The following is a 1,153,433-nucleotide window of genomic DNA, read 5'->3' on the forward strand; positions in this document are numbered from 1 at the left end:
TATTGACCTGCGCCCCCTTTCTCTGATTTTTTTTTTTGTGTGTGTGGGTTTTTTTTTTTTTTTTTTTGTAATCAATTGTAACTGTGCGAAATTTTGCACCTGGCCAGCCCACGGGGGAAGGCTAAGAGGTGTGTGTGTACACCGTGCTGGAGTTAGGAAAGGCTAGCAAGCTTCAGCGCACAGCTCTGGCCCTTCCACACCCTTTGAGTGGAAACTAAGCGGGCCATGCAAAGCACAAAATGCAAATGTAACTTCGAGACATTTGTGCCTCTAGGCCTGGCGTCTGGGCCCTACCCCTAGCAGGAAACTGTGCCACTCTCCCCATCCCCACTCCCCAGGACGCAGGGACACCGCAGGCCCATTCCAGAGCCCAAACCCATCTCCTCGCGTCCTGCCCGGTCCAGTTTCACGGCACTAGATTCCTTCAGGTCGTCTTTTACTTACTTGCAAAGAACAGAGATTTACAGAGAGAGCGTTAAGGGGACGGCAGATCCGGGGTGAGGGGTGACAGTCGGGGTGAATGGGGTAGAAAGAAACTCCCCACCAACAACGAAAAGCACCCAACCCTCGGATTCACGGATCTGAAAAATGCAACGATGATCAAGTCAGAGCCCGGGGAGCCGCCACGAGCTTCCCCCGCGGGGCCCAGGCTGGGGACCGCGAACGCGGGCAGAGGCTCGGGGAGCCCGGGGCGCCGGCCGGGGGCTGGGGGACCTCCACGGCGGGGCGATCCCGCGGGTCCCAGGCGGCGGCCTTGGGGGCGGCCTCCAGGACACCCAGGAGCCGGCGCCCGGCCAGGATCAAATCCCAAACCATCCGCCTCAACCTAGGGAGGCCGCCAGGCCGGGAGGAGTCTTTCGAGCGCTGCTGGTCCTGGAGGTCGCCGGCCTGATCGCGGGTCGAGCAAGCCGCGTGCGGGGCCCCGGGAGACGGAGGCGACCCCGCCCGGGAGTTCCCCGCCCGGTGCGCGCCCGCCGGGACCCCCTCCCTCGGGCGCGCGGCCGCTCGGCCGAGGTCCCCTTCCGGCCCCGCGGCGGCCCCGCCTCTTCTCCCGACTTCCTTTCCCGGCGCGCGGCGGCGGGTGGCAGCGGGTGGCGGCCTGCGATCGCCCACCGGGAGCCGAGGACCCGCCGGGGCCAGCCCTGCGGTGCGGGTACGCGGCGTGCGCGCCACGCGGGGCGGCCCGAGCGCTGGGCGCGGCGGTGCTGGACGCCCGGCTCGCGGCGGGGGCTCGCGGCGGGGGCTCGCGGCGGGGGCTCGGGGCGGGGGCTCGGGGCGGGGAAGCCCGAGGATCCCCCCCACTACCTCCACCCCTCCCAGGGCAACCTCCTGCGGGGCCCGCGGTCGCCGGCTGGGCGGGCCGGATCTCTGGAGACTCGCTGCCCCCAGGAAGCCGGGGGAGGATGGGGCCGGCAGGACTTCCTGCGCCCACGTGGAGGCTCGGGTTGCGTGGTCTGGCTCGCGTGGGGTCCGAGGGGGCTGGTGGGCGGGAGGGGGGATTGGATTCTGTCCCGGCGGGTTACCCGGCGTGTCCCCCTGGAGTTGACGCGGCTGGGGTTCGGGGCTCCCCGGAGCGTTAAAGCTGAACTTGGAGTAACACCTCCCTTTCCCTCTCTGCGTCCCTCCCACCTCCTGTTTAGTGGCACGTACCTGGCGCCCGACCTCGGTACGCTAACCCTGGAGCCGGTGGTAAAACCTGTGCAGTGAGGGCTTACAGAGTTTGGGCAGCAGAATCAGGGGATAATCATGGGTCCCAGTAGCGACTTTTTCACGGTCTCCCAGTCTGAGGCGCTGAGCCGCGCAAGCCAAGGGCTAGAGCCTGAAGCCCAAGTGCAGGGAAATTCACACACCCCTTCCGCCCAGATGCTCAAGAATGCTCGGGGAGACCCACTCGGTTCTGGGGTTGCCCTCCTCCCTTGTGCTGTTTAGTTTCCCTTGAAAGGACCCCATCCCTTACTGGAAGTTTAAGGGCTGTCCCTGTTGTAGATCAGCTTGTGCCTTGCCCCTTGAGTGAGTAGAGCCCACGGTACTAAAACTCCGCCTCAGTTTAGCACCTGACACTTTCCATCGTTTCTCCCCATTTGATTCAGTACCCAGATGTGATGCTCAGGGGTGGTAACATCTGTTTTCATCTGGGGACGCTAAGGGGAGAGAAAAGGGACAAATTATCCGGTTAACATCAGAGCTGGGATAGCTCCAGTGAAATTTGACACGGGTAATAATCCTGCGGGATTTAGGGGAGTCTGTGCAAGATCGGATGTTACTACCTTTGCTAGGAATGAAGCTTGAATAAGATGATGTGTATAACCCTTCACAGTGTCTGAAAGATAGCAGATGATCGATAATCCCTCCCTCCCCCTTGTGCTGGCTCTTATTTCCGAAGGGGGGGGGAGGTGACAGATGAGAACAATTTGTGGCAAAGGCATTTGTACCAGGTTGACAAAAATCCTATGAGAAAGCAGTTCATAGATGTAATATTTGGGAATGCAGAACTCTACATGCCAAACCTGAACTTCTGGAACAGTAACTTAACTTGATTTTTTTCCTCAAGGCGAGACACTGTCTGGGACTCCGTGATCTGTGATTTCTGACGGGGTAAATGTCACAGAAATTGTCTGACTTTGCAGCTCCAAAGTTGACATGCGGTTGCATTGATCTGGAAAGCCGGGGTACCAAAATGCTTTTCTCGACCGCTGTCTTCCTTCTAGACCCAGCATGAGTGAAGTTCCCTGCAAAAAACGTGATGACTATTTGGAATGGCCTGAGTACTTCATGGCAGTGGCCTTCTTATCGGCACAGAGAAGCAAAGATCCAAATTCACAGGTAAGTGAGTTTTCTAGAATGTTTGGACACACAGAGACCGAGATAACCTGGAAATGAACAAATCACAGCCGGAAGTGGGTCCTTGGCAGCTTAAATGCAGAGTAAATCTGTCTTTTGTGCTGCTTCCCCAGGTGCTTACCTTTTTCACAGGCCACCACCATTCATGGCCTCTTGGACCCCCTCTGGGGTTTGGGGGCTCTGCTTTCTTTGGCTTGTGGGAGCTGCCACCGAAAGCAAGCGAGGAAGCCTTGCTCGCTTTGGAGCTCTGCCAGCTTCTGGTTTCATGCACTGCCTGTCCAGGACCTCGCCAGGTCACCACACCTTCCCGGCACGTTTCCCTGTAGGTTGGAGCCTGCATCGTGAATGCGGAAAACAAGATCGTGGGCATCGGGTATAACGGAATGCCGAACGGGTGCAGCGATGACCTGCTGCCTTGGAGGAGGACGGCGGAGAGCAGGCTGGACACCAAGTACCCTTATGGTAGGGCCTGGGCTGTGTTTCCTTCTGCTTTTGTGGCTTGGCCTTGCTGGTGCTTAAGTATGCTCTCTTTTAAGTCATCAACAGCTGGGCAAAAGAAAAATCCTTTTCTTTGGGGTATGTCAGAGGATGTGCACGGTGGCTCCACAGGTTGTTTCTTGGCTACCCAGAAGCAAAGCAGCTAACCAAGGACTGGCCAGGGCTTCGCTCTGATGAGAAGCAGGGTTCTTTCAGCCCCCTTCCGGCCTACAGAGGAAATCTCAACTCCTCTCTGAGAAGGAGGAAATGACTGTGGGCTGTGATGTGGGAAACAAAGGCAGAAGAGATGTTAGTAAATTTCCTTACGACTTACAGCCCCTGACGAGTCCTTGAAACAGGTGGAGTGACCTTCCTCTAGAAACTCAGCTGCCTTCGTGATAATACTTTGCTAAGGGGCACAGGCAATCCTAGCCCAACCCCAGGATCCTGTGAGTCTACTTTAACATATAAAAATTCCTTTGGAAATTTCCTTTATCTCTACCCCCCACAAGGTACATGTTGGCAGTTGTGCCCCAAGCATATGACCCTTTGATATACATCCGAAGGGTCTCATGACTCGGGTTTTATGAGACAGCAATAAGTGACCTTTTCCTAACAATAGCTAGCCCGCTCAAGCTCCTGGGAACCTTGCTTCCAAAATTCCTTAGAGACTATTGATGCTATCCCTAATCCCTTCCCAACTGGAAAATACATAATGGGCCACTCCTCTTGACCCCATGGCTGCTTTTTCTGTTCACGGGTCCTATCCCCGTACCTTAACCTTTTTGTGCCGAAGACCTCCCAAAATTTTTTTCTTGGCCAATAGCTTCGAACCCTGATATCTTTCCTCCATCAAGCCGGGCATTAAGAAATGGATGGTTTGGCATCTTCTTCCTGTTCTGGAGGCTGGGCTCTGTATTCCCAAGGCGGCTGGTAGTCAGACCCCAAGCCAGACGTGTGGAACCAAAAACCTTTGGCCTGGCCAGCTCTGGTGTCCACCTTTGAACTAGGGGTGGGTGCTTCCTATAACCTGTTGAGTATCTGAGCCCCAAGAAGAACCACTTCAGCGATTGGGAGGGACAAGCCACAGCCTCGCTTAACTTTAGTTCCCTGGAGAAAATGCATCCAATGTTCTAAAAGAGGGAAATGGGCCTACTTACGCTGGTTGCAGATTTTTCATAACACGAGGACCTGTGTTTCTGTCTGGAAATGAACGGAGTGCCTCTGTTGGGAGTAAAGTAGACGAAGCCCATCCAAATGGGAAAGATTGGGCCTTTAGGAAACGAGGGTCGAGGAGTGATGTACAGTCTTTCTGCTTTGTTGACTCTTCTGTAGTAGGCTGGCCTCTGGGGTTTTCTCTAGAAGAATTCCAAGTCTACACTTAGCTGAATATATATTTTTTTACTAATGTTCTTGGACCTTAATCATGTTAAATAAGCCTCTTGAGTTTCTTTTTAGATTGCTTAGGGCAACCGCTCCATTTTCTAAAGAAAAAGAAAGACTGCTTGGCAGTGGGGAGGAAACTGAGGATTGGGGGTGGCGTGGGGGTACGGGGCTGCCCAGAGCTCTGGGTTTTCCAGGAATAAAACATAGTTCAGTGATTAGGGGGACTTAATTGTCAATTTCATCCTTTTAACTCCAGCCCTGGCAGAAATTGGAACCGTCTTCTCAGCCTTAGCGTTGTAGCTGAGTGGGGCTCCTGAAATGAATAACGTGCTAATGTATTTTAGAAACTTTTGTGTCATCCTGATTGTGATTCTGTAAGCTTTCCATGGTAAGGAGGAAGGGAAACGGTCTGTTGTGCGCAGGTACATGGCAAAGGTAGTTTTGCACAGTACGGTTCAATGTCCCACGTAGAAACCGTGAGAATGAAAAGTTCACTGTGTTTCTGGTCTACACTGAGACAAAGGACAACCATAGTGTTTTTCACCCAGTCCACACGGTGAACCCTGGGGTCTCCTGCTGAAGGAAGGAGTCTGAAGGTGTCAATCTTGTAAAAAGCAGAGGCTTCTTGTAAAAAGATTTCAGTCTTTGGACTGGCATAGACGGTCCTCCTTGATTCCTCAGCGGCTCTCAAGGTGGACCTGTCCCTTCTTCTTCGGTCACTGCGAGCCCTAGGCAGATCCTGGCAGTGACCTAGAAGCCAAAGGCTTTGCCGCCTACTGGCCACCCCTGACTTGGAGGTGTTCTCCAGTAGCTGATCCTGTTTGTTCTTAGACACTGCCTTTCCCCAGCCTGGAGGCAAATACCTTACAGAGCTCCTTTCCAAAAGGAATTAACAAAACAAAACCAAACCCGTGGAGGCGTTTGTCCAACTTCAAAGATTTTTTTTTTTTTTTTTAATTGAGTAGTTGCTGAGTTTCAGGACACTGGTTGTCTGCATTATTTTGTACTCTCCACACGCTCCCTCTTGGTTTTCAGAGCTCTTTGCCGTTGCTCGCCCATTATCCGTTTTACATGTGGCTCTGCTAGAATGTAGACAATTTCTTTCACTAGAGTAGACTTGTCCTTTGATGTACCATAAAAGTCGTAGACGGTATTAAATGCTTTCTAAAAGGCATTCGGTGTTACTACCATCATAAGACATGTAAAGATGGACTTTAAGTCTAAATAATCATGACTAGTTTTAAACTGTACACTCAGTCTTGTTTTATCAAGGGATTTCGGGCCACAGGGAAGCACATGTTTGGATCTCCTTGGAGGTGGTGATAGAAATGTTTGGTGGTAATTGGCCAAAGTGCAAGTTTTTTGTGTTTTGTTTTGTTTTTGTTTTTGTTTTTTTACTTCCATGTTAAGATTAAATTAATCTGAAAGATCAGCGATAATGTTGGGATTGGGTAGGCTTGATTTGAACCCTTTCTTTCCTCACCGTCCTTATTGGCAGCCGAGCTGCTGAGGAAGGATAGATGATGTGCTAATCCCTGTAAAGGAGCATTAGGGATCATCCAGAGTTCTAGACCAGCCTCGTCTTTGTTCTTTGGAATACATGAGGATCCTCTCTCAAATGTCAACAACACTTCCCCGACCCCAGGATAATGCTAGTTAAACTCCCCTTATCTTTGTTGGAGATGTAATTGACATGCAGCGTTTTATTAGATTTCGAGTGTTACAGTGTAATGACTGGTTATTTGTATGCATGGCAAAATGATGGCCATAAGAAGTCCAGTGGACATGGATCACCTTATGTCATTACAAAAAGTTTGTGTGTGTGTGTGTGTGTGTGTGTATGTGATGAGAACTTTGCAGATCTGCTTTCCTAGCAACCTTCAAATATGCAGTACAGTTTTCCTCACTGCAGTCACCATGCTGTATGTCACACTCCCCAGGACTTGTTGATTTTATACCCGGAAGTTTGTACTTTTTGCTCCCCTTCACTTGTTTCATCCGCTCCTACCCCCCACCCACCTCTTGCAACCACCACTCTGTTCTCTGCATCGGTGAGCTTTTTTTTTTCTTTTTAGATTCCATACATAAGTGAGAACATTAGCATCTCTTCTCTTCTCTTCTTTTCTTTTCTCAGAGAGAGAGCCTGTTGGGGAAGAAGGAGAGAAAAAACCTGAAGCGGGCTCCACACCCAGCATGGAACCCCATGTGGGGCTCGATCTAATGACCCTGAGGTCATGACCTGAGGCAAATTCAAGAGTCTGAGGCCTCACTGACTGAGCCACCTAGGGGCTCCCATTGGCATATTTTGAGTAAGACAATCCATGGTTGATAAAATCTCGATGCCAGTAACCCTTTGCGTTACTCTGAGTTTTACGAACCAGCATTGGTGTTTGGAGAAGGCGTATGATGTTCCCGCAATCTGGGGATCCTGCTTGGACCCCTTGCAGAATCGTAGTAGTGCCTCGGGGTCCTGTGCCCACAGGGTTTGAGCCTGCCCATTTTTTTTTTTTTTTTAAGATTTTATTTATTTATCAGAGAGAGGGAGAGAGAGAGAGAGCGAGCACAGGCAGACAGAATGGCAGGCAGAGGGAGAAGCAGGCTCCCTGCGGAGCAAGGAGCCTGATGTGGGACTCGATCCCAGGACGCTGGGATCATGACCTGAGCCGAAGGCAGCTGCTTAACCAATTGAGCCACCCAGGCGTCCCGAGCCTGCCCATTTTTATGGATGGGAAAAGAAAGGCCCAGAAATGTGATGTATCCTTTTTAATGTGACGCAAGCAGGGAGACATCTCCAAACTCTGAGATCTGTGCCCTCCGCTACCCAACTGCCTCCCCCATAGGGCCGGGGAATTCAGCTTTTCTGAAAGGCTGTTTGAGTCGTAGCCCAGTGGAGCACCCGTTCTCTCCCCTTTGCACCGTGCCCTTGAGCATGCAGAGGCTTAGGCGAAGTAACCCCCCACCCCGAGCTCGGGGGCTTGCATGGGTGCCCTCACTTCCCATGGGGCGGCGTGCATGGGGCTTGCTTCAGCGCTTCCCCGACGTGGAGCTTGGGAGCCGCGTAAGTTTGGGTTTACTGGCAGTGTATACAACTTAATTCTCCTTATTGATTCTGTTACGTTTAGCGTCATTAGTCTTGATCGACACTTTGTGGAGAGGAGGGAAGCTTGGAATACTTGTAACATAATAGGAAGATGGAGCTTTTTCCAGGTTGTGTCTCTGGAGAGGCATTTTTAAAGGGTGTTTTTGTTCTTCCAACCTTGGGATCAAAACTTCATGAAACTATTTGATTATAATGTAGTATGAGTATGGAAAATGAAAATTCCCCCTGCCACAGAAACTGCCTTTTATCTCATTCTTTTCCTGGAAAATCCAAAAGCTAGGGTGCTGTCAGTAACACGAAGTGGCAGGAAGAAGTCAGCGTTAAAAGTGACACCTTTTCACGTGAGTGACAATTAAAAAACTGGGAAGCAGCAGATTGATCTAATTTAACCGTATGAAAAAGCTTTGGAAGATTTTTATTTTTAGGAGGGAGTGGTTGCAAACCCGGGATGAAGTATTCAGCTGACATATTGAGTTCCTTTCTCTTTATGAAACTCATTAGAATGAAGCACATTTAATCAAAATACCAATTTTATAAAATGGAGGTAAAAATACTCGTGGTAATTCAAGAGATCACACCTTCCTCGGGGCTCCGTAACCAATGTTGATGACGTAGTTTGCAGACCAGGGAGCTGGAGTGGAATCATCTTCCTTCATCCTGGAGAGCTGTTGTTCAGAACTTGGCTTTCTTTCTTTCTTTCTGTATTTTTGAGCTTGGCATTTTTTAAGTCGGGTTCCCTCTGCTCCTCCAGCTCGCCTATGTTTTCCTGTCCTGCGGTTTCCTGTTGGTGAGGTCTGTGTGGGTGAGGAGGCCTCTTTGCTTGGCCTCCTCTTCCGTCCTCATCAATGCAGAAGCCCGGATGGCTTTGCCTGCTGTTTCCCAGGTGCCCATCACGGGAGGACCACAGGTTCCGATGTCCCAAGAGGGGTGGCAGCCTCATTCTTCATGCATCAGGCAGAAATGGCGACGTGGGGCTCCTTCCAGGGTTGGTTCCTGTTTCTGCAGGAAAACTCGAAAAATGAGTTAGTGCTGGGGAGGACACTGCTGGAATTCATTAAGGCATTCTGTTAGCCTGGCAACTTCCAACCGTTTTACCAGTGTGTGGTGGTGCTTCTGTAAATTTCATATTTAAATCTCATCTTTATTTTTTAGAGTTAGCATATTGCTAAGCATGCATAGATGTCATTTTAGCGATCACTTAGCCATTTACCTTACCCCCTTGAACACTGACATTTTCCTGACTGCCACGCACGTGATGTATTTCTTTGGCATCCAAAAGGTTAGTCTTGAGAAACTAATTTATCAAGAAGTTAGGCGGCTGATCCTTCTTGAGCTGTGACTTCCTCAAAACTTGTAAGAGCTTCTTCGTAATTAAGATCAAATTTGTTCCTTCAGCCAGCTGAAATTGAACGCCCTCCAGTTTTGTTCGGCAGATCCGTGAACTTGATGACTTGCTGTTTCTTTGGCTGCAGAATTCTAATTTCACTTGCAGATTCCTGCTGTCCCCCCCTGCTCGGCCTCCTAGCAGTGGTGGCCCTGACGGTGTGCCTAAGGAGGACCTTTTGTATGAAATAATGAATAAAATCAATGGAAAACTTCGAGCAAGTTTATCCCAGGAAGAAAGAAAGTCCATTATTCATATGAATCAAGGGGCAAACTCAAGTTTCGTTGTGTGATGCTTTAGGCAATCGGGGAAATTCAACAGCTTATGTGTGAGGCTCCCCCCCCGGAAATTAACCAGCTTAATTTAAGGATATTTCATGATCAGGGATAACTGTTTATAAATAGTCTTAAGAAAAGAATAAATCATGATGGGTGTGTTGATTTATTTGATTTTCATCTGTATTTTATTTTATTACAGATTATTATTTTTTAAGTAATCTCTACGCCCAACGTGGGGCTTGAACTCATGACCCCCAAGTCAAGAGTCGTGTGTTCCATCAACTTAGCCAGCCAGGTGCCCTTTCGTCTACGTATTTGAATCTATAGATTCAGGGTTAATTATTTTTGACGAGCCAAAGATTACTGTTTCACTAGAAATATCTAGAAAGCACATACAGAGAGTAGCAAGTTCTGCAAAGCATATGTAGAAAAGTCTGTGTAGGAAAACCTAAAATGCTCATCTGTGAGGATCCAGCCTACTTGTAAAAACACGTTTGTCTGGGTTTTATAAAGATCCAGTTTACTTCATGGAAATTTGTAATACAAGCTTACCTAAGTAATCCAAGGATAGCGATTTCCAAATGAATGAACAGGAAGTGAGCTCAAGTTCATCTTTGTACTCTCCCTCAACATAAAAGGTTTTTTGAGAAACTTAATAGTATCAATAAAATTTTAGGGTCACATTCAACCCATTTTAGGTTTTAGGTATGGGAGCACGTTAATTTTCTGAGTGCAAGTGGATATTCCTTATGGTAAATAGAACTTTAATTTTTCAATTTCAGTAAGTCTTTGGCCTGGAACTTTGGGCTGCCAGGCAGTGGGGGTGCAGAGAGCAGCTGATAACGATGGGTTTTGTTAGTCTTTGTTCTGCTGATCTATTCTACGTCTGTTCTTGCTGATTTGGGCCGATCGTCTCTGAAATCAGCCTGAATGACTAAGGTCTTATTTTGCATTTTTTTTTTCAATGTTCAGCATTTTCAACATTTCAACGTTACCTTTGTTATTAGTGGTAGAAAAGTAGAATATGTATATACTGTTTGCTCCTGGAAATATGGAATAAAACTGGGTTCCTGGAGATTTTTGGACATATTTATATTGCATTTTGCTTTGACTTCTTAGGACCTTTTAAAATATTTGGATGAGATTTTATATATGTCTTTGCGTATTGGCTAAGAAAGACCCCACAGTGCTTAAAACATCAGTGACCAGATTCCAGGGCAGAATCCCAGACAGGCTTCTGGAGCCTTGGGTCCAGGTGTGCCATGTTTATACCCAGCGACTGTGGGCTTGCTAAACATAACTTGACATTTACTTCTCAATATCTTTATGAAATAAATGATACTGAGAACTCCATCCGTGGTAGAATTCTAGGGAAAAATGAAACAATACAGCTTTTTTTTTTATTTTAAAGATTTTCTTTATTTATTTGACAGACAGAGATCACAAGTAGGCAGAGAGGCAGACAGAGAGAGAGGAGGAAGCAGGCTCCCTGCTAAGCATAGAGCCCGATGCAGAGCTCAATCCCATGACGCTGGGATCATGACCTGAGCCGAAGGCAAAGGCTTAACCCATTGAGCCACCCAGATGCCCCTAATCAATATAGCTTTGACTGCATTTGATTAGGGACTCGTTTCTCTGCCTGTGGGGCTGAAGGAGGTTCCAAAGCCGTCCTGGGTGAAAGCTTCCGAGCTGTAAAAAGCTGTTGGTGGCAGTGACACAGACAGGACATTCGCATCTGTGTGTGTGGATGAATTACTAAGGGGAGAAGCAGGTGTATTCTCTCTGTGCTTCCAGTGGTCAAAACTTGTGCCCATTCTAAGAAGATTCCAAGTCGGACAGAGACAGGACACACGAGCTGGAGGGGGTGGTTGAAGTTACAGGTTACCCCACAAACATGGAGATCCGTAGACATTGGATGAAAAAAGGTCGGAGGGTAGAAAAAGACCCCACGTCAAAGTCCAAGAAAATATAGAATAGAGGAGGCAGGTTTAGAACTCTAGGAGACAAGAGGGTGTTCTAAGACCAAACCAAACGGAGAGGAAGGATTTCAGAAATCCTTTTGTGAATCAGTCAGCACGACAGTGTTTCCTGAAACACGGCATCAGGGAATCGTGGGTTGAGTGGAGAACACTGTGAAAGAAGGGAGTCGAGCTCCAGGGAGCGCTCAGTCTTCCTCCTGCTCATGCTCTCTGGGGGGTCGGTCCTGGCCAATTAGCCGAGGTGTAAATTTTATCTCTGTGCTTCTTCCAAATGATAGATGCCATAGTAAATTTAAAATATTGAATATGATAACGGAGCATGAATTTTTTAATTCTGCAATTAAAAGACTTTGTTCAAGACGCCATTAATTTTGAGTTTAGGTGAAAGAGGGAAGTGGAATTCCTCACTGTCGTTGCTCCTTCTCCAAGTGAGTTACAACTTTTTAGGAATTGCAATACTCACAAGCCTGCTCTTCTTCGATCCGTTACGCGCTGTCTGTTGGTGATGGGGGATCACGACTATATGTTCTATCACAATGCAGTTTTCAGACGAGGTTCACTTGTGGTTGTTCATTCACTCAGCGTGTCCCATGCCAGGCTCTCTGCAGTAGTGAGCGAAATGTACAGGGTCTGTGTTTTCAACTCAGACTCAGTGATGGAGGTAGACAGGAGTGAAATCAACAGATGCTGTTGAATATTCCTTTCTGAGGAAGTGACAGTTGTGCTGAGACCTGAAGGACCGGATGGGTTCCCAAGAGGTCAAGGTGGGCTGGTCAGTGTTTTGGGGATGGGAAGGACATCCCTTGCTGAGAAGAGTGCTTGGTGCAAGCCCTTGGTCAGGAAGGTGCTTGGAGCATTATGTGGGAGGGAAGGGATTTGGCCCACACTTAGCGGTGAAGGTCCAGGTCGGTCAAGGTCACGGTTGGAGTAATGAGATGAGGCTGGGGACTGTAGGATAAGGAGTTTGGATTTACGAGATTGAGCTGGTGTGTAGGGGATGTGCGGATGGTTCGGGGCAGGAATGGAAACAAGGATGGCAGCCCTGAAGTGACTGGCATGTGTGGCTCTCTGGTGACAGTGGTAGAAGTGTCGGAGATGGGTCTGGGGTGTATTCTAGAAGCAGCCTCAAGAGGGCTGGGCGATAGGGGGTCCTAGAGGGAGAGGGACTCCCTCAGGCAGTTCCAGCTTGAGCGTCTCAGTTTGGGGGAAGATTTGGACCCTGAAGTGTGGGGCGTCTGTGAGTCCTCCCTGTAGGGGTGTCACTTAGTCAGTTGGGTACGCGAGTGGGGACAGAAGTCTAGGTTGGGGACGTCCGTGGGGCCATGTCTGGCATTCGGGTGACATTGGGCCGTGGAAATGGGTGAGGGGATGGAGGGACGGTGCAGAGGCTGGACTCTGGGCTAGTCTCTGAGGTCTGGCACGCTGAGCGGTTGGGTGGAGGAGGCAGACAAGGTGGGAGCCCTCAGGGACCTTGGGGCACGCTCTAAGGAGGAGGAGGGAGCCGTCAGCCTCCGTAAAGGCTGCTGAGAGGTTTAAGAAGGGCAACAAATGTCCTCGGTGTTTAGCGACCTGGAGGTCATTACTGACGCTGCCCGGGCAGTTGTGACGGCACGGCAGACGGAGGGCCAGCAGCAGGTGAGGGGCCGGGGCCGGCCTGGGGAGATGGCTTGGAGCTGTGTTTGCAGACAGAGGGCGACCGCGCGATGGGACCGGAGAAGGGATTCTATGTCCGCAGGAGACTGAGGAGTCCAGAAAGGGAAGAAGAGGACGGTGTGCGACGGTGTGCGGGGACGGCCTCCCAGGCCGCTTCGTTCGCGGTAGCAGAGGGTCACTAGGTTTTGGGGTAGGGGTGGGAGGTGGGCAGCCGGCAGCCGGCGCAGAGGTCCACGGAGTTGCAGGGGGGATGTGATCCACGGCAGCCTCTCGGTGAAGGATGAGGCAAGGTTGTCAGCCGCGGGGAGAGGGGGAGCGTGAGCGGGCTTGGACACGGGGGAGTCGGGGAGGAGGTTGCTGGGCGCAGTGGAGAGGGCCTGCCAGAGTCACGTCCCAGAAAAGTAGGGCAGGGTCACGGCTCCTGTCTCATCTCAGAAACCGGAGGCAGGTGGGTTAAGCCCCATTTTCTGCGCGCCGAAACAGGATCAGTGAGTTGCCTGAGGCAGGCCCAGTAGAGCCGGAATTAATTAGAACACACACGTCCTGACTCCTCTTCCAGTGCTCACTGCTCCGTCCCAGTTTACCCTTTGTAAGCTATTAACACAAGAGGGAAGCTTGCAGTTTTTATTGTGTGTATTTGCATTCCACAGCTGTCAAGCAGTGATTAGTGTTCTGTTTCCAATTCATGTTTCTGGAGTACGTCTTGGGCATCAAACACGCGTTTCCCGTGAGCGGTAGGACGGGAGCGAGGCAGGGCTTCCCCATCAACGAAATGCAGCATTTCCACACCCTCCTCCCTCTGACCTGATTGTGTGCCCTCAGCACATAGGGAAGCAATGTAATTAGAGTTCTGGGGGCTTTATTGTCCATAATGGAAACACCACAGTCAGAAATCTCTTTAGCCCTAAGCACTACCATTGGGGCTAAGTGGTTCCCCCGGGTGCCGTGTGTCGCTGCCAGCAGCCTTGCTTAGCAAGAGGCAGAGAGGAAGGGGGCAGGGGATGGGGACCAGGGTAGGACAGAGAGAAAAAGAAACGCCTGCTCTCCCACTGCGCAGCCGAGCAGCCGGGGGCTGCGGGGTCTCAGGGGGACAGCCCGGGCCCGAGAGCTTAGGGAGCATGAGCACCGACCAGGCTGCGGTTCTCTGCCGCGCTCTTCACGGACCTAGTCGCGCTAACGGGTCTTTTTCTCTCCCATTTCACAGGCCAGGAGACTGAGGCTCCACAAGGCGGGTAGGGTCCTAGAATGAGCAGGTGGAGGGGACAGAGCCTGTGAGGAGTGGCCGAGGCATCACCCTGGGAGTAAGTGAGGGGAAGGCAGAGCCAGGCCCCGGGGGCCTTTTGTGCAGCCCCGAGGAACAAGGGGGAGTGGAGATGGGAAGTTCCAGCTGCCCCTGGCAGGGGCCCTAGGATTCGGGGCTTCACTCAGAGCCTGGAGGGTTTGGCCGCCTTCGAAGTGAGTGACTCATCTCCGTCTTCCTGGGCCTGGCCAGAATGCCTTTCCGCTGTCCTTTTCTTCTACAGACCTCCTCTCTGGGCACAGCGCGGTCACGCAACAGACTCCGGACGTTTCCCAGGCGCGGGGCTGGCTTCCTCTGCCTTATCGCTGGAACCCGTGTTTATTTTCACCCGCAGACTTAACGCGGTCACCATCATTAACTCTCCACTGGGGCTGTGTGTCCCTCAAAGCCAGAAGGTTGTGAGGCCCAGTTCCTTCCATCCTCCGGATAGAAAGACCACCCACTGCCCGGGGTGAGGCCGGGGGCACCGGTGTCTGATTCTGAGCAGGTGGACGTGGTCAGGTGAGGCAGACGGGCTGGCCCCCGTCCCCCTCCACCTCTCAGCCCGTTTCCTGCCTCTTCCCGCTGCTTTACCTCTTCGCTGCTCCTTCTCTGTGTCTCTAGCCTCTTGCCTGGGGCTCAGGCATCTCCTGCCGGGCAGGGCCTGAGCTCTAGGACTGGGCTCCTCTGTTCCCGCAGTCCCAGGAATGCTGTCCTTGTGAGCGCTCCGCCTGCAGCCTGAGCTCCTCACTCCACGTCTGCGGGACGCGCCTATAGCTTAAAACCGTCTCCTCTTCCTTCTACCGCCCAGTACAGGGGGATAGCTCTGCCTGAGAGGCCCTGAGAGCGAGATGGGCTTTGGAGCATGCCAGGAAGTGTCCGCAAGGAAGACGGGGGAGGGGGGGGCCGGGGGAGTTGGAGAAGCAGAGGCTGCACATGGTCGACGTGGTCCATGGGCCCGTGTGGACGGGATTGTCTCCAGGACGTGGTGCGACTGTTGTTTCCAAGTTGTTTGTCCCTCCCCCTGCCCCCACCTTTAGTTCAAATCCTTTGAAAACTCAGATCCTGAATTCAGTAGCTGCTTGACAGATATGGAAAGTTCAGGAAGGGGAGATAAGGTACTAGAGCGTTGACCTTGCCTGGGGGCTAAATTCTAGCAATGCTTTGGATTTGGGGGAAGCCCTAGTAGACTTTGATAACGTTGGGGGTAGTACTCCAGGGGTGGCGGGAGGCGGGTGGGGGGCTTCAATGCCGAGGCCACTCTGCTGTTAAATTATTGACTTGAAGGATAGGTACTTTGGAGGCTGGCAGTGATGTAGGAGGCCCTGTCAGGACAGCTTTCAATAATGAAGAAAAAAGTAGTTGAAATTCCATTTTAGCTCCCGAAGCCCCGGTTGCCTAAATGATCTGTTCCAGGAGCGAGTTCGCGCCCCACCCCTCCATGGACTTTTTGCGTCCGTGGGGCTCCGACCACAGGAAAGAGGGTGCCCGCGCCCCAGTAGAGAGACGCGCCGGGGTGCAGTGATTGACAGCTATAGGACCCTTGAAATAAAAGCGCGTAGATCCTTGTTTCAAGAGGTGATGACGAAAAGAATAGAACAGAAGTGAAATATCTTATAAAAATTAACTTCGAGTTATTTTTTAAAAATGCTCAGGGTCAACTTTGAGCTCGGGCATCCTGCGTCATGTGTGTTGTCAGCTGCAGGGGGAAGCCTCCCACCTTTCTGTTCTGGAAGGCCGTGAGCAGATGCTTCCCGGCCCTGGAGTCCTGTCTCTCCGGCCTGTCCGCGAGCGAACCATCCGTGCTTTTCCCCATGGGTGGCCACCCAGCCCTTGAACCTTCAAGGTCAGGGGCAGAGGCATATTTCCCCAGACACTTACTGAGGCTCCTGTGATCCAGCCTGGAGATTGGTGGCGGAAGGTGGTGCAGAAACTGACTGTGTGACCCTCCAAGCCACCCTTCATTTAATAGGCTGAGGGGGGAGAGCCTCACTCCCTAAGGAGGTGAGGGGTAGAGCCACCCTGTTACCCCTTAAATTATTTGTGCCATACTTAGCCTTTGTTTAGCATTATTCAAGATGCTTTCTTTCTTTCTTTTTTTTTTGGTAAAACCTATTTAAGTAACCTTAATAATAGTACTGTCTAAAATAGATGTTGTCTTAGTCTTGTATCAAATAAGATGAAAGTCGAATCTATAAAATGTTGAATCTCTTAAATCTAGCCAGGATGGAATATATCCTGTTAATTTGTCAAACTTTGAGAGAACCACCTACCTGAGACAGTAAGGATTAATCAAGCCCTAGTAAGAGGGAATTTGAAAAATACAGTTTTCTAATTATACAATCTCTTCTCAGTGGTCCAAGGTTAATGCAGTTCTGAATTCTGACAGTTAGTAATAGAAGAGGGAAAAAAAAAAGACCAAAGCATATGAATTGTCTTATAATTACCTGAAACAGAGGTTCTCCTTCTGGCAATCAAGAACTTTATATGCATGAATCTGATATTTTCAGCATTTGATTCTTTTCGTTTTAAACAATGGTGAGAATAATTGATAGATTTGGTGTCACTTTTTGCACTTATCAAATACACTTGTAGTACTTGGAGATATCTTTTGGTCATCGCTTAGTCATAGATGCATAATTCTAGGTAGGTAATTGGCAAATGTGCCCCAAAGGGGACCCTTTAGCTATCTGATGAATACTTCCTAGGGACTGCGTACTTTGAAATACCCTGTCCTGTGCTTACTACAGATCTAAAAACTGTGTGCGTGTCAAAGTCGTGAACAGGACCACTCCTCTTTGGTTGGTTTTGGCTCTTATATATTTGTAGCTCTTGCTTTAGTTCTCTCCGGGTGACACGGGAAAAATGCTAGCACTAGAAAAATATAAATTTATTCCTTCATTTATTGCTGTCAGATATCTATGGAGTATTTATCACAGAGAGAAAAGTCACAGCGAAACCTCAGACCATCCAGCGCAGAGGCCCGCGGAGAAGACAGGACGCTGGGTTTTATGACATCGGTCTGCTTTCTGAGACTCTACAGATGCATGAAGACTTAGGGACTACAGGAGAAAAATGAAAGAGCAGGACTGAGCCTTGGAAGATCCCCCGAGAGGCGAGAGAAAGAAAAGGACCCACGGAGACGTAGGAGGCTCCACGGTGTCTGGTGCCTGAGAGGGTTTCCAGTGGAGAGCTGTTGCTAACTGGGGGCCCGGCGGGCAGGCGAATCCAAAGATTCACCCAGAGAGGCCTGGGTTTGGGTGAAGATCGGGCCACCCAGGGGTGTACGTGGGAGCTCGCTCCTACCAGCGCACCTGAGAAACCTGCATCTCTCTTCCCCGCTCTCTGTCCTGCCAGGACCTGGAAACTGGCGTGTGGGACCGGTCACACTGAAATCCGCAGATTTCGCAAATCAAGGCCTTTTCTCCCCAACCCCCCGCCAGTTGTTGTGAATATTAATAACATATTACAGAAGTCAACAGTTTTCCGTAGCCCTGCTTTTTAAAAAGATTTACCTATTTTGAGAGAGAGAGAGAACGCACAGGCGGGGAGGGGCAGAGGGAGAGGGAGACTGAAGCAGACTCCATGCTGAACGTGGAGCCCCGCACAGGGCTGGATCCCATGACCCTGCGATCATGCCAGAACCAAGAGTCGAGGCTTAATCGACTGAGCCGCGCGGGTGCCCTACAGTTACACACTTTTTATATGGTGACCCAGCAAACAGTTCACACCTGAAGCACACACACACACACACACACACACGCACACCCCTCAGACAGTTTTTAGGGACCAGACTTAACCTTTGCCATGTAGGACACATTCTGATCTCATCTGTTTTCATTCCCCTGTGCTAAAAAGAGGGAAAAAGCTGTTTGTAACTCACTAAACTGGATTTCTTGACCTAAAGTTTGCAAAGTATTTGTTTAGCAAAAACCAGAGGTTGTAAATGTATGATGAAGTCAAGAGATGATTGTTTAAAAAATAAATTAGTCTTGCAGTTGGAGGCAGGACGATTTCGTCTTGAAAGGAAGAAGAAAAGAGATCTGAAGTGCCGAGAAGGTGGCGTCTTGAGAGTGGAGACCAAGGACATGCAGAATGGAGAGAGCCTGAGTCGGGAGGGGCTGGGGCCTCCAGCAGGCTGGGCCAAGGCTGCCTCTTGCCCTTGGCCTTAGGAGAGAAGGCACAGGATTTGCTGTCGAGAGACTGTCTTGGAGAAGGTCAGCTGTTCTAGAGGAAGGAGGGAGGAAACCGGACACAATAGGAAAAAGCTGGGAATTAGATGACTTGGTATTTCAAAATTCATTTTTATTTAGTTAGTTGGAAATGCACTTTGTTGGAGTGGGAAATACAGGAAGGACACGCCTTGTCTAGGGTCACGTAGCTTCGAGCGGCAACTGGGCCTTGAGTACACTGCTAATTAACTGAATTTAAGTAAAAATATAAAGATCAAAAGGAAGAATTTAAAACTTAAAAAATAGAGTCTTCCACGTGTCTGACACTTGGTTGTTCGTTCATACAGCCCAGTAGGACACGTTTCTAGCAAGAAGCTTTGTCGTTTTCTTCTTGTTACTTTGTAGCTAAGAGAAGGGAATTCTGTTGATCATTCCAAGTTTCATTTCTATCTGCTGCCCTTAGTACGGGGATGTCGGATGGGGCCCAAGACAATCGGTTTCACGTGGTAATTTTCGTGAATGAATCCAGAGCATACAATGTTCAATATTATCCCAAACTGCCTGGGATGAATCGGAGGAAGACGGTTGCAGTCAACGGGACATTCTTAGAAGATTCAAAAGAAGATGGTAGTAACAGTGAGTAACAGACTCAGAAACTGTAGTTCTGGAGATTAATACCAACACCATCAAAAAATATTTTTTGATGGGAAAGCCTCTTCTCGATATTTGCATTTAAGAGGACTTCCTGGATTTCCCAGCATCACCATCAACAATTGGAGTCTGCATCTCCTACTTTATTCATTCAATAAATATTTAACCCCCATTATGTTCAAGGCAGGGCATTAGACTCTGGGAAATTTACAAAGAACCTCGAAGACCTACCGGTCTCTGCCCTCAAGGGGGAAATAAGAGAAACAATTACATCTAATTGTTAACAGGGAGCAAGTGTTAATCCCTCCTGGGGTACATCTTGGTCACCAGGGAAGTGAATGGGGCTGAAGGGGGCCTCTCTGAGGCCAGTGTCCTCAACGCCACTGAGCCCGGGAGCCTTTTTTCTCTCTCCTGCCATCCCCAGGAGAGTGGCTCAGGTCTCTCTGTGGCCAGCCGGCGGGGACTATTCTCTGATGGGCTGTGATCTTAATAAAGGCTCATTGACTAAGCAAGTACATCAGGGCTACAATGTCCCAGAACTATGAATTTAAGCTACTCTTCATTTAAGGCTCCCGTGCTCCTAGAAGAAGCTGTTCAGGGCAGAAGGTTGGTCAGTTGGAGAGGATAGCGGGTGGGGGTCCCCTGGAGGCCCCCCATATTTATAATTCCAGCAGTTTTGTATGATTTGGACCATGGCCAGATTGTCATTAATTTGTTCAATAAATATTGACTTTGGCACTTGTGCGCTTAGTATGTGTTAGGTCTTTTGGGACTTACTAGAGGGTTCTGCAGCAAAGTGTTTCTGCAATGCATCTGCGTGTTGGAATCAGGCGGGAAATTTCTTAATCCCAGGCCACACCCCAGATGAGCAAGGACAGGTTTGCAAATCACTGCCAGGGAGAGGATAATAGAGTTTTAGCAACGCACCCAGAAACTTAAATACCAGTGTACGGGAGCAATAGGGCGGCCTCCCAGTACGGGTAGGGGATTTCCAGCTCAATCACAGCACTGAGGACCACTACCTTGAGAGGAGGAGCACCCTTGTGAGCTCGTTAGGGGATGGGACACCTTGCCAACGCCCGGGAAGATGGCCAGGCTTACAGGTTTGCAAGAGAGGAGAGGAGGCTGCTCCCTTTGACTGCGTTCAGGCAGATCTGCGAGTGACCTCGGATCACTCTGTGGGGATCATTGGTGGAATGGGCCATGATAGCCAGAACTTGGCTTTCCAGTAAGTAGAGGAAACTTTTTCTTACGTAAGACGAACCACTGGTTATCTGCCAGCATCCTTCTCGTGTGTATGGGGGTCGAGAGCCGTGAGGGGAAGGAAACCCCTTGGGATAGAAATGCTCTGCTTCATCTCCTGACCCTTGCTCTGGAAATCGCACCGTGCCCTCTTCACAGTCACGGCCAAGATCCCCGCATGTGCGTATCAATAGGCAAATGAGCCATTTTATGTGCGCAGTCCCGTACCCCAGGGTCTTGCGGAGCCATGAGCTATTGCCCTGCTCAGGGTGGGCGAAGATACTTGACCTTGGCCTCTCCTGGCTGCTGGGGTGCTTGCAGACCGAAGGCTGCCAGGACGAACGGTTTTGCGGCTAATCACCAACCTGTCGGGCTACGTGGCCCTCGTTTGGTATTCTGTCCTTCCTGTTTCCGTTCAGTTTTTAAGAAATCGAGTCTGTTATACACATTTTTGTTTTTTCCCAAAGAGGGGCGAGTGGAATGCTTCAGCCGCATTAGTCAACTCCTCGGGAGTCGCGCTGTTAAGTTTTCCTTTCCTTCTCTCTCAAACGCGCAGTGTGCCATGCTGAGCTGAACGCCATCATGAACAAGAACTCAGCCGACGTGAAGGGCTGCACGATGTATGTCGCCTTGTTCCCGTGTAATGAGTGTGCCAAGCTCATCATCCAGGCAGGTAGGAGGGGCCCCCTCCCATTTGTCACATTTGCATCCCTGCAGACGGGCTTGATCTGAAATCGCTGTTGTTTAGATCCAAATTAATTGCACTAGCAACTTTGCAAGGTACTTCCTGTGTTTTGTTTTTGACTGGTGCCAGGTAGTCTAAGACTAATTGTGTCCTCTGTGATTCTTAGCATGTTTTTAATTTAGTTTGCAACTTCTTAAACTGCCGGCTGCCGAGAAACAACACAGGCAGTGCATATAATTACTGCCAATTCACCGTTCTCCGACACGTCGTGCATAGATTAGGGGGAGGGAGAGAAATGAACTTCTGTCAGAAGCAAGGTCAGCTGGGAGTCTGTATATGAAATTTTAATTTTTATTAATATATGGTAGAGGTTTTAGGACGCAAACATATCTTTGCACATAAATGTCATCAGACTCGAATGGTACTACTGTAAGTTTTCCTTACATTACAGTTACCGTAAATCTACGCCATTGTATTCTGAATATTTCACCTTTTTCGTGCTGTCACATCTGAGATTCGGCTGCACTTTGTCTCCATAAAACTCTCAGCTTGGATTTAAAGACTTATCATGTTAGCCAGATGCGTGGTTTAAAGGGCCTGTTTATCAGGAGCCGGCAGGTCTCCGAGGGGAGGAGGTCCGGTGGCAGCAGAATCAGGGGCCGGCCCCTGGTGAAGAATGTTCTGGGCTCCTTCCCTGGTGGTGCACGACCCTCTGGGAGTTTTCCTTCCCGCGCTCATACCCAGCTTCCCTGTAGTCCCTCCGGAGGCTGGTGGAGAAGGAGGGCGGCGTGTCCCTCCCGTTAGCGCGGCCCTGGGGGACAGGAAAAGAAAGCGGATCTGCTGTCGACCGAGCTGCCTGGAATCAGTTCTCAGAGCCATTTTCAGAAGCAGGGAGGCCATTTACCTCAGATTTTTGCCAGCACGCCCCCCTCCCCTCTCCCCCACCCCCAGCATCAGCCTCTTGGGTTACGAGCAGTCGCCCTGTGAATAAAGAAACCGGATTGCCCACAGTAAAGAAAATTTGTTAATCGGATCAAGGCTTGACTACTTGACATGTTTTCACTTTGCATTTGTTTAAAAAAAAAAATCCATAAAGACTGGAGGGCAGATTAAAAATAATCTGTCGTCTGCTGCCTCGGAAGGTGGCAGATACGGGTTGCGGTAAGTGGCGGTGGTGGGCCAGCAGGCTCGGGAAGGGTAATTCATCACGGGCGCTTCGGGGCTCCGTCTGCCCCTGCGTGTCTGTCTGTGTGTCTATACTAACGGGGCTGCTTCTGCTGCTGTTGCCTTTGAAGGTATAAAAGAAGTTATTTTCATATCTGACAAATACCATGACAGCGATGAGATGACGGCCGCGAGGCGCCTGTTTGATATGGCTGGGGTGGCCTTCAGGTACTTGGGAAGAGCTCGGGGGAAGGGTGGGTGGAGGCCAGATGAAGAAACGCATTTGACCTTGGCTGACATTTAATTTCTTCTCGAGATGCCTGACTTGCACACCTGGAAGCCTCTTTTTAAGTGCCGTGGGCTGAGGATCTCGAGATGGTGTGGGGAGTGGATTTTTGAAGCAGGGACAGGAGTATCGGAAGATAATCTGACGGATGATACTGCGCTTAAATGCTAGGAGTTTTCCGGGGCTTGGGCTAAATTACTCCAATAGCGAGAAATTGTGAAATTCACAGGTTTCGTAATATTAACATTAAACCTTGGTAAATTTTGTAAACGTAACAACTCTGACATTGGAAATTTAGGATGAAAGGAACCTGCAAGGTTGGAACACCAGGAATTCTTCTGACAGCAACATTTTAAATTGACATTGGAAGTCATTTCGACTTCTGCGGTTATCTTTGCTAGGCAAAGATTGGGAGGTATGTTCTCCCGGCAGGTCCTTTCAACCATCTTCGATTCATGGTGGAAACTTCTTTTGGGATTGAAAGCTTTCAAAGCAATTCCTTTATAGTATCTGTGCTCATCACTGGGGACAGGGGTTATACATAATGAATCTCTTGAACTGTTGTGCCTTCTGAGACTTTAAATCCAGATTATTTACATCATAATAACAATTAGGTATTAACCTTTTACTGGCTTTTTACAAGAATGCAATTAGTCCCCAAATATTTTCCTTTGAGCTGTTTTACAGGCTACCTGAGTAAATTTTTACATCTGCATTTTTTTGAACGTGACTTTAAAATTCCTCGTCACTAAAGCTAATTTTGTTTGTTTGTTTGTTTTGCTGTTTGTACAAGAGGCAAAAGAAAATTTACCCTTTTTTGCTTTTTAGCAATTCCAAGTTGGCTGCAGAAGTTTCCTAGGAAGGAAGAGAAATCTGTTGGGAAAGCTAGTCATCGGGTATCATGTTGTGCAGCTAACTTGTTAGAAATCCTTTGACTCCCTGATAATTCGTGAAGTCAGCTAGCTGGAGAACATACAGACGGAGCCACCGCATGCATCTTTTTTTTTTCTTTTTTTGTCTTAGTCTTTTCGGGTTTGTGTTCCTCTTAGTATGGGGCACTGTAATTGGCTCCTATAGAGATAAGATATCAAGCGAATCCCGGGAAATTTTTTTCCTCCCCACAGAAAATGTAGGTTAAGCCAAAGTAAACAAATTGCTTTAACGACTCGCTGGATAATATCTTGATATATTTTGTTTCTTGTGTTTAGGAAATTCACACCAAAGTGCAGCAAGATTGTCATCGACTTTGATTCAATTAACAGCAAACCGAGCCAGAAGCTTCAGTGAGTTACATCTCACTAAATCTCCAAAAGATTGGGATTATCCTCTTCTAAGAAGCTGCTCATACCTTTCATCTTGAAGTTACACATAACTTTTTAATAGCCAGTACAGCAAAAGTAGATATCCAAAGGATGTAAAGCCTCGAATCTTCCCGACTGCCTCTCTGGTCACATGGAATCTGCATCTGTTTAGACTGTTGATTGAGGGCTTAAAACCAAGGAGCGTGTAGATGACCTTTCGTGTGTAGGGCTGGCCTGGGGTACCTCCTGCTTTGTCTCCTGGTTTGCTGGGATGCTGGTGGCTTTGGACAGCCGCTCCTCGCTGCTATAGGTGCTGGGACGACAAATCAGTAATTGTTGTGTTCCTGGTAGGATGAATGGATGCACTGATTTAAATGTCTGACCCAAATGAAGCATGACTAACATGTAGTGCCCTTGAGTGGGGCGGGGGGTGGGGGAGTAGGACCCCCTCCACCATGCCAGGAGGTAATGGGGACGTATTGGCTTCAGGGCATTGAGAGAAACCGCCAGCCACCCACCCAAGCTCTCCTGAGAAGCCATGAGCACAGCTGAGCCCGGGCCACCTTCTCTGCCTCTGCAGTCCTGCTGCCCCCGGCGGGAGGGTGGAGGGGGGTGGCATGTTCTTCTTCCGGAAGTGGGGACCCGTGTTGGTTTACACCGCACATGGAGCTCTTATGTCACTTCAGCTGAATAATGAGTTGTTCCTGGAGCAACAGAGACAGCCTGTCTCCCCTTGTTGACCCCCAAGACCATGGCTGCGGCATCAGGGTCATGTGGCTGGAAGTGGCACGTGCACCTGCTTCTTTTACCCTGAGGAAGCATCGCTGCTCCTCCACATGCCAACCTGGTTCACATCCAAGGCTGCTCGGCAGCCAGGGGGTCAAGGAGCTCCTGCCCTGTGCGTGAGACTTGAGGGAATTCAGACTCGAAGTTGAGTCCAGATCTGTGGGTAACGGGAGCCCACGATGCTGCTGGCACAGTGTCTTCACCTTCCCAGTCCTGGCGGCTCGGGGCTGTGACTGTGTGAGCCTTGTCTCTAATCTCCTTTCATTTTTATGAAACGTGCTCAGTAGCTTTGTTGAGAAAATGGGTTCTTTATCCTAAAGATGATTACCGTTCTAAAGTGCTCTTCTGATTTCATGAATTTTTATTTTGTCTCTGAGGTCTTGTGCTCTGTATTCTAGGGCGATCTGCAATTTGGCTCCTCACTGATAATATTAAAATCTTATTAAAATCTACCGCACGGAAGTATGTTCGTTTTTATATTTTCACTAGAGGCTTAACTCTCCATTTCTGTCATTTCTGTACTGTCTGTGGAACACACCACATATGTTTTCAATGTCAGAGGACAGTTTGAGGGACAGGCTGCGTGCTTCCCCGGGGTTGATGGGTGATGCGTCTCTAGGGACCGGGTTGAAGTCTCAGGTGCGGGCCATCTCATGGGCCATCTTGTCCCCCCGATAGGCCCCAGGCTCCCCACTCCCATGACACTTCTGTCGCCTTTTTCTCTTTCTAAATCTCTCTTTTCTTTCTCTTCTCTACCCCCCAGCCACTTGGCTCCCTGCTCTAAAATGCATAAGGCAAAAGGTACGTAGAAGAAAGAAATTGGTAAAGATACTTAAAGAAAGAAAATATATTGGGTTTTTCTGCAGCTGCCCATTACGCGTCATGAGCCCTGTTAGCAAGGAGTATGTAATTTTTATGTCATATTCGTAAATATGTCTAAGGGCTAATAAGCCAGTAGTGCAGCTAATTTATTTCATGTTGGTACTATTTTATCTTGTGTCCCACTGGTTACATGGAATTTTAGTGGGGGAAAAAACGGTTGTTTTTTTCCCTGTTGGGAGGAGCTGAACAAGGAAAGATCTTCTCCAAGAAGGAAGTATGTCCACTGACAGTCGGCGGTTGGGTTGTTCACGGGGTGGTGATCCTCTCAGTGTGGGTATATAAGGCTTACACACACACACACACACACACACACACACGGTGGCTGGACTTGATCTCCTGGTGACAGGAGAGTAAGTAATTATGTCTTAGTTTCTGGTATCACTGCAGGAGTGGTGGGATCTTCCCATCCAGAGAATTCCACAGATGTCACTGTTCCAGTTAATAGAGGTTTGCTTTGAACTATTGCCTTTGGGAGAAGCATTCCAGAAGGAAGGAGTTTAGAGCAGTCTTCTGCCTTGCAGGCATTCCTAGATAATTGTGGCAAAGGGAGACTCTATCTGAGAGCCGTGTTGCTACCTGTCATGGCTAATAAATGACAATAAGGAAACGATCTTTCACTGAACTGTTGGCAGAAGAACTACATTTAAAAGGCAAAATTTGTGAGTGAAATGATGGGCGCTCCATTTCCCTGACACATTTCACGCTTTTCTTCTTCTTCTTCTTTTTTTCTTTTTACAAGTCTGTCCTTAAAGATTTCTGAAGCCCAACAAGACCCACGTATGAGCCATCTTTTCCTAAGTTACAAATGAGGTAAATAAAGGGACAAGCGAATTGTAGAATTGGGAGGAGCTTGAATAAAAATGTAGGCTTGGATGACCAGTGATCTAAACTTCCCGTGGGCCGGGCATAATTGCTGATGTGACGTCCATATCCACCCAAGGATTAAAAATATTTAGGTCGAAGAATGGATTGTTGCAGAAGGACGCAAGGATGCAGAGGAAATAGTTCTATTGGTGGCATTGATAAGAAGTTTTAATATTCATAGTTCAGTCGTTTCTGTTTTTTAAAGTAAGGGCACTTAAAAAATGGTAGTTTCAGCAAGTCATGGACTGGAGGCCTTGCCTAATACTCGGTGGGAAGACCAGAGCCCCAGAGGCCAGTGCCCCCTAATGAGCAGATTTGCAGATCATATTGGCGGAGGTGGGCACAATATCCCTGGGCCCAGGACTTTTTGGATCCAGGATCACATTTATAGAAAAAAGCCTGTCATATTTAGACCAATTGATGGGTGCCCATGAATTCTGGAAAGACCTAGAGCTAGTCCAATTTTTCCTTCATAACTGTTGGAAGGGTCGAAAGCCATTTTACCATTAGAATATATGCATCTCCAAGTAGTTGTTGAATGTCTTCTGGGCGTGAGTTGGATTTCCTGGAGGTTTCCTAGTTTTCAGTTCAAGATGACCTCCATGGCTAGGTGACAATTGTTTGTTTGATGAAGCTCAATCTGGCTACCTTTTTTTTGTTTGTTTTTGGCCTGGTAGTCAGATTCATCATTAGTTTTTGACATACCAAAATGGCGCCTCTAGAAGAAAACAGTATTTGGGCTTATTCGTATTTTGACAAAATACCTGACTCCTTGAAGACTATTTTGATTAGAAGTTAAGAGTGGCTATAAGGAGTAAATCCTTAAGCGGTGATTGAAGAAAATCTATTTCCTAAACAAGTTTTCTTATCCATGTGTCCTTAATTACCACCGACCCTGTTATCAGCACAGGAACTTCCACATCCAAATATTTCTCATAATGGGTCTTAGCATTGACATTTTCTACACTTTGTCACAATACACATAATCTGAAGAATACAGACATAGTTTGATTTTTTTCATGTAATGACGTGAAACACAAATGCTGACTTGACATACATCCCCATAAAATTTTTTCCTCTCACATTTAACTCAACGTCTTGGTGAATGCAAAAGAACCGCTTTAAACACTTTATGCAACATGCTGTATTAGTATTTCCAAAATTTGTTCCACCCCATTTCTTCTTTTATGCTCTAAAACATTTTCATTATGTTGTTTGATGCGATGGAGCCACAAGAAGACAGACGTGCCCAAGGTCAGTTTGACTTCCAACCTATCACATTTGTCATGTGGTTCTCAGACACAGGCCTTTGCCCACGCTGAGGAGCCACTCAGGGGCCCGGCCAGGCCAGGAGCCCGACCAGGTGCAACAATGCAGATGGCGCCATCTTGCTGAGCTGGCTCTGGCTACCTCTTTGCTAAGCTAGACAGAACACTGTCCATGTGCCTGTGCACTTTCCCTGGGGTTGAGTGGTCTACGTTTGCGTCCATATTCTCTGAGAAGGGCCAGTGGGAAATGGACACGGGGCAGAAGTGCATGTCTGCGGGTATTTGGCTCTTCCAACGTTTCCGAGGTCAGAGCTTTTCAATGATTTTAAAGGTCCTTTGTTAAATTAAATTGAGTTCAGTATTTTCAAAGAAAATGGGGAGGGGGGTTCTCTATCCCACCTGCTCACCACTCAGTCGTGGAATTCCTGGGTGGAGCCCATGGTGGGGGGGCTCACAGGCCTGGAGCTTGGGAAAGGCGCTGCCCCTGTTTGTGGTAGCCAACTGCCAAATCTCTTCTCTTCCGCCCCGCCCCCCTTGAACCCCAGTCTATACCTTCACTTGCCTGCTGCTATTCTGTTTTTAAATATACTCCTTAATGTGGTATCACGCATGTAAACGTGCCATCTTCAGTGGCATTAAGTACAGCCATCACCACCGTCCATCTCTAGAACTTGTTCCATCTTGCCACCCTGAAGTTCCGTCGCCATTAAACAGCTAACTCCCCATTCCCCCTTCCTCTTAGCCCCTGGCCGGCCATCGTTCTTCTTTCTGTCTCTGTGAATTCAATGACCTTAGGTACATCATAAAAGTGGAATCGTGCAGAATTTTCTCTTTGTGATTGGCTTATTTCACTTAGCCAGCAGCGCTACGAGGGTTTATCCATATTGGAGCGTGTGCCAGAGCTTTCCTTTTGAGGGCCAAATAATATTCCACCGTATACCATATTTTGTTTACCCATTCATTTGTTGGCGGACACTTGGATTGATTCCAGCTTTTGGCCAAATTTTCTCTTGAATGTTCCGGTGTTTCTTTACAACCTGGCATCATCCACTTGGGCCCCTGAGTGCCTCCCTTCCTACACTAGTCACCTAAACATCCTGGAGCAGCTTATGTATATATAGGCATATGTATATATGTGTGCATATATATGGACATAATTGTGTATATATGTAGTTTTTTAAAAAATCCTAAGAGGCCCTTAATACGCTTTCTTCGCTCTACATCTCTCGAACTGCGCTGGGATCCTGCCTTCTCCGTAAAGGCTCCCCAGGCCTTTCTCAGCTCAAAAGGACTTTTTTCTTTCAAATCCTTTGCAGCTATTGTCAGCAACAATCTTTCTGGCAATGAATCGTGCGCTGTTTTATGACATCTCTTCTACCGTCTAGAACTGTTATTGAAACACTTCATTTAACTTTCCACGTTGCTCTCTTCCTGCTCTAACTAGATGATTCACTCCCCTAGAGCAGGTGTTGTGTATCTTTGGGCCCCACTGCCCCCCCCCCCGACGTGTTTGCACTGTACCTCACACACAGGTATTTAATACACACATTTAATACTTCTACTTAAAAGTTATGAACCTGATTGCACTTTAATGCAGGGAAGTAGAAGATCAAGAGCCTGCTTCCAAAATTATTTTTTCCGTACTGATTTCTTCGTGAATGTCTTACAAAAAAATGATCCAATAGAGTGTAAGAAATCTTCCTGTTAGCATCCAGGGTTAATGGGCACATTTATCTTTCCAGAGAGAAAGGAGATTACTATTTAAATGTCTTATTTTTAACTTCAGCGTTTCAGATAAAGCATTCTTATATATGGTTTTGAATTAGGAATTTGGCAATAATACACACTCTTGGCAGAGCACCCAGAGATGATGTTTCCATTTAAACCCATCTGATTAGAGGCTGCCTTGACCTCTTCAGGTCTTAAATCACGACAGAATGCTTGCTGTTGCAGGGGTTCTTTATTTTAACTTTTGTTAATGAAATTTGTTACATCCTCGGTATTGTTAAAAAATGCCATTTGGCCCTCGTTTTTAATGGGCCTTTTGTTACAGGACTGCTTTCTCCGCACAGCGGCTTGTGGTATACAGCCTTTCCTATTTATTCTCCTGCCTCTTCCCCGTTTTCTCCTGAATAAGCAGGCATGGGGGTAGGTGCAGCTGGAAGGGACAGACACCCCTCAGCGGCTTAAACAAATGGTATATTTTTTCCTCGCATAATAAGAAATAACAGAATTAAGTTTTCAGTGGAGCTGGTTCAGCAGCTCAGCAAAGACCCGGGCTTTTTTTTTTTTTAATAGATTTTTATTTATTTATTTGACAGAGACCACAAGCAGGCAGAGAGGCAGGCAGAGAGAGAGGAGGAAGCAGGCTCCCCGCAGAGCAGAGAGCCCCATGTGGGGCTCGATCCCACAACCCTGAGATCATAACCTGAGCCACAGGCAGAGGCTTAACCCACTGAGCCACCCAGGAGCCCCAAGACCCCGGGTTTTTAAGAATTTTCACTTGACTATCTTTACCATTATGTCTTCAGGTTTGTTTGGTCAAGCGCCAGGGGTCTCCACGCCACCTGAGAACAAGGGGATGGGGGATGGGGTGGGCGGGTCCTTTTAGCAGGAAAGCAGAGACCTTCCCAGGAGCCTCTGCAGGCGTTCGCTGGTGTCTCATTGGTCGTGCGCACGTCACGTGACCACCCTCCACGGCAAGGGGAGGCGGGCAGAGCTTCCAATGTCTCTAGCGGAGGCTGCCCGGGAGAAGGGGCGTAGTGGCGGCTGTTAGTGATGACGTTGGTGGTGCACACCTTGCTTGGGAGATTGCATCTCAAATTTGGCAGTTTACCTAGCTGTTTTTCACACGTTAGGTGCTAAAATATTTGTTGAGTTGGAGAGCGATGTCTGTTTCCTGGGAATTTTGTGGACCTTTGTGCTGACTTTCAAAACTCCTGCATAAAAAAATTAAATTCATTTCTTAGTTGGGAGGAGCTATAAAAAAACGCACGTACACACAGGCACACACACACACACACACACACACACACACCATTTGAGGGCAAGTTATAAAATGGAGTTTGTGCCCTAAATATTGTGTCTTTGCTAAGAACGGGGTTCTCTTCCTCTGTAACCACAACCTATTTATGACGTCAGCAAACTTAACATGTTACGATACTTTAACCATTCACATTCCAATTTTGTCAGTTGGCTTAAAATTTTTCTTTACAGCACAGAAGTACGAGATCAGTCTAGAGGGTGGAATTACATTCAGTTTTCCTGTCGCTTTAGCTTCTTTGACCTGGAACATTTCCATAGTGGCACTGCTTATCTTAGGAGAGCCCTTTCCTCCCGCTGTCTTACACTAGGTTTCCTTAGAAGCAGCAGTTTTCAAACTTTTTGGTCTCAAGGCCCCTTTCCACTCTTAAAAGGCCCTTTTCCACTCCCTTTATTGGGCAAGATTAAAAACAAGCAAACAAACAAACAAAACACCAAGAAACCAACTATTGGGCGAGATAAATAAGTACTAAGGATACAATGCGCAGCATGACCATAGGTAACGCTGCTGTATGATATATAAGAAAGTTGCTAAGAAAATAAGTCCCAAGAGTTCTTCTCAGAAGGGAAGAAAATAAGAATATTCCTTGTTTAAAAAAAATTTTGACCCCAAAGCACTTTTGTTTATGTGGGTTATAGCTATCGATATGTACCATGTTAGTGATTAAAATGAGTTTTTACAATGTATTAATTCATTTTAAATAGCAATAATAAACCCTTTGTATGTTAACACAAATACTTCTTTGAAAAACAACTGTTTTCCAAAACAATAAATGATATTTAGGGAGAAGAGTAGCACTGTCTTACAACTCTTTTTTTAAAGAGTTTTAATAGAAAACAGATTCTCGTTTCTGTGCATACTTGCTGTCTGGTGATATTTTAGTTGAAGTGTGGGAAGAAAATCTGGCTACTCACAGAAACATAGCTGGAAAAGGGAGGAGTATTTTAATAGCCTTTTCAGAAACTGTAAATATTTTTTTTTAAGATTTTATTTATTTATTTATTTTTGAGAGAGAGCAAGGGAGATCATAGAGTGAGGGGGAGAGGGAGAAGCCGACTTACCACTGAGCAGAGAGCCCGATGTGAGGCTTGATCCCAGGACCCTGAAATCATGACCTGAGCTCAAGGCAGATGCTTAACTGACTGAGCCACCCAGGCGCCCAGTAAATATTCTTTATAACGACACCACAATTTGATACATGGTACTTCCCTTAAGATGAGTTGCTATGTGAAATCCAAAATCGAATCAGTGAACATTAGTGACACTAAAACCCAGTGGTCTATCTTCTACACTAAGTCCATGTTTTACTGGTGTGTGATACAACATTGGTCATTTGGAGAGGGATGTTTCACTGAATTAGATAGATCTTCCAAATGTTAACACATTTCGTTATACTGTATCCCCAAATCACATTTATATAAATATCACAGCTGATCTTGTTAGAAAAGTCTTTGAAGTATTGGGAAACTGTCAAGCTCACAGTGCCAGATAACAAGTTTTCCAAAATTCTAACTTCATTTTATCTTCAAAGCTTGAGTTTTATCATTTCATTTGCCTTGAGGTGATAGGCTTACTTCATTCGTTTTTAAGAAAACATTTTCGTATATGCAAACCTGAGTAACCACGGTCTGTCAGTCTTTCTGGTAAACATGTTCCATGAACCAAGAGGCAAGTTCAGCTTGCAACTCAAACAACCGAGCATGCGCTTTTCCTGGAGACAATCACCGACCACTACAGGTGCTTTGTGCCTGCTCCCCATCTCATCCAGGGAATGTCAGAGAGACTCAAGGGTTAAGATTTAGTACAAATGATACCTTTTGTCAGACTTCGCTGAGAACATTCTTAAGTGAAACGGGCCTGTTTTCTCCTTTTTTCCTTCTTGTCTGCCCCTCCTGTGTGAAGCACAGGAACACAGGTTGGTGCCTGCCTTGATTCAGCAGCACTTTCCCCACCACTGCTTTGTCTCATCCATGTAAATATCAACACAGTGAAAAGAGCAAATCCCATTTCATTTCAGTAGTGCAATGAAAATAGTTAAGACAATATGGAACCCCTGAGAGAGTCTGGGGGACCATGCTTTAAGAACCACTGCCCTCCATGACAACAGGCACTTGGAACTATCTGTTAGCTGTTGGCTTGGCCCCTTTGTATTTATGCATTTCTTGGCTTGGTGACATGGGCTGAGGTGTTTTTTTTTTGTTGTTTTTTTTTTTTTTTTTAAGAATTGATCCTTCTTCCCCTCACCTGTAATTTTATCTCCTCTAATATCATAGTGAGTATGCAAGATATGGTTAATATCTTCACTTTAAGAGAAGGAAAAAAAAAAAAAAAGACCAAACCTTGATATATACCAGGCTAGCTTGGTTTGCTGCAGCTCAACCAAGGAAACAGTCCATGATGGTTTTGCAAATTAGAATATCACATACTCTTTTCTAATTTAATACCCCTGTGTTCAAATGTTAATAAAAGACAGTGCATTGAATTGAGTAACAACATCGTATTTCAAGAGGATGGAGGTTTCCTCTGGAGCTTAGCAGCCATCCAGGCAGGCTGCTGCAAAGGTGGGCTCTGAGTTCTCAAAAAAACCTCAGTTCTCTACTGGGGCCCTCTTCTTTCCTGCTTCCTTTTCAATGAGTGGGGACAATAGTTTTTCTAACTCCAGATGAGGCTGACTGGCCATCTTTGAGGTGGAGTTAGGGCTTTTAATTATCTCTGGCAGCCCATGAAGAGGCGAAAAGCAACAGAGCCATCAACACTTGAACAACACATGTCGTTGCTGATTAGCGCAGCTGGTTAGAGCGAGGACTAATGAGGCCGAGGTCACGGACGCAGCCCCGCAGCCCAGGTAGCCCCGCCACCCTCCAAACTGCAGCACCCCCTCAACCCCCCCAAGCAGCTGCTTCACAGATGCTCATGGCCTTCTGGAAGGGGGCCAGGGAGCCAGGAGCCAGCAGTCAGCACGGGCTCCTTTTGTTTAAAACCAAACAAAATAAAAACAGGTTCTCTAATGTACCACCCCCTGTGATCCCTCTCTAGGAATATCAGACTTAATTATTCAAATTTAATTTGTTAGCCATTTGGTGGTTAATTTTTAAAAAACCTAATGATTTATTAGCATTTTTATAACAAGCAACATTTAATATCTATTAATGAGAGTTCAAATGGATCAACTATTTAATTTCTTAATGAAATGAATCAGAAAAGTATTACTTAGAAGAAACTCCGTACTGTGAGCATGTTCGCCGCGTGCTTTGTGTCCTTGATTCCCTCGTCCTCCTGGAGGAGTCAGGAATGGAGGGGAGCCACGAGCGGATGCAGTGCCCCCTACCCCCCCCCCCACCCCGGCTCTCAGCTCTGGCATCTGAGAGGGAAACTCTGGCTGGGGAAGGGCACAGGGCAACGCTCCTTTAGCACCCCCCCCCCGCCCCCGACTTCACGGACTGACGCCCACGACTCCGTGTCCCCTTACCTCCCTGTACCGCATCCCAGGGATGCTGAGTGAGGCAGGTCCAGTGTTAACACCCAGGGCGGGTGGGAGGAAGGTGCTGTCCGCGGTGGGAAAAGTGCCTGGCAGGAATACGCATACCCATGACTCCAGCCCTGTGCTGCGGGTGCAGTCGAAGGGGGAAGGGGGTGGAGATGCACTGTCCGCCCTGGCATATTGTGATGAAATAACTACTAATCTCTTTAAAAGCGGAAGGAAGCAGGGGCTGGGTTTCCAAATGGAGCTCCGGCTTGTGGCAGGCAGGAAAGAGGTACTGAGCCGCCTTGGGACAGGTGCTACCCCTCCCTCCCCGGTAAAGGGTTCTTTATCAAACAGCAGCGGCACCCCGATTTCAGAGCGGCGCTGAGGGCTAGGCGTGTGGCTACAGAGAGGACTCACTGCAGAGCGTGCCTCCCCCATCTCAAGAACACCCCAGTTAAGCCGGTCCGCTCCGGCGCGAGGAGGGAGGGGCAGAGCGCCCGGGCCAAGCAGGTTCAGGCCTGGGCGCGAGCTCCAGACGCCCCCTCACCCCCAGGTTTGCAGCCCGGATATGGGTCTCCAGGGCAGAGCAGATTTAAGAGTCAGTCCCTGGTCCCTCCGGGGAGGGTCCAACATGCTGCCTTGGAAAGCCCAGTTTAATTGAGTAAAGGATTCGTTGTTTCAGCCCCCAGTGGTCGTGGCCGTGAACCGAGGGCTTCGGAACGCTCGAGGTGCTTTGGCCCAGTTAGGAGGCCAGCTGGAACCTGGGCTCGGGCAGCCGTGTTACCTGCTGTCTGATGTCGTGCCAGCCTGCTTTAGTGCGATCCCCCTGCCGAACTGGGGTGATGTTTCAATTTCCAGCCCGGCGCAGTCAGGACTCTTAAGAGCCTCATTGTCTGCGAGTGGGCTTGCTGCCTGTTTGCTCGCTCCTCCTGCCTGTCCTCTCTTGGACACGACGGTGACATTGCTCACCGGCCAAGTGAGTTGTTAGTGTCCCTGGACGACGCTTGGCAGGGTTCCACCCTTTCGGGAATGGCAGCAGGTTTGCAGGGAAGATCCGAGGCTCTGGAAAAGCAAGGTACCTGGACAGAGTGCTCCTCTGCACATCCGTGCTGGGGGCTGCGGGGGCGCGGCACAGTTGTCGCCTGAGGACAGGAGAGTCCAAGCCTCTGGTCTTGCACTTTTTCCCTGTGGGTAAGGGGCGTGCACTTAAGGGGCCTCTTGGGGCTTGCACAGCTTGGGAGGTGGAACCAGGAGAACACGGGCTTCGCAACTCGGAGGCCGGTGCCCTGGCGGGGAAACTGGTGCCTTGAAGCTGGCTCTGCGGCTGAAGCAGGCGCTAGGGACCCAGTCTGGGGTTCTCCTCCACGGCTGCATATTCAGCCTCCCTTCTACCCTGTTCTTGATGCTCCAGGCTTGCTATTTTGTTTCTTGACGCTCTCTCCCAGGTCAAGGCTGCTGCACTTGGAATTTCTCCTTCCTGCAGGGGCACTGCCAATGCCACACTTAGTTCAGGTCCTCCTCCTCCGAGATGCCGACCTGCCTCCCATCCCTCCTCACAGCCCCACACCCCGTTTCTACTAGAGCACCCAAATGCCTTCCTTCCTCATTATTCTGTGTGTTGGCTTATTTTGTTTTGTTTTCTACTTGTCTCCCCCCCAAAACAGCAGGGGCCAAGTCTCTCTACTTCTCTGTTGACGCCCCAGTGGCTAGAATAGGGCCTGGGCGGGGAGCCATTCTGAATAAAAAGGTTTGTTTTTTTAAATATTTTATTTATTTGTCAGAGAGCGAGGGAGCAGAAGCAGGGGGAACAGCAGGCAGAGGGAGAAGCAGGCTCCCCATTGAGCAAGGAGCCTGATGAGGGACTCCATCCCAAGACCTTGGGATCATGACCTGAGCAGAAGGCTCTTTAGGTGATTGAGCCCCAGCCACTAGAGCAGGGCCTGGAGAGGGGAACTGCCAGAGAGAGGGAAGGCTACCTGTTCTCCAGGGACTGGGTTTTCAGGCAGGAAACATGATAACCAGGACTGGGAAGGGCCAGGGTATAACCCACACTAGTTGGGGCCAAGAGCTGGGACTGGTTCTAAGACAGCAGGATAGAGACATCTCCCAGTGAGTCTTGGAGCTGCTGCTCAGAGGAAGGAAAGCAGAAGGGCTCAGACTCGGGATCCAGGCCCAGGAAGGCCAGGGGAGAGCTGACCACAACTGAGACCTGTACGGAGAGAAACAATTCTGATCATCTAATAGCTTACATGCAACCATTTTCCAAATAACAAACATTTCTTTCATTACATTGTTTTGGAATGGTGTGTCAGAAGAAGACATACCCTCCCCGTTTTTTGCAATGAACAATCTTTCTCAATGACACAGGAGAAATATTTTCTCAATGACACAGAAGATTTGTAAGTCAGCTTTCTGCTCCAACCTCCTGCTGTGTGGCCTCTCAGACAGAAACCTTGGCAGGAGAAGTAGAGTTCACTCCGTCCCATCAATGCCCCCCTCCCTTTTTTTGGATTTAAGCGAGGACACATGAGGCCAAACATATCAGAGACCATTAGCAGCAAGTCTCATGAAAATTGTTCCAAAGCCATGTTAAATATGGCTGCTGCTGGGGGTTCAGAGGGAGGGAGGAATGAATAGGTGGCTAGGGGGTTGGGGGGAGCAGCGAAAGAATTCCGCGTGATACTGTGGGCTACGTGTCATTCTGTGTATGTCAAGACACATAGAATGTACAACACAGAGCGAGCCCTAAGGTAAACCATAGGCTTCAGTTCATAATAATGTATCAATATCGGATGGTCGATCGTCGCCAATTTGCCACACCAATGCAAGATGTTAGGAATAGGAGAATTTCTCAGGGTGTGGGGCAGAGAATCAAGGGGATCATGTGGGAGCTTTCTGTAAAACTAAAATTGCTCTGAAAACTCAGATCTGCTAATTAAAAAAAAAAACTGAAAAAAAATGTGGCTTATACCATAATTAACAATTTGAGTGAGAAGCCACTCAGAAAAGTGAGTTCCAAGGGGCCAGCGAGAAAGAGCACAGGCTCCTGGCTTTCTTTGCTACTTTTCATTGTTAGGCAGGACACACGTTTCGGGTGGAATTTGCTCAGGTGAGAAGGCCTCCGTGTTTTTGCAGGACGGTAGTGACAATGAATTGTGAGTTTTTCAAGGGGGATAGGTGTACAAATGTCTAAACAAAACAAAACAAAAAAAAAAACCAAAACACCAGAAATGCTACCATCTGTTTGTCTGTTGGGATCTGTTTGTCCCTGGGTGTGAGATAGATAAAAGTTAGACAAGTCTGCCTTTCTGGTATATCTAGAAGAGGATTTTGCAGTGGACAACATTTGAAGAAAAACTGGGGAGAGGCAAGGCTGGCGTTGGGTGAAATTCAGCAGAAGGGCTTGGTAGTGAAACAAGCAAAGGTGGGGAGTAGTTTTAAGGTTGAGGCAGAAATGGAAAAGAAAGATAGTTATTCCTGAAGGCCAGAAGGAGCGGGGAGATGGGGTCATATGGAGGGAGCCGTGGAAAGTAAGAAGTCAGGACGAAGCTGATCAGGGTGTAGGGAGCTTGTGCCAAGGGCAGGAAATGTTAGGAGGAGAGAGTGGGCAGTTTTCTAGAAGGAGCCAAATGGGGCCGATGGGGCCCCCCAGTGTTACCATAACATTTGACTTGTCCTCTATCAAGAGAGTCATTTGCTAATCACAACAGCCAAGAAATGAAAGGAACCCGACAGTCCATCAACAAAGAAACAGAACACGGATTATCGATATGGTGGACTGTTGTTACTCAGCCCTAAAAAGGAAGGAAATCCTGATACTTGTTACCACGAATGAACCTTAGAGTGTTTTGCTAAGTGAAGTAAGCCAGTCACTGAAGGGGGAACACTGTTCGGTTGCCTTTATACAAGCTCTCTAGGGTGGTTCCAGGCCATAGCGACAGAAAGTAGAACGTGATTCCCAGGAGCTGTGAGCGGGGGAGGGGGAGAATGAGAGTTGTTCGGCAGATACAGAATTTCAGTCTCACAAGATGAAAAGTTCGGGAGATTGGATTCAGTAACGTGAATGTATTACTGAATTACATACTCAGAAATGATTAAAATGCCAAATTTTATGTTTTGTATGTTTTAACACAATAAAGAACAAAACCAAAACCGGCCACCCCCCTCCACGTGTGGTCCCCAGGGGCCACAGAGAGGGTGAATTGTCTCCTCTGCTTGGGCAAAGTTCTGAGCTGCCCCACCTGACTTCACCCCCATCCTTCCCCACACACACTCACTCCCCGGACGTCCTTGCTCCCAACTCGAGAACGCGCTTGCCCCCAGCCCAAGAAGTCAAAGAAACACACATTCAGCACCCTGTCTCATGCCTCAGTTCCTCCAGATGCCACTTCTCCACCCGAATGCCTTGGACAGTGTCAAGGGCACCTTTCTCGTTTCGCCCAGCTTCCGAGGACCCTGTGGGGCAGACACCTGCTAAGATGCGCCCTCCCTTCCTGCCCCGGCCCTGGGGCCTTCCACCCAGGGCTTGGCCAGATGTCTCATTCTCGTGGCAACTGTACGATCGTCATGGGGCTGTGCATGGGACCCGGGCTGGTTCTGGACCCCCACGCTCCAGAGAATTCCAGGCAGAGCAGCTTTTCTATTATCACTTAGTAATTGGAGTTTTGCAGGCTTGGAATTACTGCTAATGGAAAGCAAATGGGCTAAGAATCAAGAAGTAAGTACTTGAACAGCTAGCACCACGCAATAAAGCGAAGAGGCTATTATGCCAGTTTATGGGGATAGAGAGCATCGTTTGTAGGAGGAGCCACAGAAACCTCACCAGCCGGTAGAGGTGACACCCCACTAAGCTTTTCAGTGGCTGGACCCTCCCTGCCCAGGGCAGCTAAGTGGCCATCCAGGTAGGAAGCCCCCTTTGTAGCGTGATTGCTGCCCTCCAGGATCCAGGCCCTCCTCATTGGCAGGAGAGAGATTTAATTTTATCTTTCGATCTCCCTGGTACCCGAACTGCAGAGAAGCTCTCCCAACCCAAACCACCTTACCTACACTCCCCCATAGACTTCCTTGATCTTGTCACCAGCCACGGCCCGGAGAACTGGCGGTGGCAGGCCTGCGATGAGGCTGCCGGGGCCGGGACCCAGGACAGTGGCTCTTGACTCAAGGAGAACAAAGTCACTGTAAAGAGTGACATTTCCTGGGGTTGGCTGACCCCCGGTCTCCAAGCCCATCTTGCCCATTCTCTTCCGTGGGGGGAGTGTTAGCCATCATCATCCGTTTTCTCCACGGATCATGCTACCCCCTTTCCAGTGGCTAAAAGACAATTTAGTACTCGGAAGCTCTGCCCCAACAGAGTTAGGTTATGACACGAGGAAATGGGGGGAAAAAAACCAAAAAACCCCCGAAGTCCAAGCTCTGCCCTTCAGGTGTCCTGAGACCGCGGGCCGCCCGTGGCCAAGGACAGAGGGCTGTGCGTGGTTCTCCGGCTCAACTGAGCCAACCTCGCGGTTTGCAAAAGCCCGTGTGGAGATGCTCGCGAGTTCTCAAGTTCAAGTTGGCCTGTGGGTTCAGGGGCTCCGGGGTGTGGCCCCAGGGCGCGGACGGGTGCCAGGGCTTCTCCTGACAGCCTCTGGGAGGGGACACAGGAGGGAACGCCGGCTTAGCCCCTCAGAAAGGTGCCTCCACTCACCGGGGACTACCTCACTTAGCCATTAAATGTCACCAGCCCATTCGCACAGGGGAGAGAATCTACGTCGAGCAGTAAAAACGGTGATGGAATGGAAGGAGTTGTGAAATGACATTTTTTTTTTTCCAGCAGGTTTGTCATATCTCCTGCATGGAGGGAAATTGCTTTCTGTAAATCTGGGTCCAACAGAACAAAACACCTATTTCTTTCCAGTTGGGGGGACCGCCGTTCTCATCGGCATAATGAAGGTATTGTAAGCTGTGACTTTTACATAGTCTGAGGGAAACCGATCTGCAATCTTGACAGATATGATCTTTCCGGGACGCGCTGTTCGTTTACGGCGGCAAGAGACCTCAATTAATTTATGAGTGGGGACAGCAGGATGTGACCCCATGTGTGTAGTCGAGGTGGAGCTGTCCCTGTCTGAATTTATGTTCTGGTAATTTAAAAAGATTTATATTAAGCTTTTCTTTCATTTTGAGAGTAGATTAAAATTCTAATGGAAACCATTTGTATGCATTTGTTGAATTGAATAGTATTTATGGCTGTGTTAAAAAAAATGCTGCAAAATTCTGCCGATAATAAAGTCAGTGAAGCAAGAATAAGTGTAAAAACAGGAAGGAAATACTCAGTAGAAGCCATACTGTATTATACAAGTGTAATGAGGGAGAGAAGCCGAGCAGAACGGGGCCGGGATTAGGCCCCCGAATGGGATAGTTTTCCTTATTTAGTGTAAGGTTTTTATAGTCCTTTTATGACTTAAAACCAAATTTAAAATTTGAAGTAAGTCAGATTTGTCCTCGCAGACCCTATGGCCATTTGCCCTTTTCCGATCGTTCTTGAACTCCAGCCAGAGGCCGGTACCCACGGACAGGAAGGAAAATCTAAGCAGTATCGTCGAGAAGATGCTGATCCTGGGGAAAGGAGACACAGGATAGCAAGTAAGGCACAAATCTGAGCTCAGGGGCATCGGGCAGGTGGGCAAGACCAGGGACGTCCCAGTGTGCGGATCTGTCAGTGTCCCCAGGACCCACCTTCACTGCCACAGCCACTGGACCAGTGCCTGGATTGGAGAGCCACTGAGGTCCCCTCCACTGCCCAGGGCAAGGTGCGCATGTCTCAGCTGTCACAGCCTTTCACCGGCCGGCTGGAGGAAGGAGCGCCAATGACATTGTGGTCTTGGAACACAACTACGTCAAGAGGGCAGCATCCACGCAAAGGCGGTCCGAGAGGTCTCTCTGTGTTACCTTTCCCCAGGGAAGGAAGCAGGAGGCAACCCTGGAGCCCCTTACCTTGTGGGAGGGCAGAGAAGCTTGGCATTCGGTCCACCTCCAACTCAGAGTCCAGAGAGAACCGCATTGGGGCCTGGATAGCATCTCGGAGTCAGGAAACCCCCTGCACGGTGGTTAACAGCGCTAAGTGAGGAGAAAATGGAAATTTCCTGAGAGCCCGTGCCGCTCTCTTCCTGGCTGGTGGTTTATTCCCCCAGTTGTGAGCATGTTCTTTCACAGCGCTGCACGGATGTCATCAAACGCCTTACGATGCATTGGGACAGAATTGTGCATTAGCAAATTTCACAGATGCAAAGTGGTACTGCTGTCAACAGAAGCCTGCGTGGAAAAAAGATGGAGTGTCTTAAGAAAGCCCTGTCTTGTCTCAAAATTGCCCCGCAGCTGGAAATACAAGAGTTCCGGCCGAAGTGTTTTGGGAGGCAAATAACAACCCGGTACTGCCCCAAAGCACAGGCCCTCCCAGTCGTGGGAGTCTCCCCAGCCTCAGCGTCTGGCCCTTCCATGCTGTTTAGTGCATGTCTGTTTGTGACCCAGGACATGGGTCTCATGGGTCAACTGTGTACCCTCAGCCGCTAGCACGGTTCCTAGCACACAGGCGGCATTCTCTGTGCTTGTTGGGCTGACGAATACGTTCTTGGCCCCGTGGGGGAGACAACACGCGAGCAGGTTCCTGCGGGGAACAGGCCAGAGGCATAAGCCGGTGGGGAGTGTCCACGCTCCTCTCAGAGCCTCTTCTTAAAGTTCAAGCAACGGGTCGCAGGTCGTCAAAATAAACTTTTCTATTGGCCGCTCTTGGCCTCTATGACAGTACAGCTTTATAGAATTGAATGAAACTCCTCCAAGCCAATCGCTAGTTCTAGATGGCTTCCCGGATTCATCCCAGAAGACGAGGGATGTTGTCATCTCTTTCACAGATGGGAAGAGAGTGGTAGGGAGGTCTCATACCTGGCCCGCTGGCCGTGGAATGCTAAGGCGGGGGGTGGCAGAATTGGGGGTCACACTGGATTCCAAGTTGAGTTCTCTCTCATTTCTTTACCTGCTCTGCATCCATTCAGTGGACCGTGCCTGGTGCTGTGCTGAATAGAGGAGGGCGGGCGGTCACAGGACATTGACTCTGCCTGGAAGAGGGTCATAAGCTCTTAGGGAAAGCCCACCTGTACACAAACGTGATCACTCAGGACGCCAAGCACTATGGTGGTGGGGATACATGGAAACGCTCTTGGCCACACTAACCCACCGGGGTGGTGGTCGATGGAGTCAGGGTTTCCAGGGGAGGGATCCTTGAACAAGTTCTTGGAAAATAAATTATTAATTAATTAATTAATTTAGGCCAGGACAACCACAGGAATGCTGAGAGTGGTAAGATCCGTGCTTGAACGTCACCTGATCAGGGAGGCTGTGCCTGACCCCCCCCCCCAGAAAGAAAAAAATCGTTACTTTTCCTCCACATCACTTTCAGCCTTTTATTTTTTGTTTGTTGACTTGTTTTCCAGAGCATTCGACCCATACAGCACACCACATGTGGTAGGCTGAGTCCTGGTCCCCCCGCAAAATGTTCATGTTCGAATCCTCGGGAGCTGTGACACCTTAGCTCATACCGTAGAACAGACTTTGCTGATGTGATCGAGTTAACCATCCTGAGATGGGGACATGCTCCTGGATTATCTGAGGGTGCCCGACACCAGCACAAGACTCCTTGTCAGACCGACACAGACACACAGAGTTCAAAGACACGAGAGGATGCTCCCCAGCTGGCTTTGGAAATGGAGGAAACCACTAGAACACGCAAGGCTACCGTCGCCACTAGAAGCTAAAAAAGGCAGAGAAATAGACTCCGGCCTGGAGCCTCCAGAAGGAACCAGTCCTGCGGACGCCTTGATTTTAGTCTTTTTTTTTTCTTTTAAAGATTTTGTTTATTTATTTGAGAGAGAAGGAGAGCGCACAAGTGGGTGTTAGCAGGGGAGGGGCAGAAGGAGAGGGAGAGAGAAAGAAAAATCGCAAGCAGACTCCTTGCTGAGGGCTGGGCCTGATGCAGGGCTCCATCTCACAACCCGGAGATCGTGACCTGAGCCAAAAAATCAACAGCTCGATGCTTAACTCACTGAGCCACCCAGGCGCCCGGTCACCACTGTATTCTTAGTGCCTAGGACAGAGGCTGGCCCAGGAACGGCCCCAGCAAGTGTTTGTTGAATGAACAAAGACATAGCGGCAGTACAGGAAGAAGGACCAGCGGGGTAGGCATGCGGGGAAGGTCCCGAGGTGGGAAAGGTCATGGTGTGCTCTGCAGTGGTGGCTGAGCTGAGACAGCACAGATGGGGGCTTGGGAACGTGGGAGGAACTAATTCTGTAGCATTGATGCTGCAGGGCAAGAACCGGAGATGGGTTTTATATAGAATGGGGGCCTGATCATAATTGCTTATTGCTTTTTAAGTAATTTTTGAAGTAATTTTCTCTGTTTATTGTTAATAATTGGAAATATATAGGAACATGGGCAAAAAAATAAAAATCACTCCTACTCTCACTTTGTAGAACTAGCCATTGTTAACGTTTTGGTGGGCACGCCTGTGTGTGTGTTTCTTTCTTCCAACTTGAGATGATATTTATGTGCTGTTTTGGAACTGTTTTTTTTTTTCCCTGTAATGTGAGCTTCCCCGTGTCTTATTCTTCTAAAAATATGGCATTTAATGACTGCATAATATTCTATCATGCAACCATAACTAAATTTATTTTATTTAACTAAATTTATTTATTTAACTATATTTTATTTAACTATACATATAAAGTTATTTAATGACTACATAGCATTCAATCATACACCCATAAATGATTTCCACTAACTGGACAGTTCTCTTATTTCCCCGCTATTTTGTTATTAAAAGTAATACTAGTAGTGCCTGGCAGATAATGGGCATTTAATATTCTGGTTGAATAAATGGATGAACGAGTGGTTCAGAGAACACTGTGAGGCATACATCTATATCCCTCTCACTGGTTCTTTAGGAAAAAGATTCTTGTAACTCAAAGAGCTGGGTCAGAGGAGGTACTATTTTTTTTAAATGTTTTCGATACATATTGGCCAAATTGCCTTTCAGAAAGCTTACAAAAATTACAACCCCCCCCCAGTAATATATGAATGTGTAATTTCACTGCATTGATGGGGGTATTGTTGTTTTTTTAAACCCTCCCTTGCATGTTAGAAAAGTTTCCATGGGGGCCGGAAGGTAGTCGTTAAGGGGTCTTGCGAAGTTCAGGCAGGCCATGGTGAGACCCCCAGCATCAACCATGGAGGATCTATCCACAAGGAGACAGACTGGAGCATTCTGTAGAACACAGAATCAGTAGGACTTGAATGCAGAAGGTTGTAAGGGTGTTGGAATGAGTCTCAGTTTTCTGCCCCGAGTAGAGCATTGTTTGGGATTCTGTGTTGCCAGTGACAAGAAAGAACTCTGATTGAGTTAACAAGGCTTATCATTTAAGGCCGTGAAGCCAACGACAGAATCAGAGCTAACACACAAGGCTCCCCAAACACCAGGATCCCAGCACCATTCAGGAATCCAAGAAAAAGATAAGGATGCAAAATACCTCCTCCTGGGGGCCTGGGTGGCTCAGTGGGTTAAGCTGCTGCCTTCGGCTCAGGTCATGATCTCAGGGTCCTGGGATCGAGTCCCGCATCGGGCTCTCTGCTCTGCAGGGAGCCTGCTTCCTCCTCTCTCTCTCTCTGCCTGCCTCTCTGCCTACTTGTGATCTCTCTCTGTCAAATAAATAAATAAATAACATCTTAAAAAAACAAAAAACAAAAAACAAAAAAACAAAATACCTCCTCCAGACCCAACCCTCAGGGGCGTGTCACTTTTTGTATCCCATCACTGAAGACTCCAGTTCCATGGAGAAGGGTCAATCTGGTCTACTTTCGGTCCACGATCCATCCTGTGGCCAGAGGCAGAGGGACCCCTCCCTGGACAGTCCTACCAGAAGACAGAGGGGTAGGGGTCTATAGAGCTCCCAGGAAAAGACCATTTAAATGAACGCCAGGCACATAGAAGTTCATGGCTGACCTAGCCTTATGGGGGTGCGTTCATGGCAGCTGGCTGGAGCTAACTGCAGCTCTGCTTCCCGCGTTTAACAATTCCTGATCCTGTTTCAGTCTCTCATTGAACACAGTAACTCCCTTCTAAGGAGACAAGATGGGCAGAGAGAGAAGAGGGAGAGAACCCCCTTCTTGACCTTGTTGAGATCCTGGCTCAAATCTTTTGCCCTGTGCCCTCTGGCTGTGAACAAAGAGGCTTTACTGAACCCTGGTGTGGCAGTCAGCCGACCCCCACTATTTCATACTCCTTCTATCACACTACAAAGCCATTTCGGAGAAGCAGCAGCTGCCCACCCAGAGACAACAGCCCCACTTGCACTGGGATGGAACTATGGGACTAGTTCTCGCCAATGGAAAAACCTGGAATAGTGGTTTTTAGAAGCAGATGTGCTTTCTCCACGCCCCCTGACCCTTTTCTTCAGCTTCAAGCAGAAAGTATGTTTGAGCCACAAAATACAAGGATCCTGGGACACAGAGAGACCACGCACGGAAGCTGGCTGTCGACCAGGAGCCCCCACATTAAACTGTTATGTGAGTGAGAAGTAAATGTTGAAAATGTTATAACATTGAAATGTTGGGGTTTATCGTGACTACCGCTAATTAATAACCTCATAAACACCTCTGGATACTTGTTTAATAAAAGGCTGAGAAAAATTAAATGAGCAGTAGGGCCAAAGAGTAGCATGATTCTTAGAAACTTTGGAAATAATCCAACAGTCCTGTTTCTGGGTAAGTACCCTAGAGAAAGGAAAACACGTGTCCACACGAAAGCTTGTGCGTGCATGTTCATAGCAGCCTTACACATAATAGCCCCAAAGTGGAAACAACCCAATGTCCATCAACTGATGAATGGATAAATAAAATGTGGTCTCCCTATACAATACGATTCAGCAATAAAAAGAAATTAAGTATTGATCCATGTTATAATATGGATAAACCTTGAAAACACTATGCTAAGTGAAAGAAGCCAGTTATAGAAGACCGCATATGGTAGGAGCCCATTGTTAGGAATGTCCAAACCAGACAAATCTACAGACAGGAATAGATGAGCAGTTGTGGGGCTGGGGGCGCAAAGGGGAGTGCCTGCTAATGGGTAGGGAGTTCTTTCTGGAGTGATGAAACAGTGATGAAACTGTTTGGAAACTGACAGTGGGTTTTTTCCCCCACTACTCTGAATGTATTACAAGGCACAGAATTGGACACTTCAAATAGGTGAGTTGTGTGGTGTGTGACTGTATCTCACTAAAGCTCTTACTTTTGTAAAAAAGAGAGAAACAGGGAATAACCACCCGATGAGGCCACCATGAGAAGAAACAACTCCCCTGACACCCAGCAGCCCAGGGTCTCCCAGGGCAAAAGAGAGCCAAGCGCCAGTTTCCAGAAGACAGAAGGGCCATCTCGCCGCTCCCTGTGAATAAACCCAGGGCTCCCTTCACGCAGAGGGCGAAGACCCTGGTTTCCACAGGGTAGCCAAGCTTTGTTTCCAAGTGATGTACGAATGTGAAGATCAAAGCCAAGCTGACCAAAGGCCAATCCCGAAAGGGCTCCGGGGGTCTGTTGATCTTTGCTGGCAAAAGTATTACAAATAAAACGGCACCTGCAGAGACCCCTGGACAGGGGCAGCGATGTAAAGAGGAGTTGCATTTGGCGGTATCCAGGGTGCTGTGTTGGCTCATGGAAGTGCGTAACCAGGTTAGAGACAGTTGAGCTGACAGCAACTCAGATGCCTGTCAGAGGCTCTGAACGCAAAACCATTCTGAAAAGCATAAAGCCCTCTCCAATGTGAGCTATTCCTGGGATGGTGGAACAGTATTTTCATTTGAATGGAAAGAGAAAAATAAACAAACAGAAAGAAACCGGAAAGGCTTTTCAAGTATTTTCAAGTATTTTACCATGAATTTGTACTTTGAAAGGAAAGGAAGAGAACTGAATTCATAAATGACTGATTAAGGTCTCTGTTTGCCAACAGAGACCAAAACCTGACAAGTTTGTGGTGCCTTAATCTGGGGGTGGGGGAGGGGAGCTCTGCTGGTGCCAGTCATGAAATCAGGGACTCCTCAACCCTCTGTTGTCAAGTCTGCTTGGAGCCCCGAGCCTCAGTTTCCCTCCCGGGCAGCCTGTAGCCCCTGGTTTCTGAAGCTGGGGGGAGGGGGGGGCCGGGAGAACCCTGCTGAAGACAGGCTTATTTCAGAGAATTTCTGCTCAGTGTTGGAAGTCCTCATGTGCTCCCTAAATTCCGACTGAGTCTAAACAAGGAGACCAGAAGGATTTCTGGCAGAAGGGAGAGGCCCGCAACGCTGATAGGGAAATTCAAGTTAATGGAAGAGAAGAAAGACTGGCTTTGTTCTAAACAGTACACAATTTTATTAATTTTGTCGTCTTTCCTCTAGAGGAAGCACTTCCTGCTGCCTTTCTTGGGGAAGAATTCCTCTATTTTATTACGAAAGAAGGAGGGGGAGCCCAAGACTGGTGGTCTGCGGTATTTTATGGATGAGGAGACTGGGACGCAGAAATGTTTATCAGCTCTCCGGGGGCCCCGAGTCAAACGCAGCTCCGACCTCCAAGTTCATTCTCTTCCCATCACTCCCCCAGCCTCCCAAGAAAAATGGCTTTCCCCTTGTCCCTCTTGTCCAGAAAAAATGAGTTTCCTTGTTTCCTCTGGATGGGAAATGGTGGGAATAAAATTACTATGTTCTAGCAGACGTTCATGCTGCCAGTTACACTATTATTTTTTTTAAGTTTATTTACTTTTATTTCTATTTTTATTTTTTTTAGTAATCTCTCCACCCAACGTGGGGCTCAAACTCCCAACCCTGAGATCAAGAGTTGCATGCCCCTTCACTGAATTATTTTAATCCAGTCTCTCAGTCTCAGGCCTTCTGACTTCCGGAGACTCTATTTCTGGCTTCCTTTCTGCCGTGAGCTCAGAGTGAGGCTGCTGTCCGTGTTCCGTGGTGACCTCAGATATGGAACCCAGCAGAAGCTAGAGGCTCTGGCGTGGGATTCCAGCTCAACTCTTGCCATCCTGGGTCCTTGCTGGGATAGAACGCCAAGGGACATTTGAGATTTTTACAGGAAACCAGGAGCCCTGAGATGACTTCTCTCCAGTGGCTTCTCCAGGACTTGAGTCTGTGTTAGAAGAACACGGGTCATTGGGAGCTTAGTCACCCGGTCTGAGCTGGTCCATGTGCTACACATAGGAAAGGCTCCTCGTGCACTGAGACCCAGAGTCTGACCAGCCGGTCTCTCAGGGGCTTTCCAGTCTTCGCCCTATCCTCACATCACATCTCCAGTGTGGCTGTTTCTTTGGTCTCTCCTAAGCCACTGAAGCCTGCTGTCACCATAAACACTTAAAAAGTCTTTTTTTTTTTTTTTTTAAGCGTGGTTTTAAAGCAGGGACTCTTCAACTTTTTTTGACGGGGCCAAGGCACCCCTCTGGCAGCCAATGGGCCATTTTTCAGAATAATATTCTTAAATGCATAAAATAAAATCCACAGGATTACAAAGGAAAGCAGTCATATGGATACACAGTCATCACAGTATTTTTTACAACTCTTTTGGGATGGAGTAAATACTGGTTTTTAATTAATGAGTTAGATAAGATCCAGCCTAGGCTTAAAAAACACCTTCACTTTGAGGTTATGCGAAGGATAAATAGTATTTTGAGATCTCTGTAGCAACGTGCAATGGAATATGAACATGTCTGTGATTTCTGTTGGGATCAAACCACGGCGACTGCCAATGCTCCTGTGGTTCAGGGCCCAGATTTGTCGTGAAAGGAAATGGGGAGTTGCAGGTGGGGGCTTGTGACCAGAAAGATGCTTTTCCTGCCCAAGTTGAGGGGTCCCCCTGAATTCACAGACCTCTTTCCAGGAAAGGGAATGCCTTGCTTTTTTCCCCTCAAGATTCTTTAGGGAAACATTAATTGATTATTGTTGTTCTTGGTTGGGCTTTTTTTTTTTTTTTTTTTTTTTGCTTTTTGTTTTGTTTTGTTTTGTTTTTCTTTTTTTCTTTCTTTCTTCATTTTTTCTTTTTCTTTTTTTTTGGCCTTTTTAGTTCTTTCAATTTCCCGATCACTTTGATTTCTCTTGTTCAACCTCTCTGCTGTCTCAGATTCCTTCCTCAGTCTTTTTTTTTTTTTAATTTTTTTAATTTTTAATTTTTTATAAACATATAATATATTTTTATCCCCTGGGGTACGGGTCTGTGAATCGCCAGGTTTACACACTTCACAGCACTCACCAAAGCACATACCCTCCCCAATGTCCATAACCCCACTCCCCTTCTCCCAACCCCCCTCCCCCCAGCAACCCTCAGTTTGTTTTGTGAGATTAAGAGTCACTTATGGTTTGTCTCCCTCCCAGACCCATCTTGTTTCATGGATTCTTCTCCTACCCACTTAAGCTCCCATGTTGCATCACCACTTCCTCATATCAGGGAGATCACATGATAGTTGTCTTTCTCCGCTTGACTTATTTCGCTAAGCATGATGCGCTCTAGTTCCATCCACGTTGTCGCAAATGGCAAGATTTCATTTCTTTTGATGGCTGCATAGTATTCCATTGTGTATATATACCACATCTTTATCCATTCATCTGTTGATGGACATCTAGGTTCTTTCCATAGTTTGGCTATTGTGGACATTGCTGCTATAAACATTCGGGTGCACGTGCCCCTTCGGATCATTCGTTTGTATCTTAAGGGTAAATACCCAGTAGTGCAATTGCTGGGTCATAGGGCAGTTCTATTTTCAACATTTTGAGGAACCTCCATGCTGTTTTCCAGAGTGGTTGCACCAGCTTGCATTCCCACCAACAGTGTAGGAGGGTTCCCCTTTCTCCGCATCCTCGCCAGTATCTGTCATTTCCTGACTTGTTGATTTTAGCCATTCTGACTGGTGTGAGGTGGTATCTCATTGTGGTTTTGATTTGTATTTCCCTGATGCCGAGTGATATGGAGCACTTTTTCATGTGTCTGTTGGCCATCTGGATGTCTTCTTTGCAGAAATGTCTGTTCATGTCCTCTGCCCATTTCTTGATTGGATTATTTGTTCTTTGGGTGTTGAGTTTGCTAAGTTCTTTATAGATTTTGGGCACTAGTCCTTTATCTGATATGTCGTTTGCAAATATCTTCTCCCATTCTGTCAGTTGTCTTTTGATTTTGTTAACTGTTTCCTTTGCTGTGCAAAAGCTTTTGATCTTGATGAAATCCCAATAGTTCATTTTTGCCCTTGCTTCCCTTGCCTTTGGCGATGTTCCTAGGAAGATGTTGCTGCGGCTGAGGTCGAAGAGGTTGCTGCCTGTGTTCTCCTCAAGGATTTTGATGGATTCCTTTCTCACATTGTGGTCCTTCATCCATTTTGAGTCTATTTTTGTGTGTGGTGTAAGGAAATAGTCCAATTTCATTTTTCTGCATGTGGCTGTCCAATTTTCCCAACACCATTTATTGAAGAGGCTGTCTTTTTTCCATTGGACATTCTTTCCTGCTTTGTCGAAGATTAACCCTATGTTGACCATAGGGTTGAGTGTCTATTTCTGGGCTCTCTATTCTGTTCCATTGATCTATGTGTCTGTTTTGGGGACAGCACCATGCTGTCTTGATGATGACAGCTTTGTAATAGAGCTTGAAGTCCGGAATTGTGATGCCACCAACTTTGGCTTTCTTTTTCAATATCCCTTTGGCTATTCGAGGTCTTTTCTGGTTCCATATAAATTTTAAAGATTTTATTTATTTATTTGACAGAGAGAGATCACAAGTAGGCAGAGAGGCGGGTAGAGAGAGAAAGAGGAGGAAACAGGCTCCCCACTGAGCAGAGAGCCTGATGAGGGACTCGATCCCAGGACCCTGAGATCATGACCTGAGCCGAAGGCAGCGGCTTAACCCACTGAGCCACCCAGGCGCCCTGGTTCCATATAAATTTTAGAAATATTTGTTCCATATCTTTGAAAAAGATGGATGGTAATTTGATAGGAATTGCATTAAATGTGTAGATTGCTTTAGGTAGCATAGACATTTTCACAATATTTATTCTTCCAATCCAGGAGCATGGAACATTTTTCCATTTCTTTGTGTCTTCCTCAATTTCTTTCATGAGTACTTTATAGTTTTCTGAGTATAGATTCTTAGCCTCTTTGGCTAGGTTTATTCCTAGGTATCTTATGGTTTGGGGTGCAATTGTAAATGGGATTGACTCCTTAATTTCTCTTTCTTCTGTCTTGTTGTTGGTGTAGAGAAATGCAACTGATTTCTGTGCATTGATTTTATATCCTGACACTTTACTGAATTCCTGTACAAGTTCTAGCAGTTTTGGAGTGGAGTCTTTTGGGTTTTCCACATATAGTATCATATCATCTGCGAAGAGTGATATTTTGACTTCTTCTTTGCCGATTTAGATGCCTTTCATTTCCTTTTGTTGTCTGATTGCTGAGGCTAGGACTTCTAGTACTATGTTGAATAGCAGTGGTGATAATGGACATCCCTGCCGCGTTCCTGACCTTAGCGGAAAAGCTTTCAGTTTTTCTCCATTGAGAACGATATTTATGGTGGGTTTTTCATAAATGGCTTTGATAATATTGAGGTATGTGCCCTCTATCCCTACACTTTGAAGAGTTTTGATCAGGAAGGGATGCTGTACTTTGTCAAATGCTTTTTCAGCATTTCTCAATCTATTGAGAGTATCATATGGTTCTTGTTCTTTCCTTTATTGATGTGTTGTATCACATTGATTGATTTGTGGATGTTGAACCAACCTTGCAGCCCTGGAATAAATCCCACTTGGTCGTGGTGAATAATCCTTTTAATGTACTATTGAATCCTATTGGCTAGTATTTTGGTGAGAGTTTTCGCATCTGTGTTCATCAAGGATATTGGTCTATAGCTCTCTTTTTTTGATGGGATCCTTGTCTGGCTTTGGGATCAAGGTGATGCTGGCCTCATAAAATGAGTTTGGGAGTTTTCCTTCCATCTCTATTTTTTGGAACAGTTTCAGGAGAATAGGAATTAGTTCTTTTTTAAATGTTTGGTAGAATTTCCCCGGGAAGCCGTCTGGGCCTGGGCTTTTGTTTGTTTGGAGATTTTTAATGACTGTTTCAATCTCTTTACTGGTTATGGGTCTGTTCAGGCTTTCTATTTCTTCCTGGTTCAGTTGTGGTAGTTTATATGTTTCTAGGAATGCATCCATTTCTTCCAGATTGTCAAATTTGTTGGTGTAGAGTTGCTCATAGTATGTTCTTATAATAGTTTGTATTTCTTTGGTGTTAGTTGTGATCTCTCCTCTTTCATTCATGATTTTATTTATTTGGGTCCTTTCTCTTTTTTTTTTTTTTTTTTTTTGATAAGTCTGGCCAGGGGTTTATCAATTTTATTAATTCTTTCAAAGAACCAGCTCCTAGTTTCGTTGATTTGTTCTATTGGTTTTTTTGGCTTCTATTTCATTGATTTCTGCTCTGATCTTTATGATTTCTCTTCTCCTGCTGGGCTTAGGGTTTCTTTCTTGTTCTTTCTCCAGCTCCTTTAGGTGTAGGGTTAGGTTGTGTACCTGAGACCTTTCTTGTTTCTTGAGAAAGGCTTGTACCGCTATATATTTTCCTCTCAGGACTGCCTTTGTTGTGTCCCACAGATTTTGAACCGTTGTATTTTCATTATCATTTGTTTCCATGATTTTTTTCAATTCTTCTTTAATTTCCAGGTTGACCCATTCATTCTTTAGAAGGATGCTGTTTAGTTCTTTCCAAACTTCCTCTTGTGGTTGAGTTCTAGCTTCAGAGCATTGTGGTCTGAAAATATGCAGGCAACGATCCCAATCTTTTGATACCAGTTGAGTCCTGATTTAGGACCGAGGATGTGATCTATTCTGGAGAATGTTCCATGTGCATTAGAGAAGAATGTGTATTCTGTTGCTTTGGGATGAAATGTTCTGAATATATCTGTGATGTCCATCTGGTCTAGTGTGTCATTTAAGGCCTTTATTTCCTTGTTGATCTTTTGCTTGGATGATCTGTCCATTTCAGTGAGGGGAGTGTTGAAGTCTCCTACTATTATTGTATTATTGTTGATGTGTTTCTTTGATTTTGTTATTAATTGGTTTATATAGTTGGCTGCTCTCACCTTGGGGGAATAGATATTTAAAATTGTTAGATCTTCTTGTTGGACAGACCCTTTGAGTATGATATAGTGTCCTTCCTCATCTCTTATTATAGTCTTTGGCTTAAAATCTAATTGATCTGATATAAGGATTGCCACTCCTGCTTTCTTCTGATGTCCATTAGCATAGTAAATTCTTTTCCACCCCCTCATTTTAAATCTGGAGGTGTCTTCGGGCTTAAAATGAGTTTCTTGGAGGCAACATATAGATGGGTTTTGTTTTTTTTATCCATTCTGATACCCTGTGTCTTTTGATTGGGGCATTTAGCCCATTAACATTCAGGGTAACTATTGAGAGATATGAATTTAGTGCCATTGTATTGCCTGTAAGGTGACTGTTACTGTATATTGTCTCTGTTCCTTTCTGATCTACCACTTGTAGGCTCTCTCTTTGCTTAGAGGACCCCTTTCAATATTTCCTGTAGAGCTGGTTTGGTGTTTTCAAATTCTTTTGGTTTTTGTTTGTCCTGGAAGCTTTTAATCTCTCCTTCTATTTTCAATGATAGCCTAGCTGGATATAGTATTCTTGGCTGCATGTTTTTCTCGTTTAGTGCTCTGAATATATCATACCAGCTTTTTCTGGCCTGCCAGGTCTCTGTGGATAAGTCTGATGCCAATCTAATATTTTTACCATTGTATGTTACAGACTTATTTTCCTGGGCTGCTTTCAGGATCTTCTCTTTTTCACTAAGACTTGTAAATTTTACTATTAGGTGACAGGGTGTGGGCCTATTCTTATTGATTTTGAGGGGCGTTCTCTGATGCTCGTTCCCTTTGCCATATTGGGGAAATTCTCCCCAATAATTCTCTCCAGTATACCTTCTGCTCGCCTCTCTCTTTCTTCTTCTTCTGGAATCCCAATTATTCTAATGTTGTTTCGTCTTATGGTGTCACTTATCTTTCGAATTCTCCCCTCGTGGTCCAGTAGCTGTTTGTCCCTCTTTTGCTCAGCTTCTTTATTCTCTGTCATTTGGTCTTCTATATCGCTAATTCTTTCTTCTGCCTCATTTATCCTAGCAGTGAGAGCCTCCATTTTTGATTGCACCTCATTAATGGCTTTTTTGATTTCAACTTGGTTAGATTTTAGTTCTTTTATTTCTCCAGAAAGGGCTTTTATATCTCTGGAGAGGGTTTCTCTAATATCTTCCATGCCTTTTTTGAGCCCGGCTAGAACCTTGAGAATTGTCATTCTGAACTCTAGATCTGACATATTACCAATGTCTGTATGGGATTAGGTCCCTAGCCTTCGGTACTGCCTCTTGTTCTTTTTTTTTTGTGGTGAATTTTTCCGCCTTGTCATTTTGTCCAGATAAGAATATATGAAGGAACAAGTAAAATACTAAAAGGGTGGCAACAACCCCAGGAAAATGTGCTTTAACCAAATCAGAAGAGATCCCAAATCGTGAGGGGGGAGAAAGGGGATAAAAAGAAGTTCAGAAAGAAAGAAAAAAAAAAAGAAAGAAAGAAAAGAATTTAAAAAAACGAATAAAGAAAAGTATAAAAAAGAAAAAATATATATATTAAAAAAACTAGTTAAAAAACGTTAAAAAAGAAAAGGGTAAAAGTTAAAAAAAAATAGCATTAGAAGAGGGAAAAAAAGAAAAAGAAAAAAGATTAAATTAACTGCAAGACTAAAGAATAATGGGGAGAAAGCCATGAGTTCTGTGCTTTGCTTTCTCCTCCTCTGGAATTCTGCTGCTCTCCTTGGTATTGAAACCGCACTCCTTGGTAGGTGAACTTGGTCTTGCCTGGATTTCTTGTTGATCTTCTGGGGAAGGGGCCTGGTGTAGTGATTCTCAAGTGTCTTTGCCCCAGGCGGAATTGCACCGCCCTTACCAGGGGCCGGGCTGAGTGATCCGCTCGGCTTTGCTTTCAGGAACTTTTGTTCCCTGAGCGCTTTCCGTAGAGTTCCGGAGGACGGGAATACAAATGGCGGCCTCCTGGTCTCCGGCTGGAGGAGCCGAGAGCCCGGGGCCCCGCTCCTCAGTGCGCCCTCAGCGAACAGCTCCCAGTAACTCTGTCTGCCTGACCTCCGGCCGCGCTCCAAGCTCACCGAGCCTGCGACTGGTTCAAGGTAACCCCGAGCTGCGAGCGCACTGTCGGCTCTGTCTCTGCAGCCGGCTTTCCCGTTCCAATACCCGCAAGCTCTGCGACACTCAGACACCCCCGATCCTTCTGTGACTCTGCAGGACCTGAGGCCACGCTGAACCCGCGTGGGCTTCGCCCGGTTTAGCCTCCGGAGCGATGTCCCTCAGCGGAACAGACTTTTAAAAGTCCCGATTTTGTGCTCCGTTGCTCCGCCGCTTGCCGGGAGCCGGCCCCTCCCCCCGGGGTCTATCTTCCCGTCGCTTTGGATTCACTTCTCCGCCAGTCCCACCTTTCAGAAAGTGGTTGTTTTTCAGTTTCTAGAATTGCTGTTCTTCTTCTCTTCGATCTGCCGATGGATTTGCAGGTGTTTGCAATCTTTAGATAAGCTCTCTAGCTGATCTCCTGCGAGCTGAGGTAGTCTCAGCTGCTACTTCTCCGCCATCTTGACTCCTCCCCTCCCATCCCTTCCTCAGTCTTTTGAACGCCTTCCTTTTTTTTTTTAAGATTTTATTTATCTCTCTGACAGACAGAGATCACAAGCAGGCAGAGAGGCAAGCAGAGAGAGAGGAGGAAGCAGGCCTCTGGCCGAGGAGAGAGCTCAATGTGGGGCTCAATCCCAGGACCCTGAGATCATGACCTGAGCCGAAGGCAGAGGCTTAATCCACTGAGCCACCCAGCGCCCCTTGAACGCCTTCTTTTTAAAACAATCTTGAAGTGCAGTGTAGGGGACATTGTATTCATTTTAGATGCACAATGTCGTGAGTCAATACTTATATACCTTTCCTAAAAAAAAAAAAAAATAATAAAAGCCTTTTACTTCTCTTGGTCCTAAAACACAATAGGAAATCCCGAGAAATGTCTTGGAAATACAGAACAGGCAGAAGATGGGAGGCAGGAGGACCTTGGGGATGTGGTGTGTGTTAGGTATTCTCCCAGTAACCGGGTACCCTGCGGTGTCTCTGCGCCTCTTGCCAGTGTGTCCTCCTGGGCTTTTGGCTGCACTTGGTTCCTCCTAGTCCCCGACACCTGGGGTGTGGCTCCTCCTGCCCTCTCGCTCCCCTCGTCTGGGCAATCAGGCAGTGGCCTCAACCTTTTTTGCCTGTGGAGCCCCTAAAAGACATTTCAAACACTATGTAATCTCTTTTTGGGATATGCATTTTTAGATAAACACCTCCAGAATTTCATGATACCTTTAAATCATGGCAGTGTGGTATAGATGGTAGGTGGGGATGGACGGCAGGTGGAAGTGTGAAGCTGTTGTCCGGGGTCCTTGCTGGGAGTTGGGAGTGTCTGTCTAAAGCTCTCTTTGCCATACCCCCAGGGTGTCCTCAGGAACAGTGTAGTCCACAATTGTCCCCTTTTCTGGTGTCCTTGAGGTGTTTACACTCAGGGGCAATCCAGAATAAGTAAGAGGAAAGCCTTACTTTGGCTCACAGCAAGGACAGTGGTATGAAGGGAAGGAATGGTGCGGGGGTGGGGGGGTCGGGGGGGAGGTACGGGGTGGGACCCCACGTAACATGGGCACAGCGTGGGACGAATCAAGTGTAGGAAGTTGAGAATTAGAAATGGAATCTCTTAAAGAATCCATGTCCACTGAAAAGACGCTGTGAGTTTTGGTTTCTTTGAAGACTCATGAAATAAAGGAAAGGCTTCGTTCTGCGCAGGGTAACCTCTTTATGGCCGTCATGACGCAAGCCCGTTGCGCTTCCTGATCCCTGGGAACCTACTAGGTGGCCGCACCGTTGCGGCTGTTGGGGGACGCCGCGCCAGAGGACCGATTGCCAGGCTGGCAGCAGGCAGGATGTGCAGGGTGAGGACCTGGCGTCCACGCAGAGACCTGCGACACAGGATGAGCGAGCCAGAAGACAGGAGGGGGGCTGGGGGGTCGGAGAGCGGGGGAAGACCCCGGGGCTGGAGGAAACGGTGTGGCGAAGGATCGGTGGCCAGAGCGCCAACGCTGAGGCCCCGAGCCTCCATCCACCCGGCCAGACAAAGAGCAGGGTATCATAAGGCAGGTTTCCTCGGCTGCCTGCCTTGCACGGAAACAGAAAGATCGAGGCCACACGCTACAGTGAGTGGCAGGTCTTGAGTTACGATCCAGACATGTCAGCTGCGAGGCCGGCGCTGTGACCCCTCCTCACCGGAGGCGCTCTTTATTCTCGCCGTTTTTGATTTCAAGGCATTTAATCACAGCCAATTAATGAGGAATCTTAAGAGGCATGAGTGCAAGGTCGAATTCTCTCCATGTCAGAGAACGGGGAGGTCAGGGTCCTATAAAATACGGCAGGGCAGTGCATCTCAGATTCGCTCTAGTTTGGGGCCTCTGGGATTTCAGCCTCTTGGTGAGCGACCACAGCCACACCTTTGCCCCCTTCTCGTCTGGCCCACAGAGTTACCAGATGCAGGCCACCCTGCCACCACTCAAGAGCCTGTGGCCGGCCACCTGCCCCTTCACCCAGGTGGCTGCAGCCTGGGGCTTTTCTTCTTGCTTTTGCTTTTCTTTCCAGAACTTGGCACAACAAAGTCTGTCCCAGGAGGAGAGCTCTTTCCAGAGAGGAGGTTAAGCTTTTTGGCTTTAGTTTTAAATAACAATTTGCTTTGCACCCCCCCCCCGGCCCCCACTTTACAGAGATAAATGAAAATCCCACAGGTGGGATTAGCTCTTGCCAAAAGGACAAGAGGGCCCAGGTCTTGCAGGGAAGGCAGGGAGGGGGCTGAGCAAGGGGCCAGTTATAAGTGAGTGGGGAGGTGCATGGGGGGAGCTGAGCTTCTGGTCAAGGGCACAGACAGAATCTAAGAGAGCCGGGCCTCGGCGGGAGATGCTGGGAGGGCCCCTGGAGAGCTGCTCCAGCGGACCATCTCCAGAGCACAAGCTCTTGCCATTTTGTCTCATAAAGGATGTCAGCTGCCGCCCAGCGTGCGCCGACTTTCCTTCGTGGTTTCCTGGAGCAGCTGCCTTTTGGATGCGGGTGAGACCGAGCACGACCCAACTCCTGGAGGTTGTGCTCGCTCGAGTGTGGCAGTCAGAGCCACGCTCTGCCAGAACCGGTAGTTGGCTTGGGGGCCTAAAAAGGAGGCCTCCTTCTAGCCAGACAGAAGCATTTTTCTCCATTTGCCTTCTGAGTCGTGGGAGAGCCGGCCTGCCTCGCGGTAGCAGCCTGGCTGGGGCGGGCCACCTGCCGAGTCCTAATGCGGCTGGGCTGCGGCGACAAGCCTGCCGCAGGTGTGAGCCAGGCCTGGGGAAGAGAGACGGATGGCAGGGACTCCCGCCTCTCGCCTGCCCTGGGCTAGTCACAGCCATGTGCTTGCAAATCGCCCTTTTACCCAGGGTTCCCCCTGGAGACAGCAGGTCCTGAAATAGAATATTCTACCAATCTACTTGATGTGCCATCCTCCTTGCTCGCTCTTAAGTCCGAGACAACGATCTCACAGCCCGTAGCACAGACTATGTGCTCAATAACTATCTCTGAACAAATGAGCAGATTATAATAAATGGCCTTGTAGTATCAGATTGCTGGCCTTGGACTCAGTGTCCCAGAAGGTAAGGGTAACAACGTCTTTTTAATATGCTTGGTGAGCCCCTGGCACCTTGGAATAGAGCTTTTCTAAAATTTTTGAGGATGATTGTTCATACCGGGCCTGTGTGTTCTGATCTAAGGAACAATGGGGTCGTGGAGCTTGGAAGGTAAGAATTATGCGTATCCGTAAGGAAAATCAGGACAGCGTATCTGAAGTCAGAGCATCCTGGAAAATAAACCAGCCCAATACCTCTCAACCTAGAAGTCCCCTAGAGGACAGACAATTTCTCTGTCCCAATTTATTGCCTTATATTAAAAAATTGAGCCAGAATATAGATTGGTTTCCTAGGGTTGCCTAAACAAAGTACCACGACTGAGGGGCTTAAACAAAAGAAGTGTATTGTCTCACAGTTCTGGAAGCGAGAAATCGGAGATCAAGGTGTGGGCATGTTTGGTTTCTTCTGAGGGCTGTGAGAGAGGCTCGGTTCCGGGTCTTTCCCCTGGCTTCTGGGGCATTCTGGCTGTCTTTGGTGGTTCGCGGCTTGTAGAAGCCTCACGGTGATCTCCGCCTTCATCTGCCTGGTGGTGATTTCCCTGCGTGTCTGGCTTGGTCCAGACCCTCCCTTCTAGAAGGTCCCTGGATTGGATGAGGGGACCACAACTTCCGGTCCCTTATCTTAGCCTTATATCAGCTTAGCTAATGACGTTGGCCAAGACCCGATCTCCAAATCAGGTCTCCTTCCGGTGAAGTGGACAGGGGGACTTCAGCATATGAACATGGGGTGGGGAGCACAGTCATCCCGTAACGCAGCATGCCCACGGCTCTGAGAAGGGACAGCAAGAGAGACGTGTGACAGCAGCTGCGTGGGAAGGGTGCTGGGGGGAGCAGGAGGGAGGGGGAGCAGAGGGGTGACACGGTGGCAGGCAGAAGGTGGGCAGAGGCAAGAGGGCCTGCCCTGTCACCGGGCCTGACTCTATGTTCATTCATTCATTCATTCATTCACTCCTAAGTCCCTGCTGCTTGCTGGGCAATATACCAGACAGGGAGCAGGAAGTCCATTTCCTCAATGAGCTTCTAATTTAGCATATTTATGTGGCTTTTACATTAGTTGAAATTAAATAAAATTAAAAATCCAGTTCTTCAGTCTCACTGTGCATATTTCGATTGTGGACACAGAGCAGTGGCAGAAGCCCAGAAGCTTCTCCTGGATGAGGAGGGGCCCGGGGGGGTTGACGTGGGAACTGCGGACTCATGGGGATTGGGGATGCCAGGCAGGAAGAGGCTCCCGTGCCATCCCCAGCCCTGGTGCTCGGGGCACACGGAGGGGCAAGAATGTGAGGAAGGGGTGTGGCTGTTTCTAGAAGGCAGCGGTGAGTGGGGAGGGGAAGAGCTTGTAGGCAGGGCCCCAGCACGCGGGGAATGCTGGCCACAGGACTGAGCTCCTGGGGTTTAGAGAACAGCGAGGAAACCAGCATAGCCTTACAGCGCTTGGGGAGGGGAATAACACGTCACGAGGCTGGGTGGCAGGTCAGGCGACCTTGGAGAAGAGTCTACTCTGTCATCATTATTGGTGACGCTCTCGGAATGTCCCGAGAACCTCTGGTTCAGAGACAGAGGCCCCAGGCCGTACAGACCAGGGGTGATGGGCACTGGCTGGAGGCTGTTGCCCCGAAGCTCCAGAGATCTGCTGTCTAGAAGGCACCACAGGGCCAGAAGGCGCCGTGAGCCCTTTCCTCACACTCCTGCAAGTGCTTCCAAATGGGCTGGCTTCTGAAGACAGGAAGAGAAGTCAATATAACCTAGGGAAGTGAGACAGACGTCTGACGAATAAGGTGTCTTTCAGCAATAACATGGATAATGTGCTTTTAGGGACCAAATGCAAGCGATTTTATGCATCTCCAGATGGGAGACAGCACAGCAGGCGAGACCTCGGGGATCACTGGGTCTCCAAAGCAGGGCATGATGGCCAGTGCCACCCCAGTATTGACGGAGGGAGCATCCGTGTGGCCGGGACGAACAGGGGGTGACATGGGATCACCAGGGAGCAAGCCACGGGCTGCGCGGACACAGCGGAGGCCAGGCTCACTGACAGGGCTTCACGCAGCGCTTTGCTCTCTGAATTTTAAGAGCAATAAAGTAAAAACTGCAACGAATCAAAAGCAGAAATAAGCAAAGGGGACAAAGGAGGTGGAAGTTGCTTTACATGTAAAAGAGCCGTGAGAACTGCAGGACAGAGGGCCTGATTCTCCTACTCTGTGGTTAACATTCACGTTCATTACCATCTCCTGGGGGAGATGTCAGCTGTGGGCCACCCAGGGGCAGAGAGGCCGGGCCTGGCCTGCACATGTCTGGCCCACGTATTTCCAAGTCCACAGATGATCTGATGTTCTCTTGAGATGGTCTCTGTTTTCATCACCAACGCTTTGCACTAACATCCTATCCCTTCTCGCATGGGAGGGCAGCACACCTTTCTCCTCCAGAACCGACCTTTGCGTGCATGTTGGGGGAGCGCATTCAGGACATCTCCTGGCCCCTCTCTGCCCTGGACTCCCTCGGCTGTGGCCCAGGCCGGCAGGGAAATTTGGGACACGTGGACTGCACATGCTTGCTTCAGCTTTCTGCTCTTCCTGTTGGGAGCATGGCCTGCAGGGGAGCCGGTGCTCTCTGCTGATTCTCAGAGGGGCCAACTCTTTCCTTCCATGGTACTGAGGTGCTGAGCAATGGTGGGGGGTCAGTAACAGGAAGTCCTCCGGCTCCTAGACCTAGCTTATCGACAATGAGAATGAGAGTTTAGCCTCCAGCTGCCTCTCCACCGTGTTATCAAATGACTCAGGAGTCAGGCAAGAAATAGGAATGCAGTTGTTTTATTTTTTTAAAGATTTTATTTATTTATTTGACAGAGAGAGATCACAAGTAGACAGAGAGGCAGGCAGAGAGAGAGAGAGAGAGGGAAGCAGGCTCCCTCCTGAGCAGAGAGCCCGATGTGGGACTCGATCCCAGGACCCTGAGATCATGACCTGAGCCGAAGGCAGCGGCCCAACCCACTGAGCCACCCAGGCGCCCTAGGAATGCAGTTTTGAGGGGGCTCTTCAAGCAGCGTGGCTGTGACAGTATCACAGTGATCTCTCCACTCGTGCTCTCCCAGAATCCAGTCTCAGCACGGGTGGGAGCTTTCCAAAGCACAAATCAGAGAATTGCTCCTTCTTACCTAAAATCCAGCACCAGTTTCTCACAGCCACTGGAGTAAAACTAAATTCCTGTCCGTGACCCCAGGACACGGACCCGGCCTCTGCTTTCGGGTCCTGGCCCAGCTCCCTCTCCCCCTTGCATTCAGGGCTTCTGCCACAATCAGTACAAAGCCTGATAGGGCCCCTGGGAGTCGGCAGTAGTGTTCCCACTGTCTGCAATGTTCTTGGCGACAAGCCAGCCTCCCCAGAGAGCCTTCTCTCGTCTCCTGCTCCAAACTTGTCGGGCCCCAGCTCTTCCACGCGATCCTTCTGTTCCATCCAGTGTGCACATCACTGATGACCTCATCGGGGGTATTCACAGGTGTCCTCACTTGTCTGTCTCCCTCACTAAGGGGGACGCCTTCTGGTGCAGGGGTCCGGTCCTCTCCAATAGAGGAATTCGTGCATGTATGTGGCTTTTACATTAGCTGGGAGCAGGGCTCTGGTCCTCTCGATTCCCTCTGCAACCGCAGAGCCTGGCACACCGTAGTCCCTCAGTAAGTCCCCCTGCGGGGAATGGAAGAGAGAAGTGTCAGGGAGAAGCAGCAGATCGCTAGGACCCACTCTGTACTGGGAGCCAGGAGCAGTGGGCCTGGCTCTACCCTGGCCCACCACTAATGAGCGTGAGCCCTCCTGCTGGTCACTTACCTCTGAGTTTTCACTTCCTGTCTCTAACTAAGGAGGCTTCACTGGACGCCTTGGCAGAGTCTTGGAAAGGCCTGAGGTCCTCTGTGAGGAGCCTCCAGCTTCTTCAGAAATGCGCACTCCCGGCTGGTCTGGTGGCCCCTCCCCCCTCCTTGCCCCCCTGCTTCTCCCCGGGATTTAGTGCGGCTGCTGAGTTCTTGAACTTGGCGGGCGGGGGGGGGGGGCGGTGGTGCCGGGGCCCAATTTGCAGGCAAAGAAGATCATGAACAAAGCGGGGAGGGGGGTGGAGTTCCTTCGGCCGCTGGGTCTTCTGCGGGGATTTTCTCTTTCTTGGGCCTCCCGACTTTCCCGACATAAAGGGTAAAACAAATCGCGTACACAAATCGCAGCTCCAGCCCGGCCGGAGGCTCGGCGGCGGAACAGGCGCGATTTTAAACGGGGCGATTACAGTCGCGGCTAATGGAGCAGGAGCAAGAAACACTTGTCCTGGGCCGGCAGCTCCGAGGGCCCCTTATCACCCTCGGAGAGCGTATTCTTTTACTGTTAAACACAGTAAATTGCCAACTAGTAAAGTCACATTCAGGCCGGCCCCCCTCCGGTCGTCCGGTGACAGGCGGGCGCATTAATAAGTTTCTCCTCATTGTGAGTTTCCTCAGCAGCCCGAGTGAGTCCTGAGTCCCGTTCCCGAGCCTTTATCTCCCTCGGTACCTTTCGCTGAACCGTGCAATAAAGTCTCCTTTTAGAAGTACAATGCGTTTCCCCCAACCCCATTCTTCTGGGGCTTTTATGATTCACAATTGACAAAGGCCTCCCTAATGGAAATGCAAATTTCCTACCTGTCACAGACTGAGAATGCTTTCTGAAAACACTGGCAGGCGGCCGAAAGTACATTAGCATCTGCATATTATGGGGAGAGAAGCCACTTCCAAGGAATCTGCGGGATGCAAATGTTTATTTCGTGCAGGGATAGAAACCAGGTAGCCCTGGTTGGGTCTCTCCCTGGCAGACAGAACAGATCTCCGGGAATTGTTACCCTTTTGGTTTTCACACCTGCATTATTCCGATCCAAAGAACCCAGGATGGCTTTGATAAGGTCTTTGATCTGGGAACCAGAGAAGTGGGGTGTCCTGGACCTCCCCTCTGCTTTGCTGAGCGAAAGGCAGCAGAAGTCTAGCTGATGTGGGCTCCCGAGGGACCGGTCACTTCTGAAGGGGATGCACACCCTTCTTCCTGCTCATCACTGTCCGTTCTCTTTGTTTTCTTCTCTCGTTATTGCTTTGCTGTGTGTGTGTGTGTGTGTGTGTGAAGATCAGCGTGAAACACAGTCTTTGCCTGGGATTTTAGCGTGGGGAGGGGTGTGCGGGGAAGGGAGGGAGCGTGTCCTGAGGAGCTGGGCTGGCGGGGTGGGGATGCCTGTGTTAGTTTGCTAGGACCCCTGTAACAAAGCACCACAGACCAGGGGCTCCAACAACAGAGCTTCATGGGCTCATCGTTCTGGAAGCTGGAAGTAAGAAAGCTAAGGTAACAGTAGAGCTGGCTTTTCTCTGGCTCGTAGACGACCATCTTCTCCCTGTGTCTTCCCATCATCCTCCCTCGGTGTCTGTCTCTGTGTTCAAATTTCCTCATCTTACATGGGCACGGTCATGTCAGATCAGGGCCTGCCCGGAGGACCTCATTTGAACTTGATTCCCTCTGCCAAGACCCCATCTCCGTAGAAAGTCCCATTTTGAGGTAAGGGGGGTGAGGACTCCAACATTCGAACGTAGGATGGGGGAGGAAACACAATACAGCCCACCCACCATTGCCCATCTGGAAGGGTCCATGGGCCCCCATCAGCCGAGTTCGGGCAGGAGGAGAGTGGGAAGAGACAGGACATCTGTGGGCCACACCCTGCCCTTGGCCTCTGGCTCCCTGTCACTGCACCTGTCAACGAAAACACTGAAGCTTCCTGAGGACCCGGTTATGAGGTTCTCCTCCGTGGCCCAGGAGAAGTCCTAATGCTCAGCACAGCATTTTAATTATTTTTAAAATGTACCCAGGCCCCGCTGCAGAGAGCCTGACCAAAGGGACTTTCTCTGCAGAGGCCTGTTCTCTGAAGGAGTGCTGCCCTCGCTCAGGGAAGGCAGAGAGACCAAGGCTCCGGCACTGGCAGGGAAGCGAAGGCAGGAAATCCTCACACCCCCAGCGAGCAGGAGCTCAGGGTTGGGTTGCTCCTCCCTGGTCTGAAGGGCTGCAGAGAGGTGGGATGTGGCTGACTGCCGGCTGGCGACAGGCAGTGATGGGCTGGCCTCCTTGTGTCCTCAGGGCACAGGGCAGCCCCGGGGGGTCTGACCCCAGCCCTGTAGTATCCTCTGAGGCCCAGTGATTTGTGAAAAATTGAGAGCAACGGAATAACCCGATGGGAAAAATGAACAGTATCTCATTTACTTGGCCGTGCCCTCAGAAGTGGGAGAGAAAAAGAGATCGCTCCCTTCCTTGAGCTCTGGAGTTTCCGTAGCATTAAGTAACAAAAATTCCAATTGGCTTTATTACTCCCTCCATGAATGAGGCAGCAGGTAGAGGGGAGCTCCGAAGGGCTACAGAAAAGGAGAGGTTTTTAAGGGTGAGAGAGAACCAAAAAGAAAAGGGTAGGGGGATATGATTTCCAAACAGTCCATCATTTTCGGGAAGGCTGCCTTCCTACGGGGACTGGAAGGGTCTATCAGTAAACTTTCTAGCGCCAACCAGGAAATTGCTCTGGCGACTGGTTGAAGGTTGCATTTCTGGGGCCGTGAAAGGGCAGTTAGGTTAGGTAGTAAGTCTCAGTTTGCCGACTTGGGGCTTTGATTGAAGTGACACCATTTGGGGTGTGTGTGTAGGTTGGGTGGGGGTAGGAGCTGCTGCTTGGGCTGGAGAGAGTGAAGGAGGGAGGTTAACTTAGACAGGGAGGACGGCAGGTGGCCGGTGATGAGAACACAAAGACCCAGGTCTTACTCCCACCTGGAGCCTGAGGGCAGCAGGACCTCCCCTGGGAGGGGGCGACAGAGACCTTAAGGGACTGAGGGCCCAGAGTGGCCTTCGCAGGCTCTGGGACGATCTGTGGTGACCTGGCTACGGTGGAGAGGAGGAGAAGAGCCATGGGCTTTGGGTTTGTCAGTGAATAAACCCAAAGGGGCTGAAGACCGAAAGTCTTCGCCACAGTTCCTGGATTTCATGAATCCCAAAGAAGGGCCCTCAGTTCCAGAAAATGACAGAGGTAGGAAGAATGGGTAGGGGTTTAGCCAGATCTATTGATAGCGTGTTTTATTGATTTTTTATCTTAATAGTATTTACCTTGTAATATCAATTTTATCACACACAGTGTATTTATTATGTAACAACGACATAGTTATGAAATGACACTGTATTTCCATACTTCAAATATAATAACAAAAATAAATGCATGTTGCTAAATAATGTATTTATTTTGATTGTATAATATCGCTCCCGCAGTGTTTTTACTACGGGGAATTTTGAACAAACACAGAAGGAAATGGAACTGTGTGTGTTCTCAACACATTGTGATGGCAGAAGTTTCTTTCTGCTGGCTGTCTGCTCACTGACCTTGGCTAGAATCTCTGAGCAGGGCAGGACTAAGGCCTTCTGGAACCTTCCACATTTGTGTCCATGTGAGGTTGAAGTCTCCTCTTCTGGCTTGGTAGAGTCAGACACAGACCTCTCCCCCCGCTTTCTGAATCTTACGGTGTGGGGTGTGGGGAGCAACGTACCAACAGCCCCCCAGGCCCCGCCGCCGCACGTGCTTCTGGGAGTGGGTCAGCCACACTCGGCCTCCATGGTGCAGACAGTGTGTGAGTGGCATGAATGCTGAATAACCACACAATTCCTGGCTTGGTGGGCCTTCAGACCTCCAGGGAGGAGGTCCCCAAGCAAAATTGCTAGAGCTTTGGCAAAAAGTAAGCTTTTTATTTGAATAATTCTCTCCGGTTCCCCCTTGACTTGAAGGCATGAGATCAGAACCATTTTTTAAACTACTCACGTGTTTAGTTCAAGCCGATAAGAACAGGCCTAAACCAATTTGTCCACACTTTTTGGAAAATGTTGCAAGCATCCTACCCATTACAGAGCCTTATTTGTCTTCTTTCCTAACCTCCCCTATCAGGTGGTGTTTTATAATGAAAGCAAATCTCTACCTGATTGTTGGCAGAAGAACAGTTATTAGCAGGCTCCAAACCAATACACCACCTGTACCCACGGGCGGGGCAGAGTCCCTGCTCACGGCCCTTCAGGAAGGGGGTTACCCTGAGACACACATGAGGACATTCTGACGGCAGGATCGAATAACCTTCTGGGTGAAACTGGCAAGAGATTCTCTGCTAAATGTCTTTGGGGTGGAGGGTTTGCCCCCAGAGGGAATTCTGAGGCTCCCAGACAGACACAGCCCATTTGTACAAGTCCAGAAGACAGGTTTCTGGGCAACTGCACAGCCTCAACACCAGTAACCGCACACGTGGCAGTCATTTCTAGGACTCCAGCGCCATCGATCGAATGCTGTGCTACAGATTTAACCAGAACATGGAGTCTCTGCCGCCGACACACTGACCCCTGAGGGTAGTTCCCTGAACGCCAACCAAGCTGTCCTAGAGAGTGGATGAGAATTAATCCACACGTATATCGGCACCATCTTTACTGAGTGTTTTTTTTTTTTAAAGATTTTATTTATTTATTTGACAGAGAGAGATCACAAGTAGGCAGAGAGGCAGGTAGAGAGAGAAGGAGGAGGAACCAGGCTCCCTGCTGAGCAGAGAGCCCGATGCGGGACTCGATCCCAGGACCCCGAGATCATGACCTGAGCCGAAGGCAGCGGCTTAACCCACTGAGCCACCCAGGCGCCCCTACTGAGTGGTTTTAAGATAAATGCTGGACACTGTTACTGTGCCAGAAGAGTATTCGTTGAATGAAAGAGTCAGTTTCTTATATTCAGAAGACCTTGGTCACAGGGTCATCGGACATTCAAAGGAGGACGCGCGATGGGCCACGGGCACCTTGTGCCATGAGACAGATGATAGGGTATCTGTGTGGGTAGGACGAGGCACTTGCTCAGCAGCGGTGCTCGGCGGTGGGAAGGATGCTACTTCTGACCAGCAGAGACCCAGTTAGCCTCTCACGGGGAGCATTGCGGGGAAACCTCTGGACGTCCCTTCTCAGGTCTCCTATGTTTCCCTTGGGGGGTCTTCCTTCAACTCTTGGGCGAGATCTCCTCACCCGCCCTGGGTACAGACATGCTAGGTGTTGAGAAAGTAAGAAGCAGAAGGAGCGAGAGGAGTCGGGTGGGTGCAGAGCACAGAGTGAGCAAGGGAGGACCCGGCGGCCGGCAGAGGGCTGGCTGGGCGGGGCTTCTTACGGAGATATAATTGACATACAGCGTTGTGTGAATTCAAGGTATGCGAGGTATTGATCTGATACATTTGATCCATTTACATATTTTAATACAATTGCCACTGGAGCGTCAGCTAACACCTCTCATGTCACATAATTATCGTTTCTTTTTTGTGGGGAGAACAATTAAGATCTAGTCTCTTAGCAACTTTGAAGTTTATAGTACAGTATTGTCTAGAATCACGCTGTGTGCTAGCTCTCCGGGTTCACTGATCTACTCGTTGTGGGTTTATACCCTTAAACCACATCTCCCCGATTCTTCAGCCCTCCATCCCTACCCCCTGGTAACCACCATTCTACTCCCTGGTTTTTTTTTACCAGTTTGGCTCCCCCCCCCCCCCCCCCGATTCTACATGTAAGTGAGATCCTTTAGTATTTTTCTTTCTCTGCCTGGCTTGTCTCAGGACATGGATATACTAATGTCCTCAAGGTATATCCGTGTCGCAGCCGGCACATGTCCTTGGTCAGGGCTGAGTAGTAGTCCACTGTGTACACACGCCACATCTCCTTTCTCCACCCAGCCTCTTCCGTTCCTATTTCCGCAGGACGGAAGCGGGAGTTCCTTGACTTCGCTAAGAAGAGACGGTCCCCAGGCTCCTAACTTCTGAAACTGAATCCCTTTCCTTCCCCCTCCCTCCGCATCCCCTCGCTCATTCTCCTACCAGCAACTTCCTTTCCCTGCCCTTGGTTCTTCTCCGGCTTCCCTCCAACCTTCCCGCAGTTCTCCGTCCTTCTGTGATCAGAGAACTAATGAACTGGAATGGGGGCGGTCATCCTGGTCAGGTGCAGCCTCACCAGCGAAGACAGGTGTTCAGTGAGACGGGAAAGGAGCAGGGCTCTGGCACCCCCCCATGTCTGTGGTTGCGTGGTTATCGATTTCATCGGTAACTGTCACTTTTGACTAATGTGGCTCTGGTGACGAACACATTTTGAAGGGGAAACAAACAGGGGACAATTGACTTGTTACTGAAAATTAATTAAAACTAGATTCCAGCCGAGGCAGAGAGGAGAAAGATGTCAGAATAATTTGGAGGCGCGGTGAGGGTAAATCACAGAGCATTGGTTGAGCAGCGTGTTCGATCATCATCATCAAGGAGAATCAACATGTCCTTGTTAGTGATTTTCAGACAGAGCTGACTTGGGCTTCGGGAGCTCGGTGAGACCAGGTTCTTTTGGATCCTTAAGGTCCCCACGAAAGGATCAGCCAGGATCTGGTGTATCTGCTTCAGCAGGGGGTACGACTGTTCCTCTCCTTCCCAAATTAAAAAAATAATAATAAAAGAGAGTATGTGTCTGTGTAGCTCTTCAGCCTTCTCACTTGGGACGCTCATGAAGGTTGGGTCTGCCCACCTTCCCCTTCCCTTGAGAAAAGTCCGTCCTAGAGAAAGCCGAAACAGTGTCAGGTGAAGCAAGATAAACATTTCTCATTTGGGCTTGTCCTCTTTAGGTGATCTTTCAGAAGTCCCAGGGCCCTTGATAAGTTCCTTCTCTAGCTCCCACTCCAGGAGCCACTGGAATGAGATAGAGAAAAACCATTGAGAGCCGAGGAATTTGGAGACACCTTTGTTCATCAAGGTCAAGGCTCATGGCTTTTCCCGCGCAAGGGGCCAGCTTGCTCAGCCTGGCCTCTGGGGCTGCGTTCTGGGTGGCATCTGAGTGGGCACGGGCAGGGACAGACCCCCTCCCTCCTTCCTTGGAAAGCAAGGGGGTTTCTGGTGTCGTAAGCCCTGGGCTCTGTCTTCCCCTTTCCCACCTCTGTGGCAGCTGACCTCACCTCTGAACCGTTGGTTCCTTCCGTATACACCCGGGGCATAATCATAGCATCTACTTCACAGACTCATTTAGAAGTTAAATGTTAGCATCCGTAGGAACATTTAGAACAATAATCCCCTTACAACACGTGTGGAAGTACAACTATTTCCCCTTACGGCCCACATGGTCTTAACAGAGCTGCACCCTTTGCCTTACAAGGTGGGATTATGCCTTGTATTGTTTTATTTCTCCATTCAAGTAAAAGTTTGGCACCCCTCCCCCACCCCCACCTGCTACACCCCACACACGTTTTAGGTGTTGAGGCTGGGGTGGTGAAGAGAAAGACAAGCTTCCCTCCATCATGGTGCCGACGTGCCTTTTGGAGAAGAGGGCGAAGGGAGACCCAACCCACAGGTTCCCACGGGCACTGTATTAGCAACGAATTACAGCGCACTGGGCGGGTTAAAACAACTGGAACTTACTGTCTCACCGTTCTGGAGCCGGACGTCTGAACAAGGTGGCACCAGAGGCCGTGGGAAGGGTCCTTCCTTGCCTCTTCCAGCTTCTGCGAGCTGCCGGCCATGCAGGGCGATCCTTGGCTTGGAGATTCATCACCCCAGCCTCTGCTGTGTCCTCCTTTGCGTTTATCCCCTTGCGTGTCTCTGTGTGCAAATACCTCTATCCTAATGAGGACACGAGTCCTCGGAGGAGCGCCCGCCCTGATCCGCTGTGATGTCATCCTAGCTGCATTTCCCAGCAGGGTCAGTGACTGCTGTGGGAAGAGTAGCTACTTCTTAGGGTAAATATATATTTTTTTTAATCTTTAATTTTTTTAAAAAATTGAGATCTAATTGACATATGACATTATATTAGTTTTAGATGTACAGTGTAACGATCTGATACATATATGTATCAAAATGGTCACCACAGTTAAGTTTAGTTAATACCCACCACCACACATGGTTACACATTTTTTTCTCTTGTGATGAGATCTTGTGCAATGTACTGTCTTAGCAGCTTGCAAAAACACAAGACCTTATTATTCACTATCATGCTATGCATTGCAGTCCCAGGACTTACGTAAGTTTGTAGCTTTTGGTCCCCTTCGCTCATTTCACTTATCCCAGTAAAATTTCTTTTCAGAATTTATAATACATTTTTTTATACATTGATTTTGTCTTTTTTTTTTTTTTTTTGCCCCCAGACAATAGGTTTTCATTCGAAGCTGGGACATCTCCACGTAGATGACACACTAAACGGGACTGGTAGACTTCAAAATATGTATGTCAATTCTCAGAGCATTTGAAAGATTATCTCTTGACCAATTAAACAGACTCTCTGGGGGTTGGGCCCCCACACGGGTGTTCTGAAAAGCACCCCCCCGCGCAAAGTCAGAACTGAGAACCCTGATGTAACCCTCGCTGCACAGTGGAATCTGCTAGATGCCTTATATGATGGTCTCATCTCACCTGGCCTCACCTGGGTCCCGGGGGCTGGTGGTGGGGGTTGATGTGTGGGTAAGTGTGCAGCCTGGGCATCAGGATTTCTCCGGCTCTCAGCTTCCTCCAGGTGTTTAGAGTGAAGCACACAGAGTAAAGTATAAAGTGGGTTGGAGGGGTGCCTGGGTGGCTCAGTAGATAAAACATCTGCCTTTGGCTCAGGCCATGATCCTGGAGTCCTGGGGTTGAGTAGCCTATCGGGCTCCCAGCTCAGCAAGGAGTCTGCTTCTTCCTCTCCCGCTGCTGCTCCCCCTGCTTGTGCTCTCACTCTGTCAAAGCAATAAATAAAATTGAAAGAAAGAAAGAACGAATGAACGAACTTTGGAAAGCGCCCCCATGATTCTAAGTGCCTGACGCTTTGGAAGCCAGAGGTCCCAGCCCCTGAGAGAGGAACTAGAGAGAAAGGGGCTCTGAAAAGCAGGTGAGGGCCGTGGAGGGCATCGGTTCAGGGCAGGGAGCCTGGCAGCCAAGGCCTGGCCCAGGGCTCAGTGCGGGGGTGCTGGCGAACCTCTTCAGCCTTGCTTCCCCATCTGGGAGAGGCAAATAGGAATGGCCCCATGCACGGTATGCTACAAAACACTAATTCAAAATCGCCCAGAAAGCCTTTAGCACAGTGCCTGCCCTCTGTAAGCCAGCTCTGAGTGATCGAAGGCCTGGCACATTCCCTGGGGTCACTCGTCATTCTCTTGGTGAGGCTCTGGGAGCTGCAGAACCGTAGTGGGGTCTCAGGGCACCATCAGTTCCCCCCCTCGGCCCAGGTTGAGGGTCCTCCGAGGTGGAGATCAGGTGAGGGACGGCCTTTCTGACCTTGCCAACGTCAATGCAGACCTCAAGGCCACCCACAGCCTGGCGTTGCTGTCCATCTCCCACCGCAGAGACAGGAGAGCCAGCAGCATCTGTCAACCCCCGGCCTGGCCAGTGGGGTCCCCCCTGCACGGACAGCTTGGCAATGGTGAAGAGGCCAGCCCTGCCCTCCGAAACATGGGGTGACGGGGCTGCGGAGACCTCCTTTTCTGAGCTCCACAGATGGGGTCCTCTCGGGGCCACTGCCGGCCAGGCAGGGAGGGCCGGGCTGCCTCTCAGAGCTGGTTCCAGTGATGTTAATAAAGTCCAGCTGTCTCTTCCCTCAGCACGTCCCATCTGTCTTCATTGAAGCATGCTCGTGGTAATTTCATTGTGGGGTTTTCCATTAAAAAGTTTGATTAATTCCATAAATATTAAAATAAGACAGATAATTAGAATCCAGGTACTCAGTGTTACACAAAGCAGTAAAGTCTGCACTAAATTATTATTATTAATAATAAGCACTCACGTAGTCCTGGAAATAAGTGCACAGAAAGGAAAAAAAAAGGGTCCACAATCAGTGTTATTAATATTGTCCCCCAGACAGGCTGGAGGAGAGGCGGCAGGTCCCTGCGATGGGGGGAGGGTTGGAGGGCGGGGGGGGGGGGGCGGAGGGGGTCGGGCCAGCCCTGACAGGTGGGGGGTGGGGTCTTACAGACAGGGCAGCATCTCCAGTGACCCAGGACCCCCACGCCTGGGTCGGCCTGAGCTCTCGCGCTCACTTCCCCAGCATAGGCTGCTTCTCGTCCCCGGAGATCACATCTCCCACTCGCTCCTGCCCCATCTCCTCCCTGGGCGGAGGGGGCCTGCGGCTTCCTGGGCTCGCCTACCCCGCGGGGCCCCGTGGCCGTGACCGCAAAGCGCCGCTCCCCCGGGTGCTTGCTCGAGAGCCCGAGCTAGATAATAGGTGTCTCCGAGGCTCTCTATAAATCATGTAGACAAGTTTAAACTATGAATCATTAAGGTAGAAGCGAGGGTACACCGAGTCGATACCGAGCAAAGGAAGGGGGAAACTCTGGGTCCGCCCGAGCCAAGGGCCCAGTTCGTGGTGCTCAGTCACGGTCGTAATTGTCTCACTAATCACTTGATGGTGACGTCCCCAAGCGGCCACCTCGGAAGGTGGGGTGTGGGCTGGGGTGGTGCAAAGTCCTGTTCTTATTTCCAATCGGAGGAGCGAGTCAACGATCCAGAGCTGCTTTTCCTTTCCCTTTCCAGACACTTGGTAGAAACAAACAGAAAGGCTCTCTTAGCAGCTGAGCCAACAGCAGGACCTTTTAATGTCCGGGCATCAGCATCTGTGCCTCAGGTGGACCTGTTCCCTCCTGCTGGGCGGGGCGGGAGGGTCACTGATGCACGGATGGGACGTGGGGAGGGGACCCTCCGTGGAGGCGAGGTTCCCCTCTGTGCACACAGCTGCTGTGTGGGTTCATTCGGCAGAGGCAGAGGCCCTGGACGATCTGTCCCCTCTGGGAAGGTACCAGAAGAGATCAGGAGACCGCCTCTCCGTTTCTGACCAGCACAGACTGACCTGGAGGTGGTTGGAGCCCTTGGGAGAAAACTCCAGTCTGCGCTGGGGGGTGCTGGTGGGCAGGGAGAAGTGTCCTGGGTGTATGAGGAAGGCAGGGGGTCTGGGTGGTGGGTGACAGGCCTTCAGGAGGGAAGGGGGTTGAAGGCAGTGCCTGGGAGATGATTGCACAAGAGTGTGGACGTATGCACACCCCCAAACCCGGGGGTTAAAGACGGTAAATGAGATGTTATGTGTACTTGACTACGATTTAGAAAAATATTGTGCCAGGCCATATTGGCATGCAAGGTAAAGGGAAAAATATTGATCCTGCTTTTATTTTTATTATTTAAAAAAATATTTTACTTAGGGGCGCCTGGGTGGCTCAGTGGGTTAAGCCTCTGCCTTCGGCTCAGGTCATGATCCCAGGGTCCTGGGATCGAGCCCCGCATCAGGCTCTCTGCTCAGTGGAGAGCTTGCTTCCCCCCCCTTTCTGCCTGCCTCTCTGCCTACCTGTGATCTCTGTCTGTCAAATAAACAAATAAAATCTAAAAAAAAAATTTATTTATTTATTTGAGAGAGAAAGAGTATGTGTGTATGTGTGTGTGTGTGTGAGAGAGAGAGAGAATGAGAGGGGGAGGGGTAGAGACAGAGGGAGAAGCAGACTCCCGGCTGAGCAAGGAGCCTGATGTGGGGCCTTATCCCAAGACCCTGAGATCATGACCTGAGCGGAAAGCAGATGCTTAATCAACTGACCCACCCAGGTGCCCCCTGGTATTATCTTTATTTAAAGTTGTGATATTTTGTTCATTTTTTTCATCATTGGATTTTTTTTCCATTACTTTAGTTTTTAAAATTTTTTTTGTCTTACAATCATACTGATCTTGATTACTGAGTTTTGGGGCTGCCTCCTACGTTTCATCCTCACCCTGGTCCTGTCCTAGAGGGATGGGAAGTTCTCAGAGGGAGGCTTCTGAGGACCCTTTGTGCCATGACTCAGGAGTGGGGGCGGAGGGGAGAAGGGGCCTGGGAAAGCCAGGCTCATGGCCTAGGGCATTCTGGGCATTCTCAGCTCACAGGCCAGATGAGAGCTGGCCTTGCACAAGCTTGTCCCATGATGTGAGCAGGTCCCAAGGTGTTAAAATGTCACCTCAAGGGCACGAGTTCATCATCAGGTTGAGTGAGATGAGACAAGGTCAAGCCTGACCCACTGCTTTGCAGGGCGTGTCTGGAGCACCAGACCTGTCCACATCTGCTGTCTAAGAGAAGGATCTCCAGGAGGGAGAAGGTAGACAGCACCTTGAGAAGGGAGAATAAGCTCCAAGATAGGGGAGGGAGGTGGAGGAACGCTCCTACCTGCTCTAGATCGCGCTCTCCCCTCTTGGGAAGCCGTGACCGAGCTGGGAGAACTCTCAGAGCCGTAAGAGAACCCGGAGAACCTTCCCCCACTAGACGTCTGGGTGTGGGACTGTAGGCGGTCGTCTCAGGTGGAAGAAAGAGAGGAAAGTGAGACAATCTTGTGGGTCCCAGTAAACTGCTAGAACACACCACTCTGGGTCCAGAGAGGATGAATGTGGTAAAGGTCAGCACAAGGTCACCAAGGTCAATGCTGGTCTCATAAGCCTGCATATTTCTAGGGCGATTAGCCTCGGAGATGAAACGTGTGTGGCGGGCGTCGCGCATCTGAGCCATCCCAAGTGTCCCAAGTCTTCTCCTGCTCCCACATTTACCCCTGCTACAATCCAGGTCCCTTTATTTTCTTTAAAGCACCCTCTGGAATGATCTCGTTCATTTCTCTACTTGTTAGTTGACTGCTCCCTCTCCTCGTCCCCCTTCCCATCAGTTTCAACTCCCTAAGAGAAGGGACGTAATCCGTCGTGCTCAATACGGTATCTCCAGCCCTTGGGATAGTGCCCAGCACATATTAAGAGTTCGGGAAGTAATCGATGAATGAATGCATGAAAAAATGTGAATTTCAGCAAGGCTTTTGACCAATTTTTGTATACTAGATGGGAAAGTAACCTGGAAGATATCACCTTTATGTGGACAGTTAACTGACTGAACGAATATGGAGTGTTGCCTAATGGATTGTGGGGGTCTCTGGTGGGTTGCCACAGGGCTCTTGGCACCACCCAATGACTGGTGCTTGGCATCTTAGGACGCCCCCTAAGTGTGGTATTCAGAGCAGAGCTAGTCCCATCACACTTAGGTTAGTGGGTCAAGTTTAACAGAGATTGATGACCCTTTTCAGTGGGTAGGTGTCCAGAGGAGAGTGGCTGGATGAGGAACAGGAGAAGGGCAGGCTTGATGGGGGTGGTGGCTGGAGTGGGCGGTGGGGGGCAGCCAGGACAAAGTAGACATTTGTGAAGGGGGGACTAGACTTATTCTGTGCGGCCCCAGGAGCCAAAGGAGGACCAGAGGTTGGAAGTTACAAGCTTTCTGGGTCAGTACAAGCCAGATGTTCCTAACCACTGGAACTGGCCAACATCGGATTAGGAGACACCCTGGGGTTGAGAGAATCCTGGTCACTGGTGACATCCAGACTGGGGCTGCTCTGGCCAGGAGGCCATCCCTCTATGCCAGGTAGGGGCGATCCTTGCCTCCAAGGAAACTTGCAGGAATCTTGCAGAACTTTTCTTGCAGAATAGGTTTGGCTGGAGCCCACATCACCTGGCACAGTGTCCAGAGGGAGTCTCCTTGAACTTGGGCCATGGCACACCTGGTTGGGGAGGGGCCTGCGGGGGGGGGGGCTGCGCTTCACCTGACTCTTGAGCAACCTGTTTCTGACTGGAAATAGAGCGCAGAGCAGGGAGCGATGCAGGCAGACATCTGTGTGTTGTACTTTCTACTTCCTGGCAAGGTAGGCGGGTAGGATAGGGAGACAGAAAACAGAAATCTTGACTCTTTCTCCCCCTGTCCCTCTTCCTTCCCACTCCCCTTTCTCTTCCCTCCTTCCTTTGTTTTGTTTGCTGAACAAAATGTTCTAAAGTCACAAATATCTGACCCGGGAAAATGAACCTCATTTATGCGTGGGTTTAAATCTCTCCAACCAGAGAATTTTCTAGATTAAGTTTTCTGAGAAAATGGCTTTCTGGCAGAGAGGAGGGGAGGATTTGGGGAGTCGGAGCAGAGTGAAGGAATTCGTAAGGGGAAAAAAATTACTTTTCACATCAGTGGTTAGAGTCTTAACGTAGCCCAGCAACCTGGATCTGGGCACTTGGGGCACCACAGCCCAGCGCCAGGCTGAGCTACCACAGCGGCACTCCCTGGCCAACAAAGCTGAAGGACTCAGGTGACCAGGCATAAAGGCCCTGGGAGGGCAGGTATGCTCCTTACTTCCCGGAATCAGAAGATAACCCTGTCCCGGGTCTTTATCTAGTTTCTTTAAGACTTAATGCGTCCACCTGTACTTTGGAACTGATGAGAGCACCTCCTTTCTAGGACCGTGGTGGAGATTACACGGGACATGGAAAGTCCAGAGCGGAGCACCAGGCCTGGCCCCGCGCAGGACGGAGGAAACGCCCGCCGCGATCTTTTCTGCAGGAGGGAAGGTCGTCTGAGCAGTTTCGCCGGCCGCCACTAGGGGGAGCGCCGGCCCAGGTCCTGCCTCGGGTCCCCGGGACAGGCGCGCTGCGCGGCCGCAGAACCGGGACAGCGGGGAGCAGCAGAAGGCAGAGAGGGTGGAGGGGGTGCTGGGACTAAATGCAGGTGGGAGGCCGGGGGCGTCCCGCGCTTTTGCATAACCAGCTGGCGGCGACTGAAGGATTCAAGATGCAGGCGTCTCCTTGCCCTTCCCCTCCCCACCCCCGCCCCCACTCCATGGTTCCCGCTGAGTGAGGACCGTGCTCCGTGCTCCCGGGAGGACATCCCAAGAGGGGGACTTTTGCAATGACCCCAGTCTATAGATTTGACTTGAAGTGCATGTCTCTGCGGGGAGGGGGGAGATATCTTGTGGCATGACTGTCTTCCTCAGGCTGCTGGCAGAAGGCAGCGCCCTGCTCCCTGGGAGGCGATGCCAAGGGTTGGAAGCCGGAGCCCTTGTCCGTGCAGCAGACGCTCTGGGCATTGACCTCTCTGACCCCACAGCCCGGCTCCTGTTCTTGGCTCTGTGCTGCGGGACCGGGACTGCAGACCGCATGTCTGCTCGTCGGGCTGATTCCTGGTTCAGGAGAACCAGGGGCTGGGAAGGAGGAGGGAGAGGAGACGCCCTATTTCTTGTTTGGTGACTGTTCCTGTCGCTGTTCCTGGGGCAGTGGGATTCTGTCCCGTCCTGGGGGGAGCAGTGGCCCTTCCGCTGTGCCCTTCAACCCTCGGGTCCCAGAACCAGCCTCCTGGCCTCCTTGGTGGCGGTAAGGGCAGCCGGTAGCTAGCTGCGCATCACTCCGTCTGGGAGGTCTGTGTTCTTGCTCTGTGGGGGCCCTTATGTCCTTCCCCTACACGAAGGGTAGTAGCCGCTTCCTGTTATTATCTTTTGGGGGCCAATGTCCCTCACCCTGTTTTTTTTTTTTCCCCCTTTCAGCCCTCCATCACCCATGTAACCCATTCTTATGTGAAAGTCCCTCTACGGAAATCATGTTTCCTGAGTGGAACCTGCTGGGATTTTTGACTTTTGTAAATGGGGGTGTTTGGTGCCAAGGTTATGGCCTGAAGATCAGGGGGGGACTTCGGGCATGTGGGGGGGTTACAAGATGGCAAGACGGCGAGGGGAGAGGACCCCAGGGGGAGAACGGCATGGAGACTCACCTGCCTTCCTTTGGAAATCGTGTCCAGGGTCAGGGGGGCAAGTGGGGCAAATGCCCCAGTCAGGGGGGCCAGGAGCTCGTTTTAAAGGTCTTAAAACCCACTTCCCCAAGGGTATTCCCGTGCGCCACATGAAGAAAAAGATGAACCTAAGAAGAGAAAAGGCAGAGAAGAAGAACTAGAGATGTACAAACCCTTCTTTTTTTCCTTTATCATCAACATAGCAAAGCAAAATACTGGGAGGCTTCCTAGCTCTGGATCAGGGAAAGAGAGAGGAAAAAAAGTGGTTCCGGTCATGGGCTCTATGAGGACAGCAAGGCCAGGTGGATGCTGGGAGTGGGTGAGTCTGGATGGAGGGCCGCACGAAAGATCTGGATTCCTAAGAGGCAGGTGGAAGACGATGTCCGAGTCTAAGGGGATCTGAATGCTGGGGAAGAAGGCTGTAATCCCAACTTCACTTTGAAATTTTGCTGTGACATCGAACTCTCCTTCTGGATATAACAGATTAAAAAATACAATAGATTTTTTTTTTTTTTAAAGGCCAGACACAAAATAATTTCTACAGCACATTTTCTGTGGTAGGTCATCTGGAGTTCCTCTATATTTATTTGAACAAAGAGATAGTGCTGGGGAAGTCTGGGGGCGGGGGTCACCTTCAGCCCTTCTGGGTTCAGCACGAGGTGCTAGGCAGGCAATCTGATTAAACAGATGCAGTGAAGGGGACAGGTTTTGGGTGGTGCATAGATGGTCCTTCCTGGAATCACACGTTCTTGCTCACTGTTGAGGGATGTCCTGGAGGAGAAGCAAAGAAAGGAGACGTAAGAGCCTTTAGTTGTAGTCCCGGGGGGACTAAAGAGCTGAAAGGCCTGGGCCTCGTTGCTCTAGGGAAGGGCAGTGCTGCCTCTGGGCGGGGCCCCCTTTAGCAGACCCCAGAAGGGCTCAGTGTGTCCTGGGGCAGGACAGTACAAACAGCAAATGGGTCAGTGTTCAGGCCTACGTGGTGAGGACAGGACATCTGCCCACCGTTCCCCCTGCATGAGATGGAGCTCACCGTGCACTTTCTGGATTACAACAAGGAATTGGCTTCCGTCTGGGCGGTGTAGACGTGGGCTTCAGCTCCCTCTTGCTCCCGTGGTTGCCTTGCCATGGACACGCAGGAGGGCCCGGTGTGGAGGAGCGAAGGACTCCCCGAGCAGCCCACCCAGCGGCCTTCCCTGTGCCTTGTTCCACCTCGCCTGCCGCATATCTGGCTTGTGACAAAGCTTCTTTCTGGGCTCCTGCTTCTTGTCTCCCGGCTGTCAGAGACGCTGGCCTCCTTCGGCGTCCTGGTCTTTCTGGCCTGAACAGGGGTCTCCCTGGACTCGCCTCCCCACCCCCCCAGGAAGGCTGCGTTGTCACTCCTCCATCTGAGAAGGACCGTCTGTCCCTGTCCCTTGACTGAAGATGGGGCCCCAGTGGACACATGTGAGTGGATCACTCGGACGCGAGTTGCTCCTCTTTGTACTGAAATACTCTGTTCCTTCGTGTGAACATTCATCACGTCCACCCTATGCCACTTCAGAAAAGATGCACAAATCACAGCACGGTAGGCTTTTGAGGCCAGAGGCCATGGAAGGTGCTGGAATGCTCCATGGAGTCTGGAAGGATCAGAGCACCCTGAGTGCTTCAAAGATCCACGCCTTTGTTGTTGTTGTTGTTTTAAAGATTTATGCGTTTATTTTTAGAGAGAGAAAGCACGAGAGCGAGAGGGAGCGGCAGGGAGGGGCAGAGGGAGAGAGAGAGAGTCTCAGACTCCCCACCGAGTGTGGAACCTGACACAGGGCTCGATCCCACACCCCTGAGAGCGTGACCTGAGCTGAAAGCAATAGTTGGACATTTAAGCATTTGGGCTGCAGAGACCTACCCCCTTTGACTCTCTCCGGGCCAGGCGAAGCCATTCCCAGAGACCACATATGGGAGGACGCGAGGCTTTGAATTCCTGCTTCTGTGAAGAATCCCGCAGGTGTGTAAGGGTGAGTGTCTCAGGCCTCGGGGATGGGATGAAGGATGTTTTGGGCCTGTAGCTGACAGAGAGAAGCTGCCACAGGCCAGAAGATCAGGTATTCTCCTGCAGACCAAGCTGATGGGGAGACAGCCCCAGCCTGAGCACTCCCACCCCTAAGAGAGGCCGCCAGGGGCCCAGGGCCAGACCGGTGCCATCGGCGCCATCTCCCCAGGGCAGGGGCACTGCGGCTCCAGAAGAGGCTGCCGCAGGGCACGAGGGACACGCCAAGGGGAGGGAGGCATACGGGGCCCCTGAGAAAGAGCCGTCCACTGTGCGTACACGCCTCTGTGCGCGTGTGCACCTGCGTGTGCCTGTGTGTGTGTGTACGTGTGTGTGCGTGTGTGTGGTGGTTTGAATGCAGAAGTCACAGGCCACGCTCTCCTGTCCACTAGTCAGTACGGCTCCCCAGTCCCTGGGCTCCATTGGTTAACTGTTGGTCCCAGGTAACCCAGGTGAGGGCTTCTCCTCTCCGAAAGGCTCCGAATAATACGGGCAGCACCTCCGGCCCGCCTGGCAGCTCTGCGACGTTGTGCATTTTCACAGCACAGCCCAGGCCCCGCCAGACCCCCAGACCCCGGGGGCCGGGGCGGCCCCCAGGGCGGGCTGTGAGGGCCAGCGGCCGGCGCTCTGGGGTTCCGGGGACTCCGAGAGGCTTCCAGTCTGCTCCACAGAACCTGTGCGGCCCAATCCCTTCTCTGAAGCCGTCTTTGCGGGCATTTCCCTGGGGCCCTGCCCCTGTCAGAGTGAAGGCTGAGGAGCCAGGGGCGGGGACACTTGTACGCAGGGCAAGGGGCAGTCTTTGCCTCCGAGGACGTTTCCTTTTCCTCCACAAGCCCCCAGACTCTTGGCCTCGCACGGCCGTCAGGGACGAGCCCCCCAGTGGGCCCAGCGCAGGAGCACCGAGGCCTGGCCGGGCTTTTCTTGCGGCGGCCTTGGTGGCCGGAGGCTCTTTCTCGGCCCCGACTGGGTGCCGCTGCGGGTGGGCTCCTTGCAGGGGCAGCAGAGACGCAGCTCTGGTCTCTCCCTCAGGCCAGAGGCCTTCCAGAGGGTCTGCTGCTGCGCCGCGAGGGGCGCAGGCTTTGTTTGCCCCAGGGGCTCTGGACGCTTTGGGTTGCGGCCGGTGTGACCGTCATCTGGATCTGCAGGTTTTCGGTGAGGGGGAGGCCAGGGAATGCCGAGCCAGCTTCCACCGGATCCAACCGGGTCCCCTCCCATTCCTGTCCCCCGGGAAGCTCAGAATGGGACCGTGTTTGGAGACAGTCATCACGTCAGGGGAGGTCCTACTGGAGGGGGGGGGCGGGTGGGCCCACCTCCTGTGACAAGTGTCCTTCTAAGGGGGGTGGGGGAGATCCTGGGGGAGACACGCAGGGCGGGCACCCTGTGATGACAGAGACGGAGACTGAACCAAGGATGCCACGAGCCAGGGGACCCCAGGGGCGACCAGCAGCCCCTGGAAACTGGAAGGAGAAGGAAGCAGAGGAGCCCCCAGGGCGTTCAGAGAGGGCGAGGCTCTGCCGGCACCTGGATGGCAGGCTTGGGGCCTCCGGAAGGGTCAGAGGATGCACTTCTGTCGTTTAGGCCAGCGGGCTCGTGGTCCTTCGTTGCGGAAGCCCCAGGAACCCAGCACATGCTCCCCCTCATTTCCCATCCCCTCCAGCCAGCCCGAGGGGCAGGTTTGGGTCTTAGAATGGAGACACTGTCAGCCCTAATCCCCCAGATTAGGGCTGCCCTAATCTAGCGTGCACAAAACAACAAAACAAAACAGGATACCCTGTTAAATGTGAAATTCAGATTAAGGACAAACACATTTTTTAGTGTAAGTATGTCCCAGAGAGGGCATGGGGACATACTTACACTGACAATTACTTCTTATTGATTTGAAATTTTAGCTGGGAGTCCTATATTTTATTTTATTTTTAAAAAGATTTTATTTATTTATTTGACAGACAGAGATCACAAGCAGGCAGAGAGGCAGGCAGAGAGCGAGGGGGAAGCAGGCTCCCCGCTGAGCAGAGAGCCCGATGTGGGACTCGATCCCAGGACCCTGAGATCACGACCCGAGCCGAAGGCAGAGGTTTTAATCCACTGAACCACCCAGACACCCTGGGATTCCTATATTTTAAACTTTCCTTTCTTTGTTCTTTCTTTCTTGCTTTTGCTTTTTTTTTTTTTTTTTTAAGATTTTTTATTTATTTTTTTGACAGAGATCACAAGCAGGCAGAGAGGCAGGCAGAGAGAGAGAGAGAGAGAGAGGAGGAAGCAGGCTCCTTGCCAAGCACAGAGCCTGATGCGGGACTCGATCCCAGGACCCTGAGATCATGACCTGAGCTGAGGGCAGAGGCTTTAACCCACTGAGCCACCCAGGCGCCCTGCTTTATTTTTAAAAAAAGGTTTTGTTTCCTTGAGAGAGAGTGTACGTGCGAGCATGACCGGGGGAAAGTGTGAAGGGAGAGGCAGGCTTCCTGCTGAGCAAGGAACCTGAATCAGGACTCGATCCAGGACCCCAGGACCATGACGTGAGCCGAAGGCAGACGTTAACCAACAGAGCCACCCGGGCCCTATGGAAGTCCTGTATTTTATAAGCCACTCCCTGCCCTCTGCCCCTGCTGGCTGCCTCCCCAGCCTGCCATTTCTCCGGGCCCTCGGCTCAAGGAAGGGTCCCCGGGGCCTGCTCAGACCCTGGCCCAGGGAAGGACGAGGCAGGGGGCCAGCGAGGCCTGCGGAGCTGCTTCTCAGCCCATGCACGCTCCTCTCTCCTGGCTCCCTGAGGCCTGCCAGCAGCCTGCAGTCTGAACATCATCTCTACCAGCTGGAGGCGAGTCTGGCGGGATTGGAACATAAGGGGGGGGAGGCCCAGAGGGGAGCACAGTGCCTGCCTCGGGGAGGTCTTCCAGCAGGAGGGAGCCAGCCTCCCCCTGACTCCTGCTGAGCGGCACTTGGCATGAGCCTCTGCACTTGGATTTGCTCTATTTTACACGGTCTTCCATTCCCCTCCTGGGGAAGGGAGAAGAGGGTGGGGCTACGCAGTGAATCGGGGGCCCTCGGGAGCCGTTGTGCGGAATTCCAAGGACCAGGGATTGTGAGGCGAAGGCAGAAACGATGAGGCAGAGCTGGTAGTCCTGAGGAGGGGCGGCCGAGGGGACACCGTGGGGCCCGGAGCCCGAGTGCTGGTGGCCCCATTCCAGGAGGGATGTGTGGGACATGGTAACGGATTTGGGTCTGGAGACAAGGGGACGCTGAGAACACAAGCCGGTCCTCCTGCCGTGAGCCAGGCCGGCTGCGCTGGGGAACGGCACTGGCGAGGACAGCCGTGCCGGCACCGGGAGGTGAGTGCGGACTCCTGGGTCCCTAGGCATCCCACTTGGGCCCTGGTGCAGGAGGCAGGGCCTTAACTCTAGATGCAGAGCGCTTCCAGAGCCCTCAGGCTGGTTAGTCCCCTGGCTCCGGGGCCACGGGGACTGAGCTTTGGCGAGGAGGTTTCTGGGAGCTTCTACACAGAAGGGCCCGACAGCCAGTTAGGTGGTTCATTCTTTCCTTGCTCGCTCGCCGAGGGACCGGGCTAATGTGGAGTCCCATGACCCGCCCGACACAGCGGCGGAGACTGGAGCACACGAGGGACGCCCTCCCCACCCGAGGCCGGGGCTCTGGGGTCAGCAGCGCCATCACTACGGAGATGGGCCTCCCACACCTGAAGCCACTTCCCGGCCCAGCTTCCCACGAAAGCTCTTTCAGCTGGTTTCTCCCCTGTGAGGGCTGACGAGAACCAGATCGGGCTTGGGTTTCAGGCCCCGGCGGTGAGGGCCTCAGGGCCTGGTGTCCGACCTGAATTCTCAGGATTCTTCTGGAGTACTGAGTATTGAGCCCTAGTTAACCTTCACAGCGAATCTAGTTTAGATTTTGGCGTCAGAGCTGCTTGGGTTCAAGTGATTCTCGTGCTGACATCTGAGAGCTTTGTGACTTTGGGCAAGTTACTTTACCTTTCTGGGCCTCAGATTCTGGGGCTCAGAGAAGGGGGACGATCACGGACCTGCCGCACAGGGCGCTCTGTGGAGGGACGTGAACACGGTGTAGCATGCCGTGAGCACTCTAGAGGGTCTGGAATTTGGATTTTCACCCCCAAGTCTACCAGGTCACACCAGGACTGTGTACCGCGGAAGCCCACTCTCTCCCTTCCTGATACCACAGGGGCTTAGAGAAGACCCCTCTCTCCAGGAAAGTCTACAGAGATCCAAGGCCAACCCCGCTGGGAGGGTGAAGTGTGCAGAAATGGGGGAAAAGGGATGGCCTCCCCACCTAGTACCCCGACTTCGCAAGGGGAGGGGCCACAAGGGCAGGGAGGCCGAGGACAGATCCTGGGGAAGACTACGTGGTGGTCAGCAGCAGAGGGAGGAGGACCCCTGGAGAGGCAGGGGATGGGGGGAGTAGAAGATCTGGGTGCCAGAGCAGAGGAGGGCTTGAGGGAGGATGAGCTGAAGGAAGGAACCTGCGCTTCAGGGGGCGGGGAGGGGGAGGAGGGGCCTGGGAAGGCAATGACCTCGAGGACCTGGAGGCTAGGCAGCTGTGGCAGCCTCAGAAGGAAGAGTGAGATTGTTCAGGAATAGACCTGACCTTGTGAGGCCGTGAGAGGAAACCCCCTTTTGGGAAACCCGGCCCTGAAGGGACTGGAGGGGTGCAGGCAAGAACAGAAGGGCCTGGGGCCAGAGGGAGGGAAAAACGGACCGTGGGGCAGTATCTTGACTTTCATTATGGGGAAGACTTTCCTCCCTTGAGTCCCAGCCCCAGGCTGGTACCCCTGCCAAGCAGTTGTCTTGCTGTGCCTGATGCACCTTTGTGCCCGGAACTCCAGCCAGGATGGGAGAAGCTCCCTGCAGCCTGGCTGGTCCCTGCAAATGCAGGAATTCAGTTGGCCTAAAGACCCACAAATAGAAACCACTGCAAACCTCAGGATGGGAGTTCCCGAAGTTTCCTCGGGTTCCAGCCCGCTGCAGGGTCTTGCTGTGATCAGGGCCCCAGCGATGGGGATGGGGTGCGGGCCCCTGGGTCCAGGAGGCTCCTTATCCTGGTCTCGGGCATCTCCCTTACCCCAGCTCCCTCTGCCTAGGGAGGAATGAAGACTGGAAACTTGGGATTCCTGCTGGGGCCCTAAGGGCCATAAGGGAGCCTATTCAGACCTGGGACAGGGGTCAATCTTAGGTCAGTCCTGTGCTCAGAAGCCTCTAGGAGGCATCTCTGCCCTTCGTGGGGCCAGCCAAGAGATGAGGAAGGAGGGAGCAACCCTGGGAGGCGCCAGGCCTGGGGAAAGACACCCCCCACCCCGCCCCACACAGAGGGAACCCATGGGTCCCAATAGGCAGGTGGAAGCAGCTGGGGGCATTGGGTTGGTCTTTCGTGTGGGTTTCTCACGCCTGGTGTCTCGGGGCCACCGGCATGACCCCATCACCTGCTCCTGCTTCACTTTAACTCTTAATTAGTTCCTCAGTCATTTAGACCATTTCTTTCTACATCGTAAATGGCTGATGTTTTGAAACTTAAAGTTTATTTTTGAAATAAGGGCCAGTCTTCTGGAGGCGTCCTGGAGGATTCCAGGAACGGCAGCTACTTCGGATATCCGCATGTGTCTAGAACGCAGAAATGGGGGTGGCTTTTCAAACCCATGCTGTCCCCGGGCCTCGTGGGGGCCAGGGAGTCAGACCCGCTCACGGCTTGGGTGCGTGCCCCCACCCAATTCTGACCTACCCGGGCGCCACTGAGCAGGGAGGGGCCAGTCCAGAGAGGAGCCCGGTGCAGTGAGCAGCCAAACCCCATGGGCACAAGGAGTGAAAGGGGGGGGGGGATTCCTGGAAAACGGGAGAAAGGCCACTTAGCTGCATTTGAGGATGTGTCTAGCACGTCCTGACCTGGGGAGGCCAGAGAGCGAGTGGGTGGGGATTTAGTTGGCTTGGAGCCTCCGACATCAGGCTTGGAACTTGGATGGTACGTGCAGCAAGACGAGTGGGAAGGGCATGGGTTTTGTCGTGAGGCAGACCAGGCTTGCAGCCCTAGTTCCTGCAGCACCAGCCTGGGGGCGTGGGCCAGTGCCTAGCCTGGGGCAGGTGGGAAAAGCCTGGAAGGAAGCCCAGCTCTAGACTCTGGCTGTGGGGGCCTTCCCGGACCTGCACCATTGGAAGTGAACCTGGGGTTGTGCAATCAGCAACTCTGCCTGGTGGGGTTCTGACCTTGTGCTGCCCTAGAGCAGGGAGGGCCAGGGGCACTAGACTCTTGGGGCCGCCCTGCCCCCCAGCATAGGCTACATCGAGTCTGGACTCTGGGCTCAAGTTCTCGACACCTACCCATTGACCAGACCTCCCTGCAGCCCCACAGAGCCGTCATCCCCAATTTATAAAACGGAAACCGCTGCGGAGAGCCCAAGTCTCTCATCCAGGTGTACACAATTAGCACTCGGCAGGGCTGGGAGACCCCAGCGGGCTGGATCCGGATCAGCTGCACCTTGACCTCCACCTCCACGCCCCGCCGCGCCCTGGCACACACACATTCTCCCGCCGGCTGCTCGGCCCCGCCTCCACGAGGAAGCTGCGGGCAGAACTGGGGTCTTTCAGTCCCTGCTCACAGCAGTCCCCGCTCCGCTGCGAAAGAACCCGTGTTTGCCTCCCACCTGGGCGTGCAATTCTAGAGGACAGAGGCCTTTCTTTCCTGGGACCTGCTGTAGTGCCTGTCCCGTGTAGGACTCCTCCTTCAGCGGGAGCAGCTGGGCCTTTGCGTGGTTTCAGGTGAGATCCACACGTATCGCGAACCACGCGATGAGGGCGCTCAGGCTCCGGGCCCTTGCAGGGTCCCCTCTGGCTTTCAGTGGTGAGTTGCCCAGGGAGGGAGAAGGGGTGCCGGCATGGTGGGCCTGGGGGGGGGCGCTTTTCAAGTGGATGGCAGCTCCGTCCTCCAGGCTCCCTCCTGACAGTGACATCCTAAGCGACCTACCCAGCTGGCTGAGCCCTCCGTGGTGGCTGCCATCACCGGGGAGCAGAAGACCCACAACCAGGGGCAACCTGGGAGACCGGAGTCTGTGCCGTCTGGGCTTTTGCTGCAATGAGAAACCAAGGTGTTCACCTACGTGTAGACTCTTCTGTATTAGCCGTGGAAAGGAGCACTGTGGCTCTGGTTCTCTGTGTCTCTCTCAAGCAGCCCAGGACACGGGAGGCGGGGAGGGACTCGCTCAGGGGCACGGGTCTGGGCCCACTTTAAAGATGGGGAAGGCCGAGGCTCAGAGCCCGCCGTGGTCTCCTCCCTTGGACTGGGAGCTGCCGGGACTCACAGGCGGCTCTCCGCCGCTGCGGGCCTTCTCCCAGCGGCTCTGTCTCTCCGGGGAATTGCTAAGTTTGATTAACTGGAGCACTAATTGGCGGAGGCCGCACAAAGAGCCCTGAGTTGTGGCGAGGCTGGTCCCGTTTGCCTGTGATTTACAAGAGCCGGCAAGTCTGCGTCCCCGTCTTAATAAGCGGCAGAGCAATTGGTGAGGGACGCCTTTCTAAGAATTCAGAGCCCTGGTACTCCTCCCCCAGGGAGCATCGTGGCTCCGGCGGAGGGGTGGGGGTACGGGTGTCGGGGTGGGGGTATGGGGTTTGGGAGTGAGGTGTGGAGCAGGTTGATGAAACAGGGTCTCCTTACCTGGAGGGCTGGGGTCTGCTCGCAGGGTGAGAACTTCATGGTTTAAGACTGGTTTCCAAGTAGCCCACTGCTGTTAGAGCAGGGAGGAGGTGCTGGCCAGAGGCCCAGAGGGACCTTGCCACATCTTCTTCTTCTTCTTGCCACATTCGTCTTCCCTGGTGACTCTGAGGGGGTGTGGGCCCCCGTGCATGCGCACGTGCGTGTGTGTGTGTGTGTGTGTGTGAGAGAGAGAGAGAGATCGCATGCCTGGCTCTCTCTCTCTCCTATCACTCCAGCCCCCACGGGGCAGGAAAGGGATTTACCCTTATTGGTGAGTTGGGCCGAATGAACTTGTCATTCTTGGATCATGGGGAGAGAAGGGTCCTCGCTGTCCCACCAGGGGGGGCCTGCCTGGGGACAGGACTCCTCATGAATGGGGGGGGGCATTACCTACTTTTGGCAACTGGCTAGCAGTCTACTTTTCACGTGAAGCTACAGCCTCCAACTTGGTCTTAATCTAAGGAGATATGTTGGCTTTCATGTGCCAACGTTGGTCCTTTCATTTCCATGAAAACTTGGGTCGGACATAAGGGCTGTTGGTATCCCACAGGCCTCCAAAATGATAGTGGGCTCTAGCACGGACCTTCTCTGAAGGCAAGACGCCAGCTCAGAATGCCATTTACAAGTGGCATCCGTTAGCTTCTCTGGGTGACAACAAGGGAGCACCAGGCTGACTCCCCTTCTTTCCTCCCTCAGCTGCCACAGGGCTGAGCTGATGAAGGAGACAGATGTCTCCACTGCAGAGGTCAAGATGAAGGAGGGGAAGCCAAGCCTGCTCAGGCCTCAGCTGCCCCGTGAATCTGGAGGGAGTTCCCTTTTCCAGGCTGTCACTGGAGCACTTTCAGGGAGAGCCGGGTTCCCTCAAAAATAAAATACCGCCCTGAATTTCAATGACTGTCTGGGAAACTCTTCCCCGGCAACAGGACTGTTCAAACACAAAGGGAAACAGTGTGATAGTTCAGAAATCACTGTTTTTTTTTGGGGGGGGGGGTTTGCAAGCCTCGCGTCGCCCGGGGACAATTCCTGGGGGGGATTATTTTGACCCGCCGAGCAAGATGAACATTGCTTGACCCAAGTTTCTGCCTGGCATGGAAGGAAATCTTGCGGGAGCAATTTTTGCAAGGACCAGGCCTCGGGGAGGGAGTGCGTGAAGCAGAAGTAATCGTCTTATGTGTGAGACTCTGTGGGCAGAGCCAAGATGGGGAAAGGGAGGATAATTGGGTTTGGACTAATGGGGGCGGTGGGGGGGGGGTGGGGGAGTGGGGGGGGGAGCGGGGCCCAGGGTGGGGGGAGGTGGGCGGGCGGCTCTGACCGCGGTCGCGTTCTTCACGGACGACGCTCATCACTAGGGGGCGCTAGCGCCCTGCCCGAAAGTGCCCGGCCGGCGGTGCCAACCTCGGGGGAGGCCCCAAGGAGAGCCCCTGGCCCCAGGTCCTCCCTAACCCGGACCCTCCTTGGGGTTTTAGGAGAAGAAAGCGTCCCAAAGGCCCTGTCCGCTGTGCCACTGGATGTTGGGATGGCTTTTCATTCCCGCAGGAGCCAGAGTCCTGCGGGTCGAGGGAGGGACAGGGGCAGCCCCGGGATGGAGATGGAGGGGACTTGAGGGGAAAATGCTCTTCCCTTTGCTACCTCCCACGTGCCCCTTGCCTCGGGGCTCTCAGCCCCGAGCGGTTCTCTCCTCCTGGGTCACCCGTGCATCTTCTCTGGGTCACTCAGTGGCACCGGTCGATGCTTGAGCCAGAAGCATGAACCCCACCCCCCCACCCCACCTCCTTCCACCTGGCTGCAGGGTCAAAACTAGAAATAACGTCATAGCTGAAGTGAGGAGATTTAAAAAATCTGCTTGTTTATAACCCTTTGTAAGTAAGTTGGGGACAAGCGACTCCAGTTTCCTGTGATGTCCTGGCTCATTATGTAACGTCCATCTGGTCTACCGCGGACAGCGCTAGGGTTTTCTTTCTACGGCTCAGAAAGGTGCATGTTTAGACACAACTTGAAGGGTTGCAACCCAGACAACTTCTACCAGGGTGAACGGGAGGGGCGTGTTGGGGGGGGTGGGAGGCACAGAGAGCAAAGGGCCTCATGCATGTAGAGACAGGAGTCTTGGGATGAATTCTGTAGAATTCCCTATAGAACGGGCAGACTAGAATCTCTAGAATCTCCCTGGCATTAATTCTGAAGGAAAACATTTGGGATCGGGCGGTTTCTGTATGCAGGCGAAGGCCCTTTAATCACTTATGTGATAGGAAGTCCAGGTTGAAAGGGGCCTCCGGTGTGTATCCCCCCCCCCCCCCAGGCTGCGGCTGAGTCGGTCCAGCTTCAGACTTTCTGGCACGGAAGTGGCCATGTTAACTCCTTGGGTATTTAGGCTCCCCTCGGACCCCAAGGATGACGTTAACTTGTGCACGTTTTAATGATTTCATTTCAACCCAGTCAGGGGACTGCTTGTAAATCCTGTCCCTCATATGCGGGGAGAGTACGGAAATAGCCACTGTGGGTCGGATTCAGGAAGTCTCTGCACATGTGTCAAAGGAGGCGATTTCCCTTCCTCAACGCAGGCTGGGTGCTTGCGGCTGGGCCCCGGCTCACAATTCACTCTATAAGCAGGAGGATGTCACTGAGCCACTGTCTGGCCCTAGAAGTCACAATTTATGCTTCCAATTTTAATTTTCCTTAGCCTAGGTCCCCAAAGGATTGATTAAATTTGCTTTGTGGAACCCATTAACACTAAACTGAATAATGACGCTGTTCTAGGCTTTGAATCAGTTTCTAGTAAATTCTCTGCACACGGGACTCTAGGAAGCCTGTATCCCTCCACAATGGAATTTTAAGTCGGTTCATGGATGAAAAGGTTTTTCTCAACTTACCTAAAAGGTGTTAGTAATTAACTAATTATCAAGAGACCACTGCTGGCAGAGGTGGTGAATAGGAAATGGGAACACTGGTAAGAGAGAACATTCATTATGTGGTTTAAATTAGAAGGTAGAAAAACTCGAATGACTTATCACTATCTCCTCGGTGCTCTGTCTTAACGCTGTGGTTAAAATAGGTCATGATGACTTATAACTAATTTTTATTTTTTCATTGGCTTCGTTGGATGACCACAGCCAGACGAATAGCTTATGGAGAATCTAGATAAATAGCCTGACATAGGCATATATGCAAATCCGTGGTCATTCTTTTAGAAGTCTTTTGAGAAATTACAAAGTCATTAATATTGCATGGCAGACTTTCTTATCGAAGACGAAGGGGCTGAGGAACCAGAAATGTTGGCAGGCAGAGGGGAGCTCACGGGCCTGGGCATTTTTATATGATGAAAAATGTAATTGGTGACTCTAAATTATGGCAGCTTTGGAAAGACTAAGCGAGGGAATGAGAGCAGAGTGGGGGCATCTCCAGTGCTTTCCTGGGTAGTGATACCGGGAGACTGTCTGATGCCGCGGAGGGTGCTCACTGACCGGAAATCATTGCTTTACCTTGGCCTGAGCAGCCTCTGTGACCTTGAAAAACACAGATTTGTCTAAGTCCCTTTCAGGCTCCCCTTCTAGAATGTGTTGCATTTCCTGGACTGGGGTGCTGAAATGAGCTTGCTGCTCTCAGAGAAAGTGAGACGAAATCTGGGTATTTGTGAAAGTAGGAGCTGAGTCGACCTTCAAGGCCTGGGGGAGGGGCGGGCGCAGTCCCCGCATTGCAGCGAGGGAGCGGCTGTGAGCGCTGCCGGCCCCGGGTGCTTTGCCCCAGACGCGTGGTGTGGCTCACTGCCTTCCCTGTTTCCCCTTTTGGACTCCTCCGTTTCAAAAGCAGCTCAGACAGCTGTTTTGCTGTTCAGCAGGTGAGAGCAACAGCTCCATTTGGGAGCCGACCAAGATAAAAGAAAGAAAAGACAAGACTGGTGAGCAGAGAGCAGGAGGCATGCTTAGTCTGGGTACCACGGGCAGGAGGCTCTCCTCCTCTGTGCAAGTGCTCGAGGGCTGGTGTTTCTAATCAGGGGCTGTGCTTATTGATGTCCAGGTTCACGTGCAAGTGTTGGGTAACGTGTGATGAATGTAAACAGGTGGACAGGAATTGCACAGATGCGCCTGCGGCAGAGCCCAGACCCGGAAAATTCTTTCCCAGGATGCGATTTTTACCTACAGTGTTTCTCTTTGCTATTGTTCAGACACGGCTTTTGAGGAGAGGCTTGGAGAAAACGAAAGTCAGAATCCGCCTCGGTTTTTCTGGATTTCCTGGGTGGGAGCGCGTTAAAGTCTAATTTGAGGAGAAGGGGGAGGAAAAAAAAAAAAAAGACCAGTTTGCCAAGTGGAGTGACCTGATTCTTGTTGGATCAACATGTTGTCACTACAAAGCAAGTGTGATGAAGCCCGCCTTTTCAGAGGAGAATCAAAGCCTTGCCTGCCAGCCTAGAAATTGCTGACCTCAGCATCCCCCTCATCAGCTCGGCTGTATGTAGATGTAGACATCTCCAGGAGGCTGGGAGCCTATCAGGCCAAAACTGATTATTCTAATCAAGTGTTTTAATTAAGCACTTATTGCCAGGATCACAGGAACGAGGTCTGTTTTCCAGCAGTAATGGGCAGTAGTTTTTTTTTTTTTCTTCTTCTTCTTTTTAAAAATTCTTCTTTATGGGGATCATGTTTGGCTTTTTGGGGGTGTATTTAATGTTTTTTTAAAGTAGGCCATGGGAGGAGTCCCCTGTGAAGTGTACAATGCTGATCTGGCAGTGTGGCCAGTGGACACAGAAATTAAAAAGAAAAAAAGAAAAGAAATGATACTACCAACTGGGTTGCCAATGAATCAGGACCCCCTACAAAGCATCTGTTTGCATCGTTTGCCCTAAAATACACGCTGGCTAGCCCAAAACTTAAAAAAAAAAAATTTATAAACACACACACATTGGGTTGGCTTTTATTGGAATGCCTAGATGCAATCTATAGTCAAGGTATGGAAAATTCAGGTCACATAGAAAGTTAAGAAGGCAAATGAAAAGAACAATACAAATCAGACAAAATTTACATCTCAAAATATCATGAAAGCATTTTGACTGGCTTTGCCTAAAATACTTTGAATATCAATTTTTTTTGTAAGCTAATTCTTTCCATTATACAGTCCCCCACCCCCCACCCCCAACTCTTAGAAAAAGGTCTTTTGTTTACATATTCCCCAAGGTCACTATTTCTTGTAAAAGCATGTCCAGATCACAAGTCTTTTTAGAAAGAAATAGGCTCATTATATCTACTAACAAGACACTAATTGGGTTGATTTGACTTCATCTAAAATAAGCACCAAGAGATACTCCCAATCTGTTATTTTTCGGTGCCAGCCTTAAGGACCAGTCCATGTCGAGAAGAGGGTAGGATTATGATTTCACTTCTGTCACGTGGTACAAGCTTCTCATGGTCAATGCATCAGAAACATTTCTGAGAATTTAGACTCAGAGCCTATTTCAACCAAAAGTACTTAACAGCATGCTAAACAGTCCTGCAGAAATTCCATCGAACAGAACTGCAAACGCCTAAGGTAATAGTTAAAAAATAAAATGTAAAACAGAGCCATGTTTATGTGGTTTGAAATCTCATAGTTTTTTTAAACCGGGGCTTCGTAATACTCGCCAAAGGATTTCCAGGATAAAAAATATTAATGCTAATCTGTGCTTTCATTCTAATAAAATATCAGCATTCATTAGAAGATTAATTACTTCGGTATGTTCTACCAAATACACAAAGACAGTAATAGCACTGATACTGTAAATTCAGTAGCTATTTTGAAACTTTCCCAGCCAATCTGTTTAATAAACACGCCTACTGTGCAATTTAGAGTATGTGATACATACAAAGCAGTTAGAAAATTATTTTCAATACATCACTTGAACCTTTATATTTACGACATGACATGTTCACTTGCTATATTTATCACCATTGTACATAGAGGAAAACAGTGTGTACTATAGCTCAATGAACTGAGAAATATTTTTCTAAAAATATTTTTGTGGCTGAATTTAGTGCTCACGAAAAGAGATTTGCAATAGCGGCTGGCCCAACCCGGGAGTACAGATGGCCGCTGTGCCCCGGCCGGCTCGCGCGGGTGCGGGAGGGCACGGCCGACATTTCACTTCCAGCTGGGTCGGCCACCCCCGCACCCCCAGTTTTCCAGAGACAGAGGAGGCGGCCATTCAAACCAGCTCCCAGGACGGGTGGGGTCCCGTGGACTGACAGGAGCCCGTCTCTCCCTTTTGGGTCCCTCTTGGTGACCTGACGGTCCACACCCAAGACTAGCAGAGGGACCCCGACCTTTCCCATCTGGCCCTCTTCCCGCTGCTCAGGTTCTGCTATCTTTCCTAGGTCTTAAGACACATGTTGACGGTCAGGACTACATCAGATCCTTTCCTTCTCACGCACGTTTCCTGGAGCATCTGATGTGGTCTCTTGCCTCCATCACGAAATGGAGCTTCAAGGAATGGTTAACAGTAAAAACCCTGTGGTTAATTCTATCCACTCCCCTTGACTTCTAGGGGACGAGAGAGGACCTCTCCGGCCCAGTTGTTATATTTTATTATTATTATTATTAATTCATATCTTCTGCTATATTCCACCAGCCTTAGTTTTCTGCTGTGCCTCTCGGTTGATAAGGGTTGAGGACACTGGCCCGATGAAAAAGAGAAGAAAGGGTAAGGAGCCGTTCTCTAATCAGCCACCCACTTCGGATTGCACTGTCCTATCCATCTAGTGATAGAAAGTTGCACATTTTTTTTCCAACCTAATACAAAAATATTAACACTTCTGGACATTATAGGCATAAGTCGTTATATCTCTACAATATAATAATTTATACTGTACAGCTATAACAGATAACAAAAGGTGCAATCCTTTTAAAAAAATCACACAGTTCACATGTTTTTATCATTTTATTTTTAAGTATAAACTTTTTAAACACTTTACATAAATTAACTCCTCTGAGACTAATATTTGATGTACAGTAAATCGTAATTCATATAAAAATCCATAAACAACTTGTCTCACATAATTTACAAAAAAATCAGGGTTTCCTTTGCTTATCAGTGACAAGGATTCTATTTGCCAGTTTTTTTCCCCCCCAAGGCAAACCACGATAGCATTGTAAAATCCATTATGAAATCCCCGCCAGGGCAGAACTCGCTTGTGCCGATGTCCTTTTACAAAGCAGCACAGGGAAAGCAGCTGGGTTGTCTACAAACAGTAATTTTGCCCCACATTTTAAAATTAACAGAGATATATATCACATCCTATGCAGAGAGACTACTTCTTGTAAGCAAAGGTCGACAATTCGGTCGTATCTGGAAACACTGTATGCACTTTGTTTGGACCTTGGTTAGATACAGTGCCTCCAAGGAACGGAGGGCCTCGCGCAACACGTTTAGGCCTTTTTTTTTTTTTTCCTCCTTTCTTTCACTTATTTTTCCTCTTAATACTTCCCGTCCGACTGAGTGCAGCGATATGCATATGTAAACATATTCTTTAAAGCCGATCACCTTTAAGGTCATTCAGAAAAAAAGTGTTTTGTTTTTTTGTGGATTTTCGTCGTCGTCGTCTTCTGGTTCTGACAGCAGTCCGGGTCTCCCGGAAGGCTCTTCCGCGTCGGAGAGTCCGCTTCGGATTGTGCTCCAGAAAGATCCGAGCAGAGCAGGGGCGTGGCTGAGGCTCCGGCGGGACGCGGCGCCCCGCCCCCGCCCTCCGGCCCGCGCGGGGTGGCCGCCTGTCCCGGGCGCGGCCGCCGGCCCCGGGGGGTTACCTCTTGCCGATCTCGCTTTGTCGGAGGAACTGGATGTTGTTGGCGCTGTCCGCCAGCTCGGGGTACTGCTCCACCGAGAGTACGTAGTACCCGTCGTAGCCCTGCACCTTGCCGGCGCTCAGCAGCTGCCGCTTCTCGCCCTCCGTCCAGAGGCGCGCGCCCTCCTCGCCGTCGCGCACGCGCTGCTGCTCGCGCGCCCAGGCCCGCGCGAGCGCGCGCTGCCGCGCCTGCTCCAGGATGCGCGCCTTCTCCTCGTCCAGCGTCATGCCGTAGCGCACGTGCAGCGCCAGCGCGCCGAACTGCATCTCCACGTCGGCGAACCTGCGCGTCCTGCCGTTGACCACCGTGGTGGACTGCGACACGGTCACGTTGATGCCGTTCTCCAGCGCCTTGCGGCCGCTCGTCAGCCGCAGCGTGCCCAGGTCGCTCTCGGGCGTGCTGGTCTTGATGAAGTAGTGCGTGTCCTTGCCCTCGATGGTGAAGTGCAGGTTCTCCAGGTAGAAGGCGTTGTTGAGCACGGCCGCCACCTTGATGCAGTCCTCGTTGGCGATGTTGAGCACGTTGGTCTGCACGCGGCCCTGGCTCACGGCCAGCATCACGCCCTTGCCGATGAGCGACTTGACCGTGGCGAACCACAGCCACGACGGCGCGCCGCCGCCCTTGCGCCGGCTCACCTGCACCTCGGCCATCTTCCCCAGCGACAGGAAGGCCTGCGCTTGCCTCGCCACCTGCTGCTGGACTCCGAAAATGGGCTGCGAAGCAAACAGAGACGGGGCGGGGGGCGGGGAGGGACACGGTTTAGAGAACATCTGTAGCTCTCGGTTGCCCGGGAGCCAGGCTTCCTGGCAGCGCGCCCGGTCCTAGCAGCAACCCAAAAAGAGGGGTCTGGGGTGGGTGGGTGGGGGACGTCTGTGGAGCGCTCCCAGGCATTTATTAAAAGCTCAGTGGGTTCTTTAGAGATGAAAGGGCTTAAAAACAACTCCGGGTGGAGGAAGGCACTCAAAGGTCCCTTCCCCTGAAGTTGATCCAAATCAGTTTTGAAACGGAAAAAGAGGGGACTTCATCATGTATTAGCTAAGAGCTTTTTAGTCTCCACCGTGGGCACAATATGGTTTCAGCTTTTCTCTTTTAGTGTCTGGATGCCCCTTTCCCACGCCTATCGCATTTGGGGAACCCCGTTCCTCAGGGTCACTGTGGCTTTCTCCCTGGGAGCCCGGGGAGGACGCGGCCAGCACACACAGGTCTGAAAGGCTGGGCTACTCCGCGCGGGACCACCGCGTCCTCCTTCATAGGCTTTGAAATGCCTGTGCTTTCATTGAGGGAACCTCTGTCCTCTGTTCCAGCAAACACAGTTTTCAACTGCATTTCCCCAGCGCTACCTGCAGAAGCGGACTGTACGGGGCCCACTGCGCAGTGGGACAGCTGGAGGGGAGTGTTTATTACTAAAGAGAAACATCAACTTTTTGGAGACAGGGACGGTGGACCATCGACGCTGGCAAATGTTTTGAATTGGGGGCGTCTGAACTCAGCCATTTCTTCTACTGCCAGATGTTTGTCTGGCCGGTGTTTCCCCCCAAACATCTGTTTCATCTGCAGCAGTGAAAGAAACATTTGTTTTTTCTGCACTTGGGGCGGCCTTCAGTGTCTTTGCCAGCCATTCCCTAAGCTGTCCTTACCCTGCGCTTCTCTTGACAGAGAACTTGAACCATATTTAGGAGGCTGCCTAGGAAGAAAGTTGGCAAGTCCATTTGTACAGTAAAACTTAAGTGTTCGCAGACATGCTGGAAAGTCAGACACAATTAGGACGTGCCTGTTCAGATGCCTTGGGAAACTTCAATGTGTCGTCAGGACGCTTTATCAGTGTAGCTATATTTGCAATTCGAAATGTGAAAATGGCTCCCAGACCTTGGAAACATGATGGGTTTTGCTTTCTAAAAAAATGTAAAGGTGACATCTCAAAGAAGGAACTGTTTTATGTGAAGTATGAAACACCTACCAGAAAACAGAGGTATTGGCACTGAATACACTGTGTGTGTGTGTGTCTGTGTGGGTGTTTCAGCCATGATTGCTTTTCTCTTTGTAGTCACTGAAATTATAGGAAATTGCTCAAGGGGGGCAAGGGATTAATCTTTCTAAGAAACTCTGCACTCTCTTCTCCTTATCATTACGGGGGAACCCAACTTCTTGATCTTTAATTATTCTTGCTTTTAGTTAGAAATTCTAGTGTTTTGTTGTATATTTCTTTCTGATCTCCGAAAGGAATTAAAAGGGCCATTTTCTGAAATGGCAGCTTTGAGTTTGCAATTTTCCATTCTTTTTCTTTTATTTTAGTTCTCAGAACAATTATAGGCCTCCTGAAATGTTATTTTCAGGAAAATTCTATAAACACCTAGTTGCAGATGGAGCTTTATCAGAGGACATTTTATTTTTATTTTCAATCTGTTCCCATGAAACACTCTTCAGATTTTAAAGGAGTTGAACTTTGCGGCATTGTTTGTGGCCTGCTCATTTGTAATACGAATCCCCGGCCCTCCCGTTTATTGTATCTTTGCCTTAAGGTCCCAAGGGCTATAAATGTGCTTCCACGGGGGTTCTCTGTAGAAACCTTGTGCTCCAAAACGAGCTCCCTCATTTTATTACCTTCTGATAATGTCTTTTTATGTTTTTATTAGCATCACTAAAAACAGATTTAAGCCTGTTTAACAGGCCCCTGGTTTGCTGCACAGAAGTGGGATGTTTTTCTAGCCTGAAAGAGTCAAAAAAATGGAAAACCGGTTTTTGGCCCAGCTTTCCCAAGAGCAGTTTGGTTAAACGGGTAAATACGCCCCAGCTCAGCCATCGGTCACCTTTTCACAGTTTTGCTTTTTGTTTCTTACCGGTACATCATCCCACTGCTGACTCTTCACAAGTTCGTAAGAAGGCTCGGTTAAATCAAATTTGGGAACAGGGAATCCAGGAATAGCATTGTGCAGATGGAAACCAAATGTCACCAGCCAGCTGTTAACATCTAGGAGAAGATCGTTCAAAACGAACGGTGTTAGAGTTATTTTGTGCTTTCATACGTTGAAATTCTTACCTTTAAAAAACCTCCCAGTTCACAAACAATAGCCTGAAGAGGACCACATGGTTGCCTGCCTTCTCCCATTCCGATCCCGCTCTCTATTTCCAGACTTGAAGCCACCAGCCTCCGTAACGGAGCGCTGGCAAGGGCTGAGACTAGCAAAGTGTCACACGTGCGAGGTGGCATCCTGGGCTTGTTATATGCGATGAAAAGGGGTAATAACAACACCCAGCAGCATGAAAGAGCGGCCGCCGAGGAAAACAGAGGGAATTGGTAGTTAGTCAAGACTGGTCTTAAACAGAAGTTGAGTGTTATTAGCTTTCAAAAGCGAATGCCCAAGGATATGCAGCTTCCACAACCCATTTTCTATTAATAAAAACCCTAAATTGAGAGAATTAAAATCAACAGTTGATTCTTAATCAAAGAGGAATGCTGAAAACTGGCAGAACTGGCTAAGGGCACCGAAGTCCGGATTCCCATCAGCTCTGACTTCAAAGGCGTACTTGGGCACAGGTGGAGATGAACTTTTTGGGGAGAGAACCTGGAAACCTTTAAAATGGTATTTTAAAATATTGCCATGTGACTCCAAAAGCCATTAAGCTCAGAATAAGGCTTTTATTCTATTCTGAAGGTTATAATGTTACAGAACTACTCAGCAGGCTTGCAGCTTTATGAGTACAGTTGGGTGTAGATTATTTTATATATTAAGCACATTGCTGGAAAATTTGAAATTGCATTTCACCTAATATATTTTATGCTGTTCCATCTCTCTTTTGATGTTTTCCAGAAAGTGCTGCTATGGCATTCACTGCAGTCCATGTTGCTAGGAGCGGATGGATTCAGGAGCTGTGGGCTTTCCCGCCTTTCAGGCAGCCCCTGTCAACACCTCTTAAATAACCAGTGGTAAACTGCTTGTCAGAATGATGGAGAGCCACTTGCTTCCTATTTCCTCCTCTAGGGCACAAACTCTCACCTCATCACCAGGCTGACAGGTCCTCTGTCCAAACATCATATGGCTATAGAACCAGTGGTATTCTCCCTCTTTTAAAAGGAGGGATGGTGGTGGTGGGAGAGAAAAATCCCAAGTTCATCACGTAGGGTAGACAGTGTTACTTTTGTGTGTGTGTGTGTGTGTGTGTGTGTGTGAGTGTATTTAGGATTACAGGGGCCTTATGTTTTGGAGGAAATTCCCCTGAATGGTAGTGTTGGGGCAAAGTTTCTCCTACTATGAATAATGTCTGTGTAACAGTGAAAACATAAAAATCACAGGGTCTTAGGTATGGAAAAGTATAGCCAAAATAATGGGACTTGGATGCCGACGTGTATTGAGAGAGCTGAAGGAGAAGTCCATGAGGGTGTTGCTGAACCAGGATTGAGAAAGAGGTGAGTGTCAGCTGGTTCACAAGGAGGAGAGCTATGACAAGTTTTGGCAGTCTGGGAAAGCACAGAGCAGATGTGAAAGGAACAGGGGGCAGCCTTTTGAGAGCTATACCAAGAACTGAGAAAACAGGCATCTCAGTATGCCTCAAATACTGAGCAAGAGAAGAGACAGCCTGAAGGAGCATCTAACACAAGCCAAAACAAAACACAAAACCCCAAACCAAACTAAAACCAAAAAAAGAAAACAGGATAGAATCTTCTTCCAGGAAGCATACACATGGCAGAGAGGTTCACATGGTAGTCTAAGTCAGGAAAGGAAGGTGGGATCAGAAGGATTCAGAATCCATTGTGTGCAGGGTGAGCGGAGAAGACAGGAACCAAAGGGAATTAGAGCAGTGCCTGCAAAGACCTTGTCTCTCATCCTGGTGTTTTGGTGGTGGCAGAAGTCGGATGAGATGTTTCAGTCAGATCACGCCTGAAACTTGGAAAGGTCTTATGACCCCCTATTGGTGGGAAAATTAGCGTGTCTATTAGTAGTGCCACCAAGCAAAAACTGGTGCTCCAAATAGTACGAACGAAGACTGTAGTGAAAACAGAAACAGGACCCTCTGGCGAAGCAAGTGGTGGGAGAAACTCTTCTTTTATTGCCCTGAGGTGATGGTGGAGGGGAGTTAGACATCCCAGGAATGAGATGGTGAATCACACTCTGCTGTGTTTCATGGTTCCTCCATTAGAACCTCACACATGGGGGCGCCTGGGTGACTCAGCCCCGCATCGGGCTCTGTCCTTAGCGGGGAGCCTGCTTCCTCCTCTCTCTCTGCCTGCCTCTCTGCCTACTTGTGATCTCTCTGTCAAATAAACAATAAATCTTAAAAAAAAAAAAAAACCTCACACATGTATGAAAGAAAAACCAACATTGCACATATGTAAGGTAGTAATTAAAGCAGAATTGCATAGATCTTATATCATTAAATGAGACATTATTCTCCCCATTTCATTGTTAAGGGAACAGATTAAAAAAAACCTGTGATTTATCTATAAAGCCACATGACTTAAAGGAGAGTTGGGATCAGAATTCCAATTTGGGGGCTCCCAAGTTCATCCTGTTTTCCATAGCCCCATGTCACTGCCCTTCCTTAAGGGACTGGATTCCACATTATTTCAGAAAATTGTGGCCTTGGGCATTGGAGACAGAATAGGAAGTAACAAACGATGCCTCAGTTTCCCTTTCTGGTTTCTCTATGGTTCCATAGAGAAATAAACCCATTTAAAAGGCCAGGCATTTGGGCACCTGGGTGGCTCAGTGGGTTAAGGCTGCTGCCTTCAGCTCAGGTCATGATCCCAGCGTTCTGGGATCGAGCCCCATGTCAGGCTTCCTGCTCAGCAGGGAGCCTGCTTTCTCCTCTCTCTCTCTGCCTGCCTCTCTGCCTACTTGTGATCTCTGCCTGTCAAATAAATAAAGTCTTTAAAAAAAAATAAAAGGCCAGGCATTTGATTTTGCAGGAGTAAAGTGTAAGGCTAAAGAAAACAACTCTAGTTATTGTGTGTATTCATATAAGGAGTAAAGTAATTCTGCACTTGGAAAGGAAAAAAAAAATGCTTACCTGTGATGTAATCTTTCACATCATGGATTTTGCTTGCGGGGTTGTTATTCCTAAACATGTAGAGGTTAAAAGGAGCTGGGTCCTTCCCAATTCTCTTCCAGATTTCTATGTCAGGCGTTGTCCATCGTCCTGCCAAAATATCATAATCTCTTTCTCCAAAGTGGATTAATTTTGTGAGTGGGTCATATAAGCCACCATGAAATCCAATTACCAGTTGAAAGTCAATATTGGAGTCGAAATAGATTTCGCCATATGCAGTATACTGAATCTGTTTCAGCATAAGCCCATTGCTACTGAAAACAGCCAATGGTGTCCCTGTGTTATCTGACGCAATGTAGAATTCATCCCCACTGCTGATTTCCATAGCAAAGAGATGTCCTTGGAGATCATAATAGAGAGAAGTGATTTCTGAACTCGAGTGATTGTAGACATGAGTAATCCTTGTGGGATACGTTAAGTCAGCATAAAAAAACTGCAGATGCTGTCCCAGACTGGTTTTGCTCGACACGCGCCTTCCCAGGCCATCGTAACGATAGATCACTGTCCAGCCACTGCCTTTACTATAAACTCGAGTCAGAAGGCCCTTGGAGCTGTACTCAAAGATCTCTGTGCCTCTCTGACGCAGGAACCCATCCTCATCCAACCGATACTGAACATCCCCGAGGCGAGTGATCCTGTCTCGCAAGTCATAGCGAAGAGGTGTCAGACGCGCACTGTTACTCGGGTTCAGCAAATGGAGGTTTCCGTTCAGGTCGTAGTTGTAGCGCCACATGATCTTCTCATTTAGATAAACAGTCTGGAGCTGCCCGTCAACGTCGTACTCGTAAGCGTATTTGGTAGTGTTGGCAAAGGGCCCGATTTTGATCTCTCTTTTGGTCACCCGACCCATGTTATCATACTGAATTGTAATCCAGTACATGAGTGACCTGAAAATCTCGTACTGAATTTCCTTGATGCGGCCATGGGCGTCAAAGTGTTTTGTGTACGTCATCACCGCCGTGGAGATGATCTGGTTAATATCATAATATATAACTCCAAATTTTCCAAACTGCTCAACTTTGCCGGAAATGTCATCAAACTGATAGAGATCGATGGGCAGAGGTGTTTCATTGATGACCCCCTGCATGCTGGTCACTCGAAAGCTGTTGTCATAGCTGTAGTCGAACCTTGCATTGACCATCCCGTCCTCACTAAAGCGGAAAATCTGCCTGTCAATCAGGGGGCCAATTTGCCTGTACCTGATGGTGCAAATAAAACCGTCGCTCTGGAGGTTGACGGTTTTGAGGACTCCCGCTGTCTCATCGTAGGTAAAACTGACTCTCGTGCTATCGTACAGGATCTCGGAGAGCCTGGTCTGCCTCCGGTACTTGAACAAGACCCTGCGGCTGGTCCCCAAGAAGGCCGTCTGCAGAAGCAGCCCCTCCTCGTTGTAGTCCGTGATGACCGAGGCGTTGCTCTCAGGGGGGTTGTAGATGTTGCGGTAGTAGCCGATGGACCGCATGGTCTGCATGGTGTGGCGGGCCACGCTGGGCATGGTGATGGCGGACAGCCGGTCCCACATGTCGTACTCGAAGATGTACTGCCTCTGGCTGTGAAGCAGGAGGACCATGGACTGCGAAGACACCACAGACAGTTGTTCAGTATTTGGGACCCGCGGTGGGGGAGGGGCAGGGGCGGTGGGGGTGGGGGTAAGCAAAAAGCACATACACAGAAACATTTCGCTCGAGAAAATGATTTTCACTTTAATGGAGCTCTCCTTGACCTCACACGTTGTCAACAAGCCCCGGCCTGGTTTGCTCGGATGCTTCATCGTGAGGGGCTCTGCAGTCAGTGGCTCAAGATCCGTAAGGTGCCACTTTGTCATGGCTGTACCGCTCTTCTCCTAGGTGTCCACAGCCAAGCAGCAGACTGCCGGTGGCTGGGGCTAAGTCACAACACAGGCCTGCACAAAGCAGCTCTAAAGACAACGTTTCAAGGAGAAAGCAGCACAGGGGCAAAGTAATCCTACCCATAATCAGCAATTATTTAGGAAGGTGGCTTTTCCCCCTCATTTGACTGAAGAGCCACTCAAATCACGTTTTAATTTCCAGCGTGTGGGGGGAGGAGGTGTAAAGCATTCAAAATATTACTTTATGAAGGAGCGACCTAAAATTAATAAAAAATGGATAATGTGCATATAAAGCATCAACGTCAACAAACATCGCTAAATCACACGGTGAACGAGAGCTGTAAAGGCCCTTAATTGAAATACGGATCCCGGTATGGTTTTCTTAGTTGGTTTGTTTGCAAATTCTTACCTGTCATCTGGAATGACAATAAAATCTACATTTTTGAAATTAACTTGAGCGAGTACCAAATCTGATTCATGTCTTAGCTGGTGCAAGAATGGTTTCCGGGCTACATTCCACTTTGGTGCTAAATAACGCAGTGAATAAATATATAAATTAAAACGAGCTCTGCTTATTTTGCAAGGAATAGCAGAAAGACATGAGATGATCATTTATTAGGGCTCAACCGTGGATAATGTAGCTCAGTAGTAATACAGAGCATGGGCGATTCTCTCCTCTGTGGAAACTTGCCCCAAACCCCGTTAGACCAAATGCAATGATGGCAAATCTGGGGCGATGGGTGTGTTAGGAGCCCTCCTGGGACTTAGCTTTGCTTTTGCCAGAGAAACACATAATCCCTTGTCCAAGGCACGTTCCCCTTCTCTCTACTGTCCACCATCTTTGGAAGCAGCCTGCGTGACGAGTTCTGTAGTGTGTCCTCTGTGGGCCTATCTAAGGGCAGTCTTTGGCTGCTGGCTGTGCAGTAGATGTCTTGAGAACCGTTCCTAATAGTTTCCACTGAGGCATGGAAGACTTGGATGATTGCTGAATTCACAGGAATTAGTAGCTAGTTGTGTAGTCATTTAAAATCACATCTGATGGTAGTTAGTAAAATGTTACTACTTCTGCTATGAAGAAGTCTGGGTTTAGGGTGCCTATCCTAGCAAGGAAATGGAAATGGTTTGGTGGATTTTAGGGATTTGAGAGAGAGGATGAAGGCACTTGCTGGCTTTTCTGATCCCCACTGATACACGAATGTGACCTCAGTTACTGATGCTGTCTTCTCCCGTCACTGGCTCTGTCTCCTTTTAAACATTTCCCCATGATCACTATCAATTTTTAGGGTCTGGGTATTTCTGTTACATGTCTCTGTAATGTGCTTAATTAAGTTACTTTGGGAAAAGTGTTTCGGGATGAAGTGGGGACCCACTCCCCCCCGTTTCTTCAGGAGGAAGTTGTCTTGGGTTTGTTAAGTTGGAGGGTGACGTGTTTTCCAGGCACGAGGACTGCCTCCCAGGAAGGTATGTGTGCAGGGGGGCTTCCTCTGTGGTCTCCCAAGAAATCACCGTTGGAGTAACTGTGGAGTGATGATGACTGAGGAGGGAATCTGCCATCTGGTGGGCCGGGCCACTGTCTCCAAGGGGAGTCTCTTCGAAGGGGAGCAGATGAGCAGACGAGGTTTTCGAGAGAAGAGACTGGCAAGTAGGCACCCAGCTGGAAGCGTTCCCGAGTTGGGAGGCATCCGTGGGGAGCCATGAACCTGACACTGGTTCTCCGGAAGGCTAGTGTGGGTGGAGGCCGTCTAGAGGTAGACGGAATGACTGCCGGGCAGCGGGGTTGGGTGCAGGCTGAGCAGAGTTGTGCCGGACGAGACGGCATGAGGTGAGCACAGCAGCGGCCCCGACTTGAGTGTCCGGGGGGGACAGGTCACTCTGGCCGATGTGCGTAAGGCTGGAGGCAGTTACCACTGCGTTTGTGACTTGGACTGCCATGTGCCTCGTGGGCCCAGGTGCAACAGGCAATGGAACTCAAAACAGAACCCTCCCTAGGACTCAAGTTTGTCTCTAGGGCAAATGAAGCGTTCCACAAATTTGCTCTTGGGTGGATTTTGTTTTTTACAGAAGGGAATTATAGGGAGGTGGCCTGTTCCCTGTCCCTTTACTGTGCTTTCCTCCCTCTGCACCACCGTCACTGTCCCAAACCTCTCAGAGTGTGACTGAGGGTTTTGCACGTGGGTAAGTTTAGGTCTTTTTTGGTGTCGTGTTTATGCTTAAGGACGGAGGAAAGCCTTCCTGGGGAGGCTTACACCTTTTATATGCACAAGAAAGGAGAGATGACACAGAGTGCCCGAGATGCGGCTTTCTGAAAAATAGCATCTTTTGGAATAACGCATAGAGAGGATCTACACGCTTTTTGTGGTTATGCTGACACACTGCCGGAACAGCACAGAACGGACACACGAGCAGCACTAACGTGAGGCTCTTTCTCAAATGAAAGAGCCCGCTCGGAGATGATTTACAAATGACTTACACGCTCAAGGTCTAATTTGTGAATGTTGTCGACGCAGAATCTTGGCAGGTGGACAGCGTTACTGCTTGTTTGTTTGTGGCATAAATCACTTAAAAGGGTCTCCAGTAGTAGAACCTAACTAAGGAGAAACTACTTCTCTAATGCAGAAATTCATCACTGATGTACCAATGCGACTCACGTACTGATACTCAGAATAATAAACGGAGCCTGTCACAGGCCCCCCCCCTTCTCCTCCCCCGCGGGGCTCTGGGTGTCACTGACAAAGAGCAGTCACCGCTCCCCTCCTCTGACTCTCCCCGTGCAGGCATACCTTGTCCAAGTACGTGTAGCTCCACGTTTTACCGTCCGCGAAGACCCGAGACACGATCCTCCCCTGGCCATCGTAGTCGACTTTTTCACTAGTTGTGCCCCGTTGGACGCTGGCAATCTGGCCGGTGGATGAGTAGGTGACATTGACTGCCATCAGCTTGCTGCTGGGCAGCCAGAGAGTCGGGTGCCCTGACGTGTCGTAGGCAATCCTCAGCAGGAATTTACGGTGGTCATCATAGATCTTCTCTGTCTTTGTTGTTCGATCAAAGTCAACCGAAAGGAGGTTCCTGCCATTAACCTGTTACAACAGAAACAGGATGAGAACGTAAGTCCTGCCAGCCCCATGCCAGCCCCTTATTACTCTTTGGAGTCCCCGCTATTGTTTAAACACCATTTATGATGATTGATTCTCTTTGTCAGTAAATTAATTTAGCAACTTCTTGGGTACAAGTGCAAGGCAGTAGATTAGCAGCTCCTTTAAAAGGTTTCATTAGGCAGAAAGACAGCCTGGCATTTGTTCAAAACCTTTTCAATTAGATGCTGTAAACTTAAGCAACTGATAAGAAAAATACCAAAACGTATTTGCTTTGAAGTTCGTTCGGAAGATATGGAGGTGGTCAACATGGCATCTCCGTAAATTACTCAAAGCCCCTCCGTCCACAAGACACTGGAAAATAATGGCTCAGTAGATTAATCTTGGCTATATTAAATAAAAACAGTAAATGTGACTCCAGTCCTTTGAGGAACAGTTAAGTAGAAGCTGGAACCCACATTACTGTAAATTATTAATGCGTCTAAATAGCAGGAGGTTACAAACACGATCATTGCTTTTGGCCCTGTGCTAAAATGTCACACGTTTTTAGAATGCCTCTCCCTTTAATAACATCTGGCCGACTGGGGGTGACCTCAGATGCTTCACTCCCCATCTACAGGGACCGGCCTTTGTGCTCAGTGTACAGATCTAGCGGCGTGTTGCTAGATCAGGTCTCTGTTGCTCTGTGCCATGTCCGGAATCTCCGACCACGTCTGGCGGTTGCTGCCTGGGATCCAAGGCACGCACAAGCCAGCACTGGTGACTGCGGTGGGAATGTGGGCGCGGTTACACTCTACTTTAGAAAACAGTCTGCGGGGTGCTGAGGACCCCCTAAGAGTGCATCTTCTGCAGCAAGACAGCAGCTTTCGGATGGCGATAGCCCAGACATAACAAAATGTGCCCTGCCTGTTGGACCGTTAAACGTTAAATGAGAACGTCTGAATTTTACACAACCACGTCTTCCTTAGAACTTTCAAAATGGACAGTTGCCGCTGATCGGTCACACACATCGGCACACACGCCGCTTCTGCAGCAACACCCACACCGACGTGTGCGCATACACAATGAGCTTATGTATTTATGTAAACTCCGGGATGAAATGAATCTGTCATCTTACCATCGACATTAACCAAGCCCCACGAAAAGAGACTGTTTGACCTTGAACTTTCCAGTCGGGGGCTCAAGGGGCGAATCGTAATGTCCAGCGTCTGGGCAAAGGTATGGAAAGGTAAAGATACAACGCAAAAAGTCGTCCATGGAGTGAACTAGGTGAACTGCTTTTGGAGGCAGAAGAGCACCCAGACCGATGAGTCCCAGAAGGTGAGAAATGGTGGAGCCCCAATGGCAATCCGGAGATCTCCGTGTGCCGGTTCCGTCTGTGCAGACCCAGCTCCTTGCCGCAGCAGAACCTGGTGTGTAAGGCGTGTGTGCGCTGCGGGGAGGAGCCCCATCTCCGTCCCTGATAGGGTCTAGGGGTGGCAGGACTTTGGGCGTTGGCCCCTCGGAGGCTGTCTGTCCATCTGTGAGGTTCTCAGATGAGAACCTTCTGGATGGGCCGGCGATGTGGCTGGATTCTGTCTGGCGGGCTCAAGGCCGTCGGAGCTTCCATTCTCCCGCACGGAAAGGCCCGCATGTTGGTCCCTGCCTCCTGTGGCTTCCGTGACACTGCACAAGGTTACATTTGCAGAATGCTTTGCGGACCTTGAAGCTGCCGGCTAATATTACAAATACCGGCTTTAAAGCCTGTAGGAGGGTTTGATTTGAGAGCAAATGAACTCCGTACTCCGCTGGCTGGGTCTGGTTCTTCACCTTATCTTGGCACAAAATTTTTGATGCCTTAGGATGAGGTTTTGCACTAAATGGTTTCCTACAGTTCCGGAATGAGTTCCGGAAGGTATTTCTCTGATTGTGATTTAAAAAACAAAACAAAACAAAAGGCACGGCAACCTCTGAAGTGTTTTCCCCTCTTTCTTCCTTCTGTAGGTGATTTCCGGCTTCGCCCAGCCACGTCCGACTGCCTGTGCCGTTTCTGTGGACCGTGTGGCCCACAGGACTGCCCCATCTGTTTGCATTTTACTTTATATCATTTTAATTTGTATTTCAATTCTTTATTGCATTCCTTAACCAACCTTGAGCTCTGCAGTGCTGCCTCTGGTTAGAGCAGGAGCGATCTGGATGCAGGCCTGCAAGACCGTGGGGTATTAAAGGGAGCTAGGCAAAGAGCAGCAGGGGCCCTTCTTCCCACTGCCCGCACCCTGCAGCCCCCCTCTTCCTCTGGTTCGTGGATATGGCTACGGCTACGCAACTGCAAAGCATCCAGGTGGCAATCACATGGTAGTCCCCGTGTGCCCCACCACACCCAACATGCCGCCATATGGAAACATCTAGAAGCATTGAGAGACGGAACATCTGCATACAAGTTTCAGTTTTTCTTTTCATCTAGACAGACGCCGGGTGCAATGCCTTTCTTGCATCCTCAGACTGGAGCAATGAGGAAAGAATTAGCATGTGGCTGTGTTTCCCCCCGCATTCCCAACACGAGCCAAGTTTTCAACCTTTCTGACTGTTTCCAGATACCAGTCATTGTTATTGAATATGTAAAATTTCAAAGATACTAACAGATCTTTTGTTTCCTTTGTTCTTCTCATACTCGCCCAAACTTTCTCCTTCTGGTATTATAAACAAAGTGCAGAAGTCAAGGGACATTTCCATTCTAGGACACAGTCCTACTTAACTGTACCTTAATGAAATTATGGCAACGTTTCCACCCGCCCTTTTTTTTGGACAGTCATAAAGGACCAGCATTGTTCCATGTCCCAGTGGCCTTTTAATAAATAGTTTTAATATAAAAAATATCAATTTAAATTGAATAGTTCATCGAAGATGAAAAACCTTATATCAGATCATTACTGTATCTCCAGCTATATGAAAATGAGTCGAAATGCTGTGTTTGGAGATGAGATCACCATCAAGTCCTTTGTGATACATAGCATTTCTTTAAAGCAAGCACGGAAAATCCCCCATTTTCTAAGATCACGTCCGGCATGACTGTGAGGAAATCACAGTGTCCGGGAACAGGGGCAGCGATTATCTTCCTTCCACAATGCTTGAAAAACTGAGGCGTAAAGATGTTAAACAACATCTTTATGTTTAAAGACATCAAGCACCATCGGATTATATTCCCGTATCCGGAATGTTACAGGGGGAGGTGAGTAAGGGCTGGCTCATCACCCAGTATGCTCGGTGACAACGTCACGACGCCCCCGTGTCCCTGTTGGAACATCAGCTGGCTGCAGACTGTTTCGTGGCTCTCTGTGTGTCGGCGCTGACAGCCTGGTACCGTCCCACTCCGGGCTGCGACGCTTGACTTCGAGTGACAAATAGCACATCAGGCAAATGTGGCTGGCAGAATTAGATTCAAGTATGCTCTCACATGCATGCATGCTTTTATTTATTTTACTTTATTTTTTAATTTATTTGAGAGAGAGAGAGCCAGAGTGTGAGAGAGAGAGCATGAGCAGGGGGAGGGGCAAAGGGAGAAGCAGACTCCCCGCTGAGCAGGGAGCCCTATAAGGGGCTCAGTCTCAGGACCCGGGATCATGACCTGAGCTGAAGGCAGAGGCTCACCCGACTGAGCCCCCCACGCACCCCTGCACTTACGCCTTTAAACACAATTTTGACTTCCAAATTTTGAGAGTTTCTTTTTTAAGTGATTCACTATTTTTTTTTCCCCTTTAAACAGCTGAGTTCTGGGCAAGTTTAGAAGATATATCTTTCTTTTTAGAATACCAGAGCAATTGTTTTGTTTTGTTTTTTTTTGGTAATGGAGGAAAGGCTGGTTCCAAAGTCCAGCACTGACAATAAACGAGGGATATTTACAAACATAAGAGATGGACACACAATTTTTATGCCTGGGTCTTTTTGTTTTTTTAAACTTAGCCACAAACAAGCAAGCTCTGGAAACATCTAATCTTTAGTTTGCAATGTTTTCCCACATCTCTCCCGATTTCATTTGCTTGTGATTTCTGACTGTCCCTTTCCCCTAATGCACATTTCAGAGAAAATGCTCTCCGCGTTGCTAGTCTCTTGTTAATTTTCCTTCTCTACACTTCGCTTTCAAAAACTTTTTAAACTACAGTATCTGGGGCCTATAAGAGCTACGTCATCTAGGGAGAGTTAGGTTTGCGTCCAGCCGTCAAACATTTGCAAGGATGGGCTCTTCATATCGCTTCTCCCTGGGATGGAGATGCAGTGAGATCTGCCGTATGACAGAGCCGGCTTTTCCTCCTTCACTCACTGAATCAATATTCGAGCGCCCACTCTGTGTCGCGCACCTCGCTGAATTTAGGCAAATACCTTAAAAATGAAAAGCAGCCTCTGCTAGGAAATCATGTAAGGTAAGAGGGGGAATGTTCTCTGTTTCAGGAAGGGGTGAGATGCAGCTGAGCGGCTCTCCAGGCTGGTCCCCAGTGCCTCGAGGGCCTCCGGTCCGTTCCCCCCTTTACTTCTCTTCCCTATTCGGGCAGACTCCTGTCGAGTCCTTACACCGGGTTTTCCTATCCCCACTCTCCCCCTAGAATTTCTCCTTTAGAACCACAGAGGAATGAAATTAGCAGTCAGAGCTGGCACATCCAATCTTATCTTGAAAGTAAGAAACCCTCCCTTGTGATCTCGGCATTGTCTCTCGGAGAGCAATCCCAGATCAGCTGGCAGTTTCCTCCCAGCAGGGCCGAACAGGCCGCTTTAAGCAGCACATTCTCTGAAGCAACTTGCGAAGGCCTCGTGGTCCTGCTGTTTAGAAGGAACGAACACCCATGCCCGGTGCTCTTATCTTTTCTTCTTCCCGCAAAGTGAGGTGTCTGCTTCGTTTTGAATCAGGCAGAGAACCAGAGACACGAGATAGGATTTTCTCTTTTCCTCTACTCTTCCTGATTTCTTTTAATGCCCAGAAAAGCCGTGTTACAAAGAAACAGAGGACATGCTTACACCTAGCTTGTCTCAAAGAAGAGAAGGCAGCCCATTCTGCAGTTGGTTTCCGGGCAAAGCATGTCCCATACTCTTAGCGTGTTTTCCTAACAAGTGTGCTAAACGGCTCTTTCCTATCTTCCCACTGCGCGGGTGTAAATGCCTAACACACATCCTGTGGTAGAGATTCTCCCGGTTAGGGAATATGTAATCATGCCTTTCACTTGTAAAGTACTTTCACATTGTCTCATTTGATTCTGCGACAATTGTGTGCCTTGCAGGCAGGTATTTTACCCATTATGTGGGTATGCTATGAAGCCCATGTCTACGGCCAATATAATGTCATAACATTATGATATCATCACAATATTATATTACTTGTATCCTATCTAGAGTATCATGATCTACATAAGGAAAAGGAAGTTTCAGAGATGTTACGAATTTTTCCATAAGGTTTATTATTATCCCCAACTGGAGCCTGATCTAGAACCCCCATTTTTGGAATTCTAGTCCGTGCTGTCTTCTGGGATAGGGAGCACAAGTGTGAGCAGCATCTTTGTATCTTTTGATGAAGGAAGTCCTGTGTCTGAGGGTAGGTGTGGTTGTGTGTGTGTGTGTGTGTGCGTGCGCGCGCGCATGTGCATGGGCACGTGTCCACGTACATCACAACCATTATAGGGAGAGCTGGATAAGATAAAGCCCATGAACTAGCTTCCAGTTCGCAGTGGCCCAAGGAAGCAGGGTTCCTGGAAAGAAGTCGTAGGTGGAGGCAGCCACCACTGATTCCTAGGCTTGATAGAGGGAAAGGCAGGGAGCCAGAGTTTACTTGGATGACAGACCAACGCTAGGAAAGGGACCTGAAACAAGTCAGCAGCTGGTTTTCTCTCCAGTCACTTTACCTTCAGCTCTACTGTTAATCTTCCCTCTAGGATTCTCTTGCTTTTTCTCCTCACTTCTCTCTTGGAACAAGTCCCTCTCCAGCGTCCCCTCCCTCCTGCCTGCCACAACTCCTGAGCCAGGCGGCTTGGAGCTAGGCCACCCTGGCTCCCGTAGCGTGGGAGATGGGGGAGGTAGGAGCACATAGCACTGGTTCCAGAAGGTCGTGCATTTAGAGTCCCAAACACCTGCCTTGAACTTGAAGTGAAATCAGAATGTAACCTGTAAACTGGAGACAGACTGCATGTGACTCACTGATCGTTCATTCTTTTATTTCTGCTTCTTGGAAATAGCCAGAGACAGTATGTAGTAGCTGTTTCTTACCCTGAAGGAGTGTCAAGGTAAATCACGTTGGCCTCTTATAATAATAATTCAGCCATTTTTGGTGCAGGAGAAAGGATATTAATGATATGCTCTGTGTTTCGTTCTGTCTCTCTTGATTTTCAGTCCTTTGTTTTTAAATGGCAAAGGGAAGTAATTTTAGGAATATTTGTCTCCATTTATCTGATAAACCGAAATCTGTTTGCTAATACAAAGAATGAATCAGGTTCAGTTTATAGTGGTCTGAAGTTGGTTTCGTGGAACCTGTGTTTTAGTACCTAATCTATGTTCTCCACCCAATAGCTGTCATAAACCACAGCTTGCTTTCTCGATATATTTGGCCCCCAATGTGAGAGGAAGAAAATAGAAAAAAAACAACACCTGAAAAGGTAATGCGGAGAACATCTTGCAAAGATCAATGACACCAGCATAATCAGAAATATCACTGCATTTCTCATAAAGACAATATAAATCAATAGCAAGGAGGTGACAGGTTCTGCCATTGATATTCTTCCAAGTGTCCCAACTATACTCTAAAAATATTGAGGAGAAAGACTCCACCTTTCTATGGCCAACCCATCTCTTAATGATCTGGAAAACTTTCAATATTTAAGCTCACCCTCATTTGCCCTCATCCCCACATTAGAAAGCCATCCCTCCCTCCTGAGAGGCTAAAGGAGAAGTAGATGATGATCAGGATAATATGAGTAAAACGACCATGGACTGACGTCCAGGCTAGTTGGGATTGGGCTCCATGCAACTGCCTGATGTCTCAGGGAAGAACGGATTTTTAACCACAGATATGTTGAGAAAAAGCTTTGCTGCAATAGTCGGCTTTTATTCCAAATCGTTGACTGGCCTGCCGGTTGCTATACGTCGTGCTGGAGGGGGATCTGCCGCCCTGCGTGTGGCTCTGGGCGGATGACGATGGTGAGGGACGAGCGCTCGGCACCCTCCCTCGGGGACACGACATCCGCTCACGCACCCAGCTTACCCGAAGCTTCCGACCAAAGACGTTGACTTTCCCCTGGGCTTGCTCTTTCCGGAACCTCCACTCCACCAAATTTTGCCCGTTCTCGCCGGGAAGACTCATGTTCCGCTTGGCAACCGTCGGGTTCGCCGTGCCGGCCAGAACGTGTGGCTCGGTCTGGTAGTGCGAATCCAGGCCGCTGGCGTAGATGATTCTAAGCGAGCTGTCGTAACCGATCTGGTAGCTGTTTCTTAACTGATCTGAAAAACAAGGAGCCGAAAACAGAAGCTACAACTATGAATTAATCCCTCGGTGGGGGCATGCAGTGACAGACATTCCTGAAGTGCTGACCGAACTCCGCATACAGGGAAACAAAAAGTACCGAGTGATGTCCTTTTACAACGTATCACAGAAACCAACAGCTTTGATTTCTGGTGTTTTCGTGCTGTTAACAGAATGGGCGGGATAGTAAAGGCAGGCTTCAGGGGAATTTAAAAAGTGGAGAAGGCTCCACTTCTCTCCCTACACCCATCACTCCCTCGTTTATTAAACATCTTTTGCAAAGATTTCATATCCGTACATTGTATACCAACAAGATGAGAGGATATTCCCCTGAAACTGATTTTTAAAAAAGCAAGCCATCTTCTACTTTGTACAAAACCCCTTCTGGGGCGCCTGGGTGGCTCAGTGCGTTAAAGCCTCTGCCTTTGACTCAGGTCATGATCTCAGGTCCTGGGATCGAGCCCCGCATCAGGCTCTCTGCTCGGCAGGGAGCCTGCTTCCTCCTCTCTCTGACTGCCTTTCTGCCTACTTGTGATCTCTGTCAAATATATAAATAAAATCTTTTAAAAAAAAAACCCTCTTGCATTATAGGCTACTCCCTTGATTTAAAATTTTTGAGTGATATTGGACCATTTGGAGAAGATAGGAATTTAAGTAATAATAATTTTAGATAACTGCAGAGGTTCGTGGGGAGAATTGGTAAAACTAATGAGTTCAAAGATGTTTAGCCCATACTTGGTAATTATTCTTGGAGCTATGACATCACAATTGCAACAGTCATGGTAAACAGGTTTTTCCAAGATTGTGTCAAAAAGGAATATGGCAGGGGGTTCCTTCATGAATATATTGGATATACACGTCTATGGACGGGACCACAAAAAAGAAAGTCCAGATATTACATAAACGTGCACGCAGAATTTAGTATTAAATTTCCAGGGGTCGCGTCACACGTGGACGGAAATGCAGCATCGCGTGCAGACTTGGAATGTGCTCTGTCTCAAATGCCTGCGCTTCCGTGGCCATGAAGAGGACCCACTCCCCCAAACTGCAGCGGATGACTCAGAAAGGGTCTGATGACGCATCTGAAGAGCTGCAGCCACGTTGCTTTTGGAAGCGACAGTATGCGTTAGGAGATCTGAGATATGTAGATATCACGAAATGAACACTCCCGATAGACCCGGGACTGTTTCACCAATATCTCTAGAGGCTTAGGTCTTCACCTTCCCTTTTCCGGCTCATCTTAGAAAATGGGGTCACCGCATTCTATGGGGGGGAGCTAGTGGCATTTAAGGTTATCCGTTCCCAATCATCTTTTGGGTTTACCTTGAACCATGGTGTAGAAGGAGTCGATGGAGGACAGATTCGAAGTGATACTGACATCCTCTTCACGGCTGGATGACTCGATGTCCACTGTGATAGCCTTGTCCATGTCCCCGTGCAGGTTCGTGACCACTCCGGTTGGAAACGTCACATTCGTCAGGCGACCTTCGCTGTCATAGCTACATAAAAGAGGCATCGACCGGGTGTTAAAGAGCTCTCCTGACGTATGGATGTCAGGGGCGGCAATATTAGCCGTGGAAATTTGGAAGAATATTTGCCTTTGTGCATGAGCCATGCAGAGTGAGGGCTTCAAACGCGCTTTGAAGTCATCAAAAGCCTGTTTAACACAGAAAAACCTCACCGGCGAGAACAAGAGTAAACAGAAGAGCTCACCGTCTCCACATCTTCTCTGAAGTGCGACCAAAGTCCTCCTGCATGTCTCATTTGCTGTTTCAAAGGGAACATGTTTACTGATATTAAATTCCTTCGTCTTGGCCATATTTTTTTACGAAGTAGATTTAATTTGCTGTTATATCAGTTTTTAAAGTTTTACTAACTTATGCCCTCCAGCGCGGTGTCCTAGGACTATATGGAATTTTGTAAAATGGTACGTACACCTCGTATGCACTATGTAAGAATATCCTTGTTGTATCTTGTGACATCGTCAACAAACAAACACAATAAAGCCATTATAGATTTTCTTATGCCTCAGTGTTGACAAACTTTATAATGGTAGAATGGGACCTAAATGTTGCCAGGTTGGGGGGGCGGTGCTGGGGGAAGGGTGATTCTCTCGCCCTGGCCTGATGTTGTAGGAAAGGATGAGGTCTTGAATGATGATTTATTATGTTTACTGAAATGCAATGCACTATTTCCTGACATTTAATGATCAGTTGCTTTTCAATTATATGCTTACTTTTTTAGCAAGTAAATAGAAGAGGGAACATATAATTAAACACCAGGATATCTTTTAATAAAAAGCTGTCCTATGCATCATAGACATAACATTTTAGTAAAGAATGGATTTTTGGGTGACTTTTCTATTTGTGACGGCACCAGAGAAAATTTCAGAAACGATGGTGTGGTTTGAAGAAAAAAAGAAAAAAAAAAAAAAAAAGCAAATTCCAGACGGAACACAAGGCACTTCCTTGGGACAGAAGTACGTGTAGTAAGCCCAGATTTCAGCTTGGTCCCAAGGCTGCTTCATTAAGAAAAGGTCTAAACGAAATGAGATCTTGCACGATCTCTTACTTACAATAAGCCCAGATGCAGAATGGTAGAGAAAGGGTCTTCTTAGCAAAAGAAGTTCACAGCGGAGGGGAAAAAAGGTGGGGAGGCTCCCAATGATCGGTGTAAATATGGGGCAGCAGGGAATAAGGAGTAGAAAAAAGGACTTAAATTATATTTTGCAATAAAAGGAGAGGGTTTTAGAGGGTAAAAAAAAGTGGTTTTGGAAACTGTGGTTCATACTGAAGGACAAGATTCTAGATAATGAAGGTAGAGAAGATTGAGCAAGGGCAGTGCCAAGGTAGAGACAGGAAGGAAGGAAGGAGGAGGAGGAGAGAGACGATGTCTGCTCGGGGTCCGGTGAGGAGGTGATCCCATTAATTCCGGGGGGAAAACATAAGTCAGACGGAGGGTCTGACTGACCGGATCTGACAGTTTGCCATGGTGCTTAGCCAACGGCCTGCACAGGCACTCAGGAAAGAACAAGCAAGTGAGGGAGAAGCAAAGAGAAAGGAAATGCACCGTTAAGTGTAATCATTGTTTGGGTCCATAAAAGGCAGAGCTGAAATAAAAAAAAAAGTATCCTCCTTTCCCTCCCCACCAGCCCAAATGCCCCCAGCAGATGAAGACATCAATGAAAGAAATCCAACGTGGCTTATTGCTGTCATTGCTTTTTAAAAAAGAAATTACTGCTCTTGGAGAAACAAACAAGGCGTAGCTTTGTGTAGGCAGAATTGACAAAAGCAGCTTAAGGCTCAGTCTTCACCTGGACGCAAAACTGTCGTCTCTTTACATTCCTCCTAGGCTATTGTATCTTGAAGAAATTAGCCTACTTTCGAATGCTCCTCCGGAAAAGGCAGTCCCTCACCGCGTTCTCCCCCACCCCCCCTTCCCATTTTACAGATGATAAAACGAAAACATGCTGCACTCGGGGGCCTGGATCAGGCTCTCATGGCATCCGATGACTAGGCCATAACGGGGCTTGCATGTGCGGGACCCCAGGGCCATGATCCTTGTGTAAATCACAGAGGCAGCTGCTTTCTATAGAAGGTGCCACCTACAAACACTTGGCTGATTCCTTCTTGCTGCCATCACTCCCCTTGCCCTTTCTGACCCTGGTTGACGTAGAATTTTCTAGTTCCATTTTCATCGAAGTGGGAAAGTCACCTTCCTGCTGCAGAAAGCATTTCCCCAACCTTGGCCTCTGCTTTTTCTTCGGCTCTCCTGCCCGACCCCCTGTCCTGCTGGGCAGGCATTTCGAATCCCATGATGCTGAGCACATGGGTACAAACCACGGGATTCTACACGTCCAGATTCTAACCTATTAGCCATTGGTTCTTCGGAAAATGCAAATGCAAGTAACCGTTGTACGTGGGACACTCAGAATGACACAGGGTTAAGTTGGGATCTCAGGGGCCCGGCTTCCCAGTTGGGCCCCGAGAGTCCTGAATTTGTGCCTTCAGAGCAAGGGCCGGGTGGACAGGAAGGTGCAGGCAGGCTGGGGTGCTTGCACGAGGCAGGTCAGGACGGGTGCTCCGGTTGAAGGACCTCACCTGCCCAGGTCCGGCAGCAAGCGCTTCCCAGACTTGCCAGAAAAAAAAAAATTCAGGGACCAACAGAGCATTTTTATCTAAAGAAGCAATACCTGTTATCCATCCTTTCATAAAGAAGAGGCCACTGAAATAAACGACAGGCAGAAAGGACCTAACTCTGGGGGTGAGGGACCATTGTTTAAAAGGAGGAAGTGAAGCTTGTTGAAAAAAATTCTCCACATCGTTTATGTTTTTCTTTTACTTTCCTTCTTTCTTTTTTTTTTTTCGTTTATGTTTTTCATTTCAGCGTGGATCACTGAAAAAAGTTTTCCCACAGATTAGCGCCCATGTCAGGAGAAACGAAAATAAGACGGAGGAGGAGAGATCTTAAGATCACCAGAAGACTCTGGAGAAGGGACTGAGAGAAAAGAAGTAGTCACGGATGACTTTCGGAAATGCGAATCCTTTACCTCTTACCTATGGCAAGAGAGGAGGAACGATGCCCCAGCCATTGGCCACCTGTCCTCCAGAAGGCTCGGAACCTCCATACTAAAGGAGGCCTTCCCCTCACATACATGCCTCGGGACAGAGTCTCTGCTCCCGTGCAACGCTGTGGCTCGAGTTAATGTTGCTTGGCCCTGGTGGTGAACCAGCCGGGCCCAGCTTGTGTATCTGAGACGGAGCTTTCTTTTATTAGCCGTTCGAATTTATAATGCAGTAGGCTCTAGGGAATTTGAATAGAACATCAACCTCATGCTCTCCATTCCAATCCTCTGGTCTCGGCCTCATGGCTTCAAATTCGTAACACAGCACATTCTTTTAGCTCCCGGTTGACCCTCTTCACAAAGAAGGCTCCCCGGAAAAAGACAGACTCCCTCAGGCTTTTCGTGACCTTCTGCTCTCTTGCTGATGGGATGCCCTTATTTGATGTTTATCTATTTGTTCGTCTTTAATTTTGATTGCATTTTGCCTAGACTTGCTGTTTCAGCCTTTGTGGTATATTTTTAAATCTCTTTTTAAGTTTCCTAAGCAGCGGGATTATGGACCAATGCCCCAGAGAGTCAGAGCCTCGGCCCCTGTCAGTTGAAATGCTGGATTCGTCCTGACGTGAAATTTCCTCTCTCCCCCTTGTAGATAGAGGTTCCCACTCTGCATTTTCCCTTCGCCATCTCTCAGATACCTCCATCCCCTTTCCCGCAGCCGCCCTGGATAGAAACATGCATCTTCTTGTCCCTCCTCATGTTCACGAATAGCAGATTAATCTTCTGGAACACCACTGTGCTATATTTCCCTGCCCCTCTGTGGTTCCTCAACTGAGAGAAAGATCGCCTGAGTCACACTGTAGCCAACACAATGTCAACACACTCTTCATACTGCAAACTCATTCCGGTGCAGACAGGGCGCCATTCTCGAAAACCTTCTTTAAAACTTCACGACAAGATTATCTGTTGTCTTCCGTGTTTTCCGATAAAACAGGAAAATGTCATGTTTTTACAAATGATCTCCTGCTTTTGAGAAAAATTTGCGTAATGGGAGTGGGGCTCTGGAGAAGCAAGTAAACCAGAGAGGAGAAGCAGTGGATTCAGCCTGGGCCTGAGTTTGTTGATCTTTCTCAGACAGGAGCCAAGCTGATGTATCTACTCAGGTGCTGGCCATGCCGCTCCCGAACCTTTCCTCTCTTTGCCCGCAGAAGAGTGAAGCTAAACACGGACGCTTTATACCGACTGGTTTCTCCAGCCCGAAGTCGACCTGCTCTGAGGCGGCTGAGGCAACAGGAGATGTTGGTCTGAGGGCATTCTGGGACCTCTGAAGGGGAGGAAAGTTCAAGTTAAGTCCGACTTAAGACTTGTCCCGGGGCCACCCCAGGACAAGCGTACGCTGGGGGCTGCTTAGTAAACCCACATCATCTGGTGTCAGGCTTGTAACACAGCAAGGATGTCTATGAAGGAGACTTACCCAGCCTGCCTTGCTCCCTGCTGTCCCCCTGATACAGAGGGACAATGTTCTCTTGCAACCACTGGAGTTCCTTAGGTTCCAATTTCTGTCCATAGTTCAACAGCCAGCACTCCCCGCCGCCCCCCAAAACTCCCCTTAATCTCGCCATCTTAGGGCAATACTTCTTTCCCACAGCGCTAATGTGGTACAACATCTCATCGGCCGCTTCAGTGAAGGAGACCAAAATGACTAAACCTCTCACAGCAAAACGTGGGCGCGAATCCTTCCTCGCTCCTCATTCCCGGCAAAGGGCGCGCACAACAGCGGAAACAGCAGAGCAGAGCCCGATCGAAATTTCGAATGGTGGGCTCACTAGGAACCCTAATAGCAAGACTGTGATTTGTCGCACGAATATCCAGAGAACTTACATTGGCCTATTCTAGAAACGAGTCTAAGGTTTAGGCATTTTACCAATTATCTCGGAGACAAGCCGTAATTTCTTTCGAGTGCAGCAGCAATATCATCAGTAAGAAATCTGCACAAATCAGGCACTGGGGAGAAAAGTATTAATCTCATGATTTCTGTCTCGAGTGCTGAGCGGATCTCAGTGAGTAGGGGTGAGACCTGGACCGGCCGGGGAGGTGACTGACACCTGTTTACATTTCTTTGCTGCCAAGCTGTAGCTCAGTCACAGGACTTTGCTGTTGGGGGCGAATTTGGACCAGCGCTTTGCTCCATTCAACCAGAAAAGGCAGCGGTCTGAAGCCGTGCCTGCATTCTCCTGTTTCAACACCTCAGAAAATGAGTTCAGAGAAGCAGAGGCCTGGTGGACCTTTCCTTCCTCACCTCGCGCTGGGCCAGCCCTCTCTGTGAACATGGAGCCCAGGGATAGATGGTCACAGGCGGGACATACTGTTCATAGATCGAATCCAAGAAATGGAACCTGATGCCTCTTTCCTTCCACAGCTGTGAAGACCACATCAGGGAGTCAGGACAAGGAGATACCCCAGCTTTGAAATTCCTGTGCCTCGAGACAAAGGCAAGTCAGGACAATCCAGAATTGGTTCTCCTTGGGTTGGAAAGATTCTTGATTGGCCATCATTGAGAGAAGGATCTTATTTAAGTCCAATTTCTTAAAACAAACAAACAAACAAACAAACAACCCCAGCTGTTTATTGACTGAGGAAGGTTGAGGTGAGCAGGACTCCTTTGTTTAGAGAACAGGTCTCGGCTTGCTAGAGAGCAGATGTCAAGGGAAATTTGGGCTCCAGAGAATCTGGCAGCTTTGGCCACCAGGTTCCCCGCCCTGAACCAATGCCCTCCACGGCCCTCACCTGTTCTTCGGGGCCCCTTTCTCTCCAGCTCCTCTCTCAGGGGCTGGGACCTCTGGCTTCCAAAGTGTCAGGCACCTAGAATCATGGGGGCCTTTTCCAAGGTATTTTCTTTCTTTCTTCCCTCCTACTTTCTTTCCCTCCTTCCTTCCTTCCTTCCTTCTTCCCTCCCTCTCTCCCTCTCCTTTTCTTTCTTTTTTAGATTTTATTCATTCCTCTGACAGACAGCACAGGGAGGCGGGCAGCAGAGGGAGAGGGAGAAGCAGACTCCCCTCTGAGCAGGGGCGCATCCCAGCACTCGGGGGTCAGGACCTGAGCCCAAGGCAGATGCTTAAGGACAGAGACCCCAAGAGCCCCTACCGTGAGGTCCTCTTGAATTGCATATGCACTTACAGATTTGTACAGGGTGTTACCTTTCTCACTTGCTCTACATCACGAATAACCACTGCCTAAACTCATTCCTGGGGTCTTAAAGGGTTAGGATTCAGTCCTCCTGACGAGGCCCTGGTTCACGCCAGAAGTCATGTGACTCTTTCCGATATGCAGCCATTTTGTTTCCCTGGATTAGAACACTCTTTTAATATTTCTTTTGTTACTTGGACTCTAAAGATCCAGTTTAAATACCGCATCTGTGAATAAAGAACTTTCTACCAATCCCTTTGGGCAGGCTTTGCTTTTGCCTTTACTAGAACTTGGCTCCTTTTTTCCTTTCCTGGAGCTAGAAATAGAAGTTTCTTCTAGCTGATGCTTGCCTTATATTCACTAAGTACTTAAAAATTTATTAACTACTCCTTTAGATAAACTGCAGGTTTTTTCAGCTTTTGCTGTTTATATACCGGTCTTCATTACAAGGCTCAGAGATGGGAAAATTTTAGTTTATATAAAACTTAAATTCTTAAAGTAGGTTTAAACTGAACGAAACCTAGTTTTTAGCCAGGGATACAATGTGGTATTTCTTTACATTAATATTTTCTCAGAAGTTTATATGTATTATATACATGTATATATATATACAGATGTGTATATATATACACACACACACATATTATATTATTTATTTATTGTGTTTGGGGAGGTCTCACTGTACAAACTGCAGATTTACCGAACTTCGGGATGAACCAGGGTCTGGGAACTGTGTTTGGAAGTGTGTGCATGTGTACATTTGAGGTGGGGTAGTGAGATGGAGGAGAGAGGGGCTAAGTGAGGATTTGGGGTGATCTGAAGCATGGGGATGGCACCCCCAATCATCTTATCTTCTTCACAGACTGCTTTCCCCAACCCTGGGAGCGCATTCGCCACACGAGTTCTGCATCTGCAGCCCCTAGACATTCTGAAAGCATTCCAGGACCCTGGCTTATGGACAAGGACTTTCTCTGGAAGGCTGGGGAACGAGGGTAGCCAGGGGTGAGGGGTGCTGAAGCTGCTTTTATTTCGGTATCATGGAGGAGCCAGAGATATTGGATAGTCTCTGGAAAATAGCCCTCTGTGGATCTTCGGTTCTGGGATTGTTAAAAAACGAGCCGTTTGCTTTCACTGGTTGTCAATGAGCAATTTCTTGTCCTGTTACCCAACGAGCCTTTAAAACGGTTGGTGTCTATAACACAGTCTTACAGTAAATCATTGGATAATCACTGTGTCACAGGGGAGCTGCACACACATGGGGCTGTCAGATTTAGACAGTTACATAATTAAAGAGGGAATTCAACACTTTTGGAAGCTGCATTTACTCACTCTTGAACCATTACTGAACAAGTTAGCACATCTAGAACATTAATTTGCTAAATGGAACACATTGAAAGGGTTACTGTAGCCTTGCAACCGTTGAAACACTGCAGATTATACTGAGAAAAATTGGAGACATTTTCTATTATGCTGTATGTTGAGATCAACTGAGAAAACCTGTATCAGATTTTACTTGCTGCAACTGCTTCAAGTCCTATGACTAACACACAAATAACCCTATTTCCCTTTCTGTTTTCAAACCTGGACAGAATGAACTATATCTTAAAACCAGATTGCAGGAGAAAACTGGAGTAAGTCACGTATTAATAAAAGCATTGCCTTTGTAGCGCTCAGGTTAATGTTTGAAACGTACAGAGCCCACTTTGTTCAATCGCCTGCATATTTTGTTTGTTTGTTGGTTTGTTTTTACTGGTGTCTCTGGAAATCCACATTCTGATTAAAAATTCAAAGCAAAATTACTAAACAGTTAAACAAAATAGAAAACATGGAAATCAACCACAGTGTTTCTCCATGATTTTAAGGGCTCTAATAAAATCTCTTAAAAATCATCCTCCAAGTCTTAAGTGTTTCCTTCCAGGAGCCAAGGAAGCAGAGAACGGACAGAGGGTTGGCAGAGGGGAGGTTGGCGGAGCCAGGTGATGGGGATGGAGCGGGGGACCTGTCCTGATGAGAACTGGGTGGCGCACGGAAGTGTGGAATGACTCTTGTGCATCTACGTGCATCTGAAACTAAGATCACATGGTAGACTGACTACGTGGAATGAAAAACAAAAACTTAAAAAAAAAAAGGAAGAAAAAGGAAAAAAGAAAATAAAGGGTGTGTGTGTGACACCTAGTACCATTTCTAGACACGTATTTATAAAATGGGCTTTGTTTTGAATGCAGTTTCTGGCAGGAAGAGCATGGCACCGTGGTTTCCGGGTTTGAATGTTCAGGCTCGGATGTCAGCGGCCCATCCCAGGCAGGAAGACTGTCCCCGTTTCGTGCTGTGGCAGATGCCTCTCCAGCGTCCCTGCCATCACAGGCTCCTGGGGTAACACACGTGAGGAGGGCACACCACAGCACGGACGTCAGGCTGTTTAGACAGGATTCGGTGTTAATGGGCACAGCTCATCTGATTTGGAGTAACTCATCTCTTCTAATTTGGAGTCGTTGAGTTTTCCAGATCACCTGCATTTTCCATGCACTAGTTGGGGTCCGCCGTCCACCCTCTCTTTACCTGGCCTGTCCTCCCTCTTTGAGGTCCCACGTGGATACTTTCCCAGAGTCTCAGAACTGATGTCAGGGAGAGTCATGGGTTTGCCATGGGTGTAGAGCGGAGTTTATTATCAAGAAATGGTTCATAAGCTCATTCTGAATTTGCTAAACTTGGGTGAGGGATGGTAAAGCACTCGAATGAGAAGCTAGAGACCCATATGTACCTACATAAATGTGTAAAAGCGGAAGCTCGTTAATTTACTCTGTACATCTGAGCGGAGCTCATGAGAGAGCACACCGTCAGCTCCACAAATATAAAGTTCTAAATGATGAATAGATAAGGTTGGTGTGTGATGATGATAGAAAAGTTGATAGAAGATGACAGAAAGATTGCCACCAACCTGCCTGTGTATCTGTACGTATCAGTCAGGACTCAGAGCATTAAAAAAAAAAAAGGTGTTTTCTTTAACCAGACAGAAGAGCATCAGAATGCTATGCCCAAACAGTTTGCCTTTTTTGGGGGTGAGCAAGCAGAGAACTGTGAAATGCCATTTACTAGTCAATAATTTATTCTATTGCCCCATTCAATACACCGGATTTGCTTTTGTGTGCATTCAAGTGTGAGAGCTGTGGTTTCGCTTTGGGTCTGAATGTTTCAAATAATACACTTTTAGTAGGTGAGATCTTATTGACCACCCTGAAATTATTCTAGCTAAGGAATTGTAACATGTGATCATTGTTTTTAAATGGTGTGAATACCAGCATGCAATGGTCCCTAACACTAAGGGAAGGGAGTAACGAGGCTTATCACAGTGTCCTCACACATTAGCTAGTTGGACATCCTTTGCACTGCTTGACAAGTCAATGGAAGAGGAGATGTTGGACAGAAGGCTTATTCAATCAGTAGCACAGAGTTACTCAGTCCGTGAAACAGATCAGCCTACCTCTGAGATTTCAAAGCCGAGTTACAAACCCTCTGGCAGTCTTCCTATCATCCCATCCAGTAGCACGTCCAAGAATATTGGCCACTTCTCTAACAAGTCACAATAGGGACATAATCATGACAAAGAACAAGGAGAGAAACAGCTGCTAAGGAGAAAATGCTATCTCTAGTTTTGAGATGAAGGTTCTTGTAGTTCAGAAACTATCTGTGTACCCTAAAAATTCACCCTATTTTATGGGTGACTGATAAGAATCTCAATTTGGGAACTGGGTTTTCTCTTCCTAGACTCATCCTTTCTGATTGTAGGAACAACAATATACGTCAAACGCATCTGCCTGGGACACATTCTCTGTCTTGACTCCCAGCCAACTCCTTAAGACCAACATCTCAGAAGGCTTCATCAAGATGAAGACATTTTTCTCATTAACTATTTTGCTAATACACCAACTGAGGAAGTCCTGATTGTACAAAGCCAACGAAACTTGAGTAAACATGTACTATCAATATCAGCAACAAAGAATACAAATTGTTAATATTTTCAGCATTGACTCTTGGTGCAGAGAAGTCCAAACTATCTGAGAAAGCCAGTGAGCAAAATTTATAGGGTACTCTTTCCATGAAGCCTGGGCAAGAGCCAGGGATGGGTTCTATCCGGCTCTTCTGTATAAATAAACATTCACTTGTCTACACCGTTGGTTTTGCTCTCTATTCCTTCAACCAAGAAATAGTTATTGGAAGAGTTCTGTATCCCTGCAACATTCCAGGAGATGTGTGAGCCAAAAAGATAATTAGTTTGCATTTTAGAAAATGCTTCCACATTTGTGCCAATACTGTGGCACATGACTGGTAAACTAAAGTTTGTACTGAGAAAAAATTAATAAAATTAAAACATACAAGGTAAGTCACTGAGCTAATTCTCTTCTTAAAATGTCTTCGGTAGGCAGCACAGCGACTGTACTTTTATTGGTAGGCAAATTTATTGATTCTGGGTCCTCTGCCAGCTGTTTCTGTCCTAGAGAGCTTTTAATCTCAAGACTTTTAAGGCACTAGGCTAGGAAAAAAGCCGGACATGTACAAGTGGGAATTTGGGCCGAAAAGTTTAATTTCTCTTTGCAAAAGAGGAATCTGTGCAGAAAGCGGATTATAAAGTCTGCAGCAGCTCTACGGACTGGGGTCATGAAAGTCACAGAAAACAGGTGTTTTTCAGTTGGGAATGGTGATTCCTGGCCCCTCTAACCTCCCCCCCCTCAATCTCCTTGTGGTTTTCGTAGAACTCTGACCATTGTCAAACGTCCAGTATCCCTTTCTTTATAAAATCACCAAATATCATTCTCAAGTCGAACTTCGACACTCAGTATTGCACAGATATGATGCAGAATGCGACAGGAATTACTGGTATTCTAGGAGTGCGCCTGCTCACCAAGATGGCAAACACAGAATACGTCTGACCAGGATTCAGATGCCCCTGCCGCCCCCCCCTCCCCCGCACCTTCACCCAGTCCCGAGTCCAAGACAGGAGGTGGTGAGCAGAAATTCTCGTCAAGACTCTGATGGTGAGGGGGTTCAGCTTGCCCATCCATAGTTGCAAATCAGTGCACATGGAATGTGCTTCTCTCTCTCAGCAGAGAGGGTGGCCTGAAAATGGCTTTCCCTACCCTTCTTCTGCATGCTTACTTTTGAATGCGTTTTAGTTTCTGAAGCTTAGACAGAAGAGGGGGGCCCTTGCCCTTTCACAAGCAAAGTGTGAAAATGTATAGAAAGAAAAAAAGATCACTTGTTATTTGAGATAATGATTCTGAGTTACTTGGGTTAAGTGCCTTTTTTTCGTTCTGTCTCATACTGTAACACACTGCTTTGTCAAAATGCAAAAATGTTTCTTAGACATTTTTTTAGTCATGTCTTTTGCTGCAGACATCTAGAGAACATGTGATAAAAGCACATTTTTTAAAAAAAAGCAATATTTCTGCTCATTTTATTATGAAAATTATTTTTCAAGCCCTGGCTTATTAAAACACTCTGTTCTCAAATTATAACCCAAATGTCCGTGTGAGTATATTTACATGCATAAATATACACAGCTTTATATTTAGAAAAATATTTGCATAATGCGTTTGGCATTAGTTGCCCTTATTTAACTTATTTAGCTGTGACTTAATAGTTCTACTTTAAACATGATGTGTAATGACTTTATATTGGTGAAGATGTGATTGTGATGTATTTAAGTTAATCACAAATTTTATTCTTTAAAGCAATGCTTGCCCCTTACAGTCACGAGATTGGCCTGCCAACTCTAACTCTGCTTTCACTGCTGTGATGATTCTGAACTAAGTCTGGGGTTCTTGGAGAGTCTGTGAATGGAGAAATAGGTCTTCTTTGTGCACCACACTTTATAAAAAAGGTAGAAATCCTAAATTTGTTTCTACTAGTCCAGATCAACTCTACCAATGGAGTATAACCCTTTCTCTAAATTTCCAGGCACAATTAAAATGCATTCGTAGGTCACAAATAAACCACTGCAAGAAGTTCATGTGTCAGCAGTCACCCACACGATAAACTTCTAGGCAGTGTCAATTCCTGGGAACAAATAAGGACACATTCAAAAGTGGCCCACAGAGCAGAGCTTGAGTCCTAGACTGCACTAAAAACTTATTGCTCTATTTTTTTCCTCCCTGCTTTTAACTAAACTGAAACCCTACCAACGCCACCATCATTTCCTAAAGGTCTTATTATCAGAGCAGCTCTCCTGCCCAGTCTCGTCTGATGGTAGCACTTTCCAATACTTTTTTTTTTTTTTTTTTTGCCTCTTTGGCAATATAGCCTGCTATCACTTTGAAAATGGTGCAAAGGAAGTGCTTTCCATTAACTTCCAATTTATTCCTTTCCTATTGCGATCCTAAAATGAGCAAAAGGAATGCTAAGAACAGAATTTTAATGTAATTCAATTGAAAAGGTTTGTTCCTCTGACAAAATCATGCTGCTGGGTAACATTCATTTTATTAAAAGGGAATCTGTCAAAAAAGAAAAGCAATTCAAGCTACAGGAGAACTCAGCTTTATGTATAAGATCCATTCCAGAAAGGTAGTACGGAAAATATTTGTATATTGGATCATTTTTTTTCCTACTGACTTTTATTATAATTTTAGAGGTGTACTCCTACAAAAAATACTTCTGCTTCAGCATATCATTGTAAAAATCACACCCAGGAACTCAATATTCATTTCAAGGACTATTTTGCATTTGTCAACATGCTATCTCTGTACATCTAATTTCCCCTTATGGTTTGTGTGATGTTCGTGAAGTGAGGAGTAATCGAAAATGATTTTACATATGCGTTCACTGCAAAGTACATATCCCGTAAAATATACAATGGCTGATTCCCATTTCATTGTGATTGACCTCGCAAAATGTGGCTGTTCAAATAGCACAGCGTCTGGGCCGCCGCTCACATATTTAGTAGGAGAATATAGTGGTGGCATGAGCCTCGGGCTTTGTCATGCACCTTCCACAGCAACCAGAACTTGCTGATTTGCATTTAGTGGAAAGGTCCTCTTGAGTGCAGTTTAGATTAGGTCTGTATGAAGCAAAACGTTAACCCTTAAGCCGAGATACACTGACCGTGAGGCCAATGACGCGGAAGCTTTTCAGAACTTCCCCATCATTTGGGTCCCTTCTTTTGCCTAATTTTGTCTTCTTTTTTGGAGAGCGAGGGATCCCCCTGAACCTGGATCTCACCACCCCTTTAGATTATATCGTTATTTTTGGACCACATGATTCTATCACAGCATTTTATAAGCAGAGCAGAATTTGGATATACTTACTCGAAAAACGTTGTCCATCCAGTCTCATCGCTCTTAGTGGCTAAAAGGCCACTATTGCCATGGTAAGTAAACAAAACTAATTCTAGTCCTTGAGCGGTCATGCTTTTCAGACATCCGTTCGTTCCTATCGTCAACCATATCACTTGGTTATCTGGAGACACCACGCGTACTGGCATCCGATTTGGGTCCCGTCTAATTCTAAGAGTATTACCGCTGCTGTCTGTCACAGCGGTGATATCGTTATCATTGCTGTAGCTAAAATTGTACAGGTAATCGCCAGTGACTAAACTTACAGTATACTGGTGAGTGCCATTGATGTCAAAGATATAGAGTTCCTGGTCAGTTGGAGAGGCAACTTCGTAAAAGTTCATAGAGTTAAGGAAAGGCTTGTTCTTCGACACAGCCCGGATCCGAATGTTGCCCAGGTCCGCGATGTACAGGGTGCCATCCGGGGAGGCGGCCAAGGAGGATGGGGCACTGAGCTTGGCGTCCTTGGCGTAGCCGTCTCCGCTCTGGTAGCAGTCACAGTTGGCGTCATTTTTGCAGTCGCACTCAGAAGGTATCCCCGCCACCAGCGAGATCTCCCCGTCCGTGGTGACCTGCCTGATGCGGTTAATTTTCTTTTCGTCGGTCTCGGTGATGTACAGGACCCCGCTGTAGGACACGGCGATGGCGGTGGCGGATTCCAGGGTCGTCTGGACCGCGTGCTTCCCCACAGAATATTCCACCCCTGGCACCTGGCAGTGCATGGGCCGTCCGGCAGCGATGCGCACTTGGCGGTTCTCCGTGATTTGCAGGACGACGTTATTATCCAGGACATAAATAGAGTTATCCATGGGGTTAATGGCGAGGTCAGTGGGCCACTCCAGACGCACCTTCAGAGAAAAGAAATGGCCCGGTTAGTCAGTTTCTGCGCCGCAGTTAATTTGCCGGAAGAGTGAATTAGACCGTTTAAGGAAATTACCCTTAATTTGATAAACTGTTTTAACATTGTTCCCTGAAATAGCTACTGTAAAGTAAACTTAAAAATTTCGAGGGGAGACAAATGCAGGAAATAACATTTTAGTTAAAAATGCAGCTCACTGGAAGACTTGCAAGTTACAGCCAAAAAGCAACCTCTAAGCAGTGAGTTAATAGGTTTCAATGAGATATGAACACGTACGTTCCTTCGGCTGTAATAAGCACCAGACGTCGAGGCTTTCTAGGTTATGAATACATTAGTGTTCTATTGTGTTTTCAATCAGGCCAACAGGAAAGTCCCTCATTCTAAATACAAGTCCCTTGGGACTAATCATAGTGGGTTCTTTCTACTGCTTAAAGAGCTCATGCAATCAAAAGATTAGAGATTTAAGCTGTTTTGTTCTTTCTGGAATATCTGCCTGCTGCTACTTTACTGGTATTTTATTTCGAATGCTTTAGCATTTCTTCATGCTAATTGTTCCGTAATCTCATTGAATTCATCAAATGCAGAACCATAGAAGAAAATAACTTTTTATTAGCTCCTGAGATACATTTAAACGGAACAGCTCTAATACCACAAATGCCACACATGGTATATATGCAGTTTATTACGGGGCCATCCCAGACTACTGACTTAGTCAACCAAGACGCCTAGAAAGGGAAACAAACAATGCAGTTTAAGATTTTAGCTACCTGGCTGATGTGCATGCTGGTGTCACAAGTTAAAGGTCTGGCTGAAGTCAGATCGTTGGAGCCCAGGAGAGTTGATATGATCCCATTTTGATCAACTTTTCTGATCATGGTTCCGTCAACAAAGTAGATCAATCCATTCTTATCAACCGCCATTCCTTTTCCAAGAGAAGTAAGCGTGACCAATTTTTTCAAACGGGATGCATTTTTTGGGCTCATGATCAAATTCAACGTTCAACCCCAGGGATAATATAGGTGACAGGTAGCAGGTCAGATTGTAGATTGCAAATACATTAGGAAAAACCCAACAGAGGCATTTGTAACACACATCTACGTAAAATGTAGTAAGGAAATAACCGAAATTTGTAAGAATCTCTACTTGGTGTATGAATCACATAGGTGCTCCCTGTATCTTAAATATAAAATTGTAACTTCTGTATAATATTGTTGTCTATCAATTACAGAAACAGGTCAAATTCTCTTACTCTGAACTTAGAATAACTGTATTCTAACAAAAATAAATCTGAGCCAAGGTTAGTGTTTCGTTGACCTTGTTACAATGAAATTTGCTAGTATGAATAATTCAGTACAACAAATGCTTTTTTCCAGTCCTTATTCACATAACAGTTGCCAGCTATAATGAAAAAAAAAAAAAAGCCCCAAATCAAAAAACATTGTAATGAATGGCATAATACATGAGCAAGGAGTCAGTCCCAACTGGTTTAAAAGCTAGAAACCTTTATCACATAGAATTTTAGCCCTTGTTACCTCCAGAAATTCCTCACAGCAAGCATTTTTTCCCACGGCATAGAAACAAAAGTTTAATAGCTCCGAACTGGGTGAGGACTAATAGCGTTGCTTAGTGATGGTATTTAAAGAGGTCTGGGACTCATTCATGACAAAGAGATTCCAGGACAATGAAAGAATCTGGACACTTCCTTGAAGTTTAACAGGATGTGACCTGAATAATATGGACTCGTTACTTTCTTCTTTGGAAATGTGAAAAAAAAAATGGAATGATAAAAAAATGCCACGAACCCAATATTTACTGTAAAATCAACTTAGGATTCTAGCAGTTTCACACTACATGGCTTTTCAAAACACTGGATGTGAAACCGCTTTCTAGAACACAGTTGAGCGTAAACCGTTAGACTCAGCATTAAACACCATCAGGCACTAACTGGGTTTTCTGTATATATATATATATTTTTTTTAATAAAAAGAAATCTTCAAATTGGTAAATGCCAGTACCTTTGGGACTCATGAGGGTTGCTTCAATGGCCTTCCCCCCATCTCCACATCTGGCTTCGTCGAACGGAAGGCACTGCTCCCCTGTCCCAGCGACGACTTCAGCATTTTTAGTCAAATCTTTTGTACCCGTAAGTGACTTTGGGCGATAAATTCTGCGGGTGTTAGTGTCAGAAACATACAAATCTCCTGTGACTGGATCGGTTGCAAGGTAGTATCTGTGAGCTGGGTTGCTGCTGTAAAAAAAGAGAAGGATCATACGTAAACATCACAAGACAGTTACCCCTAACACAGGGGGAGACTTAAGAGCAAAACAAAACAGATCATGAGAAACTGATTATAAACTGTTATTAAAGACTGGAAAACGAACAGCATATTTAAGAACAACTTCAAAGAATGAATGAAAAGAGTTGGAAGCGAGCTTTGATAGGACTCTGTTCCTCCCTTGCCTATTGCGGAGGATTTAATTATTAAATTTATTAGAGCGGCCATCTTGAAAATAATTCCCTTTGGAAGGCAAGATGCTTTTAGCCTAAAATGGAGAGAGAAGCAAGTTCTCTAAACCCTTTTGGTTCAATGAAAAGCCATTAATAAAGTGCCCTCGAGTGACAGACATAAGGTTGATTCCATGGGAAGGGTGACTCTGTGCAACTCCAGTGAAGGAGAAGGTACCACTGATTTCCCTCACTCCTCAGCACAGGGAAGTCTCCTGTTTTGCCACAAATCCAAATCCCATGGACACCTGCCCCTGCAAAATGTAGAGGCGTCTGTCCTGTGTCTGATTTGGTTGCAAGGTAGTATCTGTGAGCTGCCTGTCCTGGTTGCTCTATAGTCATCCAGAACGGTGATCAGATGCAGTTACATTTGTCTCGAACTAGGGGGTGAAATACTAAAATAAGGTCACTCATGTGGAGGGGGCCGTCTCAGTCGGGGGCCTCGTGCTGTGGGCCGGAATGGCGAACCCATCAGTTCTACTTGTAAAGCTGTAAGTGAAGCTGCTCTGAGACCCGTCTCTGAATTTGGTGAGATGGAGGCATTTGTTCACAAAACCCAGCGCCTCAATTTTATACAGTCCAAGTAATGCAACGGTGAAATATTTTAGGTCCCCCTGCCTGTAAAGAGTGGTAAGACGGACGTCATCAAGGAATGGGCGAATTATGACACTTAGTTGGAATTAGAAAGTTAATCTCTTGATAAACACGCAACACCACATTCTTAGGATTAATGTAATTTCATACATGGTGCAAATAATGCCTTCTGGAAAAAAATTCTAAAAAGAGTTAAATAATTTGGTGTCCCCATAAAGACATCAACAGATAAGAATCCAACAGATTCCACATTATCTTGACGATAAACTTGATTTTACTAACTCACTCTTATTCTCTCTACACATGTGCACGCTCGTGCGCACACACGCACATACACTTTTCCATTTATTTTATATGTGAATATTTAAAAGATGTAGTGAAAGTTGAATTATATGAAAGTGTTGATTCTAAATAATGATGTAGTAGTCTTTTCATTACTATTAGGTTCTAATGAGACAATTCCCACTACTTAATGCCCTTCCTCTTAAGTGGTGAATACATGTACTTTGGGGCCCCTGTGAGAGTCTGCTGTTAAAATAGCAAGTTCTAGGTTTCACTAGTGGGCCTCACATTGGTGGGCGCCTAGCTGGATGGTCACATGTGGAATCTGCGTGGAATCTTCTGGAAATCTGAAAAGGCCTGTGGCTATGATGTGGATTTACAGGGAAACACTGAGACACACACAGCCTTGAATACCTTCAGGTTTCGGGTCTCCTTTCTACTCTTCAATATTTTTTGGTGACAAGAGACATATTTGAGCTAGAAGTCTTGAGTGGGGGAACATGTATAAAAGGGTGAACAGTGAAACAAAGGACTCAAAGAGATACAAGTCATCTGAGGTAAAACCATTTCAGACATACTGGGTTTTACCAAATGATCACCTTGCCGTGTTATTATGTCACTTTTCTAAATTGATGCCTGAAATTTTAAAGGCACAGAAATACTGGGTTCCATAATGTGGTAGATTGTTACTTGGTAATGAAGCAAAAAGCTACAACATATCAATATAACCTTCAGGGCAACTTTAAGAGGTTATTTTCCCCCTACAAACAGCCCGATATGGACAGGGCTGGTCTTTCTGATCTACGGTTGGTGACAGGGTTGCGACTCATTCAAACGGGGTTTATTTTGAGAGACGTGACACTGGAGAGACTTCTCTAGACTCTTCTGATCTCCCCAATTATATCCTAATTATAAATAGTCAGAGAGCTGGTTATGAAAACACACACACACACACACACACACACACACACTTCGTTTCCTTGCTGGTTGTAAATCTATGAACATGACCTCTGGACCAGACTGTCAGGGTCTGAATCCCAGCTTCTTCACTCACTAACGGTGTGATGATAACAATAATACACATTTCATGGTATGCTGACAGGGTTACAGCCGCTAATACAGGAGCGATGCTTAGAACAGTGTCCAGTACATAAGACATACTCAGAGAGCGTTAGCTATTCTGCACACTTGGTTCTGTCCTGCCCCCTCTCACACCGCCGTCTTTTGCCTTGTAACTCCCTATGGTAGAGAAGTGCGAGACTGACTTTTAACCGCTTCCACCCTGACTGGCTTTCTGAACATGTTCCTAGGGAAAAAATGACTATCTAAACTTGGAGACGGTTCACATTGGTTTCCTTGGTCCTGCTGTTATGCTTATAAGATCCTGAACTATTAAAACAACGCAGACCTCTTCTTTAAACACCCACTTGGAATTGCTTCTAGAGTAGTGATGATAAAGGCAAATGAATAATGCAATCCAATGTAAATTCAGTCGGAGTTAGGTATTCATATGAAATACCTTTATAAAGCCACAAGGTCACTTTCAAGAAAATAGTATCAAGAAGTCTCTCTTTCTTTCACATGCACAAAGGGTGGAAATGTACCATCTTCAGGAGAGCAAGCTGGGGTTTCTTTTTTCTCAGTGTTGAAGTAATATCATCAATCGTTCCTCTGAATTTTCAAAGCCAGATGACTTGGTCTCCAAATGCATATGGTTTGGCTCAAGGACAAAGACCTTATTTGGGGTACTCTGGGAATATTGAGTAATTTTTCAAGTGGAGGGTAATATGCCAAATTACTCATTTGAATGACATCCAAGCCCAGGATAGGGGGACTTAATCATGAAGTCCTTTTCACCCTCTTTACGAATCTTTTCTAAAATATCTGTTGAAAGGCTATTTGTGGAAAAATCCTTCAAGAGCAACTTCTAGGAGACAGTTTCAAAAATAAAGAATATTAATTCAATTTTTCAATCCAAAGACATACAAAAACAACCCAAAACTGAGATCATGATCTTCCCATCTGTTTAACCCACTTATAAACTGTGCAGAACTGTACAAAATGAAAAGGGAAGTGATTCTCCCTTGCCCTTTCTTATCTCTAATATTCCCTTGATAAAAAAGCATATATCCTTTTATATTTTTTATTATGCTATAAATAGGTAACTATTTATAGACACATACGTGCTTTGGCACAAAAGCTGTTCTGCACCTTGCCTTTTTTATTTAATAGTGTGCAAGGGAGAATTTTAATACCAAGCTGTTCTAACTATATAAATCATGGCTTTACAACAAAGGAGAATAAAAACTTCAGGACCCTGATGAAGAATGATGTGAAGAAAGGGGTACCTGGGTGGCTCAGTTGGTTATGCATCTGACTCTTGATTTCAGCTCTGGTCATGATATTAGGGTTGTGAGATCGAGCCCAGCATGTAGCTCTGTGCTCAGCAGGAAGTCTCCTTGAGATTCTCTCTCTCTCTCTCTCCCTCTGCCCCTCCTGCCATAAGCTTGTGTGCACTCTCTCCCAAAGAAATAAAATCTTAAAGAATGGTATAAAAAAATTACATGTGATTTTTCATGACGTCCCTCATTTTGAGAATAAAGCAGCAGATTTTTGAGGTGGCTGCTTGAGCTATAGGACATGAGTCCAAAAAAACCCGGACATTCAAGTCCTAAGATTTGCTTTTACTGACGTCATTTTTATTCCAGTGGGATAGTAATAGGAGAACGTCCAAAGTGGGGCTCATATTTGCCATTTCCCGTCTTGGAGCATCTCCTTCTTTGAAGATGCAGGGATGTCTCAATCAAGCAACATATGTCCGCCAAAGGAAAGCTCTAATTTTGCACACAACTCCATTGTCCAGAATAACAAATGTGGAGGAGTATGCGGTCTTGAGAAGAGAGTTTACCTCTGGAAATATCCCCCCACAGAATGGTGGGGAATGAGAACGGGAGGAGTTATCTGCCATGCAGCCGAGCGTGGTGGGTGACAGCTGCTTCTGAGCGCCCAGCTCCTTCTAAATGAAAAGAGGGATCAGTACCAAGGCACTAAAGGATCGGGGGTGAGCTTGGAAACTTTCAGCTGACCACACGCAGAAAAGCTCTGACAATATATGGGATGGATCTGGGGTTCAAGGACCCCGATATAAGCAGAGCTTTCTGATAGCGGGCTAGTACTTGCGCTCTGGCTTCCGGAAAAACCAAAGCCCTTGCGAGGCTGGTGTGCGAGCACCAGTCAATGGTGAGTTCTCAGGCCAGTCAAAGGTCTCTTGTGGAAAATGGGAGGCTACAGTGACCGAGGGCTGGAGCGTAAGGATGTCAACACGGATGGTTTGTGGGAGTCTCTGCTCACCAGGAGAAGCACCACGGTCCTCCTGTACCACTGACTGAGATGTTCATTTCAGAGAGGCTTAGGATAACATGGAGGTTTTGACTAAGGATGGCAAAATCAAAGCAAGATAAAAACCTTTAGTAACCCGCTCCTCGGAAGACTGACCCTGCCCTGCCTAGATGACCGTGATTCCCAAGCGAACTTCTCCATGGACACAGATCCAGCTATAAACACAGACTAGATGAGTTACTCATTCTGTCATCATTCAGCTTTCGTAGACTAGAGAGATATTTGCAAAGAACAAGCTATAGGAGAGATGTCATTAGCACTTTCATCTTTTTATTGGAAATTGGGCCGGAGCCCTTAGAACACAGAAAAGCATAAATCATATTTATGGATAACAATAAAATGCCTCTTTTCTGGGGACTGAAACTTTTTATACTTGCAAGCAGGGCTTTGGGATGTGGTATTCCTGTGTCTGTTTGATTTTTAAATATGAAGTCAATAAGAAGTGCTGAATCAAGCTTTTATAATCTTGTATTTAAACTTTAATTGATTCAAGTTCACAGACCTGTGATCGGCATTTTCTTTGATCTCTTAATTGGTAATATAAAATTCACAAAGTTGATTTTTAGGCTCACATATTTTATGGCCTCTTAACTGGCATTGCTTAATTAATTTAAGTTCCTTTATTTTGGAATTTTAGAGAATTGGAACAGAGATGAGCTAAAATTTATTACCTACAAAAGGAGTTTGTTAGCAAACTCATACTATATACCTATAGGGGAGATGTTTAGCATAGCTAAGAGCTCTTTAAAATTTTAAGGATTTCAGAAGCTTCCTTTTATGTAAAAAATTTTGTGTGTTGATTGATTAGTATTTATATCTGTTCATTCAAGTATAGCTTGAGACTTTTATTTGATATGATATCCTGGCAGCACTTATTATATTTGGTATAACAGAATACTCTGGATTTTAAAATAAAAAGAGTATGTGTTTTTATATTTATTTTGTGATTTAATATTTTCATTAATTATGTCCCCCATTAGTCTAATTCATGAGACTCTTTAATAGTATACAAAACTAGTATATGACCAGAATCATGCATTTTTATATATTACTTAATCATTAACTGCCTACACTGTTCATTTTTGTATATTTAGATGTATTTTCAATATCTTTTTCCTCCTATTATCTGTTCCTAAGCCCCTCATGACTTTGATGCTAGCCAGCACAGTGGGGATAAAGAGAAAGCCAACAGTATCCTATCAACTACGATGAGGAAGAGAACATAGGCAAATAGGAAGAAGCACCTGGAAAGAATTTTATTTTTTTAAGCAAAATTGAGAAGCTCCAGTGAGTTGACATATTTTGCCTTTGTGAAGTCCGTTTTGATTAATTAGTTATTGAGCAAATGGAATCCCTATTTTTGTCCTCTCTTTTTTATCGTCCTCTTCTTCATCACCCTTATATAGTATGTTCATCCTCTGCCTTCCTTTATTTTATGGGTGGGTTTCCTTCCTTGCTAGCCATAGTCTTTCAGGTACCTAGCATCTCATGGTTTCAGGCAACAGCTTTCTAACCGATCCTCAAGTCATCCTGAACACTGGTATCAGACTCATCTTCCTCGAGGGCCATTTTGAGTATGCCGCCATCTTGTTCAAGGTCAGAAAATGGCTGTCCACTATATCTGTTGTCCTACAGGACAGAAGAGCAATTCCTTAGAGCACTCAAGGCCCTAAGCAATCTGACCCTACCCTGACTTTTTACCTGTATCTCTTACTATTTCCCACACGGATTCCCTGCTCCACCCAGGTAAATCTGAGTCCTCTTAGAACACGTCTTGCTCATGCCTTTCACAAACCCCAGTAACGTCCCTTGCTCTGTATTCTTTCTTCACAACTGCCTCCCAACGCCTTTCTTCCTGTTGTTCTGTTTAAGCAGACTTCATTTTCAGACCTAGGTCAAATATCACCTTCCAGAGAATTTTCACTTATCACGTCCCCATCCCCAATAATCTTTTCCCCCATAGAATTCCTCTCACAGTATAAGCCCTGGACATAACAAAGTGCCAAAGCAGGATACTGATAATGTTACTTAGTTTGTTACTTATATATCTTGTTTCCCCTACTAGATTGTTTAGTTCTGAGAACATGGATTTTCTTACATTATTATTTGTCAAACTGCCTAGTACATGGGAAGTGATCAGTCAACACTGATTTAACGAGCATGAATATCAATATAAAACCCAAACAGTGCGTTTTACATGCATGGAGCAAAAGGAAATGCAGGAGCTCACACGTAGCCAGGATAACGTAGAAGAGTAGAAGGGGAGAAAGGTTAAGGAGGGTCATGAGAGAGGGAGCACAGTGAGTATCACTGCCCGACAGCAGGAGTTAGTACATAATGAGCTCATATTAGAAAGTATCGTTAATAATAATGGAGCTCTAACCTCTAATCAATGTAGCTTTTTTTTCCCCCAGGGAGAGAGATTATAGCTCTAAGTAATTTGTCCAATGATTGTGAAATAAATCTAGCTTTTTGTGTACCCAGGGAATTATCCCACAGAATTCTAGCCATTTGGACACATAAAAAACTGACTGCGCGGTGTTGTGCCATGAACACGCTGTTCAGAGTGGTTCAAATCCCTGCTCCCCACTTCTTAGTTATGTGTCTTGGGGAAAAAAATGCTTCCCCCTCCCCAAAGCTTCCTTGAGTTTCAGTGACCTCATCTGGAACCCCGAACGACTACTGTTTGGATCTGCAATAAAGTATATAAAATGTCTGGCACCGAGCCTGGCAGGTGATGGGCTGGTTTGTTAAAAGGGAGCTGCTTTGATCGTTCTTTCTGTATGGCCTCCAGCATTTTCACATTTAGTTGGTATATGCACGGGTCTGTCTTCCCTCTTTCCTCCACAGTTACCAAGAAGGCGAGGCCAGAACAATTTTGATATTTTGCTGTGGATTCTAATAGCAGAAATTTACTGTTAATCTTAGCACATGACGAGCTATTAGCTGAGAGCACAAGCTCCATAGGGCATCTCACTCAGCACAAACTCAACAGGGCATCTCGGGGAAAGGTCCTGGGGCCATGCCTGGTCATATGAATATGCAACAGCTTCTCATCTTCTGGGGGAACCTTGTCTCTTATTCCCTCCTTGTCGATCTCTGCAACATTGTTCCAGTGGGTAATGCTGATGGGCTCATCTCAAGGATGTCACATAAACTATTTCTAATTTTTCTACCCGATGTCATTTCATTAGATACTTTACTGGCCAAATGAGATCCAGCAGGTGCAACAAGTCTAGCTTTTTTGGTGAGCTTTACTTTAAAATATATTACTTTTTTTCCTTTTTTGTTGCCCTGTGGGAAGTTTTTCAGTCAAAACACTCTATACACAAGCTTTTGCTATGCCTTCTCTACCTAAGGACACGTTGCAAGTAGAATCTGAAAAACTTCTGAGCTCACACACTTGTTTCAACTGTTCTCATCCTAAACTTGGAAGAAAGTCTTTTCCTTCATAACAGTGTCCATGAAAACATTACTTCTTAAAATGCAAATCTAGTGACTCTCTCAACTTGGGAAAATATAAATGACCACAGTGATGAAATTTACCAGGAAGTTAACAAAGCCTAAGTATTAGGATTCCTTCGTACGGTTCCTTGCAAGCCCAGTGAGGTCCCAAGGAACATGATCACATGAGCTTACATTTTTAAAAATTTGCCACAGTAAAACATTTTTCAGATTCTTTTTCTTAAACAGAATCTCCCCAACTGAATAAGCTTTGGGCCCAATAAACCAAACTAAATGTCTTGACGTCTCCTACTCTGCTTCAAATTTTGTTCTGTTCAATATGGCTTAGATTATGTGAGCCAGTAACTGATGTTTAGAAATAGATTTGTTTTATGGACATGTTCCTTATAATTTTTTTTTTTTTTTGGTGACAAAATTTATTTTATTAACTAACTTGAAAATAGCTTTTCAGGTTATGTTGCATAATAGAATTTGCAACATGCTACATATGAATGGTTCATTTAAGCAGTTTTCATTCCTTAGATGTTCTGTGATACTGAGTTTCCTCTCTCATGATGAAATGTTCTTAGAAAATAATGTCAGAGAGTCACATCAACATGTAAAAAGGACATGAAAATACACAGTAACCTTTTAGCAAGATGCTTACCTATGTCTAAAATCTTTATTTCTTGGTGGAAGCAGATAAAAAGGTAGGGGAAAAAAAGCACAGTTAGAAAAACTTTCTAAAATACAATGAGTTGCATACTGAGATTTTAATTATTTGAATGGAAAATTGCCAACTTAAGCAGAAATAACACTGGAAAGGAATTTCATAAGCCAAGGCTTATCAAATAATTTATAGAATAGGATGATTTTAATAATCACACTTAAATGAACAAGGCAAAGCAACAATTTGTAACTTTAACTTTTGGTATTATGGCTAACGGGTTAACCCAATTTGAAGATCCAGTATTCTAATGGAAAGTTATTGCCTTACTCTTATGTCCTGATACTGTAGGGAAATATTCTATCTCTTAATTTCAACCCACATGATTTAAAAGAGTAACAACCTATATCAAGAAGTTATTCTGAAGAACTAAAGGGGTTTAAAAGTCATAGTTCTCTCCTATTGGAGCATAGAAAATGCCCTGAAATCACTAAGATATTTTCTATGTTGGGTGCCTTTATACTCCTTTATACATTTATGGCACAGAATATATGTGTTGTGCTTTTCCTGACTTTAACCAAGAATCTGACTTCTTTTCAGGAGGAATTTTAAACATTGGGAAGGTATACTTAAATAAATAAATTGGTCTATTAGACTAAACACTTTTTCTTATAAAGGCAGGCTCAGCTTTGGTAACAATCCCAAATTAAGGGGCTGCCCATCTGGCTCAGTTGGAGGACCACACAAGTCTTGATCTCTGGGTTGTAAGTTCAAGCCCCATGTTGGGTGCAGCGATTACTTAAAAATAAATCTTAAAAAAAAACAACAACCAAAAAACCAAATTAAGGAAAGACATACCTTAGTTCTAAAACACTTGTTACATTTCCAGAAGGGAATATTCGCCGAACATAGTTGAAATCCCCTACATACAGGCTGCCATCGATCCCGCAAGCTAATGCAACCGGGGCCAACAATTTATTACCATCGGCCTGACCATTGCAACTGGGGCACGAGATACTGCGCCTCCGGCCATTTCCCATGATGCTACTGACAACCGGGGGCTGTTGGGAGATGAACTGGTTTTCCCCATTGCCCTTGTACAGTATGCCTGGAAGACACAAAATGCATTGTTCTTGTAATACAAAGCAGAAAGATGAAAAGTAAACATGCTCACTCTAGGTGTAACTATAATTCAGTGCTTTGTGGATACAGACTGGGAACATTTACTTCAAGTTCTCTCGGAAAGAACAAGAACTCTATTTATTTAACCTGGTGTAAAATATCATTTGGCAAAACACAAAGGATATATATGAAAAGTGCTGTCTGTTATGCATGTAAGGGAGGGCTGGTGAAAGAAACAAAGGACGAATCAGCAAAATTAAAAGCCCAAATTGTCAACATTGGTGGTTCTCAAACGTGGCTACACAGTGGGTCAGACTGGGTCTGTTCCACTGACGCTTGGATCTCATCCTGAGAGCTCCTGATTTAACTGGTCTGAGGGCAGACTTTTAGGAAAACATTCCAGATAGTGTGCCTGGAGGGCTTAGGTGGTTGGGTGTCTTCCTTTGGGTCAGGTAATGATCTCAGGGTCCTGGGATCAAGCTCCACGTCAGGCTCCCTGCTCAGTGAAGAGTCTGCTGCACCTGCTTCCTCTGACCCCACCCCACTTGCGTGTGCACTCTCTCTGTCAAGTAAATAAATGAAAAAAAAATTTTTTTAAAGATTTTATATATTTGACAGTGAGAGCAAGAGAGCACAAGCAAGGAGAACAGCAGAGGGAGAGGGAGAAGCAGGTTCCCACTGAGCAGGGAGCCTGATGTGGGGCTGGATCCCAGGATCCAGGGAACCTGACCTGAGCTGAAGGCAGATGCCCAATAGCCTGAGCAAACCAGGTGCCCCAATAAATAACTTCTTAAAATTAAAAAAAAAAACAAAACCTAAAGCTCCAGATGACCCTAATGTGCAACCAAATTTGAGAACCATTCTACATGTTCTTCTGGGAATAATAAGTTTTCTAATTGCTTAACGATGTTATACTATTATGAATTAATCCAACCAACAAAAATGTGCACCAGCAATATGAATTTCTTCCTTCTGGGTGTATCACTGAATTTAAAAATGTAAAAATTACTTTATAGAAAATAAATTTAGACAGTGAGTGTCAAACCCCCTATATACTATTATGCTGCCAAAGAACGTTCTTCTTGGTTATACTCGTAACCAACACGAAGACGCACACACACGCAGTTATTCAGAATTCCAAACATAGCAAAGCTGTTATGGAAGGGCAACTTATTATTTAAGAAGAATTCTGCTTTTAGGCATGCAAGTGCCAATCCTACTTAAGACACAGTGTCAGTTTGAGCCATTAGGGTCCTCAATGAAAATCTGAGAAAAAAAAAAAAATCCCAGAAGAACAGTAAATATTTTCATAGTTAGAAACTGGATTTGAGTTGTGATTCTAATTTTATTCACTCGCCATTATTATCTGGAGAGCAGATCAGTGGTTTCCTCCTGGCCTGAGGTACCCTGGATGGTCAGCTGTCACTGTTCAATACATATTTCATGATACTTTGCAGAGGGCTATTATCTGTATGAACCGTCTGCTGCTTGGACTTTGGAGTTGTACGTATTATATATTTATTGAATGTTCTCTATTTCAGAGCAGTTCTTCAAGCCAATGCTTATACTTTTTAGCAGCTACACAGTTAAAAGAATCAATCCATGAAAGTACAAACAGGAAACTCAAGAATGCGTTTTTTTCCTCCCACTTCGGGATAATTTTAAAATGAAGAAGAGATCAGAATGATTATGTTCCTCTTATAGCTTAGCACATTTTTAGGTGGATTCTATGATTACTTTGAAATGCTTTTTGAGTGATGTAATAATCACAGAAAATTTACATAAAGAAATCAGAGAAGATCAAATTTAAGGAAAAATAAGACAAATAAGGCTGGACTGAACACGTGAAAAGCCTTTTGCCTTGAATCTTCAAAGAATATATTAATGTTACCTAAGATCCTTCTTTCTGCGATTATGTTATTTGACAATTATGAAACTCTATTTTCCTGGAAGGGCTAGGTCTGTAAGTTTCATGCAAGAATGCTACAAGCCAGCCTACTGTTCTGCTCAGCCTGATTTATTCAGTCATTATTTTAAGCAATTGGTCCTTCATGATTCTCCTCTATTATGACAGAAGACAAAGACGAACGTTAGAATATTCACTTCCACGTTCCAGGCCTGCAAACACCTGTCACTGTCTCCATTTCAGCCTTCTCTTCATCTTTAATACGTTTCATAGCTCACCCCCCTTGTCGCGATTACAAATCACTTTGTTTAGTCAATTAGACACATGTCACTTTGAGAAGCCACTCCTTGTCAAACGGTTCTTGGATAAAATTTGAAATCACAAGCAGTTTACCCCCTGAATTAGGTTACCTCACATTTGAAAACAACATATATTTTATAATTTATAGTAATTTGTGGAGGACAGAATTTGGGATAGCCTAGCTTCTACAGCTGACCTGATACTTTAATAAAAGCAAACTATATATTATTCTGGTAGAGGGTATGTGTGTGTGTGTGTGTGTGAGAGAGAGAGAGAGAGAGAGCGAGAGAGACAGAGTATCTAAATTTCTCAAATCCACCTGAATTCTAAACTCAGTTTTGGGTATTGTAACAGTGTAATTCACCATTGTTACAAAGTGGGTTTACGGCATGGGCTTTCTGGAGCTCTCTGCCTCTTGACTCCCTACCAGCTCATAATCTCTTGGCAGAATCCTGGGGCTCTGAACTTGACCCTATATTCTCACAATAACTAAAATGTTTCTAGAGAGGTTCCCCTGGTTTGGTTTATAAAGAAATTCTGAGGGAATCTAGCAATATGTCAAATTGTGTGAAATATCATTTCACATCATTTAATCGGAAGCAGCCAGGGGCACATTGGGCATGTGGCTTTGCATTTTGAAAGCCTGTGACTGTGCCTGGTGTTCCCAACATGACAGACGGAAATAGCACGCCTTCAGACCCCACTGATGATTAGGGATAACATATGGAGCGTCCTTCTTGGTTAGGAGTCTCGCTTTTCCCAAGCATGTGCTGCACGTGGCACTAACTATGGGCTCTGCTCCCAACCTTTTGGCACACTCACTGAATGGCAACCCGATGTTCAGAATACAGCTGGACCGGGAGAAGAGCTCAGTGCTGCTGTAAGGTAGGAAACAGGTGGAGGGTTCTTCTCTATCGATTTGCTTGGTACGATTCTCTTCTAGAGGTAAGACACCAGCGTTCTCCAGCACTGGCTTGGACACTACTGTACATTCATTACATTTGGAAATTGAAAATGTACCCTCTCCAGCTCTGACAACAAAATGCCTGGGTGGCTCAGTGGGTTGAGCCGCTGCCTTCGGCTCGGGTCATGATCTCAGGGTCCTGGGATCGAGTCCCGCATCGGGCTCTCTGCTCGGCAGGGAGCCTGCTTCCTCCTCTCTCTCTCTGCCTGCCTCTCTGCCTACTTGTAATCTCTCTCTGTCAAATAAATAAATAAAATCTTTAAAAAAAATATTAAAGAAAAATTTTGAAATAAAAAGAACAGATATCAAAGTAACATTAATCTGAAAAAGTGACCAATACTCATAAACATTTAGTTGTATTACGTGTTCAATTCAAAATTCCGAACCTTCCAAAAACCTTTGTGAAGTCCAAGATAGAGATTTTACCACAACTTGGAAATCTCCTATTGGAAAGGGAGATTTGGCAAGGGAGGGTAGAGAGGTACTAGCATGATACGGTTTAGGATGGGGAGCTAGAGGAAGTCACCGTAAGGTTCTGCTTTTCTAGAAAATACTTAGGTGTAGGCGGCATGAGGGCAAAGCGTCAAACACACAGTGAGGACAAGAGAGTTCGTTTAATATACACAACATTCTTTATGAGATTATGCCGGTCAAGTTTTGTAAAATAATTTATATCTCCCGTGATATATGAAATATGTGTTGTCAGAGAATAATCCTTTACAGTGTAAGGTTTACTATGAGTAATCCCTCTCAATCCTTGCTTTCTTCTCAGATTATTCCTTTATTTTTCCTAATAATTATAAAGTAAGAGCATATGGAGCCCAATCTGAGCAGGAGAACAATTTTTTTCTCACATATAATCTAAGAAGAAGTGAAAAAAAATCTACATGCTCGGAATAGACTAATTACTTAAGGATTAAGATCTATCAGAAATATTTTGGTAAAGTCACGTGGATTTTTTTTCTTTACTTTAAAAAAAGTCCCCCTCCCTCCACTTTTGGTAAACTTTCCTAAAGCACCCTCAATCAACTCTGGGCTTACTATAGAGTTAGACACCCCTGGGTGAATCTGTGTGAAGACTACCATGCAGACAGCTTTCAGTGCAGCACCAAAGTCATTTATATTCAAGTGGGAGAACTATTTTGGTGATGAATTTATGACGGATTCAAAGTTCACAAGAAGATTAGGTTGTTCCCACCTCAGACTGGTAGAGTCTTTAAAAATCTATCTTTATTTTTTCTACTAATTCTAATCCTACAGCATGCAGAAGAGTAAATGTTGCCACAATCTATTCAAGGCAAGTGGTATTTAACTACAAACAAGATCTTACCATTCTGAACGTCCAACACATGATGTTTATCTAATGTCCAACCACCCATGTTGGAAGCGTCTAATTCATAGCCTTGTAAAATGGCGGTCCTCTTTTCCCACAGAGTCAGGTCCAGACATGACTCGTATTCGTATCCAACCGACACTGGAATCAAGACAAAGCATAGTACCTCTTCTCAACTTCTTTTGATAAAATTTATTTATTGCAATTTATTATTTTGATAAAACTGCTTTTTTCCACAGTTGTGTTCTAAGACTCTATTTCCACTCATTTATGCGTGGAGATTATTTTTATACGAAAAGATCTGACCACATAAAAGGTGTTTTTCTAAGAAACTATCTTCAAATATTATTTTTCTATTGATTTGATCAGAAACTAGTATTTTTTTCCCCTCACACCATTTCTTTCCCAAGGGGTTCACAGCACAAGATGAGGACCAGATTGGGCACCTGGTTAAGTAATTAGATTTGATAAATCAGCCCCAGGTGGTGATCAGATGATAACAACTAAAAATAATATTTGCTATCTGAATAATTAGAGCTGTTTAGTTTCCAAGAGTAATAAAAGTTGTGCAAAATGTTTATGACAAGTCAGGTTCAATACAGCAGAGAAGACAGTATGACCATAACGACATAGTCACATGTTACTATCAGGACTGAACGATAACGCTAGCTGTAAATTACTTGGAACAAGTCACCAGTAAAAAGCTTCAGAGTTCTTATGAAACATGGATTTTAAGATTTAGAACAAAGTGAAAGGAGAAGCAGCAATTATCTGATTGATAGGAACTGAGTCAAACCCAAGTTATACATTAATTTCAGAATAAAATATCTAGAATATTCTCTGGTAAAAACGAATAGAACAAAAAGTTTCCATCAGTTTTTGCTGGTCTCAACCTGAGCACGAAGCTAGACCATATATATTTCAACACGTCAGTCTCTGATCACGTTGTCCCATCATTCAGTAAACAATGGGCTTTTAAGAATGTCATTCTACAAAACTGATTCCTACTCAAAAGAGCTAAAATAATTTTGGGACACAAATACTGTCTATATCCTTTTAAATACCATTATGTGTTGAATCCACCGTATTAGATACAGAAAACATTTAAAAAAAGGATAAGGAAAGCTAAGGAGATAAGGTTAGAAAAAAACAAAAGGTGAAAAAAGGAAGGAGGACAGTAGGGAAAAATTGGAATCTCATTCAGAACATTTTTGAAGACAGAATTTCAGCCAGAAAAGAAGGGATATTTTCTCCCCATCACAGGGAATACATTCCCTTTTCTCATGGCAGGTCTCCACCAACCAGCTTAAAATTCCCCAAGGTCAATCTTACTGTCTTCCTATCTGTTTATCCAGTGATTTCCATGGGTGACAGTTGACTTCATGGGAGTTCTGACTTCAAGACCATTTTTTTGACGCAGAACATATCGATGTGGAACTTACCAACAGCTTCCGACAGACCATAGACCTTTTGGTTATAGGCGTCTGTTTTATCCCATATAAAAGTATAGGCCAGGTTTGGCGAGGCAGGAAACCACTTCTGAAAGAGTCTTCCTACCACAGCCACCATAAGGTGAACCTTCATTAAATTAAACGGTATGACGGACTGGGTCATGGTGATCTTGAGAACTGACTTATATCCCGCCGCTCTGGAGCTCAAGTAGGAAAGTTTCAAATCTGTTCCTGGAATGGTCGTTTCTTCATGGAGCACCTAGGTGTGCATAAAGTAGAAACTTCAAACTTGGGTCACAGGTGAACCATTAGCTAAAATAGATTTAAAGGAAATGAGCCCAGCAACTGAAGAGGACAGCAAAGACACATCTGAGCTGTTACTTTATTCGATAATTAAAAATAACTCTGCTGCCAGCCCAATTTTTCTCCTCCTCAAAGCTTCTTGTCACTCACTCAGAGTTCATCACACCTCAGGTGCTACTTCTCATACAGGACACAGAGCCGACACACATGGACTTATGAGCTCATAGTCACAGCAGATTCTCACTAACCCATCGTTCACCCCTGTCATCCTGGAGAATTCGAGCAGACATCTGTAAGATGGTTAGCCCAGAGCAGGGATGTGGTCTGGGCCAAAGTTCTGGCCTACGCCAGCTGCCTCATTTAGGGATTCAACCTACATCTATGACTTTGGCAGCTGAATGGTCACAGCCTAGAAAGACAGGAGTGGGAACAGAAAAGACCAATTCCATTCGGTTACATTGTAGTGAATTCCATACCCACACTGAGAGGTAATATAACAGCCGCGTATTCTCATAATTAGTTAAATGCTGAGCGAGGACTCACTGCTCGTTTTTGATATGATGGTAGATGGACTAACAGGTCAGAGCTGCATAAATTCTCCCGGAGAGAACAACTAGTATGTTATTGAATACACACACGAGACCCTCAATGTATACTTTTTGAGTTGAAACTGGACTGTGAAAAGTTAAAATAATTCCCTGCTTAAGAATGCTCTCCTTTTTAGACTTTAAAAGATCATATTCTTAACCCCACAATTGACCCACCACTGTGACTGGCTCATTAAACATCAACAAATTTATATCGACCTATGCCAAAGTATTTTAGAAATATTACATTATTTTGAAAATTTTAATTATTTTGAAAATGTATTTGTGTAGCGTATAATGTCTTTTTGCGACAGCGCAGATGCTAATGAACACTGCTAAGCTCCTATTTGGCTAACAACAGTAGGTTTTCAGAGGTTTACTACACTATCTTGCAAAGTACAAGGCCGTCTAGGTTCAAGACTCTGCACCAAGAAGTCACCATTCTGTCCACCAAGAATTAAATAACATTCTCCAAGATTTGCCCGTGTTGGCTGACCAAGATTCATTATTCAGACTGTTAGAAAAATCTTAGCATAGCAATGTTGTGGTCAGTAGACTCCAGCTCCTCTTGCAAAGAACAGTTGGGATTGATGGGTTATTTGTCGTCTCCAAATTGCAATGACTGTCGTAGGGCCCAGGATAGTGAGGTTGTAGTGGTCAGTCTGCGTATAAGCGAGTAGCACCAGAGAATGGGCTGAGCAAACCACCACTGTGGCCGGGGGCCAGCGTTGGCGTCAAGAGCGGTGGGATGTGGTCCCATGGACGAAGAAGGCATAGCTCTACTCAGCACCTGCTCACAACTGTGGGGTTTTCCTTATGGAACATGCGCACTGACTTCAGCCACAGAGACTCTGAAGCCAAATAGTTTATGGCCGTACGGAAACTTTCTAGAGCCGTTAGACTCACAGAGAACATTACATTTAAGATTGACAGCACTTTGGTGTGGCTGTAGGCTACCGAGTGAATAATGGAAATGGAACTCATTGTTCTTCCATCATTAGGGTGAAATATCAGTGGGTTGGCTTGAAAAATGGATTCTGTGACTCTTGAAATGGCTCTGAAAATGTAAGTGATTGAACCCTAAGGCATATAATTTATTTCCTCTTAATTTATTTTCAAAATACTTTCTCATCAATCTGATAGGTTTTCTATATGTAAGGTAGTCTTTCATTAATTAAATAGATACTTCTCCTGTGATCTGGTAGGACCTGCTTCTCTAATTCGAAACATCATACGTTATCCCTGATTTTAATAACAGATTATTATCTTTGTCATCATTAACCTACTTCCATGGAACAAATATCTGTAATTTAGTTCATTAAAACATGTGTTTCTCCTATGTAATTTAACTTGACCGTGTTATTTTGCATTAGTGGGAAAAGTACACCCAGCCAGGGAGGAAAAATAAACATCCAGCCGATTTTTTGCCAGCTGTGTGATCTGTAAGCCCCATTCTTCACCCCATTAAATATTCAGTTAGACACTATAATTAATATAAAAGAGGTAATAAAATATGAGACTTACTTTCTTTAATTTTGTTATTTTTGTTTTGTTTTATAGTAAATTAACAAATATTTTATTTTATAATAAATAAAGTTTCATATCCAGTCATTAAAAAAAAAAAGAAACTGTATCTTGTCAATTCTACCTTCCAAATCTCAGTCTAATCTGTTCCCTCTTCTCCACTTACACCATCCTTCTGAGTGTTGGGCCCTCCCCATCTCGGTGCTGGCTATGTATAGAAATACAGTGCACAGCAGTCAGTTCACTGATTTCTCTGTCTTCTCCTATCAATTACACATTTTGCGTCTTGAGTTAGCTTTAGAGAAATCCGAAAAAGGGACCATGGGCCCCCTGGTTCCACATTGCCTAAAGAATTCAGTACCACTGTGTGGTATTTTGGGGCTGCTCATAATCTAGCCCCACCCTATCTCTTACATGCTCTATATTTAAGTAGCTCGCCAGTTTTAATATACTATCATTTGTTTTTACCACTGTGTGGTTGCTTTCACATTGTCGTCAATCTGGAATATCCTTTTCCCACTCTGAAGGCCAACCTCCTCTGGGATGCTCTTTTTGGCTTCCTTAGGAATAGACCTCTCTTTTGAACATGCAGAGCTCTTCCTTTAAATCTGGATCACATTTAGAATGGTAGGAATCCGTGTCTTTATTATTCTTTTTATCCTTGTAGAGTACCTCACATATGCTAGGCTCTTAGTAAATTTCTACTAAATATCTGCAGACTTTTGGTGGAATGGGGGGAAAAAACCCAACAAACCCTTCAGACATTCCTGGAATTGTTGACTATTTGAAACCTATTTTGATGACTCAGTTTACTAAAGCTCTGCCACCTACAGACAAAGTCTCGAGGTTAAATCTACTTAAGGAGTGGCTAAGAAGTTCAGAGCTACTGCAAGATGGCCTCTGGGGAGGAAGTACTACATTGCACAAGGTTATAATGAACTTCCAAAAGCTTTAGCTCAAAGCTGGCTTGACGGTTATGCAGTAAATCATTGAGGTGTTTCTTCTGCATTGTATTCGCCTGTGAGAGTTCTTAACCTGTTATCCCAGACCTTCTTGGCTCATCTGGTCTGCTCTCTATTTGCACTCCTTCCCTAGGGGATCTCCCCCTATGCTTTCTATTTTTCTGTGTCACTAATGACCCCCAAGTTTACGTTTTACTCCCAACCTCTGCCCTGGACTCCGCTAGCACACAACCACTTCTTATCCCTTCAGCCCCAACTTCCTTTGTCCAATCCATCATCATTTCTCCAATTACGGAGACTGTCTCTTACCTGGTCCCCTTGTTTCAACCTTTGCCCAATACAGAATATTCTTAGTGTAGCAACTACAGTGCCCCTTTTGAAGAAGGAAACCAGTAGAGGTGCCTGGGTGGCTCAGCTGGTTAAGGGTCCAACTCTTAGTTTTGACTCAGGTCATGATTTCGTGGTTGTGGGATTGAGCCTCGCACTGGGCTCCATACTCAGCGAGGAGTATCTGCTTGAGATTCTCTCCCTCTTCTGCCCCGTGCCCCTTCCACCCTCCATGCGTTCTCTCTCTCTCAAATAAGTAAGTAAAATCTTAAAAAAAAAAAAAAAAAGGCGGCCACGGTCTTCAAGGATTGGTGGTTTGTGTGTCACCCCTTCCCTCAAGCCACACCTGCTGGTCTCTGTGCCACTCTGTGAACAAGCCAAGCATGGTCTTTGCTCGGAGCTTCTGAACTTGCTCCCAGCACGAACTGCAATATCCTTCTATTTTGGGGTTTATTCTTTCATTTTTCTTAAACTTTCTGCTGAAACATCAACTTATCAAGGAGGCCTTCCTAGACTACACTTTGCAAAATTGTACCTCCATCAACTGACCCTGTTTTATCTTTGAAAAGTAAGTCGTATTCACAGGCTGACATACGTTTGTACATTTGTCGTCTCTCTTCCCATCAGCTCTAAAGCTCTTTGAGACCAAGGAGCTTTGGTCTGATTGGCTTACTGCTTCCTTCTAGTCTAACAATGCCTGGTGTCAAATAAATATTTCAAGAGTGAATGGGGCAAAGCTGCTCTGTGCTGCTGTATTTTAGAACCAGCATATTTCTGGGCTGTTTGGGTGGCTCAGTTGGTGAAGCGACCAACTTGATTTCGGCTCACATCATGATCTCGGGGCGGCGGGATGGAGCCCTGTGTCCAGCTCCGAGCTCATGCCCCTCCCCCCTGTTGAGTTTGTCTCTCTCGCAGATAAATCTTTAAAAAAAAAAATAAAGGGACGCCTGGGTGGCTCAGTTGGTTAAGCAGCTGCCTTCGGCTCAGGTCATGATCCCAGCGTCCTGGGATCGAGTCCCACATCGGGCTCCTTGCTCGGCAGGGAGCCTGCTTCTCCCTCTGCCTCTGCCTGCCTCTCTGTCTGCTTGTGCTCGCTCTCTCTCCCTCTCCCTCTGACAAATAAATAAATAAAATCTTTAAAAAAAAAAAAATAAAGACCGCATAGTTTTACTTAGCCATTTATGAATAAAGTCCAGTATTCTTGTGCCTAATGTCCTATCTTTAAGACCCCAAGGTTTTTCTAATTGGACAGAAAGAGGAAGGAAGACAATCTCCAGATATTTCAGAAGATAAAAGGAATAGTGAAAGTCTAGTTATTTTTAGAAAAGTTATATAGCTTTTTTCCCCCCTGAGGAGAACAGGCTTTATCATAAACTGTTAGAATGTAAGACTTAATACCAAGTTTTTTCAGATAAAAATGTCTTGAGAAAATTAATGAACATTTGCTGCTAAAAATCATCTTTTCTGATGACTTTTTTAACTTATAATTATAATTTAACAGAAAGTCATTGACCGTAATGACCACGTATAACAGCACTAGTTACCCTGTCAGTAGGACATAAGGAGCATATTGTATCAAAACCTTTTTCCAGTGAACAAGTACATGAATGAAGATGTTATTCGCTGTTGAATTTAAGCTGTTAGCTACAACTAAATAAATATATACAGACATAGTATAGCCTGAACAAAAAAAGTTTTTTGAATATATCTTTAAGAAATAACTAGATATCCTACTACAGTATTAACTATTCATGCACGCGTATACCCTCCTCCCCTGCCACCCCTACACACCCTACATTCTGTGTTTCAGTCTGTGGAATGATTTAGGAGAGTGCTGGAATTCTGAAAATCCTTTTTTAAGATTCTTTGGAAACCACATGATCTGAAAACAGTTTCCTTAGAAGTACGGCCGTTAGAACATCCTACCTGTGTTTCGGGAATAATGGGGCTGTCTTCAGGAGAAGATCTGAAAAACGTAGATAAAGGAGAAGCCACGATGATGGGATTTGGCCTCACAAATCCACTCAGATCACAGCTGGGAATGTCATTCTCTTCCTTCTTCATGACGAGGGTATCCATCACATAAAAGACATTCCATGGAATCCACACGGTATGATACTGAGTGAGGAATGGGGAGCGTTCGAAGACCAAAGTAAGAGAGGCCCCGCCATTTGCCACCAAATCAAACCTAAGAAAAAACAAGATGACTTGGTGAATTATTTGATTCCATACCGCTTCCAACAACACTCGGCTCCTTAAATAAATTCGCTTTACAAAGGAAACCAACTTTTCTCCCAACCTATATACGACAGAGTTGCAAATCTACAGGAATATTAAAGTAACTATTCAAGGAACACCCAGACGCCTTTTACTAAGATTTACCAATTTATTAACATCTTTCCAAATTTGCTTTATCACTTGATCTTAGCCAAAAGGCCGAGAAGCGATCAGAATTGCTTTATTTATCTGCCCACCTACTTATTTTTTTCAGAACCATCTAAGCTTAAGTAGTAGGTGTTATGGAAGGTCACTCCTAAGTATTTCAACATGAATCTTCTCAAACGAAGAAAATTCTCCTACAAAACTAGAACACCGTTATCATGTCTTAGCAAATGAAATCAAGTTTTAAGGAGCTACATGTAAGTCTCTGCACACACACCGTCACAGAGTTCTGGAGACTATTAGTTGATGCGGCTCTATATTAAAAGGGATAATAAAACATCCTGGGAGATATAAGAATGCCCCGTTTTTATACTGAGAATATTTCAAACGGAGGGAGTGCCGTGGGACTAACTTAACTCACATTCCATCCTGGCGGGTAATAGTGTATCCATATTCTGGGTAATGGAAGAACGAGACATTTACTCCAATCAGTGGAGTTCCATCAGCAGTTAGTACTTGGCCCCTGATGACGGATGCAAGGCTGTGGGAAAAGTAGAAGAATTAAAACGAACATTCGTCTTCTCGGCTCCGCATTATCATGATTTAGAGATAATTCAACCTAAGCATAAAATAACACTGTCACACACACTTGTTATTCACAAAAACCAGACCCAAAGGGTCCCAAGACAATGCCCCTTTTAATTCAGCCCAATTCACATTCTCTAAATGCCTGGTGTTTACCCGGGGTTTTAATTTGTTGCAATCTGCGTTTTGGAGAGTTATCAAGACCCATAATTTAGAGATGGATTTTTTAAAATTATAAACTGCGCTTTTTCATAAGTCATATATCTGGCGCTTACATGAAGAAAAGTATACCTTCCAATTAATTCCAAGGCAATCCGTAAATCTGCAGGGACCAAGAAGTATAAGATTTAAAGGGGCAATAAGGCACATTTGTGCAACAACTTTTAATCAACTGCTGGGTCTAACTGCATTAATGCTGTTAAATTACGGCAGATCCAGGAGTTCTAGTGTAAATCATCTTCTTTTACTCAGCGAGACACAAGACACCTGCTTTCACTTACTGGTTTATTTTCAGGTCATTACTGCTCTGCAAAGCACCAGTCAAACAGCTTATGCAATCTTATTGCCATGCCGTTAGCAGTTCCATTACATTAATTCATAATTTATATTATTTAGCGAGCTCAGCTAAAAAAAAAAAAAAAAAAAGCTCACTTCTGTTTTGCCTTTTGGGGTCTTTTCACTGCTTCTCTTGAAACATTTCCAACTGCGCTAACAAAATCAACTAGTTAAATGAAGATTTATTGACTCCTTAATGGGATGTCCTGTTACGGCTCAGGTACTGAAATCGACAAAGCACGTGAACTGTGTCAAAAACGCCCGAGATGCGAAGTTTGGTGAGGGATTTGCCTAAAGAGGAAAAACTGCGTTGAAAGGCAAAGCTCGCTCCTCAAATCCACAGTCCTCAGCATTTCGTCTAACGTGCACGGAACTACTGATAACATGGCTACAAATCGACATGAAGGAGAAAAGGCACTAACCTCTTATTGAAAGGGCTCTCTCCGGGTATGACATGGGTGCTGTCGGACCCTATAAGAAAACTGATTCGGTCGTAGAAGGATTTGGCGGCTTGCTGTGAGGGGGACTGCAAGCTCTGGCTGATGACATCCTGAGGGTCAGGTAGTCCGCGGCAGTAAGGCTGGTTTTGGCAGGAGCTCTGGAAGCAGCAGTCGGGGTCCATACAGTCAACGAGCCCATCTGCGGAGAGAAGTGCAAGCCGGTCAGAGAATTCCTCTTGGTACGTGTTTTGTTCGTTGGCTCGTTTTCTTTCAGATCCAGGGAATCTTCCTGGATTCTGAGAGTGATTTCTATGAGGCATGCTTTTTGGAAAGACTTGGCAGCCTCTTTCACGTGGAGTAAATGTTTGGATTGGAGATGGCGGATTCTGAGCAAGAAATAAAAAATTGCTGATTGGAATAATCTATTAGGAGTAGGAAGGACTACAGATTTGTTTTAATTCTAATTATGGATGCCTTCTCTATTTTAGAGAAAATGCAGTCAGAGTTAACACAAGGGAGCACCATGGGTCTGTGGTTTTGGACCTATGTAGGGTGAAGTTCTAAAATTTGGGGAAAGGTCAGAAAATGAATGTCTGTGAAGTGAAGCTAATACAATTCAAGGTACAATGGATGAGATGAGCCAACCACTTTTCGAGGACACAGCTTTCTCCAGGAAGGTAAAGTATGTTCCAGATAAAGGGAAGGCATCCCTCAAATGTTGAACAGGACCCTGAGCCCCTCATAGGATGGCCACAAAAATGGAGGTGTTACTTTAAAATGTGAAAATGTTAAGTGAGTTGGACTATTGGAAATGACAAGAAGCTCACCATAAGAAAACTGACCTACAGTGCTGGTCATGTGAAAAGTGTAACGGACAGAAAGAATCTGCTAGCGCCTTCTCCAGGAACATCAAAAGGAAACCACCTTCCACGGCCCATGTAAGTATTTTGTTCAAAACATAAACCAACTCATTAGTGGACAAGAGTGTTAGGTTACAATGACTTAGTGACATTATCCCTTAAGATCATTCTCTCACTGACCAGCTGATACATGGATTTTGATCTGCTTGGCAACGACTCTTCTCAGTAGAGATTAATAAAAACATTAGTTTCTGAAGACTTTACGTTCTTGAGAGATTGGACACATGGTCTTAAAATCTTCAAACCCAAGTCTCAAGTCTTAGTATGACCTTATTATGGCAAACTCAGTTGAAAATATCTAGTTGACCTACATATTTTATTTACACAAGGGCTTTTATAATAACTTCTATTTGAAAAAAAAAAACCACCATACTAGCCACGAAGCTGTTTTGGCTTTAGGCCACTCTTATTAATAGAATATAAGTTTGCCCCTTCATCATCTGACAGCAAACCCAGATGCAAGAAAATAGACTAAATTGAGTTAATGTTGTCCAGTCTAAAAGTAGGTCAGCAACAACACAGGTAAGGTCAGAAACGAGATGAGAGGCCCTGGATCAGCATCCTTAAGTCATTTTTGCCCACCTGAAGCAGAACTGTAGTGAACACTTGTGAGTTCTCTCAAAACTCATTTCCTCTTCTTTGGGCAACAGCTGCACACTTTCATTTCCATATCCATCATCCCCACCGCTCAGTCTCTGTGCATTTCCCCCTTCATGTTTGGTTCAGAAGTGTCCATTTGACCTAACGTGTCTATCTGGAGTGAATTTCAGGAACCGTCTGCAGAGATTCCCCCTTCCCTCACCCCCACCCGTTGGAGCTGTAAGGCTGTGAGGCTGCTGCCTCAATCCAGCTGCTCCTATAGGAGAACCTCCCAGGCAATGTAGCTGTTGAAGAAGCAGAGCCAAGAGCTGGAGAGGAAAACAAGAGGTCATCGTGGCATCTTTAGGGTTTTTGCAACAAGCTGCACCTGTGATCCCGGGCTTTTCAGTTGTAGAAGTCAAGCCATTCTCTTCTTCCTCATGCCTGCGTGGGTTAGGTTTTCTGTCACTTAATACTGAAAGAGACTTAGTTTATCCAGCGAAAACAACTAAAAATCCCTTCACTATTTCCCTTGTAGTTGAAAAACAAGCTTAATACGTGAATACTTGAATTAAACTTAGGGTGTTGGACTTCTTTTACATATTTTAATTTGTTACCATGATGGGTCAGAATTTCTGACCAGCAGATCTTCCTATATATTGTTTCCTTATGATAGTTACATAACTTTTATGTAGATGTCTGTTACATTTTTTTAAAAAATGTATTAATTATTTGAAAGTGTAGTTTTATTCCTTTGATAAAAATTTAAATCATGTTTTAAGCAAATCAAGTGAAACTGAGCTTTGAAATTTTATATAAATTTATCAAAATACTACTTTCTTAGCCAAAAGGCCACGAGGATAAAAATATCTCAATGTTTCTCTGTATTTCTGGAAGAAAGATAAAACTATGCTACAGGCTTACTTTTCACGAAGCTATAATAATGTAATACATTGTATATATTTTTTTCTATGTCTCTCTCAAAGAAAGAGAAATAGTTATTAAGACTTGGATTTTTAAAGTAGTAGACTATTGAACTAATGCTCCAGTATCATTTCTAGCTTCAAAAGAAACCAATTAAAAAATAAAACCCCTTCAGTAACAATCTATGATTATATATTGAGACTATAAGGAATCTTCAGTTATGTGTTTTAGGATATATTTAAGAGTTCTTACTCCATGACTTTTGAATGGGTGTGTGTATGGTTGGGAGAATTATTTCACACAAATATTTTATATTCTTGCAGGTTTTTCCCTTCCATTCATTCTTTAACCTAAATAGAAACTACTCACTAGAGAAAGGACTTCCAATTATTAAATTTTATCTCTGTTAATCTTATAAATTAAAGATTAGATGCCCTCGTCCTCTCCCATCCCCCCCAACCACACCACAACTCCAGTATCTTCCTTTAGGCAATAGGTTGCCGAAGAGGAATGTTCACATGTAGTCATTCATCTTTGTTAGTTTATAAAAAGCAAATGTACATCTGGCGTGTCGTCTGCGGGTCATAAGACTGCAAGAGATTGACACCTTCTGAACTAATCAGCTGGAAATGCATTTTTACAAGCCTCTCTGCTAACATCAATCAGACAAAGAATCTCATTTTCAACAGCCAAGATGCAGGGACACACAGTTTGTTATTTTTCTGCAGAGTTTATCAGTAACTTGCCCAAGCAAGTGACGGATGGTTATGAATCTGGCTCCCTATAACTTGAGAAAACATTTTTCATTCTTTGTGCTTACATAGTTAGGGCTACCTAATACAACTAAGTTGATTATCCACTTGCTCAAATGTACACGGTAGTAAAATTGTCTTTGTGGAATAGTTTCCCCAAATCGTTGAGATTCCTTTTAGTACCAGGGATATTCATTTGGTTTAAATTTATATTGGTATAGACATCATATCTAATAGAATTAATCATGAAAAATAAAAAAAATCATAAATGCTCAAACCCCCCTGGATAATAAATTCAGTGATCAGTTAAGAGCCTTTCTTTCTTTGCAATACAAGTGGTACTTTGAGGGAAAGCAGATAATCTAGTGGATGCTTCCATCCACTCAATCCTGAACATTATAGCTCTAGTTATTATCTTAAAACAGGTTCTCATCTTACATTAGGCTTTCGTGGGACTCTAACAGTGGTTGGCAAACTTACTTTGCAAAGGGCCAGGTAGTAAATAATTTCGGCTGTGGGCCACGCAGTCTCTGTGGCGCGTTTCAACTCCACCTTTACAGAGCTAAAGCTAGCTGTAGACATTATGGAAATGAATGGGTGTGTTCCAATAAAACTTTATTAACAAAAACATCCTTTGCCCCAGAGGTCATAGCTTGCCATCTCTGGTCTTACTTTAATGTTTCTACCCTGTTCTCTTCCTTGTATTCTTCCAACCATTCTTAACGTTGTTTCTGGCAATTTAGACAATGCATATTTTGCCAGATTATTAAAACTTCTGACTCCAGGTCTTCTCCTAGGTTATCCCTATGCTGGCTTTGATCTGCTTTTCAAAACTCACATGCTGCTTTCTAGTAGCTATGGATAGCTGAACCCGTTTTTCAAAACCTTAATTTACTGACTGGATAAAAAATCATGCATTTCCTTTTTAAGATTTTATTTATTTATTTGACAGACGGAGATCACAAGCAGGCAGAGAAGCAGGCAGAGAGAGAGAGAGAGAGAGAGAGAGAGGAGGAAGCAGGCTCCCTGATGAGCAGAGAGCTCAATGTAGGGCTCAATCTCAGGACCCTGGGATCATGACCTGAGCTGAAGGCAGAGGCTTTAACCCGTTGAACCACTCAGGAGCCTCCATGCATTTTCTTTTAAGGTATTTTCTTTTTTAACTCAAAAGTTAATTAATGTCTACCACCCTTTCCCGCAGTATTTGGAAGCCCCTTTCCCCCATTCCAAGTTAGAAGCAGAGATAGAAATTCTGATGGAATAATTTATCTGTAGACTTCAGAATTTTCAAAGTGGATAGGTAAACCTTTCATTACTTCTTAAAGTCCCCATTCTGTGACATGCATGAAATTCATTTATTACTGAATTGGAATCATGTTTGACTTTCTGGCTATTCTTGTTTTTTGTGTGTATCTCTCTGTGGGTTTTATCTCTATGTTCACAGATGTCTAGGCTAATCATTCTTCTGCACTTCAGATCCACAAACTGCTTTCCAGATATTTCCATTTGGATCTTATATGGGCACCAAAAGCTTAGTGGGTCCAAAACACAGCATATCTAATTTCCTCTAAACAAGCTGTTTTCTTCTGTATTTCCTAGTTGGTGAATAGTTCCACCTTCTACCCATCAAGTCTCTCAAAGTAGAGACCTGAGTGTCATCCTTGACTCCTCTCTTCCTTTTTCTCTGTACCTAATCAATGATCAGGTCCTTCTTTTCTTCATCCCAAATATCTCTTGAATCAGTCTCTTTTTTTCCATTTCACTGAGACTGCCCTTCAGGCCACTATGCTCATCTCTCAACAAGATCTCTTCAATAGTTTGGTTTCCTGGGTCCCAGCCTTGTGCCAACTATTCATCTACACTTCCAGCAGAGTCATCTCTGTAGAAATCAGATGTGATGACTTCACTTCTCTAGCTAAGATGCATTCTTTATTTGGCCTCTGCTGCCTTCTGAGTGTAGAACCCTTTACGGTGGCTTTTAAAAGCCTTCATCATTATTGTTTCCTCTGCCTAGAGACCTCTGACCTGTTCTCTAGCCCCCTACTCCCTGGACCCCGGGGCCTTCTCCCCGTTCCTTCAGCTAGCGGCTTAAGCAATGGCTCATGAAGCTCCTTGAGAGCTGAGTCCACCACTGTATCCCCAGTATCTAGCACACATCTTGGCACGAAGTCAGTGTACTTTGTATTTGCTGAAGGAATGGAAGAATGGATTCGGTTCCTAGACATAGTTAGATTGAAACAGATCAAAATGATGTCTTGAAGATGCAGCAAACACCCTCTTGGTTTTCTTTTCTTACCCTTCTCCAACACTCAGCACTGTGCTCACCCTTGAGTCTGGTTTCTTTTTCATCCCAACGGTTATTTCAAATGTTCTTGATTAATTGGACATGAACAAACCCACACAACCATAAAAAAGCATTAGAAGAAAGGATATGAAAGATTACATAATCTTACAAAGGAAAAAGGCCCTATTTCTTTTTGAAGACACACAACCTAGAGTTCCTGAAAAGATACGCCTTGTCAAAATTTACCTCATATCAATGAAAACTGCTGCATGATGAAAGACACCATCAACAAAGTGAAAAGAGAAATGAAAACCTGGGACAAAATATCTACAACATGCCTACAGAGAATTAATAAGTAACATATATAAAGAAGTCCTAAAAATTAAAAGGAAAAGTCAAGCCACTAATAAGGGGGGAAAAAAGGGCAAGAGAAATAAACAATTAGCAAAAGAAGAAATACAAATGGCCAAGAAGCATATGTAATGATTACCAATAGAATCAGTAGTTAGAGAAATGTAAACTAAAACAATAAAAATGGAATCATTTCCACCCGTCAGGCAACATTCCTGCTTTTCACTTGTTGGACAATTTTGTTCGGGTGGAAAGATTATGTACAGACTACAGACATGGAGAAAATAAACACTCTTGTCCTGATGAAGGACATGGGGGTAAAACCTACTTGCAAGGGGACTTGGTGATGAAAATTAAAAATTTAAATACCCCTCAACCTAAAAATCTCACTTCTTAAAATCTGTCCAAAAGAAAGACTTGTACATTCACAGAAGGATTTATATGCAGATACACACAGCGACAGAGGGATGTTTTACATATCTGTCTTACACTAAGAGCAAAAAAAGAAAAAAAGAAACAACTAGGTTATTATTAATAATTATTATTAACGTAGTAGTAAAGTTAATGACTATATCTACATTTCTATTATAAAATATGATATAGACCTCTGTGTACTGGCTTGAAAAAAAATCTCTAAAAAGATAGATTCTTTGGGGAATTGTCTGTTCGGACGGATGGCTAACAGACAACTGAAAAAACGTTAACATCATTAGCCATCAGGGAAATTCAAATCAAAACCACATTGAGATACCACCTTACACCAGTTAAAATGGCAAAAATTGACAAGGCAAGAAACAACAAATGTTGGAGAGTTTATGGAGAAGGAGGAACCCTCTTACACTGGTGGTGGGAATGCAAATTGGTACAGCCACTTTGGAAAACAGTGTGGGGTTTCCTCAAAAAGTTAAAAATGGAGCTCTCTTATGACTCAGCAATTGCACTACTGGGTATTTACCCCAAAGATACAGATGTAAAGAAGGGCCACATACACCCCAGTGTTCATAGCAGGAATGTCCACAATCGCCAACTGTGGAAAGGGCCGAGATGCCCTTCAATGGACGAACAGATAAAGAAGATACGGTCCACATATACAATGGAGTATTATGCCTCCATCGGAAAGGATGAATACCCAACTTTTGTAGCAACATGAATGGAACTGGAGGAGATTATGCTGAGTGAAATAAGTCAAACAAGGAAAGATAATTATCATATGGTTTCACTTATTTGTGGAACATAGGGAATAGCATGGAGGACATTAGGAGAAGGAAGGGAAAGATAAGGAGGCAGGGAATCAGAGGGGGAGACGAACCATGAGAGAGTATGGAAACTAACTGATAGTTTTAGAAGGGAGGAGGCTGGGGGATGGGTGAGCCTGGTGATGGGTATTAAGCAGGGCATGGACTGTATGGAGCACCGGGTGTTACACGCAAACAATGAATCATGGAACACGACATCAAAAACGAATGATGTAGAGTATGGTAACAAATGTAACATCATCGTCATCAACATAATAATAATGAAGATAGATTCTTTGGCAGAATCAAATTTAGAACAGCACCTATCCCATTTAAGTTTAGAAACATAAATGTGCCTATAAACTCATTAAGGAGGAGCAGAAATATACACAGCAAGTTGTCGATGGCCGTCAGCTCTTTGACGATGCGAATACACTTTGTACACTGCGGCTACTACTACCAACTCTCCCCACGAGTGCAGACCTCCGGAAGGTGGAGACACGCGGATCAAGGAGACCTGGTTCTGAAGACATCCCATGTCTGTCCCGTTTCTATATTCTGAAACCTCAAGTAGCAGCTACTGGTACTGGCTGCAAATTATAGGGAGGACGTTTAATTCCAGCCTCTGTGGCTTTGACTTTTCTCTCCCTCTCAGTCTTATTCCAGTATAGCAGTAAAACCCCATGTTCCTTGTGTGCCACTGTGCAGCTACTGGGGTGCTTTGCATCAGAGGGCACAGGCTGGACTTCTCTTTCCTTGAAAGCAATTGACACTTCTCTAAAAATTCTGTGCAGAGCAAAATGGTTCAGAAGAACCCAGGTCTCTCCCCTAAACTGTAGAGTCTTTCAAACTAGTAGTAATTATCCCACTAGATTACGATCTACCAGGAAAATATATTTTAATTCTGAGACTCTGAGTGCCACTCTTGCGTTCTGATATCTGGAATCTTCTCTCGCGAAGTACTTATGATCTCCTATAATCCTTTCGTTCTTTTCTTTTCTCTTTTCCTTCTTTCCTCCTTCCTTCCTAATTTCCTTCTTTCCTCCCTCCCTTCCTTTTGCTGCTTCTTCCTCTTCTTCACCTTGTTTTTTTAAGCCACCTCCTTGCCCGTGCCTTTCTTCCCAATTCTGGTACTCTCTATTTTATTTATTTAAATTTTATTTTAATATGCATTTGGAGAACACAGTAGTCCCATCTTCCTGCTAGAACTTTTTAAGGAATCTATTTTCAAACATCTTCTTATTTTCATCTGGTAATCTCCAAACTTAGATGGCCCTGCGCACTTGCCCTACTCATTCTGCTGCTTACATTAACATTTCATTCATCTTCCCACTTCTGGGTTTTACTGCTAGCGTACTCCCACATTTTCTTGCCGTCTGAAACTCCTGTTTGTGTTCTGTCTCCCTCTCTCTCCTGACTGTTTTTAATCTTTCTAATTTCTGAATAACCTCAGTTGAATTGTGCTTTCCTCTCTATTGTCATTAGCCTCCACTTAAAAAAAAAAGAAAAAGAAAAAGAAAAAGCCTGTTCTAGGTCCATTTTCCTGACATATCCCCACAAACTAATGCTTCTGAAGGACAACAAAAAACAAAAAACAAAACCCCCCAAAACAACAAAAACCTCCCACTACAACCAACGAAACCACCAATAAACAAAAACAAAACAAAACAAAACAAAAAAACCAAACAGCAAAAGAACCAACCAAAAAATTAAAAACTATCTAATTACAAGTAAGATGTGTCATTCCTAGCACTGTATTCTGGCCTGTCCCTATTCTTGCATAAAGGTTAGTATTTTTGTGTCCTCAACTACCCAATCTCTAAGAGCGGACTTGAGTCCCATGCGTTAAGAACCCACAGGGGAGCTATCCATTGGAGGACCAGACAGGGGAAGCAAGATGTCAAAAGGTACTCTAACTAGGAAGATGGGAACATGGTAACAATGATAACATATTTTGGAGAAATCATCTTGTTTATGTACTGAAAAAAATTTTTTTTAAAGGAGGCTCCACGCCCAGTGTAGAGACCAATGCGGGGCTTGAACTCACAACCCTGAGGTCAAGACCCGAGCTGAGATCAAGAGTCGGATGCTCAACTGACTGAGCTACCCAGCGGCCCCAAGAATTGTCTTGGTAATAAGCATCTTAAGTTGTTATAAAGGTATAATTGCCTCTGGCAAGCTTTCGCATTTGATGCTTGCAGAGTGGGGCCACCATCTGGGGAGCTATTTAAAATCAAGAAACCCTCTACTGAATGAGATTCTCAGTGGGCACGCCACGTAAAAAAACCAGCCAGGCTTAAAAAAGGATGTAGGGGGAACTGGAGAGCGCTTTGCCATCCTGGGGGTTGGAAAGCGAATGGAGGTTCGGGGCTGCTTTTCTTGTTCTCATGTGAGAAGACTATAATTCTGTGGGAAAGAAGGAAAGAAGGAATAGAGGATTTCCTCCTGAGAGTAACAGAATTCTATGAGCTCTACGAAGTAGTTATTGGATTATATTCTCTGGTTAGACGAAAATGAAATGCTGTGGATAGCTGTAATATTCCTGTGGTAGAATCTGTTTTTCTGCCTATCCCGTACCCACACCCCTTTCTTCTGGTGACAGAATGTCAACTGTTCTGCAGGCGTGGGACATAATTCAAGCCGATGAGGGTCAGGCTCAGACCCAGGCCTCCTGTAACCACCGAGAAAGGCTGTCTCCTTGTGTGGGGCTGTTATGCGGTGCGACGTGAAGCCAAGCTGCTGGGGGACATTGTGAGGAAGCGACAGGCCGGGAGGGGTGCCACGCGGACTAAAGCAGAGCTGACAGATGAATTAACCCAGATTTCTGTTACCATTGTGGAAACACCCAGGTGCAGCTCTCTCTGTATTTTTCAGTTATATAAGCTAATACGTTTTTCTTTTTTTAAAGCTTAAGACCGTTTGAATGGAATTTCTATCGTGCGCCACCAGAGTCTCTCCTGGTGAGAATAATAAACACCAGGGATGTCCTTGTGGAGGGGAGTGGGGAGCCCGTGGTCAGGCAAGTGGGGAGACAGATGGGGCCATTTTCAAAAGCTGACTGAAGGCGACACTCGAGTAGAGAATGAGGCAGCGGAGGCTCACGGTCTGTCACCCCAGTTCTGGTCACACTGCATTAAATGGTGACCAGTTCCCCCACTCTTCGCCTGCCTTTTCTCTGATCTTACCAACTTCACCATCAGAGCGAGCTCTGGGATACGAACGGGCAGTGGCTTGGCCCAGAGGGAGGCTGACTTTGTAGGCGCAGAAGGAGTAGAAGAAGAAATATTGATAAGCCAAGGCTAGGCATGCTCTGCTCATTCTCTGCTCGGAAAGCTTTCTCAAGTAGGGCCGGATATGGTGAGGCTGGGACATGTCATACACAACTACCTGGCCCGGCAATTCATTTCCGACTTCGGCTGCATGATTTGAACATCTTCTATTCCATTGCCAGCCTTTTTGCAGAGGCTCTGTGCCAAAGCCTCTGTTGGACTCTGGAGCTAGATTTGAGAAGCAGTTTGGGGAGGTATCTGGTTGATTCCATACAGAGTGCAGAGCTTTGTCAGGGCCTTTACCATGGGTAAAAGACTGCCCTCAGTTCTGAAATGCCGGTGACCCTGGGTACATGACAAGTTTGTTTATTTGAGCCTTAAAGAAATAAGGCCCACTTGAATAGCAGAGTCACTTCTTACGACTGTGTGGGTGTTGAGGGAGGGGTTACCGATAAATTTCCCCATTGCATTTCATTGGTAGTCTCTTCCTTCCATGCCTCATACTGAATTCCCTCCTAAGACTGCCTTTTGTTTGTTTGTTTAAGATTTTATTTATTTATTTGGCAGAGAGAGAGATCACAAGCAGAGAGGCAGGCAGAGACAGAGAGGGGAGCAGAGAGCTCAATCCCAGGACCCTGAGATCATGACCTGAGCTGAAGGCAGAGGCTTTAACCCACTGAGTCACCCAGGTCCCCAAGACTGCCTTTTCTTACACAGTTTAGAGACATAAAGGGGAAACGGGACACCAGGGTCAAAGAGGTGCACCTATTCAGTGCGATGCAGATGTTGAGGATTTGTAGTCTTAGGGGAGAGGAGGCAAGCCAGATTTGGTAAAGAAAAAGTACATTTTAGAGGAGAAGGAAGACACTTGGTCTAAGAAAAAAAATATAATTATTTCCCCAAATATGATGTCCCTTGTAAAATTTTTTAATGTTTCTTCTTCAGTTCTGGGGATAATAAGCAACCTTTTTTTTTTTTTTTAAGATTTTATTTATTTATTTGACACAGAGAGAGAGAGATCACAAGCAGGCAGAGAGACAGGGGGAAGCAGGCAAGAGCCCGATGCCAGGCTCCATCCCAGGACTCAGATCATGATCTGAGCCAAAGGCATAGGCTTAACCCACTGCGTCAACCAGGTGCCCCTTATTTTTTTAAGCAAAGATCTTGTACAATGTTGCTCAGACTGGTCTAGTAGCTGTTTGAGTGACGCGCTGGTTAGGGCCAAATCAACCTCTTTATTTGTTCTTCCTCCCTTAGTCACTTAACATGTTAAACTACTTGGCTCCTTTCCAGCAACCTCACCGTCTGACAACAAACTTACTTTGAACAATGGTTCTATCCCAGCACAAATTAGCATATGTCATGAAATTTTAGGTATGGGCCTTATTTTAAATATTCTGCTCTCCCGACCTCATATAGGGACAACGACAGCCTTAATGGCCTGATTACGTGCCTTGATTTGGGGTTTGGTGTGGGTTTGGTGTAGAAAATACTGTCTTTATTCATACAGTCAAAGCTTAAGTTCAAGCCACCCGCTAGCTTAGGTTATAAGGCACCAGGGTTATGATCTCAAGGTATAATAAAGCTGGCATTGAGATTCCTTCTCAGAAGATCAGCAAAATTAGGTTAGGGACAAGAATACAAATTATATGAGATAAGTAAAGAATCCACAGGAGGTCTTCTATCTGCCCAGATTTCCCCTTGGAGAGGAAAGCCTAGAGATAGCATAGTTTCATGCTAATAAGAATAAACAAAGGGGGAACAGGCCAATTCACAGCTGATAAATTTTGAGGCAAGGGAAAACCCTCCTTAGCTGATAACAACACTAAAGAGTTGATTAGCCCCTAAATTACTCTGCCACTTCTCTGCAGACCTGGCCCTGCAGTCTGCTTCCCTCTGAGAGAGTTTGTAACCTCCTCAATGTAATCTCCTCAATGTAATCTCCTTTCAGAAGACAAAATCTGGAATAAACGATCAAGGAGGGAAAGAAGCGCCCCTTCCTCCCTAGGCAATAGAAAACAATGGGGCAGGGGCTTCTTGGGGCAAAAGCAATGAGGAAAGCTGCCATCTGGGCTGCGGTTGGAGAATTAATGCTGCTGTTTCTACAAAGCCTGCAGTTACGCGGTGGGGGGTGGTTGAGGCAACACGGTATTACTAGGTGGGAAAAGTTTTGAGGGGTAAGGACCACCCTATCTATCAGGAGAAAAAGGAAAAGAAGCTTTGGCTCAAATTTGTGGCTCAGGTTTCTCGACAGCCCAAGTTAAAAAAAAAATAAGGAAATTAAACAGTTTGTTAGAAACTAAAAATGGCAGCGCGTTGTCTGGAAGATGACATACACCCGGTTTGAGAAAGACGGTACGCGTATCCTGTGCATGTGCGCGTAGGTGTAGTATGTGCGCATGTGCATGCAGGTGTAGTATGTGCGCCTGTGCATGCAGGTGTAGTATGTGAGCCTGTGCATGCAGGTGTAGTATGTGCGCCTGTGCATGCAGGTGTAGTATGTGAGCCTGTGCATGCAGGTGTAGTATGTGCGCCTGTGCATGCAGGTGTAGTATGTGCGCCTGTGCATGCAGGTGTAGTATGTGAGCCTGTGCATGCAGGTGTAGTATGTGCGCATATGCATGCAGGTGTAGTATGTGCGCATGTGCATTGTAGGAATGGTTGTTGGTTGGGGGGGGAATTGAGGGTTGGTTTTAGTCCCTCTGCTTCCCAAAGAACATATCCACTCTATGTAGGAAAGAAAAGACTTAATCTTCCCTGACATGAATTTCAGCCAGCCAAGACGAAAGCAAAAGGAAAATGGAGTCCGAGCAGCTGCTACTAACGACATACTATTTGCCTGGTGATGTACTAAGTACTTAGTACATTAAGTACCTACATTCTCTCGCTTAACCCTTTCCAAAACTCCTTTGTTCCTGTTTCATAGATGAAGCAATTGTGAAGTCACATAGGTCCAAGGTAGGGTGAAGAACCGACTCCAACACCTGCACTCTTCACAAGCCTGTCTGGCTCCCGTGGACATTCCCAGACGGCAGGTGAAACGAAGGAGGCAGGTGGGGAAACACAACCTCAAGCACAGAGCAAGTGGCCACCGAGGCCCAGCTAGGAACTAAGTCCCTTCTAAAAACTCAGGCCTAAATGCACGCCCCAACTGAGCGGCTACAAGGGACACCCATGTCATCACCGGACAAGTAATCACCAGCTGCCCCTCTTTATTCTCTGAAATGAAACTGTGCACAACAGGGGAAAGAACTACTTCTGAACCACGGGCCTACCCGGGGTGGACTGTCCCAATCTTTCAGCAGGCTGTGACGTGTAAGGACAGACAGACACCGGGAGAACGGCTTCACAGATGCTGTTTTCTTCACTATTTTCTTTCCCACCCGTGCTTTCATCAGAAGAGCTTGGGAAATGCCCCGCAACTTTTGGAATGTTTAGGTATTAAAATATTGCTTTAGAGCTCCCAATTCACAGGGCCCTATATACTGGGATGTGGCGAATCGTCATCTCGCGATGAGGAAAAGCGACGGAGGACAATGAACATTATACAGGAGCTGGATGACCTTGCCTTTTTCCTGAATGATAACAATCTCGCAATTGTTTCGGGGAAAATAGGGAGCAAAAATCACTCGATCAGCACTCATACATTTTTCAATCAACCTAATCTAGGGGGATCAGATTTTCGGGGGCACCAAATAGCTACGTAATGTAGAAACCTGTGCTCTGGCACACACTTGTTGTCACGCTCAGCATTTCTTACCTCCTTCATTGTCCTTGCTGTCTGTGCAGAGAGTCTCCATGGCTACATCACACCCTGCTCCTCTCCACCCCGGCTGGCAAACACAATGCCAGCCGTTTTGGTCCAGTGTACATCTTCCGTTGCTGTTGCACAGCCCAGGACAACCCTCTGTCAAAGGAGACAAAGAAGGAAAACACAAGTGATTTGAGTATGGAACGTTTTCGCACCCAAAATAAACAGATAAGGGACACTTAGTGGGAACAGGCCTTTGTAAACAGCACAAATACTGTAATTGCACATGGATAGAAACAGCAACAGTCTCTAAGGAATCTAATTCTTATCCAAGTGGCATCTTTGATTGGCCTGACCCTTGAGACACCACTTACCTGTGCAGGACAGAAATATATAGAACGATCCACTAACTAGCCACAGGCCAGACAAAATTAACTTAATTTTTTTTTTCTTGAGCAAAGCAACAAGGTTGATTGTAATGGTGTGAAAGAGCATCTCGGCGAGATAATTTCAGAATCCCTAGAATCGATTTTTAATCAGTTGAAGACATCAATGGCCGCTCATTAGGACATGCCTTCTTACAGCACCTTGTTGCTTTAAAAAATTCCCTCTAAATTCAAAAGCGTGAAAGAGGCAATGAGGATGGGAACGATGTTAAAAAGAGAACGTTAATTTTATCTGGCCTCAGAGTTGCCGTACATTCATGTGAAATTACAGTGCATTAAGTAACTGCACAAAGTATAGGCCAGTCTTGATGACTATACTTTATGCCAAGAGTACATTCCTTTTCACAGAATAAGCAAAGCCCAGGAAATAGTGAAGCAGCTTAGCATCTATTCTAACAAACATCAGGATTCAGGCTGCATACGGATGGGACAGGACCGACAGGATTTCCAACTAAATGTAATAGCTGTGCATATCTGATTACTTAGGACGGACAAAATGAAATACCATAAGGACCACAATAAAACATTGATAGACTGAACAAAAACACGGTAGTGACGTGCTTCAAGACAGAGAGCGAAGAGTGATATTTTGTGACAATCTCCCTAAGGCTTTTATGCTGTTACCTTTATATCCTATCTTGTCTGCTTTTATGGGCAAGGAGGGAAAATTTGGGAAACGATTAAAATAATTTAATATATCCAAAATCTATAATTGTTTCAGTCTAACATGACATTAAAAAAAAAACAATTTTTGCCACTTCCTACTGATGATATCTGGCATGCAGCCAAATGGTCTGTTTATGAGCATGATACTCAGAGTTTGGTGTTCTAGTCTATGAGTGTGATGTGACACTGTCAGAAACAAGGATATAGATGCTCCAAAATGGTAAGAATAATTAGCTATTAATCAGATCTCTTTGGACAGAATTATTTATAATTTGATATAGAATACCTATGAGCCAAAAATATTTGCTAGAGCAATGGGGGTTTGTTATCCCGCTTCTTATAATCAGAATGCTACTCTTGTTTCGGTGACAAAATTTAAGGGAATGATCTGTTTAAAGATGTTTATTTTATATCATTTTGAAAGAATTATTCATATATTGGCTTCCCCTCTTCCACTGTGGAACTTGAAAGGAAAATATCTCAAAGAGACGTTCTGTCTCTTAAGATTAAAGCTAGGAGAAAGAAGACTATTTTGACATTCTCTTGTGGTAGGGGAAAATGAAATTATGCTTATGGATACCATCAGGTCAGGATAAGATTAATTTTGCTGCTTCTTTTCTCTCAGACAATTACCATCTGTATCTATAGATTTTCAATACATTAAAGGTGAGTTTTTCCTTCTGGATTTTTTTTTTTGGTTTTTCACAAAAAAGGAAGATTCAATCGCCCCCCTGACAAAGAGGCATAGCAACTGAATGCACGGACACAAGAGTTCTTATACGAAAGCCTGGATATTGCCATGAATATTTTCATATTCTAATGAGAAGCACAAACAAGGAATAGAAAATAGGTAATCTGAGGAGAAAGGGAGAGGGACTTTTCTCTTCTGAAAAAACATTTTTCCACCTATTTCTACGAGAACTGAAGAGACGAGAATCTGCTGTTTTCTGCTGAGCAATGTTATCATTTCTGTTTTGCAGAGTGCATGGTAATTTTGTCGTTTTTCAGAAAAGAACAGAACAGAAATTATGATATTACATATATTTTGAAACATTTAGAAGTAGCCAAAGAAGTTTCCATATAAGGATAAATGAGACTTCTCTCAACATATATTAACCAGAATCTTCTTTAGATTGACAATTTCTTATTCTGTGATAAGAGAGTGAGCATTGGTGATTCTTCAAGAGAGAATTTAAAGCTCATTAGCTGAACTGCCAACAATGAAGGTCTTAAGGCAGAAAATAAAATAAAGTAAAATAAAATAAACAAAAAACAGCAAATGTACTGTTATCTTCAGTTTTTGGTTTCAGTGAAAACTAATGCTTTTACATAGGAATGAGATTTGTGATAACCCAAAATTATAAAAATGAGACACGGACATTGAAGTCTCGATACTTTAAATCCAAGGCATTTCACATAATGTAAGCCTGATTTATAATTTACAAAAATATGCATGAGAAACAGTCTATTTTCAAACCTAGAACAGTCTGATACACGGTAATATAGAGATATATAGGTAGATATGTCAACAAAGAGCGAGTATACAGTACCTTTAACTATCTTATCCAAATAGTGAGCTTGAGAAATTAAAAAGGAAAAAAGAACAGACAGACATTTCAGAAGTGTCACATGGACAAGGAAATTTTCAGAATTTACATGCAAATCGAGTAGCCGCAGTGGACAGGAGACTCACATCACACGACAGAGATGCCCTTCGTTATCTTCTAAAATGGAAATACATATTCACGTTTCAGTAAATGTGGTCATGATTCCAGGAAATACTCAGCATATTCAAGAGAAGTGCGCAGGGCAACGGACACTATATTTCACAGATTATCTGGAACGTACCCCCCCGAATCCTGCAGATTATACTTTAATAGCCAAGCGGGACAAATGGAATCAACTCTTTTTACTAAAGAAGTAGGGGAATTTACAACACTGAGAGTTACAAATATACAAACTTTTTTTTGGGGGGGGGGATGTAGAAAATCATGCTAATTTTTAAAAGTTCGCTTTTAAGGAAGTAGTTTTGTAAGGGTTGCGTGGTTGAGGGCAAAAAGGACAACACAGAGCCGTGGAGGGACCATTTTTGTGTGTTCTGATGCTGTCTTTCTTCAGCTCGAGAGAGAAACCCACCAAAATCCTGCTGCCCTCCCCTTCTGTCTTGAGCCACTTGGCATTTACCTATTTATCAAACTTTAATGTCTAGTAAATAAGCAAAAAAGGGAAGTAATTAAGAATCTTGGAGTAAATGGAGCAAATTTAATATATTATAAAAGTGTACGTATAAATTCTATAGAGAACGATTACCCAGGAGCCCTTGACTATACCTCTGCTGGACAGTGGTGTATTGCGTAGGTAATCTGTCATGAAATACAGACTCTCCTAAGATCCTGTTTCTTTTCAGGATTCGTCCTGGAGCAGCCACATTTCTCACAATGGTTCCTTAGGAACAGCCAGAATTAAGACCAAAGTCTCTTCCTGTACCTGTCCATTTAATCTTTCATGAGGTTACAAGCAGGCTATACCTTTCCTCTCGAACAGAGGCATCCATACCTCTCTCCCCTCGCTCAGTGCAGAGATGTGAATATATTCTTAATAAGCCTGAAATAATCTTGTTTTGTCAAATCTCATACATCTTTAATGATCTAAAATTGCTTTTCAAAGATGCTTATGTTGATGATTTTTCATTACTGACACATGCAAGTGATAGCCGAACTCATAACAGAATGATTTAAACTTGAACTTGCAGTTCAGCCACTCAGGTCTGCTAGTTCTGGCAGGTGCATAAACAAAACCATAAAACCTTCTGACACATCTGTATGTGGATATAAAAGGCTTCTTCACGTTGCCACAGGATTCCGTTAGAGGCTCCTGAATTGCATTTAAACGTAAGTGTTTACAACTAATTGACAATATATTGCAGGGGAAATTAAGGTGAAGAAGAAACACTCTTAGGTACGGCTCTGAAATGAGAACTTAATGAAAATAACTATTTTCAAACGTTAAAATAAAAATGTACTATGGTTTAACATCATGCATGCAATTTCTCAGTAATCCCTTATGAACATTTTATAATCTCGTAGAGATTCCTAATAGCTCAAGTTGATGACCTAAACATAAACAGAGTGCCTTATTTAAAAAGGAGTTTCTGATCCAGACAGGGTCTGGATTTAAGAAGGAATTCTTAATTCATAAAAATTAATCACACTGATCATAGTTGAAGAGCCTTTTTCTTTAACTTTGGGTCCACTTCAGTAACACAACCAAAATAAGGAATGCAATTAATTTTGATCTGGATTAGTAGTTTTAAAGGAGGAATGGATTATTTCTAATCCAGCCCATTCTGTTATTTTAGCAAACAGAATCAATTACTCAAAACAGTGGCCTGATTACAGGTAGAGGTAGGTTTTGTCATTGGGTCAGAAGAAAAACAAAAGTGGAAATGAAATGAGCAAAGATATTTAAAATAGACAGCAGGTCAACATTTAAATAACACTTTAAATATTAAAAATATTGAACACAAATGTTGCAAACAGTTAAAACCAACCAGAAGAACAGGATCTGTACTGAGAAAGAGATACCAAGATTTTTGCATTTTATATCATAGAGAGTAACTGTAAGGCTGATAGTTGCTTCCTTCCTTCCTTTCTTCCATCCTTCCCTCTTTCTTTCTTTCTTTCTTTTTCTTTTCTTTTTTTTTTTTTTTGAGGCTGTTTCAAACCAAGACAGAAAGGGGTCAAAAAACACCATGTATATTCTGTCCTCGAAGATTAAAATTTCTGATAATACCACAAAAGCCTTGTTCTAGATGATAAAGATGCTAAAAGGAGATGTCGATAGATGAGGTTCAAATAATTATTAAGAATAATAATTGCAACAATAAAAACATCATTATATAAGCCACTACAGGAAATGATCAGAAAAATGCAGGCACGTTGCAAGAAGCCATTAGGAACAATAATCGTAAAAATAATACAGTATATTTAAAAATTAATATACCTAACAATGGCTGAAATGCACATTAAGTTGCAAAAAAAACAACTTTGAAAACTAATGAATGTGCTCTGACACTAAAACAAGGTCCTTCCTGTTAGACCTACTCACCAAAAGTTTTAAATTTGCTTTATAGAAGAAAACTCTTATAAACATCAGTGCTAGACATATAAAATGGAACCCCTTAAAAAAACTATTCTCTAGTAAAATGTATTCATGAAACACTTTCCCTGGAGTTTCAAATCTTTATCTTTTAAAAAGACCCACGTGGGACTCGGGAGGGGGGTGGTGCGGGGGAGTCAGTATTACCGTATTTCCTGTAAGAGAGTGATTCTTAATCCTTCTGGGGTCTCACATCTCTGAGAAAAGTGGTGAGAGCTAAGGACTGCCCCTGCCACCACCCCCAGCAGGACGCAATGCAGGTGTGTTCACAGACTCGAAATGCTGTCTATGGCTTCAGCTCTTCCATGGGCTCTGGTCCTATAAATTGCAGACTGTGAGCACCAGGCTGATGTATTAATGATCCCCAAATTTCTAGCTCTGGTCCAGGTCAGACCAGATTCAGAAGAATGCGGGGGGGGGGTGCACCTAAAGTATTCGCATCCCCCGCTGTGCTCCCTGAAAATACAATAAAGCCTTACTTTGTATCAGATACTGCACTGAACCCTCTCTAGCAGGCTCCCACTTAATCTTCCCCACAAGACTATGATATAAATACAGCTGATACAGTGAATACAGACGGAGAGACCGAGGAGGGAGAGACAGTGTATGCAAGGGCACCGACTCGGTCATGACACCTCTTCTTGCTCAGAGCTACTTTGCAATTATTTCTGATCTAACACAAATTTAAGTAGATATCTACAAAGCCAGAAGACGGCTCTACTGTCATCTTAGATGTCGTCTTCATGGCTTCCTTGGGAAATGGCCAGGTGGGTCTAACTGAAATTGCAAAATGCAGGTGAGTGTCTTTTAAATGTCAGAGATAATTCTTGGTCTGTATTGTCTCTCTTCCAAAATACATTCAGACACACAGTCATCTCTAGAACCTAACGAAGGAAATGAATGCTCGGGTTTCTAGCCCATGCATTTCGAAGTCCATGGTCTACTTGCTGGTTCAGGTGGGCAAAGATGCAACTTTCAGTTGCAAAGATGCAACAGTTCAGGTGCAACTGTCGATGGGGAAGAAAATTTGGGTCATCAAGAATATTTTTATCATATGAATAGCCCAGAGACCTTCTGTATCACCCAATGGGAAGTACTACCCAAATGGGAAGTACTGTTCCTTTTCACACACTCCCCTCTGGATGTTTCTTTTTAAAAAGAATTATTTCTTTTTTCAAAGTCTCTAATGCCCTATATTCCCCTCTGTGTTTTAGGGAAGACAGGAGGAGATGGACACAAACTATTCTACTCTCATTTGTACCCTGTAGTAAGGATCTGGAGTCCTGTAAGGTGGGACCTTGGTCATATTTAGTCTTGAACAGTTTTTAATTCCTAATGCGTACTCTAGAAAGGAAGAGTAACTTTTTGGAAAGTCTACCTACATATTGTTGGCTCATCTGCTGATCTCTCAAAATTATGGGCACCCACCTCCCTCCATGTCCTTTAGTTTTTGGACTCTTTCCTTTTTTCTCACTGAGTCCTTGTCATGGAAGAAGTCTAGGAGCATGAACACTAGGGCCAATGTGAAAGGAGAAGACAAGAATCTTGAATTAGCTGTGACCAGTTCAATAAGAGATTCTGTAAAAGTCCAAGGCTTTCATGATACAGAGACATATGACGCTGAATGTGTGAACTGTCTCCATGAGAAATGTAAACTCCAAGGCCATGCTAATCCCTATCTTCCCACTGCCTGGCTCATAAGGGAGTCTTAATATCTGCTGAATAAAATGATGAAATGTCCTTATTACATGTGTTTGGAGCTTTGGAAGAAACTCTATGAATAATACAGAGGCTGCTTTTCGTAAGCACATGTCAGCAATACCTTGTTTCCAAAATCCTTCTGCTCTCTTTCAAGCATCTCTTCCTTTCCCCCCTTTCAACCTATCCATCCTAACTACATACAACAGTATTAACAATAACTACCATTTACTGTTCTTACTAAGTGCTGAAAACTATGCTAAATGTTTTACATGAGAAGGCTTAACTTTCACCACCTTATGGAGTAATAGGTATTTTTGTTAACTTCCCTAGTTTACAAATGAAGAAAGGGAGGTCGTGGAATAACTTTTGGTCAAAATGCTAGGAAGTGGCAACGCCAAAATTCCAACCAGGTAGTCTGTGGCCAAAGTCCATGCACTTAATAAATCAGCTATAGTCATAACTCAGAAGAATCAGAACTATGTACCTATGTAAGGTAGACCAGAAGCATCATCTGTTTTTGGAATGGCTGATAAATTTACTTGAGTGCATGAAAAAATAAGATGAAAAAAAAAAAAAAGTAGAAATCCTTAATTCAACTTTGACAATTAAAGGGAGAAGCTAGGAAGTAAGATTAAAATCCAAACTAATTTAAAATATTAACCTATCAACACAGCCTCATAAATATGAGAGTGCCTTATGTAGAGTAAAGAAAACTTTATGATAAGATCTGCTGTAACTGGGGGTGTCCTCGCTCAGGTCATGATCCCAGGGTCCTGGGATGGAGACCCACATCAGGCTCCCTACTCAGTGGAGCCTGCTTCTCCCTCTGCCTGCCACTCCCCCTGCTTGTGCTCTCTCTCTGACAAATAAATAAAATCTTAAAAAAAAAAAAAAGAATTGCTATAACCTGTTCTCAAAACCCAAAGTTTGGAAAACCAATAGGCAAGATATTAAAACTGAGAGGGGAAAACCAAGAAAAAATTAAGACAAGTGAGTTTGAAACATAAAAGAATAGAAGTAGTTTCATTAAGGCATAAATTCTGCATAAGAAAAGTCTTTTGAGTGGTAGTCCCAAAGAAGGTTGCTCATTTAAAGAAGAGGTCAGAGGAGGATATATATCTGCTTTGGGGGAAGAAATGGGATATTTGGAGGTCTACACAAAATGGGATCAATGCCAAATTTGTTTTCCTTTTAGTGTAAAAAAAAAAAATTCTTAAAAACACAAAGAAGAATCAAGGCCAAACCAAGTTGGTTGTATATCCATTAGACAGCTCACAAGGGAAAAATACAAATAGTCTGTGTATACATAGTTGCTGGTATATATCGTTATGAACTATTCTATTCGCATTGTTTCTACCATTGACAATATGATCGGTTGGAGCACATTAAATAGTACAGTATTTTCACTGGGCCACTGAGTTCACGCCTACGTAGAGCCTAGACGCAGGCAAATAGCATGAAATCCAGAAGCTGGAAATGTTTCTCAGTTTAATTACAACAATAAAATCTTAGGGACCTGTCTTCAAGAGAGGATAATTCAATCAGATGAGTACATAATAAAACACAGACATATTCTTTACTATGGCGATTACCGCAACATCCTTGGAATTGAGGACAAATTTTTATTTAGCAGTGTGTGTTTCCTTATACTTTATAACCCAGACTTAAAAAATGATTCACATTAGTATCTCATTAAAGTTGTAAGTAGGTATCATTCTTAGATTATTCACTACCAGTTCCTGGAGGATGGCAGGAAAGCAACAGTCTGCAAATAGGTACATATTAAATCCATTTATTCCAATCAGTAACTGTTCAAATCAGTGTGCATGCCGCACACCCATTGGTTTGATGTTCCTTAATTGGTACACACTGTCAATTACTGAATGCCTTGTCATAAAGGATTATGGCAATGATCTAATTTTAAATGCCATAAAACAATTTACTTGGACCCCCCACATTAGGTTCTCCTTCCCCATAAGAATTCTCATTCGAAGATTAGAATAAAACATCTCAAATATTTTATCCTGTTTGGAAGAGTCACTGAATTTGAATTTTAACAACTAGAAAGTGAGGAAAACAGTCTGTGTGAGTGTGCGTGTGCTCACTTGTGTGCTCGTGTTTTTGGAAGGAATTTTGCTGCCCTAACATGGGCAATACATGTTTGAAAACCTGCTTCGATCACACTTTTTTTTTTTTTTGGAAAATTTACATATTCTATTCCTTTTTATAGACAGGAAATTTGGTGAACAAACTATCTGTACAAAAGCATTGCTTCTTACAGGCGCCCTACCCCAGCAAAATACTGGATTTCAGTTTGGAACACTACCCTAAGACATTCCAAGGGAGTGCAAAAATATTTTCTTGATTTATGTCAGTCCAGGAAAAAAAAAGAGACTTCATGGAAAAAGTGCTACGAGATAAACCCCATTTCATCAAGTCAGCATTGCTGGGAAAGGGCCATTATAACCTGCAAAGCTTTGTAAAGATAACCGATAGAAAAATATTTGGTGTTCTCCCCTCAGTTTAGAATTCCACGCCCCGGGGCACCTGGATGGCTCAGTGGTTAAGCCTCTGCCTTCGGCTCAGGTCATGATCTCGGGGTCCTGGGATCAAGCCCCGCATTGGGCTCTCTGCTTAGCAGGGGGCCTGCTCCCCCACCCCCCGCCCCCGCGCCTCTATGACTACTTGTGATCTCTGTAAAATAAATAAATAAAATCTTAAAAAAAAAAAAAGAATTCCACGCCTCGCAGTGGACGACATGCACATAATGACAGGAGCCGCGGAACACTCAGAATGCAGACAGCGCGCTGACTTCCTGACTTTGGCATGTACACAGTCTATGCAAAGAGATGTGTGTTGTTCTGCGTGTGATACAGGTGCTCTATGGTCTTTGCACGTGGTGTGATTTCATCTGCCGATCACACACCTACACCTGTCGGTAGTGCACATCTCCTTTAGATCTGCACTCTTGACATAAGCAAAACCACATTCACTTAGGATTTCCTAGATTTAAAAATCATCCGGTCCGTTTTGGCACCCTGATCTGGGAACTAAACTATCCGGAGACAGCTCTTAACAGAGAAAAACTGTAACACAAGCATTTTTTACATTAATGAGTATTCGGATCTTTACATTGATACGATGAACTTGGTTATGGCTGTGGTTAAAGTGATGTCTGTGTAACACTAACAGGACTAGTGCGCAGGAAGCCGGAACAATATGGGAACAATATGGCTTATGGGACGCCCTAACAATAACCTATGGATCGGATCACTATCAGTGAGTGGCATTTCTGGGCTGCTGTCATTGCTTTTGCCTCTGTGTAAAATTTAGTATTTAAGAAAAATTTCTAGAATAAGACTTGTAAGTAATTATGTAAGATATATTGGGTCTTCCTCTTATTAGTTTTCTTGAAGACGTCAGGGAAGACCATAAACAGAACTGAACAATCTTTAACTCACCTAAGATAAACTGTAAGTTGTTTTGGGAAAAATAATAGATCACTGGCTCTTTTCACAGGCAAATTACGCAGAGAGTAATCTTTCTTTATTTGTGGGTGAGGGGAGTCTGTGCAGATGTTTACCTCTTGCATTTTGAGCACTTACTTTGCTGCTACTAATTACCTGTCTTCTACACACTGTTTTTCACTGGTCAGTGTCCATACATGGTATGCAGCCTACTAATTTCAGCTGAGAAAAGAACTGGAGGCAAGTCTAAATTTTGGAAGGCGGTATATGGCGTTTTCAATAGTTTACAATTTTCTTAAATCTTTCACAGTACCAATTAATTTCCCTTAAGTCATTTTTTTTGTTGCTGCAATTGTTACTTTTATTTTGGCAAACCACGGGTCCTGTTATCAGCTACAATTTATATTTTGCTGAATAAATAAAATTTATTACTGAGACATCAACGACATTATTACTGCAGCAGTTTCTACAAAAATTCAATCTTTTTTGACAGGTCCAAAGATATTAATTTCTCTTTATCACAGAAGAAAATTAATTTTTGCCTACTTCCCTATACACATACGTGCAAAAACAGTTTAAAGGAGACAGCATAGTCTAGTGCTCAAGAGTATGGTATTGGGAATGGTTTCCAGCTGGGCAACCAAAAAGAAATTAGGTAACTTCTCTGAGCCTGGGTTCCTCCAATGGAGGTTTAATTTTACTTATTTATTTACTTACAAAGGTTTTTACTTATTTATTTGAGAAAGAGAGAGAGAGCCACCCCTGTGCTTGTGAGCAGGGCAGAGGGAGAGAGAATCCTCAAGCAGAGCAGGGAGCCTGGTGTGGGTCTCAATCTCATGACCCAGAGGTCATGATCTGAGCAGAAACCAAGAGTTGGCTGCTTAACCAGCTGAGCCACCCAGGTGCCCCTCAGTAGAGATTTTAAGATATTCTATCTGCTGAGGTTGTGAGGATTAAATAAGTGTTGTATGCAGGGAACATTGCATTGCGCCTTAGCGCATAGTAAACACTCAATAAATACTAAGTAGTATTAATTAACCTTATTAATAAGAGAGTTTAGAAAGGACCGACGCAGGAAGTAATTGGCATCCTTTAAGAGACTCTGAAGAATGAAAGAAATCTCACTTTAATTGAAGGAGTTGGGAATTGCCAGTCGCTTTTCTCTTCCAAGTCATGAGGCCCACTCCACCCTAATAATGTCAGGATAAGCCTCCTTATTCTCTACCTCCTCCACATCGTCTCCCTTTCATGGGAACCTTCTTTATGTGAACTGGCTAATTCCCAGAGTGGGCATAACTCCACTCTCATATCAGAAGTTTTCTTCTTTTTTGTCTCCCATAAACCCTCAGCTGGTGTAGATGCACACTTTCCAATCAAAATGTGACTCAGCTTTTCGGAATAAACACACCCCAACTTGTCCTTCTAGACTGTGTGTTCCCTCATTAGTAACTGTACTTAAGCAAGGCAAGTCCCTATGTCCTAATGGCGTATAGATATCTTTATAAATATCTATAAATAACAAGTCTCTTTTTATAGGAACTACTTGGAAAGGAAGACACGTAAATACCCTATTTTACATGCATTTCTCTATCCTTACATTGCAACTTTGCGGACAATTTTTCATTTTGCTCTTCATTATCAAGTGTACTGAGCAGATATGATGGACTATATGTTGCTGACGTTTTGTAGCAGAATGCTGTTAAGTCTGGGGGTCACCACTGTTAAGCACAGGAGGAAACCCACTCTCCGCTGAGCTGGTTCCCCCAACAGCTTGTGGTCGTTCCTATGGGTGACATGTGGACACATGAAATTCATGCAATCATAGCAGACACACACGTAGGCTTGCATTGCGTGGTTTGTACCTATACTGATCACAGTTCAGAGGACAATGCTTTAGGGGGCAGGTATGTGTCATCTTACAGATACCTGTTTTTTTAATGGCAGGTATATGGTGATTTTTTTTTTTTTTTCTCTGCACACATCAGTGCATTTGGAGTGGGTTACTCACATGCATAATAATCACTGCTGGGGACTCATCTTAAAAGCCAAGAGTTGGGAGTGTATGTGAAAAGCATTATTTCACCCTTCATTGTTCATGGGGGGACTAATTAATGAATACCTAATGCCATTAATTCACAATTAGATCACTTATGTTTAACCACATGCTTTCTATGCATACATATATAAATATTAATTTTGAATAGAATGATAATCATTCAGCACCATAACAATTAAACAGCTGTAACCTGTCTCATGTGTTAAGTGACGGAGCTGCAGGCAAGCTCCGTAAGCAGATGGTCTTACCCACCCATGCTCAATGTTAAAGACTTTTTAAAAAAAGAGGTGTTGACAAATCAGAACAAGTAGGCACAGTTCTAATGCAAATCGGCCAATTTGCAATGTAGATTACCCTAAAAACTAATTTGGTGTACAGGAAAAAATTAAGCTCTGTTGTTAAAGGAAGACATTATATTACATTTGGATATAGTAGATTCCCCACCAACATAATTATTTGCTAATTTCATTCAACCAACAGAGTTTAATGGAAAAGCAGCTGGCAAAGTATTCATATTTATGGACTTCCTTTGACTGCTCCTTAATTTATCCAAGGCACATGTCGGCTAAACCCTAGGAATAATAGCCATATTTCAGACAGCTGTTTCCCAGCTTCACGGAAGAGGCACTCGAACAGGAGAGGGTCAATGAACCCATCATGAAGAAGAGCAATAGAAAAAAACTGGCTCCAGTCACACCATAATCTGTGAATATAAGATGTTAAGTATGAAAAGAGAGAAGAGGCATGGCTTCTGTGTGGACTCACACCATAAACACACTTGTATTTGAAAAAACTGGGAGGTGGAAAGGAACTGTTTTAAGATGGAAAAAGGCTATTTTCAACTTGTCACATTCAAGAAATGACAGAGATAAATTCCGCCATTGTAAGGATATTAATGTACCATTGCCGGAAGGAATCATAACTCTTAAAACTGTGGGCTTCATTCTTCCACCCTTACATCAAAGGGGATGCAAAGTTCTGACTTTTTCTTTACTCCACTACGTAGGAAGGTCCTCTACATAGAACGAAAAGAACTGAAGATTTGCGTGAACACCTCACTAGCTGGCTGGTTCTCGGCAGTTACCTGGGTTTTAAGGAGAATGGACGTTATTTATAACCTGACACTCCTTACAGTCTTTCTCTTCCTCGCTAACACTGTAAAATAGCTGACCACATACTACTTTGCACCCAGTTTCGCTCCCAAATGCCTTGGACCCAAATCCCTCAATAAAAGCCTTCTGATGAACTTGGCAAGAATTGAAAGGAGAGTTTTCCACCTTTATTTCTAGTTAAGTTGTATCTCCTGTCAACTGAGCTTTAAAACCTCCCTATAGTAGATTTTGGTGGAAATTCAGGTCTTAGATGGTTTTTAAGAGATGCAGATCAATGAGGTGTTCCAAATGGAAAAAGATACTATAGTATATTAGTAAAGGAACACAATGGCTGGCAGTTAACAAAACAGTATGATATAAATTTGACATATGACTGGCTTTTCTTCAGATATGTCTCTCCAAAAACTTTTAAAAGAAAATGTAGGGGCTTGGTTGAGGGTTTGGTTGAGCGTCGACTCTTGGTTTGAGTTCAGGTCATGATCTCAGGGTCATGAGATCAAGCCTCGCATCCAGGCTCTGTGTTCAGTGGGGAGTCTGCTTGAATTTCTCTCTTTCCCTTTCCCTCTGCCCCTCCTGCTTGTGTTTTCTCTCTCTCTCTCTTTAAAATAAATAAATTTTTATTTATTAAAATGATTTAAAAAATTAAAATTGACATTAAAAAATTAAATTGACAAGATAAGAAATGAGATTTTAAAAAAGCAGAAGGGAATTCCTAGGTATGGGTATATTCATACTTAAAAAATCTGTTATGGCATATAACATTTTAATTCAGACTAACGGATTCAAAAATTCCCCTGGCATAATAATTATAATGGATAAATTATTTCTCCAAGATGCAGAGCACCTATACAGTAAATTATTTGATGAGACTTAAAAAAAAAAAAAAAACCTAGCTAGAAAACCAGTAAGTTCACTTGAAAAATAAACACAAGACCGTAAGAAAGGAAGAAATCAGGTTGATCATTTCTAAAGAAATCAGGCATATTTCAATGATACCTAAGTGATCATAAAACAACAGAAACAATCAGCATTTTCTTATATATTGCTGCAATTTGAGAAACATGACAGTGGATTTAATCCTCCATTTTTCCCCTGAACATACTGCCTTGATAGCTGGTGGCCATTACAGTGAGAGACAAGCAGGAATCAGCTTAATTTATAGCAGCTGTTGAGACCCACGTTCTATCACAAGAGGTAGATGGGGGGAAATCTGTACACAAATAACGACCATAGCATAGAATTCATTATTATATGACTCTAAAGTATGTGAAGCCTATTTTTTCTAAAGAACTCAGAATTCTCATCCTTGTAAGGCCATGTGTAAATCATCTGTATGGAAACATACATGTTAAATCCAAATACATTCACCCACAGAACAATTACTCCATTCAGAACTGAGTTTTAGAAATTAAAAAAAAAAAAAAAGTCCCTTTCCTGAACTGTAGAACACATTTAACATTTCCTGAAAGCAGATAACCATCACCGAGGTTTTACGTCTTGTGGACGTCGCTAGGTTGCTGCTTCTCTTCTCAGGGGATAAATTACACATGAAAGATGGGACAGAGCACAAGGGGGACTCAAATGCCGATGTCAACAGTAAAAGTTGTTTATGTCTACAACAGTTACTCCCGTTCTTAGGGGTAAAGAAACTGAAGTCTGGGGAAATAAATCATCAAGATGATGAGAGAACATTGATCAAAGTGGTCCCTGGGACTATGATTTCACTGATGGTCACACAACAAATCAGGTGCAAGAGTTACATGAAGATTCAAATCCAAATCTTCTTGAGGATGTGTCAGACTGAAGGATGTAATTCTAAGGGGGCTCTTGAGATCTTATGAGACCTACGTAGGCAGGTTAACAGAATGAGGATGGGATACTACGAAGTTAAAGCTGCAAGGCGCTTCACAAAAACTTGGTAGAAGAGTCAAATTTTAACAACTCTGAAGATTTATAGGATATAGGTTGCTAAAGTGAGTAGAAATGAACAGTGATGCAAAAACCTTCACACGCAGTAGAGAAGACGAAACTATGACAGAAACAGTCAAACTTATGAAAGTTCAAATTTCAACCACTAAATTCACTACTTCTTCTTCTTCTTTTTTTTTAAAGATTTGTTTATCTTAGAGAGAGAGAGAGAAAGAAGACACATGCATGCGTTAGTTGGCGGAAGGGCAGAGGGAGAGCGAGAGAATCCCAAGCAGACTCCCAGCTGAGTGTGGGCCTGATGCAGGGCTCGATTTCATGACCCTAGAATCATGACCCGAGCTGAAAAGAGTCGGAGGCTCAACTGACTGAACCACCCAGGCGACCCCGTAAACTCATTTCTGCTGATTGATGACTCCTGTAACCTAAGCGTGGGGTGAAAGACTCCTTCAGTCCCAAGCACTCAGCTGTCCCTGCTGCAGGCGCTGGCTGCCCCACACCAAATCCACAACGTCTTGTCCTTTTAGGCTGAACTCCGTGCATGTAAAGAAAACAAACTCCTGCAACTGATACAGTTCAGAGAAAAACCACCCAAAGCCTAGGGCAATTAAAATATCAAAACAGGTTCCTGGGTGGCTCAGTGGGTTAGGTGTCTGTCTTTGGCTCAGGGCATGATCCCAGGGTCCTGGGATAGAGCTCTCCCTCTCTCTCTCTCTCTCTGCCCCTCCCCTCTGCTTGTGGGCCTGCTGTCAAATCAATAAAAAAACAAATCTTCAAAAAAAAAAAAAAACCAAAGCAGCTATCATACTGTCACCAAGATGTCCTTCTTCATCAAAACGAAGCAAAATGCTGCATTGTTGAATTAACTAGTAAAATAAGCATTATCTCTGTGATAGTTTTAAGAAGACTGAAACTGAGAAGAGAGAGCATTGACAACCCACTAGGGCCTCCCCCATTCATAAAGGTCAAGTTTTGCCTCTTCAGAAGAGAGCAGAGGGCCTCATTTAAAAGAAAAAAAAAAAAAAAAGATCCCCAGGAGCACCCGCTGGCTCTGTCTGTGGAGCACACAACTCTTGGTCTCAGGGCTGTGAGTTCAAGCCCCACACTTGGTGCAGAGATTGATTAAAAAAATAAATAAAATTTTAAAAACCCAGCCCATTCTGAGGGGAATTACAGATTTAGATGACCACATCTAAACTGGGAACAGAATGCACAAGAAAATGAAACAGGAAAATGAAAAAGCAACCTTGGGGGGCCTCCATTGGGCACTAATTTATCTCAAAGGGAAAAGCAGACATCTAAAAATCAGCCTGGTTCTTAGATCATGGGTGATACACAATGAGCTCTGAGGGGGCTTTCAAGGTTCTCCCAGGAACTGCTATTCTCTTTGTCACATTAAATTACTTAGAGTCACTGGGCCTGCAGAGCAGAGAGGCTCTTAAGAACTTGTCTTTCCTGCATGCCCCATGGGAGGCTTTTCGGCCTCTGTGGATTTTTATTGCTAACCAAGTCAGCTTCGAAGAATTTCCTTCCAGTCCATTCTGTGCCAACTCACTCCTGCTGACCCGCCCTCCACCATGTTTGACAGATCACGAGGCATCCCTGTCCACACTGTCAGGGTGTCAGCACCTGGAGGCAAATAGCAGTTCTTGGAACCAGCAAGTAATCCTGTCTCTCTGTTGGCTAATTCCTCTGCACACAGGTACAGCTCAGGAGGGAAGAATCAGTCACTGTCACCTCATCATGAGTTCCAGTTCCCAACAATCACCGCAACAGTAAGAAACATCTAGATGGTGTTTACTTGTGCCAGGTCCTGTTCTAAATGTTCTTCCACATATTGGAAGTCCTTTCACATGCTCTGTGACTCTCTGAAGCTGTGCTGTTTTCATTCCCACTTTATAGATGAGGAAATGGAAGCACAGAGGGCTTAAGCGGTTTCCCCAAGATCACACAGGGATTGAGTAACAAGAGCTGGGGAGAGAGGCAGACCCAGGTTTTGTGGGGTCTGAAAATTATATAGTGTGTGTGTGGGGGCTCTCATTAAGAAAAAGAATACCAAATTATGAATATGAAATTAGGTATAAGGTGAGGAGTTATTTAGATTAAGAAATCACAGGGAGTGATTTTTGAGCTGATAAATGCCAAAAATGTCAGAAAAGCACACAACATTTTTTATTAAGTGCCTGACATGTCTCTAATAAATGTTTTTCTTTCTATATTTTTGGGCAATATTTATTCTTTCATTGCCTCTTTATAAGACAGTGATTTTGTAATATTTTCTATAGAGAGAAAGTGAAGATAATTCAGCCTTTATTCAATGCCATTATTTAACATAGTTCTCATTACTGATAGCTTAGAAAAGTTTCTTTGGGCTTCAAAATGTGTTATTATTGGTGCCACGTTAATTTTTGGTCTTATTGCTAAACTGGGAGGACTTTATTCTTTATTTGTTTATTTATAAACAAATCCTGACTAATCTGAATAGATGACATTCATTAACTACTTTGTTGTGATAGCTTCATAGAATGAGTTGTAGATGATTTCACTCATATGTGGAATTTAAGAAGCAAAACAGACCAACATAGGGGAAGGAATTTAAAAAAAAGAGAGAGGGAGGCAAAGCACAAGAGACTCTTAACTACAGAGAACAAATGGAGGGTTTCTGGAGGGAGGTGGGTGGGGGATGGGCTCAATGGGGGATGGGCTTTAAGGAAGGCACACGGTGCTCTATCAATGTGACGAATCACTGAATTTTACTCCTGAAACCAATATTGTACTATATGCAACTAACCAGGATTTAAATAAAAACCTGAAACAAAAACAAACACAAAAGACGGGCGCCTGGGTGGCTCAGAGGTTAAAGCCTCTGCCTTCAGCTCAGGTCATGATCCCAGGGGCCTGGGATCGAGCCTCACGTCAGACTCTCTGTTCAGCAGGGAGCCTGCCTCCTTCTCCTCTCTCTCTCTGCCTGCCTCTCTGCCTACTTGTGATCTGTCAAATAAATAAAAAAATCTTAAAAAAAAAAAAAACAAACACAAAAGAATATCAGGAATTTTATATCATCTTTGTCAGCATCAGTATTCCATATCACATAGACAAGAAGTCTTCTGCGACGCTTCTGTGATTCAAGGCTACGTTGCAGCGAGCAGCACATGTGACTTCACACCCCGATGAACTCAATTTTGCAACACTGCTCCCAGGTTTGTGCCCTCAAAAATGCAAGAATTCGGATACATTGCTCAGAGACGAAATAACGGTCAAAAAGGAGAAAATTGTGGCAAGTTTATAATTAACTAATTTCTATTCTCAAGTACATTTCTGACAGGAAAAAAGGTCCCTTCCGATGAAGTATTTTTCAATACATCTGCGCAAGAGGCATTTTCCGCAGACTCACTTCCGTTTCCGAACAATTCAGACCTTGTTTCTCCTCCGCTACCTATTTACTTCTGGTGCCTGCTCCGCAGGACAAATTCATAGCTTCACATAATCTCTGACTCTGGACTTCCTTTCACTAGGTGAGTCGGCAGGTGGTACGAGTATCCCTGGGTGGCTGGTAATAACCACCACAAACAGCAATGATTTCACACCTCATAAATATATCCAATTAAATCTAAACTAAATGCATCCCCAGCTCCAAGTCTCCTTAGCTGAATCCTCCAAGTGCCCATAGTCACTCCAGGGCCATCCTATACAAGGAAAGGCGAGATGGAATGAAAGTTGAAGAGCAAAAAAGAAAAATAAAGGTCCTAACTGATTTGCAAGTTTTTGATGAACATGTGACCCTATAAACCCACGGTCCCCTTGCAAGCTCTTAGAAGGGCCTGTGCAAGTGAAATGCTCTGACCTTTTCCAGTTTGATGATAAATAGGTCACTGGACCTGCCAGGGACCCAGGCAGGTGGCACCGGAGACCCTTTTACAATGACTACATCACTCTGACACATGTGAAGCCTGAAGTCTCCCAGAGCACTCATTTGCAGGTGTCACGTGGTACCCAGGATTCGTTTAAGGGAGACTTAAAAAGTTTCAATAAAAATGTAAAAAGATAGTTTCTGTGTTATTAAAAATGGGATTCGCAACTTGGAACATTACAGAAGTTACAAAGAATATTGATTTTGTAATCTAAGTGAAGCATACTTCAGAGTTGTCATTCCACACTCCCCAACCCCACTGAATTGCCACCTATTTCTAAATTTAACAACTAAAATGCTATTCTTTCAGCATTATCCTCAATTAGAGGATAGAATTAGAACAACAAGGCTGAGCTCTGTCCACACTGGTAGAGTTTTGATCTTTCTCTCTTTTGCGCCCACACTGTTTGGTGGTTAACTCCCCCAGCTTTGTGTATTTCATCTTTAATTTCTAATCTTCTGCATCCCAAAGCCCAGAGCGACCACAGTATTTAACTGAGGGATGCAGAGTACTGTATGTCTAAGTTTTGTCTGAACAAACAAAGCATGCCTTTGTGATCACTAATGATCCCGTTTCCCAACGCGCTAAAGAATTAGAATAAAAACAAATAGCTGGTCTTTTGTAGCTTAAAGGAATTAGGATTTCCCCTAGGCCAAATTTCCATTTGAATTGCCTGAAAGTACATGAAAATCAATGTAGCTCAATAAACAACTCTGTGTTTGAGACAGCACTGGAAGACAGATACCACAATAGACCGACTGATCCATCCTTCCCTTCCTTCCATCCTTCCTTCCTCCCCCCTCCCTTCCTTCCTCTTTCTTTCTGAAGGCAATCCCTCTCAAAGCCCTCAACTCAAACAAGGAAACTTCTGGTAAGCCATATTAGGTTACATTTTATAACAGTGAAATGAAAATTTCACGTTGGATGGCAATTTTGTTTTATTTACTTATTTTTAGACGTCTCGGCACCCAAAAAACATTGCGGTTTGTGTCATTTATACTTCTAAAGACTCTTGTGCATTGGACACTATTTGCTATGCATTTTCACAAGTGATTTACACTACAATAGCCCATTTGATTCTAACAACCCTATGGGGTACATAATATAATACAAGGAAACATACTCAGACGTTAAATGACTTGCCCAAGGTCATACTGATAGTGTAGGCAGTTAGATATGAGCAGGAAACAAGTGCTTTCTTAAGGAAACCAGGTTCCAAACAGCCAGCTGGGTCAGACCCCTGGGGACAGGCATGCGGTCTCCCCTACGATGACCATGATGCTACAGTTTCAACACCACGCCCCCACGGAGGAAGCCTGCCATGACAGTTCTCACAAGGACCATAGAGGGCCAAAAGCTCTCCCTCTCGGCTGGTAGGAGGAGTCCCTTAGATGACTGGCTGGACCCTAGTCATGAACGACCCTAGCAATGACCCACAACCTGTTCTAACATAAAAAGGAAAGACAACCCTGAACCCAATACAGCTGCCCCTTCAGGGCCTGCCACCTCTCCCATCTAGACAGTGTACTTTTGCTTAAATTGCAGTTAAACCCTTGCTTGGTGAAGAGTTTGGCTCTGAATTCTTTCTTGGTCCAACTCAAGAACCGAGGTTGGGGAACCGGGGGACTCAACCTTTGGCAACACACTATGTACATTCCAAAAGTTCCTTTTTTGTTTCTTCCCTTTGTTCGCCCTCAAAAGATCTTAAACATTAGAGTATTCTGCTTCAAAATCACATACGTTCCATATTATTATAACCATGTTAAATTTGGGGGAAAAAACCAGTGAGGGCTAGGAACAGTTAAGATACAAGTTACTGTGGATAAATTAGAGAGCTGATTTGAAAATATATCTTCTTTTTCATTTCTCATGAAAAAGAATTTTTTTTCTCATTTATACTACCACTAACTTGCATAAGAAGTATCAAAATGTCACAGATGAGCTGATCAATAATTTCCTAATGGATAAAGAAAGAAATCCACAAATGGAAGGTAAGGGAGGCATGCAAATGCCACAGGAAAAAAATCAAAAGCTAAATCAAACTGAGAATGAAAAGGGAATCCCCTGCTTAAATCTCGTAATTTTCCAAATAAAGGAGAAATCATCAATAAATTTTGGAATTGTAAGAGACCTCTAAGGACACTTCAGATAGGGACATGACTCAAGAGACTTAATGGATGGAAAAAGTTAAACAGAATTCCCCTCTTAAAAATACTCCCCAAACTAACAAAAAGAACAAACAAAAACCCCAGTGTTTCACAACTGAATTATTACAGTATTATCAAAGCTTATAGGGATCGAGATGAAAACACTTCTTTGGGATCTCATTCCAGGATTTAAATATTTTTCCAACCTGAGGTTCTTCATTCTATGTAACCAATATTCGAATAGCTTAAGCCCACGTTCTCCATTTCCGTCTGTGGGGAAATGGGAAATCCCAGTCAGCCTCCAGGAGACAATTCACCCAACCACAGACAGATCGGAGCCTTCCCTATGTTTGTAAGAACCTCCATGGCAGCTAACAATCAAATGTGTCATCCAGGCCCCGGCCCTGTGCCACTCACTCCTTGAGGTCAGTCTCGCCTATGACCTCCAGGGCTCTCAGATACAAATGGGTGACTGTGGGGACAATCTCTTTTCAGCAATTGCTACCAAGAAGAGTTCTTGGGGAAGCTACGGGTTAGTAATGCTCAAAATGTGGTTAACTTAGGATCCATCCTTGCCCTGAATATTTAGCTGTATGGCACTCAAGAGCTGGGGATTCTGTGCACAAACATCTGTTCCGCAGAGGCCGGTGTGGCATCTGCCTTGCTTCCGTGGCTAATTAACACTAGCCACAGGCCAGAAAGCAGTTTTCCTGTCTTTCTCACCAAGAAGAAGAACAGGGAGGGCTGAAGCAACGGAAGTTGCCTTTACATGGACCCAGACTCTGGTTTCTGTTAAACACATTAACAGTGAACTTACTGAATTTGCCCAAGACAAGCATCTCCCAGTTAGCAGACCTGCCCTTGATTGATACAGAAATGTTCTGGCTTGTTTACAGAGAGATGGCCACATCATATTCCAATTACATCAGCTCCTATTTACAAAAGCACTTAATTACAGTTAATATGTTTTAACTTGCTTCTGGGTCCTCTCCCTATTCTTACATCTTTCCTATCTCACGAGAAACAAAAATAGGAACATGAGTGTGATAATCATTTGACCCTCCCATGGAATGGCCACATACAAAGGATGACATCAGGATAGTTGAGCAAACGATGCCGATGCTATTACTAATAAACTATGGTAGTGATAACTGCTGGGGTTAATTGCTGTAGTTCAATCATGGAACTAACTTCTCTTTATTTACGAAAGGGTCCAACAGTCATAAATGCTTTTTGGGGAGGACGGGAGAAATATTTATTTTAATCATGATACGCTGAAAGTAGATGTCCCTTGGGGCACCTGTGTTCCTCAGTTCTTAAATGTCCGACCCTGGATTTCAGCTCCGGTCATGATCTCAGGGTCATGAGATTGAGTCCTGCATCAGGTTCTGCCCCGCATGGAGCCTGCTTGAGATTCTTTCTCTCCCTCTCCTTCTGCCCCTTCTCCCCTCCTCCTCTCTCTTAAAAAAAAAAAAAAATAGATTTCCTTTTGCTGCATTTTCCATCTTCATGCACCACAAGTCAAAGTCTGGCCCCAGAAAGGAGAAGGACTTGGGACAATGAACTTGATGATTACTATGCCCAATTCGCTGAACACATGATTTAGAGTAAGAGGAAAATATGGACACATTAATAAAAATATAAAGACGGAATCTTTTCAGATAGATAGGATGTTCAGTGAGCTCTCTAAACTCACAGCCTATTTTACTATCAAAATGCCTATGGTTTTACAAAAGCGTGAATAGTTTATGAAGACAGTAAGATGACTAATGAACAGTCTTTGCTTTCCATTGGGAACTTCTGTTTGCTTCTGTTTAATTTCTCCCCCATTTCTCTTTCAATTAACCTCCCTGTTTGTATTCAATGAGATGGCACACAATACGGGAGAAGAAGAAAAATCTGGCTGATTTAGGAGTGTTCTTTCATAACGTGGCCACTTCTTTCAGCCAGATGTGTGAGTTGTGAAACCGAGAGGAAATGCACAGAACAGTAACTATCCCACATGAGAAAATGTACTGGGGCTTCCTGGGTTGTTTAAACCTGTGGCTCACAAAAGGTCTCCTTTTAAATGGCCCCTTAGGCTTCACTGTGGATGTATACACAGGTTGTAGAAAGCCAGAAAAAGGAGTTGGATCCTTCCAAGCCAAAACTTGGAATAAGTAGCTCTCACAGTCTCAAAGAGCAAAACAGTGATCTGAGGTTCTCTACATCTTTTAAAGGGTCCACTCCGAAGATTCATTTTTAGACAAAGCAGGTCCTTTATTCCCACATGCTCTCATGGAGTGTAAGAGCAGCAAAATAAAATAAAACAATAGAAAATGGAATTGTTAACAACCACGGCAAGATACGCTAAATTGCGCAGAAAAGACCCGTTACTAACAAAACATCTTGTGTGCTCCCAGACAACGGAGAAGTTGTCCAAGAAGAGTTCATCGGTAGGAAACTAACCAGGTACTGTTGCCTCAGTCAGGGAGGACATCAACAGAATGATTTATTTAGTAACTGTTTGCAGGCAATTAAATTTGCCTACAGAAAACCTTACAGCACACTTCTTGCTTTTCCAAGCTGTATATCCATCCACGTGTGTGCTGTTTTTCCTAGGACCCACGTAGCCAAAAATGTAACACCCCCCCCACCCCAGCTAGAACCACTTCCTTTCTGAGGGCATGCGGGTGGTGGGGTCATCCCAATTTAATGGAGTATGATTAGAGGTCTCTCTCTCCTGCCCTGCCTCTGCTAATGTGGGCATGCTGGGATTTGGGGCATGGAGCTATTGGGTCTCGGGTGCCGCATTATCCTGTGTCCACAGAAAGCGACACTGATTGTGGTTGTCAACTTTTTCTGCTTCAGTGTAGTTCACGAGTGTGGTTCACATAAACAATAGGCAGCCATGGCCCTGGGAGGCTTTCTTAAGGAATAGAGGAGGGGAAAGCCAGAGCAACCTCATGGCCCTGAGCACGCCAGCAACATGCCCACTTGCAGGTTTCCTCCGGGGGAATGTAAGGCAGTGGGCTCCTAGTCAACAAGTGAGACCCTACGGATGGTTCCAGGTGAGAGTCAACACCAGGAGCCTGACCTGTAGAAGTCCGCAGGGCTGGTGGTTGGCTGGCATCTAGAAGATTGGATGTTCTTTATACAACGAGAGGGTGATTTTGCCTACCGGGTGAACCTTTCCCTCAGGGGATCTGGATTTTTGGTGGTTGTGGCTGACAGAGGTGCCCTCTTAGAGCAGCCATGATAACAACCTCCCAGTCTCAAACGGGCTTCCCTCCACAGAAGCAAGCGTTCCTCACACACGTGTTGGTGTAGCCCACTGTGGGAGAAAGGTCCATGCTCCACGTGACCGCTCTTGGTGGGAAAGAAGGAACATAGGAAGCCTGTGCGGGGATTTCTCCAGACACCACCTGATGGGGGCTTTTTCCTTCCTGACAGTTAATACAGTGAAGAGCACAGGTGCTCTGAGTCTGTGAGCCCTTCCGTGGACCCTCACTTGGGGGCGGGGTGGGGAGATCACTATCCTCAAAACAGAGGCCAGCAGTGTCAATAAGATCGGAAAGGACCTCACCTGAAGTTCCGTAAAGACTGTGACAATTTATAAAATGTATGTGATTTCAACTTTCCCATGAAAAAATTCCTAGCTAGTCAGTTCCTGTAAGCAAGAAAGTCAAGTACATAATACTTCGAGCTGCACCAGAAGAAGATTATCTTTACAGATACTGAGACTCCCTCCAACAGTTTTACTAAATTATACCCTATGGACACAAAACACCATACCTCAGATTATGAAATTTTTGTGGGACTGTGTCATTTATACTGAACATTGTACACTTTCATGGAAGTAAGGTAGACATTGATTACCTACGTTTGTTATGTTTTCTTTAATTAAATATTTAAATTTCAGTGACTCAAATACTAAGAAAGCAAAGGCACTGAAGACCTTGAAAATACAGTACTATGTATGTTTACTGTGTATGCTCTGGAAACTTCTGCCTCCATGCTAACTGCCGTTTATGTACCAACATTTTGATCTTAAACACTTATTTGTTTTATTTAACCTACAGAGTTTCACCAACATCATATCTGAAGAAGGGTTAGCATTTAACTTTTAGAACATCTAGCCTTGTGCATTTCCTTCTACTTTACTTCTTGTGCTGCTACAAAATAAAGTCATTAAAAAAAAAAATCAAACCTCATTTTCAAAGACCCAAACATATCGACAGGTGCTAAGATGTTTGGCGCTGGTATCTAGGGAAGCCAAAAAAGGCCCCCCTGTGGCATCTCTTTTAAAATGAAAAATATTGCTGTTATGCAATGGCCCTATGGAACACTGAAAAATAATATTCAATGAAAGCATCTTTATAGGAAACAAATGAAATCATCTTGGGGTGAGTCCATTTTTGCGGCCATCACAAAACACAGTGAGTAAAAAAAAAAAAAAAATCCTTGTACTTCATACATGTGACAGCTGCTCGAAAAGAACTGAACTGCCTAGGCAACATGGGCTTACTTGAAAAAGCAATTCAGGAAATCAGCTTTTCCAAGCGGGGGTGGGGAAAGCAGCCCGAGCTACCCTGCCTGCGCAGGGCGGGGGCGGGGCCTACCGATGGTGCAGTGCTCTCCGTTCCAGCCCTGGCTGCATTCGCACTTGCCATCCTTGCACGTGCCGTGCTCGGCGCAGCGCGGGTGGCAGGCCCTCTGGCTGCAGGCGGCGCCGGTCCAGCCCTCTTCACAGCGACACGTGCCCCCCATGCACACTCCGTGCGAGCCGCAGTCCACGGAGCAGATTTCTGCATGGAACAGAAGAAGCAGAGCAGGAAGGGTGGGGAGGGTATCGGGGAGGGAGAAAGGGTGTGGAGTAAGCAGGGCTCCATCTTCAACTCAAAAAACAGAACCATTGAAAAATACATGAAAAGTATTTATAGACTCAGTACGTTTTAGCATTGACTTGTAAGAAATATACATGGTAAAAGTTAACTTCTTCAGTCGTCATTTAATTTCAAAGGCTGCTGCGATTGGGCATAAAATATACAAGAGAATTTTGTTACAATCCCCTATTATGTATGTGTGTGTGTGTGTGTGTGTGTGTATGTAAACACACCCACAGACTTACTAACAAAACAGAACACACCATTCACAAAGAGAGGAAAATACACAGGTAATATATCTCAGTATCGTTTGGCAGCTGAGGGCATACATACAAACACATGCATCAAGTTAATAGAAAATTAATAGAATATTTCAGTGTCGAAGCATGTCTGGTATTTAACAGAAGTTGGGTTTCACTCCTATAGCAAGCATTGCAAAGGGACTGTTTTTACTCCTAATGTTTAAATTTCTAAAATATTCAGAAACTTTTAATTAAAAAGAATCTTTTGTAGGACCCGCTTCTGCTTGCTTCTGATACACACACATGCTGGTTAAATAAAAGAAATTGTTGTTCTTCCTATTCAGTCAATTTGTACTATGGAACAGATACAAACCACAATGGAAACCCAGTTTTAAAATATAGGTAACTACTGAGTCTGTCAGTGGAAAAAGTAGGTCTTTTGGGTACTAGAAATGACCAAAGAACTTCAAAACAGTAACGATAGTTTTGATCTCTAGAAAGAATTCAGAAGGATATTTTATATTTTACTTTTTACATATAAAGTTAAATAAAATCAACGACCTCTTTTTTTCTACCATTGTAAGACCACTGCTTGGTTCTGGTTTCCTTGAAAAATTAAAAATGCTGAACAATAAAAACCTGAAAGCATTTCTAAAAACAGAAAATGGACTGCAGCCTTGTTTTTACAAGAAAAAAACAGTAACTGTTTATATAATCACATGCTCCTGTTTTCCCTGCTCGCTGCCCAAGTAACATTTCTCAGACACTTTAATTCTGTCTCTGGTCCTGCAGAATTTTAAACACTATATCAAGGCACTGTGAGAGTTGTAATATTTCTTATAAACAACAGCCAGGACTATTAACGGGAAGAAAGTAGTACTATGTTTTCTCATGCCACATTTTCCATCTCGTTTGAATTAAATTTTTGATTAAGAGATCCAAGATGGTGATTAACTTCAGACGCACAGAACGTCAACTCAGCTCCAGAAGAGAGAGGTTTCTTTCTGAGGTACCCCTTTTATTCAATCTAATCAATTTTTCATTAGGGTGAAGGTGTTTATCAGCGTTTAGCACACTAGCTTTGAGCAAGGTGCGTCAATCTTTGTAATGAACTTATTAATTAGAGTTAATTTAATTGAAGTGGAGTTGAAGGGCTAATTAATGGACAAACTGCTGATGAAGATAGAGGAAAGCTCTGTTGCTTTCAAACCTCTAAACTTTCTGATGGAAATAATTCATTTCTTCTCTTTTTGCAGCTTAACCAAATGTTTCTGCAGGTGGAGAATCTACTCTTATTGAATTTGGATATCTGAAGGTCACTTCTACAACAACAAAAGAGGGAGCTGGTAAAGTGTTTTGCTTTGGGATTCAGTTAGTTAGACAGTCCTAATAATGCTGCTAGTAAACTTTCAGCCACAAAAGTAAGTGACCAGCAATGTTGCTGTAAACTTCAAATGACAGCTGTGCCACAGGCGGATAAATTGCAGGCACATGAACGAGGATATTTTCAGAGGGCGAATAAATGCATATTTGGTATCTTCCCTGATAATACCAAGTAAGTTTTCTGTCTTTCTGCAGCTACTAGCAAAGTTTAATAAAGTCCTTTTTTTTCCCGCCTGTGCTTAATTGGTTTCTTCCAAGAAGAGTACTGTATTCATGATTCAACTCTCTATACTGAGAGTTTAATATGTTTTTCTCTTTGCACTGGGGGTGTAAAGATGCACAGGAAGAAGATCTTCGCCCACTATGTCTAGGCAGTCATTTTATACACCGGGAAAATTAGATTTTCAGCTGGCAAAGTAATTATATCAGCATGAAAAATAATCAGTCTAAATATGTAAAATAATGATAGGTGATTTTGGCAGTCAGTTTAATCTTTTAATTAACATCTATACTTTTTCCCCCCCATTCATGGCAGTATTATTTTATGAAGAAGACTAGATCATCTTTTAAAATTTTATTTAAAAATTTTTTTAATTGATCTTTATATCCAGTGGGGGGCTCAAACTCACAATCCCAAGTTCAAAAGTTACATGCTCCACTGACTGAGTCAGCTGGGCGCCCCAAGGCTGAATTGTCTTTTGAGCTACAGTGTCAATTACCAGATATCCTTTGTAAAATAATTCAGGTAATGTATTAAATAACATTATATGGAACAGGGCTGTTTCATTATTTCTTTCCTACTCCGATAATTGTGGGAGACAAATTAGAATGGCAATATTTCAAATCAGTATTATTTTATAGCTAGAATTATTATGCTTACTTTACTGATGAAGGCGTAAGAGACTTGAACCAAGTAGCTTTACTATAAAAATAATTGTATCTATAAACTTTAATTGGATTTCTTTTTTTTTTCCTTTGGTGGGATGCATTTTTTTTTTTTTTTGTATAGAAGACAGAAAGGGAAATAAAAACTCAACAGAAATAATGAAATGCCTATTCTGATGCCTGTGATTATAAAATACATTTTTAAGAACAGAGGACAAAACAAGTTAATGTGTTATTTAAGTAAGGTCTTGCACCTATGCTTGATAATGTTGGGCAGTGATGATTTCCTAGAACTCTTTAGTGAGGCATTCAAGATCCTCTATAATCCCACACCTTAGTCTTTGTTTTCACTCTCATTTGTCCTGTACGTGTTATTTCTTCTAGTGGTTATGAATTTTCTAACCAGTTTCTGGTTCTCCAAGCTCTTGTGAATCAACTCGTATTTCTACGAAGCAATAACAAACATAAACTTGTCTGCCTCCAAAAATGTATGGCCAAAAAATGAGGGAGGTCGAGGAAAGGGAAGGAAGAGAGGGAAGGAGAAAGATGAGGGAGGACAGAAGGGATGAGGGATGAGGGAGGGAGAGAAGGAAGGAAACAGGGAGGAGGGAGGGAGGAGGGAAGGAAGCAGAGGGAGGAAGGGAGGGAGAGAGGAAGAAGGGGGAGAGAGGGAGGAAAAGAGGAAAGGAGGGAGGGAGGGAGAGAGGGAACAAGACAGGAAGGAGGGAAGGAAAAAGCAGGGAGGGAAGGAGGAAGAGGGAGGGAAGGGAGATGAGAGTGATTATGTAAGGAAGAAAGTGCATCACTTTGTCCCTTTGTCCCTTTACCTAGGGTATCTACTGGGAGTGTCAACAGAAGTTTTTCATCAATATCACAGCTTAGCTTGTACACAACCGTCTTTAGTGTGGGCTTCCAGGACTCAGTCTGCAGTTGGTGAAGAATGGCACACACATCTCTCATGCCCATGAGGGTTCGGGGGTAGCAGTCATGTCATCCAAGTTTCTCAAAGTGCCAGGAAAGAGGGATTTGCAAAATACTAGTCTTTTTTTTCTTCTTAAAATAAGCGTGTTAATTCACTGCCTAGTGGGATTTCTCTTAGGTTAATGCCGTTAGATTATATTAATAGATGAACTAATTTGCATTTCATAAATCTCACAATTGGGGGAACCATAACCAAGCAGTACTTTCATGTGGAAGCTCCTCCAAATCAATGGAGAATATGATGACAAACTGTAGAGGCTAAATTAGCCTGTAGGATTCTACCTCCACAGCTATGACGACCATCACCACCACCATTTCTATGAATGGGTCATACTGACCAAGTCCTTGCCATGTATAAGGCACTATTCTAAGTGCTTTTCACATAATTAACTCATTTCCATCTTAGGATGATTATATAAGGTAGCACTATTACTGACCCCATGTTACAGGTAAAGTAACCGAGGCACAGAGTATTTTAAATAGCTGATCGAATGCCATAGACCTAGGGAATGGCCAACCCAAGACCTGAACTCAGGCTCCAGACTCCTTGCTCTTAACCACTCAGTTATACACAGGGCTTCAGAGAAGAAGGCATGGAGTGTGGATGGGCTAAAGGATAGATAGCCGCCCTTCCCTGAAGCCAGGACTCAACAGTGGTAAAGGGACCTGTCCTCCTGTTTTCTCCTTTCTCTCCCTTTTCTGTTTCTCCTCCTCCTCCACTTTTCCATACAGAAGGGACCCTCTCCTCCATGTCTTACCTGTCTCTCTCCATCACCTCCCCTGCATCCTGCCTGGCCTCTCGCCCCCTCCTAGCTTCCCTGTCTTCTCCAGAGCCATGACCATTGCCCTGGCCCATCCTGGTTGCAGACATTGGGCTCTTCGCATCAACTCCTGTGCTGTCTCTTCACCAAGCTCTGTCTAGGTCTCCTTTAAAATGGCCCACAGATTCATCCTTTTCACGTCTATGAACTTCAAAGGAGTTCACGCTCTCAACACTTCACACCCTGGGAAAGTGAAAGCTCAGACTTGCCTTCCAGCCATCAAATTCTGACTCGTCACCCTCTCTGACATAGAGTCAATCGGGGAGTTCCCACACACGGCTCTCATCACAGTGGTGGGTGTGCATCCTCATGACGAGTGCATTCTCTGTTGTCTGAACCATCATTGCTAAGCTACATTCCTCGAAACTGGGTCCCACCCAACCTTGGTCTCCAACTACTTTGTCTTGATTCTCCCATGTAGGGAACATTATTGTCATAGCTGTATTTTTGTTGACGGTAGTCGTGATAGTAGTAATAATAGTAGCAGCAGTCGGGGTAGCAACTAGTTTGGAATTTATTCTGGACTAAGCATAACTCACTTAACTAAGTACTTTATATACATTAATTCAAGCAATTCCCAAAGCGCCTCTGTAAGGAAGGCCCTGATTAAATCCATTTAACAGATGGGTAAACTAAAACATACAGTAGTCTGCCTAAGTTCACACAGCTGTAAGTAGTAGAGGTTGGACATGAACCCAAGCATCTGATCTCAGACTCTGTTCTCTGAAGTACTTTCTTGGGCTCTTCCCTTCATCAGAAAATACCTCCTCCTATCCCCACGCTAACCGCCATCTTTAAAAGAAGGCAATGAACGTGAATCAGAATCTCCTTGAAAACTTTCAGTGTGCATCAAGGCAGGAGTGCTTCTCTGAACGCTGATTTTATTTACATATTATTCCATGTGATATGCAATAAAAGATTAAACTGGGATGTATTGGCTTCTAAATATTTCATGTGTGCTCAATCTCATCTCCCCAATTAAACTGTTGTCTTCTAGATTAGAACAGCACCTTTTCACATTGTGGGAAGAATGTGGTCATAGAGTTAATTCATGGGCTACAACCAATATTTAAAAAAAAAAAAAGAATATACTTGAAGAAAAGTATCCGCGTGTGTCACTTTGTAAAGCTTTGTTTCACTTATGTGGGCCTAGGTATACGCACAGGAGGTCACAGTGTAAAACTGTTTGAGGCTGTGGGTCACGGTCACAAATTTGAAAGCCAAGCTGCTATCCTAGAGGGTAAGAATGATTCTTTACTCTCATGGGGCTCATCTCCATGCCATGCACAGAGCTCCTACTCAGTAACAAACTGACTGATGAGAAAAAAATTACTACCTGCCATTTTTATTACAATCATACTATTATAATTAAAAAATAATCAGTGTTGGACCATTCTGCACATCTAATATCTTTATCTGTACACTCTTTTGCGATCCTGCTTAGCCTTATGGTGTCAAATACTTTTCCAACTGAGGCTTCTCTGTTACAAGATAACGGGTGTTTTTAAGTCCCCAAGCTCTTCACAGGCCTTGAGAGTTAGGAAGGCGGAGTGTTTCGCACAAATGAAATATCATTCTTCACCATGCTGCTAAAGGAGGAATTTTAATGACGAATTGACCTAGCCTGTTCCTACTTATAAGGCAATGGAATTTCATTACTTGGAGCCTGTATTTCTATAAATCATAACTTTAATAAAATCTGTTAAATATAATAAGTGTGTTTTTAGAAATTAAAGTATCTTCATCTTTAGCTACACAATATTAAGCACCCAATCATCCTGCTCTTATGCGCCTTACCGTTTGAGCAGTCTGGGCCAGTCCAGTTAGGGTCACAGGTACAGGACCCGCTGTCCTGAAGGTACGTTCCGTGACCAGAGCACTGGTCTGGACACATGGTCTTCACTAGTTCACAATTGCTACCGCCCCACCCTGGGCTGCAGTGACATTCCCCGTGGATACAAACGCCGTGATTGGAACATCCGGGGTCCAGACAGTCAGCTGGAGTAGACAGAAAAGAGGAACAATTTCATAATTAAATCTAGAAGGTGCGTCACATATGTAGTGCATGCAGGAGAAGGAATTAAATCCCAGTCTGGTGTATATGAAACTTCTGGAGACTCACCGTTTTCCCTACCACTTGCAAGAACTCGTTTCTGGAAACACAAACGGATCATACGATGCGGCATTCAGGATCATGCCATTTAGGTAATGGAAACTCTTGCAAGGATACGTAATTCTCACGAATTACACACACATATGCTCCTGAGATTTCAGGCGATTGCTCTCTGTTCTGCTTAATCAGATAGTAATAAGTATTGGCTCTTCTGTAACGGAATTGTCTGGGCTGACCTAATCCACAACCATTAAATCCCGGCAGCTGCATGGGACCCTCAAACTGTTTGGGAAATAAACGAGTTGCATACTCTCTATCCTTCTTAATTCACTTTAATGTGCTTTAGATGACGAGATTTAATTTAGCAATTTGACTCAATAAAACTTTACACTTGTAGGGTCAATGGCCTGAAAATTTAATTCCAGAGACTTAATTGCATTACTTTCTGTGGGCAGATCAATAAAATCAATTTGATTGAAGAACGGAAATGGGGCTTTTCTGCTTTTGGAAGAAAACAATTCAACTGCACTTTACAGTATAGCATCATGGGATGATCATGATTACATACAGTCATGGAACAAGCCCAGGGCATACTTTTTTCCACTAGTGTATCATGTGAGTGAGTACATCTTCCTCAAGACGCCAAAATGCTAAACTTACAAGCTGGCGTCGGTGTGAAAAACTGTAAAAAACAAAACAAACACAAAAAACCCAAAACAAAAACCAAACCAAAACAAAACAAAAAACCCAAAAAGGCGAAGATAAACAAAACAAAATGAAACAGAACAGAACAAGAGTCCACTGTTGGTTTCAAGACCCAAACGTTTGCTTCTTTCCTCAGAGTGGGGGGTGGGGGGAAAGGACTGATTCACCCAAGTGAAAGCAAAGGGGATCTCTGGCTTTTGACCTTTTATAGGTTCAGATGTGAACAAAACAATGCGGCCTTAACTAAGGAGATCCAAGTTGCTTCCCGGAGGAGGCACGTGAACACATGCACCAGCCTGAGCGAAGACTGCAAAGATCATCTCCTTCGGAAGCCAAGCACGGGCTTCTGCAAATACTGGCACGTTTACCTTCTTCGCAGTTCTCTCCTTTGTACCCCGAGTTGCAGGCGCAGGAGCCCATGATGCAGATGCCACGCCCCCCGCACTGCGGGTCGATGCACTGCGTGGTGGGCACGTCGCACTCGGTGCCCTTCCAGCCGCTGAAGCAGAGGCAGCGGCCCTTGGAGTACTGCCCGTTGCCACTACACAACACCGGGCAGGCTGCTGTGAAACAAGACAGGACAGAGGCATTAACGGCCACCTTCTCAGGCTAGACCCCGAGAGAAAGGCGACACGTTGTCGGAACGAGGAGTTTGCAGGATTTCTCCCCGTTCCTTTCTGGGCTTGCTGGTTTTCTGCCTTCCTCATCTTTCTACAGCTTATTTCTAGTGGTTTAAGAAAAGGCTCTAACATGCATACCTCTGGAACAATCCGGACCTAAAAATCCTGGAAAACAATGGCAAGTTCCAGAAACACACTCTCCATTTCCATGGCAATTTCGCGGGCATTCCACCACTGACTCTGAAGAAAAGAGAGAAAAGGAACACTTAGGGTAAGGCTTGCTCCTCGCACGAGGTGAACTGTGTCTTTTTGATCGTTTTAGCTTAGCATGGAAGGAATGATGGATGGCCCGCTGCATCACCAAAAAAGGATTCCTTGCTCTCAGATTATTCAAGTAGTAAAAGCAAAGCACTACTATCTGAAATGCAGACTTTTTTTTTGTTGTTATGTTCAGTTAGCCACTGTATAACACCTAGTTTTTGATGGAGCGTTCAATGTTTCATTAGTCCATTATAATACCCAGTGCTCATCACAAATGCAGATTTTTTAACTGTTTTTAAGAAGCACTGTCCTCCAGGATGCTTCCAAAGAACAGGTCCTCCCAATGCTTCACGGGATGTCACATATTCATAAATAAACCATTTAAAAATATGTCTCATTTTTCAACGTAGGAGTCACACCAATCAGAGTTTCCATTCAACACCCTGTTTAGGCTGCAGCCCGGGAAAAAGATGCCTTTGAAGACCGTTCTTACCTATGACGATGGTGTTAAAAGACACCTGCTCTGCGTTCTTCCCGTCATTGTAAAAAGCCAGATGCCAGATTCCGGAATCCAAGTACTGGATAAAGCCAGCCTCGTGCAGACTGACAGATCTCGCCTGCCGCCCTGCCCTTTCTGGCTCCAGCAGATTCCGCTGCTCTCTCGCGATCAACCTGCTGCCATCCAGGAGCTCGACAAAGTCATACTGAGGGGCAGGACAAGGACAGAGGTTTAGCGCCTGGCCGCATTTCAGTTGCAGCTGCTTCTTGCTTTGTTTACTTATTTTATTTTATTTTTTTGTTCTGAAGTCTCCCCTCTGCTCTGATAAAGAGAAGTCTCCCCTCTGCTCTGATAAAGAGAATGTCAGGGGGTGCCTGGGTGGCTGAGTTGGTTAAAGCCTCTGCCTTTGGCTCAGGTCATGATCTCAGGGTCCTTGGATCAAGCCCCACATCAGGCTCTCTGTTAAGCAGGGAGCCCGCTTCTTCCTCTCTGTCTACCTGGCTCTCTGCCTACTTGTGATCTCTCTCCCTGTAAAATAAATAAATAAAATCTTAAAAAAAGAAAAGACAGCGTCAGGAAATGGTTCCTGATGGACAGGTCCCTCTACAGAGAGCATTTCCAGACACCATGATCTAACTCTGCCCACTGCACGCTGCTGTCGTGTACAAACTTCACAAACCATTTTCCCCTTAGTGGGTGATCGGTTTCCAGAGATAGAGCTAAACCTAGCAACTGATAAAGAGTTGGATGAGTGCAGGCCGTGTGTGGATACAACCACGAGCCAGTAACATTTCAAATCTGGCAACCTAATTCTAGACTGGGAGATCCTCTCTTCAGGTCGTCTCCTACTTAATCTGTGTGTGGTAACAACTGTCACGATTAAGTACTGTATCCTTACAGAATACTCAATACTGAATACTGAATCCTCGTGGCCACCTTTCTAGGATGGCATTGGTATTTCCACTGTAAGGATGAAGGAAACCAGCCCCTGAGGGGCTCAAGGAGGCTTTGATCCCTCCTAAGTGGTGGAGTTGGTTTGTAAGGAAGCTCCTGTCTTTCCTACCACTCACCATGCTCCTCTCTGCGACCCTGATGTTACCATCCCAGGCACCAGGGACAAACCCATGGCTTTGTCCTTAGTTATGGTGAAACTAAAAACTAGTATCAAGATGCCTGTACATCTCTGTACTGGTCAAAAAACTCAAGTCCAAAATAATTCACCACTCCCGAAAATGCAACAACAGAGGGGTTCTGAGGGGATGGCAGGAACTCTGCCCGGTTCTTATGATGAAGCTGATGTCATTAAGCTTAATTTTTGGTTTAGGAAGGTCAGTCATGAGCACGGGGTAGCCTACAATGCAACTGGAGGATTTAAAGAGAATTAAAAATACAGAAGATGACCGCTAAGAGTACGGCTCTGTAACCAGAGGTAACGCAGTGAATTTGAAAGACGCTGCCAAGACTTTCCAACATGGTTTTAATAAACTTGTTGGACAAAAGTTCCTTAAAAGTAGAGTGATTCAGTTTCTATAGACTCTTGCCCGGTTTTACTTTCTTCCTGAGGGTGAAAAATATGCTATAGTGAAATATATATAAGGTTATAGCACTATCTCTGTGAATCACCAATATTCTACTTTCTGATAGATTTCTGAAATGGGATTTTATCAGAGCTCTGTTGGAAGAGAAGTTTATTATATGAATAGCTTAATACAATCAAATTGGAATAAAATCAGCCGTCGGGATTCCAAGATTTATGATTAAATGTGTCGCCACCGAAATGATGGCAGACTTCTAACATTACTACTGGACAGAATTTAGAATATCTAATTCAGTTTCCAACATATTAAAGTTTTTATTTAAATGTAAAAGCGTTTTTTGGTTACTTTTTTGTGTAGTAAAACTATCTCATGACATCATGTAGTGATGAGAAATACACACAAAAAAGTCATAACTCGGTTAGCATTCAGTAACTTTTCTTCATTTCTATCTTACAAGGATGAAAATAATCACTAGAGTGGATATTTAACCTGCAAAATTTTCACTGGAATTGTATTCCAAAATTATCAGAGGAAAATGAATGCAGCATTTTCTAAAGGTGACTGTATCTCCAAATAAGCCATTCGTTTTTCTCATCAGATTTAAATATTTATATTAGCATGGCAAAGAAGCAGGCAGAAGTTTCTTTTTATGGCTCCTTTGCATATAAACATTTTTCTCCTCTGATATTAAACTCAGTAACTGAAAGACTGAAAGGGAGGAAACCTGGAGATTTAACTGGTCTTTCAAACTTCCCCCCTTCATTGTGGGAATCACCATTTGCATCACACTGTGAACAATAAAATGAGGCTGGGCTTGCAGGGTCTGGAGGGAGGGTAGTGGGGTGGGGGGGAAGTGGTGGGGTGGGGAGGCCACAGTTGCTGAGAATCTGCCTAGGCTCTCCTGGAGGGCACTTCACACTGGCCTTCAGGAGGGCTATTCAAATATCTAAGGACAAATCCTCTGTTTAACCCTAAACCTACATCTACATTAAGTAAACAAATGATACAGAACAAAAATATTTAAAACCTTTGTTCTCCAGGCATAAAGTTCTTCACTTATGAACAGACTTGGGCTACTGGCTTTACTTTGTAATGCCTGTTCATTAGGTAGAGACATGGATTTTTTTGTGGGGTCAAGTCTTAGGATCTTCAGCTATTTTTCAGATAACATTCAGTCTCACCACTTTGGGGAAGTGATCATGAAACAAAGGTTAGACTCGATAAAGCTATCCTGCTGGTTCATTTCTGAGCAGTTAAGCTATCTCCATATGCTTGACTCAATTCAGTTATTAAAAGGATGAGAGCTAGGGCATCTGGGTGGCTCAGGTCATGATCTCAGAGTCCACATGGGCTCCCCACTCAGTAAGGAGTCTGATTCTCCCTCTCCCTCTGCCTCTGACTTGCTCACTCTCATAAATAAATAAATAAATACATAAAATCTTTTAAAAAAGGATGAGAACTCAGAATCTATGAATAGTTAACTGTATTTCCTTTTAAAGATTTTATTTATTAATTTGAGAGAAAGAGAGAGAGAGAAAGAGAGCATACAAGCAGGGGCAGAAGGACAAGCAGACTCCCCACTGAGTGGGGAGCCTGATGAGGGACTCGATCCTAGGACCCTGAGATCATGACCTGAGCCAAAGGCAGGTGCTTAACCCACTGAGCCTCCCCAGGGGTCCCATTTTTAAATCAGCTTTGTGGTGGTGGCATGGTCTTGCTGTAAATCATTGACATACAGAGGAAGGAGAGATTTTTAGACATCATCTGATCCAACAGTTTCATTTCTGGACAGACACAGATGCAGAGAAGTGAAGTGATTTGTTCAGGGTCACATAGGGGTGTATGCGTTCAGAACTCAGGTCTCCAGCTACCATCCGGAAGCAGCCTTCATGTAAATGTACTTAAACGATAGTCAGTACACTGTTAACTGTAAAGCGTTAAATTGCTTCCTCAGGCTTCTAACTGTCCAGGAGAACGAACTGGGCATCAGGGAGAAGAAAGTCAATTGATTCCTTGGCAACAATCAAATGGACAGTTTTACAAAGGGTCACAAAGACTTTCAAAACTCAAGTGACTATTCTGAATGGCTGGCCGATTTTAATTATTTCAGGTTGATTTATTTAACGTTCCCCAGAAACAGAGAAATGTTCAATTTGGGCCGCTTTATAGCATATTTCATGTTTAAACATGGAACTCAGAAACAGTTGTTTGCTCTGCTGATCTTGAATAAACCAGAGGAAGGAACGCTAATAACTGTGGAGATTCAGAAAAGCCTTCATCTAGTTAAACACATATATTGTAGAAGGAAGGAAAAGTGGATATCATGTATATTGTATTTAAATACCAGAAGAATTATGGGAAAACCTGAAACTGCACTTTTTATTTCCCTGATCTCATATGGTATATAGAACTTGGAAAGAGTCAACCCTAAATCTTTAAAGCACGCAACAATTTTCTTTCTGAATTTATTTTCTGGAATGTATAGGTTCTGTGCTCACTGTTGTGCTAATTAGCTTCAGAGGTATATTTCTTCAGTTACAAAAAAAGTGATTTAAACACATTATCTGGGTCCAGTGAAAAAGTTATTTTTCTCTCTTTCACCGGACTATTGATATAAATGCAATCTCTCTGCTGTCAGAGAAGTTAGAGAGATCCACTTCTACTTAAGGCAATCTGGTTATTATTTCGTGCTCTGTGTCACCTATGACATAAACAGGTGTCAAACATAACTGCAATCAGAAGTTTAAACTGGACACGGGCACACGATGGGGAGTATTTATTTACTGTTAAAGATTTTTAACTTATTTATTTGACAGAGAGAAAGAGAGCACAAGCAGGGGGGAGCAGCAGGCAGATGGTGAGGGAGAAATAGGCTTCCCACTGAGCAGGAAGCCTGATGTGGGGCTTGATCCCAGGACCTTGGGATCATGACCTGAGCCGAAGGCAGACACTTAACCAACTGAGCCACCCAGGCGCCCCCACAATGGGGAGTATTTAATGTTCAAGGATCAAAGGTATTTACTTTAATAATGTAGATATGAAAAATGTTATCAGAAAAATGAATGTACCAAAGCATGATATTCAAAGATTTCACTGCTACATAATTTATATATGTATACAAAACTTCCTCTGATCTATGGTGACATAAAAGAAAGCACATTTAAGTTTCCTTCTCCTCTTTCTTTAAAGATAGGACTCTTTTATTGATATATGATCAATTTTTCTTTAGAACTTATATTCCTAGGCAATAGAAAAAGCATTTCTCAGAAAACTGCATACTCTAAAGCATACCTGAAAATCCTCCAGTTTGCATCTCATAAATCAAATTAAAATCTGCATGAAATTCTATGGGTAAATAAACTGGTTATTAAGTATAACTTCAGGCTTATCCGATTGTCAGCGTTCATTAACCATCTATTACATTTTTGGAATTCCTGTGTGACTAACATAATAGTTGACCCTAGGAAAAGTCCGAGCTCCAAAGTTACAGTAGGTTATTCAAATAATTTCTCTTAGACATAACGGGACCTCTTTTTATTTTTAAGATTTTATTTATTTATTTGAGAGAGAGAGAGAGAGAGAGCAAAAGCAGGGGGAAAGAGGCAGAGGGAGAGAAAGAAGCAGGTTCCCCACTGCACAGGGAGTCTGAACATGGGGCCCAATCCAAGGACCCCGAGATCGTGACCCAAATGGAAGACAGATGCCCAAGTGACTGAGCCACCAAAGGCACTAGAATAATGGGACCTCTTTTAAATCACAGTTTCCAATGTAAATACCCTGATCCAGTATTAGATTATGAAAAAGCCTACAGAATTACTGATAGCAGCTCTCTGCGACTGTTACTGTGACATAATTTTCATGCAAGTGGACCAACTTTAAAGGTCTTTGAATGTAGGACTGAAGGGTATTTGAATTGTTTTGAGAACCACACGTAGATGATCAGCCTTGGTTATCTACGGAAGTTCTCTTGCCCTTTCTTCTGAGGAAATGGTGGCTTGAGTTGATAAAGTTCATGTCACTCTATTTATGTTTATGTTCCCATAATTTCTTTGCTTGTAAGTCTTGCATTAAGTAGAAAAAATACGATATATTTTCAACAGCATGAATACGATGTTTGAGATGAAAATGCTACGTGCATGTATTACATGAAAAGAATAAGATCCTGTGAAATCCTCATAGAATCTTTGTAAACCACTTGGAAAATCCATGATGTTTTCCTAGCTCTCGGATGATGTTCGATATTCATTCAGTTACTCACAAATTTTAGTACATTTTAGTCCATCAATAACGATTAACGCAAGTCAGGAAGAAAATGCCGTTCTTCCTACTAATTTGAAAACCCCAAGTGTAACCTACAATCAAAATTCTTTTCACTGTAAAAGATCAATACCAAAGTGGGCCAACCCTTAAACAGCTGAACTTCAGAAACGGGATAACTTTAAAAATGCAAACTAGCAGTTTGCATTTTATTGACAACAAAGCTTACTTTTACCTGAGTATGGGAAGGGGGTAAGCCTTTTCGGCCATATACTCCAATCAATGCATCCTTCTGAAGGGAGATATTGAATTTAAGAAACTGTGGCTGATCAATGAAGAGCTGGGATCTCCAGAAGACCCCAGGAGGAACCTCTTGAATCGCTCTTCGGCCAATATCAAGTTCTCCAGAATCTATGGTGTTATTTTCTTGGGTAAATCCACCTAATTTTCCTGAATGGAAGAGATCCATTGAAAAACGATGAAAAATTAAAACAACAACAACAACAACTAACACCCCCCCCCTGCTCCACCCCTCCCCCCAAAAGCCTCAAACAACAAAACAGCTTTCCCTTTCAGAAAGTTCTTTTCACTAAATGCTCAGGCATTCTTTCTTCTGATAAATGAAAGGTTTCAATATAATTTTCACTTTAAAAGCTTTTCTGTGAGCTACTGTTGTTCAACGAATTCTGATTTAGCACATTCTTTAAGATATTTAAGTAAAAATCCTTTGACTTCCCCCAAGGTATGCCTATTACTGAAACTCTTTTCACACCTACCGTCTTTCTTGATCACTTGAAACGTAATTATCTTACAAATATATGTCTTGTTATTTCTTGGGAGAGATTAAGTCTGTTACTAATCAGTCCTTCTAAGCGTACCATAGCACTGCAAAGTGTAAATTAAGGCAGAATGGATTATGGAGATTTCCAAATCAATCTTTAAGCAAACAACAAAACCAATCAATGGCACGGATTCATGTAGTTCCCTCTGAACTCTGTGTTAGAGTGAATAAAAACTCAAGATGCTGGAAAGGAGGCAGAGAACGGGTAGTGGGGACATTAGGCGGGGGAGGGAGGGAGGGAAAAGTTCAGATTCTCACAAAATTAGTGAAGCAGGCTGTCCTAACGTTTCTCTTTCTTTTGGCCTCAGCTCAGTTTCACTCATAGCCTCACCAAGCGTACTTGCCTTACCCCTTTCAGTGACCTTCAACCAAGGAACAAAAGCTCTGTCCTCCCTAAGTCTCTACCAGCTCCTGATTTTGGAAACAGATCCAAGACTCCTATTTTTGGGTATGATTTTCCCCTCCTTCCCTCTTGCTAAGGTTCTTTCTCGCTGTTCTGACAGGGCATGTGATAGAGGAGGTTTACCACTTGCCTTAAATAGAAATAAAATCACATTGTTTTTTATTCAGAGAAGGCCCATGAAGGCTGAGGGACAGGATGAAACTGGAAAATGTTCCTCTGTCCATTCAAACTACTTAAAGTCACAACGGTGACTTACTATGATTTTTTTAATGTTACTCGGAATATGAATTCAGGTATTACATAGTGTTATTTAGCATCAACTACAAAACAGCCTCCAGAGTTGTCAATTGGAAAGTTAGAGGGTTTAATTTTAATCACAGACTTGTGAACTCTCTTACTCTAATGACAGGAGGACTGAGTTTTCTATGTATGAAAAGTTATTAGTTGAACATTGAATCCACGTTTGAGCATTTACCAGGGACATAGGACTACACGTGATAGAAAAATAAACCAGAGAACAGAATCTTAGAGATTGTCTGCTTATCTACCCTGGCTTCCATGGTTTCTGCCATCAAGTAATGAATTATATGGCTGGGAAAACACCACCCTGAATTTGATGAGCTTAAGGATGATCTAAATCCATATATAGTTACAGGTCAGAAAAAGGTGGTATCACTGTAGACCAGTGGCTGAAAGTTCACAGAAGTGTTAAACTCCGAGGTAAACTTTGAAGGACAGGTAGGGTAAGGTTTTTGACTTGGTGTAAACATTATGATTAAAAACTTGGCAGTGCAGGGGTGCCTTGGTGGCTCAGTCAGTTAAGTGTCCAACTCTTGATTTTGGCTCAGGTCATGGTCTCGGGGTTGTGAGATCGAGCCCCACGTCAGTCTCCATGCTCAGTGGGGAGTCTGCTTGAGATTCTCTCTCTCAAATAAATAAATAAATCTTTAAACAAACAACCAAACCATGGATGTATAGTTGGCTGTGTGTTGCAGTGATGGTGAACAGAGAGATCCATATGGCTAGAAAAGAAGTTAGGAAAACTGGCTTTGGAGACCGTCAAACTGGGTTTGAATCCTGGCTCTGTCAATAACTGACTGGTGCTCTTAAGGAAAAAATTGTTTTTAAAGATTTTACTTACTTATCTGACAGATAGAGATCACAAGTAGGCAGAGAGGCGGGCGAAGGGAGAGGGGGAAGCAGGCTCCCTGCTAAGCAGAGAGCACGACCTGGGGCTCGATCCCAGGACCCTGAGACCATGACCTGAGCTGAAGGCAGAGGCTTAAGCCACCGAGCCACCCAGGCGCCCTGCTCTTAAGGAAAATATTAAATCTCTGGTTCTAAACCTCATCTGTAAAATGGGTGTGATAATAACGCAATCACAGAACTACTGTAAGAACTACATAAGGCAACGTATGTAAAGCATGTGGCCGTCAGAGTATACTGAGTGAATGGGAGACAGTAATGGGTCTGTTATGGGAGTAACAGAAGATTTGACTAGAAAGGGAGAATGAGATCAGTTTGTGGAAAGCCCTGAAGGCCAGCTTAACAGCCTGGTCTCCAACATGAAAGACACCTTCCCAAAGGCACCCAGATGGCCAACAGACACATGAAAAGATGCTCAACGTCACCTATCATTAGGGAAACGCAAATCAAAACCACAATGAGACATTATCTCACACCTGTCAGATTGGCTAAAATCGACAGTGCAAGAAACAACAGATGTTGGTGAGGACGTGGAAAAAAGGTGCCCTCTTGCACTGCGGGTGGGAGTGCAAAGTGGTGCAGCCACTCTGGAAAACAGTATGGAGGCTCCTCGGAAAGTTAAAAATAAAATGATACTATGATCCAGTGATCCCACTATTGGGTATTCACCCACGGAATACAGAAACAGTAAGTCCAAGGGATACGCTCCTGATGACATTCACTGCAGCATTATTTATGAAAGCCAAGTTATGGAAGTAGTCTAGGTGTCCACCGACCGATGACTGGAAAAAGAGAATGTGGTATATAGACATAATGCATTCCTATTCAGCCATAAAAATAAGGAAATCTTCCCATTTGCAATGCTGTGGATGGATCTAGAGAGAATCATGCTAAATGAAATAAGTCAACCAGAGAAGGACAAATATCATAGGATTTCACTCATACGTGGAATTTAAGAAATGAAACAAATGAATAAAGTGGAAAAAGAGAGAGAGAGGGAAACAAACCAAGAGGCAGACTCTTAACTCTAGAGAACAAACTGATGGTTATCAGCGGGGAGGTGGGTGGGGGATGGGGGAAATACGTGAGGGGTTAAGGGGGGGGCACTTGCGATGAGCACCAGGAGATGTATGGAAGTGATGATTCAGTATGTTGTACTCCTGAAACTAACATTACACTGTATGTTAACTAACTGGAATTTAAATAAAGACTTAAAAAATAGATACTTGAATTCGACTTAATATGGGCAAATTATATTTCAATGCCATAAAAGCACTTACTTTTCCTGTGTTGTGTGTGTGTGTGTGTACATGCAGGCACGTGTGTTTATCATCAGGAGAAACAGAATTCCAGATTACTAAGGAAAGTGTCTTGTGTGATCACAGATGAGTATAGCACATATCCCAGTTATGCCCGCCGGGGTCTAGAATAATTCAGAATAAATTCACGCTTATAGATAAATGTGAAGTTTGAAGTAGAGCACTCGTAAATGCTGGGGTTGTCTTCTACCCGGCCTACCGTATGCTACAAGAACAAATGAACCCTTGCTTGCAAAGGAGTTATTCATTAAAGGGAGACCATTGGCTGAAGACGAAATGAAGTTATAGTCAAGGACATTAAAGACAAACAGTAGCCGCTTTCTCCCTGGCTTCACTTTCTGTTGCTTCAGCTACCCGCCGTCTGCTGTGGTGTGAAGGCAGGTGATCCTCCTTCTGACGTATCCTCAGAACGTCAATAGTAGCCTAACGGCCACAGCACAAGGCCCCAACGGTTTACCTCGTTTCATCTCTCCACAGGAGCATCCCCCCACCCCCTACCATTTACCACAAACAGCAGGGTGAGTACGGAGAGTGAGATATTCTGAGAGAGACCACCTTCACATAACTTTTGTCATACGGTATTGTTGTAACTATTCGATTTTGTGGTTACTTACTGTTATTAACCTCTTACAGCACCTAATTTATAAATTAAACTTTATCTTGGGTAGATACGTATAGGAAAAACCACAGTATATGTAAATTTCAGTAGGATCTGTGGCTTCAGGCGTGCACTGGGGGTCTCGGGACACCTATCTGCAGGTGAGGGGGGTCTACCACAGTGAGAAGCCTGGATGTGGAGAGACGAGATGGGGTCTAGTTGCCAGAACCCAGGGATGAGGCAGGAGGGGATGTACAAGAAAGCTTAACAAAAACTCATTATTTACAATCCCGCCTCCTCTTTCTCTTGATGTCCATAACCACGGCAGTTACCGGGCCTGCTTTTCTTTAACTAATAATTTAGTATTATGATATGCTCTAGGGAATACAAATTAAAGGGGTTCCTGGGTGGCTCAGTGGGCTAAAGCCTCTGCCTTCGGCTCGGGTCATGGTCCTGGGGTCCTGGGATTGAGCCCCGCATCGGGCTCTCTGCTCAGTGGGGAATCTGCTTCCCCCCAAACCACTCTCTCTGCCTACCTCTCTGCCTAAAAAATAAATAATGTTAAAAAAAATTAAAAATTGGGTTATAGTAATCCTTGTAATTTTTTATGTATCAGCTCATAGATTATATACCACATCATTCACTGAAATATCAAATATTTATTTTATGGCAGTAATACATATTCGCTCTAGCAAAATGAGAACACAGAGCTAAATACAAAGATTAAAAAATATAATCTGACTGCTCAGAGATTATGTTCGTTTTCTCTCCAATCAGATATCTTTCTTGATTCATATGGAATTTTAAATACCCGAGGCCAAATGTTACTGTACATTTTGGATGTTTCTTTGCAATTAGCACCTACATATATCATAAATTAGTTTTGTTTGTTTGTTTAAAGAGAAGGAGAGAGAGAGAATCTTAAGCAGGCTCCGTACTCAGTGCGGAGGACATGGGACTTGATCTCACAGCCCTGAGATTGTGACCTGAGCTGAAATCAAGATTTGGAGGCTCAACCAACAGAGCCATCCAGGTGCCCCCAGAAATTAGTTTTTTTTTTTTTTTTAAAGATTTATTTATTTATTTATTTGACACAAAGAGAGAGAGAGAGAGAGATCACAAATAGGCATAGAGGCAGGCAGAGAGAGAGGAAGAGAAGCAGGCTCCCTGCTGAACAGAGAGCCCAATGCGGGGCTCGATCCCAGGACCCTGAGACTGTGACCTGGGCCGAAGGCAGAGGCTTAACCCACTGAGCCACCCAGGTGCCCCCAGAAATTAGGTTTTAATGAAAAGATTAAAGAGAGAAAAAGGAGAAATGGAACTAACTTTACTGAAGTCCTAAGATATGTTAAGTAGTTTCATCTAATTTATGTGTTTTGAATTTCAAAAAAACTCCATGAGGTTGACATTATTTGAGATGAAGAGACGAAGGCTCAGAGAAATAAACTACCTGCCCAAAGTGAGTGGTAGAATCAAGATTCAAAGTGAGGCCTGCAGAACTCCAATACTCTGTGTCTTACCTAGTCATCAGCGAAATCTTTGCTTTTTATTAAAAAAAATCATTTTAAATTATTAAGTTTTGAATTTGTCTAATTTATATAAAATCAGATGTGGTAACCCATTGAACCACACCAGAGAATCTGCTTGGGTTTCAGTTTTAGGATATAAGTTTATAGGTTTTTCTATACTTACTTTTTAAAAAGATTTTCTTTATTTATTTGAGAGAAAGAGAGAGAGAGAAAGCACATGCATGAGTGGGAAGAGGGGGAGGGCCAGAGGGAGAAGCAGACTCCCCATTGAGCAGGGAGCCCTACATGGGCTCAGATCCCAGGTCCCTAAGGTCACCACGGCAGCCAAAGGCAGACACCTAACCAACTGAGCCACCCAGATGCCCCTGGAGATATTTTGATTAGAAAGAAATGCCCAGTTCTTATGAAATAAGCACTGCCATGGATACTATAATGTGAAATTCCTTGAGTAATAATTTATACTAAATTCCTAACAGGTTCTTGTCTTTGGGTTGACTTCCACATGAAACTATTTTAAAAATACTGAATAAAGTAGTAGTCCTTTTCCCCACGAAGACTGGTTCGTACACATGTCATATTTAAATACAGAAGTGGTTCCCATTTGGACGCACTCATCAAGTTTGTACATCACTAAGGCTATCATTATACTTCATTGTATTAGCAAGTCCTATTGTTATTTTCTGAAGCTTTCCTGATCTAATCCACTCAGTGGCGTTAATCCTATGCAGAGCTGCTATAAATGGTTTTTAGCAGCTTGAATAGCACACCCGTGCTTTGAATGCTGGTAAGCACAGAATGGTGCTCATCACAGAACCTTGTCTCCCCGGCCATCATCCTGGCCCAAGCATTAGCTTTGGAAATACTAATCAAGTTGTGACTTGCTGGGTCTCAGGTTTTGCTTTGTTGTTTTCTCCATATACTGATTTCAAGGGGTTAAGGCTTTCTCACAGAAATGATATGTGTGCCTACCGTTGTATCACTATGTGTGTTTACTTATCCAATTAGTCCCACAGCAATTAAACAGGTGGCTCCTTTTCACAAAGAAGGTTCTTTCATTTGTGAGACAGAAGAACCAAGGTTGATTGGATGTGCCTGAATGGGGGCAGTAGGAGTTGAGATCATTGTTTTCTTGTCTCCCTGTAATGAAAAACACCGACTAATCATAACATCATGGCATCTCAGAGATCAAGTGCCCATGGAGGTCAGTTAGTCCAGGAGTCTTCAAATAAGAGGAGTCATACTCCTAGGTATGAAGACTACATGAAGATTTTTTTTCCTTCCTCCCTCCCTCTCTCCTTCCTTCCCTTCTTCCTTACATATTTTGGGAAGATTTTCAATGAGGAGAGTAGTAGTCTGTTTTAAGGGAATTAATTTCTAGAACCTCAACAATTTCCATATGTAGACTCTCTTTACAACAGAAGGGCATACCTCTCATATATTCAGAATCTTACTATGACACATTGTCTTGAGCATATAAAGCTTCTAATGTGCCAAACAAAGGCAAACTTGAAAGTAGCTTTGTTGACGAAGCCTCCTTTAGCTGAGACACTATAAACCCAAGGGAGAGCTTTAGTGTCTTTCCCTGTCTTGCTTGTATTTCTATCAAGGACAAAGTGTGGCATTAAGATCAGAATATTTAAGACTGTTGGTAAGTTGTGAAGTCCGAAACATCAAGAGGGAGAGAGAACATGTCTGTTTGGTGACCTCATTATCCATCCTATCCGCTGGCAGAGAACGCCTTCCACCGGCAGAAAGGTTTCCTGACTACGAAGACAACATCCATAAGGTAAGAACTATTAAAGACCGTGATGCCTTATTCGATCCAACTGCCAAACTCATGGCAAGGATCTGTGCTCTATCTGTTTCTCTGCTATCGCCTTAGAGAAGGAATTCAGAGCTGTGATGACTGTGACAAAATGTATTATTACTTTATTTGAACTGAAGAAATCTTTTTCTGACAGAAAGTTTCATTTTAATGGTCCTAGCTCTGCCAGGAAATTATCTAGTATTTTCTACAAATTAAATGAGCCAATTAGAGGTATTTAAAACATATGCTACAACAAAAGCATTCAAAAGACACTGTAATAACAAAGGTAAATGAAAATGAACAGAAGTTCCATTTTCCACGCCATTCTGTGGATATCGGGTTAAACAAAGCCACTAAGTTAAAGAAAGAGTAACGGGTACAATTAGGAGTGCTTTGCTAAGCCTTGGGTAGGCTTTTCATAGATATACTTCACAGAAGCTGAGAAATGGGTGGATTTGGAAGACTTGGGACCAAATATTTTTGAAAGCAGGTAGTTGTCAGTTCTGTGTTCTCAGTAAGACTGACAAAGACAAGTGACAGAGCTGACAGCTTGCAGACCGCTCAACACACCTTTTAGAAATAGATCACAACGTGATTCTTGACATATGACTAATAAGGATTTCAAACAGTTGAATAGCATCGCTCTAAAAAAATCCTTTCCTTCCCATCTGCTTATTTTGCAGCAAGATTTCTTATATTTATGTTTATAAAAAAAGAAACAGGAATAAAATTGATACTGAATCTTTTTCCTTTGCTTTTTAAAAAAATATTTTATTTATTTATTTGACAGACAGAGATCACAAGCAGGCAGAGAGACAGGCAGAGAGAGAGAAGAAAGCAGGCTCCCCGCTGAGCAGAGAGCCCGATGTGGGGCTTGATCCCACGACCCTGGGATCAAGACCTGAGCCGAAGGCAGAGGCTTTAACCCACTGAGCCACCTAGGCACCTCCTCAATTGCTTTTGTAATACTATCCATCCATGACTAGCTGGACTATTTGGGAAAGCCCCCATTCACCTTACTCGGAGAGGTATTTTCAATACATGTACACTTTTTATATTTAGTAGTTATAAAAATGGTTCACATAGTTATAGAATAATTAGGTTGATTTTAGTCAAAGGGGTACAACTCATAATTATGAGTACAATTCCATTTAAAAGAAAACAGGTTTTCAAAACATTTATGAGTCTTATGGTTGCAGGAAATACACTTTAATTTAAATCTGTATTCCTATTTTGTCTCAAGGCCCAAGAACTAAATAGCTTGAAGATCACTCATCTAGTCTAGCTTTTCCTCTGAAATAGGACTCTTGCTTTAAAGTGCCCATCCACTTCTATTTGTTTCTAATTGTTACACAATTTAGAATGAATATATTTTGGGGCGCCTGGGTGGCTCAGTTGGTTAAACATCTGCCTTCAGCTTAGGTCATGATGTCAGGGCCCTGGGATTGAGCCCCGCATCAGGGTCCTTGCTCAGCAGGGGGCCTGCCTCTCCCTCTCCCTTTACCCTTCCTCTCTGCTTGTGCTTGCTTGCTCTCTCTCTCTCCAATAAATAAATAAAATATTTAAAAAGAAAAGAGAATTAATTTGTTTTGAATTAAAGTCTTACAATGGATCTTTTCTAAAAGCCAGATGCAGACCTGACCTCTTACTAGAATCAGAGATGGAGTGGGACATTGCTGACTTTCCTTTACCTAAATCCAGTGACCTGGCGGCTTGGATTAGTGTAACGTTCTTGCAAAAGCCTCCAGTGTGAGTGTCAGGGGACCGCAGTCCTGTGAAGGGGCTTTGTCTTTCTAAATTCTGTACTACTGCTTTTCAAGTCCTGGCTCTTCTCTCATTTGGCCAAGTCAAGTGTGGTCAATCCTGTTAGCGTTTTCAAATGCTCTTCATGGATTGGAACCACACCTGGAAGTCAGCGAGCCATTGACACAGTTTGATAAACTTGTAAATACTGGAGCAACCTTTTCCTCTGAAGCTCATCAGTCCTCCCAGATAAAAGCCAGGACACAGATGTCTTTCATCATGTCCTGAATTCCTGAACACGTTGGCTTCAGAGGAAATAAAAGGAGGGCCAGTTCTGGTGCTCTCTGTCCTCCCTCACTGAGATCACTCCATCCTTAAGCCCCCGGAGCCTGAACCTGGGAATGATCATAGGAAACGGGAAGGTTGTTTGTAGGTTTTACTAAGAGAAAAAGGAGGAAAAATGGAGAAAAAAATAGAGAGGGCAACAGAGTGCCCTGTAGTTATTCTAAACTCAAAGCGTGTAGGTTAGGAATCAAACCAATTAAAGCCTTCACAGTAAGAGCGAGGTGTACCATGTCTTCTAACACAATAGGGTATCATCTTGAAGATTTTTTCCCAACATGTCCTGTTGCGTCTGAATGTGGGAGCCACTAGCAGTCTTTTTACCTACTAACTGTGAACTTCCCTTTCATCAGTAAGTATGTGTCACAACACTCTGAACGTCTTAAAATATGGTTGTCAGAGCGTGAACACATAAAGAGGTCACATCCCCGAAGTTATTGTTACTGCTCTCCTTAGGTAATTCCCCTGTTTCTAGGCAAACACATCAGGAAAATTTTTTCCATAAAATTGGCATTTTTCAGATACTGCATTAACCATGCCTTGAACTCTGAGATATTGTATAAATAATGATTTACCAACCCTTATGTTATAAGGACAAAATGGAATATTGAAATCATACTCGTTATCAGAAGGTCTGGTATCTGCCTGAAAATTATTCTGTGATATCAGAAAAAGCACAGATGCTCAATACTAACTATTTTGCCATTCCAGATCATGACTTTGCTGCCTGCACAGGATATGAGTAAACAAGCCCATAATTATTAAAATGGAAAGGCCGAAAAGAAATCCAACGGTGAAAGTCTAACTCCATTGTTGGGGAGGGTGAATGATAATATCGTCTTGAGTCCCGCAGAGGCACTAATAATTAAGATGTCAGGAAGCAAGATTAGGCGTTTACAGACCATCGATAGCCCATCCTCCAAGCCTATGACGTCACTTTGGATTCATACCCTGACTCTGAGATCTCTGAGAGAACGTTGTTGATAAACAACCACATGCCATAACTTAGCGTGGTGGACAGACAGGGTTGCATCGCAAGAGAATTGAATTGAAACAGAACTACTTTGTGAATACAGTTTAATGAACAAAAATCTATAGGGCACCTAGTTAAGGAACTACTGCACACTGCAACTCAAATTATATAAACAATACTGAAGAAAACTCAAGGCACCTGCGGCCCTTTTAGCCCATTTCTTCAAATCAAAGGTGATCTTCAACTTGCTATAAAATTTAATTCTCCGAAATCGTCCAGTACTTGAGAAAATTCATATATGATGAACAAAAATGTAAAGTTGAAAAGCACTGGAATTATTTTGTTTCAACAGGACTAATTATATATTTATACACACACATATGTATGTATGTATATATACGTACACACATATATATACGTAGTTTTTAAATCTGTGCTCAGGAGTTGAAAAAATTTTTTGTTCATACATAATTGACATAAAACATTTCATTAGCTTCCAAGTACAGTGTGACGACCTGACACTTGTACCCAACGTGAAGCAGTCACCACGATGAGTCTCGTTGACAAGCATCACCTCACGTAATTACCACCTCTTTCTTGTGAAGAGAACTTTTAAGACCTACTGTCTTAGTGAGGGAGAGAGACCGTCAGAGACTCTGAACAGCAGAGGACAGAGAACAAACTAACAGGTGATGGAGGGAGGTGGGTGGGGGATGGGCTGGATGGGGGCGGGCATTAAGGGGGACACTGCGATGAGCACCAGGTGCTGTATGTAAGGGATGAACCACTGAACTGGACTCCAGAAACCAATATTGCACTGTATGGTAACTAAAAAAAAAAAAAAAAAAAAAAAAAAAAAATCTACTCTCTTAACAACTTTCAAATATCCAATACAGTATTATTAGCTATAATCACCGTGCTCTACATTATACCCCCTAATCTACTTACTTTATAACTGGAAGTTTGTACAAAAGGAGTGGATGTTTTTGTTTGGTTTGGTTTTTGATTGGAGAAGTAATTTGCCAGAGTTATACTTGCCAACATTTGTGGCTTTTTGTCTTACATCATCCCAAACAAGTCTCTACTAAATTTTGGCATTTGTCTTATTGTTCCTTTCAAATAAAGTAGTGTTGAAATATCCTGCCATGGTGCTCTCTATGTGCTAACTCACTGTAATTGCCTGCTTGGTTTCTTGCCTAGCAACTCACATGCTCCAAGAACATCCGTGTTATCTTCCCCCCACCCCGCACGCTATATTCTCAGAGCCTTGCTCCATGCATGACACACAACGTATGTTCAGTAAATAACTTTACAATACTCTGCATTCAAAGGAATATTAAGGATAAGATTCCTTTCATAAAATCCAAATAACTAATAATAAGGCTTTCTATTATTGCTTTAGGGAATATTCCTAATGCAGATTTAAAAGATATATCTTCTTCTTAAAAACTTAGCTACAAATTACAAGTGTGTGATCTAGAACTGTGTTAAAATTACAAGTGTGTGATCTAGAATTGTGTTAAAAAGCGTGAACTAATAATTATTGACATATATCAAATCTTGCCATGTTCCAGTCACTGCCTGGCAGCCTACAGGCGGGATTTGATTTAAACGTCAGTACTACCGCACAGAGAATTAGCAGGTTAGGGAAGGTCACTCATGCCTTGCCAGCCAATAAGAGAGCTTCAATTCTTAACCACTAGGCTCTACCAAATTTGTTCTGTGTATACTTTGCAAGGCACGGCGTTGGGCCCTTTATGTACTTTATAGCATTTAGTCATAATATTTTCATCTATTCCTTTGACAAATACTAACTGAGCATGTTTGACATATCTATAGCTGTGCTGAGAGCTTGGGACAGAGCAGCAGAGAACAGACTTAATCTGTGTCTCCTACTCTGGCAAAGAAGACATATATTAAGTAGTACCAGTGATAGCCACTAACATTTTTCAAGCCTTTATTATATACTACACACCGTTTTAAGTATTTCCATTGAATCCTTAAGACGGTTCTAACAATGAGAAAACTTAAGGCCAAAGAAGCTATAGACACCTTGTCCCAGGTAACAAAGCCATTAAGGATCAGAACTAGGATGTGAAGCCAGGTGGGTTGGCTCTAAAGCCTAGGCTCTTTCTCCTATACTGTTTCTGTATTAGAGTACGGTGTGATCTACTGCCAGATTGTGGGGAGCCTTGGAAATCACCGAAAAGCATCTGATGGGAGTCTAGGTCACTGGAGGGGGTCAGACAGGGTACTGATATCTCAAATTTGTGTTTGAAAACTCTGTGAGCAAGACTAGAGACATAACAGCCCAGACAGAAGGTGGCTTCTCCAACTCAGGTGAGAGATGATGGATCCAAGACATACTGTGAAGTTAGAACTGATAGGACTAGGTTATTCACTGAATCTGGAGCTGAGGGAGTAGGAGGAGCCAGGCATCCCTCCTGAAATTCTGGCCCAGGTAAACTGGGTGGATGATGATGCCATTTCCCAGCCCAGAAGGCTGTGAAGGAGAGACAAATTTGGAAAGAGATGATACAGCAATTGTGTTTTCCAGAAGATGGTCACCACAATATCTTTAATCGCTCATGCTCTCATGAAATGAATCCCTGGCATTTACCCACAAGACAGAGAGTTTAATTCTCCTTCCCATGAATCTGGGCTGATTTTACTTTCTTGACCAACAGGATGCAATGGAAGTGGCATCCTCAAGTGTCCAATATTGTAGGATGTGCGAAGGCTTATAACTTCTGTGTGGGTCTCTTAGAATGCTCCCTCTTGGGATACTTCTCTTCAGAACCAGCTGCTCTGTTCTGAGAAGTCCAAGCCCCATGGAATGTTCTGGTCAGCAGCCACAGTTGAGTTCCGGCCAACACACAGCACTAAGTGCCGGCCATGAGAGTGAGCCACCTTGGACATCTAGCTCAGTGGAGCTTTTAAACAGCCCCAGCTGACATCTGAAAGCAACTGCATGAAAACACCAAGCACAATCACAGAATTTCCGAGTCCTAGTCCAGAATCAGGAGAACTGATGCCAACTTTTCTATTAAGCCACTGAACCAGGATGCAAGAACAGAGAACGAATGTAGTTGATGGGCTCAGTTTTAGACCCGGGAAGTTTGAGGCACCTGGAAGACACCCTGGTGGAAAAGTTCCAAAAAGACCTGGATCGATTTTGCATAGTTGTCTGGAGCTCAAAGGTAGAAAAATATCTATGTATATCCATATATCATATATACCTATATTGATTTGGGAGCACGCAGAATGTAACATAGCACAGAGAACGTGACCGAAGCCAGGAGAGCAGATAAGAGAACACAGAGGAATCCTATTCCAAAAAAGAGCAGAGTCCTGAGTAGAGACAATGTGGAGGGATCAGCAGGAGAAAGCTGAGTCAACAGATGAGTCAAGTTACTGCCAAAGAGTCAGGAAGAGAGCCAAGGTGAATGCAGTATCCCAGAAGCTACGAGAAAAGAACATTTCCATTAGGAGGCTTAGGTTAACTATCATACGCTACCAAGAACTCAAAGATGATAAAGATGGAAGAGGCTTCACTGATGCTACCGAGGTAGCACGTGATAACCCCAGAAGACACCAGTTTCAGTGCACGATGGTGGAGAACGAGCCATGAGAAAGCGGTATGTGGAAAGCAAGGGAATGAATATAATGAATACAGATGTTGTGCTCACGAAGGCTGGGTGTGACGGGAGAAGGGACAAGTAGGGTAGAGCTGGACTAGGAGGGAGAGTCGAGGGATTTGGGGCTTTTTAAAAAAGACGTTGAGAGGGCTCCGTAGGTTCTCGTGTTCCTGGCAGGTGTCAATAGTGGGCAGATCTGGAAGACACAGAATGGGATCCAGAGTGCTCATGGGAAGATGAGCCTCGAATACAGGGCCAAGGGTGTCAACGTACAGACAGACACACAGAGGAATGACTTGTTGACAAGAAATTAAGAGAACTTCCTGGGGAGGTTTCTATTTGTTGTTGAACAGAAGGGCCCATCTGTCGAGAGAGCTGGGTTCTGAGGACTTGGGTAGATTTGGAACAAGGGTTGACACGTGTGGATGGGGGTCTGCAAGGGAAGTGAGCAGGGTGGCCAGACCTTTGGTGGTCAATGAGCCGGGAGATGGGTATTATGTACACGTGAGGAAACTGAGGCTCCAAGAGGTGAGGTGACTTGCTCAAGGTTACAAAGTAAATAAATGAAGGAGCTAGGAACTGAATACAGGCCTGGGTCATTCTTTCCAGTACATTAGGCTAAGTGAATTCCTTGGTCCAGGGGAGTAATTGTAGTTTTTGGAAAGAGACGGGTATTGGAGGTTGAAAAACCTCATTCTCCTCTCTTCCTCCACATTGTCCAACGTCCATCAGTTTTGCCTGAGACCCCACACTTCTGACACTTCGTCTCTAAAACTGGCAGTCATAGATGGTCTCATGGAATATAATAGAAATTCTTTTTTTTAATATACTAAATATCACTTAGAAGCTTCTGTTTAAATGGGCTTACAAGCTAGCAGGGAGTTTCCTGAAGCCTTAACCCCATGACTGTTCCTTAGCATTGTACTTAAAAAATGAGAATAAAATAGGACTGCATAAACCAAAGTAGGGTATTTAGGGGCTGTGACTCAGTTGTCTCATTATACTTAGCACAGTTAGATCTCCTAGTGGGCTTTGTTCAGAATTCTAAGGCTCTCCTAAGGGTGGCAATCTCGAATTTCTAGAGAGATGATGTGATAGGCTTCTCTGGATACTTGAAAAGCTGAGGTCGTGGACGATGGTGAATGGACAGGGCAGAGTTGTCACAGAGGTTTAAAACCTGTGATTTTTCAGGTACTTCTTCTGTCTTGTAAATACTGTCCCGTCCTGCCTCCCGAACCCCATGGATGGAAGTATTTAAGAGAAACATGGATGTATTTAAGAGATACTTGGAAAAATGGAAATAAGAATCTTCACAATTTAGGGTTTTTGGGGGGATGCTGTTTGAGACATAATAAAGAAGACAAGTGACTACTACCTAGGTCGCACTTTGCAGACAAGGTCTGAGCCCAGAGCTAGCTTTGCTTTCCATAAAGGAGGAATGTCTCTGAAGGCCAGTCCAGCTGGTGGGCCGGAGTACCTAACTCATCCTGGAGCATCTGGTGCCTGTTCCTTACGTGGGGAGCTTCTTTACAGGGCTAGGCTACGAAGAAGGTTCTTTCCTTCCATGTATATACAGTCCTACAGCCTCACGTCAACTGTACGCAGTGCATTCTGTGATCACGTCGGGGAACTTCAGTCTCTCCTAGAGGAGGGGACTTTCAGAGCCGTGCTGTTGAAAGTGTGGACCACCATCCTTTGTAAACTGTGAAATTTTGTGAGTAAGTGTCAACCAGCACTTGTTTAAATGGGAAACACAGCAGAGTAAGCAAACCAGGGTGCGTGTCACAAAATGAGGATAAGCACTATTTTGGGAAACATATTTCAGATGGGTATGGGCGTGGGACATAGTGTGGATTTCTTACTGCAGACATAGAGAAGAGTTTAAAACTCTATTTGCTCCACAGAATTTCTGAAGCTGTATGTACTGATGTTCTTTCTTTTTAAAAAGATTTTATTTATTTGACACAGAGAGAGAGCACAAGCAGGGGGAGCAGCAGACGGAGGAGAAGCAGGCTCCCTGCTCAGGAGGGCTCGATCCCGGACCTTGGGATCATGACCTGAGCCGAAGGCAGATGCTTAACTGACTGAGCCACCCAGGCGCACCCCCCACCCCTTCCACCATGATGTTCTTTCAAATGCCTGGAACTGCTATGATCCCAGATGGTTTATTCCAACAGTATCCCAAAATCTTCTCGCAGGATCTGAACCATGAAGCCCCTTGACCAAAGTCACAAAGTAAACAGGTGAAGAAGCTAGGATTTGAACAGAGGTTTATGTGAGCGGAGGACCACGGATTCAAGCAGGAGGAGGCACTCCCCGGCAGAGCACCAGGGACCAGCACGCGGCTGGGGGAGCATCTCTCAATCCACAGCTCTCTTAGTATTATGCCGCTCAAGTACTGTGGAACTAATTAGCTGTGCTCTATTTTCATCTTCACCATGATAAAAGGCCAGGATGTTGTAAAAGAAAACATGCCTACAATAAGCCTTTCTCTTTTTAGACTAATTTCTTGAGTCTAAAAAAAAGTTCTTTCCACGTGTGGTTAGTACGTGCCATTGGGCTCTTTTCATAGAAACCGTCCACTTTAAGAGACAGGCTACATTTTAATCTCTAGAAACCCAGAATAAACACTCTCCCTTTCTGTGCCGTCACTTGAGTGAATGGTTCATCTGTGTGCTATCAGTGTATAAAAAAATTAAACAACTGTTTACTTAGCTGCAATTTCCCCCACCTACAGTTTTCATTACTAATAGGTCACCAGCTTATAGTTTCTTGGGACATGTGGAGTCTTACATCAAAAGGCTCCATACAGGTGTGGGGCAAAGGGTATTTATTACTACCATGAAAATCTAACGTCTTATAGAATTCCTCAGGCTCCCTGAGAAGGAAGAGAAATACCATAAAGTATTGTTGTTAAAATAAAACAAAAGACGAGAGAACAGAAAAATGATGACGGCATTAGTCATGGTGAATGGGTACGTGTCCAGTGAAAGCATATATAAAAATATAAATAAATAGATATTATGTTATTTATAAATACACAGTAGCTTCTTTCTAGTCTTGCAGAGAAACTAGCCACTCAAGGACGGACATAATTGATGCCAAAGCAGAAAATAAATTCATGAGATAAGAAGAAACAAACAGGGAAGAACATCTTGGGAAACGCTTAAAGGCAGACAATATATTTATGTGACCAAAAAAGGTATCTTGATTCGGTTGCTTTGAGATATAAAGTATTATAACATTTTGTAAAAAGTCCGAGATTGCCAAGTGTCAAAATACACACACACACGTATTGAAATAATGGGCAGGTGTATATAATATAAATATATACATGCATATATACATTTTCCTGGGTGTATATATAGAAAAATGAAAGGAAGAATTTTCAGACTTCTTAAATTCTGTTTTTAATTCAGAACCAAGTGACCTGGAAGTCTGTTAGCCCAAAGTGCAAACTTATGAAGGTTTACAGAAGGGACAAGCAGAAGAAAGGTCAATAAATTATAATCCTTTAATGTGTCTTATATTTGAAAGCTTTTATGACAAAATTAACATAGTATTCCAACTCCATATGCTAGCTGAATGAAAAAAGCTTAATACACTCAAGATACAATATATGAGATGGTATAGTGAATTATAGCCTATTTAGAGACTAAAAATCAGACAAAATACACACTTACAGAGGAAAAGGTGGAAAAGCCTAGCCATCAACTCAGAAGGCAGAAAACATACTATTCCTATAGTAAAAAGGAGAACTTCCAATCTTTCAACTAAATGAGTAAAAACCCCTCATTAAAAGATGACATCTGTATTTCAAAATCTTTTCTCTCTCCCAGATATAACTGGATGTGACATGGATAAAAATAAATTTATGGAAAAGAGATGTTAAAAGAAACACACAAGACACATAATTCTTTCTCTTACCATTGTCGCCAGAAGGTAATGATACCGTGTTTGTTGGCATAGTATCAGAATTCACTTTTCCATTCTCAAATGTGTCATTTTCAGTCTGCTGTAACTGCCAGTTGAGGCCAAAGAGATGCATTGCTGGGGGCAAAGAATACAAGTTGTTTAGAGGTCTGCTGTTTTTCAGCAGCGTGGCAACTCGTAAACATGTTTATAACAAGATTCGTATGTAAAGTGAAAATTTCCATGTTCTGAAATACCAGAGATAATTGCATATAAAAATTAGAAAGGAAACAGTTCCTCACACAAATGTAGCATAGACAGCAAGGTAGCCCAGGAGGCTCTTAGGAATGAATGATTATTTGCTCTGCTCTGAGTCCCACTCCTCACTGTCATTCAGGTGAGGGGTAGAATGCTCTGTAGCAACACTGGCTTTGCTTGACCTCAGGCCACTTGCACACCCGTAACACTCAGTTGCAACATCTATACATTCTCAGGAAACATGATGCTGTTCTTTGGGATTAAGGTGAAAAGTAACTACTGGTCTCCCACATAAATCTGCTGGCCTATGAAATGAACAGAATGAATTAAGACAAAATATGGTAATGTTTGAATATTTTAGACTTAAGATGAGTTTATGACATTCAATTTGTCAACGGTGCAGATGAAGCAACATGCTATGTGTCAGGTCATTTCATGAAGAGTTTCTGATGTGGGTATGATAATTTTAAAGATTTATAATAAGTTTGTAAATGTGTTGACTAGATTACTTTATTTGCAGCATTTAGAAAAGAGACAACCATAAGACTTTATATATTTATAAATGTACTTAAAATTTTTTATATTATTTTTCTTAAAGTATTTGAAATATTTACAAGAATAATCACTGTGATACTGACCACTAATCCTGAAGTAAACTTTCATTTGTGTTCCACAGAATACAGTTTCAGAATTCATCCCTAAGGAGACTGAATATCCCTAGAGAAACCTAGGAATGATCATATCACTGTATCAAAAAAGGTTGTTTTTTTTTTTTTTGGACATTATTTGCCATTTCCCCGTATAGATTGAATTTACCAGAGAGGTGAAGAAAGACATAATGTTTAAGAAGTATAGTTAGAAACAGTGTGAAAGACTTTGAGAAACACTGTTAAAAGGCAAGCCTTGATTAAATATGTAATATATATAGTAACACAATTAAATGGTCAATGTAAAGAGCAGGGGCGTTAGACGGAGTTAGATTTCGGTTTAATCTTCAGTTTAGGATTTAACCTTGGACAAATGATGGAATATTATTAACATTAGTTTTAGTTAAAAAATGAGGTTGGTTAAACCTACCTTACTTAATTAATGTGAACTTCCTGGCAGGATAGGTCTATGACAGTGTGTTACCGAGAGCTGGTACATAACAGGACCGTTCTTAGTGCATAGGTACTCCATTATTTATTGGCTCCAGATTACTGAACTTTTTTTTTTTTTTTTTTTTTTTTTTTAAAAAGATTTTACTCCTCAGGGAGCAGGGAGCCCAGTACGAGGTTCGATCCCAGGACTCTGGGATCATGACCTGAGCTGAAGGTAGACGCTTAATCAACTGAGCCACCCAGGCACCCCGAGATTACTGAACTATTTGAAGTCACCTGACCAGACCAGGCTATCTCTCAATAAATAGTTCCTTCTGTCTGTACGGCTCTTTGTCCACTGTAAAATACCCATTCATTGCTCAGATGCTAGGTACCAATTTTGAGGGGGATCCTTCCCTGACTGGGTTAAGCATCTCTCCCAAGACTGTTATCATTCTCTTTTATATCTCATTTACCTTACACAAGTGCCTCATACCTCATAGGTCTTAATAAGTGTCTGTCAAGTAAATGAAATCTATGTTCTGATGTTTTCAACTAAGAAAACACTGTTGTGGATTAAAAAAAAACAGGGAATTTAATTTAATTTATGGGATTAAGGGAAAAGTTAATAAATATAAGACAAATAAGTAAATGGTCAAGAACAGTGCTATATTATTAATAAATAATTAATGACTATATTAGTGTAGTAGTCTATGAAAAGCAATTGATTGAAAATCCACTAGAACTTTATATAATTAAAGTTTTTTTAAAAAAGTTCAACAGTTTGAGGGTATTCTTCATGTTTTGCATTCTTTTGTTAATGACTCCTGCTATAAAATTATGCTATAGTAAGAAACAGCAAGCCCAGTTCCAAACATAGCTACATCTACCCTGTGTATTTTTAACAAATGTATATTCTCCCCTTCTTAAATTACAATCTGGTAGCAGTTCCTTTCAATCTCTGGTTTTTTAAGGATTAAGATAGAGCTTATAGAATCCTTGAATTCACAAATTGTCAACTTGTAACTTCATATGTCATTTTGCATTAAATTACATAGTGTTTGAGAGGCAAAATATCAGGAGATTTCTAAACATTTATCACTTCCTACATTTTTCAACGTTTTGGGTATTTCAGCAATTTTTGAATAAAATAATGGGAACTCATTCTACATATAGTACAAGCTTTGACAGACATACTTTGGCATAGCGATGATAAATATTCCGAAAGGGTCAAAGTTTCTACACAAAATAATTTATCACCAGTGTGAGCTTTTATGTATCATGAAAAGTCTTCCCGAATGATAGATTTGCTTATATTATTGGCTTTAATAGACTTTGAAGAAGAGAGATAACCCATGGGATCCTGCACTGATGTCAAATGTTAGAAAGTAATGTTATGTTTCTGTTTGGAGAGTTATTTTATTTTACTTTATTTATTTATTTATTTTGCCAGTTGGGTGATAGCTTTTTTATATATATTTTTTCTTACAGTAAATCTCAATAAAATGAAATTCCAATCTACTTAAGATGCTGTATAATGAGAACCACACCAAATAAAGTTATATCTTGTTTAACATTGTATTGAAAACAGAGACCAACCAGTTATCTGGTCTTGGGATAGTATGTACTTTGAAAATCTTGGCGTTTCGTATTTAGTTATGCTCTCACTCATTATACGTAACTCGAGATTTTTCTTCAAATACAGGATATTAGTAAAAGTGACTCCAAAAATGAGAGAGGGGGAGACAGATGGAGGTAGCAATCTCATGAAAGTCAAAAAATGCTAGAGTAATTACTGAGCAATTGTGCAACAGTGCTATTTGGGAAGGTCTTGGCAGACAAAATAAGGGAAAATCAGTGAAATAAAACACATATGTAAATGCAGAAGGATGAGCCCAATTCTTCAATGCCCCGAGGTGGGAAGCAAGATTTGAACCCATGGGAAAGCCTGTGGCACCATTACTCATGAATGGTGAAAATCGATCCTTGGTGTGTACACATGACTTAGTGCATTCGGGGGAGAGTGCAAAGAGTGTCTGGGTGCTCTGTGCCCTTTGGAGTCCATCACCCCTCTGGGCACATAGCTTGGGTGAGGGGTATCGGCTGGCAGGAATGTTGTGCGCTAGAATATCATGACGCAGTATTTTTTATTTTTTTTAAAGAAAACATTCATTAAGCACTTACCATGTTGTCAAATGTTGTGCTAGTGCTTTACCTGCTTTATTTTTAATCTTCATGAAGACTCCAATGAATATTATTATTACCTTTTTTTTCATTTGAAATCTGAGAACATTGAGGCTTTGGGGGGAAGTTAAGCTTTCAAGCAGGCAAACAGTAGATCCTGCCCTTCAACCCAGACCTTCTGATTGCAAAGGGCTTAGCCCAATACCCCTGTCTGTTCTTCCAGGGGGCACTGGAATATGAAAATCCCTACTGAAGTACTGAAGAAAGTGAAGTATACCTTTGGTGAGGGCCACAGGCTAGATGAGGTTTTTCTACCAGATCTAGAAAACGGAAGGCAGAGACAGTATTTGCTGGTGGAGGATGGGCAAAGTCTTCTAAGTAATGTCTGTGTAATCCAGGCACATCTTCCATACAAGAACCTTCCCACTAAATTCTCTTTTGTAGAAGAAAATTTTACAGCAGTATAATGATGAAAATTCACAACAGGCTATTTTGGTTAACTCTAAGAGTCCTTTTTAAAAAAGATTTTATTTATTTCTTTGAGAGAGTGAGAGAGCGAGCCCAGGCCCGAGGAGGCGCAGAGGGGGCGGGACAAGCAGACTCTGCACTGAGCTCCGTGGAGCCCCAAGCAGAACTTGACCTCACGATCCCGAGATCATGACTTGAGCTGAAAACAAGAGTTCGATGCTCAACCTACTGAGGCACCCCTCCAGGAGGCTTGAAAACAATTTAAAAATTACATGTGAACCCTATATGTGTGGATTTTAAAGTTATAGAAAGCATTCATGTAGAAATTTAATCTGAAAAAATCTGTTTCTGGGGGCGCCTGGGTGGCTCAGTGGGTTAAGCCGCTGCCTTCGGCTCAGGTCATGATCTCAGGGTCCTGGGATCGAGTCCCGCATCGGGCTCTCTGCTCAGCAGGGAGCCTGCTTCCCTCTCTCTCTCTCTGCCTGCCTCTCCGTCTACTTGTGATTTCTCTCTGTCAAATAAATAAATAAAATCTTAAAAAAAAATCTGTTTCTGATATCATGTTTCATAGTTCCATACTGTTATTTCCATGTATATCTGGGTAATTGTAATGAGGGCTGGGGGCTGGATTGATATCTAAAATGTTATCCAAGGAAGAAGGGAATTTGTGAGGGATAGCAATAACATTGTATGTCCACTCAAGTGTGTTTTTTACCTTTGAAGATACCTTGATTTCTATGAGCTTGGCTTTTTTTTTTTTTTTTTAAGATTTATTTATTTTAGAGAGAGAGAGCATGAGTAGGAGGGGGAGAGGAACAGAGAATCTCAAGCACATTCTGTTCCTCGTCCAGAGCCCGACTTGTGGCTCAATCTCCCGACCCTGAGATCATGACCAGAGCTGAAGCCAAGTGTCGGACGCTTAACTGACTCAACCGCCCAGGTGCCCCGAAGTCCATCATCTTCTAATAATGTATTGCATGACGGGGGTCATCATCCTTGTTGTCCCAATAAAACACAGGCAGACAGCAGGTTAGTGACCTACCCAATGCCTTTTAAAAAGTTAGTGTATAAAGAAGATCAAAAAAATAAAGAAAGAAGGAAAGAAGATAAGATCTCTTGACCCAATTTCAGGATTCCTTTTCCTACACTGTGTTGTTGTCCTTATTTCAATTTTTCTGAATCAAAATTTAAAGAAATTTAAAGAATTTTAACACAAATTGTGGATTTATTTCTTTTTTGACAGCAGCACATATGATCAGAAGTTGTCCAGTTGTTGGAATGGGCTTCTAAATACAAGACATTTACCCCCTGAAAATAAGTGGCAATTTGTAAAATCATCTGTACTTCGCTATTTGGAATTCGAAATATATTTTCTTTATATTAAAAACCTCAGTCCCTAGTTGGTCTACAAAAGTCTATCTCTACATCCAATAGAAACATGTATCTACCTAGCACCAAAAAACATGAACAAGAATGTTCTTAGAGGCATTATTTGTAATAACCTCAAACTGGAAACCCAGATGTCTGCCAGCAGTAAAAAAGGATAAACAAATTATAGTGTTTATCATATATCGTACCATATCACTATAGTCAACCAAGGAATTCCACAATCAGGCATTGCCAGTTGCAATGAAATGGATACAGTTCACATAGAGTAAGAGAACCCATAAAAAAATGAATATTATGTAAGTCAATGTGTATAAAGTTCAAAAGCAGGTAAAATTAACTGGTAGGAGGAACAGAAGTCACCAGAGTAATTACCTCTAGGAAGACAGACTAGGTAATGACTGGAAGAGGCCACAGGGGACTTCTGGAATGCTAGTAATACTTCCATTTTTCTACGTTGGCAGTGATTCCACTGGTGTGTTTACTTATGATCTGTATACTTTTCTAAATGTATATTACATTTAAATTAAAATACTTATTGGGGCGGCTGAGTGGTTCAGTGGGTTGAGCCTCTGCCTTCGGCTTGGGTCATGATCTCAGGGTCCTGGGATCGAGCTCCGTATCAGGCTCTTTGTTCAGTGTGGAGCCTGCTTCTCTCCTCTCTCTGTCTGCCTCTCTGCCTACTTGTGATCTCTCTCTCTGTCAGATAAGTGGATGAAATCTTTTTTTTTTTTTTTAAAGAGTCTGTTTCTAAAAAAAAAAGAAAAAAATTAAAATACTTATTTAAAAGTAGGTCATCTAATACATGGCATAACTAAAAGATGTGTATTTTCACGTTTCCTGCACCTTTTCCTGCACGGGCTCATCTCTGCAAGGCTCCTAGGTGTTCCTCTAGGAAAGACACTGGTGTAGAATGGCAAGTGACCCCACCAGATAAAAGCTAGAGGGAAGAGCGAGGAAAGGCTTGCTTAGTGCAAATGTCGGATGTTAGACGGAAAGCAATCTGATTAAACAAATTCACGTGCTGGGTTCATGACTGTCAGCTCCTGGCCTTCCCAGACCCATTCGTAGTTTAGAAACATTATGACTTGTCTTGGCGAGGATGTGGAGAGACAGCAAGCTTTGTGCACTATTGATGGGACTGTAAAGTGGTTCGATTACTATGGAAAACACTAGAGTGGGTCCTCAAAAAAATACATAAATAAGTAAGTAAAACTGGAACTACTATATGACCCAGAATCCCCCTCCCGGATATACACTCAAAAGAACTGAAAGCAGGTCTCAAAGACCTATTTGCACAACCATGGTCATAAAAGCACTATTTGTAATAGTCAAGAGACAAAAGCAACCCAAATATCCAGCAAGAGAAGAATGGGTGAAGGAAAAAACACAGTGGACTATAACTCAGTCTGAAAAAGGAAGGGAGCCTTTGCCACAGGCTATAACATGGACGAACCCTGAGGACATGATGTTAAGGGAAATAAGCCAGTTGCAAGAAGACAAATCATATTTTGATTCCACTAACGTGGGGTATCTAAAGTAGTTCAAATTCAGAGGCAGAGAGAATGGTGGTTACCAGGAGGTCAGGGTGCAGAGTTTGAGTTTGAGTTCTGTAAGATGGAAAAGTTGCAGAGATCTGTTGCACAACCATGTGAATATATCACAGGGCTCATGAACTGGCCAGATTTGCTTGTCTACCATTTAAATCATGCCCTCAATTTCCCTGCTCCCACGCCTTTGTTCCTGCCATTCCTGGCCTCTGGGATGCCGCCCCCCCCACCTCAAGTTCTGTCTGATGACATCTCCCAACACCTCGAAGTCCAGTTGAAATGACATGTGTTCACGAGGCCTTCATGGAATAAGTGACTATCCTATCCTACCATAGCACTGGTAGTATTTTACTGAAAACATTCCACTTCTTGTCTGAATACATTTTTTACTTCCTGCTGTTGTGAGGAATGGGGAGTTATTAAGAGAAGCAGAAATGGATCTTTGCAGTGAGGGGGTAGAACAGGCACGTCAAGGGGAAACAGAGAGCAGTTTGGGAAGAAAGAGAAGAAAGAAAGGATTTTAGCTATGAAAAAATTGGAGAGAAGAGTTAAGGGAAAGGTTTAATATATAATTTAGCTTTTTCAATATTTTGTTGAAAGTTGATCTTAGAGGCCTGGATCTCTGTAGTCACATTGGTTCCTGAGAAGCAGGGGTGACTAACAGAGCCCGTGAGACTGTTAACAGTAAGAAGAGGCCTTAGGGACACCTCGTATAATTCTTCGCTTTTTCTCGGGGCAGGAGAACATAGATTTCCAAGATGACTCCCAGTCCAAATGCCTTTATTTATTTATTTTAAAAGAGAGTTTATTTATTTGTCAGAGAGAGAGGGAGCAGGGGGAGTGGCGGGGAGAGGAGAAGCAGGCTCCCTGCTGAGCAAGGAGCCTGACTACGGGCTTGATCCCAAGACCTCAGAATCAGGACCTGAGCCGAAGGCAGAAGCTTAACCAACTGAGCCACCCAGGGATCCCAGAACACTTTTAAATGAGTCGCAATATCTAACATTTGTCATTGACAAACTTAATGAGCACACTTTTAATTCTATCACTTGCATTGATGATAAAAAATTATCATGATATCAATTCTAGAAGTAATGCACGTGGATGTGAAGCCATCGGTCATTATCACAAACTATGTCACTAACAGCCAAATGGTCTACTTTACAGACTGTATCTTTCTAGACCATCTCATGGTATTCTTGGATTCAACCAATCTGAAGATATTTACAAGAAAATATTCCTTATATAATTAAAAAAAATCATTCTAAAATACTTCGTTTTTTTCTATAGGCTTTCCCAGTTAACGATGAGCAAAAAAAGGCCTCACTAATTGAAATAATTTGGAAACAATATGCTAGTGAAATTCTATGAGGACACTTTCTTTCCGACTCAAAGACCATCCCAGTGAAAGAAATTAAAGCGTACAATCCTTTTACCGTTCAAGGCTGATGGAGATGAAATGAATCCTTGATATTCTAGGATTCCGCCTCTTCCCCGCAGGGAAAAAAAAAATGGCATGCCATTGTTTTTAACCAATGTATGTTGGTTTGATACTTAAAAGCCAGCATGTGGAACACTTGAAACCAAAATGTGTAATTAAAGAAAATTATATACCACCAAGTAGCAAGTTCAGTGCCATTTTTAGTTCTGTGTTGAGAGAAAAGATGCCAAATTTTGATCTTGTCTCTGGGGACCATGCCACTGAAGTTGCTTCACAGCTACTATTATTTCTACTGGCATGCCTGTGTTCTTAGATACTGCCAAATATGGATGGGAAGGAGGGGAGGTGACAGCTGGTGACAGGGTCCAGCAATCTGCCAGAACCTTGGAGCAAATTACAGGGGATGTTGTGAAGCGAACACAGAAGCAGGCACCCTTGCCATCAGAAACCTGAATGAAGCTTATGCCATGAGAACCCTGACGAGTAACACTCTGAGGTTTTGGCAACCTGGAGTACGGTTCTTAGCATGCCTGCCATTATTGGCTAAATGCTGTTTAATATTACAAGATCAAGCAAACATTCTCACAAAGGCAAAAAAAAAAAAAAAAATCTGAGATCATAAGAGAACTAGACTCTGGTAAGAAAAATATCATCCTGAAAATGTCTGCAATGCTGTTTTATGTTTGGTTCCAAAACCCAGAAAGTTCCATCATAGAAGCAAGGGAAGGTCTAAAGCTTTTCCATCTTGTAATTCACCTCACATCCACTGTGGTCCGTTTCCCCCAAAATAATCTTCCTGAGAAAGATTCATTAGGAACATGTTATCAGGAGTTGCAGGAAAAGAAAATCAGAATCTGACCTTTTATAGTTAAAAGCTGAGTTTTCAACACAGATTGCCTGTGTGGCGTCTCATAGAGCCTTTGTTGGTATTAAAAGAGAACTGGGTCCCAGTCTCTGTTCTGGCTCAGACTAGCTGTGGGACCTTGGCAAGTCACTGGGCTTCTCTGGAGGCTTAGAGCTCCCGTTTATATAAATATCCAAAGAGCTTGCACAAAATGATCTCTAAGGTCTTTTCCAGATTTAAATTCTTTGGTATGTCAATCTGTTTTCAAATAGAAATATTTAGGCTACATCACTGAGTAGAGGCAAAGACATCTGGCATCAATGATATATCAGCATATCGGAATACCAATGCCGTTGTTCCTTTTTCTAAAAATTTCAAAATAAAATAAAATAGTGCGGTGTCAAACGACCACTATGTGCACACAATTCCTTCGGTATCTTGGGTTTAAAGGCAGAATTTTAGCATTTTAGGTTTCAATGTCATGAACATATAAACATACGCAATGCGCATGTGCCGTGATTAGATTTTACAGACTAAAATAAGAAAAATACTCTTAAATATAGGACAATGATTTGATTTGATACATGCTTACAGAATACAGCCAGGTTTTCAATGTAAAATGAAAGCATCTCATGTAAAAATGCTGTTTGTAACTCGGACCCCTACTGGTCTAAACTGTCATTAGGAATACATAGTTTTCCATAAATTAGCTTTTGTTTTCGATTTCCTGCTGTGTTCACATACATGTTGACAGAGTGTACGAGGCAATATTTTGACATGCTAATCCATTATTATTTGTTATTAGCCTTCAAGTCTAATATTATCCGAGCAGTCTATATCTAGCTGGCCAAAACACGGTCATTTTATTTATTTTTCTTTTATTTTTTCCAAATACGGTCATTTTAAAATCAATAATTTTCTGGAAAGCTTTCGTATTAGTATGTACTCAGCTATCATTAAGGAAAAGGGAATTATCTCAACTACAGGATGTTTTGATATGCAAAGGCAGTAATAGCACTTGAAGTAGCAGGTTTCTCTTAGAATTATAAGACAATGTACTAAAACCATAGGTTTCATGTAAACAGTTTTTCTGGGGGGAGGGCGGAGGAGACAAGGAGTGGCTGCTGATATTTTATATATTCACACTGTGCATTTTTCCTTTCTATTCTATTTTTGGCATCGTGTCATTAATGGGGGTGTAGAATCACTTTGGCTATCGAAATGTCTTGATGAGACAGTTATTTAGGTATGTAGATTTGCCAAAATATTTGACTCATACTCTTTTGCAAATTAATGTACATTAAAAATTCCACCTCTAAATTGCATTGCATTTTTTCTTTCTTCACTATGTAGGTTCAGCCTCACACATTCAAGGATGCTGTTGAGGAGAGAGTTATTCTAGCTGTCCGCTGATGGCCAACGCGGAGGCTGACAGGGCTTAAGAAAATCAAGCTGCTGTGTCTGTCACCCAGGGAATTAAGTCAAGTCTTCGAAAACAGGCTGTTTTCCTAATGTTTCATTAGTTTTCGCTCATGTCCAGGTTCTGTTCTGTGAGCGAAAGAAGCATTCCCTCTCCAATCTCATGGAAAGAATAAAGTGTTCACCATTATGATGAGCTGTCCAAAGAGGCCAGTCATTATCAATCAAGTTTGAGGTAACAGTTGTCAACATTAAAGAATATGGCAAGAGGACCTATTTCAAGAACATTTGAAATACACAATGAAATCATTTACATGATTTATGGACTATTCCCCACATGCCAATATACTGACTTTGCTGTTGTCATGGAATGTATGTAACAGAAGATCATTAGTGACAGTTATTAGCAGCTTTGCCATTGAAACCCCATGGATCTACTCATTATTCAAAAGCTGGTTATACTGACTTAATTTTCATCTGGATTCTTTTCTTCCATAATAGCTTTAAGAGCTATCTCCTCTTTTTATATAACAAACGTGTACATATGTTAATAATCTACTTAAACATAAAAATTTCTTTGGCTTGTTCTGGCTTTTTAAAAATCAGATTGATTTATTTGAGAGAGAAAGAGAGAAACAGGAGGGGCAGAGAGAAAATCTCAAGGAGACTCCCTGCGTAGCCTAGAACCCTATGTGGGGCTCAAGCCCACGGCCCTGAGATCGTGACCTGAGCCAAAATCAAGAGGCGCACACTCAACTGACTGAACCACCCAAGTGCCCTGGCTTGACTTCTTGAAAAAGAAGTAGAATAGATCTGAAAATTACAAGTCTTTGAAATTTTAAGACACTTTAATCTTCATTATGAAAAGATCCAACTATTAGGGACACAGAGATTTGTAGAGAAAAATTGGTGTATTAAAATATGGCAAAATCCATGGTTTGTTCCACATATGAGTGAAACTATATGATAATTGTCTTTCTCTGCTTGACTTATTTAGCTCAGCACAATCCCCTCCACTCCCATCCAAATGCAAATGGTGGGGATTAATGCAAATGGTGGGGATTCATCCTTTCTGATGGCTGCGTGATGTTCCATTGTATGTATGGACCACATCTTCTTTATCCATTTGTCTGTTGAAAAACATCTTGGCTTCTTCCACAGTTTGGCTACTGTGGGCATTGCTGCTGTGAACACTGGGTGTTATACGCAACTGATGTCATTGAACACTACATCAAAAACTAATGATGTATTATAGGTTAGCTAATAGAACATAATAAAAAGTTTTAAAAAAACACAAAACAACAGCAAAATCCAGAAAAGCATCCTCTTCAAAACAGTCCGCTGGGACACCTGGGTGGCTCAGTTGGTTAAGCGGCTGCCTTCAGCCCAGGTCATGATCCCAGTGTCCTGAGATCGAGTCCCACATCAGGCTCCTTGCTCAGCGGGGAGCCTGCTTCTCTCTCTGTCTCTTCCTGCCACTCTGTCTGCATGTGCTCGCTCCCTCTCTCTGTGACAAATAAATAAATAAAATCTTAAAAAAAAACAAAAACAAAAACAAAAAACAGTCCACTTCTCCAAGAAGTTACATTTGCGAGGAAAAATGTGATCTGGGAATGTTGTGTGTGCACACATGTGCGCATGGTTCTCAGGTGGCAAATTTAAACACAATCAATGACCCTTTAGGAATCTAGAAACAACCAACTTATACAGTTTGTTGTTCACCACCCACTCATCAACAAAAATGGGGTCATCGTCTCCCTTCTCAAGTTCTGTTGCATGGACTCCCATGCCTCACCACTTCCGGTATCTAGAACATAATGGTAACTCTGACCGATTTTATTGGTCTTCCTGGACCTGCTCGCATCATCACGCAGGTAGGAACAGAGCCTCGGAAGCCAGTTTTCCAGCTGCTCCTGCTAATCTGGGCCAATGCGGAGAGCAGGTTTCCTTAGTTATGAACTTCACTATTATTAATGGATAATTATGAAGCATTTGTGGACATTTATTTCAAAGCAAAATACAAAGGAAGTTGTCATCTCTGATCCCCAGGATACCTGCTCAGACTGCCAACCTGCTTTTTTTATTTGGTGGTCTCACACTCCTCTCCTAGAAATAAGTGGCCCACTTTCCCGCTTTAAACATGCATTGCTTCTCTCTATGTGATTCTTTTCTAAGATCATAAAGAATTTCTATGAAGTAGCAAAAAGCATCTAAAAATATCTTGACTCTAAAAATAGAAAATAATGGTAAAATTTGTGACTATTGAAAATGATTGAAATAATACGGGTTAGGTTTTATGTACAAATCCTATGTAACTCACATGGGCTCATGAACTACATCATGCAGTTCAGTTATTAAACTACAAATGTAGTTAATGAAAAGCTTAAGGATGTAGAATGAATTAAAGGCCCAGCTGAAGAGACCCACAGCATTTTCAGACTCCTCAGTAATGATTCCCGCACATGGTTTTATTTTTTTAATGTGCTTATCATCTTTATGATTTAATTGTGAACCATCTATCCCTTTTTATAATGAAATATATTTTTACATTTACATGTTTATTTTTTGTGAGATGATTAGCTTAAACATTTAAATACATTCATTTTATTTTATTTATTTATTTTTTAAAGATTTTATTTATTTATTTGACAGACAGAGATCACAAGTAGGCAGAGAGGCAGAAAGAGAGAGGGGGAAGCAGGCTCCCTGCTGAGCAGAGAGCCTGATGCAGGCCTCGATCCCAGGACCCTGGGATCATGACCTGAGCCAAAGTAAGAGGCTTTAACCCACTGAGCCACTTAAATACATTTTAAAAGAAAATTTTATAGCACTATCTTAAAGGAAAAATCAACGTTTCTTGATAAAAACAGAAGCCAACAGTAAGAATAAATGGAGTAAATTATAAGCAAAATTATTAAAATCTATGTAGAAATGATAGCCAGCAGAAGTGTTCTTTGTGGAAGGAAGTATTAAAGAGATGGCTCGTGACATACAAGCATCTACTAAGACCTTCCTCGTGACATAATCAGATATGATGGGGTAAGAAGACAAGGGGGAGTACGTGCCCCATTTTGTCCTTCAGTTTTATTGATTTTCCTTACATGTATCACCCTTAAATTTGAAATCCTTATGAGAAATATGGCCCTATGATATAGTGGGGAAAGGTCCCAGGTCCAAGATAAAAAGGCCTAGATTATGGTCCCTGTTTAAATATATATGGGCTTTAACACAGGAAAAGCCACCGATTCTCTAGGCTAAAGACCTTTCTTTCTAGAAAATGTGGATAGTAATATTTGATTTACTAGATTGTTAGAAGGAATAATAATAGCAGCTAAAGCTAATAGAGCACTGACATTTTATCAGGTACATTCATTATTTTATTAAAGATTTCTAGGAGCTGTATTATGACTAATCCTGTCTACACTGATGAGGAAACTCCAGTTTATGGAAGGTTAAGTACCCTACTCAAAATTACATGGCTAATAAGTTACAGAGGTGGGATAGAAAACTCAAATCTTACTGCTTTGAGAGGGTCTGCATTTACAAACAGTGTTCTAAAAATATGTTGTGATGTAATGTAATGTAAAAATATGTTGTAATGCCAACAGGCAAATTGGACATTGTATTTTTCCATATAAGAACGTGAGATCACTGAGGTAAAGACGAGATCTTCCCTTTGTGAAATCAATGTTTAGGAGGGAAATTCAATAATTGCTAAGCTTAATGGAATTAAATTGACTGTGATATTGGTCATAATTACAAGGAAATGCCTATGAAAAAACAAATTAAAATAGGCAAGATGCAAAATTACTTGCATCTTTTTTTTCTCAGAACAAAGCTTCCACCCCCCTTGGGGTACTTGGGTGGCTCAACTGGTTAAGGGATTGATTTTTGGTTTGGCTTTGGTCATGATCTCAGAGTCCGGGGATTGAGCCTGGCCTGGGGCCTCTGTGTTCAGCAGGGAGTCTGTTTAAAGGTTTTCTCTCTCTGCCCCTCCCCCTGCTGGTGACCTGGCATGCTCGCGCTCTCTCTCTCTCAAACAAATACATAAATTAATAAATATCTTTTTTCAAGATTTTATTTATTTATTTGAGAGAGAGAGAGAACAAACAGTGGGGAGGGGCAGAGGCAGAGGGAGAAGCAGACTCCCTGCTGAGCAGGGAGCCCGATGGGGGGCTCCATCCATGACCATGGATCATGACCTGAGCTGAATGCAGACACTTAACTGACTGAACCACCCAGATGCCCCAGTAATAAATCTTTTTTTAAAAAAAGAATGAAGGGCCTCATATTCTAGAATCAAATGCAGTGATTTTCAAGGCAGCCTTGGATGTCCTTCTACAGCTCGGGGAAATATACAAGAATATGCGGAAGGCTTTCTCTTCTTTAGAGGCACAAAAAGGTCTATGAAAATTGATGAACAGGACAAAAGCTCACTAGTAAAGGCACAAAGGGAAAGATCAGACTGTGGGGCAAATATTAGGGAGAAATGACAATTCCCGGATGAAGCCAGCTGACGTTATGGCGGGCCCACTGATGAAGAGCCCACCAGGAGAAGAGACCTGTTCTGTCTCTGGAACCCTGAGTAAGTCCCCGGGGAGGACATTCAACAGGTAAAGGAAAGATCCAGAGCTCTTATCTTCAAAGACACTAAATATTATCTCCAAAAGCATCTTGGCGTTATACAGAAGTGGGTCTGGATAAAATAATAATTGTTCTTTGCTTCCGTTTGGTATGTGCTTAAAAAGCACAAAGGAAGGGTCTTGAAGTAATGCCTTTTAGGTCCAACTCAGCAATGGAGATCGGACAAGCTGAGATCTTTGGTTAGCAAATGCAGAGTGATGTGATTTTCATTTCCCAGCAACGTTTGAAATACAAGAAGTGTATGTTCCTTAAATTTCTTCAGAACAGATTAATAGAGTACTCACAAATGTTTATTAGGAACTGAGACACTGTTTCTTTTCACAGTTTTAAAACGATCTTCTGGGCATACTTGATAAACAAAACTCTTCAAGTATATATATTTGTTATCTACAGTTAAGGGAAAGGAACAATCCAAAAGACCATAAATCAGAACAGACCATAAATTTTTGCGACAATTTTAAATCCAGTTGCCCCAACTTTCCAAGTAATATTTCTTTCCTCTTCTAGGTGTTAACTACAAGATGGGTTCCTAACTATACGGACTCCACAAAGAAAACAAATGAATATCATCACTTTTTTTCCCCCTCTCAGACACATCAAGATTTTATCTTTATTATATCACAATATATTGGTTTTAATTTTCCTTAGAGTTGATTTTTTGGACCACATTTAGACTTATGTGGTCACACTTAAAATCTGTCCTAACATCAGCATTTGTCTAAACACATAATCCTACCTATCATTCAGGCTTTAGCAGGAAAATCTTTCTCTAATGCTCACACTCCGTAAGTTCTGCCTTTTACGCAGTGCCTAGTCTCCTACATTTCTCCTTTTTAAATGGCCCTCATGATGACAATTAAATGTTCAGTTTCCATGCCCTGAGATAAAATCTCGAAGAGAGCGAGGGCTGTGTTATCTTGTTCACAGCTGTACCTGTCACAGTGTCTTAATAAATGAAAATTGAATGAATGATGGATGGATGAATGGACAGTCACTTCCTTCTCTGGTGTGACATTACAAAGCACTAACAAAGGAACCGTGGAACCTTAATTTCAAGGAAGAAAGACGAGGTGTGAGGAGCCGGCAGACATTCTAACGGTATGCAGAAACAATAAATTAAAAGAGTGGATACATATGTGACTTTTATTTTACCTGTTATACTAGAGGATGAGACATTTGTTTGAATGTAGATTCAATAGAACTTAGAGGTGTTACGATGAATTCCTTCCTAAAACTCCTAAGCATCTATCAAGTTTGTAAAAAATCGTATCTATGCCAGTTACTTTTCCTCTCATTCTTCTGCATGAAGATATTTCTCTCGGAACACGCAGCTCTCAGTACCACTAATGTAAAAGCAAATGGCATATGCAACACCAATTAAATATTTATGCAATGTAGCACTGAAATGGTAAATATTGTATTATGCTTTCCACTTGTCATTAGGCAGGAGATGTTGCTACATTCCACAAAAATGATAGCCTAAAACACAGAAAACAGCACCGTATTTCACAGAGAAGATATTTACGTCTGGCAGGAACTGGAGTTTAGATGGCTTTAAAGGTATTTCTTATTGTTGTTGTCCTTGGGTGTTTTTCAAGTCAGGGAGATCTTTATATTTGAATGGTAAAAACAGTCTGCGTAAACAGAGTGTTTCTCATATATTATTTACTTTAGCTGACCTCGTATCAAGCTAAGAGTAAAACAAATTATTTTGGGGAGGAGCGGAGGAGCTTATTTCCGACATTTGCATTAATTTCTTGAAACTGGTGATTTCTCTTTCATGCATGGTAATAAATAATATGAGGATAAACTCCAAACTGAACATTTGTATGTTATGCTAATAAGAGCAACAAAAAATTATAATGTCCAAAAGTGCAGTATACAATCTTTTTCTCACGTTAGGTTCAACTCAGAAAGTCACTGAGGCAATTATACAGGTTTGACTATAATGGAACTAAATTCCAAGTGACCTCTCAATCTTCGCTAGGTTCTTCTTTATGACATAGAAAACTAATATTTTCTATAAATTAATATTTTCTATAAATTAACTAAATTCATATTTTCTATACATTTCTGTAGTTCACACTGAAAGTCAGGATAGAGTGCAAATATGACAAAAGAACTAAACTTTTCTGTGGATGCTGGAGAGATACATATCTATATATAGATATTATATATATATGTGAATACACACACATATGCACATACACATATACACAAACGCATACACACATATATGGAAGCACAATTTCACTCATACAAAGTGCTGTCCTCAATAAGGAAAAAAATACAACAATCTAGAATGGGTTCTTAGATTTTTTTTCTTTTTTGAACTCAGAGACTCACTGCAGAGTGCTGTGGTAATATGCTTTATCATATTACTAGTTTCCTCCTCTTCTAGCGGTATAAACTATTCCATTCTAATCCCGCACTCACCACCAAATCAGGCATAAATATGTCCTTAATTTCATGTGTCCAAGGAGAAAATAAAATATTGATATATTGATTTAAAATTTTTAGTTTATAAGTTTCAATTCTCTAAAAATAGGCAATATTTTTTTCTTCAATATGATGAAATCACATTAGTATTATTAAAAAGCTAGCATTCCATCTTGGGCAAAATGCATTTTCTGAATGTAATGCAACCGGGAGTTAAGGGAAGAAGCCGTAGTGAAAAATGGTATGTAATTCATTTCTTGGTTATGTTCTATCACCCAATAAAACAGCACTTTTATTACAAAGACATGTCCAAAAAGAAAAAAGAATGTCACAACACATTTTATTTTGCCATATATATTTAAATGGTTGATTTTTCATGAAGCATAAAAGGCTGGCGTGTTTTTCCCTCTGACCCTGAGTTGCATATATATAGCTAGTACCATAATCAATTTCAAGGTACACGGAGAGGTAAAAATGTTCATAAAATGCAAATCGACACAGAAGTAGGACAGATAACTGCCATGGAATCATAACTGCAATGAACCTAAATTCGACAGGTTATGTTTTGCTAGATCTAGGGAATGCTTATGTTGTTAAACAGCCTTTTTAGCAGACATGTGACAACATCTATTTTAGGAATCAGTTGGTAGCAGCTGTTCAAAGGAAATAAATAACTACACATGTATTTTTTAACCGAAAAAGAATATTGAAAATTCAAGTAGTTCTTTGCTTGACAGCATATGTCAGGAGTCCAGAAGAAAAACAATGCTGAGTTATTTCTTATTATTAGGAAATGAGCTGACAAACCAGTCCCTTAAAAGTTAAGATACTTGCGGGACAGGGGCAGGGTGGGTGGCGGGGAGGACTATGGAGGGTTTGGAAGGGAAGCGACTACTAATAGAACAGGGTACCCTTTTGGAGGTGATGGAAATGTCTACAGTTGAGTGTGGTGATTGTTGCAAAATTGCAAATGTTGACTCTTACACTTTCAATGGGTAAACTCTATGAGATGTGGATTATAACTCAATAAAGCTGTTATAGTAAAAAAAAAAAAAAAAAAGTGTCGTCCAAGGAATTACTTGTTGGGGTAAACCGGGAAGTGGAATTTGTTAAGATCTTTGTTTTCTCTCATTTTTCTCAAGTTTGAAGAACATGTGCAAATACTTTTGATGCTACTCTACAGGGGAACTGATCTGAATTTTCAGACTCTGCCTAAAAGTATAGGGAAATGCTAATGAGATCATTAAATGTTCCTCATGGTGTCACTGGAAGTTTGACTTGATTTTGTTGCAGTTTTAAATGGGGCTAACATAATTATCTGACATTTATTTTGATTTAACTATTTTTCAATAATGTTTATGATTTATGATAAGATCTATGGGCAAATTCTGTGTGTGCGACATCAAAATTTCAAGGTCAGCTCCCACCCAGGAAAAAGAGCATTCTGTGAGGAAAGAATAATCAAGGTGCCTACTCATTCTACAACTGCACAGAAGCAAAAGTAACCAACAGACCATCCCTTTTTAAATCCATTCTTTGGTTTATATTTACTGGATATCGGCCCATCTTTTTATTTGCTAATTTTAGAACAGAAAAAAGAGGAATGAGTAAATTCAGGCTCAGAAAAAGTGGCCCAAGTATTCCTTTGGTTGGTCTGTATCACTAAATATTGTCATTGAGTCTTCTCTTTGTGTTCAGTGGAATTTCAATTGTGTAAAAACACACCAACTTAAAGATTAATGCATTGAAGGAGGATTTTAATTGGGAATTTGCTCATCTAAAGAAAGTTGTAATGTGACTCTGTCAAAAAGAAGCGGGCCAAGGGTATATGCTTAGAACATTTGACTTTTAAAATTGGGCTATGATCAATGATGGCGTAGCTATTCTATTGTCTATCAGCTATAACTTCTCAATTCTGCTCACTCCTCTATCCCAACAGTGTTTCATGATCTCTAACCTAGAGTAGTTTTCTAATAGCTGGTCTATACCTATGATGTTTAAATGGTAGCCACTAACCAAATGTAGTGATCTGAAGGAGCACCCTAGTTTTATAGCAGTAATGTCCATATTAGCCAATCTACAGAAAGAACCTAGATGTCCATCAGCAGATGAAATGGATAAAGAAGATGTGGTATATATATACAATGGAATACTATGCAGCCATCAAAAGAAATGAAATCTTGCCATTTGTGACGACATGGATGGAACTAGAGGTTATTATGCTGAGCGAAATAAGTCAATCAGAGAAAGACAATTATCATATGATCTCATTGATATGAGGAATTTGAGAAACAAGAGAGAGGATCATAGGGGAAGGGAGGGAAAAAGGAAACAAGATGAAACCAGAGAGGGAGACAAACCGTAAGAGACTCTTAATCTCAGGAAACAGACTGGGGGTTGCTGGAGGGGAGGGGGATATAAAGAATGGAGGGCTGGGTAGTGGACACTGGGGAGGGTATGTGCTATGGTGAGTGCTGTGAAGTGTATAAGACTGATGAATCACAGCCCTGCACCTCTGAAACCAATAATACATTATATGTTAATAAAAAATATTTAAGGATTAAGTATTGAGTATGAGGGATATACATAAAGTATTAAAAGGTTCATTCAGTGATGAACATCTGATTAAAGAATAGGAACCCCTGTAGGGGAGAGGAGGACTAAGAGAAGAATGACAATTTCAACTACATTTATAATACTGCTTTCCTTAACCTGGGTAGTAGGTACATGAGCTTATATTCTGCTATTCTTTATACTTTGGATCTCTTAGAAACTCTCTATTATAAACTTCAAAAAATAAAAACAAATCTAAAAATTAAAAAAATGGTAGCCACTAGCCACATGAAGACATGGGGACAGAGGGAGAGAGAGAATCCCAAGCAGACTCCCTGCTGAGCACAGTGCCCGACTATGGGTTGGTCTCACCATCCTGAGACCATGACCTTACCTGAAATCAAGAGTCAGACCTCACCTGACCCATTGTGCCATCTAATCTCATGAACTGAACTCTTCTTCATCTTTCAGGCATCACCTGCCTGATCAAGTCTTTCCCCAACATCTTCAGCTAGGGACCCATATTTCCCTTCCCTACTTTTCTAGTTTTTGTTCCTAATGCTCAAGTTGCTATTGAAACTATGTACTCTTAAAAGTGTGTTCATGTATGACACTTGACCATGAGCTTCTGGGAAAAAGCTAATTTGAACCTCTAGCATTTATCAGAGTACCCAGAAAAATGTTAACCTAAAAATAATTGTTGAAAAACCATAAAAGTACCATGAGAAAATTTAAGTGAATTTTAAAAAATACTGTCTAGAGTGATTAAAGACTTTATAAGGTATAATGTGACATTCAGAAATCACAGAGAGGGGCACCTGGGTGGTTCAGTCAGTTAAACGTCTTACTCTTGATTTCGGCTAAGGTCATGATCTCGGGGGCGTGAGATTGAGCCCCATGTCAGCCTCTGTGCTGAGGGTAGAACCTGTTTGAGATTGTCTCTCTCCCTCTGCCCTACCCTTTCTCCTTTCCCTCCCTCCTCCTGCCAGCTTGTGGGCTCACATGCTCTCTCAAAAAAAAAAAAAGAAAAAAAAGAAAAAGAAATTATAGGGGAAAACTGATAAATTTAATTACCTAAAAAAATTCGATATGGTATATGGCAAAACAATTCTGAACAAAATTAATAACAGACTGGAAAATAGATAGCACATATGACAAATGACTCATATTCTAAATAAACACTTGCAAATCAAAGGGAAAAAAGGAGAAAATCCCCAGTAGAAAAATGGGAGAAACGGCCATTCTCTCTTTCTCTCTGTCTCTCTCTCTCTCTCTCTCACACACACACACACACACACACACACAAATAGAAATGGTCAATATGTCTGAGAAAATATATTCTGTAATAAATGAAAACAACAATAAAATGTTTTAGCCTGAGATTGTCAAGGGTCAAAAATCTTGATAGTAAGTAGCATTGGTAGTTGTGTCAACAGGGTAATTTGGAAATAGTTTGTCAAAATGTAAAACACACCCACTATTTTGGTACACCCTTTCAAAGGATTTATTCTGATAAAATAGTTGATCAACAGGAGGCACCTGGGTGGCTGGGTCAGGTGAGGTCTGACTCTTGATTTTGGCTAAGGTCATGGTCTCAGGACTGTGAGATCAGCCCCCATTGGGGCTCTGTGCTCAGCAGGGAGTCTGCTTGGGATTCTCTCTCCCTCTGTCCCCACCCCCCACCGCCAACTTGCATATGCACTCACTCTCTCTCTAAAATAAATAAATAAATCTTTAAAAAATATTTGATCAGGGTGCCTGGGTGGCTCTGTTATTGGGCGTCTGCCTTCCGCTCAGATCATGATCCCAGACTCCTGGGGTCGAGCGCCAGATCAGGATCCCTGCTCAGGGGGAAGCCTGCTTCTCCCTTTCCCACTCCCCCTGCTCATGTTCCTTCTCTCCCTCTCTCAAATAAATAACTAAAACCTTTAAAAAATAAATAAAAAATAAAAAATTTTGGTCAACTGGACACACACACACACACACACACACACGCATAAGAAAACGGTCACTGAACTTCTGGGAACTGGTTAAACATAGCCACTAAATAAGATCATACACATACGATGTTTTCATAAGTGACAAGTGAGAAAGCCTGGTACCAAATGCATTAAAAATACGGAACTCCATATGCGTGGACAAACATCCGGAAGGGTATACCCCAAGAAGTTAACGAGTGGTTACGTATGCAAGAAGTTCACAGTGACCTACAGGAATATATTTTTGCTTCCTTTTTCACCCTTTCTTTGTTCTCTGAAAGTCTGATAGGAATAGGAAAGACAAACAACAAAGCCTGTTGTTCTCCCCTACTTGCCTCTGTTTTAGAGGTTACTCACCTTGACTCTGCTGAGATAACTTTATCTTAGAGAAGAGACATGCTAATATTACATTCTCCTAACTTCTCACGACCTTCCTGGCAGGTGACAAAGAAAATTGTGGGACAGAAGTAATTCCTCAAGCTTTCTCTTTTCTTTCTTTCTTAAGGCTTTGGCTTTATATTGACAGTCAATATGAGAAAAGGGACCTCTAAGGGAATGCGGAAAAAAAAGTGTAAGGATGGCGGTACTTTTGTTAAAGGTTGTGAGGTCAACCTGATGAGGACATCGGTCTCCCCATCGATTCTGGGTTTATCAGACTGATCTAAGCCGGATAGGCAAAGGTCCCTTGTCTCCATCTCTGCTGTACACCACGTCAATAGAAAAGGACAACCTTCCCTGACGAGGAGTGCCCTGTTCTTGTTTTCAAGGGTAAACACAGTCTCTTCGGCCTGAAAAGATGGATCATGCTAACTTATGAACAAATCCTTTACCTGATTTGAACCCCAATGAAAAAAATCATTGCATCTGTGTATTAGTCATTCAAATACAGGAAGACCAGTGAAAATGGTAAGTGTATTTGGGCTTAATTAAAGCAATGGAAGTATGAGAAAATTCTTTGATGATAAAAGTAATTTTTGCCAGAGAACAGTTAGGTTCCAGCACAAGAACGAGATCATAACGAATGTTCAACAAGTATCTGCTGAACTGAGTATATTAACTAATAATTTGTGTGTTTCCATGTGGGGGCAAGACAAAATCAGAGGGACAAGTGGATGATAGTGAGAAAAAGTAGGGAATCGTGGAATAAAGTACAATGGGCTGAGGAATAGGAGAACAGGCAGTTTGAAGAAAAGGAACATTTGGAGTGTTTACTCAGAAGTCTGATACTCAGCGATATTCACTCGGGGCCCTTGAAAGGAGGACAAGTCTCACAAATAACAGAGAGCTAATCTCACATTAAAACGCTATTTTTTCCTGCTAATCACCCACTGTAAATAAAACTGCATGGTATCAAAACTGATATTCCCAATATTGCGCATCTGGTAGGCAATCAGAAAGGACGCTTACCCACAGAGCAACAACACAGACGTGGACTGCCAGCCCCACATAGTTCTTCATCGGTCTGGCATGTACTGTGGTTAAAAAAAAAAAAAAAAATCCCCTACAAATATGTATGCTTAATTTATCACATCCCATTTATGCCTCGTGCATTTCAGAACCTTTTAAAATTCTTTAGCAGCACGCTGCTGACAGATACAGATAATTTATACGACTAACGAGAAGGGATTCTCTTAATGGCTAGGTATTTTCCAGCTGAATACTAGAACTCCATCTCCGAATACTGATTTTTTGTTGTGATAGTCCTCATTTACCTTGAGTGTTATGAAAGAACGTAGCGACGGTTCAGGAGCGCGGGATCCTGGCCAAGGGACAACCCTCGTGGTACTTGCTTAGAGCAATTTTACAAGGAGGGAGTTAACTCAGATTGAAAAACGACAAGAACCCTTCATCTCAGACGGACAGCGGCGCTACAAGGTGGTGTAGGAAGCCCAGTGACGGGGATAACGAGGTTTTCTCCAGGTTCGGTGGGAAAGAGGGCCCCAATTCATTAGTGATGTCTGTCACGGCCAAAGGATCGGAAATAATAGTATACAACATGCCCCAGAATTGCCATCTCTGACTCAGTTATCCCTAAAATTCCTTCACGCTTTACAATTCTAAATTCCTCTTAAATGTCGTGGCTCAAAATGGTTATTTCACTTTCCAAAATACATCATTTATAAGGAGTATGGAAGCTAATGACAGAAACATGTTCACGGCAAAAGCACCACGCAACTACACATATGGCTCCATAATACTCGTATTCAGTTCTAGAATTTCAGGGGCATCACAAATTGCATTGTAAACCTGAGGATGCACTCCTGGCTGTGGCTCTTGTTGGGTAAACCATATCACTTGTGATGAACCTCGGTGGATGCTATTAGCATTTCGATGTGGTCATTACTGGGATTTACAAAATCCATTTCTAATAATCCAAATGCTCATACAGTTATGAAACAGTTAAAGAAAAGCACTATTTACAACTTCTGTTAGCAGCTCCCATCATTTGGGTTACTATGAAATGAAAACCATGATGAATATGACATCAGAAAAGATGAAAAATCCACACGTATGAATGAGTATGTAAGTCGTTCGTTGTGTTATGGATGCACAGGACTCTGGAGAGTGTGGCTGAGGCCAGGATGACGGTCCTGAGTGACAAGCTTTACACCAAGATAGCTGAGTTAGCGGAAAGGTGTGTAATCTAGTACAAGGAGCAGAGAGCTCCCCGTCGAATACGCATGGAAGGGGTTCCTGCGCAACGTTCCTTCCTGCAAGTGCGTGACTGACTTCGTGCACATGAGATGTCACAGACTTAGCCATGTTTCAAGAGGGATACACCAAACACAAGTTCACACTCTAGTCTGCGGCCAAGCATAGACCTCAATTTTTGGGCAAATGCAGCTTTTCTATTTATCCAAATTTGCCCGAAGATGACTGAAGACATTCCGTGGATTGACAAGGTGTTAACTAATCCCTCCTCCAGAAACTAAACCTCGTAATATCCTTCTTGGCCACCTAAATGGATGAGACCAACAAGACCACCATATAACAGCCCAACGTATAGACAAAGTAACTGTCAAACTGGGTTCTTACCTATAAAATATGAGAGGAGTATCGCCAGGAGCACGGAGACCCCTACAGCGCACAGGGCAGTACATTTCCAGCTACAGTACTTGGAAGACTTCTTGAATTTAAAAGCACTTCTTGATAGCGTGTTTCTAGGTAGTGGCCGAGTAGGCGGCGAATAAACAGAGCCAGATGCCATCGTGTATCCTGGGGTTGCAGTGCTGAACAGTGGCGTTGTCCCTGTTCCTGTTTTGAATAGGAAATGCCTGTGGAACAGAAGAATTATCATCAGAAGATACAGATATGCTAACATGTGGGAGACAGACACAGCTATCCACGAGCTCTTCCCCGTCTTCTGTCTCTCTCATTACCTCTATTTAAAAATATCAGAAATTAAGGAAATATCTTAACCAACTCATATTGGTGACTCTGATGACAGAAATTGACTTGTAAAGTACACAGAAGTATTGATGTGCACCGATTATTACTGTCCCTTCAAGTAGATGTCTTGAGATGCTCTGCAGTTATTCTAATCATACCATTTCTTGCCCAAAACCATTCAGGAACTTCCTTGTATGAACTGTACTAAGAACATAATCACATTCCGCTTAAGACAAATCACATCACCTTAAAGCTACACATTGTGTTTTACGACTACATGAGACCACATACTCGTATAAACATAAGGATGCATGATCATGTTGATGTTCTGCAGACAGATTTATTTTTCTGGTCCACGGAAACATTCTAGCCCCAGCCTGCTCTCCCACTAACAAGCACTATCAAGCTTGGCCACAGGCAGCTGGTCAGGTCTCAAGGGATGCAAACCGATTTTATTTTTAGCTTATGTCAAACATAACCAGGGAAGGGGGAGAAAGAGGAAGGAATCACAGAACACTTCTAAAACCAACCTAAATAAATGAAGGGGCCAGAGAAGCAGGTTTTAGATCAAATACAGAAACAGTCTCTAACAACTGAGCTGGATGGCAGTGGAGGAAAATGCCTCTAGAAGTTGTACGTTTTGAAAATGTATAAGCAGAAATTACATGATCACATGACAAGAGTGCTGTATAAGAAATTCTCCAGGAGGGGGCGCCTGGGTGGCTCAGTGGGTTAAAGCCTCTGCCTTCTGCTCAGGTCATGATCTCAGGATCCAGGGATCCAGCCCCACATCGGGCTCTCTGCTCAGCAGGGAGCCTGCTTCCTCCTCTCTCTCTGCCTGCCTCTCTGCCTACTTCTGATCTCTGTCTGTCAAATAAATAAATAACATCTTAAAAAAAAAAAAGAAAGAAATTCTCCAGGAACGACAGTTAATATAGATTCCTATTAACAATCAAAGTCCCCAAATTAAAGAAAAAAAGTACCATGTTTTTCATGGTTTATATTTCCTGTTATACCAGTAAGTTATTGTGAATTCACTGTGTGTCCTAACACGTATTATTATTTTCTCTAATAACATGTCCAGTGAAGTCAACAGACTGTTTTCTCTTACGTATTCAGGAGGTTATGGGTATTCCATATTGGAATATTCCACGACGGTACAACATTCCACTATGGAATATATATGGAATGTATGTATGTAATATATATAGAATATTCCACTATGGTACAATGCTGTTCTGTGAAAGATGACTATAGATGGTACATAGCTGAATATTTTAAAATTTTACTACCGATGTCCTTATTTTAATGTATTAAGAATACTGAATATATCAAATAACTTAAGGGCTTCACAGGGCAGAACTCGGAAGCTAGACTACCGAGGTTCAAATCCTGATTCACTGCTGACTATGCATATGTCCTTGGGGAAGTTACTTCATCTCTTTGTGTTCTGGTTTCTTAATCTGTAAAATGGAGACAGTAATAGCCTCTACCCTTCAGGTTTGCTGTGAGGCTTAAAGGAGTTCATATTTGCTGTCAAGTGCTTGGAATAAGGTAAGCACAGCAGCAGTGTTAGATAAATAAAAGAGTCAGACTCATGTGTTTATGTGCATTACTGCTTATGAATATTGTTGCGAGGGCTAATCAGGTCCTTAAGTCACAAAGAATCCATTTCTAGAAAAGTACTAAGTGACTAACTATGTTGCCGGAGTAGAAACAGTGTAAAAGTTATGAAAGTTTGCCTAACACAAGTACAGTGGGAAGAATTCTGGAGTAGAAATCAGACCTGAGTTTAAGTTCCTGGTTGATCATTTCCTACATACGTGACTTTAGGAAGCCTCAGTTTTGCTTTTCATCTGTAAAATGGAGCTAATGATTTGCTTATCTCACAGGGTTATAAACCCATTAATGTATCTAAAAATGCTTTGTCAGGGTGTGTGAGGGGCTCAGTCAGTTAAGCATCTGATGCCTTTGGCTCAGGTCATGATCTCCAGGTCTTGAGATTGAGCCCCCATTGGGCTCCCTGCTCAGTGGGGAGCCTGCTTCTCCCTCTGCCGCTCCCCCTGCTTGTGCTCTGTGTTAAATAAATAAATAAAATCTTAAAAAAAATACTGTGTCAAACACACAATTAGAAAGATGCAAATGATCAGTTGCTACTTCTATAAATTATACTAGTAACTGTACTGTGAGTCTCTTTTCCCATATGGAGGTACTTAGCAGGGCAAATTTTAAAGTTTATAGTCTGAACTAAATGTTACATTGGAAATAGCATTTTTAAAATCTCCTACCATATCCCTATTCAGCACGGTCATTAAGAATGTGGGCCCTGGATCGAGACTGGGTTGAAATCCAGACTTTACCTATAATGAGCTGGATGATATCTGGTGAATGACTCAAATTTTCTGCATCTTGGTTGTATCATCCATAAAATGGGACTATGAGTAGTAGCTACCATGTAGACAATTGTATGAGGATTCAATGGAAGTAACACACGCGCCGTGTTTCTATAGGACCTAACACAAGGTAAGGGCTCAACAAGCCTCAGCTATTTATCTTCCCAAAGTCACAGGCTGCGTATTCCAAAAGACCAAAAAGGATCATCTGGGGCCTTCAGCTTCCAATTCAATAGGTAACAACCTCTAAAAGCCAATGCTTGTAGAATGAATTCCCAGTTTTACAAACTTGATACAGGAAGTTCTATACATGGGCAGGGATTCCGGAGGAGAAGATGGATTGAAACAGACCAAGCAGGAAGCTGATCATTCAGACGAGCTGCGAGCAACCTCTTACTGTAAAGGACCGAACAGGAAACCCTGCAGCCTTTTCTGGCCATGCCCGCCCAGGACGGCAGCCATAGATCATACAGAAATGATCGTGTAGGGGCTGTATTCAAAGAAAACTATGCTGATGGACACTGAGATTTTAATTTCATAGAATTTTCGCATGTCATGAAGTCTTCTTTTTCTTTTTTCCCCAGTCAGTTAAAAGTATAAAAACCATCTCTAGTTCATCATCACCACAAAAACAGGTGCCAGGCTCGATTGACCTGTGAGTGACAGTGGGTCTCCTGATTGGAATTCTTACTTTTTTTTTTTTTTTTTTAAGGACTGTGCATGAAGCATGAGCAAGATGTTCAGGAGCCCAGAGGAAGAAATGGTTTCCTCGACGTCATTGGAAAGGATTTATCCAGGCAGTCTGGAGAAAGCATATGCACAGCTCTTGGGGAAGATGACAGTCCCAGGGACCGGACACAGACTGGTCACTCTCCGTCACACCCAGATCGTCACGCACGCTCTCTCTCTTCTAAGTGCTTCTTATAATCAGTTCTTATTTATCCACTTGCATGGGGGGCGGTTAAAGTTGTACAGTACTCTTTATTTATTTATATTTATTTATTTATTTGACAGAGAGCAAGATCACAAGTAGGCAGAGAGGCAGGCAGAGAGAGGGGAAAGGAATCAGGCTCCCTACTGAGCAGAGAGCCCGATGCGGGGCTCGATCCCAGGACCCTGGGATCATGACCTGAGCGGAAGGCAATGGTTTAACCCACTGTGCCACCCAGGCGCCCTGTACAGTACTCTTTAAAGTGAGTTTTTCCTCCTGAAATTCTCCCCGCTCAGCCCCCTCGGCTGTCTGTGCTCTACTTCACTTCTCTCAATTCCAGTGGAGGAGACAAAATGAGAAGCAGAAAGAGGTCGCGTCTCTAGCTGGTCTCCTACAGCCCCATCTACTGGGGTACAGCCATAATGTCGGGGAGAAATTCGAGGTGAGACGGAAGGGGTTACCCTCCAGACAAGGAGGGGAATCCTGCAGGAAGGGAGCTGATAAAACAGAGGCTTCAACAAGGCCCAGGGAGAGACGCCGGCCCCCCGCTTCATAGGCAGCATCTTGGGGAGCTGGCATCCCGAGAGGGATGAGGCTCTCTACTACTCCCACACCACGCATGGGGGTACAGAAATAGCAGAGAGCACTACCTGACAGTTACGGACAGAAACAAGCTGCATTTGAATAGCAAGCAGCATGGTGGCCCATGGCCAAAGGCAGATTCCATTCCCTTGCCTTAGTCTCTGGTACCATGAAGAACCCCTGGGGAAAAGCGGACATAGAGAGGATTTGGGATGTAACCAAAATGTGTGAAAGATACAAAATTTAAGAGATTAAAGGTTTGTCTTAGATTAGAAAAATCTCTCTACTTATTATCTAGGAGGAGGGAAACGGGGAGAGGTTGGATGAACACAGAAGATTCCCCATGTCTCAGAAACACGGGCCCGGCTCCTGGCTCCCCTGGTGCTGGAGAAGTGGAGACCACAGAGCGTGTCCGCAGAACCCGACGGAAACAGAAACCTGTACATTAAATGTCAGACAGAGGGACGCCTGGGTGGCGCAGTTGGTTGGACGACTGCCTTGGGCTCAGGGCGTGATCCTGGAGTCCCGGGATCGAGTCCCACATCAGGCTCCCAGCTCCATGGGGAGTCTGCTTCGCTCTCTGACCTTCTCCTCGCTCGTGCTCTCTCTCACTGTCTCTCTCTCTCAAATAAATAAATAAAATCTTTAAAAAAAAAAAAAATGTCAGACAGAGGCCTAAGGAGGCCTCTGGGTCCCAAAGACCAAATGGACAGGTTTGGAGGTGTTTCCTCCCCGAGATTTCGGCGTCTCAGCAACATTTGTAGGAAGGAGAATTACTACTGTGGCTTCAAGAGTAGCTTGGACATCGCAAAGTGTCCCACTGGGCCTGAAGAGGCCACACAGGTGGGGATGAAGGTTGTCCTGGCAGCAACGTGGCCATCAACAGTGAAGGAACAGATAGTTATGTGCGGACTCCACCACGATCAAACGAAGAAACAGACCAGCGGGCTCTGAAATTCCGCCATCTGAAAAGCATCCCACGAGTTTTCTGAGGAGAGAATGATTTTATCACCGAATTCACCATCCAGAAACGTCTTTCCCTGTGTCACTCCGGTCTCTCCGCGTCCTGTGACTCTCTGCCAGGTCATTCCAGCCTCAGGAACATGCTTCTCATGTATTTAAAAAAAAAAAAAAAAAATCCTGCCAAAATTACTATCAAAACCAGACGGTTTTGACCCGGCATCCACATGAGGTTTGGAGAAGAAAGGGAGAGATTTTCTTTACTTCTCAGACCGTATTTGGGAATGAAAAAAGCGAATCCTGGGAGAATATCCCCCATTGTATTTGGCAATAAAGCAGCAGCTTCTTTTTTAACACAGAGCACACGGGCGCAGGCTGATTCGGTTCTGATGTGTCTAATGATGCCCTGCGTGTCGCCTGCCTCCAGTCCCTCGGCTCTCGGGGCCGCCGTTTCACTCTGGTGATGAACTAGAGAGGCGCACTTGAAGACAGACTATCAGAGACTGAGATGAGGAAAATCAATTTCAAAGCCCCGAAGACGGCTGGTGCGGGAGGTCACTGAACACTAACCGTTGCTTTGTGGCTTCGCGATCTTGAGGGGGGGGTTCTATTGAACAACAACAACAACCAGCAGACGAGGGCTGGGGAAACTCGCCCGCCTTATCCCCCGCGTAGCCGCGCCACCGGCCCCGGAAACAATTACTCTGGATTCAGCACAATTAATAACTGCTCCTTTTCCTTCTGAAGTTGAAAGAGCTGTTTCTTTGTGGATCTGCCTTCAGGACCGACCAGCCTTTTCATTTCAGCTTCCGCCTTCTGTCCTGGCTTCTATGTCTCACCGAGCCTGGGAAGGAGCTTTCTACGGGTCATGCCACAAATTTAAAATTAGGAGGGACAGGACTGAATCCCTCCGTTCTTTCCTGCTGTCCCCATTCAGCCTTTTGGGTCACTGTTAGTAACTCTATCCTGCAGGTTTCGCTGAGGGGCTCAGGGGTAATTTTCAATTACTCTTCTGGCCTGCCTGTCCTGTGCAGTCCCCTACCCCCCCCCCACCCCCCTACCCCTCAGTCGTCCCCCGGAGAACCCTGCATTCTTTCTTTAATGGCCTGCCTGTCTTCCTTCCCTCCCTCTCTCCTTCCCTGCTTCCCACTCTCATTCCTTCCCTTCCCTTCCCCTCCCCTCCTTCCCTCTTCGTTCCTTCCTTCCTTCCCATCTCCCCGTCTTTTTCCTTCCCTTTCCCCTTTCCTTCCTGTCTGATTTTCTGTGGGGTTGAGAAGTTCTTCTGAGTTGTTACACTTCAACTTCCTCTTCCGAATCTATTTGGCAGAGGCAAAGGTGAGGCGAAAGTAACATTTTCATGTCATGTTTTCTACTCTCAGATGAAACGTCATGGTTTAAATGCTAGATCTGCACAGTATCCTGAACTACTTCTATACCTCCAGTCCGAATTCCTCCCTCCTCTGCTCTCAGGCCTCTGACCACTGCCTCTTGTCCTTTGTTTTGCTTTCTTCCCCCTATGTCTTCGCAGGGATGTTTCATTCTTTAGAAATTCTACACTTTTGATTGGTTTGTCTTTCAGAATAATAAACTATAAAACTTATGATCATGAAATTTTTAATGGCAAAATAATCAGATTTTTGAAGTAAATTTAAATGTCCTTTTATATATGATATGATATGATGTTATATGATACATCAACATACCAATGCTCATTTGGAAAGATCCTGACATCAAGTACAAAATTAAATAAGTTATAATATATAATTAAATTGTAAGCTCACACACACAAAAAACTGTAAGATTGCAAGTCACTAGGAAACAAATGGGTTCATACTAGTCTTTTGTTCAGAACATTAACATAATCATGTTATTCCTATAATATCAGGAGCACAGTTTCATAAGTTGCAAATTTCAGGGACCAAAATGAAAAGCATCCTTGGAAAATATACTGCGTTACTCAAAGCGGTTTGAGTCACTTCCTCAATGGAGCGCTATGAGAGAAAATAAGAGTCAAAAAGAAAGTGTGCAACCACTGAATGAAATTTTAATTAGATCAACTTCATAGCTGGCTGTCTTCATACAAAAGAGGTTTCTTTTCTTCAATATTTTATACAGTTTTAAAAACCTTTCTAGAGATTAGCAAACAGAGCAAATGACTAAAAAGAGCATCACAGTGTTTAGTGCTGTCCCTGTGGCATAGCGGAAACCTTTATTAGTGACCCATGAACACCTGGAATACTATTTCTTTTGTGTTTAATCTATTACGTCTTATGGGGGGAAAGACACTACGGCCCTGGAGATGTGACGGTTTTTCTTGCTCTTTTCAAATTCTTGGTTGAACAAAGAGAATGAGCTCCTTCAAACTTAACATGAACCCCCTACATCAAACGTCTTGATGTGTCCTGCTCTCGACTTACGTTTCTAGGCAAATTAATAAAACGTTTCCCTGGAACACAGACTGCTTCCTTCAAATGAGGGGCGCTCATTTCAAAGACGGTGTGCCAGTCAAAAGACTGACTGACGATATTTGGTCACATTGACAACCTTTTCAGAATCCAAAGTTCTGACTTAAGAGCTGAGGGAGTTTTGAGGGATAGGTTCCTTTTCCTTCAGGCAAAATACAACTTTCTGGATTTAAGAGGCTTATTAAAGGTCTCACAAGATTTCCTCAACATCAAACGACTCTTCTAAAATGACATTTTCAGATCTAAAGCAAATGAATCCCACACTCACGGATTAAATTTACCTGGAAATATATGAAGGCTAAAATTAACCACTGAGTTCAAAATAGTTTTAGTCACTTGATGATGCCAAAACAATGGGCAGGTTGCCTAGAATTCATTTTAAGATAAAAATTTGCAAAAACTGTCAAAATATATAAAATTTAACAGTTGTGCATTATCTTCCTTCCATATTGCTTATTACCACTTATTTAATTGCTTGTGGTCTATAATTAAGAACATACCGATTAAATACCATAGAAGTTGAAACAGCCTCCGGTATTTATCAGTATATATTTGAAAAACATGATATACCTAAATTGTGATAGTAACCACTATCCAAACCCTCTGAAAACTTCCAGATAACCTGTGGTTCATTATCACCGCCTTCCGGATTTTCACTACCAGATCCTGAATTTTAAGTTCCAAAGCCAACTGGATGATCTTTTAAATGTATATTTAGCACTGTGTTTATAACTAATTAAAAGACTGAAAGAGCAGTTTACTCAAATGATGTGCTTTCGCTAATAATGCAGGGAAATAAAAAAAAATACTAATGCAGCGAAATACAAAATTTCCGGCACCTATGAAACAAGAAAACTAAAGAAAGCAGAAGCCCAAACAGAAAATTACCTGTTCTTATTCAAGGTCGGGTTCCTGCTTGTTTTCTTGACTTCTTAGCAACTGATTCTCGATAGGTATCCAAAGCCATTTAGTACAGTTACTGACTGGGCTTCGATACCTGGCTATTTGGGAAAGAACTCTCCATCCGTTGAGGATGCCGGCCCTCGGAAGCTCTGGGAGAATGCAGAGGCTGTGGAGAATGCTCAGAAAGAAGCCCACCCACACTAGGCAGCAGAGGAAGGCTCTAAAAGGTGTTCGGCGTCTCCACTCTTTCACAAGAAAACATTGCAACCAGACTGATTGATGGGATCACAGGTTTTGGTAAGGCCTGGGGAGCTTAGGTAGCCACTGACAGAACGAAATCTACTAAGAGCCCATGCCCTACATTAGAGCAGTGGTCCTCAAACTTGGGCTCACATCAGAGTCCCTTGGAAGGCTTATTAAACCAGAAGATCTCAGTGGAACCCCCCAGCTGATACTGCCAGTCCAGAGACCACAGCTTGAGAACCACTACGGTAATGTGTTGGCGTACTGGGTTTTTAGCTTCAGTTTCACCCAAGACTCTCATCCAGATTCTCTAACAAATCAGAAAATCATTCAAAAGATTCCTGCTTATTAGAAAGTTATGGCTGGGAGCTCACCTCAAGGAGTCAACTTAGAACGAATGGAGTTTTTACAGTGGGAGGCTCAATCCACTTGACCTCACCATCAAACGGCTTAAAGATCTGTCCTTGTTCTACATCATTCCACTCTTAATTTTTTACTTCCCGAGCAGGGAGCCTGATGTGGAGCTCGATTCCAGGACCCTGGGATTGTGACGTAGGTTGAAGCATTTGCTTAACCAAATGAGCCACCCAGGTGCCACTACTTTCAAGTATCTATCATGTCTATTGGGCTTTATGTCTAAATGAGACACCAGCATCTGTTCTCTCTTGGTTCTTTGTCTCCTTCACTATCTGTATTTCCATGTGTCTATAAGACATTCACCAAAACACTATCTCACTCCACAAATCTCTTCTTTTGGGGTTTCTCTTTCTGTATTTCTTTGAACTTAATACTTGGGTGTATAAGCCATGGAGAAGTCTAGCTGATAACTCACCGTGGGTATTTACAACTTCCCAAAGGTTCCTTCCTACAGAAAATGCTATTTCTTTACCCTTAAACTTTCTGGCTAGAATTGTTTTTATACATTCTTCTTTCCTCTATAATCTTGGCTTCAATTTACAACCTATATTAAAATTCATAGGAGGAAAAAAGCTATCTCTCATCCTTCTCTTTATCTGTTAAGAGAGACTTCTGGAAAACTTGGTTATAAATATTTTTAAGGCACCAAACACACATACATGCACACACGTAAACATAACCTCTTTACCCCTTTACACATCTGTTATACTGAGGAGAAGGGAAAGAAATAGAAATATTTCCTGCACAAATGCCTTCTCCTTCACTTTTCTCCTTCTCTGAAGCTGCTGAGGACCAGGAGTGACAATCAAGGTGGCATTCTTAGTACTGGCCAGAGTGAAGGCACCCTCATACCCCAACACCCCAACCAAGGTTGTAAACCCGGCAGCTTCAGATCGACAAGAGAACAGGATGAAAAAAAAAAAAAAAACAAACAGAGCTACCCTATGACCCTGTAATTGCACTACTGGGTATTTACCCCAAAGATAGAGATGTAGTGAAAAGAAGGGCTATATATACCCCAATGTTCATAGCAGCAATAGCCACAATTGCCTAACTATGGAAAGATCCAAGATGCCCTTCAACTGACAAATGGATAAAGAAGATATGGTCCATATATACAATGGAATATTACGCAGCCATCAGAAAGGATGAATACCCAACTTTTGTATCACATGGACGGGATTGGAGGAGATTATGCTGAGTGAAATAAGTCGAGCAGAGAGAGTCAATTATCATATGGTTTCACTTACCTGTGGAGCATAAGGAATAACACAGAGGACAATAGGAGACAGAAAGGAAAAGTGAATTGGGGGAAATCAGAAGGGTAGGTGAAGCATGAGAGACTACGGACTCTGAGAAACAGACTGAGGGTTTTGGAGGGGAGGGGGGTGGGAGGATGGGTGAGCCTGGTGGTGGGTGTTATGGAGGGCACATATTGCATGGAGCCCTGGGTGTGGTGCATAAACAATGAAACTTGGAACACTGAAAAAAATAAAATAAAAAAAATAAAGTTCATGCATAGAAAAAAAAATCCTCTTATTAAGGTTCAGAGGGAGAATTCTAGCATACTTGAAACAAAACAAAACAAAACAACCACCCATACCGAAGCCTATTAGAGTTAAAGACAAAGTTTTTTCTCTTATTCTTTCGATATTATTTTCGAACATTTTTTCAAGGGTGGGAGCAGGGGAACTGAGAAGAATACTCACCCAGATGAGGAAAGTATAAAGTACTTAGAGGACTAGGTTTTAATTCACTTCAATTAAATTTAATTTATTTAATTACTTCAATACTACTGTGGTTACAATAGTAGTCAACAAAAGCTGTAACTAAAAATAAAAACTAGCAAACGGGGTTTCAAAACTTAGGGGCTTGCGTCAAGGATTGATATAAAGGGAAACAGTTAAGAAGTAATAAAACTTACTCAGAGTGAGCCAATAATAGACAGAACTTTAGTATTTTTCTTTTTTGTGCTTTGATGATTTAATCTCTGATAATTTTGAAATGGGCAAGTCCAAACACAGGTATATGTGCATGTGTGTGTAAATTTTGTAAGAATTGGCCAGGGTTGGTTCAAAATGGATTAATTATTTTGCCTTTAATATAAAGGTACTATTACTATAAACAATTGAAAATGGTTTATAGTAAGTAATATACTATGCATCCCTGAATTGTAAAAAGAGAATGTTTTTAGAGCCCTACTGATTAAAATGCCTTTTCTTTTATTACCTCTAAATTAATTATGATATGCATTTTAAAGAAAAATATTTTAAATAAGAAAATTATATACCCCCAAGTGAGTAATCAACATTAGAATATAAATTATATATTTTGATGTGCAAACAAAAGAACAAATATGTAATGATTCTAGCTGTGACACAGTGAGTTGGTAAGACTGATAAACTACTTCTTCATGCTGATAGCATGTTGTGGTCTCAAATCTATTACACTTTTGAATTGATGTGCTATTATCTTTGGACAACTTTCACACCAGGAGGTGATCCCAGCAAGAAAAATGTCTTAAATGAAAAGCTTATAAACAAGATACATTTCACTGCTGTTACCTGAATTAATATGAGCTATTAGTGGTTGTACAAAACAGTGCTTTGAGACAAAATCTGTTTTTTATATTTTACCAAAAAATTCCACAGTACAAATGTATGAATAATTATAGATTTTAGCAATTGCCACTGTATCAATTTGCAATTATACTGTATACACAAACATGCTTATGGAAAGTATACAGCATCGATCTCTGAAAACTGGGAAGAAAAATTCTAGAGTACTCATGTGATCTGTGGGAAGAGCATTTTAGTGAATTCGTATTTATTTTTCAGTATTAGGTGAGAAACTTAATACAATATAAAATTTATATATAACCACAGCTTTATAGAAATATATAGGATTAAAATAGGAAGCAAATTATTTTTATTAAGACTTATGTAAACACAGATAAATCTATAATCAAGCACTAAATCATGTTACAGAGTTTGGGAGGATTAGGAATGGAACAACAGGTTAAATACGCAGATTTTTTCTTTTTTTTTTTCCTTTTACCATTACCAAGAAGGCTAAAATAGGTTTTGTTTCAAATTTTAGTTATTATAATGGTGTGGTCATAGCATCAAATGCACAAATCTATATCAGATATTTTCCTACATGTTTTAAGATTATCAATTACAGCTACTGTTGGCATTTGCATACTAAATATGTTAAAATTAAAATGGGAATAAAAAGAACGCCTTAAAATTCCTATGTGCTATTTGAACAAGATTTTAATTATTAATTCATTTAATTATTGATGGCCAACTATGCTTAGAACAGCTCAGAATTTCTAAATAAGTTTGAGAAGGAAGTATGATCTAGATAAAGACAAGAATTTCAAGTGTAGATGTAAGTTTACAAAGAATAGAAGAATTATAGGATTGTAGGAGATACTGAAGATGTACCTTAGTCAATCACATATTAGTGAACTGTAAGTAGCTAAGAAGACAAAACATAAAGCAACCAGTCCAAAGAGAGGAAGGCAATTTAAATAAACCTTAATGGGCACCTATTTACTCTGCACAAGGAAACTATTCTGATTTTGACTTCACAAAATCCCCACTCTGTGTGTGGTGTGTGTAATAAAATTTCCTTTTTTAAGATGAGGAAACTGAGCCTTAATTTGTCAGAATTTATATAGAGGCAAGGGTAGGTCTTTTGGGCCCTAAAATTTGTGTTCTTAACCAGTTCATTATACAGTAGTATTTTCTAGATGAGATATGTATCTTAACTCACATATAAAACACACCTCCGTTTGGACTGATCTCCTGTCTAAAGAATAAGAAACATACTAAGCTTTAATACTATGTAGTACTGTGACCATCGTGAAAGCTGCTTTCAGTCCTTCTGTGGGAAAGTCACGGATGTCTGTGAGGGATTCCCTGAGAGAAGGATGAGCTCACCGAGTAGACGAGTAGAGAGCAACACTCTCACCTTCTAACTTCTGCGCCTGTTTGTGATTAACTAAATACAAGACTCTTCCCAATACTTTGGGCTGAGCTGCGCGGTGATTCTGAAAATCTTTTTTAACCACATCAAGGTTCGCCAGCTAGCTCATGGCAAAGTACCCGAAAGAGTTATAGACCTTAAAAGTGAGTTAAATGTATAGAAAGGAGAAGGGTCCAAATTTGATGACCTTTTCTGGGGGGACAAGGGGCTGTCAACAGCATGCTACCAAGAACATATTTTTGAAAAAATTATTAATCTGTCCCTTCAAGTAAAGTAGTATTCAAGCACAAGGAAGGAAGTACTGCTTCTTTAAAGAAACTCTTAGTTCAGACAGGATTTTTTAAAACTCACATTTGGAAATATTCCCATCAATATATTATTTGGTTGCCAAGAACAATGATTGCCATCTATAACAATTTTTAATTTTCTAAGCTGCTTAAACGTCTGCAAAACATGGTATGTTAGTGAGTTTGGTCCTTGTTTATTTAAAGATGTGCAAATGGAACAACTTCTAATTAGTTTGCTAGAACATCAGAGACATTAGTCAAGTTTCAGCAGACACTGGATGATCCTACTTGTGTGGAATCTAAAAAACGTCCAACTCCTAGAACCAGAGAGCAATGTGGTGGTTGCCAGGGGGTGCTTAGGGATGGGGGAATTGGAGAGATGTTTGTCAAAGGGTACAAACTTCTAGTTAAAAGATGAGTAAGTGCTGGTGATCTAATGTACAGCCAGGTGAGTACAGTTATTAACATTATATTGGATACCTGAAATTTGCTGAGAGGACACCTTGAGTACTCCCCCCACCCACAAGCTACACCCAGGTGAGGGGATGGATATATTAATTATTTTACAATGTGTGTGTGTGTGTATATATACATATTTCTGTGTATATATATATATATATAAAACATATAGTGTATATATATATTTTAATGTTCAGGTTCAATGTTATACCTTAAAAAATCAAACTGTGCAATCTAAATTGTATATATTTTTATTTGTTAAAAGGAAGTTCATATAGTTGTTAGGTCAAAAATGTTTATGTATAGTTAATATTTGACATGTAATTGTCTCATAAATATATACTTATTAAATATTTATTAAACAAAATTAAGTGACAGACTGGAAGAAAATCAAATTATTTAGAAATGCTATTTTATTTCATCCTTTCAAATTTAAGTTTTATATACATATGATAACTTGCATAAGATTAGTACGTTGCTACAGCTGTACAATTAATAACTGAATAAATACATGTATTTTGGGGTTGAGTGCTTTTATTTTCTTTCATATGTAATTAACAAAATGGAGCCACTATAAGAAGGAAAGGAATTAATTTAGAATCTGGGATCTAGCTGAGTTCTGCCAGTGACTAGTTACGTGACCTTGGGCAGATTACTAAAATCTCAGTGGGCTCTAAAAGAAGGTAAGATCGGGTAATTGCCAAAATTTACTCCAACTGTGAATTTGTTTTGGAATGTAGTCCATATATTTCTCAAAAGTGGTCGCCACTTCTCCCCGTCCTCTGTCACAACCTTGAGTTTTTCACACTGGTACATTGTAAGACATTCATAAATACCCACTAAATGAGGGAAAGCATTCAGGATCCATTTTGTGAAATATCACTATCCCACCATGATCTCAGATAATCTCCTCCCCTTAAGATCACTTTTTTCTAAAGCAAACCCTGTCTCTGAAATTTACTTCATAGCTGATCTCCTGTAGGAAGCCACCCCAATTAAACAGGAAAAATACCAGTTATTCTCAATCTAAAAATACCTATTTCTGAAGTTGAAAAGGCTATTTAATTCTTCACAAAAATTAATCAACATGCCAATTCTTGTTAGTTGTCATTGCCTTTCCTTTACCAAGCCTTTATTGCTTTCCAAGTTATTATTCATCCTTCTAAATATGGAATTAATTATTTTTCTCTTAACTGTATAGCAGAAAAAAAGAATAAAGAAAAGCAAAGAAGTGAAAGAATAAAGAAAAGCAAAGACGTGAAAGCAAAGAAAGAAAGTGTCATTGCTACTTTGCAATGACATTTCAACAAATCCTTATAAAATCTTTAAGAAGTATTACCAGATCCATTTTATGAAAAAAAAAAAAAGAGAGCTAAAAATATATGAGTAATCTGCCTAAGGTTACATAGCTAGTAGAATGTTAAGATTTTAACCCAGATTTGTCCCCAAACCATTGCTTTTTTCTACCCCACCATGAGCAGAAAGAAGCACTATCATAGTAGTGCAGGGTGTGATTGGAACAAGATGACTTCTCGTGGTAATATTCCAAGTGGGTCATAATATGAGGTGAGAAATCATAAAGAGAATCATCGTAGAATCAGAGGGGTTATCAAATAGAATTTATTAAGCTTAGCTGGTTAATTGCATGTCTAAGAATGTAATCTTGCAGGCAAAGGAGAAAGTATTCTGAAAATGGTTTAATAGAAAACAGACCTCACCTCAGGTTTGAAGAAAGAAATACAAAAGGCAAAACACTGTCAAGGGAAAAATGAAGAAACAGAGGAAGTGAAAAACAATGTTAATCAGTGATATAAACAGGATGGAATTTTAGAGCAAAACACAGTTTTAAAAGTAGACAGAAATTAATTCTAGGATAAAGATAAAAATCCCCCTGTCGCAGTGATGTTAGGCAGAGATCACACACACAGACACAGACACACGCACACACACGCACACAGACATACACGCATGAAAACACACATGCACCCATATACAAGAGGATTGAAACGTTTTCACAGACAATATTAGGGAAGAGTAAAAGGATTTTTAAAAATGCTCACAAAATGGTTGCCGAGAAAGAGGAAGAGAGGTGCCTCAAAAATGAGTAGGTCATGCTCAGGAAAAGATAAGGATTAAATCACAGTCATTAGCCATGACCAGAGTAATGACACGGATGACCTTATACTCTGATCATGCTCAGAGAAGTGACTAGACACGTGTTAGAAGTATGTAAGAAGTCATTTTCCTAGGTACTAGGGAAATTAAGGTTATCATGTGTGAATATTTTATACAGATTGCAGGTTATCCAAAACCAAACATTATCAGAGTAGAGTAATTGTATTTTGTTGGAATTATGCTTTCAAAAATCACTTAAGGTCTATAGCAAATAATTAATGCATGCTTTCTTGGTGTCTTAATTGCTATTATAAAGAAACTGGTTCACCTCAATTAAACAACATAACACGCCTACTCCATTGTACAGTATCTTCATCATGCTCAAAAGACACCTAAAGTTTTAAACACCTTAAGTAAAACTGAGGTCTAACTCCTGACTGATGGGGAGACAATGCATCTATCAAGGCTTGGACTGATTCATTCCAAACATTTACCGCCTTAGTTAATTAAATGTTTCAGGAATATGACTAGTTGCCTTTCATTACAATTTAAACATTTTTTTTTTTTTCCTTCTCAGGAATGAAATGAGCAGACCCGGGGTTCCTACCTGCAAAAATTCACCTTTTTTCTGTTGAACAACGGAAAGAGTGAAAGAAGTGGGAGAGTTTATTCTGATAGATCTGTGGTTGCAGGCTTGACCTACCTACCCCATGAAGATAAATTAGACTGTAACTCTTCCAGTCAGGACAAACACTTTTCTTGTCCGTTGGAGAGAAGAGAGCTTCTTGATGATAAATGGTGTTTACATTTGTTCAACTGTTAACTAATTAGGTTATCTTATCCTATGCAATGGTTGCTCTTATTATTTGGTCATATTTAAAAACCATTTATGGAGTACCTATCATTTGCTAGGTTCCTTACTCAAGATTATTAAAGTCAAGGCGCTCTTTTCAGTATGTAGTACTGTGGCATTGGAGATCGCCCTAAGGTTGTAATAACCTATAGATGATCATATGGATCATTTAAATGATGGATCCAGGATGAAAACCGCAGTCTGATTGCCAAACACAGACTCTTATTTATGCTGCTGAGCTGTGTTTGTATCTGGGCTTACGGGTACAGCTGGACAAGACGGTGACAGACTAGACGACGTCCCCTAGCCTACCTGCAAACAGATTATTCCTAATTTTCTTTTCTCCTAGAGTCCTGCTTCATTTGAAAATGTTTGTGCAGGGGCTCCTGGATGGTATAGTCACTTAAGCAGAGGACCCTTGGTTTCAGCTCAGGTCATGAACTCGGGATTATGAGATCAAACGCAAAGTTGGGCTCTGAGTGCAGAGCCTAACTCCGTCCGCTTGAGTCTCTCCCTCTCCCTCTGTGCCTCCCACTTGTGCTCTCTCTCCCCCAAACAAATAAATACATCTTTAAAAAAAAGAAAGAAAGAAAATGTTTGTGCCAAGTGATGTCCTGAAGGACAACAGGTGGATGTCCCCCACCCCACCCCGTGCCCCCTCCCCCCATCCCAGCACTCCCAGCCTCCTGGGGGGCTTAACCCGATCTTAGAGAGGATAGAGACAGGATGGAGAAAATGAAGGAGAAGCATCTGATGGGCATCACCCACCCACAGGGCTTAGCGGGGTGGGGCTGGGGGGCGGTGAAACACCTGGAGCGCTGGGCTTGCATACAGTGAGGCTTCACGATAGAACTGGAGGAAACTGTTCCAGAAGTTTTCTGCCCACCTCTCAAGAAGAGGAAGGGAAGGGGCTCCTGGGTGGCTCAGTGGGTTAAGCCTCTGCCTTTGGCTCAGGTCATGATCTCAGGGTCCTGGGATCGAGCCCCGCATCGGGCTCTCTGCTCTGCGGGGAGCCTGCTTCTCCCTCTTTCTCTGCCTGCCTCTCTGCCTGCTTGTGATCTCTCTCTGTCAAATAAATAAATAAAATCTTTAAAAAAAATAAGAGGAGGAGAAAATATTATATTATTTTATTGTTTTAACTGTCTAGGGCTTCTCCTACCCTGTCCTTGAAGAATCTATGTCCCACTCAAAACTGGCAAAGCCTTCTCACTCAATGTCAAGTTTTTATTACAGATTAGATTTTCTGTAAAACCACTCTGAGAAGAAAAAAAAAAGATATTTAAAAATAAAACTACTAGGTTTTATTCAGGAATATACATCAATATTGACTCCTGGGAATGACATCCATTTTAGAGCTACTGTCATTCCACAGCCTACTTTTCCATTTAAGTTATCAGCATAATATTTGCTAAACAAGCAACCTGAGGCAGGTGCATTACAATTAGGTAATAATAATATCACTTTAAAAATCACTTTTTTGGACGTCTGGGTGGCTCAGTCAGTTAAGTGTCTGTCTTCAGCTTAGGTCGTGATCCCAGGGTCCTGGGATCGAGTCCCACATAGGGCGCCCTGCTCAGCAGGGAACCTGTTTCTCCTTCTCCCTCTGCCCCCTCCCTCAAATAAATAACATCTTAAAAAATAAATAAAAATCATGCTTTTGCTTTTCCCTTATCTTAGTAATCACCTTTAATCTCATACTTTATTTTAAAAGGAGGTCTCTATTTCAGTACAGCCGAAGAGCTTTGAAAACAAAAATTTTACTAGCTAGAGAGCTAGAGACACACAGTTGTTCCTTCTTTGAGTAAATTCAGGACCAAATTTTACTTCTGTTTTACATTTTTAGTGAATATATGATTTACCTTTAAATCTAACATTTTACATTTAAAATTCAAAATTTGAACTTCTTGAACAAAATTTCATTGGCTATGTTGGCATCAATATATATTCTCTCTTGTCCTTTTGGTATTGTGAGAAGAAAATAAAAACAAATATTTTATGCATTATTTTAAGAACCACATATTTAGAGAAAAACAGAAGCTTTTTCTGTGAAGGGGTTGACAAAGGGTTAAATATTTGCTACAAGTTGGCAGAGAAACCAGAAAAGTTCAAGTTGAGAGTTAACCAACGACTGTATTCCAAACAATGGCTGTTTTTCTGCTTCCCTTCTCATTTAGTTTCTTTTTCTGATTTATCTTAGGCATAAGTTAACATGTAACTTTACTTGTGGGAATAATACTTCCTTAGGTAACAGTGTGTCCCTCTGTGTCCGGTATAGTTTCAGTTTATATCTGTAAAAGTTCTAGTGCAATTGTATTTATAATCCTTTCTCTTTTAATTTATTTTTATTATTTTAATATTTTTTAAGGATATTATTTATTTGTCAGAGAGAGAGAGGATGTGCGGGTGCCTGTATGAGCAGGGGGAAGGGCAGAAGGAGAAGCAGGCTTCCCACTGAGCAAGGCCCCCCAGGGGGACTGGATTCCAGGACCCCCGGATCATGAAAGACTCTTAACTGACTGAGCCACCCAGGTGTCCCAATTATAACATTTTCACTCTTAAACTGTCTGGTTTGATGATAAATTAAATGGTTAGCACAGCGCTTAGACACTGAATTAGGACAATAGCTTCCTGAATTAATCTCATCTTAATGAGATAAAAGTTTTTATGCCACAAATTGAAATGAGCCTTAAATATAAACATCACCAGGCATATCCTTATACATCATACCTCCTTCTTCCTCTTTCTATTACTCTTTTTTTTGGGGGGGGGGGGATCTTATTTATTTATTTGTCAGAGAGAGAGAGAGAGAGAGCACCAGCAGGGGGAGTGGCAGGCAGAGGGAGAAGCAGGCTCCCCGCTGAGCAGGGAGCCTGACACAGGGCACAACCACGACCTGAGCCGAAGGCAGACGCTTAACCTACTGAGCCACCCAGGCGTCCCTTCTTCCTGTTACTCTTAAAATGCACATGTGTCCCTTCACAGGCCTTTTAAGAAATACTGTAAGTTACTAAAGGTGAACTATTTCAAGAGATCTAGAATCCAGTTGATTTTTACTAGTCACTGACATTTTAAACTTCTATTTTAGATAGGTTAACAGGGTCTGCTGTTGTTGTCTTTTTTTAACAGAGATGGTGAGACTCTCAAAGATTCATTAAGAATTTCTTAGCCTAGGCCCAGATCCAATTTTGACACTGGGGTTCAATAACCTCAGCTTCGTTTTTGCACCTCTTTTCCATACTCTGTGATATTCTCCTCCGTCCCCCAAACTGTCTTTAACAAAAGGATATGGCATCATCTGTAAACTTAAGTCAGAGGATTACCTCCCCAGGGATATTTTACTTAAAGCTCTATCTGCAATTATGGAGCATCTAACTACTTACTATCTTGTTAAAGGTAGTTGGTTATCAGCATGCTGGAGAGGGTAACATTTTTCACCTGGGAAAGCTTTCCCTGGTACGATAACGGCACAATGTGAAGGTTGCTGCCTAGGTTTCTAATAGGAAAGGATGACTGATATCTGATGTCTTGCCTTTCCCTAGAACCATTTAGAGTGAAGATTAAAAGAGGGAGAAAGGGAGAATATCTTAATTCAGTAGGTAATACTTCTGTTTAGGTCTTTTTATTATTTTTTTTTTAAGAACTAGCAATTGATCTCACATTAAAGCAGCCCAGGACATTTCAATATTTAAATAAAAATGCAATAATAAAGAGGTAATTTAATCTGCAATATCATACATTAATAATTAGCAAAGCATTACTGCCCTGCAAGGTAAAGAGCTAGGGGAACATAACTAATGAACTATCAATGCCAAAGTAGACTTCATAAGAAAATAAGACTTTAATAAATCTTTTATTAAATGGCTACAAATGAACCATTTTGTTAACATCTAATAGGAAACTACTAAGCTACTTAATTCACATAGATAAATGAAGAACCTGCAGGCAATTAACTTCACAATTGCGGAAGGTCAGGGCTCCCAGTGAGAGTTGCTGTTCCTTCCACCTTTCAGGGCTGCTGCTGCACTGGGCCGAGGCCCAGCTTTTCCTCGGCTGTTCTATACTCACGCAGCAACTCTGACCATGCTCTGAAGCAGCCGAAGTATAAAATAAACAGAGGATGACCTACAGGCTAGCAAGTGACCTAAAACTAAATCATACACAGCATAAGAAATATGGAGTGCCAAGAAAAGGAATCTGGAAGGAAAACTATAAGCAAGGATTGGTATTATAGACAGGTGCTGAGTGGTATTTATTGAAGATGATAACATAATAAGGAAGTGCTTGGAAACTGCAAATGCTTGTCCGGGTCTGAATGTGACTCTAGGAGATCTGAAACTCACTAGAGATTATAGACCAGAAAGGCTCTATTTACCGAGTGGAAATGTACAAGTACACAATAACATCGATTGTCTCCAGCAGCAGCAAATGTTAAATTCATTAGACAAAGGAAATAAACATTGTTATGGAAGCAAGAAACCACTGGTGAAAAAAATAAATGCTTTTAATAAATCAGACCGGGAACTGCACTGAAACAGGACAAGGTGCGAAATCTTTGATGTCGTCTCTACCAATTCGCGTAGACTAAGTCTACAAATTACCAAGAGTTTTGTGGATTATTACGGGCCAATCTGCCAGCAGCCATTATCAATGTATGCTGGAAGGAGAAGAGGGTTGGGGACAAAGAAGCGCACAGATTCTTACACACACAGAACGGAATCTCATGCTTCATACCTTATACCCTTTAAACGATGGTTTGAGAAAAGTGAGCGTCTGTAAAATGAGTATATGTGTAAATAGAAATAATTACCAAAGACAAAACTGTGCCCCAGATTAAATGAGTCAACGGCAGACACACGTCTGGATGAAGTTGTTAATGTAGCTGAAACGGAGCCCGAGAATCATATTCAATAGGGAACCTTAACTAAAAAAGGAAAAAAAATCAATGATAAATAGGACCGGTTCTTCACCTCAAGAGTTCCAACCAAGGGAGACTATTAAAGAAACCACAGTAGCCTCTGTCGGTACAGTGTGAGATTTTCACATCGCTGCTTGGGTTGCTACACAGAGTGTGTGGTAAGCTGAAATACTTTTTAGCAATATTTTAAGAGGTGGACACCTGAAAACAGGAAGACAACAAAACGAGAAGGCAGAATGAAAGTTTTTACCTTTTTTGGATTCCTTATTCTTCATATACATGTTAGTGAGATTATAGCAACTGGCAGACCTTCCGTTCTATGTCAGTTCATAAAACTAAAAAATATAATTCCATGGAGCGTTCACTAATGGCATTGCTTTGAAATGGAATTTCAAATCATCAAGAGTGAACTCTTACACAGTCTGATTACGGAGAAATCAGCCACAACTACACATAGGGCTAGAACGGGTTGTCCTCTAAACAACTATTTTCTCTCCTAATTGTCCCACCAACCAAAACTCATGAGTACAATGTGAGGAATAACAGGAATACATCTTCCCCCCAGATGTGTCCAAATATCTCCACTAGAAGACATGGCTTCAAGAAATACCAACTCTCATACAGACACAGTTTTTGAGGCTTCTGAACTACGTAACATTCCTAAAATGAAACATGTTTCTACTGACTGAACTCGACATATTTCAAACATATTTGTCAGAACAATTATTGTCAACTACAATGCAATTATCCATATTCAATTTGATGACTCAACTGGAAAATTACTTTTTTCCTAGTAAAATTTTTCCAAATGACAATAGTGAATCACTGTTGATGAGTTGTTCGGTGTGTGCTAATTAATTACACTGGGTGAATTTAGTTCTGTGCTAATAACCTCAGGAAAGAAAAAAAATCTGTAGACATGACTCTTTGTCTTAAGTGAAGAAATCTCCTGTTTGCCTACTTCTTTCTTACCTTCTCTTTCTGATCTCTTCCACGCGAGTGTTCAATAATACAAAATAAACAGTAAAAGCCAACTAATCTTGGCTCACACTACAGATAAAACAAACAAACAAAAAACAAAAACAAGAGTTCCTTGGAACCATGTTCTTAGGTCAAGAGTAAAAGAAAACAAAAAGATTTTTATTGTTGACAACTAACTGTGAGAACTTCCTGCTAACTCATCTTCAGGGAAGAATTGGTTTAGATCACGCATTTAAAGGCCAAAAAAAAAAAAAAATCATGATTTATTCGTTGTGAAAACGGTTTCTTCATCCAGAAGCTAATTTAAATGCTGGCATTAGCCAGGGGCTCTATGGGCATTTTGGGGGGCATACTCCCTAGAGTCTTCTATTTTCTGGATTTTATGTGGTGATGATTCTTTTTCTCTGCGCCTACTGGAAGCCTAGGGCAGAAAAGAAATAAATGCTGCCAGGAATGTTAGGGGGACTTTGTCACAAGGCTGTCAATAGGAAGCCAGTGAGGAAGGACACCACCCCTGGCTTGTGCAGGACATGGTATAAAGAAGACATTGACTGTCAAGGTTCTGTCCAAAGAAAGAAGGAAAATTTTTTTGTGTGCTGGGAGATATTTACGAATGCAATGGATTAACTCAAAATTTGTTCTACACTAGTTCTGCACATTCGTCTGAGCGATTTACTCCCTGTGGGCCAACTCATGTTAGAAGTCTTAACTTAAGGACCTCACTGAAATACCCGGGTGTGTACAGAGAGAGGACACGAAGCTAGGGAAGCCTCTGGAGCACAAGACTGAGAGCAGCCCATGGGCCATCACACAGAAATGGGTTAAAATGACTGTGTATTGTGACAGAATAGGAGTTGCATGGTTTACAACAGAGGATGGGAGTTTCAGGAGTTAGAGATCTCAGTTCATCATAAGGAAGAATATTACCGTCTAATATTATTGTCTAAGAATGGGTGGGATGTCTTAGGAAATAATACTGGAAGGAACCTTAGAGAGGAGGTCCTATCTCCCTTCTATGGCAAGAAACTAAAACCTCCTTCACAAATGGTTGTCTGACTCATGCTTCACTATCTGCTCAGGAATCCTCTATGATTTTCGGACGTCAAGGACAGAACGTGTCCTGTGAGAGGAGGGATGTCTTAGAACCAAGTGTCTGTTAACCATGTTCATCGAATCAAACTACCTAGGGGACCCAGAATCACACCCTCTATCTCCACCTTTTTCTTGACGTGCCTGATGATTTGTAGATAAGTGAAAAAAAAAATAGTAATGCAGAATTTCACGAAAGGCCTCTGTTCTTGTGTCTTGTAGCCTACACAATGTGTGAAAAGGACGAGAATGCTCACCAGGCTGGCAAGTTAAAAATGACCAGTACCCTGGCACTGTTCTCAGCGAAGACAAAACACGGAGTATGCAAGTACGGTAAATTTGTTCACAAGAAGAGGCTGAGACTACTTTATCTTGAAATGTGAGACCTTAATCAACACGGGGGCTGACTCTGGTAGGGTGGCCGCTCTTCCAGCAGACATGTGGCGCAGCCCTACCAGCCCGGAGATCTGGGAGTTTCCCGCAGAGGACTCACCTGCTTTCCAGTGGTACATTACTGCCAAGGACCCAGCTGTCTTGCAGCTGGACGGACTCGGGTGTGGTTTGCAGCTCGGCGGGCAAAGCAGCCGGCGGGGCCGGACTCTGGTTCCTTCTATTGGTCAGGGAGTTTCTGTTGAGAGAAGTGATGGACGGATGGTGTTGGGCGGGGTGCTGTTTATGGGGTGGTGGCAAAGGCTGCAGAGTGGGCTGGCCTTGGTTGTTTGCAGGTTGCTCTGTAAAAAGAAAAAGAAACTCATTATATATTTATCTTGATATATGTATATGTACCTACGTAGCTACACACACCATCAATTTCTTGGGGGATCCACTGCAGATGAATCAGAATTAAAAACTGCATTTAAATCCATAACCTAATAAATTTGCATATTATTCTATTAAGCGGGTGTTCAGTGACATTCTCTAAGAGCAAGTTTACCCTTGATACACGAAGTACTAATTAATATACAACAGGGTAAAATTGGTTTTGGTTTTAATTTGTTTCAGATTTTTTTTTCATCTGGTTTTATTAACACCTACAGAAAACAGTATCTGACAGGTCCCCTAATGTGCCTTTCGACTTCAGCTTTTTTTAACAAACCAACCCTGAAATTAAATGGGTAATTTCCATGGAACACAAAGGTTTTTGAAATGCATATAATCCGTATAATTATTTAATGGAGTTTTTTTAAGCTTTATTTAACTGCAATAAATTATTACAAGTTAGTTGCTAAACAGCAGTAGACTACTCTAGTTTAGTGCATTTCAAATAAGGCAGATCTGCGTTATGATCCACTAATAGACGCTAAGTATTCTTTAGCAGAAGGTCACTCTGTGAAGCAGATGTTGTTTCATGGATATTTAACAGACTGAATCACATCTGATTACGACGTCAGAAGACTCATATACTTAATGACCGTTACATCCATTAGAACACACACAGAACAGATTTTCCAATTTCACACCATGCAGTATAACCACATTTTAGAGGAAGTCATAGGTGACCAGAGCGATTCACGCCACTATGTCAGCGGTACAAATACTGTGTTCGAAACCACAATCGTAAGGGATCCAGCAACTTCAAAATATAAACACAATGCTAGGTCATAGCTGTGGATAAATTCCCTAAGGCTTAATAAGTCATAAGTTAAAATTTACAAATTAATGTAACATGAGACTGACTTTTCAATCTCATTGCCTGCCTCTGGACATGCTAGAATTCACAAACACCACATTTTAACAAACAGACGACTCCTTAATTTAATGCTAAACTTATTATGGTTCCACACATAGAAGATGTCAATTTTTGACTAAAGGCAGTTCAAAGTGCAATATAATTTTAAAGTGATCTATTAAATCATGCTATTAATATAAATGCACGTATTAAAAGAGAATAGGAAACACAGGGGCTATCTTTCATCTGCTGTGTGAACTCCAGCAGAAATTGTTATGCCAAATAGAGTCCAACGCTGTAATTCTGATTGCATGAAATGAATAGCTTGAACATGTATTATCAAACCTCTTTACAGGGTACAATAATTAAAATAACTCCTCCCATAGCATATAATATCAGTAATTACCGTGTATTTCTAATGGTCTCTAACAATCCATATAATATCACTTAACAACTAATAATTTCTTACTCTTGAAATGAGGGACAGAGACAATATCTAAACGTATGAAATAAAGCTACTTTCTTGCACAGTCTCTGTTCTTGAGGATCCCTATACTGGAAACTACAGAAATCTTGCTTGGTCCATTGTTTTGGTGCTCATGAAAAATTAAAAAAGAGTATCTACATCTCCATTAAATTAAAGGTACCCTTGGAAAAAATTAGAGGGCTAAACTAGCACATACAGTTTTAATTGTGTTAGAAAAAAAGAAGTAGTTTAAAACTCAAAGAAGATTTAGTACTCAGGTACCATATGATTAATTTTGTCTTCTCCAGCATTAGTGCATATGATTAGAATATCTATGGATGTCTTTGAGGAGCATTTCAAAAGCTGCTTTTATAAATACATACACACATACATATATGTACCTATACACATGTATATATATGTATATATAAATATACACATGTATATATACATGTATACATTATATGTGTATGTATACACACATGTACATACACACATGTGTATGTATCTATGTATATACATATATATGTATGTATGCATGTATATATTTATTTTACAATAAGCTAAGGGCCTTAACTAGGTTAGTGTCAATGCAATGGGAACAAAGAAATGACTGAAATATTTCAAAGGGAGAAGTGTTAAGTCTGAGTCTAAAAAGAAGCAGAGGGATATGTCAAATGATGCCATGTTTTTAAGCATGGCTCCATGAAAGAATGGAACTATATTATACATATGACGTATAAATTATGTATTGGATATTCTACTAACTAGAGGAGAGAGCAGTATGGAGTAGCGGTTGATAACCAATTTTAATTTCTAACTCTGTGAGGTATCACCTCACAGTAGTGAGTCTCAGTTTTCTCATTTGTAATGTGGAAAATAATACCGTCCCATGTAGGTATTAGTTTAATTTTAGGATTCAGTGAAATGAACTCATGTATTCATTTGATTACCTACTGAGTCACGCAGCCCACAAACATTTATCAAGTCTCTATGTTCCAAAGATATGCTAAGTCAACAAGTGAAAGTACTATGTAATGGCTAAAACACCATGGATATTAAGATTGTTCTTGAAGATGAAATGATTTTAAGATCTATTGCCATCATCACATATTTACATATGTTGAATTAAAGATTCTTATTCTTGGGGTACCTGGGTGGCTCAGTCAGTTAAGCGGCCAACTCTTGGTCTTAGCTCATGTCATGATGTCAGGGTCCTGGGATCAAAACCCAGATTGGACTCTGCACTCAACGAGGAGTTTGCTTGAAGATTCTTGCTCTCCCTCTGCCCACCCCTCCTCCCCACTCACACATGTACTCCCTCTCCAAAACAAATAAATCTTTAAAAAAGGATCCTTACGGGGTGCCTGGGTGGCTCAGTGGGTTAAAGCCTCTGCATTCAGCTCAGGTCATGATCCCAGGGTCCTGGGATTGAGCCCCACATCGGGCTCTCTGCTCAGCAGGGAGCCTGCTTCCTCCCCCCTCTCTGCCTGCCTCTCTGCCTACTTGTGATCTCTGTCAAATAAATAAATAAAATCTTAAAAAAAAAAGGATTCTTATATTTCCATTTAAGGTTTCAAAACTAATTAGCACTACGGTGGCCTTCTCTAGGTTCGCTCATTCATTTGGCAAGCCTCCCTCAAGAACTTATGATGAACAAGACATCATGCAAAGATCCATGCCCTTGTTTATAGCAGCAATGTCCACAATAACCAAACTATGGAAAGAACCTAGATGTCCATCAACAGATGAATGGATAAAGAAGATGTGGTGTAGATATACAATGGAATACTATGCAGCCATCAAAACCCCTGAAGTCTTGCCATTTGCCATGACGTGGATGGAGCTAGGAGGTATTATACTAAGTGAAATAAGTCAACCAGAGAAAGACAATTATCATATGATCCCCCTGATATGAAGAATTTGAGAGGCAACGGGGGGGGTGGGGGGAGGGAGGGAAAATATGAAACAAGATGGGATCGGGAGGGAGACAAACCATAAGAGACTCTTAACCTCACAAAACAAACTGAGGGTTACTGGGGAGGGCTGTGGTGTGAGGGAGAGGGTGGTTGGGTTATGGACATTGGGGAGGGTATGTGCTATGGTGAACGCTGTGAAGTGTGTAAGCCTGATGATTCACAGACCTGTACCCCTGGGGCCAATAATACATTATATGCTAATAAAAATTAAAAATTAAAAAAAAAAGATCCATGCCCTTTTCAATTGTTTATCCAGGTGATTTCAGCACAATGTGTTCTGTCTGCTGGGACCTCTTTTGATCTGACTGCATAATCATGAGGTCTTCCTATAAAACAAATCCAGATAATGAAAGCTGGATTTACTCTAAAATTTGATGGAAGAAAATAAATGCAGAGCCTGAGTGAGATGGGATGGATGACCAGAAATTTAAATTCTGCAGCTTCCACAGAGGCAAAATCCGAGGATTCCCTTGGAGGTGCACACTGCCTCTAGGGATCTGGGCTTATAGGATGTAAGAAGTAGTGGAAGTATGTATCTATACCCACTTATTCAAGACAGCATAAATTTATCAAGCATAACAAGATAAAAGAAAATTAAACATAGACCGAAAGGAAGAAAGAGAGAATAAAAGAAAATAAAGTGGGAAAGATAACATAAAGCCAGATCTAAAGCAAATGGACAAAATGCCTGCTGTATAGTTCTGTACATTTTTAAAGCAGGATACAAATCTGGCTCTAAATTATTTATCTAGTTGTCAACACAAAAAGGGAAACATGATCAGTTACCTGATTTGGGATGTTTTTAAGATCACAAGGTTTGCTTGAGAAAAGCATTAACCATTACTGGTATTGAAAATAGAGAGAAAATTTTCTTTTAAGTCCACAGAGGAAGAAAAACTGAATATCCAGGAAAAATTTTATGACTTGGGGTTCAAAATGGACACAAAGAGGGGCGCCTGGATGGCTCCGTCAGTTAACCACCCGAGTCTTGACATGAAAAATTAAAAGAGTATCTACATCTCCGTTAAATTAGAGGTACCTTTGCAGGTTATGAGAGGGTTAATCTCAGGGTCATAATCTCAGGGTTGTGGAGCCTGCTTAAAATTCTCTCTCTCCTGCTCCCTCTGTCCCTTCCCTACTAAAACAAACAAACAAAAATGGATACAAAGAAACAGAGTAGGGTCAGATTTGGAGACAAGCACTTAAAATCTAATACTTGTGACCAGATCCACATTAAGACCAACCAAAACACCAACTGTGGCCTTTGCTTTAGGCTGATTCATTGATACAAGATTCCTGTAGATTTGAGAAAGTTGTGGATACAACTCTGAGTCATAGAGAGGACAATTACACCTCAGAGTTACCAGGTTTAACGTCCGAGGCATAGCTCTGAACATATCATTTTCCTTAGAAACTCCAAAGGGCTTCCTCGTACCTATAAAACATAAAATGCACTTTCTGAAGGCAAATGTCATATTTTCCTGAGTTAGTTCTCAAAATAGTTTTGCAAATGTTCCCCCATATATCTTGTTCTCGTCAAGCTTGCTGTACCCAGTGTATACACCTTTCCGCATAAGCGTATTTGCTTCTAACTGGAAAGACATTATCCTCCATTTTTCTCTATCCAAACCCTACGTACTTCAAGCTCTAAGAAAGAGGACACTCCTGTTTTCTTCAATAGAAACCAGTTATTTCTTCTCTGAGACTTAGAGTATTTTATCTGAGCCTTTTTCATGGCTCTTTTCATCTCCCCATCACAATTAATTGTATAGGTCTCGTGTCTCCTGTTAGACTCTATATGGGCAGGATCCACATCGAATTCACCTTGGAACCTCTAAGAAGCACATATCGGTAGATATGTGGTCAGTAAATAAATATTCATTCTCTCAATCTATATTTGATGGATGAATACTTTGTGAAGAATTCAATGAAGAGAACATTGAGTTGGTAAAGTGCAGAGCTTGCCAATAGGACCTTTAATTGCAAGGTCATTTGCAACCCGTCTTAGCTCCTCAATTCTTAGACCCTGAAAGGCAGGGACTCTAACTTAAATTTCTTTGGATTTTTCAGTATCTTCACTTAGCCTTGTACTTCAAAGACTCCTAGAAATGTGCCGGCTGATCAGTAACAATTAGGCAATAATGGCACCTTCAGGGCTCATCCCACACAGGCAGGGCGCCATGTTACTTCCCCCAGACTTCAGGTTTTAGGAATATTTCTCTGGAACCGCACCAGAGGTTCCAGTAGTCAAAATCTACCTTCTAAGATGTGAAAATAATGGGAAGATTACCTAAAATAAATATGAATATATAAAATACAAACCTGTAAGATATGAAACAATAAATAAAATACATACATATTACACCTTTACCCAACACAGTTATGTCTTCCTTGTAATTCCTATACCTATCCAGATTAGGTATTTTAGAAAAGGTGTCAAATATTCTTCCTCCCTTTTTAAAATAAGATTCTTCTCATTAGGCTTAGTAGAAATTATTATATTCGACGAGAGTCTTTACTCACCACACTCCTTCTTTCTACCTTTTTTCAAGTTCTTATTACTCATATAACTTCATGACAGCCTACCAGCTGCTTGTTTTTATTTGGTAAACATAAGTGATAGCAGATGATTTTTATTTTTATTTTTAAAAACTTTTTTAAAGATTTGAGACAGAGAGAGAGAGAGAGAGAAAAGGAGAGAGCACGAGTGGTAGGGAGGAGTAGAGAGAGAAGAAACAGACTCCCCACTAAGCAGGGAGCCAGACATGGCCCTCGATCTTAACACTCTGAGATCATGACCTAAGCTGAAAGCAGATGCTTCACCGACTGAGCAACCCAGACTTCCCTACGGCAGATAATTTTATTTTTTTATTTTTTAAAGATTTTATATATTTATTTGACACACAGAGAGAGACAGGGTGAGAGGGAACACAAGCAGGGGGAGTGGGAGAGGGAGAAGCAGGTAAGCCTGAAGCGGGGTCTGATCCCAGGACTCTGGGAACATGACCTGAGCCGAGGGAAGACACTTAACGACTGAGCCACCCAGGTGCCCCAGCTCACATAACATGAATGATAAATATTAGATAGGTAAGACTTTGGTCATTTTGCTCAGCCCTGTGCCACCAAAGAATGAATAGCCCAATAGTGTCATTTAAGGTTGTCGCCTCAAACCCACTGACATGGGTTCATGACTTGGATCATGGCATGCACTGAGTAAGGTGTGTGGAGAAATCATGAAAGTGTTAAGAGCCACAGAAGCTCTCTGATAAAGGGGCAGATTCCAGTTTATGCTACTTATAAAACCCCAATTCTAAGCAAATGTAAGGCATACTGACAGCACTCCGCAGGGGGAAGAAAAGAAAGTTGTGACAATGTCTCTGTAATAGCAACGAGGCTATTATGATCACTGAGGGGAAAGGTACCATAGAGAAAATGACAATAATGTGGATATATATTTTTCAGTGGCCCTGTTTTTTTGAGTAAGTCATCTATCTCTCTGAGCTTCATTTATTTTGTAGTGCTTAGTTAAAGGATCTGAAAGATACAGTAAGTGATAAATAGTTACTTATTCAGGGTAGAAAAGAAAGAACTCCCTTCAGGGAAGAACATCATGAGGGAAAACAGTACAGCTGACCCTGGAACACAGGGGTTAGGGCCCAGACCCCCTGCACAGTAGAAAACCTTGAGTATTACTTGTGACTCCCCAATGCACTTAATTACTAATAGCCTGTTGTTGACCAGAAGTCTTACCAGTAACATAAACAGCTGATGAACACATATTTTGTATCTTATATGTATTATGTATTATATTCTTATAAAAAAGAGAATTAGAGAAAAGACAATGGTAAGAAAGGGAAAATACAGTTACAAGACTGGGTTGTATTTATTGAAAAAAATAAAAAATAAAAAACCACCCACGTCTGAATGGACCCGCACCGGTCAGACCCACGTTGTTCAAGGACCAAGTATAACTGAGAAGCCTTTTAGCAATTGATACCATTATCACGAGACGCAAGGACACACAGTCAAGAATGTCCAAATGGGAAAAGTGTTTCCTTTAACAGGTACCAAAGCAAGAACCGGAAACATCCTAAGAATCAGAAATAAACTCTTCCGTCGGTTCCCACGGAAGAGGGAATTTTATCTCACAGTTGTGACGTCAACCTGAGTCTCTTCTTCCCATGTCATGTGACCACAGAACCAAGTCAAGAATTATTAAAAGGTAATGTAGGAGATGCCTGTTTTTTAAAAAACAGATCTGGTCATATTCACGGGGGGGGGGGGTTGGTGGTGATGGTGGAGATGGGTGTGTGTGTGTGTGTGTGTGTGTGTGTGTATATATTTATTTTTTAATTAAAAGCAGTTTCTAGACCGTTATATCGAATTCAGCCCCAGTTCCTCTCTGCTTTACGGCCTCAGGCTGTGGCCTTTGAGGAACACAGTGGAAAGGAACTCCCAAGTGCGACAGCTGGGGCAGTTCTGCGCATGCTTCTGTGCATGCGCATGCGCGTGCGCACGTGCACGCCTCTTCATGTGGGAGGGGCTGAAAATAAGAGTCAGGTGAGAGGTGAGGGGGAGACGAGCAGCGACAGCGCAGTCACCCCAACCGACTGCTCCGTGCCTCACACTTCCTTCATGAGTCTGTCCTCCTCCTTCCCTGGATCTCAGTTACGGGGCAGCAAACGCCCTAGAGAAGAAATATCCCACTTCATAAGGGGGATAGGGCTGAGGAGCTGACAGCTGTGTTGTATTAAAACAATTGTTTGCGGGGCACCTGGGTGGCTCAGTTGTTAAGCAGCTGCCTTCGGCTCAGATCACGATCCTAGTGCCCTGGGATCGAGTCCCAGGATCGAGTCCCGCATCCGGCTCCCTGCTCAGCAGGAAGTCTGCTTCTCCCTCTCCCACTCCCCCTGCTTGTGTTCCCTCTCCCTGTGTCTCTGTCAAATAAGTAATAAATAAAATCTTTAAAAACAAACCCAAAAAATCCCAATTGTTTGTGATTTGAGTGAAGTCTGGTAACAAAAGACAAACTGGCGTGGAGGGGAAGGAAAAGGAAGGGACGAGGTGGGGGAGAGAGAAAGAAATACAAAAGGACAAAAAAATTTTTAATTTTACTGAACCCCTGAGAAGTGTGGTTAGACAAAACACCTTCTAGGTAGTCATTTGCTTACAGCTTGTGTCCCGTTGGACACCACCACCTGCAAGTTGGATAAAGGAATAGATTCTGGTTTTGGTCCTCTACTAGTTGAACATTATGATACACAGACCATGTTGAACTAGACAAACATTTAGAAGGAGCCAACCCATTTATTGGTGGTTAGCAAAGATGGGCTAAAACCCTTGTTTCTACATTATAAAATGTGTTCATTCTCACTTCATCTCCTGGCTTTATCTTTAATCCTCTTCTATCTGTTATAAATGAAACCTGAATTTTCTTCGAAGCTGACCTCTTCCCTTAAACAGGTCGCCAAAAGAAAACAACTTTGTGTTGTTATACATTTTATTACCATATTAATTTTAACTGTAGTGACTGGAGCTTGGAGTAGATATTCCAAACGTACAAGGACAAAATCATAGTTAGCTTCTGAGTTTTAAAATCCCATTCTGATTCTTGGATTTAGCTTAATCTTATGTTCCATTATCAACTAATTCTGGGGCCTTATGGAAATTAATTCTGATGGTAAAGTTAGATAACAACACCTTTTTCATCTGGCCTCATTTCAAGACGTACTGGGAAGGGTGTAATATAAGTTCAAAAATTTTTAAGACACTGAAAATAGTAAATTATACACAGTTTTTTCCTTTACCCAGAAAATCTCATATATACGTTACAGATATTTAGCTGTCATTATTTCCCTATGAGGAAAGAAAAGTAGCAAGACTTTTCCTTATAATTGGGGAAAATTTGAATTAGGGAAACATATCTTTTTAGTCAGACCACACCTCAGTGGAGCTCATATTAGGGCACAAATACTTAGATATTCAGAGTGACTCGTCCTCTCCTTTCCCCACCACAATGCTGTACTAATAAGATAACCATCTAAAATGGTAACGGGGAAATTGGAAAAGAAAGGCCTCACCTCACTCAGGAAATTACTTTCACATAAACTTGTTCTTCTGGTTCATTATTTTATCTAGTGATTCTCACATAAGACAAGTTTTTGGGGGGCACCTGGGTGGTTCATTGGGTTAAAGCCTCTGCCGTTGGCTCAGGTCATGGTCTCAGGGTCCTGGGATCGAGCTCCGCATTGGGCTCTCTGCTCAGCAGGGAACCTGCTTCCCATTCTCTCTCTGCCTGCCTCTCTGCCTACGTGTGATCTCTGTCTGTCAAATAAACAAATAAAATCTTAAAAAAACAAACAAACAAACAAAAAAAAAAGTTTTTGAAAGTGGGTTGTTCACTGAGGCAACTTTATAAGCCTTTGGTTAAAATATGGCACCAAAGGAGTGCCTGGGTGGCTCAGTGGGTTAGAGCCTCTGTCTTTGGCTCAGGTCATGATCCTGGGGTCCTGAGGTCGAGCCCTGCATCGGCCTCTCTGCTCGGCGGGGAGCCTGCCCCCCTTGCCCCCCCGGCCTACTTGTGATATCTATCAAATAAATAAATAAAATTTTTAAAAAATAATATGGCTCCATGTAAAAATTTCCACCACTTAACATTTCACTTGCCATGTCACTTAAACAGTTCACACAGCTACATGCAAATCAAATGAAAGTTTAAAATGTGCTTTAAAAACAATAAAATACTATATAAACAAACAGTATTGTTCTTATCACCTTCAGAAGCAGACAACTGACTGCAAGATAACTTATATTAAAGAGATTTGAGTATGAAAACCTTAGAGACAGAAGATACAAAAGAAAGACTTGCACTGTCCAGAGGGTATAATTTCAGTGAGCACAGATGAACCGATTTACTGTACTTACTGAGTTAGTGAGAATTTGGTTTTAGTTTCCCTAGGGTGATAGCTTGAAATGAGCATTAGAAGAAAGATTTAAAGACTTTAAATCTTTGCATTCTTTTCCTTTGAGAGTTTCCTGTGCTTTCTCTTTCAAACCATGTGGCCATCTGGATGACCCATCAATTCCCTTGCCACAAAATGCTGGAAGTTCTGGGTAAAATATAATAAATACCTTTTGGATTGATTCATTCAGTATAAGTATGGAGTGTCTAACAGGTACCAGGCTCTGTTCCAGGTGCTGAGGATGTAACAGGAAACTAAACAGCCAATAGTCTTATCCTACCACTCAACTTATATTTAGGTTAATATAAATGAATTAGAAAGAAAGAATAGGCCAGAAACCAAAGGGAGAGAAAAATTGTTCAGAGCAGGTGATCTGGGGAGATCTTCCTGTCTCTAAACTTTGTAACGTCCAATGAGGAAACAAGAGATAACACGTCAGTTGTTACCGAGACCCCTACGCATATGAGACCTTGGAAGCGCCATACCTGTAGTCTAAGAGTAGACTTAAAATTCTCATTGCAAGTGGAACAAAAAGGAATCTCACTGTGTTTCTTAATCCCTGCATGGGGAAGAAATTGACTCCTGAAAATTTTAGCCACTGGCTTAGGCTTCCCTAGCGTTGTCATATGAGGTTGAAGCTTACACTCTGAATGTAGTTCTGGAACCCCAAGCCAATAAATTAGTATTAAAAGTGCAATGCTCCTCCCTGGGGGACCTGGCAGAAACAAATGCAAAATTTCTTTCAAAGAATATGCTCTCAAATGAAGTCACAAAGGATTTCCACAAATAAAACACAGCTCTCAATAAATGTACAGTCTGAAGTTACAAAATTTAAGAGGAAACAATCCACACTGAGCCAAAATCTATAGACAAAATAGACAGCAGAACAGATCTCCCCCAAAACTTCAGATAATATAACCATCAGATAAAACTTAAGTATGTTTAGAATGATCAAAGACTTTAAAGAAATGAAAACCATGTGAATAAGATAGTACGAGAAAAAGGAAGTTCAAAAAAGTAGAATGTGGATAAGAAATGCAGCCATTGAAATCAGATACTTACTGGATAGTTTAAAGAGTATATTAGACACAACTGTAAGGAGTACCAGCGAATTGGAAAAGAAATCTGAGGAAATCACTCAGATGGCATCAGAAAGATGAAGAGTGATTAAATATGAAAGAGTAGGTCTAAGACAAAAGAAGACATGATAAAAGAGCACAATATATATCCAGAGAGAGCTGCAGAAGGCAAAAACAGAGCTTTGTGAGAGCTAAACAGCTTTTTCCAAACTTCCTAATACCATGTTTATGGCTGTCGTATTATATAGAACATGGACTTACTTATCTCCTTCTTGTTTCATATAAATTATCTCTGCTATTGTCTTCTTTGTTATTGGATGACAGTTTTGGGGGGTTATATTTTATAAAAGGAAACTTCTTTTAAATGGCTGTAACTTCTCTTTGAAGATATTCTGACTTCTATGGTTGCTGTTCAAAAACATGCAGCTAATCTAAAAAGTTAAGCACCCTCACTTATTTCAGGGGATGGAAACAAATGTAAATGGCTACCTCCTCCTTGTTAAAACAGTTCATCTTTTTACTATACTTAACCCTAGTAATGCCACAGATTTATCCTCTATGGAATTCTTAGTTTTTCATAATCATTTCTCACAGAAACATACATAAAACTTACCTATTATACATGCATATCAACCTGGATTAAAAATACCTTCAAAATATCTCAGTATATGTTTCAAGCTATTCTTCTACCCATTTTAAAATACTTTACTTTTTAAGAATAATAAATCTTAAGAGGATAAGCAAAAAGGGAAGATGCTATCCCCATCTTGACAATAAAGAATTGTTGACATAAGATCAATAAATACTTCTCTCCTCTCACATTACCTAATGAGCATTTGATTTTAATGCAATTAAATTTTATTGACTTTAAGTGGAGTACATGATATGATATAAATAAAGCACATATTTGTAATACGGATAAGGACAGGCTAGAAAGCAACTAAAAGCTATTACACTATAACAAATGGCTTTAAAGAATAAGAAAAGCAGCTCTAATATTCCAAATAATGCAAATTTGCTATGCCTTTCAGATAATATATTCTTTGTCACAAAGATATCTTGTACAGAAGAAAGCACTAAAAAAGGAAACAGGAGACATAGGGTTTCATGCTAGCTTTAACTAAACCTAACCTCTTATGAATCAACTAACTTCTGGGGCTCAGTTTTTCTCTTCTGTAAAAGAAAATGGTGTTTGGGGGCATGGTCGGCTCAGGCAATGAATTCTGAAGTTTTTTAGTTCTAAAATTCTTTTAGGTATTACAATACTATTTTCTTGAAACATATTAAATTACGTTATGAATATTCAAATTTTAAGGTAATAAAAAGCCCCATATTATCTTGTTATACATATAAAACATTAAAGGGACATACAGTCAAAAATCACTTTATTTTGATTTAAGTATTATGAGAACCTGACCACATTAATTCATGGCACAAATATCTTACCTTATTATCTTGTTAGGAATATTAAAAATAATGTTTATTTTTAAAATAAACCATTCTGTATTATACATATCGTAACTAATAACATCTTAAGGTACATATAGTCAAAATCACTTTGTATCAAACTTAAATTTATTTCAGATTTTGATATTAAAATTGCTTATGGAAACAACTGAAAAAAAATAAAAGCCAGCATGAAACTTTCAAACTTAAAAGAAAACTAACCAGTCTCTTAAAAGTTACGATGGCAATTATAATGCATTTTAAAAACTATAGTTAATCAATTTTCGGAAAAAAAGATTGTTTACTTGAAACCCTCCTCTGATTTTTCTTTTTTGAATATTTCAGCAACTATAGGGAAAAAAAAGTGATCAAGAAACACTCAGAAAGTATCCAATAACTCTGCCGACCTCATTTCCCCCAAAATACTAACTTTGCCATTGACTTTTCCCCTAGCGTATTATTTGATCTCGTATTTGTTATCCGCAATTTATTGAGTCCACATTATCTACAAATGCCTTTCACTGAAACAGAATAAAATTTTTTAAGTTTCCTTCCAGTCACATGATGGTGTCCAGGCAGGGAAAGGTGTTACCGCAAACATTAAATATTATGTAGATGAAAAAAAACTTGAACAGAACCCACAGTATCTTTCCCCTTCTTGGGATGTGCAATGAGGGTGATCTGTTAGGTGGGAAACCATGCAATGATGCTCTTTGATGAAAAGGGAAATAGTCATAGTTTAAGCTGACACTCGCATATTTAGTGAATGCCCCTCCCCTGTTAATAATTTTGGGGTAGTTTTTTTGCGTTTGCAGCACTAAAAGCCCTCTTCCCAATGTGAATATTTCCGCTGCTGTAATGACTTAGCACCAACAGAAAGTATGGTGCAGCGAAAAGAACTGCAAAGTACTACAGAAATGCAAGGTACTATTGTTTAGATTAATGATCTGGATTTCCTGAGGCTTTGTTGTGCCTTTTAAAATAGTAGTAAGCACGGCTTGTTGAAGCTGGAAGGCTCGGACTTTATATAGGATGCTAATTGCCACTAGAAACCTTCCTCTCACAGCAGAGGTTCAAAAGAAAGCAGGTGCCTAAGATACTCTTCCATGGATCTTCTGATCTTTCCTTTCATGAATCCACAAGCATTTTTGGACCAGTTTATTAAAATTTCCCGTTGAAGAGATAAATGAATTTACAGCGGAGAAGAGTAAACACGAGCGGGCACAGTAGTGCGCTCCGGCTGCCGTAACAAAATACTACAGGTTGGGGGACTTAAAAAATGGAAATTTGCTTTCCAACAGTTCTGGAGGCTGGGAGTTCAAGATCAAGGGCCGGCAGAGTCCGTTTCTAGTGAGGGTTCTCTTCCTGGCCCGCAGACAGCTGCTTTCTCCCCGTGTCTCACTGGGCAGAGCTGGCTAGCTCTCTAGTCTTTCTCCTTAGAAAAACTCCAAGCCTGTGGAATCAAGGCCTCACCCTTATCATCTCCTAACCTTAAGTACCTCTTTAGACTTAACCTATCGCCAAATATAGTCACATGAGGGGGTGGTTTACAGCTTCAACATAGGAATCTGGGGAGAAACCAACGTTCAGCCTGTAACACCTGGGTTCAAGTTCCCTGTCTAAAATTTAGCAACTGTAGCTTGAGCAAATCAATTTCCTGTTTTAACTTCTCTGATTCCTCATCTGTACAATGGGGTTAATAATCACTCTTATATGGAGGTTTCAAAGAGATAATGTATATTAAAGTATTCTTATAAACTGTGAAAAAAAATTTTTTTTAAAGATTTTACTTATCCATTTGACAGAGATCACAAGTAGGAAGAGAGCGGGGGTGGGGGGTGGGGGCAAAGAAGACTTCCTGCTGAGCAGAGAGCCCGATGTGGGGCTCAATCCCAGGACACTGGGATCATGACCTGAGCTGAAGGCAGAGGCATTAACCCACTGAGCCATTCAGGCGCCCCATGAAATATTATTATTTATTTATTTTTTAAAGAGCGAAATCACAAGTAGATGGAGAGGCAGGCAGAGAGAGAGAGAGGGAAGCAGGCTCCCTGCTGAGCAGAGAGCCCGATGCGGGACTCGATCCCAGGAATCTGAGATCATGACCTGAGCTGAAGGCAGCGGCTTAACCCACTGAGCCACCCAGGTGCCCCCCCTAAATTTCTTTTTAAAGCTTTTATTTATTTATTTATTTATTTATTTGACAGAGCACAACCACAGGGAGCAGCAGAGGGAGAAGGAGAAGCAGGATCTCCTCTGAGCAAGAAAGCCTGACAAGGGGCTTCATCCTGGGGACCTGGGATCATGACCCGAGCCAAAGACAGACGCCTTAATGCCTAGGCCACCCAAGGCCCCCCCTAAGTATTTTTTAAAAAGTATCTGCCAATATTATTTAGAGTGTTTGCTGAGGATAATGTATCACTAGCATAAAAGATGGAACAAATGTACATTAGTACCGAAAAAATTCCTTATGTGTGCAGAGGGGCTAAAACGTGTTTCGGATCTTCCCATACACACAGGTACTGAGTTTGTACTCTTTGCATTTAAAGCAACACACAAGAAAATGATGCTCCTACCGACACATGTGCAAATGTAGAAATGAATGAAACAACTTTGTGTTTTATGGCATTTACTTTGAAAATCTGATTAAGATAAATGTCTTTAGCTCCTAATTCTTCAATGTCACGTTGTCATAGTTCCCATCAGCAAGATGTTTTAAAGGCTTTCGATTAATATTGCATGCCAGAACTGAAATTACATCCTTTGTCGTTTAGTTCCTAATGGTGCAAGTGATATGTATCAAGTAGTGTTTTATGAAGCGTGCGTGATTTTTATTGTAGGCTGTTTTCACAAATCTTTTTCAGGTTTTGGAAGGACTGCTTAGGGTTTCCAATACATAGGCAGTTCTGTTGAAAATCATGAAGATTATTTTTTTTTTTAAATCATAAAGATTCTTAAAACAGAGGTGAAATCTGTATTATTAGAATTTACTTATCAATGAAAAATTCTCCTACCTGAATCTGTTGTGCTTGATTTGCACATTCTTGAATATGTTTGCTTTTTCCCAAACATTTTACTAAATCACTTCTTCTAATATTAGCAAAATAGGTGCCAAATACACATCACTCACAAAAACCTTCATCTGTGAACACGTGCCTTATCTGCCTAGTAAGGAAAATACGTAGCATGTGGACGTAGTATATATTAACTATTGAAGGCTAACTGGGTTTGTGCTGCAAAAGTATGAATTTTATTTTTTATATATAATTACTAATTTATTTTAATAGAAATTAGCATCCTGACATGAATTTCAAAGTTTCTAAAACTCAGTCCTATCATATAGAAGTCACTTTCATTTATTAAAGACCCAGTGTCATAAATATAATCTTTATATATAAACTAGAAGGATACAACTGAAAAAGAGAAACTCTTATATTTGATAAATAAATATCAACATATGTACACTCCTTGCATCCACCTTTAACATATTCTATTCTTTCAGCCTTGATTAACTTTATCTATAAAATTGAGGGACAGATCATGATTTCTAATACCTTTTCCCAGTTAAAAAAAAATTCTACAGTTCTAGAGCATTTTACATGCGTGTATGTGTTTGTGTCTGCACATGTGCGTGTGTGCACGTGTGTGTGCATGAGTGTGTGTGTGCACATATATACCGTTTAAAGCTTTGGTTGCTGACTTCAAGTATCAAATGCTGTTATGCTTTATCACTTTGTATTTTATGACATTTAAATCTACTCAAGGTTTTGGGCATTCTGCAGGCCTGGTCCCTTCCTCTTCCTCTGCTGTGTCAGCTATGGTGGCTGCAAAGACCCTGAACTCCAAGGCCAAGGTGCCTGAGCCCAGGCAGCACATGCAGTTAACATCAGCACAGCCCAGGGGGATGCAGGACGCTCTGAGAACCAACTTGGAGCCTAATGGGCCAGGAAAATGCCCATTTCTAGAGACATCAAGCTTACTAAACATGACAAGATGCTGCTTCCTAAAACGCAAATTGGCCATCCAACAGCCTCCTTAATAGCCCACGTAACAACAGCCCTGGATGACATGAGCGGCGACTGTCCCATTTCCAACCATTTCTAATCACTGGAAAGCTGATCGAACAGGTGGATGTCTACATTTCTGAAGGTCTTCATCTTAGAACAACAACATGCAGATTTAAGTCTGCAAAGGTACAGGTACCTCAGCTTTTAGAAGAAGTCAAAGTTAGCAAATAGATGGACAAGGACAGCACTTAACGGGTGTCTTGGCCAGAATATCTCTCTATACTAATGCATTGAAGTCCTAACAGAGGTTGTGGCGGCCTCCATTTTGGCTGTTACAAAACAAGATGAACCTACTGACCTTTTCATGGCTGAGATTATAGACATGAAACATAACTCTGAAACGAATACAAGCTTACTCAGAGATCTTGTTTTGGACCAAAGGGCATGGTGTCCCGAAGGGAAGAAAAGAGTAGAAGATTCTTACGTCCTCATACGTACAATGTGTTCTCAGAATATGAAAAAAAAAAAGAAGCAGCAGCAGATTCTGGCTTTTTTTAAAACAAGGATTCAGAAGAGAGAGAATTTAGTAAAAGCTGAAAGAAAATTCATTGATACAATTAAAAACTAGATAGAACTGAAAAAAGAAAGTCTGTGGTGATTCAAAGATCTGTTATTTAATGAAAAGGGAACTGACCCTTTTCCTTAGATGCTCTTGCCAAAAAAAAAAAAAAAAAAAGGTATAACAGCTCTGTGCAGAGCTAAAAAGAGAAGTATAGAAAGGCTGACTCTTGCGCGTGGTGGGATAGTCCAAATTCTTTTGATAACCTAAATCCTGATTGTTTGGGACGTGCAAGTTTCATCTCTGAGTATATATTGGGAAAAGCTGACCTTCAGTAAGAAATGTAACAATCCCCGCTCTGTCACATGACTGGTCAAAGGACCAAGTAAGCACATCTTCACTCAAATCAAGGATGCAGTAAGAGAAGGCTGGAGGGCTGTTAAAAATGCTATGGCTGATGTCTGGGTGGTTCCAGGTTTTGGGGCAGTGGAGCTGGCAACGGGAGAAGCCCCGATTCTAAGTCCGGTCAAGGGCAGGGACCAACTTGGAGTTCAAGCATTCGCGAATGCATTGGTCATTATTCCGAAGGTTCTTGCTCAGCGCTCTGGTCTTGACTTTCCAGAAATACTAACTGAAATTAAAGTGAAAGCAGAACATTCAGAATCAGGTCAACTTGTTGGAGGTGCGCACTTAAACAGAGGTGAGCCAATGGCAGCCGCAGACGTTGGCATATGGCGTAACCACTGTGAGAAGAAGCCCCCCCTTCATTCCTGCACAGTGATGGCCGCCAACACTCTCCGGTTCATGAGACCGAGCAAGCTACAGTGAGTTCTTTAGAAGGCTGAACTGAAGCTTTCCCTGTATCTGACTCATGAAGACTCTACACAGTGCTCTTAAGAACAGAGCTATGGAATTTTTGTCCAAGCTTCAAATGATTTTCAAAGGCATTTCCCATACAAAGGAGAAAACACTGACACCTATTCACATTCTTGTGTTCTGGAATTATAATCACAACATTTTAAAAATTGCACTGCAGTGTACATACAGAAAGCAGGCCATTTTTACCAAGAAGCAGGATGCTTGCCTGTAGCTTCCCCGATCTAAAAAATGTGTGTTAGGGACGCCTGGGTGGCGCAGTTGGTTAAACGACTGCCTCCGGCTCAGGGTGTGATCCTGGAGTCCCGGGATCGAGTCCCACATCAGGCTCCCAGCTCCATGGGGAGTCTGCTTCTCCCTCTGACCTTCTCCTCGCTCATGCTCTCTCTCACTGTCTCTCTCTCTCTCAAATAAATAAAATAAAATCTTAAAAAAAAAAAATTTAAAAAAAAAATAAAATAAAAAATGTGTGTTAGATAAGCATATATGATCTAACTTGTTATTAGTATTCCTCCAACAACAAAACAAAACAATCTCCTAAAGATAAAACAACTGACCAAAGACATTATAAAGGACATTATAAAGAGCTTATTCTGGGATGTGTCTCCCTCGGGCTATATCTCTGTCTTTGATGTAAGATAAAGCTGGCTACCTTTCTCCTGAGTTAGTTGTGGTCTTCAGGGATCTCACAGACATGTGGCTTTTGCCAACTATATGTCTGTTATAAAGGAGAATAAAAATATTAACATGAAGATAGACAGTCTTATCCAGCGTTGCCCTGCACATTCATCTTGTTTGGATAATTGCACATTTAAAATTAGAGTCTACTTATCTGGTTCTAGACATTAGGGAATAACGCACATGGAAGAGGTTTTTCGAATTCTAATTCCCCACGGCAGATCACTGCAATTCTCATTAATTCTATAAGGAAGAGCTTGCCTCTCCTTCAATGTTTACTTGAATTTTTTCTGCTGTATGTGGTTCACTGAAGGAATGGCAATAGTTCACTTTAAAAACGTTCTCTCCATTAGTGAGAATCGATTTTCTAAAGCATTCCAACACATCCATATCCAGTCTATAACAATTCCTTTAACCCCTGATATTCACAAAACTGTGTGCCTAAAAGAAAATGTTCTTCACTACAAAAAAGAAACAAGGAAAAACAAAGAAAAAGGAACTACATATGTTTCTCTACTTTATTTATTTATTTTTGCTAACCATAACTAAATTGCTTTACCCAGTAATTTCACAAAGAAGTTATAAATCTAAAAGGGAGTTATAAATCTAAAAGGGAGTTTAAAAAAAAAATCTAGGCTTAATGTAATTTTATAGGCCCAAATGCAAAAGTGGGGGCCACACTGGGAGGGAGAAATCTACAGAAGAAATTTTATACTCATTAAAGTTTATGATATTGATTAGGCTATGTACTCACATACATTATTTTATTTACTCTCAGAGCCACCATAAGCTGTTGGTATAATTCCTATTTCATAAGCAAGAAAAGAAAGTTCTGAGAAATTAAGAACTCTGGCAATGGTCAGGGAAAAAGACTCCGCAGCTTTCCGTACTAATTTATACAGGGATAATTATTTTTGTCAGTTTTGATGTAGACATGTTGTCAAGAAGAAAATGAAGATGAAATGTTAGCTTTAAGACAGTTCTGCTGACTAAGGAAACACTGGCCTTAAACAATACATTAGACCAGATGTACTTCTCAGATATATACACGTTCCATCCCCAAACTGCAGAATTCACATTGATCTCAGTGCATACGGAACATTCTCCAGGAGAGATCACGTTAGGCCACAAACCAAGGCTCAATAAACTCAAGAAGACTGAAATCCTATCAAGCTTCTTCTTTAACCACAACGGTATGACCCTAGAAATCAATTACAAGAAGAAAGCTGGAAAAATCACAAAAATGTAAAAATCGGATAACCAATGAGTAAATGAATAAATCAAATAAGAAATAAATAAATACCTAGAGACATAACAAACATATACAACTTACCAAAATCTGGGGATGCACCAAAAGTGCTTCTAAGAGGAAAGATCAAAGTAATACAGGCTTACCTCAAAACAAAACAAAACAAAAACAAACAAGAGAAATCTCAATTTAACTTTACACATAAAAGAGCTAGGAAAAGAACAAACAAAGACCCTAGTCGACAGAAAAAAAGACGTAACAAAGATCAATGAAACTAAGACCTGGTTCCTTGAAAAGATAAACAAAACTGACAAATCTTTAGACCAAGAAAAAAACAGAGAGTGTTCTAATAAAGTCAGAAATGAAAGAGAAGTTACAACTGACACCACAGAAAAAGAAAAGATCATTTGAGAATACTACAAATAATTAGACACCAACAAATCGGACAACCTAGGAGAAATGAATACATTTCTAAAAACATATAATCTTCTGAGACTGAGTCATGTAGAAACAGAATATCTGAAGAGACTGATTACTAGTAAAGAGATTAAATTAGGAATCAAAAACCTCCTGACAAACAAAAGGTCCAGGACCATATGGCTTCCTATGGTCCAGTAAATTTTACCAAACATTCAAAGAAGATTTAATACCTATCCTTCTAAACTCTTCTAAAATATTAAAAAAGAGGGAACACTTCCAAATTCATTTTCTGAAACCAGCATCACCCTGATATCAAAACCAGAGAAGGACTCCATCAAAAAAGAAAATTACAGGCCAGTATCACTGAAAAACACAGATAAAAATTCTCAATAAAATATTAGGAAACTTCATTCAATAATACATTAAAGGATTGTGTTCCAGGATTAAGTGGAATTTATTCTAGGAATGAGGGTTGGTTCAACATCATATCTGTAATCAATTAATGTGATATAGCCCATCAACAAAACAAATAATAAGAACCATATGATCACCTCAGTAGACAAAGAAAGTCTCAATGAAATTCAATATCCATTTATGATAAAAACTCAACCAACTGGGTACAGAGGGAATATACTTCAATATAATAAAGGCTACATATGACAAACCCAAAGTTATTCATACTACTCAACATCATACTTAATGGTAAAAACCAGAAAGGTCTCCAAGATCAGAAGCAAGATAAGGACGCCCACTCTCATCATTTTTATTCAACAACAAAGTATTGGAACTCCTAGTCACAATAATTAGGCAAGAAAAAGAAATAAAATCGTATCCATATTGGAAAAAAAACTGTCATTATTTGCAAATGGCATGATATTATATATGGAAAATCTTTAAGGTAAAATCTTTAAAATGTTACAATAAGTAAATTCAGTAAAGTAGCAGGACTCAAAATCAACATATAGTAATCTGTAGCATTTATATAACTAATAGGTGAAAGACCTGTACACTGAAAACTAAAAAAACACTGATGAAAGAAACTGAAGACATAAATAAATGAAAAGATATTCTATGCTCATGATTAGAAGAATTCATATTGTTAAAATGTCCATCACGCCCAGAGCAATCTACAGATTCAAAGCAATTCCCATCAAAACTCTAATGGCATTTCTCACAGAACTAGAACAAGAAATTCTAAAATTTTTATGGAACCATAAAAGATCCTGAAAAGCCAAAGCAATCTTGAGAGAGACTAACAGAACTGGAGGCATTATGTTCCCTGATTTTAAACTATACCATGAGTCAAAACAGTATGGTATTGGTATAAAAACAGACAGATCTGTGGAATGGAACTAAATTAAACCCACACATATATTGACAATTAATTTATGACAGAGGAGCCAAGAACATATAAGGGAAATAGGACAGCCTCTTCAATAATGGTGGTGAAAAAACTGGACAGCCACATGCAAAAGAATGAAAATGGACCACTATCTTACACCCCATACAAAAATTAATTCAAATGGATGAAAGACTTGTAAGACCTGAAACCATAGAATTTCTAAAGGAAAACACTGAACATCGGTCTTAGCAATATTTTGTGGATCTGACTCCAAAGGCAAGGGAAAGGAAAACAAAAATAAATAAATGAGATTACATCAAACTAAAAAGCTTCTGCACAGTGAAGAGACCATCATCAAAATGAAAAGGCAGCCTGCTGAGAGATTTTTGCAAATCATGTATCTGACAAGACATTAATTTCCAAAATACACACAAAATTCATACCACCGAATAACAACAAAACAGCCTGTTTAAGAAATGGGAGGAAATAAACATTTTTCCAAAGAATCCATACTCAAGTGTTAGCAAGGATATAGAGAATAGGAGCACTTGCACACTGCTGGTAGCAATGTAAATTGGTACAGACACTGTGGAAAACAGTATGAAGTTTCCTCAAAAAATCATGTAAAGAACTACAATGTGATCCAGCAATTTAACTTCTCAGTATTTATATGAAGAATATGAAAATGCTGATTCAAAAAAATATATGCACCCTTATGTTCACTACATTATTTACAGTAGCCAAGAACTAGAAACAACCTAAATGTCCATCAGTATATGAATGAATAAGGAAGATGTGGGGTGCATGTGTGTGTATGTGTGTGAGAGAAAGAGTGAGAGGGAGAGAGAGAGAGAGAATGGAATATTACTCAGCCATAAAAAACAAACTCTTGCCATTTACAACAACATCGATGGACCTTGAAGGTATTTCACTAAGTGAAGTAAGTCTGATGGAGAGAGAGAGAGAGAGAGAGAGAGAGAGAGAGATGGAATGGAACATTACTCATAAGAAAGAACAAACTCTTGTCATTTACAACAACATCAATGGACCCTGAAGGTATTTCGCTAAGTGAAGTAAGTCAGATGGAGAAAGAAAAATACAGGGACGCCTGGGTGGCTCAGTGGGTTAAAGCCTTTGCCTTCAGCTCAGGTCATGAACCCAGGGTCCTGGGATCGAGCCCCACATCGGGCTCTCTGCTCAGCGGGGAGCCTGCTTCCCCTCTCTCTCTGCCTGCCTCTCTGCCTACTTGTGACCTCTGTCAAATAAATAATTAAAATCTTTTTTAAAAAAAAAGAAAGAAAAATACAGTATGATTTCTCTTATATGTGAGATCCAAAAAAACCCCAAATGAACAAACAAAACAAAACCCTGTAGCTATAGAGAAGAGATTGGGGTTACAGGTGGGGAATAAGGAAAAGGATAAGTGAAATGGATGAAGGGGATCAACTCTACAGTAGAGAAGGATAACTGGCTTTTATTTTTTATTATTATTATTATTTTCTTTAAAATTTATTTATTTGACAGAGATCACAAGTAGGTAGAGAAGCAGGCAGAGAGATCGGGGAAGCAGGCTCCCTGTCCAATGCGGGGCTCGATCCCAGGACCCTGAGATCATGACCTGAGCCGAAGGCAGAGGCTTTACCCCACTGAGCCACCCAGGCACCCAATAACTGGCTTTTAAATGTTGACCACTTTGTAGGGCAGACAGCTATTGAATTGGAATGTTGAACCCCTGAAACTTACATATTGTTACATATCAATTTTACCGCCATTAAAAGAAAGAACTGTAGAAATTCAGTTTTATTTTATTTCAACTTTTTAGAAATTCAACTTTAAATGAAGAAATACTTGCTTTATTTTGAGTCTGGGGTCAGAGTGCCATCTAGTAAAGGCAGAGCTGGAGACCACATTCCAGCAGTGAGAGTGAAAGCTTTGTTTTAATACAGGGAAACTGCACAGCCTTTTAAATGGGGAATGCAGATAAAAATAATTCTGGGGGCGCCTGGGTGGCTCAGTGGGTTAATCCTCTGCCTTCGAATTGGGTCATGATCTCAGGGTCCTGGGATGGAGCACCGCATCGGGCTCTCTGCTCAGCAGGGAGCCTGCTTCCCCCCTCTCTCTGCCTGCTTCTCTGTCTACCTGTGACCCTCTCTCTGTCAAATAAATAAATAGAATATTTAAAAAATAATAATAATAATTCTGATGTTATTTTCCAGTTTCATAAAGAGTTCAACATCTTTCAGATGTAGACAGCATTCTGTCTCATTTTTTAATTTTTCTGAAGCCAGTTCATTTTTTTCTGACAGTGAGAAACAAAAATGTATTAAGTTTAAAAAATTTTTTTCTAAAAGTAATTATTCAAAAAAAAATTGCACCACAAAATCTGAGATATAATTGCTTTTCTTCTTGTCCTTATAATACATCTTGGGGTTGCGAGGTTATTTTACAAACTCACAATAGTTGCTAATGTAAGCATAAAATATTTCTCCTAACGTGCTTAAGGGATTACCAGAGTTATCAAATCAAACAGTACTACAAAGCACAATCCCATAGGCTCATCTTTGATTATCACCACAATTTACAGACAAATATTTGAGACGGCATTATTAAAAGTTAATGGCCTTCTGGTTTATAAAGAACTGTTAACTCCTTAACTCCCTGCCTTCATTATATACTGCCCCGGTTTATATTGTAGTGAGGACATCAAACTAGGGTCAATTTCATAGATAACACTCCAAACAACATAATATCTGCTTCCCTTATAATTTCTTACCTCTTAAACTATCATGTTAAAATAATAAGTAATTCTAATGGTTTTACCTTACATACATTATAAAAACAGAGTATGAGAATAGAGTAAAAGCACAAATTACATTTAATGGCTGGCTTTCTGCAAGCCAGTGCAATTAGATGTAGCACACCTTAAAACGATCATATGATCAAAAGATATTCACCAAAATCAAGTGACAAAGGCGGACGCACTGAAACATACGCAAATGAGAAGGTAGTCAAACAAAGAATACTAATTAACTTTCACACAACAGAGATCATGAAATCCAAGTTACAGGTAACACGTCACCATGCACCCCAAAATGAAAAGTGACCCCCGAAACACTTTAGATTCAAAACCGTGTCACACGTAATTAGCAATCAAAGCGAAGCCATCAGGTTGAAGCGGTAAACATTTTGCCCTGTCGCAAAGTCGTGAGGCAGGTAAGTTCCCAGAAGAGGCTGTGATGTCTGCCATGCCTTCATTCCTGCCTGGAGCTCACAAAGCCCTAGCATAATGAAAACACTTTCTGATTTCAAGGCAAGTCAGAAATACGAACATTTAGAACCGGGTTGAACTAATGCAGCTGTCAAATAGGGAATTTACGCTCACGGTGAAACGGTCACATAATGATCTCGTTTTCATCCTAACTGGAGGGAAAAATTCTTTGTGAAGAACCCTGTAAATGTTGCTGGTAAAAGAGGCTCACACACAAAAGAGAAAGGGAAAGTAAAAAACAAAACAAAACAAAATCAGTGTTTGCAAGGGTTATTTCTTTAAAGAATTACAGCTGAGGTCAGAGATAATGTGGTACAGGAGGAGACGGTGAATTTAGTTGAGTACCTTCCTTTAAGGGCTTTATTCCCTTTCATTTAGAATACAGAAAAGAGTCAGAACAAGACAAAAGACAAGGAAAGAACCAAATTTCCAAAATAGCATTACGCTACATTATTAATAGTGTCGTACTAAGAGAAATGACAGCTCTCAATAGAGTACTTTTCTCTCTACTTACTTTAATTAAACTCCCTAGGCTTTAAAGTGAATTTGAACTTTTCTTTTAAACAGGAAAAAAAAAATCATCAAGACTGATTAAGATTTGATTTCTGTCCTCTAATGGTCCTCAAGCATAGTTATATCCTATTCAAAGGGAGAAAAACAGCAAATAGCAAAAACAAACCCCATCCTGTAATTTTCTTCAAAGAACTAGAATTTCAGCCTCTGCTCCTCTGCCTTCTCACAGGTAAATTAGTTCCTAGTGTGTCTCCTCTTTTCTAACAGGCACCGATCCATTAAATTTGAAATGAGAATTACAACAAAATTATACTAGTATGAGTGTTTCAGTTAACTTTCTCTATACCAGACTACCTTAACAACTTTGCTTCAGAATAAACCAATGTGATTTAAAAAAAAAAAAAAAATCACTGTAAAGTGTGATCCCTGAAGACTAATGTAGATAGCACATCTATACGGGGGAGGGGGATTTTCAAATCTGTGGACATGATTTTAATAATCCACTGTAGCCAACATAACATCATCATTCATACCTTAACGCGCCTTAAAGGACTCATATTTTGTCTTCTCCAATTGCCAATCTGCCCAAGCTAAAGTCATCCCACTCCTTCCGTACCCCTGCCCAACCCATCGTCCCTTTCTCAACCATTTTTGCTTTTCCACTGAAATCATTACTTTGTACTCAAAAGTTTGATGACATTTTTGACTTATTACCCTCTTTGATCCTCTGTATTCAAGCATCAACAAATCTGTTGTTAGCCGATTATAAAAATGTACCTTGATTATGTACCCTCCACTGGATTCCCATTGCCTCAGTTATCTGGACCCCTATCATATTTCCCTCTCTACCCCTCATTTATTAAATAAAAACCCCTGTCTGCTGACTCAGTATAAACCCTGTAAAAAATTGTATGTTGATATCTTTGTCTGTTGATTCCCTCCACGCCTGTCTATCCTGCATACAACAGACAACTTTGTTTTCATAAATGTATTCTTCTTGAATCAGCAATGGTTCACTGCTGCCAAACCACAAGTTCAAATTTTATTTCCCCAATAATGTTTAAGTCCTGTGGAATACAGAAGGAGAAGACAGGTTGATTGGTCTAATGGAGCTTACGCTCTTTGGGAGATAGGACTTATATACTTGGAGCAGCTAGACCATACATCTCAGGCAAATGCAAAAAAATAATTAAAAAAATTCAAACTATATGAGGAAAGCAATTCAGGAAACCTTTGCTTTGTGCTGGGCTTAGTTCGGAAGGCTTTAAGCATAGGCTACATCTTCGATAAACCAAAAGGAGAAGCTAAGATATAGGTAGGTCAAGGGGGCCATATGACCAAGGGGTGAGCAATGATGCTGGTTTGGAAGGCAAATGAAGAGAGAGTTCTGGGTACACCAACAGTGGGACAAGCTGATGACTTTAAAATCCAAGCAGGAGAATTTTTATTTGACGTGGTCATGCTATGCAGAGGCCCGCTGCAAGGGATTTATTATGAAAAAAGAAGTGGAAGGAAGATTAACCTGGGTGCCTGTCGAGGGTCCAGGGATCTTGGGACAGTATCTGGCTGTAAAGTGATGACTATCTCTTTAATTGTGGGAGCTGAATAGACTCATTTGGTAATGGTTCATTTACTCATTCCACACATATTTACTGGGCACCGGCCACAGCTTGAGGGATGTATCAGTTTAAAAGAAATTAGGTTTCAGCCATGTTGATAATGGTTTCGAAATGTTTCTGTATTAGGATAATTTGTTAAGATACCTTATAGGTTGCTGAGTATTTAAGGAATTGTAAGGATAGCCAAAACTGGAAAAAAAGAACTGTGTTACTTATGTGCATGATAATCATAGCTGTTAGTGTTTAAAACAGAATATATTCTCCTAACTTATGTAGCATATATTTATTTTATTTTGTTTATTTATTTGACAGAGAGAGAGATCACAAGTAGGCAGAGAGGCAGGCAGAGAGAGAGGGAGAAGTAGGTTCCTCCCTGAGCAGAGAGCCCAATGTCGGGCTCGATCCCAGGACCCTGAGATCACGACCCAAGCTGAGGTCTTAACTCTTAACTTAGCCACCCAGGCACCCCTATAGTATTTCTTTTCTTCCAGATTCATTAGTTATGCTATTAAGGTAGTTGACCAACTTGATGAGGACTCCACTACTGTTTCTGAAATGAACTGTCACAGTTTCCTAGGAACCTACTGAATGGTTAGAAATTCCTTTTAGATATTCATCCCTTCACTACAGAAATACCCCAGAAAGGGGTCTTCCTTTAAATCTCAATATCTTTAGAAATGCCTCCCGGGCTGATATTCCAACTAATCCCAATGAGTAAGACACAAATTATCTCCTTTATTGATTCATTGATTCATTCATTCAATAATTCATACAAGAGATACACAATGGATACCTACAGTATTTCACGTACCTGCCGAGTGCTAGCAATTCAATGTTGAGTTAAACAGATTCTTTCCTGCCCTTCCGGCACTCCCACTGCATCTGATTCCAAACCTTTTTTTCTATTATACCATATTGTCCTCTCACTCTTGGGTATAAACATACAAAGAGATCAAATATAATCTGGTAAATAATCTAAGAGATGAAATATGTTCAATTCTGAAAGATTTCACACAAGGCTTTCCTGATTAAAACAATGCACAAGTTGTCCTGAGGAATGCACATTTTGGGCAGGGAAGGCTTCAGGGCAGCTGGGAAAGAAGCAAAAGCAAGAAGATGGCCCGGGGCACCATCAAGCCATAGTTCAGACTGACTGACCCATAAAGGGTGTGGGCGGTTGCTGGGATGGCGCAGGGGAAGGGCAAACGACTTAATAAATGACGTTGGAAACGCTGAAGGAAAAAGCTTTTGACTTGCTTTGGCTTGCATTTTGGGTATAGAATTCACACACGTACTGTATGAGCAACAGAGAGCTGCTGAATGGTTTTAAGCAAATGAATGACAAGGTCCAGGGTGCATGTTATGTCATTCTGGTAGCAGCGTGGGAATGAGCGAGTGAGTGAGTTTGTGTGTGCGTTGTGTGCGCATGAGTACTGAGTGAGGACGGGGAGTAGATATTTGCAGTACTGCACAGAGTAGCTAAACCAAAGCCCTCAGTGGGGATAAATATGTAGGCCCACATTCAGGAGATAATGAAAAGAAGATTACCTTAGCAACAGATTAAATGAAGGGTAGGGTAAAAAAGAGGGCTGTGGGGCACCTGGGTGGTTCATTGGGTTAAGCCTCTGCCTTCAGCTCAGGTCATGATCTCAGGGTTCTGGGATTGAGCCCTGCGTCCGGCTCCCTGCTCAGCGGGGAGCCTGCTTTCCCCCTCTCTTTGCCTGCCTCTCTGCCTACTTGTGATCTCAGTCAAATAAATAAATAAAATATATATATATAAAAGAGGGCTGTGCACGGAATTTTCAAAGCCCTCTCAGAAATGTCTTTCACCTTTTAAAATCACTTAAAATCACACAATCTCATCATGTTAACCCTAGTTGGCTCTCACCACTCTAATCATTCTGGAAATCTATCCAGAACGGCTTTATATTTCTGCTAAATTGTGGGCATTAACATTTTTTTCTTGCCAGTGCCTCGTAGTGTTTATATTCCATCTTCTTTGAAATTTCAAAGTCTTTATAACTCTCCATGGTGTGGAGGAAAACTTAATACCCACGTCTCTGTAAAGCATATTCTTCTCTTTTATATTCCACGTTCAAGGTGCTGTTCCACACAAGCAACTTGCATTAAAAAGAGACGAGGAGGTGGAAGGAAAAAGAGTCATATGGGAAGAAAGCAACCGGAATCAGTGGAAACTGAAGGTGATTTTTGAAAACGATACTCATGACGTGGCCGGGTGGAGGGAAAGAAAAAGTTAACAAAAAAGTCTACGGAATAAATACTGAAATCCTGTAGAGTGGATTTTCTTTGAAATTGTCTGAAACACAAGCCTGAGTGCTCTCTTACTTGAAGTTAGACTCCACTTGTGGTAATGCTTTATCAAACCCTGGAAATGAAAGTAATTGAACTGAGCCTGAACTCTTGCAGAAGATGTCCAATCCTTGGACATAATGGATAAAAAGAAAGGGAAGCACAGAAAGTGCCTATTTTTCAACTTCAACTCTTACTCCTGAACTGATTATTACATTTACAGATGAGAATTTTAGGATAGAAATTCCATGTTAGAACTTCCTTTAACAGTTGCTCGGCCTAAAAAGGATTTCTTACTTTTCTAGGTCAAACAACTTTTTTTTTCCTAAGTCAAACAACTTTAACTCATTTTGACTTCCCCAAATGCAGAAACATGGTACTTAGGAAGTGCTTTATAGAATATTTAAAATAAATGTGTGTATGTCTACTGTATGTATAAATATTTATGCAAATTAAGGAAATCATGAAGTCAGAGATATACTGCAAATGAAAGCATTATAAATATATGATTTACTTTTGTTACCATTTTTTTTTTTTTTGGAAAGGAGTAGCATATAGAATATTAAAAGCTCCCGTCTTTTTTTGAAGCAGAGGGCTGCAAACTACAAATCTGCCTTTTCTAAATAAAGTTTCAAAAGAACACCGTCACACCCACTTGTTTACGTTTGACTGCTTTTCACACTGTAATGAATTTGAGCAGTTGCCCCCTCATGCCCCCATAAAAAGGCTAACGTAGTCACCATCTGGCTCTTGAAAATTACTAACCACCTTTTTTTTTTATTGAAATTTTGAGACAGTTGTAGATTCATATGCAGTTTTAAGAAGTAATACATGGAGGGGAGCCTGGGTGGCTCAGTCAGTTTGGTGTCTGCCTTCGGCTCAGGTCATGATCCCAGGGTCTCTGGATGGAGCCCTCCCTCTCCTTCTGCTCCCTCTACCCCTCTTCCCGATTTGTGTGCACATGTGATCTTTCTTTCTCTCAAGTAAATAAATAAAATCATTGAAAAAAAAAAAAGAAAATAGTACAGAGAGGTGTGTGTACACTCTGCTTGATTTCAGCCAATGGTAACATCTTGCAAAACTTACACCAGATATTGACATTGATACAATTCACCTTTCTTAGTCAGATTTCCCTACTTTTACGTGTGTATACAGTTTTATTCCATTTCTATGCTGACCAATTTTAAACATAAATCTGTTAATTGCTTCCTCAATAATAAGAACTTTTTCCTATCCTTTGTTTATAAGGTAAAAATTGCAGTTTTAAACCAAATATTATAAAGTTCATGTTAGCTTGAAATTTAGCAGAAGTTGGAGAGATAACCTATAAAGATAGCCAGATTTCAGGTCTATCTGTAAAGTTATTTTTAAAAAAGGAAACATATGCTTGACATCTATGAGCAGAATACACTTTTTTACCATCTGCAATTGCATTGTAAAGATTCTCTTTTTTGAAATAAGTTTTATTGCGAAGTTTACCTTCTTACTACCCAATCTGGTGGGGAGGAGGGAGGGTTTGAGGGCCAGTGGCAGGACAGGGGAAGAGAAAGAGAGGAACAAAATGTAACCAAATTTAGATTATTTGTCAGTTAAATATTTGCTTAATTATCAGTTAAAATGAAAACTTTATCTACATGTATCATCTGAAATTATCAAGAAGACAAAGATACTATATTTTACTCTGTGTTTCATTTGAGTTAAAATATACAATAGAAGGGTGCCTGGGTGGCTCAGTCAGTTGGGTGTCTGACTCATGGTTTCAGCTCCCGTCATGGTCTTGGGGTCCTGGGATCAAGCCCCACCCACATCAGGCTTTGTGCTCAGCGTGGAGTTTGCGTGTCCTGCTCATTCCTCTCTATCTCTAGAATTAATAAATAAAATCTTCAAAAAAATACGATAGATAGCACCTATGAATGGCTCAATGAAATGCTTTAACATTTTAAATATTCTTTCTATGGTAGCTCAGAAAAATTATTTTGCTTAAAGATGCTTCCTTCATTTCTAAAGCAAAGAGCTAATGAAGCAAAAGTTTCAAAAATACAATTTAGTAGAGATGGCAATAAATAAATGCATGAAGTAATGCATACCAAATGAAAACAATCTGTAAATTAAACCCTTCTTATGAGTATCCTTTCTGGAAGAAAGTGAAAGATAAATAATAAATAATAAAGCAGTGGTAAATTGCAATTGATAAGAGTAGAAATCTACACATTATGGGGAATAATTTGACATGACTGGACATTTTAAAAGATTTAAAAAAGGCATATGAAAGAACATAAATTTCCAGCCTCACATAACAAATCTAAATTGTCAAGGTTATGGGACTTTGGATAAACTGAAACAAGGGCAGAAGGCAGAATGTTCAAGAACTAAGTTTTTGTGAGTTAAAATACTTTTCCATGCTTGAAATGATATGGGAAATACTTTGAGATAAGGCCTTTTTTTTTTCTTTTGAGCTAAAGGCCCTTAAGAATTAATTTTAGTTGTTGGTATTTTACTGTAGTTAATTAATTTATTTTTATTCCTGAACCAAAAAAAAAAAATGTTTTCAGCTGTATAAACATAAGTAGTAATAAATCATGAGAAATGTGAGAAGAATTTCTGTTTAAGTACAATCATTTTGATGATGTGTGAAATATGAACATGGGTATTTCACCTTCGTAATAAATAAAACATTATTACTTTTGGGAATATCTAAAAGTAAACTATAAATAAACTTTCTTTTAAATATGAAATCATACAAAAATCCAATTCATTTTTTCCTTTTTTTAAAATTAATTTTTTCAAATTTTTTAATAAACATATAATGTATTTTTAGCCCCGGGATATAGGTCTGTGAATCTTCAGGTTTACACACTTCACAGCACTCACCACAGCACACCCCCGCATGTCCATAACCCCACTACCCTCTCCCGACCCCCCATATTAAAATTGGATTTTAATATAAAGCTTCAGTGTTCTATTTTCCTGTATCTGCTTCTCTAAGACCCATCTCAGATTCTTGAGAAAGTCTTCAGAAATTTCAATGGGTAGAGGGCTTGGACGTCATAAATACCTATGACATTCATTAATAAACAACTACTTCTAGTGTCTTTTAAATCCACTAAAAGGAGTCTCCTTAACTTGAACACCTTCTGGTTTTTCTATCTATCTTTTGAGATACCAGTTGGGCTAAATTTAGGAAGAGTCACAGGTCACTGAGAATAAGTATACCCATCTTCAAATTAAGTAGGCTTCTCAGTGCTGACTTTGTTACAAGGTCAACTCTATTGTTGGAATTATTCAAAGGTACTGAGTTTCTGAAGACACTACCAATGAAAGGTAGACCAGATGGTGTTGGAATAAGTAACTCGTTGCCCCCAAAATGTTATCTTTGGCATTTAAATACGTGCTCCTCCAGATGGACAGCTACTTACGTCTGATCTGATAGGTAAGCAACTGTCTTTACGACAATGTTCTCATTTTAAGTCTAATCTTTAGCTTGTGGCTGTTCATAAAATATGCTGTAGTGTGCAAATCTACCACCCACTCCAGAGTTGGTCCAAAGTCTTTGTTTTATAACAGTTCGTATCATTCTTAATTGCTCTGTGCCAATTGTCTTTGGTTTTTGTTCTGCAACAGTTTATATTTACCTCACATTGCTTGAAAATTTGCAGTCCTGTGTGTTAATTATATACAAGGAGGGGGGGAATATGCATTCTTAAAATGCTCATACCGATGGTTTCTTACCGAGTTACTTTATAGCGGAAATTTATATTGTCTAAAACCTGGACCATAATACCAAACTGTCTCACCAGGAAAAACAACCCAAAATACCTAGAGTTCTTAGTTAACTGGCATTTTCCCTGTTCTTCAATTTTTGAAAGACAAGAAGACACAGAGAAAACAAAGTACAAAGCCTGCTTCGCTGTAATACTTCAGATTTATCTTAGGAGCATGTACCTTTATTCTTGTAAGACAGTAATAAACAGCTACCATCTATTTTGACTGTAAGCATTGTCCTTTGCACGTGTTTGTTTGGAGTTGACTGTAGAAAATGGTTCAGATTTTGTAATCTTGCATTTAGTTAACACTCATCCCACCACCCTGAAAGGAACCTTGCCATTTCTGATTACCGTATCCTGGGTTAGTCCGGCAGTTCTTACAGGAAAATATAATGACGGCACACACGGCATTCCCGAAATGTAACTCAGGATAAACACACCTGTCACGACTTAGAGAAGCCACGCTATCAATTGCTTCCTAAATTTTGAAATAATTGAGAATCACCACTGGTATGGGTTTGAATCCTGATTCTACCACTTCCAGCTGACTGATCTTCGGCTAATTTAACCTTGCTGGGTCTTAATTTCTTACATGTTTGCAGACGTTAAAATGATTTAATATATGACAAGTGCCTGGAACTCCATATGTGGTATTAGTCTCCTTCTTCCTATGCTTCCAAATCCGATTCCCTTTTTCCCTTGTGTTTTCTCTAATGTCAAATATGGCATTTCATTCCAACCCATATTATCTAAGTTAGAAATCTTAGAGCAATCTCTGATTTGTCCCACTCCATAACCCAGGCACTGCCAAACGCAATCACTAACCAAGACAGTCAACTCTGTCCTGAGAAATAAGGCTTGAATTTCACTGCTCCTCTTTTTCCCTCCTGCCGTGGTCCTTGGCCAGGCATTCATCATCATTTGCTTCGATTACGGAAACTGTTACTTCTCTCCATGCCTCAAGGCCAGCACTGTCCAAAAGAAATATAAGTGAGCGATATATATAATTTTACATTATCTATTGGTTAAAGAAAGCAAAAAGAAGCAAGTGGAGTTAATTTTAATAATACATTCCATTGAACCCAACGTATCCTCTCTGCACCTTCTCTACTGGGGAAAACTCAAATCACTCTTGGAGGCAGATTCAAACCTCACCTCATGGAGAGGATTTCTAGAAAGACACGAAGAGCCGAGACTCCAACTCTCCCCCTGCCTTCCTAAGTGGCAGTTACCTAATTTATTTACCCCTAATCACAAAATTATACCGACTGGTCCCATAGTCACACTGTCTGCTTCAGCACAACTTACAAAAACTTGTGTTTTCTCTTGTGGACTTCCAGTCACATTCCTCAAAGGAGCCCTCCCCCCTCCCCGCCAAGCGTTTTGTTTTGTTTTGATTTGTTTTAATCTCCCCATCTAATTACTCACACATCAAGCTCAGGGAAATGACTTTGGTATCTTACTTTTTTCTAAGATTTGAGCCATCACATTTTTCTACCATTCTCCTCCCTAATCACAGCTCAGAATTTCACGATATGGGTTCATTACATTTTTATTATCTATGTTTTTATGGAGGTTGAATGAACATACAATAAAGTGCACAGACCCGAAGTGTGCAGTTCTACAAGTCTGGCAGTTGTGCACCTCCATCTATAGGCACCACCTAGAGCAAGACGTTAAAAGTTTCCTTTGCCCAGAAAGTTCCCTTTTGGCCCCTTTCAGGTCATTTCCATCTTCCTCCCCACCCCACTTCAGGCAGCCACTGTCTGAGATCTGTCATCCTCTTATTTTGTGTGCGTTCTTGAGTTTTATTTATATTCATGTAATTGGAATGACACGGGATGTATTTTTTCATGTCTGGCTTCTTTGGCTTAACTTTTTTTTTTTTTTTTTTTGGTTTTTTGTTTTCTCCTCAGAGCACACATGCTTGCAGCGGCGGGGAAGAGGGGGTAGAGGGAAAGGGAGAGGAATCCCAAGCAGACTCCGCAATGAGCACAGAGCCCGACACGGGGCTCGATCTCACAACCCAGAGATCATGACATGAACTGAAATCAACAGCCAGACACCTAACCAACTAAGCCATCCAGGGGCCCCCTAATCAGCAGGTTTCCTCTTCCCTTTTTTTTTTTTTTTTAAAATTTTATTTATTTATTTGACAGAGATCACAAGTAGGAGAGATGCAAGCAGAGAGAGAGAGGAGGAAGCAGGCTCCCCACTGAGCAGAGAGCCCGATGTGGGGCTCGATCCCAGGACCCTGGGATCAGGACCTGAGCTGAAGGCAGAGGCTTTAACCCATTGAGCCACCCAGGCACCCCAATCAGCACGTTTCTAAGATGCATTCATCATGTTGTAAAAGCAGTGGTTTGTTCTTTTTTTATTGTTTAGTGGTATTCCATTGTATGAATATACCATAACCTGGTCTCCTTTTGATGGACACTGAACGTATTTCTGGTTTTAGGGTATTATGAATGAGGCAGCTATAAACATTTTTGCACGAGTCTTTTTAAACATACGTTTTCATGTCTGGTTTTGGTTAAGTATCTACAAGGGTGATTCCTGGGTCAGAGGGTGGATGTTTAGCTTACAAACAGCTAGCTGTCAGATGGTTCTCGAAGGTTTCTGTGTCATAGGACATCCTCCACAGCGGTGTATGCCAGCTCCAGCCATGTCACAGGCTACCTGAGACCTGGGGTCACCAGCCTCTTTGGTGTTCGTGGGGTAACGTTACTCAGACCTTCTCCACTCTCCACTCCACTACGTCACTCCCCAGCGGTTGCGAAGGACAGGCAGTCCTGCCCTTCCTCACTCTGCTTTTACTCTTAACCTTCTCCAGACCCCTCGCAGACACCTCGTCATTAATCACTGTCTCTCTTCTGCAGCCTCTGGCGGTCCTCTTCCCTGGATCCTGACCTTCCAGCTCGCTGCGTTGTGCTTCCAGTATGGAGACAGGTAAGGGCCGAGGCAAGGGGTTTATTATGGGATGCTGCTGCGGTTCAGGTAAGACGTGATGGTGGCTTACAGGAGTGTGAAAGTGGTGAAAAGTAGTAAATTCTCAATGTATTTTGAAGGTAGAGTGGACAGGATATGCTGGTGGTCTATACACGCAGCAACTCCCATAACTGCGTGTACAGTTTTTGTTGTTCCAAAACTCTACTGCTGACTTCTAAAACCACCAAAACAACAGTGAATTTGAATCTCTCTGTTCAAGCCAACTCTCCAACCTGACTAGTTCTTTTGATTTAAGCCATTCTCTCAATAAATATTGTTTGAGTACTGACTACATATGTGCCAGGCACTGTTTTAGGCATATAGATTACTTCAGTGAACAAAACAGATTAAATCTCTTTTTGAGGATTACATCCTTTTGAGGGGAGATGGTAAGTAATAAATGTAATTACAAAGCAAACTGCATGGTAACATGGTAGGCAAAAGGTGCTTTAGAGAAATAAAAGTAGGGGGCGCCTGGGTGGCTCAGTCGTTAAAGGTCTATCTTCAGATCAGGTTATGATCCCAGGGTCCTGGGATCGAGCCCCTCATTGGTATCTCCATCAAATAAATAAATAAATAAAAATCTTAAAAAAAAAAAAAAAAAAAAGAAAGAAAGAAAGAAAAGTAGGTTAGGGAGAGAGACTTTAGAATGTGGCATGGGGAGGGGCTATCATTTTAAACAGGGACAGCAGCATAAGCCTCACTGAGCCAAGACTGAATGAAGGAGAGGAGAAAGTTAAACAGGAGGAAATCTGGCTGAAGAGGGTTCCATGCAAGTACTAACTGGTACAAAGTCATGCCTGGTGTATTCCAGGAAGAGGAGAAGGATCCTCATGCCTGGGACAGTACAAGCCTGGGGGAAGAGGAGAGAAGAGATTCAGAGATATAGCAGGAGCCCAATGACATGGGACCTGGTCAGCCATTATAAAGTCGAGCTTTTACTCTGAGTGAAATGGGGAGCCAGTAGAGAGTTTTGAGATTAGTGACATAACCCAATGTTTATTTTAAAAGACGCTTCTCTGGCCACTGTGTTGACAACAGACGGGCGAAGGGGGTGTCATGGGTGAAAGCAGAGAGACCACAGAGGAAAATTCTGCATAAATCCAGATGCAAGATTCTGCATCAATAAACCTAGCTGCTGGCTGAGGCTAACGTGTTAGCAACAGAGAAGATAGGAAATTGTTGGCTTCTGAGTATATTTTGCCAGCAGAGCCAACCTACTGGAAATCTTAATATACAAGTCATTCCATCATAAAAAAGTAAATCTTGATGAGCAAGCACCATTTTGAGTTTCACTCCCTAAATGTAGATTTCAAGAGCACAGACTCGATGGGGTCTCTGATATTTACCCCTTTATTGAAAAGTTATTATTTTATTTTCCTTTCCATGTACTCCTTATAGTAGGAAGTAATAGTAACACACAGCTTCATTTCTTTCATACATCTTTAGGGGGAAAAAAAAAAACAAACTTTCATCACAGTAAGAAGCCTTTGGTCTTTTTAAGTCCTAAAGTATGTCACTGCATCTACCAGCAAATTTAATCTATAGAAAAGAACAGTGCCCAAGTAAGCAGGTGATTGTACAGCTACAGTTCTGAAAAATGTCTGACATCCACTATTTGAGAAAAGAACTCTCGATCCAAAGATTATTCACTGTGTAGCCATGACAGTGAATTTCGAACAGGATATCGCTTTGTAACTCTACATCGACAGTCAGTCCACGGGCTACGTACAAATTGTGGGCACCCGTTTTGCCAAATGCAAGAGCCTACGGGCCAGCTCCAAAGTTTGCCATTCTGACCCAGTACATTATGCTCTGGGAGAAAGAAACAATAAACATGACACCAGTATGATAATTCAGTATTGCGATCTCTTTGGAAGCAGCCAAGATTTGACTTTCATATTCAATCATTCACACGCTGTCCTGTGGAAGGGTCGAAGTTCCAGGCGTCAGTTTCACTTTTGGTTCATTTCCCCAGCCATGTGCTACGCCACGGTAAGATTTTAGTCCATGGTTACAAAAAGTCATGAAGCCAACACCAATGAGAAACCTTCAACACAATGAAAGCCTCTGATGAAGAGGCCCAGCTCACAGCAAGTAGGTTTCTGGCAATGCTACCGAATCATGTTACAAACAGAAAAAAAAAAAAAAATCTGTTCACTTGTCTGAATTTGTTTTTCACGGACTCCAAATATCATATGGACATTAAAACATCTCTGACTCAGCAATCTAAGGGACAAAAGCCAACACATACTAAGGCCAAGAAAAGCAGCCCTGGGGTATCCTAGCACCCATCCAAGTAACACATAATTGGTAGCAGAGGTGATTCGCAGAGGCCCGGTGAATCAGAGAAAGACACCCTGTCTGGCCTTTCACAGAACATTTCAGAAGCAAAACAATCAAATGAGGAATGCTTTCAGTAACAATGGCGCACCAAGTAAATGAGTTCCTTTGATCGGAGTGGTAGACCGAGGTTAACTGAATCCTCTACAAGCTATTCAAATATGCAATAATTAAGGGGCCCTTCACGTTTACTCCAACAGCTGGGCTCAAGTTGAAAAAGAAGATAGAGTTTCAATCCTCCATGCTAATGATTATTTAACAGATGTGAAAATCCCACTGTTCTCTCTCTCCTTTCCTCCTTAAAGAATGCCCCAAAGAATTTTCGTTAAAGCAGAATAATCTAGATGTCTAATCCGTTTATGTATGGCAAGGAGGAAATGTGTTTTCTGAGTATTTTACTTAAGAGAGTAATCTGGATGCCTAAAGGGGCACTATAAAAACAGACACTGTGACCTAAGACACAAAGTTTGAAAACATACTTAGAAATGAAAATTGGTAGGAGAGAATGCTGATTTCAAAGGTGACCATTTAAAATCATTTCTTGAGATATTTGGCTTTAAGACTTTTCTTTTAAAAATTCTATTGTTGAATAACCAACGGAGCTGTAATACTACATCACACTCTCAGAGAGGACTTCTGGATATTCTTAAGAAATTCCACTACAGAAAATCCTTGATTATTTGTGATAAGTGGGTATGGATATTAAAAGTCACATACAATTTCGTTTGTAGCTTCAGTCTTCACAGCCAAGACACCTATCACAAGACAAGGAGTAGGTGATTTATTACTTTCTAAATGTTTCCTGATTTTATGATCTTGGAGGTCAAAAATAAAATTTGGACAGTCGGATAAACAAGCAAGACTCTTGCCAGGAACATCTCTTATAATTTAGTCCTACTCCTTTAAGATGTGCACTTTATAAAGTGTGCAGTACAGTGTCTTTACTAATGATATAAATGCACGTATTAATAAAAACCATATTGCTTCATTCTACCGATGGCCTAATTATATATGAACACCGATGAAAACAGGAGATTTTGTACACTGTGGGTGAAAACTCAAACCGAGTGGTACATATTTCCAATACAGGGGATAAATAAGATCGCACATATTCTCTTAAGTTATTTATACTCTCGTGCTGGAATGCGCTGTTCAAAAACAACAGCTATAAAAGCAAAAGAGGGAATAAATGTATAGATTTAAAAATTATCCTGGCATAGGAATATTTGACATTTCTGTGAAGCCAAAAGAAGAAACAGATGTTCTCTCGTTGCAAAGAGTTACTATAGATCACCTACCAGATGGAGATGCATTGATGCTCTCCTTTACAAACTATAAAACTGGAACCAAAGTGATACTGTAGCGATCGGGTATTTTAAACATTTATTATTAGTAACCCATGAAACAAGCAGGTAGTGTGTGTTTCCTCTGTGTCAAGAACTGTGGTGATTTGGGGGCACCAGGGTGGCTCAGTCTGCTAAGTGTCTGCCTTCCACTCAGGTCATGATCCCAGGGTCCTGGGATTGAACCCACATCAAGCTCCCTGCTCAGCGGGGAGCCTACTTTTCCCTCTCCCACTCCCCCTACTTGTGTAGCTGTCTCTCTGTCAAATAAATAAATAAAATCTTTAAAAAAAAAAATATATATATATATATATATATAAAAGGAAGACTGAACTCATGCCAGGTGGAAGTTAATGGGGGGCATTCGGTACAGCAATTAGAAGGAAACTTCTAACATTTGAAGCTTGCCCAAAATAGGACAGGCTGCCTCGTAGAGTAGCTAATCCCTATCCCACGGCTGAAGAGAGAGTTGGAAAATCAGATGCCAGGGATCTTCCAGAAGATATTCCTGAGCTCTCGGAAGAGCTGCCTGTGAGGCTCTTGAAAATTCGAAGGCCCTTATAATGATATGATCTGGGCCATGTTTTAGTCAAATCAATTGGTGTGAGGAATGCGTTGGAGCTGGAATGGGCAGCAGCAGAGAAGGCTATGGCAGTAGTTGAAACACAAAACAATGAGGACCAGAATGGAAGACACGGCTCTGGGATTGGTAGGATGGACATCACTATTCCAGTGGAAAAAATCAATCAAAAAAGGAACCTTGGAAATGCTTTTTAATCAATAAGGGCTTAGAGAAACACGATGCATTAAGACATTTTTAACAGCTTCTTTCCTAGCATGTGCCTTACACACTGAAGACACTCATTCTGCATTTGTCTCCCATTTTTTACTTGTCCAAGATTAAAGATATTTATACTTTGTGTGAATGACTTGTTTCTTCATCTGTTAAAATGGGGATAATAGTAACTGCCCTAGCTAGGTCATGGTATTGCAGTCAGGATCAACTGGTATGAAACTTATGGAAGTGGGTAACTTTTTATTTAAAAGGGACGCTTGGGATTCCTGGTGGCTAAGTTGGTTAAGCATCTGCCTTCGGCTCAGGTCATGATCCTGGGGTCCTGGGATCGAGTCCTGTGTTGGGCTCCCTGCTTGGTAGGGAGTCTGCTTCTCCCTCTCCCTCTGCTGTTCCCCCTGCTTATGCTTGCTCTCTCTGACAAATAAATAAAATTAAAAAAAATAAAAGGGATGCTTATGAATTTTAAATGTTATAGAACTATATAAAGCAGGAAGTGAAAGTCCTCCCTTCCCTGCTCTAATCTTAAATTCTGAAGATAACCAGTTGTACCGGAGAAATATTTTGAAATATTAATCAAAGTTCCCTACCAACACCACCACTCACTGTCTTTGCCCCCTGTATCTTTCTCAATATTCTGTGACTACATGGTACTCTAGAAAAAAATTTGTTAAAGAAGCAGAGTATATATAAATAAATTCTTGATCTCTTGAGTTTTGAAAGCTTAGATTTATGCAAGAAATGGAAAGGTTCTGGAAGAATTCCTGGATATGCACAGCCAGTTTTTCCAGCACCCAACCCCCTAAGCTATCCCATAGTATTGGACTAAGATTGCATGATGAGAGGAGAAGAAAATCCGGAAGGTGTTCCCGTACGGGAAGGACTCTACTCAATGCCAACCCTTACCATGCTGGAGAGAGCAGAAACAAAACATGGACCCAAGAGTAACAAGATTTTGTCCTTGCCCCAGCATGGTGAATGTGTATGAGAATAACGATGGTTGCACTGGGTATTAAAGCAGATGAAAAACCAAGGCAGCCTCCAACAGACAACCCATGCCTGTCCCCAGTCCCCACCATGCCCAGTGTGTCACCTGGGGAAGCCACACATTTTCTGTAAATCAAAAGGGCTACAGAAGCCACTGAGAGACGGTCAGAATTTTTATTTTTATATTTTATTAATTTATTAGAGAGCAAGGGGAAGAGAGAGTGCGAGTGGGGGGAGGGGGAGAAAGAGAAAGAGAGAGAGAGAGAATCCTCAAGCAGACTCCCTGCTGAGCACATAGCTCGACACGGGGCTCCATCCCACAACCCTGAGATCATGACCTGAGCTGAAATCAAGCGCTGGACATTCAAAGGACTGAGCCGCCAAGGAGCTCCACAGGCCAGTATTTTTAAAGGTGCTGTGGTCAGTATGCACTGTTGAGGCAGCAGTGATTATAATATGAGCAGAGATACTGACAGACTTCAATTGATGAAGCTTTGCGCAGTGGCAGTATCGTAGCCAATGAGGTTTATCCGAGGCGCGATTATTGCTAATTGATGAAGCGTGAAATAAGACCAGATGTTTAGAACTGCATTGGTCTGTTGAGGCTGCTGTAACAAAAGACCTCAGACTGGGGGGCTTAAACAACAGACATTTATTTCTCCTAGTTCCAGAGGGCAGGAAGTCCAAGCTCAAAGTGCTGGCCACTTGGGTTCTTGACAAGGGCCCTCTTCTTGGCCCCGTTTTGCAGACAGCTGCCTTCTTGCTGTCAAATGACAGAGAGGGCTCTGAGGTCTCTTGTAATCCCATCATGAGACTTCCACCCTCATGGCCCCAACTAAACCTAAATATCTTCCAAAAGCCTCATCTCCAAATATCATCACTTTGGGATTAGGGCTTCAACAGTATGGATTTCAGGGACACAGCTCAATCCACAGCACTCAGCATCATGTGATATTAGTATAATCCTATTCCTAAAATGGGATTAGGAAACTGGCAAGAAACCTTGATTTGACTATGTCTGTGAAAAGTTTCTACCACCTGGTGGAATGGAAGCTCAAAATGAAAACTAATTTAAAAGAATAAAGACAGTTATGTTTCTTATGTAGCCTTAGTTTGCCTGGATGCATTGTACCTAGATGTTTTTGGAAAATGCAATCAGTTGGGGCACCTGGGTGGCTCAGTTGGTTAAGTGTCTGCCTTACGTTTGGGTTATGATCCTGGGGTCCTGGGAATGAGCCTCACAGTGGGCTCCCTGCTCAGTAGGGAGTCTGCTTCTCCCTCTCCCTCTCTTGCTCACTCATGCTCTCTCTCAAATAAACAAAATCTTAAAAAAAAAAAAAAGCAATCAATTTTCATATTGAGCTTCTGCAAACTTTTTATCCATTGTATGACAGATTATAGGTGTCCTTTCAAGTTAGTATGTATATATATACACACACTTGTTTATATACCTACAGAGATGTACACAGTAATCTTACATATGTATATTTTTTAAAGTTCTTTTTTAAATAATTGAATATTATTGTTACACAGCATGAATTCTGTTTTGGTGGGCATTAAGATTTCCAAAGTCTCTCTAGAAACTCCAATCACTTCTATCACTACTTCTCTAGGATACATCTAGACAAATAAGATATTGAGTTGACAATGTACCCACATAAACAATTTTGATAGGTACTGACAAAACAGTTTCTTGTTAATCTCATTTTTTCATCATAAAACATCACACGCTCAATATAAATACGGGGGGAAAAATAGAACTACAGAAAAGTAAAGAACGTCAGAAAAAGAAGAGAACAAAAATCATATACCCAGGGGCAGTCTTATTTATTTCTTCCCTGCCTTCTTTTTCTTATACAGATATAGTCACAACCGAGATCATACTATATAGTTCTGTTTTGCTCTTTTCCATGTATCCTCATGTTGTAAGCATTTTCCTACGTCCCTGAATATTTTGAAGAATTTTTTAAACTATCATTAACTATGGAGCTAGTTAACCCCTTTACAGACCTGTACCCCAGGGCTAAAAATACATTATATGTTTATAAAAAAATTTAAAAATTAATGAATTAAAACCCCTTTACTTAGGGATCACTGATACAGTGTAAAATTTGGATTTTGAAACTTGAACTGATAAATTCAACAATTTTGAAGAAACTGCCAGAATTTTATACCCATCAGCAGCCAACCCAGCCGAGAACATTTCCATCAATGTTTTGAGCCCATCTCCTGATGTTCCATGCACTGAGTTATTAACTAGAGTTATTAACACCTCTCTGGCTCTGAATTGTACCCGCTGCATCTCTTCCCATTTGTAGGCAGTGACAACAAAGACCAGAAGTTACAGCCAGATGGAAGAGCTGCTCACATTCAGCCATGCTTTCTTTATACAGGACCAGATCCTTGCATATACATGGAGACAGACGCACCCTACCCTACGCCACTCAAAAACTCGGATTTTATACCAAATGGAGAGACTATCGCCAAAGAATTGTCTTCGATGACACGTTGTATCTTTGCCCATTTATTGTTCCTCTGGAATGTGATTCTTTTATACGGTTGTTGTTTAATATTTTCTTTTCCGTCTCTTTTTCACTTGAGCCCTACCGCCTTGTCTCCTGCTTTGGTACCATCATAACTGCTGCTAGAAATATGTGGTGCTGGCCCTTGGGAATCAGAGAAGCAGCAGGAAACAGATGTGATACTTGTCATTTTTACTCCTGCTGCTCCCAAGAAGGAAGTCCTTTGTTCAAGAACAGAGCAGGCATGACCACCCACAGATGGCATTAACCAGTAGGAAAGAAGGAGCTAAACCGCCTTTGCTTCCCTTGAAAATCTCTTTTCCTTAGCAGAGTGACGGTATTAGCTTCACTCTGTTGGTCTGCCGGCATTACTAGGAGATCACTGTTGGCAGGAGAAGCAGCAAAGGAAGAGAACTCTGGCGAATAACCCTAGTTTTTAAATATTAAATGGCTGAATCATCTTCAAAGTTCAATTCATTCTCAAATGAAAGATTAGCGAAGAAATCTGAAAAATATCGTGGAATATATAGGGTCATACCAACTGTTTTTCTTACACGTGTTCAGTCTCTTAGCTTCTCTTTCTGGATTGTAACCAATAGAAGTGTGTGTGTGAGGACACGGCAGAGTGTGTGTTTGCACTGAAATACTTTTGGAATTGTCATTCTAAGACCAGGCTCTTGTGTATTGCAGGGTCTGCCACGAAGGGTCCCGTGTGCAAGAGTGTGTGTATGTGTGTATGTGTGTGTGTGTGGTGTACTGTGGGGATAGTTACTCTTGATATATTGTAGGAGGAATCTCAATTCCCCATTTCTCAAATTAAATGTCAATAAAAGCATGTGCTTTAAAGCAATTCCTAATGCAATAAAGCTTAAAGTGACCAGTGGAATTAAAAATACTTTACAGAAAGAATACAGCAAAGCTTGGGCATCAAAAAGATCAGTAGAAAATCTTAAAGTTTATTATAGGGTACTTGCATTTTTTTTTCTTCCTTTTTTGGGCCACTGTATTAGTATTTTCTGGCTTTGCCCTTAGAAGGTAATCCTAGCAAAGCAGGTAAACATGTTCAGAAGGACAAAAGTTTGAATTATAAATAGAACAAAGGATCTTTTGATGAGTGGTTAGTATTTTATTGTAATTAAACAAAAGTAGCATGATCGGAGTAAGGCCCAAAGCACAAGAACCTCCTCATTTCTATGGCAACAAGAAAATGACTCCTTTCAGAGGTTTTAGGGAACTCTTTGCCTTCTACCCTTTTTGACTCATTTAAATAATACAATCCCGTGTACTGGATTATTCTTGAGAATAATTAATATATACATATAAAATGCTTTTAAGATACAAGTTAATGTAAGCACCATGAAAACGTTTCACTGGGTTGACACAAGGGGGGTTGATTTCCAGAAAACACAAGTAAAATACTAAGAAGGAAAAAAGAAAAGAAAAGAGAAAGAGAATAGAAAAGGAAGAGAGTCATGTTAAAGGATAATCTAACTTGACTGGAGACTCAGTGGTCACCGCTGACACCCTGGAGAATTATGATGCCAAGCGAATGGCATTAAATTCCAAGCCTCATTGATTATGCCTTAAATAACCATAACGGTGGATCAGCCTGGATCTTTGGATTATTCTTATACATTATAATTTTGGATATGATACATTTTGCTAGTGAAACTATCAATTTTACCCTCTTTAGAATTATAATGTCTCAAATAAGAAAACATTAGGCTTTAAAGCGTGTCTGGAAGGAGCATAAAAACTGATTTATATCTAATGACAAATCAGGACAAGGGGTCTGAGAGCTGAGGCTACAGAAATACGGAATTACTGTTTACATTAGGAGAAATACTTTAATGGGTGCCATTTTGTACCATGTTATAATAAGATTAAAACTATTATCTTTTTCCGTTTGTTGGTTGATGAGATTAATATCAACTGTCGGGACTGAGGAACCAAGGGCCTCAGAGGCTTTTTAAACGTTTACAATCCCAATCTACTTCCTCTTTCTCAATTGATATACAGTATCTTTTAAGAAACAACATCTTTCAGCTTTGCCATTTTTATCACCTTCATCTAGAGTGCCTGCTGGCAAATCCGCAGCATGTCAGAAATGGGTGAGGAACATGAAGATATACAAGTGTGAATTTCATGAAGCCTGATGCTCCTACCATGCCGTATATTTTTGGCCACTAAAACACTGTAGTACTTAGCTTCAACACCCCATGTCGTGCATCTCATCCCAACAGCAATTACAGCTAGAGTCCAACTGTAAAATCCTGATGGAGATGCTGTGCAAATTTAAGGAACCAAAAGCACCATTCACTGCGAGCACTTCACTTGTTTTCCGAAGCAGTTACCCTACAGGCAGATACTGCTGGGGCAGGGCGAGCCCCGTTCTCTCCTCTTCTGCACTCAAGGAGGGCAAACCACTGGAAATTAACCCAGAAACTCCAACTGTCCTCAGATGCCACTGACACACTTCCTCCATACATTCAGGGGAAATCAGATTGTGGCCATGGACAAAAATACATGGAGGTAAAGAGGCAAAACCTACCAAGCCCACCTACAAGTTCTCTTTCTAATGACTCTCGAGGGGAAAAAAAGTGGAATCAACCCAATCAAACCAGAGGGAAAGTCGGATTGCAACTCTGCTACTGGCAGGTAACTACTGGAAATTTCCATAGCTATATATATTTACCCAGAAAAAAATAAGTAGCTACGTGAACGGAAGGTGCAGACATCTAGGTAAAAGTGTTTCTGAAGCACATGAAGCGTTTTATGCCCAAGCAGATTTGAGGGACTGGATCAACACAGAACTGATTCTGATTCTCAGCCCAGTGGCGACGGCGCAGCCCGGAGGCTGAGGCGGGGCAGGGGTGAGTAGAGTAAAGGTGGGTGTGAGGTGGGGGAGAAGGGTGTGTAACACACCTGCCTGCCCTGGGGTGTGATTCGAACCTTCAGGGTGGGGAAAAGGGAGACTGTGAAGTTAGAACTCCAACTCCTATTTGTGCCTTCTGGATTCTCTTTGCGTATCAGTGGATGGAGACCACGGGCAGATTAAATGGAGCAGGGGAATAAATCTATCCATGAGGGAAACTGTTAACACAAGGATTAATAAGGCCTTGGTTAGGGTTTTTTGTGAATAATGGCTTGTCAGTTAAAATGAGACAACTGTCCTTTATTAAAAGAAATGAGTATTTGAAAAAAATTTTTTAAAGATTTTATTTATTTATTTGACACACAGAGAGAGATCACGAGTAGGCAGAGAGGCACTCATTCCAGTGGTCTGCCCTCCTTGGAGTGCAGAATAGGAGAGAACGGGGCTCGCCCTGCCCCATCAGGCAGAGAGGCAGGGGAAGCAGTCTCCCCCTGATCAGAGAGCCCGATGCGGGCTAGATCCCAGGACCCTGAGATCATGACCTGAGCGGAGGCAGAGGCTTAACCCACTGAGCCACCCAGGCGCCCAGTATTTGAAATATATTGATTAGGGACTGGACCCTAGTTCATTCAACAAAATGCAAATAAAGACACAAGAGCAGAAATTCAGATACTTATTAATTTACTTAAAAAAGACACTGACTTTAAGGGAGCTCAGCCTGCTAGGTTCACCCAAACAGGAAATATGAGTTGGTATTTGCACAGCCAACAGGATCCCATTTAATAAATGTGCTAATCATTTTGTACACATTGGATAATGATTTTTGAAATTTGATCTGACTAGTATAAACAGAACTAATTTATAAACAGTCATTAGAGATAATGTTGAGCAGAAATGAGAGAAGTCCTTTCATTTTACAATTACGTGACATTTTATAATTTTAAGGTCTCTTTGGGGACCCTACTCCCACAAAAACAGATACAGAAATGGAATCCTATAGAAAGGAGATAATGTCTGGCAACTGTATTTGGCAACTCATTCTTAGCCCACATTAGATGCATGATAAAACTTGGCTGTAGGAACGTATCATTCATTCTTGATTAAATTTATACTGAGTCTAGGCTCCCCTAAGGTACCATCTTGCCTTGCCTTGCCTGTGTAGTAGGGGCTTTCTGATGAAGTAAGGGGCCACAACTATGCAATTTTGCAAAATTATGCAATTTTGCTCAATTCAGCCTAAGTCAGGATATTAATGTTTCTGTAGGTTTATCAGGTAGACCCTTCTCTGCTTATTGTTTATATAATGACATGGGCCTGGTATGGTCAACACTTGACCCTGTTGAAGCAGATCATCCTCATTTCAATGATTGCCTTGCAACCTAATGCGCATGCTCAGGATCCCCAAATTAATTCAACAAAGTGTTGGCCATAGGGGCGGGGGAAGGGGAAGGAGACGTTTGTACATGGAGAACCTTCGATGTCAATACTTGAGCGAGTAAAAGCTTTTACAGCTGGGTCATCCTCCTCTACATAGAAAACTTCTAGTGATTCTTTAGAAGAGAAAAACCTAACTTTAATAAATAGGACAATGCATGCTTATGAATTCTAATGAGCAAATGATTTCACTAATTACTTTGTTGCATTCGATTTGGAATGGTCTGCATAGCTGAGTTTGTAATGCAATAAACTATGCCTGAACGGTCTGTTTACTCCACTGCAAGTTACAAGGAAAACTCTTTCCTTAAAGAACTTGTCTCATTGAAATGCACAAAGTGGCAAAAAGCCAAGGGAAGCTGGTGCTTGAGAGACCAGGACTGAGCCTTGCCTGTGTGCATTTCAGTCTCAGCCAACCGAGGTAAATGTTATTGGAGCTTTTGTGCCATAAAATTGCTGCTTTCATGCCCACTGCATCCGACAATAGGAATCCTTGGTCTACTAGGAAGGAGGGCGGTTGCGGCGCCTTCCTGCCAGATTTCTACATTCCTCAGAAGAGGGTGGGGGGGGAGGGGAAGAGGCTGCTCTGAATGGGCTAGGGACCATGAGGCTGACCTCTGGGATGCATCTGGACAGAGAAAGAGACTATGCAGAAAAAAAAAAAAAAATCCCTACTACTTTTTTGCATTAAGTTTTTATAAAAAAAAAAATTCATTCAGGAGAGTCCTGGATTATGTGAATTAAATTTTTAAATTTAATTTGTAGAAAATTATGTAAAACTATTAATATTTTACAAGTAAAAATCAAAATCAATGACTATATTGAATTTGGAAGGGTAAAAATCTAAAACTCATATAGTGTTGTTGCTACTATCTGCGTTTGTTTTTCTACTGCCACTGAATTTCCCTTGACATGCTATTTACTTGTACGGTTGTTTGCTTTATGCTGGTATTTTGTTTATTAGAACATTCATTCAATACTTACTTATTGAGCACGTACTATGAAGCAGGCAGGAAATTATTTCTAATGTTGTGATTTTAAATGTGCTACAAACCCCAAACCTATGTTGAAGCCCCAAGCCATAGAGACAGTTGTTTTCTTTAAAAAGAAGGAAAATCGTTTTTTAAAAGCATCCACTAGGACAACTAGGCAACTAAATGCTTTTTTTTCAGAATTATACTAACATAATGTCTACAACATAAGCATGATATTTTAAATAAGCTTTAAATAGCAGTACAGCTAAGGGGGGGGGAAACAAGTCAGACACTATTTCTTGATTTAAGAAGGAAACGAAGAGAGGTTGTCAGTGGTTACAACACAGTTAAACTTATACCTGATAGGGAAACAATACAGAATGATTTCGAATCACTTGCCTCATTCAGTGATAGGCTAACTCTATCAGAATGCTTTGTTATGTTAATTAGACACTTACTTCGCATTTACCGCCTATTTTCAGCAGGTACTCACACCGCCAATACCAGCAGCGACATCACCACATTCACTGATGGTTTTGGAAGACCCGGGATGTGAAGGCATCATACGCTTGAGGCATAAAAAACAAAGAGAACCGCAACAACTGGGCCGCCCTATTCTCTCTTTCCCCTAACCTTTTAAGTTGTTCCCTGCTTTGACTTTAGGAAGAGTGAAGAAAAAGAGACACGTAAATCATGACAAAGGAAAAAGGAAAGCTTAGAAGGAAAGAGAGCAGCAGAAATGGAATTCAAGCTGCAAAGAGACAAATCAGACAAGGCTCCTGGTCTCCTAAGCGCTCTTGATATGCTGAAATGGGCTTTGTTTCTGATTTCTTTTGATTATTTTGTTCTCCCTGGCTTTAAGATACATCTGCATTTTAACTGCCACTTCATAATCCTATGACCTTGGGCAAGTTATTTAACCTTTCCATGCCACAGATGCTTCATCTGTACATTAGGGTTAATGATACTACCTCCTCAGGGCTATGAAAATTAAATTAAATATCACACACACACACACACACACACACACACACACACACACACACTGCTGGGCGCATACTGGCTTGCTCTTAGTATGCACCAATAATTACTTGTTTCCTTTCCCCCTTTTCTTGGTGCATTCACATTACCGTCAAACATGGAAAGTCACCAAAGCTAAGTAAAAACATACACACACATACATATAAAATAATAGGTCTGACATTTCTCCTCTCAGTAATGCTTTTAAAATAATTCCTGTTCGAAAAAGCAAAGAAACAGTAAAATTTATCATCACCGTGGGTGTCTGAAAGTCAGATGAAGAATTAAGCTGACCTCCCAAGTTATCCCCCCAATTGTGGAGGTTTCTGAATTTTATTTTATTTTTTTTTACCGCTCATGATTTTTTTGTTAATGGCACATTTCAGAGTAGCCCAGATGAGACGTGAATGGGTTTAGTGTCAATTGTGTAGAGCTATCGGGAACCAAGTTTTTGCATCCTAAACCTCACTGATATTTAGAGATAACTGTATCCTTTAGTGGAGGATGTGCTTTTTAAAAATTTGAGTAGACATCACTTCCCCTACAGAATCAATTATGCCCTTTCTAGATTCTTTTGGATTTCACATTCTCTTATTACATGTTAATGGGACTGTATCTTTGAATGTCATCATGTCTCCAGCACGTTATACTTTTGGCAAGTTAGCCCACCTGGGACATAGTCTCCTTGCGGAAGGAATCATTTGCTATTCCCAACGCCTTGATCTGTGACTGGGATGAAATCATTGCTTGAGATAGATACACAGCTAATGACAGAGGTGTAGACATTTTTCTCTGAGAGTGGAAAAGTCCACATTCAAAACGGGGGGACAGAACCAGTCTTTATCATTAAGGGAAAAAAAAGGCAGAAAAAATATAGTTCTTGGGAAAAATATGAATTACAAGGATAATGCAGTTCAACTCACTGTTCAACCTCACTAAAAAAATTGATTTTTGCAAGTCAATGGTTAGATGTGATGAGGACAGTAATTACCTCTTGGCAAAAGTTAGAATATGTAATAAAACTGAGCAAATATGTATTTTTCATATATTAGAAGTAGAGTACAAACAGCTTTGACATTGCAACTAAGGAATAAAAGCACAAAAGGAGAGATCAATCAAATCAGAGATCAAGAAGAGATTTTCAAAAATCAGCTAGTCATCAGAAAACCCTTGTTATGTTTAAAACATTCCTCCACTCTCCCAAAGCACTGCAGAGGGAAAATGAATCGCTTTTTACCCTAAGGGATCTTCACCTCCCCCAGGCTAATTTTTTTGTCAGTCACCACAGCGGTATGGACATCAGTGCCTAGGATTGGCCACAAGTAATATGATACAGAAGGTTTTTAGGACAAAATAAAAGCTGAGACCCCATCTTAAGCAAATTACTGCATATTAGACGCCAAGGGCTATATGGTAAGGGCGTAGACATGCAATTGTTCATTTGGCAAGGAGGAAAGGTTGAGTCTTGTCCTTTCTGGAAGTTTGGCACCCGTGAAAGGGCTTAAAATCTGATGCTTTGCAATAAGTTAAATCACAAAGGAAATGGACATTAACTCCCCATTTTCTTTGAAGGGTGAGATCCTAACCCAAGTTATCAAGCTATTGTCATCTGAAAAATGCTTTTTAGAAAAAACCAACAGCAAGAATGCCTCTCGACCCTAAATGAGAGGCATTACCTCTTCAGGCACACATCTTCCCAAGCAAAATGCAATCTGGGCAAGAAGTGAGAAAATACTGTTTAAAAAAGAAACTGTAATCATTAAAAGGATCAAAATCGTGCCCTTAAGTTTGCCCAGAGTAAATGAGTTTCAATTTTCTAAATAATGTGTTAAGATGATATAAGTGAATTAAGATTTACTTCTTGAAACAGGGCTGCCCTTGCTGTGACCATTTGTTGTTGTTGGTTTTTTTTTTTATTTTTTATTGATTCACTGTCACCTACATCCCGGAACCAAGTGTTTGCTTTCTCCCTGGTCAGGCTGTATGGTTTTCTGAATGACTGTGGAGAATGTTCTTCTGTGGCTGATCCTGAAATTCAGTCAAGACTCATCTTAAGAAAGGGCGCCTGGGTTGCTCAGTGGGTTAAGCCTCTGCCTGCAGCTCAGGTCATGATCTCAGGGTCTTGGGATCGAGCCCCGCATCGGGCTCTCTGCTCAGTAGCGAGCCTGCTTCCCCCTCTGTCTCTGCCTTCCTCTCTGCCTACTTGTGATCTCTCTCAAATACATAAATAAAATCTTAAAAAAAAAAAAAAAGACTCAACTTAGGGAAACAACAGATATCTTACAGAATTGTAAAGTGTCTTTTATAAAAGGTCCAGAGTACCTTTAGTTAGTAGGGCCCATGTGAAAAGAACACAGTTAGTTTCCAAGTCTAACCTAAGTATCTCATTTTGCAGTGGAATCCTCTACTTCCTTTTCCCACCCTTGGCCAGTGCTACACCAGATGGTCATCAACCATTACACTTCAAAAACGATTAATACATTTCCCTTTAGTTTTCTCTCTTCTCTACTAAATAATTCAACTCTTGAGGTTGTTTTTTTTTTCCACATGCATCTCATTTTCTATTCTTCTAATTACCTTTGTGGCCTTCAGAATGCTCGTCAAGTTTCAGAATGGTGCAGCAAAACCGAATGCGGCAAAACCGAACTCTGAGAAAGGTCCAACCAATGTAAAATAAAATGGTTCAAATATTGAACCGCCAAACTAAGAGATCCTTGAGAGCAGAAACCTAGTCTTATGTACCTTTGCAGTATCTGAAACATAGCAGTTCCCCATAAATGATGCATTAATGGGTGCACTATCATTGGAGCTCAAAATGTCCCCCACTACTGGAAAGCAAATTGAGAGTTATTTCTTTGTTGTTATTTTTAAGTGATGGTGGGGAAAAGGAAAAATGTTAACACTGGAAAAACTGCTGGCAAGGCCCAAACTGGTAAAGTCTTGTCATTCTCAAATGTCACATCTCATCTAGCTTTAAATACGGTAAAAGAGGCAACCTTGGAATGTTTCTGCATGATTATCAATTAGCAATAATCGTGCCTTGGATAAGCCTCATTGGCTACAATACTATCACTGCGCAAAGCTTCTGCATGATTATTAAATTTTACTTGTCTGTGAAATGGATAGAGGGTGGGTCGCCTTCAGTCAGGTAAAATTGCAACGATGTTTTCAGTTGAGTCTTATTCAATTATTTGTACATTATTAATTTTATTCTTATGTTATGAATATGACTATTCCTCTTTTTGTATATTTTTAATAGATTTAATGCACTTTAGCAATACTATTTCCAGTTGTCAGATTGGAAAGGTATTTCTTCAGGCAAATTCACTTAATTTTTTTTTAAACTTACTATTTTTTACTATTATGCAAATTCACTTTAGTTGAGCATGTATTTCTGAAGTCTGCTGAACTATCCCAGAACTCCCATTTTTACAAAAATGATGAGTAGCAGGAACAGAATATGGTCAGCATCAGAAAAGGCAGCCTGAGTGCTCTCTTTAGCAGAAGAGGGAAACTTTAGCGTTTTTGTCTTATTGATGGCAGAGGGAGGTACAATTATACATGAAGATTTAACAGAAGCTACTTAAACCAGGTTCCAACTGGCTTACTCCCTAAAGCACCGCTCAGCCCTTGCAGAAGCTGAAATGAGTATTTTTCCTTCCAGTCCCCACCCCTCAGGACACGTTTTCATCCAGTAAATACTTACTCGGTAACTAACTACTGTATGTTAAACACTATATTAGCGACTGGAATTACAAAGATAGAAACCTTTTATTTTTGCCTCAAACAGTTCACATTTCTAGTAATAGAAGATCCTCCACATATCCTGAGTGTTAGAGATATTAATAACCTGTCTCTAGGGATGAAAAGCCAGGAAATCTGAAATAAACATTTTAAGCAACTGTCACTGGCTAACAATTAAAGCCAGAAGAAGGCTTCACAGAGCAGAATCAAGAACAAGCCCACCAGATGTTGAAGTTATTAACATCTGTAGGAGACGTTACCACCTGAGAGAAAAGACACAGATTAATTGGAATAGGAAAGAGAATAGGGAAGTAGGAGTTATTTCAAGGACCGTGACCCCAGTGTTTATTTTTGGTAAAAACAGAGAAGCTACAGTTTAGCAGTATATGATATTATTCTGTGGATAAGCCCTCAACAGAGAGATCTATAAGAACAGATACTTTTCATTTACTTTGTGAGTCACTCCTCAACAGAGAGATCTATAAGAACAGATACTTTTCATTTACTTTGTGAATCAGAGTGACTCAGATTCTTAAATTTTATATTTAAATTTATAAATCCACTTACATACGCACATACATACATGCATACATACATACAAATTCTTCTAGGAATTACTATTTCCCAATGTGAATCCCACACTAACAATTAATGCTGACTTTCTTAAACTAAAAATTTTAAAATAATTTTATGATCATCTTTGATAATTTTTAAAGGTTACTCTTTATTAAAATTGGTGTTGGGTTTGAGCAGAATTTTTATAAGAACTTTCACTATTTTCATATACAAGGAGGACTCTGATACAAAACTCTAATCCCAGAGAGGGATTCTGCCTTGATTTCCTATGTAAGAAAAGAACAAACTGTAATTCCTAAATGAAACCAAAATTTCTTACTTTCTCTGCCTACATAGCTTTCTCTCTGATCAGACGAAATTAAAAGGAGGAAAAAAAGCCGATCTATAATGAGATTGCAAAGCTGCTTCTTCCAGAACCCTCTTTCTGTCTGTCCTTAATGCCCTAAGGTTTTTAGCCATACTTGACAGATTACAAGTATCCAGTTTCTTTATACCATCTGAAAGACCGATTCTTCTAAACAAGAATGCCTGATATGTTAAAAAGAAAATACCTCTGAAAGGATCTCAAAGGTGCAGAAAATTAAGCGAGGAAAAGACTTCAAAAGGAGGCTTCTGGGTGTCAAGTGCCGACTCCGGATGCTGACCCAGACAAAGGGGGGACCGCTCTCTTACGTGGTGGCTCTCAGATGCGGACAAGCCTAACACCGGCTGCTGTTCCTCCACGAGAACTTACCTAACACGCAGTCCTGATCCGAAGAAAGCGAGAAGCTAAGCACTTAAAGAGTTCTGAAATCCCCCAAGATGAGCCGGAAAACTCAAACAACACACTCGTTCTTATCCAGGGGGATTGTTATGCTCTTACAGACTTCATCTTAGAACGGTAACTACTCCACCCGGCTTTGATTGGAGAGGAACTAAAAGAAAATGTTTTATTTTTAAAACGCGAGTTTCTAAACCATGATCTGCCTTTGAACAGAATTAATTCTTTAGAGTGAACTTCTCTGGTCTATAATTACTATGCTGACATTTTACTTGATTGTAACATCTATGCACACACCCTTCTCACCTCCCTCCCTCCCTTCCCCTCTCTTCTGTCTCTGTGTCGATCTGTCTCTCTCTCATACACATGAGCCAGAATAACACACTGCTCCGAAAGAATTGTTTTTTTTTTCTTTTTTTTAAGATTTTGTTTACTTATTTGACAGAGAGAGAGACAGCAAGAGAGGGAACACAAGCAGGGGCAGTGGGAGAGGGAGAAGCAGGCTTCCCGCTGAGTCGGGAGCCTGATGCAGAACTCGATCCCAGGACCCTGAGATCAAGACTTGAGCCGAAGGCAGATGCTTAACTGACTGAGCCACCCAGGCACCCCAAGAATTAAAATTTTCTGCAATGTCACTGGACATGTAAGAATCATATCCGGGGCACACTTTCTTTTAACTTCTATTTTACCTTACCTCTTCTCCTGCTCATTTAGGTAAATTACTACTGTTTGCAAAAGAGGAGGGGAAAAAAAAAACCAAAAACAAACCCACATCTTCTGTGTTTTTCACTCTGTAAAAGCAAATGATAGGTCCTCTAGAAAATATCATAAAGCAACCATGAGAGTAAGTGTCCAGTTGCCACGGTGGGGGGTGCAGGTGTGGGCTTAGAAGGGGAGACAGCATAAGAACAAAATAACTTAAGAGTTAGAAGAATTTCAGGCACGGCTGATGCCTCTTTTTATAAACAAGGTTGGCACCTGATGGGGAATGCTGTGTTAAGAAAGATTCCCAGGCTGCCGAGGAAAGTCTGCCATGATCCATTACTGGTACCTGCTATAAGCCCTCGAGGTGGGCCCACTGGCATTTACCACACATATCTTGCCATCTACGGAGGAGAACGCTGAAATCAGGCAAGAACCACAGAAAGTCAATAGCCGCACCCCCCCCAGAGGATCTCCCCAGCAGAGATGGGCCCTGAAGGTCAGTGCCCTGAAGGTCAGTGCACTTCCGGTGTTTCACTCAAAAGTGTTAGCAACCCGTGCCGGAGTTGTTAATTTAGAGTCTGTGTTCTAAAGACGGAAAGTCTTCAAGTTCCTAAAACTCGTGTCTCTACTATGAATATCGCACATCTGAAGGCATCTCCTGTTTTCCTCAAATGAGAGCAAAACCTAGGTTTGGACTCGAAGAATTCTCCATGGTGGGTGCCCTATTCCAATTCGATATGGGAAGGGCATTTTTTGTTGAGGGAGATGGCAAAAAACTTAGTAAAAGATGAAAACTGCTTATGTGGCTATGCTATAAAGAACTTATTTCTTTTCAACCCCTTAATATCTATGTCGACAAAATATTGCTAGGATATTTATATAAAGAGACGTCAAGTAACAAGTTTAAAATAAGATTTTGGTTTCTTACGTGCTATGAAAAACAGAGAATTTAGTCAAACTAGGAACAAGCTATCATCTTGCAGTGGAATGGATTTTCAGTGGGTGTACCAATCCACAGGGCACAGGGGCCGGTCATGTACTCAGCTCTGGCATCTAAATGTCCTGAATGAAACCAGCACTTAGCAGCTGCCTCTGGTTGTCATGGAGATGGATAATGGAGGAAGGGAGTGTGTAGATTTGATAACTGATGGGCCAGATAAAGATGACACAGAAGGAACTAGGGGAAAAGAACTAAAAACTAAAATATGGGTTAGGATATTACAGTTGGAAAGCACACAGGATCACCATTTTATTTTGAAGGAATGTCACTCTTTTGCATATAATAATAGTGAATTTGCATTCGTGATAATATACAAACAGTTTATCAAATAGTTAAAAAGCACAATGAGAGAAAGTAACTACAATATAGTTTAGGAATAAATTTATAAAGATTTATAATCTTTATAATCTACTTTCTATTGACAGTGAACCCAAGAAAATCTAAAATTAAGACCTTACAGCATATTCCAGACCGAGAAGAGAGAATTATTTCAAAACACACACACACATCTGAACCATTCCTCTGCTTTACCAGAATTCTGATGTACTAAACAGGCAGACAGATAGATATAATAACTACAGCCAGGCTCCTTGCTTGTTCATAAGAATTTACCACAAGAGGTATATCAAGAAATGGGAGAGGAGATATTCATTTTGTAAAAATAAGCGTATTTAAGATTTAGAAAACTAACACATAGGATTAGTTCAGCAGGAATCAAGTAGATCAGATATTATGAATATAAACATGTTGCAAACCTACAGCTAAAGACTTTAAGTCCTACCTATTCAGATATTTATTAAGATATGTTTTAACTCCTATGAATCTGTTTTAAATCCTATGTATTCAGATTCTACTATTTGTATCTTTTGAGGTAATCTCCACCAACTAGAGGAAGGGGCATGTGTAGCATCTGTCCAAAAACAGATACCTCATGGACATTCCTTAGGTCATCCATCTGTAACTCATCCATTTTCTGGATGACCTGTGGACAGACTAAATCTCTGGCGGGCTTCCCTATTCTTTGCAAGGCTCCACACAATCTGTCAGTTCTCCAGACAGTGTGGGTTTTCAGAGAATAAAAATGTATTTTAATTAACTGAAGCAAAACATAAATAAGAAGGCAAATGTTCAATTTGTCCAATGATTCGACAAATATTTGTAGAGCACCCACCATGGTCCCACCATGGTACTAGGACCTAGGTGTACAGTAGTGAACAAAACAGACCTGTCCCCCCTCCTGTCAAGAGTTTTCAATTTTTCTAGAAAGAAAAATGAATAAGATAAAAGGAAACAAATAACAAAGTAATCGTTATGAAAAGAGACAAACAGGACAAAGAAATGGAATAAAAGTGGAGGGACCCCGTTTAAAACAGTGAGGCAAGTCCTCCCCTCATTGTGGAGCTGACATTAAGCTGAGATCTCAAGACAGAGGAAGAGAAGCCATACTGAGCCAGAGAGGCGGAGTCTTCCAGAAAGAGGAAACCCAATAGGCAGCTGAACTGTTGGCAAGTTTTAAAACCAAAAGAAGGTCATGCAAATCAGAGATGATAAGTGTCATCTAGGAAGCCTCCTTCTCCTTTGCTCTTGCATTCAATCTCGATGGACTCCGTCTCATAACTATCGTGCCCCTGCTTCTATTCATCTTTCCTTGCCGTCACCAATTTGTTCTACACTGTAGTCGAAGTAATAATTCAAAATACTAATCTGGTCATACATGTCCTTCTAAGTCCCAGCACCTGTTGTTTTTTGGCTAAAGAGCCAAATCCTGAGACACAGCTTACTCCCCTTTGCTGTGTTCCAGCCACGTTATTATTTCTGTTTCAAACATGTCCTATCCCCTCCTGCTACCTCTGCGTACGTTTTACCCCTTACCGGTTGTTCCCTTCCTTTTCTCCCCACTCTTGTGCCCCAGGTGTGTTCTACTCAAGCTTCAAATCTCAGGGTGGGTAGCAGTTTCTTGAGTAAGTCCCATCCCAGTGGTGACTTTACATCTGTTTCCATGATCACGTCATGGAGAGGCCTTGTAAGATTAGAAGCTCCCCAAGGTATGGGACCGTTCTCTGAATTTGCTTACTTGTGTATTCTCAGCATTTAGCAGAACGTCTCATGCCTCTAGACACTCCATAAATACTTGTTCATGAAACTGTTTCATCAAATTTTTCCTGGGCAGTCTTGTGGCCAAACAGGCCCTATTTCTGCCCATTACAGTCTATTGCTCTCATGGCCAAGTAAAAGACAGGCACCTACCTCTCTGACATGCAAATTAAAAAAAAAAAAAAGTACTATCCAAAAGTTTATCCTGGACCAGTTAATTTCTATATTTTAATATTCACACGTCAGGCACTACCAACATTTTTACTCCTGTTCAAAAAGAAGAGTCAAAAGGGAAAGTGCTTTACAGAAGGCTCACTTCATGAAAACTAGTTCAGCCTCTGGGAAGATTACAAACAATGCACTCCCTAAAATCGTGGTCAGCAAGCAGCCCGATAAGAGCCAATGCTTTCACCATAAAACAAGTGTATTCAGTTTGCTTTTGTGCACAGAGAACAGCATGTTGGGCACTGGGAAACTGAAGACACTAGAGCATACAACAGAACAGAGACACAAACACATCCATGGACATCCAATACAAAATCAACATCACGTAACTACGCAAGGCTCTGGAATTAAGCACAAATGCAAAACGTAGAATTCCTAGAGATAATGCACAGAAGAAAAGTTTTGAACAAAGGCAAAAACCAAAAATGAAAACAAAAAAGAAAACGGTCTTATGTGGAGGAGAAAGAAAGGCATTCTGCATTAGATCAGAAAGGGTTTGCAGTATGGGGGCCAAGAAGGAGCAGAGAGCAAACTGCCTGAGCAGGGAATGGTTGACCTGATGGAAACTGAGAATTTGGTACAGCAGGGAATGGACCGTGAATGCACAAAGATAAAGTAGCTGGTGCGAGCAATTGGTAAAAGGCTTCAGTGTTTATAATTAGACAATGGAACTAGACAAGAGAGAGTTTACACAGAAAACAAAGAATCCAGGGATGCTACGATAGTGAGAAGATCTACTCTGCAATTACAGATATCGGTTCATGGTGGTCCGTGGGAGACTGTCCTTCTGAAAACTGACGTAAGACACCAACACTGGCACGCTTTGATGTATGTATGAGCTTCACAGGATATTGAGAACATGCGAGAAGGATGATATGGGGAAGGTCTAGAAATGAAACAAAATCTGCTTTTTTTTTTAAGATTAAAAAAAATTTTTTTTAAATAATCTTTATGCCCAGCATGGGGCTTGAACTCACAACGCCAAGATGAAGAGTCCCATGCTCTACCAATTGAGCTAGCCAGGAACCCCAAAACGAGATACTTTATTATTATTTTTCTTTAAGATTTTATTAATTTGTCAGACAGACAGAGAGAGAGCACGCACAAGCAGTAGGAAGGGCAGGCAGAGGGAGCAGCAGAGATGGCAGAGCTGGGGCTCACACACCTTTCCAACCATACTGTGCTTCCTTAGGAATTTTACTTCTTCCTAACTGAAACACACAGTTAACTGTATTTATGCCTTTCATTCTCCTGGACGCTCCTTCAGGCATCCAGTATGTCGATATTTTGTCAACCATCAGGCTCTTAGTGAATAATCATTGAATGCATAAAACACAAACAAGCAGGGGCAAAAAAAGAGGTTCCCTGACATACAATGAGAGGGTAGTCACGGCATTCCACCTAACGAATGAATGACATAGCTAGTAAGTCACGTGAGCTCAACAGACACCTTTCGGACACCAGAACAGGCAATGTTCAGGCGTATGGAGGAACTGCAGTGACTTCACAGAAACTTTCACCACGAGCTGGCAGAGGCAGGCTCCCTGCAAAGGAATCCAGCCCCAAATAACACGGAATGTTCATGTGTGCACGGGGTTCTTCAGAGTCGTCGGAGCAGGAACACCCGGGAGCCGCGCGTAAAGAGGAATAGTAGCTACTTCTTATTTTTTCAGCAAGTTGGTGGGGGTTTACATCTTGGCAGAAGGAAAGAAACAGAAAACGTGCACGCTTGCCCTGGCAGCCAGGATTTGGTCCTCTGACCCACTTGTGAGCTCTCATCAGCCATTAAGGAACCTCCCTGGATTTCTAACTGGGCTCTCACTGAGGTCAAAAGCCTGGTGTGCCTACTGGCAGCTCTTCTGCTCAGATGCCCGGCGGACGCATCAGTCGGGACATTGCCTTTCAGTGGCCTCGCTGCCCCACTGTTAGAACACGACCACCCTGACAGAAGAAAGACTCGAGAAGCTATTTGGATGTTAATTTTGTAAGAATGGCTCATAAACCTCAACCCATTTTTTTTCCCCTGGACAGTGCACCAGTGGACTCTGGGACTCTGGGTACCCCATCATAATTACCAGCGACGAACTTGATCTCACCAGGAGAAAAGCCTGCTCGAAACAGGAAATAAAGGTAGCAATGATAATAACAATAGAAAAAACAGCAGTTAACCCACATGGACCTGATGTAAATAAAAACACACCGCATTGGTTTGTGTCTATGTATTGGATGGAGCTCTTCACTGTTAGGAGGTCAGCACGCTATTTTAAGAAAAGGGATAATTAGGGACGCCTGGGTGGCTCAGTTGGTTGGACGACTGCCTTCGGCTCAGGGCGTGATCCTAGAGTCCCGGGATCGAGTCCCACATCAGGCTCCCAGCTCCATGGGGAGTCTGCTTCGCTCTCTGACCTTCTCCTTGCTCGTGCTCTCTCTCACTGTCTCTCTCTCTCTCAAATAAATAAATAAAATCTTTAAAAAAAAAAAAAAAAAGAAAAGGGATAATTATAGCAAATACTTGCATGGTGGTCCTGTTACAAGTGACTTACATATATTAACGTATTTTAACTCATTCAATTGTCACATTAAACAGGATAGGTAGAGGTAGGTACTATTATTATTAACATATAATAATATATAATTGTGGATCAGATGCCATTAAATAAAAATGTAAAAAAAAGACTGTACGGATTTATAAGCATAAATCTTTGGCCCACATATTTTGAAAAAATATTTACTAAAACAAAATAAAACACCAACGAGTTACACTCCCTTGAGAGAATGTTGAAATCAGATTCTCTCCTCTGCTCATATCCTGGCCTGAACAGTAGTCTGTCTTTGCTCCAGAGTGTACGCAAAGAATACAGTAACCGTAAATTCTTCTTAAAATACAGAAATACCAATAAGAATTTCAGGACAAATATCAAAATTCACCCAAATACGTACATGGGGGATAGTTGGAAATAACGAGTACCTAGTCCCACTGAGAATTTATTTTCCAGAGGAAAAGTAGAAGCTTTTCTATTTGAAACTCTCCAGAGGATTTTCTAAGGCAGGGCTAAGAATCTAAGGGAAATTTATAACTTGGCTGCTGTTGTCCCATAATACTCCATACTCTCCTTTCCAGTTGCATATATTCTGAGGCTCATGGGCCAGTCTGGAGGCGAAGGGAGCAACTTACAATACCAGAGGACCCCTGGGTCTGGGACTATGTCAAAGAAGTCTGCTATAAAACAAAAATCATCCACCAAGATTCAACTTGCCTGGACAAGTGAACGACACGGATATCCCAGGGGCTAGAGAATACATGAGGAAAAAGACCCATTTTGCTTTCCGGCACGTCTCTAACAATATATCATTGTGAGACCGGTTACTGTCCCACTTCCGTGTTTAGTTAATTCAGTTACCACTGGAAAACACATGCTGGACTCTCTGCCCGACCCAACATTTCTAAGTCCTCTCCCAGTTACACTCTCCGTTGCCTTTGGTACAAAACCTGACTTTTGTGCAATGTTTTTAGATTGAGCGTGATCATAGCATTTCTCATTCCAGACTAGAAAACTTCTAGGAATGAAAAAGGGTGTTAGTAGTAATTGTGAGTAGATACTGTCTGGGGAAAGTCGATGCAGGCCTGGCCCCAGATCCTTGCACACTAGTCCTTCCTAGATGAGGAAGGACTTTCACCTCCCTGCCTCCTGCGTAAATAGAACACACCGTCGATACTGCCCTTGTGCAAGGAAAAAAGATTTGAACTGAATACCTGTTCAGCCATTTACTACGTGATCCTGGGCAAGTTATTCAATCTCTGTGAATTTGTGTTCTGGAATGCTGTAGAACTGAATTCTATCTCCGTCACTTGTTTTCTCTGCTTTCTTGGAGAATTTATTTAGTATATCTAAAAAATAGCTTCCTCAGCCACAAAATGAGGGAAATAATGCTACCTCCTGGGTTTTGGGAAAAGAATGTACACGATAATGAATGGCAGGGACTAACCATTAACCACGTGTAGCTATGTACGTCACATTGACTATCTCCAGCTACGTTTTAAAACTCAGCAAATTTAAACCATAGACTGTCACTAGTCTAATAGCTTCCAATTTTTCTAGCCTTGTTTTCTGCTTTGCACATGACTTTGGCAACAACAAACACACTTTACAGAACCATCAGCCCTCTGCCCTTCGTTGCTCAACTTTGTGTCTTGATATTGTCCTCTGTGGTAGAAACGGCTGTTGCCCTTGGATGCCTCCCGTTCCTGTTGTAAGACTCACTCACCTTCATTTCCTGCAGATAATTTTCTTTACTCCTTCCAAGCTGAGCTGGGTTTCCCTCTCTGACCTTTCTGAACAGCTGGGCATATTTCTGTTAGGACACTTTCATATGCCCAGTGGTGCTGTTAGAAGTTGGGTGTCATAATTAATCATCTTCCCAACCAAACTTCAGGTTCCTTGATGCTTTTTATTCATCTTCGTATTCCTACAGTACAGGGCACACAGCTGGCTCGGAAGGTATCTACTGCATAAATGACTGAGTGAGCCAGTCATATATTACTTTAGTATTACTCACAGTCCTCAATGTAATGTTACGCACACGACGACTCAGGAAATACTTCGTGGCTCATAAATTATCAGACTGTAACAAATCAATGAAAAGAGATCCTTTTATGTGAAAAAACTAGTTCTTCAGGAATCAAGTATTCTTTCCAAGTGAGTGGTAATGGTTTTCCCAGGCTACCTGAAAAAAAGATAATTACAGAGATACAGAGATAATTTTAAGAAGTGACTGCAGGTCCCTATTCAGGAGAAAGTAAGGAATGCTCCTGAAAAATTAAGAGATGTATTGAACATTTTTTTTTGTTTTTTTAAGATTTTACCCATGTATTTGACAGAGAGAGACATACAGAGAGAGAGAGAGAGAGCACAAGCAGGAGGAGTGGGAGAGGGACAAGCAGACTCTCCACTGAGCAGGGAGCCGGATGCGGGTTTTGATCCCAGGACCCTGGGATCATGACTCATGACCTGAGCTGAAGGCAGATGCCCAACCACTGAGCCACCCAGGTGCCACAAGAGTTGTATTAGAATTTGTGGTGAAAACACATCCACAGGAGAACTGATAACGTAGACATTGTAAAAAGGCAAGATTCCTGCCCCCACACATGTTTATCTGCTACACTTCCATGAGACATAATTCTTTCCAGTGCTCAAATACTGAAGAGAGACACATTAATATGACTCCCTAGCACTCAGATCATAATCAGGGAATCACTTGTGCCCTCAGAAAATAATGCCCTTCTTGTGCACCGCGTAGGATATATTATCCCCATCAGATTTGTTCTCCATTTTGCAGAGCGAGCACCAATACTTTCAATTCCCTTAGAAGGCTTGTGAGAGAACTCGCCATACTTTTCAGTGAGCTTATAAGATCTATGAAAAATAAAAAACAGCCTCCAATATTTCATTTTTAAGGCAAAGGACAATCACAGAAAGGGAAACATTTAATCTAATGAGACTGATCTGATAGTAAGACGGCAGTAAGCGGCTCAGTCTGTTGGTACATTATTAACTCTTTCTGGTCACTTGGGTGACATTTTGAGGACTGTACTAAAAGAGGTAATTTACTAAATGGTACCCTAATGGCCGGAAAGAGTTAATGTGGTAATCAAAAATGAGCAATTTACTTCTCATCAACTAATCATGCTCAGTAAAATTTTTATTAAAATGCCTCTGATACTGTTCAACTGAAATTTTAATTGAAAAACTGGAAGCCATTTAGCTGAAAATACGGTAGGATGGATATTACAACCGATTAATCCAAGAAAAGTAATGGCACAGCTAACTGAAGACAGACAATAATAAAAGAACAACTATTACTGCAATTGTTAGCACCGGTACCAATGCCACCAGTACTGAATGCCTGTTGTGTGCCAGCCACTATCCTGGGCACGGTGTATAGCTCACTAAATCTTCAAAACGGTGGTCTTATTAGCAGAAATGGAGGTATAAAGAGGTAACAAGTAGCTGAGCCTTCACTAGACACCCAGTTTGTCACATACCTCAATCTACGGCTATTAAAATAAATAAACTATTTATCATTATTAAATTATTAAATATTAAGATAAATGATTAAAATTATATGCCGGACTGCCTTCCAATATACAAAGACAACAATTTTGGCTTACTAGCTCCTCGAATGACCTGGAAACAGTTTATTATTCAAACGTCCATTCCAGAGAAACTCTGATTAGTCTTAGTGCCAACAATGCTTATATTTTTCCTGGGCTTTGTCCCATGTACAAAAATGAGGTAGCAGAGCAGGCCTGGGACAGCCACCCTTAGAAAGGGCTGCTTGGGGGGTCGGCCTCTGGCTGGCATCTGGGAAGTGAGATTTCGGAAGAGCTCCCACCATTCCCAGACAGAAGAGAGTAGCTCGCTGTGCTGAAACTATTTTATGGGAACCGTGTGGTTTATCCTGCATACCTGCTTCCCTCCTGGGAGTCTGGAATTTTGGTACAGGCCTGGCCCAGAGTGCCTACACATGACTAGCTTCCAGGAAGTCCTGAACACGAAGTCTCTCGTGAGCTTCCCTGGCAAGAAACCTTTCACACGTGTCGTCATAACTCATCCCCGCGGAAATGTGTGTCCTGCGTGCCTTGGCTGGGAGAGAATTCCTGGGAGCTTGTGCCTGATTTCCTCTGGACTTCACCCCAAGTGCCTTTTCCCTTTGTCTTTGCTTTGGATCTTTTCACCCCAGGACATGTAGATACTGGCAAATCATCTAATCTAGGGGTGGTCTAAAGGACCTCTGACACAGTCGGCTTTTACTTTGTGGTCCCTGTGAACATAAATAATAACACTGCCTTGATAAAAGCTAGAAAGCCAAAATTTGTAGTATACCTAGAGAGAGCAAGGGTTCAGGTCCTTAAGATCTACAAATTTTAGTATTTTAACTTCATTCCATGGCCCATTTTCTATCTCTCTTCTTGTCTTTTTATTTGCTTTTGGACCTAATATTTTGGTAGTTAAAATAATTTTAGTTATTTATAATAATAAAATAATAGCTAACATTTCTTACTGGATATCTCGGAAGACTTTATGCAAGTGAACACTGCCCCCGACATACCTTCCTGGTGCCCTGATAGCACAGTCTTCCTGCTTCCTTCTTACCCCATTTCTGTCCCTGGCTAGGCTGCCTCTATCCCCTCACAAGGCATTGTTTCCAAGATCACTTTTTTTTCTCTCCTACTTCTACTCTCTCCATAAGTGTTCTCACCTAGTCCCACTACTTCAGAAAATTCTCCCTTGAGCTAAAGATTACAGTTCATCGGTGCACTTGCCATCTCCCTTGGATCTTTAACACATATCTGAAACTTGGTTAAGTCCAAATCAATTACAGCACTGTGATTTTCCCATCCCACCCCCACACTACCTTGTGGTCCACCAGTCTTCTCTATCTCAGGAAGTGGCACCGACCGCCACTAAGTATGAGAGCAAAGAATCTGGGACACCTTCCTGACTTTCCTTTCCCTCAACCTTCCCTCCATCAGGAATCCATAAGCAAGTCCTGCCAATTCTGCGTCCCAAACAGATCCACTTCTCTACATCTATACTCTAGACCAGTGGATCTCAGTGGAGGAAGGGGAGCACCGCTGTCCCCTCAGGGGACATTTGACAATGTCTGGAGATATTTTTGGTTGTCATGACTAGGAGGATAGGTAGAGGGCAGAGATGCTGCTAAACATCCTATGCATAGGACAATACCCCACAAATACTAGTGTGGCCCCAAATATCAAGAGTGTTAAGGCTGACGATCTGTGCTGGAGACCAAGCCATCTAGACCACCGCCACGTTTACTTGCTTCGCTTCTAACCGATGCTTCTGGTTCTATTTTACATATCCTTCTGAACTGCCATCAATCCTGTCTGGAACAGGACAGAGTGTAAGTAAAGTTGAGTCCTATCAACAGGGAAAGGGCGAGTGGAACCAAAATCTGTAGTGTTTCTAGAGCTATCCACTGGAAAGGCAGCCGGTTGAAAAAGTGTGACATGCGTCAAATTTAGAGATGGCTTCAGTGACCAAAAGAAAATATGAGACTGCTACCCTCGTTTGTCGGAGTAGTATTTTTTGCCCGGCATTCATATCTACCAGTGGTTGAAGTGGTAGATGAACAAAAAAAAAGTCAGGAAAAAAGTCACTCATCTGATACGGGTAAGTCTGTGAACATGCAGTGACACTGGCCACACCTGTAACTTTGAAACAGAGGAAATCTCTACTGACCAATCTGAAATTCCCACTTACCTCAAGAAGGGATTTTCCTTCACTGGTTAATACTAGGATATCTTGCTTATATATACATACCAAACTAAACACATACAGTCAACTAATGACGTAAAATCCTACTGATATGCAGGATAGAGCAGAGGCTTAAAACGGTGTTTGTTTCTCACTGTAGTCTAATTTAGATCAGGCACCTGTGCGGATGCCTATTTTTGTACTTTTCACCTGAGCGGTAATTGTTGCCTTACTCTGTTCCCCGATTATGCAAGAAGCCATGAGTGTGAGGGCGGTGGTAAACCTGGATTTTATAGTCAGGAAACTTTAGCCCATACATCGGTGCTGAGTAAGTATTTATTAAATATTTGAACATATATACGATTACAGGAACAAACACACGAATGCACAGATGGATAAGAAACAGGGCAGTGCTCAGAGCTAACGGCAGGGGAAAGGTCTGTATGCCTTCCGTACTCTCTAGGCTCCTGAAGCAAATGGAATGGATTGGGAAAAATGTTTATGACTCTAGCACAAAGGGAAGAAGAACGAAACAGGGCCCCAAAACTCATCCTGGTCCAGAGACCTAGATAAGCAGGAAAAATTAGTGCAGTATGGCAGAGAGAAGAGGTCTGTCATCTCAAAGTGTGTGTCCCTTATTATGCCCTCACAAGTTCCCAAGTAGTAAGAAAGTTAGTGCTTAATAACAGATCTGTTGGCAGATTTTTATTTACTCACAAGTACATGAGACTTCCCCACATAAAACACAAAATAAGCCATGAAGAAAATCCTTGGAGGAGAAAGGGGTATTTAAATTTTGGTTCATTTTGGGGTTCCTCTCTAGAACACCAATTTTTCTAGTGCTCTTCTCCAGGCCTCCTAATCCTTGCAAATTCAATTGCTGCACTGACCTCAATATGTCGCGTGCTTCCCTCTTCTATAAGAAAACACAAGGAACTGGAATCTACCCTCAAATCACTTCAGAACTATGGGAATTGAAATTGGCAAGCTCAGGCACCAGGGTGAGTTTCAGGTGCCAGCACAGCAATCAGAAAAAATTTGTTACTGGAGCTAAACACTGATGCAATTAAGCAGGGCACAATCATACACTAAGTACTCAGGGTAGAGGGTAGATATGAATGCCAGACAGCTATGATCAAAGTAAAATCCTTGAGGTAATCTAACTTCACGATCTGAAGGATTCATATTATGACAAAATTGGTTTTACCATTAACACATCATTTCCCATAATAAACTATTGTTGTAATAAAAGAAACATTTTGGCATGAATAAATGGGGCCCCCATTTGTCCCTGCCTTCTGGGTTAAGGTCTTTGTTCATAAATAAGTAGTTCCTTTTTCCCATCTCCCCCGCACCTCCACACATAAATAGATCAAAGAAAATGTTTGGGTGGGTTTTTTTCTTCAGAATTCTGTGATTTTGTTAAAAGGCTTACAATACTTCTGTGATTTGATTTATTGAAACCATCCTAGAAGCAAGCACTGGAGAAACCCTTGTTGGCTACAGAAAAAATGACACCAGGTGTGGACTAGGAGTTCTCAAATCTTGCTAAGTTTTGAAGATTCACTGTCAACATAAAAAATACAGAAACTAGGGTTGGAAGAAATCTTGAAATATTTTTGGCCTAACTCCTTATATATAAGAGGAAGATATCAAAGCTTAGAGACTTCCAACAACTTACCCCAAATCACACAACTACTCCATTTCCTCTGTGACGTCAAGGATTGTAACCTTATTGTTAATTACATCTTGTATGGTGTAAAATGCTACATTACATGTAAATGGCTCCTTTTGTTTGATATCAACAGGTAACGGCTCCCCTTAACCCACATAATTAAATGCCATTTTTTGCACTTGTAAAAAAAAATCACAAGATTTCTCCTCATTTAAATTCTAATGATCCACCTGTACCACTTCTGATCATCTGTAATTGGGTATAACACATGGTGACAATCATGTCACAGTTTACTCTTCCACCAGCAGGGTCTTTTGACACCAATTAAAAAAAAAAAAAAGGCCATTTCATTGGGGCGCCTGGGTGGCTCAGTGGGTTAAAGCCTCTGCCTTCGGCTCAGGTCATGATCCCAGAGTCCTGGAATCAAGCCCTGCATCGAGCCCCGCATCAGGCTATCTGCTCAGTATGGAGCCTCCTTCCCCCACCTCTCTGCCTGTCAAATAAATACATAAAATCCTTAAAGGAAAAAATGGCCATTTCAGAAAGTTAAAGCAAAACACAAGTATTTTTTCAAAATTGAAGTAAATAATGCAGGTAATGGCAAAGATAGGACAAGAAATGGTTTCCTAACTTTGTATTCCACTGTTAACTGCTCCTGACTCCTTTAATTGAAATACCTGCTTTCAAATCTAACACTACGGACAATATATTTTATCTCTAAAGAAAAACAGTATAATTAACCAAATTTCATCTGTCAAAATGTATTAGACACAGCAGCAAATCTTACATATTAGGAGCTCAAGAAAATTCAATAAACTCAAGGAGGAGGAAAAAGAGCCAATTAGTCTCAGGAAGATAAAAGATAGACAAGTTACCACTTCAACCATTTTATACAGAGTTGATTATAAAGCGAGGACCATCCCCAGATAGATCAGAGTCTGAAGATGAATCAAATACAGTCCACCATGTCAGCATAAAACCTGACCAAGTCAGGGAACTATCTGTATGTTCTACAAATAAACATGTGTGGCCTTGCAAGTTAGAAAGTAAAAGGGTTGATGGGACGCCTGGGTGGCTCAGTTGGTTGGGCGGCTGCCTTCGGCTCGGGTCGTGGTCCCGGCGTCCTGGGATCGAGTCCCGCATCGGGCTCCTTGCTCGGCGGGGAGCCTGCTTCTCCCTCTGCCTCTGCCTGCCTCTCTGTCTGCCTGTGCTCGCTCTCTCCCCCCCTCTCTCTCTGATAAATAAATAAAATCTTTAAAAAAAAAAAAAAAGAAAGTAAAAGGGTTGAGAGCCATGCCCAGCTACCGAGGCTCTGAGCACAGAGTGTTCAATCACTCATTCAAGGTGCTCACTGTGCCAGGCTGGGGAATGGAGAGGCGAACAAGACGGTCACAGCTCTACCCTCATGGAGTTTACGTGCCCCTGAGGTGCAGACCCTAAACAGAATGATATTCTTCCTTCCCACTCTTTCCTTTCTAGATGTCACTCCTTGTAACTGGAATGCCATGTCCGGGATGGGTTCCCATTGGGGGAAGGAGAGAGAGTTGTATGCTTGACTCAGGCAAAAGCAAATGAAAAGAGAAGAGGGCATGCCAAACAACGGGTCTGACTGTACAGAGGTACTGAGGGGATCACAAACCACAGTGGCAGTGGAGCCCAGATGGCTCAGTGGGTTAAGCATCTGCCTTTGGCTCAGGTCACCATCCCAAGTTCTGGGATTGAGCCCCGCATCAGGCTCCCTGCTCCAAGGGGAGCCCGCTTCTCCCTCTCTCTTTGTGCCTGCCATTCCTTCTGCTTGTGCTCTCTCTGTGTCAAACAAACACATACAATCTTTAAAAAAGAAAAGAAGCCACAGTGTTTAGTGCCAAAGATGGTCAGAGACAGCCTCTGCCAAGTGGACAGATGCACCAGAAAAGGAGCAGATAGAATAGGGACAGGTGTGTCAGGGGCTGAAAATGGCAGAAAATAAGTCAAATCAATCATGAGTCATTCCATGTTTTTTCTGGTTATGTCCTCTCACTTGCTTTCAACATTTTCCAGGTTCTTAATCAAAAATGTCCTCATTTTTATAGAAGTCCTACTGGCTTCACCACCCAAGCAGGGCTGTTAATTGACAAAGATTTTTTTGACCTATATAAACGTCAGCAGGATGGTGGGGACACAGTGAATTACAAGCATGGAGGCACAGGAAACTGGCCCGATGTCTAGAACTCTTCCAGGTACAGAAATTCCTTGATGTAACTGATACAAGGCAGATGTTAGTGGGATGGGGAGAAATAAATACAGTTCTACACTACTCTGTAGCAGTATTCCAGTTTTATCTAAACTGATATGCTTTGCTTCATTAGGAATTGATTTTTTTAAAAGTAGAAAATACAAAGGAGAGAAAGCATCATGTGGTGGAAAATGGCTGCTCCTTGAAGTTAGCCAGGCGATTAATTCTGTGTTTTGGCAGCTTAAATTATGTTATTCTGGGCAAATAATCTAACTCACCCCTCTAAGCCTCCATACTCTAATCTGTAAAATTGGAGACAATAATATGTATCCAACAGCATGGCTGTAATGGTTAACTTTATGTCCGGAGCCGGTAGCTACTACAGATTCTGTTTTTGTTTTCAGTGTTAAAATTCCATCTTTAATGTACTACGGGAGTCTGCTTTGTAAAGTAAGGTCAGTTCTTTTGCAAATTTTTGGATCAACGTGCATTGGCTCTTCACCCAAGTCAGAGGCAGAGTCAACGAGTGGAAAGTAGTTAAGGGTCCAGCAGTAATGAATCAAGGACCTCCTAATGTGACTATGTAAATTACTAAACTTCTCCTTGGTCTTGGGTTTTGGTTGGTTTGTTTGAAGTGGAATCTGATTCTCTCTTGTTTTAGGAAGCTACGATGCTAAGTCTGGACCTACATACAGTGTTTTGTTTTTTGTTTTTTTTTAAGATTTTATTTATTTATTTGACAAAAACACAGTGAGAGAGGAAACACAAGCAGGGGGAGTAGAAGAGGGAGAAGCAGGCTTCCCATGAGTAGGGATCCCGATGTGGGGCTCAATCCCAGGACTCTGGGACCATGACCTGAACTGAAGGCAGATGCTTAACTCACTGAGCCACCCAGGTACTCCTGGCTTGGTTTTAAACAAGATTCATCAGTATGGAGGTGATTGAGTCATTATTCTGAATTACCTGAAAGATGTCATTCTGGCTCTCAAAGATTCTAGACTCATCATCTGAAATGGTAACATAGGCAAGTATTTTGCAAAATAATAAATCGCATAATCGGACTTCTGCTTCCCTGTTATGGGCATGTTCTTCCCCTTGTCTAAATAAATCTAAGTAATTACTGCCTCTTATCCAACTGAACTATAAACATAAAAGGGTGATGACTTCATCCAAATCATAGCAGGGTGATGGATAACAAAAGCGGTAGGAAGCAAGGATTTGACAGAGACTGCAGGAACACTCGGATTTCTAGGTGTTCTACTTACTTTTATCTCTACAGCAAATTCTTCCCTCTAAATTGGTTACTCTCCCTTGCAGGTTATTATACGAACAAGGAAAGTAATACACTCTAGAATATTTAGGTGATACCATAAAAGAAACTAAGAGAGTAAAATGCATTATTTCTATTCTCTCCAAATATTCAGTCTGGCTCTCCCTATGAGAATTATTTTTTTTTAAAGATTTTATTTATTTATTTGACACAGAGAGAGAGATCACTAGTAGGCCAACCAGCAGGCAGAGGGCAGGGAAGGCGGGAAGCAGGCTCCCCGGTGAGCAGAGAGCCCGATGGATGCGGGGGCTTGATCCCAGGACCCTGAGATCATGACCTAAGCCGAAGGCAGAGGCTTAACCCACTGGGCCACCCAGGTGCCCCGAGAATTATTTTTATGGGAGAAAGTAGGGAGTGTTGGCTCCACTCAAGTGTGCTGTCAATGATGCAAAGAAAAGGTCTCAACCAAAACCAAAGCCAATCACAGGAGGCATAGAAAGATACACTTTTATGAACACCCACATTTTCACAATGTCTAAAATTTCCTCTTGGGACAAAAAAAAGAATGCCATAATTGTAATACTTCAATCAAGAACAGGATTGTATTATGTTAGGTAGTTAAGGAATAGCAGGATGGCAATTATTTTCTCAGTACCCACTAATTTACCATGAAAATAGGGAAGGGGAGTTCGCCCCACCCATCATACTATGCATAAAGGAACTTTACCTGTTCCAAAAGGTTATAATTGGTTAAGATAAGGGAGGACAAAGCAGCAATAATTACCATTGACAGGGTGAACACAGAAAGGAAAAAGAGTGAGCCTCCATCCAAATTACAAGCTCAAGATGGGAGCATTCCTCCGATATGCGTGTAGGTCTGGATTAAGATGGGAAATCTCAATGAAGTCTTACTCAAAATGCATCTAAAATCTGGGTAACTGGGCGCCTGGGTGGCTCAGTGGGTTAAGCCGCTGCCTTCGGCTCAGGTCATGATCTCAGGGTCCTGGGATCGAGTCCCGCATCGGGCTCTCTGCTCGGCAGGGAGCCTGCTTCCTCCTCTCTCTCTCTCTGCCTGCCTCTCTGCCTACTTGTGATTTCTCTCTATCAAATGGATAAATAAAATCTTTAAAAAAAATAAAAAATAAAAAATAAAATCTGGGTAACTGACTCGACAAATAAATAATACAGAATTATTTAAAGTTTATCTCCTCCCTTCTGTATAAAATAGTCCTAGCCACTAGTTCTTGAGAGCTAATTGGAGTTAGAACTTTATAGGAGTCTCTTTTCTAAGTGATTTTTCTGGAGAGGAATTGAACACTATCTCACCTTTGATCTAAGTCACTTTTGTGCAAAAAGTTCTTTTGTGAACATAGAAGGACAATCCTGACTCTAATCAATCAGAGAGGAAAAAAGAAAAGATTAAATCTTCTTAGATCCTAACTTTTGCAATTAAGAATTATTATCATCCAGTTCAGAAAACAAATGTAGGGAAAAAAAAAAAACCCTACAGGGGAAGCAACATTCAGAATGCTCCTAATAGGCATGAAAAGGAATAGGGAGTTATTAAAAAAAAATAAGTGAATGCATTTAAATATTTTTATGATATTCATTCAATTAAATAGAAGTGACTATTATGCTTTTTAATTATGAGTCTATTTTATGTTACCGACCCCCCATTTGCCACCCCACCTGTAGGACTTGGCACTGGCATTTCTCTCTCTGCTGGAGATTGCAGCCTTCTGCAGCCAACCTGTGGCGACAGTTATCTCTTAATTAAAACTCTACATGCAAATATAGCGGTATTAAATCATGCTGGTGCAAAAGCACATACAAAGCATGATCATTTATAATCCTTATACAATCCTTTTCATCTAGTGTTTCATACCGGCGACAACAACTACAGTCAGTAGGAAACTTTCCCTTAGGAAAAATCTGCATAGCCAATTCTCTGTACATATATATTAAGGGATAAGACTGTATAGATCTTCCTATCGTCCTGTCACTTCTCTGAAGAATGGTGAGTTGTGTTTCCCTGTGAGAGATAACACTTTGAAATATGTGGAATGTTCTACAGAGCGCACGATACTTCCCTTCATAACTGATGGTGGTGACCCATTTAACCTTGAATTGTGAAATATATTTTCTAAGTTTTAGATACTTCAAGTGCTAATGAACTGTCATTACCTTTCTGATGCAAATCTGAAATAAAAAATGAAAGCCACCTTTAACAGGCTTCGGTACCATTATTATTTATGTACAGAAGGAGTACATCACTTTGACATATATTTGAACTTGGAGATTTTCTATTATTCCCTAGAAAGCAAAGAGCAAAAAAATTCTATAAAGCTGCAATAGCAAGGGAATTCACCTGGTTATCAATTACCATTAGAGAAAATAATTAGAACTATGGCCCAGGAGAAAAGGAAAGAGCTGATGTATGAATTTCATGGTACTATAATTATTTTTCTTTTAAGCCATTTTGTTATAAAAATAATAAATCACATACTCTCTGGTAGACACAAAGCCTATGCTAACTTGTCCAAATCTGATTCATAAAGAAGGAAATTTACTTCTAGGGGAAAAAGTGTGTGTTTATTTTGAAATGCTAACATCTGTTGTGCAATAAAAAGCAGCAACAAACTGTCATGTCGACTCAAACGTGCGGCACGAGTAATTAGGTGCGTAACTTTTTTGTGTTTGTTTTTTGAAGAAGCGAGTATGTGAAACAAGCTGCTCTCAGCTAAATTCAGAAGCGAATACTCCAACTTAGTAATATATATTTCGAAATCAAAGCCATACGGAATGTTCTAAGGGTAAAACACCCTAACCACACATCTCAGGTAACCGTCTCTACACCGAGGAACTGTGTCTCCTTTGAGGGAAATGAACTTGCTAGCGCACAGACCGCATTTGCTACCAATGATGGACTGTTTTCTTAACTTCGTTTTCAGATTGTTTGTTGCTAGCAATGTAGAAACACAATTGATTTTTGTATACTGATCTTTTTTTAAAAAGATTGTATTTATTTATTTATTTATTTATTTATTTGACAGAGACCACAAGTGGGCAGAGAGGCAGGAGGATGGGCAGGGAGAAGCAGGCTTCCTGCAGAGCAGAGAGCCGATTCGGGGATCGATTCCAGGATCCTGGGATCATGACGTGTGCCAAAGGCAGAGGCTTAATCCACTGAGCCACCCAGGTGCCCCTTGTATGTTGATCTTAATGTCTTATGACCTTGTTCAATTCTTACTAATTCTAGAAACATTGTGCAAGATTCCTTAAGATCTACACCCAAGATCCACAAAGGTTTGGTTCTTTCCCTCCTATCTGCATGCCTATGTTCTTTTTTTCCTTGCCAACTTCATGTGACAAGAATTATCTCTAAAGTGGTTATCTACCCCATTCTATACATACCTGGTGATAACCGCAAGTATTAACAGCCAAAACCAACTATAACCAGCATTCTCTGCCCACCTCTTCAATATATTCTAGAAAAAAATTTATAATCAATCCTATAAACATCGGCAACTATTTAGAAATCCCCCAATTTTTTTTTTCTCCAAATAAAACTCCTCATAAAAATGTACATCTTCGGGCCTCATTGAGGTCCCCCCCACCATGTTTAATGCTTTCTTTAATGTACTACTATGAGTTGTCTTTTGATTTTTCTGGTAAAGATTTTTTCAGGAGAGGCACTGCAGTATCATAGAAAGAACACAGGCTTTGGAGGTAAATGGATTTGGAGTCACAAAGACATGGGTTTGAATTCAACTTTTTCACATTAACACGTCAACATCTCAGGCAAATGTTTTAAGCTCATCGGGGGTTACTTTTCTCTGACCCTGCAAACATTGCTTGACATATTGGAATAAACTATAGACAGACAGAAAAACTGACATCTTCACACTAACAAAAGGGAAATATCTAAAAATATTAATAGTGGTTCTTTCAGGGTAGCGGACTGGGAGTTTTGTTTTCTTTCTTATTTTTCTCATTCTCCTCAATCTTATAGAAATATATGTGAGCCAACACATAATTTTAATGTTAGTAGCACAGTAAGTAAAAAGAAATAGGAAAAACTGATTATAGTATATAACTGATTTTAGTATGTCCAAAATAAAACTTCAGCATGGTATCAGTATATAGAAATAATTGATATATTTACATTCTTTTTCTTTGGCATGAAAGCTTCAACATCCAGGGTTTATTTCACACTTAGGGTTCATCTCACTGCAGCCTAGCCACGATTCAGAGCACTAGAGTGCCAGAGGTGGACAGCGGACGCCTCATCAGACCGTGGAACAGAGGGACTAGAGAGGAAGCAAGGCAAGTACCAGACTTTTGCTCCGTCTTACTTTTCCTCAAAAAACATACGATGAGAATGAGAGAAAAGTTCCAGCATAATGCCCAGTACACAGCAGGTGCTAAAGTTGTAGTTGATATTATTCTTCTGAATAGTTTTGGGATTCTCGTGTAGTCTTTGATTTCATTCTGTGTTACTGTATTTGTTTTCTAGTGCCAAGTAACAATTTGTCGTGAAATCCTGGCCTCCTAAAACAACAAATGTATTACCTCCCAGGCGCAGGTTAACTGGGTCTTCTACTCAGGATCTCACCAGGTTGAAATCAAGGTGTCAGCCAAACTCTTGTGCTTATTGAGTTCAAGGTCGCCTTCCAAGCTCGTCAAGGTTGTTAGCCAAATTCAGTTCCGTGCAGCTACAGGACAGAGGCCCTGAGCCCCTGGATGTTGCCTTTCTTTGTAGGAAGGTCACGGCATTGCTGTTTGCTTTAACTCTAAGGCTTCCTGGAGAGGATCTGCTGCATCTATCTTTCTAAGGGCTCTTCTAATTAGGTAAGGCCCACCCAGGATGATCTCGCATCAGATTAATGATTAGTCAACTGATTAGGGACTGCAATTACATCTGCAAAATCCCTTTGCCACATAGTGTAAGATAATCAAAGGAATGATGTTTCATCGTATTTTAGATCTCATTCACGCTCGGAAGAAGCTGATACAGAATAGGCACAGCAAGGGGTGGGAATCTTGAGTGTCACAGAATTCTGCCCAACACCGTCACCTTCTAGTATTCTAGCCATTGTTTCCCGACCATCTGAGTGTTTCCCGTGTACCTGATTCAAATAATATTTCCAAAGATTATTATTACTATGAGGTCCCAGTAACACAGTTAACACACTTTCTTCCTGCCTTTCACTTTTTGGATCTATGTCTATGCATCAGAAATAGAAGCTCCCCAATGAATACTGTTACACTGAAAAGAAATAGAAAATTAAAAAAAAAAAAGAAAAAAAAAGAAATAGAGGCTTCCAAGTCTTATGAATCCAAAAGAACAAGAAAAAGGAAGGATAAAAGATCAAGGATCTGGGGCGTCTTTATCAAGTAATGAATTGGTAAACCCAGTAGAGACAGGCCACTAGTCTGGAGACCTGAGGATTACCTGTATTTATGTGCATACAGGTTTTTTAAAAAAGATTTTATTTATTTGAGAGAGAGAGAGAGAGAGTGTGTGTAAACACAAGCAAGAAGGAGGGGCAGAGGGAAAGGAGAAGCAGACTCCCCACTGAGGAGAGAGCCCAACATAGGGCTGGATCCCAGGACCCCTGGATCATGACCTGAGTTGAAGGCAGATGCTTAACTGACTGAGCCAGCCGGGAGTCCCTTATTTCCACACAGATAAACATACAGTGTTCTCTCACAAGGTATTTGTCCTAATGTAGTCATATGATTTCAGATTTTCAGGGTACTGTGGATATTTGCAGCATATACTTTGAAATAACTGAAAACAAATGTTAGGTCTAAGTATACAAATAAAGCATACAGAGTGGTTAAACATCAGTCTTCTAGACCTGCATTAGGCTTACTATCAATCTACTATGTTATGATGAACCCTATTTATTACCTTTTTAATGCATCTTGTTTTTCAAAACAGAGTAACAGAGAGACCACAGAGAAGAGGAAGACTGCTGGACTCCAACACTACTGAGAAGCTCTGAGATTTCCAAAAATGATGACGATCTGGAAACTTTTTCCTTATTCTTAAACTAGGGTTTTGGCAGCTCCCACCACTTTGTCCAACTCATATTTTTAAAATCTTTCTTGTTTGGGGTTTGGACATTTCTTTGCTTCTGGGCTGCATGTTAAAGTGGCAGAAAGAGCTTTAAAAAAGTAAAGTCTATATTCCCTTCTCGTTTTTCTTTTAAATACCTAAGAGTCATTTACCTGCTTCATATTTCAAAATCCAGTAGGAATTACCTATCTTGGAATTCTTCTTTTTCTGATGTAAAATGCACTCTATTCTTCTTACTTCGATGAGAGTGAACCAGAGGAAACTCAGAGAAAACATATACTAGTCACTTCTCACATTTTCCCCTAGGATCTACGTTAACCCCACATAATATTTTTCATCTGCTTACATATCACAGACTTTTTGAAGTCATGCTCAAAAGAGTCCTGCAAAACTTTTCTATCACTAATACATAATACGGGAAGTAGAGTCATCTCTAAAAAAGTTCACAGTAACTCTGAAAAAGAACCCGAGGGGAAAAAAAAAGTCCATGTTGTGGGATTCAGGCAGAGCATGAACCAGCCTACCCCAGAATTTGCTGTTCTAAGCAACTGTGCCAGGAGCAGTGTTTGGGCAGATCCAACACTGATAATCACATTACTATTACTTTACATTAATTTTTTTAATTTATTAAAGTACAGCTACACTCCTTATCTCATTGAGTACTAATCACAGTCCTGGGATCTAGGAAGTCTGGTTATTTTCCATCCAATTTAAAGATGAGGTTGGCTTGCTTGAGGCGGTACACAACGGCCCGTTCTAGACGGAGAACCCTGGGGTGATTGCCCGTAGCTCGTATTGCTTCATGGGTCCACTCGCCCACAACAAATCATGTGGAGAGTTTTAGCCAACTCTGTGCTCTTGAGCAGGCTGACCAACAGCGTATTTAAATTAGTGTGAAATGAACAGGATTATGTTAGACTTTTGCATCAACATACTTTTCTCCCTGAGTCAACAATCCACGTTTTGCTCTGGCGTGACCGAGGGGTACACCTTTAAACAGGACATTCATGCAGGGTACAAGCGTGCTTACTACAGAATTGCTGCTGCTTTTTTTTTTTTTTTTCTTAAAGATTTTATTTACTTGTCAGAGAGAGCACGCGTGAAAGAACACAAGCTGTGGAGGGGCAGAGGTAGAAGCAGGCTCCCCACCGAGCAAGGAGCCTGATGTGAGCTTGATCCCAAGACCCTGGGATCATGACTGACGTGAACTGAAGGCAGACACTTAACCCACTGAGCCATCTAGGAGTCCCCAGAATTGCTTCTTTAAGCTGCATTTAGAATTAGAAAAATTTTCTGTTTAAAACATTAAGGAGTTTATAGAGCAGGTTCTACTTAAAACTTTTTAATCAGTATTAGAGTCTGCTGTAAGACAGGAAAGATCACAAACTCAGAATGGTAAATAACTTCCAGTAGTAATTTATCATTTCTTCGAGGCGACTGATTCTAAATCATCTGAAGTATGTATTAATAATATGCATCTCAGAAAGCCTACTCAATCTCCATTAAACCTCATTCCTATGCTTAACAAAGCTTATACTCATTAAGTCTCTCCAAACCAATTACATTGAAGGGATTATATATATGTTAATTATTAACAAAATATATAATCATGTGCACATATTTACATACATATATACTCAGATTAATATAGTATATATTAAATATATACTAATTAATTCTCTATTAATTAATGCTAATTAAAGATATTCTTTGATCTTTCTTATCTGAGCCATAGCTATTATATGGTTCTTGTTAGGAGTTTTAGTTTGTCCATTTTTAAGCTAAATAATTGAAATGGTTACAGTCTTATTCTAGTAATTCCTATTATCTTTCTGCCTGTCAGCCACTTTCATTTATTTCCTCTTAAATCCTATAAATTCTTCTTTCAAAACTTCCAGCAAACATTTATTCAGTCTTAAACATGAATCCCTGGCAAACAAACCAGCCAGTTTCAAGGATTTCACTTTAACCCTCTCTCTGCCCTTCTTAGTTACTATCATCCGTATACATATCATTTATTACATATACATTTCCACTCTTTTCAAGCTCTCTGAAAGAGAAGTCTAACTTCTTTACCTCCCATTGCAACTTCCTCTCCCCAGCATAGTCTACTAAAACTGTTTTCTCACTTACCCCCAGTGACATCTTATACTGCAAATCTAATCTAGGCTTTCTTCAGATTATTTGTGTCATCAGCCTTTGTTACTGTTGATTATTGCTTCCTTAAAATGTTTTCCTTTCTTGCTTTCTCAGCCTTATTCTTTACTGACTCTACTATTAAGATTTACTATCCTTTCCCACTTTCTTTAGCTGCCTCTTCTTTCTCTATTAGCTTTAAAATTTTTAAATGATTTGCCTTTTTTTTTTTTTTTTTTTTTAAAGAGAGAGAGAGTGCAAATTGGGTAACAGGCAGAGGGAGAGGGAAAGAATCCCAAGGAGTCCGACACGGGACTCCTTCTATAACCCTTGATCCCAGAACCCTGAGATCATGAGCTGAAGTGAAATCAAGAGTCAGATGCTTAACTGACTGAGCCACCCAGGTGCCCCAAATGTTTTCTATTCTATAGAGATATAATCTGGGAAATTTTCTAGTTCCCCACATTGGCCCTTAGAAAATGTCCCATTGCTTCAGTTAACATCAGTAAACTTATGACTTCCAAATCTCTCCAAGTCTAAGTTTCTTTTAGGCTCCAGATAAGGGTTTTCTAAAGAATGGGCTGTGACGTCTCAGTTATTCACGAATTCAGTTTAGTGGCTTACAATCCGTATTTCCAAAGGAAACAGAACGGATGGCACAGACAGAAACCATTTAGAGTGCATCCAACAAAGAAAGGGGCACTGTTTTGTGAAACAGCAAATCACATCTTTGCATAGTATCAGATATAAAATATATTTGTTACTGCGTGTCATGGTCATATAAGATTCAGGACACACCTTTATAAATACCTGCTAGATATGTTTACATGAATGTCTTTCAAGCACCTACATGCCACAAGTTCCAAACCAAAATCATAATCTTTCCCTCTCAAAACTTGTAGTTTTTCACTTGGCACAATTAATATCATCAAGCTAGAAGTCTGTAATCGCCTGCTCCATTTCTTTATTCCTCACATCCTATCACCATCAAAACCTAGAATTCTGACTCCTGAACATCTCTCAATCTTCCTCTCTATCCCCATTTTCACTGCTTTCATGTAGACCCACAACATCTTGTTTTAAACTATGGAGGACTTCTGGAATATTCGAGTTATAGTACGGCCAACAGATCAGGAGACTATTATAATTGAAAAGATAGTTGTAGCGTGCAGTCCCAAGTGGAGGGGACATGCCACAGGACATGGAGCCCTGGGGGAGGAATAAGGGGGGGCACCTGAGTCAGTCGGGAGGTGGAAAGAGGGGGGACCTGGGAACAAGGACCTTCACTGTGGTTTCTACAGAAAGGAATGGGCAAAGCAGGTAAACAAGGCTTATGATTGTAGTTGGAATAATTTCAACAGGCTCTGGGGGCACAGGGGCTGTCTCTAGCTACGATTATCTGGCCAGGGGTGATCAGGGCAGGTGAATAATGGCCCTGAGAGAGAGAGCCCAGTGGAAAAACATCCTCCTGGGCCAGACTGCTTCCTATCTCTAGGAATTAGCTAACCCTGAGAGGAGCAGTCCCTCTAGGAGAGCAAGGCCCCAGATGTCAAGGCATCAGAATATGGAAAATAAAAGACATGGTTAATTCACATTTGCCACCATCACCTGAATTATTGTTATAATGGTCTAACCTATCTCCCTATTACCAAACTCTCTTACCTCAAATTATCTTTCTAAAAGCCAGATCCAATCACACATCGACAGAAAACTCTTAAGTAATGCCCCCTGGCCAGGACCTATAAAATGAAATCCAAAGGTTTCTTTTTCCATTCAGGATCCTTAAAGAGCAAGCCCCTAAATTTTTTCCTAGCCTCTCCCATGTCACCCTGCAAATTGATTGGAAGGAAAAAAAATCCATAATTCCATAATCAATACATCATATTATTTTCAATTTCCTATGTATGCTCCCTTCGAATTCTTTACCAAGTGTAAATTTAATTTTTCCATGCTTTCAATAAAAACGGTTCCAAGGTTGTGTTTGTTAGTTATCCAATGTAAACTTTCATGATGCTAATAGGGTTGTTATTACTTATCTTTTTTACTTATTTATTTTTTATTGAGGTATCACGCACGGACATAGCATTTTATTAGTTCAGGCGCACAAAGGTAATGATTCGATATCTGTATATGTTGTGAAATGATCACCACAGAAAGCCCACTTAAACCCCATCACCATCCACAGGTACAAAATTTTTTTTTCCAGGATGAAAACTTTCAAGATCCATTCTCCTAGCTACTTTCAAATATGCAATACAGTATTATTAACGCAAGTCCCTCTGACTTATTTACCTTTCAATAGTGGGAAAACGTTGCGGTAAGTTTACCATACTTTACCAGATTACTCCATCGCGTTCAGATTGAAAGTGAAAAGGGAAAGGCTTCTGTGACCACTTTGTTTCAAAAAAATTTTTAAATTTATTTATTTGACAGGGAGAGAGACACAAATAGGGGGAGTTGGAGAGGGAGAAGCAGGCTCCCCGCTGAGCAGAGAGCCCAATGTGGGGCTCGATCCCAGAACCCTGGGATCGTGACCTGAGCCGAAGGCAGATGCTTAACGACTGAGCCACCTAGGGGCCCCTATCTCACTTTTTATTTTACTTGGATTATTCACAAATCATGCTGACTGTTAATACTGGGCCAACCAGAAAAGTACATTGATGGCTTTGGACTCAAAAGGGCCAAAATGCTTTCTAAAAGGATAGAATGTTCCAGTCCATTAGAAATTCACTCTGTATGTATTAACCTGTCCTATGTGCTAAAAGAGTGCTTAAGACAGACACACAAATAAACTGGACAGTATTTCTATCCTAAAGGAGTTGATCCACCACTGTGCTGCTACGTACTACTAGCGTTAAAATAGAGCAACCCAAAAGAGGTTGGATTATTTCACTGTAGATTACAAAGGTGAAGCTCGTAGAGATGCAGTTGCCTGATTAAACAGAGGCAGTTCCTGGATCAGGCTACCAGAATCTTGACATCACTCTCAATATTCTCATACTTTCAGAGTTTTTCTTCTTTTTATAAGAGTAATATTCACTCTTTCATATATGCAAAGTAATAATCAAATCTTTTGGAAGCCTTAAAAACAATGGTTAAGTATGTCCTGATTTCATCAAATATTTCAATATCTTAATGCTCTTAATGGTGATATGTGATCACTTCCATAGTAAGGTGAGCTGCTTCGTATCATGGATAAAATGAAATATTAGTGGGGTCACACAATAGTAGTTTTTCTTTTTCTTTCCTTTTTTTCCCCCCAAGATTTTATTTATTTATTTGACAGAGAGAGCGCACAAGCAGGGGGAGTGGGAGAGGGAGAAGCAAGGAGCCCAACACAGACCCGATCCCAAGACCCCAGATCGTGGCCTAAGACAAAGGCAGGTGCTTAACCATCGGAGCCACCCAGGCGCCCTTCTTTCTCTTTCTAACAGTAGCCCAGTGCTGGTGTTTTCCTGCAGGGCGGTCTTCCACGGGATCCTTCAGAGACCTGAGTTCCTTCGGTCTCGTGACTCTATCATCTGCTGTGACTCTTGAAGCCCCGTGCTTGTAGCAAGCAGAAAGAAAAAGAGACCCTTGGGAGACATAGTCTCGGCCTGGTCCATCACTTCTTCTCACATTCTACTGCAGAGAAGTGGGTGCCTGTCCTTGTCTAGATGCCCAGGGGTGAGGGGGGCTGGGAGATGGGGTCGAGCCCAGTAAGGTAGGGAGGAGCTTCTGGTGAACACACACCAGCCCCGGCGTATGTGTATGTTCGTTTACTTCATCACAGGGGATGGATGAGAGTTACCGGCTGACGTGCCTTCGGTGTTGACGGCTGATCTCTCTGGGTTCCAATCATGCTTTGCTAACGATATGGAACTAGTTTCGTTTTTCTAACAGTTTATTTTCTTCTTCGAATAATACTTAACTCTTGGATGACTGGAAGGTTTAGTAATGTTATCATGCCTATAAAGCACTTTAAAAAGACCTGGCCCTTTGTAGCTAATCAATATATATTAATGTTTTTCTGCCCTAATCCTTCATTATTCCTATGCTCATTATTTCTTTTTATCTTTTAGGGCTGGAGTTAAAAAAAAAAAAAAAAAACAACTAAACAATTTGAAAACATACATGATTGCTTTTTATCCACATAGAGGATAAATTTCGTTCTCGAAATTTCAGTGAGAATAAAAACCAAAAATGACAAAAGAACAAAGAGAACAGAAGGAGTGGGAACCTTATTACTGAGGTAAATAAAGAATTCCTACTTGATACGGGAATGCTCTTCAGAAACCTCCCCGGAAGAAAGCTGATGTTAAATGTATTCTCTATTCATCTTTTCAGGTGAAGCAGAAAGTCCAGGCAATTTTAACAGCTTGAGTATTCTCAACATAATACTAAGAAATGACCGATTTAATTATTGTTACTGCTTCCATGATTTTACGAAATGTTAGCTGTGCAAAGTGGAGTAAGTATATACTTCCATGTAATTACATTTCAGCCTATTCAGGACAGTGCTATGCACGGTGGGCTGGTTTAAAAGGCTCAAAACACATTTATTTATATTAATTTATGGATAGTCTCTCTTTCCATAAAGCATAGATTGGTCTAGGACTTTATTTTATCTGAATTACAAGCTAGTAACTTAGCCTGTCGCTGTCATGAATGTGGACAGAAGACACAAGACTCCTGGGTCAGGGCAAAGAATTTTATGGTTTATGGCACAGCAAGCCAACATGTTAGTTCCTTTGGCCCCCAAGTTCAAGGGCCCAGATGGATGCTGTGCACACAGTGGGTTTGTTTCACAGATGAGCACTGGGCCAGAGCATCCACTGTTTTACAGTAACAGGTAAGCAAGCCTGCTCTTGGTTAATATCTCAGCCGTCAAAGCTTCTTTTGTTGTTGTTAAAGATTTTATTTACTTATTGGTGAGAGAGAGAGAGAGAGAGCGCAGCAGGCAGAGGGAGAGGGAGAAGCAGGCTCCCCATTGAGCAAGGAGCCCAATGCAGGACGATTCCAGGACCCTGGGATCATGACCTGAGCTGAAGGCAGACACTTAAGTGACTGAGCTGCACAGGCACTCCATCCCTCAAGGTTTCTTGCTATAAACACAACCCTGAGAAATGTCCTGGGTAATGAACAGACGGAACCTTACATTTTTGGCTTAGCAGCAAGAATGTGCAGGGCTGCCAGGGACCCTGGAAGATGACCTCTCCTTACACGAATCTGAGGTGGCTTACAAGACAAAATATATAAGAAGATTAAAAAATTGAACTTGTTGCAAAAGAGAAGTATCTCAGAGAATATAATACTGCAGGGCATGTTACACAGGAGTGTAAGTACATAGAAATGGTTACCAAAGATTCTCTGCAATTACTAAAGATAGGCCAGTAAGTCAGCCCTGCACTTCTGAGTGGGAAAAACAAATAGAGAAACGTCACTGATTTTAAGACTCACATTATCCATAAATTAAGTATAATTCAATGCTAGATGCTACAAATGATACGTGCAAGAAGATTTAAGAGCATAAAGTTGTCAATAAGAACAGGAATCATGGGGCATCTGGGTGGCTCAGTGGTTAAGCATCTGCCTTCAGCTCAGGTCATGATCCCAGGGTTCTGGGATCGAGCCCCACATAGGGCTCCCTGCTCAACGGGGAACCTGCTTCTCCTTTTCCCACTCCCCCTGCTTGTTGTATTCCCTCTCCTGCTATCTCTCTCTCTCTCTCTCTGTGTCAAATAAATAAATAAAATCTTTAAAAAAAAAAAAAAAAAAACCCCAAACTGGAATCCTCAGAAAATTCATCAATCCTGGAGACTGATCCTTAAAGGATAACAAGGATTTCAAAACCGAGGGTTATAGACACGGATGGAAATGGAAGGTATTATGCTAAGCAAAGTAAGCCAGTCTGAGAAAGACAAATACAGAGGGTTTGTTCGCTCATATGTAGAATTGAAGAAACAAAACTGATGAACATAAGGGAAGGGAAGTAATAACAAAATAAGATAAAAACAGAAAGGGAGACACACCAAAGGAAACGCAACCCTAGGGACCAAACTGAGGGCTGCTGGTGGGGAGGGGGTGGGGGATGGGGTCCCCAGCTGATGGGCATTAAGAACATCATGGGACGGAATGAGCAATGGGTGTTGTGTGCAACTGATGGGTCTCTAAATTCTACCACTGACACTACTACACTCTGTGCTCATGAGATTGAATTTAAATTAAAGAAAAAAAGAGAGACTGAGGGTTCGAGTGAAAAGTCTTTTAGGCAAGTGGGACATGATGTGCTCCTGCGGGGAAAGGAACCAGGTGAAGCACAGTGTGGTCTTTGGACCCAAGAACACGAGTCTGGGGAGCTAGAGTGGACCTCGGACTAGAAAGGCCGGGACCCAGGGAGACATTTAGTACCGCTGGAGAAGGAAAAAGGCCACTCTTGTGATTTTCTAAGCAGCACAGTGATTGACAAAGCCATTTTTAAGCCAGATTAATACAAATGCTTTATTAGGAGGAAAAAAAAAAATAAACCAACTGGTGGTGGCAATGAACTAGAGATGAGAAGATAATTAGAAGAGATCATTTGAAGAAAATTTTAGAGGATTTGGTAAAAGCGCGACAAGGTTTTAAGCAGCACAAGTGTTTATGGCCTTCTGGCTTGAGTTCAGAAATTATCCTAGGTCTGAAATATACGCTCTAGATCTGTATCTCCTCAAGGTGAATTTTTCATTTTCTCTCCCCTGGTGGATTTAATTCTCTCCTTGATTACATACATGGTATTTGTTCAAGAGAAATATTCAGTGTCTTTTGATAACAGTATTGAGATGAATTCTACAGGTGCAAATAAAATTCTATGTAGTATTTTCCTCAAATATCTTAGAAAACGGAATCATTATTTATAAGGCCAGTTTGTGTGTTATTACTGGAGCATCCCATAAATGTGCATGAAGGATGATTAATAAAGAAATATCAATGCTTAGTACATTATTGTGATGTTCTGTTATATAAGATATCCTATATTCTTACAGTGCTTATTATGGTCTTCTTGTTAAGAAAGGCAAAACTGCTTAAAACAGACGTTGGACCTCCTACAAGAATCTATAACTAGAAATTACAAACAAAAAAACAAGGGGGGGAACCACTGAAACGGAGATAAACGCATCTGAGGGGAAAGTGACTCTCCCTCCGAGTGTGTGGGCTCACTGCCAGCAAAGGTAATTTTCATTAAATTCAGGGAGAGATACATTTGTGCCGGACTCCAGGATGGGTGCCTACATGCTTTACTACAACACAAAGGGTCCCCTCCAGATTATCACAGTCATTTTCATCCATGTGCAGCAGAGTGAGTATGTTAAATAACTGATAATTCTGTCTAATTAAGTCACATCACAATTTACATGTGCATCAGAAGGCAACGTTAGGGAATTAACAATAAATAATTATTGACTCTTACTTCATCCTGCCACATTTTTACAAGCAAAAGAAAATTTACTAGGCGTTGATGTCTCATTATAGCTGGCATGTAATTTATTTCTCTGTTGGAGCTGAGTTTATCAACTGTTCCTGTCCATGCAGAGAAAATGTTCCCACCTAAGAAACCAATACAAGAACACAGGCAGGAAGCTGGAAAGCTTAATTGAAAGTCTAAGTTAGGTTGTCACTTTGATTCAAAGAAAAGAAGAAAGGACCGGGTTTCATCATTTCTTATTCACCTGCACGAAGTCTGACTAATTGTATATGGTCAGGACACAGTCTAGCAAGATACAGTGTATCCAAATATACTGCTCGACAATCTGTTAGAGAGAAAGGATCCCATAGTATCATTTATTATTTGACGTTATGATAGACGAAAGTAAACTGTACTGATTTGTTATAAGGAAAGATAAATGAAGTCGAAATAATAATCATAGTGGCAATATTTACAATGTGGACTTTCAGTCACTGTTGACAGCAGGTCGGGGTTCAGGTTGCTATGCCTAATTTGTGAATATTGTATTATTGGTGCTCACTGGCCAAAGGAGATTTATAGCTTCACAGTCACAACAAGCAAACTTACAGAAAGAGTTATTTGAAGGAAAGAGATATACTATGAAAATTTCAAATGAAAGAGACCATTCCTTATAAATATCTAAAACCTAAGTCCATAGGAGCTACTCTACAAATTATTCATAACTGAGAAAATGCAAGCCAGCCCTTCAAAGACCATCAACAACCCCAACAATACTAATGACAGCTAACATGTATCGTACATTTACCGAGAACCGGGCATTGTCAATATCACATATGATGATTCGTCCGCATAAGGTCTCAGGGAAGGAAGTGTATTAGCCCCCATTTTACACAGAGAAAACTGAGGCCTCACGAGGTTTAATAAACTGCTTCAGAGCAATCAGCTACTTCGTGTCTGAACCAGGGTTTCAACACAGGGAACCCGACACCAGAACCCACAGTATTAACCACACAGTTGTCAAAAACCATCCACTCCAGGGCACAGGGAAGCACAAGTCTCTGTGACCAAGCTGGAGTTTGGGACAAAAATTCTATTTACAACTGAGGTATATGAAATAATCAGTGCACAATATATAAGAAGGTAACATAAAGATATGACTATTAAGGCAATATGCTTCCATGATAAGTTTCTCATGTTTCTATTTGCCATAATCTGGCAAAGGAGAAGACAGTAACTACACAGAAGACATTCAAAGAAATGGGTTTGGAAGAACTACATTTCAAAAGTGAGAATTTCCCAGATACTTGATTGAATATTTTGCAAAGTGTCTCCTTCCCCAAACTGAAATTTATAAACTTCTGCTTTCAAAATGTCTCCCATAAAAAGGACACGGCATGGGTAATTTACCGTGTTCTCCCTTCCATGGAAAAACATTCTCCTTTGGCATCCTGCTTCAGTTAGCTCTCTGGATGAGACTGAACGAAGAAAATCCAGCCCTTATACACTGATTTATAGAAAAAGCTGGTACAATTACCTAAAAAGACTGACCCCTGAAAAATCAAACTGGGGACTTGATTCTGTTCTTAAATATGTAAGTCCACAGTAACTGATTTTTAAAGACACTTGGCAATGAGTTTCTGGAACAGAGAAAAGGCACAAGAACAAGAGTACTGAGTACTTGGACAAGAGAGAAAAAAGAAGACAGCAGAGCTGATCAATTTCTCCGAGATCTTGAGACTTAATGTTATATAATATTATATATCAATTTTTAGACATAGTGACAGAAGAGAGAAAAAGGACGCAGGAAAAATGTTAGCATAATTCTACAGTCTTTACATTTTGAATACGGCAGTCCTTTATTTCATCGTGTTTTAGTGTGTTTTTTTCCTTGGTGGTAACCTACAAACTTAATACGAATGGAGAATAGCTTTTCAATTTCAGATGTTGATTCCAGTGTGTCTCTTAGGACTGTGACCTACTTTAGAGCTCTACTTTTTGCAATATGCAACCTGACTTCAAAAGAGGTTTTACGCATCATGAATATGACAGATAAGATGTTCCAAAGTATTTGCCTATGAAGATTAAACACAGATAAACTTAACCAGCCCATTTTCACTACGATTGGGGCAATAAAGGCCGGCCACCCCTAAGACAGGAACAATCAATGAACTGACAAAGTACTTTCAAGCACAGGTAAGGAAATTCAAAAAGACGACATGGGCTTCTTCCATGGAAGTTTCGGTATCCGGTCCAAACTCACCACCTCAAACTCTGATAGTTCTTTTACTGTAGTCTTTTGTGTACAAATTTCTCAGTTCATTTAATGAAACCTACTTACTTTATAAATACACTTGGAGTACATGTACTTATATTATATCCCAACCAGAATGTAAAATAGTGGAAATATTGAGAGCAGGCATTTAGCTTATGATCACTTTTCACTTTCCCACGGCACATAAGATAGAGATATATAAATCCTACCACGCGCACACACGCACACACTCCACACAAATGTTATTACGTAACTAAGAAGGCCGAAAGGAACTGCCAACAGACTGTTTTTTAAGCATCCACTTTGTACCAGGCCAGTGCTTCAATCTTTTGACTCTTCCCACACACTGTTGTCCACTATTATCATTTAGCTCTGTCACTTAAATGTTCATGCACCCATTTTACAGATGGAAATATGTAGCTGAAGGTGAAGACAAGATTAAGCTTCAGGTTTTCCAATTCCCAAACATGCACTCTTTCAACATTACTGTGTTATCTCTAAATATGGAATGCATTTCAAATATCACAGGTACCTAAAAACAAAAACAAAAACAAAAACAACGGAAGGGCCTTGATGGGTTATCAGTCCGTGTGGTTTCAGGATCTTACGGGTCCAGCTAATGGAATGTAAACAACATGCATCATAATAATGCTCAATCAGGACTTTTCTGGGGCTCTGTCTTCCTGAGGTTTTAGTAAAATCTGCTCCTTTCTAGACCAGACTATTGTATTTCTCTTCATTAGTAATTCTCTCCAGCCCTTCCCACTTATAACATTCTGGGATTTTACTATGTGAACCATCATCTTTTGAGTTTATTTCATAATCAACATCTACCTTCCCTTAGAGAAATTTAATGCTTTGGTTTAATAAGAAGAAACACGAAACCTGTCTCCTTCTACCTTGTCATGTAAGGTATGTTTCAGTACGCACAAGATGACAAGGCCAAAGGAATGATTTATGTGGAGTCTGTGATAATGTCATGGGGAAACGAGAGTAAGATTTGGCATATGAAAATAAAAGCAGAAGAGGTAAGAAGAGGCACAGAAATAAAGTAAATAGACTTAAGAAAAACCATGTAATAATTTAGACATTTAAATAAGGATTTTCCTTTCAAAGTAAGCACTTTGGAGTGCTATCAGGCAGTTCTGAGAACTATATTACACAATTTTAGGTGTGATACGGATTTTCATCTTTGCAGAATGGATATTATTTTGGAGAATAAACACATTATTCGGGGTACAAAAATGCTAGAGAATGTAAATGTTCATATGGAGTTAACATTGCCTATTGGACGTAAGAGGCTGATACATGATAACATTACTTTTTAAATGTGACTTGTGAGCTGTCTCTAAAGGTATTTCTACAGGAGGAGTTTCAAAATGTTTTGATCGATATTGATGATATCAGTACACGTTTATGGCTCCCTTGACAGTCAATAAACAGGTATTACCGGTGTCATAAAGAAACAAGTTTCATCAGTCTCACGTATGAATTAAGGGAGTAAGATCACCATCACAATACCACTAGGCTGAACTGGAAAAGAATATTTAGCAGCTTGATACCCAAGTATCTGTTGTACAGGGGCCCGGGCTGGAGACATCACAAGCGGTGGGGGGTGGGGGGCAGGCAACAATGCACATAGGATGCACTGAAAACACGTCGGAAGCAATGACAAATCACTGATGGGAAATGATGGTAACTGACAGACGGGCTGGAGTAGCGCTACAAGGAGTGGGGGGTTGCTTTTGCATTTATAAGGTTAGAAGCACGCCGAAAATAGCAAATGGGTCCTTGGAATGGAGATTACAAATGTCATATGTGTTCAGTATAAAAATGTTCTTGATCGCACACTGGCCCCTTCATTCACCCCCACGCAAGGACTGATTCACTTTCCAGCAAGGAGACCATTATGTGGCTTTTTGAAATGAAGGACAAGCAGGAATCACCTATTCCCAGGGAGCGGCATCAGAACCAAACCTTATCTTGTCATAGTTATTAAGTTAGGCAGTTAATTTACTCTAGTTTAGAGAGGACAGGAGTCTGTTACCTTTACCTTAGGACAACATCCCAATCAAATCTGGAACTGGAAGTCAGTGTGTATGAAGGCTAGAATGTTGAATCAAGAGTCTTTTCTTTATTTAATCAGTATTTAAGAAGTCAGATTTCTAGCTAAGAGTGGCTAATTTGATAAAAAGGGGGAAAAAAGGTATTTATCTCCTTTAAAATAAGAGTGAAGGTATAAATCACAAAATCAAAGAGAATGGAGGCAGAGAAACCAGTGGATAAGTTTTGTCAATGAACTGTTGAGATTTGGTAAAAGATTTCAAAGGATCCAGGAGCTCCAAAGCAGGGGTGTCTAGATATTTGTAGCACCTTTGAGTTCTTTCTATGTGTCAGGCACTGTTTTGGGCACTGAGCAAACAGTGAGGAACAAAAGAGAAAATTTCTACCCTCATAGAAATATTCTAGCTGGGGAAGTCAATTGAAACAAAATATGTTTCAATACTATTACACAGTATGTTGGATGGTATGAAGTGTCGTGGAGGAAAGGAAGTCAGGAAAGGGTAAGAGGAAATGGAAGAATAATAAAATTTTCGATAAGGTAGACTCTGAGAAGGCATCAGAGAGATGATGCTATTTAGACGAAGCCTTGAAAGAAGTGAGGGAATGAGTCATGTTGTTACCTGGGATGTAGCAGATTAAATGATCTGTTCGCAATTCTATCTTCCCTCCTGGCCTCATCACATTTCCCTGATATACTGATCTGGGGTCTATGTCAGTTGCTTTGACCTATGGCATATGAACTTATGTGAGGCATGTCACATCTAAGCAGAAGCTTTGAATGCCCCTGCCAATTTTGGCTCTATCCTCCCTCGCATTTTTGTCCTTTACCATAAACCATATAACCTAGAGAGATTGCCCAGATCTTAAAACGAGGTGTGTAGAGCTGAGCCCAACCAATCCCAGGGGAGCCACTGCCAATCTATAACCTTCAAGTAATACAAGTTCTTGATATTTGAGGACTGTTTGTTGGGGTAGTGTAAATGTAGTAAATACATTCTAGGTAGTGGAGACAGGAAATGCAAAGGCCCTGAGGTAGGAGTATGCCTAATTTATATAAGAAACAACAAAGGGGCACCCCAAATGGGAGCAACTCCCCCTTCCTTGGGCCTAGAAATTCATTTTAACACTGTTCAAAATCATTTCCTCTTCTAGGTAAGCTCCAAAAGTCACACTTTTTACTGTTTTGTTCACTGTTATATCCCTAGTGCCTACTAACAGCATCTGGCTTATAGCAGAGTAGATATTTTATAGAAAAATGAATAAATGAATGAATTAAAAAAAAAAACAGCAAAAAGCCAGTGAAACTGAAGAGGAATAAGTGAGGGGCAGAGTCTGCCACTGAACCCACGGAGGCAAAGAGAAGAAAGTTGATTTAGTCCTTACCCAAGGGAAGATAAAGACTGGGAAAACCCAGGCAAGACAAATGGAGAAGACATTTGGGACCGAACACTGGAAAACAAGCTACAAGTCTAAATGCATAACCAGCCGGGCCGCACCCCATCCCATGGAAAGATTCCCAACAGCCAACGGTACACACTCTCCCCAGCTCCCACCCTTATCAGGAAACTAAAGGCATATTCTCTGGAGAAAGAGAATGGGGAAGACTTTGGGCATCAGACATGATGAAAGACAGAGGTAAGATGGGGTGTCAAAGCTAAAACGGTGGACCAGTGGGACTCATAAGCTTCTTTCTCAATCTCGGCACAGATACATTAGCAGCTGGGCTGTATACCCATAAGACAAGAGAGCAGAAGATCCTTTTAAAGAGAAATGAACCAGTTTTAGCTAAAATATGTTCATTTGGATATATGCAAAAAGAAAGAAAGAAAAGGTGACTTTCATCCACTCATAAAACAGAAAGTGTACCAGTTAAAACCACCAACCCATATCTCTTGGGCAGTTTGGGCTGCTCTTTCAAAAATACTACAAACTGAGTGGCTTTAACAACAGAAATCTAGGCCTTAGGAGGTTAGAAGTCCAAGATCCAAGTGTCTGATGAGAGCCTACTTTCTGGTTTGCAGATGACTGTGTTCTCACTGTTTTCTCACAAGGAAAAGAACAGACTCAGAGGTTCCATGGCTCCTGACTTCCTCCCAGAAGCCACACCTCCAAACCCCATCAGATTGGGGGTCAAGATTTCAACAGAAGAATCTGAAAGGGAAACATTCAGTGCATGACACCCAGCCCACGGAGTTTACACTGAGTCTTTGGTACCTCACGATTTAACACGTATGAATCATCAAAGATCACCTGAAAAAAAAAAATCTTAACATGAACAAAAGACACCGAAATTAACGGATAATGCAGGGGACAGAACAAATTAAAACGAACAACCAAACATTTTTACATTCAAAGAATTAAGACACCACATCCAAATACAGAACCAGTGTGCTATGATAAATAAGCAAAAAAATATGAATGAGCTCTTGGAAATTAAAGTATGAAGTCAAAATAAGAGAAAATTCAATAGAAAGATTAGAAGCAAAAGCTGAGAAATTTCTGAGAATGCAGAGCAAAAAACTTGAAGGGAGAAAATGTAAAAGAACAGAGAAGATTGGAAAATCAACAAAAGGGATTTAGTAGCCACTGAAAAAGAGGGCTCAAAAGGGAAAACTGAAATGGAAGGTAGGGAATTCTCAAAAAAAGATCTGATATGATATGATCTGATAAGATATGATAAGGAAATTCATCATAACAGAGTCTTCAAATTTAAAAGACCCACAGAGCGAGTAAAAAGCACAGTGAATGAAACACATGAACACACACACACAGACACACACACCACAAAGCACATTATCACAAAATGTCAAAAATCCAGGGACAAAGTTACCATTTTAGAAGCTTCTAGCAGGAATGGGGTAGGGTAGAAATGGAATCTGATCAAAGAAGAATGAGAATGGCACTGGAGGTCTCAACAGCAATGGTTGGACAGAAGACAATGAAGCAAGGTCATCCCCATTCTGAGAGCAAATGATTTTCAACCGAAATTCTACAAGAGCTGTGTATGGTTCATGAATATGAAGGCAGAGAAAAGGAAATGTTCAGATACATAAGTACTCAAGGAATTTACTTCCCTGCACTGAACCTTAGGACTTTGAGAATACACTTGAGCAAAAGAAGAAAAGAAAAAAGAGCTCTATGGGAAGAATAATGTCATCAGCACACAATTTGTGGCTCTAAATTGATATGTACCAAATAGGGCGCCTGGGTGGCTCAGTAGGTTGAAACCTCTGCCTTTGGCTCAGGTCATGATCTCAGGGTCCTGGGATCGAGGCCCGCATTGCACTCTCTGCTCAGCGGGGATCCTGCTTTCCCCTCTCTCTCTGCTTGCCTCTCTGCCTACTTGTGATCTCTGTCTGTCAAATAAATAAATAAATAATCTTTAAACAAACAAACAAAAACAGTATGTACCAAATGACTAAATTCAAACAGTGCTATAACTGTGTTGGGAAGAATGGAGAAAAAAAATAAGTGGACAAACTGCCAGAGGAATGTGTCCTCATGTCATAAGATGTGAACAGGTAATACCTAAAACTGATAAATTAAGAAATAATGGATATGATCTAGTCACATAGTTTTAACCTCCAAATAAACAGCCAGAAGTGTTAAGAGTATCTGCTTTTGGGTATGGAAATGGGGTGAGGTGAGCCAGTACCATTCTTTATGACAGATCTTTCAGCATTATTGAATTTTTAACTATGTACCTAAATTATTTATATTAAAAATAATTTATGAAAGAACAAATATTCTAAAATATAATCCAACTTAGTTTTGTAAAAGCCTCTGGATATTTATAAAGTCTGCGTAAATCAGCCTATTACTACACCGGTGGTGTCATCCAATAAGATAAATTTCAAAGGTTAACGGTATGTGACATGGTGTTCAACAAAAACGGTATGTGATACGGTGTTCAACAAAAATTGAGAGTTTTTTACTCTCAATTTCTCTTTCAAACTGGATTTTTCTATTGAATTTTTCCGCTTCTTACTCCCTATTTATTGATCATTTTAATTTTCGTGACCATTCTGGCTGTGGTAAGCATGGTACTTAAACTACCACTGCACTCGGTACATCTGTATTCTTTGGCTCTTACTGCTAAGACAAATATTTGCTTGGCAGAACTTTTCTGAGGTGATAGGAATTCATTAAATCACCTGATTCCTGAGTCGCACAGTGGGTTAAAGCCTCAGCCTTTGGCTCAGGTCATGATCCCAGAATCCTGGGATGGAGCCCCGCATTGGGCTCTCTGCTCGGCAGGGAGCCTGCTTCCCCCTCCCTCTCTGCCTGCCTCTCTGCCTACTTGTGATCTCTGTCTGCCAAATAAATAAATAAAATCTTAAAAAAAAAAATCATCTGATTCCAGTGCTCCATGGCTTTTTCTTCATTGCTTACATGAACAGTATGTGCTCATCACTCTAAAAGACTTGGAGTCATCAGAGAAATCAAAAGATAAAATAAAAAAATAAAACCTCCCAGCTCTCTTTATCCATGAATATATATGGTTATAACTTTGGGTGTTCCCTTTCAGATACTTCCTGTTCAAATATACACTGCATATATATTGAATAGGAACATACTACCTGTGTTCTTCTATAGCCCATTTTTCTACTTAGTCTATCGTAAATTCCATCAATAATTATTAGAGATCATAGAGCTCTAATCAGTACCTTCAAAGACTATGGGATGTTTAACTTCATACTTTAAGCAATCCCTTATTGCTGGGCATTGAAGGTTTTTTTGACATTACAAATGATACTGATAAATGTTATTGTATATACACACATACACAAAAACCCTTCCAAATTGTTTACTTAGAATTTCAAATATAAATTTCTAAACCAAATGATATATACTTAAATAAAATTTCAAACATATGCTGCTAAGCTACATTCCTTGAACTGTTTGTTGACCAGGAAATACTCCCACAAGTATATGACAGTAACATTAATAAGCTTTTAAAATCTTTGCCAAAGAGAGAAAATAAGATGCTACACTGCTGTTTTATTACAAAGTCATTGATCATTAATAAAGCTGAACATTTTTTCATGGTTATTAGTTAGCCATGTCACCTTTTATAAACTTTACATTTTTCTCTTGTGTCTCTTTTTTTATTGATTTTTAAGAACTCTTTATATATGAAGAATATCAAGCCTCTGTCATATTTGTAAATAATTAACTCATTTATTTGCATCTTTCCAAAGCTTCTTTTTCACATTTAGTCTCTGGATGGAGACTTCATGATGAAAATTTAATGCTTTCTTGTCAGTACACAAAGCTATTTTGCAAAGTTTGCAGTTGGATACCATCGACTTTTGCCTTTGATGATTAGTTAGTGAAACATATGACTGAGTATGGCTGCTATATTAACTTAAGTCTGCTGACGTTTCTGTACTAAGGGCAGTAGGTCACAAACCTCCTTTGCCATTTGATGCCCGTTTTTCCTAGTTGACAAACCTACCTGGCATAAGATTTTCAGGATGAACCATAATTTGGGAACCAGAAAGGAAAAGAGGGAGGAAAAAAAGGAAGTGGACTGTACATCTAGCTTCAGGAGTAAAAATTAAAAACAATTATTGGGACTGGCACAATAAGAATTAAGGACTGGTGCTAGCTTACTCCTTAGCCACTGGGTTAAAAAAACAAACAAGGATGTGGTTGGGGTAAGGAGAAATGGAGTATGGGGAAGGAAGGGTCAATACATGACGTATGCCAAGTTTACAGTACAGATAAGATAAAAATGAGTTATCGTCATCTAAGAGTCCCCTTTTACTTTCAATACAATTGGGAACACACTTTTTTAAAGATGGTCTTTGGAACATGATACCTTCTCAATATTTATAATAATTCAATGACTCGTTGATAAAACCCAGGTATTCACTTTATTATGTCTTAGCGACTTGAGTATTTTCTTCCTGGATTCCATGCATCTCACAGCGGCTTCAGACACAGACCAGAAGGACTTCTGACACTCAGGAACAATATTTTGATGGTTATATAAACCAGAAGTCGTGTAAGGGCCTTATTTAAAAATTATTTTTTACTCCTTTGGATTCTGGCCCTGTTGCTATTTAAAGAGGTACATGTTGGAAAATGCTTTTCTAAGATTCCCCTTAAAAATACATAGACATTTTATGATGACATTTGTTACTCAAGGCTTATGAATCCAGCATTATTACAGTCTGTCAAAGGTTTAAAGAAGAAAATAATACATCTTGGGAAAAAGGCGGTAGAGATTTTAGTAGTTGGGAATCTGGCCTATGGCTGGGCTTACAAAATTGCCAGTTAGTCAGTAGATCTGCGAGTCCTCTCACCGGCTGCCTGTTTTTTCCAGTTCTGTGAGCTGTGAGAGTTCTAGAACTTGTTAATACTGGAGGCTTAAGGAGTTGCCTTGAAGATGCATTTGCTCTGTAAGCACACCTTTTCCTTACACTTACTTATTTGTAATGACTCTGGGGCAAGTAAGGATGATGGCGGGAAACGAACGGCAACGCGTGGTGATGAGAGCACAATATAAATAGGACATGGGAGATGAGAAAGGAGAGGGAAGGGCTTTCCTTCCTTAATATTTGATCTTTGTGTTTATACCGATGCCAACCCATGGGCCACAGAGTAGAGGCAGGCAGCTTTCACTGAGAAACTCTGGAGTGATACCGACCTGGGTTCACAGACTGGTTAGTTACATCAGTGCTCTGAGCCTGGGAAAGTCATTTGTCTTCACTTCCGTGAGACGCTGTTGTGCCATCTGAGAAATGGGACTGACACCTCAGAGAGTAACTATGAAAATTAAATGCCATGGTATTTTTTTTTTCAACTGAGGCTCTAATTTATGTTCTTCCCTATTACCCTATATGTTAAGATGGAATTCTTTTACCTCCAACTTTAAATGACATTCTTCAGATCATCCTACTTTAAATAGTCTCAGCCCTCCATCTACTTTTTCATGACCAAATGGTTTCATCACCGAGTCAAGGGGTTTATGCTCCTATCACTGTGCATAAACAGTACATGGTTTTTACCTGGCACACCGAGGGACCACACATTGTGCCAAGGAAAAACTCTGTACTTCCGCTTTCAAGCTTCTACAAGGTCTATCCCACAAAGCACCTACATGTTTTGGTAAATGCTTAATATTACTTAAGACAAGACGCCTTCGATCTTTGAGGAAACTTGCCTATGGCCAAGTTCATACAGATGTTGCTTTATAAACCATCTTGCGCACTGTGCTGAACTTTAGAATTTTTTTTTTTTAAATGTCTTTTAAGATATTTCTGAGAAGCGAATTGTTTAATAGAGTTTGAGGGTGCAAAGGAAGCCACTGATTAAGCTAATGGGAGGAAAGTTTTAGCAAGATACCGCCGGATTTGGTACCACCTCAGGGAAACATAATTAAAATGATCAGAAGAGATCGTGACACCGTTAACGGGTACGCAGAGAGGCATAAACTGTCCACAGTGTAGAAAAATTTCTCAAGAAGGCAGGATAAATGATGAGGAACAGTTTTGCTAACAGCCCTTAATTTCTGAGCTAACTTTAACGTGTGTCCATTATCATAATCAACAACAAAAACACATCCTGGAGCTTTAGTAGATAATACAGAAGAAGATAACCTGAGTCAGCACCTTCCTTTCAAGAAGCCTATGGCTCACATACCCTTTGGTCTCACAAATTCTGGACTGAGAATCTCAACTCTTAGGACTCTGAGCTGTCCTGTAGAGAGGAAGATAAAAACCACCAAGATGAAACAAAACAAAACCCGCACAACCCTCTACTTTGTTTAACAGGAAAAGTATCATATGCACAGATGATTAAATCAGCTTCAAACCATCACTTCTTCACTCTTCCTGAACCTGAGTGTTTGTTACTCGACTACTGATACATGAAGTATCTTTACAAAGATTCCTTCTCTGGAACAGTTGTATGTGCAGGGCTCTTTGAAATTCCCACCGTATCTATACACATCTATGTTTAAGTGCCTACCTCTGATTGCTTTTTGTGAAGACTAAAACTTCACTGACTGCTAATGGGCCAATGCACCTGCTAACTGTGTCTAATTGTATCAGACGCATAAAATTGCTGCCTGTATTTTTCAAGTTCGGTTGCCTATGGTCAGTCCTCTAATATTAGAAATGCAATTCCAGAGTTCAGTGCCTGTTTGAATTGATCAGGAAAATTGCTACTTGTACGAACATTCAATTTCATACCTTTAACCACTAAACTGCTATGTGAGACTCCATATTTTTGAGAAACTAGTTTTTTAAAAAGGTGTTAAAAGACATACCTACAGCCAAAGAATTTTCATTTTGTTATCCAGCCTCCCAGCAAAAGTAAGTTTCTAGAATGCGGTATGGTTGAAATATTTCAAAATAGCTGTAAATACACTTCTCTTGGTATACTTTAATAGAACATGTAATTGCCTTTTGAAAACCCAGAGTTCAAAGCCACTTGTTAATTCCTGAACAGTACTAAGTCCACATTTTTTCTTGATTCTGTTGAATTCTACAATATACCTCATTAGAAAATCCAGATAGTATTCAGGTTGGGTTCTGATCCAAAATTAGCCATTACTCATTAATGATTTTAGTTACTTGTTTGCACAATGAAGCCCTCTTCTAGTTACTTTATCCCAGGAATTGCTTCAGATCCTAACAACTTAGCTTCGACTTGTCCTATCTTCCAAGTTTTATGATAAATCATAAGGCACACTCAGCAGGACCTGCTCTGTGAAAATAAGTAGTCATGCCTACACTTTTAAGTCTCAAGCTACAACTAAGGAAGAAAAAGTAAATAAAAGCAAGTAGCTATGTATGCACTAAAATTTACAAGGACTGTAACGAGCAGAAATCAATCAAATTTCTTTCCAGAAACAACCTCTGTTTCCTTAACAAAGCACACAATCACTTGAGCTAAACAGACAACAAATGGGAAAAGACACACACATCAACTAATTAAAGGCCGATTTTCCACAACAGGAAACAACAGTCCTTGTTCATAGGTGTCTAAAATCATTTTTCCCCCCTCTGAGAAAAATATACTCTTTCTGTGGCTTGAATAAATTCCTGTATATCATTTGTGTAAAAGGGAGTAAGGGGAAGGCGGGCAAATAGCATTCCTAGTCTCTAAATAAATTAGCTCTGTTTAAAAGGGCAAGACTAATTCACTACTTTATGGTGGCTTCCATTAAGCTAGAAGAATAATATTAAACCACTTTGGACTACCGGCAGACTATGAATAAAGCAAGAACGCTGTGACTGGCCCCTTTAAAAAAGGGGTCTGGACATACACACAAACTTTAATTCCATCACGCAATAAGAAAACGCTGAATAAATTAACTTTTTCAAAGGGCCATTATACCTTAGTTCCTCATTACAGATCTCATTACAGACTGTCTTTATAATGCTCACCTGACAATATCATGTAAAATGCTTAGCTTCTAAGGTCAGTCTAAATAAGAGAACAATTCTCCTATTTATAGCGAAGGATGAACTTTTCTCATTTAGATGTTTAAGCAGCTAACCCCTGAGTTTAATGTAATTAGGGAAGGGATATTCAATTTACAGTATCCACAAGTAATGATAATTAAATTGATCCAAAAAAGCTGTTGGTAAGCATAAGATACCTTTGTAATTACATCCCGTTTTCAAAATGACTTTAGTGCTGTGAACTTGAAGCATTTCAGCAAATGAAGGCCAATACACATAAAACGAAAACTACAGTAGCTTAAAAGCTGGGCTGTTTGACATAATGAGCAGCAGAACCAGAGGGAAATCTCGAAAACATTCTATAACTCACCACGACAGCCTATGCTTTCTCCTTTCCTCTCACAAACATCCATTAAAAATATGCAAGACAGTCTTCATTTTTCATCGAATTCTTCATTAACAGCCTTTTTTTTTTTGCACTTTTAAAGGAAACCAAAGAGCCCGTTCTCCTTACTTCTCTATTATTAAACTGGCTGGCTGCAAGCTTCGGTTTTGTGTTTGTTTGAGAGAACCGATGAGAGCTATGAATATGAAACTATTTTCCCCGTGAGTCCTGAGGATTAGCTAGGTCAGCATTCCACCAGGACCAAGGTGAAAAATAAACAAATAACCATGTTCACAGCAGCTGCAGCGATCAGTCTCCGGAAAATTATTCAGGCATTATGAGAAAGACGATATTAAATGCTGCCACTTGCAGCTTCACGGCTCTCTGAATATTCACATCAGAAAAGGGATGAGCACTTAAGGGGTATCATCAGAGAGCTTGCCCATCCGAATATCTTCCATTAAGTTTTTGTCTTAAAGGAGGAAGGCGGGAACCTCTGCCTGACAGGCAAAAGGCTTGTCATAATTCATTAATATCACAGCTCTGCTCAGGTTGCCTTCCACGAGCCGGGCAAGACGCCTCTGGAAAAGCGCTGAGCATACAACTTCTCCAAAGATGCTCTTTGCAATAAACGTGGGACCACTTGGTTGGATGTGCTGCAGGCTGAGAACCTTGAGCACTACTTCCTGGGAGAACGGTGATCTAATAAACATCATCGCAGCTTTGTATAAGCCGGAGTTTCCGTATCGAGTTCCAAAAGGACGGGTAAGAGGCATATGCGGGATGCCGCCCAAACAGGGAAGTTACGAGTTCCTGGTGCAATTCAAGTACACGTTCCGGTAAAGGACGGGGTATAATGGATTTGTGTCGCACGAAGGGATGACTGGTCTTTAAAAAATGACAGAAATCACAAAGAACAGAATTGTCTATGTTGCCATGTCTTCTGACCAATAAAATTATTTCAAGGGAGTGTGAAGAAATAGCAATTCTACATCATTTCAATTCAATGAACAACTTACTATAAAATGAATTCTGTAACAAAAACCACGTTGTGTTATCCATTTAGGTTTTCGGAATAGAGTATCATATGCTGATTATTTTTTTTTTCATTGTCCTCCCCCGTTTTCTTGCTTAATACTCCAAAGAACCAAGAATCTGGTATTGACTCTGTTTTGTTTACAGGGTGAAAAGTAGGGAACTGTCACAATGAAAGAGCACAAGACCCGTCTGCAAATCAGCACACAGTGGTGTATCCAGTTACAGAAATGGCAGCAGAAAAAGAGTAGAATAAAGACCCATGTTCCAGTTTTATTCATTTTACTTTACTAACTTAAAAGTGACTAACGAGTTATTTCTTGGGGCGCCTGGACAGCTAAGTCGTTAAGTGCCTGCCTTCGGCTCAGGTCATGATCCCAGAGTCCTGGGATCAAGTCCCGCATCGGGCTCCCTTCTCGGCGGGGAGCCTGCTTCTCCCTTTCCCACTCCCTCTGCTTGTGTTCCCTCTCTCGCTGTGTCTCTCCCTGTCAAACAAATAAATGAAATCCTTTAAAAAAAAAAAAAGTTATCTCTTTACTATCAAGCAAACAATAACATTAGAGACGTGCAAGTTCTATATTTTTTTTAAACACCAGTATCACTTTTATAATTTTAATACACATGATCCTGGTCAGTGAACCAATTACAGAATTTCTTTCTCGTAATTGTTACTATTTTAACTTAATTTTAAGCTTGAATGTTAAATACGATAATATCTATTATTTAAAGGACACACGATCAACACTTAGCATTAATGTATATAACGATCACAAAATGAAGGTACAATCTAACAGACTGAACAGAAATCAATAATGGTATTTAATGACTTCACGAAGAAAATAAATGACCCTCGCACCCTTAATGGATTAATGTCAGTTAGGAGCAACACAACATCGCGTAATGCTGATAAACGCTACTCAGAGTGGTATCACTTTTCATAGGAGTGCCTTACAGCCTTATCAAAGGAAATTGTGTTTTAATGCTATTTCAGATGCCATTTTTGAGAGGATTTTTACAATCCCATTTCATAAAGCATAAAGCATGCTCTGAATTGTTACAAGGAGCTTTTGTCATTGGCACATGCACCCGGTCACCCTTGGAAAGCTTTCCAACAAAATGAAATCTTAAATATATAAAAAGGATCACAACTTATAATATTATTCAAACAACTAGGATGTTGTCGTTTGTCTTCTTGGGGTACATATTCCCTTACTGTTCCTCCAGAATGTTCTTCCATTCTTCCCCCACCCCCCAGATGAGGAAAACAGCCTATGCTACCTATACGCATTGTGTCTGATTCCAGAAAACAAGATACAGGTTCTGCACTTAGAAACGGCTTCACGATCAAAGCATAGGCGAAAGAAGGCCTCGCCAATCACCTGATATTCAGCTCTTAATTTGTAAAGTCATCAAATTTTCTAGGAAGTTGATACAAGGATGCAGATCTCCTTTCCTTATGCCATAAAATCACAGGAAAATAAAAACTACTCCTATTCATTTCTTTAGGAGATGCTCATAGATGCCGAATATCACTTGCAAGTAGTTTGGCTTTTGTCTGTAAAAAAAGAAAATGCCGGCTACCCTCAGGTAAAGATTGAATAAATAGGCAGGATTTGGGATTTTTAATTTCTATTGAGTATTCGAAACCATCACTAATAGGAATAATGATGGATACTCAGATGCTGGAACTCAGATTAATTATTATTATTTTCCCGAGCATGATTTAAAATTTGCTTCTGACTGATTCAGCAGTCCTCGTGAAAACTTCCAGTAACCTCTCTGAAGATTTGGCACCGTTAAGAAGTTCAAAATAGGAGCAAATGTGCAACGACGTACAGAAGCTACTACAGTGATTTCTAAAAATAGTGGGGGTTTCAGGCTTTCAGTGGCTTAGGATTCTCACGAAACGAAACTGAAGAATTCTTAAGATAGAACCAGGAAGCTGTAGCTAAAGATTCCTGACTGACATGAATATTACTTCCTTTATCCCAAAGGATATAATAACTTCTCGAGTAAATGTAGCATTATAATTAGTTATAATTGACTTCGCCTTTTAATTTTTAAGGCAATCTATAAATTATGGATTGTTGTGTCAACTGGAAGACAGTTTTTGACACCGCACCGTATATCTCATTATTGTAATCAAAACCAAGTTCCTTATCAGGATAACTTCACAGTCTGCTAGATTTTCAAATTATTTCAGGAAATGTTAGCTTTATATTACTGAACCACACCGCAAGGTTTTAACATATGCTTTCATGATTCCAATGCAGCTCCACAGACTACAAGAATCTGTAGTACCATTAGGAATTGCAGGAGAATTATTAGAAATACAAACTTTCAAGAGAATTATTAGAAATATAAGCTTTCAAGGCTAAATCCTGCCCGTACTGTCCCTTGCTTTGAGAACCACACTATCTGGGATACCACTTTTTTTTTTTTTTGCTCCATCCTCTGCCCTGGGTCCATATTCCTTCAGCTCATCACACCTGCTGAGTAAATGCAGTCCACTGACATTCCTTGCAAATTAATGGAATGCCAGCCTCTACCTCTTCTTCTCAGCCACTCAGCAGGGACACCTTCTCTGGAACATTGGGAATCAGTGAAGCAACTGAAAGGGAAGGATTTATTTCTCTCTTTCCAATTACTGTTCTGCACCCCAGTCCCTTCCTTCTTGCTTTACAGCAATGTCCACAGCAGCACCCGCTGACAGCGTAATGCAATCCTCTCGCAACCTTCCCCATGTCAAAAGTGGATTCTGTAGGTGTCCCACATGAAAATCTATGGTACACAATTTAAAGTGGCCAAAAAGCACTCCCCCGAGACTTCTTATCATCAACCGAGTATAATTCACCTCTAAAAGAAAACGACGGGGGGAAAATTTACACAATTTTTACTAACATGTTTCACAAATTTAAGATTTATAAAATACACCAATGAAAATATAAGTAAGAATACATACCAAAAACTAACAAAGCATCATGTTGTAGGAGTTAATTAAAAAAAAAAAATCAGGATCTGAGATTAGATTAGAGGCATGTACCAGGATATGAAACATTATCAAAATGGTACAGGAAAATATCAGGCCATCAAAATGTCTACAGCTAATACGTTTGATTATAAGTTGTAACAACTTTTTCATATATTTGGAAGAAATATATATGGGATGTATATTTATATATACAAATTTTACTGAAAAATTTTTTAAGATTTTATTTATTTATTTATTTGAGAGAGAGAGAGAGAGAGCGTGCATGGGCCAGAGTCAGGGAGAGGGAGAATGAGAGAGAGAGAGATAATCCCAAGCAGACTCTGCACTGATTGTGGAGCCTGAATTGGGGCTCAGTCTCACAACTCTGAGACTGTAACCTGAGCCAAAATCAAGAGCCAGCTACTAAATCAGCTGAGCCACCCCTGACATTCTTGATGTAACAAAATTAAGCAGACAGAGTTGTTTCAAAATACTGGGGATATTCATGTAGTGAAATCCATTCCTCATCTGACCAACATCCTTTGTGTCCCAAACTGAACCATGACAAGCAAGTATCTCCCAAAGTTTACATAAAAATATTAGTCCTTTAATCATTGTTACAGGTAGCTTTTTGTCTTAAAGTTTATTTTGTTAATTAGAAAACGTGCCAACCACCCTATTACATTCAAAGACAAACCTCTTTGAAGATCTTTCTTCAGTTCTTAAAAACCTAGAGCAGCCTTCAACATCACTCGGCATCAGGGAAGTACAAATCAAAACCACAATGAGATATCACCTCACACAAGTCAGAATGGCTAAAATTAACAAGTCAGGAAATGACAGATGCTGGTGAGGATGTGGAGAAAGGGAAGCCCTCCTACACTGTTGGTGGGAATGCAAGCTGGTGCAGCCACTCTGGAAAACAGTATGGAGGTTCCTCAAAAAGTTGAAAATAGAGCTACCCTATGACCCAGCAATCATACTACTGGGTATTTACCCTAAAGATAAAAATGTAGTGATCCGAAGGGGCATGTGTACCCGAATGTTTATAGCAGCAATGTCTACAATAGCCAAACTATGGAAAGAACCTAGATGTCCATCAACAGATGAATGGATCAAGAAGATGTGGTATATATATACAATGGAATACTATGCAGCCATCAAAAAAATGAAATCTTGCCATGTGCGATGACATGGATGGAACTAGAAGGTATCATGGTAAGCGAAACAAGTCAATCAGAGAAAGACAATTATCATATGATCTCCTTGATATGAGAAATTTGAGAGTCAGGGCAGGGGTTGTGGGGGAGTAGAGAAGGAAAAAATCAAACAAGATGGGATCGTGAGGGAGACAAACCATAAGAGACTCTTAATCTCACAAAACAAACTGAGGATTGCTGGGGGGAGGAAGGGGTATGGAGAGGGTGGTTGTGTTACGAACATTGGGGAGGGTATGTGATATGGTGAGTGCTGTGAAGTGTGTAAACATGATGATTCACACACCTGATGATCACCCCTGGGGCAAATAATACATTGTGTGTTAATTAAAAAACAAAAACAAAAACAAAAAAACCCTAGAGCAGCCTTACTAGCCTCACAATGGAGATCAGCAAAATTTAAAGTTCCTATTGAATCGTTAGAGTGTTCTGAAATGGTAGATGCGAACTGCCACACACACACCCCTACATGTGTTAAAGCCTTTATCTTTTCTCTCGAAACCGTTCCTGTCACTGCTGTGTGCACTATCCTGGCAAGTTAAGAGGACAAATGAGAAAAGCACAAGGAGGCATGAGCTGAAACTACAGCGGGCAGCAAAGGTTCAGGAAACTGTAGGTTTGCGGCTCAGGGTCAGTTGAGTCCTGATGCTCCAAGGCCAAGAGCTCCCACATCAAAGGTCACGGGGATGGCTGAGATTCAGTTAGAGCTGCTGCGGAGTCCTTTCTTTTTGTACTGAATGTGCCTAGGGACAATCTCAGAAACCCCGTCATTCACAAAATCATTACAAATGTATTTCTTTAGGTATAATTGAAATAAATAATGGAGAAATTTAACCTCACACAATACTCCAAACACAATCCATCCCATCTTCCTTTCCACCAAATCAAAAATTATAGCCAGTTTCCCCCCCTATAATCTGATGTCTTTATGTACCAAGTACAATATGAGAATATGACCTACTCAGTTGGTTAAACATCTGACTCTTGATGGTGGGTGATGAGATCAAGCCCCACATCAGACTCCACACTTGGTGGGTGTCTGCTTGGGATTCTCTCTCTCCCTCTGCCTCTTCCCCCATTCCTGCTCTCTATCATATAAATACATAACTGTTTTTAAGAAAACAGTTTATTGAGGTTTTTGCCAAACACAGTGTTTAAAAATAACAGAGACCATAGAGAATTACTGATAAATTACCAATAACTAGAGAGCATGTACTTTAACCTTATTTTACAGATGATAAAGACAAAACAAAATACACTTGGCCCAAGGCGGCACAGCTAGATGGTGGCAAAGTCGAATGGAAACCTCCAGAGTATATTTCACACACAGATTCCAAGTTAATGTTTGTGAGACACTGCTACAATTCATTTTTTCACTGGCATCCCACTGCTTATAGCAAAGTTCACATCCTTAATCCTGAGTTCAAGGTATTCCACAATCTGTTCCTGAACTTACTTTTTACTAAGTTCTTATGAAACTGAACCACTCACTAGATCCCTGACCCTTTCTTCTGGGGCCTTCCTCTCATTTTTGGAATACTCTTCCATTTTTTTTCTCGCTATCTCAATCATTCACACCTTGAAGCATGTCTCCGCGGAAGTCTTTCCTGATCTTCTTAGCCAAACCTTATACTCTCTCAGACTGAATGTGGTCTCCACCTCACACATTTTATCATTTCCTACTTTGTATTGTATGACCTACATGTTCGGGGCTTCCCTATTAGACTGTAACTTCTATCCATTCTGTACTCATCCAGTCAAGAGTGATACACCTTTTAAAAAGATGTACCAGACCACATCAACCCTTGCTTCAACTCAAAACCACTCACTGAAACTTTCAACGCCCCAAACCCTAACCCTTCCTACCTTGTTCACCTCACCCCGTGCCATTCTCTGGCAGCCTCCGTTCTGATCCTTAGCAGGACCGAGTCCTTCCTCATTCCAGGCCTTCATATATGCTGCTGCCTCCTGCTCTGAACACCGGTCTCCTAGGTCATGGCATGGAGGGTCCGGTCCAACGACGCAACCTCAGGGAGGCATTTCCTGACCACTCCATCCTCCCGTGGGCTCTCCCGTGGTTCCCTGCTGTGTCACTGGTTCACCTCCTTCACTGTTCCCCACCCCCCGTCACCATGGTGTATTCCTCCCTACATAATTACTTTATTATCTGATTGTGGACCTGGAATATACGCTTCCGTGATGGCAGGAACTTAGCCTGTCTTGGTCAAGGATAAATTACCAGTAACTAGCATTGAGCAAACACTCAACAGACTGTGTTGGATAAACGAAGTAATGATATTTTCTCACTATCTCTCACCCCTCCTGGCACTGTATTCCATGTACCTCAGCGAGGAAAATGAATATTTGTGTCCGGAAGGAAGAAAAAAAGAGAAAGGAAGAGGCCAATCATTCTAGTTTTCTACCTTGTCTTCCAGTGCATTTTCTATTATGTATAGTTTCTTCCCCATAACATGGTTAATGACCAAAAACATGTATCACACTGTATTTTTAAAGAAAGATACAAAATAATTTTTTTCTTTTTTTTTTTTTAAAGATTTTATTTATTTATTTGACAGTGCAAGATCACAAGTAGGTAGAGAGGCAGGCAGAGAGAGAGAGAGGGAAGCAGGGTCCCCGCATAGCAGAGAGCCTGATGTGGGACTCAAACCCAGAACCCTGAGATCATGACCTGAGCCAAAGGCAGAGGCTTAACCTACTGAGCCACCCAGGTGCCCCCAAATAATTTTTTAAAAGATTTTATTTATTTGACAGCACGAGATCACAAGTAGGTAGAGAGGCACAGAGAGAGAGAGAAGGGGAAGCAGGCTCCCCGCTGAGCAAAGAACCTGATGTGGGGGGCTCAATCCCAGGACCCTAGGATAATGACCTGAGCCAAAGGCAGAGGCTTAACCCACTGAGCCACCCAGGTGCCCCCCAAGTTAATTTTTTTTAAAGAATTTAAAAAACCCTCTAAAATCAGAAACAAGGAAAGAAGGAAGGAAGGAAAGAAAGAAGGAAGGAAGGGAACAAAAATAAGGGCAGAATGGGGCAACGTTTTGCTCAGTGAGCACGTATTGCTATCTTTACTGCAAACATTTTGGATAATTTGTAAGTGGTAAGCAAACGTTTTGCGAAACTATGTTAGTCTGTTACATGTGACGGGCAAACCATCAATCATTCCAACAGCGTGGTGTTCTTACTCACACTTAACTCAATAAAGGTTGGTTTTTCTTTCTATTAAAGTCTAAATATTTTATACATGCCCACTATGTGACTTGGCATACACCCTGCAAATTCACAAAAACCCTGGATGTGTAATTTACTACTAAAAATAACCAAAGGTTATTTCACACTTACAGAAAGACACAATACTCGTTTGGAACTTTCTACTTTACACCACTTTAACTCCGAGTAATGTCTCTCTGGTAAATATAATTATGAACATGCAGCTTTGGAGATCATGTAAACATAAAAGATTAGGGAATGAATGAAATCATTTTGCAAGGACACATTTTCCTTTGGTTTATTAGAGCACATTATACAATGTAGTACACTTCTCATAAAGTTTTACACTTTCAAAATAAAATTGTGACTCCTAGAGTCAATTTAGTGTTCACCTACCAATTTTGAGGCCACTATCACCTTAAAGATGAAACTCTGTCCACTGTACAGAACAGAAACTACCCAGAATTCCGAACACATGATGTTCATATTAGATCCATGCAAGCATGTACGCTTTCAAGAGTACGTAATCACTTTCCAAAAAGTAATCCAAAATTCACTTAAAATGATCTTTAAACTGGTTGAAGAACATTTATATAATCAGAGTAATTTAAAAGTGAAGATGAAATGAAAAAAAAAATTTTTTTTAAGCTGTTAGGGCTCATTCCTTCAATTCCTCATTTCCTGCTACCTCTCCTGACCCCCTCTCCACCCCCTACTTCCCTGGGTGGTCAAAGACTTCCAGAACTTCCACATCATCAATAATTTCTGTTTCCTCATGCATGCCATTATATATTACATGCCTTTATGCAGTCTCCATGCAGAGTAAAAAATGATAGAGGTAAACACACAAAATGACGACAAGAGTAACTAGCATTTACAATGCAAAGGCACTTTACTTTCTATCGGGGGCTTTTAGCACAGAGATACTCTAACATCAGATGAGAGGAAAGCTCAATTACATTTCGACACTGGTTTGCAGCAGCCCTATCTCTCTTCTCCATCGTATCTCATACCCAAGTGATTCTTCAAATCCTAGAAACCATGTGTGGGACTCAGGAAGCTACAGGAAACATCCCGTACGGATTTCCTTTAGCCCTGCTGATGTCTGGAGCAAAGTTAGGATGGGGTAGAGGTGTAGCACGGGAGAAATTACAGAGAGGAGGACAGCAAGAAGACAGAGGCCCTGTGCCTGATCGTGGAATTTAGTTTTTTGTTTGGCTTTGGTTTTGCCTGGAACTGGATCTCTTCCAAGGTGCGTTAACACCATCTGGAAGACCTCAAGGGACCAAACTTGCCATGAAACCATTTGAGGAATTTCAACAGTTTTAAAGACAGGGCAGTCTGCACAAACGGTAGCCCTTAAAAATTAGACAAGCCTAGAAACAACGGGCAGTTCCCCAATAAATACTTAATATACTCAAACACTGTTTGTAACATTGGCTTCCAAAAAACCAAAAAGATGAGTCATATCAAATTACAACTTACTTTATGGCCTCTATGCTCACTCTTCACCTCTGGAGTCAATGCTCAAGTACAGAAAATTTTAGGGAGATGCTAGTGAAACATCTATTTATAGTTAATTTGAATCACTTTCCTGTTGCCTGGTCAGGACTGAAATTACGTGTGACTGCATACGTTATTGGACAGATCTGCTGGATTTATATATGATATTTTTTGTTTGTTCAGGGCTATAAAGAAAAGATATAATTTGTGTAGTCATCTGAAATGTTCATTTCCATAAAGTTGCATCAGGCAAAGGGCCCTTTATCACTCTCATTTAAAAATTAACCAGTTAGGGGCACCTGGGTGGCTCAGTGGGTTAAGCCTCTGCCTTCGGCTCAGGTCATGATCCCAGGGGCCTGGGACCGAGCCCCACATTGGGCTCTCTGCTCAGCGGGTAGCCTGCTTCCTCCTCTCTCTCTGCCTGCCTCTCTGCCTACTTGTGATCTCTGTCTGTCAAATAAATAAATAAAATCTTTAAAAAAAAAAAAAAAAAGAAACTACCTTCAACTCACTCTTTAAACTTTACCTTTAAAAAAAAAAAATTAACCAGTTAATACTGTTTAAGATACAAATGAAGTCCTAAGATATTCCTCTTACAAGTCCAATATCAGCAGTTTTGGTAAAACATTTGTAATTAAGAAAATTTGTTACATAGAGTTATTATGTTCCTCCTAAAAATATAAATGTGGTCAATGTGAGGAAAGCCATTTACATAGCCATTACCAAAAAATACTGATTTATATACTATATCCAAACTTTTTCTGAGTCTGAAAAAAATAATTTTAACTGTATTTATAGCACATGAAAAATAAAATATGCTCCTGAAAGTATTTGAATTATTGATATAAAAGCTATAAAAAACAGGTATTTGAATCATTAATATAAAATACTATGAAAAAATAGTTCTTAAGAGTATTATTTACCTTTCTTAGTTAAAATGAAACCTAAAACTTCTAATTTATGGCTTAAAAGAGAGTATCTGTGGTAGATAGATAATTTAATTTATCACTACATTTTTAATAATAACAATGCATTATCAACCCTACTGAATAAAAAGTTAATTTCACTGATAAGTTTTAATATAAATAATGCAAAGATCATATAAACTGCAGTAGATTGAAAATGGCTACATACCCAGAAATAATACATGGCAGATTTTATCATTATTACTTTCGTTAAAAATGTGATACTTCCTAAATCTCATGACCTACAAAATTTTAACAAACATTCTCATCTGTAGGTATGCAATCAGATAAAATGAATCCTATTCAAAGAGCACATTCTATCAGCTAGCAACTTTCTTTCATTCTCTCTCTAAGCATGAAAAATCACCATGTAGAAAAAATAAGGTAAAATGCTATCACTGTTTTAACAGCTGGGACAAGGGAAAACAAAGCAAGTAAACCAAGCCTTTAAGCTTCTACAGAAAGGGTTCACTCCATCACTATGAGAAGCAGCAGGTAAAGATTATAAGCATTAACCCTTAAACCACAGGGCCTGGGCTCAAGTTCTAGCTCCCCACCTCTGTGACCCTAAACCAGTTACTTAATCTCTTTGTGCCTCAGTTTCCTGTACAGTAGATAAGGAAAATAGTACCTATTTCATAGGGTCGATGTAAAGACTAAATATATTAATCTATGTAGGGTACTTCGAATAGTACGTGGCTCATTCACATTATCGTTTATTTTCTACTCTAAGACAGGTGTGCTGCTGGAAATAAATTGCCAACAGGACAAACATGGACCCTGAGCGCATGGAGTTCTTAACAGGTGTACTGATGGACACACTGACCATCTTTTCACATTGCTATGTGTTTCTATGTATATGTCGCTGAGGTGTATGGGCTGTTACTGAGTACAGCACATGGCATACTGCTCCTTCTGTTATCGGAAGTTCCACCTCTGATTTTTACAAACAATGGTCTGATCCCCTCCGTGACAACTGGAGCTAAGTGGCCGTAATGTCAAAGAAACTGAGCTGCTGATCCCTTAGGCTTATTAAACTGTATTCACCTACAAACTAACCTCAAGCAGTTGGCTTCCAATTGCCCTGCAATACGGCATAAAACGTTGGTATTAAATAAGGGCTCTGAAAATTTTTAACTGCTATACATATATACACACACTCTACAGTCCAAATGTACTATTTATTCCTATCATCTCCTATTTCTACTGCAAAGACATATTTCTAATGCTGCATGGAGACCACCACAATGCTAGTATCCCACTTGAAAATGTCATCACCAGATAAAGCAAGTAAACAACGCTGTGTTTTGGGAATCCATATATGACACACATTAACGAGTCCTGCTTTAAAAGACTGAATATGAAATCACGGTGATGTACTCGTTCATAAAGAAAAAAGTTACCTGAAGAAGAAACAAGCACCTTCTTTTTCCTGCATGTGTTCCTAAAATAATATAAGAATTTGGATGATATTCTTATTGTCAATGAAAACTTAGAAGCATATGACATGTAAAGCTGAAACAAATTTAAAAATATTGAATTTAGAGATGAATCTAAAATCCTATTGTGAGTCATATCTTGAAGATCTGCATAAGTATCTTCTTCCTTGGATCCTTTTTATTTTAATAAAATGACCTCTTTTAAGTACACGGTAGTATGTTACAAAGAAGGCATCCTATGGGAGAAGACCATAAAAATAGATCATATTCCTGTGCGATACCTACTTGTGGTTTCTGAAAGGAGCTGACATGAATGTATACTTCTCACATAACGTGACTCTCTCAGAAGCAACGCTACCCTCCCACATAAAAGATAATGGCCTGTGTGTAGATATTTTTATAGGTTAGCAATGAAAATCATGCTGAAATTACAAAAAATTAAGAAAGGCTATCATCCTGACAATGTAGTGAAGATTCTTTTTCTGCAATGTCAAAATTTAATCATATTACTATTTCAACAATAATATTTGCAGGATTAGACTCAGTATATTTTAAAAACTGTAGTTGGTCGTGGTCTCTTCACATTATAGTCTCTCCATGTTGTTGGGAAAAAAACAAAATCAGTGTGTATTACTCTGTTCATAAGAATACATACTAAATCTGCAATGTGGATTCAGGCATATTAAGGATTGAGTTCACTTTGTCATTATTTTGAAAGAAGTCATAAAACCAAAAGCATTATTTTAACAAAAAATATGTATATAAAGTAAAACAATAATTATCCTCCCAGACCCAGTTTTCAGTGAGGGCTTCTAGTTCAGGACATCCACAAGAAAACCAATTTATATTACTTTTTTTTTTTTAAAGATTTTTATTTATTTATTTATTTGACAGAGAGAAATCACAAGTAGATGGAGAGGCAGGCAGAGAGAGAGAGGGAAGCAGGCTCCCCGCTGAGCAGAGAGCCCGATGCGGGACTCGATCCCAGGACCCTGAGATCATGACCTGAGCCGAAGGCAGCGGCTTAACCCACTGAGCCACCCAGGCGCCCCTTATATTACTTTTGATAAGATATAAATATATTTCTGCTAGTTCATGTGCCATATTTCATAAAATTCAGTATAAAATGTGTAAAATTATAAAATTGTAAAAAACGTGTAAAATTTGATAAAATTTACAATTGGTGGCTTTTGTTTTTTGGTCAAAAGAACAACAGTAATGTGTAAACTTAATTTACATTGCATTTTAAAAGTATTTCATTAAGATATAGTATCTGCATTTACTAAAATGTTGTGAATTGTGCAAGGCAAATTTGCTTCTTTGCTGTATTGGGCCTTTTGCTCATCAAAATAACCATGGAGGGGAGAGAATAAACAACAAAAGCAAATATCACTTCTTTAATTCTGATATAGAGAAAAAAAATCAGAGTTATTTTAAAAATAAATTATACTTTAAAACAAAATAAACTATCATTTAATAAATACCCAACATAAGTACAAAATTGAAGATTTATCCAGTATAATGAAACTTTAGCACAAAAATTTGTTTAAAAAGACCACAGAAAACTAATCTAAGGAATATTTACTATATAAGAATTTAGGAAAAGTCAAGGTAAAGGAGAAGAGATAAATAAGTGTCTTTTTCACTATTAAAAAGTAAAAGATGAAGGAAAATTTAAGTTTATATCAGGATATGTTTGTATCCTTGTATATTGTTACATTTAAAACTTCAGAAAATCTTAGCCTCCTCTGAACATATTTTTTCAGTCTCTATTTTAAACTACATTTAAATCTGGGTTTAGAAAATCTTAGCCTCTCTTTGAATTATTTTTTAGGGTTTGTTTGTAAATACTCCATTACTCACTTTGACAAAACAAAATTTCTTGACTCAAAAGCCCCAGGAAGGGGTGCCTAGGTGGCTCAGTGGGTTAAGTCCTCTGCTTCGGCTCAGGTCATCCATGGTCTCAGGGTCTTGGAATCAAGCCCCATCGGGGCTCTCTGCTAGGCAGGGAGCCTGCTTCTCCCTCCCTCTCTCCGCCTGCTTCTCTGCCTACTTGTGATCTCTTCAAATAAATAAATAAAATCTTAAAAAAAAAAAAAAAAAGCCCCAGGAAATAGAGAATTCTTAAAGGTGATTATATTAAAACAAACAAAACTGGGGAGCCTGGGTGGCTCAGTGGGTTAAGCCACTGCCTTCAGCTCAGGTCATGATCCCAGGGTCCTGGGATCGAGTCCCGCATTGGGCTCTCTGCTCAGCAGGGAGCCTGCTTTCTCCTCTCTCTCTGCCTGCCTCTCTGCCTACTTGTGATCTCTCTCTGTCAAATAAATAAATAAATTCTTTAAAAACAAAAACAAAGCCAAAAAAACCCTACTCTTCAAAAAGACTAATATTTAAAGAAAGAAAAGAACATTGTGTTTCCTTCAAAATCAATAGAATGATAGTATATACCTCATAGTCACTCCTTGAATACCCAATTTCCTCCTCTCCGAAATAATTACCTGAAAAGATGTCAGCTGACATCTAACATATTTAAAAAACCATACTTGAGTCATTGTGCAAGAATTCATTTTGCATCTGGAAATCCACTACACAAATCCAGAGTTTAAAAAAAAAAAAAGCCTATAAAAATTGCACCAAGTATTTAAGTGTCTAGTTTTTCCAAAATGTATAAGAAAAAGAAAATTGACACAACTGTTATGGTTGATTTTCAAAGATAAATGGTTGTTTTCAAAGATAAAATTTCTGAACACAATTAGAACCCAAGTTTTTAACTTTTCACCTGTACTAATACAGCTTTTTAGATTATAAATATATGTGTATATATATTTAAAATCTAATATATATATGTACACATGCATTAAAACAACTTTGTTACTTAAGGGCTTCAAATAAACTCAAAACCTGTATTTCAAGATGCTTTCTTCCCACTTTAGCAGAAAGGAAATGATTTTGAAAAATACCATTAGGACGCTGGCCTGCTTGTATTTCCAGGAAATTCTGGCAAACAATTAACTACACCAACAGCTTCTTCTAGCTTCCACTGTGAACAGCTTTACTCCGAGACTGAAATCTGTGATGTGCTGTCACATTAGTGAATACTCTACATTCTGCCTAAGATTTTATTTTTGAATTATTACTGGTTATTGTTTTATTTCTAGTACCAATTTCACAAAGAAGCTTAGCATGATGAAAATAAGTGAATCTTCTACACAGCTTAGAGGGAATAAAAATGTGATGGTTTGAAAACTGGCTTAAAAATTCTGCAGGAATAGAGAGAATATTTCTCAAAATGGAATAACTGCTGATAAGATTTTTGAAAATATATGGAAATACTTCCCGGTGCTATCAATCATATCTAAAAAAGAATGTGATGTAGACTCTGTTTAAAAAAATCCAAAAAAAATCACTATACCTTGCCTTTATCTTCTCTCTTTATATTTATTTTCTAAATGTACAGGCAAATATCAGGGGAAAAGCTTTTTTATAATTCTGCCCATTTATTTATCCCCAAAGAATTAATATCAACAACACCATAAGACAGTTTCTTATGTACTGGAAATCCTAAATCAATATGTTGGTATTTCCATCGGAAGAAAATGATACCCTATTTAGAGATCAAAATTGTTTACTTCTAATTTTGGAGTTAGGTAGAATTCTCCACAGAATGGAAAATGACAAAAAGCAATTTATCAGTAGACACATAAAGTAAACCTATTTCTTTCAAGCATGGACTCCTGTGTTTATTTATAAAAAATGAGAGTACAGTAAAAATAATATTTTCAACACTACAAATGAAGATTACTACCTCAATTTCTGAAGAAATGCCTCCCTCAATGCTTTCTCCAAACATTCAAATCCCAGCTTAATAAAAACAAATGGCATTCCTCATTTCTTCAAAATTGCACATTCGATATCATAAGCTTTGCTTTTTTTAACAAGACACTAACACTTTCAAATTTAGTAATTAAGTATTCATAAGCCTGAGTTTAGGCGGTAGTGTTCTGGGCATGATGGGCTGACTATGATAAATATATTTATAACTTTCAAACTAATGAATTTAAAGACATAAAAATAAAACAAGTAAGAAGGTAAGCTAAAATAATATAAAATCCCTGAAAGTGGTCTTTGTTACTTCATCACAAGACTAAATAAATGATAAATGCGTGTAGTACCAACGGAAAATTTTAGTATTTCTATCACTCAGTAATTCTATCCACTTCTGAGTTAGAAAACAGTAACAGTCAAAATTATAAAGTTTTACATTTTCCAGCTAAAAATGTATATTTTCATGTCTAACAAATTAAACTGGACACTTACTATATGAAGTTATTAAAGAATATGGGTAAGTGATGAACCTTTTACTTTCTAACTTCACTTTCCAATAAAATTGGAAGATATTTTAGAAGACAAATATTCCTTCAAGTAAAATATGCTAGTAAATAAAATGTGGCAAATTAGAATCTAACCAATAAAATTTAGTCAACAACCATCAACCACGAAGGTTTCCTATTCCTTCAATAAGCCCAAACGTTAATAAAACAAAGAATATTTTAAATCATAAATTTCTAGAAATTCTACATGATTAAATAACATTTGGTCTAGAATCATAACAAATTTAATATCACTAACAAAAAAGGGGAGATTTTAAATTACAATATATGAAGGTATATAGGTAAGATTTACTCAGGTTTGTGTGTTTTCTTTCCGATTAGACATCTAGATAAAATTTTCAGGGTTGAGAGTCTTGAACAACGGTAGAAAAAATATTTTTTTAAATTTCTACAATGACGTTTATGAACATCAATTTTTTTACTGCCCTCTAGTGGCGAAGAGTCAAGTCACTGTATGGCCAAACTACGATTAGGAAGACACATGACAGGGGCTGTAGAAAGATCTTGACAAACAGAACAGTAAAATTTTACAACATATATCATACTTTTTTCCCAGAGATTAATTATTAAGTAAAAGAAAACTCTATGTATGAAAGTCAAATTCTATTTGCTAAAAAAATTATAAGAATTTCCTGAGTAGCAGCATGAATAAAGTCACAACATCGTACATCAACCATTACATACAGTGAGCTGGTCAAAAAATGAAAAAAAAAATCAGTCAATTTTTTTCTACATAACATTACAGGATACTTTCCCAATTCTTTAATTTTACTGGACTGGCTATTTTTAGACCTTAGAGGAGATCCTACAAAAGTTAATTTCAATGTTCTCTAACATGTTAAATTCTAAACAAATTAAAAGGGTGAAGAAAATTCCACAAAACCAAGTCAACTACATTAATATCCAGCTCTGTGCATGAAAGATATTTTACGAAGTAGATTTTAGGCAACAGTTATGCCATGTATAAAATTTACAACTGGAAGGATATAAAAGTATATATAATTTTAAACTATATTAACTTCTGTTTCTTACCAAATTGGCTCTCTTCAGGTATTTTTCAGAGCATCTGCATAATTTTATTTCTTTGCTTTATTTTTCAATATTCATTTTCCATAATGAGAAATAATGGTATTTTCAGGATACAAATGAAACAATTATGATTATTAAAATAGTTACTGAAAAATGAAGTATTAGACGAACTGTGATCTTCAGTATCTCAGATATAAAATCTGCCAAATAGTTTTCCTGTATCAAAAAAAAAAGCGTAATCTTGGAAATGTATATAATTTATTCACATGACTTGTCTTAGAGGAAAATTGTAGAATTCAAGAGAGAAATAACCCAAAAGAAAGAACAAAAACCTCTAAACCTTGACAGAAAAGCTACGGTAGGATGGATACCAGAGGGAAGAAGGTTAGGCCTGTGCTTATCCCTTCTTCTCAGTGTCTCACCTTCAGGAGCCCTATGATCATGGGAAATAAACTGTGTCACGTGCTTTTTGATGTATTTTGTGTATTTTGATGATTTTTGTGTATTTATTTGTTTTTACACAATGTAAACAATGCCTGCAAACCATGGCCACCAGGCCCTTCTTTCTAGGAATTTCAGTAAGTGTTTAAGTCCGGTTATGTCAAAATGTGGAAGAAAAGTGTCTTCACACTTTCTTCTGGGCCCAAACATGAAAACCATCAGGAGGTCCGCGAGGCGTTTTCTACATGGGAGGTGACACAATCTTTAATAGCTCTCTAGTCTTTTCAAAGGTTTAAGTGTAAAGTGCTCAAAGATTTTCATCAAATGGAAAATTTTGAATGAAAAAGAACATTTAAAAGCACTGCCTTAAGCAACTCTAGCCATAAATACAGCAGACAAGGACACAAATAAAAAATAAATAAATAATATTAACCATGACACAATCCTTGAAATTAATATTTAAAGTAAAAAAAAAAAATCCTACAGAAGTATCTGTCTCATTCCCATTCCACTATAGACAGCAGCTGTCCTCTGGTGTGGAGAACGTTCTAGACAGTCTGACACTGACCCATTCCAATTGAGTTCCAATTCATGTTCAGAAATGGAGCAAGACTGCTTTCAAAAACCAGTTTCTTCTTCAGAAGCAAGTTTTCTAAGACGTCTCCCAGAATTGAGAAATTAGGAGAATAGATCTCTATAGCTATAATTTAATTACAATTTATCTTTGAGAACAAAGAGTAGACAGAAATCAGTAGCCAGTCGGATCTGGACAGCAGAGAGGGGCTAGTGATGAGCAACAAGCAGCGAGTAGCTGAAAGGACAGAGAAGCATCCAGGACAATTTTGCTCTCTCTTTACAGAAATTTTGGAAAAATAATTTCATTTCAACCCTACATTCACTTTCTAAGACTCGGTATATATCAAATTTTAAAAAGCTTTAAGAGTAATGAAGAAGGGGTGCCTAGGTGGCTCAATGGGGTAAGCCTCTGTCTTCGGCTCAGGTTATGATCCCGGGGTCCTGGGATCGAGCCCTGCATCGGGCTCTCTGCTAAGCAGGGAGCCTGCTTCCCTCTCACTCTCTGCCTGCCTCTCTGCCTAATTGTGATCTCTGCCTGTCAAATAAATAAATAAAATCTTAAAAAAAAAAAAGAGTAATGAAGAAAAATGAATGCTCACACTATCATGTAAGTAGGTTCACTGAGCTAACACTCACTGTTATCTTATAATCAGAAACATAAAAAAGTATATAAACATAATAAGGGTTACTAATATCTTTGCCACCAAATTTTATGCTAATTAAACATGTAAGCTGCTAAATGTGATATTTGCAGAAATGTGGCTTTAGAAATGGTATCCATCTGAAACAGCTTAAACTTTCAGAAGACATTGTAACCTTTCTGAAGATCTGAGCAGGTGTCGAAGCCACTGTCAGTAAGGACTTAGGGGGAGCCAACTGGAAAGCTGATACTTTCCAGCTTCTCCTATCAGCTGTACGCTCTAGTAACATTTAAAACATCTGATGTTCCAGACTACACACTCTGTCCTGGGAAGTGTGGTTCAGCTTCACTGTCAGACCCAAAAGTTCATTTCTACAGTTGACACGGGGTTACTTAAGGAAAGGAGCACATTCCAAGTATTAAATCAGCACAATAAAAACTTAAGAAATTAAATATGCTCGTACAAGGGTGCACGTAGTTTCAAAGATTTAGAAGACGACAATGAGCAGCTGAAATTTTATGCTTTTAACACCACCCTTTGCCTTAATAATTAACATTTTCTATAATTTTCTATATCTCAAAAAAATTTTTTTTTCAAAAATTTTTTTGTATTAAAACAAACACTCTTCCGACATCAAGGAAGTCCACAAGTCAGTCTTAAAAACTTTATTTCTTCATGAGCTTTTTCTCCTTGCCAAGCAAACAGTTCAACTTAAAACCATACACGCGAACCACTGGCATGTCATCTGTTTTTATTAACATGGGACTGAAAAAGGAAAACCTGTTTTTAAATTTGAAAAAGGGGGGGGCGGGGATAAAGGTTTGGTAAAAACTAAAGTGGCTTTACATAAATGTATTCATTTTAAACTAAAAATCCACTAAAAATCTCTGTGGAGTTTCAGCCATTACATGAGACTTCACTTAATCAAGTGTAGGTCACTTTGGAATGAGTCAAGTAATACCACCAAGGATCCAGCCGGGAATGGTAAATGCCATTTTTAGAAAGCAAAGAGGCTCCACCTAGGGCTTTCCCCCAAAATCCAGTCTAAGTAATTTACATGAAATGGTACCTTCCCGTGTACTCCACTGAAGCTGGAGTGTATTCAAATGTGCAGGAACACGGAGCGCAAATTGTGATGAGGACAGTACCTACAAAACTTGAATTCTCTTTTGGAATCCAATTATCATAGTCACTTGAGGGATACTCAATTATTATTTATCTAATAAAGATGGAGATGGACATATCTGAGTGATTGTTCAACAGAGACAGATATTAAAGCCATCTGTGACTACAGAAAGGTAAAAACGTCTGATGAATTAGTCAGTGAGGATAAAATCCCTGAGTGTGGGCTTGCTACTACTTGTCATTTACATAAGTTAAATTTATGAAGAGAATAAAGAAGCATGCATATGTATGTACAAAGAGATGTTAGGGTTTCTAATGATATAATCCACTGAAGTATCAATCTTGGGAGAACTGCAGAATACTTTGCACATTTCCTCTGGTGCTATGGCATTTCAGTCTAATGTTGAACATATAAAAACATATCCTCTATCATAAATGTGATTTGTTCTCTGAAGCTTCTGCCTCGTAATTTTGCACATTTAAATTTGCATAAAACTAGAGCAAAAAAAAAAAAAGGGACCAGTTTTAAATACGTAACATACATAAGTGATAGACATACCCATTTTCCGTCCCTTTGTCCAGGATACTGAATTTACTTACATTGAAAAATATCAGATAGATTTTTAAGACAACAGAATTTTCTAATAACTAACTTTCAAATAAGATGGTAAATGAAGGGACTCTTGGGTGGTTCAGTACATTAAGTGTCTGCCTTCAGCTCAGGTCATGATCCCGAGGATGTGGGATCACGTCCCATATTTGGCTCTCTGCTTTTCCCTCTCCTAATAACAACTGAAATGGCTAACAGACATAAAGCTAGGAGATAATCTAGCGCTGAAGGAGCCCATCGCATTAAAAAACAAAAAACAAAACAAAACAAAAAAACGTAGGTGCATGTCAGCTAGCTCCGTGGTAGCTGTGACCACTTAGAAGGAAGATTCTTCCAATGAATTTGCACTGCCCATCCTGAGAAACCTCTGCAGAATCAGAGGACTTGGACAGGGGAAATCCTGATGAATTTGGCTCATATCCCCTCCAGTGAAGAGCTGCGGTGTGTAGTTGGGGGTAAGTCTAGGGGAAATGGAACATGACTTGCAACCCACTTTATTCATGAGAGCCAACAGTACAAAGCAGCAGCTACAATGGGAAGGTAGTAAAGCTGGAGGCACACATCAACCAGGAAAGTTCAATTAAAAAGAAAGCAGGGGATATAGTATTAATATCAGATAAGGTAATAATCTCTGATATAAAAAAGCATTAATTTGGATTAAAAGGATCTATTAAGACTGCAATCTACAATGAAGATAGAGTAGGCACGATGAACTCTGTAGCAAATAAAGCAGAAAGTAAGAAACTCATTAAAAAATGAGAAACAAAACTATAGTGAAAGACTTTAAAAATTTAACGGGTCTTTTAAATAGATGAAAAAGTCAACAGACTTCAGAAGGATACTGAAGATTTCAATCAGTGAGTCTCAACCAGGGAAGTCCCACTTGCCTGAGAATGGTTGGGAAGGTGGTGTGGGGAGGGGGGAGGTAACTGGGTCACCACCACAAAATCTGTTTGGTGCCTATAGATAAGAGTTAAGAACAGTAGGTATCTTAAAACTCAAAGGACGGTTCCTAAAAAAAAAAAAAAAAAAAAAAAAGACTTGCCTCATCCACAACACTGGAATTATACTCAGTCACCTAAATAATAAATTTGAATTTGCTTTGGTAGGTACAGAGCAAATGTCAATACCCACAAATAAAGAATACACTTTTTAAGGAATAAAATCACTCATGAGGTACCTGGGTGGCTCAGTCAAACATCCGACTCTTGATTTTGGCTCAGGTCCTGACTTCAGGATCAGGAGACTGAGCTCTCCGTCAGGCTCCATGCTGGGTGTGGAGTCTGCTTAAGATTCTCTGTCTCCCTCTTCCTTGGCCCCTGCCCCTCTCTCCTTCTCTTTCCCCCCGCAAAATCATTCATAAAAACATACCATAAATTTTATAAAAGGTCTTCAAGTTGTGGTATCTGTAATTCTGGGAGTAAGAAAAGTCAGTCTAAGAGATGTGCACACCTGAATACCTTCAAAAGAGTCCATTTCAGGCTTTGATACTGATTTGCCTGATGATGCAGCTGCAGGAGAAATTTTCCTTTCCTACCTACACTCAAAAAAAGAAAGACACCTATCCAAAACCTCACCATGGGGGAATACCCCAATATATACTACAGAGCAGCAAACTGAAGAGCAATGAACAAGTAAAGTGTACCCTGATCAACGAAGCATTACAAACACTTCACACCCCATTTCAACAGGAGATACATTTCCAAAAGAATTTTATTTTTATGGTCAATCATTTTATGAAGTACAAGTAAATTGCATTAAAATAAAATAATCTTGGGAAAGTGAAATGAAAATAAGTCTCGAAAAGAACATTAAAGAGTTTAATTAACCAATTGCAGTTTCTTAATTTATTTGTAAATAAATGATGGTGGGCACAAAACTGTTAGGACATTATTAGTAATGCACACTTAAAACTGTGATGTAAACAGTTTTATTCAAAATATCAATATTTGTCATACATGGAAATTAGCCCATTGCAACTCTTCTTACTTGTGATGAAAAACATTTAACTAAAAAATGTGTGAGGGGGTATTTAGTTTTTCAAAATTCTTTTAGTGAGAATGTACTCCAAAAGTCTGAAGACTACTCTAAAAAATGTAAAGAAAATCTCAATTAATCTTTTAAAAGCTAACATTCTCCAAGTCACATTATCTGATTTCAATGGCTTAGAAAAAATATCTAGAAAAATAAAATCTGTAGTCACAAAAGGTACAAAGAATAATGATTTTTTTAAATTTTTTAATTTTTTAAGATTTTATTTATTTGACAGAGATAGATACAGTGGGAGAGGGAACGCAAGCAGGGGGAGTGGGAGAGGGAGAAGCAGGCTTCCTTCTGAGCAGGGAGCCCGATGCAGGGCTGGATCCCAGGACCCTGGGATCATGACCTGAGCTGAAGGCAGACACTTAATGACTGAACCACCCAGGCACCCCAAGAATAATGATTTAAAAGAACACCTACACCTGGAATAGGACAAAGCTGTACTTGTCAGCATATTAATAGCCATAATTACATCCAAGGAAAACAAGCAAAGGGAATCAATTACATTGAGCAGAGGTTAATAATTAGAAAAGAGGGAAAAGAAAAACAATTATAAATCATGGGATGTGAGATTTGAAAATAATATGTTACAGACACCTACTGCTAGTGTAATGAGGAAAAAAACCCTGAAAACAGAAATACAGAAACTTTATAGGGTAAGAAAAAGGGAGTTACAATTATCTTTAGGCAGAATAATATAAAAAACTCAAGGTTCTAGAAAGAATGGAGGCCTCAGCCTCTATAATTTATGCACAAGGCAAAAAAATCCCTTGAAATTTCTAAAATTAAAGAATTAACTCAAGAAAACCAGCCCCCCACCCCCAACCTGGGTTTCTTTAGTAATTAAAATAAATTACTTTTAGGGAAAGTTTAATTGGAAAAAATGATAGAGAGGAACAGTCCAGACAACTGTGTCCCACTAAAATGAAATTTGACTATCTTAATCACGTCTGGTTGTTAATAACAATTTAATGAAGTTTCAAAATAAGGATGGACTTCCGAATATAATTTTTAAGAAACTGGGGGAATAAGGGGTACCCAGGTGGCTCAGTGTGTTAAGTGTGTGCCTTTAGCTCAGGTCAAGATCCTGGGGTCCTGGGATGGAGCCTGATTGGGCCTCCCTGCTCAGTGGGGAGGCTGATTCTCCCTCTCTCTCTCTGCTCCTCCCCATCACTCATCCTCTCTTGCTCATTTGCTCTTGAATAAATAAACAAAATCTTTTAAAAAATAAAGAAAATAGGAGAATAAGACATGATGCACTGTGATATCATAAGGAATATTGCTTAAATCATCTATTCAACTATGATTATCTCAATTTCATTTTTATTTCTTAAATACTTAGTTTTAATAGCAATCTACTCAATTCATAATAATAGACATATAAAAGTAACAATATCTTTATTTTTATATATATGAGAAACCTCATCCAATAGAGATGATATACAGTGGCATATTTGCTCTCCTAAGAGCAGAAGGCCGCTTTAAGATGTTTTTAGATAGTCTGAATGCTCTTGTGTTATTTCCATTATGGTCAAGTTTTTATTATACTGAAGAAAATTAAGCATGTTTTAGATCATCTTTATTTTCCTCCCCGTGGCTGTCCAGCTTTTGGTCATTTCCCTGCTCATTAAAATTTGCACAAAAAAATGGTCAGTGAAACAAACCCAAATAAAATTCAAGGCAAGTATAATTCTATTCTTATTGACAGATATGGCAAATTCTGTTACTGAAGGATTTCTACACCAAAAGAACAATATCAATCTCATTTACATGACTTAAAATATTGCTCCAAATTTAATTTACTTAAGAGCTGTAATTGTCTTACAATTCAGATGGAAAAAAGTTTCAGGGCTTTGCAACTAACTGTGCTGCAGTTTACCTGGGGTAGGTTATGGGGAGTTTTGCTTTGAGGGTAGCTCTCTAAGGACCTGCAAAGCTTCAAAAAATTTCAGAACTGACCCACTCCCCTGGTGAAGAGTTTGGAGAGCCCCCTGCATAATGGGTACACACCAGAGCAAATCTCTGAGGGCAAACCCTCACCTGGTGTTTGCAGAAGCTCCAAAGCATCGGTAGGGTTACCAATGGATTTTATTTTCACTTTCCTCAAAGATTAACCAAGGATCCTTTCAGTTTCCTAGGACCCTTTCTCCTCTTTGCAGTCATTAAGGTTTGCTGTTCCCTTTCCTTTCTCCACGTTGAAATTATCTCTATACATCTTCTTCTATTGTGTCCTATAGAAAATGGCAAGGTTGAAGTCCAAATATTTAATCAAAGGAGCCATGTTCCTGGCATTTGGGACAGAGAATGAATATTATAGAATTGGGGTTTTTTTCTTCCTTTCTCTTTCTTTTCTTTTCTTTCTTTCTTTTTACAATTGTTCTTCTTCTGTTATACTCTGGGTTAAACAAGATTTTATGGATTTTCCTGCGAACCTTAAGGTATTGTGAGGAAATAGTTTCCGAGTTCCAAGCACAGTTTTAAAATAGAGATTTAAATAAAATAAGGGTTGTCCTCATTTGTTTTAGATAGTGTTTGATTATCAAATTTATAACACAGCACTTATAGATTATTCTTACTGGTTAATAAATAAGTCACTTAGGACAATATAACCAGATAAATGACTTCAGGGGCCCAGCATGAAACTAGTTCCAATAGTACATAAAAAACTTCCAGACTTTTTAATGATGACCTTACCCGAGGGATAAGTTAGTATTCACAGCCACTTGAGATTCTTTCCAACTCTACGATTCTATTACTCATTTCTAAAAATGGCCCAGTCCCAGCTGGATATTTTGTAATTAAAAAATTCAAATTTATAGGAACTCTTCCAAATGTCCGGGGATATCTGACACAACAGAAGGAAAAAAAAATTACTAAAATCATTCCTTTATATTTAATATAAAGCGGGATTCTACATTTATATTACACAGATAGAAGGATAGCTATTTTATTTTCTCTAAGATGGATGCAATTATTTTAACAAAACAATGGTCTAAGGGAAAGAATACTAGATAAGAATCCAGAGCTGGCTTCTGGTTCTCTTTCCACCAATGCCTACAGATGTCCACAGTCAAATTTCTTAAATTCTCTGGGTCTTGATTTTCTCATGATCTCAGTAAGTCCTTCACTATCTACAGTTACAGTTACATAATTCTTTGGAACTGTAACACATGAAATATGAATTAGGTGAATTGAAAATGGGACAATTAAGGCTTTAATATTATTTTACTACTGTAAAATTATGAAATTGGGGCATATGGTAGCAGAACTTAACACAACAAAACAGAGATAAAAATCTCAGCTTGTTTCTTTATTCTAGTTTTAAGAATTCATTTATGCAAAAACTCAGATGCTTATCCATATTCAAGAATAAAAAATTATTAGAAACAATGCTTCTGCTGGAGATTTTGTACAAATAAACACAAACTTTAAAAAAAAAAAATTACTTGCTGACTCTTCTGGCTGTGTGAAAGAAATCCTAAAATCATCTCATCATCACTGATTTACAGGTCTTTGCATTAAATAATATATTTTAAATATCCACATTGAGATTAGTTTTTTCTCCCAAAATAATTGGCCAGTAGCTTAAAACATAGATAAATTAGTGACTATTATTACTGGAAACAAAGAAGAGATAACGTTAATATGCTAATTATAACACAAACACACACACAAGATTTTGTTTGTTTTCAATTCACTTGAAGACTCCAGGGAAATAATTAAAGAACTTGTGTCTATGAAACCTAATGAGAGTACTGAAGGAGAATCTAATAAAATTAATACATCAAATTCAGTTATTTATTTCTAAACAAACCAACAAAACTGGAAAAGGAGATTGTAAAAAAAAAATGCATTATTTTCATTATCAGAAAAATTTCCATATAGGTATAGGGAAAGAACACAGTTCTGGTTCATGATAATGTATACTTGGAAAATAGGGGTGTTATGTGTTACTTTAAATTAAAGTACAGTAAAAGAATTTCAGAGCTGAAAGAATCTCTGAGATCTTCTATTCTAAACTAACCCTTTTTAAAAGTCTTTTGAGTCATAATTTAGGATTTTGTTATCCAACCCAAATTATGCAGTGGGCAGCAGGGTGCAGACTAGAACTCACATCCCTCACACCTGGTCTGGTACACCTTGTCCTAAACTCCATGGCCCATGTGAAGAGATATCTTCCGTTCAAATGTCCTGGGGATCTTAATACTATAAGAAAAGCAAGTTAACAAAGTAACTTGGTTTTGAACAAAGTGTGAGAAACCAGGTACCTAATGAAATAAATGACAGCGTTAACATTTTTTGCCTTTTACTTATTGCGTCTGAGCTCTGAAGTGTTTTGAACTGGCATTTTTTAAATAAATGTAATGACTATTTGATGTTATTAGGAATTTAAGTTTAGTAAGTCAGAACCATCACTCCTTCCTCCTTCTTCTGTAAGACTAGAGGAACTTATGTGGCATGACTTGGGTCTCCCTGACTTGCTTAGACAGCAGCGTACTTCAAGTTCATTTCAAGGAAGATCGTGTCAGTTCCCACAACGGAGGAGGTAAACTGAGCAACAGCGTGAGGAGCGAGTATCCAACCCAAATCTTCCCAGACCAGTCATTTTTGGAATATCCTCCAAGGAAAAATATTCTGCAATAAGATTCAGATATACTTTCATATGGCAAAATATACTTGTTAGAAAAATCTGTTGGGGCACCTGAGTGGCTCAGTGGGTTAAGCCTCTGCCTTCTGCCCAGGTCATGGTCTCAGGGTCCTGGGATTGAGCCCTGCATTGGGCTCCCTGCTCAGCGAGGAGCCTGCTTCCCCCCCCCTCTCTGCCTGCCTCTTTGCCTACTTGTGATCTCCCTCTCTCTGTCAAATAAATAAATAAAATATTTTTTTTAAAAAAAGAAAATATCTGTCAATTATATAAAATTTATATGATTTTATAAAATCAATTGCAATTGTAAATGGCATGTAGACAAGAAAGACAGGGAAAGGTGAGTGATTTAAAACCTATGGTTCTCCCCCAACCAGCTTCTGGGCTGACATTAAGTTGTAGCCAAGTCACACCTGGGGAAAACATGTTTGTACTTCAGAAATGTGGAAATGTAGCAAAAATATCCCACCAGTTGGAGAAAGCTGAGTGATTGTCCAACAACATAAGCAGATATTCTTTCATGTCTAAATGAGAAATCTCAGAAGGTAAACCCCATTGATAAACACTGAAAAACTCCTCACCAGTAGAGAAGATCCTGATTCAGAACTTCCTATTCTCTACCCCTTCCTACTCTCCACCCCTCACCTCCCCAAAAAGGCAGGGACCACTCTAATATTCTAAGACTGGGTATTTACAGGGGGAGTGTTCACAGAGAAGGGTTTAGGCCATACCCCACGGCGTTCTATTTTATATATATACTCTCCTGTTGGCGGGGCTGACCTGCACCAGAATTACAAGCCAGGAATAGCGTGAGCACCAAGGCTCTAACCTCTACTGCAGCCTCCTAGTCCACTACCCTGAAAGGGTCTTTCCTATCTAATTAGCCAACAGCCGCTCCCAGGAAAGGATCCCATCCATCACTCCGTGGGGATATAACACTTTAGACTTCACTGTATCATTTATTGTCTTGAAAGATGATGATAAACCTCTTGAAATTCCTGACCTAGATATCTATTCATTCTCCCAGAGAACCATTTCAAGCATTTATTAAAATATGGTTGATATTTTAAAACAATTTCCTGGTATGTATGGATATTTCAATTTTGCAACCTAAATGGAAAGCCACGGGTGATTTTTTTTTAAAGATTTATTTATTTATTTGACAGAGAGAGACACAGGGAGAGAGGGAAAACAAGCAGGGGGAGTGGGAGAGAGAGAAACAGGCTTCCTGCTGAGCAGGGAGCCCGATGCGAGGCTCGACCCCAGGACCCCGGGATCATGACCTGAGCCGAAGGCAGACGCCTAACAACTGAGCCACCCAAGTCCCCCCAAGAGTGATTTTTAAAATAAATTACAAATAAGCCTTGTTGACAACCATAAAGTTCATTTATTATACCACTTATTTTTTTTTAATTAAAAAACAGTTTATGAGTTTAAAACGTAGAGGGAAATTGGGAGGCACAAGACCGTACCCACAAGTTTATAATAACTAATAACTGCAGCATATACCATAAAGCTAAATTTACACCTAGAAAGTTTATAATTCTATTTTCTGAGCGCTATATCTGTAATACGACAGTCTAAACAGCGTTTTGTTTCTTAGATTTTCAAATTCTGAAAATAAACAAGAAGCATGGAAACCGAATTTTCATTTCCCCTATGACTGAACAGTAAACACTCAGTATTCTATGGTTCTCTTATTCTAGTTTCCCATAATGCGAGAGACTCAGGAGAAAAGAGGCACGGGTTAGTTTTGGCAGATAAAAAATAATTTTTTAAAAAAATTTTACTTATTTATTTATTTTGAGAGGGGATGACAGGCATAGGAGAGAGAGAATCTCAAGCAGTCTCCATACTGAGCACCATCCTGATGCAGGACTTGATCTCACCACCCTGAGATCATGAGCTAAGCTGAAGTCAAGAGTTGGATGCTTAACCCACTGAGCCACCCAGGCACCCCAGCAGATAAAATATCTTCAAAAGAATAAGAGTATGAAGGTATGACAGCTCAATTGTAACTTACCTAAACCCATTAGGAATGAGAAAGCAAAAACCTGACGCTAGCAAAGAAAACCATTTTTTACCTATTTCTTCTATGCCACTTTCTATCCGTCTGTAGTAGGTTGAATAGTGTCTCTCCAAAATGCATGTCCACCCAGAACCTCAGAATGCGGCCTTATTTGGCAATTAGGCCTGCATATATATAGATATAGTTAATTAAGATGAAGTCTTTTTTTTTCAAGGTTTTATTTATTTATTTGACAGAGAGAGAGCAAGAGAATGAACACAAGCAGGAGGAGTGGGAGAGGGAGAGGGAGAAGCAGGCTTCTGCCTGAGCAGAGAGCCTGATGCGGGGCTCGATCCCAGGATCCTGGGATCATGATCAGAGCCAAAGACAGAGGCTTTAACCCACTGAGCCACCCAGGGGCCCCTCAATAAGTATTTCTTAAATTAGAGTGAATACTTGAGCAGTGGACTACTGTTAATGAATACCTGGGGACAGTGATTTCGAATTCCCTAACACTTTCTAAAGATATTTATTTGCCGGGGTGTCAAGCCCCGCATTGGGCTCTCTGCTCCATGGGGAGCCTGCTTCCTCCTCGCTCTCCGCCTGCCTCTCTGCCTACTTGTGATCTCTGTCTGTCAAACAAGTAAATAAAATCTTTAAAAAAAAAATGATTAATAGTTGTCTTTAAAAAAAGAGAGAGAGATTTATTTGCCCCCCAAACATTTTCGTGTTTTATTTTACTAGTTTGTATAAAACCACTGCAAGTACTTGTTTTACTACAAACCTCTTTGCTTAAGAAAGACCTAAGTATTAGAAAATAACTTTAATGGGTTATGTAGATATTTTACTCAACTCTCCTAAGAGTTTTTAATCAACACGCTCTCCCCTTTGCCCCTCCCTCCAAAAAATTTCAATAGCATTATGAAGAAATTCTGTCTCTCAAATATGCCAAGGGACACTCAGAGTCTAAAACTGGAGTAAATTCAGGGAGTAAGTATCAAAAAAATACACAAGCTTAGGCAGATAACACCGAGCACTGGGGGGAGGAGGAGTATATTAAAAAGCTTCAAATCAACAAACCAAAAATACAAATATATTAATCTTACCTATATACACGATGACATTAAATGATTATATAGTAAGATTATTAAGTAAAAACAGAATTATGGTTCTGTCACAGAATTCACCTGAAACATATTATTACTTGGAAATTATCTTTCTATGGCACAAAAAGCCTAAAGGCTTTTATTCTGTTATTTTATAACTTTAAAATTTCTAAATCTGTATCATGGAGAACTACACGTTACTGCTACATTCAGTGTAAGCCTGGTTCATATTTTAGTACTTTTAACTCATTTGGAGATTAAATTTACTGTAAAATTTTCTTTAAAAAGTTTTAAATCTGGCAAGTATAATAATATCAGAACTCCTCTGAATCACAAATGAACATTTTATATTTTACGAAACTCATGATTTCATGAGTACAGTATTTCTAGCTTTTATCCTTCCAACAGTGAGGAAAACATCTCTAAATCTAAAGGTTAATGATTTGCTGACAATTATAAATGTTTATAAAAGAGTGGCAATTTCTTGGTCTATTTAAGAACATTTATTCCTTAATATTTTATTAATCACAGTAAGAGCCTCTGTTATATTTAATGAATAGCACTTTTTCAGGAAAAGACTTACACAAATAAGCTACTTGGACTAACGTACTCCACCAAACGCTATTATACTAAAGTATAGCAATATGCTGGCGACAGCTGCAATGTCTAATATTCTGAGAAAAATTCAGATAATAGTGAGTCACCCTGCCGTTTCGCAAAGGCTTCATTCAATAATATATATATTTTTAAAAGATTTTATTTATTTGACAGACAGAGATCCCAAGTAGGCAGAGAGGCAGGCTCCCTGCTGAGCAGAGAGCCCAATGCGGGGCTAGATCCCAGGACCCTGGGATCATGACCTGAGCCAAAGGCAGAGGCTTTAACCCACTGAGCCACCCAGGCGCCCCGTTCATTCAATAATATTCTTTATGTGACATCGTATTTCAAGGTGATCTCACAGAATCTGATGGAATAACCCTGTGAATTTATTTCCTTTTGCTTTTAAGTGACAAAATGATACCCCCCCCTTTCTTTTTTTTAACTCATAGGACAATTGCTTTCATATAAACTAGAAACCCTTAAACATTTCATTTCACTGTTTTTTTCCAACTGCTACAAAAATATCAAGTAAATGTAAGTGGTCCTTTTCCAGCCTGACAAAACTAATTTCAATTATGTGTTTGGAACTTCTCAAGAACATGGACTGAAAGATAGACGTGAAGACAGGCAGTCAATCAACAAACTTCTTGCTCAGACAAAGGTGTTCTGGGAGGGGAGGGCTGCTGTAAAGTGAAACAGCAAACTAACCAAACCCCAAACAGAAGACCTAGTCTCTAGCCTTGAGTTTGCCATCCACAGAAAGCAACAGCATAAATAGCTTAACCCAATTATATCAGGATGTGAAGAAAACTGAGGAAGAGCCCAGGGGAGGATGTAATGAGTACATAAGACATGAGATCGTTTGAAATCATTTGTTGGGAAAAATGATTGAGAACTTAAGAGCTGACAAGGAAGAAAGGAGAAGCTACGTGGGAGGAAATGACCTATATGACAGCTTAGCATGTCACACTCAAAGAACACCAAACTTGGCGTCTGCTGCAATTTTTAGTCCTGGATCTCACTATCAGTCATGTAAACTCGGTAAAATTACTTAATTTTTTTGCATCTTGATGTCCTTATTCATTCAGTTCAAGAAGGAGTCACTCAGCACCAAGTGCCCACAAGGGCCAGGCAGAGTTCTAGACCCTGACAATATCAAATTTCACAGAAGTTCCTGCCTTTGTGCATCTTACGTTGATAAATTATAAAATTAAAGACACTGAAGAGAAAGTCATGGGGGTGCCTTGGTGGCTCAGTGGGTTAAAGCCTCTGCCTTTGGTTCAGGTCATGATCTCAGGGTCCTGGGACTGAGCTCTGCATAGAGCATCCAGCTCTCTGCTCAGCAGGGAGCTACTCGCCCCTCCCCCAACTGCCAGCCTCTCCATCTACTTGTGATTTCTTTCTCTCTCTCTGTGTGTCAAATAAAAAGCCATGAATTGAAAATGCTGCTAGGAAAAATCATCGTTGGTTTCTCTCTCTGTCATCTTTCTTTTGCCATTCAATGCCAAAAGAGATCTTCCCCCAAACATGCTCTGTTCTATCACTGTGTTCTATGGCCAGAGACCCAGCGGACCCCAGAGGGACACCTGAATCCTTTTATCTGAGACTCAAGGTCTTCCATGTCCTGGCTTCCACCAACTTTTTTAGCTCTTATCTTCCAAAATTCTCTTTCATGAACTTCATACTCCAAGTAGATTATTTGATATTTTTTCAAATATACTTTTCACATTTCAACTTCTGCAATTTTGCTCATGTGCCTCCCTCTGCCTAGAATGCCTCCTCTCTGTCACTTGTCCATAATACTACCCCTTCCGCCATTGGGCTTGATATTTTCTTGATATGGTTCTATGAGTATGGCATTATTTTCTGAGTAGGAGAGGGAGAAGCAAGAGAGGATCCCTGAGAAAGATAATTTGTCTTTTTGGATTGAAGAGAAAGTTAAAGGCAGGGAGAGATACTATAAAACATGACTGTGATTGCATTATAATAGGTAAATCCAAAAAAACTTCTGTTTTGCAGAATCACTACTTTATAACCGATTGAATATATATAAATAAATATGTATATAATACAAATATATATAAATATGTATATAAATAAAAAGAAACCAATCTAAATGGGCTCTAAATTACATAATTATGAGTAGGATGATAAAGAGAATGCCAGGGGGCACATAGTAGGCTTTCAATAAATGCTGATGAAATTCACTTAAAATTTACAAACTGATTTTCCTTAATAAATCCGTAAATTCCTAAAACATGTGTGAGTTAAATATTTCACATTGATTTCTGATTTTACAGACAGGAAGAAAACTGCTATGTAGCAATCATGACTAAGTACAGTAACGTACACTCCGTGATTACTGGGTTAAAAATCTCTTTTATAGAGAAATTGGGCTCAACACTAACAATTTCACTAACAATTTCCCTGCATTTAAGGGAAGGAGGAGTTGTGCAATAAAGTGTAATAAATGGCACACACAGAACCAGGTCATAAAAGGTTGTTAACTTCAGATCTTATTCTTTATTTGAAAGAAATCGAATGTTACAGAGAGTGAGACACGGCTGCTCCCATCTCTCTCTCCCTCCCTTGGTCCGCAGACCGCTGCTCAGAGTGACTGCCCTTTATCCCTCCCGGGCCCACGGCCTCAGTATCTTCCTGTGAGCTTCCCTCGCCACCTCAAACACGTTAGCCTAAAATAAAAGCAGGCTTATTTTCATGGCTGACATCTATTTTGGCAATGTGAATCAGGGGCTCAGACATTGACCTTGGATTGGATTATGACTGACTAAATCATTAAAAAAAAAAAAAAATGTAACCGAGGAATTCTCCTAAACAGAGCAGGTATATATATATATATATATATATATATATATATACACACACACACACACACACATATAATTTTATTTTTGGTGAAATTAAGAAAGAGAAATAACAAGTGGTCTCCTATCAGTGAACTACCACATTCGAGTTTGAAATGTACCCTAGGAACTTAGAGGCGGGTGTCTTGGTATTGGTAATTGACATATTCCTGGAAATGGTAGGTCAGAAAAGAATTTTACAAAATACATACAACGAGATGTTCTTTTAAATAAAAGATACTATCAGCTGTCTTTCTCCACAAATATACTTTAAAAATCTTTAATACTGAATTCTATCCATGTTCTGCCTCCATGCAAATGGGAAGATATTATACCTTTACAATTCTAATGCCTACTTCTTGAGAAACTGAGGCACTACTTAAATAAATATTATTAATAAGCATTTTAATATACCAGGTGTTTATACTGATATCCGAGCATGAAAGCAAATAAATTTTTTTCAATTTATGAAAGACCTGGCACCTGAATCTCTTATTCCTAACTGGAAGCATAAAAAGAAAGATTGAGCTTAGCTTTCTGTAGGAAATGTAATATGCATGAAATTTAAATATACTTTAAAGAAATCAAACATATTATCAGACACTCACAGACCTTAGTAGTTTAAAAAAAATCTCAGAACCATTTAAAATAAACAACTGTACATTAAAATCAACTATAAAGCTTTAGTTTCTAAATTTTGATATTTAGTTGTCCTGCCCACTGAGGACACCATTTGTGGGCTCAGTAAAGGGGCTCCAATGTAATGCCACTCAACTCTTAAAAGTACCAGAATTCACCAGATGAGTGGTATTGCCTTCAAAGGCCATCTCGGGGGTTATCCCCTTTTTTTCTCTTTTGAGAAGGACTCACGGAATATATTTAACTGTGGTAATACTTTCTCTCTGAATAGAGATCTAATTTTATGAAATAGCCAAGCGTTGGTTAGTTGAGCCTGGGAAGGAAGTAAACAACCAAACTAGCCAAATAGGTATTTGATCAAAATGAACCATGCTTATATGAGAAGTGCTATTCTTATCTGGGTCTTACAAATAAACTCAATTTCAAAAGAGTAGTTTCAGAGAAGTTTGGTTAAGGTATTATGATGGGAACGGGGAAAGAGTAACTATCTATTTACAACGAGGACAACCTACCTTCAATTTCAGGATCTGAACCTACAGAAGAAATTACAAGCATCCATGGCCCGCAGCAATTAGCCACCTCCCTGCAAGCTGGTGAGCAGGGTACCCTTCCCCCACAGTTCCTCTGCAGGGGATGCTTTCCCTTCTTATTCCTTAGGCAAGCTGAATTAACCAAAGAAGCCAGGGCAGAGCGCCCAAATCCCTAACCAATGACACCTTCACAAAAAATGCAAATACACGCACAGAAGAAGCAGGACACGTACACAAAAATAAGCTAACCCTGTAGAACAATACGTTAAAACTTACTATATATTTTATCATGCATAATGTTCTCTAACCATTTTGAGGTTTTTTTCCCCAATAATTTTGAATCCACTGAAGAAATTTTACAGAACCTCTACTAGAATCCATAGTTTAAAGCCATTGATCTGGTTTATCTCTTTTCACAAGAACAATTCCAACTCCAGCAACTTTTCCAAGGTCACACAACCAGGTAATAGTTTAAATGCTAATTTGTTTGACTCCTAAGCAGAAGTTCTTAGCAGACCAAAACTATAAAAAAAAAACAAGGCCACTGACAGATAAGCCTTGGGCACAAAGGAGTAAACACAAATACAATTTATCATTTTGCCAGGTTCAATAAATACTATTTTGATGTGTTAATAGCCTTTAACAGTGAAGGCATTAGCCATCAATTTAATAAACAAACCATTAAATAGGGAATACAAGTGTCAATAAAGGCATAATCTACTAATTTTCTAATCAATGATGCTAATCATTGCTGGATATTAATCAGGGAGTGGACATTAGCCATAGCATAAATAATCACTTATGATTATGGTTCACTACAAAATCTAAACAATATCAAAAACAGAGTACAATACTAAACACATCTCCCCTCAGTAAGTACTTGCTGGTAAATTAAATGCTTTGCCTTGAACAAATGGAAATATTTGCAACATTCATTGATTACAGCTTTTACAGAAGGTTAGAAACAGGCATATTTCTCTGCCACAAAAGTGAAAAGAACCTAGTTAGGCAAAGTTAGGACTAAAGTCAAAACAAAACCCAATCTGAGTTAAACTGCAGGCAGAATTCAGTCATGAAGGCTAACACTTGGAAATTAGGACCAACCTGCCCTTGTCCTTAAGTAATGAATAAACTTACACCAATTACTTAATCTTTTTAAGCCTCAATTTTCTCATCTATAAAATAGGGAATAAGAATATTTACTTCATAAACTGCCTGCTACATCTTGGGTTTTATTTAACATGCCATAACAATAGTTTCTAATGAAAAAAGCAGCCTGGAAGTCAGGGGCTCTGGGGCCCACGTACTTCTTAAGGGAGGGATGTGGTGTCCTTCTGTCATCCCCAAGGGAGGCAGGAACTTGCCTTCCCTGTGTGCTTTGCCTCTAATCAGCAACTTACTCACCTGTTTTATGCCTCAGTTTCCCCATTTTTAAAATGGAGATGCTACGAGTATTGAACTCCATGAGTTGTTCTGAAGTTGAGATAAAATACCTGTATAAAGGGTTCAGCACGGAGACTAGCACTTAGGAAACACTTAATAAACGTTGGCTATTATTAGGCTTCGCTTCTGCAGTTTATAAAATGCGTAGGGTGGATTAGGGCATCTCGAGCTTCGCTTCGGTTCTGAAAATGCCTCATCGTACTCACTTTCACAGAAATTAGTAAAACTGGTATTTAAAAATTTGTGGGTATTTTTCCTCCTATGTCAGAGAAGTTGAGTCAAGGGAGCAGAACTGTGGGGTTTCCTCTCCACCACTCTCCATCTATTAACCCTCTGATGACAAAAACCCTGAAGCTGTACTAGTTCTTCCTTCAATCAATCATATTAAAAAATATGTCTTCCCTACATTAGTCACTTAGAAGAGTCTTATTAGATATGACATTTGCCAGTTTAAAAAAAAGATTAGAATCACAGACATCTTTATCAATATGTTTAACTTCCAAATGCATTTATGCACGCAGTGTCAGTGTTTTTTTCTTATTTAAATTCAGTGTTATGATTCAATGAACTATTGGCTCCTTTTAAAAGTCCTTGATTGTGGAAATTAACATTTTGCTTTGCCTAAACACCTGATGCCTATTGGAACCCTGTTACCCCCAAATCTCACCTGACCATAAATGCAAAGAAATGAATGTATTAAGCCAAAAAAGCTTTCCCGAGAAGCCAAAACTAATAACGCTAATAAAAGCAGCTCTGAGAATAGTCTTTGCTCACAAGCTTCCTCTTCCTACTTTATGCAAAAATTACAGTAACAACAAAATAACCTTGGCTGTTTAATGACGGGGTAATGAGAAGAGAAAGTAGGCGGCGTGACGAGAGAGAAGAATGGAAAACCTATCTTAAAAATTACACCTGTCTTGGAGCTGCACGTGGAATTTACAATTCTTACAAGAAGGAAGGTGATATCTGGACCAGGTCTGGAATCACACAGTACCCCGTTCAGATCACTGTTTTGCCATTTAAGACCTGTATAACCTTGAATTAACGTAACCTCTCTTAGGTAAAATTTTCCCGTAAGAGGGAGAAACCCCTTCTAAAAGGGAGGTTGTGAGAGTAAAATGAACTGATACGGCTAAAACGCTGTGCATAGTAAGGGCTCCAGGATGATACAAAAAGCTAATATTAAGCATCATTATCTGGTGTCTTAGACTGGGAATACTTAGCCCTCACCCGCTCCGGGGTAAATTACTATACTGGGACCTGGAACAATAGAACGGATGTTCGTGGTGAGGAGCTTACGTTACCGAGAAGTTAAATTATAATGAATATATTCTGTTCTACACGTAGTCAGCCAACCCTTGTTGGATGACTCCTGTCTTCTCGGCACCGCGGTTAGTGCCGGCATGCGAAGGTGAACAAGACACGGCTGTGACCTGAAAGATCTTGTCCCCCGTCCGGGAGACAGAACCCCAAACAAATGATGACAGTGCAGAGTGTGAAGCGGGGTACAGAAACGTGCACCGGGGGCCACGGAAGTTTTAGAAGCCAGCTCTGCTGGACGCAGTAGGTCAAGGCTTCAGACACAAGATGCCACAGAAGTTGGCTCTCGAAAGATCTGTGACAGGGTCAGAAAGGGGCTAAGCAGCACGGGCTAAGGGGACATGTTGAAGCATGGGTGGAGAGGTGTGAACCCACAGGAGACATGGAGGGGGAAGTGGGATTGTGAAAACTCTGATGAAACAGACTAAAGAATTTGGACTTGACCCGAAAAATATAATGAAGACGTGACACAAGGCGGCGCAATGGTCAGAGCTGTGACTCAGGATGACAGCTACAATGACAGTTTGGAAGCTGGATAGAAGAAGAGGCAGAGGTGGGCAGACCAGGTTTAGGGCTAACAAAAGAATATAAGGACCAGAGGAAAAGAGCCTGAACTTCTGCCCCAGCAGTGGGAAGAGTCAGGGGCGAGGGGGGAGTTTGTAATTCCTTTCAAACATATTTCAATTCTGTATGTTTGTTTTTAAAGTCCTTAAAGTACTACTAAATCCCTGGCGGTCCACAAAACCTGACTCTCCTGTCATAACTCTTTTTGGCGATTTTGAGTTCCTTAGATTTTACTGTTACATAATTCATAGCAAGATGATAAGGCAATATCCCTGATAAGGTCTGAAATAGTATTTTAGGTATTTTGACAACGGGCCAATTTTTTTTCTTTCTTACGATAAGATCTATACTTCATTCTGATTAAATATAAGAAAAGAGAAGTCAGTAAAAAGTAAAGCCCAAGCTAAACTCCAGTCAGTAAAGTTTGACAGCCTTGCGTAGGAAAACAAAAATCGTATGTGTAGCACTTAACTGCTCTAACTGGGGTTTCCTAAAAGGTTAGATCCTGTACTGTGTTTAATAAAACTCTTCCTGTTATTGGACAATACTTGTTCAGATATCGAAGCAAGAATTTCATTTTAATGGCGTTGAAATAAAATACGTCACAAGGGACGTATTGACCATGAAGTTCAGAAATATAAACTATAAATCTTTTGGTTTTAACTTTTTAAGCAAAGTGATGACTCTAGACAGCAAGCAACAGAACTGTTAAAAGTTGAATAACCTTCAAGTAAACATACTTAGGCACTTGTTCAAACAAACATTATTCCCAATGCTAAAATTGAGGCCGGCAATTCTCCCCTCTTAATAGCTTAAAAACAGTTTGAAAAGTAGCAGGACAGCAGCTTCTTTGCAAAGAGACCAATCATCAGGATTAAAAGATCCTTAAAAGCAAATACAGAATGGTCAGTCAGCCTGATCACCTTAATTTTTAATAAAGGAATATCTTTAGGTATATGCATGTATGCAACAAACTTCAGAAGGAAAATCTCCTGTCACAAAAAAGAAACTAATTTTAATGTTCACCTTCACGCTGCTGATTCAGAATTGCAGGCAATAATATTTGAAAACAGAAAAAAAAAAAAAAAGGAAATATGATAACGCAGTATCAAACAATCTGTCAGTGATAAAACAAGTGGGGTGGTTGTCATAAAGTAGCCAAATGGCTTTTTCCACCTCCATCAAGGTCACTTTACTGATGATGGGCTCAATAAGATGATAATGCATTTAACCACTTTCCTTGCATCTGACTTCGACCTCACAAATCCAAATGGCCCTGTTTAACTACCCTGGCCTTTCAGCATTTCCCTGAACAAAGATAATTAAGGAGATGTACTGCCCCCTACTATCACAGGAATTGAAAGACAAATAAACTTTTAAGAGCCCAGCCAGGTGTCTCTTCCACTAATGCACAACTTTTAAGCAGGAGGTAAAATGAAATAATGGTTAAATAATTATAAAAGGTTAACAATGTTAAATTTGTTATATACAGTAATTGTTTTCCTTAAAAGAAAATGCATGAAAAGAGTTCCAGGCTACATTTTACAGGTCTCTAGAGAGCAGGTCGCCCCCCTCTCTCTTACTGCCAGAAAGACTTGTAAGACTATGGAGAAAAGGTACCGTGAAGAAACTAACATGAAAAAAAATGCATGAAAACTCCCACACGTCATTTTAATTTAAAAAAAAATTGGGGGTGTGTGTATATATATATATATATATATACATATATATATTTATATTTATATTTAAAAACCTGAATTGTTTCTCCATATTAGTTCTATATTAGTCATTTTGGTAGGCTCTCTAATCCATTCTGCTTTGGAAATGTACAAAACGAGATGTTTACGGGAAACAGTATTTAATGTTACGAGAGGGAAATAACTCTGAAGAGAGAAACTCTTTCTCTTTTAAATACTGTAGTACATGGTTTCCCAAATCTTATTATTATTTAGATGTGAAGTACGCTCAAATATCTGTGTACTTTTCAATTTTTATTCTTCCCTTGTGAAATGAATTTATTGTCAGGAATACGCACACCATCAATTATTCCTGGGATACCAAAGAGGTAGTTATTCTCACCCTACCATAGTAAAAATTAAGAGTAGATAATTCAAAACTTAAACACACAGGATTTGTAACGGAACGGGTAGGTTTGTAACTAAAATCAACATACACATTTCAAGACAACTGGTTTCTTAGATATTAAAATATATTGCTAAATAAATCTGCTAAAATAAATCTGCTAAAAACATATATAATCAAATAACTGGTACACATCAAATTATTACTTTCTACGGGGAAAACTTTTTTTGACAATACATTCGCAATACCTAAACTCACACAGGTTTAAAGGCCTTAGACATAATTGAGTATTACAATAACTTTTTATTTAAGACAAACTATTATCAGAGGCATATTATCTTCATTTATTCTGTATTGTTTATTACTAGAGAACTCTGCAATGCCAAACAATCTTATAGAAGGTCTAATGGAAAATACCTTATTTAAAGAAAGAATTAAGTGTTATTTTGGCTTTAAAATATTCACTACTTGAGGATACAGAATCGCTTCAATATGATTATAGCCAAAACAGCACTTAGGATTGATAACTTAACATCTATATTTATATGCTGAGACTCTTTCAAATCAATGTGATACTGCAAAGTCGTGCTAAGTAACCCTCATCTAAAACTGTGGGAACCTTAACCCCCTTGCTCTTGCGTCCTTTTCCTCTAGCCTTCCTTCCTTCCCTTCCCTTTCTCTCTACCTACAAGTTCTACCACGTTTATTTGTGGCTGCTCTTGGAATAGCTAAAACTCAGGCCATTGCAAGGTCTAACTCTTTAAACACTCACAGCTGTGACTTGGGTTTTTAGCCAAAACCATGCAGAAGTTCTGATCTAACCCAGAAGGGTACAGCTTACATGATGGTCAACAAATTACGGCTGTAATCACTTCCTTTTTGACTTGGACCTATCACTGGATCTCCTTCATGGAACCAAATTCACAACATCCAAACAGCCTTAAGGAAGAATATCCTACTTCTCAAGAGGTTGGCACGAAAGCACTCACATCCAGGAGAAGATAGAGTGACTTCAGCCACACTTTAAACTACCCATGAACTAGGCCGGCGCGGATGCATATATATATTTGCACAGAGAATAAGAAATCCATAGTAAAGCAATAATTGATTAGCGTAAAATGTAAACTTTCTTAATACAAGGAAAAGTTAATAAAAATTACTCATTTAGAAAAAGATTTAAAACAAATATAATGTCCTATTTTTAGCTTTTACATCTGGATCGTTAGAAAGGTGGTTAAAAAGCTCTATTCACAATTGTTTAAAGTCCAAAAAACAAAATAAATTATAAACATAAAGAGACTGATGTTCCAAAGCCCAAACTCTTAATTGCTGATCAGAGCTGAAAATAGATCTTTTTTACTCCACTAATTGAATGAGTCTTGTTAAACCTTTTGAAATGCACTTTAGAAAATGCAAGAATACAGCTTAGAACAGGTTCTTTAATTTGGGTCATTTTCTGTTACTTGCAGTAGTGACGGGTGCTTAGCAACGCTGTTCTGGTGGCCCTTTTAAGGAAATGAATACCTGGAATACAGCATTTTAATCTATTTTATGGCATTAATTATCAAGATCACTGTATTTGAGACAGTGCCTCCTTTGCCATTTTCCTACGTTATGAAAGAAAGGAGTCCGTGATTAATTGAATGTATCATTTCAGATGACAGAAGATCCTGTGGCACCCCCTTTCCCAAGTAAGAAAAAAATAAGGACATAAAAACTAATAGTAAATAGAAAGCACAGAGAGGATTAGTTTAAGTATTTAGACAAGGATCTTCCACTGAAAATCAGGAGTTCCATATTAAGTCACTTTCATTTTTCTAAGTCTTTAAGAGGAATTAAATTCTATGATGCCACACATTAGGCCACTGATATCTAGGAAACATGATGCGACACAGCCAACATGTAATCAGATTTTATTTGGTACTTAAAGATTCGCAGAAGGTTTTAAATATTGATTTTATGGAAGAGGACTTGTACATGAGAATCGTTAACAAGAATATCATTTAAATTATGATCGAGTTACTCACTTTATATTTATTTTAACAAGCCCAAATGATCAACTACCAAGAAGACAAGGAAGCAAGGTAAAATAGAAAGCTACCAAGTAGTTTTTTAAGAAATAGAACTGCCATGTTACACTCTGTAAATACGTCCATTCACCTATTATTGATAAGCAACACAACAGGTTCAAGAAACTAGTAATTAAAAACATTTGGAACACTCCCTTCTATTTTTCTCTGATCTCAGTTATCATTGTTAGAAGTACAACTCTCCCAACTTTTATTTTACCTCCTGATCACACAATTCATTTTAGATTTCCTGTGCTGGAGAAGGAAGGTGACACTCTCCCCTATCACCATTCCTGCCTGTGTTCACAGCTACTAAGACATCAAGTGACTCCCTCTTTGTCTAGACTGTACCCTAATTTCAATCTTTAATGGCCAATTTTTTAAAGCTTTTAACACTCAGCCTCCAAAGATGAGAAAGAAACCAGGTTAACAACCTGAAATCTTATTTTTAAAGTTTCAGAATCTTGGTTACCATACAATCAGCATCCCTTTAAATTAAACATATTTCATACTTGACGTTAAATTTATCACCAAATTGTGTAAATCACAGCCTAAAATGAGTAACACCCACATTTCACAAGTTTTTTCACCGCTTAAGACAAATGGACATTGCCTGGGGCTTGGGGATTTTGAAGAGTATGGTTGCATTTTAATGCCTGGGAATCCGCTGGGGGCGGGGAACCCTAAATGTGTGGAACAGACAGTATATGCTGCACTCAACTGTTCTCCTCCCCAGAGGGAGGCTTCCTAAGTTAGCTGTATTTCTCAAATGCCTTCTCTGGATCTTTTCTGTCCTTTCTTAAGGACTACTTTAACAATTAGCACAACAACAGAGGTCTCTGCATAAAGCTCTGAAACACTGAAAACCAGAGAACAAAAGGTTTATTTTAAAAAATGAAAACCTTGGCTTGTACAACTCCAGACGTGAATCTGCTTTCAATTACTGAAAGTATTTCCACTTCAGTGGAAAGGGATCAAATCTTCAACTACACCATCTTAAGGCACTGAATTTGATTATATTAGGCTTTCAGAAGACAGAACGACTTTGTGACACAGGCGCACATATATTCTGTACGTATCACTTCTGAGATACTCCAGAGAGATAGAGACGCCGGCACGGAAAAGGGAGGAAATGGGACTTCGGAGAGCGGCCACGGAGCTTTGTTTTATTTTATGGGAAGACACACATACATGGTTTAAAAAAAAAAAAAAAAAAAAAGGTTTTTACTTTCACCGACAGTGCACACGCTCCCCCCATCATCCCCCCGCCCGCAGCTCTTTCCCCCGAGTAACCCGCGCGGAAGGACCCCGGCAAAGTTGGGTTTCTTTTAGAGACGCTGCTGCCTCCGACCCTCTCCGGGCAAAAATCACCCGCTAAGTATTTCGCAAGAGGGAAACCGCTCTTTTAATTAGCGCGATTATTTTGTACCTCTTTCCCCATTAAGCAATCAGGATGATGGATTTTAGTTAATGGAACCAGAGGGCTGGTTAATTCAAGCTCAACGCAGACCTTAAAACGGAGCCAAGACACACAGGCTCCAAGACCGCGGCTGCTCGCATTTGCTCCCCACGAATTCGGCAAGAGGCATCTCCAAAGTCCCGGACGGCGGCGCACAACCCGCTTTCCCTCCCGGGTCGGGACCGTCCGCTGCCCCCTCCCCCAAAAATCCGCCTCATCAAAAATACCGGGAACAAAAGACTCCATTCTCCCCGCGGCTACCTGCACCGCTCCGAGGGACGACGAGCCCTCGAGAAAGTTCAGCCTTCGCCTCCCCTCACCCCTTCCATGTGGTCCCTCAGGGGTTAAAAAGCCACCTCATTCCCGATGCTAATGTTGCCTCTGCGGAGACCCGAACCCGCGCGGCGCCTCCTCCCCTTCCGACCCCGCCGGGGAGAACGCGGGGCCGCCGCCGCCGCCGCCGCCGCCGCCGTCGCCGTCCCCGGGTGCGGGCGAGCGAGCAGGCGAGAGACCCCGCCGCGCGAGGAGCCGCGCCGGGAGCCGCGCCGGGAGCCGCGAGAGGGACCGCGTGAGGGACCGCGCGGGGAGCCGCGCTCCGCCCGGCCGCCCAGGCCCGGCCGCCGCCGCCGCCGCCGCCGCCGCCGCTCACCCACCTTGCCGCGGCGCGCCCTCGCTGTGGCCGTGCGGAGCCGAGCCCGGCGCTGCCAAGTTGCCTCGGTCTGGAGCGTATCATGTTACAGCGCCGGGCTCGGGGCTCCGGCTGCGAGCGGCAGCCAGACATGATAGGCTGAGGCTCCTCTGTTTACACCCGGCCGCGGAGGGGGCGGCGGCGGCGCTTAACCCCTTCGCGCCGGGCCGGGCCGCCGCCGCCGCCGCCGCCGCCCCGCCAGCCCTGCGCCCCGTCGCCGCGGCTCGAGGCGGCCCGCAGCGGCCGCCGCCTTCTCACCCCTCCTTCCACACAGACACGCGCGGACACGCACGCACGGACACACACACACACGCGCGCGCACACACACCCACCCACCACGGGCCGGGGCATTTTAAGAGCCGTGCCCCAAACGAAGAGTGTGAAACTGCACCAAACACTGGTCCCAGGCATGCTTTGAAGACCCGGCTGGGAGGCATTGCACGCGCACACACGCGCACACACGCGCACACACACTCGCAGGCCATAAAACATCGGTGTTCTCTAAAGTGGCTTTTCGGGTTGCTGTAGGTTTTTCAGAATAGGTCTTCTCCAGAAGCACTACTTTGCGGCGCTCACAAAAGAGCCTCTTCCCCGGCGCGTGAATGAATCCCGACCCCCGAGCCGCCACCATCCCCGCGCCGGCCCCCGCCGGGCCGCGGGCTGAGCGCGCCGGGGAGTGCGGGCCACGCGGCCCCCGCCGCGGCGCGACTCGGGGCTCGAGCTCGCAGGACGCGCCGCGCGGCAGAGGTGGGTGCCTCGGCGGCGGGAGGGCTCGGGGAGCCGGGCCTGAAGGCGGGCGCCGGCGGGGCGCGCGCGGCTCGCCTGGGTGCCGCGGCCGGACGCGGCGGGGACCCGCTCGGCCCCCGGGGCTCGCCCGCCGCAGCAGGCCGGGGGCCGCGCCGCGCGCCCCTCCTCCGGCCGCAGCCGCCGACCCCCGCGGACGCCGCGGAGAGAGCCAGGCCGGCGCTGCGGGCAGGGAAGGAGGTCCCCGGGGCTGCAGGCGTGTGCTCCGGGGGCCGCAGCCAACTCTAGGGGCTGTGCCTGGGCTGGGCAACCCCGACCTGGAGCAGCTCATGGGGTGCTCTAACTCGCTTTACTTTGACATGGAAGATACTTCAGGATTGCGGCACTTGCACACGTTTTTATTTAAAAATGGTCTTTCCCTCTCCCCCTCCAGATCCACTTTTATCATTATTTTTGCATTGCCTCCAGTCCCACGTCCCTCCTTCTTTTAATTTTTCTTTTTCTAGAACATTCCATCCCCCTCAGCTTCTTCCTCCATTAAACTGAGACTTGAACGACTGTGTGTTCCTGAGTTTTGGGGCTCGGCGTGCTTTCTTCCAATCCCTCCTGGCCCCTCAAAGTATTTTCATAAATAAAGAAACAAAGAAAACAAGCAGCACTTTGCATTACAATATTCCTATCAATCAGCACACCTTTCTTTTATTAGCTGTCATCACATGGAACCAACCGTCTTCTAAATACGGACTTAAACTGAAAAATTAATACTTTAAGAAATCATTAGCGTTCCCCGTTTATCAATAAGTTCCAGTAATGAATGTGTTCTTACCTCAATCCGTGATTGAAAAACCGTAATTTCTTTTTCCTCGTTAGCATCCTCCTCCTACCTTGACTTTTGTCACTCTTCACATCTAACGCTACATACAGTAATGTGAATACAGCTCATCTGCCTCTTGGATACTTTTCCTTCTCTGTTTTCATTACCGTCAAACACATCCATCATCATACATGGAAATGTCTGGTGTTACTCCACGTTGAAGTAAAGTCTGTATCCTGTAGTGTTCTCTCCTTTCAGTAATAATGGCTTCTCGAAAATCCTGACTCACAAGCATTCTGTTACAACATGATTATGACACCCATCATGTGTGTTCTTCCCTGAATGGTCAATATGTTCACCCTTTAATTAGGACATTAGTAAGATCTCCCAGAAATTCTTTAAACATTTCTCTGACACAGTCTTAATTTCCAAGTTATGTCAGGGTTTTGGAACTCTCTTTAGTAAAATTGGGTCAAAAAATAGAACAATAGATATTTTGTGGGGCACCAAAAAGACTTCTAAGCTCTTAAGCAAGTATCTCCTTAAGTCTTAATATTTTGAACGTGATCGTCTCACAGATCACTGTGATGTGTGTGACTCTTCTGGTTGGGGGGGGGTGCCTTAAATAATTGCAAATAAACACTATAACTATTTAGGTTGGAATATGGAGAAGGTATTGTTCCGTTGGACTCTTAGAAGAATGAAATAGGTAAAACATCGCACAGTTGGAATTTTTTAGTATCTGCAGGTCTCGTCCATGTTTCAGGAACGTACCTCTGGATTTTCTATGACACACATTAGCAGATGTGGATTTGAATTAGAACATTAGAGGACAGAAGGGCGAACACTCTAATGGGAAGAAAGAAAGGTTTTAAAATCTTAAATCACTGTTTGGGTCAAGATGAATCTCAAGAAGACTAATACTTGGCATACTCATTTCCCCAGATAAATGCTATGTAAATTGGTCACTGATTGATAGCATTTATTAAAATTCTAATTTAAAATGCTAATTAAGCAATGCCCATTTATACATATCAGATATAGGTTAGGTAAATTTTTATATTGGACTACATTGGAATATTCTACATACACATCTACTTCTACCTTTTCTGAATACAAAAACTAATTATTTCCAAATTGCACAAAGACAGTATCCCTTGAGAATAATCAAGGGCTTACTCTGAACGCAGCTGAGCAGCAGTAGGAGCTCACAGAGAAGAAGAGGAAGAGATATGGTTTTAAATAGTTTTTATCGCTGAAAAGTGAAGGATGGCTTCCACATATATCTTCCCAAGAAAAGACACAAAGTTTTGTGGCCACCCCTATCCATACAGTAAATCACTGCCCTCTTGTAAATAAAGGAGTGTCCTGAAGAGTTCTATAGAGACATATAATAAGGCACACATTAAATTTCTACTTTCATCTACTACACTTTGCCATATTGATGATATCAGGAATAATAAGCATTATGGATACTGCCTTTTATAGGTTAAGCATTTCTTGTCTAAGATCTGCAGAATTCCCCACAGTTTCATGAGCAGACGCTATTAAATACGTTGAATTATGTGGCTATTTTATGTTGTGAATAAATAACCACATGAAATCATACTTGCGCTATTAAATGAATTTTACTTATAACTGAATTCACTTCTTTAGGCATAAAAGCCTAATGACTGCACACCACAAGGAAGATTTTTAAAAATGCATGAACCAAACCAAATCAAAGCAAATTGTATTAAAGAAAAAAAAAAGTCCATGAATGAGCTGTTACTTCAGACTGGCACCAACTTAGCTTTAATATTAAGAATTCTTCTGACCTCTCTCTACTTAAGCCAAAAACCTTGGGGAACAAAAAATCGGTTTAACCAAAACTAGGATCATTACCTTTCCTGCTGATGATCAAGTACCGAATCCATACTGTTAGAGATGCTAGTACAAAATCAAAATCAACACTTTTCGCTCTACTGAACATATGACTATGACAACCACTAATACCGAGCACTTTATTTGGGTGTCACTATATTGAGCATTTAACACATTTTTACTTCTCTAAGCAAGCCCGTATGAAAAAGTAATATTGTTATCCCATTTTACAGATGAGGAAACTGGACCTAAGGTTAATAATGGTCCAATAGTTAGAGAATACCATAGCTTAAATTCAGCCCCGGGTGTCCTGAGCTTGATGCTTAAGCCATTTGACTAAATACCTAGTATTTAGTAGTTAAAACTGGTATTAGGCGTGTAGTTCATTTTCGAAATCAAACGTGTCAGGATAAGCTACACCAAGGATTTGGAAACATGATATTCAATTCTAAAACCGATTATTTGTGGATTTGGGAGGAGGAAAAAGGAAGAGACACAGTTTTCCCTGTGTTTTGAAGTTAACCTTAATAGTTAAGGTTACTAGTAGTACAAGACCAGTATTCTCTGCAAGTTGGAAGCTTATACAGGAATAAAACAGCTAATAACCATTCCTGATTGAGGAACTGGCATAGGTCAATATGTACCTGTCACTCTAGAATTTGGTTTGTCTAAATGGACCTTGCTAAAAATTACACATCTATTTGTAAACAGTTTTGTTCTTTTTTAAATACCCAAGTATGTCAAAAACACTGTTTATGTCATCAAAATTACAGCACACTGACATCAATTGGTACATAATAATTGTATAATTACTTTGATACATGCTGTGAATAGAATTTTAGATTTCATCTTCTTTTTCGCAAAGTGTTATTTTGTCGGGAGCAAGAAAGTCTCTAACAGCTACGTGGACTCTGTTAGAAGATGACATAAAACTGTATTTAAAATCATATTTCTGGGTCCTTTTCCCAATAAAGTTCAATTATCATTTACACTGGAACCAAAATAAAGGCTTGAGGAAAAGGCTCATCCTAAAGTCCAATTCATAATTTTCACAGATGTTTACAGTAAATCTAAAAGGATAGTATAATATTAGGTGATTCTTTGATTTAACCTACAGAAAAATCCACCCACAATATAGCTTTCGAGTTCACAACTATGTGCAATGACCCACATCCCAAATCTTTCTATCAGGTAAGTTTTCTGCTTTATTTGTAAAAATGTTATGTCACCCAAAACACAAGTGCCTTCTGAAATCTGATACTATGTGAAGACCTGAGACTCTTTCTTTAGATCTCCAAACATGTTTGCTGTGTGACAAAAGAACTGGTTCTTATTTTTGTCCTAATTCAGGTGACCTTGGGCAGGAGCATGCTGGGTCCTCCACAGCCTGGGCAGGCAGGGAGGAGGAGGAAGCAAGATGTGGGAGTGTGTGATGAGGTCTGGACTCCTTGCAGGGGGCAATCAAGCAATGCACTGTATCCAAAAGGCTTAGTGAGCTTCAGCTCTGTGCTGGCAAGTATCCAAGTGGGAGGGAAGGGGGCGAGGAAGGGAGATCATTCCTCTCTAGTGGTGAGAGCGAGACAGGGGGCAAGAGGGCAGGGCTTCAAGAGAAATCCAGATGGTCAGCAAGAGTTAGCGGGGGGTACATATGCCAGGGACTGGGCATACAGCAAGAGCCAAGGACCCAAGTCAAGCCACCAAGTGTCCAAAGGCAACGTTAGGAGGGAGTCTGTATGGAGAAGTGCGTAGAACCCTAGTTCCATGTATAAACCGCCATGACTGGGGAAGCCCAGGAGAGGCCGAGGTAGAGTTGGCTGGTTGGATCCCAGGGCTGCAAGAAGCAAGACTAATTCCCAGGCCCACCCAGGGATGGCAGTATTTGTCCATGCTTGGCAATTTACTGGGTTCAACTTATTTTTATGTTTTAAAAATGAGAATACCTGTGGGGTAGAGGGCTCTTTGAATGTATTCTTTGATAGACCACGTGTTAAGAAACAGAAAGGTGATAAAGAAAAATGATAGAATTATTTTAATTGCAGTCATTTTGTCAACCTGATCTCTATTTCCAACCATCATGCCATTTACCCAACCCCAAAGCATATTGTAGTGTTAGTTCTCAAAAACACATTCTCCGTTGAACGTTAAAAAGCTAGGCAATATATCTTTGAGATTAAATATCTTACTATAAATACTTTGTCTTCTTTGTTCAGACACCAAGAATTAGGTATTCATTGATGTTTTTAGGTGTGTAGTTGTCTATAGAAGAGAGTAACTAATCACTGGTCAAATGCTTTACGCAGTAGACAGAGCATAGAATCAAATGAACTTCTATAGTCATTCTTGAAAATTATCACATAAACCCATAAGTATTAAGATCATTTTTGCAGGTAGTCTACGAATCTAGATAATAATGTATTATTTTCAGAGGGTTCATGACATAGTCACATGCCACACATCTTTCATGATTTTTTTTCTATTTTGTGAACATAAATCATGTCTAAGCACATGTTTTTATATGTCATTTTGGATGTAGGTATATGCCTGATCCCTTCGTTTTCACCTGGCCAATGTCTGCTTGTTCATGACTTGGTTTGGAAGGCAGTTCTTCCAGTTAGTCTTTTGCTGATCCACTAAGAATTTAAGAGTCCCCCCTTTGAGTTCCCATTGAACTCTGTAAATATCCTTTTCATCATACTATATTCTGCTGCCTGTCCACTTGTCTGTAACTCCCTCCAGACCATAAACAGAGGAGGGCAGGAACCACTTCTCTGCTGATTCCCCAGCACTTAGCATAGTGTCTTGTACCAGAGACATTAAAGAAATACTGGTTGAGGAACAGGTAGATGGAGAGATCGTCAGAAACAAACAGCCCCGATTGAAGAAACTGCTTGCTAAAGAAAACCATCTGTATCATCTGTATTTATCACACTGTTCTGTAATTATTTGGTTCTCTGTCTCTGTCTCTGTCTCTCTCTCACACACACACACCCTTAACCCAAGGCAACCTAACCTAACCCACATTTTGAGGCTCCTAGCTCCACAGATAGTTTGAGATCATTATCGTTTAAAACTATAAATGTACACTTTTTCATTATAAGATCATGGAATTATAAAACTGAACACACACTTAGTATGTGATCTAACTCGGTTGTACCTTTCTGGATCCCCGGACACAGAAGAACCCATTTGTTGTTGTAGTTGTTTTTAACCCCTGCCCTGCCAGGTCCATTTCAAGTGATACATTAAAACATTTCACATTGTTTACCACAAGCAAATTCTACTTTGAGAGACTCTAAATCTCTAAAGTCACTGTTTATGCCCAAATGTTCTTGCTCAGTCTTCAGTAGAAACAAGGAAGAACTGGTCACCATTTTCTTTTTCTTCCTTTTTTTTTTTTTTTTTGAAGATTTTATTTATGTGTGTGTGAGAGAGAATGAGACAGAGAGAGAGAGAGAGAGAGAGAGAGAGAGAGAGCATGAGAAGTGGGAGGGTCAGAGGGAGAAGCAGACTCCCTGCTGAGCAGGGAGCCCGATGCGGGACTCGATCCCGGGACTCTAGGATCATGACCTGAGCGGAAGGCAGTGGCTTAACCAACTGAGCCGCCCAGGCATCCCTGGTCACCATTTTCTCCATAAGTGGCCTTCATATTCTTGATGTTGACTGTTCTCAAGTCTCCCCTTAAGATACACATTGTCAGGCTAAATAATCTTGCTTATTTTTATTTGACTTTATTTTACCAGTTCCTCATGGGTCGAATGTTCATCTCTTCCAGCATCTTACAGGCTGTTCTCTGAACCTCCTTCACAGGATGTGGGGGGTGGGGAGCTGCTGAGAACCACGTTGACTGGGTTATCAGGTTCTAGATTTGCAGATCAAGGCCAAGGATCCAGAAAGCAGGAAAAGAGGGTGACGCAAGCATTGCACTGGATATCCCTCTTTAGATATGCCAGCAAGGGGTTCAGAGGTTGGAGAGAAGGGAATTAGTTCTGCAGTGCGCATTTACTAACCCATTCGGTCACCCTAATATTTCTGGAAATAGATGAGATGCGAGGGGCTGAGCGAATGCAATCATGGGCGTTGCCTCCATCCAGGGGGCACGGAGGGAGACAGAAGGCAAGGTCTAGGAAATTGGAGAGAGTCAAGAGTGTAGCACAACAAAGAAACCCCAGAAGAGAGGTTTCGAGACTCCAGGCAGAGAACGAGGAGGGCGATGGTTAACAAAGCCCCATGTCACAGATTAATACTTATGCCTAAATTTGGCAGGAAGCAGCAATTTGTGGCCTAAAGGGGAAAGACTGTCTAGTAGAGTAATGGGGTGAAAGTCAGATTTAAAAGCAAGATGGTGGGGAAACGGAGACAGCTTGTCTGCAAACGAGTGTTTTTCTTCAAAATTCTTAGATTTGAACTTGACTTACATTTATTGAATGCCTATTATGTGCCTGGAACACCTTAGGTGTTTGCACAGGAGATGCCTTCTTTAATCCTCCCTGGGGCAAAAGGAGTTTAAACCTAGTGTAGAAAACTGTATTTCCATTACTTAAAATACTCTGTAGGGAAAAATATACTGGTTCTTTTAAGGCAAATTTCTACCTGAGGTCTCTCTCGGTCTGTAAAAAGCCAACGTGCTTCTCCCGTCTCGTTGAGGGGAGGGAGAGCTTCGGCAGCATAAGGGGAATCATGCAAAGATACCCATGGGGCAGAACTGAGTTTTCTAAAAAAGTGGGAGGGAGTATGAAGTAAGAAAACAGCCTGAATCGGAGTGTTTCTCCTCTTGGGGCTGTCAGCTTCTGAGTGACAGTGAGTTTCAGGGACTGTTTCTTTCTTTAGAAGACTGGTGTAAAAGGAATGAGGTCTTTCCAGAGGTCTAGAGTAGTTGATAAGTAAAATAAGGACATCTCTTCAGCCGATGCTGAGCAAGGTAAACCCACAAGTCAAGAGATCCTGATCACTAAGGCAAGTGTCCAGGTGAAGATATCAGCAGGAGACTATACAGGCATTTGAGTGCCCACCCTCCTCGGGGGCAATTTGATTTTGACACAGAAACTACTGTGAAAATACAAAGAGCTCTATGTTATTTCTGGCCAACGGCCTTTGCAAGACTTTCAAGAAAAGGTCTGTACAATGTGATCATTCAAATGAATTCTAAAGATTAAGGCAGAACAAGTTAGAGTATTTTAGAATTAATTTCATAATATTACTCATTAGATCAATATATCACTGTGTCACTTCAGCTAGAGTTTCAGCTCTAGTGCAGAGGACAGAAGCAGCTGGTATAAGCAGAAAGGCCCTCCTGGTTAGGTACAAATCTCTGTTGATTAACTGTATCTTTTTTTGTTTGTATTCTAGTATGGATATGGGGTGAAATTTACCATCAAGGAGTGTCTGGCAGGGTTTCAGAAAGATGGTTAGAATGAGGGATTTTCTGACTGGCAAAGAACAGTTAGATTACGTTGTGATTAACAGGAATTTATGATTAGGGAGAGAGGTGCTAAATTATGCTGCGGCATTTATTCCATAAAAAGCTTATTCTATTGTTTGGTGATTATTTCTAGCAATTTTAATGAAAACATGTAGTGTCATAATCAGGGTCAGGAAAATTCACGGCTGTAATTCAGATAAGCAGGTATCTTCAGATTACTTGAATAGGCACCACGGAAACTGGTAATAAAACGGGCTCGCTGCAGAGAGAGAACCCAAACGGCACAAAGAGGCTTCAACAGTTGGTACCTAGAAACCTGGGAGGAGACATCACAGCCCGCCCTTCAAGGATTCTCTACAAATTCTCTAGGAATCAGGAAATCTGACGTCCAGACAGGACTGTTCCGATAGGCTGTGTGACCTTACTAAGGCTTCACTGATCTGCGCCTCCATTTTTCCCTCTCAAAAAGGAAATTGCTCAGGTCTTCTGAATCCTTTAAGGGGACAAGCCATCTTTGATGTCTTAGAATCCTCGTTTTCAGTTATTGGATATTTGGATTCTTGCATTTTCTTAACCTTTCTTCTGTTTCCACTCTGCCTTTCCACTCTCCTGATTGTTTCCTTGCCTGTCCATTCAATATCAATTTACAGACCAAACTTTTGCTTATTTCTTTGGAGGAATAAGTTCAAGGGCCCACTGGGTCATTTCCAAATGCTGACTTCTTAAGGCAGATGTGATTTAGGAAGCAGGTGTTTTCATCTTTATTCGACTCCACATCTGAACATCCCTTGTGTTGTGATCCTGGCCACATTCCAATGCATGTAAGAGGTGGAAGGTTCTTTCTTTCCTAAGAACATGGAGGATTTTTTTTGTCAGAAGCCAAGAGAGGTGACAAGGTGTATGTGAGTTATATTATTATATGTTTGTTTTTGTATTGTTGGTGGCAAGCATGCGTGTTTATTCTTTTTAGCTAAGATTTCTGTATCTTGCAAGATCTCCTTCTTCTAATGCCCCTGTGTTCTATCGACAACTTCAAGTTCATTGTCCTACAAGCAGGAGGATCTTTGTTAAGTGTAGTTAGTATCACCACCCGTTTCCGGTCTTGAAGAGATCACACAACATCACCAAATGTTAGGACCCAGGAGAAACTTGAAGCTTATTGCTCAAACCCCTCACCTAATCACAAGGCATCTAGTTTACATAACCCTAAAAAAACAGACCTCTCTCCTATTTACCACTGATCCTATAATCGTTAGCATGCCCCTGTACCCACCTCATACTTCCTTAAGCAAAGAAGTGTTACCATTTGCCTGAAGGCATCTGTTCGATAGAAAATGAAGAATCTCCGTGACCTTCAGTCAAACATGAAACTGCCCAGCCCCCTCTGGTTAATGTGAAATTTAATTAATGTCATAACTAGCTGGAGAAAAAAAAAAATCTTTTCCTGAGCCTAGAATTAGAACATTTATAATTTTCTACTTTTTTTTTTAACTTCTAAAGGATCAAGAAGACTTTCCAAAGAGTAAAATACAAATCAATATTCAATTTTCCTCCAATTATGAAGAAATAAACCAACTTCAGGTCTTTCTTATATCTGTACTGCATGTGAATTTGCTGCTTTTATACCCTCGTGAGAGACTAACTAAGGATCAGTATCCTCTGCAGAGACAGCAACTACAAATGCCTAAAAGGAGAATATTTGAAAATTCTTAAATTCATTCTTCTGCCTTTTTCCCTATCCTATTTCAAATCAATTTCCTATTTTCTCACATTCCTCCCGGCTGGCAGCTGCTCCTTCTGGGCCTTTATCTGGCCCGAGGAAGAACGGCAGGCAAGCAGTTGCCTGGCATTGGATGCCAGCCCTGTTCCCAGTCTGGAGACAGAATGTCTAATCTCCATATTACAAGCAGCTTCCAATGGCCCCATCTTAAAAAGCATCGTCACACTCAGGTCCACAGGCTGGGGTCCCCTGTCTTTCTTTTCAATGGGAATTAAAAAAAATGTGTTTTTTTTTTTTTTCTTCTTGGAATAAAGACTCTTATGAAAAAGGAAAACAATAACAATATTCAATTTGCAAATCAAGTCACTAAAGAAAAAAAAAATGCACCTGCATTGTGAATACTAAGAAAGGAAGAAGTCATGTAATAAACACTACTTGTAGACTGTCTGAAGCCGTACAGTTTAAGTAAAATAGCTTTCTCCAGCACCTGGGTGGCTCAGTGGGTTAGGTGTCTGCCTTCGGCTCAGGTCATGATCTCAGAGTCCCGGGATCAGGCCCCCCCATTGGGCTTCCTGCTCACTGGGGAGCCTGCTTCCCCCTCCATCTGCCTGCTGATCCCCTTGCTCATACTCTCTCTCTCTCTCTCTCTCAAATAAAGAAATAAATAACCTTTAGAAAGATAAATAGCTTTCTCTGGTGGCCTGACAGGGAGAATGGACTCTCCCAAGCAAATCTGTAACTTCTATAAACCCTGAAACTGGCGAAGACCACCCTCAAGGACCATGAAGAGATCTCCCCACCCACCGCCACCCTCGAAGAGCCGGCTACATCAGTGGAAATGGCACCTAGCCTCCTTGATGTGTCCGGCTCGGTCATCAGACCCTTCTCGGTATATATCCAGAATTATATTTTTGTAGATTCAAAGATCCCCGCTCAGTAGAACAACTCGCCACCCTCTTCCACCCCCGGCAATCCCCATGGAAATGCCACACATCTTCTCTGTCTCCAGCGTCTGATGGATCTCTGCCAAAGTGGGTGCCCAGACCTTCAGTGCAGTAGCTGCGGCTGTTTACACCTTCCCTAGTGGTCCTGCCCGGCAGGGATGACTGCCTGGCAATCTTGGTAAGGACTGCCCAGTGCTCTCACTTCACTTTCTTTCCACATGGATTTCTAAGCATCTCCCCCGCCCCATTTTTTTTTCTTCTGTAGTGTATGGCAAAAGAAAAAACAATCATCTGGTCTAATCTCTGGAATATAGTTTTATAAAGTCAAGGAAAACAGGGCAGAAAAGCAACTTACAAATAAAATATACTGATCTATTATTCTTCTAGCTGAATGCAATAAAGCATAATCATAAAGTTCTCACTGCAGTATGGGCCACTTATTTCCTGAAACCAGACTCCTTCTGATTTTCCCGCTTCCTCCGAAAGCTCTGGACGCCAAGGTCATGTCTTTTCCCTGTTCACCATGTTCGGGCGGAAGTTGCTATAACGCTCCTGTTTTCACAGGTGCCTCCTCTTCTCTCACACCCTTGGTTTTTTGGTTTATTTTTTTTTTCCCCTTTCCACTGAGACTTCCTTTATTCTAAGTCTCATTTCATTACCTCTGTCCTAGGATGTGTCAATAACTCTGATACGGCCTCTGCGTCCCCACTCCAAACCATATTCCAGGCGAGCCTTCCTAACGACTTACTTGCAAATGCTCCCCCCACGCTCAGACCCTCACTGGCTGCCTATTGACTACAGAATCAGTCCAATCCTCGGTCTGTTACCTAAGAGGACTTACCTAAGAGCCTTGGCAACCTGATTTTTCTCAAACATAACTTCATCCTTGCTACCACTTGCAAGTCACATCGCTCCCCCTGCCCAGACTCCCTCCCCTCCAACTCCCCACATCTCTCCTCTCTCTCCCTCCCCACACACCCCCATCCCTCCTTTTCTTCTTCTCTGACTTGCACAATCATTGCCATCTCTCAAGGCCTAATTCACAAATGATGTTATTCCATGATTTCAATTTCCTGCCAGGCTCGTAGCCAATCACTTTATGTCTTCAATAGGATGTCCTACGGGCATCTTAAATAGAACATGTTCAAAGCTAAAATAATCATCTTCCAGAGACTTCTATGGCTTCTGCATTCCCTGTGTCAGTGAGCGAGACCTCTGCGTCCCCTCCCCTCTGCCCCGAATGCCCAAGAATGAAACCTGGATGCCACTGTGTTCTCGTCTATCAGCCCAGTCCCGCACATCACATGGCTTCAGCGGCCTTCGGTCATCTTTGCTACTTCCATCGATATAGTCACTGCCTTCCTTAATGAAATCTGCATTTTCCACCTGGTTACAGGATCATTCCTGCCTCCATTCTTGGCTTCTCCCAACACATTCTTTCCACAACAGTCTGATTTCTCAAAATGAGAAATAGAACCATATTGATTTCCTGATTGAAAAATTTTAAATGGTTCCCCAATGCCATGAAGATAATTTCCAAATTCCTTGGTCGGGTTTATAAGATCCTTTGGGAACAAGCCTCTCCTTGCAGTTTTTACTATCGTTATGGTTTCTGGCACTTCGCAAAGGCTATTCCTTCTCCTTGGAAAGACATCCTTCCTCCGCTCACTCCTCTTTGCCCTTCATGTCCCAGCTCAGAGGCCTCCTCCTTCTGTCCTGAAAGTCTCCTGTCCTCATGGCTAGATGCCACTGGATTATTTCAAATTCACTATACTAAGAAAATATAACAATGACAGCACTTACTACATTGTATCTATTGTTCTAATATACTTCCAGTTGTGCAATATGATAGGCTTAATGTTGGTTAAATGAAAGAACGGATATATAAACTATTTCACCTGACTACTGCCCAACAGAAAGCCTTTACGTGGTAGAGAAAATTATAATAAAAATATATCACATTGTGCACACATCCAGGTGGATACCCAATAAAATAATAAACATGAAACATATTTTGAATCCCAGCCTACCTCAAATGTCCTTTTACTCAATTTTTGCATGCAGAAATTTTATCTGTCCTTTGGCATTTAATGTCATTTTCTTCTCAAAGCCCTCCTTGACCAATTAGTTGACATTAATCTCTTCCTCTCTGTATTCCCCTGGCTCTTTCTTTCTGATTGTATTACCGTGTAATTCCCTGCACTTGCTGTGGCTGTCTCATAGGCAATTCTAATGCAACATATCCAAAGTCAAACATATTACATGTCACACTCATGCCCAAAGCCATTCCTCCCTCTTGTCCTTTGTATTTCAATTCATATGTTTCTTCCCATAGTTGACCAAGGTAAAGTTTCGCCTTTTCCTCAACTCCAACAGAAAGTCCATCACCATATCCTCTTGCTTCTACTCCTTACATAGGTCTTGAGTCTCAGCCCTTTTTTTTTTTTTTTTTTGTTCATGCAACTGCTGTCCAGATTTAGATCCTAATCATCTTGTGCCTGGATTTTTACGATAGCATCCTAAATATTCTCTCCCTCCTCATTCCTTCACCTTACCAGCACCCTCTTTCCACTCCTGCCAGAGTTACCTTTTAATAACACAAATCTGCTGGTGTCTCTACTTTGTTTCCTACAAAGCCAAATTTAACCTCCTTAGCAGGACACCTTAGGCCTTTTATAACAGATCCTGGGCCTTTCTTCTTAATTTTCATTTGCTGTTTTTCTTCAACCTACCCCAGAATCTTCCTTCATAAAATATGTTACCTATTACCCCTCAAAATATACTTTGCCTTTTTGCAGAGTAAGGGGCCTACACACATTCAAATTGTATACATTAATTAGAAAATTCAAATAAATCAAACGTTTCCTCCAGCTGCCACATTTTGTTACTCACCAGACCAAAACCGAAGCTGCATAATCTCCCTCTGTGATAGATGCATGGAGGCCTAATGAAAACTAGAAACCATGGGCCTAGGAGTCAGACAGTTCTGCGTTCAAATTCTGCCTCTGCCTTATTTTCACTTGTTAGATGCCTGATCTTAGGGAAATTACCTGACATTTCTGAGTCTAAGCAATGTATATAAAATAAAAATAATGTAATTCCTATGTTGTTGGCTGGCTGTGAAGTTAAATGAGATAATTACTGAAACATACTTATCATAGAACTGAAATACAGTAGAACCTCAAGGCAGGGTTCACATCTCATTCATTGTTCAAGCCCTCACAGTACTTAGGATGTGTACACACCGAATGCAGTTGATTTATCTGAACTGAATTTGTGGAAAATTTTAAATTACCATGGCTAACGCAACTGTTAGACTCCCTTGGTTCTACAGTAATAAAGATTTAGAAATTTTCCAAACATCAAAACTAATAATTTGAATTTGATTTAAATTGTTAAAACAGAATAGCTTCACTCCTTGGCACTACTGGAAATATTAATTCAATCAGTCACTTCAGGCAATAAATTACTTAAAAATTAATGTTGCATCTAAAGAGTTTAAAATATAGTTGTGATATGAGTAAAATCAAGTATTTAATTATTTCTATTTTTATCATACTCATCTAGAGCATATGGAAGAAATTGCTCATACAATTTATATATGTGCATGCAAATAGATTTCATAGTCAAAGGTAGTACAATTAAGCACTGCATTAAAAGTTAAAAAATTAAATAATGTTGATGGACCCAAATAAAAATTAAAGTTAGTTCTTAATATCCAAGAATGTCAAATAACGCTCAACAGTCCTATGCTATTACCGCAGTGGAAAAGGATTTTGAGACAGAGGTAGCATCATTATTTCTGACACAAATTAGCTATGTGTGAATTGGCAAATATTGAGTCTGGAAGAGGCAAAGATTATTTTCCTGTTTTTAGAATAGCGACAGTCATAAAATCCCCTGATACATTTCCCCAAAGAATATAATGGAGTTGGTTAGAGTCTTTGGAAAGAAGTAGCCTCAGGATCTGTAGGGTCAAAAGACAGAATATATTTCCTAACTCTGAAATACTGGACCTTGCTCTCAGTATGTCACACGTGTCTGCACACAGATTAAACAGTATTCATCTATTGGACTTACTGGACCAGAGAAGCACTTCCACCAGCATAATCTTCACAATAAGAATTAGTGACCATCAGAGAGATAAGAAAAATAACAACACGAATTACTTCCTCATGATCTTGTTTGCTAGTATTTACTTCCTCTTGGAGAAATTAAAACATCAGGTGACAAAAATTGGGCAAAATAAAATATTGTTAAAATTCATCATAGATTTTTAGAAATATCTCTTTTTATTCTAATGTATGGATTTATCATAACACACATGGGCTGCCAGAGTCACACAACGCCTTCCAAAAGCCCCCTTTTTTTGGATTGCCTGCTTGGCTTCATGGCATCACCTGTGCAATTCCAGTTTCAATTAACTGACTGAATCCATAGATGACCCAAAGAAAGCCAACTATCAGCAAGGCCAGCGTCTGTATAATGGTCTGCCATGATAGGTCTACCCAATATGGCTGTGTTGTCTAGGGGATGGAGACTATTCTCCAGCGAGTAGATCCTGTCTTTGGGGAGCTGGATCTGGAGATAAAACGGGAGAACAAACATCTATCAGCAACAGAGGCAGAAGCAGAAGGGAAAAAAACATGTGACCTGACCAAGTAATCGTAAAGAGGGGGATATGGATGTGGATATCTCTTAACACTCACTCCACTTCCCTAAAACCCAACTGAACACTTGCTGATGTGTCGTGATGAACATTCGTTTCTTCCAGGCATACTGAAATGGGTCTCTGTTTTTCTCTTTCTTTGCCAAGTCTCTATGATAATTCTTTATCGCCTGGGTAACCCGAGTAACTCTAAATCCTTACATGCCACAAGCCCCTCATGTAGTCTCCATCAGCACTCTGACTCCGGGTGGGTTTCCTCCATATCTTGGGTCCGTTAATATTTACTCACAAAAACTGAACTCACAAGAAATGTCTCTTTAAAAACCTGCTGTATTTATAGCAAATACATTAGCATGCATTTTGTTTTTTTATTGCCAAAATGTTTTGAATAATCACCTGTCAATCACATTTCCCTTTTGTGGGAACAGAAAGGTCAGCAAGTTGGCAAAAAAAAAAAAAAAAAAAAAAAGACAGCTCTGGCTAGGGTTTTGGTAGGTGGGATAAAAAGTCACTTCTCATGTACACAGCTGCGTGTAATGAATGCAACATGTTTGAGGCCTATTCTTGGATCAGTTCCCCTACATTTTAAACTCAACTTTTCTTGGCAAGATTTCTGGGGCCATACTGTGTATGTGTCTGAATTCCTTCAGCCAAAACCTCTTAATATGAAAATTCAGCACTATTGCATTTTGTGTAGATGTCATGACTCAAGATCCAGTCTGTTTTATGTACCATATGAATCAGGACTGACCTCTGTATTACTATTGACTTATTTTTAGCACAGAGTGATATTTATCTATGTCATTTTCTATGGCCGTGGATAAAAACGGGCACATATATTATCCTGGAGACTTAACAGTTTACAAGGAATATGTACAGGGGGAAAGCATTTTTAAGTGAATTAACAGAAAATACATAAAACCAAAACCACAGCCTAACTTTTGCCTTAATGAGTAGCAATTCTGTTGCAGAAAAAAAGAGCCAAAAAAGTTCCGTCCTGGGGAATCCAACTTCCTCTCTCTCCCAAAGGAGAAGTTCCTCTCAAAATAAGACTACCCCTCCATAAAACACACAAAAAGCTCCCTCTTGCTTGTTTAAAGCTTTTCCTCTGTGTTCTGGAACCAAAGCTATATTTTAAAAAATAAATTTTCAGAAAGACTGCAAATGTTATCTCAATTATTAATGTATTTGGAAATCTAAGTGTTAAAACAAAAGTTAAGACACAGACTTTAATTGATATAAGGAAAAAGATGAATATTTTCCCAAACACAAAAAACCCTATGATATTTTAAGTTAAAATTTATGAAGCTGAAAAGTCTTATTGAACAGATCTCTAGAACTCACCCAGCATATAAAGAATTTGAATATCAAATCTAAACATTAACACAAAAAGATTTTGAAAATAAGCTAGAAATCATGAACAGATGCCTCAGTGTGGAAGAAAATTAGAAATACAAATATGCAAAACCGAAAGGCAAATATTTTGGAAACATGTTTGGAAATTCAATATTTTTCAACAGATAATGAACATTGAGGTATTATATTTTCTGTCTGAAAGACTGGCCATTATTCTATAAATTCGATAAATACTCTATTTTGAAATATACTTATCAAGGTATTAAATTTAGGTTCAGAATCATGTAAAGTTTAAAAATACTTGTCAGGGGACTCCTGTGTGTCTCAGTCAGTTAAGTGTCTGCTTTGGCTCGGGTCGTGATTCTAGGGTCCTGGGATTGAACCCCGCATTGGGCTCCCTGCTCAGTGGAGAGCCCGTTTCTCCCTCTCTCTCTGCCTGTTGCTTCCCCTGCTTGTGTTCTCTCTGTTACTATCACTCTCTGTCAAATAAATAAATAAAATCTATAAAAAATTTAAAAAAACATGTCTGGTGAGATAATGGGATAATCACATGTTTTTATATAATATTAGTTTAGGAGAATGAGAGAATGATCTGGGCCCTAAAGAAATGAGGGCATTGAAGTAAGAGCTAACAATTATGAAATTCAATCAGTTTACTGAGAAATACATTAATAGCTAAATTAATCCCTATTTGGTTTTAACTTGTGGTAAAAACTATTCTAAGTTGATAACACAATCAAGATGATTAAAAAAAAATCAGGCACTCCTTTTTTATTCATATTTCTGCAAAGTGTCCATAATGGAATGATAGTTCTCAGTTGCTGTCTTTGGTCGTCTTACTAGTTTTCAGGTTGTTTCTTTGATTTTATAATTTTTCTAGAGTAGGGTATCTGTTCTTCATTAGGGTTTCGAAGTCAAAGATTCAAAGCTACACAGCATACTGGGAAATGGAGCTGAGCAAGCCATCCCAAAATGTGCCACTTCGACGTGTGGATTATTTTGATCAGAAGTCATTCAGGACGTAGCAGACTCAGGACAAATTTTCCTTCTCCCTTACCCACCTAAAGGAATTTTAGAAAGGGGGCCTGGCCAAGGAAAAGAGCTATTACCAGATAAGTTTTCATCTAAAAGACCGATCTGTATGGCAGGGCAAACATCTGATTACCCAACATCTGCTTTCTTATCTTCCTGTGAATCGCTTTCAAAGCCCCAGGACTCTCTCCCATCCTTAGCTCAGGATGGCATATAAGTCTCAATGGTCTGACTTGTCTTTCCATCTCGTATCTTTGCGGTTCCTGTAGATACAAAATTAAATTTGTTTTTCTCCCAAAGATTGGTCTTATGTCAATTTAATTATTAGACTGGCCCAAACCTAGAAGGGCAGGAGGAGAATTTTCCAACCCAGACAACTGCATTCTCAGTGGCTCTCCGAGGAGTGAGTGTCGGAGATACCCATACAACTAGTTACTTTCTCAAGTAAATCCATTATTTGTCATGGGGGAATATTGTAAAATATTCAGGAGAACAGGACTATGGTCCCTGTGTAAATAATGGCCCTGCTTTGAGTCAAAGGAGACATTTACTCCCAAACCAAATTATATTTGGACCACTTTGGAAAGGAATGTAGAGTAAACCATTGCATAAATTCTAGTATGTTCAATTTGCACTTTGTTTTTGATTCAACTTTTGGTCACAAATTCAGTGGAGTTCATTCAGCAAAATGGGGCCCGCTCTTTTGATAGGAAGGAGGGAAGCACAGGGTTGCAGAGATGAACCAGAGATCCATCAGATTATGATGAGCCATCCTTGTGGGCACTCTGAAACATCTGGGTTTCATCAGATTCCAGAAAACACAGTTCATACCACAATGAAAAAATTTCCTCCAACCTCTCTCCCTTTTTAATGGAATGTTTTTACCAAGCTTTGTTTTATGTGTTTGACAGAAAATAAATTACTAAGATATAAGAAATCATCTGAAGATTTGCAATCCTTACAGGAAAGGTTAATATGAGTTAGACAGGATCAACATTTCGGATATGTAAAAAATATGAATGCTTCCAGTAGTGGTCTTAAGCAAGCAGAATAATTTGGGTTGTTCAACTCTTTTTTTGTTGTTTGTTTTAAGAAATAAAAACAACAAACATCTTCCTCGATTGCTCCAGAAACTATAATTGTGTTCAACATAATCCCCCAAAATATACAAAATGTTGTTGATTTTCTGAAGTCAGCATTTAAACAGCACAACAATGAGTAAGGAGTGAAAAACAGAAAGTTAACAAAAAATAAAAAGTCATATGGTTATCTCCTTGGATGACTTTCTTCATTAAAAAAAGTCAACTATATGGACTCTGAAAAACAATCTGAGGGGTTTGAAGTGGCGGGGGGGTGGGAGGTTGGGGTACCAGGTGGTGGGTATTATAGAGGGCACAGCTTGCATGGAGCACTGGGTGTGGTGAAAAAATAATGAATACTGTTTTTCTGAAAATAAATAAATTGGAAAAAAAAATTAAAAAAAAAAATAAAAAGCAGACTGAAGGGGTGTCCTGTGGCCATAGCGGGCTTGCAGCCTCAGCGAGCTCCCCTCGGCCCCCCACCTCTGGGGCACAGGGCAAAAAGAAAAGAAAGTAAAAACTTTCTGCTTTCACAGTGTTGACCCTTGGGGTAGGGGTTGGGGAGGAAGTGACAAATAAAAAAAATATAAACACACACACAAAAAAAAAAGTCAACTAATAGAAGAAATGGATCTTCTCAAAAAAATCTGAAGGTAAGACTCAAATGTGCAAACACTAAATTTTGATGAGCCAACCCAGAAATCTTTTGTATATTATGCCATATCCTCAAAGAGAATAGTCAGTTTTTATATAATATTTCTATATTCATTTGGGGCATACCTAGTGAGGTTCGGTATAATTTTAAGAGATAATGTCAGCAAAAATTTAATTAGCTCACAAAAATTGCACTTTTCTCTACATTACTCTTTCCCCCTTTAAATTCTTCTTTAATTTTGATTGTTTTAAAAAAAAAAAAACTGATCTAGGGATTGTGGGGAGGAGGAGGGTGATCCTTTATCTTGCCCCAGAAAACACACTCACATTTCTATGGAATTAACTTAAAAAAGGAGTCAATTTCATATATCTTAGGCTGATTGCTTCATTTTTGTCCAAGGATTATTTCTTTTAAGGGTGGTGAGATGGCAAGATTTGTGCAAAATACTCAGATAAAACATGGGCTTTGACCATTCTTACATTAAATTTTTTTGGCCATGTATATTTTTTAAAAATGAGGTCTAAACCAGAGATGACAGCAGTTAAACAGTGAATTTTAAAAGGCAGGAAAAAAAATGAAAAATGGAAAAAAAAACCCAAAACAGCCCAAAATCAACAGGGAAAATAATTTCCTTCAATATTTGCTTTCTAGGGGGTAAACACTGGAAAGAAAGTGACTTTAACTGAAAGCCTGAAATCTGAGAAAGATGAAAATGCAAACTGCCATTAAAAATTTATTAAAATAGTTTCCACACAGTAATTTCTAAGAAACATTCTGTTTATATTTTTGCTTTTGCATGTTTTAAAGAAAAAGCTCCTAGTTGAATTGCCACATGTGCTTTTAAAAATTTTAGTTAGCTCTTTCATTTGATTGTAGGCAATCATATTACAGTCAAAGAAAATACAGGGAACTTTGCTCTGGTCAATCCTGTGAAATAGAATAGATTGACTCCTTGTGGCTTGTTCACCTGTAGGATTTCTCTCCCTCCCAAGTGTTTTATTCATTCATTCATTCATATATATATATATTTTTTTTTTAAGATTTTATTTATTATTTGTCAGAGAGAGAGTAAGATCAAGCATGGAGAGCAGCACGCAGAGAGGGAAGCAGGTCCCGGTGAGCAGGGAGCCCAGTGCAGACTCCATCTCAGGATTCTGGGATCATGACCTAAGTTGAAGGCAGATGCTTAACTGACTGAGCCACCCAGGCATCCCTCCAAGTGTTTTATTTAAACATTAATATGCTCATATGAGTGAAACCACTTTTTCTTTTTCTTTTCCTTTTTTTTAGATTTTATTTATTTATTTGACAGAGAGGGAGAGAGCATAAGCAGGAAGAGAGGCAGGCAGAGAGAGGGGGAAGCAGACTCCCTGCTGAGCAGAGAGCCCGATGCGGGGCTCGATCCCAGGACCCTGGGATCATGAACTGAACCAAAGGCAGAGGCTTAACCCACTGAGCCACCCAGGAGCCCCTGAAACCACTTTTTCAAAAGTATATTATATTTGTGGGGCGCTGATAACCCTGCTTTAATTATTTCTCTGAGTAATAGAAAAGCAAGATAAACAAATGGGAACTTTATTATATATTTCTTAAAGGTTTTACTTATTTATCTGAAAGAGAGAGTAAGACCAAGAGAGACAGAGAGGGAGAGAAAGAGAGAGAGAGCACAAGCTGGGGGAGAGACAGAGGGAAAGAGATAAGCAGACTCCCCATTGAGCAGGGAGCCCAATGTGGGGTTCCATCCCAGGACCCTGGGATCATGATCTGAGTCAAAAGCAGACACTTAACTGACAGAGCCCCCCAGGTGCCCTGGGATGGACTTTACATTTCTTTTTTCCTTAATTAGAATATGGTAAAATAAGGACTAAAGTCAATGCAAGGTATATTTAATACTCACAGAACTTAAGCAAAGCTATAATGCATCCAAATGTCTTTCTTTGTGCCTCATAAGTAGCCCATTAGAATATATTAAAACTATTCTAAATCCTAAAATACAGCTTATTAGCAACTGCCAAAAACATTCTCTCAAAATTAAACATATTATTGCTATGGTTGATAATAAACAGGTGTTTCTTGTTTCTTGTTTTAAAAATAAACTGGCCGTCTTGGAGTCTGGGATATTAACATACAAAGCTCTGCATCTATTTCAGAAAACAAGAGTATTTTGCAGTAACACTGTTCCCTTGCGTATTGCTGATTTCAAACTTTGGATTTACCATTTTACTGGGCTTTGTTGACTCCATTTCTAAAGCACAATTTTTCCGAACAGTATATCCTTAACGCAGCGCATTGCCAAATGGTCTGAAAGAATAATACGGCCATAGCGACGACAGCTGTGAAAACTTTATACTATGGATTTCACATTCCCGGAGCTATTTGGGACTAAATACCTTCGGCAAACATCAGGTGATCTGGAAGAGAGAGTTTTCAGGATGGGGAGTCACGAATATTTTCTTTTCTGTCCACCTCTCTTCCCAGAGTCTGACAGAGAAAATATTTTATAACACCTGAGCAGAACGCTATAAATAAAGTGTTAGGGAAGAACTTTCCTAAAAATTCACACACACCCATGTGTGTCCGCACAGAGGGAACAGGAAACGCGATGCCAGCAGACAAGAGATGTGGACAGATTCTGGCAGGTGGAAAACAAATGAACAGTTGAAACCTGGCAAGGCCGGGTGACGGAGCTAAGGCAAGCAGTTTCAGCAGAAAGGAAAACCAACCAGGGCAAGCGGATTCCTGTTCTAGAACCTCCGAAAGGCATGGGCAAAGAGACTCCTTGTGCTCCCGAGTTCAGTTAGTTACAGAAAATTAATTTTTAAAATAGCTTCCTGATCACACCTTAAAGGGTATCTACCATTTGTTTTGCAAATATGAAAGGGAGTCCCGAAACTGAGTCAAATAACTAAGGCAGTACCACGTCAACATCAAGGACCTTGGAGTGAGACCAACCGTCCTCTGCTAGCTTTGTACCTTCACAACTTCCTCGTTCTGTGCCTTGGTTGCCTGATCTGTAAAATGGGGTTGCCAATAATAATACCCACTTCCTAGAGTCACTGTCAGTATTAAGTGAGCTACTATATATGTAGCATTCTTAGAATGGCCCATGGCAATTATTCGTGATCATTTTTTTTTTCCATAAAGCTGTGAGAATCACTGTAAAAGCAGTAAAATTTAAAAAAAAATTTTTTTTTTGGTTCGCATACATTTACCACATTCTTTCCAAGAAGGCTGATCCCAATATGCAGTGAAATTGAAAGGCAAGTCGACTCTAATTTCAAGTTCTTTCTCCAGAAGGGACGATTTCCAGGTCTCCAGTAAATCCGGAGAGAATTCTTAAATTGGTTTCTTGGGACCTTTCCTGCTCAGTGATGCCCTAATTTACACTTCATAATTTGCAGCCTGCACGTGAGGCATTCTTGAACAGTCTGAACTGAAAAGAAATTCTGATCATAATTAATTTTTAAGGCAGCAGGGAGTTGGTTATGAGGTTACCGGAAGCCAACAACAGAAGCCGCAATGTCAGTGTGACAACAGGTCAAAACAAGTCAGCTCTGCCTTCCGTGTCACCACGGAAGGAACGTGTTTGGTTTCAAAAAGATGCAACTTCATTTCGTGAGGCTGTTTTCAAAGCACTACAGATCACTGCTTGCTTGGCTCTGGTAGCTTCTAACATTACAATTTGCACTCTTCTAAAGGGAATCTTTTTTTTTTTTTAAGCCTAGCTATCCATTGATAAATAAGCACCTTTATGGCATTATAAAAATCTGCATGGCTTCAGAAGTGTTTTAGGACAGAGGAGGGTATTTGCATCACAAATAGTTTTTACACAGACAAAAAGGAAGACTGAGCTTGGAGATGAGGGGTGTTTTACCACAAGCATTTAAGAAGATATCTTAAAACACTTTCTTCCTAACCACAGTGGGATTCATTTCCCAGGGCAATTGCCAACAACAGAGCAGCAGAGTTGCAAAGCTGGCATTTAAATGTGACCTTCAGCTGATGGTAATCCAGAAGGATGAGCTCCAGCAGGAGCCTGGGAATTCCAGGGTGGCCCCCGAGGTCACGGTTGAGAAGATGTGGGCTAGCTGGTTTGGAGCGAGTTAAGTTACAAATCAAGAATTCAATATTCCCTGCTGATTAGAAAGAGCTTTGATTGTTTCTTCTGCCTTTTTTTTTTTTTTTTTTTGCATAGCTCATTTCATTGTATTTTCTTTTGTTTTAAAAGAATCCTAATAAGTATTAAAAATAGACCTGATCCATATAAATGTGAGAGCAGAAATCTGAATTTTCTTTGATTCTTTCTTTGTCACATTTTGCCTTCTTGCTTGCCCTCCTTGCCCTGAAGAGGAAGACAGTTAAGGCCTGAGGCTAAACATTCACTAACTTTTTTGGGAAGCGTTGTTCAGAGGATATAAGGCCATGAGTAGGAACTCAGACTTCACAGCTCTTACTTAGTTCCTGTTGCAAAGCTATACAGAAAGCAGATAAGAAAAGGGGGACACTGTGATCTAGAAGGGCAATTCTGTTGTGCCAGGGCTCAGGTGTCTTCCTGGCTTGACCACCAGCTGCAGTAAATGACCTTGTAGAATCCTTCCCCTCTCGGCTGTCACTTGCTTTGGGAACAGTACGTTCTCGAATGACTTTTTCTCAGGGTGGCCCCAAGTCTCGAACAACTTTTTCTCTTGGATGCGAGGGGACCACGAAATCATAAAGGATGACGATAATGAAAATGAAGAGAAGAAGATGGGTGAGAATCCAGAGACTCACAGAAATTGGAAACTGACCTAGTCCCACAGCGAACCTTTTCCTTTGGGAGTATCACTTCTCGGCATGCATTTCAGAATTGCCTTCTGAAAGCTGTTCTACAAGCTGTTTGGCAATGAGACCTTTTCAATCTCTGGAAAAACTAGATTCACTTCAATGGCGTTATACTTTTTTTTTTTTTTTTTTTGTCTTGCACTTATGTCAATTTCTCGCCGTGAGGACAATGTAGAGGCTGAGCAAGGAGCTTCCGGAATGGACTGATGGGGAGGATATAAGAAAACTCCTCACCTATTCACACCGACGTGTGTCTTCTCGGTGGGTCAAATAAAAAAACAATTTCAAACTGTCCATTTATCATTGGTTTGCTAGTACGGCTCTGACCCTGCACATCTTTATAACAGTCACTGCCTGGGACATAACTATGGTCTGGTATCTATCCATTTATCAGTCCTCACATGAACGTTGGCACGATACAATCCTATCCACAAGATACTGTCCCCAAAGCTGCCACAGTGACACTAAATTTTCATTTAATTGCTCTGAGCCTAATCTTTTGCAACTGATTTATCTTAGTAAGTCTTACTGTGGAATAATTTTACGTATGCTCCCCTTTTTAATTTTGTAATGGCTCTAGCAATTTCCAGGCAAAACTCATCATTTCACAGAAAAGCCCCGAAGGTCATGCCTCCCAAATTAGGGGCCATATGTGGCGATAATAAATCTTCCCCCATATAGCGTATGTGTGTGTTGAGAGAGAGAAAGAGATCTGTAGGAATGGGTTATTCTGCATGGGTGACTGTTCAAGCATATAGTATACAGGTCCCAGTGCCCGAACCAAGTCAACTGCAGTCCATGCCCTAGACACACAAAAATTGAGGTATTGCAAAATTTCAGCCATCTTAGAACTGGTAAATAGAACACCAAATTTGTATTTGTGAGATTTAGAAATCCATCCAAAATAGAAGAGTGCACAGCAAACCGGGCAACATCACAGCAATCAGACTTGCCCAAATCTCGTTTCTACCGTTTATTGGATGGCTACAATTGGACACATTTCTTAACCTTTTCATACGTCAGTTTTCTTACCTGAAAAATGTGGGTAATAGCTAGCACAACAGACTCGGGCAGTACTAATCCGCTGTGATGGTTACTATGAATAGTAAGAATCTTAAATACATAAACACATTCATACATAGAAGGTCCTCCTCATTCTGAATTTTCAGCAATGAAGACAGATTTTCTCAAACTATTTTTAAGAAATCGCCTTCTGTATATAATAATCTCCTTGTAACTTCCATGCCTACCCCCTGAGGACAGATGTGCTACAGATGTGAGGACTGAGAGAGATGGGCAATTGCCCTTGGCCAGACCAGTCCTATCACCCTTAGGACTCGCCCCAGATTGCCATCCTTTGAACCCTTAACGTCCTCAGTTCCTGTCTCCCCCTGGGTCCCCCACACTGGAACTAGGTTACAGACTCCTATTCCTGGCCCCAACAATCATTCAGGCTGGGTTACTTCTGTGTTTGTGTACCCCTAACAACTTCCAGTAGCCTGCTTTCCAGATAAGTGCAGAACATTATGAATTCTAGGCTTCAACAGATAAAGCTTGCTGGAGAACCAGCTCTGTCGTATTGCCTTCTATCTCCTGTATGCGTCATCCTCGCTTGTTCCTTGAAAAGAAGGGTAACAGAGCTCCTAAAAGGACTGCCCAGCTTTCTGGACCAGATGCCTCATCTACCGCCATCCCAGCATCCTACACATTTGGATTGGAATGTTTTCCTACTTTTTTGATCTGCTTTTGTTCGCCACTATTTTTGAAAACATCGACTCCCAAGACAGAGCGTGGAACAAATTTTTGTTTTTATGCTAGCACCTGCACAATTAAATGTTTTGGAAATAATAGTATCGTATTTCATTTTTATTGCAATGTAGGGCCAAATTGTGTCCCCCCCCCATTAGGAATATTAATACACATCTCCAGGCATAAATTGAACTTTTTAAATGTAAATCTTTACTTTGGGGAGATGCACAGGTATCAAACATGGGGTTAAAACATGAACAATGTCTTCGATCATCTACATTTCCTAAGAGCTGTGTTACAAACATAAACAAAACATTAAAATGATTGACTCTGTCTGGATTTTCCTTCGGCTCTGTCCTAGAGCATGGATTTTAATTCTTTACTAAACTGAAAATATGTAACTATCATTTAGGGAAAAAATAATTTCTCTTTTCCATCCTGCTATCTATTTTTATCTTTGCTTCCTCATCCTCCAGGGTGCCAATGTGATAATTTTCCCCCTCAAAGTGGTTTTTAGGCCTCTATGAGATAAGTCCTTTTCTGGCATTGATTATTATTAGCTACAGGATAATCTATTTTATAAATGTGTTTTCTATCATGGGCCTACACACCGATATTAGCAACCTACAAAAAACGAATGCAAGCAAAATACCAACAAAAATATGCAATGTAGAAATATACCATTCACAACCATAGAAGGGCAGGGTAAGGTTTCGCATTGGTGATAAGAGCTTTTATGTTTATCGGGACATTAATGTTAGTAATTATGGATTGATGAAAAAGCTGAAGATTTATTTGCTATTATTTTTTTCCATTCTGCATATTATTTTGGACATGGAGTTTCATTACTTCAGAATTAAGTATTTTGTCATTCACATTAACAATATGCCGAGTGACAAAATTTTGATCAAAATATAATATTGATATAGACAGTACAGCAGACAATATATTACTGTGAGATTAAAAAAAATTGGATCACGGGCTTAGGTATTTCTTGATTAATACAATAATTTCCATGTTATTAGTAGGGAAGAACACTTATTACAACATGCTTTGCATCACTGTATAGACAAATTCATTATTTTACAGCAAATTCTATCTAGAAACAATTTTGTTACAGTTACTCAGGGAAATCAGTTGTGACCTTAGAAACAGTAGTGACTTGGTCACATGCATATCTTCAGTAATCTGATTTAAATCATGAGTTATTAACCTCCACTGAACTCAGAAGTAAAATCTCATATATACCTTGAAAAATCGTAGTGAATCAGAAGAAATGTTAAACTGTAATAAAAACAATCAAGAGACAGCCAGATCATGAAAAATTGCTTGATTCAAAGAACTTTTAAAGGTTAGAGCTCTATTAGAGGTTTTTAAAAAAAGAAAGAAGTATGGGAGGAAAAATACAAGGAAGAAAAGAGATTAATAGGCTCACTGCCTCCTTCTTGTTTTATTATGTTCCTCTTTTTTTTTTTTTTTTTTTCTTTCCTGAGAGGTTACCGCTTTTGCAGCTGGTCAGAAATATCACATTCCTTGATGTCTCAGAAGGTTTTCTGTGACTAAGCTTGACCAGGCTTTAACTTGAATAACATAACACGCAGCTGTTGAAAATAAAAACACATTGTGGATACGTGAACAGAGACACCCAGTAAGAGACAGGGACCATCTCTGGGGTTGGAGTGGAGACTGCCCATTTCCTAGAATCCTCAATTTTGGCAAATATTCTGGTAACTAACAGTAGGGATTCTGAAATATAGGCTCCAGGTGCATTTTAGTCGAGATGACTTCTTGGTACTTTTGCAAGGACAGTTTCAAGTTTTATTTTTAATTAATTTAACATATGGTACGTTGGGGGAGGTAGGGGGATTGGATTTATTATAAGGTGTCTCGGGGAGATGTGCCTGCTACACAACTCCTTTTAAACGACTACAAGTAGCTAGTATAGCTATACTACGCAACGTGGGGGGAAAAGTATATCAGATAGGATTTTAAAAACCTGTATCTAAATTATATGTCAACTTTTACCTTGAAATAATTTTTTTTCTAAGATTTTATTTTGAAGTCATCTCTATACCCAAGGCGGGGGTGGGGCGGCGTTTGAACCTACAACCGTGAAATCAAGAGTCACGTGTTCCACCCACTGAGCCGGCCAAGGCGCCCCATCTTGAAATAATTTTTAAAATTTTCAGTAAGCAACAATTTATTTTATCTTGATGTATTTTAAGATTTTTCTGTTTTTTGATATATTGACAACTTGATATGCTAAAAAATGCTTGTATGTGATTGTTTATTCACTGTCATATATGAAAATAGGTAAATGATACTTCTAGGCTAATGAGTCTTATTTCACATTAGTTTAAAATTTTTATGTGCAATTTTTTTTTTGTTTCCATCTTTGTCTGTTTTTCTTTTCACGCCAAATGAATACATGAATATATGAAAGTTGATTTCTAGTAAAAAATGTTTAAACCTGGCTGCCAGTCAAAGTGTTCATGTATATAAATCATAGATGTATATTAGTCCTTTCCAATTTCAGAGCAAAATAATTTCTGAGCACTAATTTTGGTCATAACATTATATGTTTCTTAAAGATACGAAAGTCAAACTGACTTCCTTCCTCCTGCCAAAAAATCTATAGCACATTTCCGACATTTGAAATGCTACATTCTCTTTTGGAATCAAAGACAACGGTGCCAGAATGATGAGACAACCAAGCATTCAAATGTGCCATGAGGCTTGAAATTCGCTGTGGTCAGAAAGCACCGTTAAAGAAACAAGGAAAAGCTGACCTTTCTTCTCCCTCCTGTTAAAGATCCATCTGAAATTCCATAGGCTTCATAGACGTAATGCACATAAAAATATTTTAAAATATCATGCTGATTAATAGAGTGTCCCCAATTAGTGTTCAAGGCAGGAATTCTACCCACTTGTTTCAAGAACAACAAAGGCTGAAAACTAGCAGAGCAGCACAAATGAAGTCACTGAAAATTGTCTTCATCTTTCAGTCCCAGTAATAAAAGTTGTTCTTTTTTTTTAAATTAAATCTAAAGCTGAGATTTATATTACATACATTTTTTTCTCTACGTGAGTTTGGGTCCTAGATTTATCTTCAGGTATATGCCAGGGTGTGTGTGCATGTGTGTTGTGAACAATCATTTCATAGACTATGTACACAGCAAAGCTTTTAAATAACTTCACAAGAGATTTCTGAGAAATTTTAGGAGAATTTATCTCACACAGTTCTTCAGGCTAGTTCAGTATTATACATGTTATAAATGAACTGCATTTCTATGTAAGTGCAGAATCAGAATTCCTATTTTGAAGAAGCACTTCAAAGCATTGCCTCGAACAGAAACTGCTATGGTAGTTTCTGGAAAACATAGTTACATCCTTTTAAAAATTAATGCTCATTATTCTTTTCTCCTGCACACACATTATATAATTACTAGATTACTAAGAACTAATTTTTCTGTAAACCAAAGGATTTATTCCATTCTCATGATAAAAATGTTAGGTTTCACTGAACTCTCCTTCTAAAGAAATTAAGATCAGAATCTACCTCCAAACAGATCCAAAATAATTTGAAAACTTAAATGACATATACAATCAGGGATACATTTGGACAGACATACACATAGGGAAGAGCATGTACTGTTAGCAAAATAAATCCTGATTTGTTCTGGCCTGATATCCAGATAGCCCAATCCCTACACTTAGGCACAAAATTTGACTAGGAGTTTCTTAGCAATTATAGCAAAAATTAAAATACATACATGGTATCAACTTTAGGGAAGAAAAAATCAAATTTATTTACAAAGGTAAATTTTTCTAGGAACTAAACTCAGGAAGGACTATATTGAGTTCTGTGTATATAAAAATAATGAGCAAAATCTTTAAGTATAATCTTATAGTTTCTATGATTATCTCAACACACTATATACCAACCTCAGTGTGTTTTTGTGCTAATGGAGCAAATTACATTCTTCTTGACATTAGTACCTACTTGATTTAAGAGATTATTATAAGCAGGGATGCTTGGGTGGCTGAGTTGGTTGGTGACTGACTCCTGATTTCAGTTCAGGTCATCTTAAGGTCGTGAGATTAAGCCCACCATCAAGCCCTGGGTCAGGTTCCACACTCAGCATGGAGTCTGCTTGAGATTTTCTCTCTCTCTCTACCTGCCCCTCCTCCATTCAAGCTCTTGCTTGCTTTCTCTAAAATAAATAAATAAATAAATAACTTAAAAACAAAAGAGTGATATTTACAGGAATGAGTCCCCAACTTTGTTGAAATATCCTTTAGGACAGGAATATTTTGGATCTACACCCTGGGCAGTATTTATTAAATGGGAAATTACTTAGCCTTTTCCATTAGGAGCTTGAATTAAATACCTTGAATTGTAGTTTAGCTGGGAATAGAAATCACTTATTATTTTTTTTCTGTATCTCAAAGTGTTTTGGAAAAAGCTTTTGCTTTTCCTTAATGCTCATGAGAAGACTTCTGTTTGAGAATTATCCCTTTGGAGATCATCTTTTTTCATAAGTTACTTTAATATTTTTCTCTCTATCCTTAACATTCCATATTTTCTTTCCAGAAGTATCTTTTTTCCCCCCTCCTGCTCTGCACAGGGTGTGTTTAATCAGTCCTGAATATTCACATCATTCTTCCGTTCTGGAAAATCCTTAGCCAGTATCTCCTTGAATGCTGTTTCTCTTCTGTTTCATTCATTCTTTTTCTGATATTCCTTTAACTTGTATTTTGTAGCCTATCATTTTATCTTCCATGTTTCTTAATTTGCTCTCCCATATTTTTAAAATCTTTTTATTTCTGGTTGAATTTCTTCATACTATCTTCCAGCTCCCTAATGTAGTTTCCAACTACATTGAAACTAGAATTTATCTTACCCATTTTTTTAATTAAAAATTTTTTTAAGTTCTATTTTAAATAAGTTCCATGCCCAATGTGGAGCTTGACATACATGATCTTGAGATCAAGAGTTGTATGCTCTACTGACTGAGCCAGGGGGGCACCCTGAAATTTATCTTATCTATTAATGTTTTTAATTTTAAGGACCATAACTTTCAGAATTTTTGGTGGTACTTTTTCACATATTCTACTCTTGTTTCATTTCTATTTGTTTTTATAGTTTCTTATTCTTTATGCATATTATTCCTTCTCTTATCACTTTCAATAAACATATTTAGTTCAAATTATTTTCATTTCATATGCAGTGAACTCATCCCTCGAACATTAATTTCATTGCTTTCTTGGCATTAATTTTGTTTCTATATTTTGGAGTTTCGATTTGCATACTCATTTGGAAGAGTATTTTATTTCTCTGACTCTGTCTCTTTTCATTCATCTCTTTCTGTTTCATGGTATTTTGGTTGCCTTTATTTAGCTATTTGTACCCCTGGTCCAGAACCAGATCAGGAACCTGGAGCCTTTGATTTGTCATGCAGCTGGAGATATTGCACATACAGTGTCCAAGTCAGGGAGTACCTTGGCTCAGGTCTTCACTAGCAGGCTGCAAATGCTCTATCCAGCTACCCTCAGATACTCTGCTTTCTAGGGAGCAATTTATAGACCTTGTTTTCCAGCTTCCTTTCACTACTTTTCAGCTCCAACTCAGTCCCTGGTTTCAAGCACAGAGGCTGGCTTGGGTCCAGGCCTTTGATAGGGCACTTTTAGCCCTACTCAGTCTGTAGGAGACAGACTCCCGCCTGCTTCTGACGGCTTTCCTACCCAAACTCCAGTAGACTCTCACTTCGGCTTCACTTACTGATGCATTTCTATTATTTTTCTCACCCACAGAGATGTATCTCTTGTTTTTGGTTACAGATATGGCTTCAATTTTTTCTTCTTTTTAAATTTTATCAGTTTTGATGTTTAGAATCCAGGAGACAATAAGGAATATATGGGGCGGCGGGGAGCGGAGGTCAACAAATGAACACGTGCCATCTTCGCAGGAAATCTTCATTGACTTCTGAACTCCAACACCAACATATTAATATAACACATTCCGAGGGCCATGTCTCCTCTTGGAGTCTGAATTTTGGAGAAGGAACAGCACATCACCACCCCACTCCTTCATTAGCTAACCCAAGGATCCCAGAGCATTTGCACTGAAATCACCTGAAACACCCATTTAAAAAATGCAACTTCTTGGGTTCCTCTCCACATTTACCATATGGGAATGTCTGAGGTTGCAGTCTGGCTGCATTTTTAACTACACGTTAGCTGTTTCCTCTGCAAACTGAAGTTCTGAGTATCAGTGCGCACCCAGGAACCCACTCATTGTAAAATCCTGTTTCTGAGTCTCTTTCAGCGGCAGTCTCCTCTGATCCCAAGACGGACAGTGAAGGTGTGTAACACAACCATCCACTACCTTCTGGATGATATAGGAAAGTAAACACTTAGGCAAAAACCCTCCACAAAGTATCTTAAATGCAAGAAAGTATGCTAAAATGGCTATCTTGTTAGTTACTATCAAGAAATTACTTGGTGTGTGATCGCCATGATGCCTACCTGGTAACTGACAAGGCATCGGGAGGCTGGAGAGTGAAGAAAGTCATGAGAGACGGGCTTTGCAGAACGGCTCTTAACCACTGGAGCAGGGCTTAGGGATAAGTCCATGTATCAAGCTGCTACAGCGGATGGCGGCTCACGGCAGGTTAATGCCTGGTTTTAACTCCCTCCTTTACACTGTCTTTGAGCACATTGAGGCAATGACAGGGGAAGAATCGCGAATTAAATTTTTAAAAATGATGTCAGACACCAGTCCCACGCACATTAATGTAGAAGTAGAATGCATTTTTGAGAAGAAAGGAGGAAATATTCCAAATATACTTGAGTTCAAATCGAGCAACTGAGAAACAATGCTTTCCACTCTCCCACTGGTGATGCAATATATCATACCCCAAATGAAGGCTGAAGCTTATACCCACATATTTCCCTAAACTGGGAAAACTTCTCCGGTTCATCTTCATTCATGTGCTTTTCATTTGCAGTCCTCACTTTTTAAAGACAAATTCTCCTTTTGTCCTTTCCCCTGCTGTGAGCCCCTCCCTCCTCACTGCGTCTTAATTTTCACGTGGTGCCGACACTTCCAGAGCTTCCAAGAAGGAAGTGAGTCCCATTAATGACAGCAGTGTGTCCTAACTGGAAAGTCACAAAGTTGTTTTACATGAGAAAAAAAAAATCCTTTAAAAACATCTGTGTGGCAACGTGCCAGCCGAGAGCTAATCATTAGCCAGGCCCAGCGAAGAGAAACTGTGCATTTCTCCAAAGACAGGGAAAGCTGACTCCTGTCTCTCAAGGTTCTGGTACTCTCCTTCACAGATGTCATGGGTCTGGACACGAGGACGGTCAGGACCATGTACCCAGCTAGTCAGAAGCCTCTCCAAGGATGTCGCACCATTTTCAAAACAAGAAAACCCAGTGATGCCTGATTGTTACCTACTTGGACCACGTCGTCCTTATTGTTATCTTCGTTATTGACACCTTCCCAGAGCCCATGGCGTTTTGTGTTCTGCATGAGATACTGTGGGGATTTTCAATAGAAGGACACGATCCTTGCGAGCTTAAAATTATAAAACACAATATGGCAATCAGAGAGATGTTTTTGAGGACATGTCAACAACCAGAGAAAGTGTCCCCAATTTTTTTCTGCATCTTGTAATATTCTCACGACGGTATTGTCCTCAGGGGCTACTTAGATGAATACAACAGTGCAGCCCCCTCTCCCGTCAGTATAACTACCCATGTGGGCGGGTGGCTGAGACAGAGTCTTCCTCAACCCATTCTGAAGGGAGAGATGTGACTAACGGGATCCTACAACCAGCACACGCACGGGAAGGGGTGAGTTATTTGTGCTCCGGAATATCCAGCCCTCGTCCTGGATTTGCTCCCAACAGGGAAAAAGACTGCCACCAGAGCTCCTGGGGCTATTTCAGTTAACAGGAGACCAGAAGGCCCCTGTTTTGGCTGCTGGGATGAAAGAAAATATGCTCCCTGTGACTCAGACTGGACAATTTTCCTAGAAATTGTGTTATGACAGGCGTATTGCATTTCTCACTTTTCTAGGATACTGTCTAATCCTGAGAGATGATCTCCCGGAGATGCCAGGTGCCCCAATTGGATAAAAGCCAGCCTGGGGCTGGGAGATGAGACCTAAAATGTCCAGATGGGGCAACACGGCCGGTGGGGCCTAGCTCTTGCCTGCACAGACAAGGTCAACAGCAAAGTGGGTCCAATGTTAAAAGCATACGTTGCCAGGGGCCACATCTATTCGTCTGGACGCCTTACTTTTCCTGCCTCTCAGTTTGGTGGGTTCACCTCACTTGTCAGACTGCCACAGCTCCGATGAACCAAGTTTTAGTTACCAGAAACCTCCGCCAGCTGGCTGTGTGCATCTGATTCCATGAATGGCTTTGGTTATTGGGAATTTACCTCTTTGTGCCTTCAAGGACTTAATCCAATCAAGATTGAAGCTTCACTTCCATAAACAGTGCCCGTACTACTAACTTCATAAGAGGGAGGCTCTTAAGAGGCATCCAGGTCACGTCCTGTGCTAGGCCTTTTTTTTTTTTTTTTTTTGAGGATTTCATTGTGAATAACACCAGCCAGGAGACGGCTGTGGTTTCCTTGGGAAGAATGCCTCTTCCATGAATGGATGAATTCTGTTTCATCCACACTGAGCCCGCTGAATTTTCATAAGAAAAGAATGGAATATAAAAGATTACTCTTTATTTTAAACTTCTCAACTGGGGAGGTTCAATTTGGTTTTAAGAAAAAGAGCCGAAGTGTTCCGCAATGCTAACCAACCAGCCCTGAGAGCCTTATCTTCAATCGCCGGGACCCCACCTCCCCCAGGTTCCCCTGTCAAGAGTCCTTTTGTTTTCTCATCTTTGAGAAGTACGCAAAGGATAGGTATTTGCAATTGGTCCTAATGTTTTCTCTAGGACAACGCAATCTTTCCAGTCAATGCTCTTTCATACCTTTACCCTGAACTCATGGGAATATGACATATATTTCTGCCTGTGTTTTATTTACAGTCCGTGGTCACAGAAGGGAGTGTCTACTAAGGAACTTGGATCAAGGGCCTCCGGGAGAAATGGCTGATAAATTGGTATCTTTTTTGAGAAGGAAAAGTTTAAATAGAACCAAGTTAATATTTATCTCCATTTTTACAATGATTGACTAACACCAGGACCTGAAAAGGACAGCTCCCCGGTCAATATCATATCTCCCACTACACACTGGGGTGTTAGGTTATAGCCCTGTTTGCCTTTTCCCATGGTGAGTTGATGATTATACTTCTAGACGGTTCTTACTAAGTCAGTGAGTCAGGATTACAGATGAGTTCATCTCTGAAGAGAGAAATGACAGGTACATTGAACTCGGCAGTTTAGGTTTATGAAAATGGGCAGGAGTTTGCTGTCAACACTGGAGAAAATCTCAGGGTTATTCAAATCAATTACTTGCATATTAATTTTGAAAGGGAATTTTTTAAAGCATCGGTATTACCATTCTAGTACTAGATAATACTCTTTGACAAAGTAGAATAAGATCTGGGAATGACGAGTAAGTTTTTTAAGACAGCAGAAAGCAACAGAGGTAGTATGGAAAACCAGATCATTGGCTAACGATCTATTACGATGTCTTTTTGAAATGATGCAATATATTTTGAACAAATGTCAATTTCATTATTGAAACTTTTAAAATTCAGAGTCATTCTTTATAGCTTAAAATGTTCCGCCCTAAGTCTTCCTTCTTGTTGAAGGTCAGTATGTAACAAAATTCATTCATTCATTCACCCAACAATTATTTAAGGTCCAGGTCCCCAACACCAAAGTCATTCAGGTTACAATGTTATAAAAAGTAACAAACAATGTGACATTTTCTTTCTTGTGGGAATGACATTATTTAAAAGATCTGAACTACTTACTACTAGCTTTTTCTTCGTAGAGGTTTCAAGGGTCACACTTCCCTATAATATATTATTTTGACATATTTGGATAAATTTAGTTGTTAGAAAATGAAGCAGCTGACCCTGAGAATCTCTATTCATCTTTAAATGGATACATCTTGGTTGTATTAAAATTCAAGTGAAAAGGGTAAGATCCAACCTCCAAATAAAAAATTAGGTTTCTAAACTGATAACCAAAAGTTTATTTATCCCTCTTCATATTATTGCATTTATTTTATGTGAAACTTGTTTTTATGTTAGAATTCTATCCACGAGAACTGGATTGAGATATTCATGAAATGACTATAAAGCAATAAAACTGATTTCCAGAGGCAACACATCAAAAATCAATCCTCTCATTTTATAGCCACGCCATGGATAGAAAGTTACTCAAATCACCTCCTTATAATTCTAATCAGTACAAATGGAAAGAAAGTAAACAGTATTCTGGATATAAAGGTTATCACCCTTTTGTTGCCTGCTGTACATCTAAGTTTGTTTCATTGCTTTCCTTTGTCCTAATAATCTGAAAATAGCAAATCTGCTTGTCACGAACAGGGCAAGAATTAAACATCTGAAATGTAATTAATGAAACATCTTTTCAGTCTATTTTTGTTAGTGGAAATAGAGACAAAAATTAAAATGTGGCTTCTGCAATATTGTCTTTTAACTTTAAAACACCATCTTTGACATTTCTATCTCTGTAAGCTCCTGAGGAGGTTATAGTGAATCTGATGTCCAGACAATGATGAGAAGTAACCTTTAAAGCATCTTATTTTAAAACTAAGAATGGTGCTTATTAATTGTCTGAAAAATCGGACAGGTTTAGAAACTGAGGAAAGAGAATCGAGCCCCAGGTTTTCAGTCACTGGTATATGCCAAGTTCCTTAAGGATGGAGGCGATGTTCCTCATCCCTCTGGCACCTTCTTGAGCGTCCAGCTTTGTGCCGGGCACTCAGCACGCATCCCCTCTCTTCCTGCCGAATGCACGATGCCCACAGCACTCTCATCGCTATAGAGAGGGAAAGGGGATGAGACCATGAAGACAGTCAGTCCTCGATTTGACCACTCCCTCCCTCATACCACATGGACTCCCGAGCACATCAGGAGACATTCAGGAGAGCCGAGTGAAGTGTGGGATAGAGATCAGGAAGGTCAGCTTCCAGAAAGGAGGACGGGAGCAGATTTTACCTTCTGAAAGACCATGTAAAAGATGGAGCCTATTGGTGGGGAGTTGCGAATAGCTACACCCAATCCTTGTTTTTTCAGGTCTGGAGGCTGGGTTTGAGTCCTCATACCAAGAGCCAGTTGGAAGGTAATGAAAGTGGTGCCATGTTAAAATAAACATCCCCCGTGGCAGCTTTCAGCTGCCTTCCTGTGTGTCTCTCTGGGCACTGCCTTCCACGGGCAGGTGTCAGCCCTGAGATTGATGGTGATGAAGAAAGCATTCAAGGAGAGGCCAGTGACTATGGGCCCCTACCTTGGCCTTGCCCTCAGCTGACAGCTCTGTGTGACACTTCTCAGGCACTTTGGATGGGGAGCTGTATCTTCTAATCAACAGCAAGCTTACATTGATGGGATTTCCGCAGTGTCATCTTGTTTGAATACAATGTAATAGGATGCATTAATTAATAAACGTGCTTTATTTACACGCTGCGGTTTGGGGCCTCTTGAACTCAGAATTCAGAGACAGGAAGCACGTGCCTCATGTTAGCAAAGCCTTGACGTTTTTAATCAGCCTGGGAGAGTGGAAATACTACTGTCTTCGCAGCTCCCAGTTCTCAGCACTCTGATTAGGCATCCGCTGTCAACTCCATTTGTACTTGATCCATAAAAAGAGTTGCATCGTGAGATTCTCTTCAAATTCTGGCAAGATTTATTGATGGCTTGGATGTCTCAGTTAGTTTTGCTTCTATTAAAAACTCAAATTTGTTTTTTGAAGTGATGAATTACTTCATTCGCAGGTGTAGTTTTCATATTCCAAAATAATATTTCTGACCTTGGGAAAGACTTAGATGGAACACTCTCTGTTAAATCTTCATAGATTTTTTTCACGTTTTGGTTATGCAAGAAAAAATCTGTTTCGAACGTCATATTTAACAACCCTCGTGACACCTTATCACCCCCAATAATACACGGGTTGTCTTTATTCCTATTTTGCCAGATGAAAGGGGAAGCAAGATTTCAGAAAACTTTTGTTTTATTCAGACTGTGTTCACGGTGATTGAAAAAAATGGACTGGAAAATTCTGAGCACAAACCCAAGTTTTTGTCACTAATTAAGAAAATAAACTCTACGTAAAAAGAACCTACTTTTAAACTGTATCATGTTTTGCAAGGGTATCCTATTGTCCCATGGGGTAAGAATATTCCTGTCTTAGTAAAGATCCACCACCACTTCTAGAAAAACAGAGGAGAGATAATCCCTTCCGAAGAATGGATACACTTCAACTTAATTTAGTCCAATGTTTCAACTCCATTTCACTCTCCCATTCATCAGATAGGATGTCCCTAACTGCCTGAAATTCTTCAAGACAAAACATCATATGGGGTATATCCTATTCTTGCATTCGTACTTACAGTTAAGATACAGTGCCTAGTGCCTGTGGCAAGTTACAAGGAATGACAGCCAGAGATCTTCCAAAACAGATGCACAATGTTTTATTTATTACAGACCTTTGTATTGTTACAGTTGTACATCATTATTTTTCAAAATAATTCCTTGTGCTCTGTTTGTTTGAACTATGAAAGTATAGTCATTGCGTCTTCATAAATATGTCTTACTGGAGAAATCTTATTCTTGACCAATCAACCTGATAGGAATGGTGGAAAGCCTGGCTTCACAAGCACTCAGGATTACCCTCATGTTGGGACTTGGAAACAACATACAGATGGCGGTCAAAGCAAGAATCTAAAAATATCTAAAAAGAATTTTAAATTAATTGAATTATGACAACTGATATTTTTTTTTAAAGATTTTATTTATTTATTTGAGAGAGAGAGACAGTGAGAGAGAGCATGAGCGAGGAGAAGGTCAGAGAGCGAAGCAGACTCCCCATGGAGCTGGGAGCCCGATGTGGGACTCGATCCCGGGACTCCAGGATCATGACCTGAGCCGAAGGAGTCGTCCAACCAACTGAGCCACCCAGGCGTCCCATGACAACTGATATTTAAAAGACAAACCAACTTCGGGACATAAATAGATTTCCATCCTGGTTATATGTTTCCTTTTGTGCTCAATTCGAATTTGTCAGAGAAATGACAAAAAAAAAAAAAAATTCTATTTCCTTGAAGGAAAATTTATGTTTTAAATAAATTTCCTTTTTCAGGGCTTCATTATCTTTTAAGTTATACTCAAATATCATATAGCTTACAATAAACTGAGTTGTCTCACGAAACACTCCCTTGGTTCACCGAAATCTATGAATACAATTGCTTTCCTATCTCTTTGCGCACATCCTCAGTGTAGAACAAGAAAATCCTAGGCAGGCTCAGCAAACAGGAAGTTTTACCCCAACAAAATTCCAATGAAAACCAAACCAACTCCCTCCCTCTTTCAAAAAGGAGCTGAAGTATATTAAATTTTCTTTTAAGCTCCTTGGAATATTTTCATTATGTCCACATTGATTTATTTCAGGCCACAGATGTGTACATGTTTATCTTTATGGCTGGTTGTGTCTATGTTGGCCCAGAAAACAGCCTACTGCACTAGTGTCAATGGGAAAGCAAGACGGTTTGAAAAGCTGCACTGACTTTGTTTTTACTGGAATAGTAGCCAGTTGGGGTATAAAGTTTTGAGGCACATGGATCGACCAGACCCCAAACCTGGACAATGAGGAAGTACACATTTTTGCAAAGACGGTATTTTGCCCGTTAAGTCAGAAACAATTAAAATAAAGGTCTTTCCTCTCAGAGTTTTAAATGAAGCAGTTGAGACAAGTCCCCGTGCATCTGCTATCCCAACACAGAGTGAGTGAGAGGAGCAGGTACTGAGTTCAGTGATGGAGACTTGCAGGTTCCTGGAGCTGTGGGCAGCTCTCAAACGGCCGTTCACAACATGTACGAAATGCTAACAGGCATCTGTGCTCCCTGCTGTCTCCTGACTCTCATGTCTCTCTTGCCTGTGAGTTCTGACCACTGTCTTTGTTAATGAACATCTATAAACTCTGCTTAGCACAGAGAAGACTTACAGGGAAGAGAGCTTGCATAGAGAGTGATCTCCAAGGGCAAATGGTAACAGTGGGCCACCCTATCCCCTTCCCATCCACTTTCTTGCCTGTCCCCTATTAGCTTTCCATCTGAAACTATTATTGATAACAGAATAAAGAAAACAATTAATGTGATTCTTAAATGAATGACTGAAGCCTTGAACCCCCAAACAGCAGAAAAACCAACTCTTCTAAGCTCCACCATTAAAGGAAATCTAGGCCTGTGGCCATTTATAACAGATTAATAGATGAGAAATTCACATTATAAAGTAAGAGAATCTGTGACTCAGTGTCTTACTTAATATTCACACTCATCTGCAGCCCGAAACACACACACACACACCCCTAAAAATCATTTTGATAAAGCAGATGTTGAATGCCCTCAGTGGAAAATGACTGAAGGCTTGCACCATGGAATTATTATAAAATACCACACATCTGGTACAAAGTTTGGCCTTATATCAAAAGTCATTTAGGACAAAAATGAGCAAGGAGACTTCTGGCCTCATGAAAGTCTGAGCTTAGAGTTTCTAGAATGACTTCAACTCCCAACTTCTTTCTTTACTCAATAGAATTTATGTCATGAAGAAACAGTAGGTTTCTCCAAACCACCAAACAAATACTTAGGACATTAAGATTGGACAACTTCAAGCTATTGTTTCAAAGAAAACACAGCGATGTAAAATTAAAGGAGGCAATGTGGTTCCACGGGAAACACACCGAAAGAATGTAGAATACTTCACAAATGACCTTTTCATTCATGAAAAGCCGAGGTCTCAAAGGAACTCTGGAATAACTTGCATATGAGTTTATCACTAATCTATCATCAGGAAAAAACTCCAGGCTGAGAGAGAGCCCTGCTAATGTATTCTGAGTCCACTGGAGCAGAAGCAGGAATGTTCTGGCGGTAATATTTCTCTCCATCGCTACAATCATCTGCCCGTCATGGGTCACAACCACTACGTACCATCAGCAGAGGGTTGTTCCGCGTTTATATTTATCAAAAGTCAAATCTTAAAGCTGCCAATTCCTTGCTTTCTTTCCACACTGAGAGTGCAATGTGAGTCCTAAATTAACTTGATAAATAAAAATAACAGGCTATTTCTCCATAACCCTTTCTCCGTAAACATCTCTCCGAGGAGGCCATGATTTTATAGTGGAAAAAGAAAAACTTTAGGTAATGAAGTAGCACTACTAAGAATGGATCGGAAAACTCCTGGCGTACCCTTAATTGGAAAAACAGCTTAAAATATATGTTTGTATTGTGAGGTTTTTTTTTTTTTTTTTTTGAGATTCATTTCAAATACACGATTTTGCTATTTATTATACTTTGTTAGACGGCTAAATTGTTACAAGTTTATCCATCTTCTGAATTTTATTTTTCTCATCCACAAAGATGTTATATCTTAAAAATAACTTCAAAGTTATATGTAATATGCTAGCTTTACAATATCAACAGTACTTGGAAATAAATGAAATGTGCCTTGTTTAGCCAACACACAGTGTTTCATTGATACACAACAGAAAAATGTCATGTAATGAGATGATTAAGGAAAACATGAGCTTTGTGTCTTAAAGGTTATCCATTTTAGGTTACAGTAATTGATCCCAGTCACTTCGAATGTTTAAAACATTCCAAACCCTCAGCCAAATGTTGAAGAAACAACTCTGCCAGAATTTCAGTAGAGAAAATTTTAGAAGGCTGTTCAAATCCAAAGAAAAGGAAAAATATATATTATTGCTGAAAGTTGTACGTGTGTTCTGCTTTCCAATGAAAACCATAGCCAAATAAGCTTTCATTAAATTGGAACAAGATGACAAATACTAAAGCTGAAAATGCATATAGTAAATTGAAACATTAAACATTACATAAGGTCTCTAATGTGGAACCAAAAAAAAAATTTTGAGACAGAAAATAAAAGAAAATATTTTCAATATCTTAACGGCTGTCTCCTCTTTCCCCCAAGATACACAAGTAAAATAGGTAATGGCCTTTGAAACCAAACTTCGGTTTTAAAAGAGCAAAGAAGGAATGCTGGTTGATCACAAGTTTCACTAGCAAGATGCTCGGATGTGGGCATCTTCACAGCGCTTGCGAGCATGGCCTTTCTGAAGAGCTTTCGCCCTTAGTCAGGTGGAGTGACAGACTGTCAGAGACTCAGTCGCCATGAACTTCACCTCCGCAGCAATAACACGCTGTATATAAACCCACAGACCGGCAGGCAAGCCGTGATCTTACTGCACAAGAGTTTGGGGTACATTTTTCATCGTCTATGAAGGTTAGAACAAAACCTGAACAAGTAGTGTGTTGTACAGCTCCAATGGGCCGTGGCATGATACAGAGATTGCAGGGGAAACTTGTTTTGTCTTGGTCTGTGGGAACAAGCGGATTTGCAGAATGTTCCTCTGACCGGGTAGTTGACAGATCACCCATCGCTAAGACCGAGAGAACTCGCAGCTAATTTTCACAGGTTAAAAAAAAAAATATATATATATATATATATTTATATATATACATATATGTATATATGTATATCTCCCCGTGAACAAATTGTGCTAGTTACAAAGCATGCTGTTGCCTGTCACCACGTGAGGCTGATTCAAAGGGAACCAGGGTGGCCAACATCTGTCCAGTGGTTTCCACGCTGAGGAAACACTTAACGTGTTTAGAATTCAGTTAGGAGGCTCTACAAAGAAACAGTCTTGGCTATTTTGAAGACCACCCGCCCACCCCGCCCCGCCAAAAGACCAGCTTAAGTATTCCAAAACAGTGTCTACATTCATTCCTACCCCAAATATTTTACCAGTAGTATTTGCTTGTATAATTCTTAATTTAACCAAGGTGTGGATTTGGCATTGGAGGTCCACTAATTCTTACAGGTGCCACTTAGCACCTAAATCATAGGCAATGATTGACAAGCTTACTCGCCAGTGCCTCCGAGAGTGCACAGGGTAGCTCCGGAGCCTGACGGGTCCTGTATTGATCCATCAGAAGACCAAGTCCAGGACTGGGCAGGGTGTAAACGCGGGTGGGCAATCAGTAAGTCCTTGCCAGATTATGCTGAGTGAACGGAGCTGAATTGGATGGAACCTGAGAGCGGGCGACTACCTGTTTAATTAACTCCCAAATGACAGGCCATGACTTTGGCCTTATCCTTGGGAGGACCCAAGGTATTGTCCCCGTTAAAGAGGCGCTTACCACATGCTTTCTGGAGATAAGAGAATGCCTTCTTCTTTACCCCCAAGAAAGATACCCAGCTCTCGCCACAGATGTATCTGGCTATACCGGCTCTTAGCTAAACACAAACTGAAAATGTGACATGTTCCCTTTGCTCCAGCTTTCCAGCAGCTCTGATAACCCCACTGCAAGCCTGTAGACAGGTGGTACTCAGCTCCTCTTTGCATGTGGCTCGTTCCAGGAACCCAGCGCAGTGAGCAAGTTAGAAAGATCAGCACGGGACACATTCCCTTCCCCCGGAACCCTCACCTCTCAGAGTCAAATCAGGTTTAAGTCAGCCAGCAACACCTCTGAATGCGTGCTCCGTGGGGTCCTTGGGAATGTATCCCCACTGGCCCCAAGAGAGGGGTAGGTGTCTGGTGCATGTGTGTCCCTGACTCTGTCCATGCATCTCTTTTCTCCTCGGAGCAACAGGGCATGTGATCCAGAGCCTAAAGTTAGTCCCGGGTCTGGAATCAATCTCACCCTTAGTAAGAAGGAGCTCAGTGTGTTCTAGTTTAATACGGAAAGGATTCAGTGACAAATGCCCTCCGTGCTAGGTCCGACCATGCATTTCACCTTCCACTAAATAGGCTTCTGCCTCTCTCCTGAGACAAAGGATCCCAGTAACTAGAGTCACTTTATTTGAATTTCTATTTTCACAGGCTGGCCAGGGCACCCGTGTCTCCAGGACTGAAAGTCCTTCTCTTAATATGGAATGCCAGATGTCCCTGAAACAAAGAACAAAAGCCTGCTCACACAGGTTGCCATATGTAAAAAACCTAAAGGAAATCACAGCGGGGCCTGGCATAGAGATCCATTTCATACTTACGAGCCTGCAGAAAAAGGAGAGCACAGATTTGGAGCAGTGGTTCTCAAAGTGTGGTCCCCAGAGCAGGGCCACCAGCATGCTCTCTGCTTCCCTACCCCACACTCTTTTAAGGCAGAGACTTGGGGGATGGGTCTGGTTTTAACACACACACACACACACACACACACACACACACCCCGGTGACTCTCACACTCTCTGAAGTCGAATACAAGGATTTAGGGTATGATTTTGTGAGGGATTCCAACTCTACTGTTTGCTTCAGGAAATTCCAAGCAAGCGCCATTCTAAGTTTCTTCAAACTTAGATACCTCATTTATAAAGTAGAGACAAAATGTCCCTCACAGGTTAGTACAAATGCTTCATATGATGCACACAGTCAGAATTCAACTACGTTCTCTACTCCTAGACCCTCCCTTCGTTGTCTTTTACAGATCACTCCCATGACCTTGTGCTTGATTTTTTTTTTTTTTTCCAAATTAAGTCAAAACTACTTGTTAACTGTCTTCATATTCTGCTCACATTGTCTTTCTTGGATTGAGTCAGGGTCTTGGTGGGTCTTGTTTCTGGTCTGGATCCTTCTTGGTTTTCCCCTGCCTGATACATTTCACCCTTCCAGTCTGAAGTCATAACACATAACGATGCGTGCTGTTGTGTTTGAGTATACACGCAATTTAAGGATTCCCGAATTCCATAATCTCAGGGTTTGTCATTTGTATACTGACTCAAGAATTTGCTTCTTTTATAAAATCCAACTTAGACTAGGTTGGATTAAGAAGTCATAGGCATATCCAACATCTCTTTCATTAAAAAAAAAAATCCAAGCAGAAGATTTTACAGGGAAGCAAAAATTAATGTGAAATAATTTATAACATGTCAATGTAAAATGTACAATAATGATAATGATAGTTATTTTTGCTTGTTTACCTTGAGTTAACCCCATTTCAGGGTTAACAAAACCAAGGCACAGGGTGTTTTAACAACTAGAGGAACATCTCAGAGCTAACTCGGGGCTGACGCCAAAGACTGTTCTTCTATTGCCTTGAGAAATATTTTCAGGCTTCATCACAATAAGGAAACCTTACTTAGACCCTCATGCGCTACAAAGATGTGGATAAATTGGAAGGAGGCCAGAGATAAATCCAGGTGATGAAAGAAGCAGTATGGATGACTTATGAGAAAATGAGAAAAATCCAAATGTGCTTAGGCTGAGGGGGAAAAAAAAAAGAAATATGACATAACTGTTTATAGAGCAAAATGGAATTATTATAATGATTTAAAATAGCCTATCTAGGGAGAATGAATAAGCTGGTTCAAAGAAAATAACATTTTAGTGAAAAATTTCCCCTTCCCTAACCACCCCCAAACAATGTACCTTGAAGAACTTTCGGATTTTTGCAACTTTAGAAAGAAGAGAAGAATTATTATCTGGGGCATTTCAGACAATCCAGATAAATGTGGAAGAAAAAAATCCTGCCCAGGCAGAGAGACACTGAATGACCTCTTGGTTCTTGTTAAAGGTTAATTTTTACATTTTATAAAGAAAACATTTTTATTTTTAAAAAACATATGCATTCCCCCTTCAAGCCTCTTGGGTCTCTTGATTAAATAACATAGTTTTAACCCTTCATGTCTTCATTTCCCTTTTAAAGGGCTTAGAATGTAGGCCATCCCCAAACTGTATAAGGAAAGTAATAATTTAACTAAATATTTTAAGCCTAATATCTTAGGCTAAAAGGAAGTTTGATATTCTTGGTCTAATTAGTTTTACTAGACAGTATATTACTTTAATATTTTCATTCGGTATATTTAGCAAAATTTTACCCAAAGCAATGTTTATTTTTCAACCCTGTATTGTTTAATACTCCCCCCACCAAAGCATTGTAAAGCTTTTAAAATATACTTTCATCTTCCAGTGATGAACATTGGTTGTGATAATGTGTTGTTAAGTCTCTAGCCAAGTCCGTTAATGGGTTAATTTTCTGAAAGAACCAGGCAGTATGAAGGCTCAGTGTTATTCCTAAAATGCTTAGTATTATCCAGTTGTTTCAGAAGTGTCATATCAGGGACAAATCAATGTGTTAAGAATTGTCTGATAATATTGTTGAGGGATTAATCTCACAGACTAGATCATCAGCACGATTATCTTTGGCATTCTGTGTGCACACGGTTCCATTTTAAGCATGAAAAGCCTTCTTATGCCCAACGATGAGAGCCTATATATGGAATGATCTGCCACCATTCGATATTTAATCCTGCAATTGAAGCCACTGAAGGGATATGGCCAAGTAATAAGATGAATGAATCGTGACCTCAAACTTGCAAAAAGACAACCCAAACAATTTATCTTTCTAGCCCGTACAGCATTTTTTATCCAATATTCCTATCACTTCTCCTCAGTCTGGGAATTGAGGATTGATCAATGCCACATTAGCAAACATGTGAAATGCGACCTAGGAATGTAGGCAAGCCATTGTTCATGCTTTAAGAATATTCTAGTTCAATTTAGTTTATCTGAAGTCTAAAATCAAGAACTCATAATTAAAAATCAATCTGATTCTCTAGATTTTGAAACCACTGGAGAAAGGATGGCATGAGGCAATCCAGGGTCTATGAAAACTATATAAATAACAACAACAACAACAAAAACCCTTAGAACTTCATGCTTCAGAACTTACATAGAATGTTCTGAAATTGCACAGCTCCCAAATGCCGTAAAACCACACTTCGGTTATTAAGAGGATAAATTCCACCCCAATTCATTGGTTAATTGCTTATTACCACATCACTTCAGTGTGTGATCCTACGTTTCTTATACGCTAAGTGGGGTCAACCAATGCGTACGTGGTCAGCACTAATTCATGTGAGGTTTGGCTTCCATATGCATCTGTGTTTCAGTTGTGCAAGGTTGGTCTTATTTTTGTAGTTAAATGTGGCAGGGGGCGGGGGAGGGTGGTAAATTAACACCGTTTTTCCCTCTTGCTAATCAAGTCCCCATAATAAAAAAACATTCTCAGATTTCTTCTCTACAGAAATAAATACAAACATAAACTAGGCACCTCAAGAGAAACTCAGAGATTGTTCCGTTAAGTCACAGGCCAAGCACAGCGCTTGTGGATAGCTTAGAGGCACTGGTGACCTTCCTAGTAACTACACCGTGGGTTCTGAAATAGCCCCAGGGTGGTGTTTGTTTTATTCTATTACTAAATTCTGCTTTGAATCACCGGGTGCTACCTGTAAGCGATTCTTCCCCGGGATTACAACTATGAAATTGTAATTATTCTCTGCCCTGATGTGTGGTTTCTGGCCAGTGAATAAGAGCTCTAAATGACTCATGTGTCATAATTTCAAGCTGGCTACATTTCAACTGGTATCTATTATATCCAATAGTTTTGAGATACGGAAGGAAACTGTTAATGCATATCAGAGGTATCATTATTATTATGAACGTGCCAGCAGTCCTCCGTGATAAAGTGTCATTGACTTCCTGCCAGCGCTCATGGATTGGTGACATTTTGTTAACCAGTCTACTAAAAAAAAATCTATAACAGGATATTAGATGGTATTTAAAAATAATATCAAAGCAAGGGATCACGGCAAAGGAATCTTGTATCTTAAAAAAATGAAAACTGCAAAGTCCATTAGCTATGTTTGTCTATGTCTACCCTGTGTAACTTAATTGTTGTGCTGATTATAAAGTTCTAACATAAAAAAATTATTTTCTTGGCAGCAGATATATGTTAAATAAATTAGACTTGTGTGATGATCATTTCTCTAGTTTGATTACATAATATTTGCATACATTTCCACCCGCCTTTTTTTTTTTTTCACTCTCCAGATTTCTGGACGTTACTCTTCTCCTGCCTCTTATTTTAATTTTAGGTATGTCTAAGGATGCGTAGATTTATGGCTTGTGAATAGAGGCAGGACCTTTCAGAGCATTTTGCTTTTTGTTTTATTTATTTATTTTTAAGATTTTAAGATTTTATTTATTCATTTGACAGAGATCACAGGTAGGCAGAGAGGCAGGCAGAGGGAGAGGAGGAAGCAGGCTCCCGGCCAAGCAGAGAGCCCGACGTGGGGCTCAATCTCAGGACCCCGGGATCATGACCTGAGCTGAAGGCAGAGGCTTTAACTCACTGAGCCACGCAGGCGCCCCTGCTTTTTGTTTTAAAAACAGCATTAGTCCATCAAGTCCTCATTGAAGCAATACAGGTATCAGATGACAGGTGATATTGAACCAAAAGCTCTCTTTGTTGACGACTTGTCAACCAGTGTGGGAAAATAAGTAGGAAGAGGATTCAGACATAGAGATTTAAGGAAACTAATGTGCCACTTAAAAAGATGTTTTCTGTTATTTTTTAACAATGAGCCACACGCATATGGGTGATGGGGAGGGACCTCATTAAGAGGCAACCCTCAGATGGCGTCCTACAGAATAAATCCCACCAAGACGACCTGGCCCTGTTCATCCTTTACTCCTTCTTTCCCCATCGGGTCTTTGACCTCAGCCCACGTGGACAGTCACAGATCTTACCGACCCTCAAAAAAAATACATTTCTGTTCTTTTTAGGTCCTCCCCCTTTGATGCTATACCTCAAGTCGTTCTTCTCATTCATTATTAGCTTTTAAAAATAGCCAGGACTGGGGCACCTGGGTGGCTCAGTGGGTTAAGCCTCTGCCTTCAGCTCAGGGCATGATCCCAGGGTCCTGGGATGGAGCCCCGCATCGGGCTCTCTGCTCAGCGGGGAGCCTGCTTCTCCCTCTCCCTCTGCTGCTTTGCCTGCTTGTGCTCTCTCATTCGTTCTGTCAAATAAACAAATACAATCTTTTAAAGAAGAGCCAGGACAGCTTTTTCTAGTTTTCTTATTGTTTCCTCAGGCGTCCCCTGCATGGTAGACCCACTTCCTCAAGAAATTAATTTCTCAGAGTCCATAGTCTCTCATGGTTCAGGAGTTTGAAGTGGCGGGGGGGGGGTGGGAGGTTGGGGAACCACGTGGTGGGTATATAGAGGGTATTGCATGGAGCACTGGGTGTGGTGAAAAAATAATGAATACTGTTTTTCTGAAAATAAATAAATTGGGAAAAAAAAAAGAAATTAATTTCTCTCTTCATTGGTCAACACGCACTCCCTTTAAGTCGGCCGCGAGTCCTCTACGGCTCCTTCCTGTTGCCTTTTCTCTTCCACCCCCCCTCCAGAGGCAGCACTCCTCTAGGTGTGGTGTCTTGGGAGACATTCTGTCGCCTGCCTTCCGCGCTCAGGGCTCCCTGCGGAGCTCTAGCTCCCGCCACACAGTTTCACCGTCATCCCTAGTCCTCCTTTCCGGCCCCCGCCCCCCAACATTTCTCTCCGGAGCATGAGCTCTGCTTTTCCAAAATGCTGGTCATGGACCAGGGGCAGGACACACCACGTAGCCCAACGTACAGTGCCAGTCACATGTAACTAGACCCACTCACGTGCCATGGTGGGGACAGCTTACAACTTGCATCTTGCCAAAACGATCTCCAGCTGGGTGCTCAAGTGAAAGATGGTGAGGGCATCAACATTTAGTGTTTCGCGGCTAAAAACTATTCAACGGATTTCAGTTCTTCCCTCTCTCCAGCGATACTAGACGTGTTAAGGCCTCTCATTAATTACCTCAACTCCGGATGATGGAGCGGGTGGTTATAATGACAGAAGGCAGCCTTGAGGAGGAATTACCCGTAACTATTTAAATCCTGTAGCCCTGACACTGAAAATGTGATTAAAACAAAACAAAACAAAACACTTCAGATAAAAGAACACGATAGATTAAACAGTCATTCAATTTGGTATACCAGTAACCTGAGAATATTTGTAGCTGAATTACAGGCACAGTTAGCTAAAGGCAGGGAAAGCTCTGGTCAGATCTTATTCTCCCGAGCATCCCTTTTTTAAATTTTTTTTTATTTTTTAATTTTTTTTAAAGATTTTATTTATTTATTTGACAGAAAGAGAGATCACAAGTAGGCAGAGAGGCAGGCAGAGAGAGAGGAGGAAGCAGGGTCCCTGCTGAGCAGAGAGCCCGATGCGGGGCTCGATCCCAGCACCCTGGGATCATGACCTGAGCCGAAGGCAGAGGCTTTAACCCACTGAGCCACCAGGTGCCCCCCAAGCATCCCTTTTAAAATCGAGGAACAAAACATTTGAGTAATTTGTTCAACATCTGCCTGAAATTGCTTTAAATTAAATATTATGCCATATGTCCCTACTGTACTTCAGAAGTCAGTTTTTGGGTCCGGTTTGTAGAGGAAGAGGCCAATCATTAAGAGGAGAAGTTCAGGGCGCCTGGGTGGCTCAGTGGGTTAAGCCGCTGCCTTCAGCTCAGGTCATGATCTCAGGGTCCTGGGATCGAGCCCCGCATCGGGCTCTTTGCTCAGCAGGGAGCCTGCTTCCCCCTCTCTCTCTCTGCCTGCCTCTCTGCCTGCCTGTGATTTCTCTCTGTCAAATAAATAAATAAAATCTTAAAAAAAAAAAAAAAAGAGGAGAAGTTCAGAAACATAAAGGACATTTTTAGGTCATAAACATTTATGAAGTGCCAAGTAGTTCTTCAGCGTAGGCAGTTCTTCTATCCCTGTCATTTACCAACAGGGTAAACAATGTATACGATGCATTGGACTTGACCTTTGAGTAAAAGATGCTACAAGTTGAATAATCATTAAATGCCATTACATTTATTGAATCTGCTCAGTTACTGAAAATGAATGTTGCCTTTTAATTCTGCATTAGTCTGGGCGGTGAGGCAACGTGGCGGTACCATCGGTCCTAACAACTCCGTAGTCATGTAACTCACGTAGACTTCTGTCTTATTTGACTGTGTCTATACAGGGCGCCTAAAAATGGACACTCAACTGCCATTTGATGAAAAAAATACATACAGAAACGGAACGAGTCCTCCTAGAATGTTTAGGACATCTGGGTTTGACTTTAACAATGGAGATTTATTAGATATGCAACTCGTACAAGTTAATTAACTTCTCCAGGTCTCAGCTTCCTAATCTGTAAGAGGAGGCTTCTCCTTAGTCCTTCGAATGGTCACTAGCATTGTGTGATGGCCAATAATATATGTGAAAATATTCTGTAGGCTGAAGAACAGCTTACAGACACAGATATTGTAATTTTCATTATGACTCTAACACAAAAAGTCTCTTTTTAAAAGGGATTGGTTTTCCATGCCAAAATAAGTTTCACCAAGTTGTGAAAAGACCATTATATAATGACATGCAATTAGGAAAGGGACAAGAAGCACGGAAAAGGAGGATTAGGGTGTAGAATTAGCAGCATCTCTTAAAACTGACGAAGTGAATAAACATCTACCATCCGTAGGGTACCGTGTTGGGCCATGTGGGCATCAATGGGCTAATCCCGCAGTGGTCATCACGGCCTTCCGATCCCCTACTGGACAAAAGTAGCAGTAGCCATCAGCCTACAAAATAGGCTTTGGAAGGGCCATAAACAAGTCCAAGAAGGCCAAAACGATATCCATTTTTGAAGGGGACCAAGAAAAGCCGCGTGGCGAAAAGTCACTTTTGAAGTAGTCTGAGAACGCGGACAAGATTTTGAATGGGAGGAGGCACGGCGACCGCTGACCACCCCCGCCCCCTGCCCCCTGCCCCCAAGCGTCAGGCCGAAGGGGCAGCAGCGTACAAGGCAGGAGGTAGGAGAGCTGGCACAGTGCGACATCACCGGAGCGCACAGGCGACTCAGACGCATGGCCAAGCCTGCTGCAACTGCATTTTACCGTCCTCACATCGCTAGCTCGCGGATGGTATGGTTGGCAGCCTCAAAAGCGACCCAGCTGCCCCACTTTACAAAGCTGATCATTCCGTGCCGCTTTCCAACCAGGTAAACCAACAAGCGCCCTCAGAGGGGTCCTCACCGACGGCAACACCCACAATGCAAAGGCCATCGCTCTCTTCGAGAATGTGCTCTGCTAAGTTCCTCATATTTATAATGTTCTGTGACTCGACAGCATCACACAGATAAGGCCCAGAGGAAATGCAGCAGTTAATAAATTATTAAGCTGCTTTCCTTTAAAACATCGGGACTGGGCAGTACAAAGACCCGCCATGCTCTGTCAAATGCAAACGGATCTGTAAATCTTAACAAGAAGAATGATCCGAGCTCAGGACAGCTGGCCCTGCAGATCCCACAGCCCACCTGGGACGCCCTCACTGCAGCCTGTCACTCTTAAAGAGTTTAATGCTAATACAGTCAATGAAACATAAAACCAGACCGAGGGAGGTGGGCTCTGGGCACCCTCGAAGGATTTACCTTATGCTTCGTAAAATGACTTTTAAAGAGTCATCCCCTGAAACGTAGCTTTGAAACGACAACATTGCGCTTGTACAGAAAGCACTGGTGACTTGCTTCTTATAACAGGATGTACGACCAAACACATTTCTACTTTGTCATCTTGCTTGTTAGTTCCGTTTCCGATTCCGTTGCTTGTGCCACATACGCAGAGCTAAAGCCCCTGATTCTTAAAATTATTACGTGTGATTTATTTTTTTCTGACAGGTAAAATGGCTTCAGAATTCCTTGAGATCCATTTTGCAGCCCAGTTTCCATGGCCTGGACATCGCTCCTTAAACTCTTTATTTCATCGCCCAGACCCAAATTGGCTCACTTGGCAGAAATGGTTACAACAGGGGTCTGGCTCCGATCGGTTGTTTGTGCAGTTTCTGAGCTGCGTTTGTGGGGCAGGTGGGAAGGCCAGCTGGTTGAGGGGATCAGATTAGTTGAAACACAAAACTAGTACTTTCATCTATGCCTCCCTCTCTCCCCGAAGTGGGCAACTATACTTACAGTCAAGATGAAAAGTTGGAAAACATCCCAGTTTCATTTATATGGGGACAGAGATTGGACATGTTAATGATATGGGATGTACTGAGAACTGCATCTTCCTTCCTTCTTCATTTATGACTTTAGACATTTCCATAGGGACGTTACGATATAATTTACGTTGGAAATTTCAGTTATGAAAGGGAACAGATTTAATAACACTGACTGGGGACTGCAGCGCCAAGAAGGTCTTAAAGCAACCTCTACCTAGGGCTTCCTTTTCATCCGTCTTTGTGCCCGCTCTCAGTCTGGTCTTGTAGCAGGTCAACTGCTTTTGGTCATAGATTCCTAACCTTTTCAAGATGGCTCTTGGCTTTGGGATACAGGTAAAAGTTTCCGAGAAAACTGGGGAGGCTATAGAGAGTTTCACATTCAGTTTCATTTATGATTTAAACTTTAGATTTAAAAGCACGATAACACAACTAAATAATAGCAAATTTCCAGGTGGTCTATGAAGGTGATCTTCTACCAAATGCCCTGGGGGGGAAAATTACATTTAAAACAATATGTGTAATAAAATAAAATAAAACAAAACAATACTCGTGTTGTTAAGTTAGTAGGATGAGGATAGATTCTGTAGGTGCTTGAAATTCAGGCAGAGCATTTCATACTCATGGTGTGAGAGAACTAGGGATGGTTCAAAGTTGCTGTGTAATCTACTGTGAAGTACCTACACCTGTTTACCCCTCAAGTCTCTACCTATCCACACACTTCCCAAGATTGCTTGAACATTTAATGGGACAACGTATTGATGTATGTATGGAACCGCTTCATACATATTTACTACTTTCCTACTGCTATTATTATCATCAACAGAGGATTGCTTTTAGGAAAACAACATAATAGAAACAGGTTTCAGGATGCTCAGTTTGGCCATGGGGGAGGACTGAGAGGGAAGGTCCTTAAGTTAAGGAGACCAGGTACGAAGCAGTTTCTGGATCCTAGAGAAGTGGTGAGGGAACAGTGAGCTACGGTGGGAGCAACCAGAATGGAGGAGAAGGGGCCATCATGGAGAAAGGAAAATAACCCAAGATATCTGGGTGGGTGAGAACACCAGAGTTCCCAAAAGTTAATGAGCTCCTCATAATTTTGAATGCCTAATCACCATTCGGGCAAAGAGATGCGTGTTCATAGATTTGCATAACCACATGGAGAAGAAAAATCCCAAAGTAAGATGGGATTATTTTTTTTTAAAGATTTTATTCATTTGAGAGAGAGAGAGCGAGAGAGCAAGGGAGTGCATGAATGCAAGTGGGGGTGAGGGTGTGGGGGGAGAGCCAGATGGAGAGAGAACCCTGAAATAGACTCCCGTTGACCACAGAGCCCTACAGGGGCTTGATCCCAGGACTCGGCGATCAGTGACCTGAGCCAAAGCTAAGAGTCAGACGGGATGCTCAACCGACTGAGCTACCCAGGCACTCCAAGATGGGGTTACTGTGGTTTTTAAATTCCCAGTTATTATCCCCTAGAACTTAGAGTCCTATTTCATATATTGTTTCCAACAAGTAGAAGGTAAAAAAAATTCTACCCCTTCTGTGTTAACAGTACCCAGACTTTCTTGTGAGATTGTTTTGTGAGAACCTATTAGAATAAATAGCCTTTTCACAATTATTAGGCTCCAAACCATATCTGTGTTAGGTTTACTAAACCTTTAATGCCAAAGGCACACAGATACTTTTGTGAGTTCTGATTGGTTGCACAAATGAGTCTCTCCAAACAGCAACTCATTGTTGTGTTAGTCTTTATCTTCAATAAGACACTTGGGTATCAGTTCAGTTCATTCCCAAGGAAGCCACGGAAAAAATTATAACATGAATGATAACTTACTCTTTTAAGAGACAAAAAACTATCTCCTGAAATAATTTAAAAATAGACACCCCTCATCTACTACGAGTTTAATGGAACTCTCTATTTCCGTTACTTGTTGGAATGACCTATCTTAGGGGTGGACAACGGGATAAACAAATTCTCAAAAATTTCACATTTTTTTACATTTCAGTGACCATTTCACTTTTACTTATTTTAAAAATCGCTTCTAACAAAGGCGCCTCCTGAATGCTACCACCAAGTACTCTTAGGGACTTCTCTTGAAAGCAGTAATGATAGCAGTGTCTTATTTTTGTAAGATTCACAGGAGAACTTCCATTCATCAGATTTACCGTGTTGGAGTCCCGGCTCGTACAATTCCACATTCTCCACTCCATGTTCTGGGCGAATTCTGAATTCCACTTTGAAAAGCAGAAAGGTTTTTCTATCCTGGATGCTTGATGAGACCCTGGTGCTTAAAACAGGGGCAGCTAATTGAATAAAATGAGCCTAGGGGCACCTGGGTGGCTCAGTGGGTTGGGGCCCCTGCCTTCGGCTCAGGTCATGGTCCCAAGGGTCCTGGGATAGAGCCCCTCATTGCATAGGGCTCTCTGCTCAGCAGGGACCCTGCTTCCTCCTCTCTCTCTGCCTGCCTCTCTGCCTACTGTCTGTCAAGTAAATAAATAAAATCTTAAAAAAAAAAAAAAAAAAGAGCCTAAAACTAGTAGTCGGAGAGGCAGGCAGAGAGAGAGAGAGGGAAGCAGGCTCCCTGCTGAGCAGAGAGCCCGATGCGGGACTCGATCCCAGGATCCTGAGATCATGACCTGAGCCGAAGGCAGCGGCTTAACCCACTGAGCCACCCAGGCGCCCCAAGAGCCTAAAACTAAAGAACAGTTTACTATCCCTCTTAGGGAACTCCTCTCTTTGGGGTTGTCCATCTCTGTTATACATTTCCTCGCACTGAGCCCGGGATGCTCACTTCTCCAGTAGAAAATTCCTAAAACTATCTTAGAGGGGAGGAACTTACTCACCTTGGAGACTCACTCCTAGTCTTAAGCACTTGTACCAAATAAAGTGGTGGTAGTGGAGGGGGGGGGGCTGAAAAGAAACGTGGAATGTAGGCAAGAGGGAATAAGAGGGAAGGAGAAAAAAGAGTCATGAAACACGTCTGACAAAAGGAAGAGTTATGAGAGGAGGGAGCAGGCAGGAAGTCGCGGAGACAAGGAGGTCTCAGGTTGCAGAAAGAGGCTAACTTGTGTTTTGGAGAACCGTGAATATCCACTCCCCATCTCCTACGTTCTGGCACTCCAGCAAAGAAAACACAAATATTTCAATATCTGCAGTGTTTTTAAACGCCAATGGGAAAGAGCTCAACCAGCGCCTTTATCCTACTTATTTTCTAGCTTGTTCAAGGGCGACTTTAGTACAAATTGTTTTCGGGGCAATAAATATAAGACAAATGTCTTTCTTTGTTGATGCTCTTTGTTTGTAAACACACATAACAATAAAATTCTCCAGCGACACTTGCCTGCATTTACGTCTCCAAACTTCTTTCCGGGTAATGGTCCTAAATGAAGAACAGTTTATACTTTCCAGACGGGAAAAAAAAAAAAAGTGAACGGCACAAGATGTTTTTAAAGAAAACTCTGACTGCCAATTTTTGAGTATAAATTTTTCGAAGTATTAACTCCCTATCCTTACAGTTTTGGCTCTGAATAAAATGTCACATGTGAGTAGTGTATGTTTCTTCATTTGATAAGATCTGCTTCACAGGGTGAGTGTGAAAGATGTGAGCATCATTATTGAGCCGCTTCCCAAGGCTTCCTCCACCCCCTCCCCACCCCCCACACATCCGTCTTCAGTGAAGCTCGAAGGCCAGACTCCCCAGGCCGGTAGGGATGGTGCAGGCAGTTCGCAGAAGGTGGGAGGGGGGTAAGGAAGTGAGCTGCAGAGCTGGCAAACAGGGTCCTGCAACTAGCAGGGCCCTAATTAGCTGAATTCTAGATGCACGTCCTCAGGACAAAACTGCTCCTAACTTGTCCTCCTGACAAAGACTCCCTTGGACCACACCTTCCTCAGGTTCCCTTGAGCCCGACTCCCCTTCCCATCCTCGCTGAGCTCACGTTCCGTGTCTGATTAAATTCCGTATCCCCTGCCTTTGATCTAGGAGTCCTTGGCCTGTCTTCAGCAAGAACCCCACTCGGTCAGTTTAGCAAGAGCCCTCCTACTTGGTGCCCCCTCCCAGTACTTTTCCATCCACCCCACCTCCCGGTGCCCACTAACCTGCTCCTCAGCTCTAAATCGCTATGTGTTCTTGCACTGGGAGTGGAACCCAAGCACAGCCCTGCGGTAACCTGACACCCATGGCAGTGAATAAAATCTTCCTTACCCTTTTTAAAAAGATTATTTATTTATTTACTTGACAGAGAGAGAGAGAGAAAGATCACAAGTAGGCAGAGAGGCAGGCAGAGAGAGAGGGGGGAAGCAGGCTCCCCGATGAGCAGAGAGCCCGATGTGGGGCTCGATCCCAGGCCCCCGAGATCACTACCCGAGCTGAAGACAGAGGCCCAACCCGCTGAGCCACCTAGGTGCCCCTTTCCTTACCCTTTTAACAAGTGTCAGGATAATTTTTCCCTTAATGTCAACTGTACGTGGTCGCAGACAAGCAGCCAGATTGCAGATCAGGAACTGGCAAGGTGAGACGCACTGCAAGAGTGACAGGCACAGCCCAACAAATCAGGGGTCAAGATGTCACCTGGGTGTGGCATCGGGTGACCTGAAGAGGGTGAGCTCACGGAGTCAGCATCAGATGCATGGTCAAGGTAAAGGGTTCGTGGGAAAAGGTTTTTTTAAAATTTAATTTAATTTTTTAAAGATTTCATTTATGTATTTGACAAGCAGAGATCACAAGAAGGCAGAAAGTCAGGCAGAGAGAGTGAGAGGAGGAAGCAGGCTCCCCGCTGAGCAGAAAGCCCAACTCCGGGCTCCATCCCAGGACCCTGGGATCATGACCTGAGCCGAAGGCAGAGGCTTTAACCCACTGAGCCACCCAGGTGCCCCGTGGGAAAAGGTTTTTAAAGATCGTTTGGATTTGCAGCTTAGGGCTTCAACTGCTGCCTGCCTTTTGATGCCCAGAGTTGATGTGGCTAAAGGATCAGGCCAGTATCTGGATCGTGGTTGGGGAGGGGTTGGAAATCTAAGAGGCAACCTCAGTCCAGAAGACTTGAATCCTATGAAGGAGGAGGCAGCAGGAGTTAGCACCCTGATCCTGAACTTGAAAAATGAAAATGGTACAAGACGAATGAAGTCTTTCTGAATACGTCTTGCCTAAGTCTTGCTCCCCCAACATGACCGAGAAAGACACCGTGGTTGGCTGGAAATAACATTGCTCAGCGGAGCTATGTTGAATGTGAAATATGCAACAAGATGACTGGGTACAATTTGAAAATATCCAGAAAACATGAAGTCATGAAAAAATATCAGATAATTTAAGTCAGTTCAATTAATCAGCCATCTAGTTTAATGTGACTAAAACCAAGATCAATGACTAAGGCACGGTTTCTTTGAGAATTCATTCCTTTTTTTTCCCTTTAAACGAGGAGGAAAATGGTCTAAGCCACTAAGAGCTAATTTAGATTTCATTCTCCATCTACTTGCATCTAAATACGATCCTATCTTTGCAAGAAAATTCTTTGGCTCTTTTAAAGGTCTACAGTCAGTCAAATCCATACATTTAACAGACTAACATATAATTCCTTCTTCAGTAAATTCTGTCACAGCCTTATCCTATGACGTTTCCTTGCTATCATGACTCCAAAAGCAAGATGCTTATTCTAATTCTAGGCTTGCAATGTCAAAACTATTTACTCCACACCTTCACTTCTTGACAAAAAATGCACAAAATATGAATACAAACACTTCTTCCCTTTGGATAAATGTTACTTAGTTATTAAGAAAACAAAGGCCACAGAAGCTTGTATGAAATTTTCTATCAATCCCCAGTCCTAAAACAAGAGAAAGTCCACTGTTCTCATTCTTCCCCCAAATCATTATTTCTCCTCCAAAGGTTACAGATCCTTTTTCATCCCAGTACCTGAGCCATGCTAGTGCCCTGAGTCTTTTGTCCACGTCCCCTTGGCTCCTAATCCTTACATGTTGAAGAGGTATGACTGGAATGGCCAGGCAGAGCTAGGGATACGTGCCGGGGATCAATTTATCTCTGGCAAGAGAATTGACTAATAGGGCTTTTTTTCTGTCTCTAATTTCTGTGATTTCCCTTTGTCAGAGAGAGTCCCAGATCGATTCTTTCCTAGCTGTCAAAAGCACCTGCTCTCTCTCCTCAGCTCAGTACGGGTCAGGCTCTCCTACAGCTGTCTGATCTTGTCCCTGGTCAGAGCACATGCCTCCCTCCAAGAGGCCACATTTACAGAAAGCGGCAACACAAGGAGACTTCTGGTCAACCTCCGCCCTTGGCTGAGCCTAGCAGGAGTAGAGCGGCTGCCTATCCCACAAATGTGGCCGCCTCCTCATCAATTTCCCCCATGCTCTGGGGGCCCAATGAGAAGAGGTTCGGTACAAGGTCAGAAAGGCAGAGAGGGCATGCGGTAGAGACTTTCAAGAAGATTTTACTAAATTATCCTGGGATGTCAGCCAAATCCTGGGTTAACCTCAGTTGCGTCACTGGCAAACGAATCACCCTTCTGCTGAAATGGGAAAGCAAGATGTGGCCTCAGTTACATTTTGGGAAATTGGTGAGTTTTGCAAGCTGCGTAAACTCCCACAGTTGGAAGACAAAATTCAACAAGGTTTTTGAATACCTTTCCCTCTGTTAGTTTATTTTTCATCTGTAGTTCAAGGCGTTTGTGTTGCTATGATTCAAAACCAATCAATGTCATCAGCAGCCTATATGTCTGCTCTACACAAGCATAACTGATGCATAAGAGAACACACACGCAATTACTATAAGCATCTATTAGTTCAATCCAAATCCACATGTTTACTGCATGCTTTCGCAATGCTAGGTACGGTACTAGCCCCTGGGGATGTGACTGGAAGCAAAGGGGACATGGTACCTGTCCTCATGTTGTTTTGGTCTAACAGAGCCCTTTCCTACAGTTTCTCCCTTCTCTTCCCTTTCCCTTCATTCCAGTTGTACCTTAAGTAGTCCTTGTGGGTGTCATTTTTCCAGGTCTTTCTTTGAGGTAGCGAACAGGCACCCAGTGTTGACTATATATGCCAACCTTCCTGGTGACACGTTTTACACGGATCTTCTAATTTACTCTGCTCGACAAACTTGTGATGTAGGTACCACTGTTAACCCCTTTTCGAGATGAGGAAATGGAGTCACCCACAGATAAAGACAACTGTCTAAGGCCACAGAACCAGTCAGTGGTGGAAGTGGAACGTGGGATCAGAACGTGGCTTCAGAGCTCGACCCTACCCACCATACCATCTGGGTACACAACCCTCTTACAAAGTTCTCTGTCATTGGTGTTCTCCTTCCTACACCGTACACTCTCGGGGACATACACACAAAGCACAGCTCTGTGTCATTCTCCTCCTCGATACCTTCATCGATTCTCTACTAGTTACCGAACTATATACAAAGGTCTCACACTAGCATAAAAAGCTGTATTCGGAGGGACGCCTGGGTGGCTCAGTTGGTTGGACGACTGCCTTCGGCTCAGGGCGTGATCCTGGAGTCCCGGGATCGAGTCCCACATCGGGCTCCCAGCTCCATGGGGAGTCTGCTTTGCTCTCTGACCTTCTCCTCGCTCATGCTCTCTCTCACTGTCTCTCTCTCTCAAATAAATAAATAAAAAATCTTTAAAAAAAAAAAAAGCTGTATTCGGTCTTCAACCAACCTGGGCAGTTTTTGGCCCATGCCCCGTGGGTTGTGATACTCAAGGGGATTTAACTATTCACTCTTTCCCCCAAACAGTCAGCTTTCCCCTGTCCCACTTGTAGCCCTATTTTTAGGTTCTTCTCTTTCCCTGAATCGTCCTGCGAGCCTCCGGGCATGTGACACCTTCACCCGTGGATTTTTTTTTTTTTTTTAAGATTTTATTTATTTGACAGAGTGAGAGAGATCACAAGTAGGCAGAGAGGCACGCAGAGAGAGAGGAGGAAGCAGGATCCCCATGGAGCAGAGAGCCCGATGCGGGACTCGATCCCAGGACCCCGAGATCACGACCTGAGCAGAAGGCAGTGGCTCAACCCACTGAGCCACCCAGGCGCCCCTACCCTTGGATTTTTTTTTTTTTTTTAATGAAAGTCCACATGGATGTTCTGTCCTCCTGCTTAGAATCCCCAAATGCTTTGTAGGTGCCTTGTAAGGCACGTGGCTTCTGCCAGGCACTCAGTTATTTGCCGAGTCCCAGGGGAAGCCGCGTGTGAGTGTGCGGAGCTCGGCTCTGAAATGAGATCTGCCTGACAGCGATTCTGGCTCTTGGAAATTTTAACGCCGAGATCTTAGGTAAGTTATAGCACATCTCTCCCTGCTCAGAACCCTTTCGTGGCTTCCCATTGCTCTCTGGGCGAAGACAGACTTCTGGAAAGCAACATAACTTTTAAAAAAATTCAAGTTCTTTTCAAATCCAACCTACAAAACCCAACTCTCCTCTCCAACCTTCCTTCAAAAGTCAGCCAATCTTCTTGACCCATAATTTACCCTTCTGTGGTCTGCTTTCCGTTTCTCAAATGTCCCAGCGGCATGTTCTTCTGCGTAACTCGGGCCAGCACCAGGCCCTCCTCCTCCCGGACCCCTCCCGCTGGGTCACTGGATCTGTTTGTTCTGATCTCTCAAGTCCCCAGCTTTACATTTGTCAGTTTTTCAGGAAAGATTTCCTTGACCTTCTGATCCAGAGACATCCCTCCCCTCTCCACCCTGGACGCTCATTTTCACTGAAGCCAGCTTCTTTCCTCATGTGGGGTATGATTTCACGTTTGTGGGTTTCTGTGTCAGGTCAGTTTCTGCCCCTGGAGGTGGAAGACACCTGTAAGGGCAGGGGACGTCCCTGCTGGCTTCATCACGCCATCTCCCGTGCCCTGCGCTCTGGCCCATGTAGATGCTCAAGGCAAAGAGTTACCGTTCTCTTCCCCTCTGTTTTCTCATTTACACACCAGGGAGAGCACAACCACCCAAGCTCACTGCTTTTAAGAAGCTGAGCACAGAGTCTGCACAGCATCGGAGCCCGGTAACTGGCAGCTACCCCCACTTCCATTCCAAGCCATGGTCCCCCTGGGAAACTGCCTTCTCTCTGCATCCTTGATACAATTCAGCACAGTGTTTTGGGGATATCGTGGGCACCCAGCACTGTTTGCTTTCATTGAATTAAGCCTGCCGTCTGAAATCCCAACTTCTCGTTTTTGCCAAATTTGCTCCATTTGACTCACACGCACAGCAAGCTGCTGCTCCGTGTTTGCAGAACAGAACACCCAGTCCGACTCGGCTGTTGTGATCCAGCTCAGGGAGTACACACACAGGAGTGTACAACCATTACACTAGCACCACTGGGGGTTCTCTTGCTGTCACACACTGTGAAGACTTTCCCTTGGGACATTGTCTTTCTAATTAAAAATTTAAAATCGTATACGTGCATCTGATTGCACACTTACATGATTTGTTGTATTTGCACAATTTGTTCTGTGTACATATTGTATCACAGACAAGCAAACAATGAAAATATTTGGATCAAAAAATACCGTGCTTATTTCCCAATTCAAAATTCAATTGTTGAACAACACTTAGTTGTCGAACAAAGAGAGTTTGAGAATTTTGGGTCGTCAGCAAGCTGTCCGGAAGGCAGCGGGAGTGCGAAGTGAAAAATGTGCTGTCGGTGGTGTGGCCATTTAATTTAATGACCCAACCGAGATATTTTTAAGAGGGAGAGGGGGCAGTAGTGATTATATTGGGATAATACACATAAACCTGGACTGTTCCAGGGCTGTTACCTTGTGTTCTGCATTTGTCAAAAACTCAATTCTAAATACACACCCCCAAGAAAAACTAAGGTTTTTGTTTTCCCCCTCAATCCACCTGTGTCTAGCATTTCCAACTGTTATTGTCTTCATTTATTTTTAATGATGCAATATTAGGATATCATTCAGGATAAGAGAATATCTGCATAATATCTGAGTCACCCCAGGTGAGGTTCATAGAAAAGAAAGTTTTTCTATGAACCAAAACCCACCTGGACACAGTGGAGGAGAGGGTGCCAAGCGCCCCCCCCCAACCTTGTAATGTTAGACCCTGACTCTGATTGAGCCAGCTCCTTGCCCACCGCACTACACCCCCCCACCGCAACCCCCGCCCCCCCACCGCCATTATGGTGCCACGGGACTCCTAACATCATTGTCTTTCTCGTCTACCAAACAAATCTAAGCTTCTGTCTGAATTTGAATTTTCAAAACATGTCGGCTCATTACATTTATTGCATTTTAAATGATATTTAAAATTGAGGTAAATAATTTAAAGAGAAAACATCAAGGGCTTGAAATGAATATCTTTAAATATAATGCAATCAGGTAGGTATTTCTGCAGTGTTTGGTGACATTAATGTGGTGATACTGACTAACCGCTGACAATTAGTCAGAAGATGGAGCAGAGGTCTTGTAAGAAAATTACTCCCAGGTGACAAAATATTGAAAATTCAATTATACTCTGTTTATTATAGGCTTATATTAGCAACTATATTCCTAATAAAGACCTTGATAATAAACAAATTAATGGGAACACAGGGGAGTACTTTTAGAAATATTTTTTCTCCATATAGTGTTCTACGATATTGATTTCTAAAGTGCTCCAAATGACACTGTAAAGCTCGCTAAAGGAAATTCTTCACATAAATTATATAAGAACATATGACATATTAAAGTACTCAAGATTATGAAAATAACTTTAATATATAATGACAATGTACAATAAATTTAATGTTTAAACTTTCAAGTTCTGCGAGTGTATAAATCATCTAGAAAAGAAAACCCGGTGAATGCAAATAAGAAGGATCCACAATAAGGGAAACACAAATGGTCTGAATTCTAATTAAAACAGTATGTCATGGAAGTCAAGGCATTCATTCTCCTTTGTACAAATGTGATTTTAAAAACATCCGCAGCATTAAACTCTTTATGAGATATTTTTACAGGTCAGAGTGTATAAATATGCATTTCCCTACCAAGATCCCAGTGTTTGTCTGCACAGAGCTAAGTTTTTCCATTTATTCCTCCCAACATTTTCTAACATTATGCCTAGTTCAATAGAAACTCCATTCATTCATTCATTCATTCATTCATTCATTCATTCAGTTATTGCAAAAATTTAAGCAGGCACTTATCCGGGGTGTAGTTCTATTGCTACAGGATCCCTGGAAGAGATTTAGAAGCTGAGTTCCTCTTCTCTAGACACGTAGGACCCCGCATAGGAAAGTTAAGATACACAGATTATCTCAAAATATCGTAGCGAATGTTAAATGTCATGGAGGAACTAGAGCGAAAAGACACAATGGGATTTAGAATCAGGCCAGCCCCGGTGGCCTCTGGGTTATTAGAATGACTAACAGAAAGAGGTACTTTTAACAGAAAGAGCCTTGAAAGATGGGCAGGAATTTGATCATGAAAGAGGAGCTCCGAGGGTTTTGAGGATTGTCAAGCATGGCATGATCAAGGCAAAGAGGCAAGAAAGCACATGGTGTCATAAAAGAAAAGTCCATTACAATGTTTTCACAAGGAACCTCAAGGAAAGAGGAAGATAAGATTATTTGCTGCTTAAATAACAAAAAAGATAAGCTCAGAGAATTTAAGTCTTCTTAAGAAGGTTGACTCAACTTCTATACTGTTTTCTCTGGTGAATAGATACGTTTTTGGAGATAGGAATCAAGAGAATTGGAGGAAAGTAATAAAGATTTTTAGATGCAAGGAAAGGACAAAAGAAAAACAGAAATGTGAATGAGATCCTTGAAATGAATACATTGTTTGAGTTCCATGAAAGGATATGGAGAGGGAAAGATTTCAAGTAAAGAAGACAAAGTAATAAGCTTAAAATTTCAGAAGTGATTTTTAAATAAGTGGGAATAAAAAATAGAAAACCAAGTTCCACTTTGGGAAATCATTTTGAGTGCCATAATGAAAAATACATAATGCACGGCCTGTGAGTCCATAAAGTTTAAAAGATTTTTATAATGGCTTGTATTTACAAAATTTTTTCCATTGTGAAAGAGAGACTATGTTTAGTTCACAGCTCATATTTGCAGCTTTAGTTAGCAACATGATTTTAATTAAGTAGCAAGAGAACAGGAAGGTTCTTAGAGAAGTATTAGGAGGCCAAAGAAAAAGCAGAATTCAAAATCAAATATAATTCAGGCTCAGTCTGTGAAACAAGAAACAACGTTAGCAAAACAAAAACAAAAACAAAACAAAACATTTTGCTAAGGGGCTAACCTTCAGGAGGAAAAAGGAACATGTGAACAATGTATGGACTGAAAGAATGAGAAATGAATACGGAAATATTAAAAGAGACAAACATGACTGAGGAGGTCCGAAATGTATAAATACTCTGCCTCTTCGTAGAGTCATTTCTAAAATACTCTGCAATATACACCCTGGTAATTCTTGTTTTCAGCCCGTGGCTCCTGGAGAGTCAGGAGTGATGCTTTGGCTGCTTTGGTTGAATAAATATGTGAAAAACAGAGTAATAGAAATGTGGGCTATGATATTTTCACACCATGGAGGAATCTGAGGTAAGCTTCAAAAATTTTGTGTAACTGGCAAGAGAGACTCCAAGAGAGAAGTCTAGAAGACAACCTCTTGGTGGGGAAGTGAGGATACCAATGGCTCCCAAACACGCGTCCAGTGAGCCGGCCAGAAGCAAAGCCCGTCAGGTCTTACCGCAGAGACTTCCAAGAAAAGGCTGATGAACTTGTTCAGGAAGATGGGGGTCCAAGAGCAGCTGCTGTGGGTTTGCCTGTTGGACCCATAACCAAACAGGGGCTTTTCTTTTTTTTTTTTTTTTTTTTTTCCCCAATTTATTTATTTTCAGAAAAACAGTATTCATTATTTTTTCACCACACCCAGTGCTCCATGCAAGCTGTGCCCTCTATAATACCCACCACCTGGTACCCCAACCTCCCACCCCCCCGCCACTTCAAACCCCTCAGACTGTTTTTCAGAGTCCATAGTCTCTCATGGTTCACCTCCCCTTCCAATTTACCCAAATTCCCTACTACTCTCTAACGCCCCTTGTCCTCCATGCTATTGGTTATGCTCCACAAATGAGTGAAACCATATGATAATTGACTCTCTCTGCTTGACTGATTTCACTCAGCATAATCTCCTCCAGTCCCGTCCATGTTGCTACAAAAGTTGGATATTCGTCCTTTCTGATGGAGGCATAATACTCCATAGTGTATATGGACCACATCTTCCTTATCCATTCATCCGCTGAAGGGCATCTTGGCTCCTTCCATAGTTTGGCGACTGTGGCCATTGCTGCTATAAACATTGGGGTACAGATGGCCCTTCTTTTCACGACATCTGTATCTTTGGGGTAAATACCCAGGAGTGCAATTGCAGGGTCGTAGGGAAGCTCTATTTTTAATTTCTTGAGGAATCTCCACACTGTTCTCCAAAGAGGCTGCACCAACTTGCATTCCCACCAACAGTGTAAGAGGGTTCCCCTTTCTCCACATCCTCTCCAACACATGTTGTTTCCTGTTTTGTTAATTTTGGCCATTCTAACTGGTGTAAGGTGATATCTCAATGTGGTTTTAATTTGAATCTCCCTGAGGGCTAATGATGATGAGCATTTTTTCATGTGTCTGATAGCCATTTGTATTTCTTGATTGGAGAAGTGTCTGTTCATATCTTCTGCCCATTTTTTGATGTGTTTGTCTGTTTCGTGTGGGTTGAGTTTGAGGAGTTCATTATAGATCCTGGATATCAACCTTTTGTCTGTACTGTCATTTGCAAATATCTTCTCCCATTCCGTGGGTTGCCTCTTTGTTTTTTTGACTGTTTCCTTTGCTGTGCAGAAGCTTTTGATTTTGATGAAGTCCCAGAAGTCTATTTTCGCTTTTGTTTCCTTTGCCTTTGGAGACGTATCTTGAAAGAAGTTGCTGTGGCTGATATCGAAGAGATTACTGCCTATGTTCTCCTCTAAGATTCTGATAGATTCCTGTCTCACGTTGAGGTCTTTTATCCATTTTGAGTTGATCTTTGTGTACGGTGTAAGAGAATGGTCGAGTTTCATTCTTCTACATATAGCTGTCCAGTTTTCCCAGCACCATTTATTGAAGAGACTGTCTTTTTTCCACTGTATATTTTTTCCTGTTTTGTCGAAGATTAATTGACCATAGAGTTGAGGGTCTATATCAGGGCTCTCTACTCTGTTCCACTGGTCTATGTGTCTGTTTTTATGCCAGTACCATGCTGTCTTGGTGATCACAGCTTTGTAATAAAGCTTGAAATCAGGTAAGGTGATGCCGCCAGCTTTATTTTTGTTTTTCAACGTTTCCTTAGCGATTCGGGGTCTCTTCTGATTCCATACAAATTTTTGGATTATTTGCTCCAGCTCTTTAAAGAATGCCGGTGGAATTTTGATCGGAATGGCATTAAAAGTATAGATTGCTCTAGGCAGTATAGACATTTTAACAATGTTTATTCTTCCGATCCAAGAGCATGGAATGGTCTTCCATCTTTTTGTGTCTTCTTCAATTTCTTTCATGAGTGTTCTATAGTTCCTCAAGTATAGATCCTTTACCTCTTTAGTTAGGTTTATTCCCAGGTATCTTATGGTTCTTGGTGCTATAGTAAATGGAATCGATTCTCTAATTTCCCTTTCTGTATTTTCCTTGTTAGTGTATAAGAAAGCCACTGATTTCTGCACATTGACTTTGTATCCTGCCACGCTGCTGAATTGCTGTATGAGTTCTAGTAGTTTGGGGGTGGAGTCTTTTGGGTTTTCCATATAAAGAATCATGTCATCTGCGAAGAGAGAGAGTTTGACTTCTTCATTACCAATTTGGATACCTTTTATTTCTCTCTGTTGTCTGATTGCTGTTGCTAGGACTTCTAATACTATGTTGAACAAGAGTGGTGAAAGTGGGCATCCTTGTCTTGTTCCTGATCTCAACGGGAAGGCTGCAAGCTTTTTCCCATTGAGGATGATATTTGCTGTGGGTCTTTCATAGATAGATTTGATGAGGTTCAGGAATGTTCCCTCTATCCCTATACTTTGAAGCGTTTTAATCAGGAACGGATGTTGGATTTTGTCAAATGCTTTTTCTGCATCAATTGAGAGGACCATGTGGTTCTTCTCTCTTCTCCTATTAATTTGTTGTATCACATTGATTGATTTACGAATGTTGAACCATCCTTGTAGCCCAGGGATGAATCCCACCTGATCATGGTGGATAATCTTTTTAATGTGTTGTTGGATCCTGTTGGCTAGGATCTTGTTGAGAATCTTAGCATCCATATTCATCAGTGATATTGGTCTGAAATTTCCTTTTTGGTATGGTCCTTGCCTGGTTTGGGGATCAGGGTAATGCTGGCTTCATAGAAAGAGTCTGGAAGTTTTCCTTCTGCTTCAATTTTTTGAAACAGCTTCAGGAGAATAGGTGTTATTTCTTCTTGGAAGGTGTGGTAGAATTCCCCAGGGAATCCGTCAGGTCCTGGGCTCTTGTTTTTTGGGAGATTTTTGATCACTGCTTCAATCTCGTTATTAGATATCGGTCTATTCAGGTTGTCGATTTCTTCCTGGTTCAATTTTGGTAGTTTATATTTTTCCAGGAATGCATCCATTTCATCAAGGTTGCTAAGCTTATTGGCATATAACTGTTCGTAGTAACTTCTGATGATTGTTTCTACTTCCTTGGTGTTAGTTGTGATCTCTCCCCTTTCATTCATAATTTTATGAATTTGGGATTTCTCTCTTTTCTTTTGGATTAGTGTAGCCAGTGGCTTATCGATCTTATTGATTCTTTCAAAAAACCAGCTTCTAGTTTCATTGATACGTTCTACTGTATCTCTGGTTTCTCCCTCATTGATCTCAGCTCTAATCTTGATGATTTCCCTTCTTATGTGTGGAGTTGGTTTGATTTGTTGTTGATCCTCCAGTTCTTTAAGGTGTAGAGACAGCTGGTGTGTTCTGGATTTTTCAATTTTTTTGAGCAAGGCTTGGATGGCTATATATTTTCCCCTTAGGACCGCCTTTGCTGTATCCCATAGGTTTTGGACCGAAGTGTCTTCATTCTCATTGGTTTCCATGAATTGTTTCAGTTCTTCTTTGATCTCCTGGTTGATCCAAGCATTCTTAAGCAAGGTGGTCTTTAGCTTCCAGGTGTTTGAGTTCCTTCGGAACTTTTCCTTGTGATTGAGCTCCAGTTTCAAAGCATTGTGATCTGAGAATATGCAGGGAATAATCTCAGTCTTTTGGTATCGGCTGAGTCCTGATTTGTGACCCAGTATGTGGTCTATTCTGGAGAAGGTTCCGTGTGCACTTGAGAAGAATGAGTATTCTGCTGTTTTAGGGTGGAATGTTCTGTATATATCTATGAGGTCCATCTGGTCCAATGTGTCGTTCAATGCTCTTGTTTCTTTATTGATTTTCTGCTTCGATGATCTGTCTAATTCTGAAAGAGGCGTGTTAAGATCACCTACGATTAGTGTATTCATATCAATATGACTCTTTATCTTGATTAACAGTTTTCTTAAGTAATTGGCTGCTCCCATATTGGGAGCATAGATATTTACAATTGTTAGATCATCTTGGTGGATAGTCCCTTTAAGGATTATGTAGTGTCCTTCTGTATCTCTGACTACAGTCTTTAGTTTGAAGTCTAATTTATCTGATATGAGAATCGCTACCCCAGCCTTCTTTTGAGTCCCATTGGCATGAAAGATGCTTCTCCACCCCTTCACTTTCAGTCTGCGTGTATCTTTAGGTTCAAAATGGGTCTCTTGTAGACAGCATATGGATGGGTCCTGTCGTTTTATCCAATCTGCAACCCTGTGCCGTTTTATGGGTGCATTGAGGCCATTCACATTGAGAGTGATTATTGATAGATACGTTTTTATTGACATCGAGTTACCTTTGAAGTCTTTCTTTCTGTAGACTGTCTCTATATTTCTGTTCAATGCTATTCTTGGGATTTTTCCTCTTTTATAGAACCCCCCTTAATATTTCCTGCAGTATCGGCTTGGTGGTTGCATAGTCTTTTAAGTCTTGCCGGTCTTGGAAACTCTTTATCTCTCCATCCATTTTGAATGTCAGTCTTGCTGGATAAAGTATTCTTGGCTGCATGTTCTTCTCATTTAGTGCCCTGAATATATCTTGCCAGCCTCTTCTGGCTTGCCAGGTCTCTGTGGACAGGTCTGACGTTATTCTGATGGGCTTCCCTCTGTAAGTAAGGAGCCTCTTTGCCCTGGCAGCTTTCAAGAGATTATACCTACAATTATAATTTCTCAATTTGACTATCAGGTGTCGTGATGTTTTTTTGGAGTGTATAATCTTGGGTGGAGACCGTTCAGCCTCTAGTACATGAACGCTGGTTTCATTCGCGAGATTCGGAAAGTTTTCATGAAGGACTTGTTCCACGACATCTTCTAGACTTCTTTCTTTCTCCTCCCCTTCAGGAATTCCAATAATTCTGACGTTGGAACGCTTCATGGCATCACTTATTTCCCTAATTCTGCTTTCGTGGGATCTAAGCTGTTTGTTCCAGGCTTCCTCCTGATCCTTTCTCTCTATCTGTTTGTCTTCCAGATCACTAATTCTATCTTCTGTCTCAGTTACCCTAGCTTTGAGAGAGTTTAGATTGGATAAACAGGGGCTTTTCTGTCTTAATTTTGAAGACTCAAAGAAAAATAGCAGCTGTCTCTCCTGCAAGTACTAAAGGTACTGAAGGGGAGGTGGTTCCTGCCTTTTCAGGGAGTGGAGGTCCGAGGGGTGATGGGTGCTACGTACCACTGCCACCACCCTCAAACTGGACAGTGCCGTGCTGACTGAATGATCAAGGAAGCAAGTAATTATGAGATTTGGTCCACATTAGTGTTGTCTCCAAATGCCTCATTTTTTTCATTCAGCGTGGGACAGAGTATCACTATTTATTATAGACAATTTGAGATCCTTCCTTGTATTTTTATTTTTTTAAAAGATTTTATTTATTTATTTGACACACAGAGATCACAAGCAGGCAGAGAGGCAGGCAGAGAGAGAAGGAGGAAGCAGGCTCCCCACTGAGCAGAAAGCCTGATGCAGGGCTCGATCCCAAGACTCTGGGATCATGACCTGAGCCAAAGGCAGAGGCTTTAACCCACTGAGCCACCCAGGCGCCCTGAGATTTTTTTATTTTTAATTACCCTCATCACATGAGCTGTGTTCAAATGCATCACAAATGCTTACAGTCTTTTGCATGTCTCTAGTGTTTTACTGCTAATAATAATAATAATAATAATAAAGCCCTTATCTGTTTTATTGATCAAATATCTATTTGCAAACAAAATACCTTTGGAAGAACATACTTTCCAGGTGAACTATGGAAGACACAGAAATAATTAAAATTCATTAAAAGCATAATAAAACGATTTGAAGTTATTAACGGCAAAAACTGCTCTGTCAAGTGTTCCTAAAAATTCTGTAACGATGTCAGTGTCATACTTAATATAGAAAATATGCAAAGTATAGTTAAAAGACTCCTGGTTTATGTTTTTCGTAACATAATGAATCTGTTGACAGTATGTATATTGCTGTTATTTATAATCCCGTAGTGACAAGAAAATGTTACCAATTACTGGCTACAATGACAGAATACAATTTATTCCTAATGATTTATACCTGTTAGGAAAAAACAAGTAGACTACTAAAAGACAGCTACCATTCTAGTCCCCAGTAGCAGGTTTCCAACTGGAAGTATATTTGTAAAAGATAACAGTTATTTTTGTTAATGACTGCTTGCGTAATTTATCTTATATCACCTTACGCTGCAACTAAAATGAGGTATTCTAGATACGATGTTTAAAAAAGATATAATTAAAAGATCATGTTTGTGGAGCAGGCTTTCACCAACACACATATTGGATTCGCTTTTAAACCTAGATCTCTTGAAAGCTGCATTGACTTTCCGAGTGTGGGAAAGAGTTGAAAAGGTATGAAGTCAGCCCTTCAAACAGGTATTCACGGCTCATCCTGGCTTACTAGGAACTGCAGGTTGAAAGTAACATGCATTTGAAACTCCAGTTATGAAGAAATTTAGAGATGACAGGAAAGAGGAAAAAGTGGGACATTTTCAGCAGGAGAGTTAAACCGCACATTATAATAACAAGTTAATAGATTAGTAACGAGAAGAGAGTTGTTAAGAAAGTTCTGATCGAATACTCTAGAGTAGGAAATTAGATCTGGAAAATAAGAGCTTTATGCAAAATTCTAAAGAAATCCAGAGTTGAAATTACAAAGAAATTGATGAAATGTTTACAAAGATATTTATATAGAAAGGGAAAGTGATGCGTAATGGATTTTTTCCATGGGTACAATAACATCATGGTAATACTTAGATCAGAGTTGAATAAGAACACACTAAATGGGGATTTAACCACTGAAAACATTATTTTGAGGACAAACATCATGCCTTTTAGCAAACTGTTGATATATATCCTAGGCACTAAAAATAACTTTGAGCAGAAATGTGGTTCACTGCCTTTAAAAAAGCAAGAGAACAAAAAGCAAGAGAAAGTGTGTGTGTGTGTGTGTGTGTGTGTGTGTTTTGAGGTCCTCAGAAATGAAGGAGATACGATGAATTGGGAAAAAGCTCAGTAAGTAATGAAAATGATTAGGGCTAGGTGGCAGGATCAATTTATCACAAGGAATGAATATTGGGCCTAATTAGTTTTGAGAAAAGAAGGACAACAGTCTTGTTTCTCAAGTGTAAGAAGGCTTATGACATGAAGCTAAGGGGTGAAATTTTTCTATTTCAATCCAAGCACTTAGGATAAAATCAGGAAAAAATTTCCAACAAAACACAGATATGGGCAAATTCCAGAAAATCATGATATCTAGTTCAGTCATGTCTCTCTAGGCTGCCTTACCGAGAATAGAACTTACTTCTCATAAGGTCTCTGTCAGACTTATGATTATGATATTCGATTATCTGGCAGGTCCTTTAGCAACATAAAACAGAATTGATTTGCACAGATCATTGCCTCTAGAAACAAACTGATTATCACGTGAACATTCATGCAGTGAAATAAGAACCTGAGCCATATTGTGTTTTGAGAGTCTACAGTGTCTTAAGAAAGACAGATAATAATAATGGGGGTAGGAATGACTCACACATGGAAACCAAGTATGACCATAGTCAAAACAAAATAGTATATTCCAAACCAGATCTTCCTCTTTAAAAAGTAGATGAGAAAGAAGAAGAGAAAATGTTGCCTATTTTTTGTTGGTTAAAACTGGCTGATTATCTTTTTAAAAAAGGTTTATTGAAATATTTAGGTAATGTCAGTTATTTTTCATCCAACAATAAATATTAAGAACCTCCTTGTTAGGTATGGCAAGGTATTTAAAATTGTTTTTTTCCTGAATATCACTACTAAGCAAATTTTCTAAACTTATATAATAAAATACCACAGAGATTCTTAGTGTTTATTTTGATAAGACTCTTAGCACTGAAACAAATTTATTTTAAGAATCTGAAATGACTGAGTAATATAGATGGAATGTTAGTCAAAACAAAACAAAAGATAATAAAACTTTGTAGACCATAACGTATATTATATTAGTTCAAGGGTCATAGTTCCATTCTTTGTAGATAGAATACTTCTCAGAGACATGCACATAAGCAAAGGAAGCTTGGATTATATTTGATTGATGCAAATAATAAATCTAATTTTTCTTGCTACTTTACATGGTTTATTAGATTTTTATGCTTCGTATCATCACTCGACTGGATCTATCCTAACCCAACATGACTTCTCTTCCCTGAGGGAAATCCTCAAGAGAAAACATTGCAATATTAGCTCTGTAATGTTAACCGAAGATAAAATAATGCAGATTTTAAAAAATTATTTAATAAGAAGACATAGTTTGAAGAAACTTACCCAAAGATACTGGGTAAGTGGTCCAAGGTCAAGCAATGACTTAATTATGGAGCCAGAAATCAGATGTCTGCACTTCTAATCAAGTGTCATTATCACTGTGCCTATGAAACTCTTGTCTAAATATAGAATGATGTCTTAAACTAAGAAGTGAGAAATAAATTCAACTACACAGAAGCTCATGGTGACAAGGAAGATATTTACATTGGCAGGATACATTTTTTCCCTGCTCCTTGAAAAGTAAGTGATCCGAGGGACCTACACTCTACCATTGTCTGGCATTGATAGATTCCACTTGTGTATTACAGTGAGATTGGGAATTAAACAGTGGCTTTACATCGCGGCTTTGTCATTTAGTTTCTGTGAGACCTTAGCCAGTTATATGGATTCTCTAAGCCTTATTTTTATGTCCATGGTAAAATAGAGACAACATGACTAAACTAAGAGGGCAGTAGATTGGGCATAATAGGTGCTTAATAAAAAACAAATATCTATTTCTGTCTCTTCTTACATCCTTATCAAGCTTCTCTGCCATTTGGATTTTCATATAGTAATTTTTCTAAAGGAAAATAACAACAACATTCATATTTCAAATCTTTATAATCATCATTGGAAATGTAACTATTACAAAATGATTGTTTTTGAAATGTTCCTGTAGAGTCACAGCACTTTCTACAGGAAGTCAAAGGATTTTGAAGACAATACAAACTGCCCCATCAAGGAATAACGTCTTTGTAGTGAAACCAGAATCGGTTGGGGTGAGAGAATTTTTACAGCTGAAAATTTCTAATTAAAATAGAATAAGAAATGGGTCTCATGGAAAGGGTCGCCCTAAACTCTCACCTTTTCTGATATTTCTTCAGGAAAAGATATCTTGCCTGACAGCTGTCAACTACTGATGAGCTATACATTCAGTACAAAGTACCTGAAAAATGGGGAAAGCAACCCAAACCCATGGGTATATAGCATCCATATTCTTATCTCTTAAACTACAAACTTGCACCTCTAAATAGTTTGCTTCTCAGTACTTTTTATCCTTCTAGAGATCAGTCTTGGAATAGGTAAAAATATGGCAACAATTTAAAGAAACACTGTAGTCTATCTTTCTCCTAGGATCCTCCGCATCCATCTCTTAATATTTTGAGAGAAAATACAAGTATGCTCAATGTGCTAACAGTGAAAGCAGGAAGTTGACATGTAGACACTTCAAGATGCAAACGTGAACCATAGGAACTGCTGGAATTGAAATCCTTTGTCTTTCCAGCATGGAGGGGTCACTGGCCGAGTATCAGGGTATCTGCTGTGCCTTTATCAAGCTATCTCCAGAACTCAACCATCCTGATTTACCATCTTTATCAGAATTGAGGTCCCAGGGGGAAGAGGAGTACGGTTTACTATGAATAACCTTGCAGCCTTCTTCCTTGCCTCCTCCTGACACAGATCCCGGGCTTCTCCCGCTGTTCCCATGGAAAATGGATCAGTTGCAAAACTCTCGTCATGGCTGTGGTGAAGATAAACACATCACCAAGAGCACAGGAAGTCTATTTCATGTTGTGATGGTTTTGAGATCTAGCAGGAAGGACTAAAATGTAGGGGATAAAATATTCTCAGACTCTCGTCTTCAGTCGCTGAGCTTCTTCCTCTAGTAGCAAATTAGTGCACCTCAATGGAACGTCATGGTGGGATGATCTTGTTGGACACTGAGCAATAACTGAGTGTTCTGGTCTGAAGGATGACTCATGAAATATGAAGAAATAACTTTCTCTTTGAGTCTGAACTAGTTCTATTCTTATTCACTGTCCATCTTGTTTTCTAATGAAACCACTTCATATTCCTTTCAACGCACATTCATTTTTAGTTTTCAAGAATATCTTTTACGCACTGTTGACTGTTTCCCAAAGTGTAGCGTGAACTCTTCTGCATTGTGATTTTATGTAATTGTTTAGATGAAAGTCTATTTTATTGATCGATGGCCTTTCCCCTTTTACTCTGATACCGACCTTCTCTCTGGTTCTGTGCTCACAAGCTTGGAGTCATGTGTGGCACCTTATCTTTCTTTCTCACGTTGCAAAGCCCCATCAATAGCACTACAACTTGTTCCTTCCTCCTTGCTCACAATACCCCCTTCCTGGTTCGTATGGGATCATGGCTCATCCATTCCAAGTTCACCTTCATATCATCTGTCCATCATGTCTCAGCTCTGCTTTAGGACATGGGCTGGCCAGACTACCCACAGCGACAAGCTTAGACCTTCAGCGTGACATTTACAGTTCCTCATAAATCGATTCCATTTCACTGTCAACGTTAATATCCATTGCTTCCCGAGAGGATTCTTCTAGAATGGGGTGGCCTCCCTAGGATGCTACCATTATTTCCCTTATTGCTTCCAGGCATTTCCTCAAGTCTTCCCAACTGTAAGCAGGTACACTCTTCTGCTGCACTTAAACATGTTTCACCGCTTTCCAAGTCCTGCTGAAATTCTAAAAATCCTATAAAATCTTTCCTTTTCTGAATCTTCATTGCTTTTCTCTTTCCAATGTGCAGTATATCGATGTAAACCATCTAGCTGCTTCGCCTTTTGATTGTTTCCTCTTTGTAAAGCCCTGTATCTCCAAGTCTATAAGCCTGACAGCGAAGGGTATATTTTATCCACCCCCCACAACTCTCAAAATGTTTGATATAAGGATGTTCACAAAATAGAATAAATCTTAACTGTTTGCAGGATGAATGCTTGTTTTTTTAAATGAAAAATAGATCTTAGCAACTGTTTGCGACTTTATATATAACTCCCGTAAGCCTATCTCACTGTTTTTCCACTATTGCATTTTTTGCAACGCATAGAGGTTACATACTGTGCTGCTAGTAGCTGATTGTGTATTCCTGAGAATTCCTGTTTCTTTTTGGTTGTTAGCATTCTAGGTCTCTCAAAAACTACAAACCTGAATTTAGTATCTAAAAACTACTACTTATGTATTTCATAAATCTTTTTCTATTTCATTGCAAAGATTTAACAGCACAATTTTTATTGATGTCTCATTGCCAAAATTGAAGTATAGTAGGATATATTTATTAAATATTATGAAACATCCCCTAATTAAATTAAATGACACTTAGAAAAATGAGTTGTGTGAAGAAAATAATTTTAAATCCCTATACTGCAGACTATGTTAGCAAAATTTAGAAGGAGTAAATGTAAATAAAATGAAAGAAACCTTTTTAAAAAGAAAACATGAATGGCAATTTGCTCTAGGGATAAAGTCAACATTTCTGGCCATAAAAAAGGCCACAAGTAGATAATATAACTGAATACATTTAAAAAGGTCTCTTAAAAAATTCCTTACATAAATGATATCTTAAAATCAAACAAAGGAAAATATCTGTTAAAGATTAAGATCTAAATACTTCAGAGGAGACAAAGAATTATTAAGATCCTTATTATATGAAAGCACTTGCAATTCAGTAAGAAAAAAATATGGTATCTATATGTCTGTATCTTCAGCATCTGAATGCAGATTTTCTTGGCACCTAGAAGCTCTAAGAAAGAGTACACAGCTACTTAAGCAAGGCGGTGTCTTGCTAGACTAGAGGATCTTACATTTGATACATGAAGCTCATATCTCTATTCATTGTTAGTATGCAGCTTATCTGTACATCTACGAGCAGAAGGTCTGCATTTAAGGAGATAATTATACATATCAGGTCCTCTTATAACCACACCTGTCTCATCAAGGCTACGTGGATACAAGGGGAAAAAAGCAGTGGCAGTGTCCTGGTGTCCTTGAATTCCACTGTCCCTTCATTTCTCTTAGACCCCAGAAAACCCATTTCTTCATTTACCCCCAAAGAATGATAGACAAAGGACATGAGTTGGCAATTCACAAAAGAAGAAATACGAACCGTACACACACATACCCATGAAAATATATTCAACCTATCAATCACATGAACATAAATTACAACAACAGTAAGATACTATGTTTTATCCATCCAGGTTGCCAAACATGTAAAGCTTGGCAACACTTGCTGTCAATGGCTTGGGGAAAAAGACACTTTTTTTTTGTACTGCTGGTGGGAGTGTAAATGGATACAAGTGTTTTTTGCAGGGCGCTTTGACAGGGTATATCAAAAGCTTTAAATTGTCTGTACCCTTTGGCTCTGATGTTCCACTTCCAAGAATTTATCCGAAGGTAGTAACAGAGTTAGGGGCAAGGATTTAGCTACTGGGATAGTTACTACAACACAATTCATAATAGTGAAAATTCAAACAACCCAAATGTCCAAAAGTAGCAGATATGTTAAGCAAATCATGATAAAGCATAGCACAGCATGGAAAAATATTATGTTGTAGAAGAATGTCTGATAACATGGGGGAAGTTTAGGTCAAAACATAAATTGTGGTTTTAATTTTTAAACACATAGAAAAGAATAAAAGCGTAAATGCCAAAATAGAAACTAGTGAATATTCCGTCTGCTTTTCTGCAGCATCCAATAGATGTGTAATGCTAAGTAATTAACAAGATACATTCAAGGTATGAATTTAAACACTCAGATAATATTTTATACTTGTTTGTTGGATCTAAAATCTATTTTTATCACTTTTATCATTTCATCTAATTTTATTTATTTTTATCTGTAATAACCTATCATTTCACTTAGATTATTGAGACAGTACAGAGCAAACAATATTGAAACCTTAAAAAATTCGAATGATTAGCTGAATGCCTACACTTTTTTAAAAAATAGGTTCATTCAAACACCGAATAAGCAACCATAAGCACAATTTGTAGCCTGCAATCCATACAGTGGTAGCCCAGTCACAGTAGATGAGACACAGTCCATTATAAGGGAATGTTTCCTACTTGTTTTCTGCAGCAACTGACATTTCACTCAAGCACTTTCAAATCCCCTAGGAATCTCCAGCTGCTGTATGTCAAAAATTTAAGATCTCTCTTTGTGAACTTCAACACCTCTATAAAAACCAGTGGGAAGGGCAAGTCTATTTCCTGTGTATTACTTTGATATTAACCAATTAGAGGCAAATCAATTTATTCAGTTTAGTCTGAGTTATCATTTCACAGAGTTGCGGTCTTCCAAACTGTAATATACAGATAACAATGACCACTCTGGCTTCTTCTAGAGCATTTCTGTTTCTCTGGGACATATCACTCATATTATGGTTTTATAACCCCACTCCCTTTGTGTGTGTGTGTGTGTGTGTGTGTGTGTGTGTGTGTTTCTTTCAAAGTTTTTATTTATTTATTTGGCAGAGAGAGAGAGAGAGAGAGAGAACCAATAGCAGAGCAGTAGGCACAGAGAGAGGGAGAAGCAAGTACCCCAAAGTACAGGGAAGATGATGCAGGGCTTGATCCCACAACCCTGGGACTATGACCTAAGCCAAAGGCGGACAGTCAACCAACTGAGCCACTCGGGAACCCCTGTATTTTTTTTAAAATTGATGTTTGATAAGGCCTTGACAGTATTGATTAGGAATAAAATCTGGTTTTATAATTTTATGTTCATAAACATGCATTTTTTTTTCAAACAAAGGACGGGATAAAGAAAAGAAAGAAGTTACCTAGGCATCTAGGTAACTCTTACTAGGTAAGAGTATTGAGAACATTCCTGTTCGCACAGGCTCCAAAGTCAACTACCTGTTTTACCTGTTTTCCATAGGATTCTGGATGTGCTTTTTTTTTTTTTTATTAAAACTATTTGAAATAAAATACCAATTTTGAATAAGAATGTACTTTCCCCCAACTCTTTTGATGACATGGTCTTTCAATTCCATCAAATATCATCAACTCACAGTACACTGACTTACTATTTGCTATGATTTCAATCCATACTGATAGAATTTTACCTTTTTAAAGTATAGCTTTCCTATAACAAATGCTAAAGTTATATGCACACAAATTTTTAAGATGAAAAGTACCTTAAGAGACAAAAAGTTTTGAGGGATTCACAGTTACACACGATTTAGGTTCCCAAATCTCCTCTCTTTTTTCTTTCTTGTTCCTGCCTTTTCTTTTATAATAATGCTGAAATGTTGTCTAATATAAAAATACCCTTGCCTCTGTGTGTCTCAGGAGTTAGCAGCCCTCCTCCCTCCTGTCTTAGTTGGGCTTTGGAAAGAATAATCCACACCTGTTGGTGCCATATTTTTAGGTTTCTCTTCATTTGTCCAAAACCACTGATAAATATATAAAAAAAATCAGTATACTAAATCATCCTTCAAATTACCCTGTAAATAATGTATAAGATTTTCACATTTATACATGTATGTGTGTATAATGTTAATAAATAGGATTATTATAACTTGAGAAGAATATTCTTTAAATAGCACCAAAAAACAACAACAAAATAAAAAACCCCAAAAAAACAAAAAACCCCACAGCACTCAGTTTCTCTTCAAACACTTGGATACCCTCAGAATGGCACATACACTATGGTTCTATGGCCCTAACACTTAATTTTTCTATTTCAGTGATAATTACATCAATAAACCTGATTCAGCATTCGCTGCTGTTCAATTCATTAATTAAAACAATTTTATTGCTACCACTGTGATTTTTCAAGGATATCAAAAACACATTCAAAAATCAAAATAGCATACATCATCAGTTTTGATATGTGCATAGAATGCTTTACTTTGATTTCAGCTCCACAATTAAGAGAACATTTAGAATATAAAGAGAGAGAGCCTATACTCTTTATACTTTGAACAAAAATACTTAGAACACAAACTGAATTTGTAGAAATGACAATATTCACGTGAAGAGAAGCAAACTGCTGAGAGGTTCTACAAATCCTCTTGGGAGGGGAAATATAAATGAATATAAATACCTAAATGATAACAACAAAGGCAGTGGATTTTATAGTCTCCTTAATTCCAGTTTTATAAAGCTAAATTAAAAAAAATTAATTTAAATCATAGTTTACTGTGCTTGAGTGACCTGCCACATATCCATGAAATAAATATATTTCATTCTCAAATGACATATGGAAGCTTTTGTTAAGAGAATGACAAGTTGCTACTAAACCATAAATGTATATACAACAAGGCAACATAATTATTTGTATATATTAGAAGCTATTTGACTGTATTCTGCAAAGCAGCACTCTAATTCTGAGCTCGATTTAGCAAGCATACAATGTCTTACTTTTGCTGTTTCTGGCATCCCAGAGCACCTAAAACATAAAATATAATTTATAACAACAGAGCACGCCAAAAGTGACCATTACATGCCAGAAGAGAGCCCATAATGGAATTTATATACAAGTTAGGGTTTAGTATGTGTAATAGAATCTCACAAAATCAGAATAACACTGAGACATCATTTATTTCTTGCAGCAGTAGAATTCCTTCTTAATTCTTTTTTTTTTTTTTTTTAAAGATTTTACTTATTTATTTGACAGAGACACAGCAAGAGAGGGCACACAGGCAGGGGGAGAGGCAGGCAGAGGGAGAAGCAGGCTTCCCACCAAACAGGGAGCATGATGCAGAGCCGGAAGTGGGCCTCGATCCCAGGACCCCAGGATCATGACCTGAGCCAAAGGCAGATGCTTAATGACTAAGTCCCCCAGGCGCCCCCTCCCTTAATTCTTACAGTCAATTTCCAAAGTCAGCTGAAAAGCTCATGGATAAAGTTGAAGTCATGGAATTAAGGTAGACAAAATCATACACCTCTCTTCAAATGATCTTCAGAAAACTCAAAGAGCCCCTTTGTGAAAAGAACCAGGCGAGAAATGGTATCTGAGGCATTGCTGGAAGCATCACAATTACATGACGTAATGGGATACTCCAATGTCATTCAAGAGTTTCTCCCAAACTACTCCAGAATTTAATCAGTAATAGAAGAGCTACACCTCTCCTGCCTAAAGCAGTCTCTCAGAAAAAGCAGAGTACGTCGCCCGCTCTTTAAGAGAATATATTCGGCCTTGACATGGCAACTTGGATTGTGAAACAGTGAAAAGTTTTCTGCTGAAAGATTGGTTCAAACATTATTCCTGCAACAGTTCGTCAAATTGGTTTAAGAAGTGTAAGTTTCAAGAAAAAAAAAAGAAGTGTATCTTTTTCCTTTTAAAGTATAATAACTCAACTTTTAGACTTTCTCTATACTGAAAGCAGACTTCGAAAACAGTATTTCAAAGGCAAGTGAATCGGTTCCTTGAAATGTGTTAGCTGTACAAAGCGAGCATCTATCACACCTAAAGATATTGCCCTTTACTGTTAGATCCTCTTCGTCTGTCAAATTGGCCCTTAATACTGTAGTATCGCGCACAATTAGTGTGGCATTAGCGGGGTCCTACAACAGGTATATTGCTAAGACCTCAGATGAGAAATAAAGTCTTCCAGGAATGATTTGTTTTATCGTGTGAACTGATGAGCATCAGTTAAATTGCCTTTTAATTGACTGGCTGTCTACGTAACATGCCTTTGAGGGAAACACTACTTTTGAAAATTCCTTTGGCCAGAAGGGGAAGGAGCACGCTGAAGTCTTTGAAGTCTACAGCCATCAGACTAATTATCAGCACCATTCAATGTACATTCATTTAATTACAGTAAATTAAAAAGGATGTGGGGTTTGGGAGAAAAATAAAAGAGTCAATAAATAGTGACAGAAATTCCAGACTATGCAAATTATCAGTGCCTTTTCTGGAGATCACTAGTTCCCTCTCATCTTGCCACACAAATAAAACCAACGCAGACAGAGGGAGAGTAAAAAGGAGTGGGGGGGGGGCGTGAGAAAGAGGAGAGACGTGCTGTGGGCCAAAACTATGTCAGTACTTGATATTGTTTACCTAACTTCATCTCCACTGCCACTTACAAAGGAGATGTGATTTCCCACTTTTTACAGATGATGAGAAGAGCACACACTTCTTTGGAAGTTACTACATTCCAGGCACTGTTCTAAGCACATTATAGATCTGAACTCATTCAGTCCTCACAATGACCTTATAAGGACTGTATTCTACTTACTCTTTTCTCTACTTTACCTTGTGGAAACTGCAGCCCAGGAAGGTTAAGTAACTTGCCCAAGGTCACACAGGCGGTGGTGGGACCAAGTCAAACCTGGGAGATCTGCCCCCGTACATGTTCTCATCTACTGCCCCTAGCAGGTGCTTTCAAGGTCTGCAATCACGATGAGGCAGAAGGGGAGTGGCAGTTCCTCCTGGTCTGTCCAACTTCAAAGGTCATGGCTTTCCAAGGGGCATAAGATTAGGAAGACAGGGAGAGGGGGGCCAGATGAGGACCCCCAGCAGGAGAGCATCACATCGCTGGGACTGCTGCCCATCTGACACAGCAGTAAGGAGAATGGGAAAGTTGGGAACTCGAGCTCTGGGTGTTTCAGTAGCCAACAGCCTCAGAGGCTAAATGAAAAGACCTAAACCCTGAGCGGGCTGATTCTAAATCCAGGCACCTTTCACGATACCACACCGCTAGGTGACAAAGAATGTTAATAGGTTGGGCTTCTTCTGGGAAATGATACACAAACATTTTTAAAGCTTAAAGGTTGATGTCTTGAAAAAAAAAATCCTTTGTTTCGGACATTTAAATAGACAGTTGGAATTCAGATCAGATGACTTGCAGAGCTGCAGAGAGGAAATCCAGCCAGGGATCTTTTAACGATACATCAGAGACAGGAAAGACCCTCAAAGCGACCCCAGGCATACTGGTAATTCTACCTTTGATTAGGGCAGCTCATCGTGGTTATTTTCATAACCTCCCAACAGCTCAACAGAACTTCCACTTCCTACGTGGCCACAAACCACTGCCCCTCCGCTCTCTGCCCTGGTGCACCGCAGCTGACCAAGAAGGACGACGGCCACCACAGCAAGCACAGTGTCAGGAAGGGACTTCTCCCAGATCCTGCACTCAGAACAAGATTAACGTCTGGAATCCCATACGAAACCCAATAGACCGGAAACATTTGTTCCTCAAAACGCTCTGTAACTTCAAACCCCCACGGCTGGTGAAGAGTTAGTTTTGCAAAAGAATACATTTTTTCACTTGTTTTGAGTCTCTGCTAACACGGAGATGTGTGACATGGTCCGAATGTCCTTTTACTCTTGCGGGATGCTCGGGCCATCAAAATTTCATTAGCCTCACAGCAGTGCTAGCGCCTTCTAAACTTGAACTGTTGGCCTCTTTATCAATAAATAAATGAAACCTAATCCCTTTTAGTGACTAAACTCTTCTTTGAAGTTCTAACTAGAACATTGGGCGCTCGGCTTGCATAATTTTACAAATGTTGAATAACATTTCTTTTTCTGGGGAAAACAGCCTTATTCACAGTTATTTCAAATGATGAAAACAGTCAACGAGAACTCCCATGCTAAACCAGAGAAAAACAAGTCGGTGTCTGGTTCCTAAATTAGTTTCATTTTGGTGAGTTATTTCACACACGTCCTTCTTGTTTCGACCTAGAGGGATATAATGGAACTTCCAAGGACGCGTCTGAAGCTTGTACAACAGTGAATGATATTAGACAATTAAACTAATGAAAGGCAAAGGAAAATATCACTGGGAAATCAATAGTCTTTCAAACTTAGAGAGCAATGAAAAATAACAGGATAGAATTGAATTATTTTAGTAATTTTATATTAGAAATATTTGACTAGAAGTAGGAATAGTAAAAAAAAGTAATAGTTTTGGGGTTATTGCTTTGAAAGATGTTAGAAGACCATGTATAGGATTACAAATTTTAGTGTTTCCTTTAACCCAGTTTAAGAAACACCATCGTTTTTATATGAGAAAAAAAGCCTCAATGCTCTTGTTTCACTCCACAATTCAGTAAGTCTGCTAAAGATTTCAGAAAATTATGCCTTTCCACCTCTTAATGCAATTCTTTACTGTCAATGGAATCTTGCTCATTCTCACTAATCACTGAAAATTCAGAACAAATAAACTAATCTGAAATGTTCCTACAGTCATACATCCTAAATCCATGTGATAGCCAATGTTCATTAAGAGGCCATATCCATATCTACTTTATTTCCTCTTTGTTTTCTTCCCTTGGCTGACCTCATTGGGAGTTCCTGGACCATCAAAATGTTTTTTTAAGAAACAACCACAGCCAAACCTTGGGGAAAAGAGTAAACACAAGTTTAAGTCATCACTTGCCCAGCTCAACAAACATTGTTTTTGACACTTTATACTCTTAACTTGGCTGACCTGTTTACTCTCAACAAATGCTACCAAATGTTCTGAATTTCAAGGCAGGGCCCTTGACACCCTCTTCCTGTCTCTCTTCATTCTGCTGCATAATCATCACCTGGAGAAAGGAAAAAGCACACCTTTTCTTGCCTTGACATCTCTCTATGAACAAGGTCTAGGCAATCCTGGGGGAAGCAGTTCCTCCTCTAGGTAATCCTAATCCATGCAAATGGTGGGGGCCAATGGTGGGAGAAACTCGGACTTCCTACCCTCCTTTCTACCTGTTAGTTATTTTATACCATTACCTTGAAGTTGACAATTTGGTAAGTTTAAGATTTTCCTAAAAGAAAAAAAAAAAAAAGGCCTCTTTTGGAGCATTCATTGTGGGATAGCTTTAACAGATATAGAATCTCAAAAATCATTACCATCATTTTACCACTACAGATACAATAACAGGATACATTTGTTTTTAGGGAGAAGTAAGAGCTGCTACAAAGGTTGTGGGTGGAAAGAACAAGTTGACCTGGTGTGAGAAAATATGTAATGGATACGGGTATGGATATGATGTTGAGAATCAGAACCGAATGCCTTCTCTTGCTGCCTTCTACTCGTTCCTGTAACTACCAAAAATTTTATCATGTATTTTAGGGAAATCAAATACCGAGCACTACATTTGAATACAACCATTTTACCTGGAGGTTTGGATAGATGGGAAACAAAGTTGACACCAAATCTTACGCATTTAAGGTTAGTAACTTCTGAATCCACAATGAAAACTGATATAAACTCAGGTTTTACTGAGGTGGATGGATTAGCTCAGGGAAATGCTGGCAGCCTCATCTGAAGACTCATTTTGTCAGAGAGAACTGTGTGGGGTTGGAAGTCAGCGTCCAGCTAGAATGGACACTTCCAAAATGAACACATCGAGTGTGTATTATTAATTGATCTTGATTTTGGTTTAATGGACTAAAGTATTCTAACATAAGAGAAGACACTGTTTTGGTTGGTTTAAATTGGACTTTTTTTCATGACTAGAAAGGACAGTCACCATGGGAAGCAATAGGTACCACTTTGTACTGTGACTTCGCTAAAACTGAAGGCTGAACGGACCTGCTTTTCTATTGCAAAGCCAACTTGACAAAGTTGCTCAATAAATAACGCAAATGAAATCCCGTCGGGGAAACAACCATCTTTCTTTTCAAATGTCATGCAAATCTTCCATTTTAATTTTCTCCTTGCTTCTTGATGCTTCATATACACAGAGCATCAATAACTAAATTGAAGTTGCAACTGCAGTGTTAATATTAAATGTTGAAGGAGAAATGTCCTTTCGTTGTCTGGTATGTTGGCACTGATGCTTCAATGCTTCTTAGAAGCAATATTGACTAAAAATGAACTTTCCTTTGAAATCTATTATTGCATATAAATGACCTGTTTTTATGAACCTGCATTAGCTGTAAGAAAAAAGTCCCAATAATTCATAAAGATACCTTTCTTACAGTATGTAAAGTTGCTATTTAGCTAGCCTAAAATCTGATTTTTGGGTGTAGACTTAATTGCATAATATTTCAGTCCCCAAAGTGCATCAAAACTGTACTCGCCCTCTTTACCAAACTTTCATTGATTCTCATCAGCTAATGAGTTTAAAGCATGATCAAATTTGTTCTTCCATCACTTAAGCCCTGTTAATAAACTATTCTGCGTGCTCCCTCATCCGTTCTAAGATTCTGCAGCTTCTCTGGGCTATCTTCAGGCGCATCTACAAAGACACCCTTGATTACCAGCTGGCTCTGGGGTGAACTTCTCCACCACTGGCTTGGCTACTTCCCAGAGGATACGAGGTCACGTGGCTCCAGATAAGTCAAAGCTAATCTTTTTAATTTTTTTTTTTCTGTACATAATCAAACTGTTTTTCAAAACTATAGCTAACACATCATAGACCGCTTGCATAATTTAACCATCTGATGTCGAATATTGATTTTTTTTTTCCAGGAAAAAAATAAATGCACAATTCAAGGACATTTCTTGAGTTCTAGTGCATCAAAAAGGAAAAGAGAGGAAGAAGAAAGAAAGAAAGAGAAGGAAGAAGGGGAGGAGAGAAGAAAGGAAGAGAAGCAGGCGGCCGCGGTCAACAAAAACAGACAAAAGCAGTGAAGGTCAATACGATAGAGCAAAAAACATGGCACTTACCACTCTCACTGTCGGACTTGTTCTCGTGCTCCGTGTCTGTCAGGGTGAGGGCTGAGTTGGACCGACTTGACAGGCAGGAGCTGCGGCCCGATTTGACCCCCCTGCCCCAAAGTCTCATGGCATGCTCTGGGGACATCACTGCTTCATTTTCCGTATCAGCATCTGACCCTGCACTGATAGAGTAACCTCTGTGAGGAAGCCCCATTTCCGCACAAAATGCCAGTCCTCTTCGAGTTGCTGGTTCACAAACTCCTAACTGCCTTAGGGTAAAATTCTGTCCTAATTAGGGGGAAAAAAAGATAACAACTAGTGAGTATATGTTTCTTTTTTTTTTTTTTTTTTTTTTAAGAAATCTCCCTAAAATAAACACTCAAGCATTTCGGTTTTCCAGTTACGGGCCCCAGGGGTTGACATCAGCCTCGCGTGGCATATGGTCAAGGGGGCACAGTTAAGGGAGGCTGTGGGGGGGGTGCTCCTCGGCTGATGTCCCACATACCCCCACTGAGAGCTCTTCTGTCGACCACTTAAGCCCGTAAGGACCTCGAGAGAGAGGAGCGAGCCAAGGAACGTGGACCATGACAACTCAATCCAGAGAAAGGACTGGTTATCAAGGATAGAATTTCGTTCAGCCACTCGTGAAGCAATGGAAATTGTCAGTTATTTCCTGGGTCTTGGCTCTAGTCCTAAACAATGGTTTTTTATCCACCTAAATGTCGCTCCCTCGGTAGAGAAAAGAGAGTAAGTTACTTGGTAAGTAGAAACAGGGGCTTGGAAAGTCTTTATTACATCTTGCCCCCTTAAGTTAGCTATGAGCATAAACATATATCCTGTGCATGTGCATACATTCACTACGTTTTGGAGTGTAATATCTTGAAAATCTGCAGACATCTGACTTTCTAGACATTTTGCTTTAATAAACACCTGGAAACATCTGTATTGATCAGAGTAAACCAATTTTTTGCAAATAAAATGCCCTCTAAAGATAAAGCTGGAGTAATACGTATTTAAAAATTAATGATAAAATCAAGTTCCCTGAAAAATAAATGTCTGTGAACCCTACAGGCCTGTACAAATACATTGGAGCTTAATAAAACTCATGGCAAGGCAATAACTTCTAGTCAAAGTATTTAAATTAGGTGACACTCGAAAATGACTCCTCTGATTAATGCTTTTGCCAATCGTGTGTTTATTCTTGAAATTTCACATATATTTTATCATACTATGGATGAGAAGAGAGAGAAATATGTTTGCTTGTCCAATGCAGATACATATGGCTCTTCCTTTCTTGTCTCTTGTTGGCATGATGGAGTCTGAGTTTTAGGTACCAACCAGAATTAAAGTACATGGAAAGAACAACAGTGCACAAAGACTGATTCAGATGCTGCCGTATAATACCAACCTTTTAAGAATATGAAGTATTTATATCACTCACAGTTTTCATTTCCCTACTTCTATCTCTTTAATCTATGAACATTTTAAAGTTAATTGGCTGGTGTGAGATGTAACATACATCATATTTTTTTTTTCAAAAGAGGGTATCATAAATTATTTGTGATAATACAATAACATGTGAAATCTTTTAAGAAATGAGTCAAATATAATGCACGATATTGTATATATTTGGTTGTAAAGATATCAGTAGCCTTCAGGCCCCAGCACATTTTAACTAGTGTGGTTAATTGCTTTATTGCTGTGGTCGTATCAGAAGTTGGAATCAGCTTTATCTTGGTCAGACTTCCAAATGGGTTCTGACAAGGATACTCATAAATAATGAAAATCAGTTGCTACAATTAGCTACAAATCAAACTGCTTATCAGAGAGATTTGAGTAAGTATCTGAACAAAAAATATGTCATAAAAAAAACGAAGGAAAAAAGAACCCATGGAAGAGTGAAAAAGTGGGCAAGTTTGATGAATTAAGGCATAGTATTATCAGTAGTTTTTAAATAATTAGCGTAGCTTGTACTCACAAAATTAAATCCAGAAAAGGTCAATGTCACGGACAGTTAATGGAACAGTGGTGGAAGAACGTACCCACTGTTTCTTATACATCGCATTTTAAATGGGGAGAGGGGTCTAAAACAGTTACACAGCACCATTAAACATGGTGACTTTTCAAAACAAGAATACTAAATAATTGTTAAGGGGCGAAAAGGGATGATAAGACCCTCTGCATCTTTCCTCTACTTTGGGAAGTGCCCATTGGAGAATACAAACAAGAAGGAGGTTAAAAGCAGTTAAAAACTCCTTTCTAATCTCTGAAATGCAACTGAAAATATCTTCCACATTATCGACTTTTACACTGTTAACATCTTGATGCAAAAATCTATGAGGTGAGGGACAGCGGAAAGCTGTCTTCAGTATCTGTTATCCAGGTATGTAAACACGGTTCACTTTGCACATAAATATATCGGAGGTACCGTCCCTGTGAACCCATACGTGTGTCCTGAACTCCTTCAACATCTGACGCTCTGAAATCAATGTCTCCCAATAATTCAAAACTCTCATAGGGTCTTTCTGAAATGCAAGCTGGAAAACAGGTAGAAGCAGAAGAGCCCCTGTTAGACTGCTTTCCTGGATTGAAAGTTGGCTTTCATTTCCTCTAGGAAAGAACATTAAACCCGACCTCCACTCGCTAGCTCTGCTCAAGTCACTTTACTCTCCTATTTTTTTCATCCTTCAGGGCTCTGGTGACTTGTTTTAAGAGACCTTTTCTGTAAATGTGACTGCCATAGAGCAAGGCTAATGAGAACGGCTTACAAAATAGACACCTGGACAAATGTAATTAACAATCATACAATTTGACCACGAGCAGAGGATCTTTTCCAAACAATTTTAGAACACTGCTTCACCACCAACATTGACTTTTCCCTTTCCTTTATTCAAAAACATCTCTAGCCCAGACCTGCTTCAGAGCGTCGGCCCTATTGTTGCCAGTTCCCCTCTTTGGTTTTAAGGATTCTTGCTTGTGGGATCCCTTGTTTTAAGGCAACCCCTGGGGAGATCTAGCGATCAAATGAGAATAAATTAGTTCTAGCACGTTATTTCCCACAATCTATCAGTGCTAGCAAGATGGGCCATACTTATGGAAAACAAATGCAGTTTCGAGAAACAGAGAGGAAAGAGAGAAGAAAGGTTTCTGCCTCGGGGAAGAGAGACAGCTGGTGGAAGTACCGTGGAGGTGGGAGGGCGGGGCTGGGGGAGCCCTCCTCGGGTGGGCTTTCGGGCAATGTAGAAATGTGCAAAGAGAAAGGCAGAAAAGATGCTTTTGGAATTTGCTAAAAACTTGACCATCTTGCTTTGGCTTCAAGAAAAACAAGAGATAAGGATACACTTATTCTTCTTTTCCAGGGTTCCTCCAGATTGTGTTCTTTGCCCTGGTTCTAACTGGTTCTTAATTTCCTTCTCTGCCTTTTAGAATCTTTATGTTAATTCTATTGAGCTGAAACTGGTGAAATGAGTATTTATCTCCTACACATTGAATTTTGGTAACCTTGGCAGTAGGGCCAACCCCGAGTTTCCCACTACAATTTGAAGCATTACCCAAACAATAAATTGCAGCCAGAATAAAGTATACCTAAGCACGAGAGTCATTGTGATTACAAGGCAAGGTTAGCTTGGATTGGATTAGGCATTTGAGTTTTACGACACTCATAAATTTGAAAATCTATGAAAAAAACTGAATCAACACAACGAAGGCAGGTTGTATCATTTTAAAAAAAAAAATCACACTTTCAAAAAGGGAGGGAAGGTCTGTGACTAAGTGGGCAGGACCAGATAAGAACAAATGTTTCAGGTTAAGGTTGGCACCGAGCAAAGTTACCCCTTCAGGAAAAGAAAGGGTTGGAAATAAATGGTTTGGCTGCTTGGCCTTTTTCTCACACCGCATCTATAACCTGGTCAGAGCCGGGAAGGATTTTTCAAAGCTCAAGGCCAAGGGATGTTCTCCAGGAAGCAAGACATCCACTATCTCTGTGTGAGTGGAAAAGAAACAGACTGTACTTTTGGGTGGTCCAGTTCTGAACTCACGGGATTCTCTTCCCGTCCAGAGTCTAGAATTCTCCAGATTTTGCTTCTCTCTCTCTCTTTTTTTTAAAAACAACTTTATTATTGAGACATAACTCATAAACCATATATTGTGTCCATTTGAAAGGTGCAAGTTGGGCACCTGGGTGGCTCAGTGGGTTAAAGCCTCTGCCTTCGGCTCAGGTCATGATCCCAGGGTCTTAGGATCGAGCCCCGCATCGGGCTCTCTGCTTGGCGGGGAGCCTGCTTCCTCCTCTCTCTCTGCCTGCCTCTCTGCCTACTTGTGATCTCTCTCTGACGAATAAATAAATAAAATCTTAAAAAATAAGAGGTGCAAGTCAATGGCTTTTAGTATATGCCTTACGGTGTAATTATCACCACCACATTAGGACAAGTTTATCACCCCCCAAAGAAACCTTATACCCATCGTCAGCCACCTCCCATCGTCCCCCTTACCCACTCGTCCTCGCCCTAGCCCTAGGCAACCACCGATCGACTCTCTGCACTACAGATTTGTCTATTCTGAACATTTCAAATAAAAGAGACCGTACTGTGTGTGGACATCTGTGACAGGCTTCTTTCACTTAGCATAATGCTTTCAAGGACTATTCCTACTGTCGTATATATTAGTATTTCATTTTTAGGGTCAAATAGTATGCACTGGGATGGAATATATCTAGAATAGGGAAAAACTTAGCAGGTCTGACTCCACATGGCTCTCAGATCGTGCCCACAGCCCCAAGATAACCTCTGGACTTCAGGGGCTGAATTCTGCCTCATTCTGATGTTAAGTCTCCGTCCCCAAATGAACATGGGTGAATGTTACATCTATGTTACATCTGTATCTTTCCTCAGGGATAACCTGAAGCTTCCCCGCAGCTCTTTTTCATCAGTGTAGATGTAATCTCAACCCCTGGGATTATAAAAAACCTGTTCTGTCCCGCCCCGGGGAAGCCGACTTGAGCTTGCCGTCCCATCTCCTCCTATGGCTGCCTCTGTAATGGACAGTTTGCTTTCTCCACACCTGATGTCTCTGTGGTTGGCTTTGCTGCCCATCAGGCACATGGACTTGGGTTCAGTTACATATCCACTCATCAGTTAATGGACGTTTGAGTTGTTTCTACTTTTTGGTTATTATGAAATACTGTTAGGAATATTCGTCCATACATGTCTTTGTGAGAGGCATCGCTGAGTCATAGGGCAGCTCTAGGTGTTATTTTGGGGAACCCTGTCAGGCTGTTTTCCACAATGGCTGTACCATTTTACGTTCCCGTCCCAGTGTATGGGGGGGTCCTATTTCTGCGTATCCTCCCCAGGACCTGTTATTATCGGTAGATTCCTGTATTACGCTGCAAGTTTTCAATGGGGAACTGGGTTGTAGGTCGGTGGTATTGAAATTGGGGGGACAAACTAAGAACTGTTGTTCCTTTCAAACAGTAGTTGATTCTGGGGGCCTGCTCTGTGAATTATTATCCTTTTATGCTATTATTTTTTCTTTGCTTTCTATTATGCGGATTTAGTTTTTGAAAATGGTTTTCTACCAAAATGAAAACCGCTCTTTAGCTCAGAGAGTCCACCTTTGAGACCAAAATCACCTGCTCTTAAACATACATGGACCAATAACGATTCCCATGGCACTGTTGCAAAAATTAAAATAAATGGAATGCTTATCAGAAGGGAATGGCTGAATACATTATATGTTGCCCATGCGATGGAACATTATGTGGCTAGCATCAACAGTGTGTCTGGACCTATATCTTTGGATCTGGAGGGAAGCCCATTACATATATTTTGAGCAAAAAAAAAAAAAAAAGAAAAAAAAACCTATACACACACACAACTTGCAGAATGGTGTGTATAGTCTGATTCCATTTTTGGAAACTAAGAGAGAGAACCAACACATTATGTGAGTGCTTATGGTTTTGAGCGTGAATGAAGGTGAGGAAGGCAAGAAAACTGTTGTGATGATCATTTCAAGGGACTGCAAGTGAAGGAAATTAGTGATTTTCTATTTTATAGATTTGAAATTTTACTTTGCATGATCATTTCCTTAATTTAAAAAATAGAGGAAAGAAGAATTAGAGCCTGTCTCCTTTTTTTTTCAAAAAGGAAATACATTTTTTAAAATTTGCTCTTTAATAGTTCCTATTTAATAATTAGAATTTTAACTTACTAGCTTCTCTCGGAGAAGCTGGCATTTAACTATCCTTCCTCATTGACTGTAAAGAACTGAAGTTCTGTAAGAAACATGGGAGCAATGTTTGTCTCTCATTTCCTTTCTGCCCTTTCTTTTGACATACAAGGCTTTCTGAAAAGGGGAACACCCACCCATTTCTTCTGTAATAGCAGTGCCCCAAACTGAGTTTGGGAAATGGATAGAAGAATCAATATACATTCAATAGACAGAAATAAAATAACCTATAAATCTCTTTAAATATTTTCCTTGGTCATTGTGACTTTGGATGGGTTATTCCTTCTCAGGCATGGCGTGACACTCCTCCAAGGGCAGGGCAGAACACAAAACTACAAACTGGGCAAATATTTCTTACTTGATGCTTGTGGAATTAATGTCCCCACCACTGTATCCGGAGTTCCCTTTTTTGCTGTGTTTGCAAAATGATAAGAAGATCATACAACAATAGAAATGTATGTAACTTTTTCCCCTTTGAGACCTAATGCATATTTTATGGGACAATCCCAAAGCTTTCACCTTCTTAAGCTAAATTTGTCACCGTTTGAATAGAATACCTATCCTTGAACGCAACAGAAATTTCAATGATGATATAATCTCAACTTATGAGGCCCTACACAAAACTGCATTTTAAGAAATTAACTTCAAGTCCCGCTAAATATCTTAACTGCTCCACCCTATGTTATGCTGTATGTAAAATACAAATACCTTTCAGAGCTTGCTCCCTGTATCTGTTACTGTGATATTAACATCCATCCCCACAGACGGAAAATCTCAAATTCTTAGAAGACAGAGAACTCGACCACTGCATGTCATAATTATAATCCAGTTTATTACTCAAAACTTGAGTCTAATGGAAGCCATTGCCCTGATGGCATTCATCCTGAACTCGGTGGGGAAGGTCATCTGTGTGCCAGTGAGGACAGGAAGCGGGGACGCCGCCGTGAACTTGGGAGGAGAATGGGAAGGGAACACGCCGCCGTGAACTTGGAGAGGAGAGTGGGAAGGGAACACCCCAAGTAGGTGTGTAGGCAGAGAAAGCCGGGTTAGAATGAATGGCCCAGAGAATTCACATTTTCTTCAAGAGAAGATCTGCAAAGCTCCAGGGGAGGGCAAACCTGGAAACTGAATAGGGGACTTGTTGGCTCAAATCAGAAACACGGGGTCACGAATCTGCTGATTTCTTAGGAAGGAGCATCTTTGTAAGCTTGAATCACGAAGGATTTCCGTGTCCACCACGAAATAGTGCCACTTGGATACCCGCGGCCATTTGTAATTAGGGAAATAACCTTCCAACAGGTTTTTATCAAAAGCATTCTGAAATGAATTTGCTTCTTATTTTCGTGTAGTGATTATTTCTTTGGAACAATCCAGGACCCAGGGATGATCACATGGCTCCCGCCTATCTGCTGGTGTCCGAGTCAAACGGCAGTAGGTATTGGTATAAATATGCATATGGCCGGGCGTGAAGCAGCAGGTGCTTAATAATTGCTACCGAAGGCACCGCGGTGATTCACAACGTGGATCCAGAACTGGCCACGTGGCGAGGACCCGATACAAAGTTAGCAGGAAGCCAGGGGGCTCAAGACAGCAGACCAATACAGGCCGAGGCAGGGGGAAAGGATTACCCCCACTGTGGCCGGAGGAGGGCTGTAAGCTACATCTATCTACTCATACCTTCTGGTAGGTAATCTACAAAGCAGGTTGGCCGCCGAGTCTGAACGAAGCACTTGCCTCCTTAACAGCCCAAATTAGTTAACAATCGGTTAGGCAGGGGGGCTAAAAGAGGGAGCTCGGAGGAAAACATGAACATGGAGTGATGATAAACTGAAGCTATTTAACTTGTGTCTTTAAGTACAGAAATGGAAGGTTGAGTAAACATGACCGTCTAAATCCTTTAATCCCGCCGCTGACATTTATAGTGACTGAGAAGGATTAATCATTTTGATCTCTAAATGAATCATTTTAAGTAGTTAATATTTAAAAGTAATAAACTTTGGAGTTTTGGTAATTAGCCTGGTGGATCTGATTAATGCTTCGGATTTTTGTCTTTCTTCATAAAATCCTACTCTCACAAAGGAAAAAAAAAAGTTTTCTCGGCACCAGTAAGTATTTCAGAAGTAATTCAGAAAAAGGGTTTCGGATTCCTTTCATTTTTGTGTGATGACAGAGGTGAGGGGGAACACTGGGGAAATGAAAAGTTTGGGGTATAACTGGAAATTCATAGCAGCATAAAGTGCTGAATGGTAAGACCATATGGTCATATTTCTTTTGAAGTCTAGGATCAGTTCCCATTATTCATTATAATGGCATCCAAGACTAAACTAAATCTCGGTCTTTAAAATTAAAAGCATTTTGCTCTTGGCTCTCAAATCTTCCTCTTTCACAATTTCCAACATGCTGGAATGTTTAATATATTTTCATAATGCAAAAAACACAAATAAATAAAATAAAAAGAAGAGGAGTAAGAAAAAAAAAAAAAGAATGCATTCCACTTCACTCCTGAAAGACACATAATTGGTATCTTGAAGTCACGGTTAATACTATTTTTACATCTGCCCAATGCTATTAGTGACATTTTAAAATGATATGTACAACCTTCATGTTCTACATCTAAGATATGTGAATCTAATTCTTTTGACCTCTCTGGAACATACAGCACACAGAAAGATTTTTAAATTATTTATCATTTCATAATATTCTAGCAATAAAACCGCTCCCCTCCCCCCAAATAATCTATACCTAAGAGCTAAAAATCGGCCTTTTTCTACTTGGAAATTGATGAAAATGTTTTAAAGGCACGGTCCCTCCCCTTTGCCACCAACTCTTCATTCTCTCCCTCAGCACAATCCTGGATATGATGTGGATGCTATTATCCTAATGGGCAAAATGTCTTTATCCAGCAAAACATTAGAGTGCAATGCCAGCAAAAGTTGTTTTTAAGAGGATTGTGGTTATGGTTCAGTTGAGACAATGTGCCTCTGCCCAGGACCCAGTGCAATCTCACCCCCTGGCTGAAGCTGGATGAAAGGAGGAAGATAAACCTTAAACTTTCCATATTCAGCTGCATGTGCAGCCAGCTTCCTTCCTTCCTTCGTTCCTTCCTTCCTTTCTTTCTTCTTTCCTTTCTTCTTTCTTTCTCAGTCTCTCTCTCATCAGTTCTATGAATGGATTTTTGTTGTGTTTACTTTATATACCTTTATCAATACTTTTGAGTAAGATTTTGATGAAAGTAATTTGTAAATTACTCTTTTTTGGGGGGTGGGCTTCTTCCTAAGCCCCGTCGTCAGAATTGTCTAGAAAGTCCTCACTTTAGGAATGAATGCACTGTCTTCACAAGTTCTCAGGGGTCAGTACAGTGGACCCTCGAATAACACAGGCTTGAACTGCTTGGGTCCACTTATATGTGGGTTTTGTTTTTGTTTTTATTTATATAATACAGTCCTAGAAATGTATTTTCTCTTCTTTGTGATTTTCTTAATAACATTTTCTTTTTGCTCTAGTTCACTTTTTTAAGAATATGGAATATAATACACATAACATACAAGCACACAAGTATATGTTAATTGACTATGTTACTGGTAAGGCTTCTGGTCAACAGTAGTCTCTTGGTAGTTTAGTTCTGGAGGAGTCAAAAGTTAGACGTGGTTTCTCAACTGTGTGGGGTGTCAAGGTCTCCAACACCCACGTTGTTCAAGGGTCGCCTGGGTATATTGTCCCCTGACAACCACACACAGGAAGCCATGATGGGACGTGTACGTCTATTAAGTTATCTGTATCTGAGGAACTGGATTAACAGCCCAACAGAGCATGACATTCAGCGGAGGAGGTTGTCTCCTTGAAAAAAATGTGTTCAGGATTCCAACAGGGAAAACCTCTCACCACCAGAGCCTCTTCCATTAATTTTCTGCTTTCCAAGGTGGGAGGAAATCCCCAGGCATCCCACTCGTAGTCACGTGGTACACAAATGCTCAGTGATGGAAGCCAGGACGCAGGCTGTGCCGCGGGGGTGCGGGAGCTGGGATTAGCTACTGCCTTTCTCAGACCAACAGGAAAACAGATCACCTTTCCATTTTGTTTACTGACCGCTTGAATTTGCTCTTCTGTGAACCGTTTATTCATGCCATTTCCCACTGGATCGACTTTCTGTTTTCAATTTGCAAAAGTTACTCTTAGTGTATTAAGTGGAGAGACCTTATATCTGTTACATGAGCTGTAATCACAAGCCCCAATATGGCAGTTTTGTTTATGGTATTTTCATTTACATATAGAATGTTTTAAGTTAAAAAAAAATTAATCATTCAAACTTTTCTTCCTGGGTTTTCTTTCTCTCTCTCTCTCTTTCTTTCTTTTTAAGATTTTATTTATTTATTTGACAGACAGAGATCACAAGCAGGCAGAGACAGGCAGGGGGTGGGGGGAAGCAGGCTCCCTGCTGAGCAGAGAGCCAGATGAGGGCTCAATCCCAGGACCCTGGGATCATGACCTGAGCTGAAAGCAGAGGCTTTAGCCCACTGAGCCACCCAGGTGCCCCGGGGTTTTCTGTTTCTGTTAGAAGGGTCTCCCCTATTATCGAGAGGTACACATAGTCTCTGGGGCAGGCTGTGCAGATTCACAACCACTTTTTCCTTGCCTTCCTCTGTTATAAAAGCTGGAAAGCAAAAATAGTATATGTTCCCTCTTCTCGTGCCACTAAGCGTAGCCAAGTATAACAGTTCTGAAAAAAGAGAGGTAGGAAGACGTCTCTGGGGAGTAAAGAGAAACAGTCCAGGGTAAAGAAGGCCTTCTCACCTTTGCGTTTACTCTGTTTCAGCCAGGAATTATGAAAATGCCACAAACATCTGGGGATCCACAGGACAAAGGCCACGTGCCAACGATGGCGGAAGGAACCTGGGTTCTGGGTGGCATCTTCAGATAAGTATCGACTTACACCCCTGGACTTCTTGTTTTGTCAGGAAAGAATGAATGGTTAGATGTGTAGGCCATTGTTTTGGGAACTTCCTGCTACTTACGGGTCAAGTCGTTCCTCCTTTATTCCATCTTTCAAATTAACTTCCAGAATTTTTTTTTTTTTTTGCTTTACTTTTTACATTTGTCTTTAATCCATCTTAACTTATTTTTGAATATGCTGAGAGATATGGGTCCAATTTTACATTCTTCCAGATGGAGACCCAGTTGTGCCAGCACCATTTATCAAATCCCACTGAACAGAAAAACCATCTTCTGTTTTATGCTAAATTTCCCTATATACTAGGATCTATGTTTGAAATTTTAGTCTATTGCACTGACGGACTTGTCTTTATTTATGCCAATATCAGACAGATGTGATTATAGTGGCTTCATGGTATTTTTCAAAAGATACTTGTTAAGGTCAATTTTGTCCTCATTATTTGCCTTTTAAATCTATTTTTGGCTACTTTCAGATGTACTCCTCCATGTGAAATTTAAGACCCCATTCTCCAATTAAAAATAAACCTTGACTTCCACACATGTATTTTGGGAGAAGTGATACTCTTAGGATATCAGTCTTCCCTCCTAAAAACATCGACTGTCTTCCCATTTATTGGGATCTTGTTTTATGTCCTCCAGTAACATTTTATAGATTCTTTCATATTAGGTCCCATACCACTCTTACAAAATTTATTCTGAAGAGTTTTATAGTGTTTGTTGCTGCTGGGATAAGAAGTGTTTTTCTGACTTCCAAATGTAGCCAATTTTTACTTAATAATTACTTAAAAATAGTATTTAACACACACCCGGCATTTTTCTAAACAGTTTACATATCTTAATTCATTTCATTCTCAACAAACTATAGATTGAAAACTAAACCAAATTCTACAATAGAAGAAAACTGAAGCATAGAGAAATTCAGTAACTGGCCCAAGCCAGTTGTTTGGCCAAGATGTAGTCACTTGCCACTTGGCTAACAAATGGCAGATCTGGGGCTCAAACACAAGTTACCTGGATTCAGAATCTATACTCTTAATTACTGTGCTATATGACCTATGATGTCTATATATTTATCCTGTCTTCATTCAAGTACCAATTTGCTTCAAACTATATTTTTTTAACTTCTAGAGACACATAGGTTTTGTATGTATACACTTATTAAATAATTAATAGAAGTGCTGACTTTTAACTTTTTCCAAAATAGAAATCAATGATTTAATTTTCTTCTCTTACTGCAATTGCTAGAACATCTAAAACAATTTTGAAGATTGATTGTGGGAGAGTAGGTGAGCCTTTCTCATGTTCTTGATTTTAGTTCAAATGGTCCTAGGATCTCACCAGTTAGAAAGCTATTTAATTTTTTTTGATTGATCTTCTTATACATGACTAAGATATTTATATGTTTTTTTGGTTCTTGTTTTACTTAGTGAGTTTAACTTTGATAAGGAATGATTTCTAAATTTTATCCCAAAACTTTTCATCATTTATTGATAAGATCATGTTTTTCTACTCTGATTTATTAATCAAATTATGTCAATAGACTTCTTAACACTGAAAAATCCTCACATTATACCAATAACTACTTGGTTATTAATTGGGCTTAGACCATTATCCTTTTGATACATTGCTCGAGTCTTACATGTGAATAGTTACCTGGACGAATTTTTACACGTATATTGAGAATTAATTGCGATATAAATAGTCTTTCTTATGTACTACTTTAATCAAGTTAGTATTAAGGTTATTAAGGTTATGTTAGCTTCATAATATGAATTTCAGTACTTTCGAACTTTCGTGGGTATGTTTGTGTACGTGTGTGGTATTAAATAGCTTTTTGAACTTTGGATTGAGCTACACTTTGAAGGTTTATAAAATTCACCTAGAAACATGAAATTCACCCAAAGGAACTGTTTCCTTGCTATCGTTGCCCTTTCAGCCACTTTTCTAATCTCTTCTGAGATAATTGGTCTTGACAAGTTTTTTCTCCCTGTTTTGAAACAGTTTGGGGTCAATCATATTTTGCTAAGAAAAAATAAATTCCTCTAGATTTAAACTGTTGTGTGGAACAGTCCCTTAGTTGTTACATGGTCTTCAGTATCTCTATTTTTGTTCTCATTATTTTTTAATTGGGATCACCGGGGGCTTTCTATTTCCTTGGTCTTTTTAAAGAATCAGCTTTTTGTTTATTTTTAATTTCAGTTTTATCTCGACTCTCTCCCTCCTCCATTTCCTTTGGTTTATTTTTCTGCTATTTTACCCATTTCTTAGCTTAACAGTAGAGCAAATTCCTCTTTGTTGGCTTTTATTCATCAAATATATTCTTTCACGATATATTTTTCCTATGATTATGGCTTTCTCTGTCACCCGTAAGTTTTGAAAGCAGAATGTTCTTTTCCTTGCTTTCTATTGCTTCTTATCATAATCTAGGGTTGCCATAATCCATGGAAGGAAAGAGTTTTTGTTTGTTTATCTTTTGGTTCTTTATTTCAAATTCTACTGAATTATATGATCAAATGTTTTGACTTTAAAAATCTCTACTTTTCTGATTTTTTTGATGTTTCTTTTTGTGGCTAAAAGCACAATTGGTGTCTGCCAGTATTCCATGGAATTATGAAAATCTGTATCCCTTCCACGTCTATACATAGACCTTAGCTGAAAATTTTTATTAATATTATATAATCGCTCCCTTATTTTTGTAAACTTTTAGATCAGATGCTGAAGATGCTGAACCAAAATCTCCCCCAATAAAGGGAGTTGAACAACCATTTTTCTCTAATAGTTTTTGCTTTATAAACTTAGCTACTACATTATTTAATGTGTGCAGTTGAAGAGTAGGCATCCTCTGTCTTGTGCTGAAAGACATTTGCTCTGTGGTCCCCATTTCCTGTTTGGTGTTTCTAATAGTAAATTCTGCTGTTTCTACTATTCTCACCCCCTTCTAGCTCTCCTTTTGTTTTGGTTGGTATTTACTGGATCCTTCTTCATCTCTTTATTCTCAACCATGCTTTGGCCATTGTAAGTCCATTTATTATAAATGCCAGTAACTTACAAGCCAGTGGAATAGTTCTGTTTGTGTCAAAATTCAGTGCATTTACATTTCATGTAATATGTAATATGTAATATAGATGTGCCTGCTTTCATCTTGTTTTATGGTTATTCATGATTTTACTTGTTTCCTCTTTTTCCTTGGAGCAGTTTTTGCTAAATTGATCAGATTGCTATTCATTCCCCTTTCCCCCTTGCTAATTAGGTAGGTCTATTGTACTTTTCTCATTCCGCTAATGATTACCTCCCTTTCCTGACATTCATATTCAAATACATGGTTTTCCTTATTACATGAATGCAAGGTAGCAATTATTTCCCTCCATTAAAACTCTACTCCATGACTGTTTCCCCCTCTCCCTCTTCAGGTGAGATTTTGGAATACATTTACTTTCCTCCCACTCCTGGGTGTTGCCAAGACAAGTGATCGGTTTTAGCTCTAGTCTTTTTTTAAGGTCTCCCTGGTAGTGCTTCTTGTACATTGCCAGTTGCTCTGCCATCATCATTTGGGAATTATCCACATACGTATTGCGAAGTTGACTGCTCCTCACTGTTTCCTCTCCTCTACATGGGCGGTGATCGATTCAGTCCGCATCGCTTTCTTGAATCCTTCCTTAGACGGTGTACATTGCTGATAAGGTCTTTGCTGGTCCCTAACTATTTTGGATTTAGTCTGAGATGAATAATGTCTTCCCTGCACAGAGGATCCCTGGGTTGTGGTTGTTTTCTCTTCGTAGGCGGTATTGTGTTGCCTCCTACTTTCATTGTTGTAGATGAGAAAATCATCGGCTTTTTGTTTCTTTTCTAGGCAACAAGAAAGGTAACTTGTTTTTTCTCTATAGAATTTTATAAAGTATCTTTCTCTCGAATGTTACAAAATTTCTCTAAGATGGGCTTGGGGCGTACGTGTACCTCTGCGTGTTTTCTTTTTAATTTTACTTGGAATGTTGTTTCTTGTTTTGAGTTCTTTCTTCTACTTGGTCTTTAAAACTATTAACTTGGATTTCATCAATGAACACATACTCTTCTTCAACGAATCTATTACATTTTTTCATTTGTAAATGACAGCTCCTGACCCATCATTTGGTGGTGGTGGCTGGTTTTGTTGTTGCTGCCTTTTTCCTACGTGGATTTCTGTAAGCGTTCTTCTACTTTTTTATCTGGGTTCAGGTTCTCCTCTTCGATCTCCATTGCCCATTTTCATTAGCAATTTCCTGATTTGTTTGTCTTGCTTTGCATCCTATCCCACTTTTTGCCTTTTGGGTGCCATTAAGCACATCCTGGCTTTCCTCGGGCATCATAGCAGTAAGTCCTATTAGACTCGAGAGACATTTCTTTCTCCTCCCTCTTTCCTTGGCTGGCCCTCTCCCAATATCAGAGTGGAGAAAGGGGCCAAGGACCCCAGCTACTCCCGTAAGGCAACCTTCACTCCCAGAAGGACCATGGGAGGGAGGTCAGCCTCTCCCTGGTGCCACAAAGTCACAACCTTCTTTCTGAACTTCACCCCAGGGCTGCATCCCATTCTGAGTTCTCATCTGACCCAAAGGGAAAAAACTGCCTGCCTCAACTTTGTCCTTCAGGGCCCTGTAGAATTCTAGATCTCAGTGGCACCCTGGATCACTGCTCAGCTCGGAGGAAGGTGAGAGTTGGCTGGGGGACAGGCAGAGGAGGCATCACTCAAGCCCCGTCATGCTGCATTCCTGGACACATATTCATGGGAAAACTTGGATTCTTCCTCTAATGTTCTTTTGTTTCACAAAAGAGGGTTATGCTTGGTAAGAAAGAGTATTTGTAGAAAAGATGGACTCCGGATGCAGCCCAGTAAGCGGTGCAGCGGTGAAAAATCATGGTCTGTGGGATCTACTGCACTTGAACTGGTCTAAGACCAGCAATGTGATAAGGGGAGAGGCAGAAGCCATGTTTACGAGAGCCAGGGACACTGGGGCGCTGCTGACAATGACAAGTAGGAAGAGAAGAAAAATCCCAGAGCAGCAGGAAGGAAAAAGAAGAGTTTCTGGGGCTGGAAGCAAGCTGTCAGGGAAGGCCTGCGGTGAGCCACACGGAGACCTTGATGAGTGCTCATCTTTGTCAATCTGCCCTTCTCCTTCCCTTTCCTACTTGGCAAATTCGTGTTCTAGTTTGATGTCAGGCATGTATACATACAGACATAATGCTATCTGTTTTTCAGATATAAAAATAGGTAACTTTCCTCCCCATTGCCATTCTATAAATGGAGAGTAAACGGTGGTCTTTCATTTTAAAATTCTGCAATTCACCACCCAACACCAATTACTGACTGACTGACTGGCTGACTGGTAAATGTTTTTGGGTTAAGACTGTCTCAGAGGTGCTCTTTTTAGGTTCATGGTTCTGGGGAACAAAAGCGTTGCTATTTCCAGACATCACCTTGTTTTCCAAAATCACCCTCATGGACAACACCCCTTGTTGGAGTTGATGAGCATTTTGTTCAGTTAAGGACACTATGAACAATGTATATAGTGCAGAGAAAGAAAAAAAAAGATCTTTTATTTTATCACTTCTCTAAAACTGTGGGATGATCTTCTGCAGCTGTTTCGTGAGAAATGTGTCTCAGACCTGACAGGATAAATTCTCTTCAAAGATGAATCAAAGAAAATAGTATCCAAGAATGCAAAACAAGCCATTGTTACCCTAACCCCATCACACCTACAGAGGGTTCCACAGCTGCTAGAAGAACAACTATTTCCATCACCGAATAAACCACAGGAAGAGATTGAAAAAAAGAGAGAGACAGAGTGAGAGACCTTTGTGAGATCCAGCCAAATTACACATTATTGTGAAAATGAAATCATCTCTAGCTTTATGGTATCTAAACAGAACATGTAATTAATGAGAGTCACCTGCCAGTTAGGAAAGCCACAAAAAAAAAAAAAAAGATTAAAATCTAGTTTGATGATAGGCCACAAAGTTGGTCAAGAAACATAAAAACATCATATTTCTAGATTTGAATTCTCCATGTAATTGCAAGAACAGGGGTTTCTACCCAGCCCTTCCTCCGGCTGGCACAGCATTTCCCTGTGTCATTCACAGAATAAGTGGATGGAGAATTGACAAGTTGTTTTAAAACTCCACGGACAAGCTAAATTAGCATGATTCTTTGGAATTGTTTCAAAGATCTCTGGCTACTAGCAATATTTTTCATCTTTCATTTTTATTACGTGGATGATGTCAGGACCGGTGGCAGGAAGCACATTTTGTCAATTAAATAATTAATCCCACAGCATCCGAGTCAGTGAGGAAAAATTGACATTTGTCAGGTTCAAAGAAAATGAAAGCCGGGAGGATTTTTCATTATGCTTGCTTGAGAAAAACACAATCTGATCGCAGCCTTTCCTTAGTCATTTCCCTGCTACACTCGCTGCTCCTGCTCCACACATCCCCTGTACGGAACCACAGGAGAGACAAAGTATCTGCAAATCGCCCTCTCCCTCGCCCTCACACTTCCCCCACCTGGTCACAAATCATCGTTATCCATCTTATTTCCTTTTTTTTAAAATTTTTTTTAAATGATTTTTTAATAGATTTTTATTTATTTATTTGACAGGCAGAGATCACAAGTAGGCAGAGAGGCAGGCAGAGAGAGAGGGGGAAGCAGGCTCCCTGCTGAGCAGAGAGCCCGACGTGGGGCTCGATCCCAGGACACTGAGATCATGACCTGAGCTGAAGGCAGAGGCTTAAACCACTGAGCCACCCAGGTGCCCCTCCATCTTATTTCCTAAAGAGGTCTCCCCGTTTCTCTCTATCCACACCAGCAAAACTGGCCAAAATTGACACCAATCAAGCAAAGGGAGATTCTTCCATGGAACTGCCCGTTTTTCTGCTGTGGTCCCTACCCAGAGAGGTCGGAAGGTGAACGCTAGGGCTGGAGCGGCCCAGGTTCAAGTCCCAGCTCCGCTGTCGTCAAGCACGGGGTGTCAGACCTCTCCATCGGGGAAAGGAGAGCACTACTGGGAGCCCCCCCCGCATGTGGGGGGGTCAGATGATCATGCACATAACCTGGTTAGCGCCACGCCTGGAGCCCACTAAGGAATCAGCGCGTGTTGGCTGTACAGAGCAGGACATTCCAAGTATGTTTTTAATACGGCCTGATTTATGAACATGTCAGGTGGACGGGAGCCCCGTCACACTCCTGTTTTTCCTTTCTCTCCTGCCCTGAAAGCTCTTCTCCCTGCCCCTTCCAGCTGCTCCCGACAAGGGTCCTCCCTCTGCGGCCTCGCTCACTCCCTCTTTCCTCCACCCCCCGCCCCTTTATCTCTCCTCCTTGGCTGGCAAGAAGCTGAGTGATGGTACTCTTTGGGCCCCCAAGAACTTGGTTCCAGGGTTTCCACAGATGGCCCCGCCGTGTCATCAACCACAGTCTGTGCTGGATTAGCACTGCCTAGGAGGTGAAAATTTCAGCTTGCTATTTTTAACCCGTTTAAGCATCCCTTGTGCTGCCAAAACTAAATGCTTGCTTGGGGTGGAGATGAGCCTCCACGCATCACGCCACATGTGCGGAGTTGTTTTTTTTTGTCTTCTAATGGTATCCCACGATGCATTTTTTTTTTTTTTCCCCCAAGAGGCACTAAGCAGTTGTTTTTGTTACAAAAAGCAAGGCTTCACACTGGGTTCAGATTGCATGCATTTCACAGTACCTATGCGTTTTTAAATGTGCCCTGATAATCTATGTCAGCTGTGTAGACAATATGAAAGAAAAAAAAAATCAGGTTTGGAATTACAAGACATGGTACAATGACTTCAAGTCCCTTGGCTTACCCGGGGAATGTATCTCGGATATGTGTTTTAGATTGTCCCTTATAAACTGGATTTTAAAATGTTAAGCTGCTTTGTCCCCTTTCATAAACTAAGATACCTGTAATATTAGTAAGACCTGCTTGTGGGGGCGGGGGGAATCTCTCTTTAGCAAATCAAATGGGTCTTCTTTGAGGTAAACTGATTTGGGTGAGTGAATGCTATTTCAGTCTCGTTAGGATGGCTCCTTCCACAAAGTAGAGAAGAAAAGAACCATGGAAAATTTCCAAAGTTTTGAATGATTTATTGCTTTATTACTTTTTCTTAAATTTGTTCCTGCTTAATATCAAACTGTTAGTCACACTGTTTGTATGGTGACTGGAAAAGAATGACTATATTCTTTATACTTGAAGTTAAATTTATTTTTCCTCATTTCCTGATTAAATGAGCTAAGGGATGCTAAGTTCTATGCAGACTGATGAAGCAAGTCAAATGTAAGAGGATTATTACTTTATTAGGAGTAATCTTGCCCCCATCTCAAAAATGTATTAGAAGAAACATCATAGAACTACGGACGCCACGTTTAAAATAAGCTATTGTCTGAAAGCATGGAAATTGGTAGGTCTAAGATTGTGAAGTAGAATTACAGAAATCATTACTCTGCTGGTAGAATAGGCAGGCAGCAGACAGGGCATAAAAATGGTCAACAAATACATGCGAATGACCAAACCATCATGGATTACGAGAAGCCAGGGTGCTTTAAGGCATAACTTCAATGTTCTAGATTGCCTCCCGTAGTAGGCTCTTGTCTTCAGAGCCGGACAGGCTGCGTGGATCGTGAGATCATTCAGAATAAGGTTCTTCCTTTCTAATGAATTAACAGGGCTTTTCTCATCATTGTCCCTCCCCCCGTGCATCAGTTCCAACTGCAGAAACAATGCGTGTGACACCTTCATGAGATGATGAGGGAGCCCAGGAGACCTGGGTGTCCAGTTTGTGCACACACAGGGGTTGTGAGTAGAATCGCAAAGCTCATGCACAAACTGTGTACAGTGATTCCCTCCATGTGTCAGCCCCCTTATCTGGGGTCAGTGTGCCTGTGGGTGGCCTTCTATCTTTGCTCTGGAATACAAGGTGACCGTCTCATAACTCAAAAATCTGAATCAGTGATAAGCCATGAACTTGGAAAATCATCATGTCACCTCAAGTGGGGAAGTAAAAGCAACAACTACAAGTTGGCCCCATTGGAGAGCTCCATGTTTTATGAGAACCATGACCTACCTTGTCTGGTGTATTCGTCTGCCTCTCTGTGAACCAAATCCTTTACTCTGTTTCCGTAAAGCAGCCGCGAGGAATCATGATCAAAAGCTTTCAGGGTTTCACTGGAACTGTAAGACTTCTGTGTGGGTACCCTACACTCTTCATTGTCCGCTGAGGAATTTGTGTACCGCCGTTCTTTCTCTCGTCGGCTCTTGGTCAGCGAGCAGTAAGGCCTACGTTCTTTCACATCCATACTTCATTCCTTCTGGGTGCACATCAGTCCTGCTTGGCACAGATTACACTCAGGGTTCAACTCTCATTGGCCTCTCTGTGAAGATAAAAGGTTTGCATAATGTCAGCATAACCTTCATCAAAAAACGGACTACCTTACATCCTTCTCAATCTGGAAAATGGTGGAAAGTAATACTGTCGTCTATCTAGAAAACTTGCTTTCAACAGCAATAAAAAAAGAAAATTTGTGAAATCACTGTAAAATAGCCTGTATGATCAGGAAGTAAGGCATACTTTCTGAGAGTTATGGACACCTGCTTAAGCTAGTATAACTGATTTTTCACATTAATACAAAACATTAATCTCAAGATCAGATTTCAACACAGAAGCCAGCTCAAAGTTGGCCTTGATATGTTGGTTAAATTTTCCACAATGGGGCAATTTTCTCTTATCACATTTTCTCCATTCACAAATAAATTTCCTTTCTTTTTCTTATAAAAATGTATACTATTTTATTTCTTTTGATTTTTTTTTTTAAGAGCAGGAGCAAATTGGGAGATTCTTGGAAGAGAAACTTTGTCAAATACCTTGAACATTCTATTAATTTTTGCAAGGACTTTTTCTTCTGCTGGCACAATTTTCATGTTTCAAGGACCTAAACATCTTCAACTATGGAAAAGCGGATCCTTCTCTCCTATTCCTCTCCTAAAAATGCATTTTCCTTTCTAGAAAATGAATTTAATCTGCCCTATCCCAGGGGTGCCAGGTTGGCTCAGTCAGTTAAGCATCTGCCTTGGGCTCAGGTCATAACCCTGGGGTCCTGGGATGGAGCCTACCTCAGGCTCCCCATTCAGTGGGGAGCCTGCTTTTCTGTTCCCCCTCCTTTACCCCCTTCAAGCTCATGTGTGTGTGCTCTTTCTTTCTCAAATAAATAAATGAAATCTAAAAAAGAAAGAAAGAAAGAAAGAACAAACCTGTGCTCTTCTCATTTTAAGGCAATTCAAGTAGCTAATTTGATGGGGTAGTTTTTGCAACTTCTGGTGACAAGATTAAGTAAGAAGGAAGAAGGTGAATTATGTTTCTTTGCTTAGCAACAGCCTTTTTCCTGATTTTCTCAATGGATAGGGGTCAAAGTGACTGCGCCTAAAGAGGGATGGTGGCCCAGGGCTAGTCAGAATTTCACTTTAAAAATTTTTTTAAGTTTATTTATTTAAGTAATTTCTACACCCAAAGTGGGCTTGAACTCAAGCCCCTAAGATCCTGAGTCACTCTCCTCTGAGCCAGCCTAGCACGCCTAATCTGCATTTTAAATGATCCTCCTTTGATTTTATTTTTTCTTTCTCATTTGATCTTTCTCTTAAATCTGAAGGTCCCCAAAGGCCTTCAGTGTTTGCTCCCACCCCACTCCTTCTTTCCTAAACCCACTTTTTACTGGAATGATTCCATAATCAACTTGAAACAAATGATTTCTGGTGGCCCCAGATTCTCTCTTTTGTTCCCCAGCCTTGGGAGGCTGTGACTTCTTTTTAGATATTTTCTCCCACGGAGAATCCTTCTCCCAAGGAATTTCTCCCCCTCTCTTGATCCTTGGCTATCATCATACCCATCACGCCTCTCTTTACTGTGCTTTCAACATGAGGTCTCGGGGCTGACTCAGGCTCTCCCACATGGGTTCGGTTTACATCCACACTGTCAAAAACTCTCTCTTCTGTCTGAGCAACATCCGGAGTCCTCTACCTTTCACTTTCCGACTTCTGCCTTCCATACAGCTAGAAGGAGGGGGTGACATTCTGAGCTGGAATGATCACAGAGCTCCAGAGCCTTTGCTCGGAAAAGCTGGATGGCTCCTCCTGCTATCTCTTGAACAGAACTGTATCTTCTATTCCTACTGCCTGTGAAGGGTCCCTCACATGGGCTTCCACATTCCTCCACCATGGACCTGAGCCGGGCTCTTAAGCGTAGTTGCTAATATTTACCTTGGCTGTTGAAACACATCTTGACTTCCCTACCCTTTTCTGATTTTCCATGAATCTGATTAAATTAAAAAAAAAAAAACTAGGATGTTTTCCCTGACCTCTTCTGATTCATTACCCCATTATTCTCTTAACACATTCTTCCATTAGCTCTCAATAGAAATTGAATTTTTTTTATTGTAGCTCTCCTTTGAGTTTAAAATAATAAATAATTTCAAGATACAGTAGTAACAGGGCATAGTTCTATACGACATGGTTAAAACAACACACCGATTCACTCTCTTTGTTCCAGGGAAAACAAAAGTTACTTTAGGTCAGTATTTATTGACCTAAATGTTATGTATTCTGCTCTCTTCCACGTGCTGAGGACGCACCATTAAATGAAACAATGTCCCTGCCCTCATGGAGCATATATGTAGTGCGGAGAATCAAGGACATTCTTTCTAACAGAGTGAATGTGTGTGTGTGAGTTCAAGAAAAATCTCGTTTCCAAAGCGATCTTGATCTCTTAAGAGAAAGGCCATATCAACTCTCATAACTAAATGACCATTGAAAAGCTTTCAGCTGGGGTGCCTGGGTGGCTCAGTCGGTTGGGTATCTGCCTTTGCTTAGGTCATGATCCCGGAGTCCCAGGATCCAGCCCTGCATCGGGCTCCCTGCTCAGCAGAGAGTCTGCTTCTCCCTCTCCATCTGCCCCTCCCCTGATCATGTTCTCTCTCTCTCTCTCTCTCTCTCTCCCTTTCTTTCTCTTGCTTGCTAACTCTCCCTCAAATAAATAAATAAAATCTTATTTATTAAAAAAAAAAGCTTTCCATTGACCATAAATACCTTAATTCAAGCATTCTTAGTAATAGAACTTTGGGTCTTGAAATTATTATACAATTTCCAGTTCTTGCCTTGGGTTAACATCTATTTTAAAATAGGTGCTGCTAAATATACACATATGTATGCATTTTTATGCTTTAAAAATGGACTGATTGAAAAAACAAACAAACAAACAAACAAAAAGCAAAAACCAAACAAATAAACAAAAAAATGTACTATTGAAGCCAGAGGAAATTGCCTTTTATTTATTTATTTATTTTCTTTCCTCCACTGTAATTTTGCTTCAGTTAGACCAGGCTCTGGTGAACTCCAGCATACCAGCCAAATCTCACCCATCACCTGTTTCTCTAAATAAAGTGTTTTTTTTTTTTTTTTTAATTTGACAGAGATCACAAGTAGGCAGAGAGAGAGAGAGAGAGAGAGGAGGAAGCAGGCTCTCTGCTGAGCAGAGAGCCTGATGCAGGGCTCTATCCCAGGACCCTGGGATCATGACCTGAGCTGAAGTCAGAGGTTTTAACCCACTGAGCCACCCATGTGCCCCTGTAAATAAAGTTTTATTGGAACATAGTACATGTATTTATTTATGTATCATTCTTGGCTGTGTTCATGTTACAAAGGCAGGGTTGAATGGTTGCAACAGAGACTGCAGTGAACTGAATTGTGTCTTTCAAAGAGATACATCAAAGTCTTAATGCCTAGTACCTGTGAATGTGACCTTCTGGCGTTTATAGCAGCAATGGAGTAAGCATGTGGTTAGATTAGATTAGGGTGGGTCCTGAATCTAATGATGTCATTAGACCTAAATCTAATGGTGTCTCTCTAAGAGACAAGAGAAGAAGATTTGGATACAGACACATATAGACAAATAGGAGAGCAGACCATGTGAGGACAGAGGCAGAGGCTGAGTGTTGCAGCGATTAAGCCGAGGAATGCCAAGGGCTGTGACCAAACGGCAGAAGCTAGGAGAGAAACATGGGCCAGACTCTTCCTAAGAATTTCAGAGAAAGCACGGCACTGCCCATACCTTTATTTTCATACTTCTTGCCTCCAGAACTGAAAAGATAAACTTCTGTTGTTTTAAGCCACTGAGTTTGGGGTAGTTTGTTACTACACCCTAGGAAACTAATGCTGGTCTGAGAAGTTTAAACTCTTTACTGCCTGGGCCTTTGTAGAAAAAATGATCAGTGTCTGCATTAGATCATTCATATTTCCATTCTGTCTTTAATTGTCCCTTTGCATTTTAGAATGCAAAATGTATTCTCTATTATACAACCCATGATGCAATTTCATGATCTTGCAAATTAGATAATAAGTTCTTTGATGTGGCGATACAAATATACACCCTCAATAGTAAAGATGCATCCCTATGGTGATGTTACCAATGGTTATAAATCAGAATCAATAAAATGCTAATAAGTGAGTAATAAAAAGATAATTTTAGGTATTCTTGAGCTTTCTAGACTATCTCTAGCCACAAATATATGACTTTTCTTTATCTGGGAAGCAATTTGGAAGGGCCATGATAAATCAAGATGTAGTATTCAAATATACCATCAAAGACAGAAACATTTTGATCTTAGTGATTCCAAACAATAAAAAGTCTTTGGCATCTGTCTCCCCATTTTTGCACATATTTCAGACTTTTCAAGGATTTAATCTACACTGTAATGTTTGCAACCACTGTAATGCTTCTGATGGAAGTCAGTGAGTTCAGTATGACTTCAAACGGCAGTTTTCTGCATTATCTGCTGCCCTCACAACTAAATATTTGAAGGTTAAAAAATGCAGCTGCTTAAGTAGGGCTAAATTGAAGCATTTTGATGGTGATTGCACAGTCCTACACAGGAAGAGTTTCACTGTGCACACACTTGGCATAAAGCATTTAATGGACAGGATCTTAGCTGCAACAGTGGGAAAGGCCTTCGAAAAAAATAAAGGAAAAACTATTAGAAATAAAGTTGACCAAAAAGTTTCATTCAACTTGCTATAGCATGTATATAACAATATCAAACTAGTTTGGTTGACTTTCGTTAGCTCCTTGAAAAACAACTCAGATACTAACCACAGCACATTTCTGGAAAACATGGCTGGTCTTAAAGCAAATTCCATTATTGGGTTATTATTTTTTTCTCAAATTTTTTCTGCAAAGTATTTGGTTGACTAAATGAATGTGCAGGACACCAGATTTAGGATAATCATATTGTCTATTTCAGACATTTTAGTTAAACCTGTTTTGAAACTTGGCCACAGATCTTAACAACAGTCTTACACTGTTTCATAACATGTTCCTAACTCCAAAGAATCATTTCTTAATTGCACTTTTAGCAAGTAATCTGATTTTAATTGGATTCAGTATATCTTTAAAATCCTTCAGCCAATGATTACAAGGTATCTGGCTTATAACAAACACCCTAGAATCATCTGTACTTCAAAATTCAATGAACTTGGGGCACCTGGGTGGCTCACTGGGTTACGCCTCTGCCTTCGGCTCAGGTCATGATCTGAGGGTCCTGGGATCAAGACCCACATCTGGGATCTCTGCTTAGCAGGGAGCCTGCTTCCCCTTCTCCCTCTGCCTGCTTCTCTGCCTACTTGTGATCTCTTTCTCTCTGTCAAATAAATAAAATCTTTAAAAAAAAATTCAGTGAACTTATGTGTCTATCTAGCAACTGAAATAAAGACAAATATCCAATCCCGAGGATTAAGTAAGTCATTGGTCAAATTCCCCCACACTCCCACTGTTAGTTATTTTCTGTAAGAATTACAAATTCCTGAATGTCGCTTTGAATATCTTCTGCCCAGACCGTCCTCCTATGTTTGTAATAGTTTGAAAAAGCTCACCCAAAAGAATAAGCAGACTTCAGAAAAACACTAATTTACTCAAGTGTATTTTAGATTATAGACCTAAATTACGCTATTTGTACACAATACCAAGAAAATTTTACCTTTCATTATTCACAGTTCATATTTTCCCTAGTAGGTTAGTATTTATGATTTATTACCAATTATGTTAATCAAATAATAAGTACAACTTTGCACACCCATAAGAATCTCTAAGTATTTCCTTTACTGAAGAGCTAGATTAATGCCAATTGAGCACAAGAGGAAATCAATTGCTATTGTTAATTTTAGAGGAAATCTTGTTTTCTGCAGCAAATTTACAAAGGAAAGAATTAAAACAATTAAGTACAAAAATAAAATCATACTATGATGATTTCTTTGTAATGCTCAATTCAAGCACAACTAAAATTTGAGGTTACAGGTTTAAATAGAGGAATACAAGTGAATTAAGATATCTTGTTTGAAGCACAAAGTTAAAACACAAAGGGGCACCTGGGTGGCTCAGCGGGTTAAGCCTTTGCCTTTAGCTCAGGTCATGATCTCAGGGTCCTGGGATGGGCACTGCATCGGGCTCTCTGCTCAGCAGGGAGCCTGTTTCCCCTCCTCTCTCTGCCTGCCTCTTTGCCTACTTGTGATTTCTGTCTGTCAAATAAATAAATAAAATATTAAAAAAATAATAAAACACAAACAAACCTGTGAAAGGAAATATAGCAAAAGAGAAATCTACTAGGAATAACAAAAGTTATGCTTGCTGAGAAGACATAGGGACAGATAAAAATAATTTATAGTAAATAATTACTGGTTGAGAAGATGAAACAAGGCAAGTTTCTTTCTTCTTTCTTTCTTCTTAAAAAATATTTATTTATTTATTTGAAAGAGAGACAGAGAGAGAGCACAAGCCGGGGAAGGGTAGAGGGAGAGAGAGAGAGAAAATCCTCAAGCAGGCTCCCCGCTGAGCACAGAGCCCAACACAGGGCTCCATCTCACAACCTTAAGATCATGACCTGACCCCAAATCAAGAGTCAGATGCTTAACCAACGGAGCCACCCAGGTGCCTCAAGGCAAGTGTCTTTCTTTAAACATGACATTTGCTAACAATAGTAAATAAGAGAGCTGCATGGAGAAAACTCTGGAAGACTGTAGAGGAGCCTCCTTGAGAATTCAGCAGAGTACGAATCAGCATGTGTGTGTGAGACAACAGCAGGCCAGAGAACGAGCCATCTGGAAGGATTATAACAGCGTTTCTCAACCTCCACATTATCCACATTTCATATGGAAACATTCCTCTTTTGGGGGCTACCCTCTAGTGGGATGTTCAGCAGCACTCCTGGCCGCTGCCCAGTAGGTATCAGCAGCCCTCCCAGGCATAACAACAAAAAATACTTCAGACTCTGGAGGCAAAATTGCCCTTCTAAAGGACCCCCGAATTATAAGAAACAGTATCCAGAGCTCACACAAAGGCAAGAGCAGTGTATATTCTCACTAGCCAGACTGGAAAAGCCACCTAATTTATTAGGTAATGTACTCAGAAAGGCCCTGCCTCAGTTGTGGGGAATAATTTAGCACTAAACTAAACATAGTTTTGGTCTCATTTGAAGCCTTAAAGGCAGGGCCAGAAAGGATCAAACTGTTTTCAAGTAGCTTAACTATTCTATAACAAAGCTGAAGAATATTGCAGGAACACAAAAATATCCAGTACTCAACAAGGTAAAATTTACAATGTCTGTTATATAATCAAAGATTTCTAGTGTGCCAAGAAGCAAGAAAATAATGAGGGGTAAAAATCAGTCTGCTGAAACAGATTCAGAACTGACACAAGTATTAGAACAAATAGATAAGGACATCAAAACATATGTTCAAAAAGTTAAATGGAGACAGTGAAGATATAACAAGGAGACCCATGTCAAACTGCTAGAGATGAAATTATCTTGTCTGAGATGGAAAATACACTGGGTGGGATGAATGAAGATTCACAGTGCCAAAGAGAAGGGAAACAGACTTAGAGTAATAGAAATGGAACAGAATGAAGCTCAGAGAAAGAGAATAAATACATAATTACATTATCAGTGAGATGTGGGATTATTTTCAGTGACCAATATAGATGTAATTGGAGTCCCTGAAGGAGAAAACAGAAGTGAACAGAAGAAATTTAGAGAAATAGTAACTGAAAAATTCTCAAATTCAATAAACACTATTAGTCTACAGATTTCCAGAAGCTCAGCGAACACTAAATTCAAAAAACACTAAGCCTACAGATTCCCAGAGGCTCAGCAAACAACAAATTTGATAAACACTAAGCCTACAGATTCCCTGAGGCTCAGCAAACAACAAATTCGATAAACACTAAGCCTACAGATTCCCAGAGGCTCAGCAAACACCAAATTTGATAAACACTAAGCCTACAGATTCCCAGAAGCTCAGCAAACACCAAGCACAAGAAACAGAAAGAAAGTTATACCAAGACATTTGGTTGTAATCAAACTTATATATGTTTATGGAAAAAGAAAAAAGTGATAAAGAGAAAGTCTTAAAAGCAGATGCAGGAAAAAGGCACATAACATACAGAGTTCCCTGTAGGAAATAATGTGACTGAGAAGACAGTAGAGTAATATCTTTAAAATGCTGAAAGAAAAAAAAAAAAACACTGTCATTCTATAATTCTTCACTCAATGAAAATATCTTTCAAAAATAAAGGAAAAATGTCTATCATTTCTAACGTACAAAAGTTGACCACAAGTAGACTCTCATTACAAGAAATGTGAAGGAAGCAGTCTAGGTGGAAGGAAAAGAACATCAGTTAGAAATATGGATCCACACAAAGGAATGAACAGCACTGGATTGTGGCAACTATGTGGTTACATGAACGATATATTTTTTTATTATTTAAATCTCTTAAAAGATCTAAGACTCCTTGCATAAAAATCATAACAGTATATTGTGAATTTTATAACATAGGTATAAGTAAAGCATATTGCAACAACACTGTAAAAGAAGGCGGGGAGAAAGAGTATACTATTGTTAGTTCTCTTTTTTTCTTTTTAAAGATTTTATTTATTTATTTGTCAGAGAGAGAGAGAAAGTTAGAGAGAGAGAGCACACACAAGCAGGCAGTGTCTGGCAGAGGCAGCGAAAGAAGCAGGCTCCCCACTGAGCAAGGAGCCCAATGTGGGACTTGATCCCAGGACCCTGGGATCATGACCTGAGCCGAAGGCAGCAGCTCGACCAACTGAGACACCCAGACGTCCCAGTTCTTTATATTATATGTGACGTGGCAAAATATCACTTCAAGAGATACTGTGTTATAGCACAGGTGTATACTTTAAACCCTAAAGCTACTACTAAAATAAAGACACTGAGAGTCGGCTAATCCAAAGGAGGTAGGAGAAGAGGAACAAAGAATACATGGGGCAAAATGAATACAAATATCAAGTTGACAGACTTAAATCTAATGAGGTCAATGATCACATCAAATATAAATGATCTAAACACCTCACACAATGCAAAGAGTTTCATTCTGGTTAAATAAAATTATGTGTGGCTTCTAAGTAATATTCTTAAACATAAAGACACAAGTAGGTTAAAAGTAAATGGATGGAGAAAGAGAAACCTAAGTGTCACAACAATCACATTAACTGTAAAAATAAATGATCTACACACATGGGTTAAAAGGCAGAGATTGTCGGACTGGATGAAAAAGCAAGACAAAACCATCTAGAGGAACGCTGGCAGCAATTCAAAAGAATGGGACAGATCGACGTGCATTGGCATAGAATTGTGCACAAGGACAGGCGGTCTTTCATCTTTTTATTCACTCATCATACATGTCAAACACGGCAAGACTCACTGGAAATGTAGAGACGAACAAGACACAGTCTCTACCCTCTTTCAATTTGAGTATGGAGAAGGGGTGGGGAGGTTAAAGAATTAATCACATGTATAAATATGCAATTAAAAGTATAAGAAAAACTGGGAAAAAAATCGCAAGTTAGAAAGAGAGAGAACGGAAGGTACGGTCTAATTGCGACTGAGAGCCCAAAGAAGACCTTAAATGACATTTAGGACCGACAGGATCTACCCGGTAACAAGCATGTGCGTCCCAGGTGAGGGGTTGAGAGCAGTAAGCGGCCTGGCTGAGAGAGGAACCTGCTCGAACACGTGCCTGCAGGCCGAGGAGAGCTCGGTGGACCAACGCCAAGAGGGCTGGGGGCCCAGTGAGTGAGGAGACACGAGATCCCTCCGGCTAAACCGTAGAGGACTTGGAAGTGGGAGGTCTGGAGCGGAAGCAGGGAAGCTTGTTGGCAGATTTTTGTCTAAGTCCAGGCGACAGAATGCTAGCTTGGACTAGAGAACCGAAAGGATGGTGAAGATTTGGAGAAGCGGCCGGATGTGAGAAAGAGAAGGGGCATGGGCAGGACGAGGGGTGGGCGGGAACAAGTGGGGAAGGGGGCGGAGCTGGGAATGACTGGCAGGTTGCTGGCCGGGGCGTCTGGCAGAGAGGGACAGCTCTGAGACACCCAGAAAGGCCGTCCCTCAACACGACCCCGCGCACTGGCCATCCCAACCCTTTTCTTTCATTTAAAATATTTCACTTAAAACAGGCATTAAGCAGTAATATTCGGAAACTAGAGGATATAGATAAGTGCCCGCCTCCAAAAGAAAACACATTAAAATGATTACCTTCTTAACATTTTCAGACTTTTTCTGTGTGTGTACATGTGTTTGTATGAATATGTGTGCCTCATATCTATGCAATATACATATAATATTTGATCTTGTAACTCACTTCAACTTGACATTGCGAACACTTTCACGTAAGTAAAGATATATTTATGCCTACTTTAAAAATAATAGATTGGAGGGTTGCAGTTTTTATTTTATTTTATTTTATTTTTAAAGATTTTATTTATTTATTTGACAGTCAGAGACCACAAGTAGGCAGAGAGGCAGGCAGAGAAAGAGAGAGGAGGAAGCAGGCTCCCTGCAGAGCAGAGAGCCCGATGCTGGGCTTGATCCCAAGACCCCTGGGATCATGACCTGAGCTGAAGGCAGAGGCTTTAACCCACTGAGCCACCCAGGTGCCCTAGGGTTGCAGTTTTAAAACTGAAAATTAGTCTCCATGCTTTATCATAGATAGCAAATGTGCAAACTTAGAAAATGAAGCAAATAGGAATAATGTACTAAAATAGCTACTGAATAAGTGTGAATACCGAGAAATTTCTAATTGGAAAATATATAGAACAGTGCCTTAGGCTATAAGAAAAGTGGCTTAAACCTCATCAAATCATTAAAAATTCTTTTAAAATTATTTATATAGAGAAGGAAACAGAAACTGGAAATGATCAAAAAAGAAAAAATATGGATAATGAGGCTCATTCACTCAGGAATGTAAAGTAAGAATATTCTTCTATGGTTTAAAAATAAATAAAGCAATTCGCTTGTATGGTTTGAAATTAAGAGTGATTCTGTTCTTCCTGATAACAATTACAGACAAGAGGAATAGAATAATAACATATATGAATACAGTTATGTGGTCTCTGGTCACAACTGCACCAGTAATGGTAGGGAAAAGGCCGGAATCTCCGTACTTCAGACAGATGGGAAAAGGCACGAGGATCCAATATGGCTGAGCTAAATGCAGCTTTCCCACCTTGCAGGCCTTGAGGGTAAAGTGTAAATAATATCTCTCAATTTGTCTGCCCACCTGGATATCCATCATCTCTATTTAAGTATTTTTATGATGTTTTAAACCAGAACTCTGACTATAGAGGCCACCGCCGTATTCATCTGTGTTTCAGCGTGAGCCAGGCCTTTGAAGGTCTTGGCCAGCAGTCCTTTCTGGTTCAGAGGAAAAAAACAAGGAAACGGGGCACCTGGGTGGCTCAGTGGGTTAAGCCGCTGCCTTCGGCTCAGGTCATGATCTCAGGGTCCTGGGATCGAGTCCCGCATTGGGCTCTCTGCTCAGCAGGGAGCCTGCTTCCTCCTCTCTCTCTCTCCCTGCCTCTCTGCCTACTTGTGATCTCTGTCAAATAAATAAATAAAAATCTTTAAAAAAAAAACAAAAAAAAAACCAAGGAAACACTTACCCGTCATGCAGGTAATACTGTGTTATCCAAATGGCCTCAAGTATACGCTAAGTTAAAAACAACAACAACAACAACAGAAAGACAACCTTGCTGGCACCCGATGCATTGTTCTGATTGAACCGGGTCACAGACTGTCATACCGCCCTGCTATGAGGACACTCACCTCCGTGGACCTGTCAGACACAGGCAAATCCACTAGAAAACCAAGAACCACCACGTAGAGAACACTTTTTTATGCAACAAATATGCAGCGTATTTCTACTTTTGACAACAGCCCATCAAGTTTGTGTGATTTATCCGTTTAATGGATGGACAAATGTGGGAAGTGAGTAGAAAATTCCAGGTCAGACAACCAGCACCTGGTGGGGCCGGGCGCTGCTATTCTAATACTCGGGTCTTCCATTTACTTCTTCGAAAGGCTGCCAAACTGGAAGTCCGGAGAAGCATCAACGGCAAATCCAAACCTTTCGTCACAGTGAGAGAAAAATAAGCAAATCTTCTAGATGGCTTAATAACTATGGCTCATGATATCAGAAAAGGGGACTCAAAAATGGTATTAGTGACCAGGTGACGGTTGGCAATGCTATGGAAAACTGGACAAGCTTCTGAAATGAAGACGGATATGATTTTCCTAAGTGCTTAGCATATTCCTCTCTTGAAGAGTGGACATAAAAGCTCCTTGATGAATTATTAATTTCAATCTTGATTATTTATCGAATGCTTAAGATAGGCCAGGTGCTTTACATATATGACCTCCCTTAATCCAAGCTCGCTAGGTATTTCCATAAGAGAGAAGGAAGGCCCAGATACATTAATTGACTTGTCCAAGGTCACGGAGGCTGGACGTAGGCGAGTGGAACTTGAACGTCTTTTGGTGTAATTCCAGACCTGTACTCGTAAGCATTAGATGGTACTTCCAAACCTTCACACAGATGAGGGGGTCTAAGCATCACAAAAACAAATTTTTAAAAAGATAAAACAAAAAACACAGAGGGATAAAGAGAGTAGAAAGAGAGAGAGAGAGAGAGAGAGAAATGACAGTAGTTTGACAACCTGTGTCAGGATGCCAACAGATCCGGGATTAAGAAAGCCAGTGGAGGCTGCCACGTTGAAAAGCCCAAAATAAATAATTTGCAGAGATCACAGTACTGGGGATGCAAAAGTAATCGCCAAATGAAATTCACCAGAGGAGTAAGAAAGGGGGAAGATTCAAGACCAACCTGAAAAGATAAAAGGTATTGCATACATTTTCAAACTTGTCTTCAAGGAAAGACAGCTAAGGAAGAAATAAATGATACCTCCCTGTGATACTATGTGTTTCTTGGGGGACTCAGCCACCGTTCCCTTGGCTTGTCTCCCAGCCCACATGGTTCAGTTCCCAGAGGAGGAGGCTCTCCTACATCACAGCCAGTGTGGCCATACGGACTTTTTTGGGCATGCCTTCTATTTTGCTGCATAAATGCTCCCCTCCGGGGTTGGTTTCCGGAGGTCCAGGTGGAGCCGACCGCGTCCTGGGGTCTGGGCCCTGCCTGCCTGGGATCTCAGGGACTGGATGATGAATGAACACGTGACCTGATCCGTGCCAGGAAGGTTAGCTCAAGGACACGCACTGAAACTCCCGGCCCCGCCTACTCAGAACTAGCAACTGTGGAGTCGCTCGTGTGGGAGGGTGAAACGTGGGACTCATGCACATTTTTGTCACCACGGGAGGAAGCGTGCCTGCCGCTGAAGTCTGCGTAGAAGAAAACAGACCTCAGAGAGAGCGAGAGAGAAATACGATGGTGAACCAACAGATTCTTACCCAGGGTGTTCCAACTAAAAAAATCGATACAGCCACAACTGGGAGGGCAGGTGTTTGGATCAGACAGATCTGTGTTAAAGTCTTGCTGTACAATTTACAACATACGTGTCTTAGGACCTTGGGCACATTACTTAAACTCTGAGATGTAGTTTCCTGTATTCCGTTCTCTAAAATGCGGATGACATTATCTTTCTTAGGGAAGGATTATGAAGATCAAATGAGATAAAGTCTTAAAAGCATTTAGCACTGTGATTGGCATATAATATAATGTCTGCTTGATAAGAGCCAGTTATCATAATTAAATTCCACAACACTGTCCAGTGTCCAAGAACAGTGGCCAATACGGTGAGGCTTTTCCAAGGAAGCTGGGATGGCCATGGTAAGGGCTCCGTTCAACAAAGTTGAGACCAAGGGGTGAAAGCGGCATTTTGCTAAGTGTTTGAGTGGAATGTGGGGTTTGGATTTTTGTGAGCTTATTTTAAAATTCTATGCCATCCGATGAGAAAGAAAAAAAATAGTTCCCACACTGATAATTTCAAAATGACTCCATCTATATTGTTATCCAAATATTTATGTCTCGGTAGCGGAAAGCAGTAGGCGAACACTGGGAAAACTTTCCAGAGGAGCCATGAAGCTGATTAAGAGTTTCAGGATTGAAAGAACTATGTGAGGTTTATTTTAGTAACAACTAGGTGGAGACCTGATAACTACCCACAAGTACTTGGAGAATGAAGGCTAACTGCGGTTATTCATGCCTCTGTAACCCACAGGCAAAATTACTATAATAAACATATCTTCTGTCTGCTGCCCGGCAGCTAGTTTTCCTCTCAGTCTGAAAAGCACCAAACCAGCCAAATGGTACCTTCTTCACAGACCCCCGGGGAGCAGGAAATCCTGGTTCAGTGCTGGAGGTGAGGGTCTCATGCAACTTGGCATCTCCCTGTGGAGTGAGGAGGGACATGTGGACAGAGATCCTCAAAGTCCACTTCCTCCTTGAAGGGGGGAAGCGCTCGGGAGATAGGTCACTTCCAGAACTGCTTCAGGGGTTCAGAGTATCTTTGGGTGCAGTCCTCCTATCCAGAGTGCCCGGAGAACTAGGTAAGCCCTCTTCGCTTGCTATGGATACTGTAGAGGCTGGGTCCGTTCTGGACTCAGTCTCTTTTTTAAGAGAGAGCAAGAGCGGCTGGGGAGGAGCAGATGGAGAGAGAAAGAGAAAGGATCCCAAGAAGGCACCAGGCCCAGGATGGAGTCCTACGTGGGGCTCGACCTCATGACCCTGAAATCATGACGTGAGCTGAAATCAAGATTTGAACACCCAACCAACTGAGCCACCCAGGTGTCCCAAGAACCAACATTTTTATAGTCTGTCTGCCAAGTGGTCTGTGCACTTATCCTAGAAAATTCAATTCTTCAATATTTTTCTTCTCTGGTGTTTACTGTCTATTCTTAAATATTTTTTAATGCAATACTCTCAGGGTATGTAAATATATATATATCTTGACTTGGTATAGGCTCACATAGAAATGTAATGTTTTGACATCTCAAGTTCACCTTAAACTTAAACACCTTAAAATGCATATGTACCATATACTCAAATATTTTGACTTTGTATAAATGCTGCCAAATAGTCTGGTGAAAAGAGGAAAAGTGTATCCAGTTAGTCAGCTGTTCTGATTTCCAGAATGTTCTATATCACAAAGACAAATAAGTGCATGATTTATAATTTTTATAAAATGTTGTTTATAATGTTTATAAAACAATGAGTCAGGTATACATGGCCCAGGCCTACCTCTGTCGGGGCACCTGCCAGAGGGAGGGTGAGTGAGGGTCTGCCGTCCAGTGCACGACCAACATTGCTCAACCCAATGGTGGGCAAAGTCTCCAATGAGGGGGGCTGTGTCTGCTGAAAGGAACCCCCTTGCCATAATTACCACAACAGCTCTGTATTAAGTGGCTCAATCAAAAATATCTTTTTTTGTTCCATGCTGTCACTGAAGGTAAAGCTATCAGCCAAGGCAAAGGGTTAAAACAGACCTAGGCAGCAGATAAAATTGTTGCCTTCTTAGATGTCTGCTGAAGTAGGATTCTTTCAACTCTCTTCCTGACCACAAAAGGGCACCGCATGCCAGAGCATTCCAACAGGCACACAGAGAAATTCAGTTTCCTTGGTTTCTCATTGACTACCTGCCAGCCAGGGAAGCTGGACTCCTGCCATGGTGTTTCATACCTTGATGGTATGTTCTAGACCATTGTGAAAAACCACACTTTCAAGGTAAGCTGGTAAACGGTGGCTACTCAATGAACGTTAAACCACAGGAACAATTTGGACTCGGTCAATTTGGTCCGTGTTTTCTGGAAAGAAAGGCTAATTATGAAAATGCAATAGTCACTGTTGAGAAAATATGATCTAATTTTGGCTTCTGAGGCTTTGCTTTAAAATAATTTAACTTGCGATTCATGTCATCACAAAACTGTTATGATATCAGTTAATAACTATGGTTATAATCCACATGCCAGGAGGACTTCTAAATTAACTTGGATGGAACACTGAGGAGAATTCTCATTTATGAAAACGTCTTCCTCGGGTGAGACCTGCAATTCTTTTCCAACATCTTCCCAAATGGGCCCGGGGAATTCTGTCCCAGACTAAGGACAGCACTTCTGCGACCGGGAAGTATATTATTTTAATACTCATTTAATTTTTTGGTCCCTCTACTTCTAACCACCAGCAGGGAGCCAATTAGCTCTGATTACTATATTATTTTGCATAATGGACACCTGTCACCTATGAACCGGACTGAGCCTACTAACATAATTTCACGTGGATCGCCAAGGAGCAATGACTACTAGTTATCACCAGTTAGATGGTCTTCCTTTGCCCTCGCCCCACTGTCTTCCCCCTTGGCAACCACCATCACCCTCTGTGTATCGACAGGCAATGTTAATACCACGTTGGCAAGAAGAGATGGGAACATAGAGATTTCCATGACGATTTGTGCAATATGGCCGCATCTTGTTGGGTTACTTCTACAGTAGATAGTATAAACATGTAATGCGGAATATATTTTAATTGCTGTGATGTAAATGAGACTTTGGGGTCATGTTACAGAGTGTTAACTGAAAGACCCAGCTATGACTTTAGCATGCCTGCAGGCCTTTTAAATTGTTATGGGAAATTGCAGCATTCAATTGAGTAGTTTCAACACTGAGGTCCCCTAAGGCTTATTACAGTTTGGCAACATGATGCCAATTTCAACTAATGTACATAATGCTTTTTTCCTCTCATACTTTATCCACAGAACCTTTCTAGTATGTACAACTTGAAAATCATGAAACACTAGGCAGACGAAGAGCTACATAATTGAGGCAATTTACCGTTATGTTATTGGCAGAAGTCCTCGGGTACTACGGGACTTTGCTCAGATGAGGTTCAGATACTCGTGAGTATCAAAATGCTGGTCCGATAATCATAAATAGAAATAAATAGAAAGTGTTCAAATTATTATAACTTAACTTCCCATTAAAATATTTTGTTATACATCACTCATGAAAACTATACCCAGATAACTCAGTTCAAGAAAAGATTCAAGCAGTAAATATCTAGAAGATTAACTTCTGATTATAAGATCCTTATAAAACATATTGCAATTTATAAACATTTTCACTTATGCTGATAGTACGTTGGCTCTGAAATTTCTGGTTCCTTGAATATGAGCCATGAAAAACAAGATGTATGTTTGCAGTAAGTAGGCTTACTGTCATGCCAGGGGTAGACGAGGGGACCCTGGTCTAGATGAACCAGATTCCCTACTCCTTGACTGGACTGAGACTTTCTCATGATATCCCTGAGCAGATGGTACAGCATTCTTCACAGAGAGGGCAGGAGACGGGCTCAAAGTGGTCACTATCCCCCAAATGGCTTGAATCATACTCCCCTTGGGTCAGATCTGCAGAACATGGGGAGTTTGGGTTTGCACTTTTCATACTCTGAGGGGAGACACCCTTCCATCTCAGGCCAAGGCAGAAATGCAGGAAGGAGCAGCTTTGCAGAAACAAAGACGTACAACAGAGAAACAGAACTAGGACACAAATTTAAAGCACCGAGTTCACAAATTGTAGCAAAAGAGGATAAAATATAGCTAAGATGCCAGTAAACCGAATACCGTCAAATGACGGATTCTGAATAATATAACCCTTGCCCATCCCCAAAGGCTCATTGCAAGAACACTTTATTGGTTTGATCACACCTAATTTTCCAGTTCAGCAAATTCTCCACAACACTGTCCTGGCAGACTTTGAAACACTAAACATTTTGGTGGCATCTTGAAAGGAATAGAAGAGTCACAACAACACTGAAGAACCATCCACAATTACAATGTAATTATTCCCACAGCAAATCAACGCCTTCCAGTGTCAATGAAGGGATACAAGTAGTCTTGGTTAAGCGCACACTTCCTTCCCCGACTCTTCAGAACCTGCTACTTGTTAACCATCTATTGCTTTTTGAGGAGAGCTGTTTATGGCCCTGCCCATATACTCTTCCATACTTTCAGCATAGAACGTTGTCATGTTTCAGGAAATACATAATAATTCCCGGAGCGTGTGACAATAGGATACTCAGGGCTAGCCGAGCGTGCTAGCAACCAGCTCAGTTTTCTGAATGTTGGATCCAGTCAAACTGTGTCTTCTTGGTGTAGGAAAAAAAAAAAAAAAAAAAACAAACCACCAAAACAAAATACCTTGACAAAAGGATCTCAGCTAGATGGTACCCCTTACTCATGTGCAGGGCATGAGTGTTGAACGTTACTGTAGGATGAGAGTAGATTTGTACAACCGTGCAAGGTCTCTGGTCTGTGACCGTGCACACCAGCATTGAGCTACATCATTCCCATTCCAGACTGAGTGCAGTTTGGGTTATAACAGTCAAGAGGGGGATGCCTGGGTGGCTCAGTTTGTTAAGCAGCTGCCTTCGGCTCAGGTCATGATCCCAGGGTCCTGGGATCGAGTCCCACATCGGGCTCCTTGCTCGGCAGGGAGCCTGCTTCTCCCTCTGCCTCTGCCTGCCTCTTTGTCTGCCTGTGCTCGCTCGCTCTCTCTCCCTCTATCTCACAAATAAATAAATAAAATCTTTAAAAAAAAAAACAGTCAAGAGGTGGGGAGAGCACTGACTATAGCTGAAGTTTTACTGGGCCACCACTTTCTACGAGACTACTCCACAGGTTTCTCTACTCCAAAATTCATCACCACCTCATTTGGAAAACTCTCCCTGATGTTATATCTACTTTGGTATCTTTCACGAAGTAGGTCTTCAGAATCGATGATGTTTCCTGATTTACATGAACTTATATGCCCCAAAGGAGACAATAAAGCTAATTTTAGTAAAAATAGAAATTATCTTAAAAGAGAGAAGATCATGTAATATTGTCTTCAGGGCATCTCTCGCTTGCCACTCACTACTAGATTTAGTTCATTTGCTTTGCATACTTTTTTTTTTTTTTTTTCTTCACTATCTCCCCAAGAGTCTTCATGTTCTATTTCAAATTCTCCTCTTGAATAATAGGAATGTGATGATCTGGAAGGGAAGCTATTATAACAAAATCATGTTATAATATTCATATGTCTCCATGACTCTTATTTTGATAAAATTTAGATGTGGAAAAATAATGGTGGCACGAAGTACTCGTTGTGATCATACAATATAAATGCAAAAGTAGAAACTTTCAAATTAAAAATTAAACCATTAAAAATTGCAATATACAGTGAATCTGAGGATTCCACAGCCATAAGCTACCTAAGAGAGTTGCCAAGTACAGAGTCAAAGAAGTTTACTGTACTTAGTTAAAATGTATTGAATACTCAGTAATGTTCATTTTTCATGATTATCTCATTTAACATCTATAATTATCCTATGCGGTGGGTTCTTTTTTTTTTTTTTTTCTTAAGGGAAGGAGGGTAGGACAGAGAGAGAGGGAGAGGGAGAAAGAACCTTAAGCAGACTTCCAGTTGATCACGGAGCTCCTCGTGGGGCTCAATCCCAGAACCCTGAGATCACCATCTGAACAGGAACCAAGAGTTGTACTATTAACAGAATGTGCTGTCCAGGCGCTCTGAGGTGGGTTCTTTTATTAATCTTCTTTTATAGAGAAGGAAACCTAGACTCAGAGAAATTAAGCAACTCACCCAAGGTCACTCAACTGCTAAGCAGCACCACTAGGGCTCAAACCCAGATCCGTGTGCCACTGTGTCCACACATTGGACCCTGACACTCTGTTGACTTGCAGGACGTGTGCACGCAGTCACAGTAGGGAAAACAAAATGGCAGATAGTATCACTTCAATCACGTGTTGTATTATGAACACTTTTGAGGCAAAGGGGATCATCTGCAGAGATCGCAGAACTATTACTCTTATGTCATAATATTGTTCAGTGGGCCTTTGGTAAAATTCTGACACCTGATCGTGCCCAGTGGAGCAATCAGTCAGTGGTGCGTCCCAGCCTAGTAATCAAGGTGTGAAGTCACAGCATTGGAAACACCAACGCTCGAACCTTAGAGCTGGTGCAAATCATTTCGGCCATTAATTTTCACACGAAGCGGTGACGAAAAGTACATGTACTAATTTCAACAAGGTATGTTTAAAGGAAAAACAAGTTCTACCCGTGGTTTATGGCGGAGTATATGAGAGAAGCAGGTTTCACGAGCAAAATTAAGATAGGTTCCCGTCCCCAAGAATGCCGCAATTCACATAACTAATCACCCATAAAACCTATTACAAACAAACACTAAGAAAAACTCAAAAAGCATATAAGGATGATGAAATTTCCACTTCAATGACTGATAAAGTGAGACATATCAAAAATCAACTGAGCTGGAAAAATGACATACTGTGAAGAGGTGCTTACGATGAAATGTGGTCAGGATCCTCCATTAGTCAAAGTGACGAGTCTCGGTATATGGATATTTCGGGTTCTCATACCTGGAAGCCCCATTCTTAATGACAGAAGTGTGTCTCTTCACATAGAAATTAGAAAGAATGCTTCCAAAGCCAACGCTCACCGGGAAGAAATGATCTGTCAGATGCACTGCTCTTAATCCGAGCCTTAAGAAAGACAGGGCTCTCCTTCCCTCTTAGAATAACGGAAGACACGAATTCATCACAGGCCCTTTAAAGATCGGTTTCAGAAGCGGTTTCTTGCCTTTGAGTTCTATTTATTTATTTATTTATTTTTATTAATTTATTTTATTTATTTATTTTATGTATTTTATTTTATTTTTTTTAACAGTTGCTTTGGGCCGGCCCTAATCGGTGATGTTGCCCTTTAGCTTTCGAAGGAAAAGACATACGGGTTTTGTCTGCATATTGCAGACGTACGAAAGAAAATCAGTTGTCGCAGACGACCAAATATCCCATGCTATATATCTTAATTTTTAAAAGGGTTATGGGGGACTCTCAGCAAAGCAGAGTTGTGTCCCGAATAGCTTCCCCCAAAGCTTGATGAACGTTTGCTGGATAAATATGAGAGAATGGCCCCGACAAAGAATGACCCACAGGGGACACCTGCTTTCACGTGTGGATCCCAGGGAGCAGCTTTCGCCTGACCTTCACCTCCCACAGACAGCAACATGAAACTGAAATGCTAACTCATTTCAACAAAGAAAAGACTATTCAAATCAGGCACATTTTTAAAAAGAAGAAGAAGAAGAAGAAGCAGCAGCAGCTGGGTGTGGGGCATTAAAATGGGAAAAGGCCAAGGGAAATAGTCTGTGGGAGAATTCTAATGAAGAGTCCCTCCATGTCTCCCCAGATGGAGTTTCTTCTTTGCTAAATTTTTGGCAAAAAAATCATTTCTTCCAGTCAGGATTTTTGAATCATCCAGGGTCTAAGAGACTTGGCTGGTTGGGCTGATAAAACAATTCACTGGCCTTTAAAAGACAACGTATCATTCAAATGAATACTTTTTTTTTTTTTTTTAAGATTTTTATTTTTATTTCTTTATTTGACAGAGAGAAAGAGCGCGCACACAAGCGGGGTGGGATGCAGAGAGAGAAGAGGCAGACTTCCCACTGAGCAGGGAGCCCGATGCAGGGGTTCGATCCCAGGACCCCAGGAGCATGATCTGAGCTGAAGGCAGACCCTTAACTGACTGAACCACCCAGGCGCCCACAAATGAATTCTTTTAGGCCAGGATCTTTTGTATATTAAAGCCCCTAGAGCCCACTAGCTTGTGCCGAGGAAGCCTGGGGATGTGAAGCTTCCCTAGAGGCAGAACTCGACCTACTGGCTGGCTAGCATTCTTGGTGTAGACCCACAAACACCCTCTCCTTAGGGCTGCATGCTAAACTGCTCTCTGGTGCTGCAAGGAGGCTAGGTTGTCCCCGAAAAGGCAAATTGCATTTTATGGCTGTCTATACTCAACTCCCTCTTGCTACAGTATTCGTTCTGTCACTTCAAAAGAAGCATCCTTTTTTTTTTTTTTTTTTTAACTATGTCATCTGCAGAAAGCCAGCGGTGTGTTCTATTGTAGATAGTGTCACAAGGGGTTCCTCTCCTCTGATGCTTCTTAGGGTGGGAATTTTCAAGATGCTCTTAAACGTACATTTCTTTTTCATTTAATTGATTATTCATGAGTTAAAAATAATTAAAGAAAAAAATCCGAAATTGACAGTAATATTTTTCTTGCTAACCTCAATTAACTTCAGCCTCTCTTCTAAATCTCATCATGCTACCTGTCAAAACCATACCTGGCATGGGATGGGAGGGAATGCAAGCTAGTAATACGGGGACAGAGATATTATTTTCATACACACGGGTTTAAAAGCGCAAGCCGTCGCACAGATGAACTCAAAGTCTGGTTGCAATTGTAGGGAAAGGAAGGAAGAAATCTGGGGAGTCCTTGGGGGTGGGCCTTCGTTGCACATGGTAGAATCTGCCTGATTGAAAAGTTCCTGCCAAAGCGAACCACGTCTGTGAAAGCCAAAGGAAATGGAGGGAACCATGAATGAAGACATGTATGTGGCCCATTAATTACCCTCGCTACTGAGATTCAGCCTGTCCAGGATGCAACCCCTCCTCATTTCGCATTCAAATGGATACATATTTTTCTTGATAAAGGATAGCTTTATGACTCACAAGCCACAGAAAACTCATAAATGAAAGGAATACCTAATTTTTTTTTTTTTCTAAAAAAACACAGCTGGCTGGAAATGCCAGGCTGAGAGAGAGCAAAGGTCATTTCAGCACAAAGCGAAGTCAATTATTCTATAATCTATCATTACATGGAATTGTTTATCAAATGGAAAAGCCTGTCATCAGGTTTCTATCCTTTTTCTGAAATTTCACTGTTTTGCCCAAGTCGAGGGAGAGCTTGTGGGCAATAGGGAAGCTTTGGCTTTTTGATTATTATGCCTCCAGAACTGAAGTTCTAGAAATCATGCATGGCAAATACACCAAAACAGCCAGAGCATTCGGTACGTAAAGTGTAAAGAGACTCCCTCTTGGTATGTACACCCATGAAACCTCAATGAAAAACCATAAAATTAATAATATTATTGATGCACACAGTAGCAACTGTAAGATGGGAGAAAATTTATGTCAATGTCAGGAGCGCTGATCATTGACCCCCATTTCTTTTCTTTTTTTTTTTTTTTAAGACCTATTTATTTATTTGACAGAGAGACACAGCAAGAGAGGGAATACAAGCAGGGGGAGTGAGAGAGGGAGAAGCAGGCTTCCCGCTGAGCAGGGAGCCCGTTGCTGGGCTCGATCCTAGGACCTTGGGATCATGACCTGAGCCGAAGGCAGACACTTAACAACTGAGCCACCTAGGTGCCCCATCGACCCCCATTTCTAAGACCAAAAACAGGCACAAGGCCAGATCACTGTTTCCATTTCACTCTCACTATTAAAATTCTCAAGGCGTATAAGTCTACTGTCAGATCTGCGACTTGGTCATAAATGCCCAAGGTCTTACTGTCTTTGTTAAAATGCGGCGGGGGGGGCAATCAGATCCCATAATTCAAAATATAGAAAAGATCAAGTCAAGGTAATTTGCCCCTTTCAACCAAATGGGCCTAGAAGTCAGTTGTCATTTTCAGTAGAGTGTTTCTCCCTTCCTTCCTCCTCTCTCTTCCTTTCGGAAGGAAACTATTTTGGCAAACAATGGCCTACTTAAACATGGCGAATCCTCTTGGTCCATACCGATATGGGACAGAATCGCCCTGCTTGTAGGGTGACAGAGAGCATACCCTAATAACACCCTGGAGCCGGGCTTTTTACCACCCTCCCTGCCAACCCACTGTCCCCTACATCCTCAGCCATCAGTCATTTTCTCAGTCCTGGGACCACAGCAGGCAACTTCAGTTACTTATCTTTTCTCTAAAATGGGAGATAATAACATCTTGCCTGTCTGGATGTAAAGAGTTGGTTTAAATTATCCTGAGGTTCCCGCTAACTCTAAAATCTATAAATCAGAGATTTCTCAAAGACACCATTCGTTCCTAATTTCCATGACCTTGAGACACAGTCAAATGTCAACCTCCTTGTGTAACGGGAGTGAAGATTAGCAGCCTGTGTGTGTCGTCATCTGTTTTCCTTTTTCCCAAGGTTTTGTTTGTTTACCTCCTTATCTCCTACTCTAAAATAAATTAATTGAAGAACCCCGTGTTCTTCAATTAGAGTAACGCAGGCTTCCTTTTCCTTTGTATGGCTTATTCCATATTGATTCTCCCAAGTTGTAAGAGGTAAAGCTTTGCTTTAGCCTTTCAAAACGGGGGTCAATCAAGAAAAGTCAATTTGAAACCCAGCTTTACCAAGAGATGTACAAATGCCCTTGTTTGAACCTTTTTCATTTTTCAACAGAGGGGGGTTAATGAGTAGGAAACACCAGTTCAACTGAAAATCTGCCACAGATTATCAGATAATCTGTTTTTTTTTTTTTTAAGTTCCCATTGTTCCTTCTGTCCTGAATAAGCTCCAGGCAGAGGTTTTCCAGCCATTCCTCGCTCTCCACTTCTCTTCATTTCCAGAAGCCAATTCTGTGACTGGCCAGCCCACCGTCTTCTCCTGAAGGATCACCCCATTTGCTCTTTGATCTGGACTTCACCTTTCAGCTCTTGGTGCCCCCCCCCACATAGGCCTCACCACCCCACTATGTAATTCCGAGACTGAATTTCCTGAACAATATTTAGCTCTCCTGATCTGAGGTCTGTTTTTATTTATTTAATGTGTCATGGAGAGTTTCGTTCCTCTGTACTCTCAATTACCTTAGAGCAAGCAACAAGCAATCGACGTTAACATGTGAAAATGTACCTCCTAGCCAGTGGGGAAGAAGTGTCCCAGCAGAAAAACACATGACTGGACAAAATGCGCCCCACGGTAGGCGACACACCCAAGGGCAGACAGGTTCACATATTTGCATGTGCAGAGTTTCCACTGGACAGTTTCTCTCTTTGAGAGATCTTGGGAGTGTCTGCCATGGCGTCTGAGGCCCTTCTAAGGAGATTCTAGCTAGTTCATATTTTAGTCATTCAAGTTACTTTTCAAAGATCTATGATGTGCCAGGCACTGTGTTAGGTACAGTCCCAGAATAGTGGAGAACAGAGACACAAAGAAACAGACAAGTAAATGATTATAAATTGTGTGTGTGTGTGTGGGGGGGGTCCTGTGAACATACCAGGTCACTAAAACATGGAATAAGGAGACAAGGAGGTGAGCTGGAGAACATGGTTCTCCCTGAAGGAAGTGACATTTAATTTGACATTGGCAAGCACAGCACCCCCATTCACAGGCTGAGGAGGCAGGGAGCTGAGCCGTCATGGCGCCTGGAGAGAAGACGCGCACAGGCCATGCATGGGAGGGGCAGGGGCTGAGGAGAAGAGAGGAGGCCTTGAGAGTCTTGCAGTGAGAGTGGGAAGGGGAAGAGTCACAGGGGCAGGAAATGACTCACTCAAACTGTCCCAGCAACTGAGACACGTCATCAGCCGTGTGCTGGCATCTTGGGCGTATTTGAAGGACCCTCCCACTTTCTCTGAGGCCTCGCTGCCCTAAAGCCTATTTCTACACTCCCCCGAATCACACAACAAACCACAGTTAAGGAGGCGATCTGACCCCATCTGGATTTGCCACTTCAAAGAGCCTCAACAACACAAACAGGGAGCTTCAACCTATGGCCACTGTTGGTGCATGGTCAGTATGTGGTCTGGGAATTCAAGCAGGTGTGTCCTGACGCAAGGCAGCTTGGCGGGCCTGGGACATTAAAGATCCAGGGACACATCAGCCTTTTTCTCTAAGAGGTAATGAAGACGGGACCAGAGACCACAAGTTGGCAAGCTACCATTTTCACCTTGTATTGTGGAAAGGAAGACCAGAAATAAAACAATCCATTCACGTAAAAGCAGTATATTTACTTCAAAGATCAAGACAATTCACAGAAGAAGAATGTATTTATCTCTATTCCTTGAATAATTGCATCAATGCTCTATTTCCGTATTGGGTCAAACCATATGAAATACCAATATTCGATTGCTATTGATCTATGAAAATGGTGATGCCACGGGGTTTGACAGACAGTAGTACAAACAGTCCAACAGAACTCTCTCATACACAGGACTTGGGTTTCCATTCTGAACCCAGTCGGGTTCTCTGAATCGGAGCTCTTCACCAGGAGAGAGGAGGCACATGGAATCCACAACGTATGGGCTATCATCACCTGCCGTGAACTACGTAGGGTTCTCTCTGCACACTGTCTTCTTCATGCCTCTCAGTGAGGTAAACAATATTATCACTGGGGCCTCACAGTTAAGATTCAAAGGGAATAACAGTATAACATTGTGTCGAATGAGAATAATATGTGACCCATGCTCCCTCACTGATGTACGTGATTTCTCCTCTCTCCTTGATCTCTTTTCCCTTCCAAATACATGGAAGTTTTTATTTCCCAGGAGGCTATTCTACCAAAACCAGAGCTAAACAAAGAAGGACAGCACAGAAAATTAAGAGCAAATAAGCACAAGCACGTTGTTTCTAGGAAAATGAGATTTTTAAAAATCCCATAATATTTTTAAAGAAGTGGTTTTGGCAAAGAGTAAGTAGGATATCATAATCAAACTCAGCAATCTAAAGAAGTCGACTCTTTGGGCATGCAGTGGCGCCAAATACATTAACGGATCCCAAAACAAAGAGGTATATACTTGAACCACGAGTCTATGCCATCTAGAAACCCAACTGTCTCCTCTCTGACAAATTGCACAATTAGCATGCAGTGACTCTTTTGGTAGACCAAGGATTATAAACATCTGATTATAAACATTTCTGCTTCAGAAATTTCTTGCATGATGTATAGCTTGCTGATAAACCAAAATAACCCATAGGCTTCAAGTATAATTGAAAAAAAAATCCCTTCATGATTTATTTTGCATCTTTATTTAAAAAAAAAAAAAATCAGCTTTGATCAGACACCCTACAAGAGCTTCCATTTATTTAACAGTGAGACAGACAGTTTTGGATAAAATGAAATATGACAGTATGCTAATCATTTCATAATCATTTTTAAAAATTATTGTATGTATCTATGAACCCAAATCACTTAAGAAGTACAACCTTGTTTTGCTTGTCCTCAGCTGGTCTGCTCCCCTACTTCAATTTTCAGGCCCTGACAGCTAAAGCATCACGGTAAACAGTTACGGCCTCCCTTGTGAATGCCTTGTCCAGATGTCATGCTTATTTCTTCCACGAGGCAAAACATAAAGATAAAAACTCGAATAGCATGTGAAATGAAAAATAACCGGCTGAAAGGTTTAATCACAATTTTTACTGCTTTTTGTCGTATTATTTGTTTTGCTTTTGCGTATAGGCTGTTTTCTGAGGCCTTGCTCTATTAATATTGCTGTTTTTGCTATAAGATTTAGAATCTTAAAATATGAGGGCTGGAAAAGCAAATACCCCACTTGTTTCCAGGTGCATTCCGGAGTGAACGCAGCACTACGCCTAATATCATCAGTAACATGCCTCACTTTTTCTTATCTTTCCAGGAAATTTAATTAATTTAAATATTACAGGAATGTATGTAAAATCAGTTAGCATTCGCATAAAATAATTCTCTTAATCTGTCCCTCAAAATGGAATGAAAAATGCCAATTCTTTGTTAAGAATATCAAACCGTAACCCCTGCCTCTGTCTTATCTCTCCACGTGTTAAGAACAAGAGACCTTCAGATGCATTAAAAAACAAGAAAAGATGGAAAGAGTATAAATAAATGTTGTATCTAGGAAGGGCTTGAACAAAACCATCAATAATGAGCATATACATTTTAAGTGCCCATGTTCTTATTTTCAGGAATTCTGAGTCATAGCTTTAAAAAAGAGCAGCCTATACATTTTTAGGTTGAGTCTATACGAGAGAATCCCCCGTTTGAATGGAAAGTCTTAGAAAACGCAAGGCAGCGGTCAGTAACACATAAGCTTTGGGGTTGGATTCCCAGAGCATTTCCTTAATTTGGATCTTGCTGGAATGTACGACTTCGCTTCTAGCTCACGGGCATCGGGGAACAAAACGGCCTTTCTGTCTGTTCACAGGGAGGACCACAGCGAGACCCGAGCAGCCCGGCTTTCAAAGCTGCCTCGAACGCTGACCTTCTTGCTTTGGCCAATGTCTGCCTCTTGTCAGTTCAGGGCTGCAACACAAACGCTTCTATCTTTCCAGTTAAAACAAAACAAAAACAGAACCCCAAATCCCAGGAAAACAGAATCTGTTTAGGGATTTAAATGAGGGTGAGACCACCGGAGTGAATGTTGACGATCTCAGGGTAGTTGGGGGGCTGCTGTGGGGGTTGGGTCGACAAATGCTCTAATTTTGCCACGAGGAAGCCTCAGACCTTCTCCCCCTCAGCCGTGGAGGGCTGATTCTAAGAAAAGAAAGCACTTCGCAGCAACCACTGAAGATTCACAGTATTAGCAGAAAACCTCTAAGAAGGGATGACATTTTTTTTTTTCTCAACTCTGCCAGCTGTCAAAGGCGGAGGGGGTAGGACATCCACGGAGGACACGTGCAATGCTGACTCCAACACTTTCAATTCCTCTGGTGGGGGAAATCCATAGGTTCACCCAAGCTTGGGATGGCCTGGGAAGCAGGGGGCACAGGGAAGCTCCCAGCCCCCCAAAACGTCTCCCCACACATCCCACTAATTGTCGAGGCATTTGGGTTAACACGCTCCTCTTTTAAAATACAAATGCCCCCGGGGGGGTTAGGCCTCATTCATACCTCAGTGCGAATTAGTTTAATTAGATAATCAGATCTAATTAATTGAGGGCTCAGGGAAAGAGAGTTTTGATTGAGGTGGGCCAAAGGGAGGAAAAATTTGGAAGGGACTCAGGTGAGGGCCTTTGAAGAACGCGGGAGTGGGTTTACAGGATATCGGGTCCAGAACGGGAAGGCGCAGGTGTCACGGGCAAAGTTTGCTGTTCTCGTCGGTCCAGAGTCTTGGGGATATAAACTTGGGAGAAGACGGCTGCCCATCACCCCCGCTCTCGCCCCTTGGTTAAAAGCGTCAGGATTCACTGGAAGGCAGCAAGCCTCATCTTTGTCCAGTTGGAACTCGCTGGGTCTGGCCAACGTCCATAACTCAAGAAAGGAAGAAAGAGGGGGAGGAAGAGAGACGTGTCTTCCATTGTCCTCACTGTCCGTGAGTCGCCCACCGTGATCTCCAGGTATCCCTGAGCGGAAGTAAGCCGAACCCCAGCATCTGCAGCCAGGTGCACTCTGAAAATGGGCTTCTCTACGCTGCTGCCTCCGTTTACCAAATCTGACTTGTCTGGAGGTTGCTGCCCAATCCCCCAGGATGGTCCCTTGCCCCCCACACCCCAAGACACCCATGGGGCAGTATAACTTTCGTATCCTGATGGTGCAATTCCCTGGCTCTCAGCTCCTAAGGAAATGACATAGGTATTAGGGAGCCCCGCCCCACTGCGCCCCTGTGCTCCCGGCTGCACCTCCCGGCTGTGGGGTACCTCGGGGCACTCCCCCAGGCCCACATGGACCGCAGCGCGCTCCCTGCGTGCGTGACACTAGAGCCACACGGGTTGTCTGTTCATCTATTCTCAAGTCCGTTGCAAGTTCTTTAAGGGCAGGGAGCAAATCACCTGTGCATTACGTCCTCCGACCCTATAGCGCATAGCAAGCACTCGGTGCCTATTTTCAGGGAGAAAGAGAGAAAAGATCAAAGCAGGAAGCATTTGCCCAGAGGACCAAGCAGATCTGTGATCTCAAAGGAACTGTGACAAAAACATGTCTGTTTGAATCGGTGGCTGATGCAGACACAGTCCTTTTCTAACAATATGAAAAGTAGCCACAGAACACGAACATTTGGTCACAGTGGAAAAAATCTAACACAAAATATTTCAGGGAAACATCTCTGCTCTTTGGCTGGATCCTAGCAGATGAAAATCAAACTCTGGGGGATACACAATTTTACTGTCAAGAGGTGCACTTCTTCTCGTTTTTTTAAAGGGGAATTTTACATAGAAAATATCCCCTACGTGTGTGTCTGGCACTATGGCCAGAAGGCTCCCACAATGCCTCACCAAATGACCGCCTTTCTGCAAACGTCTCTATGCTTTTGTTTTTCTAGAAGCTTCGCTGCAGGTATCAATATGGTCACATTCTAAGACCTTAACATTCTTACCAAACATCTTTATAGCTGCATATTTTTTTATCGGAAGAAATGTAATGGTGCCAATTGTTCCTTAGCTTTGTAGGTTGTCCTATAAACAACAGAAGGTACTCATATGTCAAAAACAGCTTTTTCATGGGCTGGAAAAGGAAGATGAACAGAAAAAAATGTCTTGGGGAAAACTTTTTTATGGGTCCTTACCTGAGATGTCCACGTTTTAATAAGATTGCTAAGAAAATCACTGTCGGTGAGAATAATACAAATGTGAGTCATGGAATGTAATTTGAGCTCTGGTTGCGTTTGGGAGCAGAGAGCGCCTGGAGAGAACATTCCCTGTGAACATGACCTCTCTGGGCTGTGTCTGACTGGGTGGTGTCTCGGTGCCCCGGGCTTGGCTCCTCAGTCTCTCGAGGAGGGTCTGTGTTCACCCATCCCATGCTCAGAGAAGGCAGCAGGGTGAGGAAAGGATGTCTATTCTGAAGTCAGACTGATCTCGCTTTCACTCATGGTTCTGACAACGAATTAGCTGTGTGACCTAAGGCAGGTTATACAACCTCTCTGAATCACTTCCTCAGCTATAAAATAAGGGTGATAACATCACTAAGCCTTGCCGTCCACTGTGCTGAATTAAATGAGGGAACAGGTGCAAGCGTCCCACACTGGGTCTAGCACACGGCAGATACTCTCACTGCTCAAGCCCATGTTCACTTCGTTCTTGTCTCTTATTTTCCCAGGGTCTCCTGGCATTTAGTCTCTGTGCTGTTCTAACTGTTCTCGTACAAAGACTGTGTATCCCAATGTGACCAGGTTCTCTCACGCTTTCTTTCCTGGTCTGCTACTTGAAGACCTTTTTTTAGGAGGTTCCAGAAAATAACCTAGAGTCAAGGACAGATGGTGTTGAGGGACGTGCATGCTTGTGTTCACCTGCATGTGGGAATGTTCCCCAGTCAACGCCACCATGGAGTCCACTTTCTAGGACTCTCTTATGGGTCAGATAGTCTGTGAAAGAAAACTAGTCATTCAAAGGCTTTTTTGGACTTAAAACTAGAAAAGAAAAAAACCTTACAGTTTTAGTTTGGTTTGATGACCATCTAACTTCTAGCAGTGGTTCTGGGAATTCTAAAGACAAGCTAGTGGCTGAGTAAAGTTGTCCCAAGGACATGGAATATGCAGTCATTTTCCCAAAATTTCAGGGCTCCTATGCTAGGCTCCGGTGCTAGATCCAGGTTTCTGGAGCTGCCCTGGAAAGCAGCTGTAGGGGAGGAAAGAGGTAATGCTACAGCTGATGACTCCTTAGCTTCCTTTCCTCCCTCCCTTCCTTCCGTTAACAAGCACTCCCTGCACACCTACCACGTACCACGTCCTGTGGCTGGATCTGGGGATACATACGTGACATTGTCCCTCTGGTTTAGATCCCGGTCAATTCAGGGAAATAAACAGGTAACTGATCAGTTAAAGTACATAGTGAACGGCGGCTGTGAGGAAAGGCATCACCCTCCAGTTCAGGAAATCTCAGAAACAAGGGTCTCTGAGCCGGTCAGAATTGCTGAGATGAGGTTCTGGGTGAACAGTTCGAGGAAGCAGGTATCTCCCCTCTCCGGAGACCATGCCATGAGAAGGTCTAGGATGGGTCTCCTGAAGAGACACCCGCCACAGAAAGACTATCCCCTGCCAGTTGTTGTTAGCAAGAGAAACATCAAAAGCCATCCAAGAGGATTGGAATTTCACCCATTGCAGGAAAAGTCAGAGGAGAGAGCAGAAATTTCTAATACCAGCCATTAGAAATTGCAATTAGCAATTAGTATTTGAAAGCCCGGCTCCGTGGACACGCCCCTTCCCAATTCCACAATCCCGCCCAGACTGCAGGCATCACCTCTCCTACCCACCCACACCTTCCCAGCCTACGCCTCCAGTTCTTTCCGTCGACTGCCATGTGGTCTTCCCCAGCTCCTTTGGCTTAAAATGTCAGTTCCCTCATTCACCTTCGAGCTCTTGCATCCTGTGACTCGTGCTGACCTATAGCCACACATTGCCTTAAGATGTAGACGATAACTTCTTAAGAGCAAGAACCTGGTCTTCTACTGTCCCAGTGTACCTCACTGCACCAGGCACAGAGTCGAGCCTAGATAGATGAGTGTGGAAATAAATGGCTGAACATTCATGTCTTTGCAAAAAACACACATGTACACACACAACAAAAAATTAAATAGGAAACATAATTATATTTATGATACAAAGGTTAATTCATTGTATTGAATTCCAGCGTGAACAGACGTGTCCACCAAATTCAAGTATCTACAAACAAGTACTGACTTAGGTATAATGAATTTTCCACTAGTTAACAATCACATACAAGCTATGCTTGGCCCAAAGCCTGTCTTTAAGCTACAGGGAGGAGAGCTATAACAACATCCCAAGAGCTGGGAACTGGGAGCCTGAGACTCAGCCTGAACATTGATGGGGAAGATGGCAGGGTACAATATTTCTCTAGAAGCCCCCAATTAGAAAATATATACATTGTGCCAACCCTCGATGAACAAAGGACCTGAGATTTAAGACGAGAAAAATATTTATCATTTTCCAAGTAGCTCGTTCATGAAAAACAAGTTATAATATTAAAATCTACGGTAAAAAATAAAAATAAAAAAGAAGATTAAAAATTAAAAAAAAATGAAAACAATGAATTCTACAAAGTCATTTAATTAAAAGACTGGGAGTCTCCTTTGGATCAGGTAGGTCTACAATCCACTCTAACTGTCACACTCCCGGAATCAGAGCGCAGGGACACAGACAGAACACTTGCCTTTCTACAGAAAACTATTTATTGCCCCGATCATATTTTCTGTCTGATATAAAAATGGTCATGACTATTGGACTGAGTGGAGTCCGAGGACACTCTTTTGTGGGGTTGGGTAGAAGATTTGTTCCACAACAACCAAATGCTGGCCTTATTTTTTCAAAACTAAATTTAGGAATTGGAACCTAATATATTTATATATATACACACATATATTTATATATTTTTATCTATTTATAAATGAAGACCCCATGGTGAAGCCAGAGAACAAGGAGGTAATTACTACTGACAGTGAAATGAATGAAAACAGTGATCAAGATTACTTTGTAAGGGAACGTTCGATCTGTTCTTGTCCCATGAAACACTATCATTTTGAAGCTCTTCTATTCACCCTAATAAAAGGATTGTATGGAGAGAAGGATACATAGTTTAAAATAGTCTTTGCACCAAAAAAAAAAAAAAAGAAAAAAAAAACCATGCTAATTCTAAATTTAGAAGAGAATCTGGAACACAGGAACATGATATGCTTTATTGAAATGCTTATTCTGACATTATTGATGGAGATAGAAGATTCGGGACCAAACCAAGTGATTTGGCAAGGGGGGGGAGGTGATATAAGTATTTTAGACATTTATTCCGTAAGTAAAATGACTTTTGACATTGTAAGTCAATCTTTATAAAATGTATTAAAATAGAAAAAAAACCCGACATTTTATAATATGCAGTAAATATTATTAAAATGTCTTTCTTCAAGTCTTGACATTTAAAAGTAATTCTGATCTTAAATTTTAATTCTATACATAAGCACCGACAGTGCTTTAGATATGTCATGGAAATTTTAAAATGCCATCAATATTACGATTTTTTGAAAGCGAAATCTAAATATTTTTCAGTTTGGAAAGAAAAATCCCAAATGAACTTTAAAGGCACTTCTAAAAATAATACCACTTAAGCCCATAAAGTTAAAATCCGTGGTAAACTTCAAGATAATCTAAACTTAATATGGTAACTAGTTTTAAGTAAAGGCTACCTTCATAAATGCCAGATAAGTGAATAGAATAAAATTGTTTACAAAAGCATACTGCTTTCCATCTGAAATGGCTAAAACTGTAAAAGACTACATGACTATTACGTTACAAACTTCATTTAAAAAAATTGCACTTAGTAACTATGAGAAGAATACTTTCTTTTAGGCTGAAAATCGTATTCTGCTAAAATCTGCTAAATCGTAAATGCTACTAATAAGAAAAGTTCATTTCCATAAAATGTGAGACCCCCTCGGAGTTCAGAGGTTCTGCTATGTTTCATGGGGGACTCACTCCCCAGACAATTACCTGCTGAAACAGCAAATCCTCTCCCTAGAGTGTCTTTGTTCCTTTACTCTGCATTTCCAAAAATCTATGCTAAATATTAACTTGTGCCTCTTTGACCCAGATTCCCAAAAAAGGTATCAAACAGGGGAAAAGATTCTTCATGGGGTCCACGCCACCCAAATTCCCCAAGATGGTTTTAAGAAAAGATTCCTTTGATGGTTAATAGAATCAGACATTTGGACTAAAATAGTCCTGTCTCTCTCCCCTTTTGCCGCCACCACAGCTAACAATTATAAGCTTTCAATGCTCTGAATAATTCACAATCTCATCTGTTCTACTCAGTGTAAAGACAATGTTGAGAGGCCAAGGTCACTTTTTTTCCCCTTCCCGACTTCTGACTTTTCCAACCCGACACCAGTCTGATTGCATGATCTACCTAGTGTTTGACACGCTTCCCCTGATAGTTTCTTAACAGCCGTTAGTCTATTTAGCTTAGGGTATGAAAAATAATAAGCGTGCAATGGAGTGTCAGATTCCTTCCACAGTCATAAACACGGGCTCGGCGTTTTCCCATTCATTTTACCCGGATGTACTTAAAACACCCCGGCTTACCCTTTGGTGGTAATACCAATACCAATACCAATCCACAAATATTATAAAATACCAGGCTGCCTGGACATTCACGGTGTTTTACTTCTTGTGTGCCATGTTTCCAAAAATCAAAATGATAACAAGCTGTTTATGGGAGATTAACACCTGTGACTATGTGCCTCTGCGTCATCTGGAAAATCTTGCAAACTTGGAATCAGGTAACCTATAATCTTGGAGTCGAAAGGAAAAATGGCAATCTGGCCATGTTCAACTTTCATTCATTCATTTCCACTGAAATGAAAGTGACACTGGTCCGCGGACCGAGGCAAGTTTTTGTAACCCTGAAATGTAACTCTAACAGTTTAAGTGTTTAATTGTTTTTTTTTGTTTGTTTTGTTTTTTTACTTTAATTAAACTCCCTCATGACTTATAAATTCAGACTCGGTAAAGGGGAAATATTTTTAAAGTTCTTAAAAGGGAACAGCCATACAATAAATACTTGACGCAGAAACACGACCTTGCAAAGTAATGCCCATAACTCCCTCCAAGAACGGAGTACGTATGACAAAGAGTCAGAAGACCGGCATTCAGGGATGTCTCTGGGTTAATATTTCTTACACTGCTGAAAACAATTCCCCTGTCTTCTTTTTTATTGTAAAAGATCTCAAACATCCAAAAAAAAGAAAAAAACACAAATGGACAATGAACCACCATATACCCACCACCTACATTCAAAAATCACTCTCCTATTCCTTTCTTTTCACTTAAGTAATTCACAGCAAATCTCAGAGAACCTTTATTTCACCACATATACCACTGTATTGAAGCATTCATTTGTTTTTCTTCATTCCTGTTAATTATGGAGAAGACAAATTGGCTGATGCGATTTCTTATTCCAAATTACTCAGGAGTTAGCGGGGTGAGTGTTACTACTCCCCTCTTAGGGGCAAGCCAGAAATGTTTACAGATGCATCTTGATCCTGGAGAGTCTACTGAGAATTAAGAATGAACTACTACGTCTAAATTAATCCAAAGAACTGTGTACAGATAGTACAACCTTCGCTATTTTAATGTCAACCGACCAGAGACTATGCAGAATGAGCAACACGGGTCATTTATAACAATGTAACCATGACAGATAATTGCAACAAAGCAAGGCACATATCTTATGGAAACAAAGCTCCCCTCTGTTTTAACCACCATCATAAACTCTAAAGAAAGTGCAGATCAAGTAGATGCGCTTTATTTATATAATTTGCATTTTTTGACAAGAAGGGACCTGTAAAATTAGAATACAATTAAAAATAAACTTCTAAAAGAAGACAAAGGAAAAGATTTGCTCTTGCTATTTCTTTTTTAATTTTTTTTAAAGATTTTATTTATTTGACAGGGAGAGAGAGCAAGCATGAGCAGGGGGAAGGGCAGAGGCAGAGGGAGAAGCAGGCTCCCCTCTGAGCAGAGAGCCTGATGTGAGGTTGTGCCCCAGGACCTCGGGATCATGACCTGAGAAGAAGGCAGATGCTTAGCCGACTGAGCCACCCAGGCGCCCCACTATTTAATTCTTTAAAATGCAATAAATAAACTCTAAACTTATCAAAATAGGAAACCCACATCTTACTTGATTATCCAAGTACTAGGCAGTATTTTCATTGTTATAAATTGTCAGTAGATTGACAAAGTGGAAGCAATTCTATTTTATTCTTTGTTTAAAATAATAGTTCAGGAAATATATTACTGATGTAAGCAGATGCCAGGAGATATTTGACTATGAATTTTTATCCAGTTTCTTTTATAGTTTTATGACAAAAATTTCAGGTCCCAGACAAAGAAAAGAACATCGGTGCTCCACACCTACTTTTCACTTCCTGATGACAGATAAGTACTTTGGATTGTCATATTTACATGTTATTAACACACTGAAACTACTCTTGAAAAAAAAAATGCAAACCTCGGGATAGAAGGATAATGAAAAACTTTATCTTTGCTTTTTAACACAGCACACGAAGACAAAGAACATACTCATACAATGGAGAAACCAGGGAACTCAGTATAAAAATATAACTGACAACTCTCCTTGAAATAACTTAGCAATGACCTTGAAGATGCCTGTCCCTCCAAAACGGCTTAGGAATGGACATGCTCATGGAAGCAGACTACACTGTGAGACCTATGGACTTCTCAACCTCAAGCCTACCGGTATCTAATTATAAAGCATTTTATTGCTGTAAAGCCATACTTTTCTTGTTGATTTCTGAAAAGCTGGCAATAATAAAAACTTGGTGGTTGGACAATGATTAACACACTCCTGATAAGAATTAAATTTTAAAACGACAATGTGTTATTATGACATCTAAGAAACTTGGCACATCAGAGTTATAATTTAATGTGTTGGCTTCTGTGTCTGCATAGGAAGATATTCAAGGTGAATGGAGAATCCAGTGGTATTGTTTTCTTTTCAATGTTGGGTTGTCTTCAGTTTAATATTGGAAAGAGTTTCTAATGACCAAAAGGTCGTATTTTTTATTTATGTCCAATCTATGGGAATATTTTCAAATATACCTGTTATTAAAATGATAATTACAGAGCCAATGGTAAGGAACTTCATGTTACTATAGTATTAAATATCTCCCAATGGCAGGAAACTCGACCAATCTGTCCCAGTTAATCATCAGAGACAGAGTGGCCAGATGTGCCAGATTTCCTGGGATGGTCCCTAGTAAAGAAAAAAATGACAGTTGTATAACTCAAAGACCTGGAAGACACTAGAAGTTAATCTCCTACCCAATGAGTTTTTTACTTTATTAAAAAGGAACAGGAGGGGGCGCCTGGGTGGCTCATTGGGTTAAAGCCTCCGGCTTCGGCTTGGGCCATGATTCCAGGGTCCTGGAGCCCCGCATCATCGGGGCTCAGCGGGGAGCCTGCTTCCTCCTCTCTCTCTCTCTGCCTGCCTCTCTGCCTACATGTGATCTGTATCTCTCAAATAAATAAATAAATAAAAATAAAAAAGGAACAGGAGGAGTATATGGGAGAAATTACCCAAGACAGATGAGGGGCTGACATTCACCAGAGAGTGCCGCCTGTCACTCCTATCTTCCAGAACCATCTCAGTTTAGATGGAGAAGATCGACCTGGCCTACTGGTTGACAAACTCTGCTCTTTGGGGCTCCCTGGAGGATTTCTTGGAAAGGTCTTAAAGGCTGCTGAGCAAAGAGGTGAGCTCTTCACTCCCATTTGAGAACGACCCTCCACTCTTCTCTCTCTCTCTGTCCTTCCACACTTCTCAGCTTTGCACCAAGTTTTCACAGATTCTGTGGCTAAAAGAGATGGAAAATCCCCCCTTTTTAGACATGACCCCCAGAGAAATCAAGTTACAAGACGGTTCGACCCGCCAGCTTCGTGGCCACAGCTGAAGCCAGCAAGAGGTGTCTGGATGGGGCTTAGTTTTCCAAACCCTGCTGACTCGCGGCGCGATGTGGCTACCAGAATAAGGCTTCTGATGCACAACATGAAAGGGAGCAGAAAAGTTTATTTTTATGCAGTGAGTCAGGTTCCTACTTGGTAAGAATAGATTTTCCATAAAAATAGAAATTATCTATTCTAAAATTGAAGAGAAACTCCATTCTGTCCAAGAGAGGCAGCCTCAGTGTTCTCGTCTGCTTTTTTTCAAGAGTATAAAACCTTGGGGACCATGACTTCTGAGGGACAAGATGGACCGACTAGAAGCAGTGTGCCCCTTCCCCCCAAGACTAAACCCACAGAGAGGCTTTATAAAAGAAAAATTTTACATTAAGTGAAGTGTGTGTATGTGTGTGTGTGTGTATGCACACACAAACACACATATATATGTAGATGGTCATTCACTTAGAGGTCACTGCTCGGTGCACACAGGTCTGGATCACCTGCACGGGCACACTGGGGCCCTGGCACCACAGAAGCTGCCTTTGTTCTCTGCATGAACCCAGGTGGTAAAAGGACCAGCCTATCTCCGAGAAGGTGACTGGAAGAAATTTCTGCCCATAGGCCCGTGGTCTGCATGCAGGAGTGCTCCATATGACAGGTAGAGAAAGAATCTTCTAGAAAGAGAGACATCTGAAATCTCTGCAATGTGCATGTGTTGAGGCTACATTTTTACAGCCTTGTCAACCCTGGACTGAGATATTAAATAAAAATGGATATGAAAGCCTGAAGGCCCAGCAGGGCCAAAATGTGAAAGCATTCCCCAGGGACACCGCGGGCTGCCCAGAGCATCTGGGGTTCTGGCTGAAGACGAATCTTATCAAGCATGTGGGCAAAAACACTGCTAGGAGCAGCCACGATGGGCAGAGAGCACTCTCCAAGAAGGACAGAAAAAGAAAAGCATCCAAAAGAGAATTAAAAAAAAAAAAAAAAAGAACGAAAGGAAACAAGGACTACGTAAGTGGCTCATAAACATTACATACATCCATATTTTCTGCTCTCATTTTCTTTTCTATATTTAATAATTATGTAAACACGAGTATCTGTCTTGATAGATGGCTGCCTTTGTGAATTTAGCAAGGCTTCCAAGATGGCTTATTCATTTATCTCGTCTCACGGCCCAGAACCCCACATCGCACATGGGAAACAGGCACTGCCCTCAAAATCTCCTATCCAGGTAATGAATTTCATGGCACTTCTAAGGTATGAAGAGTACCGATCCCCATTTTATCCTAAGGATGATACTATTCATCATTCCAAGCAGTCACATCATACGCAGTAACTCTATTTCTAGGCACACACCTATATATGTATAATCTGTCATATTCAACAGGAATATTTTTGAAGCCCAACCAGAAAAAAAAAAAAAAAGAAACAAATATGTGACTCTGCTCAAAGCATGAGAGCAAATAAGGAAACTGTAGATCATTAAAGACAAGGCAGTAATTTTAGTAACTGATCTGGGTTTTCTTAGCCCAGCTAAGCATCTTTCAACGGTTGGTTTGTGCAGGGCCGTGTGGAGGCTTCCTTATTCTTTGGTCTCGTAGCAGATCTGGCCCAGGAACCCTGTGCCCCAACTGCTCTGCTCTGGTCCCGTCCTCCCTGTGTTTGTCCCCTGGGGGTTCATTCATAGCCTCCCCTCTGTGGCACTCACGGACCGTGCTGTTGGTTTTAGCACAAAACATAGAGCGTGCCGGGCATGACACAGGGGTTTGTCTGAAATCTCTTTTTATCCCCCAAACCCACACTAGCACCACGCGGCACACAGTTGGTGCTCCACCAATTTCCATCTCTATTGACGACGCGCCAGCTCCACTGGACGAGCCTGTTGCATTAAATTAATCAAATCATGAAATGTCACAGAGGGACGGGGCTTATTCCAGCTCCTTCTTTTTGCACCTGGGGGGGGGGGGGCTTCTGGCCCCAGGAGGGGTCAGACGATAATCCAGCCAGGGGCAGAATTGGGTCCAGGACACTTGGCTCCCAGGCGTGTCTCCTGTCCCTTACACAGCCCCCCTTTCATCATCGGAGTAACAAAAGCAAGCATTGATTGGGGCTAACGGTGACCCATGCACCCAAGAGATCGTGATTAATGTAACCCCCATTTCACCAGCGAGGAGACAGAAACTCAGAGAGGCCACGCGGCACAGGCCGCCCAGCTGCTCTGAGCTTCTTACCCGTAGCTCTGGTCGTTCCTTCCTCCTCACTTCTGGAGGAAAAATGTAAATGGCAGAAGAGGAAGGAAGAAGGAAGAGACAAGTCTGAGGCCGGACGAAGGAGAACCACAGAAACAGGGAAGGCGGCCGAGAGAGTCCCCCAGCTCCCTGCACGTTCTCTCCCTAAGTACCGCATGTAATGTAAGTAATTTTGCACGACTGTTTAAATAGGGGGGCTTCTTCTAAATACTTCCTCGGGGGCCTGGAATTGGAAATTGCCTGTGGAGCAGCATCTATTGCTAGAGCTGGGCCGCTTGGTAAAAGAAGGAAAAAAAGCAGCGATGTTACTGGCTAGGAGAGCACTTTTGCCTTCGGCAGTTGGACCTATTGGGGAACTGGGACTCTAGCCTCCTTTGTCACCCCTTCATAAGGCAGCACCGTGTGGCTCTGATAACTCATCTGTCCCCGGGAGATGTCTAGGCAAATGACTCAGCCAACAGGGTCTGCACGATTATGAGCGAAGAGTAGCTATAAAAATAAACAATGATAACAGCACTCTTTTTTTTTTCTGAACAGGAAGCCTATTATCTTGTCTACCTTTGAGCAGCTCGCAGCCCAAAAGGTAATGCATAATTTTGTTTTTTAACAGTTGTCATATTAAAGAGTGCTTGGAAGTACCTGATTTCCCTGTAACAGATGGAAATGGGAACAATAAAAAATTAAAAAAAAAAAACCAACAAAACGCCCTCCCATCCCCCCACCCCCAGCCCCTCTACCTCCACGAACATACTTGCCGAACATACGGTTTCTCTGAAATGAGATATTTTCACCCCAGGAAAATCTGTGGATTTGGTTAACATTGCTATCTAATCTTGCTCTGAATATTCAACATAAATTAATCCACCAAACTCCATCTTATTCTGACCACATTGCAGATATTCAAAATTTATTATTGCCTCTTTTATGCTCTCTCTTTAAACACTCCCCAGTTGTGGGACCTGACCTCCCAGTAAAGCTATGTTTTTAAAATTTCTGTTTTATTTTCAAGTCAGGACATTTTGTCCCAACACAGACCTGAGAGGCCAAGTAGGTCTTTTATAAATGCTTCTTGCTCTTTCTATACTGTTCTTCGTAATAATAATAAATGAAATTAACCCAGCTCTGTTTAACAAGGCGGTGCTGTCACCAACACAGAATTCAGTTCCTTTCATTTTATTTAAGACTCTGCATGCATAGCAGAGAGGTATCGAAACTTGCCAAGTGGAAAGGTCTGTACCTACATACAGACTATACTAAACATGTCACTCTGAAAGATAATAAGCACAAGATAAACAACGGAAAATCAGATAACCTAAGAAAACTCAGCTGACAATTTTCATTGAAACATTCTTTTCTCTAGGCAAATAACAAAGCTAAATGCTGTACATTATTTAAAAAATTGGACAGCAGCACTTAAAAATATGGCAATGATTAATTCCCTTGCAGTGGGAAAATACCTTTGACGATTTTATTGAGAATTTGTTTATACTATTTACTGATTCTTGGCATTTAAACAAATGATCCACTATGCAATCCCCGCCCCCCCCCGCCCCCAGAGAGGGTACCATTCTAGCGAAAGGACTGCTGAAACCTTATGCTCTTTTCAACACATTATCACAAATGTTTATCTCAGAGAGAGCTAAGGGGCAAACATCCTGAACAGAGTTCTACCCTTTGAAATGCTAAAACATGATGTCATATATGGTTACCTGATAACTACTTCAGCTTACTTGAATTCCATTCTTTCCACTTGATAAAAGGTCAATAAGGAACATCTGGGTTTGACCATAAAGGGCAAAATACCCTAACGCCCCATGCTTAAATGGGAAATGATGTGTCCGCCTAGTGATACTGGCCTTTCCATGCCAGGAAAACAACAAAGGCCAGAAGTTCTTTTGGGCTCTGTGGGCTACCTGGTGCTTCCGTCTGCAAGGTCCCCTCCTTAAATCCTTGGATACCTGGGAATTTTTTCTTATTCTGGACTCAGTATGTATTCAACATTCTCAAAGTGGCTTTGCTTGATCAGCCAATTTAAGTAGCTTCTTTATTACTCCAACACATAAGATTTTTTTTTAAAGGATATGTTTGTTTATTTATTTATTTGGGAGAGAGCGAGAGCATGAGCAGAGGGAGCAGAGGGGGAGGGAGGAAGAGTCTCAGCAGACTTTGCGCTGACCCGAGAGCCTTATGCGGGACTCGATCTCACCACCATGAGATCATGACCTGGGCTGAAACCAAGAGTCAGAGTCATAACAGCTTTTTAACCAACTGAGCTACCCAGGTGTCCCCATAACAGCTTTTTAAAATTGCCCTCAATAGATATATCTCCAAAGAAGACATACAGATGGCTGACATACGAAAAGATGCTCAACCTTATTAACCATCAGGAAAGTGTAAATCAAAACCACAGTAAGATATCATCTCACGCCAGTCAGAATGGCTAAAACAAGAAAGACAAGAAATAGCAAGTGTTGGTGAGGATGTGGAGAAAAAGGAACCCTTGTGCATGGCTGGAGGGAATGTTAAGTTGGTACAGCCACTGGGGAAAATAGTATGGAAATTCTTCAAAGAATTAGAAATACAATTACCATATGATCCAGTAACTCCACATCTGCATATCTACCTGAAGGAAATAAAAACACTAATTCAAAAAGATATGTGTGCCTCTTTTTATTTTTTTTTTGCAGCATTATTTACAATAGCCAAGGTATGGAAGCAAAGCAAATGTCCATCGATATATGAATAGATTATGAAGACGTGGTATGTATACACAATGGAGTGCTACTCAGACGTGAAAAAGAATAAGATCTTGCTATTCAGGACAACATGAATGGTCCTGGATGGTATTATACTGAGGGAAATAAGTTAGACAAAGATAGGTACCATATGATTTCACTTATATGTGGAATCCAAAACAAAACAAATGAATAAACAAAAACCAAAAGACTCATAAATGCAGAGAATGAACTGGGAGTTGCCACAGGGTACGGGTTGGGGGGAAACGGGCAAAAAGGGTGAAAGGGATTGAGGGGTGCAGACTTCTAGTTATAAAATAAGTAAGTCACGAGAATGTAATATACAGTATAGGGAATATAGTCAATGATATTGTAGTAACTTTGTATGGTGACAGATGGTAACTATCCTTATTATGGTGAACATTTCACATTATGTATAATTGTTGAATCACTATGTTGTACACTTCAAACTAATGCAATATTATATGACAACTATACCTCCATTAAAAATAAAAACAAAAATAAAATGGCTCTTCCTACCTTCTGAAATTATCTTGTTGTCTCGTCTGCTTCCTTCCTTACTACCCCAGCAAAACACACAGGCCATGAGAATAAAGACCTTATTTCCATTTTATTCCCAAGGCCTAGGACATTGCTTGCCACAATATAGGTGTACAGTCAAAATCTGTGAATGGATGCATATGTCATTTGAAATAGTCCAGTAGTATTTCCACAGATCTTGGGGTGGGAGGAGATGGCAGAACGGCAGGTGCTGGGAATATGATGTAATCTCTGCCCTTGAAGAGTTTCCAGCCTGTCTGAGAGTTGCCTAATTCATGCCCAGTATCATGACCCACTCCTGCCCCTCTTCTGTCTTTCCTGCTCAGCAGGGAGAATGTCCAAGAATGGTCCTCCAACCAGGTTCTGGGCAGATGGCACACTGCAGGGAACCCTTCACCGTTACACAAGACAACAATGAAAACCGACCATGAACAGTCAATAAGGTAAAATAAAGTAAAAGAAATCAACGATCAAATCAATTAAAAAAACTGAACAAACCAATAAGGGACCACTTGAGTTAAACTGTGAAATAGTCCTTGAACCTCAGGATATCCCGCCTATTATGTGTATTTTAAAACTAATAATTACTGTGGGGGTGTGTGGGTGGCTCAGCCGCTTAAGCGTTTGACTCTTGGTTTCGACTCAGGTCAGGACCTCAGGGTTCTGGGATCGAGCCCCGTGTCCCGCTCCATGCTCAGTGGGGAGTCTGCTTGAAAATTTTCTCTCTTTCCTTCTGCCCCTCCCCCCCCTCAGTATCTCTCTCTCTTTCTTTCAGCTAAAAAAATAAATAAATCTTAAAAAAACCAACCAACCAAAACAAACCCTAATCACTATCCTACAAGTTTCAGAACCCAAGGACAATGTCAAAAATTCTTGCTTTTCCTTCCATAGAATTTCTATGTACCAAAGCTCACGTACGTGTCAAAAACAGGGGTCATATGCACAGGGGGCTGCCGTTAAGCAAGCCTGCTTTAGGAGGTGGCCTAGGAGGTAGGCAAGGGGAACAGCATCCCCCTCCTAACTTCCCTACTTTCCCTCCCAAAACAGGGTCTCTGTCTACTCTGTTTTTGCATAATCTTCCCTGAAGGCGGCGAATCTGTCCAGATCTCTTTCTTGCTTGCTGTGTCAAGGAGTACGTCCCTTCTTAGCTCTGGGATCAGTATATACAAAGATCTCTATGCTCAGGACTGGCTCCTTTTTCCTTTCTGGGGAAGCGCTCTTCGTCCTTGCCTCTAGTTTCTTTCCTTATGACACTAAACAGAAATAAGAAGATTACAATTTAAAACCCAGACTAGCTTGTAGGAATTACTACCAACTCATACCATTGTCCTAGTTCAGCTTTTCCAGAAGCTCTTTCGAGGGCTGACATTATCACGCCAGCATTCCCCATGTCTTTCCTTCTAGATTGTTCTTCCCAGTAATTCCAGCCTCTAGCGAGACGCCCCCCCCATACCCTTCTTCCGCATTCTTATTGACTCTTGCTCAAGCACGTAGGTCTTTGCAGGAAGGAACACCTGTTCTCATGCCCCAGAAGATGCTCTTCTCATTTAAACCCTTAACAGCAGGAACATCCTTCCCAGAAAGATAACTATTTTTTACGCTTTAATCTTTAGACGACAAAGCTCCTTAATTAAATTTACACCAAAATATTTTCGTAAAGCTCAAATTCCAAACTGGCATTCCTTCACAATTCTCAATTTGCACAGTCCCTTTGTCCGTGGAAAACAAGGTATTCACTGTTTGAAATTGCCTGGTGCTGAATGTGGCCTCCTCCTCGAGTCTGAATGGGGGAGGCCAGACTCCGGGAGGGCTTTTGTCCCAAAGTTTTCTTTAATTGTTTTGCACCTGCCGTCTACCAGAATGTATGCATTTTCTCCTCCTTGCAATCAACATGTACTATTGAAATGTGGTACGATCAATACCGCCTTCCCGGAAGATGTTAGAGAGAATAAAGATATCGAGTTTAAGGGAAAAAAAGCCGGGACTTGTACCCATATCCTGTTATTGATGCTCTCCCAGGAGTAAAAAACAGCATGTTCTGGTCACAGTTCTTGGGGCTCCTCGCCCTGCCTGAATTATCTGCCTTTCAAAAATCTGCCAGGTAGGGCTTCCCGTGGGAACGGCCATGAACCCTGGAGCCAAACATGGGGGCTCAGCCCCACCCCCGCACCCCCAGGGCTACCCTGTTTATGAGCTTCGATATCACGGTGGAAGCCTGCACCCTCTCAGCCCCAACTTCTTCAGCTGCGAGAGAGGATAACGAACGATCAGGCTTGTCTCTCTCTCGGGGATGCTACGGGGTCGAGCGAGAGAGCTCCCTGCCCGGCACATGGTCTCTGCTCAGCAAGTGTTAGTTACTCTGTTATTATGTCTGGAAGATGTTTCTGTCCCAACCCCCGCCCCCGAGGATACTGTGCCACCCACTCTCCCCCAACCCCATCCTGATTAATGCCACCTTCATTCCCCCAACCCAGATCACGACCCTCCTGAACCCTCCAAGTCACCATGAATCCCCTTTTGCACACTGCAATCAGATCTGTGTGGGACCCTCCAGGGTCCTCTAAGGGACTGGCTGCTGCCCCCAACCTTTGTTCCTGCTCTGTTCCCCTAGCTCACGCACTGCGCTCCTCTCCAAGTCAGGAATGATCCTGGCCCGGCTGGCTTCTCCGCCTTCACGGCACGGGCATGCCCAAGATGTTTCTGACCCCCACATCCGAAGGCCCCCGCCCCCTCCCCTCTCGTTCCCCCTCCCAGCCCTCTGTCTCGCTCCCAGGGCTCATCACCAGCTGAAGCCACTACATCACGAGGGCTCTTGTATACTGAGCTTTCCCGGACCGGGACTATCAACTCTATCGGGACAGGTGCCCTGTCTGTCTCGTTAACTGTCAGAGCCCCCAGGAGTTTAAGAAATACTCCCCACGTAAATGCACATTTACGTTTATGTGACGAAGAGTAACGATTAAAGCAGTTAGAATGTGTTGTCCTTCAAGACTACACACAAGCTTACATGGCTGGCCCGTGCCAGAGAACACTGCCTACGATGGACAGGAGTTCTGAGCATTTGCGTATTGGTTATAGTTCTGTGAGTTCTGAGCATTTACGTATTGGTTATTGTTCTGTTTTGGCCTTGGCTCTCCAAGGGCCCAGCTATGGCTTTCCGCGTGCTGGCCTCTAGCAGATTTGCCCTGGTCTCATTTTATTTGCTTCTTTCCCTGGTGAGTCTGGTGCAAGTCTCTTATCTCGATGTCCAAGTCAAGGTAAGTCACTGAGCAACGCTGGTTTACAGTAATATGGGGGGGGGAGGGGCTATTTGTAGACTACAGTAATATGGGGGGGAGGGGCTATTTGTAGACTCCTGGGCCATCTCTTCTACTCATTTCCTGACATTAATGTCCTGCAGATAAAGGAGTTGTTATTATGGGAAGAAGCATGAATGAAATATCTTCGTCTAGCCAACCTTTGCCAAAATAAGTCTACTCCATACATAACAAGACTACCCCTTGACAGGGTAGATAGGGAAATGGGTAGACCCACATTTTGGCTATGTTCCTCTTACAAGAATTCATCTCATACTTTTATATCTTTGCTGATGGGACTTTCTGAAAACAGGTGCCCTCTAATCAGCTTCTACTGGTCTAATGGTCACAGAGACTCAGCCAGGGCAGAGTTGTACTCTACACTCACACACCCTTAGTGAATTTACCTGGCAAATCCCCAGGGCATCTGTTCCTACAGGAAAAAAAAAATTAAAAATAAAAAAATCATCTCAGAGCAGAGATTAGACTTTTAGACCCTCCTGAGCGATAATCCTCACTCCGACATTGACTTTCTTTGTGGGGTTTGGCAAATCAGGTTTTTTTTTTTCCCTCTATAATACAGGGATAATAATGCTTTAGTCAAATGGATGCTGTGAGAATTAATTACTGTTGTACAATTTACTGGAGATGGGAAGTCCTGTGAAAATATTGCCACTGCTTATGGGATTGAGGTCCAAAGACACGGCATCACACACAGCAAAGAAATCAAGACATCTCAAAATCCCTACTGTTTCCCTCTCTCACAGTGCCCTCCTTCTTAATGCAGGTGAAAAGCAGGCGACACAGTTTCAAGGACATGTCCCCTTCTTCTGTGACAGGAACTGAAATGCACCCATGGACCTACCCGTATGTGCCGTATGTGCCGTGTCGGGCCTCCTCCTAGGCTCTTTTGCAAGCATTGCAAGGGGCCAAAAGGAGAGCTTTTGTTTCTTATGCAATTCTTTTGACCCTGAATCAGGGTCTTTTCGAATCAACAGATGCCTTCAAGAGCCAAGTGTTAGGGGAAGGTCTTTCCAACAGCACTTAGGAAGCGGGCAGTCAGACTCTGGACTCTCAAGAAAGAAGAGCGAGCCTTGCATAAGGTGGTAATGAACGGGCCTGGGTGGCGCAGTTGGTTGGACGACTGCCTTCAGCTCAGGGCGTGATCCTGGGGTCCCGGGATCGAGTCCCACATCAGGCTCCCAGCTCCATGGGGAGTCTGCTTTGCTCTCTGACCTTCTCCTCGCTCGTGCTCTCTCTCACTGTCTCTCTCAAATAAATAAAATAAAATCTTTAAAAAAAAAAAAAAAAAGACGAGCCCCCTTTTAAGGAAATGCGCTACTCTGTACAACAAACACTAGGAGCCAGCGAGATGATGCGATGCGGGTTGTCTCTGCATGAGGAATTTCTACCTCCTGCGCTACAGTTTAAAAATGGTCAGAGATAAGAAAATGCAGGCCTTGGAGGAATTAAGGTAGGGAGAAGCTCGATCCTTTTCTCTCAAACTAAAATAAAGCAATGGAATGAAAAACACTACCTATGATTCACGTTTATGTTCATTTTTTTTTTTAAAGATTTTATTTATTTGACAGACAGAGATCACAAGTAGACAGAGAGTTACGTCAGTCAAGTCAGGGTCCACGACGCAGGTCCCATGCGGGGACAATACCATTCTCAGAGAGGTTGCATGGAGGCGCCATGAGATGGTGATGCCAAAATGGGCTCCAAGAACAGGAAGCGTTAAGAGTATTCTTGATTATAAGTCTGTCTTTAGAGGGTTCAGATCAAAAGTAGAACAGACTTTAACCCATAGACTCTATATGAGCATTTCCTGAAAGCGAGGGTCTGGGGTGTGAGGTGTGGGCTTCTGCGTATGTCCTCCTACCCTGGTTCCCCGTGTTTTCTGTTTACTCATTCATTCATTCATTCATGTAAACTTTAGAGGATTGTTTGAAAGTGCTTTTCCTGAGCGAAAGGAAAGAGATTAGATACACTTTAAGAGTCCCTTCAATTTCTTTTTTTTTTTTTTTAAGATTTTATTTATTTATTTGACAGAGAGAGATCACAAGCAGGCAAGAGGCAGGCAGAGAGAGAGGAAGGGAAGCAGGCTCCCTGCTGAGCAGAGAGCCAGATGCGGGAATCGACCCCAGGACCCTGAGATCATGACCTGAGCCGAAGGCAGTGGCTTAACCCACTGAGCCACGATTTTATCTATTTATTTATCAGAGAGGAGGAGAGAGAGCAGGAGTCAGGGGAGCAGCAGGTAGAGGGAGAAGCAGGCTCCCCAATGAGCAAGGAGCCCCATGTGGGACTCGATCCCAGGACCCTGAGATCGTGACCTGAGCAGAAGGCAGACACCTAACCAACTGAGTCACCTAAGAGTACTTTCAATTTGAATTTGCAAGGCTCAGTTCCCTAGTTTTTAACCTCAGATGGGGAGGAAGAGAAAGCCAAATGGAAGACCACAGTGGAGGTCTGTCTGACTGTATTCACCAGGGGTGATGGCTGCAAGAGGAGGGTCTCGTTCTCTGGCACCTGTGCTGGTCTCCGCTTGGGGAACCTCTACTTCACCCCTCTGTCCTAGCCCTTCAATCCACCCAAGATCACGGGGAGAGTCATGGCCATGCATCATACTTCCATTTTCCCTTTGTCGACTGTCTCTGTGTCGTCATATGTCTACTTTGTGGAAATGAATCATTTTCCTTTAACGTCTCCCTCCTCTCTTCTTTGCTTGCCCTTCGGGTGCCCGAACCGTCTTGGGGACCGAGCGGTCTGGGCTGTGGCATGACTTGTCCGTCAGTACTCTGATTCCTTACTCACAGAGAGCTGGCCGCAGATCGACACAGACGCCAGCGTATATCCCCACGCACAGGAAAGTAACAATCATCTCCCAGACCTGTCAGGAATGAGCGTTCCCAAACTCTGTCCATTTCACGATCTCTGCATGAACATTCTGAGTTCTTTGAATTTTAAAAAAAAAAAAAGGATAATAAAGTTTGAATATATTCACCATCTCTGTAGAGTAAGCAAATAGCTTTTGACATTTTAATAAAATTGCCTAATTAAACCCTTTAAATTTCATTTAGTTGTGTCATTTAGTTATTACAAATGCCATGTAGGCACGAGATTATCAGGTATGGCACTTAATTGCTGTAAAAAAAAAAATGTAGTTCCTCATTATTTATCTTCACTTGTATCAATCACTTGGAAGCAGGGCGTTCATGCCTACCCCCCTTTTCTTTTCCTACAAAAGATGCATTGATTCCGGAATAATGTGCGGTTGGGCTTGTGATTTTGGCAATTTTTATTCAGAAAAGTGACTAGAACAACTTGGGGGATCCTCTAAATCAATTATGGGAGTTCTCAAAGGAGCCTCTTCTCCGGCCTCGGCGGAGGGCTGATGACAACAACCCACTGTGATCAGGAAGACTGTGTCATTTGTGATCACACACATCAGAAGCCACTCCCGTGTTTACACCAACATATGGGGAACTTGTGAATTAGGTGAGTGGGAGCACTGCTCAAGTGCTCTTGGGTGGGTGGGGGGGGGGATTGTCCCCAATTCGGCTAGGCTGCTTTTATAGCAGCGTTCTTCACAACCAGTAATCCCCAAAGCTGATCTCCTATTCTCTTACTTTTTCCTCTTCTCTCTGATGAAAAAAACGCATTCTTTTAGAAGTAGATTTGTTATTTGGAAAACCCAAAAGTTTAGAGTTAAGTCTCATGAAGTAAATCTGTAACTGAAAACACTGAGGTACACACACTGGGTCATCATCACATTCATCAGATGGAGTTCCTTGTGTGTCACCTAATCTGGCGGTGACAGAGAAGACTGTCACCATTACGATGCCGAAACAGTTGTCACTCCCCAAAGGTGATGATTTTCTGAAGGGCTATGTTCATTTGTGTGCTGGAATTCTGGAAGATTTTGTTTAAAAATTATGTAGATGTTTAAAGAATTACAACTTACTAGATGACAATGCTGAGTATTTCACTACCTCGCAATGAGGAAAGTCCAGATCAGTGTCTAGGGCTTTAGCTCCTGCTCAGTATGGGACAACTTTACCAATATATGAATTAAGCTGTGGATAACAAATATTGTTCACTATTTCCTGGCATCAGAATAACCATTATGATCCGGGAACTGATAATTTTCAGTTACTAATACTGTGAGTTCAGCCTCTTCCTTCGCTTTCCTAGGTGGTTGGTAATTTGTAAGAATAATTCACTCATTTGTCAGTAAAAGCTACACTTACTTCAATAGTAACAGCGCGTATAAGAAACAACCTTTATTTGCAAAGCACAGGTTTTGTTGTTGTTGTTGTTGTTGTTTTTAATAGAACCGTTTCAGAATTGGGGATAAACTGTCGAGAACAAACAAAAGCATTTTTAAAAAGCTATTATTATAGGCCGTCCTCCTAATTATGTAATTTTATAGTATCTAAACGTAAGCACTCTTTAGCAGGCAATAAATTTATTGCATGAGGATATGAAGTTGGCTATGTGAAACTGATTAACACCAATTTGCCTGCTCTTTTTCATATTACCAATGAATATAGTTAAAAAAAAAGGAACTAAAGATTCACCTGGGTAGTTCAGTTGGTCAAGCGTCTGCCTTCTGCTCAGGTCATGATCTCTCCAGTCCTGGGATCGAGCCCTGCTATGGGCTTCCTGCTCAGAAGGGAGCCTGCTTCTCTCCCTCTCTCTCCCTCTGCCCCTTCCCACTGCTCATTCTCTCTCTGTCTCTCTAAACAAAATCTTAAAAAAAAAAAAAAAAAAAAAAAAAAAAAGAAGGAAAGAAAAAAAGGAAGTAAAACAATAACTTCCTTTAACTTGCAAAATTTGAAAGTGGCTCCCTAGAATGTTTCATAAATTATAGTTCCTCGCAGTCTTCTAGCTTGGGGTGCTACTGAACTGTAAAAAACATAACTAGCTTTATAGAGAAAGTTATCTGCCTTCTCTAATTACTAACGCATTTAAAAGCTAGCTGTTCACTCCCACACAGATTCAAAGCCAACCAACAGAAAGCACAACACTGCGAAAATAGACTTTGCGATACCCATGTGAGGTTAGCCAGCATTTTCAGCGCTGAGTTTCTGGAGCCATTTCCAGACAACCAAAGCTTTGTCCTTCACAGATTGATGTTGATGGTACAAACGGTCTCTGAGAAGACAGGGTTGGTTTTTTCTTTGTTACAACCCCCTCTCCAAAATCCTGACATGAGTCTAATAGATAGTCACTGCAGGGTCTTGTACAAAAAAGATTGTGTAGGATGGTTGTAGGATTCAAAGAGTTGCTTTTTTACAAGGCGGGGCTAAAGCCTCAAACACTTGGATCCTGGCAAGGAACAAGCAAAACTCAGAAGATCCTATTCTGACTTCTTACACAACAATACCTATTTCTTTGAATTGCAAATTCGCCCTTGGCCAGTTTTCCTTCTTTTTTTCCTTTTGCTGCTTTTTTTTTTTTTTCCCCCAGTGAAAATGGTTTTCCTGCATACACTGAGCAGTTGAAAGTACATGGTCATTGGATACCTACATGAAGAGTGCAGTGAACTTTTCTACGAAGTCGCTCTTTTTGCATTTATGAGATATAAACATTGAATCTGCTTTTCCCCACGAGGACTTCTTTTGGATAGAAGCTATCAGTTGTCTAATGAAGTCATATAAATCTCTTAAGATATTTCATATAAAGTACTTGGTGAGTTTTAGCAAACAGTATATTGAATTAAATTCAGTAATATGCTCGGAAACCAGAATAATACAAGTAGTAGGATTTCACTTAGATTAGAAAGCACACACATACATGTTGTCTATGCAGAGAAAGGACTGGAAGCATACACCACAGACTATGTGTTATTCTATGTACTGCATACATTTGTTTATGGACTCTGTTTTATATGGGGTGTGTATATGCTACACAGTATGGGCAGTTCTTTTTACATTTGTACTCTATACTCTTGAATTCTGCAAACATTTTACAATCAGGATATATTAATATGCTCAAGTCATAATAACACTAAAATTAATCTGGCAATAACATTGATTGGTGGGGGGGGGGAACAGAGTACTGTATAAATGGCAAAGTCTTCCTCCTTCTCCACTAGATGTAGCATCGTATAAAGGGTAGTAGTTTGGGGACAAGACGAACAGGTTTGAATCTCAGTTCCCTCATATCATAGTTTTACAACCTTATGTGTTTGAATACAAATTTCTCATCAGTATAATGAGGGTAGTGATACCCATCTCCAAGGGCTGCAGTTAAACAAGACCGTATGCATAGGCGATCCATTGCATATCCTTTTGGCCTTGGTGGTGGCTGTCCCTTTTGGTCACCAATCATGCGTCATCCCTGGGTTTTTGCAAATTAGTTCCAACTATAGCAATGCACCCTTGGGCAGTGTTAATGCACAGTGTACGGTGCCCTCTCAATGTCCACACTTCTGTCATTTCAAATACTACAGTCTCCAAATTCACTTTTGTGAGTGTCCTTTTCCCCAATAAACCAGTTTTTCAGACATTACAGGCATGGCTCCTTCCAAGGAATCGCTGTCCACAGTGTCCTCTAGATTTGGAGGGCGATCGTGATCAGATCCATGGATGGGCCTTACCTTACAGGATTGTGTAACTTGCAAAAATACAAACGTACACAACACACACACACATACACACATACATGCATGTGTATATATGTATGTGTGGACCCTCACACGCCACATATGAATGCAGACAGGACCATTAAGCAGAGGTTCTCAAAATGTGGTCACAGATCAGGGGGTTCAACATTACCTGAGAACTTGTTAGAAATGCAAATCCTTGAACCTCAGTCCAGGTCTACTAAATCAGAGTCTGAGGTCGACCAGCACCCTTGACCAGCTCTTCAAGTGATTCTGGGGCACGTCCATGTCTGAGAACTGCCGCCAAATTTAACAACTGTTATGGCCCATAGTAGCTACAAACTGCAAAGAACCCTTGAATAAATTCAGAACCCTTCTTGACACCATTTCTACTCCAAGGGAGCTCTCTGCGAAGCTGAGAGAAAAATATGGCATGGGGCAGGGTGTGGGGGGGTAGCTTTTATATATATATATTTTTTAATATTTATTTTCATATATTTTATATATATATATATTTTATTTAAAGCAGTGTTTGAAAGAAGAAAAGAGTAAGCTAAAAATACTGATCCAACAGAATTTGGCCTACAACGATTTCCATTTAATTTGGCTTTCTATGGGGCTATATTACAAATGGAAATGCTCCAACCGCAGCTGAAATCTTGTTCTACATGGAAACCAGACTATCCAAGTTCATAAGAATTTTAAAATAAACACCTGAAATAAAATCTATAATTACAGCGCCATGGTCTTTTTTTTTTTAGATAAGTGAAACAAAGACCAAAGGCCACTTTACAAGAGAAAAGCAGAAAAGCAAAATTACAGACGATTACGTTAGCCCACTCTTAAATGTTGAGATTCTTCATGGGCAATATATTAAAATTTTGAGAGCTGGAGAATCTTAAGGAGATGAACGCATTTTCAGTTTAAAAGTGTTATCTACAGGATACAGCAGCAAATGCACACTCAAAAAATGTCAACTGCTAACATACGTAACTTGCAGTGGGGCCATTAACTTCAGTATATGACTGGGTAGTTTGGGTGAGTTCAGAAGAAAGTCTTGAGGTTATTAAAGCATTCCTGACTATGACATCATCTGCCACTCACACCTTACCTGGAAATTGCCCCACACTTAAGACAGCCTGAAATGGAACCCATAATATATTCTAATTTGATCCATTCTTCTTTATAGCTATGGCCAAAGGGGAAAAAGACAATTATCTCATGCATTTTATTCTTACAACTTTTGGAATGAAATCATTTAGAATGATCAGAATAACCTCGAGAAGCCCTAGAAGGGAAGAGGCATTGGTTTCTGACCATTTGCAGGATGACTGGAACCAGCATCTGTCCAGTAGACAGTGTGGCGTGGGTAGCGCCCCAGAGGGCTCGGTATGCCCTTAATGGACACTGCAGGAACACTAAAACCCATGTTTTCTAATGGAATAGATGAAATCCTAGAATGGTGTAGAAAGAACAGCAAAGAAGGAATGCACAAAGGGGGCGTGGGGGTATGGGAACCAAGACATGGTGCGGTGGATGGTCTATACCCAACGACTTCAGAATACAACCTGTCAGTCCTTCAGTCTTACAATTTAGGTGGGAAAAAAAGTGGTAACAATGAAAAAAAAAACAAAAACAAAAACAGATTTTAGAACTGGCTGTGAAAGAACTGATCTGATGGGGCTTATTCTCGGGATCCATCCTCTCCCACAAACAAGAAGGTCCAGTCCCAGCCTGTGGTGTGTACGCTCCAAGGCTCACGCTGGCCCTTGGAAGACACACTTCCTCAAGACTCGCTGCAGCTTCATACCGATCCCTGATTCAGACCCAGACCCCTGAGTTTGCAGGAGGTGCCGGCAAATCTGGAGTCACGGAATCTCTACTGCAAAGTAGAAAATATAAAATTCTCTGGGAATCTGGATTTAATTTCTTTTCCAATACAATGCTGGGTGAGGAAACAAACAGGAAGGTGGGGCCAGGCCCTGGTATAGGTCCTAGGTTAATTGCCTTATAATAATGAGCTCTTTTCTTTCACTGTTGATCAGCTTTCTTCCTAAACACAGCTAATGATCTCTTCTATTAAACATCTGAAAATGTTTATGAGGTTTGTGCTTTGGGGGTACATTATGATGATGGGCTTATAGAGCTCCTATAGACTCAAACTGTCTTAGGAGATTTACCCAATAAAAGAGACATAGATCTGGCTAACATGCAGAAGGGAAAGCCAACAGGGTCCCCCAGGGCTGTAATCCTTGCCAAATGACACAAAAATTAAGCTCTAAAATTTAAATTATATGCAACTCCTAAAGTTTAGGATAAAAATGGATTCCACTGTGTTGCATTCAAACAGAAGATAGTTGCCAATGTTCAGAAAGTATTCAGTTTTGTGAAATGAGTAGTGATGGAAGTGTCCTACAGACGGTCTATTGCCCTGCACATATTTAGATATACACAGACGATCTATAAATACAGCACCCAGACCCCAAGTGTTGGGTTCACTGTGTTTTTGCTGACTGTCTCGCTCTTCACTTCCTTCTGAGCCATGGGTTCTGATGTGATTGGTGTTACCTCCACTACTGGCTGGATTGTTTCAGTCATGTGTCTCGGGAAATCTGAAACCCAATACAGGAACAGAAATCCCAAAGTTAAAGAAAATAATGGGTCGTGACCAAAGAAAGAAAAGGCATTTTATGCACGTCTGAATTTCTCCAGCTTAATATGTTTAAATGAAAAAATTTGCACTTCAAAAGGATTACTACTTTCAGTGGAACGTCTACCTACATAAGAGAAATTCTGCTCTGTTAACCAAAGCTTTCTGCCACTTATAAAGACCTAAAAGGATAAGAAACATTCCCAGTCTTCCTCGAGGCATCCGTACTTGAACAGTACTAAATACCGGGAGAAAGACTTTCCAATCTAGTTCTTAAGCAGACTGATATTCTTGTGAAATGTTCTTATCTTATTCTCTTTTAAACATTCCTAAATGAGAATTTTTTTTTTTTAATCGTGTTTTAAAGCTTCAATAACTACCAAAGAAGGAGAAGGAGAAGGAGGAGGAGAAGGTGATGATGAAAGTTCTCAGGAAAGAGAGAGAACAGGAAGGGCCAAAGGGGGTGTGGCTCACAGGGTCATCTGCGGCTGGGAAGAAGGTGTCTACAATCCATCCCTGGCTTTCCCCAGAACAAAGGAGAGTCCTTTGTTTTACAACACACTTGTTAACTACACGCAGAGGTATTAAACCTTGGGTTTTTTGCTTATGAGCAAACGGGCTCCACCAGAAAGAACGTGCATTGGCCCCGAGAAAGATGTTTCACTACGATTCAGTAATTCAAACTTCCTTTTTCAGGCAGGAGTAGGACGACAGGAAAGAAGGTTCACAGGGGGTGGCCCTGCCAATGAGCCTACAGCCTGACCCGAGGAAGCCAAGCTGGGCTAACAGCAAACACAAATGCACAAAATGTACACATCTCTTGTAAAGGCAGCTAAGTGAATTGTCATTCCAAGAAGACTCAGACATGTCCACTCTTTTTGTAAAGTGTATTTAATTTTTTAAAAAAAAAATTTAAATTTTTAAATTTTTTATTTTTTTAAATTAACATAGTGTATTGTTTTTTGGGGGGTGAGGTCTGTGAATCATCAGTCTTACACAACTCACAGCACTGATTAAAAAAAAAACCAAAAAAACCCAAAAAGCATTGGCTAGGTGGGTGAGGCCTCCTACCTCAATTTTGAGGGAAATGTCACGTTGTCTTCAGTCTCTCTGTTAAGTATTAACCTGGTTTAAACAAAATAGATTAGATCATGGTGATTAATCGTAAAAAATTAAATGTGTGCTTCCATTTAAAAAAAGATAATATCATTTACTTTTCAGAGCCTGAAGACTGTGGGGAGGAGAGAGCAGGAACTGAACTGAAGAAAACAAATAAGGGGGTCTCATGCTTTTGGGGATCAATGAAAATGTTTCTTTGTCTCAGATATTGGAATTGTGCCTTTGGTAGAAAGTGGTCTATTTAGCCTGAAGCCTGAGAAATTTTGAATAATCCCACCAGCTTCTCTCTCTGGTTCTTGGACTAATGGATCAAAAAGACAGCAGTGACTTTGGATGTCCATAGGCCACATTAAACCCTAAAGTTAAACGTGTGATTCCTGAGAGATTAAAGGCCTTATTAGTAAGAAAATAAAAATCACTTCATCTTTCCAAAGGTTACACGGGATCTGGAAGCGGTGGTGATAAGGAAGTAAATAGCCCAGGCTTTTGAAGCCGGGAATCTGAATCCAAATTCTTGCTGTACAGATTCTGTGACTTGGGACAAACGTCTGCCCTACAGCAACTGGGTTTCCTCGTGCACCACACAAAGGGTAACTATTGTTCCAACGCGCAAGGAGTCCTGAGCTGTGATTCACACTGAGACACAAGGCCAAGCTCCCAGCACTTAGTACACACTGAGTAAATGCCATTTTGATTCCATTTATTAGGGAGGTGTCATTTTATGGACAAAATGTCTCAGCAAAAGTACTGAGCCCAAAGGTACGCCTGAGCCTTCGTACAATAATTATGTCCATTTAAATATGCAGGTGAATTCTGTGGTTCGAATCAGCCCTCACCTAACAGTGATCTTGAAAAATAACAAAAATAACCCTGAAGGTGTACGGAGAAAATTTTAGTGGAAAAAAATCTTATTTAAAAGTCAGTTGCTCAATAACTAGAAAGTCAGTAGCTTTGTTTATAGCATTCTTTATTTTAATATTCATGTATTTAAAGTATGCTGATTTGCCAACTGCACACTAAATCACATCGTTATTTAAATTTTTTTTCCCCTTCCAAATCTCCATGAAAGCAATTTCTACTTTCACAGCAGTATACATCTGATGGAGAGATTTTAGAGGTCTTAAAAGCTGCACTTCATACTTGTTTGACTTAGAAGGAGCATAATAAAAGAAAGTTGTCTCTTTACTTAAGTAATTAAGAGTGATTGACTAGTCTGAGCTCGTGACATTATCAGTAATCACATATTTTAATTCAAATGCAAGTATTCCAATTAATGTACTGAAATGAATAAAATATCACTAAAAGAAATCATTCCCATTGATTGATCTCATTCCCAGTGACCAATAATTTTATGTCCTATACCCATTTTAATATGAGAGTATCTTTATGTATAAGATATAAACTGTGTCAATATATATTATGAACACAAACAGATTTCTCCCCATTAAAGAAGATAAAACTTTGCCTTGGGGGAAAAATAGAATTCAAGTGAATCCTATTCCAATAGGACTACTGTATAGTTGTGATTACTATACAATCAAGTTCTTCATTTTATATCTAAAATTCAGAGTTGTAAAAAGGTGAGTCTTATTATACTGGAAATGAAGGTCCACCCAGTATGGAAAAGCATAGGAATGGAGCCTTTTGTCTCCACGCCTTTCCATGTTAACAGTAAAGACAACTTCTCAGGATGACTGTCTCAGTGGTAGAGTTCTTTTTTGATTCCCAAACTGACACCCCTGGAGAAGAATCACTAGGAAACCAGATCCCAAAATAAGGCCACAGGTCTCTTCAGATGCAAAGACCTTTTTGACTATGAACATCAGGGAGAAACTTCTGACTTGATAGAAAAAGTCCTCATTCTGAGCAAATCTGTTGTTCTCTTCTAGGGACCTTTAGGTACTAAGATAATCACAGGTAAACAAATGCCTGTTTGTAGAGCTGATTATGACACCCAGCCAAAAATTCTGCTGGAGATAAGTGGGCACTGATGTAAGAAATTTAACCAATCAATTGTTCTGCGCATGTTCTCCTGAAGACTATCTGAGAATTCCTACAAATGAATGCTTTTCAATAGAGATAAAATGTTTCTCAGAAGAAATCTCAAAGTTCTTATTTTAAAAGAGTAAATCTTCAATAATCTGGAAAAACTCAGCCGGAATGACTAATTACCTCACAGGCAGCTTTGTTTTCACTGTTAGGTGGAAAACATTCACGTGCAAGAATTTTTCATCTGCCCAAACCTGAATCGAATTTACTAGCAATTTCTCCAAAAGGCAGTATGTTGAAGTAAAAAGCGTAGGGTTTGAGAAGGGAAAACTTGTGTTCAAATCTGATTCAGTCCTTCAAGAATTGTGTCACTCAAGGCAAGTCACGTTTCTGTTTCTCCTTCTATTGAGTTTGCTCACCTATCAACTGGGGATAAGTTGGCCAACAGGGTTGGGTAAAATCAAACATGTCACAATTGAAAAAGGACTAGAACAGTGCCAAGCACTTTGCAGTATGATAACAAATTATTGCTAAAAGTCAATGTGCTTATTAAAAAAATGGGTCACAATTGCTCAACATATTTTAACGTCTCCGTACAAGACTCATCCTACAGAGGACCTCTGTCGTGCCTTCCTGGGGGAGGTGGACATTTTCCACCTACTGGGTGTATGCTCTGCTCTGGTCAAGACATGAGCAGAAACGGGACACTCTGTGAGCCATTGCATGGTCTGCCATCTTTGTTCTTCTCTGCTGGGAGAGCAGCCTGGCTGAGAGATTAGTTTGTCCTGGTATGGGGACAGCACGGAGAAGAACTATAGCCATCCCAGTACGTCATGTAATAGGAGTTAAAAAAAATAAACCTCTGTTCTTCTAATCCATAATATTGCATAGTTGTTTGCTCCCATAGCATATGTAGAGCAAAAGCTCATTACTCATCCAATGGCGTTACTGCCGGTGCTAGGCTGCTGTGGGGCGCTGAGGAAAGCACTGGCCTTCACATCAGGAGACCTGAATCCAACTTCATCAGCAGAGCCTCCCCTCCCGCCTTGAACAGCCAGAGTGTCACAGAGTCGTGGGTCGGAGTCTGTGTTCCGTCCACTTCTAGCTGCACGCTTATGGGCAAGTGATTTCTTAGCTCTGAGTCTCAACTTCTTGATTTGCGATGTGGGGAAAATACTATCTGCCTCACTGGGTTGTCGGAAAACGTAAAGGAGCCAACACATGGGAGCTTTGCAGAGGAGAGTCTGCACATGGTAAACACTCAGCACAGGTTAATTATGCTATTGTTTTATTGTTATTATTATTATTTCTTTTTTGTAGTTTTGGGGAGGCTTCGAGCTACAAGTGTTTGGGAAAGCACTTTGTTAATCATACGGCGCTACATGGACACACATGGCTCATCGGATTCCAAGGAACCGCTCACCCATCCCCTCATTCCCAAGCCTCTGGAGTTAGGAGGAACTCGACGCGAGCAGCGAGCTTCCCCTGCTGGTTCACTGTTCTATCCCAAGCCTCCAACACTGGCACATCGCCGGCTAGTAAGTTTTCACCAAATGAATGAAGGAAAATCACCTTTGTAATCCCTTTGATGCTGATGCTGCCTTTAAATTATATTCTTCCTGATGGGGTCTCGGCCAGTTCCACAAATGAGGCTTCCTATATCCAAACTTATTTCAGGTACTGGGTATATTTAACTGTCTTCCCTAAATTATCCAACTCACTAGAACTATGTTAAATAAAAATACCACGTGTCATCCCTTCTCAGCAGAGATCAGAATAATTGGTGGTACGCATTAGAAGAATCACCTCAAATTAAAGAACATACTGTAATAATGTCTTTGATCCATGTACAATAGCATACATGTCAACATTTTTTATACTCTGAATTATGAAACTAGTCTAAGAGTTTCAGTGTTTGTTTGTTTTTTTCTTTGACTATTGAAAAAGGGGGTGATGGCATATTTTAAAAGCAAACTTTAACAATAAAGTGTCATGAATAAAATTTATGTGAAATTTGTGAAATTATGAAAATAATGTGAAATTTACTTCACATGTGCCTGGTTAAAAGGCTAAAGGCAATTACAAATGCTGCATTTAACATCAACCTTTAAAACCCCCACATGTAAGAGCCAAAATGATCAGAAAATCCCTGTAAGTTAAATAAGATTTCTGATACTATTTTCAAGCAGGAATGGTGTCTTCGTCTATAGCCTTAGGAAACGCAGGAGAGTTTGCTTTGTGTGGCTTTGAGGACTGGAGAGTAAGAGTATTTGCCACAGTTTGAGAAGTTAGTTTTTGAAGACTTCCCAACCAAGTTAACGAATTTTTTTCCCCAAATAATTTTTTTTAAAGATTTTATTTATTTATTTGTTAGAGAGAGAGGGAGAGTGAGTGAGCACAGGCAGACAGAGAGGCAGGCAGAGGCAGAGGGAGAAGCAGGCTCCCCGCCGAGCAAGGAGCCCGATGTGGGACTCGATCCCAGGACGCTGGGATCATGACCTGAGCCGAAGGCAGCTGCTTAACCCACTGAGCCACCCAGGCGTACCTTGAAAACAATTCTGATTTTACTCCTATCACTAAATTATAGAATCCTCGAATTCGTTGTGCTCTTAGGGGTCACCCAGATCTGTCCTTGGAGCAATCATTGCTGCATCTTGGCTGTTTGTCCCTTTAGGACACATTGACTAAGCACGCCCTGCCGAGCCCGGCACTGGAGTGACACCACACGTACACTACAGAATGGAAGAATTACCAGCCTTCAAAGCCTCATGCCCAGCCTTGTCTGACAACAGTCTGTGACTGAACACTAACAGTTTTGTGAGGCTGCTTGTTGCACTTTTGGATAAGGCTGAGGGGTCCAGCCCTTCCTTGTAAGGGGCAGACTCCGCGGTGCGATGGCCCCACCCAGGGGCCCTCAGGGTACCCTCTGCAGCCGCCACCCATGCTGTCTTCCCACGGAACACTTGACAAACGCTCCGAGACCTTTCCACGCCTCTTCCCGCCAGTCTTCCCTTTGCAAGAGAATGATCCCTGGCAAATTTTAATGAGGACATAATGCATCAAGCTTTTGTACCTTCTCATCATTTTCGTGTTCACATCCATAGATCAGTCCTTGCTGGGGCACCTCAGCCGCGATCAGCACACAGGGCAGAGCGCACTGCCTTCCTCTCTCCAACATCTTTCGTATCAAACCGCGGTCTCCCTCCCCCCTGAATTCCAGCTCATACTGTTCTGTCCTTCAAAAGCACCATTTTTTTTTTTCTTAACTTGAGTCTTTTTTTTTTTTTTAAAGATTTTATTTATTTATTTGACAGAGATCACAAGTAGGCAGAGAGGCAGGCAGAGAGAGAGAGAGGAGGAAGCAGGCTCCCTGCAGAGCAGAGAGCCCGATGTGGGACTCGATCCCAGGACCCTGGGATCATGACCTGAGCCAAAGGCAGAGGCTTTAACCCACTGAGCCACCCAGGCGCCCCTTAACTTGAGAGTCTTTACAGTTGCCCATCTCTGTGTCTTCCCATAGCTTCTCATATGGCTGGTTCTTTCTCCTCCTTCAAGCTCCCACATACACATCAACCCTTCAGAGAGGTGTCCCTCATGATCCTGACTGATTAACTTGTCTATTCCAGTAACTATCTTATGACTCTGTTTTCTTTTCTTTTCTTCTCCCTTTTTTTTTCTTCCATAAAAGATTTATTTCTTTATTTTGAGAGAGAAAGAGTGAGAGGGGCAGGAGAGAGAGAATCCCAAGCAGACTCCCCCATGAGCACAGAGCCCCATGTGGGGTTCAATCTCATAATCTCATGATCAGGTTCAGATCATAACCTGAGCTGAAAGTAAGAGTTGGAAATCCAGCCAACTGAGACACTCAGGTGCCCCAATCTTTGTTTTATTTTCAACTTAACACTTCCCGTTCTCTGAACTTACCCTGCTTATTTGTTTACTTACTTATTGGCCATTTCCTCTCAAAGGAAGTTCCTTTATTCCCACACTGCCAGAGCCTAGAATAATACCAGGCAAAAAATGGAAGAAAGGGCAGGAGGGAACTGACTCTGTCCCAGGCCTGTACGGACCCATGTCACTCTATGTTTTATGAATACAGTCAAGATTGGCACTCGGGGGGCACTCAGTGGGTTAAGCGTCTGCCTTCAGCTAAGCTCATGATCCCGGGGTCCTGGGATCGAGCCCCACATCGGGCTCCCTGCTCAGAGGGGAGTCTGCATCCCCCTCTCCTTCTGCCCACTCCCCTTGTGCTCTCTTTCTCTTTCTCTCAAATAAATAAATAAAAATTTTTAAAAAATGACTGGCACTCAGACCACGTTGGTTTTTCAACTGTCTAAGGGCAAGAAAACCACTCCTTTTTCGTGTATGGATGAGACACATTCTTACCTGACATGCTTGTGCTGGTGACTTCCAGAGGAGGGCTGGAGTTGTTAGATTCAGCCACTTAGCCCAGCTTGGTTTGGATTCTCTCACCCCACACTGTTATCTCCACCTGTCTACCTGTCTTCTTCCAACAAAGACTTTGATAATTACAACATATATGCCTGTTTCCACCTCATGGACTCTTACAAGCTAAGCATGCAGTGTGTCTACTTATGTGGACAGAGACTAACTGTATCAAAAATGTTATTCTGGGGGGTTAAGGTGGCCCAGAGCACGAGTCTGATCCATACACACTGTTAGGCTTTCTTTCTGTTTTCTCCTCCTTCTCTTCTTTGTCTCCTTCTCCCTCTAATTCTTTCTCTCCCTATTCCTTAGGGCTGCTGGTGGTGTTTGGAAACCCTGCTGGTATCCTGGGGTTAAATATTCACTGACACCTAGATTACTGTGCGTGTGTCAATGACACATCTCCTAGGAACGTCGTCGCAGGTGTTTATGAGATACACATACCCACGGGCACTACCCTGTCCTATAATGGTAACCATCGCTGACACAGTTTGCTCTTACAATAACTGCTGTTCTTTGGAACATGAGCGAGGGCACGGGGCACGCAGGAAAAGGAGTTCCTGGTAACTGTAGACTCACAGTAGCTCCTCCGGTAAACTGTTACATTAATACGGAACAGAAATTAGAAATTGCTTTCCCCAAATTCTTGGGTCTCTTAATTACCACCATTCTATAAAATCAAGGGGGATAGTTATTACTCTACTGGTTTGACTGATCAATGATGGAAAAGTTAAGGGACCAGCTCAGAGTCCTAAAGCAAAGTCAGTGTTGACAGGACACTGGCAGCCTCTCGATCCCTCTCTCTCACGTGTGGCTGGCCCCAGAGTTTCCCTTCCTGGGGTCATGTCCCCTACCAGCATCCCAGACTACCTATTTCTAACAGACTGTCACAGGGAACGCAGTCTTCACATGAATCTACAGTGTCTAGGTAACATCTGGATCACCGCAGCTCAGAGAGACCACAGCTGCTAAACAGAGAAATAAATTGGGCCGATGCACTGCACATTGGGAGATGTGACTAAATTTAAAGAAAAGTACCGCATGCTCGAAAAGCAAAAGGAAATCAAAACAAAATCTACAGTGAAACTGGAGGCTACCTCAGAGAAGACAGCAGAGTAGCTAGAGCTCACTCTCTCAAGAGAACTCCGCTGTTGGAAAAAACTCTATCTGTTCCTTGAAGTAGTTTTTAGAAACAAAGACCACGGATGAAGTAAACTCATCCAATGACCCATTTCTTGGTGAAAAGAGAATGATTTCAGTATGCCACACACTGTCCATATCCCCACGGCGATTGATCTCTGCTCATTAAGTGGAACAATAGTGTGAAAGTCGGTGGCTTGGTTTTGTATTTGCTTTTTTAAAAATGGTTCTGAAGACCCCTGTCTCACTCCCCAAACACTGTGGAGAGTATGGTATCATTTAAGGGGACTAAAGACATTCATTGATTATAGAACACAGACGTTCACATAGAATGAGATTCTGGAAATTTAATTTTGTAAAGAAATGCAAGCTGCTCATTAATTTAATTAGAACATAAATAACATCAAGCATAGTTAATGAGGTTCAGTGTGATTTGATTTGCAAGAAGATGTATTACTATGAGAAATCAAGTGATACTTGCCACCTCTCAGAAAATTTGGTAGTAGTAGAAGTTTCCCGAATGGCTTATATATTGTAAGGCTGCACCAGTATTAGTCTTCTCTCTCTGTGTTACTCACTAAGGGGTCACACCAATCTTCAGCAAGCCCAGTGGAGCTCCTGAACCACTGGACGGAGGAGCTTGGATCCAGGGATTCCAGAGGACCACATCTTTCCCTTCATAATCTCCTTTTCTCCATCAGTCTAGAGCCAAGCCAATTGCCAAAGCTAACATATGGTCCAGTTGCAGAAGGGGAAGCAGATCTAAAAGCTAACTTGGAGGCCACATAAATAAATGTACCTGATCATAAACACTAGTCATCTGCCTGGTCCTCGTGTTCCAGTACAACCCTTATTACTCAGACATGTATGGCTCGTTCTAACAATTCCATTTTTTTTTTTAAAGTGAAGTCAGCCCAAACCAAACCAGTTAAAACCATTTCTCGACTGTCTTGACCACCACAACGCTCTAGTACTCTTAGTTGTATATTATACTAGAAAAGACAGATGGTTTCATTCTGGAAGGGGTCTTTGAGTTTGCACATGGAGAAGAGAGTCAGCCACGAGTGGCCTGCCTTTCTTTGATTTCCTTATCTAAGTTCTAAAAACTCAACTAATAAAAAGAAAAACAATATCTCAAGTCAACAGGCATATATTGTGAATTATTTTGCTGAGGTGAATATCAAGTTTACATTTTACAGAAGGAAGCACAACTTGCTGAATTCGTTAACGGTGTTTTTGATTTGTATTTCATTTTAAATATCTTCATGAAATGTCTTCATTGAAAAACCACCCTTTCCCTTGACTTCTATGCCCCAACACTACCCAAATTCCCCCCACTCCACCACCACCCTGACATCTCTGTTTACCTCCCAGTCTGCTCTGTATAGACTTGCCTTGGCCTGCCCAGCATTCCGGTTTTTTAGACTTGATCCTCTCCCCTTCTCTTCCTCTGCCTTCACTCAGTAGTGTCTCATTCATGTCCTCAATTCCTAACTGTACACAGGTGACTCAGCAATATGTCCTTCACTTACCCTTAGTTCAATCAGCTCCTCCAAGCCTCCAGACCCAACTGAAGTCCTACTTGACATCTGTTCTCGGAGATTTCAAAGACACCTCAGCCAACGTAAAGCTGAACTCATGGAGTGCTTCCTAAGTCAGTGACGGATGCCAGCAATAAGTTGTACAAGTCAGAAACCTAGGGATTTATCTTGGTGACGTCCTTCTCTTAGCCTTCACTTCCAAAACGTCATCAACTCTGGTCGAGTTTGTCATGTAACTATTTCTTTAACCAGTCACTTTTCTCTGTCTCTGATAACCACTATCCAAATATAAGCCACTATCACCTCTCACCTGGACAGCGAGGGTGGAAGGGTCCAGGGCAGAAGTCAGCAAGAAAATGGTCAGGCAAGAGAACCAAATAAAGTTTTAAGAAGACAAACGGAAAGGGCCTGGGGCCAACAGTGGATACTATGTTTTAGATCAGGACTGAAAAGAGGCCACTGGATTTAGGAATGAGGAGGTCACCAGGGACCTTTGAGGTCTCAGAAGAAAAGTAGAAATGGAAAAAAAAAAAAAAAAGTAGAAGTGGAGGTAAAATTACAATGGAAAAATGCAGTAATAAAGTACAAACTATTCTTTCCAAAGAATGTAGCTCTGAAATGAACGTGACAGGTATTTGGGGGGACGCAGAGTTGAAGGTGTATTTTTTCAAAGGATGATTGAGATTTGTGCATTTTATAACCTGACAGGGAAAGGAAACTATGAAGCTATGAGCGTGGGGGAGAACTAACAGGGCAAGTATCCACGAGTATCCAGACGAAGCAGAGGGAGCCCCATCTGGAGCGCCAGGAAGACGGAGTATGACTAAAGAAGAACGGATGAAGGGCTATCTTTTTTTGATAAAGAAGAGATGAAAACAAATGGAGTAAATGTCTCTCATTTTTAGTGAATCAGAAGGAAACATGATCAGAAATGGTAAAGAAAGCTGTTAGAAGAGATCCAAATGTTTGGATAATGCATTGATACAACATGCGTTGATTTGAGAGTCTACTATGGGCCAAGTCCTGGGTGGTAAACCAGAGGGAAGCCCCCGCCAATGCCACGAAGATCGCAGCTCTTCAGGGGCTAAGACTTCAGCAGGGATGATCCTGAGGTTGGCAGGTGATGATGGGAAGCGGACTTCAAAGCAGGAAGGAATACTGAACCGGGGCCTGGGAGAATAATTCTGTGAAGGTCACCGTGAAAGTGTCCCACCACCCAGAGGGCTCAGAAGCCAAATGTGAGGGGCTGTCAGGGGGGCTGGTTTCTAAACCACGGGACAGGGGATTCACCTCACAAGCAGGCAAACAAGTGGTCTCTGGCGTTGCAGTGTCCAGGGGGACTGGCACAAAAGGAGATCCCTCCCACCCCCCATAGGCCCTCCCCCGCCAGTGGGGTTGGGGGGGTGCCAGACACAACCTCGCAGGGCTTGCTGCTAGGATCACCCACCTGTTCCGGGTTCATGCGGGGTAACGTGAGGAAAAGCGGAGGTATTTTCACTCTGAGATTAGTATGCTGATGACACATGGTCTACGTCTCCCCTTTTATCTCTAATCCTGACACCACAATTTCACAATTTATTCAGCGTCTGAGGGGCCCGACAGGGGACTGGGATCAAAGTCAGCTAGAAAAGGATTAATCCAGATAAGACAGAGGTTATGATGATAGTCAGGAGAAAATATTTAAAGAATGCGGCGAGCGTGCTTCTGCGTGGCTCCTATGAACAGAGCTCTCTGCAGCTTCCCTGGCTCCTTGGGGCGTCCCGGGCGACATCCATGACAAGCCTGACACAAGGGGGCCTATTTATAGGGCCAAACCCAGAGTCTGTGACAGTGACTCTCGCTCTGGAAGCTCTTGGTGGCTGAGGCTGCCCTGGGTCTTGTTAAAGAATACACTTAAGGCAAGGCCTCCCCTGCTTCCAGAATGTTCCCTCCCTGAAGTCATCAGCAAAGTCAGAAATACTTCTCCATTTCCCCTCCATTTCACACTCTACAACCGTTACTATACTATTGCTTTTTTTCCAACCGTTTTAATTAATGTTGTTTTGTGAAATTTCTTCTGAGTCTATTTCTCTGGGAAATTTAATTTTAGAAAGCCAAAACGTGTCAAGCAATCTAAAATTAATTACCCTATTTTTACCCTTTGAAAGTAGTGAACTATTCATCAATTTTTGGTTTTCCTTTAGAATCAGATATGCGGAATGATTTTTTTTTTCCATTAAACCTCTTCAGGATTATCTGGGATACAATATCGCCATGAACAGAAAGCATTAGATATCCGTGTCCTTCCTCCTCATTTCATGTGAAGTGCCGTCAATGCTGTTTTCTGCCTCCTCTGTCTCTGTTTGGGTTTAAATCTTCTCAATCTAATTTTTAACTAGCTCTCTTTCAAGGAAAAAGCTCCACAAAGTAAATCACTTATTTTTTTTTTCCCACTGCACGATAAACTTAACTCTTGAGGAAACCACTTATTGGTATGACACAAATATCAAAGTTTCTGCCGGATACTGAATGTTAGACTATAGTATGTAATAAGCTTTTGTCAATTTTAAGAAATGAAACAAAAATATCGTTTCCTAAGAACAGAAAGAATCCAACACTGAAAGGAGCAGTGGTCGTAATATTACAAGGGATTACAAGGGAGATTTTTCAAAAACCACATATATCTTAGGATATGCTCAGAGAGTTGTTTTTTGTTTCGTTTTGTTTTTAGAAGAAAGAGCATATATTTCGAAGAAAGAGTTGTTCAAAAATTACAACCTCAGTCCTTTGTCTCATTTCTCTTATTTGTTTTTGGCATAAAAAGACTCAGACAATGGTATGAGGCACTAGAGTAAATAAATGAATAAAAAAGAGGAGGAGAAAAACTATTTTTGCTTGAATTTTTAAAAAACCGCTAATAGTTTTCAGAATGCTATCATCATCATTGTCTAAAATTATAACAGTTGAAAGTTACAAAGGAAAAGATGATTCATTCCTTGGAGGTAGGTCAGGTCTCTATTATGTAACAGCAATAACGGAAACATCCATTCACTTATTCACTCGTTTAATATGTAGTTGTTGAGGGCTACTGTGTGTCTGTCACTGTCCCAGGCCCTGAGGGATTCAGCCCAGAAAGAAAGTTCCTGCCCTAATGAGTCACGGGGGAGCAAGGGATTCAGATCGACCAGATGGGGACCACACACAAGACTTTTCAGCGAGGGACGAGGAACTAAAGCTGTGGAAGGGGCCAGTGGCTGGGAGCACAGGGCAGACGTGGAGGACGGCGTGGGAGCTGGGACTTGAAAGATGATAGGGAGCCAGCGTGGGAAACTGGGAGGGAAAGTTCTAGGCAGAGGGAGGAGCAACCACAAGGGTCTTCAGGAAAGAACAAGCTTGACCTGTTCTAGTTCTTGAAATTCCTCCTTTGGTACTTAGTTGCTGGAGCACTTTTGAGAAGTCATTTTGATACAGAATCCCTACACGGCAGGGAAGAGTTTGGGGTTCATAGGGTTCCAGAATCTCAATTCTAAGGATAAAGCAGTCAAGAAACAAAGAAGGGTGGGGTGTTATTTACAATTTGGTAGCTTGTGAGGCTTCCTTCATGCCCACGCTCATTCACTCAATCATTTATTATTTTCCCCAACTTTTTTTTTTTTTTGAGGATTTATTTATTTATGAGAGAGGGAGAGTGAGCGTACCTGAGGTGGGGAGGGGGAGAGAAACTTTATCAGACCACACACTCAGTCCCATGTGGAGGGCTCCATGAGGTCATGACCAAAACCAAGAGTTGGATGCTTAACCACCCAGGTGCACCCCCAAGTTCTTTAAAGTAAGACTATCGGCCAAGCCACCTATAGTCATACTATATGGAAGATGCAAGAAATCTGTATATTCCAATAGGGGTAGCTGGTATTTCCACACGTATCTGCCATCTCTTGGTCTGAATGCCACAGACGGGACTTGGGACTTTTCCAAAATTCCTTTGTAGTTCTATGGCAGGTCCCTAATCTCCTATCTGTATTCTCAAATCTGGAAAGCTCTGAAAACAGGATGAGGGAAACTCATTTCATGACAAAGCAACCCACACTGCCTTATAGTCTTTATTCATCACACCAACTTTGCATGTTCATGAGTTTTGTGGAAGAAATGTTAATTGTGTTTTACTGTTGGAGGTGGTCCTTGATTTCATTAGTTGTGTTAAATTATAGGCAATTAGTTTTCTAGAATCCAAAAATCCTGAGTTCTGAAGGAGTGTTGGCTCAAAGGATTCTGCAAGGAACCTCAGGCCTTAATACTGTATCCAGAACTCATAGCAAGGTCAACGGGCACTGCTACCCCTTTATTAACGACTATTAAAATTACACTGCCACACGTTTGAATGCCCGTAGTTATCTGTCACCATCGCAAACCCTTCTGGACTTCACATTTTACTTCATCAAAAAGGTTTCTTCTTACTTCATACCAAAACGACCAAAAGACCTTGTGAAAATATTTCACATATAAATGATCTGACTCATAAGCATTTTACATGTAAATTTCATGTAAATAATAAAATTATTTAAAATCTACACTGGGGGACAAAAAGTTTGCATGGCCCATTATAAAAATCACATGAAAGAGAAGTAATTGCCTATGAATAAACATATCATGAAAGGAAATCAGGCATTTCACATAGCTGAAGTCACTGTTTACGAGAATTAATGTCCGTATTACGAATAGGCAGATGGTCTGCTTAAACAAACATATTATAGTTTGGCATTTCTTATCAACCGCACTGATTCAGGAGTAATAAGAGTAACCGAGGGCAGATTTGCAGCCAACTGTCCATTAAGAAACATTCCTTAAACATGTCATTCCAGAACTGTTGATTTCAGAAATATGACATCTTCTTCAGTGTAATCATGAACGTTTAGATCACTATACATCCCTTGTTTGGTATCTTTAAAAAACAGCCACAAAATCTGCATAAATTTTTGCTCCCAGAGGAAACAATATAGAACATATTGAAGCTTATAAGTGGGTTAAAGTATTGAGCGAAAGGGGATTGTGCCAACAGTGCCCCCTTATTACATATTTCTACGATGAGCCAAGGTCAATGCAAATTTGATTGTGTCACCTGTCTGTATTGAACCCATCAGAGCTTCTCTTTGCCTTTGGGACAAAGTTCCCCCAAAGAGGAAGCTCCATAAGGATAGAGAATTTTCTAGAACCTGTTGTTCATGGTTCTATCCTCGGTGATGAGGGGAGAGCTGGCACATACTAGATTCTCAACAAGAACCTAGAATTCTTTCTTGAATGCTTCAGTACAGAAAGCAGTCCCTGCGTTGGCCCCTTCCACGTTTTCCCCTGCCTCGTGGTGGAGCCCCGCTGGCTCCCCTTGCCTACGGTATCTTCCTCACAACCCATTCCCCATTTCCTCTGTCATGTTTTGTCTTCACGCCTGTCACTGTGGTCTTCCTTGAGACCTAAACCATGGTTCACTTCCTGTGTTGCCATTTTCTGCTCTATCCCTGACCTTTCCTACTGAAATATTCGTGACCTTTACAATGACTTACTCCGTGTCTGATTTCCCCACACAATTGTGAGCCTGAGGAGGACAGGGACCCCGCTGATCTCAGCACACAGTAGGAGTTCAACACACACATGCTGAAGGAACGAAAGCATGGATCAGCCTTCATTCCCCCTCTGGCACCCAGGCCTGTGTACCTAACCGGGACGAGTGTTATGTACACTTGCCCATGAGAGAGAGACGGCTGTGTGTGTGTGTGTGTGTGCCTGGTTCCAGGACAGACACCCTCTCTGCAAGTCTGGCCCCTGTCACTCTAACCCCAAATCCTGGAGCACATTGAGGCCAGTTCTTTTCCCCTTTAGAAACGGCATAATGCGCAGAACTCCGAATTTGTGCGCAAATCACTAGACAACATTTCTCTTCGTTAATACTGGCGATCTGCCTGTTGCAATCTTCCTGAGGAAACGTGGCTGGGAAGGTGGCTTTCGCGGCAAGTCCCGTATAAAGACCACGTGTAACCAACGTATATTTTGAGATATTTGAGATCACAGATTCAGAGAACATTTTTAACCGATTACTATTTTTTTTCCTATTCAGGCCCATATGCTTTCAATCCAGAATCATTACTGTGCCCCGGGGGCATTTTAGAGCTAAAATAAGTGCAGGTGTTTGTGTGCCGACAAGTGTGGGACAGGCCACCGGGGATACTCACGGAATGAGGACCACTGGCCTCGGGTACGGTCAGGACATGAGGGCTGGGGGAGGGGAGGAGAGGTTTTACGTATTGGTAGATGAAGTGCTTCTCATGGCCCTCCACGGCAGCACTCTGCTGGGCTGCGGTGACCTCTTGTCTTAGAATGTCCTTCCCATGCCTGTTCTCCTGCACCCTTTAAGACTCAGGCTGATTTTACTTCCCCCAGCAAGTGTCCCCGAACCCATCTTCCCACAAGCTGCTTTGTCCCACTCACTTCCAGCCACACTCGGAAACGCACCTCTGCCCACGCATTCTGAGACTGTATGATCGTTCCCTCCGTGCCTGGGTCATTGACGTGCTCCTGAGACCACAGACTGTGTCCCACTCATACTTGCAACTCTAGCGTTTAACACGGTACGTGACACACGGTAGGCTTGTTGGCCGAGAGAACAAAATGACTGTTGCCGCTGCTTTTACTCCCCATGACAATAACTGGTAGCAGTGGGACAGGGGGTTGGAGGCCGTGGCTCAGGAAGCAGTTGTCCCTGCAGGGCTGATCCCGTGGGAAACGCGAGCCACTGGCTCTGAGGGGTAGGCACAGCTTTGTGGGAGGCTGAGCCTGTAGTCTCACCTCTGAGAGAGGTTGGAGAAAAATAGGGGCTTGTGCAGTCCAAGGGCTGCTGAAGCAGAAAGAACGGACAGGTCCCACGGACCAAGAGGAGGGCTTTCCCGGTGAACTCAGATGTTTCTACACTGGTCAGAAACCTTACACCAGATCTGTCCCTGTAGCTACCCAGACCCATGAAAGTAATCAACCACCCATGTCACCACTCCCCACGTCCAAAGGGAAATCGTGATAACAAAATCAGAGGCCTGGAGAATGGAAAAGCTGGAAAGCATAAAGAGGGGGTTTAGCAAGATAAAAAAACACCGGCAGATAGCTGGAGCAAAAGCCCGTGCTTACATCCAAGAGAACATGAGAGATTTCCACCAGATGCCCTATACCTGTAGCTTCTGAAGTTGGAGATGAAGGTCCCTCTCAGAGTGATCCTTTGTTTGCTCAGTGGAAAAAAACTGGGAGTATCCTGTCACCTAGGATATTGTCCTTTGGTAAAAGACTCTACCCAGGTTCCTCCTGATACATTTGGAAGATAGAAATGCTGGAGTATCCGTCGCTCATTAACAGTGACGGTGACCTGCCCATGTGTCAGATATACAGCCAAAGAATAAATGAAATAGAGCCTAGAGAAAGAATCCAAAATTCTGTGAATTTTAAACAGTTTCCAGAACGTCCTCTTCCATAAGAAACATAACATTTCCAAAGTGTGTCATACTGCCAAAAAAAAAAAAAATGTATTGAATACAGGCAGTCCACCACTTATGAACAGGTTGTATTTCAGAAGTGTGTTTTTGAGGCAGTCCTGGAAGAATTCGGAACGCGCATTTCCCACTGAAATTGTAACATACGCGATGGTCAGTTTCCGGCGTCACATCAGGGAGTGGGGCACCTGGCGAACCAGGAGCCAGCCACGCGCAATAATGCCACCATGGGGACCTGTGTGCCCATTACACGATCTCCAGTTGGACAAGGGGTGGGAGGCACGGCAAGTTCCCTCGGCTGGGTGAGGTCCTCCTACTCATAGTCTGCCGAGCCAGTGGAGGTAGGGATGCTTCAGGTCCCTTGCCTCTGTTGATGCTCATGCTTTCTTAAGTGGGTTATTTTTGTAGGAGCTGCTAAGGGGGTATATCAGAGGTACTCCTCCCCGTGGAAAGCCCTCTTTGGCATATTTCTGAGGCTGTGACGTAGAATATCTGTAATGTGTCCTTAATGACTCACCCAAAACAGTCTACTGGATGTACAGAATAGGTATACAACAGACCTTTTCTTAAAGTTCCGTATAGCTAGTCTGGTAATAGCGGAGGCAGGTCCTGGGGTATTTCTTCCCTCCCTTCCTGGACTTTCTCAGCCTTCAAGGAAGGAGGAGCTCTCTCCAATGCTGGGACCAGGTGAGAAGCGAGAGCTCTGGTTCGGAAGAAAAGCAGAATTCTAACCTCTTGCCACCATAGGGCAGGGGAGTTACGAAGCCAGTTTGCCTGAATGGACATCAGAATATCAACTCCCAATGATTCATTTCCCAAGACCCCAACACAACGATAATGGCAACCTGAAAGAGAATCCCGAATTCTCCTCAAGAGTGAGTGGAGAGTTTAGGCAAGGGATTTGAAATGCATATCACAGACACATAAACAAACAAACACACAAACAAACAAAAAACTATGCAAGCCAGGCAGGGCTGTGGCCCATTTAATCTCCAAGGTGCTTTCCAGTCATGATATTTTCTCCTGCAGATTCAGATCCCACCCAGATCTTTCGAAATTGCGGGGAGAGGCTGGGCATCATTCGGTCATTCCCTGGTTGCCTGCTGCGGCCCCGCGCCCCAGTGCATCCGAGGCCTGGAATGTTGGTGATGTACAAACATACCAGCTGTTCTAGGAGTCCAGCCCTGGCACAAAGAGCACCGGGTTGTTGGCAACCTTCAGCTGCACATGATTGCTATTCTAGGAGGAGAACCACTCCTGAACAGCTGAGAGGTCCACATGGAGCGAGAGCCAGGAACATTCCTGCCCTGGGCATCACCCTTTGGCCAAAGCCTCTTTCTACCACCCATCAGCACTCACTCCACTTTTTAGGGTTGTGAACAGCTGCCCCTGAAACATGAACCTGAGTGAGCCACTGAACACAGAGGTCCCGAGTTGCCTGTACTCAAGTAAAAAGCTTACCACAAAGCTGGGCTGGTCCATATTTAATAATAGACACAATTATGAATGAGAGAAGAGGTTGTGGGTCCAAAGGTAACCAACCACTCCTTGTTGGTGGGTTACCAACCAGCAGGAACCCCCTAGCCCAGGGTCATCTCAGTTGATAATCAAAGTTCTTCTACCCCAACTCTTGGTTCCAAGGCCAACACCTGTGGTTCAGTAAGGACTGGACCAGCATAAATCAGGTCCTTTCCTTGGAGAATCACATATTCGGTGAGTGGAGACAATACCGAGGAGAGCAAAGAAAGACAATGGAGCTCAGGGAATTGGAATCAGAAAAACATTTCTGGAATCTTCTGGGAGAAAAGAAGTAGAGTGAGAAAAGAGGAAGCGACTCAGGGGCTCTTGTGATCCTGCAGCACAGAGTTCCTAGGGCCCAACTCCTTCCTCCAGCACAGAACAGCCTTGGGTCTGGGGCCTGGAGCCACCAAGTATTAGAGACCCCCAGGTCTGGTCCACAAAAGACTGTTATCATGGGGGGACTAAATCCCAAGGCAGGCCTGCAGCCCCTCCTTTGCTGGGAAACGTGCCTCTTCGTTTGCTAGGATTGTAGGAGAGCAGGAGGTAGAAGGTGGGGCATATCATTTGAGGAACCACGTTCCTCAAATATATATGAGGAAGCTGTTGTTTTCATAACACAAATCTGAAAAAATTGAGATAATACAAGTGACAGAAAAAAGCCTCAAACACATTTCCCTCTTTGATACAGATACGTGGAAAACAGGTTGGGAAAGCGTACGTTAGGAAGGTGGGCAGCCTTGCTGGGGGAGGATGGGGGCTGGAGGAAGTGTTAAAGTTGTACTGGAAGGAAACACCAGGCAGACCCTCTCTCTCTCCTGGAACGCCAGTCCCACCGCAGCCGTGGCTATCTGACCTAGAAAGGAGCTGGCCCCCTAGCAGGTATTTCAATAAATATTTCCCTCATCAGGAACTTAAGCAGGTTTCGGAAGGATGTCCTATGAGGAGTGGAAGAAATGCCGTCACCCCCCGCCCCATCCTTGGTTCACCGGCTGCGCAGCTAGAGGTAACGGACCAGGATTCAACGGAATAATTACTGTGGTCTCTTCTGACTGACATTTGCAAGAATGTTTTGCTGGCCTAGGTGTGAGGAGCTTGGAGGATGATGTGCACGGGGCCATTTTGCCCTCCACGGGGCCACGTTTGGAGCTGGAACCATGCCCCCGAATAGTAGTTATTCAGAGATCAGGTACACAGTGTTCTTTACCCCAGTGTCTGGGAAGAAATTTTCTTAGTAGCTCCAAGCAAGCAGGGGACGTGAAGTTTCTCTGTCTGCTTCTATCTAATTAACGTTCAGCGAGTCTCTGGCTATTTAAAATAGGGAAATAATGCATATTTATTCACACATGCTTTGAGATCTGTGGATAAAAATGCTATATTACTACTAACCACAATGAATGCACATACTTTAAATATAATTATCAATTACCAGCTACCACCTGTTGAGATAACTAACTACAGGGCCTTTAAACACCATCTTTCCAAATTTTAGAATTGGAAACATTCTTCAGTGTTATAGGCACTATATTCAACCAATTCATTAAGGAAATTCTTTGTTACTCTTATTATGACTTATGTACCAGCAAGAGGAATGGAAATTAAGCTCCATGATTTTCTAAAATGCCTGAGGGCCTATAGTTAGGGTCTGATCTTACAAAGTCATCTTTCAAAACTCTTTTAAGATGCACTTAATGTCATCTCTATAGTCTAAGGTCGTCCTGCTGCATTTTAAAAACAAAATTTTGCCCTCTTGGCAAATCAAATATTAAGTGGTTAGGGTGCATACCAAGTAAGGTGCATTTCTACAAATACAAAGCTCTTCGTGCAAATCAGTTCATAAACCATGCATAAATAGAAGGTATTATGTTACTCTTCCACACTTGGGACCATAGATTGAAGCTAAAACTGTAAGACTCTGCTTATAGATGGGCAATTATTACAGGGCTTTTATTCTTCAAAAGCTATTAACATTTTTATAGCATAAGCAAAGTTATTACAAACAACCTCTAAAACATAAAGAATGATTTTCCTGAAACTCCTCCCAAACCCTCACTTCAACATAAGGCACGATATTTGTTTACTGGAAAGGAAAAAAAAAAAAAAGTAAGTAGGTTAGAGCTGAGATAAAAATGCTGCTGGCATCAAGTCAAGGAAGGCTGTGAAACTCCAGCGAGCTGTTCTCTGCAGCGTGTTTTGGAAGGGCAGGGAAACAGAACAGAAAGCCAATCAATTCACTTGGGTGTTCAAGTCATCAGCGACATTACTCAAAACTTATGTACACAAACTGGCCTCCTCGGTGTTGCCAGTCCCTAAGCCAGCAGGGGGCGGGGGTCCGGGGGGCACTCAGGGCAGTCAGCGCCGTCTTCCAGCCCACCTGAAGGTAGTTTGACCATGATCGCTGGGGACATGCGCCACCGCCACCGGGGCATGCCTGCCCAACAGCTCTCGAAGCTTCTACATGACAAAGGAGAAGGCAATCGGAGCCTCCATGCTAAAGGCTGCAAAGGCACTTCATCTCTCAGAACGAGTCAAAGGCAGAAATCCTACCATCATGCTGGGAGTGAAAGCTGAATTTCTAGAGTCTGCTCCTGCGGCTCAAAAGCTTGATAATTCACCGCCCCCCACCCAAATAGCTGGGAATTAAGAATACATTCTCTATGCATTCTTTTTTTTTTTTTTTTTAAAGATTTTATTTATTTATTTGTCAGAGAGAGAGGGAGAGAGAGCGAGCACAGGCAGACAGAGAGGCAGGCAGAGGCAGAGGGAGAAGCAGGCTCCCCGCCGAGCAAGGAGCCCGATGTGGGACTCGATCCCAGGACGCTGAGATCATGACCTGAGCCGAAGGCAGCTGCTTAACCAAATGAGCCACTCAAGCGTCCCTCTCTATGCATTCTTAATGACCTTTCTTGACGCTGTGTTGTCACAGAGGGAAGAGACACCTGATAAGCGGCTAATTTATCTGCGTAAGACACCAGTTAGCAGCGGCAAGGTGGACTCCGTTTCCCACGCTCATCTCCGAACCAGTAGGCCCTCACTCGCCCTTGCAGAGGCACTGGGAGAGAAAGGGATAGAGTGGGATGGGAAGAGGAAAGAGCAATTCTTAAAGACTCGGTGGTCCAATCGGCAATATGCAGCCTCTGAGTCACAGAGCGGAGAGCTGCAATGGGTCGTCAATAAATCCACGTCGACCTTCACTCATTCTCCAGGCAGTGCGAAGTCAAGTGATTTTCTCATAGTTAGAAGGTGTCTCTTTGCTAGTCTTCCCCTTCTCCCAGAATACTGAGACACTCACCTTACCCTTAATACGCTTTCCTTTAAGGACAATTTCAAAAGCCCTGAATCTCGGGGCTAGTGTAACAAGAAAAAGTAGATTTGAAAGTGCCGAAAAGGAATTTTTCTACTGGGACAGGAGTGGCCCGGATGCATGACTATTTTTTTCTTTGCCCTGAAGCTACGAGAAAAGGAATATTTCGAGAGGACCACAAAATGGAAAAGGAAATCAACAAAATGGCACACAGATACAAAGAAAATGGGAGACTGGAGGCCGTGTTCCAAGTGTCTAGTTTCAGGAAGCCGTCGCTTCTCACTCAAAGATCAGGTGCTGATGGGGGAAACTGGAGTGATCCTTGACACCGACGATTCAGAAAAGATCAGGGAGCTGTAAATGTGAGGCCAAGAGTGGCCATATTGCCTGAAGGTACGATGGGACCGTGAAGTCACAGGGCCCTGTGGTCAGGTGACTATAAGCCAGCCTCCTGGGTACCAGAACGGTATAGACCTACACTCGAGGATGGGAAAGTACAGCCCAGAGAAAGCAGTGGGGAATCCAGACAAAGAGGACCGCATTGCCCACTCTTTGAGGTCCCATGAGAGAAGTCAAGCTCACCAAAGGCAAAGTGGGGAATTTAAAAAAAAAAGTCATTACGCCCCTATTCCATGAAGTGTCTACCACCTCAGTCCTCTTACATGGTAACTGAATTTACAAATTTGAAGGGATAGAGGTTGTCAGAAGAGGAAAGAATAACCACAACAGTAAGAACTACAGTAGAAAGGGTAACGTAAGACAGAATGGTTTAAGCTGCCATTACATAGCTGCTGGAAGATTCTAGTAACTCTTGCAGAGATGCATTATGACTGAAGACAGTACCGTCCCCGCAGCAGAACAATCCAGTACGGAACCAAGGTGGAGGGTGGCTCAGCCTCTCCATCCTTTGGTCCCCAACTAGGGCTTGGTGATTTTCAAGACTCACAGCTACACTGTATGTCATGTAGTGACTTAAGCATCTACTCAAACCTGCTCATACCTGGCTTGCTTTCAGTTTTAGTGTTACTTTCGTTTTTCTCAACATCTTTGTTCTTGATGAACCAAGATGAAGAAGCCTATCTGGGCATCGTTGAAACAGAAGTTCATTCAATTCCATTAGTCATCTTTCTTGCACAGTTTTGGTGCCTAGATTGAGGCAGTCAGGAGGAAAATAGATCCCATGCCCTCGGACTCATGTCTCCTTCAAGGGTTGGCTTGCCACGCACTCCTTTCCAGCTCAGCAAAGTCTCCCAGGAGCTCAGTCCTATTAGCTGGCATCTTCCCTACTTTTCAAATTTCCTATCTCTTGGCTGAGCTATGGAGGAGGACATCCCACCCAGCTTTGCTGTCTTTGCTGTCTCTGAAAATATGCACATAGGCCTTTCTCATGGAAAGACTATACTTAGGAAAAAGGAAACGGACAGAATAACAAAAGCTACAAACAAGAGGGAGTTCTAAAGTTTCTGGTATATTACAAAATACTCAGGGCTATTGTGCTCGATCTGTATTTCCTGATAATTCCTTCTTAGATGGCATATCGAGGTCTCTGGTAAGTGGTGCCCGTTACTACATGGAGCGGCTTAGCTCTGTGATGGTGGATTTAAATGTCACCCCTGCTGCCATCTAGCACATTCTGAGCCCTGAGAGACCCTACGTTCTGACCTTCACTCCGTGCATGGCCCAGCCCTTTGTCAGACTCATGGATGTCTCGGGTAAGAGAGCCATTCTCTTTCCTGACCCCCAAAGCTTTTCCCCAAGGGGTGCAGCTCTTCATTGGCTTTGAAGACCCCTCACACGTCCCTATTGGCTCTTTCAAATTCCACCATTATCTGTGGTTCCTCTTTCTGGAAGGAAGGTCTTTCCTTCCAAGGACCCCACGATTTTCCCTCTGGGCGTCATATCATTTTGTGTTCATCTCCAGGCGTCTACTCGACTCTTTATTGACTTCCCAGTGGTTCCATCTCCAAGAGGTCCTACCCATTCCATGCATTGTAGAGAGTCCGCTTCTTATCCACCAGATGATTTACCTTTGGAGGATTCAGTACCAGTTACCCTGGCATATTCTCTCTCTCTCCATGAAGCTTGGCTGTTTTTTTTCTGTGGTCCTCTAGGATTCTGGTGACCACTCCATGCTGAGGTCCAGACTCCAAGGGCCTCGTGCCTGAAGCTAATGTTCTGGTGTCCAGAGACAAGGCCCCGCCTCCCTTCCCCTCATCACTGATCTTTCCCATGTTTAGAAGTCCCTCTCTGTGATGAAACCAAGTAATATCTGTTCTCAGGGGCCATTACTTAAAAGCTAGATATACCTTAGGACCAAAACAATAATCATTGTTGTTATGTACTAAGTAGGCAGACAGGTTATACCAGGCGCCGAGCTACATGATTTTCAGAGTTTGTTTTCTTCAACCCACAACTCAACGACCCACAACTAGACTCAACCTACAAGATGGTATCTGCAACTCCCTCTTCAGGTGAAGAAGTCAGGAGGGAGAAATGAAATACCCTCTGGAAGGTTTCTCAATGAGTAGGGATGTCTGACTCCAAAGAAGATGTTCTTAATTTTTGTGCTCCACTGCCTTCTGGAAAAAATAAACCACCTCAGCAGGATGTGGGTTATTGTGAAGGGTACATATAGCTCTGACATCTCCCCTGTCTTACCTGGGGCCAGGAAGCGGTATGTTTTTACACCCAATTTTACAGTGTAAAATTACTTAATATATGTGTGTAAATAAAAATAATTTTAGAATATAGATAAAATGTAAAAATTAATATACACAATTTTGACCTCTGACATAGGTGGGCAAAGGCTTGGTTTACTGGAAGGACTACTTCTCACAGAGTGTTCTAGGCTACAAGGTACATTAAACAACCATTATACAATTCATGCCTGGAAAAGAATTTTTTCCCCATTTGAGAACTTCATCCAGAAATACAGGGTCTGGAAACTCTCCCTGGTAAAAAAAAAGCAAGCCAGGAGTTCCTTTTCCATTCATTGTCTAATTTTGCCACTTTTATTCTTATTCAAGAGACTATTCAGCAAGAAAAAGAACCGATAAACGATCTCAAGGACATCATATGCCCATCAGAAATGAAAACTGTGACAAGCGGTTGCCTCGTATTTCAATAACAATATTAAAGAATTTACCCAGAGATACTTAACATCTTTTAGAAAGCAGCTTGATTTATGAGTTAATAATATATATTGTGGAGTACATAAAATAAGTCACGCTATAATCATTTTTCAACAAAAATTCTCTCAAGTTTTGGATTCAAAAAAAGGATAATCTTGGAAGGACGTTTTAACCATCTTTCTCCCGTTGCCTCCGGTCAAACACAGTCACAACCGATCACTTTAATTGGATTGAAATGATCTGTTGGACATTCCACTGCTTCTATGAACACACCGAGGGCAATCCCTTAGCTGCCAAGTGGTATCTAGAAATGCTAATAATTTACCCGTAGATTCAATTTCTTTCTTTTTTCTTTTCTTTCCTTTTCTTTCTTTCTTTCTTTCTTTCTCTTTTTTTCTTTCTTTTTCTTTGTAACCAATTTATCTTCATTTGTGGCAGCTATATGAATCTATGCCATATTCTATGCTTACATTCATACACGCACATACCCAAACACATGCTTTCGGGGTTCTAGAAACACCCAGTGCAAAGGGTGAGTATGAAGATTTACTCACAGCACTTAACCTCTGAGCCTCTGTGTTTCCATTCACGGAAGGGAGCTAATACTTGCTAACTTCTTTTTAAAAAAAAAAAAAATTATTTATTTGAGAGAGAAAGTGCATGGGGAGAGGGGCAGAGAGAATCTCAAGCAAACCCCCCGCTGAGCACAGAGCCTAATGACATTGCAGGGCTGGAAGTCAGACCCCAAGACTACAACCTGAGTCGAGACCAAGAGTTGGACACTGAGCCAACTGGGCCATCCAGGCACCCCAATACCTGCTAACTTCTTATAAGGCTTTTTTCTTTGGGGAACAAATAGAATCATGCCAGGTGTGTCAAAGCATGTCATAAACTGGAAGGTGGAAGCATGTAATAAAACATACACATTTATAATAATAATAACATTATTATTAATTCTGCTGATTCTGCGGCTTTTTTCAATGCCAGCATAGGCAAAGCAGGAAAGTGCCATTAAACATAGTATCTATAACATATTTTTGTGATATTTTAAACCTAGTATTGATTTTATATGTACATTTCCTTTTTGAAGAGAAAAGACATGATTCATGATGGCAGAGTAAATAGGACTAGAACCTAGGTTGGCAGGAAAAGTGATATTAACAGGGGTTAACTTGTTTTTACCAAAGCAAGGAAGGCATTGCACTCTTTCCATCTCATTTTTCCCTCATACTCTCTCAGAGGTATTTATTCCATTCTTTTCCTGGTCTCTCTTTCCCCGGTCTGTTGCTCCACGCTTGGGAATACTGCTCAGATCCTCAAAATCCCCTTGTCATTTCTGGAGGTCATGCCCTTTGGGATCAACCTTTGCGGAGAGGTCCGGAATATCAACAGTGCCTCCCCCTGTCCAAAGGGTGACTGTTCCAGACGGTGTCCTGGGGGTGAGCTGGTGGTCACTGTGGGCGACACCAGGAGCAGGCTGGTGTAACCACGCCTCACAGCTCCGCCAACCAAATCCATGCTGTCACGTAAGGAAACTTCTCCAGAACAGGTGTAGAATTATAGAAGACCCTCCTCCTATCCCACTGCAAATTAACGTATATTAATAAAGAAAAAGTAAAGAGCTCAAAGTTAGGATGCGGCGTGGCTCAGTTGGTTAAGCATCTGCCTTTGGCTCAGGTCATGATCCCAGAGTCCTGGGATTGAGTCCCTCATCGGGTTCCTTGTTCAATGGAGAGCCTGCTTCTCCCTCTCCCTCTGCTGCTCCTTCTGCTTCTGCTCCTGCTCACCTTCTCTCTCAAATAAATAAATAAATAAATCTCTAAAAAAGAGCTGAAAGTCAGAAAGAATGGGAAAGGTAAGAGAAAAAATTCTTTTTTTTTTTTTAAAGATTTTATTTATTTATTTGACAGAGATCACAAGTAGGCAGAGAGGCAGGCAGAGAGTGAGAGAGGAGGAAGCAGGCTCCCTGCGGAGCAGAGAACCCAATCTGGGGCTCAATCCCAGGACCCTGGGATCATGACCTGAGCCGAAGGCAGAGGCTTTAACCCACTGAGCCACCCAGGCGCCCCAAAAAAATTCTTGATAAAAATAAAATATGAAAAAAAAAAAACCTAAAATATGTAATTTGCCCCTGAAAATAAAAGCTCATCATGACATGTGATTTCCCCCACCCCTTTTAAGAGGAAACAAACCCACTTCGTAGTGATGAAATAATCTCTAGGTGCCATAGGAAATTCTTTTACCCATCCTTTGGTGAATTCATCTGCGCTCACCATGTATGAACACATTTCCCCCATACTTCCAAATACAGAGGACTGGGAAAGAAAAAAACCAAACAAACAAGCAAAATACACAGGTAGGCGAGCGCCATGTACACACTGACCAATTCCCTGTGCATGAGTTTGCTTGTTGTTTGGAAACGTGGGGAAGAAGGAGTTAAGGGGGGTTTGGTGATATCATCTGTGCAGATACTTTTGTGCATCTCAATGAGCTTTAAAAAGACCTCCATGCTTCACTGGCTCTTGTTAAAAACATACTGAATTGGATATGACAACCTGTGGGTTAGTTTACACCACAGTCTAAAATTTGGGAAATTCAGTTTAGAAATTTGATCAATATTCATGCCATCTCACATCATAATTCAACTGGCAAAAATGCAGTAGAAAACTCCCCAGGGCCATCCTGAAGAACAACTTACATTCTGGTGCTTTAACATGTGTAAACCTCCTGCTTGGAAGCACGGGTGGGGGTTGATGGAAGCCTTGAACTTTAACAAGGGTTTCCAGGTGATTTGATTGAGGGGTTAACTCTGATAGAACAGAAATGAGCAAATTAAAATGAATATGTCAAGGCAAAAACTCAAGATGCTTTGAAAAAAAAAAAAAAAAAAAACCTCTACTAGAACTCTCCCCAAAAAGCATAAAGAACTGTCAAAATAGGATCTTGCTTAAAATGCAAAAGGTATTTTCAAAGCAGGGATGACATTTGCATACAATATGTGCTGAAGACTGATGATATGCTGAAAATGTCTTACTCCTAGATTGAGTCTATATGACATCAAATGCCAGGATAAAGAAAAAAAAAAAAGGATTGAAAATTTAAGATTCGAAAATATTTCTTGACGTCTTTCTCTAATTAAACATTTACCTAAATGTTAAACTTCTTTATGGCATCGTGACCCTGTGAAAATAGAGTAAGCATTGAAAAGGGGCCGAACTGGCATTAATTATATAAAACGCTGTTTGCAAGATAGCAACATAATACAGTTTCAACTCTTAGACTGCTCGCGCCATTATGACCTGAGCTCTGGTGTTTTTATTCTAGAATCTTCTCCCCTGTGGCCCACCACCAGCTTTGCTGGGGCCATCTTTTTATCAGTCCTTAGCTTATCTCTTCATTTGGGGATGGCAACATAGTGCTATAAGGCCACTTTCCTAAAGTTCAATTTCAATAAAATTTCTGGTCTTTAAAAAATAAATGTCATAGCAAATTCTTACAAAGATCAAATATTCCAGTATTATTCACCTGGTTCTGTGAGCTTAAAGAGGCTAACTTTTAGCAGGGGGCCCTTAAAGGGAACGTTGCTTGTTTAGGGCGTGTAACAAAGCGACAGTGTCCTTTCCCCAACCTCCCCCACCTCTTATTTTGATAAAATCAGTGCAAATGAAATCAAGAACTGTTTAAAAATGTTAACATTTTTCTGCAGCAGTGTAACTGGATTTGAGCTCAGGTATTTAAGGACAGACAGAACAATCACGCCTTTCATCGAGAATTCTGAGGAACTTGACATACATAAATCTTCATTATTTTTGATTAAGTGGAGGGGTAAAACAAAACCCTGCTAGAAGATTCATAGAGAAGCTAAAGCTCTTTATAGCACTGTGACTGTGATGGTTCTGGTGGAAAAAAACATCCAAAGAACAAATAATCCAATCAAGAAATGGGCAGAGGACATGAACAGACATTTCAGCGAAGAAGACATCCACATGGCCAACAGACACATGAAAAAGTGCTCAACATCACTCCACATCAGGGAAATACAAATCAAAACCACAGTGAGATATCACCTCACACCAGTCAGAATGGCTAAAATTAACAAGTCAGGAAATGACAGATGCTGGCGAGGATGTGGAAAAAGGGGAACCCCCCCCACACTGTTGGTGGGAATGCAAGCTGGTGCAGCCACTCTGGGAAAACAGCATGGAGGTTCCTCAGAAAATTGAAAATAGAGCTACTATACAGTCCAGCAATTGCACTACTGGGTATTTACCCTAAAGATAAAAATGTAGTGATCCAAAGGGGCACGTGCACCTGAATGTTTATAGCAGCAATGTCCACAATAGCCAAACTAGGGAAAGAAGCTTGATGTCCATCAACAGATGAATGGATAAAGAAGAGATGGTATACACACACACACACACACACACACACACAGTGGAATACTATGCAGCCATCAAAAGAAATGAAATCTTGCCATTTGCAATGACAGGAACTAGAGGGTATTATGCTGAGCAAAATAAGTCAATTAGAGAAAGACAATTATCATATGATCTCCCCGATATGAGGAATTTGAGAGGCAGAGTAGGGGGTTGGGGGGTTAGGAAGGAAAAATTGAAACAAGATGGGATCGGGAGGGAGATAAGCCATAAGAGACTCTTAATCTCACAAAACAAACAGGGTTGCTGGGGGGAGGAAGGGGTATGGAGAGGGTGGTTGCATTATGAACATTGGGGAGGGTATGTGTTATGGTGAATACTGTGAAGTGTGTAAGCCTGATGATTCACAGACCTGTACCCCCAGGGCAAATAATACATTACGTGTTGATTTTTTAAAAAAAAATCCACTGGCATTTTTCTAATCAGCAAAGAGAGGTCTTTCTCAGTCTCTTAAGCTAGAATCCCAAATTTATTCTACATAACACTTATAACATATATTAATAACTTGTCAAGAATAAAATACATTCATCATATGATGACCTTCATATAGCTGTACACTAGTATTTTATATCACACCCTATTCATTACCAGTTACTAAAGAAAATCCCCAAACAGGAAAAATTACGGTCTTGGTAAACTCATAAAAGGTACGCTCTATCATCTGCCAGCTATTAACTAATTATAAAAAAGATAGATCATGTAATCATAAAATTCCTATTTTTACCTAGGCTTTCAACTGGTAAGTAAATATTTCTACCTGTCGAGTGATCTCAGGCTAGCATGTGGCACGGACCTTCTCCAGAGTGGTTTACTATCCATCTGTGGGGACAAGGGTTCCAGTTCTGTCCTCCAACATTTGGACACTGCTTGGAAGGGCAGCCCATTGCACAACTCCAGAGGAGATTATAGTAAGAGTAAAAGAGTGAAGAAAAGGTCCAGCTGTCAGGGCCCCCAATGTTCAGGGCCCTCAATGTTCAGCATTCAGAGAGCTGAGACCAGTCACTGCCCTTCTCTCTCAAGCAGAGTTTTTGTAAGTCACCAAAATGGAAGATGCTTCTAAGGACCAAAGGCCATACCTGTTTTCATTTAATATGGCCAAGTTTAAACTTGAGCTGTGCAAAATGTTTTCCAGAAAATAGAAAACGCTGTACATACAGAGAAATATTAAGGATTCCATATACGGTACAATAACCCTTGACAAATAATTTAAAAAATCATTTTCCAAATCAGAAATTTCTTCCTTTCTTTCTTTTTTCAAGGAGATTGAGCAGACTTCACCATTAGACTGACAGGCAAACTTGATAAATGCCAATTTGCATGAGTTTGCAGCGTAAACTGAAACAATTATTTTAAACCATCCCTCAGATATTTTAAAATTGGATTTTAAAACAGCAGACTCATATGTGTTTTCTTAGATTGGATTTTTACTGCCAGTACTTGAAGCTTTCAGATTTTAACTCATAATATGTGATTTTGAGCAAATGCATTTATGGACAATATTCAAACTAATAGAAATGAATTGTTTTTCTCCATTTTCAATTACTTAGTTCCTACTTAAAATTTGTCATAGTTTTTTTTTTTTTTAAAGATTTTATTTATTTATTTGACAGAGAGAGATCACAAGCAGGCAGAGAGGCAGGCAGAGAGAGAGGAGGAAGCAGGCTCCCTGCTGAGCAGAGAGCCCGATGCGGGGCTCGATCCCAGGACCCTGAGATCATGACCTGAGCCGAAGGCAGCGGCTTAACCCACTGAGCCACCCAGGCGCCCTGTCATAGTTTTTTAAAAAATTACAATGCCACACATGAAATATGCCCGCATGAAATGAATTTTAACATATCTTGAATCACCATTTTTATTAATATCAGTATACCTTCACACTAATCAAGGTACTGGTACTGCCAAATTTTAATGACTTCTTTTCTTCTCATGCATTACGTTTGCAAATATATTAGGTGCTCCCTCCGTGTATTTAGCAGTTAAGTATAGGGAAGGGTTAAGTTAATTACCATTCCTTAATTAGGTTGTGTAATATGAAATTGCCAATAACTGAATGCTTTTTGACCTCCCAAAATAGCACTCTCATGTGGCTTAATATAATTGGGCAGAACGTTATGTATGAAACAGTTAAAGTTGTGGGCTTTGAAGCCACTTAGTGAATGACCTCTCTAAGCCTCAATTCCCGTGCTTGTAAGATGGGGTGGATGATACCTTCTCATCAGGGTCATTAGGCCATTTAAATGAGATAATGCATGAAATCTGGACAATGACTAGCACCCAGTAAGCTACTACAAATTCTTGCAAAAACTGGAAGGGCAACAGTAGCCTATATAATACAGTCAATCATAATTACAATGAAAATACCTTTAAAGGATTACTAGGTTCATCAAAACAGCAAACATCCTTTCTTCCACGTGCCCAAGATACAGCTGTAATGATACAAAACCTTCAGGCTGTTTTCTCTCACCACTGTGCGGAGTAAGACAGACTGATTGTTCAAAATCCAAGTCTGGGGTCAGATACATTGAAACTGGGGATCCTGCTGTGCTGTTTATAACCTATGTGACTCAGGGCAACTAACTTGGTTGTTCATAAAAATAGGACTTACTACCCAGAAGAAAATATACTTAAAGCACTGACTTTCTCTGCAGTAGGCCATGTTGTATGAAATAAACGTCACCTGTTACTTAAGTTTTCATGATCATTATCATGATGGTGATCTTACCCAAGTCCTTTATCCGTGGCTGAATTCCAAATACACAATTTTATCTTTCCTGACATGCTTTCCATATTTAATTGAAATCTTTATTTTCCTTAGGCAAAATACTTTTGTCTTCATGGGGTTTTAATACCTGTAACATTATTAGTCATTTTTTTTTCTATCCCAAAGATATAAAGAATAATTTAAAAGGGAAATCCCAAATAATATCATAAAATAATAGTAGTCAAACTGTGAATAGGTTAAAAGCACTCAAATAAGGCCAGACTATCCAAGTCTCAATTCTACCTTGTTTGGTTCTGTAGACTTGGGTAAATTATTTATTATCTCGGTGCCTCCGAGTCCCCATCTTTAAATGGGTATAACAGTACCACCCATATCACAGAAGTATTTCCAGGTTTAAAAGCATCACTACATGGTATTTTATGTAGTATTTTATCCACTCACCTATTGATGGACACTTGGGCTGCTTTCATAGTTTGGCTATTGTAAGTAATGTTGTAATAAATATAGGGGTGCATATACCTTTGAATTAGTCTTATTGTATTTTGGGGATAAAACCCCAGTAGTATGATTAATAGATTGTAGGGTAACTCTATTTAACTTTTTGAGGAACGTCATACTGTCTTCCACAGCGGCGGCATGAGTCTGTAGTGCACGAGGGTTCCTTTTACTCCACATCCTCGCCAACACTTTTTGGTTCTTGTGTTTTGGATTTTAGCCATTCTCACAGGTGGGAAGGGATTTCCACCATCAGAAAGAATGAAATCTTGCAAGGACATCTGCAAGGACACGGACGGCACTACAGAGCATTATGCTAAGTGAAATAACCCATCAGGGAAAGACACATATATATGATTTTACTCAAATGGGGAAAGAGAAACAAAAGAGCGAAGGGGAAAAAGAGAGAGAGGGAGGTGAACCAAGAAACAGATTCCTAACTCTAGAGAACAAACTGATGGTCGATTACCAGAGGGGAGGGCGTGGTGGGATAGGGAGAATGGGTTCGGGATTCATTCGGGAGGGCTCTTGTGAAGAGGAACAGGCGTTACATGGAAGTGCGGAATCACTAAATTGTACACCGGAAACGAATATTACACCGTATGTTAACTACCTGGAATTAAAACAAAAAATAATTTAAAAAATGATGAGAATAAAAGCATTAAAGAAGTAAAGTGTTTAGAGCAAGCAGCTGCCACACGGTAAGCACTCAATGAATGTTATTCTTATCATAGGCCCGAGTGAGGCAAGTGTTCATTAAATGGTTTTCTTTAAAAATACTCAGACACCATAATCATATTTAATATGTACTTTGGATACTCTGATCTGACATAGTGCATCACACACAGGCCACTATCTTTGCTGTGACTGTGCTATTCGGGTAATCACTTTGCTGAAAAGTCATGAGTAGAAATGATGGTAAAACAAAACAATGAAAAAAATGTACTCACACTTGGATTTTGGTATTTACCCGTGAAAGAGTTCTCTAAACACTTTGGTTAGAAAGGTGGTCGCTGGAGTTCTCTAATGATATGTGAGCCTGCCATTTTTCTAGAAAAGACCTAAGTCATTTACAGGATTCAAAATACGTCAGCATTGCCTGAAAACTGGGGCTAAATGCTATTACCAGGGGTAGACACTCGGTTCAACATACTGAACCCCAACTCCATGCCCGGCGCGAGGCTAGGAGCTAGGCATCCAATGGTAATTAAGAAAGATACGGTCTACCTTCAGACAGCTTCCAGTAAATATTGTCTAAATTACAACAGCGTTCCTAGCAAGGTATATCCCCTTCTTTCAAAGAGAATTTGGCCCGTATCTACAAAATCCTTCCTTTTCCTCTTCAGGTACCACTGATGATGGAGACAGAGTAGCCACACAGACAGGGTATTATATGCACCACACTGGGACTGATGTCAGGATGATTCATGCTGTCCAAGAATGGCCACGGGGATCAAGGACAGCAGCACATCAGACCAGGAATTGGTTGACCGTGACAGGAGACCTGCAAGGACTGGTGGGAAGGTCTGGTGAGAATGGAATGAGCTGAAATTAGGCCACACTACCTGGAAGGCCACTGTGCTTCCCCCTGGTAACCTTTCGGTATTTCTTACGCATGCGCAGTTATTCGAACCCAAACGGAAGTGTCAGGAGGTTGTGGCATAAGGAGTATTTCTGTCTGCTTTGCGATGTGGTCTGACTTAGCTGGGAATCTCGTGTTTTGAGGCCCATGTGCTGGTTGGTAAATACGAGGACCGACACACAGGGAACTTGCAGTTTTGTAACGACTGCATGCACGTTGTACACCAGCCTTTGGAGAAATCAACTGGGGGGAAAAAAGCAAAAACAAACCAAAAAAAAGGGGGGGGATTTTCAGCAGAGAATAGGAAATTCTCCAGAGACTCTGAGACCACCCACGGGGTGGAGGGGGATGGAGCAGCATCCTTTTCCCCAGCTCTGGCTTTCCTTCCCTCAGTCACAATTGGATGTTCATTTCCGGTTAATGTTTTATTATTTGCAAAACTGAATTTTAATAGGGGATTCGTGGAGAGAGCAGAGCCTAATCTTAGAAAGGTATCTAGAGATTAGTGGAATTTGAGACCTGACTGCAACTCAGAAGAAAACGTAAGAGGGATAGCACCCTTGCAGTCCGAGATTTCTCTGTTGATGTAGTCAAGGTATGGATACCAAAATCTGAGATTGCAGTCTCCCCCCAAATTCAAGGAAAAGCCTGTTGTCACTTCTGTGCTTCAAGGCTGTAGAATCTACAGATTTCCATGACCCTACCATCTGCACACCGTGATTCAAATATTCTGTCCATGACTGCTACTCTTATTAAAAAAAAAAGAATATGTAAAGATCTTTTCAATACATTTTGATTGGCTTTAGGAAGCTAGGCAACTCTTTCCTCTTCTCCTTCTTCTTTTCAAATAATCTACATTGAAAAAAGCCCCCTTTTAAAGCAGAACAACAGAACACCTCTCTCTGACCTCGGTGCATCCTTTTTTCAAAACTAGAGAGTGAAGTTCATTTCGTCAGTGAAGAGGGAGCTCACCACAATTCAGCTATAACTGCCTCATTCTGGAGGCATCATATTTTCTTTCTCTCTCTCTCCTTTTTTTTTTCATTAATAAAGATTGAGTCAGTCACTTGCACAACACTTTGCCTTTAATGACATTTGTTCTAAGGAGTCAACGAGACTAACTGCTTGTCCTTGTCCACTATTAAAGCTCCTGAAAATACCATTTACAATCCGGCTGCCCCGGTGACAGGGCTGGCATTCTGCTCTTCACTTACACTCTAGCTGGGAGCGTTTTTTCAGAAGTCTCTGATGTGTTCTTTGGCTGTAGCGTTTCACGCCTGTACTCACGACAAATGATAAAGGCCTGGTAGACACCCTCCTTATCTCTGGCTGTAATTTCATTTGTGTACCATGATTTTGTTAAAGGGTGGCATAAGAGAAAATGAACGTATTTGTTTAGGTCCCAAAAAAGTGGATAAATTAGGAAAATCTACAATGCGTTCTTTATGGACCGATAACATCTTGCCTACTCGAGCTCCACAGATGAATTTAATTGCAAGAAAGACTTCCCTTTGGTCATAAAATGTGATTATGTGAACAGTATAAGCCCTGCCCAAATCTGTGAAAATGTCAGTGTGCTGTTTACCTCATTTCTACTAAGCCTTATAAAAATTGAGGAGAATTCCTTCATGTGGGGTGTTTTCTAAAAATTAATATGCTAAATAAAATATCAGCTCCTGAAAAGGAGGTTAATTGTGGGCATCCACAAAGGTAGTACTCAATATGTGTTTTTGATCAAGAAGGGAAGGTAACCAAGTCTTCGCGTTTGAAGCCATGATAGCCATTCAACGTCCCCAAATTTACAAAAGACGCAGCTAAACTACAGATCAGGTGTCAGGCCAATGCAATCTACTGGTTATGTTACAGTAGATTTATTTCACTTTCTTGAAGATCACAAAATAAGTGCATATTTAAGAAACACTAGGGTCAAGAAACTAGAATTATATCTCTTATTTCCAACAAGTGATGTATGACGCTTCCCTAATACATTCACATTTTCATGTAGATTTAAACCCTAGCTCCCGAAACTGCACATATTTCTTCCTCTCATTTAAGAAAAGCTGCGTTTCCTATCTCTAGACAATAGCCAAAAAATATAGACTAATTTTTAAATTCTATTATCGTAGTGGGGTTTGTTGTTGCTTAGAATTTTGGGCATGCAAATAGAGTTTAAGAAGCAGTGTTTCTATTACTGAGATGACATTAAATATGCCTTCCTATGGATTGTGCTGTATCATTTAGTAGCTCTTCCTAATGAGACATTCACAAGCAGCTCTCAAAAGGCAATAAATCACCATTGTATTGAATTGAATCGTGATAATAATTAAGCACATTCAAAACAACCGTGTTTGTTATGAATTATGAAAAGCCTATCTTAATTTCTTTACACCTTTTCAGGGATAATAGCTTTATTCTGAGGATAAAAATAGTTGTAACCAAATCTTTACCGTATAATTAGAAAAAAAGGATGACTACATTGCTACGGAATGTATTAGTGGGTGGCATGGTAATTCGTGCAGTTTTTTTCTCCGTATTGTTTTTTATCCCATGTTTTATCACTCATCTATAACATTTGAACTGACCCATAAGTTATATGATATCCTGAAATATGGTACAACTATAAGACTAAATGCACTCTGCTTTATTCAATTACTTAATAAGTTCTCAGAAGTTCTTTAGAAGCTTAACAGAATATCCACTTATAACAGGACTGCCAATTACAGGGAAGATCTGGTTTTCCTACAATAGGAAATAGTCACCCAACTCAACTTACAGACAAACGCTTTTAACTCCTAATCAATGTGCAAATCCTCTCGTGGAATGCCAGCATGCTTAAAATCTGTAACATCAAGCTAAAATACAAGAGATAGTAGAATGGACAGCGTGTTGATACTCACAATGTGACCTCAACATCCGACTTCATTTCTTTTATTCTTTGGGAAAAGAAAAAGATTATTGCCTCTCTATTGTCCACGTTGCCTTGAGTCTCTCTGGCATTTTTAGTCACCCAAGACAACGAGAGAGAACATCTATTCGTGACTGGCGATCTTTTGCCCCACTAGTTCTATCTTTGGGACGTCAAAATTGATTTTCTTCCACTTGTCACATGAAAATCTCAACTCTGTCCTTTCTGTTACGCTCTCAAAGAGTTCAGTGGTGTGGGGATCAAAGGATTAGGAAGCGCAGCTTTAAGGGAAGTGAGCAGCACGAGAAGACTTTGTGGAGGCAGTTCTGAGCATTTTATGTAAGCAATCTATTTCAGCTTCAGAGGGAGCACTGGCTAAGTGGGTGAACCACATGTAAAGTGCTCGCTTGACATAAGTTTTTTTTTTTTTCTTTCTTTCCTTTTTTTTTTTTAACAGTACCTGAGATAAAGACAGCCTCCAAGGGCTGAACTTTTATTCTTAGTCAGAGCCCCAGGTACCTGAGCAGAGGGGGCCACCAGACTCCTACGGAGTGCCCAGGAGCATACTTGATGTCCCCGCAATATTTGTGGTTGCTCTGCTCTCCTTTATGTTGTTTGTTCCACTGGCCTCCTGATGCTCTGGGTATCAGATGTCTATCTCTGGAAGCAGTGTGGGAGCCACGTGGTGGTCAAGTCCGGACTTGAACGGCAAAGGGACACATCGTTGCAGCCTCCCAGGGAGCCAAGCACAGCTCAGCATCAGTCTGGTTTCACTTGAAAAATGTGCAGAACTTTTGTAACTGCTATGACAGAGACAAGGGAATCCCCATATGCTTCTATGTCCCCTTTCATGTCTTAGAGTAGTCTAATCATGAGAATTAAGAAAATACATATTTATTCATAGCAGTGGAGAGATGTGGATGAAGTTTAGTTAACTGTACTTTTTTAGTTTAATAAGTGTCTTGTAGAGCTTCCATGTGCTGTGATTCGTATGTACTTGGGTCCATGCTTGCAAGCTTTACATACAATAATCCATTTAATCCTAGCAACCAACCTCCTGGTACCTGTTCTATCTTCAGTTTACAGGTAGGTAAACTGAGGCCCTGCAAGGATGAAGGAATTTGTGCAGAATCCCATCATAAATAAAGAACCAATTTTCACAGAATTCAAAACAACAAACACATATATTTGAAATAAAATGAATTTCCTTCAGTAAATTAGAAAGCCCTTCAAGAGATCTACTGCGTCTGCCTCATCATGAGGAAATTAAATGTTTTCAGCGTTGCCAAAAAAATTAATTTTAGTGCACATTCCTGATGCAAGGATTCTGGATCTTCTGAAAAATTAATGGGCTGAATTATTTGATAAAAATGATTTTTTAATAAGTGGCAGTAGATTTAATTTCTGAATAACCTACCAAGTCTAAAGTGGTTAACATAGGGGGTTTATCTTCACATACACATCAAGTTTTTTTTTCAAATTCAGTTTCCAGAATATAGTGTATATTCTAGATATATTCCTGTATATAATTAAGCAATTTTCAAATAGAAAAGGGAGCCTTTGCATAAATATAAGACATACTGTGGTAGTTAATATTTCATTATGGCATAATTAATCATAGAAGCTCATATGAATCTAATTTATTAATGTTCTCCCCAAAAATGCCATCTTTGATTTCCACCAGGAAAAAAAAAAAAAAAAAGCCAAAGTATAAAAACAATGCTATATTTATATTCCTCGTAAAAGAGAGCCATACCTTTCCTTTGTGGGTTCCAACGGTCTTGTGGATATTATCTCTGCCCTTTAAAAGAATCCTGACTCAGGGCACCTAGGAGGCTCAGGTCACGATCCCAGGGTCCTGGGATCTAGCCGCACATCAGGCTCTCTGCTCAGCCAGAAAGCCAGAAGCCTGCTGCTTCTCCCTCTCCCACTTCCGCTGCTTATGTTCCCTCTTTCACTGTGTCTCTCTGTCAAATAAATAAATAAATCTTTAAAAAAAATAAAAAGAATCCTGGCTCTTGTCCTTATCCCAGGCGGAAAAACTAACTTCAAGCGGGCCAGTGCTCACGAGGCAGTGCTCAGGGTTGGTGGCGAGTTGCTGAGGATGTGATTATAAATCCAGAAGAGAGAATGAAGAACCATGATAGTAGAAGGCCAGTGTTGACCATGGTTGGTCCTGTCTGACTCCCCACATGTCACCCTACTTACTGGTGGTCACTGAGGAAGTGGGGGTGGCTTAGAGACCCCGAGTGGGTGCTCCACGGTCATGCGCAGACAAACAGATGAGCTCTCGCGTCAGACGAGATGCCCTACACAAAACCACAGTCCTTCCCTACCTGGCCAGGCCACTCTATTTGCTAGGACCACAGTCTATGGCGTGGGATGTCTAGATGAGGAAAGGGCATGGGTGTAAGTGTGGCGTAGAGGTGGGGGAAAGAGAGAGATCTGCTTGGAAGAAAAATGAGTGTGGTCTGGGGACCAGTGGGGCATCAGTTCAGAAACAGAGGCTCTGGCACCAACCAGGTAATAAGGAGCCTTATTAGGTACTAAGCTTGATGAACAAAGATCTTTAGACAACTCCTCTGACAATGATACATAAAATAAAATTAGAGAGGGAGAAAAATGGAGCGAGACTTCTTTTAAAAATTGGGTGCAAACCCACAACGTCATAGACATTAGATGACCCCCAGTAAACATGCATATAAAATATGCATCATCGCAATATTACATAAGGTAAGAAATATAAAATAATTAAAATAACCAAATAAAATACTTCAAGGACTGGGATGCCCAATACAGAATGGGGGGAGAGTGAAGAATAATTATAAAGTTTTCGGGTTTTGAGATGAAAAAAATCACAGGAAAGCAAGTGAATAGAATGGGTTAGGTACGAAGACACGTGTGTTGAAGGGACTTTTTTTTTCTTTCTTTTCCAGTTTTGATAAGTTGAATTAGAGATAACTGCTTAGAATTCAAGTAAAGTTGGGGGGGCTTGTTTGTTTGTTCTGTTTTGTTTTGTTTTTGTTTTTTGTTTGTTTTTGCTTCTCAGACCACTGAAAATAATATGTTTTGCAGGTGAGGGGGCAGAGCTGAAGTTACAGATATGCAGTCGACCTACAAGGTGAACACTGAAGGTGGGAGAGCAGGCAGGGTTGCATAGGTAGGAGAAGCCAGTAGAGACATGGCGGGGGGGGGGGAAGCTGGTAGAGACATGGGGGGGGAAGCTAGTAGAGACATTGGGGGGGTGGGAAGGAGAAGCCAGTAGAGACATGGAAGCCAGTAGAGACATGGCGGGGGGGAGAGAAGCTGGTAGAGACATGGGGGGGAGCTAGTAGAGACATTGGGGGGGTGGGAAGGAGAAGCCAGTAGAGACATGGGGAGGGAGAAGGAAGCCAGTAGAGACATTGTGGGGGGGTGGGAAGGAGAAGCCAGTAGAGACATTTGGGGGAGTTGCTGGGGAGGAGGAAGCACTGCACTTTGGGCCTGGAACAGTGGGAGAAGGGGGAGACCTGAAGGAAGCAGAAGGATCTGTGACAGAGATCGGGGAAGGAGGCAGGCTAGGGTGCTGGCGGACGACAGCTGGTAGGAATCTACGGGTCTCAAGTAATCAGGGCACAGAGAAGTCACAGACTGAGATGAAAATTAGTTCATTCTGCCCCTCCTGCTCCCGGGGAACTTTACTCACCCAGGTCTCATCAACTGAGAAACAGACATCTGATCTTGGACCTCACGTTCTTTTGAGTACTTAATATACGTTAGGACACACAGGGGCAGATATGTTCATGCGTCCAAATGTTCTAGAGTCTAGCTGCCTCTCAGGTCCTCGACACTGGCCCCAAGCAGGGACCTATTTATCTCCCACCATCTTCAGCCCAGTACGTACTCCCCTCAAATGGTAAGACACACGTTTCCAAAATGACTAACAGTGTCTGAAGAAATCATCTACAGGATCAGGGAACATTTCTGTCAAGGACCTTACTCAGGGATACCATGACAGGCATCAACAAAGAGGAGAACCAGTGTCAACAACATGGAGAGGCTTGGGGCAACAAAGACAAAGATTTGCAAATTTAGGGTATAGTTTTGTTAGAATGGTGAGGACAAGAACTACATTGTAGAAGGATGTGAAAAGCATATTGGTGGTGTAGACAATGAGCATGGAAAGCACATTTGCAGTGTCCAGCTTTGAATGGGGGTCATGGGATGGTAGCTGGAGTACAGTAGGGCCAAAATCACGTTTGTTTTTTAAATTGGGGAAGCTGCCATAGCAATATTTTTCTAGATGTGTCTCCTGAGGCAAGGGAAACAAAAGTACAGATAAACTATTGAGACTCTTTTAAAATAAATCCTTCTGCACAACAAAGGAAACAATCAACAAAACTAAAAGACAACCTAACGAATGCAAGAAGATATTTGCAAAGGGCATATCCAATAAAGGGTTAGTATATCCAAAATATAAAAGAATTTACACGACTCAACACCAAGAAAACAATAATCCAATTAAAATGAGCAGAAGACTTGAATATTCTCCAAAGAAGACATCCAGACGGCCAACAGACACATGAAAAGAGGCTCAACATCACTCATCATCTGGAAAATATAAATCAAAACCACAGTGAGCCATCACCTCACGCTTGTCAGAATGGCTAAAATAAAAAACACAACAAACAACAAGTGTTGGTGAGGATGTGAAGGAAAAGGTACCCTTGTGCATTGTTGGTGGGAACGCAAACTGGCGCAGCCACTGTGAAAACAGTATGGAGGTTCCTCAAGAAATTAAAAAGAGAACTACCATATGACCCAGTGATTCTACTACTGGGTATTTACCCAGTGAATAAAAAAATGTTAATTTGAAAAGATATATGCATCCCTATGTTTATTGTAATATTATTCACAATAGTTATGGAAGCAGCCTAAGTGTCTATCGATAGAGGAATACATAAAGGAGAAACGGCATATAGACACAATGGAATATTACTCAGTCATAAAAAAATTAAAGAATACAAATAAAAAATAAAAATCTTCCCATAAAAAATCTTCCCATTTGCAACAACATGTATGGATCTAGAGTATCATACTAAGTGAAATAAGTCCATCGGAGAAAGACAAATACCGTATGATTACATCCATGAGTGGAATTGAAGAAACAAAGCAAACAGACAAAAGAAAAAGGGAGAGACCAAAAAACAGATTCTTAACTATAGAGAGCAAACTGATGATTACCAGAGGAGAGGTGGGGGGCGGTGATGGGTGAAACGGGTGGTGACGATTAAGGCACGTTCATCATAATGAACGTTGAGTCATGTATAGATCTGTTGAATCACTAGACTGTGTATCCGAAATGAATATAACACTGCATAGCAAGTATACTGATCTTTTTTTAAAAGGAGGGGGAAGTGGGAGCTGAGCCAATTTGAAGCCTGAAGGAAAGGAGTCTATGGGAAGTGCAAGCTGCATTTCCTAGAGAGAGGGTACAGACTTCGCCAACTCAACCAAGGTTGCTAAAAAGAAGGAAAGGCAGACTCAGATGAGCCTGAGAATATGCAGTAAGACCCAAGGACCAGAATGTTTAATAAACCCATTCAGTCATGGGTCACTGGATGGTCCCAAGACTGCGCTTTAGGAAATACCATCTCCTAGAGGGGTCAACACACAGGGTCTCAGGGTCAAGCACAGCCTGCTGCCTACTTCTGTATGGCCCTTGAGGTAAGGATGGCTTTTACAGCAGGCATTGCAATAGTTTTGAGGTTAGAGTATACTAACCTTTGAATACCAAAGCAAAATGTTAACTCCTCAAAAGACCCCATTCTTCCTGGTAGTAGACTGTATTTCAAAGAGTGTGCTTTATTTTTGTTACCGTATTTTAAATTTTGTAAAAAAAAAAAATTTGTGGAACTTTATTTTCTCTCTTGTTTAGTACCTACATACTCTCCTTGATTTGGAATCTTGACACACAAAACCTAAAATATTTACACTGTGGCTCTTTTCAAAAACAGCCTTGCAGCCACCATGAGAAGTAACCTTTACTCTGGAGACCAGAGAAACCACAGGCAGATTTACGGAAAATGAACAATGGGTAGATTCACAGAAAATGATGTGGTAGGTACATTCAGATTTGGCATCGGGCTTCTTAATAATGTGATTGCTGCGGGATTATCTGATGCTTTTTATTTTGAAAAGGCAAGTTCTTTCACTTCTCACAAATATTTAACATCATAAAGCATTCATAAAGTACAAAGTCTGTTGCTGGAAAAAGGCATGTTAGACTGCTTAAGCAGCCTGCATTATTAAAAAAGACCTACTGTAGACAGGAAAAAACCTTCTTTTGCATCGTATGGGTTTTAAAGCTCATGAACCTGGCTGTTATGGGGAGACACACGGACATCCCACTACAAGGGTATTCTCTTGCAAATTGTGGCAGAAGTAGCATTTTTAACCAGATGAGCATATAGAAATAAGAGCAACCACTTAAACTGCTGGGGAGGGATTTCAGGCACAGCTGTGATGCCTCTTATGCAGAAAGGAGGGGCCAAAGGCAAAGCTTTGGGTAGAACACAATGCCATACACAAGAGGAAATGTGAAAATGGTGACAATAATAAATTCCCCTTTTATCCAGAAAAGCAGCCTATTTAGCCCCCCCCCATTAATACACTGAAATTACTTCTGATCATATTTTTCCAATTCTTAACATACTGTGGAATTTCTCAGACATCCTAAATCTGCTTTAATAATGGTTCCTAGAAAGGCTAATAGAACTCCTTGGTTATTTTTGAACGTACCCTGGGCGATGTGTAAGTTACCTACACGGCAGTTTCAGCTGTAATAGGTACTTCCAAGAAAACCACCAGGAACATGGCTATAATTTACATAACAGCTCTACCACACTACAGATGCTTTTGTGTGGACTGCGGGGGCTGGGGGGGGGTACAGTGGGGGTTGGGCGGTGATGCTCACCTTGAGCATAAAGGCCCGAGTTCTGTTTATATAAAGAAAGCACTTACGTTAAAAAAGGAAGTAAATAACTTAATTTGTAAGTCTAAAAAGCTCCCAGCTTAGTTATAAAATATGACATACCAAGTGAACCTCAGGCTGCTTAAATAAGTGTTTTGCATTTTCCAGCAGGCTGAACGATGAAAAGCAACAAGAGGACATTCTCCCCCTGGAAGATAATCACTTTTATTGTTGCCAGGTCAAAGATTCAGATTCCACAGAGCAACCTCTGACTAAAGAACAGCAAGTCCTTTCAAGTCAGAAGGTCCAATATGGAGCCCCCTCGGAAGCGGAGCATAATAGTCCTAAAATAACAAGCAAACGTGTAGCTTTCTTAATTTGCCCGGCTGGGTTCCTGTAATAAGTACTTAACCACGGTGGGCTCCGAGCAGCCCAGCAGACATCAACAAGACCATTTGCCAGATGATTTAGCAAACAAATTTCTGAGAGTCTCACACTTAGGCTGAGTGCATAACAGGAGAAAACATGCAGGAGACAGAGATCACAATAGGAGAGAAGTTCGAGGAAGTTAAAGAGAAAATAGAGGGAGATAGAGAATTAGGGAACTTAGGCAGATACGCCAAATTCTCCTTCTGGAAAGAGGTTCCCCTAATGAGTACTCAGGAACTTCTACTAATTTTGTACTTCTTGAGCAAGTAAGCCGAGCCGAGCAAGGAAATCTGGAACTGGCTTCCAGGGAAGGAAGAAAAGAGCAGAAATCACGAGATATGGGGGCATTCGTAACTGACATGCGGCCAGGACAGAACTCGAAAGGGTCTCCACAAATATTTGCTGAAGGAATGAATCCGCATCTATGATAAGGGAAACAGCTTCCACAAAAAGAATGCTGGCCGGATTCTCAGTGAAAAGAGGGGTTAGGGACGGGGGTTAGGCATTCATAAAGGAATCACTCTCCAGGGTCTAGAATTCAAGGCTTGAACACTGGAAGAGGGGGACATTTTCTAGAATCTCAAGGAAGCAGGCTCCTGGCTTTTTCTCACAGGCTTGTGAGTCTGAGCTGCTTCTGAAGTGGGGAGAACCAGGGTGACAGGAGCCCTTACTCTTTTAAGAGTGACAGCACGTGGACAGGAAAGCAGTCAACAGGAAAACAGGAAAACAAAACTGAGAAGGAGCAGGGCTGGGCCTCTCTAATCCTACAGCATTAGGAGCCCAGGCAATCTGTTCTGAGGAGCTAGGAGAATCATTCCATCATGTTATATCACAATGAAATCGGGCTCTATTTTCTGAGGAAACGTTTTTAAACACGCACGCAGACGTTTAAATGTGTGAAAAATTCAAGCAACCATTTTTATGATATCCCATATTCGTTTGGCCCTTTTTTTTTTTTTTCCATTTTATGTACTCCTCCTTTCAATGAATTGTCCAAATCAATGAGTTGATTTAAGTCTTCTGGCCGGCCTCAGAGAAGAACGAACCCAAGGCGGTCCACGTTTTGAACGTGAAGCCAGACTTCTTAATATTAATTGTCAGTTTGTTTAACTTGGCAATATTCTACCTAATGTACGTGAACTCGCACAAGGGTATGAAGGAAGCTTCCCGAACCTGGTGTGGGCTGAGGGCACGCACATCCACTCCTCAGGGTCTCCCCAGAGCTCGCAGGGGGACAATTTACGTGGCACCCGAGGGCCGTCAAATGAGACAAGAATTTGCAAATAGATAAATAACAACAAAAAAATCAAACTGTTCATGGCATGTCTACATGAAAACAATGTGTCAAGGGCACAATGAACCTAAGTGAAGCTTTAGAACAAGTTAGGTTGCCAGCTGTAGCATGGTGATTTGGGGAGACCCAGGGGAACACCCATGAGGAGAAGGCTGGGTGTAGATCAGGCCTTGAAATGCTCCACTGCAACCGGGGTGGGGGGGGTGGAGGTGCGTGTGGGGCCAAAGGACATAGAGTCCCAGTGAATTTGGAGCAGGGTGCCAGGGTCCTGGGACCTGCCACACACGGAGAGGGGACCCATCAGATGCACGTGTGAGAGGTGGGCTGAATGAGGGAGGTTAGTGGCAAACAGCTGTGATTAGTGGTTGCAGTGGTTTATTAATCGAATGCAAAGGACCATTTAGCTTATTTGAACAGTTCGAGTTGGGGCAGCAGTATTCCACAAAGGAAGGAGCCCTTGTGAAATGCATATGGTTGGCAAGAGGGCAGGAGCAGAAAAGCTAGAGGAGAGTTTACATTTGTTTTGCAAACTGTGGCCAGTGTGTGCTCAGAGTCGCTGCTTAAGTCAGAATTCAGTTACCCAAAGAGTGTTGCAGAATTATTTGCAAACTGTATTTTACTGTGGATGGGTTTTGTTTTGTTTGTTTGTTTGTTTGTTTCAAATCCAGGGAAGCTAAAGAGAATGAGCGAGATTGGGAACCCTATGGGACTAGGAATCAGCTGACCCCCAGTTGCTGAAAACTGTAGAGTCACAAAGCTTGCTTGGAAATGGGGAACAATATGGGCTCAACTTTCATGAATATCTTCCGTGAACTTATTTTTTAGAGAAATCTCTCACCAGGTTATTTAATACAAACATAAATATTTGGGTGAAGAAAGAGTAAAACTGTAATTTTAACTGGACAGAGAGTTTTGCCTTTTTTCTTTCTTTCTTTCTTTTTTTTTTTTTTTGGTAGGATTCTTTCCAATTTGCATTTAATTACTATTTTCCACGAGAGCAAAATTAATTCTTGACTTCTGTATAAGCCTTACAGGAAGACATTTTTGGGAATCTGCAAGAGCCGCTTAATGTGTCTCTTATTAAAATAATGGCCAGGAAAGTCAATGAATGAATGGAAAGATGGTAATGTGTTGATTACGTTGAGTCATCAAGCAGAACAGATTGGGACACAATGATTGAAAGAAGCCGAGTCAAAAAGACGTAGCGAATTAAGACACAGACGTGTGCACAGTGTCTAACAAAATCCTGCAAGGAAACTCAAACGGGATCATATATTTACTTCAAGTGTATTTTCAAGATAAACTCATTCTGAATTACCACTCTTTCCAAAACAAAACAAAACAAAAAAAGTAAATAAAATAAAATAAGCAGAGTATGAATCAGTTTGGAGTAACTGTTTTCACAGGTTTTCGGCTTGTTGTTTCATCCACACTTAAAATAATCCTCTTAAACCTTCTGAAAATATTTTAACTCTTCTGTGAGTCTGACGAGAACACCCTACCAGTTAGCATTAGCACAACACCCTCTAAAATCTGTATCAGACTGAACCCCTATATTCCCACACCCTGTCTCTTATTCCTTACTTTCCTCATCATAGTGAGGCTCAAAACCTCACCAGACTCTTGGACTCTTTTCTTTCTTTTGTCCCCACAGACTGCTAGTCACCGAGTCCACTCGATTTAGCTCCTTCAATTCACTGCCTCTATCCGTTTCTATCAGTGCGATGATGCTTGCTTAGTGCTTAGTGTTTAACCACGAGAGCAACAGCTTCTGCAATTCCTCCCTCCTTGAATCCACTTGGCACCTCGGATGAGATTAATTCTCTTGAAACACTTCTCATTTTTCTGCCATCCCCCTTGCTCTAAAACTTCTCATGACCTCAGGAGGTCTTTTGGGCTTTCACCATATTCGGGAGGGAGGCCTAAGGCCATATGCCCGGGCAATGGTGAAATCGAGCAGCAGATGTCCTTCCGGAGGGGCTAGCAGGCTCTGCCCGTGGTGAGAGGCCACCTGCCAAAGACACTCTACCGGCGCAGGAAACGCAGCAAATACGTCCAATGCAGCCACGGACGCCCATGCTTTCCTGCTAAGGGCACGGTGAGTTCTGAAGGAAGGAGAACCAAGGCACGGCAAAGCGGGGGGATATGGGCTCTGAGGAGCAGCCTCTGCTCCAAGCCAAGTCTGTTGGCTAAAACTCTTGGCCCAGAAACAGTAGCACAAGTCTCCCAATTTGTTGTTGTCGTTTATGGAAGACCTTTCGGCAGCTCTCAGGGCTCCCAACCATGAGGCAGTTGTCCTGTGCTCTTTGGGAGATTTCCTTCCACTCCCTTCCCTTCTCCCTGCCTGCAAAGTTGGGAGGGGATGTGTGCAAAGGAACCCAATACTCAATGTCTTTCTCTACAATGCCCTACACCCTAACCACACTTAGTCAAACCTACCTGTGGCCTTGGGAGTTGGGGGCTTATGTTGTTCATGGTTAGGTGAGGGGGGGAGGGGGATGAGAAGGGACAAGACATTATATTTGCACCTGTTTCCATAATGACGTCACTACCTCCCTTAGGAAAGTCACGTAGGTTTTCCCACCCACCCTCTTCTTCTTCAAACCCCCTTGATCTCTCGTCTCATTGTCTAGGCTCTACATGTGTGCCCAGCCGCTCTGGATCTGCTACCCACACTTCCTGTCTGCCTGCCCAGGCCTGCCCATCGGCATTCTCTTTGTCCTTCAGCTCCCGTGCCCCACCCCCAAGCAGAGCCCAAGGCCACAGTGGAGAAGGCAGGACTGAATACGCAGGTTAAAAAAATGGAGGAACAGGGGCACCTGGGTGGCTCAGTGGGGTAAAGCCTCTGCCTTCAGCTCAGGTCATGATCCCAGGGTCCTGGAATCAAGCCCCATGTCAGGCTCTCTTCTCCGCAGGGAGCCTGCTTCTTCCCCTTTCTCTCTCTGCCTGCCTCTCTGCCTACTTGTGATTTCTCTCTCTCTGTCAAATAAATAAAATCTTAAAAAAAAAAAAAAATGGAGGAACAAATGAATGAATGGACAAAGGAACAAATGAATGAATGTTTCCCCACAAACCAAGTGTTTCTGTTTACACAGGGTAAGTAGAGGCACGGTTCCTTTTCTGAGATTGGAAATGAGTTTTGGAGACTGGGTAGACACATCAAATCCCCACCAAATGTCCTCAAATGCATAGTTATTATTCGATTTCCTAAAACACCCTTGGGCTTTTTCGCTCAATTATAGTGCCTAGATTGGTAAGACAGTATGCCTCATACCGATGAACCCGATTGCACGTTTTGGAATTCCGAAACAGTAGTTTCTGAGATAAATCCACTTTTTATCAAAGAGCTCTGTGATGAGATGCACTGTACACTTGTTTCCCAGAGTGGGGGAGTGCTTCCAGTGGTGACACGGCTGTCCCCTCCAGAGCGCCAGCCCCTCCCTTGGACACCCTCCTGTTGCTCACATCGGCCAGCTGCTGCCCTCGCTCCCGGACCTTCGGCGCCCTTCCTTCCGTCCTCAGTGGGCCCCACATTTCAGCTCTGAATCACCAGCTCACAACCCCTGCCCCAGTGCCCTATCTGGGACAAGCATCTCTGGCTGACCTCAGCCCTCTCCCCTGTACACTGTCCTGGAATATTTACCCTCCGCTCCCAGATGCTGCTCTGTCAAATGACATTAGTCATGCCTCTGTCTCGGGAATGTCAATCTTAATTGAAAATGTGTCAGTTTTACTAACATAAACACCGAGATAGCTTAATCCAGCTTCATTGTTATCAGCCAACTGTTTGTTTTTCCTTAGAAACTGGAGATGCTCTTTAACTCCAAAAGAAAAGTTGTAGTGAATACAGATTTAAGAGGTTCCGTGAGTAGGACAGTATGTCTCGCAGTAAGGGAACTTGTGAGATACTTTTGCAACCGTACTCTTTGGCTGTTTAAAGTTGAGGTTGTCTCTTCTTCCATTACAAAGGAACTCTGGTTTCTAAGGGTATTCTCCTTGGCTGGTTCTGTTTGTAGGCACTGTTCATTACATAAAAATTAACATTACATATGGAATCCAGGCTACTGGAAGGAACAGTGCGCATTTTTAATTTTTCTCTATTAGTCTGTCTGTATTCTTCTAATCTACCATGCCAGGAGCAAATTTTCTATGATATGTGTTTTTCCTTATAGGCGAAGCTTCTGGTACAAAAAAAGAGCAACCTTCTGTAGAGAATAACTTAGCCAAGGACACTGTGCTCCATCTTTCTGATGAAATACATATTTCCCATTAAAAGGCAAATCTGTCATTTTAAAAGGTTGAATTGGATGTACTTTAAAAATAATTCCAGCTGGTTAAAATGAGAGCATTGAAAAAAAGCTCAATAAGAATGTTCTCTTGGTCTGTAGTATTTTCATTTTCCTGAAGTGTGAATTGGATATATTTTCTTTTATTTTAAACCTTTTATCCTCAGTGTTTGAGTGAGTGGAACAAGTTTTAAAGATGAATTGGGTTCAATAATGCTATTGCTAATACTTCAAGTTTCTATTTCTGTACTATTATCTCTAGGGGGAGAAAAAAGGACTATTTGACCTGATCCTTTTCCCCTGATCATGCAGGAAATGTTGGTATTTTCATACATTGTTTTGTCCCACATGCATTATTTCTAGACCTTGTATAGCTCTTCCTTTGACATCTTTGTCTGTTTAATACAATATTTTCATAAACTAAATATCTAATTACATTCTGGAGAAACGGAGGCAAAGTATAAGGTATATGTAACTTAAACTATGTAACGATGTTCTATAAAAGCCGTCTACCTATGTTTACATTACGTACGCGCACACATACACTAGCAATATACAACCAGCGATTTGAGATTCACACCTCGATTCTCACATTCATAGTCAAACTGGAGATGCTCTTTAACTCCAAAAGAAAACTTGGATGCTGAGCTGTTATTTGTTATTTTTTCCAACAAAACAAACAGAAACATGAACACACAGAGTTTTCCACCAATTTTCAACTCATTTAAAGCTTTGTCTAGGCACATGTAAATTTTCTCCACTAACCATTGATGATTTCTGCTTCCAGGTTGTTGAAGAATGAGATGTGCAGCCTTCTTCCTCCATCCCTCATGGACCACCATCAATTAACCCCACGGTTGTTTCTGAAGTTTACAGTGACATTTTTATGGGCTAGCTTTCTCCTCGATGTCCCAACGCTTCCTGAACTACAGTTAAGTTTTTCATGTAAATGTTGGTCATGTGCACTTTCATAGAGTTTTCAACATGAGATGAACACAGAAATAGGCAAGCGCCCCCGTCTTCCTGTACCTTTTCGGAGCTTAGGACTCTGGTTTCTTCCTCCTGGATTCGATTCCCCTCTTCCTTTCAGTCTAACTCTTTACCACCTCCCCTGGTGCCTGTAGGTTCCATCTCAGACCATGTTCACACCGCTCTCAAATCACATTTTTATCAGGACTCCTTTTCTTCCTTTTTCTCTGTCCTTCCTTGTTGGGTCTTTACTGTCCTCGCAGCCTGGCCCCAACTGAGCCACTGAAAACATCCTCCCTTCTACTCTGCACCCCTGACACCTGCCTGCCTCTGCCACTCGCATCTGTCCCCACTGTCCTTGGGGTTGCCTGCTGGCTTCATTCCCCCTGACTCTCACCCGTAGCCACAAGCCATTTACATTTCATGCTCTTTGTCTTCCTTTGCTCACCAAGGGAGCAGGCTGTCAGCAACACTCCTTCACAGCTCCCACCAACGCCTGAAAGGGCTAGCTGGGTCAAAGCCAACCCAGGCCCCTGCTGACCTGGCTGGCTTTGGCAATGCATCCGGGTGCCCTTCCTTCTCATTTTCTTGACTTCACATATGGCCTCCCTCCCCTGGCCCTCCAACTGTGCCCCTCTTCCCTCAGTGAAAGTAATCTGATCACCTGATTAAAGTAACTCACACTAAGGTGTACATGACTGATAGGTTGATAAGCCATCTCTAGTCATCTCTTTGGGAACTGACTAGAGCAAATGAATCTCTGACCTATAGAATGTGTGGGGTAACATTCAGAGATCAGGAAGCTACTCTGGGTTTCTGACTGATTCTTTATCTCCTTGCCAAATAGGAGACTGGCTTTACCAAGTCAGCACTGCAGTGTTGAGAAAGGCCACCCCAGATTATACGCAAGTATGTAGCTGCTCTAAATATGATAGATGAAATAATTAAATTAAGGTTACTGTCACCATTTCAACCATTCATATGCAAAAGATACTTCCTTTTACCACAGTAGCCACCCATGACCCTTCATAACCTTACAGGGGGATACCTGAGCTGCAACTTACTATCTCCCTTTGCCATACCATGTTGAGATAATTATTCATGGAGTATTTATTACATAGTTAAGGCAGTGGTTGGGAGACTCTTCTTTATCCTCTGGATAATATCCTTTGGGATATTATGACATGAACTCTTAGGAGGTAAAAAAACTCTTGTACGAATGGGGAGTGTAACTCCCAGAACAGAGTTGGCTGTTCCCAATTCCGACCTCTCCTGGCCGGAGAGGGTCATGGGACACAGTCTTTTTAGCCCACGGCTAGAGAAATTACTTGGCTCTGAGCCTCAGCGCAGAAGAGGCCTGAGGAAATAGTGATGTGGTGCCTTCCACAGCCCACATAAATTCACTCCTCCTAGCCTCCTGCTTCAGTGGGACTCTGTTAAAAAGTTTATAGAAAACAAAAATAAGAAAAACAGGGCTCGCCATTTGTATAGGAAATAGATTCTCAAGGAAAGCAGTAGGAGGCTGAATTGGAAAGCTTCTGGAAGCAATCAAAGCGGCTGACATGTTCGCACTAACTGCACGCGGGCTTCTGAGGATGGAAAAATGGCGGCAGAGGGTAGAGAAGGGAAAGACGGACTGCCAGGAGCCAGGCGTGGAGTCCCTTTGCCGTTTTACAGCTGACCAGAACTGATACTCGACATTTCACAGCGAGAGAAGCGGAAACACAAAGGCCCAAGGCAAGTAGGATATTTGGTTTTAAAGAAGGGATGCGCTAAAGGCTTTTTGTTTTGGTACAGAGACATGAGACTAACGAGGTATGAGTGTCGTACAAACTTCCTGGCGTGTTTCTTTGAAATGTAGAGGACATTATCTATATGAAAGAGTCTTCAGGGATCACAATTGTCTAGAAATCTTTAGCAGAACAGGAATGAGCCCTCTGCTCTTTTTCTAGCCCGAGTCACTTCAGTACTGGGGGACTCCAGTCCAGGTGGAACTTTCCATACCAGACAGCACGATGACCATGAAACAGAGATGGACCAGCTTATCTCCTGCCTCCACAGCCCTTGCTCATACTGATCCCTGAGACGGGGCTCATCCTTCCCATTTGGTTTATTTCCTGCCTCCCAGATAAGATCTGGCCAGTTCCTGACCCTCTGAATTGGTAATCCTATCATGACATTCTGGATACCGCACCATCCACTTGTCCTACAACTGACCTGCTTCAGGTCTTCCTGGGGTATCTGAATGTTACTCCTATTTTATTTTTTTAAGATTTTATCTATTTATTTGAAAGAGAGAGAGAGAGAGAGAGAGATCGTGCATGAGCAGGGGGGAGGGGCAGAGGGAGAGGGAGAAGCAGGCTCCCCACTGAGTAGGGAGACTGATGTGGGGCTGGATCTCAGGACCCTGGGGCCATGACCTGAGCCAAAGGCAGACACTTAACTGACTGAGCCACCGAGGCCCCCCTGGATGTTACATCTAGTAAATAGATGATCTTCAGCAATTCTGTGCAAAAAGCCTTCAGTTTGGCTTTGAGCCTCAAGGCAGGAGAGACTCGGGGAAATAGTGATGTGGTGCCTACCACAGCCCAAGTAAATCCATTCCTCCTAGGGGATGCCACGAGAAAGAACGCACTGTTCCCTAGCAGTGCCGTTCAGGGAGAAATTTCAGGAGGCGCCAAGCAGAGAGACACCAGACAAGTAGGGCCCAAACAGGACTGTCAGCTCTTTTCTGGAGTTCAATCCAAGATAAGCTCTCTTTCTCGGGCAGTTAATCTTGGCCCTGAAAAGAAGTTGCCAGAAGGGTTATTGATTTCAAAGCTACAAGCTCCTTGCAGGAGTTGAGGTCTAGCCAGGGCCTTGGGTAGGCTTTCAAGGTTAGAGATTTTTCTGAGCATATGAAGGAGAACCACGATTTCCTTCATGAATAGTAATAATTAGTGTTTGAATTTAAGTGAGTCGATGCTTACAACAAATGCTAATCTTTTATTTGTTTGGCATTTGCCTTTCTTTTACAATGTCTTTACACAGATAGTGACACATTAATTTAGGGTTATGATTAGTAATTAATATGCAAAATGCAGTGAAGCTGTATTTATACTGTTATTTCAAGAGTTTAAAAAATATTTTCTAAAAGCCATGCTTTGGTGTGGTGTATTCTCTCCAATCCAATTGGAAAGGACGGGTTGACCAGATGACCCTCCCCAACAACCAGGCCATCTAGAAGAGAGCTATCACTGACACGGTAGGGGGCAGGAAGAGACAATTTCCAGGGGGTTTTCCTTGCAAATCAAACCCTTCTAAGAGGTGGCAGGTACCATAAAAAATAATGTATCAGAGATGGCTCATGTTATGTTGACCCCCTTAAAAAGAAGCAAAATTTCTCCTATGTGCCTTGTTTGAGCGCAACTATTAAAAAGAAGTCCTGAATATATAAATGTATGAGTGCGTCTGTGAATGTGTAATCGCATTAGTTACATTTTTTTTCATCTGTCTTGCAGTTATAACCACAGTCTAAAGCGACTATATCTATCATGAATCGTCCCAGGGTAAAAAATAAATTTCCTCACAACAGAAAACTTTTAGGGAAAAAAAAAAAAGAAAAAAAAAAACACGCATAACCAGCCTAACCTTTAAAGGTCACTCAGAAACTCAAATCTTTATTTGAATTCATTATGAAATCAATGGAACCTTTGGTTAGATTCATGTAATTATAAATAACACAGAAGACCACGAGGAGGAAAAAAAAAAGTTTCAGTCATAAATCTTTCATAACTTCTGAAACTTCACTTCTCATTATCACATGGTTACATTTTCCACACCCAAGCAAGACTATTGTGCAATTGTGGATTATTTGGTCTGGCTAGCTGGCATATGGCCCAAGCTTTTATGAGTTAAAAAAAGATCATATAATCTGTCCTTTGATATTTGGTTCATGTTTTTAGCAAGCTTGTATCTTTGCCAAGGAATGCATATTGAGTTAAAATCTTCCCCTTCACACGTACCGCGGAAGGAGTCATAGGTAAACCAAAAGCACGGGGAAAGGCATTTATTTCTCTTTCTCAAAAAACAGAGCAAATCCCAGTGTCAAAATATATCTTGGTAACTGCACCAATTCCAGCAGAGGAAATGCCAATGGCCTGGCAACCTGACACGCGTCGGTATACACCAGCAAGCCTGCCGCAGTGATTTTCAGCAGCATTCGGTTTAGTTACCCATCAGAAGGATCACTTAACAATTCTGCTCAGAAACAACGAAGACAAAAACCCTCTCGGATCAAGGATACCGTTTGATTTGCCTTCACTAATAAGTGCCATAAATTATTTACAGAACTTCAAAGTCTTGAAACTGGTGAAGTACACCCGGGCAAAAGTAGAATTTGTTTGTTTATTATCAATTATTTACACAGTATGTTTTACAATATCTGATGTGTAGAAAAGGCATAATCCTGAAGAATGGCGTACAATAAAATGTATATTATGTTAATTCTGTGAAAGCTTAACATGGGCTCTCAAGTTGTAGAGGCCTTCTTATGCAGTATTTATAAAGGCTTCAGTAACCGTCTCAATAATGCTAAACTCTAAAAAAAAAATCCTAAAACATATATTTGTTGATAAAGTCTAGGTAAGTGAGAATCTCTACACACACAATTTCTTGCATAACCTTTGCAAGGGGATATCAAACCTATGACAAGACGGTGACTTCAAGACAAAACGGGATTCCTGCCCGACTAATAAAATATTTGTAACACGGGGTCACACACAATAGATGAATCAAACCCACATCTACCCAAATAGGTCAGCCAAAAAATAAACATGTCAATCTTTTTTAATCAAGCCGGCACTTCAAATCTAATATAGTAATTATAGATGAAAATGTTGTTCAGATTAAGAGCCTCACCCCTGGGACACAGAGAATGTGTGCCAGGATGCTATTGTTTTTAATGTGCCTCCGGTCAAATGTGGTAAACTTCACACTTTTAACCAGTGCTGTTTGTAATAGATTGAATGAAACAGGTCTACAAAAGAATCAATAAATGTAAAGACTGGAAAGAATTAGAGAGGCTTGCAGACTTGTACCTATTGTCTGGGGGAATTAGATGTCAGTTTCAGTATTATAACTTTGACAAAGGTTTCCGGGCTTTAATTTACTAGAACGTATAATGGGCAAAGAAGGGGCCGGGAAACATAGTCGGTCTGAATGCCTTATTTAACAAACACTTTAATGAAGGTTACACACTTTTTTTTTTTTTTTAAAATACTGCTGACATACTCTTCCCATTCATTTTTCAGAACCTTGTTTATCAATGAAACACTCTTCTCTAAGAACAGTCTCCTAGGTTCCCCACATTCCAAGCCCGCGATGGCGTACTTCATGGCGAAGAGCACACGTGTGGGCACATACATTGCTTACCTTAGTGTCATGATGAAAGGAAAACTGGAACCCTAGTGCTCAAGTTAGCAAGCACACAAACACGTGGTAATGATGCGAGGATTAGGTGAGTAATTCTTTGTCTGGTACCTTTGCTTCAATAGAACGAGATTTCACAGGAATTCTGTCTCTGTTTTTCTAGTGACGGAGAAAAGTTTTGGAACGCTTGGCAGCTGGCGTACAGAAGAAAGATCCACGGCCTTTTTACTCATTTACTTATTATTATTTTTTTTAACCTAAATCCATGGACTTAACCGTGCTTAGCCCACAAAGCGGTTGCTCTGTCCTTATACACATCCCAGATGCAATTTAGATAGGCTACATCCCCCCACACTTATCTTGGGAGAGGAGAAAACATTCCATTAATCAAAAACTAATGCAGAAACCCCCTTGGGAATAAATGGAAACCACATGGCAAAGTGAGAATTAGTGTTTTCTGTAAAACACGGAAGAATGACATGTCAGAAAAGTAGCCAAAGTAGCCAGAGAATAATCAACAGATTGCTGGCCAAAAATGACTTGGGTCTCTGCTGACTTGTGCTGTATGCCCGTTGGTAAGGAAAGGCACAGATCTTCTTGAAGTAAATAGCCTTGTCTGCTGTTGCACAGGGCTCTGACTTGACTTCCAGCAAATGTCAGCCAACCCATCAATAAATAAATAAGTGCCCAAAAGCCGTACCTTCGAGGGGGCAGCAGGAGACAGAAAGACATCCCTTGTCTTCTAAGGGATTACAATCTAATAAAATGTCTTTCAGAGACTCTAAAGCAGGGTGGAAAACCTTTCCTAGGTAATGACCCAGAGAATTCGTTAGGCTTAGTGGATCCCAAGGACTGTCACAATGATAACAGCTCTGACAAGGGACACAAAGCAACCATGGGTAAGATACAAACAAATGGGGGTGGTTATGTTCCCATAAAATTAGTCATGAATGCTAAAATTGGAATTTCGTGTGATTTTCCTATGTCACAAAATATAATCATTCTTCTGATTTCTTCTCATCTATTTAAAAATGAAAACTGATCCTTAGCTCACAGGCCGTACCCAGCAGGTGGAGGGCCTGATTTGATCTGTGGGTCATTCTTGCTGAACATTTCCCTAAAATAATTATGTAATACCATAATGATTTCTTGGCTCATACAATCATAACATTGATAGTGTAAGCCATGAGGGATGCAAAGGTAGGTTTAATATAGTCTATTCTAAAAGGCCATTATCTCTTTGAAGACAATACGATTATTCCTGGGGCAACCCTGGAAATAGAACCCCAATACAAAAAGGGCCTTGGCTTTTTGGCATATAGCAGGGTCCCTGGCATGCAGGTGAGTATTCAGTCTCAAGTTCAGCACAAGAGGCTGGACATCCATATTGATTTCCACTGAAACTGGGAAGCATTTATGGGTCACCATGATGTAGAGGTACACTAATAGGAACTGTTCCTACAGTCTAGGTTTCCAACCATCCTAAATGAATAAACAGATACTTGTTTCAATAATTATAGATAAACCAGCTGCACGAAGTTTGGCCGTTGAGTTATAACATGTGCTGGGAAAGGATAATTCCCAGTGGGATGATCTGGCCCTGTATTTTAAGGGAGGCTGCCCTTGAGACCGTCTGGTGACCAAGGGCATGCTCCTGAATGGAGATGACGACAACGGGCAGTCTCAGCAGAGGAAGGAGCTTGAGAAAAAGCAAAGGAATGGGGAGCACACAGTTGTGAGGGGCAAGGAAGACTCAGAGCACCTCAAAGGCTGAGTTGGTCATAGGCAAGAAATAAGGATAGATTCTGTCATAAGAGGACTTTGAACACTACCCGGAAAAGTTTGGACTCAATTTTTATGCAAACGAATGCCAAGAATTTCAAGCTCTTACACAAATGAAATTTCAGGAGAGTTGAAATCTTCTTTATAACCCAAGTTCAGTAATACTCTAATCACAAAACGAAAACTTTCATAAAATAATTTAACACCATACATTTATTTCTAAAATCCTTCTGGTACTGCTCTGAATAAAAATCAACTTGGCTTTTATAACACACAGTTAAAATAGCTGAACGAAGTGTCGGTGGGTTTCTGAATAGGGCCCAGCACAGAGCAGGTGCTCAATAAATAGGTAAATAATTTGATATGACCTTTCCCATCTATGCCAGTGTCAGGCAAATGAAATAAATCCGAATTTTGACATTCAGGAGAAACTAAAAGAAATGTATCCTTTGATAGGATATGAAAATCTTGGAACCTCAAATAATCCCCATTCTCAACATATTTATTTGGATAGGCAAAATGTAAGTTATCCCTTGGTTACCTCATTGATGATATCACCCTTAACTTTCAAAGAACAATTTCGTTCAGTAAGACGTGGCATGTGAAAAAAAAAAATGTTAGGCTTAGAAACAGAACTGACATTTAAACTTGCCACGTTCAGGTAACTTTAATTCTCAAATATCCACTGGTTTGTTCATTGTCATCAGAGTACAGTTATAAATGGATTATTGGATTCAGCTGCCTGGTGAACCTTATTAGAGCACTGTACTATAATAAACCATATGAAATGACATGTTTTAGAGGACGTCCGATTATAACTCTGCTGAATGAGGGGCCAGGAATTTTATCTGTGTTCCTATGTTTCCTACCTCAAGCTTTCAGAGGTCAGTGTACGTACGAAACAGTGACTATTTGTTCAAATGTCTGTGTGCTGATTTGTGACACTGTTTTCTGTGCTTATCCGAGTTACTGATATACCCAGAGCTATACTAGAAATATCTGTACTGTCAGCGCAAATTAATTTGGGAAGTATTTGTTGAGCCTATTCTAGGTGTCTAGAATTAATGTTTAGGGGAAATAAAATTTAAGGAGTCAAGTGAGGGAATGACAAGTTTCTTCTACTTGAAATTTGTGACTACACTCAATTTTTATTAAGACGTGTATATGCATGCAATGTTATATTTATAGAAAAAAGAAAATGTGATACAGAACCCAAAGCATAGTATTTGTTAATCTTCCCATCTCATTAGTTATTTTTAGTGATTTTTTAAAAGGAAACTACAAATCAGTTTTTAAGAATCACTAAAATCTTTAAAAGAAAACACCCTCAGGGTAAAACTCCTCAAAAGTGAACTTGAGAAGGTAAGATACTCGCCTTCCCGATTCATAAATCTGACTCTGAGTAGGGGACAGAATTCCGGATGGAGAGGACGTTAGCATCACTCGGTTCTCAGTAGGGCCCCCTAAAGGAGCTTACGTGTGGGCTGCGTGAGCACAGTCACGCAGGCGGGCATACGCGTGCACACACACACGCACATACCAACACGCGTGCACGCACTCCAACCGAATTGCAGGCATGACTAATGATGCTGCTTCAGAAAGTGCAGTTCACACTCTTTTGGAAGTGTTCCAGACCGCCAAACGCACCAGCTTCTGAGACGTGTTGGGGGGTGATCTGAAACCATGTTTACGCAGACCTACGCCTAGAAAATCCTCAGTAATAAATCTGGGGCGAGTCCGAGACTTCGGTGCCACATGCAGAATTGGTCTCGTCTCCAGGTCACAGGCTGCAAAGTCCTGAGGTCTTTTTTTCTAGTGGGTCTTCTCCCTCAACTTTTGACTTTCTTATCTACGTATATCTAAAAAAATCTACACCTTGGTGTGTCTGGTTGTGCTGTAATAATATGGGTGTAGTGTCTTGCGTTAAAATCTCCCACTCATTATGGAGTCTACGCATCATACAACTTTTTTGTTGTTGTTGTATGAGACAAAATGTAAAGCGCTGATGTATGGTGACATGTGAACAATTATACCCATTAATCCAGAAAAGCCTCACCAGGTTGTTTTTTTTTTTTTTTTTACTGCACATAAACAGTCCTCCAGTACAAGGGAAAAGGAAGGCCACCAAGAACTGCACATCGAAGTCACTTGTTAAAGTCTTGCCTGTGAAAAAGTTGAATAGCATGATATCTCACAATAAATTTTGGTGGGTTTCAAACATACGTGACAGAACTATGTCAGTTTCAATGTTTTGATTTTTCTCATATAAAAAGATGCTCAGCTGATTTTCATTCTCGCAGTCTTACAGCTTTTCTTTAAATATGCCTTACCATATAAATACTGAACATAATCCTCTCTTAATTATTGTATCCAGTTTTTGAAAATCTGCTGAGGGATTAGCAATTAAGTTCCAGTTTCGCTTGGACATGACATGTGGACAGGTGACAAGCAAAGCGGGCACGAGGCAATCCGCAAACAGTCATTCGGCAAACAGTCATCGCGCATCTAGAATACTCAGCAGGACCGGGTGTTTTGGAGAAGACCGCCGGCTTGCCGCGAGAAGCCGGAATCATTCGAGGACGCGTGTACCATATCATGCTTTCCTCTTCGCAATTACTTAGTTTCGACACCCTGACCATTTGATACTGTCAAGTCATTACCCTTTATTTCTTCACTTTTGCTTTTTTTAATCGCTCATTTAGTTATATGCAAAAGCACAGCAGCTCACAAAGACATACTCAGTCCAGTTCAAGAGAGCTACCCCTAGCCATTCCTTGCAACTTGTAAGTGATACCCACCTAGAGTAGGTTACACACCTCTGGGGGACAAGCACAAGATTTTATTAGGGCATTAAATGTCCTGAGAGATACGGAGCCATTTCTGGGCTTTTAACTTAATGTTGGAAGATGACCTGAATACTAATAAAAATCTGGAGGTATCCTGAGATTTTTCAAAGAGGCATCTAAACCTCTCATCTACAAAAATGGAAACTGAGGCCCAGTGAGTTTAATCGACTTAGCTAAGAGCATACATTTAGTGACAAATTCTGAGTTAGAATGAAGTTTTCCTGACTCTCAAAAAGTGCTTCATCTTATTTATCTAAATTTTAAAATATCTATAACAAATCCTGTGAGGCAGAATGAAAAAAACATATTTTCCACACATATATATTATGCGTGACATATAACATGTATATAATACTTGCTTACATTTGGTTGTATCTCATTTCACTTCTCCTAAGTTATCGAGGCTTTTACAATTATATTTTAAAACAAACTTTCAGAGTCAAACATTTAAGTATTACATTACGGTACAAAAAAGCCTTGGAAACACAAGCTTAATTTTTGGTGCTGTTTCGCATAGGTTGTTGTTAACATGCCACAAGCTGTAGACACTTAAAAATACTGTTTAATTTTCTTTAATCCATTTCGTTTTATGGATCTAAAATGGCCATCAGACAATAATACAGCAGTTTCCATAAGGAATAAATTGTTACTGCTTGACAAAAAACTCTTTTTATGCTAGAAGAGGGAAATATAAAAATGTCTTTTTCATATAATTATATTAAAAAATGTGTTAGTATGTTCTCTCATATTACAGCTGTTGGAACGTTTTTTTTAAGCCCCTGACTTAAGAGCTTTCCTTTCCTTCCTCATTTTTTCCTAATTAATTTCTGTTCAACCAAAGAATTCTTTCCTTTTATGGCTTCTGCTATCATAGCAATGCCTTCGTAAAATGAGCAAGCCCATTTCTGAGCTCTACTCTTCAAATAAATAAATAAATAAATAAAATAAGGCAGGCACAGAAGGTAAAAAAATGTTTCTAAGAAGGGTACCATTTAGGTGTCACTCCTCATTTCAGGGGAGTTGACAAATAATTATGATCCTCTAGAAACATGTAAGTCTTCTGCTCTCCAAAGAGGGACACAGTGTTCAGAAACAGAAATGTAACCATTTTTAGATACTAACAGTTTCACAAACTTTGTCCTACAGGGAAGCATCTGCTATTAATAAATTTACTATATGACTTCTGATTATAGCCTTGCTTTTGTTAATAATTATTCATTAAAGTGTTAAAAAAAAACCTAGAATGAATTTAGAATGTCATTTCTTCAGAAGATTTGTATTCTTGTATTCTCTCGTATTTATTTTAGATTATAGTTTAAATATCCAGAATTAATGAGGTTTCCTTATGTACTTTGCAAAGTTTACAGACCATTACTTTTAATCTCTTTTTTCTTTTTATGCTTTGAATAACTGCTTTTCTTTTTAAAGAATAAGGGAGGAAAATCTGTTTAATTAAATAATATAGTCAAACAACTGCTCTTTTTATACTGCAATTGCTTCACTATTGAAAAAAAAGACATGGCATAAAATTCAACTAATTAATTTTATTAAAGATCTGAAGAAGCAGTGCTATCTTTGCCAATACCTCCTACCTTCATCCTCACACCAACTGCCTAGATATTAGAAAATCTGGAGGAACAAGATGCCACCACAAATTATTCAACAGGGTAAAATTCTATATAAATATATACAATATTTATGAGATACATTAGTATATTTCCTACCAAGCTATCTGAGCTCATATAAACAGAATTTAAAAAAAAAAAATCTCACTGGCATGAATCAGCACTCAGTTAACACAAACGTAGTGATCAGTATCAATCAAGATGTCAATAAATTGGCCGCATTGAGATCTACTCCTTCCGTGCATGTCCGTGCGGTTTAGCTTAACTTATATAGGCAATAGACAATAAATGTAACAAGTTCCAGAGAAGTAATTTGTTATTAAAAACATGCAAGTGATGTCCTATTATTAAAATATAAGCCTATTTTCCCGCAGCATAAATTCAACAGTATCGATCAGTAAATATTAGAAGTTATTGTTTGAAATAGGCAGATATGTAGAAGGAATAATCAAAACAATGTACATATTTTAAAGTGATAATAAATCAATTTGATCACAATATTATCCCTTGCGCACTTAAACCTACCAACTTTGCTTACCTTTTAACACATACTGACAGAAAGTCAGCACAAGTGTTATATATCCTATGGACTATCCACACACATAGGAAATTTGATCATCGTAATACTTGAGGTCAGAAGCACCATCTAACAAAGAAAGTTTTTCTTTTCTTTGAATTAATTGCAGCATTTTCCCATTTCAGCTCCCATATATAAAGGAAGCTTAACTGTGTGCTTACAATTATAGTTCAGGCGAGACTCCATTACTTTAATTATCTTACAATGAACAGAAAAATCTAATGTACGGTAAATGTAGCTCTCTTAATAGAAAAGCAGATTTTAAAGGCATTTCCTTTTTCCAAAAGTAGCTGGACACACTCTAGTCAGCTTTTGTATTTTCTGTATACAACTGGTGTTTCATTTTGAATTACTCGAGCACGTTGCAAAGTGTACACACTGTAACAAGAGGTCAAGTTTCACTCGGTGAATCGATTCAATATGAGAAGCAGAAATTTCCACGGAGGGAAGGAAATTGCCTTAAAGTCCGTTGGCATCACTTGGTTTCAGCGTCTCGCCCTGAGTGCTGGGACCAAACGCGTGGAGTGTTCCAACCCTGGCCCGCGCTACTCCGCAGAGCACGAGGCTTGAACGGCTGTTAGAAAGAGTAAGGACAGACCTGCCCCTGATGAGCTCGCTCTCAGTCCGGTGAGACGACCCAGGAAGGGACTGCGGTGGCTAAAAGGCCTTTGTTGTCTAGGTAAGAAAAGGAAGGTTGTTTTGTTTTCCTTTTTGATTTCGTTACTCAAATGCTGACCTCAAGTTCAGAAGAGCCCAAGATTCAGTGTGACTCACACAGCCTTTGATCAGCTTCCCAATATAGTCTAAATAACAGATCATTGTAAAAAAAAAAAAAAGAATTATGTAAAACAGTTCCGTTCAAACAGGGCTAAGTGTTTGCAAAGAACTCTATGTTTCTGCGACTGTGCCATCCACTTAAAACATGGTTTGGGGGCGGATCCGAAGCCAAAGATGGCAGAGAAGTTCATGGAAGTGAGGAAATGAGTTATTTTGCTTCGAGGACCAGATAGACGCAAGAAAGAGTAAATTAAATGATATCGAGACTGCTGGAAGATACGGGGCCCCCGGGCGGCACCATGAGTTGAGTGTCCGACTTTGGATCTCTGCCCAGGTCTTGGTCTTGCGGTTGTGAGTTCGAGGCTTAGGCTGGGCTCTGTGTGGGGCGAGGAGCCTACTTTAAAAAAAAAAAAAAAATGGGGGCACCTGCGTGGCTCAGTCAGTTAAGTGGCTGCCTTCAGCTCAGGTCATGATCCCAGGGTCTTGGGATTGGGCCCCATGAGGGGTTCCTTGCTCAGCAGGGAGCCTGCTTCTCCCTCTCCCTCTGCCTGCCTGTCTGTCGCTCCCCCTGCTGTGCTCTCTCTCTCTCACGATCTCTCTCCGTGTCAAATAAATACGTAAAATTTAAAAAAAAAAAAAAAAAAGAAAGAAAGAAAGAAAAAGAAAAGGAAAGGAAAAAAATCTGATGGAAGACAGACCAAGACATATTTGCGATCCTTCTTTTGACAGCTTCTGTCTTTCCAAAGATCTGAATGGAACAGTTTCCACACGATTATAACACACTTAATCTTAAATCAAGAGAGAAAAGAGACTAATATTTCCATTCACGGAGACCATATCATTTCTTCCCTGCGAGGATTCGTCAGGAAGTTCAATCTATACTTCCTCCAAAAGAGGACAAAGAATACTGGGTAATATAAAGACAAATAAGAGAAATAGACCAGCTCTGTTTATTCTGAAAAGGTTTGTTCAAATCTTCAAATACACTTTAATCTCTCAGACACTAAAAATCTGCATCAAAGCCATAAGAAATCGACTCCTTTTCTAAAATACATTCAACCACACATCCCTTTATTGTCGTAAGGCTATTTTCAGCCTCATCGGGTGTGTTTTTTTTTTTTTTAAGTGCTTACATCTTTGATATAATGGTCATTTTTAGGGATTTTGGGTGCTTTTGTATGATCTTATCTTGCTTCTATAGCCAGTTGTAAACTCTTTAAGGAAAGAAACAGCCCGCGTTAAGTCCCCAGGGGCCCGGTGGAGTGATTTGCATACTCAGTAAAAGGATTTGATTAACTTCTATCCCAGAAATTTCAGTCTTAAAAACCTGGGGATCTACTGGGAATGCACTTGTAATAACCTTCTAGTACAGCCTGTTTAAAAATCTTTGTTGTACAAAAATATTCTGCTTGTCTAACCTAAAGCACTCTTGTAATTTCAAACCATTTCTTACAATATTGAACTTTTTGAAGTTGGGGAATCAAACTGCTGGTCAGCATTTTACAAAATTTATGAAACATTTATTTTGGAATAATAAAATAGGCAGAACTACCAGTCTGTATCAAGATAAAAACTTATAACTATTGGTTTTTTTATATAAATGTAGCAAACTACATTTTTAGTTTTAATACAGAATATATTTTCAACTTTACTACAAACTTGGATACTGGAGGATACTAAGGTGTTTTTTATTCTCCACAAAAGATCAAGTACACTAGACCACTTGAATAAAAAAAAAAGAAACAAATATTTAAAATAAATGCATGTTGTAGTAATTATGATCTAGATAAGATTTGCTGCTTAAAAAAAAAAAACTTACAATCTTGGCATGTTTCTACTCAGGAAGGTTCTGTAAATATGCCCATGGTTCAGGACATGGTAGAAATGAAAATGCTGATAAAAAATGGACATATGTTATCTGGTCTCTCAGTATGTTAAACTTCAGCTGAAATAACTAGAAAAGAAGGAAAGGAAATTATCCTTCCCCAATCCATTTCTTATCATTCTTGGAGACTTCCCCTGAGTTCATGGGAGTAGAAATTATTTCTATCAGAGTAGTTCTCGGCTCTTCAACTGCATATTAATGAATTATAATCAAGGTCCTTTGCTCAAGCAAGAAATATAGACAAGGACCTCTAGCTCCATCCTTTCTGAGCACAAAAGCACTGAATCCTTTAAATAACGAGCTGGTTAGAAACAATGCAGGGTCTCCTAGATGGGTTCTCTGGTAACGAAGGTAGCTTTTGATTATTTCTCAGGAAATTCTGGTTTCCTCCAAACTGCAGTTCTAATCTTTGAAAACCGATTTCACCCTTAATTTTCTGCAACGCCACACTATTTCAGTGGTTAATATAAGTTAACTATTCAAGTTCCATCTAATATTCTCATCAAACTCCTCACGGGAAGAAAGACTCAATTCTACAAACATGTTTTTATTCATCCAGTCTTATTTTTCTATAGATTACAAAAACAAACCAACCCAACATTTAATTCAGATCCCACAGCTTTTTGGCATTTCTTATAGAGATTGCTATTATTTCTTTCTTAGTCTCCTGAAGTGAAAACATTTTGGAGAAAACAAGAAGTCACACACCATGAGGCAAATTGCTTCTAGTTGGGTTTAAGTTAAACATGTCGTGTTTAGAGATGCCATCCCATCACTGATTCCTCTTTTCTTTTTACTTTCGGCTAATCATTTAAACGCTCGAAAATGTTAATCATGATACTTAGGTAAAAAAATATTGAAAGAAAATGTTTAGGAGATTATAATTGGTAAAACTGAAGAATAAAGAGGCTATCTCTGCCAAGAATCCTGAAAGAGTTGCCCCAAAGTCAGATGAAGTCCACCCAATGAGCGAACCTCTCGTGGGAAACCTCCAGAAGTCTGACTCCGAACAGCAAGTTTGTCCCCGCAGGTATGATGAAATCTAATATTTCTGTGTAACGAATCACAACATATGTAGTTTTAAGTTATCCCATTCTGGAGCACGCTTATTTGATTATCTTTGGAGTCCAGTCTTTGGTTTGTCCTAATTAAAATAATTCCATTAAAAAGAAGCATGTATGCAACGGCGAAAAAGGGTTTGGCTTGGGTCCTCCTCAGCTCATCAGAACAGATGAGCGATATGTTGGGTTTACATTATTCTGCCTGTTTGTTCACAACGTTTGGATAATTTGAAAACCCAGATTTAAGATAACTAACCATGTGCCTTCCACGGTCTTTTCACATGTATGATCTCACTTCGGTCTTCCAATAATCCTAGCGGGTAGGTATTTTACAGAGGTGGGACTCAGGCTCATAGATGTTACCTGCCTAAGAACACACAAAGATAAATAATACAGCTGAGCTCAGAACGCACCCAGGGTCTCCGTTCAGAATCGTGCTCCTGAAGATCATGGTTTTAGTCTGCTTAAGTAGGTGAGCTCCTACTGTTTGCCATTTGAAGAACTAAATCAACTAGAGATGCACATTATCTGAAAAATAATTCTGTCAGTCTACGAATACACTGTTCCTATGCCAAGGACTTGCCACAACAAAATTTTCTATGATTAGTGATTATCTTATGATTAGTGATGGTCCCTTTTTCCCCTTTGGTAACCCTTATTCTACCTCCTACAATGTCCACACGGACTCCTAGAAATCTGTGCCTTCGTGTTCTCTGTCCTGTGTCACCCTGAAGTTATTCTCTCCTTCACACAGGACAAAAGTCAATATTTAACAGTTCAAACCTTAGAAATAAGTGACCGGAAGATATTACATATAACTGATCAGGAGATATTAACATTTTAATAAGGAGTAGTTCACTCACCCAAAATAGGAATGAAATTCTATTGGGATAATTTAGGCATCACAGAACAAGTGGTTCTGAAAGGAAGGCATTGCCCTTCAAATGATATCATAAAACAAAACAAAACAAAACAAAACAAAAAACCCAGCTATTTATTGTTAGAACCAAGTCTAGAATTTTCATATCCCTTCTCACTGCTGAACTAGGAGCGTACCAACACCCAACTGTACAATGCAATATTTTTCATCAGCAATAATTCTGCAAAAGGAGAAACTGCATTATATACACGTCTGCTAGGATCTCCTTAAATCCGTCAGATAACTGTTTACATCTGAGCACACAGACATGAGACCCCGATTTACGTTCTAAAGCCAAAGCACATGCTACCCAGTTAAATCTCTAATTTTCTTTTTTTAACAACCAAATTAAAACAAATGAGCAAAAACATCGACCAAAATCATAATGGGACATTTACAACTGATTTATTTTTAATAAAATAATATTGGTGATTGAGTATGCATTGCATATATTTTTACACTTGTCAAAGGTGATAGGAAAATAAAGCAATGCTGAGCATAAATAATCTGACACAACCTGACCACCATATTGTAAACAGCTGCCTTAAATTCATAAAGATGGTCTGCACATAAATGAAGGAGTCCATTTAACTACACTGACCTATTGGCTCCGCTGAAAATCAGTTATTTCTTTTTAAGTAAATGCCCTCCAAGGGGTCAAACTATTGGAATTTTATATTATATTCTGGAATTTCCTTCCAGAATATTACATTCTGCTACTTTACTTTTTTTCTTAACAGGTTTGATTAACTTTATAAAGAGGTGGTCAAATGCTGACCATATTAGAGGTTTGGTTTTGATCTCCTCACTAATACTGGTTTTGTTAAGAAGTTGAGCTCTGCGGCTCCCGCAGAGAAAAAAGAGGAAAACAATTAAAGACTCCCACAGGAGGCCCCATCTTTCAGCAGAAGATTTGGGGAACATTCTCATTCATATCCAGTCCCAGCCAAATGCCTTTTAAGGGTGTTCGTTTAGTGAGCCATAGCAGGCTTTGGTTTTCTATTATTTCGTATTGTTAGGTTCAAGGTTTAAGGGGAATCGTAAAGGAAGAAATGAAATAGTCCTGATTGGTTTATGTATACAGAATACTTGATTGCAATTCCTGAAAAGTTGTTTCATTCTTTCAAAATCTTAATTGCTTTGTTACTTTCTCTGGTTGCCGGGTTTTGATTTGTTTCAATGTTACAAAGCTGGCTCGTTCATATACCCATGCGGATTAAAAAAATGAGGTTATCTCTCACAAATTAAAAAAAATTCCTCAAGAAGTTTCCTGAGACTAGATGATAGTCCCTATATGGAACAATAGCTGAAAATAAAATAAAGTAAAAAAATAAAAATAAAACAATTTATGTGTTTCATGAAGATGAAAAACGAGATTTCATTAAAATGAAAGAACCTGAAATTAAATGTAATTTAACAAGTCTAAATTCCTAATAAAAATACTTGGGGGAAAAAAACACCTGCTATCCAGGAGGACAATACAAAGTAATTTATATGTTACATGCCTACTGCATCATATTGAGATGAAAAAGCCTGGACATTTATTCACATACAATGACTTTATGAAACGTATTCAACTTAAAGAACTATAAAAAAAATGCTCTCTGTACCCTGTAGCATCTGGAGATGCTATAAAGGAAGACAAGAAGACTTAATCACCGCATAAATGTACGCTAAAGAAAGATGTTAAAGTGGGATCTCAAACAGATAACTGAAGTATAGCAACAGATAAACATCACATTAACTCGACGCTTGGGGAAAAACACAGGCAAGCGATGCAGACGCATGGGTGAGATTATCATTCTCCATCAACGTGTAACGAAATCTCAACATTTTCAAGTTCAAGTCATTTGGTAGAAACCAAGGAAAAAGCAAGCATTAAAATGTTACAAACGAAAACAAACTTTGCAAAGCCACATTTTCCTAATTCAGAGTTCACATTATTCCGAGAAGAAAATCCTTCATTGTTTTCGTTTTTTGTTGTTTTTTTTACCCTGAAAGCAGGTTTTATCCAAATTTCTAATGTGCGTGCAACTGTAACTATTAAGGACCTCAGTCCCACAAATACTTAAGGAAATACTTAGAACAAGCTGTAATTTAGTGAAGTGGATTCTTGCCCGTAATACAAAGCTGAGACTATCTAACCTTCTGGGGGGGAGAACACAAAAGTGGATCTGAATGTGAGGTCTGAAATAATGACAAAGGTTAAGGTTTCCTGACTAAGCCACAAACATACGCAAAACTCAAGTGAAAGCCTAAAATTAAAGAAACACTTTATCCCATAATATTCAATGTGACTCGCTGGGTTTTAAAAAGAAACAATATTTAGGAGACGGAGATCGCATTTAAAAATTTTATATTTCACACATACACATAGATGCACAAAGACGCTTTTTGAACTTGAAAGTTGAATCAGAGGATTAAGTAAATGTATTCTGTAAGAAGGAAGTGATGATTTCAGAGCGGAGAGTACTTTGAGGTTTGCAGTACATTTGGTTGTTCTGTTGTATAAATTACCATGTTGTATTTCATAGTAATGAAATGTTTAATAGCAGACATGGATTCTTAAAAATTCCTGTTCTATTACATGTTGTTATTATACAGCATTTGTCCCGAAGAGTGGATACAGCAGTTGAATTAAGAAGTGCCTCTGCATTATCATTCTTTCATTCCAGCTGTGGGACGGAGGGATATTTTAAAATTAATTCAAGGAACAAACAAGAGCACGCACTGCTGACCCACTCTGGTTTGGGTTCATCTTGGCCATACATTCCAAGTGAGTTTAAATGAACAGGCATTATGTAAATAAGCATTGCTAAATAAAAGGCAGCCTTCGTGTATTAATCCAAAGCCTGGGGTGCTTTTAGAGCAGGCTGGAGACAATCCCAGACACCTGGCTTTTGAAAGACCACCAAGAGAATAAGTAAAAGGGGTCCTTAAAAGCAGTTTGAAATTAAATCTAACTTAAATGCAAGATTTAGATATGCTTTTGCTCAGCGTTTTTTAAGATTTATTCTAGTTCCTTAATATAAAAATTTTCACCTTGCAGACACTAAACTATTCTTGAGTCAGTGAATATTTAAGAATTAAAATCCTATCAAGAACATGGCTGAGAACAAATGATTACACTTACTGTTACAAAATACAAACTCTGGTACATTTCCTTCACTTCAGTACTGACTTTCCCTTGTAACTATTTGGAATGAAAAAGTTACAGGTATGTCTACATGAAGTATCATCACCTGTGTAAAAAGCTGATCTATGGAAATTAACTAGAAAAAAAAATTTAGAATGTCTAATTGATCCCAGGATAAAATACGTAGCCATAATTGTTTGGGAAAAGTGGAAAGCTTCACAGATACTATAGGAAAATGATTATGAAATTGTTTTTTTTTTTTCAGAGAAACAAGTAATGAGCTCAACTTATTAGTGTTTTTAAACCACTTAACGAACATATTCCATAGCTAACAAAATTAGCGTTATTAAATTTAGAAGGGAAGCACACGTTTTATGAGGAATTAGAAGGCCTACAGAAAGAGAATTCCTGAACATGTAAGACATGAATTTTATGCAGAGTTAGGATGTCTATGTGTAGGTTCATATTTCTTTAATTCTATTAAACTTTTCCTTGGGGGAGAGCTACTGTCACATTGTTTGAATCACGACAAAATCCACGGAGAAGATCAACAGTGCCGTGAAGGTAATGAACTTCCGTTGGCCTCTGTGGAGCAGGTTGTAAAATTTATAAGGAAAGTTCTACCTCTGGCCTGCATAATTTTTTGGTGAGGCAGTAGAAATTGATGCCATCTATCTAAAAGAATAAAAGTGGGCAATTTAGTTATCTGAATGTTCTCAGCCTCCACAAATCTTGGAGACATTTGGGCGTACGAAAGGCACAGAAGTGGAAGGTATGGATGTGTGATCTCATCATCTGTTTGTTGAGTAGCTGGTATGGATGAAATGTGGTGTTCTGTTCTGTAGGATGAGAGAGAATCACAAATCACCATTCGTGGCCATGGAGTACTTGTAATCTACTAGGAAGACACACACATTCTGCATACATAAAGCACTTAAGAGGTGTTTTAACAGGCGCTAACTCTCCTCAGAGCAAAAACTTTATGCCCAAGTGTGTAAAATACTGTACAGAAGTCTGTGTCTTTTGCCCATAGACTAAATCCTATGACTTCTCTGGAATAGTTTAATTGTTGGCTCATCTGAACCTCAAAACTTTCCATAAGCAACATCAACTTAAATATTTATAAGAGTAGAATAAGAGGCACCTGGGTGGCTCAGTGGGTTAAAGCCTCTGCCTTCAGCTCAGATCATGATCCCAGGGTCCTGGGATCGAGCCCCGCATCAGGCTCCTTGCTCGGTGGAGAGCCTGCTTACCCCTCTCCCTCTGCCTGCTGTTCCCCCTGCTTGTGCTCCCTCCCTCTCTCTCTCTCTCTGTGTCAAATAAATAAATAAATAAAATATTAAAGAAAAGAGTAGAACAAAAGAAAACATTGAAGCCTAATATTTTTTAAGAAAAGAAAAATCATCTCTAATTTCAATCATGATTTGAAATTACATAATTTGAGAATTTCCAGAGTGTTAGCAGAAAATTTGCCCAAATACAAGGAATTAGAAGCATCAGCTTGGCTGAAGCCAAAGAATAGTGGGTGGAAACGGGGCCTGGAGACGTGATTCTCTGAGCAGCTCCAAGTGTAATGTTGAGTGGGAACTCCAGAGTCAGCTGGGCCAAGGAATTTGTTAGATCTATTTTCATACCGAGTACGGGGAAGTGTTGAGGACTCCTTCATCTGGCTCAATCTGGGATCCTCCTAAATGCACATCAAGAACAATTAACTGTATCGTTGAGTCTCAGTGCCTTAATCTGACGATGGGATGGTAATATCTCATCCAAGGCCAAAGGAAACAAGGAGCCTTTATTAAGCGCCACCCGAACACCAGCATCAGTCACACTGGACGAACATGAGTCAGAGTCCTCTGCTCCTGGCTTGACCTAGGGGAGGGGCGGGGCGGGGCGGGGCGGAGGGGGAAGTCTCTCATGGGCCAACTTATGTCACTCATGATTGATTCTCACAGGTCACCTCTTCTGGGAAATAACTTCAAAATGATCGTCTCTAAAATCTGAATATCCCTCCTGCCCATCTCAACAGGCTTAAATAAAACGGTGTCTTTTATCTTGAAAATACACATATGGAAAGAGTTCCCCCAACTCTAAAACACTATTCAAAGGTCAGAGGCCATTTTAACAAATAATAGTAACAGTTTAAAACTCGTGATTCTAAAAAATATATATATATTCACTTTCCAACCGAAAAACATTGGATGTATTCGCTTCTATAATGTTAATAAAAAGTTAACACTTATTCAGCATTAACTCTGTGCCAGCCATGATTATAATCTCTTTACATGTATTAAGTCATTAAGTCTTACTACAAACCCCTGGGGTAGGTAGGTACTATTATTATGTCCACTTGAGGTACATGATATTGAACTACAGAAAGTACGTTATTTGCCCAAAGTCACATAGGCAGTAAGTGGCAGATCTGTAATTCAAATACCCACACTCTTCCCTCTCATGCTATACTACCTCTCCCGTGTGTCATTTATAGGATCCTTCATTCTCTCCCATGTGTTACATGCCTACTGGAAACTGGGCTCTAGGATAAGCAGCATGTCTTTTGTGGGTGACGATGCTGGTCTAATAGTACAGGGTCACACAGAATGATACTTATCCTATGCATTTCCTCAGACCTAACCATGAACTACAACATCTCATGCGTTTACGGCGTTGTTAATTTAGGCAAACTAAGTCATTCACTGTGCAACACACAAAGGGTGAAGCAATCACACAGCAATTCATGAACTGTCGGACAGGGAGTCATTTCAGTTGTAAGGACAAAACCGTGTTCTCAGAGCCATGGAGGTGTCCCTCCCGAGTTCCACAGGCATCCGTGTGCACTTATGTGCGTTAAGACACGCAAAGGCATGTTGCATGTATTTAGAGGATGATTAACTCGTTTTCAACTCTAGGGGCTCCGCAGACCACCAACACTGCCTTTCCCCACACTGCCCTCATGAAGACAGACTTGGCTAAGCCTTACAGAAGCAATCACTGTCCGTGGACGCGCCATTCTAGCGCCATATGTTCTTACACCAGGACAGACATTGACAGTCAAACAGCTAACAGCTTTCCTGTGCTGCCAGTGTCTCTTTGGCAGAGGAAAAAGTAGGAGGGTCTTCTCTCAAGTTATTTTCAGATGTTTTAAACAGGCCCCACCCCTGTGGGCCTCTTTCTTCTGGTGGCACTTCTGTGCGAGCACGCAGAGGGATTTTTGCCTTGATTGTAGGATGAGGCAGTGGAGTAAGAAAAGTGCAGAATTTAAAAAAAAAAAAAAAAAAAGACACGGTGTGAAATATTTCTGTATGTTCACTAGCAAATAGACTTTCTGGGGTTTGCAAATATATCTCTATGTGTGTGTGTGTGTGTGTCTATGTATATGCATATGTACACGTTTATATATACATACATGTATTTAAATGAGGCTGACCCAGGACCTGAGATAATCAAGGTAAAAAGGGAACATGCCTGTAAGGTGTGAGCTTCAGTAACTCTCTACAACATCAGGGCTTGGCCAGCGGCTTGTGATATCCTTCAAAAAAATACCATAGTGGGGAGCCTGGGTGGCTCAGTGGGTTAAGCCTCTGCCTTCGGCTCAGGTCATGATCCCAGGGTCCTGGGATTGAGCCCCATATCAGGCTCTCTGCTCCACAGAGAACCTGCTTCCTCCTCTCTCTCTCTGCCTGCCTCTCTCTGCCTACTTGTGATCTCTGTCTGTCAAATAAATAAAATCTTAAAAAACAAACCAAAAAAAAACCCATAGTGGGTTGTGAAGAGTCACTCATAAAATTAATACCTAGAGAAAAGATAAAACATACATGATCATATTGCCTGCCTTAAAACGCATTCTCTAAAACACTGTCATGTGCTAGATTCTTCCTGGACAAATTTAATTCTCACACCTTGCAAACCCAGAGAATAGACTGCAAGCTCGTTACACTGTTTGCTGTCTTTAAAGGTTTTCTTTTTTTTCCTACTTACAGATAGTGTGTAACAAATTGAATATCCAATTGAAATAATGAAAATGTCAATACTTGTAATAAAACTTTTGTAAAAAAAAGAAATTAAAAAATGAAAATGAGTAGAATGAAAATGTTTTTCTTTTTTTTTTCCTCCCTCCCTTTAGACATTCTTTCAATTAGAAAGGAGACCAAACTTAAATTATAGCTACCAATTAATTTTTCTGCTCTGGAAAGTGAAATAAGCATCTTTCATTAAATTGGATATTAAAGCTCATTGGTTATACAAGGAACCTCTAGATTAATGGACTAGAGTTCTTCCATTTCAATTATTTTCTCTACTTCCTAATTTCAGTTCTACTGCCCCCCTCTCCCTGGTGGGGCTCAATCTGACTCTTATTGCCCCAAAGTATTTAACAGACTCTCTCCACCTTTGGATCAATCCCGTAATCTGAATTGGAAGGCTACAACCTCTTTGATAAAATGGTGTGTGTGTGTGTGTGTGTGTGCGCGCGCGCGCTCACGCACGAGATTTAGTGGCCATGAAGGCTTTCTTTAGATGAAATCATAAGACAAAGAAGGAGAAGAAAAAATACAAAAAGAATTTCAGCTATGGAATGAAAGTAGGCAGTTATCCAGAACTTTCGCTCCGCAGCCGTATACACTTATATATGTTTCAAGAATCCCAAAAGAATATGGAGGGGAATTAAGAAATCAGTTCTAATTTTATACTGTATGTAAATTAAATTTCTAATATGACATATAAGTTTGCTTTTATTTTCAAAAACCTATTAATTTAGGAAACAATTCTTACTCTTACAGATATTATTACCCTTGGCATCAAAGTTGATTTAGTTAATGGGTCAAGAGACATTTCCTGAGACAACATAATTTGGTCATTAAGATAAACTAGATACACAGACCACAATCTCTGAGTAAATTAATCTTTATTTCTGAGTCATCAATTTGTATGAGGTTTCCTTCTCAAATGATGCTTTATGATTTACAAAAAAGCAACTATAACAGGGTAATAAAAATAGCCGTATATATATTTTTTCTTTTTTTTTTTCTTTTTAGAACCACCAAAGAAGGAATCCGAAAGTCAAGATTTATGAGACCTAATGTTAAAAATCTTGATCAGTGCTCCAGACACGGCCAAGGAACTAACTGTCCACAGTATTTTTAAACCTCACAGATACTCCACTCGCTAAGCCATCAACTTGCTTTCTCTGCTACTTCATGTAACAGGCTGATGTAGGATGCTCCCCTGCTTCCCATGATTCCACATCTCATGGTCACCCACTGGTCCTTGAGTCCACAGGCAGAAGATACCTCTTTCCTCCTAAACAAGTAGGAACACTCTCATCCAAACTTCTTCTTTAGAGCCTTTCCATATTATCTCTCAATCGTCCTGTTTTGAAATTTCCTGGCCACACAGGTCAATGTCGGTGCCTGTGGCCTTGACGCATTTCCAGAGTCTACAGACATGACTTCCATTCCCAAGACTGGCTCCTCAGTTTTTCATGGGTCCCTCGTTGAAGACTTTACTTAAATGTTAGTCCCTACGCTCTCGTTTTTATCTCTTTCCAGAGACATGTTCACTCTCAGCGTTTAACCGAGCCTTACTTCTAAATGCATTTCACGAAAACTTCTGATGTGTTTTCCTCCAAACTCTCGTCATGAATTTTCAGACCTTCCTGGATTTTTACTCTCATGTCCCACTGCCACCTGCAAAGGCTGGAGGGCAGAAGCCAGGGTTGCCTCGACACTTCGGTTCAGAGTCGTAAGTGTTCCAAATGCTGTCTCATAGGTGCTGAATCCTTCTGTGCATTTAAATATTTTAAATGCTGCTTATCATTCTCCATGTTTATCTGATAGAACCATGAAAGTCTGAGAGTCAGATTACTAATAGAAATAACTTTATTTTTCCTTTCCTTCCATCTGGTTTTTTTGTTTGTTTGTTTGTTTGTTGTTTTGTTTTTGTTTTTTAAAACACCTACTTTCAGGACCTAGGACAAACTCTACAAATCTTCTCTGGATTCTTTTTTGTCCCTATTCACGTGGTCACAAAGTCTAGACAACTGTGAATGTTTATTCATGTTGATGTTCCAGACAGAATTATTAAATTATTAAATTTAGTAAATTATTTAATTTAATTTAATTTAGTAAATTTTAAATTCTAAATATTAAATTCAGAGCAAAATTATTAAGTTATTTGCCCCATCAGGCAAATCCACTTCATAATAGGGCAGTGAAGATTCTCCAGTAGAGAATGTAGTAGATAGTTCAGGTAGATTGTTCTAGTAGACAGTTCAGGTAAAATATTCAACAAAACACTAGAGTCATTACATTGGGTTTCGGCTCTGCTTATATATTTTAATACAAGGTCTTCACCACCTTGTATGTTTCCATTTCTCCTTGTTCCTAACACAGGTCTTTGTACATAGTAGGACTTGGTAATTTAATGAACTTGGGAAGATTTTTTAAATTTACCTAGTAACTTTATGATTATCATTTTGTCAGGTTTTTTGTTTTGTTTTGTTTTGTTTGCAGGTTCCTTAATTGTCAGTGCCTGGAGTAATCAATAAAATTTTTTTGGACATGGGTTATTCCCCAATATAAATTAGTAAACTGATCATTTGTTTAGTAAACAATATCTTGTCCATTTGATTTCCACAGCCAGGGAAATGATCCAGCCAGTTTCTGTAAGGTTGATTACCAAACTAAAAATGGATGGTAACTCTATTCAGAAATAGCCTAAAGCAACAATCCAACTTCATATTTTATTAATCTTTCTCATTTGACAGCTAATTATATATTACTGTGTATTGCAAACTTTAACAGGCATGTCTTATCATTCTGAAGACTGTCCACTGATGAAGGGTTTCCCTCTTAGCTTTCTTTCCATCTCCTCTCAGTTCTGTACTGCGTATCTACTAGGTTTGTAGCAAATACTTCTTGCATAAATACTCAGCATTATACCAAGTCAACATGTTAATACAAATTCAACATAAATACAAATGCATATTTTGTAAAAACTGAAATGATACCCTATGTAAGAGATATATATCATGACAGACATTCACAAAGGTCTAAATAAATATTTATAATGGTATACTATAAAAGCCAATTTAGATGTCTCAGTTAATATTTTTAATTATGTCTGTTCATGAATATTTTATTTCAAATCATTTCTTTCTCCTTGCCAAATGGAAATGATCACAAGGCCTCTTTTGAAGTCAAAGTAAACCTTCTGCTAATAAAGTAGAATGACAAAGAAAAATTATCAAAGAAAGAGCAAGTTTTAACATTTTCTGTATATTTGTAATAAACCTAAGTTCCACTCATAAAAATCAGTAAGCTACAAAAATTCATCTTAAACCGTTTAAGAGACATGTGATACCAACTCATATGCTTTTACTAAGACTTTACTATTTACAATACATGATGTTTATTAAATTTTTCATTTTTTAAAATGTTTTAAATTGAAACAGACAAGTGACGAGAGAAAACTTGATCTCTGCTGTGGAAAACACAGTTGATACTGAATTAACCATGTTGCGAATTACAACAGTTCTATCTGGGTTGTAAATTTTAAGTTAAAAGTAACAATAACCTTGCGGAAAATGAAAAAAAAAAAAAGCTGCTTAACATAACTTGGAAACCAGAAGTGAGATAGAATTTGGATCATAACAAGAAAGAAAGTTCCCATTAGAAAAAGGGATTGAAAGAAGTAGAAAAATGCCCTAAATAAGTATCATCAGGCCCGAATTTAGTCCAGGACTCTGAAAGACTACTTAAACAGAATATTATCTATGTAACGCAGAGAGACATTGCATTTTAAAATTTACTAAGTTCACTGATTTAAAAAGTTTGTGTAGGTTTATTTATATAGCATATTTTTGCATAGTTGTATTGTTGGCTGAAAAATACTTTGCATCCTGTTGAAAGTAGGCTAGGCAATACTTATATGTAAAATTTTCTAGACACGGTTTAGATCTCAATGAACTAAAGGTAATTTTCAAGTTTTTTTTTTTTTTTAAATAAAGCTGCTTTGATTTATAATGGGCATGTTGAACCTGATGATCATTCTACTATGGCTTTTACACGAATAACATCAAATTTTGTTATGCAAGTTGTAGATAGTATGTTTTTAAAAGTAAGAAACATCAGAAGTTTCATTAGATTGCCTTAAATTTAATTAGTAAAAAACCCGCTTTAAGATATTTTATGTACTAGCTCCACATGATGCACCGTACATAATCACTGAAATTTTACTTTGCCACTTAACATTTTCCATAATTTGTCTAATGAAATTAGCTAATGTGATTTTATTATTGCTATTTCTGTTATAAATCTTACAGATTTTTTTTCTTAACTTGGAAAAAGATCAAAATACTTGCAGATTTCAGATTGCTATTAGACGTAATAATTATACACTAAACTAATTACCACTAAACCAAAACCTGACTTACAACTAATTAAATTTTATTACATCAACATAGAGCCTAGACTTCCAATTTAACACAGGGCACAACGATAAACACAGGAGTCTATCAGACTGCCTATTTATTTCAAGTAAAATGTCCAGGTCAGATTTATAAAGTTTGAACTTGGCAGGACTTGTAGACTAATTTGTCAGTTTCACAAATGTACTAATTTGTTGACTTCTAAGGAAAGGGAAAGGTGCTACAAAGTGAACTCACTGGAATAAGCCAAATAATTCACACAATAGCTAAATGCACAATACATCCACATTATTATGTCACGGAAAAAAGGCAGTTCAGTTCAGACATGCATTTGACTTGTGACATTATTTAATCATTTTTGAGATTACTGATATACAACACGGCTGGGTTTTGTTTTCTTTTGTGCAAGACAGAAATAAAAACATGCCTGTTACCGTGGAGGAATGCAAGAAGCATGAAGTGCAGAATCCTTAGTTGAGATGAAAGTACCCAATTGTTTACTGTAAAAGGAGCCAGTGCGGGTTCAGCGGCAACACCCACTGCAACCCAGTATTCATCTCCATACAGTGGACACAGAATCTCCATTTATTTTTCATGAAACTACTTTTAAATTTGTCATTTGCAACAATTGGAAAGTATAAGAGATTCACTTTATAAACTTTAATTTTATAAAAAATGTTTACTTTCTACCAGATGGTAAGATTAAATTACATAAACACTGTCAGCAAGTTGAATCCTCAGATGTATTCATTCCTACCACAGAAGCTTCAAAACCTGTCTATAATTTTGTTACTGATGTTTAGAAACAGCTGTAGCTGACATAGCTACATGTTATATATGTCAGCTTTAAAGGATTAAATATTCTTAACCCCCAATGGAGAGGTCTTTTGCTGTTAACAAACGCTTGTGTAAATTACACCGGAAGTTGTAATTGCAGTAGAGAGAGCTCACCCTAGATATTTGATAAACAAAACGATCAAGGATCATTAAGTTTTTCACTGTTACTGGAAATTCTGTTTGATTGGGGCAAGAGAAAGATTTTAAATTCACTGTACTTTCTCATAATATAAGATAAATCCTCCTCTAAAAAGCCCCTCATATATATCTTCATTAATATTTTAGATGGGAGTAAATTATATATTTTTCTCTTCAGAAGAATTCAATCTGCCTCAAGAGGATTTTTTTTTTCCTGGTGTAGATTTTTACTTGACTTTTTGGGAGAATCCTGGCGTCTCTTCCATTAGAGTTTAAAATGATCTTTACAATAGGTGTCCCAAAATGCTGGTAAAGTCAGCAGGGTTTTCTGACATGCTGCACTGTGAATTTTGTGCTCAGTTAATCTAAGAGAACAGAATTAACCAACCTAACTAGCTAGACTGCAGGCTTCAAAATCACTTGATTTATGAATTAATCTAATCTAATTTTCAAGAAGTGTTGATTAATGGCAGTCAAATGTACAGATCTTTGGAGATGATATTCATCAACACAAAAGTACACACACACACACACACACACACACACACCCATTTCCCCCCCCACACACACACATATAATTCTCGTTTTTAAACTTTAATCACTATGGACTTTATGAATAATTTTAAACCTATAAACATGTATATAAATGAATGTTCTGAAAAAACTGGGAAATACAACAAATGACGATACACAGTATGTTCTTTTTTCGGAACACAGTAAATGAAGAGTGGGCCACATAAATGGAAAAGATAAAATAGGCTAATTGATTAGTGGCAATAAAAGAAGAAATCGGTGTAGAGAAGAAAATTCCACACAAATTACCAAAATTAGAGCAAGCGCTTACCCATATAATCCACATTGCATTTAAAGTTACATTTTACATACAGCATAATGACTTTATAAAGGTGACCTTTTTTTTTCTTGGTTAGTCACAATATGCTAACAACAGAGACATTCGTGGATACTGAAAAAAACTGGATGTGGTTAGTTTCACGTGTGGCTTCTGAATCTCGTCTAATTTGTAAGTCTAACTGTAATCTCTAGCTGAGAAGTACAACAGCATCAATGGAAATTCAAGCTTGTCTCTTGTCCTACATACCATTAAAATAATATCCAAACTTAGTGCCATGACTGATGTCCTCTCTCATAAAACAAGAGCAGTTGCCCAAGGGAAGTAACAAGTCATTTCTTTGAAAGACACAGGTAAACCCCAGAGTTCTTTTTTCCGCAGGGTGTCACTCCCATTCTTGATCAAATTTGACCACTGATACACTTTCTGAATCTACTTATATACTTAGACTGTGAATTAGGATAACGTGTATTGCAGCGAGACACTTAACAGAAAAATGAAACCAAGTTCTGATTTAATACAAAGGAAAATATTTATTTCAACTCTACTACTCTTTGGACTTTCTAATTACGTGAAACTTATACTTTTAAGCATAATTGGGTGAAACAAACTTTTTCCAGTTTTTAAAAGGAAAAAAGGCATCCTTTCTGATAAATGTCTTCATTTTGTACTACCAGATGTCTTTCTGTATCCTCTCCTGCTTCCTAATTTTATTTTTGTAAGTGTGAGAACAGTGAAAATGCCAGCCATTGTAGTCAGTCAGCTTGGGCCCCAGCAAAGATTGCAGAATGAGATTAGTTATCTTAGCCGCTTTACATAAATACTGAACTCCAAGTACACTTGGCTTCTTGGGATCCAGTTAGCCATAGAGCACACTGAAACCTACATTTGACTAGTTTCCTCTTACAGACAGCTCCCTCTAATATCCCCATTTTATTTTATTTTTAAAGATTTTATGTATTTATTTGACAGAGAGAGAGCACAAGCAGGGGGAGGGGCAGAGGGAGAGGGAGACGGAGAAGCAGGCTCCCTGCTGAGCAAGGAGCCTGATACGGGACTCGATCCCAGAACCCTGGGATCACGACCTGAGCTGAAGGCAGACGCTTAATGGTTGAGGCACCCAGGCGTCCCTAATGACCCCGTTTTAATTCCAGCACAGAATATCATTCACAAAACAAATTTAGCTAAAGTTAGAACATAGTTTGCTCTTTCTCTTTACTTCTCTGCGGTTTTCTCAGTCTTAAACTAGAATTTAACGATTATGCTAAATAATTACGCAGGAGAAAATATCTGGATTTTTTATAAAGGGGTAGCAGAAATTTGGTTAGAAATCAATTCCCCAGTCTATTATAAAACTACTCAAAGGTATTACTTCCAGACTCTAGGCATTTCTGCTGAATGTTTTGTGGTTTGGGGGGTGAACTGCCACAGAGTCCCCCGGCAGCCGCAAAATGATGGCGAAATCTCTTCCAGTCTATGACGCCACTAAGAAGGATATTCCGAGATTCACAAGAAAGGCGGGACTCTGGGGTGTCAGCATGGATGTTGTCATCCCTCCGTGTCAGCGCAGAAGCAGGGTCAGGGGGCTGGGTTGGAGCCCCTTCCCTTTCCCCTTATTTACAGCATCAGCGCTGAAGCCCCCGGGAGTGACTTATAAAAAGGGACATGTGATGTTGTCTGCCTTTTTAGTTTCCCGTGAACAGCCGCGATTGCTGGAAGAAACGGTGTTTCAGAACCTGCTGTTTTCCCAGGCCTGTGGAGAAATACCTTGCAAAGCAACTCCACTAAATTTGGTGATCTTTACCAAGGGGACAGCGGAGGACTGGGTCAATAAACACATGCATACGTTTAAGAAGTCGCCTGTACACCTGCTGCGGCCCCACTCCCCAGACTGAGTGGAAGCGGAAGTTACTCTGTGCATTTTCATTTCTTTTCAGTTTGCTGCATCTACTACAATGGGATACGACATTTAAGGAAGACGGGGCAGCGGTCAGAACATTTCCTCAAAGCCTCAGAGCTTCTGATGGAAAGTGGGTTTTCTAAGTCGTCTAAGAAAACATCTGCTTCCCCTGCTCCTTCTACCTAAGGACAGAGCATGTGAGGGCATCTGGGTGGCTCAGTCGTTAACTGTCTGCCTTCAGCTCGGGTCATGATGTCAGGGTCCTGGGATTGAGTCCCATATTGGGCTCTGTGCTCAGCAGGGAGCCTGCTTCTCCCTCTCCCTCTGCCACTCCCCCTGGTTGTGCTCTGGTGCACACCTGCCCACACACTCTTTCTCTCTCTCTGTGAAATAAATAAATAAATAAATAAATAAATAAAAATCTTAAAAAAAAAAAAAAAGGACAGAACATGCGCATCTATGCCTCAGCTGGTCACATGACTCAAGGTAGCCCACTAGAGGGGCAGGAATGAGATGGGACAGATCAGAAGAATTTGCTGGTATTTCCAATCATAGAGGCAGTCACAGTTTAAAAGACTGATGTTGGCTCATTAACCCGAACTCTTTGCCACGTGACCAGATAAAAGGGTATTATCGAGTAACTTTTCAAGCCTCAGCAACTTTCTGAATATAATGCACAATCTCAGCCCTAATGGGTCTTACAACATTGGAATGGAAATCTCAAAATAATGAACTAAGTCTTGACCTTATCACCGCTCCCCTGCACACCCCTAAGTTCTAAGACAAAAATGAGCCGTGTCTGAGTTTCCCTGGAGGAGTGGGTGTTTGAGATGGCCCCGGACGGGGTCAAAGCAGCGGTTTCTCAAGCCTGACTAGGTGTTAGAAACACCTGGAAGACTTTTTAAAGTTACTGACCAGGACCAAGCCCTCACTCCAGAAATTCTGGATCAATTAGTCTGGGATGAAATCCTGGCATCGGCATTTTTTGGGAGCCCCCGAGGTGATTCTAAAGTGTGGTTGTGGTGGAAAAGTACTGAATAAAGCAAATGTAGATGGGGATATCCTGTTTTCCAACACGAGAAAGAAGAGAATAGTAAATAATAGAATGGCATAGGCTCCACGTTCAGATGGTTAAAAGCTTTTGGAGAAAAGAATACAGAGACTCTAGAATTAGTGGGCTGAAGACAGGTTTTACAATCCTGGATCCTTCATTCATTTTGCTTATTCAACTAATGGATATTTAATAAAGGCTGTGTCTGAGGTGTCACGCACATTACCGATAAAACGAAGGGGAGTGAAGCCGACAACGTCCCCAGCTTTATGGGATTTACAGTGAAGTGTAAAAGGAAGATGTAAAAGGGGTTTTGTATTACACATTGTTTTAAACAAGGAATAATATGATGCTTTTGCCTGCTTAAAAAATCACTCTGGCTGTCATGTGGAGAGTGAGTTGGAGAGAGGTCCAGATCGAACGCCGGTGGGTCAATTAGAAGCTAATGTGGTAGTCCAGTCCAAATGTCATGGCACATGGAGTATTAGCATGGCAGTGGTGGAGACCAAAAAAAAAAAAAAAAAATGTATGGGGCACCTGGGTGGCTCAGTGGGTTAAAGCCTCTGCCTTTGGCTCAGGTCATGATCTCAGGGTCCTGGGATCGAGCCCCACATTGGGCTCTCTGCTCAGCAGGGAGCCTGCTTCCTCCTCTCTCTCTGTCTCTCTGCCTACTTGCTATCTGGCAAATAAATAAATAAAATCTTAAAAAAAAAAATGTAGATGGTTTCAAGGAGGTATTCAGAAACTAAACAAACCAAAAAGTAAACTAGGTATTACGATATACAGGATGGGATAAAGGAAACAGTCAAGGGTGTAATCAAGATTTCTGGCTTGATGACTTGATGGATAAGTGTGTCATTCACTGAGTCTGAACCCAGAGCTGAGGTTTTCAGGGAAAGGTCACAAGTTCACTTCCAATGTTATTGTTAGGGGCACTGGCAACATCCAAGAGTATATGTCAGATGGTTCCGTGTACCTAGGAAAACCTTAGGGATCTGTTGGCCCAGGACAGTTCATACCAGTTGTCCTGGCTTCCTGACATTTCATGACCACTTTTGTTCCGAGCATCCCTATTTGGATGACAGATTATAAGCGCCCCCATACCCTAGATATGCAGATCTTGAGCTAATAGGAGAGGTTAGATGGAGTGTCTGTCAACTGTCTGCCTACGGGTGATCACTGAAGCCCCGGGAATCTATGACATCACAGGGGGTTGGGAGACTGGTCACAATGAGGACAGCGGAAGGTGTAATGGCTAATTTCTGAGACACTCCCATATATGCAGACCAGCCAGAAGAGGACAAGACACTAACGCAGTAAAGAGAGACTTGCTGAGACGCAGGGAGCAGCGTGCCACAGAGCAAAGCGAAGCTCGAGCCTCTCAGGGGATGCCACTGAGGCCAAAGGCAAGGACGACTGGCAGTGCCCATTGGGTATGGCTCCTGCCTTCTCCCAGCCTCTGTTTTGTCCCATTTTAAAATCAGGGACCTCACCTGTATGATCTTTGAAATTCCCTCCTACTCCTGCAACATTTTCATTCTAATAAACTAGAAAACAGTAGAGAATGAGCTAAGTGATAAATAGGGAGAGAAATACCTGATACAGGGTAGGAGAGAGGGAGAGAGACACACACAGAGATGAGCAATTAACTCTACCAAGAGGATCAAGAGCGATTTCACAGAGAATATTTAACCTGGCACAGGGAGGGGAAGGTTTGTCTGGTGCCCAGGGAGCCAGTCAGCACACCAACCTGTAAAAGCACGTTGTGCACGAGAAACCTACTGGGAGGTGGACTTTGCAGGGCCTGGGCTAGACCACGAAGAAATATACCCCAGCGATCACACTGAGGAGTTTGGGCTTTGCCCTACAGACAAAAGGGGGCCACTGTGAGTTCATGAGCCAAGGACATGGCCAGATCAGGATATCAGGAAGAATATTCCCTAGGGGCAATCTAGAAAAATGGATGGGAGAGACGTGAGTTGGGTGGCAGGAAGCCCAGTTAGAGGACATCATTCGTCATCAAGATGAGGGATGATGAGAGCCCAAATTAGGAAATTGGCAGTGAGGACGGAAAGGAGCAGCGGCACTGAAACTCCGCAGCACGAGAATCAGCAGGATTCGATGACGGGTCAGACATGAGTAGGGAGCAACGGAACCATCCTGAAGATGGCTCTTAGACTTCTAGCTTGTGTGCTCAAAGATGGCTCAGACACAGAAGGGGCAGCATTAGTCCTCAAGCCTGAGAGAAGAGCCACCAAGAATATTGTCCTGGGAATGAGCAAGTTGAGGTGCTGGAGAACGGCTCCCACCCTACCTCCTCTCCCTTCCTTGAGTTCCTGTGGGGTGGACAGCTCGTGCGACGCCTTCAGATTCTACTCCAGCTCCATGTCCTCAGGACCCCCATCTAATTCGTGCCTGTTTCTTCGGGGCTTCTGAAATCTACATCCTCTTCATTTTTGCATCCCTTCCTCACAAAGCCTAAACCAATGTTAGACTCATAACAGATGCTTAATAAATGATAATGTAATAAAGACATCAGAGCTCAGAAAAGAACACAGCAGCCACCTTCCGTTGCAGCCAAGGAACATTTCAGACAAATGTTTAAAATTTGCTTTTCAGCAAAACATTGAGAAATCCACTGGGCTAACTAATATGCTAGTGGATATGTTTTGTATCCCATCTATTTGAAAGAAACAAACAAGATATATCCAAATGCTAAGTAATTCTGTTAGTTAAATGGAAACATTTTCATTATGCTCTGCTTTGTTTTGTAATTATTTCTACTTAATATATCAGTAGGTTTTAAATTTGAGCACAAAATTTCCATGAAAACTTTCCTAGCATCTCTAAGTATTACAATTCATATATAATATATAAAATAATTTATAAATATATAATGCATATATATACACCATTTATATATGCATATAGCTCATTTTTGTTATATGTGCCTATTATTTATATAATTCATACTATTTATTATTCTCCTATGTATATTTGTGTATACATATGTAATTCTAACAGTCATGTGGAAAAAAATGACTACTTTCATTTTTTTTTTAAAGTTTTATTTATTTATTTGACAGAGAGAGATCACAAGTAGACAGAGAGGCAGGCAGAGAGAGAGAGGAGGAAGCAGGCACCCTGCTGAGCAGAGAGCCCGATGCGGGACTCGATCCCAGGACCCTGAGATCATGACCTGAGCCGAAGGCAGCGGCTTAACCCACTGAGCCACCCAGGCGCCCTGACTACTTTCATTTTAAAAATTTGAACCAGAATGTACTTAAAATGCTGACCCTGTCAAAATGGTTTTTCCCCCCTACAAAATAGCCTAGTTATCTGACATCGTTAAGGAATGTGTCTTTGAATACCTTTTAGAGATGAGTCTTATACTCCTTGAAATGCCAAAAATCTTTTCATCCTTTTCATGTAGATGTTTGGAAAATATCACAGACTTTGCCCTCCCTTCTTTCAAGTGAGTCTGTACCAAACTGAGGAGCATTCGGGACTCGAATCAGTGCCCTTGTGTGTGCCGCGCTCTGGCTGAGCCCCTGCACGTGTGACTTTCCTGGTTAGCCACAGCCCCCACCGGAGCAGCTATCTCCACTCCTCCTCCCCCTGAATTTGCCACTTCTAATCAGGAACTTGGCAAGCCAGAGAATCAATGCTGTTAAAAACTGTCCATTCATTAAGAGAGATCTTCTAGGTGACAGCCCAAGTAAAGAGAAGGAGCTCTGTGATTGCTCTTGGTTCTTCTTGGCTAATTTAGAGAGGTAGAAGGGCAGCGGTCCGGCTCCTCTCTCCACACACACACCTCCGCGCGCACACACGATGTCCCATGACACCCCCGTTACTAGGTAATCCCTCTCCATGCTTCAGCTCTTTCAGATTCACACCCCTCCCAACCCCGCAAGCGGGTATGTCAGCACCCCAAGTTTTGGATGAAGATTAAAGGAACCAAGGGGCCCCATGGGACTTGATTTGGGTCTCCCAATTTGATTCCAAAACTCAAATGAAGCCCTGAGCTAGTGAGCACCACATTCACTATCAGGATCAGCAACAGCCACTCCAGGGACAGCGATCGGGCCACCGTGGTATCTTCAGCGTGCAGGGCTCGGTACCAGGCTCTTGGCCATAGGCAGCAATGCCACCAGCCGTATTACCAATCCCGTTGTTCAGATAGGCAACTGAGGCTCAGAGACGGGGTGGGTTTACCCAAGGTCACCCAGGAAATCAATGACAGAAGTGGGATTTGAGCAGCCTTCTCTAGTTCCAAAGCCCAACTCAGTCAGCACAAAACAGTGAAAAACAGTGTGCCAAGGGAACTGAAGTGTTCTTTTTTATCCAATTAATGTAATGGGTATGACCTAATCCAATATGTCCTCTTTAACTTCAGATTTTCCTCTCCTATAGAACGTAGTACCTGGATTCAGGGAATATTCAAATGGTGGTTAGAAAAATAGATTAGCGGGGCGCCTGGATGGCTCAGTGGGTTAAAGCCTCCACCTTCGGCTCAGGTCATGATCCCAGGGTTCTGGGATCAAGCCCCACATCAGGCTCTCTGCTCAGCGGGGAGCCTGCTTCCTCCTCTCTCTCTGCCTGTCTCTCTGCCAATTGTGATCTATCTGACAAATAAATAAGTAAAATCTAAAAAAAAAAAAAAAAAAAAAAAGAAAAGAAAGAAAGAAAAACAGATTAGCTATAGCTTACATATTGCAGTTCCCCGAAAGTACAGGTGTATGAGAGGTTATCAAGAGGCTGGTACCTTCAGTCCCTGGTGGGCAGAGGAGGGAGACAGGGAGAGAAGGATCTGAAGGATCTGAGGGAAAGGTCAGGACGGGTTATAACTGCTACTGTCACTTAACCCTTTCCTGACTTAGCATGAATAATGCTTCTAGAAGGCTTGCTGGCAACCTGAGTTTCTGTTTTAAAGCCGGAAAAAGTGTACTATGCATTGCAAACATTTTTTTTTTTTTTCCTCCAACATGGGTAGAAGAGGATGACATTTAAGATAATCCACAATCTGGGCCCAAGCTCTCTCTCCAAACTCCTCACAGATTTTTCCATGGGGGATCCTCTGCTCCCTTCCTGCCGCTCACCCACGATCTCCCAAAGACATCCTGCAGATCTCGGCATCTCTATCACAGGTTGCAAACTGGTGGCCCAACTGCCAAAACCAGCCTGCCGACGTGTTTTGTTTTATCGGTGTGTTTTGTGCGTTGCCTTTTTTTTTTTTTTTTTTAAATGAGCCAACATTTAAAAATCTAGCGATCTCACATAATTCATATTCTGGCATTTCTTGAAAATTCTTGCAATCTGGCAACACTGTTTCACCCCCACATGGCAACAACCAGTCTAGAGGTGTGACGTGGCGTCTCCTTTTGGACGAAGCCTGCGTCCTTTGGTGCCCAGTTCCCATCACCCCAGGTCTCTGCCTCTAAGGTGACACTAATGTTATTTATTATCAAACTGGCTCTGCTGCTTTTCTAATAGTATAGAAACAGTTCTCTGTGTGCATGTCTCTCTCAAAAGTGGAAGAATGAAAGACAAAGAGAACTACGTATTTTAGGAACTAGGAAAGAACGTGCATCTGTGTAGAAGCACAAACGGGATGCGAAACTAACAATTTCATTCATCCCCCCCCCCCCCCGCCCTTACCTTGCTGGCGCTGTCCTCACCTGTTCGCTAATTTGGCTTGCCATGGCCAATTGCTGTTGCTCATTTGGTTTCCCTGTCTTGGAATCCCCTTACCTCTCCATGTCAACTGTTAATCTTTTCAGAGATCTATTGTCTTCAGCGCTATCTTCTGTTTTCATTTAAATGCCAACAACTTATTGTGGGTACCCCAGAGGCAATCTTAAAGTGACAGAATATATACCCTGAGAATTTGAGTGGTCCCAGGGGATGACCTAAGTCTAGAGACCTTTTGTAGGAAGGAGCTCTTCTTTAGTGAGGACACCTGCCACAGACACGGAGTGAAGGGACACTTCATTCTCGTGTCACTTATTACCTGGTGGGCCAGGCACTGTGCTGGAAACTAGCTATGCTGAGGATGGGAGAGTAGGGCCTCTGCCCCTGCAGCACTTTTGTGGATAAGATTACAACAAACATTTTGCCGAGTTACTCCACAGGGAAGGAGGCAAATGGCCACTCTTTGCTCTTCCCAGGTCGCTGGCTCTTCATGACCCTTCTTGTCAGGTGTCTTCGGCCATGCCTGCGTGGGAGAAGTATAAGGCCGGTGTTCTGATTCACTCGGCTGTCTATCCTTTTAAATACGTGTGAACCCCAGGGCACTTCTGTTGTTTGTCAGTAGTTACTGCCTCATGTCCCTTCCAACGTCCATGGAGTTTCAAGGCTCTGCTAATGTCTGTAGGCTGCAGGCAAGCTGTGTGCTGAAAACCTTAGATGCTGTGCTCCCTTCAGTTCTCTGCCATTTCAAAGACCCACAGGCTATTAGCGTATGATGTGACCAAAGCAGTAATTCTTCCAATACCTCTCTCAGCTTTCTTAATAACCTTAGTAACTATCTCTTATCTCTTACATCATGCCTCACCTAGATGTGAAAACTTCCTAGGGGTCTGAGATCGTGTCTCGTTCCTTCTAATCTTCCCCAGGACACAGTCACTTGGATACAGAACACTGACGAAACACTTGGGGTTTGATTTAAATGCAAAGGGAAAATGCCTGTGGAAGTAAGGCACACATAAAAAAGAAAAATGGATGTTCAAATATGGGCAAAGCTCTACTACATCTATATAGGCTCATAATTTTTATAGGAGCAACGGCAGCGGTTCACTATTAATTTCTATTACATTAAATATAAAAGGGGAAAATTTTCAAGCTTTGACGGGTAAGCAGTACATTTCCTCCTCTATACAATTCTCAAAAGCTTTCTGGAAACTAAAGTGCTTTTGGCTATTTTGGCTTTACATTCTGAAGACCCTCTCCCCTGATCAAGACACTTACATGAAAAGCAGCAAAAACATAATGAACCACGTGTAGGCCTATCTAATCCAAATGAAGCCTGATTTATCCCACTTCCTGTCCTCCCCTCCCTGCTCCCCAAAGAATTTTTATCAGGCAACAGATATTCTCTAGAATCTCAAATGAGAGGAAAACAAAAATAACTGTGTTTCTATGCAACATCTTTGACACCTTCCTAAAAGTAGTAAGTATTGAACTGAGTCATCTTCTACACTTTTCTAATCACAGGAAGTACCTTTACTTATTCCTAGAGATAGCCAATCCCTCTGTCTACAGAGATGGAAACATTCTGATAGTACGAGAGAGAGATATTATAAATAATGAAGACAGGGTGTCCTTAAAAGTTGACACACTTCACATTTCTTACGGTTTATATATAGCTAGTTTCCAGTGTTGTTCTATAAATAATATTAATGCACGCGAATATGTTGAATTTTCTCCAGAAAGCACTCTAATTTCTGCAGGGTTATATCACTGTACATTTGTTAAGTGCCCATGTGACATCAATCATTCTCCAAGTTGGCACATTCAAATAAATGCAAGAGATTAATAAATTTCTCTCTACAATGTCATCTTCTAATGGGTTTTTAAGAAGTGAAAAAAAAAACACTATCATATTTTGCTTAGAGTTTAAAATATGACCATCACTGTAGACATGTGACCCAAAGAAAGGTGGAAACCACTCAATTCGGTGGTACTTAACTTCATAAAAGGGTACTTGTTGTCGAGAAATTTTCAGAAATTTTTATTGCTGAACATCACTGAAGCCAAAGTTTCTGTGTTTTCATTTTTGTAATTCTTCCTCGTAACCACTGACATAATGATTTGAAAACAAACAGAATCACCCGTGCTCCTGTACACAGCCTATCCTGCTGCCCTTTTGTCTTCCTCTATAAGCATTTATAGGAAGTGAGGTGCACAAAACACATGTATTTGTAATTACACTTGCAAAAAAAAAAAAATCCTCTAACAGCTGTGGACACAGCAAAGATTAGAATCTGATAGTGGCTTAGAATAATGAAGAAAGAGATTGTAAGGGTTCAGCTACAGAGCCGATGAAAGAGAAATAAAAAAGCCCCTGCTCTTCAAAATCCTTAATCTGTATTAGTTTTACACATGATATTAAAACACATATATTCCAAAAGGTAAAAACAGGAAACATAATGACTAATGGTTTTCAACCGATTATTATGCAGTGTGTTAAACCCTATGTTTTCCTAAAAATAACAAATTTGAAATTTGGACAAATACGATACAAAATATTTTAAGGTCTTAATTAAATTCTTCTAAAAATTGTTTTTTCTTTTTTTAATTATTTTTATTAACATATAATATATATTTGCCCCTGGGGTACAGGTCTGTGAATCATCAGGTTTACACACTTCACAGCACTCACCATAGCACATACCCCCCGCCCCCATGTCCATAACCCAACCACCCTCTCCCCACCTCCCTACTCCCCAGCAACCCTCAGTTTGTTTTGTGAGATTAAGAGTCTCTTACGGTTTGTCTTCCTCCCCATCCCTCTTGTTTCATTTTTTCCTTCCCTTATAAAGTACTTGAAACTTTGTTACATCTAGCTAGTTTCTAGATAGTACAGTTTATTTTTTAACCTCATATTTATACAAATTATAAAACCCTAGAATCTTTTATGAAGGTTTACATAATCAATTATTTTATTAAAGTGATCATTAAAGGTGATATTTTAAAATAGCTTTTCATAAATCTGTTCAACATAATATTTAAAAATAAAACCAAGTCTTTAGATTCATGTGTCTTTCACAATGGATATACATTTCTGCATGTATCAAAGTTTAAGAGGCTAATAACTCAGAACAAGGACATTAACATTACAGAGTCATCTTCTGAAGTTTATATACCATTCAGTGAAAGTATACAAGAATTAGAATGATTTAAATTGTAAAATCATTTACTTACTTCCACACTTTGCAATTTTTATAGAAAACTTTGTTTTTGTTTTTTTTTAACTTTTAAAAGTAGGCTCAGAAATAAGAATTGTTTATTAAGGAAAATAGTTGTATAATAAATTGTGCTTTTTTATGTGGCATCACTGTGTCTTGCAGTTAAAGTATCTTAATTAACCAATATTTGATAATTGATTATTTAGTAGGATGAATTGAGCATTCCATTTTTAATGTTCTTTTTGATTAAAAAAAATCCCTAGAATATGACACTTTTTTTTTTAATCATACTCTTAATGCTCTGCAAGCAATTACTCACTCTGATGGGAATATAATCACATAACAAAATATTCATTCTTTTTTTTAAGCCATGACCAAAGCATGCTATGATAGGCTCACTTTTTGCATACATGTTCAGAGAAAATTAAATAGTAATATGCGATGGCTTCATTTTTGTATGCTGTTTTTTCTGTCACAATTTGCTTTGACTAGCACGAACACAGAAAAGCTCATAAGGAACTTCAGTCAGGCCAGACTCTGCAGATGGGACTGAGGACACGAACGACTTAAATGACGGGGTACCCCACAAGAATCAATTCACTTGATTCACTTGTCATCTGGCTTCATTATCTTACATCAAATGATTAACCTCTGGATTTTAGGAGCTGGATCTATTAATGCCTAAAATGTATATTTAGACTAAAATTCTACATAAATATTAGATTTAGGAAAGGAAGCAATTAACTTATTCAAGGAAATGAAATGATGGCCAAGCTAGTCCAGTGCTACTTGATAAAACCATTGTGTAACACATTCTGGGATCACAGATTTAGGGGAGAACGCATAATCCTTCATCAAAGAGTGGCAGCTTATCCACAAAGCTTCCTACTCCTGATGGGATATTCTTTTAAAAGTAATAACGAGGACTTAAAAACTATGTAACACTCTTCTACCAAAATTAGCCATTTATACCAATGCTTCTTAATCCTAAAAGAATCAGAACCTCACCCAGAAAGGCTTGAGAAACTTTCCTTTGGGAGGAAAAAATACATAATGTGGACTAATAATTGACCTCTATTCCCAAGTCAAATGTTTATGTTCTAGACTTAAAATTAAGTGATAATACCATAGACGGTACATTTTTTTTTGAAAAAAGGTAAAAGCAAGATAACAAAAAATAAATAAATAAATGAAGCAGTCCCTCGAAGGCTTACACTGGTAACAATTTCTAAGACTGAGAACTACTAGTAATTTGCTTTCAACATTTAAAAATTTTAATGTGAATTATAGGCTTTTCAAAGCTCAAATGGTAATTATACAACCAATTCATATACCTTGTATCACATTTAAATGAAATACGTGATACATTAATGATTTGTTTTAAGTAATTCAAAATTACCCTTTGCTGATAGCTTCATATGAAATTCGCCAACTTGATATGTTAAAATCCCTATCTGAAGTATAATACAGTTTTAAAAGCTACTTTCCTCAGATGATGTGAGCAGAATTAACTGATGGCATCTCTTAAAACAAGCACTCGGTCCTCTCCTTCAGATCTCTCCTTTGTCAAAATCTCAGAAACACCTGCACAGTGCGGATGAAGTATGTCATGGCAAAGTGCAGATTTTACATAAAACTTGAAATAAAAGAGATTAGACTTTCGCCATGGCTATACTGACTGAGGGCTGACTCAACTTGCTCACATCATACTTACATGAAATGCAAGATACTATGGATTTTATTGAGATCACTTTAAACCAGAATACCAATAAATGATGTACCTTAAAATGTAACTTTCATTTTACAAATGCATTCCTGCTGTGTGACTTAAAGAAAATAATATCAATACATCATTCATCTTTCAGTTTTGTAATAAGTGACTTTTTGGTGATCTGTGTGGATATTGCAAACATATATATGAATGAATAGTCTCCTAGTGTTTAGACAATGCAACATGGGATATTCATTAAAGTGTTTCTATGATTTCTAGAAAACCAGATTTACCTAATCATCTTAATTCCTATTGGGCTCTTTAAAAACTTATACTGGAAAAAAAATTTTATATTGGAGTTAGTGTATGTTTTGATTACCAATATTTTTGGATTTCTTAATTGTGGACTATAGAGCCCAATATCCATTTAAATAAAAATATGAAGTTCTGATTAGTGGAACCATATAAAAGATAAAAGCGGTAACTACATAATTTGAATTACTGAGCTCTAATTATTTATATCATCAGCAAAACCGTATTTGAATTTGAATATATAAAATGAAGAAATCCATTTGACACTGCATTTTTAACCAGAATGCATTGTGCTTCCAATCCTATATGAATAATTTTACATTTATTTTTTATATTATATCCTTATTACCCCCCATTATTTTCCTTCAAAAGCATAACACTAAACATATACTATACCACTTAATATCATACAAATTAAAACATAAATTAAGAAATTATATCACGATCAAAACACAAGAGAGAAAAGATTTAAAAAGTTTTCTTATCTGCCACACATGTAACATTTAAAATTAACAACAAAGAAAGAAATCTTTTTGGCAGATTAACTTAACATGCCAATATTGTTTATAAAATTTTTTGTAATGCCAGGTTCTCATTCAGAGATTGTATACTCTAGGGCAAAAGTAACCGGGTAAGGGAGAATTTTGTTTCAGGTAATTTTCCAATCACAGGAAACGCAAAATAGGCTATCCTATTTCTCTTTTGGCAAGAAGTTACAGGGCAGCATAAAAATTACTCTGAACGCGAGGATTTTAATCCTGGTTTGACAGCACAAATGAACTATGAGAAAGAACTTTAATTTTTGTTTAAATTGAAACTTATTTTAAATGTTAAATATGCTAGCAGCTTCATTAGAGAAAGACTGGTTGAAAATTAAGATCGAAATATCCACTTAGAAATATATTACAGATAGAAAACGTCTGTTTCCTTTTAATTTGAATGATAACATTCTGGCAGAAGTTCTCCTCGACCTTCACCCCTTTCTGAACCCAAATCCATAGACAGCTTTGTAAGGCAACAAACATTTTTTGCTAGAACGTACGATTCTTTTCGAGAGCTTTCTAACTCTCTAGAAATGTTTCTTAAGGAGGGCATGAAGAGGATTAATATTTTAGTTAATTTGATTGTGTCAAGTTATTCTCCAAATAGTATTGATGGTATCATAAAATCCAGCAATATTGTTGTAGGAAGAATGTCTCATTTTTGTGACAATCAAGAGACAAAATATGATTGCTGTATGATAGCTCTTATTCCTTTTTGATATTATACTGAATCACTTTTCTCTATTTATTTAAATTAATTACAACTTGCAGCATTTTTGTCGACATTTGTTATCCTTATTACTACACAAAATTTAAGTGAAAAAGTTTACATTTTAAATATTTCATTTTTGGTTATAAATATAGAAAAAGGTAATAACACTGTTTAAGATGCTTTTTTGTTGTTATTCTTCAGAGGAAAAAAGAAGTCAGATTTGCTCTTCAAGAACTATAGGTCTGACAGCTTTCTTTTGCTGGAAGTTATTATAAATTCTGAAAGAAATAAAATTTACAGCTGTCTTTTGGCTTTCATAATTATTTTTAAAGACAAGCCTGTGCCAGCTTTTTTTTTTTTTTGAAAAGAGCTATGCAAAATAGGACCAGTCCCTTGCCAATTATTTCCACCTCCATGTTGACAAATTTCAAATTCTCTGATAAAGGTATTAGCATAGATGTCACATTTTAAAAGAGCATTTGGTAGACTGAGAATAAACAAGTACACTTCTCAGTAGGATCACTTTCATAATTACCGAAATAAACATATCCCAATATTAATATATTTGCAAGTGCTTCATGCAAACCCGTTAATATACTTCATGCATGTCTCACTGTGAATTAAGTTAATTCCGGTCCTGTCTCATCACTCTCTGCATAATATACCTTCCAACGTGCTGTCCCAGCATTTTAGCTCTCCTAAGGTAGCTCTCTAGCACGGAAGCCAAATACTGGCCACGATAGGGATGCTGGAGCTTCCTGGGGGGACGGAAGGACCTCTCTTAGGAAACGCCCTGTAATCAAAAAGACACCTCACTTCCTCACAATGATGATGGGTCCACAATCTTAATCGTAAAATATTAGTTGGGTTTAACTGAACTCGAGATGAAATAATCCATTTTTATAAAACAATAGCTTTTCTTTTTTCCTTCTTTCTTCCTTTCTTTCCTTTTTTTTCCTGGAAAGAGCAGGAACCACGATTTCATGTCATCTTACTATTCAGATGTGGTTCAGAATATGGCTGAAGGCAGATAGTCATTACCAAGTTGTTATTTCTTTCTAAATCATGGCAATGTGAAGAGGAATTATCACAAGACTCTGGCAAGTGTAACTAATAATCGAAGAAATGACAGAATGACTAAAATATATTGATTATGAGCTTTATCTTCAAAGATAAGTGACCTTGGAAGTCACCTCATAAATGATCACTTAAAGTAATCAGAGTGTTTGTTTTTAAGTCTCTTTATAAATCTGAGAATTATAATTTGGCGTTCAGTCCCACATGCAAAAAAAAAAAAAAAAACTTAGCAAATAGAACTGTTAACACATTTTCTTTTCTCTTTCAATATGAAGAACCATATACAATATTTGGAATTTCTTGGATTAAATAAAAAAAAACTAATGATGCTCATATTCTTGGATCTAAAATGCAAATACTTAAAAGTGAAAAAAAATCAGAAGTTAATTTTCTTCTGTACTTACCCAATTAACTTGCACTGACCAAATTTGCCCCTTATAGATTGCTTTTCCTGTCAAAAGCACTGCTACACACAGACAATGCTCAAAGAACTATCACTCTTTATAAAGGATTTTCATATTCATATTCTCTCCTCTTCCTCTTCTTCACTTCTCCCTCTTCCCCTCTTTCTCTCTCTGTATCTCCCATTGGTTTTGAGGCAGAGACCCAGTAGACCCAGTAATAAAAGAGCCGCTTATTATAAAATAATATGACCCCGCCCCAGGGCAAACCAAATCACAGCAGCCCACTGCTCCCCAACTTCTGTAATTGAAGTAAGAAGTCCTCCACCATACTGGAAATCACTTTGTCATCAAAGAGCATCTCACGATAACTTTTATATAATTGACCATGAAAATACAAGTGTGAATATAGGCACTTGTTTCTCTCAAAACACTTCATTTTTAAAAGGGATAATCTTTTTTTTTTTTTTTTGAATGTGCCACAAGAAGCCAGAGAGGATTGCAGATGTGGGAAAGACGGGTTTTTAAAACTGCCATCTCTCCATTAGTGATCATCCACTCCTTAACTCACAGGAAACACGACAGCCATAGTTTGGGGATGTGATACACTACTCCACAGATGCTCCCGAAACATTAAAGCCATCTATTGATGTCTTGGAATTCAGTTAAGACTGCCACCTATCACAAACTTGTTTGAAAAGTCAAAGCCAGCTCTAGACTGCCAGGGTACCCATGGAGTAGACTCCTTTTTATTATTACTATAATAATAATTGCTGTAATTATTATTATATGATATGGTTTCAATCATATATTCATATGGCTTGTGAGTACGTTCTAGGATACTGACGTTAATTTGCACAGTGACTTATCTGAAATAGAAAGAAGCAGGTTTCAGTAGATTACTATCTTCTATAGGAATCCTACGGAGCTGTTCTAACTGCCCAGTCACCTGAGTTGTTTAATCGAAATCATAAAAACAAAACAAAACAAACCTACATTCCTTCCAGTGATGGAATCCTATTATGGTTTAGGTGTTTGAAACACCTATATATCTTTGAGCATATTTCTGCATTTTGAAAGTTTATATTCTAATGGATGGCTAAGATGATGCTTTGAAAATGGCATTTTTAAGTACATTATTTTGGCATTTCAAACTTTTAAATGAATGTTCTTAACTGGAACAGCACTAATTTGGTGTATATAATCTAACATTACAGTGAAGAAAATTAAAATATAATAAATATATTTCCTACCAAGTCTTTTTCTCCCTGAAAGCAGAAAACAATGTCACTGTGGGAACTTCACATTCACTACAAAGCAGTTACATCTGTATTTAAAAATCCTATAAGTGTTGGCTATATTAGAAGACTTATCTATATTAATCTTATATTTTGTGCTTTTAATATTTTATTTTATTGAGACTATAAGCATACATCACGGTAAGCCATGCAATATGGGCCAAAGTCCAAGAAAATCTTCATGTGGTCTTTTGGAAGAGAACAAAATGATGATAAAGTTGAGACCACACAACTAAGGTACAAATGCAAACATCACCATAGGGATGAAAATATTCACCATCTTTCCAGGTTTCCAAAGAGGATAAAGAATTACCTCCCTATGCATTACCTTTCTTTGTCAAGAGTATACCTACCACCTTCTAAAATAAAGTTATAACACATGTGTGAGATGTAGATCTATAATTCTAAGAATTCCTTGAAAAACTCAACTAGAATATTGATAGAAACAAAAAGGGAAATAACCTCGATGTATAATGTTTATCATTTATGACTCTAAAAGACCAGAAAAACCTTTGATGAACAAGAAAATACACCTGAGGCATATTGAATTTGGAGGAAAAAAAGGCTATTGCGGTTGAATATGTATTAATGAATTGCTTCCTCGTGGTTTACAGAATTCTTAGAGAAAGTTCAAATTAAGTCCCCAAAAGGATGTTTTAATTATAAGAAGCAATATTTTAAAACTCGTATAAGCCATCACACTTGTTTGGAAACAAATGACTTCTCAAGATGTAGGAGTATTACTATCAATCACCAACAAGTTAATTCTACATAATAAGGCAGGTTTGGATGCAGACTGACCCACTGTGGAATGCTGTATCTAAAATTGATTACAACAGCACTCAAAATGAATGCAGCCCTCTAAACCACTTCTTTGCTCAGAAACATTAATCTCAATTAGAAGGAGAGCTTCATAATGGTAATGCTTAGTATAAAAAAGTATGAAATAAATCAGTTTTTATAAGACACAACAATTAATCAGTTCTGAAACTTAGAAGTTTTTTTTTTTTTTAGTTAAAAATGTCCATCAGGATTCTTAAAACATCCAAATATAAGGGCTTGAATGTGTCCTAAAAGAAGCTTACATGACATAATTTTTAAGACTCAGTTATTAAAACTTTTAAATCGCATAACATTATTATGCTAGCTTCTCAGTACACTTCTTTATTTTGAATGGGTGTTAAATTCTTCTCCAGACTATCATTCCACTTTATAAAACAAATATGGACCCTGGCTTTAACTGAAAATTCAAAAGAATATATAATGGGTATGGATCAGAGTAAAAGTTTAATAGCAAATTACTGTATTCTTTACTCATATTCTCAATCGAAGTAATGAGAGTATGTTCTGAAGGTCAAAATAGACATTTGGCTATTAAATGTAACATTGGGTAGATAAACGATGTGTCAATGGACATGCCTAACAGGTCTCTACTACGCATCTTCAGGAAAAGGGCACACACTGGTGATCAACACTGATCAATACATTGATTCACATAAGAATAATACCTTGATGACATTCCTCATTTGCCCAGAAATAAAATTTTAAAGGGATAAATAGAGCATATTAAAAAGGAGGTAATGTGTTTATTAAAATGATCAATATTAATAAGCAAATAAAGTTGTCTTTATGGCACTTTTCTATTAGACACTGACTATCTTCAGGACTGACTTCCCACTACCACTGTAGGAAGGACAAACTTGAGTATTTCCAAACATGCTTTCACAGCTGTTGGAAAAACATCGTTTTTTGTACATTAAGCTCAAAGTTGATCAAGTATTCCTGATAGGTCATTCCACTCACAAGGCGAGCCATACACTTTTGCCTGGTTTCTTATTTGCTTGACTCTCTACAAAGGAAATAATTTTAACTCTTGGCTTTCAGAAGCAAAGCTAAGGAAGAGGAGCTTGAACTTGTAACTGGATTATTACCGTTTAGCTGGGTTTTCTTTGCGAATAAATTTAAAACTTTTCACTCTATTTAGGTGCTTTCTTCTATTCAATGATAAGCATCTTTATCTTTCTTTGTCTTCACCCTAATAAAGCAGGGTCTCTTTTCTAACCAAAAGACTCACGACACGCCTACAAGATCATAGTAAGAAAAGCCTCTATAATTTACCTAAAACATTTCTTTCTAGAAAATAAACTCAGCCATGCAAAATGACTCAATTTGGAAAAAAATTAGTCAGAATTCTACTATAATTTTATCTGCTTTATTTTACATGATTAAGAAATCCTCATTAGGGTCAATATTCAATGAGTTGTTAACATTAATGCTGTTGGCACAGGATATTAATGTATTTTTCAAATATATAAGCAGTGGCATAGTTATTAGTACATAAATACATTTTCATGAAAATTGTGTAGTATATGTAAAAACATACCTGTTTTGCTTAAAGGAACTACTTTCTCTCATAATATATATCTTTTTAAAATTGTCTAAAATAAAATATATTGACCACTAGCAAAAATGACATATTTGAGTAAGAAGAATACTAAAATTCAAACAAGAAAAAAGGCAAGTTGCTAAGGAAAATGCAACAGGAAGAGAGATACACTCAATCCTGAAATATACAATAGAATAACTTAAACTCATTACAAACCCTTATCTTTGAAGAATTTAGGAATAATTTGTGAATGCCATGACATTTTAAAGTGGGATTAGCAAGTCTTATTACTGAACTAACCTCTCACTCTTAGAGCAAGAATTAAATATTTGCTCTGCATTTGGAATCACAAATCGAAAGTTTCAAGGCTATTACAAGAATTTCATATATTAAGAAATAAAAGTTAGAAGTTTTAGATCATTAAGAATGTATTAAGGAGTGCACAAAGCAAGACCGTTGGTGTATTTGCAAAATTTTTGTTTCAACTGAAATATTAAAATCTATAATGAGTTTTCAGTTACAGTCTCTTAATTCTAAACACTGTTCCTAACATACTAGATAGACCACAAATACTTTTCCAGGTAGGCCCCCCGGGGTGGAAGAGGGTATGCACCGCATTCTAAACAAATTCACTAAAAGAATCAAACCACAAGTTCTGCTCAGTTGCTATGCCACCTTTCCGGGTCCCCTTCCAGGCTTTCCAAAGATGCTAGCCCTGTCTTTTTGCTTTGTTTTGTTTTTGACAACAGAGAGGAAAGGTAATGCCTGAACATATTTCTATTTCTAGTGAAAAGACCACCCAGTGGATTCTGCCAGAGCCTACAGATGTTTGACAAATACACTGTCAGAAGATAAGAAATCAGAGTATTATGAAGACACAGTCCTGATCTCCGGAGTCCCAGCTGTCTGGGGCCCCGTTAAAAAAAAAAAAAAAAAAAAGTGCTTGGCCTGCCCTCACCCTTTCACTTCCACAGCACTTACCCCAAAGTACCTGGAAACTTTTCTCTAGCTTTAGACGATCATGCCTTCAGAAAGCAAACGTATCTGCTGTCTTGCACGGCAGCATTACCTGTTACCCTTCCTCCTCAGTAAGAATTAGTAGCAGGTTCCCATCAGGACTCCTTTAGAGGTGAGGCGGTAAGAATGGAATCCAAAGCGCATCCTAAGGTGTTCAGGCAGAGCTCAGACCCGGACCTCAACCTCAAACACTGGAAGCTTCTTCCCATGGGTTGTAAAACACGACCCAGTCTGAGACTGAGTTGCAGATTCCTAAATCCGTCATTTTTCCAACACCCGGTTCAGGGCGTTCGTTTGTTTCCAGCCCCGTGCAGAGTTTCCGGATGAAGTTTCCGACGAGCTCTACCACTCCCCACGCCACCGCGGCCCCGTTCCCGTCCTCCTTCGCCCCCAGCTCGGCTCCCCGGCCGTTGGAGAAGCCCCGTTTTCACCTCCCCCGGAAAGGGGTGACATTTCAGGGCTTCCCCCGCTCGCTGGAAGCCCCGGAGGACCTTCTCAGACACGTTCTCAGAGGACGCGGCGCCCCGCCACCCAACTGGGGAGCCCCCCGACCCGAGCCGGGCCGGCGGGACTCCCTGCCCCCACGGAGCGCCCAGCCGCCGGGGTTGCCTTTCTCGGGGAGCCCGCGAGCTCGGGGCTTCCCGGAACCGCGGCGCCGGCTCCTCGCGGGCCAAGTTCCCACCTGAGCCGGCAGCCCGAGGTGTCAGACGCGAGGGAGGGGCGGGGACCGAGAGGCCGGCAGCGGGGCGGCCCGAGCGGGGAGACCGCGTGCCGACGAGACGGAGGCTCCCGGGCCACCCCCCACCCACCCCGGGCCGGCCAACCTGCTGCCGCCTCCCGCGCCGCCGTCCGCGCCGGCTCCCGCTCGCCCGCCCGCCCGCCCGCCCGCTCCCGGCGCCGCGCGGCCCGGGCACTAGGACCCCAGAACGGAAGGAGGGCGCGCCGGCGGCGGCGCCGCACTTACCGCGCTCGGCTCGCCCGCGCCGCCGCCTCGCTCCCCGGCCGCAGCCGCCGCGTCCACCGGGGCAGCGCGCACACACCGCACTTGGCCGAATGCAAAGGAGCCGGGCGCGGGGGAGGGGGCCCCGCCGAGGGAGCGGAGCGTGGGAGCTGGGGGGGGCGGGGGAGGGGGCCCGGGAGGGGGCGAGAGCGGCAAGTGTTACAACTTCCTTCCCTGCCCGGCGCCCGGTCGCGGCGGGCGAGGGACGCGGCGAGGGGAGGGCAGCGCGCGCCGGAGCGCCAATGAGTTCACTTTCTTTTTCTCCCCCGCGCTCTCCCCCTCTCCCTTCCCGCCGGCCCCTCTAAGCCTCCCGCTCGGCCCGAGAGGCCGGGCCGGAGTTTTCGGTTCCCGGCGGGGGCGCCGGGGGGACGGCGGCGGTGAGGGAGGAGGAAGAGGAGGAGGAAAAGGTGAGGAGGCGAGCAGGGCGCCGTGCCAGGGAGCAGCATCCAGGACCTTAATTGTGTGACGGGGGGACGCGCGGGGCCGAGTGTGCCCGCGACACTGGCGCGTACACGTGTCCGCGTGTGTGTGTGTGTGTGTGTGTGTGCGCGCGCGAGTGTGTGCGAGAGGAGAGGAGCCTACCATGCGCTTCCCCCAGTGCAGATCGCGGGAGAGCCCAATCACAAGGCGAGCTGGACCGGGCTGTGATCATTTATAATCCTGGACTCCTCCGCTCCGCCACTTGTCAAGATGACAGGTACTTTATTTCTTCTTCTTCTTTATTCAAAAAAAGAGATTCCCGGTTTACTGCCTTTTTCTGTCAAATGGGATTTGCCGGACTGAACCACGTTCGCCGCCCCTCCCTTCTTCCCTCCTCCCGGCCGCGTCGGGGACTGGAAAGCTCCAAGGCTCCCATGCTGTGACCAATCAGTGCATCTACTACTCTTGCCGTGATTTAGGGGTCATCCGTGAATAACACTTCACGCTGATGAATGGCTCTTGCCGGCTTTCGGCTCTGATGAGGGGTCTGCCCGCCGCTGATTGCAAACACTAATGAACTTACAGCGCCATTTGAAATTCACACGCACCTACAAAGTGCGGGGGTACGTGCTTGCGGGGGGGGGGGGGGTCCTGCCCCTTTCTTCTCAGGGTCGCGGGCGGGGGCGGGGGGGAATTGGGTGAGGGGGGAGGGACGGGAGGAGAGGGCGGGTAATTGCTTTGGACCAAAGTGGAAACACTTCTCTGTGTAATCAAACCTCTAACCTTCTTAGAAAACTACTTTTCTTGATCTTTCATAGGGTGGGCATTTCAGGTCAGCTGAGTCACCCGAAGAGGTAGGAGTGCAAGACACTGCCGGGAAGATGGATTCCGAGGCAGAAGGGTGTAATTAAGGATTTCCACTCTCGGTAGGCGGCCCGTCCTTTACAAGAGCCTCTGAAAATGACCTGCACCTTCCCTTCCAGAGTGTCCTCTCGTCCGAAACTGAAAAGCGCAAATGACCTTCGCACGCGGAAAGGGGCTCTGAACGCCAAGATTCCTTGCAAGCCCCAGCTCTGGGCTGGCGGAGAACAAGTGTCCACCCTCCGGTTCAAGCACCGGGACCTCCCCAACAAGCGCGCACTGGCCGGACCGCGAGAAGCGGACGGGGGTTCCGCAGTCCTCCACAGCCTGCACACATTCTCGACCCCCCCCCAACCCCGTTCTCCCCTCGATTAGCAGCCAAACGCTCTCTCTGCCTCGACTTGGTTTGCTGTAGGAGAAAAATAAAAGTTTACTGCTCTCCACGAGACGCTGCCTACTTTCTACTCACTTAAGTTCCCCTTCACACCGTTCCGGTTCCCGACCCCCCAGCCCCACCTGGCCCTGCATAAAGAAAGCCAGCCGAGGCAGTTTCAAGTTCCCTCTGCTCGGGAGGTTTGGAATGCCCAATCCGCGACCTTCGCGGAGCCGCTCTCCGGCTCTTCGCCCCTTTGGAACCTGTTTCGCATCCAGAGGCAGGGGGGCTGGGGCGTGCGTGCTTGGGAAGGACCAGTTCCCTGGGCTCCTCTCCCAGCGCCCTAGCGTACCGCCCACCCCCACCCCGTAGCTCTGAATTAGTGCCCCAGGCCTTAACGGGCCGCTGGCAAACTTGACCTAGGAAGCGAGGCAGAGGAACTAGGGAGCCCCGAGCCTTCTCACACCATCTTCCACTTTTCAACTTCAGAGCAGAGGATTCCAGCGCCCTGCACCTAACGGGGGCTCGGGCTGGAAGGAAACACACCTGTATTTGTTACTACGTGCAGAACAAGAAAGACTTAGCACTTTGAAAACAAGAGCAATGCCCCCTAGGAAAGCCTGAGGCTACATGATACAGTTTCTCCAAAGTTTGGGGGAACTGACAAGGAGAGTCCCTGAACTTGAATTAGTGTGCCCAGTCCCACCATCTGACTCCCCTAAGTTGTTAAATGACCAAACGCGGTCCACCTACTCGTTAAGAAATAACGGTAATTCATGACCACCACGACCCCACTCCCGGGGCGCCAGTGACGCTAAGAACTACAGGCACATTTATGAGGCAAGAATGTAGAGTCACCCTGGGGTGATTAGTCTCTTTCCTGCTTTGCGTGTTTCACACTTGGAAAAAAAAAAATAATAGGGCAGTGGAGGCAAACGAATGATTATTCCCCTCTCATTCTAGCCATCCTCATTGTCTTAAGAAAACTTCTGAATTGTGGGGGTATACCTCAGATTTACATGACAGGCACACTAACTACTTAAAATTTGCATCCCTGATCAAAGGGAAACTTGAAGGATATTTCGTCAATTACCTCTGTGGCCCAGTTCCCAGAAAAACATCTTAAGTGTTCGAAACTTTCCTAAGCGTCCATGGAACACTCCCCGCTTGCTCTTTTGTACCTTACTATCTAGGAATATACACACACACACAAGAGATAAGACACATCCTAAAGAGGCCAGACCAGAAGAACTAAATTGCTGGTAGAACAGGCAGGAGCTGGGGTCAGGGTGGGGGTGGGGGGAGTGGCATGTTTCTTCTTTTCAACTCTTTTCTCTTTTCAGCCCTCATTATAGCTAAAGCTGGTAATGAGCATAGGAAACAATAGAACTCATAAAATTTAGAAATGGTAATAAATCTTGAAGCTTGTCTCTAGCCCAGCTCCCTGTTACATGATATTCAAAGTTTTTCAGTGTGTGATGTTGAACGTTCACACTAATTGTATGCGATACAGACAGAAGACTCTAGAACTCCTTCAGACCGCCCCGTGCACCCTAAGCCAGGCATCACTGGGGGACAAAACGTGCTGGGTGTCCTCAACCACCAACCGCGCGCAGATGGCAGCCCGAAAGGCAGGCAGTTTATGTGTGTTAAGTTTGAGGCTCCGCAGTTTTTTTCTCCCCCTTCCTCTCACTAACAAAGAAGTTCCATCATTTGAGGTCCTTAGGAAAAGCTGATGTTGTACAGTGCCCAACTCTACCAGACGCTTTCTCCTCCGAATGCATCCTTGGAAAGCAGAGAGGCAGCTTGCTACGTGACCATCAGGCTTTTTGCCTCGCTGAGCTGCTGTCGCGCGGGAGGACAGGGAGGGGGGGTAGATCACAGGGTGCCCTGGGCTGCGATGAAAACTCAAGCTGGAGAAGAAATGCAGGACGGGGCTTTCTGTTTTTGCAAACCTCTGGCCGCTTACAACAAACTCTGCCAGGCACGGCTGGTGACTTTGCCACGTTAAGGCAGCCGGTTGTGCCCAGGATCATGGGGCTGAGCTGGCGGCATGGCCCTCCCGTGGGGCCCCCTTGTCACAGTGATACGCAGCTCTTCGGGAAAAAAAAATGTTGCCGAGCTCCCCTTGCAGCCTCCGCCCCCACACCTGCAAATGCAAGCCCAGCGGCCCTGGCAAACCTCTCCAGTTTGCGAGGGAGGAAGGTAATGAAAAAACCGGGCCACTTTGGGATTAGGAAGAAACTGGTTGTGCCCTTGGGACTGAGGTGGGGTGGGAAAGGGATCTGCTCTTTGCCCTGCTGCGGACGCTGGGCCCACAGCCCCTGCTCTGCAGGGTTCCATCAATTCCCCAGTTACCAGGGTCACTTCCCACTTGCAGGCGATGCCCATCCATTTTCGTCAGTATCACGGAAGCCTTCCCAGGAGGCTGATGTTTGCGGGACTGGGGACTGTCAGTTTCCTCCTCCTGTCTTCAAGGTCCAGCCTGAAGCCGCCACAGAGGCTGGGTGGCAGCTGTTCCCGCCTCCCTCCCGTGGGGCACAGCGGGTCTCCACTGCTACTTCCTCCTTTGACAGGTGGGGCTTTCAGGCGTGCAGAAGGGGGGCAGGGGGTCAGGCAGGTAGGAGGCTCTCCAAGGAGGCCCGTGGGCACCGCTCCACTTCATGGGCATTCTTTGGACTTATTATTACATCGGCTCTAGCAAACTGAGGCCCGGATGGCAGGACTGTAGGGCTCAAATCCAGCTCCAACCTTTCTGGACAAGGAAAGGGAGGGTGGGGCGGTGGTGGCAAGAATGACGGAGGGAGCCACAGTGTGGACACTTAGACCTTCACGTTGACCCTTTGAAAAGATCAGGCAAGCCAATAGTCTATACTTCCAAAAAGAGGTTCTGTCTCAACTGAGAACAAGAAGCAGTTTAAAACAGAGGCTGAAGGCTGGCAGTCGGGGGAAGAAGGTAAGTCCTAGACGCTTGGAACACCGCTGGTTCAACAAAGCACTTTGCATGTAGCAGACCCTTAACCTAGAGCAATTTCCAGCACTAGAACTTGACTTCGACACAGAAGTCTCTCCAGTAGCTCTAAAGTCATTATCGGGTGTTCCTTGTTTCTTCCCCTGGGAAAATAAGGAACTTATTTCCCTTGGCTGCTAGGCGGAGGGAAACCGTAAAACAAATATTCTAACTTGATCGCTGATCAAGTCATAACGTTAAATGACTACTGGTTGTGGGAAATATGCTTCCACTACCTTCATGAAAGCATGGTAGGCCTCTCTCAATGCACGTGCATTTGCAAACTACCCAGTGAACGGGCGATCAGGCGAACTGAACTTGAAACGGGGCCATGTTTTCCCAGGACATTGGTTTGTGTTCCGCCGCCCAAACAGAGCCTCCACGAGGCTCCCACCTTTGGTGAAAAGGCATCTGAGCAGCCCACACCAACTGCTTACTTGGTTTTGCTTCAGTCAGGTAGAAACCTCAGTCCTTTGAAGAATTTTGAACACAGAAGCATCTTTCCACATGGGGCACTTTCAATTTTGGTTTAAGTCCGCATATGTGTTTAGAACATGCCACATTATTCCGCACTGAATGATTTAAAAACCTTTACAGTTAATTGTTAGCATGGAACGTCCTTTAAAACCCATCATATTTTCTATGGACTGCTTTTTGATAAGCAGTATACATACTATGCTTACGGTACGCAGTATAGACAGTGTTTGGTGTATTTAAGTTAGACGCTAGCTGCTGGCAAGGTTTATAAAAATTCAGGACAGAGGACAATTTTGTTTGTAATAGGATGCCCTTTAAATGTTTCAGGATCCCGTCTAGAAGTTCACTTGTAGACACAGATTAAACACTTGGCATCCAGTGACTACTTCGCCTTGCCGACCTACCAAGCACCTTCTCATTTCCTGGAAGTTTCCTACTCTGTCTTCCCTTTGCCCACTCCTGAGTCTGGGATGTCCTGTAGTCTCAGCCTCGGGAACACTTGTTTATTAACGCACCCATTAACAGTACTTCCCTCCCTTGGAAGAGCGTCCATAGTATTTTCTGCATGTAATAAAGGATGGCACTGTTTTATTATATGGGCCTTTGGCTCTTTCAAAACCATAGGGTCTGGCACCAAAGGGCTGACACTCAGAAGATGTTCATTAAGTGGTTGTTGAATGAATGAGTGAATGCATGAATAAAATATTTTCACCCTATACCATCATTCTGACTTTTTTTTTAAATGATAAGTCATAAATAAAATTGACTTTGAGGATAAACTTATTAAGTACACTTTCTCCTTTTCTGCCCATCCGTTTTTTTAATGGCACATGATTGAAAAATTCTAGCCATGATATCCAGCCACATCAGTTCAACCCTGAACTTGGTTGACGTCCCACACAGTTTGAAATAAAGACAAAAATAATGGGTAAAAGCAAAGAGATCCCATTTTGTGTTCCTCTTTTTCAGCAAGATGTAGCCATATACAGAAATTTGGAAAAATTTGTAGTATGCACCTATCAAATGCAGATACTCTAAGTATTTTCTATTAAATATGACACTGTGACACCCTTATTGTTTACCGAATTCTTTTGGACTTTTAATGGTCAGAAGTGTGGAGCCTAAGATGACTGCTTTTCATTTCTTCAAGACAAGGGTTCAGCTGGTATTGGGGAAACAATCTGTGTTTGTTCCTGTCTGCTCAGGAGGACTGTTTCTAATTGATCTGGCATGGAATTTAGTTGGTGATGTGTACGTAGCAACCAAAGCGCAGAGCCTGTATGCTTTGTAAAGTGATAACCATATGGGCCTTATTTGAAACATTTGAGGATTTTCGACATTAACCTGGGTTAAATTGAGCTATAAATTCAACTCAAATGTATACGTCCTGAAAAATTCATCATCACTTCGGATAGATCCAATCCGTGCTCCCCTCAGATTAATAAAGACGATGACCGCTTATCATAAATGCGGAGGTTCCTTGTGATAAACTAATGTTGTACTTTGCACTGTTTCAATGCAAATTGCCCATATTAAGCGGACATTTGCTACTGCTATCACTTTCAGTAGAATGGAAATGTTTAAAAATGATCTCTGGGTAAAGAAAAAGATATATAGTCAAACCGATTTCCTCTTACACAATTTTCAAGTGCACTTCGCCACCGTCATGAAGATTTAATTAAGCAAGCTCAGCTATGGTAAAAAGCAAAGCGGCTGGAAGTTACTACTTAGGGAAACATATTCAGGGCTTATCCAAAATAATTTATTTGCTATTCCTCAATTTAGGGATCCGCACAATCATGGGAGGTTCAAAACACAATCGAATTCTAGAGCTTCCTTCTCCTGTTTTTGAATATCAAATTTCGAGCTCACACTTTGTTACAGATAATAGTACTGAGTTATGGATGTTGATGTTCCTTCCCTTGCAGCTTTAAATTGCCTTGAAAAAGATACAGTTTCTTTAATTAAAAAAGCTGCACAGAACTAATCCCTCTAGCTGAAAAAAGAAAAGTTTTAAGCAATCTCTTTCTGCTCTGAGAGAGAAAGGCAGACAATACCATAACAGATCAGAAACATAAGCTATAGTGTGCAGCCAGGAGCACAGCAGGAAACTGAATACTGCTCCGACTGTGTCATTTTTTAATCCCCCATCCCAGTTTTCCCCGTCTGACCTCATGCTGAGATGAAGTTATCACAGAAGACAGCTTTACTCTCACCAATGAATCCAACCCTGGATCTGTATTATCCTTAGCAGATCAAAACACCGCTTTCATCAAATAGCATTATCTGCATAAAAGGCATGCAATTGCCCGATAATTTCACCCAAACTATGCTATTCATTTAAAGGACAAGAAGAGAAATGTAATTCATTCCTTTTTGGGGGGTGGCAGAGAAGAAGTGAGACCTGGGGTAGAGGAGAGCCTGGAGAAGCTCACTGGCCCCCTTCACTCATGGGAACTTTTCTGTTTTTGACACAAAATCCCAAGAAGGGGTCCGTTTAAAAGTCCCCCTTCTCCTGCGCCTGAAGATTAATTGTTGGAGCAATTTGGTGCAGTTTGAGTGACAAAAGTGTAAGTTGTGTAGAAAACTGGCAGTGAGAGATTACAAAGCTTGCTGATGTCATTAGCCATGCTTCCCTGAACCCCAATAAAAACATCATATCCAGTAAAATTGGAGAAGCATAAGAATTAGCTGAACAATTGGATGAGGTTTAACACAACATTGTGTGTAGAGGGGGGTTCTTACTGGAAGATCTTTCTATGCATTACGAGAAGTTTGAATCCTGAGATTGGGAAAACAAAGACGTATTCCACAATTTGGGGTTGTTATTGTGAAGAATATTTTTTAAAATCTTAGGAGAAAAGACTAGCTTTTTTTTTTTTTTTTTTTTGATTTAGAAAATACTTAGCCTCCTTCAGACTTTTCTCCCCATTTTTATGTTTAAACAGTGTTCTCATTTGCATTGTAGATTATATAAAATGTTATAATGGGCTTCTCTTTAATGGATCCTAACTCTTTATTGAATGACATCAGTTGTTTTGCTCAAGGTATCATGATAGGTTAGAGCAATCAGACAAAACCATTTATGTCAAGTAAATGGAATTACTAAGAAGTTCTGAAACTCTGCTGTGGGTGTGGGTGACCTATTAGGTGTACGTTAATATCCTTATACGATGCATTATTCACCATAATTTTAGTGATTTAGCTTGAAAATGTAAATCATGTGCTCAGTCCTTTCTGAATTTACTCTGTAAATTGACCCCGTAAGAAACCCAGCTTAATCCCTACCTTCCATCACCCAGACAACATCTACACACAAAAATGCGTAAGACAAACAATCAGAAGTGCTTGAAAAAAAAAAAAAAAAAAGAACAACATTCAAATGCTTCAAATTGGAGGCTGAGGAGGACTCCTGGGAATTCATCAGGCAGGTGAAGGGGCAAGAATTTTCCCTTGAAAGAAAGACACTGGCTCTGCAAGAAATTAATCATGGCACTATTATTTGTCATCATTGGCATTTTAATTACATGTATGTATTCTCTAAAGCATTTAAGTATAATTAATAAATAGGTATTTTTTTCTACACCATCTTCCCCCAACTACAACCCAATACAGAAGTGCTCCAAGGCTAAAAGTCTAGGTGGGTATATGGTCAGCTCAGTAGGAAAGTCTGCATTCATGTTTCCAAAATACAGCTTCGTGACATACAAATTATCTTAAATGTAATGTGATTAAGCATTAAACTATGGCATTTCCTTGGATTTAATGAGAGTACTATTTTCATGTCAAACTTGATTACAAGAACCAGCTTTCAGAGGGAACTGTTTAAAATCCCAAATCATTAACAGATCATTTAGGGTTCAGGCTCACAAAACTTCTTGTCTGTGAAATATCAGCTAAAGACATGTAAGCAGAGAGGTAAGGATCACATTTTTGCATGTGCGTGTATGTGTGTGTGTGTGTTTGACTGATTTCAGAAGTCCCATTTCTGTCTGAAAACTCCAGGAAGGAAAACTGTTTACATCACTGATGCCACTGTTACGCTCAGCGGGCCCACTTATGACGCCGTTCATGTTCAAGACCCTCTTTTCTCAAAATAGCAAGGCATATCATGGACCATTGTACCCACTGGAAACGGAGATTGTGAGACACATGGCTTGCTTAAGACTTCAGAAAATTTAAATACACACAGGATTTTGGTATTTTGTGTCGTCTTTATTTTCACTGCAAGTCTATGTTTGACTCAGAACTGATTTCTCTAAGAGTGCAACTGGATCATTCATAAACCCAGATTTCACAAGTAAATTAGATCAAATTCACCTGAGTCTGTGTCTGGAAGGTTAAGCAATCATCTTTATGTGTAGTGAAATTGTTGATGTGTTGGTGTGGTTGTTTTAAAGACGACACCCGAGATAACATTACTTCCAGAGCACCAGCTTCCCAAATGGGGCACAGAAAGGTATTCGTAGCAACATTTTAGGTATTCTTCTGGCTGAAAGTTCAGTGTATTTGGCTTACACTACATTAAGACAGCAACCCATGGTTTGTTCTGTGGTGGGATAAATCCCTAAGAGAGGAGAGCTGAAGATTAAGGCCATGAAATGTCTAAAGGACTCAGACTGGAATAAGCAAGTTCTGACAGGTCATAGGATCTGAGTTTTCATCTCTCTGAAGAAGACGTAGCTCTGGGTTTTGGTTCGGTTTAGGGAAAAATGTAAGAAGCCAGGCATTTTTCAAGCAGACTAGGAGAAGAGTCCAGGCTGGCCATCGGGCCATCCAAATTTCTCTCTGTTTACCTAACACTTTTTTCCTAGCCCTTGCCTCCAAATCCACCAGTTTTAATCCACAAAATCTATGAAAGGCCTGGATGTACCTTCCCCTCTTTTATCCATGGATAAGATATCTAGGAGGGGAAAAAAAAAAAAAAGTAGGTCATGAGAAGATTATGAGCTAAGAGTCTCTAAAGAGGGAGGAAATTGGCAGAGAGAGAATCTGAGTTAGGGGAGAAAGAAGGAAGAACCAGCTTAAACTGAAGATAAACCACAAGGATGCTGAAAGGAAGAGAGGGTGTGTATGAGATTCGTAGGTTAGAGTCCTGGTTTAATGGAGTTCTGCATTCACCTCTGGTCTATTTACAATGAGGAGTGAGTCCTGGAAACTTGCCGCAAGAGTTTATAGTGTTATTTAGAAGCTACATTTACATCAGGTCATGATATGAGTAATATTCTTTTTTACAAAATTATTAGAAATCAAACTTTATTACACTCTGAAGAAGATTTTGAAAATAAAGAGGTTCTGTACTAAACTGTGAAGATTATCTTGATAATAAACATGGTGACAAAAATCTATGGTAGCCCTAGATCAACGGGGTTCTAATTGCAACCTTTAGACCACCTGTATCAGAATCACCTGGGAGTTCTTAATAACATGCACATTCCCGGGTCCTACGTCAGCTCTATGGAATCAGAATGTCTAAGGATGCAACCATTAAATTAGCAATTTTAACAAGGCTTCCAGAGTATTCCTATTTGCAGGGAGGTTTGAGAAGTATTGCCCTGGGCTCGATATTTTGCATAAAGCAAATAGATATTTCAGTTTTTATCAGAAGCCTATTAAAGAGAGGTTGTTGCAAATAAATGTAGTTGAATTATTTTCAAAAGTGACACATTTCCATTTAAGGAAGAAACCAAAATTCACAATATTAAAGAAGGTGAGAATATCTGTCTGAAGAAATTCCAACTGAACATTCAGTGACACTTCAAAATTAGATCTTGAATCATTCTTTCTAAGAGTAGTAAAATCAATAAGTTGTAAATTCAAATAGAATTTTCAATTCTCTTCTGTAGTTGGATTATTGGGTACAAAGTTTTGCTGACTATATTGTTCAATAGCATATGTATGAGACCAAACTTATATAGATTTTGAATGAAACTTTAGATATGTGTTAGTTCTGTTTATTACTGGAAATTAAACAATTCTTTGTGTGAGATGGTATAGGAACTGACTCAACATGTGTAGCTTTCAACTAATTTAAAATATAAATTTAAAATATAAATATAATGTATAAATATACTTATATATAATATATTATATTACATATAATATATAATATGTAAAATATATAAAATATAAATATATTTTTTAAAAAATTAAGAGAAAGGAGAAAAATGTCAGATGGCAACACAGGTTGTTCCTGACATCACTCCCTCACAAGAAGAACAACTAACAACTACTCTAGAACAACACATCACTGAGTAAATTCTAGAACATGGAGGTAGGAGGTAAGGCTGAGCCCATCGAATAAGCATGACCAGAGAATAAGGAAACCATGGAGCTCCTTCTTCAGCCTCATTTGGGTAGGGAACTCACATGGCAGTCCTGTTCAACTCTTCTCAGCCAGTGGCACCCCCATAACAGTTCCTTGCCCCCAAATAGACCATAACTGCAGGCCCTACTGGTCCAAGGGTATTAACCGCTAAACACACCTAGAATCCAAAATGAACTTACTGGTGAAGGACTGTTCCTGTCAGGGAAAACCTGAAAAGTCTGGAAGAGGAGCCCCATTACTCAAATGCAGAGATAGCAAATGTAAAGAATCTAATATCATTAAAAAATCAGATAAATAAGATACCAAAGGAAGCTAATAAAGCTCTAATAATTGACCTTAGAGTAATGGAGATCTACGAATTGTCAGACAAGGAATTCAGAATAATCTTCTCAAAGACATTTAGTGTATTGCAAGAAAATACAGAGAGACAATTGAAAGAAATTAGGAAAACAGCACATAAAATGAGAAGTTCAACAAGGAAATAGCAACCATCCAGAACACACACACACACACACACACACACACAGGAATCCTAAAGTTGAAAAGTATAATAACTGAGCTGAGAAATTCAACAGTGAGTTTTAAAGGTAGACTCAACATACAGAGTAACCTGGAAGGTAAGGCATTAGAAATTCCCCAATCAGAGGAGCAAAAATAGGAAGGAATGAAAAAGAGTGAAGAAAGCGTATGGATATAGGGCACAATGAAAAGGAACAGTATTCATATGAAGGGAATTCCAGAGGAAGAAGAGAAAGGGATGGAGAGATATTTAAAATAATGGGGGACGCCTGGGTGGTTCAGTTGTTAAGTGTCTGCCTTTGGCTAGGATCATGATCCCAGGGTTCTGGGATCAAGCCCCACATTCAGTCCCTCATCAAGCCCTGCATCTAGTTCCCTGCTTGGCAGGAAGCCTGCTTCTCCTTCTCCCACTTCCCCTCCTTGTGTTCCCTCTCTAGCCATGTCTCCCTCTGTCAAATAAATAAATAAAATCTTTAAAAAAATAAATTAAAAAAAATAATGGCTGAGAATTTCTTGAACTTGGGGAGAGAAAGGGACATCCAGACCCACGAGACCCTAAAGACCCTAAGTAGATTGAACCGAAATAGGGCTACACTGAGACATGTTATAATTAAATTGTCAAAGGTCAAAAGCAAATAAAGAATTTTCAGAGCAATGAAAGAAAAGAGAAGGTACATAGAAGGGAGTCCTCATAAGACTGCCAATAGACTTCTAAGCAGAAACTTTTCAGTCCAGGAGAGAATGGGATGATATAGTCAAAGTATTGAAAGAAAGTAACTGTCAACCAAGAATCCTATACCTGGCAGAGCTGTCCTTCAGAACCCAAGGAGGGATAAAAACTTTCCCAAGCAAACAAAAGCTGACGGAGTTCCTTACCACCAGTCCTGCCTGACAAGAAATGCTAAGAAGAATTCTTTGGGTGGAAGCAAAAGAATGTTGTAATTAACATCATAGCGCCCCAAAAAGGTAGTGTAAATCTCCCAGGTATTGATAAATATATCGTAATAGATTGTGGAATATAGTAATAGTGATGCATAAATCTTTTACTACTCTAGTTTAAAAGGTTAAAAAAAAAGAAAAGAATGTAATAAAATAATTATAATTACTATAACCTATTATTAGTTTCACAGTATAAAATAGTAATAACCTAAAATTGTAACAGTGATAACCTAAAATGTGAGGGGGAGATGTAAAAGGGTGAAATTCATAATTTCTGTGGTCGTAAAGTTGTTATCAGTTAAAGTAGGCTGTTATAAGTTCAAGATATTTTATGTAAGTCTCATGGTAACCCCAAGGGAAAAATCTTACAGTTATTATACAAAAAATAAACAAACAAACAAAACCCTGACAAAAAAGTTAAAGCAGGATAAGAAATAGGGAACAACGAATCTACAAAACAACCAGAAAGCAATTTAGAAAATAACAATAGTAAGTAATTACTTTAACCACAAATGGATTAAATTCTATAATTAAGAGACACAGAGTAGCTTAACAGATTAAAAAAAAAAAAAATCCAACAACATGCTATATACAAGATACTTTGACCTTAAAGACATGCAGACTGTGAAGAAGTGGGAAAATGTACTTCAAGCAAATGGGAACCAAAAAAAAGCCAGGGTAGCCATCCTTATATCTGACAAAATAGACTTTAAACTAAAGATGGTAAAAAGAGACAAAGAAGGTCATTAAAAAAACGTTTAAAAAATGGTATCAAGGGGATATAAGAATTGTAAATATATATGTGCCCAAGATTGGAGTTAGGGTGTCAAAAAGTACAAACGTCCAGTTTTAAGGTAAATAAGTACTAGGGACAGGTTGTACAGCATAATGACTATAGCTCACACTGCAATGTGACATGTAGGGGAAAGTTGAGAGAGTAATTCATCAGAGTTCTCATCACTTTTTTCCTTTTTTTTTTTTTATCTTTGTGTTGTATCTATATGAGAAGATGAGTGTCGGCTAAACATACTGTGTTAATCCTCTCAGAATACATGCAGATCAAATCAAACCATGCTGTATACCTTAACGTCACACATCGTTACATACATCGGTTACTTTTCAAGGAAACTGGGTGGAAAAATTAAGAGCTTCATTTGGAAGCTACACATTTGAAGGTCAGCATCCCACACTATTTCTAGGATAATTTTGAGAAGTATTGCTCCCATCAAAAGTCTTTTCGTTTTCAAGTATATGATTACTTCTACCCTGCCAGCATCACTTCCTTCTCTGAAGAAGTGCTATTAATATTGCAAGGATATGATCTTCTTCTCCCTTACATTGCAAATTGGAAGTCCTTATCACAGATAGTGGGGAAAACATTAAAAATAAGTCTTTTTATGTTGTCTTCACTATAATTATCGCTAGTATACCTGGTTCTCTCTCTCCTCTGCCTCCTCCTGACCCACTGTGCCTGCAAACATTCAGACATTGTGCTGAGCATGTAAGATGCACGATTTCACATAATCCCCATAGCAACTTCAAAACGAGTTCCTATTTTCCCCCCATTTTAAAGATGAGAACATTGAATAGTAAGCAATTTTTTCCAGTGTAAGTGGAAGAGCTGGGATTAATAAGCTTGATTCCAGACCCCAAACTCTTAATACCAACGTATAATTCCTCTTTATCAGAAATAGAAATAGAATCATGGGGCGCCTGGGTGGCTCAAGGGTTAAAGCCTCTGCCTTCAGCTCAGGTCATGATCCCAGGGTCCTGGGATTGAGCCCCGAATCAGGGTCTCTGCTCAGCAGGGAGCCTGCTTCCCCTTCTCTCTCTGCCTGCCTCTCTGCTTACTTGCGATCTCTGTCTGTCAAATAAATAAATAAAACCTTAAAAAAAAAAAGAAATAGAAATAGAATCAGTTCTGATCATAAGTTAGTTTAACTTTTATTTTATTTTATTTTAAGCAGGCTCCCTGTCCATTGTGAGGCTTGAACTCATGAGCCTGAGATCAAGAGCCAGATGTTCAACCAACTTAGTCCTGAATTAGTTTACCTTTTATACCACATATATAAAATCATATAATGACAGAAATAGAAACTTGAGCTTAATGAAAGAGAATAACCTCTTTTAAAAAAACACAACATGGCCCTAATGAGAATTTCACAAAGGTGATGTCTTTTTGTGGTTTGAGTGTTTTTGAGAAAAGTTACTTATTTCACAACGTGAAAAAATTCAACTTGACAAATCCTTAGGCCTTGTTCCACAGCAAGATTATTCATCCTTCCGTATTTTATGTGTTGTACAGATTTAAAATAAAATTGCCCCAAATAGAACATTTTTCACAATTCCCCTACCTATTTCTCTAAATAAAATTACTGCAACCATCAGCACATTATTTTAATATGATGGTTTAAGGCTAAAGTGGCAAAAGGTTTCAGTTCCAGAATGACAGTTCTCTCTTCAGTCATGTATGCAGGGTAGAGTCAAGTCAGTTTTAAGGAGTGGATATAGTTTTGGGATGATAAACATTTGTGATTCTGATGCAATATTTTCAGGAAGGCTGTTGCTGTTCCAACGGCCTTTCACTTGCAGAAGTTGATAATCCTCTTTAAAGGACAGGAAAGTTAAGCAGAGTGAATTGTAAGCTTGCTGCTCCTTGAAATTACAAATCATTGAAAAACTGTCCATGAGAACACCTTAGGGACTAAATGTGGATAATAATGGTTTATATGTGGTTGCAAAACAATAATGAACCTGTCTAATCAATTGTTCTGAATACCAATAGATCACAGTGGAAAGAAAAATACACATCCTTATTGACCCCTTGTGCATTCTGTTAGTTTTTATTCTTGTGACTTTCGAACAGTTTCCTTTTATATTTCATCATGCAGTAACAGATTAGCCCCCAAATTGTTCCCCATAGTGCTTCCTAAAAGCAGAATTTAATGTAAACAACTAAAACTGGAGTAGAAAATAAACCCATGATCTTTGCTTCTTTATGGATATAATATCATATGATGGGAGAGTTGTCTTAGAAAGAACTTAGTAAAAGAACAAACATTAATTGGAAGAGAAGTGAACCATGGCCTGTCTTACTCCTGAATTTTGATTATCTTCATAAAGGATGCATTTTAGTACAGATAAACATATTTTGTTGTGATCTGTAATTACCGATAAACTATTATATGATTGTACTGGGCACAGTAGCTTCACATGTGATGGACATGCGGTTTGTCCAGAGTTAAACTGTAGAAAAAAAACTCTGTGGGCTCTCACGCCCTCAACCCCCACCACCTTTAGATTTTATGTTTATGTTAACACACTCATGTAACGGGGAACTAGTGAAAGGGTCAGACTGGTTTATGAAGATGATCGTGGCCAAAAAACCCACTGGACACACCAATGATCTCTATCATTGACCTGATACACTGACCTGTTTGTCAAATAATTTCCTTTCATCCTTAGTTAAACTGACCACGCAAGAAATTACAGGAAGTCCTCTCTCTCTCTCTGCTGATGTCATAAGGTTTTATGAGAATCCAGTGAAATAGCAATTTTAAGTTTTACAGGGTTCAAGTTTATTATTAATAGCTTCCGTTTATTAAGCAATTCTTCTTTCATTCAACTCGTGCAACAAAAACCAAAATAAAGTATTTTAGTCAGAGAGTTACTATAGTAATTTGTGTGAAGTGATGCTACTGTCTTTCAGCTTTGTCTTAAACATTTATTTAACACCACGTGCACAGATCTAAAGGTGCAAAATTAAGCATACGGGATTGACAAACTGGTCCTCTCTTCTTGTAATACATTATGTTATTATGTAACACATTATGAGTCCTTTGTACTCATTCCACAACTCCTTTTAATTAGTGATAAAAATGTGTCACCTGCGTGAGTTTAGTGTCTTGGAGAGAAGTACGCTTCTCAAAGAGTGGCCTACGTAGCATGTCATAGGATGCCTTAATTTATTACACTATTACTCAAACACCTGTACGGCATTTTGGTGACAGTTTACACTGTATGGTTGAGTATTAATCAGTTAGAAAAAGAAATGTGATTTGTATGTATGTGACTCCGATCCATTTAATCTTATTGGTATTTCTCTGCTACGGGCTTTTTTGGTGCCAAATTTTGGTAAGAATACCAGTAAAGGAATTTTTTCCATGTTTATTTAAACAACTGCTTTGCAGGGCTGCCTGGGTGGCTCAGTGGGTTAAGCATCTGCCTTCGGCTCAGGTCATGATCCCGGGGTCCTGGGGTCGAGCCCCGCATCGGGCTCCTTGCTCAGCGAGAAGCCTGCTTCTCCCTCTCCCACTCCCCCTGCTTGTGTTCCCTCTCTCTCTGTCTCTCTCTCTCTGTCAAATAAATAAATAAAGTCTTAAAAAAAAAAACTGCTTTGCAGTTTAGTGTTTTAATTCAGCTAAATCTTTAGCTAGAAGTGCCATCATTTCTTTAATTTTGATAACTAACTTGTCACCAAATATAAAAATCTGATTTCTAATTAAATTGTATTTATTGGGTGTCTGGGAGGCTCAGTGGGTTAAGCTGCTGCCTTCGGCTCAGGTCATGATCTCAGGGTTCTCTGCTCAGCGGGGAGCCTTCTCCCCCCGCCCACCCCGCCTGCTTCTCTGCCTACTTGTGATCTCTGTCAAATAAATAAAATCTTAAAAAAATAAATTGTATTTATTAAATTGTACTTATTAAAATTATTTTTATAAATATGATTTCTTATTTCTCTCTTTTTGAAGTATATTTAAGAAAAAAGTTTGTTTGCTTAAACTTAGAAAAACAATGCAATCTAATTGCAGTGGTGAACTATTCTGATTATGGTTTTATTTCCTTGAAATATTATAGCTAGATTAGAAATTTTACTGTAGGACCAATACTAGCTAAGTCAATATAAATACCCAGTAGAGATATTTGGAGATACCCACAAATATGCATGTAATATCCGTGTGTGTGTATCTATCTTTGCGTAAGGATAGATAGATAGATAATATGTTTATATGTACATTTCTAGAACAGTTTTATAGTTAACCTTTGTTTTTAAGTAAACAAAACTAGCCCAGTCTCTTGGCAGCATTTAATATTTTAAGGAAGATGCTTTAAAAATGCTACAATTAAGAATCTTTGGGATTTCCCTAATACATATGTGCATGTATAAAAGAAACAATGCAACACAGAAAATTGTCAATCTGATTTCTTTGTAGATCTCAATTGTTGAAAGACTTTTTTTTTTCAGCAAATATAAATTAAAATACTAATATTTATGTGAGATCCACTCATTGATTACCCTTTTCCAGTCATCTGTTCTTTTATATCTACAGTTTTTAATTTCTGGGTTTTTCCTAATGGATGATATATTATATTCTTTCAAACAAGGTGGTTCTGCTGATGTGTTTGATCATTTCAGTTGCTCTATTTTGGAATCTTTTGATCACACACAATATTGTACTTCTTAAACTTTGATTCTTTTTCATTCAAGAAGCAAGAATTCTGAAGTGAATTATGGTAAATATTTGACCATACAGATTTGTGGGGTTCTAAAAATACTCATGTCCTTGTGTATCTTTTCTATGTATTACACATTATGGAATATAAGTAGATTTCCACATTTGTAACATAAATGTCCTAAGATCACATTATTTATGCTTAACAAAACATACCCACTGCTTACTGCTTTGTTTGACTATTTACCTTAGCAACCTTTTTTTCACATGGTATTTATTATGTGAATTCAAAATGACTGATGGTTATATACTTTGTGGAATGTTAGCTGTCTACCGCCTGGAACTATAACCCTTATTCTCATCTTTTCCACAATCTGTTGTCACAGATCTTTCTGGGTAATCTCAAATTAAAGAATTTTCCTACCACAGGACCTGTTGCAATTTTTTTGTAATGTGAGTAATTGTGATGACAGAGTTAATTTGTATATGAAAATATGAGGGAAAAAGTGATTACACTTAATTCTGATTAATTGTTAATTTTGTGAACTGGATGGTAAGAGCTAATGAATTTTATAATCTCAAATGAAACCTAATTTCTCTAGCTGATCTTATAAGGTTTAAAAGTTCTTGAAGGTTTAAAATAGTATGAGAGATGAATTAAAAAGTAACAATTACCTGATGATAAATTTAGAAGAATAGTCAATTCAAGGCATATATATACTTTACATCAAGATTTCCAAAATTCTGAAATTTACAAAATAGATTCCTATTGTTATACCACAGGGTAATAGCTCATTCTGGATACACAGAAGGAGAAAAATAAGTTCATGTTGAATTGTTCTCATTAAAGAAAACTTGAATCTCAACAGGCAGAAAGAAACAAATAAAGGGATATTTAAAGATGTTGGAAAACATAAAAGTACATCAAAAGACAAATTTTATTAATGGCCCTCTGCTAATAGCATAACTATAGTCGATAACTGAAAAATGTCTGCATAGAGGAAAAACAATAAATAAATAACAATCATTATAACAGGGAAAAGAATTATCATATAGAATAGGGCTTTTGAGAATTTTTCTATAATTTTCTTCAATGACACTTTTGACCTAAATGAAAAAATAACTAAAGGATTATTAATAATACCACTTGGTAATATAGACTGATGAACTATATTATAAAACATTACTGTAACACTAAGTAAACCTATAATTCTTCATATTATATATTAATGGTTTCAAGTCACCGTGATATATATATACATGGATATGTGTATATATATATTCTTAACTTTCTGCTTAAAGCTGCCTGAACTTTCTAAAAACAAATTAATTTTTTTCACCGAGGGCAAATATTCATTTAATAGCTTATAGTTGATTTATTTATTATACATATCCTACCTACTTTGTATTCACTTTTCTTACTATTCAAATTCGGTCACAGGAAGATGTACTTTAGCAAAAGAAAACTAAGAAAAGCAAGAGTATTACAGGTTTTTTTTTGCCATCCCAAGTTAATATTCTTTTCTGAATATTCTAGTTAGCATGCTATATAGACTATGTAATATTTAAAACCAAATTTCAAAAGCCCTGCTTACTTGATGACTTCGTTTTTGAAAACGAATATTTCAGTAAACTTTGTCCTGCTTCTGGAGAACAGAGCTCCTTTTTAAAATGCAGCGAACAGTTTCAGCATGATCTTTTCCTTTATGTTTTATTTAAAATGTTAATGGAGTAAATCCACAATTCACATAATTTATTTTGAAACACTTTTGTTCAGAATAATGCATTGTAAGAACAGTGATATACAGGCAAGTTCCCTTAAAGAACATGCATCAATTCAGCTCCCTTTTGAAGCATATTGCAAATGCCCTCTAACAGGGCACACAACATTACATAAATCATCTTATATGAAAAATTAACATGACATCAAATATTTATAAATATTAATGTGTATGTTAATATAACCAAAGCTGTAACAAACAATCATAACCTTGCCAAGTTTCCTAGGACAGGCGCCGCTGATAATGATATCCATTATCTCTGGAGGAACGCACAATTATGAAAGTTATACACAGGATGCTATGTTCTTAGCTGCTTTTAAATTTATCCATTAAATGTCTACCTTATATATACTATTAACCCTTTGGGCACACACTCTTAAGAAACAGAAAGGCAGCTTATGTGGGTAAATATTTCTGAAATAATTTTTATTTAATCATGTACATGGGAAGTCCCTGATTTTTCATGGTTTTATACATCACTGCAGTATAGGGTATCTTCAGATAAATTCCCTTGCACTGATTTCATTAATACATGTTCATTGCTACATACACATTTCAATGTATGTATGCTGTGCCTTGTTTGAGAAAGACACCCTGGGTGAGGAGGGATTGGTGACCTGTGGCTGTGAAATGTGGTATGTTAGCTGGACTCTGCCCAGGAAAGCTCTCTTTAGAAGCCTCCGTATGGAGAATGTGGTGGAAGTGTGAGTTCTCCCGCCTCCTCATGCCCCAGGGTGTCAAGTCTATAGGTAGAGTTTTTGATCAGACCTAATGGGTCATGGGTATGGCCAGCCAGGCAAAGTTTTGTTTGGGATTCTTTTTGCAGATTCAACTCTATGGTTAATTTTGTCCATGGACATTAAAATAAAGTGATTTCAGAGGAAAGTAAAAAAAAAAAAAAAAGAAGCAGCCGCCATTTTATCTATGTGCATAAAAGGTTCAGGCTCAGCCAAACAATTTTCATGGGCAAAGCAAGATTAACTTTATTTTAGGATAAATATACTTTCAGGTTGAATATGTTTTGCATCCCTGAAAGAGAGTTCATTAAGAAGCCTCCTGAATCCACCGGACTAAACCCGTTGCCCAAGCACCTGCCTTTGATTTCCAGTCTGATTCCTTCATATGACAAGTAGACATTTTGTGTGTGTGCGGTATTGGACTCTAGAGAGAATCCGCTCCATGTTACTTAGGATGGGATGAGTTCAGCCCTGAGTGTGCTGCAGGAGTACAGACCGGTGTTTTCATTTTGAAGTTCTGTGTCTAGCTCCTGGGTCTAGATTTGAGTTTGGGGTGGCTTTACTCAGGGTGACAATGCTGACTCAACATACTTTACTTTCTGAAAAGCTAACTATGGAATGAGTAATGTCTCAATTGGTCAAAAATGCCACTCTAAATTATCTTATAATTAAAAGTTCATTTTACTGCAAATCTTTAAAAATGTAATTGACTTTAGAGGGTATGTGAAGCCCCGTACACATTCGGTACTAGTTACTTTATTCTGATAAGAGATCAATATTGAACAGGTATCATTCTTAAGTGGATCAGAATTTTGAATGGGACACAAAGAAAAAGGGTGAATTTGCAGACTAGACCTTACTGTGTCACTTAGTAATCAAAAATTTCTTTAGACCTAGTCTTTCAAATCCCCCAAAATATGTTATCATATTTCACTATTGGAGATTTCACCCTTTCATCAACATTATCAAATCACATATTTTTGTTCATTATCCTAAAAATGTAGTTATTTCTTTCATCTTAAAAAAAAATCGAAACCACTACAACAAAAGTCCTATCTTGATTCCCCTGCTAGCTGCTGCCTCTTTTTAATTAAATTAATTAATTAATTCATCAATACTCTCTCTGTAGGAAAAACCCTTATGGGATTGCCCACTTGATGTCTCCAAATCTTCTACTTTATCTTCCTTAAATGCAATCAAGCTCTTGTTCTTGCCGTTTCAAGAAACCAATTTAGTCAAGGTGACCAAAGATATCCACCTGGCTGAATGCCAAGGTCAATTCTCAGTCTTGGTTGAGCTGAGTCCACCTGCAGCACTTCCAATGGTACACCACTTCCCCTTCCTCGTCAGATTTTTCTCTTTCAGGATACCATCTTCTCATGATTTTGTCCTACTTCCCAGGCCAGTTCACCTCAGGCTCCCTCACTGATTCTTATTCCCAACCTTTTAATCTTGGCGTATGCCAGAGCCCAGTCCTCCTTTCTCTTTCTTTATTGCTCTAGACTCATATCCTGGGGAACTCTCCAGTCTCAAGGCTTTAGGACAACTGATATGCTGACCTGTCCCATGTGGATATTTCTAGTCCAGATCTTTCTCTCCCTCTCTCTCTCCCCTTCCCTCCCCTGCCTCCTTAAAATTCCGATTTATAGATGTAATTATCTACTCAACATTTTTAGTTGGTTGCCTAAATAGGTAATTTCAAATAAATCTGTGTAAGGCAGAACTCCTGAACTATAAAACCTACTTCTGCAGTCTTTCCTAGCTCAGCCAATGGCACTTCCAACACTTTCAGTGACTCTAGCTGGACCTTTGGTAGTCATATTGGACTCCTCTCCCTCTCTCTCTCTCCTCCTCCTCCAGCCTATAAGGAAATAATTTGTAGTTATATCTTAAAAATAGATCCATGTTTTGACCTACACTTCCCCTGTTACCCTGAGCTACCATAATCTGTTGCCTGTTATTATAATAGCCTCCTCACTATTCTTTCGTATCTACACTTGCCGCTTACTGTCAGTTCTCAACCCAGCAGCCAGGTGACACTCTGAAAGTATATGTCAGATAACATGTCTTTGTGCAAAGTCCTGTGAATGCTTCAACATGTTACTCAGCACAAAAGCCACATCCCAAGAATGATCTTCAAGGACCTGCATGATCTGAACCCCTGTTACCTCTCTGATTTCAGCTTCTAGAACATTCCTTCTTTTCCATTCCATGGCGCACATCCTAGTCTTGCTGTTCCTTAAACTAACCAGGCACGCTTGGCACTCTTCGCTTATTCAGAACCCATTTGACTGACACCCTCACTTCTTTTTATCACTTCCTTGAAGTCTTTATTCAAATTTCATTTTCTCAACTAAGCTTTGACTGCCCTGTTTAAAACCTCAAATCACTATTCCCCTAACCACTGATACTTTTGATCTCACTTACTCTGCTCTGTTGTACATATTCTTTTCATCACCTTCTTACTTTATAATATTCCAGATAATTTGTCTATTTGTGATATATATATATATATATATGTACATATATATGTATATACCACACATCATATGCAAGTGTTTATTTTTTTAGGTCACCTCCACAAGAATATAAGGACAATGAAGATAGAGATCTTTGTTATCTTCACAAGAGTATCCTAAACATTGAGAATGGAGACTGGCACAGAGCAGGTACACAATCCATATTTGTTGGGTGAATTAGTTATTATCATAGATCTATTGATTCAACACAGTCCCAATCAAAATCCCAGCAAGTGATTTGTGGATATTGATAAACTAATGCTAAAGTTTATGTGGAAAGACAAAAGACCTAGAATAATCAACACAATATTTGAAGGAGAAGAAACACACTTGGAGGACTGACCCTACCCAACTTTGAGATTTATTATAAAGCAATACTAATCAAGACAGTGTGGTCTTAAAATGGAGAAATAGATCAATGGGAACAGAATACAAAATTCAGAAATCCATGTAAATATAATTATCTAGTCTTCAACAAAGGAACAAAAGCAGTAAAATGGAGCAAAGACAGTTTTTTCACCAAATGGTGCTTGGATAACTAAACATCCGCATGCAAAAAGATGAATCTAGATACAGTCCTTTATCTTTCACAAAATATGACTCAAAATGGATATAGACCTAAATGTAAAACACAGAACTACAGAAGTTTGTACAGAAGTAAGTACAAGAGATTACATAGTAGAAACCCAAATGACCTTGCATATAAAAATGGTAACTTTTTAGATATAACACCAAAAACATGGTCCATAAATAAAATAATTAGTAAGCCAAACTTCATTAAAATGAGGAAAAAAAAAACTTGTGCTCTGTTGGCGGGGGGGGGGGGGGGAACTTGTACTCTGTACATCAAGTAAGTGAGGAGTCTAGCCACAAACTGGGAGAAAATACTTGCAAAAGACAAGTCTGATAAAAGACTGTTATCCAAAATATAGGAAGAACTCTTAAAACTCAACAATAAGAGAATAACCAAATTTAAAACTGGGCAAAAAACCTGAACAGACACCTTACGAAAGAAGATGTACAGATGACAAGTAAATATATGAAACAATGTTCTACATCATTTATCTTTAGAGAATTTCAGGGGCGTCTGGGTGGCTCAGTAGGTTGAGTGACTGACCCTTGGTTTAGGCTTAGGTCATGATCTCCATGCTCAGTGGAGAGGCTGCTTATCCCTCTCCCTTTCCTTCCTTCTCTTCCCTTCTCTCTTGCTCACCCACACTGTTTCTCAAATAAATAAGTAAATCTTAAAAAAAAAAGAAAGAAAGAAAGAAAAAATCACTAATTAAAACAATAGTGATATACCACTACTTACCTATGAGAATGGCTAAAATTCAAAACACTGACAATACCAAATGCTGGTGAGGATATGGAGCAATGGGAGCTTTCATTTATTCTCATTAAGACTAATTTTACTTAGTAAGAATGTATATTATTTATGCATCAATTATATACTTTTATTTATTTATTTAGTTTTTATTTTATTATTTATTATCTATTTATTTTATTATTTATTTATTTGTTTTTTACATTTATTTAGAGGTGTATATTTCTTACCAAGAATCACTTATTTTATATATGCCTATATCACATAAGCAATCTTTAGTGTTGCCTTACTGCAATTTTCCCTTTCTCAGTCCCACCCCAAATTTACACTGAATCTCATATTTGGAATTCAATGGCATGGCAATTTGGACAATTTGGCAAGGGAAAAGGAAAGGAAAGAGTGGGGGAAGGGAGGAGAAGGAATTGTTTTAACTGGTTCAAAAGTTCCCAGGGTAAATTTTATGTATTCCACTCAGAAGAACTTTTAAAGTTCTTTCTCAGTAACTGCTTTAACTTTGTATATATATTTAATAATCTTGGTTATATGGGTTTGAAAGCTATAGTGATTTAGATACAGAAAATTAGAGTCTACTTATAGGCATTGAAAAGAAAAACACTGATCAAAAACAATATTAAAAGGAGACAGTTCTTCAAAAAAGCTGGTTGCCTGACTTTAGGTAACATAAAAGGCAACTATCTGGACATTCTTCAGTATCTCACAAGAGCACCATTGTGCAATAGTTATAATGATGGCACTGCATTCCCAGGAAAAGGGTACATTATGTATATATCTCAGTATATTCTGGTTAGGAAATTTGGAAACAGTTCATTTAGAGAAATCCCCATCAAAATAGTTAAAAGTAGCCAGAGCGAATCATTTCTTGATGTCTTCAGAGTGCAAATATTTAACTTTCACTCATTCTCCCCTTTTCCTTCACCATCTCTCCCTCTATGTCTCTCCCCCTCCTTCCTCTTCTACACACGCATGTGTACACACACACACACAATTTTATTTTATTTGTAATATTTATTTGATGTTTGACTTGTCTCAAACTAATTTTGCCAACATGGTGGGCTTATATTTAAGAAAATACAAATTTAATAAGATTTTACTTCTTTGAAAGTAATCTAATGTTCTTATTTATATATTAAAAGATGCCTCGGTGTATATTCATTATTCATTTAAGTCCAGTCAACTCTCAATTATCTCTGGTAACAGAGAGTAAGGACAGAATGAACGGATGGAGTCTATTCCTAGTCCCAAAACACAACTTTCAATCTCTTCTCTCTGAGTTCTTTACAAGACAGCAATACTTCCCTTTCCCCTTCTTTGTAGACTCATTTTAATTGTAGAATGACCTTAAGAAAAACAACCCAAGAGAGAAAAAAGAAGCAAAGTACAAAATGATCTTAAATCCTTTCCTAAAATGAAGATAACAAATGAAATCTCTAATGATTTATCAAAGAAAACAAACTGGGATGATTTTTCAAATACTGTCTCTGGAAGTATGGGTCACTTCTGGATAAAAGTTGACTGCTCTTTATTAAACTCGGCCAACTATTTTGCAGATCATAAAATCATCTTAAAAGCCAGCTTCTTACAAGATAAGCATAGATGTGCCTTAATGTTGAGCACAACAGTTAAATTTTAAAATGTGAATATCATTATATATTTTATGATCTGCAGATGAAGAAGACAAGCAATTCTCTATTTAATAACATTGTTAAAATAGCATTAACAAAGTCTTACAAACATGTCATCCAGACTGTAAGTATTAGAACAGGCTTTCAAGCCCTTGGTTAACTAGCAATAATATTGGCCTATTTACTAAGTGTGAACAGCATTTATCCAACGAGGAATCGATATCGAGCTGAAACTCCAAGGTCTTAACAGCTAATCCTAAAAAACATCACTCAGTGGAGATTCTGGGATGGTGATTAACATAAAAGCAAAAATGAAAGGATTGTGTAAAATAGATATGCTCAAATTTGTATGCAGTTTTTATGTTTGATAATTACTGAACACTGAAGAAAATGGGAACCAGAACTAGCTTCCCCCTCTCAAAAATTTTCTTTAAATAAAAAGTAAGATAAAATCCTTTCAGACACATAGAAAAGTACACTATTATTTAATACCTATTGTGCTGTGGGATGTCAATAGTCATTGATTATTTTCTTTGTGAAGATCCAATGAAATCCTATAAACTAGCATTAACTTTGATGCTACAAAGGGTCAGAATATTTTAAAGCACTGTTATTGATGGTGAATTTTTAAAAAATTATTATTCATCTGAAGAACCTAGTCTGATGAGTACTATGTGCAAAACTGTGTTTCCCATCAGGTGATCAAGTTGGGGAAGGGGGGCTAAGTCTGTGAATGTACTTTAAGAAACTCTCCCAAAGAGAGTGCAAGGCAGCTCCCCTGCATAGGGAATTCGAACTCTATAGGGGCTCATGTCAATAGAAAGTCAAATATTTAAAAGAAAGGAGAAAAATGTAGTCATTTTATTGATGTAAACTGGAAGAAAGAAAAAGAGTGCCCAAATCTGGCACTGTATATCATGGATAGAATTTTCTAGCTTTATAGACAGAACTTTTAGAACTGAGAAACTATGTTATTTTTTATTCAGCCTAAGGTCTATATGGTCTGGGAGACAAGATGAATTAAATGTTGATTCTATTTACACAGAGCGTTAATTGGTCTTTCCTCTATTATTATACCTTCTTGAAGCTTTCTGTTACACCAAAGTGAACTTGGATCTTCTGACCTTTCTTGAGTTCTGCCAAGACATCTTCTATCAGGGACTCTCCCAAACTCATTCTATAAAGTCACCATTATCTTGATACCAGAGTCAGATAGGGACACTATAAGTAAAGAAAACTATAGGCCCTGATGAACAGAGATACAAAAATTCTCAACAAAATGCTTCTAAATTCAACAACCCATTAAAAGAACCACACACTATGATCATACACCTGAGATACAAGATGGTTCAACACCCACAAATCAAAAAATATGATATGTCACACTAACAGAATGAAAGATGAAACTATATGGCCATCTCAATAGATGCAGAGAAACATTGGACAAAATTCAACATTATTTCATGATAAAAACTCTCAACAAATTGATAAAAACTCTCAAATGCACCTCAACATAACATAAGACATATATGACCAGCTCACAGCTAAATCACACTCAATGGGCCCCTAAGATTGAGGGGGAAAAAAAAAAAAAACTAAGCATGTTCACTCTTACCATTCCTATTCCACTCAACATAGCACGAAGTTAGAGTTAGTCAATAAAATTAGTGAACAAAAAGACATAAAGCATCCAGATTGGAAAGGAAGGAATATAGTAGTCTCTGTATGCAGATGACCTGATTTTATACATAGGAAACCTTAAAGATGCCAAAGAAGTGTTAGAATTCATAAGCCAATTCAGTGAAGTTGCCTGAATCAAATTAATGTACAAAGATTAGTTGCACTTCTATGTACTAACAACATACTATCTGAAAAAAAAATACATTCACAATAGCATCAAAAACAGTAAATACTTGTGAATAAACTTAATCAAGAAGGCGAAATTTTGTACACTAAAAATGATGACATGGGTGAAAGAAATTGAAGATGCAAATAAATGGCAATATATCCCATGTTCATGGGTTGGAAGAATTAATACTTTTTAAAATATCCATACTATTCAAAGCCACCTATAGATTCAATGTAAGCCCCATCAAAATTCTGATGGCATTTCTTACAGAAATAAAAAAAAATTCTAAAGTTTATATGGAACCACAAAAGACCCTGGATAGCCAAATCAGTCTTGAAAATGAAAAACAAAGTTAGAAGCATCACACACTTCCTGATCTCAAACTATAATGCAAAGTTGTAGTGAATAAAATAGTATGGTGCTGGCATAAAACAGACAAATAGGTCAATGAAACAGGGTCAGGAGCCCAGAAATAAACCCAAATGTATACGGTCAACTAATTATTTTTATTTATTTATTTGACAGAGAGAGAGAGAGATCACAAGTAGGCAGAGAGGCAGGCAGAGAGAGAGGGAGAAGGCTCCCTGTTGAGCCGAGAGCCCAATGCAGGTCTCGATCCCAGGACGCCGAGACCATGACCTGAGCCGAAGGCAGAGGCTTAACCCACTGAGCCACCCAAGCATGCAGTCAACCAATAATTGACAAGGAAGTCAAGAATACTCAGTGGGGAAAGATAGTTCTTCTTAAATGGTGTCTCAAGGCTGGAAATCCACATGGAGAAAAATGATAGGGGGAAAAAAAAACTTAGGGAAAAAAAGGTCCTTGACATTGGTCTTGGCAAAGGTTTTTAGATACAATATCAGAAGGGCAAGTAACAGAAACAAAAATAAGTAAGTGGAACTACCTACATCTAACTGCAAACTTATCCACAGCTCAAGAAATAATCAAGAACCACCACCACAACAGAGTAACCTACAGAATGGGAGGAGATATCTATATCCCCATGTTCACTGTAGCATTATTTACAGTAGCAAGATATGGAAGCAACCTTTGCCTGCTGATGGATAAAAAGGTGAAGATACTACAGTGTGTACATATATGAATATGATTATCATTTAGCCATAGAAAAGAAGGAAATCTTGCTATTTGCAAAAACAGGGATGGACTTTGTGGGCATTAGGCCAAATGAATTAAGTCAGACAGAGAAATTCAAATCCCATATCATCTCACTTACATGTGAAATCTTAAAAAAACTAAACTCATAGAAACAGACAGTAGATTAGTGGTTTCCAGGTGCAATGGGTGGGGGTCGAGGGGAAATGAATGATGATGATCTAAGGACACAAACGTCTAGTTATAAGGTGAATAAATTCTAGAGATACAATGTATATCATGTTAATTATAGTTACTAATAGTACATACTTGAAAGTTGCTAAGCAAACAAAGTTCTCCCTGCACGAAAGAAGTATTGCTATGGGAGGGCAGGGATGTGTCAGTTAATCTCACTGTGGTCATCATTTTGCAATATTTATGTATATCAAATCACGCTATGCACCTTAAAATTACACAATGTTATACGTCAATTATATCTCAATCTTGAAAACGAACAAAGACTTTCCATTAAGAAAAGAGAACAAATCCACTGCAGCCTCCTTGAAATAGGGAAATTGGCTTTAGGGAGTGGTAGCAGAATCCCAAAGGCACGTTAGGAAAAAAGCTTCTTTGTCATATATCCATAGAAGCATAGCTATTTGGGGGGGGTCAACATTTGTCTCAAAACATATTATCTTTCTATCATACAGGTGTCTGTAAACACTTTCTCTCTGTTCTTGAACATGAACATCCTTATTCAATTGAGTGGATGCCATTTAAAAAGGTCTTCTGCAGTTGGCTTTCAAGAACCTGGCCATTCTAGACAAAAAGGCACCAGAGGAGTTCTTATGATTTATCATGTCTATGATCCATGAATTAAAAGGCCTTGGTGAGTGAGACCATTATGGTTTATTGCTTCTGGGAGCTGAGCACTACAGAGTATACAAAGAGAAGCTGGCATTACGGCCTGAATGATAAAAATCCCTAAATGCTGACTTACCTGTCAGACTAAATTGGTTCTGGAAGAATGCTAAAGAAAAAAAAAAAAAACCTAAAAAAAAAACCAAAAACCTAAAAAAAAAAAATCCCACTTGTAAATATAGGGTCCTTTTATTCCAAAAATTTCAATGAAAATCTATATAATTTTCCTATGAAACTATGAGGAAAATTGTACATAACCTTTTGCATTCCATTATTGGTTGACGTATTTTAGATCACAAGAAGTTGAGAATGCCTGCAAAAAATTATATAGAAGAATGCAATATGCTAACAATATCACTTTCATTTCTTAGTTGGTTAAAGAGCCCAGAAAGTGTAGGTTTTCACAAAAATCATAGTCTGAATTGTTTCCTCTAAATAAGTTAGAATGGTCTTAGAGTTGCTCTCGTTTGGATCATCTGTTCGGTCCTTGGATTCAGCCCTGTCTCTTCAGGCAAGCCCAAATCTAAATTAGGCCAAATTGCTGGTGTCTGTCCAACCTTTTCACATCTTTAGCAAATTCCACTATTTTCGTTTGAAAGTACATCAGGCATCATACTAACATCACATATGGGAAAATTTTTCCTATCACCATTAATCCCCCTGCCAAAATTGAAAGCCCTATTCCTTAGTTCTGGATTAGGCTTTCTAGATCCTAGAAGAGCTGCTCAAATTATGTGTTCTTGAACAAAGATCAGCAAACTTTTTCTATAAAGGGCCAGATGGTAAATCACTTTTGTCTTTGCAGGCTATGTGATCTCTACAGTGACTAGTCAACTCTGTCATCAGAAATAGAGAACCATCCTAGATAACATATAAATGAGGGAACATAGCTATATTCCAACAAAATTATACTCAGGGTTACCAAAAGTTGAATTTCAGATAATTTTTACATGTCATAAAATATTTTTTTTCTTTCCTTTTTTTTTTTTTTTTTTTACCTCCACCATTCCAAAATGTAAAATCTATTCTTCTCCCAAGGACTTTACAAGAACAGGTGGCACACTGGATTTGGTCCCTGGGTGATAGTTTGCCAACTCCTATTCTTGAAGATGCAGTTCCAGTGAGTTCCACGCCTCACCTACTTATGTTATTTGAGGGAAAAAGGTTATTAATTGTAATTCAGCTTCCTTTGTAAATCATCAACACATTGTATAGGGCACTTTCTGTAACAAGGTCTTGAGGACAAGGGGAGAAGTGAAAATCCGACCTCAAGATCGTGTCCTTTCTTTCCGTCACATAACCAAGCATCTGAGAGGAGCAGATGTGGACCTGTGCTAGGCTACATACATTACTGGAGACACACCAGGAAAGCAACAGTGTATCCCTTTTCACCTTGTCTATATGCTGAAATGCACTGATTTCCTTATCAGTTCTTTCCCCTAAAATTCTAATTAATTACAGTTGCTTTTATAGTGTGTAAGTTTTAGTATTTCTTTTTTTTTTTTTTTTAATGTTATGTTAGTCACCCTAAGGTACATCATTAGTTCTTGATGTCGTGTTCCAGGATTCATTGTTTGCATATAACACTGAGTGCTCCACGCAATCCGTGCCCTTAATACCCATCACCGGGCTCACTCAACCCTCCACCCCTCTAAAACCCTCAGTTTGTTTCCCAGAGTCCACAGTCTCTCATGGTTCATCTCCCCCTCTGACTTCCCCCTCTTCTGTTTTCCCTTCCTCCTCCTAATGCCCTCCATGCTGTTTCTTAGTGAATTAGCGAAACCATATGATAGGTTTAATATGTTTTTCCTGTTGTAGTAAGAATGTATTAGTACTTATTTGTCTACATTGTCCAAACCTCACTGATGCCACATAAATTATAGCATAATCACCATATTTGCAACAATCTGATGTGAAATGCTTCCTTGTCAAAATATTGGTAAAATCATTCAATATTCCATTTACTAAATGGGTATTTTGTAGAACTGGGCCTAATAGGCTGGGGGTCAATATATTAGGGCCTAATGTAGCAATTAACTTCAGATTCTAAAGCTACTAAGACAGGCATGTTAATGAAATATTACTATAAGAAATCTTAGTAGACAATAAATACTTAGGTATAATAAGTTGAATTAAGTATAACCACTAATATGCTTCTTTGGTGATAAATTCTCTATTTCATGATGCTAATATGAAAACAAAATAAGACTATTCCTTAGTTAAAATGATTAATAACAATGTTCCTAGGTTGCTTAATAAAAAGCACATAAAGACTTCAGAGGTTATATTTTGAGTCATACTAGTAGTTCTAATTTCCATACCACAACCTCTTAGTTTTCTCTTTAATCCCTTTTGAATAGCAATGGGCCAACATATTTGGAATTCTGGTCTCTGGTCTACCCATCCCTTCCTATATTAACCTACAAGCTCTTGGAAGGAGGGTATGAGTCTTACCCATTTCAAACTCCCAGGACCGAGCAAAATGCCTACCTGCACTGGTGAAATGCTTAATGCGTTTTTGTAGAACGAGTGAATTGCATTACCTTGCAAGTACCCGTGTTTGGATGGATCACAAGACCAGCTTATATTTCTCGATTCTACCTTTTGATAGAGGAAACAGCGATCCCGATTCAGTTGCTCTGGCCTAAAAGCGTCCATGAAACAAAGGACAAATTCCCTCTATCTCTTCCCGTTCCCTCCTGAGAGTCTTACCATAAAAGCTTCATAAGACAGGTGTGTTAAAGATTCTAAATGTGAGTCGCCACAACCGTAGACATCTTTGCAGCAGGTAAAAACTTTCCTGTGACTTCTGACCAGCCCGTGGGGTAGGAGTGAGAGGTGGAAGGCGGAGGGGCCCATGGCAGCTCTTGGTGCTGAGACCAGAATCTTTCCTCTCAGCTGCCTGACCTCGAGAGAGTCAAGCAATCGGAGGGGTTAATGCATGGAGTCAGAAGCTAGGTCACTTGTTTTCCTCGTACTATATAGGAGGTGCTTCTCTGACGGTGATCAAGTACAGAAAATGTCAAAACAAATGCAAAGTGACTTCAATAACTTTGATTTATGCTCCTTGAAAATGCTAAGCATTTCCTTGCGATGCACTTACCTATCTAAAAAATGGGTAAAGTAACGACTGAATTATTCTAAGGGCTGCACAACTATTTGGAAACAAGTCCTTTAGTTATATACCATGACTCTCCCTGAACCTGATCTTGAAATTTAAGCATCATAAGGAGAATATCTAAGCCTACTCAGTAAATCAAGAAACTTCCTATCAAATTTTCTTCAACTCACTCAGAAAATGTCATTAACAGAAAAGAGAAAAAAAAAAAAAGAAGAAAGAAAAAGAAAAGAAAAGAAAAGCTAAGGCTGTGATTTTGAAGGATTCTCAGATGGACTTATCCTTCGTTGGAATAACAAGCTGTGTGACTCCAAAAGGACAATATTTCTATTTCTTGTTCAGTAAGGAAAGGTCCCTACAAGTAGAATGTATTTCAGATGACTACAAACTAGACGGAGAGGGTCAAAAGATTGGGGCGAGCTGAGAAGTGTGGTTTGAGTCCCTGCCCTGCACCAGCAAGCCTCAGCTTAACCCTTGTGGCTACATTGTAGCAGGGTCCTTGGAGGGACTCTGTCTTCATCCTGGGATGTTGCCTCACCCTTGCTAGCCCCATGATCTGGACGACGGTTCTAGTTTTCTCCCTGCATACAGTAAGCCAACTCTGGCAGTTTCCCACAGCTGATACTACCACCAGCAAACTTTTACAAAGACCTTATTAAGTGCCAAGCATCAAACATGTGGAGATCTGGCTCTGATATTGGATATTTTTATTAACTAGTCCTGAAAACTCTAAAAAACCTATTTTAGGTCTTGGCTGGTGACACATAGAAGAAACAAAATCCTAGCAACCCTCTCACTGACCTCAAGTGAAAGGTTCAACTATAGGAACTTTATTTTAGATAGCCAAAGAGTTTTTTCCCAAGTCAAAAAAGTCTAACTCTGGAGGGAAGGTGGCAGTTACTGTTTGAGGGTGTTTTGCAAAGGAGGTGGGGGGTATGCAGTGAAGAGTATAGCCTTGTCCTAGAGGAAGTCTGTCTTTTGCCCTGAAGCTGATCTTTGTTTGCCTGGGGACCTTGGGCTGGCAGAGAGTAATAATCTGATTTCCCTGGGAGCTGACTACACCTTAGGGCAACCAGAAGGACCACCTAGGTGACTTAAGGTGAGAGTGTTGGGTCAGTATACTTGGAGACTGGGATCAACCAGGCGGGGTAATCAAGATTACCTACATAACAGAGCTTCCAGTACAAATTTTGAACAATGAGGCTTGGGTGACCTACCTTGGTTGGCAGGACCCATGTGAACTGTCACCTGTCAATCCTGACTCTATGGAGAGGACCGTGAAAGCGCCTTGCTTGGTACTTCCTCAGCCTCTGCCCTATGCACTCTTCCTTAGGCTGATTTTGATCTCTATCCTTCCTCTGTAACAAACCATGACTGGCTTTTTGCTACTGTTCAAGTATAAAAGTTTCCAGTGAGTTCTGTGAATCCTTCTAGGGAATTATCAAAAGTGACAGTGGTTTTGGGAACCCCCTGTACAGATAATTGGTGTCAGAAGTGAGGGTAGTCTTGTGTTCAGTGCTCCTTTTAAACTTCCTCATTGATCAAAACTCTTCCCAGTGGGCCCAGATTCAACCCCCAGGATCAGAAGTCCCTGGGACGACTGTCTAAAAATGCAGCTTCCCGTTGCTACTTAAACCTCCGGAATCAGAAGGGGGTTGGTTGGGGACCTGAGTTATTAGCAAGTTTTCCAGGTCTCTCTGCAGCTGAATGCCACTGTTCTAGAGAGCGAGGACCCAACCTTAGAAGAAATTAACCTGACCCACTCCAACGAAGACGCCGGAAAATCCTGGGAAGAGGGACTCCTAGCATTTTCACCTGTTCGGTTTCCTGGATCATGTCACTGCTTGGAAAAGAAATAATCCAACGTATAAAAGAAGAGCTAAAAGTGATGACCCTAGGCGATCTGGTAGAAAGGCTCCAGGAAAGAGTTCATTCCTTGCTCTGCACTCTTGGCTTTTCGAAGAAAAGGGGGACAGTCCCTTTCTAGGTCCCAGGAAAGCAGTGACCTCCATGTAGTGGGGAGATACTCACTAAGCAAAAATAGAAGGAGCTGGACCCTGCTTCCAGGGATCAGACTGAATCACAAACACCTGGTTTCACTGGGGTTTCTGGTTTCCCACCAGAACACACTGGTTCAGGAAAGAATCGGGGTTCCAGCCAGGAACGTGCAGAAACTGGCTCCCAACACGTTTGGGAGCCCATTGTGCGTGTGTATCTTTTGTATATGGTGCGTATCTTTTCCCAATCTCCTGTTCAGTGACATCACATGGAAGGTGGATGGTAGTCATGGTGGGAATATTAACACCACACAAATGGGCAAATTGTACACAGCCAGGCCCAACCCCACCGGTTATTAAATATTTACCAGCACTTCACCAGTGCAAGCCTGGGCTGGTGCCAAAGGGAGGCAGTGACATTTTCCCATCCTCTTACAGGCATCAGGTGAGACAGCCCTGATGTACTTCAAACCCTGGAATCTGACTCCAGAAGAACACAGAGTGCAGTGTCTGCAAACAGAAAGGACGCCTGCCACCATAAAGGTCGTTTGCATATCTGTGTCACTCTGGGAAAGACAGGGCTGGTCTTAATTTTATGAGTGACATTACAGAAAACTTGAAAGGGGTCATTTGGATATCAAGTATTATTTGTCACTCAGTATTCTTATAACCATTATTATAATGGGACAGCCATAATCATTTAAAAAGAGCCTTAACAGTCAGGCTTTGATTTCAAAGGGGGCAGTTTTTCTGAAGTTGACTGAAGGGGATTCCTTTCTTTTGGCTTTGCTGTCAGCAGAAAAAAGGCCCTCCTGGAAGAATGTGATAAGTGACGGGTAGCCTTGGATGGCAGGTCTTTGAGAGTTGAGTTTTGTCTAATAGTGAAGATGTAAGTGAGCCCAGGGTTGTGTGTTCACTGGGTGTTCCATTCTATTTCATCTCTCATTGTAATTTATAAGTTTGAGTTAAGAAGTTTCATTATCGGGGTGATTGAATTCAAAACGAATGCTGTCAGATAAATGTACAATTTTTTTATACTTAATTATGATCTTACAGGTGAAATGTAAGAAAAATTGATTTCTGCCTTTATTCTTACCAGATTTTAGTATCTAAAATATTTATCCAATGCCTCGGGCACTATTAAATGTGTGTCTTACTTGGGTTTACAGTTTAATTCTCTGGAATGAACTCACTAGGCAAATTTATATGACCAGGGACGTTTGAGATGGTGAGCCTACTTCTTACAGATTGTTCATACTAATATATGTGTTTATAAAAATTTTACAAATATCATCAGTTGAGTCTAATCCTATGTTAGCCTCTCATCTCTTGTGAAATATGTTTTTGAAGTATGTCAACTTTTAGACTTGTAAAAGGAGGTTTCTTTTGGAAATTCCTTATTTTTAGCTGAAAAAAAACCCAAAGTCATAATTTTTCATAAAGCTAATATCACCTTAACACTGTCTCCTTAAACGGCCACTCCTAATATGGTTTTTCTGGTGTAAAAGATAATGTCCCTGAGAGGAAAGGGAACATTTATTGAGCACTTACTGAGTGGGAGATGTTCTCCGAAGGACTTGATGTAGCTTATCTCGGTTAATCCTCCCACTAACCCTCGGAGATAAGCCCAGTTCCGATCACAGTTTTCAGATAACGGGACTTGCAGTTTACAGAGGCTAAGAAACTGGTCAAGGTCAAATAAATTCTGAGAGGCCGAGGCAGGCCCAACCTAGACAGTCTGATACCCGAGCCTGTGCTCTGAACTCTCTTTCTCCTTGGTCTCGGACTCCAGACAGTAAGGCACGAGGGAGGATCCCAGAATTGATTCACCACATACATGTGATTCTGACACAATTTTAGCTCACTCTGAGGAATTTCTAGGAAGGATCTCCCTGTATCATTTGCTAAAATGAGATGAAATTCCTAAAAAGAGCATTGTGAGTCTTGGCCGTGATGTTAGACAAGTCATTCCAAAGACTCAGATAGCAATTTCTGTCTCTTAATCGTTGGTGGTGATTGACTTTTGGATGGATCAACTGAACAAGTCTAGCAAATCAATTGCATCTTTCTCATGGAGTTTCTGATCTCGCCAGGACACACAGGAGAACCACTCCCAATACAAGTGGTCTGATTGCCACAGTCAAAACTGGTTTCACCTCTCCAGAGCACCAATAGGCTATGACTCTTCTATTTTAAAATTTATTCATTAAATGCTATTATGACTATTATGAATAGTATTATTCATGACTTTTATTTTAATGAACTCCTAGAACCCCTATGCTCTCTAGCTGAAAGTTCAAGGTTTCCTTCCATAGCCACACCCTAGATCTTCTTAAAGTCTTGGGCACCGGCACCGCTATGTCCCGCTGACGGTTATAGTCACTTAGTTCATACCCATCGTTGAGTGCCAGATATTGTTCCTGAGTGTATGGTGCTGTACTAGGGTGCCTGGACCCCAAGATACTTTTAGCCTCTGCTCAGACTCTGTGAGAACTAGCTCCCCAACCCAGGAATGCTTGGGCTTTAGGGTTGAGCTCTGGATATACCTGCCAAGTTGCTTCTACTTTTGAGTTTTCCTTTGGGTCACAGTGTATAAAAGGTAAATCTGTGAACCCAACCCCAACTGCCAGAGTCTACACATGACAGTGTTAACTATTCTGGTTGATGTATGGCTCCCGTAACAAAGGTCTGGAGGCTTGGGTTAAGGTCAGATGGTGGGAGGGCAGCATTCTATAGAAAAGGGCCTAGACTTTGGGCTTCACTCTATAAGCAGTGGATATAGTCATTGATGATTTGGAGTAGGGGAGCTGTATGAAGAAATGCACATTTGGATAATTTAAACTGAAGTTGTAAGATCTTGGTTGGGAGCACTGGAACGGAAAGGAAGAGATGGTATACGCTCCCTAATTTCAGAGAACTGGTGAACATTTTACCAACCTCAGCAATCACACACTCAAATCAAACATTACTACTGGTGGTCATAGTGGAAGAGTCAGGGGAATCCAGGTTCAGAGAAGAGAACTAAAGCCAAGTTATATGTTAGACTTTTCCATGTTATCAGAAACAGAGCTGTTCTTAACTTATCCCCAATTGACTTGGGAGTTTATTACATGGAAACAGAAATAAGACAAAAGACTATCTGCCATAGTTAACTACTGTACAACCACTGCAGAGTAACTCGAATGGGAAAGGGTAAGAAGTATTGTGTGCTCCTCTACAGTTACGGAACCTCAGCTTCTCTTGCTTTCTCTTCCACTGTTCCTCCTTCTGGCAGGCCATCCTGCCTCTGCTCTGCTCTTTAAGTCAGAGCTTCTGTTTGCTGAAGCTGCCTTACCGCTTCTGGATTTTTCTTCAAATTCACCTGTCTATCCTCTAGGCCAGGAGCCACTAAACATTTTTTCTTTTTTTTCTTTTTTTTTAAAAGATTTTATTTGTATATTTGACAGACAGAGATCACAAGTAGGCAGAGAGGCAGGCAGAGAGAGAGAGAGGGAAGCAGGCTCCCCGCTGAACGGAGAGCCTGATGCGGGACTCGATCCCAGGACCCCGAGATCATGACCTGAGCCGAAGGCAGTGGCCTAACCCACTGAGCCACCCAGGCGCCCCTAAACTTTTTTTCTAAAAGGTATAGATTTTAAACTTGGTGGGCCACATGGTTTCTATTGCAACCATTCAACTGTCACGGTGGCACAAAAGCAGCCACAGATGACATGTCAACAGACGGGCAAGGCTGTGTACCGATAAAACTTTACTTATATAGAGACATGTGAGTTTCATGCATGTGAGTTTAACACATCACAAAATATTATCCTTCATATATATTTTTTAATCATTTAACTATATAGAAACCATTCTTAACTTGTGGCCCAGATACAAACTAATGGTGTGGCTTGATATGGCCGGAGGGCTGTCCTTTGTCTATCCTCGCTCTGTATCCTTCTCCAATCCACATTCCTATTTAACACACTGGTTTAACTAGTGATCATGTTTAGGGTCGTGGGCTCTGATGTTGAATTGCTTGAGCTTTAATTCCAGATTCTAGCACTTATTTAGCTCTACCATCTAAAGCAAGTTATTTAAATTTTCTGGACTTCATTTTTTTTTTCCTTATATAAAACGAGGATCCTGTTAACACTAATTCTGTGGGCTGGTGTCACAGAGTAAGCACCCAGGAGGTATTAGGTGCGGTGGTGGTGACTCTTAGGGCTCTCCAACAGGCGCGACTATGAATTTATGTAATATAGGCCCAGGAGAGAAAGACCTTGGTCTGTTTTTCACTGCTGGTGTTAGGAACTTGGGAAATGTAAGTTGAACTTCTAGCAACTGGGAGTTACTTCTAGCAACTGTGAGCAGGGCAGCAGAGACCCATGAAACAAAGCAAAGTGACCTACATATAAATCGTTCCAGGTTAGAGCTCTCTGAGAAGGGGTGTGTGGGCAGACAAGTACTCAAGCCATCATGCTGCGGTCTATGAGCACGACTAATATTCATTGATCATCTAATATAATAAGGAAGGGGCAAAAACACTTCAGAAAATGGAGCATATGGATGTACGGAAGGGGTAGAGTTGTTGACGTTGACTTAAAATTGTGTTAGCAAGAGAAGTAACAGCGAAACAGAGAGCTGCTCTGAGGACTTTTTCAATTTTTTTCATTATGAAAGGAAACAGAGACACAGAAAACACATAAATCGAATGCATGACTCAATAAATCGTTTGAAGGTAAGCACCACCGACGTCAAGAAATGGAACACTAACAGCCCTCTAGAAGACCCTTCCATGAGAACTGTCCCAATCATAGTACCCTCTCTTCCACCATAAGTCGCTATTACCCTGACTTTAATACTAATCTCTCCCTGGAGCTTTCTTTTCTTAGTTTTATCTTGCTCATGTGCATTCCTAGAAATTGTAGCTTAGAATTCCCCATTAAAGAAAATGATATGTCTTTTAAATCACTTTTAATCTATAGGTTTCTCCTAGCTCCCTTTCATTTTCTTACACTTTATTGAGAAATGTGGGCTGTTTAACCTGTAGAGTTTTCCATCATCTGCATTTTGCTGATTTGATACTCTTGGTGGCGTTCAACATGTTCCTCTGTTTTTTGAATTTCCTACAATTTGGCAGCTGAATGTAGAGACTGGATCAGACCCAGGTTCGATCCCTCTGGCAAGACTAAAGTTGTCTTTATATACTCTAGTGTTCCTTCTAGTTTAGTCATCATTTCCATAATGATTTTTGGCAAGACCGTATGAGGCACACAATGTCTGGTTCTCTCACATTTTGTGATCTTAGCAGCCAATGATACCAAAGGCCCATATATACTCATTCATTCATGAAGGCTGCAAAAATAGTGCTAGCTTATTATTTTGTTTCATTTATTAGTTAGAATACTTATATAAATAGATACTTCTCTTCATCTGCTGTTTAGCTACCCAGTGGATTCTTTCATATATTATTTTTCAAGATAAATGAGTTAATTCCTTATCTTCTGAAGAAAGCCAATTTTTTTTAAAGATCACAAACTCATAAATTTAACAAATCATATTAGTTTAAATCTATCACAATAATTATCATTATTGAAGTTCAATTTGTCCTGTCTTTGGCTGGTAGGGCCTCTTTGCTGGCCCTTGAATCCTTCTGACAGGACCATAGTAGTCTTTGATAGCTTCTGGTTGTCTCCTATTATAAGATATTCCAGGTTTATCTTCTACATTTCTTCTTCCTAGCCATTGGTCCCAGAAATTCTAGATTCTTTTAGTGAGAAGAGATATTCAAAGCCACAAGGTGTCATTGCTATTGAGTTGGTCCCTGTTTCTAGTCCTTTTTCGTGCACAAAACTAGGAAACATATATAGACATTTAAAGATAAAATATTTTATGAATTCCTATTTATACCTTAATTCATATTTGAGATTACAGAGCTTGTGCTTCCTTATTATATCAATATCGCTTCTTTTCTTTTGTAGGTGTCTGTTGATGATATCTTATTTCCCTTTTTAAAGCCCCTGAATTTTAATTCTTAAGGACAGAAGAAATGATAAAATTAGAAAATCCCATAATCAAGCACCTGTTTTTATCTCATCGCATACACAACAGTCCCAAAATAACAACACATATATCACCTCTAATGGGATTACTGAAAATTAAAAAAACAACAACATTTTTTTGCATATGTTCTTCCGATACTCCCCCCACTTTTTAATAGTCGTGTCTACACTGTCAGAGCACATAACCATTACACAAAATGCTCTCTGCCTTTTAACCCTCATTTCCTCTTACTTTTCCAGGTAAATATATATTTAATGCTTACCACTAGCCCTTAAGTTAATGTCTCTCTAGGCATAAGCTCATTCTCTCCACTCGATTCTTCGGGAAGGGCTCATGGGAACAATATTCCTTGAGTTCTTGCAAGTTGATAACAGGTTAACCATGCCCTTTATACTTGAAAGGCAGTTTTGGTAGATATCAAATCCTTGGGTCACACTTCCTTTCCTTGAATATTTTAAATATGCTACTCTAATTTCTTCTGGCATAAAGCATTGCTGTTGAAAGTCTGATGATAACCTAATTTTATTTTCCTTATAAGTCAGGATTTTTTTTTTCTAAGATGCCCAGAGGATTTTTTCTCTTTATATTTATAGTTCAGTTATTTTGCTAAACTCTGTGGTGATGTTGGTCATTCTGGATTCTCAGGAATGCAGTGGACATTGTCAAGATGCAGTTCTAAATTATTATTTCAGGAAACTGCTCTTGGTTAGTGTTTTCTGTATTTATTCTATTTTCTTGTTTGCTTCTTCAGAAACTTCCTCTTGACCATTTGCTCGATCTCCATTTCTTCTCTTTAGTATCAATCATCTTCTCCTGAATCCCTTTTTGCCTATCTTTTCATTGCTTTTTGATGTTTCAAAATTCCTCTTTTTCCTTTTTGATTTATCCTGAAACACAGTCTATTGTGTTATTAAGCTCTCGTGTTCCTTTTAGTTGAGTCTTCATTTGTTATGATTTTCACTTTAATTTAGCATTCTTGCCTGAAGTCTGTCAATTCTTTTCCAAGATTTTCTGATTCTGAGTCGTGTTCCTTCACATACTGCAGCCTTTCCTTAATGTCTCTTAGCTTATTTTGAAAGAGCAGGTTGCTGTTGGGATCGTTTTCGAGGACACATACTTCCATGTGCCTTTGTCTGTTGGGATGTTATTCTGCTGCCTGTTCTCTTCTTTCTTTCATTATAACACTTTGTGGGATTTAACCTTGATACGTTTCTGTATTTCTATCTGAAATTAGTTTTCTTGAACTTGAAGAAGGAAGCTGCATTCAAGGCAGCTTTTCTAATTTCACAGAGCTCCCTCTTCTGTTGCTTTTCTGTAAAAGTATGGTGGCTGGCTTTCTAAGAGGTCCTGGCTCTCTTCTCACCTTGCCCCCGGGTCTGGACACTTCCTTGACTCCATCCCTTCTGTCCCTTTCCTGCTCCCCTTGGATCCCACCCCAGGTGTTTCTACTCTGAAGGGGGCCACCGGGGTTGCACTGTGCCTTCTGTGGGCCCTAGGCCTTGGTGGGTATCTTCCTCCACTAAAAATGCCAAAAGTTATATTTTACAGCTGTGTTGATATGAAGATAAATATCTTAAGACATTTTCTTTGACCTAAAAGCACATTTTTTTTTCCCCTTCTGATCTTAAAGAAATACAACATTCCACGGGTCCCTAAAAGGACAGTGGGTCCTGGGCACAACGCCTACCGGCTGGATGGATGACTTGGCCCTGGAGGGGCCTGGTCCTGGAAGAGGGCCCCAGTGGGTCATTGGTGAGCCTTCCTAGTGGCCAGATTGTGCAACCCCTTGCAGTCTGTGGGAGCCCCTCCCTCTCACCTGGTGTCAGATTGTGCAAAACTCTCCCAGTTTTCCTGGAAAAAAATTCCTTCCACAGTGGTCCGCCATGCTTTCCAGTGAATACAAGTTGACACGTTGGCTATCATGGACTTCCCATGTTTTCAGGTTCCCCAGATGCCGCCCTGGCAGGGCACTCTGCTGCCTTCTCTGCAGACTAGCACCTGGCAGGTCCTTGGCTGTCGGGGACTTGTCCCCACCGGCTTGTACCGCGGTGTGCGTTTGATAACTCACCGGCCAGCTCCGTGGTAAATGCCCGGGGACTTTTGGTTTTGCTATCTAGTTATTCTACCTGCTTTTATGTGTAGATTTAAAGAGACTGAAAAACTGTACCGCTACTGCCATCCTTCTCTCAGAGCTTCTAGTAACTTCCAAACTCCACAATTGAGAAGAACCTCCTCACTCGCCAATAAATCCAGAGGAAGGCTCTATGGCTCTCCGATACGCCCTCCTTTCTAGAATTCTGACAACATGGATTGATTCGGAGTTAACTAGCAGACTTTAAGACATCAGGATCTCTGAAATGGTTATGGGAGAGTCATCAGTGAATTCCTCACGTGCAGTGAATGGTTTTCGGAGAACTTGTCTCTCCTATCCGCAGAGTGGCATTAAGAGTTGGGGGTGAGGGGGAGACGAGAGGTAATTCTGAAGTTGGGACATCTGGCAGAGATCCAGCCTCTGGGTACACAGTGGACAAGGGATGGGGATTTCGGGATAGGCATGGATTAACTAGATGGACTTTATGTACTTCGAATTTTGCCTACCATCCGCCAGACTTCGGAGTGCCCCCACATGCCTGAAAAGCCTTTACGCAGACCCAGAGGGCTTCCACCTTAACCTTGACTTGCAGTGAATTATATTACTAAATATTTTGTACTGACTGAAGATTGCATTTCTACCCCTGGGAGTTGGAACGGTCGTTGCCTAAATCACCCAGCGGGCAGAAAAACCCTCACAATGCACAGATGCCAGCTTATTCTTGATGTTTTGTGCCTGTTCAAAAAGTGCAGTCATCTATTTAACTCGCCCACTGCCAGGCCGGATGACTGATGTGCAACTGTAAAGCTGCCACGACCTGTCTTTTAAAGAACACAATCAAGACTGAGCAGGTTGCTTCCGTCACAAGTGCATGCTGGGTATTTACCGGCGGGGTATTTGTCCCCGGGCCTCCAGCGCCTGCCGCATTTTTGCTTTGTGGCTCCGGGTGTGGGAGTCTACAAACTACAATTCCCATAATGCCTTGCACTTGGCTTCCTGTAGGATTTCACAAATGGTGGACAACTGGAAGGCAGGAGAAAGGGGAAAACAAAACAAAACAAAACAAAACACTGGCCTCTGATTCCAGATCCTGTTAGCACTAACCCCATAGAAGAAGAAAGCTGGGGCTCCAGCCCCCAGCTTCTTCGGCCCTGTCAGATCAGCCATGCCAAGCCCTTCAGAGGTACCATTGTCAGAGCCATTTGCTTTTTGCTGGTGGAACCACCACTCCACTCGTTTACCTCAGGGCTGTGACCAGCACTTGTGCAGAGCCCCTCCTTTCAGCTGCTAGGTTGCAGAAATGTCACCTCTTCCCTTTGGTCCCCTAGCTTAGGGCTGTAAATTTCTTCGAGCACTTACTGTCACCCAGAGGAACCCAGCCCTAGGGGCTATGGTTGTTTCTAGTGGTTGCTATTGTTCAGGTGATCTCCCAGTATTCCCTTCTTTGCTTTTCATCCTTCCCCTAATTCCTAGTACAGCATTTCTTCAGTTCTAAATACCCAGGATACTCTTTGTTCTCTTGACCGGTTATTTGAACTTGTTTTTCAAGAGCTACTGGTTTTCCAGCTGCTTTTCTCAAACTGGTCCTTCACACTTTACATGCCTGGCCTTTCACTGACTAGGATTTATGCACTTCATTTTTCCCCATTCTGATACTTGGGCAACCAATGTGTGTTTAGTGAGAGCTTTTATAGACGGGTATCTGAATACTGAAAATCTATTCTTACAAAGGGAGATTATAATTTTATAACTCAGTACTCTTAAATCATCTTAACCTACTCAAACCATTATGCTAAGACAATTAGATTTAGGATAACAATGCTATTTTAAAGAAGTTGATAAAATCAGCTAATAGAAATCAGCTAAATCAGATAAAATCAGCTAATTAGAATTAATAGGGGATCTGATTCCCACAATGAAGGCACACACACAAATATAAATATATGTATATATATAATTTATATATAAATATATTATATTTATATAATACATAAATATATGTATATATATTATTTGTGTGTGTATGTATGTGTGTGTATGTGTATACAAACACATATATTTCTTGTCTGCCTGGGATGAGTTATTGGAGTCCTGCCAAGGGCACGGTATGACCTCCCAACCTCTGTATGGCTTTCTCAGGTTTTAGGACTGTACTTCCAAGAATTTATGATCTCCTCAGCTTTATTCACTCTTAGCTCTTGTTTTTTTGGTGAAAGGCATACCCAGGGATCTTTATTCAGTTGGAGGGGCTGCTAATTGATTAAAAAAAATGCATTTTGTCCCTGGTCACTAATTGACTGATGGAACAGCTGTTGGTCTGACAAAAAGCAGGCTGGAAAGCAGTTCCCACTATGGGGTGGTCTGTTGCTAAACATTATTGCTTTTGCTGTCCATTGCGAAAGCACACCCTTACATATTCCCAGGGATGGGGGGTAGTGTTTTATTTAAAAGTATTTTTTCACTGTCCTTAAAATAGAGACCAGTCACCTTGAGCAATCATTAGGTAAAAGGGAATTAACCTTAGATATTATATAAAGAATTTATAGTTTGTTATCATTGAGCATTTCTTAATTTAAAAGCATGAGCTTTTAAATCATCAAATAAATAATTCTTCAGATCCTGAAAATCTTAACCTAATTAGATTTCAGCTGGTTAATAATGAAAATGATTTTTTTGTTGTTGTAACCCAGTATCAGACAGACGGAGTCAAAATTGCCTTTAAAATACAATAACATATTAAAAGTATTAAATTGTACTCTGAAGTAATAAGTTGCTTTTTTTCTCAAAGGTACTTATAGCTAATACTATATGTGGCTTTAAAATGTACGATATATGGTTTCTATTTGGTAGCTTTGGCTAAAAACTCTTAGTAAGTAGTGTGACACCAGATAAATAAAATGTTTCATATTGATTTATGAAAATAAAACTTCATATACAAGTAGTATCAAATTGAAGGGTATAATTATAAATTAAGCAAAATTTTGTATTTTGGAGACCATGGAATGAAGTAAAACCAATATCCTAGCATCCTGAAGTAACAGAGTGATTGTATATGTATATTTTAGTAGCTATTAGGTTAAGAAGCAGAAAAATTTTGTGTTTTGCAGTATGAGAGCATCATAGGTTTCAAACAGTCAATGAAGTCTCACTAGGCATTAGTGTCTTGCAAACTATTGTGATTAGCAGGGAATGTGGGTCAATGTGAGTGTCTTAGTTGATTGTCAGTTTTTTTTTTTAAGATTTTATTTATTTATTTGACAGACAGAGATCACAAGTAGGCAGAGAGGCAGGCAGAGAGAGAGGGAGAAGCAGGCTCCCTGCTAAGCAGAGAGCCCGATGCAGGACTTGATCCCAGGACCCCGAGATCATGACCTGAGCTGAAGGCAGAGGCTTGACCCACTGAGCCACCCAGGCACCCCTGTCAGTTGATTTTTAGTTCCTTTTTAGTTCCTGTGGTCATAGCTGTAGAGACTCATGTTGGGTAACCGAGGCTAATCTGTGAATGTCTATTTTTCTCTTGCCTGTTTTTTGTTTTGTTTGTTTTATATTTATTTATTTATTTATTTATTTGATTTATTTTTTATTCCTAAGTATGTTATGACTGGACCAGGATCCAAAAGACTTGATTTCTGGTAATGAGTCATATACTCCATAGCTATGTGATATGACCTTGACAAAGCCATCTAAAGTCTCTGCGCTTAAGCTTCCTTGTTTGTGAGAGGTGTTCTGTCTCCTCCTCCCTCTCTTTATATTAAAGGTTTTAATATTTTTAAAGCAGTAAATGTTGACACTCAAATGCACTCTTACAGAAAAGCCCAGTGCTTCACTATAACAAATGCAAGAGAAAGTGAATGCAGAGAAATGCAGAGAAAGTGAACTTTCTCTGTAGAGAAAGTGGTAGACAGAGCTTGAGTGTGCCTTAAATGCTGCCCATGTCCCTTTATCTGTCTTCTTGCCTCTTGGTGGTCCTTGAGGTACTTGATAAGTCAGACAATCTACATGTTCCCTTCCAATGATAAGATAGAGTTTTAGCTTAAATCTGAACTAGAAAACCCTATGGTCATTTTCATATTCATAACAAAAGTCATTTGTAAATATTGGGTTTAAAGTATTCAGCATCCACCCATTATAGAAAAACACACTATATATATTTTGTCCTGATTTGCTGGTGTAAAATTATTTTTAGGATCGTGTATAGACACATATATCTTCAGGTATGTGTCTATAACTACAGGGGGATAGAAAGAAGATAATAAGATCATATGAAATGGTTCAGAATCTGACAATGCAATTCAGTTCAGTTCCATTCGGTGAGCATTTATGGAGCACCTACTGTGCAAAAGCTACTGTGCAAAACTGTATATAAGGCTCCCGAGGGTTACAGAGATGAATGGCAGACTCCTTCCTCAATTTATTTTTGAAGCATTCCCTGTCCGAGATTTTAACTTTTTAATACATTTTTAAGCGTAAGAAGTACGAGGTACCTAGGGAAACATTGGCTTAAAGGACATAGAATAAATAAGTGACATTGAAGAGGTCAAACATCTTGTGGCCATGGATGGGCAATGTAGACCAAGGGTCAAGTAAAATTGTCCCTGAATGGAGAGCTATTTTGTCCTTCTTGTTTATTAATGGCGATCCATCTATACTAATGGATTTAGCATGAAAGGAAGTAAGGTGGGGGTTGGGAAGGGAGAGTCACTAAATCTCAGACTTCCATCCTTCATTAATATTAATGCTTTTCTTCAACCAGTGCATGTTGGCACAACATTGCCTAAAAGCTTAATACAAGAAAAATAGTTCTGAAGCTTCCTTATCATATATTCATTGGCACCAAGCACCAAATGGTCACATATTGTATCATGGCCTTCATTTTTATCCAATGAAGGGGAATTTCCTTTCAGTTAAGAGTAGGTGACAGTCATTGTTTTGTGTGTTTCCCCCAAAGGGTATTTATTTAAAATCTTAAATGATTTCCCCATGTACTGATCCACAATATCCTTAAATGAAAACAGACTTAGTTTACAGAACTGATTTTGTAAATCAGCATAAAATAAGCATTTTTAAAAATCCGTACAGTTTCATTGTATTCTTTGAATTCAATCATGGGAGCTATAATCCTATAGCCCAGGAGCATGAATGTCCTGTAGACATGAGGAAATTTGGAATGTGTTTGAGTGACTGAGAGGATTCATGACTCTGTCTACGACAGGTTAACAATTCTGCCCTGAATTTCTTTGTGAAACACAAGCTAAAGAGAAAGAGTTGTTTTATATTTCTTCCTTGGGCCAAATGCACTTTGGTAGAACTCCAACTATTAGAATACTCTTAGAAATAAAGAACCAAGGCTCACAGAGGTTGTATGACTTGTTCACAAATACTCAGGGAGTAAGTGGCCAAGCTGGTAAATTCCAAGACCTTCTGCCTTTCAGGGGAGTAGTCTTTATATTTAGAAGATGTTTCTTAAATTCCCCAGAGCTGTAATTTGTGATTTAGAGGCCCACTTTATCTCTGAGAGTGCTCAGACCCAAAACAAAGGAAGAGAGTAAGATTTTCACAACTATAACCTAATCCTAATGCGGTTTGTTGCTGAAACCTTACCTGTAAACCTCCACTCAATCTTCCTGACTCAACAGTATACTCAAACCTAGCTGATGCTAGAAAAAAATGAACGAACCAAACCCAGGATAAAACAAAAACCCAACAACTGAAACTAAGACAAAACGCCATCCTATCAAAAGCACATGAAATGAATTTGAAAGACGACTACTGATCTTTCCAGTTTTCTTCCTCAGCCAGAGCTGCTTTGTGGTTGTCCCGTGCAGTATTAAAGGACTGCACGTGGCCGTAGGCAGACTCGTACACCAGGAAGAAGAGACATGAAAGGTAGAAAATTTTTCTCTCCCCTTCTTCTTTTCTTTTTAAATTGAAGAGATTTTTAGAATTTGCAAATGTTAGTCCTTGCATAATGGCATCTTCCCTAGCGACCTGCAGGGTTGGGACCCTGAGGAAGGGTGTGCGTAAGTGTGTGAGTTTGTGTGTGTGTGTGTGTGTGCACGTCTGGGAGATGTCCTGTCTGGGTGTGTCACAGTCTGTATGTGACTTCAGAACAGGCTTCTCTGGGAGGCCTGAGTCAGAGTCAGACAAAAGACAATTCTTGCCCAATGTCTCATTTTAATAGTGAAATACTTACATCTATATTATTTCTCCCCAAATGCACAAACCCCCCAACCACCTTAACATTTTTCTTTCTTTCTTTTTTTTTTTTTTAGGTGGGCTCTACACCCAGTTTGAGGTTTGAACTCAGGACCCAGAGATGAAGTCACACGATCTACTGACTGAGCCAGCCAGGGTCCCCTCAACCACCTTAGCTTTTGATGCCAACCTATTTCGAAGGAGAAACAACTATTTAGAAGCCGCTATGCTATTCAAACTTATAAGCTATTATTTGGATCACACGTTTCAATTTAGAGTTAATTCCTCGAAGCTCAAGAGAAAAGTTTGCCAAATGTGATAGAGGTTGGAGAGGGTTGGGGGATGATTTTTCAAGGTTCATATTTCTTTTTACTTTTAGGGGATAAAAGCACACAAAGCATAAAAAGAGAAATGGTTTTTAATACTAAGTAGAAAAAGGCAATATATATGTGCGAAATGGATGCTTCATCTGAATTAGTATTTACATGTTTTGTAAGCTCAAATAATATATGTTTTTCATTATTTTAGTAAAATTAAAGAATGGGCATTCAGCTATCTTTAAATTTTCATATTGCTCACGCTAGTTTAGGCACGCCGGATCATTTTGGTATAATAAATTCCTACGCGGTTATTGCACGGATACTAAAAGACATTGCAATATTTTTCTCTTAAACATAAATTGAGGAAAAAATATTAATAGATAGTTACATTTTTATGTTAGCCATTATTAGAATTTACTAATGAGCAATCTGACATGCTATTTCCTATTGCCTTAATATGTTATATATTATAAAATGTTTTTCTACATTATAGGCGTTAATTGCATAATGTGAAAAAAATTCTTTGCAGTTCCGCGTGATTTATGGGCCTGCCACTGGTGACTAGGTGTGGGAGAACTTTGGCTTTTGTGGGCTTGTGGGGGAACGGATGTGTGAAAAGTCGAGGGAAGCCCAATTAGAGAAAGGCAGTGAGAAAAATTTTTACAAAATCCATCCTGCTGAGAGGCAGGCATTTTTTCCGGATGACAAATGTCTGGAGTTCTCAGTTTTACAAAAAAGGAGTGCTCACCCCTGGCCTCCTCTCCTTTTGTCATGTAGGTAACCTAAGCTGGGGGAAAATACCATCTGGCAGGAATGCTGCGGTTTCACAGAGCCTACGGTTCTCTACTCCTTCCTCTTCCTCCCTCGTGGTGGACAGCAGTGTTCAGATGACAGATTTTGGAAAACTGTCTTTGGAGATAAATCCTCAGGCAGTTACCGTGTATTGGTATTTTGGATGCTTCTGTGCATTTCTGTCTTGCCGGGAAAGGGGCTGATGGGCTCTTTGTGAACCGCTGAGCTTCGAGAAGGCTTTTATCTTCCACTCAGTTTTAATTGAGGAATTTATGGGATTTTGCCACCTTGAGAGGTAAGTTAGACATAAATGACATGCAATTTATATGTGAACGATTTTTCATTGTGCATTGACATAAATCTTATTAGTATCCTACATGTTGCAGATACCATGGTCAACTGAAGAAATTCCTCACCAGTTTTCCTTGTGAGAAATACAGTGCATTCTTCATGTCATTAATGCTACTCTATACTTAAACTTGATCATAGGGTGATCACCTGGAGTGGCATTCTTTCAGTTGTTCCAGATGAAAAAAGCAAGGCTTAATAAGGAGAGAGACAGACATTTTGCAGCTTTTATTGTCCTAAAAGAGGTACAATATTCGTAGCCCGTTAATGGGTGCAGAACAGTGATCCTAAAAAATAAATCTATGACTGAACGCTACTTTTAAAAGGCATCTTCTTGACAAGAAGCAAATGAACCTGATCTCTAAAAATCTAATCTGAAGGCAAAACAGATTTGTTAGTGTGATTATTAAAACAATTGCCACCTTCTGGTGTAAAGTGATGTCAACAGTGTACAATCAAATAATGCCCTTTGCTTTGGTACAGTCAAGCTCTCAAAGCTACCGTGAAATAGGATTGGACGGGACCTTTCATTTCATATGAGAATTAATTCTCTAAATGCAGTGGAGAAGAGGCAGCTTATTTTTTCCCCCCGCAAGCAGCTAGAAACAAGTCGGCGGGAGATCATATTTTTTCTTATTCATCTCTTAGTGTGTGCATGTATATGTTACCAAGTATTGTGGCGATTAATTTACTCTTTACCTAGAGTTGCATCAGAAAAGAAAAGAAAAAAAAAGGCAGAATTTCCCCAAAGGTTTCCTGACTCAAAAAAAAAAAATGATGGTTCTCCATCAAAATTGTTTATGAAAGATGAATTAAAGGTCACGTTTCTTCAATTACACCCAAGCTTCCCAGCTGCCTTGGCATTCTGGGTTTACTGCAAGTCTCCTCAGAGAAAGCCAGACACATGTAATTTGTGGTAAACCTCAGTAATGAAGGCTTTCTCCTCTTCTCAACAAAGTTAGGTTAGTAGCCGTGTAAGAAAGAAATGCCACATCTCTTCTCTTATTGAATATCCTGTACTGGGTATGAGGAGTATCTTGAAAGTAACAATTGTACAGCATAGTACCTTGGATTTAAGAATCGTAACAGTGTTGGATGGTGACAGATGGGGACTACACTTGTGATGAGCCTAGGAAAACATATAGAGTTGTTGAATCATTATGTCCTACACCTGAAACATTATGTCAACTGTACTCCAAGAAATATTTCTAAAAATAATAACAAAAGAATTTACCAGCCTAAAATGAATTCAAAGTTGAGGATCAAATATTAATTATGTGATTTTCTAGGTAAAGTTCTGTCTTTGGCATCGCACCAAATTATCATCGGTGTAAAATCTGTTAACTATGTCTTTAATTTTTAAATTGCACACATTCACCACTTCTTGAACTTCTAGAGTTAAAGCAAATATGAGACTTAAAAAAAAATAAAAGATTGGGTAATCAATAACATATTTCTTCACCATCAGATTCTTGTTTGATTTTTCAATTATTCAAAATGTCAGAATGATAGATATAAGAGAGTAACCAACTAACTAGGGAAATCTCTACCTAATCATATTCAATATAAAGACTCAGAATGATGTTTCATGATGGATTAAACTTTCTCCTGTTCTGCCTCATTAGGGTTCTCCCAATTTGACCCAATCCAAACTTATTACTTAATATATATCTAACAGTAAAATTGCATAAATGTTCACTAGTACAATAGATGCTAAATGAGCAGTTTCAGATAATTTAATTAAGTTGTAGGTCTTCTAATATAATTCCGTAAGTATGTGAACTTTTAACTTGCGTTAACTCAATTTCCTCATGCTTTCATTTACCATTTGTTGGGGACATTACAGTGATTAGCCAAAGTCCTTCCAGCTCCTAATGTTCTCCATAAATTTTGATTTAAATTGACTGTCACTTTCTCACTATAATAAACTAGATATTTGACATCTCAAAAAAGAGAACAGGTCTAGTATATTACGTTGTCAAGAAGTAGACATATTTTTCTCTATTGCACAAAATCCGCATAAAATTCACCTTAATAAAATCCATTCAGCTTAAGTCAGAATGAGGTGGGTTGAGTACTGCATATTCATGTGTTTATGCTTTAGAATTTCTTGAAAAACACAAGTTCCTGTGTGCCCTTGGCATTGAAAACACACAGAAGATCATGTTCCCATCCAACTGTATATTTGGAGGCAGTCAATGTTCAGCTATTGATTCTGTGGCATTCAGGAGCCCTTAGTAGTGACACTGGCCAGTAACTGCTGTAGATTTCATTGGAGGTCAAAGACAAGATTTGCCGGACCAGCTCAACTCGGATGCACCTCCCACACTTTTCCATCGGATAACGAAAGGGGGAATGATCGAACTGTGCCTTGGAAATTTTCAGTACATATATTTGTTTTTGAACACAGCCCTAAAAAAGCATGAAATTATGTTTCCACAAATAGAGATTTGCCCCAAACTCTCTTTCATTACAACAAAATGACAGAGCCAATAAGGTTTCGTTTTTGTCAATTACTGTCCTTGAAGTCATCAAGGACAGTCCAAAAATAGAGGCTCCAGTTCAGTGTAGAGTGACCGGGAAGAGTCAGGCATGGAAACAGGTATGTTTTCCGGGTCGAATGCTAGAATTTCTGCACTGGATGGATCAAGAGTCTGTAGGCAGCCAGAGCTACTTAAAAGTATCAAGAAGGCTTAGAGATAATTGCATGCAAGGGGCAAGGAATGTCAGTCCCTCTGGCTAACGTTTCCCATAAACCACTGCTTTTACAATGTGCTTGGCATCAGTCTTCCCTGGAGCCTACCTTCTTTAAATTACTTTTTGTCCAAAAAAAATGTAACACACTGGTGTAGAGCCTTTCTGACACCTATGCAAGATGAATATGACTTCAGGTACTAGTGAGGTTAACTAATATGTTTACTGGGAGCTTCCTATATACGAAGAATTTATAAGCACATTTTCCATCTATTTGGGTAAGGACTCTAGAGTTAGTAACTATTAGGATCCCTGTTTTATAAATGGGACACCCGAGGCACTGTGAGATTAATTAAATTACCCAAGGTGGCAATGCCAGGCAGTCCAATTTTGGAGTCAAGGTTCTCAGTCATTACACTAATTTGGCCTTGTAATGATCCCTTTTCACCTTCTGGATGGCATTATGGTGAGGCTCCCATGTGTGTATATATATATATATATATGCATACTGAATGCTGTATCTTAAGATGTATGTTTTTTATAACCCAAGTAGTGCATGATTGTCGGAAATTTAGATGATACTGGTAATCTCAAAGAGGAGAATAAAAGTCGTGACTAATTTCACTACCCAGCAGTAACTCCTTCTAGGAATTTACTTTATAGTCTTCACTCTATACCTCTTGGAAGACTAAAATTTTATTTATTTATTTTTTAAAAAAGATTATTTGTTTGACAGAGAGCACAAGCAAGGGGAGCAGCAGGCAGAGGGAGAGTGAGAAGCAGGCTCTGCACTGAGCAGGGAGCCCAACACAGGGCTCAATCCCAGGACCCTGGGATCATGACCTGAGTGGAAGGCAGAGGCTTTAACCCACTGAGCCACCCAGGTGCCCCAATGAAGACTAAAATTTTAATCATACTGGGCATATTCTTTTATTATCTAGTATTTGATTTGATAATTTATCATGAACATCATCCAGGGTCTTGAAATCTATTTCTTAACATCTTCTGGAATGGCTGTATACTTGGATATTTTGATCTGGAGAGCAGTCAAGGTACAAGACTAAATGGCCTCAATCTGAATTTCACATCTGGTCTCAGGTGGAACTACTGTCACCTCTTTATTTCAAGAGAGTTTTAAAATGGAGGTTTCCCAGAGGTGCAAGGTGATCAGAGGAATATTGCAAGGACACATATAGCGCGCGCACGCGCACAGACACACACACACATAAATAATCACTATTCAAGGTTATATAAAGAATTTTTTTCCCTCAGTTTTTTTTTTTTTTGCATGGAAAGACAAGGGGATATATTACATGTAACAGTTTTGTAAATGCACACTCCTCGGTAACTGGATAAAATAATTGGCTAAGAATGAAGTAACATGAAGCCTTGGAAGCAAGGACTAAAGGATTCTTGACCTTCCATCGAGAGCCTTGGTCACTCAAGTTTCTTTGGCTTTCCTCCGTGACTGTGCCTGAGGGTACAAGGTGGAGGTGACCTCTTTACCGAGGCCTCCCTGGTCAGATGCAATCAGATTGACTGAAAGCTCTCGGAGAACTAAACAAAATTCTCTCCACGCTGGCTGGAGCAGTGACTCACAAAAAGTCACTCTGCACTATTAGCGGACAACCATTTCAACATCTCATTTAAAACTGCAGCGAGTTGAGGTGGCTTTTGAATTATGCATTAAACTAAGCTTCCAAATATAGGTTTGGCGGAGTACTTCAGCTGAATGTCTCTGAAACATGCGTCCGCATATCACTGCTCTCGCTCCCTTCCTGGTTAGTCCCGTTGTCATTTTCTATTACATTTTACTCTTGACTCAGGCATTCTAGGACCCCGTGTTGACTTCGGTACTAGACCACCCTCCACATCCTTAGCCTTGTTCCTCAGTCTTTGTCTTGAGCCACAGAAGCTGCTAAGATCACCGTCTTCTTTAAAGAACATGAACTCTGGCTACAGCTGTGCTGAAACCACACATGTAGACTCACATCCAATGGGAACACTTCGCTCTATCCAGTCTCAGAGCCTCAGCGATACTCTCACTAATAATAATCACTAAGGGAAGTGGTGGTGCTCACTGCACTCTGCAGACTCATCAAGATCAGCGTTTATCACACTCCCTGGGGGCTTAAATGTGGATGCCAAGAGTAGGTCTCAGTGTCTACATCTCTTTCCAATACAACCTTCCGGTTCCTCCTCATCACCTTTTCCTCCCTTTGTTTCTGCAACAAATATTGAGTATCAACCAAGTCTTGTTAAAGTTGCCCTAAATACCTACAGAGCTGGTTTCTCTCCGTTGCCACAGCTACTCAGTGCCTAGCTCCAACCACACTCCTATGGCTTGGACTTCTGCAGTGACATAGCAACTGGCCTCCCCACCGGGATAGAGTTCCTCCTCGAATCAGTTATCCCCGGGAATCAAGTGAGATTGAGACCTCACCCCAGCCAGCCTCTGTCTCCATCTGGAGCTGAGTCTCTCTGAGTTATAGCTGCACTGCCCAGCACTTCCTGGGATGTGCCATGTTCCCTCCCACCCAGAATCTTTGTTCATGATTCCTTCCTTCTGGAATGTTTCCCAGACATTCTTTCCGTTCTATCTAATTTTTATTCATTCTTCAGATCCCACTAGAAAACAAGCTCGAAGAAGGCAGGAACCTCTGTCCGTTTAGATCACTACTGTATTCCAAGTGCTTTGAATAGTGCCTAACACATAATAGGCACTGATTAAATATCGTCTGAGTAAGCGAGTCCCAACTCAAGATGACATCCCCGGGGAAGACTTCCCTGCCCTTCATTCTGTCTCTACCCCAGGATTTGCTCAGTTTCTTTAGGAAATCTTGTTATAAAGCCAGGCACCTTGTTTCAGAGCGTTTGCCTTCATTATGATCACACAATCATTAGTTCACTAGACTTCGACTTCGAGGGGAACAAGGACTCTTTTCCATTCTGCTTAATTTTGTGTCTGCACCACATACCGTACTGATCTAAAAATACGTGTTGAATGAATAAATGAATGAACAGTGACAAGAGCACCATATTAGGCATTTTAGCAATCCTAAGAAAAATTGGATAAGGTCTTATTCTCTAGAAGCTTATAATTTATGTGAAGGAGAAAAAAAAAGACAAAAATACACAAGTAGGTGGCAGTGCAAGATGATGGATTGACTCAGAATTTTAGAACAAAGGACCCTAGAAATAATATAGATCAGCCCTCACTCATCAGAGCAGCATTAAGTGACTATCACACAGCGATGGTGACAGTCACATGAATTTATCTGGGTAACAAGTACTTGAGAGGTTCAGAAATGAAAAATATTGCCGTGTCCTTGAGTGGCAAGGAAAGATTTTAAAAGAAGTAAACTCGAACTGAGTTTTGAAGGATTCGGCTCTTTAACAAACATTTATTAAGTATCTATTATATAACAACAAGACTAAGACACAGTCCTTGCCCAGGTAGATTAGGGGTTGGCAAACCGTGAACCTAAAGGCAAAGAGAGCTACCTGTTTTTGTAAATAAAGCTTTATGGGAACACAGTCACATCCATTTACATACATCCCGTCTATGGCTGCTTTCCTACACAGCCGCAGAACTGGGTAGTTGCAACAGAAATCACGTGGCTCACAAAATGGAAAAGAAAATATTTACTATTTGGCTCTTTACAGAAGAGGTGTGCTTAGTGCTGAGTTAAAATCTCCAGGTTGAGTGGGAGAGACAGCCACAAAACACCCAAAATTGTATGAGATATAAGCTGAGTAGAGCTATGTCGAGAGTTTTTGAAGAGGAAGAGCTTAATCAGGAAAGGGAGCCCAGGGGTGTGAGTGAGGCCTTGAAGGATCGGGTGATCTGTAGGGAACTGATTATAAAGAAATAAGAAGGAAAAAGAGGAAACACTAAGAACCAAGGTAAGAATACAGTAATGCAAAGATCTCACTTGGTGGGGGGATGCACATAACTTCCAGTTGGGATCCCAGGTTCCCATTGGGAAATGCAGGGTGAAAACTTCATGGAATGAGGCTAGGGGAACTACACAGAGAAAACTGAGTGGAAGGCTGAAACATTTAGAATTCACCATAAAGGTAATGAGGGGATTCTTGTTTAGGGCCATGATAACGAAGAGTCTGAGTCTGATGACTTGCATGGGGAGGGAGTCAAGGAGACCACAGAGGAGGACAGAAGAAATTAGAAATCTGAGAGTGAATTTCACCTACAGACAGGTCTTTGGCCACATGGCATTTGAACATTAAAAAAAAAAAAGTGGTACGCATCTATGAAAGGATATTTTACAAAAAAATTCAGCTTTCTATGGTTTCTTAAAATAATGGAACATCTGGCAACACCAGGCCTGCAGTGCGGGGGTGTGGGGGGCCGCAAGAGCAGGCCCCACTTAATCCTGTAACATAACCCCTGTGGGCATTGGGACCTGTGGCGTCCGTCCTTGCCATGTGAAGTTTGACATGAAGCTTGACAAAGTCTTTAACTGGAACAGAGCCAACACAGTCACGTCTCACTTTCTGCCCTGAACTTGTATTCCTGCCTGTTCTTCCTGAGGCTTTCTGAAGGTTCAGGAAGATGCCGGGGATTTCTGAGCCCTTTCTCCCTCCTCTAATAAAGTTTCCACCAACTTCTTCTTGCATAAAGAACCACAACAATTTCATTCATGCTTTCTGGTACAGCTTTTTTTTTTCTTTTTTCTTTTCTTTTTTTTTTTAAATTAAATTTCCTTCTTCCAGTTTCACAAAGAAATAATTGACTGCATAAGTAATCACTGCGTACGTTTAAGGCATACAGCATGATGGCCTGATTCCTGCATATTGTGAAATGATAACCACAGCAGGTTCCGCTAACATCTGTCCTCGCAGGTAAGTACGATAAAAAGAAAAGAACGATGAAAAGAATAAAAGGAAGAAATTATCTTCTTGATGAGAACCCTCAGGATTTACGCGCTCACCCTCCCATATATCACTGGGAGGTACTGGCCATACATTATATCCCTAGCACATATTTATTTTGAAACCGAAAGCTTGTACCTTTTGACTCCCTTCCTCCAATTCCCCCAACCACCACCCTCCGCTTCCAGTAACTACAAGTCTGATCTCTTTTTCTATGAGTTGTTTGTTTTGGTTCTAGATTCCATGTACAAGTGAGATCATACAGTATTTGTCCTTCTCTGTCTGACATCTTTTACTTAGCAGAATGACCTTGAGATCCATCCATTTTGTCGCAAGTGGTGGGATTTCTTAATTTTCTATGGTGGAATAATATGGAATAATATTGTACTATATAGAGACCATTGATACATATATACACACTGGAGATATATATGTGTGTGTGTGTGTGTGTATAAATTGTCTCTCTCCCTCTGATCCTCCAATATATCAATATATATTGATGTATATCTATATATAAAATATATATCACTATCAATGTATATATGTATCTATTTCTCAATCACTTCCTTTTTTAAGATTTATTTATTTATTTCAGAGACAGAGGGGGAGTGGGGGGCAAGGGGTAGAGGGAGAGGGAGAGAGAGAGAATCCACACGGACTCCCTGCTTAGCACGAAGCCCAGTCAGGGGTTCAATCTCACAACCCTGAGATCATGACTTAACCTGAAATCAAGAGTTGGTCACTTAACCAACTGAGCTGCCCAGGCACCCCTATATACCACAACTTCTTTATGCATTTATTCATCAATGGGCACTTACATCATTTCTATGTCTTGACCGTTGTAAATATGTTGCTGTGAATATGAGGATGCAGATGTCTTTTTGAATTAGTGCTTTTGTTATCTTTGGGGATCTTTGGGTTATCTTTGTTATCTTTGGGTATAGTCCCAAAGGCAGAATTGCTGAATGATATGGTAGCTCTGTTTCTAATTTTTTGAGGATTCTCCACAATGTTTTCAATACCAGCTGTGCCAGTTTATAATCCCACCTACAGCACACATCCATCCCCACAGTGGTCATATCTTGTCTTTTTGATAACAGCCATTCTAACAGGTGTGAGGTGGTATTTCATTGTGGTTTCAATTTGCATCCTCCCACTAACTAGTGATGTTGAACATCTTTTCATGTACCTATGGGCCTTTTATATAATTCTTTGGAGAAATGTCTATTTAGGTCTTTGCCCATTTTCTAAATTCGGTTATTTGCTTTTGCTGTTGAGTTTTATGAATTTTTTAATGTTTTGCATATTAATCCCTTATCAGATATATGTATATAGTTCCCCTAGCCTCATTCAATGAGGTTTTCTCATTCTGTAGGTTACTTTTAACTTTTTTAAAAAAAGGTTTTATTTATTTATTTTAAGGATAGAGAGAGAGAGTGTGTGAGTGGGGGAAAGAGCAGATGGAGAGAGACAAGTAGACTTTTGCACTGACAGAGCCTGAAATGGAGCTCAATCCCAGGACCCTGATTTCATGACCTGAGCTGAAATTAAGAGTTGCCGCTTACCCAACTGAGCCACCCAGGCACCCTGCCTTTTCACTTTTTTGATCCTTTCTTTTGCTGTACCAAAATCTTTAGTTTGATGTAGCCTTAGTTCTTTATTTTTGGCTTTGTTGCTAGGGCTTTATGTGTGATATCCAAAATATCACAGACCCAAGACCCATATCAAGGAGAGTTGTTCATATGTTTTCTTTTAGGAATTTTATGTTTTTGGTTCTTACATTTAATTCTTTAATCGATTTTGAGTTAATTGTTGTGAGAAATGTAAGACAGGGGTCTAGTTTCATTCTTTTACATGTGAAGATCCAATTATCCCAGCATCATTTATTGTAGAAACTGTCTTTTCTCTTTTGAGTATACTTGACTCCCTTGTCAGCTATTATATATATATGCTTGGAGATATATATATTTCCAAATATCAATCTATCTATCTATCTCTATCTCCTTGGATTTATTTCTGGGCTATTGATTCTGTTCCATTAGTCTATTTGTCTGTTTTTATGCCAGTACTATTGTTTTGAAGACTACAGGTTTACAGTATAGCTTGAAATCAGAAAGTCTGAGACCTCCTGCTTTGTTCTTTTTTTGGGGATTTCTTTAGTTATTTGAAGTCTTTTGAGATTTCATATAAATTTTAGTAGTACCTTTTCTAGTTCTGTTAAAAATACCATTGCAATATCAATGGCATTGTGTTGAATCTATAAATGGCTTTTGGTAGTATTAACATTTTAACAATATTAGTTCTTCAATTCCATGAACATGGGATACCTTTCTATACCTTCTATTTCTTTCACCAACATCTTGCAGTTTTTAGTGTAGAGAGCTCCTTAGTTAAATTTATCCTAAGTATTCATTGTTTTTGAAGCTATTATAAATGGGATATATTTATTTATATGTTTTTCAGAAATTTCATTGTTCGCATACAGAAATGCTACTGATTTTTGCATGTTAATTTTGTACCTTGCAATTTTAATGAATTCACTGATTATATCTAACAACTTTTTGGTTGAGTTTTTAGTATTTTCTATATATATCATGTCATCTACAAATACAGAATTTTTGCTTCTCCCTTTCCAAATCTGATACCTTTTATTTCTTCTTCTTGCCTGACTGCTCTAACTAGGACTTCCAGTACTATGTTGAATAGGAGTGGTGAGAGTGGGAACTCTTGTCTTCTTCCTAATCTTAGAGGAAAGTTTGAACCTTTCACCACTAACTGTAATGTTAACTATGGGGTTGTCATATGGCCTCTATTATGTTGAGATAATGAGATATGTTCCTTCTGTGCCTAATTTGTTAAGAGTTTTTATCATGCACGAATGTTGAATTTTGTCAAAAGATTTTTTTGCATCCACTGAGATGATGATAGGATTCTTTTCTTTCATTCCATTAATATGCTGTATCACATTGCTTGATTTATGTATGTTGAGCCATCCTTGCATCCCAGAGGTAAATCCCTCTTGATTATAGTGAATGATTCTTAGAATGTGCTGCTAAATGTGGCTTGCTAGTATTTTACTGAGAATTTTCATATCTATATTAATCAGGGATACTGGTGTGTACTTTTCTAGCTGTGTCTTTTTCTGGTATTGGCATCAGGGTGATACTGGCCTTGTAAACAAGTTTGAAAGTGTTTCCTCTTCGATTTTTTAAGAGTTTAGAAAGAGTGATGTCAATTTATCTTTAAATATTTTGTAAACTTCTTCAGTGAAGCAATCTGGTCCTGAGTTTTCTTCATAGGGAGATTTTTGATTACTGATTCAATCTTCTTATGAATAATTGGTCTATTTGGATTTTCTATTTTATCCTGATTCAGTCCTGACATGTTGTATATTTCTAAGAATTTTTCCAGTTCTTCTAGGTTGTCCAGTTTGTTGTTGTAGAGTTGTTCATAGTAGTCTCTTATGATCATTTCTATTTCTGTGGTATACATTTTAACATCTTCTTTTTCATTTATAGTTTTGTTGATTTAGGTACTTTCTTTTTTTTTTTTCTTCATCAGACTAGGAATTTCTCCATTTTGTTTATCTTTTCAGAGAACCAGTTCCTAGTTTTGTTAATCTTTTCTATCTTTCTGTTCTCTCACTTCTTTCTTTCTTTTTTTTTTTTTTAAGATTTTATTTATTTGACAGACAGAGATCACTAGTAGGTAGAGAGGCAGGCAGAGAGAGAGGAGGAAGCAGGCCTCCCACTAAGCAAAGAGCCCAACATGGGGCTCGATCCCAGGATCCTGGGATCATGACCTGAGCCGAAGGCAGAGGCTTTAACCCACTGAGGCACCCCCTCTCATTTATTTCTGCTCCAATCTTTATTTATCCTTTCTTCTGCTAACTTTAGGCTCAGATTGTTCCTCTTTTTCTAGCTCCTTAAGACAGAATTATATTGTTTTTGGGGGTTCATTCTTGTTTCTTAATGAAGGAATTTATTCTTTTTCATTTTCCTATTAGAGTTGCTTTTGCTGTATCCTGTAAACACTGCTATATTGTGTTTCCATTTGGGTTTGTGCCTGGGAACTTTTTTATTTCTCCTTAATTTCTTCTTCAATCTATTTGCTGTTCAAAAGAGTGTTGTTTAATTTCCATGTTTTTGTGAATTTTCCAGTTTTTCTCTTGTTATTGATTTCTAGTTTTAAGCCACTGTGGTCAGAGAAGATATTTGTTATGATTTCTATCTTCTTTTTTAAAAAGTTTCTGCTTAGAAATCTACCAATAGCCTTATGGGGGCTCCTATGTATATAACTTCTCCCTTTTCTTTTGGTGCTCTTAGAATTCTTTGTCTTTACCTTTAACAATTTAATTACAATATGTCTCAGTGTAGCTCTGTTTGGGTCCAACCTATTTGGAATCTTTTGGGGCTCATGGGTCTAGATATCCCTTTCTCTCCCCAGGTTCAACGAATTCTCAACCATTATTACTTTAAATATACTTTCTTCCTCTGGAATTCCCATAGTGAATATTGTTCCTTTTCATTGTGTCCCATAGTCCAGTAGGCTTCCTTCATTCTTTTTCATTCTTTTCTATTTTTGCTCCTCTGGCCAGGTGATTTCTAATGTCCTATCCTCCAGGTTACTGATTTTTCTGTGTAGTTGAATCTACCTTCGAAACTCTCTGTTAAATTTTACAGTTCAGTTATTACATTTTCAACTCTATGATTTCGGGTTTTGTTTTTTTTTTTAAAGCATTGATAATTCATTGTTGAACTACTCACTTTGTTTATGTATCGTTTTCTTAATTTCTTGAGTTATCTGTCTTTTTCTGGTAGTTCACTAACCTTCCTTAAGAGGATTATTCCCAGTTCTTTGTCTGACAGTTCATAGATCTCTTCTTTATGGTCAGTTACTGGAGCCTTGTTAGTTTCCTTTGGTGGTATCATATTTACCTGATTTTTCATGATTCTTGACTCTTTATACTGGTATCTGTGCATTTGAGTAATGGGGCTCCTCTCCTAGGCTTTATAGGTTTGCCTTGGCAGAGACATTTCTTCACTAGTCAGCTTAGTTTGGGTTTTGGGGTGTGTCTGCTGGTAATATCCTTGGGCAGGTGGGACTTGCCATTATGGTCTATTTTGAAGTAAGGCAACTTTGAGCTCTGAAGATGGGAGGGGTATATGCTACTAGCTGACAGCAATTGGATGGGTTTGCTGGCTTGCTTCCCTATCCAAGTGAGGCTGAAGGATGGGCTTCATGGTTCATTGGATTCTCTGTCAGGCTTACTAGAGGTGGGGGACTGAGGACTATATTCCCTACTAAATGGGGCTAAAAATTAGCTTCTCTACTTTAGCAAGGTAGCAGGATGGGACTCAGGGCCTGAACAGCTTATTGTTTGTGAACCTGGATTCTCTGGTTGGGTGAGGCCACTGGCTTTGCTCTGCAGCTGGGGGGATCACAGGCTGTGTTCTCTGTTCCGATACCACCATCCATAGCACTGCCATCTGGGCCATGCAGCTTCCTCTGGACTTGGGTTAGGTTCCCAGGTTGAACAGACTGATGGCTGTCTTTAGCGATAAGTAGGGCTATGATTTAAATGCCCTGCCCAGGCACAGTGAAAAAAGCAGCACTAAAACTGGTAAAACTCTTTGTTTGTTGTCTTAACCCAAGCTTACCTGCACCCCAAATTCCTTGGTCAAAAAGGGCCACTGGCTTGCTTTGCAAACTCTTGGCTCTGTCTTCCTTTCTTTCATCTCAAGCACTGCTGGGCTTTGCAACTTTCACCAGCCCTTCTGGTCACGTAGGTCAGAAGACTCTCTACATCAGGTGGGGCTCTGTCTCAGTTCCCCTACCTGGGCAGGAGGTGGAGGGGTTGCTGTCAGTACTCTCAGATTGCTAAACAAGCTCTCTCATTTCATTAGTTTTTAAAAATTCATCCTCAAACAAGAACTATTCCTCTAAGAAAGTTTTTTAAAGAGGGTGGCTTGTGGCACCTTCCCCCCAAAGTTATTTAGGATCCTTCATATGATGTTCTCTCCCTTGGCCTGGCTGTTAGGCTACAGTGCATTTCAGTATAACTTTCAGCGATATGTGATTCCAAGGGAAGGAAATGTGTAAACGGCGGCTAATCAGAACTTCTGCTGGACTGGGGTACTTCCCTGTGACCCCGCCCTGGGACATTAAACTTACCACTGATGCACTGTTTCATAACTAGGTAGCAGATCCCATGTTGGATCCTGCTGAGCCAGTGTTACAGACACACATCTACGTGTAAAGCCTGGTTGTGATCCGCTCACATGTGTTTTATGTTTCAAGAAAAAATGATTTGGCCCTGGTAGAGCAGTTTAGGCCAGAGTTTTATGTCAAAACCAGGCTGTTACAGAGCTGGGATCCTGCCAGATGACTTAATAACTAATTTTTAGTGTTTTATAAAAATGCATATTACAGCATTTCTCAGCTGTTGAGTACCAAAGACTTTGGGCAAGGTCTCATCCTAGTTGGAAAAGAATAGCCACTGACCTGATTCCGTGACCTTAACTTTCCCCTGTCTCGTCTGCCGAGTGAAGGGGTTAAAATGCATGATCCTCAGGTGTTCTGTGGCCACTGGGAGAGAGGGGATGGGTGGTGGAGTTGCGTCTGTCCACCGGGAGCCTTGGTCTTCGTGACGTCTGAGCCACAGTGCATGGACCAAAAAGGTGTTGAAAGCCCCAATTTCTCCCCTGAATAAGGACTTTAATGGGGCAAGACTGAGTGCTTATACAGAAAGCCTGTTTGATGAAAAAAAATGCAGGCTTTGACTTCAGACACACGGAGGTCCCTATTCGAGTTCTTCAGCCTCATGCTGTTTATTCAATTTCTTTGCCTTTCAGTCTCCTCTTCTGCTAACAAGTCTGATACTTAGTGCATTAATCTGCATGGGCTGCCCCAAACAAAGGACCACATGCTGGGTGGTTTAAATAACAGGAATTTACTTTCTCACAGTTCTGGAGTCTAGTAGTCCAAGATCAAGGTTGGTTTCTGATGAGGCCTTATTTCCTGGCTTGCAGGTGGTCACCTTCTCATGACAACCACATCCTCACATTACCTTTTTTGGCATATATAGAGAAAGATGTCTGGTGTCTCTCCTTCTTCTTTTAAGGTCACCAGTCCTATGAGATTAGGGCCCCACCTTTATGACCTTATTGCAGCTCAGTTACGTTCCAGAAGGTCCTATCTCCAAACACAGTCACTTTGAAGGTTAAGGCTTCAACATATGACATTTTGGGGGACACAGTTCAGTCCTCAACACCTCTCTTGGAGTGTTGTTGTGGAGATGAGACAGGAAAATGAGGTGTCATCTGTAAAGGCCCTGACAGATTTCCCAGCCCTCTGAACAGCCCCATCCAGAAGCACATGCACACCCCAAAGGACATATTCCCTTGAGAAAGCATTTGCCCTCATATATACTTAAGACAAAAAAAAAAACAAGTAGCAATCAATAAATTTTACTATGCAAATTACCTGATTATGCCCATAATAGGGTGTCTATTTCTTTAAACCTTATTGTAAATCATTTTCTTCTTGGTTTATTGTCAATAAATAGACATTTATTCAGCTTCTAGACTTAGGCCATTTTTCCAAGGCAAGCAAAATTGATTGCATAGAGGGATGCTGTCCAGTGCCCATCCCTTTGCAGTAGACAGCTCTTATTTCTACAGCTAGCACTCTGTTAGCAGGCACCAACTGATGGTTGTCCGCCCAGCTGGAGAGTGTAGCCAAGTCATCAGCTCATCTGAGGCCTACTACCTGATTTTAGGAATAAGATCTATGCTGTTGTTTTCCAGGAGTAATAATGGAAACAATTAAAGCCAGTATGTCAACATTTCTTTCTTTGTCTACAGACACACACACACACACACAGAGAGAGAGAGAGAGATCCTAGAGAGAGACTGAGAGAGAGAGATCCTAGATCAGCTTGAAAGGCCAGATAGGTGAAAATTATCCCAAAGGCAGTTAAGTAGCAGAGTATATCTTCATAGAAAGAAAAGCATTAATGTCAGATAACTGGGGAGCCAGAAATATCTTCAGGCTGTGTATGGATAACCAGATAATGACCACATTATCTATCATTTTTGGTGAAATGAACTCCTAACGATTAAGACAATTTTTCTGCAATGTGTTGATAGTGGCTCAAACATTAAGGTTCTTCTGACTTCTAAATAATACAAAAAAAAACCCTCATCATTTGAATATGATTTAGCTTTCTGTAGCCATAAAATCACATTTTAAAAGTCCTGAAGTCTAATAATTGGGCAAAATAAGAAATGGTTAAGAAGAGGCATCGACAGTGTTCACTGTTTAAGTCTAGAATAATGGGAACGGACAGAAAGAAGGTCCAGACACACATTGACTCTGCACCATTAGTCAGGATCCGGGAGGCGGCTAACCAGGTATTAGAATAATTACAATTGTTTACATCTGGAGATGCCTTGAGTCTTTCCTGAAATAACTCAGAAATCCTCATCTTCAGGGTAGATTTATTAGTACCGAGCAATGTGTCAGGCACTGGGCAAAAGGAGAACACGTTTTCAGAGTAAAGCAGCCGTCTACATTCATATGTCAGTACTCATTGAACAGTATGGTCTTCCTGAATTTATATTTGCAGAGTTTTCTTTTTCTCTTGGGAAAAAGGGACCCATGCTTTGCCCAGCTGAAGTTGCCCGTAGCTGGCTTTGAAAGGGGATCCTGAGTTTTCTGGGTTCACCACCAAGAGGAGGTTGGAGCACTGGCTGGAATGAAAGCAAAAAGAGGTCCTAGGTTCAAGTCCTCGGACAAAGCCGAGAGCAAACCTCTCCAATGAAAAATAAGCAACGGGGGCGTGTCTCCAAGAAACCAAGACTGGATTCAGGAGCTGATGGACAGAGCAGTGACCAGGAACCCTGCTTGACTCAGGTCACAGAATGGGGGTATGCTATGACACGCCTGACTCCGAGTTCCAGATGACGCAGTCCGTCGTCACTGCGATCCAAAGGAACAAGCATCATTTCTCAGAAAGCAACTGACACCAGTTACATATTATTTGTGTTTGTCTGAAGGCTTTTATGTAAGTTTCTGGTTAGTTAACATACAGTGTAATAGTAGTTATTGCCTAAAGCGCTTGGAGTCGAGGAACGGGAGCATAACCAGGAACAGTGGATAGTCCCTGCCCACAGCTGTAGCCTGTCTTCCCTGGTGGGCTGTACTCTGAGATTCAGTCAGAGTAATTTCTTGCAGTCTCATGATAGAGCGGGTCACATCCTGCCTCTGTATCTCCATGCAGTCTTGAAGCCTCTGCTTAGCAACCTTCTCAGCTTCCTTTCTGCCTTAACAAACTCTGATTTAAACTTCACCTTCAGTATGAACTCTGGGAAGCATTTCTCTGACATCCCAGTTTGATGTCAGTGATCCTGAATTTTACTGGGGCTGTGTTACAATGCCTTGCACGACAAAGGTCTGTTTAACAGGCTATCTTTACTCTAAAGCATAAGGGGCAGAAACTCCTCTTTTTTATTTATTTATTTATTTATTTATTTGACAGACAGAGATCACAAGCAGGCAGAGAGGCAGGCAGAGAAAGAGGAGGAAGCAGGCTCCCTGCTGAGCAGAGAGCCCGATGTGGGGCTCGATTCCAGGACCCTGAGATCACGACCCGAGCCAAAGGCAGAGGCTTTAACCCACTGAGCCACCCAGGCGCCCCAGAAACTCCTCCTTTATCTGCTGTCCCAGTGTCTGGAATGTAAGGAGGGAGGGGGCCTCTCATGATTTGGAGCAGAGGGAGGGTTGTCACCACGCGTCTGCATGCGTGGATGTATTTTTCTGAGATTTGGGGAGTATGAGCAAACAGCTCACATTCACCTTGCATATAACACAGCTGGCAAACCTTGGTATAAACAGTTTGCACACTGGATGGGTAAACAAATAAGGGGTACCTATTTAAATCGAGGCCCCCAGAGGAGGCGTTAGTGATATATAGCAGAGAGGGCTGGGAGGAATTCCTGGAAATTTGGTTCTAATCATGTCCTTCCTGCAAGTCTCCTCCAATTACAGTGAGCAAGATAAAGGCCCGGGAAAGAGGGCACGGAAAATGGTTGAATTCATTTTATGATGTTATGATACAAAACAGGGTAATATAATATCAAAATACTGTGTGACGGAATGCTGATATTTCAATGCCATAACTGAAATTGGAATATTCAGCTCCCTATGAAACAAATTATACTTTTGCTGCCTCATTTGTTATTTTTTTCCCCAAAGTTATCTCTGCAAATTCTTTAAATCCATTTTTTTACTTGGCCTATTATTACTAGGTCCATCACCGACATGGAACTAGTTACTGGGCTTTATTACTTTTAACTGCACTCATGAAGTTTTTTAAGTTCTTCTTGCGCTGATTATAAGTTGAGATTTTCTAATTCTGTATTTTATTTCATTTTGTGCTTTATTTCATTTTTTCTATCATATTCTTTTAATTTTTAAATCTAATTTCCATGTGGGGGCTTGTATAAAAATCTAACACCTATTCATTTCTATTGATTTACAACATTGATTTCAGTATACTATAAAATGTTCATTTTTAATGTTTGTACTCATAGATAATGCATATCATCAAGTTTTAATCTAAATCATTAATACATTTATTCATCTTTAACTACCAAAGTTCTTCATGTTTATAGATTATTACTCAACTGTTTTGTAAGCCTCATTAAAATGCATCACCGGAAATATGTTTTTATTTACAACATCTTTGCGTGTATGTGTGGGCTAAAAAATACCTATTACCAAAATCTTTTAGGACAACTTAGAATAAAAAGGAAAGTAGAATTTATGCTGTATTCACAAGTTAATTAAATATTCTTTTGAGAAGATAACGCTGGAGCCTGTTTTCATCAAATAAGGAAAAATATTATAGTTACTGATTTTTTTTTTCATTTATCGTTGCATATAGAGGGTGTAATTGCATAATGAAAACTTTCCTTAATTCTCATCTTACGGACCAAAAGACTTCTATTGCTTAGTAAAAGCAATCTAGATTTTTTAAAAATGTGATTCATAATGAAACTCTACATAGAAATCCTTTTTTTTTTATGGTAAAAGATAAAACTTCTTTTATTCCCATTTCTAGAGAAATAAGTCCCACTGCCTTCCTCAAACTCTGAGTTTTGCACAAGTGCAAAATTGTACAAGTGTGACCTTTAGGTGAACGTTTGGATGTCATTGCTCAGCTCACCCTCAGCCCCAAGTCCTTGAGAAAGGTGTTTTTTTCCCTAAAGCAGAGAATTTGGCGGGAGGCACGGAGGCTTTGGGGTAGACGGAGGTGCATTCAAGCCACTCCTCTGCCGCCCACCACCGACGACTGCTGAAACTTTCTGACCCTCAACTCCTGGCGAAAGTGGTGATACTGTCCCTGCCCACCTCAAGGAATCATTTTCGGGCTGGAGGAAGTTCTCGGGAAACCGCTCATTCCTCTCTGGGCAGTCCACCAACACCACGTAAATAGTGAGGGCAACGATCAAGGTAACGTCACGGACCAGAAGAAAAAAACCAAACCAAACCAAACCCTAAAATGCAGTCCTTAATAGAGAAATCAGACTGTCAGTTAACGGTAAAACAAACTCCTTAAACATAATTAAAACATATTTAAAACTAAGTAGATTAAAATCATCCTACACTGCAGAGACCGGGAATGCTGAGTCGCTAAGCCGTGGGAGGGAGGCTCACCACTTCGAAGGGCCTTGGAGAAATCACCAATATCCCAGCTCCGGAGAGTTGGTACCATCTCAGGAGGCAAAATGAGGTTTCTCCAGGTAACTCAGAGCTCTTGAAAGCCCACTAGGGGTTTCCTCTATCCTTTGCAACTCCTGGGATTTAACACAGGCAGGAATATTCTTTTTTTCGTTATTACTTTGGGTCGTATCTTCAAAGTTTTGGTCGGGCACATGACATGTCGATGATAACGCCCACCACAGTGGCTCTGTCACCAAGCTCAGTAAATAAGCATGCCCTCTGCTGAGATACACTAGACCCCAGGTGGGGGTTGGGGGGCAGGGCGAACTTCTTTCTGGCCGCTGGAGGCTGCCACCACCTCCTACTATCTGGTCCCTTAGTGAAGCCTCCCCGATGTCATATCTAACTCCTGCCATTGTGACTCAGCATCACTCAGCGACCAACAGATCAGGTGATACCTCCGAAAGCTCCCAGATGGAATGCTGCTAGACTGTGTCATCCCTGAAATCTTACTGTCCTCCTTTTAGGTCTGAAAAGCTGCAGATGTGCGGGGAGGATGGCAGACAGAGAAAAAAGACAGAAAGGGCAGATCGGGGATAAGGAGGACCCCAGGGCAGAGAGAAGAGCCTCGCCAGTGAAAAGGGATATCAAAGCGCCCCTGGAAAATGGGGCTGACTCTGCTAACGTGTCCTCTGTATTGAAGCACGTGTTTTTACTACCATCCTCATTTTCACACGTGCAAAAAAGAAACAAAGAGACATTAGAACAGCCCTAGATAGTCAGAACTCCCGCAGCCTTTATTCTTAAATTTATTTCCTAAGGGATTTGGCTGACATCACAGATCTTGGCTGCAGTGGGACCCAGACCAGAATCCAAACCTCTTTATTATTCTTGTCATTGTCACTATCATTGATCTTGTTATAACTGGGTCCTCTTTGTAGGCTGCTTGCTGTTTGCTTTGCAGCTGGCTGAGTACTTTGGACACAGAATAACGTCTGAGTTGGATCGTTATTTCTCCAAAGAAGATACGCAAATGGACAAAGTGTATGTGAAAAGACGCTCGATGTCTTTAGTTACCAGGGAAACGCAACTGAAATCCACAATGAGAAAACACCGTTTCTGGCTATTATACACAAAAAAGGGGGGGAAAGTGTTGATGTGGATGTGGAGAAACTGGAATTCTGGGCATGCGGTTGAAGTATAAAATGGTGTAAGTTGCCTTGTTTCTTGAGAAGTTAAACACGGAATTAAGAATTTCACTCCTGGGTACATACCCCTAACTAAAAATAGGTACTGAAACAAACGCTTGCACACCCATGTTCACACCAGCACCATTCACACCAACAAAATGGTAGAGACAAACTGAATGTTCCTTAACAGACGAATGGATAAACAAGATGTGGTATATACATTCAGTGGACTATTAGTTAGCCATAAAAAGAATAAAATCTGGATATATCTTATAATGTGGCTTAACTTCAGAAATATTACACCGAGTAAAAGAAGCCATACACAAGGGTCATATAATGTAGGATTTCATTTATATGAAATATTCAGAAGAACTAAATCTGTAGAGACAGAAAACAGATGAGGGGGTCCCAGGGGTTGGTGGGAGAAGGGGCAATGGGGAGTAAGCTTAAGGGATACAGGCTTTTTTGGGCGGTAATGAAAATGCTTTGGAACTACATAGAACTGCGGGTCACACACCATTACGAATGCCCTAAATGCCGTTGCATTAGTCACTAATGAAGCGTTGGACACGATATCAAACACTAACGATGTACTATATGTTGGTGAACTGAACATAATAAATAATGGTTCATTTTATATGATGTGAATTTCACCTCTATTTAAAAAGAACATTTGGAAATATTTGATCGATATGACACACCTGTGAGGCAGCCACTAATTCCCCCATTTTTCAGACACATTCTTCCCACTGACATCCGGCTCCAACCAAATCAACGACGCACCATGAGCTTTCCCAGATTCCCCTGCTCTATCCACACCGCTGTGCCCTGTGGCTGCCTACCTAGTCACCCGGCCAGTCTCTGTCCCCGCGGCTCTCCTCCGGGAGGCCATGTCAACCTGCCACAGTCACAATGTTTCCCAAGTAACCCTCCCCTTGACCTCTCCTCTCCTATCCAAGAAAATCCAAAATTGTGAGTGGGTCCCCAATACCTGACAGTTCTCCAATGAAGTCAAATTTTCTTTGTTTGGCTTTCAACATTGTCCTTTACGTTTAAGACTCATTTCCCCGGACTCTATTCTACTTTATTTTCCCTTCAGCTATTAGGCAATGGGTAGCATTTGGTGAAGAATTCTTTTATGCCAGGCCCATCTCTCTTAACGTTTGTAATGCTGGACCAGCCAGGGATCGCACAAGAGAGGAAATGGAACCCAGAGAGAGCAAAAGTTGTGTAACTGGTGAAGATCAGAGTCAGGATTTGAACCCAGGTCTGCATGGAGTCCAATCCTGTGCTTTTAGGTATTCATTTTGATTTGGCCCTAGCCTTGCCTTGCCTTGCCTCACCTGGCGCGCCTCTTTTCTCCTCTTTTTTTCCCAAGTTCTTCTCCTCCATTGTATCCCTAATGCCCAAGAATGGCTTCCTTCACTCTCCTGCTTTTCTCCAACAAATAACCCTGCCTTTCCCTCAGAAGGGTCTTCTCTTCGTTGGAATGCAAATGTTTTCTGTCTCCCTGGCATTTATCTTTCTTTTGTTCCAAGCATCTCACCATGAACTCTGTGAGTGCACTAAGGAGGGCAAGGGACCGTGTCTAATACTTGTATCTCTGATCTTGTCTAGCGCAATAACTTGTTCACGGTAGTTCAGTAATTATTTGTTCAAAGATTCCTATAAATTACCTGCCAGGAGAAATATTTTTTTCTACAGAGTTGTTTGCTAAAACTTCTTCATGAAATTGGTTTTTTCTCTTCAGTCTTTTACGAAATGTAATCAGTGATGCTTTGGTAGCATTAAACAAATAGGGTGAACATTAGCAAAATATTCCTAATTTTAACATATGGCTAAGGTGCTTAAAATATTTAGTGCTAAAACTTATTTTTATCCAAGTGCTTACTTGAACCAACATTGAGACTAAAGGGAAAAGAAATTACTCTTTGTAAATCTGTTACTTTAAACCTCTTATTCTCATGAGTTTTGTGATAGGTCCATATAGAGAAATTAATTTACAGAAATAGTCAGCAGAACTGCTAAAAAATGCAAGCATGAACCACTATGCACTTTTTCCTTTGTGTGACTTCTGCATATTTCAATATTCAGTTCATCACCTTTAAGATGTTCAAATTCACCAGCTGTAAGAATACTTATCAGATTATAGAGGAACACTAAAAATAAACTGATGTTATTGAAAATAAATGAGTCAGCACATTCTTCGCTGAATTGTTTTCTCATGCGACCCATACTACTTAACTCACTTTTTCTTTGTGATTGTTCATTTATCATATCAAAAGTTGCTCCGGACATCTGCTTCTTTGAGTACAAAAGCACAGGCTTGTTGAAAAATGTTCCGTAGAAGAATAAAATAACTCTCTGGTCTGGATTTACAAAAGCAAGACATTAATGAGGCCAGTTACTATGGGTTTAGCTAAAGATCCTTTTTCGCTTTTTTTTTTTTTTTCCCTAAGACACGAAGGAAGCTATATAATTTTCAATGTCAGTGCAGCCTGTTGGTCAAAACAAAAAATTTCATTTACATACAGCTCATAATAGTAAACTTCCAAAAGCCCTTCAGCTTAGTTTTGACCACAGGATATTTTTGATAGAGCTCATCTCAAAATCACTCGGAGTCCAAAGTGTCTATGCAAAACCATTAATCTCGGAATGTGTCTAAACACCAACCTTCAGACAGGCTGCAATTTACCGTTCTCTGTGACAGACAAATAGCTAGGGGAACGCTGTCATCTAACCTGGGCGCTTTCTTTAGTAGTCATGGAAAGAAAGGTTTTTTTCATACTGCCTTGTCATAAAAAGACTACAAAATCCATCAACACAGTATAACTTTACATATAAAAGTAATACTATGAATAGATATTTCAGTCATCATGTGAAAAATAAACAAGACAGTCTTTAAATCAATGTCATTCACAAGGAATCAGCGTGGACATGTATTGACTGATTTTATAGCGAAAATGGGAAATATATGTAAATTTGACTGTTCTATTTTGACATGGATGCTTTCGGCTATATCTTTAACCTGTACACACCAATACCAAACTGTGAAGGAGTCTCGTGTTCCAAACCTTGGGTTAGTCCTCTTTACAGATGTTTTGGACACTCCTATCTTAGTGCTGCTATGGGACGTGTATTCCAGAAAATACAGGTTCGTGCGAAAGACTGGCATACTTTAGGTTATGCGGTCAGACACATGCTGGTAGTCCTAGTGGGGTGGATTGAAAAGGTAACTCCTAAAATATGTACCTAGGATATGTATTGGTGAAAATATTAAAAGCCCCAGCAAGACAGATATTTATGTTTTTAATTTTTTTTTTCCCCTGGGGTAGGAACACATACCATGAGAACTACCCTCTTAACAAGATTTTAAGTATATAATGCAGTACTCTTGACCAACAGGATCATCAAATGCTTCATTTTTCATTTTATTTTTTCCATGAAAAGCAAATCTGAGTAAGAAGAAAATTAGCTGCGACCGATTTTGCATAACCCAGCAGCAATTACTAAATACATACAAATGTGGATACTTCGGGGAGCATTTCCTGAAATATTTGGAGGAGGAGATAATCACATTAGACTCTAATCACGTCTTGCAATAGGACTTATTTGTACAGTATTGAGGGTAATCAAAACTGATGTGTGAAATTCACACAAGGTCTGTGGTGACATCCCAGAAAGAAAAAAAAATACAAAAACTTAGGAGTCTTTTAAATAACTTTACAGTGGTTGGTTTTTTTTTTTTTTTTTTTTAAGTGAACGGAAGGTGGAAGTGTACCAAGATGGAGATTGTGTGGCTAAGAGAAGGGAGCCCCACCTGCCCCAGGACTGGGTCTGTACCAGTCTTGCATATCAGCTGAGACAACGCTCTCCATTCCTAGGTCATTGATCTTCATCAGGAGCCCACTTTCCCATCAGTAGCAACAGGAAGGCTGTACAAGAAACTAGAGGTGGCCAAGATAAGTCAAGGGACAAAAATCAGCTCCAACCCCATCACAAACCGTTTCCTGGCTTTTTCCTTAAAGGACTTCCGGTCAGCAATTCAGCGTGACCCAAATGTAGGCATTTTGTAGAAAATGACAATTTTATTGAATCATGCAAGTGAACTCTCCTTTGGTGAGTTTTACCCGAGAGACAAAATTTGAGCTACATCCTGAAATTTCAGAGATCGGTGACACATCGAGATATGGGACCCATTTATTTGCCCTCTCACAGTGAGCAAACAAATATATTTCAGTGTCGTCTATTACAGGTGCCACATATCTGAGGCGATGTGCACTGTCTAGGCAACATAGGCTTCTTAATTTCTAAGTATAGGTGATATATAATATTTCAAGGTCATTGGGAATTTTAATTTCGAAGCAAGTGAACATCAGAAATTTTCTTTTTTCGGAAACATTCATTTAGCTTATGTCAGCGATTTTAACTTTATAACGTTTTAAAATTCATCTTCAGTGTGTGTGAGTGTGTAGCAAGTTGAACTTTTATAATTTGGGATTTGCTATAGAAAATGTGCTTGTGTTTTAGGCACTTCACAAACTATCCCTAAGAAAATGCCATAGCACTCGTTTTGGAAACATTTTCCTTAAAATGAGTCTGTGTATTTATCCATAATCCCTTATACTTTCAGTTGAAGCTCTCTTACAATAGGGAACCAAAACGTGTTCCCATTTTACATAAAATTACCTTAATATTTATTTTAGAAATGTTACCAAAATTTTTAAAAAAGCAATATAGCAAGAAGTATTTGTGATTCTCTTTGAGCATTTGGGTAAAACTGGTTAGGAATTTCGACATTAATTTCCTTAGGTGATAGGGTTCGCTTCAACTACCGTAACAATTCAAATCTTTTTGATAAGGGCAAGGCAAAGCTTCAAGAAATCAATATGATAATCAGTGTACTAAAGCTTATTGTTCTGGAAAATCAAGGGGATCATACATTGAAGACATAGGGGTTAAATTTATACCTGCAGCATGAAGATTGCATTTATTTGCTTATAAAATGGACTATGTTTTCTGTTTTCATCTTTTGCTACTGGTGCTGGGGTTACACACACATCCCGGCACACGCCACCGACCTCCCTCCTTTTATTTTGCTTCTGTCCCACTCCAGACTCTCAGTGTCTGATTCTAGATACTATTTCGGATCACTTGGCCAGCTCTAGTTTCCCAGAAAAAAGCACTGAAGAGCTAAGATTTCTTCCCCCAAATTATTGTTTTAGCTCCTTCAAAAATAGGAAAAGGAAACCTATTTCAAACTTCTATCATCTGCTTTTCTTATACTCCAGAGCATCTTAATCATTTTACTTCTTCGATGATTAAAATGTTGTCCTTCATAAACGGAAAGGAAAATTTTACTAATCGCAAATTAGGAGCTTGAAGTCATTTCTCAGGGAATGAAAAACTAACTAAAAATTGGTTTGGTAAAAAGATTGATGTATTTCTTAGAGGTTGAGATATAACTGAAGAGTTGGGTCCCAGATACATAAAGATAGCAGTAGGAGAACATATTTATCAGTTTTATTATAGTTTTCACTTCTTTATTTAAAAAGTGCAAGAACACACTGACTAGTGGCCAATTTGCTTTCGTATTCAAAAGATGGTGATCTTTTTTTTTTTTTGCCCCATTTTTTACTTTCTATGTCTGAGACCCGTTTTATGCCCGGCAAGAATCTAAAAACCAATCCTGGATTTTATGAAATATATTAAGTAAATTACTAAATTGGATGAAATAAAGCAGGGTCAATATGTGACCTAAAATCTTATTGACTTTTTGATCCTTCTTAAGCTAAATTTTGAGTTTTTAAAAATGTAGTTTGTATGGGGCCCGAAATAGCAGATAGCTCCAGGAAGGAAACAGACCCTATCTCTTGATTTTCGAATGCAATCAATCAGTAATCATATAACTATCTATAACCTTAGAACTAGCTCTGTTTGGAGACAAAAATCAAATGCATCCCAGGGGAATTGAGTTCTTGTCTAAAAGACAAACAAAAAACACCCATCATATTCTTTCACTAAAAAGACCCACACAGTTTTGAGAGGTATCAATTTCTCCCCAAATTAAGAATGAGCAAAGCCCGAAGGCCTTAGAACCTGTTCTATGACTTTATTATGCATGAGATCCAGTCCTGGGCTTTGGGTAAGATGGCTCTTTCAAATATTTAACAGAGTTGGTGACATCATATCTTTTAAAATGTGTTTTTTAAAAAAAAACAATTCATCGGCGCTATCCCTGAAAACTCCAGGTTTTTACCTGGGACATAAAGGTGTCACGTCTCTTGGCAGAAACCCTCCAACAGGATTTCCAGCTTGTCTTGGGTTCCTCCAAGGGGAGATGGTCCTGCTCATTAGGGTGAAATTCATTCCGACCTGTCTGATCACCTAATGAGGCTCGTCGGGCTCAAGTAGGGGGAGAACCACCAACAACCAGAGGTCACATGAGAGATTCGGTTCCGGTTGGATAGAACCTCTTCATTTTCTTTCTTTCTGTATCTCCTTTCAATTTCCTCCTCTGTCTCCCCTGCCCAGCCGCCCCACCCCTCGCCCTCTTAAGCAACGTCTCCACTTCAACCTTCAAATATTTGATTCCTCTCCTGTCCATTCCCAGCCTCTGAGGTTCAGGCTTTATTCTCCTTCGGGATCATTCCTCCTCTAAACACTTACCATCCAATGCGCCGGGTAAAGAGAATTCCCAGCAGTAGATTTTACAAGGAAAGATAAAGTGTTGAGCATCTGAGTGTTTGCAGGTGTTGGCATCTGAACCCGCAGTGCCTCCTGTTGACAACGGTGCCCATCACTGGGGGCGTCCGAAATCTCTCTATTCTGTGCAGCCCTCAGAAATCAGTTGTGTCTGATTGTTCTTTCAGATCAAATGCGGTAGGAAGACAAAGTCAGCTGAGCTTGTTCATTCCCTCTGCACTTTGTTGTTGAAAGGGGAGGAATCCCACTAGGATCCCTAACTCACTTTTAGATATTAACCAAACTTTTGTGAGAATTCCTATTCTTCCTCCCAGTCCTACCTTCCTCTCCCCGCAACCCCTCACCCCTCCGCGTGCTGTCAGTTCTCCAACTGGGGCTGAATGGAATGTCTTTGCTCCCTAAAGCGTTGTTCTATGCTGCTAAGCATTAACAGTGTCTAACGCCAAGGCACGGCACAGATAAAAGAAACTAAAGGACATTTTGCTGTTCTGAGAGGGTGTGGCACATGGCTACCTGCATTTAGCTTAGAAAAGGAGAATTTCCCTTTTTTAAGAAGGATCCTTGCACATTTTCTCCCACCGGTCTAGGAGCTCATGTCATGGAGCCTTTTGAAACGTGGCTCATAGTGTGCAAAACGCCAAAGACTTGGGACAGACGAGAAGGACAGCAGCCAAAGCTGGCCTGTTTTATCAGGAGCTAACTCTGTCGCTAAGAAGATAAATGATCTTCTGAAGAAAGATGTGGCAAAGCGCCTGCCATTGAAAACAGCAAGGAAAATAACAGTGTAGCTGGCACGCCTCTTAAAATGTATTTCTTGTTGGACACAGGAAGTCGTTTTCCATCAAATTGGAACGTGTCATAATGTAACATGTCAAAGACATTGTTAAAAAACAAACAAATTGGAATTGAGCTGCTGTACCTCAGTCTTAGATCTCTCAGTCAGTTTCACACATTAAGACGGTCGAACATGCCGAGCTTATAAATTCTCCTGGTGGAGAGGTTTTTGGAGAATTTCACAAAACTCAGTGGGTTCTTGGTGGGGATACTGACATTTACCACTGAGTTCTTTAATGACAGCTAAACAAGAGAACACCACTCCTAATTTACTCAAGTAGAATTCAATATCATAACAAGGCAATTGCTGAACACTGTTCTTTTATGAAACCAAGTTCCGTGCTCTGGTTTTTAACTCTTTTATTTACCAGTGACTTTGATTTGCTTTCCAAAGCCGGCATTCTTATCCTGAGAGTGAGTTTTCTTCTACCCTTTCTCTGTTTTCCTTCTGTTTTCGGCATTTTCTGCTCTCGTTGCGTGTGTGCGCATATATATGTATATATATTTATACTTTATAACTCATTAATAATCCATGTATTTTACATTTCAAGTATAACACTTGTCCCAATCCAGCATTCCAGCTGAAGTCCTATGGCTTTATGGCTCCTGCCCATGCATCCCCCAGCCCTATGTCCATGTGGTCACCAGAGTGGCAAACAACTTTCCACTTTTTGATTCTACAAGACATTCCTGTGTCTGGCTGTGTCTCTAGTTGGAAAAAGATGGTGGAATAAACCATCAGGTAGTTAGTGCTGTTGACTACAAGGATGGAGGAAGGAGCACATCACCTGCTAGCCCTGTATGGAAAGCCCCCCTGCCTCTGCGGGCTGTTGAAAGCCCACTCTGCCCGACCACCTTTCGGAATGTTGATGGGCATGGAAGAGCGGACAGAAAGAGGCAAGGGTCATCCTTGCTCCGCTGGGGCAGGCTTCAAAAGTGAATTCGATATGCATGCTGCCCCCAAGGGCAAGACACATGACCTTAGTCTGAGGCAGAAAATGAGACCTGTCACAAGAGAGCAACCGATGGGGAAGAAGGGGATTCCAGGAAGAACCGTTTCCAGCTCCAAGGGCCAGAAAGGGCAGGTTGGTGGCGAGAAAAAGCATCTTGGAAAGAGACCTGAAGGCTTGCTGTCCTTTGCCCTGGGAGGCTCCTGCCTACAAGTCTCTCATAGTTTCAATTCTCAGCCTGAATGACTCTCCAAGAATGTCCATTGACTTCCCCTTCTAAGTAAGATTCTCCTGTTATTTTCTGTCATGGGAGCCTCTCAGTGTCCCTCCTTTGTAAATACTGAATTACATTATTTGTTTTATATAAAGCCATTGCTAATTAACTTAAACTCTTCAAGGGACCTTGACTCTCTTGGTCACCTCTGTATTTCTGGCGCTGAACTGTTTGACACTTAGTAGACACATAAGAAATATTTGTTGAGTGAGAGAGTGAATGAATCAGATGGATTGGGTTACGTAGAGGTAGGAGGAAGTGAGGGGAGAAAGGAGAGGGCATTCCTGGCAGAGCAAATGGTAAGCGTTTCTCATACAGAGTCGGGAAAATGATTCAGCTTGGCTGAAACACATGGTGGATGAAAATGAATAATGAGAAAGAAAATTTGAAAAGGTTAATCGGAATCAGAATGCTAGGATACAGACTCTGTACTTTACTCTTCAGGTAACTGATAGTTTTTGAGTGGGAGGCTGATGTTATTGCCCCTAAGAACACCTTAGGTCCTCAACCCACAGACTTTGAAGGAAGAGCATTTCTTTGCTTTAAGCAGATCTGGGGTCAAAGCCGTGAGCCTTTGGCGAGACCCATGGACCTCAGAGAGAGTGAGCTGGAGCTGTCAGGGGTCTTGGATTTAGACTGAAATGAGTTCCAATGAGTTGCTGAGTCCTACAGTGTGACGGCTCATCAGGCCAAGCCCAGCATCTGAGATCAATTCAAGTCAACAGATTAAATGCCTCTAGGGTGTGCTCAGCCCTGTGGTGAAATACAAAATAAATCAAAAGCAGGGTTCCCCAGCCTTGAAGAGCAGGAGAGAGCTATCTCTGATGGAATTGCTCTAAGTGACCTCCCCACTTGAAGGTGTGAAAGGGAATGAGGCAAAGCTCAGGTACCCAGGACCCCTCCCTGAAGAGCACGGTCTGTGAAGTGACCTGGTTACTCTGCGATCCAGGAACTGTTTGGTCCCACTGCAGATCCCCATGGCCGAGTGCCTGGCCTGGTCTGGACAGACCCCAAGAGATGGCATCAAAGAGCCCAGGTGACGAGTCAGCTGCCCAGGGCTCTAGATCTGTCACTAAGAAACCACGTTTCACTGGGCAAGTTGTTTTAATGATCAGCTTGCCTTACCATTGTCATACTTGGGCATTTGTTAATTTATCAGCTATTTGCTATGTATCCACTAAATGCCAAACACAGTGCTGAAAGAGCCCCAACTTTCCTGGGCTCATAGGAGAAACAAATGACATAATGGATAGGAAAGGCATTCTCCAACCATAAATCCCCGTACAGTGTGAATTATTTTAAGTTGGTAGGCGAGCTTGCAAAGCTGCCCAAAGAAGTCTGGAAATATTTCTGAAATGCCATCAGTAAGTCAGGTCCTAAAAAACAACAAAATACACAAATACACAAGTTGCTTAGAAAAATCTATTTGCATTATAATGGCCTAATGGAACCAGTTTGATCACCGTGTGTACAAATATTGATTTGGGGAAACGAGTCCATATTCCCATATTTGGTTTACAGAAGCACATTGTTCCCAATGGTCCTTCTGTCCTCATTTCCCATCTGCCATGACCATGTGGAGACTCAGGAGCCCACAGGAGAGAACCCAGCATGGGGAAGGTTGAGCAGGGTGAGGGAATGTGGTGCCAAGGGCGAATGGGGAGGATCTCAGAGCAGAAGCTCTGAGGTGAAGGTCCGAATGGAGGCATGGAAGGGCAAAGAAGCATGGTTGGCAGCTACGAACCCAAGAAGAAAAGGTGGATCTTTGCTGCCAATAAACAGGCAGCAATGGCTGGGGAGCCTTCAACAATGCAGCTGGTCCTTGAGAAATGAGACCTCTTAATTGAGCTCTACTGCTAGCCACCATTGTCTGGAAACCCATGCTCCGTCTGTTGACTGGAACCGCAGCCTGCCCACCTCCCCAGCCCCACAGAGCCTGCATTCTGGGTTTACTACCTCTCTTTCTTCTCCATCTCTTTGACAATTTTCTCTTCCTTCTAATGACATGACCAAAATCCACCTCAATTCTCTGTTTCACTGGGGTGCACGTTCCTTCGTAAGGGGTGGATGAACATCAGGCGTCTCCATGAGGAGTCTTCATTGTTTGCAATTAGTGACTTAAGGGATATGAACTTCAGCTGGGCTTTCTCTGCCTTGGTAGTACAGACATCATTTTGGGGGTGGGGGTGGGGTGGGGGGCTGTCCTATGCATTGTTGGGTGTTTAGCAGCAACCCTGGCCTCTACCTACGAGATACCAGGAGCATCTACTCCCCAGTGGTGACACGCAACAAGGTCTCCTGATACTGCAAAATGGCACCATGAGGGGCAAAACAGTCCTGGGCTGAGGACACTTACCTAGTCCAACAATTGGAAACAATACTTTAGATCAACCCTCAGTACTTTATCCGGGACATGACGTGCTCCTGAGGTTAACAAAATTATTCCAATGATCTTAAGCACTCAAAAGTATTTCAACCTTAACATTTTGAACTATTTAACTGTATTATACAGAGCAACCTTTACCACAACTGTACATTATTTGTCCACACCATATCCCATTTGTTCCTCAGAAGTAGGCACTTAGGAAATATTTGTTAAGTGAGTAAATGATTGTATTTAAGAACAGGAAAATGCCTCGTTTGTTTTTCACTCTGGTTCCAGACATCTTTGAAAATACTTCCTTAAATGCAGAAGGGCAGACATGAACTAAGGATACAACAGTGTGCGGGCATTTCAGGTCCCCTACCTGCCACTAGAACGTCCACTGGCTTCAGCCTGTGATCTCTGGACAACATTTAAATATCCCTGTGACAAATGCTTTACATGACAGAATTTTCTTTAAGAAATTCTGCACTAATCTTCCTTTTCCTTTTAATTCCCATGGCACGTCATGTGGACTTCTGTGTCACGAATCACTTTAATTGATGTGTTTTGCTTATGGCTCATTTCCTTTAAGAGACTGGGAGCTCTTTGTGGGTCAGATACATGTTTCATTCATTTTCTGTATCTTTCCAAGGCCCTAGCACAATGCCACACAAAAATAAATAGATACATATTTCAGGGTATGGCCCTGTCTTTAAGGAGTCAATTTTTGTTCTGAGCCATTCCCCACCCCCCAAACGCAGACCAGACAAAATGCGCACTTACCAAAGTCTGAGTTTTAACACTTCTAGTCTGGAAGGACCAGCATCAAGTTCTTCATTGTTCCTTGACTTTACATGATACTCCCCAAGAGATACTTCTGCATAACCACAGGTCTCACACGCAAACTAAGATACTGTCATCTATTATTTGCACTCAAATTCTTCTTAGATTTTCCTTTTTCCCCTTCTTTTAAGAAAGTGAGCTTTTTTTTTTTTTCTTTTAAGTAATCTCTATGCCCAATGTGCACTTGAACGCACAACCCAAGATCAAGAATCATATACTCTGCTGACTCAGCCAGTCAGGCGCCCTCCCCCGCATCCCCACTCTGCTACTTTCCTCCTCAGCAGTGATCAACTCTCTTTTTGAGTATCATTTCACCTGGATTTTGAACTTTGGCATTTAATGTGATTGTGATCTGAAAAATCCATCAAGAACAGGGATATGGTTCACACAAGTGCATTATACTCTCGTGCTTCGCACACTGAACTTCCTCGCTGAACCGATGGGTGGTGTCCAAGTGGGAGTAGGAGCTCATGGGAGGCAATTCCAAGAGGCACCAGGCTGCTGCCTGCTCTGAAGAGAGGAAGAGCCAAGGGCCTCCTCTGCCTACCTCTCCCCGTCCCTAGAGGAAAGGAACTCTTCAAACCTATGACAAACTCTACCAAGGTAGGTCTTAAGGTCAAAAGCTGATACAGAAGAGGGAGTCCTGATGCAGGGCTTTCTTTGCACATCTCATTCTTTGGATAAAGGCCTATTCCACTTTGTATAAATCTACTTGAAGAAAGTGCTCAGACCAAAGATCTTTTGTTCATGAAGTGTGTCAGTGGTAAGCAACTGATCAGAGGGAAGGGATGCTAGGTAGATCTGTAGCTGGACATATAAATAGACACACATAGGAGCCAGTTTACAAATTGCCTAGTCCCCACTGCAGAAGCTCTCCTTGAGCAACTTGGAGAAATACCAGCTAACGACTGACTCCCCCATGCTATGCAGGTCAGAAGGATGTGAGAGCCCAAATATATTAAAAAAAAAAAAATCACAGCAAAATGTACTAAGTTGATCCTAAGGAGTTACAGAAAGCTCCCCTAACTGACCACATCAGAGGAGGGTTTGAACTTCTTACATGAAAACAACTTGGTGTTCCTGGTGATAATGCCATTTACAATGAGGTTTTACTCTAAGTGTCGAAGAAGAATAGAAATGGTATTTTTGAATAAACGCCTTGCAACATGCAGGCAGTGTTTTCAAAAGTATTACCTGCTCCCCTCTTAGAGAGACAGGCTGCTGCTCTGCTGGAAAAGTGAGATTGGCTCTTATGAATTTTTTTCAATAAACAGTGTCTGGGAGAGAGGTTTTTTTTTTTTTTTTTTTTTTTTGGCACTTGAATGATATATGTGTAAAAAGAAGAAAAGTTTCCTTTATAGAGGTACAAAAAACATATATATCTCTTACCCTGAACATGCTATTCGATTGAAGTCACCTTTGTTAATTCAGCTGAGTTTTATTATGTTCACAAAGTTGATTTTTTAAAAAGTTGTGACATTTGACTCTTCTAAGAATTTGCTCTAGTGGCACAATTTATCACTGTTCGGCTCATCTAGATGTCACAAATCAACAAGGAGGGTACTATCTGTGTGTTTGGCTAAAGCAAAAATCCCAATATCTGTGAACTAAAGAAATCCTATTTGTCCTCAGGGGAATGAGTAAGGAGAAAAAGAGGAAGAGAAATGGGTGGGAATCTAGGAAATCAGTTGTTTACTTAAGTATTCACCTCTACTTGTAATACTAACAAATTAAAAACACTACGTATTATGTAACAATCCCTTGCTGGACTGCCACATTTTTTTTTTTTAAAGATTTTATTTATTTATTTATTTGACAGAGATTACAAGTAGGCCGAGAGGCAGGCAGAGAGAGGAGGAAGCAGGCTCCCCGCTGAGCAGAGAGCCCTATGCAGGGCTCGATCCCAAAACCCCGGGATCATGACCTGAGCGGAAGACAGAAGCTTTAACTCGCTAAGCCACCCAGGTGCTTCTGGACTGCCACGTTTTATCATAGTTTAGTCTTCATCATCATTTAAATTCTGGAATATCTAAATTAGTACAATAAGCAACTTCACTAAAATTGGGGGTGGAAACAGGAAAAATTACCTTCAGCTTATAACATTTAAAATGATTACATGAATTCTTGTATGATCAACTACTGATAAATTATCAGGGGCTGGTGAAGATGTCTATTTAGGTCTTGGCTGGATGGCAACTACGATCTCATGTGGGACATTCCTTGGGGCCACTGCTGGCTGCATGGATCCCAGGCTCCTTTGAATGACATTTCTTACATGGTCGAGCTCCCCAAGCAAAAATAAATGGGTTATGTTTAGAAATAACTCCACAGTGATAAAAGAAGTACATAAGATGAAGGAAAGAGGAGGCCCTCTCTAATCAGGCTCAGTCTGGAGACACACAGAGCAGAGGGATGGGCAACAATGCGCAAATGCAATGCTGAAATCCAAAACAGTCAAGGTCAAGTAACTGTGAGTGGTTGCCTCCGCTCAAGGTTAAGGATATTAGTCTTTGTTATTAGAATCTGTCTCTAAGAGACCAGCGAGTCTATTATTCCCCAGGAAAATGGTTGGTTCACTTATTCTTCCATTGAGCACATACTTATGGAACTTTTACTACTACTTGACATTGTACTCTTGCAGAGCTGGGGAGGGAGCAGCGTACGGAACAATCGCTGCCTTTCTGGTAGCGGTGTTGTCTAAGGCTACACATGGAAGCTTAGTTTGCTGCTATCCCTTCTCACCCTATTTATCAGGCTTATTTACTTCTGGTAATCTTCCATAAAGCAGAGCTTTCTGTTCCAGACCTCACAAGAAGGATGACTTCAAGAGAACACTGGCAATTGGCTACATTTCCTGGAGGTAAAACTTTCAACATTCATTGCCCTTCCCTAAATCTTCTCGTTGCAGCTGATCAGAGAGGTAGACTGCAGTTTCCTTGAATTGTGGCTGCTCTACTAAAAATAGAATAGAATGGAATAAAATAAAATAAAATATTCTCAGCAGTGCCTATTTCCATAGTTTTCTTCCACTCATCCAATTTAGAATTCTACCCCTGCTCTGTCGACAAAATATGATAAAATATAAGAACACCGAAATTATCTGCACCCTATCCCTCAATGAATGGGTCTTGGGAAAGGAAGTTCAAAATAGAAACCCATTTGTTTTGGAACATGGTGTCTTTGTGAAATAATTAACCCCCAGTAATAATAGGCACAACTTACTGGATATTATACTATATACAGGAAACTTAGTTTGATATATACAGCTATCTTAGTAATTAAATTTTGTCTTCATAAAATAATGGTAGAGAGGTTTATTATTTCCATTTTGCTGATTAAGAAACTGAGGAAGTGAGAAATGAATTAGTATTGCCTAGTTTTCCAGGTTAGGAAGTGATACAGTAAGAATTTAGACCTACATTCTTCAGCTCCAACGCCCATTCTGTCTTCGTTATAACAGCCCCTCCCCCCCATGTAGTATTGAACTTATTTGTTTTTACGGATTAGAAAACTGAAGGCAAAAAAGTAGCACCACTTAGAGAACACACACACACACGCACACACACACGCACACACACACACACACCACACACTTGTCCGTAGAATCCCTGAAGATCTATTTTACCCGATTCTTGAGTTCATAGACAGAAGACTTGTTTCCCTTTGGACCTCTTGCTTTGTTCCTCTCCGAACTGTTCTCTGCTGATGACGTTTTAAAGCTCGTTTGTTTACTTGTAACATTTTATAGTGTGGTCCTTATCAATGTCCAGGCCTGATCACAAAGTGGTTTCTAAAGAGCCTTGAAATCTCTACTGACTTTAAAACTCTGTGAGGGCAATGCTTTACCTCCGATATAAAATTCAACCGAAATGATGAACTTCAGCGTGGTACTCTTCCGCACGTTTTCAAGGGAGTTCGTCATGACTTCTCTGCATTCAACAGCCATTTCTGCCGTTTCTGCCGTTTCCTCCCTGGGACAGCCCCAACAAACCCTTTTGCGCACTACCTTCTTAATATAGAGAGTGAATTGCTTTGCAACTTGAATTCATGATTTAAAAAAAGCAGTGACCTAAAAAGAGGAATTTTTTCCCCTAAACTTCTTGTCTTTTGTTCTGATTCCCCCATAGGTTATACATTTTTGCAAGAAAATCTGTTTGTGCCCCTTAGAATTTTTCTTTTTTAAACTGAGGCAAAGTATCACGTAGGCTCTGTGACAGAGCACAGACCTGGACAGAACACCTCAGACCCTGTCCTGGAAGTCAGATGCAAACGGGAATGGTCCAAGCATTCTACATTCCCCTGAGCATAGGCTTCCCCAAACTCCGCCATCAGACTGGCAGCCTCAGAAAGCTGCCTCATTCTTCTTTACATCTCAGGCCAAACAGGTGGCCTTGAACCACACAGCTTATGTCCAGGCTCAGAGAGAACCTTGCTTATTCAGGAGGAAGGGACCAAGAAGCACAGTGGGAAATTAGCACGGTGTCTCAAATTTAAAACCCTAACTTTCCCGTTGTACCAAAAGATGTGTTTGCAAAATACCAAAACACCCAGATGAAAAGTAAAATCTGTAGTCAGCCATTCTGGTTTTTAATCCACAAGACAGCAAACATAGGGGCACTTATAATCATCAGACGTGCTTACAGTGTCATTGGACATGGCTAATTTATACTGTTGCTTTCATCTCTCCCAATTCTTTGATTATCTGCCAGATAGTAACATGATCTGCTCCCAATCCCAGTGGCGGCAGAGAGGGATATTTCAGTTTGGGGATTTTGTGGGTCCTTTGCTTTTCCCTTTCCCTTTTGGTCAACGTGGACCCGGCAGGAAAAACAAGGGATAAAAATTTTATACAAGTCAAAGTCTGTGCAATTTTGGGTTTAATTTTACAAAGGCCTAGAAAAGGGAGGAGTTTGCTGACTAAAACCGATAGCTCTGGCTTATCCGTGGACTTCAGTTATGGTGTTCCCTTTCTCCACTTCCAAAACAGACTGTGTAACATTTTACACATTTTCTGTTCTTCCTACCAATTCTTTTATTTATTTATTTTTAAGATTTTATTTATTTGACAGAGAGAGAGATCACAAGTAGGCAGAGAGGCAGCAGAGAGAGAGGAGGAAGCAGACTCCCCGCTGAGCAGAGAGCCCAATGTGGGGCTTGATTCCAGGACCCTGGGATCATGACCCTAGCCGAAGGCAGAGGCTTAACCCACTGAGCCACCCAGGCACCCCCCGACTCTTTTAAACAACAGCAGGGTTCTGTGCAGGATAAGTCGCCCTATGTCATGACTGTGCGTTTGTTTTTTTTTTTTTTTTTTGCAAAACACTATTTTGTAATTTTTTACATTTAGGCAATGTCTCTTGAGTATTCATTAGGCTGACTTCAAATGTCTGGGCCACCTTAGGAAATTGACAGCGGATTTACAATCACACTGAAAAAAAATTCTAGAATGGCCTAAAAGCACACTTACTGTAACTCATCTAAATCAGACCAGGCCAACCCATAGATAACAGATAACAGATGACAGATAATGAGGAATATTCCTAGATAACAGAGTTTAGAGAGAACTCCTTTAGGGAGGTTTTGCTTTGTTTGCTTTTGTTGGGATGTCTTTCCTGCATTAGAAAATGTTGTCCTGCGTGAAGGAGAAAGAGTTTGGGGGGGGGGTCTGTGAACTGTGGTTCCTTGGTCAGGATATACGCTGACAGGTGTGTTTGGAAGGCAGCAGGCTACCTGCACGGCAGCACCGTCTCCTACAAAAGCTATCATTCGCGGTGTTATCTCAGAGGAGCACTAAAACATTCACGTTTATGTATTAGCTATTAAAGACTAAATGGTTGTCCTAGAGAACCTCCCAGTATGGGCAGAGTGCTTTTCATGAATTGACAGGAGAAGAGTGCGAAGAGAGGGTACTTAAAAGACAAGAGGAGGTTGACATGTTTCATTACAGCGGCATCCAGAGAGAGCGCTTGTTCTAAGGTGAAATGCTGGAGAGCCCAAGGACCCTCATCAACAATGGGCTGCAGAGAACCAAGTCTTGCTTTTGCCCTGGATAAGGACTTAGATTTTTTTTTTAAAGATTTTATTTATTTATTTGACAGACAGATCACAAGTAGGCAGAGAGGCAGGCAGAGGGAGAGGAGGAAGCAGGCTCCCCGCTGAGCAGAGAACCCGATGTGGGGCTCGATCCCAGGACCCTGGGATCATGACCTGAGCTGAAGGCAGAGGCTTTAACCCACTGAGCCACCCAGGGGCCCCCAGACTTATATTTTTTTAAGAGAAAACACACAGGTGATTACCTTTCAGCCTAGAGTGCCTGAAATGAGGGGTGTGGCCCCCATAAGTAAGAGGAGCTGTGCACCTAACTCCTAGGACCCTTCAGTGAGAATTTATCCTAAAAATTTAATTTATTTGATGTCTATTCTAAAACCATACAGAGAGGCTTTTCACAGCGTGTGCCTTTGGCGCGATTCACATTTGACTGAAGGAAGTCAGGGGGAGGATTTGAGGAAAATATCCTCAAAGCAACTTAGAGAAATCACTTCTCATCCAAGCGATACACGAGGTACATACATTTCTAGAGTTTTCATTTCCATAGACTGTGTGCAAAACCCAATGTCCAAATTCTTTGAGAGGCTCTTAAAACTGAGGAAGTTTCTGAGGGTAAATGACAAGTCTGTTTCATACAAACTGTTTTGTCTTAACGGAAATCTCACCATTTCCCAAATTGAGATCAAGGGAAGAGAGACAGCGGCATGCGGGAGACGGCACACAGCACAGTCACTCTCTCCAGAGATTTATTTTAGTTTCTGCTAATTACACCCTTAGTTTGTAAGGATGGGTATACAGGCGAGAATTTTTCTGAAGGGCTCTCCTGTCACTTTTCCCTAGGATGCCCTTAGGGGGAAAGGTAAAAAGTCCAGGCCGGAGAGGATTACCCAGAAAAGTGTAGTTGCTATTGTTCTATGTTAACAACTAAAGCACAATTTTGTTCTTAAAAACCCGTCCTTCTCCATTCTCTTTGTCCTTCCACAAGCTGAAGACCCAAATCCTCTTTTACAAGTACTGAATGTGTGTCAACTTTTAATGTGGGGGGGAAAAAAAGATGACTTGTTTTAGATATAAAATTAATACAAATCTAGTAACCTGAATCTAAAATCACCTGAGCGACTCATCACGGCGACTGTGGCAGACCCTCAGAAGTAGGCACTTAACCTTTAAACTTCTGCCATGACTTCTTTTTTTTCATCTTAAAAAAGAACCAAATATTGTCTTTGAATGAAGAGCATCTAAAAGATACATGCTCAAGTCAGTCAGTTTTTTTTTTTGACGTAAACATGTTATCGTTCTTAGATATTTATATTTATCTTTTTTTTTTTTTAAGATTTTATTTATTCACCTGACACAGATCACGAGATACAGCGAGGCAGGCAGAGACAGAGAAGAGGAAGCAGGCTCCCCACCGAGCAGAAAGCCTGATGTGGGACTCGATCCCAGGACCCTGGGATCATGACCTGAGCCGAAGGTAGAGGCCCACCCCACTGAGCCACCCAGGCACCCCAGGTATTTGTATTTCATAATTATTTCACAACTTCAAAAGTCCTTCCCTCCAGGGAGAACTTATCACTGAATTTTATATTACAAGAGGAAAAATAAAAGTATCAATCAGAAGAAGGAAAAGAAACTCAAAGAACTTCTCCCATTAAGCCAGAAGAGCCACTTGGCGACGTATTTTCTCTGGGAAAACAGATCTTACAGGTACACTACTATCCCACAACCTGAGCAGGACACGTCTCAGGTTTTCTGTTGTAAATTCTTTTATAGCTTCCTGGTAGTAGACACTTTTCATTTTGTAGAAACCCCTCAGAATATGGTTTTAAATGAATCCATTCGCAAGGTTCAAAAGCTTTAAATTACTAGACCATGACTACCATTGAGAAGAGGCACTGACCTATATCTAGGACAGAAAGAGAGAGGAAAAAAAAAACCAGGTACAAGTTTAATTCTCTAAGGTTGCCATGTAAGTGCTGTTCAGAAAGGATTAAGACTTCCCGAGAACAAGAGAGCTCCCAAACACATCACTTACAAAGTGGGGAAAACACACACATGTTCTATAATCCATTGAGTCTGGTCAGTTCCAACTCGATAGAAAATCCCCTCTAGTTAAAATGTAGAGATTCTGTATTTTAGAATGTCCTCATTTATCTAATTTTCCATGAAAAAAAAAAAAAGGACTGACTGTAGAAATGTCATTGTTTTTCATATTAAGAAAGAATATGAAAATCAGATTAATTAGAAACATTTTTTAGAAACATTTTCCTCGAGCTGATTCATGAAAGTTAATAGCTTAAGAAATGGGCTACAGGGCACAGTGCAGTATAGTGAAAGTGTATCTTGACAAGACAAACAAGTTGCATATTTAAAGAAGCCTTTTTGTCTCATTTGGTAGGCCTGGGACTTACCTTCTCTTCTTCTTTAAAGAGGTGTTTAGTTGTCTTGGTTGTGCAGAAATTCCAAATCCCTTTGTTTTAGAAGGACAGGAATTCTAGAATAAAATAAATAAAATATATAAACAGAAAGAAAACTTGATTTGATGTGTTATATAAATAATTTCAGTTCTGAAAGTCTTTAAATATTAAGACATGCATCATAACAAAGAAATGCTGCCGATTTATAACAATAAACATAGACAATATTAATAATCATAAAAAGAATGTGTGGCTATCCTAGTAGTGTATTAAGCTAAAGTTTATTTCATGTATTCAAGTAATCCTTTTGCTTTTTTTTTTTTGTAGTAAAAGTAAGAAATTTATGGCATATTTATCTTGACGAAGAGTGAAATGTTTATGAATTTATCTGAGATCTGCCACCTTTTCTATCTTGTTGAAAGCCCCTCCCATCTCTGGCTCTGCTGCTAGTTCTGATTACAGGGTTGTGAGAGTTATGTCACCAGTAAGAGATAGTTTTAGTCACATCATATTCCCAGAGCTCAGGATTATGTTTATTACTGTGTGAATTTACAAATACTTGTTTCTGGTTCTGCTGAAGGAAAAAAAAAATGCGTGAGTTTCTTGTTTTTGCTTTATTTAGTCATTTTAAAGAGCAATCACAGAGAAAATGAATCCATTGCTTGAGTTTCTCATTTCAGCATTACACGGTCCCTTTCAGTACTTTCCAAGTGTCAAACAGTCCAATTCTCTCTGTTCCCTTTCTTTCCCTTTTTCTCACCCTAAACAACAACAAAAAGTAAACAACTAAACAAACAAAAGACAAGGAGGGTTTAAGATAGGCAAAGATAAGTTACAGATTACTTTTAGGATTTCAACCTTGTTGACTAAGAGATAATTGATAGAATCATGGGAAAAAGAGAAGTGGAGAGATAGAACTAGTTTTCCAGAAAGCTGGTATTCGTTTGTTTGTTTACATATACTGAGGGGCCAGATCAGTGTCTAGTTCATATATTAGCCGAAAAATTAGGTTATAAAGGTGGGAGTCTTGGAACAGATGTCACTCTTCAGGTGGTGGGGAAAATTGGTCTACACTTGGGAAATACCTACTAACAGAGTGTTGGGGGTGGGTGTGGGTGTGTGAGACCGGGGGGGGGGGGGGGGGGGGGGGGATGAAGAATGAGCCATAAAGGAGACAAGAGGACTGGGAAAGAGGAAGGCACTCAGGATCAAGCAGTCACCTTGGAGGCGTGGAGCAAATGTTCTGAGAAGAAGTAATTGGTCCACAGTTTTAAGTGCTACAGGTGGACTTGAAAGGCTGAGAACTGGCTGAAGATGACACGAGTTGATTTTGGAAAAACGCGTGTGACTTAGGAGACAGGTATTTTGGTCAGGGAGAGGGTACAACAGCCAGCTAATAAGAGGAGGAAAGCCAGATTATGACAGGAAGGGGAAAAAAAAAAAAAGTATGGTACAGTTGATGGTAATGGTGTTTCGGTGGTCATTTTCTTTGGGCTGCTTCAGGGCTGGCATCATCCTGGGCACGCTAATGAAACAGAACTGGAGACCAACGATGAAGGAAAGGCTGCAGGTGCTAAGGAAAGGTGAGGTGGGTGTGTGCGCATGCGGGGTGAGGTGGGTGTGTGCGCATGCGGGGTGAGGTGGGTGTGTGCGCATGCGGGGTGAGGTGGGTGTGTGCGCATGCGGGGGAGAGCGGGTTCGGAGCACATGTGGGTGGGAAGTCTGGCTGTGAAGGGGGAGGGACGCCACGCCATTTGATTTAAGGCAGGAAGGAGAAAGTCATTTGTGACTTGAGAAATTGTGAAATACGAAACAGGACTGGGGAGGCTGCTGGGGCAATACGGTTAGGTGTTAAAAATAAATGAACACACGAGTTCGAGTGGGAATCCACTGCCATTAAATAGGGTAGGGTTATCCTGGATCTCGTTGGAAGGTCTCCCTGATTTTCCCAAGAAACTGCAATGAGCCATCATCGGAGAAAATCAAAGGTGAGGCTAACCCAAGGTTGGGGACCTACTTGACAAAACAGAAAAACAAAACAAAACGAACAACAGCAACAACCACCAACCAGGGAAGTCAAGGGGCTACACAAAACGTGGAAAAGAGTAAAGAACTGGATGACTTAGAGGCTGGGCTGGGTGTTTCAATTAGTTAACCAAGCCCTTTCTTGTCTTCCTCCCTCCTCTCTCCCCTTCCCTGCCTCTCTCCCTCTCTCCTTTCCTCCCCTCCCCTTCTCTTCCTTTCCCTCTTTCTCCCTATCCCCTTCCTTACTGCCTTCTTCCCTTCCCTTCTTTTTCCTCCTTCCCTTCTTTTCTCCTTTTCTCCTCCCTCCCTTTCTCTTTCTTTTTTCCTTTCCTTTCCTTTCTTTTTTCTTTTCTTCTTTCTCTCCCTTTCTTTCTTCCTTCCTTCCCTTCCCTCCCTCCCTCCCTCCTTCCCTCCCTCCCTCCCTCTCTTTCTTTCTTTCTTTCTTCCTTTCTCTTTGATATTTACTGAGTCCTTTCTTTCTTTTAGGCACTGAGCTAGGCACCGGATAGGAAAGAAGAGGGGATGAGATAACACCTTAGCACATTTTCGCCATAATCACGTCAGCAACACTCATCTCATATATGTGCGTCATAAATGAAAGTGTATAATACGTCTGTATAAGCATCCACATATAAAATAGCATTATATGCGTTTGGGTTCTCTCTCGTGTAAATTCATCTCATCTTTTCTCACACTGTGGGTGTCACTATAGGTCCTCAGTATCTTTATTTCGTAACCTTCGTATCCTACAGACTGACTGCTGTGTATGTGAGAGGCTGTTTGACAGCAGCATCACTGTGGCAGGGCAGATGACCGCTGTAGATGAGCCCAAGCGAAGGGAGCCTTCGGTAAAGTATCAAGGGGTGCAGGGTGAGGAGTCATCCTGAAATCAGAAATAGATTTTCGAGCACAGAAAAATAGATCAGTTCTGCTGTGTGGTAATCTATGCCTACAAATCCATATTCCTTTATTGAAAGAAAAAAAAAACCCAAATCATCTTTTATCCAGGCAAACAGGATTCTAGCATCGGATGGAATTAATGTGGGGGCCGCCGTGCTGTGTGGACAGTGTGACTGGGGGTGAGCGCTGGACGCCGGGTGGTTCAGAGGACTGCAAAAGGCTCCCAAGGAGCAGGATGTTGAGGAAACTTTCTAGGGATTCTCGAAAGTCGGATTTGGACTTCATCTTTCAAAATGTGTATTTTAGTTTCTTGTAGCTGTCTGGCAGTTTACAGCTCTGCATGGGTCTTGAACCCAAGTGTGGGCAGGTGCTTCCCATGTCACTAGGGTGGCAGGAGGCTTGCGACAGAGCACACAGGTAAGGGGCCCAGGGGGGCTGTCGGCTGGGCTCAGACCATCAGCTTCGGGGCTGACACCTTTGGTGCTTCTCTCACAGAACCAGTCACTTAATGGTGACCTCTTTGGTGCTACTTCCTTCAACTCACATTTACGGAATGCTGAAGATGCCGGTTCTGAAACCTAACTGCTTGTGAAGGTGCCTCGGCTTGGCCATGTGACCGTGGAGCCTGGAGGACCTTGAGCAAGACACTCCATTTCTCTGTGCTCGAATCGCATCATCTTTAAAATGGGAATAAAAGGACACCTTCCCTTGGCTTTGTCATGAGGATAAAGAGGGTTAATATTTGTAAAGCACTTCGAGTGCTAATCCTTTGAGATACTTTTAGATTCTAAATTGTAATCATTATTTATATCTCTACATTGAAATACAAGTTTTGTCTTCCATGAGATGATCATTTTTTTAAGACTAGGAATAGAGTCTTGATTGGTGATGGGAAACTTTCAATAGGTGTTGATCCAGGAACATTGACGGTCGATTGGATTCAAAATGAAACTACTGGTATCCTTCCGGAACCAGCTACCTTCTCAATTGGTGTAGAGCATCCCGAAACACACAGTACAGGATAGAACACTTGTGTGGCGAATGCGCGTGCAAAATCAGGTAAAACAGAGAAAGTATGTGTCATTAGGTTTCGTCTTGTAGGTGATCAAACATTTCTTAAATCTTCAGTGTTCTTATGTAGTTAATATACCTTGTACTCCCCACCAGGCTTCAATTTTTTTCTTGAAACAAAGTACTATGAGCATAACAATAAGACGCAGATTCTTTCTCAAGTAATTGATTAGCTGAACACCACAGGAAAGAGGTATGTGCAAACAACATTGAGATCTGCCAATGCAGAGGCAAATAACAACATTCAAAGACAGTGGCTGCCTTGTCCTACACGTGGCATCTCACTCCTGCAAAGAAATGACTAAAGCCCTATTCTGCTGATATCAGGCAATTATCTACTATGAAACTACAATGGATAGAAAACCTCAGTAATGTATTTCAGAGAAGACCCTTAAAACCATACTTACACAATGTTTACTAAAGACATTTGGAGATGGGGAGAGTTGGAAGTATTTATAACTCAACAGAATGAAAGTATGTAGAACTCTGTTCATCTTATTTTCATTTTTTCCTAACTGATCACTGTAGATAAACATTTGGAAGACTGTTTTATGAAATACATAACATGCAAGAGGAGGGGACATCTTAGGAGATTTGAGCCATCTTTAGCACAATGAGAAATCAGCTGGCCAACACCACACTGAGGTCTGTTGACTGTCAAAACCACTGCAAAAAGCAAAGTGAGCCTGTTATAAAAAATACCAGCAGGATAAACAAATTAGCTCAATAAAGTTGTGGCCAAGCAGTATTGAAGAAATGTGTTTCTAGTTAGCAAAATTAATAGCATTTTTTGTTTTCACCCTTTTAATATCATAAACACATGAAAAAAAAAAAAGCAAGGGTGGAAGATTCTCCAAAAACTGTTTTAAAAATTGGTTCAAGTGGTCTTTGCATGCTGGGAAGCTAAAACTAGGTAATTGAAATGCTAGCCTCTTATTTATTCATTTGCTCGGCAGGCATGATGGTGTGTCTATGGCCAAGCTCTGCTTTAGGTTTTAGCGACATAAAGATGCACGAAATCTGACACAGCCACAGTCCTCATGCAGCTGAGATGGATACAAACTCCACCATCACAGAACTACAGCTGGAGACGTACAGCAAGGAAGGGTAAGTGCTGTGGGACCACTTGGCAGAAAGACTTAAGAAGCCCAGAGAAGGTTCTATGAGGAAGCTGGTAGGAGTTACCTGAACCCAGTGGAGCAAAAGTCAGAAATGGGAGAGGAGAGTCTTCTGGACAGAAGGAATCATTTGTCCAAAGGCCCTGTGATGGAAGGAAGGATTAGTATGAAGACTTGGGAGAAGGTCAATGTCGGGGGACTGAGGTGGGAGCACAGGAGGCTGGCGGGCCATGAGGGGGCCAGACCGCACAAGGTAGGGTACTGTAAGAATTTAGTTTTTATCCTGATTCCAATAGGAATATTCCAAGAGCTGTAAGCAGGAGGTGTCATGGTCCTATTTGTGTTTCAGAGTATTAGTCTGGCTACAGCTTGGAGGACTGGCAACCACTGCAGGAGCTAGAGCAGAAGAAAAAGAACCATGAAAACGAGAGACACCCTTACAGAGGAAAAACATGAAAAGGATTCAGGTGAAACTGAGAGGTGAGATTAACAATAGTCCATAGATAATGTTACACCCGGGTGCATGTGCAGAATTTTCAAAGTTGTTAATTCTGTGTGGTGATTTCCAGATTTCATTGTTTCATGAATGCTAAAGTTTCAAAAACTAAAGTTTGTTGCCCATCCTGAGAATAAATACTAGTACTAAAATGGCACGTGAGATTTTTTAAAAACATGATATTGGTTTTGCTGATTAAAGTAAGATTCCTTCTCAGTTACAACTTCATTGAACTATGTTGTTTATCTTGCTGATATATATATTTTTTAAGATTTTTATTTATTTGACAGACAAAGATCACAAGTAGGCAGAGAGAGAGGAGGAGGCAGACTCCCCACTGAGCAGAGAGCCCGATGTGGGGCTGGATCCCAGGACTCTGGGATCATGACCTGAGCAGAAAGCAGAGGCTTTAACCCACTGAGCCACCCAAGCACTCCTCTTGATGATATTTTTGATAACAAGTTCAGTCTGCTAATTTGGATTGTCTTACCATGACTTCAAGTCCATGAAATGCACTAGTAATGAAATGTAAATTTTGAACTCAGTATGTAAAACAAAATAATTTAAATAAAAAGTTCAACTCTGGAGTGATTCCTGATAGAAACAAATCTTCAGGTTTCATGATATTTGAGACTTTGCAACATGTTATTGTAGGATATTTCACTATATTCCAAGAGTGTACGAAATATGTTTTCTGTTGAAAATGAAGTTACCATTTAGACTATGCAGGGAAACTGCTAACCAGCTCCAAAGTGATCATTTATCTAAAATAAAGAAAGCAAGCACTTGGAGATTAGGGACGATCCAACTCAACCTCCATTTTCTATTACTCATCTTTGAAACTTGTATTAGTTTCTTCTAATCTTATGACGTTAAACATATTCTACTCCATTATATTTCCCTTTCACAACTCTCGTTTTTCATACAAATACAAGAATAACAAGAAGACTTTTGCAGTGTTCTACGTGCATCTCATAGTTTATGAATAAAAACGGAAGTACATTTTATAAATTAACGACAGCAAGATTTAGCTACCCTAAACATTTTTGGTAGAAAGCTGAGTATAAATAAGTACACCGTACATCACTTATTTGAAGGCAGAGTATAAATAAAGACCACATACATAAATGTAACACAAACAACACTATCCAGTTCCACTCCACTCCCAGAACAGGTAGAAAATATTTCTATTCTTTCGTATTTGAATTGCTATAGTGTCTTAACTTTTCCTTCCTTCTCTCTATCCCCATTATTAAACTTCTGCTGCTTGGAAGTATTTAGGATAGACATCAAAAATATTCACTGTCTTGTAAGCAAAAGGAATACAAAATACAACAACATCTGGTTTATTGATTGATTTCTTTTTTGTAAAAAAAAAAAAAAGCATAGCGTCTTAAAAAAACATTTCTCTTAGAATCCTGATTCTGCATTTTCTTTCTGACCAGTAGTTAATCTTTAGAATGACTGCTTTTCCCCCAGAGCTATAGTTTACATTCCCTGTTTATCCTTCAGTATTAACCACACACATTCAAAGAATGACATGTGTAATAGGAGAGCACCATTGTAATGCTCTCTGATGGTGGGTGAAATGATGCGACAGTCCAACAGTAAAGAATTGGTTCCCTCTATAAGAAGTGGCTCTGCTTTATTTTATTTATTTTTAGATATTTTAAAATTTATTTGACAGAGAGAGATAACAAGTAGGCAGAGAGGCAGAGGGGAGGGGGTGATGTGAAGCAGGCTCCCCGCTGAGCAGAGAGCCTGATGCGGGGCTCAATCCCAGGACCCTGAGATCATGACCTCGGCCAAAGGCAGAGGCTTTAACCCACTGAGCCACCCAGGTGCCCCGAAGTGGCTCTATTTTAGACTCAGAGTCCTGTGACCTCCATGGGACCTGGAACACTTTTAAGTTATTTTTTTATTAGTGCATGATATTCATAAGAGCATGACAACAAAGAGATACAATGACAACGACTTTTGATACAGATATTAATTTATGCTACTGGAAAATGCTACTGGAAATTATGTAAGTGAGAAAACATTTCTTTGATCTTTAAAAATAAGCTCCCTTTGTGGCCTCCTGTCCACAGAATTCTCCCCGGTCATGAAATGTTCAAAACAAACACAAACAAATGAACAAGCCTTTTTGCCAGATTCCAGGTAGAAAAACCTGCTGAGAGACAATTTTCTGTACGCAGGGGGCCAACGATCGGTCGCACACACTTAAATTCATCGGTGCCATAAACCAGAAGGGGTCAGTCAAAAGTTCCTCCCTGTGATATAATCTATGTTCAAAATTTTTCTGATAATCAGGGTAGTTCTATATCTCTTTGGACAAGAAAACCCAAATGTGTCTGTATCCAGAATGGCAGGAAAAACCTATCATAATTCTACCGAGGCAAACTCAAAACGCAAATGGTCTTAAGTCAATATTTCCCCTCTGTGGGCATTCTCTGATTCATCAAGCTTCCACAAAGATAAAATATTAAAAAATAAATAGCAGCCACTCCAAACCCTGAGTCTTTCAAATAACAAAGCTGTTGGGGATCTTTCAATGATGTATAGAACATATCACAGTTATTGGTTGGTGGAGGAAAAAAAAAAAGTTAAAAAGAAATATTAAAAAAAAAGAGAGAGAGAGAGAGAGAAAAAACATTTTCTTACTTAAATAAATGCAAGTCAGGAGGAACTTTCATGGCATGCTTTCAGTGCCATTTCAAAGCTCCAAATAGCCTGAAACAAATAAACCACCTCATTTTGACCTAGATTACTGTTTAAACAAAGGTACATATTCTTAATTTACATGAAAAGCAATTAGGTCTGCTTCTGACAGCACTGTGAAAAATGTCTCTGCTCAGGGCAAGCTTTTATATTTGGGGGAAAAAAAAAAGCTAGAAGAGGGTTTTCTTGGGTTTTGTTTTTTTGTTTTCTGGTGGTCCACCCCCTCCCCCCAAGCCTCAGCTAGCATCCACTGTGCCACAAATGCTGTTAACATTGCTAAACTAATTTGTGTGAAGAATTACTATCCACTTATACATGTTTAAAGTATGTTGAAAATTATTTTCTGATTCATACTCTGAGCCCAAATTTCGACATTTCATGTTGCATTTGATAGTTAAGAAATGGCTTAAAAATAGTCCCATTGTTTTCCTTCTCTGGAATGCTTTGTGAACAAGGTAAACTTAGAAAGGGAAAAAAAAAATGAATTGGGAAGAGCATAGTAGGAAATACATTCTTATTTATATTTACTAAAATACGAATTTGTTGGCCTAAATGTATTTTTAGAGTGTGTATTCACCTGTGGAGACCAATGTTTAGGAATTCAGTAAGTGGTACTTTTCTCTCTTTTCCTTTGGAACTTTTAAATTTTTCTTGTTAGAAAGATGATACTTGTTCTTTCTTTTCAATAAGTAAACATTGAAGGGAGAAAGTAAAAGACTGACTATGCTTAACATTTGGATATTATATTTTCTCACTTATATTTATTTCATTCACCAAATACTCATTGTTCACCTATTGTCTGCCAGGATGCTCTAGGTGATAGCGACATACTGGTCAACAAGGCTCTCGTAGGCCAAGGAGTCTAGAAGAACATGAAACCAGTAGATAAATACATGATAATTACACACAAGTCCCCCCCCCCCCAGGAAAAGAATGACGTTTTATGGGAGGGTATAATAGAGGGTCTATTCTAATCTTGGGTGCATTTTCAAGTTTTTCTGAGGACGTTGGAGCAGAGCTGTGGGGAAGTAGGGCAGTAAAGTGGCAGAGGACAGGCCTGTGCGAAGATCGTGGAGCAGAAGCTGCTGTGGGGTCAGGAACAGGCAGGACTGACTGGGGAGGAGGTGAGGCTGGAGCCCCGGGTGAGGCTGGAGCGCGGGGGAGGAGCCCACCTCCATTGAGCCTCAAGACCCACTGTGAAAATTATATTTGTGTGTCATCCTGGGAGTGACAAAAACCACTGGAGGATTTTGAAGCTGGTAAAAAACATGATTCAATTCCAATGATCACTGTAAGCTGTTTTAGAAGTCTAAAATAGTTACATATGTTCGAGCTGTCCCATAGCTGTCCCCTCCACTTCACCAGACCTTTCATGGCAGAGCAGAAGCTATGGATACTTTTGTAATGGAGCTGGTCAGAGACTTAGTTCTCTGAAATGACAGAAACATCCCAATTTGTTGGCTCCTTTCAGGCCTCTGGGTCTTATACAACAAAGTAAAAAAACCAAAACCGAACCAAAACCAAAACAAAAACAAACTCCCCATTCCCCCCCAAACCCCAAAAAAACAAACCCCCAAAATATTTTTTTCTACTGTAATATTTCTAACAGAAATGAGGTCAAGACTACAGGTCAGTTCTGGTTTGGAAGATAAATGCCTGCTTTGTTCAGTTTGTCAGTCTTGCTTTTGTTGTACCCTTTCACAACAGAATCGGTCCATGCAAACAAGACGTTTCAGTAAGAAACACTGCGTCAACTGGTCTACCTAGTTGAACGAGAGGTAATGGCAATCGAGTGTAGTGAAGCAAAGGTTCTGTGTGTTTAGCAGAGAAGGAAGAACATATGCAGTGAACTGTATAGCTCGTCTTCCTGCCTCATCTCACTCCCCCGCGTGGGACATGAGAACACAGAGAAGCAGCTCTTGCCACAGGCACTGGAACTGGCGAAGCAGCCCATGGGACACTGGCAGCCTAGGGTTAACATGACTCAGAGGGGATCTGCTATTTCTTTGTTCAGTTGGATATGAATCTGGAGCGAGGGGGGCAGATCTCCAAACCACAGGGGCGGGGGTGGCCACCACTAGGACAATAGGGTGTTGTGCAGACCAAGAAACACCCAATATCCACAAAACACTACAGCATGAGAGGAGTTTGAGAAGTGCAAAAGGAAGACCACTTTTACCATTAATGAGGCAGCTGCCTTGGGCAATGGGACCACGGGATCCAAATAGGACCATGGGATCCAAATTCCATGAGCTCCTTTCCTACAGTCCTTGCTGAGAGACACCTTTGACCTTGTTGGCTTTTGGCAATTTGGGGAGGTTGTGGATGTTTACAACATGATCTGAACATGGCCACTTACTCCTTGGACCATCCTGGGGGAACTTTCTTGGTCTTTTATGATAAACATTGGAACAAAATCCACACAGGATTGCTATAGAGATAATATATACCATCTGGCATAAGATGACTGCTCAGCAAATATTAGCGATCATTAGATCTCAAGATCTGTGGTAAAATGTGATTTCTCTGTTTGTTTGTTTACTGTTTATACAACTATGTGTAAGAAGCACCAAACTGGTCAATCAATCCTCTTTGTAAAGCATGTAGAAACTGAAAGGGAATTATGAACCAGGCAACAGAAGATTTTATCCAAGTAGATAAATACTACCTTCATTACACAAAAGTTACAGTGATGCTGGGGACTCAAGTAACTTGTCAAGGAATGTCTGAGTTTGAGGTTGGAATGCTGGCTTTCCTAGCTCCTACGAACACTGCTAGATAAAGGCTCTCTGAGGCGAAAAATCCCCATCCATTCAAATCATTTCAAACATTCCAAATGATTACAACTCAGCCACATTTTTTCCCCATTCATTCCACATTTCTTGTTAAACAAATAGTTAAGGGAAAAAACAACAACACGTACAAGTCTGTGTGTTGGTGGCCATGGCTCATCAGGGTGGCCGGCCGCTGACGGTGGAAGGCTCAGGATTCTGGGCAGAAATTCACAAGGCAACCAGGAGAAAGCTAACAGGTTGATCTCATACCACATACATTAATTAGGATTGAAAACCAAAAGAATCATCTCCTAAATGGTCCTTTATCTGAGTGTACGAACCAAATAACTCCTCATGCGGAATTAGACGTTCTCTCACCCCAGATGTTCATAACGCCATGTCCAGCTCTTGGGGAGTAAACAATGTATTTTCCTGCGTCACCATAAATTTCATGTGGTTGGCATTATCGTTTGATATAACATCATAAGCTCCTTACCTTAGTCAGAAGCTTTAAGACCTTCGTTCTATTTTCTCTTCCGCTAAAGACATCACAAATAAATCATAAAGTGTGTCTTTAGTTCGTAAAAGAGCAAGAGGAAATCGTCTAAGTCCTTCTCTTGGAAAATGCTGCAGGTCTCTTAAGAAGTTCCAGTTGGGTCTCTCATGGCATTTGGTTATGCAGATTCATACAATGGTAATTTACGGGCTTCTACCACTCCCTTCATATGGTCCTCATACACAGCATGCAACGACTAGAAGAAAAAGGCCTTAACAAACTTCCGTCGTTATTTTATTCTGTGGGAGCCGCATTTCTTAACTCCTAGCTAAGTAAGTTGTGTGTGTATCTGGATTTTATATGTTGCTACAATGAAACTTCCTAATAAAGAGTTTACAGTGAAGAAATGAGTCTCGGAAATGATATTCTCCTTTTGAAACAGGCAGGATGTTGCACCCCAGCAGAAACAGCCCCGCCTCCTTCAACACTGATCTTTACAACACCCATCGTCATCGCCATATAGAATGCGATCCCCGAAAAAGTGCATTTTACTTTACATACACCAGCAAGCTAATTTTCACCAAGTGTGACAAAAGATTAAAGACAGACAAAGCTCTCTACTAACCAAGTTCTTAATCCACCAAGCTTCTTACTGTGCTAGAATACGGTAAATACGGTGTTTAGGCAGGACTGGCTAGAACAGGACTTCATCCGTTAGTTCCTGCCATACTTGGGACGTCCTGGGACTGGATGAGGACGGCAGCAGGGGGCGCTGGCCAGCGAGGGAGGAGCTGGGGAAGCAGGACTGTCCAGGAGGGAGAGTGGCTGAAGGCAACCCATTCCAAAACGTGCTCTCTAAAATCGATCTAAAATCCCCAGACCACCTAATTTTGCATTTCGACTTGTCTCTATTCGGGATATGTAATAATTACAAGGCAAACAATGAGGGCATATTTGGAGGAATTTTATCATGTTTGGTAAATGAATTCCTGAGAAAATCCAGAAAAAGATCACAATGGCCCAAATCATAAATGCTATATTTTACATTTAAATTGTTCTAAATTGTAGGTTAATTCATACACTGGCATTACAAATTATTTGTTTAACATAAATGTATGCTGGAAAATAATCTGAAATACATATTAAAAACAAATTTCAAGATAATTTTTTAAAAAGAAATAAAGCATCTTTTTATATGACAATGACCTATGTTCCTTGCAAAAAAAATAGTTTTTGCTTGATGACATTATTATTTAAAGATATTATGGATATACTTGGGACTCAGTCACGTATTCCTAAAGCTATTTTAGGCAAGTAGAAGTTGCCTGTGGAGAATGTTGGAGACATAAGCTAAGCAAGTGGATCTTACCACACTCCCTGGTTAGACCTCCATGCTGGAATTGCTCTCAAGTCATTCCCTGAAGTCAAGGGTCTTCCCAGAGACCACACAGACCAGACCCAAAGAGCTTTGTGTGGGACATCAATGGGACTGAACACAAAGCAGTTGTGAAAACTGCCTTTATAAATATGGTATTCGGTAAAAATATAAAAACAAAAACATGCCAAGCTAACCAAGGCAGTAAGAGCAAATACCGTATTTCTCTGAGAGGATTTAGAACTAAGTACATTTTTTATAAATAGGGCAAGGAGTTTTATTGCCAGTAAAGCTTCCCTGGGTCAGTGAACCTCAAGTGTCTCGATTATAGTATGAGAAATTCAAGAAATTTGTTACAGAGAAAGAAAATCAGAGGAATGGATGTAATAATATTTTGTTTCTTGTAGCACATTTCTACACAGTTCCTTACTTATCTCCGTCATCTGTGTAATATCACATGGAAGTATAAATATCTCTAAAACAGGGGGGAAGAAAAAACATACCCCGAAGGAAACCGAATCATCAGGGAGGGATCCTTAACCACTCAGGTATTTTGAGTGGCTGAAAATATCAGGCTCACAACATCATCAATTAAAGACTAACTGATTTATGAAAATTTTTACTGACACATGCTGAGGAACATCCAAGATTTTTACAGAACAAACTCAGTGTTTTTAAAGACCATGCACGTTTGCTCTAACATGTCAGGGGCAAGGTAAGATGAACACAGTCATCTTAAAATGTGAGACTCAGAACGAAAAAAGCACAGCAAAGAAAGGATGGGGGTTTCGGAACACCTGCGCAAGTTTGGTGATAGCTGCCATTTTATGAATCTAGTAGGAAGTCCAAATGGAGAAAAACAAAGATGTTCAGGGTGCTATTTTAAGTGTGACTTTTCTTTTTACCACTGCTATTAACATTCTAACAAGAGGTAAGGGGGTTTAAGGGCTGTAAGACCACCTGGATGCCATTATGTAGAGTTGAGTTCTCAGTCATCACTGACAACTAAATGGCCTTTGCAGGAGAGTGGAGGCAGTTGGGGGCGGTCCCTGGGGAGACCTGGTCCCATGGGCCCCCCTGGAGACTGCTCGCACCTCAGCTGACCCTATAGAGCTCATGGGTTATAGTGACAAAGAAAGAAAAAAGTAGAGCAGCATTTAATTCCCTTGAATTCCCTTTCACAAAGGGGTATGTCCTGCATCCCTGAATTAAAATCCTGTCTCATTTTGATTATTTAAAAAAAAAAAAATGCTTCCTGGCAGACTACTCTTAGAAGTATAGCCAGGACTGGCTTGTTGGGCTTGATGAACTTTACCATTAATTAAACATTTTGTTAATCTCTCCACATGTCAGTTGGAGAGGCTGACCCCTTTGAGACGGGTCTTGGGTCCCAGGGCCTGTCCTCTGGAGCTCAGAGACTTCTAGAGAGCCCGCAGCCCCTGGTGCACCTCATTAGGCCTGGCTGCCTGGAGTCGAGCGAGGCTAAACGCCTCCCCAGTGCCTCATCCTCACGGCTGCAACCTATTTGTTTTGTTTCTCATCTCAGGATCAGCCTGCCTGTGCCTTCCAACATGACAATTAGCTAATTTAATAAATCTAATTTAGTCTAATGTGCTGCTGCGAGAACCATAGGAGGGGCCCTCTCCTCACCTCTAGGTCCTTTCTTTCCCTGCTAGCGTCCTCTTTTCCTCATAAAAATATCTCAATTTCCATAATAAGTTTCTGGAGAAAATAGGCTTATCTTTATTTCTGAAATGGCAAAGAAGTTTCATTTCTTTTTCTTTTTTGGGGGGCCAGGCTGGGGGTGCCTGGCTGGGATGCCGTGATGAGAATGGTGACATCTAGTTGGGGCTTTTGGGGAAAGGGTTTTTTGATTGATTATTGACATCCCAGTAGGTCGAGAATGGAGACCTTGGGTTTGCTCCGCTGGGTGTCTCCGATCGAATAGGTGGTTAATGGCAGCTACCTGCAGTGTGTTAGCGTATTAGCTCCCAATTTTACTAATTTTAGGGTAACCAGAGTTCTCAAAATTATATATAGAATACTTGACTCACAGAGAAAGATTTGGTCTATCATTAAAATGAAAATGCAATTTTAGACAAAATTTGACTTCGACTGGTCAAATTCAGAATACTCAGTTAATTGTATCTATGGTATTCATAGTCAATGATCCAACAGATTCTCCTTGAACCTCATCGCTTTTCTTCCCAGAGGTGTCGCTTTGGGTTCTCGACTGGTCCCTGGAAGTCCTTGAGCTGCTGACGTTAGCATCGGAGGGGAGAGGGAGGCCTGGAGTAAAGTGGCCCAGAAGAACAAGGGATGGGAGTCAAAAAAGAAGAAAAATCTACTAGAACGAGGACAAGTGTTCAATGAACACAAAGTAGTAAAACTGGTACTTTATTTTTACGGAGCTGAGCGGCTCCATCAGTTGGGTATCTGACTCTTGATGTTGGCGCAGGTCATGATCTCTGAGTTGTGGGACTGAGCTCTGCACTGGGCATGGAGTCCAGTAAGAGCACATGGAGCCTGCTTAAGGTTCTCTTTCTCCCTTCCCCCTCCCTCTCCCCCTGCTCACGTACACACTCTCTTTGTCTCTCTGAAACAAAAGACAGAAGAGCCGAATGGAAATTTTTCAAAGACATCCAGAGGGTCACCAGACATGAAAAGGTGCTCAAAATCACTCATCATCAGGGAAATGCAAACCTAAACCACAATGAGATATCACCTCCCACCTGTTAGAATGACTTTTACCAAAAGGAAGTAACCAGTGTTGATGAAAATATGGGGAAAAGGGAACCCTTGTATAGTGTTGGTGGGAATATAAATTAGGGTAGCCAACTATGAAAAACATTATGGAGGTTCATCAAAATAGAACATGATCTAGCAATTCCATTTCTGGGTATTTACCTGAAGAAAATGAAAACATATCTGCACCCCCCATATTCACTGTGGTATCACTTACAAAAGGCAAGGACATGGTGTCCATTAATGGATGGATGAAGAAAATGTGGTTTATTTATATAATGGATTATGATTTAGTCATAAAAACAATGAAATCTTGTCAGTTGTGACAACAGGGATGGACCTTGAGGGTATTTGCTAAGTGAAATAATTCAGACAAATACTTTAAGACCTCATTTATATTTGGAATCTAAAAAGTATAAAATGCAACAGAAAACCAAGCTCATAGATAGGGAGAGCAGATTGGTGATTTCTAGATCCTGGGGCCGGAGGGGAGTGAAATGGATGAAAGAGGTCAAAAAGTACAAACTTTCAATTTAAAAATACAATGTACAGCACTGTGACTCTAGTTAATAATACTGTAGTTCATTCTTGAAAGTTGCTCAGCGAGTAGATCTTAAAAGTTCTCATCACAAAAAAAAAAAATGTTTACGGTGATGGATGTTAACTAGATTCACGGTTGGCGATCTTTCTGCAGTATATACAAATACTGAATCTTTGTGTCATATACCTAAAACCAATATAATGTTACATGTGAATTAGAAAAACATTGAAAAACCAAACCACACCAAACCAAAGCTTCATATGAGTAACAAGTAGCAACCTGGGATAAGGCAAAGTATTAGGCTCAAGACTGAGATACAATTCTTTGGATATTGTTTCCAAATCGAACCAACCCCTTGTCTCTTTGCATACCCATCATTTATAAGGAAAGAAAAGTGAAGTAGTTTGATATGAGGGACCAGTAAATTGGTGGGAGGGTTATCTGGTAGGCTAAAAAATGCCTAAAATACCTTAAAGATCCAAGGTGAAATTTCTCTCACGATATACTGACACTGTAAGAAGAAACCATGTGTATGTGCTAGGGGAAAACTTATGAAAAGAAAGCACACACAAAAAACAAGACAGATTTTTCGATCAGTCATAAAAATTATTAAAGTGGTCCTATATCTCCTTACAGTTATTCCCAATAGTCTCTAAATACAGCAAAGGTCCTTCCTCTACGTGCCACAATCCTTATAAGAATAATCCTTCGACCACGGGGAATGGGCCACAGTGGCCACTGTTTGACAGTGGATTATCCTAACGTTGACCTGAGGGAAGGGGGGGTTTTGCAGGGGATAAGAAATTACTGAGAATTTTAAAAATGTCCCTCAAAATGATATCTGCACATATTCCTGGTCATGGCCCAGGAAATTTGAGTTGATTGCCTATTGTTTTTTCTTAGGTTTTAGTAAAATTTTTGGCTTCCAGGATGCCTGAGGCCTGTGTCTCATATCCATGGTATGCCAGATAATTCCATTATTCTTTACGTCTATTCCTTTGGTACAGGATGCATAGTTTTCTGGAAATGTGTTCTTCCTATGCCCCGTAACTATACTGCCCTTTGCTGAAACAGGAGCTGATTTCTGAAACATAAGGAAACATTAATTATTGATTACTGAGGATTTGTGTAAGAGTCCAGGAGAGGGAATGTTCTAGAGAAAAAGTGATATTTTAAGAGTGGGAGACTGAAAAAGGCCAAGATGATCATTCTGATTATCTAATGTTGTGTAACAAATCACTCCATAAATTCATGGCATAAAACAACCATGTGTTAATGTTTATGAATTTGGGGGGTCAAAAATTTAGACAGGACACAGTAGAGATGGCTTGTCTCTGCTCCATTATCTCTGGGGCTTTAGGTGGTAGACCTGAAGGAAACTAGAATAATCTGAGGGCCTATGACTCACGTACTTGGGAGTTAATGCTGACTGTTGGCCTCATGTCTCAGTTCCTCTTCGTCTAGGCCTGTCCACGAAGTCTCTTTGGAGGGGCTGGGTTTGCATCCCCCAGTGGGGAGCTGGGTGGGAGCAACATTCCTTTAAAATGACCTAGCTTTGAAGGTCCCACAGCATCACATCCGCCTTCTTCTATTATTTGCAATAGCCACAAGCCTGCTCAAGTGCCAAGAAAAGTGAAGAGACCCTACATCTTGGCGGAGAAGAGCAGAGAAGGGCAAGGTTCTAGAACAGCCTGGGTCTAGAGAGAGTATAGCGGCTACTTTTGGAAGACAATGTAGCATCAAATTGAAGTGCGGGGGCCACGGAGAAAGCGGCTCAAAAGGAAGCTACTACCAAGGTAGGCAGGGGTCAGATGGTTCAGAATACGGTGCATGACACTAAGAATGTCAGTCTTCTTTTCTAGAGCACATGGAAAGTCATCAGGAAGTTAATGCACGTGAATATCAAACTAAGTTCTGTTACAGCGTAGGGAATGGACAGGGTGCAAGGAGCCCAGTTAGGAAATTCTGGGGGCAAACAAGGCAAGGTACAGGGGTGTTTGGGCCAGGGCTGTGGCAAGATATAAGGAGCAGTGAATGGATTAAGGAAATGCATGAGTAAGAGGGTTGTATAAACTATGCTTCCCAGTATCTGTGGTGGGCAACTCTGAAGATGGTGGTGTCGGTCCTGGAGGAAGGGAAAAATGGAAGAACATACTGAGCTTGAAGGGAGAGGTCATGAATTCAGTTTTGAGCCTCAGAGAGGGAGGAACGGACACATGTGAGTGCAAAGTGGGATACTTGGGGCTGGGCTACCAAGAATAGGCCAGAGCTGGAGATCCGCATTTGAGACATAAAGATACAGATAGTAATTGTAGCTGCTGGCATGAAGAAGACTTCTTGGGCGAGTGTGAACATTTTGTACAGGAGGTCAACTACATTTGGAAAGACAGTTCTGTGAAGCAGCTATAACACACAGCAAAGAGACTAGAGGGAAATTGAGCAGAGCAGTGTCATGGAAGCCAGAGAAGAGAGTGCTGGAGGCAGGTAACCGCTGATGGTCTATAATGCAGAAAGAGCTCACATCATGCACGCTCTAAACATGCACACTTAATGACCTCTGGGATGCAAGTTCAACTTCTCAGCACGAGATATAGAAACTTGGTTAATAAATAAGAGTTTTAATTGCTGGTTTTATTTTTTTGAACAATTTTTATTTATTTATTTGAGAGAGAGAGTGCAAAAGAGAGAACAGAGGGAGAGGGAGAAGCAGACTCCTCACTGAGCAGGGAGCCCAACATGGGGCTTGATCCCAGGATCCTGGGATTATGACCTGAGCTGAAGGCAGATGCTTAACTTACTGAGCCACCCAGGCACCCCTCATTGCTGTTTTTAATTTTTTTAATATTTTACACTAAAAATAGAAGAGGAATTACTATAAAAGGTACAGATTTCATAAAGCATATGATACTATGCTATGTGAAGGGTCTTCCATTATAGACAACAGAAAGTAAGAGAATGTTTCAATGTTGAGTATCAGGTCTTTCCTCAGGAACTTAACCATACCAGTACTAATCTTTTCTTTTAAAAGTTAGGTTTTCACTACTTGATTTGAACCTACAACACTTTATATAACACATCAGTTGAGAGATGTTTATTTTTAAACTGCAAATTCCTGTATATGTTGAAATATGTGTAATGATGGGTGCAACATATGTCAACATTTATTCTTCAACCATATTCTGACAATTATTCTAAAACACATTTCTACTTCCAGTTGGTCAATTTTTAATATATTTGCATATCTATATGTGTATGTTTACATATATAGATTTTTGTATGCATGCAGAGAAAATAGTAAGCATAATGTGACCATCGTCTTTTTCAGAATGAAATCCAATTCAGTGATTCAAAATTAAAGAGAAGAACAAAGTGATACTTCATTATGCTTTTACAAAGAGCTATATTTTAACAAGACTGGAACATTTTTAACATAAGCCAACTACAATATGGTTATAGATCCAATATTCCTCATATCTCTTTACTTACAAAAAAGAATGTTCTTTTCCATTGATGTTAAAGTAATGAGAATAAGAAAACAAGCTAAGTTTTAAAAGGTCTGACTTCTTTTTTCAGTATTCATGAATGGATTAACTAAATAAAACCATATGTTAACTTTAACATGCTTATTGGAACAGCAAACATGTGTGTATTGGGAAATATTTTTTAAACTCAAGGATCCAGAAGGTTAAAAGTAGTTTTAAGAGAATTGCACATAGCAATAAAAGGGAGTAGGATTATAAATCTAATCATTGCTTTATAAAAAGTTGGAGCAATTGGCACATGTAGTGGCCGATAAACATTAGTGGGATATAATTGCCCTTGTCAACCTCAAGTACACAATGACTAAATAACAAGAAAACAAAGTCAATATGTCAATTGTGCACATAACAGTAATGTGTCTACTGCACCCAAAAAAGAAAATCATTATGGAAAAGTCTACAATCTTATCTTCATTTTACTTAACTTAAAATATGTTCTTATAATTAACCAGGAGATATTTTGCCAAAATAATTAATATGTGTGTATGTTTAGTTAGTTTTAAAAGGGTGACCCATGGGTATAATATGTTAGGTCTAATTTTATTTCGACACCCCTATACTGAGTTACCTAATTTCAGGGGATTTGGAAGGAAGCACTGGTCTTGGGCTTAGATCACAGTCTTCTAAACTACAGGAAAATGTTGGTAGCCCACCTGCTTACGATAATTGATGCATAGTATTCTTTCCCAAGAACCCTGATAAGACGGACATGAAATATAATTGTAGTTAGAGAGATGCTGAACTACCAGAAGGTGAATGTGGATACTTAGTCATCAAGAATACCTCCTGATTCCCAGGTAGATTTGCTACTTAACTTACCAGCATGCTGGGCAACCGCTATTTGTATTTCAAAATTACCCATTATTCAGATCACCAGTGGCCATCCAATTATAAAGAAATAATCAATGTATCCCACTTGAACAAGTATAATATGTCAATTGATCCAGTGACAAAGTTTATATAAAAAATAAAGTCTGTTGACATTAGTGTCAGACTTAATGTCATGGTCTATGTCGTAATAAAGGCAAGGTCAAGAGTCAAGGCCAAAATGAGCTTCTGTGAGAAGGCTGGGGGTTAAGAGACAATAGGAAAGCCAGCAAATATTGTGTTGCTTTCAGGAAAAGCATGCAAGAGTTGAGTTGTGAGGGTAAGTCCTCAGGAATGACAGATGCCTCGTGACCTACAGGTATGAAGAACAAAAAGCCCCAGTTCAAAGGCCATTACTGCTTTCAGTGATGAGGTTTTACTCAACAGAAGAAGCCCTTTCTCTCTCCACCTCCCGTGATTATCCGAGCCTTCATCAGCTTGAACCCACTTCAAGCACAGCTTCCTCTACTTCAGAGTTAGTGAAATATCAGAAAATGAGTTGAAGTCAATGTGCTTTCTCTCTATGGAAACTTGGTCTATTTTAAAAGAGTTTGTTTTTGGCAGGGATCTAGCAGAAGGACGTTGAGGTTGCTTTTTGAGACATTTATATGTTTTCCTAATGTAAAAGAAATGTTATTAACTTTTTTCCTCAAGAAGCCCCAAACCCAGAGAGGCAAAACAACAAGTTCAATTGGAATTTGGAAAAACATTAGTGCTATTTAAAGCCTTTGCAAAAAGTCCCTTTATTGGTATGTGAATTTTATACTATTATAAACTTTATTCAGGGTTCTATGCTGAATGATCTATGAATTTATAAAGTCGCAAATGCTGAACCAATTGTCTAATCTAACTAGCATTTTCTTATTCACTTCAGACATACTCTAGGTCTTGCGTATAGAACAAAACCCACCTAAGTAGTGTTGGGAAGAGGCTGTTTTCCAACTTTTATATGTTGTTTATTTCCCTGAATTTTTATTTTTTTTTAATTTTTTTAAAAAAATTTTATTTGACAGAGAGAGATCACAAGTAGGTAGAGAGGCAGGCAGAGAGAGAGGGGGAAGCAGGCTCCCTGCCAAGCAGAGAGCCTGACGCGGGGCTCGATCCCAGCACCCTGAGATCATGTCCTGAGCCGAAGGCAGAGACTTAACCCACTGAGCCACCCAGGCACCCTCCCTGAATTTTTAATGAGTATATATGCTTATGCTAACATTCTTTTAAGAAACCCAATGCACTTTAGAGACATACCTCTACATTCTCAAAGTACATGACTTACTCCTCACCTAGTCACCATGGTGATTATATTTTTTTCAAAAGGGGAAAGTAGGGAGTAGTTGGTGGGCCTGGAACTTACTGTTCTACCCTATTGGTCTGCAAGTCATTTACAGCTTTTAAAAGAAACAGCTTTCTTATGAGAAAGGGCTGATTTCCTGTCTCGTTTGGTTAGTTCTCGCCCAGTAACTTGGTGTGACATGTCACATTCAAGCTGAGGCAGGTCCATGGGGCAGACGGGGACGCTGACACCTGGAGTCCACTTGTGTTCAGCACCCACAGCATAAACAGAGAACAAGAAACAGAGATGGCTTCTTTGGAGGCCAAGACAAATGATAGTTTCAAAGGACCACCCATATTCGCTAACTATGTTATTTTGTTTCCTCAACATGCAGCCAGTATAATTTTTTTAAAAAGTTATATTCAAAAGCACCAAGGTCCATTAAGCTAGGGGAAATATTTTATCTTTAAACTACCTAATGTCGAATTGGTTGACCACAAACAGGTTATATAACAGGATGAAAGTGAGACATTCTAGATACAGGTTTCAATACAAATACGGTGGTGGGTTGTGGTAATGGTGGTAGTTCTAAAGCTTTGGAACAAATATGATTTTCTGGTTTGTTCTTTCACTGGAAATATTTTTTAAAAAATTAAAAGAAAGAAAGAAAAAAAAGAACTCTCTCTCTCTGCTTTGGCCAGTCCTCAGATGACTTTGATTAATTCTTCAAAGCATTCCTGTCACTGCTCTTGTTTTCAACTTTCGTGTTCAAAATTGTTAACTTAGGTTTTCCTTATTATGCAATCAGTCACCCCTTTTCGACGTCTTCTCTCTAATCAAGGCAAGATAATGGCCTTTTGGACTTGATAGATCGCTCTAACAGAGTCTAACTTATCACTGATTTTCCTTTACACTTTTCTCCAACCCAGGAAATGATACCTTTTCTGTCCTTGCCAGATCAGCTGTAGACTCTGGTTTCCTGAGAGGGAGCAAGAAATTCTTTAGACTTTTAAAAATATACTGTTTCTCATGTATTTACCCTAATGCCACATTTGTACTGGTTTAAACAGTCCAAGAGTTGCCTACGACAAAGCACACGCTAATGCCCAGACCTCGAGGGTTCCTAATAAATAATCCATCGAACCAAATACCTCGAACAGCGGTAGCACCTCCAAGCAAGAGAGAATGCTTGAAAATGTGAAAGAGACCAGTGGAGATCACCTTATAAATATCTGACACAGGCACATCAAGGAGAACGCTCCCCTAGAAGGTGATTCTACTGCACGAGAACACTTTTCCTTTCTAAGGACAGGTTCTCAGTTCTTAGGGAGAACTGATTTTCGGCCAGAGAAGGGCTGTGGTGATCAAGGAAGTCCCGGTGGTATAATTTTAGCTTTTGCAGAATTTTCCATTGCTTATTTTCAGCACTACTGCTATTTCATCATTTCAATGATTGCTCCCCCAACACTGACTGACGATTTTATTGAATGCAGAAGGGGTTGAGTTGGATTATATTTCACTGAACAGCTCCACAGCCTGTGTAAAAACAGTCTCTGGAAATGAAATAATCCCATCTAATTGACCACAGTGAAAGAGGAAAAACACAATGCATTGGTGTGAGATAGACAACACCAAGCAAAAGCAAAGACCGACTAAGTTTTCACCACATTAAAATCTCTGAACTTCAGAGACGATACTGGCCATCCCCTGGATTACAAGGATTACGGATTAGGAGTTTTGCAGGCTTGGAAGCTATGATTTCTTAGTATTTTATATTTTACATAAAGGTTAAACTCATTAAATACTTAATAAGCATAAAGTTTCTAGGAGTTAATGAACCACTGCTCCTTTCCATAATGAATTTATATCAAAATTGGAGGACTCACGTTTAGGTTGAAAATAAATTCCTCATTACTCCCATAGTGGATAAAGCATTATCCTATTAGCGTTTTCATAACACAAAACATCTTTATTAGACTTTGTTGTCATGTAGACATATGGATCAGTTGTGTTTTGAAGAGGGATATAGGCTATTTTTATATTGAAGAATATTGGAGGTTTTTTTTTTCCTCATTCTACTTCTGATGTTTTGTATGACATTTAGTAACTCATGCCATATTGTCATTTTCATATGCTAATAGAAACTCATATTATTTCTGGAACGCTCTGATGCTGACTCTATTCCATGCAAGGACTATATTCTCATTGCTTCACAAGTTTTGTATACGTGTAACATTCTTTCTCATCCTGCAAAGTCACTTAAAAGAGTCAACGACAAGGCGGGCTCTGGGGCAATGTCCAGAAAGTGCATGGAACAAATGAATCAGAACAGGAAATACCTTGGGTCAACCTCGGAATTTTGCTCATCTGTCCTGGTTCCTTTGTACCATCTGCATGGTTTGGGGATCCAAAAGTTATACATGGGTTTCTGACTGCGTGGTGGTGATGGGGGTGGGGGTTGATGCCCCTAACCCTTACATTTTTCAAGGGTCAACTGTATTTATTGGACATCCTTGTCCAAGTTCTCATGCCCTGGAACACTGTCTAGCCTTTAAGTTCTGACTTTTTCTTTTCATGCTCACCTCATCATTCACAAAGTCTGATTTTAGTAGGAGGGCATATAGAATGGTAAACGAAATCAAGCATATCCTCTACTAGGATGAGACACAAGATTGTTGGTGCTAGAAAAATCTGGCAATTGTTATAGGGGCTTAAAACCTCAGCTTAAAGGGAAAGACTCAGGAGATCAAAATGAAGCCTTCGTATAAGAATCAGAATAGCGACTAGCATTTAACCATGAGTCAAGAGCTCTGCTAGATGCTTTTCACACAGTAATTTTAATTTTTCAGAAGTGGGTGAAGAATGGTCTATTACAATCATCTTATCTTTGAAATAACTGAAGTTCAGAAAGGTTAAATATTGTTTCCAAGCTCACAGACTAGTCATTGATGGAGTTGGGAATCTAATCAGGTCCGTCTGATGGAAAGCTTATGTTCTAAATGGTATGGTATGCTCCCTCAAGATACCTCTAGAAGGCTCAAGGCTTTCGACAATTAAAAAAAAATAAAAAAAAAGCAAGAAAACCATTATTGGACTATGGTGGAGGTCCTAACAAGGGTAGGCTAATGATGATTGAGGGCCTGGTGAGTTCTGAGCTATTTCACTGAGATCACATAGAGGAACTGATCTCACCATCCAAGGTGGGTTTGTGTTGGCAGGTCTGGTTTAAGTAGTTTCCCAGAACCTTGGCTGTCTAGGAATTAGCGAATAGGGAACCAGGCAGTTAGTTATATGCATCATGAATAAGAGAAAGGTTATCCAGTTAGCCTAATTAGGTACTGTTTGGTGTTGATGCTTAGCTGGGGTCTAGGGAAATAATGTCTCTCTCTTGGATATCCTAGGGTCAGGGATGAATTTAGGTACAGGAGAGGACATTGTCTAACTGCTCAACTTTTGGAGCTTCATACTTTCATTTTTCAATTTTTAATGTTGGCCTCTGCAGATGATGTTCATCTAACTGCTCCTTGTAAGAGTGATCCCTCCTAGGTTGGCAAAATCTTTATTGTAGGGCTCAAATCACTCCCAGTTAACACACGGATCAATAGGCAATCATCAGCTAATAAAAACTTTTGCATTCTGTGCATGATTTTCAAAAGGGTCGTAAGCATGGAAATGATAATGACTCTCATCAGATGTTCGTGAGAAAAAACTGATGATATGTTCTACAGCTCTTTAGTGATTTAAAGAATTGTAGTGGCAAACAGCAATATTCCTCAAAGAACTGTTGTAGAAATCAATTATTATTTTGCCTACCTATTCCTTTAACTAGAAGCATCTGTAAGGATCTTCTTGTCCTGGTGAAATCTTAGAAAGCTTTTCCAATGGAAGAGCAGAATGCCCACACAAGTTCATTTAACTGTTTAAGTGAGATCATAAGCCTTACTCCTGCAGCAGTGAAAGTGGTTTGACTTTCATTTTTGTCTGTGTGAGTGCATCTGAAATTCGTTAGTTCCTTTTTATTAGTTAGTCATAAAAGTTCCTATGGAGTAGATGTTACTATCTCCGTTTTACAGATAAACAAACTGAGGAACATAGTGCTTATGAATTCTGTTGTGTTATGTAATACCTCTCTACCACGGCTTATACAAAAATTCCCAGCAAGACACCCTTCAGGCTGTGGATTACCTCAGGGAGACGCTCTGTCACTGACCTGACTTCCATGCATTTGGCAAACATGGCCTTATCCTCTTTCTCTCCTCTTGGCATTTTGGTAGGGTCTTTCATGCAAAGGAAACAGTCTTCCACAAAAAGCCCTACAACTAGGCATCCATATTCCCCCTTAGAGACCATGAGGCCAAGAATAATCTCATGATATCGAACAGAAACCTTCCCTTGGTCAGCACTTTAGGAACATTAAGCGTATATAAAGATGCCCATGTCCACCCGCCCCATTTAGCTAGTTCATGGTTTTCTTTTTACTTGAAAGGCATCACGCTTACACAGGCAGTCTTAGCCACCAAGGACTGAATCGCGAAATAACCCATCAAGAAAGAATGGCCACTGCCAGCTTTGCTCCACCTGGCACCAATAAAGGCCTATTATTTAGAAATCGAATGGAGATGTTTGACAATTTGTGATGCTGGAGGTGAAATGAGTGAAAACAATTAGAGATGAGGCTCTAGTAGGTGAAACATATCTCGATCATTACCCCTAGCTTCTTCCCCAAATCTATATATAAAAAGTGTTTTATTTCACTATCATAATGGTGAAAATTCCATCAAATAATGATGTCCTTGCATCAGAACTTACCCATTACAAAGAAGACTTCCAGGACCATGAGTCATCCCTTCCTCGTGGGTTACCCCAGCATAATCCAGTCCAAACCTACACCTTCAGGTGTCTTCTCTGTCAACACCACCATTATATACTATTTTTCAGACCACTCCACAAACCAAGTGGCCATTCTTGATCCCATATCCAGTACGTCAGCAAGTACTATTAATTTCCGTGTGTTCTTCAAAATACACCCAAAGCTGACCACTTCGGAGCGCCCCTGGAATGACCTTGATCTAAGTCACAGTTGTCTCAGCTTGAATTTTCCATCCTTCTCTGAACTGTTTTCTCATAGTCCGCTCTCCATTGAACAGACAGAACAATGAGGCAAAAGTAAATCAAAGCAGGTCGGGAGCTCTTCCCTAAAACCACTCTCATGGCGACCAAGACTCCTCTCCCCACTCGGTTTCGTCCGCCTGCCCCCTTTCACTCTCTGCTTCAGCTCCACTGGCTTTCTCTTTGTTTCTTAAAGCGATAGGCTCTTTCACGTGTTGCCTGGTGTTTTCTGCCGGTGAGCCCCTTGCCCAAGCCTTCAGATGGCTGTTGCCCTCCTTCACTCAATCTCAGCTCAAACTCTACCAGGGAAAGTGGGCTTCCCTCCCTCTCCTCCTGCTCTCCTACCCTCATCGGTCATCCTACCTTTTATTTTCTGCACAGCTCTGACCATTCCCTGTGTGCTCCTTTGCTTCTATGCTTACTTCTCTGACCACAGGAGAAGGTAATGACAGTAATTTCGTGTTTTTACCACCGTGTCCCTGGTTTCTCCAATGGAGCCTGATCGATTTTAAGTGTTCTGCAAACAGGGGTCCGCTATCACGGTGCTTTCCGCTTAATACTCAGCTGCGATTGGCCACTCTAGGTAACTGAGTTTGCCTGAGGGAGAAGGAAGTCCAGTGTTGAGTATGGAACCTTCAGGGAGGAAAGGAAAAGCCAGAGGTGTCACTGAGGGGACCCAGCACAGTCTCAGTCTACAGAGACACTTGGGACCTGTAAATCCCACTTATTTTTAATTTTGAGCCACACCTGAGTCAAGGATGGAGCCCTGCTGTTGAATCCTAAAATAGGTGACTATTTTATCATCTATGAAGTGGACAGAGCTATACGATCTATCTCATAGGACCATAAATGGGAATAAAATACTGACCACAGAGGCTAATCTATAGCAAGTGCTCAATTAAAGAAAAAAAAAAAAAGAACAAAAACCAAAACACAAAACAAAACCAAAAAAACACCTTCTCTCCTACCCCACTCACCCACCACGCACAAAAACACAGGTGATTGCTTTTAAGAATTCAATTATACCCAGGGTTAATTAAGCTTAAGCCCACCATTTAAAATAGGTTCTACGGGGAATTATACATCTGAAGGACCAGGTTCCATATAAATGCCTTTTGGAATACAACCTGGTTGCAACGGGAGAACTACTTGCAATGAAAAATGTCTGTGCTACATTTTGTCTCTAAGCAGATTCTATGAATTCACCTCCTAACCGTGCTGTTTCTGTCGCACTCATCCATTGTTACCGAACAATTGCCTCAGAGTGTATGCTCAGTGTACAATGGGACAAAGGCAGATGTGTAATTCATTCTACTTTTCTTAGAAACAAGAAACTAAATATAAACAAGAGTAATTCAATTCCGATGAATAGTCATCACTATGCTTTATAATCCAACTGAGACAAAAGGAATACAGAAAAAACTTGTTACATTCAAATTGTATCTGAAAGCCTTATGTGATAGGGCTGTGAAGAAGCATTACATCCTAATTTATTCTACTTTCTATTATTTACTCTGTTTTTCATTAGCTAAACATTCTTAACTTGTGAAAGCTGGTTTAATCTTGGAGACTAACAGTTGAAGGATGAGGCACGCAATTGAGTTTTTGCTTCTTTTGAGTTTCGGTGATTTCTTAATTCTTCCTTTTAGTTACACGAAAATGTTTAATTTATAGATTTTTATCAGTACACCTATCAGCTGCCTCAAGAAAATAATTCGAGGCTTATAGAGAACAAATTGCGTTCACCAAAAAACAAAAATAAAAATAAAACAAAACAAAAAAACAAGGCAAAAACAAACAAACAACAAAGGTTGCTTTTTCAGGAAGCTCCTAAATGATTCTGTAATACTATTCTGAGACTTTTTATTGACAAAATAAAAAGTTTTTCTGTGCTGAGAATAAAACAATGCATGTATACTTTTATTTTAAATAATTCTGCATTTTAACAACATTCTTACTGTATTTCCTTCCTAGTCAAGTATATCTGAATAATTTAATTTTTACTCCTTTGATTATCCGTTTAACTGTCCAACTTACATTCTTTTTTTTTTTTTTTAGGATTTTATTTATTTATTTGACAGATAGAAATCACAAGTAGATGGAGAAGCAGGCAGAGAGAGAGAGAGGGAAGCAGGCTCCCTGCTGAGCAGAGAGCCCGATGCGGGACTATCCCAGGACCCTGAGATCATGACCTGAGCCAAAGGCAGTGGCTTAACCCACTGAGCCACCCAGGCGCCCCTTACATTCTTTACGTGGGGAATTTCCTGAAACAAACTCACCTGAACTAATACTATAATTATTTTATTGCTTATTGTGAAACAATGCACTTTTGATTTTAAATAAATTCTATGATTTTATTATCATCTTACAATTTTAAGAGGATGTGGTTTTATTCAGTTTATTTCATGGTGACAGCAGAAATTGATATACTATAGAACTGAAAAGTAGCCCCAAAACAGAAAATGACTATAAGAATATAATGAATGTTTCATGATGTAAAGGCATATATACAAACTCGGAGTTAAACACATACATCAAATAGAGAAAAAAAGCACACCACTCTTAATATTACTCTTTCTTCCTCCAAGTTTCATCAGGGGACTTTGCTGAACCTTCTAAATTACTTGCATATATATATATATATATATATATATATATATATATATATTATATATATATATATAAAATCTGTCCTCAGAGAGCCAACTGGCAAAATTTTTAATTATATGTTTTGCTCTTTGCATATATGTAATTATTTTTCTTTATGAGAGTTCAGTGTTAGAAAATTTTACAGATAAGATAACCAATGATAAGAACTAATATAATTATTTTCATAGATTAGTTTTAAATAAATATCTTTAAATTTTGAGGCATGAGACACGAATGGGTGTGGGGGAAAAAAAAAGAGTTTATTTTCTATGCCTCCTGGCTTAAATGCAAAACATGGGCATCGGTTCATGGTAATTCTTATGACTGCTTTGAGGAGTCACAAATGACTGTGTTTCTGAAACCAGTTCATTAGTTTATCTAATTTATTATGTCCATACAGAAATGCCTTGCTACAGCAGAAACAGCGAAGCTGTTCTTTCATATTTAACTACTAATTAATTAGCAAGAATTCAAGTTGCTCACGATTACTACAACAGCAATGTAGTTTTTATGTTTGATAAGCTACATCATCTAATATTTCGAAGAAAGATGCTATTTAAGTTGGTGAGTCCAGCTTATCGCAAAGTATACTGACCCCTTAATAGGAACATAATGAGTGAAGTTAGCATCTGTACCTCCGAAATAAAAACTTAACATCAACATGCCTATTAACAAAATGAGAAAAAAACTAATTAAAGCAAATTAGCCTAATGTGCACATGCTGGATAAGACAGATTACTTCTAAAAATCCGAGAAGATAATGGTACCCATATGGGATATGTTTTTGGCATTTTTCATATAAATTGGACAGTTTTAGAGGATAAATATGGTACAAAAGTCCTTACAGGCAATTATGTCTTTACAATGCTGGTGGCTGACATCATAAAAGTATAATTTTAATTGCTATTAATTGCATTAAGTCTACTCTTATTGAATACTTAATGCTATCTCTGAACAGTAGTACTAATTTATATACTTTAATGAAGCTTCATGGTAGAAGTTGGGAATTATAGAGCTACTTAAACTATGTCTTAAATAGTACATTTTATCTGTCAAGAAGTTCTAGAAATAGAGGCATTTCGTTGGATTTTTTTTTCCTCTTGAAAACCAGGTTTTGCATTTACCCCACTTTTTTGTTTTGATAAAGTGATGTTGCCAGTTTGTTGTTCTTGTTGTTTTTGTAAGATACTTATTGAAAAATGCTTCTAGGGGTGTTTACTACACATTTAAAGCAGCTGCTGGCTCTCCGATGTGTCATGTGGTGAAATATACGTGATAAAACCCCAAGATTATGAACTCACAGTGTTATTTAGCTGCCGTAATTCCAGGCATCTGATCTTCAGAAGGAAAAGAGTCGTTTATGACACAGAAAAGGTAAAGTGACGCAGAGTATATAGTATCAAAAAAGGCGCAAAAGATTTTGAATAAAGCCACAAGGTAAGTAACCCTATACACGCTGCATCTCTCAGTTGGCATTTGTAGTAATTCCTCCAAGGCCACTAGTTATTGGCGGTCTCTGCTGTTCGTGGGATTTGCATTATTAAATTATGAAAAGTTCATTCATCTCAATCAGTGCTAGTTTCAATATTTGTGAATTAGTAATCTGGCTGGTTGCACTGATGGGAGAAACCATCCATTATTGTCTTTTCAATCTGTTTTCATGTTCGTTTATTCAAAACACGCTATTTGAAATGGTAAAGACACCCTACCTGGGCTGAACGGTATGCAAGAGAAATCTTTGTCCTCAGATACCGAGACTTTTGGTAAATTCTAGCCTGTTAATTCTGCTCAGAGAGGCATGCTTAATAAAGTGAAAAGCACAAATGTCAGGTAAAATATGCCATGTACTTTTCTATGCCCTATCGATTTTTCCTATAATTAAAGTGATGAACACACACTGTTTGGTCATAATGAAGCCAGGTCTCCTTTTGAGAATTTTTTAAAGGTTTAGCAAAGTTTGTTTCAGCCTGTTGCCTCTTAGTAGAATATCTTTGTTCAGACTTCCCCAGGGACATCCGAGTAAAAGACAGGACTGTGATGGGGTAGGGCACAGGATTTTAGAAGTCTGCAAGAGTTTCAGATTCCTTGGGTTTGTTCGGTTCCACTGCTCATGAAAAGAGGAGTTGTGCTAAAATCAACGGAAATGGGCGCTGCCATTCCCGTCTGGCATCATGGCCCGCACCAGAAGTCACTCCCCTCAGTGCGATGTTGCCCATTTCTACCCTCAACCTAACTCTGACGGCTATTTTAGATTTCAGTCTCTTTATTCGCTCTTTCATGCTGAGAATGTCAGCCAATTAGTGCTACTTTACGTAATGCTTTTCACGAGACTGACACTAGTCCATAAGGAATTAGACTGAGACCACCAACCCATTTCACATGGGCCAATGAGTAGCCATTGGACGGTGACAACTTTTGATCACAACCTGCGTTTGGGTTCAAACCAATTACTTAACGGTGACAGGTTCCATGCCACCCGATTAAGCCTGTGTGTCTTTCGGGGACCCAGATTAATTAAAACAACAACTAGGCGGAAACCTTTTACATAACTTATTTCCACTGCTCTGCCCACCAGGATCACTGAAATGGAAAAGGCAAGCTAGCGCAAGTCAATATTGAGGCTGAGAGTGGTTTCGTCGTTTTGTTTTGTCTTTTTTTTTTTTTTCTTTGCTTCCGTCTTCCTGTGGAAGAGAAAAAGGGTCAATCAACTCTGAAAGAGAGCACAGAATGCCCCCTCTCAATTTTTCATTAGGAAGAAATTAAGAGGTGTTCTTCTTCTTCTTATATGAGAAAATATTTGGCAGAATGGCTCATTTAATTTGTATGTATTTTTGCCTTAAAATTATTTCCTAATTAGGGAAGCAACTCACGCTTAATGCTGCAGTTTCAGAAAATACAGAAACGCCTCCCCCAAATGCTTAAATCCCAGCGCAGAGATAACAAATTATTGTTAACAATTTGCTGACTATTCTTCTCATTTATTTTATTCCTACACACTCTCACCACATGGAATTGTTTTCTGTTGCTCTATTGTCTGCTTGTGTCCCTCGGTAAATATTTTGTTCACCTGTTTCCTATCAATGATGCTACCCGACGACACAGGTATTTTGCTTCTAGTCCTTTTTTTTTTGTTTTTCCTTTTATTTAAATGGTCTACTTGGCCCTCTCAGGGTAGGAGGCAAGGAGCGCCACAGCTCGGTTCTGATATTTATTTATTACTATTGGTTTTCAATTTTCATGTTCCTTCTGTTGTAAACGTCAGGGAGTAGGCTATGGGTGGGGGGCTGTGAGCAGTACCATCTACTGATGAAGCCTCCTTCATGCCCAGTATGACGACACATTAACCCAACGGGGAACAGAAAGTTCAGTGGGATTTTTGTGCACAGTTCTCCCTGTGCTTTTAGAATGATCCCACATCAATCCTGTAGCATCAAGGGCCCAGATGCGAGGAAGGTAATATTTTTAGGTTTAAAGTAACATACCTCTGGTTTCTGTAAGTCTGTTGGCTGAGATGTGCTATTCACCTATCCAATCTGAGTGCCTAGGCAGGATTGCTATTCAAGCCATCAAGATCAGGGCCAAGTGCAAAAGGAGTAGAATTCCAAAAAAGAGAGGACAGGCGAGAGATGCCCTAATCATTAAAGGGGGTTCCACCGCCTCGGAAGCACCCTCAAATTAGGAAAGCTGAGTTGGGTAGTCTTAGGATACTGGTATGTCTTTGGTAGGGAAAGGTGTCTGGTGTGTCAGTTCAGTACCGATAAACTTGTCCCAATGTCCCCAAGAAAGGACACTATAAAAATAGGAGCAGATTCCCTTTTGGGTGTCTAATAAATAATCAGACCTTGTGCACTACGAGCAGAGTTGTGTGACCGTGAGCAAGTCACTTAACATCCTTATATTTAAGTTCCCGCCTTCCTAAACTGGGAGTAATTGCAATACCACTGTAGAAGGAGACTGTGCAGAGTTTTTGCAGGTTTGCCTTAGGCAAAGGCAGCGGGTGTGGGAAGAGCTGTTGCCGAGCGGAAGCCCGGGAGAAGTGAACGACCGCAGCTTACTGGAGGGTTAGCAAAATCTGATGGCTAAGGGGTCGCCAAGCGGAGGACGATGATTAGAAATGGAAGAATTTAAGCCGCTCTATTCTGTTATGAGGAGAGAACCAAGCTAGGATAATAATGGCACAGTAGGAAACATGATACAGGCAACATAAAATAAAGCACGTGGAATTAGAGAACATTAGGAAGTTCAAGAAGTAAAAAGATATGAGAGCGAAGGAAGGAGTCAGATGAAATGAGATAGGAAGGCTGCAGAACCCGGGGCACGAGGACAAGAAGCAAGGGAGAGATCCTATTTCTTTTGGAAATTGGGCTGGGAGTTCTAATTTCTTTTGACTCTCATTTTTTTTTTTGGAAAAAAAAAATCGATTTCCTTGTTTAACCCCCTACCCCCGTTTAATTACTGACCTACCCCTGTTTCCATTTCCTGCTTGCCCAGGTCAACAGCCTCTTCCACTTCTTTCCATTTTCTGTTCCTCCTGCGTTTGCTGGTCAGTGCCTTACCCCAGGCGCTCCTCCTCCCACTCCCGTTACGTTTGCTCCAACGCTGTCACTCACCCAGAGAAAAAAAGAAGATTTTTTTTTTCTTAGCACCTTTAAGCCAAAGGGAACTAGCAACGTGTACCTTGGCTATGACATTTTCCTCATGCTGTTGTCCGAAAGAAATTTCGAAAGAGAACTAAACCAAAAGGTAATTCTGCCAGAGTTCTGCATTTTCGGTGGGAGCTGGAAGACGGTGCTGTACGCATGTCTAGAGAGCGAGTTTCCAGTTCTTGAGGTTTTAATTGTGACCTGTGGCCAACCGGATCAAGTGAATAACGCTCGAGTCTCTGTAAAAGGATTGTCAACCGGAGAAACTGGGGAGCACGATTGCTTTGAATTTGTATCAAACGGAGAACAAGATTGTTTAGCCTTACAGTCAGGTGTACTGCAGGATGAAGGGGGGAATGGTCTTTTATCCCTCTCTCAGGGGCTCCGTTGGTTTTTATTCTCCTTGGATGCCCTAACACAATTGCAAGCAAAGCTTTGTTCGCATTTCCCGATTGCCCAGGTGCTTGGGACGGTGGAAAGAGCAGGAGGTTTGGAGTCGGACAGTCTAGATTCAAATCCCGTCTCTGCTACCTACTAACTCTGTGACCTTGGTAAGAGAATAGATGGCCGCATGGCCAGAAGGGGAGATTGAGGCCAAGAGCAAAACAGGAAGCATTAGAAAAGGATTCTGGTTAGAATTTGATGAATTTTGTTTTACCGTAAGTTGGTTTTGATATTCTGTTGGGACATCCAGGAAGATATTTTAATCCAAGATATGGATTTAGGGGTCATGGGCATTGGAAAAGCTTTAGGTGAAAACGAAACCCACCCATTTCTCCACCATTGCATTGTGACTGCTCTTCATAGTTTGATGAATTTCTTTATATAATTTATAAATTTTTTCCTCATTAAATACCTCTTCCTCAGTAAATACCTTTCGGTGTCTCTAGGTAAGTATCTGTAGTATTATTTAAAGGTTGTATATAACTTCCCATATTCCCCATTAAACCAAAGGAGGACCTGAAGCTCTAGGTATGATCCTGGAGAAAATAGGCCATTTAGGGAGAACATGGGTGATAGGAAAAGGGGCTGTGAAGGAGGGCAGAGAGAAGACACACTTGGAGCAAGATGGAGACCAAACACCGAAGAGTGCTGTAGGTTGGGATCAACCTTTAGGAAATCTTAGCGGGCTCCTGGAGACCCATGCTGAGGAAAACCACTCCCAGGTTTGGAGGTGAGGATGTTACTAATAGTTTTTGGAAAACAGTCACATTGGGGGTTGGGAACAAATGAGCTCCTGAACACGTTGTTTGTAACACCACAGAGCCAGGACACTCGGAGCACACTAAACATGCTGGAAAAATAGGGTCAAGATGGAACAAAATCATGTGGAATAGAGTATGGAGTGGGGTCAAAGGCACGTATATAATAAAAGTTGGGTTCAGCAAGCAGTGGGACATTTTGTTCCTCAAGGGTAAAAGAAGGAGAGGGGGTGGGCTGAAATGAATATTGCAATTTGGGATGCAGAAGGGGAAGATGAGGGCAATCTGCTGGCTTCACCTTGTCAGTACGATAGAGGGCGGACCTACTACGGGCTGGCAGACAGGTGAGCGGAAGAGCCACGTGAAACAGGCGCTGGGAATCCACAAAGCGAGACCAACAATCGTTTGGCGAATCAGAGGCCTAACAGGATGACGTCACTTTGTAGCCTGTCCAATCAGTGCGTTTTGATTTTGGCTAGGGAGTCCTGTCTAGGGTAGAGCCAGAACTCCTGGGTCAGTCCTAGAGTCAGGCATGTGACAAATGCCTGAAAGATGAAAGCAGGTAATTAGAGGCAGGTGGAGAAAGAGAAGAGACCTTAACTGGAAAAGCGAGGGGGAAAGGATTAACTAATACGCGGCAATTGCTTTCGACACACACAGAGAAACATTGTATCACTCACAACGTTGTAAGAGAGATACACGATGGAGTGTTATTCACATTATAGAAGAGTTCTTTATGCTACAGAAACAAAACAAAACAAAACCACCCCTTGTTTCTCTCCCTTGGCCCATTGTTTATTTAAAATACAATTTGCCTGGCAAAATATTCAACTGGCAAGCACTTTTTTTTTTTTTTTTTTCCTGAGACACGCCTATTATCCAAAGTGAGGTGTCCTCCCATTGTTCTGCTTATGCAGAAATGAAAGCAAAGATGGGTAGTGTGTAGATGTAGGACTTAGATCATCAGTTTCTTAGCCGGCTCTGCCTGCGGATGTGGTTTGCAGCGAGCCGTTTAAACTCCGATCCATTCCCCTCATTCATAAAACCAAGAGAATGATCTCTGCCTGTTTCAGAGATGAGGATTATTTTACCTAGTGATGATTAATGACCTGATACCAGTACAGCAGTCTCAGCTTCTTGCAGATAAAAAAGTAGGTGTCCCGAGATTCCTGTATTAGTTCATTGTTTTTCCTCCATGGGAACCTTAGCCGATTTACTCCAGTAAAATCCTGGGATGTTTCCAGGAGGCCTGTGATGTTCTGGGGGGCATGGGATTTTAAAATGTGTCTGATTTTTTTTTTCTTTCATGAATGTTACTGTGTAAAATGATGCGATTATAAAAAATTCTTCTTCTCTAATGAAATTTTTCAGAGCAGCAAAGTGTGCACATTTTACGTATTGTGTTACACTTCTGAAAGAAATGAGCTGTAGTTCAGGTAAAGAGCCAGTGAATAAGCATCTCTTTTCTCTTTTCTTAAAGTCTCTATCAATGTGTTGTCGTCCCCCCCCACCCCGCCCTTAATAGCACTCATGGCTGGTCAGTGCGACCATTGTGAAGAGGTCATTTTTTACCCCCACATAATTCTATTTCTCGGTTCTCCTGTTTATAAGGTTTCTCCCTAATCATCTCTCTAGTGAATTATTTTTACTTTCACACAGTAGTATACACATTTAGAGTCAAAATCATTTATTTCTTTTAAAGGGACACACACCTTGACTCCTTTTCAGGCAGAAAGCAAATCACGAACTCCTATATGATTTTGGCATTCCTTTTAAAATGTGTGCCCTGGTGCATAAATGCCACAGTAATCCCAAATATTGCTACTCCACAATTTACTAGAGATTACTTTGCTTTAAAACATGCTACTCTGCTCCTTTTGGCTTTAGGTTAATGGGCAAAACTATATGGTTTATTATCCTTTGCAAAAGGTTTTTTTTTTTTTTTCAAATACACAATGAAATGAAACACATATACACACCAATTGAGCAAATGACACAGAATGCATGATTCAAAGCAAGCTGAAACAACTCTCAAGAATTCCAGAGAGGAGAAAGAAAGTTAATTTTTCTTTCTTTGTGCAAATGTCTAAAAATCCACAAAACAGAAAATAATGCCATTTCTGCCTTCACTTATTTTATAGGACTATTATAGGCGTATGTTTTTGCCTGTTAATTGCGCCTTGGATTTCACAGTTAAAGAAACATGCATATACATGCTCCGATAAATTTGGTGCGTACATTTATTTACTTGTATTTGTATTAAATACAACGTATGAGCAGTAGAATGAATCCAAAGGAGAAAACAGTGGCCCAAGGGCTGTCAGGAACGAAGTGATGCTGTGTAACTGTTCTGAGATCAGAGGAAAATGCAAAGAACCGCAGAGGATTAAAGGAACTCCAGGAAGCTTTAGGAGACCCATAGAAAAAAGGGACAGAGAGAAGCAGGGGTGGGTAGAATAAGTGCAGCAACAGGAAGCATTATTCCATCACCGAAAAGGCAGAATAACACTTAAAATATATGGAAGAATTCATACTTGCAAACACTAGCATAATCAGAGTGAAAAAAAATTATTTCTCTTTCCAAGAAGTAGAAGACAAGGGGGCATCTTATCACATGTTTTAAAAACATCTCATTGGGTTTTTAATTTTTTTTTTTTTTTACTTCACAGATACAGAGCACAAAGATTTGGGAAATTGAGAGTTTATTAGATTAAAACTGAATTCAGCTGTGTCCTGTAGAACATTTTTTTTTCAAGTAGATATAAAGAATAAACATTATTTTAGCTGAAAAAAAAATCAGTCCAAGTGGATATAGACTTGTCAGTGAAAATAGAATATCATGAAGGAAATATCCTTGATAAATAACAGGAAATGGTTTAAAAAGTTGAACCCTCCTAAATTACAACCTCTGTGTACGGTTGTAACTACTGTCCTTAATAAGTATGTTGAAAGGGTAAAATAAACTTTGACCTCAACAGGGAGCCAAAATGAAAACAAAACAAAACAAAAAAACAAAACAAAACAAAATTCGAAGACATAGCAACCCTATATGTTTTAAGGAAATGGACAAAATATTAGTAAAAATGATCACACGTTTCTGTTGCTGAGATGGAAGATGTTGATTGTGAATATAACCACTTGAGATATACAAACAATTACATGCTAAGTCTTGGATTTCACTCATCCTGGGAAAGGGTATGATTGTCGTGGCAGTTAAAAGCTATCTGGAAAGTGTATCCCATCAAATCTGGTTCGTTTGTGTGTATCCCTTTACTTAGGTCACAAGCTCTTTCCATGTGAGAGTTCCCACTCTTCCTATAATGCACTGTCCATGGTACTGGGCAGAGAACAGGCAGAAGGGATTTTTTTTAAAAAATTAGTATCTACTGAGATGCTTCTGTTGACATCTGAGCATTCCTGAACATGCACACTGATACGCTCTGGCTGAGAATAACTTGGCATTGATTCATGTGTGAATGCCTTCCGATTCTCCTATTCTTCATCAAGCAGCCTGGTGTTAAAGTGCTCCGGTATGCTGAGAGGCAAAATACAAACATTTGTACACATCTCCAGAATGACCACTTCCAGAGTGGAAATAAAGACTGCTCCCAAATCCACTGGTTTCATGGTATCACTTGAGCTCTCTAAACCCCCAACCTTTGGGGAGCGAAGGTAAAATTAAAATAAAGTAGTTTGCTTTGGCAACTCAAGGCATCTAAGTCGATTTCTTGCAACGTCTTTTCGTGTAGTCCTACGGAAACAGATTACTGAAGGAAAATGTGGCAGTAGGTGCACATTTTTTAAATGAAAGAAATTGTTCCCCAGAACTTTTCAATAAGAGAAAGCATGTGACCTCCTTTCTGTGAGACCCACAGTACAGTAAACAATTGAATCCATATTCAGCCAGATGCTTCCAGTGTGTAAATTACTCCCTGGGTAAATGTTAGGCACTTTTGGAGCCGCATTAACTCTTTCAGGCTTCGAGTATGCAATTTAGTAAATTACCACTGCCTGTACGTAATGGGGCTCCAGGGACCGAAAAAGATTAATGTAGCTCTAGAAGTGCCCAAGTTCCTCTCAGGGAGAGCATCTGACTGAATGGAAGGAGCTCGCGTCTAATCATTCTTTGTAAAAGGAGGTATTCTTCACAATTCTTTAAAATAAAGTTACCTTCATTTTCAATGTTATCCATTCCCTCCCCAAAGCATACATACTAAGGACTTGAATTTTTTCTTTTTTTTTCTTTTTCCCTATTGGAGACAAGGTTTATTTTTGGAAAGGTTTTCACTAACCCCCTTCCACGTAAAAAAAAAAAAAAAAATCACAGTAACTATTAGTTCTTGTTCAGTGTGGTCTTTTTGTCATTTTGGCACAGTTGATTTCATTCTGCTTAATCGCTTCCCTGAAATTCCCTCCCCTGAAATCATCCCTTACTGCTTTTCCTATTACTTCTTTGATAGCTATCGTCTTTCTTTCATATTGTTTTCTCTTCTATCCCCACTGATGTTTATTATGGACCCCAGCTTGGCTCCCTCCTGGTATCTGTACCCACAGGGCTTTATTGATCTCTCCCAAGTTCAGGGTCTAGTGTGGGTGTGATCCGCTCCTCCAGGCAACCATCCACGTCCCGCTTTGTGCCATCTCAAATTCAATTTAAGTCTACGGGTTATCTTCAATTGGGTGTCTCAACACCGGTTCAGCACGTAATGAAAACACGGAGCCTCTCTCATGGATCAACTCATCACGTCTCATCGTCTCCAGCCACGGGGCACCTGTCAGAAACCTAGAGCAGTTGCCACACTGAAAATAAAACTAAACCTTTCCTTGTCTCATAAAACCAGCTGGTCAAGGACTTGCTACTTTTTCTTACATAGTTTTCTTTGCCCACCCTCATGATGATCTCTTGTGAATGTCCCCCATTCCTCTCTCATTCAGTGTCACTTTCGACTCTTTATATTGACTCCCTTTTCATGCCTGATGACAAATTCTCATTTTGCGTGATTATTTCTCCAAAAGCCAACCAAATTCCAACTCCCTGACTAGAGGGGGAGTGGTTTAATCCTTCTTTTCTAACTATTTTGATGAAATATGTGTTTCTTTACACAGAGATAGACATTGAAAAGCTTACATAATGTTCATGTCGTCTGTCTATAATCTTTGTCTTTGATACCTTCATGTGTTGGTATCAAGACATTTGGATATTTCGTATTCCTGCTGGCTTGAATTATGTTGATTTTTAAAGCACAGAAATCACACCTGTTACACCTTCATAATAGTTATTCATTACATAGGCCATCAAGTCTCCCTGCTGATGAGCCCAGCACTACTTGACGGACCCAAAAGCAAACAGAAGAACCAAAATGTGCCTAGAATATGCAAGAAAATAGAATGCATAGTGCGCCTAGGGGCAAAATGGGTGCTGATGGTGACAGGAACAGTGCAAGGTGGAGAGGCATGATAATAGAAATGAGTATGGCACATATTATACCATAGGGGCCATGGGCCTCCTCTTAGACAATGATGGGACTTATTCAATTCCCATCCGTGTTTACCTTGTTTCTCCATGTTTCTTGAAATACCATCTAAGGCATAGTTCAGTAGATTTCTTTGGAGCATATTTAATTCATTAGAGTAAAAACAATTTTGAAAGAAAACAATAGGGCTGAGTTTTAAGATTTTATAAAGATGAGAGCCAAAATCAAATGTTGTCTTCTATACCAGCAAAGGAATTACTGCACCTAATTCAAGGTAAGTATTTTCATTTCTATTCTAGTCATTGTTCAATAGTTAGTGGGCATTTTAGGTTTAAAATTAGACATATGGATAAAGAGTTGTGATTTTTATGATTCTGTGACTTGACATGAGTAAGTTGATTTGGCCCAACTCTACCATTTAGTAAGCATTCCAAGTGGGATTATGGGACATGGAACTATTAGACTGAGCATATGAGATTGCCACCGTTGAACCATTTTAATCTCCAAATAGCAATTTCACAGAGTTCAAATTAAACACTTTAAATAATCATGTTTGGATGTGAAATTTATTTTATAGATGTAGTTTTGTTCCACCCTTGTCTGGGCTCTCCTTCCAGATTCCAATTTCCCAGAGGAAATAGGACCATGGAGGAAGAAGTCTCCAGTGTGGGAAAGATGAGTTATGTGGAAAACAACCTTTCAAGCAAGGAGATGTGTTACCCCCCAGAGGAGACTCCATTTCTCTGTGAGATAACTTTCTACACACATAGACCCCAAATGATCCTAGGGATAAAAAAAAAAAAATTGCATTTAACATTGAGAAGTGGATATCCCTCCTTCCCTATTTTTAAACTAAAGACTTAGTCCTGTAGGAGCAGCTGGGTAGCTCAGTTGGTTAAGCCTCTGCCTTTGGCTCAGGTCATGTTCTTGGGGTCCTGGGATCAAGCCACATGTCAGGCTCCCTGCCCAGTGGGGAGTCTCTTTCTCCCTCTCTCTCTAAACCTTTCCCTCCACCACAGCTCATGCCCTCTCTCTCTTTTTCTCTCTCTCTCAATTAAATAAATAAAACCTTAAGGAGAAAAAAAGAAAAAAAGCCTTAGTCCTTTAAACCGAAGAAGTTGCCACCTTTGAGGTAAAGCTTTGGTAAGAGAGATCTGGGACACCAGGGAAGGAGGCTTTCTAGTTTCTGTTTGTGGCCAAGGCAGCTTTCTTCAAAAAGGGTTCAATCTGCCTGGTTTCCCAAGCCCTTTTCAGATCCTGGTTGTAACTGGTGGACCTGCTAGCCCCATAGAACCCCAGCCATAACTGGCAGGGAACTCATCCTTTGGCGTGGGTCAGGAGTAAGTAAAGAAAAAGAAAGAAAAAAAAAGGACTGCAAGGGGAGGAGGAGAGAACACCCATCTCAGTTTTAAATCTGGGTCTGTCGTGTCTGGTTGTGTGATAGTCAACAAATCATTTGACTTCTCTGAGCCTCCCTTTTTTTAGAAGGCACAATTTGCCACTCGTGTCTCACAGAGCGTTGGGCTGAGTGAGGACACGTAAGAGTGCTTTGTACACTGTGCATTGCTCAAGGGCTGTGCCAGTGCTGAATACCATGATTTCACCAAAATCCTGACAAACAACAACACTGATTCCCAAACAGGTGACCCTGGTCCCTCCCAGCCTATGCCTGGGCCAAATGCTCCCCCTGTTCCCCATCCGTCTCCAGAGCAGCTAGAATGAAGGTTTTACCACTCCTCTCAGGTTTTCCCCTTCTATGTACTTTACTTTTTCCACTCTATGAAGTGTTTTACTTGAGCCATAATTTTTTTTCTACTTTAGAAAGCCAATAAGAATTAATCAATCAGTAATTGTGTTGATGGGGAAAAAACCAATAAAAGTAGAACCATAAGAGGACTTGAACCTAATAACTTTGAAATATAAAGGGGAAGCTTTATCCATGGGAATTTACAGATATTATTTGGCCACCAGACGGCTTCCATATTTCTTCATTACTGCAATACAAACATAAGAAATATGAAGGAAAAAAACTCTATATAAGCGCTATAAATTTTGAGCTGAATTCCCTAGTCCGTACCATGGTAGTCATCCAAGGAATTTTTATATATATATAAAATCAGGCTTAATTTAGTGTATATTTTGCTTTTTCAACAAAAAATGTGGAAGAGTTTTATGCTTAAAAAAACCCCTCACAAATATACGTATGATTTCTCCTTGTACAAATAAGATAAGTATGAAAATTTTTTTACTTGACAAACTAATCTACTGTTTTCAAAGTCTCCCCAGTCCCAAATACTCAATTTTGTAGCCTCACACTCACCATACCTCTTCTCTAAGGTCTTCCTCGATCTTTTCAAACAGAGAGAGGGGCCCCGATTTCTGCTTCCCTCCTGCCCTCTTGTGCCTCATTTGACACTTCAACCGTTTCAGGTAGTGAAGTATCCTTTTGTTGTTTAGTTCCTCCCTGTACCTTCCTTCTAGACTCTGGAGTCTTTCTTGCTATTTGAAGAGAAACCTCCGTCAGAAAGTCCCTTTCCCAGTCATAGTGGATCCTTCCATGTCCTCTAGCCTTTCCACAAGCTGGTGCTCCAGCTGGAAATACTGGAGAGAAGGTGGGCAAGTGGCCAGTTTCACAGAGGCTCAGTTCCCCTTCAGGTACAAAACATTCAAGTAGACGATGCCCCAGGCCCCTTCTAGCCCTACTGTTTTAGGATTCTATGTGCGCTGACTTAATGTTCTCTTCCGGCTACTTGAAAATGACTCATTCCATCCACTTCCGCTCTCCATGATAAGCTTTTGAGCCTTCATCTACTGTCACGCGTGCTTACAGATCTTGTGATAGTGACATGATGTGTTTCACTTTCCTGAGACGTTACCTGGACGACCTTTGGCCTCTTCACCGTCACATGACTCCCCAAACTCCTCTCCTGGATTTCACTATTGTCTTTGATGCTGATTGTTCTGAACCTCCACCCTCTTCACCCTCTGATTCTCTGATGATCATTTTCAGTATGAACTTGACACAGATATTCCTGGTGATCCCACCTCTGATAATAAGGGCGGAAGGGTGGGGAAGACAAAGGGGCAACTCTAGGTGAGATAGGAAGGAAGACAATCCTTTATGTCCTTGACCCTGTGGAACATCGCCAGCAGGTGCTCTGTTTCTCTGACTCTCCTAAGCTTGATCTTTCCACCTGACGCCTCCCGGGTACCTCGGGCTCTCCCAGGGCTGCCTTTTACTGCTTTCACATTTACATGACAACTTATCCTCTCAAAACTTCCTTTCCTATTTAGTAAAACACCTTTAATGCAGCCTTTCAAATCTGTCTCTCCATTTTTCCAAATGATCAATTCCCTTAATTAGATTAATTAATCTATGCTAATGCTAAGGAAAGAGTCACATTTACTGTGAGGTGATAGAAGGGAGATGGGCTCTGAATATAGAAAATCTTAGGTTCAAATCCTCTCCCTGCTACTTAGGAGCAGTGGGACTTTTAGCAAGGTTTCTTCATTAGCCAACAATGCTTACAGGGTTTGCCGTATACCAGGACTGTGCAAAGCACGTTAAAAATGATTCATTTCTTGGGGCGCCTGGGTGGCTCAGTGGGTTAAGCCTCTGCCTTCGGCTCGGGTCATGATCCCAGGGTCCTGGGATCGAGCCCCGCATCGGGCTCTTTGCTTGGCAGGGAGCCTACTTTCTCCTCTCTCTCTCTGCCTGCCTCTCTGCCTACTTGTGATCTCTCTGTCAAATAAATAAAATCTTAAAAAAAAAAAATGATTCATTTCTTAAGAGTCTTAATTTATCTACATATGTAATCATTATACCAATCCTATAAGATAGATATTGTTGCCATTCAGCAGTTGAGGAAACTGAAGAACAGAGAGGTAAAGTATCCTGCACAAGATGGCGAGGCTAATGAGGGAGGAGAAAGCAGGCCCTGCAGAGAATGTTCTGAAGCAGATTACCATTCTGCCTTAGAGCTCCCGTGGGCTCATCTGAACAAAGGAGGACATTTTCTGAGTCGTGCTGGGGGAATTAGAGATACTGTGTATACAACATGTGGCCCCGGGCCTGCTCCTTCATGGGCTCCCAAATAATATCTTCCTTGCTTTTGCTACTACTGCTCACTGTTCCTCAGTCACCTTTGCTGGCTCCTTCTCTTCTCTCCTGTGTTGACTGTGAAGTGTCCAAGGGCTCGGTTCTTAGCTTAGCTTAGTTTTATCTCATCCAGGATCATGACTTGAAGTCTACTCCATCTCTACGCTAACAATACCCGAATTCTCATCTTCAGCCCCGATTTGTCTCTTGAGCCTTTATCCACGTTGACATCACGGTCTGCTTGCCATCACCACTTGATTTCTCGTAACACCTCAGGCTGACTCTGGGCAAACCTGTGCCATCCACAGCCTTCCGCATGCCAGTTGACGTCAACACCATCCTTTCAGGGGGTTGGTGCCAAGCTCTTGAATCCACGATTACGGCAGAATTGTGCCCGCCGTCCCCAAAGGTGCTGGAGTCCTACTCCCCAGTATCTGCAGATGGGACCTTACCTGAGTGTAGGGTTTTTGCAGATGATGACATTAAAATAAGATTGCAGTGAGCCCTATTCTAATATGACTGGTAGCCTTATGGAAAGGGGAATTGGACACAGAGAGGCGTGTACTTAACTGCAGACAATGTGAAGACACAGGAACATAGGCAGAATGCCTGAGGCTACTAGAAGCTCAGAACAGATGGTCCCTCAGAGACCTACGAAGGCATCAACCCTACTGACACCTGAATCTCAGATTTCCAGCCTCCAGAACTGTGAGACACACATCTTGTAGCACTCTGTCAAGGTAGCCCTAGGAGACTGATAGGGCCTTCATTTCTTTCTCTGTCTTGCCTTCCACATACAACTTTCAGCTCAGCTCCTTGGTTCTAGCTTCCATTTATATCCACAATTGGAATTCCTCTCATGTCTTCCTTTGCTACCTGAACCCCATCCCACTGGATCAAAGTTACAGCCTCCCCACTAATCTCCCCACTTTTACCCTGTCCCCCTCACAGTCTAGAGTAGCCAGAATTTATATTCCTTTTTTTTTTCCTTAAGAAAAGATTTTATTTATTTATTTATGTGACAGAGAGACACAGCAAGAGAGGGAACACAAACAGGGGGAGTGGGAGAGGGAGAAGCAGGCTTCCCCACTGAGCAGGGAGCCTGATGCGGGGCTTGATCTCAGGACCCTGTGATCATGACTTGAGCCAAAGGCAGATGCTTAATGACTGAGCCACCATGTGCCCCTAGAATTTGTATTCCTAAAACGGAAGTAAAGTAATGTCACTCATTTCTCAAAATGGCCCAGAGTTTGTCACTGGCATTAAGCTATTCCACTCAGTAAACAGCCCATGGTCTCATGGTTGATTTGACCCCCAACCCCCTTATTTCTCTGACCTCACCACTGCTCTCCCTCTTGCTCGCTCTGCGTTAGCCTCATCGACTTGGTTTTGTTACTTGAACATGCCAGGTCTTGAAGAGGACCCGGGCTCCCAGCTCCCAGCCGCGTGGTGCTCAGGTCAAGGCTGTGCTCCCACTTAGCCAGGGACTGAGCAAGCCCAGAGTTTGGGACCCAGACATTTCCTCTGCACGTGTGACTTTTTCATGAGCAGCGTGTGCTTGGGGGCTCCCCACTAACGGCACTGCAACTCCTCAGAGCTGTAGCGTCCTCTGACACTCTTGGTAATCCGTCTTCCTTCCTTCAGGGCAGCACTGTGGCGGGAAGGTTCTCCCTTCTTCCTCTGCCTAGCCTCACCTTTACTCTTCACAGGAGCTTCCCCCTCTGTTTCTGCATCTCCTCTCCCCAGAAGGCTTGCCCTCTAGTTACCTGCTGGGCTGACCCCACGTCTCTGCTGAAACGTCACTCACTTAGAGATGCCTACGCTGACCTCTGCCTAAAACACTGCTCTGACTCCATCTTCCCTGCTCGGCTCCTTGTGCTCAGGTCCTACTTTCTACTTTTTATCACTTGTCACTTTTTTAATTGTTATAATTTACCTGTTTATCATGTTTATGGTTTGTTTTCTGCTCTCCGGTATCTTTGGTTCACTGATGTAGCCCAGTACCTAGACCAACAGGTTAAAACTGGGATGCTGAGTGGCTCAGTTGGTCCAGCATCCAACTCTGATTTTCGGCTCAGGTCATGATCTCAGGGTGGTGGGATCGAACCCTGCACGGGGCTCCCTGCTCAGCACGGAGTCTGCCCAAGATTCTTGTTCCCTCCCCCTCTTCTCCTCCCTTCCACTCTTTTTCTCTAAAATAAATAAATAAAAATTTAAAAAACATTAAAACTAATATCTCCTGGTTATTTGTGAGTATGTCTAAAATTCTACTGTATAAGGTAGGAGCTAAAAACCAGTTGCTCATCTAACTGTGATGTCAGGCTTGGCATTTTGATGTTGCACCATTACTGTCGATATTTTAACAGGTAACAATGCTGACTGCCTTTCTTATAATCTATTTACAGCTCTTCATTCTAGTTTTGCCCAAAAGATGTTACTCGACCGGGACTATGAAAGGGCTGATTCATATCTTAAGGTCTGTTTAATAGTTGCCCTCCAGTCAGGGATGGTTCTGTGGCAAAACTAACTTCTCTTCTTATAAATAGCAGGTGAATCAATTAATGTGTATAACAATGTGTACTCAATACGCTCTTAATCCACAGACTTAGTTGAGCACAGACCCCTGTATTTCCTTATTTTCTCTATATGTACTTAATTCTGAATTCAACACTTTATTCCTGGGATCAGGAGACTGGATCTCAGTCAAGATCATGTTAAGGATTTGGGTCTCACAATGCAGGAAGGTGCTGGAGTAGATCCCTGCAATGCCTGGGCTCTAGTCTCGGATAATCCCTGGGCTGCCTGGTCTTCTTTGGTCTCAGGTCAATGGGATATAGGGTTTGAGAATTTTTAAGGAGACTGGAATTCATTGCTAATGGTTTAGCCTCACTCGAAGTGTCATCCAGCTGCCCTCTCTAGGATCTTTCTGGGGAACCCCAACTAAGATTTCTAACATTTCAAAAAACTATTCTGCTTCTAACAATGGAATGCCTCTTTATCACAGAGAGATTATACTTGTTTTCCTTCTCTACTAAGCCTCTGGAGAGTGATTATCTCCACTTCCTCTATAGCAAGAAGACAGAGAGAGAGGAAAAAAAAATGCTAGTTTGCTAAGTAATCTTTCCAGATGGAACCAGAAGTCACCTACCAATATGGTGGCACAGAATCTGGCTGCTTTTTCCTATGAACAAATTAATTCAATTATATCAGACGTATTTGATTCTTAGGAGCTATGTCATCTCCCCCACCCCTGGACATTCTGCATTATTAAGGGCTAAGAGGATGGGGTTCTCTTCTCCACGGGTCTTGTTAAGTTAGTTCATAGTAGCTCTCTTGACCTGGTGAGGCATTACCAAACTTGAGCTTATCTGGTTGCTTCTTCTTCTTCTTCTTCTTTTTTTAAAATATTTTATTTATTTATTTGACAAGCAGAGATCACAAGTAGGCAGAGAGGCAGGCAGAGAGAGAGAGGAGGAAGCAGGCTCCCCACTGAGCAGAGAGTCTGATGCGGGGCTCGATCCCAGGACCTTGGGATCATGACCCAAGCCGAAGGCAGAAGCTTTAAACCACTGAGCCACCCAGGCGCCCCTGGCTTCTTGATAAAGGGAGAAAGAAGGCCTTTTTTGATAGAAGAATATTGATAGAATGTAAAAAGCCAAACATTTTTAAAACGGATGTAGTTTTGCTACAGCTAGTACAAAGAAAAGAGTTGGGGGAAGCATCGCGGACAGGTTGGGGAGGCAGACACAGAGAAAGGATTCTGAATGAGGAATGACGAAAAGACTGAGTGGCTGGAACAAGGGAAGAACAGGCGAGAGAGGGGACTCTGGTGCCTCACCAGACACCTCGCGTGCCAGTCACAGAAGTTTGGGCTGATTCATAGGCAGTAACAAAAGCTCTGTAAATCCCGGCCATGAGCGTGCTGTGCTGTGCAGAGGTTGGTGTAAGCAGGAAGGGGAGCCCACAGATGACGATGATCAACCAGATGGAGGGAAGCAGCCCTGACCATCTGACCACGAAGGGCATCTGTGAGATGATGAAGGACCAGGAGCAGAAGGAACTGGGAAAGAAGGGGGATTTGCAGGAGTAGCAATGCGGGCAGGGCCTGGGAGGCCAGGTAAAGAGCGCCCCCCCACCATTATCCCGAGTGGGATAATAAGCATTGACAGCTTTTTTGGAGACTCACTCCGTGAAGATACGGACCGTGTATTCGCTGCTGCAGCTGTTATTGTTGTGATTGTTATTGGTCGATTTCATGATTTAGGTCAAGGTGATGAGAAACCCAGCCTATCTGTAAAAAATAAAAGGGTTTCATGGCTGCCAGTAAGAGGCAGTGTCCCTGTCCTGCCCACAGCCTTTGGGTGCCCAAAGTTCCTGCACTGGGTTATCTTACTGAGCTCACACCTGTCAACCCAAGGGCTCTGCCTGGAGGCAGGGGTATGGCAGGGAAACATGCTGGATCACAAATCCACGGAGTTAATGACAGATGGGAACTGGTGGATAAATCCTGTGGCTTTCTCGCCCTTCAAGTCGATAGCTTGTGACACATCAGCCTCCTGGAGCTAGAGGTCTGCAGTAGAGGTCCGTGCTCCGCATCCAGGGCACCCAAGGTAGTCGAGTTAACCTCCTCTTCAATCCGCCTCCCCTCTTTCCTTGTCTCACTTTCCCACCTCCCTTGGAGGGCTTCCTGGGGTCACTTTCCAATTAAACCAATCGCCTCAGGAACTACATTGATGGAACCCCAGCCAGAAGATGCCACACAATTCCAAGTACTTATGACAACCAGAATCCAACAGGACAAACATCCTGCCTTGCTGGCCCTGGTCACAGCCATGGCAAATGCCTTCTGCTTTCCATGACAGTATCCTTAGAATGTCTCTCTCTCTCTCTCTTTTTTTTTTTAAAGATTTTATTTATTTATTTGACAGAGAGAGATCACAAGTAGGCAGAGAGAGAGAGAGGAGGAAGCAGGCTCCCTGCTGAGCAGAGAGCCCGATGTGGGACTCAATTCCGGGACCCCAAGATCATGACCTGAGCCGAAGGCAGCGGCTTAACCCGCTGAGCCACCCAGGTGCCCCCCCCATCTCTTTTTAAAAAAAATACTTTATTTATTTGTCAGAGAAAGAGAGAGAGCAGAAGCAGGGGAAGTGGCAGGCAGAGGGAGAAGCAGGATCCCTACTGAGCGAGGAGCCGCATGTGGGACTCAATGCCAGGACCCTGGGATCATGATCTGAGCTGAAGGCAGCAGCTTAACCGACTGAGCCATCCGGGTGTCCTGCCTCAAAATATCTTAAGCCAGACTCCCCAAACCATCTTCTTTTCATATCTGATGACTCACTCACTCCACTAGTTACTGTTTTTATGTTTGGTAGAGGAGTGAAAGGGAGAGCTTAGCCTCTCAGTAAATTTTCTCTCTCCTTTGAAAATGGGGGACGGCTGCTGGGGAGGACCGTGTGGGTGGCTTCCTCCCTTTTCCTCGTCTGTACCTCCAGGATAACCCCTGTGACTTGCCCAGTTGAACTTCCTAACTGGGTTACACTGAGTAAGTCACTTCTTCCTCCTTGGTTTCAGGAGCTCTGCATTGGGTCTGGCCCTGGGGAATAGATAAAGGGTGAAGGAAAAAGGAGAGGGTTGGCTGGAAATAGTCAATAACACAAGCGATGGACGCGGCGATGATGCAATTATTAATTGTTTTAAAAACAACTCTATCTGCTGTTTATGTTAACCTTTGCTAAGTCTGTTAGATATTTATGACCATAATTGCATGCAAATAGCCAAGAATTTTTCCAGATGGTCTGCATCATGATTTTGGAGGAGGATGATATTTTGTGGTTGTTATTTTTCACTCTCTCCTCTTCCTTGACCCTTGCTTGTTTATTCCTTTAACAAATATTTTTTGAGTGCCTCCTACAGGTCAGGCACCCCGCCAGGTGCAGGGAATAAAGTGGGAAACAGAACAGTTCTAATCCCTGTCCTCATGGGGCTTGATTTCTTCTTTCCAATCGCATTCCTTATCCGAAAATATTACCTGCCGTGTTGGATAATAAATGCTCATTCTCTGACAAGCTCTTTCTCCCTATTTTTTTTTTAAATCTGCTGAATATCATTTAAAAATTGCCAATAAGGAACCTGTAGGATAAACAAATCTTTTACGCCCTCCCCTCCAACACACATCATTTTTGGCATTTACTATAGGACATACGTTTGCAGCTTACCGAAAATAGTGTTTATTTTTATTTATTTGAAAATCCTCAAATGCACACTATAGATCAAACCCAGAGTTATTCTTTCGGCTGAAGAGGCGTGCTGGCAAACTCTGGTTTGAGCAGCCAAAAGCAGACAAGTCCCAGGAACGCCGAGACAGAATGCATGTGAAGAGGAGATGAAGGAGAACCCACGGGGCTCTGTAACTCTGATTAGGTGGGCCCCTGAAATAACTTTAAAATGTAGACTTTAAAAGATATATCATACGATCACATAAAGGAGGTGGTTATGAATCACTGATGGTGGAAAAATTCTCAAGGAGAGTTCTAAAAACTGCTTGATGTTAAGCAGATGCATTATCCTTTGGATTGAACCACAGGAAGTGAAAGTTTTAAGATGATAGACAAAAGAGTATTTTTTTTTTTCTTTTATCTTGATGGTTGGGATAAAGTTTCTACCAGAAAGTCTAAAGTCAGCAAGGATAAAAAATAATTTCGGGTGGTTTAAAAACTTAATTATACCACTATGTAGCCTTTTAGTAAATATGCTATGGAAATTGACAGTGAATTCCCATTAATTATAATTCAGTTTTAAATATATTAGAAATTTCATGTATAGCCATTATTTATTTACATATTTTAATGCTCATTCTTATTTAAATGACTACTGGTAATTTCATTTTATGAATCAATAAAATCAGAATTTATGCCTAGAAGAATACTATTTAGCTTTTATAATAAGCAAACATTTGGGATGAAGGTGTTATCTGAAAGCTATCAATTATGGCTCAGAGATTTGTTTTCAGAATTATTCTAAGTGGAACAAATGAGGGGCTGTCTTTGAAAGTGATTTCATTATTAAAATCAGGCACAAAGAAACTCAATACTATTTATTTCTCTAAACCTTGTTTACTTTAATCTCACTAATAACTAAAGAACACAGCTTAATTTATCTTTAATTTAAATCCGGCAACAAATTAACAAATTAAACAGTGAGTTTCTTAATTGTTTTTTGTCAGGTGGCATCCAAACTTGCAAAATATTTACCCACCTGAGTGAGATTTCTGCATAGTGAGAAAAAGACCTTCCACTTTAATGTAATTACTGAAATAATAGCACCGTTCTTGGTTTGGTGCAGACCAATTAATTATGTATTTTAACACTATAGATTTTAGTGTCTTTCTTGTGAAACACTGGTAGATTTAATTTAGATAAAAATTTTGTTTTTTTTTAAAGATTTTATTTATTTATTTATTTGACAGAGAGAGAGAGAAAGAGAGAGATCACAAGTAGGCAGAGGGGGAGGGGGAAGCAGGCTCCCCGCTGAGCAGAGAGCCCGATGCGGGGCTCGATCCCAGGACCCTGAGATCATGACCTGAGCCGAAGGCAGAGGCTTAACCCACTAAGCCACCCAGGCGCCCCCCCAAAAAAATTGCTTCTTACTTTGTATTTGAGGTTTTCCCAGGCGCCCCCCCCAAAAAAAAATTGCTTCTTACTTTGTATTTGAGGTTTTCCTGAACTCGTTGATCTTTATTGCATTTAACATCCCTCATGTGGGAGATAGCATGGGTAATAAGGTTAACGCTCAGGGCATGTGAAACACATAAATACGCCACGTGTCATGCATGTCATGGTGGCAAAAAGTTGAGAAAAGTTGATGACTCATATACTATCATATTTTACGGTCAGTATGTATCGGTATTCTAATTTTAAGGGGAAGGCCCAGAAACTCAGAAATGCGATATACTTTGACGCATATCACAAGATAGGAAAAGAGGTTAAAGTAGAACTTTCCAATTAGTTCACCATAAAATCTTTGAAAAAGTCAAAATATTTGCACCAACTCTATAAAACCTGAATGTCCTGAGACACTTGTGGGCCCCAGTTGGTTGAGTGATGGACTCTTGATGTCCGCTCAGGTCATGATCTCAGGTCATGAGATCAAGCCCTGAGTTTTAGCTTTGTGCACAGCAGGGAGTCTGCTTGAGATTCTCTCCCCTTTTCCCTCTTCCACACACTCTTTTGCCCTCTCTCTCTAAAACAAATAAATCAAGCTCAAAAAAAAAAAAAAAAGAGAATGCCTTTAATCATTTTTAGTAATCAAGTTTCCAATTGATTATCAATAGGCACCAACTTTAGTGAACATTTATAACACGTTTAGCAGCAGAACAATGCACTTAGTTGGATTTTCTGGATCCTGTAACTTTTCATTCCCTGTTTTGAAGTTAAAAAATGTATATATCAAGTTTTCAAAAGATTTATGTGCAAAAATATATGAATGTGTATTTGTGCTTGTGGTGCATGTGTATGTGTATAATGATTCCAATTTTTTTTAATTGTAGTAAGAACACTTAACAGGAGATCTACTCCCTTAACCAAATTTTAATGCACAATATAGTATTGATACCTACAGACACAATGTTGTACAGCAGAGCTCTGGAACTTATAATCTTACATATCTGAAGCTTTGTACTTGTCAAATTGAAAAAAAAATACTCTGAATTAATAACTACGGTTACCTGTGGGTGATGTATTAGCCATTTATTATTATTGGGCATTCTTTCTTTCATTAAAAAAACAAGCTGTATTCTCTGTGGTTTTCTTTTTGGTTAATTCCAAAATTAGCATTCTAGATGCTTTTCATCCATGAGTTTTTTGTTTGTTTTTTTAATGAGCCAAGCAAAAATGCTTGATGCAAACCAAGAAAGGAAAGAAATAGATCCTATATTTTCTTGCCATTGGCAGAGGAGGCATCATGGTTTAAGAGATTCCTAACCCAGAGGTCTCCACTATATGTCAAAAGCAGGTACCCCCACCCGGCAATAGCCAATGACATATGAGTCCCAAATATTAGTTCTGCATTTAGATATTCTGCCTTTAGGCTCACTCGGGTATGGCTGGACAGGATCTACTGGGGGAAAACCAAGCCTGGAACTTGCCAGCCAAGAAGGGTTCTCTAGGTTCTGGGCAACCACTTTCCCCTGCAGGAGATGAAGAAGGCTTTAGTCCAGGAGATGTCTTCAGAAAGTATGGCATCAAGAGATCTGAGAGCAGGCAAACAGATTCTCAGGTGAGTGAAGGGGTTTGATACTCTCTATCCATCCTTATAGACTGGGGGAGAGAGGAAACAAAGTGATCCTCTGATAATGCTGGGACCTGCAGGCAATCTGTCAGCATGCAGCAAGGCTCAAACCAATGGATTAGAATTAGGGAACTGGGGAAGATAAGGCACATCCCTGCTTATAGAGAGGATGAGTTTGGGCTTTACAACAAGGCAGAAGTCCAATGGTGTCAAGTGAAGTGCTTGGACCGGGCAGACTGGCAGCCCAAAGTGGCTAAATCTTATAGGTTTGAGCTGGCCGGTTGAACTGAGTATCCCCAGCCTCGCCAGCGGCTCTGAGTAGGAAGACTCTGGCCTCACCTTATTTACTGAGCACCTTATTTACTAATTATAAATCTCTCAAATTCGAGTTTGTGCTATGCCATAGGTGAATATGTGAGAGATTTTAACCTGCTCTCTTATTCCTCCTAAGAAGAGACCATTAGATCAGCATCAGCAAGGTCCATGCCAACAATGAAACATGGTGACAAGGAAGGAAATGCCTTCTGCCCCATAGAAAGTGAGCATGGGAAAGGGAGGTCTTGCTTCAAGACCAGATTTGCTTTATGGTTAAATAAAAAATACAGTTTAAATTGCTTTTAGAAGTTGAATATTCTCTAAAAATAATAGTAGTAAGTAGCATTTATTGGGTCATTTCTTGAGTCTCTTCCACATTCTCGGCACTGCTCTGGGTACGCTGCACCTGTAATGTACAGACTCTGCAACAGTACTGAAAAGTAAATACCATGATCACAATTTTACAGGCAAGGGAACTGGGTAAGGTCATGGGACAGTCCGGGGCATGCTGGACTAATAGTAAAGCCCCATCCTCCCTGTGCGCAGAGCCTGTCTGTCGGTAACGTGGCTTTTAGTATCTCAAATGAAACTGCAAAACAGGAAAAGCATGGCATTCACAAATAGACAAATTATTTCTGTAATTGTAGATACTGGATAAGCAAGGAGTGGAAGAAAGCTTTTCACGCATCGTACCTCCTACTTAAATAGCTGCATTTAAAAAAAAGTCTATCTATATCCATATATCTGTATATGGATTGGTGTGGCAACAGAGAGAGAGAGAGAGAGAGAGAGATGATTCTGTCTTCACAGGGAGTTCCACAGGGGCCAAAGAAACAATATTGCGTTCCTAAAAGCTCTAATACGTGGCACAGGTGGGTCAAAAAAGAGTCTTCATCAGTCAAGTAAAGATAATGTTTTGCTACTTCTATGTCTGGTGGCACCGTAGGGCTGGGAGTCAATTTGCTAGCTATTGTGGAAAGGGCCTCACCCATTTAAGAGATGGACTTGTTCTTATTCTCTCAGAGATTAGGTTGGCATTAGTCCACAATGCCGTAAATTGTATTTGAAACAAGCATTTATTTCATTCTCTAAGCCTTTACTAATTCTTTGCCAGAACCTTACATTTGCCCTTGGGCCTTCTGGGAGATCAACTTATTTCGGCTCCCATTTTCTTCTTCGGGATCAGCTTGATTTGGAGAAGACAGAAAACACCCAGTAAAATCTTGAGTGGATTTCTCAGCCTTCTGCCTGCTGGACTTTTATATAAAGAGAGAGAAATAGGCTCAGCATTAGCAGTGGCCTTCTGAGATAACCTAATAGAGAAAATCTGTGGAGAGTCCCGAAAAGAACTTCGTAATAGAAAGGGAGGTCAAGAAAAGTTCTCCACCATATGGCCCTTTACCACGTAGCTAGCGGACTGACTCATGATGGGAGCATGCGTTTTTTCTTTTTAATCCCCACCATCTGAAATCGAATGAGACAGAGATCATTTTGATATACACTGGAGAAATCTCCTTGCTGACCCACTCCCCTCAACCCTTCCGAGGCGCCACGATACCTTACCAGGTCTGTGACTTCCTTTGGTGGAACAGTTACCTACTGTCTTTGTTATCTTTGGAAAGAGGGACACGGCTGGTAGTTTAGAGTCAAACTGAGATGCAGATTTTTTTAATGAACTGATAAAAAAAAATGACAGATTCTAAAAGTCACTATTTTGTAACACCCAGTGGAATCATGGGTCTAGGCAATAATCAGCTAAGGATACTAGGGACTCTGAGTAAAAAGACAAGGGCATTGATAAGGGATGGATCACGCATTAGGCACCAGAACCCGCTGATCCCGCCAGGGGAGGCCACCTGTGTGGAATTTCTTGCCTTTCAAAACAAACAAACAAACAAATAAAGTCTTGAATCTCAGCAGCAAATAAATGACATTAAGAAGGAAGGAGATTATCACAGAATAACAAAATACAGGATGAAAAAATATATATACTGTTTGGATCCTGATTTAAACAAACCGAGAAGAGACATTTTTGAGACAGTCAGAGAAATTTCCGCATGGCCGGAAGGTTAGCTGGTACTAGGCTCCAATCTGGTGTAAGCTGTGATAGCAGCCTGGTGGTATTCTAGAAAACCAAGGAGTAACGTAGTAATTAAGTGTCTTTATGGACATGTTAAAGTATTTGGGAATGAAATGATTCCCTTTAAAGTTCTTCGGCAATAAAAACGTAATAAATAAGTAATGGGGAGGGAATCAATGAAATGAGACTTGCAAAATACACTCTCTACTGTTGTATATACTTGAGAATGTCCATAATAAAAGCTAAAACATTCTGGGCTTTCATTGTCTTATTCAAAGTACTCACTCCAAAAAGAAGTCCGGTGGCCTCTTATCCATAAAGAGAAGCAGGGAGATGAAGGCACTAGTTCTCAGAATGGGACTTATATGATTGCCTTTTTTTTTTTTTGAAACTAAGAAGTAACATGTCACTTTTTCCTCCAATGGCTGGCACTGATTATGGCCTGTTTACCTATGTAAATGGATCAATTTTCATAGTTTTATAATTAAGATTTTTCAAGAGGAAACTTGCATCAGGAAATATTTAAGACATTTAACAGAAAAAAAAAAAGGTAAGACTTTTAAATTTGAGAATTTTATTTTTTAACTTTTATGTTCTGGCCCTCACTCCCCGAAGAACCACTCACTATTCACAGGTTTCACGGGCAGACAGACTTCAGGTCCTTAGGACCTGAATGTATCAAGGTCATTGATACAGAGACCGTACTGAGCATTTTGCATGAAGGGGGTGCTTTGCTTTCCAGATGGAAAATCCTGAAATCCCCCAATCAATGCAAAGCTCATTCTCCATTCTCTTTCCCTTTCGGTTTTAATTTTCCTGTTTGTTTTTCTCAGTGTCTGCCCCTGTATCTATGTTTACTCTCCCACCTGTGGCAAATACATGTTTTAGAGCTGAGTTCCTGCTGGTGCTTGTCCTTTGTTGAAAACACTAGGGTCATGGGCACAGATCACAGCATAGAACGATGTGTTGGGGGGTGGGCAGCGGGGGATAAACTCCATCAACATAGTCACAACTGGGTATCAGAATGGCTATTGTTTTCCGGGGACATTAAGGAACGTCAAAGAGAGCTGAGGGACAGGAGAGGAGGAACAGAGTTGAGGAGGGATGGCTGGGTTGGGAGGAGGCGATGTCACTATACAGACGCATACATGACAAAAGCAAACACAGCAAGACTTGGCTTCAAACGGAATGTGTATGAAAAGCTCATTCAAGCTGGAGCCATCTGACACACGCAAACAAAAGTAGCTGCCACCAGACAGATAGAGTTGCTTACTGGAGATTGAAGTTCTGAAAGCTTTGCAAAATTATCCTGCATCTATCTGACATCCCACGTCCCTATCTTACTTTGTTGGTGGACCGGCCATTTCCTGAGAGACTATGGCTGGGCGCCTGTCAGAGCGAATGCCTCTGTGGCCAACCCCCTTGGGCAGGAGATACTTCTATTTTTTTGAAACCATCCGGTCAGAGGCCCCAATCAGTCTATTTCCCCCCCCCCCCAAGGTATGTATCTTGCCCTTTAATCTTAGGAGGCTTTTTAGGAGAGACCTCATAAAATCAAAAGGTCATTGCTTTAATCTGAATCAATTCAATAGAAAATTTCAGAAGAGGTCAGCTTTTCTCTGGCTTTCTTGGATTTAGTGTCTTTTTCTTAAATTGAGTATAAAACACCCCATAAAACATAACAGAAGGGAGAGTTGGGCACTTAGCCTTGACCCACGTCTTTGAAGGGTCATCTTCATAGTGTTAACTATCCGAAATTAATTACTCATAACACATAGGACTCTTTATAAATTCTGTGTGAATACCTAAAGTGATCATTTTTCTCTGCACCTGCTTATACAACAAGCATCCATTAAGTTTTAATTATCTCTTCTCATGAGCCTTTCATCTTTGTGTTCCATCCACTGCTAGAGGCCTTTGAAGATGGAAATTTGGATTTCATATGTGCAGTTCATTGAAGGACTTACTTTAGGCCATACAAGTTCAGAGCTTGTTGATTGAAGCTATGCCGCCAACACAACCCCAAAATTCCACTTTTCTCTGAACTGAAACTACTATATTTTCTTAGGGAATCGGGGACAAATTTGGCCTGCAGTGTCTATATCCCTTCTAGAATGGAAACCTTATGGGGAGATCAAAGTTTAAAAGCAGCTTGCTTTGTTCTGGGCAAATTGCGCTTTGAAATTTAACATAAAGAAATATTGCTGTGTGTAGGCACTGGCTCTCCAGACTAGAAGGGAGAGAAAGAATCGGGGTGGTGGGGGGAGGGTAGAGTCTAGAAAACAAGAATTTGCATTTAGAATCTTCTTTATATTCAAGTAGCCATAGATTTATTTTAATATATTACTTGTCTTCCTGAAATATCACATTGTTTTGAATTTTATTTGTTTATAGCTATTGAAGGATTGGGCTCCCCATCTGTTTGAGACAGCTCTCGAACAAGTGGTATGACCAAATCTAATTATTTCTCTTGCTACAGCGGTAATAAGCTGTATCTTCAGAAGAAATCGATTCTAAAATGTATTCAAAGAAACCAGCTCACCATCCACGTCAAAGCATTCAATAAAATAAACTTTGCTGTCTGGAAAAGTCTTGAGAGACATTAAAAATCGAGGGCCAGGATAAAGGGGTAGAACCGGGCTCATTTGAGTTGCCGTAACAATTCGATATCAAAGAAAATCACTAATCACTCAGTAGACAGATGTACGTTCACTTAAAAAATCTTCACGTACCATTTATTTAGTTTTATTTCTTTTCCTTGAGTCTATGTGTTGATAAGGAAATTGGTATTTGAGTGCTGGCATTTGAATTTTGAGATGCTAAAACCTGGCAAGAACAAAGTATCTTTTATTTTAAGCACCACTCAAGTGTCTTACGTACAATTAGCTGTGACTGTAAGCTTTACTTTGGAGGCTAAGCGCAAGCGGCTAATTTGTGTGTGCGTGCTGTGTGTGCACATGTGTGTGTAGGTGCATGTGCGTGCATGTTTAAAGGCGATCATCTTGCCCTATGATTTGGGCCGGTTTGGTCACATGTAAGATAATGGACTCTTAAGCTGTACAGCTGGATATTGTCTGGCGTGGATACAACCTGTTTAATCAAAGCCAAATTCCTTTCCTTAATCCATTCAGCTGGGAAGCAAACTTTCCTGCATGATCTCTACTTCAAGCAACAGATACAGTAATACAAAAACTGCTACTACCAGCAGACTGACACCTTGATTGCAGGAAACAGGTAGGACAGATGCTAAGTCACAGTATGAAAGGTAGAGGGACCAGATCTGCTTATCCATCTCACGAGCACTTTACTCAACTATTTGCTGTTAATAAAATTCTGGAATTTGGATTTTGGCTGACATTTTCAAGCTTCATTTATATGATAAAAATGATTTGGATGCATTAAAATTAGGATGGAAGAGGCAATTAGAATAACTTAAAATATAGTAGGAGTATTTTATTTTAGGTGCCTTGCCTATGCCTAGTTTATGTTAGTTAGTCAGTTCTATGCACACAGAGATTGGAGTACTACCTCGTAGAGTGGAACCCGCCTCTAAACGATCTTTTGCAAAGTGGTAACGCAGTTACTGTAAAAATCTTTCTCTAACCATGGCAGCAAACTAGTGTTTTTCTCCTTTATTCCTTTAATCTTTTTGTGTCTCTCTTCCTCCCATTCCCAATCTCCCCGATCTGTCCCTGTTTTGGTTTCACATTTCACTTACGCCGAATAAGGATTTTGGCTTATAATTTAAATTTTATCTTTCCAAATGCAATGTTAACAGGTCACCATTACATAAGAAAAAGTGAAATTTACCAGCGGGTAGCCAAGCCTAGAGCGAGCAAGATTTTTCCTCTTTCAAAGCAATCTTCCAGAAGTTGTATGAACCAACCTTTTGAAATATCCCAAATAACAGATTTTATAGGAAATCCTATAGAGACAATATACTTTTACTGTTCAACTCTGTTGAAAAAATCTTCTAAAAATCTATTTTAAAATTATATTTGGTAACCTGAAAAGTAGGCTCTTTCTCACCACCCAGATTTCTGAGTGCAATAATCCACAGTCATTTTAAGTGATAGAATAATCAAAGGCACCCTATAAAACAATTGGAAATAGTTCCACAGTCCCCCTGAAGTCTGGCTTGTAAACATGGTGCCTTGACCTTTCTTCTCTCATTTTGCTCAGTGCTAGCACAGAAGTGAGGATCCAAGGTGAGAACCGGTGTCAGGCAACGTTAAGCAATGTGCGCAGTGGTTCCAATTATTTTAAGGTAGTATGTGCCCCATGGATAATTGGTTATGCATTTACTTATTCCTAATTTGGGTCTCACTGTTCCTAAGTAGCTTCATCATACCCTCTCTGAGCAGGCCCTTTGCACCCCTGGGCTACATCAGACATCCTAACTCATCTATTCACGAGTGCAGTGTTACCATTAGCAATGTACAATGGCTGTCACTGGGCTCTGGGATCAGCAGGTGGTATTCTGCATGACCAAGGTTGCTGGAGAGACAACACAAAAATAATCTTCCGGGAGAAATAAAAGTAAATTTGTAATGAAATCAGTACTCTAAAAAAATAAGTGTTCAAGTAAGCTTAAAAGCCCATTTATTATACTTTTGTTCCAAAAAAGTATCTGTAATCATTTTATGAGCAGCTGATGACTTGAAACCAAGACCGTCTGTTACAGTTATAGTATACACAAAATTATGGATATTGGGACATGTCTCCATTGTTCTACACAGAGAGTATCAACCCGCTTTATTTAAAGGCCAGTATATCCCCAGGCAAATTGAGTTTCCATGCTCAGTTGATTCAGAGCCTATTTTAAGTAAACGCTGCCGACTATGTCAAAATGTATACTGATTTTGTGATATACATAGTTTTCCAAAGGACGGAGTGAGATCACCAGTCTCAATCCATTTGTGACTTGTCTTATATTTAAAGTTGCCCTCAAGAAATAGCTAGCTGGTATATAAGAGCACTGAAATATTTTACATTGAGATAACTTTCTCCTTATCCTTCAGTTTTCTGATTGTGAGTCATGAAAATGGTCTTGAAAAATTGAAAAAAAAATTCTATTATTGAAAGGATTCATTCTATTAGTAAAGGCAAAACAGCCTACTTATAATCAACCATACCATTTTGAGTACTTTGTTCTCTTTGACGTTTTCTAAAAGAATAACTCTCCCTACATTAATCCTATAACAGACAGAAAGAGTATGAAGTGCAAGAAAATACACAAAGTGCCTTATAATTCCTATTTTTCTTTAAAAAAGATGTCAAAGATAAATCTAAATGTGGTTTAAATATACACTTTGCTTCAAATGTTTAGGAAATGATGCCTAACACAGAGAAAAATAAAGCCATTAATTTTCCATTTGCATTACTTGCCCTTGAACTTTATTTGACATTTCTCATTTGCTTTTGCAATATCAAGTCCAAGATTCCAGTTTAAAGGATGTAAATGTTAGGTTTTTGTTTTGTTTTTGCATTTTTAGGGTATAGGCACTCATTTTTCTTAATGCCCCCTTTATACGGACAATTTAAGTACTAATTTAAGTTGTATTCACAACTTAAATAGTTCACATCTATTACCTTTCCAAACTCCATATAGCTCTACTTCTGAAGGCTTTTAAAAAATTCTACTTGGACTATTTTACCTGAGAATATATCATCCACCATGTAAAATTTGTGGTCTGAATTAATTTTTTTTCCCCCTCTCAACTTTCTGTTGGAATACAGTTCCTCCCCACCCCTCCATGAAAAGAGAGGGTACAGATGTGGTATAAGGCGCTCATCTACAGGTAATGTACGAACAAAGTCAATGGCCTTTGTGGCTTTAATGGAAGCCTGGATTTATCAAATTCACTAACAATTTAAATTTAAGCACATCATTTTATTCCTTTCTCTCTCTCTCGCCCAGCTCCCTACCTTATTCTGTCCTTCCCTTCCTTCTTTCTTCAAGCACCCTAAACAGTTCCTGTTGTACTAGGGACTGTGTGAGACACGGGAGCCATAGGGTTATCAAAACGGAAGCTTCCCCCACCTCCGGGATCTCGTCATTCAGTGAGAAAGATGGATGGTCAATAGATACTCATAAAGTCCTACAATTACAAGAAGGGGGGGTTAAGAGAGTGAAAATCGCAGGGACCAGGAGCGAGTAGGCCAGGACAACCCGTTTAGGTCAAGAGTCAAGGAAGGGCTCCTCTGAGGAAGGATGGCTGAGTGTAGTGCCTTGCTACCAAACAGCAATAACAACAATGTTTTAAGGATATAATATGTGCAAGTTTCTATGCTGAGTTCTAATGTTAAAATTGATAATGGCCAAAAAGCAGACCCAAACAAACAAATAAACAAAAAACAAAAAAAAGCAAAGCTCTGATTCTTACCCTCAAGGATTTGTATGGTTATACGTGGGTAGTAGAATCTTAATAATGAATTAGTGCATTGTTTCTCTAAGCAGTCTTCCTAAACACCTTCATATTCGTTCTTCTTCTTAACTGTACATTAAACCTGTGCACTGAGTAGGTAACGGGTAGTCATTTGTCTAATCAATATTGATTTTCTATTCTGTGTCATAACATGTATTCCTCTGGACTCTGGAAATATGATACCGAAGGGGAGTCTGCTGCTGGCTTCAATAAGGTACAATCTAAGAGACACGCAACTGGGAGGGAAGTGCATTAGCCAAATTTCCTCTTGGGAAAAAGCTGAGGGTGGTTTGGAGCACATGGGAGGCCCACACATTCTTGGCTTGAGGTCAGGAGAGACCTCCTGTGAGGCAGTTACCAGAAGACTCATTCTAGAGGAGCAGAAACTGGAGCCCAGGAATGACAGAGGACTTGCCCAGTTTCAAATTATTTAAACATTTTTATCTGAGACAGAAGGAATCAAGTATTCTTTACTCAGATCACGACTGTCTTACTGGTATCGTTAATCTAATCTTAATTTAGGATGATAGTTACATTCCAGTTTTCGTAGCTTTACAAACTATAAGGCATCTGGAAAGGCAAATTCTCACTTTTTGATGACAAGAGTCCTAAAAACAAAAATAAAAGGAAACAAAAAGACCTGTAAACCTAACATCTAGCTTTGAACTTTTTCGCACACCAACCTTCTCCACCAGAGGATTTAATGATCCCAGCAAACCACCCGTTTGGGGGAAGATAGAATCAGGACAGGAAGGAGTTTGTGACCATATTCAGAAATAAAGGAAGACAACTTTCATTTAAACATTCTTATTTAAGTATAATCTTTAAGTATAACTTACATTCTCTAATAGCATAAAAGAAAGCCTGAAATTTGCAAAGGAATTTAGCTCAATGGCGCTTCCTTACGGAGTTTCAGCAAAGAGGGTTAATTTCTTCTAAAGGACTTCATAATATGATAGGAAAAATGATCAGAGATAATGAGGAGAAAATGGCATTGCAATCCCAGAAGTAAAACACCTTATAAGAGATCCAGAAATTCAGCACAATCTGGAGTTAGAATCCCAGTTGGGATTGGCATTTTTGCAATGCATTAAAATGTCCATGATTAGTGCATTAAGCCACAAGGCTGACTTCGTCGATCATTCTCCATCAAAACTCACATTTTTAAATAACAGTATACCGCTGGACCCAAATTCAGTGGTTTCCCAGAGACCAATTTTTACTGTCAGATGTTAATAAACTAGTGTCAGCATAGTCAGATGATTTAGATGTGCCTGGATTGTTAGGATGTTCAGGGTGGTTCATCACCATTGTAAATGACAGAGTTCACAGCAATGATAAATGCCTCCCGTCTGCTGATATACGGGCACATTTAAATTATGTTGCATGCCTATTCTGTCTCTTTAAACAAGAAGGAAATTAAGCTTCAAGTTTAATTAAACATTATTTTAAAAATTGGGTTTTGGTATATAAAATTCACCCTGTGATTCTTCCAAATTCTTTCCTTGAGAAAATAGATTGCACGTTTCATTGGGATTTGACCTTAATTAATCCTGTACTTTGTGATCCACCCCCTTGCTGAAATAGTCTTATCAAAAGGAATGCAAGCTATGGGCTAAGATAACAATCGGTCATTAACTTCTGTGTGTAATGCTGGCTGTGGTCCATGGGCAAGGAATTCAAAACCCATTGTACGCGGTAATGTCCTGGGCTTAGTGCTCTATGGCCGAGAGACAAAATAAACTATGCAGAACAGCATCTTTACACAGTCTACGTGGATTTACACTAGAGCAAACGGTCTGAAACATTCATAATGCAGTGTGTGCGCTGGCATCCAGTCCTGCCGTGTCAGATGACACGGGAGGTAGGTCATTCCAGCAATGCCAAGTGAAGTCAATAAGGGAAAAATGTTACTTTCCAAATATCACTCTTTCAGTAAAAATGACTTACAAAGCTATGCTATCACTGAACATTGAAAAGAAACCGACAAGCTGTTTCTGCTGTTTTAGATGTTACCCTAGAGCATTAGCTCCTCTTCAGTGATTGGGCTACTTTCTAAGTAAGAGAAGGATTTGAATTCGTAAATACGTGTGGCCTGTTGTTCTGAAATGTACGTAGTCCAGGTAAATATAATACATGTTCAGGGTTATTCATCAAGCAAATGCCTGTAGCATCTGAAATCTATTATACAGCGTCAATTTTTTTTCTTGGCCAAGACCAAGAACACAAGTTTTAGCTTTGGAAATCTGAAGAATGCCACATGAAGATTTCTTTACATTTGTGCGATCGGCCAAAGAAACATCCTGTAAGCCCCTTGCACAGTGATGATGATCACACGTTTTTTAGTACCCTTTTCAGATTCAAGATGACTGTGCTAATTTTTGAACACTTGCCATTCATCTAACATTTACTAAATACCTATTATGTGCTGGGTTCTCTTCTAGATACTCAGAATATAGTAGGGAATCAAATTGTAAAAAAACAAAAATAAAAACCCAAATCAGAAACCAAACAAAGAACAACAACAACACAAAAACCCATCTGCCTTCATGAAAAATACATTACAAAGGTATAGAGAGACCATGAGACTCGGGCATGCAACTTTTGTCATTGATGAGTGTCCAGTGGAAACTGAAGAAACTTATGGGATATTATAATAACATAAATATTGTTCTTATATTTTAGTTACTGAGAGACACTGAGGCTTGACATATCATTCCTCCTTCTTTGATTCCTTCCATTCTGGTCTCCACAGAAACGGTTTCAGTCTACATCATTATAGTAGCCTCCCGATCAGGTACCACCTAACCCTTTCTTGATTCAAACTCACTTAGAAAATTAATTTAATTAAAGAGTTAATTATTCAGTGATGACTATACACAAGACGGCTCTGAATTAATCTCCTTAAAATATCCTTCCTATCATGGCAGCCATGAGGTAAGTGGTTGCCCGCTGCCTCGGGATTCAAACTAATCTGCTAAATTTAGTATTCATGCCCCTTCATAATTGCACCCATGTGGTCTTTCCAAACTCTAACCCTTCCACCTCCCACATCATATTGTCTACAACAGTAAGACCATCCTTTCTTTCATAAGCTCCTTTCCCCATGCTTAGATCCACCTCCAGGAATCCTACCACAGAAGCCCTCACTGGCTGATCAGAGGACTTCAGTTCTTTGTACTTGCTATCCTTCTGCTTGGTACAGTCTGACAGATATTCTCCAAGATCGTTCTTTTCAAGTGTGGGCCCAGATGTCACTTGTTCAGAGAGCCTTGGGCCTCAGGCTCACATCCATTTAATTAGCTACCATCTCTGTGATAGGGAAGGGCAAAGAAGGAGGTGAGAAGAGAAACTAGAATTGTGTGCAAAGAAATGAAATTCTTCCCTCTCCTGCGCAATGGGATAATCAGTAGAAACTCCTTATCTGGAAATGTGAGTAATAAGAATTCCTTCAAATCTTGGATTTATTAATATCCTAGGATAAGAAAACTGTGACTTTTGAGTTTGGCCTACTCAAAATCTGGGAGACAAATTTCTCAGTTAACAGTTAAGAAGATTAAAAAAGTCTCATCCAATATTTATCTGTAATGTTTAAACTAAAAATACCAACCTAAGAAACAGAGCTATACACACATGGTCAACTGATTTTCAACAAAGGTGTGGAGGTCATCCAATGGGGAAAAAATACTTTTTTCAATACGGTGCTAGAAAAATTGTATACCCTTATTGGGGGAAAAAAATATATATATATATAAATATATATGTGTGTGTGTGTGTATATATATATATATATAGCTAAAATGGATAAGCAAAAATTAACTCAAAGTAGAGTATAGAAACTAAACAAAAATAATAAAAATTTAAACTATAAAACTTCTGGAAGGAAATATAGATAATCTTTACAACTGTGTGATAGGTAAATATTTTTTAGGACACAAAAGGAAGAAACTATAAAGGAAAAGAAATTATACTTTGTCAAAGTTAACATTCAACAAAACTAATCATTAAGAAAATTGAAAGTTAAGGATACTTGGATTAAGGATACTTGGATGGCTCTGCCTTCGGCTCAGGTCATGATCCCAGAGTCCTGGGATCAAGCCCCACATCAGGCTCTCTGCTCCGTGGGGAGCCTGCTTCCCTTCCTCTCTCTCTGCCTGCCTCTCTGCCTACTTGTGATCTCTGTCTGTCAAATAAATAAATAAAATCTTTAAAAAAAAAATTGAAAGTTAAGCCCATAAACAAGGACTAGTATTTGGTAGACTATATAACAAATGCTTTTTAAAAAATATTTCATTTACTTATTTGACAGAGAGAGACAGTGAGAGAGGGAACACAAGCAGGGGGAATGGGAGAGGGAGAAGCAGGCTTCCCGCTGAGCAGGGAGCCCAATGCGGGCTCAATCTCAGGACCCTGGGATCATGGCCTGAGCTGAAGGCAAACGCTTAACAACTGAGCCACTCAGGTGCCCCACAAATGCTCTTAACTTACTAATAGGAGACAAAGAATTTTTTAAAAAAGGAACAAAAGATGTGAATTGACACTTGCAAATATACAAATAGCCAGTGAACACAAGAAAAAAACTCCCAAGCCCTCAATATCAGTAGTCATCAGAGAGAAACAAATTAAAGCCACAATGAAATACCACTGGAAAACTATTAGAATGGCTAAAATGAAAAAGATTAACCAAATACTGAAGACAAATACTATAGGATTTCACTTATATATGGAATCTAAAACAAACAAACAAACAAACAAATTAAGCTCAAGGATACAGAAGAGATTTGTGGTTGCCAGAGGTGCAGGTGGGGAATGGTGGACAAAGGGAGTTGAAAGGTAAAAACTTCAGGTAATAACATAAACAAACCAGGGGGATGTGATGTACAGCATGGTAGCTATAGTTAATAACATTGTATTGCACATTTGAATGTCGCTAAAAGAGTAAATCTTAGAAGTTGTCTTCACAAGAAAAAAATATTCTGTGGCTAAGTATGATGGTGGATGTCATCGAGACTTATGGTAGCAACCATTTTGAATATATAACTAATACTTGAATCATTATGTTGTGTACTTGAAACTAATGTAATATTGTAGGTCTTATTATACCTAAAAAATAAAAAAAAAGTTAACAAAAAGAAAGACTAACCATACCAAGTGTTGGTAAGATATGAAACACCTGGAAGTCTTACAGAATGCAGGCGGGAAAGCAAAGTGTTACAACTACTTCAGAAAAACAAATCACCAGTTTCTTTTTTTTTTTTTTTTTACATTTTATTTTATTTTACTTATTTTTTTATTCAAATCCCCAGTTTCTTATAGCATTGACTTAGACTTACTATATGACTCAATGACTCTAGCTTTAGGTATACCATACAGAAGTGAAAATGTATGTCCTGACAAAGACTTCTACACAAAGGATCGTAGCAGCTCTATTCACCATAGTTAAACTGGAAACAATGGACTACCCATCAGCCAGTAAAAGGGTAAACAAATTGTGTTATATATTCAGTAGAATAATACTCAGCAATAAAAAGGAATGAGATACCGACATTCAACTCCATGGACACAGAAGTATATAAACGGTATAAGTCCATTTTCATAATAGTTTGGAAAAGGACCATCCATTGTGATAGAAGGCAGATAAACAGCTGTCTGCACAGACAGAGGCTGGGATTCACCGGGAGGATCAGATGAAAACATTTTTGGGGAGGATGAAATGTGCTACACTTTGTGGTAGTGGTTATATGGTGTACAAATGTGCCAAAATTCACTGAAATATACGCTTAAATGAGTGAATTTTATTGTATGTAAGTTACACCTCAATGAATTTGAATAAAACATTTTTAGACAATACAAACCTGAGTTTGTTTTGCCATTTGTGGTTTAAAAATTTCTTCACATTCCTTATTTTCTACCTTAGGCGTGTGGGGTTTAATATGAAAAGGTATTGTTTTGTTGCCATTTTGCTGCATCTATCCCCCTGGGGGTGCTTGTTTATAGTGCCCTGGCTTTGCAAAGATGATGATGATCATGATGATGAAGAAGAAGGAGGAGGAGAAGAAGGAGAAGAAAATCCCACATACTGTTAAGAGCCTCCACCTCATGGGGTTATACTGAGGATAAAATTTGATAGTAGGTGCAACATACTTAGGGTAATACCTAACAATTAGTAAACACAAAATTCAAAATGGCGACTACCTTTATTAATTCGATGTCACTCATTATACTTCTGTATCTTTATAGGTCACATTAAGATAAAAGTAAAATTTAAAAAAAAGAAAAAAGACTAAAGTGAAATGTACCTTTCAAGGTTGTTATATGCATCAAATGAATTCAAGTAAGTTATTTGTGTGAAATCGTGAGTATCAGTAGCCCCCAAGGGATCATGGGGAGGGGGAATGTGGGATGGATATCATCATGGCCCAGGGCAGAAGATCCTTTTCAGGTAGTAGGAAGACTTGACAGCGCTCACGAGGTCTGTTTCCCAGCTGAGAAGTCTACGTTAAGAGAGTAAGGGCTCTGCTGGCTGAGTGTTCACTCCGTGCCAACATGACTGAATCCCAAACTAGAAGTCTTTCTCTCGAAAAAAAACCTAGAAACTTGTATCTTGATCCCAGATATCCTTTGCACTATATCTTGGCTGAACTGAAAGTAAACCAAAGTGGAAACAACTTCAACCAAGTCTGAGTCCCTTCTTTTTAGTCCTTTGTAAGATGACCCAGCTCAAGACCTAATGTCTTCTTTCTTGGCTTCCTGATCTCGGTGTCCATCATTTTATACAGTTTTGTCTCCTCATTCTCCGTCTGTGGAGAGCCTACTCTCAGGAACATGAGAACATAATTTAATTGCTCCTGCTGCTGCTGCTCTGGATTTTCTTGGCTTAATGTGTTGTGTGGTAATTCAATTAGCAGTGTCAGGCAGGTAGAAACCTTCCTCCATCTCTTCGTTCACTTTGGAGGAGAAAGAAGAAACTGAATTTTCAGGTCTACCTTAAATGGCTCATGGCTCTGCAACAATTTCCCGATAAGGCTCTTATTCATTATACAAACAAAGAAAGCACAACCTCTAGGATTTAGAAGAAGAAAAAGACCCCAATGTAGAAACACAACGTAATTTAGTTCTAAAAGAAAGGCAATACAAATAGCTTTATAATAACGTAGAACTATTTCCATAGATCACATCCCTAATTACCTTTATGAGTTTAAAAGCTTGCTTTACTCAGAGTAGGTGTTATGACAGGGACAGAATAAACCACAGTTCTTTATAAAGTCTGATTCTGTACTAAAACACCATACAATACGATACGGTAATACTGTAGACTTTCCAGTAAATATTTCTTGGAATAAAAAACTAAATCCTACTAGACAAGCAACAAGCATTTAAAAAAGCCCTATAATATATAAAGAAAATTTCTCACCCCTTGAATTCTTTCACCAAAGTTTTACAGCTTCCCATCATACTTTTTTCCTGAACTATTAAAATCAGAATAGGCATCCTCTCTTCTTGTGGATACATTCTCTCCCTGGTTTTCTCTTTTTGCTTATTTTCTAATACATGTTATTGTAATTAACAAAAGGACATAAAAGTTTGGTGATAAAAAATGTACTTTTAATTATCACAATGAGCAAAATGCACTTAAATGTGGATGGTGAACAGACACCTTGTTTAAGCTTAAGTGCATTCATTTCTGTGCTTAACAAAGCAGAGGGACACTGGGTTCTATAGAGCGATCAGAAATGCTTTAGGCTGCCACAGTGCTGGAGTATAAATTTCAAATATGGACTTTGTCAGTCCTCCTTTATTTTGACTGCAGAATGAACTGCAAGTCTTAATGCCAGTTGACAACTACACGGTACTCACCCACAAAGTGTCAACCTCTGTCAACATGTCACATACAAAAACTGGTAGGTTGCATAATTCAGGTCTGTACACTCATGCTAAAGCTCCTGTTTCTAGCACTTGTGATTATGCTATAGAAGATATTAGGTCTTTTCTCTTTGCAACCCTGATTTTGAGACAGGTCCAGGGTTAACAAAAAAAAAAAAAAATGATGTTACTATGTCTATGCAAGGTTTTGTTCAATGAACCTGGAATGAAAAAAAAAAAAATGCTTGACCTTCAAGTAAGAAAGATATTTAACAATAAGGAGTACTGGGTGCAAAGGATATTTTTAAGCAACCAACGTGGGAAGCAATAAAGAAATCTGGGATCCAAAGATGACCTATGGCTATATTTCTTATATAATCTCTTGAGGTAGTATGAAGAAAATTCCAGATGCTGAAGAAAATGGGTGCACTGTTGGTGTCTGTTAGTAACAGAGAATGAATACAGTGTATTCTCAACTGCTACAGTATTTAACTTCATTCCTTCCAGAAAGTTTTGTTGAGTGCCTACTATGATTTGCACCAGGTCCAGGGTTCTGGGTCAACAGCAGAAACTCAGACAGAGTACTCTCCTCATGCAGGATACATCCTACTGGGAGCAGACGGTTGCCAACACGTGGTTAAGTGTGTACTTGTTATGAGGTTATGTACCATTTAGCCAAATAACACAGAGAAAAGCAGAGTAAGGAAACAGGGAGGAAGGTCAGGGGAACAGTGCAGGGAAAGGCTTCGAGACCTGGGTGCCTCAGTGGGTTAAGCCTCTGCCGAAGGCTCAGGTCATGATCTCAGGGTCCAGGGATCAAGTCCCGCTTCAGGCTCTCTGCTCGGCGGGGAGTCTGCTTCCTTCTCTCTCTCTCTCTCCATCTCTCTGTCAGCCTCTCTGCCTACTTGTGATTTCTCTGTTAAATAAATAAATAAATTCTTAAAAAAAGAAAGAAAGAAAGGCTTCGAGGCCAGAGAGGATTGGCATGCCCGCCGGACCCCACGGGGGCCTGTACCAGAAAGACGTAGACTGAGAAGGAGACTTGAAGTGTGGGAGTTCACAGGTTATGGGTGGGGGTGTGCTCTACCTTAAGGACCACCGTGCCAGCCCTCGCCCTGAATGAGCTAGCCGGCCAGTGAAGACAGTAAGGAGAGACCGACAGACTTTGACTTTGATATTAAAAGGGAGATTGTGGCCTTTCCGTGGTGGTGGAGAGCAGCCCCAGTAATGGCTGTTAACAATAACCGGGGTGAGACAGGCATTGACTTGAACCGGGGTGGGAGAGGGGCCGCGGAAGCAAAGCGCTCTGATTTCCCATTTCTTCTAAGGAAAGTAACAGGCCTTGCTGATGGGTTAGATATGGGTCACGTGACAAAGAGGGGCACCGAGGATGACCCCAGGTTTTTGGTTTTATTCATAAGCCGGATCTTCAACAGCAGCTCTGTCTTTTGATCCTCGTCTTCCACCTTAAAGGCAAACATGAATAAAAGCGCTATCCAGCCTCCAACTCCTGCCGTTGTTCTATTAAGAAGATGACGGACAGAGTACATCTAGGGACTAGAAATAAATCCAGTTTGTATTTAATTCATTGGAGAAATTGTTCATGAGCAGTTACCCTTCTATACATCCTGTATGTAATGCTGACAAGTTCAATTTCTGCTTGAGTTAATGGCCACATAAATGTCTTTTACACGAGTTAAGGTTGCTTGGAGGCAGGAAGGATTTCTAATTTTTTTTTTTTCCCTATGTTTTGCATTGCTAGATAGGATTTCTCAAACTTGCTGTTTAAGGTCTAGCCTCCCCTCTGTACTGGCGGGTAAATCTAATTAACATTAATGAGAGTTCTGTGCACATATTGACAGGATAATAGACCTTTTAGGATGGTTCCTCCCCTCTTGTGCTACCACTCCCCCTCTGCATACTAGCTGATTATTTCATTAGGCAGCAATATAAACCCATGCAGGAGAACGCACCCTTGGTGGAAATTAAATGGAAAAAATCTGCATCCATCCACACTTTCACTCGCATTAGGGTGAGGAGAGTGGGGGGCACAGCACAGCCACCAGAGAATCAAGGTCTCTCGAGAGGAAGCTTTTATAGTTTTCCCAAGTCCACTCGGAGTTGCGCACTTATCTACGGTTGTTTTGAAAAATTGATGGTGACCATTACATCTGATTCTAATTTTCACGACTCTCAGCAAATTGATAGAGAATTGAGGGGGATATCAGTAAGGCATGGGCACTTATAATTAACAGACCAGTGCGATGTATTCCTAATCTATGAAACAACTACGGGAATGATACAGGCATTAGTGTGGCTCTAGAAATAAAGGATTTGTTTTTTTCTCTTTTTTTTAAGATTTTATTTATTTATTTGACAGACAGAGATCACAAGTAGGCAGAGAGGCAGGCAGAGAGAGAGGAGGAAGCAGGCTCCCTGCTGAGCAGAGAGCCCGATTCAGGACTCTATCCCAGGACCCTGAGATCATGACCTGAGCGGAAGGCAGAGGCTTAACCCACTGAGCCACCCAGATGCCCCCAAAGATTCGCTTTTTTTTAAGGTAACTATTTACCAGTTGCCTATATCTGCTGATCAATGTGTCTAAGAATTTCTTTATTCTTAAGGCTACAAGAAACCGAATTCAATTTATACCCGTTTATCCTATTCACATGTTCTGCATACGATTAATGGAAGCATTGTACTCTACATTTTCCCCCCTTGTGCATCAAATTTGGCAAATGGATAAGTTCATTTTCTTCTTACCACTGAAGTATATTTTGGAACATTCACAGAAGCTGGAATAAATTATTGTAGGCTTGAAGGCAGATTAGTGGAGCTGGTTACATTACTTCAGTTACCAAGTAAAACTGTGCCTCCCTGAGCTGTTCGGTAGGATGAGCGGTGAGTGCTCACTTTCCTTTAACAAGGCTGGCTCAGAAAAGAAGTTGGGATTGCGAAGTTTTTTTTTTTTTTTTTTTTTCCTTCCCAAAACTTGAAGGCTGTGAGTCTCGTGGAAAAAGTGTGATATACTAGCAATGTTGAAAGCTGGCAGGTTTGTGGGAATCCAAACTTTTCGTCTTTTGGGTGTCATCGGTTAAATCCATCAGTTAAGTGAGCTTGACCCATTTAGCCATGCAACAGCTAAACCCTTAATCCTAACAGATTCATTTTACAGTTCAGATTTTGCCACTGATACGGCACTAATTCAGACCCAAAGGTCAACATGTTAGAGCGAAAAGGGCATTTTTTCCCTTTTTTTTTTCCCCTCCCGAGAACTTTAGGAGCAAAGAATTCCCATCAAAACAGGTACAAAGATCCCTAAAACCTCATTATTTTTTATCCCATTCACTGACCTCACATTGCTGCAGTTTTATAAATACTGTTTTCCAAACACACAATGAGATGTTTAGTATGTAAAGAAGAAAAGGTGGGGCGCCTGGGTGGCTCAGTGGGTTAAAGCCTCTGCCTTCAGCTCAGGTCATGGTCCTAGGTAGGGTCCTGGGATCGAGCCCCGCATCGGGCTCTCTGCTCATCGGGGATCCTGCTTCCTCCTCTCTTTCTGCCTGCCTCTCTGCCTACTTGTGATCTCTGTCAAATAAATAAATAAATAAATAAATAAATAAATAAATAAATAAAATCTTTAAAAAAAAAAAAGAAGAAGAAAATGGGTGATAACCATTCAGCATTTTCATTGTCTTAGTATACCATCTTTAAAATATGAAAGAGTTAATAAAAAGAAGTAAGGGGAAATAAAGGAAACAGATCATAGAAATACCAGTGCTCACATAGGTCTCTGAACCAAAAACATTCATGGAAAATATTTAGCTTATGGTTTAAAAATCTTGTCTATTAAAACAATAAACATTTGTCTTTTATAATGGGATTGAAAATGTTCAATAAAAGACTATGTATTCAATTTTTTTTTTATAAGGAAGAGTAGACCTTGTCTCAACTGTATAATACCTCCTTGTGCATAGACATCAATTATTCTAAAAGTGTGTTCACATACATGTCTTGTGATTCCCACAATGTATTCATATTTATTGCCTCTGTGCCTGACTCACAGTAGACACCTAGTCAACACCTCTTGTGAAAACAAATAATCATCTTTCAAGTAATGAATTTTCTGAAGTCACAAGACAGTAAGTGACTTACATAGGATTTGAACTCGTTTCTGATGCCAACCATAGTGTTCACTGTACTTCATATACAATAAAAGAATTATGAGTTAGATATTTCATTCCATGCAAATTAACATGTAGGTATATTTAGACCTAAGAACTTTGGGATGGATTTTATATACGGTTTCTTCTGACCTGATGATCCTTTTTTGTATTCACTGTTTGCTCGGTCTTCTCAGGATAAATCAAAATGTTCATCATCAGTAGCCATCAGGGAGATTCAAATCAAAACCACATTGAGATACCACCTTACACCAGTTAGAATGACCAAAATTAGCAAGACAGGAAACAACATGTGTTGGCAAGGATGTGGAGAAAGGGGAACCCTCTAACACTGTTGGTGGGAATGCAAGTTGGTGCAGCCTCTTTGGAGAACTGTGTGGAGATTCCTCAAGAAATTAAAAATAGAGCTTCCCTATGACCCTGCAATTGCACTACTGGGTATTTACCTAAAGATCCAGATGTAGTGAAAAGAAGGGCCATCTGTACCCCAATGTTTATAGCAGCAGTGGCCACAGTCGCCAAACTGTGGAAAGAACCAAGATGCCCTTCAACAGACGAATGGATAAGGAAGATGTGGTCCATATACACTATGGAGTATTATGCCTCCATCAGAAAGGACGAATACCCAACTTTTGTAGCAACATGGACGGGACTGGAGGAGATTATGCTGAGTGAAATAAGTCAAGCAGAGAGAGTCAATTATCATATGGTTTCACTTACTTGTGGAGCGTAAGGAATAACATTGAGGACATGGGGAGATGGAGAGGAGGAATGAGTTGGGGGAAACCGGAGGAGGAAACAGACCATGAGAGACTGTGGACTCTGAGAAACAAACTGAGGGTTTTGGAGAGGAGGGGATATAGTGTTGGGTGAGCCTGGTAGTGGGTATTAAGGAGGGCACATATTGCATGGAGCACTGGGTATAGGGCATAAACAATGAATTATGGAACATTGAAAAAAAATTAAATTAAATTAAATTAAAAAAAAACTAATGACGTATCATATGGTGACTAACATAACATAATAAAAAAATTTAAAAAATGTATGCAACAAAATTTCCTTATCAAACATTCTTCATTTATTTTTTAAAAATCTTTAAGATTTTACTTTCAAGGAATCTCTACAGCCAACGTGGGGCTCAAAATCACAACCCCGGGGTCGAGAGCTGAACTAATGCTCTACGGACTGAGCTAGCCAGATGCCCCCAAACATGGTTCATTTAGAATAGAGGTCCACTCTTTCCTTTTTTCTTCTACTGTTCGTGCATTTAATTTTTTATTTTTATTTATTTATTTATTTATTTATTTATTTATTACCTCCCAGCTATGTATAAGCCACGAAAACAAGGGCCTAAGGGCGTGTAAAGATGAAGTGGACATAGAACTTGGCCTTGCTTTCAACCCAGAGGCAGAGTGAAGAATACACACTAATAGTAACGATAATACAGAACTGAATGTGACATGTAATGAGGCAGGGCTGGGCACATCACTGCCATGACCCAGCCATGTCCCAAGTGGCCAGGGAAGGTGTTGACGAACGTGATGGCGTTAAAGCCAGGCCCTGAAAGACAAGCAGCTTCTGATAAACACAGAAGTGGTGACAATTTCTCTCTCACATTGCCAAAAGGTAAAAAGGAAGGTGAAAGATAGAAAGATTAAAAAGATCCATTTTTGATGAGGGTGTACTTTTATATGGGTATTTTTAGGCACAGTTGATGTGAGGGTAAATTGATAGAGTCTTTTGGAGAGAAATTCAGCAGTCGCTGATAAAACCTAAAATACATACCAACCTTGCCTTAGCAATTCAATTCTTGGAATGTATTCTAGAAATATACTCCAATGGGTATGTGAGAGCATATAAATATAAATATTTTAGGGGGCACCTGGGTGGCTCAGTGGGTTAAGCCTCTGCCTTCGGCTCAGGTCATGATCTCAGGGTCCTGGGGGGGTCCTGGGATCGAGTCCTGCATTGGGCTCTCTCCTCAGCGGGGAGCCTGCTTCCTCCTCTCTCTCTCTTTCTCTGCGTGCCTCTCTGCCTACTTGTGATCTCTGTCTGTCAAATAAATAAATAAAATCTTTAAAAAAATATATAAATATTTTAAAAATATATATAATATATAATATTTTAAAATTTAACATTATAAATATTTTAAAATTTACAAAACTTAAAAATATTTTAATATAAAAACCACCTATAGAAATGACTGTTAAGTGAATTGTATTATTAGAAAGAATGAATATATATGACGTAGAATTATCTTTAAGACAAACAGGAGAAAGTCTGAACTGTAGAAGAAGGAGCCTATTCATATATAGAACACAGAAATATCACACCTATGAAATGACGATGACAAAATATGCATATGCTGTCTGGACTGCATGGCATGTGTACAAGCACACGCATGCGTGGATGTAGAGATGGGTGTAGGACAGATTGTTTGCTATTTACTAACCGAGCTGATTACATTCCTTTCGGAACAAGTCAAGAGCTTCTGTTTCACCCGTTGGGAGTTTTCTTCCCTGATATCACACATGTATTTTGCAGATAATTAAAGAAATAAAAACTAAAATGTCAATGCTCTGTCGATGCCTGAAAAGAACCTTCGCCGTCTTCACAGAGCTGCTTGATTCCACTCTGCCTCCTGCCCCTCAGGTAAGCACTTCCGACCAAGTTACCTGGTTATAGAAGCTGTACGTCTCCTGGAGTCTCGGTCAGGCAGTCTGAGCTAAAACTCGGGACAGCAGGACCAGACTATAGACATGATTCAGTTACATTTGTAATTAAGGCCCTCATCCTTTAAATTCTCTCATGTCAACTCACAGTGTGAATGAGGAAAGAAAAGTCTTCGCAACCATTACCCCATCCTAGGTCTCCAAACGCTCTAAGCTGCCATCTTGTTTTTTAGATGAAAACAGGAATCTTCCGTTTACTGTTCTCCATGCTGTTCTGAATTATTTTAGTTCTCTCTTCCTGGTGCGTCTCAGGCAGTTTGCCCATTTTTTTTTTTCTCTAAGAATATTTACTGCCTATGGAGGTGAGCTCCATCAACCCATTCTTAACTCTTAATTTTAAATTTAGTTGCCTTCTGTACCTTATACATCCTCCCAAAACACTAAGTTGCTTCTCTTTCACTATTTAAACAAGCCATTCAATTTCCCTTTCTCAAAATTATTGCTTTCCAAAACTGGAAGTGAAATAAATGGTAATCTCCCTCTGATTTAATCACATTAAGGTTGTTATCAGTAGGGGAATAAATGCAAAAACTCTCTTACCAACAATATATTATGTCAAATCAATGACAGTGTTTTCCCTGAGATGCAAACATGTTTCAGTCACCTGACAAATAAATGGGCTGTTTAAATAGACGGTTCCATGAGGAATTTTTCAGTAAGGATTTTGTTTTGGTTGGAAGAGAAAGAGAAGCCAACACTTGAATATAAGGGATAGAAAGGGGAGGCAGGAACAACAACAGCACAGTATCTGTCTCGTACTGGGACCCAGATTCTACCTGCAAACGCTTAGAAGGGTGGGCTTCTGGCAAAGAGTCAAGTGGCTATGAATGTGAGGGTCACTCTGAGTCACACAGGAACACAAAAAATAGCACAGCACAGAGTGAGTGGGAAGGGGGCTGCTGCCTCCTCAGAGAGGAACATGAAGGCTCTAGCATGCCATTAACCATCCACCGGGCCATCTCAGGGCAGAACTGAGGGGTAACTTTATATCCCCCAATGCCTTGAAACAAATGGGTCATGTGCAGTGGACAGAACTGGACAAAGTTCTGTGGGATCCGGTTTCTTAGTGAGCATAAGAGAGACACAACTTGGGACCTTCCATTCTCATTTGAGGAATATTTTATTGGAGGCTAAGGTTCTGTGTGATGGACTTGAGGGAAGGGAGAGTTTGAGTGGTAATGGTTGTTGGTATCCCCTCCGTAGCCAGAGACTGTGGGCCCTGGAGAAACTTGTTATATTAAACAATTGAATAATTGGGGTGGTGGCTCTTACAGAATTTCAGCTGATTAGGTGACAATAAAATTGAACCAAGGTTGACTATCAGTTATAAAGCCTTTACGCATTTGTTCGTTTGCTTCTACAGTGTGTAAAACAGTATTTTTCAGCATTTAACTCCAGATTCTGGGAAGGCAATCCCCAGAATCTGTTTATCTACCAAAGAAATAGATAAATAAATAGATTTGATTAATAATGGCTTATACACACCGCTATTTTTCAATACATATTGAATTCACATTGAAATGAAAATTTAACTACCACAATTACTGAATTCATAGTGAATTTTTTTCCTAAGGCTTTTCATCACTAATGAATGCTAGAAGAATAATCTTTGGAGCCAGAGGCAATTTTTGACAACATTTTGGACTATCCAAATGAACTCAATCTCTTGCTGTAATCTTCGCTTGCAATCTGATTGGGTAAGGGCTGGAAATAATTGACAAGTAGGGACAATCCAGGATAGATCTATCTTTTTTCTTTCCCCAACTTTATTGAGGTATAATTGACAAGACATTATATATTTAAAGTGTACAACCTGATTTTATATATATATATATATACACACACACACACACACACATATATACGTGTGTGTGTGTGTGTATGTGTGTGTGTGTATATGGTTCACATAATTAATTAACATATCCACCACCTCACATAGTTATTTTTTTAGGTTTAGGATCTGCTGTCAGCAAATTTCAAGTATACATTATCATTAGCTATCATCACCATCCTATATACATTAGGGCCTCAAAACTTATAACTGAAAATTTATATAGAAAGGTCCTTTAAAATAATTTCCAAGACAAGGCAAACACAGTATCGCCCAGCTCTCGGTATAATTGATAACCTTCTCATTAAACTTTAAATATTTTATGCTTAAATACACAGGGTTTTACAATTTACTCAAGATCCAGGACTCACCCACTTTCAGGATGTAAAATCTCCTGCATACCAAAAACCTTACTTCAATCTACAGATTTTATTTGTTGACTTCCAACAAAAATTTATCCAAAAGATGTTTTTGGACATCTTTGGATTCCAATATCCAAAAATATTGGAATCACAATTCTTACAGCTGTAATCTATGTGATTCTTTGAACATGCCAAAACCATCTTCCTAATTTCTAGAAAATAAACACCAGTATCAACATTATTAACCTATTTTCAAAGGTACGTATTTAATGATTTTCTTATTGTAATTAAATTTTGAAGTGCCTGGAACTAATTAAAATGAGGCAACTATAATCCTAACTACCTTCACAATGTGTGTTTTATTTTGCATTGGAATGAGTACATGAAATTAACTTTCAGTCTTAAAAATAGTTTTTCCCCAATTCAATCTTCTTTCAAGAACAAAACAGTCTAAATACACGTTAAGAAAGCTCTGTGTAGTTTTGAATAATTTAATGACCAAATATTTTTCCAAGTCTTTTATCCCCTTGAGGTAGTGCTTTTCCTTTGAGCTCTTTATCTAATTGTAATAAATGACAATATGAGTTATGAGTAGAGAACAATAAGAAAATTCACTAATGCTGTGTGATATTTGGTTGATACACATACATGTGAACTGTACTGGTGGTTAAAATATTGAAAGTCTTGGGTATTGGTTGATACATGGCCACCACCCTGGTCCTTCCCTCAGGATCCCTGACTTCCCTACAATTCAGAATTTTGGAGTGCTTGATGCACTAATGTTTTAGGGACTCAAGAGGCCTAAAGATTTTGTGTCATACAGACTTTTAAATATGAATTATATTTAGTGACTTCTAACTCCAAGTGGGTGGGAATTCTGGATAAAAGCTAACCAAAACTTTAAAATAAGCCATATACAGATCAAAAGAAAGAATAAGCAATTTCCAGGTTATTTAAAAAAAAAAAGGAGAAAAGGATCTTAACTGGACACCAAAGTCCTCTGGGGCGTATCAAGCACACATTGGCAGATTGGCATTTAGAGAATGAGATGGACTGTCCACAGAAGGTCACGATTTCTATGTGGTCACTGTCCTCACACTGAAAAGGGAAGGGAACCAAGATCATTACCTAAAGCAGGACACTGGGAAGACTGCCCTTTTGTGAAATAGTCTACAAAAATGTTCCCCACTCTCCAATAAGGGGTAAGGCAATCTGTTGTCTTGCTGGTGGTCTGGTGGAAAAATCTTCTGTGACAAATTTTAACTCCAGTCTTCTTGAAGTGCAGGTATGGGGGTCAGATTGAAAATATTTACTCAGGGTCTGGAAGTTCCAATTCCAATACATTAGATATGAACTAAAAGATTCATCTCAGATGTGTAAAGCCCCTGAAGCCTTCAGTGATACAAAGGTCAAACCAAACATACAGAATAATTTCCACCGTCCAAGTCCAAGGGACAACTATACTCTTGATGACCTCAGAACAATGACAACAAGAAACTGTCAAAGAAATCATTCACAATGAGGTAGAGTGGTCAGAGGTAAGGAAAAGGAAAAATGAGCATCTCAAGGAACAGATCATGGAATGCTAAGAACACAGAAAATAATTTTGGTTAGAACAACTGAAGTGATAAAACAAAGAATAGAACACATCGATCTACAAAAAGAATGGATAGATATAAAACATCAAATATAATATTTATAAGTTAAAATTATAGTCATTGAGATTAAAAGTAAGTGAGATTAATAGCAGAGGAGGCAACAGGTAGAGAGGACTGTAATTTAAGAGATATATTTAAGGAAATCATCCAGAATGCAGTGCGGAGAAATCAAGAAGTGATAAAATATGGAAAGAAGCATAACAGATATAGAAACTAGTAATACAAGTTCTGGAAAGAGAGCAGAGAATGGGGAAGAGGTGATATCTGAGTGATATTTGTTATGGATATTCCAGAATTTAACGATGGGAGTTCTCAGATTATAGTAGTTAACACTGATGTAGGGATGTACATAAGGCACGTTCATCATGTCTAATGGGAATGTAAGTTTTCACAAACTCCCTACAGAGGCTATTTGCAATGTCTGTACTTCTGATTCTGCTGCTCACTGCCTATCATACTGTCTTTCGAATCTTGGGCAATGGTAACTTCATCCCTCTGGTTACTCAGGCCCATGGCCATGGAGTCATACCTGATTTTCTATTTCTCGCACCCCATATATATCCAATCCATGTGGAAGTTTGGATGGATCCATCTTCAACACATATCCAGAGTCTGACTGCTTCCTAACGCCGACACTGCCGCCCTCCCTGTTTTGAGACCTCATCAACTCTTATGTGGGTTACTGTAATACTCCCCACATAGATTTCGTTAATTCTGCCTTATTATTAACACAGGCAGCCTGAATGACTTTAAAAATTAAAGTTGTACCATATCATTCCTGGGCTTAAAACTCTCTTGTGGCTCCCCATTTCACTCAGGCTAAAAGCAAAGCCCTACAATGACCTATAAGTCATTACATTACCATTCAATAACCTTTAAGGCAGTTATCTCTCTGACCTCCTTTTTGGTCCACTTTCTTTCACTCTATTCATTTCCTACACGCTGGCCTTGGAAGCTGGCTACCAACAGGTCGTTGTACTCGTTCCTCTGAAATCTATATGGCTCACTTCTTCACTTTTTTTAAGACTTTGCACAAATGTCACTCTTTCAATGAAGCTACCATATATAAAAATTGTAGCCCTACTCACATGTCCTGCCCCGGTGTTCCCAATACCCTACACCTGGCTTTATTTTTAGAGGGCTTACCTATTCCAATATACTATATAATTCATTATTTGTTCATGATCATTATTTATTATCTGTCTTCTTTTACCAGAATGTGCATTCTACTGGACAGGAGTTGTTTTGTTCAGTACAACAGTACTCAACCCATAGTAAACACTCAATTGATTGAATCAATAGTTCTGAGAAGCTAAATATATGCATGCCACACAGCCCAGTTGTTGAGGAGACATCTGTATTTTCCCATATGTTTGAAGTATTTCACTAGTAAAACTCATTTAAATTTCATAAGTTAAAAAATATTAATGATCAGATCACGAGGAAGGGGGAACTGAATACTTTATATTCTTACAAGGAACACACCAACTGCACATTATGAAAACCAAACAACGTGCGTATTCAGGGACATTATATTTTAACTGAGTGTATTTTAAAATTATTATTAACATTATTTTTTATTGGTGGCTTCTTTTCAAAACAGGGCAGCAAAAATCCCCAAGAAATCTAGGCTAGGACACAAAGAACATCTACATGCGATGGGCAGCTTTGCTCAGATTCCTGCCGCTTTCAATTCTTCTTTCCTTAGTCAACTGCCTGTCGTTTATTTTGAAAGTGTTTGTTATTGAGGTCAAGGAAAAAGGAAGGAGTATTTGGATTATAACTGGAAGCACTGAGATGAAATACTGATTGGTGAGGAACATTAGACTTTGTAAATTACTAACGCAATACCAAGACCCTAAAGGAGTCACCATGGAGGGTTCTGCTGGTACCTCTCTACCTTGGGTTCCCTGATGAAGCGGAGTGTCCGGTCACCCGGATCCAGCACATTCTGTCCTTCCTCTCTCTTCCCTTATATATGTCACCCGAGAATAGACAACATCTCTACCCTCGTAGCTCCACTGAGGTTGGGGAGCTTAAAAACAAGGGGGAAAATGAAGAAATACATAGATACCCTATAAGAAGCATAAAACAATTTTGCTTTTAAGTTTCTCATCTTACCATTTTTGCTCTCTCCTTGGCTTAGAGGCACTCCTGGTTATAAGAAAATACAGGAAGATGGGCGCCTGGGTGGCTCAGTGGGTTAAGCCCCTGCCTTCGGCTCAGGTCATGATCTCAGGGTCCTGGGATCGAGTCCCACATCGGGCTCTCTGCTCAGCAAGGAGCCTGCTTCCTCCTCTCTCTCTGCCTGCTTCTCTGCCTACTTGTGATCTCTGTCTGTCAAATAAACAAATAAAATCTTTAAAAAAAAAAAGAAAAGAAAATACAGGAAGATGAACACGGTCACAGCTTTTTCCTCTGGGTTCTTATTTCTATCCTCCTGGCCTATTCCTCATGGAAGATATGACTTCATAATCTCCAGGAGCTTTTCCTAGGACTACTTCCAGCTTTTTGGTGAACACGCAAGCTACAGGCCTACTCTAGAGCACACTCAAGTGGCTGATACCAGAAATGAGCCTCCTGGACCCCGATCCGGGGACACAGGACAGCCCTTCTGCAGAACGAGGGTTCTAGCCACACCTTAGTATAATAAAACACCATAAAGTACACAAAACAGCAGCAATGAAAGAAGGGTTTTCCTTTTATGTGCAGAAATGTAGATTTTTTTTCCTTTACACTTTAAGTGTGGAAATGCCCACAACTATTTTTCTAATGATTGTGGTTATCTTCATTGACTCTGTACCATTCCTTTCTCTTATGTCACTTATTAACCCCTAGAAAATATAGTTGTCTGTGTGGCATGTTCTAAAAATGCAGGCTGAGGCAAAAGAAAAAAAAAATCTGTTCTTTAGGGCTAACATACAATTTCCAGCAAAAAAGAAAAAAAAAAACTAGGACAATGCACCATTTATGTTTTATATTGCAGCAGGACTTCAAGCCTTTTCCAACAGCTCTTTCACAAAATTGATAGATTATTCTTCCTATTAAAAGAGTCTTTTATTCTGGGTGCCAGACCCGGTTCTCAGGTTGAAATATTGCTTTAGCCTCTTTGCTACCACAGTGGCATTTCACTGCTGAATAAAATTACGAATTGTGTACCCGATTCTCCAGAGCACAGAGGAGTCTCAAAGGGCTTGAAATGTGCACAAAGGGGGAATACATTTATTTGTTATTCTTAAGAGACCTGATAAGAATCCACGAACCCATGAAAATTTCTATCTGGTTCTAGGTTGCATAGAGAGAGTTGGAGGAGTTTGTGAAATGTGGGTTCTAGGCTCCCATTGGCCAGGTGGCCTGGTCACTTTAGTAATAGAGAAGAACAAGAACATATAATAACAGTTGGTATTTACTGAGTGTTTATAAGTTCACTGGTACTAATTGCGCCCCGGTCAACTATTCTGCGAAGGAGGGATTACTACCCCGTTTGAAAATGAGGACACTGAAGGAAGGTAGAGAGATTAATTTTCCCAGCTAATAGGAGATGTGGTTAGAGTTAGCGTCCAGACATTTCCAGTTCCAAAGGTTATTCTGGAAAAGAATTGATGTCCTCCAAATCACGTTAACTTTGTGCATCTTAGTTTTCCCACCTACTTAAGGAAGGTGTTAGGTAACATGGCATCTAAGGCTCCCTCTACCTGGAAGATGTTACCAAGTCCAGCACACAAACAGTGCCTCATGCAGGAGCAAGCTTAGATCCAAGTCAGGATTCACTTGCGTTTTCTTATTCATACAACCAGAGTCAAAGCATGCTAGGAGCTGGAATTTAACAAGGGGCAAGACTCTTGCATGTGCTCCAGCTGCTGCCCGTGGTGGTTTTCCCGCACACGAAGGGCCTGCGGGAGTCCCGCATGGAATATGCAGGAGATCATTCAACGGCATCCCTTCCTGCTCACATGAGAACCGCATCTTATACGAGGTCGGGATCTTCTCATGGGGGGCCGAGGAGGTCTGAAGAGGCTCTTTTCAACTTCTATTTTGGGAGAAAGGTAACCAGGACAAGTGAGAAGCCAAGTTTAAGACTGAAGGTGACATTGACATCAGAATTCATAATCCTTCTCTTCCGTGCTGGTTTTAAGGTCTTAAGAGATAAATATATAAGGAGAATTCCAAGAAAATTCTCTTCTCTTGTCATAGGGCCAAGAGAGAAAAGAAACAGCCCCAGAACCAAAGAGGCCCAAAGGGAGGAGTTAGCAGAAAGACCTTCCCTCAGAGCTGATAACCGCTGCCCTTAAGCTCCTCCGTGTTCTTCCGGCCAAACCCCGGTCGGATCCCCATCTCCCTCTCACTGCTCTCCCCGAGCATGTGTGGGAGTCTTCCACTCTGATCTCGGCTCTTCCCACCCACTTCTAAGTCACCATCATCCCGGTGTCCGGTTTCTAGTCTTCCCGCCCCATCTGGCAGAAAGGAAACTCTTTGAAATATAAGCTTGGTCACGCCACCCAGGCAGAAAGACCATGAATGGTTTCCCAGGGTGCTAGGGAGACAAAATGAATTATTCTCTTGGCTTATGAGGTCCTCCGTGGTGTGCTGAAGTCTACCTTCCTAACCTCACCCCGGGCCAGCTCTGCTCTCTAGCCACATTGGCCTTCTTTCTGTTCTTTGAATACTCCAGATTTTTTTCTCCCACCATCAAAGCTTTGCATAGGCTAGCCCCGCTGCTTAGAAGGCTCTCATGCCTGCTTTTCCCCTGGCTGCCTCTTTCTTATCCTACAGATCTCAGGTTAAATGGCACCTGTTCCGAAAGTGACATTCAGGCCACCCTATGTAATGAGATTTCATTCCCCCCCACACTACCTTCTTATAACGACAAACTGCTTGCTTCTTGTTTTCTTCATTGTACTTATTGCAAATTGTTTTATTATTTATGACCTCTGTGGGGGGGAGAGACTTTTTTTTTTTTTTCACCTTTGTGCCTGGAGTCTGGTATGGGCCCCAAGAATTATCTTGGCCCACCTCCCTCCCCTTCTGCTGGGCTCACCCTGTGCTTTCCTTGGGTTTTGGTTTAAAAATCACTTCAGAGAGCACTTCCCTCACCCCAGACTAAGTCAGATCCCTGTTCTTTGCTTCCATAATCCTCTGAACAGTCACTGCCATAGTGTTTACCACATTTCACAGTCATGATTGCTGTGCTTGTCCTCCTTGATCTCCTCCAAGATTATTATCGGTTGTGATACGTGTTCAGCCCCAGATCACGGGTACCAATGTCATACTTGACACATAGTGAGAAATCAGGAAATGAATATTAGAAAGAAATGGTCCATGAGAGAGAGTGTGGAAGTTGGAAGAGAAAAAAGGGTTTCACAATGTTTTTAAAGTAATTGACTAACTTCCTAATCCACTAATTAATTCAGATGTGAACTACTGATGGCCACTTTCTCACCCTGATTCCTAGTCAAGCAAGATATAGCACTTCGCACCGACCAACATTTAGTCATGCAACAAACACCCACTGATACCTACATACTGATTAGCGATAGGAGCCAGGCCCAAGATACCTGCTGAGGATATGAACAGGAATGAGATATAGTAGGGAGAAGAGACGTGTGTATGAACATTTATGCTAAAAGGCAAAAGGGTCCCTGGCGTATGACTGTCGTAAAACAAATGTATTTAGAACCCAGAGCAGATACGGAAAGGGATGGTCATGGAAATGGCATGTGTTGCAGTCTTAAAGGATGGGAACATTTCTATAAGGTCAGATGCAGGTAGAGTGTAATCCAAGGAAATGTAAAGGTACCAGCGTGGAGGAAGGAATACCAGAGCAGGGCAGTGAGGGCTGGCTGGGATGTGGGTGTTTTGCAGACCATGGGCTGTAAGTCTGGAAGGGAAGGCGAGGGCACCAGATGTTGGAGCGCCCTGCATGCTGAGATGAGCCTGTGGGATTGTACTCAGCAGAGAAAGGAACCTTCTAGCAGGTTTGAGGTTGAGGGTGGCCTGATGGGAGGTGCTTTGGGAGACAAATACAATAGTGGAGCTGGAGAGGGAGACACGACATTGCATTTGAGAGGCTTACATTGGAGGCATGAGGGATCAAGGGTGCTCTCCAGAAAGAAGCAAGTGGAATGGGAAAGGAAGGAAGAATGAGAGAGATTCTCCAAGGCAGACTATGGTAGCTCCTAGCTCTTGGGACAGCGCTCAGAGCAAGAGGGAGAGATAAAATGAATGCAATATTAATACCTAATGTTTATAGGAAAGCATTGTACTGTGTGCTTGCCGACATTACTCTAATTCACACTATTTCTCTAACATGGGTACTATTATTATCCCTACTTTTACTACTTCCCTACTTCCCTACTGTTAGGGAAATCGAAACACATAAAGGTTTAGTGACTTGCTCAAGGTCATACAGCTTTCTAATTAAACATTTGTCAGTGAGAAAGTATGGTAAATTATCTTGGTTTTTGTTTTGTTTTGTTTTGTTTTAAACTTATCTACCATGTAGAGAAGTAATAATATTTCTGTTACTTCTTTCTTATTTATAAAATGACACTAATAATTCCACAGATTTCTTTTCTGGGAATACTATCACATTTTAAAAAACAATGATAAATCCTTATAATTCCACAGATTCACAGTGTTGTTATTAATGAGTTGTCTTTTGATTTATACTTCATTTTGCATCTTAAAAATCCCAATAAAACAAATGGGAAATGAAATGTCAAGAAAGTGACTTGGATGGAGTCTCTTAATTCACTGAGTAATACTTATATGCAATTAAGAAGTTTTCCCCAAAGATAAGGGAAGTCCTTTCATAGATTTCATAGATTTCTTAGAAAGGAAGCAGAACCCAACAAAGCCTTTTCTGTTTCACCAAAATATAGAACTTAAGCAAGTTAAATTGATTTCATCTAATATCACATCAACCTAAAACAAATGGATTTTTAATATTTTTAAAGTCAACCCATTATTTTTGATGCTTATACTACTTCAAAGTAAAATAAATATAAATTAAAATGTAAAATTTAGTCCCTTCTCTTCTGGCACTTGAACACCCAAGATCCTAATGATTTTTGAAAACAACACTCCCACTAACTTCATACCATTAGAAGCCACCTTACTTCTGTATCTTTCAGCATTAAAAAAAAAAGAAAAAGGAAGAATCCACCTCATATAACCTCTTACTGATAAATTATTTTAAGATTTGAAGTGATGGTGAAAATCATTTTTTTTAACCTTGGTCCATCTTTTATTTCCTGTGCTTTATAGTAGACAAATCATTTATTTTCTCATTCAACTGCCATCCATAACAATAATTTAAAACCAGCTAATAAACATTATGGTTTGTTAGAACTGCTACCGATTAAATCTTAAGTGTCTAATACATACAAATATAAACAGAATGTAATTAGAGCTATTTAAAGAACCCATTTTTAACTTAGATTAACCATACTTTCCATTTGCTGAGGATAAACACTCATAAATGAAACCCATTGCTGAGCAAGAAGCAATTACTTCAGTTTAAAATATTAATATGCACCGCCTTTTAAAAAGCCATGGAAAATCATTTATGTACTGCACTGTACAGACTCAAGTCATACCCAAAAGGAAGAATGGGGTACATTCTGTGTCCTAATTGAGAAGCAATCAACTGAGGTATGGCGTGTCCTTACCCTTTATCAGGCCCATTAAACTCTTTGCTTCGATTAGTGCAGATTTCCAACCTCATATTCCTAAATATGTTTAAGTATGATTTAAAACCACACATACACAGACTCAGAAAGAAAGGGGGATTTTGCTGTTGAAAAATCAACTCAATCAACCTGTTTCAAGGAGCAAGTGAGACACATTTATAATCTAAACTAATAACTTGCTTGAACATATTGAATATAGACAGTCTGGAAGAGAAGGAAATGCCGACAGCCCACAAATCTTAATTGCACATTTCTTGCCTAAAAATACACAAAAAATATATTGAGTCCAATTGAATGCAGCTAGCTAATCAATTCCGCAGTATATTTTGTGACATCAGTAGGCTGACACACACAGCTTGGTTTGGGCTAGAATTCTATTTAGTGTGGTTAAATGCATGCATTTTTAGTCGCTGCTATGAGTTAACCATGGGTCAAATCCAGTTACAATGAGCACATTATCACCAAATGCTTCCAAGCCAGTCCACAGAGTCCTCAGAATAGTGCTTTGTTGATTTCATCACAGCGACACTGCTCATGGGAGAGCCTAGACAGACCTATGAACCCTTGGGTGCTTAAATGACCACAGTCCTTAGAATCATTGACTAGGTCTCTGAATATAAAATGATGCCAGGTGGGGAAGTGGGTATTTTCAAGATCAATAGACAAAAATCCCCAGGATAGACTTGCCCTACTAATGGTTCGTACCTGCCGATGGCTATGTGTGTAGTTGGAGTATAGAACCGAATTTCATGCTGATGAATTCAGAGGATGATTGGCAGTTTTGGTGATATGGCTTGAGATGTCAATGACACCTATGATTTTAGCATTTTATCATTTGATTCAACTTACAAAATTATAGCCAGTTATTTTTATTCTGAATTACGGAAAGTTTTCATTTTCACTAAAGATATGGAAGTGCTACAGATTTAAGGGCTGGATGAAAGAAAAATCTTAGCAGGGTTGTTTTGAAGTTGGACTTAGGTTAAACTGCCATGCAAGGGACATCTGTTTTTGGTGTCAATCTCCATCCTTCCCAACGATTTTGTATTCCATCCCGGTACACAGAGACTTCGTGGGGCCCTCTGGGCTCCTAGAGACCTCCAGCATATGTGCCCCTTTTGTTATTGTGCCCAGAACTCCCTGCTATCATCCTTCTCTTCTTTGTTTCCTGACTGGGTTTATTCCATGTCTCTTATTTACTCTTTCTGCCTGATACTAGCTCATCTAAAAATTGAATTCCCCTGAATTCAGGAATAAGGGCCATCGATTCATGTTTCAACCATGGTACATGGCATATTTGCATTTACAGAAACTTTCTGGGGGAATGCCTAACCCAAAGCACTGTTTTCCATTAGTAAAATGACAGGTTGGTCCAACATCTCCAGAGGAGATGTTGAGGCTTGAAGACCTTTCAAAACACGTCGTACAGGTGGGCTGCGTACTCTATGGAACATTGAGAGCCAGTCATGCATCTTTCATTAGTCATCTTTAAGTACAGTGGCCAAGTCATGTCACTTTGGCTTATAGTTATTTCATGCCAAAACAAGGCTTTTAAGAAACTTGAAACAAAAATTCAGAATAGTGATTTTACTAAACTAAAACTACACCATCTTTCCCAATTTCCAGGAGCAAAGAAGATTCAACTGACTGAATTTTTCACTGCTTTTCACTGTTGAACCTACAGAGTAGAGTAACTTGAAAACTGTAAAAGTAGACAAGCTCCTTTTGGAATAGCATGATAAGCATCCTGGCCCCCCTCTCCGGCACCGTCCACCCCTGCACAAGAAGAGATTACTAAATAAAATGCAGATCGGAATGCCAAGATTAAATTGAAACAGAGACTTATCAATGTTAGCAACTCAAGGAGGAACTAGGCTGTACTCCATAATTTTATAAAATTTTACAACTCACCAACTAAATAGCCTAAATTAGTTGACTTTATTGTTTGGTAAATGCTTGATAGCCAATAGATTTAATACATTGTTAATTATCCTATTCTCCTTAAAATAGTATTTTCATTTTTATAACCAAGAATATTTAGAGGCTAATTAGAAATCCAGTAATGTGAATTGTAAATTATGTGTAATTACAATAAAACTACTGAGGAATAACACACATTACTTATAAATTGTAACACTGTGATAAATTAAAGCAATTACAGGTAAACCAATAATGTTCTTTAATTAAGTAGTTATGAATGAGAATTTGTGCTTTGCATTTACAATAACCTATAAGATTGGGGATTGCAGTTACAGCTTATGCAGAAATCGATTGCACTCTGCTGTGATCCTCTGCTAAGAATAACTTCTAAGTTCATTACTGTCATTATGCCATTATCACGTAAAAACACCCAGGATTGTTAAATGTAAAGTATGCTGACAACCAATCAACCGTATTTCTTAATATAATTATAATTATGTCACTATCTCTTCTTCGGCCCTCATGAATCTGACAGAAAGTTCATATTTCCACAAGTCTTCAATATTGGTTGCAAAGGAATAGGAGATGCTTTGTTGTAAGTTTATTGAGAATACTATCGTGTCTGACGTTAATAAGGCCATTCATCCTCATAATTATCCTAGAGCAGCCTGCCACGTATAAGACTGCAAGAATAGTTGTGTATCGCCGCATCTGTTTATTATGTTCTAGATTGCATTCATGTTGAAGTAACTCCTCGACATGTACAAGTTGCAATCAATGTCACAGGATGAATAGAGACCAACAGATCATCTTTCTGTCCTTAACTCAAGTCACGTGTATTTGTGTGGGCGTGCCTGAACAGGTTTCTGGAGGAGAAAGAAGTAACAGAAGTTGGTGGAAGGGGGAGCAGCTGGAAAGTCCAGATGATAAGTACATGCTGATCTGAATTTAGAATATCTTGAGGCTTACTTTAAAGATGAATATTTAAAGGATGAGTACTCGGAAACAAACAAGTAAAAAGAGGGCTTTGACTTACCCAGGTATACATGTTATGAATTTGTTTGAGGCATTAACAGTTACAGGGTCCCCCAAATTAAGGACAGTTTAGATTAGCAACATAAGAGCATTCCAAATATAATATTTTGAATACCTTCGAATGATACACCCAGCCAGGGAAAGCCAGTAGAGACCACACCTCAGTGAAGATTTACCCTACTTGCAAGCTAGTAAGTTTGGCTGTTAACACTTCATGGAAGCTGGGAGAAGACACAAGACACCCATGTCAGTGATTCTTTCATTAGATGGACAGAAAGAAGCAAGAGCATCATCAAGTTTGTGCTGGTTTCCCTCATCCTTGCATAGGGGTGCTGTGGAAGGGTCCAGCTCAATGCTCTACACACAGTGGGTTTGCACCACAGCTGAAAAACACTGCTTGGGGAATGCATCATTTTTATAGCAAGCAGTAAGCAAACCTGTTCTGGGTTTCAGAAGCAGACATTACATCATCTCTTAAGACTGCTGTCTGTAAACATGACCTTGAGAAATGGCCCCGGCAGAGAGCAGTCAGGGCTTTGCCTAATTGACAATGTCAGTAAGATATGTAGGAGCCCAGAGACCTTTGGAAGACTCCTTTTATCAAGTCAGTATAGATATATGCAAGAACTTGATAGGCAACTAGGTAGAAAGACAGCCTTCATCCATTGGTTTCAAGTTAGTATTTTGTTCCCAGGACCATGGTTACCTCCATGCGTTTACGAGCATTCAAAATAACGCAAGAAACTCCTGGAGAACTATCGTTTGATCTACCTCTTCTCTGAATTACTGTTCAAGTGATTGGCTTCTAGTCTGTTATTACTCTGAAACGGTCTACTCACATCATTTCATCTCCTGGTTTCAGTTCACTTCTCTTAACCATTTAACTTTAGAATCCTACTCTCACTGAAACAGTAGTTTGATATGCTTCTTCCCATGTTGACTTACTTGGTAGATTTAATTGTGGCGGCTGATAAGGCAGCTTGTAGACCATTGTATCCATACTTCTTAAAGAAAAAGCAAAATACATGAAGCCATAATGCATTTTTATTCTCATATCCAAAGACAATCTCCAGCTTTTAATTAGTTATGCAGAGTGACCTACTGGAATATTTGGGCAATGAGCCACACCCTGGTGTACCCACAGAATTCTATGTCAAAGGCTACAGGAATCTGTAATCAGTGTCCAGCACTATTTTAATTCTTTATCCTTTTGCACAAAAATGTTGTCACGCTTTGCAATACACACTCATTTCTTTGCTTTGAAATAATTTTCTATACTCCATGATGAACAGCCTTGGCTACATCTCATGTTGTATAACGTCACTAGACGAGTGGGACTAGGAAGGGCACTGAAAGAAAACGTTAACAATTTCCCTCTCTGGTCACCTTTCAACCTACTCTCAGGAAGGCCGTATGTCTAGGACTTGGGCTGAAATTTCAAATAATTTTTTACATTTATGATTACTCTCAGATAATAAATAAATAATAAAAAATAACAAATAAGCCTTATGCAAGGCTTTAAAAAGTTGAATTTGGTGTAAAATCAAAACCTCAAATCTATTTAACTTATTCTTCACTACACCCACATGCACACGTGCACACACACACACACACACACACACCCTTGGGGACTATTGGAAGGTCTAAAGTTGGAGTAGGGGGTCTAGAAGGCTCCTTCCCTCTTCCTCACCATATCTCCTCCCAGCCCTGGGCTGCTGGAAGGGCCCCTGTTGAAGGGTATGTAGTTCACTTTTCCACTCAAGCATTTTCTGTCTGGGTTGGCTGTCTGGATGGTTATTCCCAAACCTCTCAATCTTTAGACCACTCCTAGAAAAAGTCAGACTTCAGTCCCTGGGTACCTTGAACACCAGGAGACAGAACCTCAACTTTTTGGGTGACTATCTTTAAGTTCCACTCAAGCAGATTCGGTTTATGAAAAACACTCCCCTCCTGAATATCATGGTACCACAGCTTACCATTCCACAAAGGAATTCTTATCCTCTCTAATCTGGTCAATCTTCAACTTTTCTCTTACACACTTAAGGGGGCGGCATGTGTACAGCATTGATGTCAGGGTTTTTTGGGGGGGAGGGATGTCTAATCAGTATAAGCAGAGGAAATATGTTTATTAACTCGTTAAAGCTTTTCTTTTTTGGTCTTTAATTTTTTTATAGATTATTATTTATTTCTTATTATATTGCAAGCTTTTTGAGAAAGTGAGGGGACACTTCTTTTACTTTATTTTCTGGATCAGTGGATTCAATCTGTCAATTTATATGCCTTCAGAGAGAGAAAGAAGTGATAAGATATATGAATAAATGAGGCAACCAGAAATGAGGGAATGAGAGGTATTGAGGTTACTTTTTATTTTTAGAAAAGCCAGGAATCTAGAATTTTATGGAACTGATTGATTCATTAATTGAAAACATATAGGCACCTTAAAGTCAGGTCTGCAAAAAGTCAAGAATAATCAGTACTTTTAATTTATTATGAAAAAAATCACTCCACTACTGGGGATAAGGAAAATAATAATGAAATGTTCCACTTCTAAACTTGTTGTGGTTAAACTTCAATTAATCTAAATAACGGGATGTACTTAACAAATTTTTTTCAGCTGAAAAGATAATCTTCTTGTGGACAATGAGTGCATATTGCAGAGGATGACAAAATTTTCATGTAAGAGGATAAATGAAAGGATTAATTTATTCTTTTCCTACTGTTTAAACTATGAACAAATTTAAAAAAATATGTTTACCTTCTGTTTCAAGAAAGTCAGTTTCTAAGTAAACAGTGTCTCAACAGTTTGAATTGTTCCAACTGTTTTCTAAAAGTTGAGAAAAAACTATTAAATATTTATCATCTTATATTGTGTTATTTACTGTTATGATGAATATGCAAATTTTATTAATGCTATTCAGAAAGCCATGAAAAAATTATAATTCATGAATGAAAAATTAAATGTAACAAGCTAGTTGGAAAAAAATTAACCTACATGCGAAATACATTGTCTGGTGCTTTCATGTGAGTAAATAAGGCCATGGAAGATTTTAGGGACAAGGAACTGAAGAAAGTGACAAGTAGGAAAGTAGCCTAAGGAAAATATTTATTATTTTCAGGAGAGCAAAATAAAGGAATCATCCAAAAGTGTTAGAGCCTGAGATGCTACATAAGGGGAGGTGCGGAGAGCAGTGTCTTTACCAAAGGGCAGGGGAGGAGCCGGTGGTGTTGCTGGTGTGGGGCCCCCTCCTCTCCCTCACCCTAGCCAGCTGCCCAGGAAGGAGACGTTCTACCTACTGCTGCTTTCCTGCTCTTGAAGATATTCTCTCCAGGACATAGATGAGAAAAAGAGCAATTATATTTCATCAAATACCTACAATTGGAAACTTTCTGGGTTTCATTTAGAAGCAAAACAATAAAACAGAAAGGCTAAAATTAATATATCTTATGTGCTGTAGATAATGGGTGTCATGCCCCTGGCCTACTGTATGGATTCTGCCTTACCTCACTCTACTTTCCCTTGTTCCACACATACAGCCTTCAAAGAGATAATATAATACATTCATATATACTGTTTACTCTTTATTTTCTGCAAAATGAGGCAAACTCCATGAACGTAGGGATCTTTGCTTTGTTCACTGACATTCAAGTACCCAGAAGACTGCCTGGCATAGATTCTCAATAAATATTTATATAAAGTTCTAGAAAAGATATGTAGGAAAAAAAGAATTGGTTATTCAGAGATTTTGTAGAGCTGAGAAAGGATTCCTTCAAAATCAGGCAAGTTGGGAAAATAATGGAACTTAAGTATTATATTGAGCATAAAATGTTAATATTATATTAAATATGAAATATTTAAGGAAGCCTGGTGGCTCACTTGGTTAAGCCTCTGCCTTTGGCTCAGGTCATGATCTCAGGATCCTGGGATTGAGCCCTGTGTCTGGCTCTCTGCTTAGTGGGGAGTCCGCTTCTTCTTTTCTCTCTGTGCCTCCCCATTCTTGTTCTATTTCGCTCTGACAAGTAAATAAAATCTTTACAAAAATATCAAATATTTATTATTAAATATATCTATAGGGTCCCTGACATTATTTAGACATAATCCATCTAATTAATCTCCAACTTCTATTGCTTCTAATCCTAAAATACCTTGTAAACATACGTCTCTTTTTCTATGTGTATTACATCTCTAATAACCCTTCTTCTGGACATTTCAAAAATGTCCTGCTTTTTTTTTTTCCCCTCTAGTCCTTACCTCAAATAAATCATCTCCAATGATCTAATTGATCCAATTTATGTATTTCTCTCCTGTATTAGATCTGGGGTTTTATACAGTCCCTGCTTTTGTTGAATTTATAATTTAATTTTGGATACAGGTGTTAAACAAGTAATGACCCACGTATCTATAGAATTATAATTGTAATTTGGTGTTGGAAAATAATATAAATAAAGAACTAATCTAGCCTAGAATCTCAGAGAAGAATCTTTTCCTGAGAACGTGAGGGATAAGATGAAATTTGAGAGAGAGAGAGAGAGAACATATGCTGAAACTCTGAGAAATGGAAGTGGTAGAGCAGTATGATTTATACCTGGAGTGTTAGGTGGAAACTAGATGATATGTGATTGAGGGTCCAGAGGCAGATTTTAACCATGATTCTAATACCAAGGAGAAAGTGCCATACGGTTTTATTGGGTGAAGAAACTTAATCCAATCTGTAAAATCACAGTGAGTCTGGACTTTTCTTCAAGCCTCAATGGCTCCCTATTGCCCACTGAGTATAGATCTTAGTAACACCTTAGCTATAATGAAAAATCTTACACCTTGGACCTTGTCATTAATGTGGGCCTTTTCCTGTTTCTAGGCGCTGGACTAGCTCTGGCTCCCAGGACCACCTGCCTGCCCCCTCAGTCTTTGTCCCATATTTTCTTTCTTCATCTCTCTTCTCTACCCCTTTCCTTCTCTTCCCTTCTTTCTTATGGAATACTTTTTCCACACACATGCTTCTCAATAGCATATGTCCCACCTAAACTTTTAAGCTCAAATCAATTATTGCATTACTTCAATTATGTTTGAATCACTCCATAGCATGCATATTTTACTGCATGGCATAGTGATTTTTTTTTTAATACCTAAGCTCCATTAAAATATCTTTTCCCTAAGGACTATACCTAATTCTGTTTTGGTATTTCATCGGAAATAAACAATACTGAACACTAGTAGCACATGCTCCGTGAATATTTATAAAATAAATTAACCAACGCTTTCTTCCTGAATCTAAGGAAAAGTGCTGAAAATACTCAGAAAATGACTATACACCTCGAAACATAATAGGTACCTTTTTTCTCTTAGTTCAAATGGTGAATGTAGTAAAAGAAATGATTATATTAATACAAGCAGCATTCTGGTTTCATTTGCCTTCAAACAAACCCAGTGTGGACTCATTGTAGGTTATTTTAAGTCTGCCTTCTAATAATCTAAGAAGTCTTGTTCTCCTGATAGCCTATGATGCCCCCAACCAGGGCCAATTTTTCTGCATGTCTGTAGAAAGAGCATGAGCCTTGGAGGAAGGAGCCATGGGTTCAACAAAATTTTAGCTCTGTGATTATGACCAGGTTCTAAAATCCTTTGGGTTGGTCCTATCATCTGTAAATAGAGAGGTTACATGGTTTATAATGATAAATGATGACCACAGGTAACTAAAGCACCTATCACAGTACTTGATACATCATTTCACTGATGAGCCCCTGCCCATGGTCCCCTCCTTCGGGTGAAAAGGTGTCTTTCCCTCTCTCCAAGAGTTACTTGGATATCTAAATTATTTATGGGACACATCCTGATTTCTTTAGGACATAGCTCCATTAGTTACCTCCTCCTTTCTCTCTTAGCTTCAGCACTCTCTTTCCCTTTACCTACTCCTCCTTCTGCTTTACTCGCAAACATGTTCAGCTCTTCCTATCCCCAAACATCCTGCATTTTAGTAGCTACTTACATCTTCCTTCTTTCCTTCATTCAAAAGCAAAGAAAACTAACAATGCTAGGTTCTAGATTCAAAGAAAGAATATGACACTGTTTTTAACGGTACCACAGTAGAGGAGACAAGGTGTGTGATCAAATCATTGTTCAGTAAATGTGATCTAACAGCATAGGTGGGACCCCTGAAAAGGCCTATGGAAGCACTGAAGTGAGGAATCTGTTCTGCCTGGAGGGCTTTAGCAAGGAGATGACCGAGGTAGACCGAAGACACATTGGTAGGTATTCTATTAAACTGCTCATACTGCTCTATTAAACAAACAAACAAACAAACAACAACAAAAAAACCCCACCAGCATTAGCAAAGGTAAGAAGCATAAAAAGTTGACACCTGTTTAAGAAGGGAGAACAACATGCAGCTGATTCAGCAAATGGTGTCAGTTTAGTGAGGCCCCAGTTGGAAGAGCCTCAAAGTCTGTAGGCCATGGAAGTCGTTGAAAAATATTCACCCAAGTAATGACATCACTAAATTTGGATATTAGAAAAATAATTTTGGATAGAAAGAAGGATGGTTGATAAGGGAAAGGTTGGAGTAGGAAGCCCTGTTGAAAGGTTATTTCAATAGACATGGTTGAGATGCTCTTTGCTCTTGCTGCCACCATTTTCTGAAACCAATCACACCCCACAGAGAGAATTCAATGGTCTTTCCTTAGATTTCGATCTCTCCTGTGTGTATGATTATTTTAAACCTTGAGTGATCTAGTTGTTCTCAACTTTCCTTTCTGTCCTGGCAACTGTGTTATTACCTGGGCTCATTGTCCTTCATTCCTATGATTCCTGGACTCCTTGGCTGCTGCTTCTTATTCTTGACCCAATGAGATGGTCTGCTTTTTTTAGCCTTTCTGTGTTAACCTGCATATTCTCCTATCCTCATCCATGTGTTCAAGTAACATTTCTAAGCAGAGAAAAATCAATTCCAAACATACAATCCTAGCCGTATTATTGATTTTGAGCTCCACTGATGTATTTCTATAGGTCTGCTGGATATTTCTGCATAGAAGCCCCACCAATGTTACAAATTCAACATGTACATGTCCTTCAGACTCACATTTCCTTGTGTCTTCTCTAACACCTCATTTATCAAGTTGAGGTTCAAAACCATATTTTGAGCTATGCCTCTTATTTTTCTTCTTAATCTCTTTCTCACTAACCTTAAAGTCTCATGTCATCTTTTCCTGAGCAACAGTTCTTTAATCACTCCATTCTGTCCCATCCCCACTGCTACTGTTCTAGGTCCAAACTTCGTTTCCTGGATTATTTTAATAGACTTCTTCCAGAACGCCCTCTTTCCAAACCACTTTGTTATCATCACAAGAGTAATCTTCCAAAAGTGCCCATTATAATCACATTGGTCCCTGATCAAAATATTGAATGATTCTCACTGTCTGCTCAATTAAAATATAAATTCCTTAGCCTGACAGCCCCAAACCCTTAAGAGTCTGATTTCTTACTATATTACTTACACTTTAGCCATTTTGGACTATTTCCTGTCTCCCAAATATGTTTTGTACTATTTTATTTCTATGACTTTGCTTATGTTATTTTCTTTACCCTTCCTTTCCAACATCATTAATATCTGTCGAAAACCTTAACATACTTCAGGGCTCAGTGGAGTACACTTTTCAATGATATTGTCTCTGACCACTTCCACGCAAAGTCTCTTGTCTCATCTTTATCTGCAGGTCAATGTTGAGTCCACTGCCTTACATCACTTTTGTTGCATTTTGCTTCCTATTAGGGAAATTAGTGCATGTACATCATATCCATATCCAGATTTGAAGCATCATGAGGAAAGCAGTTATCGCCCTAGGATCCAGATGGCCTAAAGAGGTTTGGAGGCCCATCATGCTAGAATCCTGCCATGTAAATTTCTCCAACCAAGTGTTCTCTTTCTCTTGACTTCTCCTCTTTTTGTGCATCCCTGAAAGCTCTGTTGTGGGACTTGAGCGGATATCTCTGGGGCTCGAAATCACCATAGTTTATGTCATAGCTTTCCAAAAGACCGCTTTTGTGACTAAATGACCTTGGTGCTTGGCCTTGGCCCACCTCCATCTCTGTTCTCATTATAGCACCAAGTTGCTTCACTTTGTAGACAGCATCTCTGGTGTGTGATTCTGAAATATAGTTGAGGTACAAAGACTCTGTGTCCTTTTTGGGTCTCAGCAAAGTGCTTTATTCGTGGTAGGCCATAACTATCTGCCGAATGACTAGCAATTTATCTAATCTGATTTCGGTGCGACTGGTATTTGTATGTGTTATTTGTATATTTTAATATACATAATTATTGGAACGTTAGCAAGTCTTTTCTGCCCATTTTAATGGCTCATTACCTGCTATAGCATGTTATATCCTGGTTTATATAAGAACAGCTGTGTCTAATATATTCCTGTAAATCATCCCCGTTCATTTTCATAAGGATATTAGACTCAGCAAGTATGTGTCATGTGGATTTTTATGTGCCAGTCTCGGAACATCACAAAAACTTCCCAGAGCCAGAGATAACTGTCCTGAATCAGCTGTTCCCAAGTTTACTTTTAACCATTGCTCAAATTAGATATCTATGAGCTCCCCTTAGAGTCCAATCCCGGGCTGCCAGCTGCTCCAGATGTAAGAGGCTTTTATAGCCTTCAAACACATTTTATCTGTCATCATTTTCATCAACAGGAATATCTTTCCCTCTATTCTCTTTCACAGAACCTGGTAAACAAGGAAAGAGAAAAGCTTGCCTTTATTGTAACTCCAAAGATGTCCGTGTGGGAGAAAAAAAGCACAGTGTGTCTTTCTCTGCGTCTCTTTCTATGCATTTCTTCAAAGGCCTTACCAGCCACCACCTTAATCCATCTGTGGAAGATGCCCAATTTTTTCAAATGACCTTTTCTTTGGAATTCATTGAAAATTCAGTTTGAGGTGACAGAAAGAGATGAAGAACCTAGCGAGGGATATGTTCTCATTTTGTTTCTACACTTACTAATCAAGTGTCTTTACTGAATTCCCCATTTTTTCTCATCCGTAAAATGGACATTGATTCTGAGAGAATCAGAGATTTAAAATGATTATAAGGCCTCTCTTTAAATAAAATAAATTGGACATGCGTTTGCATATCTTTTGTTCCCAGTCACAGACCTGGGATATACTTACCCAAGTTTGCCACGATACCAGTGAAACGTGTTCACCACAGTGTTGTTCATAGTAACAAACAACTGGAAAGAGCTACGGGGCTTATTAGAAAGGTTTTGGATGGAAACTGTGGAATAGCCATACAATGAGAACACTAGGGAGCCGCTCTTTAAAAGTTGTGTGGTTGGGGCGCCTGGGTGGCTCAGGTCATGATCTCAGGGTCCTGGGATCGAGCCCCGCTTCGGGCTCTCTGCTCGGCAGGGAGCCTGCTTCCCTCTCTCTCTCTCTCTGCCTGCCTCTCTGCCTGCTTGTGATCTCTGTCTGTCAAATAAATAAAATAAATAAAATCTTAAAAAAAAAAGTTGCGTGGTTTTGCACAACTTTCCAGGAAATATGTCCAAGAAGTGGAATTAAGAGTAAAAAAAGGAAAGGCAGAGGGAAAGAGACCTTATGTAGACCTATACATCACGTAGACATTATACACTGTAAAAAAAAAAAATCTGTGCACATATGCTGGGTTTGCATAGACATTTTGGACTAAAACAGAAAACTGATAAAATGGCCAATCTGGGGTTGAATAACTGCGGCGAGGGAAGTGTCACCGCTACACGTTGCCCCTTTTTACCCACTTGTGTTTTATTTTCTTTATAAAATAGCGAATGTTGTGTGAATGATAGGAAATGGGACTTTTCCTTTATCCTTTGTATATGTTTAAGAAACAAAATACCTATTATCTAAAAACTAATACTTATTACCTAAGGATAGGTGGAAGAAATTTTATAAAATTTCAATGGCGATAGTGACATAAAAGATTGTTTTACCACACAAATAATATCAAAATGCAGCAGCAGACTCTAAAAATTTAGCCTAGAGGATGTGTTGCTTGTAAAAACATGGTATCGAACAGGTTAATGTTATTTGGGATTGGGTCATGGGGAGAATTTTCATGTAATTAATTTTTTTTTCTTTTGAGCACCTATTTTTTTTCCCTTTGCCTTCAAAACCTACTTTTTAGGCACAGAAGGCACAACCTTGTTCATTGAATTATACTGGTTTTTAAAATCTGAAAAAAAAAAAAAAGGTTACCAGGTAATACATGAATTAATAGGGCAGAATAGGGGAGCATTCTCCCCAGGTAAAAAGTATATACAGAGCTGGAATAATAAAGCCCATTCATAGGGTTCTGGAAGCCAAAAGAGGCCTCAGCATCTACCCCTTGAGTTTTTTGATAGGATAGTTGGACCCAGGGAATTGTGATGATTTGTCAAGGTGAACGAGATGGGCTGAACGTGGTCTATGTCTCTGACTACCCCGCATCAGTATGATACTTTGTCTATGTGAATTAAGTTCTGCACTCAAGTTGAGTCACTAGCAGGTTTGGGGGAAATTAAATTTTGAGTTGCATCATTAAAGAAGGTGACTGTCTTCCTTCATGAGCATGAACTACACATCCGGCACTGTGATCCTGCCTGATCTAGTCCCTACGATAATTATATACGGTATTTATTTTGTGAATAAGGAAACTCTGACATTAAATACTTTACACAGGGACACAGTTTGTACATAGCAGCACTAAATTTAAACCCAAGTCTGACTCTGCTCGTTGCTGATGGCCTCAATAATATGACCAAGGATATGTAAGTGCGGATAAAAAGTGTACAGAGGACAGAGCCAACTGAAGTCCTGTTAAAGTGCTAGAAAAAGCTCCTCTAGGTACTAGTAGTCAGATAGTGAGAAATGAAGCCAGAAAGGAAATGCAGAAGTCAAGTCAGAAAATCAAACAGATAAAAATTCCCTGTACACACTACTGAGCTGGCTTACAGACGTTATGTCCAAATACTGCAATACCTGTAACCAAATAGTGGGAGTGTTAACAAAATCCTTTACATCGGCTTGCATGCCTTTCCCCACAGATCGAGTCTGTAACCCACTTTAAGGTTAATAGCTCTGCTTTTGAGGTGTGCTGGTTTCCTTGCCTATTAAGGGTCATGCAAATAACTGTGATGACCTAATCTATCACATACACTGGGTAACACTACCTTTTACTCTAAACAGAAAACGAAGCTCTCTGCAAAGCTCAAAAAATCTTGGAATCCGTGCAGGATGGAAAAGCATTTTTTGCATAGTGACAGGTTTAATTTGGTTGATCCTGTTAGCGTCTGTTCTTGAAAACTAGGCCCTGAAATTTCCTATTTATGCTCCTAAATTCAGAAGAGTCTAAAATGTCACTTTTATTATTCCTTATATTAGAGTCCTTAAAATTAAAAACATTCATCAGAAAATGGCTGTCTTCAAAATATATTGTCCAATATGGAATGTAAATATTAAATTTAAATATTTTAAAATTAAATTATTATTTAATTTATAATTGCAAGAGCACAGCGTCATTAGGCTATGTGTGTGGACAGATCTGTTCACGTGCAGAAATATGTACCCCAGCATCACTCTGAAAGCCACATGCCAGAAACATTCAGCTACTGGTCTGAAGAGAGGAAGGTCATGGAAAGCCAGGGAGAGACCATTACTCCTGGACATTTTTCAATCAGTTCCTGATCCCTAGAAGTCACTTTCAAGAAATGGACCCAAAGAATTGTCAAAGCTGTCTCCACGTCACCAACAAAATGAGAATCAACTTAATTTTTTCACATGAAACTTGCAAATAAGTGCAAGGAGGAAGAGATGAAAGAAATTCATCCCCCCGCCCCCCCGCGGGGTATGAAACAGAAACATACAAAGATTTTAAGTGGAACTTGCAGACCTTAATGCCCTCGTCCTAGAATGTAGTTGGAATCAAGAACCTAAAAAAATACACTTTATCTTCAAGAGATGGTGACAGAATCATTCTGTGCAAGCACTGGATTTTCTGTACGTTTCAAATATTTTCTGTGATGCCAGTTCTAGTTTGTAATTAAGATTCTTGAAATGTGTACACGCCTCCTGTGTTTTGGAGCCTTCCATGTAACTGATGATGTGATCTGAAGCTTGCAACACTGATGTAAGCATCTTTCCATACAGAGCAGGGTCTGTTCAGATAGTACCTGTTCAGTGATTCTCTGACCTCCCCCAGATGGAGTAATGCCCCTTCCTAAAGCTTCGAGACTTGATGGTCTCATATGGCAAAGGCGTTACCTTGTGTCAGCTTCTCCCTCCTTATCACGTGTCTGTGATGGCGTCCTGTGTACCCTCTCTTCCCCAGTCCTATCCCCACCTCTCACCCCTTAGCTCTAATACCCAGCACAGAACTTTGGGCAGGATGTCCATCTAGGAGGCCTGGGGGCCGGACATGACCTACAGAAAGGCTTTGTGCGGTCTCAAGGGCTTGAGAATGTTCAACGACCATATGCTACTTTGGGAAATTTCATTTAAAAATAGAGATTTCTCCTTTCTTTTGAGAAAGTGGGAAATTGGGCACCTCTGGATGCAGATTCATTATCCCTACAATTGGCTAGTGCCAAGCCACTTCCTTCTTTAGGATGTGTCTGTGTGCTGTCTTCCCTGCTCGCTGTTGAAACCTACTTTGAAGCATCATCGTGAATTCATGACTGTTTCTTTTTTTTGCCCCCATGGCAGAGGAATATTTATCTGTGCCCAGATCTCTATCAAAAGTGAGCTGACAAAGGAAAGTAAGAAGGCCACTCGGTGGTTTCCAACATGGATTGGCCTTTGCAGGCATTTGAGTCTGGGCTTTGTGTTAAAGTAGAAAACTGAAGTACACAGTCTGTGTCGCCCTGGGTAGCCTTTGGATTTTATACCTGTTTTATCACTTATTAACTGTGAAGTCCATACTTCTTGTCCCTTATCTCAGAAATGGAAGTAATCCCAGGTAGTTTCCTTTGAGGATTAAGTAAGGCAAGTAAATAATAAATACTTAGCCCATTATCTGCAGCAGAGCGAGCACATAGTAAATAGTAGATATTGTGACTCCCCTGACCACGTTTAAAGTTGAGAAATTCTTTTGAACTGATCTCTCACACAAGTGATCTTAACCAGCAGCATAGGTGAGATTTGCCCAGTTGGCTGGAACTCATGAATTAATACTGTGAGTCACTCATTTAATGCATATTTAATAGACAATGATTGTGTACCTGGTATTATTCTAGACATTTGGTATTTATACTGTAAACAAAGCAGACCTATCCCCTGTGCTAATGGAGCTTACATACTGGAAGTGGAGACAATAAATGCTAAAAAAAAATAAATAAACAACTATGTGATATCATGCCAGGAACAATATGTGTTGTAGAAAGCAAGGCAAGGCAAAGGTGTAGAGAAAAAATGGAGGTGAGCACTCTTTCATAGAGTGGACTACAGAGGTGGTTTCAAGCAGGAAGATGAATCAGGGGAGATGAGAGTCACAGAGGCCCTTGAGGGGAGAGCTTTGCTGGCAACAGGGGCAGAGTCCCCAAAGTGGAGTGTGCTGGGCCCTATGATCAATTATAAGGAGACCAGTAAGTGAAACACAGCTGGAGAATTTTCTAGGAGCCATACTGTGTTGTAGGCCTGAGGTGAACACTTGAGGGAAGACCCTGGAGTATTTCAACTGCATAATTTACAAGATCTGTTTTGTCTTAAAAGTCTGCTGTGTGGATCACAGGTGGTGGGGAAATGTGAGATCAATCAGGAGTGTTTGGTCATAGACCGTGTGAGGGCTGCCGGTGGCTTGAGCTGGAGACAGTGGCAGTGGAGGGTGTGAGATGGGTTGGGTTATTAAGGCAGCCCCTTTGCTGGGAAATATGGGATATATGCAGAAGAAAAGAGCAAATGATGCCCCTTGAGTTTTTGACTCAGGAAACCCACTGGATGGTGGTACGATTTATTGAGATCTAGAACACTGGAAGTGCACGGAGTGTTCTAAGTGGGGGGGGGTGGATATCAAGAGTTCATTTTAGACACATTAGGTTTTAGATGCCCAAAGAACACCTGAGAGGAGATGTTGGACAGGCAGCTATCTAGAAGTCTGGAGTTCCAAGAGAGATTAGGGCTAGAGATGGTTATAAATCTGGAAATCATTACCTTGTAGAGATGGCATTTAAAGTCATGGAATTGGTTGAAATCCTATAAAATGAACAAGAAGAGGCATGAGCCTTGAGCCCTGAGCTACTTGAGCTGTTTGTGGTCAGGCTTAAAATGAAGAGCCATGAAACGAGATGAGAAGGACTGGCCAGTGTAGCCGGAGGGAACCCTGGTTTTTGGCCATCAGCTGGACCACAGATTGTGTTCATATCTTCAGATGTGAGGAAGGCTAGCTTGTCCTCCTTGGTCACGTAATTTTAGACCAACAGCATTTTCAATATGAAAGGACCCTAGCAATAATATTTTGCAGACCCTGTACTTTATAGCAGTTGGGACTGGGATGTGGGAAGGTTAATCACCCAAAGTCATGTAGTAATTGGTTTCAGTCGATTAGGGATCATGCTTTCAATTGGAGGGATAAAATACCCGGCCAGAGGCAAGAACCCCACAGTGAAGTTGGAATTGTTAACAGTCGCTCCCATCTCTGGGCAGGAAAGGGAGGGACCAGGAACAGTCACCGGCATCTGATGTAGATCCTTTTTCTCAGAAACACTCCTTCCCAATGATCAGCCAGAGCAACTTTCTATGAAGCTATTTCCGTAGCATGATACAATTCAGACAGGGGTCAGCTGCCAAGGAGGAAGATAAATGTGCTTTCCTCCAAGATTTTTACTCTTCTAATCGGTAGAAGAGGTCAACGATCTAGAGCAACTATAAGTTTTCACATAAAAAATAATTCAGAAGTTAGGCTTTTAAAAAATCAGAAATAAAGCAGACCCTAAAGCAAGCAACGTGGTTGCTTCCATAAGGAAGTACAGTGAATAGGTTCACTAGCACAGAATTAGGCATTCAATTAATATTTACTGAGTAGATTAGTGCCTTCTGCTGCTTCTCGGTAAGAGACCACTAATGGGATAAAACAACCAAACTGTGACAGAACATAAGGATTTTTCCAAGAATTTCAAATTAAGAAGTTATATGCATGTGGGTGATGCTGAGAATAATTCCTATTGTAAAACAGAATTTTCTCAAATATTCCATGACAAATAACTTCTTTCTGTTTATCTTCAATCTATCACACCGTATCCCATTAAAATCCCTCTGTTCTCCTGGAGCACATACTTTGAAAATCTAAATATGCATGTGGCCACCTCATAGAGCAGGGATGTTGGGCTTGAAACCCAATGACACTCACAGAAACAGTATATTTGGGGATCACTTGTAGTATTTTAGTGTATCTTTTTCCTTTTCTCCCTTTTATTTATTTATTAATTTGGTTTGTCTCATTGTTGTTTGTTTTCATTTACTTGTTTTGTTTTCTTCGACCACAGTTGCTCTTTACACTGAAGTCTCTTAAATTTTTAATTCTGACACAAAGACAATCTTTCTTTCTCACATTGGAGGGTGACTTTAAAAATGTGGCTATAAAAATCTAAGTTAGTCCCTGAACATCAAACAGATCTAAATTGTCAAAAAGGAAGAAAGGAAACATCTGAGACTTTGAAAAATGACAGCATATCCAAATTGTGTGTGTGTGTGTGTGTGTGTACATACATACTCCCTCTCATACACACACAGTTACCTCTTTATCTAGAACATATGGACTTACAGATTTTTATGCCAAGCCAAACGTTTCTGTCTGGCATCATATGGCTCAAATATGATTCAAACCATCCAGGCCTGTGACATGCTTCTTTGTTATGTATTATCTGAATCACGTGAATGAGAATTCCCATTAGAGCAGGAGGAAAAAAAGAACTGCTATAATGATCCTTTTCCAGTTTGTTTTAGGGAAGTGAAAGATGAGAAAACTTGATGGAAACATAAAAATTTCACTTTATAATAATAATTGGATGATTCTTACATAACCAGTAGTTTTGGTGGGATTTTATACTTTAATTCATGACTTTTCACAAAATAAGATGCAAAAGTGGGAAAACATCGTGGTAAAATTCTGTGATTTTAAATATAGCGGGCAGCTGGAAAGGGTGTAAATGTGTGTGATGCTGTGAGGGGTGTGTAAGGAGCTTTCAGCTGTGAGTATTTTTGGTAAATATTTGCAAGTCATCGAGAAGATGTACACTAGGAGAAAGATCACAAAGCGTAGAGAGTCTCACGCCAAATAGGCAGATTCCATGGGATATCTCGTGAATAATTCTTACCGAGAAGATGGGAGACTCACCTAAAGAATTTCTGGTTGGGGCACCTGGGTGGCTCAGTGGGTTAAGCCTCTGCCTTTGGCTCAGGTCATGATCTCAGGGTCCTGGGATCGAGCCCCACATCGGGCTCTCTGCTCCATGGGGAGCCTGCTTCCTCCTCTCTCTCTGCCTGCCTCGCTGCCTACTTGTGATCTCTCTCTCTGTCAAGTAAGTAAATAAAATTTAAAAAATAAATAAAAATAAAAATTTCCAGCTAACCCAGATTCCTCTTCCTTTCACTTGGCAGTTCAGGGATTGAATTTAGCCTCAAAAAAAGATCATATTCTCAGGGGCCCCGAGAGAACAACTGAAGAGGTCGGTTTTGTTTTTTGTTTTTGTTTTGTTTTGTTTTGTTTTGAGGGGGGTTTTATTTTTATTTTTGTTTTAGTTGTTGTTTTCTTGGCAGCAAAGGAATTTAAACATCTGTTCCCAGATTCTTACTAGGGTGGCACGGACAGTACACGTGGTCACTCAGTGAATAAACTCACCAGACCACGTCGGCTATGGTATCCCATCCCATCCCATAATTTTGATTCATCATTACAGACAGATGCTTATACTTTGGCACAGACGTAGAATATAGATGTGACTCCTCACAACAGTACAAGTTGGGTTTTTGTTTGTTTGTTTGTTTGTTTGTTTTGTTTTGTTATAAAAGGGTTGCAATTTGGCGGGGGGAAGCTTAGTGTCAAATGCTTCCTGTCTCTTGTCCTGATTAGGAAGGGATGTTGCAAGTCAACAATTCTGGTCTCCTCTTCGTACTTCAAAATTGAGTTCCAGTCTTCATTGGGCACTCCCACAAGACTTATTACCCAGTTCTCCTGGCAGCATATGGCTCTCTGAACCAGTGTCAGTGCATATCAGGCACTCATCACAGGCTACCTGTCTGCCATTTTGAAATGTTATTAACATCCAACCCTATTTATACTTTGCCTGGATATCCACAGAGTTGCACTCTACTACCCGGAATAGAAACTATTCTGATGGCATTGTGCATTTATGTATGCTAAAGAAAAATATAGGCAAATACGATATTGTCATTGTAAATTTTCTTCTGATTGGTTTTCTACCACTCTCTTGAGTAATAATGATAGATAGAAAATGGCTAATGATCAGGCTCAAAATAGCAACCCTAATGTTGCTTTGAGGGAGTCTGATGCCTTTAATTTGTACTCTTCTTTCTACTTTCTTCCAACTTGCCTTCCTATAGAGAGGGTTTGCTTATTTTTTCAAATTAATGAAAGTAATTTTTGCTGTGATCACTGACATGTTAAGAGTGTTTTGAATGAATCTCTACAACCACAGAAATGAGAAATAACTGGTGGCCTACAAGAGGGGAATTATTTGAAAGAAATTCAAAAACAGGAAAGCTTGCTTGCCATGGGGAATCTGATGGAGACGAGTACATTTACATACACGGGCAGGTGCATAAAAGCTCAGGCAGAAATAGACGCACAGCTTAGTGAGGTGATTTGCCACTTGAGAATAAAGATACCGGCAATATTCCGATATTTACTTCTGCTCCCAGTAATACTACTGGAAGCTTTCATTCTCCAGGGGAAAGCCGGGGAGCACATCTTTCCTGTGCTGAAATGATGGAGAAGGACCAAAGCTTATTCTCTGTTGCACTTCACACTGAGTGCTTTACACACAGCAGAAGCCCAATTAATGCTTGTGGAATTGAATGTATTGACTTGCACTGGAGGGAAGAGAGGACTCAAGGGATTTGGGGGCTCTAAGGGTATACTGCAAGAGGGTCAGTTTCAGGTAGAGACTGAAATTTTCTTTCTCCGGATTTGTCTGTCATGAATTGGAAATATGTATCTTGAATGGAAACAAATAACGAATCTACATATTGGAACTGCTGACATCTGGTATCATCCGTGAGATAGCATGGGCCATTTATTCACGTCATGTGAAAGAATCGTCTACACTATTGTAATACACCTTGAGCTGCTATTTATTTTCCTTTAGATTTTCATGAATTTTTGAAAGGTGGAAACCAGGTAAAGTGATAGAAAGTGACATATTTTTCAGTTAGTTACTGAAAAAAAGTTTATCTACTATCACTGAAGTTTAAGTTAAGCAATATTTAAATTTAGATTAATCTAAACAGCCAAAATATTTTTGGCATTGGCAATAGAAGCTTCTTTAAGATGTTCTCATGAATCCATTAAGAATTAAGGTCTTCCTCAAATTTTCAAGATAAACTCATATTGGGGTTACGATGAAGTGTCAAAAATTTCAGCATGAAAGTGGTTGTTTTCATGAACTTATGAGTGTCTGAGAACACATTTGTGTGCTAAATCAATTAGAGAAATAAATATTACAACCAATATAAAATGAAGTGTTGGAAAATTTGTTCTAAAATTTAAAAAATGAGGTCTATTTCAACAATAAAATATACAGGGAAGTTGATGAGATACTTTTAGAATCCTATTTAAAAAAAAGAATCGGAAAAATTTGTTTAAACCAGTTCTGTTGGTTTTATTTTAGTTTTGTATACATGATACTAAGTATTTTTCTTTCTGTGTTTCTCTAATTCCTGCAATTCTTAACTACTCCTTTATTTTTCACTTGTAAGCAAATAACTACAAAAAACAAATACAAAACAAAACAAACAAACAAAAAAAAAAACCCAGAACACAATGCAACAGAGTTGCTTTACCTAAGTCTCAAGGACACAAAGATAATATATTTCTCAATATTTGATTTTTTTACTTCTCAGATAACATGTGGACCTAGGACTCGTCTTTTATTAAATCTAGTAATTTTAGTGAAAAAAATACAGTAGTTTTTGTGAGCTGAGGAGGGATCTATAAACAATAACTTACAGAAACTTAACATTTTCTCTGACAAAAAAATAGCCAAATAATTTGTGTTATTTTAATATCAAATCTTTGGAAATAGTCAACATGAATACTTAAATATGTAAAACACAAAAATCTCTGTTAAAATGTATCAATATAGTAAGGTAAAAATGTTTTTTGATTAAAAAATAATACAAAAGTTAAATGACCCAGTAAATATCACCCCCTAATTTAGTGACTGCTTCCTCTTTTCAGCTGAGTATTCTTTCTTTGAACCAGTAGACAACAAAGTTATCAAGCGACAATATCTTCAGAATGCTATTTTTATTGGAAAAAATGTAAATAAAACATATTTAGGGGTGACTATTTTGCAATATTATTGAAGCTGAAAGTTCGGGCACTTGGAAAGGTATACACCTGATGGATGAAAAATATGAAGGGAGGGCTATTTCCTTGGCAAATATTTAGGAAGAGATCTGGCCCGACATCGTTTGGGTTATACTGAAACCTTAGGTGACTTAATTAAGAAAGAAGAATGCCAGGAAGCTTAGTGAGGGGGAAGATATTGAGTTTGTTGAGTAGAATCACACAGCAAAGTGGATTTCAGTGAGACTAGAAAATATTGTAGGGGTTATGAAAACTTGCATAAGCAAAGATGATAGGTCTTAAAACCTTCACCTTTCATGTTAATAATTAGAGGAAATTCAAGCAATGGGCAAATAAACCATCGGCAGACATTTGCTGTGATGAGCAAAAATGTGGAACAAAACAGTGAAAACCCTAAAATAAAACACAGAAATGGGTAACTTTATAATATCTGTTGCTAAAACTTCCACAAATGGTGTGTGTGTGTGTGTGTGTGTACACGCACGTGCGCTCATGTGTTTAACCACAGACATATTGGCTTATCCACTTCCACTTTTCCAAAGATTATATTTAAAAACAAGTGATGAAATAACACTACGCTATTTTTAGTATAAACTGTTCCTTTTCCATTTTCTCTTCTCAATGAAGTCAGATTGCGGGAACTCAATAGGCGGTTTCACTTGATCTTATCAGGCTATGGCAGATGAAGCGAGAATTTTCTAATGGCACCCGTGTCGCTGACCGCAGTTGTTAGAGATGGATTTGTTGATGAGTCATAGGACTACTAAGTTGCTCAAATACGATGACAGTGCTGGTGAATATTTTGAAGGTAGAAGAGTCCATGAGGGCAAAGCAAGTCTTTAAAGCCCATTTTTGTTGGAAGCGTAACTATATATGTATTGAATAAGGTGAAGAAAAGAAGACTGAAAAGGCAGGCAAAGACAGTATATTTCATGATCAGTATAATGCTGAAAGCATTTGAAGATGCCATCCATACAGTTATTAAATACAGTTATTAAATATGTTCTCTAACAAATCTATCAGTAGCTTTGACAGCACAGAGGTTTTCTTCGCCCAAGAGTGATTCTGCAAACACTTGAAGTTGAAAGAAGAGAAAGCTCAGTGTTTCCAGTGACCGCCAATATCTCCAGATGTAGATAATAAGCTTTTTGAATCAAAGTCCTTGATCAAAGTTATGAATTTTGTTCTGGAAGCAGAAGTGGACCAGTGGGAAAACCACGGTGCTTCTAAATTTTCATTGAGAGTCAGTATCCTAGGAATGTCTAGTTCAAAGGTGGAAGCTACCACCTTTGGTTACTACGAAACTGGTTCAGAAGAGCCTGCTTGGATGTACTGACTTACAAATGTGTTCCTGGATACACAGCCAGAAGAATGATGGAGACACTCTTCCTTCGACCAAAAATAGGTTTCGCGCTCTTCGGTGTGTCTTTACATCTGTGTCAAAACTGAAGTAAATGAGAGATCAATAAAGGAGGGGGTGAACATTGGAATATGTCAGGAAGAACCATTCCACTTAAACATGACATTCGTGGCAAAATAATTAGTCTGCAGTGTGGAGTTCACACATGGAAATTCGGGGGTATAGATCTGGGGACAGAACTTGTAAACATCGAGTCAGCCAGCTTTGAAATTGGAGGCTGAAAGAGAGAAGGAACTAGGAGCCCAAGTGAAACCTGATGTTGGAATTGGGGTTTTTTGGGAAGGGGCTAGCAGGGTGAAAAGGAGAGATCTTTCTTAGCCTGTGAGGAATCATAAAGCTGCCCAAGGCAGGGAACAGAAGTTTGCATTTCTGAAGGGTGAATTCCAAGAAGAGTGTTTCTCTGTGTGGAGATGGACCTTGGGTTTTCTCGTATTGGTGTTTACCAGTTGGAACTCGTCCTGCAACAGGCTTGTGACTCCACAAATTGTTACCATCAGGCAGGGCCTTTGTGATGAATCAACACCCCGCTGCATGAAAGGGAATGGGTGTAGCATCCAGGCGAAGCCCAGCAAAGGGCCTGGAGAGCTGGTGTCTATTTACAGGTAACACTCCTTCAGAAAACCTGAACCCGCCGCTGTGATGACAAAGAAAAAGGAGCTGGAAACCATAAACCCCAGTCCTCAAGGTTCATGAAATTCATCCCGCCATCCAATAAACTTGTCCACTTTTCAAGAAACAGCCCCAGCCTCTTTGCCCCTCAGAAAGAATCGTCACTCTTCATGTGTGTGTGTGTGTGTGTGTGTGTGTGTGTGTGTGTGTAGCATGTTCAATGGCTCCAGAATGTTCGCACTTCGACGTTGCCATCTGGCTTCAAGATACATCTGGGAAAATGTTGGAGCTGCCGTTTTCCAATATGAAAAGCAGAAGCTGAATTTTAATTGTTAGAAATATCAGGGTGTTTTTGAGAACATTGTTCTCTCCTTCAGCAAAACTTTCCAGTTCTTTTAAAACTTCTTTGCATGATATCTCAGAAACACGAATTTTAATTTTAAAAGGGATCATGATGAGCTTATTCAACTCTTTCATTTTATAGGCAATGAAATGGAAGTCTAGAGGGATTAAGTGACTTGCCTTAGGTCATTTTCATAAAAATGGGGAAAAAAAAGTCTTGAACTAATTCTCTAAATTTTAGATTGAGTGCAAAAAAAAAAAAAAAAGGGGGGGGGAGAGAGAGCAAGAGAGCGTAAAGACCGTTTCTGTATTCACTTCCTAACAAATCATTCACTCCATCTCCCAGAGTTCAAGGTTTGCTCTCTCCTGATGCCCAATGTTCCTGTGTCCCAGAACTGGACTGTAAGTGGAAGGGGGAGGGAAGCCTATTGAAGAGTAGAGACTAAAAGTAGTACCTGCATTTTAAACACAACACAAATAATAGCAGTAAAATGATTGGTGGGGCAGGGGAAGTCCAATGTAAGCTTATGAAGTACAGCTACCTTTAAACAAGCCGAAGAAAGCAAGGCTATGTTACAGGCTTTCGCTAACTTTAAAAAAGTTCGAGGTGGGTACAGTAAGAGAGAGAGAAAGAGAAGACATACACAAAGAATACAGTTGAAGAATATTGCATACATAGAAACAAAATATTGCATGCCTGCAAAGGTGAGTGTGTAGTAAATCAACGTGTTTAGGCTTTGTTCCGTGCTGGTGTCTGGTGAGTCAATATTTGTAAATGGAATAGCTAATAAATAGTAAATTAATAATAATAGCAAATTAATAGGGATTCAGAAGGAAATTTATTATAGAGTGACCTAAGCCTTTTTGAAATGTTTAAATTTATAAAAATGCTAATTTGGGGTAGGTTCTCGCTAAAAGACACAAAGCAGCCAATTGTCACATGGTTATAAAAGGCAACCATGTTATTTCTACTGACAGGAAATGAAATCTAACGAAGTTAATAAGTATTTATTCATTTAATGGTTTATGTTAATGTGTTAAATCTCACCTCCTGCTCATTAGAATGAAATGAACGCATTATTAGAAATCACATTTGAAAAAAATCACATTTTAGATCAGGCAGAAGAAATACAGGAGTATCTGCAGATGGGCTTTCTAAAGGAGATATCAGTGGAAACAAATGATTCAAGTTGACAATGGAATTATACAAAGGGCCCTAATTAATGTTCATGTTTATGAACATTAGACCATTTTTAAGCATATTTGTGCTTAAATATGCATGCGGAACGAGAGACGCCAGTAATTGGACGCAAATGATGTTTAGATACCTACTCAGTGACATGTGTTTTCTGACATATCATTGCATCTTAAGCTCGGAAAAGTTCTAATTTCCTGTGTGTGTGTGTGTGTGTGTGTGTGCGCGTGTGTGTGTGTGTTTTACTGTCACTGCCTTGGTGACAGTTTACTTGGCAAAACCCCTAACCAGATCTCTGATAAAAGCAACTATTTACAAAACATCAAATCTTCTTCTGCAGCTCTGGATTAAGGATTCTAACCTTAAAAAATAACTTCTACTTCCAAACACCCCTTCTCTTTGTAAATACGATAGACGGATGGCTATTTTGCTCATGTTCCCTGACAGTAGTAAGATAATGTCACTCTTCAAATAAGTTCTTGCTTATTGGTTACCTTTTGATGGGCTTATCAGCTGCCAGCAAATAATGGATAACTTTTCGGGGAAGCCAGTCATGCCAGACCTATAAATGAGACCATCCCTGTGTGGAGTCTGAGTATGACAGGTGAATCTCCAAGGCATGGACATCTGACAGAATTAGAACTATCCTAATGCTTGTGTCTGTCTCCTTAGCCCTCCTATGTTTAGGGTATAAAGTAATACATCTTTGGATACCTAGGTGGCTCAGTCGGTTAAGTGTCTGCCTTCGGCTCAGGTCATGATCCTAGGATCCTGGGATCCAGTCCCCCATGGGGGTCCTTGCTCAGCAGGGAGACTTCTTCTCCCTCTGCCACTCCCTCTGTTTGTGTTCTCTCTCTCTCTCTTTGATAGATAAAATCTTTTTTAAAAAAGTAAAAGAATACTTCTCAATAAGATGACCAGTCCACATATGGGCTTAAAAGGTGATGTTACTACGTCATTAGAAACTTTGGTAATAATACCATTGTGTCATATCCAATTAACTAATTAAGATCAGCTCATTAGCCAAAAACATTAGAAATTATAGTCAGTGGCATATTCTTTGCAGGTTTTCCAATTTAAAAACTATCTTTTTGATCTGTTAAAACACATTTTTTTTTAACTTCTGTAAGATATATACAGGATTAATGAGCCTGCTTTTTTTTCCTCCTACATAAAAAACATAACATGTTATGTCTGATGCTTGTTTATTGGTGTTTCTATGAGCAATAAAAATGCTTTGCTTCATGTGTAGTACTCTACGACACATATTTTAGAAATGTGTGGAAAAAATATTATTTCAAAAGTTTTAGTGACACATCAGGAGGGTTAGACCATCTTGTGTTGTTAAAACATTTGAACCTACAATTGTGCTTTCTTATTCTGATTAAAGCTTTATCAAGCCTAATGCAAATCTAATGTAGAAATGGGCCCAAATATTAGCAAAAGCATTTTCCTTTTGTGTTCTCAAGAACACTTCATCTGAGATTGGTAGTTTCATAAAATCACAGATATAAATTTCAATGAATTTTATATAAACAAAACTGAGGAGGCAAAGATCTTTGTATTCATTGACCCACTATTGGGAGCCCACAAAATACCCAACAGGTATAGAGAAGAATGGAGAAGTAAATTAAGTTCTGCCCTCACATTTTCCCAAATACATCCTAGATGTCTATAATTCATTAGCTATATTACAGTGGGATAATGGTCAAGTCTACCCTACAGGTGTGCAATTTATACGGGCAAAAAAAACATGCAATTTTTACGGGTAGAAAAACATGTAATGAGGGGCGCCTGGGTGGCTCAGTGGGTTAAAGCCTCTGTCTTCGGCTCAGGTCATGATCCCAGCGTCCTGGGATCGAGCCCCGCATTGGGCTCTCTGCTCAGCAGAGAGTCTGCTTCCTCCTCTCTCTGCCTGCCTCCCTGTCTGCTTGTGATCTCTCTCTCTCTGTCAAATAAATAAATAAAATCTTTTAAAAAAAAAACATGAAATGAGTTCAGAGTGTAGTTTAATGAGCAAGACCACAGTTCTTTATATTTGCTAGAGTTACATGAGAATGTAGACATTAATTCTTCCATTTACAGAACATCTTTTTTTTTGTCATGTGGAATTCATTTTTATTCATTCTTTTTAATTTAAGCATGCTTCAATGTATTTATAATAAATGAGGGTACATATAAACCTTCCAGAACATCTCTGGGAATACGGAATTATATTAATAACACTCTTAATGTCATTTATTTGACATGGGATCTGATTATGCCATTAAGACCTAGTTCCTCTGATACTCACACAGGGATTAGAAATAACTGAATTGGGGAAACATCCCAGAAACTAGGAATAGTTATTTTTAAATTCAATGGTAGAATTCACACTTTTAAAATGGTACAATTCACAGTTTCTCCTCTTTAGGAAAGCTAAATCTTGTTTGAGAGGAAATTCATATATTCATGATGACTTAGAAAACAATTTGGAAGCAAATATAAAATTTATAGAGAATTTCAGCCTGAACGTGTCACTCTGAAACAATTCAGAGGATGAGAAAAAATCACTGTGGGCTAGTGTTAGTTTAGGCAACGTTTGTGGGTAAGGCAAATGGTGTGAGTGTTAAAAATTGTGCAGGATTGTTTTGAGTCGAGGGAAGAACAGAAACAAAGGTCAACGTGAGCACACCATAGCACAAAGTGGTCTCTGAGCGTCACGCAAAAGCAAGAAGCTACAGGTTGAACACGGTTAAGATCGAAAAGGTAGAACGGGGTCAGTTCAGACAGACCCCAATGCTGGATTGTGGATTTTACATTTGCTCTATATGCAAATGAACTCTAGGCTAACCTGGTTAGGCAGCAAGAAGTAAAGTGGTAACCCCCAGAAAAGAGGTCATCAGCTAGTGCGAAGGAGAAACGAGGTGATAATGATTCAAAAGGGAGGAAGAAACAAACTTAGAACTTTATGGAGGTCACACTTGAAGACTTAGTGGCTCACCAGGTGTGGGGTGAGGGAGATACAATCCAGAGAACTTGAAATCATGCAGCTCAGGGAAGCAGGTAACGTGGGAGCTATGGATAGGAACAGCAAGATAGATTAGGGCTGCATTCTTGATGATGGCATACCCTGGAGTCCGACTTCACAAACACAACCACCTGGTCGGACATGATCTGTGAACAACGGGAAATAAATTAAGAATAAAGGCTTGAACAAGAACTGCAATTTAATAATAGGCACCTAGGTTGCCTGCCATTGAGATGGGTTAAGAGTGGATTAGCAATCTAAGAAATTGGATAAGGACAAAAAAAAAAAAAAGTAGGGAGCAGGAATGGAAACTCCAGGAATTTTATAAAAGACATCTAGCAGGAGAAGCAGAGAGGAAAATAAAGAGAAAATAAGAAAGCTATTGGAAGATCTAAGGGAAGGCAAGGAGGAGATTGCTAAGAAGGAGAGGGTCGACCCGTGCAAAGCTACAGAGGTAGAGGGAGGAGAGTATAAGGAGAGGCCATCTGGATTTAAGCGTCTTTATTCTACAGGGGTTGTAAAAAATTAGATTAAAGGGGCTGATTCAGGAGGGATCACTTAGCACAAATGTTAGTTTCTTAAAATGGCAAGGTTTCAATTTATACTTTAGATGCATTTTCCTCCTCTTAGGGCATGAGTAACCAACTCATTTCTGTTTCTTACTGGAATGTAGCAGTTTAGCTGAACTAATTTAAGTTTTTGAGCTTATGAACAGCTGCAACTTTGTATTTAAATTTCATCTGCTCTCTGTCCTACTTAATGTTCCAGTAACAATCCATCTTACTTTCAAGTCTGACAATTTCATAAGGGTATTGACCACCCACAGAGAGTATGCCTTCAAAAGGGAAAGCCCTTTAAGAGCTGTGTTGAGTGAAGCAAAAATGCTTAGATTGTAGTCAATACTATTAGAACCGAACTGGGATAAGAGTGCAGTGATTCAGAAGAATTAGTTCCATTATTTTTACTGATGCTTCAGGAAAGCGATAGCATCCAGGAAAACAATAGAATTTAGAGCATCGTGGTGGTCATTGAGATCCTAGGCTCTAAGTGAAGCGTTCCCACTACAGAATTTCAGCAAAAGTGCAGTTAAACACGTAGCACTGAAAACTGTACCAACTCTTCAGACACTGAAGATTTCTCAGATAAATGGCCCAGGTTCCCTTGACTAAGAATAAAGGCAGGACTATATTCTACCTGGTTTATAACAGAGACTTCTGATAAGAATTGATTTTTTTTGTAATAATAGAGTGGGCCATGGGTTAGTCTAACACATTAGGATAGATGGCTTGAGTTGAATCATCTTAAATGCAAAAATTAAAAAAAAAACAACTCGCAATGAATTTTGATATTTAAGTACCTCTTATTTTCAACATATATCTTGTAAGTAAGACACTGAGATTACAACTGATGTCTTTTCCTTCTTCCCACGGAACAGCTTGTATTTAAGTAGTCTTTCTTTTCTTTGAAAAATCTGATTCCTATCCATAAATATTTCGAAATCAGGAGAGTGCTCCTTTAAATTAAGTCTGTTCCCGAAGTGACCCATATCTGGCCATCAGGTAACCTGTATCAGGTAGGACCACATGTTCACAATCAACCCCAGCATGCACCCTTTGGGCTGATAACTAAAATGTGACAATTCTTGATAATTAAACCACCTAAAGCCAGCGGCTGTCTTGCATTAATTCAAAACAGCTTAAGGTGAAACTCAGCGCACTATCCAATTACCCGAGACATGGCATATACGCTCTCAACCATGTTGGCGTGGCTTTCCTCAGATACACTAAACCTGATATCTGACAAAAAAACTGTAATTTAAACAAATAAAGGGGGTAGCGGATGGATGGTAGCCTGTTTAATCTAACTGTGAGTTTTTCCGAAGACTTCCCTTGATTAGCAAGGCTGAGTAGGTCAGAGGATGACATTTTCCAATCAACCTAACATTCACGGAGAAATTATATTTTCCTGTATCAATCGTTAAGAGCTAGTGGAGTTCAGATTTTTGGTTCATATGGAAAATCCCAATTAATTAAAATAATGAGGAAGAAAACTGAAAGCAAATTACCTTTATGCTGGAGTATAATTTTAACATTTATGTACATAGATTCCACTAGCAGTGAAGGAAGTTAAGGAACTCAGCCCTCTTCTAAAATGTAACCAGAAAATACTGCAATGGGAAGCATAGTTCCAAAAATTATAGCCTTACATATCTTTGTTGTTTAAAACACGGTCAAGAGGAACATCATTAATTTAAGGATAAATTCTTAACTATTGCCTATTCAATTAATTGTTCACATCTCTTCTTTACCATCACTACTACCATGATTAAATAGCATTGACTGCGTGCCAACAAACGTCCCAAATGCGTATCATGTAAAGACAGTGAATTTGATTTGATTTGAATTTATCCTTTTAAACTGGGCTCTCAGACAGCAGGGCTGGGAAACGACAAGCAACAGCTGAGCCTGATCTGGGAAACTGTTTAGGATTGTTGTGGGACTTCGATAGCTTGTTTTTTTTTTGCACATCTGCCTTTATATTGTGTGTATGTCCCAGGCATGATCTAGCTTAATGTCAAATATCTGAGGTCCTCTCATCAATGGAGGATGCTTGATAGTTGAAAAGAGAGTGATCTGAATTCAAGATTTTTGTACCATATAGTAGCCTATTCTAGGTTGTTCCCAATTTCAAAGCTGCATCTTATATTCAAAAAGCCCAGGGTATAAAGGGCATTGTGGAACCTGAGAAGCTGATCAGAGAGTGTGCCCAGCAGACCTGGAATTTTTTAGCGAGTTATATTGAAGGAAAGCAAATGTCCTCAGACATTCTTGAAGGGGTAGCAGGCATAATTTAAGGGGTGACTCAAGGAAGCATCCATTCCAGTGCAGATTGGATAAGAAGGCATTGCACAAGGAGGACAATGAAGACAAGTAAAATGAAAAATGAGAACCTGTACAGAACTAGGATAGACCTGTAGCCATCTAGGTTAAAGAGGATCACAAATTTCCTAATAAAGAGAAATAGAAATATTCACTAGAAACAATGTATCCTGTTGAGTATACCATTATGCTTATGTTAACAACCCACGAAACCACAATTAGCTATTAGCCCATCCTGTGTATGTTAACTTCTTTTTCTAGCTGAAAAATGTCCTTTAAAAAAGAAAAAGCCAGTTAAATACTTGGAACAATACCTATTTAAATTGGGTAGCTCTAAACAGAATTGAAGTTTCAAATCTGGCGTCCAGAATAGACAGTCTATTTTCATAGTGTCCACCATAACTGAGTCTATCAGATTGGCACGTAGGGTAAATAAGGCAAGCAGGAAGAAAAACTTTTCAAGTGTAGTGGGTAAGAACTCATGAAATAAATCAGGAAAGTATTTAAAGTATTTGCTGCGTTCTTAAGTGCCAAATTTCTTCCAGGTAGCTATTTTCTCTACTTTCCAGATTTTATTTACATTGGCTCAATGGAAAACTTTCCTCATGGTAAAGGACATTCAAGCAGGTGTCAGGCACTAAGAATAATGTCAGATATTAATTACCCAATTTAGAAATATCACTGAATTAAAATGGAATTAAACTGAATTACAACTGATCATTAACCGAAAGTTTATTAGTAAGGTGTAATAGCAAACAAACTGGTAACAATGTGAGATTTTTAAACCATTTTTTCTTACTTTGAAGTTTTGATCTGAATATGAAATGAAGGCATGTGAAATTAGAAAAAAAATAGAAAATTAGAAAAAAAATTTAGGAAAACTTATCTAAGATATTTTCCTTAACAATGGTAATGGAGAGTTCCCTATTCATATTAAGTACATATCCATAAGGTGCTTGATTTGTATTATATATGTTAGATGTACAGATTATATATGTTATTAATGCCGTGAATTAAAGAATGCTCTCCAAAATCCAAAAACCCAAGAGTTAAGATAAAAAACTCTAAGAATTTAAATGATTGAAATGCATTAGTTAATGCATTTACATGTACTAGACTAACGTTTCTTCCAAAGGTTTGCTTCAAAACTAGGATACATTTGTATTTAATTTAATTTGTAATTAATTTAATATCTAGCTACTTCCAAAATTATTAATGAAACATAATGAAGCAAAGGTTGTATGAGCGAATGTTTGAAGAAATTTCTCTGCATGTTGTTCTAGCTATTGAAGTATTCATAGAAAAGAAGACATGGTTCAAAAATAGATATAAATGATTATAGTTTCAAATCCATATTTAGAAATATAAAAAACTTAATTTCATTAAGTTCTTCAAATATTTTATCTCTAAGAAGGGCTCAGTGAAAAGATATGTCCTATTATTATGTTAGCAGATTATAAAGTGGTTATAACTAATATAAATGTTTTATAAACAGTAATTTCTGAAATGTTGAATTTTTGAATTAGCATTCAAAGTGTATTTCACAGTTTCAACTTGATTTAAGACATTGCTATTTGATACATGCCTTGGTTTCTATATATTGTTTTTACTTGAATCAAGTAGAATGGACATTCAGGACTGATTTCTTTTCATGTCCAAGAAATGGTAATGCTGCTTAAATTCTAATCATGGTTTTAAAATCTTGAACCTCCGTACTTTTAATACTTTGTAGAGTTTCTTCTGAGACTGTAGGAATTAACAGAAGATTTCAGTATCCAGAGCTCATGGACATTCTCAGGAAGGAAGCAGCTATTCAGATCAAGGGGAAACAAAATACAAACTTAAAATGCTTACAAATTACACAACGGGCAACATGAAAATATTTGATACTTGTATTGATCAATTAGGAGTTCTCAGGAGGATGTCACATGAAACTAGAAAGTTTGGGATTTTTAAAAAATAAACAAACAAACAAAAATAGAATTTTAACTTTTGTTCACAGAAGCCAGAGGAAGACTGGCTTACAGTGCAAGTTCTAAGTCTGTGATACTGTGATATAAGAAATATATCTTTGATTTATGTCCCTGCTTCCTGGTACAGAGCTCCTAAAACACTTGTAATTTCTTGGGCAATAGGAGTGAGGAGCATCTTGTGTGGTTTATAATTAGCCCATTTCAAGCATATCTCAGTTGATGTTAATGAGCTAACTGGTTGCTGAAAGCCTCTAGGTAGCTTCAGGATGGAGGCTGGTTGGAACAGACTGTATGATTAGGGGACTGGCACACTCCGCTGTAAACCCTCACCTCTGGGGGGAGGGGAAGGACTGTGAATTGAGTTAATCACCAACTGCCAATGATGCAATCAACCATGCCTGCATAATGAAACCTCCATAAAAACCCTAAACAGTGGGGTTCAGACAGGTTCCGGGTCGGTGCCTGCATTTACGTACCGGGAAGGTGGTACACCCCATACTCCACAAGTACAGACATTCCGGCCCTAGGGACCCTTCTGGGTCTCACCTCATATACCTCTTCAGCTAGCTGTTCATCTATATCCCTTATAATATCCTTTATAATAAGCCAATCAAGTAATAAAGTGTTATAGCAAATTGTCAAATCTGAGGATAGGGTCATGGGAAACCCTGCCTCATAGCAAGTTGGACAAAGCGTGGATAACCTGGGGACCCACTAATTGTGATTGGCGTGTCAAGCAGGGGAGAGTCTTATGGGACCGAATGCTTAACCAGAGAGGGATCTGCACCTACTCTGGGTAGATAGTGTCAGAAATGAATTACATTGTAAGGTACGCAGTGGCTGTCCACAGAGAACTAGAGAATTGTTTGGTGTGCAAAACCCACACATTTAGTGTGAGAAGCGTTGTGAGTAGAGTAACGTGCTTTCTTTTATAGTCAAATTATACTAGATAAGGAAATAATATCAAAGTAAAATCTCGGGGTACAAGGAAATAATTGAAATAATGATTTGTAATGTAAGGGTACTTAAGAGATTGGCAATTTTTCCTGGTATTTTGACAACTCAAGGAAAAAACAGGGAAAAACCTTAAGACTGAAAAGGTGAACTTATATTTTTCAAAAGGAAGGATACAATGGAGTATTACTCAGCCATAAAAAGAAACGAAACTCTGGTATGTACTGCAATATGAAAGACCCTTGAAAAAATTATGCTACGTGTAATAAGCCAGTCGCAAAAGCAGAATATTGCATGATTCCACTTATATGAGGTATATGGAAGAGGGAAATTTATCGAGACAGGAAGTTTAGTATCAGTTACTACTGGCTGGAAGAAGGGGGAATGGAAAGTTACGGTTTGATGGGTATGGAGTTTCTATTTGGGATGGTAAAAAAAAATTGTTTTTTTCTGGCAATAGTGGTGATGGTGATACAACATTGTCAATGTACTTGATGCCAATGGATTGTACACTTAAAATGGTTAAAATGGTTTATAGTGACTAACAAAACACACAAAATATATATATATTAAAAATAGTTAAAATGGTAAGTTTGATACTGTATATATTTTACCACAATAAAAGTTAATTTTTTAAAAGAAAGGGGAATTCTTATAAATTACAGTCAGTTAATCTTGTTATTCCTATTTTCAAGACAAGCAACTTTGAACTAATTGGGTTAGCCAAATAACTACTTGGTTACCTGGGAAGCAAGGTTTTCTGCAGGAAGCCCAATTGGTAAATAAAATGATCAGTATGCCATAAAGAAATAATCAATTCATCTACAATTAAATGTAAATAATGAGGTAGTTCCACAGGATTTTGTCTGCAGAACACAACTATTTACTGTGTTTATCAACATGTGTTATTTCCCCTGAGGGGCCAGTGTGCTTCCTCCTCTCCATTAATGAGAACTTAACCACTGAACGTGCTTCCATTTGTTTCCTCTGGCTACCAGAAAGCTCACACGAAGTATGCCAGACTCATCTTATGATTGGCATATTTATATTCTCCTTGTCCTGGTACTAATCTTCTATCCCTATTTATAGCTTATTTCACTGCCAGTTTTCAAAAAATTGGATATTGTCTCAAATTCTTCGTGAAATGAGGCAGGTTGTAAAAAATAACAATGTAGTTTGATCCGTGGCATGGAATCTAATATTACGAGCACGCTCCTTACATTTGCAGAGCACGCCTAAATGGATGATTTGGATGAGTTGGTGAACCTGTCTTCAAGTCAATGGAGCACACACACAGATGTGCACACGCACACACAAACACAGGCACTTGGTCCAACCTTCTGTGTCCATTTCCTCAGCATTACCCTCAGAAACTCATGATCTGGTTAGAAAAACAGCCTTCTTACTCAATATTTGAAATGTTAGGTGAACTAGAGCAGTTGTTAAATAAAAATAACTGGAAAGCACAAATGTTTATGCATACAAATGAAACAAACAAACAAAAAACAAGCTATAACTTTGAATAGGGGCACAATCTCCAGGGATGGGCATAATTTTTTAAAAAGACTTCAAGTTTAAAAATTGTTGATTAACAATGTGTGAAGTGGATCACTGTTCATTTTCACTTTGGTTCTTGTTTTGAAATCATTCCACACCCTGCTTCTCTTAATCATACATTTTGAGGGCTGATTCAATCTAGTATTTTAAGTAATTACCTTAATGTTCATGACTTCAAGCTACAAGTCCCATTTTCCACTTTTACTAACCTATTGGACCACTTTGGAAGAAAGCATTGGACTGGGTGTCCAAACTGTTAAATTATGACTAAAGTCCTTTCTGTTTTAGAAACAGAAGTCTGTAATGATACAGGAATACAAAGTTTTTGAATTAGAGGAGAACAGAAATAATTGGTTCTATTCCTCTTGTCTTACAAGTGAGGTCTTTGATATTAAGTGTCCAAGGTGCTATCATTGTCATGAGGGGGAAGGTCAGGATTGCAGTCCGGGTCTTTTCCTGCTCACCTCTGTCATCCCAGCTGGGCTACGATCGTTTGGCACCATCGTTTACGCATCTTCAAACCCCAGTCCTGATGGGAGGACCTAAGTGCCCGACTATACAAAGGTCCCCGTGTTAGGGATATTTCTCTATTCTAGAATGCTTAAATGGAAATTCCAACACCGAGAAATAAAGACTCACCCCTTTCATTTCTCATTTCATATTTCTTTTCTGCAGAAACCCAAGAGTACACAAAGTGATGAGGAACAAAGGTAATGAATGAATTCCCAGGCCCCATGTAGAGGAATAATTAATCCATTTGCTTCTCATTTTGATTCTGTACCTCCCTTAAAATTTATTATTAGAATTGAGCAGATGCCCTCTACAAAGGGTTTTCCTCATAATGAAGTCAGAGCCTGGAGAGTCAGGGTACTACCGCCTAACTCTGCAGGCAAACAGGGGGACCGCGAAAGTCCTTGAAAACATATGTTCTTTCAAGTAAAACCTTGAACTTCAAGAATTAACTCAAAATTGCACTAGAGTCTTTTCACCCTGCAATTTTTGACTTTCTGAACTGTATGCATATTTCCCGTCCATCAAAAGTACATAAAACCATAGAAGTTACATGAATATGGAATAATCTAGAAGATAATTTTAATTGGGAAGAATGTCATCAAAGCCTGAAACCAAAAATTTAGGTGAATTTCATGGTCTAGAGGCCTGGCAAGGAGATGAATATAGGAATCATTTCGGTTATATGTTAGAATTCCTACAATCCCTTCATTTGGCTGCTGGAGTCAGAAAACACAGGCCGCTCAAGGGTTAATATCTATCAGTAAGTTTTACCTGTATTGTCTGGGGCACAGTTCTACAAGGCTCAGGAAACACACCTAGATCTAGTTATATTTCATTGACTTGTCCCACATTTAATATGTGCTACTAATGCTAATAAAAGTAGAGCAAAATAAACTAAGGGGGTCAGAAATTAAGACCAGGTGAATACAAGTCAGGATCTAGAATAATGTTTCATAAATAATATGTGGTCAATAAATACTACCCCCTCTTTCTGACTTCAGATCACTTTTCCCTGGTATATTTATTCATAACCCTTTTGTGTCTTCTGGACTAATATATAAATTATTATTATTATTATTATTATTAAGTGGGCTACATGCTCTGGGGCTTGAAGTCACGACCCTGAGATCAAGACTGAGATGAAATCAAGAGTTGGACACTTAACTGACTAATCCACCTAGGTGCCCCTGGACATTATAATGTATTTATTTATTTATTTATTTATTCATTCATTCATTCATTAAAATATTTGATTTATTTATTTGACAGACAGAGATCACAAGTAGGCAGAGAGTCAGGCAGAGAGAGAGGGGGAAGCAGGCTCCCTGCTGAGCAGAGAGCCTGATGCAGGGCTCGATCCCAGGACCCTGGGATCATGACCTGAGCCGAAGGCAGAGGCCCTAACTCACTGAGCCACCCAGGTGCCCCTGGACTAATGTGTTTAAACTTACTCTTTTTACATTCCTGCTTTCTTTAACTTCTTTCTGTTAACGACTTCTACTGAGTTTCCTTCCCCTTATCAGGGTTGGTTTCAGAAAACTAGTAAGAAGTAACATCACCGATGTTAAAAACTTCATGTGCCCCAGCAGTACCCCACACTGTGCTACCCTTCTAAACTGTGGTCAAGGCATAACTCCTCCTGGGAATGTGGAGCCAAAGTAAAGCCATTAAATGGGTCATCCTTATCCTAAAATGGGCAGAGTAGGGAGGGTGTTCACATCTGGGATTTCCCCTAGAATTAGAGCTTCTAATTCAAGGCTGTTGTATCTTATACTAACTAGTTCAATGAGTTAATCTCATCACATATCCAAATTAGCTTGAGTAAAATATAACAAAATGACAAAATTAAAGAAACAAAACATGACTTACGTTTCAGAGATAGAAAACTTGATCTGACGCTAGTCTTTATTAGCCTCTTTAGGTTGGCGCTGGAAGTTGGCCAGAGAAAGAGATGTGCTCAATGCTTTGTAGATGTTACTGACTTGGTCAAGAGAGGAAGGGCTTGCCACGCTAACCGGAACTCTTCTGTGAGTTTATATAAATATTGTGCTGAAGCAAGGGTAGTTTCAAAGTCTAGGAGATAGATCTCACGAAGTAATTTTTCTTCCAGTGCCTACTTCATACCAGGCACTCTTATAGTTGTGGACAAATTGTCTGACATTCTATGACCTTAAAAAAATTTACTTTTCCTTCTGCTACCTTGCTAAAAGTTGGATAATAAACAGGAATACAATATATTGCCACTGTTTATTTCTACATCATCTTTTATGCCAGTCAGAATGATAAACTAATTGTTATTGATGAATTTACAATCACATTTTAACTCCCCAATATCTTTTCTTGTCTTTAAACATTTTTTTCTAGTAACAATTATTAATATTTGCCTAACATTTGAAATCATTTTCAATCAGTTAACCTCCCATATCTTTCTAAGAAGCCCAGAATTTTAAGTCCATTCTATAAAGAAATAAGACCAGAATCATCCTTGTAGTTTATCCCTGGCTATCAAATTTGCTAACTTCTTTAGTTGGAAAGGAGAGAAGGAGTGGAGGAAGGTGCCTTTGGCTGGTATAGGTCAGGAATCAACATGAGGCAGCGTTTAACAACGTTTCAATTATGAAGTGAATGAATAATATTATGAAGTCTCATGAAAATTATAATAAATTATTTCAGAGAACAGGAAGGGCAATGCAAATGAAAATCCCATAATATTTATCCCATCCCCATTGACTCTGTAAGAGTTGAATTTTGAAAAATTTACTTAGACATACTAAAAAAGTTCACTTATTTTATTTTTAAAATCCAAACCGAACATGTTAAAAAATAAACTTATTTTTTCTTCAATATGTGCAAGAAGGCATGCTCGCAGGAGCCAATATTTGACAGATCACTCTGGAATGTGCACTCAACTATGTGCCATGAGAGTGTCTACCAATTTTATAAGAGGGACTAAGACTAAGGGGCGTCTGCTAAGCATCAAAGAATCACATCTGGGGTTTCTGCGTAGTGATCTCTAACAAAACGAATCCGACGAGTATAAGATGTTTTAAAGAAAAAGCAAAACTTATCTCATTACCTATTGTTATTGTCATCCATGATAACTTAAAAATAATGTCTTCACAAATTTGAACAGTACCGCAGATATTAAATGCATTCCCACGGGAATAGATTACGAATGGTGTCTTCCCTTGGCACTTTGTTTTCTAACTCAGCAGTCGTTCAACATTCTCTCAGCTCTCCCTCATTTCTACTGGACTGTCCATGTTGCTGAGAGAAATGGGGAATTGACATTCCTCCAAACCAGTTAAGAGGGTCACTGAAAACATTTTAATATGGTTGGAGGTAATCTCTTTCACTGAAAATTCTGCAGAGAACTCCCCCCCCCCCTTTTTCCCCTCTGATGTACAAAGACAGTAGTTCATTGTGCAAATTGCACAGAACATTATTCTTTTTGAATGTAGGTCAGCAGACAGTGTTGATTTCTGCAGCCTGGCCCTTCTATTTCTGTATATGTAATAGTTACATGGGAACAGTCCCGCTTTCCCATGGCAGAGAGATCTTTAATGGGATAACCACAGAGTATCATGGAACCGCCCAACACAGGGGACCCATTTTCATCCCAGACTGAGTGAGGAGAGCTGATTCTTCTGTGCAAAGGGAGGAGAAGAGCAACTGAGTGGTTCCGTGGGTTAAGGGACTGACTCTTGATTTCGGCTCAGGTCATGATCTCAGGGTTATGAGATCAAGCCCCACACTAGGCTCAGAGGGGAGTCTTCTAGATTCTCTTTCTCTCTCTCTCTATATATATATATATATAAATCTTATTTTATTTTTTTTTTTTAAGGGATGAGGCTCTAGCACCACCTTCGACCAGCGTGAAGCAACCCAGAAGGTGACACAGAAGCAGATTCACAGAAAAGCGCTTGGAAGAGAAATTCATCCCTTGTTAAGAAGTAAATAAGAAATGGAACATATGATAAAATATTAGGGGAAAAAAGCTTCCTTGGGGCTATGTTTGAGATAGATATAGATGCACAGCATCTATAAATGTGGAAAAACAGCATCATCTACAAATAATAATAAGGATCACAAACAGAAAATCATGCCGGAGCAGAATGACGTGTCGCATTGGGAAAATAAACGATCGGCAGAGTAGGTCAACACAGAGATCTACATTTTGATTAGACTAGACTATCTTTAAACATTCCCTCCAATTCCTTAGTTTTCTTCCTCTTTCCCCCTTTGCCCCTTCATCTCCTTTTCTCTTTCTTTTTATTAACCTAACTACACAATCTCCTACCTATATACCTACCTATCTATCCACCCACTCAAATACACCGACGCTCCTTCGCACAGGTTAACTATGCGTTACAGACATTTACCTTTTCCTTCACCATTTTCAAGGACTTTTTTCATGATCTGCATAAAATCGAGGAACTAACGTGGGTGGTGCCAAAAGCACTGCATAACAATTTGGGTGCCAGGAACTGATCAACCCCACAAGAGATATCCTTCCCTTCAGGACGCTAAGTCAGCCCAGACTCATTTTGACTAACAGGTGCCACAATTTGCACCATGGACATTAAAAATATTTAGCAGGAATGACAAAAACCGTGATATGCTTACCTTAGGCATCAGTGATCTCCTTCCTCTCCTTAACAAAACCCAGCGCTAACTTAAGGCTAGGCAGTCCCGCTCGCACCTAAAAGATGCATTTGCAACAGATGTGTTGATGTGACTAGTGTTGGGTTACTCATATACCACATAAGTAAAGTGTTTTACTTCCTTGAAGCCTTCTTTTTTTTTTTTTTAAGATTTTATTTATTTGACAAACAGAGATCACAAGTAGGCAGCGAGGCAGGCAGAGAGAGAGGAGGAAGCAGGCTCCCTGCTGAGCGGAGAGCCGGATACGGGGCTCCATCCCAGGACACTGAGATCATGACCTGAGCCGAAGGCAGAGGCTTAACCCACTGAGCCACCCAGGCTCGCCTCCTTGAAGCTTTCTTAAAGGAAGCGCTGACAACTTTCTTTGTCCCTCCACTTACTGTAGGCCAGAAAGAGAGATGTGACAACTGAAGCTCCCATTGCCATTTTGGACCTGATCCAATACCCCATCGGCAGAAGGGTGAAGGCTTATGAAACACCCAAATGGTATCATGAAGCTGCCATTGCCTGGGACTTACAGTAAGTGCAAAAGTCCATCCCCGGAGAGGTAAGTCACAATTTTTTGGCAATCTCTTACCTGAGCATGCACAAAATACTGATAAAGTAGGTAAAAGTTAACATGAAAAACTAAATAAAGTACTAATTAACAGAATTTCAGTGCTTCTTCTTTTTTTTCTGTTAGTATGAAACCAAATATAACTATAAAAGAGAAAAGCATCTGTTCTAATAAGTTTTTTTTTCACCTTTTTTTCATATCCATGTAGGTTGCTTGGCTTTAATAAAAATTATATTCCGTTTAAATTTGTTACTATTCAATAGTATTTTCATCGTGAATTACTATGATGCATGACTTTCATGCCTTGACTCAAGTCCCATTTTATGTTGATGTTATACTTCTTAAATATTTTTTAAGATTTTATGTATTTATTTGAGAGAGAGAGCTCTGTGAGAAAGAGAAGGCACGAGCAAGGGGGAGGGGTGGAGGGAGAAGCTGAGTGAGCAGCTGTCCCAATGAGGGACTCCATTCCAGGACTCTGGGATCATGATCTGAGTTGAAGGCAGACGCTTAACTGACTGAGCCACCCAGGTGTTCAGTGTTGATGTTTTAGAAGACAATTGCTTTTTTCCTCCTCCAAACCCAAACAGCACTTAGGTGTACATATCATTCTTTTGACACATCAACATTAACTAGATTATAAACTCAAGGAAGACAAGATCTTAGTATTTCACATGACTCATAGGGAAGTGATTTATACACAGTGGGTTTTAAATGTTACTGGTATATATGTTGTTTATCTGTCCTATGTAAAATATCATTTCCATTAAATCCTATGAAGGCCAGCCTTATTTTTAATAATGGAACTATTTATTTCACCAGTTTCCTTCACAATTCCAGCTGTCTCCAAAGGATGAAAAACAAAGGTCTAAAATACATGACCTTGTAAAATCAAAGAGAATAAAATCTATGAATATCTGAAATCTAAAACTTTTAAATGCTATTAATAAAGACATCAAAATTCTGTTTAACATACTTTGCATCTCTAATGTTCTTAACAAAACATGCATTTCAAGCAGAAGTTTTAAGAGTTTTAAATCACAGATTTTCACAGCATTTCCTTCCGGCAGCTGATGAAAATTGGATAATATACAATCAGAACACTTTTTCTACACATTTTAAATTGATTGAAAAATAGAAACAGATTTAACATTCAAAAAAACACATTTGCAACCGTTATATAAAAATGGTCTGATCTGATTTAGTAGATACTAGGTATAGAAACTTGGAACTGACAGCATTCTTTGGGATGTTTTAAAACAGAGGGAACGTATTACAGCACCCAAGCTATTACTCTTTCAAAATAAGTGCCTTTGACTAACAGTCTGAATCTTCTGAAAGGACTATCATAGAAGAAAACCTTCCAGTTAATGAAAGGCATTTTCCATATATCATTGCAGGTACCGGCCTGACATTAAATCGGTTATGAAGAGTTTTCAATATAAAAACATAAAAATAATAAATTGCTGAACAGGAGATAGAGGAAATACAACACATTTGCATAAGATTTGAAAGTTCAGCATTTATTACCATCTTTAATATGATATATTACTTGGCAATTGAAAAATAACTAGGTGACTATACAGGTTTTCAGTCTGCATTAACTAGGTGTGTATTCAAAGAAAATAAATAATGAACAAAAGTACCTGCCTTACATCATGTTTACTAAGCTATAAAGGCATTGGCTACATGTCCAGAAATGCAGTCCAGAGAACACGATCCTCCTAAGTAAGAGGAATCATATTTATGGCCAGAAAGATATCACATTTACTCTCAAATATGCTTGATTCAAGTAATTCATTCTTTTCCAAATATAAGGTAAATATGGGACATTTTTCTCTGCATAATTTGTTTCTCTTTCTTTTCTGTATGGTGACTGGGCACCATTCCTATGTGTTTTTCCGAAGGCCAGGTCACAACAGCTAAAATGTAAACGACTGTTAGAGGAACTGAGAAGAGAGATTTGAGAAGAAAGAGTCTTAACTCCTCCTCCCTCAAGCACTTCAATGTCCCTGTCTATTATCATTCTGGTTCCAAGCCAGGGCTCTCGACACAGGGTCAATGGAGTTCATCTCACCAACCACATGAGTAAGAGCAACCTTCTATCTTTCAATAATAAAAAAGCCTCTAAAAAGAAAAAAAAATTGTGAGTAAATAGGATACATTTTGCTTATGTAAGAAATATTCTAATAAAAGTATGGTTTGTGTTATAAAGCTTTTTTTTCTCAAAACACATTTTGACCACATTTGAAATATGAATCACAAAGCACTAGTTAATAGAAAGAGGAAGGTTGCATGCAAACTTACATATTAGTAAAAAAAAAAAAAAAATCCTAAAAGAAATAACAACATTAAATTCAGGGAAGGTAAACTACATGATAAAAATGGTTATATAATAAAGAAAGTTAGCTTATATAGGATTCTCACTCTAAACATTATTATTATTAATATTTATAAATAAAGTAGCCAATTTATTATTCAAACTAGAATATTTTGGGGAGTCAAATGGGGAACTATTAGTAATAGGCATTACCTGAGAAAATGTGAAGAAAACCAGGAGATATGTTCACTCTATTTATAAAAGATGGGAGGGAACCTCATTTGGCTGGAGTTAAAGACCATGAGATATCCTTAAACTCTACCAAATGAAAACAGATTCATTGCAATTATTTTGTCTATTGTGGAAAATTATAATGAATTATTAGAACTTCCACACATGGCCATGACCAAATAATGGGAACTGGGCATCCTCTTTCACCCTAAACAACAAAGAAACCGAACAGAATATATAAAACAACTGTTTTGAGGCAATGGGTAACAGGCAGCAGAGGACTGTGATCTTCAAGAGACAGGAAGTCCATAAAGGAAACGGTGTTTGTTGTGGCTTTCTGCCCTATGGCAGTGTCCAGAATGCATATAAGGAAATAGAGCCAAAGTAGAGCACTGTGTTATCATTAGTCAGAGTAGGCAGAGGTCAGAGTTCAGGACAACGGAAGCATCTAGAAACTTGCATGGTAGGGTACTAGAAAGGAGTATGCTCCCAGGTAGGATTAAGAGAAGTAAAGAGTGAAAGACTGCGTGGAGATTCTCGGGGGTTTTTGGCTAAGGACTGGGTTGCACATACAGGGGGTGACATTCCAGGTGATGGAGCAGAGTGGGCTCTTTACTGTGAGGCTGAGAGCTGATATCTCTGTTGATCTCTTTTATCTGGGGTCATGCAGGATTGACAGTTGTTAAAGCCAACTGAGTCTGAGTAGTAAGAATACACTGAGTATCTGAAAGCACTGAATTGAAATTATAGACAGGCTACAAACTGAGAGTAAAGATAAAGACTTAGAGTAAAGGATATGCCCTAAGACCTAGGATGAAAGGGAGATACAGCCACCTTAACAAAAAGTAAAATCATGCTAACGGTTTAAAAATAATCTTGAGTTAAGGGTGCCCGGGTGGCTCAGTGGGTTAAAGCCTCTGCCTTCAGCTCAGGTCATGATCCCAGGGTCCTGGGATGGAGCCCCGCATCGGGCTCTCTGCTCAGTGGGGAGACTGCTTCCCCCCTTCTCTCTGCCTGCTTCTCTGCTTACTTGTGATCTCTCTGTCAAACAAATAAATAAATAAATAAAATCTTTTAAAAAAATAAGTAAATAAATAAAAATAATCTTGATTTAGCAGTCTACCAGAACAAAACTCAACACCTTTAAAGGAAGATAACATAAACCAGATTCTCCTGTAATTCTTTATGACAAATATCAGTAGTGTTCAGAGTATAATTAAAAATTACTGTAAATGTGGAAAAGCAGAAGAATGTGACTCATGAGCAAGAGGAAAAGCAAGCAATCAAAATATACCCCATAAATATCTAATCTAATATTAGTATCTAATATCCTTAGATACTAAAATACCTAAACTTAGATACCAAAGTGAGCAGACAATGACCTGAAACAGTTATTATAAATATGCTCAAGGACTTAAATGAAAATAGGTACACAATGATTAAACACATGGAGGACTATCAGTAGAGAACAGAATATCTAAGTACTTTTGTAAGTAGAAAAGTAAAATAACTAAAGTGAAAACCCACTGGATAACCTTAGCAGAATATTGGAGACTGAAGAATAAAGTGTTGGTAAACTTGAAAAGAGATCAAAGAATATTACCCAATCTCAAGAACACAGAGGAAAAAAAAAAGATTAAAAATAAATGAATAGGTATCCATGGGCAATTTTTAAAAATCAGTCTTAACATAAAGCTCACACTTTGTACAAAAAATAACTCAAAATGGATCAGAGATTTAAATGTAAAATATAAAAGCATAACATTTTTAGAAAAAAAGAAAAAGAACAACATAGAAAAAAGTCTGGGACCTAAAACTAGGTGAAGAATTCTTACACTTGACCCCCAAAGCATTACCCATAAAAGAAAAAGTTGCTAACGTTGCCCTCATGAAAATGAGAAACTTTTGCTCATGAAAAACTCTTTTAGGAGAGTTACAGAAAATATCTGCAAATCACATATCAACAAAGGACTTGTGTCTAGAATATATTGATTACTCTCAGAATTTAGCATTAAAAAACAAACCAACCCAATAAGTAAATAGGCAAAAGACAGGAAAAAAAAATTTCGCCAAAGATGACTATGCCTGGAATATAACCACATGAATGGATGTTTAATATCATTAGCTATTTTGAAAATACAAATTACTATCATAATGATGTATCACTACAGACTTATCAGAATGGCTAAAATAAAATATTGATAATGCCAAATGCTGAGAAGGATGTAAAAAAAAAGTACCATTCATACACTGCTAGTGGGAATGTAAAATACTATAACCAATTTGGAAAATAGCTTGACATTTTCTCTTTTTTTAATTTAAATTCAATGAGCCAACATATAGTACATCATTAATTTCAGATATAGTATACAGTAATTCATGAGATGCATATAACACCCAGTGCTCATCACATCATGTGCTCTCCTTAACACCCAAGCCCCACTTGCCACCACCCCCCACTTCCCCTTCCACAGTCCTTTATTTGTTTTCCGGAGTCGAGGGTTTCTTATGGTTTGTCTCCCTCTCTGACTTCTTCCCATTCAGTTTTTCCTCCCTTCCCCCATGATCCTCTGCACTATTTCTTATATTCCACACATGAGTGAAACCCTATGATAATTGTCTTTCTCTGATTGACTTATTTCACTTAGCATAATACCCTCCAGTTCCAACTATGTCGAGGTAAGTGGTAGGTATTCATCCTTTCTGATGGCTGAGCAATATACCACTGTATATACGGACCACATCTTCTTTATCCACTTCTCTGTTGAAAGACATCTAATCTCCTTCCACAGTTTGGCTATTGTGGGCATTGGGGCTATGAACATTGGGGTGTGGGTGTCCCTTCTTTTCAGTACATCTGTATCTTTGGGGTAAACTTCCAGTAGTGCAATTGCTGAGTTGTAGGTCCTATTTTTAACTTTTTGAGGAAACTCCATACTCTTCCAGAGCGGCTATGTTTGACATTTTCTTTTAACATTAAACATGCATATACCAGACAACCTATCAACTGCACTTTTAGGCTTTTACCACAGAGAAGTATATTTTTATGAGACATTTGTACATAAGTGTTCATAGAAGCTTTAGTAGTTTCCAAACTGGAAACTCCTTCAAAGGATACGTGATTAAACAAATTGTGGTACATTCATGATGTGGAATGCCCTACAAGCAACACAAGGAAAGGATTCTTGACACATACGATAACTTGGATGAACCTCAAAGGAGTTATAGTAGGAAAATAAAGTCAAAGTTCACATACTATATGATTCCATTTATATGAAATTCTTTAAATAACAAAATTATGGAGACCAAGTACAGATTAGTCACTGCCAGGGGTTAGGAATGGGGAAGGATGGGTGTAGGAGTCAACGGGTGAAATGAAGGATCCTTGTATTTTTAAGTACTTGTAATTTTAATTGCTAGTACAGTTCTGTATATTGGTTGTAGTGGTAGGTACACAAAGTTATACAAGTGATGAAATTGCACAGAACTACTGACACACACATACATACAAATGAGTGCATACCTAACTAGTGAATGAGTTCTGTGGATTATAACGATATCAATTTTCTAGCTTTGATACTGCAATATAGTTATGCAAGCTGCAAACACAGGCAAGGTTGGATTAAGGGTTCACAGACCTCCATGTACATTTCTTTGAAACCTTCTGTGAATCTATAATATTTCAAAATAAAAAAAGTCAAAAATATAAAATAAATGAATACACCCTTAGTAACCCAGAGGAAAATATCAAGTAATCCAACATACATTTCATTGAAGTTCAGAGGAGAGAGGAGAAAATATTTGAAAACAAGGAAAAAATACTTAACACACTAATAAACTAACACTCTAATTTTTAGATCCAAAAGTTTAGCAAAAACCATGCAGGAAATACAGACAAAAAGAAAAACAAAAACAGAAATAAGCAAAGAGGTACCTAGTCACATCAGGGCTAAAAACCAAGGATAAAGAGAAAATCCTGACATTAGTACAAAGAGTAAAAGACTCATTACATATAAAGCAACGGTTCTTAACTGGGGGCAGTTTTGTCCCCTGGAAAATCTGGCCATTTCTAGAGACATATTTGATTTTCATAACTTGGAGTGGTTGTAGGTGCTAATGGCAACTCCGTAAGGCCAGAGATGCTGTCAACAATTGTACAACACTTAGGGAAGCCACCCATAACAAAGAATTGTGTGGCTTACCATATGTAAAGAGCTAACCTGAGAAATCTTATTATAAGGAAATAATAATGGGAATGATGGCCACCTTCAGATCAGAAGCGATGGAAGCCAAAAGATGATTAAATGACACCTCTAATGACAGGAAAAAAAAAAGTCTCTCAACTCAGAATTCTATGTCCAGTTAAAAAAAAAAAAAGAAAGAAGAAAAGAATAGAAAAGAAAAAAAATCTTTTAAAACAGAGTAAAGATTTTCAGATAACTGAAAGCTGAGAAAATTTGTCACTAGCAAACCTGTCTTGCCAGAAATGCTACAGAAATATCTTCAGGCTAAAGGGAAATGATACCAGATGGAAAGTTGATCTATGGAAAGGAATGAAGAATATGTAAAATGATAAATATATGGGGAGATATATATATTTCAATATATTGACATATTATATGCTATAATTTTAATAATTATATATTATTGCATATAATTATATATGCATATGTGTACATATGTATATATACACATATACACACAAACACACACTCTTTTTTTCCTTCTCTTAGTATTATGGGTTGAACTAAAGCTCCCCAAATTCATATCCTGAGGTCCTAAACCCCAGCATTTGTGAATTTGACCTTATTTGGAAATTGGGTCTTTGCAGTTTTGTCATCACATTCAGATGAGATCAATAGGCAGGACCTGATTCCAGTACGACTGATGCCCATCCATAAAGGGGAAACCAGGATGCAGAGACATGTGTCTGGGCACAAGGAGAATACCCTGTGAAGACTGGAATTCTGTTGCCACAAGCCCAGGAATTAGCAGAAGCTTGGGGACAGACCTGCGACAGAGCTTCTCCAGCACCTACAGGGAGCACAGCCTACTCTCACCTTGAGGTGGATTCGTTGGCCAGCGGAACTGGGAGACAATTCCTTGATTTTGTTTAAGCCACACAGCCTGCAGCTTGTTACGCAACCGTACTACCAAACTAATACACTTAGTTTCTCTAAACAACAGACCCTTCATGGCAAAAATATTAATATGAAATTGCCGTGTATTCATGTGTGTCGAATTAAAATATATGACAAAAAAAAGTACAAAAATGAGGGTTCAAATGAAAATTTGTTTTTCTAGTGTTTTAAAATGTTTTTCAAAGCATACTAAGTAGATTGTCATAAGACTGCATGTTGTAAACACGTAAAAAGTTATCTTAGGTACAACTAAAGAGCCTGAATGAAGGAATTAAAGTGGCTATTGAAAAAAATTTTTTTTTGATTAGGGGCCCGTGAGTGGCGCACTTGGTGAATGGCAGACTTCTGGTTTCAGCTCGTATCATGATCTCATGGTTGCAAGACTGAGCCCATCTCGAGCTCCACACTCAGTGCAGAGCGTGCTTGAGAGTCTCTCTCCTTCTCCCTCAGACTCTCTCTCTCAAATAAATAAATAAATCTTCAAAAAAATTTTTGGATTAATCCCCCTAAAAAGAAATGAGGAACTGAAGAGTCAAAATGAAATGCAATAAATAGCAAAATTGTAGATTTAAATTGCAACAATTTATTATATGCAATGAGCTGAACCCTCCAATTATAAGGCATACCAGAAAAATACAAGAAAGAAGTATATTTTATCTTAAGAAATTCACCTTCGTCACAAGACACCAATAGATTGAAAGTAAAAGACTAGGAAAAGATACACCATGTAAACAATAGGCAAAAGTAGGTGATAGAGCTCTGTCTGCATCAGACAAAGATTGAAAACTTTCCTTTTGACGCCAGGAACAGGCAAAGATATCTGTTCACACCTTCTACGTCATATGGCTAAGGTAGCCCAAACTAATACGAGAGCAAAGAGAAAGACATAAAAGGCATAAAGATTGGGAGAGGTGAAGTAAAATTCTTTATTCATTGACAAAGTGACAATTTGCATAAAGACGCGAAGATAATGTTGCAAGTGAAAGAATATTTCATAAATAGAAGCCTTGATTCTTTAGGAACTTACAATAACCTTAACAACAGGCATATGTGTATGCAGGTAACAACAAAGCTTCAATAATGCATGAAATCAAAATGTTGACAGAACAACAGAGAAACTGGTAAATCTATATTCATAGTTAGAGACTGTTAGGACCTCTCTCTCAGTATTTTATAGAATGCATAGATTAAAAAAAAATGTTAGGATAAAGAGGATTTCAACCACATGACCAAAGAAATTGAAGAAGTTTATATTTATATAACACAACACCCAACAATTTCATAGTATGCATTTCTTTCAAACGCACTTAGGACATTCACCAAGATAGCCATTATGATGTAATCAGCTACAAAATAAAATGTCTCAACAATTTCAAAAGATGGAAGTCTCACAAAATGCAACTCTAAAGAGAGAGAGATTAAATTAGAATAAGAGATCTAAAAAAATCTCTAAGTATTTAGAATTAAAACAACACCCTTCTAAATAATCTGCAGTAAATCATAAAGGGAACCAGAGGATATTTGCAACTAAATGACAATGAAAATATCATGAATAAGAATTGGGATGTAGTGAAAGTAAAGATCCAAGGGAAATTTGTAGCTTTATAATATTGATATAGGAAAAGAAGAATGATTTAAAGATATAATCCAAGTTACTGTCTTAAGTATTTGGAAAAAGAAGATCAAATTAAAATGAAAAGAAAAAACAGTAAAAATAAAAATTAATTACATTTTAAAACGACAGAAAATTTACAATCCAAAAGTTGGTACTTTGGAAAGACTAATAAATTTAATGGAACTCAGCAGAACTGATCAAGAAAAAATATTTAAAAAAAAAAACACAAATTACCAATGTCAGGAATGACAGAAGAAATATGGCTATAAATGATACAGAAATTTAAAGGATAATAAAGGAATATTATGAGTATTTGTGGGAAACTGATAGCTTATATGAAATAAATATGTTGAAAAATTCAATTTACCAAAATTAACATAAAAATAAAAAAATGTAAAACTCTGTATCTTTTAAAGAATTAAATTTGTAACTACAAATTTCCCCAGTAAGAAAACTTCAAGCTGAGATGGATTGTCTGGTGAATTCTATTAAGTTTTATGGATAATGAATCTAGAAAAGTTATAAGAAAAGACAAGAGGAGGGAATACTTAGATACCTTCTAGTTCATTTAATGAGGTCAGCAGTACCCTAATAATAAAACCTGATAAAAATACTTGAAGAAAAGAAGGGAATAATGTCCTCCAGAATATAAAGCTAGCTAACTTCTATGAATAAAATGTCAAGTCAAATCCAAGATTACATAAAATGGTCATACGTTACAACAAAGTGGGGATTTATACTGGGGATGCAAAAAGGGTTTAGGAATTACAAGATCAGTTCAATCCACCAAATCATCAGGAAAGGAAGAAACGTCACATAGTCATTTAAATATGTGCAAGAAGAAATTCATTTGACAAAATTCAACACCTCTTCATTATAAAGAACACTTAAACTTGGATCAGACAAAACTTCTTTAGTCTGAAAAAGCACCTACAAAAAGCCTAAAGTTAACATCACACTTATTGATAGAAGATTGAAAACTTTCCTTTTGACGCCAGGAACAGGCAAAGATATCTGTTCACACCTTCTACGTCATATGGCTAAGGTAGCCCAAACTAATACGAGAGCAAAGAGAAAGACATAAAAGGCATAAAGATTGGGAGAGGTGAAGTAAAATTCTTTATTCATTGACAAAGTGACAATTTACATAAAAATCCAGAGGAGCTTGCAGAAAAATTACTAGGAGTAGTAAGGCAATTTGAATGATTGCAGGATATAAAGAAAAAAAAAATCAGTGGTATTTCTGCATAATGGCAGCAAGTGATGAAATGTTAAATGTAAAAATTTAAATGTGGCTTATAATAGCACAAAAAGCAAAATATTTAAGAATAAGCTTTACAAATATGTGAAAACTCTACAGTGAAAAGCATAACATGTTTAAAAAAAAAAGATCTAAGTAGGAGTTACCATGTTCATGTATTGGAGAACTCAACATTTTAAAAATAGTTATTTCTCTTCAAATTGAACTATAGACTGGTTGCAATCTAATCAAAATCTCAACAGGACTTTTTGATTTTCTCTTCACTTTTTCCTTCCTTCCTTTCTTTCTTCCTTCCTTTCTTCCTTCTCTCCTTCCTTCTTTCCTTCTTCCCTCCCTACTTCCTTCCTTCCCTCCCTCTTTCTTTCTTTCTTTCTTTCCCTCTTCCTTTCTTTCTTTCCTTTTTCCCTTTTTTTAAATACAAATTTTCTAGTTCATTCTAAAATATAAATGGAAATATAAAGGATCTAAAGCTAAAACAATCTTGAAAACGATAACACAGTTGGAGGACTTACATTACCTGATTTCAAGACTACGTTGTTCAAGATAGTCTGGTAGTGGTTTAGAGATAATGAAACAGATCAATAAAATAAGCAGTTCAGAAACAGATATGATCTATTAGTTTTCACTAAGTGCCAAAGAGATTCAATTGGGAAGGAATTATTTTTTCAATAAATTGTGCCAGAATAATTGCAATAAAAATGTGTAAAGAATGCATCTCAACCCCTACCTCAAACCATGCACAAAAATTAATTCAATATCATCATAAATCCAAATGTAAGAACCAAAGCTTTAATGATTTCAAACTTGATGTTGGCAAATATTTCTTAGAGAGAACACAGAAAGCACTAAACATACAAGAAAAAAAATGACTAATTCATCAAAATAAAAACACTTATTTATCAAAACAGAGAGTTAAGAAGATAGACAAGCCACAGACTAGTGACAAGATTCACTGTATATAAAATCTAACGAAAGTCTTATCTCCAAATTATATTTTAAAAACTCCCACAAATCAAGCAAACACAGCAAATGGGCAAACAATTCAAATAGACCTTTCAAAGGAAAACGAGATATATAGATGTCTAACAAACACAAAAATATCCGTACACCACTAATCACAAAGGTAATACAGATTAAAGCCACAGTGAGATCACAAAAAAGCTAAAACCCAGAAGACTAATAACATCAAATGTTGGTAAAGATTTGGGAGAAATGGAGCTCTCATGCATCTCTGGTGGGAGTGGAAAATGGGACAAAGACTTTAAAGCATTGTTGAGCAGTCTGTTCTAAGGTTAAACAGACACCTGCTCCATGATCCAGAAATCCACTCTTTGATATTATTCCAAGAGAAATGAATACACATGGCCACAAAAGACTTTTACAGAAATGTCTGTAACAGCTTTATTCATAATATGTAAAACCTGGAAACAACCCAAATGCCCAATGAGAAAATAATAAAAATAAATAGGGCAGTATATTAATTTAATGAAATACTACTGAAGAGTAAAAGAAAAAAGGCTGAACTTAAAACTACTTTTAAACTAAGCAACAGCCACGAGACTCAAAAATACCACATTGAATAAAAGAAGCTAGAAGCAGAAAAGCACACATTGCATGACCACATTCAAATGAAGTTCAAGGGTAGGCAAAAACTCATCTCCAGATAGAAAGTTACTGGTGAGGGAGAGTGGTTAGGGATTGACCCTGTCTTGATGACAGAAAGAACTCCTTGTTTTTCACACTAAATGCATATTAATAGCTGAATGGAATATATGCCAAGTAGCTATTTTTGTAATTCCCAACATTTTAAACAGTTGAGATATTACTGTGTTGCATTTTTTGATGTCGATTTTAATCTTGCAACTCTATAAATACTTTATAACATACATATTCTTTAAAATAAATTGAAGAACCACTGAAGAGTTTTAAATAAGATAATTAGGAGATATTACTTTAAATGTGTCTCTTATATGCAAAATGCACATAATTAAAGACAATTAAGTACATGTTCAAGAACAGGTTGAGGTGACAGAGTATACAGGAGACTACAGAGCTCTCTAAACTGGAAATTATCTTTAAAATTTAGGAGCAGGTCAAGAAGTTTCTCCGGATAAAAGATAAATAACATATAATGGACAAAATTTGATAAAATATGCAGATAATTAATGACACTAAAGGTAAAAAACAAAGATGATTTGAATTATAGAAGTCATTTTTTAAAAACAGCACCAGTTGCCCTAAAATGAAAATTAAGTAGGGCAAGTCACATTTAATATATTATATTAATAATTAATTTTCATTCGTATATTAATAATTAATAAATTATTATATATTTCAGTATACAAGAAATCGAGCAGTGAGAGTTTTTTGGGAAAAGTAGGCTAGGTAGAAACCCTAATATTTTTGTCTCCAGGATCTTGACCAATAAATTACAATCTAAGCCATTAAGAGAAACATTTGGAGTGTTAAGGTTTAATTACTATTTCTTGGGAAGAAGCCTCAAAATTAACAGAGATTAGGAGACTCTTAGCAAGGACTTCCCTTGAATAGATAACCGGAAAGGCAGTTACCTCTCTTGAAATAAATGTGATTCCATTTCTCATTTATTATGCTAAATACAATAAGGCCTTTAACAAATGTGACATTAAGCCTTTAGCTGATCTAAGTGTACCTCTACCTATTTTCTTGGTTCCTTTGAGAAACTGCAAGATCTTCATCATACATTAATTATCAATTTAAATCAGTCAATGCTAAAAGAAAATCTTTTGCTCTAATTATAAGCGACAGTTGCTGTAAACATTTGACGTGATGAATACCTTTCCTGATCTTGGGCAGGCTATAATTTATTAAGCACACATACAAGGAAAAACCCGAGTGGAGTGCTTAATCAGCAGTGACCCACAATTAAAGCAGGTGATATTTGCTAGGTTTAAGAATAAAAGCAATATGACTCCAATTAGCTGTCAAATCATCTGGAAACACAGCTGTTGCATAAATAGAAAAATCACTCAGCCTTCCTGCTCACTTCTTCAATTTTTTCTTTATTTTTAAACCATTTAAAAAGATAGTCCCTTTATTCACATAACATTTAAAAACAGGGGAAACTAATTCGCAGTGTTGGAAGTCATGAGGGTAATTAACTGTGCTGGGTGGGGATTGGGGAAGGTGGGGAGACGGGAAATCTTCAAAAGGGCACGGGGTTGTAGGGACCTACTGGGTTGCATGTAACACTGTTTCTTAGCTGTGTCTTGTTTTACAGATATGTTCACATTGTGAAAATTCATTGAGCTATGGACTTAACAACCTGTACATTTTTCTGAATGTTATACTTCAATACAATTTACACAAAAACATCAATTCTTCCCCAAACTATGTGGAATCACTTCAGCATGGTGTCAGAAATGAAAGGCTGTATGCTAGTGTCTATAAAAGATAATAATTTTCTTGAAAACTTTCCTCATCAATTCTAATCTCCAAGAAAATAAAGCAGAATATTTTTTAAAATGTATAAAACAAGGCTTTAAGCAAAATAGAGGCACATTAGCTTTTGATTACAGATTTAAAATTTAAAGGCTACTTACCAAAAAGGTGTATTCTCCTTCAATTTGGTATCAGATCACTCATTGGCGTTGCCAAGCAAAGACGCTGGTTGTCTTACAAACCTGGAGAAACAGTACAAATAGAAAAATTGCTATACTATATTTATTTTATATCACTGTATACATCATACTATAATGTATGTATCTCCATAACTATAAAATGATAACTCATTCACGTAACCCTTCATGTAACAAGCAATTGCTAAGTATCTTTGTTTGTACCAGGAGGTACAGGAGAAATTAGGCAAATAAAGAAGTACAAAAAATGTGCCAAATTTGTGAATACCATTAAAGAGGAATAGATCAAATGTTCTGGGAATTAGGAGGTTACTTCCAAGAAGGAGGAGGGGTAAAGATTTCGGGAGGGGGTGGGGCTTCAGCTGATCCTCAAGAAAAAATCTGATTTCTTAAAGAAGGTGGGCAGGAACTGGAACAGGGAAGAAAGGTTGGGGAGGGCAATCCAGGTAAATGAGACAAAATGACCAAGTGGGGAGTTTGAACATAATGGAAAAGGGGGTGGGGAGGTGAATGCTTTCAGTTTCACTGGGAAACATTTTCAGAGGATTTGGAATCAGTGAAGTTCTGGGTCTAGAAGTTGTCACTTGCAGTGACCGAGGCACTACTTAGGTTCAGGGATTCAGGACAAGCCAATACAAAAGATTATTGCAGTGTGTAGTGTAGCTGTAGTGGGAGTTTGTAGCAGAGGAACCAATGAAGTTCAACAGACAGGGGTAAGCAGTTACGAATCTCAGAGAAGTGATCACGAAAGCAATGGCGATAGATGCGGTCACTCCGGAGAGTTAGAGTCTGAAGAGGGAGGGCTAGGGACAGACTCGGTTACATTTACCAGAAAGGAAAAGGTAAGTGAGGAAGCAATCAGAGAGGAAGCACGAGTCTCACAAGAGTCTGGCATCAGGAAAGATGAGGGAGAAAAATGTAATGAAGGACACTCTGCTCAAGAACAGAGTGCTTTGAAATTCAGTCAGGACTAATGCTAAAAAGTGTTTTATTTCCTTTGTTTGTTGACTTGGTAAGGTGCAAGGTATTTACAGTTGATGACAAAAATTGGGGGGTGATGGAAGCTGACCTGCTATTTGCCATTGTGCACAGACATCAGCACCAATTTTTATAGCGAATATCTTGATTTGTGCCTGAGCCATGCCATTTGTTAAAAATCTGCAAGTCACCTTACACGAGGGCATGGTCTGCTCTGGTAGGTACTTATTTCTATGAAATGGCACTTGGACATTTTCTTAGCACATCAAGGATCTCTGCAAATGATTATATTCAGTAGAGAAGGGTCCCTCAAGGTGAATGAGGTATTTTTTCCTCCCCCAGCACGGGACTCTTCCCCACAACTTGGATATGTGTGGACATGGAACCCCAGAGACAACCACAAAGCGATGAGTTCATGTTTATTGAGCATATTAGTACTAAGTGTTTTATGAGCATTAATTAATTAATTAATTGAGATTTTATTTATTCATTGGACAGAGAGAGTACAAGCAGGGGGAGCAGCAGGCAGAGGAGGAGGGAGAAGCAGATTCCCCACTGAGCAGGGAGCTCAATGCGGGGCTCGATCCCTGGACCCTGAGATCATGACCTGAGCAGAAAGCAGAAGCTTAACCCACTGAACCACCCAAGCACCCCACTGATTAGTTCATTTAATCTCCATAACAACCTTATAAAGCAAGAACTATTTTTTATCCAAAGATTACAGAAGAGGTAACTGAACATGATAAGACTTAGGTAATTTGCGAAAGGTCACTCTTCCCAAAGCCAATGCTGATCAGTGCTTTTTCTCCTGGTCAGAGTTGGAACTACTGTTCACTAATTCTCTTGATTTCTACATAATTCTCCAATTGAGCCCCAAGTCCCATGCTAGGGTGTCATGCTGGGGCACGTTGGCACACTCTGAGCTGGAACACATAAGGGGCGGATCCCTTTTACATTTCCTTATAGTCTCTACCTTGATGAAAAATTGGTTTTTTATGCTGTGGAACACTCAGGCCCATGGCTTCTGCTTTACAGTTTAAGTAGCCGATGCTCTGTTTCTTCAGTTCCTGGTTATCAGATGTCCCACTAAGAGCCTGGGATAGTGGAGTAGGTGGTACATAGTGCCATGGCAAAAGGTGGGGGTGGGGACAAGCCAATTCCCAAATTATATCTAGGGATTCATTGGTCATTTGTGACTCTAAAGACTGCAATTATAGGAGAACTGTGATTACACAAACTGCTGTTTGCTTTCTGTGGTCAAACCTTTGGGTTTTACAAATCCATACAAGTAGCTTGGCACTGGAGGATTTCTGTCTGCTTCCTACGTGACTACCAGAAATGGCTGGCAGAGGAAGCTGTTGGTTCCACTGCATTTTGGAGAAGCTGTGGGCTCCTCAGTTTGGATTTCTAACCGAAGAAACTTAATATGTTTTCATATGGAAATGTGTGGGCCTTGTTCTAAAGCCATGCTGATTAAATACTCTTTTCTAGTTATCTTATTGGCTCTGTATATTTTATCATCTGGCACAAGAACCCAGTCATATCATCTAAGATTACTTCTCTGAGAAAATTCCATGGTTCTTATTTATTTGTTCATTGAAGAAATACTTCTTGCACATCAGCTATGTCCCTGGCACCGTATCAGACAAATACTGTTTATACGATGCTGATCAAAAACAAGTATGGTGACTGGCCTAACCAAAATTCTAAATGCTCCAGCTGCAAAGACACTCTCCAATCCCATGAGTCTTCTAGCCGACCACTGACTCTTTTTCTCCACACCCGACGTTCTGTTACTGAAGAACAATCACATAGACAACAGTGGGTAGCAGAGAAGGAAATGAACTCAAGAGAACATGGCACATGTTTTGTGTCAGGCATGGGTAGATGTTGCGTACGTGGGCATGTACTTCATCCCCACAATAGTTCTTTGAAGTTGCTTCTGCTTTCCCTGTTTTGAAGCCTAACTTGGTTGAGTCTGAGGAACAGGCTTTCTGCCTAAGACCACAATGGCTCTTATTTGTCACACTGTACCTATCTTGCTGTGTCCCTGAATCAGTCACACTGTCTGTAACCTCTGTCACTTTCCTGGTTCGTTGAGATTCCTTTATTATGCCCAAAGGATATCACGGGCTCTTTACACTTGGTGGCCCGTAGAGACAGACAGTCAGAGATATTGGCCAACTATGTTTGAAGGGGGTTTTACTATTTGTGATTGCTACAACTTCTGGAAAATGCAAATATATATATTTTAATATTGATGATGGTTACCATTGAATTTTTCAACATGTTATTTTCATTTATTCAAACATCACACTAAGCATTATTAGTTAAGATGCCTATCAATATCAAGGTAAACATGATGGCTTTTGGTTGTAATTGTTTAACTTTGATATACTTCATGCTATAATAATATAAATCCTTCATTGCTTATAATTATATAATTCTAGAGAATATATACAGTCCCAGCACTTAATATCACTGCTGAACCATAGTTCTCTCTCCTAAAAAGCAGCCTCTCCATCTGATCTTGAACAGATGGCTGATCTTGAACATTATGCAATGATTCAGGATTTAATCTTCCTGGGGTTCACAGGTCAGCATAATTCAATTAAAAGTAATCATTCCTAAAGTTATCAATTGTAAATATGTAGCTTCAGTGAGTTCACATTGTCTTAAAATTATAGGATTTTTGTTAAGGGTAATGATAGGTCAAAAGACAACCCAAGGAAGCATCTATAAAATAAATAACTCAAGAGTGGGACAGTTGGTGTGATTGTTCCATCATACAAATTATGAATTAGATGGACATACAACTGATCACCATAGAGTTAATCATGAGGGTATTAGGAACTTCTAGATTGACTGCGACGTGGGCGACTTATCCAGAGTTTATAGTTAACAGCCTCGATTTCTTGAAAATTACAGAAGATAGAAATAGCATGTTAATTTATGGGGAGTAATTACTGATGGGTGCTAGTGAGGTTGGCCATGTAATCAAGATTATGGTTTCCAAATATCAAGTGAATTAAAATAATCATTTACTATTAACTTTACTCTTGCAGAAACTATTTTTGGCTTTCAGTAATTTTAATTGCTTCACAAATATTTAGAAGATCACCAAGATCTAGGGATTTTAAAAAGTGGATATAGCGCATATAACTTAGAGCAAATACATACCCTGTGCAGTTTTATAAACAGTGGAAACCAACTGATTCTTTTAAATGGACTTGAATTTATGAATTTCTATGTTAACGATTGAATTTTTCTACATGTTGAGGTTTTTTCCAATCAAGTCTCCTTAAATATATATATGGGAAGATTCTGATAAGAATCATAATACAAACAAGAAGAATGAAGTAAGCAGATTTCTAAAGCTCTACACACCTAGGGACATGTATCATATCTGAAGATCACAGGAAAAAAAGTGTCTATGATGAAAATAGACAGAGTGGAAAGAAATGGTTATTTCTGTCAGTGCTAAAAAGCTTAGAGAGTCACTGATTAAGGTCACTGCCAATTTTATCAATGAGGAAAGTGCTTTAGCAAGGCTTCAACCCCTTATTTTTACCATCTTCTGTGTAAGCATGTGGATGACGTTTCTGTCAGGGTGTCCAAGATCAAACACAAACAGCATTCAGGGTCAACTAAACTAGAATTTTTATCAGAACATCTAGACTGTCTAAAACCTACTCCAATAATGCATTTTATGTCTTCCTGACCCCTTGTCTCCTTCAAAGCCGTCATCATGAAGAACAGCAAAAATAAAGAAGAAGAAGAAGGAAGGAAGGAAGGAAGGAAGGAAGGATGGATGGATGGAAAGAAGTATGGAAAAAAGAACTAATAACCATATTAACATTTGTCCTTGGCTTCCCTGGAAATAAAATCTATAAAGTTCAAGACAAATCTTTCCTTTAAACATTTATCAATAGAATAACAACAACTACTGACAACAGTAAGTAAGATCGAAATCCCAAGCTCCAAGCTGATATCCAAACAACACATTGCTCATCAATGACCAACACAGCCTACTCTATACAGCTCGGGTGAGATCTATGAAGTCATATTCCCAACTGTAAACTCCACATAAGGATGAAAGATGTGTGTAGATGGAAACTGGTAGTACTTGAGTAAATGTAATTGGAAATTATAACAGGACAAAAACAAGAGTAATTTCACATTAGAACACACCTTAAATCACTTTGTAGAGATGGTTTGACATGTTCAGACAAACAGATGTCATCAGAACCCTAACTGAGTCATAGGATCAACTCATTGTAGAGCAAAGGAAGAATAATACATGAAAGAAGTAGCCCAACAGTTTGGCAGTGATAATTCAAAGTCTTGGGAAAAGGATGATGCCTTCTGAAAAACACTGACTTAAATAAATTAGAGCACATTGCCGCACTTACGCAATCTGCATACTGAGATTCCCCATCTGGAATACAGGAATCTAGAATCTCACACTTCAGACCTAGCAAGGCAGTTTATCCACCATCTTGAATCGTATTGATCCATCTTCCTCTTATCAGACCTTCCTCAGTTTTATTTGCTCCTGATCAATATCTTGGCTGATTTGACAGTGACAATACGGCTGTTAACTTTAATCGTTCCCTGCACTGGTTACCCAGTTTGTGGCCTAATAAGGGTCCAATTATAAGATTTTTTTTTCAAGGTCTGACATATCTCTGTGGCTTACTAAGATACAACTTTCTCTCTTTCTCTTTTTTCTCATTCTTTCTCTTTTCTTTCTTTCTCACTGCCACCCCACCCCACCCCACCCCACCCCACTTTTTTTTTTCTTTTTGGTAGCCTGGGGCTTTCAACTTTATAGTTATTAGCCCCCAAGAGAACAAGGATGAAAATGTAATCTCTATCGGGGAAAACCTCAAATTCTATCAGCTCACTACCAGTGAGTTGATTTTGGGACCCTAAAGCTTAAAGCACACCCTAAGAGCTTCTGTGGAACTTCAAAGTTCAGCCTGATGGATAGAAAACTCATCTTTGACTTCTAGAGTTAAATAACATTCAATATCATAGAGATTAACGGATACACACTAGTATTTGCTGAGTTGCTACAAGGTACTACTCATAAACTAAGATGAGTTACCAAAATTACTGGAGAACTCTAAATTAGTATTCCACAAAACCACTGGACTGCAACCCACTGCCTTGCAATGCTCCTGCTATTCATTTTCACATGAAAATTGTTAGAATTCCTGAAATCTGGAAAGGGACATGTGGTTACTATTACTGTTAATACCACTGTTTTGAATTGGTCTTGATTGCGCACAAATATATATGAGTTAATATATTTGTAACATTACTGACTTGATATTTGTTCATCATTTGCTTTGTTGTATAATTGCTATGTTGGTAATATGTTAACTGTTATTTTGCCCTTCTCCACTATTTATTATTATTATTACTGTTATTACTACTATTATTATTATTATTAGGTCTTTTTCCTCTGAAGAGTAGAAATAGATTGGGGTAAATAAATCCTTAAATAAACCACGGTCAAAAGCTTTCAGCACCAGTGCCATAAAAGGATGGAAGTGAGGGTGGAAAATATTTCATGAGCAGGGACTTAAAATAACAATTTTTGTTCATGACCGGGTACTTGTAGATGCCTGGATCCAAGAGAGACCCTCAGGGGGGCTAGGTACCCGAGGAACGAAGTCAAGGGCAGGCGATCACTTGATGTCTTGCCCAGGGTCAGCCTTGTTTGTACATCACAGAGAACCCAAATTTGTTTCAATTTTGCCTTCTTATCTAGGTATCATGAGGACCATTAGCATTTTGCCCATAATTTGTTTTTGCCTAACATTACTAGAAATTCATTTTCTACTCAGAATGTAAATTATGTTTCCTATTTGTCCTCAAACCAATGTAGCATTTCTTCATGGTTTTTATGCATGATATTTACTGTGTCTTTGACATTTTTATTTTGTAGTCAGTATTAATAAATCTTCATGAAAGTAACAGAGTCATTGTGATTGTGTTAAAAATGCATTGCTTACAGTTCTTTGAAGAAGTATGATGTGCAGCTGAAAAGACAAACAATCAAACAAAAGAACAAACACTGTCATAGAAGGAATTTAATTCATCTTTGCATTGGTGAAATTAATATTTTTAGCTGAACGATTAATTTTTGCCTGACCTCCATTCTTTTCAGCTTCTAAAAGTGTGAAACCAGGGTTAAAGTAGTATCTAAAACATGTCATCTAGGCAACAACATATCTAAATCAGCCCATAAACAGTTATGTAGTTTTCCATAAAAATATCAAAAACTTATCAACATTTTTCATGACATATTTCCGAACTACCTTATTCACATGAACATTCTTCCTGGTGTCTCAGCTAAATTTTTTTTTGTTTGTACCCGTACTTATCTCTACAATAACTTGATTGGGAACTGAGATATTCTTATGAGACATACTTCTCTACAAACAAATGTAATTTATTTAAGTTCCTTTTCATGTTTCTTGTGTTTTATTTTTCTGAAAACAGAGGTCTATTGTTCCAAACTGGAAAAGGTAATTCAGTAATCAAAATAATCAGGTAACAATAATAAAAGAAAAATAATGCAGTTGGTATCTAATATAAAGAAGCAACAATTTTTTAAAAATCAATTTTATTCCATTTTATTTGAGAAAATGTGTAAGAAGTTATCAACTATAATGCCTGGTATATAATAAGGTCCCCCCAAATGTTTCATTTTTCCCCCTTTGTGACTTGCTTCTCAGAGCAGTTTGGTTTATGACAAAGCTTCGCATTTACGTAAGTAGGTACACATAGATATTTTCTGCAAGGAGGCATTTCTGTTTATGAAGTCTGAAAGAGGCTCAGATTGGGGTGGCAAAAAGAAAACATGGGTTTTGGCAAAAAAAAAAGGATGGAAAAGAGAAATTGAAAAATATATTTAGTGCCTTATCAGAAAAAAATGAAATGATTCACTAGAAATTTAAATGTTTTACTGCACTTCACAAGAAATATAGTAGTATATTGCAAACTAACATTAGCTTGTGGTCTTCTATGATCCTAAGCACTTTTACATGTAGTTCTTCCCAGTCTACTATTTACAGAGGAGTGTGAGTAGGTGTGTGTGTGTGCATGCATGTTTGTGCGTGTGAGTATGTGTGTAAGGAATTTGTGTAATTAAAGGACAGTGCCCTGATCCTTTTAATACTGAATTATGTATCGACTTTCTCTGTAAGGTATCCTTTTAAAGGACTTTGCTTTTAAACACCTTATCAAATAACATCACTTTCTAGGAAAAATTCTTACACATTAGCACACAATGTAATAGTTTTCACCCCAAACAAAGATAAATCAATATTGAAGAGGTGAGCTGGCATCAGAAGACTGGGTCATGGATTCAATTTCTGGGCACGTTTTTGACAGAGGCTCAAAGCAAAGTATAAATACCGCACTGGCAAACTGTGCAAATTAGACTTCTTTCCGTCCATGAAATTCCTCTATATTAATCAGATGTTAACAGAGGAACTCATAGAAGCGATAATTTCACTGCTTTCTTTAACTGATAGTGACAGGTAGTTAAAAGAAAAAGAAGAGAAACAGAAGCAAAGAACAGGTATTACTCATGGTACAAAATATATCCTTCCATTAAACAAACCGTCGTCAAGCTAACCAAATAAAACTGTGATGTGAAGTGTTGTCAATAATGTTAGTTATGGGGTGCCTGGATGGCTCAGTGGGTTAAGCCTCTGCCTTCAGCTCAGGTCATGATCTCAGGGTCCTGGGATTGAGCCCCTTATCAGGCTCTCTGCTCAGCAGGAAGCCTGCTCCCCCCTTTCTCTCTGCCTGCCTCTCTGCCTACTTGTGATCTTTGTCTGTCAAATAAATAAGTAAAATCTTAAAAAAAATAATGTTAGTTATGTAGCTATATTATAAAGACTTTTGGACAAGTCATAGATTAAGGAATTACTAGAAGCATGGAAGAAAAAAAAAAAAAGAAAGGAAAACCTAAATAAGTAGTGACTGAAACACTCAGCAAGTTCCAGCTCTGCTAGGAATAGTGTCCACATAATGAATATTTCAGGTGCATCTTGAGATGCTTGTATTTTTCAAAGACAAGTAGACAGGATGCATTTCACATTTGTTAAAGACTTCTGATTGGCATATATGTTGAAAGTCTGCCTCAAGATTGAAAGGCGGAATGTTCCTCAAAAGCCATAGCTATGAAATATTTATTCCCCTTTCTTTCATAGAAAAGAATGAGTTGACTCTGTGACATAAATCTCTACTAATACCAACAAAATTACACATCTTCTGTTAAATGATTATTTTTAGAAGGTGAACCGGGTCGTGTTTGTTGGAGATGATCATAGTAGAATAATGTAAGTATTGTTTACAGTATTCTTGTGAGAGAACAGAAAGAATGCCTGTATTTTCAAGCATTAGAATAAGATCTCTGGGTATAAGGTCTGCCAAAGATTGCTAAAGAAAGACAATACAGGACACATTTTTTTTCTGGGAGTGTTTAGTTTCTTTTTAATTTTAAAATTACATTTTTGTCAATATCAACCTCTGCTTGTGAGAACCTTTTATATATGAAAATACTGGAGCTATACCTTTGAGTATCCTTTTTATTAAGCAAGGCAAAGACTCATGTGTCTCCAAATATTCCTCAAATCTCCAAAGCCAGCTGAATAAATAAACATTATGTGATCTGTAGCCCAAAAGTCTGCAAATGACTCTATGTGATGTTTGGAAAAAAAAAAAAAAAAAAAAAAGCTATGATTCCTTCTAAGTATTTCTTGGAGCCAATGATCAGCAGTTTTGTTTAAGTTCTGGGACCCCTGAGCCTCCATAAAAATAACTTTGAAATATTATATTATGTGTGAAAATTTTACACACATGCACATTTAAAATCAGCAGGCAGGCCCTCTGCCCTTCTTCAACCTGATAATCAACCATAGTGCCTACTCAAACATGGAAAAAATAAAAGATTCAGAACTCTAAAGCACATAATCTTAGTGCCATTTAGAACCATGTGTATTTCTGAAATCCTCTATTACTGCAAATCTCTTGGTTGTATTTTCCATGGAATTGTCTGTTTCTCATTATCAAAGTCTAAAGAAATTTGATACAGTCATGTAACACTTGGCGACGGAGTATTAGAAAAATGCATTCCAAAGTGTTCAGCTTATCTTTTCTTTCCAATGCAGTAACTACTGTCTGACTTTCCTCCCCTGGAGAAGCCAGTTGGGAGGTGAAGAAAAAAAAAAAAAAATCAAACCAAAGTAAATTAAGCAATGGCCCCGTGCCTAAATCAATCACAGACATCAGCTTTTAAACAATGAATTGTAGTTAACAGGAGCGGGTGCAACATTCACATGGAGAATTCTTACTCGGTAAAGTAACCTTTTGCTTGTAGAATGTGTACTATGCTATTCTTCGAACCAAGTTTGTTAGAATAAGTTGATATGGGCAAAGCCTAAGGTTTGGAAAGCTTGTAACTCAAAGAGTCAGAAGGCTACTGGCCTCAGTAAATCAGAGTATGAACTCCCAGAGACGGAGTATGGTTCATTATATTCTCAGAATGGCCAGAGCTCAAGGACAAAGTGTCATCTTTCCCCAAGAGTCAAGATACTAGGGAAAAGAAAGTCTGGCGGGGGTGGGGGGGCCAAGATATGTAATTAATAGTCTCAAAGGAAGTATGTTCTATTCTAACAGGTGTTTTTGTTTTGTTTTGCTTGTTTGTTTTTTTTGCTTCTGGAAGCCAGTTCAGTTATTCAAATATTACACAAATAGTGTTTCAGGCAACTCTAGTTGCACATCTGATGAATTAAGACAGAATTCTGTTTTTGCAATTTAAGAATTTAAAAAGCATTGTAGTTAAGATACCCGGCAAAGACATGCTGGGATAATTGGTTGTCAAAGTATATTGGTACCACTGACTAGTCTTAAAATAGCAGGAAACGCAGCCGAACACTGGAAAGGAAATCGCTATTTCACTTTTTCAAATAAAACATATTGCACCTCTGAGTTCACAATGGGATATTTGTTGAGAGCCTGTAATTAACTCGTAATGATGAGAACCGCAGTAATAAACATTTCCTTAGCAAAACATTCACTTGTTTTCATAATTTCCTACTCTTTTACTATTTCCTTGTCAGTTCTTAGTTAGCTTGTCACTATTAATCAAGAAAAGAATGGAGAAAAGGGTGAATAATTTTTCTAGAAGGGGGATATTCATTTTAATTATATAGAAAGAACACTTTTTTGATAAAAAACAGCACATCATCAGAGAATTCACACAGTCTAAGCACAAATCAGGAGGCTTTTTGACACACTCATAAAATTAGTCTACTTTGAAAACCTAGAACCAACAAAAGCAAAACACCGCTCCTCACCAGATCACCTACAGTAGTGGCCTCCTGATCGGCTCCAGTCCTGTCTACCTGCAGATGACTGTCACACTAATCTTCCCAAATACCTTTCGGCATGTCCCTCCTTGGCTCAAAATCCTTCAATAGTTGTTCAATACCAACAGTACAAAGTCCACATTCCTTGGCTAGGCATGAAGGCCCCTCTACAATCTGCTTCCAATTTTCTTTTCTGGCCTCATTTCCCATTCTTCCCTCCCACTCTTCCCTGTCAGTGGCTTCCCCATCACGCCCCTTATAATGTGGTGGGCCATGTGAATTCTCTGCTCCAGACGACTCAATTGCCTTTGAAAAGACACTATGCTTCCTTTTTCTCCTGTTATTTTCTCAGCTGTTCACTGCCTAAGGTGCTCCCTTTGCCCATTTCTCAGCTTGACTTGGTTGCGTCCTCTAGCACGGCCTTGGATCACATCAGGCATGGTCAGCTCAGGGTACCTGATCAACCTGCAGACAGCATCTGTGGGAGACTGAAGGCTCTTTGCGAGCAGGCATCGATGGTGTACTTCTCTGTAGAGCCTGCATGCTCCCCCATTCTCAGCACAGTATCTGGCTAAGTATGGGGGCCCTTGATAAGTAGCTACTGACACACACAGTGTTTCACGGCATCTGATTGGTCTCACCAGTGTCTTTCAGAAGAAGCCAGTTTCATGACCAAAATATAGGATCCCCACCCTCTCAACTTTTCCTCCAACTTCTCCGAAGTAAGAGTAAGGAAGAAAATATAGCACATAAATTTTTCCAAGTATTTGGGCTGACTTCGTGAAAAATCTAAGTAGAAATTCTTGCATATTAAAATATATGCCCCAATTAAACACTTCTAATGAGTTATTATATAAATAATAATAAATACTTTAGATATTCCAAAGTAGTTGAGTACACCATGCAATCAGAATTATTGGCTTGTTTCAGCTCTTGATACTATAGCTGGGCTGGAGGAGAGGTCTTGTTACAACGGCCTAATTGGGCCCATTGTTTCCATCCATCCTTCTTACAGCACACAGAGCCTTATTTCTCTAGTGAAAATCACATCATGTCATGCCTCTCCTTCAACCCTGCCAATGGCTTTCCCATCACGCCTGAGTTCGAATCCAATCCTTTTCCATGACTTACAAGATGAGATCTCACCCTTCACTATCCCTCCCCTCATCTACCACCTTCCAGCCACACTGGCCTTCTTTCTGTTCCCCCATCTTTGCATATACAACAGCTCTGACCTACACACTGTGCTCCTCGATCTTTCCTGGCAGATCCCTGTGGCCACGCTCAAACATTCCACCTCTATAGGGCCTCTCTTACCACCAAACTAAATTCAGTGTTTCTCATTTCTTTACCACATTCTGTATCTCATCCACTCCCCCTCCCTCTCTCTCTCTCTCTTTTGATAGCCCCTACTAGTATCTGAAATAATCTTATTTGGTTCTTTACTTGCCTGTTATCTTTTGCCTTCCACTGGAAGCAAATACCCCTGAGTCGGGGGCCATGTCTGGTCACCATTGGGTCCCCCAGAAAATGACTTGGTACAGAGTATATGGTGAATTATTGTTTGTCAAGTGAATAAACTTCCTTGAAGGAATATAGCTCGTTAAGTGATGGTACTAGCTGAGGCCCAAGTCTCTGCATCTCTCTGACCAAGATGGCACTCCCCACGCTCTGTCTAGTGCTGACTCTGCCACAAATACCTGCTTCGCCATCCTTACTGCTGAGTGTTAACTTGCTCTGCTGTACACAGAGGCCTTAGATTTAGGCTGAAGATACCAGAGAAAGTCAGTTTGCCTGTCTGTCCAGGAAGATCAACCTGGCCCAGACATTCTGACAGAACTGTGACCCAGACTTTGTCGCACTCTTAGGAAGTCGTCAGTGCCAGCTGGAGGGGCTATCGTATGCTATTAAGGGGACACTTACTTATAAATTTGTTAAAAAAAGAAAAAGTTAGTGTTTATCCCCAATGTGTAAGGCATGGAGAATGGACAGAATGGGTAAAAGTAGAAACATCTGAAGTACACTAAAGAAGTTAAGTCAACACTGTGCATTCATTCATTAGCTATTGGACAGAATAGCCAAAGACAGCAACAAAATCACAAAACGGGTTGATTAAGATGACGGTGTTGTTGACGGAGCTAGGACACTGAGAGAAGAGAGGGGGTGTAGCTGAGGAAGCCAGGGAATGTCCTCAGCCTTGATGTAGACTTACAGGTTTCGGCATGCTCTTGGTGCTCATAAAAGACTTGTCCAATATTCTCATTTCCCTTTGGGAAATGCATGTTCTTTAGGAGGAAGGAGAAAGTGGAGGTAGGGATAACTGTTAATTCCTTAAGGTCTGAGGCCATGTCTGCAAATTCCATTTGTTTTTTGTTTCTTTTTTTTTTTAATTTAATTTTTTTTCAGTGTTCCAAAATTCATTGTTTATGTACTACACCCAGTGTTCCATGCAGTATATGCCCTCCACAATACCCACCACCAGGCTCATTCCCCCACACCCCTCCCCTCCAAAACCCTCAGTTTGTTTCTAAGAGTCCACAGTCTCTCATGGTTTGTCTCCCCCTCCAATTTCCCCCAACTCACTTCTCCTCTCCAGCTCCCAATGTCTTTCTGTGCTCCTTCTTCCTCCCCTCCTTCCCTCTTCCTCCTTCCCTTCCTTCCTTCCTACCTTTCATTTTCCTCCCTTTCTCTTTTTCCATAGTAATTCATATGTGACTATTTATATGAGAAACCATCCATAAATGCCAGACGCATAAAGATTCCAAAACCAAAATTTAACCAGACTCTGTACCTTCACAGCAACCCATACTCCAAGGAGATCTGCAAAGCTGAAGAACAATGACCTTAAAGTCAAACCATCCTGCCTCTTACTCTTCTGTAACCTCAGGCACTTGTGATTCACTTTCCTCATTTGAAAAATGAGGCTAACCCAATGTCTGCAGGGATCTTGTGAGAGTTACAGAAAAATAACATACTTGGGACATTTAGCAGGATGCTTGAATCATAACTAATGCTTAATAAGTGATAAATCTTTAATAGCATTCATTTGCGATTCTACCTGCTTTGGCTTTACCCATTTAGAGAAGTATGTATCACTCTCAAACTTGAACTAGTAATCTTATCTTTATGAGAAACCATCTCTTACGTGTCTAATTGCACATCATATTTTTTTAAAGGTTTTATTTATTTATTTGACAGACAGATCACAAGTAGGCAGAGAGGCAGGCAGAGAGAGAGAAATAGGAGGAAGCAGGCTCCCCGCTGAGCGGAGAGCCGGATGTGGGGCTTGATCCCAGGACCCTGGGATCATGACCTGAGCCGAAGGCAGAGGCTTTAACCCACTGAGCCACCCAGGTGCCCCGCACATCATATTTTGAAAGTAAAACTATAAAGTTAAGGAGTAATATTACTACTATGAAACATTTTCTGGAAGACAAAGAAAGCATGCAGTGTAGAGTGACGTGACAATTTGAACACAACATTTTACCTCAACCTTACTTGCACTGGCCAATTTATACAGATATTACTATTTTTTTCTCTCCAAAAAACATTGTTATCAGTTTTACCGCACAGAACACAAGTGAACTCATTGTTTCCATCTTTATTTTCTATTGTATTTCTCCACACCAGCCTGTCTATCCAAACCGTATGTACTCCGTAAATTATTTCATTTGTTTGGTAAAGATGCAAAGGTAGAAAAGGCAACACTTAAAAACAAAACAAAAACAAAGAAAACCAAACAAAAAACAGTCTTGTTTATCACACCAAATCTCCATCCTAGCTAAAGTACAACCTACCACCTTCAATGTTATTCTGAGAAGGTGGCCTTCTGGGCACAGAATGTCCTTCTACCAGTTCATCAGTAGCTATCATTGACAATGACCATCTTGTGATAATTCATAAATGATGACTAACTTAAAAATTAGATAGATACAGAAAAGCACCACAGGGATTGAGTCACTGGGTCCTTCTCAAGGCTTAAAATTCCTTGAAGTGTTGAGTGTGTTGGAAAAAGAGTAATGAAACACTACTTCTCAGACAAAGACATGCAAATTATGCTTCCTGTTACAGAGATGGTTTTAAAGATGTAAATGCCTATTATGCCATGATTCTGCAACAATTTATTTGCAATTTAACAGCAGAGTAAAGTCCAACATTACCATTTATTGCCAATTGGAAAGGGGAAAAAATGGGAAACTCAGTGTCTAGGGAGGGATTCTATAGTTTGGCACATTTGCTGGTTCTTAAATTAAACTGCTTTTCTGAACGAGTTTGTGTACAAGTGTGTGGTAGCCCAATGTTCTCCTGACTAATTTGGATTGCTGGAGGCCATGGAATCATTGAGTGGTTCCATTCATGAACAGCAGATGATGCATGACAAAGCCGTAATGCTCTTAGGAGGAAGTTAGCTAGAAGAGCCGTTCTCTACCAGAGGGGGTTTTGATAAAACTTCCATCCAGGCTACAAATTGTAGACATTGATTTGAAATAAATTGTGACTGATGATCAGTCGATGACGATTTCCATAATCATTATGCCGTCAGTAATTTATCAAGGTAATGATATTTGTGTCCCTGATGCCACATTCATCCTGCACTGAGGGACTGAAGAACATGCTGTGATTTTTAAAAGCCCTTATTAAGAGCGGACTGGTCGTGTTATCCTTCCAACTGTAATCAGTGGGATGGTTAAACGTGAGTAAAACATTTAAAAAACCCTGCTAGGTTTAGAATAAAATTCTTTTGACAAAACCTTCTATAGTAAGGAGACAGAGATCTTATGCTTACAGCGTTTTAATTAAATCTCCTTTATCAAGGTTGTTCAGTGTCGTTTGCCAATATGCCTTGGAAAGAGATATGACAGCATGCTGGGCAGATCAATCTGCCAGAGAACCCTCTCTTAACCCTTCTGGACCACTTTCCCCCAGTAGACTTGTGTTCCTCCCAGACTGCAGTTCAATCTTCCCAAGCATGATTTTTAGCATGATCAACATGTATGTTCATATCCTGCATTTACTCTGGCGAGAGACAAAATTAATGAGCAATATTGCCATCCTCAGGGGGAAAAAAAATAAACCAACCACCACCACAACAGCTAATGACATTAAACCACTAAATGTCATCAGTATCTCTTCACCAAAAGTGAGACCGAGCTGAGAAAGTCAACGACAGGGATGTAATTAACAAAATTAACAAACGTGTTTTCAGATTGCCATTATGAAGTGAATTACGATTAGATTGCAAATGTTATGGGAACATTTATTTATTTATTTATTTATTTTGTAGGCCATGGTTTAAATACCCATCAGCCAACGTAGCCTCAAGAATTTTATGAATAGTTCTCGTTTGACATCTTCAAAGCGTAAGTTAGTGTAAAACAGTTCTTTGGCGGGAATCAGAAAATAGAGTATTTTAGATATTTGTTTGAAAAACTCTACTCAGTTCATGGAGATATATGTTCCTGTTCCTCAGAAGAGATCGGGCATATAACAAACACATGGGCAGGAGGTCAGTATTTAAAGATCAGATAAACAATAAAGTTACTTGACATCAAATACATACATTTCAGTTTTTCTAAAATCTAAAAAGGTAAGTAGACACGACTGCTATCTATAAACTTCCATTTGTTTTTGAGGTGTTCTATCTTCACTCTTCTAAGATAATCACTCTGGTTCTATGAGCTCAGCTCTTAATACGTCTGGGTACTGCCTGGCTTGGCTTCTTGGCTTCACATGTTCCTCTAATAGCACCCAGGCCATAGGAGTTGAAACTGCTTCACTCCCAGGGGCAATATAATTTGGAAACTATATAATTTTGGATGTGTGGAATGGAATGAAAGAGGAAACTGAAAATAAGGTGGTATACTTAAGAGCTTTTTTCAAAGAAAGGTAATTTGAGCTGTGGCTTTCAAAAACCTTAAAAAAAAAAAATCAAGGATGCCCTATTAGGGTAATAGGGAAATGTTAAGAAAAATATGTTGCCAATTATATTTTGAATATTTTGACATGAAAACTTAAGACATAGAACATACAGAACAAACCCTGAAAGCAACAACTCACCTTAAAAAGCAAAAACAAAAACAAAAAAACACTTCAGGAGAATAACTGGATTCATGCAAACCTTGGTTTTTATTATAATGGCATGGTTTGCAGATTTGTAAGCATAATAGCTTGAAAATGTTAAAACTCACAATATAACAAGTATTACTACACTGTAGAAATACGGATTTTTGTTAAACTTTGAAAACAAGTTTTGAGAAATAAAGCTTCCTGTATAGCTTTTTCAAACAAATGCCACTTAAAAATACTTTAAATGTCATCTGAAAAAAGTAAATACCAAAATTTATTTCTAGACACACTTCATACAAAAATGTAACGAGTTTCTATTAAAAGCATATAAGATGATTTATTCTGTGCTATTAAAATTTTATCTTGTTCATCAAGCCATATTGACTAACAAAGTACAGTTGAAGCTGTTAGAAATATATTTGTAATCCTTACTTAAACAAGGAAGGGGTTATACTGAGAAGCAAGAAGAAATGAGAATTAAGGCTAAGAGGGAAGTAGAAAGAATTAAAAATAATAAAAAAGAAATCTTGCCGTTTCTAACATCACGGATGGACCTGAAAGGCATCAGGCTATGTGACATAAATCAGAGAAAGACACTGAATGATTTCACTTACCTATAGAACCTAAAACACACGAAAAGAAACAAAGCGAACAGAGACGGATTTGTAAGTACGGAGAACAAATGGGTGGTTGCGGGGTGGGGGGGGGAGACAGGCACAACAGGTGAAGGGAAGAAAGAGTGTCGAAACCTCTGGTTATAAAACTGAAGAGTCGGGGCGCCTGGGTGGCTCAGTGGGTTAGGCCACTGCCTTCGGCTCAGGTCATGATCTCAGGGTCCTGGGATCCAGTCCTGCATCGGGCTCTCTGCTCGGTGGGGAGCCTGCTTCCTCCTCTCTCTCTCTCTGCCTGCCTCTCTGCCTACTTGTGATCTCTCTCTGTCAAATAAATAAATAAATTCTTAAAAAAAAAAAAAAAAACAAAACCGAAGAGTCATAGTAATGCACAGCACAGGGGAAGTAGTCATCGGCACTGTAGGAACTTTGTACAGTCACAGATGGAAACTACACTTACGTGGCAGTCATTTCATAGTGTATCGAAATAGGGAACAACTAGGATACACACATAAAATGAATAGGATCATGTACATCAATTATACCTTGGTCAAAACTTAAAATTAAATAAAAATAAAGATGAAAAGAGAGCATGAAGGGAAAAAGAAGTTTTCAAAATGGGAAAATAAGGGAAGAGAAAGGAGAGGGAGAGAGAAGAGGGAGAGAAGGAAAAAGCAAGGAAAGGAGAAAGGGGAATGAAATTTGAGAAGACACCCTTCATTAATGAAACGATAAGAGAGATGGGGCGGGGGAAATACTTCTAATCCCAGTACACAGACAAGCCCAAAATAGCAACTTTGCCTTGCCAACTACCCCCTTCTCTTAAGAAGGAGCAACATTTATTTCAGGATTTCCTGCAAGTCATGGTGAAACTAGAGAGATTACCTTTGTGTCTATCAACAGATCATAATGGGTATTTCAGAATGTTCAAAGATAATTCAGAAGAATTCCAACAATGTCTGTGTAATGTCATACAAAAGGACCTGGGAAAACTCAGCATACATCAACTTGAATCATGACACCATATTCCATTAGCTTGCTTTTGCTTTGACTTTTTAAGTGGCTTTTAAAAACATTTTTGAATTTTTAAACACATTAAAGAAACACTATAATGCTTTTTAGTGTATGCGTATGTAAAGTACATTTTTTTTTCCCTGCAGCATAATTGAAATCTAATTAATCATTCTCTCTGGAGATTTTTTTTTTTTTAAAGACAACTATTGTGACAACAATAGAAAAATGACTTTGCTCGTCACCACTGAAAATGTTTCAGTGGGGGCAACAACGTAATTTTGTGAAAGCTTGTACACATTTTTATTATTTATGTTCACAGCATTTACATAAGAAAGTAACCATCCAACTGAGAGCCTGGGACTCTTATCTCTTTCTCAGGCTTTATTTCTCTATCTTTTAAAACAAAAATTTGTTTTATCAGCTATTTCAACTATATTGGTTTCTTTCCCATTCGTGAATTAGGGGAATGATGTCCCCCCCCCATTAGTTATAGACTCAAATATTGAGCCTCTTTCTCATAACAGTTTCAGTGCTGATTTAATTATCTAGAAGACCCCCTCCCTTACCGTGGCTGACATATGAATGTTTGTTCATACTGTTTATGAGTGAACTGTAAATTTTAGTACCACATGGTTATTTTCTGCTTATCCATCTGGAGCTCACAAAACAAATGGATGTGTGGGTTGTTCTAGATGGGTAAATCGGCTGACTCATAAAGGAATCTGTGGTCTTCCACGCGCCTTGTGTCATCCGCTCATACAGCCCCTCACAGCAGACTGTACCCTCCACCAACATTCCTGTATCCAGGTGGCTCAGGGCTCCCGTGTTATCCTAGGTCCCTGAAACTATGTTTTGCCTTTGAAAATCAATTTTGGAGATTCAGCGCTGACACTCATTCATTAGGTCCCTGTTTTCCACCACAAACCTCATTCTTAAGTCCCTCTATTTTTTCCCTCCTTAAACAGATTTATCCTTTTGGATTTGGGTATTTCCAATATTTGTTATATATTATTCTTACCGCCACGAATCGCCAAGAATCCTGGTAATAAATACCATTTGCTAGGACTGTTGGGTTGGTTTGATGATTGACATATGGCATGGTAGAGCACTAAGCTTTCCACTGATGCCCAGTATTAGCCTAGCCAGGTAGAACACCATTTGGGGATTAAGAATATCTGAGTTATAAATCGAGGACCCGCTTATGCTCCATATTGTACTGCAATGAGGTTATTCATAAAACTATTAGCATGTAAACTTTTCTATGAAATCGCATGTATGCTGTGCCTCATTGATAGGATCTAAAGACTGATTCTGCTTCTGGCTTCATTACCCAACCATCTCACAGCAAGTTTCTCCATGTCTCCATTTCTTCATTTGTGAAGGGAGAGTCACTAGATGGCCCAGGAATCTTCCAGCTTCAATGTTGAGCCCAAATGGGCCCCGTATGCTGGAGTGTAGTGTTAGAGCTTCCTGGGAGGACATTACAGACATCGGCAGATCGTGGTCTTTCTTAGTTCACTTTCTTAGTGGTCTTTCTTAGTTCACTTCAATTGTAAAGAAAGATTCTAAATCACATAATTTCTAAAATTAGGAATAGATTGATTTGTCCCCTGGCAATCGAAGGAGTAACTGCATAATTTTTAGAGCACTCATATATTCCATATAGTTTTGTGCATCTGACTAGCAATGCCTGGAAAAAACTAAAACAACTAAGTCTAGGTTCAAACAATATTTACTTTTAAGTAAGGACTGAAACTGCGAACTTTTTTTTTTTTAGTCTTGGAAAGAAAAGTTCTCCAACTACACGTACACTGGAATAGAACTTTCTGGCTTAACCATTATAGTCTAATATAGGATTTCTTTCAAGTTTATTTATAATTTTTGAAGGAAGCAATTATGATAATTTTTGAAGGAAATCTTATTTTGGGCTCTCATTTATTTTTTTATTCTTCACTTATAATTTTATTTTTAAATGTTATTTTATTATGGTAAGAACACACAACAGAAGTTCTACCCTCTTGACAAAATTCTATGTGTGCAACACAGTAGTGTAAATTACGGGCACAACGCTGCATAGCAGATCTCTGGAATTTATTCACCTTGCCTAACTATAACACGCCCTTTGATTAGAAAGCTCTCCTTCTAATCAAATCTTGTTGGCATCCCATTCTTGGTTTTGGCTCCAACTGCCCTCTGAGGGTTGTGAGATCAAGTCCCTAGTTGGGCTCTGTGCTGGACGCAGAGTCGGCTTGAGATTCCCTTCCTCTCCCTCTGACCCTCCTGCTTGCGCGCGCGCTCTCTCTATCTCAAATAAATAAATAAATCTTAAAAAAAAAAAAAAGTTCTCTTTTCTCCCCTCCCCTTGCCCCAGATATTCCACCATTTTGACTATGCAAAATATTCTCTACAGGTAGAATCATGTAGCATTTGTCTTTCCATGGCTGACTTAACTAGCACTACTTTACATAATTCCTCAAGGTTCGTCCATGTTGTCACACAGTGCAGAATTTGGGGGCCCTAATTTTTAGGCTTAGAAAGTTAATAGTCCTTGCTAATATCATGTATGTGTGTGTATACATGCACATGCATACATACATATATTAGTATATCTATCAAAAATGCCAATGTTGTTCATATATTATGTATTCTGTATATCTATAAATATACAAACGTCTTTTTTTTTAAGATTTTATTTATTTGTCAGACAGACAGAGAGAGCACAAGCAGGGGGAGTGGCAGGCAGAGGGAGAAGCAGATTCCCCCCTGAGCAAGGAGCCCGATGTGGGACTCGATCCCTGAACGCCAGGATCATGACCTGAGCCGAAGGCAGACGCTTAACCAACTGAGCCACTCAGGTGTCCCAGTATACATATATCCTATTTATAAACACATTTTCGGTCTAATATACAGTGTGTTCATATATGTGTCATAAGCAATACAATTACTTCACCCAATAAAGTGGGGGAAAAGAACAAGTAAATGCAAGATTTTGGTTACTAAGATTTAGCTTTTTCTGAAAAAATATGGGTCATATAAAGCCCATGAGTAGTGTAGTTTTGGGGACAGACTGAAGAGAAATCAGTGCAAATGATATCTAGTCAAATTAAATTTATCCCTTAAGCTTTCATTTGATTATGGCACAATATCTATTTTTGCTTAAAAGTTACTGTATCTCAGTAGCAAGACAGGTTTCCTTTTTTTTTTTAATTTAACCAGTTAAAATTACCTTAATGCTAAAGGTTTAGGTATGTAAAGCTGTGAAATTACTAATTCGCTATATTCCCTGTTATAATGCATTCCATATGGATAGGATTTTCATATCTAAAATATATCCATATGGAAATACTGGAGCCATGAATGTCCTCCTGATGTAGCACGGAGCTCCCAGCTGCTGGTGTTCTGAAAGCAGCATTGTCTCACCACAGGAGAGCAAGGACACTGCAACCCCCACTGTTGCTGTACCATAGGTTGTAGGACCTCAAGAGGGAAGGGCAGTTCCTATTTTTGCTGCTGTAAACAAAACTTATTTTTTGGTTTCAGCTTTCATTTTGGTAGAAACAATGTGACTGTTCTTTGAAAAATAATAATAATGATTACATAGCCTGCGATTTACCAGTTCTGTATTTCAGTGCATTGGTGCACTAGAATGTAGTTGGTTAAAGTGTGGCCCATGTTCCAGAAGCATCAGAGACACTGTGGAGGGGGCTGTAATACAGATTCCTGGGCTCCAAGCCCAGGACCACAGCAGAGATTAGCTGTGGAATTTCTGCTCGTAGGTCCCCAGCATCCAGCCCTGAGCTTAACAAACAGGCTCATATAAATACATGTTCAGAGAATTAATTAATGAACACTAAAGAAGAAGAAACATTATTCTCTAGTAAAGAGAAAAACCCAAGTGAGCAAAAATGTAAACCCCAAGTAAAATTGTCATCTTACTCTTAATAATCTTCAAGATTATTGAGACCAAATAATTCAAAGGAAATTCTTACTAAATCTTTAAGTTGAGTCAATGGGAAAATTAGACTTATTTTATAATAATCCACCCAAGAGAAAACCTTACAAAGACATAAAGTATTCTTTTAAACAATCTAATTCTTTCTAGACATTCTCTTGGTAGCATCCCTGCGGAGAAGTTTAAATCCTCAGCAATATTCTGTACTTTTCCAAAGCTAGAGTTTAAAAATGTAATATAGCATTTAAAAAATTCATAATACTTGTATATATGTGTTCAAAAATTACATATAGGCAAGTTTCAGGTGACTTGGGAGTTTTGGGCAACAAACAGTTCTAACATTTTAAAATTATTCATAGAAAATCCTATAGTCAGGGAAGCAGTAAGAATAGCAGGAGAAAGGGATTGGAATATAGTAAAAAAAATAAAATAAAAGTAAGAAAATGCCTTTAAATGTAAAAACGGCACAATACAGTGGATGAAAGAGAGGATGCATGTAAGAAGGAGCGTTTGTAAGAATTTTTCAGAAATGATGAAAAATCTTAGCATAAAGAAAGACGAGACTCAGAAAGTTGGGAAGCAAGGAAGTGAAAGAAGTGTCAGCAGGACAGAGCCAGAAACTTGAGCCACTGAATTATCCTTCCCTAAGTCAAGCGCTGGTGGCCTCTTCCTGCTTGACTAAGGACCAGGAGCACAGGATGGAATGAGCAGTGCTTTGCAGTCGACTCGGAATGGTTTATCTTCACGGTGGGACTAACTGAATTTCTTGCTGTCACAAGTCCTATTTTTAGGACTGGAGCATTAATAAACACATGAACCCAGGCAGGTCTTACCAATCACGAGGTCCTAAGATCAAAGCCAGTGCAAATTCTGTACCTGGACCTATGTACCCACCCAGGCACTTGATAGAGAAAAACGGCAAGATAAGTGTGCTAGGTAGGGGGGTTTTCTCAAACACTTAATTTGACAACATTATCTGTATAAATGTACATGTACATATAACAGATATGAGATATATTTCCTTCCCCATCCGCTAACATTTTAGTCTAAAAATACAAAGCTATATTTAGCAGATTCGATGTTCCAACATTTTTTTTTAAAGATTTTATTTGTTTATTTGACCGATAGAGATCACAAGTAGACAGAGAGGCAGGCAGAGAGAGAGAGAGAGAGAGGGAAGCAGGCTCCCTGCTGAGCAGAGAGCCCGATGCGGGACTCGATCCCAGGACCCTGAGATCATGACCTGAGCCGAAGGCAGCGGCTTAACCCACTGAGCCACCCAGGCGCCCTCAATGTTCCAACATTTAAGACAAGCACTATAATGGTAGGTAAGTACTAAAAAAAAAAAAGTGTAAGTATTCTATGCATTTACTGGCTAATAGCAAAATTGGACCAAAGTATCTTACTCATCACTAGCATTTCATAATTCAGATGCAAAATATAACCATATATCTTCAATACAGCCATTAAATACTCATATTAAAATATTTAAAAATGCTGTTTACTAAAAAATAGTCCCAAGTTCTGAAAAGAAAAGGACAGCGTTTATGTCTAGAAAACAACTCCCTAAACAAATTCAATGCAGTAGTATATTTAATTCATTTACTCTTTAAGTGTACAAATTTATAAACAATGTAGAAGACATATTGATCCCCAATACTTAAATATCACATTGCATGAATAACAAATGGTATAAAATATGCAAAATAATAGTACATTAGCCTAAATAACACTAATAAATTGCAAAGCTTAGCATGAAATTGAAAATCACTAATGGAACATTGTGCAGTTTGTTCATGCAACAAGCAGAGACTCATACATAATGTAAGAGTACAACTGTTAGCAGCAGGCTCAGGGAGGGCAATTTAAACGTGTTTTTATGGATAGGCTAGATTGATCTGGGAAGTGGTTCCCGAGGAGATTCCACTTACCCCGAAGAGCATCTTGGGAGATTGTCATGATTTTCCATCTGTGTCTGAAACTCACACTGGTTAGATAACTTTTCCTCTTTATAACAAGTTTTATGAGTCAAAAAAGTAGAACTAATTTGAAGTAGTTATATAAAATCACTGGTAATAATGGTCCTTTGATCTGGGGTTTTCTTCCATAGCACATTTCTTTTTGGTATTCAAGTGTTATGCACTTTAATTAAATTAAAAAAAAAAAAAAGTCTCCTTCATCCTGCAGACAGCGCCTAATGTGATGAAAGCTAACCACACACCTAAAAGACTCAACATTCTTAGTATACCGGATCCTCATCCTGACAAAAGTCAATGTCATATGGAAGTTGGTATATGACAAGGCCTACCTTGGACCCCATCCAAGGGAAGTGAGTTATTGAACAAATCAGAAGGAACTTGTTAGGACTATGTTTTAACCATAAGTTGGTCCCTAGACATGGAGATTGATGATAACATTATTAAGTAAAGCTCTAGTGTTTTCTACTTTCATTTTTTACCTTAATATCACCTCTAAACTTAATTGGTATTTCAAAAGAGAATATAGTTTGAATTGGAACATTTTGTATCTAAAGGTGAGTGTAAGGATGAGAGTTTGAAGGTGATATGAAGTTGTCAAAAGTCATAAAGCTGCTACTAATTTCAAGATAAAAATAAATTGCGTTACTGAAGGAAACGCTTAGCTAATACAACAGGGAATATAATAACGAGTTCACCGAATATAGTCCCTAAAAGTGAGGAGAAGATTTTAGTCAAAGGAACTTAGAGAAGATGGAATCTGTTTGTAACAGAACACTCGGGGGATGCAGAATAAGTAAAAATAGAGTTTTGTCCTTCACTCCGTTCTATCCTCAATGGTTCATTTATGAGCTTCCTTCTGAATTAGGATCCTGTGGGCTCATTTAAGAATCGGGAAAAGATGCAAGTGGCATTCCTCGTCCATCTGTCGTACTGTCTACGACACATTAGTGATCAATAATATCAACACAAGCAATTTCAATGTTAACATTTCCTTGAAAAGGAGAATTTGAAGTGTACTTCATACCTGCGCGGCAACTCACCTTAGAGATACCTGGATTTGGTCTATCATAAAACAACTGTGATTACGCTCTGGTGACCTCTTCACGTCTTAAGCTAATTGACCCAGCTATGGAATGCTCAGTCAGAGAACACCTGCTTCGTGCACGATTTGCTACTCCCGAGTATTAAATAGTAAATGGATTAGCCGAAAGGGAGTTGCAGGTAAATATTTATTATGGGGTGCAAATATTAAGTTTGAAAAGATTTTTATAAAACTCATATATGGGGAATTGGTTAGTTATGCACTTAAATCATGCTAATTAAAAAGCTGTTATAAGAATAAAACAAGAAAATAAATTAAGCAGCCTGATTTAGAAATAAATGCTTAAGATGGAATAGAAGCTTAGAGTAAAATAGTTATTAGTAAAGTGAAACTTTAATATGGCCACTTGAAAAGGGTAAAAGTACCTTCTTTCCCCCTTGATTTTCACAAATAATAAAAGAAAAATAATATTTCAAATTTTCAGTCTTTCTATTCTGGAAAATCATGGATGATCTTATAATGCTTCTTAGCTATTATTAGATTATTTTTGTAGTTTAAAATAATTACATTTAACTAAATTATTTATTTATGTAGTAATAAATTAAAAATATTATCAGCAAAAGACATTCTTATAATGTTGCATGTCATCAACAGTCTCCAAGTCAGAAAAACACCTTCATAAAAAGAAATTAGTAAACATATGTGTAGACATGAAAGATGAAGAAAAAAATCACGTATGTCACTAAATATGTCCCTAATACATTGAAACTGAGGGTTACTTTATCTATAACAATGCTCTGTCGGTTGATTTGGATCCTTAGGTTTCAACAGTTAAACTCAGTCTGATGCTAACATTTTACAAATGTCAATTTTTGGTTTCTTTTCATGTTGAATAGCACATGAACTAACTGATACATTGATAGAACTTTTTTGACTTTTTCAAGAAGTCCACAAATCTATGAAGCTCTATGTTTCATTTTTCTGTATTTTCAAAATAAATGGACAAAGAAAATATCTGGAGCATATTATTACTGCTTTAAATGGCACTTAAATGCTCTATCTCAAATGAAGTAGTATTAAAGGGTATTTAAAAATGCCAAAAATATAAAAGAACTAAAGCACTAAAAAAAAACTATAAGGAATGGAAAGCATGTATGTTCTAGAAAAGTACCTTTATAAAACCAAATCTGTATTTCTAAAACAAATGTTGGCAAGAAATCCTCAAACTTTATGACATATAGAAACAAAGTACACTATTATTTTAAAAATGTAGATTATAGGGGCACCTAGGTGGCTCAGTTGGTTAAGGGGCTGACTCTTGCTTTTGGCTCAGGTCATGCTCTCAGGGTCCTAGAACCCAGCTGCATCAGGCTCCGTAGCTCAGTAGGGAGTTTGCTAGAGGATACCTCTCCCTCCTTCTGCCCTTCCCCCGACTTTCTCTCTCTCTCTCAAAATAAATAAATAAATCTTTAAAAGAGATAGAGAATATAGGTATCACTAAAGGGATTCTGATTCAGCAAATTTGAGGAAGGTCTTAGAACTGTGCATCTTTAAGTTACCTCTTCAAGATTCTTAGATGCAACTAACTTCTGGATACACTTTGAGAAATGCAATTTTTAAAATGTGAATAGTTATACAATCAAAGAAGAGGTATTACAAATTACTCCACCCTGAATTTTAACTTGTCTTTAAGATATACAATGTTTTTGATCATTAGTGAGAAAAAGAAAAGTCTGTCCATTTTAAGACCTGCAGTGATAAGTAGTAGGAGATAATTACAGAGATGAAAATTCTCGAGTGAAAATAGACTTCAGCCCTTAGATAAGTATATCTACATACCATAAGAAAAATCTATTCTAATTCTACTCTTGTTTAGAGCCTCTCTAAATTTATTATAAAAACTGATTGAACTAAAGTGCCCATTAAACTATAAATCATTGGCATTATCTAAGACAACATGGATTCTCAGAAAAGAAAATTAAAATAACAATAATAACAAACAAGGAAATAAATCTTCTTCTCAATTATAATTATTCCAGAAAGTGTCCAAGCTAGGGACTAAGTGAAGGTGAGAGTCAGAAAAGTAAGTAAAGCATTAAAGCATGCTCTTGCCTCAGGGTGTTTATGTCAAAATTGTGACCTTGAGATTTGTGATCTAATTTCCAGAAGCAGAGGAGTTTTAAGACTAAGGCTCACTTACACTATAGATTCTAATAGGAAATCTTCCTCTATTCATGAACCTGGATATCTTCAGCAGAAAGGGAAATGATCTTGTGGCTCATTTAAGAATCAAGAAAAAAACAAAATAATAATAACCCCAGCCCAGGAGACTGCAAGCAAAACTGTGTATATGAGAACTAGGAATTAAGTAGGAGTAAGGTGGAAAACCTATCCTGGTAGGTCATAATCAGAAGACAGATCTCACCAATGTTTGCAGCCCCAAAATCCATAATTCATAATTTTAAGTCTTACTCAAAAGCTTCAAAATGAGAATTTAGTTTAGAATAGATTCAGACTTAGAGTAGTCCAATAGCAATTACAATCATTTTGGAGAAATCTAGTGCTTTTTTTTTTTAATACATATTTTTTTCATTTATTTGACACAGAGAGAGAGAGAGAGAGAGAGACAGTAAGAGGAGGAACACAAGCAGGGGGAGTGGGAGAGGGAGAAGCAGGCTTCCCGCTGAGCAGGGAACCCAATACAGGGCTCAATTCCAGGACCCTGGGCCCATGACCTGAGCTGAAGGCAGACATGTAACAACTGAGCCACCGAGGCCCCCCCAACATTTTTTTTTAAGAAATCTATTTTAATGTTCAAAATATAACTACAAATTAAAAAAAAAATTCACAATCCAAAAACTAAAAACAACAAATGGATAAAGCATGAAACACATAAGAAAAAAAAAAAAAAAAAGACACCACAAGCAAGAGCCAGTAAAGGTAATAGACAGAAGATTCAGACCATAAAATGTTCAAATATCAGAATTATTAGCCTCAGAATACCAAATACATATGCTTTAAATGTCTCAAGAAATCAAAAAGAAAACTAGTGAAGAAAAGTACTCTTAACACTGAGTGCAATAACTGAAATAAAAAAAAAATTAGTTGATTAACAATAGTCTAGATACAACCAAAGAGCGAATAGGTGACTTGGAAATAGAACTAAATAATATAATATTATATATATAATTATTATATATATTATTATATGTATATATAATTGCCTTTTAGATAGGAATCCTCCTTGCGACACAAGACAGTGAAAATATGAAAAAGAAGTTTAGAGATATTGAGAATAGAGTTAGCAGGTCTAACATCTTGATGTTTCAGAAGAAGAGGAAAAGAAAGAATGTGGCTAATGCAGGATCTGAAGAAATCAAGGCTGAGAATTTTTCAAACCTATTAGGAAGCTATCAATCTGTTGATTACAGAATTCCAGTGAATAACTGGTAGTGTTAATAAGAAGAAATCTATATCTAGACATGCCAATGTGAAATTATAAGATACCAAAGACAAAAAGAAGATCTTAAATGTAGCCAGAGAGAAAAGACAAACTCCATAGGAACCAGAGTTAGAATAACCTGTGAATTTTCATCAGAAACAATACACTTGACAGTGATACAATGTCTTTACTGTCAGTAGAGGAAAACAAAACAAAACAAAAGCTTCTCAATCTAAAATTCTAGGCTTTTAGGGGCATCTGGGTGGCTCAGTCACTTAAGCATTGAACTCTTATTATTGGCTCAGGTCATGATCTCAGGGTTGTCAGACTGAGACCCATATTGGGCTCTGAGTCAGCAAGGAGTCTGCTTGAGGTTCTCTCCCATCCTATCCCTCTGCCCCTTCTTTCTCTCTCTCTCTCAAAAATAAAAAGTAAAATAAAATTCCAGTTTTTTAAAAAAGCTGAGATGAAATAAAGATTTCCAAACAAAAAATGAGTTTACCATCTGCACACCTCAACAAAAATAATTCTACAAGTGTGTGAATTATTTATATAACATATATAATTATATATGTCTGTATGTATATGTATATGTGTATATGCATGTATATGCACAGCTGTATATTCATAAATACACATGTATGTGTGTATATATACTCACATATGTATCTGCACACCCATATACATACATACACACAGAGAAAGAGAAATGCTACAGCTAGTAAATCTGGGAAAGATGCATGAGAGATCTTTGTAGTCCTCAATGTTTATATTAGAAAAGAAGAAAGACTAAGAACTGATGAATCAAACATGCATTTTTAAGAAGATATAGAAAGAACAATGCAACAAGAAAAACATAAAGAACTCAATAAAGATAAGAGAAGAAATAATAAAATTGAGAAAAATCAAAGAGAGGGACCCATTATTTTCTTTAAAAAACTAATAAAATTGTCAAACTTCAGAGGGTTTTTTTCAGCATAAAAAAATTAAAGAGAAAATAAATAACAAAATTAAAAAATAAGAAAGATACAAATATTCAATGCACCTGAATAAATTATGCCAATGACTGTGACAATTCATGAAATTAAAAAATGCCTAATTAGTATAACTTATTATACTAAGCTAGGAAAGAAAAGAAAATCTTAGTAACATTGTCTTGTAAGAAATGCACTTAAATATCTTCTCACTAATAAAAGTGATAGGCCTAGGCCTACTCTTTTATATTTGTTCTACCACACATTCAAATAACAGACAACACCTATTCTGTACAATTTACCCCAGAACATAGAGGAAATTATGAAATCCATTTTATGAAGCTCACAGGTCCTTGATTCCAAAACCTGCCCCCAAAAGTATAATATCAGGTCAGTTCCACTCACCAATATAGATGCAAAAAGCATAGAGCAATGTAGACAAATGTACCTCTTGTGACAAAGTGGAGTTGTTTTTAGAAATGCAAATGCATTTAGAAATGCAAATGCATTTAGAAATGCAAATGAAATTTGCAGAGGCTTCTAATGTTCACTCTTACCAGGTTCCCCACTTCTTTTTGGGCACACAGCAGAAATTTCATTTCCCTACGCTCACATAAGTAGTTTAGGCAAAGTGCTGTGGGAAGAAGTGACGTGAACTGCTTCTTGGCTAGAGCACAGAATTGCCAAAGAAAGATCTTGTGATGCTCTGTTCTTGTTCGATGATGATAATGGAAGCATGAGTCAAGAGGGTCTGTCCACCAGCTCAGGGCTTAGAATAAGACCAAAATCAACACAGGTCCCTTGTTAAAACCTGTTGGACATGTAACAGTCATTGTTTTAATTGAGATTTTAGAGATGCTTATTAATGCAGCATAGTCTAATCTGTAATGACTGGTACAATATGGCTGATTAAACATTAGAAGATCTACTAATGTAGTTTATCACATTCTCAGATTAAGGAGAAAAATAATAAACTTAACAGATGCAAAAAAAAAAAGTGCCTGTGATAAAACTGAATAACCATTCATGATAAAACAAACAAACAAAACAAACAATTCCTAAAAACTTGGAGAAGAACCTTTAAGAAAAAAACAGTACTATACAAAATAATGAAACATGGAAAATATTCTTTTTAAGCCCACTCTTTAAGGGTGGCTGCCAAAACCACTTTCATTCAACATTATATTGGAAGCTGTAGATGGTCCAGTAAGACAAGAAAGAAAAACTAGTTTAAACGTTGTAAAAACAAACAAAACTGTTCCTATTAATGAATTATATGATTGTCTGTATTTCCTCTAATGTCAACTATCAGAATAAACAGGAGGTTTTAGTCAGGTCACCAGAAGGTGAGCTATTATATAAAATTATGTGCATTTTTTATATAATGGCAAATAAACTAAATTTAAAATATACCTTTCACAACAGCATCAAAAACTTACAATTCTTAAGAAAAAATAATAAAATACATGTAAAACTTACAGAAAAAATACAAAATGTTATCAAAATTTATGAAAATGTCCTAAATGAATGTAGAAATAGACTACATTTATAGATCAGTAAAAATCAGTGTCTTAAAGATGTCAGTTTTTCTTCAGATTAAATTATGGATTTAGCTTGAATTCCCCTCTCCCAAAGAAGAACGTTTATTTTATAGCTTGACAAACCAATTCTAAAATGTATATGGAAGTGAAAATTTCCAACCATAGCTAAAATAAACAAACAAAGAAACAAACAAAAAAATTGCAAGAGATCAGGGTTGGACCAGATCATGAAGCTAGAATATTAAGGTATTGTAATACTGGCACCAAATAGCCAAGAACAGAGGCATATATAGATGAGCAACTGACAAATGACAAGGTAGTATTGGAAATCAATGAGGGAAGGACGGCCTTTCAATACATGGTATTATGATAACTTATTCACATGAAAAAGAAACTGGACCCATCCCTCATATATAGCACACGTAATCCAATTCCAGACTGATGAGAGATCTAAACGTATTTATGCCATATATTATTATAAAAATTTAAAATGGTGGTGGTGCATTATACCTGGCCTTGACGTGAAGTTAGGAGTTGGGAGTGGTATATAGGTGTGAAATTATAAATGACTATTATTTTATCTTAAATACAGGGAAGTATGTCAACTCCTCCACTAAGAATAAGAGTATTGCAACTAGAATTAGTATTACTTAGGGCGTTCGGGAAAGGGAAGATGGGGTATGTGTGTATGAAAACAGAGTGTAACAAAAGTGATTACCATGGTAGAAGAAGACATACGAGAATCCATTTTGTCCTCAAGTGGTTCACAGTCCCTCAGATACTACCCATGAAACTTAATTAGCTACTTTTATCACCACCGTCCTCCATGGAAGGGGACTTAGCCCAATGTAGTTACGAAAGTCAAAAAGTCCGAGGTTTTGGAATCACCTAGAATCGATCCTTGAAAATATAACCTCGCCCAGAATCCTTTTTCAGGGGAAAAAAAATGAATCCATTGTTTTGAATCAGACAATTAACTGAGTGTAATTACTGGCTACTGAATAAGATAACTTGTAGTATTTATAACAATTACAAGCCCATCCTTCTAATCCTTTTAATTATGCACCTTAATGGTCTTAGTACTGATCACTAGAAAACAACAAGGTTTGGTAAACACGCAGGTCTCACCCAGCTCTCCATCAAACCAGTGTAGTATTGGATCATCAGACCTGCCAGATTTTAGCTGAATATACAGTATTCTTTCGTGCATCGCAGAAAAACATCTTGAAATGCATACTAAGCAAACTGAAACTCATTACACTGGTCACCAACGGTGGTTGACTTTGCTCATCACCTAGAGGAAGTCATCTTTCTTCGATCACTTGAGCCTCATTATTCATATAATTACTGTAATCATTATGACACTAATGACTGTTGAAGTCTAAATGTGTGAAATTAATCCACTAACAAGCATAAATATGTGTCCATGGAAATGAAACTTGGGTATTCTGTTAAAAATGAGAAATTGGGACCAAGATGACAATATCAGGAGGGTATGTGCATGACCAGTGAGGCTAACCATAGTGCGACCCTGGTTAAATTCAGTTATACAATTAATCCATATGGCGCAAATACTCATAGGACATCTAACTCTTCTCTAACGGATCAAATTGGAAAATCTAGCTCAGTTTCTTGGATCCAAAATAAATTAATTCTCAAAGGTGACCTAATGTGCTGACACATTTTAAAATTTGAGGGTGACCTGGTTCTGACAAGCCACCCCACTGATCACCAGTGTTTTTTTAACTGATCTTACTGGCTTGCTGGGTGTCCCCTTTCTCCTCCACCGTTTAAGGTTTGTCCTTCTGAAACAGAACACTTGGTCAAAAAGATACTTTAAAAAAAAAATTATAGAACTTTCTGTGTTGATTTCTATGGTGATTTCTGTTTAGGTAAACATCAAAATTCTGGTTTATCTGAATTGAAACATGACACTTGGAAATGAATAACAGGAACAAGACATCATTTTCTTTAGAGTTTTTCTTTAAAAAAAAAAAATCTATTTCTGGGCCAACCCGTCAAATCTGTCCGCATCAGGCTAGCTGAGAGATGGTACACAGCTCTTGTTCTCTGCTAAAAGGATAATCATCTGCCTGACTTTTAAACACACTTCATAAAAAGCAGCCTATGCATGAGCACCTGACAGGATCACTTACAGGTTGGCTTAGAGGCCAACTCCCCCCCCACCCACCCCATGCCAAGGCTGAGGGCAGGAGCTTGAGTTTGTCCTGGGGAGGCGGGATCCCCGGCGCAGGTGCACGCCAGCTGGACGCTTCTTGCACGCCAGTTGGCGCCTAGGAGTCCAGCTACACACTTGCTGTGATTCTGAGCCTTCCCGCCTCCCACATCCCTTCCGTGGCGAGCCCCCTAGACTACTGGTGATTAGGGCCATATTTAAAATGGTTTGTGACTGACAGGACAGGAACACAATGCATTTAAAATCACAGCACAACTCTTCTGTACAGATTTCGTCGAAGAGTTGGGCATCTCCCTTTAGTCTAAAACAAACAAACACGACATGGGAATATGTTATTGAAAATGCCATATGTCTGAGCTGGAGACTAAAAAGTTTGATTCAGTAAGAAGTTGTAGAGGAAACACGGGGAGTGAGGCGGGAGGGCTGAACACAATGGGCAAATACAAACTCTCTTCCCTCTAGCCCTCACTTGTTCCGGCACATTTACTTGTAAGTTTGGTCTTCCTCCTGCCGCATGTGTGAATCTAAAACGCACGTCGGGGGTAATACAGTTGGTCTTTTACTTAAAACATCTAAAGCAGACTTAAAAAAAAAAAAAAATCCCATATTTTAACACTCTCCAAGTTGGAGTTGCCTTCGTGAGTTAGACAGACTTTTTAAACCAAGGTTTAACAAGTTCTCCAGCAGGTGCCTGGTGCTGTGTTAGGGGTCAGGGAGATAAAGAGAGGAGCACCCCCCCCCCTTGAGAAGTAAAGAGCCTACGGAAGAAAGAGACAGATAACCAAGTCATTCCGATCTAATTAAATGCACGGGTCAGTGCAAGTTGTTAAGAACATCACTAATTGTGTCAGAGAGAGCAAGAAAAAGTTCCAAAAGGAGTGGATCCGCGCAAAAGATCAGCGGGGAGAGCGAAATGAAAGGCATGGAGGTGTAAAAACAGAGATTTTCCCTCCTGTTAGGAGTGTGAATGTGTCATGCTTGAATGTAAAAAAGGACGGAGACTTCGGAGACCTGGAGTCACGCAGGGAGGGCCTGAAAACTTGTAAATGAGTTTGATTTTTTTATCTTCCAGCTAGAAAGGAACTGATCAGAGGTTTGGAGCACCGGAGTGACAAGGTCAGCTTTTTTTTCTCTTTTAATGATGTAACTCTGCATTTTTTCGGCTAATGTGAACAGAATAGAGGCAAAGTCCAATGAGGAAGTCACGACAGAAGCCCAGGTGAACAATAATAAGTAGAAGCTTGGGTTAAACCAGTGAGCTTCGGGATGAAGAGAACTAGGGAAGGTAGAGGAAACGGATTTGTTAGCTAGAACAGACGATCTGGTGATCATTGGTTTGGGGCCTGAGAGGCGAGGGAGGGCAGTGCTGGCTTTTGGAATCTGTGATAGGCTCTCCTGGAGCTGTCACCTCTACGGTTGGAAAGTTCATTCCTACACCACACTTCACCCTCTTTTGATCTTATTTAAGACTTGGATGAATTCCTTGGAGAAACAGAAAACAGTCACTCAGCATGCTCAGCAGGACCGGCTGAATAATCGAAGACGTTTACGGCATCTGTTTTGGACTTTCTCTTGTCTAGATAATGCAATCTCAATGCCTTCGAAGCTAGGGTAGTGTACTGAAGTCATTTTGTTCTTTGTCTCAACGCATGCTGCACATCCACAACGGTTTTTCAAATATCCCGGTCAAATTTGGAATGATTGTCTCTAAGGCTAATTTGAAGACCTTCTTTCCTTTTTGCATCGTTGTGACTGGGAAAACTCTGATGTTAGAGGGACCAATATTCATTGCCCACTGGACAGCTCTGCCTTTCTTCAGGCACTGACGACCCTCAGTGAAGTCCATGTGCCTCAGTCAATGCCACCTGATTCCTCCAGCCCTCAGCCTGTCCTGGGTGGGCGAGGTGGGCTGTCCGATTAGTCTAAAAGTAATCCCATCCCAATGGCCTGTGGTTGATCAGGGTCCAAGAGCACAGATGAGGTTTTCTAGGGGCAGCTGGGAAAGTTCTTGGCTTCTCTGAGAGAAATCATAAGTCTCTTAGTATTCTTGTGGATGATACTTCATAGGCATGGAGGTAGGTAAGTCATAGATACAAAGCCTAGAAATAGCCAGTTCGCTCTTGTCCTGAGAAAGAAGCTGGTTTATGGAGGCAGGGAGAGCTAAGGAGATGGTGGACAGATGCACCCAGAGCTACTAGGCTAATGGAACACTGGAACTCCACCCTTCTGTGCTGCTACTTGGGGAACCAATTGGTTTTCTTGGGTCTTGAGCCAGTTACAGTTAGGTTCTCTAGCCGGCAGCTGGAAGAAAGCATACTACTACGTCCTGTATTCTCATGGATATGATGATGTCAGACTTCCTTTTCTTAATTTTTTTCTTAACCAAGACCCCATTATCAGCCTCCTATTTCATTGCTTCTGAATGTTTCCAGCTTTATTTTAATCCACCATGTACTCAGCACTCTGGGACCCACTGTGGAGAACACAAACGAAGTTGAAAGCCACGGTTTCTAGTCTGAGTTCATAATGTCATTTGGAAGACCAGAGCCACACGTCTTGAGCACCATACACTCTGCAGATGGCATGAGTCAAGCCGTGGCTGCTCAGAGACGGATGGGATCCATGTGGAAGGACTGGCCCTGGGATGCTGGGTAGATTTTGGTCAGGGAGGATACTGGATGGTATTTCAGTGAAGGGAGAAAGAGAAACAAAAGCAGGTTATATTTTTGAGGCAGTTGGGGAGGTGGACTTGTCTGTCCCCTGGAGGGGGGCAGAGAGACAAGGTTGAATGAAGGTCTTGAAAACTAGGCAGGGAAGTTAAGCCATCATATGATCAGAGAGTAATAAAACAGTACACCAAGTCTCCCTCCCACATTTTGTCAATAGTTTCTTATAGTTTCCTCAAATTCCTCTATACCATGAATGGCCTGAGAGCAGGAGCTAGGTCCTCATCATCTTTGTGTATGTATATGGTCTTAATGACCTTTGTGTACATATATGCATACATTTATATACATTGCCCATGCTCCATGTGTCCCCAGCACAGAGTATGCTGGGTTAATGCTAGGACTGTTTTAGACTCTTGATTTGTCACTTCTGGTAAATAACTTGTCTCTCTCTGTAAAATCATCTTGGGAGTCTCTGTTTTATCCTTTGTGTAACTGATTAAATATTGGCTGGTTTCCGGACCAGCAATACCACTTGATAAGTTCAATCAGGCCAGCTGAATCTGTTCTCTACAAAGCTTTGTTCTTCCTTACCCAATGCCCTGTGACTGATGTGCTTGAAAACAGATTTTTATGATATTTTCCCATATTATTCAAAACATGGAAATTAAGACCAGGGATTTTTGAAGAAGACTGGGATATCTTATTTTAACTTTTTGACACTAGAGATAATGTGCCTTTCTGTCTAGCCTTTTACAACTCTCAAAAATAAGCTTTACTGGCACATTAGGCACACGTTAATTAAAAAGGTGGGTTTATACTTTCAGGGTCGAAGAACGGATGGCAACAATATTCAATGATAAACTATTTGGATTTTCTAACTTCTATAAGAGAAAACCAAACTGGAGAAATAAAAATCCTGTGACAATCAAAAATGGACCCACCAGAGACCTGTACATGATTAAAATCACCTCGTAAATTTGCAATCTTTAAACTTAAGTTGGGAAAAAGTAGAGAATATAATCACAGATGCTTAAACTGTGTGGTGGGCAAGGGATAAGAATGAGAATAATGTCTCTAAGTCATAATAAATCTATTTTTTAAAAGATTTTATTTATTTGACAGACAGAAATCACAAGTAGGTGGAGAGGCAGGCAGAGAGAGAGGAGGAAGCAGGCTCCCCGCCAAGCAGAGAGCCTGATGTGGGGCTCAATCCCAGGACCCTGAGTTGAAGGTGGAGGCTTTAACCCACTAAGCCACCCAGGTGCCCCCAAATAAATCTATTTTTAAATAATATGCAAGAGTTTTTTAAAAAAGGTTGTTTCCTGCTTGACTTGTATCATTTATATTGAATCAGAAAAACATTTTTATAGATTGTGAAAAAGCATTTTTGGAGCAAAAGACGGGAAAGAGTTTTAAGAATAATTTTTACTGGATGCCTGAGTGGCTCAGTTGGTAGGACAACTGCCTTCGGCTCAGGTCATGATCCCAGAGTCCCAGGATCGAGTCCCGCAACGGGCTCCCAGCTCCATGGGGAGTCTGCTTCTCCCTCTGACCTTCTCCTCGCTCATGCTCTCTCTCACTCTCTCTCAAATAGATAAATAAAATCTTTAAAAAATAAAAAAAAATAATTTTTATTCCCATTAGACTAACATCTAATTGGGATTATAAGTGAATGAGAATTTATAGGGAAAAAAATCCCCCAGAATTTAGGCATGAAATTCGGGAAAATAGTAAAAAAAAATAATAATAATAATAAATAAAAGTAAGTAAAAAATCTAATCAGTGTGGATAAGCTTAAAATCTGCAGGAATGGCCTTCCCTGGGAAAACCTGGATGATGTGATCACCCAAGGAGTCTTTCCAGGACTATTAAGAATTTAGGTATTTTAATTTTGGAACACTGAAAAAATAAATTTAAATTTTTTTAAAAAAAAAGAAGCTATAAAAAAAAATGAATTGAGGTATTTTAGTCCATTTGGGAAAGGCAAAGTCATTAAACATTTGTTCCATGCTTCCTACGTGGCAGGCACCATGCAAGGCAATTTATATATTAATGTGATCTCATTCTATCCTTATCTTTTTACTCTGAGGCAATATTATTTTTCCTAATTTATAGATGAGAAAACTGAGATTAGAGAGGGTGAAAGAATGCGATGTATGCTAGATGCCGTGGTTCTCGCGGGAAAAAAGCCCACCAGGCCAGCACAGCCGTTTGTACAGACAGCCTTCTTGGAGGACCAGGATGTTCATCCACATTTTCCCATGGCACACTCTGCTCACACTTGTGTGAGAAGGTGTCCTCAGGGTCGGAATTACCAGCATAATATTCTCTCTTCCATTAGACATGGAAGGAAAGGATCAAGTCTTGGTCCCCATGGACCCTAGAAACACACCCCAAGACAATGATTCCATGTAAATCCTTTCCTTGGAAGGTGAGTCGGTCACTGGAAAGTAAGGAAGGCATTGTAACCAGTAACAGCTGCATTAGCTAACTAGCTGTCACTGTGGGTGACTGGAGCTTACTCATGCTGGGGGACCTCTGGGAGCCAATGCCCAACACACAAGTCCATTACCCAACCCACCCCTCCTCATCTCACCCCCACTTTCCCCCGGGAATTGTTGGAGGGTTGCTCTTGTGTGATAAGGTTCACAGCTGCTGACATTTGGAAGTGGGAGGACGGTAAGACCAGTGTCCCTAGTGGTAAGGGTGAAGGGGTAGGGTGGGTGGCTACAAAATCCTCCACACTTAGCGTGGGGCCAGTTGTGTGGTAGGTATGCAATGAACCTTCGTTGAGCAAGACTGTCATTCTGATTGATCTGTCGATATTTGTGCATGTGGCTCAAGTGGCCTAACCAATTTTAGGCCAACTGACAAAATAGAGTTTCTAGATATTTAAAATGTAGGACGCAATCCTAAACAACTGTGATTTTGACCTACAGACTGCCTGAAACCAATGGTTGAAATTCCCCTTTACTGGGTATTCAGCCTCATCAATTATATCTCTTGTGTTGCTGCACATGTATCAGTATCCATCACACTCAAAATTTTAGATAGAAACATATAGCTTCGTGTCCTGACTTACTCCAGAAACAGGTTCATGTCGGGACCTCTATGAGCTGGGCGGAATCTAGAGTGGCTGTCGGGACAGCGTGACTTTCAGAAGCAAACCCAGAGGGGCACCTGGGTGGCTCAGTGGGTTAAAGCCTCTGCCTTCGGCTCGGGTCATGATCCCAGGGTCCTGGGATCGAGTCCCACATCGGACTCTCTGCTCAGCAGGGAGTCTGCTTCCTCCTCTCTCTCTGCCTGCCTCTCTGTCTACCTGTGATCTCTGTCAAATAAATAAATAAAAATCTTAAAAAAAAAAAAAAAGAAGCAAACCCAGAAATAATTCACCCTGAAAGATCTGATTATACAGAACAATCCAAGGGGAATCAAGAATTTACGATATGAACTCAAAAATCCGATTTAAGATAAGGTGATTGTTTTGTGTTTGAATGCGTGTACATGCACCTCTGTGCATATGTGTGTGAGTGTGTGAGTGTGTGTGTGTGTGTGTGTGTGTTATTTAAGCTGTTATTTCACCTAACAATGTCTGAGGTGAGTAAGGAAGAACTGAGGAGGGATACTGCACCTCTCTGGGTGTGCAGAGACCAGATGGTATCACCACCACGGAGCCCCTTCAGGGACAGGGTGGAATTACAGGAGGACCAAGGGATTTGAAATTAAGAGTCTCAAGTTCAAACTTTGTTTTGTCAGGTATTAAGTGTATAAACCTGGGCAAGACACTTGAACTCTTTGGAGATTTAATTTCTGCAACACTCGAATAGGCTAATAATAGCTACTTCTTTGGGATATGTCAAGGACTCATGCAAATAATGGGCTTTGTAAACCCTGGAACACAATACAACTATCATTAGTATGAGAAGAAATGCCATTCAGTATCTTCTGAATACCAGAGAAAGCCAAAAGAGATTTCCCGGTATAGGATCCTTTGCCTGACCATGCAGAGGGTCCATTCATCAGAAAGAGTGGACAGGACCGCATCCTTGGCAGTTATGGAAAATTATCAATGACCATATCATGGCAGGAGCAGCTTTACCCTAGATTGTTCTCTTGAAACCAAACCATTAACCAGGAGACTGCAAATAAATTTGGTTTAGTCAGAGAAAATGGCTCTGCCCTCTCCCCTCCCCACAAAAAAAGGTTCAAGGCCCAGATCTAAGCTTCCAGAAAACTGATTTCCAAGCAAGCAGCATTCTCTTTCCTTCTGAGTCGGGGTATCAATACCACGGTTGATATTCCTTACAGAAAAGTAGAAAGAAGGGATCTCTTTGTTCTTTTAATTAATCACTTATTATTGCTGTTCCAAAAGCAAACTCCCCTGTCCTCCTGTCTTGTTTTCAGGCTTGATAACAGTCAACATGCAAAAAGCTGGTCGGCTTGGCGACAGCTCTCACGTTTGCTCTCTCCACGAAAGACTTCAAGGCTTGGTTTGGCCTTGTCCCATTCTCTAGTTATTTCATTTGGGTTGTTTCATTGCCTGAGTAAGATTTTTCTCATCCCTGGGGCGAGACACTCTGCCACGGGGCTTTCTCCATCAGCCGCAATGTCAGGGGAGGCGTGGGTCCCTCCGAGGGTCCTCACCGAAGAGCTGATGTTGTTTCCAGACAGTCACTGTTGTAGAGGCAGGGGCTGCGGAGATCTTTGCTCTAACTGGACGAGACTTCCTAGAGGAGGAAGGACACCTCAAAAAGGACTGGTGGTGCCAAGTGAGCATTGTATGGGGCAAACGTGTCCCAGTGCAAGGAAAGCTTCTGTGTGAGCTCCTTTGAGACCCCTCCGGTGGTTGAGAGGGAAGTGCTCGCTTCCAGCTCTGCAGAAGGCTCCCAGCTGCTTGTGAGAAGAAGGCAGCCAAACTTGAACCCTAGACAGTTTATTTCTCCTTTGCAAATACGTGTGTCCTGAATTAACAGGGAGAGGGCAAAAAGGTCTGACAAGATCCTGTATTTGAAGACTCACCAGTGTTGATTTTAAGAAGTTATTGTGGTCTCCCAGGGTCTTATTACACCTGTCAATTAGTGCTGGCATGATTCAGGTGATATTCTGTTTGCAGATAGGGACTTGCTAGTGATTAGGCAGAGTCAGCCTGGAAGACTAATCACAGCTTTGCCATTTCCACAAGGCCTTCCTATCTATGACCTTGTTTGTCTTCATTCTACCCCAAATCTTGGAAAGTAAGGGAGAGAGGCATTTCTGTGATTCCTGTTTTATAGGAGCTGCTCGTCCAGTGTTACCCAGCTGGGAAATGACAGGGATGGAATCAGAGCCAGGCCTCCAGATTCCAAATTTTATCCCATTTCTACAACATCATGCTATCCTGGGAAGAGAGGACGGTCTAAGAGCCGCTCAGATTTTCCATTTTCAGTGAAGATGAGCAATGGAATTTGTGAATTTGACCTTCCTGTAGAGCAGTGGTTCTCAACTTTGCTTGCGTATAAAATCATCTGGGAGCTTCTAAATAATACCTTCGCTGGGACTCCACCCCAAGCCAATTAAGTCCAAATCTCTGGTTTGGGCCTAGACATCTGTATTTTTCAAAAGCTCCCAGGTGCCTCTCATGTGCAGCTAGGATGACATTCACTGCTTTGGAGTCACAGTCCACAAAACACTGATTGCATTTTTCTAATTTCAAACCACTCTGGGAGTATAGTAATAAAAAATCTTAATAGCAACTTTACTAGAAGCCTCAGAAGATAGGCCCTGGCCTTGGTTCTTAGTAAGGATTCAAATTTATCCAAAGGTGGACTGACAGATGAGATGGTAAGGAAATACTTTTATAGCCTGGATCTGTAACAGGAGAGCTGTCAATCCAGAAACTTTGTGGACTAAATAAATTACATCCCTGATCCCTTCACACCTTTTAATTACCTTACCTTAATAGTGTTACTACTGATGACCAGAAAATTAACATGTCTCATTGATAATGCTCTCAACACGTAACCATTGTTTCTCTTTATTAAATAACTAGTGGTTGATTTTCCCCTGCTTATTTTTTTTTCCAAATAATAATAGATACCTTTATTCATTTCAAGGTTAACTTAGCAATTAGCTTTTGCTCATATCCCATTCTTTACAAGTTAAAGCTTCATAAGAATATGCATATATAACTGGAATGCTTTTATTTTATTTTTTTATAATTAATCTATTACCACCAAATTAGGGTTGGATATTTACACGAAAAATTCCCTTTCTGTTACTTTAATTGTATCTCTTATTATGGAATTCTTTAAAATACTCATTAATTGGCAAGCTTACAGTGTCAATCTCTGTCCTAGGCTCTGGGATAACATGTAGGCTTATGCCATGGATGTCTCCTTATGAGAGGGAAATGCTATGATGCAGATATCAGAAAGAGGCATGAAGAAGGGGCGCCCGGATGGCTCAGCTGGTTAAACCTCTCCCTCTTGATTTCAGCACAGGTGATGATCTTAGGGTCCCGAGACAGAGCCTTGAATGGAGCCTTGAACTCAGCATGGAGTCTGCTTGAGATTCTCTCTCTCCTTCTGCCCCCCCCAAACTTCTCTCCCCCTGACCCCGTCACTTAAATAAATAAGTAAATAAATAGGAGTGTAGAAGACAAAGACATTAAGGAGGACTTGATTTTTCATTGAGTCTGTACAAGACGTCTTAATTAAGAGCCTACTTTGGGTCTTAAAACTCCAAATCAAGACATTCTTTGAGGTGTAAGGTGTATGTTTTCCATACTTTGTGCTAAAAAAGGAAGTTTATGAATCCTTTTGTTCTTTTTGAAAACACTTACTAAGTTAACTCTGTGTTTTATAGTTGGAGGTAGTACTGTCAATAAAATACAGTATTACATTTGCTGAACTAGATTTCCTTTTAGAAGCTTACTGAATGTCTAAACACCAAGTTGATAATACCTTTTCCAATCTGCTTCACTTGATGCTACAACCTGGAACCCCTTTCCAAACATTTGTATGTCAATTTAGATACCAATATAATGGTGGATAAATACCTGATTTCATTTTCTCATATTTTTGGAGAAAATGATATTAATATAACTCACATCTGAATTTTTTTATTTTATTTAATGTTTTAAATTCAAAAATAACTTAAAAATAACATCTATACACCCAAAATGGAACTCAAACTCACAACCCCAATATCAAGAGTTGCACGCTCTACTGACTTAGCTAGCCAGGTACCCCTGAATTTTTTAAAAATAAGAGTTTCATAGTTTTAGTCAGATACTACAGCTTCTTAGGTTAATTACACATAGGAAAGTGAACTATTAAGACCACTGAAGTCATTTCTGAGAATTAAATTAAAGATGTGACAGGTAGCCCATAGCTTCACATAACCATCAATTAAATGGACTCCATACGCCCGGTGACTAAGGCTATTCTCAAATGTCAGTGAGTGCCCAGTGGTCTTAATGCATTGTAACCTACTGGCCTGATATTATTAACGTCCGTCCCTAAGCAATCTACTTCCTGTCAGAGCCTGGGTAGGTCACTAACAATGGAGTCCCGTGAGATAGGGGATTGTTTTCCATTAATTTTGATTTTCCCCATTGTTACAGGTGCTTTGAATATTAAGTCTTGGCCTGATCAGCAGCTCATGCTGTTCCGACTTAGCCATTTTTCACTTTTCCCCCTCCTGACATATAAAAATGGAAAGAAATGGCATTTGAGTGCATATACTTTTCTGGTTGTAGAATCAAAAGAGTTAGGATTATGGTTTCACGTCGTGTTATATCGTATTCAAAAAATGTTTGCTGAGGGACTGCTCTTAGCATTGTGTATATAGGGCTAATATACTCTCAGCACTATTAATGGATTATGTTATTAGAAAAATAGGGAAAAACCACAGACAGAAGCCCTTTGTAAAGCTAAGCAGGAAGCTCAGCAGAAACTCTGTCTTTAAATGTCTTCCCATATCTGTATCTTTTCAAAATGCAACAATCTTTAAAATGATGTTGTTTCACCCTATACACAAAAGCCATCGCTTCAAAAGCCTTTGATTAATTTGAGCACAATCAAGGGCATAGGAGATAGCTGCCATTTAGTGAGCCAACGCAATCCAATGCCAACTGCAATAAACCCATCAAGCTGTCATCGAGTCAAGCTGTGAGAAAGAGGACGATTACAAGCAATAGTTTCCTTCAGTGGTTTCATAATTTCACTTTTTTTGTTACATTTCCAGATTTCCAATAGTTTTAGTAAGAATGCTTTCGTAGAGAAATATTTTCCCCAGGAGTTACTATCAACAACTTAGTATAGTGTATTGGTTTTTTTCCCCATCATTGATTCAAGTATAGAAGTTCATCAGGCAAGAAATATTGTGATTACAAGTCGTATATAAATTATTTAAAGGGGTCCAGCCAATCAAAACAGAGATCTAAGCGGCTATTTTCCTCTTGATGCCTTTGTGACTCCTACTCAAAAAGCAAATTCCTGATTGATAGAATAGTTTTGAAGTTACTTCAAAAAGGCCATTCTTTTGGATGGGAGGAGGGTCCCGATATGAATGGTTCACATCCTTCAACAATAACTCTTTCATGACAACTTTACAGAGGAGAGAGAGAGAAAAAGACACCAAAATAACACCAAGCAGGGGAGTAGGAGGTGGGTGGGGAGACAAGGATGGAAGGGAAGACATTAGTTAAGGTCCATCCTGGAAAAAAGAAGACTCGAGCATTTGATGTGTCTTCACTTATTCCAGCTCTGGCTAAAGAAAGTGATCACTGTTGACCAACCTGTTTCCCAAACACTCTCATTCCATAGCCAGATTTCATTCATGCCTTCCAAATATTTAGCACAAAGTCACCATCTTGCTTGACTTCATCATTTGATTATCACCTCTAAGAGGCAAAATGCTCCTTCCTTTCTTCTCACCTACCTCAATTCAATTCCTCTACTGTCTCTTGAGACTTTTCTTTTTCTTTTTTTTTTTTTTAACCTTTTCTTAGATGGTATATCTTTTGCTTCAATATTTATAAGCAATTATATGTCAACTCTAACTCGAGCGAATAATGATAGAATAATTCATTTTATACAGAATTAGGGGAAATGTATTTTCTTGAATCACAGAGGAGAGCTAGCACTCCCTTTTTTATTTCCCAAATTTAAGCACAGAAAACATGGAAATCCCCAAGACCTCAAGTTATCTTCCAAAATTGCCACAGCAGTACATGTCTTCCATGTAAAAGCACATTAAAGGAAATTATTACATTCTCCTCGAAAGACATCCTGTGAGTGTCATACCTAGTTCTCATACGTTAGGCAGTATAATCAGGATAGGAAACTGCCGTCTCCTAACTCAGGTGCATCAGGGGAAAAGTGAAAAACTATGTTAGACCGTCATTCTGAACAACCTGGAGAATGAATAGACTAGTTTGATAAAAGCTTTATTTATATCTTAGTTTTTGTAAGGGTTCAAGTCAACGAATACACTAAGTTTTGAAATTACAAAAATATAGGGATTACAAATCTTAATGACATGTAGTGTCTTCCTTTAAATAAATCCCTTCCTCTCAAAGCTTATAACAGACTGTAAAATCCCCCATTTTTTGTGACTCTAACTTCAAATACTTCACCAGAAACACCCCAATCAGTTACACAGTCTCTATTGCGAAGTTTGAGGAGTTTAAAGTATCAAAAATAAACAAGAGGTAATAAACTCATTATTAAGGCATTTAGCTTGGCAAGCAATTTATCTCTTTTCCTTTATCTGCTTAGGGCTTTTATTTCTCTGTGTGAGCAAATTTCCACCAACAAGTATTTTTTGGCAAACAGCCGGAAGTGGAGGGTGATATCAAAGACCTGAAGAAACAGACAAACAAACAAAAAAACCAACAACACAAAAACCTGACAGAGTAACGTTTATGATTTCAAAATAGTACACCTTCTGTAAGTGTCCTCTCTATTTACCAAGGACAATCTCTCTTGGTTTTCAGCTCTCATTATATAATGGGATACGTAGAATAATTCCAACCAAAAATAAGTTTCTGTATGAGATGTATAAGAATAATTCTGAGCAGAGAATTCAATGAAAAGGTAGAAACATTTTCTATTCTTATCCTGTGCTTTCAAACATTCTCCTGATGATACTACTGTGTAACTGAGCATGAATTCAACCAACAAAGGCTTGTATGTCATAGGCGCTTAGTGGAAACTCTGTGATACCGTACCCATGTGAGATACTGTCATTATTCATTGGTGTTCGGCCAAATCTTCTAAGTCATTTAGACATAGTAGGCCTTCAAGAGATGAATTTCATTAGAGAGGTTTATCACTGTAGTCTCTGTAAGTTATTTTTGTTTCAACTCACACATATGCTACTCCATGTAAGCTCTTTGTAAAACAGCTGTCTAAATATCTCACACAGAAACCACTTCTAGGCAAATAGAACAAGGCTGCTATGAACAGGTAAATTGTGCCACAAATTCATTTATTCACCCAATTTATAAATATTTACTCAGTGTTCAGTAGTACTAAGCACTCTGCTAGGTGCTGTGGCATCTTAAAGAATAATTAAGACAGACTTGTGTCTTCAAGGAATCTAATTATAGACAAAGGATTATAATGTGGGATATAAGATGAGAACAGTGACAAGATGCTAAAGGGAATCCAAGGAAGAAGAGACGGTTTCCTTTTAGCAGATTCTTGGAGGACTTTAAGGCGCTGGTGGCATTTCAGCCAGGCTGGGAGGGATGGGAAGGGGAAGGGAATTCCTAGATACTACCTGGTTTAGATGTAAAGCCACTGAAGGGAGAAAGCACAGAAATTTTTGAAGAACAAAAGGGTATTCAGGTTGGCAAACATGAGAGGAGAGAAGGCAAGGCCACACACAGCACTCTGAACATTGCCATCTATCTGTGGCTGGTGTGGACCAATCTGAATTTCTTCGGGGAACATTCTATATGACTGATAGGACTGCCCAACCTGGAAACTTGAAACAAAGATGACGTTCTATGGCTATTTATATTGCATTTTTTTTTCTTTTAACGTTTTAAAATATGCACTTCTATTTTTGGAATCTGGGTTGTGTTGAATAGGGTATAAAATCCTATAGGAGGGAGGAATCAAAAAAAGGTAATGATGCAAAATACAGAAAGGAAAAACGTGATCCACTAAACCACATATGCTGACATGGGCATTCAAGAAAATACTAAACCAATAAAAATAAAAATAAAAAAAGACACAAACACCCTGTTCTGTTCTCCAGCTCTGGCACTTAATAAGAAAGGGATATTCTTTCACAGAACAACAGCCCAAGCTTCCCATTAGAACATGAAAATATTCACAGCAGTGGTGTTTTTTGTCACAGATTGATAAGTTTCCTTGCAAATATTTAAGTTATTATGCTTTTGTGAGCAAAGGTACATGGTGTAAAGGAAATGGTATAATCAAGGCTGATGTTGAAGAGTAAATGTATTTTGTCCCAAGTGACTGTTTTTAGAACACTTGTCGTTAATTGTGCTGATTACCACTAATCATTGCAACCAAGGAAATATGAAATGTTTTTATACTTAATCTATTGTGAAAGTGTCTGCTGAAATAAAAATAGCCCAAATTAATGGTGTGTTTTTTTTTACTTCTTAATTTAATAAGATTAACATTTATTTACCCCATTAGTCAAAAACTAAATTAAATTGTTCTGGGAAATAAATCACTTGACCCATGGTAGGTACTCTTCCGAAACCCATTCTGTATCGAAAGCACAGCCAATGGTAGTGATCTCAGAGTTACAAGTTAGAAGCTACTTTAACCTTCTTCTCTAGATGCCCCATACTCCTGCTGGACAACTTGCAAGCTTTACACACCTAGAAAGCCACACATCTACTGGGTACAAACATAGGTAAAACCCATTTTCATAAATATGCTTCATATAAAAATTAACTTGCTCAAGAATTGCATTCATCAATGAATATTTTTCAGTGTTGCCATTTGTAGAGGCTGGGAATTTTTTGTTTTTAATACAATATTAATCCAAATTCTGTTTTTGTTGATACAAGTTCCAGGAACCATAGTTATTTCTAGATGGCAAAAGTGATTCTCCAGGGAAATTTACCAATGATCTCAATAGAGTGTCAATGGAATTATACCATATCTTTTCTCAGTGGCTAGAGAAGTACAATTGCAAAAAACTGCCTCCTCTTTGCCCATGTTCTTTCTCCTTTTTGAGGCCTGAAATATATTGCCTAAGTAACGGACTTCCATTTTTCTGTGAACTTCTTATCAGCTTGTCTAATTTACCCACGTGAAGCCAGTAGTTGAATGTCACTTTGGATGGGAACAGATTTGGAATGTAAGTAACTTGAGAATGGCCAGACCCACCACTTAGAGGAGGTGGTTCGGATCGATCTGGAAGGTAGTTCCAGAATGCAATACCACTAGGTGTGCAACTAACATCAGAAGGCATCTCACGGAAGGTGACAACAGGTACAGCCAGGTAGGCAGGTGAGTACTTCAATGGCTACTGCCATGGGCAAGTGGAAGTCGATGACTGTCATTAAAGGTAAATTCTAGTAACAGGTAGGGAAGACCTAAGCATGGACATAGAAGTTTAGGGAGAAGAGTCACCTATCATTGAGGGTTCAGCCAGAGAAAAAGAACCAGCAGGAGACATAAATCAAGAGATTTCTCTCCAGGAACAGTCTTATGTGATTGTGAAAGTTGGCTAAGTGAGTCGAAATTCTGTAGTCCTGTCACAGCAAGGGAACAGCCAGACAAAAACTGACACTGCAGTCCACCAGCAAAAGTTCTGGAGGGTCACAATTCTATTTTTAAATCTTTCATCTGATCAAATAAGTACCCCTCGGATTATCTTGGATAATCTCCCATACTTTTTAAACTAGATGATTATAGACTTTAATCACATCTACAAAGTATCTTCAAAGTGATGCCCAGAATAGTGTATGAATGAATAACTGGGGAGTATAATCCACCCCAAAATGATAGTCGCAATTCACGTCTGCAGAACTGAGAAAGGCAAGGTGGGACACCCTCCTCCTGGAGAAACAGCACAACTAGACTAAAACAATGTGTGACTTTTACTAAGTCTGTTGAGTTAAGGATAAAGTTATTGGAACTAGAAAATGAAGACAGAGGGTCAAAAACCTGTTATCAAGACCAAAGAGACCAGCAACAAACCACTACAAATCATGAAACATAAAACTCCAGCCTATGGGAATGTTTGGTCCCTGAGTCTTCCTCTGGAGATGTGGCTTAAAAAGTACAATCCAGCGGGGCAAGGAGATCTTTAGGAGTGGGGCAGTAGACCTGGACCAGGGGCAATTTTATGTCACCACCTCTCCGCAGGGAACATTTGGCAGTATCGGAGACATTTTTGGTCAGACAGATGAGGGAGGTGTTTGCTACTGACATGTAGTAATTAGAGACCAGGGATGCTGATGAAAATTCCTATAATGCACTGTATTAGCCCCCACAATAAAGAATCATTCAGCCTCAGTAAGCTCAGGTTGCAAACCCCAGAACAGAATGAATACAAGCAGAATGTGCTTGATATTCAGCCTAAATGAATTCCCAGCTTTTATATGACTATGGACTATCTACGGAGATTATGCAGAAGAAAGAGGATGAGGAGGAAAGAAGCAGCCTCAGCCCTCTGTTTTCTCTGGAGGCAATGTGGCAGAGAGTGGAGGAAGCATGAATTCAGAGTGAGAGAGTCCGAAATCCAAAGCCAACTCTGTCATCTACCTCCCCTGTGAACCTCAGGCAAGGCGCTTCCCCTTTTGGAGCCTCAGTAAACTTATCTATAAAATGAGGAAAATACCTTTCTCAGCCTGTTATTGTAAGACTTTGTGAGATGACCAGATAAATATGACTCTTACCCCAAGAAAACATTTGAAAATAACACAGTCAAGAGAGGATAAGACCATATCTGAAGTAATGATGCTATTACTGTGCAGAAGGGATTTGGCTTTAGACATCTCTACAAGATTCATTGAAGGAAGAGGTGGATGGGAAGGGAGTGGTAGGGAGCCAAGGAGGACTCTGGTGGATAAAGGATGGGCGGCATTACCACGAACTGAGATACCAAATCCACCAAGAGGACCCAGTTTGTGGGGGAAGATGATGAAATGAGTTTCAGACATATAATGTCTTGGGTGTCTTCAGGACAGATGAATGGAGACAGTGGGATAGCAATGCTCCATGTTTATTATTCCACTGCAACTCTGATCCTAACCACAATCTGATGAAACAAACTGGCTTTATTACCTGTATTCCTTCGATGAGAAATTTGAGGCCCAGAGAGGCTAAGTGAATTATTCAAGACCCTGACGACCACAGAGGGAAGCCATTCTTCTTGATTTCAACTCTCAATAATAGATGTTAAAAAGGAAAATGCTGGCTGTGAGTCTGGCAAACAAGTAGGGACACGCATTTATTTTAGTGGTTTCTGTCTGTGAGGGGTTGCACCTGCTCCTCAGAGGCTGTGGAGGTTTGGGAAGAGTGGAACATTCAGGAAGGCTCTGGGGATGAATGTAGCCAAGCTGCCTGGAGAGGTCATCATGGATTGGTGAGGACACTGTGAGTGGAAATGCTTTACAGATCGTTAACTACATGAACAAAGGGGATGAGAGCAACTTGAATAAAAAATATTAGCACGCATTGCCAATTCAAAAAAAATTTGCAATGAAGATAAGTCATCTGCGAAATGATAATGCAAATCAATGGAAAGCTATGAATGAACAAATTTTGATTTACTCGTAACTTTTTAGGAACGGATTTACTGAGACACATTTTAATCTCAGAACATTGATGTTATCTCATTCCAATAGCAATGTAAGGCATGCCGTTCTGAGGAAGAGCTCGGAAAAGCCTGGGTGTTCACAGGTTTGTTTTTCACAGTTGAAATGTTTCTGAAGACTTATTTTTGGACGTGAGACACATATTCAAAAGTGCACTAAAGAGACAAGTTTGATTTTTCAATTCAGAATTTCTGGATCTGAACTTCTGAAATTTTCATTCGAGCACCCCCTGCCCTGCCCCCCACCCCCCACTCTGTCTAGTTCCTGGGAGAATGACCAACTTTGGTCTCCCGGGCAGGGGTGTGGTCAGAGGACCTCCTGCTCCTGGCGAGGAGGACAATAGCTTCAAGACTCTTAAGACCCAACTCCGAGGAGAGACAGACTGTGTTTCTAATTCTCTTCCAGATTCTTTGAACATCTCTACTATTCCAGTTCACTGCATTTGGGGGGTAAAGTAGGTAATTTCTATTTTGTTGCTCTTATCATGTATGTCTGCTATGTTTTCAGGTTTTGGCCAAAGTTGAAGGTTGTACTTCTTTACCATTTTACCTCATCCCTTCTGCATCTCTGGTTATGCTTCTAATTCCTAACCATCATTAGACATGTTTTCTTCTTTCTCTTTTCTTAAGTTTCCTAATCAGATATCTCTCATCTTGTCAAGGTCTTTCAAGATTTAATTATGCTTTCTAGTCTTTTGGTAAATTTCATTAGCACCAGTTTTTAATCACCATCACATTTCTCTTCGTCTTTCCTAAACTTTTGCAGTTTGCCCTTTTTTAAAATTCCCCCTCCCTCCTTCCATCTTTTCTTCCCTCCTTTCTTCCCTTTTCTTTTCTCTTATGCTTATCCTCTGATTACAAATGTCGCTAGGTCCCAAATGTTTTAAATGATGAAGGCCAAGATATTTTTTTTGGGGGGGTATATTTTTGGGGAGGTCATCTTTTTGTAAACTGTTTTATAATTTTATCTGATTATGAGCAGAAAAAGTTACCCATTTAATCTCTACTTTGAAAAATGTGTTAAGGCTTTTTTTGTTTGTTTGTTTTGTCCAAATAAAAAATGAATTTTTATAATTGTTTCATATAAACATATACACACATACCTATGAGAACATATATATTTAAAAACATACCTTTTTATTTGAGGAGTTCTGAATGTATCTCTTAAATAAAGCTTATTGGTAGTATTACTCAACTCTTGTGTCTTTGCTCAGTTTTTGTTTACTTGATCTTTCACTACAGAAGATATATATTTTAAAATGTTCACAAAGCTTATGTTTTTATCAAGTTATGCTTGCATTTCTAAAGTTTTTTTCTCTCTGCTTACGGATTTCGGTCTATACTGGTTTATGGCCAGTAGTTTATGTTTTGTCTTTATAAATTACATATTACATTGTATCTTTTCATGACATTCTCTGTCTTGAAGTCCCCTGCTCCCCATGTATCATTAATAATGCCACTCTTGCTTTTTTTTTTAATGTCTAGTGTGCATTGCCTTTTCTTTAATTCCAGATTGTTTTATCGCTGTTTTAAATCTTTCCTTTTTCTTTAAGGTAGGGAGGGGAAAAGGGTGAAGGTGAGAGAGAATATTACAAAGTCTCCACACCTAGTGAGCGCGTGGCCAGAGGCAGGGCTCAATCTCAGGACCCTGAGATCAAGACCTGAGCTGAACCAAGAGTCAGACGCTTAAGGGACTGAGCCACCCAGGGGCCCCTAAATGTGTTTCTTACAAGCAGCATAAAGTGGAATTGTCTTTCTTAACATTCTCTAAAGCCTCTGGATTTTAATGGGACGTGTTCCTTTATGCAGTCTGGTACAGTAACTGAGACACTCGATTTTGTTCTTTCCATTTCTCTAGATGCAAGTATATTGCATAATATACTAGCATAAATATATAAATACACATAATAACTTTGGCATACATTTATTCTCAATATTCACTTTGTAGGGGCGCCTGGGTGGCTCAGTGGGTTAAGCCGCTGCCTTCGGCTCAGGTCATGATCTCGGGGTCCTGGGATCGAGTCCCGCATCGGGTTCTCTGCTCAGCAGGGAGCCTGCTTCCCTCTCTTTCTCTCTCTCTGCCTGCCTCTCCATCTACTTGTGATTTCTCTCTGTCAAATAAATTTTTAAAAAAATCTTTAAAAAAAAATATTCACTTTGTGTTTCTTCTTTCTCAGCTTTTCAGGTTTCATCAAGTTACTATTTTTTTCTCCAGTTTTTCCCTTATTAATGGGAAGTTCTCATTCTCTGTTCCCTTAAAGTTGCTTTCCCTTCCCTAACACTTATGCAGACCCATATTTATCTACTGTTCTTTGAAAACAAGACAATAACGACTCCCCTCTCCTCCCACCACCTCTGTGAGATAAAGTTTATAGAATCTCCTCTCCCTAATTCCCATCCTTAACGTCCTCTCCCCACAGTAGAGACACCCCCAAATTGTAGGTTTTGTTGGATTTTTTTTTTCATACTTCTTTCCTACATTGATTCCTTTTTCCTTTTCTGGAATACCACTTGTGGACATTTTGATCTTGCTGGATCTCATTTCCTGTTCTCTTATCTTTTCCTTCCTATTTTCATTCCTGTACAGTGGATCTGGGTTTAAGATTAAAAAAAGAGAGAAGAAAGAAAAGAACTACCTTTCCTTAAGTGCACAAATTTGGGCGTCAACATTATCTTTCTCTTCTTCAAAGACTTATTTGTTTTAGAGCGATAGAGCAGGAAGGCAGGGGAAGGGGCAGAGGGAGAAAGAGAGGAAGAGAAGTGGACTCCTCAGGGAGCATGGAGCCCTTCGAGGGGCTCGACAGGGAGCATGACTGGAGGCTGGATCTTAGGACCCTGAAATCATGGCCCTAAGAACATGACCTGAGCTGAAACAAAGAATCAGATACTTAACTGACTGAGCCCCCCAGGAGCCCCTATGTTTCTCCTCTTCAACCAACCTACTGGATTTTTTAAGTCATAGCCTTCATATGTGTTTTAATGTTTTGTTTTGCTGTCAGTTTGTATTGTTGTGTTTGTTACTGTGCTTGATTCTTAATTGTTAATATTATGATACCCATGTGTCCACAAGCCCAGCATCTGCTGGATATGGAAAAGGCAGAGAAATTGGCCTTCAGAGTAAAGAGAGAGTGGCCTGTTAAGGCCAGGACATTATCTCCCAGAATCTTCTCTACATGATGTTTTTGAAGACATATACAAATGTGTTCTTTCAAAAAGACTTTGTTTGGGTTGATCTTTCAAAATGACTTATTGTTTGTATTGATCTCTGTGCAAGTATAAATTACCAGCACAACTAATTTTGACCATAGAAGCTTTGGCATAGCATCAGGTAGATATAAATAATGAGTTAAAGTTTTCCTAGAGTTAAAAGCAGCAGTAGAAAAAACTAATAAAATAATATTTTACTCATGTTAGTTTTTTCATCCTTAGAACAGTAACTTGAAATTCCCTATTTATTCTCTAGGATATTGAAAAAGGAGTCAGTATTTCTATAGTTTTCATCATATTTCAAAGCTTAATAAATGTCACCAGCTCTATAAAGAAATTTTCAGGACACTTTAGCTTAGCCGGAGTGGTTGGTCTGAATTATGTCATTTTGACCCAGACCTCTTAGTTCCTAGCGGCTAAAATGAACAGAAAGAGAGAAACAAACAAAAACGGGGTTCACTCCAGTGAGACACATTATTTTTAAGGGAAGGGAAGTCAACCATCATTAACAAACAATATTTGTCTTGAGCATTAAACATTCATGCTTAACCACCCTCTACCTAGTTTTCTATGAGAAATTCCAAGTCCACATATTTATGACAATGAAATCCACCACATTCTTCAGGCCAACTTAACTCATAACTCATTTTCTTGACTTTGAAAGTACTTTCAGAACTTTCACATAAATTTATTCCCAAAGAACTTTTTGGCCAAAATGTTGGAACTAGTGCATCTAGAAAGATACAGCCTTAATTATCACTTCTGTGGGGCATAATTGAGAAGAACTATATGATATATTTTTTTCCATTCTATCTGAAACAGGTATACACAAAAAAATGTAACAGTGAATGTGTGTGAAATATTCACAAGATACATAAATAAGAAGAATTAGAAAAAAAGGGTATTCAACTCTCGGGGTAGAAAAATAGCCTGTCAAGTGATTCTTTCACTTTTGAAGGCTGTTCTAAAATATTCCATGGTGCATATTCATATAGTTATAGGAAGGACATTTGGTTTGGCAGACAAATTACTTGAGTCAAAATAATCCAATCTACTCCAAATTCCTAACTGCTTGCTGCATATCTCCATATGGTGCTTCTGCCAGTCTTCCAAAATCAAGTCATCCAGATTTGGATACATTTTCTTCCTCTCTTTCCTCCTAACTCACCCTTCCTCTCGCAGTCTCTCCATGTATTGAAAACCCATCTAGTCACCCAAACCGGAAAAGCGGGACACCTGCCTCATCTTCCTCCATTCTGTAATTCCAGTCCCATGGGACCACTTGCCTGTCCCTGAACATCCTAAGTTCCTGGCTTTGTGTATACTCACTCTTCTTTAACCGAGACTTTTCTAAAAACATTTCACTTGAGCATCTACTGCTCCCTCTTCAAAACTTACTTCCAGTACCACTGACCCTGCATTGGTGTCTTTGGGTTTCCTAATCAAAATTCCACAATTCTGCCCCCATACTTTCATGGGCCCTTGTTAATGTATCATAAAACGCTTTTTGTCTACATCTTACTCACCTTACATGTATGCCTCTATCTCTTATGACATCATAAGCTGCGGTGTTTAATGGTAGGTTCTCAATGAGCTTTTGATTCTCAAAGTCTAAGTACAGGGCCTTATATAAGTAACATATCAATCAACAAAAGATATGTTGATTCTAAAGCTATTATGATGCAAACATAACTTTTTCCCCCCTGAAATCCAGAATTTGTGAGATGTCTAATAATTTTTGATTTTTTTTTAAAGATTCTATCTATTTATTTGACAGAGAGAGATCACAAGTAAGAAGAGAGGCAGGCAGAAAGAGAGATGGGGAAGCAGGCTCCCCGCTGAGTAGAGAGCCCGATGTGGGGCTCAATCCCAGGACCCTGGGATCATGACCTAAGCAGAAGGCAGAGGCGTTACTGAGCCACCCAGGTGCCCCATAATTTTGGATTTTTAAGACAGAGGGAGAAGGAGACTTAGATTTGTCCCCTACTCACTAAGTGCCTGCTCTTCATGTTTCTCTGGCAACAATCTTGCTTAGTCATTGTTAGTCCCACTTCGTCTTGTAGGTACTGGGGGTCACAGTTTAAGTCACATGCTAAAGTGTGATACACCAGTAAATACACCAAGAGATTTCGAACTTGCCTCTGTTTGGTTTTAAAGAACACTGCTTCTCTACCATACTCTACAACCATGGATCCTGTGCTTGTTTCTTTTCATGTGAACCATTCTTTCCCCATTCCTCTTCTTCCCCTGAGCCTGGTGATGGAGTCCCTGTAATCTATTTCTTCTTCATCCTTCTTTGTATCAGTTTCCTCTGAAACTGATTCTGTTTGCTGCTGTAACAAATTACCACCAACTTAATAGCTAAAACAATGCAAATTTATTATCTTTATATTTCTGGAGGTTCAAAATCCACAGCAAATTTTAAGGAGCTAAAATCAAGGTGTGGGCAAGGCTGATGCCTTCGGGGAGCTCCAGGGAACACTCTGCTCTTCGGCTCTTCCGGCTTCCGCAGGATAATGGCCATATGACTCTAGTCACTGCTTTGCCAACACAGGGCCTTCGGCTGCCTTTGACCTTCCTGCCTCCCTCTTAATAAGAATCCTTCTGATTACACTGGGTCAACTGCATAATCTGGGATAATCTCCCCATTTTAAGATTCTTAATTTAATCACATCTGCAAAGTCCCTTTTGCCATCCATGTAAGGTAGCATGTGCAAATTCCTGGGATTAGTATATGGGCAGCTTTGGAGGTTATTCAACCTACCACACCCTTATAATTGAAATGTGTATTAGTAAAATATGACCTTTCCTCCGTGTAGTAGTGCAGGAAGCTAATTGGTCAATAAAGGGGTTGAACCAGGAATTTCCAACTCTGTAAGTAGCATGGTCAAGCGATGGCCACAAACGGAGACACTTCTTTAAACAGACACCTAAACTCTGGATAATCGTGAAATATATACCCAAGAACTGCTGACTCCACAAAACTCAAAATCAACTTGATGCTCCTTGTGTAGTGGCATGTAAGTGGTCAAAAACCTCCATAGCCATCATGTTTTAGAAAATAAATTTATGTCATTGAATTCATTCTGCTATGTCATGGTGGGTTTTTGTATTTTGTTTTGTTTTTTTAATTTAAATATAGGCCCTATGGTCAAAATTCTGCACAAGAATGCTCACTTTTCCTCTAAGTACAGGTATTGTGTTTCTAACTTTGTTACCTACACATCTGAATGGTAAAAGGCTCTCTTGAAGTTCTTTGTTAGCTTCTTCAAGTGAGCTAATCATCAGAGCCATTCCTGTGATAGAATGGCAGCTAAAAGACTCAAATGTCAAGATGTTTTTATCAGTCACATCAACAGTAACTTTCAGATTGAAGAGTTCTCTGGTTTATATCACATCTTCAGTATGGATTTTTTTTTCCCCTTTCTAAAATAGAAATTGCTTGGATGCTAATAATATAAACTACCTTGTCCAATTCCTCACCCATCTCATCTAGAACACCTCTCCCCTGTTAGTGAAAAAAGGATGATGGGACATATTATCCCATCGCTGATGAACACCCATCAGCCTTGAGAAGCAGATATACCCCCTTGCGTGCATCCATTATGTGATTGTAATAGAATTCCATTCTGTAGCTCGTGGAAAAAGAAGTGTTTTAGAGCCAATATACGTGTGTTTTCAAATTTCATACCAATATACATTCAGCTTCTGAGCTGTTCACTTGCCTGCTGGCGTGTATCCCATTTTCACATGCAATTTCTTTATGAATTGAAGGGAACATGTAGGCAGACATCTAGCTGTTTAGGAAAATAAATTTATATATTTTGAGCATGTGCTTTGCTGTGCATGCAGGACAAAATAAATAGCTAGACCTCTCAGACCACCAGCAAAGCTTTATTTTCCCAGGTTGATTATAGAAAGGAATATTCTTCTCCATGCCTTCCAACCTAAATGCTTCTATTAGGTATTTTCCTTTACTATTTAAATATTGCTCTGCTCCATAATCAGGAATATAATGACCTATCTAAAATGCCATATGTCATCAAACTATTTGGCAGCACAAACCTATTTGAGACCCATTATTGAGTGACAGCAGTGTATACTTGAATAAATAAACTTCATTATCTATATGCTCAAATCCATGAACAACTGTGAATGAAGAGATAGAGGATATTGATTTTGCGAGGGTCCTTCACTGCAATGTAGGTGGCATTACATCAGCTCACAATTTCAATGGTCTGCCGCAGTTTAGAAATAAAAAATCGTTATCTGGAAACCTCTCAAATCAACAGAAATGTAATCAATTTTTTATCTGTGGTTAGGCAGTGGCAGTCAGTGGTGGATTTTCTGTCCTCAATGCTCTCGTCCTCTTGTTAAAATATTTAGGGAGCCCCCATGGGAAATACTATACCTAGATTGAACCTGTTTACATTAGGAAGTGAAAAATCTGCTCTTTGTGTTCTGTAAGCCACAGACACATTCTTGTCTCATAGAGTCACTTTCCCCTAGGGGTTCTGGGGTATGGTTCTTCTCTGGTTACTGAACACCCTTTTACTGCATGACTGAAGCCAGAGGGACTTACTATTTCACCCTTGATTATTATTTTAATTCAGCATACAATTTTACATCTGTAGCCTTACCTCCCGTTCCAGTGGGGACATACTAATTTGATATCAAGCAATATTCTCACTAATGGTATTTTGATGATTATGAGAGGAAAACAATACTATGCCGAAAAATCGAATAAAGTTGTTCCCAGGATTGGCAACGTGTCTCAGGTTTAAGTAACTGTCACATTTAAGGAATTATTTGTTTTTAATTTTTGTTTACTCATTCATCCACACTTATTATTAAGGATATGCTCCTGTTGAAACATAGTCACAGTGAGGGGAGGGCGATGGATTTACATCTTCTCTACCCAAGACTTTACAATTTATCTAGTAAGGGGAAAGAGACGTGCTTACAAATAACGGTATTGCAGGGCAGAAAATAGAAAATAGCTTAGTAGAGTTGTAAATAAAGAACTACCAGTTTTCTGGGATAGAGTATCTTCAGAAAAAGAATGGGAATCACAGAAGGCTTCAAAGGGGAAGGGCACTGGTGATGACATAACTGAATACTGCAGTCACTGGTTGGTACCTGCACTGTGTGTCTGGCAGTGCTGGACAAGAGGGGAGTCTGGCAGGGGAGAAAGACCTTGGATAAGACTCAGCATAAAAACTGATGAATTACAAATAAGTCTATGAGGACTCACAGGGTCTGATGAGCATGTAGAACCAGAGGACCTAATTTAAGGATTCTCTGATTACGTGGTGGTGAGTTTGGGTGCGGATAGCCAGAAGTAGAAGAAATTGATAGCAAAGTGGAAGGAAGGATGGGTAGATTTAAGATCCACTTTGTCCCAGAACACATGTACAAGGTGGTTGCTGTGATCACCATAAACACGGCTCTCCAGAGCTTCGGTGAACCATGCATTCATGACTCAGCCTGAGAATTTATGGTTCTGGAAAGCAGGACTGCAAAGGGGAAAAGTGAACGCCTCGTTATTGGTCCCCAATGACAGGTCTAGCATTATATCAGGTTTGGAACATGGGTTATCTCATTTAACACATAATGTTCTTATTCTATAGATTAGAGAAGTAAGATTTCAAAAGTTAAATGAGTTCCCTAAAATACTACTACAGGTATATAACAGTTGCATCGCAAAAACATGAGGGTATCTCATATTTAGGCTGGTTTATAATCTAGGGCAATCATCTTAACTTTACTCTTAAAGATTATAAAGATATTAGGCCATGCTTTGAAAGATGAAGATCTAGATAAGCACAGGGTCAGGGTTCGTTAGAAATTATTCGGGTGATTTTACATCAACATCAACATATCAATGCAATTTGGAGAAAGGAAACAAGCCATGAGAGGGTGCGAAATGCAAAATTCGCAAACACACAAACTTCTGACTCCATATTGCGTCGGAATACAGCCCCCACTCCACCACACTCCACAGCAGAGCTCCCCCAAGCGTCTCCTTCCAGTGGATTATAAGTGCCCAATGAGATATTTATGGTCTCAGCTCTCAGAGTGAAGAGAACTTGGTGGATAAAGTGTTTGTCTGTAAGGAACAGCTGAACATTGAAAACACAGAATCTCTGAATAGAAGCTCAGAACTCAAGCTGCTCTGGGGACCAGGACTCTCTTCCCTGAAGAGATAACCTTTCAGCTGGCATTTGGATGAAGGCAGAGGAAGGAAGGTGATGGGGGAGGGGGAGGGCACTGGTATCGGGGAGGGCACAGAGGAGCCTTCCATGCTAGGGGACTATGAGTAGAGTAAAAGTCTGTGGCAAGAGGCTTCCATGGCAGGGGGGCTGTTAAAAATGGCCAGTGAGGTCTGTACTATACTCTTGAAAGGAGAGTAGAGGGGGTTGTCGGGGAGCAAGGGCTGTTGTGAAGGATGAAAGGATTTGGGTCTTTACCTTAATAGCCATGGAAAGCCATTGAGTCAATGAAGGTTTTAATGGAGGGTGGGGTTGATCAAATCTTTATTTAGAAATAACTGCAAAGAAAGTATAAATATAAGGGGAGTCTTTTAGAGAGGATCACTCTAGGTCCAGATTTAGGCTACATGATGGCGGCATCATTAGAGAGAAACATATATTTTTGAGGGTGCCTAGGAGGCTGGATGGCGGTCTATGGGACCATAAGGGAGGAGCACAAATCCTTCTCTCACCCCAAAGTTCAGTTCAAATGGTCTTAATTTGTTGAACCACTCTCCATGGATCTGCCTTTCCAATATTTGTTTCGACCTCCCTGGACCTGCTTTTCTCTGTATCTGCATCCCTACAGGATGTCCCTACAGGATGTTCCTACAGGATGTCCATTCTCCAAGTCCCAGATCCACTGTCACTTCTCCATGAAATCTTACTGAATTTGAAGTCATTCCTCCCTTCCTTTGCTCATCATGTCTACGTCAGCTTTAATGTTCCACATACCTCTGTTTGCATATTCCTCACATTTCCCCCCGTATTATCATCTGTGTGTCTGTCTACCTCCTCTGCAGTGCTGATGGAGGAGATCTTATGTTTTAGTTATCTATGCCAAAGCTTGCAACCAGTTGCAGATGGACTGTAGTAGTATTTGATTTTTTAAAAAACTTATTTGAAAGAGAGAGAGGGACAGATAGCACAAGCAAGGGGAAAGGCAGAAGGAGAGAAAAGCAGATTCCCCCCTAAACAGGAAGCCCAATGTGGGGCTAGATCCCAGGACCCTAGGATCATGACCCAAGCTAAAGGCAGATGATTAATCAACTGAGCCACCCAGGCAACTGCCCCCCCCAACCCCACCCAGTAGTTGATTTTGACGCTGCTGAAATTTTTGTATTATTTCCCAATTAGTTCCACCTAAGAACTCAGGCTTTCATCTTCTCTGGAGAAGCAAAGGCTCAACCAATCAGCTAGAGTACCCTTGTGCCTTGTGATCTCCTACCTCACTATACCTTATTGTCTATTAATTTACATTAATAGCCTGGGATGCAAGTGTTTGAATTTGGGATCCTGGCTCTAAAATTTCTACTGGATTTAACCAACAATTGTGTGTTGAGTTACTTAATCCAGGACTGACTGTTTAGGTCATCTGAGGGAAAATCTGTCAAATATCACTTCAGGGTTATTATCTTCGTTTAATGGTGGTGCCTTTAACTAGAGGAAGGGGGGCATGCAGGCAAAACCTGATAGGACCTCTGTGTCCTTAGTCTAAACCTCAATTTCCAGTGTAAAGGCCTATAAATATATGTGAGGAAGGAACAGAAGGCCGGATAAACTCTTGATTGAATTAGCATAGCGCTTGCTTGCTTTGCAACTTTTTGGGTACATGTGGTAAACATGAGGTAGGGGGCTGGATTCCACCTGATGGGGACTATGTTGTAGAAAACTTGCTACAGTAGAGTTAGCATGGCTTACATACCTGGTGTTTGTTTGAGAGTTGGAATATCTTACAAGTGTGTGTAATCACTGGTTTTAGTGATGGAGACTTGACAGTTTGGAATTCTTCCTAACACATATCTGTAACGATGAAACAAGGATGTATCATTCTTAATTCCCTGTGTTCCAATGTTATAAAAAGAACCTCCCTTCTAATGATATGCTCATCCAAATGACTCAGATTTAACACCATCCATTGATGGATGAGGAAAGTAAAAATAAAACCCTCTAAAATGGAGTAATTACAGAGGAATTAAAAAAAATTCTTTGACATTCCTGTGTATTAAGCATCCTTTTCTGTTAAAAAGATAAACTGAGGATATTAAATGCTTAGTTTCTAAGAATTTGAGCAGCAGCAAACCATAAGTGGTTAGTGTTCCACAGATAGGACCCGGGGGAAAGACTTTCATCACAGGGAAGATATGGAAGCAAAGCAAGGAAATTATTTGATTGGCTATAGCTTAAGTGTTTGCCTTCTTTGGAAAAACCTAGTTGGCTGCTTGTGATTAATTGACTTTACGTTTTTATTTCTTAACCTTGAAGTTTTGCACTTCAGTTTTGGTTCGCCAGTAGGGGTGGTGGAGAGATTAAAACCACCTCAGTCTAATGGCCTCCTTCTTTAATTAATTTGACACCTTCATGCATAAAATGGAATTTAAAGCTTATAAATCGTTTTTGAATCTTCGGGAAACTTGGTGTTTTCTAAAAATAGAACTATTAAGAGTTCAAATGATAAAAATAGGTAGCTACTGCATCTGACTTCTCACAGACGTATAAACAGATAATTAAATGTGTAAGATTTAAAAAAAAAAATCAACAAAGTTTGAGTACCTCACTGACAATGCGAAGACCAGGGGGGAAAAATGCATCAAGACAGAGACTCAAAAACAATATCAAAAGGTAAAATGTTTTTGAGTGTTTGACCATGGAACATTTGAAGTTTACTTGCGAATTCAAACCTATTTATTCAAAATAAGACTTTCCAACTTCTATTCTGAAGGTCTGTTCTTTTTTTTTTTTTTTTTTTCCTCCTCTCAGACTATTACTTGCTCCGAAGACTGTGAACACGATAAGAAGTATTGTGTTACAACACATGCTCCATGGACACAACAGATTTTATAGGCTAGAGGAGATTCCGGCAAGTGGAAAGTTATGGCAAAATCTTTATATCCTGTGAGGTTACATAATTCTTTCCGTAACGTCCTGGCTGCAGACATTTATATAACTTGTCCAGCTTCAACACTGTCTCAGAGTTCATCTGAAAGGAACACAATGGCCATAATAGTACCCATTATAGCCACTATTCTTCTCAATTGTAAGGGCACAGTGAAATCGTGGGGACAAAGCTGTGCCTTGATTGGCTATTAAATTGCGATCAATGAAAAGTATTTGTGCCATAATTTTGCAACCACGCAAGAACAGGCCATCCTGGGGGTAAGTCAGCATGTATATACCATCAAAACTAAAGTCACTTGGTAACTAAGCTAAATTTTCTTTAAGACAATAGACATTATATTTAAAAAAAAAAATCTGGGCATTTTTCTGTCTCCTGGTTAGAAAGAAAGAACAGATGAACAAGGAAAAAGTCCAAATATGAATGGTGATTTGTTTCTATTTTATCATGTTATAGAGAAAACCAATGCTGCTCTTCCCTTTTAATAGTAAATGAAAATGACAAAGGAACTGATAGTAAATATTTTAGGCTCTCTGGGTCATAGATAGTCACTGCCATATTTTTTTTTCTTTTTCTTTTCTTTTCTTTTTTTTTTTTTTTTTTACCCACAATCCTTTAAAAATTGTAAAAACCAGGCATTCAAAAACAGGCCATGGGCCAGCCACTTGGCTGTGTGCCATCAGCAGACCCCTAATTTATACGAATGCTTACAGTGGTGAATTTTAATAAAAGTCTCTTTTGATCTCCTATACATCACCCGTCCCCGTCCACCTGGAGCGATGATCTGGAGGGCTATCTCTAGTTTTACACCGATGCTTGAAAACAGCACCCAGGGCCATCTCCACGAAACAAGGCTGGGAAACAAATGTAGGCCATAGTGCTTTTCTTATTGTGCATATCTGCAGAATTTCTTGGCTTCGCAAAACCTGTCACTGTTTATCTTTCTCAGCCTTGAAACGGGTCTTCGAGAAAACAAAACAAACAAAAATCTTAAGAAAAGATTTCTTCCCAAAAGCCCACCAAAAAAGTTGAGAACACTCCCTTCCAGACATACACATTACTTGATGACGGCTAATGACGGCACGCCAAGCCAGCCCGTCTACCATAATTACCTCCTCGTCCAAAAGAGCCCTATGGGAAGCTGCGTTTCACTGTAACCTTCAACTATTTCTTCTCCACTCTCAGCTGCTTCCCAACTCACCATAACACAATTACTCAGATATCTTGCTGTTATTTTCTTCTTGGCAGGGTTACATTTAAGAGGCATTTTTTTTAAGTGTTGCTATACTGAGTTGTTGCATTCTGGTTATGCCATCTTGTCTTTAACATTCAAAGAGCACGCTCACATTTTAGTCACAGTGATAAAAGCAACAAAAGGTGACACTTACTGAGCACCTACTATATACTAGGTAGTGTTCTAAGTGCTTTGTATAAATAACTCATACAGTCTTCACAGCAAGCGTAAGACATAGGTACTATTAAGGGAAGCGAGGAGCAAAGAGCGATGATGATCACTTGAATTTTTCCTTCGACACCATACTATAGCTAAGTTATTCTCATGCAAAGAAATTTCTTATTTCCTCAAAGCTCAACGCCTACTCTGGCGGGGCTGGTGGTGTTAGTATGCTTGTTTCCAAAGTGGTTTTGGCCATAAGTTGTTCAACTAATGATCATGGTACCGTCTACATAGACTATAAAGATATTCTCGTTATATCATTATAGGACCCTGAGTTTACAAACAGGTGGCTCCCTTCTGAATCTAGCCCACACTCCTGTTATTGCTGTTGTTTTGAATAACTACATATATTTTCACAGGAAAAAATCTTAATTCTTGGCTCTTCTTGAAGTATCAGAAGATCCTGCTGGACTTAAGTTCTAGCAGAATGATAATTGGCTCAAACGTCAGCTGCCTCTATTCCTGGGCAAGTGCTTTCCAGTTTGCCTGTCTCCCCAGACCGCACTACTCATTGGCAATACCTACGTCACTCCGAGCCTTTTGGATTTGCAACTCCTAATAGACATACTGCTGTCGACTTGGTTCACCCAAACAGAGCACACTGTGTTGTGAATCTTTTGGAAAATCTATAGACACAGCTAAAGCATGCCATGTTAGGGACTTACATCCTAGTAGTATAATTTAATAACCTCCCCATGCTTTCCTTGGTCCTCATCTATTACTATCCTAGGCATTTGCCAGCTAAGGAAGCATTTGGTAGTGTCTTAATGTACCAGACCCTTCCCATTCCTGTGCTGTTTTGAAGAGCTGTTTCAGCTTTCTTATGGTTTACATGACTTAGGTAATACATGTCTGTGGATATTTTCTGGTATATTTTATGAAAGTTTATAAAAGTAATTGTCAGAAATGATCATGCTTTGATTAAATAAATATGCTATTGAGGACTTAGGTACACAATTTAAATATGGCATGAATAATTTGTTAGCATATCTGTCAACCTATTTCAATAGCTTTAAATTGTGGATACATTTGTGGAAGCAGAATCCTATTTTGCAAATTTGACAGCGATAGCTGTTTCCTGAATGTATTTGACATTATTTTCTACATTGTTTTATGCCAATCACATTTACTGCAAACCGCTTATTACTTTATTGCTGAAAACGGCAACATGTATTTATTTAGCTTTTTATTTTAGAATCAGCACGCTGTCACTGGCTTTATTAATCAGATCCAACCTTGAGGATTATAGCCACCGGTTTTAAGATTATCTAATTGCTGCTGCTCAAAAGCTGAGAAATCAGGAATGCACTTACACTATCTCTCTTGAGGAATTATTATTCCTAAGGATGCTGGATTTGCTACTGGGAGAAGAGAGGTTTCCAGTTTTTCTATATATTCTAGTCTGTTCTCCTCTATATAACATAGGGATTCCATTGCAAACAGTGCACAAGTGGCTTTCTAAATTTTGTTTTAGCGGGTTACCGCCGTGAAAAGGCTCAGGCTGACCTTTAAACATCACAGCTTCTTCCTCTGGTTCTTACTATTTAGAAAGATTTTCTTTCCTTGTATTTCCAGGGATCTCCCTGGCAGGCACTGTTACATTTCTTATAAAATTAAAACTACATTTGTTCACTCACACACCATTGTTTTTATTAGCCCAACAGAAAAGTCAATATTTCTAATTTGTTGCCTCTGGATTCATGCCAGTCTTGATGTATAATAACAGCCCAACAAGGCAACATAATATACACTAACCCAAATCTATAAAGAAGGGAAATGAAAGTCAAAATAATAGTAATAAAAACAATTACTTGGGAGCCGGAACGTGTAGCAACCTGAAACAACACAGTTACATCAGCGTGAATTGATTTCTACTTGTGAAAAAGAACGCACCTCCAAACCTTCAGAATTCAGAAGAGAGGGTAAACATTTATTTAGTGTTTTTTTCCTGCGAATCCATAAGGGTCTTTTCCCAAACACTGTGACACTACCCTAGCTGTGCTGGGAGAAGCCCATATGAAGTCAGGAAGAGTTGGATTCCAGAAAGGGCTCAGCTATGGTTATGACTCAAGACGTATCGCTTAGCTCTGCCTGAGTCCCCTCACTGATGGAAGGGAGGCTTGGTTAAAGAATTAGCTCTTCTCCGATCAGCTCCTAAGTTCTAGAATTCTGATACCTAAGAGTCAAAACAAACGAAGGGAAAAAAAAAAACAAAACTATATACACACTCCTTTTTTTTTTTTTTTAAAGATTTTATTTATTTATTTGACAGACAGAGATCACAAGTAGGCAGAGAGGCAGCCAGAGAGAGAAAGGAGGAAGCAGACTCCCTGCTGAGCAGAGCACCCGATGCGGGGCTCGATCCCAGGACCCTGAGATCATGACCCGAGCCGAAGTCAGAGGCTTTAACCCACTGAGCCACCCAGGTGCCCCTACACACTCCTATTTTAATACACACGTGAACATATTCCTTTCCAGAGAGGAAAGAGACTGGGAAAGAAAGAATCGAAAAATGCAGGTTTTCTCATACTTCTCCTATCTCCCAGGTGAACTGTAAAAGTCTCCCAGAGAACATACATAGAGAAAGCTGGCTCCCAATTTACCTCCAAAGTCGCAGAACACAGGAAGGGGCTGATGCCTCGTAGTCCTGCCTGTTCTCAAAACAGCATCAAGGTGACCCTATGATTGTGCCAGAGAGAAGCCCCCACGTTACAGTATGATGTACGGCGGTGACAGAGTGTTCGCTGGCATTCTAGCTCTTCCTAGTGCTACTTCATTAAAAATAAATGATCGCTGAAAAGCCTATGGCGATGAGTTGAAAACACATATTCAGACATTTCGGATACTGTGTGTCTTCTTTCTTGTTCTCAGTTACCTCTGCAAATGTTACTTGTGCGTGCCCACGAACTAAATACAAGGTTACAGTTTGTTGGATACACCTGTGATGGGGGAACACAGGCAGAGGGCGTCAGAGCTAAATACATCTCTTTACATCCATACACACATATACATATATGTATATGTTTTGCCAAAGGACTGAATTAGCCAGGCCGATAGAGCCTCACGTACTAAATCAGAAATCAAAAGCAACCAGAGGGAAAAGGAGAGGAAGTAGAAGGTGGGTCAGTTTGGATCAAAGGGCAAGGAGTCCAAGACCCCTTCTCTGTTCTCCTGGGGTGCCCCTCTTGCCATTATGTGCTAGGTACTCTTTTCTTTCCCGCAGTTCAACACTTTGAAAGGGATGTTGACCATGGTGAGCAATGGGGTCACATCATCAGTAGCAAGGGAAGCTTCATAGAATTCTTTTAGGATTGGGAGGAAGGGAGCAGGAAAAAGGGAAAAAAAGATAAAAACAGACTTACAAAGAAAAGGGGCGGGAACATATTTGGAGACAGTAAAAGCCTGCGGGGCTGGGCGCTATGGGGCCCGGAGGGGGAGGGCCCACACTCTGGCTGGCACAGCAAGCCAGCGGCAGGCGGGGCAGGGCCTCCAACTCGGCCCAGGATGGAGAACTGGCTGTGGAACGCCCCCCGGGCACCGTCGTCTCTAATACAGGAAACCCCCGCATGAAAGCAGTGTAACTTCTGAAAATCATTTCACAGAATCACAAAAGGCCGTCTCCAGACTTGTCCTTACAGGACGGCCAAGTTCCTTAAGATGCACGAGTCAGAGGGGAGTGGGGAGAGGGACGGGCAAATGAGGGGAAGGGGAGTGGGAGGTACAGGCTACCGGTGGCGGAATGAGTAAGTTGCACAGTAGAAGGCACAGCAGAGGGGACACAGTCAAGGGGATAGTGACAGTGTGGCATGGTGACACATAGTAGCTACGCTTGTGAATGTAGCATCATGTACAAATTCTTGAATCACTATGTGGTACCCGAAGCTAATGAACACCGTGTGTCTGCTACACTCACATTAAAAGTAAGAGATTTCAGGGGCGCTTGAGTGGCTCAGTGGGTTAAAGCCTCTGCCTTCGGCTCCGGTCATGATCCCAGGGTCCTGGAATTGAGCCCCCGCATCGGGCTCTCTGCTCCAGGGAGAGCCTGCTTCCTCCTCTCTCTCTCTGGCTGCCTCTCTGCCTACTTGTGATCTCTCTCTGTCAAATGAATAAATAAATAAAATCTTTAAAAAAAATTTTTTTAAATTAAAAAAAAAAAGTAAATGGTTTTAAAGTGGCAGAATATCTTTGAGTAAGACCAGCTGGAGTGGTTGCGGAATAGCGGCCTTTTAGAATGAAAAAGGATAAATACCACAGTTGTAGCTGTCCGTTTCCACCCCGCGTCATTGGTCCAGGTAGCTTCCAAACTCATCGTGTCCGTGACTTATGGACTCGCTCCTACCATGTGTCTAGGTGGCATCATATTTGAACCCCTCCCCTCTTCCTCACGCTCAAGTAGTTAGTAATCCTGTTGATGTACTCATGTCAACCCAGTTTTCTAGTGCAGGAGTTCATTGCCTTTGTTCTAACCTATCACAACAGCCATCAGTGCGGTGCCCACTGCTCAGAAGCCCTTCAGGGCAATGTCTACAATCTAAGTCCTATATAAGCTTCAAGGGTCTCCTTAATACTATCTCATCCATTATTCCTGCTGAACCCCCGGATGAAAGTAACCATTCTTCCGCTGAACACCACCAATTTTCATCTGTGTCTTTCCTGAAGTATTTATCCTTTTTTTTTTTTTTAAGATTTTATTTGTTTATTTGAGAGAAAGGGAAAGAGATCACAGAGAGAGAGGAGGGGGAGAAGCAGACTCCCCTCTGGGCAGGGAGCCCAACTGGGACTTGATCCCAGGACCTTGAGATCACAGCCTGAGCCGAAGGCAGCCGCTTAACCTACTGAGCCATCCTGGCACCCCATTTATCCTTTTCTATTTTGCATGGCGATATTTAAGAACTTGTCTGATTCATTTGTTGGATCTTCTTTGCTTAGGTCCTGGATAGGGACTAATATTTATTTCCGATACATTAGAAATATATGCATTTCTCTATTTTTTAAAGATTTTATTTATTTGAGAAAGAGAGGGAGAAAGTGACCAAGCAGAGGGGAGGGGCAGAGGGAGAGAGAAGCAGACTCCCACTGCACAGAGCTCGATCCCGGGACTCCAGAATCATGACGTGAGCCTAAAACAGATGCTTAACCAACTGAGCCACCCAGAAGCCCCCTTAAACGTATGCATTTCTATAAAGGCCACATCAGAGAAATTACTGACCTAAGGAGCATATGTGACAATTAGAAGTTGGAACTCATCGCTGTTTTAATATTAACATAGTCCTAAATCTTGATTCTCTCTGTAGCGGCCTTTGCATCTCTCTACCATGGTTCTACACAGAACCATTTCTGACTCTTCCACGTCTCTCACTGCCCAAATCCAGTCAATTTTCAAATACGTCTAATTATCCCCCACCCCCTTTTCTTCTCATATTCAGGTTTCTATCATCTCTTGCATGCTTACACAAGGACTTCCTCCTGGGTCCCCCTTCTTCGGTGCTTTGCTCATTGAGTTCATTCTCTGCAGAGGCACCAAACTGACCTACTGAAAACACAAACTCATCCATGTCATAGTGAAGGTATTTTTTTCCCCATAGCTTCTGACCATCTTAAATTATTTTTACATGGCTTATAGTATCCTCTTTGACGGACACCTTGTCTACCTCTCCAAATTCACTTCTAAATTCTATTCTTTACCCATGCACTATGCTGCTCACTTATTTTTTTAAAGATTTTATTTGACAGAGAGAGAGAGAGAGAGAGAGAGACAGCACAGGCAGGGGGAGCAGCAGGCAGAGGGAGAAGCAGGCTCCCCCCATCCCCAGCAGGGAGCCAGATACAGGGCTCAATCCCAGGACCTTGGGATCATGACCTCAGCTGAAGGTAGATGCTTAACCGACTGAGCCAGCCACCCAGGCGCCCTGTGTCTTGACAATCTTCTCACACCTTCTCCTGTTCCGAGTGCCTGACTGCAAAGGGTCTACATATGGCTAACTTCTATAAACAATCTTAGCTTTTACAAAGCTATTCCTACATACCTCCTCTCCTTCATTCCTCAAGATTTTAGACTCCCAACGGGTCCTCTCTTAACGACTTCCCTGTACACAAATCCATCACTGCATATACCCTGTTTGTTATAATTACCTGCCTAGAAATCTTTCACTGGGCTCTTTGATGATATGCTTATGTCTACAAGCATATAAGGCTCAGTGCAGTATCTGTATACACGATACCTTACCTAACAGGGGCTCAGTGAGGTTTCCGTGAATGAATGAATGCTAATATGGCATTGTATGAATATAAGCTATCTAAACAGTGGCAACCAAACATTACTTTTATTTTTGGGAACAAGCAACAACTGATAAAACTAACATAAAATAATTAGCAAGTGGAGCAAATTCATATGGCTCAAACCAGCCCCACTGGGGTTCCTGGAGTTTAAGGTATGTGTGGTGGTGGCAGGTGGACAGGGCGAGTTCAGACAGGAAAGTTAGACCGGGGCCAGGTAAGGGTCACCAAAGGATTCCAAACAGGAAGGAACATGTACATTTGCATTCTACTCTCATTGATCTGGTATCTGTTTGGAAGATGAATCTAAAGGAGAAAACTAAAAGCAGACAGATCCACTGGGCCACCGGCCTTACGGTCAGAAATGAGGAATGTCTGTATGACAGTAGTGATGATGGAGAAGAGAAAGGCAGTGGTTTTGAGTAATATTTAGGGATAAAATTGATAGGAATTATTGATTTGGGAAGTGAAGTGTGCGTGTACATGTGTATTTATGTATTATTTTTCTTTTGAGTTATCTGTTGGTTGAGGACACCTTGGATAGGACCCCATTGCCTCAAGCAGCTGGTGACAGTTCAGGAGCTCAGCAAATGGCATCAGCCATCCCCCACCAAGAGCTGGTTGGATGCAATACATTCCGACCTGTTCATTTAGGTCAAAGTGAGCATTCAAAGACAAAGAAATAGGGGCCCCAGGGTGGATCAGTCGGTTAAGGGTCCGACTAGTGATTTTGGTTCCGGTCATGATCTCATGAGTTATGGGCTGGAGCCCTGTGTAGGCTCCATGCTTGGGAGAGCAGGGGTGGGGTGGGGGATCTGCTTGGAATTCTGTTCCTCTGCCTTTGCTCCACGTAGGCAGCCACGTTCATGTGCTCTCTCTTTCTCTCTCTAAAATAAGTAAATACATCTTAAACAAACAAACAAACAAAAAAACAGAGACAAAGAACCAATAGCGAGCATGCAAGGGTAGTAACTCTTACCCAAACTCCAGAATAACCAACAATGTAAGGAATTACAAGTCATCCTCGCTATTGTTAATTTAGATGTTAACTACAGGATGGGTTGCCAACCCAAATTATTTTGCAAGCAGGTGAGTCTCTCCTTGGAATCCTCGGACTAATGAAGTTGGGAGTTGGGTGGGGATAAGAATGACAGCCTAGGAGAAGCTCCTGAGGTACCTTGAGCCACCATTTAACAAATCACTGAGGATGATTTTAGGCTTCATTTTCTCCATGTGATTTTCTAAAATGAACGAAATTTCCTTTATCCCACCCGACCTAAACAGATCTAGAGCATTCGTCAAAGTACCACATGCATAAAGAAACTGTCATTTTGGCATTTATTTTGAGAGTAACTAAAAGTATTGACGCAAGACGTGTAGTATACGTGGGCAAGGGGTCTGTTGTGGTGCTGAGGATTTCGCTAAGTTTATTTTTTGATGCTGCTTGTGTACTAATATTGAAATAAATCAAAATGTTTTTGGATGTGGCCAGGTTATCATGAGTGGGAAAATGCTAAAACAATAGGAGGCACATAAAGTAATAAAAAAGGACTATGGGACCAGCCTTAATCATAATCTAAATAATGGGAAATACAATAAAACAAATGAACTGAAAACACTGAAAATACTCAACAGCATTTCAATTGAAAGAGGCAAGTATTACATTTTCTAAAATGATGTGAGCGTTCTCCTGATTCAGATACTAATGCAAGCACAGCATTTTCTTCTTTGTATGTATGGGAAAGCCAGCCCTTTTGAGAGTTAGAATAGCTTTCAAGACTCCTGATTTAAATTTCAAACTCTTGATCATAGCTGGGGAGCAAAGGTTTTTATCTTGGAATTGGAAATTGAGTTCTTTAGCTCTATACCAAGTGATAATATTAAGCATTTTGTTGTATCCACCATGCAAGCCAAGTTCCCCACTGTGCCTTCAAAGCCACAGTGAATGAACCATATTTGGATTTGCTTATCAGGAAGAGACATTTAAAAAGACAATACACTTGTCCTGCAAGACTGAGGCTCCTGATGCTTTTAGATAGGCCTGTGGAGAGCTGCAAAATGGGCCCTAAAATCAGGCTGACATGGTCTCTTAACAAGCTTCAGTATGCTCTGTGGGCTCAGCGAGTCTGTGGTGTCCCCCACAGGGCTGCTGATGGCAGCCATCATAATTAGGACACATGAATCAAAAACACCAGGTGAAGATTTTGCCTTAGAAGAAAGAAAAGGCAGATGGAGGGAATTACCATGCCCTTTGACTATTAAGCTCTTTCATGCAGCGGGATCGCTGGCTGGCCTGGCTGCATGAATGAGTCTGAAGGGCAGTTTACAGAGTCTCGGCCCTTCCTACAACCAAGCTTCAAAGTGGTAAAGGGAGCAGAAAATCTCTTCCTTGTCAATTCATTGACAGAAGTAAAACCTCAGCTTTTCTCTCAACATTTGGTAAAAACAGGTAACACTGTTGGGTCTTCTTTTTCTGTGTGTGTGTGTGTGTGTGTGTGTGTGTTTTATGTGGAAAATGACTTGGCAATCTTTTTACAGGAACAAAACCTCTATAACTTTAAGGGATATGACCTTGAAAGAGATTTGCTGAACTTTAATATGACTGGATTTTTTCCAACCTTTATGGGCTCTTGATTTTAAAATCTGCCTCACAAAAGCTCTGCCAGGAAAGCTGTTATTATAAAGATGCTTCTCAATAGCGAGAAGTGGGTTAATTGCATGCTCTCCAGTAAAATAAAGGAGGGTTTTGAAAACAAGTGCAAAATTGACAAAATGTACCGCGTTGCTCTTATGGAAAAGGAAAAAAAAAAAAAAAAAAAAAAACCAGAAGGGAGAAACATTTGAAATGGCAAAATGTCCTACATGAATAGATGCTATAAAACTTGTTGGAAGAGGCTACGAGGGATTTCAGATTTCTCATAAACAATTGCCCATCTGACCTTGATAGGAATACAGAAATCCATTAGCAATTAAATTTTCAAACATAATTGTATGCTAAAAAATATTATTTCTTTCATCTCTCAATTTGTGTTGACAGGATCTAGTTTAACACCACAATCTAGACTTATTTCCGACTGTATCTTCTTTTCCACTGGAATGCTCTTCAGAGTTGGTAAACATAACTCACAATGAAGAGATTACCAGTAAATTGTGAATCTGTTGGGAGGATTTCCTTTTGGCATTCTGTGACTTTTATGGCAATTTAAATTCCTTTTTTCTTTTTCTGGTCAAAATCAAAGCTCCCAAATACACCAGGATTTTTTGTTACCCTATTTATAAGCAATTGAAATGGTTTTCTTCTAATAAAGTTGATCTTTAGAGTATTCCCTTGATTGTAACAATGTTAAGAGAAAAATTACATGAGATCGTATCAATAACTCAAAGGATAACATCACTTAATATAATAAAGAGAAATATTTTCAGATTACTTTGATAATAAAGTTACATATCTGAATGTGTTTAATATATATAAGCCAAAATTTGATAGGCAACAGTGCCCAGAAACACTGTTATCATACAGACTAATAGAGATCTTTACTGAATCCATCCAAGAAATTACAGAGAAAATTGCATTTCTGTCCACATGTCCCAAGAGTGGCCATCCCTGGAGGACCCGTGCCTTAATTTTGCCTATTAAGTAAATGAATATTCTCGAGAATCCACAGAGTCAAGCAAAAACACAACAGTGCCCATTGTCTACTTTTATTTTAGTATTAGTCAGACTAGACATTTCTCTGTCTGATTTGAGCTTCATTTGGAAGCAATTAACTATTTTATATTAGATATAATAAGGGTCTCTAGTGCATGGACCACATTTGCCGACATCAGTTGTTTAAAGCTTAATTGAGTAAAATTGCGTTCACACCAACATAGCTCCCAATGATAACCAAGTCCTTCGTGTTCAATGCCGTTTCTACTCCCCTTTCCTACAGCATATTAGGCAGGCAAAGAGGTGAAGAGGTAAAAGGTAGGCCATGACTACTAACTGCTCTTACTTTTATTTTCCCCTTCTGAGATTAATGTTTAAGCATCAAAATGGCTGGAATTCATGTAAAATAAAATAGTTCACGTGGTGTCTACAGATACCTCCCCAGATGCCCAACTTGATCGCCACATTTCACTTTTAAAAATCATGATTTGTATCATTTGTGGTTCGTAATTCCATTTCTGCTATTACGAACAAATCAAAGGAGGGTAAAGACTGAAAAAATATTTTAAATTTTCATTATTTCATTGAGTGGGAAAATTCTGACACATTTTTAAAAGTATTTGTAAAAGGTATCTTATAAATGTGGCAATACAAAGAATAAAGACCCAGATATAAAGAGAGCAGACGCTTGAGGGGCTGAGAGAGGCCCATGTTTCTTACAAGAAACTATGCTGGGGACATCATTCTTTTGTTTATTTTTTTTTTAATTTTTTAAGATTTTATTTATTTGAGAGAGAGAGAGAGAGAATGTGGGCATGAGTGGGGGGAGGGGCAGAGGGAGAAACAGGCTCCCCACTGAGCAATGCGAGGCTCCATCCCAGGACCCCGAGATCATAAACTGAGCCAACAGCAGACACTTAACCAACTGAGCCATCCAGGTGCCCCAACACGGCTCTTTGATTGGAGGTGCTTTGCCCACTCTGCAGCTTATGTCACTTATCAAGCTCCTAAGCTTTAATAACTGCCCAAGGAAACTGGTTTCCTGCCTTTTTAGGCTTTTCAGTGTATTCTGGACACGCTTCTACAAATACATTTATCATGTGGCCACACACTCGTCTCTTAATTGTTGTGTTCACGAGACTCTTAGTTGCTAGAGGCCAACAGCCAGGTCTTACTCACACTTGAGCCCCAGATACGAGTAAAGGATCTGACACAGAGTAAGGAAGAGAGCATCAGTTGCCTATAGGAATGAGTAGAAATGCTTACTGAGGAAGCTCCTCCATGACCAGCGGAGGCGGCTTCCGTCACCTCACTGCCTGAGCACAGAGTAAGAAAAGTACAGGCCAACCTGGGACCGCTTCTTGATCTCTTGGAAGCCTCTGACTGTTTTACTGTCCTTGCCTAAAAAAATGTTGAGAATGAACTCAGAAAGCCTCATTCCCCGGAGTCTGGATTGAAATGTCTGTGATGGGAATGGATGAGCTTCCTTCCAATAGATTCACTTTTCCATTAAGAAATTTCTTGCTTCTTTCTATACGTTGGCAGTCAATTTTCTATTTCTGCTTCCTCTCCTATCCTTCAAGACAGGAGCCATCCTTTGTAACTTCAGTCGTCTGGGCTTTAGCCATGGGGGACGTGTGACAAGCAGTGTTAACTGATACTATGTACCATGCATGCATTACATTTAGAGTTTATGTCTGTAAAGCACCACACTGCAGACGCTACAGGAAAATATTCTTAGTAGCAACTTTCCCTTTAATGCTCGGCAAATCAAATTGTTCTCCGTACGTGGAATAACATGAGCTACTTCATATACCAGATGGCCGGTATTCTAACAGGGTGCAGACCTTGCCTGGACACCTAAACACCAGAATTAAGACCACTGGACTCTGCCAGGTGTGGAGCTGGTACCTTCACTCCACTCGTGCTAAGCAGATGTGATCTGATCAAAACTAAAAGATCAGAGGCGGTTTCTGCGTAATACCGAGAAAGCTCAGCGAGGCAGTGGTGGTGACAGAGCCAGATGGCTTCAGTTTTGATCCCAGCTCCTCCCCTTATTAACTGGGTTTCCTTATGCAAATTTCCCATCCACCCAGTGGGAGCATTAATAGTCACTGATCTCATCAGGTTGCTGTGACGGTTACATAAGGAGACGCGTATGAGGTGCTTGGATCAGTGCTTGGCGAATGCTTTTCAAGTGGTTCCCTTCATAATGAGGAAGAAAAGAAAAGATTTACCATTCATGAAGCTCTCACGCTCTACCCAGTGCTAAGGACTTAACATACATTATTTATAATAATCACCCAAGATCAGAAGAGGATACGCGGACAAGCGGGATTCCGATTCACATCTACATCATGCCCTCATCGGGTCTTTCTTTCATTGAAAGGGGACAGGAGAACCTCCTGTGTGGCAAACGTAGCTAGCTTATTTTTGAGAACATTCCCCGATACGTAGAAAGCCCTTTTTTGGTCAATGGAAAGCTGAAAGCAGACTCATCCGTGTGTAGTTTTGTGAGAACTGACGGTTGTCAGAGAGCACGTGGGCTACTGGTACCACGTGACTTTGCAAGGCAGGTCCCATGGGTGCAGGTGAGCCTGTAAAGGTTTTGAAGGACCAAAATCAACAGTTATGATCAGATTTTTTTCTCTTTGAGACAGAGGATTTCTCTGAAATTTCAACTGGTATATCATTGTCCTAAGTATGGAATCACAAAAATGACATGGGAATATCTGAGTTTTTCTTTTTTCTTTCCTTTCTTATTACCATTCCTTATGGTGTGACCTAAGTATGGGGTCACAGATTGGTGTAATGGTATCAGATACAGTTTTTTTTTCCTTATACTAATGAGAGCTTCACACCCTCTATGGTATTAGCTCATATTAAGACATGGCTTCATTTATTTGTGATAACAGTTAAGCCATACTTGTTAAGGTCAGTTGCTCCCCAACTCCTACAATAAGACATGGGAAGTCTATTCCACTTGACTCCGAAACAGGACATGTGTGTGATCTGTGCATATATTTCTACATATTCATTATGATAGTATGTGTCATTCAAGATCACATTTAAACCAAGTTTTGGGGTACCTGGGTGATCCAGACCATTAAGTGTCTGCCTTCAGCTCAGGTAATGATCTCAGGGTCCTGGGACTGAGCCCCACGTCTGGCTCCCAGCTCAGTGGGGGGGGTGTGTGTGTGTCTGATTCTCCCTCTGCCCCTCGACCTACCCCCCCATGCCCTCTCTCTTTCTCTCACTCTCTCTCCTCTGTCTGAAATGAGTAAATAAAATATTTTTAAAAATTTAAAAATAAATAAACCAAGTTTTGTATGTATGCCGCAGTCGGCTTACCTCTTGCTGGGCCTGACCAAAGCCCAGTGGAACATTAGGAGATGGTTTGAAAGTGTCAGTCACCTTCTGGTGCAGGCAGGGTCTGACCTTGACCATTGGCCCTACCAAAGGATTGCCATAACACGCTTTCTGGGTTCATTTATTAAGCTTTCTAAAATGCTTCCTTAGCTTCAGATAAACTAATATATACTCTCATCTGACCACAGATTTTCTTATTGTTTTCCTGCCTTTTCGCTTACTATTCAGAATATTCTCTGAGCGCCCACTTCATGTGTATCGTCTAATTCAGTATTCAGCTCGGATCTCACCTCTCCTCCTAAGTGTTTTCTGACTAATTCCTCTTAACTTTTGTCCCTCACCACTTGGGCACATCCTCTCCGCATTTCCATACTCATTTTATGCTTTATCATGAAATATTATGAATACATTTATCTGTACTTTCATGAAATTATTTCAGGAGTGCATGTCATTTTTCCAAACACATTTTAAGTTTTTAAAGGCCAGATGATGTCTTTCAACTCTATCATAAAACTACTTCTCTCTCGCACCTTAAATCCCATTATGATACTCCTTACACACTCGGCAGTAAGTGTTAGTTGAATAAACTTAAAAATGGCTATGGGGCAACAGAATAGAGTATATGTACTTTCTAATCATGGATTATCATAATAGGGTGATTATGATCTTGGCCAAATAATAAAGCCTTCATGAGAAACTAGCAAGAAATGATTAATAAGGACAGGGAAAAATCCTCCCCAATAAAGAAAAAAGAAGAAGAAGTAGAAGGAGGAGGAGGAAGAGGAGGAGGAGGAGGAAAAAGAAAAAAATTTTTTTTGAGAGATTGAAAATTCGAAGAACAATGAATTTGATGCCAAGGAATCCACAGCAGGAAATCATGGAAAGAGAGAGAAAAAAAAAAGAAAACAGAAATAATTGGACAGCTTTCCAATTCATTTGATGAGTCTAGAATAACTACAAAAGAAAAACACAACAGAGGAAAAAACAAACAAACAAACAAACCTGAAAACTATTCGAATTGGCTAAAAGGGAAAACTGACCATTGGCGAAATGGGAAAAGCTGGAAGGTGAAAGTGAGAAGGCAGATTTTCCTCTCTAAAGTGCATCCTGGTGAGAACAGATGCGAATGTGCTGGTGGGTTCCAACTTGCCCTTATTTTATCCACATCCACTCAGATCTATTCTTCCCCTGTAGAGCAGACCTACTCCAGCAAGTGGATATGCCTGCTTGGGGGCAGGCTGGTCCTTCAACGGCCCCTGTCTCATTCCTAGAAAAACACCTTATTCTGTAATACTTGGTAGTTCTGCTTCCCTGATTGAATCCTGGACTCAGACCCTCAAGAAAGACATCTTAAGGGCAGACTTTCTGGGAGAAGTTCTTGGATAGAAAAGAAAAGGTTAAGGAACAGTGGTAATTTTATTCAGAGAATGGATGTTGCTTACATGCACTGGATTTCTTTTTATAGCGAGAATAGTGAGCTAAACTTTACGATCTGGCTCAAAGAAAAGATTCTGACAATGTTTTTCTTGCTCCGCTAAGGATGCTTGAGCAGAGGAAGAAAAGACTTATTTCTGGATTGGATTGTGACTTCCAAGTCAAAACTGCCTAGTGGAGTGGAAGCAATGGGGACTCCAGCAGAAAGTGGCTATCCCATGATGAAAACATCGTGTCAAGTCAAGGAAACGGGGCAAGATCAGATGCATGGCAGAAATGGCAGGGGAACTTTTTATTTTTATTGCTTCGATAAAAAGGTTGACAAGCTTTTCTATTCTGAGTCCCTGAAAAGATCAACAGACCAAAGGAAGGAAACCTTTCAAGAACAGAATTGTTATACTAGAATGACCCACTGTACATTTCTTACAGCAAAATCACTAATAGTAACATTAAGTGCCAGTACATTAGTAAAGGTTGATTTAAACTAAGAAAAAGAAATAAGGATGTGTTCGATTGGACACTATCCTTTTCCTGCATTGAGGCACTGTGGTTCTTCGCAATTCACTAAATTTCTTGGAGACTCACATTCTGCATCTGTAAGTAAAGAGGGTAATGTCTATGTAGTAGAAATTTCGTCAGCATTGAGTTAGGCAGTTTATGTGAAAATACTTTAAAATAGTATGATAAGCTTTATAAACAAGCACGATTAAGGAAAACATGCTAACTAGGGCATGCAAGTTGTAAGAAGATAGATTTTCTTCATGGGTTTATTATCTGTTTCAATGAAAAACAATGAAATGTACTTCTCAAAATAGTACCTGAAATAAAATAATAAAATATAGTGTATGTTGTTGGGGAAATGCTTTTTTTCCCCCTTCCCCTCTCCCTGCTTTCTTTCTCTCTTTTGGTTTGGCTCCTATGTAGAGAAGAACTGCTTTAGAGAGAGCTTAGTTTCAGCATAAGTGAAGAGAAAGTAAAAGGAAGTTTAACTGTATGATTTTTTAAGCCAATTCTCCCATCCCAAATGAATTGTGTTTTAGGGTATGGAATAATTTGCTGGGGAGATGATGCATGAGCTACTGGTAGTCTTTTAGGGACCAAGGGGAAGTATAGAATGGAACCCTTGTCATGATTTCCAAAGTGAGAAAAAGAAGGATTTCTCAAATTATAGATATCAGTTTGACATAAATCATCCAACAATTTCTTTATGGTAATTTAACATTCAGTGATTTCTAAGAAATCAAAACAATTAGTAATAGGAATCAGCACATGTTTATCCAAAATAAGTATGGAGTTACTAGGTGTAGGCACTAGTCAATTTTTAAAGATTTATTTATTTTATTTTAGAGAGATATGGGGAAGAGAGAGAGGGAGCGAGTACATAAACAAGGGCTGGGGCAGAGAAAGAGAGAGAGAAGGAGAATCCCAAGCAGATGCCCTGTGGAACCTGACATGGGGCTCCATCCCAGGACCCTGAGATCAAGAACTGAGCCAAAATTGAGTCAGATGCTTAACCAACTAAGTCACTCAAGTGCCCCCAAACTAGTTAATTAATTATTAATTAAATTGTTAAAAATCAAGACACCTGGGGAAGCCTTGCAAAGCAATCTTGGTGACAACATGGAGGAAAGGTAGGCTCGGTAACAAAAGGGTGATGGTGAACAATGACCAAATTTCCCAAATAGGACTGAATGATGGTTCTGTATCCCTTATAAAGAGGAATTCACAGCAGGTTCATGGCCTTTGCCTTTGGGCCTTCTTGTCTGATGGTTAATAATTTGGTAGGAAACATAGTTGGTATGCTTATACAATTTCCCCATATTGTTAAATCAAATTATTACATGGCCAATTCACAAATTATAGAAAAATATATTAAGCATTTGAGATTTTGGGGCTGTAACCAATATTATAAAATCTAATTGAGATACATCTACATAAAATCCTCTGCTTGAAAATAACACACCCACTCCAACACAAAAATCACAACCATCATCAATAAAGCAACAAAAAATCAACCACAGAAGCAACTATAGAGAGTATGGTAGGATAAATTGTTCCTAAAAATGATCTTAATAGAGTTTTGGTGGAGAAAAATTCAAAGTTAAGAATTCTAGTCATAATATCTTCAAACCTTGTGATCTAGAACAGAAGGCAACTTAAGTTTGAAGCCTCTTGTATGGCACGCATACGTGAGAAACTTGGACCAGATGGCCTTTAAGGTATATCTAAAGTCTCAGTTCTATAAATTTATAAATAGGTCTGTCCTAAATGATCACTGAAGCCCTTGGTATCAACTGTAGCAAATACTAATAGGATTCTGGGATGTAGAAATAGGAGCCTATTTTATAAAGCAACAGCTTTCACTATACTGGTATTGACTATATCCTTGAGAGTTCCATGACTCCACTAAGTAAAGTGAAACAGATAATTTTGAGTCTATCTGATGTTGAAGCATTGAAGGAAATACTCCTTGGGCTAAGGAGTTTTTGAGGGAAGGCTAAGGAGCTGAGGTTTAACCTGAAGAAGCAGAGTGTGGATCCCACTTCACAACGATAATCAGGTACTCACAGGAAATCATGCGGGTGCTGGTGAGCAGGTGTTTTTTGTGTTCGATGAGAACAAGCAGTAGAAAAGGATTTAGAGTAATGTGGGAGCAATTTTTTTTTTTGTTGGTGGTATTTTGTTTTGTTTTGGGGCTGCCCTGCATCCCTAAGTGTCTTTGAGATCATGAAATATGTTACCAGGGAATGTTGACCAATCTACTTATCTGAAAGTTTTAAGAAAAACTGTGGGGCGTTCTCTGCCAGATATAAGCGCCGTTCTAGATGACCTGCTGATATTTCCTAGTCTGTTAGCATAGAATATTGTGAAAATTCAGATAACATATGGAATCCAAAGTAGGGCCATCTTGAAAAATGGCCGAGATTTGTGGTAGACTAGCTGATGGTGGTGTGATCTCACTTGGTTTCTCCACATTTTTCAGGACACTGATTGTCTAATTCTAGTATCTGAGAAATGGTTTGCTCCCCTAAAGGTCAAAATGGAGTATATTTTTACATAACTTGAAAAAGCAGGGATTATAATGATAAAATATGTCTCAGTGAACAGTACAACGAGTTGCTTCTGCATTTTAATTCATATAACACATTAAGACATTTTTAAAGATCAAAGTATTATATCAGCCACCCTCTTCACATATTTGAGAAGAAGCTAGAGTGACATCACTGAATTTTTTTCCTATAAGTCCACACAGTTTGAAATGTTTTCTATTTTCACAATTATTATTTGGTCCAGTTATATGGTAAATTACTTTCTTAGCATAATACCCGTTATACAGTACATGCTCTGCCATTTACTTAATTAATGTGATCTTAAAAGGAAATCTCAGTGCTTGTATAAAAATGTCCATTACAATTGAATGCTTGGCTATGCTCCTCTGCCTTAAAGAACACAGAGAAATTATTTTAGAACCGGAGTCTAGATGTCTTGGGGAGGAACAGGTTCTGACCAAAATGATGGAAATATCTTTACAATTTGAGAGAACTGTTCATATGTGGTCCTTCCTGCTGTACCTGCAAATCTGGCTTTGCAAGTGGTTCCTCAAGAACTGGGTTCCCCAGTGACACCATCGAGAACGTCAAGGCGAAGATCCAGGACAAGGAGGGCATCCCCCCGACCAGCAGAGGTTGATCTTTGCTGGGAAACAGCTGGAGGATGGGCGCACCCTGTCCGACTACAACATCCAGAAGGAGTCCACTCTGTACCTGGTTCTGCGCTTGAGGGGTGGTGTCTTAAGTTCCCCCTTTTAAGCTGTTGACAAAATTCATTGCACTTTTCTTTCAATAAAGTTGCTGCATTCCAAAAAAAAAAAAAAATGAGTGTCATGGAGAGCTTGTTAGAAATGCAGAATCTCAGACCTTCTGAAAGGAATCTGCATTTAAAAGTGACACCCAGTTGCTTGGGATGCACATTTAAGTTTCAGGAACATCATGATAAGGAACTCTTGGGGGTAGGGGAAGGTTGGTTTTCAGTCCAAGAAGGGCTGTGTGGCAGAATGAGTCTCAGAGAATCTCTGAGAAGGAAGGTCTGTATTTTTCTACAGGAGGGAGAGATCCATAGTTTTCCTGCCATTGATGCTGGCAACCAGTGACCCCGAATCTCACTTGGGAGCTTCTCATGAACTTTGAACCTCTTTAACCAAGGCTGCTAGTGTTCACCCTTTGGGAATCAGTGCCCAAACTATGTATGGCGTATATCATAACATGTAGTATGTAATAGTTACATTTCCAGTTGCATCACATACTACCCTTTGGCTAACGTGCAGATCTGCCCACTCTCCATCACCCTCCATTCTTCAAAGACCACTCAAAATACTCTGTATTTCTCATCTATGTACCTTGTCCTTGTCTTCCCATTTTGGGGTTCCTTTCTCCTTCTCTATCTCTGTGGAAATCCTCTACAACTTTAAAAGCCAGACATTAAAGTATATTGCCACCATAAAACCTTCCCTAAGCAGAATCAGTGGCATCCCACCAGGCATTCCCGTAACACGTCGTTCTTTACATTTGCAAATTTTAAGAGCTCTGATGCTCCAGGCACAGATTCTTAAATATTAAACACAGATGTCATGTTTTCCCTTAGTTTATGCTCTGTAAATTTAATCGATGTTTATTAACTCAATAATTATGATTATTCTCTTCCAGAACAGGGTAGAGTAGATGATTAGACAAGGAATAGTAACATCCAACTCCTTCCGTAATTCTGTCGGTGAATAATAGTGCAGTTTGATTATATCTCACTGCCAAAACAATTGACTGATGACGGGGGTTGGGGGGAATCCAATGAGTTAGATATTAGAGGCTATACAGGAATGATCTGAACAAATTCAACTATTTATATCTGGATATGAATATTCCTAGCAGGTTTATGTAGGATCTAACATTTTAATCCAATGGTGAATTACCAGATTTTAGACTCAAAATGTTTTAATAATAATGACAAGTAATTTTTATTAAATGTTAACTATAACCTAAATGCTTAACAAGCTTCATGATTTAACTGCGCAAGGGAGAAACTATTATTATTTTCATTGTGCGGACAATAGTGTGAAGGTTTAGAGAGGTGAGGTGCCCAGGGTCACACATGAAAGCAAGTGGTTTAGTCAAGATAAAACCTAGACTTGTGTGATTCTCATGTCTAAATTTTAAACAGCAAAATCTCTTCATTGTATGTAGAAACTGAAACCAGAGGGCTTATATCTAAGGTTATATGTTGTGAGTGATGGGCTAAGGCTTAATTTATGTAACAAAACTGTAAGCCTGATGCTTTCTCCAGGAGGTTCTTCACAAGGGTTGAGCTAGACTGTTTGCATTAATATCTTTTAAAGATAATGAGTAAAGCTGACTTAAATGAGCTCCTTAAAATGGTGGCTACTCTATAAAATCCAATCAAACTATTATCAATTTCATAATGAAATTCCCATATCAAAAAGCTTAGATAAGCACCCCTTGCTAAAAGAGGAGAAAGCACTTGAAAACATGAACTAAGTTATAATGAAGGTCATTTCCTTAAAAGCTTTCAAACACGCACAACAAAACAAAATTTCTAAGTCATGATTCAAAAAAGGAAAGACATGGAGATAAAGTAAATGAGAGGGATGGCAAGTTGGGTCTTGTCTTCTCTAGACATTTTATGTTTTCATGTTGTTCTCATGTTTTAATTGCCCATAAGATTGTGAAAACATCTATGCCTATAAATATTTTATGTCTCCTGCTATCACATCATAATAAATCACTTGATAGTTGTGTCTTTGATAGGAGTGTTACCAATGTAATAAAAGCACACTTATGAATAACTTTTGGTTTGATGGAAAAGAGACACAGTATTTTTTACTATAAATTGCTACTGATACTGCAACATAATACAATGCCAGTGACGTAGAAAAAAAAAACCATACGAAATTCTATAGTAAGTACCACATTTAATTTACCAAGTGCTTGGTACATACTTCTTAATGCTAAAGTATTTAATTTTTACCTTCAAAGAATCAGAAATATTTTTCTACAAAAACTAATGAGTAAAGAATCTGAATATTTTAAAAAGGGTCATTTAAACACATAATAATTAAAACTGTAAAGCAGAGTTTCACAACTTACTATTGATGTTTTGGATGGATAATGTAATGTGAGGAGCTGTTTGTGAATTACAGGGTATTTAGCATCATTTCTGGTCGCTACTTGCTAGATTCAGTAGCACACAGAAAACACCTATCTCAGTTGTGACAATCAAAAATGTCTCCAGACATTGGGAACATTTCCTGGGGCACAAAATTCCCCCTGGTTGAGGTGTGCTTTAAAGTGATAGTCTACGAGATCAAATAATTGTACTTTATGTTCTCTGTCCAAAACTCTGTTAAATAATCTTCAAAGTGACTAGTTTTTGATATTCAAGTCTGCAGGTCAAGGGACCGAAGATTAAATGAGCTTCTCCAGAGTTTCCCACTGAATGAGCATTTGTTGTCTACGTTTAGGAAGACTGTTATTTGTCAATATGCATTAATTTAAATTTAGAATCCACTACACACACAGATTTTTCTTAAATCATAAATACCTTCACATGTACTTATTTCTCTTAATCTTTTTAATTAGGTCAATATGACTTTCCCTTTCTCATTTAAATTGATAGGCTATATAAAATATGCCTTAAAGATAAGCAGATTTGAATTAGTAAAAAAAAAATTACAATTTCTCTGAAAAACAAACACCTATTTTGGTGTTTCTCAAAAGCAGCATCTATGGACCACCTATTTCAGGATTTCCTGAGATGCCTGTTAATATTATGGATAATTGGTCCTTTCCTCAGATCTACTGAGTGACATTCTTGAAACTTGGCTTACTAAGACCCACACAGGTCTTAGTAAGACATAGGTCATAGACACAAGAAATGTGTCTATGGACATAGGCCATAGACACAAGAAAAGAAATGTATTTATTTTTATTTACTTTTATTTTTTTAAAATATTTATTTATTCATGAGAGAGAGAGAGAGAAAGAGGCAGGGGGAGAAGCAGGCTCTCCAAGTGCCTGACAAGGAGCCTGATTCAGGACTTGATCCCAAGACCCCAGGATCACTACCTAAGCTGAAGGCAGACACCCAGCCAACTGAGCCACCCAGGCACCCAAGCAATGTATTTCTGAAATTATTCATTCAATGAAAATTGTACTGCATCTACTTTTTTGGACTCAATCTGATTCTAACATATTTTAGCTACTTTATGCTAATTAATAATAAGCACTTGAGATGTTTCATCAGAATTTGCCAAATTTTAAGGGAGGTGTCCTTGAGAAAGTGAAGCCTGTGTCCACCCTGCTGGTTCAGACAGAAGAATTAACACTAGAGGTCACATCAACCCCAGGCATGGTTTGACCAGCCAAGGAACATAGAGGCCCAGGCTCAAGGAATGTTTGATTATCATTCAAAGGACCCTGCAGAACAAGTATTTAATCCACACTATCCTAGAATCATCAAATGTTCCTAATAAAATCTCCAACATAGGTGTGCCTGGGTGGCTCAGTCAGTAAAGAGTCTGACTCTTGGCCTCAGCTCAGGTCTCGATCTCAGGGTTGTGAGTTCAAGCCCCTTAAGAAAAAAATATTCCAATATAAAGAATAAAAATATGTTTCAGATTCCAAGTCTCTCAAGATGGAAAAGACCTCCAAGGGACCAGACAAGGTTGTACTAGAACACCCACTAGTGTGATGTCATGGGCCTCTAATCAATGCTGTATACCTTCGCAGAAGACCCCTACCCCCAAGTTTGCCCTTAATTTGTTAATTTGTTTATATATGTTTGTTCATTTGTTATTTTGTTTATATATATATTCATGTATGTTAATTTGTTCATATAATATAAATTTTTTTCTTTAAAAAAAAAAAAGCTATGACAAATGAAACCTTAATTTGAATTTATCTAAAAACCCTCACCATCAGGGATTGTAGGATTTTCAGCATTCGCTCTCTGCTTTCTGGCACCACACCAGTATAGAGCCTATCTTTGTTCACTGCAAAAGCTCAGCATCAGCTTTTATTGAGTTGTTGGGCACAGGGTAGATGGACTCTCATTTGGTTCACTTACATAAGGCTACTCTTGTCAGGTAACATTTGAACTAAAAGTCTACTGATCTACTTAAGCTCCCCAATGGACAATAGTGTAATTGCTTGTCTATGAAAATTTATGTAACTGACTTACATTAAACCCGTAATTACCTTTTATTTAAAAATACTCCTTTGAAAATTCAAAGAAACCAAGAATGCCAAGTCCCAGTATCTGTAGTTTCTCTTTCCATGTCACATTTCCAATTTTAAGTTATTTCAGATAATCATGTACCAAACTCGATTTTGCTAGCTATAATTTTAATGTTTATGTAAAATTTTTAAAAGACATATTTTAATGCGGGGGTGATTCCATTTATCTCTCTTAAGTAAAAGAGCAAGATGGTAATGACTGTCTCACACCCAAACCCAACAACTTCTAGGTGGCTCTGAGGAAGAGGAAGAGAGTGTGCTTTTCCACTTTTTCCTCTTTAATCCAAGTCTAGAAAAATCTACCCTCATGTACAATAATAATTCGTAAAAACCCAGATAGCTTACATAGTCTTTTTGCTAAGACTGGTGAAAATAATAAAAGGAAGAGAATAATTTTAATCCAGTAAGGGCAGGCACAAAACTGAAGTCAAGAATATGGACAGACTAAATAATATGTCGGCGTATACAGTGTTTCAATACTATTTCCCACCGGAGTCACCATACTCATTTTAGCCTTTGTTCTACGATTAAATGTATTAACTGAACATACTAAAAAAATGTTAAAAATTTTTTAAAAATGTCCATCATCAATTTTTTGTTCATGTTTACCCAGTTACTTCTTGGTTGTGTTAAACCTATCTTCAAGTAGTTTGTAAGGAAGAGTTAATGAGTATAGTATTCTCTAAGTTCTTATCATTTAAGACTGCTTTTCTATAGTCTAGAAAAAATATAGAAATTAATATTCTTGGAAGTTTGCCTTGATATAAAAATCCCTTTTCCTATTTTTCTTTGAATTACTTGAAAATGCTGCTCTTGAGAATTAAGGCAATATCTGAATATTTGTATCCATATAAATTTGATGTTTTTTTTTTTTTTTTTCCTGGATGATCTGGAGACTTTTATTTCTTTCTTCCTTTTTTTTTTTTTAATTGTTGAAGTCTAGAATGCTAGAATATGTTTTGGAGTTGATCAATTCATTGCAATTTTCCCAGGAATATACAGTGAGGTCTTTCAGTCTAGTAGGGTCCAGGTTTCTTTAATTCCCAGGGATGTTTTCTCAAATTGTAGTTATAAATAGCTGCTCCACTATTATATTTTTCTTATTCATCTCCTCCAGTTATATATATATTGGACTTCTTTTCTTATCTTCTGCTTCAGCTACTTTCTCTCCCTCTCTCTTTTCTTCTTTATTTCAACTTTATTTTATTGGTTATTTTCCTGACTACCCTTGATATCCTTCATTAGATTTTCATTTGGATATATCCTTCCTTATTTTTAAGATATTTTAAATACATTTCCTGAATTTAATCAACCTTCACTGTATTTCTTTTCCATTTCTAGTTTTAATTTCTGGATTTCTGATTCCACTTTTAAAAGTATCTCCAAATTCTTGTGTGGTTGCTCTACTTTTTTTTTTCTTTGAATACCTGTGTATCTCATGGCAGGGCTCCTAGTTCAAGGGCACCCTCTTCTAACAGTTTAGTGTTTGTTTCTTTTTTTCTTTTCACTTATGTTTCTGAGGAATTGTTTGTTCCCCTCTGAATTCCGCCATTCCCATTCTTCTGAGGGGCTCTACTCCTTTTCCTATTCATCTCCTGTTGTGTTAGAAGAAATACATTTTCAAGGCTGGTAGTTCTGCTCTGCTGACTCTTAAGCATCTTCCTTATAACTATGTTGCTGTGATTTACCCCGTTCCAGACCTGTGTTTACTATTTTGGCAACTAGTATTGGACTTTCTGGAGAGTGATCTTGTCTGTCCTGCTTCTGTTTCCGGTTGAGTTACTTAAGCGCTCCCCTGTTCTCCATACGCACCAGCTTGTCGCAATGGCAGAAACTCTGTTGGAATTTGGTACTTACTTCTGTCTAGGTCCCCTAATTTCTTTTCCCTTCTTTTCTTTTTCCTTTCTTTTTTAATTCTTTTTCTTCTTTTTTCTTTTTCTTCTCTTTTCTTCCCTTTTCTTCTCTTTGTTTTGTTCTCTTCTTTCACTCTGTCTCCCTCTGTTTTAAAAGAGGACTTACGGAGAGCCAGGCAGCTGCTCCTATCTTCCCAGGGAGCAGTGTTTCATGAGGAATTAGGATAATTCCCTAAGTCCAGGCACGGTGGCACATCTGGTGGTAAAAATGAGGGGTCCCTGACATGGGAAGAAACTTAAAAGCACCAATTTATTTATGCATGTTGGCCCTTTCCACCAGGATTCTATTTCCCGCACTTCTTTCTGATATCAACTAGGTGGGCCAGTCTTATTTCAGAAGGAAAACTACCCTTTTAACAAAGTCTTCCTGTCCCCTTCTTCTTTCTGCAGATCTGCATTTTTTTCCAGTTGTCCACTTAAACGTTTCCTATATCCCAAATCTACATCTATATACACGAAACTATATTAGTCTGTCTTCAACATCTTTATATTATAGCAAATAGTAACAGAAACTACAGCATCTATTTTCCTCTCTGAATCCTTTCCTTCTAAGACTACAGCTGTATATCATTTTGGCAGTGATGTTTAGGGGTTTAATCGGAACATAATTTCACATCCTCCGCAGTGAGGATAAGTGTGTATCTATTGTGTCTCATTATTTATGGGCTTCTCAGTTCTTACTGATGGGGGAAAAAGCTTAACAATATATTATGATGACTTGACTAGAGAAGAGACAGCTATTTTTTTCCCCAAAGTCATTGAAAATAGTTTGCTTCTTCTTGAATCAACGTTTGTGAAGTCATCTTAAATAATGTTATTTTATGCATGGCAACCTATTGAATCCTTCTTTTTCTGTCATTCAAGGAGTCAGAGATTCATGTAAGATTGTTCTTGTAATCATTAATATCAATGGAGTAATTTTTGAATGCTTATTTTCTTTTGAATGAGAAATAATGAAATGGTTTTATAAAGTAAGAAATAATTCCATATTTTTCATGATCCTACTTGAAGCACTTTACATCACAGATGCTGCTTTTTATGTTTATACATGTCAACTCTACACATAAATAAATACTAACCACTTCCCAAGAGATCAACCCTCATAACTAAATAACAAAGCAAAAGTCAAGAGAAAATGAAGGACAGTGTAACACGACAAAATAAAAAGTTGTGGAACAAGCGGGGCATAAAGTTCAGATAATCTTTTTGAATCAGATGGGACAGGATAAATTTAAAAATTGCTTATTCTGTTTTTCCTCAAAAAGAAAGACCTAAGCAAATTTAACTTGGCAAATCATTCTTAAGAAGCGTGATGATTCTGGGTCATGTCAAAAAGTCACATATTTATTCTCATTCTCTAATAATTATTAAGAATTGTAAATAAATATGAAATAACCATCTGCCCATAGTTTAGTTGCTATAAGATAATTCTTAAAATTAAGTAGAGAATATAAATAAATTATAGTGATTTACCAGCCACATATCCATGGAATAACCAGATAAAGTATCAACTCTAAAACAACTACTCAGGGGCGCCTGGATGGCTCAGTGTATTAAAGCCACTGCCTTCGGCTCCGGTCATGATCCCAGGGTCCTGGGATTGAGTCCCTCATCCGGCTCTCTGCTCAGTAGGGAGCCTGCTTCCCCCTTTCTCATTGCCTGCCTCTCTGCCTACTTGTGATCTCTGTCAAATAAATAAATAAATAAATCTTTAAAAAAACTAAATAAATAAAGCAACTACTCAAAGCTTAGACATTCAGAAATTAGTGGTCTTCTTTGGTTGTTGTTCAATGAAACCATTGAGAACTGCTATTGCTTACAGTTCCATGAGAGGATATTCTGTGTCCCTAAGTCATGTTTTTAAAAGGGGCAGTAACATACAATTAAGTATAAGCAGGTAAATCAAGGGAATGAATGAAAAAGACTTCAGAGGTTACTCATTTTACCATTTTTGCCATCCATTAAGGGACAGAGTTCTCTCTTCTCATGTTTCTCTTTCTTATCCTATGTTTTATAATTATTAAAACATTTTTAATTTGTTAATATAATATGAATTTTTTTCTTTTGTAAAAAAAAAATCTATGATAAATGAAACCTTAATTTGAATTTTCCACTTGAAAAATCTTTCTTTTAGAGGAGCAGAATGTTATAATATAGCCCTGAGTAAAATTAAAATTGTTCCACTACATGTACACTGTTCTATAAGCAAGGAAAAAGAATAATAACAATTATTCATTTATATTTTTCAGTTGGACAAATCAGCTCTAGGCAACAAATAAATGTTGGCTCTATAGAAAGTCATAATCGAAATGATCTATAACAGTTCTGCCAGTGTGCACGTCAACATACTTTCTGTGTTCATGAGAGCTTCCACAATTTAATAAGAACCCAAATTAAAGTTCCCAAACAAAACATTCCCAGAATAAACAGTAACTTGATTTTGCCAAATAATTTTGACTCTGGTTTTGAATTAACTTGAGTTAATGCTAAAAGGGATATGAATCATCTAAGACAGAGGTTGTCACTCTTTTTCTGTAAGTGGCCAGACGGTAAATATTTTAGGCTTCACAGGGTACACACTGTGTCTCTAGGAAGATGTAGCAAACGGAGCAGCCGTCCGTAATCTAAGTGATAGTGGGGACAATGACACTTGACTTTCATATAATTTTCACAAGCCACAAAATATTATTCTTCCTTTAATTTTTTTCAATCCTATAAAAATGTAAAAACAATTCTTAAATCATCAGCAACAACAACGAAAAAAGAGGCAGTGGGCCAGATTTGGCCTAAGGACTGGAGTTTGTTGACCCTTATCTAGGAAGTTACGTTAATTATCTTATGAGCATATGATAAATATTATGTGGATGATTATGATGAGAAAGAAAATGGTAAACTGATGGTGACAACTAAGAAAGCAATGGGTATGAACACTAGAACAGATCCAATGTATTCGCCATTTATAACACAAAGGTCAAACTTCCTGAGGTCACACTATGATCCCGTTGATAGAAATTTCTTATTTTTTTATTATGGCATTTTAATTCTCCACAGTGGTCTACACTCTTATTTTCATATCAAATATAAATGGATGTCATCATTCATAATCATCATCATCGACTGGTCAAGATTTTGCAACAGTAAGTATTCTACATTTGTCATATTTGTTCCACAGGTTTTCAGTTACATTGTTTCCATTTGATGAATTCTTTTCCACTGAAAGTCGAATACAGTTTGCTAGTGAACATAATTAATTTAATTTTCTAGGCTACCATTATCTCTAATATGCATACTGTAAGGCAAAACTGTTGGTATCTACCTGTGATCGTATCTGAAATTCTCCCAAGTAATAATAACCTTCCCCACCTTAATTCAAAAGCAACTGAACTAAAAACTAAGTGAGAATTTGGCATTGCTTGTTTAGCTATACCATTCTTCAGCTGCTGTATTCTATTGGTAGCTGATTCGAGCTGCAAAAGTCACTGGCAAGGGAGTGGTCTTGATCATGGGATGAATATTTAGGTCATTTTGCACTATCGCCATACTGGTTTTGAGACTATGAAGAAAGATACAGAATTTTCTGTCCCTCCCTACTCCCCACCCAGGGACTGGGGAAGCTGGACTTCAGCTCACGTGAAACTCGAAGCAATGTCTGTAGTTGGCATAAAATGGAGCTGATCTGGCTGCCTAAGGCAAAACAGTCCTCCCAAACCAACTGCTCCGATGTCGGAGTCTCGAACCACCCCGTTCAGCTTCACGCTGGCCCTTTCTAACAGAGGGAAGCATTAATGGACATGCATTAAACACCAACGCCCCTAAAAAAACGGTTTGGGGTGTGGAGGGGAGAAATGGGAGGAAGTCCAGATGATATTTAGAAGAATATATGTGCCCTCAAGACCCTTCGTCTCATCCATGTACTCATTCGTGTTATTCGTCCTGAGCTGTTACCTGCTGGGCAGTGAGGAACAGATGGTCTAGGACCAAGAAGTCTACTTTGACCACTAACAATCTCAGCTCCATCTGTAGGAAACTCCACCCATTAGACCAGAAGATTTTCACTTTTCACTTCACTACAGGATGAGCTGGGAGGCCTTTTCAAACTGTGCTCTCATAGCATCGTAAGATAAAATGCATAGTGAGGGGCGCCTGGGTGGCTCAGTGGGTTAAGCCTCTGCCTTCGGCTCAGGTCCTGATCTCAGGGTTCTGGGATCGAGCCCCGCATCAGGCTCTCTGCTCAGCGGGGAGCCTGCTTCCCCTCCTCTCTCTGCCTGCTGCTCTGCCTACTTGTGATCTCTCTCCCTCTGTCAAACAAATAAATAAAATCTTTTAAAAAAAATGCATAGTGAGCTCTGATGCTAACTGGAGGTTCCTGCGTCCTCAGGTGTGCTGGTAAACAAGAATTTCTTGCAAGAGCTTATCATCCAGTGATCCCAGGTAGACTCACAAAGTGGCCACTAAAACTTGTCTGTTACCAACGAAAGGGAAGAGACTGTAGTGAAGAATTACAATATCCTAGAAATATTCTCTTGAATTGATATTTAAGATGATGAGTGACATATTCCAAATGTCAAAATGTATTGGACAACTGCATTCATGCTTTCAATTTAAACCTTATGTGCCAGAGAATCTACTAGGCATTTTGAAATAGATTATCTCTAATCTTCCCCAAATACAGAAATATAACATATATACTCAATGCTTAAGAATACTTGACAGGAAGCAGCATGTGATTGAAAATATTTTAGTAAATCATACTTAGACTGTGAGGATTTTTTTCAAGTGTAATTGTGAGTGAGGGGTATAATAAAATCGTTATAATATGGAGTTGGTGTTTTAAAAAAACAGTTTTTAGATGTGATCTTAGAATTCCATATACATTTTTAGATATATACATTTAGTTGAATATGATTATGGAAAGAAGAAGACTTTAAAATCAAGTTTCAATAGGATCATTTTTTTCTCTTACTCTATTATTAGTGATAAAGACTTAGAAAATACAGGATTCCTCCATTTTGTTTCAATAGCGGACTGTGCACACAAATTACCAGCAAATTTATCCACAAATTTATCCCACCGTGCACGAGTGAAATGACCTTACAACGGATGCGATTCTGCACATTTGTCTATGCTGGACCTCACTCCTGAATGTCACTACTCCAACCTGCTATTTACTCTACATGGCAGTTATGAGAGATGATTCATCTCCCTTGTATGAACACATTTTTTATTTTAGCCATCAATAACCATGACAATAATAATACACTGTAAGACTGATAATGATGAAGTTGTTGTTGCTTTTTTTTCCCCAACCAGCTTGGTGTAATTGATAGTAAAAATTAAAAAAAAAAAATCAATAAAACTGTGAACTCTTGCCTTGGCTAAGCAATTGATGACATAGAGATGTTTAGAGTAATTTGGTTAAAATATAGACAGCTAAACTAATTATGAATGATTCTTCATAGACCAGACTTACCAAAAAAGTTATTCATTGTGTGTACATATACACACATGCACCCACACACATATCTTATATTTATGGATTTCTCCAGCTATATACAGAAACATAATAAAACTTAATGGAAGGGAAAAAAATGAAAGGAAGTATAATGACTCACATGGGTCAAAATCTTGGGTAAAGAAGGTAGGAAAATGCGAGAAGAGGTAATCATCAACCAAACAATGGACAATCATGGGCTAGTAAATCCTAAGAAATAAAAGCTAATTGGTTAAATTTGCCATCTCCTACTTATCATTGAACTTCTTGGTAGTGACTAGGAAGTCCCATTTCCTTCCTTGAAGGTATAAAATGACTTTTGGAATTGGACTGATTAAAATTTTTAGGTCACACGTCGCACTGTCATAACCTTAATGGATCCAACTTAGGAGAAATTAAATTACAAATAATATATACTTAAAAGGTATAAAATTAATTCTGTGTTAACAGTAGGAAAGTATCCAATTGTGGTCTATTAAATTCAACATAGATATACCTAAGTGACTAGATTAGTACAAATAAAGGGAATTAGGGACAATATTTAGAAATTTTATTAGCAATTTAAATACAATAGAATGGTGAGTGAAAAGTGTCATGTGTTAAGAGGAACAAGTGTGGCATATTTAATTGCTAAATTACCTTTAGTCTTAGTTTTGGGATACTTTTTTGATCCTGGAATTAATTACAATAGGTTTTTAAAAATCTATAGATGGAGATTTTATTGTTGTTGGAGGAAGGGGAGATCTGTTGGTGACTTTTGGTTTTACTGGGTTATGGTCAGAAAATATTATCTGTAAATCTCTACATTTTGAAATTTGTAAAAGTTTGTTTGGATCAATTCGTGAGTAGTTTTCACATTTTTTTTTTTATGGACTAAGAAAACAAAAAACCAAAACAGCATATAGATTCTCTGTAGTCAGCAAGATGTGTTTTAAGAGTCTTTAAGACCATACAGACTCTAGAGCCAGACCAGCTGGGTTAAATCCTGCTTTAAAAATCTTCTCCGGGGGGTGCCTGGGTGGCTCAGTCCCTAAGGATCAACCTATGGCTCAGATCATGATACCAGGGCTCCTCGATCAGTGGGAAGCCTGCTTCTCCCTCTCCCACTCCCCCTGCTTGTGTTCCCTCTCTCGCTGTGTCTCTGTCAAATAAATAAATAAATAAAATCTTTTAAGAAAATAAAAATAAACAATAAACGGAACTCCTCTCTGCCAGGGAGCCCAAGCAAGCTACCCGTTGGTGCCTCAGTTTTCCTTATCTATAAAAGGTTGTTAGGAGAAGTACATGAATTAATACGTCCAACTCTGGAACAGTACCTGGCACATAGAAGCATGAGTCATGGTTTATTAAATACCTAGCAGTTTAGCCTTCTGCTATCTATTCACATGCATATACACGTAAGTATCTGCTGATTGTATTTTTCAGATTCCTGTTTGTTTGTTTGTTTTCACTCTAATTATAATGCTTTCAGAATTTTGCAAATCAATTCTCCATTATCATTTGGTTTTACCCAACTGTATTTCTATGAGTTTTTGGATTATGTAGTCACAGCTACCTTTCAGGGTACAAAAAAGTTTATAATTCTTCATTTGCCTATGAACACCAAGTTTCCTATTTCCTTCTACAATACTTCTGTTCTGCTTAAGGAGGAGAGCCTGAAATCCCACTTTAGATGTATCAGTAAGGCAACCCCAACTTTTGTTTCTAGTCTACGTTTATCAGGCACATCTTATTTATGATTATATTTCCAAATATTTAAAAAGATATATTTTAGATGTCTTCTTTATAAGCAGTTGGATTTTGACTTTCAGCCCAGCCTGAAAGTCTTTGGCTCTCCTCTACTGGAACGGTGACACTCGCAGCTACTGTTACACGAATGACTTAATTCCATTCCTTCCTTGAACGAACTATTAACTGATATTATACATGGCTTAGTTTTCTTTTTCTTTCCTCATTTTCCTCATTCTTACATCTGCCGGCTTAATCAACTTTCTTCTAAGTCGTTTCGTATTCTTCATTCACCTCCCCCAAGAAATGAGGATTCTGCCAGGCGACTCTCGAGGCGGTGGACTTTAAGTGGTTAAACTGTATTTCAGATATTTAAGAGCTGCTGGTTGAAGATTTTTACATCAGAGAACGAAAACAAAAAGAAACATTTAAAAATTTTTTGCACGTTAGGAGTGTCATTTTTAACAATGGAAAAAATTGTTATTCTTTTTTTTTGATGTTTTTTCCTAAAAATAGAAATTCGGTTGAAAACACAGTTGGTTTGGTGGGCGGGGGAAGGCCCCTTCAGGGGCGCCTGGGTGGCTCAGTGGGTTAAAGCCTCTGCCTTCAGCTCAGGTCATGATCCCAGGGTCCTGGGATCGAGCCCTGCATCGGGCTCTCTGCTCAGCAGGGAGCCTGCTTCCTCCTCTCTCTCTCTGCCTGCCTCTCTGCCTACTTGTAATCTCTGTCAAATAAAATAAATAAAATCTTTAAAAAAAAAAAAAAAGAAGTGGAGTTTCAGGAGTGGTGAATATTTTTTTAAAACCACTAAAATCCAGAGGAAACAGAACCACGTGTCCGTAAACGCACTCTCTCTGAAATCACAGCTAGGTGCTGGCTTCTACTCACCTTCTCAGACCAACGACATCCGAGGACAGAAGTCTCGCGGTGGAATATTTACAAGGCTGCACTTAGCTCAAAGTTGGGCCTACAAAAATTGCTGTGGCTCTTTTACTCTATACTGTTTTACAGAGCGCAATTATCCAGTACAGATAACATTTCAGCACAGCTTCAAAAGCTAATTACTACAGGCCCTTTGGAAAACCTCCCCCATTTTGGTTCTTCCAATCATTCTGTGTCTGTGGCTCTGCTCAAAGTTCCCAGGCTGAGGAAATGGAAACCGTTCCAGAAATTCATAAACAACTCTGATCCGCATTCCCTCCTCACGTTATCCGTAGACTGTGTGATTGTCAAATGAAATACATTTAAAAAGTTAAGTCCATTAGTGGTTAGAGATCCTCGTTAAGCAAGGGAGTCTCCTCCGGCCCTCCCTCAAAAGATGTACAAAATCTTTAAAATGTCCTCCTATGGGTGGGCCTTCTGTTCTTTCTCCACTCTGTGTCCCCACAGGAGCTCATTGGGAGGTAAATGAATGCAAAAGATTCTCACTAGGCATTTTTATTCAAGTCCATCTCTCCACATTCTGGAGAACACTCGAGAAGTAAGCTGGGGAGCGGTAGTAAAAACAGTAGCAAGCTGTCAGCGGGGCAGTTTGTCATTGTTCCACAGACAAAAGGCAGACTGTCACAATAAACAGCATTTATTCCTTTCATATTTGCGGCTGAGGGCTGGAGAAGGGGCGGTGTCACTGGTCGTAATTGTAGAACACATAAATAATAATGGTAGCTTGCAAATCATAGATCAAAGGAAACAGAGGGAGTTGGCAGGGACGAAGGCAGGAAAACAGATATTCCAGCCCAAGCTCATTTACTACCCTTCTAAAAAAATATGTTCTTCCCACCCGTAGAAGTGGAGTGATTCTGTTTGCCTCTGCAGCTGCAGGTGAGTTAGATGAAACTTCCAAACCCTAGGTCGTGTGAATTCTTTTAGGTACATCCGTGCGTGGCGATGATTTTTCATTCGAGGGGTGATAAATTCACAGTCATTACTTTTACTAACGAGCTGTAAGTGGTAACCTTTTTGCTTACTCTGAAAGTTCCTGTGCCGAACATACCGGCTTGTGAAAGCCTAGAGCGAGGCACTCCCGGGGTCTCTCAGATCATACTTCTCAGAGAGAAAGCCGGATCTTCGGATCTGGGAATTCCTAGCTGATGGGACACCTGGCCGAACCGACCTCATCAGAGGTAAGACACCTAGCACCCTGAAGACTGCAGCCTTGAATCACACCTTCTCTATTGGACTCCCCTAAACATGAAAAATATGACAGAGTGCAAGGCTAAAATTGAGCCCGTGTCTGACAGAGAGACCGTTGGGTAACCTTCTCCTTCCCTTCAACCTATGGAAACTCAATGGGCGAATTCCCGTAGGATGATGGAGGCTGAGAAACTCTCCCCATGTTATTACAATGTTGAAAGGTTTCTCATTTATTGCTGGTGAAAAGTGTCTATTGTGGCTTCTAATAAAAACCTGTGAAACCGCACGGGTGTAAAGCAATTTTTTTTTCCCAACTTTTCAAGAAACCGGTGGCAACGCTACGTTCACTGTTTTAGCTTTGGGTGTGAAGTATTTCACCCTATTTGTGATGGCAGGTTTACATCTGGGCTGCGACCTATGCTTACAACAACATAATTGGAACTAGACTTCACCCATGGACAGGCTTTTTCTTAGTGGCTGGCGGGCCAGGGCTCGGAACACAGAACGTGATAAGCTACATGTGAATTACATATCAGGAGAGGACCGTGAGCGTGTCCACGTGGGTGGTGTGATGGTCAGTTCGCGCTTTTCGAAAGAAGGTAGGCTTTCTTTAACAGAGCAAGGGGACGATACCCAGAGCAGAGAGAGAGATTGAGAGAGAGAGAGGGCAGTGGGGATCATAACTGCGGGAGGCCCTTGACAGGGACAAGAACGTGGAGTTCACTGGGAAGACATGTTGGCCATCAGCCTTTGAATCGTCAGGTTGCAAACTTTGCTGCTGGTTAGCCCCAACATTTGCTTTCGGACAGAAGTTTTGACAGTTGCCTTGCTCACAGCAAACTGCCACTGTGGTTCGTTCCGCTCCAGTGCCACTCGACTGTCACAGGCTGTCATGAGGCAAGAAAGCGTCAACCTAACCCCGTCCGACAGGGTTTCATCATTCCTATTACCCTGTTGCCGGCGCGGGCCACCTTGACGCACACAGCGTGCAATCCTACCCCTCCCCAGGCACTGGCTTCACAGGTGTCCACTGGGTTTTTAGCACCAGAGTGGCAAACCACGTTATTTGGATAAAATAAAAATCAGAGAAATTAATTTTTTTTTTTTTTTTTTTTTGCTAAAGCAATAGGCTGAGATGGATCCATGAGGAACCAAGCCAAGACAGAAAAAGGAGGCTGCTTGTCTCCTTACTTATGCTGCGGAGGAGGAGAGCAGGGACACCTCTATTCCATGAGGACCACGCCGCAGAAGAAAAGTGGTGACTTCTTGATTACAGAGAGCGTTTGGGAAAAGACATTAGCAGTTTTGCCCCGACTTACCCTTTGTCTGGGCTAGCCTCACCTCCGCAGATTTGCTTTTCTGATCCGTGAGATCAGGAGAGGCCCACGCTCTGGTCAGGGACCGACTCCTCGGGCACCGAGGCGCTCACGGAGGAGCAGTGAGATATGGGGCATGTCATCACCTATTTCCCAGGAAAGGTCTCTCCACTGTCGCTGATGAGGTGACAGATACCGGAGATTACAGCTGCTCTGTTTTTTGCTCATTAAGAGACTGAGATCAGGAGCAGTATTCTCCCTCCACAGGAAGAGGAATCCAAACAGCCTTGCCTTTACTAGTGGACTAGTATTGAACTCATCAAGATCCAAAAAACCTTGTTTGCTATTTACCCTTACAAGGATCCACAAAAATGAGGAGGGCAGAGAGAACTTATCACTATGGGGTCAAGTGACAGAATTCACCCAATGATGTCACTTGGCCATGTGTTCATGGATCTGTTTTGGACCACCTGTTTTGCTCAATTTTGGCCAATAAGCTGATTTAAGATAATAACTATAACTAACTGGTCTGATTTCTGAATGGCCACTTCAGCTTCTTAAGTTCAGATTTAAACCAGCTAACACAGGGGCTACTCGATTTTTTTTTTTTTAATGGGCTGACTCAGGCTTCTTAGCATTCAAGGGTATAATGGATTTATGACTAGAATAATCTGAGTTCTTTCCCTATAATCGTGCTATATTGGAAAATATTTTTTCATTTATATTTTTTTGAGTAAAAAAAGAGTAAGACTATAAAAAGGGAAACCGTTTTCATGAAATGAATACCTTCCCACGTTTAAAATGAACACAATTAAAAAAATGAACTGAATACTCTGCAAATAACTGAACTGTGAAAACTAGGTATAAGATTAGGAGGCATTTTTTCCCCTTTTAATTGGTATCAGCATAAAAAGCATTAAAAAAACAACTGGTGTCTGAGATGTGCGGATGACCAAGGACATCATTGCTCTACTTTACTGGCATCTTAGTGAGAGAATTGTCCAAGCAACTGTCCCTGAGCTGCACTTGAAAAGGGAAGCAGGAGAAACTGGGAAGTGCTCACTGGCAACCAAGAGATACCCTGGCTTGCATTGGAGAGCTGACTGTCTAAATCTAACAAAGTCCATGACCTTGATAATGTCTTTGGAAAGGCAACAACAATCAACATTAGAGAATAGCCTGTTGGCCCATATAATTAGTATTTTAGCTTTCTGGGGGCTGTAGGCTAGATTAATTAAGGATCCTGACTAATAATGGAATACAAATGTCAGGCATGAATCGCTATGGGACCAGTAGAAACCCCCTGGGACACCTGGGTGGCTCCAGGCAGTTCGGTGTGAATTTAAGCCCAGTGTGGAGCCTACTCAAACCAACCAACCAACCTGCCAACACAACAAACAAACAAACAACAACAAAAACCAGGGATGCCTGGGTGGTTCGGTCGGTTAATCGTCCACCTTCGGCTCAGGTCATGATCCCAGGGTCCTGGGGAGTCTCACATCAGGCTCCTTGCTCAGCAGGGGGTCTGCTTCTCCCTCTGCCTGCCGCTCTGCCTACCTGTGCTCGCTCACTCTCTGACAAATAAATACATAAAATTAAAAAAAAAAACAGAAAAATAACAGAACACAACTCCTTAAAATTGTCTAGTTCTTAACTATAAATCATGACTCTGGTCCTGCTTGCTGGCCATCCATGGCCCTCCAGGGTTTGATGCTGCCTACCTTCCCAGCTTTGCTCTGACCACCTCCCAGCCACAATCCTCATGTTTCACCAGACTGGCTTAGTCCTTACGTATTAATGAAGCTTGGTGAATTCACGTGGTTACTCTTTTGTTAATGCTGTTTTCTCTTGGAATGTCCTTCTCTCTTCACCCTTTGAAACGGTACCCATCTCCTGAAGGCAGCTTTCACAATCTTTTTAATCCACAAAAATTTTTCTCATTTCTCCACGCAAATATTTTTCTCCCTACTGATCTTTTAAAGCATGTTATCAGCACTTCAACAAAAACAGTTCCCTTTGCATCAATCTTTATCTATTGTATTATAAGCAACTTGAGAAAGATTGTGTGATTTTATATGTATGTGTGTGTAATAATATATATGTAATATATAATATATATGATAATTATATATGCACACACACATATGCAAATCACGAGAAATATACAACACAATCCGGTGAGTAAATAGGCATTTAATGAATGATCAATTATTATCATCTCTTCCTTTTGGTTAAAACTAGCACAGATAACTTAAATGTTGCTTTTGTCAAATATGCTGTTGGGATTGTTGGTCTTGTTACTAGACTGAAGATTTGTGATTAATAAACTGATTTATACCTTGAAAAGTAGCTTAATATCTGCCAATGTAACTACATCTGTAAAGAGTGTTTCACAAGGAACAGACTTGGTCAGTTTTATGTGGTCGCTTCCCTCCCCACATTGTTTCGCTACATGAACAAATCAAGCCTCATTAAACCCCCACATCCCATTAACTGAAGAACCTTCCCCCACATCATCCCCTGACTGAGGAATCCCGGGCATCATTTTGATGAGCACGTACTTAACAGAGGGTCTCTTCCGTACCTAGTACTGTGTGTTGGGATGATTTCCCAAGGAGTCTCAAAGCCCCTCTACCATCTGCTTGTGCAAAGTCAAAAACAAACAAAACCACAGGCAAATAAAAAATCAGCTCCTCCAACATTTCTTTTGGGACCTAAAGTTTTGTCATACGCCACTAACACGGTCCGCGGTGTCCTCTCCGCAGAGCCTCTTTGCTGCCGAGGGTCGTGGACGTCGGTGTGAGCGATCCACCGGGTGCCTCAATATGAGAACAACGTTGCATGCCCAAGCACCCACTTGAACAAATGGTTTTATATCCTGAACGCAGGATAAATCCATCTTTTTTTTTTTTTTCATTTTTGTAAAACAACTGTGGGTATTATCCAAAAATAGCTGACTGTTAACTAGACAACTAGCCAGATCTATAATGCCCCACGCGGACGCGGGCGGCTGCGTCTCCATCTGCAGCGCCGGCTGCCTGCCTGTTTTGAATTACCGAGAGCTGGGAGGGAAATCCAAGAGATAAGGTGTCGTGGCATACGTTGTCTCTGCGCTCGCTTTCATGGGGGAGATATTTTTCTCTTTTATGCTTTGACCGTGGCTGACGATAGAGGATTCCAACCAGCCTCTTCTCTTTCCATGTGTTCGTGCGTGAAGAACACCTGACCTAGAGTTCCCTGAACATCGGGGCAAATCCGATTACCTTCACGTGTCCTAATGCTATTTTTGTACACAAATATTTTCGTTCCCTCCTGTCCTTTGTGTCTTATTTATTTATTTATTTATTTACTTATTTTTACACTTGAAAACCTGGGGATTTTTATTTCCTTTAGACAAACAGTATCCCACTTATTAAGCAGAGAAATGCCTCTGCAAGATGAATCGTGATCCCATACTTCCACATCAGATGTTAGCTTTCAGCCATGAACTCTAAATCTCTATCATGTGAGTGGCAGCAGGTAAAGGTTTTAAACTCTTTCCAGCTGATGGAATAAGTCTTGTCAGTTATTAAACTGCCACTGAGCTATTTTTAGGGTCTTATTTTTTTTAGTACTTTTTTTTTTCTTGGTTATATTGTATGCCATGATTTGAAAGATAGGATTTCTTTTTTCTGTCTTAGAAGCAGGGATAGAAATTTCTAGCAATGGCTGACCTTAGTTTTTCATAATTTTGCTTTCTATTCCATGCTGGCTATGCAGCAGGGGTTTGAGAAAAGAAGTGTTGGGGTATGTTGTCATAACTCTCATAGCAAAATCTAAAACGATACCATTATAACGCGAGATAGTACGGATTCCTTTTCTTAGTTTGGTCTTGATTGGTACATATATCACACTTCCAATCCAAATGCAGTGACAAGGAACCTCGACAACTCACACAATGAGTGACCTTGTCGGAAATGAGGACTCACGTCCTTTTCCGCTGAGCTACTATAGTGGAAGGAATCAAAGGTGGGTACAGTCTGAGGTCGTCGGTATCAGAAGTAACTGCCTATACAGGACAATGATTAGGAATGGGAATCCCAGTAGCTGCTTTTTAGTCAAAGACCTTAGAAACAGCAACTCGAGGGAAGAAAATTGAAACAAAAAGCAGGCAAGTCGTGTTAGGAAATACGATAGGGATCAAGCAGTACAAAAAACATGGAACTATACCAGGTGGGAAGGGGTGGGTTCAGACACAGGCAAAAACCCTCTGATCCTGCCTCTGTGTCTTCTTTTTTATCTGCACTTAATGGAGAGGGTAGTATTTGTTTTAGCCCCAAATAATCAAACCCCCCACCCCTACTCCAATGCACAAACAAGGGGTGATGACTAGTTCATCGAAATGAACCACAAGTAAATGTGGGTGAAAGTAAGGAATTCTCTTGCTCTGTGGCTAGAATCATGGGGTCTTTTCGTTGAACTGACTATTGGTTCTTTACGCAATGAAACTGGTGCCCATGCCTGCTAATTTTCCACTTCTGCTGTTGCACTTCTGAAAATGTGTAAGGGTTCTGGAGCAGAAAGAGGGTATGTAGCAACATGCGAGGAGAAAAGTTCCTAGAATGGTCACTGGAAGGAATGTCTTAGATTGCTGTCTAGTCTTGGATTGCTGAGCTGACTGGGCAAATGAGCTTGGTTTTTTGTTTTTATTTTTGTTTTCTTTAGAAAACCTTAGTAATGGCTAAATTTAGTTTAAAAACAAACAAACAAACAAACAAACAAAAAACAAGCCCAACATTCTAACTTCACCAGGAGACAATATGGTTCACTAGAAATAATTCTGGTTTTCAAATCATAGTCTTGGCTTAAAAGACTGGATCCATTGCTTACTTAATGAGGAACCCTATGAACTTGTGTCTTGGTCTCTAAATAAATGCTAATGCTGCAATGTTATTGTAAACATTAATGAGACAATGATGCAGAGTCCTTAAAGTTGAGCCTCTTACAAAATAAGTACTAAGAATTTATCCTAATAAACATAAAGTTATAGGAAACAATTGTGATCATCCTACTAAGTGGTATGGCCAACAGAAACATACATTTGGTGCCTGTTTGAATAAGCTTGAAGGCCCAAATGACAACCAACTAGTGAGATGATTATATTCATAAATTATTACATCCTAAAATATCTTACAATAATTACATCTATGTAGAAATAGATACAGCCTACGTCAAGGACATGACAGTATAAAAATTAAAACACGGTAATTGAATACCTTTTTCTTAAAAATACATAGGTATTCTTCATTTACTTTTGTTGCAAGTTAATGGCATAATTTTCCAGTATCGTCACCTAAAAGTAACTCTCAGGATGGCTGTTATGCTTTTTAAAAGCCACACATTATATGATTTGCCCAAAACTGACCCAAGTAACCTTGGAGAAGGGCTGAAAGGAAGCGGTGGTCTCCCATTTCAAGATTATAAAGTAAAATCCTTTTGAGATGGATCTCCAGAAAAGGATCAATTGAAGTCATTGAGTAGAAAAGTCAATCTTGCCTAATTCCGTTAAAACAAAAACAAACAAATGAACATATAAAGAATGAGTTTTATTTAACCACTGTGATAGACCTATGGACCTACTAGTGTAGTACTGGTACTACTACTACTTCAGTGCTGAATATAAAACATTTTCTGGCTTTTCCCACTTCTTTCATCATTTAAGATACATACTAGGCACCTAATAAGACAAGGTCCATCCTCGCCTGAAGAACTCATAATTCTATTCCTTTTCTTAGGGTTCTTCTACCCCAGCATGTCAAAAGTGTGCTCTCAAGCCACTTTCCATTACCTAAGGGCCTGTCTGTCGACCAGTAGGTATCTTGCCCACATTTCATGCTGGACATTTTCTTGTCGCATATCTATTACAACATTCCTTTCTTGCGTCTCATTTCCCTCTCTGCTTTTTGTCATGGACTAAAGCAAATATAGATAAACAATCTACTAATTTATAAAATGGATAGAGTAAGGGATTAATAACTGATGACTGGACTCGCCATCATTGCTTTGGAAGAGATTTTATTTTAATAAAAGACCGAGACACAAACACGAATCCAGAGGAGTAAATATTAATGGTCCTGTGATAAGATATTAAGGGATATATTTTGGGCAGGTAGGTGTTTCCAGAACCCTTCAAAAATACTTTATATTTGATCTGTATATTAAGGTATCTAAGGTTACTGCACTTACAGAAAGAGATCGAATGTCATGATAAAATGTGCTAAATTAAAGGAAAACCTGAGACAAAATTAACGGTCTCAGGCTGAAAATATAACATCCGTCTTGCGATACTCACAAAAGAAGTCGAACTTGTTAACCCCTCAACTATTATAAAAGTATACAATATTAGCAATAGGAGCACAAAATATAATAACTTTAAAAGGAAGTCGTCTTTTGAAACACTGCTCTACAGATGAAAAGCAAGTAGACTTTCTCTTTATTACAGTTACATACTGACCCTCAAACATTTTTTCTTTTGAATGGGTAGAAATGAATTTTCTTTTTTAAAAAAGCAGTGTTTCAAACAATGTGTTTTCTTGTGATAAGAGATCTGTTTTAATGTCTTTACAAAAGAGGACCTTCAAAATGGTATGTTAAGAGGGAAAGCCTTAGGATTACAAATCACACTGACTTTAAAAGGACCCAAAATTCTATAAAATTGCTCCACCCCTTGTCAAGTTCTTTCAGAGAAATGCATTTTTTCTTTCATGGAAGATTTATGTTAGACTTATTTGTTAGTTAACACTGCTTTGTAAAGGGAAAAACAAAACAAAACAAAAAACAAGAACAAAAACAAAAAGGCCCCCTCTCAAAATTTCTCAACACTTAGGTGCACCATGTGTTTTCTAATCATAGGGAAACGTCAAATTAATGTATCATCTTCCTAGGAATCATGTCTGTAAAAATATTGTGTGGAGAGTAACAAATGACAAAGCTAATTTTACTGTCTTGTCTTGCTATATTCCATCCCTCCCTGAAATGAATGCTTTTTTTAGCTTCTTAATTTAACCACATTGCAACAGATAGTCTCTAACATAGAATTTAATATATTCAATATATATTTTATTTTCCAAAATTATTTGGAAAATAATTTAGAATTCTTCTACAAAGTTCTAGATTTTGAACTACAGTGTAATAATTTATGCCTGGTCTACGCAGTGACACCTGGCCCTTGGCCTCTTGTCTAACAATGCACTAGACAAGAATTACTACTTCATAATTCACACCCTGTCATGTCTTATTGCTTAATTAAAGCACAACCTTCCTCTACATGACAAGCAATTGGACTGTTAACGTTATAGATGATTATCCAACCCAGCATATTTTATTTTTACAACTTACTCTTTTTATGTACACACGATGCTCATTTCAGGTACACTTACTTCTGAAAATATGAAAAAATCTGTTTCTTTACTAACTTTCTGGCTACCATACAAATTACCACTTGCAAAAACATGGGCAAAATATTGTATGTTAGAAATTAGTAATTTAGGTGTTGACATAACAGTCTGATAGCTATAAAGCAAACTAATGCATGAATTTGAGGGCCTCTGAGTATTATAGTTTCTTGTCTCCATTCTATTTTTGATCTGGTCAACATTAAGAATGCTGCTTATGTGCCCTTACTTGTAAAACAAGTTTAAATAAATAAATAAGTAAATAAATAAGAAAACCTTAAAACTCTTCTGAAGAACTCAGAATAAGCAAATGATAAAACCTAACAGGCACATGAGTAAAAAAAGTGCATAGCACAAAAGTATTGATTTTTCTCAAAGGTACCTATGAATTTAACAAAAATTTAATAAAAATTTAAAAATCATCAATGTTTTTAATATAGCAAAGTGATACTAAAGTTTTTGGGTTAAAAATCTTCTGCCTATAGCTACCATCGATTTTTTTTTTTTTGGTCCTATTTATAGCAAAATTACTTCAGCATAGTCTATAGAGATTATTTTCAATTTGTTTCCTCTCATTCTCTTAAGCCAACTTCAGTTACATTTTCTCTCCCACTGTACCACCAATGCCCAATATTGCTAATCTCATCTAATCTTCATGTTCCTTGATGTGGGGATGACATTTTACAAATGGCTTCCACCGGGCTTCCAGGAAACCATCCTTTTCCGTTTCCCTCCCCCTTCACTGACTGTACTTCAGAATCTTGACTTCTAAACATTGGGGTGCCTGTGTCTAAGACTTTGACGCTCCTTTCTGCTTCTACCCACAACTGCTCCCTCAGTGACTTCCTCCAGTTAGGTGAGTTAAATAACTTCTTTATGCTGGAAATTTCTAAAGTCCTCTTCTAACCAAGACCTAAAGAACATATTCTTGCACTAATGCTGTTCTCCTAGCATTTCCAACTGGACAGTTCAAAGTAAGTGGGTCCAAAGTAAGTGGGTCCCAAACAGAACCCTACCAACTTTTTCCTGCTAATCTTCCCCACCTTAGTACACTACGACCCCATCCTCCAACTTGCTCAGACCAAAAACACTGTAGTCATCTCTGACTCTTCTCAATCTCTCATTTCATAGGAAACCCATCAGAAAGTTCTGTGTTACCTCCAGAATATATTTGGAATGTGAAACTACGCAACATCACTGCCTCCTTTTCCATCCTGGTCCGGCCCACTATCATCTTTGCGTGGATGATTCTAACAGCTCCTAACGAGTGCACCTGCTGCCACCCTTGGTCCTCTTCTGTCTGTTCTCAGCACAGGATCCAGGACTGTCTTTGCAAAACATGCATCTGGTCATGCCATCTTCCTCCTCAAAATCTTCCAATATTATTTCACATCCAGAGCCCAAACACACAACATGCGCACGCGCGCACACACACACACACACACACACACAGAACAAAAAATAATACTTGAAAAGCTTTGCATCTTACATAGATTAAAAGTTAAAGTCGATTAGTAACCTCTAGCCTCTGTCTCTATGACTCTCCTATGCTCTCCCTCTCCTGCCTACACTCCTGCTGTCTTGCTGTCAGCCCCTTCATACCACTTTCCTCCACCAGGAGTGTCCTTTCTCAAAGCTTTGCCCAAGTTCTTCTCTGTCCGGAACTCTCCCCAGCTGCCTGCAGAGGCCTTTCCCTCATCTCCTTCCACTCTTTGCTCAAGTATCACTTTCCAAGAAAACCCTTCTTATTTACAAAAGTGTCCAAGTGACACACAGGAAGTGTCCAAGCATCCTTTCTGATTTATTTTTCTTCAGAGTGCTTATCGCTATTTCTCTGTCTCTGTCTCACACATACCCCCCACCCCACACACACATTTATTCTGTTTACAGTCTATTTTTCCACACAAGAATGCATGACCTATGAGGGCCAGGATTTTTATTTATTTATTTATTTTTCTAATCTGCTTTGCTTGTGGTTACAACATCAGCACTAAAAATAGTGCTTGGTACCTAAAAATCCATGAGTAAAAGCTTGTAGAGTGGATGCATAAATGATATGCAGATAATTAAAGGGATATCCATTTCTGTGGAAGAAATATTAAGACACTATAACTAGCAATTAGAGGGGAGAGACTTTTATAGATGTCTCTTTTTTTCTACCGTTAGTTTTCACTACCTAAAATTATAACACAAAACTATGTTGGCATTGTCATTACAGGGTATTATAGCATATTTGTTGGTTTTTTAATTTATACTCTGTCTTTTCAAAAAAAATCTAACAAATTTTATTTTACATAAATCCACAAAACCTTTAAAAACGTTGCAGTTACAAACAAGTGATTCACCCAGAGACGGAACAGTGGTAGAATAATGAGTTGTCCAGCTAAATGAATAATCCCACATCTAAAGAATGACATGAATTCCAAATGAGGGAAGAAGTCTAAGAAGTTTATCCACCTACTGAAACAATAAGTATACGGTAAGTGTTCTGTTTTGAAGACAAGAGAAGAGTTTACCGAGGTTTTATTTTACTGTACATAGTACAGTAGTAGAGGGTAAACAACATGTCTCTTGGTACGTCCGTTCACGTATCAAATAATAAGAGTATGACTGGGAAGCAATATAGCAACTGGAAACTTGGATCTCACAGTCTGTGTTTGGAAACAGAACAGAGTAAGAGCTGATTTTATTAGCTTGAGTGATAGGCTATTATATTAATGGTTCCATTCAAGGCAGGGTGGCCCTGGCTTATCATCATGCTGACTGGGCTCCATTTCGTAATGACTTACAGTTTTCTGTCAGGCATCATCAGCACTTTGATGACCCAACATATATGAAGAAAAACGTTGATACTAATTCTGGCACATTTTACTCGTTTCAATCCAAAGGTATTGTTAATGTTAGGATTAAAGTATGTTGAGTTTTTTGCAAACTACATTAAAAATATGGGAATTCAAGTAGGACTATCTGCCAACTGAGGAACATATGGTTACTTTTTCTACTAATAAATATTTCTACAGATAGGAGACTAATGAAGCACACAGAGATACTGCCTTTTCATGATTATTAAAGACACAGATTCTCAAGAGAGAGGAATAGATTAAGCTTATTTCAAGCACAACTTCATAACTACCTTAAGTACCTGACCTTGCTTAGCACATATCATATGATGAAAGAATGGGACATAAACACGTAATTACAGAAAAATCAAAATAAACACTTCGATTTTTTTGAAGTACATGCTTCTCACTCATTATACCAAAATAATTTTTTAATCAGAAAACGTTATATAACTTCTACTTGAATGGTCTTGATGCTTGATATTTTGGTCCTTTTAGCCACCAAATAATAAAAGGATCTTACAGTCAAGAAGCTGTTCCATTTTTATTCAATTTCAGTCTTAGCAAGATAGTCTTGATCTTAAGAGCATTTTGTATTTTTTTTTTTTTTTTACGAGATTATAAGCTCAGGATTTTCTGATCTCTCTCAATTTTTCTCCACTTCAGGTTTTCTCCGAGGTAATAGTATAGCTATTTGATAGAAATGTAGCCATCTTGGGACTTTCTTTTTAAGTGGGGCTCCACATTTTTCACAATTTCAAACAGTAGGCACGGCAAAGTGCACTGGAGTGGAAAGAGAAAGTGTGGGGCCAACATGTTCTCCTGAATGTTTTAGGAACACAAGGTCTTAGAAGAGTTCTTTTTGATTTTTGGTACTAGGACACGATGGCCCCCCTAAATATTTTCTGAATCCAGTCCTGTTTCCTTTGATCACTTATTTTTTCTACTTTTGCCGGTACCGATTTTGGGGCTATGTTTAGGTTTGGCACTTTATTGATTTATTTCTAAAATCTACTTCAGCATTTCTGTCGTTTGGATTTTCTGTCCCTTCTGTTCTCAGTTTGCTTTTCCACTTCTACTCATTCTGGTGTATCCATTTTATGCTTAATAATTTCTCAATCTAGGCTTTTTCTGGTCTTCATCCTTTTACCTTGCCATTTAAAATTTTACACAGGCCCTATTTATATTTTGTCTGAATGACACATATATTTTCAGTGACAGCTTTCGAGTAAATAATTCAATATCCTAAATTTTCTATATTATTCACATAGTCCTCAGAAATAATTAAGATGGTGAGTTTTTCATAATTGTTGAGACAGTTTAAAAAATTTGTGCATAAAAATTTAAGATGTAAATAGAGACATTTAATATGGTATCATTGTCTTCATTTCTATCGAATAGCCCTGTTTCTTAATTTTATTTTGAACTAAAAAGCCACCTAGGTTATACCAGGTGGTTTCTTAGATTTTACGAAACTCAGAGCCTCAGAATACCTATAATAGCATAAAAGAAATAGATGAACTGAAAACCTCAGAATGAAATAAACATAAAAGAAACATTTCAGTATGGTCTTTTGTAAGGCAAGGGATTAGGTGTGCTTACAATTAGGTACATTTCTGAAAACCAAACTCAAGGACTAAGATTGGGTTTGATTTCAAACAATCCCTCCATAGCATATGCATTGGTTGCTATGCAACACAATTTAATATCAACAAATGATGCCAAGTGATTTTTGCATACTGTAATTGGCTTGCGAGTTTTGCTGCTTGAAAATTGCAAAGAGAACGCGGTGATTTAAATTTAAATGGCTATGTTAAAAATGCTAATTTTTATAATTAAAAAAAAAAACTACCACACAAAACCTACATCTTAAAACTGAAGAAAAGAACTGCCTTCTGTGATAATAAATGTGCAACAGTCTGGAAAGTTTCTCTTCCACCCTTTGGGAAAGCATAGAACATATTGAAATAACTTTTTATGCTGGTCTACTCACCTAGCTTCTCTGATGAGTTGGCTGTGGAAAGCCTGGATGGAGGCAGAGCTCAATTAGTGTAATTTATGTATCCTTGGACGTCAATCATTCCTGTTGAGAGGTGGGACTCGTAAGCTCTCAGTGCATTAATTAAGAGCTCATCTCAACAGAGCCATTTTTCTACCTAAGGACCAAAAAGAAAGTTTTAATTAGATTTTTAAAAGCAAGTATGTCATATATGAAAGCAAGTGTAGTTCTTTAGCTGGTATGTGAAGCAACAACTGGAAGGGGGTATTCCAAACAATCCAAAGGGCACACGTTTTCACTCATCTGCGATGTTATGAGTAAAGGAGGGAGGGGAAGTATCCATCTCAAACCTTGGTCTTGGCCCTCAGAAATCACCTCACGGAAAGAACTAAAGTTTTGACTGTGTTGTTTCATTGCCAACATCATTATTGGACCCCTGTCTAATTATTGATGCCGAGCTGCTGCTGATCGAGTGGAATTAACAACGTTGAGGACAGACAGCGTTTCTCTCTGATGGCTGGCTTTTCGTTCCAGGCTGGCTTTGGACTGAAGATGCAGTGGGCAATACAATGCAAGTTCAGCAAAACCGAGTGAGGGAACTTGCACAACACATCAGTTTCATTGGTTCAGTGATGGAGTGAGTGTGCTGTTGTTCACGGACCTAAAAATACAGGGACTCGGGAGAGGTAAAAACTAGCGGGGCTCACTGGTGTCAGCCTCTTGAGAGACGCTGTTCTCTTTGGAATGGCTTGTGTGAGGCCATCAAACATCCTTCTTAGGGCTCACTTGGGAAATAATAGGTACATTATTGATTAAAATATTTATAAATTAAGGGAGGGAAACAAATTTTAAAAGCTAGTTCAGAATCGAGAAGGGAAATATATCTACTAATAGCTATTAACCCCTCCCTCATCATAATTAAGGCAGGGAGGTCAGGGTGCGTGCTGGGAGAACAAAACCAAAGGAGTTTGCCAATGTCAAGAAAAAAATCAAATAGCGAGAACAAAAGGAAAACAACAACAGCAGAACAATAGAAACACCATCATAAGTCACAGATATAACGAATACACTATCCAAACTGAAATATTCCAAAAGTTCAGCCCCAGAAAAAGTAGGGATGCAAATTTCATGCTTTCAGAAAGGTTATAGACAATGGGGGAAATTTAGCCCAAGCACAAGGAGCACAAAGTAAATGATGCGATAATTATAAGGCGGCTTCTAACAGGGATGACTGGCCGGAGGGGCCAATGCCTCCAAACACAAGGGAAGCTCTGCTCCCCAGCTCACTGTAACAGAAAGTGTGCTCAGTGTTTTCCCATCCCTCTTGTATTAGCATATATGCTATAAATTTACCCCCTAACTAGCGTACTTGACACGGGCGGAGTAACAGCAACATACCTGACAAAAGAAACTATAGATTTTATAGGTAGACGGTTTATGTGGTATGTTTGTAAATGATAGTATATGAGGAAACCATGACTGTATAGACAATGTGTCGAAAGAATAAAGCTGGAAAATTGTAACTCATCATTTATGTTAATGTTCATAAAGTTATTGTATACTCCTCTCTCTACTCGTAGCCCTCACATATTTTCCTAGCTATTTTGCCTCATATATTGTGCTGTGTAATGTTTATCACATAATACATAGAGCAGTACTCCCCAGATACAAGTTGGCCGTTTTGCTGGTTACACCAATCTTGTGTGTCTGAAAAATTTATGTAATACAACATCTTGCATTTGAGTACAGTTTTTGTGTCCTTCAATGCATCTTTTTATTTGCGTTTAAGCCAGCTTATATTACTAAGTAAAATTACTTCTTAAGTATACTAACGGATGTCTAAATGGTAATATTCATATACATATTTTTTGTGTTTTACGACTATACAATTTGTGTACCTCAGGACTCTGTTTTCCAAACAATGTTTAAATTTGTTTTATGACAGACTGAGGACAAATCATGTTAAAGTTAATGAATATTTAGTACAATTGTTTTCAAAGAAGAAATACATCATGATGTATTTTTTCCATTGAACTGTCAGCTTTTTTTTGGCACCCCCCCAAATTAGTTACAAATAGTTTTGTGATCTGAAAACACCTTTAACTACACTGACCATGGTAACTTTTTTGTACCTTCCCTGTGAGTTTCAGTGGGCTGTGTTTTGTTTCTTAAGAGCCTGGAGGAAGAAACAGGCTTAAGAACAGGTAGTAAATTTTTGTGCTTTTAGCCAAAGATTTGAATTTTCCTAGTACTTAATTTGCAGCTTTGAAAGAACCCAACTTTATGTTGCTGGAGGTAGAAGGAAGCCTTTTCCTAAATGAAATTTCCTTGTTTTTCTATAAGCCATTTTCTCCACGTAATGGCACCTGTTGAATCAGCTAAATTAGAAAAACCAGCTCCCATTGTTACTGGAACAATGGATCCATACTAGCCTTTGTGCTTTGCTCTGAAATGGCTGGCCTTGGTGTGGTGACATTCCAAGGAAGAAGTACTGGTCTGCATTTGGAGAATGGTGGCTGAAATGGAAGACCCAGGTTCATCTTCCACCCTACCCTATTGTAAGAAATTACATCATTTTCACAGATTCTGACTTTGTCACTCCACCACGTCATTTCCCGAGACTCTCCTATCCTCAGAGAATGATTCTGTGTTACCAACCATGCACGTCTAATCTTTTTCCTTTAGCGGCCGCCATGACAGCAGCAGGGCAAGAAAATACATGGCTTTGTTTCTTCTCTAAAGGTTTTGACGAGCCTCCCCTATTTCTGGCAGGGGTCACTGAAAAGTGTAATTTGATGAACTGGGGGTTAATTTAAAAAAAAAAAAAGTGAGCCCCGGTAGTGACATCATGAAGTCTCCATCTGTTTCAACTTAAATTTTAAATCATTTGCTATGTAAGAATAGCATAGCTGGATTTGTTGTTTTGTTCATTATATTTGAGTGACTATAGTCACATAAAGCTACATGGTCCAGAAAACAAAGACTTAGAGCACATTTTACTCACTGAATAGTTTTTACCAGGTGGGCCAGTAAATTCTTTTGAACATTTAGCTAATTCATTCAGTGAAATCAGTCAAACTAATATATATTAATTTGCTACATTTTCTATACTCAGGGGACTTGTATCCAAAGGCAAACTGTAATGAAACTGTCGATAAAATGACCCAGTTCTATGTTGTCTTATCACTGGTGATTAAGTGTGAAAGAACAGGTTTATTGTCTGACCTCCTCTACTTTTTCTGAGAAGTTATATTAGAAGGAATAGAAATTCATTTTTGTAATGTATTGTGAGAAAAAATATGGACATTGAATATTAGATTTAAAAACACATATGTCATTAAAATATAAGCTGGGACTTCCAGCAGCATATAAAGGACAAAAACACCAACTCTGAGTTTATTTTACAATTCACATCTGCAATTATGAAGTGCATTATCAGAGATTTTCCTATTTCCATTAATGATATTCCATATAAAAAAACCTTTCAGATACGAATTCAACCTAGGAAAGCCAAAGCAAGTCTTAGTGTCTTAAAATGTGTGGGTTTGAAGAATGAAACTGGGCAACTGTTCTGCAAAATCTACTTGTTTAGATAGATTTTTTCCCTAAGCCATAGAGGAGAGATGGCTGAGTGGGTTATCATTCTTTTATCTTTGACATTTTATTATTTAGTTTTAATGCTAAAATATTTTATTGTACATGAGCCTAAAGGTTTTCTGCTTTGATATGTTTATAAGACAGAATAATAAATAAATGATGATTTAGTCCAGTATTGATATCAGGATTGTAGTAAGCTTCATATTTTTTAAGGCTTTCCAACTCTGACTTAGGAGAATTAGTTTCTAGTTACTTTCTTGACATCTAAATTATTAGGGGGAGAAGAGCCCCGTCCAACAGTTTCATGGGCATCCGGTTATGTAAGTGACGCCAACTAATATGTACTTGTATTGACTATTTCAAGTACCAAATTGTGTTCCTGTAACTCTTCTACAAGTTTAGAGATAGAGGTGGGTAGTAGCTAATTTACTCTACTAAGAAAATACTCGAATGTGATCTTGGAATTAAAGATTAGTCCCTCCCCAAAAGTTTGGCAGTTAGTGAAACTATTCAAACACTTTACAGGTGAAATCCCAGTGGTGAAATACGGTAAGGGAAGTCCACATTCATTTATATTCTTTAACAGTGTATTTTTTCATATATTCTCCTCTTTCTGCGTTCATGTAGATTTTATATATGGGCATATAAGCACACACTACCCATACCTGTTAATTGCATTTTTATTAACTTAAATGATTTTATTTTATTTTAAAGAAGATTGAGGGTGGAGAACTCTTTAATATTCAACAAATATGCACTATTTCCAAATAAGCTTGTGAATGTCATGATATTTGAAAAGCTTCACTCTTTCATTGTGGTATAATTGACATATAACATTATATTAGAATCAGGTGTAGAACATAATGACTCAGTGTTTGTATACAGAAAGCTTCTCTTTTAGTGGGCCATTTCCTTAAAATCCTGTAGAAACTAGATGCAGGGTATTTTTTAAAAGAGCTATGAGTTATTATATGCCCATTTCCACTATCAACAGTAGAGACTTATTTCTCCCGTTTTCATATTCTCAAAAACACAAATCAAAGGAAAAAAAATAGAGACTTTTTTTTTCAGTGATCTAGAACATCTTGAGATAGTAGTGTCCTATTTAACCAGTTATAGTTTTGTATAAAATATGAATCACTTTGCAAATTGGTCTCCTACAGTCAACACCACCCAAACAACAAGTGTGTAATTGGGGATAGATATTTGCACATGTACGTTTAATGTAAATTTGCATATGTGTGTTTAATGTCAAGGAGAAACCTTTAACATCTCCCTTTGTCTAAGAAATGTGTGTGAGTGGTGATGAGGTAAGGGATGTAAAGGATACTTAACTGGCTCATTCACACAGGTATTTAGACAATGAATTTGTATTTAACCCCTTCTAAGTGCCCAGGACTCTTCTGCGTTCTGAGAACAAAGTAGTGAGCAAACTAGATGGAGACCCTGCCCTCCCTGAGCTTCTCTTCCTGTAGATGTATAGATGGAATCGTTCCCTAAGACCTCAATACATTGATCCCGTCTCCTCTTTGATCTAGTCATGGCATCCTGATGCCAATATCGATTTGGTGATTTTCACTTTCCAAACATATTTGAAAACATACTTGGTGTTGAAGTCTGATTTGCCACCTGAGATGATTGAAAAAGCAATTCTAAATTACTTCTAGGCATTCTGTATAAAAGGAAATTTTCAAAGGTACGTTTATGGCTTAATAATTAAATCTGGGTGAATATGCCTGCTGGGAACTTCTGCAATAATAAAATAGAATGGCAGGTTCCAAGCTGCAAACAAAGAACTTTTTCTTTCAAAGATTTGAGTCACAGCATATTAGGGTTTAATAGATTTTACATTTTTTTAAATGCATAATGCCAGAATTTCATGGTAAGGAGTCTTGAATTATTATTCAAGTACAATCCAAAAGATTCTGAAAAACACAAAGAGTGGGTGGAAAATACTCAACAACATAACTATTTCAGAAACTCTAAGTGCCTGAAACAGTAAGATATGATTGCTTTGATCTCAGTTTTGGAATTTCCCCTTTCCTTACCCCTCTGCCCCATAAGATACTCAAGAGATTCAGTCTTTTTCTGCCTTTTACAAACTAGTTCAGATCTGGTTACAACATCCCAACCACTACACGTGATACCCACAAAAGGAAATGACCATCTAGGGACAGCACTGATGTTAACCCATAGACCTGGAAGTGCTTAAGTTTTATGAAAAGCTAAAAACGAAACCATAAGAGGATGCATGAATTAACTTCTCTTAAGACTCAGTGAATTCAGTCACCCTTTCCTGAGAAAATGATCACAGAAAAATGACACTCGTCTACAGAGATAAGCAACAGCTGGGGTTATAAAGATACGTAAACTTCCCAAAGGTTTCAAAGATACACTTAAATTCCCTATAGAGAAGATTCCACGAATAACCCCATCATAAGGTCATACTTTAACACAAATAGGTTTCAGAAGATTGGAATTAATTATACATTTATATCGATTTACATCTATCAATATTTATCTATTTATCTATCTTCAGAAGTCAAGGAAAAATAAAGTTCTACCTTCTCTCCATGGTAATAACTGTAATGGGAAGAAATTGCTTGCATAACGATTTTAATTCCACAGGTCTGAGGACCAAAATGGGACTCACAATCACCCTCTGCATTTTCAGACCATATAAAATCACAACACTTTAGGGTACTCTCAGAACAGTTAGGCGATTCTAATTTGTGTCCATTCCCCTCCTTCATTTCCGTCTCCATAAATAATGGATAAAGCAACAACGAGTCTTGGCTGACTTTTTAATTCTAATATACAAAAATTATCTCCTGGAAATAAATTAACGTCTATACAATAGTCTGCAAATGGTTTGAAAGTAAGTTGGTGGTTCTTAAGATGCTCCATGTGTTCCGTTTTATTTTTGAGTCCATTTATCACGACACTGATCTCTTCCCTTCATCTGCATGCCCTCCCTGTCCGACTCCCACCTCAAAATCCAAGCTCCTGTCGCACTGAGGCAAAGACCCGTTCTGTTATTTTCTGCCCCTCTTCTTGGTTTGCCATTCAGTTTTCTATTAACTGGTACTGACACATCAACAGTGCATATGCAAATGTGGTACAAATATCAAATGGAAAGCCTTTTTTTTTTCCCCACAGAAACACAACTGATAACTGTGTAAATATAATAACTGTACTACTTAAGAGTTTACCTGATTTATAAAAAGGGTACGTGGGTAAGTAGATTTTCAAAACAATGGCTGTTTAGACCCTTAGGAATCATTATGCTTTTATTTTATCTTTTTTTTTTTTTTTTTGGTTGGAAACCTGGAAAAAAAATGAAGACATCATGCACTCTTGCACTTAAGAAACTGTCATAGGAAATAAAACCATAAAACCAAAATAACCTGAATTAAGTGAAGAGGAGGATGTCTTTAGATACATTGGAGTGAGTGAGACTGTCCTACTACAAGCTTCAGAATCCTATTTTGGTGTGTTCTTCCTCTGGGGGTAATTTCTAAGTTCAAGGTCATTTCTTGCCAAGGTCACTTGGTATGCTTCTTTCCCACCACATAGCTCATCTATTCTCCCAACCCCTTCTCCCACCACCCACCCATCCAATCAGTTCTCAGCCCCATTGCTATTGCTGTTGGGTTTCCTGCCTCAGGCTATAATTAAAGCAAATTGGAAGAGGAAGTGGGGAAATCTGACAACTAATTTTGTGTCTGATAAGTAAAATATATGCAGAGAATTTTTTTTTTCTTGGCCTCATATTCTTTTTCCTTTCCCATTTAATTTTAGATTCCTTCTGCCTTTGAGGTTTTTATATAAGTTAGAGATTGATATATAAATAAAATACAGTCTGGCCATATCCCATTCATCTTATATACTCCCTTAAGTTACAGAACGGACTCTGGTGCCCAGGGAGGTCAGACCACTAGAACAATCATTTTCAGTGTAAAGTTTATTTATAATAATGCTCATTCATCTCCTAACTACTTTGTTGATATATAGTACAAAAGACGGCAATCATTTTACTTTATTGTATATATGTCTTCCCAGTAAAGAGAACTGGGCATTCACTTCCTCTTAATCAGCCACCCTTAGAAAAAATGAAGCCCACGTGACAAAAGTCATCCTAATTCAGCATGTTAAGTGGGAACCACACATTATCTTGCCCAGGATAGGCATTCAATAAATACGTGTTAGACTGAACTGAACTTGGTAAAATATACCCTTATTAAATAATATTTCAATAGTATTTTAAATATTCACTTACAAAAACATTTACTCACATATTAAAGGGAATCTTCATTAATTTTAAAACTTAGCAGAGATTCCCATAAACAGCCTATTTGTCTATTTCATAAAATAATATAGTACTTTAAAAGTATTAATCAGGTCTGATTTTTCAAACACATCTCATATGGTTTTTTTGGTCCCTATCACAAAATGGATACAATCGGAGTTAAAGACTTGAAAAGACTCTAAGTTGTGATTCTGTCATTGAACATTTGTACAAAAGTGATTTAAATAATCCTAACATATCTCAAATTCATGCTTTTATCTGGGTAGTCTGCAACTCATAATCTAGAACTGGCTTTTGACTGTCTTCGGAAATGCGTATTTAACACTGTGAACACTGTTGTTAAGGAACAGTCAAATAAATATGAGAATCACAGATCTTATCTTGTTAAACACATAAACAGAGGATAAGTCACATTTTTACTTTGCTGTCTGAATAGCTTCAATCTCACACTTTAATTTTGGGAATTGCCTTAGCCACATGTATAAGTTATTCTAGAAGTCTCTTAAAAATTAACCATGTAATTATAGAATGTGGCCTTCCATATTGTTCATAAGATTTAGATAAAGGTATCAAAACTATCTAAATTGTAAATTTTCTATGAATCCTGAGAAATTATAAAAACAAAACGAAGCAACAAAAATCTGTAACGGGCAGCTAGTTTTCCCCCTTCCTCCCAATCCATTTCCGCCCTTCTTCCTGGGGACACAACTGTCTACCCAAAATATAATGTTCCTGCTTCTCTCGGAGGTAGTGTGGTCATGTATTTAAATTCAGGCTAATGGAACGCGAGCTGTTATCTTTCCCAGGATATTGGCTTTCCCACTTTTGTCACTGGCTGGGACAGTAACATAACTGTCACAGGAGGATCGAGCTAACAGTGACCCTGCTCTCACTACAAGGATGAAAATAACACCCTTGTGGGCTTGCAGAGCAACAAGATGGAGGCACTTGCTTCCCGGAATGACCCAGTGGAGAAGAGGCACCCTGGCAGCCTAGACCAGCTGACTGCCTTGTCAGAGGTTGCATTCTGTATTGTTTAAGATAGGGTGTCTTGGACATTCCTTCATAATTTAACTGGATCTTCACCCTGCTCTATCTGTGAATGATATGGTCAGAAAAGTTTCTCTTACAATATAAAGCAAATGAAAACAACCTGATGGCATTTTCCCAATCCTCTGAAGAGTACCTTATAAACTTTCATTTTTTTATGGTGACTTCATGTTAATAGAAGCTTCCTTTCCACACCATTCTTTTATTTGTTCTTCACAGGAAGAAAGAGAGAAGCACAGAAGTTCTAGTCACTCTCCTTTGAGTGTTCAGATAATGTCCATGGCTCCCAACTACCTTTTGAGGTCCGATCAAATGCCACCTCTTCAGAGATAATATTTTTACTTTTCCAACTAGTTTAATCATTTTTCCTTTTTATGTATGCTCACACAATTGTTATCTGTACTTGGGGACTTTCCAGCACTGACTGTAATTACGTATAAACTTTGGCCTCTATGAAAAGGCAAGTTTCCTCAATGAAGAACTTATATCCTTATATTCTCTAGTGGTATAAATCACTAGAGAATGCTCAGTATTTTGCATGTATATAAAACAACATAAATATATGTTGACGATAACAGTGAGTAAGTAAATTCTCATTTATTAAATTATAAAACAACCTTTATTATGCTTAAAAAAATAATATAATGTATCTTGGATGTAAAAAAAAAATTCTACTCTAACCCAGAAGACATACAAACTGACAATAATAATAATAATTAATAATGGTAATATCTTCTTTCTTGCCATTCAATTTAGACACAGCCAAATGATTTAAATATCAGATGGGAATTGTGATTTTCTTTTAAACTGAACATAATTTCTTTTCAATGATACCTAGATAAAATTTTCAAAAGGCAGGAACATGACTCTACTACAAACTCTCGCTACACTATATAGTTAATCACATAAAGATCAGACTGATCTGATTTTGGTGGGAAAATCTATAAGCCATTTTAAAAATCATGTCTGATATTTACTCACTGGCTATCTTATTTACTAGGCTTTATAAGATCAAATCATGTGTCACCTACCAAATTAAGCTACAGAAGATTCTTGATTGATCTGAAGTTAACATTAAGGCTAGCCATCAAAACTGTGGGTTTTCAGTTAGTTCTTGACTCACAGTCTAATTAGAACATGGAAATATGAAAAACATTTTTGACTTGTTCATAATACTTAAAAGTCTGGGAACCAGAAAGAAAAGTCTCAAATAGGCTTAGTAACACATTTATAGATTTTATGTATTCAATTCTCAAATGCTCTTATTTGAACATAATCTATTAAATATGACTTAATAAAATATGGCAAATATTTTCTCTTTCTAATATTCTAAATGCTACTTTACACTGCGGTTAAAGAAAACCATATTTTTAAATAGATTATGTGAATTAGATAGTATTACATTAGAAAATCATCAAATTCTTTTCCTAAAATTTTTTTCCTATACTTGGGAGACTAGAAGAACATGAATTTGACATTCAGTAGTAAATTTCTGCAAGTTACTTAACTTCTCTGAGCCACAGTTTCTATATATTTAAATACTGGGATGATAATACTGACATACAGTATTAATATAAAAAGTGGATTGTAAAATTGCATGAAAATACTGATTATAGGACCTATAGGATATTCATTACATATAAAGCCTTCTGATACTTCCACACAGTGGGAAAGAAAATTGGCATTATTTCATTCACTTCACCTTCCCAGAAACCTTATTTACCATATACTGGGTAATTAAAAATGATGACTATTTTTTATTTTTCAATGAATAAATATATTCTGTAATTTTCTAATAAAATTTGGTAATTTTAGAAAATATATTTCTACACTATACAATTTGAATAAATAATTTTATATGTGAATGAATAAATATATTTTAAAAATTTTATACTCTCATTCTCTCTTATCGTTATCATTTCTTTTTTTCTTGGTCTTTCCTGTTAGTGTTAAGGCACTGTTAAGTACTCATTTTTTTTTTTTTTTGAAAGGCAAATAAAAACAACAGCAACCCTTCCCTTGAAACCTGGCATTCAAGATATTAAGCTTTCTGCTGGAAGTATCGTCATTAAAATCCTATGGTACTGGTACCAGAATGGAATTAATTGATGAATGAAATACAATAGGTAGTCCTGAACTAGATCTTAGCTTTTTTTTTTTCTTTTAAAGATTTTATTTATTTATTTGACAGCGAAAGAGAGCCTAAGCAGGGAGAGTGGAAGAGGGAGAAACTGGTTCTCAGCCTAGCAGGGAACCCCATGTTGCACTTGACCCCAGGACCCTGAGATCATGACCTCAGCTGAAGGCAGCGGCTTAACCAACTGAGCCACTCAAGTGCTCTAGATCTTAGCTTTTATGAGACTGACGCACTGCCTACTGCGCTAAGAAGGCACTTAGATCTTAGCTTTTAATAATCACAAGCCATCACCTGCCAAAGGACAAGGAATACTTAAAATGGTTTTGAAAATCTGGCTATATTTGAGGAAAAACCCCACAAATTAATGCTGGATCTTCATTTTTTAATTTCAAATGTATTAAAAAGGTAAATGCAAAAAAAAAATCAAATAAAGAAGTAAACCTGCTTTCAAGGAAGGATAGCAATTTGCATGTATTCATGTAATGCTTTTCCTTCCTGAGACCCCATACAACATCTGTTTAAAAAAAAAAAAAAAAAATATATATATATATATATATATATATATATATATATATAAACCTACAAGAACAGGAAGAATAGGAGATAAAAGAGCAGCAATAGAATGAATTTAGTGGATTCTAGATGCTAAAACCTAAGCTGACAGTTAAGAAAACTGGAAAGTAGTCTTATTTTGTTCAACACTCTGCATTAGGGTGAGTCTGGGGATTTACTCTCTTGAGAGCAAAACACAGGATATCTAGACTGGGGGACAATGACACAGTTGGCAGAGTTACTATTCACCAAATGAGAATTTTAAAAATATGTATTTACTGAATGCTGAGACTCCCTCTTCCCTCCCCATCCCTTTCTCTATTCCCTGAAAACTGGCAATCTGGACTTTACCCTCAAGACAGAACAATAATAGAATATTTTCTGGGGATTCTGACTGACCCAATAAGGGATAAAAAAAAAAAAAAAAAAAAACACCTGACACCATGTAACAATAAAAGATAGGCAACATTTCCCTAAAGTCAAGTTTAAAGTCAACACATGCTACTTAAGTGAGTAGAATCTTTATTTAGTATTTAGTCCCCAACTTTTAAATCTGAACAATCAAGCAAAGGTGACTGGAAATCTAAGATGTTTTTAGTATAAAAGATGAAGATCAAAACAAATAAATTTAAAAAAATCAAACAGTTACTATGCAGAAAGAAGCTTTGTATTTCACCAATTTTCTCAGAGAGAGAAGAAAAGTTACTGCATTCACAAAACAAAAATAAAATGTTATTAAAAATAAACTACCTTTAGAAAACAACAAGCTTTTAGAAATTAAAAACATGACAGCAGAAATGAAAAATTTGACAGAACATTGGAAAATGAAGTTGAGATGATCTCATGGAAAATAGGCAATAAAATACAACAGAACCAGTCCAGGAGGTATAATCCCTAGACAGAAACAATTAAGAAAATAGACAAAAAATAACTGTTATTAAGTCAAAAACAGTGAATGGGTTAAAGATTTCACTCCCCTTGAAAGTTCACATTAGTCTGCGACAGATTTATAAACATATGCTGACAGAAGACACAATAGCCTGCCTCATACATGCAACTCATTTATTACTCAAAGCAAAAACAACAGCAGGAATAGCATTTTGTGTTGGTTCCCTATGCCCCAATCCCCACAGTGTGACACAATGAGGGTCTCCCCAGAATGAAAGAGGCTATACATTATCCTGGAATTTAAGCAAATACTTCCAGAAAGAAACAGAAAGCTTTAATCTTCTATACTCTAAAACATTTCTGGGGAAGCACGCTTTTAAATCTTTCTAGGGAGATACATTATCTCTAGTTTCTAAGACTGCTTATTAGTAAAAAATGCCCTTTGCTAGGGATTCACAGACTGTACAGGTCCAAAGTTTGCAAAATCAAGGAGAATTATCTTTCAATAATCATCAGTGATATAATTCAATAACATTTCCAGAGCCCACTTACTCTTCAGTCCACTTGATGAAAATGGACCCTCACCAGAACACATCATTGTGAAACTTCAGAACTTTTGGATATGCGAAAAAATTTTTAAAAGTTTTCAGAGAGATAAAAACATGTCATATACAAAGTCATAATGATTTTTGACTTCTTAACTGTAACATTGGAAACTCAAAGACGATGGAACGTTGTCTTTAAAATTCTAAAAGAAAACTATTTTCAAGTTAGATTTCTGTCCCCGGCTAAGTAAACAATCAAGTGAGAGTATAATCAAGATATTTTCAAATATCTAAAGTAATAAGAATTTTACCTCTCATGTTCCTTTCTGCTTTAGCTACTAGAGACTGTATTCTACTGAAATAAGAGAGAAAAGTCTAGAAAATGAAGAAATGGTTCCAAGACACAGAAAATCCAACACAGAAGAAACACATCAAGAGTTCAAAGAAGGGGGCACCTGGGTGGCTCAGTGGGTTAAAGCCTCTGCCTTAGGCTCGGGTCATGATCCCAGGGTCCTGGGATCGAGCCCCGCATCGGGCTCTCTGCTCTGCTTCCTCCTCTCTCTCTCTCTCTCTGCCTTTCTGCCTACTTGTGATCTCTGTCTGTCAAATAAATAAATAAAATCTTAAAAAAAAAAAAAAAAAGAATTCAAAGAAGGATAACAAATGGAGCTTCTAGGAAAACAGCTCCAAGCTAGACATAGTAGACAATCGGTCTGGATTGCAGCGATTTAAAAGACATTGTTGAGGGCTGACTTCATCAACGTGCCCAAGATCACTGTATAATAATATCTATTTATGCAAGAATATGTATTAGTCTATTATGAATAACTTTAATTTTATTCATTGTATCTTTCTGTATTTTCCTATATATACTACTATCAACAAGTATTAATTTTAAAATCAGCAAATTATATTTAATAAATCTACTCAAGAAACAAGAAACATTAGGGCTTGTGAGCCTAATGATACTTCTAGTGACAGCTTTCCTTTTCTTTCTTTTTATTATTATATATATCGAAGGAGTGGTCTACAATCAGCATCTCCAATTCCAACCCTCCCATCACTCTTAAATGTGATAGAAAATAGATTTTGCCCATACACTGTACAGAATATACTCTGGAAATATCACTAGTAGATATTCTTCAGTCTTCTTATTTCATCTAGGAGTTTCATCCAGCCAATGCAGCTTTTATACCATTGACTACTTCCTCCTTTGTAAAACACCCATTTCTTTTGGATTCCATGACACCTTGGTCTCCAGTTCTCCTTTCACTATTTCCCCCACCTTTCCCCCCCTTTCATTCTTTCTGTATATACTCTGAATTTCTCCACAACAGACTCAAAATCTGTGGCTCCCCAGAATATTTTCATCATCTTTCTCCAACTCATTTTACAAATTCTTGAGGTCATGGAATGCATTCACCACACAGCTTCATTCACTGTCCATTGCTGACTCCAAATTTAAACAACCTCTCAGATTGCTCCCAAGTCCCCAGACCAAATACTGATCAGCCCTAGTGACAATTCCACATGTATAGTCCTGAGGTAACACTGATGCAACACATCCCAAACTTAGCTCATTATTAAACCAAAACAAATCTTAGTTTTTCCTACCCTCTATTTTCTAACTAAGTGACAGACGTACTACATAATCTGGATTCCAAACTAAGAGGTTAAAAGCTACCTTGTACTTTTTACTTTTACTTTTCCTTATCACTCACACTTAGCGACCAGGTCTATTGATTTTGCCTTCTTGATACCTTTGCAATTGCTTCTTTTTCTCTATCCCTACCTAGGTCAGCTGCCTACTTAGATAAATTGTGGCATTTCTTACCTTGAGAATGAGGTCTAAACTTTCCACCATGGCATTTACAATTCTTTTCCAATTTGACTCTCCTTCTTTCTTCAATATCATCTTCTACTAACTTTATACTCCACCCTTAAAGAGCTAGATTTTACATATTATTGTGCCTTTCTACCTTTGTACATAATGTTCCATTCTTCTAGAATAATCTTTTTCCTCTCACTCTTCTCTATATATCTGCTATTCATCTTCATGAATCCATTAGAGAAGTCCTTCCTGACTCCCCTTCATCCAAGGCTAGAGTAGGTGCCATCCCTATGTGCTTGCATCAAGCTTGGTTTTAATATCCTCTCTTCAGAGCTTTCCAAACTCACTGCAAGTTAATCCCACCGGAAATCCCGCTCTGTTTCAATGACGTCTCCCTCATTAGAACTCCTCTGGAGAGATTTCTTTCAGAATGAGTTTATAAGTCACAAAAGAAAACTTTTCTTTATGGTTCAATTTTGTTTTTTCTCAGAAGTAGTATTGCCCAGTATGATCACCAAAATTATTGAACAGATTTGACATTGAATAACTTTTGGCTATTTCAAAAAATTCAAATATGCTTTCAAAGAACAAATACTTCTTCCCACTGAGAATATTCAAAAGACTGTTATCAGATGTAAGAATTCTTGAATGTTTGCTAAAAAAAATATTCAAACTACTGTAGAACTATAGTTTTAAGTGTACACATGCTTTCCAATACATGTTTCAATTAAAAATCACCAAGTGAATAAAATATACTTTTTAAATGGGAAAAATTAAGCAAATTCTTAATTTTAGACAGTGATGTCATATATAAATGCTGCAAATCAGAGGATAAGAAAAATGATTAGAAATGTAGCATGCAAAGTCACACACACAATACAGTACTATAACATCAAAATAAACACATTAGAAAATGCAAGGAATAAAAAAATATATCAAATAGGAATATCTTGGGAGAAAATTATAATAAAAGAGTAGATTATTAACGGAAAAGACACAGAAATACTAATGTGGAAGTCTAATTCATGTTTTACATGTTGATTGTTATATTAATATCAGAAATATCTTCCCACGGAACTATTATTTGCCATTAGTATTTTCTCTCAATGAATAATATTATGCTTGAAAAGAGGAAAAAAGAAATAATTTAGAAATATTGATTTAGAGGTATTGTTGCTCAGTACTTGAATATTTTTTTAAGATTTTATTTATTTATTTGATAGAGAGAAAGTGAGAGCACAAGCAAGGAGAGCAGCAGGCAGAGGGAGAGAGGGGGGAAGCAGACTCCCCACTGAGCAGGGAGCCCTATGTGGGGCTCAATCCCAGGACCTTAGGATCATTACCTGAGCCAGAGGGACGCTTGACCATCTGAGCCACCCAGGCGCCCCATACTTGAGTATTTTAAAATGGAACTATGAGGCATAAATTAAAAGAGATATACTACCTAGCCTGATGAAGAGTTGTCCTTAGGAAGTATTCATACAGCACATTAAAGCATCAAGGCCTTTTGAGAATGTCACACTGTGAAAGTGTTGCATGAATCTAAGGCAAATGACACGCTGCATGCAGTCGGCTCTCACGAGTATTTGCGAAACTGAACACCAAATATGAAACACCAGTTATGAAAAGGGAGGTAGCAGTGAATCAGTAAAGTGACCCAAAGTCACTTTTATAGTCACGATTTCTGGCTTCATTTTAATGAGCATTAAGAAATCATTGCACTTCTAAGTTGAATTTATTACATAGACTATTGCTTAATATAGTGAGTTATTTTTTAACACTTGGAAATACTCATTGTCCAAGTCTTTTCAGTGTGACTTTGGGCTTTTTATTTGTTTTTGGTATATGTGTGTTCTTTTTCCAAGGAGAACTTTGATACCTCAGATATACAGATACATATCTACTATAGAAATACAGGAGGAACTATGGTCAGTATATATTTCATCAAACCTTTTTTGAACACTTACAACCTCTTACTGTTGAGTGTACAAAGATGAAAATCAAGACTCAATCCTTGCCTTCAGACATGTCCAGTGGGGCAGCAAGGAACCTTCTATTATAAAGTAATGCAGCAAGACAAGGCTAAACAGGGATACCTGTGTGGCTCGGTTGGTTGAGCGTCTAACTTTGGCTCATGATCCCAAGGTCCTGGGATCGAGACCCACATCAGGCTCTTTAGGTGGTAAGTCTACTTCTCCCTCTGCTTGTGCTCCCTCTCTCTTTCTGAGAAATAAATACAATATTAAAAAAAAAATAAACAAACTCAAGTCTGAACAATGTGGGATCAAATGGGTAGCTGGGTCAATGAAGCCTGGAAATTCTGAAATAAGCAATAAGCAATGACCATCACACATTTGTGGCAGTTCCCAGGAAGACGAACCCTAGATAAGGTCTGGATTCATTCTGAATTCAAATCCTGGCTTTATCTCTTACTAGATGTGTGACACAGGTATACAGTAGGTGTCCATCAAATTAGTCTGCCAAACACTGTCAGAAGTAAAAGGAGGCATAATTGAGAGCTATGGGAGTTTGGAAAAGACTTGGTGGGTGAGGCCGCTCAAATAGAAGCTGGGGTGCCCTGTGGGACTAGGTAGATGATATTTGGTCGGGATGAGGCCGTTTTGGCTCTGAGGAGTGAAGGGAGTCTCAGAGAAGAGAGGATACACAGCATGTGATCTAAAGGCTGACGGGCATAGAGGTTGCCTGCCAGGAACGCAAATATATCAAATTCCAAGATCACAGAAAATCTTTGAATGTTATTTCACAAAAGATCGAGACAGTGTCTTTCCAAGCTTCTTCTCATCCATGCTCTTACACTCTCCCTAATTTCTTTCAAATACACATTTAGAAATACTTGAATGTTAATATTTTGCCAGTATTTATGATAATTACTTCCTGTTAGTTCTTTTTTTTTTATTTTTAAAGATTTTCATTTATTTATTTGACAGACAGAGATCACAAGTAGGCAGAAGGCAGGCAGAGAGAGAAGGGGAGAAGCAGGGTCCCCGCTGAGCAGAGAGCCCGATGTGGGGCTCGATCCCAGGACTCTGAGATCATGACCTGAGCCGAAGGCAGAGGCTTAAACCACTGAGCCACCCAGGTGCTCCTGTTAGTTCTTTTATTAAGACACAATACAATTTTACGTAGGATGCACGGCCCCTGTATTCTCAGTCTGTAGTAAGTTATCTGATGTATCTTGCAATAAACCAGTATCCATAAGAGTTATTCTTCTGGGGGCGCCTGGGTGGCTCAGTTGGTTAAGCGACTGCTTTCGGCTCAGGTCATGATCCAGGATCAAGTCCCGCATTGGGCTCCCTGCTCGGCAGGGAGTCTGCTTCTCTCTCTGACCCTCCCTCTTCTCATGCTCTCTCTCTCATCCTCTCTCTCTCTCTTTCTCAAATAAATAAATAAAATCTTTTAAAAAATTAAAAAAAAAAACAGCTATTCTTCTGGTCTAACAAGAGAACCTTACTTAAGTTTTTAAACATCCAATCTCTCACTATTTACATTACATATGATGTAGGTAGAGCAAGTAGTTAATTCAACCTATTCAAATATGTTATCTCCACTCCCTTCCCGCACAGTATTTTGTTATTATTTTTGCATGCAATCTAACTGGCTTTTGTGCTACATAGCTCCGCAAGAAGGAATAGATGCACACAGCCACGTTCGAGACAGAGATATACCAGATCCAAACAATACCTCTCTGTAAAGTTTACAAGAGATTTATCACAATAAAAGGGGCCAGAAGAATCTGGACATTTCTGGGTTACTGTGCTCTTCCCCACCGCTATGCTCTAACCATCTCAGACAGGCTGACAGAAACTACTGTTATAACTTCTGCTGGTGTTGTATTTCTATACCATATTGCTTGGGCTGCAAGCCCTCAGTACAGGCCAGCCCTCCCATGTGCTCTTTCAATTTGCACACAGAAACTTTAAGAGTCTATTATCTGGTTTACTTACAGTGTCTATCACCATTGCAAAAAAAAAAAAAAAAAAAAAAAAAAAAAGAGAGAGAGAGAGAGAGAATGAGAGAGAGAAAATGGCACCAACAGGTTGAAAACAGAAGAATGTCTGTTGTGTAGAGAACAAAAGGAAATTTTTAAAAATCTCTGCTGGAACGTTTTACACCCCATGGCCACCTCCTGCAATTATTGCTTTGACATGAAAAAGTTCGTTGTGGCCAAAAAAATAAGAAGAGAACTCCTATTGCATTGTGACCTGTCAACAATTGTACAACCACATTCAAATACGAGGTCATTCCCATGCTTCCCATGTATGATTCAGCAAGGGGCCCAACAATGAAATAATTATGTGAGTCCTCTTGGCTGCATAAATTCCTGTTTACTTAGAAGTCAGCAGGCAACCTCCAGATTCAAATCTACACATCCCTTAACACATGATACATGGTGAGGATCAAAATCAAATCAAAGCTCTAAGACTCCATATCAGGAGTGGCTAAAAGACTAGTATATCCTGTGCTCCTGTTTATCCACCAAATTTGGCAAGAATATGTGCTCATAATCCCAGACGGAAAGAAATGGTATCAGAAACAGTTTCTGTTTGTGAGGGGTGTGTGTGTGTGTGTGTGTGTGTGCTGGGCGGGGGTGGGGGAATTGGTGAGGAGAAGAAAGATTCCGTATATGTCATAATATTTACTGATGAAGTTTTTTTTTTTTAATTCTGTTATGTTAGTCACCGTACAGTATGTTGTTAGTTTCTGATGTCGTGTTCCATGATTCACTGTTTGTGTATGACACCCAGGCTCCATGCAATCCGTGCCTTCCTTAATACCCATCACCAGGCTGATGACGTTTTTTGTTTGTTTGTTTCTATCCCAGCTTTTGACAGTTTTCTATTGTATTAAAAAAAACTTAAACCCATAGACTATTATTAACCTTTACTGAGAACTTACTTTGCGCCTGTTCTAAGTCCTTTACACCCGTCAACTCATCTTATTCCCGCAAATCCTTTTGAAATAGACTTTATTTTTATGACCTGGATATTACAGGTGCTGAAACTGGAGCACCCAGGGGTTAGGTAAGCAGCCCAGGATCACGGAGCTAATAAGCTGTAGATCTGGGATCGAAGCCCAGAACACTGGTTTAGGTGTGACTAGAGTTGTACTGGCCAAACCATAGGCACAGCCACAGAGGGCTACTGAGGAATTACCTACAGCGGATTTGCCCCGAGATGTTGAAATATACATAGGCCTTCCCGGAGTAAGGAAAGGAATATAGTAATATCTTATCTTGCCTGTTTAACATCTTATCAGAAACTTTTGTACTGATTATAGGCTGAAATGATATTTTGGATATATTGGGTTAAATAAAACATACTCTTAAAATTAATTTCACAAGTTTCAGGGTGCCTGGGTGGCTCAATGGGTAAAGCCTCTGCCTTCGGCTCAGGTCACCATCTCAGGGTCCTGGGATCGAGCCCCATTTGGGCTCTCTGCTCAGCAGGGAGCCTGCTTCCTGGATCTCTCTGCCTGCCTCTCTGTCTGCTTGTGATCTCTCTGTCAAATAAATAAATACAATCTTTTAAAAAATTAATTTCACATGTTTCATTTTACTTTTTTAATGTGGACACCAGAATATTTAAAATTACCTATAGGACTAACACTGTATTTCTTATGTTGGCTCTAGTCTGGACTCTTTATTTATTTATTTTGAGAAAGAGTGAGTGAGGACAGAGGGAAAGGGAGAGAGAATCTTAAGGAGGCTCCACCAAGGAGCCCAACTCAGGGCTTGATCTCTTGGACCCTGAGATCATGAACGGAGCTGAAATCAAGAGTCGGATGCTTAACCGACTCAGCCACCCATGAGCCTCTCTAGTCTACACTCTTAACTGCTCTGCAATATTGGTTTTATTTTTAATTAATTGGTTTTTCAAGTAGGCTCCATTCCCAGTGTGGAGCCCAACGTGGAGCCTGAAGTCACAACCCTGAGATCAAGAGTCAGACGCTTAACCAACTGAGCCACCCAGGTGTCCCTGCAGTATTGGTTTTAAAATCAGAGTGAATATTAGCCCAAACATGGAAACTGACTTCATTTTAGTTTGTATTTTATTAATGTACACATGTGTATTGTACTATAATCTCTTCAAGCTTAAAAACGTTAATTGAGCCTGTATATCCATATAAAACCACCCAATGAACCAATTAAAGGAACATGAGTTATTTTCATAGGTTGTCGATAAACCTATGACTGATCAATAGTGAAGTTGAACAAAGCCCTCAGCACAAGGAATAAATATGATCTAATTATTATCTGCAGGGCCATTAATAAAAAATCATAATATGGCTAATATCTCTTAAGAACTTACTATATGTCAGGCCTTGGGCAAAGCCAGTGTCATGCAGACAGTTGGTACATTTTGGAAATGTTGGCCCATTTTCAGTTGTCCCAGAGGACACAGGTGGTATAAGAACTCTTGGGTTAATTCTCCCCAGTGAAGAATGTCACTGGATAGTCTCAGAGATGCCTCATTTCATAATTATCTCAGACTAATTGGCTCAGCCTAAAGTCTTATGTAAAAACACAAAATGTTTGTTGCACAATTTGAATATGCAAAAAGTTTTCCTGGAATTCAGCAGCCATGAAAACGAAGGAAAGACTGTACTTTGATTACCACTTCAGAAAATTAATTTGTGATTTTAGGAAATGACATCCCTGATGTCAATACTGCTCTTGGAATTAGAGTGACATATTCAGCATACCTATATTTATACTACCTGATCTGCCATATGAAAGATGGTAAACTGCAAACATCTGATTATTTCCTGTGTCATTTAGATTTGTCATGCATAATCATTAAAGTGTTGAATATATATTCCTTTATTATAAATTACTCTCCTTTTATTTTCTCTTTTAAATTAGAGTGAGGGAATTACTTAATTTATAAAATTATATTTTAGGTTATATTGTGCATAAATTATTTTTCAGAGAGCAAATGGGGCATTATAAAATATTAGTGTAAGATAGGGCATATTGTTCTGGTAAGAAAGAAATGTTAAGCTAAATTCTTTATATGCGTTAACTAGTTTTATCTTTAAAAATGGTAAGCTTTAGGAAGTAGGTATCTTTTTTTTTTTTTTACTCTATTTCATAGATAAAGAGACTGAGGCTTAAATAACAAGTATTTTAATCATTTGAGGTCAACATCTGAGATTCAAAAATTTTAAAATATTATAATCTATGTTCTAACAAGTATATTGTCTTATTTTTCTTTTTTTTTTTTTTAAAGATTTTATTTGTTTATTTGACAGACAGAGATCACAAGTAGACAGAGAGGCAGGCAGAGCGAGAGAGAGAGAGGAGGAAGCAGGCTCCCCGCCGAGCAGAGAGCCCGATGCGGGACTCGATCCCAGGACCCTGAGATCATGACCCGAGCCGAAGGCAGCGGCCCAACCCACTGAGCCACTTCTTATAAATTACATAGAACTTGTTTTATAATATACATTACATATTATAATTTATATAAATTATTATATAAATGTCTTTAAATATATCCAATTTAAATACTTTTTAATGCTACCTATTGATAAATTTGTTGTTGTTTTTAAAGGACTTCTGTTCTAAATGATTTCAGTATTCTCCACTTAAAGCATAGGAAAGCATTTACGTTGTCATTTGCAGTAGGATCTCATTACCTTAAAATTTTGAATGTTCATCCCTTAAGGAAAAATAAATTGAGGAATAATGGATTTTGTTTTCAAAAAATGTACAACAGATGGAATATTTTAAATCCCCAGCTAATGGGAAATTAAAACATTTACATATACATTTACCCTATGTCCCAGAATTCCCACTTCTACAAATTTACTGTAATGACAGACTGGGAAAAATAAGAAACTTATTAAAAGAAGTATACCTAAGCCTCTTCATTAGAGCACTACTTTTAGTACCATATATTAGGACCAACTCAAATGTGCACATTGGGGAACGAGTAGAAGAAACTATGCTAACTCCTCCCAGCAGAGTACTATGCAGCTACCAAAAATAAGTAAAACTTTTTTTCTGTTGCTGGAGTGATCTCCAGAAAATAATCTGCAGTGGGAAAATGAAGTACAAAGTAACTACCTAGAGCACTGCTTCTCAGAGTGTAGCTTCCAGAGCATACTAGCATCACCATAACCTGGGAGCTTATTAAAAATGCAAATAATTGGGGGCAATCCTCAACCTACTGAAATAGAAACTCTGGGGCAGGATTCAGAATTCTGTGTTTTTACAAGCTCCCTCCCACCGGTGATTCATTTGCATGTGAGTCTGAAAGATTTATTATCCATTATCCTACTGTTTTTCATGGAAGGGTAGAGAATATAATACATATATATATATATATATATATATATACACACATATATAATTATACTATAAATATATATTTGCTTACGTGTTTTTTTAAGATAGAAGTTTAAGCCATTAAATAAATAAGTCAGTAAATGGTTTACTGTGGAAGAATCAAGGGGCAAGAGATGCATAGAAGGTAGACCTTTCTGATTATACTTTGAATTATAGATATGAATTTGGTATCATATTACATACATATAATTTTTAATACAAAGTAAAATAAATAACCCCATATTTAGTTGGTGGCTTAATAAAATAGATTGCTCCTAGTCATTTAAAGCACATTAGAGTATATAAATTGCTATTAGGGTATAAATAAGTGGAAGAAGAAGAACTACAAGGATATGTTACATTCTTTGCAGTAATAATTTTGCCACCAGTAATACTGATGTTAGTATTCTCAAACTATAGAATAGTGATATTATTACAGGATCAAGGAAATAAGGAACTATGCTAATGTCATTAGGAATCTAGAATTTCATTAAAAGAGAAAAGAAAGGGGCGCCTGGGTGGCTCAGTGGGTTAAGCCGCTGCCTTCGGCTCAGGTCATGATCTCAGAGTCCTGGGATCGAGTCCCGCATCGGGCTCTCTGCTCGGCGGGGAGCCTGCTTCCCCCTCTCTCTCTCTGCCTGCCTCTCTGCCTACTTGTGATTTCTCTCTGTCAAATAAATAAATAAAATCTTAAAAAAAAAAAAAAAACCATTTAGGTGATCCAAAAAAAAAAAAAAAAGAGAGAAAAGAAATATAAAACCAAGAAACTCAGGTTAAAACAGAGTAATTCTAAATTTAAACTTGCAATATTGCTATGAACTGTGATATCAGTCCTCTTGTAAAAAAAGCTTACTTAGTCCTGTCCACAAAAAGGCCTAGAAACAAATGGCAAGCAAGACAGATCCATGGAACACGGTGGTCTCAGGACACAAGGAATCACAAAAAGACCAGCAGTGTCTGAGTGTGACAGAGCTCCCAGTTATTGGAGCGGGGAAGCTAGCTGCAGAGATGGAACCTAGGAGTGGCTCTCAGCTGGGGGTTACCTTAAACCGTGATCCCTGGCACAAGAAGGGCCACTGCTATTTGGGCAGGGACCTCAGAAGTGGCAGATCTGGGGATACTCGGCTTCCTCCTCCGGGAGGAGCAGTGTGGCAGGAATCTGCTGGGTTTGGAGTGTCCAAATGGGGCCGTGTGCCAGAGAGAAAATCTCCATCACAGGCTGGGTGAGCTTGGAGCATGGCCAGAGACCAGGGAAATGGGAGGGATTGACTGATTTTCTCTGAGTGTGCACTGAGGAGTGGATTCCTGATCTCTTGGCTCCTCTGGGCAGAGAATGGGAGGCCCCTATTTTCATTCTCCTCCTCCAATGCTCTACCGGTCTACAGAAAGTGTTCAGGGAACAAAAACTCTGAGAGCAAACCTGTGCAGATTACTGAGCCTGGCCCCTGGCAAGGGTGATGCAATTCCACATCAGGCAAAGACATTTGAGAATCAGGGCAACAGGTCCTTCCCCAAGAAGATTAGCAAGACCATCCAGCCAAGACCAAGTTCAGGATCAGTGAGAACTGCAAAACCCTGGTGCTAGGGAAATATAGTACAAAGAATTCATGGGTTTTCCCCCATGATTCTTCAGTCATTCAAACTTAAATTTTTTTAATTTTATTTTTTCTTTTTCTAGTTTATAAACATTTTTCCTCTTTCCTAATTTAACCAGCATCTTATCAAAATCTTTTTTTAGAAAATTTTAAAATTCTCCTTCTTATGGTCATAATCTATCACTTCATTGTACTTAACCTTATTTTTTGTATACATTTAAGTTTTTTCTTTAAAATTTTGGGGTACAGTTTCTTCTAACAGACCAAAATACACCCTAAATCTAGTGCATGGTCTTGTTCCAGTCTCCTGCCTGATCACAATCTCTCTTTTTTTTTTTTTTCAATTTTTCAACCAACTTCTTATCAATTCTTTTTTAAAAATCTGTTGCAATTTTCATCTATACAGTTATAGTCTATCTTTTCATTGTATTTACCCTTCTTTTTGTGTATATATGTAAGTTTTTCTTTCTTTAAAATTTTGGAAGTCACTTTCTTCTAACAGACCAAAATACACCCCAAATCAACTGTATGGCTCTATTCTATTCACCAGCCTCATTTATGTGTGTGTGTGTGTGTGTGTGTGTGTATACATATATGTATATGTATATACATATACATATACATGCATACATATATATCTCCTTTCTTTTCTCTGCCTCTGTTTCGGGTTTGTTCTGATTTTTCAAGTGTATATTTTTCTAGGGTCATTCTTACCCTTTTACCACTGTGTTCTCTCATTCATCTATTCTTCTCTGGACAAAATGGCAAGGCAGAAAAACTCACCTCAAAAAAAGGAACAAGAGGCAGGACTGAATGCTAGGGACATAATCGATATGGGAATTAGTAAGATATTGGAACTAGAATTCAGAATGATAATTATAAATGTACTAGCTGGACTTGAAAAAAGCATAGATGATACTAGAGAATCCCATTCTAGAGAAATAAAAGAACTAAAATTTAACCAAGGTGAAATTTTAAAAAAGTTATTCATGAGGTGCAATAAAAAATGGAGGCTCTAACTGCCAGGATAAATGAGCCAGAAGAGAGAATTAGTAAATGACAGAGAATAAAGAAGCTGAATAAAAAAGAGAGCTAAACAACTACTGGACCACGAGGGGAGAATTTGAGAGATAAGTGATACCATAAGACAAAACAATATTAGAATAATTGGGCTCCCAGAAGAAGAAAGGGAGAGAGGGGCAGAGGGTATATTGGACCAAATTACAGCAGAGAATTTCCCTAATTTGGGGAGGGAAACAGGCATTAAAATCCAAGAGGCACAGAGAATCCTTCTCAAAATCAATAAAAATAGGTCAACACCCTGTCATCTAATAGTAAAACTTACAAGTCTCAGAGACAAAGAGAAAATCCTGAAAGCAGCTCAGGACAAGAGTTCTGTAACATACAATGGTAGAAATACTATATTGGCAGCAGACCTATCCACAGAGACCTGGCAGGCCAGAAAGGACTGGCATGATATATTCAGAGCATTAAACAATAAAAATATGCAGCTAAGAATACTATATCTAGCCAGGCTGTCATTGAAAATAAAAGGAGAAATAAAAAGCTTCCTGGACAAACAAAAACTAAAAGAATTTGCAAACACCAAACCAGTCCTATAGGAAATATTGAAAGGAGTCTTGTAAGCAAAGAGAGAGCCTAGAAGTAGTAGACCAGAAAGGAACAGAGACAATATACAGTAAGTGTTACCTTACAGGAAACACAATGTCACTAAATTCATAGCTTTCAATAGTTACCCTGAATTGTAAATGGGCGAAATGCCCCAACCAGAAGACATACGGTCTCAGAATGGATTAAAAAACAAGACCCATTGATGTGCTGTCTTCAAGAGACTCATTTTAGACCCAAAGACACCTCCCAATTTAAGGTAAGGAGGTGGAAAACAATTTACCATGCTAATGGACATCAAAAATAAGCTGGAGTGGCAATCCTTATATACGATAAATTAGATTTCAAGCTAAAGAATATGATAAGAGACCAGAAAGGACACTATATCATACTTAAAGGGTCTTCCCAACAAGAAGATCTAACAATTTTAAATATCTATGCCCCTAACAGGGTGTCAGCCAATTATATAAACAAATTAATAGCAAAATCAAAGGAGCATATCTACAGTAATACAATAATAGTAGGGGATTTTAACACCCCCTTCACAGAAATGGACAGATCATCTAAGCAAAACAAAAACAAAAACAAACAAACAAACAAACAAAACACAAAAATAAAGGCTTTAAATGACATACTGGACCAGATGGGCATCACAGATGCAGTCACAACTTTCCATCTCACAGTAACAGAATACACATTCTTCTCTAGTGCACATGGAACATTCTCCAGAAGCGATCACATCCTGGGTCACAAATCAGGTCTCGACCATAGCAAAAGACTGGGATCATTCCCTGCATGTTTTCAGACCGTGATACTATGAAACTAGAACTCAATCAAAAGAGGAAAGTTGGAAAGAACTTAAATACATGGAGACTAAAGAGCACCCCACTAAAGAATGAATGAGTCAACCAGGAAATTAAAGAAAGATTAAACAAATTCATGGAAACAGATGAAAATGAAAACACTGTTCAAAATCTTTGGGACACAACTAAGATGGTCCTGAGAGGGAAGTATATAGTAATACAAGCCTTTCTCAAGAAACAAGAACAATTAAAATACACAACCTAACCCTACACCTAAAGGAGCTAAAGAAAGAACAGCAAAGAAACCCTATACACTCAAGAGAAGATAAATAATAAGCATCAGAGCAGAAATTAATGAAAAAGAAACCAAAACAACAGTAGAACAGATTAACAGAACTAGAAGCTAGTTCTTTGAAAGAATTAATAAGATTGATAAACCCCTGGCCAGACTTACCAAAAAGAAAAGAGAAAGGAACCAAATTAATGAAATCATGAATGAAAGGGAGAATCAAAACCAACACCAAGGAAATACAAACAATTATAAGAACATATTATAAGCAATTATACGCCAGCAAATTTGACAATCTGGAAGAAATGGATGCATTCTTAGAGATGTATAACTATCAAAACTGAACCAGGAAAAAATAAACCTGAACAGACCCATAACCACTTAGGGGATTGAAACAGTCATCAAAAATCTCCCAACCCGGGTGCCTGGGTGGCTCAGTGGGTTAAGCTTCTGTCTTTGGCCCAAGTCATGATCTGGAATCGAGCCACACATTGGGCTCTCTGCTTGGCAGGGAGCCTGCTTTCCCCTCTCTGTCTGCCTGCCTCTCTGCCTAGTTGTGATCTCTCTATCAAATAAATAAGTAAAATCTTTAAAAAAATAAATAAAAAAAAATCTCCCAACAAACAAGAGCCCTGGGCCAGACAGTTTACCAGGGGAATTCTACCAAATGTTTAAAGAAGAATTAATACATACTCTCCTGAAACTATTAAAAAACAAATAGAAATGGAAGGAAAACTTCCAAACATGTTTTATGAGGACAGCATTACCTTGATCCCAAAATCAAACAAAGACCCCATCAAAAAGGAGAATTACAGACCAATATCCCTGATAAACATGGATGCAAAAATTCTCACCAAAATACTAGCCAATAGGATCCAACAGTACATTAAAAGGATTATTCACCACAAGCAAGTAGGATTTATTCCTGGGCTTCAAGACTGGTTCAACATCTGCAAATCAATAAATGTGATACAATACAAAATTGATAAAAGAAAGAACAAGAACCATATGATACTCTTCAAGAACCATATGATACTCTTCAAAGGTGCAAAAAAAAAAAAGCATTTGATACAGTACAGCATCCTTTCTTGATCAAAACTCTTCATAGCATAGGGATAGAGGGTACATACCTCAATATCATAAAAGTCATTTATGAAAAACCCACAACGAATATCATTCTCAATGGGGAAGAACTGAGAGCTTTTCTCCTAAGGTCAGGAATGTGGAAGGGATGTCCACTATCTCCACTTCTATTCAACATAGTACTAGAAGTCCTAGCCTCACCAATCAGACAAGAAATAAGAAGCATCCAAATCAGCAAAGAAAAAGTCAAACTCTCATTCTTTGCAGATAATATGATACTTTACGTGGAAACCCAAAGGACTTCACCCCAAAACCACTAGAACTCACATAGGAATTCAGTAAAGTGTCAGGATATAAAATCAATGCACAGAAATCAGTTGCATTTCTATACACCAACAAGACAGAAGGAGAAATTAAGGAGTCAATCCCATTTACAAATGCACAGAAAACCATAAAATACCTAGGAATAAATCTAACCAAAGAGGCAAGTGATCAGTACTCAGAAAACTATAGAATTCTCATGAAAGAAACTGAGGAACACAAAGAAATGGAAAAAAAAAAACTTTCCATGTTTATGTGCTGAAAGAAAAATACTATGGACATGTTTATGCTACCTAGAGCAATCTACATATTTAATGCAATACCTATCAAAATACCATCAACTTTTCTCAAAGAAATGGAACAAATGATCCAAAAATTTATATGCAACCAGAAAAGATCCAGAAAAGCCAGAGGAATGTTGAAAAAGAAGAACAAAACTGGCAGCATCAGAATTTTAGACTTCAAGCTCTATTTCAAAGCTGTCATCATCAAGACAGTATGGAACTGGCACAAAAATAGACACATAGATCAATGGACCAGAACAGAGGGCCCAGAAATGGACCCTCAACTCTATGGTCAACTAATCTTCAACAATGCAGGAAAGAATGTCCAATAGAAAAAAAAGACAGTTTCTTCAACAAATGGTGTTGAGAAAATTGGGTAGCCACATGCAGAAAAATGAAACCGGACCATTTCCTTACACCACACACAAAAACTGACTCAAGATGGATGAAAGACCTCAATGTGAGACAGTAATCCATCAAAATCCTTGAGGAGAACACAGGCAGCAACCTCTCTGACCTCAGCCACAGCAACTTCTTCCTAGAAACATCACCAAAGGCAAGGGAAGCAAGGGCAAAAATGAACTATTGGGACTTCATCAAGATAAAAAGCTTTTGCACAGGAAAGGAAACACTCAACAAAACCAAAAGACAACAGACAGCATGGGAGAAGATATTTGTAAATGACATATCAGATAAAGAACTATTATCCAAAATTTATAAAGAATTTATCAAACTCAACACCCAAAGAACAAATAATCCAATCAAGAAATGGGTGGAAGACATAAACAGAAGACATCCAAATGGCCCAACAGACACATGAAAAAGTGCTCAACATCACTTGGCATTAGGGAAATCCAAATCAAAACCACAGTGAGATACCACCTCACATCAGGTAAAATTAACTAGTCAGGAAATGAAAGGTATTAAGTGAGGATGCAGAGAAAGGGGAACCCTCCTAAACCATTGGTGGGAATGCAAGTTGGTGCAGCCACTCTGGAAAACAGTATAGAGATTCCTCAAAAAGTTTAAAATAGAGCTATCCTATGACCCAGCAATTGCACTATTGGGTATTTACCCTAAAGATACAAATGTAGTGATCTGAAGGGTGCACACCAATGTTTATGGCAGCAATGTCCATAATAGCCAAACTATGGAAAGAATCTAGATGTTCACAGATGAATGGATAAAGAAGATGTGGTATATGTATACAATGGATTATTATGCAGCCATCAAAAAATGAAATATTGCCATTTGTAATGACATGGAATAGAACTAGAGGGTATTTTGCTATGTGAAATAAGTCATTTAGAGAAACACAATTATCATATGATCTCACTGATATGAGGAATTTGAGAAACAAGACAGAGGATCATAGGGAAAGGAAGGGAAAAATGAAAATGAAATCAGAGTGGGAGACAAACCATAAGAGACTTTGAATCTCATGAAAAAAACTGAGGGCTGCTGGAGGAAAAGGGGGTAGGAGGGATGGGGTGTCTGAGTGATGGACACTGGGGAGGTTATATGCTATGGTGAGTGCTGTGCATTGTGTAAGACTGATGATTCACAGACCTGAACCCCTGAAACAAATAATGCATTATATGCTAACTAAAAAAAGAAGAAAAAATTATTCATGAATGTATTTTTTTTAAATGTAGAATTTTTGGTTTCTATTGAGTTTATCACCTCTAACGACTGCAATAGAAATAAACATTCATATTTTCATGGAATTTCTTAACACTTTATGAAGTTACTCAGACTAGAAAGCTTATAGGTGGTAAGTATGTTTTATTGTCTTTGTTTTACATTTTTAAAACACAGATAGTTCTCAATATATATTCATTAAACATGAAAGCTAAATAAGGACAACATAATGGACAGGAGGTAAATCACCAAGAGGGTGACAAAATTGTTCCCACCTTCAGTGCCCCCTCCCATCTTCAAGCTCCCCTCCCCACCTTCAGTTCAGACCAACTAGTAAGTATGCACAGACAAGACAGCATTGCAAAAAATCCCAGAACCTGGAACTGAGGCTGAAGCACTTGCTTGGACTGCAGAAGCAGATAGGGGCCGCATTAGAAAGATAAGAGAACCAGTCACCTTTTGACTGTTGTGCCTATTTCCTAGGTCTGCACATTTCTGCACCATGAGGAAGCCCTGGTCTTATTGTTTCTCTAGGGCAAAAGAGAACCCACAATCAGAACCCAGCTTCCCCAGTATTGCTGGATGTTTCCTGGAAAGTCCACTTTGGGGACTTTCCCTCATGGAAAACACTGGAAGGACCTGAGGGACTTAACTAGTGGGGATCAGATAGAGGTATATAAATGAAGAAAGATGAGAGATACATATGTAATATGTGTATGTATATAATGGAATATTACTCAGTCATCAAAATGAAATCTTGCCATTTGCAACAACATGGATGGAACTAAAATATATTATGCCAAGCAAAATAGGTTAGAGAAAGGAATTTAAGATACAAAATAAATGAACATAGCAGAAGGAAAGAAAAAATAAGCTAAGATTAAAAACAGATAAAGAGGCAAAGTGTAAGAGACTCTAAACTCTAGGGAACAAACTGAGGGTTGCTGGGGTGGGGATGGGGTATTTGGGTGATGGGCATCAAGGAAGGCACTTAATGGAATGAGCACTGGGTATTACATGCAACTAATGAATCACTGCATTCTACCCTGAACTTAATAATACACTATATGCTAACCTACTTGAACTTAAATTTTAAAATAAGGAAAAATGAAAAGAAGTTCTGAGTTTTGTTATTTTTTTCTATTTTTCCCCCATTTTCTATTTCATTTGCTTCTGCATTAATGTTTATTATTTCCCTCCTTCTGCTACTTTCAGGTTTAGTTTGTTCTTCGAGTCCCTTGAGGTGAAAACCTAGCTTGTTTATTTGAGGTGTTTCTTTTGTTCTTGATGTTTGCGTTTATCACTGTAAACTTTTCTCTTAGAACTACTTTTGCTACCTCTGATACATTTACATATACATCGGGGTATTGGTCTGTAATTGTCCTTTTTTTTTTTAAAGATTTTATTTACTTATTTGACAGACAGAGATCACAAGGAGGCAGAGAGACAGGCAGAGAGAGAGGCAGAGAGAGAGGAGGAAGCAGGCTCCCTGCTGAGCAGAGAGCCTGACGTGGGGCTCGATCCCAGGACCCTGGGATCATGACCTGAGCCGAAGGCAGAGGCTTTAACCCACTGAGCCACCCAGGCGCCCCTGTAATTGTCCTTTTTAGTGGAGTCTTTGTCTGGTTTGGGGGTCAAGGTAATGCTGGCCTCAGAGAATGAGTTGAATGTTTTCCTTTCATCTCTATTGTTTGGAATAGTTTCAGAATAATAGGTATTAATTCTTTAAATGTTTGGTAAAATTCCCCTGGGAAGCCCTGGACTCTATTTGTTGGTAGATTTTTGATTACTGATTTAATATCTCTGCTGGTTATGGGCCTATTCAGATTTTCTATTTCTTCTTGTTTCAGTTTTGGTAGTTTATACACTTCTAGGAATTTATTGATTTCTTCCAGATTGCCTAATTTGTTGGCATATAATTATATAAAGCAATAGCAGATTTGAACAATACTACAAACCAAAAGGCTCTAAGAGACATATGCAGAACATTCTATCCATCAATAGGAGAAAACATTCTTTTCAAACATACACAGAACATTTTCTAGGATAGATTATATGTTAGGCTACAAATTCAAGAAGAAAGAAATGATATCATGTATCTTTCCTGACCACAATGGTTTAAATTTAGAAATCAAGAGCAAAAAGAAAGCTTAGAAATTCACAAATACATGAAAACAAAACACCACATCCCTGAAAAACAAATGGATTAAAGAAGAAATCAAAAGAAATTTTTAAAAAAAGATTTTATTTATTTATTTGACAGATAGAGATCACAAATAAGCAGAAAGGCAGGCAGAGAGAGAGAGAGAGGAGGAAGCAGGCTCCCTGCTGAGCAGAGAGCCCGATGCCGGGCTCTATCCCAGGACCCCGGGATCAGGACCCCAGCTGAAGGCAGAGGCTTTAACCCACTGAGGCACCCAGGTGCCCTCAAAAGAGAAATTTTTTAAAAATCTTCAATCAGTAAAAATGAAAACACAATATATGCAAATGTATATAATTGGTCATAATATTCTTTTACAGTTGTTTGTATTTCTGTGGTGTGGGTTGTGATCTCTCCTCTTTCATTCACAACTTTATTTATTTGGGTCCTTTCACTTTTCTTTATGATAAGTCTGTCGAGGGGTGTATCAATCTTGTTAATTCTTTCAAAGAATGAGCTCCTTTAAAATAAGATACAACCTTACACCAGTTAGAATGGCCAAAATTAACAAGACAGGAAACCACAAGTGTTGGCGAGGATGCAGAGAAAGGGGAACCCTCCTACACTGTTGATGGGAATGCAAGTTGGTGCAACCACTCTGGAAAACAGTACAGAGGTTCCTCAAGACATTAAAAATAGAGCTACCCTATGACCCAGCAGTTCCACTACTAGGTATTTACCTCAAAGATACAGATGTAGTGAAAAGGGGCACATGCACCCCAATGTTCATAACATCAATGTCCACAATAGCTAAATTCTGGAAGGAGCTGAGGTGCCCTTCAATAGATGAATGGTTAAAGAAGATGTGGCTCATAAGCACAATGGAATATTACTCAGCCTTCAGAAAGGATGAATACCTACTGCTTACACCGCCATGGATGGACCTAGAGGAGGTTATGCTAAGTGAAATAAGCCAAGCAGAGAAAGACAATTATCATATGGTTTCATTCATATGTGGATCATAAAGAATAGTGCAGAGGACCACAGAGGAAGAGAGGGAAAACCAAACAGGGAGAAATCAGAAAGGGACACAAACCATCAAAGACTCTGGACTCCAGGAACCAAACTGAGGGTTTCAGAGGGGAGGGAGGGTGAGGTAATGGGGTGATGGGTATTAAGAAAGGCACGTGTGGTGACAAGCACTAGGTGTTACACACAACTAATGAATTGTTGAACACTACATCAAAAACGAATGATGTACTACATGCTGGCTAACTGAACACAATAATAAAAAAAAAAGTAGCAAAAAAAAAACTGGCTAAAAAACAAACAACAACAACAAAAATAAAAAACACAAAAAACCTCCAGTTTCTACTTTCATTGTTCTCTACTACTGTTTTGCTTTTTAAAAATTTCTTTATTATTTATTTCTGCTCTAATCTTTATTATTTCCATTTTCCTAATTGATTTAGGCTTAGTTTGCTGTTCTTTTGCTAGCTCCTTTAAGTGTAAGGTTAGGTTGTGTATTTGAGGTTTTTCTTGCTTGTTGAGGAAGGCTTGCATTGCTATATACTTCCCTCTTAGGATTGCCTGGGCTGCTCCCTAAAGATTTTGGACTGTTGTGTTTTCATTTTTATTTGCTTCCATGTATTTTTAAAATACTTCTTTCATTTCCTGGTTGACCCATTCATTTTTTAGTACAATGTTCTTTAACCTCCATGTATTTGTGGTCCTTTCAAAATTTTTCCTGTCATTGACTTCCATAAGTTTTATTGCACTGTGGTCTGAAAATATGCATGGTATGATCTCATCCTTTTTTGTACTGGTTGAGTCCTGATTTGTGACCCACTATGTGATCTATTCTGAATAATGTTCCATGTGCACCTGAAAAGAATGTGCATACTGCTGCTTTAGAATGAATCCCATTGAGCACACTGAATATATCATGCCAGTCCTTTCTGGCATGCCAGGTCTCTGTGGACAGATCTGCTGGAGCCTTATGTGCCTATCCTTGTAAGGTTAATGGCATCTCCCAAGATGCCTTTAGAATTCTCTCTTTATCTTTGTTTTTTGCAGGTTTCACTATGATATGTCATGATGTTGACCTATTTTTGTTGATTTTGAGGGGAATTCTGTGCCTGTTGGACATAATGCCTTTTTCCTTCCCCAGATGAGGAAATTTTTCAGCTACAATTCATTCAAAGAAACCTTCTGCTCCCTTTTTCTGTTCTATTTCTTCTGGGACCCCTATGATATAGATATTATCTCACTTTATGGAATCGTTGAGTTCCCTAAGTCTACTTTCATGATTTGATAGTTGTTTTTTTCCTTTCTTCTTTTCAAGTTTCATTATTTTCCACAATTTCAATCTTCTATATCACTGATTCACCCTTCTGTTTTGTCCATCCTAGCTTTTCTGACCTCCATTTGTGATTACATCTCAGTTACAGCATTTTTAATTTCCAGTCTGGCAAGATTTTAGTTCTTTTATCTCTACATTAAGGAATTTTCTATGCTTTTTTCAAGTCCTACTAGCATCCTTATAATTGTTATTTTAAATCGTAGTTCTGACATCTTATTTACATTTGTATTGATTAAATTCCTGGCCGTGACTATTATCTCCCGTTCTTTCTTTTGGGGTGAATTTCTCTGTTTTGTTATTTAGTCCAGAAAAGAAAAAAAAAAGGAAAAAAAAGACAACAAAAAAAGAAAAACAACAGCGACAACAAGAAAAGAAAAACAACAACAACAACAACAAACTAGATCCTGGGTGTGCTTTGGTCCGCTTATTAAAAGAAACTAGATCCCAAAATAAGGAAGAAATAAACAAACAAATACATTTAGAGATAAAGATATAGATATATAATAAAATGAAAGGAAACTATATATATATGTATACATATATGCAACATATATATAAAAATAAAAATTAAAAAAAGAATAAGAAAATAATGAAAAAAACAAGAAAGTAAACTTAAAAAATAATAACAAAGAATAAAAGTACAAAGGAGACTGAATACTACTTCCCCTCAGAGCTGAAACTTTGCAGCTAAGCTTGGTGCTCGCCTGTGGTTTGTGCTGGTCTTCTGGGGGAGGAGCCTATAGCCCTCTGAGGTGGACTTGCCCGAGTGGGCAAAGGTCCTTTAGTATGCACGGAGGCCAGGCTTGGTGTAATCAGTTCCAGGCTCCACTAGGTGGCGCTGCCAAGCTCCCTGAAGGTTTTCAGCTCTAGGGGGCAGAATGAAGATGGCAGCGCCCTGCTCTCTAGCCCCAGAGCTGAAAACCCATGCCCCTCATTCTTCAATGAGCCCTTATAGAAGAGCAATGGATCACTCTTGTCTCCCCAGTTTCCATCAGAACCTTGTGTTCACCTTGCCTGTGTCCAAGACCCTCTATCTAAGGCACATAATAGAGTTTCAAAATGCCCAACTTTTAGGGACTCCCAGAGTGCAAATCACTCTTTTCTTCCCTGGGAGGGTCTCACCTTGCTTCTGCCTTTTGCTGACCCAGTGGTTCACTGTTTATGTCAATACAGAGCAGAAAGCTGGCACCTTGACTCATTGTTCTCAGCCGGCTTCCATGCTCCTATGCCTGGGAACAGTGCAGCACTTAGGTCACACTTGTGACCACGGGTATCCTGAGTCCACTGTGTCACATCTGCGATTCTGCCCTGCTCTGCCACCTGAGCACCTTTAAGTCAGGCACATGCCCCCCTGCAGCAGACCTCTAACGGTTTTGATTTTGAGCTCTATCACTTATAATACTTCGTGGTATCTACAGCTAGATCCCACCAGATTCACATCTCCATACTTCCTACCTTCCCAAGGTAGGAAGGACTTCCAAAAAGTGGTCATTTTCCCACTCATAGACTTGAAGTATTTGTTCTCTCAGGACTCTGATTGATCTCTTGGGTGATCACAATGATTTGATAACTATCTAGCTGTATTCATGGTATGACACAAACTTAGGGTTTCTCTACTCTTCTGCCATCTTAACTCCTTCCCCAGAATTGTTTCTTTTAAAAGAAAAAATTGGCCAACTTTTAGACTAACAAAGAAAAACCAAAGAGAAAATTCAAATAAATAAAATTATAAATAGAAGAGGAAAGAATACAACTAGGGCTATAGAAGATATTAAATCATAAGAGATTAACATGAAACGTTACACATTAACAAATTGGACAACCTAATTGCAGCACCTGGGAGACTTAGTTGGTTAAGTGCCTGACTTTTGATTCAGTTCTGGTCATGATCTCAGGGTCATGCGATCAAGCCCTGAATTGGGCTGTGTGCTGAGTGTGGAGTCTGCCTTAGATTCTCTCTCTCCTCTTTCCCCTTTGCTCCTCCTCCCCGCCCCCCCACCTCTCCCTCTCAAACAAAACAAAATAAACTAATATATATATATAATTTTAAAAAATGAATACATTGTTAGAAACATACAACCTCCTGAGACTGAAACCTGAAGAAATAGAAAATCTGAAGAAATCAGTAACAAGTAAGGAGACTGAATCAAAAACCTACCAACAAAGAAAAGTCCAGAACTAGATGGCTTTACTGGTGAATTCTACCAAACATTTAAATAAGAATTAATGTTAATTCTTCTCAAACCCTTTAAAAAAACTGAAGAGAAAGGAATACTCCCAAACTCATGAGATTAACATTAACCTGGTATTAAATCCAAAAAGACATTACAAGAAAATTACCAGCCAATAACCTTGGTGGATATAGATGCAAACATTCTTAATAAAATGCTAGCAAGCTGAGTTCAACAGCACATTGAAAGAACAGACATGATCAAGTGAGATTTATCCCATTTATCCCTGGTCCTATCCCTAGGAACATATGTAAATCAACAAGTGTGATATACCACCCTAACAGAATGAAATCTATAAATCATATAATCATCTCAATAGATGCAGAAAAAGCATTAAAGTTCAAAAATTCATTCATGATAAAAAAAACTCTAAACAAGTTGAGTATAGAAAAATGTTCCTAAACATAATGTAGGCCATTATAAGAAGCCCAGAGATAGCATACAGAATGGTGAAAGGTGAAAGCTTTTCCCCTAAGATAAAACAAACAAACAAACAAAGGAAAAAACAGTATGATCATTCTCACCTCTTTTATTCAACATATTGCTAGAAGTCCTAGCCAGACCAACTGGATAAAAATCAACAAAACAAAGCAAAACAAAAGCATCCAAACTTTAAAAAAAGAAAGAAAATTATCATTTGTGGTTGACATGATCTTATATATAGAAAATCCTAAAAATTGCATACACACAAACTATTAAAACTATTTAATAAATTCAGTAAAATTACAGAATACAAACTTGACATACCAAAATCAGTTGCATTGCTATACACTAATGACAAACTATCTGAAAAACAAAACAAAACAAAACAAAATCCATTTACAACTGCATTAAAAAGTAAAAAAAAAAAAAAAAAAGGAAAAAAATAGTATGGAGGTTCCTTAAAAATAGGAATATACCCAACAAAATAATAATAATTCATTTTTCTACCTCTCAATGTTCATAATTATGATTAGATACAGGGTCCCAGATGGAAAGAACTTGCTTCCTGTATGATGCTGTAAGTAAATTAATCATCTCCGAAGTTCACCTATATTCAGCTTTCTTATGAGAAAAATAAATCCTCTCTTTTTTATTTTTATGGCACTTTTACTTGAGGCCTCTGTTGCTTGCTAAAATCATTCTTACTGACAATGGCATAATGCTTGAAGAGAGATTTTTGTAATTTCATTTTTTAAAAAAGATTATTTATTTATTTATTTGACAGATAGGGATCACAAGTAGGCAGAGAGGCAGGCAGAGAGAGAGAGGAGGAAACAGGCTTCCCGCTGAGCAGAGAGTCCGATGCAGGGCTCGATCCCAGGACCCTGGGATCATGACCTGAGCCGAAGGCAGAGGCTTTAACCCACTGAGCCACCCAGGTGTCCCAGATTTTTTTAATTTCTAATTATTGGGTTTTTTTTTTCTCTTTTTGCATTAGAAAGCTATAATTATAGAAAAGATAAACTAAGATCTTTGGATAATATACTTTCATAAACTACAGTCCTACTATACTTAATTGTTTTCCAAGGAAGAGAGACAATTAAATATGGGCTTAGATAATAACAGGCGCCTTAAGATTCCTAAAAGAAATGAGATGTAAGAGCCTCGGACAATGCTCCTCCCGTTGATTTTCTTCTAATTCTGAGTTGTTGGGAAGTCTGGGGGTGAGTGGTAGCAATGAAATATTTTCTCCTTTGACTTGCTAATACAAAATAAAGATGGATGATTTAGCTGGTGATCACTGGTTTAGCAATTGTGCCATAATCACTGCACCAAAACAAAAATAATGGTGATTTCTACAAACACCTATGTATAGGGCTTCCCATGTGCAAGACTCTGCTCTAATTACACACTGCATGTTATTCATTCATTGAATCCTCATATAATCCTGTGAGACAGGTACCCCTTCCACCCACCCCCTATAACTACAGCTGATGAACAAAGGCAGAGGGGAAAGATTACCTGAGGTCACCCAGCCAGTATGTAGCCAAGGTCAGATTCGAACTTGGGCAAATGGCTGTAGTTGTACATGCAACACTGCACATGGCTTCTAATGAAATACTGAATTTAATGAGAACAAGAATGCACGGGGCGGGGGGGGGGCGCCTGGGTGGCTCGGTGGGTTGAGCCGCTGCCTTCGGCTTGGGTCGTGATCTCGGGGTCCTAGGATCGAGTCCCGCATCGGGCTCTCTGCTCAGTGGGGAGCCTGCTTCCTCCTCTCTCTCTGCTTGCCTCTCTGCCTATTTGTGATCTCTCTCTGTCAAATAAATAAATTAAAAAAAAAAAAATAAAAGAAGCACAGAGGGTGTTTGCCAAGTTAGGTTTCCTTTAACTTTGACAGTTTGTCCATCACGAGGAAAAGGTCTAAAATTAATTCATTTCCTTTACGGGTAATACTGTTGAATATTTTAGGACAGCAACCTCTCATTTTATATTAATTTTTAGAAAAAATTCAAATAGGATGGTACTTCTATTGAATTCAGATTCAGAGGATCTAAGAACTGAGGCAGATCTTATTCCCTCTCAAATGGTTAAGTCTAGGCGTAATATTCTTGGTTCATGGGAGTTCTGACAAAACACTCTAATTTTAGAGACAGTCTTTCTATGTCCTTCTACAATGTTGTTCTCATGGAGGCATTTAGTGCATTTAAACTAATATATAATTTATTGACCTAATGATGGTAGTTTAGTATTTCCCCCTTTTCTGAGAGATTCTAATTGTTTGTAATACTCTCAGTAACATTTATATTAGTTCTTGTGAATATGTAACTTGCTGGACAGACTAGCCCACAGTAGCCTCCACTTTGGTCAGACAGAATATAAGAGCCATAGCATGTGAGTTGGTAGTTGGTAGAGACTGTTTCTCATATAGATAATGTAGTCTGTACTGTTCCATTCTACCCCAGTTCTACATATTTTCAAATGTTTGGAGTCTTCAGACAATGATTAACTTTGGAGCCATTCTGATGTGTAAACTTTAACAATTTATAAGATAAAAAAACATTATTTGTGTCAATGACTTTAACAAGTGTAAGCACGACCCCCATTGTTCTTCAACCTTTGATAAACTTGATTGTCTATTTCTCTTTGGCTGGTGTTGATGCATCTCCATCCTGACATTGTCATTTATTTGGATATATGCAAAAAGATCCTTATTTGTGGATTTCATATTTATGAATTCACCTATTTGCTAAGATTTATCTGTAAGAAATGTGGTCAGAGGTTCCCGAAACTCTAACCCTGTTTCCCCCAGGGGCAATGGTTCAGTAGTCATTAATTCAGTCTTTGCAGCAACTATACAGAGTGTAACTGCTGAGAACAGTGAGTACTTACTTAAATTTAGCAGACAACATATATTTCACTTACAAGCACCCTTGTCTGACTGCCAACTTAGACGTTGTCCAGGGCCCTCCCTGGACATCTCATATTGCCCTTTAGCTATGACCCCCCTTTCTTTGATCGTCTTTAGAAGAAAACTTTTATGTGACCAAATCCAGTGTTCAATTCTCAGTCCACATCTTACTAGACCCTCAGCTGCATTTATGAAGTTTACTACTCTACTTAGAATTGTGATTTGACTTCTAGAAAGCACATTTCTGGTTTTCTTTGTGCATTACTGGCTCTTCAATTCATGTTCTTTTGTTTTGTTTTGTTTTGCTTTCTCTGACTCCTCTTGGCCTCTAAGTATTAGGACCCCAGGACTTCATCCCCAAACCACTTCTCTGATTTCTCACTAGCTGCTTCTTGGGCACCACAGCATCAAATACCCTCTATGTACTGATGGTTCCCTAATTTCTGTTACCAGCATCAATGTGTTCCCTGAGCTTGATAATCAAGTATTTCACTGGCACCCTTAAACTGGGATGTTTAATATGCATTTCACACTTAATATGAACCTTAAATCTAATGACTTTCCACCTATTCACTGCAAACCCTCTTAGACTCTCAACTGATATCCCATTTCAAGGGCTTCCTGCTTTAATCCACATGCACGTAGGAGCAGACCATCTCCCGCTCATGCGCGAGCCCTAAGTGATCTGGTCCCTGGCTGCCTCTTTGACCTCAATTTCTTATTTCAGTCTTGCTGGCATTCCTGGTGACCATTCATACCTCAGGGCCTTTGTGTTTGGTGTTCCTCTAACCCTAGAGAGTCTTAATCTCATTCCCTAATTTTATTCAGATCTCTATTCAAACTTGAATATTTTAGAAATTTTCTCAGTAGTGATCTCTACAATGGTTTCATTTTGTCCTACCTCTCCATCCTCTTACCCTGAATGACTTTTCTTCATAGCATTTACTGATGTGTTATTATGTGTTGCCCCAATTTTTTCCAACTAGAATATATACTCCTTGAAGTCAAGGACTTTACTGACATTAACAACATATCTCTAGTACCTAGAATGGTATCTCACACATAATGGATATTCAAATTCTTGAGGAATCAAGAAACCAGGAAATTTTGAATAAATAATTTGAGTTAATGAATATGGAGTACTTTCTATAAAAAGTATTTTAAGAGAGATTTCTTTCAGTGGCTTTGTATTTATGACCCTCCTATACATACATTTGTATTATTATGGCCTTTGTACTTTTCACAGATTCCGTTTATTTCAATTGACTATTTGTTTTCCATTTGATATACAGATTGCATAAGTTTTGGAAATTCCTGTAAGTTTAATTCTTCCTACATTCTTTTAGCCCGATCCCAGAGAGTTTGGAAACTGTTCTTGCTTTTTTAACCACACAAGATGTTCTAGATCTATCCTGATGTTGCTAGCTGCAAACCTAGAATCCACTATTCTTCAAGAATGCTAATTTCTTTCAGAGAGTGGTTCTTAAACATGTCTGTGTATTAAAATCATGTGAGGAGCTTTTAAAACTCCCGGTGCTCAGGCTGCATCCAGAAATATCAAATTAGAATCTTGGTGTTAGGATCCAGGTATCAGTACTTTTTTTGGAGGGGTAACCAAAATTGAAAACAAATCAGGAAACCAAATAGATTTTCATATGGGTATTAATTAAAAATAGATGATGCAAGGAGGTCCTTCTGTCACATAAGAGAACAAGAAACCAACCAAGCAACCAACCAACTTTTTTGTTTAAAAAACTGCAAGTTGAACTCATGTTCATGTTTTTAATATAACTTATTCAACTAAGTTCTTTCTTATCTTGTTGTGATAGAAAACTTAAAATTTATGGGCACGTCCAAAAGTTCCAGCTTTTCTTATCTGACATATGTGATACCGTGCTATATATTGTCAGACCAAATTATGTCTGTATGTTACAATATTATTTAAAATATCGAAAGCCTTCCATTTTCTTAAACACAATTGTATCTTATCTGGGCATATTGAAAATAGAGCCACAATTCACTATTCATTTTACCATTCCATTTAGGGCTTAAGAACAAATAGTATATGCTATAATTAGACAAGGTTATTTAGGCAAAATATACATGAGGATTACTACATAGTATACAAGGCCTTATTAGATTCTTATCCTAATGTCTTAGAAATAGTTTGACAGTATAAAGACCCTAATGTCGCTGTTTTTCACTCACTATAATATACTTTAAGAATGAAAGGAAAAGTAAAATCACAGTTAACATGTTGGGAATTTTAAATAGCTCTGAAGACACCAATGAGCCCATGCCCTGCTACTGAATCATTTGTCCCAGAAAAAACAGACCCACAGCTCTGATGTATTTGCCCACTTCTGTATCCCATATTTTTTTTAAATAATTTATCTTTTCATTATTTTTTAATAACCAGATTATTGGATCCATTAAAGTCCATGAGATGCTAATTATGCACACTAACGCTGAATTTGTACTTAACAATATTTAGACTGATGCATTCTTAGCAACAATGGCTAAGAGAAGGATTTAAAGCAGGTGATTTATATAGAAGCTATAATCATTGAAGGTTAGTTGAAAGGCAACTCGTCCAGGTATTTGTCAGACTTTTCTGATTACTGACACCTTTGATCATCATGGGGCATTTATGGACTCTGTCTATAGGAAAATTAATAATGCAGGGATGACCACAGACACATTTTCATACTACTCTTGCAGGTTTAGCCATGGACTTCTCCAAAGCCCATCTTATAGATAAAAAAACTAAAATCCACAAAGGGACAGTAACTTTACCAAGAACTCAAGAATCATTATTCCAGCAGTCCCCTTATTATTATGGCTACATAGGAGTTTCTCATGAATATCGCATGAATATCATGTTTTTCTTCTTTATCCACATGTTGAGCTCCTGTTTGTCCCTGAAATGCCAGATTCTTTTCAATTTAAAATGAAAAGATGGGTCAGGCCGAGAATAATTATTTGAACACAGTAAAATAGAAGTGAGAGACCGGCCCTCTGCATTCAGATTTATTACAGCACATCTATTTTGTTTTGTTTTTAAATTTCCCCACATGTTGTTACTTCTCCAATGGATTCCATTTGGGGTCAGACAAAGCTGACAGCCAGAAAGGTAGAAACAGGCAGGTCCCCCTCTCCCGGCACTCTATGCAACGACCCATTCGGTTGCGAAGCACTTTCTGATCTATCTCCTGGAGAATATACTGATATGGTCTGCAATCTACCACTTCAATCAGATTCTCACTTGTGGGAGATGAAGAGGGAAAAGCCATTGAACATCCTTATCTGGAAACTCCCAGGACAAGGCCGCCGGCACCCTCACTGATAGGGGAGTCTGCTCGTATTTGCACTCTAGAGATCAGCAGCCAGATGAAATGACCATAAGGGGAAGAATAGCGTCGTAAGTATTAGAACACCTACGATAGTCTCAAGATGGGGAAAATCAAGTCCGAAACCTAGGCTGATCCATTTCTCCCTCTATTACTTCCTATAATGCAGGTCCTACTAATGATGTCGCCAGACCTTAGAAAGTCAAAAATAGATCCTTACCTTTTTCTCAGAGTGCAGTGAGGTTAATGAACACAGAATCATTTCTAGTTCATCACATTTACTAGGGATGATATTCTTAAAAACACTTTAATAATCATCCTTTTCGATGCAGAAGAATATTTATCCGAGGAACACCACCCATTAATGGGACAGAAGTCAAATCTCACAGTTGCATATGTCATGTATTTATTTCGGTAACATTGCCACGGCTGCCTTTAATTTCCTGCAAAGAGGAACTAAGCTATGCCACGTTAGTCCCTGTGAGACTGCGCGGCCCTCTAGGAAGAAGGCTGCTATGGCTGACTTGGGCCCCTCTCCATTCATAACTGAAATCCCAACACCCAGCATTCAGAACAAGACCCTACTTGGAGACAGGCTCATTAGAGACGTAAGTAAGTTAAAATGAGCCCATGAGGATGAGCGTAACACACCAACAGCAGTTATAATTATAATTATAATAAGAGGAAATTATATATATTTATATATAATATATAAATATATATTATATATATATAATCATTATAATAAGAGGAAATTTGGACACAGACAGGGACAGAGGGAAGGCGTGTGAAGTTACAAAGAGAAGATGGCCGTCTGGGAGCCAAGGGGAGAGTCCTGGGACAGCCCGTTCCCTCAGAGCCTCAGAAGGAACCTACCCTCCCAAGAACTTGATCTTCAAATTCCAGCTTCCGGGATTGTGAGAAAATAAATTTCTGTTGCTTTATCCACTCGGTCTGTGATGGTTTCTTAGCGCAGCCCTAAGAAACTAACAACATGACTTAAATTTATATTCAACGAGACCCATAAAGTATAGCCTGAGGTTGGAAGATGAAGGTGACTCTCCTCTACAAACAAGGCCATTCTATTCAATATTTCCAACTTGTTCTCTCATGGGGGAGGCAGTTTAATATGATTGTTGGTAGGCATCCATAAACAAGCTTGAAAAAACAGAGAGAACCAAGTCTCGAAGACCTTAATGTTTAATGGCACTGTTTTTCCTTATCAACCAAAGTGAAAGACACTAATGAAAAGGCAATCAGCCATTTCTTGTCAATGAAGATGATGGTTCAAATAGCAGAGAGCTGAAATTTAAACAAGATTTGTCCTGTTATCGACTTTCAAGATGTATCTTTGGCGTGTTCTATACTGTAAGCAATGAATCAAAAAGAGAACACCAAAACGATAATTCAGATTTTCCAATAAATGGGAATTCTCCAAATGTATATTTGTGTACATTTGTATAATGTACATATTATTTGCTTGTGTTGGTTCACTTGTTCAGTAAACTTTTAGGACATGCTGACCCCCCTCCCTAGTTTTTTTTCTCTTTGAAGATTTTATTTATTTATTTGACAGAGAGAGAGAGATCACAAGTAGGCAGGGAGGCAGGCAGAGAGAAGGGGGGGAAGCAGGCTCCCTGCTGAGCCGAGAGCCCATTGTGGGGCTCAATCCCAGGACCCTGAGATCATGACCCCAGGCGAAGGCAGAGGCCCATCCCGCTGAGCCACCCAGGTGCCCCGCCCCTCCCTGGTTTTATGTGAAACTTCTCCCTTACAGCTTTCATTGCAGACTGCGCTTTTTCATACAGTTCTTATAATAACTTGAATAAAATTCTTATGGCGATGTTAATTTATGGGATGACAACTCACCCTCCACCCATCCACCTCACATACAACTGGGACAGAGATGGGGTCGCTCTTTAATCATTAAAATCCCATCACCTAGTGTGGCACATTGCAGAAACATATAGAAAAAAATTAGATCAGTTTCTATGTACATATTATAGGGAGGGAAAGTTTTAATAAATAACTTCCAAAGTGGGGGAATTCTTCTATGATTATAAATTATTATTTCTTTTTCAGCTTGTACATTTACATGTCTACCAGAAGGGGAAAAAAAAAAGATTTTTATCTCAAAGACATTTGATCTCAACGAGATTGGCTGAGGGCTGCAGTGAGGAGGGAAGGAAAGAAGAGAAAAGAGGGCACCTACTTGTGAGAAAGAAAATGTATTCACATGAGAATGACCACTTTTCCCTTTCGCCACATTGCTACAGAGAATTTCTTTTTTTTTTTCTCTTAATCTGCTCATCTCTGCCACTGACTTTTTTTTTTAAGATTTTTATTTATTTATTTGACAAGGAGAGCGAGAGAGAGAGAAAAAGTGTGAGCAGGGGAGAAGAGGAAGAGGAGAGGGAGAAACAGACCCCCTGCCAAGTAGGGACCCCCCCCCCCCCCGATGTGGGATTGATGCCAGGACCCTAGGACCCTGGGATCATGACCTGAACTGAAGACAGATGCTTAACAGACTCTCCAAGGCCAGATGTAATTCTTGGACTGTGCATGGCAGGATGGGGAGGAAGAGGAAAGGCAGACCAGAGCCTGTGGCTAAGGAAGGCTTGCCTGTTGGACCAGAGGTGACTAAGGAGAGTGAGAGGAGGGTAATAAACGCAGCAGTGAATGGCAACATAAAGGAGTTGCTAAAGGGGGAAGGGGGGGATGTGACAACTTTGCTGAATTATTTTGATGTTCTTTTCATAGTTGCATTAAGTTCTCTATAGTGCTGCATGACCACAATCATTTACCTTCTTGCAGACGCTGGTATATGGCCAGACCAAGGAGAGCGCTGTCTTTCCATCTTTCCATATGATTTCAGCTCCGGACAAGTACGCCTGAGACCAGGCTTCCTACACATGTGGGTATGCTGTCATGTTTCACACCCAAGCAATCACTGGACCGCTGGGTCATTTTTCAACGGTGAAATGCAATTTAATAAAGTTGAAGAAAACATTATACTGTTTTTCTGTATACTTATACAAGGAAGGGGGAGGGGAAAACAAAACAAAACAAAAACTCCCCAAAGAATGTCTATCCATTAAAGAGGAAGGAAGAGGAGTCCTGGATGCCGCGAGGAAAAGGAAAATTAGCTTAGCTCGGCAGACAGACATTGCTCCCACCTGCTCTGCACAGGAAACGTGAAGTTCGCCAACTCAGCTGTTAGAAGGATGAAACAACCCCACGAGAGCCTGTGCACTTTCGCTCTGCTGCAGAGAGCAGGAAACAGGGTGTTCCTGAATAAGGTTTCTGAGACAAGACTGGGGCCGGGGGCGGGGGGGGGGGTGGTGGCGGGTAGGGAGGTCACAGTGGGGAGAGTGGAAAAAAAAAATGTTCTCATGCATCAACATCACACCTCGTTAAGGACAAAATCTATCATCCCGTCCCTAGGTCTTTTACTATTTCCCCTCTCATATCTGCATGCATCCGTTTATGTTAAAATTAAGAACCCTGACTTCATGGGTATTAGAAATAAAGTTTTATCCTGTACAAAAGCAAGCCTGAGGGTAAATTATTCAAATCCCTGAGCACTTAGCCGAGAACAGAAGGCTCTCTAAGAGTAGACATGCAGAGGCTATGATATGCACTGACTCCCACATCTCAAATCAAGGGAGACCTGGCTGGTACCCGGTGTGTCAACTTCGAATGTGTGAAAGTGCTTGGGGGCGGCGGCTTTCAGTGACGAAGTGCGCAGACTCCGGTTTGAATGCAGCTCTGGTGCTCACCCTGGGATCCCAGTCAACATACCGGAGTCCTCTGCACCTTCCTGTCCTTGTGATAATAACACCGCCTACCTCATGTAGTGTTGCAAGACTGAACTTACTTTGGGGAGAATAATTGGACTATACTTAGCTTTTAATAAGGGCCAGCTCTTTTTTTTTTTTTTTTCATACTGTCTAGGAAGAGTTCACACTTATAGAGAGTGTTTCATCAGATGCTAAATGCTCCAAAGAAAGCAATGGCTAAAAACCAAGATAAAGATGAATGATATTAGAAGTTATTGTAAGAAAAAATGCGATCCCACGATGAAACTGAGATTCATAAAAATAGAATACTACACCTGCTTAGGCAATGGGGACTCTAATTCATTTTAGCAGTGAGTATAACATGTTTTTATGAGTTTTGCTCTGCATTATTGGTTGGCTTTTTTGAATAGGCTTTGTGAAAACACTTCCTCAGAATCAAATTATTTGGAAAATAGATTTTATATAAGAAAATAACTTTTTAAAGATAATCTGTACATATCTGATCAAATCACTTTTTCTATTCTACCAAAATATGATTTTCCCCCCTTTCTACTGAGTATCACAGTTTTTTTTTTAATATTTTATTTATTTATTTGACAGACAGAGATCACAAGTAGGCAGAGAGGCAGGCAGAGAGAGAGAGAGAGAGAGAGGAGGAAGCAGGCTCCCCGCTGAGCAGAGAGCCCGATGCCGGGCTCGATCCCAGGACCCTGGGATCATGACCTGAGCCGAAGGCAGAGGCTTTAACCCTCTGAGCCACCCAGGCACCCCAAGTATCACAGTTTTATTTGACAAGCCTATTATCCACTGAGAAAATGTTGGGAAGTTGGGCTCGATAGCAGCTCTCCCTTTACTTTTCCTTCGAACAGCAACAACACGATCCGATGTTAATTCACCTTCTCTTAGGAATCCTCTTTGTAGTGAGTGCCAGGGTTAGGACTGAGGGCTTCAACTTTATTTATGTATTTAACATCAGAGAAGGCGGTTGGTCGTGCCTGTTAGACCTGATGTGGAATCTCAATGGCTAAAGGCGAGGAAAACCAAAGACAAATGACAGGGAGGAGGAGCCTGTGAAAACTTTGGCCAGAGTGGGGGTGCCTCGCTCCTGCCACGCCTCTCTCTTCTACTTGCCCGCAAAGCTTCAAGACGGGCTTGATTGAGGGTAACACCAGACAGTGGGGAGAGACGTGCTGCACTATTTACTTGCTTCATCATGTGACTGGCAACATTTACGGCATAAACTCAGGGTATGATGCCCACATGCGTTCTGTACTGAGGACCACCGACCTGGCTGACAGCAGAGGACTACGCTACTTCCCGGAAGGGGCTGAGTGGCTGGAGAGCCTGGAGCTGTCCAGTGCCAAACTCACCGGCACATTTACAAGGGACTGATAGTACTTTCAGTCACTTTGGAGGAGTTAAAAATCCGGAAGCCCTGATAAGAAAAGTTTGTTCCATTGTGTTTAAGTGTAAACTGTTAGGAAAGAGAGCTGGAAATCTGCATTGATTTAAATAAATCCTTAGGTTCCAAATTACGTGCAGCAGCTCGGACTTAATGAAATATTTATTCAAAATCAACAAACTGCCCTCCAGGAGTCTTTCACTATAAAGGCAAACATTTTATTTAGTGCACTTGACTCTCACCTATGGCATGCTTGCAGCAGGTCTAACATTAGGGAAACTGATTTATTTCAGATCAGGCCATTTAAATACATTGTAACCTTGCCATCCAGGTAAAAGCGCTTGCCCTTGGCTATTACTTAGCCTGACCACAGGGCTTTCTGGAAACAGCAAAAGCTTTATAAGTGTCAGCTCATGGCTAAATCAATGTTTATGCATGATGTACCTCTGCATAGCAAACACTTGCTGCCTGCAAGCTAAACAATGTTTTTATCTGTTTGCCTATTTCTGGTTCTTCAACCACTGCATGGAGTGTTGCAAATCGCATTTAGTAACAATTATCTGCTGGTAGTTCATGAAAAGGAAAGTGGTGTGATTAATGAAAAGTGACACACACCGATTACTTTGTCATGCCAGTCTCCTTGGCGAGAGAGTGCCTCTGCTGAACCCAAGTCTGGCCCCCTTTACCTTTAACAAGGTCAAGGGGAATGCTAAGCGCCTGGCAGATTAGCTCCTACAATATGCTGCCTCCCTTAATGAACTGCAGGTAGCCAATTAAATAGAATGACACTGCCTTCACCTCAGCACCAAAGGTGGGATTAAAAACAAAATATGATATGTTTTCTGTTGAAATGTGTAAAGTATAAAACTTGGAAATTTGACAAGCCATTATTCCCTGTTTGAAAATAAAGGAAGAACATGTGCAAAATTAAAGTTTGTCCACAGGGCTCAGGTGATCCATTCCATGTTATCCTAATTCAGATAAAAAATGCTACCCCATTCCATCCCACAAATGGGAAGCACCAATATCATCCTTTTTCACTCTTGTGTGGCTTTGCAGACCGACAAACTGACAAAACGATAGTGACTCCCACCAGCAAGTGAAATTTCCTTGCAAAAATATATTTCCTGTGACCAAAATGGTTCATCTTTTTCATAGCACGGTTGTATAAATAGGTCACAGAAAATGGAGCTGGGGGGGGGGTGATAACATTGGATGAGATTAAAAACTTCATCAAGATTTCTAGGCTTCTCCCAAGGACTCAGTTTCAGTTGGCAAACACAGAAAAGCAAGCAAGTAGCAATGAAATGAGACACAAACTGATAGTACTGTATTAACTAAGAAACAATGTCAATGTCAAGGCATAATGAGATCACATACAAAATATATTTTGTCTCCTCCCCTCATATCCCACCAATTTTAACAGTGATTCTTTCTTTGCATCAGTAATATTTACAGCTTCATTTAGAAGCAATTGATTCTTTTTAACTTGATTAAAATTAAAAAATAAATGTATTTCTGAGAAGCAAAAAATTACACATCTTTTTGTCACTAACTTCTACTAGGAATGCTTTCTTGCAGAACAAAAATGATTCTGATAAAAAATAAAAATCAAACCTAGAAATGCTGACATTCACTTCAAGGAGGCAATTTTCATGAGCATTTTATTTTCCCACATGCCATCCGCACAATGTAGCAACATTGTTCTACACTGTTCTATGCAGCCAATGCCTACTTTATTGGAAATCCTCACTGATTCTGAATGTGAATGACTCAACAGTCCCCCTGGAGGGTCACTTCTAAATTTTTCAGGAGTGTACGTGTGTGTGTGTGTGTGTGTGTGTGTGTGTTGAAGTCCATAGAAAGATTAAAACAAAACAAAATAGGCATACTTCATTAAGATACTACACTCATTGTCAATGATCATTTTTGTTCAAAAAAAAAAAAAATCCTCTTCAGAAGACTTGATTGTTAATCCTCCCCTGAATTTAAGTACATATTAGTTAAGCAGCCATTCATTAATTGTGGAGGTTAAACTACTAGGTGCTAATTGTCTCATAGGGCATATCCAATTTTCTTTCTGCAATGAGTCAACTTCAAAGAGTTTCTATGAAGAGTTGCTTTATTATAAAAGGGAAACAAAAGTTTGTCTATGTGATACGGTGGTGGATGTAGCTCTCATCCACTCTTAAAAAAGAAACTGCATAAGTAAATAGACTTACAGAGCTTGGTCTAAATTCCTTTCTCAATTTAAAGGAAATCTTATTTTGCATCTTTATTTATGTATTTCATGTATCATGAAAATAATCAGCTAATTATTTTCCATATGTTGTAAAACGATGTGTTAATAATTCGACTTCAGTATTTTCTTATCATACTCGCCCACAAGTCTGAATCTTGATGGATACTGGGACGGACTCACTAACTCACTCAGTCCCTCCTGTAGGCACAAACTGATACTTGGAAGCTCTGCCTCAACAGTGTTCACTTTGTTCTCCTAACCAAAGGCAAATTTATTTTTCTATCACTTAATCTGCAGCAAAAGAGTTTTGCCCAAGCCCTGCATCTCAAACAAAATAAGTTAAATAAAAGTAATTTTCATTTAAATTCTTTAACTATGTTAGTATCAGTAAATTATATTCAAGAGAGCATAAACCAAAAGATTTATGACCCTGAGGGCTTTTTTAAAGGAAGGTACAATTAATTGTGTATTGCATAAATAATTGGAAATTGCTTTTCTTTTATGAGATCATTAAAATGTATAGATAACTTCTAGGACTGGAAAGCACCTTCAATATCATCTTGATTATATTGGAATGGAAACTGAGGTCCAAAGAAGTTGGGTGATTTGCCAAGATCTTAACTGCCAGTTTTTGGCATATTTGAGATCAGAATCTTGATCTGCTAGTTTTTATTACTGGGCCATATTTTCTCTTTATTCCACACTACTTTTCAGTACAGAATCTTGAAACAAGAAATATCATTCTATGGAGGCCATGGGTTTGCTGAATAAGGTGGCTACAATTTTGGGGTACAGTTCCATATCCAGAGCATGCCAGAATAGGTTTTTCTAAAATACAGCCTCTCAGTACAAGACTTACGGAAATTTATGTATGGGTAACTTCCTTGGCAACAAAATATGTAACTAGAAATATCTTTAAGCCCTGGACTAGACCATAGAGAACATCAACTATTTCTAGAATCAGATTTCAACAGACTTTTGCTATTTTTTTGGCCTTGGGCACCTTATTTACATCTTTGACCCCAATGTCCTTATTCATAAAGGAAGAGGTATAAAGTTCTATCTTAAGACCTTTATTGTCTTTTTTTTTTTTTTTTTTTTTTTTAAGATTTGGACACAGAGTGTCTTACATAGTAAGCATTCAGTAGTTGTTACTTCCCTCCTCTTTACTCTTAGAAATCAACACTAAAGAGAACATAATCTGCTGGGAAATCTGATTATTCTATACATCTCATTAAGTATGTTCAATAATATAAATGCAGTAAGATTTGCCCTCTGGTATAACATTATAGGACAAGGACAAGACGACAGTATAGTGATAGACTTCATGCATCTCATAGCTGTGAAGGAAAAGGTCCCAAACCTGGCTTGGGTCAGTCGGCTATGTCCTCACCCACAGACTTCCCTTGTAATGGTCAGTCCAGGCCTACCCATCTCATTCTGTTTGAAGATGCTTGAAGTCATGATTCTGACTTCAAAAAAGGTCAGTTTAGCAGGTGACGGATAATTATTAGTGATCGAGGGATCCTAATTAGTGAGAGAGGAGAGCCAGGAATGTGATCCCAAAAGAGACAAGTTGGTTGACACCCAAAAATTTGTAAGAGAAAGAAAAAAAGAAAAAAAAAAGATGAAATCTAGCTTCTGAAACAGGCACTGTCCCCTCATTTCCTGGCACCCTGAGGATGGCGTGTTCACTCACCCCCTTCCCCGAGCCTTGGCAGAGTCAGATTGCGGACGGTCAAAGAGCCCTGAGCGCAGGAGACAAACATTCCGAGTTCAGCCTCTGTCCCTGCATCTCGTTACCTGTCACCCTGGGGGGATCCAAGTTCTTGAGCCTCAGTCCCTTCCGCCATACAATGAAAGTCATAATAACTCGAGTTGGTTTCCCATTTGAGTGTGGTCCGGCATTAGGAACCAGGCTCTGTACTAGGTGTTAAAGCTGTAAAAACGTGTCAGCCTTGGCCTTTAACTTGAAGCATCCACCTTGCCAAATTTTCCTTAGGAACACATGGAAAGAGACAAACGAAAGGGCTCCGTCTGAGCTGCTATAGTATACAACAATAGGCACATAAATCCATGGGGTTATCAGGAGCCAGCGTTTCAGATTAACCTGGTTATTGATGAGATTAGAGGGCATTCCAGATATATTCTTCATGGGAGTAGTTTATTACTATGGCCTTTGGGAGACAACTTCTCTTTTGTTCAATACCTTGGGGAATATATGTCAGGTAGTAAGAGAAGTATTGATGAGGAAGAAAGGGAGGGGTGGGCAAGGAAGCAGTGGAAAACAGCGTGGCCTTCTGCTGTGTGCTCCGACTCTACTAGGGACCTGCTTTACCAGTCCACGTTGCTATTGTACTTGCTAAAAAACCAGGATGCTGTCAGTTAAAATGTCTCATTCTGTTAGTCTTTCATGTACATGGATACCTGTAAGGTAATTCCACCAGTCGTAGTGAGCCACGTGGCACTGTCGTGAAATGCCAAAATAATAGTCTTAGAAAAGGCAGACACACGTCTAGCTTTAGGGAGTTCATTTACCCATGGCTTTCCAGTCAATTACTATTCCAAATAAAATTTCCAATAGAGTAAAGATATATTCAGACTTGCTCCTAAGTGCTGTTTTAACCCTCTATACTAAAACAACAAAACAAAACAAAACAGAACAAAAAACAAACAAAAACCTTCCTTCTAGAAAGTGCTTAGCTTGTAAAAAGAATACAGTCAGTATCACTGACTTCTCGCTGGCACAAATTGTCCATTCTCTTGATCAAGCCGGCAACTGACTGTGGCCAAGTCTCCATTACAGAGTAGATAAGTAGTTCTCAAAAAAAAAAAAAAATTTTTTTTTTTAATCTACAAAATTACCTACTCTGCTTACTGAAGTGCTTTCTTAACATAAAAGGATTTTTGCCTATTCTGGCTCAGAAGCTAGAACTCTTTCAAATGAAAACAATTATCCACCTGTCCTGATAGGAAAGAGCAAATGCATAAGGAAGCTTCACGTTCAGCATCAGCGCAGGAACGAAACCATCCACTCTGAGCATGAAGTAGGGAGTGGGAGGGGCTATGTCAGTGGAAGGAAAGAAAGCAAAGTTGAGTAATCAACTAAAATCTCAGGATTTCATTATTTTGCTTGCTCTTCTGTGAAATCCCAAAATATTACAAATACTTTGTTTAAATATACAGTAACTAATAAAACCACATTTGAATGCTACATTTAATTGATTTGGGGATTACTTGGGTTTTGAATTGTTCACATCACTGCTCCCCTCCCTTGGGTCTGTTGCCCAAGAGTTGAATCTAATTGCTAAATCATCTTCAGATAACTTCTGGGTTATAAGACGATGTTAGAGTCTGAGGAGCCGAGAGCCCTCCTTTAGCTATATATTTTTCCCTGACATTTTTGGAAATCAGATGATTCAATTATTACACTATCAACTAAAAAAAATAATTTATTAGAAAAATTGCTTATCTGGGAAATGTCATGTCTTGGGATGTTGAAAATAACTAGTTAATTACAATGAATAGAATAATAAGAAATGATCATTTTATCATATTTTATATTTTCCATGTTTTATGAAGTGAGCAAAGTGCTTACAATAGAATCAACATCAGGTTAATGCACCAACATCTTTTTTTTTTTAAGATTTTATTTATTTATCTGACACACAGAGAGAGGGATCACAAGTAGGCAGAGAGAGAGAGAGGGAAACAGGCTCCCCGCTGAGCAGAGAGCCCGATGCGGGGCTCAATCCCAGGAACCTGAGATCATGACCTGAGCCGAAGGCAGCGGCTTAACCCACTGAGCCACCCAGGCACCCAATGCACCAACATCTTAATGACGGGCTGGGTTCAAGAATGTAGAGAGCATAATACTGACTTTGCAGCAGTTTAGTTCTGAATTCAAGGTGACGGGCTCTTGAAATAACACTAAAGGTGAGGATAAGCTTCTTTCTTCTAGAACGGCAAACTCTCAAATCACAAAAACAGCCAGTGACAAACATTTTGTTTTCTCTAAATAGATGCAAGAACTGAGTAAGAGAGAAGGCTGGGTTGGACAAATTGGTTGTCGGCAAAGCAAAGCCGGGTCTATTCCATTGCCAAGGTCCTCTTCCCCCTTTGGCTGGGTTCCATCAGCATCTCTACTACACCCTAAACGTACCTTTACTTCGACACTGCATCTTGACAATTGATTTGCCTGTGGATGCCTCCAACTAGCCTGTGAGCTCCTTGAAAGTAAGGATTCCATCTTATCTCACCTCTGTCTGCTTAGATCTGGCACATGAGTGGGTACCCAGTAAATGAATGCATTGCTATAGTTATTCAGTAAACTTGAATTAAAGTTTTTAAAACTTTAATTGATAAATGTATTCACTATTTTATAGGGACAGCTTCAGTCGGTAGCCTACCTGAAACAAAATCTCTGTTTATTCTGATCCAGGCTACGTGCGCATGTGGGCGTGAGAGAGAGAGAGAGAGAAAGAGCTTGTGCACATAGACCAGCAACTTATTTTTTCTTTCTCTTCCCCTAATAACAGCAGCTGATCTCTACTGAGATCTTCCCACATTTTAGGTGCTGTTCTAGGGGTTTGGCACAACAGCATAATCACATGTAATACTCTAAATAATTTTTTCAGATAGGCATATTATTATCTCCTTTTCAGATAAAGACATGAAAGCTTAGAAGGATTAAGTAATTGATGCAAGATGCCTAGGCATTCTGACCATAGACACTGTGCTCTTGATTACTATACTTTAATTAATCTAGAATGTCATCACCTTCCAAAAATAGGATAAAAATTAATAAAAACAACACTGTCCAGTATAGGTTTGCTTAAGAAGAAAGACCTCATCAGCCAATAGGATTTCCACTGGTGCCTGTTACGTGTGAAAAATTCTCATTTTATTCCATGCGGGGGGAAGCAAATTTAAGTCCGTCTGCCTAAAGATAGGATTTCCAGGGGAGCCCCGCTGATGCTGAACGAGGCACCACAGCGAGCTCTCAGAGGGAGTGCGGAGTAATTCTGCCCAGACTCCCACTATGGAGCTATACTCTAGCTCCCAAACTCTCAGCTCCTGGAGCTGAAAAAATGAGGACTCCTGAAGATTCCTTTTCTTTCCCTGAGAACAAAAGTAATTCAGCTCTCTGCTTTTTTTTTTCCAAAGTCAAAGTCAGGAAACCACTTAACTGTACTCTTCTTGGTTGGCTACACGTTTCAGTCCTGTATGAGGGGACTAGATCCGGCGCTCTGGGCCATCTCCGCTGGGTGTCTAAGGAATGAACTGTCAGTGGTAATTAACACACAAAAGAAATAAAAATTACGGATGATGGCTCTGATTAGAAACACATAAACCTGACAGGTCACCTCTGAAGGCTTATGAAGTCTCTAAGATAAGTCACAGAAAAACGAATATTTTCGTTTTTAATCCAACAGACACAACCCTATACATTTACCAACGGGCTATTTCAAATAGCAAGTTCACTCTTAACTGCCATGACCTTGACACATCACATTCAGGTGACATAGTTATAAAGGCAAGATGCTACATGACACCAAACGTAAGAACATGTATTTATTTTTTTTTTCTTTTGATTGGAAGGGTCTGGTGCTTCTGACCTTCTAGCAGCACAGCAGGACTGGGGTGGGGACCAGGATATGCACACCCTTCCACTACCCTCTCTGCTAACGTCTGGGTTGGCCCCGAGAAGGATTCCCTAATTACCCAGCGCTCTCCTTCACTGTGTCTCTTCTAGCACTGAATTCCTGGAGTAGTTGCCACGTCCACCCCTTCCCAACTTCTATTGCAAAAGCAGCTCTCTTGGGACACTGATCTCAGCCAGCTGACGGGAGGCTAAATCTTACCCAGGGGACTTAATAATATTAGTAAGTGAAAAGGAAAAAAAAAAAAAAAGAGGTGCGTTACTGATAGCAGCATTTCAGCGGCAGCAAAGACCCCTTCATGCCCCTCATATCCGGCAGTGTATGCTTGCCAACTCATTCCAGCTGTGGATCCTAACCTGCCTAATACCTTTGGTATTACTGTAACAGTTTGCCGTTAATATCTTCCATGTCAATTAACTGTGGTAATGGACACAAGGACGCCCGTTTTCGCAATGGTTATAATACAAAATTAACGCATGGATTACGCCATCGGAGCAAAATCCCTATATGATGGTCTTCTTCGGTGAATGGGGTCTGTGATGAACCTTTTATTTTTAGGTGAAATGTCCATTTACATTCACCTTAGCAGAATTTTGATGTGGTAAATCACCTTGAACATTAGACTACAACCTAAAACCTTAAAGCAAGACACAGTGTGGTGTTCCACAATGACCGCAAAGCCTCTGACATCTTACAGACTTCGAAATGACAGAGTGTAAGACAACACAGCAGAAATTAATTGTGTATGCCAAACACTTACTCAACAGTGACTCTTCTGCGGAATGCCTGAATATCTTTACTTGAGCAAAAATTTGCCAAGTTGATTATAAATGTGATATCTCACCTCTTAATACATTTTACCATTTGCACATAATGGTTCCAAGGGAACTTGTAAACCACAGTAAATCATAAAATTCATTTTGCTTTGCATCAATTCATTCATCCGTGCACCAACTAATCACCTCATTTCAAAATTCAATAAACCTAAATACCTGGATTTATGACGCTTTGTCAGAATTAACAAGGGAATACCAACAATGCGGAATTAGGAGTCTATTGCAACTTAAAGACAAGCACCTAGTTGAAAACAATTAAAAAGACTCAACAGCAATAATTATATCCACAGTGTTAGCAAATAAAATAAATTAAAACTGATTTAATTTCTGCTCTGGGAGATGGGGGAAACACAAAAAGCCTTAATTTAGTCGGTTAAGACACTGGAGTTGTTTGAAGCAAAACTCTGAAATGACTGAATTGGGTTTGCGGTATCCACAGTCCTTTAACGGCAAATACAAGGCACACACAGGTGTGTGCTTATGGATGCACTGGTTGGTAACATTGTATAATGTCACGATAGCTCTGGAAACTTATTTTCTTTCTAAGAATTTCGCCAGTGAATTTTTTATTGCAGGATTTATTTGCATAAACCAACTTGATGCACCATTACAATAGGAGAAGAGAAAACACCCACGCCCGGAAAGGAGCCTACTTGGCGAAAAGTGCTTTTTGACACACCCCCTTTAAAAGATGTCATTCACCTTCTATAGGAAACACTAGCTTTTGATTTATGTTTCTGTTGGAGAAAAGTGTGTATAATGTTGTTGTGAAATGCATGGTCTTATAAGTGTGTGTGTGTGTGTGTGTGTGGCGTGTGTGTATACATCCATGCATATGGACAGGTACACACACACACAGAGCTCATATTCATTACCCCGAGTTGAGAAGACAGAAAGGAAAAGTATAATTGTTTGATTTTTAGTTCACAAATAAAATCTGGAGCCATCAGATAAGCAGCTGTTCTTATTCATTGTCTCAGTATATATTTAAATTAAAATAATTTCTCCGCTAACAACAGTGGATGCTTTCGCCACTCATTTTCAGTGTTTCCCTAATAAATTTTTTCTTGCCAGCCTGAAATGATATACAAAAGAAAAAAATAATAATGCACATGAAGATTCACGGAGCATTTAGTAAAGACAAAGCAAAAGGACAGGGTAGTCATACATTTTTCTTTAAAAAGGCTTAAAGAGGTATCTGATTGTTAGAGTCGCAAAAGGTCTATATGGTCCTCTTGCCCCTTTAATTAAATTCTTAGGAGTAATCAGATGCAAATGACAAATGGCAAGAAGAGAACATACCACTGCTGAATAATTTTATCATTTATACCGATAACTGTCAATCCACGAAGGGCTATTTTTTATATGTCACCTAAATCATAAGAGCTGGTACCTTTTTCTGTGATTCATGTTAGCCCTGCTCTATGATTTACTGCTAAATTATTTCCCTTCTCTTTCAGGGAATTTTTTTATCTCCTTTCTGTGATTAATCTCTCTGGTTTGAATGAGCAAAGCTTTTTAGATGAGTGAGTGTCACAATTTCGTGGAGTATAAATTTTTTCAGTATGATTTTTTATACATATGTTTTTCTTAATGTGCTCAGAAAAGACAATTATTTCTTTAAAGGCTTATATTTCCATTAAAAAAAAAAAATCCTTGTCTACCTCAGTTATGTATTCCAGGCTTTTCTTCCAGAAATAAACGGGCTTTGCTTTGACAAGACACGGTGACAATGGTTATTGGCAGTGATACTACACAGCCAAAGAGCTTTTTCACAAAGTTGATAGCCCCAGTTTGAGTGATTTAAGACCACAGAACATCTTGATGTCTGTTTTCCTTGTGTGAGAGGGTGTTAAATAGTGTGTGTGTGTGTGTGTGTGTGTGTGTGTGCGCGCGCTTTCCTGCTGGTTCTTAAATGCTAACAGGCCTGCCCTCTCTGTCAGTGAGTAACACTAAAGTCTCTGAATTTTAGTTTTTTAAACAGGGAAGCAGATGTTTTAAACTGCTTTAATGAGCTCCATCAACTAGACTTGGTTGCCATATTGGATGCTTGGGAATCACATTTTATTTTAGACTGACATGTCCAATATGTACATGGCGATCTTTCCGAAGGCAATTAACACTGCCTCCCTACCACCCACTTTCCACATATATTTGTTCTCCCTTCTTTTACTAAAAATTTTACCTCGACTTTTCACATGGATGTCCCTAATGCAAGCAGTCAACTTACCTCAGTGTTGTCATGGAATGTATGCCACCAAGAAAAACCCATTTTAGACAGCTTCTTCTTTTTTCCTTTTTCTTTTAGTCCAACAAACCTTCAACTGTGAAAGCTGCTTACGGATTATTGCATGACTTTTATGTACCTACTCTGAATTTGCCCTTTCTCCAGTGAAAGGTGAAGGAGGAACGCCCTCAAGCAGTCCATTTTTAAATACAGTAGAGGATGACCATGCCTCAGTTCTACCAACAGCTAGATTATCCACCACTGAAAAATCAGACTTTGATCAGTACTCCTCCTGCTTCCCCTCACCTTAATTTCCTAGAATCATAAATACTGTCAAGAGAATCCCGGACATAGGAAAAGCACCTAGGTATGGAATCTAGGCTCAATAAATGCTAATTCTCTTTCCTTTCTTGTATCTTTAGATCTGAAGACCAAAAAGGGAAATCATCTTTCCATATATGGCTTCTCAAAGTAGAATAAAAATTCTAGTTGGGTCACATAAGTTTGCCAGATTTCAATCAATCAGTCAATCAATCAATCAATCAAATATCAAATTTAGTTAGATAAAAGCAAGCACTTCCAGCAAACAGATTAAAAAAAAAAAAAACAGCTATGTGCTCGAATATTCAGATGACTTTTGCTCTATCTAAAGTAGTGGCATATAGGGGCGCCTGGGTGGCTCAGTGGGTTAAAGCCTCTGCCTTCGGCTCAGGTCATGATCCCAGAGTCCTGGGATCGAGCCCTGCATTGCGGGGGGGGGGTGGGGGTGGGGGTGTGTGTCTCTGCTCAGCAGGGAGCCTGCTTCTCTCTCTCTCTCTCTCTGCCTACTTGTGATCTCTGTCAAATAAATAAATAAAATCTTTAAAAAAAAATAAAGTAGTGGCATATAATCCTGAAACTCTACTAAAAAAAAAATACTGGGAAGTGGAATTGTAAAAATAGGTGCTAGCCACCCATACACAGAATAATGTACGCCCCGCATTGTTCATGTGCACACTCATTCATTCCTTCGCTCCTCAACACAGCCTTCCGGTCCCTGCATCGGGCTATACATGCAGATTCAAAGATAAATAAAGCTTGTGTGTGCCAAGGAGAAGAAAGAGAAGGTGGCGAAGTGAATCGGAAAGAACAAATTTGATATATCCTCACTTCGAGGCCAAGTGTTAAGCTAGAGACTAAGGGTAACCAGGGTGAATGCAATCCTGTGAAAGGGAGAAGTGAATTGGAAACAGAAACGATAATCTGGTATTTTTCAGAAACTTTGTTGTCTTGTGTCATCTTGCTCGATGGGTGAAGATAGGCACTTAAACCCCGAGTGTTGTAGCTTTTTCCGTCTGTGCTACACTTACGGACATAGACACATACTCTGTCACAGCACTCTTTTTTTTTTTTAAGGAAAAAAAAAATGTTTCCCATTGTCCATTTTGCAACAGGAAATGTTGAAGTCAGATGCTCAGTGGACCACAGTGACATTTATGGGTCAAGCTGCACATTCAAATGCAAGTTGATTTTCACAGTAGGGGATGTGAGACACAATGACACCTACTTGCAAAACCCTGAGGGCCCGACTCTGAGCAAGATCAAAAACAATTTTTTAACAACAGACACATGAATTGGTTTCCATCCAGAGAAAAACTTAACTTTGTTGAGTGCGAAGACGTGACTTGCACCCGAAGTAACTGATTTTTCATTTTTCCCCTAGCTATTATCTATGTTTAAAAAAAATCATATTTCTTTTGTGAAATAAGGAGAACGAGATGGAAATTTTAAGGAAGGATTAGACTCAGGTGAAGAAACTTCCTCAGTGAAGAAATTTACAATCATGTTCCACGGTGGGTTAATGAGTACCTTTAACTCTGGCTGTACAACTACGACAATTTTGCAACGATTGTATGAAGGTGATTACGCTGATGAGTGCAACGCGCCCATATCCTAGCAAACTGATACGTCAGACATTTCTGTGGAGTTCGTTCTCAGCTACTGAAGAAAATAGACAATGATATTGCCGGATTTTCCGCGTCTGAGTTAGTCTATGCTAGTCACTCACGGCAGCTGAATGCACAACGGTACAGAATAAACATTCAGTATATATTTGTAAGTATGACTGATTCTTTAAGAAGACATTCCATGTTTCTGTCACCGATTGAAAGCCTTTATTATTCAAAATACTACGAAGTGTTAACGTAAATGAAATACAGGGGACCTGCCTTGGTGGGTCTCAGAGCAGCAGAATGTTAGAGGGTAGCCTGAACAGCCTTCTCCGATCAGACATTAGCACTAACTCAGGAATTAGAGTAGCAGAAAGTCCCAACTCCATCCCATGGAGGTGATGGCTTCATGGCACTTTCTGACATGAAATAATTCAGGGTTGGGTATATGAACACTGCCCTGAGCAAGATGGGCACCCCGACTTACACCTAGAACGGCAGAGTCTACAACGGCTCCCATAAACAAGCCACCCAAGCTCATGACCATTGTCTGGAAATGGGGGACTTTCTTGCAGCATGGACAGATACCTAAAAAAACAAGCCTTCAGGAGAACTCTGCAATTTTCTATTGAATATATTTTGGAAAACAACCGAAGAGTCAGCTTTTCGTAAGAATGTGCAGCTGTGACGGGAAGAACAAAAGAGAACAACTACTTTAAGGGTCTAAAAAAGTTTGTGTGATCTTCATGGCGAAGCTAATTTTGATGAAATGGAAATCACTATATACCCCACAGATTAGTCATTAGAGTGTGGGATTAAATAGTTTCATTACAATGCAAAAAAGGAACAAAATAACCACTAAATAATAGTCATTTTCAGTAACAGCTAGCCTAATGTCTTTCTACTAACACATGTAATGGTCAGCCTTATTTAAATTGGTATTCTTCCATTATATGGCTATTAAATGGTTTAATAAAATTTTATTTTGAAGGTCTGTAAAACCACTAATTTGGCAATAGAGGGCATATTTCTAAAATTCATTCTATATGTAAATGCTATGCTTCTCTCTTTCTCTTTTTTAATTTATTTTTAAATTTTTTTCTTCTTTTTTAAATTTTTTATTAATTTATTTTTATTTATTTATTTTTTATTTTTTTATAAACATATAATGTATTTTTATCCCCAGGGGTACAGGTCTGTGAATCGCCAGGTTTACACATTTCACAGCAATCACCCTAGCACATACCCTCCCCAATGTCCATAACCCACCCCCCCCTCCCTCTCCCCCTTCCCCCAGCAACCCTCAGTTTGTTTTGTGAGATTAAGAGTCACTTATGGTTTGTTTCCCTCCCGACCCCATCTTGTCTCATTTATTAATAAGAAGACCCAGAGTAGCAGCTTATAAGCATTTAGTGAAGCAGAGATCAGTTTTTTATAGAAAACAATTATTCATTTAGTGAATGGAACAACGTAAAAAGAAAAAAAAATGTTCAAAAGAGGAAGAATAAAGAAATATAATTTGTTCTACATGGGGAAACATTTTCAGAACAGTATCTTCTGGGCTATACTTGATCAGAATATAGAAACAACCATCTACTTTTTTTTTAATTTAAAAAAGTTACAGTGGTTATTTTAAAAAGGGGCTTACTAAATGGTTTCCCTAAAAGATACCAAATGAACTAAATGAACACAATTACTTCAAAAAATGTAGATGCACTGATTTTATGAAATCATGTCTTTCTTTCTCTACATGTCCCTATGACATTGCATTGCTTCTAAGCTGTAAATCTTTGAAGACCAAGAGCCATGTCTTACTATCTGTGAATTTCCATAACATCTAGTACAGAGCTTTCCACATAACCGTGCTCAATAAATGTTTATTGAACAAGTAAAGAAGGCTATGGGGAACTTTTGTCCTCTAAATTACGTTAAAACCAGACTGCCTGAAATCTTAAGCTCTATCCTAGGAAAAGCAATTTTAGTTTTTCTCACTGAGGGAAAAGAAGAACAATATTTCTGAGCACAAAAGTTAAGGGGCACTGCTTCAAAAACAAACTAAACCCGATTCCTTCTGCAACCAGGAATTATCTCAAGGAAAATGTCCTACTGAGAACTTGAGAACGAGCCTGAAACATTTAATGGGAAAATCTCGTTCCCTGTTATTTATGCTGTCAGGGTGGTGGGTATTGGGCGCTGCTGTTTGAATCATTCTACAACATGCGGCTGCTGACTTCCAAGCCACGGCTGTTAGAGTCATTGTTTATTGTGCTTCGCCTACAAAGATGAGTAAACCTAGTTTGCCGGAGCTCCACAAAGAGCATGGTGACTCAGAAACATATGCGGACTGATTCAACGTGGTTGATTTTCATTTGTCAGCCCGCATTTTGTTTCCCATACAAAAACACCTTCTACCGCTCAAATGTCAGAACGACACGGACAAATAATACAGATAGCCTGAGGGCAATATTTTAAAAGGTACAAGTAAACCTGCTTCCTGGTAACACCCACTAGTGAATGAGAACAGGTGCAGGGATTTCACAGGGTGATTCTGACATCGGCGATCTCTGAAAAACCTCTCTATGATACAATTCGACTGATCCCTAATGACCTGCTGCCTTCCCAGCAACACATCTGCAAAGTGAGAAACTCCTTTGTGGGGTGGGGGTGGGGAGGCGGGGTGGGCATTCATCCTTTGACGTTATTCTGGTTTGCTTTTTTTTTTTTTAAAGATTTTATTTATTTATTTGATAGAGAGAGATCGCAAGCAGGCAGGGAGGCAGGCAGAGAGAGAGAGAGAGAGAGGAGGAAGCAGGCTCCCTGCTGAGCAGAGAGCCCGATGCGGGACTCGATCCCAGGACCCTGGGATCATGACCTGAGCCGAAGGCAGAGGCTTAACTCACTGAGCCACCCAGGCGCCCCTCTGGTTTGCTTTTTACGTTATCACTCAGTTTGGATTAGTCTTGTACTTTTGGAGATCTTCTCACACGGTGTTCTGGGAGTGAATGTGGAGGAAACGTGTAACTGCCTTGTTGAGGTAACACTTCTAAATATGCCTGAGAAAATTTTTAAAAACTCATTTACTTGCCTAGAGTAATTGGATGCGGCTTTAATCAAACATTACAAATGCAATGAGGTTAATGAAATAATATCAACATTTTGTACTTTACAACAGCGCCGATTAACACGCAAAGGTATCTCACTGAATACATTGAGATAATGTCTTGTGCTCTCGTGGACATGATTTTTAGAAGGAACTATCTCCAATCTGAAGTTTCACTTAAACTTTTGCCTCCAGAAATATACTGTTAATGGGATATAATTATGTAACGTTAGACCTCGATGACCAAAACAATTCTATTTCAACAAATAAAAATCTTCACCAGAAGACAAATAATGAATTCAACCAAATGGTGAAAACTCAAAATGATTTGAGTCCCATTTCATACATTTAACTGTCTCCTGGCATCTTTTTCGGATGACTATTTTTTTAAAAGTAAGCATTAGTTTATGTCCTTAATTTCCCAAAGAGGAAGGAGTATTACATACACCACTTTTCCTTTTTCTTCATCTTTAAACATCCCTGAAACCTCTCCGTTCCTACAGAACACGGACTCCCCCCCCCCAACAGAGTCAGATTACCCTTGGCGCACAGCACTGGACACATAGTGTGTATTTTAACACATTTAGGGATGGCCTAAGATGTCACTGACATCGTCACCTTCATTTCCTTTAAAAACACATTCCTTACATTTTCACACAGATTCTCGAGAGACCATGCGAATGAGTAAAATGTGAAAACATTAGATTAAAAGCCACAGGATTTATTTTCTTTATCTATTGAGAAGGGGATAAGGGACGGGAGAGGAGGAAGACAGCGAGAAGGAAGAGGCTTCTGTATTTCTCTAAAAGTCCTGGACTTTGAAACCCACCTCTCTATCTGCACAATGTCTGGTAAGAGGACTGAACTCTGGCTCCTAATCTGGTTTCAACTCTGTCATTCCCCCTTCTCGGCTAGCTGCAGGCACCCTTGAATTCTAAAAAGAAGTGGGGGGCAGAGGAGGTGAGGTGGGAGGCATGGAAGGTGGGAGTGGCATAAACAAAGACCCAGAAGTATAAACCTGCAGGGAGTATACCAAGATCTCTGAGCAACTACCTGGATTTTTTAAGCCGGAAACCGTCTAGACTTACCCCAGACTCCTTTTCCCTCCTATAATAATATTTGCTAAATGCTTCTACACGCTAGGCATGATGCTAATTTCTTTATAGATTTACCCTATTTGATTTTACACACACACATACACACACACACACATACACACAAAACTAATGAAGAAGGCATTGATCTTAAATTCAATTTAGGGAAGGGAAATCTCGGTCAAGTTGTGTGCTCAGGGACTACTACGGTGGTGGACCCCCTCCCTTACTCATAAGGCAGGCACTTAAGCCCCATATTATATCATGTGTCAGTCTGAGTGGGGTCTGGAATCAGAGAGACTCTCCTCCGACGCCCACTGCCATGGCTTGGGATCATACTTGCTTCAGTTCTGTCAGACCATTGGCTTGGATGCCTAATGGGATATACCATTTGACCACAGCCGACATTTTGATTCAATCTCTTTACCTGCTCCCTGGTTTCTAACGTGGAGGGTCTCCAAGGGTGGTCTGACCAGTAAGCAGCATTAGCCTCACCTGGGAACTTGGAGAAACTCAAGTTCTTGGCCCCAACCCCCAACATACTGAGGAATAAAACAGCAATCTGTGTTTTCATAAGTCTTCCAGGCAATTCTGATGCACACTGAAGTCTGAGAAGCCTTTAGTTGGGCAAGAGATGTGCGGACTATTACAAGCTAGTACTGTGTGGAGGACAGTGGATGGAGGTCTAACTTTTGGAGTCAGAATGCCCGATTGGTATCTTTGCTCTGCCAGTGACCGAGACTGTGGTTGAGTCACGACTGATGTTCACTTTTCTCATCTGTAAAATGGGAATGAGTTAATTCATAGATTTTATGTGAAGATTCATTAATCACAGTACTATACATAGTATATAACAGGTGCTCAATACATATCAGGGGTTATTGTGATTACTGTGATTATTACTCCTATAACCTCATTTCTTGTCACTCCCTACACCCCTCTTTAAATATCAGCATTGTCTGATTCCCTGAATTGCTCCAAACATGCCACGCGGTGCAGCTCCTGTCCCCAGGCTGCTGTTTCTTTATCTCGAATGTTTATCCTTCTTTCGCCAGCCTTGTCTCTGCACCAGAAATATTTCTCCTTGTCATTCCAAACCGAAGCAGAGAAATCACCCCTTCTAGGAAAACTTCCAGAACTTTCTTCTCTCAAGAGATCTAATCAATCACTTCCTTTCTTTTTCTTTTTTCTTTCTTTCTTTTTTTCTTTTTTTGACTATTTCCAACCCTTTTATTTTTACATTCCTGATGCCGTATTATACTTTGTTTCATGTGTACATCTACTCTAGACCTTGAGCTTTCTTTCCCTGGGTTGTGTATCTTCTCATCACTGTGTCTGTCCTATCTAACATTACCAAGTAGATACTTGCTTGATAAGTTTTTAAAAACTTGAGCTGAGAAGCTGAAGTTCAGGGTGAGTGTTTGTTATGCACCACACACATGATAGAGTTCAAGCCTGGACAATAAAAGAAGGTCAGGATCTCATCTCATCTCTGTGCCCCACCGCACCCCCATGGGGTCTTGGGAAAATCACCTCTCAAACTACACTTGATCCATTTATAAAAAAGGGAATAAATGATCATAGCTGTCTTATTTACCTAAAGAGTAGGCATGAGGTTCAAATAAAAGAATGATAGTGAAGACATGATAAAATAGAAAGCCTTGAAAATTTCAGAGACCTCTTCTCTAATAAGCAACCTTAATTATCTAACCTTCCATACACATTCTATTTTAAGAATCTCCGTACGTCACCATTGAGAGGTCGGGATTCTCCACCACCCTCACAGCTGGGAGTCCTCATGAGGGGCATGCCGCTGGATACACGCTACCCCAAGGTGAAATTCAGGGAGTCTTGTTCTTTATCCCCCTTAGCTCCAACATTTAATCATGTTCAGTTGGAATTTGTGCTCATTCTTCGTCTGCCATACACTCCAAGTGAATTGCCCTATATAGACTTTTTTTTTCCTTATTTAATTTCATACTATTTAGTTCTGAGTACTCTTCCAGTCCAGCAAGGTCATTTAAAAACCCTGGTCATAGTAGATGGGGTACGAGTTGATCTTTACGTATGAGTGCATACATATCTGTATATATATTTTTTCTCTCGCCATCTTGGCAATGTTATTTTGAATCTGACCCAAAAGCAAGTGCAGTTGCTTTTATTTTAAATAACAGAGGTCATGTCCAAGGTTCACACAAAATGCCAGTGTCTACATGGAGAGAGGTCATGGGATCAACTGTTTTAACAATCAACCAGTCAATTTGATGAAACAACTGCTTTTTCATATTTTTCACAGAACTGACTGGTAAGCGGCCTACAGATGTGAACTTGAAGGGGAAAACAAAGGGAAAATGTCTTGGAATAAAACCGGCTGTCACTGAACAGAAGACCTCCACAAAAAGGGAAATTGAAAGTAAAGCCTCTAGCTGGTTTAATGAGGTTGCTGGTTCAGTCATATAAACAGCTTCTGTGGCTATGACAGGACACTCACAAGGACTTCTTGTTGGATGACTTACTGAATTCTCCTTCTGTTCATTGTTGCGGTGGATTTGAATTATATCGTGCTCCATGTTAGGGCCTTCCATCCCAGTCATACGTAAGTCTCTGATAATCCCCGTCTAGAAGGTTTCAAGACTGGGGCAATATTGTTACAATATATTTTCCTTAAGTTCAGTTAAAATGGATGATTGATCCTTTATGAATGACATGTTGCACAGATGTCATCGAACGTTCACTTGGGATGAGATTAACTGAGTTAGAACACAACACATTGGAGTATTCCTTCAAGCGACACCTCACATGTGCAGATAATTTTGGAAATGCTGATTAATAAAAATGCAGCCTTGGGTCGTATTTTAAATAAGTTGTTTAAAATATTTAAAAATGTTTAGAAAAATAAACTGCTTTATATTGTATTTCATCTGTAATGGGAGGTGTGGGTAAGTATGTCTGCCTAAAACCAACTTTTGCACATTCATTTCTTTCTCAGAGAAGTGGAAAATATTTGTTTGATATAGGCATGAGTTAGTAATTCCTTTAATCATTATCATTGTAAAGTGGGAGTAATATTCTAGGTAGGATGAAGGAAAATTCTGGGCAGAGGAAGCATTGGCTGACTGTATTGTAAAGGTACTTACAAAGGAAGGATATTGCATCTGGGCAATAAAGGAAAAAATACCATCTAGTTGTGGATAGTAAAAACAGTACTCGTACAGTAATGGCCAACTGGAACCCTAAGGCTTTCTGAAATTGAGCAATTTTTGTGATAAATGCCTTTAGAACAAGGGTGAAAAAGTCTCTGGTGTTCTTTACACCTGCATAGGACCACTCACGTGGTTTTCTTCAGAGAGAAGGAAATATCAAGGTCCAATTAAATGTTCGAAATAGTCGTGCTATTTCTATTATTTTCTGAAAGCCAAAATGGAATACTCTCTTCACTCCTCTTCAGTTAGACCACTTCTCAGTCCCGGCCAACTATGGGATTTGACTTGCAAAATATTTTTCAAATTCATCGTCCCTTTTCTCTCTTCCATCTGGGTAGGAAATTTTACACACGAACTTTTTGCATTTAACCAGAACGTGCTTATCTTGGACACAGTCTACGTTCCTTCTCCCATAAGCTGAAGGAATGTGTACTTACACACATATATCATTTGCCATGAAAAATAAATAAAAGGCATTGAAAGATATATCCAAAATGTCTTCCAGCTCACAGTTTAGCTTTTAGGATGTCCCAATTTCCATAGACCCTCTGCACACAATATAGTATTTCTCTTTGTGGACAATTGACATAATCACTTGAATAATCAAGGTGAAGCCTCCTTTTCAGAAAATAAAGTCCATGAAAATTTCAGAATGTTGGGATTAAGGATGCTTCCATACAACTGAACAATTTAGACTGACCTGAGTAATGGTACTATCTCCTATCCATCTAGCACTTTACAGTTTACAGAACACCTTGGTTCTTCATGACAATACTTTGTAGTGAGAAAAAAAAAAAAAACACTAAGATAACTTACATTATCTTTACAGTCTAGAGTTATTCTATTTTTATGAGTCCCTGGCTGGTTATTTGAACTACAAAGTAGAACACATCATAGTAAAGATTGCAAAGATAGAGGCAAGACAGAGAAACAACTTGACAGATTACAAACACACAAATGATAGACACCGATTATATAGGGTTGTTTGGGCAGAAATATTTTCTCTACATTTTTTATTATTGTCATTTTGAAAGTTTTATAATTGCTCTCTATAAGAAAATACTCTCATCAAAACATCCTGATGAGTTGTCAATCAATGACTTCTGGTCAAATTCATCAGCATAAATTGTAGCTATTAACAGCTTATGTGGCATCTGAATTATCTTTAATACTCTTTAAAAAAAAAAGTCACTACTCGCCTTTGGATACTTGGGGCCAATAAGATATTTTATTTTAGGAAAAAAGTGTCATGAGGAAGCCAACAAATGTCACTGACTTCTGGTAGTTAAGGGCTATGACCAACATAGGTCTACCATATTGCTTTGGCAAGGACATCCCTAGTGAAGCTTTTCCTCTCCTGACCTGTAGTTTGATTGGTTTGTTTTAGCATAGTTACAGAACCAGTTAAATTTCAGTTAAAAAAATGTTTTTGACCAATTAAAAGTGATTAACAGTATCACATTTTTTTAGAAATAAGAGATAAATATTGGATATTCTTTGGAACAAATTTTATAAGAACAGGAGAAAGTACCATAGGGATTATTATATTAGAATTATTTATTATTTATAGTTTGTATTCTTTAGAAAGAGAGAAAAAAAGAGAAAGTGTGTGTATGTGTGTGTGTGTGTATGTGTGTGTGTATAGTAAAGCAGTTAATTTACAGATCATACAGTTGAGATATATTTCTGGAGTTGTATTAGTCTAGAAATAAGATTTTAGGAGGAAATGGGTTTAATTTCACAGGTATAAATAGAATGTCTAAATCTATGATGTAGCGTGGCAGTAAGCCGTAGGTGGATGTAGCTGAGAGCTATACCTGGCACTTTTTATAGACATAGGTATTTAGAACAATGAGATACAATTTTGGAAAGGAAATTGATTAGACATGATCATGATATACCTGAGTGATTTGCCAGGTAGAACTCGGTCTTCCAAGTCAAACCAGCTGGGAGATTCAGACAATGATTTGTGTATCAAGTCTTATCCTGCCTGAACCCTACTTTGAACTAACTACATAAATAATGCAGGAATGAATGTTTAAATTATCTAGACAAATTCCCACTTTATTTTCAACATAGAGACTTGGACTTATGTATTATTTATATTACTATAACATATATGCAGTTTAGTATGATTCAGTCCCAATAATATACTTGATCAAATGTTTTAATTTGTGATACTTTAAGAAGTTATACCAGTTTTAAAGTGAATTAAATCAGTATCTTACATACTTACATATATTTATAGAGGAGGAAGATAAGTTGTTTTCAGAATGATTTAGCCTAGATAAAAATAGCTTGAAAAACTATCATCTTAATTGAATTTCCATCTAGAACAGTAAATCAAACCATATAAATATTTGAGAGGCTATCAAACAAATGTGTTACTCATTTGTACTCATTTGATTTTAGAAATTTGCCTGTTTTAAGGATCTCTATGTAAGAGTAAACATAAATTTATTTTAAACTGATTGTGTTAGAAGGAAGGTTTATAATTTACTACTGAGAAGTATTGTGATACCAAAGAGATTATTGTATTATCATTGTATTACCATGATTTACAGCTCTTATTGGTAGGCAGTGCTAACCCAAATTGTGTTTTCTCTTTTTTGTTATATTTAAAACCTTCCTTGGAAGTTTATCATCCAAATGGCATAAGAGATGTGATTTGGATAAAAACAGACATAGGTATCATCAAGACAATTAAGCAGATATAGTCTCTAGTACAAGCATATGTAAAACAATTTAAAAAAGTATTTTGGTAAGTAACGCTTTTCTTAATAAATTATTAAGTAATTATTAAATGGTACTTTTATTTGAAACCTGAACTATGCATTTTGTTTCAGGGCCAAGACATTTTGTAAAATGAGTTATATCTGGGAATCTATTTTCTCTTAGTAACTATATGCCCATCGATGAATTTGGTACTGGAATTGCGGTAAGAGCAAAACAGTCATGCTCCTTCCTTGGAACTCACAGAGCAGAGGGCGAGACGGGCATAAAAAGGCCTCCTTTACAGTCTTTATGCCTGCCAAATTCTTCCCCGCCTTGAGACTTTTTCAATACTGTTACCTCTGCTATAAATGTGTTTTCCCTTTAACACACACCCCCTCATCCTAGTCCCATATATATATATATATATATATAAAATCTCAGCATTAATGCTATTTTCTCAGAAAGGTCTTTCCTGATTCCTTAAAGCAGGCCTCGCCACAAATCCCTTTTTCTCTCTCACTGAACTCTTGCTTGAAAAGTTATTATAATTCAAGATTTCCATTTGTTTTGGTATATTTGTCTATTTTCTGTCTTCCCCATTAGATTATAAGGGTAGAAATCATAAGGGCCTAGAATGTGTCTGTTTTGTTCACCAGGGTTTACTATCATCTTACAGTGTACCTAGCACATAGTAGGTGCTCAATAAATATGTTGATGTAGGCATACAATAATGCTGAAAATAACATGACTCTAAGATTGAGATAAATTCTCCCAGGGAAATCTGGTGCCAGGGAGCCATATGGAAGGGAAATTGATTGAGAGAATCCGAGACTGTTCTGCAGAGTAAATGAGTGGGAGAAGGGAAAAGTGCAGAAGAAATCATATGTGCAAATTCCTATATGGGAAAAAGTACAGTCTGTTTAAGGTGCTAAAAAAAGACTAATGAGTCTGCATCTCAGAAAAAGGAAGATAGGAGCGTGCAGTGGGGCCCCAGGACTAGGCAGGGGCCAGATCACAAAAGGTCTCATTGATCATTTAAGTGTCTGCATTCCTCAAAGAAAAGTGACAATGGTTTTAAACAGGGAGAAACACAACCCCATTCGAACTTTTATAGAAGCACTCCAAGTGCAGCATGGAAATTGATAGTTGGGAGAGAATATGAGTAGAAGAAACTGGAACAATTAGAAGGCTGGCTTGTCATTTAGCTAACAGAAAGGGACGTCTTACGCTGTGGGAGAAGCCCTGGACATGGTGACAGGAGATGCATTTAAGAGAGACAGACTAGTTACCAGTGTGGGTAATGTGAAAGGAGGGGGGAAACTCTGCAAAGAAAAGTCTCTCCTCTGCACTGCTGGCTGGCGGCAGCCGTTCTCTGCACATTAACTCTGGAAGAGGATTAGAGCGGAAGAAAGCCAACTCTAAGAGTTTGTTTGAGACAAGCTATGCTTTAGGTACATATAGGAGATACCCCCACAGAGATGGAGAGGGGTCAGCTGCATAGACGAATCAGAGAGTCAGAAGTCAGAACTGGAGATGAAGTTTGTGAATCACGGATGTTAGGTGGTAAGGAAAACCATGGACATGGACTGGTTCACTTACGAAGGGACTATCGGTAGGGGAAGAATGCTAATACCACCTATGAACGGAATACAACCAGGAGAGTGGCTTGTGTTACTGGATCCAAGGCAAAAAAAAAAAAAAAAAAAGGCATTTCAGGAAGAAAGGAAGGGTCAATAAGACCAGTCACATGCAATGAATATTAAAACATGCCTCTCAGATTTTTGTAAGGGAAGAGATGATCTGTTCTAATCCAAGCCCTATTTTAAAGGTGAAAAAAACAAGATGAAGAAAGAACCAGTCACACTTCCAAGGTTACGGTCATCCATAGCGTCTAAAATAGAGGCCAGTTTTGCAACCATTAGTTATTTTTCCCCTTCCCTACTGTTCATCTCTCATGTTATATATTGTATGTGAATTTGTCTTTATAGAGATCCAATGCCCATCGCGATGCAGGCCAGCGTGCATTTCACTGCAATACGCATTCCTTCAGAACTGCAAGTCCAATTTAACACACGCCTTGAAGCTCGAAACTACCTTGAAAAGATAGTGCCTAGCACTTAAACTGTAGAAAAAGAAAATGCCCCCCCTCCCCGCTCCAAGCCTCACAGAACACTTTAGGAGAGTTCATTAGTGATGGGTTTATTGGAGAACACGTTGAAAATGGGTCAATGGATGAGGAAGAAACTTGATTTATGATGTAACACTGCTGTTGTTTATGTCCTCACATCTAAGATATTTTTCTGCATAAGACATTTCCCTATTTCCCACAGGGACTTTTATTATCAAACCTGCCAATTTAACCCAACTCAAGCTGAAGCAGTTAATATGGAATCTGAAATCACTGAGCGGGAGAAGTCAACCGTATTTCTTCACCAACTCTATCTTCATTGTGCATGCAAAAAAAAAAAATATATATTTTCAGAGAAAAATGTTTACCCGCTCTGCTACAACTGTAAAATGATGATAACAATTTTCATGGGACACAGGAAACTCAGGCTTGCTAGTCCATGGCCACACATAAGAGAAATATTATCCTCATGGCCTTTGCAAGATGTGGAACATGCATGAGCCATGTGTCTTTTTGCAATGCCCATCAAAGTGCCTGGCATCGTGAACACTTAATTCACAGTCTGTGAAAAAGATAATAAAATAGATCGTCACCCTTAAAATCCTACATTCCCTTTAATTCAGTCTTGCCTTCTATCTAATGAACGTGTATTTTCCAAATTGTGACAGATAGGGCTAATCATAAGAAAAGTTTGTAAATCATATTAGTGGGGAAAAAATTTAAGTACATTGCTAAGTTCTGAAACAATAGAAGGGGCCGTATAAAACATTCATATTTATTACCACCTGGAAGCTACAATTCTTCCAATATAACTCATTTTCCAAACTGCGAGGAAATGGTTCACATTATAAAATATGAATGATGACTTTAAAAAAAGCTCTGTCTTCCATATGAAGTATAAGTCTTATATCTTATGTATCCAAAAGGGCATTCTATCTGTTCGTTGATTTGATAATATTTCTGGGAAATAAGTCCTATTCAAACAAACCTAGATTTAGGCCAATGTAGCCAAACAGACAGACCCAGGCATGCTTTTCGGTGGGTAATTCACATGAGAGGTCTTTAAGGACCTTAAGTCATTATCATCAAATAGCTTTGATTTGAGCACATTTTGTGTCTAAAACACTGAACCAGGTGCTGGAGGTGATTTATGGAGCAGTGTGAAAGATACTAAATCTGTTCTTAATTCAATTTTGGAGTAAAAAAATATATATATATGTGATAAAAATTCGGGAAAATGTGATGACTATACAAAATACATATAAAGGGTCCCTTTTGTATATTTTGATATGATTTCTGATAATCAGATTTTAGCAAAAGCATGAAATTTTGGAAACAGAGTGCTCTTCTAAACATGGTCCAAAAGCACTAATAGAGCATGCATATTGACATGCTGAATATCGTAGTGTTTACTCAGAATAAATCTGGTCCAAGAAAATCATCAGTGGCCTCAACTGCCCATTTTTCCAAATCAGCATTTCTAAGATTATGTTCTGGGGAACGCTAAACAGAAGGCTTGCGGAACAAAAAGTTACATGTTCACGTAATTTTATGAAATCCTGCCTGCTGAACTATCTTCTTGGAATTTCACAGTGTGACTTAATAAGGTTTCTGAGAAGTCCTGCACAAAAGGAACCCAACTGATTGTGTCTAACTCAGCATTTCCCAAACTTAATTAAACACTGAACAGTTTTTTTTTTTTTTTTTTGCATTGGCCATTTACTAACATCCGGATGAACTCCAGTTTTAAAAGCGCGGCTAGATACATTGCTAAGATGATTACTGTTGTGAAATCTCTATTTTGTGCTGGGTAAACACTGTGGTACCCCAGGTGCAGGTTTTGATTTACAAGGCTGTAAGCATAATCATAGGTAATGTGTGATCCCTTTGCTATAATTCTAACACACACACACATACACAAACACACACACATATACACACACACACACACACACATACACACATACCATGTGTCTTTTCCAAAGTGGCTACCACCTCTTTGGTCAAAATTTCCCTATAGAAATTCCTGTAATCTAGGAGACTTTGAATCCAGATTGAACTTGATTAACAAGGGCTATACATGTTAAGAAATCATAATAGAAAGCAACAATAGATTCATTTTACTCTTCTTCTGATTTCTTCCATTTCAAAGGAATTGTGAGTAGCAAACTGCTTCCTTGAAATAATATGTTCTGGAAGTCTTTATTGTAAAATGAGATCATTGCTAGTTCCTTGCAGGCACTGATTTCTTTGCAACCACTCTCTTTCCCCACCTCTAAATACTGTGTTAGGTACAATGCAGATGCTCAATACATTATTACTACATTGATGAAATTGTATGAAATTTTTCCATAATTCTTGTCAACAACAATTCATACTTATTGAACTGCCTGCTTTTATGTGACATTTTACTCTACTCTTAGATATATAGGTTAAAAAAAATAAAATAGACTATTTTCTAGAGAAGTTCACAGCAAAGCTAAGCAGAAAGTGCAGAGAATTCCCACATTCTCCCTGCCTTACACATGCACAGCCTTCTCCATTACCAAGATGCCCCACCAAAGTGGTACATCTGTGACCATCGTTAAATCTCCACTGACACATTGTTATCACCCAAATTCCATCCCCGACACGAGGCTTCACTCTTTGCATTGTGCATTCTATGGGTTTGGACAAATGTATAATGCCATCTGTCCACATGTTAGCATCATACAGGGTAGTTTCACTGTCCTAAAAATCCTCAGCACTCTTCCTTTCTTCTCCACTGCCCTCTGGTAACCACCGACCTTCTTACTGTAGTTTTGTCTTCTCCGGAATGTCATAGGTCGGAACCTTAGTAATGGGTATTTAAGGTTCCTCCATCTCTTTTCATGGTTTGATGGCCCATTTATTTTTAGCACTGAAATATCCCTTGTCTGGATGTACCACAATTGACTTATCCACTCACCTACAGAAGAACATCTTCAGTGCTTCCAGGTGTTGGTAAATATGAATAAAGCTTCTGTAAGTATCTGTGTACAAGGTTTTGTGTAGACATAAATTTTCAGCCCCTTTGGATTAGTACTAAGGAGAGTAATTGCTGTGTGTATGGTGAGAGTATGTTTAGTTTTGTAAGCAATGGCCAGACTGCCCTCCCAAGTTGCTGTAATTTTACCTCTCTACCCGTAATGAGTGAGAATTCCTTTTGCTCCCTACTAGTTATGAGCATTTGATGTTATCAGTGTTCAATACTTTGACCATTTTAAGAGTTATGCAGTGGTCTATCATTATTGTTTTAATTGTATGCCCCTGCAGTCTTATGATGCAGAACAGATATATAGGTCTGTAAATCAATGACAGTCCTCTTATAATATTATAATATATATTGAGGTAGTGATTTGGGTCACTGGACTGAGAAATGATCATAGTGTATGGGAAGATCCATATCCCAATGGAAACATGGTTATGGCATGGAGGAAAACAGATGCAATCTTTTACACTAAGAGAGTAGGGGTATATAGCTTAAGAAAGGGGATTTCATGAGCTTGTCATATATGCCAGATTTCTACTAAGACTGTATTAATGCTCACTCTGTGTCATCTAAGACTGTGCCCTGGCTTCTAGTTCTAGCTTCCCGCCCCCTACTTTTAGGATATTTCCTTGAGCTACGATATTCTTTTCTGTGGTATGGAGACTTTATTATCTACCCCTTTGTTTATGTGTTGCTCAAAATAAGCCAACACAGCTAACACAGATGTCAGAAGCAGCTTCAGAAAGAATGGACATCAGACCCGCGTTGGAGTGAGAGCCCTTCGCTTATGAACCGGCGGCAAGGACAAAGTACTTAGTGATTTCGGCATCAGTTTCTACTTCTATAAAACGAGGATCGTACTTACTGTGTAATTTATTTTGAATACAGATTACATTATATGCAAAGAACTAACACATTTCCTGCCACATAAAAGGGGAAATTATTGCTAGGACCCATAATACACGGGAAAGCACTTTTGTTTACTGAGCTAGAAATAAAATAAAATCAGCAACAATCATTATGATAACACACCCTGATGTTAGAACAGTCTCCCCTTTATCTGAGTAGCCTTTTATGCACTTTGACAGGGGGAAGAAAGTTGCATTTGAATCCTGCCTGGTTGCTTATTCATCATGGGATCTTGGTTAATCTCACCCAGCAGTTTCCTTGGATAATAAAGGGAGTTAGTATCACTTCTTTTGCAGGAGTCCTTGCAGGTTTAAATGAGATAATATTTGAAAAATCCTTGACACAGTGCTAGGCTGGCAGAAGGTGCCTAATAAGTGTTAACTTCCTTCTTTTTGTCTTGGAAACTGGTATTAGTACCATCCATAGAGATAACAAAGCCAATCTTCCATTTTTAGAGCACCTACCACGTAATCAATCTTACTTAAAAATCAGAGTGGATTTTCTATTTTCTCCACGAGGGTGGGGGTCAGGGGTGGGGGGGCTGGAAGCAAAGCTCAGAGCTAAATTTAAAGACATGATCAAGAAAGGGAGCCTAGGGGCGCCTGGGTGGCTCAGTGGGTTAAAGCCTCTGCCTTCAGCTCAGGTCATGATCCTGCGGTCCTGGGATTGAGCCCCACATTGGGCTTTCTGCTCAGCAGGGAGCCTGCTTCCCCCTCTCTCTCTGCCTGCCTCTCTGCCTGTCAAATAAATAAATAAATAATCTTAAGAAAAAAAAAAAAAGAAAGAAAGGGAGCCTGGAATCTGTGTGACAGTTTTATCATATTATAGCATCCTCTGGACAGATCCTCACAGCATTATTATTATGGGAGAAGTGCATAGAACATTTGCTGGATATTATGCATATATGAACATGGTGACTGACTGCAGAGAGGGCAAATATTCCAAGGTATTGGGACGCCTGGGTGGCTCAGTGGGTTAAAGCCTCTGCCTTCAGCTCCGGTCATGATCCCAGGGTCCTGGGATCGAGCCCCACATCGGGCTCTCTGCTCAGCAGGGAGCCTGCTTCCCCCTCTCTCTCTCTGCCTGCCTCTCTGCCTACTTGTGATCTCTGTTTGTCAAATAAATAAATAAAATCTAAAAAAAAAATCCAAGTTATTATTTAAAAGAAATATATTTTGGAATTCTGCAACTTAAGTAAAGCCTAAGAAGTTTCAAGGGATATCTTTTTATGAAGAAGAACACCCCAAAATCCAAAAAAGTATTCCATCTTAGGGCACAATCTTTCACATGTGCCAGAGACAAATCTGAACTGCCTCCCTGGGCCAGACCAAAGAAAGACTGTCCAAGACCCCAGCGGACGCGAGGACATCAGAGAGAATCGCATCAATGTGTGAACCAGAACTACCAGGTGTGAGGTCCCTTTTCTCATTGCGGGGGATGCAAAGATGAAAGAGGTAAAGTTTCCTTCCTAAGAATAACCGGCTGGCTGAGAAAGACAGACAGACAGCCAGGGACTAAACTACCATGCGGTAAGTACTCTCTGCCTCCGTGCAAAGGGCCATTGCGAGAAACAAAATCAGGTTTGCTGAGCACCAGGCAGTAAGTTTTGCATCGTTTCCCTTATTACATTCCTCTGCTGACTCTGGGAGGCGGGGATTATTGTTCGGGCAGGTAATGGAAAGGCAGAAAGGTGAAAAACCTTGCCCCAAATCATGCAGGTGGAGGGCGTTCACACTGGCAGTTATGGAGGGCTGCTCAGTCCCAAGCTTACACGCCTCCGTGTGCAGCGAAGAGACCTGCGTGACCTCACACCAGGTTGTAGGTTCTCCACCCCTCGGTGCTGGGAAATACAGCTCGGCCACGGCCACCTCAGAAGGAGGACATGGAACCTTGTTCTCACGTTACTTTCTCTGTACTTAGTAAGTGCATCAACTCACTCACGACACACTCCAGTAATAGTTGTCCTCATGGCTATCACCAAAGGCAAAGTGATTACAATTTTTGGAAAATACGAAGTAACATGTTAAGGAGTCTAATTTACTCTAGCTATATTAGGCAACCTTAGAACCAACTTTAGTTCCAACCCCCTACTTTCATGGAGAACCTTACCCACCCGTGTTGGAAGATCATTTTCTATAAATTATGTACAACACAAGTAGCAGTGTATAATACCACTACTTAAATAAATATGTATTATTTATAGTGTCACAGGTGAGGTATTGAAAGAAATGATATAATTTGCCAAGAATCCTATTTTGAAAATAACTTGTCCAGAATGCTGAACCCTGTGCAATGCTGGCTTTTTTTTCCCCTTCTGTTTAGATTTTTTAGTAATAAATGTGGGTTATAATAAAATATTTCAAATAAACACTGCATTATTAATGTACCTTGTACTTGCCCTAGGGCAGCAGAGGCATAAATGGTTCATTTAAATTCTGGGCTCTTCCTGCAACACACACAGTACTTCTAATCGTTCTCTATGTGAAGACTGTACCTTTATTGTTCCCACTCCCACGGGCTGCACGCTGATGGGCCACCTAAAGCATAAATCTTTTGCCTCCTACTTCGGTGCCAGGTATCTATGGCAAAACTAATCATATTTAGTCTTGCTTGTGTTTCCAAAAGAAAACACATACAGGTGAATTTCTTCTCTAGTTCCATAATCTTCCTTGTCTTTTTTTTTTTCTTTTTCCTTTCATGGGGTGAAAAACAGTCCATTTTAAGTGTCGACAAAATGCATGGGTCTTAAATTGTGTGATAGATTGTATCAAGGCGAAGAGAAAATTAATAGAACAACATCGCTTTGTGCTTTGGGACATTAATAAGCTAGAATTACCAAAGAAAACTTGATAACAAACTGGTCACTCCTGGCGATTGCTCTCTACCATGATGGGACTTAGGGACAGGACACTTTTACCTTCCCATTTTTCAAATTCATATATATTACATTATGCAGTTTCCATTAAATATTACCTCGTGGTTAATTAAAATTATGAAATGGCATTCATTCCAAAGTATTAATCAATATTTGCGATCCATTTACCTTGAGCGTGGAGATCAATTTCTAGAAGTCATATTACAAGCTGTTTATCGTCTACATTTTTCTTGGCTAGGAGATACTTTTGGGTAAGCTATGAAAAGCAAACTTCATATCTCAAATCAGAAATTTTAAGCTGCTTCTTCACAGAATACTCATAAAATGATTCTTATTAATAGCTTTCTAATAAAGCCATCTTTAACACTCCCTTGAATGCAGGCTTCCAACTTAATGAGGCTCTGTCGAAAGACTTCGGCAGATAGATGCAGACTCGAGTTCTTTCTAGAGTTTGTATCAAATAAGGATGTCAACACAGTCATAACATTCTCAGACGGAGTGGGCTTTGTCTGTGGTCTCCAAAGAGAAGGCGAGATGAGTCCGCCGAACAGCCATCCAGCCATGGCAAGCACGGCACAGACGTTTTTCCAGGTTTGCGAGTCAGAATAGGAACCCAAGCTCTTAGAGAGGTTCCTCATTAGCAGGTGAGGGTACGGGTACCTGACCCAGCTTGAGTGATTCTCAAATCTGAGCGGAGAGACGTGGGGAAACACGGAACAGGGGAGCAGACGATGGGAGGCAACTGGCAGAAGTGAATGAAAAAGATTTATTTCACCTCCCCATGATTCCTGAGAGGATTCTCTCCAAGTTATTACCCCTCAAAGGGTGTGTGGATTAGAGATACGTTTTTGATCTCCTTAAGAAGTAGGGAATTTAGACTAGTGATTTGGAATGGACGGTCTCTGGAGCCAAACAGCCTTGGGACAACTCCCAAGAAATCATTAAGTAGCACAGGACCTTGAACAAGTTACTTAACCTCTCTGAGAATCCCTTCATCAAATAAAGGGGGATGATAATTATATTATCTCTCCGGGTTTTGGTGATGATTAGATTCATTAGTAGGTGAAGAGTTTAGAGCAGTGTCCAGCATTTGATGGGTCTTCAATAAATCTAAGCTATTATTATTATAAAATAGCCTTGGCAATATGAGGGATTTAAGCCTTTGCTGCCTGAACAGGGCTAGATTTTCACTGGCAGGATCTTCCCCAGGTATCCTCTTCGTTGTTGATGTGCTGTAAATCGTGAGGAGGTCCGATTACGCATCATTTAGCTATTATTGGTGGTATTTTGAGCAGAACACTTCCTTTGGCAATGGGTTCCTTCCTTCCTTCCTTCCTTGCTTGCTTGCTTCCTTCCTCTTTCTTCCTCTCTTCCATATCCTCCCCCCATCTATTATCTATCTTATCTATCTATCTATCTACCATTATGTTCTTAAAGACCTTCCTATCACGGAGAAGAGACAAAAGAAAAAAAATATCGAACTATTAAAGTGTAAGTCGAGTTAATTTTCAGATAGTCTGAGAGTTGAAGTCTTTGACTGACAGATAGGTAGGGGGAAAGACAGGGCATTCGAGGGAGAAGGGACAGAAAGAAGGAATGGCTATGGGTTGGTAAGTGTTTCCCAAAATCCATCTATCAAAGTTATTATCCCTAATATGTCAGAATGTGAGCTTATGTGCACATCAAGTTGCTGAGATACAATGAATTAGGATGAGCTTATACCGATGTAGGTGGGCCCCTTATCCAATGTAACTGGTGTCCTTAAAAAAATGGAGACTTTTGGACACAGAGATACTGGCATGGGAAAACTGGAATTCTGCCTCCACAGCCCAAGGAACTACTAGCAGGAGCCTGGAGTAGAGCCTTCTTAGGCAACTTCAGAGGGAGCTTTCCTCCGATGATACCTTGATCCTGAACCTCTGACTTCCAGGACTGTGAAACGACACAGTTCTGTTGTTTAACCCACTCAGTGTGTGATCTGTAGCTATGCAGCCCCAGCAAACTAATACAGGAAAAAAGATCGAGCATGCAGAAGACTGATCTAATTTCAGATTAATGGAATTAGGGAAAAAGTAAGTCTTGTAATCCTAGAAATAACTACAGAGAGATGAGGGGGGAATAAAGAGACAGAACTGTGGACTCTGTGTGTGTGTGTGTGTGTGTGTGTGTGCATGCACGTGTATATTCAACAACTATTTGAACATCTACTACCTATATGCCGGGCATGACTGTAGACACTTGAGATGCATCCGGACCAAAACAAAATTATTATATATATAAAAATTGTCTTTTTGGTGCCTATGTTCTGGTTTGTATGCACACACACATATAGAGTAAAAATATTTCTTCAGATGAAATATTAAGTGGAATATATTAAAATATATATAAAATGTATAGGCAATATAAGACTGACAAAAGTAAAATTGGTTTGTAGAAGAGGTGAGTGGTGAGTGTAGAGAGGGGATGGTTGGTTACTATTTAGCCTGCAAATCTCTCATCTCAGCACCCCAGTGACAAGTTCTCAGACTCTTTCCAGATTTGTAGAACTTTCTCTGAAGACGACTGACTGTGAGCCATTGTGATAAACCAACAGCAGAGGTGGCAGGTCCTTAAACAGAGGAGGGACCTCATGAAAAGACTAGTTTAGGAGACCCATCTGGTGGTGACATGCAGGACGGAACAGGATGAAACGAAATAAAGAAAAGGACAAAATAAGAGGCTGAAAGTAAGTTAATAATAATAATAGTAATAATAATAATAATAATAATAATGGATGGCCACAGCCACAGTGATTTCTTGATGGGACATTTTGGGAAGTAAGACTTACGAAGAAGAATGTAGGATTTAGGAAGAAACAGACTTCCCAGAATTTGTTCTACAGAAGTGTGTAAAGATGTGTGGGTGCGAATGTACATTATATGATTCTTTTGTACCAATAAATATTTCAGCCTCTATCAGAATATGCCCTTATGGCTGTATCTGTTCAGAAGGATAGTGTGTGGTCATGAGAAGGAATGAGGTAGACCTTTACGTACTGATCTGGAAAGTTCTCTCTATTGCTTCATGAAGGAACTAGTGCGGAAGTAGTGGGTGTGGTCAGGGCAGAGAGTGGGAACAGGTCCATGCCAGGGCAGGCACTGAGGACATGCATTCTCTGCACTTGTTCAAAAACAGTCACGAAGGAGACTCTATCCAGTGTGCATTTCATTACCACTACGTACTGACATTTCTTAAACAACAGTGATAAAATACTTCCCCCTGGGAAAAAAAAATTGTGTTGGTCTAAGATTGAAATAATGGCTGTAGTTACAGTTGGGTTTTAATAATCTACATGTAAATTTCAAAAGAGTACATTTTTATTTCATACTCCTTAATAAATCTTGTGTTCTCTTTAGAAATTAACTCCGAGAACTTCCAACGCTGGAGCTGACCCCTGGCTCACCGTTGCAGGTACAGGGTGAGAGTAAGGATTTCAATTCTGTTTTTTAATCTTTTCAATCACTGTGCAATCATAGTTTATTTTGCATCTACTGCTTAAGTGTAGGAAGTGGGGGCACAAACGGCTTTCAGGGAAAGCTTGAACAATTCAGAACCACTACGGATTTTGAAAGTTCTTACGAAATAGAGTCAAAATTTACAATGTATTTTCTGGTGAGGATATTTTAGTGGCAAATTTTTGACTACCCAGGTAGTAGAAAGATGCTAAAATTCATCCCAAAAGAAAAAAAAGAAGACACGTTAAAGATCGCAAATTCTGGAATTTTTATGAAATGGAATTTTTGGATCTCTGCCGGACCCCCTCTATTTAAGATTTTCCTTAATTTGTCTATCAATTGTCTTATGTGAAGGAGCGTTTTCAAGATTAAAAGTAATAAGAAGTGTACCTCAGTCAACAGGAAGTGATGATAGTTTGATAAGTCTGAGTCTGCTTTTGATGAAACCTGGCAAGGCAGGTTAAGTTCACAGAAGTTAATGCTGGAAATAGAACAGTTTGCTACTGTGACAGATCAATATGTATGTATAAGCTTTTTTTTTTTTTTTAAGAACGTATCTGGGGTTAAAATATTAATTCACTACTTTCCTTTTATGTACCATAGTAATTATCATACTTATTTTTAGATTTTTTACTACCATAGTTTATATATGTACACACACGTATATGAAGTTTACATATGCAAAGGTTAACATACATTTTCACCTCTTGTATTTCTTTCTTGGACATTACTATTATTTTTAATTTTATGCTTATTATGAAAAATAAAGGAGGATGTTTAAAAATTATCCTCAGGTGTCCAACGTGCTAGGTTTCATGTCTCTCTGCAGAGAAGTGCATATATATATATAAGGACTTCATCCATTAACAAATATACATGCATGCAATATATACATTTGCATTATATGTATAAATGCACACACGGAATTTGTATTTTTGCTCAAATATACGTCGAACATTTTGGATGACTGCATCAGAATATGTTTCTCTTGGGGAATGGAATTAGGAGAAAAAGACAAACTTTCAGTTTTCACTTTATATCTTCTGTTCTATTTGCATTTTTTAAAGATTTTATTTATTTATTTAACAGAGAAAGAGTGAGCGCACAAGCAGGGGGAGTGGCAGGTAGAGGGAGAAGCAGACTTCCCGCTGAGCGGGGAGCCTACGGGCTCCATCCCAGGACCCTGAGATCACGACCTGAGTGGAAGGCAGACGGTTAACCCACTGAAACACCTGGGAACCCCAGGGACAGACTAGCTTTTCAACTCTTCTATTTTAATGTTAAACAATGTTTATATATTATTTTGGTAACATTTCCAAGACTAGTTTAATTTTTGAGAGAAAATGAACTAACATTTAAGGGCTATAATGTCCCAGGCATTTGTTTTTGAAGTTTACAAAGGAGACCACATTGTATGGCCTATAAGTATAGGTTGTAGGATCCTTCCAGGAGAGTCTGGAACTTGACCTGGCCAGCCGTTAGGACGTGTTGGACGCTGCCTCACCTGAGCTGCACTGTGGGCTTCAGGGAAATATGAGTAAGAGAAGTACCTACCTACAGAGAGGACCTGAATATGAAACGAGTTAACCTCTATCCAACACCTGGAACGGTCCTGGCACTCTCAATGTTACCTACTAGTAGAATTATCTCACTTTAAAAAAAAGAAAAATAATAATAATGAAGGTCCCTTGGGGATAAAAATAGATTATATTTTTATTAAAAAACAAATAAATTAAAAAATATATATAATGAAGGTCCTTGGGACACCGTAAGAATTACAAGTAGACCAACAGCTTAGAGGGTAAGCAACTTACATCACCCCAGGGTCCTTCCTGTTTCTCTAGCAGAAGTAGGAGGTTGAAAGCAAAAGAGGGGATGGCAGGTGGTAAATATGTAGGCAGCATGTGGAAAGAGAAGTTCCAGAGGGCACCACTGACGTGACCGGCAACAGGGTCTTGTAGGGAGGCTGAAAACTGGTTATACACTCAGTTTCAGCCCCGGAGCTGTTGAAGCCCTGTACTAGCATGGAGTGGCCAAGCATAGAAGCTGAGGGGTAAACTTGAGCCTCTGTAGAGACATCTATGATGGTAATGGTGATACCTAGTACAGGTTATCACTCTAGGCACTTTTCATGTTTAGTTCATGGAAACTTCACCCCAGTAGTCTTCTAGAGTAGGCACCATTATTATCCCTGTTAAAAGATGAAGAAACCAGGGTACAGAAATAGCAAGAAACTTGTCCCAGTGGTTCAACTCATCAGATATCATTCTCTTAACTGGCACCCTAAATTAGCTAAGATATATCAAGGGATTATGGTATTATTCAAAGAATGAGAAATGCCATCTGCCTGAAAATTGAAGTCATTAAGGAGAATGGTGGAGGGAAAGAATGGGACACTGAAATTATCAGGAAAGATAAGAATTGTTAGGGGAGGCAGAAGATGGCACTGAAAACTGAATTTTCAATTTTCCATGAAATTGAAAGGAAATCAAATCCTGGAAACTGGGGCAGGCCAGTCTGTCAAAGACTGTGGCAGTTGTGAGTCATGGGGATCAAGGAAGAGCTGACACTCCCTCCCTTGCACATTTCTTCCCAGCCTGCATCCCCTGCCCTCAGAGGGAATGTTGGAATCAAATTTCACTCTATAAATGTTGTCGCTTAATTTTGAAGGACATTCTGCCCATCTTTGCTTGCTCAAATCACATGGCACTTTGAGGCTAAGATAAATTTATGGTCCGCAAAACTTTTCCCAGTACCCCTATTTGGAATTAACTTTCCCAACTCTGAGTTCCCCAAACTCTATTTTATACTATTTCCCCCCCAAAACTGTAAGTTCATTGATGAGAATGGACACAAGGGACATGAGGTGGCCAGGAGAGATCAAGGATGAAGGAGTGGAGAGAAGGGGAGAAAAAATTTGAGGAAAATATTGGAGAGCCTTCAATTATTTATGCTATAATTTTGATGAATTTTTAACACCATTATGTTACAATGCATGATTGCCCCAAACCCATGTGCATTTGGAGAAATTCAAGCAGTTGCTGCTGTGTTAGGGAAGGGAATATGCAGAGCCCAGGAGAAAGCCAACCTTCATTTCTACCAGCCAATGGCCTGTGGAGACAGTCAAACTAAGAATAATACTGGTTGACTTGAAGGTACTTCAGGGACTGAGAGATGAAGCTTTCTCCAAGGAACATCATCCAACCCCCTGGAAAAGGTCCATGAAGCAGAACATTTGTTTGAGAGGTCACCAATAGCTAGTAATAGTTTTTTTGGATCTTGTTGAAAACAAAGTTTTAAATACTTTTACTAATAAGAAATTGGTCCAGGATAACAGAAAAAGGAAGACGAAAACAAAGCTTTGTGGGCCAAGTTATCAGTACTGGGTGGGTTCTAGGCTTAGGATACAGTTGCTCTCTAAGACTATGAGAGTTTTCCATCTTCATCTTTTATCTTTAATTGGTCTCTGACTATTTATAACCAGTACTATTTCTCAGCAGTTGAGCATCTCTCCTTTTTCTACCCTGTGTTAATAGAAAATATGAGAGGGTAAAAGAGTAATTCTAAGGGGGCAGAAAGGCCTCTTAGAATAAATTGGGCAGAATCGATGTGTAAAACCCTTCAAGGAGAAGAATATAAAGCACTTAGTTGTTTATTGTTCGGCGACTTAGCCCTTTCATTATGTGGCTGACATGAGACACATATGGTTCAATTGTTTTGGGTCTTCACAAGACTAAAATTATTCAGTAGGAAGCATACATTAAATTCATGACACGATGCCCTAATGGGAGAATAGAGTCCTGGGTCTATGCCCAGGCCAAGGTCAGAAAGAAAGTCCCACGCTCGGATTCCTGGGATGTCAATACCCCAGAGAAAGGGGACAAGGATGTTAGTTCAAAAGCTGCACAAAGAAGTGATGAGATAATACGATGATTGCGGAACACACATGGCATTAATCATGGTGGTCAACACAGTTCACGGTCTACATACATTCAAGGATGAGGGCCCATGGATTTTTTTCAGGTTTTCAAAATGGAGTGAAAATAACTCAGTCATTTTAGCCTCCTTACACAATGTATCACGCAAACTCAGCATTAAATAAAAATGTTGGGGGAAAAAAAATCTCCACTTTATTTAGCTTTGCGTCGATATGGAAAATAAAATAATTCAGCCTATATAAGCCAGAGTGGATAAACAGTCCATTTGAATTTTGGAATAAACATACCCCATCATGAATCAACTTAAGGTAACAAATCATAGCATTAGGAGAATTGCAGTCCTGTCACATTCTTTGCCCTTCTGGCCACTAGACTTTCAGATCACCCAGAAAACTGGGATCATTTCTCCAAAAAGAAGTGATGTTACTATAGGTAAGACTTTGAAACTATTAGAGTCCATTATCTCAAACACTATCAGTTTGATAAAGCCAAGCTCAGGAACCACAAGGGAGAACGGGGCAGAACGAGTGTCTTTCCAAATGTCCACTCCTTATCTGACTGTGAAATGTGTCCTTCTCGGACTTTCTAAAGGGCTCTTTAGGGAGAAGAAACTGACAGAGGACAGAGGGAAAAATCCAGTCAATGTTTTATGGACTTGTTAAAAGAAAGTCTCTCCTTTTATTAACCTTTGGGAAAAACAAAAACAAACAAACAAAAATCCCCAAACAACAATGACAACAACAACATCAACAACAACAAAAACCCTTCATTAAATACAAAAACTTAGAGCAGCCCACGGGAGGAGACCCTGGTAACTGTTATCTCCCAAGGTAACAATATCAGCGTATCAGTAATCTCAGTAATCGGTTTTCTGAATTTTAATGATAGTTTTCAAACAGGGCTTATGATTCAGGAGGGGCCCGTAAAATGTTACATTCTCCACGCTAAGGATTTCTCTCTCTTCTGGTGCACGTCTCTCATTAGAGCTTTGCTCCAGATATTAGTGCAAAGACTGAATCACACCAAACTTTTAGCTCGGCAGCTTTTAAGAAGTAGGGAGGAAAGGAGCTCTGTGCAGAGATTAAAAGGGGATTCTGTCAAGCTTTGTCTTACACCATTTCTCAACCTAGTATGGAAAGATGACGTGAGAAGACAAACTTTCCGAATATCGCCATTTTCCAAGTTTGCTCTTTCCAGAAGCCATTTGGATCATGGAATAAGAAGGTGTGGATATTATTTTTATTTTTCCTAAAGAGCCAGCTCACAAGAATGTGCTGGAATAAGATCAAGAAAAAAAAACCCGTCACCCTGGATATTAAAATCAATTCCGGGTCACTGAAAATTTTCACCACCACATAATTAATAGAGCATGTTGCTTGTAAAGTTTAAAAATTACCACGTTCCTTTCATTGATAGACTTAAATTTGGGGTCCGTGCTTAACTTCTCATTTCTACTGACTAGAACACACATGCCTGGTGCCTTCAGAAGTTCGCTGCCTTCCCAGCAGATGAAAATAGCATCATTTGTGCCAACGTTCGGGTACAAAGTAAGATAGAGCAGGGATAAAATGTAATCTTTAGAAATACAGACCTTTAAAACATTTGACACAATAAAAAATATACTGAATATGAGCTTTTTATATTAGTTGCTATAAATTAATCCATCCATAATGCCTCAACAGGTACAAAACATATTGAATGAGGGATTTTTCCAGTAATGTAAGAGGCACCGAGCAGATGTGCTTTGTACCAAACGATTTCATATTTCAATGTGACAAAATAGATGAGCCACATAAAGCCTAATTTCAGTTGCAAATTGCAAGCTGGAATAAGTTCCAGAATAGTAAACAATTAGCTGCTTTATTTTCTTTTTAATAAGACTAAATTACCAGATAATATCTACTGGCATCAACTTGGCTAATAAAAATCTGTTTAATAGGATTTGCCATTTTTCCAATTGCTATCATGATCAGCTTTGCATTTTGATTATCTCTAAACTTTGCCTCAATTTTCTCATAGAAAAGCTCTCCGTGGTAATTGCTTTAACATTTATTCCAGGTCAAGTGGTTAAGTATGAATAATGATCTGTCAAAAATGTACAGTAATGCCGTCAATAGAGCAATTACCATTTAGCTGGAGATTATTATGGCAAAAGAGCACATTAACTGGGCACAATAAACAGAACAACAGAGAAAAAGGGGGCAAAGGGACTGACTGTTTGCAAACCCTGTGTGTGTTGTATGTGCTCCTGACAGATACTGCTTTCAAGACCGATTAGCCATACCCCCCGGATGGTCTTCCCTGTACAGAATGAAATCAGTAATTCATTACTGATAAAAGGAAAACAAATATTTACACGGCTTACATTTAATATTCCCAAAAAGGTTGTCTCGCTACCTCTTCTGCAATGGTGTTTATTTCCGTTATTCCTCTTCTCTCCCAGGAAGGCCCACCGCAGGGCGGTATTAGTTGTCTATTTTAGTGAATCGCTGATTAAATTAATGCTAATGGGAGGTGACAACACCTGCTTTTGTTGTCAATATTACTACAAAGGCCCAATTTTTCAAAGTGTCTTTCTGGAGAAGAGGCAGTGAATAAGGCTGTAACTCAATACAGTGCTACTTGGGGGAAAAAGGTGATAAAAAGGAAATATGTTTACCGAGGCAACATATCGTTGTTGGGTTGCGACTCCCTTAATATCTGGGACTAAGGGGAAACCTTCCAACCGGTAGTCAACAGCAGGAGAAAAACGCTTCTTGCTCAAAGGTAACGTCATGGCTAGTAACTCAGGCTAGCTAGACATCTCAGCACTTTTCCCAGAGAGCCTTCTGCAATCCGGGAACAGGTCGATGTCCCTCTACCTTAACACTGTCACTCGCTGATGTTTACCTCCAAGGGACATGGTCAGATTGTGATTTTAATGCACAGGCACTCAGGAAAGTGGCCACAGGTCACCGAAACTATTGATGTCCACTCACTCACTCACTCACTCACTCACTCGGGTGATTCTGTGATCCTACTCTGTCGAGAACGATGGCTCTGGGGATTGATCGAGAGTCACCCTAATTTGGGATGGAGTCTCATGGTTCCATCCCTCAGCAGCTGTGGCTTTAGACAACTTCTTTCACCTAATCTCTGTGTTCTCCTCCACGAGGTGTGCGGTGGTGCCGTGGGCGTGCTCTGCAGACACAATGACGTCATGAGCATGGCGCCAGGTAGAGTGTCCAACTCCCGGGAAATGTTTCATAAATGCTCTCTTGTCAAGGGTGCTATGGAAGCTAGAGTCAATATGACAAAACTCTGTCTTTGGAGAGCTTCCGATAGGCGTTGGATGCGACCAGTCATGGCAGGCTGTATGGGATGAGATCATTAGTGATGGGCGTGGGGTGGGAAGGAAAGAAGTCCCAGAGGAATCCAACAGAGCTTTCCCTCCCGGTCGAGGTCGTCCCCCACGCTGCAGCTACTGCTCGCCCTCTCCGCTTCAGCCAATGCTCACCTGTATTAAGGTTTATTTCAGTCTCAATTTTTCACTTCGGTACCACTTACTCACTGACTCCACCAATCTTCCCAAATACTTGTCGACCCGTGATGTCTTATTCTAACACGTAGTAAGAAAGGAGCTGCACGACCAGATAAGTTAGGAAAACACTGGGCTGCATGCGGTTCATTGTTCCCTATGCAATTTCTTGTGTATTTCTTAAACTAGCGTGGGCAATACGTGGCCAGGAAGGGAAGGGGTCTGCGGTGTGTTCCAAATCCACTGGACTATAGAATGATTTTCTTCCTGGTATACGTCACCTGCCTAATGCTCTGAGGAGACAACCAAGGCCACGTTGGTCCTCTAAACCATTCTCATCCAGGTTGCGGCTGCATTTAAGTCCAACAATTTCTCCGTCTCTTCTCCCTTTTTGTTCCGGTAACTAAGAGCACGGGCTATGGAGCTGGACGCCCTGTTACTATCTTCGAGTCTTGGGTTCCTCAACTATAATGCAGAAGTCATGATAAACGTGACCTCACGGCATTGTTAACAAGGCAAAACCAGTGAAGAGCTTAGAAAAAAAAACAAAACAAAACCTGTCTGTGCTGAGATCTAAATAAATATTTAGTTATTTTCCTGCCCTTCCTTCTTCCCTTGGCTTCCTTGAGATCTCTCTCTCCAGGCATCACGTTCTTGTCAGTCTTCCATGATCTCCTTGCCCACCCTTGTATTCCATTCATAGTTTTCTACTCTTTCCTTTTTACATTTTCCCTGGATGAACAACCCAGAAAAGAAATCAATGATCAGCTACTCCCTGTTTCCTAAATATTTACCCTTGCCTCTCAGTTTATATTGAAAACTATATGGGTAAATGTTTTCAAAACTGAACTCGGATCATTCCCAGTCTTTCATGAAGCCATCTACCTCTGCATCTCCTTCTGTGTTCTTGAGGTCAGTCATGGCATCGCTATCCATTCAATTTCCATACAGAAATGTGAGATCAATCCCTGATTCCTTCTGTTCTCCGGCTGTCCCTGAGCAATGGCCAGGTCATTCAACAGACCCACTTTTCTCCATATGTTCTGCTCTTCCTTCATTCTAATCAGTCTCCCTGACTCGTCGTTAAATCCTTTATTTATAGTGCTACCTGCCAATCTCTCCATTCCAGCTCCTGGGGGATGTGGTTTGAATGCCTTGCTGTTGCTTCTAAGTCCCCTTGTTGGCGGGCTTCTGCTGCAGGCTGCCGGATCACACAACTGATTCTGCCTCTCCCACACTGGGGGGTATTTACTAGGCAGGAGTCTATCTGCTCACATTTTTTGCACCTAGTTGTGGTGTATGTCTAGGTTCTGGTTGATGGGATGATGGAAGTGATATATTCTGCTGCTAAGGCTTGTCCCTAAAATGACTGGCTATGAGCCCACAGGTCCCCTTCTGGAATGTTTCATGGAAGAAAATGGTAAGAACTGGACCATCAGCCTTGGACCCAAAGATGGAAACTCTCATGTCAAGGAGATCAGAGGCCCCTCATGTACATTATCACCCCTGATTTGCTCATCTCTGGACCATGACACAAGGGAGAAAGAAGCTCCCGGCAGATTTACACACTTTGTCTTGTAACCTTTTCATTATTGAAGCGTAGACACTACCATGATTAATCTGTCCCCTAAGTGTTGTTACTCCTTCACTTCAGCTCCAATAAACTTTCAGTTCCTCAAAAGTGCCACACACTTGATCACTTCTGGACTTGGCATATATTGTTCTTTCTTTTTGGCTAATATTTCCTCTTTTCTCCCTTTCCCTTTGAGTATATCCTTCAGATGTTTGTAGAGGACACCACTTCTAGGAAATCCTCAAGGACTATCCCTTCCCTATCCCTGTGACAAAGACATCTGCCATGCACTCCCAAGGCCCCTGGTGCTTCACCAGCCATAGCAATGACCCGCCATTTTTTCAATCATTTGTTCAACTATCTCCAGTGTTGGGGGTAGGTCTTGTCAACATAGGGGTCCATTATCTCTCTGTTTTCTCCCTTTTGCTTCACATAGTATCTGGCCCATCACAGATCCTCCACACGTCTTTGTTGTATCAAACTCAATTCAGACTCAGCTTGAACGAAACCAAGTTCGTTATCTTCTCTCCTTAGCCTCATACTGTTTTCTCCCTTGTGATTTCTGTTTTAGTTAATGGTAATTCCAACTCTCTAGATATACCCAAATAGAGAATGTAGTGACTCACTTTGTATGCCGTCCTTTTCCTCGCTCCTCCCTCTAATTGGACACCAAGTTGTTTTATTTTATTTTTTTTAAGATTTTATTTATTCATTTGACAGAGATCACAAGTAGGCAGAGATACAGGCAGAGAGAGAGAATGGAGGAAGCAGGCTTCCTGCTGAGCAGAGAGCCTGATGTGGGGCTTGATCCCAGGGTCCTGGGATCATAACCTGAGCCGAAGGCAGAGGCTTTAACCCACTGAGCCACCCAGGCGCCCCACCAAGTTATGTTAAAGACATCTCTGAAATGCCTCCTAAATAATCTTGGCTTTTGATTCCTGGTGTCACCTTTCTTCTTTACCTGGACTATCCAGCACTTGTTTCCCTTTGGCGCTCCCCAAGGCTGCTCTTCCTGGGTCCAGCCCTTCCTCCCTAATGATCACAGCTGATTACACTCACAGCGTTACATATCTCTAGCTACTTTCTATTGCAAACACTTGAAAATGGCTAGTGATCTATTTCTTTTCAAACCTGGTCTCACTTGATATTTCTACATTTTATCTCCTTCCTGATCTTGATCTAGGGCAGTGGTTGTCTCACTCTGAGCTGAAGGAGCTTGTTAAAAATGAGAACTGTTAAATCCTGAGGATGGAGATTGGGGGAGGGGAGGTTGGAATTGGTGTCAGCCAAGGAATCTGCATTTGTAAGGAACGTGAGTGAATGATCTGAGGATCCCTGAGAAATGGTGGTTTGGCCAAAGTAAACTTCTGGAGGCAACCCAGATGAATCCATGAGGCCATTTCACACCAATGAGCACACAGCCTTTCATTTCCTGGAAATATTCTTTTCCTCCAATCAAGCTCAAATGTCTCAAAACTCAGTGGAGTTTTACTTACTCTAACAGAGTAATTACGGAGGCCAGATCGCTGAAGTCTGAAATGTCTCAGGTCATGAATTCAGATGGTCTTTTTTTTCTTTTTTAAAGGCAAGATAGAATCAGAAAGGTTTTGGGGCATAGAACTGAGATATTTCAAACCTGTTTTAAGAATATTAATCTGGGGCACCTGGGTGGCTCAGTGGGTTGGGCCGCTGCCTTCGGCTCGGGTCGTGGTCTCAGGGTCCTGGGATCGAGTCCCGCATCGGGCTCCCTGCCGAGCGGAGAGCCTGCTTCCCTCTCTCCCTTTCTCTCTGCCTGCCTCTCCATCTACTTGTGGTCTCTCTCTGTCAAATAGATAGATAGAATCTTTAAAAAAAAAAAAAAAAAAAAGAATATTAATCTGGAGGGCGCCTGGGTGGTTCAGTTGGTTGAGCGACTGCCTTCGGGACTGCCTCCTGGACTGCCTCCAGGACTTCCAGGATCGAGTCCCGCATCGGGCTCCCAGCTCCTTGGGAAGTTTGCTTCTCCCTCTGACCTTCTCCTCTCTCATGCTCTCTCTCACTCATTCTCTCTCAAATAAATAAATAAAATATAAAAAAAAAAAAGAATATTAATCTGGAAGCAGTATGTGGGGAAAAGGGCAAAAGTAAAAGACTAGCTATAAAGAGTTCATATCATTCCTAGAAAGAGATTTTAAAAAGACAAAAAAAAAAAAAAAAAAAGGAAGGAAGGAAGGAAAGAAAGAAAAAAGAGGGGGAAGTAAGAAAGGAAGGCTAAGGGATACCTCTTAGTTTTCCCGTCTGAATTTTTGGAGAAATGGTGGTGGCAACAAAATAGAGGCAGCATAAAGACCGCGGCAACAACAATGAAAATAATAGCCCAGACCCGTGATTCTCAAAGAGTGATTGCCCGAGGAGTATCCTAGCGGCTCATCGTCGCTTGTTAGAAATGCAAATTATAACAAGTGAGAAAGAGTAACTGCTAGAAAGGCAAACTGTCAGTCCATTTAATAGACAACTTTAGATACAAATTATTGTTTGTTTGTCTGCATCTTTCTTTGCACCATGTTGTGTTGGGGAAATGCAGGTGCACGTTGTGCCTGTCTTGGAGAGAAGATTAAAGCCCCCTTAGTCGGCAAGGAGAGCCCATCCAGTGTCATGGCTCTTCACAGCCTTTCGAAAAGTCATCCCCGAGCCCCAGGCTGACACTCAAGGTCCTCAGTCTCCACATGGACGGACCTCTCTGTTTTTCTGATCCCTCAGAATGAGTCCTCTCTTTTAACTTTCTTCCATCATGCTCTGCTTATCCTAAAATCTACTGTCTGCTTAGATGCCTCCTGCTCGCTGACAATCACCAGCTGCTCTATCTACCCACTCCCCCTCTCATCCTTCTTCCACCATCATCGTCTTCATAGATACCGTATGTTGGTGGTTGCCTTTTTCAAAGATTTTATTTATTTATTTGACAGAGAGAAAGTGAGAGAGAGGGGCAGAGAGAGAGAGAGAGAGCGAGCATACAAGCAGGGGGAGCAGAAATTTGTCGGTTGTTTTTCACGGTTAAGACACTGGGTTAAACCTTCAAATTCCTTAGCTCCCTTAGTATTTGCAAGAAAACTATAAGGAGATATTATTGTTCAGAGCTCATTTCTGGTAGCTTCTTTTTCAAGAGACCTCCTTTAACAAACTGAACCCTGAAAGACCCGCGGATCCCCTTACCCAAGAATTCAACACTGCCACAGGATGCAAGCAGCAAGAGGTTCTTTATTATAGCGCAGGCGCCTGCGGGTGGTCAGCAGCTCCTGCTAGCTGAGCACACCAGGCTGGGGTGGTGCAGGATTTTTATAGACAGATACAAACAAGTTTTGGATGCGGCGGAGCTGATTGGCTGACAATTTGAACATTTGAAAAAGGCATACTTGGTGTTTGCGGATTGGCTTTGGAGGACCCGCGCGCGAAGAAAAAGGCGGGAAGGGGGAGTGAGGAGGGGGAGTTGGACCTTATTACCCAGCAGAGATGCCTCCTGCCTACGTGACTATGTGGCCCCCTGCCTATGCCTCGGCTATTAGCAGAAGGTATCTTGTTCAAACAGAAGACCAGTGTCACACCCTAAAAGCCAAGCGGTTACAGAAAGGCAAAAGAGCGGTTAAATAATTAAGAAAGCGGTTAGTTAATCAATGGCTGGGGGGAAGGGTGTCTATACGCGGGGTCTTTCAACCCCAGGAATGTCCCTTTCTCTGAAGAAAGAAAGAAAGAAAGAAAGAAAGAAAGAAAGAGGAAGAAAGAAAGAAAGAAAGAAAAAGAGAAGGAAAGAAAGGGAGAAGGAGAGAGGGAGGAATAGAGGGAAGAAAGGAAGGCAGGCAGAAAAGCAAATGCAAATTCTTGGGTCCTATCCCAGACCTACTGAATTAGAAACTCTGGGGGCGGGGCCAACAATCTGCGTTCTCACACGTGCTCCAGGTGATACTGAAACATGCTGACATCTGGAAAATGCTGGCCAGGACGAGATGCTCCATGCAAGCAGGCCCCCAGCCAGTGCCCTCCCTCGAGGCACCCCCACGGTCTGGTACAGTGCCTGCCTTAGAGTAGCACCTCTTAAATAACTACAGAGTGAACTCATAATACGAGCTACCAATTTCCAAGTTCTTACCATGTGGTAGGCTGTGTGCTACATTATTGTAGGCCCATGAAAAATTCATCCTCACAAGAATCTAATGAAGGAAGCTCTTTCTTTTTATTTTCACAAAAGAGAACACTTTCAGAGAGGTTGAAAATCTTGGTGAAGACCCCTTGTTAGTAGAGTAGTGAAAACTGAGTGAGAACCGCAAGCCTTCAGACTTGAGAAACTGGGGAACTATTCATTCCAAAATGTTGTTTGGGATAGAAGGAAATAAGTTTGTTTTTGGAAATCCTTACTTTTCCCCCCATTTTAGCAGAGTATAAAGTAAGGGGTTTTGTTTTGTTTTGTTTTTGTGTTTATGTTTTAAAGATTGGGAAGTTTAAGGTATGTTTCCAGGCCAAGGGGCTTGAACAAAGACACAGAAATCACTGGACATACTGAAGATTCATGGGGAAGAAAAGGTGATTCATAAAATGATGCTGGACCGGAAGGAGTCCACGCCATTCAGTTAATACGGAGCAGCTTCTGTAAGTCCAAGCATTGTGCTAGATAACGGAAGTGAAAGTATAAATATGATGTAGAGACATTTGGGGCCAAAAATGAAGAATGATGACATTGGTCGCATCATTTGGCTTTTGTCTTAATAAAGCAGGAGATTGTGCTCCTTTGTAGAGAGAGTGCAGGGGATGAAATGTGTGGATGTGTGGATGAAATGTGTGGATGAAAAGGGTCAAAGTGTTTAGAGCAGCCTGTATATCTTAGGGTGGCCCCACTGACTTCTGCAGAAGTGCAACATTGTTATTGGTCCAATAATGATGACTTTGGAAACCTTCCCCTTTGAAGAAATGTCAGAATGAATTATGGGCTTCCTTCAACCATGTCCTGTAGAAGACCACAGCATCCTGAGGTTCATGTTTTTGTTTTTCCTCAAAGTGCTGATAGTTTGCCAAAAGGGGGAAAAATGGGATTAAAAGACGAGCAACAATTTGATTCTATGCACAAGACGACCAAGTGAATGCTAAATAATGATTTTGTATAATACAATATCAACTATTATAGCAAACAAGTATTTTATCCAGATGTAAAAAGGAAAACTGAAAGCTAATCTCTACATAAACGTTAGAAAAAATATTTGAAGTGAAAACCCTAATTAAAATGACCCAGGCTGGGCGGCCTGGGTGGTTCAGTTGTTAAGCATCTGGCTTGGGCTCAGGGCATGAATCCCAGGGTCCTGGGATGGAGCCCTGTGTCGGGCTTTCTGCTCAGCAGGAAGCCTGATTCTCCCTCTCCCACTACCCCTGCTTGTGTTCCCTCTCTTACGGTCTCTCTCTCTTTGTCAAATAAATGAATAAAATCTTAAAAGGAAAAAATAAAAAGGACCTGGGCTCATTTGTGTAAGGTTTTTTTGTGTGTGTGTGTTTTGTCTTGTGTGGTTTTTGTTTTGTTTTGTTTTGTTTTTTGTCAGTTAAAGTACAAAAATAGGCAGATCAGTCTGATTCAGATAGAAGTTCTATTTGGAATAGATATTAGGACTATTCTATGATATGCTACTGCAGAACAAGTCCAGATAACACATGAGACACAGCACTATCTTAATCATATTAGTTCTGAAAATTCTAGAAGTTCAGAGTTCCTGTGATGCCGGTTTGTTCTTTGTATCTACTCGCAGGACTAATAGAGTCCTCCCTATCTAGTCAGAGAGATGACTAAGTCACAGAGATGTTGACACCAGGTTGAAATCATACACTACTGCTTTTTACTACATTGGATTTTTATTTAAAATGATGTACTTCTGTTAGTTTTGGAAAACAGTTCCCATTGATTTCATCTAAATTCTGATATCCATGTTCCTTTGTAATCTTTAAATTAATACCATCAATAGAAGTTTCAAATTTTATTCTGTACTCATTAACCGTAGATTAGTATTTTCTTTCACTTTGATCCTTTTTATTCCTAAACTGTCATCTTCAGGGTTCTGGATAGGGAGACACACAACATCCTCATTAGAAGGCAGGAGAAATCCCCTGTATGCTAAGGAATTGCAAGTGGGAACAAAGAACTGAACAGTGGTTCTTAACATGGCTGTTTATGAAATAATAAATTGCCCTTTTGTACGCTGGCAAATGGATGTTATAATTCAAATATGAATCAGAGTAAATATAAGAGTATCGCTGTTGGTTATCTTTCCAAACACTACGTAACATTTTGATTTAAAAATAGGAATTTGACATTTGCCCCATGAGCACCATTAAATGTGCTATTCTTCTGTCCAACACTTATCTTACCTCTCATTCTATTGATGTTAATTCTTAAGGAAAGTTCTAGATTTCTGTTGCTCCCTTAATAGTATTAAATGACATCCAGGGTCTGCACACTTTACTTGGTCACCATATATTTTCTTTTGCATGTTAAGCCAGAACAATCTATTACAACTGCTAGTAATGGGGAGCTGTAGGATTACAGGTGATAAGGAAACAAAGTGGCGGTAGCCATGACAACTGGGACAGTCAGCGCGAAAATGGATAATGAACATCCAGTTTTCAAATGATAAGGTTGGGGGCAAGGAGCGTTCCAAAGGAGAAGTTTCTCAGCAAGTGGAAAAGGCTTAACAAGACCCGCATTGCTATACTGTAACAGAGGAACACAATAAATGACCACAGATACCATAAGAGTATGTGCACTGCTTTCCTCACATTTTCTTCTTTAATTTGAGTTCTGAAGCAGAACTGTATGAGGTGCTAATGGGTGGGATTACAAAGAAGACTTTGTTGACTCCTGTAGGTTTCCGATTTAACATTTCGTAAATCTGTTTCAGAAAATGCAGTGTCCTGGGAACTTAAAAACAGCCCAAGTGATACGCCAGTGCGAGGCTATCGTACGTCATCTTGGAGTGACAGGTATTCCTTTCCTGTTATCAAACCTGCTCAGATTTTTATAATCAGAAGCCCACATGCTCGGAGACAGTCTGACCTGACTTGTCTGATGAGTGACTTCCCCAAAACAAAGTTTGTCTCTGCTGTCAAAATCCCTCACCCAAAGATAATCACTGCTACCAGAACGCCATCAATTTCAACTATTATTTCCTCCCAGGTACAACTTTTTAACCGAAAACCCACTCTACATTCCTGTTGATTGAGATGACACATTATCTCTGCCCCACAACAGCTCTACTGAACAGGGTCTGTAGACAATGATATTATTATAAAACATCACCCGGTTCCTGCCCTGTCAAACGTTATTTATCCCCAGGTAACCAGAAATGAATGAAATTTACCAAGTGGTACTGAAATACATTTTTCATGTTCAACTCAACTTGTGCTCATATAAAACAAACAAACCAATCATTACACTTAGATCTTTTTTCTCCACGTTTTGCAAGGAAAAACGTATCTGTCCTTCTGAATTGGCTCCCCCAGAACGGCACCCAACTGTCCTTTACTTTTGTTCAGCAAGTCTCTTGAGATTTATCTGGCTTCTTTCAGCCAAGGGTCCAAGAAATATGAATACTGATACAGATTTGTCAATCCACAAGGCCTTATCCTGTGTAATACTGCCAGGCTGGACCAACACAGAAATAGCCTTTTATAAGATAACTCAGAGGAAAAAAAAAGAAGAAGAAGAAGAAGGAAAAAGAAGCTTCTATCAAATATGACTTATTGCCTTTTCCCACCTGATCCCATTTATATGCCCTCATGCCGGTATTGATGGACGCGTGGGGGAGAATGGCTGTAGGCTTCGCATTAGTCACTGTAATCACCAGCCTCAATAATTGACAGGAAAGAGGCTCCGCTTGGGCAATAGGGAGCCAATGAAAACTGTTTTCACCCAGCAGTTAACCATTTATTCAAATACTCAGCCTGATGCGTTTTCAAAGATTGAAAAATTCCTTCTCTGCTAGAAATGGAGGTGGAGAGGGATAAAAATGATACTTAGATGCAAAGGCCTGGAATTGCCCACAGGAACCATCAGAATCCCACCCCCCCTCCCTGATAAAAAGAGAAAAGAGAAAGAAAAAAAGAAAAAAAAAAAGTTGACGTGCACAGGATGTAGAAGAGAGGTTGACAAATGACGAAGTGTTTTAAGGAATGTGAGTACAGTTTCCCAGTTGTTTATAATCATACGACATATGTACTAGCATGTTAACATGCCGCGCACGGCACACTTACACTAGACGCCTAAGAAATACGATGTGGGTGACTTCCCTAATGCATATGCAAGCCTCCTGCTCCCGCCCCCTTGGCACACTGAAGAAAAGCTTCAGGCACTAACCCCCGAGGGGAGACACTGCTTTGGGAAATATCCAGGGTGTGCTTAACTTGTTGCATCTAAAAACCCTTCCTTTTCCTATTCTCTGGCTCAGTGGTGGGTTTTGGCTGGACACCCACCACCAGGCAGGCGTGGTTTTGGGTAACAAGTGGGCAGTGCAGAATTCACCTGAAGAGTCCAGTGCGGCCAATCAAAGAGAAAGGGAACGGAGAGAATCCACTTTCCTGCCTCAGCACGTGGTAAATCAGAATCCTTTTCTAAAGAAGAACCAAAGGAAGGCTAGGAGCGCATTCAGGGAAACTGACATGAGACTTTTTGTAGCAACTTTCAATTGTACAAAAGCCAAGATGTTTTTTGTTGCTGTTGTTGTTGTTGTTTATTTTCTTTCTACCAACACTTGCTGTCGGGTCAGTCAAAGGACTTGGCTAAAGAAAGTGGCAGTGCAGGAGAGCTGGCGGGTTGGACAAGAATCAGTTTAGTGGCTCAGAAGAGGACGCAGTGAATGAAGCAGGCAACCGTACCCCAGGGCAGGGAAACCCTTTGATGGAGGCCAGACTTCTCTAAATGGTTTATGCGAACTTCGTAGCAGGAACAGGTGGAGAGGCGTAGCTCTGTCGTGGTCGTGTTCAGCAGCACTCTTGTGAATTCGAAACTTGTAAAACCTAAAAGATGGGCGTGGGGACATCATAATTACCAAACCGGAATGGCCCAGTGAAGCAGGAAGTCTGGTGCCCTCTCTCCGAAGCTGCACAGTTCTGAAGATGGAAAACCCCCTGTAATACACCTAATTGCGCGACACGGGACTACAGGGGGCCATTTCCCCCAGTCCCCAGCTGGTGATCAGCAGTGTGTGTCCTCAAGCAGTGGAGTTGAGTGTCCTTGCAATTTTGTCCTTGGCAATAAGATGCCTGGATATAATAACTCAGAAAATCCTTTTCTCAAGCTTCCCCCAAATGTCGGCATCCAGCGGAAACCAAACGAGCCTCTCGGTGGAATTACACACTATGTGGAGAATCTGGTGCCTTCTCTCCCTTTAGATTTGCTGCCATTTGATTTTCCCGAGCTCCTTCCTTGTTTCTTCGCAACTGAGGAAAGAAAATAAGGGTATCCAGCTTGTTTTCTTAACACCAGACCTTCTTTCCCACAGCACATTCCCCGGCGTGTCCTTTTGCTTGCCCCCGTTTCTACATTCATGGCTCTTATCTTTCTTCTTGGAGGAGTTACTCCCCTGCCTCTCTGTGCCTGCAGATTTCCTGACACATTCCTGGACTGTTTCGTTGTTGTTTTGTCTTGCTGCGGCTTCGGTTGTGAGATGAGTGACAAAAGGAAACATGTAAGCAAAATGTGAGCACACAACAGATTGAGAAAACCGTACGTGACGCTATTAGGCATAGTGCAACATTGGGTGCGCTTCTTACTTTGTACGGTCTACTATTAGTGCAAGTGTTGTCTAGACCTATTTTTTTTTTCTACAGTTGCCGCATATGAAGTAGCCAATTTTACTCCATTCTTAAAAGTGAATCTTCTGTGTTTGTCCTGAGAGGCGTATACAGCTTGGATAAAGACCTATTAAATGTTTCATCAAATGAAATAAATGTATATGTGCACATGCCTATATTCAATGTGTATACTGCTTGCACTTGTCTCTATAAAATTTAATTTACCTGTCAAGCTGTTCCTTGGTTTTAGGTTGGCATTTCATGTTTGCTGGAGACTTTCAGCATATTTCCTTTTCCTAACTTACCCTAAAAGTGTATCATCAGCAAATATTGATACTTATTATTCCCCTTGTCTCCTGAGTCATCAATATAGGTGGTGTATATACACTATGCTTAATCTACATTCTTGGGCCACTTCCCTCTTGATCCTTCCTTGATGAATACTTGTCATTGAAAAATAATGAGTTTTTTTCCCCCTGTCCATTTAATCCATAACAGACTTTTTGATTACCTTCTGTGACTCAGCTTCGTTGACAAGTTCTACTGAGAGAATGTATCATGAGACTTTCCAGTGTTTAAATAAATTATATGCAGGGAGTTCTTCACTGCTGCCGTAGCTCTCAGAAAGTTTGTAAAGTGTTGGAGAAACTGCCACTGTGCTCATCGGGTACTTAGAGTGTGCAGTTCGATGTGGTACAAAAGGCATGAGCCCGTCAAGGTATGCTTTCCAGCTACTGCCTAGTGTGACCTTGGGCTAGCCACTTGGACACCTCAAGTCCACCATCTTTAAAATAGAGATGATGCTCTTCCTTCCAGGATCTTTAGGAGAATTAATGGGACAACGGTTGAAGGTCAACACTTATGAAGTTGCTCCCCTACTTAGATTTCAGCTTGAGTAAAATTAATGACAGTGGGTTACAAAAGAATGTTTCTTGCTTCATCGTTCTGGAGATCATTTTGATGGCTTCCATTCCTCTTTCTTTCATATAATACAGTTCAAAGGTTTTCCTTCCATTTCACTTTTGCTTCTTCAGATCATCACCCCTGTGAGGCAGCAGTTGTCTCTAGATTACTATAATACCAGGCCTAAATACTGCTGTATTTCATCCTTAAGATAAAATGTCCTTATCCTCCATGCAGGATGAAAGACGGAAGTGCTAAACTCAAAATGGATTCAAGACCTAAATGTGAGACCTGAAACAATAAAACTCCTAAAAGAAAACAGGCAATAATCTCTTGGACATCGGCCTTAGTAGTGTATTTATGGATATGTCTCCTCAGGCAAGGGAAACAAAAACGAAAACAAACTATTGGGACTACACCAAGATAAAAAAG

General features: G+C 40.6%; 2 protein-coding genes, 1 non-coding gene and 2 pseudogenes across 13 annotated transcripts; 3 read left to right on the forward strand and 2 right to left on the reverse strand.

Moving 5' to 3' along the window:
- Positions 1–1,064: 1,064 nt before the first annotated feature.
- On the forward strand, positions 1,065–25,116 carry DCTD (dCMP deaminase). Of its 2 annotated transcripts, none has more exons than XM_044225663.1 (6): positions 1,065–1,153; positions 2,709–2,823; positions 3,168–3,303; positions 20,999–21,115; positions 22,423–22,519; positions 23,786–25,116. In XM_044225663.1, exons 2-6 carry the CDS (start codon positions 2,716–2,718, stop codon positions 23,862–23,864), a joined length of 537 nt encoding a protein of 178 aa, XP_044081598.1. In that variant the 5' UTR covers positions 1,065–1,153; positions 2,709–2,715; the 3' UTR covers positions 23,865–25,116. The 2 variants fall into 2 exon arrangements, with proteins under 2 accessions (XP_044081598.1, XP_044081596.1); XM_044225661.1 differs by lacking the exon at positions 1,065–1,153 and adding an exon at positions 2,571–2,595.
- Positions 25,117–96,125: 71,009 nt separating this feature from the next.
- TENM3 (teneurin transmembrane protein 3) lies at positions 96,126–789,108 on the reverse strand. 10 transcript variants are annotated; one of them, XM_044225666.1, is made up of 30 exons: positions 789,065–789,108; positions 536,039–536,345; positions 515,780–516,058; positions 279,039–279,276; positions 254,606–254,844; positions 229,344–229,466; positions 211,253–211,467; positions 205,217–205,427; positions 204,601–204,702; positions 204,211–204,405; positions 202,822–203,022; positions 196,449–196,634; positions 172,920–172,946; positions 170,267–170,413; positions 156,175–156,391; positions 155,034–155,153; positions 154,157–154,418; positions 148,519–148,786; positions 147,074–147,217; positions 142,310–142,559; positions 141,452–141,472; positions 132,575–132,807; positions 131,327–131,481; positions 129,674–130,548; positions 115,952–116,127; positions 114,371–114,606; positions 106,843–107,139; positions 102,175–103,786; positions 99,006–99,136; positions 96,126–96,881 (listed from the first exon to the last, which is right to left on the reverse strand). In XM_044225666.1, the coding sequence occupies exons 2-30, from the start codon at positions 536,268–536,270 to the stop codon at positions 96,126–96,128; spliced, it is 8,148 nt and encodes a 2,715-aa protein (XP_044081601.1). In that variant the 5' UTR covers positions 536,271–536,345; positions 789,065–789,108. The 10 variants fall into 10 exon arrangements, with proteins under 10 accessions (XP_044081601.1, XP_044081600.1, XP_044081603.1 ...); XM_044225665.1 differs by lacking the exon at positions 789,065–789,108 and adding an exon at positions 696,945–696,984; XM_044225668.1 differs by lacking the exon at positions 789,065–789,108 and adding an exon at positions 586,198–586,243 and having other exon boundaries at positions 132,575–132,804.
- On the forward strand, positions 280,007–297,557 carry LOC122889692 (annotated as a pseudogene).
- Positions 321,696–321,882, forward strand: LOC122890640 (annotated as a pseudogene).
- Positions 332,975–333,114, reverse strand: LOC122890664. The gene has a single exon (XR_006381117.1). It is a non-coding gene; the product is annotated as a U4 spliceosomal RNA (small nuclear RNA).
- Positions 789,109–1,153,433: the final 364,325 nt, after the last annotated feature.

This window comes from Neovison vison, chromosome 11 (assembly GCF_020171115.1).
Source record: "Neovison vison isolate M4711 chromosome 11, ASM_NN_V1, whole genome shotgun sequence".
NCBI classification, from domain to species: domain Eukaryota; kingdom Metazoa; phylum Chordata; class Mammalia; order Carnivora; family Mustelidae; genus Neogale; species Neogale vison.

Bases quoted from the DNA above. Each gene is read 5' to 3' on its own strand.
- DCTD (XM_044225663.1), top strand. From the start codon at position 2,716: ATGAGTGAAGTTCCCTGCAAAAAACGTGATGACTATTTGGAATGGCCT. The intron at 3,304-20,998 runs GTAGGGCCTGGG...TCAAACGCGCAG, and splicing joins GGACACCAAGTACCCTTATG to TGTGCCATGCTGAGCTGAAC. The intron at 22,520-23,785 runs GTACTTGGGAAG...TCTTGTGTTTAG, and splicing joins ATGGCTGGGGTGGCCTTCAG to GAAATTCACACCAAAGTGCA.
- TENM3 (XM_044225666.1), bottom strand. From the start codon at position 536,270: ATGGATGTGAAAGAACGTAGGCCTTACTGCTCGCTGACCAAGAGCCGA. The intron at 205,428-211,252 runs GTAAAAGTAAGC...CCTGCCCCTCAG, and splicing joins TACCCCCTTCCCATACTCAG to TATGACTTTGTCGAGCTCCT. The intron at 203,023-204,210 runs GTAAACGTGCCA...TGTCTACTCCAG, and splicing joins AGGAGAGAACTGCGAAGAAG to CTGACTGTCTGGACCCCGGA.